Source organism: Nyctereutes procyonoides, unplaced genomic scaffold (assembly GCF_905146905.1).
Source record: "Nyctereutes procyonoides isolate TBG_1078 unplaced genomic scaffold, NYPRO_anot_genome, whole genome shotgun sequence".
In the NCBI taxonomy this organism is placed as follows: Eukaryota; Metazoa; Chordata; class Mammalia; order Carnivora; family Canidae; genus Nyctereutes; species Nyctereutes procyonoides.
This window is the reverse complement of record NW_026575133.1, coordinates 37,759,128-38,912,560: the sequence shown is the minus strand read 5'-3', so window position 1 is coordinate 38,912,560 and position 1,153,433 is coordinate 37,759,128. Positions and strand designations below refer to the sequence as shown.

General features: G+C 49.4%; 5 protein-coding genes and 1 long non-coding RNA gene across 13 annotated transcripts; 2 read left to right on the top strand and 4 right to left on the bottom strand.

Annotated features, from left to right (window-relative positions):
- The first annotated feature begins 241,417 nt into the window (after window positions 1-241,417).
- Window positions 241,418-775,283, top strand: AGAP1 (ArfGAP with GTPase domain, ankyrin repeat and PH domain 1). 6 transcript variants are annotated; one of them, XM_055346215.1, is made up of 19 exons: window positions 241,418-241,608; window positions 423,808-423,866; window positions 430,184-430,271; window positions 449,690-449,775; window positions 451,433-451,574; window positions 455,899-456,033; window positions 498,928-499,055; window positions 500,444-500,599; window positions 507,114-507,206; window positions 569,122-569,226; window positions 590,524-590,692; window positions 610,461-610,619; window positions 643,659-643,820; window positions 678,844-678,921; window positions 696,913-697,067; window positions 700,621-700,711; window positions 709,231-709,453; window positions 766,286-766,541; window positions 767,554-775,283. In XM_055346215.1, the coding sequence occupies exons 1-19, from the start codon at window positions 241,446-241,448 to the stop codon at window positions 767,755-767,757; spliced, it is 2,652 nt and encodes an 883-aa protein (XP_055202190.1). In that variant the 5' UTR covers window positions 241,418-241,445; the 3' UTR covers window positions 767,758-775,283. The 6 variants fall into 6 exon arrangements, with proteins under 6 accessions (XP_055202190.1, XP_055202192.1, XP_055202191.1 ...); XM_055346217.1 differs by lacking the exon at window positions 610,461-610,619; XM_055346216.1 differs by lacking the exon at window positions 678,844-678,921.
- Window positions 380,759-382,463, bottom strand: LOC129523374 (uncharacterized). Its single transcript, XR_008667103.1, has 3 exons — window positions 382,281-382,463; window positions 381,567-381,637; window positions 380,759-381,232 (listed from the first exon to the last, which is right to left on the bottom strand). It is a non-coding gene; the product is annotated as an uncharacterized LOC129523374 (long non-coding RNA).
- A 28,152-nt stretch (window positions 775,284-803,435) lies between the features above and the next one.
- Window positions 803,436-805,516, bottom strand: GBX2 (gastrulation brain homeobox 2). Its single transcript, XM_055345841.1, has 2 exons — window positions 804,994-805,516; window positions 803,436-803,959 (listed from the first exon to the last, which is right to left on the bottom strand). The coding sequence occupies exons 1-2, from the start codon at window positions 805,514-805,516 to the stop codon at window positions 803,436-803,438; spliced, it is 1,047 nt and encodes a 348-aa protein (XP_055201816.1).
- An 18,412-nt stretch (window positions 805,517-823,928) lies between these two features.
- On the bottom strand, window positions 823,929-885,432 carry ASB18 (ankyrin repeat and SOCS box containing 18). Its single transcript, XM_055300188.1, has 7 exons — window positions 885,228-885,432; window positions 884,060-884,062; window positions 866,824-866,943; window positions 863,103-863,370; window positions 844,183-844,687; window positions 826,026-826,139; window positions 823,929-825,308 (listed from the first exon to the last, which is right to left on the bottom strand). The coding sequence occupies exons 1-7, from the start codon at window positions 885,430-885,432 to the stop codon at window positions 825,123-825,125; spliced, it is 1,401 nt and encodes a 466-aa protein (XP_055156163.1). The 3' UTR covers window positions 823,929-825,122.
- A 37,117-nt stretch (window positions 885,433-922,549) lies between these two features.
- On the bottom strand, window positions 922,550-1,066,475 carry IQCA1 (IQ motif containing with AAA domain 1). Its single transcript, XM_055300336.1, has 19 exons — window positions 1,066,465-1,066,475; window positions 1,056,554-1,056,878; window positions 1,052,865-1,052,984; window positions 1,049,565-1,049,756; window positions 1,047,347-1,047,418; window positions 1,031,431-1,031,636; window positions 1,003,523-1,003,607; window positions 995,222-995,350; window positions 988,512-988,587; window positions 981,462-981,568; window positions 981,197-981,295; window positions 973,602-973,663; window positions 969,698-969,780; window positions 962,943-963,050; window positions 959,121-959,320; window positions 944,835-944,921; window positions 934,437-934,614; window positions 927,904-928,142; window positions 922,550-922,678 (listed from the first exon to the last, which is right to left on the bottom strand). Exons 1-19 carry the CDS (start codon window positions 1,066,473-1,066,475, stop codon window positions 922,550-922,552), a joined length of 2,508 nt encoding a protein of 835 aa, XP_055156311.1.
- Window positions 1,066,476-1,119,026: 52,551 nt separating this feature from the next.
- Window positions 1,119,027-1,130,800, top strand: ACKR3 (atypical chemokine receptor 3). Of its 3 annotated transcripts, none has more exons than XM_055300544.1 (2): window positions 1,119,027-1,119,118; window positions 1,128,839-1,130,800. In XM_055300544.1, exon 2 carries the CDS (start codon window positions 1,128,863-1,128,865, stop codon window positions 1,129,949-1,129,951), a length of 1,089 nt encoding a protein of 362 aa, XP_055156519.1. In that variant the 5' UTR covers window positions 1,119,027-1,119,118; window positions 1,128,839-1,128,862; the 3' UTR covers window positions 1,129,952-1,130,800. The 3 variants fall into 3 exon arrangements, with proteins under 3 accessions (XP_055156519.1, XP_055156520.1, XP_055156521.1); XM_055300545.1 differs by lacking the exon at window positions 1,119,027-1,119,118 and adding an exon at window positions 1,119,159-1,119,430; XM_055300546.1 differs by lacking the exon at window positions 1,119,027-1,119,118 and adding an exon at window positions 1,120,343-1,120,522.
- The last annotated feature ends 22,633 nt before the right edge of the window (window positions 1,130,801-1,153,433 follow it).

Here is a 1,153,433-nt window from a genome sequence, read left to right as displayed (position 1 = left end):
TGTCGCAAGCTCTGGAGCCTGACCCAGGCCACAAAGTCCGTGCCAGGGACGATGGCCCACACACCTCGGTAAGGGAAAGGTGGGAAACCAGGCAGATGACGTGGAAAGGAAGGCCGAGGTGAGCTCTGAGCGCTGCTGGGCACAGCCAGGCTGCTGTAGGATTTCATGTCTCATGGGGCAAGGCCGTGGGGCTCAGTACAGTCCCTCCCCAGTGGAGCTCCTGCGAGCGCCAGTCTGATGATGTGATTGCCCACTTAGAATCCACCCGGGGCTGGGACAGAGTAGCAGCTCTCACACTTTACATTAGAATCCCTGGAGGACTTGTTAATTAAAACAGGTCTCAGGGGCTCTACCTGCGAGGATCTGATTCTGCAGGCTTGGAGCAGGGCCTGAGAATTTGCATTTCTATGCAGTTCTATCCCACATCAGATGGACCTGGCTCGTCTTGGCTCCCTTGGTCGTCAGCTATTTGCTAGTGGACCAAGCGCTTAACCACATGTACCTCCTGAGGTTGTCCAGGAGCCCACGAGCCAATGTGTGAGATGCTTTGGGGCACAGGCCCCAGTCCTGAGCCCCCTGAGACAGTCTCTAGCTGGACCTCCCCGACTGCTCCCAGGAAGTCTTGACATTCCACTTATAGAATGTTTTCAGGACAAAGACACCTTGGACACCTGGTCTAGACTCCGTCCAAGTGGTAGGAGAAGCCAGCCTTGGTGGGGCATTTAGGGGGAGCCTCTGCAGACACCTGTAGGGCCTGATTTCACTGGCCCTACAAACATTTGGCACTGTTCTGCACCCCATGGGGCTTCAATGCTCTGCCTTCCCTGGGGAGGGCCTGAAGCACCCTCCCGGGTCCTGCGTGGAATAGGGGCGACCCCCACATTCTGCTACTCTTTGGAGGCCTCTGGAAGCAACCCCAAGAGGTATAGAGTGACCTTGCTCTAGTCCACCCTGGGCTGTACCTCCAAGCCCTCAAGACTCCTTCCCACCTTCAACCACTGGGCTTGCTTCTGCAAACTACTGCTTCGTAATGACACAGATTATAGACGTGCTTCTGAACTGCACTGACCGCCAGCTCCGTTGGGCAGAGCTCCCTCTCGGGCCGAGGTCCTCCCAGAGCAGGTGGGTGGGACACCAGCATTTGTCTTTCTGTGACTTAGCATAATGTCCTCAAGCTTCATCCATGTGGTAGCATGTGACAGGACGTCCTTCATTTTTAAGGCTGAGTAATATTCCCCTGCACGCATAGAACACACTTGGTGCATCCGTTCATCTGTCAGTGGGTATCTGGGCTGCTTCTGCCTCTTGGTTATTGTGAATACAGCTGTTGTGAATATTGTGTGCAAATATCTCTTTGAGGCCCTTCCTTCAATCCTTCTGAATGTACACCTGGAAGTGAGATTGCTGGGTCAAATGGTAGTTTTATTTCTAAATTTTGAGGCACCACCATGCTATATCCCACCGTGGCTCAGCACTGTACATTCCCACCACCAGGGCACGGGGGTCCTGTTTCTCCACATCCCCACCAACACTTATTTCCTGCTGTTTTGGGAGCAGCCATCCTATGAGGTGTGAGACGGCATCTCGTTGTGGTGTGATTTCCATTTCTCTGACCATGAGCGATGCTGAGCATCTTTTCATGTACCTGTGGCCATCAGTGTGGCATCCTTGGACAGGATCAGTTTCAAGCACGGGGATGCAGCATAAGCAAGATGAACCCTGGCCTTCCCTGGGCATCCATTCCACTAGGCAAAAACAAACCGAGAGTACAACGGCAAGAGCGCGTCATGTGATGACAGACGCTACAGTGAAGCTCCAGGTAGGGTTGGGGACAAAGGCGATACTGGGGCATCCCTGAGGAGCTCTGTGTGTGGAGAGTGTGGGGAGGAGCCATCCTGGAAGAGTAAGCACAGGTCCACAGGCCCCAGGATGAGCAGCCAATGTGTCAGATGACCCAGAAAACTAGGGACTGGAGGGGAGGGGCAGGGACCAGGACAGGGGAGAAGCACCAGGGGATTTCTCGATGTGATGGGGGGCAGTTGTGCGAGGTCTTTATGCCCAGTGGGAGTCCTTGGCTCTTACTCTGAGCAATGTGGAGGCATAAAAGTGTCTAATGATGTCTTGTATGTAAAAATGCTTAATATTAGGACACACTATTAATGTCAACCTATTTTATTGATTTAAGAGAAAACACCCGGCTGATTTAATGTTATGCTAAATGAAGGAGGGAGGCTGAGGAGAAAACATAATATAAATCCCCTCTTCCCTCTGGGAGCTGGGCATTCAAGGCCTCTGGGGGCAGCCCCCTAGTTTTTCTGAAGTTGCTGATCTAGACTTTATTCTGCTTCTCAGTCATTTGGCTCCTTTCTGGAATTCTTGAAACTCTTCAGAAAGTCTAGGGGATGGGAACTGTTATGCAAGAAAACATTCCAGGGAGGAGAGAGAGAGTGAGCACTCACAGCTTTTGAGATTCTACTAGACACCTCAGCCTCTACGGACACCTGTGGCCCAGAAGGGAGGACTCAGGCTCAGCTTGCGTCTTAAGCAGAAATCTTTGAACGTTTTCATGCTTTCAAAATAGTGTAGACCGCTTGCTATTCATAAATGACCTTCAGATGTCTGGGCAATCCCAGAGAGGAGGATGGCCCCAGTGCAGACGTGAGGTCTTTCCACGGGAGAGAGCATAGTTCTTGCTTCAGAGATGGATCGCTCCACACAGCAGAGGCTCCAGTCAACCTTCCTGACCATTGGGGCAGCTGTTTCCATGGCATCCACTGGCTCTGGACACATCGCAAGAAAGAGCCAGAGGAGAATCGGAAAGATTCATCATACACATCGGGGAAGGGAAGAGGAAGAGGGAAGGGGAGAGTGTGTGCACACCCTGCAGAGCCTTCTTAATTGTTCTTTTATCTCTAGCTCTGCAGTGAGAGGGCGCCCTCCTTTTGCTAAGAGTAGGCTAATAGGCAAGGTCATTAGAATGGCATTGTGGCATCATGAAGACTTTGCTTCAAGGAAGGTACAGGAACATGCATGGCGGGGCTCCTGAGGCTCTGAGGTCAGATGGGAATGCCATTTGCCAACTTTGTTGTGAGCAAATGACCCCACAGAGCAAGGCCAGCGAAGGTGGGCTTATGCTGTGTGTTATCAGCATCGCTCATGTAGAGTAGGGCATGAAGTGTAGGGTACGTTCTCAAGGGATAGAAAGATGCGTGAAACATGGTTTCATCTTCAGGAGTTAGAGTCTGAAGGGGAGAAAAGACTGAGCCAACTGTGGGCATTGACGTGAATCGGTCAGCATTCTAAGAAGAAAGCCCCATGGCACTGCCTGTACCTCCTCACTCAGTCATGAGGGGCAGAAAGAAGCACATAGGAAACCACAAATCCACTGGATAATCAGAAACATTTAGAAATTTCTACTCAAAACATTACTAAAGGGAATATTTCAGCTTAGGAGAGAGAGGATATCTTTCCACCTGAAAATTCTTTTTTTTTTTTTACTTTTTTTTTTAATTTTTATTTATTTATGATAGTCACACACAGGGAGAGAGAGAGAGAGGTAGAGACATAGGCAGAGGGAGAAGCAGGCTCCATGCACCGGGAGCCCGACGTGGGATTCGATCCCGGGTCTCCAGGATCGCGCCCTGGGCCAAAGACAGGCGCCAAACCGCTGCGCCACCCAGGGATCCCTCCACCTGAAAATTCTTATTCTTCAAAAATGATTGTCTATTAGAGATATTATATCTGATTCTATAATGGTGATAACATTTAAAACATTGTTATTAAAAACAATGCATGCAAATCAGAGAAAATGTGAAGCATACAAAATAGTGTAAAGGAAGCATTGAAATTGCCCATAATGTTACCATCCAGAGACCATCACTGTTAAGATTTGGGGCTGTGCCCTTTATTTTTATGTTTTGTATTATAAAAATATATTTCAAATATAAAACATGATAGGCTACACCGTATATAGAGTAACTTGCTTTTTTTTTCCACGTCGCATTATGCACATCTTTCCATGTCATTATAATTTTGTAAACACCACTTTAAATGACTACCCAATGTTTCATCCCTTAGATACACTGGACCTTTTCATGTCATTTTAAATGTCATTAAGGACATTAATGACATCGTCGTGTCATTAAGACAAATCATTAATGGCATTGTGATGAATATTCTTGTATAGACATCTTTACCCCCTTTATTCATTTACCCAACATTTGCTGGGCTTCCATCAGGCATCCCTCATATTCTTAGATATGGATGGTCCGACAGGGAATAAGATAAAATCCTCACCTTTGTGGAATTTATATGATGGTAGGGGAGTAAACAAATAATGTGATTTCAGATCGTAGCACTTAAAAACAAATTCAACAGACAGTGACCATGGGATAGAGCTGTGCTAGTAGTGGAGGCCTTTAGAGAAGACCTTAGAGAGAGGGTGGTTGGGCCAGAGACCTGAGTGATGGTAAGGAGCAATCCATGGCATTCCAGGCAGAGAATCTGAAATGGATAAAGGCTCTAAAGAAGAAAATAGCATGGTGGACTGAAAGAGCTTCAAAATACCAGTGTAGGAGGGCCTGGGTGGCTCAGTGGTTGAGCATCTGCCTTTGGCTCAGAGCGTGATCCCAGGGTCCTGGGATAGAGTCCTGTAGTGGGCTCCCTGTGGGGAGACTGCTTCTCCTTCTACCTACGTCTCTCTGCCTCTTTCTCTGTAACTCTCATGGATAAAGAAATAAAATAAAATTTAAAAAGTCCAGCGTGGCTGCCATTAAGGGACAAAGGAATAGGTGGCAGGAGGTAAAAGTCAAAGGCCATGAAGGGTCTAGGCATTGGATACCCAGGCAAGTGGTCTGGATGGTGAGTGTGATGGGCAGCCATTGGTGAGGAAGGTCAAAACGTGACATGACCTTGATTTACACTGAAAACATTACTCTAGCTACTAATTTAAAATTGGCTCTGGTGAGCGAGAGTTGAAGCAGACCCTAACTCAGTCTGTAAGAATGGTGTTACCATGATACCAAAACCAGATGAAAACATCATGAGAAAAAGAAAACCTACATGTCACTGTTCCTCCTCATGAGTATAGATGCAAAAATCCTCAACAAAATACTAGCAACCGCAATTCAGCAATATGCAGAAAGCAATATTCACCCTGACCGAGTCAGTTGTATCTCAGGAATGCACGGTTGGTTCAACATCTGCAAATCCAGAACTCCAGGACCCTTCTGCTTCTCTGTTAAAATGAGTCCCAAGAGGTAACAGCTCTGAGTGAAAAGACAGAGAAGGAGATTTGCTTGGTAGAAGTTTTACATTAGTGGTTTGTAACTCACTGGGGTCACGTGGCCATTGACGTCATGAATCAACCCCCAGTTGTGGTATTACATAGGCATCTTAGGATGGATACAGATAGGAAAACGAGTCCATGTCTAATTTTAGGGACTTTGTCCAGCAAACCATCCACATGCCCCCCAAAACCAGAGCTAAATTGTCCACACTCTCTGGATCCAAGTTGCATCTCCCTTCCACCAAAGAATTGCCGGCTACTTTATAGAAATGCAGCTTAAACCCGTAGCTGATGCTTGCAGGGACAGACCTCAGCTCCTGGAGGAGATCTTGGCAGTTTGAACCAGTTTAACAAACTGTGGCATGTGGAGAACTTGAGGAGAGGGAAGACCCAGACAATCTGTAGAGTGTAGAGGGAGGAGAGCAAAGATGAAGAAGAGAGCTCTTAGTGGAGGGCATGGGGTGAGGATCAAGGGTCTAACACAAAGCCCGTCCTTCCTCCTGGGGCCCAGAGGGCTGGCCATGGGAGCCTGCAGAGAACTGGGGTCACAGGACTGGAGCCCCTGGGAGAGGGCAAGGGAATCGGGAAAAGCCTCCCACTGCACACAGAGCAGGTTTGGGGGAAAAGCAGCTCACACATAGTGAAAAACTGTGTTATCTTTCTGGACTCCCTGGGTGCTGGATGAGCTTTTAAAACAGCAGCAACACACAGAAAAGAAAAACCTTTGTCCCCGCTCGCCTCTGTGGGTCAAGGGTCAGCCGTGGTCACTTACCTGCTCAGGAGTGACTTTCAGTACAGGGCCTGCTGCTGTTGATCTCAAAACTGCAACACAGTCTCGGACCCGTGCTCTTTGCTTTTGAGGTCAACGAGCTGAAACCGGTGAGCTTAAAAAATATCTGTAAGCAACGGACCTGGAGCTTCTAGTTCGCTTTTTTAGTTGAGGTTTGCACTCTGTCTAAGGATTCCAGAATGTTCCCAGGCTATTTGAGCTGAATCCCGGTTGGGTCCCTTCCTTTGTCCACCACGCAGTGACATGGCCCTGATGAACCTTGCATTGCTTCCTCGAATGTTGTGGCAAAGAAAGGATTACGTGCCCACATTTCCACCCGACAGTCATCGGAGGAAAGAAAGCATCTAGAGTTTGGCAGTGTTTCCGGATCTCCCCCTGGACCAGAGATTTGAGGTCTGGTCACCCCACCCACAGCCCGCCCTGCACTTACCCTAGGACTGCAAAGTCCATCCCCTTCCAGCCTTTTCCTCCAGAGAGGCAGCCTGACCAGAACACCCTGCAACTTTCTAGTAGCTCTGTGTCTATTGCAGACTCTTGATGTGAAAGATTTATGTTCCTCCCGTGTCCTAAAATATTCTCCCAGAATCCAGCTGTGAACAAACACATGCGATCCAATTGATTTTCCTGTTTTCGCTCAAGAAAAGCCAGGCTGGGTGGATTCGCACCGTTGGTCGGTAACTGTGTCCCCCTCAGTGTCCCTCGGATGATGTGAGCAGACAGGGGAGGGACCCCAGGGGGGACACTGTGATTGCCCAAGACGAGGGGGAACATGATGGAGTGAAGAGGCAAGGAAAACAGAACAAAATCCCAAACAAACAAAACCAGTTTGGCTCAGACATGGCCGGGAGATGGGAAGATGGGATAGAGCATCAGACGCCTTTGGCTACAAATAAATTGGAAAGGCTCCTTCCGTTCAAGATGTCTGGGAAAAGAGAGGACATCAACTGGAAGGACTTAAAATTGTACTGATGGACGCTGCCTGACGTTGAAGTACAGGCAACCTCACGGCGATCTGCAGTCAGTGCTCCTCCCAGAGTCCAGGAACTGCCTCTCGGGGCTGCTTTGGAGACTAAGGGAAGCTTGATAAAACCCCCATGCACCATAGCAGGTTATTCAATTTTTAGAAATTCTTATTTTCAGAGTTTCAAATAAAACCCTATTTGCATAAGAAATATTTATCGAGGTGCTACTAACATATTTTAAATGCATGATTTATTGTCATCTTTCCAATGACCAATCTTTCTACTGGTCCCATTTTTTTTAAGTGAAGATAACTTACAGCCAACTTGTCTACAAGAGATGTTTCTGAGAGTTAGAATCTGGAAGAAATTTCCCATGCATACAGAGTAGCTCTAAGTGAGATTCCTGAAGATGAGGACAAGGAGGCGGCACGTGGATTGCGCTGAATTCAACAGAAGCAAACCCAGAGCTGAGTCTTCAAGGCATCTACACCTGCTGTTCCCTGGGGTGGGGGGGGGGCACGACCAGTCAGTAGACACCCATTCTTGGAGAAGAAAAGTACAAAGATAAGGGCATCTTTCTCAGATCACCTCAGCTCCCAGGTCCCACCTTACTAGATGGTGTTAAGGAAACTAGCTAGGAGGTCTTCCCACAGCTGTTCTCAAACCGCTGGTCTAGGGATGGGAGGAGAGGCTCACAGTGGACGGAGAGACTGGGAAGGCCGTGAATGAAGATGCCATAGAGACAAGACACGAGGTGACTCCAGGTTCCTCAGAGGAGCTGCCAAGAAATGTTTCTTCTAGCATCACGGGGTCAGAACCTCCGAGGCTGAGCAGCAGATCCAGAGAGAAGAGAGAGAAAGTTGACCTCTCTTGGTTGGCATGCTCTTCCTTGGGGGTTTACACTCAGCGTGGCCCTGTGGCTGGGAAGCCAAAGGACTGGGGTCAAACCCAGGGTGACTTATTTAAAAATGGTCACTGGCTGTGTCTCGTGGACCAGGTGCCTTTGCAGGTTTAGAGACACAACATGGGGGGGGGGGCGGGCAATGTTTCCTTCATGTTGGTACCTGTCTAAAGGTGAAGTCGGTGTGCCAAGCAGAGGTTACGAAGTGGAAGGACGGTACTCCCACCAGAATGATCCAGATCCAAGGGTCAGGGGGCAGCCCAGACTAGGCCTGATGCCCAGCTGCCCCAGAGCAATGCGAGAGGGAGACCCTAAGGACCCTCCAGCTCCCACCAGCTCCTCATTTTAGAAGTGAGGGAGATACGAGGAAGATAAACAAGTGGCCAACAAGCACATGGGAAGATGAGCTCGACCTCAGGAAGAGGGAAACGCAAATCAAAACCACCGCGAGATGCTGCCGCATGCCCATCAGGGTGACTACTGTTGTAAAACAAGCAAAATAGCAAGTGTTGGCGAGCATGTGGAGAAATTGGAATCCCTGAGCGCTGTTGGTGGGGGTGCAAAATGGTGCAAACGCTGTGGAAAAACGACGGAGTTCTCTCTGAAAATTAAAAATAGAATTATTGTATGACCTAGCGATTCTCCTTGTGGGTAGACACTCAATTGAAAACATGTTGGGTGCAGAGATTACTAAAAATAAACAAATAAAAAATGGTTAAGATGGTAAAATTCTGTGTTGTGTTTATTTTACAACATTTTTTTTAGAGTAAGTTCCATGCCCATCTTGAAGCCAACGCAGGGCTCACAACTCTGAGATCAAGACCTGAGCTGAGGTCAAGAGTCAGATGCTCCACCCAGATGCTCCCATTTTACCACAATTTTTTAAAAAACAGGTGAGGAGGCAGATGCTGGAGGTTTCAGGAGAAAGTCATCCTTGCTCCCAAGTGTCAACCCCCTCTCTCCCCTTCTCCAAAGAGAAACTCCCCTCCTTTGTGAATTTGTGCCCTTGCTGAATTCTGGGTCCCAGATCATGGTGACCATGGTTGAGGGTCACATGAACCTCTTTTTCTCATGAAAATAAAAACATCCCCCATGAGAAGTGGGGCACGCAGAGTGATTTGTGGGGCCTTGGCCACCCGGGGTGGGGAGGGGCCCATGCCGCCCATGGTGGCAACAGTGTCTGGCCACTCAGGCCTTGTGCAGACACGTGATCCATCTGCTCCAAAGCCCCGGCAGGAGAGGATGACCCCAGGCTTACAATAAATGCGCAGAGTCACCAGATCCGCACGACCCGAGCCGACACAGAACAGGTAGGAGGCATCAGCTGGCACACCTGTGCTCGGCCTCCAATCAGCCACGCGATTTTCGTCACATTCTCTGGTCTCTTTGAGTCTTTGTCGCTAATTCGTCAAATTTGAAGCCCTGCAAGCTGAGCCCTGGGCCCCCTCCCAGCAGTTGTAAGAGGGGATCCCTTGATCCCATGAGCTCATGTTTGAACACGTGTCAGATCCAAAGAAATTTGTGACAGAGCAGACTTTCAAGGGTGACTGGCCACCAGGGAAGTTTGTGGGACTTTAGTCCCCGAAGGATCCTTGAGAAGGAAGAGAGAACCATCCCTCTAGCCTCCGAGAGGCGCAGTCTTGCTCGAGGGCAGACGACTGAATGGCCAGCCTCTGGGTTCCACGGCTACTAGGGCAGCAGGTGTCAGTCACGGCCCCCCCCCCAACACCCAAGGGAGATGCTGTCCCAGTCCTGCACGACAGCAAGATCCCCCGTGTTTTAACGTCTTAAGAGATCGAGGTTCTGTTCCCCAGTCGCTCAGCCCTTGATGGGTGAAGTGATCGCCCAAATTGCAGGGATGTCAAATGTGTGTGTCTTCATGGCATTTCTCGGTTGCTTGGTAGCTCCCATGACCGTTGTTCAACACTTTCTGAAAATTCGAGTATGAGTCAAGTTTTAATGAGTGGAATTATTTTAGGTAACTTTACAATTTGGGGAGGGGAGCGGGAATCCTGCAAACAATTTCTGTGTGCAAAGGTCTTAACGTTTAGGTTCTAGAAGGCTGGGTGTTGGTGTATTTATCTGCTGTTAAAACAAACAAACAATGGGGTGCCTGGGGCGCTCAGTCAGTTTAACATCCGGCTCTTGATGTCAGCTCAGGTCATAATCGCAGGGTCATGGGATCAAGCCTCAGGTCGGGCTCCGCCCCGGGGTGTGGAGCCTGCTTAAGACTCTCTCCCTCTGCCTCTGCCCTCCAAGTTCTCTCAAAAAACAAGCAAACCCAGATATATATTTGAGTATTAAGTTTTTGCATGGTGAATTCTTTCTTCCCTAGGAGGCCTTCCCTGCCCTCCTAGTTCTGGGGGTAGAAGGCCCACTGCTCCGGGTGGTTCACGATGCTGAACACACCATATCAGCCAAGCAAATTGCTGATCTTGTGGTTCTATTTTTAAAAAGCTCTGACACAGTTTTTATGTATGTCTTTTAAGGAGCCTGTGAAGTGGCCCAGATGGGGTGGGGGTCCTGGTTGCCCTCGAAGACGTGAGCAAGGGAAAGACTGAGTCCTCCATAATTAGGTGAAGGGCTTATGGAATGGCACGTCAGCTTCCCAGGGTTGGCCTGGCTCCTGCCCAAGGGGAGGAAGATACTCTGGGTGACGTTGTATTGAACTTCTCTGGCTCATTCCTGGGCCAGGTTCCTCTCTTATCCTCCAGGTGTATTCATGGCCCTTCTCCCTGGCCTGAGCTCCCTGACCTGATTTCCAAGAACATTTATCTGTCTGCACTTGTAAGAGTCAGGGCTCTGCAGAGAAACAGAATGAAGGGGGTGCTTAGAGAGACACTTATTTTAAGGCATTGGCTCACACAACTGTCAAGGCTGGCAAGTCCAAAGTCCGCAGAGCAGGGAGAGAGGCTGGATGTGCAGGCAAGACTTTTAATAATATAGTCTTGAGACAAAATTCTTTCTGCTGGCAATATTTTTTGCTCTTACAGCCTTCAACTGATTGGACCAGGCCCACCCACATCACAATGGGTAATCTGTTTAAAGTCTACTGATTTTAGGGGCACCTGGGTAGCTCAGTGGTTGAGTGTCTGCCTTCAGCCCAGGGCGTGATCCTGGAATCCTGGATCGAGTCCCACATCGGGCTTCCTGTGTGCAGCCTGCTTCTCCCTCTGCCTGAGTCTCTGCCTCTCTCTCTGCATCTCTCATGAATGAATAAAATAAAATCTTTTTAAAAAAGTCTACTGGTTTTAAATGTTAATGACATCTACAGGATACTTTCACCTTCACAGCAAATCCAGATGAGTATTTGGCCAAGCAAGTGGGCATTGTAGCCAAGCCAAGTTGACATGTAAAATTAAGCATCAGGGGACCTTAATGCCTATCTTTGTCCAGACCCGGACCCCTAACCACCTCATGTTTGACCCCTTCTGGTTTGCTGTAGGACACCTCCCAGTCCACTGGTTGGTTACCTGCCTGCCCTGGGCAGTGTGTCTGGCCCCATCAATCTCATGGTCTGATAAGAACTGAGCCCCATCCTCGGGTACCCAGCATCAATGCCCATTTCCAGGATGTACCCCGCAAGGGCTCTCGGCAACATGCGTCTCTATCTGTGACATTGTATGCGCCCTGAGCTCCCTCTCAGGTTTAGTGCGGTTGTGTCTGAATGAGCTAAGAAGGGACAAGCAGGGAAACGGATTTCCTGTCCCAGAGACACAAAAAGATGTAGGCAACAGTGTAGCCCAGCTCAGCTCATCGCACTTACTAACTAAAATGGTAACTTCTTTTTTTATTTTTAAACAGTTCTTTTTTTTTTATTTATTTATGATAGTCACACAGAGAGAGAGAGAGAGGCAGAGACATAGGCAGAGGGAGAAGCAGGCTCCATGCACCGGGAGCCCGACGTGGGATTCGATCCCAGGTCTCCAGGATCACGCCCTGGGCCAGAGGCAGGCGCCAAACCGCTGCGCCACCCAGGGATCCCTAAAATGGTAACTTCTATAAGATTGCAAGAAAGTGGAATAAAGATTGCCTTAACTACAAAAAATAAAATAAAATAAAATGGCAACTTCTAAATAACATCTTTAAAACAAATATCCTTTCCATTAACAGATGAATAACTAAAGAAAACATGGTATATTCGTACAGTGGAGTATTATTCACCCATAAAGAGGAGTGAAGTCCCGATCCATGCTGCAATGTGGATGAAACCCGAGGACAGGCTGCTGGATGGAAGGAGCCCGTCGCAGAGGACCACCTGCGGAATGAGTCCATTTCTACGAAACAGCGGAGAAGAGGCCAACTCATAGAGGTAGAAAGTAGAGTTGAGGTTACCAGGGGCTGGGGGTGGGGAATGGGGAGCTCCTGCTAACAGGTATAGAGTTTTGGCTTGAGATGTTGAAAAAGTTTTGGGAAAAGATACGATAAAGGTCGCAGACCATCGTCAGTGTACTGAATGCCACCGAATTGTACACGAAAAATGGTTATGACCCATCTCCTATCATATGATACACAGATGGTTGGAGATTACCACGATTTTTAGAAATAATGTGATGTACCCTAAACCACTGACCTGTATGCTTTAAATGGGTGGATTGTAAGGAATGTGACCACGTCTCAATAAAGCGTTAAGAAAATAAATCTTATTGTCGTGTCAGCTTGCACGCAAATGTCACTGTCACTGATAAAGGGAAAATAAAAAGGATGGACTAGAAAAAAAGAGCTAGGGCAGCCCCTGTGCCCCCTGGGGGCCCATCTCCACCCCACCATGCCCTCTCTCTCCTGGGGTGTCCCAGGCTGCGACCTCCAGTCATCACACCCAGCCTCCCGGGGCACGGACCCGCCACAACGGGCCAGCAGTCACTCCCACAGAGGCCCAGCAGCCCAAGGAGCGGGGCTAGCCTACCCCCACCACTGCTTTTCAGAATTAATCCTGTGGATTGGACACAGCTTTGCTCCTTCTTCCTGACTCTTCCATTTCTTTTTTTTTTTTAATTTTTGAGTTTAATTTTTTATCTGTCCATTTTTTTAATTTTTGTTTTTATTTATTTTTGATAGTCACACACAGAGAGAGAGAGAGAGAGGCAGAGACACAGGCAGAGGGAGAAGCCGGCTCCATGCACCGGGAGCCCGACGTGGGATTCGATCCTGGGTCTCTAGGATCGCGCCCTGGGCCAAAGGCAGGCACCAAACCGCTGCGCCACCCAGGGATCCTGACTTTTCCATTTCAAAGCCGCTCCAGGCACTTTAATCTACAAAAGTCCAGTCTGTCGATGTGGAAGTGGTTTGCTTTCATTAATGATGTGCTACTTAGTTCTAATTTGTTCTATATTGTTTGCTTTCAAGGTGCCACTTGGGCATCTTCTGTATTTGAAGCAATGAGGAAAGTAAGTCGGGTTACATGATCGGACTTCCAGGCACACAGGGACCAGCTGCAGCTTCTGGCTTGGACTTTTGCCTCTTTGCAAAGCCACTGGAGGTCGGGGTGGGGGGTGTCAGGGAAATGTGTGTAATGGAAGAGAAGAAGTACACTCTGAGGACAGGAGAGCGATCGACTGCATGACCATGCATCCGACAAGCCAAATATGGTCTTTTTTGGGGAAAAATCAGCTTCTAAAGATCGGGTTTAGAGCGGAAGGACCTTCTACAACTTCACGTATCACCTCCTCCAAAACATTAATAAAACCAGCAGAGCCTCTTTCTATTAAGATGTTTGTACTGATCCCGAGACACTCATTCTAGGAACAAACATTCATTTCTGAAGAACTTGACGCCTACGTCTCCAACACAACACTCCTGAAGACACACACACGTATGTGCACACACACAAAGGTGTATTCCAGTTTTTTCATTAGTTCATCCAAGATTGTCCCTGATCCACAAGCCACCCAAGAGTCCTGAGTCCACAGGAAATGGGAGAGTCTACCAACGAACTGAATTTCTAATGCTCACGACAAACTATAAAGCAGGTGGCACGAGGCCCGTTTGACAGACGACGCTGTGGACTCTTCAGAGTAGATGAGGAATTTGCTCGAGGCCACCAGACCGCCAGATACTGGAGCAGGTGCATCTGGCTCAAAAGCCCACGCTCTTTCCATGGACCTAAAATGCTTTTCCAGTGGCCCAGCGAGGGATGGGAAACCACGGAAGACAAGGTGCCTACTAGGACTACAGTAAGATTCGCAAGCATCCAACATCCAGCCCAACTTCCCATAGAAATTCAAATTTGAGGGGTGCCTGGGTGGCCCAGTCAGTTAAGCATCTGCCTTCAGCTCAGGTCATGATCTCAGGATCCTGGGATCATGCCCTACATCAGACTCCCTGATAAGTGGGGGAGTCTGCTTTTCCCTCTCCTTCTGCCTGCCCCTCTCAAATAAATAAAATCTTTAAAAAATTGAAGTTCTGTTATTCTGTTCTAGGCACCTAGATTACATGGGAAGATTAGCGACGCTTTGGCCTCATACCCTTATTGTAATGACCATTGATTGATGCATCATGGGAGCAGAGCCACAAACACAGACACCAGGAACCCGGGACAAAAGCATTGCTTCTTGGGCCGTCGCAATGATCCTCGGCAAATGGACACGCTCTGTCTGGTTGTTAGATGGGTTGTGATTCACAACAGTGTGTGTGCGTGAGTGTGCTGTGCGGCTGCTCACTGTAACACCTGTGTGCCCACTCCCACCATTCAGCTGTTGCTTGGCATATGCTGATGGTTCGACCATCAAGGACCCAAGCCATGAGATAAACCAGTTCTTGAAAGCAAGCACCTGCTAATCCCCGTTTGCATCCCTCCCCCCCCCCCCCGTTGAGGACACCCACTCTCATTAACACAGTGACGATGGGTGAAATTCACCCTCCCTCACACTGAAGTCCACCATGTCGCTGCACACTCTCCACCCCTTCCTCCTCATGGCTCACCTTGGCTGCCCCCCCACGGGGCCTTCACATAGATTGTCCCTCCTGGATGGACCCCCCTCCTTCCCTCTTTCCTTGGCTAAGTGCTGCTCGCCCCCAGATCTCAGGACACCCGTCACCTCTCCAAGAACCATTCCCCATCTCCTTAAGTCAACGCCCCATTTCACCTTGGAATATGACTCCATGCCCGGTCCACCGAGTATTAAGACTCTCCCATTTTACATTTATTTATAGAGTAACGATGAATGTCTGCCTCCCATTGGCCACCTGCTTTGCGAAGACAGAGCCACCACCACACCTGTTGTCTTACCATTGTGTCCCCAGCGCTCAGCAAGCATCTGGGACGTGGTGAGCGCAAAAAGATGCTCGTTGCCTCAAGCAAAGAATCTAGGCTGAGTTTCAATGATCTCAATGCGAGAACAATGGTGAATAGTAGTTTGTGGTGTCAGGACACCCGTTGACAGTCAAGCTACCAGTTAATGCTTAGAAGTTTGACTCCTCCTGTTGCCAAAGAGCCACATGCCAGTTGGGGATACAGCTGTTAAGCCTCTCCGAAAGGTTTATGATTTTTAACCAAGATATATACCAACCACAGAAGTCCCTGTGCCTCGTAATGCCTCTTCCCCGGTTCCAGGTCACCAGGCAGGGTGAGCACCCACATCAGTTAGGTAACAGAGCACTCGGACTGTCACCCACAGCATGGGGGTACACAGCCAGGGAGCAGGGGCTGTTTCCAGGTGGTCCCAAATAGTCATACAATCAGAGGCGTGTATTTATTTGGGAGTGTGTTACAAACATACACAAGCAGGGTGCCCAACCTGGGACTTCAGAGATATTACTACTTAGGACTAGGCTAAATAAGAAAGAGAATAAGTAAACAATTCATTTAAGAAGCCTATTCCTAGAAAAAAAAATAAGTTAAATCAGAGGTTGGCAAGCTGTGGACCGTGGGCCAAAGAGGGCCCAGAGATTGGTTTCATACAGCCCTCAAGCTAAGAATGTTGTTCTTTTCTTTTCTTTTCTTTTCTTCTCTTTTCTTTTCTTCTCTTTTTTTAAATGCTTTGTAAAGGGTGTAAAAAAAAAAAAAAGAAGACTTCTTGGGGTGCAGTGCTAATTCTGAACCATTCTGTGTTTCCCCCAGGCATCTAAGAGCGTGCTTAGCTCCTTAAAAAGGTCAGCATAGGGTGGGCTGGTGAAAAGAAAAAAAAAAAACAAAACTTCCATCCTGTTATTTATTTATTTATTGCAACTTGAAGTGGAATCTTGAGTGCTGTGGGGGTTGGACATCACTGTGGAGTCAAGCGATGAGGGCTTGACCCCATGTGAAAGAGAGCGGGAAGGAAGGTTCTGGAAGAGGTCCTCAGCTGAGTGCAGCCCATGTCCCCCAGGAATGGTCTTCTTATGGCCTTGCTGCCCTCGGTGCCTGGCTGGGGGCAGCCCCTGGGAAGCTGGCCGCGGTGTGAACACGGTGATGGGTTTGAGTGCTGGTCGGGCCCTTGGTCAGTTATGGTACTTGCCCTTAGAGATCTGAGAGGCGCGTTTCCATGGTCACCACAAAATTCTTCATGCATTTCGCCCACTCATCAGTAGGTATTGTCATGGCGTTTAATTACTTTACATGAGACTTTACCATAATTACTAGCTATTTGCTTGCCAGTAATGTCTTAGATGTGTTTGTCAATTTAGGATTTTCTTTCAGTTTTTTTATACAGGTTTTTTTTTTTTTTTTTGAGCAGTCAAATTTATCTGGGTTTTCCACCCCCCACCCCATCGTTTCTTACATTGTAATCTCAAAAAATAGGTTTGCTTTGTTTGAGTTTTTATGTTTAACTTTCGAATTGTTCTAGAATTTAACAAAGGGCTTAAAGTTAAGTACAAATAGTTTTAAAATTCCAAATCTCTGGCTAATTTCCACCCTCCCCCACCCCAAACAGTTGTTTGAACAATCCCTCCCTTCTCTATTGAATCGAAATAGAGATACCACTTTTACCAGATATTATATCCTTACATATGTTTCTTTGCTGTCTGCAAGTATCCCAGTACCACAGTCAACGCCCAGTGGTGGCTCAGCACTATTAGTTTTGGGGTTCTGTGCTCGTTGTGTGCTGGACCCTGTGCTGAGGCCTGTATCTGAGTATCTCATTTAATTCACACCACCAACTTCAATACAGGTATCCTTATAATCCCAGCGTGTAGAAGAGGACTCTGAGGCCTCCAGGGGTTGGCTGATTGGCAAGTGCATCCAGCCAGCACGTTATGGCAGCAGAAATCTCACGCAGGCGGAGGGACCCGCTTGTCACACCCCCTCGCCCAGGCTGGGACACCCGTGAGCTTCTATCATAGCCTCGATACGTAACTGTGCTATGCATGAGGGTTTTTGTGAGCCATCAACAGGGTCCCCGAGATCCGAGATCAGCCTCTGCTAGAGCAAAAAAAAAAAAAAAAGCTTCGAGTGCCTAAGCTTGCAGCTCCTCTAGGGCACAGATGAGCACCCCGCTGGGCAAGTCACATCCTCACGTCTTCTTGTTCAACGTCTCCCTGAGCGGGCATGAGCTAAGCTCCTGTTCTATGGATTTAAACCACGAGTGTTGAAATGTGTGTCTTAGCTTCCCAGGGCCGCCGTAACAAAGCATCAAAACCTGGGTGGTTTAGAACACCAGAAATTTATTCTCGCACGAATCTGGGGGCCAGAAGTCTGAAATGAGGATGTTGGCAGGGCCAGGCGCTCCCTGGAGGCTCTTGGGGAGAATCGGTTCCAGGCCTCCCTCTTACTCCTGGGGCTGCCAGCAATCTGGGCGCCGCTTGGCTGGTAGAGGCACCCCTCCCACCTCGGCCTCCCGTCGCAGGCCTTCTCTCTCGAGCTCCTTCTGTCTTTTCCGGCAAGGACACCAGTCACCTTGGAGCACGCCTCCCGCCCCGCCCCCCACAAGAATGACCTCATCTTAAGTTATCTCATGTGCAGAGGCTCTTCTCTCCCGGGTGTGGCAAGAGGAAGTGCGGGGCCTGCGTGGGGTGGAGTCTTGGGGGTGCTCAGCCCTTCTGGGCACTCCTGTCTCCCTCTCTGTGCCTGTGCGGGGTCTTCCCCTGTGCCCTGCGTTCCTGTGCTCGGCCCATGGCCTCGGGCCCCAACTTCCTTCTGGAGGTCTTGGCTAAGTGGGTCTTGCTCAGGGGACCCAGACCCTGGGTTTGGGCAATTATTCTGAGATGCTGGTTCGGGGCCCCCCAGGAAAGCTGGCCCCTCCAGCTTTCCCAGGAGGAAAGCTGACTTAGGACGTCTGTCTGTCTGAAGCCCATGTCTGACCTTTGAGGAGGCTGGGCTCTGGCAGTCAAGTAGATCGGAGAGGTGGTTGGAAGGGGTTGGCATTTGGGGGGCCAGAATTCATGTGTGGGGAGACGGAAGCTTTGGGCTGGGACAGGGCAGAGGCCCGAAGCTTTGGGAAGCTCAGAGCTGGCGAGGAAGCAGCCGGGGCGTGAGAAGAGGCGGGTCACCTTGGGCTGGATCACCTTGGGCTGGGTCACCTTGGGCCGGGTCACTTTGGGCCGGGTCACCTTGGGCCGGGTCACCTTGGGCTGGGTCATGGCAGGGCCGCAGAGCTGGGGGCAGGGGTGTTTGGGGGTCCCGGCCAAGGAGGGCTGTGGGCCCGGGCTGCTCAGGTCCTGGCAGCTGGCATTTTTTATGGGTTTTCTCCAGTCTTATAGCCAGCTCAGTGTTTATTCTCAGGCAGATCTCCCCTCTTCCTCTTCATCTGGTCTGACCTTTACCGATGGTGCTGGCGGGGTTCTCTGGGGGTAGCGAGGCCCCCCTCCATTAGAGAGCTAAGCTAACCTCTCGGAGCTCTGCCATCTGGCAAGGCGACCCCGACCATTCTGGATTTGGGACATCAGGGGTGGCTTTACACACAAGGGCAACGGCGTAGAGACCCGCGTGGGAGAGCGACATGGAAGTCAGGGTGAAGGACATGAACATCCATCTGCAGGGGGGAAGCCGGACGGGAGCCTCATAGCAGGAACATCTGGAGGGCTGTCCCCGATTGGGATCATGGGAAATAGACACTGGCCTCCACCCCCGCTTCCTGGCCAGAGCTGCTAAAAGTCTTGTCATTTCCTAAGTGATAAGAGCACCAGGAGCATCTTTTATTTTTTGTGGGTTTTTTTTTTTTTTGGAAGATTTTATTTATTTATTCATGAGAGACACACAGAGAGAGGAAGAGACACAGGCAGAGGGAGAAGCAGGCTCCCTGCAGGGGCCCCGATGTGGGACTCGATCCCAGGACCCCAGGAGCACGACCTGAGTCAAAGGCCAAACTCTGAGCCACCCAGGGGCCCCGGAACATCTTTTGTTCTAACATCTGGTCTTTGACCTTGGTTCCTGACACCATTCTCCTAAATGCCTTGTAATATCCTGGGTGATAGGGGCGACTTTTGCTCTAATGGGGTGACTCCGGGTGGGCTCCTGGATGGAGGCTGTGTCCCCAGAAAGACCAAGCCGTGATCCAAAGTTTGGGATTTTTCAGTGCCCCCACTCAGTTTTTCTCCAGAGAAGGGAGAGGGGCTAGAAATGGAGTTTATAATCCAAAATGCCAAAGTGAAGAAGCCTCCAGAATATCCCAACAGTACAGGCTTCAGAGAGCTTCCAGGTTGGTGGACACATCCATACAAAGAGGGTGAGGCTCTCCAACCTGCCAGGGTCAGAAGCTCCCGAGCTCAGGATGCTCCCACACCTTGCCCGTGTGTCTGTTCCTCTGGCCATTGGTCTTCATCCTTTACCACACCCTTTAGTAAATTGGCGACCATGTTCTCCTGAGTTCCATGAGCTCTTCTCACAAACAATCTAATCCGAGAGGAGAAGAGGTCATGGGGCCCTCCAACTTGTCACCAAGTCAGACAGTCTGTGGGTAACCTGGGGACCAACTACTTGCCAGTGGTACCTGAAGTAGAAGAGTCTGATAGACCCGAGCCCTTAGCAGGTGGGATCTCATGTTATCTCCCGCTGGAGAGCGTCAGAGTCAAATCGTAGAGCACACAGCTGGTGTCACAGAGTTGCCTGGTGGGGGAAATAAATCCCACACATGTGATGACCAGAAAGGTCAGAAGGGAAGTGTTCTGTGGAAAAGTAAAGGATACACACAGAAAGCAGAGACTGGAGGTTTTTCCAATTCATGGACTCTGCAGAGACCTAGGGCAGCAGTCAGAGAAGTTTCTGGAAGCCATGGAACTGGAGAGAGAGGCAAGTTTGGACACAGCCCACTCCCACATGGAGCCTCCCATCTGCAGAGCTAAGTGCTGAGCAAAGATGGGTTGGGGGGTGGAGCAGGAGCACTGACCCCACTGGGCCACTGGGCACTTCAGAATCATCAGTGGCCCCTGCTATTTAGAAATCTACTAGGGATGAATATCCTGCCAAAACGAGTGCCAATAAGGAGAAATAAGTTAACCTCTAGAAGTTAGGTTTTTCTGGCTAGAGCAATTCCACAGCAAGCGGCAGTGGTAGCAGCCAGGATGGCCAAGACACCATCACTCAGTGGCCCACCAGCCCACCCTCAGTGCAGCCCCCAAGGGCCAGGAGCTCCGGGCTCAAAAGGAAGTGGAAAATCAAAGTCTTTCTATACTTAAGGGGTGGCTCAGTCAGTTGGGCATCCAAGCCTTGATTTCAGCTCAGGTCATGATCTCTAGGTCCTGGGATAGAGCCCTGAGTTGGGCTCTGTGCTCGGTCTGCTTAAAATTCTCTTTCTTTTTCTCCCTCTCCCTCTGCACGCCCCCTGCTTCCATGCACTTTCTCTCTCAAATAAATAAACAAAAAATGATTTTTTAAAAAAGATCTTTCTATACTTAGAATGTGCAAAGAGGAACCCAAATCTAAGATCTGGTGATTGAAATGTCATCATCATTCAGTGTCCTAAAATTTTTCGAAGATATGAGATATCTTACATGTTACTCTCACATAGAAGAAAAAGGGGATTTGACTTCTTTGTATCTAACAGCTGTTGCTACGATAATGCTGCTTAACAAACAAGCCCAGAACTTCAAATTGTATTTCTTGTTCCTAGGTTTGGGTGCAGGCTGTGGCTCTGCTGCGCCCAACTGGACAAGGCCGGGCTGGACTCCGGGCTGTGGCTCTTAGCTCAGGCTTGCTCCTTCGCCTCCTCATTCTCCTTAGAGAGAGTAGCTAGCTAGGCATGTGTCCTTCATGACAGAAGGCAAGAGGCCAACCCAAGCCTTGGGCACTCCTGAGACCTCGATCAGCATCCTGTGTGCTCACTGGCCAGCAAAAGCAAGTCATGAGATGAAGCTCTAAGTCAATTACAGATATAGATTATCCTCCATATATTCCACTGGGAGGCCCTGCAAAGTCACGTGGGGAGAAATCTGGACATGTAATCTATTACAGAGAGGGATAAAGGACAAGGACCTGTCATCCAACCGACCGCTTTCCTGATGGGAGATTGCTCTCCAAGGAGTGTAGAGCTCTAGATTATGGTTATAGGCAGGTGACACCGATGCTCCTGGCAAGAGTGAAATTGAGAAGAGCTTCCTTTCACGTTGCCTCTGTCTGCCTTTTTCTCTTTCAGATACACAAATCTCTATGGCAGTTTTGGAGATGTCGCTGGCTTTGCATCTTGAAGCCTCTTGATGCAGACTTTGTGCAGTCTTCTGATCACATTGCAAAGCCTCTGGTGAGCTGCAGAACACAACTAGCTGGACATCATTTAAGACAATCACTGGGACGGAGAGTATATTTTCAGCTCTAGGCACAATATGGCATGAAGCAAATTTGATTAGTGTTCTGTTCAGCACGTCTCAGAACCATCCAGGGAAGAGGCTGAATGGCTCACCAGTGGTCGCCTGGTCCCCGGAGGATACACAGAGGAGCAGGGAGTGAAATTAGGGAGCGGCCTCATGAAGCTGGAAGGCAGTGATAGCTCTTCTCTCCCATAGGGTCCAGCCACAAACCCCTGGTTGACCATGAGCCTGATTGTTGAGTCCAACATGCTGACAGCACAGAATGCAAGGCGAGCATTACTCTTCACGTCCCGCATTTTCATGGAGGGGAGATGTATTGGTCAGCGTGCACTGGGTTGCACCATAGTAACAAACACATACAAACTCTCAGGGGCTTAGAACAACCAGAGTTTGTGTGTGGCTTACTCTGCACATGACCAATACAGGTTGCTGGCTGCTCCAACCACCTCACGCTTACTCGGGCACTCAGGATGCCAGAGGAGACTCTACTGAAGGATGCGCTACCCATCACATGGTGAGTCTTTCGCTCTCAAAGTCTTCCCCCCCAGATTCACAAGCCGCCCACACCTCCTTTGTCTAAGACAGTCACTCTAATCTTGCATGTGGTGGGGAAGTGCATCCCCCCATGTGCTCAGGTGGGAGAGAACCAGGATGTTGGGAATAGCCCTGGGGACCACTGTGGGGAGGATTCCCAATTCTGTCTCCAGAAGGGAAAGTCTGGGAGAGCCTCCACTGGCCTCCTCCCTCATCCCCATTCACTTCCACCTCCCAAAGACTTTTCTGGCTGCTTAGACTAGACACAGGCACATACATCCATCACGGCGGATGATCAGAGGGTGGATTCAGCTCCCCTCTGCTTCCATAAGCCCACCAGGGTCAGGTGCAGGTCAGGTCACCAACCCTCTCTGTCCCCAGGGGGCTGGGTGGTGGGTGATGTCTCAGGCTCTGTGAATCTTCCTTCTCTGCAGACCTCAACCCCCCACCCTGTGAGTCAGCCTAAGGGCTGGCCTGGAAGAGAAGCTGACAAGAAGCCCAGTTGGGGCCATAAATCCAAATGGAGCTCTTCAATCGACATTTATTTCTCAAACTAAATTCCTTCTGTTGGTTTTAAAGCTCGATCTCTATGGCTTCGGAGTCTTATTTCTCAGCAAGTTCCTAACTCAGAGGGCATTTAGGGCTTATGACTAATTAGCCCTACACTCCAACAAGCTCCTCTGCATTGGGATGCTTTTTTCATTTTTTAGTAAAATTTTAATTAAAGTATAATGAAAAGCTTATAGGGCTTTTATGTCCTGCTCCCTTAAAGACTTGGGTAGGAAAACACATGGTCAGGAAGAGACCCAAGGTGTCCTGGGCCCCTCAGCTGTGGAGGGCAGATAGAAAGAACTTTCTCTTCATACCTGTGGGGATGCACAGAGGTCACTGATGTTTGGCTGGGAAGTTTCCCAGAGGAGTGATAGGATGGGTGAAATGACCCTGAGGGCAGCCGCAGGGCCAGATACCCCGGCTAAGGACTGAGTGGGAACCCTAGTCACACCTCATTGGGAGACACAGCAGGGAGGGCTGGGATGGTATCCCGTCACTGTGCCACGACCACGCGAGGATGGATAATGCCAACCGGTCCTTTAAAACCACTTGTAGTTCGCAGGCTCCAGACCAGTATGCTTATTTCTTATATCCTGGCAGCCAGGGTCAAAGCATGAAATCTAATGGGAAAATATGTGTCCTTGTTTTTATCCATGTTCTTCTCATTTCTTAAAAAATTACACTGTTTTTTTTTAATTTTTTTTAATTTTTATTTATTATTATTTATGATAGTCACAGAGAGAGAGATAGAGAGAGGCAGAGACACAGGCAGAGGGAGAAGCAGACTCCATGCACCGGGAGCCCGACGTGGGATTCGATCCCGGGTCTCCAGGATCGCGCCCTGGGCCAAAGGCAGGCGCCAAACCGCTGCGCCACCCAGGGATCCCAAATTACACTGTTTTTGAAGATATTCTCAATTTTTGTTTTCCCTGTTGCTAGCTCAGCTTTCTGAAGTGCTATTTCTTTCTTTAAATTTCTCCTTCTTGGGGATCCCTGGGTGGCTCAGCGGTTTGGCACCTGCCTTTGGCCCAGGGCGCGATCCTGGAGTTCCGGGGTCAATTCCCACGTCGGGCTCCCGGCATGGAGTCTGCTTCTCCCTCCTCCTGTGTCTCTGCCTCTCTCTCTCTCTCTCTCTCTCTCTCTCTCTCTCTCTCTCTATCATAAATAAATAAATCTTTAAAAAAAATTTCTCCTTCTTCCAACAATGACGGTATTTGGTTTATTGCATACCTTGTTCTCCATTTCCCCATCATACTTTTGTTGAAAAGATTATGCACCTTTAAAAAAAAATCTCTTTAATAATAGAAAAACGCAAAAAAAAAAAAAGAATAGAAAAACGCCCCTGTATAAATCTTCTCTTTGTTCAATGAAATTAATTTATTTCAGGGCAAAGACTTTCCTCTTGGTTGTTGTAACAAGGATCTGTTCTAAATGTTCATCCTAGACCCCTGTTCCTTGTGGTTCTCTGCTCCCCTCCTTCTTATCTTTTCTCTTATTCTTGTAGCTTAGGAATATTGAAGGCCTGCTTGTTTTTATACGGAAAACTATCAAACATCACAAAAGTATCTCTCCAATGACCGCATATACCCATCACCCAGATTCAAGTATTAGCAAGAGTGCTACATCATTTCCTTCCTTCCTTCTTTTCTTTCTTTCTTTCTTTCTTTCTTTCTTTCTTTCTTTCTTTCTTTCTCTTTCTTTCTTTCTTTTCCTTCCTTCCTTCCTTCCTTCCTTCCTTCCTTCTGAAATATCTTAACACAAATTCTAGATATCAGATCATTTCTCCCTTACCCTCTTCAGCATGCATTTCTTTTAAAATGTGGGCATTTCCTTACATAATCACAACACTGACATAATTAATCTGAATTCCTTGATACCAGTTCGTGCCCTTTTCATGTTGAAATATCCCTAATTACCTCAAAAAATGATGTTCATACCAGTGGTTGGAAACCATCTACTTGCAAAACCTATTCTCAGAGGCCCATTTGAATGTCAAGCTGGGCTCCAGGCTGTAGTGTCCTGGGTCCTAGAGAAGAAACTCAATGGAGAGCCCCCCACCCTCCTGCCCCCCTGAAATCCCAGCTCATCCAGCTGTCCCATTCCTCTTCGTGCTGGGTGAATTGCAGACCCCAGAAAAAAACTAAGTACTTCTGGATGCTAAGTACTAAGTGTCTAGGATGAATAATCGAGTTAGTGGCTTCATGTATTTAGAGTTTGCAGTAAGTCTTGTCCTTTACAGTTCAGTCAGCCCTGGCACATGCCAACCTAGCTGCTTGATGATAAAGGACAGCTTATTCTTTCCAGTTTATTGTATATCCACTTAAGACATTTCTGGGGTGTGGAGTCGGAGAACACTTCTGTTTAGCACAGGCTAAGAGTAAAGCACTTAGGGGGCACCTGAGGGGCTCAGTGGTTGAGTATCTGCATTCAGCTCAGATCGTGATCCCTGAGTCCTGGGATCGAGTCCCACATTGAGCTCCCCACAGGGAGCCTGCTTCTCCCTCTGCCTGTGTCTCTGCCCCTCTCTCTGTGTCTCTCATGAATCAATAAATAAAATTTTTTTAAAAAACCACTTAGGCTCAGTGGCCTCTCTGTAAGGAGAAGGCGGTTCAGAAGATCAGAGGGCAGACTCATAGTCGTGAACTTGCTGTCTTCCCCTGGTGATCCCAGAGTGGGAAGAACAGTTCTTTTTGCTTTGTTTGGCTTCTGTGTAGGAGGGAAAGGCACACTGGTGCATGAAAATTATTTTCTCAGGTGACGTTTTCTGTTGGTCAAAGTAGTTACTGTTGGCTTTTCCCTCTTGTCCAAAGTGGTACCTTCCTTCCTCAGCTTCTGAGAATGTGTTTTGCCTTCTGCCACATGGAAGCAAAATATCAGGGCTCTGGCCGGTGGCTGCTGATCCCAACCATCGGCACCAAGATAGCTGGGGTCACCGGTTGGCCCGTGAACTAGAATCAGAGCCAGGAGCAGGAATGAGAGTTTCCTCAGGCTTGATTGTCTTTGCTCTGTCATCTGGATGAATGTGTTTGGGATGGCATTTGTTTCGGACAATGACGTTTATTTTCGGCAGGGGTACATGCTGGGGACAACTCTCTTACATCTGTAGGGTGCCCAACAGCCTCTCAGTTTTCAGTGGCATCACCCCCAGCTTGCTCTCATAAGACTTCTCCCCCGAGGAGGCTCCTCCAAAACCGAGGCTCTTCCATCATACTCCTCATGGTGCAGGATCACACAGGTGTTGTTGCTTTTCCAAGGGGAAGCACTTCCCAGCCTTGTGAGCACTTGGCCCTTCTGCTATGTAACAAGCTGCCAAGGCCCTGCAGATACCAGAGCATCTGAGGGAGCTCAGCTCAGGACGTTCCCCACACGCTCTGGCCTCTTGTCAGTGGCCTGATCTTGTTTTCCTGGCCCTGATGGGGCCAGCAGATGTGGCTCCATGATGACAGCAGAGTGTCATCTGCTGATGACAGCAGAGTGAGCAATGGAAGGGTCTGTACCATTAAGAACATTGCTATTGATGCCAAACCACCCAAGTTCAAGACCTACCTCGTCTGCTTACTGTCCTGCTTTGTGCCTGATGTCTCAACATACTTTTCTAGATCCCTGTCATTCTCAAGGGTACAGGGAGCTGGCAAGATTCAACTCGATCTCAGAACTGAAGCACTCAGAACCATGCCTGCAGCGCAGAGAAGGTCCCATCATGGCTTGTCCTCATGGCTCCTTCTTCAACAGCGTCTTCTTCACAGAACAGAGAGCTTGAAGCTCTCCCCAGGGGAAGTGGGAGCTACTGCCCTTCTGGTTACTGTTGTGAAGCATTTTCATTACTTCCTGTGTAAATCCTAAGGAAGGGACTTTTGCTGGGTCTGTGCTCAGAAGAAAGAGGTCGGGAGAGGGATGGATTGCCTGGGGTGTGAGAAGGCGGGCCTGGGGGGCATGGTGGTTGGGATCTTGGGTGGAGCAGGGGAGGCAAGCAGGTCAAAGAACACACATGAACTCTTCCCCAGTTTTGTTGGAAATCCCAGTGGCAACAGATGAAGGAAGAATGGGTACCTACTGTGGATCTGTTTTAGAACACCGCTGTTGTGAAATTACCTGGAGGAGCCTGTATCTATTGGCGTCCAGTCCCCAGACAGGAGGTAGGACCTGGGAGGTACAGTGGGCGACATCTGTCTCAGTGCCCCCAGGCCAGGCCCAGTGAAGTTCACTGTAGGATGGCAGGGAGGTCAGAAACCTCAAGAGAATTTTGTCCCAGGGAGCTCCCCTCTCAGGCTGCTGACCTGGCCAGGGCGTTACAGATGTTGGAAAGCATAGCCTTGTAATTGGGCTGATGACTCAAGGACACAGATGCATTTTTATTTCCTAGAGGGGCTGAATTTGGTTTAGAGAGAAGTAACAAATCAAGAAATGAGTTTAGGGGCACCTGGTGGCTCAGTTGGTTGAGGATCCAACCCTTGGTTTCACCTCAGGGTCCTGGAATCAAGCCCCATGTTGGGTTCTGCACTTAGCAGGGAGTCCACTTGAGATTTTTTTTTTCTCTCTCTCTCCCTCTCCCCATCTCCCTCTCCCCCCTTCCCCTACTTGTGCTCTCCCTTCTCTCTCCCTCTCTCTCTCAAATAAATAAATAAATAAATAAATAAATAAATAAATAAATCTTTTAAAAATTGGATTTATATTCTGTTAATAAGATTAATCATTGTCCATATGGGTAATAGATAATGTGAGAGGAGAAGCACTTGATGAAGGCCTATTGAGAGGGTCCAGACTCCCAACTATCGATTACCGATTAGTACTGATGGAGCTCTCACAGGGAGAAACCACAGCTCAAAGCCAGAGAAGAGCTTGAATGCATTTCAGAATGATCTGTAGTTAACAATAACAACAGCATTTGAAAGAAAGACAGAAATTGAGTGACATGGAGATTAGGATTTTGGGGCAACACAAAAGGAGAAATGCTGCAAAACAAAAACATATTTAGAAGTCTGACTGATATCCAAATCAGATGTGTGGCAGAGACCTGATTTCTCTCCCAAAATGTTTGCATGTTTGCATCACTGTGACAGCAGGGTGAATGCAGGGCACCACAGGGACCTTGGGGTCACCATTATGGTCCCTAAGGGGAAGGACACATACCCCGGGGGCGAAGGTGAGACTTGTCTGCTGTCTTCCCAGGGCTGAGTCCTGGCACCCACCTCCCTGAAGAGTCCTTGTCTCTGGGAAGCTTGCCTTCATGCCAGCAAGGGTCATGATGCCTGCATTTTAGGGTGTCCTGAAGATGGCCCAACAGGGAGCTGGGGCAAACGGAGCTCCTAAATTCTCATCCCTTTCTCTCTCCAATTTTCTGTGTGGAAGGAAAAGCTATGGGGTGGGGACGGTACAAGATCCAGACTCACTCAAGATCCGTGACTTTTAGGGGCACTGACTCTTGATTTTGACTCAAGTCGTGATCTTGGGGTCCTGGGATTGAGCCTTGCATCAGGCTCTGTGCCAGCAGGGAGTTGGCTTGAGGTTCTCTCTCTCTCTCTCTCTCTTCCTCTAATCCCCTCCCCATCCCAGTACACACTCTCTCACTCTCTCTTAAATAAATAAATCTTTAAAAAAAAATCTATGACTTTTTAGGAAAAATCCTTAAGCATTTCCCAAGACATATTTAGAAAAAGAATTTTTTTTTAGAAAATGAATTTTAAACCAACATACTCCAAATATGTCTATTACTGAATATTTATTTAACAATACAAATATGCTCTAAGCACAAAACAAAGACAGCCATATCTTTGATTCTACCTTATGGTTAATATATTTCAATATTCAAGAAATCCTCCTTTTGGAGGTTTGTATTTCATCATTCTCCATATAATTGTTTTCTATTCTGATAAACAAGATTAATGAGGAATTTTTTTAATGTATAAGTCAATGCCACATGCATTTTGTTGTTGTTCTGACCGCTGTCTCTATAAAATTGAAAATTATGTGTGATTTTGTCCTCATTCACTGTAAATATGCCCCTCACGGAGGTTCCAAGTTACACAGTGGGAAAGACCCTCCTACTTCAGCCTTGGCAGAAATTTTTGTTGTTGCCTGGTAAGTGACTAATTCACAGATTTTGTTAAAGAGTCACTGTTTTATTCCACTCTTTCCCAAAAGACAGAGTGATAGCCCAGAAATTCAGGACCACTGCAATGACCTAATTTTTCCCTTTGATACCCATCCCCCTTGCTTTGCTCATGTTTATGACAATACCCAACTTTTCTTGAAGCTGATTTGGGTGAGGGAGCCCTGAAAAACCTTAGAACTTACCCAACAGATGGGGGGGGTGGCTGTGCCCATGTCAGGGGAAGGTTCTATATTGCAAAGTCACCCTATCATGTATCTTACTTAATTCAGATGTAACTCTAGCAACTACCTATAATTGAAGATCAGTGAGGAGTGATGTCCCAGGAAAATGAACTTCACCTTAGGCCATTTTAATTAAAGCATAAATATTTTGAAGACAGAACAAGTTAGATGTTTTTAAGGTAGAAGAGAGTAAGGAGGAAAACACAAGACATGCGTGGATAGCTCCTTTTAACCCTTCTGTTTTCTTTCTCGGGCCATAAAACTGGGAAAACTATTAAGGTAAAAGAAAAACATATTTGAAAAAGAGACATTTGGTTACATTCACTTTTTTAATGCACTCTCTGGAGACATGATGCATTTGTTCTTATTTCTATGCATGAACTCTATTACACGGTGTACTTTGGAGAATGAGACAGAGTTCCCATTATGCTGAGGGTTGGGTGGTGCACTGAGCCTGGGGACAGGGGTCCTGGCTCTACAGCACCATGTACCAGCTGCAAGTTTAGGCAAGCTTGCAAACTTTCTGAGCCTGGGTTTCCTTACCTATAAAAGGGAAATAATAATACCAGCTTCATAAGCTTGTTGGTGGAATTAATGAGGATAATGAGTTAAAATCACGTAGCACAGGATAAACGGTGACAATCGTCAGCTCTTCCTGTGGTGGTGCAAGGTCTCATCAACGAGGCAGAGTGATGGAAGGTTCAGGAACAGAAGTTTGGAGACATGAATCCTAGGTCTTACTTTTCCAGAAACATCTAAGAACGTTTTTGCCTTATCTGGGGTTCAGCCCCCTCACCTACAATCATAGGAGCTTGGACTTCACGACGTTCAAGACTCTTCCAATTCCCAGAACCTAGGCTTGTGACTCATCCTTCCACCAAATACCTTCCAGATGTCGTTGCCTCATTTGCCTTCTGAAGGACCCACCAAAGTGGGTGTTAGTGAATCTGTTTGTCGCAGGTGGAGACCCGGGGCTCGCTGGGTGGGAGAGCAGGGCAGGTGGAGCTGGGTGGTGGCCCCATTACATCACACACCTTTCTCACCCTCCTTTTGGTTCAGAGCTCCACGGGGAGATTCAATTAAAGGAAACCCATATATCATCCAGCTGAAGCCATGCCACAGAGTTCACACTGATTTCTGCATCTATGCCTGATCGATGTGATCCTCCTTCCAGACCTTCCCTACCCTGTTGTTCACACACTGGGAATCCAAGCGTCCTTTCCAGCACTTGGCCATGTTAATTAGCCTGGAAATGACAGCCTGGACACTGACGTACAGTTATTATCCCTACACACTTCCCCTTGAGCTGTGTATGATGACCTCGTGAATATGTTTACCAGTATGTGTATAAGGGAATTCTGATTCACGTCAGATTTTTTAAAAAATCAATATACTATGTAAAAGAAAGCATATTCCCACCCCACCCCACCCCACCCCACCCCCAGTATAATTGAGCATTGAAAGGATGTGGATGGTTCCATTTATTAGAATCACATGGGGAAATGTATTGACTGATACATTTATAATTCTATTAGATGGGTAATTCTGTTTTTAAAAGAGGAGGGAAATTTATCTCCTGAAACTTCTAATTTAAATTCGACAATTCCATCACTGTTGCTGGGGGTGTAGAGTACTTGGGGAAAATTAAGGCAAATGACTGCCATGGGGATTTATAGCACAGTCATGGGCTGGTGTCCCCACAGCCTGTGACAGTCCCAAGTCTGGCCTGTCATCCCAGGCAACCTTAGGAACAAGGGAGTGACCTAAGGGCTTGGAGGGAGGTGGCTGTCTGAGGTCTCAGGGAGGACTTCAGCCAGAAATATTTCTCCTGAAGCTTAAGTAGAACTTGTCAGGGAAGAAATGGGAGAGACGCCTCTAAGGCAGTGGCTCTAGCACACAGGCCAAACCTTTGAGTTTGGACTTTATCTTGCAGCCATGAGGGGTCAGGTAAAGTGAACTGGTGAGCCTGCAGGTTGGGCTCTTCCAGAAGGAGATGCTGAGACAGAGTTAGGAGGACAGGCTTAAGAGGTTTGTTGAGGAGTCACATCTGTAAACAAAAAGAGAGGATGCAGAACGGGGTGAGAAAACTGTGGTACAGACCCAACCAAACCCTGCCCTCCACGGACGCCGCCACGAAAGGAGGCCCACGTGGACAGACATGACCCGTCATTGTCTGAGACCTCCCCGAGAACAGTGAGACTGGACTCAGACGCTGAGCTGGCCGCTGAAGGAGCCCACAGGTAGAGGAATTAGCAGCCCACCTGTTCTAGAAGGTGAGGCCAAGTGGTACACCTCCACGTCTGCCACAGTAAGGTTCAAGTGCATCAGGACGTTAAATAAATTTAACGTTTATTGGGTGCACGATATGCTCTCTTACAAACATGTTCCCTTCTTTCTGTCATCCAACTCCCGGAGCAGGATGTAATGGAGGTACTATTATAATTATTCCCATTTTCCGGATGAAGAGTGGGGGCTCAGAAAGGTAACCTTTAACTCAGAGGCAGTAGGAAAACTCCCATCTCTTGGTGTCTACAGCTAGTGGTCTTAGCAGTCCCACCAAAGCCTGACCAGGGTGAGCAGCCGAGGTAGGAAGCCTCGTCAGAGGGCTGTCCCACAGCCCAGAGCAGAGGCATGGGGTAAAGATGAAGGGAAGCCTCTTAAAGCATTCCATTTACACACTTACAAATGTTCCAGATTAGGACATTAAATCCTGTCTCATTCTTTTTTATGGCAGCACAGTATTGTGTGCCACACTTGCCACATTTTATTTACCCTACTGACGAACATTTACTTGTCACTACTAAGAACACTGTTTCTATAGGGAAAAACATGTTATTTGTCTTAAAACTTTTAGTTTATCTCTGTGGGTATATTCTCATTTTAAAATCCAAATGCAAATCTAAAGGTTTTAATTTCTTTTTTTCCTCCCTTGAACGTACTTCCTGCTTGTCTTGTCAAAGAATCCGATCTTGTCTCTATTTTCACATCTACAGATTTTATTTCTACCTTATCACATTCCTTTATCATGATTAATCCTGATTTTTTCTTGCTTATTTTTTTGTAATTTCTTGAGTTGAACACTTAGTTAATTCTATAACATCTTTCTTCTCCAATAGTAAAGGACTGTAGAGCTATGACTTTAAATTCACAACATATATTAAATATGAATTTTATCATCATTATTACTTTTTTTTTAAAGATTTTTATATGTTCATGAGAGACACAGCAAGAGAGGCAGAGACATAGCCAGAGGGAGAAGCGGGCTCCCTTCAGGTAGCCCAATATGGGACTCGATCCTGGGACTCCGGGATCACGCCTGAGCTGAAGGCAGGCGCTCAACCACTGAGCCACCCAGGCTTCCCTCATCATTATCACTTCTAATTCATTCGTAAATCTACTTTGACAATATTTGATTTGCTCTTTGACTCAAAACTGTTTGAAAGAGTTCTTTCAGAATGTCCTAGTACTTAAATTTCATTTTTAATTTTTTATTTGCAGTCAGTTTCTAGATTTAATACTTTTTGGTTAAATAATGTGACCTAGGTAATTTCAGCTTTGTAGTACATAATCAAGTTTTCCTTTAGGCGATATATAACCAACTTTTAAAAATATCCCATGGTTATTTGGGGGGGAAAAACTTGTGTCTATTTGCAGGGCACAAAATTCAACATGTCTATTAAAAGAAATATGTTAATTGTGATGTGCTATCCTCTTCCTTCCTTAGTTAATTCTTGTCTCCATCTGGCCAATTCTGAGTTGATTAATGTCTTCCATTATTACTGTGTCTTGATCATTTCTTGGAGCAATTCTAGTGATTTGCATGTTACACATTTCAGTGAGATGCTGTTTGTGCATCAAACACGTTCATGACTTTGCACATCCCAAAGCATTTTTATGGAGCAGAAAATAAGCACCCGAGAGCTGCATTAGTTCTTCCTCATTTATAGAGCAGGCTATGGAACCACTTTCCTTCCTCCTGTACAATCTCTTTAACCACCAAATTTGGCCAAACCACAGAGTACAGAGAAATCTGTTTGCTCAGTAATTTTACTGATATTCTCAGAAACTCAGCCAGTATCTTTTCCCTGAATGTAATCCAGCCATTTCATGGAGCTCATTAGCTCTCCCAAGGTATTCGTTTACGATTTCTTAAATCATGGGTCACCATAACAAAATGAGCAGGGGCTAATTTGTACCCAGACACAAGTTTGTACTCTTGGCAGAACTTTCTCTATTTCATCCCAAAAAATTTACTGCAAAGATTAAAAACTCTACCACAATTTGTGGGATTTTCAAAGTGACGTCAAGTTAAGCTATAATTCACATTTTGCCTTGCTAAATAAAGTTTACCTTGTAACAGGGAAGAAATTTAAAGACATTTCCAAGTCCTGAGTTCATGTACAATCCATATTTGGGGGTTGGTATTTCCTGGAATTTGGAGAGGTAATATGAGGGATTTTTTTTTCCCTCTTGACATCTTTGTGGCAAAATCTTATTTTAAATATCTATATCTATCATCTATCTATCTAGATATATGCCCTTATGAATTCGTGCTACCGTTCCTTAACATGGATTCCTGTAAGTGAAACTCTCACATCAAAGGATGAGAAACTCAAGACTTTAACATGCAATCTGAAATTGATCTTGGCAAAGCTGGTCCCAATCGACGCAATTTGGTGTGAGGAACGCCTGTGTGCCCATGCCCGCACCACACCAGATGGTATCAGTCTCTGATGGTTCCAACCTGGCAGAGCAAATGTTTCAACCCTGCAATCTGCTTTTCTTTTTTTTTTTTTAAGATTTTATTTATTTATTCATGAGAGACACAGACTGAGAGAGAGACAGAGACACAGGCAGAGAGAGAAGCAGGCTCCCTGCAGAAAGCCCCATGTGGGACTCGATCCCGGATTCTGGGATCACGACCTGAGCCGAAGGCGGGCGCTGGACAGCTGAGCCACCCAGGTGTCCCCAGTCTGCATTTCTTTAGTCACTAGCAAGTTTTACATTTCCCTAAGTTTATTTATTTACTTGTTCTTTTTTACTGAGATACAATTGACACATAATATTGTCTAAGTTGAAGGTGTACAACACAATGATTTGATATACGTATGTATTACAAAGCAGTCACCACAATAAAATCAGTTAACATTCATCACCTCACACAGTTATGGTCGGTTTTCTCTTTGTGAGGAGAACCTTGAAGATTTTCTCCCTTAGTGAGCTGCAAACACACAACAGTGTTGTTGATGACCATTGTCATGTTGCACATCTACCTCAACTGAAAGGCCATTTGTAGTTCTTCTGTTAGTTGCCTGTTCCTATTCATTGCCCATTTTTCTATTGAGCTATTTGTTTTTTTCTTATTGATCTTTAAGAGCTGTGTGGAGGGATATGCATCTTCTGGCATCTTGGTGAGATTTTAGAGCATTCTATATTCGATCCTTTTATATGTATGACCCAGCTGAGTTATTCTTATCAATCATTTCTCATATAGGGAGGCTGCCACGAAGTAGATCGCTATTGTTATTGCCATTCTACAGGTGCTGAGAATGGAACTCAGAGAGGTTCAGTGTTCATGAACGCACGAAACCAGGATTGGGTTCTGAAGTACCACCCAGGTCTTGTCCTCAGTCTCCTGAAGGCTCATTGGGCAACTTTGTCACCAGAGCTGTCACCAGGTTACTTCTATCATGCTACAGGGCTTCAGACAGTACAACCAACTCCCCTTCGACTCAAAACACGCTGTCTCAGCCCAAACAATCCTTAACTCCCCCCTCCCAAAACCTAACCTAGGAACAACTTGGTGTAAAATCCTGCCTCCTTAAATTCATGGAGTTTCAGTTTTTAAGAATCTCTCTGCTCAATCCAAGGGGAAAATATGATTGTGCTTTGGTTTGTCTTGGGTTCAGACACCAGAGAGCAGTGCTGTGGATGGAGACTGTCCCAAGGCGAGTCTGCCTCCCATTTGGTATTGGCCACAAACCCTGGAGAGCTCTGATCCTCATCCCAGAGCCTTCCTGCAGACTTCCTCCAGAGGCTGTGGTTGAGTGGAGGGATAGATCATGTTATTAGCCAACTCCAGTCCATGCCAATCAGCTGAACTCCTTCGGGGAGGAGCCAAGGGAAAGCTGAGACACACGAGGTGGCCTGCTTCTCCGCGACGGCAAAAATCCAGCATTTTTGCGTCAGAACTATCACTGCTCCTCTGCCAGTGGATATCTGCATCCCGGGGGCAAGTGGCCGCGCCAGTTATGGAAGGCCAAGGCCAATGCAGATGCAGGGTCATGGTCCCGCTGGTGACCAGGCCAGCACTAGTTTCAGGGGCTCCCAGATCACCTTGGTGTTTCATTTACAATCCAATATAACACCACATTTGTGAATTTAAATTATGCAAATTCGAAATAGCAGAATTCTTTTAAATCGATGCATTTTAACTAGATGCAAAAGACTGGAAACAATCCAATTCCTTAAAGCCAAAACATCGTGAATCACATAATTTTAAGGCAGGCAGGCTGGAGGACTTTAAAACCATGTTGCTGCCCTTGTGGCCTGGTGGTGCTATGTGCACAGGTGGGCCAGCACTCCTGGATTCCTGGGGGCGGGGGGGGAGGTGTTACTCTGGCATTTGGCAAACCATAAGGATCCCACAGCTTCAGGAGTGTGTGTTTTTCCCACAGGCTTCCTTCCACCGTGTGTCACTAGGGCTGCTCTCCCTGCGACTGAGGCTTCACGCAATTCCACACACTTCTTGAACAGTTACTTTGCACCAGGTATTATGCTGGTTGCTGGAAAGGCAAACAAAGAAAATAGGACATAATTCCTTGAAGAACTTATGCTTCAAGGTTAAGATCGTCCCCCAAGTAGACGCCAGTGTAATGTGATAAGCGTAAGCAGGAATCCTGCGTGGGGGTGAGTGGAGGTTTACCCGGAGGGGCTGCCAAGGCTTCCTGGAGGACACAACCTGAGCTGTGAAGGATCAGAAGGGAGTAGACAGGCAAAAGCTGGTGGGGAGGAGGACAGCTGAAGGAAGATTTCAAGGCAGGTAATGGCAGGAGTGAGGACACAGATCAGCAGAAAGGGGAGTCTCAGGAGCCCCCTAGCCCTGCGCTGGGCTCTCCTACCTCTGAATTTGTCCACTGGGCTCTGCTGTGTGTTCACAGTCAAAGGCACTTGGCCCTTGTTCAACTGGAGACCCCCCAGGGACAAACTTCAAGTCTGTGGCCCCAGACTTAATGAACCCATCAGCCAACCTACTGAAGCAGCCCCTGCCCTCAGGGACTCAGGGGAAAGTGACCTCCTGTGACCAGTGGACCCTTTAGCCATCCCTGAGAAGACAGACCCTCAACCCATATCCCAGGGCTTTCTTGTGTCTGGGCTGGTGGGTCTCAGTGAAGCCCCCTCTCCACTCAGAACATGCCAGAAAGGGACCATCAGTCCCATCTCTGAGCAAATGTCCAGCTCTCGGCACTGGCAAAGCCATCTTTCCAGAAACCCATGCCGACCTGTGCTGTCCTTTTTGGTTTTCTTTTGGCAAACTCAGTAAATCAGGGATGACTTTAGCTCCCATTTTATAGCAAATGTTTCTTTCCAAAGTCAGATTTTTTTGAAATAGCCCTGTCTTGCCTATTACATGTAGGTTCATTTTAGGAAAAAATTCTTAGAAGCACAAATTGTCCAGCGTTTGGCTACACTGATTCCTGCCTGCATACCTTTAGACAGCTGTTGCACTTGATCCAACGGTGAGCCTCAACTGTGAGTTTTCACCTGCTTCTCCTGAGATCCATGATTCGTGGAGCTTTGATTTCATTGACTGCAAAAACAATAAAACATTTATTATGTCTCGAGTTGTTTTGAGAATTAAATTCAGGTTACCATAAAAAAAAATAGCATAGTGCTTGGCACATCGCACAGTACTTGGCTGAGATTATTATAAATATTATCATACCTTTGAAGAAAGATCGTAAACATTTATGACATCGTCTTTACATGATGTAGAGATATTTAAAACAAAAAACAGGATTTATTTTTTTAAATTTTTAAAAAAGATTTATTTAATTATTCATGAGAGACACAGAGAGAGAAGCAGAGACACAGGCAGAGGGAGAAGCAGGCTCTTGCAGGGAGCCCGATGTAGGACTCGATCCTGGATCCTGGGATCATGCCCTGAGCTGAAGGCAGATGCTCAACTGCTGAGCCACCCAGGTATGCCTCCAAAAAAAAAAAAAAAAAACAGGATTTAAAGAGTCGTTAGACTCTGGTCTCTATGGAGCTTACCACTCAGTGTAAACATTCTTTAAATGAAAACTACGGTGAATTATTTCTTGTGTTTGTATTAGAGATACACTCGTGTCTGGCCCTGAGTGTCGACTGAATGACCAGCAGACCCCACTGGCTTCCAGTCACATTTCATACGATGGCCACCCCCACCCTGTCCTCATGCTCCGGCCTGCATCCGCTGCCCGTGGTAATCATTTCCCTCCTTAGAGAAACACATCAATACTTTCCGGACAGTAAAACAACACCATCACCTGTTTGCTTCAGAGTTTTACCTATGCGATTCCCTTAGGATCTCTGAAATACATAGGACAGTTTCGATCCCATGGACACACAGAGACAGAAGGAAGAAGAGCCATGGGGAGGGCCACGTGCTGGAGAGGCGAGGACTTGGCTGGGCTCTTGCTACACCACCGTGCTCGGTCAGCATGCTGTCCGCGGGAGGCCGTGGCTAACTCCTGGTTAACAAGCATTCTTCCTTCCCTGCAAAGCAGCCCTGAGCTGCAGGCTCAGCACCGCACACCCTCTCTGGTCTACCCGACTCCACCCTCCCGGCCATCCCTGGGTGACCAGGGCAGACGCTGGACCTATGCTGGGCCAGATTTTCACCCTGGGAATTTAAAGGGAAACCCCATTTGGGGTCTGGGAGTCAGGAAGAGTCAGGCAAGGCACCTTATTAAGCCATGAGGGGAGCCGACATCCCATCAGGTGGGCCAGGCAGGCGAAGGATTGCAGTCTGCAAAGAGAAGAAAGGCTGGGCCCTCGAGGGGATGGGGAGCAGCAGTGGAGACAGTCCTGCAGCCTCCTAGTCCTCCACCGCCTCGCTCTGCTCTTGGCCGCAGGAGACACTGCAAAACCCATAGTGCGTAGCAGCCCGCTTCCTCTTAATCCATCCAAATGTTACTTCTGCTGCCTGTAACTCAAGAATCTTGTATTTTCCCCTCATCTACCTTCATTTTATTTCTGTTGCTTATAACTTAAGAATCTGAGCAGAGACAACCTGTTAGTTCCACATGATTTGCAGCTCAAATCTCAAGATATTCAGCGGAGATTGTTCAGATGGCACCTGGGAGATAAGGAATATCTGAGGTTGTAACAAAGAGCTCAGGTTTAGCAAATTCCGTTTCCACGAAGAATATATCACAGCAAAGCGCTTCAGACTAACCGTTCCTCATTTCCCTCTAGCGCAAAAGTACGGATACCTAACACTTAGGAAATGATAATTATGAAAGAAAAATGGGTGTTCAGGTGGCACTGCCCCCTGGCAAACACAACAAAATAAACCAAGCAAACCCTGCTTCGTTACGTGAGAGAAGCAGTTCCAATTACCCACAACTAGACACAGTGCTGAATGTTCTAGAAGGATCTGATTTCAAATACCCAATGACACAGATCTGAAGTTGAGCCGGGGGCGGGGGGGTCCTGCCTGGGGAGGATGGGAGGAGGTGCTGTGCCGATGTGCTTGAGGCCAGGGAAGAGGCTCCACTTATCCTGGGGATCTGGACAAGCAGCAGGCCTGCAGAGCTTTTTCTGCTGTTTGCCTGACTTTTCGTTTGCTTTTTACTTGTACCGAATGCACAAACGTGAACACAAGAATGTAAACTTTTAATCATCATCTAAGTCATTATTACACTATGTCATTTTCTGCAAACGTGCACTTTATTTTAAAACAACAATGATGCCAGACCACGGAAGTACAATCGCTCCCTCCTCCTGAGACTCTGCTTGCCAGCCACACTCTGGGTCAGGGACCCAGGGGAGAGGGGAGCCAGGCCTCTCCTCTAGCAGGGGCCAGCTTGACATCAAACGCCAGGCAGATGAGGCCATCACAGGCAGACCGGAGCTCACCTTTGCCGGCGATGCCAGCTTTTCGGGATGTGCTGATGCGGGTCCAGGAAAGCCAATACATAAGGAGTGGCATTCCGTGTCCAGTAGCATCACCAGGCACTCTGAAACATGAGGCTGCTACCAGTGCAGCCCGGTATCTGCCCTCCCTAACAGCATTAATGGGAGGCAAAGATGGAAGGAAAGGAGAAATGCAAAGGGAAAGGGGGAAGACGGAGAGAGGAGGTGAGAAGACCGAGGCCTTAGAGAGGTGGCAGGCATTGCCCCGGAGGTCCCAGCTCTCCCTGGACCCTGGAGAGCAAAACCAACTTCTCTCCCTCCCTTCTTCCCTCTTTTCCTTCCCTCCCTCCCTCCTTCCCTCCTTCCAATTTCTCTTTCTTCAGAGCTTCAAGGATAAGTTGTAATTCTTCATCCTTAAGGAATTATGACAAGGTTAAGAGCTCTTGGAATATGCGATGTCTCAGAAGCACAAAGAATTTATTATCTATTTTCCAAACAAAGCAATAATTAGATCACTCCAGATAACTAATACCATGTTTTCAGAAGCCCTGAGTAGATGATAAGCTAATATTTGTACAGTTGACCTTAAAAGTGTGACAGCTAAGAAACTCTTGGAGAGATGCCCAGAAAAGCACCAATTATTACAGGATTTAGCAATGCCGCCTGAAAAGGAACTTTCACAATTCTTTTAAAAAGACGTTTCCAGTTTCGTAAAGCACTATGCTAGAGTAACTGTGGGATTGTTCCTTGACAGCACAATCACATTGTAATTGTAGGGCAATAATGCGAGCAGGGGTGATGAAGGGGAGATCCAGAAGCCAATCGGCTGCCACTGCTGTGAAATGTAAAGATTCCGGGGTTCACGTGGTCGGAGAGGTGGCCAGCGGCCTCTTCTGGTTGTGTTCTGGCTTCTACAGAGATGGCAAGCACTCTTGTCAAAGACGTTTGGGAAAATAAAAAATAATAAAATAATAAAATAATAAAAATAATAATAATAATAAAAGACATTTGGGGCGTTCGCGTTTTCCCAAAGAAACAGGCACTGCCTGTCAAAAACCCAGCTAGGGGCTGTTTCACAAAATGTTCTAAGGCATATTTGGGGAAAATATTGCCTGTTGTGCAATCAGCTCCCATGGGACAATGAAGTCCACAGAGGACAAAAAAAAAAAAAAAGAGAGAGAGAGAGAGAGCATTTTTCAGGGAGCTGGGGTGGGTGCAGGAACCTCATCCAAGATTCTCCTTGGACCGGCCCATTTGGAACTGTTCTTTCTTTCTGCTCTAAATGTGCAGCGATTCAGGCTAAAAAGCACAACGAGCTCTAACGAGCGGTGCCCTGGCCCTGAATGCCAAAAATCTGTGTTATCCTCTCTTACCCCCAACCAATTTTTTTTCTTTTTCTTTTTCTTTTTCTCTCTTTTTCTTTTTCTTTTTCTTCTTTTTCTTTCTTTTTCTTTTTCCTTCCTTCTTTCTTTCTTTCTTTCTTTCTTTCTTTCTTTCTTTCTTTCTTTCTTTCTTTCTTTTTCTTTCTTTTCTCTTTCTTTTTTTTTTTTATTACTTCCCACCCCCCAGGTCCCTCCCTTACAGACCTGCAGCCTGGGCCGAGGACAGGGATACTGCAGACCTCTCTCCCTGTAAACTATTTCCCCAAACCCCAGCTTTCCAAAACCTTGTCTGCCATTGCCGCCTTTAACCCCTTCAGTGAAGCACACGGCGTCTCCACGGGTCATCGTGACGCCGGGGCCCGCCGGCAGCCACTTGGGAGATCTGGAGCCGGCGAAGAGGGAGGCGGCGGCGCTCTTACCACGTCATGTGCACCCGTCTGTGTTCTGCTCAAGGCGGACAGGCCAGTCGGGACCTGACGACAGGACCGTCCGCGCTCTCCCTTGCATCCTCCCTCTCCCAGCATCCCTTGCACCTGCTCTTTCCCAGCGTCCCTTGCATCCACCCTCTCCCGGGATGCCCTGCATCCGCTCTTTCCCAGCGTCCCTTGCAATAGGGCGTGGTCACGTGACCAGACTCCACCAATGGGGAGCTCACCTCTGCTCACTCTGGAGTTGGTGGGGCGGGAAGCCGGGGCGCGGACCCTGATTGTGGAGATGGGGCCTGGTGGGCCCACGTGGAGTGTCGCCGCTGGACATGGCCTCCGAGCAGCCCCACCCCCCTGCAGCCCGTTGTCCGCCCGGCCCGGTGGCCGCCCCGTCCTTCCCTGTCCCCGGGCTCGCCCTCCACGCAGCCCGCGCTGCTCCAGCTGCCCCGACGCGGCGCCTGCGAGCGGTTACCGTGTCCCTAAGAGTAAAGGAGAAGGACGTTTCCGCATCGCCACGTGGAGCACAGAGGGCCAGGACCTGCCCCCGCCCCGCACCCTAACCGAGCCCCAGGACCCCCCCCCATGCACCCTCACCGAGACCCAGGACCCCCCCCGCACCCTCACCGAGACCCAGGACCCCCCCCATGCACCCTCACCGAGACCCAGGACACCCCCCCCCGCACCCTCACCGAGACCCAAGACGCCCCCCCCGCACCCTCACCGAGCCCAGGACCCCCCCCATGCACCCTCACCGAGACCCAGGACCCCCCCCGCACCCTCACCGAGACCCAGGACCCCCCCCATGCACCCTCACCGAGACCCAGGACACCCCCCCGCACCCTCACCGAGACCAAGACGCCCCCCCGCACCCTCACCGAGACCCAGGACGCCCCCCCGCACCCTCACCGAGCCCCAGGACACCCCACCCCGCACCCTCACTGAGACCCAGGACGCCCCCCGCACCCTCACCGAGCCCCAGGACACCCCCCCGCACCCTCACTGAGACCCAGACACCCCTGCACCCTCACCGAGACCCAGGACGCCCCCCCGCACCCTCACCGAGACCCAGGACGCCCCCCGCACCTCACCGAGACCCAGGACACCCCCCCGCACCCTCACTGAGACCCAGGACACCCCCTGCACCCTCACCGAGACCCAGGACGCCCCCCCGCACCCTCACCGAGACCCAGGACGCCCCCCCGCACCCTCACCGAGACCCAAGATGCCCCCCCCGCACCCTCACCGAGACCCAGGACGCCCCCCCGCACCCTCACCGAGCCCCAGGACACCCCACCCCGCACCCTCACTGAGACCCAGGACGCCCCCCCGCACCCTCACCGAGACCCAGGACACCCCCCCCGCACCCTCACCGAGACCCAAGACGCCCCCCCCGCACCCTCACCGAGACCCAGGACACCCCCTCCGCACCCTCACCGAGACCCAGGACACCCCCCCCGCACCCTCACCGAGCCCCAGGACCAGGACCCTCCCCCGCACCCTCACCGAGACCCAGGACGCCCCCCCGCACCCTCACCGAGACCCAGGACACCCCCCCCCGCACCCTCACCGAGCCCCAGGACACCCCCCCCGCACCCTCACCGAGACCCAAGACGCCCCCCCCGCACCCTCACCGAGACCCAGGACCCCCTCGCACCCTCACCGAGCCCCAGGACCCCCCTGCACCCTAACCGAGCCCCAGGACCCTCCCCCGCACCCTCACCGAGCCCCAGGACGCCCCCATGCACCCTCACCGAGCCCCAGGACCACCCCCCCCGCACCCTCACCGACCCAGGACCACCCCCCCCCGCACCCTCACCGAGCCCCAGGACCCCCCCTGCACCCTCACCGAGCCCCAGGACCCCCCTGCACCCTCACCGAGCCCCAGGACCCCCCCCGCACCCTCACCGAGCCCCAGGACCCCCCCTGCACCCTCACCGAGCCGGAGGACCCACCGGACCCCCCCACTCGGCGTCGGGTCCTGCGCCTCAAGTGCGGGCACCTCTGGGCCGGGCTCCGGGCTAGTCCAGGAAGAGGGGGTGACGCCGTGGCCCCCGCGCGGCCGCTGGGTGCCCAGGGCTCGGCTCTCGGGGTCCCCGCCGCCACCGCGCCCCGAGCCCTGCTGTGCGCCGTCGCCCCTCGACCTCTGACACTGTTCGGAGAGACGCGGTGTGTTTATCCAATGACACGATTGTTATTTTGCGAAGTTTTCGAGACCAGGTCCGATCTTCGCGGAGCCCCCAAAAGTCAGCGCATGTTCTCCGGGTGTCCGGGGGCGAAGGGCTGACCCCCAGGCCGCTGTGGGCTGGCCACAGCCGGCGGATCTCAAATCTTCCCCCATCTGCCGTTCCCCAGGGAGTGAAAACAGCTTTTTTTTTTTTTTTTTTTTCCCATCATGAGACTGAAGCTCTGAGGTCACCTGACTTGCAGGTTTTAAGCAGCAGAACCAGAGTTGATCTTGGATCTTGGGCCTCCCTGCTTGAGAATTTGGTGCCCTTTTGCCGATGGCAGCAAACAGGACGTTTTCAGACCCTGTGTCCAGGGATTGGGGGTGGGGGGTATAGATTTGGGGGAAGGGTGCTTCCTCATGCACAGAGAATGGGCTCATAAACTGGGGCCTTTTTTTTTTTTTTTATGAAAAGTGATTAGGTGATATGCTACGAGAGCCTTGAGAATATTCCCACCCGCTTCCAGGAATCTGCCAAGGGGACTCAATCAGAGATCCAATAAAAGCTTCAAGCCAGGGTTGTTTATTTCAGCTTTATCTATAAAAGCAGAAATTGGAAACATAAATAAGTCAAAGGGTGGGAATGACAGAGAAACGATAATTCACCCCTTTATGCAGTCATCAAAATCTGTTTTCAATGGCACGTGAAATTGCTCGTGAGGTAATGTTAACTGGGGGAAGAAAAGACTTGAAACTATATTCATCATATCAATTCTGTATATTTATAGTTTATATATTTGTTACATATTTATAATTACACACAAAAATGTCACTAAAACAAAAACGTTAGGATGATTCTGTCCGCCTAGAAGGATCGTTGGTGGTTTGTAGTATTTTCCAAAATCTCTGCAGTGAGATTTTGTAAGAGAATCTACGAAATTTTATAGGGTTCGTTTTATTTTATGCATTTTTATTTTCCCCGGCTTTATTGAGATGTATTTGACGTATAATAAAATGGTGTAAGCATAAAGTATATAATGTGATTTGATACTCATATTTTAAAATGATTACCACGTAAGTTTAGTTAACACGTACGTAACCTCACATGACTTTTTTTTTTTTTTTTTTGTGATGAGAATGTTTAAGATCTACTCTGGTGGCAACTTTCAAGTACGTGTCCAGTATTGTTAACTGCAGTCACCATGCTGAACATTTGATTCCAGAACTTACTCACTTTCTAACTTGGAAGTTTATGCCCTTTGACCAGCATCTTCTGTTCCCCCTAGGTCCCAGGCCCTGGCAATCTGCATTTTGCTCTGTTCTAGTGCACATTTGTGTATTAAAATAAAAATGTGTACAGCCATGAATCTGGGCCCCCATATTAAAAAGAAAATTTCCTAATAAGATTAGATTAAAAGCAAAACAAACACATACACAAAAACCCTGATAGAACCACAAGAAAAGGACCAGAGGTGAAGGGAAAGAGCAGGAAAGCAAAGAAACGGCAGGCGTTTTTTTTTTATGACACAAAGTGGAGATTTATTAAGAAGGCACATGGTGGAAAACCTTACCATTTTTAAGAAAAAAAAAGATTTTATTTTAGAGAATATGTGTGCAGAGAGGGCAGGTGGACAGAGGGAGAGAGAGAGAATCTCAAGGACACTCCCCGACACAGGGCTCAGTCTCACCACCCTGAGATCATGACCTGAACCGAAATCAGGAGATGCTTAACTGACGGGAGCCACCCGGGCGACCCCAAAACCTTATCGTTTTTAATGAATGGATGATAGGGCCTCCTCGGACTTCTGCACTGACTTGCTGTCAGCCAGAGAAGCTGGGGACACCAGTCTCTTTCGGAGCCGTGTTCTTTGTACCTAATGGCAGAAACACCAGCAGCAACCCCATGGAGTAGCTGTGGCTTGGGATGAGCTGTGTCTGAAAGCACTCCTGCAATAATGTGCCTAAGTGGTTGCCCAATAAATTTCCATTTCATTCCATGTGCTGGACAGCATGGCAACAAAATATGCAAAGGAAAATTGATGAGACGTTCAAGGGACACAGGCAGCAATGCAACCATCAGATGAGATAATAACTCACTGTTGCCCAAACTCAGACAATCACGACCACCTCGAATTGTTGTCTGGGGGATCATGAGAAATACTGAAGGGTTCTGTAAGCTGCAAGGCAGCATAGCAATGTTAGTCATTTTCAAGATGCAAAATTTTTTTAAAAAAAGATGCAAAATAATATTTATGGGGAGTGATTACATTTTTTCCCAAGGTCATAAAGAAATTCTCAATAAATTTTGAAGAAATCTTGTAATCCATGTTTATGGCCCCGATATAATATCTAATATTAGCCATTTATATTTAAGCCAGAGAAACTCCATCCCCACCAACATTTTTAAGTGCTCTCCTGAATAATGCTTACATATAACAAATGAAATAAAGAACGTAAGAGTAACTGATTTGGAAAATAAAACGCTATATATTGAAATCAAATTATAAGTTATAATAATAAATCAAACCAGGCCTTAAAAGAGGTAATTTAATATTTGATTTCGAATGCAGAATTAGTTTATGAGCTCTGATGTAATTTGAAAAAAAAATCACAAAATAGATGTTGGAAAGGTTTGGTAATAGGGGCTCCTGGGTGCTCTGGCTTTGGTTGAGCATCTAACTCTTGATTTTGGCTCAGGTCGTGACCTCAGGGTTATGAGATCAAGCCCAGCCTCAGGCTCTGCGCTCAGCGGGGAGCCTGCCTGGGATTCTCTTCTCCTTCTCCCCTGCCCTTCCTCCCACTAGCACTCGTGCTCTCTCTCTTTCTCAAATAAAAAATAAATCTTGAAAAAAAAGGGTTGAGATTTTTTTTTAAGTTTAAATTATATAAACGAGGGCAGACTGAGATAAAATATTCCCAAAAAATATCCAGATGCCATAAAGAGCTCATGGAAATGGAATTAAAAAAAATTAAAGGGGGATCCCTGGGTGGCGCAGCAGTCTGGCGCCTGCCTTTGGCCCAGGGCACGATCCTGGAGACCCGGGATCGAGTCCCACATCGGGCTCCCGGTGCATGGAGCCTGCTTCTCCCTCTGCCTGTGTCTCTGCCTCTCTCTCTCTCACTGTGTGCCTATCATAAATAAAATTTAAAAAAATTTAAAAAAAATTAAAGGTCCAAAGAGTAGGGAGACAAAGGGTTTTAACCCACAGTGCATCCTTCATTAGGAACTTGTATATAACAGATGAAAAGATAAATAAGAACACAGAATTAAATAGCAATATAGTTTCCCTATACGCAGGACATGTTTCTAAGCAATGACCTATTAACTCATGTCGCTGGCAACCACCCTGTACCACAGAGCGTGTTGTTGTCCTCATTCTATGGATGGGGAAGCGAATCCCAAGGACATGACCGGCTCACCCAGAGGCACCCCAGCAGGATGTGGCAAGGCCAAGAGGCAAGCCCAGGGTGTAATTCTCTCTTGGTCGCTGTACTCCATCACCAAGGTCGAGGGAACAGAAGGTGTGTGAGTGAAGGTGTGGCTGCAGCACGACTCGTGTGGCTAGAACACAAGCACCCAACAATGTGGCAATGCAGAAATAAAACCTATCCACTGAAGAATCGACTCTATCGTTAAATTTTTAATCAAACCAACTCTGAGCTACTTGAAAGATAGGGTAAGTGGGGGCCCCTGGGTGGCTCCATGGTTGAGTGTCTCCCTTCAGCTCAGGGTGTCATCCCGGGGTCCTGGGATCGAGTCCCGCATCAGGATCCCCGTACGGAGCCTGCTTCTCCCTCTGCCTGTGTCTCTGCCTCTCTCTCTGTGTTTCTCACGAATAAATAAATACAATCTTAAAAAACAAAAAGATAGGATAAGTGAAAAGAACATCAACGGCAGACATGGTAGTGTTTGGAGTGATGGAAAACACATGTGCGCTTAGACTAGCATGGGAAGGTAGCCTAGGGGGTAAAAACAGTGGCTGTGGCTGTAAATTGTCACACAATGTCAAGTGACAGCATTAGTCTTGCCCCAGATACAGCACCCTGGCTCCTGGCAGCGCTAACTGGGGCACAGCAGGTCCCTGCCTTCCACTCCTGGCACCTGCCCATGCCTCATCCCTCTTCACGGCCTTTGGGAAGACTTCCCTGGCGGCCCGGCCCAACCTGGCTCCGGGGGTCCTGGGCCTCCGCTGCAGCAGTCTGCTTCTCCTCAGTTTCCCCGGCTGGCTCTTCTCCCTGCCTGCAGCCCCCAGACCCTAGAGGGCACAGCCAGGTAGTCCCAGCTCCCTCCACCGAGCCTGGCCCTGGGGTATACCTGTTGAAGAACTCAGACATCTGGGAACTGCAAGAGGAATTTCTAATAGCTTCATAACATTCATCAGAAAATGCAAATTTTGTAAAATGCAAACGCTGTACATTTTGACACGGAGTTTCCTGTTGTGGGTTAGGCAATCCGAAACAGCATACATGGGAGGAGCGCTGGGTAGGTGATCTTCCAAACTGAAAAAGGGGAGTGTGGGACAAAATATGCTGTTCAGCTGAGATGTCAGATAATTAATTTTTAGTTTTCATTCCAAGAGCTCTGCTGTAATAATAATTCTTTCTAAACTTGCACATTTTTTTGGAGACAGTGAATTTCACTGTAGAAAAAAAAAATTATGACTTGGATGAGAATTTGTATGATCTTTGCAATGGGCCTGGGAAGTAAAGTCTGCATTTTTTTCATTAACCTATGTGGGGCGGAGCTGTTTTGGGGGGCCTATTTGCCTGTAGTCATCCAGCTACAAAAGCCCCCCTCTTGAGGACACACTGAACAACACCCAGGAAAAGCATTTACAAGTGCATCAAGGAAAAAAAAAACAAGCGCATCAAGGGCCAGACTGAGATTGCTCCCGTTTCTGGGCCGTAGTCACGAAATCAGTGGTGGCTCACACCTGCGTGGCACGGGGTCATTTTCAAAGCTCCGGAGGTCTCAGCTCTCTCTCGCTCCCTGCCCTGTGAAGTATCCGGGTCTGTGTGTGCTTTGTCTGATGGGCTGTAGCGAAGCTGAGAGGTTGAGAGGTGCATCCACTAGCAGCACGGCCTTCGGCGGGTCCCGCGCTCAGCTCACCTACGACCTCTCTCCCCTTGTCTCCAGAAAGCACCTTCAGAGGGGCAGGGGCCTTGCCATGCTGACTGTATACACACAGGAAGTGAAGGTGAGGGAATTTAGATACTACTACTAAGACTGCACAGCCAGGCAATGGAAAACCGGGGCTTGAACTCAGCAGTTCTGGTCCTGAACCCCCAACGGGCACAGTTAGCTCCTATGGCAGCGAATCTCCGAGTGTGGTCCCCAGACCAGCAGCAGCAGCATTTGGGAACCTATCAGAGATGCAGATTCTCTGTCCCATCTCTGGATTCTGCATTTGAACCTCCGGAGTGGGGGCCGGGAACCTGTGCTTTTCCCAGCCCCAGGGTGATTTTAATGCTCTCATCCTTCTGTGTGTGTATATGTGTCCACACTCGCATACATACGAGCACATGCATGTACATGGCTGGTGACAGGTGGGACAAGGGCTCAAATCCAGGTGCTCTGACTCCTAATTCCATCCTCTACCAGCTGTTTGCCATCCCTCCTGAACATTGCATCATTTGAAGAGTTTAAAAGCAACTCATTAGGGGCACCAGGATGGCTCAGTCAGTTCAGCGTCTGCCTTGAGTTTGGGTCGTGATCTCAGGGCCCTGAGATCGAGCCCCAAGTGGAGGCCCCTGCTCGGTGGGGAGTCTGCTTTTCCCTCTCCTTCTGCCTCCTGCTCTTGCTCACTGTCTCTCAAATAAATAAATAAAATCTTTTGTAAAAAAAGCAAACAACTGCTTAAAAGCAACTCATTAACAACAAAAACAAGGAAAACATGGAGAAACAAACAAAAAAAACATTGTGTAGACCCCACCCCAGGACAATTAAGTTGGACTCTGGGGGAGTGCCAGGCGCTGCCTTTGTTTAAAATTCCCCAGATGCCAAACAGCTGTTTCCACAGGCTAATAGTCTTTGGCAATCAGTTTATATCCAAGAGCCAGGCCCTAAAAAGTGAACAGGAAGGTTTGGGGGTGGGTGGGAGGAGGTGGGGGGTGGCGGATGTGTGGGGTTCCCGTAGGGGTCAGTCTTCACTGTCGGGGCACCACCTGGGCCCTGTGTCTGGGGAGACTCCATCTGTATGCTGAGTGTGGGAGCCCTGTGATGAGCAGTGGGGGGTCATCTCAGGCTGGACAGAGCCCGCAGAGTAAGTTCTGGGGACCTCCTCCGGGGAGGCAGGGGGGCGTCAGGGGTCAAGTGGAGTCTGAGCATCTTGCCCTGGGGCTTCTTGGGGCAGCAGTGTAAGTAGGCCTGCTTCCCTTCTCTCCCTGCTTCCCCTGCTCTTCTCACTTCTCTCACGCTATTTTTGTGGGCTCATATCTTTTTTCAGAACCCCTTCGTTTAATCATTTCAGCGGTATTTCAGGAAGAAGGGTTACTCAAGGCGTGTGTCGGGCCTGCCACTTCTCACCAGAAACCCGCACGGAATACCCTAACAGGGTCCTCCTTGATCCCAGATGTGTGTCCAGACGCACCGTGTCTACTCCCTAAAAAAACAACCACCTCCCATCCTCATACACTCCCTGGGTTCCCTCCTCCCACAGGGCCTTTGCATGTGCTCCTCCCACTGCCAGACCCCTTCTTACGTTCACAGTTCAGTGCAGGCACCGTTCCCTGATGGGAGCCTTTCCTGCAAGCGCCTGGGCCGCACTTGCAGCAGCGTGTTGTAGCGCGGTCAACATCTGTCTTCCTGACCCACCATAAGGTCGGTCACGAGGCCTGAAAGCTTGTCTGTGTGCATTGCTGCATCTACCTCTTCCACACGGTACGTATTTTCTCGATGAACAAGTGAGTGCGTGCACACGTGGGGGCTTGAAAGTGTCCCAATTTGGGCAGGATCATGAGGCTGATATAAACGGGCTTAGCATCTCAGAACTCTTCAGCCAGCATTCAGAGCCACCCCGACCTGCAGCCCAAAAATCACAAGCACCCTAAGCCACGCTTTTACTAAGAATATCCCTCAGGCCAGAAACCCACAGGCAATAAACACCGTCCCCTCACACACTAATATTCAGCATCCGGTGTTCCGGGGCCCATGCAAAGCAGAGACTTAGGTCACCTACATCTGGTACTATCTTGTCCTTCACACCAATAATCTCGGCTGCGTAACCAGTTAGGATCACAGTAAGAAGGAAACACAACCCATGGGACCCGGGAGAGTTAATATTTGGGGAAGCGTTGGGGGCATTCAGTAAAAGCCATAAAGCAAACGGAGCTGCAGACACCACAGATGGCAAAACACTGCTACTCGCAGTGATGGGTCTTGGAGAGGTTGAACACCATCTCTGAGCCGGATTCCCTGGAACCAGCAGCCTATCTAGGAAATGTGGGTGAGATCCATGCGGATGGCCTGTCCCGAAATGCTCGGGGTTCCTCGAGCTGACGTGATGTTAAGCGAGCACACCCCAGGATAAGACCTATCCTGCCAGCTGTCCTCCAGATTGCTACTGCCCCCTGCCCCCCAAAGACCTTGCCCTGAAAAAGGCTTCGTTTTATTCTACTCAGTAACTAAATGCAGGCTGGACCAGAACCCAGAGGCCAGGCATTTTTTTTTTAATTTTTTTATTTATGATAGTCATACAGAGAGAGAGGGGCAGAGACACAGGCAGAGGGAGAAGCAGGCTCCATGCACCAGGAGCCCGACGTGGGATTCGATCCCGGGTCTCCAGGATCGTGCCCTGGGCCAAAGGCAGGCGCCAAACCACTGCGCCACCCAGGGATCCCCGAGGCCAGGCATTTTATACCAACACGACCACTAGCTGGTGGGATGCGAAAACTCCATTTGTCTGTTCGGGTCTCTTTATGTAGTGACGAAGTGGGACTAGAGGAGCTTTGATTCCTTCTAATTCTGGCATTCCCCGTTTCTTTCATGAGTTCTGAACTTCAGTGCCTTTTTTGCACACGGGACACCGTCATGTCTTGCTTGATTGTGAGTGGTGGGGGGAGAGGCTCCCCGGGAGAGACGAGAGAAGTCTGAGAGCCACACCATCCCCTGAATCACAATGACGTGTGGGTGGAGATGAGAGAGACAAAATCCCACAGACTGTTAAGGGAAGGAAATGGATCTAAAACATGTTCAGACGAAAATCAGTTGACTATGAGGAGTGTGTATTGGCTATCGAAGCTGCATAAGGAATTACCCCAAAGCTTAGTGGTTTGAGACAGCTCACGTCTCCTGTCTTCTGTGCGTCAGGAATCTGAGCTCAGCTGCACTGCATCCTCTGCCTTCTGCTCAGGGTGTCTAATGGGCAAGAACCCAGGCATCAGCGAGGCGTTAGCAGCTGTCAGCAGACTAGGGAAAGGTCAGCTTCCAAGCACACGTGGTTGTTGGAAGGACCCAGTTCCTTGCTGGCCCTCACTTACCACTGGGCCTCTCCAACACCACAGCATGTGTCACCCACATGAGGCGCCTGGGAAGGAGTAGAGGGTCGGCCAGCAGACAGGAAGCCTCAGCTTTATGTGACCTAATCATGAAGATGACACCCCCTCCCCTTTGCCACATCCTACAGGTCAGAAGCAAGGCTCCACATGCAGCCCACAGAAGGGTAGAAGATGGCCAGTTCCTTTCCCCTCTGAGCATGGAGTCTACTGGGGAGTGGCAGATCCCGCATGGCACCAGCAGAGGCATCAAGAGGCCACCAGTGCTGGGTTAGTGTTGGGGGTCTGTCCTAACAAAGCACCACAAGCTTAACAACACAAATAGCGTCTCACAGTTCTGAGCCCCAAAGTCCAAGACCCCGGTATTACCAGGGCCAGTTCCTTCTGAGGCTGTGAGGGAGGGATCTGGTCCAGACCCCTCTCTGAGCCGCTCACAGCCTCAGGGATCCTTGACTTTAGATACATTCGTGTCAGCTATGCCTCTCACTCTGTGTCCACATTTCCCCTTCTCATAAGGACACCAGCCACCAGCCACCCTAATGACCTCATGTTAAACTGATCATCTGCAAAGACCCTATTTCCAAGTAAGTTCACAGTCACAGGTGCCAGGCGTTGGACTTCAACATCTATTTTGGGAACATGATTCAACGGATGACGAGTCCTAACACACATAGTCTTTTTCTGACATAAACCATACTTGGCCAGGGGTTTGGCTTTTTTAAAACTAGACTATTGTTTTGTTTTGTTTTTCCCAAAACATCGAATAGTTTTTATGAAGTTGGAGTGAAATTCACATAACATCAAATTAACTGTTTCAAGAGAATAATTCGGTGACATTTAGTGCATTCACAATGTTGTGAAACCACCACCTCTATCCAGTTCCAAGACATTTTCTTTGCCTCAAAAGGAAACTCTGTGCCCATCAAACAATTTTTCCCCAAACCAGGCCCTCAATCCCTGGCAACCACCAATCCAGGTCTTCGCTCTATGAGGATTTTTTTAAGTAAACCAAGCTCGCTCTGGCCCGTCACTGTACTCTTCACCCGGGTGTACCAGATAGAGCTCATGGCACTCTAGGAGATGAGTGATACTCTTGTGTTCATCAGTGTTCTCCAGATAAACAGAACCAACAGGACGCGGATATTGGGGGAGGGAGAGAGAGTTTTCTTTCAAAGAATTGATTCACATGATTGTGGAGCCTTGGTGAGTCTCAAATCTGATGGGACAGTTCCAGCAGGTTAACTCGGGGAAGAGCTGACATTCACGTCCCAAGGCCGTCTGCTGGCCGAACCAGTCTTTATTCTGTGAAGGCCTTCAGCTGATGGGTAAGGCCCACCCACATGATGGCGGGCAATCTGGTTTACCCAAAGCCCACCAACTTAAATGAAAATCTCATCCAAAAAGCACCCTCACAGGGATCCCTGGGTGGTGCAGCGGTTTGGCGCCTGCCTTTGGCCCAGGGCACGATCCTGGAGACCCGGGATCGAATCCCACGTCGGGCTCCCGGTGCATGGAGCCTGCTTCTCCCTCTGACTGTGTCTCTGCCTCTCTCTCTCTCTCTCTCTCTCTGTGTGACTATCATAAATAAATAAAAATTTTAAAAAAAACACCCTCACAGAAACATCCAGAATTATGTTCAACTAAATATCTGAGCACGATAGCCCAGCCAGGTTGACACATAAAATTAACCATCATGACTATGAATCATCATTCCCTTTTTCTTTTTTTTTTAAAGATTTTAAAAAAATTATTCACAAGAGACACAGAGAGAGAGGCAGAGACACAGGCAGAAAAAGAAGCAGGTTCCCTGCGAGGAGCCCAATGTGGGACTCGATCCCAGGACCCCTGGATCATGCCCTGAGCTGAAGGCAGACACTCAATCACAGAGCCACCCAGGCATCCCCCCTTTTTTCCTAAAGATTTATTTATTTATTTGTTTATTCATTCATTCATTCATTCATTTATATTTTTGAGAGAGAGAGTGTATGTGTGCAAATGGAGGGAGGAGTGGGGGGAGGATGAGGGAGAGAATCTCAAGTACACTCCCTGCTGTGCACAGAGCCTGAGGAGGAGCTCCATCTCACGACCCTGAGATCAAGACCTGAGCAGAAACCAAGAGTCGGATGCTTAACCAACTGAGCCACCCAGGTGCCCCCAATCATCACTTCCTCCTTAAAACCTATGAAGCTGGGTCACAGAGAAGCTAAGTCACCAGCCCCTGGTGCAATGGAATTGCCATTTGAGCCTGGGCAGTCTGGCTCCGAGGTCCACACTCTGCCCCGTGCTCCACCACCTGTCACACACCCGACCTAAGTGCACTGCATAGCTGCCCTTCTGCTGAGACCACAGGTCCCTCCTCACGCTGGCACAGGTGCACTGGCGAAGGATGATGACGTCCCTGGGGGTCTCTCCACCCTCTTGTTCTCGCCCCTTCTCTTCCCCTAGGCTCTGCTGTCGCGGGATGCCTTCAGGCTGTTGGGAGGGAGGGGACTTGCAGGGACGCCTCTGGAAGTAACTAGGCGTCCAGTTACTTAACTAGGTGACCCAGCTTCCTTGGTTTTAAGGAGAAAGTGATGATTGGGGGCACCTGGGTGGCTCAGTTGGTTAAGCATCCGACTCAGAATATATTCTGAGTCGGAATATATTCTGGAATATAAGAAATAGTGAAAGGGATTATAAGGGAAGGGAGGGGGACTGAGTGGGAAAAATTAGAGAGGGAGACAAACCATGGGAGACTCCTAACTCTGGGAAACACAAAGGGGAGGTGGGCGGAGGGATGGGCTGACCAGGTGACGGTCACTGAGGAGGGCACATGATGGGATGAGCACTGGGTGTTATACTGTATGTTGGCAAATCGAACTTCAGTAAAAACAAATAAGAAAATAAAAAGAAAAATCTGAGGCTCGTAAGTGCAGAGATGGTCAGGGAAGTGTGTGAGCTGTAGGCACTGTGCGAAAGTATGGAGCGTGGGAGGTGGAGGGAGACACCAGAAGGCAGGGAAGGAGGGAGCCATACAGCCCCCTCCTCAGGGATACCTGTTAGGGCAGGTGGAACCCAGAAATGTCCCTGATGGAGATGCCTAGTTACTTCCAGAGGCAAAAATTATGAGCCTCAGAATTTTCCATGGCACTTGCTAAAATAAACCTGCGCTAATCCTTTAGCTTCTGGAAATTGCTGCAAAGGAATGGATGGCAAGCCTCACTCTCGGGTATGCAGGGGCCATGCAAGGGGCCTCGGGACCACAGCACCATGGAAGCGGAGGTCCTCACGGTCGTCCTCACTATGCCCTGCAGCTGTCCAGGCCTGGGGGCAGTCTTCTCTGCCAAACTCTGGCTCGGCACCCATGTGCCCTGTGTCCCCTGCTGGTCCACCCTCTGGAGTCAGCCACATCTGGAGACCTCGGTCCCTTCTCCCCAGGTCCTGGAATTGCCTCTGGTCCGGACGGTTCCCTCTCCACATTTCCCCAGAGGCCCAGGGTATCACTTCATGCAAGGACGCCTATTCTCAGTTTCCCTGACTGCTGAGGTGTCGGGAAACCAGCACCGGGACACCCTGCCCCAAACCTGGTCTGAGGCCTGCACGCTGCACAGCTGCCTTCACCTTGAATGGGCAAGGAGGGGGAGAACAGCCTCAATTTTCATCTCACAAAGTTGTTTTGCCCCATTGCAGAATGCTCTTCTGGAACATTCCCAGGAATCTCCCCAGGGTGGCCTTCAGAGAGAAGGGTTTAAAGGGGACCCACTTTTGTGACCTGCACTCCATTTCCCAAAGCCCCAGTGTGTCCCTCTGGGGTTGACCACGAGGTGCCTGTCGCGGGCCCTCTCCCCGGGCACCATGCCTTCCCCACAAGCCAGTGGGCCCCATAACCAACAAAGCAGCAGCAGGAAGAAGGAAACGAAGCTAAAAAGCTGAGATCTGGAGGCCCCTTAGACTCCCTGATCCAGCTTCCTGTTACGGATGCAGTCAAGGGCCTGAGAACTGAAGGATCCATGCAGGCCGGCGGGTCCACGGAGGGCCCGAGCTCCCGGGCCACCACAGAGCCACCTGCATGCCCGCTGGCAGCAAGGGACTCATGCGAGCCAAAGGGACAGCCACTTCCCTGGGTTCCTGATAGCAGGAGTCACAGAAGGAGCTTTCCAGACTCAGGTATAAGCATTTCACAACACGGAGTGCTTTTCACAGACACGATTCACAGGGGCACCTGGGGGGCTCAGTGGTTGAGCATCTGCCTTCGGCTCAGGGCGTGACCCCAGGGGCCTGGGATCGAGTCGGCATGGAGCTCCCTGCGGGGGCCTGCTTCTCCCTCTGCCTGTGTCTCTGCCTCTCATAAATAAATAATAAAATCTCTTTTTTTTAAGACACATTTCACAAAATGCCAGTCCTTGGGGAGATAAGAGTGGGTTTTCGGAAAAAGAAGGAAGAAAAGAAGAAGAAGAAGAAGAAGAAGAAGAAGAAGAAGAAGAAGAAGAACTGGAGGAGGAAAGCAGGATGGTCGAACATTTCTGCTCTCTTTGAAAAACCACAAAAACCACAGTAGGAACAAATGTGACGGAAGAAGGCTTCTCGCCAAACATGGGCTGGGGGACGAGGGGGGGATGAGGCTCCTGCTTTCATAACTGAGCCAGCGATGGACCCTCCGCCGGAAGAGAAGGATGCCTCTCCAGAGAACAGGCTGTTCCCACGGTCACAAAACACACTCATTTTCCAAGAGACAAATGGGGTGACCCGCCAGCCCACAGTGTGTGTCATAATGCAACTCAGTATTTATGAGACTTTGCAACAAAGGATCGTTAAAACTGGGAACACAGTTAAACAGAATGGCATCCCCAGAGCTGCGCACAGCTCCGACAACGGACGCATGGCAAGAAGTGGCATTTGGGGACGAAACACGAAATAGAGACTTTGTCTCTTTTCATGACCCTTTAGATTATATTTGGTCTTGTAGGAGGTTTAAAATGTCCCAGGAGCCACAGATTTACTCCCCAACCCCCCAATGGAGTTGGTTTTGTGCTCAGCCCGGTCGTCCCAGCTGAGATCTTGGCTGCTGTGATGCGAGGAACCCCACATGGTAGTCCTGGTGGCCGAGTAGGGCATTTTGAGGCGGTTTATAAAGCGAGTTCAGATAAACTTGACATAAAACACAAAGATTCGCTCCAGGAACCACATCTTTTGGAAGCGGCGCCGTGACAAAGGGAGACAGAGGGGACCGTTTGCATGGGCACTCCCAATTATTCCCCCCTTCGATTTTCTTCCTCTGCTTATCAGCGGTATGATTGCTAAAATGCTCGGGGATATAAAGATAATGACACGGCTTAAAAAAAAAATGACCAGAGTTGAGAGAATTTCAAGAGCATTTTATCCAGATCGGACTATAAACTCATCTTAGAGAGCGCTTTTCTGAGCCGAGGCTTGATGTTGTAACCTTGGAAACGATAAAACAAAAACAGTTTAGACCGGTTCACCAAATTACATGTTTCTAAGTCTCTGTTGAAGGAAGAATGCTGCCAAACGCTGCCATTCCACATAGCTGTGGAATTAGCTGCAGACAGTTATGTAGAAAGATGATGGACTAAAGAAGGAAAAGCATGTGATTGTCTCAACTGATACAGGAAAAGTATTTTGTGATATGCAAACATCTATTAATGAAAAAAAAAAAGAAGTCCTCAGCAAACTGGGAGAAGAGGTGAACTTCCATAATGTGATAAAATTTTATACCAATCGCTTGCAGTCAGTCCTCTGCTTTTGATGGAGAAATCTTAAACATATTCCTTTTAAGATTACTCACAAGACAAGAATGCCCACTACTCCTGGGGCTGTAGAAGATACTGTCAGAGGTCCTGGCCGCTGGTAAAAGGAAAGAAAATGAATAAATGGCATAAGGATTAAAGAGGAAGAAACTAAAGCGTCACCATTTAGAGATTGCATGATTGTTTACCTGGAAAAGCTGATCATCTCCACCAAGCATTGAAGCTAAAAATAATAATTCATTACGTTTTGGGCCTCAAGATCCACCTCCAATATCATTGCTCTACATCAGCAGCGACAACAAAATTGACATAAAAGTCATAACCCATCCATAAGAACAACACCTCCTTAAGTATTTAGAAATTTAGAAATTAGCTGGATTTAGAAATGAGCTTAACTAGCAATGTGCAAAGTTTCTGTCATGAAGCTTTGGCCTCGTAGCAAACGTCCTAAATGATCTGAGTAAATGGAAATGTTGCATACAGTGGGGAGAGATGATTGACTATTATGAAGATGGCAGTGATCACCTAGTTAGCACATCAATTCAATATAACCTCAATCAAAACTTTAGTCCATTTTTTTTTTAGAAACTCAGAAACTTACTAACAATTATGTGAAAAAATAAAAGTCCACTGACATGTGAGTCAACCTTACAAAAAGGAAATGGAAGATTTTCCAGGTAATTGAGACATACTTCAAGGTCATAGGAACATGGCATGGGCCCTAGAAGAGTCAAACGGAGAAGTGAGGCAGAGAGAGCTCAGAAAACATGCAATTTACTGTGCATTAACGCACATGTCCAAGAAGAATGGGCAAATCAGTTAGTAGACATCCTGGGAAAACTGGCTCACTCTAGGAAGAAAAACCAGACTGGATGCCTACACCACACCACAGCTGAAAGTGGACTCCATTTAGGTTGAATACCAACTGTGGCAGGTAAAATTATAGAATAACTGGAAGAAAATGCTGTAGAATATTTTGGGGACTTGGGTTAGGAAAGTATGTGTGAAACAAAACTCCAAGGGCAAAGATACCTGGCAAAATGAATACGTTTGTGCACACTAAAATTAAGGATTTCTACTCAAGGAAGGAAACGATACATTGGACAGGGTTATTAGACAGATCACAGAATTGCAATGTCTAAAACTGACAAGAGATGGACATGTAGAACATATGAGGAATTCTTACAAATCTACAGGGGAAATGTGGCAATAAACAACAGAATGGCCAAAGGACACGAACAAGCATCTTAGGAGAACATTCAACAGTTAACAAGCATATATGATGATGATTGCTCACATTCATTAGTTCGAAGCAGAAAGCTGAGTATTACAACTGCAAGGGCAGCCCAGGTGGCACGGTGGTTAGCGCCACCTTCAGCCCAGGCTGTGATCCTGGAGACCCGGTTCGAGTTCCATGTCAGGCTCCCTGCATGGAGCCTGCTTCTCCCTCTATCTGTGTCTGTTCCTCTCTCTCTCTCTCTCTCTCTCTCTGTCTTTCATGAATAAATTAAAAAAAAAACAACTACAAGAATTATTCTACCGCTGTCATTGGGCACAAACTGATAGCCATAAATACGGAGTCAGAAGATTCCCTTAAACACTGCTGCAGGGAGGGTAGACCAGCCATTCCAAATGATGGGGCATTACACAGCCTGGTTAGACAACAGTATACCCTCTGAGGCAGAAATCCTGGGCCTGGTGCATTATCCCAAAGAAATTCATCACCAGGTGTACGAGGAAGCGTGCACAGAGGTGTTCATCATGGCATTATTTATGGGGGTAGTGAGTTGTAGACACTCAAGTGTCCATTATCAGCAGAGAATAAGGAAAAGTATGATGCATGTGTTCTCCAGCGTATTATGTATCAAGTAGAAGAATATTTACTATTACAGACGCATCTTAAAAACAGTTCTTAGTGAAGAATAAGAAACACAATGAAATGTCTGTGAACTCCGTATCATATTTACCATATCACCTATGACATTTTATATATGTTAAAATTTACATATATTAAAGTTACATACATTACATATTATTTGCATATGTGTTAAATAGATTAAAATACACTCGCAGAGTTCATCTTCCGTCATATTCTGTTGAGATGGTTTTAGGTCACACGTCCCACTTAGGAAGACTTAAAAACAGTTGGACAAAATATAGAAAATATTTGTGTGAAGGAGGATCCAGAAGAAGAATGAAACCAGAAGAGGTGACGCCTGCCTTTGGGGTGCATTTGCTCTTTTCCAAAAGGATAGACCTCCTTTTCAGTAAGGGACCCCCTTCTTCAGTAAGAGCTTACAGGAGCCTCTCCTGTCTTTACTTGGGGGATAAAATTGCTGTTCTGGACCCAGCAAAGGGGAGGGCCTTATAAACACACCAAGCTTTCAATTCTCCTGCTCAAGACTGCACCCCAGCAGGAGAACTGAACAGGCAATGGACCAGCCCACAGCAGATTGACAGCCAGCAATGAACCCCCCCTGCCCTGCAACCAGTGGAGGTGATGTGTAGCTCAGTGGACTTCCAGAAGCAACAAGCAAACCAAAAAACCCCTGTATTGGGAGAGTAAACTCGAGCTCCTTAACAGCACAAGGACGCCCTTTATCTTTCCCTTAATGCACGGCTGCCTACCATCCTTTCTCTCAGATCTTGCTCATCTGAAAATAGCTTTATTTTGTCTTTGCTTTGCAGGAGTATTTATCATATTTGAAGAGACTACACTTACACACGACCTTTATACTGTGCCCTTTGTGTTTCTTAGAACTTTTCTTCCTGTTTTTGATCATTTATTATCTGTGTGCTAATTCCCTCCTCACAAGTATCTAATCTGCCCTTAAGCCATGCGCTTAGAATTCCAGGTTGCTGAGCTAGGTCCCAGTACTTTCAAGCTTATCCATTTCTTCCTGGATTTTATCATCTCTGTTGAGAAATTAACAGTCTTACTTTTGCTCTATGCCAATTTATTTTCGAATTTTGAAAGGAACTGAAATTTCTAGAGAGAAAGGAACTACCCAAGTCAACAGAGGATACGAAAATATATAGCTCCCTGTTCAAACCACAAAGGAAATTTGTTCTCAGATGGTGTCACCAGAGAATTATCCAAACATTTAAGGAAGAAATAATACTGCTGTTGTACAGAATCTTCCAGAAAATAGGAGAACTCATTTACGGGTCCAGCATACCCCTGATATCAAAGCCTGACAAGGAGGTGATGAAGAATGAATGTTACAGGTCTGTTTCGCTCAAGTGCACAGATAGAAAAACACTTTAAAGTTGTTTTCTTTTCAAATCAAATCCAGTGGTTTTTCAAAAGAATAATATGTCATAACCAAGTTAGATTTATTCCAGGGATGAATTTTAAAATACATCACAACATTTTAGTGCATCAACAGAGTAAAGGAGCATCGTCACATGACCTTCTCGAAAGAGGCAGCAGGGGCATTTGACAAAATTCAACACTCCTCATGTTAAAGGTTGGCATCAACCTGACAATGAAGGGAACCTTCTTAATTTGATAAAGGTTACCCACAAAAAAAGGAAAGAAAAGAAAAAAACCCTTCTCAGCCTCATGGCTAAATGTAAATTGTTGAAAGCTTCTCTTTTGGGCTAGGAATAAGACAAGGATGCCAGCTAGCATCTCTTCTTCTTCTCCTTCTCCTTCTTTATTTATTTGAGAGGGATAGAAAGAGCATGAGCAAGGGGAGGGGCAGAGGGAAAGGGAGAGAGAGAATCTCTAGCAGCCTCCATGCTGAGCATGGAGCCCAACACAGGCTGTTATCCCAGGACTCTGAGATCATGACTTGAGCCAAAACCGAGAGTCAGATGCTTACCTGTCTGAGCCACCCAGATGCCCCGCTAGCATCTTGTCTGCTGACATCATGCTAGAGGTCCCAACCAGGGCATTTAACTAAGGGAACAAAAAGACATAAGCATTGGAAAGAAAGATAAGAACTTTCATTGCTTGTGACAGCATGATGCTATTTAGAAAAGCTAGGTTAAATGTCACAGTTCATAAACAAATATGCCAAAGTCACTGAGAAAAGGGCCAATGTTTCTCAGTTTTATTTCTTCATATCAACAACAATTAGAAAATTAAAATGTTTTAAAAGACTTTATTTATTTATTCATGAGAGACACACAGAGAGAGAGGCAGAGACACAGACAGAGGGAGAAGCAGGCTCCCTGCAGGGAACCCAATGTAGGACTCGATCCCAGGGCCCCAGGATCATGTCCTGAGATGAAGGCAGATGCCCAACCACTGAGCCACCCAGGCGTCCCTAGGAAATTAAATTTAAAAACATTTTCAGTAACATCAAAAATAGTCAAATACCTGGGAATGGGTCTTATCAAGATGTATAAGGCCTTTATAAAGCAAGATACTAATATTGATAAAATGTAATAAAACCTGAATAAGTGGAGAGATATACCATGTTCATTTATTAAAGGCTCAATGTTTTGATGATGTTGGTTTAATTCAAACTGATCTTTAGAGTCCATGCCATTCCTCTTACAGGTCTAATAGTGTGTGTATGTGTGTGTGTCTGTGCATAGGTATAAATTGGCAAGTGTGTTTTTAAATATGTATGTAAATATGAAAGCCCAGAAACAGGCAAGATGATCTTGAAGATTAAGGACAAATTTAGAGGATAAGTACTACTAACCAGGATGGGGTCAAAGATACATAGAAAAATGGAATCAAATAGGGCGTCCAAAAACCAACACATAAGGAGATACTCGATTTATGGCAAAGAGCACCACAGAGCAATAAGGAAATGGAAGTTCCTTCACAGAATGTGCCGGGTCAACTAGCTGTTCATAGGGAGCAGAATGCATCTCATTCCTACACCACGACCTTAGTCTCAAGGACTAAAGATAAGTGATAAAACTTCCAGAAGCAAACATAGAATAACTGCAAGATCTTGAGATGACAAAGATGTATTAAACAGAAACCAAGAACTATTAATCATAAAGACAAAGGTTGATAAAGTATACTGCATTTTAAATAGGGGCTTCTGTTCAACAAATAACATCATTCCGAGGTCTAAAAAAGCAAACCTCAAAGTGAAATAAAATATCTGCAAGACATAGAACTGACAAAGGGCTTGTATCCGGAAACTAGAAAGTATTCCTACAAATGAATGCAAAAAAGATGGACGAACCAGAAGAAAGATGGCAAGAATTTTAACACATTCTTAACAAAAGAAATTCTCCAAATGACCAATAAACATAAATACATTTTTATTCTCATTAGTCATAATGGAAGACCCTAGTGAGCTATCCCTAGACACCTGCCAGAACAGGTAAAATTTTAAAAGATTGACAAAGCTGGTGACAGCAGGATGTGAAAAGATGGGAACTCTGACCTACTGCTAGCAAGAAATAGAAATTCTACAGCCGCTTTGGAGATCTCTTTGGCTGTATCTAGGAATACTAAATGTATCTAGCACTTCCACCCCTGGATTTATACCCAACAAAATGCATGTCTGTGCAAAGACAGACATGTTCAAGAATCTCCATAGCAGTGTTATTTGTAATTGTCACAAACCAGTAACAATACAAATGTCCAATAAATACAGAGTGGATAAATAAATTATGTTATAACTGTACAAGGAAATAGTATATGGTGATAAAAGCAAACTAACCTAGGTGCACTGGGATGAACGAGTCTCAGAAACCTATCACCAAGAGGCACCTCAGTCAGTTAAGCATCTGCCTGTGGCTCGGGTCATGATCCCAGGGTCCTGGGATCGCGTCCCACGTCAGGGGTCCCCCCTCAGCGTGGAGTCTGCGTCCTCCTCCACCTCTGCTCCACTCATGCTCTCTCTCTCTCTCTCTCTCTCTCTCTCTCTCTCAAATAAATAAATGAAATCTTTTTTTAAAGGAAATATATTGTTGACTAAAAGAAACCAGACACCCAAGAATGCCTGTTTATGATTTCATTTATATGAAATGCAGAAACGGGCAAACTAATCTTATGGTTTTGGAAATCAGAACAGTAGTTACCTTTGAGAACCAAGAAGTGAATAGCATTTAAGGGGATCTGGGGCCAAGAAATGTTCTTATTAACCTAGTGCTTATCACGTGTGTGTGGACTTCATAAACATTCGTGGACATGAACTCACTTATATGTGGAATCTGTAATAGACTCATAGAGGTAGAGTGGTTTCCAGGGAGTAGAGTGTGGGAAATGGGGAGATGTTGGTCAAGGGGTACAAAGGTTCAGTTATGCAGGATGGAAAAGTTCTGGAGATATGTGCAACACGGTGACAACAGGTGACAATAACATATTATTTCCTTGAAATTTACTAAGACAGGATCCCTGGGTGGCTCAGCAGTTAAGTGTCTGCCTTCAACTCAGGGCATGACCCTGGGGTCCTGGGATCAAGTCCCACGTCGGGCTCCCTGCATGGAGCCTGCTTCTCCCTCTGCCTGTGTCTCTGCCTCTCTCTGTGTGTCTCTCATGAATAAATAAATAAAATCTTTTAATTAATTAATTAATTTATTTATTTATTTATGATAGTCACAGAGAGAGAGAGAGAGACAGAGACAGAGACACAGGCAGAGGGAGAAGCAGGCTCCATGCACCGGGAGCCCGACGTGGGATTCGATCCCGGGTCTCCAGGATCGCGCCCTGGGCCAAAGGCAGGCGCCAAACCACTGCGCCACCCAGGGATCCCCAAATAAATAAAATCTTAAAAAAATTTACTAGGACAAAATAGTTCTTAAATGTTCTCACCACACACACACACACACACACACACACACAGGTAACTTATGTGAGCTGATAGATACATAAAGTGGCTTGATGGTGGTGATGATTTCACAGGGCATAGATATATCAAAACATCAAGTTATACACCTTAAATATAGACAATTTTATTTGTCACTTATGCTTCAATAAAAAAGGGGAGGATTCATTCAGCTGCACACTTAGGATGTTTGCAAAAATTGGCTGGAGGGAGATATTTGCAGGCCACGTTCAGACAATGAAGCAGTACCTGGAATATATATTTAAAATAGCTCCAACAAATCACTTTGACAAAAGACCGACAACTCAAGAACCAGAAGGGATAAAGACAGAAACACATACCATGGCAGAGAAAAGGCAATAAAATAAATAAAAACATGAAAAGGTGTCCAACTTGACTTTTTGAAAATGCACCTAAACAAAAATAGACTTTTTTCAGGAATTCATGCTGTTTATATGAGTTGAATCGTGTTTCCCCCAAATCCACATGCTGACGCCCTAAGCCCCAGTAGCTCAGAACGTGATCCTATGTGGAGATAGGGTCTTTCCGGAGGTAATGAAGCTAAAAATGAGGTCATTAGGCAAGGCCTCAATCCAATCTGACTGGTGTCCTCCTGAGAAGAGGAGATTAGGACACAGACGCGTACAGAAGGAAGACAATCTGAGGGCTGAGTGGGGAGACAGCCATCCCTACACCAAGGAGAGACAGAGAGGCCTCCGGAGACGCCAGCCCTGCTGACCCTGGACCTCAGACTTGCAGCCCCAGAGCTGTGAGGACACGTTTCCGTTGTTAAAGCAGCCCGCTCTGTGGTCCTTTGTTACGACACCCCAAGAGGCCTACTGTACATGGGAACCAGGAAAGAGACATTAAATACATCCAGACGGTTGCCTGGGGGAGGACAGAGAGGGAGGAGTCGAAATGGGATCGCAGGAGCAGCCGAAGAAGCACCTCGCGGGGGCCTGTAGCGAAGTTGTGCCCCGAACTGAGAAGAGCCATTAACTCAACCCTCCTGCCCTGAGAGTAAGAACCAGAAAGAAAGGAAATGATAACCGAGGGCCCGGCCAGTACCGACACAAGCTGGGCCCCCAGCCACACTCTTCAGTCGTCCACACGGACCTCTTGACCCGTCCCACGTCCCGCGTGGGCAGGTGTCTTCTTCCTCCTTCAGGATCCCAGACGCCCCGGTCGTGTCCTCCCTCAGGAGTACAGGGTCTCCCTGTCCCCAGTTCCCCTCTTCCTAAACATGAATCAAGGTGATTTACAAACCACTCATGATCGATCCGCAACATAAGATTAAATATTTGAAGAAGTTAGAGCATTGGGAAAGCGGGTCCAGGGAGATGATGCAGATGATGGCACATGTCCTAGCGCGTTGGCACAGGTGGCCGCCGCTTTAGCTCTGAGCTTTCAGCAACGAAAAGAGGAGAAAAGTGTCACTGCACGTACAATAAAAATCTAACAGTCAGCAGGGCAAATCCAGCCTGGTGTTTCGGTCACTAGTTGTAACTCCGTGAGACAGAAATAGGGCTTTTTCTTGCTTTCATCAACATCTCAAAACGTATATTGTCGAGTCTGCCTTTCATTCCTTAATGTTACCTTGAACAGAATCCCAAACTTTCTAGATATTTCTGCTCCTTGAAACTAACGCCACTTCAAGGCGTCAGTATCTAGCAGGACTCACATCTCCTACCCTCCCCTGAGCAAACGTAAGTATGTGCCTACGGTTGTTACAAGCGTCCCCGACGGAAAGACTGTGTAACAACGTTCACGAATTACAAAACGTGCAATGCCCTTGACCATAAATTCTGTGATTGATTCTGAAGGATCTTTCTTGATTTTTGGTGAACTCATAACCACGGCCAACCTATGGCTGCAACTGACGAAGGAACACAGTTGGGAGACAAATGGCATTTGATATCGTGAAGACAATTAACTCATAAGACAAAAACGAAACAATGAAGTTGTGTGCGGACACTTGTTTATCACTGGTGTGAGCATCTTTGTTGCCAAATGGGGTAGTACTTTTAAACACTTGGACAGGGGCACTGGGTGGCTCAGTCAGTTAAGCGGCTGCCTTCAGCCGGGGTCGTGATCCCGGGGTCCTGGGGTCGAGCCCCGAGTCAGGCTCCTTGCTCCGCAGGGAGTCTGCTTCTCCCTCTTCCTCTGCCCTTTCTCGTGCTCTCTCTCTCTTTCTTGCTCACTCTCTCATTCTCAAATAAATAAATAAAATATTTTTTAAAAATTCATGAACACTTGCAGAAACTGTCCTCACTTTTTTGGCGCTCTTTATAACATAGTGTCTGTACACCTGCCCACTTTCAGACATACGTGGCATTATTAACATTTTCTCCATCAATTTAAGTCTAGACAACTAACACAACAGTAAATGAAGCCCCAGTGTGTAGCACTTGAGAACGTCCGAGGTGTGAAGATCCCTCCTCCCTTGGTCAACCTGACATCCCTGAACACGCCATCGGGGAGGGGTGGGTGGCAGGGCGCCGTAAACAGCTTTCCATCACAGAGATGCGTGGTATCTATTGTTAGGCATTACGAGATAACAGGAAAATGAAATAAGGTAATCAGGGTAATGAGTTTTGAGTATTCATTGCCTTTGTTTTCCAACAAGCTTTGTTTCATCGTGAATGTATGCAATTTCCTTTTTAACGGGGGCTGTGGTTAACAACCGGCTCGGGAATTTCAAAATTCCTAAAAATCTCACCGCCGATTCTCACCAGCCAATCCAGCTGGCTGCGGGACGCCGCCGGATGAAACAACCGAGCAAGACAGGCGCTGCTGTGGCAGCTGTGCCCCCAGTCCCTCCCGGGGGAAGTGGTCATGTCCACAGCCCCACTGCCCACAGGCCAGGGGACCGTCCTGGTGCCGTGTGACTGCCCAGGGCCAGAGCTGATCGGGTCAGACTAAGCCCACGTGACCCAAGAGGATCGGTCCCTAGAGAGACAGACTGACAGCCTCTATGCTGCTGGGGATGAGAACCAGGATCCAGAGAAAGTGGCCGGCGGGGAGCGGAAGGGAAGGACACCCGCAGACCGAGACGAGCGCGGCGACGGCAAAAGGCCAGTATTTGGAACAAAGCGTCAGACACTGTGCCGAGGTCCCGAAGCCACCTTCCTGGCCATTCAGAGGTCCCCCTGGTATTCTTCTGCTTCTTCATCTCTGAGCTAGAAACAAGCCAAATCTAAGACAGTTGTCGCGTCATTCACTGGAACCTCAGGCTGCCTGAGCACGGCCGGGCCACAGGCGGCTGCCACGGCCCTGCGAGGGGGAGCGGGCTCGGTCCCCGCAGCTTGACGATCCGTGGGCCGCCGCGCGGGGCAGAGACAGGGTGTGACCGCGGACTCGGAGCAAACAGACGCAGCCCAGGGGCAAGGACAGGGACGGGCCAGCTGCAGGAGCACAGAGCCGTCGCTGAGCCATCAGGAGCAGGCCCCTGACCATCCGTTTCGATGCCGAAGCCCGGGGCACGGTGTCAGGGCGGCGCAGCCACGGTCTCCGGTTCTGCGGCAGAAATGCCACGTGTCACTCGGGCCTCCCGCTTCCCTCCGTTGGGTTAATACTTCAAATAACACCTCGCATATTTACCTCTTTTTTTTCTGAGAACATTTAAGTCTCTGAGCGAAGTTCAATTGTACAAGACAGTGTTATCAACTGACGTCACCATGATCTTATGTATTTTTTAAATGTCCAGAATGAGATTTTTTAAATTTTTTTTTAATTGCTTGAAACTGCAGCCAGAACTTCAGGGCTGCCTCCTTACAGAAGCCGTTCCCCGACTTTGCAGAGATGAAGCCTGACGAGATGCTCAAAGACCCGAAAAAGGATCAGTTGGGAAGGCTAAGGGCAGAGCATTCTGGAATGTTCTGGAAGGTGATTTGGGCCAACAAAGATGGTGCACCCACGTGGGCATGGCACCTGGTTGGGAAGTGGGCGGGTGGGTGATGCTCAAACACAAAGCAACCGTGGCAGGGGTGAACACACCGGTGTCAGGGTGCCGACGCCAAGGAGAGGGCAGCCGCCGGTGAGACGGGGTCCTCTCTGGGCTCCAGACAGGTGTGTGCCCAGGAGCCCATGCAGATGCCCACGATGGAGGGGAGAGGCCGGAGTTGACAGAAGCAGCAGGAGTGGCTGATGTTGCTGGAACCGATTCTGAAAAGAAAGCCAAGCGTATTTATTTCTCATGTTTAAAGTAACTACTGCACATCTTACAAAACTTTGACAATACCGAAAAATATAAATAAAGAAACATCACCTGAGTCACCACTCGACAACGCTGGCAAGATGCTCTCTCCTGCCTTGCCATCTGCACCCTGGGTGCGTGGGAGATCCTCGGGAGATTCTACAAGCCTGCTCTCGAACACTTAAAACAGCAACATAAGCATTTTCCCAAATGCTTGTCATCCAAGACCATCGTAGGAGAAAACCGAGATTTGCTTTGGAAGAAAAAGGTTGATGAATTGAAGCAGACACTAATTGCAGAGATAACCCGCGAGCGTCTTCGGCGGAGGCAGGTGCGAGTCTCAAAGGACAAAACCCAAGAGTAGCTACAGCGAAGGCCGTTGGACGTTCCCCACAAACGGGAAATTACGGCTCGTGCTACGGCTGCATAAAACCTTTTAAAATCCTAAATTTTCCAGTCACGCATAGTCAGATCTCTCCGAACCCCTTGAGGAAACAAAGTCAATGGACTCTTATTTAAAAAAATGAATTTGGGGGATCCCTGGGTGGCTCAGCGGTTTCGCACCTGCCTTTGGCTCAGGGCGCGATCCTGGAGTCCCGGGATCGAATCCCTTATCGGGCTCCCGGTGCATGGAGCCTGCTTCTCCCTCTGCCTATGTCTCTGCCTCTCTCTCTCTCCCTCTCTCCCTCTCTCTCTCTCTCTCTCTCTCTCTCTCTCTCTCTCTGTGTGTGTGTGTGTCTATCATAAATAAATAAAAATAAAACTTTAAAAATAAAAATTAAAAAATGAATTTGGGGCAGCCCTGGTGGCACAGCGGTTTAGGGCCGCCTTCAGCCCAGGGTGGGATCCTGGAGGTCGGGTTCCCTGCATGGAGCCTGCTTCTCCCTCTGCCTGTGTCTCTGCCTCTCTCTATCTATGTCTCTCATGCATAAATAAATAAAATATTTTTAAAAAATAAAAAATGAATTTGGAGGTTGGGAAAGAAAAGCAGATGATTCTCTTGGGGTAAAGAAAGGAGAGTTTATAAGATCCTGAAATTCGAACTTGGAATCATTAATCTCAAAGGGCAGAGAAGTCAGGGAAGTATGTGTGAGAGAAAAGTGCTTTAGTAGATTATATTTCAATATCAGTCTGCTCGTATCACTCGCTTATTTATGCGTCACAAGAACTGTCCCAGGGAGGAGGCTTTGGTGGGAGGTTTGATGTACGGCTAGGTCACATGTGACAGCATCAACGCAGGTAAAGCCTGTGATTTAATCACGCCAGCAGCTCGGTGCGTAAATTCACTCTGCTGTGACCCACGGAATTTATAACTGGAAGTTAATAAATGCAGTTCTCCACATCGAGGGTAAGCGTTACTGCGAATCTCCAAATGCCACAGGAAGTTCCCTTGTCCCTTTTATTAAGCAGACTCAGGCATTTATTTTTATTTTTTTTCAGGCATTTATTTTTAAAGAGAGCGAGAACAATTGCATATTTAGTTTGCATCCTGTGGTTTGCATTTACATTCTCTGGGTTCCCCTTAATTGTCTCGACCAGGCGCTGTTGCAAACGGAAGGCTTCACGTTCCCGAAAGCGTTTTGGCAAACAAATCGTAAGGACCTGTACTAAGTTCTGTTGAAACTTGCGGCGGGTTCACACAACTTTTGGACAAGGCTCAATTATGGGATTTGGGGCTAACGAGAGTCTCATCCCCATACACAAATCTGATGCTCACGTTCAGGGCCGTCGAAGTGGTTGGGGCGTCAAGCGAGCATGACTTTGAGTCTACAACTTCACCCCTCAGTAGCTTTGCTGATGCAACTTCTCTTTTCCCTCTCCTACTCTTCAAATGTTCTCATATTTTTGCTTTATCTTCTCCCGACCTGGCCTCCCTGTCCCCCCCACCCCCATATCTAGGTCCCCACATTGCAGATGACGGAACAAGAAAGCAGCAGACTGGCTTATGGAGTGACTCTATGGCCTGGAGGGATTCCAGTCACTTCTCATTCTTCATTGTCTTCACCATCCAGAAAGTCACTGCAAACACGGGATGGGTGAGTAACCACGTCATCGCCCGTGGTGAAGATCCTGTCGGCCTCTGGACACGTTTTCCAACATTTCCGGCAACCAGTCAATACATAGTCATGTTTTACATGCATTTATGTTTGGTTGTTTTTTATTTTTATTTTTATTTATTTTTTAAAAATATTTTATTATTTATGAGAGACACGCAGAGAGAGAGAGAGAGAGAGAGAGGCAGAGACACAGGCAGAGGGAGAAGCAGGCTCCATGCAGGGAGACTGACATGGGACTAGATCCCGTGTCTCCAGGATCAGGCCCTCGGCTGAAGGCGGCGCAAAACTGCTGAGCCACCCGGGCTGCCCTGGTTGTTTTTTAATTATTATTTATTTGTTTGAGAGACAACGAGCGAGCCAGAGCAAGAAAGCACGGTGAGAGGCCAAGGGAGAGGCTGACTCCCTGCTGAGCAGGGAGCCCGACCCAGAACTCGATCCCAGGACCCTGGGATCATGCATGACCTTAGCCAAAGGCAGACACTGACCGACTGAGACCCCAGGCTCCCCTGTGTGCGTTTATGTTTAAAGACAACTTATTTAATATGTACGTGGATTCATTAGCGCTGAACTCCGAGCCAGCAGCGCTGTCACTCATGCCTGAGCCACACTGTGCTGATGCTCCTGTTTCCTCCATGAGGCACATCTCAGCCTCCTTGCAGGGAGGAGCACCAGGCCGCACCTCAGCTCTGTGCATAGAGGGCGCTTTAAACAGCAAAACCATGGACAAAAAAGCATAAAAACGTGAAAAACATGGCACTGAAGGGACCGTGAAGAGGATACTTGTCTACAGTATGACAGCAGGAGCCGGAAGGCCGAATGTCACCTTGTTCCACCTCACCTGGGAGCAGATGGGCAGGTGAGTGAGTGACTCAGATTTTTCAAGACTCTGCTCATGTCTGCCAATGACCCCAAAAGCACCGGGAGCACCAATTTGGGGCTTTCCAATAAATTTTATCAGGGAGGCACATTTGCAAATCGTAGGCTTCAAATAATAAGGATGGTCTGTATTTTGTTTTCTGTATTTTGTCTTGGTTTTTCTTATTTGCAAAATATACTGGGGGGGGTGGTAGCAGGGAAGGTATGGGCTGGTTTTCAAATTGTGCCACCACCACCCCCACCTCAGGAACCCCAGGGATTAGGGGCCGGGCCTCTGAGCTGGGGTGCAGGGAAGGCAGGGCCGCTCCTCCCTTACTTCCGCTGGTCACAGGACTGCTCCTCCCTCACTGCACCGCCCGCCACCACGGAACACAGACGTGTTGCACACGCAACCAGCCCCGAGCAGGCCGTCTGCCCCCTCCGCCCCCCGGGAACTCATTGGGGACCTGGCCTCCCTCTCCAGCCTCAGCAATCAGCCCCTCCGGTGCGGAAGAGGGACCCCGGGGTGCAAAGCTGCTCCTGTTTCCCCTGGACGGGCCCGCAGCATCCCAGGTCATGAGCCTCCTCTTGCCTGGGGACTGACGTGGTCACCAGGGACAACAGAGCCAAGAGGCGGGAGGGGGGAAGGTGCTTTCCAACCACATTTCACCTTTTTTTGTCTTATTTGGAAGAGCAGAAGGATAAAGGATTTCCTTACCTCTGTCATTAAAATCATATGAATCTGATTTCTCCTTATAAATCGTGATTGATCCGGGGCACCTGGGTGGCTCGGTGGCTGAGCCTCTGCATTTGGCTCAGGACGTGATCCCCGGGTCCTGCAGTCTGCTTCTCCCTCTGCCTATGTCTCTACCTCTGTGCGTGTGTCTTTTATGAAAAAATAAATAAAATCCTTAAAAAAACTAATTATCCCCAAACCCATAACGAATAGTATGTCTTTTACAGATTCAGACATTGCAATTCAAGAGAGGACAAGTGACTTGCCCAGGGTCACCCAGCTCAGAGATGATGGATGGAGCCAGGACTGGAACCCAGGCCCGCCAGACTGCAAAGCTCACAGGCTGCAGCTCCCCCTCCGAGGGGCCCTGATGGGGAACCAGGGAGAAAATCCTGGTTCTCACCCTGGCTCGGCTGCATGGATCGTAGTTCCCAGAAGCCAAAGCTGTATCTTCACGTTCACAAATAGGTCGCCTGTGTTCTTGTTGGATGCAGCAGGCAGGGCCTGGGGGCTTTGGGGAAGCAGGTGGGCCTTGCGGGTAGCCTGAGCAGACAGGAGATAAGGATGGGAAATGGGGGGTTGGAGACAGGTTAGCAGGCAGAGTGTAGACCTGGGTTGTCTACACTGGCACATAGACCACTGGCTCCCTGGGGCTGCTGAGCATGTGGCGTGTGTGAGCCCACGTCAGGCTGTGCTGTCTGTGTGGCATACACGTGAGGCACGGCAAAGAGAATGCCAAGTGTCTCATCGGCACTGATCATATGCTGACATGACAACATGTGGGATACAGTGGGTGAAACAGAATGGGTTTTAAGAGTCATTTCACCAGTTTCTCTTACAGTTTTAATGCAGCTACCAAGACATTTTTAAACTGCATGCGTGGGCTCCATCTGAGGCCCACGTTCTGTCTCTACTGGGCAGAGATTGGGCCAGAGAAATGCCCCGAAGCAAGTTACCAAAACCACCACCAGAACCTTCCGAGGCTCAGTAGGTTACATGCCACAGGAAGAGAAAATCTGAGAAGGAGGAACCTTCAGGATGGACTAGATGCTTTTATGAAATCCTTAAATATCTAGACGGAGTGTTCGATTTCTTAGGCTCTAAGGCTATGAGTAAGACTCTGTAGCAATAGGATGAAATGCATGATTAACTTCGGAAGCTAATTAAAGCCGTGAGGTAATGGGCCTGATGGTGGGGCCTTGCAGCGCCTTGGCTCTCTCTCCTGGTTCCTGCAGGCCCGACCCCCATCCCGCAGGTGCACTCCCGCAGGTGGAGCGGGCGGGGCCTCCACCTCCGAGGCACTGGAAGGGCCGAGAGTGGAGAGAAGCCAGGGTGTCAGCTCTCTGGGCCACACCGTGCTGGACTGCGGGTTGGCCCGGCTGTGGCCCTTGCCAAGCCCACGGCTCCTGCCAGATGGCCACTCCACAGCCACAACCTGCTCCCAGGACCAGTCCCTCCCCAGCCCCAGGGAGCTCCACGGTGCCCCGTGGCTTTCCCGGAAACCTGCCCTCTCCTTGCAGACAACCCACACTTGGCTGATCCCTTTTGAGTGCACCCGGCGGTCCCCGCGCCCGCCCCCGCCCTGCCACTGCCACCCCCCAGTGGATGCAGAGCGCAGCATGACAAACAGCACCTGGGGGGGAACCCAGCTGCGCCCTGCACAAGCGAAGGCAAAACCAAGACGCCAACAGGCAAGGACCTCAGGGCAACCGGAGAGACCCCCGTGCAGAGTCCGGGCGGAGATGGGGCGCAGAGGGCTTGGAAGGGGCCAGGGGATGAGAGCAGTTTGCAGCCCAGCTGTGTGACCCTTTGCACACTTCCTGACCGCCCAGCCCCACCTTCCTCATCTGTGAGGTGAGCAATGTCCCCCCCACCCCCCCACACGTGGTTGAGAGGATCAGTCGAATGCATGCCGGGCCCAGGAGGAGAGACTGCCAATAGCCAGTTCAGGACTGGTGGCAGGTAAGAGAACCCCTGGGGGACATCGGCCCTCCTACCAAATTTGAGTCAGGAGAAGCAGCTGGGACCTGGCCCCTCGTCCTCAGCGACCTCCCGGCCTCCGTCTGCCCCCTCCACTCTGGAGCAGGCAAGCTGTTGGGGACCTTCTCCAGCCCTCCCCAACCTGGGGCCTCGGGGGGGAAAGCATGAGCAAGAGCGTAATCATGCACCTGAGCAGCGGGAGGCTACAGCCACTGGGACAGGTGTCCCCTCCGCCACCATCCGGAGAGCTTCGGGCTAACCAGCACTGGAGTCTCCCCCTCTGCCCCACCTGCCTGATCTGCACCTTGGCCCACCGTGTCCTGTGCCTTCCTGTCCCTCACCGGGCACCCGGGGGTTTCATCCGCTCAGTGCCCTGTGCCCTCTGCATCCTGCGCTCCCAGACCTGCTAAGGTCCCCACACTCCCCACTGGCTCAGCAGCACGTCCCCACCCCCCACCCTTGACTGGCAGCCCCCCCCCCCCCGCCTGAGATCCCTGCAGCCACCCAAGGGGTGGAGGTTAATGTCTCAGCAACCCCTTCGCTCCGGGTTGAGAGCTGGTTTGGACACAGCCGGCCCAGTATCCTTCCTGCCTCTGTGGGACCCGCCTGACCAGCCTCTGCCCTGTGCCATCCAGGGAGTTGGGGGCCCCCCAGGAACTGGCTTGAGAGCATCAGAGCCCTAGCCGCCCATCCCCTCTTGCTGATGGGGCTGGGTACCCCTCTTGCTGATGGGGCTGGGTACCCTCTTGCTGATGGGGCTGGGTACCTCGACCTGCTGACCTGCCACCTGCTGACCTGCCGTCACCCAGGTCCCTGTGAGCCTCACCCCTCTCATCTTCCCCAACTGGCCTCCCACTCTTCAGAGCACTGTGCCTGGTGCTCCACACAGACCCATGCCAGCAACTCTCCGTCTGCTTCCTCCTCCCCGCCCGACCCTCCTCCCCACCCTCCTCCCCACCCGCCTCCCCTCCCTCCTTCCCTCCTCCCCCCTTCCTCTTCCCACCTTCCACCTCCCCTCCCCCTTCCCACCATCCTCCTCTCCCCTCCCCCCTCTCTTTCTCTGCCCACCCTCCTCCTCTCCTCCTCCTCCTTCTCTCCTTCCCCTCCCCCATCCCTCCCTCCTCCTCTCCTCATCCCCTCCTCCTCCCTTCCTCTTCCCCTCCCTCCTCCCCTCCCTAATGCCGATTATTATCACCCTTCTTTGTCCAAACCCCTCACACTGAGACTAAGCAAGGGGACCCTCACCTTTTGTGGCCATTCTGGTGGTTTGCCTAAACAAAGAGCAAAGAGGAAATGCCGCGTTCTCGCCGGGCCAGAACACTGTCATACAACGAACAGATTTCGCAATTATCGGTGCCCCTTTGCAGCCCTTGTCACATGGTCTCCGTGGCTGTCCTGCTTTCTGCCGAAGCCCCAGCACAAGCCACGGTGACTCACGCAGCAGACAATCTATTTATATCTGTTAAATGAGTAAATGGACGCTTTAAGATGAATCCGTGTAACCTGCCAGAATTATTAGAAAAGAAATGCCAAGCCCATGCCCACGGGATGACAGACGATCAGCCGCATCCTCTCCTGGGCCAGGAAGCACGGATCTGGCCGTTTGTGCAGCTGAATCCCACTGGCATCAATCAGTGTCATCTGCTCTCATTTCTTATGGGTCTCGTGAGCTCTAAACAGCCTCACTTAATCTCATTTTAAAGCAGTGTGCAGTCTTATTAAGAACAGAGACCTAACGCTTATGAAGTGCATAACTCTGCTCCATCCTGCTCTTGGCGTAATGCCTCGGAACAGAATCGGGCCTCCAGTGCTGACATTCCCGTCTGCAAGGCCCACCCTACCCGCTCGCCGCAGGCTCAGCCCTCTTGCGTGGTGGTGAGGACGGGAGGGCTGTGGGGGCTGCCCGCGTGGCTCCAAACTCCATGCTCTTGGGGGCCCGGGGGCTCTCCGTGCACAAAGGCAAGCAGGACAGGTGATTCATGCTGGTTCCATCCCGTTGGCAGGAAATCAGCGGCAGGAAGACACGAGGGCCAAAGCTCAGTCTGGTCCCAACCAGCCCCCTGGTCTTGCCCCGAACTAGCACCTTCTCCCATCTCCACTCCGACTCTCGCTGCCCCGCACGACCAAAACCACAGTCACTTCCCCTTCATCGTCTCTATGTGTCTAAATGCCATGGTGATGGAGACACGTGTTTGCTAATCAAGGTAGATTTGTCTTATTCTGTGGAATCAGTACATTTTATTTCAACCAACAGAACTTTTTTTCCCCTTCAAAGATTTTCTTTATTTATTCATGAGAGACACAGAGATAAGGCAGAGACACAGGCAGAGGGAGAAGCAGCCTCCATGCAGGGAGCCTGATGTGGGACTCGATCCCAGGACCCGAGATCACACCCTGAGCTGAAGGCAGATGCTCAACTGCAGAGCCATCCGGGCGTCCTTCAACCAACAGAACTTAATGTTAAAAATATTCCCAACTTTGCACGAACACATTCCACCTTCAGGTAACATAACTTGTTTGATACGACAAGTTTCTCCCCTGGTTCATGTCATCATGTAGTAAGAGGCTGTAGTTGAAGCTGGGGGTGGGTTGGGGTGGGATGGGATGAGGGGCATTTTGACTTGCCCCGCCTCCCCCCACCCCTGGGTCGGCCCCTGATCTCTGCAGATCTGCGTGCTGCATGGAGCACTGACTGGATACCATTTGCCGGTCTTTTTTTAAAGTTCCTTTATTTATAATCTCTATATCCAACGTGGGGCTCAAACTCACAACCCCAAGATCAAGAGTCACAACCATTTGCCAGTCGTTTCCAATCAACAGAAGTAGAACCCGGAACAATAACTGTTGATAACATTTTTCATATCAGATATTGTATGAGCTTGTTTGAGCTTAAACAACAGACATTACTTCCTCACGGTTCTGGAGGGTGGAAGTCCAAGATCAAGGTACTGGCAGCGTTGCTGTGTCCCGAAGCCTCTCTCCTAGGGTCCAGATGGGCACCTTCTCGCCGTGTCCCCATATGGCCTTTCCTCTGTATGTGCGCATCCCAGCATCTCTCTCTGGACGTCCAAATATCCTCTTCTTATAAGGACACCAGTCAAATTGGACTAGGACCCACTCTAATGACCTTGTAATAACTGACTTAGCTCCTGAAAGACCCCATCTCCAAATACTGTCACACTGTGAGATACTGGGGGTTAGCACATCAACATACAGATTTTGCAAGGACATAATTCAGCCCCTAAGAGATATGGAATCATTCACTTCCGTGGTTGCATAGACTGGTTTACCGCTTCCAAACTGCACACCCATGAGCAAATTTCTTGACCCTACTGAACCTCAAATTCCACATCCAAATATAAGTGACGGTCATTGTCCCTCAAGACATAAGTAAGGATTCGATGAGATACTGTGGGCAAAGTGTTCAGCACAGTGAGTGGCACATAGTAGGTGCTCACGTAGCAGAAGTCTCCTTCCCTTCCATCCTTTCCTTCCCTTCTCCGTATCTGCAGGCCAGAGCCTTGCCTGAAATTTCACAAAGAGGAGTAAGTGTTCCTTGTAATGGTGACAACACTTGGCATGGCTCAGATGCCTCCAGATCTCTTGGTCGCCAACCATAGTAGGTCCCCACCAGCTTTGTTGAGCTTCTTCTGGTCCAGGCCTGTGGAGGCTCAGAGGGAAGTTGCTAGACTTTATTATGGTTAAGAAACCTGTGTTTACATTCTGGGTCTAAAGAGAAAATACAAGCATTATTTTAATGTCTTGTTATAAAATGCTTGATGCTGAAATGTCTTGCCTACTCTGAAGTCCCTGAAGGGTTACAGACGTTATCTTCCAGTTGATTTTTGCTTTTCTACTTCCAGTTACTATTTTTAAGGTGACTTTTCTATGTTTTCAGTTTTCTTCTTCTCTTGGCTAAATATATTTCCACAATTAACATATTTTCACTTAGCAGATTTATATTTATCATCATTACTTCTGCCCATCTCCTCTTCTGTTTTTATAAACTGAGAAGTGAGAATTCTTTTTCGACTGGTTAAACATTTACTTTAATGTTTAACATTTCTTTTCAACCATACATCTTTTTTTTTTTCGTTTTCACCCTATTTTCTCCATCTTTCTGTTTTGTTTTCCATTTACTTTGAAAGGACAGAGGAATGTGAGAAAAATCAAAATATCGTTTTACAAATAACAACTTCTCCTTCACCCTTAACGGGTGAACGGAACTATATACGAAGTCTGTCCACTTCTCAGAGTCTCATTATCCATTTACTGGAGTCAATCTTATTGTCACCTCATAATAAATCCACTCTGCCTGGACTCAAAAGAACTTCATTCATTCAACATATTTCTGTTCAAATGTCCTACCTGGAAGGGCTGCTACATTTCTGTTCTTGCCCATGCAAATCCAATTTTGGCGATTGATAAATGGACACACCTGCTAACTGACCACCTGGCCTTTCCTAATAGCATTTGCAAAAGACTCACCTCTAAGATGGTGTAAGAGGGAATGACGACCATGCCTCCAATGGAATTTTGCACTAGAGGACAGCTGAGGCTCTGTCGAGCCTGGGGTTCTAGTAGTCTGCAAGATGCCTCATGCTCCAAATAAGCTGACATCTTTCTTTGCCATAAAGTCCATCCATGATCCACTCTGCTTTTATGGTCAAATACTGTCAACTTCCTAAGGAATGTAGCACCTTCCTTTCCCTTCATAAAGAGCATGAAAACAACATTAAGCTGACAATGGCAAAACTCAGCTTGGGAACGAAAATCTCTTCATAGAGCTGGGTAAATCAGCAAGGCGAAACGAGACACCTGAAAATTAGGCCATTGGGAGTTTTGCTCAGGACTTGAATAATTCTGTGTCTGCCACTGAAGTGGCATTTGGGGGATATGGTACCAGGTTCATAAACAGTTCATCGTGTGCTACCAGGCACAATGGGAGTGGGTCTTCACACCATCCAACGTAGCTCTATGCTTGCATGTCAGTGACTTGTAATCCAGTTTTGACAGTCAAAATGTATTAAGTGAGTGAATGAATGAGTAGCATGGTACAATAAGAATGATTATATTTCTCTATAGCTGTAAGCCTGGGCCTTCATTTTCAGAATCCTAAGGTCTATATCTTCTCACTCTTGAAAAAAGAAGAAAGTGAGACCCAAAAAGATTATACGACGACTTGGCTGGTACCCCCCTGGAGCAAGACCCTGTTCCAGACTCCCAGTTTTCTGCCTCAACCACTCCATTGCCTCTCCCATAGCCTTGCAAGATGGAGAAATTGCTAACCAGCATGTGCACACCTGGCTTTCTTACCCAGTGAGTCATCTGGGGCAGAGACTCTTACTCCATCCGTAGCAACTCTTTCCTCATTCACACAGTGAGAAAGTAATACCTGCTTTGCCACCCACCTGACTAGAGATGTGGAAGAGGGGGTCCTTGGATGACACTGTGGGTAGGATCGGAAAAAGCAAACCAACATTGAATACGAGTGACCGACATTATTTTCCTAGCATTTTCTTCGTTTGTGTCACTGAACTCTACTTAAGGACATATATCTTCCATAACTTTGGTACGACTGGATATTTATCAAGAACATTTCCTTCTGGATGTTTCTGAATTCTTTGGTTCATGTTAAAAATCCTGGGTGATGGAAAGAATGTGGGTTGGCCAGTGAGGATTAAACTCTGCAGGTATCGTGCCATAACCTGGCATACCAGAGAAACTACAAAGCAAAAACTGTGGGTGGCCGCAACCCCAACACAACCTCAGCGGCCAGCCACAGAAACAAAGAATCTCGGAGGAAGTTAGATTTTGGTTACAGGCGACCACAAGGAACTCGCTATCACAAGTTGCCATATGTTTGTAATGCATCTACTAAGACACAGATTTTCTTCGGGCCTGTGAGTCATTGTCCAAAATCATTGTTCTCTTTTGAGTGCACATGAAATCAGATGATCTATTTATGCATTTTTCTTAACATTTTAGAAGAACGGAGCACATGAGAGGCATTTTCTTTCCTTCATTCCCAACCCTTTACATCCCTTTGTCTTAGCTTATAGCTGTGGGCTCATTATTGAGAAAGCCTGAATTCTTGTATGAGAATTCTAAGCACTCCCCATGACCAAAGCTAGAATAGTCTGAGCAATCAAACATAGAAGTATTAGGTTATGAACCAATATAAAATAAATAGCCCTGAGTCCATACCGAGGTAAATAAACGATTCAATAAATAAAGGAATGGGAGAGAATACACAAATCTCCCATGGAGAAGAATTTCAAATAGTTATGTAAATATCCTGTCAAGGAGGAGGTGGGAGTGTGCACTAAGCCCCCCACTCCCTAAGTATGGGCCATGCGTGGTAACTGCCTGACCAAAGCTCCTCAAAACTGTTCATGGGTCAGCCAAGAAGACCTTAAGGGGATGTATAAGTAAATGTAATAGGATATCCTACGTGGATCCTCGAGGAGAGATGGGTGGCAGGTCTCCTGCTCACAGTAAAATGCTGAGACCAAGCTGGTAGCTGTGAGGCAGAGCTAGGTTGAAAAAAAAATCATCATTTTGCAAATATCTTGGTAAGGACTGGCTCAGAAAAGAGCCAACTAAGGATAGGCAAAATTTCAGTGGGAGACAAAACATTCTGTAGATATGGACAAACACGTTCTAATGTTTATATAGAAATTCAAAAGACCCAGAATAGACTCCTGGGTGACTCAGTGGTTGAGTGTCTGCCTTCAGCTCAGGGCGTGATCCCAGGGTCCTGGGATCATCGAGTCCTGCAACCAGCTCCCTGCAGGAAGTCTAATTCTCCCTCTGCATGTGTCTCTGCCTCTTTCTCTGTGTCCCTCATGAATAAATAATATCTTAAAAAAAAAAAAAGACCCAGAATATCCAACAATACTAAAGAAGAAGAACCAAGTTGGAGGACTGATATTACCCGACCTTAAACTTTACTATAAAGCTACGGTAATCAAGACAGTGTGGCATCGGTGGAAGAAAAGACTGACAGATTACTGGAACAGAATAGAGCACTCAGAAAGAGGCCCACATGCATGTCACCAACTGATCTCTGACAAAGGAGCAAAAGCAGTTCAGTGGAGAAAGGATAGTCTTTTCAACCAATGGTGTTCGAACAAGTGGACATCACAGGCAAAATCATGAATCTAGACACAGACTTTGCACCAGAATGGATCATAGACCTAAATGTAAGTAAAATGCCGAACTACGAAACAAGAGGTAATCTGTGAGGTCATAATGTGTATTTATTAAGTCACAAGGATGAATAGTTATTAAATGAATGATGTCATAAATCATGAAACATTAGGAGCATTTCTCTTTCTAGGCATATCTGCATAAAATGAATCGGAACAGTAAGGATGGAAGGTAGATGTGCAGGATTGGGAGGCGGCGTGGAAAGTGGAAGGGGCAGGGGAAACAGGAGGCAGCGGGTGGGGGGTGAGCCTGGTATCTGGGAAAACCTGAAGTCACTCCTCTTGCTGCAGTCTTGACAAGCCATGCCCAGGCCAGTCTGTGGCTGTTTGGCCCAAACCTAATGCACAAAATAAAGCCTAGTGACACGAAGGGGCACATGTTCCTAGGTCTTATGATAAATCTAAGAGCCTAGGAGATCCACCCTAGAGAGTGGGTGTGAACCAAGAGCAAAACTTTCCCTCATTTGGGGTTTTCCTGCTTTGAGATTCACAATGACCAAGGACATGTTAAGAAATTATTGCACAACATGGGCCTGCATGAGTTTGCCTTTGTCTGGAGACAGTGTGTGTGGTTTCCTTCAGATTTCCACAGGGGTTCTTAACACTCTCACATTTGCCTCAACTTCCGTCTTGGACTTATAGACAATTGATCCACCCCCACCTCTCCTCATAGACCATTCCATAGTGACGAGAACCAGGGGAATTGTGTGGTGAGCAAGAGCGTTTAATGAAATCACAGGAAGGGATCAAAATTATTTCTGGGTCTTTTCTGTATGTAAGAAAGAAACCCAAGACCACTTAAAACCATCTTTGGTAAAGGAAATGTAGTTGTTTGTGTTTCTGCTGTGGAGTGCCCGTTCATTACACAACAGTGGTCCTTCCACCTGCATATCAATGTTATTGCATACATATTATATCACAGACATCTTTTCTAGAACCAGGCTTTGGTGTTCTGAGCTCACCTTTTCTCGTTTTTAATTCCTGCTAAGAATGAAACCTTTTGAGATGACAGTCCTGATGTTGAAATCAAGTTATTTTTAGGAACTGGGTTACAGATTTTTTTTTTTAAATCTAGGATGTTTCATCAAAATTGTAGTGTTTTAATCTCTTTAAAAGATCTTTAGGAAGCTATCCTTTTCTGAGGAATTTACATATTTCATAAAAGGGATGAACCATTTTCTAGGCAAAAGTATACTTGGGATAAAACCATGGCCCAGAGGGTGCCTGGGGGTGCTCATCATTTGAGCACCCGACTCTTGATCTCAGCTCAGGTCTTGATCTCAGATTCATGAGTTCAAGCCCCACATTGGGCCCCACACTGGGCCACACACTGGGCCACACACTGGGCCCCACACTGGGCATAGGGACTACTTTAAACACACACACACACACACACACACAGCACTGAACTGTCCAGACACTGTGAGCCTCTTCCCTTGCTTGACAATTTTAAAGAGTCCAGCCTGCTTTATTATTTCAGCTTTGCTGACAAACAGGGACTGTGCTGCTTCTCCACACACTTGGCCTGTGGAGCAGGCTTTCTTCCTTGGTTGAACACATGCCAAGCTTGACTGATTAATGACGTCTTAGCAGGATTTACTCCTGATCATGTTTTGCATTTGCTCCTAGAACACCAGGATGATAACAAGGATATTCGCTCTGAATACTTATTTATATAGCCAGTGATTAACTCTATGTTGTATTAAAAAGGAATCAGGGATGACCTCATGTTTTTAAGGTGGAAGGCATCTGATAATCTTTCCCAGTATATGCAGGGAATTCAGGATTTATATGCTGTTGGTCAAAGATGGACTAAACCCCTTTGTTTGTTATCCATTATTGTGTAGCAAATTATCATGCATTTAGTAGCCTAAAACCATATGCATTTGCTATCTCACAGTTTCTGTGGATCTGGAGTCTGGGCATGGCTTAACTGCATCTTCTGCTTAGCATCTAACAGGGTTGCCATGGTGTGAGCCAGGGCAGTGGTCTCATCAGAAAGCTCCAGGAGTGAAGGATCTCCTTCTATTCTCACCTGATTGTTGGCAGGAATCAAGCAATTCCTTGCATATTGTTGAACTGAATGACTCATTCAGTGAGCCCCCCAACCTCACCATCAGCACCCTTAATGAGACAGCTCCAGAAGGAGCCATATCCTCCTCACTCTGTGGTAACTAACCTTGGGCATCTCTCTGCCCCAGGTACAATGACTCTCTACCAGGCTCTCTCATCTTCAGGCACATAATCTTCAATGCGCCATAGGGAGAGAAAAGGCCAGTCTGGAGTAACTGGTACTCTAGCTAGGCATTAGGGAAGACCCTGGCCAAAGGTCCAGAAGCACTAGACCTGACCTCAAGATGAAAGATCCCTTTACTAGCCATGTCAGGGACAGTAGAGCCCCAGCATGGCATTTGGGGTTTCACTATAAGGATGACTTTGTGCCCCAGGCTTGTAGAAACTGGACATATTGGTTAAAAAGGCATTCTTTGGCTTTTGTCTAATAGATAGATCACCAGGCTTAACAGTGGAGCTCATTCTCTAATTTATATAGATCCCTGATCACATGCTAGAAGGGCATGTGGCCAATTTCTTCCACCTGCTTGCCACCAACTCAAAGAAGGACTATTTGGGTGCTAAGGTAGAAATACTTGGGCTGTAAACTCCGGTTCCAACTTCTCTGTCTCAGCCTCTGTCCAGATAGGACATTCAGTCTAATTAAGCATCTGAGACACCTGACTTGATCCTTTTCATAACTCTGCTGTCAAAGGTACTGTTTTCAGCCCAACCCAGAATTGAAATAAACAAGAGTTCCTAAATTCCATGTTTAAGCAACTTGCAAAACAAATTCTACTCATCTATAACAAAACAACAGGGGAGAGAAAAGCCCTTCTAATGAGGCTCATGAGGCATCAGCCCTTCTGTGTTGATTTTACTTATAATGAATATTGTTACCTTACAAAACCCAAGTGGCAATTCTGAATACAGTCATGCAGTCACTCAAGAAACAGTTACCAACACTGTGTTCCAGGTTCTGTTCTAGGTACTGGGGATCCAAAGGCAAGAAAAGAAACAAGAACAAAAAATCCTGGAATCTTGGAATCACAAGAATGGTAGGAGGGAATAAGAAAGCTCAAGTTATTTTCGGGGATGTTAAAAGAAGTGGTTAATATACATTAATATTTCCTTAAAATCATTTTTAGATTGGCAATAGTACATTTTTGATGGTGCAAGTGTCTTTCAAATATGACATATATAGGAAAGGCCTGTTATGCTCATACTCATATATCCTGTTAAATATTCTAGGCAAAATTACTCTTTCATCCTCTGCTCTGTTGTATTTCCAAATAAAAACAAGTGAGGCTGAAAATATCAGGATAGCATTAAGGAATTGCTAAAAGCCCTTATGCTCTGAGTTGGCACCAGTTGGGGAACTCAGTGGCTTACTATGCCGATAACAATTCAGAGCACCAGCAGCCTTTCGCAAGGTGGTGGAGGCTATGGGTTGGCTCACCTGGTGCATGTTTTCGCTTCCTCCTCCCCTACCTGCCTCCATGACAGAGGCCACAAGCAGAGCTGGCTTCATGAGCTGGGGGCCCCCCACCTGGAGTTTAAGTCTCTGTGGCTGACGTCTTAAAATTATTTATAGTTTTCTCTTTGAACCTATGTTTGATGAGTGAAGTGCCATGGGACAATGGAATGTGCACTGGGGTCCTAGAGCCTCGGCTCACCTCCCACCCTCTCCTCCATCACCTTCTGCACCGACCCAGCAACTGTAACTGGGGTCCTGGGTGTGGATTTAGTGGGGGCGAAGGGGTCAGCAGGTGTACCTCAGGTGCACTGAGTCTGGGGGCAGGGCTCAGACACTGGGGAGTGTCCGTCTGCACTTTGTGAGCATCAGCATCTCTAACGTTACACAGCAAATAAAACCCACCAAGGTAGGTAGAGAGAAAACCCGCAGAAGAAGGAAAAGTTTTGCCTTTCCTTTTCAAACAGGTTTTGGATGGTCGTTTGGCATGGGATCCTGAAAATTATGTGGTCAGCCCTGGCCGTTAGTGCCTCAAACTCTATTCCCAGCCTCCCACATGGCTTGCAGGTGGCCTTGCCCACTTGCTGAAATAACCTCCCCGAGACCTAGATTCATTTGGCTTAGTCATCGCTAATTCCCCAATATACCACAAAAAGCAGGTGTTCAGCAAAACCTGATAGAAGTAACTAATTAAAGCGCATTAAGTATTTGCGTACTTGCTAATTACCGCTAATGTATTACTCAGGTCTTGCATCATTTTTTCTGTTTGATCTGTTGAATCATGAGAACGGTATGTGTCCTCCAGTGTAGCTTCTGTGAGACTCCCCTTAGATTCTCAAACGCTTTCTGTATTAACTGTTTGATACCTAATGGTCCCTATGACAATTGCTTTTGGATTGTGCCTTTTGTTAATGTAATCGTTTCTTTCTATGGAAGAATATTATTCAGCCTTTAAAAAGAAGGAAATCTAAAAAGAAGGTCCCTGGGTGGCTCAATTGGTGAAGCATCCAACTCTTGGTTTGGGCTCAGGTCATGATCTCAGGGTAGTCGGATGGACACCTGAGTGCTCTGTGCTCAGCACAGAGTCTGCTTAAGATTTTCTGTCTCTCTCTCTCTCTCTCTCACTCCTTCTCTCCCTCTCTCCACTTGTGCTCTACTTCTCTCTAAAATAAATAAATAAAATATATTTTTTTTTTAAAAAGCGGATATCCGGGCAGCCCCGGTGGTGCAGTGGTTTAGCGCCGCCTACAGCCCAGGCTGTGATCCTGTAGACCCAGGATCGAGTCCCACATCGGGCTCCCTGCATGGAGCCTGCTTCTCCCTCTGCCTGTGTCTCTGTCCCTCTCTCTCTGTGTGTGTCTCTATGAATAAATAAAATCTTTAAAAAAAAGAAGAAGAAAAAAATAAAAAATATAAAAAAGCTGATATCCTTGGTTAACAGTTTCAAAGTGGCAGTTATGTAGGATGAACGGGGCTACAGGTGTAAGGCACAGCATTCAGCTGAAGTTGCTAATACTATATTGAATACCGGAAATTTGCCAAGAGAGTAGATTTCATCATACATGGAAAATAAGCAATAATTCTACTAGGAGAGGATATGTTAATTAGCTTGATTCTGGTGAGAGTTTCACTATGTATGGGTGTTCCGAATCATGCATACTTCAAATGTATATTATTTTTATCAAAAACATAAAATAAGGAAGCCTTGGCATTTGCGTGGACATGGATGAACCTGAAGGACATTATACTAAATGAGGTAAGCCAAATGCTTTTCAAACTGCCTTTCAGGAGGTCCGGGCAAATTGATTGATGTTGGCGCTTGAAATAAGTCTATCGTGTGCATTTGGAGATGGGTAAGTTCACCTGATCGGTACCCTCCGTTCAGCATGAACTTTCAGGTGCTGACTCTTCCTGGGGCCAATTGTAGGGAGATTGACTCTACCAGGAAAGAAGGTGGCTAGGAAACAGCCCCTGCGGCCCACACGGTGTCTTTCTGCGTGGCTCTGCCCCTGCCTGGCTGTTGGTGCCCCAGCTGGGAGCATCCGAGCTCCGCCAACGCCGCTCGACTTCCAGCCTTTCGGGGATTCTGAGACTGTAGCTACCTGACATCAAAATAACCCATCTGCTTCAAAAAATAATAAGCAAAACAATTATAAACAAAACAGCTGTGTGAACAACCGTGGGGTTTTTTTTTCCACCTTCAACTGCTTGTTGTGTCCGCTGACAACCCTAGAAAGTGCCTTTACAAGAAAGGACAGGTTTTTTTGTGCTCAGAATGACGTCCTGGACAAGGGTGATTGACGCCTCCACGGGTCTTCGATGGGCAAGGATATAATTAGGGAGCCAGCTGATGCGGGCTGACGAATCCCCCTCTCGCTGCAGAACAGTGATGCCCGGAATAAATTTCCTTCCTGGTGTGTAAGCCAGCCTCCGAATTAACCATTCCCTTCATTTGCCCTCTTTGTCAGCGTCTGCTTTCTCGTTGCATTTTTTGACGTTGAGTTCCCACAGGCTGCCATTGAGGCCTTAATGAGTTATATGACAGGGTTGTCTAGGACCATTATTAATCTGGAATTTGTGTCATTAATTGATTTGTTGTTCAACAAAATAAAACCTGTTCGTGGTCCAAACAAGAGAAATAATTCAGGAAGAATATTCGTGCAAGGCAGCAAATCCTGCTTGCACTCCTATCTCTCCAGCTCTTGCTCCCGAGGGGGCACCATTCAACTTTCTGTTCCTCTTTTCCAGTGGGTCTTCCATGTGTCTAAATACTGTGTCTACCATTCAGTTCTGGTTTATCAGCCCGTAGACTGCCGTTGGCGGTCTGTTTTGATGTGTTTCATTACATCGACAGCCCGACTTCCCTGTGTCCGATAGCATCATGTCCTCACTTTTAGTCACCTTCATAGACATTGAGCCACCAGGATCCTCTTGCAGTCCTGATCTGCTTCCCAAGGACCCGATTCACACAATCATACCCAGAGTATCAGAGAAACCAGCTGAATGATGGGAGTTAAGGGCAGGTGATTCATTCCCAAGATCTCAGTTCCCTCCTCATTAATTTATGAATTCATCAAAATGCCAATACAAATATCAACAAGTAATTTTGTGAAGCTAGAAAAGTTGACTCTGGCATCGACGTGGAAAATCAAACATGGAAGAACAGCTAGGGAGACGTGGAAGGGAATGTATGATGAGATCCAGCTCTTTCAGACAGGAAAACATCCTATAAGGCCTCTGGAAGTAAAACAGTGAATTGATAGGCAGGTGGAATAGAATTTAAAAATCCCCAAATAGATTCAAGTACATATGGAAACTTAATATATGATAAGGATAGAAGGATAGTATCCCAAATTGCCAGAGCAGAGACAGACATTTTAATAAATGGCATAAAGCCAACTTTATCATTCGGGAAAAGATAAAATTAGATCCACACCTCCCACCATATGTAACAGTCAAGTCCAAGGGGACCAGGTGACTGAGGAAATGTGAAGGCATGTATATGCTGTATACAAACAGGGGCGAATTCCCTTTAAGCTGAGGGTAGGGAAAGGCTTGTACCTATGATACCAAAGGGAAAAACAATAAAAGTAAGGAGTGCTCAACTTGACTCCATAAATATGTACAAAAAGATCCTTTCGTACAGAAAAAAAATCATCATAAGTAAAGCTAAGAGACAATGATATTTGGGGGATGTATTCATAACATTTATCAGGGATAGAGGATACTATCTCCAATAGAAAGAATTCTTTAAAATGGAGAAAAAAAATGATCAAACACCTGATAGAAAAATGGGCAAAATACATGAACAATTCACACAAAGATATAAAAATGACCAACAAACATGAAAATATTTTCCATGTCACTCCTAGTAAGAGAAATGTAAATTAAAACTACAGAGAGATTCCATTTCTCACTTATCAGATTGGCAAAAAATCAGAAGTATGACAACACGTTCTATTGGTGAAACTATGAAGAAACAGGCTCTCTCCTGTGTTGCTGGCAAGGACGCGAATTAATACAACCCTTTTGGAGAGGAATTTGGCAACATCTAGTAGAACTACATATGTGTTTATCATGTGATCTAGCAATCCTACATATGAAGACAAGGTGGTTCCCTGCAGCGACACTTAGAGTCGGAGGCAGTCTAGTTGCCCATACCTGAGACGGTGGATGCAAAACCCGTGGTGCATCCATATGGTGCCAAGAGTACTATGCAGCTGTCCAAAGGAAGGCGATGGCAAAGATCAAAGGATATGGAAGGATTTCCAGGAGACATTAGAAACAGAAAGGCCAAATGCAAAAGGGGCCTGAGGTATGTTACCTCCTGTGTAGGAAAAAGGGAGAATAAGAAAATATGTGTGTATATTCCTGCTCATTTGTGTGAAAAGATAAACTGATGGCGTGGTCACCCTCAAGATTATGGGGTGAAAGGATAAGGAAGAGCAGGTACCTGTGAGTCTAGTGCTGACTTTGGGACCACATTAATTAATGTCTTCTAGACATAAAATCAATCAGAATGAGGCCAGAACTAGCAGTAAAGTACGCACAGAACTCACCTTACAAATGAAACTTATTATGTGATTTCAAACCAATAGCATAACCACACTGAAGGATGAGGATGGACAACAAACCCCATAACATTTAGAAACAATATTTTGGCCCTGTGTCCCTAGGCCAGAGACAGAAAGAACAGTAAACAAAAATTGAACTCTAACTCTAAGGTTTAGTTGTCTCAGGGGCATAGGTCAGCATTTCTGAAACTGCTCTGAACTGAGGAAATAAGTAACTGTATTTTGGATCATGGGAGCCAGACTTCTCATCCAGGGAGGAAATTAAAAATATGGAAAGAAGGGGCACCTGGATGGTTCAGTCGGTTAAGCATCCAACTTGTGGTTTCAGCTCAGGTCATGAGATCAAGCCCTGCATTGGGCTCCATGCTCAGCGGGGAGTCTGCTTGAGATCCTCTCCCTCTCCCTCTGTGCCTCCCCCTGCTAGAGCTCTCTCTCTAAAATAAATAAAATATTTTAAAAATATGGAAAGAAGAAAGGTTAGAGTGAACCCAAAGTGATGTACTAGAGATCACAGTATGAACACGTGGCTTTAAAGATAGGAAGGAAGGACAGAAGGGAGGAAGGGAAAGAAATAGAGAGATGATAGATAGTAGATAGCTGGGGGGTAGATATGGTTGTATTTCTTTTGCTCTGTCTTCGTAGAGGCCATAGAATCAATGATACTAAGTGGTAATAAGTACCTATCACATCCATCTTGATTTCTTTTTTTTTTAAGTGTAATGGCTTTTAAAGTCATCATTGTTTATTTTATTTTATTTTTTAGATTTTATTTATTCATGAGAGATACACAAAGAGAGAGAAGGAGAGACACAGGCAGAGGGAGAAGCAGGCTCCATGCAGGGATCCTGATGTGGGACTCGATCCTGGGTCTCCAGGATCATGCCCTGGGCCGAAGGCAGACGCTAAACCACTGAGCCACCAAGGGATCCCTCCATCTTGATTTCTTTTTTTATTTTTTTTTTATTTTTTATTTTTTGGTAACTATGCATGGTGACATGTTTTTTTTTTGTTTGTTTTTTTAATTTTTATTTATTTATGATAGTCACAGAGAGAGAGGGGCAGAGACACAGGCAGAGGGAGAAGCAGGCTCCATGCACCGGGAGCCCGACGTGGGATTCGATCCCGGGTCTCCAGGATCGCGCCCTGGGCCAAAGGCAGGCGCCAAACCGCTGCGCCACCCAGGGATCCCTCCATCTTGATTTCTAAAGAGCATTCCCCAGTAAAGAGAACAGGGATCTCTTAAAAGAAATGGTTGACTTGGGACCTGAAAATGGAAAAAGTCTTAAAGAAGAAACTGAAGTATCTCGTCATATCTGAAGGTAAGTGTTGCTCCAAGAATGATGGGAACGTGTCAAAGGACACAGGACTGCCTTGAAGGTACACCTGCCAGCCAAATCTGGGACAATTTTTTAAAAACATTTTATTTATTTATTCATGAGAGACACAGAGAGAGAGAGAGAGAGAGAGGCAGAGACACAGGCAGAGGGAGAAGTAGGCTCCCTGCAGGGAGCCCGATGTGGGACTCGATCTTGGACTCCAGGGTCATGCTCTGGGCCGAAGGCAGACGCTCAGCCACTGGACCACCCAGGCATCCCAAGGGACAATTTAAGTCTTAAAACAAATAATGATAAAATACTGACCGACACAAACAAAGCGAGAAGAAACAAATCTTCTTACAGTACAATACCAGCTAATAACATGTGAAACAAATCATGAAATCAGAAAAATCTCCATTCGGAGACCATCATAATGAATACTGACTTGGGATGTGGGCAAGGACTTTGGCAACCATGTGTCGTTGTGTTGGCTGGACCAGAGTGCTGCCCAACCTATTAAGAGGGAAGATGACTTACCGGAGTGGCACCAGACCCGGAAGGTTTATTGCTTGTGAGAACGCAGATTGCAACGGAGTTTAGGCCTGACATCTGATCGGGGGAGGAGAGATTTATTTGTTCCCTGGACCCCCCGTGTCCCTTCAGCCTCATCACCGTCAGCCACACCAAACAGGATGCCAGCACAGGTCAGAGAGAGGCAGGCATACGCTTGCAGGAGCTGCCAGCCCAGCAGGATGGCTTTGCCACCGCAAGCCTCCGTAGCAAGTTGGCACAGAGGAAGGTGGCGCTCTGCAAGCCACTGCGTTGGTGGGGCTTAGGCGGTCTCCAGACTGTTCCCTTCCTGGGAGACAGCCCCCAGGATCATTAGCACCAGCAGCCTTGCCTCTTCAAAAAGCATGCAATGGCAATTCTCAAATGGCAGGCTCTGAGCCCCCGCGTGCAGAGGGTCTCCCGCGAGTTGCAGCATTTTTATCACATTCGATGTTCCATCGTTCAGAGGAAGCATATCAAGACAGTCCTGGGGTGGGCACCATATGGTTATCCTCCCTGTCGCTGAGCGGCACTCGGGAGAATAATGACATCCTTCCAGATTCAACTCGATCATTTTCATCATGTAGACCATACGCAACCTGGTGGCTCATCCCAGCTCTGGGTCTCCCGGTTCCTGAAGTCAGCCTGGTAGGAAATTCGATGAATGAGCCACCCTTGAGGAAGCAGCTCGCTCCCTTTGTTACAACTGGGAGGTTGAGGGACATCTGGGTGGACCAGCGGTTGAGCACCTGCCTTCAGCTCAGGGCATGATCCCCGGGTCCTGGATCGAGTCCCGCACCGGGCTCCCAGCAGGGAGCCCACTTCTCCCTCTGCCTGTGTCTCTGCCTCTCTCTGTGTCTCTCATGAATAAATAAATAAAATCTTAAAAAAAAAAAAACCTGGGAGATGGAAATGGTAAGTTCTGCTCCACAACCTTTATGTCTGATGAGCCGCAGAGTTGTCCCTCTGAGGAAGGATGGAGGTTTTGTTTTGGGTTGACTGTCAAACCAAAATTTCTACCTTCTGTCTGTTTGCTGGTTAACATCTCTTTAGCTACAGGGCTGTGAAGATCCGAATCCCATGTTTAGTTTTTGAAATGTTTATGTGCCTGCTTCTCCATCCAGAATTTTCTCGGCATCCTTTTTAGGGGAGTGGGGGAGACCCAGACTCAGTGCATGCATGTGACAGCAGTGCTTTCTTCCTGGACCATAGAAAGTCCTCAAAACTTAAATTTTATGCTCTTTCATTTTTTTTTAAAGATTTTCTTCTTTTTTAAAAAAGATTTTTTTTTTGAGAGTGAGGAGCAGAGGGAGATGGAGAAACAGGCTCCCCGATGAACCCAGAGCACCAATGCGGAGCTTAATCCCAGGACCCCAGGATCATGACCTGAGCCAAAGGCAGATGCTTAACTGACTGAGCCACCCAGGCGCCCCTGCATTCTTTAATTTAACATTAATGTAGTTCAGAGATAGTATCCAAACTGATTTCTTTTTTTTTTAATTTTTATTTATTTATGATAGTCACAGAGAGAGAGAAAGAGGCAGAGACACAGGCAGAGGGAGAAGCAGGCTCCATGCGCCGGGAACCCGACGTGGGATTCGATCCCGGGTCTCCAGGATCGCGCCCTGGGCCAAAGGCAGGCGCCAAACCGCTGCGCCACCCAGGGATCCCCCAAACTGATTTCTGAAGTCCTTTATCTCAGTACTTCTTTAAACTGCCTGTTGTACAAGTGTTATTTTTTTCAGGAAAGGAAAAAAATGCTATGTTTCTCTTCCTCTCTGTTTAAAATGAATTTATGACTTCTTGGAAGGCCATTACATGGCCATCTTGGAGAAAACACGGAAAATATAATATATTGTCCACAGCCCCAATGAGAGGAAATACATCTTTGGTACTTGTTAGAACTGTCTGTCCCCAGCCTGCTGTCGGCCTCTTTATCCTGGCGTTTTTCTCGCATTCACAATTTCTCGTTTTCAGTGATACCCACCCATGTGTTGATTGCTTTTATCACTTTTAAGTTTAGGATGTTATTTCTTCCCTACAGTCGTTGATTTTAATTTCTAACAGTTTTTTTTTTATATCTGATTTTTTAAACTTTTTAATCCATTGAGAAGCTACTTTGGTGGAAGAAGAGATCTTTTTTTTTTTATTCCAAGAAAACACCAAGAGATGTCTCAGTGAATCACCTGGGTTCCACACTTGTCCCTTCCTGGCCCTTGTGTTGTAACAGCAGTTCCCACCTTGCCTCTGGGTCTGGGGTGATGGCTCCTGCCCACATAAGGACTCCTCTTAGGAAGCCTGGGTGGCTTAGTCAGTTAAGCATCCAACTATGGGTTTTGGCTCAGGTCATGATCTCAGGGTCGTGAGATCGAGCTCCTCATCAGGCTCCAAACTCAGTGCAGAGTTTGCTTGAGATTCCTTCTTTCCTTCTGCCCCCGTCCCTCCCCCAGAGAGAGAAACACACACACACACACACACACACACACACACACACTCTCTCTCTCAAATAAATAAATAAATATCCTAAAAAAAAAAAACACAAACAAAACAAAAAAACTCTTCTTGCTTGTTGACTTGTGGACACAAGGAGTTCAAAACAGCAGGGACAGCTTGTGGTTCAGTGGTGGCTCTTGCTGTGTCCCTTGGCAAGAGTGCGTCCCATCTAGAGGCCACAACAGCTTACCCCATAGAGCCCAGAATTGCCGGGACAGGAATCACCGAGTCCCCAGTGGGTCATTGGAAGTTGGGGTAAGGCAGGGCATGCCTACGTTGCCCTAGGTTCCAGGATGCAGTCTTCTTCCTACGGGGGGCACAGTGTGGTTCAGGGTGCCTACTGCATGCTGGGGTTCACTCCCACCTTCCTTCTACCCTTCTAGGCAAATGCTATGTTGTGTGAGATTCCAGGCTTGTGGGTCAGGCCCTTCTAAAAAAGGTCGTGGAGATTCTAGAGGTAGGAGAAGATCCCTGTACTGCTCTGAGGCTCCTCAAAACTGACCGCCTTGCATGCCACCGCCTTGCAAACGAACCAGAGCAGTGTTTTTAGGTGTGGAATATGTTGCCTCCAGAACCCAAAGAAGCTTAATAGGTCTTTTTTTCTTTTCTCTTTTCTTTCCTTTCCTTTCTTTCTTTTCAGAAAAGGATACAAGATGCAACAATTCATCTTCTATTTTGGAGGGCATTCTGAACGTGTCCTTGACAACTGAGGCCCTAACCCTGTACTGAAGTAACAGGTCCCTCAACCTCCAGAGTGTTTACCTGCCACCCCGTAGCACATGTGCCTTGCCAAGGCCTCCAGCATAGCAGCCACCTCTCGCTCACCACGGCATGCTGTCATTGATGTAATGGATCAATGTGATGTTCTACAGGACGTCCAGGTGAAGCCAAAGCTCTCTGACGCATTCAGCTCCTGGAAAAACTGTGAATGTGTGTTAGTGTCCATAAAAGGCGAATACGAATGGTTTCCGAGCCTCTTCCCCGACTGAGATAGAATACAGCCACCGAATCAATGATGTATTCACCTTCTGCGGCGTCAACACCACATCCTGGGCAGCAGCTTCAGTGCGACTACTACTTGTCTGAAATTGCAGTCGTCCAGACTTCCTCTCCGGGTCCACCTGGTCTCTGCAGAAGCCAAACTGGCAAATTAACTGTGATTATAGTTGGAACTGGTACCCTGCATTTTAGATCTTGATGATACACTACTGTTCCTTACTTCCCCTCATAAGTGGTAATCTTATTTTTTTTAATTTTATTTATTTATTTGAGAGCGAGAAAGAGAGAGCATGAGCAGGGGGAGGGGCAGAGTAAGAGGGAAAGAGATAAGCAGGCTCCCTGCTGAGTCCTGACACAGGCCGGATCCCAGGACCCTGAGCTGAAGTCGGACGCCAAACTGACTGAGTCACCCAGGTGCCCTTGTAATCTTATTTTTTATTTATTATCTTTGGCGGGGGAGGGGGCAGTTTCAGGGCTTCTGTGTAACCATCACCACTGTGATAGCTCTCATTTCATGAACCACTGAACCAATATGGAGGTTCTTCCAACTATTTCAAATATATTGATCCTATTTAATGGGGAGCTAAGGAAAAGACTCCCAGATGGATTCACCAGATCACTTGATGCATTCTAAGGTGGACTTTGACCAGGATACCATTTAGCTGGTCTCCAAACACCCTCATTCCAACAGGGGACCATGGGACATTTTTGGTCTCTGAGTAACAGTGTCAACACAGGGATCCCTGGGTGGCGCAGCGGTTTGGCGCCTGCCTTTGGCCCAGGGCGCGATCCTGGAGACCCGGGATCGAATCCCACGTCGGGCTCCCGGTGCATGGAGCCTGCTTCTCCCTCTGCCTGTGTCTCTGCCTCTCTCTCTCTCTCTCTCTCTCTCTCTCTCTGTGACTATCATAAATAAATAAATAAATAAATAAATAAATAAATAAATAAATAAATAAATAAATAAAAACAGTGTCAACACAGGTTCTTTCACTACTGGTCCTCAAAACGTCCTGGAATTCTCCTTTCCACAGTGTCTAGGCACTTGAGTACATGACCACAGACCCTTTGGGGAGAGACTTGAGGTATTGTCACGGTAGATAGCTAGGACAATGTTGGGGCGCCTTTATTTATGGGAACCTGGGGAGCTCTTTAATCACATGGGTTTCTAGTCTGAAGCCTGACTTGGGTCTAGGACCTGGGCAACAGTTTGTGACTTTATTTGGAATGACTGTCCTCAGCCTCCTGTTCCTCCATTCTCACTTCCTTTTCAATTTATATATGAAATACCACTGTTGGAGGCTCATCCTTTTTCCTCCCCTTGAATACCGTGTTTTCTGAATTTATCATCACAACTCATGCCCCTCACTGCCACTCCAATATTGCCAGTTGATACTTGTGACCATCTGGCTTCTGATGGTCAGGTGCTAGCCCAGGGTATCTATTGCTTTAGGGTCTCCAAAGTCCATAAAACTCGCTGTCAATGAGCCAAACTCTGTGACTGTCTCTCCTACTATCAGCCCCGGAACATGGCAGCTCCAAGGAGAAACAAACAGCTCACATGGAACAAATGGGACATGCCTGAATCATCATGGCAGATGGCAGAAGAAGGGATTGAAAGGCTCAGGGCTGTGGCATCCTGGAATGGGGCAAAGTAGGAGAGCCCCCTTTAAACTTGGTGATGTTGGTGCCCCTGTTACCAGAACATTCCTGATGGCCTTGGTAAACTGTCCCCAGGCCTTCCAATGGAACAAGGAGAACAACACTTTAGAGAGTTTTCTGGCCTCTGCCAACCCAGGAAAGAGCTCTAGAGTAAAGGCTGCCCTTTAGAAGAGTCTCATTGAGCAGGAATGACCAAGTCCTAATATTCTGACCATACTCTATCATTAGCAAGGGACTGCCCAAGGAGAGAATGGCCTCTTCTCCATTGCTGAGGTAGGTCCCAAGGGTGCTAACCACTACACTTCTTGTAGCTGAATGTTAAGTTCTTTCTTGAAGGAAAATTAAAACAACACATCAACAGCATTGCTACATCTCTAATGTGATGAAAGGGGACTTCAGAATTATCTGTATTTTTTTTGTATTTTTCATATATTTTCAAAGAACTGTATCATGTGTATATTCAGAAAAACTATAAGTGTATTTTGTAAAAATTAATCGATCAGTTTGATAATTTTCCCACCATACCTTGTGGTCATTGGTGACCTTGGAAAAGGCAGAGTTACAAGAGTGGATGACAGATTAAAGGAAGTAAGGGAGTAGTTGGGTACCAATTTCCTGATTGGGTAACCTGGTTCTTAAATTATTTCATCATGAAATCTTCATGATGGCCCATCAGACACCCTGCATTGACTCCCAGGGTGCCACGACAGACACATGGTAGGTTTGTGGGGGTGGGGGTGATGGCATTTGGGCAACAGAACTGGGGAGACCCGGAAGTTATCTCAGTGAGGACTCACCTACCATGACAAGATACGAAGCTGAAAGGGTGGGCATACCAATGGAGCTGAGTTCATGAGGGGTTACGGTTAGATGAAGGACACTATCTGCAGGAGACTCCAAAAGATGGAAGCAAAGTGAGCTGCTTCCAAGCCTTCCCACCTGCCTCACCTCTCTGGTGGGCTCACCTGCATGGCATTGGGCTGGCAAAATGTCCTATATTCTCATCACAGCACATCCTGCTTTTCCTGGGAAGGGGGCACCCCCCATTACTGCCCTGCTTCTGTAAACAGGTAAACGATGGTGAAATGCCAAGTTATTTGTTTGAGAACAAATGTTAAATAAGCTCCTGTGTTTCTTTTATGGCAAAATAGAATAAATACTAGTTTGTCTTGGGTACATGAATGAAAAATGAAAGCTATGTTTCCCTTGTGCCTTTGTGACCGGGAATCTTAATGCCAAATTCAATGCCCCATTGTAGAAAATAATTCATTTAAGATCCTTTCCCTCCTGTTAGATAGATATTTAAATTCATTCCTCGGTATTTTGTTTTGCTCTATGAGTTTTAACTCTTAAGATGCCTTAAGTCTAATGGAAGTAGGAGAAAATTGTAATTCTCAAGTAAAAAAAATTCTACCTTGTGAGCCCAATATGAAGATTAATGAGTTAATATTTACACAGACCTTAAGAACATTGGTGGGTAGTATTTTTTTTAATACAAGTCACAATCAAAAGCATTAAAATAACTTCTTATGTTCCAGAAGCTGGAGAGCTCTTATTTTCTCATTAATTCTCAGTTAAGGAAAGCATGTCTTACAGCTGTCACATTTCCTTAAAGCAAATTAAGTGTCCCTAAGAACCTAGGATGGATTCTTTACAAAGCACAATAATAGGGGAAGAGCATACTGGGACTTTGGAGATTTCATTCCTCATCCAGACTTTGCTATCACCTATCCACAGGATCATCACCAAACTCTCCACTCCCTAGGCCTCCATCTCTTCATCTGTAAGGAGTGGGTTGGATGGTGGATCTTAACCAGTTTGGGGTCACCAGTCTTGAGACAACCTGATGAGAGCTGTGATCTTCTCCCAAGAAAAATGTAATACACAATATTCATGTAGACTTCAGGGGGATTATGGAACAAGGGAAACCCACTCCAGAGTCCTCGCTGAAGAATGTTGGGGGACCTTAGTTCTCTACAAGCTTACACGTTTTATATTTCCAAGATAAAGGTGCCCTTTGGAGGAAGGAAAAGATGGAGATGTGCGAAGTTGCCAGCTTTCCCTGAAGAGCAGCCTGCCCCTGTCATACCTCTCCTGGGTCTCATCCAAATAAATTTGTGGGAAATAAAGGCTCTGATGCCAGTAGGGAAAAGGCCACTGGGTATGGCCAGATGCTGGACATACTTTACATTTTTTTCTGAGACCACAAATATGTCTATGCTTTGAAACTGTTTTTCCTTTTTCCTGGTGTAAGCTTGAATTTGCCCCTATAACTCAAGCCCAATTAATATTCTTATCACTTCGATCTTCATAGCTAAGGCTTTCAGGTGATCATCAACTCTGGTTCTGTTAATGAGTCGTTAACTAACTCCATGAATCCAAAAGGCATTCATTGAAGAAATTTTAGCTCATGGTTTTACATCCATTCTTTACGTATAGCAAAGTGATCCCTGGTATGTAGATCACACAAGGACACGTTGATTCACAAAGGAAATGTGTCTCATCAGACACCCTTCTACCAAAACAGAAACACTGGAGTCTAAGGGCTGCACTCTGGGCTGAAGCTCCCCTCACTGGTAAGACTCTCGAGATAGGATTTTCTAACCGCCTTTCTAGGCAAGATGGCAGACCCATTCCTTTTTGCATCCTCATGGGACATTTCATCTCCAATTTTCCTGTCTTGCCCGCAATGATTCAGAGGCCTGACCCTCTGCTATGACCCCTGACTGAGCAGCATTCCCCTCAGTTGGGCTAGGGTCATGCCCTGCGTGGATCTGCCTCTGAATCTCCTGAGATTTCAGCAGTGAGAACTCTTTTGGGTTGCAAAAATTGGGTTCCAAAGAAACCCAACTCAAAATAGTGTGAGCAAAAAGAGGCCATGTGTTTAAAATTTGGGGGGGGGGTATCTCAAGAACTTAATAGTAAGAATCCATCAAGACTTCAGAAGCAAATGAATCTGGGGTGAGGACTGCAGCCTTAGGGGTCTCTCATCCCCCATCTCCCTGCTCAGCTTCCTTTGCTTTTTTAGCCCATGTGGCAGAAACCACCGCTGCAGGCCTAAATGTTGGGCCCTGAAGGGGGCTGACTTCTTTTTCTCAAATCAAAGCCCAAAACCCCACAAAGCACTCTTGCCTGTGTTGAGTCAAGTGCACACGTGAGACCCCGTATGCTGTAGCCAGCGGTGGCACTGTCAAGGCAGCGTTCATGGGGGCCAAGAAATGGACTGGAAGACAGATGAGCAAAGTTCTCCCGAAATGATGGAGATCGTGCTAGGTGGACAGAACTCCTGTCTCCTTTCCCTGTCTGCCTCCTCCGGTCCTATAACCACCAAACTAAGTTCCTCCAGCCCCTTAACTGTAAGTGGTTATATTTACATAACTACATTCAAAGAGGCCCTGTTTCCCCAAAGTTTCTCTTACTAAAACATCCCTGTATAAACTATGAAATAGGCACTACCTGAAGAATTGAGGCTTGGATACCTCTTGAAAATAATACCTTCATTGTGAATGACAACTAGAGGGCCCCAAGGAGCAGGCTGTGCCACCTGGGCGCATTCCTCTTCCCCCGACTCTGCTGGCACCTGGAAACAAAGTCTGGCAGAGGCCGTGAATGATGAAGGAATTCACAAAGTCAGTGAAAGGAACCACTTCAAAGGATACACTCAGAAATTGGCACCATCGGGCACTCTTGGCACTGTCCCACACTGAGCAGACCACGCAGTTCATAATGTCCCGGTTGCCGCCCCAATGCCCATAACCCATGTCCATTCTGCCCCTCTGATCACCATCTCTGGGTTGGCAGCCAAGCGGTACGTTCCCAACGTGGAAAAACATGTTCAATGCTACTCTGAACTCAGTTCTAGAAAGTGAAATCGCTTCAAGCCTAACACAATTTACAATTTATCTTTGGGGCACCCTTGGGAGCTCTGATCGAGAGGGTTTCCACACATAAGCCCTTCTCCTATCTTGCTGGAAAAGATCTCTTTTTAAAAGATTTTATTTATTTATTCATGAGAGACACACAGAGAGAGGCAGAGACACAGGCAGAGGGAGAAGCAGGTGCCCTGCAGGGACCCCGATGTGGGACTTGATCCCAGGACCCCGGGATCACGACCTGAGCCAAAGGCAAATGCTCCACTGCTGAGCCACCCAGGCGTCCCTAGAAAAGACCTTCTAGGGTAGGACTTCTTAATCTGAATCTTTGGCCCCCAGGAGACTTCAGGATGGTGATCCACGGAACCAAGACCCTGCTAATGTTATGTATGGATGCTTCGGTGGACTTCTCTAGGAAGTTCTTAGCTCTCATCAGAATCTCAAAGTGACCTGTAAGTCGAGAGGGATTGCAAATGGCTATTTTCTGGAAAGAGCTAAAACTGACCCTACTTGGATTTCACCCCATCCACTGATACTTTGTTCTGCAAGCCAGGGCCAGAGCCAGGGGACTCACTGCTGTGGAGGGAGCTCACCCTACATCCTCTCCTGAAGAGTTGTGAGGGGTGGACCAGAAGCGCAAGAAGCTTTGGAACCTTTTCCGTACGTGTCCTGCCTCCCCTGGTGTTCTCACGAGCTCCCACAGACTCAGCCACTACCAGCAGCTGGAGGGGCCCGAAGCCTGGTTCCCCACCCTCCACACCGCCTGACCCGCACTTGAACGTGGGCGTCAGTAGCGACCCCAAAGTCCGTGGGAGTTAGGTAGCGAGGACACGCTGCCAGCTTGAGAGATGAGCCCGCCCCAAGGGGAGCCTGGCTGTATCACCTGCTCACCAAGGAGCGGGGGCAGCCCCGGGCCTCTCCGAGACACCCCCTGCGCAGTCGTGGGGACCATGAGGCTTCCCTGCTGGCTTGTGCGAGCACGGAAGACCCAGGCCACCACCACTCTGCTCAAGATTAAAATCGGTGTCTTGGGCAGCCCGGGTGGCCCAGCAGTTTAGCACCGCCTTCAGCCCAGGGCCTGATCCTGGAGCCCCGGGATCGAGTCCCACGTCGGGCTCCCTGCATGGAGCCTGCTTCTCCCTTTGCCTGTGTGTGTGTGTGTGTGTGTGTCTCATGAATAGATAAATAAAACCTTTAAAAAAAAATCGGTGTCTTGCCCTTCAAATGAGACTCCACCTGCTGCCCTGTTACGTAAAAATCCTGGTCTCTTTAAGTAATTCATTCTCCAAACACCCCTGATGCCTGCTGAATGCCGGGCCCCGTGCTGGGCGCCCTGGATGTGGCGGTGGACGCACGGCCGTGGCCGCCCTGGGAGAGAAAGGGCCCCGGGACCAGGGGAAAGTGCGGTGAGATGCAACTAGAGGCCAGGCCGGACCTCACGCAAGCGGGTGGGGCTGCAGCAGGAAAGCCCTCCGGGGGGGGGCAGTGGCGGGGGTCCCTTGAGTTTCCAGCTCCCTCCAGCCACCGCGTGCGAGAGGGCCGCAACAGGGCAGCGAGGCGGCAGGGACCAGTCACACGTCGGTGCAGAGGGTCCAGGGACAGCGGGGGTCAGCGGGTCATGTCCAGAGGTGAGGCTGGGCCAAAAGCCTGGCCTCTGGCCCCTCTCTTCCCCACATCCCATCACTTTCACTTTAAAATATATCTCCCCATGACACCTCTCCCTGTTCCACACCGGCTGGGGGCGGGGGAGCACTTGGGAGCAGAGTTGGTTTCAGAGGCTCGGTCCCACCACACCGGGCTGTCCTGTGTGCAAGGCCACCAGCAGTGCCCTGCACGCCGCTGCCAAGCACCCTTCCCCCAAGATGACCGGCCCACCCACGGGCACCTGTTTCTCACCTGCAGTGCCTCTGTTTCTCTCGTCTCCCGTCTCCATACCCCACCCCCTACCCCGTCCTCCCTCCCTCTCAATAGTCTCCTGAAAGCAATACGCCTATATCTGAGGGCAAGCTACAGAGGCCTTTTAAGAGAAGATTTTAGTTATTTTGAATCATCTACGGCAGATTTCATTTGTTAGCGATCACTGACGAGGCGGACCACATACACAAGAGGGAGAGTGTTTTTAAAGATGCTTTATGCATTGAAAACCAACTTAAAAAGAGATCAATTTAAGGGAGATCCCAAGCTGTATTTGCATACGATGTCCTTTATCTGTGGGTCATTTGCCATCAACACACACCTGTCATCTCTGGGGATTTTGTAGGATAAGTGAAGAGGATTTCTTTCTTTCTCTTTATTGTCCTATTTTATTTTGGTTCCAGTCTGAAGCACTGAGATATTATATCACACATAAAAAATGAACAGGACTACGTGCTCGTTCCTGGCGTGGAAACCTGCTAATAAAACCATAATCCCTCAGCTCTCCAGTAGTAAACGACGGGGTCGGGGGGCTCAGCTTTATTGGCCGAGGTCTGTCCTCAGCCCGAAACGAGGAACTACTGAGCTTTGGGAGATTTCTGTGTGATGCTAAGCTCTTTCCACACGCAACAGAAACACACAATACTCTCACCTGTCAGCTCAACGTGAGGGAGAAATGCCACCTTGTAGTGCAAATACGTTAGTTACGGCGAACAAAAGGCTTTTTAATTATAACATTTTCTGGTTAATCTCCAAAAATAATTTCTCAAATTATCCTAGATTTAGGTTCTTAAAAAATATCTCCTAATCCAGGTTCCTCCCTCCACCTACGTTTTCCTAGAGTTCCAGCAAAACATCAATTTTGACAGTCAACTGATTTAAATATAATTAGTCAACTAACTAAAAGCCTATCATTGAATTTAGGCTGAAAAGGAAGTTTTCTAGAATTTGAATGTCCTGTTTTTCTGGGTACAAAAGCCCACCCTCACTTGCAAATGGACATTTGTCCTTAGCTCTCTTAGCTGTACCCCCCCCCAAACACTGGGCTCTGAGCAACGCTCACAAACTAACTTGGCTTCTGTTAAAGAAGCAAAAGGTGATCCATGGAGGGTACGTGTATGATCACGAAATTTAGGTGAAGTAGTTCAGTGAGGCTCGGTCACCTCCATGTGCGGGACTGTGTCACCTGAAGGGGTAAGCGCAGAACGATCCACAGACAAACTTCCCCTTTGGCCTCACGAGGAGCGTCCCTGTGGCTGCGACTCCTGCATTGTGGTCTTTGTGGGTCGGTGACAGGTGTCCTTCCAGCTTTCATGGGCTCCCCTCTCTTGGTTTTCAGAACTGGCAAGGGTCTGCGCGGGGCCCTGTGAGGTTCTGGTGCTCTGAGCAGAGGATGTGCCTCCGTCACTGTTTCCTTCTGGCTCCTGCAGGGCTGGTCCTGTTCGTGCTGTTGGAGCCGCCAGCAGGATTTGCAGAGACTGGCTTTGAGCTCCAGGCGTCCTGGAGAGGGGTGGTCCTCTGCGGCCCCGGTGGGCCGGAGCCAGCTGGTAACAGCTCAGAAGAGCTAATTAGCGAACTTTTGGGAATTCTGCAAGCCAGTCGTTCAAGCAGTGGAGGCTTGACACCAGCCACGGTAGGACCATTTACATCACAGAAATGGGCAAACGTTAAAAATCCAGGCTTTGGCTCTTTCCCCGCTTAGAGCCGGTTGTCAAATATTCATGAGTACCACGGGGCCAGGTCATCCCTTGGCTACCAGGAGACGAGACGCATAGCTCCTAATTGCGTTCTCAGGCTGCTGGAAAGCCCGGGACGATGGTGCTGCCAGGGACCAGAGTTCCCAGAAGGAAGTGTGGTGGAAGCCAGAGGGTATAGTAGCGTTCTTCTTCCATTTAGCCTTGAAAGTGTGAGTCACTCCTGTTGCCTTTCACTGAGCCAGATTGCATAATGGATGTCTGGGGCAGCGGGAGAGACGGCCTCATACTTTTCTTCCACTGTCAATATTGCTTCTCTGGGAATCTACGGGATGCCTTGAAAGAAGAGGTGAGGTTGAAGGCGGTGGCTACTAAGACCATTTCCTGGGAGAGAAGCGATCGTCTGCGTGAACGCTGAACAGGGTGGCTGCAAGGATGTGGGCCAGGACGGGGTGAGAGCGCATTACGGCTCAGCGTACAGTGGGTACATGTGGCCGTGGTGGCCGTGATGTCTGTGCCTCCCCCAAGCCCTCCAGCCTCTCCCTGGCCTCCCACCCAGCAGCTGCACCTCTTCGCCTGGGGACTTTGCAGTGAGAAGTCAAGCCCCCAGGGGGCAACTCTCGCGAAAGATTGACAATTGGTGCATCAATAACCCAGCGCCCAGGGTAGGATGGACTGAGTCATGTCCATGGGTGGCCCAAGGTTCCCCAGTATTTTACGGGCCAGGGTCCCCTATGGTAACTGGCTGCACGATGCACTCGTCACTGAGTCTCCTCCCCTCCCTGGCTCATTATTCCATTTTCCACCAATCCTCGCTAGGATTAGCTCCCAAGTAAACGCCTGGGGCTGGACTCCTCTCTCCACCTGGAGCCTGGAGCCAGGGAAGACAGAGGATGACAGCCCTCACTTTCACCCAGCGACCGTTCACCTGCGCACCTGCTCTCGTAAAGGAACTCGGCACCTGCAGATTCCAGCCAGGACACTCTTCCTGCACCTGCACCTGGAGCAGGATCATGTGACCTCGTGTTGCTGGTAATTAAACCCAGTGGAGGCCCCATCCCATGTTGGAGATATTAACCAATTATCGTTAGGGATCTGAGGACTGAGCAGAGAATGTCTGGTGGCCTGTTTTTAAAGTTTTATTATGGAGATTTTTGAGCATACATAAAGCACGAGGCGGAGAGACGCCACTGTATCTCTGTATTGTAAGGAGACAGAGGTCACCTTCTGGGTAATGGGCCCACATGAGTCTAGTGCAGCTGGGACCCAGGGCGGAGATGAAAGACGGTCTGGTGCATCCAACAGCGTTATTACCATGCTGTATGTTAACAAAACACAGTGATCATGTCAGATTCCTGGCAGGACACAGAAGCCAACTCAAATGGTCAGGAGCGATTAGAGAAGCCAATTTCCAGAGCTGTGGGCAGGTAAGCTGTGGGCAGGAGGATGCTGAGGCACCCAGAGCCACACGGTGGGAGGTGTCTCACCCGGTCAAAGGGACAGGAGAAGAAATAACCTGAATTTGGAAATGGCCCAAGAAGACCCCAGCAAGGGTGGCAAACCATGGGGATGGGGCTGCCTGAAAGCAACTGGAATCATGTAGGAATACAGCCACCTGCAGAGGAAAGCAGCCCAGAGCAGGGAGGCAGTGGCAAAGAAACATCCAGATCCCTCTCTCTGCTCCAACTTTAGTTAATGCCCCCAGAAAGCCAAAGCCAGCGGGGAAGCCACAGCAGGAGCAGCCCCCTGGATTGCAGAGCAGAGAAAGATGTGGGGTGGATGGAGGGGGTGTGGGGAATTGCCACAGAGTCACACAGTGATCACTGATATTTAACTAAGTGCCATTCCTGTGGGACAGGTTTTCTCGACGGTGGCACTATTAACATTTGGGGCCAGATCACCCTTTGCCGTGGGGCTGTCCTCAGCATTCTGCTCAGTGTTAACAATATGCCCGGAATCTAGCCGCTGGATGCCAGCAGCAGCTGCCCGGTTGTGGCACCAAAAAACGGTCTGCAGACATTACCCATTGTCCCTGGGCGGGGAAAGTCACGCCCCACAGAGACCGCTGCTGCGGGGAAGTGTTATGTCACCACAAGGAGACATGAAGTCAACGCTTCAGACATCACAATGTCAACAATGGAAAGAAAAAGATACCGTTAAGCCCCACACCACACCTCCCTCGGCTAATGCATCCAGAGAGAGAGCAGGGTGGGAAGTAAGCTAAAGGCTCCTTTGCTTGCTGGAAGATGGCTAGAGAGCGAATGTGAAGGCCTCCGCCCAGGAAGGCTGGGGACAGTGATCGTGCAGAGCCAGGCCGGGCACCCTAGTGGTTGGCGAGCGGATGGCCCAGCACAGCCCTGCAGCAGGAGTAGGCACAACTCAAGCCTGGAAGCAGAGAGCGAGCTTCGGAAAACCTGTGCAGGAGTCGAGTGGAAACTGAGGTCCATGCATAAGTCAGGGCTCCTAATGTGGGGGCGACGGGAAAATGTGCCAGCCGGCCCCAGGGAAGGACCAGGAACTGGATGGCTCATTAGACCCTGGGTGGGGAGACATGTCTCCCTTCGCCTCCCGCTGGTTTGATGTTTGGTTTCCTAGTTATAGGAATTTCCAAGCTGCGAAGCTAGTGGAAAACAAAATAGAACGACAACAACAAAAAATGTAGAGGGCTAATAACACAGTTGAGGCACCGGTGAGTTAAATGGAAAATCCCGGGGATTTAACGGTGGGGGAGGAAGGGGGACTGAAAATGAGCTTGAAATCCCAAAACTAACAAAGCAATGGACCACGAGGGAAACCCAGCAGATGAGCGTCAAACAGCCCGCACCGGTCTGCAGATGCTAAAACAGCAAGACGGATGGAAATTGCAAGAGCAGATCTCAGTACGGAAGGTCAGCTTTGAGAGAAAGGAATTGGCTAGTGTTTCAATGTTGTTACCGAAAATCAGGTCCACAGAAGGCTTAAAAAGAGATTCGATCCAGCAGAGGAGTTTTGCTTAGAGCCAAATATAACAAGTCAAAGTTAAGAGCCGTCTGACCCTCTCACCGAAACGATCTTACAGTGTCCAGAGGATTCCTTCCTGAGGGGCCAACGACAACTACACAGGAATAAATTCTGATTCCACATTTGAGGACCTGCCCATGGCACGCTACCCACCCGCGCAGTAGAAGGCCCTCTCTGTAGGAATATGCATCGGCTAATTCATGCAGCCGGGGCAACTGTATTGTATAAAGTTGTGTGTGCTGTGATTTCTTTTTTTTTTTTTTTTAAGATTTGTATTTATTTATTCATAGAGACACAGAGAGAGAGAGAGAGGCAGAGACACAGGCAGAGGGAGAAGCAGGCTCCATGCAGGGAGCCCGACGTGGGACTCGATCCCGGGTCTCCAGGATCAGGCACTGGGCTGCAGGCAGCTCTAAACCGCTGAGCCACCGGGGCTGCCCTGTGCTGTGATTTCTCATCAAGGTTCCTCTACAGACTTATTTCCTTGCCTTCCTGTCCCACGTCCTTCTGGAGTCAGCCACACCTTTATGGGGCCAGACAGGTGGTGAGGGTTTGGTGGCCTTTAAATCAATATCACTTGATGGTTTCCAAGAAACTCACCCACCAACGTGGATTCACTCCACAAGTATTTATTGAGCATCCACCATACACCATCTATTCTTTTTTTTTTTTAAAGATTTTATTCATTTATTCATGAGAGACACACAGAGAGAGGCCAAGACACAGGCAGAGAGAGAAGCAGGCTCCCTGTTGGGGGCCCAATGCGGGACTTGATCCTGGGACCCCGGGGTCACACCCTGAGCTGAAGGCAGACACCAAACCACTGAGCCACGCAGGTGCCCCATATATTATCAATTCTTCCAAGTACTTAGGATAAATCCATGGAGGAAAAACCCTGGTCCTAAGGAACTTGCATTTATGATAAGGAGGAGGAGGAGAAGGTAATGATATCGTATGTTCAAAGTGGTAAGGATTGTGAAGAAAAGACGCGGACATCCCTCACCCTGCCCTACCTGCTGGCAAAGGCAACCATGACTTACCCTTTCCCATTACAGATTTCCCTGAAACGAGCATACATTTTCTCACTGCTTTCCTTGTTGGGTTTCATGTCCGTGAAGCTGATAGATTTTGTCATTTGTGATGGAAACAGTAATGTAGGCCTAAGGTAATGCCTCTTGTCGCTGTTTCTATTACACATATGGGGACAATCCTGAGGCGAGCAGCTCAGCTTCTGCTTCTCCCCCCAACCCCAGGAAGGCAGTGGGGAAGAGGCCCTTGGTCAGGCTGACCACGTGATCCTACTGCTCGGCCCTCCCCTGGGCTCCCCACTGATCCACCATCCCTGGCAACCACCGGCAGTAACATAGCTGGAAATGGATTGAAAGCCCAGATGTTACTCCACAGCTGAGCGGGCTCCTGGATCTCTGGAAAGCAAAACCCACACAGCAGGCCGGCTTCTGGAGAAAAGGGATGTGGCATCGTAGGAAGCCAGGGGATGGCCCCGAGTAAGCCTCTGGGGAGAGTGGGAAGAGACCACTGACATTTCTGTGCAATAATGCAGCCCCCGTCCCCTTCATCCACCAGGAAAAGTCTGATCAGGATGGCAGGTGGAGAAAGGAGGGAGACGGAAAGGAGAGGACTAACTGTATCATGTGAGTGAATTTTAGGGTGACAGCAGAAGCAGAGGTGCAACGATGCTGCCCCGCTAGACAGGGCCACAAGCTGGTAAAGGCAAGGAAAGACTCTCATCCTACAGGATCACAAGAGCCTTGAAATACAGTGGGGGCAGAGGGAGAGCCCCTAGAAAGCCTAGGGAACTTGCTAAATAGGTGTGTCATGGGGGCCAGAGAGACATGGAAGGCCCCACGGGGTCCAGGCAACCAGAAGGCCACCATGTGGAGCCGGAAACCCAGCTGTGCCCGGGGTCTAGAAGAAGGGAGCCCACGTGTGGCGCAGAGAAGCACAGTAGACTTCTGTTTTGTTGATAGTGATGAATATATGTTTCTACGTACATCGAGGCACCAGTTCCGTTAGACTCAAACACCCACAGCCTTGGTTACTTTGAACTTTATCTAGACTTCATCACGCAGTCCCAAAGTGTGCTTGCAAAATTCCGCTTCTGGGAATTTCATCCAAGTGGTAGGCACCTACCTACCACCCATAAAGATATTCGTTATATCACTTTCACAGTGGCAAAGAGAAACACGAAATTCACAGATGGGCAAAATAATTTATAGAACGCTCATGTCACAAGTTATTGTGCAATCATTAAAATGCATGTTAAAGGCAACATTATAATAGTTTGAATTTATGAAGCGCTGCCTTGAAATTTTCTTAAAGAAGCACTTAGCATATTGTCTCCACTCATCGGATTCCCACAACCTTATGAGGTATATTCTAGTATTCTTTTCTTTTCAGATGAGAGAATAAGGCACGGAGATGTCAGGTAACTTCCCTAAGGACTCATTGCTAAACATTCGGAGAGGTGGGAAGCGAATGAGAGAAATTAACAAGCAATTTCCAAAATGAGTCCAATATCTACAAATTGACCATCACCAAAAGCACTGGAAAGACCACTATTATCTTTCTTTTTCTTTTTTTTTTTTTTACAATTGCTTTTTGAGAGGAAAAGATAGGTCTCCACAGAGGACCATCCGGGGGCCAGCCTTCACCTGCACCTCTCTGAGGTATGATGGTCCCCAACACAGGTGTCCATGATGGTCCCCAACACAGGTGTATTGCTTAGAGTACTGTCCTTGGCATCAATTCCACATGCGCAGCTCTAGATAAAAGTGCTTAACTGGTGTGAAAGGAGAGAGGAGGAAGTATGTTGTTCTTAGGGGCAGACCTCAGTTTCTTCCCCTCAGTGAAACCCGCAGCCCTCTGATGTTTCACTGAGTCACTATGACTTCCTCCCTGGTCTGTTCATTGAAATTTCCATCTGCGAATGTCAGCACTGGAAAAAGGTCTTAGAGGGCATCTGGTCCAGCCCACACACCCTGCAGATTCTAGAATAGCACTCTTTTTCCATGTAGAATTTTCCTTCCCTGGGAAGAGATAGGCCTCAGACCCAGCAAATCATATCTGTCAAGTACTGGCATTTGTAGAGATGAAAACAGTCCACCTCGTCAGATATCTGTGGTAGATCAATGATGACCACAAATTCCTGATATGGATCCCATTGAGAAGGGGCTTGAGGAGGAGGAGGAGATCTGCATCCCTTCCCTTGAATCTAGGCAGCTATGTGACCACTTGACCCATAGATTGTGACAGAAATAGTGTTGTGTCCTTTTCTGGGCTCCAATCTTAAGAGACTGGCAGCCTCCACTTCCTGTCTCTTACGACACTTGCAGTTGGATTCCAGCCACCTGGCTGTAAGAAGCCCGAGCCACAGGGAGAGGCCGCATTCGGACACTCTGGTGGAGAGCCCCAGCTGGGCCCAATGCTGGCAATCAGCATGAAGACCGGCCATTGAGTGCGCCATCTTGGATGTCATACAGTTGAGCCTTTAACGGATTCCAGCTCCAGCCATGCGGGCTGCAAATGCATCAAACAGCCCGTGTGAGAACTGCCCAGCTGAACTCAGTCAACCCACGGGACCACAGTCAGAAATGATGAGCTGGTGTTTAAGCTGCTGAGTGTTGGGGTGGTTTGCTCTGCAGCAACCAGAACAAGGGCGAGTTTGCACATCCTCCATCCTAGAATGTCAATACTCACAAAAGTCTTTGAAGTCATTACTTCATTCAACAAATATTTATTGAATATTTCCTATGATCCAAGAAACATTCCAAGCACTCAAGATTAAGCAATGGACAGAATAAACAAGGTCTCTATTCTCATGGAATTTGTAGTCTAGCATGAGACAGGGGGAGAGAAAATACCAGGTAATGCCAAATACTGTGCAGAGAACTAAAATACAGGAATCAGTGTAACCTTAAATTATATACATACATATATATATAATATATATATATATACTTTTATATCTATATTGCTACTTTCTAGTGATAGGCATGTTTTCCTTTCCATTAATATTTCTCTGGTATATCTTTTTCTACTTCCTTAATTTCAAGCTTTTTGTGTCAGCCCATGTTTTACCTTTGTAAACAACATCTATTTGAATTATACATCTTTTAATGGTTGCACTCATGCATTCACAGTTGTTGTAATTATTGCTGTATTTTGGACTTATTTCCTCCATGTTGTTTCTTATTTTTTTTAATTATGACTTTTCTTTCATTCTCAGTCATTGAATCTCCTCTACGATGCCTCTTCCAAATTTCTCCCCAAGCCTAGTTTCTACTTAAACTTCTCCAACCTGAAGTAACTGTTCGATACTATATTGGTGAATACAAAACTCCCTTTAATTTCCCACCCAGTGGTCTTTTTGTTGTATCCACATGGAAGGAGTCCCATCCATCTCCGACCTCTAGTATGCACAGTATGCTCTTCCCTTCCCGAGTCTTTTCTCTATAACATCCTCAGTCCTTCTCCCTTGCTCCCAGGACATAGCTTCAAGAACCATTATTCCATTTTGCTATCACCCCCTCTACAGTGTGGTGTCCACATGGAAAGAATGAACCTGAGAGTAATCTGATCAGTCCTGAGAAAAATGAGAGTGTCTCCTCCCTCCCTTAGACACAGTGCTACTACCCCTGTGGGCTCTGCTTGCACTGGCTCTCAGGGGCTGACCCAGGTCGGCTCACAGCAAACTCACTGCCAACCAAAGTCACCTCCCTGCTGTGAAGCCACATCTCTTCCATGTATGTTTTACCATTGAATTATCCTAATGCAAGTTCCAGATTACACAATTATCCCCAATCAGACTTTATCCTAGAGACAGGCCACCACTCCAAGCTGTCAAAGGTATTTTTGGATCTCTCCCAGTACTATCACCCACAGAACTGGATGTTTTCTTTGTTCAGATTTTTCTCTCTGTAATTCCCATGGCCCTAGTACAATAACTTTTTATGTTCCTTGTCCTATTTTCTGGAAATGTAGTCATATCTGTTAGCAGTTTGGGGATAGTGGCTGGGGGAGAGGACAGAAAGGTACCCCAAAGAACTTCCACATAAACCCACTCTCCAAACTCAGGTAGTAAAGCTTTCCCATGGTGGCTGTGATTAGCCATCTTTTGGAAGGAACTGAGAGGTTGTTCATATGCAACAGGAAAGTTTGAGCACAACCAAAGGACCAACCAAGAGAAATCTCAGGAAGGCAGGATTGGGTCATGATTGGCATGTAACAAGCAGAAATATGCTAATTTGTATCATAGCCTGTTTGCATAAAGGAAGAGTAGGCCAGCAGTCGCAATATTAAAAAACAAAAAAGTGGGACCCCTGAGTGGCTTTGTTGGTTAAGCGTCTGACTCTTGATTTTGGCTCAGATGATCTCAGGGTTGTCAGATCGAGCCCTGCATCAGGCTTCACACTGGGCATGGAGCCTGCTTAAGATTCTCTCTCTCCTTCTCCCTCTGCTCCTCTGCTCCCTCTCTAAAATTAATTAGTTAAAAACAAAAAAGCAAAAACCAAGACTCTTGGAAGCAAACATTATTGGTGTCCTAGATTTGGCCATTGGACAGGCTAAATCGTGTCCCTTCAAAATTCATATGCTGAAGTCCTAACTCCCAGCATCTCAGAATGTGACTGTATGTGGGTTTTTAATGAGGTAATGAAGTTGAAATAAGGTCATTAGGGTTGGCCCTAATCCCATACGACCGGTGTCCTTAGAAAGAGATGAGATTAGGACAAGACACACACAGAGGGATGACCATATGAAAATAGAGGAAGAAGACAGCTGTCTGTACACCAAGGAGAGGAGACTCAGAAGGCACTGACCCTGCAGACATCTTGATCTCAGACTTCCGGCCTCTAGAACTGTGAGAAAATACATTTCTGGTCTTTGAGCCACTCAATCTGTTGTCCTTTCTTATAGCAGCCAGAGCAAAACACTATCACTGCATGACCTAAGTTTGCACTAGTTCAGACCATAATGACTTGTCTGGCAAGGCCACCCCTGAGTGCCAGTGACTCAGGCCACCTTCCTGAGATCAACCAGCTTCCTTTGTGTTGACTCTGCGCTCCCAAAAAACCACCTTCCCTTGAGGTTGGGCTTCTTGAGCATTTACTCTACAGGCACATTTCTCCTGAAAGATGGCAGACCAGGAAGTGGCTTGATGCATGTATGCATGTGTACATATGTATTAGCATGCACACCTACAAGCATCTGCACCCCATGACCATAGCTGTAGGTAGACATGAGCACCAGCCTCAGGGACACAGGCAGATTTGTGGCCATGGCAACCTCAGCCTCAGTGCAAAGCAAGATAGTTTCTGAAGATGACAAACTGAGGACCAGGCCCTGGACATAACCTAATGAGCCAAGATTATGCCATTTTATGGGACTGTCCAGGTAGCCAGATGGTGATGCTCAAGTAATACTCCTCTATCTCGTCACCTGTGTTCTTGGGAATGCAACATCACCAATGCAATTTAGAGATTTTGTTTGTTTGCTTTTCAAAAGCAGAAAGAGGTAATGATTCAAAGACTCAGCCAGGCCTAAAGGAAGTTGATATCACATACCACAGCCCCGTGAGGAGTTAGGTCAGCCTTGACATCTGGATTCACACGGAGTCCTGCCTAGGACTGCACAAAATTGCCCCCCCCCCCCGAGAATCTTCTAGCCTCAAGAGTTCTGGGGATGTGGACAGGGGGGATCTCAGACATGTCGTATTCTTTGTTTTATACAATGAGTCATTGACATATTTGACACCAAAATGGAGGGTCAGTACCTTCCCACTGTCTTCTCTTGGCTTCTGAGTGCTGGCAAGGAAGGTCATGTGACTAGGTGCCACTTCTAGCACAGGCCATGGGGTCTCAGGGCCTTTAAGGAATTGAAGGGACTCTGTAAAACCTTTGGGTCCCTACCTGGGCTCCTTCCTCTGTCTGACCCTTCCTGGCAAAATGCAAATGGAACCCTATCAATCTCACTGCCCACCATCCCTGGGAAGACTCAGCCAAGACCACTCCAAACCATTCTCCATGGTCTATAGGACCCTCCACGATGTGGCCCTGTCATGGCCCCCACCTGGCCTCACCTCACAGTGCTCTCCATCAAACCTAGCCTCACGGCCTCCACTATACCATGGACCCTCCCCTGACAGAGCCTTGTAGGCAGTTCCCATGGCCACTTCCTACTCCTCTTTCCCCACAGAAGCCCTCCAGGTAAAGTCAGGCTCCTCACTTATAGGCTCATGTCAGACCCTGGCTCCTTGCTGTCAGAGCCTCCTCCACAGTCTGTATCAAATATCCCAGCATCCAATAAATGACAGACCCATGGCAAGGCAGTGAGAACAGGAAAAAAAGCAGAGCGTCCCTCCATCAGTACTGGCCACGTGAGAGAATGGGCACATCGGCCCTCACCATGGGCCCTGGGATAAAGGAACTAGAAGCAGCCCCTTACCTAACTACACCCACAATCCCCACAGGATTATTTTGCTCTTTCCTAAAAGATCAAATCAGCCCTCTAACAGAAGAATTAGGACATTTAGAGGAGAGTATAAGGGACAGCAGCAAGAATCAATGTTAATAGGCTGACAGTAAGAAAAAAAATATTGAAACAAGCAAAAAAAAAAAAAAAAGACAAACTGATTCCATCGATGGCTTAATATTATCATCAGAAACACAGCAAGCATGATGCCCAGGATTCTGAGTGGTGTGAAGATGCTTGTCCCTCCACGGAATGGCCGGTGGCTGCCATTTTTCTTGAAAGTCAAATTACTGTCCATGCGTTCCCATCTTAAAGACAACATATACGTTGCATTCTGGGTAGGTTTGTACCTCAAAGCATCACAATGTGTTGGTGCCCCAGTAATCCAGGATAGGAATTGGCAAATTTTTTCTTTGTGTGCTATACAATCTCTACAGCAATAATAATCTCTATCAACAACACTAAGCAAATGGGCATGGGCGTGTTCCAATAAAACTTTATTTATAAAACCTGGTAATGGTCCAGACTTGGCTCCTGGCTATAGCTTCCCAGCTGTCATCTAAAACATTCATATTGTGCAGCTCCTCACTTCCCACCCGTGTCAGATGAGAGAGTAGAGGGAACTCTGAGTTTTCGATGCCTTAGCTGTCATCTTATCAACTCTGCAGGCTGGCTCCTTTTCCTCTGCACTCTGCTGGAGCTGGGAGTGAGATCTGCACATCCCTTTGTGCCCTGGATCATATCCCTGGTCTAGCACTCCCAGGCCATTGTGGGGTTTCCACAAATCATGCAGATGAGGATGCATGCACTGAAAAAGTCCACCCCCTGTCCCTTCCCTCAGAGAAAGCGCTAGAACATGAATGGTGTTATTAGTGGTTCTCGCTGCCTAATGAAGAATACTGCTTGGCTCTAATAATACTGCTAATTAAAGCCAACACCTAGTCAACCAAAAGAAGCTTATTTTGCCACTTTATTCTAACTGTGGGCATTAACTTAAATGAAGCATACTAGCACAGAAGTCGTGGTATAAAATACTCCCCCATAAATTCTTCATATTTATCTTTGTGAGTCTTCTAGTTACGTTTTTGTCATTTGCCAGGGTAAGCTCTCCTCCTCTTCCTTTTTTCCCCCTCTTTAAACTTCAAGTGTCATTGCCAAGACTAAGCTTAACACCAAAGTTAATTAACCATAAATTAATTGCCACCCCAAACAGTCAATTCTGGAAATGACTCCAGTGGCCATTAAATCCAGACTTCAGCAAGGCTCATTGAAGGCTGTGTTTATGATAGGATCAGAAGATTTGAGACTGCCATGAGCCCAAGAGAGTGCTTCGGTGGTGTCCCCCTCTGGTACTCCCAGTTCAAAGATGCAGGGAAGTAATCTGTGCCTATAACAACAAGAAAACATCACACAGAGAAAATTGCAAGGAGAAGCAGTTTTCTTTTAAAGAACAGGAGCCATAGCTTTGGAATTCCAGAGTACCTAGATCAATGAGGCCTTACAGGATTGTGATTTCTGAGTACTTAATTTTGTTCTAGATTCCCCTGAATGTCTGTATTTCCTGGACATATTTAGAAAACAAAAGTAGGACTATTTTACATGATATGGGGAATGACAGGAAGAAAGACAATTTCAGATATTTGATAATCAGATCCTGTCACAATGAGGCAAAAAAAAAATAGGTCAGGCCTATAGGTTTAAAAGAAATTTAAGGTTATCCTAAGGCCTTTAATTATAAGGTTAGATGTGCTACAAATTTAAAAATTAAAATTAAATTCAATCGTTGAGGCCTCTCTTCACAGAGACTCAGAGGGCCTGCAAAACTGAAGCTGCTTCTGGAAGCTCCATTAGCCCCAAGCATCAAATTTGGGAAGAAATCAAGATTTTTTTTTCAGAAATATTTAGAGGAAAATCCCAAAAGAAAACTCAAGTTGAACAGAGAAAAAGGAAACGGTGTCTGCTTCCATCTGGGATGCAGAAAGCTGGAAAAAGCATCATTCCTACTCCAATGATGAGAGAAAGTAGGACAAACTACAAAATCATAACATGTTTTGCCCTGTCAGAGATCAGAAGTTGCAGGGCAACCAAGTGTCCTAAAATACAAAGCAGTGAAGGTAGCTCCAATCAGGTAGCAATGAAGGTAGGATGCAATCACCTGCTCATCCAAAGCACAGCAGGAGAGGAGGAGACACTAAGATCTATCAGCAGGCAAGACAAATCCATCTACAGTTGTGAGGAACTGCAAAAGGTTGAACCTGTGCTTGCATGGAGTATATGACCTCAGCAGACACGTGGGGAATTTGCACCCACTGGTAGGCTATTTTCCACAGACTTGCAGCAAATGTTTACAAAAAATGGTCAGGGATTGGGGAAGGGACAGGAAATAGCTTTCTTAGTGATGCCAGCCTGGAGGAAAGGAGCAGTCATAGGTGAGGAAAGACATGTAGCCCTACCTGACCCTTATTCCCCCGGAAACAAAAGCCTTAAGCCTCTGGGAGAGGGACAGTGAGCTTTCTCTCCTACAGAGTATAAGAGAGGACCCACTGGGGGTTAAGAGAGGATAAAAATAAAAGCTCTGTACTCCCAACCTGGGGAAGCAAACAGTGCTGGGTCCAGGGTCCTATACAAATACCACTGAAGGCCGTTCCTACCAAGAGAATGGCCACCACAGGGATGAAGAGCAGCATCAATTAGAAAGCACCAGACCAAAGACACTGGCACACAGGCTATCCTAAGCCTGTGGCTTGACCAGGACAATAGGGAACCCAATCACCTCAATCACCGGGCTACCAAGCACCAAGAAATAAGACTAAGAGTCTTCTACTGGGAAAGGAGCAAGAGTATGAAGAGAGACCCCCTGTCTGTAATTGCAGCACACAGAGACAAAACCTAAAGCTACATATGGAGCTGAGAAATTGAGGAAGACCTCTAACACCCCAGATCCCTCCCTCCCTAAGTATAAGGTTATACTAGAGGAATGCAGTGAGGATGGTGGTGCAATGGACATAGCCACGGCAATAAGAAAACCGAAACCCAGCTCAATTCCTGACATGAGTAACTCACACTGGCAGGGTAGGAGAAAAGGCATGCCCACTTCAACATAATCCCATTTACTTCAGTCTCTACTCTTTTACACACAATGTCCAACATTAACGCAAAAATTCTGAGACAAAAAAGTGAGAAGCAGCAAGCTTACTCCAAAAGACAAATCAACAAAACCAGGCTCTCAAACAGGAAATTTAAAATAAATATGATTAGTAAGTCAAAACTCTAGCAGAAAAGGTGGATGACATGTATGAACAGCTGGATGGAGAATTTCAATAGAAAACCAAAAACTATAAAAGCCAAATGAAAATTTTAGAAACAGGAGACAAAAAGCTATGGGAATAGAAATGAAGGTCTTCAGTGAGCTAATCAGTAGACCTCACTTGGCTAAGGACCTTATTAATAATAAGGCTAATGAAAGAATTGGTCACTTTGAAGATAGGTCAATAGAAAATACTCAACTGATACAAAGAGAGGAAAAGTCAAGAAAATAAAAACCACATAGCTTTGAAGAATTATGGGATGACATCAAGTGGCCGCATGTACATATAATTGCTATCCTAGAAGGGTAAAAGGAGAAAAACAAAGCAAAAATTATATTAGAGGGGAAAATAGCTGAGAGTTTTCCAAAAATAATGAAAGACTCTAAACTCCAGATCGAAGAAAATTACGGAACTCTAAGTAGTCCCACTGCATCTCACATAAACCCCCTGGTCGTATCTATGGAGTAATGCAGAAGAAAAAGATATAATGTTGCCCAAACTGCAATGTATGGATGAAGAGCAGCCTCAAAGATATATAGCCTGAAGGTCTACAACTGCCCAAATATTAAATAAGCCACTTGATAAAACATGTAAAACCACGGGAAATTCAAATGTCAAAGTCATTGTACTTCACACCAGTAAGGGCTGGGTCAAAACTCCGGGAAAAGCTCTTATCTGTGTATCATAAAACATTCATTTATTCAATAACTATTTTCTGTGTTTTTTTCTGTCTCAGGTTTGATAAATTCTCTTTTTTTATTTTTTTTAAGATTGATTGATTGATGATAGACATAAAGAGAAAGAGAGAGAGGCAGAGACACAAGAGGAGGGAGAAGCAGGCTCCATGCCGGGAGCCCAACGTGGGACTTGATCCCGGGACTCCAGGATCGCACCCTGGGCCAAAGGCAGGCGCTAAACCACTGAGCCACCCAGGGATCCCCAAATTCTCTTTCTTTAATAGTCTTCCACTTCATCTAAATCTGTCAAATTTATTATTTATAAAATCCATAAAAATATAGTATCATATCTTATTATCCATTAGATATCAGGATCGTTACTAGTTTACCCTTTACATTCCTAATCATGATAATTCTATTTTGCTTTTCCTTTTCACCCTCAGTCTTGCCACAAGTATATCAATTTATGAATATTTCCAAAGACCTGACATTCTGCTTGTTTTCTCCACCACAAGTCTATCTTCTCTTTTACTCATTTCTGTCTTTACCCTTATTTCCATTAATCTCTTTCTTTTCTGGTTTTAATATGCTTTACTTCTAAACTTTCTGGAGATGAACGCTTAAAGTTGATTTTTAAACTTTTTTCCTTACATAAATCTATAAATTTCTCTCTAATCCTTCTCTAGTTGCATTCCGTAAGTTTTGATGTATTGTACTTACTATTATTGTACTTATTATTATTCATTTGAAAATAAATTTGTGCTTTTAATTTCCATGATAATTTATCTTAACCCATGGGTTATAGTAGCACATTGATGAATTTCCAAATATCTGAAAATCTTAGTTATTTTTATTATTAATAACCAGTTAAATTCCATTTCTATCAGAGAACACACTCTCTTATTTCAATCCTTAAATATTTATGGAGACCTGTTTTGTCTCCATATGTCTCCAATCATATGATTTATTTTGGTGAGCCATTGCATCTGTATTTGAAAAGAATGATTATTCTGAAGTTGTTGAAAATGGCATTCTGTAAATGTCAGCCGGGTCAGGTTGCTTAATAGAGTTGTTCAAATCTTTTATATCCATAATGACTCTTTTCTGCTTTTTCCATCAGTTACTAAGAGTGGTGTCTTAATGTCTTTACCTATAATTATGTCAATTTTTGTTTCACATATTTTGTAGCTGTTAGGTGAAAACACATTTTTATTAGTATGTCTTTCCAATAAATTGTTCTTTTTATCATTATATAGTGTTCTTTATTTCTGGTGATGCTCATCTTGAAACAGACTTTAATGTTAATGTAGTCATTCTAGTTTCCATATGCTTAGTGATTACATGGTATATCTTTTCCCATTTTTATTTTTCGATGTATCTCTGTCGATATCTGGGTCCATACACACGTACAAGTGTGTATCTTGTTTATATATATTTATAAATGGAATATATATAATAATTATAATTATATATACTAACAGATCTTGATTTTGCTCCAATCTGACAATCTCCATCTTTCATTTGGGTTGTTTCATTTATATATATTTAGTGTGGATATGATTGGGTTTATCATCTTGTTATTTGTTTTCTGTTTGTCCCATCGGTTCTATCCTTTTGTTTTTCTTTTCCTACGTTCTTTTGGGTTAATCAAGTATTTTTTTTGAAAATTTTCCACCTTCTCTCCCATCTTGAGGAGGGGGTTATTGCTCTTCCTCATCCCCCTACTCCACCTATCTCCACCTCATCCCTTTCACTTTCTGCAGACCGTGCGCTCAGCTGTCCCATGAGAGATAATAAGTGGGCAAAGAGAATTAGCCCGCTGATTTGAGTCTTCTGATTTCCATTCATGTAACCAGTCCACATGGTCATTAAAATGCCGCTGATTTCTTCTTAGCCCAGAACATTTTCTGTGTCTGCTCTTGCCCAGACGTGGCAATTGCCTCAGAAAGGAAAGTGTCTGCTGATCTTACCTCCCCTAGGAACAACTTGTCTCTGTTTCAAATTTTGTTCATTTGGACTTCTTTGCATCACAGCTCTTCGATAGTTTTTTTTTTAATATACTATTTTTTTTTACTTCATTTAGTTTTTTTCTAGTTTTTATGGTGCAAGCAATGGTCTGTTGTGATCTTTGATTCTAACCTAAAAAAGAATATCACATTTAACAAATATATGTTGATAAATTATTCTGTACCAGACCCTCTGCCCATTACTCAGGATACAGTTCAGAACTCTAGAGCAGAACATCAGATGCCACACTGGTGTTTCCAGAATAGCTGAAGACAGTTAGTAGGAAGAACAGCTACTTTCCAGGACAAGTTTTTATGAATCTAATGAAACTGATTTGTGCTAGAAGTAATTTTTTAACATGATTTCAATGCCATTTTTAATGTTTCTTTTCTAATCACTTATCTTTCTGCAGCCTTAATCTCGCCACCTGAACAAGTATCTAAAACTTTGCAGGCTTCTTCACTCTATTTTCCCTATACCTCCTCCACCCTTAAAAAGCACAATTAAGGCTCCTGGGTGGCTCAGTGGTTGAGTATCTGCCTTCATCTCAGTTCGTGATCCTGGGGTCCTGGGATTGAGTCCCACATTGGGCTCCCTGCAGTGAGCCTGCTTCTCTCTCTGCCTGTGTCTCTGCCTCTCTCTGCGTCTCTCATGAATAAATAAATAAAATCTTTTTAAAAAGCATAATTAAACCAGGAGTACCTGGGTGGCTCACCCGACTGGATTGAGAATCGACTCTTGATTTCGGCTCAGATCATGATCTCAGGGCCATGAGATTGAGCCCTGTGTAGGAGTCTGCATTCAGCAGGGGCAGGGGTTTCTGCTTGAGATTCTCTCTCCTATTGCCCCTCCCCACAGCTCGTGCACATGAGCGCATGCCCTCTCTCTCAAATAAATAAAACAAATCTTTAAAACAAAAATACAATTAAAGCAACTCAACAATCTCACTCTCCCTACATACAGACAGCTATTAAAAGAACAAATGTTAAATATGTAAAAAATATTAACAGGAAGCCCCCATTTCTAGGTAACTTTGCCCCCATAAACCTATCATTCCGTTGATTTTGCATTTCTTCACTGTTAAATAAAGCAGGCTACTGACAGTTAATATTTACATCACTGCCACTAAGTAATTTGTGGGAATATACAAATGCCAGGTGGCTGCATGTTATGTAAAACCCATCAAAGCAGTGCCTACAGGATGCCAAGCAAGCAGCTGTAAATTGAATTTTTCAGTCTGTTTGCTTTGTTGGACTTAACTATGCAAATGCTTTGACTGGTTCTTTAGGATCAATTGAATGTCTGTCATGATCAATTAACCAGGAAGCCCTCCCAGGCCAGTGGTACTCAATACCACCTTCCTGGCTCCTGCAGAGCAAGGAGGAAAACAAAGCATTCCACTTGGAATTACAAATCTAGTTTCCATCTCTGCCTGCCATTAATGAGCCATATGTCCTGGGCGAGTTACTTCCCTTTGCTCAGGCTCCAATTCCTCATCTGTAAAATGAGGAGGTTGGACTAAACATCCTGGTACCTGCCATCTGTCACATCCTACATTCTTGGTCATCGGCCATTAGTCGTTTTGGAAAGACGTGTGTTGGTTCTGGATTAGCTCAAGAAAAGGTAAGGAAACGGGAGAGCTTGGCTTTGGCTTTGAGCCTTGTCTGTGCTTCAGCAACTCCCTCAGCCTCCCCTTAGAGTTTCTTTCTCCCTCTTCCCCGCCGCCCCCCCCATAACCGCCGCCAGATCATATGCACCAAGATGAAAGCACTGGCAGTGAATGAAAGGTTTACCCAACCTCATACTTGAAAAAGAAAGAAGAGGAGACTATTAGTGGGGCGAGGGGTGGGGGGAGTTTGGAAAGTTGGGTTCACATCTGCTTCTTCCAGTGGTGTGTCTCAGGCAAGCCACACACGTGGTGTGCTTACTCCTCAGGATTTCTATGAGGATTTACTGAGAAAACATATACAGAGTCCACAGAACTGCATTTGACGCATAATAAGGACCCGAAAAACATGACCTGTTGTTACTGTTATCCCTACTCAGCAGGAAATAATCAAAATCTTAAGATAATAAGAACTAATTTGGGGTGCCTGGATGGCTCAGTGGTTGAACATCTGCCTTTGGCTCAGGTTGTGATCCCAGAGTCCTGGGATCAAGTTCCCTGCAGGAAGCCTGCTTCTCCCTCTGCCTATGTCTCTGCCTCTCTCTCCGTGTCTCTCATGAATAAAAATCTTAAAAAAAAAAAAAAGAACTGTTATTTTGTAGTTTAAACCATTATTTAGAAAGTGTTCATTCTTTCCCTTCACACTGTGAATGGGATATACGAGCCTGCCTCACTGAGATTTGAGTCTAGCCAGTGAAATTTTAGTGGACATGATGCAAGCAGAGGTTCCTAGCCTGATGTGGTCTCTGGAAGCTTCTGATCTCTACCTGGAGGAGAACGCCTCTGGTGGCCAATACCCATTTGGCCGCGGAGCCAGAATGAGACGGGTAGAGCTGGCCTGAGTCTGAGGCCCAGCCACACTACAGTGAACCCATGAGCATAAGGGTAGATATTGTTGCTTTCTTACACAGCATTATCGTAGACATAGCTGACGGATACACTTCGCAGTGACGTTATTGTAGGTCAAAGTCTGGATATAAGGGAAGCCTTTCAGGTGTTAATCATGTTTCCTGTCCTTTGTTTTCTTGTATCTGCTTCCTTTCTAGGGCTCTGTGCCTGGGGGGGGGGGGTCCTGCCAGAAAACCTTCATAATAATAAGCCTTCACAATGAGTAACCTCTCTGCCAGGTTCTAGGGATATAATGCAAACAAAACATTATCCTTGCCCTAGTATTATGTGATGAAAACCATGGATAGGTTAACGAGGAACCACAACTCTGTAGGTTAGAGATAATGATAGAAACACATCAGGCTGCTATGGGTCTGAACAGAAGGGGCACCGGACCCAGGTAATGGGGCGAGAGAAAGCATAGCATGAGGCCTAAAGAATGAATCGGCGTAATGAGGCAAAGAGTAGCAGGAAGCATCTCACACCACAAGCAAAGAGACAGGCCATAAGCCAACAGAAGCCCATCCTTCAAGATGGAGTTCCTGACCCAAACCCCTGCTCCCTTCCCCTGGTGAGCTGGGTTAAACCACAGCAAAACCTCAAGACACATTACTTTTGTCTCACTCTCCCTTGGGGAGCTGCTCGGAAATACCCAGGCTGGGCCCGCTTGTGGAAATTCTGAGTTAGCACGTCGTGGAAAGGGCCAGTCCCTCTGCTTGGTAAGAAGCTCTCCAGTGATGCTAAGGCTCACCTAACCTGCCCTCTGCTCCTTCCTTCCCCCGCCCCTGCCCTGCGCCCCAGAGCCAGGAACCTGGAGGAGGCTCCCCTGGAGCCGGTCGGTCACACCAGCCAGCGCCAGGGGCACAAAAGGCCAGGCGCATGTGGGCGGTGACCCTGCGTGCTCCCCACTGGAAACTCCCCGTGGCTGCCCCTGGACATTCCCACGGTTGCTGGATGCCCGGGTCCACAAGGACGGTTTGTGGCCGGGCCTTGTGGCTTCCACACACACTAGAGTGACAAAGCATCTCAGCAGGAATGGCCCTGGTTGGGCCAGACGGTGCAGATGAGTCTCTGGAAGTTTGGTACCAGGCCGCGTCTCAGCCTCCCAGCGCGGATTGGCAGAAGGGCCGTGGTGGTGGGATGTCCTCACGCGTGTCTCGGAAGGCAGGTCACCCAGATGACGAGCGTGCGACCGCTCAGCGCCGCTCCCACAGGCTCACTCCTGTCCTCCCTGCCCCCTGCAGGCCACGCAAACACGCCGTGGGCTCACCCTCTTTGCATGATCACACGCAACCCCACACAGACATGTACATTGGCACACGTCACTCGCACGCTCACACATGTCCCCAGGCAAACACGCACGTGGACACACCTTCCTCGTGCACTCACACGCGTCCCCACGCAAACACATGTGGACACACCCTCCTCGTGCACTCACACGCGTTCCCCACGCAAACATGCACGTGGGCACAGGTCACTCACATGCTCACACATGTCCCCATCCAAACACACACGTGGACACATGCTCCTCATGCACTCACATGCCTCCCCACCCAAACACACACATGTGCACACCCTCCTCGCGTGCTCACACATAGCCCCACGCAAACATGTAGTGTGGGCATACATCACTCACACGCGTCCCCATGCAAACACACACATGGACACACCCTCCTTGCATGTTCACACACATCCCCACGCAAACATGTAGCATGGGCACACATCACTCACACGTGTCCCCATGCAAACACACACTCGGACACATGGTCCTCACACACTCACACGCATCCCCACGCAAACACACACACGGACACACCCTCCTTGTGCATCACACACATCCCCACACAAACACACACCTGGATACACCCTCCTTGTGTGCACACACGTGTCCCCACGCAAACGCTCATGTGGGCACATTCCTCATGCACTCACATGTGTCTCCACACAAACATGCACATGGACACACTGTTGCTCGTCCGCTCGCATGCATTCACACACACACACACACACACACACACACACACCACAGCTGCAGAACCTGAGGAGGAAGGGAAGATCAAGCCACCACTGAGCTTCAGCAAATCCGGCATGAGCGCATACCTTTGTCCTATGACGATGGATCATCTAGTTAGGGGGTGGGGCCGGCTGCCAGGGTCTCATCCGTGGCCGGCTCATCCAGCTTCCCCTGTGATCACCTTTGCTCTATAAGAGAAAATTAGTCAACTCTATATTGAAAATCTAATTTCCTGTCAGGCAGTCTGACTTAAGGGACGAGGGGAGGCAGAGAGAGGCGGTTGTTTAAGTGCTATGTTGTGCAGTGTGCAGGGTGCGTGTTATGTGTACATACTGTGGAATGTCTGTGCAGGTGGCATGGTGTGTAGGGTGTTTGGTACCTGTGTGTGTGTGTACACGTGTGGTATATGGCATGTGTATATGTGGTGCAGTGTGTGCATGTGGGGTGGGGTGTATCTGTGTGCGGTGTGGTGTGTGTTGGTATGTTTTGCTGTGTGCGTGGTGTGGTGTAGGGGTGTATGCTGTGGTGTGTGCATGGGGGTGGTGGTGTGTGTGTGTGGATGGGTCGTGGCATGTGTGTGGCACGGAGTAGGGGTGTGTGTGTGAGGGGCGCAGATGGTATGTGTGGGGTGAATGTGTGGTGTCACGTGTGTGTCGCAGTGTGGCATGTGTTGATGTGTTTTGGCGTGTATGTATGATGTGGTGTAGGGGAGTGTGTGTGTGCTGTGGTGCGGCGGAGGGTGTGGTGTGGTGTGTGCAGCGTGGTTTGTGTGTGCGACTCTGTGTGTACACAGGAAGACGGCGTCCCGGGAAGCGGTGCGATGACGGAGAAGGAGATTTCTCCCTAAAACCCTGTTTTCCAGGTTTTCCCATGTTTTTTCAAGTTGCCTTTCTGAATGCCATGTTCCCAGGTTGGACCTAACTCAGGGGTGAATTTCTTCTCTGGAAATAGAAAGTATCTAATCAACACACTTCTTTTTTTTTTTTAATTTTTTTAAATTTATTTATGATAGTCACAGAGAGAGAGAGAGGCAGAGACACAGGCAGAGGGAGAGGCAGGCTCCATGCAGGGAGCCCGACGTGGGATTCGATCCCAGGTCTCCAGGATCGCGCCCTGGGCCAAAGGCAGGCGCCAAACCGCTGCGCCACCCAGGGATCCCTAATCAACACACTTCTGAGCAACATCGGCAAATGCAATTTAAGGGCAGATTAAAGCCCATAGTTTTTCATCAGTTCTCTAGAAACTCATTAGGTCTTGAGCTATCAGAACAGCTCCCCCTCAGCCAGAAGCCCCTCTTGCTGCCCGGAGAGGAAGACCTCGGTAATTGGGCCACACGGGGCGCGAGCGAGGCAGGCGGGGGGCACCGCGCTCTGCGGCTCAGGCCCCTCCTTCCTGGGGTCACGCAGCCGAGGCGAACTCTCCTTCTCCCAAGCAAGCTTTGCTTTTCCTCAGGTGCATCTTTTGAGGCTCACGTTCACATGTTCCTTTGCAAAGGAAAAGTCCAGAAATGGGGAGGAGGAAAGAATGCACCTGACACCCTGGGGGCATTAGGCGCTTCGCCAGCTGCGCAGACCCAGAGGACGGAAGGCCCGGCCCTGGGACCCTGGAGGCACCAGCATTTCACTCCTGGTCTCACTTCGCACCAGCTCCCTCAGGCAGAGCAGCGGAGGCAGGGGCAAGCAGGGCTGACGGCTGGTGCTTATGTGGCGCTCTTCAGACCAAGACAAAGTAGAGCTGTCCCTGAGCAAAATACCCAAGGAGGTGGTGGCCCAGGATGGCTGATGGCGGCCACCACCGAACAGCCAGCGGACACTCAGTCGGCCGAGCCCCCGCGGTTCCTCCGTCCATTCTCCCTTCCTTGCCCACCCTCGGCCCCAGGAGGCTGGCAGGTGTAGACCACCTCCAGAGGTCCATTGGCCTTCGGATTCTGGTGGGTTTGGCCAAAGGGGAGCCCAGGCAGGAGGTGGGAGGAGGAAGTCAGGGAGGCTGGGGTGGCCCCTGCTCCCCCGGATGGAGTCAGCAGGGCTGGCTGCCCACCTCACCTGATGATTCAAGAGCTGAGCCCATGGGAGGGCTCCAGTCCCAGTCCCGTCCTCTGTCCATCCGGCCTGGGAGCAACAGCAGCTCTCCGCCAGCACCTGTCCCGGGTGTGCTCTTCCCCCTGGAGCTCTCCCTGCGTCCTTCCCACACTTTTGTAAATGGCCCTTTACCAACAACCCGACCTGCCGGCACACCTGTCCTGCCAGGACCCCCAATACATCCAGGTCATACAGGCCTCCTCGCATTTCTCCGTGTTTGAATCTCAATCACGTCCAAGCTCCAGGGAAGGCATGTGTGGGGAGCCCCTCATGCCTGCACCCCTACTATGCTCCACGGCGACCTGAGGGACACCCTCCCAGCCTGGCCACCAGCGTCCCCAACCAACTCTGCCCTGATCTCCCTTTCTGCCCAGTCCTGGCTCCCCCAACCTTCCTCCTCCTTCAGGACCTTTCCATCATCCTGCCTTCTGGAACTTTCATTCCTTTGAAAACATATCCCCCAACCTCACCGCACCCTCACAGGATGTTCCTACCACCTCCTGGCTCCGTGTCAAGGATGCTGCTTTGGTGGTGACCCCCTCTGGAGTATTCCTCATCCCCCGGGACCCCCAGCTGGGGCGGAGACTGGGTGTCCCAGATGCGCCACTGCGGCTTCCCCAGCACTGCCTCTCCAGGCGTGAGCAGAACTCATCAGAAGCAGCTCCCACCCCAACCTGTACACAGGGCCCCAATCCAAGTGTTCCCTGTCTTAAAGCTTGCCCCTGCCTTCTAGCATTTTCCCTAATCCTAGTCTTTTTTTTTTTAAGATTTTATTTATTTATTCATAAGAGACAGAGAGAGAGAGGCAGAGACACAGGCAGAGGGAGAAGCAGGCTCCATGCAGGGAGCCCAAAGGGGACTCGAATCCGGGATCCCAGGGTCACGACCTAAACCAAAGGCAGACGCCCAACCGCTGAGCCACCCGGGTGCCCCTAATCCTAGTCTTTATTACTAAGCTTCAACCTCTCCCTGATAAGTTGTTGCTCTTCCCTTCGTCTGTTAGGAAACCTGATCGAGTCGTGTTCTCGAAGGTGGTGACTCACTCCTCCTTCAAACCCCACCAAGTTCTGTGACTCAGCAGCCCCGGCCAGGCAGCCTCAGGAGGGCCAGCTGGGACCCTGCGTGGAGCACGAACGAGCAGCCCCGGCGTCGGGGGGCGCTAGGCAATCCCCGGAGGCTTGCTCAAGAACAGGAAACGAGACCCGCGTTACGGTTTTGAGAGACAGATTGTCACTTCAGCTATTAGCATTTTCGCGATTCCAGGCAGTCATTATGAGTTCGTTCTAAAGTAAATGCCTTTCGTTTTATTAAGGATGGTGCTGCCTTTAAGAACATCTAAAAATAAGATAAAAAGAACAATAGTTTCTAGCTTTGTTACCATGACCACAGCCCACGCTGATTTATTGTAATATTATTGATAAATCAATGCCTGTCTTGGGAGAGCAAACTTGCTTCTTTTTCAAGCAAAGGGGCCTCTGGGAAGACAACGTCGTGCTGCAGGTGAACACAGAGGAGAAAGAAGTCTCCAGAGCCGGCCTGGGCCCCTGGCCACATGGCGTAGGTCATCAGAGGAGCCCTGAACAGACGAGAGCAGACAGGCACATGGGCACGTGGCACGTGGCTCCGGCTGGCAGGGCCCTCGGAGAGCAGGATGGGGGGCGGGTTGGTCTGCTCCCCGGTGAGGCGCCTCCAAGAGTGCCCAGCCAGGCTTTGGTTTGCCCTCCTGGATTTCAGATACTCCCGAGGGGCCCCCCCCAAGATCCCAGCCAGGTTGAATAAGCGGTCATTCGGGCAAGGACGGGGCATCCTGCAGCGCCTGTGCAGGAAGGTCCCCTGGCCAGTAAGGAGCCCTGGCCGGCCGCCTGGTGTCAGCCTCTTGGCTGCACTCCGTCCCCCGCTCACCCCTGGAGGCACAAGTCTAAGGGGTCAATCGCCTTGGCCTGCTTTTGTGTTTAGAAGGAAGGACAGTGCTGCAACGTTAGTACTTACATTCCAGAGCACATGCGATGGGTCAAGTGCTGTACGCAGGGCCTTCCTGCCCCAGCTTCCGGAGCCCTGCGAGCCAGTGGTTATCTTTAGGGAGCTGCTGCCCAGGGGGGTTAAGTAACTCTTACAAGATCACATCGCTTGGTGACACCGCGGGCACACCAGTCGGTCCAACTGGAAAAGTCATGCTCGTACCTACAGCTCTTAGCCACCCCTGGTCTGAAAAGGCGGTCCCCACGGCTCTCAGGGGTGTCTACTGTGGTTATGCGAGCGTCACTCATTCGACAAATCCTTCTTTGAGCCCTGTCTCATCGTGCCACGCGCCATGCACACGAGTACAGCGAGCAAAGAAGTGGTGTTGGGGCGAATAGGCACACGCGCAAGCACCTGAGTGAACGTAGAGTGTGGTAAGTGTGCAGGACGTCATGGGGGGACCGGGAAGCAGCACAGGCCGCTGCAGCGGGCGAGCAGGGATGGGGAATGGAGGAGGCAGGGCGGACACGTGCGAAGCTGGGGCGCCAGGTGCCCCAGGCAGAGGGGACACCAAGCAACTGTGGGCATGTGCAGGGCGCGTCCCGGATCCACCGAGCTCGTGGTGCGGCAGGAGGCAGCGTGAGAAGAGCAGGACACCCTGAAAGGACTCGGAAGTTGGAGCAAACCCCCCATTGGATCCCCACCAAAAAAGGGAATGTGGGTTTCGTTTTACTGCCAAGAAAGCTTTGAGCAGAGGAAATAACATGACCTGAGCTATGATCTGGGGAGGTCAAGCGGAAGCCGGGGCACATGCATAGGTTGGAGGGAAGCCAGAGCGGGAGCAGGAAAGTCCACATAAAAGAAGACACAACTGCCCAGGAGAGAAGCACTCCAGCTCTAAAAGCACAGCCTCAGCAGGGAGGTGGAGAGGAGGGAAGAACTTGGGCACCCCTGGAGCAGATCGGAGAAAATAATGGCCTAACAGATTTGCCAGTTGCAAAGGGACGAACAAGGCCATCAGACGGAAGCCCCAAAGAAGCTGTACTGCAAGTAGAAGCACCCACATTTTTAAACTCAACCATATTCTCAATATGATTTGAAAGGATGGTACATCCTTAAAATCAAAGCAGGCTATCCTGAAGGAAAAAGAGGAAAAAAAAAAAAAGAACCATCTCAAATCAAAAAGAGACCTACGTGGAGAATAAGATGACTGAGTATTTTCACTTAGCAGGGGTGGGAAACAGTAGACTGTATGCCTCGGAGAGCAAACGTAACCCAACAGAACACATGGGAAAATGTTTCCAGAACTCTAGGGGAAACATGAGATGGGAACTGAGAAAGGAGAAATGAGAGATCTATCCAAAAACATACATTCAGGTAACAAGCGCTCATTGGGCACCTGCTGTGTACCAGACTGGGCTGGTGCTGTGATGCATCAGGGAGCAGAAGAAAGGAAGATCCCTGTCGGTGAGGGTCTCACCTTCTGGCGGACAGACGGGCCTTGAACAGAGCAGCATGCAGGTTGGGAGACGTTGAACACAACAGAATAGGGGGAAGCAGGGCAGGTGCGGGGCCTGAGACTCCCCCCCCGGGGTGAGGAGCAGGTTCAGGCGTCAGTAGGGTGACCATCCCGGGCCAAATTGGGAAGATGCTGTTTGAGCAAAGACCGGCAGGGCAGGTCCTAGCGTGAGGTTATCGGGGAAGGAGCATCTCAGGCCAAGCCAGGACAACAGGCACCCAGGGTGGCCGTGAGTGATGGGGAGGATGGGGCCGATGAGGCCAGGGGGTAATGGGTGGGTCTCAGAGGTCACTGTGAGAGTTTGGGCTTCTATTCTAATCAGATGGGAGATGTTCTCACGGAGATTGCTCTCGAGCAGAGGAGTGACCTGGTCATACTTAATTTTAAAAGGATCAGTCTAGGGGATCCCTGGGTGGCTCAGTGGTTTAGTGCCTGCCTTTGGCCCAGGGTGTGATCCTGGAGTCCCAGGATCGAGTCCCACGTCAGGCTCCCTGCATGGAGCCTGCTTCTCCCTCTGCCTGTGTCTCTGCCTCTCTCTCTCTCTCATAAAAATAAATAAATAAATAAACAAATAAATAAATAAATAAATAAATAAATAAATAAATCTTTTTTAAAAATAAAATAAAAAATAAAAGGATCAGTCTATCTACTGCTTTGAGAAAACATTAGGGGACAAGGAGGAGATGGGGACTCAGGGATGGGAACAGGAAGACCAGTCCAGTCATAGAGAAGAACGACAGCAGCAGCATAAAACAGGGCAGTAGCAAAGGGGTGCTGGGAGGGGGTCGGGTTCTGTAGAAATTCTGAAGCCAACCCGGCGTCGCTAGGATTCCTCATGCCTTGATGTTAGGAGCGATAGAGGCACGGGAGGGAAGGTTTCCCAGTCTTCAGGAAGGGCTGCTGGGAGTCCAAATTTGCCATCGGTGAGACGGGAGGAAGCTGCTGGAGTGCATCCAGAAGTCGGTTTTAAACATAAGAGGTTGCAGAGGTCTGTTGGACGTTGCGGAGTCAGGCCTGAAGGCTGGGACTCAGGAGGGAGGTCGACACTGCAGATATGCACGTGGAGTCTCGGTCTCAAGACGAACGTCAGCAGACACACACCTGGCCCAGATCAAGAACGCTCGCTGCCTTCTGCGGGGCCGTGTGACTGTCCCATTAATCACAGCACAGGATATATTAGTATACACAAGCATGGTATACACAAACGTGTCATTGCAATCTCCTTTATATATCACCACGTATTTACAGAAAAAAAATAATTCCGTGCTATGTATAATGCTTTAAATGCCAGCGCATCGCCTCACCACGGGAGTGACGGCTGCAGTCCACCCGCCCGAACGTGCACCCATGATTGATACTCAGAGCTGTGGCACCACGAGGGAAGGGGCCTGGGCCATACTGAGCAATGTCCTTGGAACAACTGAGGTCACTTCAGCGAGCCAGCCAACCATCGAGCCCAACCATCAGGCAGTCAGTGATTATTACCAAAAAGAAGGATGGAAACATCCAGAAGTGGGAAGGAAGTTAGCAAGTATGGAACATGTTTATCAAGTTAGGTCAAAGACATGACACCTGCTGGGTGGCTTTACCCCAAGGTCTTGAGTTCCCTTTGCTCACGATGAGGATGGACGCCACCACGAGTGGTCAGGAAGGAAGGCTGCTGCATAGGGAAGGCTTCCAGATGGAACTTGCACAACTTCCCCTCAAGCTCAGGGGATGGACCAAGATCACCGAGCACCCTCCAGGTGCCAGAAACCATGGGGTGCTACAGATATGAAATAAAACATGGCTCCCTCTTTCCCCTTCCACCCTCCACCTCTCCACCCTGGCTTCACCCTGACCCTTCACCCTGACCGGTTAGCCCTGAAGACAGAGAGGAGCTCCACCCAAGGAGAGTGAGGAGGAAAGGGACTGGTCCCTCCTCTCCACTTTTCCCATGAAAATCCTGCAAAAAAGGGATTGATCCTACTGACCTTGAAACCTACCTTCTCTCAGGGCAGGGCACTGGAGGCTGTCATGCCAGCCATGACCGTCCAGAGCAGTGGTCACAACTCCCCTCCCCCTGCCCGGGGACATCTGGCAGCACCTGGGACATTTTCCATGATCCCAGTGGGGGATGGGAGGTGCTAGGAACAGGTGCCTCTAGGCGTAGAGGCCGGGATGCTGCTCACCCTCCTCCCATGCGCAGGACCCCCGACACCGAGGAATGACTCAGCCCAAAATGTCAAGAGAGCCTAAGGAGAGAAACTTTGGTCCAAAGGGAAGAAGCCAGATAATCTGCAGAGATGAGCGCAGACCCGTCACATTCCCGAGGAAACATTCCGACAAAAGCTACATTTCCAAATGGTGGAGTCGGCCGCATGACTTGTGCATCTTTTATTCTTTTCTACCTTGATGCTATGACGTGGGCAAGATTGGCACCTTGAGGGTATTGGAAGGAAAAAGGCAATGGAAGCCGGCCAATGGAATTCTTTGAAGCATTAATTAAAAATGTAGACTCGTGTCTTACATGGCGTAAGGGCCAAAGGAATTGGTTGGGCGTTCTAGTCAGATGTCAAGCTTGATTTTTTTTTTCTGAGTGTTTTATTGCCTCCATAATAAATGGAAACCTAAATTCAAGTAGATATAAAGTCAGAGTTGATTTTTACATTACGGTCGCCGTATACATTGGAAGGGCAGCTCTCTGTGAAGGCTCCTGCCTCCCCAAACTATAAATAATGTAGTAAAATATGAAGAGAGTCTTTGGCTATAAAAACAATTTCTCTTTGTTCATCTTGCTGCCAGTATGGCTTCATTGTCTAGACTCTGAGGGTTATACCCCACATCTGGTGGCTTGTGGAGTTTTGCTTAGGTTTATGGATTGTGTGTGTTTAATTTTTTTTTTTTTTTGACGATGTCGACCGTAGGAAATAATGTGAAGAGAGACACAGGAGGAATCATTTCTTTCTTTCTTTCTTTTTAAAGACTTTATATATTCATGGGAGACACACAGAGTCAGAGACACAGGCAGAGGGAGAAGCAGGCTCCCTGCGGGGAGCCTGATGCCAGACTTGATCCCAGGACCCCAGGATCACACCCTGAGCCAAAGGCAGATGCTCAACCACTGAGCCACCCAGGCGTCCCAGGAATTATTTCTTTTGGTGTCGTTGGGATGAGTGCCACGGCCCCAGTAAGCTTTATTTAGGTAAATTATATTCCGTGGCCTTGGTTATACCAAAGGCGGGTTCTCTGTCACAGAGAGCTGTAATGAGGTCTCATGAGGAGTCTCCTTTAACAGCCAGGTGGGTGTAACAGCAACCAGGATACCGAGCGGAAGAGTATTTGTCAGAGACAGACACCCCACGAGATAATGCCTACAGGCACCGAACGGCTGAGCCACTGACTGATTGACACCTTCCCGCCTCACCTTAAATCAGGGATGTGTGACGTGGGCGGGGGGATAGGGCATCGGGAGGGTGAACAGACTGAACAGGACTCCATCGCTGTCACAGGTGGCACAGATCAATTGTAAAAGACCCAAGTTCTGCTAGTGAGAGTCCTAATTTTCAAATGCATGAGACCAACTTACTTTAATTTATGCTTTTCCACAGCACTGGCTTCAAGGGCTGGGGGTGTGTGGGGAAGGGAGGCGTCAAAGGGCTCAGCGCTCCCCACGCAGGAGGGTGGGATCCCCAACAAGAGGAGGAGGTGCAAGAGCTATAGGTGGGTCCATCAGGGGCAGACTCTCTAGAAGGGGCCCCACAGGTGTCCCCCCACCCGCACCGCCTCTCTCCATGGTGGGGGGCACTGCCAGCAAATTGTGCTCCTGAGGCTCAGGGAGGGTGCCACCCCCTGCACAGACAGAGCAGGGACACAGTGGAAGGGAGCTGGCCCCAGGCCAAGGCCTTTCCAAAGCCCATTCCCTGTGGTTGGTGAGTTTCTAAAAACAAGTGCCTGTCCCAGTGGGCGCCAAGAGGAAAGTGAGCCTCCTGGCTCTGTCTCCCATTGGTTGGATTCGCCCAAGGGGCTGGGCCTCCCCTGCCTGTGACACTGCACCTCTGGGAGCCCTAGAGGCCGGTGGCCCGGCACACCACAGCCACGACAGGGAAGCAAGGAGGAAGGTGCGCACCTGGGGCCCGCGTGCCAGCGGCAAGTGGGACCCGGAGCAGCCACCACAGCAGGCCCAGCAGCGGCAGTGGTTCCAACCACCACTGAGGCTCTGCAGCAGCACCTGAACCCAGGCCCGGCCCAGTGGTGGTTCGGCTGCTTCCGCGGGGCACCTTCTACTGTGCCACGTGTACTGCCTGTCTCAGCGAAGGGACAGCTTCCAGGCCCGTGTCTCCCATGTATGGACCAGGGGCTTTGCACGCCCACTGACCCACTGTGAGCTCATCTGGATTTAGAAACCGCATGAGAGCACACGTCCCCGGTGTAGCAGCAGGTGGCAGTTTTCTGCTGCCGGTTCTTGACTTGCTCTAGCTTCCGAGGGCCGCCCTACCAACGGCCACAAACCAGGTGGCTTGCAACCACAGAGATCTCTTCCCTCGCAGCTGCACAGGCTGGACGCCCAAAGTCAAGGTGTCGGCAGGGCCAGGGTCTCTCTGAAGGCTCTAGAGGGGATCCTTCTCGGCCTCTTCCAGCTCCTGGTGGTTATTGGCAGCTCTTGGCTTGTAGGCTTCCCTCCAATCTCGGCCTCGTCCATCACGTGGCCTTCTTCCCTGGGAGGGTATCTCCCTGTGTCTCTGTGTCCAAATCACTACTTCGTGTAAGGACACCAGCCATTGGATTTGGGGCGCCCCTCAATTCAGTATTATCTCTTCTTAACCTGATTATATCTATAAAGACTCGATTTCCAAATAAGGTCACAGTCACAGGTGACCAAAGGGGGAGTCAGGACTTCCACACATCTTTCTGGGGTCACAAGCCTACCCACAACGTTTTATCAGAGAAATCAAGCACCACCGTCGTAGGCTGCCCATCTCATTCTCCCGTAAGGAAACTGTCATCCTTCGAGTCATCATCGACCCAGACCACCCAGGGCCCAGGCTTGCCACAAAGGCCTTGGCTCCCATCCCTGAGTTTCCTTCACCTGTCTCTGCTGGTTAGGTGTCCAAGACTCCAACCACTCTGTTCACCCCACTTCCACGGGAGCCCCTCTGGGTCTGCCACAGAGGATGGCCCCTTCAAGCTCCTCAGAGATGCCAGCAGACCCTTCCTTGTGCATTTCCTCTCGATTTCGTAAGGGGAATACCCTCTTGGCACTCCGAACCCGCAGATCCCACGTGGCAAATCCATCCTAATACGCCAGCCTTCAGGAGCCTTCTGACCCACCGCCTCTCACTGGGCCTTTGCCAGGCCGTTGCATGCACGGGCACCTAGCAGGCCCAGTGGGGTCTCACCCCTCAGTGGTAATGGTAGAACCAGGGGTGGGATGCAAAACCCGAGGGAGGAACTGTCAGGCCACGGCTGCCACCACATGAGGAATGAGCTGTCGTTGTGGGTGCTTCTTACCACCCAGCTCCCAACCACAGCCAGTGCTGGGCCCTTGGCCCAGAAAACAAGGCTAAGGTATGGACATGAGAGGTTCCCAAACTGAGCGGGATAGGAAGGTCCTGGGTCCTCCCAACAGACCTCTGAAGGGGTAATTTTTGTGTGAGGAGAGTGAGGCACAGCAAGGTTAGGTAACCTGCCAAGGTCACCAGGTGCCAGCTCCAGAGGAGGCGGCTTGCCAGTTCCAGACCCTGCCACAGGGGGCTTGCTTCTGCAGGTTGGCCCACATGGCCCATTGGCACCGACTAGCAGAGAAGCAGAGGCAGGCACCGAAGCTTGGAGCAAAGTTAAAGTAGAAAAATGCTTACAATTGAAAAAGTATGGTCCACTGACGTCATACTTTCCAAAAAGTGGGAGAAGGCTCCCACGGTTTCCTTCTGCAACAGAAGTCGTCGGCCCAGCTCGGAAGCAAAGCTGGACTCCCTCCCCTGGCACTTTATTTGTCAGGAGAGCTGGGTCGCCGGCGGCGTCCTCCTCCCCGTGGGGACAGAACACAAGCTGTGGGAGGTCAAGCCAAGGGCACTTGGGCCCGGAACTTAACTGACCCCATTCCCTTCCCTCCAACATTAGGGATGAAACAAGACACTGTCAGCATCACACGAGGTTATACAGAGTGACGGTTAATTTTACGTGGCAACTTGGCTGGGCCACCCGGTACCTAGAGATCCAATCAAACCTTATTCTGGATGTTTCTGTGAAGGGCTTTGGGGTGAGATTTACATTTAATCGGTGGACATTGGGCGAAGCAGACCGCCCTCCCTCACCTGGGCAGGCCCCATCCCATCTGCTGCCGGCTGGAAGAGAACAAAAAGACTGACCCGCCTGGAGCAAGAGGGAGGTCTGCGCTAGACCACCTCTGGACTTGAACTTCATGCCCGCTCTCCTGAGTCGTCAGCCTGACAGCCCAACCCTGAAGGTTTTGAATTTGTCAGGCTCCATAATCACATGAGCCAACCGCTTAAAATAAGCCTCCCTATAAAGACACATCCTACTGGTTCTGTTTCTCTGGAAAATTCTAAGACGTGGTTTGAGACAATACAAACCTGGGAGGCCCTCCAGGATGGCAGGTTCGGCTTAGCTGGGGACGACTGTCCCACCACCGAGCTTCCTAGACGTGGAACCTCAAGCTTGGAAGACGGGCTCATACTGGGAACCCAGTCTGCCCCGTCTATACTGTCCTCTGACATAATGTTGGCAGCCAGAGGATTTTACAGAATTGGTTCTAGATTGGCAGCAGTCGGGACACCTGGGTGGCTCAGTCGGTTGGGCGTCTGACTCATGATTTCAGCTCAGGTCACCCTCTCAGGGTCATGGGATCAAGCCCCACATCCGGCTACGTGCTCAGCAGGGAGTCTGCTTCTCTCTCTCTCTGCCCCTCCCCTCGCTCACGTGGGCGCACTCTCACTCTCTCTCTGATGAATGAATGAATGATGAATGAATGAATGAACAAATAAAATATTTTCTAAATAAATAAGTGGGCAGCAGTCAAGAGAAGAAAATGGCTGTCCTGGACTGGCCGGTCTTCTGCATCTCCATCTAGGGCTTTGGTGGATGCACACTGAGCAAGTTCCCATCTATGAAAGTCTGAGTTTCTTTCTCCCAAAGCCTGAAGGACTTGCTCTTGAAATCTCTAGGGACGCCTGGGTGGCTCAGTGGTTGAGCACCTGCCTTCGGCTCAGGGCGTGATCCTGGGGTCCTGGGATTGAGTCCCGCATGGGGCTCCCCGCAGGGACCTGCTTCTGCTTCTGCCTGTGTCTCTGCCTCTCTCTCTCTCTCTCTGTCTCTCATGAATAAATAAATAAAAAGAAAAAAAGAAAAAGAAATCTCTGCATCCAACAGAGAGAATCGTGTAAATGCAGAAAGACCGTCTCAAGTGGTCACGCTGTCCTTCCAAGTCGGGATCTAGGTGTCCATTTCCTTATTCCTAAATCATCCCTGATGGCAATGTCCACCTTAGCCATGCATGCATTCAGTTGATCGTCCTTCTCGCTTAGTTCATTCACCAATGCCACACACACACACACACACACACACACACACACACACACAAAGCAAACAAAGCTGCTCCTTTTAAGCGTGCTGCCATGATTGACCACCAGAAAAGATCAGAGTGTCCGAGGTTGCCCTGCTTCCACCCATGCTCCAAAGGCATTTGTTCTAAAGCAAGAGGACCAGCGTGCACGGCAGCAGCATGACCGTGGCTCCTGCAGACAAGTCAGCTACTGAGTATTTGGGATCTCTAGAACACAGAGGTGAAAGCAGGTTTTCCTTCCTCTCCTCTTTCAACGAAATGTAGCAGATACCCGTCCCCGGCCCTGGAGTCCTAGCTGTTCATTGGTTCGTTGATTTGAGGCTTTGAGGGGCAAGGGCTATTTGTTTGCTTTAAGGAGCTTGGTGAGAGCATAATGACAAGAAGCCGATGCCAGAGCATATGAAACGAAAGTTCGCGCTCCCATCCCACCTGCTTGTGGTCCTTGCAGGTAATCAGTTCATTTTCCTGGCCTGTGGCTCATGGTCCCGTTCTCCTAGAAATGATGTCCTGGCATTTCTCAAGTTTCTCCAAGCCCTAAGCTTTAGGGTGTCTGTCCTCACGTGTCAACATGCATCAGAATCACCTGGAACAACCCACTTAGGTGGTTTTAAATGTTCTAGAAGCCACACTAAAAGAATGTAAAAGGAAGGAGGTAAGATTGATTTTAAAAATTATATATTTCAGTTAACTCAATGTATCTGAAATATTACTATTTCAACATGTCACCAGTATAAACAAATTGAATGGGGTATCGGAGGTATCTTTATCATACCAAGTGTGAAGTCACTGGGCAGCCCAGGGGGCTCAGTGGCTTAGCACCGCCTTCCGCCCAGGGTGTGATCCTAGGGTCCTGGGATCAAGTCCCGCATCAGGCTCCCTGCATGGAACCTGCTTCTCCCTCTGCCTGTGTCTCTGCCTCTCTGTGTGTGTGTGTCTCTCATGAATAAATAAATAAAATCTTAAAAAAACAAACAAAGTCGTGTGTACCTTACCATCCACATTTCAAGTGTTCATTTGCCACAGCAACACTAGTGGCAGCCACCCAGGGCAGTGAGGGCCTGGAAGACTTGGTCAAACACAGGGCACTGGGTGCCAGACCCAGAGTTTCTGGTTTGGTGGGTCTGGGGCCGGGTGAGGCCGAGAACCCGAATATCTATTGAGCTGCTGCCGTCCAGGGATGCTCTCAGAGCTGCTGCTTTAGAGAAACATCAGAGGCAACAGGTGGGAAGAAACAACAATGTCAACCCAGCGCATTAACTATCATTATCTCTGAGTGGGATGAGGCTCTTGGTGTCGCAAAAGCCTCAGCCGCTTGGACAGAGGCCAGATGCACAGGTCTGGTGACGCAGATGTCCATGCCCAGTCCCCCAGGCTGAGGACACAGGAGACCCACCCGGGCGCCCTCTGCGGTTCCGGGCTGGCTCGTGGAGGTGCTCTGATGCCTCTCAGGCCTGGTTCCCGAGTGAGGCTTCCCTACAGAGACGAGATGGCTGTTTCTGTGCATCTTGTGTCTGGACACGCGTGCTTTGGAGACTAATGCGTCCTCCCCGGCCTTGCGCAGAGAATCCGTGCCATGCACCACTTCTACTCCTGGGAGCCTGCTTTAGACACACATGCTTCCGTCTGGGTGACACCATGGCTGCACTCTGGGCCAGGAGTGACAGAAAGGCCCGCTGCGCAGTGGGAAGGGGCCACCGTGCAGGCCTTAGCTCCGGGCAGGTGTCAGTTTTAAAGAAATTATGGTGACCAGCAACCTGTTCTGCAGCCATTGTCCCGTCTCCCAGTGAAGGAAGGAAAGCCACTGCGCCAAGCAAAAATGTAGGAAAGGCCTAATAATGGATTGCCTTTTGCAAGAGGCCACGATTGTGGCCCGTGTGGCCCCGAGGCTGAGCTCTGATGACGAGAGCAGCTGGAGGGGAGAGTGTTTCCGCGTGGCGTCTGTCCAGCGTCAGACCAGGACTGAGCCTCCCCGCAGCCCCACTGTTCACCAGCCGCATCCCTGGCCCCTAATCTTAGTGACCTCATCTGTGGTGTGAGGGGTGGCACCCTACTCATCTCAGACTCTGCTGTAGATGAAACGAAACCATCCCTGCTGGGTGTTCAGCCCAGTGCCCAGTACGGAAGACACGATGAGTGGAGGCAGCTACCTACCAAGGCAGACCTTACAGGGTCCGTAAGGCCGAAAGGTAGGTAGAAGGAGGTGATCTGCGAGTTACACGTCGTGACCCCGGGCTCTGTTCCAACCTCCTCAGAGAAGTGTGTTGGGCATCAAAAGCAGATGTGAAAGAAATAAGAGAAGGTTCAGACAGGTCAGAGGACAAGACCCTCCCCAGAATCATAGATCCAGGACAGAGCCTCCTGGTAGGAGAAGGGAAAGGAAGGTGATGGCCCCTTCTACTCTTGGCCCCCAGCCTCCCTCCCAGGTGGCAGCATGGAGTGTGGGCTGCAGCCACGGGGGCGCTTTTGTCAGGAGGGAGAAGCAGGGGCTAAGGGGGAAATGCTGAGAGTTGGATGCTCCAGGCTCCAGACCCCAAAGTCAAGGGGATATTTACAGTTTCCTTCTGGCTTATCTGATCACTCTTCCCAGCTAGGACTAGAGATCAGATACTAGGCAGAAACCTGCTCTAAAACGCCTCCCCCCCACACACCCCCAAATGTTTCTGGTTCCAGATATCTTGTAGCAGATTCTTCAGATCCCAGTGGGACATTAGGCAGGTAGTGAGGGGTATGCCAAAGACCAACGCAGCATAAACCCCTTTTGGCAACAAGCCCCCATCGCTGTACCTCTAAAGGGATCTCACTGAGTCTGCATGGCCTCTGTAGCTGGTGCATGGGGTGGGAGCCTACACTGGGCCAGGATTGGATAGAGTTTCAATCCATCCAATGTGGTAGCCACCACCCGATGAGGCTACAGAACCTTTGAAGGGGGGCTAGTCTGAGAGGTGCTGCAAGAGTCAAACACATACCAGATCCTAATGACTATAAAAAAAAAAAAAGTAAACACCAATACTTTTATATTGATTACCTCTTGAAACGATAATATTGTTGATACAAGTTACATAGTCATCGTATACGTAATCCATATTTATATGTAAGAGTTTATATTTTTATGCATAATTTCATATTATGTAGCAGAGGATTAAGTATGTTATTGAAATTAATTTCACTTATTTAGTTTCATTTTTCATGGGACTACTGGAAAATTAAAATCACAGCTGTGGCTTGTCTTTGTGGCTCACATCATGTTGCTGTCGGACAGCGCTGGCCTGGAAGATGGCTGAGACTCCACCATTCCTTTGACAGCAACATTTCCCAAAATATGCACCTGAGCACTAGAGTCCCAGGGTGTGTTCTCCATCAAAAGATTTCCTTGCCCTCGGCAGGTAGGTATGGGAAGGGCCTTCTACATCCTCCATCCCTCCCTCGAAGACGCACATTTGCACAGTTAAGGACCCTCCATAGTCATGTAATGAGAAGACCTGTCCACGCCGGCATTCCCCAAATAATAGTATTTTCCCATCCTGTCCTTGCACACCCCACAGAACCAGTGTCCACGGGACTGACGCTGAGACTGCCTCGCCAACCCACCACGGGGAACACGAGCCCTTAGCAGCAAGAGAAGCTGGAGATGCGGCACGAAGGCCACATGCAGAATTTATGAGGCTCGGTGGGAAAGCAGCAGAGGAGACGTGATGTCCCTGTTCCGGGTCAGTAGCGCTCAAGATCAGACTTAATGGCTGCAGAAGGACTGATGGAAGGACGGACGCCCGATCTCATCAGTCACCACCTAAATCATGTTAATATCTTCATCACAGCCTGTTTTTCACGAGCCAGAAAATTACTTAGTGGTGGTGGGGGGGGGATGAGAATCATGAGCATTAAATACTCTGTGCTCTCCACCTTGGTGGTTACTGGGCTTGTAATTGTGAACATTTCCACTAATTTAGCAAACTCCTATTTGCCTTCAGAGGCCAAGGTCTGCGATCTAAATGGTTTGTCTCTGTCAAATTGTCAGCCAACTGTAGGAGGTCAACCATATTTCTTCCTCTCCCCGCAGTCTTTTTTTTGGGGGGGGGGGTCCTGGATGGGGGAGGGGGCTTGAAATGACCAGCAAGAAGACTGCCATTAACAACCAATGGCTGCTTCTCCAGTTTGGGGACAGCAGCCATCTCGGTCACCCAGAGTGACTTTTATGTCCTAGAAGAATCACTTGCGTGGCCTCTCCTATGCCATTCACTTAACCATGGCCTTGGGGAAAGGATGGCAGGACCCTCTTTGACGTCTTAAAAGGGCCCGAGACCTAGTCTTCCTCCTGACATAGCTGACACATTTGATCTGCCTGGCCAGGCACTGCCTCCTCTCGGGAGCCCCCGTCACATCAGTGGTGCTGATTTCAGTGAAATGGACCTTTCTCAACATCACGGACAGAATCCAGTAAAAGGATTTTCTCTGCCCGCCATCCCCTTATCAAGTTCGACCCATGCTCTGTCCTGAAGCTGCTGTATCACCCCAACGTCTGCCTGAAGATAGGGACCTTCAGTGCTGGGAGAAGCCTGAGACCCAGAGTGTCTCAGAGAGTGACAGAGGTTGTCACTCTGTGACTGAGAATGGGATGATCCAGGGCCTCCTCAGTGACCCACCCGTGAGCCCTGCAGACACCACCAGTGTCCCTGCCAGTATGCAGGTGGGGGAGCTTCCAAAACTCTCTACCCAGACCTTGGAACAAAAGCTACAAGGCCATGGTAAAACTCTGATTTTAACTTCCTTCTTCCCTCTTTAGGATGCAAAAGATAAGTTTCTTTATAACCTGTCCTTAAAGATAGCCGTGTAAGAGGAAGGAAGGAAGGAAGGAAGGAAGGAAGGAAGGAAGGAAGGAAGGAAGGAAGGAAGGAAGGGCAAGAAGGGAAAGGGAGGGAGGGCAGGATGGAGGGAAGGAGAGATGCAGGATGTCTCTCCTGCTTAAAGCACTTCATTTCTGGGGTGACCTTGTTTGACCTTGGTTGGGGGTTTTTTTTGTTTTTTTTTTTTAGCATAAAATCTGAGAAAAAAGCATAGCAAGCTTGACATTACTTGCTTAAGAATGATATTCTTGATGTGTTAGTCTCACCTGTCTCTTCAGAGGGTGAAGTCACATTCTCCGGGCCTCTCCTAAAGACCTTCCTCACCACCACCGAGGCTCACCGGCAGGAAAGGTTCCCAGGGCTCAAGGAGAAGAGTCAAGGTGGGGCAGGGGATCTCAGTCAACAGGCCACCTTTCAAGGGGAGGGCTACCTGGAAGGGAAGAGAGCTGATGCTGGAAGATGCCCCCGCCCCTGCCCCAAGAGCAGAGCATGGAAGGATGCAGTAGAGCCCCAAGGATCATGGACAACACGGGGGTGGTGGAGGCTCCTTTTCACTTGCAGTGGAAGAGTTTCTCGGCTCTATCTCCAAGGCAAGTAGGACTGTAATTATTTGCCATTAACAATGAACCTGGGAAGATAATAAGTAGTAAAGTTCTGTTTTGTTCTGGATACGTTCTCCCAGCAGGACGGGAAAGCATCCACTGTCTTCCATCTTGTCATCCATGGCCGTTGACCCGCCCAGCGAGAGCAGTGAGCTCTTGGCTCACTGGAATCAGTGGCATTTTCTTCTTGAACCACAGCCCTGTGGCCTGAGCTACAGAGAATGACAAAGTCCGGAGGGGCTTGGTGGGTGAGGAGGGCATGTGCCCGGCCCTTCACAGCCCCGACACAGGGAAACCACCCGAAGACTTGCTTTAAGACACTTTGCTTTCAAACCAAATGCTGAACGCATGGATGTTTAAAACCAGCACCCAACCCCATCCTTTGGTCTTATTAGGAAGTGTGGGCTGGGGTAGAAATATGCAAGCACCAGAGGAGGGGCAAGAATATGCAAAGCATCCTCACACCCCAGACTTCCAGATTCTTCATCTGCTCCAACCACGCCCCAGGCTCCAGCTCCCACAACTGTGCACCCAGACTGTGGAAGCACCTTCTTGCCCCCGCCGTCCTTCCCCCTGTAAGGGCAACTTCTGGACCATGCAGCCAAAAGCAGAACAGCAACAGGGGCTACTCTGTAGCCTGAGGAGGCATCAGCAGTTGGGAAGGGAAGGCCAGGCCCAGGCTTTGCAAACCTGGGGCTCCGTACGGCTCCTCTGTGGTAACAGATCGCAGTGCTTCCTTCCTCAGCTTGGTGCTTGCCTCACCAGGGAGATGCGTACATCAGTCATTAAGGGGCACATTCAGGATGAGCTAATTAGCTGGCAAAGCGCTAGGTAAGGGTTCTGCAGTGTTGTTATTTTTAGTCAGGGGGTTTTGAATTGTGACGCAAGGCATCATTATGGTTGGCTGTGTCAGCTTTAATGAGGTGCCTCATTAAGTGCAAGGATGCACATTAACACCTGTCCTAGGTTGGGCTTCTGTGGGCACCAGCCATCATGATGGCACCAGAGGGAACAAGCAGCGGGTGGGGTGGGGTCAGGAGCCAAGATGTTAGAAATCGTCCAAACACACCTGATGACCTCTCAATGCCACATCCCCCACCCCATTGTCCTGCTCTTTGCAGCAAAGTCCTTGGAAAGAGTTGTCCACATGTCCTGGTCCTCCATGCTCTCTACGCCCCCTACCACCAACATCTTCTCCCCACCACTCCACCAAAACCACCCCAGTCAAGGTCACTGATGATCTCCCATTGCCAATTCCAATGGCCAGCTGGCTCCGAAGCATGTTTATCCTGCCCCAGGCTCATCCTGGGATTTCCCTCTACATGTACCAATCAGCCTCCTCCTCACCTCTGTGTGGATGTCTCCTAAGCTTACCTGTCCAGAGCTCTTGTTTTAGTATCTCACACCTGCTGCTCCCCCAACCAGCCCACAGCCATGAAGGGCAAGGCATCCACCAGTTAGATAAGGCCAAAGCAACAGCCTCCCCGCTCAATTCCTCTTTCCTCTCCTGCCTCTCATCCAATCCACCAGAAGATTGCATCAACCCACCTTCAAATACATCCAGAAAGTGAGCAGTCGTCATGCCACCACTAGTGCACCAGTTGGAAACACCCTCACCTCCCGCAGACCTGCAACTCCTCCGTGCATATGTTCTGTCCATCCAAAGTATCAGGGGAACATGGCCAGTAGGGGCCACACAGAAGGACCTAAGGATTTCTTTTTTTTTTTTTTTTTAAGATTTTATTATTTATTCATGAGAGACACAGAGAGAGAGGCAGAGACACAGGCAGAGGGAGAAGCAGGCTCCATGCACCGGGAGCCCGACGTGGGATTTGATCCCGGGTCTCCAGGATCGCGCCCTGGGCCAAAGGCAGGCGCTAAACTGCTGAGCCACCCAGGGATCCCAAGGATTTCTAAGTCTCAGCTGGTGACAACACCACGACGAGGCATGGACACACGTAGGTGCTTCCCCTCAGACAAGCCGCCGAGGTGTCCCAGTGAGGACATGGTAAAGGAGGAGACCAGCAGGCCCAGCAGGGACCACCCTCCTCTTCGAGCATCTGCGGGAAAGTGAGGCAGGGCTGGAGAGCTGACGGGTTCGTAATGGAATTCTCACGGGCTCACCATTTACGAAGGGATTCGGCACAAGGATGGCGCTTAAGGAAAACGTGCGTTACCACACGGCAGAGGAAACCTAGAAACACGCGGAGAAGCATCTGTCAATATCCACAGCGGCTAAAGCAAGAGGCTGTCTGGATTTGGGGAGCTCTAGGACAGACGCACTTCTAAGGCTTCACCGTCACTTGCAGGCTTTAGGTTTTGCAGAGAAAAGGAGCAGCAAACTCAATCTGTGAGAATTTGCATTGAAGCAAGAGAAAATGAATTTCCCTAATGTAGGTTCTTGCTCATTTCACGAGCAAGGAAGAGAGTGTCATCACGAAGAGCTCCAAAATCACAGTTTAAACACATCCTGAGCTCAAAAATGTGGGCTCCAAGCAAAGCAAATTATCACATTTTCGAGAGTCATCACCAGTGGGAAGTAGAGGGAAGCTGATAAACGTGTGAGTAGTTTAGAGTGAACAATTTGCCTCTCTGCTCGAAAGTTTATAAATAAAAGAGGAAAATAAGATCTAGCCGTGTCCTTTCCCCCGCAGGCAGCGCGCTCGGGAGACCAAGTCCACCAGGTCTCATAATCAGCCTGGTAAAAGTTGGGAAGCGTTTCCAAACCTTCCTCCGGCGCAACCCCCCACCGTCCTCTGCAGCGTCCTTGCGCCATCTCGCAAACGGGGCTCCTCTCCCCTCAGGCCTGGCGGCAGACACCTCCAGAGCCCCCGCCGTGCCCGGGGAGCATGCACCGGCCCTGCACACGTGGCACCGGCACCAGAGAAAAGCAAGATACGGTCTCAGTGGTGGGGGAGTGTACCTCAGTCCCGGGGCCAAGGCAGGGCGGCGGGTACGTGGGACGAGGTGTGAACAAGGAACAGAAAGAAGTCAGAGGGGGTTTGGAGGGAGGGGAGGTTGTGTCCAGCTACTGGATACAGGCCGGTGGCTTGCAGGAGCTGACATTTGGATTGGGCCTTGAAGGGCTGCGAATACCAGAGAGGAAGAGGGGCTCCCGAGGAGCCCGGCCAGCACGTGCAAAGGCCAGGGGTCACGATGCACACTCGGGGGACATGGGTCATCTGGCCTGGCTGCTGGGTCATGCAAGACACAGAGCAAGAGAGGGAGAGAGAGAGAAGGAGCAGGAGGTCTAGAGCAAAGCCAGGCCTGGGCCGGGGAGGTCTTGGCTGGCAATCTATTAGCATTTGAACTTGATTCAGAGTCTACAGGCCTCATCCCGTTGGCGACTGACGGCTATCTGAGCATCACAGAGCTGCTCTCCCCGGGGAGGGAGACCCAGAGACTCCAGAAAACCCCTCCTTCTGGCAAAGCTGCCATTGCCACATTTCTGGGCTCACTCTGACCCCAGCCCAGGGGCATGAAGCGGTTTCTTGGGCAAGAATTAAACTGAGCAGAAATCAGATTCTCTCCTCCAAAGACTGTAAGTCATCCTATTTCAAGACTTGACTGAATCATTTGACCTTTCTAGGTCTAGGTGTCAGAGTCCCACAAAAGCCACAGTGGGCCCTCAGCCCCCCAGGAATGGCGCATCCACACACAGGATGGGCCCAGCCGTGGGCATCCCATGCTCCTCCTGATATCCCAGGACACTCGACCGTGGCGCTGTCCCTGGAATGGGAACAGCCGGGGCCATAAGTGATTCATCTTCCGCAGCAGGAAACTGTACCAGACTAACCTGTGATGCCAGGTCAAAATTTTCAGGTAAAGCACAACTAATTATTCAGAGGCTGTGTTGCAATTGCAGTAAACATTGCAACCGCTCTACTTAATATTGCCACTTACGTGAAACCCAAAGGCAAAAAGTGGTTCTGAAGCACGCCACAGTAGGTGCGGGCTGTCGCCGATGGCTGGGAGGTGTGTGGTGTAACGTAAGCGCCACCAGGCAGGCCTTCTCTCTGTTGCCCTGACTCTGGGTCCTGTAGCTTCCAAACAACCCATTTCCTCTTGTGTCACCCACACTTGTTCGTGAGGATGGATGCACCGACCTCCCCCTGCCCTGGCCCCCGCCCCAACATCTCAGCTCTAGCAGAAATCCCATCTGGCTCCCACAGTCCTGCCTCCATGGAAACCCTCCTCCTAGAGTCACAGGGGAGGATAAAGCAGCCCCAGGTCAGAATCTACTAGAAGCTCACCTGGACCCACCCCTACAGACTCCAAACAGCCGCCCAACGCACCTGTGCATGCTTGCTCTGGCTCCTTCCTTCTCCAGCCGGCCCAGAGCAGCACCTGCTCTGCCCAGGGCCTCCCCGAGGCAGCTCCCGAGCCTCACCTGGTTTGGGAGCATCACTCACACCTGTGCCAGGACTTTAAAATGTAGATTTCCAGGCCCCGCGTGGTATGAGGTAGGGCTTGGGAGTCATTTCTTTCAGAATCACCCCAACTGGTTCTCACCTTGAGTCAGGCCTGCAAGCACAGGCCAGTCTGCGGACTCTGGCTTCCATGATCTGTGCTCTCTGGCTTTACTATGAACTGCGGCACCATCTCCTTCCTTCACTCCGCACGTGCGTCCTGAGTACTTTCGTTGGGTCAGGGGCTGTGCTGGGTGCAGAGGGGATGAGGGAGGGGATTTGTGAGAAATTAAGAAGACACAGCTCTGGAATGAGAAAGCTCATTGTCGGCTACAAATAACAGAAATGGGGATAAATCACTGCTGTCTATGGTGACCAGGTCGCCGAGAAAATGATTATCCAAGTTCCATCAGAGCAAAGGAGAGGCTAATCCTCCCTGAAAGCCAGAGGTGGCTGCCCAGAGCTGCATCTTGCAGGACCAGTGAACCAAACGTCTAAGAGAAGGGTCACTCACCACCCCAACCCATTTTCTTCCATACCATCCTTTTTTTTCTCTACCATCCTCTTCCAGAATTATGAGGGTGCCCATATTACTGCCCCATAATTTACAAAATCACTTTCCCATTATTGCAGGTTTAGTTTACTTCCAATTTTTTTCTCTTGCAAACATATTGCAGTCTTGAAGAATTAAAAATAGTTCCCGCAGGAACTATTCTGCAGGAAAATTCTTTTCTTTTTTTAAAAAAGATTTTATTTTTATTTATTCATGAGAGATACAGAGAGAGAAAGAAGCAGAAACACAGGCAGAGGGAGAAGCAGGCTCCATACAGGGAGCCTGATGCAGAACTTGGTCCCAGGTCCCCAGGATCACGACCTGGGCCAAAGGCAGGTGTTAAACCTCTGAGCCACCCGGGCGTCCCCCTGCAGGAAAATTCTACAGCATACAACTCCACTGTCAGGATACTATATTTTAACACTAAAAAAAAAAAAAAAAAAAAAAAAACAAAAACAAAAAACAAAACTCTGTCAATGTTTAAAGGTGAAAATTTGATTATTACTTTAATTACTATTCCTGAGCTACGAATAAAGAAGTATTCTTAAAAGCATTTATTGGCAGAACACCTGGGTGGCTCAGTCTGACTCTGGGTTTCTGCTCAGGTCATGATCTCAGGGTCATGGGATCGATTCTCCCATTGGGCTCCATACTGGGCATAGGTCTGCTTGAGATCCTCTCTCTCTTCCCTTCCCTCCCCCCACTCATGCTCTCTCTCTCTCTCTCTCTCTCTCTCTCTCATTCTCTTTCTTTCTCTCTAAAACAAATAAATAAAATATTTATAAAAATATTTACTGGCAATTTTTAATTCTTCTTCCTTTGAGAATTTTACTTGTCTTTTATCCATTACAATGTTTGTCTTTGGGCAGCCCGGGTGGCTCAGCGGTTTAGCACCGCCTTCAGCCCAGGGCCTGATCTTGGAAACCTGGGATCGAGTCCCACGTTGGGCTCCCTGCGTGGAACCCGCTTCTCCCTCTGCCTCTCTCTCTGTTTCTCATAAATGAATAAATAAATAAATAAATAAATAAATAAATAAATAAATACATACATACATACATACAATCTTTTTTTTTAAGAATGTTTTTCTTTTTCTCACCAATTTCAAGGAATTTTTCAAGCTTGCAAAAATATTCACCCTTTATTATATATAAGAAATACATATATTTGAGATTCTCTTAATTTGTTGTTCACCTTTCATTTTTGAATATGATATGTTTGGGGATACTAAAGTCTTCTTATGCATAGTAAGACCTACCGATATTTTGCTTTGTGATTTCTGGTTGGATGGATCGCATTGCTAAATTACATTTTTAAACTGCTGTGTATTTAATAGCTTCTGCTGCGTTGTCCCATATTTTATGTTCTATCAGTATATGGTGTAATTAAATACTGATTGAATGTGCTCTTGAAGGGCCGTGCCCAGGGCATCGATTTTGTGTGTGTGTGTGTGTGTGTGACTATATAAGCAGCAGTCGGTGCTCCTGGGAACCTATCATCCTACAAATATGAGACACTTGCTCCCACTTTATAGGCAGGTTCACCTCAAACGTCCCTTCCAACAGCTACAACAACTGTCATTAAAGAACACATGCCTAAACCAGTCGGTCTAGTAGAAACTCTGTCCTTCTGTAGTGATGATTTGCAAAAGTTCTGTCCCTGTTCAGTGCCAAGGAGCAGAAATTAAGGAAACACCAAGAAACAGAGGAGCTCCTGTTCCCTACCTAACCTCACGCCCCCGTCATCAGACCGACCTCTAGCTTTTTTAGAACTAGCTTCTTCCCACTGTTCTTCCCTAACCACTAAAAAACAGATATCGGGAAGGTCCTCAACGGCCAGACTGAGCAAGCCTGTCTCCGCCACATCTGTCAGAGCATTTCACTCTGCGGCCCTCTCCCATTTCCTTGAAACCTTCCCCCACTTGGCTTTTGGGGTCTGCTCTTGCTGCTTCGTCCTCTGCTCTTCTATACTTCCATGAAGGTTTTGGTCATCCACTCTCCTTTATTCTACAAATTCTAAACTCGGCTTCATTTGCTCTACCCCAGTTGTTCCCCAAGGGTGGCCCTTGGAGCCACAGCATCAACTGGGAGCCTGCTAGAAATGCGAATTCTCAGGCCCCACTCTGGACCCACCGAGTCAGAATTTCTGGGGTTGGGGCCCCGCACGTGCTAAAGCCTGAGGACCGTTTGCTTTGCATAATCTCACTAATCTTCATTTCTTCCAGTCCAAACACTGCTTGTGAGCTCTAGACCTACACACTAAGCGCCCCCATTGAACATCCCCTTTTCTGACGTCTAACAGGGTCCTTGACTCTCACACAGGGAAATAATGTCATCTTTGTGTCCCTCCCCAGCCCTCCCCTGTTCCCCCCACCTCCATCATTACCTCTCCCCATGAATAGCATTTCCTTCTGGGCCCTGTTCACACCTCACCTTCCCATGAGTCCTGCCCATCCCTGTTCCCACAACTGCCACCTGCCACCCACCCACCCTCTCTCCCGAACCCCCCTTCCCCTACCCATCTTTTTTTCTCATAGCACCTATTACCTTCTTCCTCTACATACCCACCATGTTTGGTGTTTATTTTCTGTCTAGAACAGAACCTCCATAAAGGGGGGAGCTTTGTTTGGTTCACTGCGTACCTCAAGTGTCCAAAATAATGTCTGGCACACGGGAAGCATCCGTGAGATATGTAAATGAGTGAACAAATCCATCTGATTCAGTCCACTTCCCCCACATTTTTGTTGTGTGAAGTCAGACTAGATTTTTGTTGTGTGAAGATGACTACAGTGTGACTTCATGGGTTTCCCAGTCTATTGCTGAGCAGAAAAGTCGATCATAGAACAGTGCGCTTATAAGACCGCCTTTCTCTGCAATGTGTGCGCATAGACGCTACGTGTGCACAGCCACAGAGCAACGTTCAGGAGAGTCACCAAAACATCTGAGTTACCTGCTGTGATCTCATTCACGCATCCACCTGGCACACGCAGGTTTCAAGCTCCAGCACCGAGCCGCTGGTCACACCGACCTGCCAGACCCAGATGAGGTGCTACGTCCAGAATCTCAGCTGCTTGGTCTCATCACCTCCTTTTTGGGAACTCGCTTTCCACGTACTTGTTTCCTGTGGCATTTCTCCTTCCTGGTTCTTTCTTCCTCCTGGAGTTTCCTCCCTGGCCTCCCAGCCCTCCCTCTCCAGCTCCCTGGCCTCATCCCCTACCTCTCACCTGCACCGGCCTCTCCAATACCAGCCTTCCCTGGGGCCTCAACCCACTGCCAGCGTTCCTCTTGGGAAAGCCCGTTCGGACTGTTCTCACTGGTTGGTTCTTCCGAGGAACTTTATAATCAAACAGTTTAACTCCAGTAAAAGGAACAAACCAAAAACGGTGGCTATTTTGGGTGGGATTATGTGACAGGTGTAAATTAATATGTAACATCTTCATTTTCTACGTAAGCACATGTGTGTGTCTGTCCACGTGTTCAAGTCCTGCTCCTGATTCAGGAGGGTTTACAGCTTCCTCCGGGCAGGTTTGAGGCATTTCTTAAGTTCATTCCAGCTGTTTTATTTTCTTCCTTGCTGTCACATTGGATTTTCTCTCCTGTTACATCGTTTGTCTTGTTTGTACACAAAGGGATCGATAGATAAACACTCATTTTGTAAGTGGCTGCTTCTCTAAGTTCTGGTTTTTATGGCTTTCCATCAGTTATTTTGCGTTTTCCCGATATATAAGCATATCATTTACACATAGAGATAGTTTCAGTTTTTCCTTCCAGTACAAATGCCTTTTATTTCTTTCCCTTGTCAAAATGCATGGGCTAGTCATCCCAATGTCGTTAAATAACAGTGAAAACAGAGGGCAGGCTTGTGTTATTGCTCTCTTTAATGGGAAATCCTCGAGTGCTTTCTGATTAAGTAAGGTGCTGTTTTGGGGCCTGAGATACAATATTTTTATTAAGAAAGTATCCATGAGGAGCTCCTGGGTGGCTCAGTTACTTGAGTGTCTGAATTTTTATTAAGAAAGTATCCATGAAATCTTATTTTATTAAGTGGATATTGCCTCTTGTCAAATGCTTTGTTTTTTGGCATCTTTGGAGATGACTTTTAAATTGTCATCTTTATTTCTATTAATATAATGGATTATGTTAATGGATTTCTTAATATGGATTCAACCTCACTGTACTAGTGATCCGGTGCTGGTAACAAATCATCTCAAAACTTAATGGCTTAAAGTAACAATGAACATTTATTTTCTTATAGTTTCTTTTTTTAAAAAAGATATTTATTTATTTATTTATTTATTTATTTATTTATTTATTTGAGAGAGAGTGTGTGATGTGGGGCGGGGGCAGAGGAAGAAAATCTCATGTAGACTCCCTGCTGAGTATGGAACCTAATAGGGGCTCGATTTCACAACCATGAGATCACGACCTGAGCCAAAACCAAGAGTAGGATCCTCAACTGACTGAGCCACCCAGGCACCCCTATTTTCTCATGGTTTCTGAGGGTCAGGAATTTGGGAGCAGGTTGCCCATGTTAGCTAGACATTAATCATCAACAGCTGTTAACATCACATACACACCCCCCACACACACACTCATGCACACACACACATACCATTGGGGTATTATTCTACTCCTGATAGAAGAATCTATCATAACCTGTTAAAGAATTGAACTCCAATTTGATCAAGCTTTGACTCAACCATCAATTAATTTATAGGAAATACAGAAGACAGAAGAATGTCATAGGGACATCATAGGGAAACAGTCAGCAAAATCCAGACCATAGGAGATGCTATGTGACAAATAATCCATTTTTTCAAACATAAATTGTGAAGGAAAGAGAGACAGACACAAGGAGAGAGAGAGAGATGTAGGGAGCATCTATAGGTAAAAACAATGTGTATTCAACCACAACGTATGGATCTTATGCAGATCCTGACTCAAAGAAAACATAAATAATAATAATAATTAATAATAATGATAATAATAAGTGGTTCCCAAGTGGCACAGTCGGTCAAGTGTCTGACGCTTGGTTTTGGCTCAGGTGGTGACGTCAGGGTCTTGAGATCGAGTCCCACGTCAGGCTCCATGCTCAGTGCGGAATCTGCTTGATATTTTCTCTCCTTCTCCCTCTGCCCCTCCCCCACTCAGGCAGGTTCCATCTCCCTCCCTCTCTCTTTCAAATAAATAAATAGATCTTCTTAAAAAATAGATAAATAAATTTTTAAAAATAAGGAAACAGAAATTCGATCAGTAGCTGACTGTGACCATATTAAGGAATCACTCTTAAATTTTTTGTTGTAATATTCACATTTTGAATTTTCTCATCTTTTAGAGACTTCCTGAACTAGTAATGGATGATGGGATACCATGTCTGGGATTTAGTTCAAAATCATATGAAAGCAGGAGGCGGATGGAGATACAGGAAAAGCCATATTGGCCGTGTGACTGGCCTTTGCTGATTTTGGGTAATGGGCACAGGGGTTTCATTACCCTCCTCTGTGTGCTTTTGTATGTATGTGACATTTTACCATCTCAAAGCTTCTTAAACATCTTGACACATCATTTTCTTCTAGTCCGAGCTGCTCCTTTTCTTGAGAGTCCCATCTCGGTGATGGCATCCCCTTCCTCCCCATGTATTAAGCCAGAAAGCTGGGGGAGAGCCCGTTCTCTGTCCTCTCCCTCGCTTCGCAGGGCCCATCAAAGTCTGGGTCTTGATGTTTTATACCTCCCACATTTTTTAATGGAGGCGAAACTCACATAATCATTTTGATGCGTATAATTCAGGGGCATTTAGTGCATTCACAGCCTTGTGCAACCACTTCTCTCTAGTTCTCTCTAGTTCATCACACCAGAAAAACACTCCATGTCCATTAAGTAATCACACCCCACTCCACCCTCCTCCCAGCCCCTGGTAACCACTAATCACAGCTTCCTGTCTCAATGGGTTTGCCTATTCTGGACGGACTATAGCAAAAGAATCATGCAACTGTAGCCTTTTGTGTTCGGCTTCTTTCACTTGGCATCAGGTTTTCAAGATTTGTCCGAGCCATAACATGCATCAGTACCTCTTCTAAATTTGTATAAATCGTTCTGTTTCTTTGCATCCCTACCACCACGGCTTGACTTCAGGGCTCCAATCTCTCTTCCCTGGGCCGTCTGTACAGCCTCAAAATGACCTCCCTGCCTCCCCAACCCATTTTCCCCACTGCAGCCATGACGATCGTATATTTTACCAACACATCCCACCCCCACATCAGCCAGCCACCCTCCCTCCGGGGTCACACCCAGGTCCCTTTAACTCAAACATCTCCTGCATTGTTCTTTCTTCTCCCTCATTCCTTGATCACATTCATTCTGACATTGAACACACTCCTTGTCAGGGTCACCGCAGCGTTGCTTTCCCTAGCCAGACACCGGGAACAATCTAAAAGCCCATCCACGGAGGGAGGGTTGGAGTAATGATGTGACAGCCACAGGATCAAATGTCATCGGCCTAAAGGAACTGACACCAGGAGCTCCCGGAGGTGAAGCCTTCCTGCCAGAATAGACCACCAGGCCCTCATGTCGAGGAAGCAGCCAGACAAACTCAACTGGAGGGAGGTTCTGCAGAACACCTGGCCTGCAAGCCTCATCACCTGTGAATGTCATGAAACAGGGAGAAGGGATGAGGAGTGGTTCCAGATTCAAGGCTTTAAGGAGGCAGGACAGCCAGGTGAGATGAGTGACCCTGGACCAGACCTCGAATCAGAAAAACTAATTGCATGTGAGGACGTACAGGGACAGCAGATGGAATCGGAACATGGACCGGATGGACAGCAGACCGTGGTGTTATATGGATGTTAGGGATTCATTTTGCAAACTGTTACATGGTATCCGCTGGTGTTAAGGCCTAATCGTCCAACCCCGGGTAGAGCATAGAGCATTTGGAAAGAGTTCGTTAATGCCTAACTCTTATTTTAGCGAGGCCTGTTGTGCCCTCGATGTGACTAAACCCCATAACCATCCTGTGTAGGGCACACTGTGATCTCCCGTTGAGGTGGGAGACTCTGGGAGCTTCCAGAACGAGGTCACTCAAACTCCACGGGCAACAGAAGCCTACCCCCACCCTTCCCTATCTTGCTGAGCCCAGCCTGCTGTTTTCTGGCAAAGCCTCTCCCGAGGGGAGGTGGGAAGGGAAACCAACCCCCAGCCCAGCTGATTCCTTCACACTGAGGGCATTTTTGTGTCCTGGCGAGGCTGGACATGACCAGCGTGGCAATCAGGGCTGTGGACGTGCAACTCACCCTCTCCCACCTAATTCTCTTGCCTGATCTGGTCCAGGGCCCTGCTCGTGCTTCTCTCCTACTTTCCCAGCCATTGTCCCCAGGCCTGGCGGAAGAGAGGCTTCCCCGATGCTTCCCGCGGTCCTGGAATGTATAATGAAGTCACCAGCCTGTGAAAGAAAAGGCCTCTGTTTCTCTGGGTGATGGGCTCGATTCCGGGATGTGCATTATGCAGCTCCATCTTCAAAAATAAAGTGGTGACTGTTAGGGGCATGTCATCTGGCCTGGCAGCTCTGAGAGGGGACATTTCATTTCTTGCTCTATGAATTCCCTCATGCTCTCCGATTGGCTCTGGGGCTGTATGACCAAATGATGGCCCGTTGTTTTTCTGCCAGCATGGTGGGTGCCACCCGCAAGGAGGAGCCCTTATTTGCACTTTCCCCCAGGCCATGCAAACCACAGAGGGCAGGGTGTCCGCGGTGGGCAGAGGGCTCCTGGAGGCTGTCTGTGCCCATCACGGCTCTTGATCCAGGCCCAGAGGACGTGCTGTCACCTGTAGTGAAGACAAGAGATGTCACCCTGTCTTGGCTCCTGCGGGGGAGGCCACAGGAGCTGTGAGCACTGAGTTGGGATGGTGGCCATAAGGAAACTAGTGAGACAAAGGGTGCGGGGCTAATGCCACACCCGCCAGACAAAGCCAGAGTCAGGCCCGGGCCAGCTCTAGGGGAGCACAAAGCACGCAGCAGATCCCAGCAGAGCAAGGGCGGCTGAGAAGCCACAGGCCACACCGAAGCCAAACCCCACAGCCGTCGTCGAGGAAAGGAAGTGTCCCGACCTGGGAGGATGAGGTCTGTGTTGCTCGGTTTCTCAAATTGAGCAAGGGCCATCACAAAGTGAGTCCGTTAATTCAGAATCCCGGTTCCCACTCCAAACCAACCAAAAAAGAAGCTCCAGAGCTCTGGAAGCTGCCTGGTGGAGAGAGCTCCGGAGGGGTCACTGGAGCTCAGGAAATCAAGGCCTGCTCAGGGCGGTTAGAACAGCTTCCCCTGCTGCTTTATCTGGGGGGTTGGGAGAGCAGAACCCTATGAATTATTTTTAAAATTATGTCCCTCTCTCATTTTACTTATTCATTTTGTCCCTCTCACATTCCTATTTCAACCACCTCATCAAGCCTTGCCAAGGCGTTATTGGGCATCGTTCAATTTAAATGTATCCCTAAACCGTGCATATTTCTTGGTGTGTACCCCTATTTTGACTTCTATGTGCAAGATTGCCTCGAATAGCTGCTGCTTCTGCTTTTTCACACTGCACCGAGTGCTTGGGATACACTCGTGCTGCCAAGTGAGCTTCTGCATTGTTCTTAAGTGCCGCTCAGAGCCCCGGGGTAGGTGTGTGTCCATCGCGTTCCCCCTCTCCACCCCCGAAGGGATGGGTGCTCCAGATGGCTTCCTCTGCCCCCCACTCACCACACACACACGGTAGATTTACAGTGAGGTCTCACAGTGGTATTAATTTGCATTTTTGTTTTTACAAAGGAGTCAGAATGTCTCTTCATACAATCACTATTCTTTGAGCTTTCTCTTCAATAAATTGCCAATTCATATTCGTTACCTGTTAATTAGCAATATTTCCTTACATATTCTTTTTTTAATTTTTTTATTTTTTATTGGTGTTCAATTTGCCAACATATAGAATAACACCCAGTGCTCATCCCATCAAGTGCCCCCCTCAGTGTCCATCACCCAGTCACCTCCACCCCCCGCCCACCTCCCCTTCCACCACCCCTAGTTTGTTTCCCAGAGTTAGGAGTCTCTCATGTTCTGTCTCCCTTTCTGATATTTCCCATTCATTTTTTTCTCCTTTCCCCTTTATTCCCTTTCATTATTATTTATATTCCCCAAATGAATGAGACCATATAATGTTTGTCCTTCTCCGATTGACTTATTTCACTCAGCATCATACCCTCCAGTTCCATCCACGTCGAAGCAAATGGTGGGTATTTGTCGTTTCTAATGGCTGAGGAATATTCCATTGTATACATAGACCACAGCTTCTTTATCCATCATCCTTCGATGGACACCGAGGCTCCTTCCACAGTGTGGCTATTGTGGACACTGTTGCTATAAACATCGTGCAGGTGTCCTTACATATTCTAAACATGATTTCCTCTCCAGTTTTAGACAAGGCAAACTTCTTATCTCACTTTTATCTATTTTTTCTCACTTTATAGTGCACTTTTTTAATTACGTTTTTTAAATGTGTTATTGAGTATAATTAGCATGTAACATTAATTTCGGGTGTATAACATAGTGATTCAATATTTGTGTATACTGCAAAGTGATCACCACAGTTAGTCTAGCTAACATCCAATCACTCTACATAGTCATAAAAATTTTTTTCCTTGTGATGAGGAATTTTAAGATCTACTCTTTGAGCAACTTTCAAAAATATGATATAGTATCATTAACTATAGTCACCATGCTGTACACTACATCTCATGGCATATCTGTTTTACAACTAGAAGCTTGTACCTTTTGACCTCCTTCACTCCTCCTGCCTACTCTTACCCCTACCTCTGGCAACCACCAATCTGTTCTCAATGGTGCACTTTCTTTTTGGCAATTTAATCCAGCTATAAATCACACGCTGCACAATTACAAGTATACTACTGAAGTCTACAATTCAATAGTTTTTCATGTATTCACAGAGCTGTGCAACCATTACCACAACCAATTTTAATAACATTTCCATCCTCCCCCAAAGAAGCCATATATCCATTAGCAGCTGCTCTCCATAACCCATCCCACCAAGTACCCAGTTCTTAAGCAACCACCGATGTCTTTTCTGCCTCAATCGGTTTGCCTCTTCTGGATATTTCATATAAATGAGATCATACAACATGTGGTCTTTTGTGTCTGGCTCCTTTCACTTAACATCATGTTTTCAAGGTTCATTTGTCTTGTAATTATGAACAAGACAAATGAACTGTACTGTGTCAGTACTTTTTCTTTATTACCAAATAATATGTATGGATATACCACATTCTGTTTATCCATTCATCAGTTTGTGGACATTTGGGGTTGTTTCCACTTATTGGCTGTTATGAATAACGCTACTGAGAACATTCATATTTACAAAATTTTGTGTGGACATATGTGTTTCAGTGTTTCCTTCTCTTGGGTATAGACCTACGAGTGGACTCATACCGTGACTCTACGTTTAACATTTTCAGGAATAGCAAAACTGTTTTCCCCAGTAGCTGCACCATTTTACATTGCCACCAGCGATATATGAATGTCTCCATTTCCTCACATTCTCACCCACTCTTGTAATATCTGTCTCTTCTATAACAGCCATCCTAGTGGGTGTGGAGTGCTATCTCCCCTGATAATACTGAACATCTTTTCTCATGCTACTGGCCATGTGTATATTTTCATTGGAGAAATGTCTATTCAGATCCACTGTCCATTTTCAAGTTGGATTGTTTATCTTTTTATTATCAAGTCGTGCAACTTCAGTGTATGTTTTGAACAAAAAAGATAAACTGTTAATTTGATGTGATTGCGTCAGGCTTATTTTGTTTTGGTTTTGCCTCTGATCCCTGGAAATTTCTTCTATTCGTCATCTATACCTCTATAATTATTTGCTTTGGAGTTCCTGTAGGACTTGGATCATTTTTGGTGCCCTCCAGTTTTCTAGGTACCCCATAATATACCCAAAGAGAAACTGCTGTGACTTTATGGCTAATGGTCTCCTAACAAAAGCATTTTGACTGGACAAGTTGTTTTAGTCAGCCAAATCTGTCTTCCAAATAGCTGGATTCCCAAGTCATTGTTTAAGGACTTCCATGAAGCATGACTTCCATGAACTAGAGCCTTGATGTGGCAACTCTGGTTTCTTTGTCATAAAGGTTCATGCTCTCCTCCAGCGACCCTGACACCAAGCTCTTCCTGGGGGACCTGAGACCTGAGTGTCCCCACCTGGTGTGGATATCAGAGGAGCAGGGCTGCGTATACACAGTCTGGATAGCGATGGGTCCCTATGTGGTCTAACATCATCTGTCTTTTAGTGGATGAGGTATCCAGCTGCTAGGAGGTTCCCTGATGGGCAGTTGAGGATAACGCACCACCCAAGCCTCCAGATTATGAAAATATGACACTCTACAACTGTGTAACTCTGTACAATTTCATTTATCTATTCATTCGAGAGACAGAGTGAGCAAAAGAGAGAGCACACATGAGCAGGGACAGAGGGAGAGGGAGAAGCAGACTCCTTGCTGAGCAGGGAGCCCAACTCAGGGCTCCATCCCAGGACCCTGAGATCATGACCTGAGCCGAATGCAGACGCTTAACCAACTGAGACACCCAGGTACCCCAATTCGGTACAATTTTTAAAGAACATTTACTTATTGCACTAGTCTCTTAGTGCCTTCTGATGAAGTATTCAAAGCCCCATACTGTTAGCACCAATTTTAAAGGTGGAGAAACTGAGGTTCAGAGGTGGTATGTGATTGCCCATGATCCCACAGCCCATGAGTGATAAAGCTTAGGAAAGACCCTGGCTTTTCTGAGCTATACTACATCACTGCATTTGTCTGCTAGGGCCACCATGATAAATAAACACACCCCGGTCAGCGGAGCTTAAACAACAGACATTGTTTCTCATCGTTCTGGAGGCTAGAAGCCCAAGAGCAAGATCCAACAGAGACTGGTTTCTGGCAAGAGCCCTCTTCCAGACCTGCAGACAGCCACTTTGTCCTCACATGGTCTTTCCTCTGAAAGCGCATGGAGGGGAGAGGGAGGGAGCGAGGAAAGAGTGCTCTTGTGTCTCTTGTTATAAAGATACATCCTAGCAGATCAAGGCCCCTCCTTTATGACCTCATTTAACCTAAATTACTTTCTAAAAGTTCCATCTCCAAATACAGTCGCACTGGAGTCTTACTCATTAACATATGAATTGGGGGAGACAGGATTCTGACCATGGCACTGCTGTAACAAATTGTCGCAAACCTAGTGGCTTAAAACGATGCAATTGTACTATGTCACAGTTCAGGAGGACCAAAGTCAAGGTTTCATTAAGTTTCAGTAGAGGCACATTCCTTCCGGAGGCTTCCAGGTGGAAGCCATCTCCTTGCCTCTTCCATCTCCTAGACTCATGGCCCTTCCTCACGCCACTCCAGCCTCGTGCTCTATCCTCACATCTCCTTCTCCTGGCTCTGATCTCCTGCTTCCCTTATAGAAGAACTTCATGATGATGTGGAGCCACTCAGGTAGTCCGGGATAATATTACCATCCCTAGATCCTTAACTCAATCCTATCTGCAAACTACCTTTTGCCAGGTAAGATGACATTACAGATTCCCGAGATTAAGATGTGGACCTCTTTGGGGGGCATTAATCACCCCTCCTCCCTGTTCACTTAACTCCTCTAGACTGTATCTCTTTCTGTAAAATGAAGAAATAGAACAAAAAGATTTCTAAGACCTTCACAGACTCTCTCCCATTGTGGTTTGTGGTTGGCCTACTCAGAAGAGCAATTTCTGATTTGCCTCACGTAATACATGTCATCTGCTGGCCATGCTTCCTCAGCTTGGAGCACAAATGAGATCATATATCTGTTATATTACAGTGTTTCTCCTTGTATGGCCTCTGTGCTTCCTTAGAACACTTTTTTGCTCATCAAAAAACATTTTTGTGTCAACATTTTTGCTCATCAACATTATTTTCCAATCTTAGGAAAACCAAAAGGAATACATTTTGCTCAAGTATTAGACAACATCACGGGTTCATTTTTCAGAATTTCTCGCTTTTTCTGCAGATATTAATTACATTGTGTATGCATTCATTAATTCACTCCACAAATGTGTACCAAGCACTGTGCTTCATGGCATGGATGCCCGTAAGTCAACACGCAGAAGTAAGAAAAAAAGCATTGAGAATTCAGGACACCTGCTTCCCGTTACCTGGATATCTCATCTATAAAAAGACAGATGATGATAATGACACTAGATCACTTAAGGACTCATCACTCTTCAGGACACCTTCCCTTCTGATGATGGCAGGAAACACAGTTCAAATGAAGAGACTCCAGTGAAAAGATCCCTACCTTGCCCAGAGGTGAGGGGAGGGCTAGGGGACCACCCAAGGGATGGTGGGGAACCCAGTGCCTTGTCACAATGGGCAGCGTTTCCATCCCCAGGGCCAAGGGGATCAAGGGGATAAGGAAGAGAGGTGAGAACTGAAACCCCAGAGAAGGGAGTGTCATCATGAAAAGTCAGAGACAAGATGTCAAAACGGTGGGTGGGTGGCAAGAAGGACCCCAGCTCCTCTCTCTTCCTGCCCGCTCATCTCATGCCAGTGCCTCCCCAGTGATCAAAGCCAACCAGATGGGACCCCAGAAGACACAGCTATCAGGGCTAATCTCTGGGGGTACAGAGAGGGCAGGGAATGGGTCTTGCTAGGGTGGATGGAGGAAGAGAACCAAGAAAAACCAACTTTACAGCAAATTCACTGCCTCTACATTTTTGTTTCCCTCACCTGAAAATGAACCAGAGACCTGGAGTCTACCAGTTGAAGGATTATCTCCCCCCCCCCCCCCGTTTATTTCAATTTTAATAATCTATGGTTCGAGATACAGACATAAAGTAGAAATACAGAGATAGGATCTACATTCAACACACCGCCAAGCCATATGTTTGTTTTCTGTAAATATATAAAATACTGTGGAGATGTGGCTTTCTAGGCACCACCATGTATAAATATATCAACTGGGTTTCCCTCAGTACACATAACTCATAGCTGACTTGCACAGAGTTAAGAGGAAAATCAACAAACAAGTGCCTACTCTAGCATTCGGTCGGGCCTGATTTGGGGGGTGGGGTGCGGGTGTTCAAAATTCCTTGGGATTTTAATCTTTACACGAATAGCTGTCATAAAAATAATGAAGCTTGGGAACACCATGCACTGTCAACAGACGCTTTCTCTCCCTCCAGGCCATAAATCCACGGACGGGACAGGCAGCTACCATGGGCCCGCGTGCAGGCCAGGAGGAGCCGCAAGGAGCCAGGCCTCCCCGGGGACAGGGAAGGAGAGGAAGCTTCTCAGCTCAGATGCGGTGGTGGCATCTGACCGTTGCTAGCACAGCGCTCCTCCGACCTGGCTGGCAGTCTGATGATACCTTTGACCAGAAAGGCAGCCACTGGCAACGAGTGAAAATGCCGATGCCTTCAGAGAGCAGAACGGAACCCGCCGGCTTAGCTCGGGTGGCTGCCCTTGCTGGGAGTCACCCCCTAGACTCGTCCCGTTGGGTCATCTCCTTCCTCGTCCTTGCAGGGAGGACACCCCCCGACCCTCTGCTGGCGACACCCCTGCCCCTCTCCCGGTGCCGTGGCCAGGTTTCAGGAGGAGGACAACAATTGTCTGAAAGGGGCTGATTGCTAGTTCAAAAAATGAATACACGCCAGGAAGCTTCTGGAAGAGCACACAAGCAAGAGTGCATCCCCTGGGAAATAACAGGAGTTTTCCCCTGGGAAGGAGAATTGAGGGCCTGCAGTAGGAGGAAGAATCTTGTCTTCATTACGTAGCCTTCAGTTCTGCTAAAACTTTGACTTATGCACATCCGTCTCCGAGGGTACAGGGCGCCCCCCTTAGCCTTCCACCACCCCCACCCCCACCCCACCCCTACCCCCACCAGCTCTGGTCCTCAGGCCGCCGCCAGGGAGCTATTTGCCACCGAACTGTCTGCAGAGAAGCCGCGATACATTTGCACGAATCACACAACCCTGGGGAAGCCAGGAGGACTGGGCTGGCTTGGAATTCATCAAATCAAAGTAAATAAAACCAAAGGGCTAGCAAACATCTGAAGGAGGCCGCTCCCCGTGCGCTGACAGGCGCTTGGCCTGCGGAGCCCGCAGCCCGATGCCCTCGAGAGCGGCCCTGCGTTCGGCTGACCGGAGACCAGCTGCTTCTCTGGGCAGGAGAGGCCGGGGCTGCGGACGGTGCGCCCCCTCCCCTCCTCACCCTTCCCACCACAGGAAACTCCACTGGCCGGTTCCTTCTGGAACACCGGTTCCAACCTTCTGATTTCCATCAGCCTCGCCTGCCTTTCTCCCAAAGGCAGTGCTCAGGCGCCCCCTCCACCATCCTCCGACCCCGGGATGCTCCCCATGGGGCAGAGAACCTAACGTCTCCCAAAGCCACGATTTTGGAAAGATGCCACCTTGACCATTTAGCCTTCGGTCCCGGCCCATGATGCCCTGGGCCCTAGGGCCCTCGATCTCTACTGTCCGGTCTCGGAGGCCCCTCAGCGCCTCATTCCCCCAGCCAGTATTCCCTTCCCGCCCTCTTTTCCAGGCTCTGGCATCTGTCTTCTCCCCAGTTTCAGATGCTACCCCGTCTTAGAGCAAAAGGTCCAGATCACGTGTGCTCTCCAGCTCCAGCTCATCTGACCAAGAAGAATTCACTGGAAGTGAACTTGAAATGTTCGGTAAATGGAATGAGGGAAGAAATCTGGAAAAAATTAACCAAAACACTATTGCAAAACCATCTTTGTGGTGTACAAGATCACCAGCACTCAAAACACCGCGGGCTTCCGCTAGCAACAGAACTGCTGTCTCGACCAAATGGCCGTGTGGACCAATGTGCTTTCTACAAAACTTCTTTCCTGCAAATAATTTTCAGCTTGATCATTTGCTGCTCTGTCCCCCGGCCAGCTCATCACCCGACTGATTGTGCCACACTTTTACCCAGAGCCCTGCCTCACTAGCCCATACCTTCCCCGCCATGAGGTGCTGCGGTGAGGTCAGACATGGACCAGTCACTGGGGAGACTCCGTTGTGTTTAGGAGTACCTGTGGGCCACTTGGCAAGGGGTCAAAGACATTCATAAACTTTTGGCCAGTGAACACCACCAGCTAGAGGACTGTGTGAGCAAAAAACCTGGAATGGCTCACCGTCTGCCCCATCTATACCCACCCTGCCTCAGGCTGGGGTAAGATGTCTGAATCCATTCTTCCCTGTGATCTCCTGGCCCTGCACCCCCCTTCCAGCCCCTTCATAAAAGCTCTGTTTTTGCTCCACTAAGCCCCCTTCTAACCAACACCCACCCTACCCCTCCGTCCCATGACCTGCTTAATTTCTCTCACTTTGCAACTTTCCATCTCTACAATTCTGAAGACGGCCATCAAGGTACCACCACGTCGGGATCCCTGGGTGGCGCAGCGGTTTGGCGCCTGCCTTTGGCCCAGGGCGCGATCCTGGAGACCCGGGATCGAATCCCACGTCGGGCTCCCGGTGCATGGAGCCTGCTTCTCCCTCTGCCTGTGTCTCTGCCTCTCTCTCCTCTCTCTGTGACTGTCATAAATAAAAAAAAAAAAAATGTAAAAAAAAAAAAAAAAAAAAAAAAGGTACCACCACGTCTGGGCTGGATCCTCACGTGCGATGTCCCACGTGGAACATCTTCATCTTACAGAACCTTTCTCAACTTGGGAGACGAGCCCCAGAAGGAGGGTTTTCTGAAGTCACATTCAGGGCAGCCCTGTAGGTCACCACCACCTGATATAGCCCAGTTCCCCTCTGGTCTGTGGCTTTAGCCTAGGTTTAGAATTGTTCTTTATGAACTGAAAGTCAGGGAATGGAATTTGGAGAGAAAGGGAGGCGGAAAACAACATTAATGGAGTATCTTTGTCAGAGGATTTTGGACACGCTGATGCCCTGAGACATCACTGCCCGGTTCTCTGGAGGAAGGCAGGCTCGCTTGTCCAGGTCCACACTGCCTCTGCTTTCCTTCTTCTTCTTCTTCTTCTTCTTCTTCTTCTTCTTCTTCTTCTTCTTCTTCTTCTTCTTTTTAAGATTTTATTTATTTATTCATGAAAGACACAGAGAGAGAGGCAAAGACACAGGCAGAGGGAGAAGCAGGCTCCCTGCAGGGAGCCCAATGTAGGGCTCCCCAGTTTCAGATGCAATCCCTGGACTGGGATCACGGCCCGAGCTAAAGGCAGACACTCAACCACTGAGTCACCCAGGTGCCCCTCTGCTTCCGTTCTTCACGTCTTCTTTAGTCTTTTCTGTTTCACACTCAAAATACCTTAGTTTTCTGCTGCAGTTTTTTTTCCTCTTGCCTTTAGCAGACACCTTTTTTTATTAACTACCGGTCTTGATAAAACCCCTAGTCTCTATTTCTACATATAAGTGATATTACTGAAGATCAGTGTGCTTGTTAGCTACGCACACCTACTAGCTTAGGCCAAAGGAAGAATTTGGGCAAGGGGGAATGGGTAGAGTCATCATCGGAGGAGACGCTGTCCAGCCAGAGCATGGGAAAGGCAGGTCACAGCTGAAGCCACTGGAACCTAGGCTCAGAAGCCGCGTGTCTGTCATCGCAGCCTGCCTGCCGCTCAGCCTCTTACCCAGGGCTGCTTTCCCCACGAGGCTGGAAACACAGTGGCCAGCACCCAGCACGATGCATATCTTAGGTCCCCCACCGGCAGAGACAGACAGACTCCCTCAAGTGCGGTGTGGGAAGCCCCAGGCAGGTGTGTAGGATGGCCTGGCTTGGGTCAGGTTCTCACAGGAGACTGGGTCTGTGGGTCCATGTTTGTTAGCTCTTGATCTTGACTTTTCTAACTCTGGAGACTCAAGGCCACCACATGCTGGAAGGGAAATGCTATCACAGGAGAGAGCTGGACACACAGAACAGTAGCTCTGTCCCAGGAAAGGGTACATTTTATGTAATAATAACAAGCATAGCTATGGGCGTAACGGGAAATATGGGCTGGCCAAAGGGGGCCAGATTTCTAGGGTAGACAGTAGTGCTTCCCACTTGAATTGTTTGCATCTGGAATTACACATGGAGACTTTTATATACTGTGGTGGGAAGAATAACCATCCCCAGAGATGTCCACATCTTATCCTTGGCATTTGGGATTGTGTTACATTACATGGCAAAGGGGAATTCAGATTGCTCATCAGCTGACCTCAGAATGGGAAGATTATCCTGGATTTTCTGAGGCTGTCCAATATAATCACCTTAAATGTGAAAGAGGGAGGCAGGAGATTCAGGGCCAGAGTGATGCCATGTGAGCAATATGTGATTGGACATTGCTGGCTTTGAAGACAGAAGAGGACCTGCTGGCTTTGGAGACAGAAGAGGACCTGCTGGCTTTGGAGACAGAAGAGGACCTGTTGGCTTTGGAGACAGAAGACGACCACACACAAGGCAAGGAGGCTGGGCCTCTGGGAGCTGGAGAAGAAGACAGGTGTCCCCTGGAGCCTTCAGAAGGAACACAGCCCTGCCAACACCTCGATATTAGTGGGTGAGACCCATTTTGGATTTCTGACCTCCAGAGCTACGAGATAAAGAGTGTGTGTAACTTTACACGTCTGTGTTTGTGACCATGTATTACAACAGCATCAGGAAACAAACACGCAGTAATGGGGCTGTAGGAAGACTTTGGCTTGGGGAGAAGCAGATAAGAGATCAGAAGAACATGAAGAACCATCTGCTTTGGAAGCACTGGAGATGGAAGCCTGGGCATTGGTACATCTCTTACCATGACGGAAACCGTCAGCCAAGGGAGTTGGCGATTTCGTTGGGGGCATCAGCCAACAGGTGGGAGCCACAGCAGAACAGGGCAAAAATGGAGGAGGACACATGTGCACAAAATCTTGCAAATGTAAGACATAGAGCCTTTTCATGAAGCCAGCGCCCGAGCCCCAGTCAAGAACGACTAGAATTATACCTTCCTTGTATTTTCGTGTTAAGCCTGCTCAGCTCACACAGGACATAGACACCAGCCAAAAACAGGAAAACCTGGGAGCATCCCAAGATGATCCTAACACTCACTGTGACTTACTTTCTTGCTTCTTATGACCCTGATCTCAGGCTGAGCTCCTATACCCTCGATGTCACTATCCCAAGTTCAATACTGTCTCTCCACATTTGTGCGTGGAGTTTAAGTACTTGACCACCCCATCACCTGAATCTCGGCTTTCTTCAGGGTTCCCTTGAGTGAGACTCTCTCTCACTTCCCCAACACCATTTCCAGTCCTCACGGCTTCTGTGAGGCAGATGCTCAACCCGGTCAGGCAAGCCTGGCCCTCCACAACATGAAGTAACAGATGGGCTTTGATGCGGATACTGGCCACCACCTCAGTTGCTGAAACCCTTGGAAAAATTGAAGAAAAATTTCCCCAAATTCAAAATAGTCGACTTCCTTCTCCTTCTCCATCAATGACTGAAATCATAAAAATGTCTCATTTTAATTTAGTACGTTTATCAGTATTCCTAAACTGTCATGAACCTATTCCAACCCTATTATGTTGAGACGGAGATTAAAATGTACCCCCTGTAAAATATATCTGTAATTCTCTATTTCCTGAATCCAGGGCTCCAAGGCTAAACCTGGCTTTGAACCGATTAATGACAAAAAGCTTATGCTGGCTGAATATGAATATTTTGGCTCATTTCTGCATCCGCACCCCTCCTATCTTTATCAGAAGCCACCCCCCATCCCCAGGGGCTTTCCATTTAGGGGTGAGATAGAAGATGTGCGAGCGTCTGCCTTGCGCCAAGCTCTGCGGCAAGTGTTCCCAGATGAGTTCTGGTTTATTTCCCACTCCATTGGCACTAACTCCTCGCACTGGCTTTCCAAAGGGCGAAGTAGACTTTCTCTCCTGGTACGGTAACCGTGAACTTTGCCCAGGTCATTTCCAATCAGAAGGAAAGAATGTTCTCCAGCCCATGAAAGGAGTATGGCATTTGCTTCCACCCATGGATCACTGCTCGGTAGATTTCTATTAGAAACTTGACGTTCCTTAGCAACTCCTTAGCAACAAAAGCTCACCTGAAATTTCATAAAGCTTCCCAGAAATTGTTTTCTAAAAGGGCCCATTCCCTCCCAACATTTTTACCCTCAAGGAAATAATTTCTCTTTATTGCTTTTCCTGATCACAAAAGTAATACAGACTTGCTTTAGAAAATTCAAGCAATATACAGATATGAAAGTAAGGATTCCTGGCTGGAACCACTCCTGTCCCTGCCCCCCACCCCTCGCCAAGAACATTATTAAACGAGATTAGTTGGTTGTTGTTTTTAAACAGAATTTAAGTTTCTTTACTGGGCAATAAGTAACAAAACCATTTCGGTGTCAAAGGCAGAAAGTGACTTTCCTTTCTTTTTAAGAAAGTTACCACCAATTCTGTGTTGCTTCCCTTTCTTTCCTAAACAATAAAATTCCCTTTACCCTGAATTTCAGCTTTCTAGCCACTGTATTGAATGAGGATAGACCAGGAAGACACTGGTGAAAGCATAGACTCCATTGAAAGATGCTGAGTAGGGGCACCTGGGTGGCTCCGTGGTCGAGCATCTGCCTTCAGCTCCGGACCTGATCCTGGGGCCCTGGGATCGAGTCCCACATCAGGCTCCCCACAGGGAGCCTGATTCTCCCTCTGCTTGTGTCTCTGCTTCTGTGTGTCTCTCATGAATAAATAAATCTAAAAAAAAAAAAAAAAGCTTGGCATCCTAATTCCAATTTTCTGTATCCAAAGTAAGTCAGTATCTATCTTAAAATAAGGTCATTTATCCTCTGTGGCATAGATAAGATTAAAATAATGCTTCCATGATCATAGATTGCTCAAGAGAAAGAAAAAAAAGCCTGCATCTGACGGTCATTTATTTATCCAAGAAATATTATTAAGCATAAATTTTTGTGTCAGCCCCACCACCCAGATGTGTGAGAACAACATGCTCATGAATCTTGCAAAACAAAAGAAAGAATAAATTCTTGATCGGACCCATTGTTAGGCTTTGAAGAGGCCAAAATTAAGAAGAAGAGACAAGGAAACAACTATTAATACCACAAAATGCACGCCACGGTCATTGGGAGCATCTGCGAGGGTGATGAGCATAACACTAAGGGGAACATTTTCTCATTAGGAACAGCAACCAGTCCCTCTTCAAATTACCCACATAGCAATTTTTCACTTTAAAAAAAAAAAAAAAAAGACCTGATTCGTGTTAGTTTCCCAGAGCCTCTGTAACAAATGACCACACACTGAGTGACTTAGAACGAGAGGAATGTATGCTGTCACAGCTCAGGAGGGGAGAAGCCGCAGTCAAGGTGTCGCCGGGCCACGCTCCCTCCGAAGGCTCTAGAGGAGGGTCCTTTCTCGCCCCTTCCAGCTTCTGATGGTGCTGGCGGTCCTGGCAGTCCTTGACCCTGTACAGGTGTCACTTCAAACTGTCTCCATCTCTGCGTGGCTTTCCCTCCTGTTGGCGTTGGAATGGCCCTGGTCTTGGAAGGACCACACTCACGTTGGATTTAGAGCCCGCGCTCCTCCAGGAGAACCTCATCTTCACTCAGTCACATCTGCAGAGACTATCTCCAAAGAAGCTCACGCTCACAGCTTCCAGTAGACATGAATTTAGGGGGAACACCGCTCTACCCAGTACAATCCGTAACCGCTGGAAGGGACCATTTGTTTCAAACTGCCATCTGAACTTCATAGGCAAGCAATCTTGGGATCTATTTTTGGTTGGTTCTTTGTTTAATTCGAAACATTTCTCACGCACATAAATAATTCCAGAGTAAAGAGCAACCACGATCCATTTATTTTTTATTTTTTTTTAATTTTTATTTATTTATGAGAGTCACACAGAGAGAGAGAGAGAGAGAGAGAGGCAGAGACATAGGCAGAGAGAGAAGCAGGCTCCATGCACCGGGAGCCCGACGTGGGATTCGATCCCGGGTCTCCAGGATCACGCCCTGGGCCAAAGGCAGGCGCCAAACCGCTGCACCCCCCAGGGATCCCCCACAATCCATTTAAAGAAGGCATTTAAAGTCAGCTAATTCTTAGAGGCTCTGAAAAAGACGGTCTCAGGAGTGAGGAGGCCTCTCGGCCCGAGCTGTGCTTCTGTCACAGGCTGACCGCACACCCTCAGTTGCCCGGATCTTTCTAGCTACTGTACGGAAAGTCCGGCGTTCGAGGAACCCTACACCACCAGGCAAACTGGAACGGCCCGTCGCCTCACCAGGCCTGCGGAAAAGCAGCACAGCTCTGGTCAATCAGGACATCACCAGAACACGAGGTACACCGTGGAAAAGCCACCCCTACCAACGTATTGTGAACGTGAACTGCTATCCAATTAACCGATTCATAGGTGAAATGGAATCTTGGTATCAACCCGTGGCAGGCCATTAATAAATATGTTTTACATGAGAGACTCCTAACTCTGGGAAACGAACAAGGGGTGGTGGAAGGGGAGGTGGGGGGGGGTGACTGGGTGATGGGCACTGAGGGGGGCACTTGGCGGGATGAGCACTGGGTGTTATGCTAAATGTTGGCAAATTGAACTCCAATTGAAAAAACATTTTTTTAATAAATAAATATGTTTTAACTGGCTGAGTGAATGCCTGTAACAACAGCACCATGTGATGGTATATGACTGACTCTCCGGGTAACCGAAGCTCTGGGCCCTGTCCCTACACGTAACACCCGCCTGTCTCCGCCCTGGAATGTCACCATCTCTGAGACTCTTTCCTTTGGATCTTAAAGTTCAAAACTCTCCTCCATGCAAATGGTCTCAGGAGGAGGAAGCCTCCAGATGCAAAGTATAGTGGTGGAAGGAGTGCACAGGCCTCAGTACCCCCACCCCACCCCAACCCCCGGGAACAGAGCAGAGGCGGGTGGGAGACACATCGTCAGAGATGCAAAATATTTAGACCGCGTCTCCTGGTACAGATGCTACTACACAAAGCCCATCTAGGCAGCTCTGCTCTTGTGGAAGCAGGTAGACGAGTGTGTAAGGTCCGGATATAGGAGGAAACACACAGGATTTTTATCTCAAATCCTGCCTCTGGCACTCGTTTTATATCTTGGCGCCGGCAAGTCACTTAATCTCTTTGGGTCTCAGTTTCCTCAACTGTAAAATGAGAAAAATAATCCACAGGTCCCGAAGTCACAGGGTGGGCATGAGGTGTGCGAAGTACTGTAAGTCTCACAAACACAGTTTAAATATGAGACGGGCCGAGAGGAAGCTTTGCTGGCGAGCAGCCCGCCCGGGGCCCGGCCGGGAAGGGGGCACCAGCTCCCTGGTGGATGAGCTCCACCCCGATGGCTTCCAGCCGCAATGACGGTTCTGGAACTGTAGGCTCCTGCTCTAGATGACAGTAATCCCCCATAACACCTGCCTCGTGTTTAAGACTCCATCCACGTGCGGTTTCCTATTAAAAAAGAAATATGCTTATTGAAAAAATTTCGAGTGGGCGGGAACACAGATCAATTCAAACCAAAAGGAGAACTGTTTTCCCAATCCCCCCTCCCATTTCCACCCCAAACTGTAACCACCGGGGTCACTGCCAACTCTAAAAGGGTGTGAAGTCATGGGGTGCGCGCAGAATTGCCCCTTGGAGGGTCTGGGGCTGCTGCGGCCTCCTCGGGCCGCACGCCCGTCCGCGGGGCTGTGAGCTGGGACATGAAGTCACCCCAGCTGCACAACCTCCGTGCGCCTTGTTGCCTCTTCTGCAAGCCCCGGGGGGGGGGGGGGGGCGAGGTGAGGGACCCCCGACTGTGGCCCTCCGCGTTGGGGCAGCGCTCCCCGGCCCAGGGACTGGCTGGGCTGGGGACCAGGGGCCGAGCTGGGGAGGCCGGTGTGGCCCCCAGGCCCCAACGCACAGAAATTGTGCGGAAGCCAAGGTTTGACGTCCTAAACATGCAGAGGCCACCCCTCCTGAGAAGGAACATCCTGGTTAAGAGCCTTGAAGCCTTGCACACGTGCTCTGTCCCAGCCTCTGGAAGGAAAAAACCAGCGCTCCCAGGATGGAGCAAAACCCAGAATCCCCGCGACACGGTCCCAAGTCACCCCTCTCCTGGCTGGACCCCAACACTGACAGTCATGGTGTTCACACATCGCTCTGCACTGGTCCTTCCCCCTCCTCCTCTTCCCCCCTCCTTCCCTCTTAACTTCCTCCCTCCTCTTCCTCCCCTCCCCTCCCCTCCCCTTCCTCCTTCCCTTCCTCTGTCCTCCTCCTCCTCCTCCTCCTTCTCCATCTCTCTCTATCTTTGTCCCCTCCTTTTCCTTCCTTCCTTCCTTCCTTCCTCCTTCCTTCCTTCCTTCCTTCCTTTCTTCTCTTCCTTCCTTCCTTTTAAACCAGTGCAGCAGTTCCTTCAAATGAAATCTTATGTGGGAGCCCTTTGTGCCCTCTTCCTTCCCAATCTCATTTTCTGGAAAAATCTCTCTCTCTTAAGAACAGAAGCCTTGGGACGCCTGGGTGGCTCAGCGGTGAGCATCTGCCTTTGGCTCAGGGCGGGATCCTGGGGTCAGGATCGAGTCCCACATCGGGCTCCCTGCATGGAGCCTGCTTCTCCCTCTGCCTGTGTCTCTGCCTTTCTCTGTGTCTTTCATGAATAAATAAGTAAAATCTTTAAAAAAAAAAAAAGAACAGAAGTCTTGTTGGCCTACCTCAGGAACCTGAAGTGATGCCGTGAGCACTGGCCAGTCATAGTGAGGAAAGGGCTGCTGGCCGTGGGAATGTCTCCGGCTTCAGACCCTGAGGGACGTAAGGGCCAGGAGGACAGAGGAGGGAGGCAGCAGGAACAGAGGGAAAGAAGGGAAGGTAGGGGGGCAGCACAGACAGTGGGGGGGGACCCTGTTTCCTCCTGGGAGTCCCCGCGCCCCAGCAGAGGCCCAGCCTCCACTCCCAGCCCCTCCACAAGAGCCCGTGGTCAGCGTGCAGTCAAGGCTTCTTTCTTGTCATGAGCTAGACCTCCGTGCCTCTCCAGACTTAGGTCACAACCAGAGAATCAGGGATGAAAACTGAGAAGCGCAGCTGCTCTGGTTGCCACCGAGGGAAGATGGTCATCGAATGGCTAACTAGGGCCTCCAGATCCCAAGTCCCTAGCAGCTCCCCAACACAGGTGGCCAGGAACAGTGAGGATTGGGGACACATTGGGTGGACCCTTGAAGTCCTTGCAGAAATTGCTCTCAAGGACCCTTGAGGAGGACAGGAGGGAGCACTGGGGAGCAAGGTAGTAAGGGAGGGTCTCAGAGGCAGGGGAACCCAGGAGCACTTTATCAGGCATCCCTTTCCTGGACCACTTACCCTCCAGTCCAAGCAGACGGGCCCAGTGGTCTCTCCCCAGCCTCCCAACCAGGAGGAGACCCGGCAGGAACATAAAGCCCTTGGAGGGACATAATGCTCGCCCTTTTGGCCTGCAGCCAATGCTCTGAAAACAACTCTGTGGGTGTTGAATTCTTTGAACTTTGAGTAGGAGAAATGACTCTTCTGAGTTTGAGAACATTGCCCAAGGCCTGGAGTTGAGACTATCATTTCAGAATAAAAGCTCCAATGGCATCTTTCAAAATTCATCTACTTGCTTCTGCATATTCATATCTTAGAAAGGAATAAAAACAAACAAACCAACTTAAAAATGGATAAATGTCTTGAGTTGACCTTTCTCCAAAGATATACCGATGGCCAACAAGCACATGAAAAGATACTGAGCATCCCCAACCATTAGGGAAATGGAAATCAAAACCACAATGAGAAGCCACCTCGTACCCATCAGGAAGGCTGCTCTCAAAGAAAAGCACAAAACAACAAATATTGGTGAGGCTGTGGGACACTGGAACTCTCACTCACTATCATGGGAACGTAAAATGGTGCAGCAGGATAAACAAAACTTCCATATGATCCAGCAAGCCCACTACTGGGCATTCACCCAAAAGAACAGAAAACAGGGTGTCCAAGAGAGATTTGCACCCCTGGGTTCACAGCAGCACTATCACAATAAGCAAAAGGTAGAAGCAACCCAAGCATCCACTGACAATGACTAGAAAATGCAGTATATCCAACGAATGGAATGTTTTTCCATCTTAAAAAAAGAAGGAAACCCCGTCCCTTGCTACATCATAGATGAAGACACCATGGTAAGTGAAATTCACCAGCCACACAGACAAACACCGCTTATATGAGGGACGTAGAGGAGTGGAATTCACAGAGGCAGGAAGTAGAATAATAGTTGCAGGGGCTGGAGGAGAGGAAATGCAGCATTGTTGCTTGATGGAGATGGAGTTTCAGTTTCCGGAGATAAAGCATTCTGGAGACGTCGCACAACAACGTGAATCTACCCAACGCCACTGAACTGTACACTTAAAAATGCTCAAGATGGTACATTTAATGTTATGTATATTTTACTACAATTATAATTCTTTAAATAATAATATTTTTGGGGGGAAAGCCAAAGTCTAAACATCATATAAAGATAAAGGCACAATGATTTATAGTAAAAGGGAAGACAGGTCATCAACAGTTGGTCCTATTTAATGAAGAAGGAAAGTAGAAACGTGACAGGCTCAGTGGTGCTTGGTGATAAAGAACAAAGGGAATAAATATGAATCAAGGCAAAAAAAAAAGGCGGGGAGGGGGAGAAAAACAGAACACAGAGAGTTCCTTTGTTAGCTTTTGAAAGATCTCAATATTGTGTGCTAGGGACTCCTGGGTGGCTCAGCGGTTGAGCATCTGCCTTTGGCTCAGGTCATGATCCCAGGTCCTGGGATCGAGTCCCACATCGAGCTCCCTGCATGGAGCCTGCTTCTCCTTCTGTCTGTGTCTCTGCCTCTGTGTGTGTGTGTCTCTCATGAGTAAATAAATAAATTTTTATTTTTTTAAGATTTTATTTACTCATGAGAGACACAGAGAGACAGAGACAGAAAGACAGAGACACAGGCAGAGGGAGAAGCAGGCTCCATGCAGGGAGCCCAACGTAGGACTTGAGCCCGGGTCTCCAGGATCACACCCTGGGTTGAAGGAGGCGCTAAACCGCTGAGCCACCCAGGCCACTCCAATTTTTTAAAATATTGTGTGTTAGATAGTCTTGGTCGTTACTGCAAGCAGCGTGAGTGGTCACCCCCAACGTAGATGTTACCAACTACTCTGTGGTCCCTCATGTTTGTTCTTGTCACATTTACCAAAGTAAATTAGAAAAAAAAAAAAGTAAATTAGAGGATTCACATCCCTCTCCCCTCTACAGTGTCACGGCATCACACCTCTGTCACCTCTGTTTCCCTCAGCACGGTATCCACAGACCATCCGACACATAAAAGGCAACCCAATAAGTACTTTGTTGACTGACTGATTGATTAATCGATTAACTGAGTGCATGCATGCATGAATGAATACATAAATTGCATTGACATACCCTTTCAGGAGCGCAGATTGGTGTTATATTTTAGAAGTTTAAGTCAGCAAAATCTCCAAGCGTTTCTACAGCACATACCCTTTGACTTAGAAATTCTCCTCCCAGATGAAGCCCCACAAGTGTGGGAAGCTGTCAACCTGGATGTCTCTGGCAGCACTATTTGCAACTGAAAAATTCTTTTTCTTTTTTTTAAGATTTTATTTATTTACTTGAGAGAGAGAGAAAGAGCACAAGCAGCGGTAGGGGCAGAGGGAGAAGGAGAAGCAGACTGCCTGTTGAGCCCGATGTGGGGCTCCATCCCAGGACCCCGAGATCATGACCTGAGCCGAAGGCTCACGCTACACCGACTGAGCCACCCAGGCGCCCCTGCAACTGATAATTCTGAAAACCATATATTTAAGTAAATTATTCACATGTATTCACCTGATGGAAGACCACATAGCAATTTTTTAAAGTATATCTTCACGTTACATATTGAAAGTCTATTTTCAAATATAAAAGGCAGATTGTTGAAGAATAGGCCCAGGATAATCCTGATTGCGATCTTTTTTTTTTTTTTTTTTTTTTTTTTTTTTTTACACACTTATACCTAAAGAGAAGCTCTGTGAGGAAAACTGTCTCAGGAATAGAACTGTGTTTGAGATGGGGAGAGTGACTTCTACCTTTCAGGCTATGCCCTTCTATGCTCTGATTATCTTATACCGTATAAGGTATTAATTTTAAAATGTGAAAACTAGTATAAAACAACCCTCTAGCCTAGAACATTAAATTGTAGAAATAGATCCACTGTAAGTCAGGTCGCTGCACACCCTCTATATATGCCACGCTCGCTCAAACCACCGGTTCTGGAAGCAAGAAGCCACTTTAGTGTTGTCCGAATGCCACGCTGGCCATACAATGAAAACCGAGCCTTTTGATAGGGACCATCAGCCCTCCAAGGTCACATCAATGACATGTTCCATGAAGGGTTTACAGTCTTCGTCTTATTTTCTCCCCCCCGTGTTGCTTTTATTTAATGAAAGGGCTCATTTCAAATCTATACGGAGCTAAGCTGAATCCAAAGTCTTAGGGAGCAAAGGAGCCCTGGTGGTTTTCTTTATAAAAACAGGGCTTCCTGTCTTTTGGCCTTAAAGCTCCAGGAGGGGCACTTTGAGGGGCTTCGTGTTTGCGTTTCAGGGATGGAGCCGAGGAACGGACCCCGGTGCCCATGTCGGATGTCGTTTGGGGGGAGCATCATCTCCGCAGCGGGTCCTGCCTGGGTAAAGGAGAGCTGCTGCACAAACCCTCCGCCTCCGGCTTTGGCTTGGGTCTCACTCCGTCTCCACGGACGGACGGTCGCCGCCCTGAGCTATCTGCAGCCTCACGCTCACAGCCAGCTTCTCCCGCAGGCTTCCCTTAGCTGGGGAGCCCCCCAGGGACTCCGGGCAGCAGCCCCCCCCCCCCCGTTGGTGGTGGGAGCTGCTTCATGGAAGGATGCACTCGAGATGAGGAGCTCTGTGCAGCACGGCCACAAGCACCACCCCACGTGCCCAGGGTCCTGCCCGCGGAAGGGGGGGTCCCCCGTCTCCCAAACCCTTGCTCTGCCAGCAGGACCCCTGCGAGCTGAGTCTTCAAGCTCGGCCCCCCACCTTCCTTCCGAAATTACCTCCAGCGCTCTCCTGCTCCGAGAGTCTCAGGGTGCCCGAAGCCCAGGCCTGCTCCTTCCTCTCCTTCCTCTCCTCCTCCTGCCTCTTCCTCTCTTGGCGTTCCCTAAGAATGATCAGCACCTCTCCTCGGAAATGACAGACTTTGGCGTCTTGAGAAGGATCCGCTTGTTCTGGGTTTTTCATTTTCGAGCTAAGTTAGTGTGCACAGTCCTCGGGCAAGAAGTTCACACTCCTGGGCCTGTGCACGACTTAGAATCCCCTTCTAGACACTTATAGGATTCCTTTTTGGGAAACTGGAGGCTGCGCGCGCGTGCGCGCGTGTGTGTGTGTGTGTGTGTGTGTGTGTAAATACTAAAAGCCGCTCCCCAATTCTCCTCTGCTCCTTTTTCTGCTACTACTTCCTCGCCTTTTCCCAAGTCTTCCTTTTATTGTAGATGATGACTTGTCTAGGGGACGATGGTCCCAGCTTGGCTTCAGGAGCAAACAAACCCTCAACAACGGTTGGTTTCCCACGAGGCAGGTGGGGCAGCCCGCTTCCTCGGGGGCTCCCCAGCTCGTAGCAGCTGGGAAGAGGCGGGAGTGGGGGAGCTCCTGAATGCCGGGCTCATGCCCCCATCCCTCAGCTGGGCTCCAGCCACAGCCCAACTTCAAGGGACACTGGGAAAGGCAGACAGGAGGTCGGAGGGGAGGGTCACCGGCAGTCACGGCCCAGCCTCCCTAACGTCTCCGCTGTCACTCGGACCTGCCAGCGTCCCTGTGAAGGGAGAAGGGAAGGTGCTCTTTCCCCTTCAGTGTGACCGTGAGATGGATGGTTTGATCGGCGTCACAAAGAAGCCAAAGGGCAGGGCGTGAGCGCCGGTGCATGTACCATGTGCCGACGGCTCTGAGCCAGGCACTCGATGGTGCGGACGGTGAGTCTCACAGGTGTTAGTGTTTCTCACCTGTGGCAGGTGAGGAAGCCTGCTGGGAGGTGGCAGCTCCTCCGGATCAGAGACGGCCCAGCAAAGAGCTGTCCGGAGAGCCCAGGGCTGCAGAGCCGGGTCCGAGGGCTCCCTGCACTCCGAGGGGCCAGCACCCCCTCCAACTCCCTGCAGGTGCTCCCGTCCTCTCTTCCTCCTCCATAACCCACCTCGGAAACCACAGAAGTAACCAGCTGCCCGAGCTGCAACCAGCTTGGCCACCGCCTCTCCCCGGATCTGAGCCAGTCCCAGTGGGGACCGACGCAGCCTCAGCTCTACCAGTGGGAGGGGGCCAGCGCGTTGTCACTCTCCCAGAAGACCTCCCTCCTACCCTTTAGCACCCTGGTCTCCCTATTCAAGCTCAAAGTCCCTTGCTGCATCCTGGGCTCATGCCTGAGTCCCATCTGCTCTCAGGGCCTGAAAGCCTGCCGACCCACTAACCCAAAATGTACCAAGATTAAGTCTAACATATACCTAATTTGGAAGTGAGGCTTTCCACCTCAGCCTCACGCTTGTCTTTGGATGGAGCAAAGGCCAATATGGGAACTGTTGGGGGCACCATTTTGAACTCTCCCGAGTGGGGTACAGAGGTGGGCCTTCTGCAGCAGTGGAAAGCCTGACGCAAAAACCGAGAGAAGGAAAAATCAAAGTCCTTCAGAGTGGTTTCCTGGAAGGTTCCATCAAGATCCAGGGCCTGGCTCCCTTCCACCCCGAAACCAGCAGCCTCCAGGCCATGGGTTCAGAGAGGACCCTATGCCTAATAAATGAATTTCCTTTGTTGCTTAAGCAGCTCATGTGACTTTCTGGGCTTTGCAGCCAAAATTCCTCAGTAATACGGATGTAATCGAGAAAGACCAGCATTGATCAATTAGCAATCAGAATTTCCCATCAATACTCTCAAGAACTTTTATAGAATGCATCTAAATTGTGAACAAATTAATCTGGCTGCCTTGCAGCAGATATTTATCTTCCTTGAAATCATTTGCTATTCTGACCAAGCTTTCTCAGAATTAGCTAATTATTAAGTTAAATCTATTTTGTTTATTGTACACAGCCACAATATACCAATCTCACTACGTAGGTTGCTATTTTTATGGTCATCGCCTTTGACTTTTTGGCATTCTGAATTTCTTGCAGAATGTGCCAGCCTTTCTTGGCCCCAGGTGGCCAAGTCTCCAGTTGCCTAAATGTCAAACTTGGTTTTTGCTTTGTTTGTTTTTTCAACCATAATGGGAACATGTATATCTGATCGCTTGTCCAAAATGTAACAGGAAGGAGGAAATTGGCTAAAGAAAAATTCAGTAAATTCTGCTTGTGTTTGTATAGGCATGCACAGTGCCACTCCAAATACATCTCCCTCGTCCCTGCTGTCTTGCCAGGCTTTGTGCTAGCTGCTGGGTACTCAAAAACAAATGGGACAGTGTCTCAGCCCTCCAGGAGCCTCACAGGATCATCAGGAAGACAGACAGATAGGCAAGAGCCACGATGCCATGCGACGGGTCCAAAAGGAGCACGGTCTTTGGGTACGTGGAGAACAGAGTGAGGCAACATGCCACGTTGGTCCAGGAAAAGCACAGAGAAGTGTGGGTGTGGAGGGGCAGGGCCCTGATGGTGGGCTGGATGGTCTGCCAAGCAGCCAGGAAGGGGAAGAACGTTCCAGGAAGGAGAAAAGGATGCATAGAAGCATGGTGTTGAAGAGGAACTTGGAGGCCTTGAAAAACTGCTAGTAGGCCAGTTCCCTGAATGAACCAGACCCCATCCATGCCCTATAAGTACAGGAAGTAGAAATATCCTTTGAACTTTTTTCTTTCTTACTTCTTTCCTGTTCTTTTTTTATTTTTGTTGGTTTAATAACAGATATATCTATATTTCACATGCCATACAATTCACCTGTTTGATTCAATAGTGATGATTCAATAGTTGAATCATTCAAATGATTCAATAGTTTTAGGTACATGCATGTTTAGGTACAACCATCTCCACCATCTAATTTTAAAATGTTCCATCACCTGAAAAAGATATTCTATCCTCAGCAGTCACTTCTCCCTCCTCCAACTCTTGGAACCACTGATCTAATCCCGTCTCTATAGATTTGTCTATATTGAACATTTCATGTAAATGGAATAATGCAATATATTATCTTCTGTGATTGACTTGTTTCACTGAGCACCACGATTTCCAAGGCTACCCAAGGCTACCCAGGCAGCAGCACTTCATTCTCTTTTACTGCCAAAAAAAAAAAAAAAAACATTCCAGTGTATGAATCGACCACATTTCATGTTATCCATTGATGGACATTTAGTTGATTTTTACTTTTTGGCTATTATGAATTCAACTTCTTTGAATATTCACCCTCAAGTTTTGTGTGGATATATGTTTTTATTTCTCTTGGGTACATACCCAGGAGCGGAATTGCTGGGTCCCATGGTAACTCTATGTTTAGCGTTTTGAGGAAAGCCCCCCCAGACTACTTTCCAAGGTATATGCACTACTTCACATTCCTACCAGCCATGTATGCATGTTCTAATCTCTCTGTATATTTGCTAATACTTATTATTTTCTGTGAGTTTTTCAATAAAATAAATAAAATAAATATTTTATTTATTTATTCATGAGAATAATAAAAAATAAAATAAAATAAATAAAATAAATATTTTATAAATATTTATATATTATAAATATTTATATTTAATATTATTATATTATTATATATATTAATATAATATATATATTATAAATATATATTATATTTATAATATAATATTTATAAATATTATAAAATATAAATATTTTATTTATTTATTCATGAGAGACAAAGAGAGAGAGGCAGAGACATAGGCAGAGGGAGAAGCAGGCTCCATGCAGGGAGCCTAATATGGGACTTGATCCCACAGAACTCTAGGACCACACACTGAGCCAAAGGCAGACGCTTAACCCCTGAGCCACCTACGCATCCCATCTGTGGGTTTTTTTTTTTTTAAAAGATTATACTTATTTTTTTGAGAGAGAGGGAGAAAAGAAGCAGACTCCCCACTGAGCAGGGAGCCTGATGCAAGGCTCGATCCCAGGACCCTGAGATCATGACCTGAGCAGAAGGCAGATGCTTCACTGACTGAGCCACCCAGGCACCACTATTTTCTGTGTTTTTGATCAAAGCCATCCCAGTAGGTGTGACATCATACCACATTGTGGTTTTGGCTTTGTGTTTCCCTGATGACTAAAGATACTGATCATCTTTTCATGTGCTCTTTCTTTTTTAAAGTTCTTTCTTAACGCTAAATAAATGCCTGACTCCTTGACTTAAGAAGTGATGTGAAGGAGCTAAAGAACATCACTTCAGATTGGGTAGATAAAGGATTGCTGGGCCCAGACAGAGCACAGACATTAGTCATAGCTATCAAGCCAGGTAAAGACTCGCTGCACACTGTGAAGGAGGGAAGCTCTGAGAACCCATTAATCTATTTAATTCCTGGTATCAAAGAGGATGTTTTCATCTGAGATTTACCATGACTAAATGCAGTCACGGGGTGCCTGGGTGGCTCAGTCAGTAGAGCGTCTGCCTTCGGCTCAGGTCATGATCTTAGAGCCCGTGTCAGGCTCCCTGCTCAGAGTGGGAGGCTGCTTCTCCCTCTCCCTCTACAGTTACCCCTCCCCATGTGCTCTCTCTCTCTCACTAGCTCTCTCTCTCTCTCTCTTTCAAATAAATAAATAAAATTTTAAAAAATATATAGTTGGATCTATACAATGTGTTGGAAGGCTCCTTAATATACAAAAAAAAAAAAAAACACAGAAAGCAGACAAACCTAAGTTTGTTTTATTCTCTGTGCTGTCATTTAATTGTGCAGCTTTGGGCAATTTACATAATCTCCATAAGGCTCAGCTTCCTCATCTGTAATAAAGGAAAACAAATACCTAATTCATAGGCTTATGTGAAAATGAAAAAATATATTAAAAGAGACCTATCTCTTGATGGTCAATAAATTTTAATTTCTCTCTCTTCCTTCTAATACTTGGCTGGGGACAGTTTTGTAATAGCACAGTGTCATGAATTTCATAATGTTTCACAACAATAATAAAATGCCCCTGGATGTAGGAAAGGACTTTCTGACTGCATTTACTTAGTTGTTTGGCCAAGGCTGAGACCCGGGGGCTGATGCAATCAGCAAACACAGCAAACCAGCCTGGTTCTCCACAGCTGAGCAAGCTCAGCTCAGAGAAGGATCTGATCATATTTTCCCCTCGCCTTAAAGACCTCAAAATCTCAGTGTGGACGGCACAAGGAATTGGCAAGGTGATTGGGCTGGTACAGGGAATATGTGCTGTGTGCTCTGTCAGGTTCCTGGAAAGCTGAGTTTTCTGGGAAGGTCATGGAGAACTTGTTCCATGAGGCAAGGCTGGGAAGAGAAGAATCGGATGGTTAAAGAGGAGGCCCACGTCTTTCCCTCCAAAGGGAAATTGATATGTGAGCCGAGCCCAGGCTGGCAAAGCATCTGGGGGTTGAGAGGAAGTGAGCAAAACTTTGGTTGAGCAGAATTCACATGGAACGAAGCAGGAAATCTAACAGTGAGAAACAGCCTCTCGGAATTCCTACTGTTCTACTATATATGGCTCTGGTTGTTTAAGTGTGATTGTCAGAGCTCTCCCAGATGGCTGTCCCGTGGTTCGTGTGAGTGCTCTCATCCAGAGTCAACTCATGGACAAATGGAAAGAGCATTGTCCTGCCAGTCCCACCAACCCGCACCCTCCCAACATGGCATACAGAGCTGGTCATGGAGCCGGTGCCCGCCAATTCCCATTACCAGGCCAGGCCGGACTGCCTGCTGGGACCTGTCCCTTCAGCTCCACTCACCTCCTCTCTGGAAGCCCCCTCACATTGACCATATGTCCATGTGTTCCTAACTTTTCTGGATGATGGCCTTCAAGGCAACAGTCTAAAGATGTCTATCTTTTGAGTAAATATGTGTATGAAAGTCTACGCACTTACACAATATATACACAAAACATATGCTATGGAGTGAATGTTTGTGTCCCTCTCCCAAACTCATCTATTGAAGCCCTATCCTCCAGGAGGATGGTATTTGGAGAAGCGGTCTTTGGGAGGCCAGTAGGGAAGGGGGCTCCCATGACGCAGTGACAAGTACCAGAGTTCTGGATCTCTCCCCACTTTTGCACAGGAAGCAGTCACATGAACACACAGCGAGATAGCAACTACCCAGAATCTAAGAGAAGAGGCTTCAGTTGGAAACCCACCTTGCCAGCATCTTGACCCTGGACTTCCAGCCTCCAGAACCGTGAGAAATACATTTCTACCATGTAAAGCTGCCCTGTCTATGGTTTTCCATCATGGCAGCCCAGGCTAAGACAACATATTGATCCCTGGGCAAAGAACTTGAAGCACCCCATTGCAGCTGTGCAAAAGCACCTGTTTTTCTCTTTATAGCTTATGGGCTTTTAAAGCAACAGTTGTTTCAAGTTGTTTTCTAAGAACCCCCTGTACCTCATGGTAAAGACGTCTCCTGAAACCCCAACACTTGGTAAAGTGATGTTATGTGAACAGTACAGCTCCCTGCTTCTGGGGTCCTCCAGGTCTCAAAAGTTACTAAGGAACACAGAAGTCTTATAACATTTTTTTTTGAAGTTCTCACTCCATGAAGTCTTGTGCTTATCCCTATTCCCATGTAAGAACACGTCAACATTTAATATATTTCGTCTTACCACTTTTCACCTTCACACTAACATCCAAAACACTGTATTGATTTTATAGTTTGGGACATACATCTTTCCAAATGGCATACTTTTTGTGGGTGTCTTTAAAAAAGAAAAAGTTTCCCTGGTGAGTCTGTTTGCTGCCCAACAGTTCTGAGGAATGTTGAGCTGGAGACCAGCTTAGCTCACCCCTTGTGGAGAAAATTGGAACATCAGGTGGGAGAGAGGAGGGTGGAACCAGGTGTCCTCTGTGAAGCTGTACGGATGCAAAATATTTTCCCACAGCCATGGCCTATCATTTGAGTGTGAATGATATTATTTGCTCACATTGAACGTACCTTATCTTTGGCTCCATTATGGCAGCAAGCCACTTCATCAGGCCACTGTCAAGTTTACATGTTGCCTTTCCAAGGCATGGTTGCTCTGGGGACATGTGCTTGTACGTGAGATGTGCAATGCCGAACCCCAGTAGAAAAATCTTTGGCCTAATTGCTCATACCTTAGGAGAGTTTCATAAATGCCCTCAATAGCTAAGTGGCTGAAGAACTGGAAAAACTATATCATTAGCCATTCTGATGGCTTGAGAATTTCAGAATGCCAAGGGGCAGGCCAGACCTTCATTTGCGCCTGTGCACTGTGCTCAGACAACTTCAGCAGCGCCCACCTGACCTAAGCCATGGCCGGGCCCTGGAATCTGGGCCTTGTTCCTCACTCTTCTGTCTCTGAAGTAGAGAATGTTGTAAATCACAGGCTCATGATGCCTGCCAGGAAAGAGACCTCCGGGTCACTCATCCAACCCTGTATATTGAATTGCAGAGATGTGAAATGACCTGCCACAGTCATTCAGTGGGTCAGAGGCTGGACACAGGCTGCCTCCTAACTTTCTCAATTTCCAGGCCCTCCCCCACCTCAGGTGGCCTCGTGGCCATCTGCGTCGTCTCCTTGGTGCAGGCATAGGAGAGTGGCGTCCCACAGACACCCTCGGTATTGGGCGCTGGTGCTCCTGTGACCGTAGCCGGCCTGCTGGCGCATCTGTGCACGGAGCTCCATCGAGCCAGTACTCTTAGTCACATAATTAAATGGGAAGACCCAGCCACCACCCTGGCCCTTAATTATTTCAACGCATCCCATTCCCGTGGAGTTTTAACACCTCCTCCCTCCCCCTGCTCCACCCAACACCCACACCCACCTCTCCAGCAAGGATTTGTTGCACAAATTGGGGCTGTTTTCCCAGTAGGAAGGCAAGTTTTAAAATAGGAGGTGTAGCTATTAAAAAAGAAGAAGAAGAAGAAGAGTGGTTCACCGCATGAAGAAGAGCCCAAGCTAACACAGACCCACGATTCGTGTGGATGAATGCAGTGTAGCTCTCGAGGGAGATTTCTTTTTTTTTTTTTTTTATAATAATGACTGGTTCTTTTTTTTTAAAAAGATTTATTTATTCATGATAGACACAGAGAGAGAGAGAGAGAGAGGCAGAGACACAGGAGGAGGGAGAAGCAGGCTCTATGCGGGGAGCCCGATGCGGGACTCGATCCCAGGATTCCAGGATCGCGGGCCGGACAAAAGGCAGGCACCAAACCCACTGAGCCACCCAGGGATCCCCTTGAGGGAGATTTCAAAAGAGAACAGAATAGCCCGTTGTGAGACAGAAGGACATTTCACGTTGACTTTCCGGTTCTATTCAACAGCTACTCAGTTAGCGCCTGCTGTGTGCGGGTCCCTGGCGGGGTCGGGAAAGATGAGATAAAGAGGTAGCATCTGTGGCCTCAGTGGACGTATAGTTTTGAACAGGAGGAAACCACGTATCCAAATACACTGTGTCTATGAACGGGCGGCAGGAAGCAGTCTAGTGCAAGGCCAGAGCAGAACCTGTGCGCTACCTGCTGGGTGTGTGCGGAGAGCAGGCCCAGGCCCGGAGAATCCCTGCCACCCCGAGTGCCGCACCCCTCACCAAACACGCGGTGGCCATCGTTTGGGTAGAACTTGGGACTCTCCCTTGGGGCCAGAGTCAGGGACTCTGTCCCGAAGCTTCGTCTGCATGAACTGGGCCCTTGAGGAGGATTTGGAGCTCAGGTTAGATCACCTGCATTTAGGTTAAGACTCTCCAAGTCTAAAGAACCAGCAGGAGAAGGTGGGTACCTCACAAGGCCTGGGTAGGTTGCTTGGAGGAAGAAGGGCACTTGGAGCAGAGGAAGAGTCTGAGAGGCTTTTCCTGTCCTGCTCCTGAGGGCAGGAGGCCAGAAGGGGTCCCAGGGGCCTGCCAGCTTGCCGGGCCCGTGGGCTCTCCCCAGCCATCCAAGGCATCCATTACCACATTGAGACAGGCCTCTTGTGCCCTCCTTCTGTTCACAGAGTCCATCCTGACTCACACATAAAACATTATCTATTGTTAGTGTGCTATCATTACGTAGCATACTATTACTCAGTACGATACGCTCTCTCATTGTCTCTATCCCACTTCGCTGTATTAAAATGCAGATCCTAAACCTCCAAATTGATCCCATCAACCCCTGGAGAGTCATGACCCATAATATGAAAAACACAGGTGTAGGCATTGGTGCCTTCGGTGACAGGAGAACAAACGATGGGAGGCCGGATAGAGGCCTCCCATGTGGAGCCTCTCAGTATCTCGGAAGGAGTTCTTAAACACCCGAGGGTGACAGTGACTCCGCCAGGGTTTCCACCTGTGCAGAAAGTGAGAGATGAAAGTTAGTCGGTATTATTACCAAACTGGAGAAGAGCATGTGCTCTGACACATGACTTTCCAGGGTAAAATAAACTTTTGTTTATTTTGTTTTTTTGTTTGTTTGTAAAACAAACTTTTGTTTGTTTAGTTTGTTTTACAAACTAAAACAACCGAGAAATTTTAGTATGTTCCCCTCATGTATTATGAATTATTTAAATATCCCAAATTCATGAGTACTCGCGACATATTACCACATCTGGCTTAGCAATGGGAGGTAGGGGGAAGCCACATTTATTGCTTGGCATGCTTGTTTAAAATTGGCAAACAATAAACTCAAAATGGATGAAAGATTTAAATGTGAGACAAGACTCCATCAAAATCCTAGAGGAGAACACAGGCAACACCCTTTTTGAACTTGGCCACAGTAACTTCTTGCAAGATACATCCACGAAGGCAAAAGAAACAAAAGCAAAAATGAACTATTGGGACTTCATCAAGATAAGAAGCTTTTGCACAGCAAAGGATACAGTCAACAAAACTCAAAGACAACCTACAGAATGGGAGAAGATATTTGCAAATAACATATCAGATAAAGGGCTAGTTTCCAAAATCTATAAAGAACTTATTAAACTCAACACCAAAGAAACAAACAATCCAATCATGAAATGGGCAAAAGACATGAAGAGAAATCTCACAGAGGAAGACATAGACATGGCCAACATGCACATGAGAAAATGCTCTGCATCACTTGCCATCAGGGAAATACAAATCAAAACCACAATGAGATACCACCTCACACCAGTGAGAATGGGGAAAATTAACAAGGCAGGAAACAACAAATGTTGGAGAGGATGCGGAGAAAAGGGAACCCTCTTACACTGTTGGTGGGAATGTGAACTGGTGCAGCCACTCTGGAAAACTGTGTGGAGGTTCCTCAAAGAATTAAAAATAGACCTGCCCTACGACCCAGCAATTGCACTGTTAGGGATTTACCCCGAAGATTCAGATGCAATGAAACGCCGGGGCACCTGCACCCCGATGTTTCTAGCAGCCATGTCCACAATAGCCAAACTGTGGAAGGAGCCTCGGTGCCCATCGAAAGATGAATGGATAAAGAAGATGTGGTTTATGTATACAATGGAATATTACTCAGCCATTAGAAACAACAAATACCCACCATTTGCTTCAACGTGGATGGAACTGGAGGGTATTATGCTGAGTGAAGTAAGTTAATCGGAGAAGGACAAACAGTGTATGTTCTCACTCATTTGGGGAATATGAATAATAGTGAAGGGGAATATAAGGGAAGGGAGAAGAAATGTGTGGGAGATATCAGAAAGGGACACAGAACATAAAGACTTCTAACTCTGGGAAATGAACTAGGGGTGGTGGAAGGGGAGGAGGGCGGGGGGTGGGGGTGAATGGGTGACGGGCACGGAGGGGGACACTTGACGGGATGAGCACTGGGTGTTTATTCTGTATGTTGGTAAATTGAACACCAATAAAAATTAATTTATAAAAAAAATAAATAAATAAAAAAAAATAAAATTGGCAAACATACATAAATAAATAAATAAATAAATAAATAAATAAATAAATAAATAAATAAATAAATATAAAAAATAAAACAAAATTGGCAAACTCAAAAGAATAACTGAGGAAATGCATATCAGTGCACAGAGAGAATGGACACACGGCCCACGGCTTTCCAAACATTAGGAGAGTGCTCAGATCATCATAATGTGTAATTAAAAAGTGACATTAGCTGCTGTTGCAATGAGAGAATGAACTTATGAGAACACAACAACCTGGATGTGAGCACAAGGCGTTGGTTACACCAGAGTGCAGACTGGATGGTGCCATTTATATGAAATCCAGAGTAGCTAAAACTAACCAGGGGTGATGGACATCAGATCAGTGGTTACCTGGAGGCGTGGGGGGTTGGGGTGGAGCTCTATTGCAGAGGTGGATAGAGGATGTGAAGAACCGAGCATCTCTGTACAGTGGAACCTTCTGGAGCAATGGATAGATCTTACACTGTGGTTGGGATGGAGGTTGTATGATAATACGCTTAACAAAAGTCATCAAATTGTATATTAGAAAACAGATGCATGGTGTCCTATATAAATTGGGCCTTAAAGTTGCCCTTTTTTAAAGATTTTATTTATTTATTGATGGGAGACACAGAGAGAGGCAGAGACACAGGCAGAGGGAGAAACAGGCTCCTTGCAGGGAGCCCGATGCAGGACTCGATCCCAGGACCCTGGGATCACAACCTGAGCTAGACGTTCAACCACTAGGCCACCCAGGTGCCCCTAAGGTTGCCTTTTTAATAAAATAGCTAAAGTTGATCACTCCGCTCAGTTGAGGGTCACAGGGATTATGTACCAATTAGAACACTTTAAGAAGAAAACAAGACGCCTGCCCCCCAAAAATAAGGATCTCGAAAATCTACGTGTACACAGGCTTGATAGAAATTTCTACTACCCCATGGCAGTCAGTTTTCCTAGAAACCAACAAAAGGAATCTCAGCACATGCTAGTAACACGTCAGTTTTAGCTGAAAAATACTCATCTGCAAGGCTGCTGATACCTCATTAGTAAGAACACGAGGTCATAAGTAAAACACGAGTCCCTGGACGTGGGTTCCAGCCCACAAGGCACAGTAACTCGCCTGTGGGAACCCATCTGAGGTCCTCCAGTTGGACTTTCTCAACATCCAGGGTTCACAAGGCACATTCGAGAATGAGTGCAGTGCCCACGCCTCCTGGCGCATCCGGAACGTGAGGGTGGCGATTCTGGCCACCCACACATCCGGTGTCCACGACCCAGTGAGGTCTCCCCTGTGCCTCGCCTGTCCCCCGCCCAGCAGAGCGAGCAGACGCTTGGCCGCCAGCCCTCTCCTTGAGTCGTACGCTGGGCCTCGATGTGCATTCGCTGGCCGCGACCTCCCCTGGGGAACCTGGCAGGTGCCCGCCTTCTGTCTCCTGGAAGGCCATCTGCTCTGCCCCACGTGCCCCTTGGCACAGGGACCAGTCCTCCAGTGGGCCATTCTCCATCCAGCAGGCTCCGTGCTCCCATCACCCCCAGAAAGGGGCAGTCCGGCCATCAGAAGCCACACAAGCCCCTTGCCTGTCCTCCCTGTCTGTACGTAACAACCCCTGGATCACAGTGAAGGCTGGGGTGGGTGTCCCAAGTCTACACAGTCAGATAGAGGATGTAGAGAACCGGGCATCTCAGAACCCTGCAAACCCCTTACATTTGTGGACACACGGCAGGAATGGAGGGCCGCCCCGCACAGGTCTAAGCACTGGTTATAGTCGGGCCTCGTCAATCTCCCCGGAACCTCCAGCTCACTCCCCCGGAATCTGTCTTATGACCTAGACGCTAACCCAGCCCTGAGTTGGAGCAGATCAGCTGCACCAAGGCCAGGGCTCCTGGGTGGTGACTGGCCTGTCAGCTCCCCCAGGACCTGGACTGCAGGTGCTCCTCTAGAGTCTCCGGCTTTCCTGGCCGTCGGGGAGCCCTGCCTGCCTAGACTCCACTTTAGGGGGCGGGGGAGAGCCAGGGTGGAACAAAGCAGCTCCACTCCCTCTGACAAGAGGGACCTTCCCTGGTGATCCGAGGCTCAAAAGTTCACGCTCCCCCCAGAAGGTAGGAGGGAAACAGGAAGATGCATGCAGGTGTCACCAGGTGGAGGAGGGCCACCAGGGGAGGGCTCTGTCCCCCGTGGTGGCGGTGGTAGGGGCGGCTTCCCTGCCGGCCAGCACAGCGGTCAGTGCTGCGGGGACTGGGGCAGGATCACAGGACCCGGAGGCCCCCGGAGGGCGGTCTGTGGGCAGGTGCGGAGCCGCTGAGTGGCTTTCCTCCACCGGTGTGTAGCCTCGCGGGTGCAGGAGGGGAGGCAGCCCGCATAGGATCGGCCTGCGGTGAGATTGTGTCTCCCGGGCCCCGCGCCTGACCCACACCGACTTCCTTGGTGAGGTTGCACCTGTGCGTGGTTCCTGTCTCACTGCTGCAGGTGTGTGCCCTCCCTGAGCAAAGGGACCATTTCCTACACTTCTTTATCAATCCGAGAACAGTTTTCACAAAAACATTACTAAAGCAATGGCTTCTATTGTTGCTGTTATTGTTAAGTGGGTCCTATGTGTGGCTTTCAATACTGGCATGAACACTCCCCCCTTTTTTTTTTTAAGTAGGCTCCATGCCCAGTGTGGAGCCCAATGCGGGGCATGAACTGACAACCCTGAGATCAAGACCTGACCAAGAGTCAGAGGCTTTGCCAACTAAGTCACCCGGGTGCCCCTGAACCAACTCTCTTGAAAAGAAAAATATCACAACTCCGAAAGACCTTAATGGAAATTACGATTGCGATGCTCTTGAAAGCAATGCATTTTAAAACAATGAAGGCAGAGAGGTTGACTGTTCATGCATCGCTCCCTGATGCCGGGCCCCCATCTGTCCTTGGTGAGAAAGTAGACCTTGGGCGGAGAGGGAGGATGGAATGGGTGCGTGCCCAGCTAGACCTCACTGGAGTGGCCTCCTCCTGGCCAGAGCTGAAGCAAGGATGTGGATGGCTAGCGATGGGAGAGGAGATGGCTAGTGTGCAGGGAGGAAGGTCTTTCCAAGAGCTTGCCTAAAGGAAAGCAGAAAGAAGCCTCCAGGGTGCGTGTGACACATGGCATTAGGGGGCTGTCGAGGGCCAAGGGGTGCCCAGCGTCTCCAGTAGGAAGCTTCAAAGCCACAAGTGTGCACCCACGACCAAGTGAGACTGAGCAGGAAGGAGAGGTTCCCCCGATCCTGGAATCTAAAAACATCCAGCCTCTAGTTCAAATGGTGCCTGGACAACAGCCCCCAGTCTCAATGAAGATGGAGAATATGGAAGTTCAGGGCAACTTCCAAATGACAATATGAGCTATTGCGAGGATCTGGGAAGAGTTGGCACTAGTTACCAGGTGAGTGAAGCTAGATTAGGAAGGGCATCCCCACTGGGAGCCTTTCCCCTAAGATCAGGAACCAGACAGGGATGTCCACTCTCACCACTGCTATTCAACATAGTATTGGAAGTCCTAGCCTCAGCAATCAGAGAACAAAAAGACATGAAAGGCATTCAAATTGGCAAAGAAGAAGTCAAACTCTCCCTCTTCGCCGATGACATGATACTCTACATAGAAAACCCAAAAGCCTCCACCCCAAGATTGCTAGAACTCATACAGCAATTTGGTAGCGTGGCAGGATACAAAATCAATGCCCAGAAATCAATGGCATTCCTATACACTAACAATGAGACTGAAGAAAGAGAAATTAAGGAGTCAATCCCATTTACAATTGCACCCAAAAGCATAAGATACCTAGGAATAAACCTAACCAAAGAGGTAAAGGATCTATACCCTAAAAACTATAGAACACTTCTGAAAGAAATTGAGGAAGACACAAAGAGATGGAAAAATATTCCATGCTCATGGATTGGCAGAATTAATATTGTGAAAATGTCAATGTTACCCAGGGCAATTTACACGTTCAATGCAATCCCTATCAAAATACCATGGACTTTCTTCAGAGACTTGGAACAAATTATTTTAAGATTTGTGTGGAATCAGAAAAGACCCCGAATAGCCAGGGGAATTTTAAAAAAGAAAACCATAGCTGGGGGCATCACAATGCCAGATTTCAGGTTGTACTACAAAGCTGTGGTCATCAAGACAGTGTGGTACTGGCACAAAAACAGACACATAGACCAATGGAACAGAATAGAGAACCCAGAAATGGACCCTGAACTTTATGGTCAACTAATATTCGACAAAGGAGGAAAGACGATCCACTGGAAGAAAGACAGTCTCTTCAATAAATGGTGCTGGGAAAATTGGTCATCCACATGCAGAAGAATGAAACTAGACCACTCTCTTGCACCATACACAAGGATAAACTCAAAATGGATGAAAGATTTAAATGTGAGACAAGACTCCATCAAAATCCTAGAGGAGAACACAGGCAACACCCTTTTTGAACTTGGCCACAGTAACTTCTTGCAAGATACATCCACGAAAGCAAAAGAAACAAAAGCAAAAATGAACTATTGGGACTTCATCAAGATAAGAAGCTTTTGCACAGCAAAGGATACAGTCAACAAAACTCAAAGACAACCTACAGAATGGGAGAAGATATTTGCAAATAACATATCAGATAAAGGGCTAGTTTCCAAAATCTATAAAGAACTTCTTAAACTCAACACCAAAGAAACAAACAATCCAATCATGAAATGGGCAAAAGACATGAAGAGAAATCTCACAGAGGAAGACACAGACATGGCCAACATGCACATGAGAAAATGCTCTGCATCACTTGCCATCAGGGAAATACAAATCAAAACCACAATGAGATACCACCTCACACCAGTGAGAATGGGGAAAATTAACAAGGCAGGAAACAACAAATGTTGGAGAGGATGCGGAGAAAAGGGAACCCTCTTACACTGTTGGTGGGAATGTGAACTGGTGCAGCCACTCTGGAAAACTGTGTGGAGGTTCCTCAAAGAATTAAAAATAGACCTGCCCTACGACCCAGCAATTGCACTGTTAGGGATTTACCCCAAAGATTCAGATGCAATGAAACGTCGGGACACCTGCACCCCGATGTTTCTAGCAGCCATGTCCACAATAGCCAAACTGTGGAAGGAGCCTCGGTGCCCATCGAAAGATGAACGGATAAAGAAGATGTGGTTTATGTATACAATGGAATATTCCTCAGCCATTAGAAACGACAAATACCCACCATTTGCTTCAACGTGGATGGAACTGGAGGGTATTATGCTGAGTGAAGTAAGTCAATCGGAGAAGGACAAACAGTGTATGTTCTCATTCATTTGGGGAATATGAATAATAGTGAAGGGGAATATAAGGGAAGGGAGAAGAAATGTGTGGGAGATATCAGAAAGGGACACAGAACATAAAGACTTCTAACTCTGGGAAATGAACTAGGGGTGGTGGAAAGGGAGGAGGGCGGGGGGTGGGGGTGAATGGGTGACGGGCATGGAGGGGGACACTTGAAGGGATGAGCACTGGGTGTTACTCTGTATGTTGGTAAATTGAACACCAATAAAAATTAATTTATAAAAAAAAAAAAAAAAAAAGGAAGGGCATCCCCAGGATCCAGCTGAACAGGCCCTGCTTCCCTTCATGAAACACAGGCCCTGGTTTCTGACCCCAGCTTCAGATTTGGGTGTTCCAACCGGAGAACGGGCCAGCCTCCTCTCTACCCATTAGGTATAATGTCCTGGGAAAGGCAAGGAACCAAAACATTTAAAAATTTTTTAAAAAGGGATGCCTGGGTGGCTCAGCAGTTGAGCGTCTGCCTTTGGCTCAGGGCGTGATTCTGGAGTCTCAGGATTGAGTCCCTCATCGAGCCCCACATGGAGCCTGCTTCTCCCTCTGCCTGTGTCTCTGCCTCTCTCTCTCTCTCTCTGTGTGTGTGTGTGTGTGTGTGTCTCATGAATAAATAAATAAAATCTTAAAAAAAAAAAGGAAAAACAAGGAACCAATTCCACTATGCCCCATCCTGCCAGAGCCCATGACCAATAAACATGAAAATATGCTCAACCCCTGTAGTAATCACAGAGATCCAAATTGAATGAATAATAAGGTCATCTTTTGCCTATTAAACTCATAAATTCTTTAAAATGATGATACCTACTGTTAGGAAGGTGCCAAGAAATAGACATTTATGACTATTTCTAAGAATGCAAGTTGATTTCACCATTCTGGAATCAGTACGTACTGAAAAATTTAAAATACGGACATACGTTCATCTGCCCAGCATGCGTGTCCTCTTCTGGGCAACTATTTCTTCTCTGGGGAATTTCTGTGTGGCTTCAAATCAAGGAGCCATTTCTCCTCGCTCCCGAGGGTAGTATGAGCCTCAAGCCAGTAAGCAAAGCCTCCCTCAGGACTCTTCCCAGGGCTCTCAGGAAAGACACGAGAGTGTACGTATTCTCAGTGCACACCCAAGACTAAATGCTCTCCAGACACGGAGAGGGGGGAGCAGACGCCGTGGACACCAGCGAGAGGAAAGCTCAACCTGCGGTGCTGAATGAAAATTAAGAAATGTGAGTTTTAAAACCCACAAGATGACATATAATGTTCCCCCCAATTACACGTATGTGTAACTAAAGACCTAGAAAATAGATCAGAAGGACACACGCACGTAAATTACTCCAAAATAGGGATCTGTGAAGGAGCGATGGAATGAAATTTGGGACGGAATGAAGAAGGAAATATAATAACCCAAAATGTTTCTAATGGTTTAATGAAGACAGAGTGCCCTGAGGAGGAGGTCAGGAGCCATCCAATTGCGTGTGTCTACGATACAAAACAAGCAGGAAAATATTGAACATGCACAGCCAGGAATATTTGTGAAAGACTAGAAGCTGCTTAGTTGTGCAGTAATTGAGACCGATCAAATAAATTATGGCACATCCATATGATGAAATGCTATGCAGCCATTAAAAAGTACACAGCACTGTGATGTTAGGATTGATAAGAAGCATGGACCTGGTCTTAATCTAGTTCCTGGCACAAAACACCTGAAACTTTTGGCATTTCCTCTAAGGAAGGAGGGTAAAGATGTCTTTTGTTATGTTAATGAGGCGGCCTTTGGAGAGCACCTAGGATGGGCGCTGGTTGCCAGGGGAACCAACCCTGTGATTAGAGGCTTGGACCATTCAATATCCCCCTTCCCACTCCAGAAGGAAAGAGGGCTTGAGATTGAGTTCAGTCACCAACAGCCAGTGATCTCATCAATCGTGCCGTGTCATGAAGCCTCCCCAGAACCATAACGGACGGGGTTAGGAGAGCTTCCAGGTCGAGGAACTCGCAGAGATAGAGGGAGAATGGAGCACTCAGAGAGCACAGAAGGTCCTGCTCACCTTGCCCTGTGCATCTCCTCCATCTGGCTGTTCCTGAGTTACATCCTTTTATAATAAACCAAAAACCTAGTAAATAAGATGCTTCCCTGAGTTCTGTGAGCAGCTCTGGCAAATTAATGGAACCTCTGCAGCCAGTCCATCCAAAGCAGAGGTAACAGCTTGGACTCATGATCGGCACCTGAAGAGGGGTGGGGAGGCAGGTGGTCTTGTGGGACTGAACCTTTAACCTGTGGGATCTGAGATCTGAAGCTGTCTCCAGTGTCAGAACTGAGTTAAACTGTAGGACACCCAGCTGGTGTCAGAGTTGTGTGGCTATGTGGAGGAGAAAATCCACACACTGGAACTGAAATCAGAATCAGAGTTGCAGAAATAAGTTGATATAGAAAGTTATTCATGATGCTTTGAATAGTAAAAAAGCAGATTATAAAATACTATGTGTGATTGATTCATACATAAAATAGAGAACATTCCATAAGAACATCTAGCAAATGCGGCACATGGGTGACTCAGTAGGTTAAGCCACCAACTCTTGATTTTTGGCTCAGGTCGTGATCTCAAGGTTGTGAGATCGAGCCCCATGTCTGGCTCCATGCTGAGCATGGAGTCTCCTTGAGATTCTCTCCCTCTCCCTGTCCTCATTCCTCTGCTTGTGTACTCTCTCTCTCTCTAAAAGAAATGAATAATTTTTTAAAAAAAGAGAACACACAGTGAATCATTAAATGTTGCCACCACTGAGATAACAAGTACTTTCCCCACTTTTTTTCCTGGTTTATCTGTGTCTTCTGATAGTTCAGCAGTGAACATATGTGACTCATACAGAAAAAAAATACAAAATTTTCAAACCAATCCAGTAGGCAATAATGTGCTAATGTGCCAACTCTCAAGTACAACTCCTCTACACCCCTTTAGCATATTTCAGTGATTGCAAGTGTCAGACTATTTTTATGCCGTGATAGCACATCAACCCCTAGATGTGTTGATTTCTGGAGGAAAAGGAGATCAGCACCTTGAGATAGAGCATGAATGACCTACAGGTGTTTCCCGCAATGAAGGAAGAGCCTAAATATAGAAAATTCAACTGTGAGAATGAATTCACACTGTTCCATGATGTGAACATAAGCAGGTTTTCTTCCTCTGCTATTCTTCAAACCCCCCCCCCCTGCATGTGGAGTCAAGCTGTTTGTGTGGACGTCAGGATATAAGGTAGATTTCCATTCTGTACTCCACTCGCCTCCTGTTTCTGGGTCATTTGGCACCCGTATGCCCACACCATCCTGTTGGAAGGGGCCCAAGGGAAAGACCACGGTGGTTAAGGGCACAAAAGCTGGGCTTTGCCAAGAACAATACTCATGCCACTCCAACTTCACAGGATGGGACTTAGTCCAAGGAGGCGGGCTCTCTCCCAAGGAAGCAGGCTCTCTCCCCTGGTAGAGAACACAACTGAGAAAAGTCGAACTTGCCCGGGACCCACCAAGACTTTCCTGGAACTTATAAAAACAACTTTCAAAGTTAGAAGGGACATTACTTCAACTGTGTGTCCTACTCCCAGTCAATCAAAAGCACGGCACAGAAAATCAAAGCACAGCCCAGAACATAATTTCCACCGTGACTTTGAAATGCTTCCTTGTATATTCATGACCTTTTTTGCAGGTTTAAATGTTTATAAGGGATATAATTGTGTAACTGTCCAAAGAAAAGGTTGACGTTTAGCCCTGAATAGTCCACCATCATTTAATTAAGAATTCTCATTTTCCAACCTAAGGGGAGCTCTTCTAAGCTTGCTTTAAACCCTGTTGGCTAAGTTAGGTAGGATTTGGAGGCCCCAGGTGTGCCTATAAAGAAGTAGGAACTAATCTGGGGCAGGGAGGAGGAAGAGAGAAGATTGAACACCTGGGACTAACATCTTAAATGGGAGAGGGTGGCTTTTCAGAGGATGGGTATGATTCCATCCTACACCTAAGTCATTCAACATCAAAAATTCGCTACAGGGCAGCCCCGGTGGCTTAGTGGTTTAGCACCCCCTTCAGCCCAGGGCGTGATCCTGGAGACCCGGGATCGAGTCCCACATTGGGCTCCCTGCATGGAGCCTGCTTCTCCTTCTGCCTGTGTCTCTGCCTCTCTCTCTTTGTGTCTCTCATGAATAATAATAAAAAAAAAGCTACAAAAACCAAATGTGGCATGAAATATATGAAGGAACTTGGTGTCCATTGGATGTCTCATTCGGCTAAAAGCAAAGCCTCTGAAAATTCTAGTTGCAACAAGTTCACTGCCAAGAAGGTAGCTAAGTCTATAAGAAGAACTGCGATGCTAATTATAGGCTAAGCAACAAGGAAGAGCTAACAAGTGGACATGCTGCAACTTCAGAGACAGGCCATCTTGGTGTTCATGATCGCCAAGAAGGGGGCTTTGTGCAAAGCCAGTTCCATGGCTAATCTCAGCTCAAGAGCTGTGACTAGGACAGTCCATAAAAGAGGAGTACATCCCGCAAATGAGTGAGGGGCTTGGATTTTTTTAATATTGACCAGAACAAGGTAAAGCTCTATGTAAAACCATTCTTCATCAGGAAATAAAAATCAAAACCACAATGAGATATCACCTCACACCGGTGAGAATGGTGAAAATTAACAAGACAGGAAACAACAAACGTTGGAGAGGATATGGAGAAAGGGGAATCCTCTTGCACCTTTGGTGGGAATGTGAACTGGTGCAGCCACTCTGGAAAACAATGTGGAGGTTCCTCAAGAAGCTAAAAATAGAGCTACCCTATGACCCATCAATTGCACTACTGGGTATTAGCCCCAAAGATACTGATGTAGTGAAATTATGGGACACCTGCACCCCAATGTTCACAGCAGCAATGTCTACAATAGCCAATGTTCACAGCCAGCAATGTCTACAATAGCCTTCCTGTGGAAGGAGCCACGATATCCTTCAATAGATGACTGGATAAAGAAGATCTGGTCTATATACACAATGGAATAGTACTCAGCCATCAGAAAGAACAAATACCCACCATTTACTTTGATGTGGATGCAACTGGAGGGTATTATGCTAAGTGAAATAAGTCAATTGGAGAAGGACAATTATCATATGGTTTCACTCCTACGTGGAATATAAGAAATAGTGAAAGGGATCATAAGGGAAAGAAGAGGAACTGAGTGGGAAAAATTAGAGAAGGAGACAAGCCATGAGAGACCCCTAGCTCTGGGAAACAAACAAAGGGTTATGGAAGAGGAGGTGGGTGGGGGGATGGGGTGACTGGGTGAGGGGCATTGAGAAGGGCACTTGATGGGAGGAGCACTGGGTGTTATACTATATGTTGGCAAGTTGAATTTAGATATTAAAAAATGAAAATAAATAAATAATAAATTTTAAAAAATGTAAAAATAAGGGACACCTGGGTAGCTCAGCAGTTTGCACATGCCTTTGCCCCAGGGCGTGCTCCTGGGGTCCCAGGATCGAGTCCCACATTGGGCTTCCTGCATGGAGCCTGCTTCTCCCTCCGCCTATGTCTCTGCCTCTGTGTGTGTGTGTGTGTGTGTGTGTGTGTGTGTGTCTTGAATAAATAAATTAAAAAAGAAAAAAAGATTTAAAAAATAAATAATAATGTAAAAATAAAAAAATTTTTAAAAACCCATTCTTTACATTCACATTGGTCAACGATACAACATTCCGTGAGTACAATTTTTCAACAGCTACACATGATTGTACAGACCATAATCCGGGGCCATTTGTGAGCTCTTCATCAACAATAGCATGAAGACTTCAGGAACCTCCTGGAGATGTCCATGGGATCCCACAGTCTCGTCATTTGTTCCTCCAGTCTGCATATGAGAAAAAAGCTTATTTGTGTGAGCAGAATGACCTGTTGGAAGCGCATACTTGCTGGCTCCAAGTAACTGCCTCACAAACAATGATTTAATAAGATCTTAAAAGTTTCAGGGAACATACTAAATTTTCTATAATAATATATCCATTCTCTATTTCAAATCATTAGTCATGTACCGTACTTTTATCACCACCACCAGTGTTTGTCAGAGCAGCTCGCCTTTGCCAGTAACTTCAAAATTCTGTCATGTATACCAATTCACTCCGTGTAATTCAATTTCACAAAGGCCTTATTGAGTGCCAACTGTATATCTGAGCTAGAGCCTGAAGATACAGCAATGTATAGGTGAGGGGTCTCTATTCTCAATAAGCTTACAGGAGAGGTATTTTCTCAATATACTTGGGTGGGCTGTTGTCAGAGACATGAGTTTTTGAACATCTCCTGACAGCTGACCTCCAGGGGATATGCTCCGTGGTGGACAAACTGTGAGATGATGCTCATGATCTCAGCCTTCTGGTGCTGGCTGGCTGTGCAATTTCTTCCACCAGAGTACAGACAATATCTGTGACTTGCTTCCAATGACCCGAATACGCAAAGATGATGAGATGTCAATCCATGAATCTGCTATATTATATGAGACTCTAAACAGACCAGACCTAGAGACTCTCAATGAGGGTTGATGAAGTAAGTGGCCACACTAGGAAAGCCCACATTGCAAGGAACATCAGGTGGCCTCTCGGGACTGAGCACGGCCTCCAGCTGACAGTCAGCAAGAAGCTCTGGCCCTCAGTCCCACAACCATGAGAAAATGCATCCTACCAACTACCTGAATGAGCTGAAACCTGGATTCCTCACCAGCCAAGCCTTCGTATGAGAACACGGCCCAGGTGACATCTTGATTACAACCTTGCAAGAACCTAAGCAGGAGGCCCCTCTAAATCATGAGAGAATTCCTGATATAAAGAAACTGTGAGATGATAAACAGAATGTTTTAAGCGACAAAGTGTGTAATAATTTGTATGAAGCAATAGATAACTAATAAACACTCCTGGCTAACATGAGGTGGTGATAGCTATAGTCTGGTGCAGTTATTGGCCTTCCATTAGAAAATCAGGCCTAGAAAAGGCTTGATTGAAATACCACCTTGGTCTATGCAGACACACACACATACTCGCATATACAAAGCCAGCCTGTAAATCATCCCCTTGTCATGGTAGGAAGGGAGGCAATACTTAACCACAAAGGTCTAGTGCTATGACATTTTCTCCAGGCTGCTTATGGAATTGGAACAAAAGATTCAAGAAGCCCAAGCAGAATAAATCAACTTCTTGAACACATGTTTGCATCAGGAACCAGAAGATCTGCTTTGACTTTATACATGGAATTTCAATCTTTCTTAAATTGATCTCTAAGAAAGATTGTGTTAGTTCCACCCATTGTTCTATCTTATGGGGTAATTTTGAATCTCTAATCATTCAACCAACCTGTCCTTAGACCTGTCACCAGGCAACATTCAGCTGTGAGTTTTGAAATCACCTCCACCTCTACAGGACAGATGAACAAGACCTTGCAGCAATTTGTGTTGCAGAAGTTGACTACAAGTTCAAGGATGGGGCTGTCATGTGTCCAAATATCATCCTGGGCTGCAATGATAGGAGAACTGTGTCTATGCCCATGTAGGTTGGGTGTTTGGTGTTTCAGGCCACATCCAACCCACTGGACCACTCCTAGGGAACCATAGTTGGAAGGAAATAGGGAAAGGTCCAGCAGTGTTTAAGAAAGCACAGTCTGGTGGGTTACGTCTTGTTCAATTGTGGAAAATTGCAACAAACCAGGGAAGGACACATAACTCTCTTTCCTCACCTGCAGAGCTGTTCTTAAACACAGAATTCTAGTCAGTGAAAAGAGGTCCCCCACCCACCGCATGCACCTGACCCACCATTAGCTCTGTCCCTTGCCTGAAAGCACTTCTCTAGGAGAGCAAACAACTTCTTCCTCTCCTCCTTTGCATCTCTGCTAAATGTCACCTCCTGACGTAGCCTCTTCCAACCACCCCAAACCTCGCACCCACCCAACCTGGTGCTCCTGTCCCTACTTCGCTTTTCTCTGTGCCACCTATCACCTGACATACCAGCATTTTACTTACTTATTTGTTTGCTGTCTCCCCAAAGGAGTGCTAGTTCCATGAGGGCACGGAGTTTGCTCCCTGACATTTCCCCAGTGCCTCCATTGGTTGAGTGCACGCGGCAGGCCCTCGATAAATATTCACTCGATTATGAGGTTAATTAATAGATTAATCATACTATTAATTAATCTATTAATTCATACTATTCTGCTCTTTAGTGGAGCCATTTGTCATGTCCTTCATCTGTAGATTATAGCTTCTTAAGGGCAGAGACTCTAAGGGAAACATTTGGATTCTCTTAGTACTTAGTACTTAGCACATTGATGAATGATTTACATTCATTAATGAGTGAGTGAGTGGATGAATGAGTGAATAAACCAACCAACTAAGGAACAAACCACCTAGGACCCAAAGGGCAAATGACACACTAGAAGAAGAGAGGAGCCATTAGGAAGCCTTCCAATGGAGGCTTGCTATTTCTTCCTGTAGCAGAACTCAAGCTTGTGTTTATACTGTTTGTAAGGAAGTAGGCCCAGACATAAATTTACTTAAATTTATTCAATGCAATTCAGAGTTTTTCAAACTGAATGGGAATTTTTTAAAGAATATTCTTCCTAGAGTCAAATAAGTTTGGAAAACTCTACATGTAACAATGTTAAACAGGCTTCTTTACTGCAAAACTTATCCACAGATGCTTTTAAAATGCTAACGCTCATTCTGCATGAATCACCAATATTCATGATTTTTTTCCCCCAATTTTGTTGTTGTCTTACTACCGGGTGCTCTGCCCACAGAATAACCACAAACACTTCCCCGTGTTCCATGAAACGGTGTTTGGGAAATGTTATTTCAATGCACAGCTCAGAAGTTAGCACCGGCACCTCTTTTTCCCATGGCCTTATTGATGGGAAAACCTGATGTTAACTTTTCTGTTTGCGGAAGAACTGAAAAGTAAAATTAGAGACAGCAAGACCCAGAAGAGCTGAGTTGGCCAGGTGGTCAAGAAGGATTCGACATTATTTTTTTTTTAAGATTGTATTTATTTATTCATGGGAGACACAGAGAGAGAGGCAGAGACACAGGCAGAGGGAGAAGCAGGCTCCCTGCAGGAAGCCAGATATGGGACTCAATCCCGGGACTCCAGGATCACACGCCCTTTGGCCAAAGGCCAAAGGCTCAACCACTGAGCCACCGAGGTGTCCCATATTTTTAAATAATAATAGTAAACTTTTTAAAAGTCTGTAGATTTCAAGGTAAGGAAAAATGAGGAGGTTGGAGAAAGCCTGGGCCCTGGGAGGGAGAAAGAAACTTGTTTCCTTTGAAGGCAAAGCATGGCTCCTGTGTTGGGGAATCTCTCTCTCTCTCTCTCTCTCTCACTTGTTCCCTCTTTTTCAGGCTCAAGGGACTGCTAAGGTGAACAAGCTCATGCCCAGGGGACGCGGGCTGTGCTCCACACCTCTTGGTACCAGCCCGCTGAGCCCACCCAGATCACCTCCAACACTCTGTGGCTTCCAGGGCATGGGTGGCCTGGTGGTCAAGCCCTGAGTTGACAGCAGAAGGGCAAAAAGAAGGTCTTTCCTTCCAACTTATCATTAGACCAGCAAACATGAAGGTTCAAGGTCATCGGGTGCCTTTTCTCACTTGCATGAAGGAAGTTTGTTTGCAGAAAGCTGCTCCGCCGCCAGCCCACGGCATGAGGCTGGCGCTGCCACCAGCCTCTTCCCTGAAGGGTTTGAAATATCAGAGTCTGTCACTTCTATTCCTGTTGGCAAAGGAGACTTGGCTGGCTTGTTCTAGCAATAGCTTTAATCAAAATAGCACATTCACATTACAGAAGTACATATATGTTATATTTGAGAGAGAGAGAGAGAGAGAGAGAGAGAGAAGTTTGAGGGGAAATGGAAAGCTCAATGCTTGCTGTATGCTGGTGGCAAGTCCGACCCCTGGGATGGGGTGGGGAGGGAGGCGGCTCACAGGCATTCCTCCCCCCAGATGCCAAAGCCCCCCCGGGGTGGGGGGAAAGGTGGCAAATGTTTCTCAATGTTGCTGTTCCATCTACAATGAGAGCTTTCCGGGGAAGGTGAGCTCAGAGGGGTCTCTCTGCTGTCCTGCCCCTCTCCCAGTGAGGACTGCATATCCCTTAGTCATACTTTTAGACCCAGCCTGTGCTGCGTTTTCCTCTTTCACCCTCAAACTCAGGCAGGTTTTGGGTCCCTGGGTCCCTGGGCGTGCAACCTTCTACATGATCTGGTCTATCCCCTCGACCCCGCCCCGCATGGAGATTTCTTATGTTCTAAGTCCAGGAGGCCTTCTAGACCCTCCTCCCAGGAGTAGAGGGCTCTTCTGTTCCTATTCCCTCCCTCCAGGTACAGTGGGTCTTGACCTGTGCCCTAGGGAGCAACTGGGTTTGTTACCCCTACGCAAACACCTTAAGGCTCCTGTTTCCCATGTAAGCAGGTCCTGCTGGGCCTCTGGGTGCCCCTGCAGAGGCAGCAGCTGCTCTCCCCAGGCCTAGGCCACTGCGAGGAAGGTTTTGTCCCATATCCCTTCCCATCCCACCCCTCCCTGTGCGCCATGCATCGGTGAGGTCCATGGAGAAGAGCCAGGACTGGGTGCCAACGCCCCTTGTGTCTGCCCCTCCCTGGGATTCTGTGCTCTCAGAAGAGCCCACATACAGCCTTGACAATTGGTTAAAAATGTAGGTAGACTCACCCAGCTGCTTGCACACTGGCCCCATCCTTCTCTTGTCCTGCTCCCCATGGAGCTATGAGTGTCTCCCCAGATCTCAGGCTCCTGGCTGCCTCTCTCACTTTTAGAGTGCGGCACTGTTGTCCTCTCCACCTTCTTCCATCCTAAGCAGAATCCAGAAGCCCCTTCCTCCCCCCTACCTTTTTCTGAAAAGAATAAAAGGGTTTTAAAAGGATTAAGTTTATTTTGAGTCCATTTTGTTTGGTTTTGGTTTTGATCCATGTAGCTGCATTCAGGGATTGAGTGGTTTGTTTTGTACGATACTTTTACATACATCAGACAAAACCCTGGAATTTCTGAGTAGTGTTTTACAGTTTACAACAGACATTCTTTTGGGTGCATTAGCTAATGATCTTCACAGTAACCCGAGACTTCCACACAGTCTCTGGGCTCACATGCCCGAGCTAAGGCGTTAACCCAGCTCTCGGGGCCAAATCTATGATTATTTTCTCTATGACATGCTTATCCTTGTAACAGTCCTGAGTTATACAAGCCAGATGCTATTTTTCTTATGTCATTTTAGTTAAAAAGAAACCTAGTTTTCAAGCAGTTAGGGTCCTTGCTCAAGGAGCCTTTCGGTGCAAAATTGGCTCCTGAACCCCACTCTGCAATCGATAATGATGTACTGTGTGCTCCGGGCCAAGCTATGTATCAGATTCAGGACTAGCAGTCATGACACCCAGCCTTGACTTGGGCACAGGCTCCCCACTTTCCCTGCCATCTCATTTAGTTCTTAAGACAGTTCCATGAGATAGAGACCATTATATCCATTTAAAATATAATTTTGGGGGTGCCTCGGTGGCTCAGTCAGTTAAGCATCCAACTCTTGGTTTTGGATCAGGTCATGATCTTGGGGTAATGGGATAGAGTCCTATGTCAGGCCTAGTGCTCCCCATGGATTCTGCTTGGGAATCTCTGCTTCTCCCTCTCTCTGCAACTCCCCTACCTCACAAATAATAAAGAAATAAGGAAATAAATAATCAATCTTAAAAAAAAAAAAAAACATAGGGATCCTGGGTGGCGCTGCGGTTTGGCGCCTGCCTTTGGCCCAGGGTGCGATCCTGGAGACCCGGGATCGAATCCCACGTCGGGCTCCCGGTGCATGGAGCCTGCTTCTCCCTCTGCCTATGTCTCTGCCCCTCCCTCTCTCTCTTTCTCTCTGTGACTATCATAAATAAATAAAAATTAAAATATAAATAAATAAAAATTAAAAATTAAAATTAAAAAAAACATAATTTGGGGGATCCCTGGGTGACTCAGTGGTTTGGCTCCTGCCTTTGCCCCAGGGCGCGATCCTGGAGTCCCGGGATGGAGTCCCACATCGGGCTCCCAGCATGGGGCCTGCTTCTCCCTTTGCCTGTGTCTCTCTCTGCCTCTCTCTCTCTCTCTCTCTATCATGAATAAATAAATAAATAAATAAATCTTTTAAAAAATAATTAAAAACCCATAATTTAATACTTTTTCAAAATTTTCTAAAACAGTATTCATAAAAATAAATAAATAATAATAAAAATAGATAAATAAATAAATAAAATAGTATACATGTTTTGTTTTTTAAAATCAAACTTTATAGATGTATATGAAGTGAAAAATAAGGCTTCCGGCCTCCATCCCAACACTTAATGCTCCCTAAGTAACCACAAGTAGGCTAGGTGTCTTTTTTTTTTTTTTAATTTTTATTTTATTTATTTATGATAGGCACACAGTGAGAGAGAGAGAGAGAGAGGCAGAGACATAGGCAGAGGGAGAAGCAGGCTCCATGCACCGGGATGCCTGATGTGGGATTCGATCCCGGGTCTCCAGGATCGCGCCCTGGGCCAAAGGCAGGCGCTAAACCGCTGCGCCACCCAGGGATCCCCGGCTAGGTGTCTTATATAGGTTTCTTATACATCTTTGTAGTTCGTGCCTGTAGATACAGAAGCAGACCCCCACATGATACATTTATGACACATACATTTTTCTATGTCAGCTAATACTATTTTCCACTTGATTTTTTGCACCAAATATATATATGTGCTATGTATATACACATAGGATACATATCTACATATATATATATCTGTATCTGTAAAGATGTGTATATCTTAAACATCTTTATTTATCAGTAGGTAAATAAGTGTCTATGTTAATATTCCAAGCATCTGTTCAGTATTGCATTGAATAGCTGTTCTAAAATTTATTTAGCCAGTTCCTAATTGTTAGCTATGTAAGTAATGTCTAGATGTTGTGATTGTATGCAGTGCTATAATAAATTAGCTTTGTGTTTTGTGGGCAAGATAATTAATCTCTATCTCAATATTCTCATCTGAATAATGGAAATAAAAATAGTACCTCCCAATAGGCTATTGTAAGGATAAAATGAGATCATAATATAAAGCACTTAGAAGAGCATCTGGCATGTTGCAAACATTCAGCAATTGTTGAATATTATTATTATAAATTTCTGTGTTCCTTTATAAGAATAAACAATACATTTCTGCAAGTAATATTCATGTGTAAAAGAGTACAGACTTGAGAACATAGCTAAATTACTTTCCTAAAACTTCTCTTAAAGTGTTCAACCTCACTCATGAATAAATGCAAGTCAAAGCAACAATGTGGTTCCATTTCTCACCCACCTAACTACCAAAGACTGAACAGTTGGGAGGTAACTGATGCTGGTGAGGATTTGGGGAAAGGTGTTCTCACACTGGCTGAAATCATGTTTAAGGGACTCTCTTGTTAATTTTTGTCAGATACTCTTGAAATATTTACAGTTGTTTTTTTGTTTTGTTCTGCTTTTTGTTTTTTAACAATTATACAAAATCTAGTTCGGCCTTCAATGAACCAGAGGCTGAGGGGTTGGGGGGGTGTATCCCTCTGGTGAGAAAGCCCCTCCAGGTGCCATGAGTCCCCTCCGGGGCCCAGATGATTCCCAATAAGAGGCTCTTGCTATATTTCAGCTCCTTTAAGTCATGGGTTTAGCTCTCCACCTGCTTGTAGGTCCCTGTGCAACAACCCAAAGGGATATAATAAACGACACAGCAGAGAATGAAGGCCCTTCATTTAGAGTCTCTGGGGCCAGTGGTCAAGAAACTAAGCAGACTCCAGCCTCCACTACCTACCATCGTGTGAGTTGAAGCAAGTTACTTGACCTCTCTCAACCTCTATCTCCTCAATAAAAGAATGCCAATATCAATTCCTATCTCCAGGACTGGTATTTCCATGGCTGTTGGCACAAGGAAGGCTATAAAATGCTGAATGACTCCTGTTCCAGTGGGTGAATAGCCACTGCCCTCATCAATTTGCCTGAACTCTGCATGTCAGCTCTTCCTGCTCCTCCCCCAAGTTCTCCCTCATTCTTCCACAACTAAAGGGTTCATGCCTGGCACATCAGTGCAACTCCCTTCTTTATCACCAGAGCCAAGTCCATTTTTTTTAAAGATTTTATTTATTTATTCATGAGAGACACACAGAGAGAGGCAGAGACACAGGCAGAGAAAGAAGCAGACTCCCTGCGGGGAGCCCGATGTGGGACAGGATCCCGGGTCTCCACCAGGGCTGACCCCAAGTCCATTTTTGATCAACCATTGCTCATGCCCTAACAAAGTTGAGTAATTTCAGCAGTATTCTTGCCTGTCTCATAGAGTCACTGGGGATATTTGGGATGATGCACAGGCATCACCTGGCACTCAGTACAAACTAACCATCAGTAATGAATTATGATCATAATTGAAACTAAACCAACAGTGTAGAATGGAGATAAGCAATCCTACTGCAGGGTCACCAAAAGTCTTCTCCTTGTCTCTAGCTTCTGTGGGGAAGGAATTCTTGTTTGCGGTGTTTTGAAGAGAAGAACAAAGGAAGCCAAAGAGTAGAAGGTGGTCCCCATAATGTGGGACTAGCAAGGAGAGAGATGGGAAACAGAGGCAGCAAAAGCCTTCTGGCCAAAGGTCTGGGAGGGGCTGATTTGGGAATGAGGAATGTGGGAGAAAGCTGTAGTTTCACTTGAGGGGGACAGCCAGAAGCTGACTCAGCTGAAGCCAATGAGTCTACATTTTGGGGCCATCGGTTTACAAGGGCCCCTCCCAAGACCCTGGGAGGGGCCAAGTGATATGTTGACATGGTTGTATATGTTTGTGAAAACTTTGCAAAAGTAAGATGTTTTAACCACAGTTACTTATGATCTCTCTCTGTCTCTCTCCTTCCCCTCTGTCACCTTCTCCTCAGGTCAGTGGTGTTAGAGTGAAGTTGCCTATATTTAGTTGGGGTTTAGTGGATATATTTATCTGGTTTGTGGTTACTTTTATGCATAGTTATGGTAATTCTAGCCATCTCAGCATGGGAATGGCTGCCAGGAATAATCCTATCACCCTCTCTGTGACTCTCCTGTTGTACTGCCCTGGAGGCCACTTCTCTAAATGAAGGTATCCTTTTGTTCCCAGCATCACAAGGATGTACATAAAGGAGCAAAACCAAGTTTAAAATAAGAATCAGGAGCTAGACTGAAATATCCTTCCAACATTATATATATAAAATTACAAGCTGAGAATTCATTTCTCGTGGATGCCTTGCAAACATGGAAGCCCTCTCACTCCCATCAGGGGTGTATCTACAATGCCACACAGACAGCTGTAAATGAACCATAGCTTCTTCTTTACCACAGAATTGTGTAAATAGAATTTATCAGAGTTTCTGTGTAAGTTGCACTAACCTGCATCAGTAGCAGAAACAGTAGACACATCTGGGAATAAAGATACATATTTTATGCACCCCAACTCCTGGATCCTGGTTTTGGGTATCTGATGTATCATGTCCTTACAAAGCCTGATGGTTCTGGGTGAAATGGCACACAAAGTTGTTGCCCACACAGCAAAATGGCCTAAGTAAATAAGGTTCTCATTGAAAGTAGTACTTTTCTATAAGTCAGCATTCGTGGTATGAGAACAACTTAATTACAAAATTATGTGCAATCAAAAATCGGTTGCACTTTCTTTACTCTTTATAAACACTCATTTTTGTGCCTAATTTTATATTCATAGTTTTGTATTCTTCTTAATGAGGCCCAACAAAATTGTATAAGCTGCAGGCCCCACAAAATCAGGATCTGCATGGGGAGAGAAACTGTTTTCCTTTTGAACTCATTGAGTTCATTTCAGATGTAAAACAAAGTTGTGAAAGTGCTTCCAGCTCCTGTTAACACAACTACAATTCAATCAAGAACAGGAAATAAACTAAATGGTAGACCTTATTAGAACTGCACTGATTTTTCCTCTAGGACTCCTCTTCTATCCCAAGGTCCCATCTGGGATTCTGTACTGCATTTAGCTGCTGGTTCCGGTTAGCCTCTCCAGTATAGGACAGTTCCTTAGTCTTCTGTCTCTCAGGACTCTGACACTTTGGGAGGATGCTGATCAAGTATTTTGTTCAATGTTCCTCAGTTAAGGTTTGGCCAATGTTTCCTCAAGATTGGAGCAAGGTGGTACGTGTTTGGCAAGAACATGGCAAAAAAGACATTACATCTCAATGCATCTCATCAAGGAGTTTATGACACCAGTACATGTTATTAATTATGACATTTTCCTTGGTCATTTTGGTTAAGTTGGCATTTGTTGAGTTTTCCCATCATAAATTCACTAACTTCCCACTTTTTGGTAGTGGATAAGAATCTTGGGGGAGATCTTTGAGACTCTGCAGACCCTACTTCTCAGACTCTCCCTCTAACTTTAGTTGTCAGGGATCTTGTCTGCAACAATTACTACTGAGGTGTTTGCTTGATGGTTATTCTTTATTTCCCTCTTTTGTCTTTATTTCACAATCAAAATTCTATTTTGAGGAAGAGCTGTCTCTTCTCCCTCAATTACGTACTTATTATTCAATTATTTACGTATACTAGTACAAAATAGTGGTGGCTTTTTATTTTATTCTACATGTTAGAATTCAATACTATCATCTTTTATTTTGTTTCTCAAACATTTCCACTTTGGCCACTTGGGGTTCCTTCAGGTTGGCTCCTATGTTCTTTTGACAGGTTCTCATATTTTCTTAAGTATTTCCTTACTTTTTGGCACAAGATGTTCTAGGCTCATCTTGCATTTTCCCTTCCCCAGCACTGGGACCAACCATTTTCCCTTGGTTCCTTTTATTGGAGACAAGATATGAGCAGCAGGTATGCTCACTGTTACTGGGGTGTCACTGCTTCCAGGCTTTCTCAGAGGACAGAGCTAAGAAATATATGAAAAGACAACCTACAACATGGAAGAAGATATTTGCAAAGGACATAGTAGATAAGGGATTAATATCCAAAGTAAATAAAGAACTCATACAACTCAACACCCAAAACCAAATAATCCAATTAAAAATGGACAGAAGGGATCCCTGGGTGGCGCAGCGGTTTGGTGCTTGCCTTTGGCCCAGGGCGCGATCCTGGAGACCCGGGATCAAATCCCACGTCAGGCTCCCGGTGCATGGAACCTGCTTCTCCCTCTGCCTATGTCTCTGCCTCTCTCTCTCTATCTCTCTGTGACTATCATAAATAAATAAAAGTTTAAAAAAAATAAATAAAAATAAAAAATAAAAATGGACAGAAGATATGAACAGACATTTCTCCAAAGACACGTAGATGACCAACAGACACACAGATGCTCATCATTATTATCATCAGGAAAATGCAAATCATTTTTTTTAAAGATTTTATTTATTTATTCACGAGAGACACAGAGAGAGCAAGAGAGGCAGAGGCATAGGCAGAGGGAGAAGCAGGCTCCATGTAGGGAGCCTGACATGGGACTCGATCCTGGTACCCCAGGATCACGCCTCGGGGCCAAAGGCAGGTGCTAAACCCACTGAGCCGCTCAGGGATCCCAGGAAATGCAAATCTAAACTACAATGAGATACCACCTCACACCTGTCAGAATGACTAAAATCAACAATCAAGAAAAAACAGGTATTGACAAGAATGTGGATAAAGGGGATTCCTCGCACACTGTTGGTGGGAATGCAAACTGGTGCAGTCACTGTGGAAAACAGTATGGAGTTTTCTCAAAAAGTAAAAAATAGAACTACCTTATGATCCTGCAATCACACTACTGGATATTTACCCAAAGAATGCAAGGGTTACATGTACCCTGATGTTTACAGCAGCATTATTTACAATTGCCAAGATATATAGAAGCAGCCAAGTATCCATCAATTGATGAATGGATAAAGAAGATGTGTTATACATATGCGTGTATGTATGTATATACACACTAAGCACATACAAAGAAATATTACTAAACCATAAAAAGAATGAAATCTTGACATTTGCAATGACATGGATGGAGCTAGAGAGTATAATGCTAAGCAAAATAAGTCAACAGAGAAAGACATATATGATTTCACTCATATATGGAATTTAAGAAACAAAACAAAGAAGAAAAGAGGAAAAATAAGAGAGAGAGAGAGACAAATCAACAGACTCTTAAACTATAGAGAATAAACAGATGGTTACTAGAAGGGAGGGGTGTGGGGGGAGAAGGGAAACAAGTGTTGGGGATGAAGGAGTGTACCTGTCGTGATGAGCATCAGCTGTTGTATGGAAGGAATGAATCATTATATTGTACACCTGAAGCTAATATAACACTATATGTTAACTAACTGGAATGAAAATAACAACCTTTTTAAAATTTATGTAAATAGGGACGCCTGGGTGGCTCAGAGGTCGAGCATCTGCCTTTGGCTAGGTCATGATCCCAGTCCCGGAATTGAGTCCCACATCCGGCTCCCCACAGGGAGCCTGCTTCTCCCTCTGCCTGTGTCTCTGCTTCTCTCTCTGTGTCTCTCATGAATAAATAAATAAAATCTTTAAAAAATAAAAATGTATGTAAATATAGCAACCAACGCATGTGTGTATCCACATCTCTACTTCTCTAACTAGCTCTGTCTAACTATCTCTATAAAATAAAACTCCCTACTAGTACCTCTGATCCCAGTTCAACACCTTCTTTAGGTAGATACAATGGAGAGGCAACCAGTGTCACAGAAGTGACAGCAAAACCAATCCTCCGGAAACCCTCAGTCCATCCTGTAGCTGTGGGGTCTCAGAGATACATCTCAGGGGGCACATTACTTGAGCTCCCCCGGAGTGCCATGACTTAAAACAGATATAAGGACCTATCGTCCGTTAGGAATAAGTATATCGCCTTTGTCCTTCATAAAACCAAGGATACAAAATAAAATTAAAATGACCTAATTCCAATTGCCAGTTTTCCAAATGTTCTGACTGGCAAAGACTCAGATAAATCAAGATGCTTATATTCTGCTGAATTTTATCTTTAAAATTACACTCTGTTAACATTGGAGCTCTACCAATCCACAGCAACTCATTGCATTTCAGGTAAAAAGAGCTGCATATGATTTGAATTCACACATGAGGGTGACTGAAATCACAGGGGTTAGGTACTCACGTGGCATGAGGCCTGCTGTGTTATACAAGCTAACACAAGACTTACCAGGGATGACCCCAAAATAGCGCTAATCCTCCCAAAGGCAGTCAAGTCCTCCTCATTAATCATATAATAGTAATAGCATGTGGAAGCTTGTCCCTTGCTACACTGGTTTCCATGAGAGGGATTTCCCTTAAACACTCCAGTTCCTTGTCCTGTCTCCTACTTTTCCCAAGGGAGCTGGGGTCCATGAGCAGATCGGAAAATCAGGTGAAGAGAAGAGGCATGCACCACAGGCCCATCCTCCTCCTGACAGCAAAGAGGAGATGCTCTGGTCTGACTCCTCCCAGCCCCAAGGGCTCCAGGGCCACCGTCACATACGTGGAGGGCTGTGATTCCTTGTCTCTGCCTGTGGTTGAGCAGGGAGGTCTAAGCCTGGTGCACATCCTAAGCCATGATCTGGTCCAGGAGTACCTTTTGGATTACAAAAAACACAGGTCGATTGAGGTTGTAGTGAGGATAGGCCTTGCAGATTTTGAATATTAACAGTTTCAAGCAGATTTAAGGCTGTCCAAGTGAGATTTGATCTTGGTGAGTCACTACAGCTTTGGGCAGTGTTGTTTTTCAAAAGGAAGGACGGCAGGCTCTGACCTTGACAGAGCACAAGCTACGCACACCTTAGCAAATGCTCCTAGCCTTAGCCAACTCAGGTGGGTGGTAGGAGGCCACAGAGCCTGGGCCTCAGCAAGGGCAGGTGCCACTGGGACCGAGTAGGTGCATTAGCCAAATATGAACTGCCTGGGCGGCTGTGGGGTGACAGGTGGTACAGCTTGACCTTGAGCTATGCAGACACAGCTGACATTTAAACAGGCATACCAGTACCTGTATCACAGGTGAGGCTAAGGCTTGACCTTGACCTTGACTTTGGCTGTCAGAACAGTTTCTGGTTTTAAACTGGGAGCCAACTGAATTCTGCAGGGAGTTAGGTCTAGCTTTTATGTGGGTGACAAGCCTGGGGAGATGGGCAGCGAGAACACTGGCCATCCGATTCCATTCTGGAAGCACAGCCGAAGAGGCAGCTGGAGGGACGAAGCTTTAATCCTGTGGTTCCCCACAGGGCCCCATGTTAGCTCTAGACATGCTCATTGCAAAAGCCCCACTCCTGGCTTTAGATTTTAGGGACCTGAACAGCCTCACCTGCACGAGGTGGTGGATTTTTAGTAATAAACAAAGAAAAAGAAACAGGAGTCTCTCATGAAACAAAAGCTGTCATTTTAGGTTAGAGAAATAGCTCAGTGAAACCTTTGCAAACCCAAAAGCCAGGAATGCCTTTGCCTCTAACGATCACATTTGCTCAGAAAATCAAGGAAAAATCAGAGTGACAATTGAAAAGAAAGCTTTAGGCTTATAGTCAGAACAGTAGTCCTGGAAAAATAAAAATAAAATAAGGCAGACTGGGAGGATTAAACCAGAGAGAGAGAGAGAGAGAAAGAGAAAGAGAGAGAGATTTCTTTAAGAGGCAGGAGAATGGCAGGATTTTAGCAGACATCCAAAACCATATTGAAAGGATAAGTATTGGGCTCTCAGGCCAGGAGAGACAGGTATAAACAGGAAAGCTCTAACTCTTCTTAGAAGGAAATAGTGATCTTGGTTGTTCACAGATCAGAAGCAGTGATAGAGCCCAGTGAAATCTGGTAGATCTGCCCTCTCAGGAGCTATGCCAGGAGGACCTCCTGGAGGAGGTACTTAGAGCATCAGAATCCATGGTCAAAGCAACTGGGAAACCACCATTCATGGTCAGGCAGACATTTCAAATGGTTAGAGAAAATCTGAAGAGATTTGAGAGAAGGCCACTCAGACCAGTGTCACACGCTCAAAGCAGCCCCCTCGGGTGCATTTCAGGATGACATGGTCGATGTGGTACCAGTGTGTGCTCCCTGTGAGGACAAGTGCCAGGAATGAGGGTGCCAAGATGCCCTGAGCCAAGAGGACAGCAACAGGTCGAGTCCAGGCCTGGCTGAGATGCTATCTGATGGCAGAATGATGTGGCTCAGGAGGGGGCTGTCAGGAGATAGGCAGTGGGTGGTTGCTACAGACCCAGGGCATTTTTTTTTCCCTTTTTCTTGCTCTGACAGCCTCAGAAGACTATATGGAGGAATAATTTGAGGAACAAAAGCCACAAGGAAATAGAAGGAGAAAAGGCACTCAGGCTAGACAAACAGTCCTTAACCCAACACCTGTGAGACAAGGAGAGGGAGCCATTCAGCAAGGGGCCTGAGCTGCTGGAAACTCAAGGGGCCCTCTGAAGAGTGGGACAGCAGAGGGATGCCTGCGCCACCAGATGCTTCACCATCAGGCCCTGGAAAGGGAGCACTCCCAGTGGGGCAGCTCAGGGCATGGCCTCAAAGCACCAAAATCCGAGACTGGGAACGGGTCTCAGACTATGAATGTCTAAGCTCTGCAAGAAGGCAGCAGTGTCGCATCACACGTGTGCAGGTAGATTCTTCCTAGATGAGATGAACACAGCACTTATGTAATAATGTCTCAAGGCATATTTCTCCCAACTGAATTTAACTCAGAGGTCAAGGACTTCAGCCAACTGACACAGCCTGATGGACACCTGTGGGGGGAGGGAGTGAAACCAAGATTGTTTCCATCCACACCTTTTGTTAATGTACCTGGGTCACTGCAAGGCTGGGCAGCGGGTGTGACATGGGTGCTTTCTTATGCCTGTCATCTCAGCTCTTGGATTATTTCAAAGAGCCACACTCAGGAGACTCGGACAACCTCCTGCACAATGGAATCACCTGAGCAGCCCTGAGAAAGTATTGATATCTGAGTCTCACCCCAGAGATTCTGAATGAACAGGTGTGGGAGTTGTACATACTCTCCAGGTGTAGTGGGGCATCCAGACTTCAGAATGTCACCTTATTTGGGGAAATAGTGTCCTTATAAGAGACAGACTAGACACAAGAGAGCCCAGAGAAGTCGATGTGAAGACAGAGGCAGAGATGGGATGGAAGGAAGAGTCTATCAGTCAAGGAACACCAGGGATTTCCACCACCACCAGGAGCTAGGAGACTTCTGGAAGGTTGCTTCCTCAGAGCTTCCAGAAGGAATCAACCCTAGTTAGTGACATCTTGATTTTGACCTTCTAGCCTCAAAAACTGTGAGAGAAAGATTTCTGTTATTTCAAGCCCCTCGATTTGCGGCATTTTGTTATAGTAGCCCCAGGAAGGGAAGACACCAGTTGACTGTCCCATGTGGCCAAGTTGGCAACCCCTGCCCTTTCCAATGGAAAAGAGCCCAGTTGCATGAAGAACCCTCCGTCTGCTGCACGTCCCATCAAGAATGTGTCTGGTTGTGCCAGAGAGGAATTAGAAATGGGAGCTTGATTTCTGGTCTTTAACTTCTTTGACTTTTAACTCACAAGGGCAAAAAGAAAAAAAAATTATATCCAAATTTTATTCCTCTGGATTCCCACTTCTCTGAGGTTTTACTGGCGAAAGGACCTAATCTTCTAGTTTTATTTTATTCCCAGAAACTTCTTAATGAAGACAGGGTTAGTATTCACATATGAGGAATCTTATTACTGCCTCAATTTTTGGAGAATCTTTAGGATGTCACTTGATCTGTTGCAGAAGCTCTGGCAGGTGATGTCAAACGTCGTGGCTGGATAGAATGTGAAAGGGAAACAGAAGACGGAGTGAGTGTGTGGCCTTGAGAGAAAAAAGTGACCTTGAGTTGGTTTAACTCAATGCAGCGTTCCCACTGATTTCAGAGCTGTTTGGGAGCAGAGTATACTGCTCTCCAAGTTCCTAAGACAATCCATACGAGAGCAGAGCCTGGTTTTGTGGGGAGTGGGGTGCAGCCCTGCCCTGACATACCATTGGTCTCCTCCTCGGAGATGTGGAGCTTGGACGACCATTGCCCCAGCAGGTAAGTTTTGTGGGTAATAAAGATCCTGGGCTGCATGAAACAACCTATAGAAATCTTGTGCCCCTCAGAGTCTGTCTTTCCCTCTCTCTCTGTTCCGAGACCTGCACAAGGTGGGACGGGATAAAGTGTGTCCATGGGGCACAGGTTCACTCTCTCCCTTTGCAGCCTATACCAAGTCTCACCTGCAGGCAGGATGCTCGCAGGCCATTCTTGAACCTGGCTTTGTCAATAATAAAGGTAACATTAAGGCCTCTGCCTGCTGATTGTCTCAGTTCACCATTAGTCAGAAATGAAGAGGGACGGGAGTGCCATTTGCCGACCCTGAAAGCAAAGGCCACTGGCCCTTACTGAGGTCTGGCCCTGTGCTGGGCTCTATGCCAGGACCCTACAGGAATATTTACAATATTGCGGTACTGAGTTTTCACTACTGGTCCAGAAGGAAGGCAATCTATCATCCCATTTCACAGATGAGTACAGATAGGCTGAAGCACAGACAGGCTGAGTAACATTACACAGACCAGGAGCAGAAGAGCTGAGATTTGAGGCCACGCAGTCTGATCCCCAAACCCTCAAGTTAATGACAGAAAAGCAAACCTGCAGGGAGCCTGGGTGGCTTGGTCGGTTAAGTGTCTGCTTTCAGCTCAAGTCATGATCCCAGAGTCCCAGGATCACGCCCCACATTGGGCTCCTCGTTCAGAGGGGAGTCTGCTTCTCCCTTTACCCCTCATCCCACTCTCATGCTCTCCCTCTCTCACAATGAATATATAAGATCTTAAAAAAAAAAAGGAAGAAAAACAAACCTGGGTACCAAAACCTTTTCTGGCAATATATATCATATATATTATATTATAATATATTCCAAATTTTATAATAAACTTATATATAATAAGTATATAAGTATATAAGTATATTATATATTATGTTATATAATATATATTATATAATATAATATGTAAATATAATATATAATATATAAGTATATAAACTTATATAAGTATATATATTTATATATAATCATATATTATATAATATATTATATTATAATATATTTCAAATTTTATAATAAACTTATATATAAGTATATATTATATTACATAATATATATAATATAATATATAATATACAATATAATATATAAAAATATATATAAGTATATAAACTACACATGGATGCATATATAATACATATGGATATAATACATTTGCCTATAATACTTATGAATATATATATATACACTCACATATGAGTTTATGAGTATACAGATGAGCATATGTAGACATACTTTTTGATACATACTTTTGATACTTTGACATACTTTTTGATACATATGTATCATATATAACATATACAGCAATTTCTCTTACAAGAATTTATTCTAAGAGTCAAAGAGCTGTATAAACATGTACATATAAGACTGTTCAATACAGCTTCTTTGTAACAACAAAATGGAAACAATTTGAATATCCAAAATAGAAGTTGATTAATTAAACGTAACAGAGTCATGCAGGGGCGTGTGGCTGGCCCAGTTGGTTAAGCAACCAACTCTTAATTTTGGCTCAGGTCATGACCTCATGGTCATGGGATCCAGCTCCACATGGGCTCCCCGCTCAGTGCAGAGTCTGCTTGAGATTCTCTCTCTCTCCCTCTACCCTTTCTCTTGCTCTCTCTCTCAATCTCTAATAAATAAATAAATAAATAAACGTCTAAAAATAGTGTCATGCAACAGTGGAACGATACTTGAAAGGTGTACAAATAGCACAAATGCAAGTCTAAGCAATAGCAGTAGGATTTGGAACTGGGGAAGCAGACCAAAGAGTGACCATGACCCAGCAGGGTTGAGACAGCTTAAACAGGTAGTGAGAGCTAAGAACCAAGAAGCAGAGGCCCCAGAAGGTCTAGGAATTGGAACACCAGGTACATCCAGTAGTGAGGTGAGTGGGAGTGGTATAAAGCTACACCAAGGAGAGGGATGCCTCTTTCCCCCGCCCTGCCCTGTGAAGCCTGGAAGGGGACCCTCTCCAGAGAGTGAGGCAGACGGCCTCTAGACTGGCTGCTGCAGGCTTCCTCAAGGGCAGGGCTGCTTCTGAAGACAGGAAGGCTAAATTTCTTGTGTTCTGGATGCTGACACCCTGGGCCCTCTGCTCTAACAGCTCCTGGGCATGGACTGTGGAACCTCAACTACAGGCAGGCTGCTAGCAGCATCTCCTCCAGACAAGGCCTGAAGAATTCAACATCAGCAATTACTAATGAAACGTCCAGCCATTGGAAGAGATTGGCAAGGTGGGAAGACTGTGATTGAGTTGTGCAAACGGAATGAAGAGGTGACCCTGCAGAGAAGGCTGGTGGCCCGCGTGTGCCTCTTGGGTGACCGCCAGGATTGGCCAGTTTGAGGTTCCCATTCTGAACACAGTGAGAGGCAGATGGAGGAGGCAGGATCAATGCAATGTTCCATAAACACTGGTGGAAATTACACCCTATCTGGGGACACAGCCCAGAGTCATGCTGCCAGGGAACGAAGATAAGAGCAAAGCCGTTGGTCTGTTAGCACAGGAAACAGCATGGGTGTTGGTGACCAGAATTAAAGTAACTAGAATTCAGAACAAATGTGGTAAGTGTGTGCTTTCACAGGGAAACTTCATTTCAGATCTCAGAAGGAACTACATACATCCAGGAACTGAATGTCATTCAATGAGACCAAAGGCCAGTGGTTAAGAAGAATTTGCAATTTGTGGATAAGAGGTAAAAATAGATCTTACTAGTTCGATTACGAACTGCGGCCTTCTGCGTTTGTTTTTCATGCATCAGTTTGAGGTTTTTGTGACCAAATGAAGAACACTCATTACAACTATTGGTCTGCTATCAGGAGCCCAGAATGCTCTTCAAGAGAGCTGGGGAGGACATAGCTATGCACAGGCTAGCTGGGTATGACCAGGAAAGCTGGACGAGCCCAAGCCTGGCACCAGAGATCTTCTTCACGATGCTCCCAATAAATATTCAAACAGTGGGAGCCGGGGTTAGAGCATGTTGAGGGCTGACTTGTGCCCCTCCCACCACCACAAAACATAGGTTGAAGTCCTAACCCTCTGGTACCTGTGAATGTGATTTTATTTGGAAATAGAGTCTTCACAGATATAATTAAGACCTAAATTAGGTTGAGATCATACTGAAGTAGGGTAGATCCTTTTTTCAGTAAGACTGGTGTTGCTACAAGAAGAAGACAAGAGACATATACAGGGAGGAGGCCACACGTCCACAGAAGCAGGGAGGGGAGTGATACGTTCACAAACCAAGGAATGCCAAGAATTACTGGGAGAGCTTGGAGGGGGGCATGGAAGGTTTGACCTCTGAGCCTCCAGAAGGAGACAACCCCACTGACACCTTTGATTCAGGACTTCTGGCCTCTATACTGTGAGAGAAAGAATTTCTATAGTCTTACAACACCCAATTTGTGGTGCTTTGTCTCAGCAGCCCCAGGAAACCAACGCAAAAGGGCTCAGAAATGCACCCAGGACCAGGATCAGAACCCGCATCTCCTAATGCTCTTCCTCCCACCTGCTGCTACTCATTTGGGAGCTCGTTATCAATACTCCTCAGGGGACGTGGGGCAAACAAAACAATTGTTCCACCCGAGAGAGAAGATGCTGAAACACACACCTATAGAGAGCGGAGTAGAAATGGAGCCATGCTCAGGTGGTCCAGCACTGACAAAGGGAGCAGTCTGGCTCCGGGGACAGATTTGGGTTCCTGGTACTTAAATACAAGCCTAGAAGCCTTGTAACCTGATTTTCAAAACTCAATATTGTTTTTCTTTTGTGAAGAAATTTTCTCCGTTCACAAGCAATTGAGGGAAAGGAACGTGGAACCAGATACCTCCTTCCTGAAGCCCTTTTACCGCCTCTCAACTGGGCTCTGTGGGTTTTCAATAAAGGACAGCTAGGCCCATGATGGCTGTGTGGTCCCTACGTGGCCACAGATCTGTGGAATTGTGCAGCGTGGAGCACAGACTGGTCTTCTCTAAATTCTTATTAATTAGATAGATACCTCTCACCTGAACGCAGCATCATTGCTGCCTGTTCCCACGGGTAGACCCTATAGTGGCGCTGCTCACCTGTGCTCCATGGTTGGTGCCCAATGCCCCCCACCTGCCAGCCGGGTAGCTCCTGCCACGGGAGCTGGGGTGCACAGTGTGAAGTCAGCTTCTGCCAGAGAGGGAGCAGCACTCCCAACCCCGCTGCCTGCAGCACCGAAACCTGAAAGAACTGCACAACAGGGTATAGTAACCTGCCAACTTTTTTAATGTCTCTTTTTGCTCCCTGATGGTTGTCCTTGTACTCTCTGTTCTGAAGAGAGCTAGGACATGCCACAAGGAAGAGAGGGATAAGGGAAAGGAAATCAGGGACGATCCGAAAGACGTGCAAGGAGGTGTTCATGGGCAGGCATATTTTATTGGTTTTTTCTCTGTTGTCTTAGGATTTCAGGGAGGACCCCTTCCTGAGGGCAATTGTAACCTCAGGTTCTAAAGTAGACCTTCAAGACACATGCCCATGGGACTTATCTTGAGTTGACCTCCTAGGTTCTGCTCCTCAAACCTAATACCGTGAGCAGGCTCTCCAGGCAAAGACTAGAGGGTATTGGAGATAATGGTAGGAATAGGGAAGAGTCGTGCTGTGGGGATGGAAGGAGCTAACTGTTTCTCATGACTCCCACCTCCAACCTCAGAAAGCTCCAAGAAAACATTCCTTACAGTGTTGCTACCTGGCTGTCCCCTGCCTGGATGGGGACTGAGCTGGCCATCCTGGCCATCCTGCTGCCCTGGGCTGAAGCTTAGATGGCTGGGTTTGGGAGACCCTTCCCCACGGAAGGGCCCTGATGGGGTCAGCACCCATAATGGCAGGGCTAGAAGAGAGGGTACCATACAGTCATACAAATTCATCAGGTTTTTTTTCTTTTTTAAGATTTTATTTACTTATTTGAGAGCAAGAGCAAGATCGCAGAGGAAGAGGGAGAAGCAGACTCCCTACTGAGCAGAAAGCCTTCCATTACTGTTAATGTAGATATTAGATGTTAAATATTAAGGTGAAAATAGATGGAAATGGGATATAAAAGCGTAGGAAATGCCAAGGAATGAATTACCATCTGCTGTGCTCAGGCTGGCAAATAGATGCTTCTGTTCAGTGATCCTACTGCTCTGAGATACTGTAATGAGAGAAGCTCTCTGAAAGTTCTTTTCAGATATAGAGGTTCAGTATAATCAATGGAGTCAGGTGGAGTGTCCAAAAATAGACTCCAATGCACACAGGAACCCAGCATATGATAATGGTGACATTTCAAATCACGGGAAAAAGATTCAGTAGATGATATTGGGACAACTGGTAGGGCATTTAGTGGGAGAGGGGAAGTGATCCTGACCGCAATCTTTTTTTTTTTTTTTAAGATTTCCTTTATTTATTTAAGAGAGAGATTAGGGGCAGGAGGGACAGTGGGAGAGAAGAAGCAGATTCCCCACTGAGCAGGAAGCCCAACACAGGGCTTAATCCCAGGATTCCAGGATCATGACCTGAAGCCAAAGGCAGGTGCTTAACTGACTGAGCTCGCCAGGTACCCCTCCTTACCACAGTCTTAACACCAAAGTGAATTCTAGATGTATAGTTTGTAATATGGTAGCCACTAGCCATGTGTGGCTGTTTAAATCTAAATTAATTAAAAGGAGGGGCACCTGGGTGGCTCAGTCAGTTAACTGACTCTTGATTTTGGCACAGGCCATGATCTCAGGAACCTGGGATTGAGCCCTGTGTTGGGCTTGGCCCAAGGGGGGAATCTCCTTCTCCCTCTGCGTCTTCCCCTGCCTGTGCACACACTCTCTCTTAAATAAATAAATAAATAAATAAATAAATAAATAAATAAATAAATAAATAAATAAATAAATAAATAAATTTAAAGTAAGTATTCATTTACTCAATCACGTTAGCTACATTTCACGTGGGGAAGAACCACATGTGGCTAGTGACCACCAGACTGGACAGCACAGGACATATCTGTCATCACAGAAAGTTCTGTCAAACAAGGCTGTCTAGATGGTTCAAATGTTTGAATGTTACAACTTACGTTACTGAAGCACTAGAAGAAAAATAAACATAAATTTTAAAATGTTGATATGAAGAAGGATCTCAAAATGGTTCAAAAATGTAGACACCAGATAAAAACGGTTCAACTCAGCAAGTAAAAATTTAACATTTTCTCTGTATGAAAAATAACTTAAGTTTTACATAGCAAAAGACCAGAAGCTTTGTTTATAACCCATAAGCAGACAAAGAGCTAATTTTCTTAATAAAATCATAAGAAAAATACCAACAGAAAAACGTTCCACGGACCAGGCATTTCACAGAACCAAAGATATATAGGAAAAGACGCTTAACATCACTCATGGTTAAGGAAATGCAAATTAAAATTAAATAACGATGATACCATCTGTCTTTGGATAACGGAAGAGGCCAGTTTCAAACTCAGTGATTTAAATGTAAAAGTTTGCGAAATCATAAGGAGATAACACCTCCCACCTGTCGGAATGGCTAAGATAAAAACACAAGAAATAACAGATGCCAGCGAGGATGTGGAGCAAAAGGAACCTTTGTGCACTGTTGATGGGAATGCACGCTGGTGCAGCCACTCTGGAAAACAGTATGGAGGGTCCTCAAAAAATTAAAAACAGAGCTACCCTACGATCTAGCAATTGCACTTCTGAGACTATACCCAAAGGACACGGACACATTGACTTGGAAAGATACCTGCAGCATTATTTACAACAGCCAAGATGGCAAAACAACGTAAGTGTCCACTGACAGATGAGTGGATAAAGAAGCTGTGATGTTATTCAGCCACGAAAAACAAGGAAATCCAGCCATTTGTGACAACACGGATGGACCTTGAGGGCGGTAGGCTAAGTGAGATAAATCAGGCAGAGAAAGACAACTCTTGTGTGACCTCACTCCAATCTGGAATCTGAAACAACAACACCCAAATTCGTGGAAAAAGAGGTCATATTTGTGGTTACCAGGGTCGAGGAGGGAGGGAGGAAGGGAGTTACTGAAGGAAGGGGTAAACCTTTGTCAAAAGGGGTAAACTTCCAGATACAAGATATCTAGAGATGTAATGCACACCACGATGACGACAGCCAACGCTGCTGTAGGGTAGACAGGAAAGCTGCAGAGAGAGTAGCTCTTAAGAGCTCTCAACGCAAGGAGAACTGTTTTTCTTTCTCTCTTTTTGTTTTCTTTCTATTTATTGTATCTATATGAGATGATGCATGGCAACTAAAATGACCATGGCCATCATTTCACAATAGATGTATTTTCGTTATGCTTACACAATGATGTGTGTCAATTTTATCTCAGTGAAAATAAAAAATATTTTTACAAGGTTTGCATGCATTGTGAGTTAGGATGTGGAGAATCTGGTGGGTTCATACATGGTTGGTAGAAGAGGAACCTAGAGCAACCACTTGGGAGGCAATTTGTCAGCAGAAACCTAAATTCCAAATGCACATTACCTTCGGCCCGGTATTTCCATCATTAAGAATTTCCCCTGCAAATAACTTTGGAAGTGTGTGCAAAGTTATGTACTTGCATATGGTCACTTGCAGCATTATTTGTTGCAGCAAAACAAAAATTTGAATGTCTATTAAATGGTCGATTTCAATAAATCATGCTACGGTCATATAGCGAGGTATCATGCACCCATTAAAAACATAGGTGTTAAAAAAAAAAAAAAACTATGTGCTGATAAGTTAAGATCCCTGAGTTACATAATTAACAGGAAAATATAAGGCAATTGTTGTTTTCAGATATACAAAATATACATATAGCTTCTGCATACGTGTAAATATGCACGGGTCTAAGGGGACATAAAACGCTGCTAATGATTGCTCCCGAAGAATAGAACTGGGCTGGGGGCTGGGCATTTTTTTTTGTTTGTTTGTTTGTTTTTCTCTTTAGATCTTTTTGTGCTTTGGAGCTTTTTACCTTATGCATTCATTTGTTTATACTAGAAAGGATCCAGTTTGGTTTTTTTGTTTGTTTGTTTGTTTGTTTTAGAAAGGATCTGGTTTTAAAAAATGATAAAGTCACTGCATAAACGGAAAAGAGCCATCACTTCTTACCTAAATTTAATTCCCAAAAGATGATATCCCCCCCAAGTTAGGTAGACAAAGGGACCGAGATGAGTTTGGAGACTCTGAGACCAAAGTGGCCCAGCACGCGCTGCACACGGGAGCTGCTGCTGTTGCCACCGTGGAGCAAAAGCACCCCGTTCCTGATGTCTCAGTGTCAAAACGCCAGGCCAGGTATCACCTAACTCCAGCTACCGGATACGCGGCGAGAGGCTCCAGCTCTGACTCAGAGAAGGATCTGGTTCCAGGGAATTTTGTCTTCAAGAGTAAATCATGTGACAACCCAGTAAGAGAAACAGCCGGCCCGTGTAACGCCGTGGAAAATTGACCTTGCTCCTGGCTCCGGGCTTCACAGAGGTTTTTCTATTAGCCAGAGGGGAACTCAGGTGCCAGGTTAATGGAAAGGCGCAGAGCAGGCTGTTGGGGACGGCTGTGACAGTTTATGCGGCTGCAGAGACGCAATTCTGGGACAACTGGATGTTCTCTATCATCACACAGAGCCCCTGGGACTGAGGCTCAGAAGACCTCTTGTGGGTCTAGAAACAGCCTGGAGGAGACAGGCTGGCGAGAGGCACTGCTGGGGATGTCAGCTGACAAGCAGCAGCCTTGTTTTGTTCTCTGCGGAAACAATGGAGCTTCCAGGACACGGGAAAATGTTTAAATTTTTCACATTCTCTAACATCCCACCACCCTGTGTTAACTCATTTTATTTTGACATATTCTCTTCCTCTCTTTCTTCACTTGGATGCATGTTTTTTCCACATTTCTAATTAAAACATACCCCCCCCCAAAATGACATTTTGCCATTTTAAACCATGTAATATTAACTGTATTTTGCACATCTCTGCGTGGCACTCCTACTTATAGTTGCAATGGACTACAAGTCCATTATTTCACCAAGACGACACCCTGTTCCTGTTTTGGGTGGTTGCTCATCGCTGGACACTTCCGATTTGGTAACCTGAAAGGTGTTACTCCAGTGAGCATCTCCAATGTATACAGTGTTTTCCTCCTTAACAGATTACTTCCTGAAAATACTCAGGACCAAAATCACAAGACAAAAGACCTACACATTTTTACAATGTATCTCCACATTGCTTCTCAGGTGGGTTATAATGGTTTTCAATGATCAAAGATGCAACCACAAAGCCAGGGAGGCCTTAGCTATCCTAGTCAGCTGGGCTGCTATAACAAAATACTATAGATGGGTGGCTTACAAAAACAAATTCTTTTCTGACAGTTCTGGAGGCTGGAAGTCTGAGATCAGGGTGGCAGCGTGGGTTGGTTCCGGTGAGAGCTGTCTTTCTGTCTCATAGATGTCCCCCTTCTCTCTGTGTCCTCACATGGAGGAGAGAGAGAGGAAGAGAGCTCTCTTATAAGGCCACCAATCCTATTGCATTAGGACCCCAGCCTTATGATCTTGTTTAACCTTAATTACCTCCTAAAACCCCTGTTTCCAAATACAGTCACACTGGCAGATAGGGCTTCAACAAATGAATTTAGGGGGAACACAGTTCCATCTGTAGCAGCAGGCTTGCCACTAGGGAAGCTCCTGGACCGTCTAAGCCCAGCTCATCCATAGAGACAAGATCACACCAGTCACTTCTCTGGAGAAAAGCCAGAGTGTGGTATGTGGGGTGGGAATGTGAGCTCTGACCTTAAAGGAATCTGGGATAAAGTCAACAAAACCGGGGAGTGGGGAAGGCTTTCCAGTTTTCCTATTGAGACCTGGATGGCCATTCCACCCAGCTTGTTTACAATAGATGATAATCACTGAATATGAGCTCAGCTGATACAAATTGGGAACGAGGCTATTACATTCTAGACCCAAACATGCCTGCAGTCATCTGATTTCAGGTTCTGCCACCACTGATCTTTTGGGACCTTACTTTAACCTGATACCACCACCAGGAACCTTTCCAGCTTCCCTGGCATCTTGGTATAGCTTCATGAAGACAGGTTAATTTGCTTTAGAGAATCTCTAAAAACATTTTTGGCCTCCTGATGTCACCAGCCCCTTGGCAACAGGTGGTACATGAGCTCAGGCTGAGGTCAAAGGAGTAAGTGTCACAAAGATGAGTCTACTTTGCATCGCCTTCCCCACAGTTCAGTCCCCATCCCCTCCCATCATCCCACACAAGAGGGCCCCTTCCTTTCAAGGTAAGATGGAGAAAGCATGCCTGCAAATGTGTCATCTTGTCCTCTGTTGGGCCTTTGATACGTCCTGGGCAGTCAGCACTGGACAGGACCTAGGTGGATCAACACTTTGACCACAGGGATTTTTCTTGAAAGGACATGTGGTGCCCCCAAGACCAGAACTGGTGGCTAAGGCTGCAGAGCAAGCATGGCACAACCATGCGCTTACCCTACCACACCCTGTACCTATGGGAGAACTGTTGAGTGTTGTTGCTCGCTTCCCCACCCAGACTCATCGTTCCTTCCATCCAAAATAAAAACTTCATATCTAGGTCCAACACATGTGCAAGTAATGTAGATTTTACTGATTTTCCATGGAAAGAAAAGAATGCCATATCTTTTTTTTTTAAATCACGTCATAAAATAAAATTTAATGAGACTGCCCCATTAGTCATGTTGTTTCTCTCTCTAGGTTTTGACCAGATTACCTATCAGTGGGCCTCTCCCCATCTCCCCCATCTCTTCCCATAGAACCTCAAAAAAACACCTTTTATCATCCAAGGTTTTTCAATTCTATTCTTGTGCAAACATGTACTCTCTCTTTAAAACAAACAATGCTATCATTTGCCAAAATCCAACCATATTCTGCTCCTCAAACCCATCTTTAGGACTTCAGCTCATCTTGGCCATTAAGGTCAAGGTCGAAGGCAAGTTCAGGTGCTACAGGGTGATAAGAACCTGAAGCCGGGGAAAAAGGAAAATGGAAATCTGGCCCAACCTTCGGTCCAAAGACCCTGAAGCTGATGTAAAGTGTGACTTATCTCAAGTCCACAGGAGCAGATGCCTGAAATGATTTAAGTACCCATGAGACAGTATTTACTTACCTTCGACCCCCGGACAGCTCTAGGAAGGAAGTGACTATTTTGTTTATCACAGTGTCCCAAGTCTGTGGCCCACTGCCTTGGAAAGAATGGGTGCTCAATAAACATTTGTTGACTGGCTGGCCGGCCCCGTGTTTATGCTACCCCCAACCTAGCCTATGAATGTGCATAACCCGAAAAAGAATACAATTGCAGAAGGCATATTTACTCTAAGCTCAGTCAGACACACTCAGAGTTTGAGGATATGAGAAACTGTTGTAATTTCACATGTGTGCATTAAATTAGTAACTGATGTTACTAAGAAGATTGTGGGTAAAGCCGATTCCCAGAAACATCATCCTAATACCATATGTGGTAGATATTTTAGTAACTCCATTCTACAGATGAGGGAGCCAAGGCTTGAAGATGACAGGATGTTCACACGAGCCCCACAGTGAACACAGGGAGAGCCAGAATTTGAACCTAGCAGACTGGCATGTGCAAGGTTCTGTTTGTGGTTAGTTTTATGGTTCTGTGAAGAGGGCACTGGACCAGACATTTTGTCCTACTGCTGCCTCTGCCATTGACCTTTGGGTGACTTGAGGCTAGCTTTAAGGCACTGTTTTCCCATCCATAAATAAGAGCCATCTGGAAGTGCTGTGCACAGGTCTGGCATGCTGAAATCATGGGCACAAGACTGGTGGAGCCCATCACCACTTCCAGGAAGAGCAGTTTGGCCGAAAGCGAGCCAGGCCGTGATCCAGTCTGCTGGTGAGGTGGAGGCAGGTGACCTTCCCAGGGCCAGAATTGCTGCCAGAAGTCAAGGACCGCAAAGTTCTACTTCCGTTCTGGAGGGGGTGGTGGAGAGGGAGTGGGGGGTGGGGAGAATTGGCGAGAACCCACCTCACCCCAATTAGGACATTTTACCCTATAAACCTGGAGTGACTTTGTGCTTTTAGTAAACCCAGGCAGGTGGTGTGGGATAAATGACACAAGTAGAGACACAAGTAGGACCTGTGGAGTCCCAGAATCTTTGAGGGAAAGACACAGCGATTGCAATCATTTCTGAGAAACTTCTAGAAGCTGTTCTGGTTTTTAAAAAATACCATGACTTTCCAGAAACAGAGCTGTGGTCTAAAACATTTTAGAGAGAAATTTAATGGCAGGGACTAGAACAGCAACAACAAAAATGTTCCCACTAACAGCAAGACCCCATCCCTACACCCTACACCGTCCTGGTTACCCAGAGATTTTTGGTGAACAGGTGTGCCACAGCCTGACTATTCAACGTGAGATGGGCAGACAAGACCAATGGCTTCCCCCTGGAATTTGTTGGAAGCAAAGAATCTCAGGCCTTCCCTACTGAATCCAAACCTGGGATTTTAGTGAGGCTCCAGGTGATCAGTAAGCATATGAACATCTGAGAAGTGCTGGGCTACAGGTCCTCTGGTCCATCCTGCATTTTTCAAGTTGGGAAACAGAAGCCCGGGTGAGGATGTAATTTACTCTGGTGACAGGAAGTTGGTGGCACTGCTTGGGGCACCCCAGACCTCTGACCCCCGGCTGAGGCAGGAACACTATTGCTTACTGTGCCCCAGCACCTCCTCCCCGACTGTGAGGCTGTCTTCCTCTTCCTGGAGCCCCAGAGATGGATGGAGGTGGGACAGCTGGGTGGCCTCCTAGAGCAGCAGACTGAAAGGGACCCAAAACACCCCTGCAAATGAACCGAGGTGGAGAATGTGCTCTTCCCAGGATTCTTGCCCAGTACGTGGAGAAGGGTGTAGAGAACATGGCTGGTGCCTTTCCCAACGCCCTAGGCTCATGGCCTAAACACATAGATGGAGTTTCCCTGTGGGAACCCAAAGGATTTCTGTGATCACAGGAGTGTGCTAAATTTGAAATGCCAGGTAACTGGGATGCCTGGGTGGCTCAGTGGTTGGGGGTCTGCCTTTGGCTCAGGTCATGATCCAGGGGATGTTGGGATCAAATCCTGCTTTAGGCTCCCTGTGAAGAACCTGCATCACGCTCTGCCTATGTCTCTGTCTCTATCTCTCTCTTTGTCTCTCATGAATAAATAGTAAAATCTTAAAAAAAAAAAGAAAGAAAGAAAGAAAGAAAGAAAGAAAGAAAGAAAGAAAGAAAGAAAGAAATGTCAGGGAACTGAGGCTTCAGAAAATAGCCAATCCACCATTCAGTGGATTGATAAGCAGATATCCCAGCTTCCTCATCCTTTTAGGTGACCCCAGCACAGTTTCCTAGAGCACCCTGGGGACCTGACCCCCTGATGCCTATAGCAGCATCCTTCTTAGGGGCACACCCTACACTGGCTTTCTCCCATTCCCCATCTCACTTGCCAGCACCCTTTGTGGGGCTTCCTGAGATCACCTCTCAGATCACCTCCTTGCACTCAAATCCTCATCTCCAGGTCTGCTCCTGAAGGAGTCCGACTGGACTGCAGTGAGAAACCCAAAGATAGTTGCCACGCTGCTTTCTACAGAGGGTGATTTCCAGGGCCTTCCAGAGCTGAATTTTTTGCTGGATAAGTGATGCAGGTTTGGGGCAGAACTGAATAGCCATGGAGAATGGAGACTAGGGCTGGCTCATGATATCCCCATGGCACCTCTTTCTTTACTCCCCTGGAAAGCCCAGCTTTGCATCTACATACATTAAATATTGGATGGATGGATGCCAAGTCCACCCATCAAGCTCTGTCCAGCTTTGCATGATGTTCTTGGTTATACAACTACTTCAAAGGCCTCGTTGATATGACATAACTAGTGAAATTTAGAAATAAGCTGCCAAAATTTGGTCTATACTGTTAGCATATTCATACAATTCCTGTGTGCTCAGCCCCATGGCATCAGGATGAAAGTTCTGCACTTACCTTGCTATCCCTTCCTTATATATCCATAGGTTCCCCCACAGGGAAGCTAAAACTCCAAGGGAGTGCAGATTATTGACCCTCTGACTTCCATTCCAGACTGGTCCTGTGATTTCCTGTGCTGTTACCATTAGAGGTTTGCTGTTAAGGTGACATCTTCTGGAGACCCCTCTAAAAGCAGGTAGAACCTTCCAACACTGATGTAGGGGTCAACCAACCCTTTATGCAGAGGGCCCAACAGGAAGTAGTTTAGGCTTGGTGGGCCTTATGGTCTCTGTTGTAGCTACGTAACCCTGCAGTGTGAATGCAGCCATAGATAGCATGCAAATGACTCGATGCGGATGCGTTCTCATAAAACTTTATCCAGACACTGAAATTTAGATTTATATACCTTGTGCATGTGATGAAATAGGCTTCTTTGACTTCTTAAAAACCATTACAATGTAAAAACGATTCTTACCTTATAGGCCGTATGGAAACAGGCTGTAGTTGGGATCTTGTCCTCAGGCTGCAGTTTGCAGAACCACAACTTAGTGCTCCGTCAGCACCCCCTCTGGTGTCAGTGGAGGGAATGGGGAAGGAAAGTAGAATCTGAGGGTGGTGTCAAAAGGAAAAGCAAAGGGAAGGGTTCTTCACCAATTCCCCCTCTGCCCACGCCATCTCTTTACTCTCTCCTTCCACGAGGAGCAGAGCAAAAAATGCTCCAAGTGGATAACGCCCACAGATGATAATGAAGAAGTGTCACAGGTCTAGAAAATATTTAACTACTTAGGAAGCATTTTGATGCCCTGTGCTGGTGCTTCTTGCTTCTTAAGTTTTCCCCTAAAGTGAATCTAGTGGGGGAACCTCACATATTAAGATAAAGGGGAATTTCTATGTACAAGGAACCTGGATTGGGCACAAGGGGAGCTGGGATAATTCAGTGCACTCAGACCATCCCCCACCCCACCAGTGGACTTGCTTGGGGGTTCCAAGGAACATAGTTTGACAACTGTTGGGTCTAGGAAAAGGAGGAGGGGAGTCTAAACAAGTGGTTGCTGCTCTTTTCCAAAGGCAGTCTTACCATCTTGGGAGATATATGGAAAGTTGCCTGGCGTGCTGCACACCAGGTGTGCCCTGGATCCAAGCCAGGCACATGCCAGTGCCTCATCTCACGTTCTGGCGGGGGCGTGACAGCGGGCGCAATAGTGGGAAGGGATTCTTTTTTTTTTTTTTTTTGGGAAGGGATTCTTACAACTGGTGTGCTGAGCTGGGTGGGTCGCAGAGCTTAGCCAGGCAGCAGCTCACAGTCCCAAGCCGTGCCTGGTGAGATGAGAGAGCAAGGGTGGGGCAAGAAAATGCTCTTGGAAGCTGCGCAGTAACCGTACCCATCGCTCCAGACAGGTTTTGTAGTGGGCACGTCTTCCACACAGCACAAAATGTCTCTGTGATCACGCTGATGAAAATTCTGCTGTGTTTTTAAAATCAGGAGAGATGCTGTGGTTAGAAAGGAAGGCACATGATGTGCTCACACTCAGAAAATAGAAAATCAGTCTTTAATTCTGAGTGTGTCGCTTCTGCGTCGCTGTGGGCACGTCACCACCCCCTGACCCAGCCTGCAAGGCCTGAGAAGGTTAAATGAGATAACATCCAAAGGTGCCAAGTACTCTGGCAATTTGATAAATATTTAAACTGAACCTATATTTGGAAACCCAGTGAAAATTGAAGAACAGAAAAGCAATCCTTTTTGGTTGATGTTTTGCATACATTCAGAGGGTACGCCGGGAGGAACGGATTACCCAATATATGAAATCCTAAAGTTTAACAAAACCCCCTGATATGGTAGCAGGGAATCTTCAAATGAAGAGCATGAAGATGCTTTCAGAAATACATGACAAGTGTGATGAGAGAGATACAGTTGGTAAACATCACAGAAACCGTCCTTTTAGCTGCCTCAGTAGATCCATTCTAAATCATTACTTGGTTTTCACATGATCTGGGAGACGATTATATAATTTCAAAAGTGTCTGTAAACTACTCATTTGCATCTGATTTCTCAATGTCTCATTTGTTCATCAGCCAAAGCCATGTGTATAAAACCAGCTATTTAATCTGTGCACAGAATGTGTATAAGCAAATTAATCTCCCTTTTTATGAGAGAAAAATTCATACACTCAGAATTATCATGCATTCTGCACTCGACACATAGAGACGATTTGCACAATTGTGTGAGCACGTGTCTCCATAAACCCCCACTTTAAAAGATGCTGCAAATCTGAAGTCAGTGTGCAAATGGTAGATGCATTTTCACACCCCCAGGTGCTGACATGAACACAGACCAGTGTTTTCGTGGCACGTGGAAGATGGCTTGAGGGGGTTGCTAGGAGAATAAAACATCTTTGCCATTTACCTTCATTTGGGAAAAGCAAAGAGGTGACAGCAGCTGGGCCCGTGGAAACCCTCCAGGGCAACAGTTGTTGGGTGGCTGTATGGCCATCAGGGAAGGGGCAGTGGATTTCTGCCCTGGGGCCAGGACCCCCCTCTGCTCTGGGCTACCCGATGCCACAAACCTGCTGTGTCTGTAGCCCTGTTTATTCCCACCCCTGTATGGGGCTGGGACCTGGTGGCTTCCACAGGCTCCATGCTGCTCCTGGTTCGCTTCTAACAAGCAGTGAACATTGGGGAAGTGACTTCACGCATGGGGCCTTTCTTATCCGTGCAGCAAAGGGACTCTGAGGTCCCTTTGCACAGCTTGATTCCGTGACACTCCGACTGCCGCCTGCCAATTACTTTTCCCTGGCACAAATCTTAGGAGCTGCGACCCCCTGGAAGCAGACTTGAGTTTTGCTTTGACATGTTGTTACAAGGACTTGGCTTGTCCAGCAATCCCACTTCTGGATAAATACACCCAAAGACAACGGAGGCAAGGTCTCCAGGGGATGTTTGCACACCCATGTTCATGGTGTCATTATTCACAACAGTCAAAGGATGGAAGCAACCCAAGTGTCTGCTGGGGGATGAATGGATAAAGAAATGTGATATAAACAGCCATTATATGTATGTGTGCATATAAAATGGAATGTTACTTAGCCTTAAAAAGGAAACAAATTCGGCCACATGGGGCCACATGGGTGGACATGGAGGACATCACGCTCCATGAAATAAGCTAGACATGGAAAGGCAAATACTACATGATCCCACTTAGAGGAGTCAAATTCATACAGGCAGAAAGTAGAAGGGTGGTCGCCAGGGGCTGGGGGAGGGGGAGTGGGAATTGTTGTTTAATGGATATGTTATTCCTATTTCACAAGACAGAAAAGTTCTGCAGATTGGATGGCGTGGTTTTACTTAAGGTCACTGAACGCTATACTTAGAATAAGTGCATAAAATGACCTTGAAATGGAGAAATTCTCCTGGATTATCCAAGTGGGATTAATAGAATCACAAGTGTTCTCTTGCGTTCTCCAAAATGCAAGAGAAAGCAGCAAAGAAAGGGGGTCAGAGAGATGTAATGGGAGAAAAACTCAGCTCAACATTGCTGGCTGCAAAACAGATAGAGGAAGGGGACACAAGCCAGGGAGTGCAGGCAGCCCGGAGAGGCTGGAAAGGCAAGGAAACGATCCTACATGGATCCTATGGAAATGAGTGCAGCCACCACCATCTTGATTTTATAGTCTTTTGAGACCCAAGGCAGGTTTCCGACCTACAGGACTAAGTCTGTGAAGCAATAGAAAACTAATAATGCTGCTTCAGACAATGAGTCATGGCCATCAGAAAAGGGCTGCCTGGAGCTGATAGGCAGAGACAATGCGGAACTGGGCTCTCCCTCAAGGGGTCCCTTGTTCAGGGCAAAGGCCCCATGAATGATGAACCAAGAAACAAAAATGTCTTACACCTGTACTCTCACATGTCTGCCACGATGCTCAGACATTTTCACAGGGTTCAGGGACTGGCTCTCTATCAGTATCTATTACTACAGGACAAAGTACTCCAGAATTTAGTGGCTTGAAACAGCAATAATCATTCACCATCTTTCCGGGCTTCTATGAGTCAGAGATTCAGACAAGGCACAGAGGGGATGGGTTTTCTCACTGTACTGTATCTGGGGCCTCAGCAGGAAGACTTGAAGCTGGGGAGCTGGAACCACCTGAAGGATCTTTTATTCACAGGTGGCCTCTCCATGTGGCTTAGGCTTCCTCCCAACACGGTGGCCAACGGCAAGTGGGAGGAGCAGTAAGAAGGCTGAAGCGGGAGAAAAGACGAGCAGAAGTGGTCTTGCTTTATATGACACCCCGCTTCACTGCTTTTTCTGCCTTCGATGGTTGGGAAGTTGCACATAGAGAAGACAGGGATGCTGTCCCTCTGTGCTTCCCTTAGAGAAGCGGAGTAAAACAGATCCAGATTCAGTCACCTATAATAGCCATGTGAACTTGGGAGAGTTGTGTTTGAGGTGGTATTATCTCTCTTTTACAGATAAGGAAACCAAGGCTTAAAGATAACCTCGCTCTGTTGAGAAAGCGTCTGACATGCATCTCATTTAATGTTCATGACTACCTGTGACATGTCACTGCTTTCTTCCTGGGGCCAAAGACTGAACGACAAACGGTATCCCAGCAGGACAGCTCGGTTGCATGGGCAAGGGTGGCATGGTAGACCAGGCTAGGAACCAGCTCTGTGCCACCTCCCAGCAGCAGGATTATTTATCCATTCTTGACCAGCAACTTCCCAGGGCCATCCTACTGTGAGCACTTTCTTCCCTTTACTCTGGGCTCGGTTTTGTGACTCCCTTTGACCGCAAGGATGTCAGCAGGTGTGGAGTGCAGATGCCTTGAAATAATGCTTGCCCACCAGGGGTAGTTCTCTTGAACTTCCACCATCCCTAAGAGACATACCTGCCTGGTCCAGTGCATGGTGCCAGGTGGAGAATGAGAGCTACATGGAGTAAAGGTGAGCAGACATGGAGGGGCCAGCCAAGATCTGCCAAGGGTCCAAACTGCAAACACTGTGGGTACGTTCTGGTCTCCATCATAGAGTCATTTCCCCAGAGGGGAACATCTACCCATAGGCAAATGCAAGGTCAGGAAATTTAATGTTTCCTCTTTCTGAATCTCCCCTCCCCCTGCTCCTGCTATTCTCTCCTACCCCTATATGATTCTTCCCCATCTCCACCAGGAACCCAGAGCCTTTAGGAGACACCAATTCTCCAAAACTACCTACGGCTCTCTGCAGATGACCCCATGAGATGAAACAACCTCTGTCATAGTACAGCCCATACACATATCAAACAAAAATCCCAGAACGCTTCAACCACAAATCTAATCTAATGAAATCAATTCAAGCAGAGGCAAATGGATAAAGCACACACAAAATCCAAAGGCACGTAATGCTTCATTAATATTTTTTAAGATTCATTTGAGAGAGAGAGCAAGACAGCACATGACCGGGGGAGGGGCCCAGGGAGAGGGAGAAACAGACTCCTCCCTGCTGAGTGGGAGCCCATGATGGGGGCTCAATCCCAGGCCTCTGAGATCATGACCTGAGCTGAAACCAAGAGTGGGATGCTTAACCGACTGAGCCAATCAGGTGCCCCTGCTTCATGAATTTTCTGAAAACAACTTCTTAGAGATAATTTTAGGTGGAATGTAGCTATGTATAAAGGCAGTTTTGTAGGTCTAGGGGATGGGGAGCATTTTGGGGTTTAAGGTTATGGCTGTAAAATGATTCCTGCAGACCACACAATTCACACTGCCATACTGAGGGGAACACGTATGTCTATGGCTAGACACTAGAAGAATTATCCTTAATTCACACTTTTAATCAAACCAGTAAATAATTACCAGAATTATTCACCCGACTCTAACTCAGCCACCGAATGTCTTTGTGTGTGAACCCTGTGTCCACGTGTGTGTGGAATGGGGTGGTCTTCATGCCTTCATGCCTTCATCTGTGGCTACCCTCACTCTCTGTCCATGACCTCTGACGTGGATTCATATGTTGAACGCTAAAAGCAGGGGACTTCTACAGATAGTCCCCTGGAATGTAAGCTCATGAAAGGCAGGTATCATCTCTCTCATCTTTGTATTCCTTGAATGTAGCACCCTGCCCAGGATGTAGTAGGTAAACAAAAAAAAAAAAAAAAGATTTGTTGAATGACTACATGAGAGAATGAATGAATGAATGAATGGGATGACCCTTAGATCTTTCCTTGATACTTCTGGTCACAGGAGAAATTCAATACTTTGAGAGCCAGCTTGCTGTCATAGTGACTCATAAACTGAAATCCTGGGAAGGACTCGCATGTCAAAAATGGCCAGGATTCTTGGCTGTATTCACTTAAGATGAATCTAAAATAATCTTCCGGTGAATGCCACTGGGTCTCATGTTGCTAGAAAAACTAACTTTTATTTCAGGGCAGCTAACATTTATTGATTACCTAGCTATGTGCATGGCATGGCAAAAGTCTTCCTGTTTGAGAGATGTTTGTTCATTCATTAATTCATCGAATATTTATTGCCCCTATAATGACCAAGCACAGTGCAGAAGAAAGATGGTCTCATCTTCATGGAAGTTACAATTTAGTCGGGAAGCCATTCACCTGACAGGCACTTCTTGGTCATCTACTGTGTCAAGCACTTCTTATGGGTGCTGTGGATAGAATTAGGGACAAAAGAGACAAAAATCCCAGTCTCTGTGGAGCTTACATTCTAGTGGGGGACACAGGCTATACCTAAGATAAACAAGTAAACTATGTATTGTCTCAGAGAGAAGTGCTAAGACCAAACTAAAGCAAGTGCATTATTTTCCTATTGCTGCCGGAATAAATTAGCATGAACTTAGTGGTGTAAACACAAATTTATTACCTTATAGTTCTGGAGGTTACAAGTCAGAAGCAGGTCAATATGGCTGTGTTCCTTCTGGAACCCCTAGAAGAAGACCCATGCTCTTGGCCTTTCTAGCTTCTAGAGGCCACCTATGTTCCTAGGCTCATGGCCTTTTCTTCCATCCTCAAAGCCAGCAGTGCATAGCAACTTCCAACTTCTCTCTCTCGCTCTGACTTCCCATTTCCTTCTCTGACATGGACCCACTTGCCTCCCTCTCGTGAAGGGAGAATCACCCTTGTGATTACACTGGATCCACACAGATGTTCCAGAAAGATGTCCTCGTCTGAATATCTTTGAGTTGATTACATCTGCAAAGCCCTTTGTCATGTAAGGGAACGTATTTACAGGTGCCGGGGGTTAGGATATGGGCACCTTTTTCTTGCCACAGCAAGGAAGTGAGACATGAGGTATTGAGGAAGAGGGATTGGGGAAGAGGGATGCTATTTGAGAGAGTGAGAGAGCATGTGCACCCACCAGCATGGATGGGGGAGGAGCAGAGGGAGAAGGAGAGAGAGAATCTTAAGCAGACTCTACACTCGGTGCAGAGCCCAATCAGGGCTTGAACTCACAACCCTGAGATCATGACCTGAGCTGAAATCAACAGTCGGATGCTTAACTGACTGAGCCACACAGGGGCCCTGCTCTGAACCATCTCTTTAAGACCCTCTTTAGGGCAAACAGCCTTGGGAGATAGAGATAATGTTTTTTGTTCACAGTTAAGGGCAGACATGCTTACTTCCCATATAAAAGATTGGGGTGCTCTAAGCTCAGGGTTCCTCTCCTACAGGGCAACCCACTATGTGATGTGTGCCTCCGGACCTCATTGCCCCGTGGGAATGGGGGCTAGGTGACCTGGTGCATGAAAATGCTGATGCTCTACCTGCTGCTATTGCTGTGGATGATAAAAAGTCCTTTGTTTCCGACCCAAGAGTCTCATGTCTTCTGGTAGCATCCATGAACTTGAGGCAGGCTAGCTTGTTAGCTTACAAGTACGGGGAATGCTCAGACCCTGGACAGCTCTTGATGGGCACCGGTGCCTATATGGCTTCAGAGTCCAGAGTAAGGAGCTAGATTTTACTCTGAGTGGGATGGGAGTCATGAGAGGGTTTTGAGCAGAGGCATTACATGGCCTGACTTAGGTTTTATAAAGATTCACCAAAGCTGCCTTATAGAGAATAGACTGTAAGGGTACAAGGGAAGGGGCACGGAGATCAGTGGCTAGGTCAATCACCTAGCAAGAGCCCAGTGGCAAGATGATAGAGACTCAGCAGTGGCAGCAGAGTGGTGGTGAGAAGTGAGATTCTGGATCTTTTGGAGGTGGACCTGCCACTATTTGGGTATGAGATGAGAAGCATCGGGATGGCACCAAGTTGTTAGCCTGAGCAGAGAGAAGCCAGAAGTCGCCCCAAACTGGGATGGAGATGATTTCAGGGGGGGGGGGGGGGCCAGGGGGAGGGGAGAGCCAAAGTTCATCTTGAGAATTTGGATTTAAATTGCCAGGGGGCATCCAAGAGATGTCGAGGCAGTTGGATATGAATTCGTTATTCAGGGGAGAGGTCTGGGCAAGAGATATGAATCTGAGGTTCATTAACCTGCATCTGATATTCAAAGCCTAAGGACAGAGGTCACTGCACAGAGAATAGAGAAGGGAAGAGGCCCAAGGATGAACACCATCCCTCCACCCACGCCTTCTATATTTAAGACGTTAGGGAAGTAAGCAGGAATCACAAAAGGGACTGAGAAACCAGGAAGGTAGTAGGAAAGCCTTATATGAGCACGTTATCCCAGCAGCCAGGAGAAGAAGGGGTTTCCAGGAGAGGGGGTGACCAATGCCTGCTGATAGGTTAAGTAAAATGAGGCCACATGCCGGCATCTCAGTTATTATAGTTAAAATAAGTGTAAAGCCAGAGGCGTATCACAGATGGAGCAAGGAGCTCTAAGTGTGTCAGGAACCCTGCTGGGACTTGGGGATGGGAGGAGGGCATGAGCAAAGGCTCAGAAGGCCGAGGATGGTCGGGGGATTTGTGAGCCCAGAGAGGGTCACCAGAGAGAGGCTGGATATCAGGGTGCCCTACGCAGGCTGCAGGTGAACCCGGGGAAGGCTCGGCGGGCTTTGCTCAGGCATGCCTGGGCGGCGGAGTTCTGTTTCCAAAAGCCCTCTCGGATGCGTGGGGGCAGGGACTCAGGCCGGCGCGCACTAAGCAGGCCCTATGGGGCCGCCGATTGGCCCCGGGGCTCCGCACGTCTGCACCAATCCCTTTGCTTCAAGTCTGCGGGGAGAGCCCTGTGCGCGCCGAGGCCGCTGCTGCAGTGCGGAGCAGCTCCGCGAGGTCCTGCAGGGGTTGCGGTGGGTGGGTGGGGGGGGGGTGCGTGGTGCGTGGTGGACAGGCAAGGATCCGTAGAACCCAAACCTCAACCTTTTCAACCTAAAGGGCAATGGTGCCTGGGAAGCCTCCGTGGTCTTTTAACACCCCCCTCGCACCCCCCCCCAACCCCGTGCAAACTTCACTCGTGGAGCGCCCCACTCCACGCCCCCACCGCTAAGGAGGCTTTTCGCCTTCGCTTAGCAATTTCATCTAAGAGGGCAGCCCGGGTGGCTCAGCGGTCTGGCAGCTGCCTGCAGCCCAGGGCGTGATGCTGGAGGCCCGGGATCGAGTCCCGCATCCGGCTCCCTGCAGGGAGCCTGCTTCTCCCGCTGCCTGTGTCTCGGATGAATAAATAAATAAAATCTTAAAAAAGAAAAAAAAAAAAAAAGAAAGACCTGAGCTGAGATGAATTCCATCCAAGAGGAAGCGCTCATGCCACTCTCCAAAGAGGCGAAAAGTTAAGCAAGGAAAAAAAAAAAAAAAAAAAAAGAAAAGAAAAGAAAGATTGCGGGTTGGGTTGGGGGACGCCGGCGCGGTGCGCGCCACGGTCGGAGGGGGCGCGGGGGTGGCTCTCCAGCGGCCGGGGCGCGCGGGGGGCGCGCGGGGAGGCTGCGGTGCGCCCGGGCCGGCGCGCGCCCTGCTCCAGGCGGTCCCCGCGGGCTGGGGCGCGGCGCGGCGCGGCGCGGACTACAAGTCCCAGGGAGCGCAGAGGCGGGCGCGGGGCGGGGCCTGGCGCGGCTCCCCGGGAGCCGGCGCGCTGGGAAGCGCCGCGGAGGACGCAGCGGCGGCCGGAGGGCGGAGGGCGGCGGAGGGCGGACGCGCGCGCGGGCGGGCGGGGCGGGGCGCGGGCGGGGGCGGGGCCGACGTGGGCCGGGGCCCTGCGTGCCGGGGAGGGGGCCGGCCGGCGCTCGGAGCGGGCTCCGCGGCTTGCGCGGCGCCTGCGGCTCGGTCCCGGCTCGGTCCCGGCTCGGCGGGCGGCGGGCGGCGGGCGGCGGGCGGCGGCGCGGGGGGCCCCGGGGCTCCGGGGGCGCACACGCAGCGCGCGGACCCACGGCGCGGCCGCCGCCCGGAGCGGCCCTCGGCCCCGGCGCTCGGGGCGTTAATGGCTGCTCGGCGGGGCAGCGCCTAGCGGGGGAAGCGGCCGAGGCGCGGGCAGGCGCCCGAGCGAGCCTCCTCCGGGGCCGGCGCGCCCGCCGCGGCGCGCTCCATGGGGGCCCGCTGACCCGGGGCGCCGGGGCCCGCTCGCTCTCCGGCCGCGCGTCCCGGCCATGAACTGAGCGCGCGGGGCCCCGCGCCTGCTCCGGCCGCTCCTTTCTTCTCGCGCCTCCTGCGCCCGCCGCCGGCGGGCCCGGCTCCCCGGGGGCTGCGGCGCCCCGGGCTCGGCGGGGCGCGGGGAGGCGGCGGCGGCGGCGGCGGCGGCGGCGGCGGCGGCGGGGGCGCGCGCGGCTCCGGGCGCGGCGCCTGCACCATGAACTACCAGCAGCAGCTGGCCAACTCGGCTGCCATCCGGGCCGAGATCCAGCGCTTCGAGTCGGTCCACCCCAACATCTACTCCATCTACGAGCTGCTGGAGCGCGTGGAGGAGCCGGTGCTGCAGAACCAGATCCGGGAGCACGTCATCGCCATCGAAGGTGAGGCCCGGGCCGCCGCGGGGCTTCTGGAAAGCGCGGGGGAGCGCGCGCGCGCCCGAGTGTGTGTGTGCGCGTGTGTGCGCGCGTGTGTGCGCGCGCGTGTGTGTGTTCACACGCGCCGGGCCGTGGCACGCGGCTGCCCCGCGGAGGGAGCTTTGCGGGCGCCTCGCGTGCTGCGAGGCCGGGCGACGGCAGCAGCTCCGAGGTGGACCGGCAGCCTTGGTTCCATCACGGGCAGAGCGGGGTGTGCGCTGCGTGAAGGTGGCTGGATGCTGCTGCGCCCTGGGCCGCCCTGGGGTGGGTGGGTGCCTTGGGGGGGACGTTGGCGCCCCCGGACCCGTGACACTTACCAGGCCCCGGCGAGCATCTGGCTACACCTTGACGACGTGTTGGAAGTGCCGCCGCCGCCGCCGCCGCCGCCGCTGCTGCTGGGCTGGGGGCTCAGGCCGGCGTGTTCAGGCGGGGCAGGACCATCCCCTGCGTGTGGGGCCCTGCCCTGTATCGAGCCCCCTGCAGACAGCCAGCCCGGCCGCAGCGAGTGTCGTGTCCAGGTGAATGTCCACCTGCCTGTGTGCAAAGCCTGGTCTCCGTAGAGTGTTTTCTATCAAAAGTCTTGCGCCGGGTGAGAAGCAGAACCCCCGCCCTCCCACCCACCAGGAGGACAGGGGACAGGGGACAGGGGACCGGGGCGGGGGAGTGGTGGCTCAGCCTCGCTGGCTCACTTTCCCAGGCCCAGCTTGTCAGGTTAGGCTGCGACCCTGCAGGAGACGTGTAGCCGACTTCTGCCTCCCATGGGCCTGTGTTCTCTTGGGATTTCAAGCGGCTCTTATTTCTGGGGAGCTTCTGGATTGTCTGGTTGCTCTATCCCTTTGGCCTGCCCCCGCCCCCTGCCAAGATCCACCTGGGGGACAAGGCGGGATGTCAGCATGCAGTGTGGAGTTCTACCCCGGTCACACGCTCAGTCAGCAGTTTTTCCTCTCTGTTGTCCAGAGATGGTACCAGGCCTGCAGGGTGGGCCATGATACAGACTGTCCTAGCAAAGGCCACTGGGGCCGCTGTTGAGGAACATTGAGAATGTTCCAAGGCTTGGCAGGAGTTTGTCCAAAAGCCTGGCTACAGGCACTGGCCCAGCTCCCCTCCATCTGTGAGGGCATCGGCCGCAGGAAGGCTTTGCTTTGGCACCTACGCAGTCTGAATTACCAACCCCAAAGTGTCTTGGTTTGACACTTGGCCACTTAGATCGGGGAAGGTGGATGTTATACTGCCGATCCCCTTGGCATTTGGCAGCCCCGTGGACTTGAACAACGTCCTGGCCAGGCTGCTGATTGGCCACCTGGATCCATAGGGGACTTGTTCTTGTTAATTCCCTGGGAGGATCTGAGCAGTGCTGGAGCCTGTGAGGGACCTGGCTGTCAGAGCACAGGGCCACCTTGTTGGCAATTTAAGATACTTCCGGATTCCCTGAGAGGTAGAGTCTCTGTGTACCTCCAGCAAGACTTGCGGGAGGCTGTGGGATCTGCATGCATCTGCTGATGGCCAGGTGATTTTGCACGAAGGGCCCCCCCCCCCCAAGTGCCTGAGCACTGGCTCTGTTGTGGTCAAAGTGAAAGGGGCACTGTTCTTGTTTTCCTTGTCTCTTTGTGGCTCTCATCCGAAGTCTGATGAAACACTTTGAAAGCTAGTGGCAAGTATTGAATGCACCTGGCCCAGAGCACCTAGTGGCTGTGCTGAGACCTCTAGCTGAGTGTGATTCATGATGCCTCGTTTCCATTTTTCATTCGTGAAGCCAAGCTCTCTGGGGTCTCGAGCACTTCGAGCAAAGCAATCTGACTTTCTAGCAAGAGGATGTGGTTACGTTTTTCTTTTCTTTCTGTCTTAAAAAAAAAAAAAAACAAAACACAAAAAAAACATTATGTGGTTCCTAGATGATGGTTTTTGGTAGCTTGATGTCTACCTTTACCATGTGACAAGATAAGCCCTTTCTTGGCTGGAATCCTTGTCATTTTTAATAAGGCTCAATCAGTGAACGAATCTTGTTTGGGGCTTTGATGATGCTGTTATTTTTAAGTTAGAAAAAGGAACGTCTGTGTTGTGTTTGGCTGGTAATGAAGCTTAAGCACCATTCAAGTATGTTTCTGTTCTTTGCGTTACTATCAGCAGTGGTACCACCTTTCATTCGCGTAGAACTTTAGCAGAAATACTCTTGCATTCATCATCTCATTGTGTGGCTGTACCAACCCTGTGAGAATGTGGGGCAGCTTCATTATCTTCATGTTGTAAAGGATGGCAGTTCAGGGAGGGATAATGACCTCCTGAACATTTGACTGAGGTCATTCAAAGTCTGGTCTGAACCAAAGGATCATTTGAATAGAGAGCCCACGTCTGTGGCCTCCCAAACCACCTTACGCTGGCCCTTCTAATGAAAGAGTAAGTTCATTTGTGATAATGAAATGTTATGTCATTCTGTGCCAATCTCAGTATACGGGTGTGATTTAGGTCTATATTGTTGGTGTTTTGGAAATTGAGAGGATTGCTCAGTTGTGGCAGGATGACATTTTTGCTATGAAAAGAACGCTGCGCAGAAACAATTTTTGTGTAATTGTGCGGGGTGTGGGTTATTCACTCAGATGGAAACCAGGAGAGTGGCTGTGGGGTACAGAGACTGCAGACATTGTTCGAAGGAACTCAGTGCTGTAAGTGAGCATGGGCCCGGAGCGTCATAGTAACTCAGACATACACAGGTCTGCCCCGCTGAGCACCTTGCAGGTCAGGATGACACAGCAGGAGCAAAATATGTCTTTCTGGATTTTAAAATAGAACCCTTTCCAATCAGGAAGGCGTATGCACATCGTAGCGGATAGTTTAAAGATCAGTTGTCCCCCAAACAGAAAACAGTCTGCATTTCAGAGGCTATCCAGCTAGGCTCTCCCCACCTCTGTGGGTACATATCCCAAGTTGGATTTATATGTTACAGAGCTTCTTGATTAGCATATTGTGAGCACTTTTCAATGTCACAAAAAATTTTGGAGATAAGATTTCTTGCGTTGGCCTAATAACCAGCACTTGGCTGTGCCATAATTTATTTAAAATTTCCTTTTTTTTGGTGTTTTCAAGAATTTTTATTCTTGGGGTGAGGCGTGGTCTTGTCAAAGGGAAGGATGGTTAGCTCACATCCTTTCAGAGTTCCTTTTTTTTTTTTTTATTCATTAGAGACATACAGAGAGAGGGAGAGACACAGGCAGAGGGAGAAGCATGTTATAGCAGCAAGTTCCCCATGGGGAGCTCGATGCAGGATGCATCCCAGGACGCCAGGATCATGACCTGAGCCAAAGGCTTGACACTCAGCCACTGAGCCACCCAGGTGCCCCTCAAAGCTCATTTCAAAGTGATTCTAAATGGGTCTGAATTGGAAAATCTCTTAGTGATGGGCTGAATTGTGCATATCTTATTTGAAAGGGCTCACCAAGATTCCCAAATAAGAATATGTCTCTGGACCCTGTTTGCGGGCATGGGAAATATGATTTTGTTTTTTTTTTTTAATACCTTGTCAAAAAATACTTTTTTCAAATTTTTATTTCAGACATTGAGAGATTTTTTTTTTTTTTCTCCTAAATCTCTGGATTTCAAGGAAGCATTGCTGGTTGTTCTCAGATTTACCTGATCAGAGTCCTGGGGTGTCCCACAGGCGTGCGGCAGGCTCTGAAATGTAGCTCTGCAGCACGGGTGTTCTCCATACCCGGAAACGAGAGTCTGGGACCTGCTGCCTCCAGTGTGGACAGTTTGTCTGGTTTTCCCCACTTCGGTTCTCCTTTAAAAAATCTGTCTGGGGTTGATGGGGCTGAGGTAAATGAGTCAGCTGCCTTTCTTGTTAAATAAAGCTTGTTCTTCTTTTAGGGATAATGCCTCTATTAGCAACTGCACGTTGTAATTCAGCTCGCCAGCCACAGAACTGTGTTGGGACTAATAATGCAGCAGGCTCATTCACTGGGGCAGTGGTTGGGCCCCCCCAGCCGGCTTTCTTGCCTCCACCCTCACCAGGTGGCAGATTAGGGGAACCAGGCACCTTACTGGCCCCACAGGTGCTTTGTGTGGCTTCCTCTGGGGAGACACAAGAGCCCAGTCCTTAGTGGGACAGCTTTGCCTGGCACCTCTGGTGAGGGCACTTTGACAGGGTGGGGGTGTTCCAGGACTGAGCCCCCGAAGTGGGGGACCTGGGTAGGTGGGGAAAGGGGCCACTTAATCCTATGACCCAGCCGCATTGTGGAGCATCTGTTGTCCCTGCATGCATCATGTCAGTTCATCCTGTGATGATCCCATAACAGATGCCACCTCTGAGGTCCCGAAAGTGTAGGACACTTGCCCAAGAGAGTTGACCTGGGTTGGTCTGACCTCGGCGCCGGCTCAGTAGCTCCTTACCAGACAAAGTGGAGCTCCTGGTTGTTCGTGGTTTCCCCAGGCCGTATGTGCCACCATCCCAAGCATGGGTTTCCTTTCCCCAAGATGAGAAAGGGTTTGGGAATGCTGCAGGTAACCGGGACTGTTACGTTCTCTGTGAAGCTGCTGACTGTGGCGGAACGTGTGAGAGTTGGTTTTCATATAGAAAATGATTTAATTTGGTTGTTGCATGTGTACATGTGTGGGGAATAAATACCTTCTTCCTGCCACAGACGAGCATAATTTTTCTTGGCCAGTATCAACTGAATTCATAATATTTCAGATTTAATCAAAGGGTACAGGTATGGGGCCTTTCAGTTATTGATATAAAATATTGCACTTTCTTCCTTAAAAATAATTCTCAGGTGGCTGTTGGTTGCTTCCAGGGTAAATTCCATGCCTTCCCAGGATCCAGCTCCTCTGCAATCCAGGTGTTCCTTCTGGCCTGGCTGAGGGCAGCATCTTCCCCCACCTTTCCCAGGCAGACTGACGGCCCCCCTGCTCTGTGTCCTTTGGCTCATCTCTAGCCTGAAGGACTGGGAGCTTTTTGAGGGCAGAAATAAAGTCCTGTTCATTTTTTCTGTCCTCAGAGATTCAGTGTGTCCTGTGTGGCCCTTGGAGGATGCCCAGGAATTGTTTGTTGACTCGTTCACTTGCCAGAGGGGCTAACCTTTTCCCTAGGCTTTGAGTCTTTTTGCTCCTCGTTGGTAATATAAATAGTGTTTATCCTCTGGCACAAGTTTAGGGCATTTTGAGACTTGTCACAAGAGTACGGATGTTAGGGCTGGGCACCTTTTGGATCTGATGGGTTTTAGCTTGGGTGGAAACTAAACACCATGTGATGCTTGGGGGTGGAAATGAGATTTTTTTTTTTTAGTGTGGCTAGGGGAAGGGAAGGATCTGTTTGCTGAATCTAGCACCTTTTTCTGCCAGACTATCTGCAAAAGGTGGGTATTTCTTTGTGGCGGGTGTAAGTGAATTTCAGACATAGGTGGCCCATAATGTATCTTCAGTGTACCATGGAGACCTCTGGTTCTCAAAGTGGAAAGTGCAGTCACATTATATGGAGGGCTTGGGAAGGCAGACTGCTGTCCCCGCCGCCCCCGAATATTCTAGGTCTGGAGTGGGGCCCAAGAATGTGCTTTTCCAACGAGTTTCCAGAGCCTGCCAGTGCTGCTGGTCCAGGGACCGCACTTGGAGAAGTGTCGCTGTGGGTGGAGGAGCTCAGGCGGGAAGGGCATCTTCTCTGGGCCCTGCCCCCCGCGTGCAGTCTTTCATGCAGGTTGCAGGTGACGGCCAGCGGCCGGGGAGTTGCTTCGGGCCACACAGCTTAAACTTAGTGGAGGAAGGATTTCAATCCAGGTCCCAGTGGGTTCACGTCTGTGTTCACTCTACCTCCATGGGGCTGAGCGCCCTGTGAGGGAAGCGGTCAGATTGGGGGGGGGAGGGGACCTTATCAAGGGGGTCGTGGGGGGACTTAGGACCAGCTGATGCCTCATTTCCTTTCAGTCTCAGTCTGCTGCTCTGTGGACTTGCCTGCCAGTCCTTTGGAGATTGTTGATACTTAGTGGAGTCTCCCGTGTATTTCGATGGGGTTCTTGGATATTCACTTGATATGATAATTTGTCAGATGATGTGTTTTGTTATCGCTGGTGTGGAGCTAAAAGCGCATTTCAGGGAAGGAGGAGAGCTGTGTGTTATTAGAGCCCGGGAGGGCTGACAGGGAGCTGAGGAAGTGAGTCAGAAGGGAGAAGCGGCTCGAGCAGCTGCAGGAACCTTCACAACAAAGCCTGTGGCCCTCTTACTACCACCTCTGGTGTGTGTGTGTGTGTGTGTGTGTGTGTGTGTGTGTGTCCAAACCACACTTTTTTTATTTGGTTAAGACTGAAATCCCTTAGTTTGCAGCCTTCTTTTTCCCTGTGTACCCCGCAGGTGTTTATGGTTGGTGAGTCTCGCTCTGGCTTGTTTTAACTACTGATCGGTCTTGTCTCATGTTTCTCCACCTTCGTGCAAACCCGTGGCCCCCGCCCCCGCCCTCAACACTGCAGATCCTTCGAGTCCTTTGCTTAAGTGATTGAGTTTGGCAAAGCGGATCAGGCTTAGTTATTTTCAAAATCCAGGGTTCGGGGTTCTGATCTGGTGCTTAGCTACGTAATTCCTTCCCTTTGTTAAGTACCTTTCTCTGAGAAGCAGAATGCACTCTACAGATGTTAATCTGCAATCTCGGCAGCATCTGTTACTTCTGTACAGGGGACGAGGGCAGGGCTTTGTATGTGCCGCGGCGGGCCCCCTTCTCCTGGGAGTTGTGTGCTGCCGAGGGGCCGAGAGGGATTTTTGGTTCTGGCTTTATGGTGTGGGAAGCCCGCACGCAGGGCTGCGTTGGGGTGACTTTTCCCAGGATGCAGTGACGACCCATCCGGGAGCAGGGCACTTTGGGCCCAGTCCCCCAGCCCTGCCTGTGCCCCTGCTCACAACTGCCCAAGGCCGGAAGGGGGTGTCCTGGTTGCCTCTGGGGGTTGGGAGGGAAGGAGAGCAGTACCACGCCCTCCAGAAGAGGTTGTTAACGGACCCTTTGAATAACCAGCCAAATAGCTTGTCTGTGTGCGAGGTCGGAACATTTTCCATAAAGAGCAGACTAAATATAGGCTCGAGGGTGGGGGCCCGGGCCCGGGAGGGGGCTGTCATCCCTCAGATATTGTTTCTTCCACTGGTAATCAGAACTTGCCACCAGCCCGGAACAGGTGGCCACCCTGAGCTGTCTGGGAACAGATTGGTGTTTTTGTTTAACCAGGGGCTCATTTGCAAATTTCACACTTCTCCCGCTGTTTGATGGGGATTGTCTTTTTTTGGGCTTCAGTGTTGGAGTATTTGTACAGTGTTTCTACACAAGCAACTGTCTCCTCTTTAAAGCTGCTCATGCCGTCTGGTTGTCATTAGCATCGTGGTTTAGAGGCAGCTTTTTATTTTTTATTTTTTAAGGGTGGGAAACACTTTTCATGGTTCTGGGAGAAGAATTCAAATAATTACCGGCCATGTCCGCAAACGATTTATGTTTGGTCTCAGCAATGTCAACATTCAACAGGCTCTCGCAGACAGCACCACGTCGGTTTCCAGCTCAGGACACAGCCTTCCCGAAGCCACCGTTCCCGTGTTCTCTGACGGTAGTCGTCAAGGCGGAGCGGCGGCTTTAGGAAGTCCATGTGGTTGAGGTTCGAGGAGTGTCAGTTGACAGGGACATTCCAACAGTATTGAGGAACGGAAGAAGTTAGGTAGTTTGTTATCGATGCCTGGGACAAAACCAGGCCCACCTTGGTTTCCTGCTGGAGTTTTTACATCCTAAGCACAAGCCCAGCAGCGTGCTCCCTGCACCAGGGCGGTCGGTGGCCCCAGCAAGGTGTGGTATTGCAGGTGTGCTGGTTACCTGCTGGTTTCTGTAATGACGACAGAATTGATTTGGAGGGAGCCGACGGTCATGAGGTTCAGCTGTTTGTGTTTCCAGTCATCCTTTTTTTTTTTTTTTTTTTTTTTTTTTGCGAGGGGAGAACTGGCATATTTTCCAGGGAGGGTGCTTTCCAGAAAGCCTGCCCGCCCACCCTCTGTGGTGGTTTTTGAGGATCTGGGGTGCTGCTGTGAGCCGTGATTCCGCCTCCTAACACGGCCTGCACCTGCACGACAGGTGGGTAAACCTGAGCCAGACGCACGGACAGGAGCCTTGCCCCGGTGTCAGGGTCAGCAACCAAGTCTGGGGTTCCGATGGTCCACGGGTTGTTTCTCCCGTCGGAGGGCACGTCTGTGGCTTCCTGCTCTCGGCTGGTACCAGCAGCGCCGCTGAGCACGTTGTGGCTCTCGTCTTTGGTGCCTGGGAGTGGGGAGCAGTGCTGTGTTACCTGTGTGGACACAGCCAGCCGTGCAACCCGTCTACGGGGGCGGGGGGAGCCCCTATCTGGAGAGACCTTTCGCTGCGGGTCACCGTTCAGTTCATGACACTCAGGTGGAGTAGGTACCACCTTCCTCCTTTGATTTTAATTCTCTGCGTTTGTTCATAAACATTTAAGTGGCTAATAAATTTCTGGCACTGTCTTAGACGCCAGCTGAATAGTTCCGGCTCTGTAAAGGGGGGTGTGTGAGTGAAGTCCTCACGGGGAAGTACTTTCTTTAAAACTCGATGGCACAGTCCCCCTGAGGCCCGAATGGGCTCCTTCCGGCTGTCCTCGCTGGCTCTCGGCAAATCAGTAATCACTTGGGGTCCCCTTCCTGGAGGGGCCCTGCCCAGCCCAGAATCCATCTCACCACCCCCACCCTGGGTGGTAGCTAACCTTTGGATCTGTGTTGGCATTCGAAAGGAAAACTCATTTTCTACTCTGGGCCTAAGCTCTTCTGTGGTCTTACAGTTACACACTAGCACTGCTCGGTTTCTGTTGTTTGTAGCAATTATGTGCAAGACAGGAAAGAAAAAAAAGCTAAGTGTTGCCAACTCTGTTATTCCCAAGGGGTTATTGTCTTTGTTCCTTCTGCTGTGTCCTGGAGCTGCCCATCCTCCTCCACAAAGGCCGCACTGACTGAGGCCAGGCCTGGGAGCTCCTGAGGATGGAAGGGTGTGTGCGCGCGTGAGAGCTTCTCCAGTGGCTTCACCCAAGCAAATGTTTATTTTGAGGGCTGGGGGTGGGAGGGCGGTGTTTATCTTCCCCGTCTAGCATGGGAAGCGGCTAGTGTGAGAATCAAGAGGCGGGATTTTGTTGAGCACCTACATACCGGCAAAGGGCAGTTTTAAATCGAGGGTGGGAGAGGGAACACAGACATGTGGGACCTGAGCCCCTCTCCCAGCACGCTTTAGATCTAGCTCAGGAGGCCACACAGGGGTACAAACTGAGATAACTGGCCATGGTAGTGCAAGGCCATGTGGGAGAGGGAGGGCTGCCTTGCAGGGAATGGGATTAACCGAATTTGGAAGCAGGCAGTGGAGGGCTTTGCGGCTGGAGGGTAATGGGACTGACACATCTGGACTGAATCCTCAGTCTGCAGAGAATTGAGGAGTCCAGGAGGATGGAGCAGCACCTTGCAAGCCCCAGAGAGCAGGTCCGGAGCACGTTTATTGGACAGTGGGAAGCTATTGATGATGGATTTCCGCTTGGGGAGGGGAGCATTGTGAAGCTCCACTGTGCCCCTGTGGGCTAGAGGTGGCAAGGGCCGGTGCAGTCGTGGGGACTGTCAGGGAGGGCTCAGAGGTGGGGACGACACCCAGGCTGTTATGGGGGAAGGTGGGAGCCTGGCTGGAAGGTGGGAACAGCGCGGGCCCCAAGGGGTGCTCATGGAGGTGCAGGCCTGGTCTGTGAGCCTCAGGATGGGGGTGGGGTGGGGAATGAGAGATTGAGGTTTGATCCTGGGGACACGAGAGTGGGGCCTGGTTGAGGGGATTCCATCTATAGATGTCCTGAGGTTTGGGCAGGGGGTGCTTGGCCATGCACAGCCGTTACCTGGGATTTGTGGAAGAGGGCCCTGTCCTTGTAGGGTTGGTTTGCCTACATAGATCGGGGAGTTGCAGGCTGTGGAACAGGCTGAGAGGCAGGCATCTGGGATGTCTTGTGGCCCCTTCCTCCTCCGCAGACTTTAAATGAGAGTGTGGCTCCCATTTCACACTCTCGGGAGTGGGGCTGGTGTGCATCTGTCCAGGAGCTGCATCAGGCCACGGGGGAACTTGGGTGATTGAGCTGTTGCTCACAGACCCTGGACTGTGGTGGCCTCGGAGGTCCTGCTTGTCTGACCGACCAGGTAGTCTCCTGGCCAACTGTGCATTTTTCAGAGCATTGCGGAGTGCATAGCCCACGATGCTTGATTGATGTATCCATCTCCAGCAACGTCTAAATTTATATTTTCACATTCATATCTGTACCTAAGTCTAGGTTGAATCTGTTAGGTGTGTGTAATTTTCACCTAATGGCTTGAATCCATAGACTTTCAGAGCCAGGTGCTAGGAGTACAGAGGTGAGTGGGCCATTTGCCATGTGTAAACAGGACAGGTGTGTGCTTTGGGCCAGGTGTATAGTGGGCTAGGGAGGTAGAGAGGGTGCCATGAAGAGGCCCGGGGGCTCCTGGATGATGCCCTGTTTGAGCCCCAGAAGGTGGGAAGCTAATGACATGGGGGGGAGGGTGTTGTTCACAGGGCGCCCTGTCATCTCAGTTCAGGAGGTCTTGGGAAACTCTCACTTTCCCCAAAGAAATCACACTGTCTTCACACAAAGTTTCCATTTTTTTTCATATAAAAAAAAAAATCCGTTTTACTGAGGTTTCTCGATCTGTGTTTGCCTTTCTGGTCATCTCATACTAGAGAATAAAAAAGTTTTTTTTAATCTCTTTTTGTCCACAGTGTGAATCTATAGGATTTTTCCTGGTTCAGGCCCCACAAACCCCACACTCTTTCCCTGAATTCCCAGCTGGCCAGGAGAATGTTGAGTGGTGATAAAATCATGGGCAGGTGTGTTTTGTGCTTCTCTCTATGAGGCTTGGAGGCCCTGCCTGGACGCCAAGGGAGGGTGGACGTGATGGCAGTACAGCTTTTCCATTCCAGAAAGTGGCTTAGAATTCCAGAGTTAGGCATAAGAGCCTGTGTTCTTCTAGATTCCACCTTTTCTTTCTGATGGGGTGCGAGTTGCTGTGCACTTAGGTATTTCATTTTGCAGATTGTCTGCTTAGAGATAAAAGAATCATAGAGTGGTACAATCTTACTGGTCTGGGGAGATCCGGCCGCCCTCCACTTGTTGGTGTGAATATTGGGGCGTTTTGTGTGGAGCAGAGTGTGGGAAGAGGCAGCTGCTCCTCCGAGTTGACGGAGCCCTCACTCACCTGTGTGGGGTCTCAGGCACTCGGCACTCCTCCTGGGTCTGCTTGTTGCAGGGGGATATGCCACTAGTCTAGGGCCTGGGATTCACAGAAACAAGGTTTTTTTTTGACTAAGAGACAAAATTTGCAGTTTAGCCACAACCCGAGGAGGCTTTCTTTTCCTTATCGTCTTATGATGAAAATTTTCAAACAGAAGAGTTGAAAGAACGTTTAGAGGGAACTGTTCCGTTCCCTTTGCCTCGCTTCTCTACTTGTTAGTGCGGTCTATCTCCCCATCCATCAGAGGATGGCTATCTAGCTTCTTGTGTAGTAGAATGCACAGTTTTCCAGTTTTGGCTTGGAATCCAGAGGCTTTCTGGAAAGGGTGCCAGTCACGGTGTCAGGCGTCAGATCCCACGTGTGGCGCCCTCAGAGCGGGGGCAAGGTGCTTACCGAGTGTGGATCGAATGGGAGGGTGTCTCATTCTGCAGGAGAGTTGGTTTAATAAGTGCTTTGGAAGGGCAGCTTTTTGTTGTGTTGATCTTGATTCCGTGCAGATGTGAACCCAAAAGGAAGCTTTGAACTGATGAACCCTGACTTGAGTGCTGCGGCTCCACACGCGTGTGTGTTCGGGAGGGCAGCCCCTCTTGAGGCCTCGGTGGTTTTGGGGGGTGGGGTGGCACAGAAGACTCTGCTTTGAGGAGCAGCCAATGTGTTGATGTGGAAGGCAGGCGTTTTCTTGTGTAATAAACTCCTCTGCGTCCACTTCCTGGAAGTAGAGTGATGTCATGGAGGATCAGGGCCATGTGACCCTGCGGCCTGTAGTGCACCCTCAGCTCTTGGCCTGGGGATCCGAGACAGGCTCCTGCCTCGGTGACTCGCCCTGAGATTCTTGGGATACGTGTCCTTTTGGGCCTTCAGTTTAGAATCCACGAGATTGAGCTTTGATCTCAAGGTTTCTCCTGTCTCTGAGGTGACTGCCCTTGCCTCATCCATTGCTCCTCATTCCCCAAAATGACGCAGTCTGGTGGAGGGTGGGCGTGGAAGGGTGGGGAGGCGATGGTCAGATGAAGCCAGGCTGCCCCTAGGCCTTGGGTTGAACTGTTTCATCCATAGTGCTCCTCCTCCAGCAAACCCAGAGTGAAACCCCACTCAGTAGAGCAATATCCAGTAAAGGGAAGGAAACATATTGTGTGTGTGTGTGTGTGTGTGTGTGTGTGTGTAACCCATGGTACGTGGAAAAACTAGCGCTGGGTGCCTGGTGTAACTCGGGTGCATCTGTTGAAGGCTTCTGTCTGACACCCGAGCGTGCGCAGGGCTGCGGGGAAGAACCTCGGCGATGGTCCTCTCCAGCGCCCTGCACACTCTGCGCCCCAGACTTCGTGGCTAAGTGCGCAGCTGTCTGACCTGGGGACGGTGTGTCGTCGTCCTTGCCGGGCTTGTGGTAAAAGCTGCCGGTGGGAGGAGCGAGTCTGCTGTGTGTATGACTTCTACGGCAGGTTTTAAGGCAGATCCTAGAAGTCTAATTAAACTCTAAATCACCTCCCTGGTCCGTGAGTTTGAGGGAGAGCCTCCAAAATTGGAGTCTTCTTGGCCCTGAACGGGGAGCTGAATTATAGTGTGATCCCTGTCTGTGTAGCGCTAATTGCAGTGTTAATTCTAGAACCTGATTGGCCCCAAATTCCTGTTCTCCCAACTGGGCCCAAATGGGGCACGTCTTTGGGGTTGTCCTTGAGCCAGCAGTGACCTCACAGTGGGCTGCTAGAGTCTCGAGCCGCCTCCTCCCCTGGCCCCTGCAGTGCTCCCCACATCCTGCCCAGGGCTGGCCCAGAGCACTGCAGGGTGGGGTGGGGTGGGGTGGGGGGGCACTGAATCAGCAGATTCCTTCCCGGATCCTCTCTGGAAGCCTCCACCGCGGCTCCCACCGCGGCTTCCGAGTCCTCTCCGGGCGGCCCGGGTTCTGCCGGCGGGTGGGACGCGCCTCCCCCCTTCCCGGGACTGCAGCATCTTCGCTCGCGGCCCGGCCTTTGTCTCCGCACCACATCGCGGTTTGAATGGGCCCGTGTGTCCAGAATCTCTAGCCAGAGCTCGGGCTTGCCCTTCCATTTGGTCACTGTCACGTCTTCAGCGTGAGCAGGCTTTGAGCCGAGGAGAATTTACGGCAGAATGGCTCGGTTGTCACCTCTTTGTCGCTCAGCGAGGGGTTGAGTTTTGGAAGAGAAGCTTGGTGGCTCCGCGTGCCCCCCTTTCTCCCCACTCCTCCCCTTCTCACAGGGTGGGAAGGCTTCTCCCCAGAGCGGGAAAAGCTGAACTTTGAACACGGCTCTGGGGTGCAGCAGCTCGGTTTATAAAGGAAGGCTCCAGCCTCGTTCACGTGTAATCATGGTGGACGGTGCTTCCAGAACGCTTGCCTGTACGATTCACCTGGTCATTTCCTAACAGGCAGCCCAGATCCTCCTTACGGCTTGGCCCCCTCCAAGGTCTTTTTTTTTTTTAATTTTGTTTTTTATTGGTGTTCAGTTTGCCAACACATAGCATAACACCCAGTGCTCATCCCATCAAGTGCCCCCCTCAGTGCCCGTCACCCAGTCACCCCCACCCCCCACCCACCTCCCCTTCCACCACCCCTGGTTCGTTTCCCAGAGTTAGGAATCTCTCATGTTCTGTTCTGAGGTCTTATCTTAAATCCTACTTCTCAGGGATCCAGGGACGCCTGCCTTGTCCACCCCGCCTAGCCGGACTCGCTGGTCATCCCTCCCTCTGCTGTGTGTGTGTGTGTGTGTGTGTGCGCGCGTGTGTACACGCACAAGGAAGTCTTTCCCCTCATTTATCCCGAGAGGAGCCTGGCACACTTGGCAGAGGCTTGTCCACAGGAAGGGTGGGCGGTGGAGAAATGCATGGACTGTCTACACTGGGGTCTACCCCTTCTCACGCCAGAGAACAGCCCTCACCCTGCTGCAGCCACATGTTGATTCTGAAAACAGTCCCTGCCTACAAATTCTGTAGGAAGATACCACGTAAAGCTAATTGCAGTGAACTTTTCCAGGAACTTGTGTTTGGAAGATCCACTTTCCATGGTTACTGTTACCTTGGCTCTTGTTACATAAGTCCTGTTAGATACTGGGGTTTTTGGAGCTTGGGTTCCGGTATTTGAAAAACATGACTTAAACTATGGTGAGTATGTTTTTTGCCTTTTTGGGGCTTTCTGGACATCAAAACAGGACTTGTAATCAGAAACCTGAGTTTGACTAAGAGCTTCTTTGTTGGTTTGAAAGGATGCCACTGGGAACATTCCTGATTAGAACCTGTCAGGCTATGTCCACGGGAGCAGGGCCACTGAGCCTTGAGGCCACACCGCAAGCCTGGCACTTAATACTTGCTTTCCCGACCCAGGTCCATGCAGGTCGTTCCTCCCCCCACACTCCGCGGAGATGGGGAGGAAGGGGCTGGTGGACAGCACGTCAGCCTGAGACCCCAACCGTCTGCTTATGGAGTTGACAAGACTACGTCTTCCTGATGGTTTCTCCACAAGCGCTGTGATCTCAGGCTAGCTTCCAGCCCTTTCCTGAGCTTGAGGGAAGCTGGAGCCCGAACAGCTGCTTGCTGATTCTTTCTCTAAAGCCCCAGGCCGGGGATCCCCAGGTGGCTCAGAGGTTTAGTGCCTGCCCTTGGCTCAGGGCGTGGTCCTGGAGTCCCTGGATCGAGTCCCACGTCGGGCTCCCTGCATGGAGCCTGCTTCTCCCTCCTCCTGTGTCTCTGCCTCTCTCGCTCTCTATGTTTATCATAAATAAATAAATCTTAAAAAAAAAAAAAGCCGCCAAGGTCGTACTTGGGCTGGGCCACCTCTTCGCTGAGCCCTTCCTCAGAACTTCCTGCTCTTTCGTTCCTGCTCTTTCTTTGGGGAGTTAGTTGGCGACCACTCGTGGTCTTTTTCCACGCCGAGCTTCTGTACCTGGAAAGCCCCAGATGAGGCAGCTGCTGGGAATCTGTCAGGCGGGCGGTTGACGGCTGGTTATGAGCAGTCCTGTGTGCCAGGCCCAGCGCTGGAGCCGACTGGCCCGGGAGCCTCAGCGCCCTCCCCGCCTCGGCTCTTCATCCCAGACCTTAGCTACAGATTCGTTTTTAAGGAAGAGAGGACAGAAACAGCGGCCTGAGAGTGCCATGCAGACGTCCAGGGAGAGGCTAGCAGGGCCGTGGCTGGTGCGGGGGGTCTGGGTGTCCCCCTGCGGGCCTGGGGCACAGCTCTGTTCCCCAGCCAGGCCGGCAGCAGGTTTGTCTGTAAATGACACCATTGCCTGGAGGCATCTCTGACAGCTGCTCCTGCTCTGGATTCCAGAAATTTCTATGAGACATTTCGTGAACACATTCCTGGTTGCTTCCCTTTCTTCACTTAGTAAAACCTGTAACAGCTCTGACTGGTTATTGAACGTTGCCGTGCGTGGGACCCTGTGGTAAGGGCTCCAACATGCTTTGTGTCATTTTATGCAGGTCCCCCCTGGACACAGGTAGTAGCAGAACCCTCATTTTGCAGGTCAAGAGCCTGAGGCCTAGAGTTTAAAGCCTTGCCTGGATCCACCCACACTCTTGAGCTGGCTGAGTTAGGATTTGAACTCAGGAGTCACAGTCATGATGTTTTAATAAAACAGAAAGGAAACCTCTCCGATCAGACCAAGGTCTGCAGAGGCCCTGGGGGCCTTCCCTCTTGTCTGCACCTCCTGCAGATCCCAGTTTGTGATTCGAAGCTCATGCTTATACCCAGTCTTGTGTTTATCACTGACGTTATAAAGAAAATGAAAGCAGCTGGATCATGTTTATCCCGTTGCTGAGGTTTGGGGATGCTGGGACACTGGCTGGCGGTTTCGGTTGCGTTAGGAGACAGGGTGGCAGGCTGGCTGCCTGCGGTGACAGGTTCGAGGTCCCTGACAGGGATAGTTTCCAAAATGGCACGCCATTGAAAATTCACACAGATTCAGAAAATCTGCAGCACCTTGAATCTGGGTGGGTTGGATGGAGAGCTCTTAAATTTAAGCCACAGGAATTACGTGACATTTTAATAATGGAGATACTAGCAGGCAGTTAATTTTTAACACATATAAATAGAAGTTACTTTTCCTCTGGGCTATAATTAGCATAATAAGGAGAAATTGATACCCTGGGAATCAAAGGGATTTGCCCGAGGTCACGCAAAGTTAGGTGGCTGAGCTGGAGTGGCAGAGCTAGTGCTCTGGCCTGGTGGCTGCCTCAGTGGGGGGGCGGAGCCAGTTTTCCATTTGTGAAGCTGGGCCCAGGAGCTGCTTTGCGCCACAGGTGTGGGGCGGATGGGTCAGCTGGCACCCTCCCTCTTTCACGTGGGGCCTGGGCCGCGGGGAGCAGGCCGTGACTCACCCAGCTCGTGCGGTGGTTGACTTTGCAGGACGGGGTTCTCTGATGCCCGTCTGGTGCTCTGTGTACAGCATTCCTACCAGGGGCATTTAGTGGTGGTCTGGATTCTTACCTGTCCTGGGCCTGACTGTCCCCCTGTGTGGGGAGCTGGCCGCAGAGCCTCTGGGGCCGCAGGCTCCGTGAGGGGCGATGGGGCTTTGCAGCTGGGTGATTGGGAAGGCCGTGCCCTCCTTTCCTCCCTGACATTGTAGCAGTGTGTGTGTGTGGGGGGGCGGTGTGCAGCACTGCTTCCTGAGCGTGCCCACCTGTGAGGTTCTCATGTGCTTCGGCAGGACCCGCGCCCTCGTGTGATGGTCTCAGGGTGCTGAGACCGAGCCCCGAATTGGGCTCCATGCTCAGTGGGGAATCTGCTTGTGGTCCTACTTCCTTCTTGTACTCTCTCATGCAGGCGCGCTCTCTCTCAAGTCTTTTAAAAAAAAAATTGCTGGTGAACTTTAACAGTAGTGTTTTTTCTGCACACATTCAGTTTCAGAGAGTTAAGATTTATGTAAGAGGCGCTGCACGTGAGGCAGGTTTACAATTTGGTGAGTTTTGATAGGCACACCCACAAAACCACAGTCGAGATACAGAACGTGCCCATCTCTCCACATAGTTCCCTGTGCCCCTTCGTGACCCAGCCCTCCTGCTGCCCCCATCTGCTTGCCTGGATGTGCTTTCTGTCTCCGGGTTAATTTGTATTTTCTAGAATTTGATAGCAATGACGTGATGCAGTTCCAGACTCCTTATTTGTCCAGCTTCATCCACTCGCTGTGCTGATTCTGAGATTCGGTGAGCTTGTTGGGTGTATCGGCAGGGTGTTCGTTTTCATTGCGGTAAATCCACATAATATGATACTAGTCAGCAGTTTATTCGGTTGTTGGATATTGAGCGTGTTGTTTATAGGGTTTGGCTTCTACAAATAAAGCTGCCGTGAACACCCGAGTGTGGTTCTTCATATGGGTACTTGCTTTCAGTGTCCCATGGTAAATACCTAGGAGTGAAGCGCCCGAAAGATGTGGTGGGTATATATCTGACTTTTAACGAACCGCCCAACTTTTCCAAATCAGTCGTTTGATTTTATGCTCCGCCAGCAGCGTGAGAGCCTCCACGTAGGGCTTAGGCTCAGTGGGCCACTGGCAGTGACTGCTTCGGGTGGCACCTGTCCTTCGGAAGGAGCGTGTGCCATCTGTGTCTCACGGGCTGTGAGGGTCTTGTACCAACGGGGGTGCGGGGGTGAGGCCCAGGTGGGGGAAGGGGCCGAGTGGGAACCAGGTGAAGACGCCCAAGGGAGAGGAGCTGTGATCACACACATTCATGCTCTTAATCAGACCCATTTGGGTGCTAGTAGGAGATTAAACATTAAAACCATCTGGGTAAAGTCCAAGAGCTGCCTTGCAGGTGCCTCCTCAGCAGGCACGAGGTGTGGGGCTTTGAGATGAGGTGGGCCGGAGGCTGTCAACAGACCTCGGGAGTGAGGTCTCTGTCCTTTGCCACTTTGTGACCCTTGGCCTATTTCCCCGCTTGTAACTCCAAGTGCTTGGCCAAGAACCATGGTTTTTTATTTTATTTTATTTTATTTTATTTTATTTTATTTTTTTTATTTTTATTTTTTTTTTTTTAGAACCATGGTTTTTAATGCGAGGGGGAGGGGGCAGCTTTGCAGTGTTTGGGGAAATTGTTGATTGTCACAACTTTGGCATCTGGTGGGTGGTGACGAGGGATGCTGCCAAGGGGCCCAGCTCGCTGCACCTCCGCGATTCCTCCCAGCCCCCGATCGGCACACGGAGCCCTGTGCTGACCGAGGCTTACCCGGCACGTGTGCCTTTTTCAGGTGGCACCTGCAGGTGTGTGTCCCTGTGGGCTCACTGGGATCGAGGACTTCCTTGTAAGGGAGGCTGACGGGAGGGGGAAGTAAGGGGCTGCAGGAGCCCCCATCTGCTCCCTCTCCCCCAAGTTTTCTAGGAAACCGGCTTCCCATGGGGGTGTGACTTTCCCATCCCGCCCCCAGCTGCTGGAGTCAGCGCTTCCACCGTCTCTGTGACTAACTGCCTGGCAGCCTGAGCTCAGGACAGCCTTAACGAACTTCTTTGATTATTAACCTTTGCTTAGCTCAGGGAAGTTACTCACTTGTTCTCTGGCCAAGAGTAAACCTGGAAACTTTTATTTTTAAGTCTTTTTGACAACTCCACATTCTGGAGAGTTTAGTTCTTTTGCTTACAGGGTCGAGGGGGAAACCCTGTGTAAAATCCTCAGAGTGGATTTTGCTCCTGCGGAATTTTATGGAAATGTTCATGGTGGGGTTTACTGGAGCGGCGGGAGACGATGGCCTGTCCGCATTGCTTCCTGCCCTGATGCCACATCAGCAAAGCGCTGGAGAGCTGACTTGTATCTTGGTTGGGAGTTTGGGGTGTCAGTTTTTTTACTTTTGGGGGAGCATACCAAGGATGAGAAGTGGTTTTCGTGACGTAGCAATAACAGTCCCCGCATGTCCTTCCCCATCCACCTTGCTTTCCCAGTCAGGATGTGGATGTGCCGTGGTGCTCGCTGTAGGACAGACCTCAGGACTGGATGTACGTCCTGGCCTCGCTGGGCTCCTGCCCGCTGTGCTCAGCAGCTCTCAAGTGACACGGGAGCTTCCGAGCCAGCCAGGGAACCTGCCCTTCGCCCCCGCCCCATCCAGGAAATGAACGTACATGAATGAAAGCGTTAGTTCTGAGATGCTTGTTGGCCGTGGTTATGGAGCTGGGCACGCTTGGTCCCGCTCAGGCCATCTCATGCCGGGTGTGGTCACTTCTCTTCCCATCTAGTTTGGAGTTTATTGGGCCTGTTGATTGGGCTTCACTACCAGCATTTTCTCGACACCAATCAGAGCTCATGCAGTTTGAGAGTGTGTGGGGTAACCTTTTCTCCCTCCCGGTGTTCCCCCGTGTGCCAGCCCCGAAGGCCCAGCCTTGCTGTCTCTACCCGCACATGTGCCGCCCGGGAGGTCAGGCGGTCTTCAGGCCTTTCGTGGGACCCACACCACACAGCCCCCCACTTTAGACCTTCTAGAGAACGTTGAGCTCTTCCAACCGAATGATCTTAGAGCCTAACTCCTAGGATCCTATTGAGATGTTTTGTGCTCAGCCTGACAGGTTGTGTGCTTCTCCTGCATCTTGGACGTGTGTGTATATGTGTGTGAGTGAGGAACGTGTGTTTATTTACGTGATGAAGCCCAGGCGATCCCATCAGGTCTCCCTCCGTGTGTGCCAGCTTGTCTGTGCATCTGTGCTCAGATGTCCGAGGACGTTGATGTGGTAATTCGTGTTTGACAGCTTGGCTCGCCCATAAATAGATTCCAAAACAAATCTGGCCAGGCCTTGCCCTGCTTAAAAGCCTCTAATGGCTCGGCAGGCTTTCAGAAGGAAGTTGAAATTCCTTGACCTCACCCCTAACCCTTCTGAGAACGAGTCATGGGGTAAATAAAGAAAAAGGAGTTAACTTTATTTAGTACCCGGGGCCCTGGGCCACAGGCCTGCCTGGTCTTGCCCCTCCCTGGGGGCACTATCCCTGCACACAGTTCCCTGGGGGGCCGCCTCATTTACCCCAGGCTCCTGGCATTCCTCATCCTGCCCCAGGCATGTCTCTTCTCCTAACCCAATGATACCTGTATCCCTCAGGTCAAGTGCCACTGGGCCTCTGAGGTCACTCAGAAGGCTCCTGACACCAGTGCTGGGCATGTGGCCTGTGTGCTTCATCCAATTGTAGGATCACTCAGCCTTCCCCAGGGTGGCCTCAAAGGGCTCTGGGACTGTGGTCATGGGATTGGACCCCAGTAGCTCATCCAGGGCCTGCTGAGTGGCGAGAGCTCCGTGGAGCCTGACCGCCTGACAGCAGAAGGACGTCAAAGGCCTTATCCCTGGCTGAGTTCACAGGAAGCAACAAGGTGCATGCTCGATGTGTGATCACGTAGTCTAGTGCCCAGAGAAGAGGCCCATGGTCATAGTAATGAGTCGGCGAGGCTATGCACCTGGGAATCTGAGGTCGCCGTGGCTGCCATTTTGGGAATTGCCTTCAGAATGTAGGCACTAAAAAAAAAAAAAAAAAAAAAAAGTTCCTAAACTTAAGCAATCTTTATCCTAAGCAGGTAGTCTTTGCTTTTAGAGCAGAATTTGCTTACACTTTAAGCTGGTGAGCTTGGTAGGTTGGTCTGTTGGGTCCTTGGCTGAAAACATCAGGATCCCATTCTAGCTCATGCAGGGCAGATGTGGGGGCGAGTTGGCGTGGGACGCCAGCCTGAGAACCAGCCCCGGGGATGGACTGAGCCGGGTCCATTGGTGGGGTCCAGGGAGCAAGCACGAGTCCCCAGTCTTTGAGGCACTGCCTTTTTCTCTACGGCCACCACTTGGGCCTCCTGGCCTTGATTGACGGCCCCACCAGGAGGGTAGCAGAGAGGAGGGGCAGGCTCAGGAAGGCCAGCGGAGAAGCTGTCTCCAGAAGCTGGGAGAATGGGCACGGGTCTTCTGGGCAGCAGCGAAATGCTCATCCTGAGTCATGAGCATGATTTCATGCCTCTGCTAAAGTCCACCACTTCCTCGTAATTCTGTTTAAAAAATTCTGTTGAGCTGGACACTTTGTGGTTTTAAAAGACAATGTGATGGGTGCCTTGGTGACTTTTGACACAGATACTAATCTTTAAGATGTACAAACATCACAGGCAAACTCATCAGTAGCTTCAGACATTTCAAGTGACGCCTTGCAAATAGGAAGGATGGAAATGAAACCTCCAGGGAACCGGGAAAACGCTGGTGGACAGCGTCGCCTTTTAAGCCCTAGCGGAAGTGGGTATTTTTAGAGTGGGGGTGGGCCAGTGACAGGGTGTCTCAAGAGCCTGCTTAGGTGTGGGGAGACGTTGCTGGGCTGTGTGTGGGCTTCGCAGACCAGTGTCCTGCGGACTGTGACAGGTGGCGGGCGTGGTGTGTGCTGCTGGCACTCTGGCAGACCGCGTGGTTCCCACGGGCGTGCACTTGGCCGCGCTTCCTTCCTCTCCAGACTGCACTGTTGTAGCCTCCTGTCTTCCTGTCCCCCAGGGCCACCCCATTTCTGTGCATGCCGGGCAGTACTGAATGCCCTATAGAAGGAAGGGCGTCCTGGGTGTCCTCTGCTCCTCAGACAAAACAGAGATGCTGTGCCCTTTTCTGCTGTCCAACTCAGGAGTCTTTTATTTGAACCTTCCTTATGGCATTTTCTGCTTCCTGACTATGTAGGTAGCGTCGCAGGGAGAGTCTTTGAGGGAAGTCTGGTGCTGCTGCTGGCTTTCCGGCTGTGTGCCTTGGGGAGGTCTTCTGAATTCTGAGCCTCACTGTCTTCCTGTTCTCCGAGGACTCTTCCTGACTGATCTCCTCTACCGGCCTCCCATCACACCCGGAGACGCTTGGACAGATGTCTCTTTGGTGGATGCACATTCATTTGGCTCCCCCGGGGAGACTTAAGATCATCTCCATATTATGGGGGTCAGCAGTGTGGATGCTCAGCTTCAGGGAGTAGGCCATGTTGGGCTGTCCTCCACCAGCTGGGTCGCCACAGCAGGATTCACCTTCTTTAATGTGATTGACCCAAAAGTCAACCATGCAAATGCTGTTGATGGGCAGTTGCAGGCAGAAGCATCCAGGATCCTGCAGGGTAAGACCTGATTGGCTGGGGACGCTGTGGGGTATGCATAGAGCTTGGTGTCTGTATCCGTCTGCAGGGCTGTCCTCATAAGCTGTCACAGACTGGCAGACTTGAGCAACAGACGTTGATTGTCTCAGAGTGCTAGAGGCTGGAAGTCTGAGATCAGGGTGGCGGCTGGGTTGGTTTTTCTCCTTGGCTAATGGATGGACACCTTCTCCTTGTGTCCTCAGGTGGCCTTCTCTGCGTGTATCCATCCCTGGTGACTCTCTCCTCTGAGGATCCCAGTCCTGCTGAATTAGAGCTCCACACTTAGGACCCTCATGACCTCACTTAACCTTGGTTGCCTCCCGAGAGGCCCTGCCTGCAGGTGCAGCCACATTGTTGGTTTGGGCTTCAGCATAGGAGTGGGAGGGGTGGAGGGGGCATAGATTAATCCATGACTATGTCCTTCCCTGCTCCTACCTTCTTCCCCAGGTCATTTGGTGCTGCAGTATGACAGGTGCTTCATTATTCACTCAGATTGTCTATCCTGTCTGCGTGGGTGGGGAGTTCAGGCACGGACTTCCCAAGTGGATGGAACCAGGGAACAGTGAATTTCTGGACCTAAACTGAACCACCCTTATTGTAATTTCTTATGATATCTTTCTATCGTAATGTCTTTATTTATTTCATATATTTAATTGTATTTATCTGACATCTGTACTTTCCCATGTTTATTATAACCTCATTTTAACTGAAGTTGTAGAGGTTTCATTTTTAGTGGGAAAATATAAGAGCCATTAGGGTGTTATGTTATGAAAATTTGAAAGACTGTGTTTAGATCAGAACGATGTTTTAAAAATATAGAACAGATTGTGAAAAAATAAAATTTGGTTGAAATTTGGCTTAAAGAAAACTGGAGTGGTTGGGGGTGAGGCCTCATTTTGGGGCACCTCTTGGAGTTGTCACAGCAGCGGTTCTGCTCCAGCTGGAAGGGGAGAGGGCCGGCGGACTCAGCCAGGCCTCAGCTCCTCTGGCCCCGCAGCCTGGGCTTGTGCTGGGCCCAGAAACAATATCCAGGTGCCTCTTCGTCTCGCCTGAAGACCACTGCCCTGCCTCATTCTGTCTGCCACGTTCAGTTCCTTCCGTAGCTGTGTCATGAAATCCAGGTAGGAACGGTGGAAATGTTTATACCGATAATCAGGGGACTGGTTGAATCCTATCTCGAGTCTCCACAATTTGGGTCGGTGGCGTTGAATCTTCATCTGCCGGCGGTGATCTTTGAATGCTTTTAAAAAAGGAGTTCTGAGTATGAACTTTAAAAGAGGACAGAAATAAAATCGGCCACCAGCCGAAGTCCCATACTCTTTCAGTTCCCTTCTAAAGACGTCTTGTGATTGTGCCCTGAGCCCCTGGGCATCTGGGCTTGGCTTTGACCTCCGCGTTCTGACACAGAAGTGAGGGTGGCAGTTGCAGGTCAGCCTGTGTCAGCTGTCCCCGCAGCCGGCCTTTGGGAGGGGCGCCGAGCTTCTGCAGCGCCCCTTAGGCTGGTGTTCCTGCTGTTGGACAAAGAAGAAGAGTACGTAAAGTTTGGAGTGTTGGATAGGAAACAACCTTCAGCCCACACCAAACCAAGAAAAAAAGATGAGCGATGATTCAGTTGATAAATCCTCAAAATGATAATACTTCGTATATCTTGACAGTGACACAGCCAGCGGTTATAATCCTTAGGTTCACTTTGTTTCCAAGCTGGTGACTCTGACTGCCCTCCTTTGTGCAGGGGAGGGTCCTCTCCCTGGGCCTCATCCGGCTGTGGCAATAGGGGACCCCACCCTATTTGGGGGGGGGGCGGCAGCTGAAAGCCTTGACATGTTGGAAACTGGCACTGTTAATTAGCACAATTTGCAGGTTATGTGACATGAATCATGTTAATCAGCTTATATTTATTAATTGGTTTAATCCTCACAGCAACTCAAAGATGGATACAATTGCCAATTTATAGATGTGGAACCTTGAGATCAAGGGTATTGAATGATAATTCACTCCCACCCTCCCTGGAAGGTGTAATGATCCGCATAGAAAACAGAGAATCATATGTGTGTGTGAGAGAAGGTACAAGAAAGTCTAAGTTGAACTTTCTGCAGTGTTTTTTTTTTTGTTTTTTTTTAAATTTTTTTTTATTTATTCATGATAGTCACACACACACACAGAGAGAGAGAGAGAGAGAGAGAGAGAGAGAGGCAGAGACACAGGCAGAGGGAGAAGCAGGCTCCATGCACCGGGAGCCCGACGTGGGATTCGATCCCGGGTCTACAGGATCACGCCCTGGGCCAAAGGCAGGCGCTAAACCGCTGCGCCACCCAGGGATCCCTGCAGTGTTTTTTTTATTTAAACTCCACACGGGCCTTGAACTCACGACCCTGAGATCATGACCTGCGCTGAAATCAAGAGTCGGATGCTTAACCAGGCGCCCTTGTGGTGTTATTTTTCTAAAACTTTAAAAAAAAAAAATTCAAACTCATGAAGAATACATAAAATGACCTCCCAGATACCATCAGTGAGCTTCAGTAATTATCAGCCCACGCCTGGTCTTATTTCCTCCATATACCTTGCCACCGATTAATGTTATTTTCAGGCCAGTCCAACACCCTATCAGTTGATCCATAAACATTTCAGTACCTGTCTCAGAAGATGAGAACTTAAAACACACACGCATGCACACACAACCACGTTATCATTACCACACTTAAAAAAGTAATAGCCCCTGAGCACCTCGATAGTCGGTTAAGTGTCCGACTCTTGGTTTCAGCTCAGGTCATGATCCTAGGGTCCTGAGATCGAGGCCCTCGGCAGGCTCTCCTCTCAGCAGGGAGTATGCTTGTCTGCTGCTCTCTCTACCCCACCCCTGTGCGTGCCCGTGCTCTCTCAAATAAGTAAATCTACAAAAAAGTGACAGTTCCTTAATATCACCAAATACACCATTTGTGTCCAGTTGGAAATCGGAGTACCATAATTCTTGTCCTTCACCTTGTTTGGATCAGGATCCATTTAATGTCTACACAGTGCGATTGGCTGATCCTTCTAGGTCTCTTCTAACGAGTAGGTCCTGTGGCCATCTTTCCCCTCTTTCCGTGTGATACGTTTGCATCTTGTGGTGTTTCCTTAGTCTGGGATTTTTTTTAATTGCATCCCTTTGGGGTTACTTACATGTCCCCTTGCCTTCTGTGTTTTCCCATAAATTGACGGTTTTGGAGGCTTGTTTTGATTTCACTTCTGGTTTGTTTGGTGGACAATTTCCTGGTTGGTGGCTGGGCTTCGTCAGGAGGGACACACCTTCTCGTTGTCTTTCCGTTGATGGTAGCAGCCGTCACGGTCTGGATCCACTTACACTTAGAGGTTGCGGAAAGTTGAGTTTGTAATTCTGTCGTTCGTTCTGTTTGCTTGTTGGGGAGCTCTCGGGAAGAAAACCTTTCTTTATGCTGGTCTAGTTCTTGTCCACCTCTGCTGCACCTCAGGGAAGGGAGCAGGTTCCAGTAAGCCGATGGATCAGTGCCTAGGACTAGATCCAGACCCGCGGTGGATGGTATCCTGCCGAAGCCGGCTCTTGGGAGAGGTGGCCCAGTTCCCACTCCAGGATGGGGGCCATCTGCTGAGCTCCCCTGCCCCATCTCTAGTCCTCCTCACTGTCATAAGCCTATTTTGAGAAGTGTTTCATGCCATGCAAGGAAGTAACAGCAAGTGTTCATCCCGCTGCAGAGCAGGCTGGACTGATGTCCTGATGTCCACAGGAAAGGAGCTGCCGTGAGTGTAGATGGGGGGTGGCCATCTGATGCCCCAGCAGGAGGATCACGGGATCTGCCTCTACTTCCCCACCTATCCAATGGGGATGATTCCACCCATTTCCTGTGAGTTGTGCGATGAGTGTTGAAAGGGGTGAAAAGCCCTGGAGGGGGTGCTCCTTTGAGCATGGGGCTTGGCACAGTACAGGCGCTGTTTAGTCTGTGCTTCCGGTGAGCACAGTTATCACAGTCGGGGGGGGGGCACCCTTGTCACATGACCTCTGGCTGAACTTGGGTCCCTGCAGTGCGCGCAGCAGACCCTGAACCCAGCGACACCCACAGACATTGGTTTTGTTTAGAAGTTCTGCTTGGGGGCAGCCCAGGTGGCTCAGCGGTTTAGCGCTGCCTTCAGCCCAGGGTGTGATCCTGGAGACCTGGGATCGAGTCCCACGTCGGGCTCCCTGCATGGAGCCTGCTTCTGCCTCTGCCTGTGTCTCTGCCTCTCTCTCTCTTTGTGTGTCTCTCATGAATAAATAAATCTTTAAAAAAAAAAGTTCTACTTGGAACCAACCTGTGGGTTGCCCTGGGGTGAGGTGAGGGCTGGCCCAGGCCCCAGATGCCCTGCACGGCTGTTGGGTTTGATGGTACAAGCACAAGGCGTCGGGAAACTGCAGTGTCTTGTGTTGTAGGAGTGAAAATAGATGTTCTTAGGAGGCTTTGACCTGGTGGGTGGTTGTGAGGCTTCTCGCTGAGAATCTAGACAGTAGAAGATGTGGGGGGATGGTGGCTTGAAACCTCTTTTAGAAACCAGTGCCCCTGTGGTTCTGACCAGGCCCCAGTGGACGTATCCAGCCCCACCCTCATCCCCAGAGGCGCCTCCCAAGGGACTGGTTGGCAGTACACACCTCACTTTCCCTGCAAATATTCTCGGCTCACCAAGTAGGAAAACAGAAGGTTGTAACTGGAGAGGCGCCTAACAGTTCCTGCTCCCCGAGCGCAGGAGGTGACGTGCATCAGAGAGAACAAGACAACAGGCTGCGTGTCGTCCTTCGCTTTATTTAGCAACCTTCTTGGACCAGATATAATGGGAAGGAGGCATTCTGTAGGGATCAGGTCAGGGGTCTCCTGGGTCTGTTCTTGGCTACGGCTGGCTAACTAGGTGTTAAGTTCTAGATAAAATGTGCATTCACATTCTAGGTACAGTGTCTCTGTTGCAAAGTAGGATTTTTCACTACAAAATGAAAGCTTTAAAATGCATTTTGCATTTCTTCTGAGTCAGCAGAATGTGAATATCACCTTAAAATGTCAGGGTTAAATTTAAATTTCTTAAGGTGAGTAGATGGGGCGGGCTTGAAATTTAGCAAAGAAAATTGAGATTGATCACTACATTTACGTCCCCCTTTTTGGGTTGGAAATTGTTTAATGTTAAATTTGTATTTCATGTCAGTGCCTCCTTTGAAGCTTGAGATATTGATGCAATTATAAACAAACGTCTCCGTAATGAGGGAGGGGACTGATTTATAAAGTGGGTAGACTGAGAGCTAACAGCCAGATGGCTATTTTTCTTTTTACAAAAATTTTATTTACGAGGTGGGGGGGACCAGTAGGGGGAGCAGCAGAGGGAGAGGGAGAAGCAGGCTCCCCGCTGAGCAGAGAGCCCCACGTGAGGCTCGATCCTGGGACTCTGACCTGAGCCTAAGGCGTTGCTTAATCGGCTGAGCCCCCCAGGTGCCCCCCAGATGGCCACTCAGGCAGATGAACCCAGGCACATTTGGGTTCTTGTGTATGTAAACCTGCGGACCAGCTATGATGAGCATCCCCAGATGGCGTTCCTTGTAGCACGGGTGCCGTGGCCTGCCCCTTCTCCCAGGGCAGGCTTGGGCATGGCTGTTGCCTTTGTTGATAATTTATCTCTGTTTACTTGGGGACTGCGAATTAGATTTTAATTTTTTCAGCAAGGAAATCATTTGGAAATAGAGTATCTTTGTAATCCTTTCTCACAAAATTATTTACATTAAAAAAGAAAGTCTTGTGGATAAGTGAGGGTAACAAGGAATGAATTATTTAGAGAAAAAAAATCCTAAAAATAACATTTAAAAAAAAAAACAAGCAGTAGGATCTTTGAGATTGTTGTGCATAAATTAAAACCAGAAGCAGGTGCAGATGTGGGTGTGAACAGTAGGAATGAGGTGTAAAAGGCCATCACCATCCTGAGGTTGGAAATGTGAGGCACGTGGTGGTGCTTTTTCTTTTTTATTTATTTTTTTAATTTTTTTTTACGTGGTGCTTCTTTAGGTTGAGAATAGTTTTGATGCATAATGAGCCTAAAAGTTAAAGGAACACTGTTTTCTCTCAAATCATAGGTGGAAGTGGGTGACTTCTGGTTGTGTTTGTCCAGGAAATACGCACGCAGACTTCTGATGGGATGAGACAGTGGAGCCACCATGGTGGCTCCTATTGGGAGGCATCTCTCTGCAGACTTTTGGGTTGGGGGTCTTCCAGTCTTGTTTTCCTCATGGAGTGGAAATACTGTCCAACTTGGAGTCTTCCTAGGACTTTCTCCAGTGAACGTGAAATAGTAGTTCTTCTGTGTCAGCCTCATGTTTTGGTCTGCACGTCACAGTGATGGGCAGGGGCTGAGAGGTTGCACAGTCCCTGGGACGCGGGACGCGGCGGGTGGCGTGTGGCCACAGGGGAGGACTTGGCCTCCCTAGCAAGCCACTGGCCAGGCGGCAGTCCCAGCACAGAGGTGTGGTGTGTGTGTCTAAGTGGACCTCAGTGAAGATGTTAGTAATAAGTGGGAAAATGCCTGAAAGACAACCAACCTGTTCTTTTTAAACAGACCATTACTTTAAACATTTATGATTTGTGTTCATTGTAGGATTATTCAAAGTAGAAACCAAAAAAAAAAAAAAAACAAAAAACAACCCAAACCTAGCATTTTAAGATGCAGTGTATAGGTTTTGCATATGTCATTTAGGATCTTGCTTCCATTCACATCTTTGGACAGAGGCTCTTAGCATGTCTTTACACATAGCGGTCCTCCTAGAGCATCTCCACCAGATTGCTTCTGTCATCCTTTCAAATGTGTGGACATTTCTTCGTTGGAACTTCTGACTTTTCAGTATCCTGAACAATACAGTAAATGATGTTTTCATAATAAGTGCATTGCACTTTTTGAAAAAAAAAATCTTTATTCGTGAGAGACACACACAGAGAGGCAGAGACACAGGCAGAGGGAGAAGTGGGATCCCTGTTGGGAGACGTGAGACTCACTCCCAGGACCCTGGGATCACGACCTGAGCCAAAGGCAGACGCTCAACCACTGAGCCACCCAGATGCCCTGCATTGAGCACTTCTTGTGATGTCCTAGATGGGTCATTTTTCTGTCAACATTTTCTTCAATAAAAATAATGTATTGTTGCATTGACTCCAGAAAGTTTGTACCCATTTACCCTCTAGTGAGAGAGGATGCCTCCTCTTGGCTCCCCCTGCCAAGCATTGCATTGAGGGGCAGGTGCTGGCTGCTGGAGGAGTTAATCCTTCTACTTTACAAGCCTCGGGTGGAGGGAGTCTTCCCTCCTCCTGCTTCCTCTCCCCCTTCCACCTGAGCCTTCAGTTGCTCAGGTGCCTTAAATTGAATATTGATTATTTATGAGGGGCGCCTGGGTGGCCCAGTCGGCTAAGTGTCCGACTCTTGGTTTCTGTTCAAGTCATGATCTCATTGTTGTGGGATTGAACCCCATGTTAAGCTCTCTGCTCAGCGTGGAGTCTGCTTCAGTTTCTCTCTCTTTCTCCCCCTGCTTACACACCCTCTAGAATGAATGAATAAATAAAATCTTTAAAAAAAGAATATTGATTATGGAGTTGTGGGTGTTTTCAGGTCTGGAATTTGAGAGTGTGGTAGGGACTGCCAGAAGGCCCCAGTATTGCCTTGTCATAGTTAGAACACTGATTCTTTATATTGTGGGAAGTGATTGTTTTAAGTCCTCTCCAGGGAACTAGTGTTTCTGTAGCATGTGCCAGAGGTTGCTCTGTGCTCATGGTTGTAGTAGCTGCAATTAGTGGGCATCTACTGTGTGCCAAGAATTCTGTGTACGTTGGCTACCTCTTACAGTAATCCACAAAATCCAAATTATCATGTCATTGTAGGGATTAAGAAACTCAGAGAATGTGAACCTCGTGGGGTCCTCCAGTTGGGGAATGGGGAAACCAGGTTTGGTGTCCAGGCTGCCTGACCCCAGAGCTTGTGGGTAGAGATTGAAGTGTCCTTGAGACAAGGGAGAGAGGTGCACAGCCCACAGCCAGCATCAGACTGGACAGCTCTAGGGAGTTAATACAGAAGCCAGAGGGCTTGGGCCAGAAGAGTTCAGCTCCCTTCCTGCGGAGCCTGAGAGCAGGAGGGAAGAGTAGGCATCTGCATCCAGGGGGTTTTCCTTCCTGTGTTAGTTAATCTGTCCCCAGATGGGTGATCCCCTAAGTAGGTTGTAAGGTACACACATGTGCTCGAGAACCTTTGGGACCCTCATGCATTTCACCCCCGCAGCCTGACCTGTGAGTCAGGGCTGTTGGCAGCATCAGGAGCAAGAGGTGGAGCAGCAGAGGAGAGAAGGAAGCAAGGCAGACAGAGCTCTGGCTGGGGTCTGCCGCCCTCCTGAGCCCTTGGGGAGGGCGCACAGTAGTGACGGCACGGTGTCTGGGCAGACGCTGTGTGTGCCTCCCTGGGTGATGGGGGCCGGTTGGGAACCCTTGTCTTCCAGGGCTTGGAAAGTCAAGGGGAGGTGTATGAGGTCCTTAGTCTTAGGTCTCAGTGTGGCTTTGGGATCCTAGGGTTGGGGAGGCAGGAAGCATCTCCCGAGCCCGGGGAAGGTGCAAGGCAGCACCCACCCACCCCACGCCCCTCCTCTGTGTGGAGACGCCTGTCACGGAAGCCGACACAGCTGCAGTCTGAAGTTTCTGTGGAAGAACGGGTGCTGGATGGATGTGAGCTACAAAGTACCTGTGACCAGAGTGCACGAGGCACTTACGTAAAATTTGGGCCAGGTTATCACCAGGTTACTGGACTGAGCAAATGCTGGCAATTCCTGGTGTTGGCATGTCAGAGTCCGTTAGTGGGGGTGTGTGCTCTTGGTTTGGCTTCTGCCAGATGGAATATCCCGTTAGATAGTCCTTTTGTGGGCAGCCTGGGTGGCTCAGTGGTTTAGCACCTGCCTTCAGTCCAGGGCATGATCCCGGAGACCTGGGATCTAGTCCCACGTCAAGCTCCCTGCATGGAGCCTGCTTCTCCCTCTGTCTGTGTCTCTGCCTCCCCCACCCCCCCAGCCATCTCTATGAATAAATAAATAAAATCTCAAAAAAGAAATATTGTCCTTTTGCTTCCTGTAGCGAGTAGTTACATGGCGTGCACAGGGTCCCTGTGGCCTCGGTATTAGTTCCTTGCTGCTGCTGTGACAAATAAGCCCCAACGTAGCAGCACACGTTTATTCTCGTACAGTTCTTGAGGGCATGTGGCCGACAGTGAAGGTGTTGGGAGGGCTGTGCTCCTTCTGGAGGCACCACGGGAGAGCCCATGCCCTTGCCTTCTCCTGTATTCTCTGGCGCACGGCCTGTCCTCCATCCTCCAGGGCAGACTCTCTCTGACCTCTGCTTCCATCCACACATTGGTTCTCTCCCCTGCTTCCCGTTGCCAAATTGTTAGGATACTCATGGTTACATTGGGCCCATCGGGACAATCTAGAACAAGATCCTTACCTTAGTCCTACCTTTGTCACCTTAGGTAACAGTCACAGGATCTGGGCATTGGGATGTGCGTATCTCTGGGTGGGGGCCCGTTTTTCTGCTGGTCCCAGCAGTCCCCTTACTCTTTGTTTCTTCCTGCATATGATTCTTCTAACATCCAGAGCAGGAGTGTACCTGTCATCACTGGGGCTCAGCTCTCCCCTCAGGGTTGGGTGGGTGCCCTGCGGAGTCTCAGGCTATTGGCACCATCTGCTAACTCATGCCACTGTTTCAAAAGTACAGTTAGGAAATGAGAAGCTGGACAGTGATTTGGGGCGATTGGCACAGGCCGGCTAATGGGTGGGCACCATGGATCTAGACTCAGTATGGGGCGGCTGAGTTTGGAATCCAGCTTATTCTCCTGGTCCAGACTGATGCCTGTGGGCTCCCCTCCCCTCTGTGCAGCCAGCCTCGCCCCCGCTCCTGGGTACTGAGGGGGCCTGCTTGCTCTCCCCTGTGCAGCGTTCCCATCTGCTGACTGCCCGTCCCCCTCCTGCTTGGCGGTGGGGACACGACCCATCTTTTGGCAGCGGTGTAGCCTGTCCTCATCCCCTGGACACTCTTTCTGAACCCTGACTTATGATGACCTCCTCTCCTGTGTCACCTGCCACTGTCTGCCTGGAAATACTGTAATGATGCGTGCCTTGTTCATGTAGCATCCCTCAGGGCACGCAGGGGTTGGCAGACTGTGGTTCTCTGACCAGATTTGCCCCTGCGCTGCCAGCAGGAGCCCCAGCCCTGCCAGGTGGGTGCCTCCACTGACCTGGACACCTGGCAGATGCTTGTTTAGGTTTTAGACTTTTAAATGGGACAGAGAGAAAACAGGGAAAAAAAGAGCTGGACCCAAAAAGTAGAATTTGCAGGGAGTAAATTCTACTACTCTTGTTCTGGTTACTAACCTATTAACCTGCTCAATATAGAAAATGTGCGACACTCTAAAGAAGGAAAATTGTCTGTAACTCTTCCATCTGCAAGTAACCATGGTTACTTGTGTGTGGGGGTTGTCTGTGTTCCCACCTTTCCTTTTTTTTTTTTTTTTAAATAGAGATTTTGTTTATTCATGAGAGACACAGAGGCAGAGACACAGGCAGAGGGAGAAGCCGCGAGCCTGATTCGGGGCTTGATCCCAGGACCCCGGGATCATACCGGAGCCAAAGGCAGAGGCTCACCTGCTGAGCCACCCAGGTGCCCCCCCCCCCACACACATTTACTTGTGTGTGGCTCTGCTCCCTCCTGGAGCAGGTGAGTGGTGGCTGTGGTCTCCCTTACACTTGGCGTTTCTTGGAAGTTGGCAGACACATGGTTTGCTCTCTTTGGTGTGTGTCCTCAGTGCTTTGGACTGGGCATGATGGTGTTTGGAGCAAACAGAAACAAGCTTTGCTTTGCTCCTGGTCTTGGAAAGGGAAGAATCCCTCCAAAACTATGTGTGGTGTCCATCTGGTAAGAGGGAAGGGCTGCAGAGTGAGCCACAACCAAGTTTATGAGCATCAGAGATACTATAAGATTATGGGCTCTATGGTGCACGTTTTGTTCCAAAAAAGTTATTTCTTCAATCTACTCGTAGTCCATTAAAACTCAAAAATGGTCAAGTTCATTAAAAACCAGTCAGCCACCTTCCGATGAAAGAGGTTTGGACTTTTTTCTTTTTAGAATTAATGAAGATCCAGATGTTTGTGGTAGGCAGGAAATCAAGTGGATTTTATAGGAAATTATGTAAGGAAGCTTAATGACTAATTTTTTCTGGATTAGACAAATGGAGAATGGTCTTAGGGAAATGTGTACATCCATTACTCATGAGTTTACTGTATGATAATTAAAATTGTATAGGTGCATGTCAGATCATTAGAAACCGGGTGGCATTTTGTGCTAAGGATCAAAACCAAGATTTTGCTTGGAATGTTGAGCAAAATTACACTCTGGCTCAGATTAAATGCATGGCAGACATCCTATTCCAATTTTTAAAATCATCAGCCAGGCTCTTTATTACGTTTTTTGGTTTTTGTTCTTTTGTCCTTGCTCTAAAGAAAAGGAATGTTCAAGAAGCAGCGTTGGGAGGTCAGTGCAAATCTGGTAGCATTTCTCTCCCGGTTGGGAGCTCTGAGGTCTGCCCGTCTGCCCACCATCCCTTGGCTCCTCATTGCGCTGATGTTTCTGTCTCCATAACCCAAGTTTATGTTTTTGGATAAATGTTTGAAACTTAATCAGATCAGAAGTCTATTTATACACATACATTTACGTATACATTGTTACTCTGGTTCATCATAATATCATATCCAGATTGCTTCCTTATTTTTTTTTTAAGATTTTATTTATTTATTCATGAGAAACAGAGAGAGAGAGGCAGGAGACACAGGCAGAGGGAGAAGCAGGCTCCCTGCAGGGAGCCCATGTGGGACGCCATCCCGGCTCTCCAGGATCACGCCCTGAGCCAAAGGCAGATGCTCAACCTTTGAGCCACCCAGGGGCCCCAGATTGCTTCCTTAATTAAATCCCAGCGATACCCCGTGCCTCAGTTTCCTGGTCCAGTGACCAGGTAGTTCGTCCCGAGAGCTGTGTTGGGAACCCTCTGTATAGGTAAATGCTCAGGAACCGTGGCGGCTTTCTCTCGCTGTCTCAGATTCGTTGGGGCATTTGCTTTCCTCATTCTGCCATGTTCAGGGCCCGTGGATGAGTTGCCAGTTGCAGCACTGGCCCTCTACGGAATGGTGCAGAGAAACCCAGGCAGGAAGCAAGTGGGAAGCAGGCACCAGCCTTAGGGAAGGAACCCAGGGAGCTTTTTCCCTGCATCGCCTTCCAGCACTTCCCACTCTCCTCCCCTGGAGTTCTGCTGGTGTGTCTGCAGATGGAGAAGGACCCACCGCCATATGAACACCCCCGCCTCGAGAGCTGTGCCTGTGTCCCTGCAGGAGACGCCACAGAGGGGGTGGGCGGCGACCCCAGTGCTGCTCCCCATCCCCAGAGCATGCTTGTGAACTTTCAGGGAGAAAGGTGGTCAGGAAGAGGTGGGACTGTATGTCTGGCCCCCCTCTAGTGCAGTCAGAGCCGCAGAGCAGCCTGGGGGGTCCGCGAAGGCTGCCCTCTCTGGGGCTTGATTGTGTGCAGCCTTTAGCAGAACTGGTCTGCCCGATTAGTGAGCCTGTGTGCGTAGTGAGCTCTGAGCTCTGATAGTCCAGCGTGAGGCCACTGTGGTGGGAGGATGTTGCCCTTGCCTCCCCTTGTATGCTCTTGTGGGCGGTGGTCCACTTTCCAGAACTTTCTCCGACTGGGGCATGTGTGTTTGGAGCTCAGGGCCCTGGCTGGCCACAGAGGCCTTTCTGGCCTGTCACACAGGACTTAGGCCTTTGCTTCTAACCCTGTTACTTGCTTGTCTCTGTAAGTGGCTCATCTTTTAGAGCTTATATTATTAAATCGCATTGCATCTCTCCTTGCTCCTGATGGTTTTTTTTTTCCATTAAGAATAAAAAATTTCCATTTCCATTAGTGAAAGTCCTAATAATCTTTCAAGGACAGATCAGTGGATCTAAATGTTTAGTTTCCCATGAAAACTGTCTCTCTTTAGGTCCCCATGGGACTTGGAATCACCTTCTCTGTGGCCCCCTCTCATTCCAGCATGATCACATGGAGCCCTGTGTGTGTGTGTGTGTGTGTGTGTGTGTGTGTACATGCACGCTTCTGCGTGTGTGAGTGTGTGTGCACATGGGCATGGGTGTGCAGGTGTGTGTCCCACAGGTACTGTTCTCTTCATCCCCCTGCACGGTGTAGCTTGGTGCGTAAGTGCAGCTCCATGAACAGTGTAGGCAGAGCTCCATCCGGGAGGAGAGTCTCACCCAAGTTTCACATGTAAATATATATATTTTTAAAGATTTGTTTACTTTAGAGAAAGAGCAGGGGGTGGGGGGAGGGAGAGTGTGCATGAGTTGGGGTAGGGGGAGAGAGAGAGAGAGAGAGAGAGAGAAAGAATCCCAAGCAGACTCCCTACCGAGCACGGAGCCTGATGCAAGACTTGATCTCACCTGAGATCAAGACCTGAGCCTAAATTTAGAGTCCGATGCTTAACCATCTGAATCCCCAGGTGCCCCAGCACATACATATTTTTAACTGTGTGCTTGGTTCGGGCAGTGTGTCAACTTTTCTTAGGTTTTTTTTTTTTTTTTTTTTTTTTGGTTTGCTTTTGTTTTTATTGAAGTTCAATTTGCCAACATATAATACCCAGTGCTCATCCCATCAAGTGTGCTTTTCGTAGGTTTTAGAGACTTTGTTTTCCTCCCTTGTTCTGCGGCTTTTCTGTCCTTCCCCCCAGCCTTCCAGCATGACAGACTAATAGCTCCTTGCTTCTCTGACATCTGGGCAGATATGGAAGCCCAAATAGTGCCTTTGTTTATCCACTCCCTCCCTTCCTCCATCCCTCCCTCCTGCACAGTTTAGAAGACATAAATGAGAAACTGAGCACTGTCTATGGTGTGATATGCAGATAAGGAGCGGAACATAGCGGGGAAGAGTGGGGAGGTGTATGTGTGCAGGTGGGGGTGTGGAAATGGGGGGGTCATGGGAGGAGGCATGGCTGAGGGGGGCATCTGGCTACAGACCTGGAGGGAGGGAGCAAAGAGGGATGGAGACATGGGCCGGCTGGGGTGGTGGGAGCTCTGGGCAGAGCCCCGAGAGGGAGCCTAAAATGAGGCATTTTAGGAACATGTTAGAAGCCACGGGAGAGGGCTGTACATGATCAGAGGAGCAGTGCGGGAGGGTAGAGGCCCCATGTAGGGTGAGTGAACGGTAGGCAGTGAGTGGGTGGCCCTCAGTGGCCCTTGGGTGGCTGCAAGTGGGGGCAGGGCACTTACAGCCACAGTCCCCTACAGCCCCCCTCCTCCCCCCATGTCTGATAGGAACAGTCTTAGAGGCTTGGGGCTCTCTGAATGAAAACTATCACTTTGATTCTAATGATCACTTTTAAGATTACTGTAGGAGCTTTCAAGTTCAAGTGATTGAACTCTGAATCTTGCCCAATAGTTCTGTCAACAGTTGGGACACCTTGGCTGAGAGTCACGGATGGTTTAAGGCCCCAGTCACTGAGTGATCTGGGGAGACTCATGCTGGAAGGCACTTGCATGGTTTTGTTTTTGTTTTTCTCCTGCCCTCCTTGTTTTTTTTCGGCATTTTGTGGCATTAAGTCAGCCACATTTTAAACTTTGTGCCTGTCATCAGTAAAGCTGTCATGCTTTTCCCAAAAGAGCAGCCTTTCTTCTAATGTTCGTACCAGCCACATTAAGTGGCTCTCCATATTTTCTGCAGTAGCTAATATGCCTGGTTTGGTCATAATTGTTGCACATTGAAAATGCATGCTAGGGGCAGCCCCGGTGGCGCAGTGGTTTGACGCTGCCTGCAGCCTGGGGTGTGATCCTGGAGACCCGGGATCGAGTCCCACATCGGGCTCCCTGCATGGAGCCTGCTTCTCCCTCTGCCTGTGTCTCTGCCTCTCTCTCTCTGTGTCTATGAATAAATAAATAAAATCTTAAAAATAAAAAAAAGAAAATGCATGCTAAATCTCAGATTATGCCCTGCTCTTCTCAGGGTAAATTCAGAGAGCAACTGTAGAGTCTAATCCATATCGTCATGTTGTTGAAAAGAAAATAGGGTGAGAGGTTTATTTGGAGGCTTGGAGCCTTTATGGTGGTACCAATGGGTGTAACTGATAAAATGTAAAATCTTGAGTTCCTGAGGCAGGGGCAAGATGAGTTTTCAGCTGAGGTGTATTGCATCTGTGGTGATGCTGTTGAAGAAAAAGGAGCATCTTATGTGATGAGCATTATTTGGTCCCACAGTCCATTGGATTATATTCTGATTGTTGAGTATGTGCCCCCCCTCCTCAGTTTAGAAGGAAGCCTCAGCCATTGTGTGTGTGTGTGTGTGTGTGTGTGTCTGTCTGTGTGTGCATGTGCCTCTGCACAGAGGTTGGAGGTGCTCCCAAGCCCAGGGGCTGTTCTCTGGAATGTTCTCTGTGCACAAGTTTCATAAGCCATGTTGTCCCTTGTCTGGTGCACAGAGCAGGTTATCACTGGTGGTCCCTCCCATGGCAAGGACCATCCCCGTTCCTCGGTCTACCCTGAGCCGTCTTGCAGCCTTCATCCTCCTCTTAGGGCTCCCCTTCTTACATTTTCCTCAGAGTCCCCTCCTCTGGATGCCTTTTCCTTTCTGAGGACACTTTTCTAAAATGTGTGTCATTTAGCATAGGATTTACTATTCTGGAGAAGGGCCTGGAATTTACCAGTGGGGAAGAATTGGATTACCTTGGGAAAAAAGAACAGGGAAGACGTTTTTAAAATTTATTTATTTATTTAAGGTGGGGGGAGGTGCAGAGGGGGAAGTAGACTCCCCACTGAGCAGGGAGCCCGAAATGGGGCTCGATCCCAGGACCCTGAGATCATGACCTGAGCTAAAGGCAGACGCTTAACCGAATGAGCCACCCAGGCGCCCCTTTTAAGTTTATTATTGGTTGATTATAGTGTTTTAACATCATTAAGATAAGTGGAAAATTATTACTGTTCCTTTATATAGCATTTTAAACCATTTTTTTTTTCCTGGTGGGAGGCAGAAAGAAAACCATGTCTTATCCATTTTTTATTTTTTTTAAGAGATTTTATTTATTTATTCATGAGAGACCCACAGAGAGGCAGAGACACAGGCAGAGGGAGAAGCAGGTTCCATGCAGGGAGCCCGATGCGGGTCTCCATCCCAGGACCCTAGGATCAGGCCCTGAGCTGAAGGCAGATCCTCAACCACTGAACCACCCAGGCATCCCTCATTATCCACTTTTTAAAGTGCAAGTTTTAAATCCTTTATTTTTTGTTTGCAGTAAAGCATCATGTGTGTTTTAATATACCGACTTGCGGATGCTGTAGGAAAGCACAGCAAACCTGTGACAGTGGTGATCTCCGCTGTTCTGGAAGGGCGCCTGGCAGTGCCGCGCTTGCTGTGCAAAGATCTGACTGCATCTAGTAGCTTACTCTGTGCACCTCCTCCTGGGATTAGGGATGTTACTTCCTGTGGCTGAAATTGATGATGCTTTGAACTGTTAATGCTAGGAGATGACCGGAAGGGCATAGAGCAGGAACAGGCTCCCCTCCTGGGGATTTTTACATTTAACACCTTGCCAACTCTTGAGATACAGGGATGGGAGATGCATCCTGTCCCTGCCCAGGGCTGCTTGTTGAGGGGCTCCTGGCCCAATTAGAATGCAGTCTCTCCTGCTTCCCATTCTTGGTCCCTTTTAGGGCACCAGCTGGCCACGAGTGGTTATTTCTCACGTTGCACCCACTTCTGTAAGTTTTCTCTCTACCCTCCTTCCTGTGCTTCCCCCTGTCGCGTGGGAGGGAGGGGACCCGGGTATGAGGTGGCACAGATCACTGCAGCAGCCTCCAGGGGCCCTCGCTGGGGCAGAGGCAGCAGAGATAGGTCTCATCTTCACTTCTTCCTGAAGACACTACTCATTCGTTTCTGAGAAGAGAAGCTTAAAGATGCTGGAGTGAGGGATTGTGTAGGGCCTCTGGGGTCTCTGGGCAAATGTGTTAGTTTGGGGGGGGCGTGTTGGGGCTAGGAGAGACGGTGGATGTGGAATGAGAAAGAAGAGCCACAAAGGGATGTAGATTTTCTTTCCACCAGGGTTTTGGGCAAAGGAAACACAGCCCTTTCTCAGTCCAGGGCGAGGAAGCTGCTCTAGTGCCTGCACCTGGGGACCCACCTCGGACCTCCTGGGTCTCTGTCCAAGCTGAGGATCACTGGGTCCTGCTTCCTGCCACAGCATCCTCGGGAGCAGGACACGCACGGCGATTTGGCAGTTGGGGGTAGTGGGGGGCACTCTGGTTCTCACCGTTGTCCTTCTCTACATCCCTGTTGAGGAGAGAGTGTCATTTTTATTTAATAAGATCAAAAAGAGAAAAGAGCGTGGTTATCAGGAAAGCAAATGATACTTAAAGACTCCAGAAAGCCTCTGCATACTCTCCTGGGTGTGCTCTCTTTGCAGGGGAAGAGGAGATGGGAGAAAATCTCTACAAAATCTTCTTACGGTGTCTAAGAGAGTAGACAATGAGAAAGCCTGAGATGAATTAAAGTGGGATGCAGAGACCATTATAAAGGGATTAAAAATACAGGAGAAATTGGAGCTGCCCGTAGAGACAGGGCGTTTATCTCTTTCTCTTCCCAGGACTGGGACAGCATAAGTGAAGAGGCAACTCCGGGGGGCCTCATAAACCTCATGCAGAAATAAATGACTTCTGGAATAAAAAAAAGTTGCAGACCTGGAAGGATGTTTGCAGCCTCCCCCCCCCCCCCCCCCCAGTATGGTCCTTTGTGTGATCATTCAGTTGCTCGAACAAAGTCTAGGTGGACACAGGTTTGAAGAGCATTTTTTTAAAAAAATAAAAATAATACTTGCTCATGGATTGTCTGTTTTGTTTTTAAGGAGTATAAATACCAAAAGTAATTATAGTTAATTTTCTTTGGACTATTCCGGAAATTTTTTCTTACCTAAGCATGTGTCTCTTACTCAGACAGTTATGTTTGAGTTTTTGTGTTTAACAGTATCTGTGGGACAGAGTTCTGCCTCAGGACATATAGACGACCCCTCACAAACAGGAGGGGACACTGCACTGGGTCAGCCTGAGGGCTAGGAGAGTGGACGCCTGCATTCCCATCCAGTGGAAGAAACAGGGACCTTTGGGGTCCTCCACGCACCCCTTCTCCCTTGATTTATCATCCTCCCTCCTCCCCCTGGTCACTACTGGCCTCAGTCTCATTCATTGTTCCCTGTTGTTCCCCTTGTTCATTTCCAGCTTTATCATTTAGTAGATGTAACCTAAAATAGAGTATTGCTCGGTTTTGCTTGTTCTTGTAAGCTTTACATAAATGTGATTTATGTGTATGTGGTGCTCCGATTGCTTTTTTTTTTTTTTTGGCTTACCATCATTTTTGTTACCGAGTCGTGGCAGTACATGGAGCTGTGGTCCCTCCACTCCTGCTCCGTGTACTGTTCCATTTTGTGGGTTAAGCAGCATGACCACCACTGTGGCTGTGTCTTACTCTTTCTAATGGACATTTCGTTTTTGTTTGTTTGTTTTGTTGTGTTTTGTTTTGTTTTTCCCCGGTGGGCGCTGGATGTTATGTAGTTTCTTAAATGGATCAAGGACCCTGATTGTGAACGATCATTCTCTCCCAGGAAGGAAGTTGCTGTTCTCTGTGGTAGCAGGGTGATGCTCTTCAGGCTTCAAACCATTGGTGTGCTCAGCGTCTTTGACGTTTGTATATAACTCATCTGCAGGGCAGGAGCCAGGGAGCGGAGTGTGGTTCAAACAGCAGGGCCTGCGGGCCACTCATCAGGGATCCTGGGTCAGGTGTTTGATCCCAGAGAGCGGGGACCATCCTGAGCATAAGGGCCAGTGCCAGGCCTGGGTTGTGGCCTTGGCCTTCAGGGAGCCTGCCTTGTGTGGACACGTGGAGCAGAAGTGAGTCCGTAGATGAAAAGGAAGCGGTATATACGGCTCATTTCCTCCTGCGGTTTCAGGCAGCTTCTCTATCAGATCAGAAGAGCCTGTCAGTCCCCAGGCTCCATCACGGAAAAGTAAAATCTCGTCTTTCTTCTAGCAATACCCTGTTCACTGTTGAAAACATTTGCACAGGGCAGCCCGGGTGGCTCAGCGGTTTGGTGCCGCCTTCGGCCTAGGGTGTGATCCTGGGGACCCGGGATCGAGTCCCATGTCGGGCTCCCTGTGTGGGACCTGCTTTCTCCTTCTGCCTGTGTCTCTGCCTCTCTCTCTCTCGCTTTGCCTCTCATGAATAAAAAAATAAAATATTAAAAAAAAAAAAAAGAGAACAGTTGCACAGTGCCCGGAAGGCCCTGAATTCTTAAATCCCCCTCACCTACCTGATACACAGGAGTTTAATGTGTCCATTCAAATTGTTAGAAATGATTATAAAACTATATGTTTTATAGGAGATAATCTTAAAAAAGAAAGTTGATTTTCTTTCTGGCTTTCACCTTATCTGTATCTATGTAAATGTATGTTTGGTTTGTTTTACTGAACCATTGATGATGCTTTAGGACACTTGAGCACCAGGCACGGCCACATGTGTGCCCTGAGAAATGAGGAAGTAATTCTCAGTAACCGCTGGCCATGGAGCATTAAGCCAGTACCACCCTCTACTTTGCTGGCTCTATTTATAGCTCCCAGTTGTCCCACTAATGGCCCTCATAGCCTTTTTGACAGTCTCTGAATTTTATTTTTACCTCTGGGAGCTAGACCACCAGAATCAGGGGGGCACCAAATTGCAGTTGGGATTTTGTCCTTCATTTTTGGGATTTGGAGCTGTTTACCCGTTGGCTGAGGGCTGGCTTTTCTTCGGGACCTGTTGGGTAGGTTGAGGCAGTGTCCTTCCCCAGGCGTCATGTGGCCCTTTCCCACAGGGGTAAGCCTGTGACAGGCCCCGGGGGCAGGCTGGGCCAGGTAAAGGGTCAGTATCACCTGCAGGTTCCGAGGGGAGGTGCCTGAGCTGGGCGGTCACAATGTAGCCTTTCCGTGGGATAGAGGGGAGCTGCTTCATTCTATTAGGTGTCCACTCCTGCAGAGGAGCATGCTCACTAGGAGATCGTTAAATCAGCCCGGCGTTTTGGCCGACATTCCCTGTCCCTGAGCATGGGGAGAATTACTGGCTTTCCATCTTCCGCAGGGAACGACGGGCCCTCGGAGCGTCCCAGTGAGAAGTTGGAGGAAGATTGTTGGCCTGAGCTTTAGGACAGGGGCTGGGGCTGCCTGCGGTGGTTTTCGGGGCCTCACCCAGGCCTGGAGCTGTGCCCAGGGGTCTGACAGCTTGAAGGCCCGAGCACCTCTGTCCCACAGGGATCTTTGTGCCTGCTGGAGCTCTGCCCTGCAGGCCGAGGGTTGGGGTGAGACCACGCCCGGCAGCTGGCCTGGCCCCAGGCTGCCCTCCCGTCGGTTTTCCTTTCAAGTTTACCCTCTGTCCTGTCCTTCCAGTCTGAAGTGCTGCCCTGGCTTGGCCTCCTCTGGGAGGCTGCCTGGAGCATCCCTGCTTAGAAAGGTAATTTTTCCTGCTTTAGAGAAACAAAGTATATTTCTGAAGGACCAGCCAGCTCCAGAGGATGTGGACCATGTTACAACAGAGCAGGACATGAACGTGGCTCACCTTGGAGGGAGGCAGGGCCAGGCTCTGCTCCAGGGTTGGGGTCTGGGTATCCCCACTCCCACCGCACCTCCTCCTTGGGAGATTCCCCCCCCACCCCCACCCAGGGACGTGGCTTCCTCCTGTGTAGATCTGTTGGTACCATTTGACGTGTTGTTTCCAAGCATATTGAGCAAGAGAAGATACTGGATTCCATTTTCTAGGAGTTTCTTGAGCACTTTTCAGCAGAATGGATGCTCCGGGGAGAAAAGGAGCTCTCCTGTGAAGGCAGAAAGTGTTCTTCTGGTCAGATCCTATTAGGCTCCTCTTGTTCCTTTTCCAGTTCCTGTTAATTCATTTTCCAGCTTGGCACCCCTGACAGAGTAATCGTAGATGTGACCTCAGCCAGGAGCACCCGCAGTGAGCCCAGGCCTCATGCCTTTGAGGAGCAGCGGCAGGAACTGGGTGGTGTGGAGGAGGCGCCCCTCGGAGCCCTCACCAGTGCTGGCAGGTGTACTTTGGGATATCCAGTGGTGGCGTTTGCCCTCCGAAACATAGGCTCAGGAAGGAGGGCACAGGACAGATCTAAGATGACATCCCACCAAGGGCTCGGCACTTGTGCTGCTCTTCCCCCGCTGCCACAGTTGTGACAGCGCGTGTGTATTCCTCTGGCTCTGGTCCTGCCTCCCGTGTGTGCTGGCCTCCCTGTTGCCTCCCTCTCCTCCACTCGAAGTGTGTTTGACAGCAGAGTGACTGGGGGTGTGTTTTCTTGGGGTGTAAGCTTGAGAGTGTTCAGGGCTTACTAACACTTCGCGTTGAATGGCCATTTGCATGAGTGATGACCCATTGCTCAGATGGGGTTCTGCTGGTACCAAGAACGTGACGGGAGCCAGTGGCAGAGGTCTCCAGTCCAGTTGTCCGTGCAGTGGCCCATCAGGCTCTGTGGCAGGACAGGATGAAGCTGGTAGAGGGACACAGGAAGCTGCCGTTTGCCCTCGTGAAGAACGTCCCCGACCCAGTGGGATTCCGTGCTACCCAGCAATGCTTCCGAGTCCTGATTGCCACAGGACCTGTTTCCCCTCTACATGGATCTGTGTGTAGTTCCTGTTATGTAAGCTTAGAAGGAAAGGAGGATGCTCTTTGGGGCTTGACCAGCCTCCATGGGTAGAAATAGGATCCTTTTCAGAGTCACTGTGGCTGGAAACAGGCTTTTGTTCTCTGGAAGTCAAGTTCTCAAAGCACAGAGGCTGAGCACGTTGGCCCTTTCCCCTGTGAGTTAGGTCCTGTTGGCCACCAGGGTGGCACAGTGCCTGCTTGGCCTGGTGAGAGTGGGGGCGTCCGCTGAGCCCCACCCCCATTAAGATGCCTAGAGCTCCTTATCACACGAAGCCCTTTGCTTAAGGCCTTCCCGTGCTGTGACTGTCAAACTTGAATTTCCAGTTGATTAAACGGGAAAGTCTGTCTTCCTATTGGAAGGTCGACTTTATGAACCTTTCGTGTCAGGTTTCAGAATTGCTCTGTTTCCTGTGGGTGAGGCTGGGCCAGCCAGGGTCATGTTACCTTCTTCTCAATGGCCCTGTATTCTGTGGATAGAGGTTCTTATAGTATAGTTGTTAAATGTTGGCTTGAGTTAAACAATATTCTAATGAGACCAGCAGTCATTTCAACACACGGACGGACGTATCTTCTGCATCCTTTGGGGTAGAATCAGACGGTTTCCTCTTTCCCCTGGGTTACTGCCGTTTTGTTGTGTACATCAGTCCCTTAGGGGGATTAGGATCCTGTGCTCTCAGAGAGGTGGGCACTCCCAAAGCTGACTCCAGTGACCCACCGGGGTTCAAAGGGCTTATTAATCATGGTACTGTTGGTTAAGGTCATTTCGATTTTTCTCTTCCATCCCATGTCAAGAATAGCGTATGTGTTCAAGAAGGGCATCAGTGAACACAGCTTCATTCAACCACGCAGCCGAGTCTGAGCGCTTTGCCTGCTGCAGGGAGGGGCTGGTGGTTGCAAGGCTGTGAGGGTCAAGAGGAGCCCTGCCTCCATCCTGATGACAGTGCTGCAGGGCCAGCCTCGGAAATCTGAGTTCAAGATTTATTTAGAGGAAATTGGAGACAAAGGTGAAACCTGTCTGGATCTCTTGGCCCTGCTGATAATGAAGCAGGGGGCAATAGGAGATGAGGTTTTCTGCCCCCAGCACCTGATCCGATTTAGTCAGATCCAGGAACTGTTTCTGAAGCCTTTGAGGTGTATGTCCCTATAGTTAGTTGCAGTTCGTCCCCTGCAGCTGTCCCTGCAGCCTCTGCTTGGGGAAAGCAGCGTGTACCCGCCCCGGGGCCCCTCTAGGATGCTGGCCCTGATTGCCCCTGCAGTAGTACGCTCTAATTCTGGCCCTGTTGGCTGTGGCTCTAGGGTGGACAGAGCTGAACTGTTTCTGCTCTGCTAGAGTTGAAAGCACTTGCGGCCTGGGACCATCATTTACATACCCCGTCATCTGCCAAAGCACCAAGCATTGGTTGGCACTTGCTGCCTGCTTGTTGGACACAGAACATGGGAAAGGTAGGGCTTCTGCTACGGGTGGGGCAGGCAGGGCCTGGGAGACCTCTCCTGACCCTGGAGGACAGGGTGGGCTACAGACGGCAGGTGGCCACCAGTTGGCAGAGCAAGTCCCCTACTGGAAGCTGCTTGGAACCCCTTTATTCCGTACCTCTCAACAGGGGTGGAAATCCATTCTTGAGAGGTGAAAAAGCCCCAAATGCTACAATGGTTCCCGGGCACAGGACACAAACAGGAGTACAGCGTATCTCTGCTGCTAAAGTTTCACAGGGGAGATGATTAGGAAAAGAATTCTGAAAAGACTTCTTAGGTTGGGTAATAATGAAATAGGTTTAGAAAGTGCGATTCTTAATCTCCAGGTCTTTGTTCCTGGGGTCCTGGATGTCCACCCCCACCCCAAGGTCTTGGCTGACCCTTCTCACTCTTCAAGGTTCAGCACAGGCTTCACTCTCTGGGCAGTGATTTCCATGCTGGGTGTAATGGTCTGTCTGTGATGGAGGGGGTCAGAGGGCAGGAATCCGGGGACATGGGGACAGCTGTCACCAAAGCAGGCCAAACCCATCTGGGCTGTCTCCCATACCTCCCATACCTCCCATACCTCAGTTGTCTCCTTGCCATCATGTGTGAGTGTTGCTCTGAGCCAAGCTTGAGGCTGCAGGGAACACCGAGGCTGAGTGCCCGGCAGGCCCCCTGCCTACCCTGATCAGAGCTGTCCTGCTTCTTTAGGGCCTGGATTATCCTGTGAAATGGAAAATAAGAAGCTTACAAATCTTTTTTCAGGGGCAGAGGGGACAAGCAAAGTGGAGATTGTAGTCTGGAAGTAGCCTGGTTTTCAATTAACCAGGTTGAACTCCTGGTGTTTCCTGGCATCCTGTCAGGAGAAAGAATAATGGTTCCAGAAGCATGCCTGGGATCTGCGCATCTGTCCCGGATCTCTGTTGGGAAACAGGGCTGGGGTCCGTCCAAGATGACTTTGGTTTCTGTCCAAGACTCGGATTATTTAGCAGCTGATGGTGATGATGGGGTGGAAGCTTATGGGGAGATTGAAGGGCGATCCTCGGGGGTGACAGTGATGGCTTGCCTTCCCCCCACTCGTCCTTGGCTCCCATACCGTGAGAGGGCCCTCGTGGGGAACCGAATGAGGACCTGCTGATTGGAGACCCCTCTGTGAGCACTACCTTGCCCTGTAGCTTGCTTCACTGTGCTCTTCACTTCCTTGGACAGAATGAGAAGGTTTTATTTAGATACTGCTGTGAATCTTGAAACAGATTAAAGAAGGTTATGGAAAATCCTGCCCTTTGAAGAAAACCAAGCAGTTTGTGGAAGTAGAGTGAGAAGGTGGGATCATGGGTCATTAGCTCAGAATCCATAGGCAGCTGCCACGTTAGTCATGGAGCTGTGCAGAGGTGAACTACGGGAGAAAGAGACTTCATCTCTAGGAGCCTTTAAGTGTCTCAGGGAAAACACACATTTTTAGGGTTGTGGTGTAAGACGACACTATGGAGGGATGTTCTCTACCCACTGGCGGAGAGCAGAGAAGTGATGGAAGCAGCAGGCTTGGGAGTCAGACCCCATTTCTTCCGCCCTGGGGAGCTAGCGTAGCCGTTTGGTACCCACTGCCAGTTGCATACCTTCACTTATGATTCTAGAAGGCTTTTAGAACTCTTTGAGCGAATCTCTGCCACATCTGGTTTTTTCCTCTCCAGTTCTTGGAAAAAACAAACAAACAAACAAACACCTCCGGGGAGTTATGTGCTACTTTTATTGACTTCTTGAATGTTTTCTCAAACTCTTGGAAGCTCAAGAGAACGTGGGACTCTCTGTGAGTCTCCTAGTCCTGGTCCTGTGAACATTGGTTTGCTGCTTGGAGCACCTATAACACAATAAGAGAAACGAGTCACATTCTTCCAGCATTTTCCATCAGCCGCCCTAGGAAAACTAAATACAGATGAGTGAGACCACAGACTTGTGAGGCCCTTTTTTCAGCCTGGCGTAGAACCTGTAGGTGCTGTGAAATCCATTAACACAAGATTAGCGAACCCCAGGAGCCCATCCTTTGGAAGGTGAGAGGGCCTTCGCTGTTCTTGTCTGCTGGGGTTCCCTTTGTCTGCATTAATATGACTTCTAGGTCCTGCCTTCTTCACAGTGTGTGCCTAGTGTGCCTGAGATTCAACACGGGGATCATTTGAAACGATGCCATCGAGAACGTGCATCTTCCATGTCCAATGTGGAAAGGAGTCTGTTTCTCCTAGGAGATACTCAAACCCTATGATGCCAACCTCCTGGGTGACCTCAGCTTGTATGAGCCCTTTCAACTGTGGTTTTGGACTTGTTTCATGCGGTTCCCATGAGAAGGTGAATTTGTTGGCGTGGGGGTAGGCTTGGGGGTGGAGGCAACAGGTGGATGCTTGGGTGTCTGTGCATTAAAAAAGAAAAGACCTCAGTAAAATTCTCTGCTGATCTATATGTGTAGTAGCCTCTTCTTGAAACGGTTCTATGGAAATACCTACACACCAGCGACAGGTATGATGAATACCTATTAGCCAGGCCTTGGGGAAGATTAACCTCCCCCTCGTTGCCATTTCTGCCCAAATGTCATGAGAAATAGTTCTGTCCATTTTAGTGCAAGAAAGCAGAGTGATGGTTATAAGGTTCCTGTTGATTCTGGAGCAGAGAGGAAAGTCCAGTGCTTTGGGCACCAATTGACTCCGTACTCAAGACAACTGTTTTCCTGGGGATGGTGGCGACCTTGCCTTGGCATGCCTGGGTCCGGAGGCACTTACCGCTCCCCATCAGTCTCCGTGTTCTGTTGTGTGATTCCAGTGGTGAAACACTGCAGGCGGTGCATACTGAGATCCTCTCTTTGACTTGAAGATTTCTTTCCTCTCTCTTGCAACTTGCCTGCAAAAACACTGGGGTATACAGAAGTCCACAAGCTCCTAAGTTTGCAGCAAAGCTTGGGCTCTTCAACTGGGAGTCTGGTTCTGGTCTTTATACATAATGAAAGTGCACACATTTCATTCTAAGATTTTCCATGTGTTTGATGAGGGCTGTTCTAGAGCTGGTTCAGCATCTCTCAGGCCAAATCCATCCCACCACTCCTGTTTTGTAAATAAAGTTTTATTGAAACAGCCACACTCTTCTGTTTGTTCGTTGCCACTGGCTGCTTTTGCAGAAATGCCTTGACCCTTGCAGAAATGCCTTGACCGCTGCCCTAGAGAGAAACCAAGGAGTTTGCATGATGGCTTAGTTCAGATGGAACACACTGTATTCTGGGGCTTGGGCAGAAAAGGGAGAAACAGCCTCAGGGTATATGGAGCTCACCCAGGTGGCTAAATATTTCAAGGCTTCCTGTTCCTCTGGCGTTGTGTACCTCCCAGTTCTTGGAGGAAGGGACGCTAAAGAAATGAAGTTCTTTTCTGTATAAGGAATGGGGTCTGGAAGAGGCCCCTGTAGGCAGGGCAATCAAGCAAGGAGTGCTGGAGCAGAGCAAGACAGTTGGGGAAAATCAGTGAGTGCAGCCTGGCAGGAGGCCCACTTGCCATCTGCCTCCCTCTGGAAGGACAGCGTCCAGGTTTGCACACTGCATAAGCCTCAGGCTCTCTGAGGACTCCTGAGAACAGCCCTCGCCCTGGCCCCTCGTTTGGAGAGCTGTGATAGAGGTTTAGGGGAGATGCAGGGTATTCACCAGCCTGCATGAAATGCTTCACGTTCAGCCTCTATTTTTAGCTTTGCCAGCCTGTCCTAGCTCCCAGCTTTCCTGGTATAAGTTGAGTTTCTCCGTTAATTTTCTGCATGCCTTGTGGGCAGCTTTTGTTCCCTTTAAATTATTATTTTAAAGCCCCTTTCCACAATCTAATTTTTAAAAATGAACCTAATACTGTTTGCATTTTAGCATCTGGTGAATCACAGCAACAGAAATTAATAATTTCTGAGCACTCATGTGAGTCTGTTTTATGAGCACCCTTAGCCATTTCTATAGGAAAGCCCCATTTAAGCCACTCAGAATTGTTAAATTCAAGAAACAAGGTAGCAAATATGGACAAGACCCTAGTAGCAGCTCACAGTATGAAGACCCCTGTCCCCTGGGAGCATTTTGGAAATGGAAGATGTGTGCTCGAGTCCTAAGTGCATTTGGATCCCCATGTGATTGCCTGATGCCTTGCGGTCGAGAAGCTCCAGGCTGCCCCATTCATCCCTCGTGCTAATGCTTTGTTGTACATGGTTCACCCTGTGTGGAGGGAGTCAGGAAAGGAGGCAGTAGCAGCTCCATTCTTTCTGGTCCGTGGTGCAGACATGGTGACCTGGTTACGCTGCAGGTGTGGTGTCCCTTGTGTAGAAGGCAAGGAAGGACACCATCCTCCCCAGCGTTCCGGGCTGGGCCTAAAAGGAGAAGGACCGTTGTGGGTCCAGGAATGGGCAGCTCCTTCTCTACTCCTTGCAGCCAAGACCCACCCTTCCTCCAAGCCACCTCATCAGAGGGATTCCTGACTGCACTCAGGGCTGCCACCAGCTAAGGGGGACCATCACCTGCCTGGGGAAGCCTGTTGTCAAACCTGGCCATGTGCTGGGGCCCCTTACTACAGCCTTGTGCAGAGATTGTGCTGCAGACACCTTGTGTAGTACATTTGTAGCAAGTTTTATCCTCATAAAGTCACCTGGAACTGGTGGCACTTGCAGTGCTACCTCGTTAGCTAGCTTTTAGGCTCGCGTGCCACGGAGAGTGCTTGCTTGGGCTTTCCCTGTGTCAGGCTGGGCCTTGAGAGTTCAGCAGCTCCTACTTGCCAGAGGGAGGGTACAGACGGCCGCCGGAGTGACCGTTAGGACCGGCATTGCCCAGGTGCAGGGCGATGAGATGTGGCGGGTTTCTCAGGTGACCAGAAGTGACTTGTGTGGGCCTCCGTGATGGAGGAAGATTGGCCCTCGGCTCTTGTGGACTCTCGTGGATGCAGTTCACTCTTCGTGGTCTGTTGTGTGTGAAATGGTGAACGTCCTGTATCTGTCCTCGTGGTGTCAGGTGAGTTTTTAGGGGCATCAGGTAGGGCTGGTGCTGTAGTGATCTGGGGCCTGTGCACATCTGGGTAGAAGTGGGAACAGGACTTGATTTTTCTGGTATGCTGGCTGGGGGTGGGCAGGGCCTGGGCAGAGCCTGCAGCTGGGTAGGTGAATGGGTTGGTGGCCCAAGGCTCTTATCCTCACAGTGTCTGGTGGCCCTGCTCAGTCACGCCCGCTTGTCCCTGTGTCTGGGCCTGACGCCGCCGTCCCTTGTGGTTCTTTCCCTGGTGTTCCCTCTGAGCCCTTTATGGAACTGAAGCCCTTTGCTGCCAGCTGCTCACCCACAGAGGTAGCCGAGAGCACCAAGTGGCTTCTCAGGTCGTGATCAGGCTCTGTCCTTTCATCCCCACGTCCCCAGTGCCACTGATGGCACCAGCCGGGGTGGGAGCTGCCAGGAGGGCCAGTTCACGGGCCCCACCCCACCCCACCCCACCCCCGCTGCCCGGGGGCGGCCCTGGGAGCCGCCAGGGTGTGTCTCCCTTGGTGGTGCTGAGGGCTTGGCAGGACTTTAGGACTGACTGTCTTCTGGCCCATACCTGAGAAGCGGGAGCTGGAGGCAGGATGCTGGAATGGGATGGAGAACCTTGATCCTTCTTGTGGATCTTGAGTCTGGTGCTAAAATAGTGTTTCTTAAAAGTGCATGTATGTCAGAGGAAGGTGGCTGACTTTGTGGGACAGGACACGGCAGCTGGTGCTCCATGCATGGGGCAGGAGCATCGTGCTCCACTGGCCCACCTCCGGGGCAGGTGAGACGCCCCAGAAAGGTCCGGCCTTGTCCTAGTGTCTGCCTCCCTCCCCCTCATCTCTGAGGAGCCCTATTTACTTCTTTTCCTGCCTTCTGGAAATGAAATTTCCAGGCCTCCCATCTCCCCAGCTGATTCTGAGCAGGTGGAGGGAGAGGAGCCAGACAGGTTCTCGGGCCCGTTTGTGAGACTGATTCAAAGGATTTTCTTTCCTAAGCACATTCTTGGAGGGCATTTGCCAAGGATTTCTGGGTGGGGCACCTCTAGAGAAGGAAGGCTACACCCCGAGAGTCTTCTCTTGGATGTGGAGGGGGCTCACTTCTCTTCCCATGACCAGTTGGTCTGGGAGGTGAAAGGGGAGGGTGGTCTGAGCAGGACTTGCAGAGAGCACCGTGCACCCCAGCACGTGGGGTGATGCAGAAACCTGGGGAGCTGCCACCCTTCCTCCAGCCTGAGTGCGTGCTTTCGGAAGGGAGGAGAGGCCCCATGCTGTTTCTCCTGGTTTATTCTACCTGCTTCTAAAAAGGTACAGGAAGTGTGCAAGGCCTCCTGGAGAATTCTGGTGTGAATGGTTTAAATCCAGCCCCGATCCCCACTGGAACAGAACTTTGGGGAAGCATTACACAGATGAGTTTGAGAACCGCCTGAACGGCTGCTAACCTGCCCTCTGGCCACGTGCATCTGGGCGGCTCTGCTTAGATCCACTTTAAATTCTGCATGTTGCTGGCACTGAGAGACACAGTTACTGCAGGGAGAAGAGAGAAGCTGGAGCCAAGAAATTTATCAAGGGACATTTTATAACTGGAAATAGTTTAGGAAACCAGGCTTGGAATGCTTCCCTGGTGTACTTATAATGCAAATGGGATTTCATTGTGTGTTTAATGTTTGCTGTTGGTGGAGGCCAGAAGACCAGTGGAGTCACTTGGTCAAGCAGAACCACCGGCTCTTTGGATAACAGTGCAGAACCCTGGGGAAAGGACTTTCCGGAAAGGGTGGAATGCTTCCATCGATCCTTCCTTCATTCAGTCATTGACTCACCAGAAATGTCAGAGGTGCAGCTCCCATTTTTCAGGCGTGGGGACGTGGGGTGGGAGCAGCTGGTTCACCTGCGGGGATGATTGACAAGGGTGAGCATCTGTCGGGGGTCTGGAGCCGGGTGTGGCAGAGATAGAGCTCCTGTGGATGCAGAGAAACTCAGACCCTGAGAGCTGGGACAGAGGACACAAGGAGGGCTCGTAGAGTTGGAGGAACCAGGGGAGAGCGGGGCCTGCAGTCCAGAGAGTTGAGTTACAGGAATGCAGCTGCAGAATGTAGTACCTGAAGTGAGGGGCCACGTATGTCCCTCTCACCCGAGCCAGGTGCTGGCTCTGCGGGGCCCACTTTGCTCCTCACTGTGCACATGCACACAGGCACACAGAGTTTACATGGGTGTGAGTGTGACACCCCCCTAGATGTGTGTTTCTCTGGATCTCTTTTTTATTTCATCAGCAGGTAGCATTAATACTTGTCTTGCTGTGTTGTGAGGATTAGTGTAGGAAAACAGATTTCCAGAACACTAGTACACGGTAAGTACTTCATGAATCATTACCGCTGTTACAGTCACCATTGTCTTCGTCGTCATCGTCGGTTTTAAAAGGACTGGTTGACCCTTGTGCTGTATGAGCACATCTTCCTGTACTGATCGGCAGTGGGATCTGTGTGTGGGATGGAGCCTGGTCCCTGGAGATGCCGGATAACAGCTTGTATGTGGAGCCACACAGTAGGCCTGTTTTTCGGTGGTCACCTCCCAGGGCTTTGGATTTGGAGTCAGCCAGGGGCAGGGCCGCTAGCAGGTGTGGTGGGGCTGCAGGTGGAGGAGCCATTCAGGGCACCTGTAAGCATGTTTGATGTTCCTAAGTGGATCACCCTATGTTCTGCAGTAGAAGTAGCATTTTTTTTTTCCCCCTGAAAATGTCTCAACTCAGGTCACTTGATGTGGGAAGGCAGCTCAGTTTAGGGCTCAGAGAGCCACCATCCATGCAGCAGCCCAGCCCACTCGCCCTGAACCAAGGTCAGCCCCAGGCGCCTGTTACTGGGTGGACAGAGGCTTTCTTCTCTTGAGTTCCCTCTGGCCAGAAATTCAGGGAAGGTAACTGGTAGCGAACATTCAGTCCAGTCCTGCAGGAGACCTGCAGTAGGGCTCCAGGGAAGGTGGTTTTCAGAAGTAGGAGGGTGTAGTGGAAGGTAGGCTTCGGGGAGGAGGAGGGAGCCTGTAAGACAGTGCATTAATCTGGCCCGTAATTAGGAGCCCTGATCTTCAGCATCTCGTTTTAATTAGCATGGGTCGGTCTGCCTGTGTGTTTATGCCGAAGCAGAGTGTGGCCTGCCTAGCGGCTCCTCATGATTTGTTTGGGTTTCCTATGTGGGAAGTCTGCTTGTGACTGGGACTCTTGATTACATCCCCTGGGGTGAGAGAGGGGCACCATCTGGGGGGCGTCCTGGGAGCGTGTGGACCTTTCCGATAAGGCAAGCAAACCAGGACCAGACTGCCCTAATCTGGCCCCTCCACCCAGAAGCTAACCTGGGCCTCTGCTCCCCGTGCCTCTCAGGAGACCACCAGGGAGCCCTCCAGCTTCGGGGAGGGAGGAAAGAGTGTTCCATTTACACGCCTGTGGTTGGAGGTTCCAAGGGCCTCATAAAAGTCTTGATGCCATTTGGAACTATTTTTTGAGTATGCCAAACAAACTTTCTCTCCAGCCACTAAAATTGTAGGGGGGTCTGGGGAGGTGGTTTCCCCTGGTATGATCACTTGGTTTCTAAGCATTTTGGAACCGTGGGGTCACCCTGGGAGAGCCCTGTGGGAAGTCGGGCGATGGCGTGGACAGGGGCCCTGGTATCTCCCTGAGACTCTGTGATTCTTTTCTCCAGATGGATCATTTCCTTAGGAATCTGGGTTAATGAGGAAAGTATTTCTCCTTAAACGAGCCAGGGGCTTGCCTGCATTATAACAGACCACGCTTCTGTCCCTCCGTGATGCAGACTGCTTCGTGGCCTGCTCTGTGGGCCTCCCCACTGGCACGTTGGGTCTGCTCAGCTGAGAAGCGTCGGTGACACAGCCCTGACGATTTGGCTTGCTGTCCACTTGTGCCCATCGGGTTTGCATTTTTGGTCTCTGAATAAAAGCAGCCCCAGCTTGAGTGTCTGAAGCCTGGCCACACGCTCAGGGAGATGCTTGTGGTGTGCTAGGTCTGCCAAATGGGCGCACGCGTGTCCAGGTGGCACACTGTGCAGGTGCCTCCCGGGCTGGACGGGGGCTGGGGCGCTTGCCTCTGCAGGTGAAGGAAGTTTATGCTGTGTGCCCGCCGCCCCCTGCTACCCCCAGGTGTGCAATAGGAGGGAGAGCTGTGTTCAGAGACTGGGCTGTACACAAGCAGGTCTGTCCTGGGGTCTTTTCGTCAGACCCAGGACAGACTTTTGGCAAGTTGGGAGGAAGTGACCCAAAGCACCTGTATGAACTACTGCTTTGATCTTGGCAGCCTCACCCGAGTGAAGCCACAGGTGACTGAGATGCTGCAGGAAGAGAACTGGAGGTCGCTGCCTTCTCTGAGCATCTGAGGTTAAAAGCCACGTGCAGGTGGCACGCCGGTTGTCAGAGGCTTGTGGCCAGTGGCCGACGCCATTGCAGCTCTGGTGGGGTCATCAGTTGGACGGTTGCTTGGTCGTTGAGTGCTCGGGCACCTATTCTGCGTGACAGACCATGTGGGTCAGGCCACAGAGACCGGCAGGCAGGCCTCCTAGGCCTGGCTCCCTCTGTCCTCCAGTTTGATCGTGGGCCGCGTGGGAGCTGCTGGTTGGAGGAGCTGTGAGGGAGACTGGCGGTGGGTAAGGGGCTGCAGCTTCACCCAGGGGAGGAGAGACAGGCTGAGGCTGGAGGGGTGTGAGTGTGTGTGTGTGTGTGTGTGTGTACATGCGCATGGTGAGGGGAGCCTGCTGGCGGGGCCCGCCCGCACCTCTCCCCTGCTGCTGGCCAGCAGAGGTGCTGCCCCTTCTCAGAGCCGCGCACTGTGAGGTTGGTGGTGTGGGGAGCAGGGCCCAGGGCTCCTTTGTCCTTGGCCTGCACCTGCCTTCTGCACCTGAGGCATCAGCCACTGCTCCGGTGGCCCTAGGGGCAGGCTGCCTCCTTGGCCCACACCTGGGCCTTGCAGGAGGGGCTGGGGCTCAGACTCAGGCTGCAGCCCCAGGGGCCATGGGGGAGCCTCACTTCCCTGGGGGAGGGCTGGGCTGACATAACCCCAGGAAGGGCTGCAGTAGAGAGGCCACGAGTGCCAAAACCGCCTTTGCCTGCTCAGATGGCCCCTGGGTGCCCCCTGAGTAGACCCTGCCTGGAGAGGGAGGGAGTCTAGAGCCTCCTCCAGAGTTCGGGGGGAGGGGGCTTTGTTTTGAACGCCTGTGTCCCCTCCCTCCACGTGTATATGTGTGTTTAAGTGAACTAATGCGAATGAATGAATAGAACCAGGATAGACGCTAACTTACCAGCTGCCTTAGAAAGTGCGGTAGTGTTTTCTCTGCCAGGCCCGGAGGCCTTGACTCTAGAAATCGGTTTTTCTAGATTGGTACAGTTGAGCTGCGGCCGGTCCCAGACGTGAAAGTGAGACCAGCGCCAGGTGCGCTTGCCCCGTGCGGATGGGCGCTATGCCTTATGTGTCTGTGTTTCCAGAAGGTTGTTTTGGCTGAATTCCTGATGCAGGCTTGTGTGGTCCTCTGCTTTCCCACTGGGAACGTGGAAGTCAGATTGGAACCGAGAGCTGGGTTAGTTTGGGTCCCATGACACTGAGCACTGTCGGGGCCGCTGGCTTTCTGGTGGGCACTGTCGGGGCCGCTGGCTTTCTGGAGACTGGGCGTGGAGGCGAGAAGGGGGGTCCCGGGCTGCCCAGCTGCCAGGGCCCTGGTGGGAAGGACTCCCCGCCACCTGGTCTGCTTCCTGCTGGCTTTTGGAGCGGAGCCCGTCGAGCGCGGTGCCCACGGGTGCCTGGCCAGGAGCTGGGGCCTGGAGGGGACGGTGGCACCTGCGCCGCCTGCCACGGGGCCACCCAGAGCCTCCCAGGCCCCGACTCCTTCCTTGCGACTCACAAGCGCCTTTTCTTCTGGGCGGCGGCCTCCGTGGGGTCTCCTCGGGCTGCCGAGCTCCCAGCTCCCGGGCAGACCAGGCGACTTGGCCACACACGGCTGCAGCAGCAGCAGCAGCAGGGGCCTGGGGCCGTTTTGATTCGGTGAAAGGAATGGAATCCCGGCTCATTCCAAAGATCCTGGCTTTCGAGAACTAATGGAGACGTGAACCAAGAAATGATGGAGCCGTGAACATGTGTTGGCCTTTCTCTGTGCCAGGAGCTCGAGGTGCTCGACCCGAAGGGGCCTGCTACTCCCCCACCGTCCTGTTCCAGAACGTTCCCTGCTGTTCGGACAAAGAAACTGAGGCCCAGAGGGGCTTCTCAGACGGGGCGGGGACCCTGGTACGGGAGGCCCTCAGGGCCGGGCAGCTCCGAGGCCTGCTCTGGCAGCCTTTCCTGTGTGCCTTCGGGCCCACGATGTGGAGTTGCTCGCGTTGGCACCCCGGCTCCCTGGGCTCCCTCAGCTCCCCGGGCTCCCCCGCAGAGGCAGTTTCAATCTGCAGATACGGTCGCTGCCGCGGTGAGACGGAGGCCCGCGGGGGGCCTTCCGTGGGCCCTTCCTCCTGCCAGTGGGCTCCCGGTCATGACCAGGTGGCCTCCCCTGTTGGTTGGGTGACGAACGGGGCCGCTGCTGTGGAGGCAGCCTGCTGGGCCGCGTTCCCGCGTCATCCGTCTGTCTGTCCGTGTGCTCAGTGCTCGTGAGCCTCGGCCCGTCTCTGAGTGGGAGCACGGTGCACGCCATGGGGGCTGCCTGGTGGAGGGACCAGGCCTTCCCTGCACAGAAAGGGTGGTTCTGTCCATGGAGGGCACGCAGTAGTGTGCACGGTTGTGGTGGTTAGTCAGGTCCTTGGAGGCCGTGGGGCCTGTGTGTGTGTGTGTGTGTGTGTGTGTGTGCACAGGCCCCCACCGCCCCCTCATGCTGTCGCCCCCCCTCAGGGCGAAGAGCCTGTCTCTTTCAGGCACACGTTGCCTCATCCCCCATTTCCCGACTTCTTTCTGACTTCATTCTGTGTTGTCTTCCTTGCCTATCTGTGTCCCGTGACTTTAGCCACTTCTTTCCTCCTTATTTCAAACCACTTCTTAGCCCTGAACGTCCTTTCTGCGCCTCTTCCTTGCTAACCACGAAAACACGTCTGCCGTTGGCCCCTGGCAGGCGTTTGTTCCCTGTGGGCCTCTGCGTGTGTCTGCCTCAGTTCCCCTCTCCTGGCACTTCCAGTGCGTGTGACGGATCCCAGGAACGACGTGTGCCCAGGAAAACCTGTGTGTTGAATGTGTTGAAATACAGCGTCTCAAACCCTTGAAAATACCCGAGCCCTTCCGGAATGTTCTCACGTCTCCATCAACTTCCTTTCTCTTTCTGCCGTGACCCCGCCACCCTCCAGCCTTTGCCTTCAGGAGAAGGAAGAGCACCCCGGAGATGCCAGCTCACTTTCCCTGACGCTGAGTTCCAGGAAGCCTCGGCTGCTTTTCCCACGGGAGCAGTGTGATGCTGGGATGGCGCCGCATTCCTCGCAGAGGACACAGCCTTGGAGGGTCTGGTCGGAAAGATGCAACAACTTTGAACGGCCGTGATTTATAATACTACAATTACGCTCTCAGCCGTAAAGACTCTGTGCAAATAGATTTCTTAAGGAGCCCCAAGGTGCGGTGGGTAGAAGTCGAGCAAACACCCAGATGGGCTCTGGGAAATCACTACCATAGCCTCAGACAGGTCTGTTTGTCATTAGAAAAAAAGAGGTTTATTACACATTCATTGAGGTTTCTTAGGATTATTTGCCAGCTTTGAATTGATGAGACTATGATGAGGGGGGTGTTGTGAGTGTCCCAGGACCGTCTGAAAGGTGTCCAGGGAGGTGAGCACTGATGTCTTATTTTGCATCTAGACGTGCTTCTCTGTGGCCAGCAAATGAGGGCCGTCCAAGGAGCATCACTGGACCGCTGGGCGCGTGGCTGCCTTGCGCTGGCGAGTTGATTGGGATGCTGGGAGTGTCCCCACTTCTAAGTACTATTCTCTGAGAAGATTTTAAATCAAGTTTTCATTACGAGAGTAATGTGTACTCATGCAGAAAACGCTAGGAGCTAGGATGGTAAAGGATGGCCCTCATCCCGATCCCCAGAGGGAACCCATGTGCTGTTTCTTGGAGGTTGTTCTGCGCATTTTCTGTGCAATATATAATTTTTTTACTTTTTAAACATAACAGTTTTCATTGAAATATAGTTTGCAGACCATACAATTGAGCCCTTTAAAGTGTACAGTTCAGCAGGTTTTAGTATATTCACAGGGCTATTCACAAAGAGTTTCAACACCACTCTCTAATTCCAGAACATTTTTGTCACCCCAAAGAGTGCTCTGTACCCATTAGCAGACAGTCTTAATTTCTCCCTCCTCCCGGGCCCTGCATCCTTTAATCTTATTTCTGTCTCCGTGGATTTGCTTTTTCTGGACATTTCGTATAAATAGAATAATAGGATATGTGGTCTTTTGTGGCTGGCTTCTTCCACTTAGCAAAATGCTTTCAGGGTTCATCCATGGTATAGCGTGTGTCTCTTTTTAAGACGGAATTCATGCAGGGAAGAAGGGAGGGAGGAGCTCACGTTTGTTAAAACATCCATTCCTGAACGGACACTGGGTTGTTTCCACATTTTGGCTATTGTAAATCGGTGCTCACAAGCAGTGTAGAAGGGTTTAGATTTCTCTACATCCTTGCTAATACTGGTTACTGTCTTTTTCATTACCGCTATCTTAGTGGGTGTAAAGTGGTGTCTCATTGTGGTTTTGATTTTTATTTCCCTGATGGCTCATGGTGTTGAGCCCTTTTTCATGTTTTTAGCGGCCATCTGTACACCTTCTTAGGAGAAATGCCTATTCAGATCTTCCGCCCATATTTTAATTGGATTATTTGCCTTTTTATTGAGTTGTTAAAGTTCTTTAAAAATGCTGGATTGATTGCTAGGCTCTTAGATACGTGATTTGCACGTCAGTTCTCCCATTCCATGGCTTGTCTTCTCACCATGGTGTTCTCCGATGTACACAAGTGCTTCAAGAAGTCCAGTTTACCTATGTTTTATTTGGTTGTGTGGGCTTTTGGTGTCCTGTGTAAGAAATCACTGCCTAATTTGAGGTCATGAGGATTTACTCCTGTGTTTTCTTGTAATGCTCTCCTTCAATCTATTTTGAGTTATTATTTTTTTTTTGTCTACGGTGTGACATAGGGGTAATTCTTCACTTTTTCCCTTCCCAGTGTGTTTGGGTGGCCCTCCACCTCAGCGTGTTCAGATCTCTTTCTTTTTCAAGGGACCTGTGTCATTTCCTCATACGGCTCTGTCATCACTTGTTTACTTAGACTTTTGTTCGGTGCGGCTCTGCTTGGCTTCCTCCCCATTTTCCCCAGTTCTAAGCAGTGCTATAAGGACCATCCTCGTGCATATGATGAAATGCCTTATTTATTTTAAAAGATTTACTTATTCTTTTGAGAGAGGGAGTGTGCATGTGCGCACAGGATAGGTAGGGACAGAGGGAGAGGGAGGAAAAAGTCCCAAGTAGATTCCCCGCTGAGCATGGAGCCCCTTGGGGGTCTGATCCCATGGCCCCAAGGTCACAGCTCCAGTCAAAATTAAGAGTTGGATTTTCAACCAACTGAGCCACTCAGATGCCCCCGAAATGCATTTTTAAAAATAAGGGTTGGGCAGCCCCAGTGGCTCAGCGGTTTAGCGCCACCTTCAGCCCAGGGCCTGATCCTGGAGACCTGGGATCGAGTCCCACGTCGGGCTCCCTGCGTGGGGCCTGCTTCTCCCTCTGCCTGTGTGTGTGTCTGCCTCTCTCTCTCTCTGTGTGTCTCCCATGAATAAATAAATAAATTCTTAATAAATAAATAAATAAATAAACATAAGGGTTAAAATCGTCCTCATCTTTAACTGTTGTGGGTGGAAAAATGACCTCCAAAGATGTCCATGCCCTAATCCCCAGAGTTTGGGATTATGTTACCTTATATGGCACATGGGACTTTGTAGGTGCGATTGTGGTTAAGAACCTTGACATGGAATTATCCTGGATTATCTCGTGGGTCCAGTATAATCACAAGGGCCCTTACATGTAGAAAAGGAGAGTCTGAGAGAGAAATGTAACTTTGGAAAAATGATCACATCAGATGTGATGCTGCTGGCTTTGATGTGGGAGAAGGGGCTGTGAGCCAAAGAATATGTGTGGCCTTTAAAAGCTTTTGGAAAAGGCAAGGAATGGATTGTCCCCTGGAGCCTTCAGAATGGAACGCAGCCCCAGTCGGACACCCACGTCAGACCTCCAGCACCGTAAGATCATAAATTGTCTTAAGCCACTGAGTGTAGCCACAATAGGAAATGAACACACCTAGCTTTTCGGATGCTTTACACTTCAGGTGTTACATTGTCTACTAGACAGGTGATGCTCCTGGAAGCGTCAGGTCACTGCTAGGCACTCTGCCCTCTGTCAGAGATCCTTGTGTTCTGTTGAGAAGTCGCTCCAAAACGTTGACCACACTGTCAGTGCAAACAAGGGGCCTGAGTGATCCCTGGAAGTGTGCGCGCTGCCACTTTGATGTCTGGGCCACGTGGAGAGGGCCTGCGGGAGGAGAAGGTGGCGCACCAGGTGAGAGTGCTGAGGTTGGAGTTGCAGGGCGCCCGAGTCCCTATTGTGGTGGATTTACTGGTCTTGCCTTGGCACCACTTCCACGAGTCTGCATTCTTCGTGTGAGCAGAGAATTTCAGCCTCACTGTGGGCCACGGGGTCTCAGTGGGCTGGCAGTGGACTTAGCCACCATTCCCAGTGTAGTGTGGCCTGAATTCTAAACTACCCATAAATGAGTGACCTTTAGAAACCCTGTAGTTCCAGGGCTGCCAGGGCATGTGGAGCCGGGCAGGGAGGGCTCACCGAGTTCTCCTGCTGCTTTGGGGGCGGGGGTAGGGGTGGGCACCTAGAGTTTCCCTGACATGTTTGAATTGTCCTGAGTCCCTCTGTTGGTTCCCGCGTGTGAGCAGGTGCCTCCTTTATCTCGTGCTTCCTCTGGCTGCTAACCTGGGGGGCGGGGGGAGGGGTGGATCCTGCAGGGGGTGCGGGGCCTGGGTTGGCCTGCCTGGCCCTGCCCTGGTGCTGGGCCGACCCTCGTCAGGGCCCCAGGCCACAGCCATCTGTCCGCCTGGGGATGTGCTGGGAATGTTGAGAGGATCAAATAGCTAAGTCAGTATTTGGAAAAAAATCTGAATTTAAATAAAGGCTCATTAGTTACCTTTTTTGGATTACAGCTTTAATTGACTCAGTTTTCAAGGCAGAAATGAAGGCCTTTGATTTAAAAACTGTTGACAGATTTGAGTGTAAGCTGCTTCTGTTTGCAGAGGAAGGCTGCTGACTTCCAGTCAAGTTGAAACATAACTTCCTTTATGCCCTCCTGAGTCGACTTTTGTCATGTTTTGTAAAACACAAGGCTTTTAATTTTAGCCCACATTGATGGCTCTTCCACGGGTTATCTTGAGGGTTTTTTCTTTTTTCTTTTTCTTTTTTTCTAAACAGTAGCTAATACCAGGACATTGTCAAAATGGGCGGACACACAGAACTCTCAACAAAAGATGATAAAATACTTGAGCTTAGAGATTGGGGTCTGTGTGGTATTGCGTTTTTGCAGGTAAAAGATGATCTCAAGTGATCTTCTTGAATGGAGTGTTTAACTTTTAAGGCTATTCCCCACGATTGAAAGTGATTCCTTTATTCATCGGTTACATTAGGCATAATTGAAACGATACTTTTATTTTCTCGTGCCATAATAAGCAAGCACTGTAGTCAGATCATAACATATTATGGCCTGTAATCAAGTGATTATAGTACACGAGTGTATTTTTTGCCGCTGCGGGGTTGAGGAATGAGGAAGGGATGCTAGGTCTTTTGTTACGCTGCTCTTCACTAACGGGGCAGGAGGCGGGGGTGGTTTCGTGCATTCTGGAGCGGGGCGTATCCTTCCTGAATAGCCTGGGTCCCCTAGACCCCACCACCCCCAGCATGTCGTCATTTGGGCTTCCAGCCCTACCCTACCCCTAAACCCCGAAGGCCACCCTGCAGCTCCCCACCATCTGACTTCTCTCCCTGTGCCTGGAGCTTTGCAGCAGCCTTCCTCATTGTCAGACCCAGGGGCCGTCTTTCAGTCCTTTTTTCCTTGAAACCCTCTTCCCTGTAGCTTCTGTTGTGAAAACCTCAGGCTGCTGGAGCAGACTGCTTGGGTTCTCGTCCCAGCTCTGCTCCTTGGCAGCCAGCTGACCTTGGGCGAGGCAGGGAGCGTCCGTGCCCCCATCTGTAAAATGAGGGGAGGGTGGCAGCATGCACTTACCTCCTGGGGTGGCTGTGGTGTGAGTGTGGGTGCAGGGCCTGGCACACATCTCCCGTGCACCTTGGAGCTTTGCAGGTTCCGGGGGCCTCCTGCCAGATTCCAATTCGTGCCCTTGGCTGCCCGGCCTTGGCCAGACCTCTCAGCCCTAGAGCCACTCCGCGTCCCAGCGCCTCAGGATGGCGATGCCTCCTGTCCTGTCCCTTCCCTTCTGTGCCTCGTTCTGTTGCCTCACCCTATGCACCTCATCAATCTGCCTTAACTCCTGCCCCGGCAACTGCAGGCCCCCCGGCCCCCATGTCTAGCTTCCTGAGCCTGGCAGATCAGCCTTGATTCCCCCTGCATGGCCACAGACTAAGATGCACGGGCTCTTTCTGCGGAGGAAATTGGTACCGTAATTGGATCCAGGATCTTCAACAAACACTGCTCTATTTTTATAATCGGACAGGAAGTTGTAGTTTTAGGACTCTCTCTGTATACATTGTGACCCTGGGGACTTGGAATGTTGTAGTAAATCGGACTCTGTTCTTAGGAGGGTGATTTTGGGGTTTCTGGGTAAATTCTAGGAATTTGTCATATTCTCTTAATTCTGATTAACTTTGCTGTGCATTGGGAAGGAGCCGTGCCCGGAGAGAGAGAAGGAAACTAGCGTTGATTGAGTGCCTATGTGTTAGGCACGGTGCCAGCTGCTTCAGAGTGACCTTTGATTTATCCTTATTACAACCCCGAGGAGGGAGGTGGTGGTGTCCCACTCACGGGTAAGGAAACTGAGGCTGGGGCAGATTGGGAAGCTTGCCTCGGTCCCGTGGCCAGAAAGAGAAGCCGATCGGTGTGAGTCTCTGGTTTCTAAACTCACGGCTCTTCATGCGAGAGAATGTGCGTTGCTGCTGCTTTGTGGGTCTCTGCTGAGGGGAAGTCATCTCCGGAGAAGTCAGGAGGTCTTCCTCTTGGCAATTACCTTTCATCCTGCACACTTTTTTCAGCCCACACAACCTTTTAAAATCTATTTATGATCTTGACCCTGGCCAATATCCATTGAATCTTAAAGTGGTCCAGCTACTAATGACCAAGATGTGACATCACGTGATGCCTTCCTTGGACCGACAAACCAGGTTTAAATTGCAGCCTTGAGCCTTGCTTTTGAGCAGTTAGACTCTGGGGGCTGCTGTTACTATTCCTGAGCGTTACTTTCCAGAGAAATTGATCTTGTCTGACATGCAGTGGGCCAGGGAGGCCTCCTGGTGCCTGTGGTGGGGGGAGGATTTTCATCCATTTGCTCAAGCCAAGTACCTGAGACCAGCTTTCTGCAAATTCTGTGGCAGTATTGGTACTTTTGAGAATGCCTTCAAGTCCCACTCCCAAACTTCAGGTTCTTGTATTGTTCATGCACAGAACATGTTGAGGGCCTGCCTGCTACGAGCAGACTCGGGAGCAGGTATCCATCCAGATCCTCACCCAGGGCCTGGCATTGGCCCCCTGCCAGCATCTTAAACCAACGTAGAGGAGCCCTGCTGAGCTTTGTGGTATTTGGTTGAAGGGAATTAAGGGGATCATTTTATAATTTTTTTTAAATTAATTTATTTATGATAGTCACAGAGAGAGAGAGAGAGAGAGGCAGAGACACAGGCAGAGGGAGAAGCAGGCTCCATGCACCGGAAGCCCGATATGGGATTCGATCCCGGGTCTCCAGGATTGCGCCCTGGGCCAAAGGCAGGTGCCAAACCGCTGCGTCACCCAGGGATCCCAAGGGGATCATTTTAAAAGGCTCACGTGTTTAGTGCTCTCCAGTGTCGTATGTATAGCCACAGAGCTGCCTGCCCTCCCGTTGTAGTCGGTGGTGTGACACATGGAAGGGGATTCTTTGAAGGAACTAACCAGGGATTCACATATTCAAATGTTACTATGAATACACGCTCTTCTTAGTTATTTCTGATGAAAATGTTCTTAAAAGGCCATTGGGAACTATAAATACCAAAGCTTTTCGTGTTACTGCTATTTATAAACTTTCAAAAGATGTTATCCGACTGAACTATTGATTGCGATGTTTTATTATTAAAATTTTCCTTTTTTATTTTTTTTATTTTTTTTAATTTTTCATTTATTTATGATAGTCACACACAGAGAGAGAGAGAGAGAGAGAGAGAGAGAGAGAGAGAGAGGCAGAGACACAGGCAGAGAGAGAAGCAGGCTCCATGCACCAGGAGCCCGATGTGGGATTCGATCCCGGGTCTCCAGGATCGCGCCCTGGGCCAAAGGCAGGCGCCAAACCGCTGCGCCACCCAGGGATCCCTATTATTAACATTTTCAAACGCAGAAATGGAAAGGATTTTACAGTGAGTGCTTGTATACCTACTACCTGGATTCCACAGTTAACATCTAACTGTGCCAGGAACGAGGCCCAGCCTCATTGGCAACGTCCGGCGTGTCCCGAAGCCACTAGCACTCAGCACGTGATGGGCGTCCGTAAGCGTGGGCTGGCGGAGTGTTGGTCGGAGGGGCAGAGCTGTGGCCCAGACGCAGGAAAGGGCCAATTCTGTGTGTGTGTTGGGGAGAGGATGTGGGTCACCCCCGTCCCGGAGCAGACCGTGAGAGGAAGACCATTGTGCGTGCGTTTCCTATGACTGCCGTAACCGGTCATGGCACACAGTGACTTAAAACCACACACGTTTATTTTGTGGGAGTTCTCAAGGTTGGAAGTCCTTAAACGTGTCCACAAGGCTGCCTTCCTTCTGGAGGCTCTAAGGGGGGAATCTGTTTCCTTGTCTTTTCCAGGAAGCTTCCGGAGTCCGGCGTCCCCCCTGGGGACCTTCCTCCATCTTCAGAACCAGCTGTGTCACATGGTCCAGCCTGTCCCTGTGCTGCCCCGTGGTCACGCTGCCCTTTGACCTGGGCTCTACTGCTCCCCATGAGTAGACTCTGGTGATTACATTGGGCCCATCTGGACAACCCAGATTTAATTGAAGCTACTTAATCAGACCTGCGAGGTCCCTCTGCCATGTGAGGTGACATCCCCACAGGCCCCAGGACTAGGAAGTGGGCACCTTTGGGGCCCGTGAGTAAGTACGCCTGGCTCTGTGAAGAAGGCCCTTAGGGCAGTAACACGACCACTTTGTGATGCCTGCCTGGGGCCAGGCATCCCTTTATGCTGCGCAGCAGCCTTCCGAGGCAGGCTTGTTATTCAGCTTCACAGGTAGAGACACTGAGGCTCGACTCTTGGCACCCACATGCAGTGAGGACCAAATGTCAGGCTTCTGGACCAGAGTTCTGCCTTTCTCCCCACATAAGAACTGTCTGGGAGCAACCCTTGTGCACAGGTTCAGGTGATTTAGAGAAGGGAGGGCGCTGGAGGGTTGCACCTGTGTAGCAGGTGTGCGGCGCTCACCCTCTCACCTGGATGAGGCTCAGAAGATGCTGGTCCTCGCTTGGAGCCAGTTCAGAGCATGTACTCCTTGGGCTGCCTGCGCCAGGAATTCCCGTTGCTAATCAGTGCCCCCAGAGGACTGGCGCTCTCTCATCCCTCGTCAATCACAGAAGTATTCATTTAAGGTACTCACAGAATTAAACATTAAAAGCAGCACTGTGTCTCTCAGGGGGAAAATGGTGTGACTGGCCTGGAGGTACGTAGAGAACTGGTCCTCTTTCCCTTCGCCTCTTTCAGGACTTAGTCCCTCTCTTTCCTTGTCTCCATGTCTTTGAAGTGTTTTGCTTTTTGAAGAGAAAGCAATGGGGAACTACGTTTCCTTTATCCAGACGAGTCTGCAGACTTCCCTTCCACTGAGCCTTTGCTTTAGTGCTGGGCTAAGCCTGAGTAGAAGGGTTTTTGGTATTTATGTCCATGCAGTGCTCACCCTGGGGCCGCTGGGTGCTGTCCACAGTGCTTTGTCTGGAATGGTGGTGGGTGCTGTCTGCACAGTGCTCATCCTGGACTAGTGGTGGGTGCTGTCTGCACAGTGCTCGTCCTGGAGTAGCGGTGGGTACTGTCTGCACAGTGCTCGTCCTGGAGTAGCGGTGGGTGCTGTCTGCCCAGTGCTTATCCTGGGGCAGCAATGGGTGCTGTCCATGCATTGCTCGTCCTGGAGTAGCGGTGGGTGCTGTCCGCACAGTACTTGTCCTAGGGGTGGCAGTGGGTGCTGTCCACACAGTGCTTGTCCTGGGGTGGCGGTGGATGATGTCCGTGCAGTGCTCATCCTGGGCAGTGATGGGTGCTGTCCGCACAGTGCTTGTCCTGGGGTGGTGGTGGGTGCTGTCCGTCCTGGTGGGGAAGGATATCGTATTGGACTCCCCACAGACAACCGTCCTGCTAATCAGCCCCTACCCCATTGAAAGCCATTGATGTATGAGGCCTGGATGGGGATGGGACATTTCTTCATCAGCGCTGGTCTTCCTCCTCATGGCCCGGAGGAATGTCACAGCCAGACCTTCCTCCTTAGTGTCTAGGAAAGCCCCTTCTTGAGAAGGATGGAGACTTAACCACACAAATAAACTTGGGTCCCCTTTTTATGTGTAGGAAGCACATTATATGTCAGCACAGCCTCTCATTCCTGCTCTGCAAGGATTTAGAGAAAGAAGTGATTCACTAACTGAAAATTCTTTTGGTTCTTTTCTAGGTGAGTTTGGTGGTGGTTTTACGGCCACTGATTATTAAGTGCTGATCTTTGGCCATCATGTTAGACCCTGGTTTTCAAAATTAATTTTGTGAGGGTATCCCATGAATCTTTTAAGTTCAAAGATTGTTTAGATTCCAGCTTTACTGAACCTCGGATGCTTCTTTCATAAAGTAGGACTAGGGCAATGCTCTGATAACATTTGTCTCAGGATTAAGTGTGATGATGCATGATCAGGACAGTACCTGGCAAAGTAGCATTAGTCAGGAAATCTTATGTGTTTTACTATTTATGGTAAAATATTTTAAGATGCATCTCTGTGGTAACTAGACCTGCATGTGCCAGTATGGTGGCTACTAGCCACATGGAACTATTTAAATATAAATTAAATGAGAAATTCACTTTCTCAGTGGCAATGGCCACATTGTTACTGTTCAACAGCCGAGTGTTGCTGGCGGCTACCGTGTTGGACAGCGGAGATGAGAACATTCCAGCGTCGCAGAGCTCTCTGTTGGCCGGTGTTGGTCCGGCTAAGGTTAAAGTATTAGTCACCTGAACTTTCTTCGCATATAAACCAATTTATGGGCTCTTCTCCAGTATTTATTTTACTTGGAAAACTATTTTTGTGTCACAGGGAAGTTGTGAATTTTTGTTCTAATGACAGCTTTTTTAGAAAATGGAAGGATGGGGATCCCTGGGTGGCGCAGCGGTTTAGGGCCTGCCTTTGGCCCAGGGCGCGATCCTGCAGACCCGGGATCGAATCCCACGTTGGGCTCCCGGTGCATGGAGCCTGCTTCTCCTTCTGCCTGTGTCTCTGCGCCTCTCTCTCTCTCTCTCTCTCTCTCTCTCTCTCTCCCTCTCCTCTCCCTCTCCCTCTCCCCCTCCCCCTCCCCCCCCCTCTCCCTCTCTCCCTCTCTCTCTCTCTGTGTGACTATCATAAATAAAAATTAAAAAAAAAAAGAAAGAAAATGGAAGGATGGATTGGCTTCAGGAGGCCAACAGGACACCAGGGTGGTGTCTGCACTCAATAAAGGAAAAGCGACCTCCCTTGAGGCCCAGCAGCCTCCCAGAGGTCCATGGTCTCCTCTCTGCTCTAGCACTGGTGTGGGCTCAGCCTCTGTTTGCATTTGAGCCTCACTGCACTTTGTTCAACAGCTGCCGTGAAAAGGTATTAACTGCTTAGCATCCCTGAGAACCATTGGGGTCGGTGGCGGGGAGGAGACATTGCCCTTGGATGCTGCTCTGCTTTCCCTGAGGGTCCATGTTCCGCCTCATCCTCCTGGTGTCGACTGGCCCTTCTGCACAGCTGCCCTCACCTGCGTGTGTGCCGCTTGACTCAGCTTTTCACAGTCACGTAATTCTAGGAAAGGCATTCAGGACATCATGTAGAAGTTGCTTTGGCTTAGCGTCACCAGGCAAGTGCCCCCCGACAGTGCTGTCCTGCAGCTCCTGTGCAGACAGTGGCCTGGAGGCCTCCCCTGCAGGTATCTGGGCCCCATCCTCAGCGTCACCTGTGTGGCTGTGTGAACGCAGGACCTGGGCCCTGCTTGCTGCATGTCTCCAGGAGGCTGGGGTGATGCCCGTCAGCTAGGTCCTGCTGCACACCCCTTCCTGCCCTCCAGACTTCTCGCATCTTCCCTGCTTTGCACTGTTTGCCCCACAATCCCCAACACCCTGGCTCGTGCTGCCGTGTTCCCTCCAGTGGTTTCCTCCCGCGCTCTTCTCTGCACCTCACCACAGCCCAGATCTCCTCTCTCTGGGGGTATAGCGACTTCCTTCTCCATCCCCTTAGCCAGAAGTCACCTCACAGTCTTTGAAATGCTACTGCAGCTTCCTCTCCAGAGCCAGACCATCACGTATGTCTGGTCCTTGACGTCAGCCATGCTCACAAGGACCTACTGTGTGCTGAAGATGTACTAGAGCCTGGAGCGCAGCAGCGCACAACACCAAAGCCTGGCCCTGCAGGGGCTCCTAGACACGGGTGTTGAGGGCCGTGAGCAGACATTCTGCTTGACCTCCTTTTAGAACAGGAGCAGATCCGTGCAAATAAATAAGAAACCATGTGCCGTCTGCTGCTAGCCCTTTGCCTTCTCCTCCTCCATTCCTGAAGGTTCTCTTGTGTATACTTACTTAAACCTTGTTTTTTTAAAAGGCAGTTTGTCTTCATCAAGTCTTCCTAAAACATTCAACTTAATTTTCATAAGAAAAAACCCTCTTACTTAAATTCTTATTTAATCAATCTGTGTAATGTTTAATCAAATGATGTAATTATATTGACTCTTATTAAAACTTCCATTGAATCAATGTGCATAATATTTAATTAAATGATGTAATTACAGTTTAAGTACGGTGGGGATAAGGATTGGAACAACAGTGAGGCTCTTGAGGACTACGTTCTCCGTTGGTGGGTGTGGAAGGGTGTGGGCAGCCTAGCCACCTGCCCTCGGCATGGGTGGGCTTGGCAGGTGTTTTAGGAGGAAAGGGCCCCCCGGTGAACCTGCAGAGTCAAGTCGGCACCGTTGGTCAAGATCGCTGTTGCCATGTGGAATATGAATTTCTGAGATCCAGTTTTCCCCAAGCCTTGTCACTGGGACGAGCCAGCTCAGAGGCTGGAGGCTGGGCTCCAGGCAAGATCATTGGGCCCCTTGGCATTCTATCCAACTCCCTCCACTACTGCACAACCTTTCCTTCCAGTCTAACCTTTACCGTGTTGACCAGGAGACGCCGACTTCACCAACCCCAGCTGTTTGTTAACTTCTTGTGAAGACAGGGTCCAAGTACCTTGGCATCCTGCGCACTGACTTGCACTTGGAGCTGCAAGTGCACTAACTTGCATGTGGACCTGGCCTCAGAGGTCTGGCGTCTGCAGAGATGTTGCTCACACGTTGCAGCCTGCTTGGTGGCACTCAGTCCAAGTCGTGTGTTCAGTATTTGCACGAACGCGCTCTGAGACCTCAGGAACTCCAGGCTGGATGGACTGTCCGGTTCTTCTAGATCATGACAGCTGAGTCTGTCATTTGGGTAGTCATTCTAAAAACACCTCTTTAATCTCCACTCCCAGCCATGGGCATTAAGATGTTCTGAGCAGAAAAACCAAATATGTTCCTTTACTTAATGGAATGACATAAACGGACTGATTTAATTGCATGTATGGTGCAGTTTTGCTTTTTTTTTTTTTTTGCTTTGCTAAACACATAAACTGTTTTGCAGAATGTAAGTAGTGAAGATGCATCGTCTGATAGAGAAAATAAATTACAGCCACCCGTAAAGAACCCTTTATGACAGTGTAGTTTCTCGTTCTGATAGTCCTTATCAGGTTATGTCTTCAGAACTCTTTTTTTTTTTTAATTTTTTATTTATTTATGATAGTCACACAGAATGAGAGAGAGACAGAGAGGCAGAGACACAGGCAGAGGGAGAAGCAGGCTCCATGCACCGGGAGCCCGACATGGGATTCGATCCCGGGTCTCCAGGATCGCGCCCTGGGCCAAAGGCAGGCGCCAAACCGCTGCGCCACCCAGGGATCCCATGTCTTCAGAACTCTTCAAACACTTCCCACCTCTGAAGATTCTGCTTTTCTTGATTTGAAAGTTCTCTCCAAGCTCTTCAGAAAGCAAAGAATTCTCCTTTTAGATCTGCTTTGGCATGACAGCTACCGAATAGCCCGTGCCCATGCCTCGATTAGGGGAGCGTCTTTTGCTTTCTGAAGACGCGCGTCCAGAGTGCAGAGTGGTGGTGAGCTGAGTCAGCTGGGAGGGAGGAAGCAATGAAATGAAGTCAAATAAGACTGATTTTGAATGTTTTCTGAGATCTTTGGCCTAGGATCTAAACTTTTGATAAGTGACCTTACAGAATGAAGAGCTGGTTGGATTCAGTGCATTTTCACCTGCTCAGGAGTTGAATAAAATGTAGCGTGGTGTAAAGGTTCCTTGAACTGGTGTTACATGCAATGCTTGCTGTGTTTGCAGTTTATTTTTTAAAAAGATTTTATTTATTCTGTGTGAGAACAAGAGACAGAGCAAGAGCAGGGGGAGGGGCAGGGGGGAAGCAAGATCCCCACTGAGCAGGGATCCCAACGTGGGACTCGATCCCAGGACCCCGGGATCATGACCTGAGCTGAAGGAGACGCTTAACCCACTGAGCCACCCAGGCGCCCTTGTGTTTGTATCAAAAGCTTGAGTTTATGAGTAATTAGTACTTAGGATAAATCTTAGATGTGAAAGATTTAATGTTGCCTGAAAAAGTGAACAGCACAGGTGGCACTTGATGGTGGCAAAAATCATGAAGGTAGAATATGAGGCCTTTGAGGTTTGGGAGGCAGGGCCAAGGAAGTATAATTAAGGCTGAGCCTTTTATTTTATTTTTTTTATAAATTTTTAAGATTTTATTTATTCATGAGAGACACAGAGATATAGGCAGAAGAAGAAGCAGGCTCCATGCAGGAAGCCCTATGTGGGACTCGATCCCAGGACTCCAGGATCACACCCTGAGTCAAAGGCAGATGCTCAACCGCTGAGCCACCCAGGTGTCCCAAGGCTGAGCCTTTTAAGGACCAGTTTGGTGATCAACTATTGAAGAAAATATCAGTGAGCGTCCCCCTTGTTGTGCCTGTCACTTCTCTGATTTGGTGAGTGACACGCTCTGTGCAGTGGCAGGTGAGGCGCTCAACCCGGGTGATCCTCAGACCTGTCATTTTGAGCCTGGGCTGTGTCCCTATAACCTGCGAAATGGAGCCACCTTTGGGAGAAGCACAGATGCGCAGGTTTGCATATTTACTATTATGGAAGGTTGTGTGTTTTTTTTGTTTGTTGTTTTGCAAAAGTCGTTTTCAGCTTTTTCTTTCCACACGTATGTCTGTATTAACTGTGTTTTGTCTCTGGTGTCCTTTCTCTTTCTGGTAAACACCAACTATCTTGATCCTCAGATTGAGGAGCCTCTCTGGTAAATTTTTTTTTTTTAATTTTTATTTATTTATGATAGTCACAGAGAGAGGCAGAGACCCAGGCAGAGGGAGAAGCAGGCTCCATGCACCGGGAGCCTGACGTGGGATTCGATCCCGGGTCTCCAGGATCGCGCCCTGGGCCAAAGGCAGGCGCCAAACCGCTGAGCCACCCAGGGATCCCCTCTCTGGTAAATTAATCAAACCTAAGGAAAGGGTGGTAGGAACTTCTGATCCGTAGCTGGTTGGTCAGGTGACATCACGGGCTCACTGCTGGTGTCTGAAGTATATGTGTGTGGTGTGTGTGTACGGTTGTGTGTGCATGTGTGGTTGTGTGCATATCCGTGTGTTTGTACACAGTTGTGTGTACGTGTGTGGTTGTGTGTGCGGGCAGGCAGTCTGGGGGAACTGAGCCCTTAACGTGGGATCTGACACGGTCTCCATGTAGACATGTCAGAATTGAGTTAAACTGTAGGACCCCCACCCCCACCCCAGCTGGTGTCACAGAGAATTGCTTGGTGTGGGGAACACCTCCACACATTTGTTGGCCTGAAGTGTCAGAATTGAAGTATTCTGTGTGAAGGTAAAGGAGACACACAGGGAAGAAAGACATAATAGGGAAAAGCCGCACATTTCCTACATTTCCTACGCAGAAGGAGGGGAAAATTGAATTTTTCCTGTTTTACTGGTCTTCCTGTAGAGGACACCCACATAAGAGACCCTTCTGTGCCCCCCCCCCCCAACTGCTGCACACACACATCACTCAGGCACCAAGGTCCTGCCGTCCCATCCCGTCCCGGGGGGTGCACACCGGCACACAGGCTCCAGGGCCCTCTGCGGGGTTGGGCTGTCCCCGGGCCTCTCCTTCTGGTCGGTCCTGCCGCCTGACCTCCTTCCACCGGCCTCCTATCGCCCATTCCCAGCCTGAATGCCCGGCTCCGCTTCCACATCTTCCCCAAGGAAAGAATATATTGTCAAATTTGGGACTTCCTTGAGGTCACTTAGCACGGCTGTCCAGTGGAAATAGAATGTGAGCCATACGAGCCCTGGAAAATTCTCCAGTGGCTGCATAGAAATGTGAAAGAAACAGGTGAAATCAATGGTACCGATACCTTCTGTGTAACCCAACGTACCCACCGTGTTTGTTGCCCTTTTTTTTTTTTTTAAATTTTTATTTTTTTATGAGAGAGAGAGAGAGAGAGAGAGGCAGAGACACAGGCAGAGGGAGAAGCAGGCTCCATGCACCGGAAGCCTGATATGGGATTCGATCCCGGGTCTCCAGGATCGCGCCCTGGGCCAAAGGCAGGCGCCAAACCGCTGCGCCACCCAGGGATCCCCTGTTGCCCTTTTGATTGGAGATTACGTGGGACTTAGTGAGCAGGTACCTTACATTCTCTTTTGGTGCCGAGCCTTTGGATCACAGCGTGTGCGGCTTGCTCACCGCCCGTCTGTCCCTGTTTGGACCAGCTGCATTGCCTGTACACGGAAGCCACCTTGGCTGGTAGCTTCCATGTGGCACAGCGTGGCCTTGGAGTTTTGATTTAATCTCGGTCTCTTGACCCTTTGCGGAAGAGATGCTGCCCGTTGCTGAGCGTCTGCGGACTCCTCCTGTGTTTGTAGGGAAGTCAGTAGGTCCCACATCTCTTGCTGGGGTCAGTGGGGGCCCAGAGCACTTCTGCGTGGCTGGTGGGCAAGCAGGCGATTTGACACCCCCTTGCCCCCACCCCCTGTTATTTCTGTGTGGGGCCAGTTAACTGGGAGCATTCTGAACATTCAGCAAGTGGGGAGCATGTGCCGCCACCCAGTGATGGCTCGGCTAATTGAGCCACGAACAAACAGTGCATTCAACGCAGACTTGTCGGCTGCCTCCTCCAGGAGGGAGAGTAGGTTGGCTATTCCTGAAATGTAATCCCTCTTTCAGGCCTGCACAAAAGCCTCATGTCTGCGGGCTTGAGACCTGATAGATTGCCTTTGTACTGACTGGAAAAACCCAAACCCAGGCCTGGTGTGAATAGGGCTGTTGAGGGGAGGCTCCTATTGCAGGGGGAAGGGGGGTAACGTTTGCAGGGGCACCTGGCCTGCACCTGAGACCATCCCATGTGCTGCCATCGTGGTGACTTCAGGCTGGTCGTCTCTCCAAGAGCCCCAGCACCAGGACGCCTCGGTCCCGGGACCCACCTGCCTTTGCATCCAACGACCCGGGAACACTGGGGCCTGCTGCCTGCACCACCCCTGGTGTCTTGGTGAGGAGTCAGGGATGCGAGTGTGACCTTTACACTGATGTGAGCACACAGCACGTGAATGTTCTTAATGCCACTGATGTGCACGCTTAAAAAGGGTTGGAATGGTACACTTCGTGTTATGTATGTTTTTGCCCCAGTTTAAAAGACGAGAGTCCTGGATTTTTAAAAGTACTCGTGCTAAAGCCCAGTCATTTTTCAGCAGTTAGGGTCAGAATTCTAACTCTATCGTGTACTTGTATCTGTCTGCCTGGCAGATATTTCTCCCGTGTATCTGTACGTAGGGACAGGTGTGTAATTTATTTCTGTTTCCTTTGACAGTCAAAGTATTAGAAGGGTTTTATTATTACTGGCCGCAGTTAAAAGGTACCCGGTTTAATAATCTTGGAAAGAAAATCAGGAAGCCGAGTTATCACCATGAAACAGCTTTCCTCGTCTCTTGTCACAGTGACGTGCTTATGTTCCCGGCTTGTTTGCTCTAATAAAAGTTGCGCGTAGGGGCACACGCCGTGTCAGCCGGGCCGGGGAGGACCTCAGGAATGAGGGGTTTCCTCTGTTGGCGACCAGCTGGCTTCTGGTGAGCCGGGCTCTGTTTTCTCCTTGCAAAGCAGCGTCTGAAGGTCTTACTGTGAGGCCAGACAAGGAGCGTTTGGGGGCAGTCAGGCCACGGTCCTGAAGCAGCCATGGTCGGGACAGGGAGCTTTGCTTATGGGCTGGTGCGTCCCGGTGAGACGACCTTTCACCCCCGCACCCTGCAGCCCAGACCTCTCCCCCCACCCCCCCCTTGCAGGCTTCCTGGGACTCGGTGTGGCTCGGGGGCACCTCCCAGCAGGTGGAGTGGCCCGTCTTGTTGTTGCCATTTTGTAAGCGATCGATCGAGGCAAAATTCACGGAACATAGAATTAGCCATTTCAAAGTGAGCACTTCAGGGGCAGCTAGAACATTCCGAGTGTCGTGCAGCCACCGCCGCTGTCGGGTTCCAGAGCAGCTCCATCCACCGCCCCACCAGAAGACCCTGCACCCATTAGCAGTCACCCCCGCCCCTGGCCACTGCCCGTCTGCGCTGTTTCCGTGGCCTCTCCTCGTTCTGGATGTTTCCAATGGACGGAATCCTACAGCACGTGGACGTTTGTGTGTGTCTTCTTTTCACTCAGCATGATGTTTTCGAGGTTCCTCCAGGTTGACTCCCAGCAGGTGTCAGGACCTTGTTCCTTTTTATGGCTGCGTATTCCCGCCACCGAATGCCCCTACACGGTTTGTTTAACCGCCGATCTGCTGTTGGACGTGTGGGTTGTTTCCGCCTCTGGCTGTTAGGAATAGTGCTGCTCTGAACATGCAGATGGGTGTACGTACTTGAGTTACTTGTTTTCTTTTTTTTTTTTTTTTAAGATTTTATTTATTTATTCATGAGAGAGAGAGAGGCAGAGACACAGGCAGAGGGAGAAGCAGGCTCCTTGCAGGGAGCCCGATGTGGGACTCGATCCCGGGTCTCCAGGATCACGCCCTGGGCTGAGGGCAGATGCTCAACCGCTGAGCCACCAGGGCTGCCCCCCCTTTTTTTTTTTTTTTAATCAATACTGAGAATATAGAAATCCTGGCCAGTTGCCTGCTATAGGGCAGTACTGCTATTTTGTTTTGCCTCTGCCGCGCCGGCATTAGCTTCTGCTTAGGAGCCCCCTGGAGCTGACGGGTGTGCTCTGGAGGCAGCGTCAAAGGAATCCAAGGGTCGCGGGCTGACGTTGTACACCTGAAACTGATGGTACATTGATGTGAACTGTGCTGGAACTGAAATTAAAAAAAAAAAATGAACCCACGGGTCCTTCTCTCTTAGCATACGTGACATTTGTGTGATAAAGAGCAGAGACTTGGGTGGCCGTGTTTATGGGCGTCCTCGAGTACATGCAGCACGGGGGTGAGCCGTTCATCTAGGATTGCTTTGTTAACTGATAGCCTTCTTTTCTCTTTGTGTTCATCCCTTTTTGTCTTCTTTGGCCTCTGCTATTTTGCCAGTGGTACTTTAATAATTGCCAACAGCGGCAGTAGGGAGTAAAACCAAACAGCTCACCTGTGGGGTAGGAGGAAAAAAAATCAAGAGATAACCATTGAGTCAGCCTCAGTGTGTGAGGCGATTTTTCTTCTTCTAAAGTGGGTCCTTTGCCGGCTGGTCGAATGTAGCCCCACGCGAAACCCTGCTAACTGTTGTGTTCACACGTGTGCCTTTCCAGGTTACACGGCACTTCTGCATGTATTGTTACATGATCTGCTCCTGATAATAAATTCTCAGTGAGGTTTGGAATGAGGTTTTTTTTTTTTTAAGGATTTTATTTATTTATTCATGAGAGACACAGAGAGACAGGCAGAGACAGGCAGAGAGAGAAGCAGGCTCCATGCAGGGAGCCCGATGCGGGATTCGATCCCGGGATTCCATGATCACACCCCGGGCTAAAGGCAGGCACTACACCACTGAACCCCCCAGGGATCCCAGAATGAGGTTTTCTTATCAAGAAACGGGCGCTCAGTGAGAGTGGGACTTTGAGCCCACACAGGTGCTGACATGTGGAGCTTAGGCTTTGACTCCCAGATTTACACAGGATCTGATCACGAGATTGTCTCTGTTTTTAATGGATTGAGTGTGAAATTCACAGAAATACGTTAATGGTTGTAGGTAGGTTTGGAGGAAGGACCTAAAAAGATCTTACAGAACTGTGAGTCCATTTCTACTAAATACCTATTTTCCTTTCTAGAAACTCCACATTAAAAGGACGAGCTCTGTTCAGGTCTGTTGCACACAAAATTGTGACCCCTTGGCGCCTCCCCCACTGTGAGGTTGTAGCCTGTGCTGAGGGGTGTATTTGGACAGGTTCTGAGGACAGATCAGATGTGGGGCCGGAGTCGGGGGGAGGCTTGCGATCTTAGTTAATCTAATCTGCGAGTCAGGCACCTGTTGAGGAAGTGGTGGCTGAATAGAAACACCTGGAAGACAGTGGGTATAAGGGTTTTAGCAGACTTCAGGCTCAGTATGAGTCAGCATTGCACTGTGGGTGCACTCGCACAGACACGCCACCCAGGTTGGGGTGGGGTGAGCCCTCAGGCCACCTTCGTGGGCATATTACCTGGAAGAGAGGCAGAGGCTCCCTGCACCCAGCACTGGCCAGGCCAACCTTGTTTACTTCTGCAAACTCGCTTCTAGAAGTGGAAGGGTGCAAGCAGGCTCCAGATGGCAGGCGTAGCTGCTGGGGCCCTGGGGGTGTAGCACTGGGAGGGAGAGGAGATGGTGAGGCTGGAGGGGAGGCTGTGTGCAGGGGGACAGGGACCCTCCAGGCACGGACCGCGTCCTGTGGGGGAGGCGGTGGAAGGCCACCGTGTGTGGCGCTGGGGCTAGTAGAATCTGAGTGCCATTGGGTCCCAGCTTCATGGCCCTTAGGGTTCGTGTTTTCAGCATGAGGACCCTCCTACGACACCCTCACTGCTCTACAGAGTTGGGTTTCAATATGTGAACCAAACAGGCTGCCACGGGATGGCTTGTCCTGTCCTCCTCAGCCCCAGGAGGAAGTAGGGGGCTTGGCCAGGGGCACAGGCGTCTGCTGGCTTTCAGGGCACGTGCTCCGTTGGCCTGGAGTTCACGGACATGCGCGGTGCCGCCGCGTGCAGCTTGGAGAACTCCCCACGGAGGAGCTCACGTGTGTGACAGGTGACCGGACCAGGACAGGCACGTTCCGGGGGGCAGCAGGGCAGAGGGACAGTCCTGGGGACACACACACACTTGCTCTGCTGAGCTCCGTCATTCGGTGCTTCTCGTGCGGTTTAATGGGGGAAATGCTCACCAAATTCTTCGGTGAATCAATCGGTGGATGAGTCAGTGGCTTGAATAATTTTTGAGCACTTTGTAGGGAGAAGGTCCTCCCCAAATAGCTACATGACAGTAATCCTAGAATCACGTTTTTCGCTTGTTCAGTGAGCAGACACCTCTTACCTGCTTGTTAGGAGTGATCTACGGAGGCACCAGCCCGGGGAAACGGAGGAGGCCGTTTCCAGTCAAAGGACCGAGTCTTGCCCCTCGAAGCAGAGGGAGCTGCTGGCACCCGGAGGGGAGGAGAATCAGGGACCCCAGCTGCCCGATATTCTTCAGAGGACTCGAAGGCTGTCGTTGTCTTTGTCCAGCAGCACTGACTCACCCAAGAGGGTGTCACCAGGGGAGGAGGGGGCTGGAGACTGCAGGCGGTCAGGAAGCCGCCCAGGCCGCTGTGGCCGTCAGCCCCTGCCCGCTGCTATCCCGCAGCCGCCCCGCTCCGGAGCCCGGCCTTCTGCCGGGGGATTTTGTCCTGGGCCACTAAGTGAAGACTATCACGGGGAGGGGTAGTTCTCAGAATGCATCGTGGATGAAATACAGAAATGAAAGGGAAACCTGGATGGGGATCCCTGGGTGGTGCAGTGTTTTGGTGCCTGCCTTTGGCCCAGGGCACGATCCTGGAGACCCGGCATCGAATCCCACGTCGGGCTCCCGGTGCATGGAGCCTGCTTCTCCCTCTGCCTGTGTCTCTGCCTCTCTCTCTCTCTCTCTGTGACTATCATAAATAAATAAAAAAAAATTAAAAAAAAAAAGGGAAACCTGGAATTTCTTTCCGTAGTAGCACTTCTCTACGATGTAGGGCCACTGCACCGCATCCTTTATATGACGGCAGCCCCCTCAGCCCTCACCCAGTTCTCGATGCCCACAGGCCGGGAGCCTCAGCCTTAGAACCGTGCTCACTCCTGCTGACACACCTGGTCCTGTGTAGCCTCTGACACTCAACCCCTTCTGGGTAGTGAAATCCTAGTAAAAACAACCATTGGCTTTTGGTAGAACTACTAACAGTCCACCCAGCAGCCAGGCTAAGTTATGCCCTGTTCACGCAAATGCCTACATTCCTTCCTGGGAAAATTTCTGGATTTCCGTAAATTCACCGAGTGACGTATGTTGTTATTTTTCTGTTTCTTTTTTAATCCACCTTTTCCTCGGAGATGATTAGTGTCAGTTCTAGATCGAGCGTGCCGTGTCATTACCAAGTACAGTTTATCGACAGGCTCTGAGAACACAGCTGGGCTCCGGTGCAGAGCGTGTTAGGGATTAATATTACTGATGGGACCCTTGAAAGAATCTTCCAGCAGGAGGGTCCCACGTGGCCTGTTTTCTCCTAGCCTATTTCAGAATTTTAACTAGCCCCCAGGTAATCGGCAGTTCGGATTTCTCGCTTTTCTTTATGGAAATACGGCTGTGTTTCCTTTATGTGGAATATATTTGTCTCTGTTGGTTGGGAGTTGCTGTAACAAAATACCACAGACTGGGCGGCTTACAGAACGTTTCTCTCGGTTCTGGAGGCTGAGATGAAGGCGCCAGCAGGTGTGGGGTCTGGTGAGGGTCTGCTTCCTGGCTCACGGGCCTAACCCTTTTTTCTCCCCGTGCCCTCACGTGGAAGAAGGACCGGGAACATTCCAGGGTCTCGAATCTGTTCATGAGGAGTCCCCATGTGGGACCTTGGTCAACCCCTGGAGGTCCCACCTTCTAACACCATTGCCTTGGGGGTTTGGTTTCAACATAAGTTTTGTGGGGACACATTCAGTCCACAGTAATATCTCTGCCAGATTTCCCGAGGGCCCCTTTCTCCGAGAGGCACTTTACCAGCCCCTCCTGGGTGCAGCCCTCAGGCCCTCTGGGAGGCTGGTGGACGCCCTTAGGCCCGAGAGACACCTTTCTTTCAGTGGCTGAGCTTCGAGTTGGAGTTCACTGCAGCTGAATTTTTCAGATGTAACTCCTGGCTCTTTGTAGGGAAGATGTAGGGCGAACTATCGGTGTCATGTTCCCTTTGGGAAAGCGGTCTTTATATATTTCACATTTTTCTGGAGTGAAGATGATGGGAGGAAGCAATGGTCGTCTTGGTGTTTGTGCTGCCACGTATTGCCAGGAAGGAGAGGTCGGGCCCAGGCGGCACGCTCCCAATGAGGGGACACTGGATTCTGGGGAGTCCAGGTGAAGAATGGGGTGTGGCCTTAGGGAGGTGCTGGTGGGGATAGGGATTAGGAAGTGTCTTTTCTTTGTTTTTCTCTAACTTGCCATCCTCCCCCCGCCCCCCGCCAAGTTTTACTCAAAGGGAACTTTTTTAAGGTTTGAAGTTTTAAAACTAGTTATTATAATTTTTTTTTAGTATAAAAACATAAAGAGAAAGCAACCACAATCTTTCTGCACAAAGAGAAATGTGATGAACCCTCTGGTGCTCATCCTTTACACTTTCTCGAATGCCACATTTGCACGTCCTGGCTGTGAGGAAGGAGCCCTGTGTCCCTGGCGTGGGAGTCAGGTGCTGAAGCCGGTGATGAATGCCCACGGGCAAGATGGGCAGGAGGCTGAGCCTGGCCACGAAGCCAAAAGTGGTTTTGGAAAACAATTCTTATGTGTTGTTTTGGGATGAGATGCAAAGGGGGCAGGGCTCCTGCCCAGAACTGCGCGGGTGTTGGAGGCATCAGAGCCTCAGCCCAGGGCTTTCCTGTCTGCTCGGGCCCACTGGGAGGCAGTGTTGGAGAGGCTTCCCCGACGTCACCAGCCAGGCTCCGCTTCCACCTTCAGCCACAGCCTGTCCAGGGGACTCCTTTCCTGTAGGATCAGGATTCTTCGAGAATTCTGCAGACAGAGGTAGAAAGAACTGGCTCTCTGATGGAACTGAGTAGGAAATAACACGTCATCTTGGCCCCGGACCTGTCCTAGAGGCTGATGGGTCTGGGCTCAGAGGATCCTTCTCTTCTGTAGTCTAGATGTGATTTCAGAGGAGCTGTGTGTCCCATGTGCTGTGCCACGTACACTGCCGTGGATCTGAGGTGGGAGTAAATGGAGCATCCCTGGTCCTGGGGGCCCGGGCCAAGTAGCATAGGGAGCCGTGTCCAGGGAGGTTGTTGAGGTGGCTGGAACTGTGCCTGTTGTTTCTGCCCTGGAGCAAAGGAGCTAAGGTTCAGCCTGCATAGCTCTGACCGCTGGGGTATGGCCTTTAAGCTGGAAACCTCACTCCTGAAGACCAGGAGACAAGCCTTAGTTTACAGACTGAGCACGATGACGAAGGGGCCTTGAAACCATGTCACAGAGTGTGGGGGCCTTGGTTCTGGAGGAGACCCTGTCTTCCAGTGGTTTTGGAGGGTAGCTTCTAGAAGAGGCTGGTTTTGGGCTGATGGTTTGAGAACGAGGACTGTGGTGGGGAGATGGCTGGCGGAGCAGGGCGCTCCAGAAGGAGTCCGTGCCACCCTATTGGGTGTGAGTGATTCCCAACAGGCCTGTCTAGCTTACAGGTGTGCCACGCCCGGGAGGGATACTGAGACAGAGCATGTGAGCCTCAGCACCTTTCTGGCTTCCGATGAGAAGGCTGCATTTGGCCGAGGTTGTTCAGGGAGGTAGCAGCCAGAAAGCCATGGCCTCTCAGGGCTGAGGGTACTGGGTGGGCTGTTTTCCTGGAGCAGAGGAGACCAGCCGGGAAATAGAAGGGAGTATAACTCCTGCAGGCTCCTGGGGTACTGGGATCCCAGGAAGGCAGGTGTGACTTGGTTCAAGGAGAGGCAGGCTGTGCGTGCCAGTCAGTGATGATCAGATGAACAGGTCTGGGGACTGTACCTGGAGGGCGTGGGGTCTGGAGGACCACTGAGCTTCTAGAACAAGCCTCAGGCACATCTTCACCTGGTCAGGTGTGGATGGCCAGGTGGTGACGGGGTGCCACCCTCAGCCTGTGGGTGACTCGGGGTTACTTGTGGCTCCTGAGCACCGTCCAGGCCAGCTGTGTTCATAGAGCCTTCCAGAAGATTCTGTTGTCCAGCTGATGGAAGTGATGGGTGGGTGAACGTGAGCCCTCCTTGTGCAGGGAGGATGGTGTTCCTCACAGGTGCCTCCAAAGACCGGCTCTGATACGAGACCGACCACACTCAGAGAAACAGCTAGATTTCAAAATCTGTTTCAGTTTTAAAATGGAGTGCAGTGAGATGATTAAACTTCCCTGGGGCAGGGGGAGAAGTTATGTTTGTTTTTGGTCGCATTTTTCCTTCTTGGTTTACATTTAAAATGTTTCTGATGTGGTTTGCTAAAAAATATTTTGAAGATTTTCTGTCTTTAAGCAAACAACATCTGATAAATGTGTTTATAACATATTTTTCTGTACACATAGACATATGCTTAAATATATATACCCATTGCTTTGGCCCTGAGGTTTTAAAAAACTGTATTCAAGTAACATAAGAGAGCTCTACAGTTATGTAAGGAAAAGCACGAGCCACTATCCAGGTCAACTTGTATCCTAGGTGTGTATGTTAATTACAATTTTATTTTAATTGTGGGCTCACGTGCGGTTAAGAAATATTTCTAAGCGATGCAAAGGAGTGGAGATTTGGAGATTGAGGTATTTAAATTGAATCTGGCATATTTTTAGTTCTCAAATGGGCTTTTTTAGTACCCGAGCCTCTTGCTGGAGAGGCAGGAGAGCAAGCATTTCCATAGTCTTTAAGATGCTGCCCCCTTCCGGTGATTAGACTTAACTCTGATACTAGCTGTTCTCCGTGAAATTGCATTGTGATTTTTTTCCTATTTACATATTATTTTCATTATTTGAACCTGAAAGAAAGTACTGGAATCAGCCATAGTCTCTCTTCCTCTGCCCCCCTCCTGCTCCATGAGACCCAGGATTGACTTTCTGGTCTTTCTACTGTCCTGACTTTTAAAATGATTTTATTTTTCTATCTGGTGGGTGTACTTTTTCTGTTAGCTGACACGTGGAGCATCTGAATGTGCCAGGCACCACCACCAGCGTCTCATGTTTTTGTAAAGAATTGGGAATATGATGTGTAATTTCCTGGATTATTTTTTATGATATAAACATGGTTATAAGAACACTAAAATAATTTTAAAGAAATGTAGTCTCTATTGAGAGGTGGTGGCTGGACGCAGGAGACCCTGGTGTTGAGCACCGATGAAGAGGAAGAGGCACATCTCTGTGCCTAAGGTCCTAGGGGCGAGGGGTGGCCCCGGTGAGATGAGTATGGAGCCCAGAGGAGGGCCTGCTTGGATTTCCCCAGAAAGGAGGTCTCAGAGAGTAAGGGGAAGCCTTGAAGAAGTGCCTGGAAGAGGGGCGAAAGGGCAGCACAGCACCCAGGGGAAGTGGAGGGGAAACCAGGGCTTGTTGGGGGGCCGCTAGCCTGGTGACGGGCTCATCCTCGGCTTGTCACCGGCTCCTAGAGCTGACAATTTACCCGGGAAGCACGTCCTCTGAGGGGCCAGGAGTCATGATCCTAACCTGAGGCACCCCGGGTCCATCGTGAATGCCAAAATACATTCTCAGGACGAGTTACCAAAGTCTACAGTTCCGCTTGCTCGTACACGTGGGACCACTGTTGCCTTAATTTGCTCATATGGTTTTAGTTTTGTTAAATAAGGATCGCACTCCACACTGTGCTGTCCTTTATACCTAAGTAAAGCAATGCTGCGTGGATCTGTCAGTGCCGATTGTTTTAAAACTTAGGCCTGGGCTTTGTGAGGACTCGTTTTCAGCAGCCACCAGTAGATGGAGGGAGTGAGACACGTAAACAGGAGAGAGCCCGTCGCTCACTGATCAGTCCACCGCAGATATGGGGAGAGACTAGTAGCTGAGGACGTATGTGAAGAAAATGACCTGTCGACGGCTCTGCGAGGTGGCAAAGTCTATTTTGGAAGGGTTCTGTTTTTTTTTTTTTTTTTTAATTAAGAAAAATCTGTCTTTATTTGCCTTCCTCCTAAGGACCACTTAAGAATAAATCAACATAAACTGGGGCAGGTTATTAAAATATTATGGGGAAGCACAAGGTCAAAATGTTTTCTTTTCAGAAGGGAGCCTTGGCATGCTGCTTTGCGCACATTGTATACCCGGGTCAGGCATTTCCCATGCCTGTGAGGTTGTGTTCTTGAAAATGGTTGTGTGAGTGCAATGGTTTGCCCTGATGGGTGCTGTGCTTCCTTGGAAATTACCCACCAGCACAGCCTTTACTCTGATCTCAAATCAATGCAAGTGGCACACAGCAGTGCAGGAACCCTGCAAGCACCTCCCTCTCTGTAGGGGATTGAGCTGGAAGTCAGAACTCCGGACAGGTGCTCAGATGGGAGACAGCCTCAGGAGGGATTTGGATGAAGTAGACTTGCTTGTGAGTCCCAGGAGAAGGGTCTGTGTATCTGACTGGAAGCCAGGGACCTAGGAAGGGGCACCCAGGAGACCTGGTGTACAGCTGTATTAGATGGGATTGTGTAACTACATAGTAATTGTTAAATTGATACTTGGAATTGTAGAATTTTAGATCTTGAGGAAACCTTGGGGACCGATCCCACTTCTTCTCTCCCCATCCCAGTCCTAGAGACAGGAAAACCAGTGATGCCTCCTCAGGTCAGTGCTATAACTTAATTGGGTCTCCCACATTCATATGTGGGAGCCCTAGCCCTCCACCACGATGGCATTAGGTCATGATGATGGAGCTTGGGTGATGGGAGCACAGTGCCCGGCTAAGAGGAGGTATCAGAGGCCTTGCTTGCTTCTATCCCTCTGTCCTCCACGTGAGGACACAGCAAGAAGGTAGCCATCTGCAAGCCATGATGGAGCTCTCTCAAGGAACAGAAATGCCTTGGTCTTGGACTCTGAGCCTTCAGAACTGTGGGACATGGGTTTCTGTTGTCCAGGCCACCCCATCTGTGGGATTTTGTCACAGTGGCTCGGGTAAGCCTGAACCTGAGTAGTACAGCAGGTAAAGGGAACTGGGAGGGAAAAGAATCAGGGTTCCAGACTCCAGGGCCAGAGGTCTTCCATTAGAATGATGCTTCTCCTGACACCATGCCTCAAGGCCAGGGGCCACCTCCTGGCCATCCTTGTACCCACTGCCAGCGCAGCAACGGGACGTAGCATGGCTGTGCACGCCAGGACTTCCTACCCTCTTGGAATGGACACAGCTCCCAGAGATGAGGGTGAGGCTCACTTCCTCCTTGGGCCCGTGGAGCACTTTGTCCAGGGCGGTGACCCCCTGGCACCACCCCATGGACAGTCCACACGCAATGAAGCCTCCTGGCTGTGTACCCTGACCACCCTGTGGGCCTTCCTTGGTTTGCTGCTCTTTGGGTCCTTCCTCCTCTCCTGCTTGTGGGATGATTACTCTCTCCTGGGATGAGAGCCCCGAACCCCAGAGCAATTGATTTGAGCACTGCTTCCAAAAGAAATGTTCCTGTGCTCCTTGCCTCACCACTGGCTGGTACTATTATTTCATGGTTACCCAATGTATTGTGCAAAGTGAGATTTTACCTTCTTATACTCATCATTCTTGGGTAATCAACTACAGATTCAGTTACTAAACTAAATGCAATAACAGAAGGAACCACTTTATTTTAAATGTGACAGTTGATGTGCTTGTGCTGTAGCTCAGGTGTGACTTGTGGTAGTCAGTGGGGGTTGGGGGGGGCTGGGCTCTGAGTTTGGGGTGTCTGAGTTCTCCAGATACCTCTACTGCACTCACAGCAAAGTCTTTAGTTCTTAAAGAGATTTAATCGAAATGAAAACGCACATAAGCCCTGAAGGTTCCTGAGGCTGAGTCTGCTGTGCCAGTGTTTTAGGACACCCTGTTCAGGTGCTTCTCAGGGAGTATTGCTTCGTCTTCACTTCCCAGGCATTGCCCGTTAAGATCAAGGGACCAAGGGATTCCTGAGTGGCTCAGTGGTTTGGCACCTGCCTTTGGCCCAGGGTGTGATCCTGGAGTCCCAGGATCGAGTCCCACATCGGGCTCCCTGCATGGAGCCTGCTTCTCTCTCTGCCTCTCTCTTTGCCTCTCTCTCTGTGTGTCTCTCACGAATGAAGAAATAAAATCTTAAAAAAAAAAAAAGTAAAAAAAAAAAAGACCTAAATATGAAATGTAGAGCTTTAAAAAAAAAAAAAGATCAAGGGACCATGTTTAAAAAGTAGAGTTGTGGGGATCCCTGGGTGGCTCAGCGGTTTGGCACCTGCCTTTGGCCCAGGGTGTGATCCTGGAGTCCCAGGATCGAGTCCCACATCGGGCTCCCTGCATGGAGCCTGCTTCTCCCTCTGCCTGTGTCTCTGCCTCTAGTTCTTTCTGTGTCTCTCATAAATAAATAAATAAAATCTAAAAAAAAAAAAATAGAGTTGTTGGGGATCCCTGGATGGCTCAGTGGTTTAGTGCCTACCTTTGGCCCAGGGCGTGATCCTGGGGTCCCACATCAGGCTCCCTGCATGGAGCCTGCTTCTCCTTCTGCCTGTGTCTCTGCCTCTCTCTCTGTCTCATGAATTAAAAAAAAAAAAAAAAAAGTTGTTAAGAAACTCGGATTTGGCAGCCGGGGACCTTGCTTTTGAGCAGAGAGAAACTCACACAGGTGAATCCATCATCTAAGGACATGGGCGGCGTGCTCCTGATAATTAAATCAGAGGCCCAGGCAGAGTGGAGGCTTCAGGAGGGTGTCACCGTTGTGGACGTGAGATCGGGAGCCCTCTGCCTCCCCTGGAATCATGTGATGCTCAGGGCAGGTGGCTCTGGTGGTCCAGGGTGGGTGGGAGAGACTTGTCAGAGGGACCCTCAGCGTCCCTAGAGCCCCAAATCCTTGTGAGCCCCAAATCCTTGGGGAGAGGAGCAATTTGACTCTCATTTGTGGGCAGAGGGATGAGCTAGGGCCCCATCCTCCTCTCACTTGCTACATGCACCAGATTAAGTGCTTTTATTTTAAAAGCACGCGAAAAATGAATTCTTGGTTCACTCATCTAAATATTTGGGGCTGTGGATGGGCTCAGCTGCTTTAAATATTTGGCTGGTGCAGTGAGCCGAGAGCCTGTCTTCTTTGTTGATACTTCCCTGTGCGGTAGTGTACACAGATGAGCTCAGTGTTTTCTCCTCTGACCAGGTAAATATGCATTTACTTAGATACCTTTGGGTACTTGTACTGGATCCATTTGAAATTCCTCCTCTGTTTTTATTTGTGGAAAACCTACTTGAAACTAACAAAATGGAAACTTCTAGCTGTCTCTAGAAGACATCCTGGTCTACTGCAGCTGATCCCTTCCTCAAATGCTGACAGAGTCCGGGCAGGTGTGTATTCTTAGCCGCCAAGGGTATGTGGGCTGGAGTCAGTTACACTGAGTGGGGTGTGCGTATTTTCTTTCTTCCTGTCCCCATTTTGTAGCTGGTATGGCCACTATGGAAACCAGAGCGGAACTTCCTCAAAAAATTAAAAAATAGAACCATCGTATGATCCAGCAATCCCACTTGTGGGTATATACTTAAAGGAAATGAAAACAGGGCGTTGAAGACATAGCTGCATCGCCACATTCACCGCAGCAGTATTCATAGTAGCCAACCTACGGAACAACCTGAATGTCCGCGGACAGATGAATGGATAAAGGAAGTAAGGCGTATATACACCCACAGTGGAATATTATTCAGCCATAAAAAAATAAGGAAGTCCTGCTTTATGTGAAAACACGGATGGACTTTGAGGGTGTTGTGCTATAAATAAGTGAAGTCAGAGAGAGACAAATACTGATCTTACGTGTGGAATCAAAAACCAGACTTGCAGAAAAAGAGAAGAAAGTGGTGGTTGCCAGTGGTTGGGGGGGGGTGGCGGGGATGGGAGATGCTGATCAGAGGGCACAGGTGTTCGGTTATTAGGTGGGTAAGTTCTGGGGATCTAATGTGTAGCCAGGTGGCTGTAATTTACTGTATACTTGAAAGTGAAGAGTGTAGATCTGAAATGTTCTCAGCACAAAACCAAAGGTGATCATGTGAGGGGGTGAAGGGGTTAACTAAGCCCGCGATGGGAGTCATTTCTCAGTGAGTATGTGTGTCAGATCATCCGGTTGTGAACTTTACACTTACTTGGTTACACGGCATCTCCGTGAAGCTGGAATAAAGGGAGAAGAGACCCGAGGGCTTGTGGACGTCACTCCTGCATGGTTCCCTCTTCCGTCCCCATTTGTTCTGCTTGGGCCAGAACGCTTCTGAGCTCTCTCTTCCTCTCTCTGCATGGGAAGGGCCCAATCTTGAGGATATTCCGGGGAGCACCTGCTCCGTGACCCGCAGAGGGAGAAGCAGGCTCCATGCAGGGAGTCTGACATGGGACTCGATCCCGGGACTCCAGGATCACTTGGGCGGAAGGCGGCGCTAAACCGCTAAGCCACCGGGGCTGCCCTCTTCTGGACAATTTTAAGGACGAATAGGGATTAGGTTCAAATTGCAGCTGCAGTAAACCACCTTCAGGGAGTAAACCGAATACAAACAGCCTTCAGGGAGCTCCCTGACCCTTTGTAGTTATTCATTCAGCAGATGTGGGGTCAGGTTCCTGCCCCACGTGCAAAAACTGGTGAGAATGGGACTTTCTGTAGCTCATTTTGCAGCAGAGCCAGCCTGGATGACCTCACACGGTGTTTGTGGCTTCTTTTTATCCCCCCTGAGGTGGACATGGCCTTGCTTCCCTGTGTAACTGTCAGCGCCCGATTTCGGGGGCTGCCCCTGAGGGACATGCACTGGGTCACCGTTCTCCAGTCTTAATGCGACTCTGCTCCTGGTGGTCAGCCGCAGGCTCAGCTGAGTGTGCCCCGGCCTGAAACCTGAATCCCCACAGGGCCTGCCTTGCTCCCCTTGCTCCCCCTGCCCTCCTTGCCCTACCCCCCCCACAACCCTTCCTACACCACCTCAGCCCTGCCCTGCTCTGCCCTGACTCGGCCCCGCTCCCGCTGCCCCAGCTCAGCCTTTCCCATCTCGGCCGGCAGTCACTGCATTTTTCCAGCCCGGCCCCAAACCTAACAGTCATCTTAGTGCCTCTTGTTTGTCACTACCCCCTGTCCAGTCTAGCTGGGACCCCCTGGTTCTGGGGGTGGGGAGGCATGAGGAGTCCTGTTGTCACCTCTGCTGGGTGGCCACTGTCTCACTCATTCCAGGCTCACAGCAGTAGCCTATTATCTGGTGTCCTTGCTTTTCATCCCACTGGTGGCCAGTGGGCCATTCTCAGAAAGCTTCTAGGTGAGCCTTCAAATCCAGCTCTGATCATGTTACTCCTGCCTTAGCACCAACTGTGACCTCTATGGCACTGATGATAAGCACCAGGGACCTTACGGTGACCCTCAAAGCCCCTGGCAGGGGCCCCCCTGGCAAGCTACGGTCCTCAGGCCAAATCCTTCCTGCTATGCCTGTTCTGTATGGTTCTTGAGTAAAGAATGGCTTTTCAAATTGTAAGCTTGGTGGGGGGGGGGGGTGCAGGTATTTTGTGAAAGTTTGGTGAAATTGAAGTGTCCGTGTCCGTAGGTAACACTTCATTGGATCCCAGCCACACCCATTGACTTATGCGTCCGTCACCTGTGATGGCTTTCAGGTGACATCTGCAGAGTTGGGTAGTTGGGACAGAGACCTACGTAATACCCCTGGTCATGTCTTTTGGCTCGTAAAACCCAAACTCTGTACTCGGGCCCGTGACAGAAGTTTGGGGGCCCCTGCTCCAGCCTCTTCTCCCTGACGACCTTGCCTGCCATGCTGCCCTCTTGGCCGTTTCTCCAATGTGCCGACCTCAGGGCTTTTCATCCAGCTCTGCCCTTTGCCTGGTGTGCTCTTCCTCCGTGGTTTTCACTTCCTTCCAGGGCCTGCGTGGCTGGGCCACCTCATTCAGCACTGTGATGTGTCTCCTCCCTGCCCCCCCCCCCCCTTTTCTTCCTCCTTCCCAGAGCAGTAGTCAACATTGAACGTGCTTCTTACTACATTTGCTTTTGAGCTGCCCCCGCTGCAAGACTGTGTGCTCCCGAGGTCTGGGTCTCTGTCTCTTTGGGCCCCGATGTGTAGCAAGCACTGCTTCATTGCGCGCAGTCCGAATGTGTTGAAAAACTTACTGTAGAATAAATATAAAACAGTTTTGGTGCTTGGGTTGGTGTGTAAGTCATAGAGTACTTAAGACTGTCTTTGTAGTATACACCAGAGAAGACAGTTTTTGTCAGATACCTCCTCTCTCGTGTAAAAAAAAACATGTTAAATTCTATAACTATGAAACTTTCAGTGATTTTTTTTTTAAAGATTTTATTTATTCATGAGAGACAGAGACACAGAGGGAGAAGCAGGCTCCCTGTGGGGAGCCCTGTGCAGGACTCGATCCCAGGACCCCCGGATCACGACCTGAGCCAAAGGCAGACACTCAACCACTGAGCCACCCAGGTGTCCCTTCAGTGATTTTTTTTTTTTTTTAAGAAATAAAGTATGTTTTTCAATCCCCACAATGTCTCTGCACGTATGTGAAGTATTTTCCCGTATCTGCAAAGTCCTGCTTGTAGGTGCTGCAGCCGTGAAGGATTTCATGGGGGATTTGAACACTAGGATTCTTGCTAGGTAGTAAATCACTTTAGTTTAATCCCATTTGGTCAGAAAGAGATGCACTGGGCTGGTTTCCCATCTCTAAGTGAAACATGGTTGTACTTGGCCCCCTTTCACACACGCGCACACACGAACACACACACACACACACCCGTAGGAAGACCAGACTTGGGTTACTCTGGTTTCTTCTGGCATTCATGAGATCAAGACCCCCCTCCCACTGCTTATTCCCCATCTTGATTTTTCTGTTGCTTTTGGAAAGCTTACTATTAAGAGAGCCCTCATCTAAAAATTTAGATCACAAAACTGTTGCATGGCAGGTGGGGCTTATTACAAGCTCTGTAGCCATGCATTTCATTTGCTCACTTTTTTTTCTCTTAAGACCTACAGTCATTACCCTCAGAATTGAGGCAAGCTTTAATTGTATAACTTGGCATCTGGAATGGAATTTAAAAAAATTTTCTGTTCAGATTTGTCATTCCTTCTCTAGTTGTATATGTAAAAGGGATATTGCTTATCACTTGTCTTTATGCCATTTTTTGGTGTCAGGTGGTACCTTTATATTTCCTCTGGCAAGTAATTTTTAATAACTATGATAACAATAAAACTGAATAGGCAGGGCTAACACTAGAGCTCTCCGTGTTCTGTGCTGTGTGTTTCAGATAGATTACCTTCAATAACATCAGTATTATAGGGGGTGACTAGGTGGCTGAGTCCGTTAAGCGTCTGCCTTTGGCTCAAGTCATGATCCCAGGGCCCTGGGCTGGAGCCCCGTGTCGGGCTCCCTGCTCAGCGGGGAGTCTGCTTCTCCCTCTCTCTCTGCCCCCCCTCCCTCGCTCGTTCTCACACTCTCTCAAATAAAATCTTTAAAAAATATCAGTATTATCACCATCCCTGTTTTACAGATGGGGATGGCCAGGCTCTGGGACTCTGTACCTCTCCCAAGGCTGCTGGATTTTGCCAGATGTGGTCTTATCCTAGAATCGGTTCTTAACCTTTCTAGATGCATCATGCAGCATTATATCCTTTAGCATCGTTTCATTTTTATCAACATCAGCTATTTTCTCTTTGCCGTGTTGTGAAGTGTGGATACCTAACTAGTCAAACAGACACTCCAAGGGAGAAAGGGAAGCAGCATTTAAGGAATGGACGCACATTTACAGAAATTTCAAAATTTTAGGCTTTATATCAGGAATTGGAAGTCTCTGAAGACACTGCTTTCCAAAAATGGCCAGCTAAGCCCGCTCGGCACATTTTTGTTGTGCAACATTTCTTCCCAACCAGCAATTAGTTGATGACTCTAGAATTTCTGCCATGGATCTGAAGAGTGTAGCGGAAGCAGTGCACATCCTCTCTGCCCCACGTTGCCATGGTAACGGGCACGCACATCTTCCTTCTGTGCCTCAGGCTGCAGGTTGGCCCATGGAGAGAGCTCTGGTTGCTTCAACGCTGCAGACACAAAGATGTGTTCGCCTTCTGGAATTAGATTTTTTTCCTTCTACTTTTGAGAATTTTCTAGACTTTAGTATCACGTGTTTTATGATGAAAACAAAACAAGCTAATAGGTCTGTAGGTCTGCAGAGGACTCGTTGGACGCTAGTAAATATTGATGAGCGATCACCAAGATCGGCTGTTTTCTGAGCCTTTCATCGGTATAAAGTGAGGCTTCTGGGCCCACTTGCTTACTTGCCGTCTGCCGCTTGCTTACTGCTGTCCAGATGTGTTGATAGCGGCTCTACCAGCGGCCTTTTTCAACGTCTTGGTGAATCTGGGGCAGGAGACAGGACAGAGCGGGCTGCAGTTCTCTACTGCAGCCCACTCGAGAGGCTGAGAACTCTGGTAGCGTGTCGGTTTTTAATGAAAGCAAAATTGGTTTGCCCGAGATGAACACAATTCACCCTGTAGCTGTCCATCCTCTCAGGGATGGGGGGGGGGTGGCTCCCAATAGTTCAGAGACCCCCAACCTGCTTTGATTGAGCCATCAGCGGGGTTCAGCTTCCCAGTGCCTTAGTATTGCATCCAGAATTAGCTGTTTTTAGCTGTTTTTTTTTTTTCCCCTTTAATGGTAATGGAGCATCACTGTGACCCCTGCATATCACCAAGGGAGCCACAAACCATCCTGGGGGAATAATGGCAGAAGCACTCGTTGGTGCCATGAAGCTTGAACGAGAGGAGCAGCACTTTTTACCATAGATTACAATTGCTTACAAACCGATTTCAGACACATTATCTCATTTGCCCAATGAGGCTGGGAGGAAGGAAGCGTGGGCATTAAATCCTGTTTACATCCTGCGGATGAGAAAATGGATCAGGGGGGTGAGGGGCTCTCCCAGGTCCCCGAGTCACATGCAGTTGGCACCCAAGTGAGTTCCTGTGTCTCCAAGCCCAGAACCATCTCTCCCTGGCCCCCGGGCTGTCCCCTCCTATGCAGAGGAGGGTCCTAGATGGGAGAGATGGGAGATGTTATAGAAGACCAGTGCACGACGAAGCCAGTCGACACTAGCACATCCTGGATGCTGTCTGCCATCAGCTTCACCTCATTCATACCATGTGCCCAGCCACGCGGCAGTCTCCTTGCTTGCTTACTTGCTTCCCTGCTGTCATGTGCGGTCCTGTTTGTCTCCCTTCAGGAATAACACACAGTGCCCGGGGCAGGAGGAGGGCCTGCTGGGCATGAGGGGACTCGCTGGGGGGAGTGAGGATGGCTCAGGGTCTCTCTCAGCCCCTCTCACCTGCCACCCAAAGGGCTGGACTTGAGGCCTCCTCCAGCTGGCAAACTCAGGGGTCAATGTGGTTCCCCTCAGAGCTCTGAAGATCCTGCTCCAGGGCGTCTTTCTGGAGATGGAGGAGCAGCTGGGAGGTGAGACAGTGTGCTGCTGGAGGTTTGGGGCCTCAAGCCCCAAGATGCTGTGCTGGGAATACTCTTTGAGGTTTTGGTTGCATTTTAGAGTTTTAAAAGGATAGATAAGGGCAGCCCGGGTGGCTCCGCGGTTTAGTGCCACCTTCAGCCCAGGGTGTGATCCTGGAGTCCTGGGATCGAGTCCCATGTTGGGCTCCCTGCGTGGAGCCTGCTTCTCCCTCTGCCTGTGTTTCTGCCTCTCTCTGTCTCTGTGTGTCTCTCATGAATAAATAAAATCTTAAAATAAAAGGATAGGTAATATCTAGGTGTTTACCACCAAAACAATAATTGACCTTTTGAAAATAGTTTAAACCCAAAGTGCACCCCCATCTTCTCAGCCTGGTATAGAAACGTGTTGTGTGAATGGTGTCAATGCCCGCTGTGTCCCAATCGCAGGGGAGCCAGAAAAGCTGGCTGGGCCTGTCCTTGATGGACACCCTGGCCTGCGGGGTGGCGGATGGGGTCGGGGTTAGAGTCCTGCATCTGAACTGTGTAGCTCTGTAGTTTGATTGCTTGTACTTTTTTTTCTTTTAAGATTTGTTTTAGACCATGGGTGTGTGAGTGTGCATGGGTACGTGGGAGAGAGTAAAGGAGAGGGGCAGGGAGAGGGGGGACAGAGAATCTCAAGCAGACTCCCTGCTGAGTGCGGAGCCTGACCTGGGGCTTGATCTCAGGACCCTGAGATCATGACCTGAGCCGAAATCAAGAGTTAACAGACTGCTTAACAGACTGAGCCACCCGGGCGCCCCTGCTGGTTGGTGCTTTGACATCACAGCTGCCTTTTCTGGAACATCCCAGTGATAGTCTTTGCCTGGTGCATTTCTAGGTCCCTTCTCCTTGTTATAGGGGAAGGAGCGCTGGCCAGCCGTGTGGGAGACCTTCGGAATCAGAGCAGGCTGGCGATACTCTGTAAAATTCCATGGTGTGTGGTTTTTCCCCTTGTAATCTGGCTCTGGAGACGGAGCTGCTGCTAATCGGAGTTTCCAGCTGAGAGGGCCTGGCAAGGCTTATACTGGGTGTGGTCCTCAGAAGGTGGAGCGGCCTGGGTGCGTCCTCAGGGAGGGGTGGCCAGGCCCCCCAGGGTCCGCAGCAGCCACCGCCGGCTCTCCCCCCACCCCCAGTGGGGCTGGGCCTCCCACTGCCCTCTGGAGGTGTGGGGCAGATGTGGGGGCCCCCGTGCTCAGAGAGGTCACGTGGTTAGATGGCTCCTCCAAGGTCACCCAGAGACAGGAAGGGGTGGTCACGCGGGGCACAGGAGGAATGGCGCATGGAGCGTTGTCATTTTGAAGGATGCTTGTGACAGAAGCCTTGGTGGTTTCCCCTCCTCCTTTCCCGTCTTATTTGTGGTGGTTTTCTTTGTTGAGGTGAGGGCGAGTGTGGGGGGTTCGAAGCCAAGACTTAGCACGCCGGTGGCGATGCCGGGGGAGCTCAGGGCTGGGACACGGACCGGTGCAGCCAGAGGATCGTGCTGTGCCCTCTGAGCAGGGCTCCGAGGCTCGTGGGGTCGCCTCGCGGATGAGCGGGGATTGAGCCCGTGCTCGAGAGCAGCCGTGCGGGCGTTACAGTTACACCAAAACACAACCTTGAGTTCCTGCTAATATCGTGATTTGGTGTAAATGTCTTCGGATCTTTAAAGAGGACTCATCAATTATAAATAAGATTTGAATTTCGTAGCTTTGTAGGAGTTTTCACATAAATATGTTTACAGAGCAGACAAAGAAGCGCTTCCCTCCTCTGTTCTGGTTTTGGGACACACGCCGGCTGTCGTGCACCGTGTTCGTGGGTGCAGGGCCTGGGGCAGGGGCTCCCACCCCCCACCCCCCCCCCCCCCGGTCGGAAACCCCGGCACCGGGCCTCCCTCGCCCTCCTCCAGTGTTGATGTTGATAATTATGGAAAATTATTCTGCGCTGCAGCCGGCCCACTCACTGGAGAACCATCAGACATGCTTGACTTTCCAATTATAATCATAATCCGAGCTTAATTTTAGGATTTTTGTTTCCCAAATTGCTCATTGTTTCGTACTTCCCCTCTGCGCAGCGCAGCCCCTCGTGGGCCGCAGGCCGCGGGCCTCGGGCGGGTGGGCCGTGCTGGGAGGGAGGGATCGGACAGTCTGATCCCGGCACTGGCCTCTCATCTCCCTGGGACGTCAGCGGGCTTGCTAATTGAGCGCACCTTGCCATCCTCCCGGAGTGGGTGCCTCTGGATCCTGGCCTGTTTAAAGTGGGGCCCAGATGCACCTTCTCGTGTGCAACGCATGTGCATAATCAAAGGGCCGGGGCCGCGGTAAATAATTCATGTCAGCTGGGGCTCCTGCCGCTAGTAATGAGATCTCAGGGGCACCTCGAGTGCCCGGACCCCTCCAGATGATCTATGAATTGGTCTTTGCCTTTGTGCTTATTCAAACTGACAAATACACACTTAATAGCTAATCACATTCAGGTGCTAAGGGAGCCGGGCCTGACTCCCTGTGGGTTTCCCTCTGACTCCCCGGGAGGACCTGCCAAGCGGCGGAACTGGTGTAGGGAGCCGTGGCTCCGAGGGACAGAGTTTGGGAGTTCCCCGCCACCGTAGCCGGGGTCACTGGGGTGTGGTGGGCTGGCCAGAGAGCCCGGCCCCGAGATCGCCCATGGGCTCGTCCTGCCAGCCCTGTGCTCCTGTGGACGCATTAGCCTGAGCCCCGAGTTTCCAGTTTCCAGTTTCTGCCTCCCCATGAGACTGTGAGCTCGGGACTTCGTGGTGTCCTTCACTTTCCCATGTTCCTTATCTCTCCTCGTGGCCGGGGGTGTTGGGCAGCTCCGAGGACCTGGCCCTGCTTCCCAGGGTGAGGCAAGCAAATACACTAGAAGTCGGATCGAAACGGCTTTCCAGGGCAGCCCCGGTGGCTCAGCGGTTTAGCGCCACCTGCATCCCAGGGCATGATCCTGGAGACCCTGGATCGAGTCCCACGTCAGGCTCCTGCATGGTGCCTGCTTCTCCCTCTGCCTGTGTCTCTGCCTCTCTCTCTCTGTGTCTCTATGAATAAATAAAACATCTTAAAAAAAAAAAAGAAATGGCTTTCCATTTACTCTTTACGTGAGAGTCTGAAGCAAACAGCCTTAGGAACACAAGTGCCTTAATAATTTGGCAACTTGTAACCTCAGCTTGCTTCCCTTCAGTGCGTATGTTGGAAGGCCTGCCCCCGCCCCCCCGAACCTTTCTGGTGCCTTCAATGAGAAGTATTACATCTGTTTGAGCAGAAACCGGGGATTCAGAAACTGGTACCACCACGTTCCTCTGAAGGAGGAAAAAAGGCTAGGGAGAGCATGTTTAGCTAAACCTGACAGCATTGTTGCCCGTGGACGTTCCCCCTTTCTCCTGCGCTCTCTTAAAAAACCACTAGAAATTGTCAGGAAAAGGAAAACCGAAAACACATCACAGGTAAAGGGAGCCACCTTATTGCTTATTACTCCAGGTGATCTACCGATACATTAAAAGGAGTATTTGAAATAAACTGGCAATCGTTTAAAAATACTCCTTTGTGGATGTGCCTAATTGGCACAGCCCTCCCCATAGGACGGGTCCTCCTCGGGCAGTTGTGAGGAGAGGCTGTAATTAACAGCGGATTAGCATATCGCGATGCTGTGCGGTCGGCGGGTGTCCTTGCCCATCTGCCGTGTAGGGAGCTGAGGTGACACCTGGCCAGCAGTGGCCAGCAAGAGTTCTTTGTCATTTAGGAATGTACAGATGAATCAAAGTCCATGCTATGATTTTCTATGATAAAAAAATATATATATATATACAAGTAAATACATGCCTAAACACACATGTATGTGTGTTCTGGCCGGATGATTGTGGAAACCTCTAAATTTTCTTCGTCGATGTCTGTTCATTTATTCATTCATCAGATATTTATTGAATACCTACAGATGCAGTAGGTAGGCACCCTGTTGGTGCTGGTGAGTAAGCAGACAAGGTCTTTGGCCTCTGGGGCCCTTGGACTCTAGAAGAAAAGGCAGCATTGGCCACAGGCACCCTACTAACCATAAAGTTAACAGTGTGATCACCCATCAGATGGGTGGCTAGTGTGGGGCACATGTGCCAGAAGTGGGATCAGGATGGGCTCCTGCAGAGATGGGAGACTTTAGTGAGCTGCTGCTCTTCCCCGAGGTCTTAGTTGTGGGGAGGAGTGCCTGTCATCCCAAAGGGGCCAGTGTCTGCAAAGGCCCTGTGGTGGGAGGGGCATATTTGAGGACATGGAAGGAGGCTGCTGCAGCTGCTCCTGGGGATAGAGAATGCAAGAAGCATGGAGTGGGAGTTAAGGACTTTGTCCCTATAATGCCTGTGAGGTTAGGGACTTTGTTCCTTATAAAAGCCTGTGAGTAGGGGAGAAGTCATTGACACTGAAGGCTTCCTGGTGTAAGGTCTTCCGTCAACCTCCCACTGGGAGGACTGCAGGCCCCTCTGCAGGAGCCTGGGCCTCCCCACCCTACCCCTGTGCAACCTGGCATGGGCTTTGGGATGTGCCAGGCACAGGGGCAGACAGATACAAGCATCCACGTGGTGGGGGAAGAGGCTGGATCTGCTGCCTTAGTGCGTACCACGAGTTCTTTTGTGCAAAATACAACAAACATCGGGTACCACGAGGTGCTATCTTTTTCCATTTTCTCTGCCTCTTAGGAATACATTTGATTTTGTGGCTGTTCATTGTTTAGCTGAGATGTTTTCTCTACTTGGAGCACATGCCACATGTGATATTCTTACAACACATTCAGTTCCCTCGGCCTCTGTAATCCTGGGGCTAACTTCCAAACAACCGAGGCCAAGCCAGTGTCTGCCTGTGGGTGGTGTGCTCAAATAAAGAATTCTGTGCGAGGTGAGTGGTTTTCTGTGGCTTGTTTTTCTAAATGCAATGCAAATGATTGCAGCATCTTCCTTAAAGAGGATGAGGGGGTGACATGGAGCTTCTGGTGCTCCATTTGGTCAGAGGCAGGTGTAGTCTCCTCACGGTCCAGCTGTGGGGAGTGGTGTCTGGGCCACGTGACTGGGAGCCCGAGAACCAGGCTCCACAGGGCATCTGACGACAGTGTCCGCTCTCTTTTCACTCTGCGTCGTACTGTCTTTTAACTGACCCCACTGAGAGGCCTGCCAGGATTGTTAAAATTGGAATGATCTAAAATGACCTAAAATTGGAGGGATCCCATTCTTTACTCACCGCCCAAGATATTTTTTCAAAGGATTATCTCTCTAGTGTTTCTAGGCGGAGAATTTATTACATTTTTCCTAAATTTATCCATAAACATGGATCAGATGTACATTTGGCATTACTCTCTGCCCTGAGCCATTATAGCCCTATTTTTTATGCCAAGAGAAAGTATTTTGAGGCAGCAGGGTCAGCTGTGCTCTGGTCTCCTGACTTCACAGGATAGCTATGCATTTTGCCTCTCTTGGGGAGCTGGGTTATTGTGAAACTAGGTCAAATTATTGTTTTTCTCTTTTTGCCTATAGCTATTCCAAAGACGGAATCCTTTCCTCAAAAACAAATCTCAAAAGTCATATATTATTGGGATGGCCATCAAAGGCAGACAATAAAAGAAGTTTGCCTGATAACATCTAAACAATTGAATGGCATCTGAACATGACAGACACTTGAAGCAAAATTAAAAGGCAAATTAAAACCAAAATATTTACAGCATATGGCAAAGGGTTGTCTTTTATATGCAAAGAGTTCTTATAAAGCAATAAGAAGAATTCTCCAATGAAAGAAATGGGCACAGATTGATTAAAAGAAATAAAGGAACCAATAGTATGTAAATGTATTTAGCATTACTAAGGAACAATTAAAAAATTTTTTTGTTTTTTTAAACCTAGTTAAGTAGAATATTGAAACAGGGAAAGACCCTGTGTAAGCAGAAGCATATGGAAATGGGTCCCTGTCTGGTCTGTTTCGGCTGGGGGGTTAAAAAGAGAAATTCAAATCTCACAGTTCTGGAGACTGGAAGCTGAGATCATGGCGCCAGCGTGGCCCAGTGAAGGCCGTCTCCCGGGTAGCAGATTCCTTGTTATGTCTCACATGGCAGGGAGGGGCAAGGGGGTGCTCTTGGATCTGTCTTATAAGAGTATTAATCCTGTTCATAAGGCTCTGCTGTCACGACCTCATCACCTCCCGAAGGCCCCACCTCCTAATAACACCTAATACGTTAGTTTTCAGCCTATACATTTTGGGGAGACATGTTCAGGCCCTAGTATTCCCCTTTCACATTAATGGAAGGAATGTAAATTGGAGTAACCCCTTGTATGTTAGATTTGACGCAATGTAATAAGAGCTTTAAAAACGTATGTAGCCTTTGAGCTAGCAGGGTCCACTTTTGTCTGCCAACCCTTAACCCTGGATTAATTCAACCCATTAAATAAAACACATGTGTTGAGTGTACAGACGACCTCATCAGTTTATGGCTTCTGGCCCCACGTGGGGTCTCATCCTGCCCAGCTGTGGTCAGTGTGACATCACTCTGTGCCTAGCATGGAGGAGACCTTTAATAAATGTTTTTGCCCTGAACTGATTTGTAAGATTAACAGTAAAGAAAAATAATTTTTTGGACATACAATTAAAAAAAAAAACGACTTTGCAGTTTGACAAAAGCTTGGGAAAGATGCCCTTTTTGTTTCATCTTTGAAGTGAGGGGGGATATATTGTGTAATTTTAAATGCTATTAACTTCCCTAGAGATGCTTGTAAAATGAACAAATGTGAATGTTTAATTTTTATTTTATTTTATTTTTTTAGCTTAGAATGAATTAAAAAGTCAAAGTCACACCAGTTCTCCAGGGATTGGGCAGGGCTCACATTTTATGAATTTGCAGTGCAGAAGGGAAACATTTGCTTTCATTTTTGGCATGCTGAAGTGGCCTTACAGCGGATTGTGACTTTAATTTTCAGGATTAATTATAATGTGGGAAAAACATTCCTAAAACCCAGAAGAGATATGTGTGAATAAATGAACAAGGGCAATCGAAACAATGATTTTTAAAAACGAGGTTCATGTGTCCAGAGAATTGGGTTTTGTTCTGTCCAAAGCATGGGAAGTTACTCTTTGTACAATTTTGAAACACTGCAGTTTTCAGAGGAAGGTAGTATAGTGGTTGAAATCATGAATTCCAAATCTGCAGCGTGCTGCTGCCGCCGCTTTGTTGGTAAGAGTATTTTGCTCTTGAGTCTTAATCTCAAATCTGTGACCTGGTTAGAGGTTTTGGGTAGAAACACATTTTACCTTCAAGAGGTTTGCTTATTTTTAAAACTCTCTCAAATCAGATTTCTTTTTATTACCTAAGTGAATACAAGGACTAGTTTTAGGATATGTGTGAACTTCCTTTTTGATTTAAGTACAAAGACCGTGATTTGGGAGCCCGAGTCCTGGAGGGAGTGCGGGCTGGGAGTGGGGTATGAGGGGGTCCAGTTCGAAGGCTTCAGTAACATTTCATGGCGCCATCAACCACATGTGACTTGTCTAATTTTGAGAAAACCAGCATTTAGAAGGCTCACATCATTGATTGCACATATACGTTTTGAAGGGTTGTACAAATTCAGTCTTCAGCCTGCAATTTATGCCTCTTCACCCCCTCCCTTTTTTTTTCCCCATTACTGCAGTTTTGATTTGTAAAACCATTATATGCATTCAAAAACGGTGGCTTTTGAGTGTTGTGGTTGGGACCCAGAGCTCCAACTTCATGGGATACTAACGATTTCTTTATCATCATTACTGAACCACAGGGGCTGAAAATTTTCAGTAGGTTTTCGTGGGTGATTTTCTGGAGCAGTGGCTTCTGTGGGCCCCACCCCAATTCTGCTGAGCTCAAAGCATCATCATTGGGCACCTGCTCTGTTCTTACGGTTTATACCCCGATCTGTCAGTTTAATTGGCTTCCTGAAGTGCCTTTCCTTTTCTAATTTTGAATTTCCTATAGACCCATTTTACATGGATGCAAAATGTTGCGGCATGGGACACCTGGGTGGCTCAGCGGTTGAGCATCTGCCTTTGACTCAGGGCATGATCCTACATTGGGCTCCCCGCAGGGAGCCTGCTTCTCCCTCTGCCTGTGTCTCTGCCTCTGTCTCTCTCTCTCTGTGTGTGTGTGTGTCTCGTGAAAAAATAATAAGTCTTAAAAAAAATGTTGCGACATGATTCAGGCACAAATTAATGAGTTTCAAGGTAAAAGATTTATGGACTAAAAGGGCTTGAATTATTTTCTTCTTTGTATCTTTAATAAGATCCATTATTAAGCTTGTATGTAGACAATGTACCGTAAATGTTTAAGATTGGAGGACTTAGTTTTAATAGTGTCTACTAATCACTATTATTTATTTTTTTTAAGATTTTTAATATATTTATTCATGAGAGCCAGAGAGAGAGAGAGAGAGAGAGAGAGAGGAAGAGACACAGGCAGAGGGAGAAGCAGGCTCCATGCAGGGAGCCCGACGTGGGACTCGATCCCGGGTCTCCAGGATCACACCCTGGGCTGAAGACAGACACTTAACTGCTGAGCCACCCAAGTGTCCCACTAATCACTATTATTAATAAGCTCTAGATAGTAATATTTAAATTTTATCAAGCTCTGGTTGAATGGCATGTATAATCTCATTTAATATTCACAAATAACAACAACAAAACAAAACAAAACCCCAGGGGAGTAAGTATGGTAGAAAAACGGCCCCCAAGGACCTTACGTGGACTTCACAGATGTAATGAAATTAAAGCCCTGGGGGGTCCTTGGGTGGCTCAGCAGTTTGGCACCTGCCTTCAGCCCAGGGCCTGATCCTGGAGACCTGGGATTGAGTCCCACGTCGGGCTCCCTGCATGGAGCCTGCTTCTCCCTCTGCCTGTGTCTCTGCCTTTTTCTCTGTGTCTCTCATGAATAAATAAATAAATAAAATCTTTAAAGAAAGAAGAAATTAAAGCCCTTTGGATGGAGAGATTAGCCAGTCCTGCAGGTGGGCCCCGTGTCATCACAAGGCTCCTCCTAACAGGGAGGCCTGAGCATCAGAGTCTCAGGAGATATGGGGCAGAAGCCAAGGAATAGGGACTGCTTCTCCAGAAGCTGGAAAAGACAAGAAAATGGATTCTGCCCCCAAAACCTCCAGAAGGAACACAGCCCCGCCCGCACCTTGATTTTAGCCACTGCTGATTTTGGATGTGAGATCTGAGATCCGTGTTAGGAGCTATGAGTTGGTGGTGATGTGCTGCAGCAGCTACTGGACACCGATGGCTTACTCACAGGGACTTGTCTCCAGGCATCTTGGTCACTGTCCCGTTGGCCCATGTCCATTGTCCGAGGCGGGTGATCCTTCCTGCTCCGCCTCACTCTGTGCCTCCATCCAGGATGTGTGCCCTGAGTGCTGCCTCGGTTTTTCTGGGCCTCAGCGTGTGCCAGGCCTCTGATGTGGGCTGGCTCACCAGGAGAAATGCGTTGTACTCGCCCTCCTTGCTCAACCCTCAGTTGGGGTGCTGCCTTCCTGGGCCTCTGCAGCACCTGCCCGTGGCTCCCTGGGGACCTCCTTCCCATCTGAAGCCCTGCCATGCCCCGTGCCGAGATTCCTCACCTTCTAGGAACCCGTTCTTGGCACTCTGGCCCTGGGCAGCCACGTTGCCGGGGGGTGAGGGGTGGGGAGGGTCATTGCTGCAGTCTTCTGGCCGCGGCTCCTGCCCTCCCTGACACTGGGCTTCACACAGCACCCAGGGGGAGCCCTCAGAACCCCTCAGGCTGTGATCTCCTCTGAACAGAACCTCCTGGCTGTTCAAGGCGCCCGTACCGCCCTCTGGCTCCTCTGACCACCCACCACCTGCTATTCTTCACCACGCTGGTTTTTCTGCTGTCCCCTCAACATGTCAGAGTCCCTCTTGTGCCTCTTAGTGCTTGTGTGCTTGCTTCTTCCTGATGGCCTTCCCCACAAATACCCCTTCCAGCCTCCACACAGGAGTCCCTGGAGAAGCCTCGTGGCCAGCTCCCCTGCTCCCCCCCAACCCCCCCGCCAAAGCCCCTCTCCCTCACCCTGTTACCTGTTTCTCCGTGGAACTTACCAGCACACACATGCTACTTGTATTCCTCTCTGCTCACTGGATGGAGTCTAAGATCCGCCAGGGCCGTCCGGTGCCGTGTGCCCAGCACCCAGGTGAGGCTCCAGCCCCTGGCGGGTTTTGTCCACGTTTGTTAGGTGTGCAGGTGATTGAATCTTGCATTCGCTCTGCTTTCTTCTCATTTGTGGTAGATCATCCTTGAACCATAGCGCATCAGCCTTCATTGGTGACAAGTCATTGGTATCCTCTCCTCCTGATGGAGAGGTGATGAGGTCTGGGGGGGGGTCACTGTGACTTCTGGAGCCCGGGGGGCCCATCTGAGTCTCAGCTGTACTCCCCCACTGGCTGGATGACTTGGGAAAGTTGCTTCATTTCTTGTGCCTCAGTTTACTCATCTGTCAATAAAACGGCACGTCCTGGTCCCTCTTTCTCAGAGGGCTCTGAGGGGGGGGGGAGGTGATGCGAGCACGTAGAGCAGTGCCGGGTACGCAGCCTGGCACCCCAGCTCCTTTTATCTACATCCAGGGATCCCATCTAACATCGCATCTCTGGTGTGGTTTCCCTGGAAACGGGGCAAGGCCCTTGCGCTTTGTGCCTTCCCAGGCTTCTCCGACTTAATGCCGGTGACCCCTCTGGTCTCTGACAGGAGGATGGGTCATCCCCTGCGTCTGTGTTTGAAATTGGGAGGGTCTGCTCCTTGTTGTGGGTTCATATGCCACGTGTGTGAAGACGGAGGCTGTTACTTCTGAGCCGGTCTCTGTGTAGAAGAGGGGGGCACGCCTGTGACCCCCAGGGGCAGCAGTTGATGGCCTGGCTCCGTGGGGGTGGAAAGCGTGCAGCTCAGGAACGGAGGCCTGCCCTGGGGACAGTTCCTGGGGCCTCCTATAGACGCTGCCCTTTTCTTGCAGCACATGAAGCAGAATTTAAAATGCACGTCCTGTCTGGTGTTCGGGGCTGCTGTCCCACGTGAAATCCTGTTCATCGCTGTAGAATACTGTAACCTTCCCTTGGTGTGTGGCCGGTAGATCACACGGAGACGGCCGTCCAAGACGATCAGACAGACGTTCTTGGTTGGTTTGGCTTGGGGTTCTGTTTTGTTTTATGTTTTTGTTTTTCCTGCACTAAGTAAGATTTAGTAAAATAGCTCAAGTCAATAGCTGATGTTTCTCTTCCTGTTCTTCCTAGCTTTGAGAAAGGAACTTTCCAGAATGGTCAGTATCCGCCAGGCACGCCTGGCTGTCCTGCTGGCTTTGTAGAGCACTGGCTGTGGTGTGGACTGTCAGCAGGTTCTGGCCCGAGCTAATAAATGATCTCGTGTACTTTCTGACCAGTCACTGGTCTCCGGGATCCTCATCCCCCAGGGGCCCCTTTGGGGTTGTGAGGCGGGCGCTCTCCCGTCACCCGTGTGTGCACCCGTGCCTTGTTCCTGGACCCATTCTGCACAGCCAGGCAAGCGTGATCTGGAGACAGGTTGGAGAGGACCGTGTTGGCTTTCGGTAACTGATGTCTGGTAGTCTCGTTGTTCTGATTCGTAGACTCAACCAAAGTCAGCTTAGACCCCTTGGGCAGTGTCAGTTTTGAAAACCAGACCTGTGGCCCTGGGAGCCCCTGGCGGGGACAGAAGCAGGCAGTTGTGCTGTGGCCACTCACATAGGTCTTCTCAGTCATTTGGACCGTAGTGTTCACGGGCACTTACACGGCCCGGCCTCTGTCCTCAGCCCTGAGTCCTTTACCGGAAGCCCGGTTGTGTGGTGAGCCTTCAGGACATGCGCACACCTCCGCACACACACGCGGGTCGGTCAGCGTAGCGAGGCAGCTGTGATGCTCCTAGTCTGTACGGCCGGTCAGCTCTTCCAGGAAGGGGACACAGGACCTGGGAAGGCATAGGTCTTGGTGGGCCGGGCTTGGGGGCAGTAGGGCGGCAACGGCGATGCCGTCAGTTAGTTGAGTGTATGCTAGGGTGGCCTAGTGTCCTGTGGATTGCCCTGCGTCCTCCAGGCCTCTGATATTTTTATGTACGTGGGCCTCTGCGTATCTCCGGAACGTCCAGCAGAGCTGCACAAGCAGTGCATCCAAACGGCCTGACCACTCCGGGGAGGGATGCAGGTTCCGTGGTCTGTGCACCACACAGAGCTCTCTGGGCGGCAGCCTATGGAGCAAGATTTGCTTTGCCTCATGCCAACTTGTGTAAACATTAGCAAAACATGTTTTGGGGACAGAAAATGAGCTAATTTGGAAATGGCTTATTAGACGCCATTTGTTCTGCACGTGGCAGCATTGAAAGTTGCTGTTTCAAGGTTTCAGGGTGTGCTGAGCTGTCCTGGGTCAAGACTTTTGTCATAGCCCCTTGCTCAGCACCCTGTGCTGCTGGCTCCCACGCCGGTACCTTGGGGCTCCCAGCAGGTACCTGGGCCTCCCAGCGCGGCTGCGCACGCGTGGAAGGCCAGGATGTGGTGGTGGAGGACCGTCAAACTGCACTCCTGGACGCCTCCCAACGACACATTTGGGGTGTATTTTTTGTCTTTTGGCTCTCCCCCACCTCCCTGCTTCCCCTTCCCCACCTTAAGATGTTTTCTCTGAATGAATGATGCATCTCTACTCTCTGCCACCCTAGGTCATTCTTTGCTATGACAGAATTTTTTTTTTTTTTGAGTACTGTAGTGTTTTTCAATATTTGTGAAATGCTTAGTATTCGTAATATGACAAAAGGTCATATTTAATAAGGTATAGTACCCAAGAGGAAAATTTTGTTTCCGTTTTAAAAATGATTCCAACACAAGCTGCCTCATGGATAAGTTAGATCACAGCAAGTGCGTCCGTAAAGCGGGGCCCCGGGAGACTCTCTCGCCACTAATTACTAGCAGAAGAACTCCGAAATACGGCCAGCCCACTCTGGGGCTAGTGGCCAAACATCAGCTCTGCAGCCTGCGTCCCAAGTGACACCTTGCCGGAAGGAAACTTTTTAACCGTTGAGAGACCCTCGAATTGTACTTTTTGAAAGTGTTAAACAGATTCACACACTCAAGTGCAAGGAGAAGACCATGATGGGTGTTATTATCTATCTCCCTGATTGAAAATTTTACCATATTTTCTCTTTCTGCGAAAGGGTGTGTGTGTTTATGTTTCTGAAAGAGAAAGTTACAGACATGCTGGGAGGCCCATCGCCGCTCTTCTCCATTGTTGACGGTGGCTGTGTCTTTACCACCCACGTCTCTTTTAAACGGTGACGCGTGTCCTCAGCAGCGTCTGGTATTCTGTGTGTGTGAGAGGTGAGAACCTGCAGTGGTAACATGCTGGAGACACCCTTCTGCAGTTTTTTTTTTTCTTTTTTTTTTTTTCCCTTCTGCAGTTTGAATGAAAAACAAAAGTGCGTCATTGCAGATTGTTCTGGGCTTTTTTCCTCCCCCCATTTTATCTGCTATAGAGTATTCCATTTAGAACTTGAATTATTTCATAGTTACATGTCTCTTTAAAGAGTTAAAACAATTTTTTTACATGCTTAAAAATTCCTTCTTGCTGTGTATGCATGTGCCGTGAAATGTGTGTACCTGTGTTACCCTTGTTAAGTGCTTGCATAGTGTGTTGAGAGGGCTCAGGGGGACCCGCATCCTGCCCAGGGAATTAGGCTCTTAGCCCCCCAGACCATTGTGGGCATTTTTGATGGATGGGCTCTGAGAATTGCTCTGGGTGCTGGGTCGAGACTTGCGGTGCCTGTCTCTTCCTCCATCACCTTGAGATCTCCAAATCTAGCAGTAAACTATAGACTTGGACACTTTGGGATACCGTCTAGACAGCTTAGATCTCAGGCTCTGGGATGGATGCCTGCCTTGCATCAGGGAGCACAGGGAGCTTTGTGTGATGACCTGTGTGCCACGGGCCTCTGAGAGCCTGGCTGGGGCAGCTGGAGGAGAATTGCAGGTGTCCCATGGGGCTGGGGTCGGGGCTAGCTCCATGTATCTGGGAGAAAGGTGTATTCTTACCTGTGTGGGGAATGGTAGGCCTGATAGTCCAAAGGAGGACAAAACTTTGCTTTGGAAAGACCCTGTTATTAACTCAACAGAATAGCTACTTTTTGTGATGATAAGTTACCAGATTTTAATTCATTAAAAATGTCAACTCGAAAGGGAATTACATATTTTTTTCCTCAGCATATATAACTTACATAAAGGAATTATTTAAAAAGAAGTAACTTGGGGCACCTGGGTGGCGCAGTGGTCAAGTGAAAGCCTTTGACTCAGGTCATGATCCTGGGGTCCTGGAATGGAGTCCTGCATCGGGCTCCCCGGAGGGACCCTCCTTCTCCCTCTGCCTGTGTCTCTGCCTCTGTGTCTCTCATGAATAAATAAGTAATTCCTTCCTTCCTTCCTTCCTTCCTTCCTTCCTTCCTTCCTTCCTTCCTTCCTTCAGCATGCAACTCTTGACCTCAGGGTCCTGAGTTCCAGCCCCACGTGAGGCACAGAGTTTACTTAAAAGAAGTAACCTGAAAGATATTAACAATTTCTTGGGATCCCTGGGTGGTGCAGCGGTTTGGCGCCTGCCTTTGGCCCAGGGCGCGATCCTGGAGACCCGGGATCGAGTCCCACGTCGGGCTCCCGGTGCATGGAGCCTGCTTCTCCCTCTGCCTGTGTCTCTGCCTCTCTCTCTCACTGTGTGCCTATCATAAATAATAATAATAAAAAAAAGTTGTTAAAAAAAAAAAACAATTTCTTTTCAAGGAGCAAAGGATGGTGGAGGCGACCAGTTCTAGTGCAAAGGTTAGCAGGCAGTGTCCAGACAGGACCGGATGGTGACTGTTAACAGGCTTCCTGGGTTGTCTTGTCCTGTCCTCCAACCTCTGAGCTGCTGTTAGAGTGTGAAATACAGAAACACATGGGTGTGGCTGTGTCTCAGTAAAGCTTTATTTACAGAAACACATGGTGGGTGGGATTTGGCCCAAGGGCCCTAGTTTTTGACCTTTGTTCTAATAGATTTAATATTCAAAATCCAGCAAAGCTGGGCAAACCACCCACCAATAGATATATTGGTTTTATTTTTATTGTTCTCATAAAGCAAGACTTCAGACTGTGTATGTTGAAAAGATAGAATGTGCATTGTTGCTACTGAATATGACACCGCAGAACCCTTTTTAAGGAAGGTATCCTGTCTTTCTGTAAGGGGAGCAGTCTTTTTGAGATGTGTGTCCCAGGGCCACGGGGCTGTTCGGGGTTTGTAGGTTGGGTGTGCCCATCTCTGGCTTCCCTCACTCACTGTCATGGTACCGAGTCCAGTTCTGCCAATCATTTGGGGGTGGCAGCAGCAGCCTCAGGTAATCCCAGGATGGTCGTAGTAGGACACTCGCTCTCTGGTTGGGGCTTTAGCCGCACGTGGTGCTGTTTGAGATGATGCCATTTTCGGGCTCACGTTGCAGAACATGGAATTGTGTGTGTGTGTAGTGTGTGTGTGTGTGTGTGTGTGATTTTTCTCAGTGGTTTGAATGTTTTTGTTTCCCTTTGAATTCTGGCCAAAAGGAGATGAAGATGAGGTCAGAATAGAAAAATATGCCCTGGAATCTCCTCGAGTGGAGGAGGAAGAGGGTCACTGGAGGTGAACTTGGGAAAGGCATGGCATGCTTGCTGGAAAAGGAGGTGAGCCAGGTAGGCACCTCGTGTCCTGGACTGGCTCAGGAAAATGGTCCACTCACTTGCGGGTGAGTCTCCTCTGGCCTCAGGTGAGGCTGTGTCTGGTGGGAGGAGAGGGGAGGGCAAGACCCTTGTGAGTGACTGTGCTGGGGGAGTTCTTAGGGGCGGGTGGAAGAAGTATTCACGGGGCCTGGAGCCCCAGGGGCTGGGGTGGGCCCGGAGAGGAGGAGTGCTGTGCCTGGACTCCGGGTTGGGCCTGTCAGAAGAAGGCCCTGCAGGGGGACGGGCCACTGCCCGAGGGAAGAAGGGCAGGAAGCGCTGGAGGGAGGGAGGGCTCTCAGATGAGGTGCAGTGTGACCTGACGTGGGGAGCCAGGAGGACGAGGCCAGCTCAGATGCTGCGGCCACAGCCGAACCCTCTAGACAAGGAGGAGGAGAATGGGACAGACACGCAGGAGGAGTGTCTCCGGGCACGGGGACCAGTTGTCCAGCAGGGTGACTGTTGTTGATAATGGACGTGAGGGACTTCACGGAAGGCAGCAAATGACCATCATTTGGAGGATAGTAACGACGCTCCGTTGATCGAGGTGTCATCTTCTGGAGCAGACGTTCGTCGTGTCATCGCTTTATATGGAATATTTCGTGGCACTTCTATTTTTTTTTTTTTGTCCCATTAGAGTAGTCCTACATTAACATGAGACTTTAAAATAGAGAACCGTAGAAAGGTTTTGTGCCAGATAAAACACATTGAAAGAAAAGTTATGTCTCTGAGAACTCGGAGTCCTGTCCTACATCCTTGTTTGTATTTTGGTGAAATTTCCCCTAAACATTCTTCTGTGCGTATTTTTTTTAAAAGGTGTTTGGGAGAGGGTTTGGAGCCTGACGGCCCAGGTCATTTGTTTGTATTTTGGTGAAATTTCCCCTAAACATTCTTCTGTGCGTATTTTTTTTAAAAGGTGTTTGGGAGAGGGTTTGGAGCCTGACGGCCCAGGTCATTTGCACGTCATGGTGCGATCCAGCAAATCCATCCTCTCCGTTGTCTGCATTTGATGAAGAATTAGTGGGATGCGCTGCTTCTCCATCTCCCATTAAGTAATTGTGCTTATTATTCCCTGTCGTCGGGCCTTCAGTCACCGGCATAGACGCATAGACGGGGCGTTTGTCCTTCATCCCCCCACCCTCCCTCGCGCCGCCATGGCAACGCTCTGCCCCCCCCCCTCCTCCTGATTATTTGAGCCGCGTCCCTGCGCTGCCCCAGCCCGGTGCCGGGTCTGCATAATGCATGAACCCGAGTGACAGCCAGCGCACAGCCTGATCAAAACAAAGAGCCCGCCTCTGAGAGATGGGCAGATTGCGGAAACATATTGTGAACACATTCTCTGCTAACTGAGAATCGTGTCATAAAACGCGTCTCTGGCCTGTCAAAAAATATTTTGACAGGGCCTCCAGACTCGCTCCTTCACATGCAAATGTGTTGGCCGTGCCTGGCTCCGGGGCCACCAGCCTGGCTTTGGCACAAGGGGTGACCCAGGTCAGCGGGGTTCATTGCTCCTGCAAATAAACTCGCTGAAACCCTGTTTTCCTTCTAACGTGTAAACTTGATGATTGTCGTGCTGTCAGAGCCCGGGGCTGCGAAGGGGTTCCCTGAAGACTCGAGGGAAAACCCACGCATGGAGCCCGGCACAGTGGGTCGGAGGGATGCTGGGTCCCCAGGCGGTGGGAAGTAGCCACCTGGATGCTGGGTGGAGGGCGTGCCCAGGTGGGGGCCACTCCCCTCCCTTCCCGGGAACTGTTGGTCAGGAGGGGGCCTGGGCCCCAGGAGCAAGCCACGGGGGTCCTGGTTGTTCCTGCTGTGGCCAGCGAGCCCTGCTGCTGGAGGCCCGTAGGCTCACGGAACGCCCTTGTGGGGGGCCAGGTCTCCCCTGTGCCACTTCCTCCTGGGGGGCAGCCGTCCCCGGGCTTCCCATAAAGCCTCCCTGGGCTGGTGTCTGGAGGAGCCTGAGGTCACTGAACCTCTCTGCCTTGCTGTCCTCCGCTGGAGAAGCGGGGGCGTGATATCTATGAACCAGGGTCGTTGGGGAAACTGAGAGGTGTGTGGGCAAATGCTCGGACAGGCAGGGGGCAGAGGGGAAATGCTAGCGAGGTGCAGATTGTTGTCCTGTTGAGGACCCGTCCGAAGCCGGTTGTCCAGAGTAAACCCCTTTTGCTCATGGGTGTGGAGTTATTATGTGGCAGCCTTTGGCACATCTCATTATAAGACAGTGGGTGGGTCCCTCCCCCCATCTCCTCCCACCCCCCAATTTGTTCCTGTGTGCACAGTGGACCCAGACAATGACAGTCACATCGGAATTGGGACGGGTGTGGGCTTTTGGAGCCACCAGCCCACCTGGGGACTTCACTCATGCGAGAGAGAAATACCTGGGAGTCTGGCTAAAGCCGCTGCTCCTTGGGAGTGTCGAGTCCCGTGTGCAGTGAAGATGCCAGCCGAGAATGTGTTCTCTGTGAGCCCCGAGGGCTAAGCCGCCCGGCAGGTAAACGTCCTCAGGTGAACCAGCAAAGTGGCTTTCGGCTGGCGGGTCTTACCCCGGAGCAGCATTCCGGGGAGACCTCCCGGCCACCGCCCACTGGCCACGCTCTGGCTGCCGGGGATGGGCAGGGCCCCGGGGGACCCCAGCACCCCCAGGCTTCCCTCCACCTGCGCTGTGCTCTGAAGAGCTCCTGGAGCCCCAGTGCCGGCCGCAGCCGTGTCAAGTGCATGTGCGGTGCAGCTCTGGCGAGCTGGCCTGTCAGCTGGGGGTGGGGTGGGGGTGGGGGGGCTGGATCCACCTGCTGACGGCTGCGGCCCGCACGGCTGGTTCTGTGAGCTGGAATCGGGCAGGCACTCGGAGGATGTGGCTGCAGACGAGAACCTTCCTTGTTGCACCTGGCCCTCTCCTCCTCTGTCAAGGTGGTTGTGTGTCTCCTGCGAAACAGCACCAGGAGACGGGCAGCCCTTCAGCTGCTCGGTCTTCCTTGTGGCATGTCAGTGTGTAGCTTGTAAGACGTGTCCTGTCTTCACATCAGCAAGTATTTTAGTGGAAGGTGCTTCGTGGCTGGAAAATGGAAGAAGCCCTGTTGGAACACCTGGCTGGCCCTACCTGTGCACAATGATCCCTGGGGTATCATCTCTGTTTCCTAAAAAAAACAAGTCAGCTGTGAAGTCTCAGCCCCTCACTCCGGGTGACCTTGGAGGACTTCTGAGTTCCGCTTTGCCTGAGCCTGTCCCCCGGAAGCTGTGGCCCTTTCCCCTGATCTCCCTACATCCTCGAGTGGGTGGACCCTTGCACTTGGGCTGGCCGCTGATGGAAAGAAGCAGCTGTGTCTGTTCGACAGATTGTGGGGCTTTTCTCTGGCTTTTCCCACAATTACGTCTCTTGAATTTCTTCTTGCAGTTCTGGTAATAATTTATTATATGTGTTTGGAAGGACATGCCTGAGTTTGCATGGGTGCACAGCGAGATGCCTCCCGGGGCAGGGGGGTTTGGGGAATCTTTCTGGTATGTTTGCAAATGTCAGCAAGCCCTTCCTCGGCGTTCCCATTCGGAGTGAGGCTTTCCTCTCACATTTCTCCACACTCCCACTCCAGTTGTGCAACTGAAACCAAGAACGCGGGCTTTTATGTTGGTCAAAATAATATCTTTTCATGGTGTTGAGATCGTCTGAATTGTCAGTGGTGGTGGTCAGCTGTATGATCTCGGATCCGTGTGGGATTTCTGTGACGCTTCCTCAGCTCCGGGACCAGCTCGCCCCCAGAAGTGTGAACCTTTCTTCCGGCCAGGGAATCTTGTGCAGCCTCCTGCCCCTGGACCTGGTGGTCAAGAGGCACCTGAGGTATAAGTAACAGGTGTCCTGAGTTTGAGTCTTGATCTTGTAGCCCAGCTGTATGGCAGTAGGTGAGTTGCCTTACCTTTCCAAGCCTCTGTCTCCTGGTCTGTAAAAGGAGAATAGCTACCCGGCTACCTACCCAACGTGATTTCAGGAAGGAAGTGATAAACTTCCATGAACACACTGTGGTCACCGCCAGGCTCCCTGAAAATGCAGGAGGTATTCATTCCTTCCATTTCTCCTTTTATCTGCTTCATGGGATTTGTTTGGTTAGAGACCTGCCTAGAAAAACAGGTTGCCCTGAATATTTGAGAAGTCCTCAGGGATGGAAGGTGGATTAACGCTTTCATCCATCATTCAGAAAACTCCAGCTTCTGGGATTATTGAAAATGATTGGGTAACAGTGGATTAAGTCTCTGAGAAACAAGAAGGTGGAAGAAAGGAGGCACTTAAACAAGATCGAAGAAAGGATGCACTTTGATTTTAGTTTTGGAGAGAATCAACTAGATCAGTGACTTTTGTACCTAAGCGTCCGCATTGTCCGTGGGGCCTTCTGCAGAGCTCTCCCTGGGTCTCTCCCAGAGCTGTGCTGCTGGAGCCACCTCCCAGGGATGTGGACTTGAGGGAGGTGGGGATGTTCAAAGAACATTGTTCTGGGTAGGACATTTTTTTTTTTACCTTTCTGTGCTTTAAGATCTCATCTTATGGAGAACAGGATTCTGAAGAAAGGTTGGTCCTGAAGTTTCCATTCACCTCAGCCACGGTTTTCTTTCCTTCAGTGAATGCTTTGAATCTTTGGGGTGTCTTTCCAGGACTTTGGGCCTCTTGCAGAGAAGAGGTGCCCTGTGCTTTTGGCAGTAACTGTACTGAAGGGTAAACACATGCCTCAGTGCATTGCTGTGGGGTTGCTGGACTCAGAAGGAATGGGAAGGGGAAGCTTGTTGATGGTGGACATGGTCATGGCTGTGGGAATGGAAGTGGATGTCCAGTCGTGAGGCCTCTGGGTAAGTGTCGGGGACATAAGAGGACTTGTCCAGAAGCAGGAGATGTGTTCAGATCTTCCGCTTCTGCAGGCCCAGGTGCCCACTCCTCTGGCCTCTGGGACCCTCCACGTCAGTCTTCCCAGAACCCTGCTGGCTTAGTGGTGGGGCACCCTGGCCGAATCCTTTTATCACGACTTGTTATGGGCTGAGTTGTGTCCCCGCAGAATCCATATGTTGAAGTTCTGACCCCACTACCTCAGAACGTGATCGTACTTGGAAGAGGCTTCACTGCAGATGTAGTTAAGATGAGGTCATTCCTACTAGGGTAGGGTGGGTCCTAATCCAGTATGACGGGTGTTCTTACAAAGAGGGAAAATTAGGAGATGAGGCATGCCCGGGTTTCCCAATATATCATACTTCATCTACCCTCCTTCACCTCATTCTCACTAGCGCTTACTTTTTTATTTCTTCTTGTCTACCACTTCTTACTTTCCCAGCTACCAATAACCTCAATATCTAGTCCATAATAAAAATAATAAACTTACATATTTTTAATTCTTTTTCCCACCCCCATCACAATAATATATAAAATAAATATTCTAATAATCAAATAAAACAATACTTATCTTCAACTCCTTCCATTCAATACTTACCCTTAAATTACAACTACTACTAAAAAAACTCTTTCATTTCTTTCTTATATTTCCTCTTCTACAAACTCAAATTCATTTTAACTATAATATCATAAACACCCCACCCCCCCCCCCCCCCCCACCCCCCCCCCCCCCCCCCCCCCCCCCCCCCCCCCCCACACCAACCACACCAACCCCAAACAAAACACACAACACACAAACCCACCACCCCCCCCCCCACAACCCCCCCCCCCCCCCCCCCCCCACACCACCCCCCCCCACCAAAAAAAAAAAAAAAAAAAAAAAAACAAAACCACAAAACAAAAACCCCCCCCCAAAAAAAAACCCCCACAAAACACAAAAAAAAAAAATAAAACCCCACCCCCCCCCCCCACAAAACAAAAACAAAAACCCCCACACAAAAAAAAAAAACACCAAACCCAAAAAAATAAAAAAAAAAACCCCCCCCCCCCCCCCCCCCCCCCCCCCCCCCAAAAAAAAATAAAACAAAAAATATATATAATATATATATATTAAAAATATATTATAAAACCCCCCCCCCCCCCCCCCCCCCCCCAATAATATTTTTTTTTTTTTTTTTTTTTTTTTTTCTCCCCCCCCCCCCCACCTGGCCAGGAAGTGTAGATGCTGGTTGGTTGTGCTGTGTCCTAGCCATATGGCCTGGCTGTGTCCCTTCTGTTTCCCTGGGCCATAATGTCCTTGGCTGTCAAACAGGAAGTTGGACTAGGTGAGCACGTTCAGCCCCAAGATAGTGCGACTGTGATGGGTGAGGGTGACAGTGTCACGGCTATAGCTTTGGGAATGGGAGCCCCCGAGCTCGTGTCTTCATCCTGTCTGGTGTCCGGCACCAGCACATGGTAGGTGTTCCATAAACATTGGCTCAAACAGTAAAGAAAACTGGAGTGTGCTCCCAGAAAAAAAACTGTGAAGAATCTAAAGATTAAAAACATCAGAGTGATATGTGACAATGCTAATGTCATGTTATTAAATTAAAACAAGTCATAAAATGGTAGGTTAAATATTATCTCAATTTGGTTAAAAACATTAAAAATAAAAAAAAATCTTTGCGCACACAGATAATAGATCGAAAATGAAAATAGCCCAGTATTAATAGTAGCGATCAGTGAGTAGGAAGATTGCAAGTCCTTGGTTTTGCCTTCCAGCATTGGGAGAAGAAGAACCTTGGGATCATCTGTGTCTTGGGGCTCAACGATTGGCCCAAACCCCCTGTAGACCATGGGCTGGGGGAGAGCAGACACTGGAAGGGGGAGACCAGTCGGGGAGCTTGCAATAATCCAAGAGACAGATGATGTTGGCCTAAAGCAGGGTTTCTCAACCTCGGCGCGATACACATGGTGAGCTGGACAGTTCTTGTTTAGGGGGCTGCCCCATGTCTTGTGGGATGTTTAGCAGCATCCCTGTTCCCTGGATCTGGAAGATGCCAGTAGCAACCCCTCCTTACTTGTGACAATCAAAAACGTCTCTAGGCCGCCCACTCCAGTGTCCCCTGGGGGACAGGATGGCTTGTTGGGAACCATTGTCTTAAGAACAGCAGTGGGCTGAAGGAAGGGGGCCAATCTGGAGAGATTCCGGAGGGAGGGTGAGGAAGAATGACACCTTCCCTCCCAGCCTGGGGTCCTAGTGGTGGTTGGTTGGACTTGACACCGGCTGAACTGCAGGGTGGGGGTGAGGCTCGGGGCTGGATGGATGACTGAGCTCCCAGGTCCTGGGAGGGCCCAGGATGTGGAGTGTGAAGTGCCTGTCGGGGTGGCTGAGTGGGGTTGTTCGGAAGGCTGTTTGGCCAGGCGGCCCTCCCCAAGCCCAGATCCGAGCAGGAGCACTGTAAGGTCATGGAGGGACGGAGAGCAAGCCTTGGGGGTGGATGAACTCATCCGGGAGGACCGCGCAGCATGAGAAGTGGGCCTGCGGTCGAGGCCCGGGGAATCCCAGCGTTTCCAGGGTGGGCAGGGGACGAGGAGGCTGAGGAGGGAATTTGTTTCCGTCCAGGAGTGTTGCTCAGTGACCGCTGGGTGGTGAGGGGGAGGCCCCGGGGCAGGCGTGGACGATGGTGGATGACCTCATGTGCAGTGGGATGGGCCCCGCCGTCCACTCAGTGCTCCCCGGCCTCACTGGCTAGGCCGTCTGTGTGTCTGGGCGCAGAGGACGTGTGTGCCGTCTTAGGATCACACAGAACCTCTCTCACTGTTAGAGAATGGCCGAGCTTGGCCTGCTCTACATACGGCTCTGGCTCTGTCTGCAAACCAAAAATAGTGTGTTTCGCCGCATGTTGCTGGGCCATTCATTGCCGCTTCTCAGAGCTTGAAAAACATTATAAGGGCAGGTTAAACTGTTCTAGGACTTTCTTTCTTTGATTAGTTGTCAGGTGTTGAAATACTCAGAAACTGGTAATGTCGTCAGGAATAGACAGTTTCCCTTTTGGGAAATTGGGGTCTTTGTGGCTGTGGCTCGTCCCATATGAGGTTCAGGGATGCAGCGTTGCCCAAAAAGCACCTATGGTTTTCCTCCATTGAGGGTCTCTGATTTTTGGTCCGCGGAGGGGGTGGTTATCAGCCTCCAGGGCAACCTAGTTCCATTTCCCTGTTCACGGGAAACCTCTTCCCTCCTGGGGTGCGCTGACACCATCACCCCCTGGTGCCGTCGGCCCCTGACAGGTGGCCGATCGTGGACAGCCAGGCCGGTCAGGGATCAGTCATGACGGGTCAGGGATCGGCTGTTTTCTGCTCGATTCTCGGGTGAAACATGGACATTGTGCTATGCGAGCCCGGGATGCTGCTACATTTCCTGCCCTGTGTTTGGTTCCTGCTGGCCAGTCTCCCACGGTTCTGACCGGTTCTGACCGGTTTACTGTGCAGTTAAGAAAGAAAAATGGTGCCTAATGGCCATTATGGCCCCAGGCCAGAAGGGAAGGTGTCGTTCCTCCCGCAGAAGTTCAAGGGTCGGCAGGGGCTGGCCGGGCACAGGCGCAGAAGGATGATCTTCCAGAAGAGGAATGCACCGTGGGTTACCTCCAGGTCCCGAGTCCCCGTCTCAGAGCCCAGAAGCAAAGAAATCCCAGAACTCCAAAGTACCATTTCCCGCACCGGTGGACTGACAGGCTCGGCCTAATTAGAGGCCCGTTAAGAGTTGCGCTTCCCGGTCGTCTACCGGCTGCTCCATCCAGCCCCGAAAGCGGGGTCTGTAATTAAGCTGTCTAATTGGGGAGGGCTGCAGAGGGGCGGAGCGCAGGCCCTGCTACCTGCCACTATTTCTGTGTCCTCCCCCCACCCACAACCTTTCAAGAATGGCTTGGGGGCAAATTCTAAACACCTTGGCAGGCAGGCCCTTTGAGCTTCCCTTTTGGTGAGCTTGCCTGAGAGGCTGAGGCGGAGGGGATTTTGCAGATTCCTTCCTTCCTTTCCACTGGAAGGAGAACTGGGGCGGGAGTTGGGTGCAGTTGGGCGCACGGGGAGGTGGAGGGAGCAGTCCTGGTCTGTTCCGCGGGGAGTCCAGGCAGGTGGTGAAGCCAAGTCTACCTCTGTCTGTGCTCTGGCCTAATAACACAGTCTCGAGCCGGGCATTTTTGTAATGACCAGCCTGAGGCCCGCAGCTACAATGGTGCTTTTTTTTTTTTTCCCCTCTGGGAATTAAATTTGGGTTGTGATTAGAGGGTATTTTTCCCGTAAATCACCCAAAGCACATGTCCTTGCCCACCAGCCAATTACAGAAATGCAGTCGGGCAGCCCTGCACATTACCCGAAACAATGTATAATGGCACTTTTGAACTTTAAAAAAATACTCTCTAATCTTACAGTCAAATGCAGACAAATCAAACCATGCACAAGTATGTGTATGTCCCCAAAATGTGGATTCTTAAAAAATGTGTCCCGGTTGTATTTTAGGGAACCTTGTAATTAGAAAAGTAACCCTCTGCGTGCGTGTGTGTGTGTGTGTGTGTGTGTGTGTGTGTGTCTCCGTCTCCACAGAATGCCTCCCTTTTCATTCCAGAGCCGTAATGCAAGCAGCACTTTGGTAAATGTCAGAAAGTTGGAGGCGCTGAGCTGGCTGCGTCAGTGTTTCTCTGGGTGCGTCGTGGGGCTCCTTCCCTCCCCACAGGGCGGCCTGCTGGGTAGTGTCCCTCAGAGAACTGCTTGTACTCTTTTTGTTCAAAGGCTTCACTTTTCTCCCTTGTCCTGTGACCTCGTCTTCTACCTATAAAAAAAAATGCACATTTTATTTCGCAGTGTTACTGCTACAGCATTACCACAGTATAGGAAATCATCAGTAAAGATCCCCGCTCCCCAACCTCTGATTTCACCAATCTGGCAGTTTACTTTCCCCGTGTCCTCCTCCAACCTTGCTCTGTGTGCAGAGATGACCTGAGGTAACACGGTGCAGAAACGATGGCCAGCGCGTTCTGCAGGGCAGCTTCGTCTCCAGGCTCAGCATCTCCGTGGTGGCCCTGGGTCCTCTCAGCCGTGCCTCTGCCTGCGTTTCTGTTATCCCTTCCTTTCCATGAGCAGTAGGTTGTTCACTCCTGACGGGCTGTGCCTGCCGTCATCCCGTGCCCAGCGTGGAGTCCCAAAGTGGGCCCAGGGCAGTGCACACTCCTGTTTCCTTTGCTTCCCAAAGGTTCCCAGAGCATCCCCATCTCCCCACTCAGCTCAGCACCCCCAGCACCGGGGACTCCTGTTCCAAGACCTGGTGGCCGCTTGCTACAGTGGGGTCTCTTTCCCGGGCGTGCATTTCTCTCATCACTGAGGTTCGCGGCACTTGGTGGGGAGGATTTACAAAGCAATGTGGCTGGGGCCTTCCGCACGTACCCTCCTGGGGCTGTGACCACTGGCATCGACTGGAAGAGATGTCTCTTCCAGACCAAGAAAGGCCTGGCCTCAAGATCATGAGAGCCTTCTGCATTTATCTGTAGGGACTGCCCCCTCAGTCCTCCAGGAGAGCTTTGGCACAGGACAGGCATCCATGTGCAGATTCGGGTTGGTTTTGCCAGGACCGCCGTGCACAGTCGTGCTTGGACTTGTCCTCCCCACCCTCCATGTGTCCCAGCAGCTGTCGGCAAAGGCATCCACAGGGGCCAGCTGTCCAAAGGCAGGCCCACCGGTGAGGGCAGGAGCGCCCCGGGCTCCACTCGGCTGATTCACGGCGAGGTGAATCATTGCTGGTCCTGCAGCCAAGGTCCTTTGGCTTCAGAAGTCACAGCAGTGGAGGGCTGTGTTTATGAGGAAGCACAGATGTAAGTCTTGCTTTTAGAAGGAAGAAAATGTGACTCGAGGATCAGTTTGGCTTTGCATCAGATTCCCCCAGGAGGGCTGGGGAAAGATCTTAGTAACCATCATCTTCTTCCTATACCTTCCGGCTACAGGGGAGGGAACCGAGGCCCAGGGAGAGGGTGCCCATGAACACATGGGTTCTTGGAAAGTATAAAGGACATTCACGATTTTCTCTGAATTGTCCTTTAATTCAAGGAAGAGTGATCATAGTGACATGGAAGAAATGGAAGAAACTAACTCTGTTTAATGTAAGGGGATGTACCTATTTGGTGTTACCTAGTAAGACCCGGAGCATCTTCACTGGGTAAGTGCTAGGAGTATACCTTCTCCATCTGAGGGCCCCCAGGAGATCAGGTTATCTTGCGGATCAGTCTGAGTGCAATCCTATTTCCCTGACTTTGGATAGGAAGCCAGAAACTGAGACGCGCACTGTTGAAGCATAACGTTAGCAACAGACTTCGTCAAACACGGCTTATCTTCCCCATTACGCTATCTCGTAAATAGGTTCCCGGGTATCTGAGCCAGCATGCACGTTTGGCTCCTCTGCGCCCTGTGATCGTCCTTTAAGGGAAAACTGATGAATCAAAGGAAGCAGATGACAGGGCCCCGTGGTGTGCTGCCCTGGTTTTGTGCCCGTGCGGGAGGAGGTCTGGAAAGGGCAAGGAGGCTGCTCCCCCAGCCATGAAGTGGAGGTGCTGTGCTGCCGAGCGGGGTTCGCGTTCTGGAAATGGGGAGCTTTAGAAGCCGTGCAAATTCAGCCTTGCAGATGTCACAGGGCTAGTTGAGCTGCTTCCACTGCAGGTGGTTGGGAAGTACTGGATGGAATCCTTGGAGGCAAGATGAGAGGATGGGAGAAACAATCCTGGAGCACAGTTAGATTTCTTCCAGATGAGATAATGCCGAGGAGTGGGAAGGAGGAAACCGCACGCTGCCAGTGCGTTGTCTTTCCCATTTCACGGTCATGTGGCATGTTCAGGGATACGTGTGTGTCCCCGGGGACCCCTGCTGAGGGTTCGATGTTGATGTTTGTCTCCTGGACATGCTGGCACTTACACAAGCGTTTCCAAGGAGTCTACACCCTGCAGCCACAGAGGAGAACCCCCTGCCCCATTTCTCAGAGAGTAACCCGTGATCATTCTCGGCTCTGGAATCAATGGTCTCCTTGCAGGGTCTCAATCCCCTGAGCTGGAGATGATAGCCTGTAGTGTCTCCACTGGGCGAGAATCATTCAGACGTGTGTTGAATAAACACAGGGCGGCGAGGCCGAGCCCCACATGCAGCGCACAGGTCATCTCCGAGAAGACGTTGGCTGAAGGGCTCTGGGGCTGACACCTAACCCGAAATGCAGCGCGGTGGACTGTGGCGGCGAGGTCCTGCCATGTGGTGCCACATCCACCTGCACCATGACCTGTCCGTGGAGACTTTTGATAGATTAGCTTATATGGAAATATTTTCTGATAGCGTGTCATCGTCTGTCTCTGAAGGGGGACCTCTGCCGAGCACATTGAAGTGAAGTGGGCACCGCTGATTAGGATGCAGGCTCCAAATCTCAGACGTGCGTGCTGACTGCCACAAGGCACGCAGGGTAGCGTGAAGGGTGAAATATCATTAGCCGTACATAAAATAACAGGTGGCCTTGCAAACCTGTGCCGAGGTGCTCACCAAGATGGATTTGGCCAACGTAGAAGGAGGTGAGACACGCAAGGGCGCCTGTCCTGGGAAGTCAACCCTGCATCAGAGTCCTGACCGAGGAGCCCCGCGGCACAAAGAGGGGTGTTTGCTTGTGTTTTGAGCTGCCAGCTCTCATGGTTTGGTCACAACCACGTGCAAATGAGTCTTGTAATTATTATCTTGACAACGGTCGCAGTCTACCTGCCATTAAAGTTTTTAAGTGACTTGCTGAGTGGGGAGAAAATACTTACTTGAGGGCACCTGAGCGATGTGCAAGTCTCGGCTCTGACGGGAGGCCTTTGAACCTGTAGGGCTTTCCAGAGCTGGTGGTCTACAAAAGGAACCCCGGTGTTAGCATCGTGGACCCTGACATCTGGAATGGAATTCCGCCGTGGTTTGGTCTGACCTCATCATTATTTTATTGTCTAGGACCCGACAGTGTGTGTGTGGTGGGGGCTGGGATCCCCCCCCCGCCCCGCGTGGTCTGGATTAGAGCAGATGGGTGCCGTTTCAGAAGAACTAAACCCTTCAGTTAATGCTCCGCCCTCCCCCAGTATAACCAGAAAAGTTCAGGAGTACCAGGGTGACGAGATTGGCACAGATGACTTCTGATCTTGAGGCCAGCCCCTCCCACATTATTCTTCGAAAGCCATGCATGCTTGTGGGCCAGTATGGAGAAGGCTTTGGCTGTGAGTGTGTATCGGGCCCAGGGGTGGGCCATTGGGAGGGGGGCACCCAGTCCGTCTTCATGGGGAGAAGAGGGAGAGCTGCAGAGTAAGGACCCTTGAAGAGCCTGCAGATGGCAGTTATGAACTTGCCTGAATGAAAGCACCTTAACTCAGGGTTGAAAGCTTGGCGGGGGGGCGCCCTTACATCTCCTTCCCTTGGTGGCATGGTTCCTTCTGTGGAAAGAGGGTTTTCCATTTGCATTGTGAATTCATTTTTTTTTTTTAAGGATTTTATTTATTTATTCATGAGAGACACAGAGGCAGAGATGCAGGCAGAGGAAGAAGCAGGCTCCATGCAGGGAGCCTGATGTGGGACTCCATCCCAGGACCCCGGGATCACGCCCTGAGCCAAAGACACTCAACCGCTGAGCCCCCAGATGTCCCATGCATTGTGAATTCACCCACAGCCTGAGAAGCACAGCCTCTCCTCACCGCAGGCTGAAGCTGAAATCTGGGAGGGACGCATTGGCCTGTGCCTGTTGGCTTGTGCCCTTGGCCTCCAGAGCATCCTTCCTCCTCCTCTTCCATGTGTTCCATTAAGTCAGGAGCTGGGGTTTTAGAGCCAGTCTGACCTGAGATCAAATTTCTGTCCCCTCCCCTCCTCCCTGCTGTGTGACTTGCATGGCACCCCGTAAGCTGCTAGCCTGTTTGAAAAAGTTGGAGGGTGGTGGTACCCACTCTGGACGTTCCTGGGGACCTAGTGCCAGTGTATCTAACGTGCACACCCCCTACTGCCTGTGGCGCTCTGAGCACCTGAGCTGCTGGTCCCAGCTGTGGTCGCCCTGCTGACACCAGGTCAGTACAGTGGCTCCTCTGGTTGGCTCTTGGAGGACATAGGACAGTGTGAGTTTTGTGAGAGTCCCAAAGGAGGGTAAACACTTTTAGAAGGTTTATTAAAAACCCCTGTGCTGGATGTGCATTGGAATTTAGTTGTATTGTTGTTTAGGGAGACGGGGAGAGGACTGTCTGGAAGAGGTACCCCTCTAGCCCCCCCGGGAGGAGGTGCGTGCGGGTCACTGGGCAGAGAGCTCCTGGAGGACTTTGTGGGGTGGAGGGGGAACGTCAGTTTTTCCTAAATCAGGGAGTGAGTCCAGCAGAGAGGTTTTATTTTTCTATGACAAAATAAGTCCTAGTGAACTTTTGGGTGCAGTTCTGTCTCTACTTTCAAAGATTTTAATTTTTCCATTCTCTTCTTGACTTTGTCACACTTTAAAAGCCTGTCACACTTATATATGTCTTTTTAAAATGTGTTGCTTTAATGATCCTTTAAATGATGTACCCTTCTTCCAAAAATGAGGGATATGTGGGAGGGTGGGGAAAGAGAGAACATTTGGCTTTTTACTAAATCAGTCACTTTAAGACATTTGAGTCAATTGTTTATCTAAAATGTAATCTGTTACATCTGAAATGTCAGAAAAGATGTCAACACTCTGTGCCCTAGAGTGGTGCTTTGTACGCATGTGCAGAGAAGTATCTGGAGGCTTCTTGAAGCAGATTCCTGGGTCCTGCCCCCAGAGATTCTGAATCAGGGAGTCTGGGGTGGGGCCTGAGACTCTACATTTCTTTCTTTTTAAAAATGTTTTTGAAAGGTTTTATTTATTTGACAGAACACAAGCAGGGGAAGTGGCAGAGGGAGAGGGAGAAGCAGACTCCCCACTGAGCAAGCAGGGAGCCCAAGGTGGGGCTCAATCCCAAGACCCCGGGGTCATGACCTGACCCAAAGACAGATGCTTAACCAAGTGAACCACTGATGCGCCCCTCTTTTTTTTTTTTTAAGGTTTATTTATTTATTTGAGAGAGGACCTGTGCACAAGAGTGGGGGGAGGGGCAAAGGGAAGAATCTTTAAGCGGATTCCCCGCTGAGCTCAGAGCCCCATGCAGGGCTCAATCTCAGGACCCTGTATCATGACCTGAGGCAAAACCAACAGCTGGACACTCAACTGAATGAATCACCCAGGTGCCCCCAAACTCTGCATTTCTAACACACATGCCCTGTACTCTGCAGATGCTGCTGGTCCAGGGACCACATGCCAAGAAACACCGCCTAGAAGTTCCATGAGTTTAAAGGGTATTTATGCAATATACGTGTCACTAATTCAGGGATCTGGGATGTGCCTAGGGTTCATGGGCTGATGAAAAGGAAATCAGTTAGGAATACTTCATCTCTTCCATTAGATCATGGGCTAGCTTCTCTTATTTATTCTGGAGTGCCTCTTCTATCAAAGCAGTGGCTTTTTAATTTCTAGCTTGGGTTAATTTATGGAGTTTCTGAAGTAACAGAACTCATTAAATCAAACTGGATGACCAAGGTAGTAGGCAATCAGAAAAATGTCTTTTTGATTAGAGCTTGATCTTTGGATGAAAAAGATGAAAATCAGCATGGATCAGACCTTGGAGGAGTGAAGAGATTGGGATGGAGTCCCTTGCTTCTCTGCGAGCTGGGTGGGTTTGTGGGTTCATTCATCCATTCCCCCCCCTCCCCTCTTTTTCCATGTCCCGTTGCCCCATCCATCGCATCTGTCCATCCATCCATCCACCCACCCACCTGTCCATCCTTTATATGTTAGTTCTCCAAGCAGCTCCAGGTCCTGGGGATACAGCAGAGACAAAGGAACATGAACTCCTCAGTCTCATGCTGTGGCACACAGTGCCTTCTGAGGCCCTGGGGATTCTTGCACAGGAGCTTGCCCTCCATCCTGCCCACTCTGCTGCCCTGAGGAATACCTGGCAATAGCACACAGAAAACTCAACATGAAAACGAGTACCAGGGATCCCTGGGTGGCTCAGCGGTTTAGCGCCTGCCTTTGGCCTGGGGCCTGATCCTGGAGACCCGGATCGAGTCCTATGTCAGGCTCTCTGCATGGAGCCTGCTTCTCCCTTCTTCCTGTGTCTCTCCCCCCCCCCCCCGTGTGTGTGTGTGTGTGTGTGTGTGTGTGTGTCTCATGAATAAATAAATAAAATCTTAAAAAAACAAAAACAAAAACGAGTACCAGTTTTCAAAGTAGAAAAAAGTGTGGTTCCTGCAAATTACAAACCTATGATCTTAGCTTCAGCTGTATCTTAAGAGTCTAGAAAAACTTTATTCTAGCATGTGCCCCAGACAGCACAAGATGGAAACTGCTGGATGGGTAATGCCAATGGGAGACAGATTTGCTGTGGCTGAGGAAACTGTGCCCTGAATCTTCACATCGGCAATATTCTTAAAGTTCTTTATTTTTGATGTACTCTTATCTCCATTTTGTCAAGTTAAGGAAAACATAGTTGCAGTGAATGTTACAGACAAGTGGAAGGGACAAAAAACCAGCTAATCTGAGACGTCAGTATTTGAGCAAATAAGCAAATGTTAAAGCCACTGATGACAATGACATAGAAACAGCCATTTCTACAGCCTTATTGTCGGGGTGGGCTGGACAGTTACCAGAAGAAGCTTGTGTGTGGGTGGGTAAGGGTGCAGGGGTGGGCAGCACTGAATCCCTCACCCTCCCCAAGATGGAGTTGAAATCGTTTACCTTTTCTGGAAAGCAGTTTGGAAATGTTGAATCAATGAAAGGTTCATATGCTGTGACCTGGGAATTATGCTTCTAGGAATCTAAGCGAAAGAAATAGATTTTCACAGTGATTGATGGGTTGGTTTATATTTTTACCCTGTCTTGTTCCAGAAAGGATATAAAACAGCCTATAGGGTTGGGTGAGTATTTAGAGGAAAGATACTATCTCTGAAAATGTATTCTTTTGATGAAAATTAGTCTTACATCACACTGAGTGTCTTCTAGTATGAAATGCTTGAAGTTTAGGGCACCGTTTGTTTTTTGAACTTGATTTTTTTTTAAAGATTTATTTATTTATTTATGAAAGAGAGAGAGAAGCAGAGAGACAGGCAGAGGGAGAAGCAGGCTCTTCGCAGAAGCCTGATGCAGGACTCGATCCTGGGATCCCAGGCTCCCGACCTGAGCTGAAGGCAGCCGTCCAACAGCTAAGCCACCCAGGCGTCCTTGAACTTGATTTTTTGACGATTATTTAATTGGGAAAGAAATATAGAAGGATGCTAACCGTACACCGTACTAAAGGGGGTCGGCTGACCTATTTACAGTGTACCCTGATTGGGCAAGAGACTCACCAACCCTCTTTCCAAATGGCAGAGGAAAGGGTCTTGGGGTGAGTTCCCGGATGGACATGCCTCAAGCTTGCCCTCCTGGGAGCAGCCCACCTGACCCCTGTGACTGAGCCCTGCTTCCACGTTTATGGAGGATACCACCCGGGCCATCTGGTCGCCCTCCAGCCTCTGTCTACCTCGGGCTGAGATCCTGCCCTCCTGGCCTGAGGCCCTCCCCTGAGTCCCTGTGTCCCTGAGACCCCCTGTCTCCTACACTGTCCCTATTGGTTCACCCAGCCTCGAGGAATTGCCGTAAGCAAGTGAGCTGATCCCATGTCTGGGGGGTGACAGCACTGATCAAATCTGAAGGGAACAGAGATCTACTGGGGGTGGGGAGGGGGCATGCATGGGAATGTAAGGGATCCCCCCAATGTCATTTCATAGACCTGGAGAACACTCAGGGAAGAGGGGTCAGCACCAGGGCAGAACAAGGTGGGCAAGATACCAGTTCTTCCACCCACGACAAGTGTGGGATGGCAGCACAGCACCAAGAAGGAGCAGAGCCTGGCTTTGGAGGCGGCTGCCCTGACTCCACATCCTTCACCGTCCACTGACTAGCTCTCTGGCCCTGGGCAAGTCCTTGACCTCTCAGAGCCCCCCTTTCCTCCTCTGCAAAAAGGAAATTGGACCCAGCTGCTGTGGGTTCCCCTCTTGCTTTGTTTCTTAAGGAAAAGGGGTGTAGACTCACTGGTTTCTTCTCTGTGACTCTTTCCAACTTCGCATGTTATTGGATGGATTCAGTACTAAAGGGGAAGCTTTCCAAGAGGATTTTAAAGGTGGTCACCCTGAGCAGACCACAGAAATAGATGTGAAGATAGCTTTTTAAATCGTTTGTATTGCATTCAGACCATAAACAGAATTGTTGAAATGCCAGCCTAAATACAAGTTTAAAAATTAAAAATAACCTTTCTTTTAGAAAACAATACAGGTCAATTTTATTTTTTAATTTTAATGGTGGAGCCCAGTGCGGGCTTGAACTCATGACCCTTAAAACCAAGACCTGAGAAGACCTTAACTCACTGGGGAGTTGCATGCCACTCCCATGCAAGACCTTAATTCACTGAGGCCCATGACGCCAGAGCCATACAAGTCAAGTTTAGAAAATACAGAGAAAGCACCGGGAGAGAAGTCTTAACAGTAAACCGAGAGGAGATGAGAATCCATGTCCTCTAGCTGTGTACTTTAATCTGGACTGCGAGGAGGGCTTTTGTACATAAGACATCTTTAATGTCATGGGGGCTCTTTCTCCTTCTTCCCTGGGCCTCTGTGTGTAGCGTGTGAAATGGTTTACAGGAGCCCCAATTGATTCTTCTCTGCCCAATAATGTGTTCATTGCGGTGGCATTTCCTGGACAGCTGGGGTTGCTTAACTGTGTAGCTACAATGGTAAGATGAAGGAAACAGATTTTCCAATTGAAAATTTTAATACATGATGGATTGAAAAGGGGCACCATAAACCACATCACATACACTGTTGATGGTGTGATGAGAAGAATGATTTTCATAGGTACGTCACTGTCCCATTGTGGAGACCAGAATAAAGGGTGGTGCACCCAGTTGAAGGTCATCCACAGACATCCGTGTGTGGGTTTAGCAGAGATGAAATGATCTCAGGACAGTGACACATGACAAGTGACATGAACTGGATATTGGTACTCAGTAGTTCCCCGGGGGGACTGGTCCTGAAGGTGACATGCTCTCCTCTTAACCCCCAAGGGCTTTCTGAGGACCTTCTCTTTCCTTCCCACAGGACAGTGCTTGATGATAATTTCCTCTGAAAAGTCTCCATCGTGGGTCTCTGCGGTATTTTCATGGAGGCAAATGGTCTCAAGAAAATTAGAATAAAAATATCCAACATATTCTATCAGAATCTCTGAGCTGCTTCTCATGGCTATATAGGGAGCAAATTTAAACATTTATAAGGAGTAAGAAGTGCATTTTCCATCCTTATGTTGTGTCTTTGTCAGTGTGATTTGCATTCATATAGGAAGCCCAGCAAACTTGGAAAGAAAATGACTTTCTGATTGAATCATGTAATTTCAAACAAAGCTATTTCATGAATAAGGAATATTAATTATTGTACCCAGGGTGATCCCCAGTTTTTGTTTTTTGTGTGTTTTTTTTTTTTTTTTTTTTTTTTTTAGTTTTGTGTTAACAGAAACATTTGTGCGTTCCATACAAGGTCAGCATAGATTTAAAAGCAGACATATGCCTTGAAAATTTATTCATGTTGGAATCAAGAACATGGAATTAATTAAGTGTACAGAAGCTGGAAGATAGAAGGGTCACTGCCTCCATTTTTGTTCCGTAAAGCACTTTATTCCCCTGGGAGGTCATACTCGGCCATCGTGCGTGGTGTATGCTTTCTTCGCAGTGTGTATTAATAACCTGAGTAGGTGGAAGCCACGACAGAGACAAAACCAGAAAGTGACGTGTCTTGAATTTGTTTCTAGGAATGGTAGTGCCCACGATGCCCGGGGATCTCTCTGGGAGTCCCAGCATCATATCTGAATGGCTCTGTCTCCTTCCAGCCTCGATGGCCTCACTTCTCAGTTACTTTTGTCCTTTCCCCTTTATTTTGCCACTGTTAATACTCCACACGCCCAGGCTCCAAAAATGAAAGCTGATGGGGATAATGGAACAGTCCTGAGCGCTTTTATCTGAGCAGCTAGTAACAGTGACCATGTTTCTCAGGCAGCGCGTGTGTGGGTCTGGTCCCCAGCACAGCAGCTACATCTGAGAAGAGCAGAGTAGGTGGTTCTCGTCTCGCTCTCCTAGTCTCCTTGGAGCAGGACTCCTTACTTTGTGGGGAAGTAGTCTACAGTATCACATATATAGATGTTTGTGTATATACATATATGTATATATTTGTGATACATTTGAAAAAGTATGGCTTATTTATTATTTATTTTTTATTATTTATGATAGTCACACACACAGAGAGAGAGAGAGGCAGAGACGCAGGCAGAGGGAGAAGCAGGCTCCATGCACCGGGAGCCTGACGTGGGACTCAATCCCGGGTCTCCAGGATCACGCCCTGGGCCAAAGGCAGGCGCCAAACCGCTGCGCCACCCAGGGATCCCAGTATGGCTTATTCTTGCTTGAGTTTCTTCAGTGGAGATTTCCAAACTCTTTTTTTTCTGTCCCAGTGAGGGGCAGTGAGGCCCTGTCCTGCATGCTCTGGGGGGATGAATCTGTTTGGCAAGAGCTCCTGGTTGGTCTTTGGTCTGCAGATTTAAGGGAGAAGGTGGGGCCAGTGTAAAGTGAGGCAAGGCTGTCAGAGCTTCGATGCTTCTAGTAAGTGACCAGCTGGGCCGCACAAACTTCGCTGGGCAACTGAAGAGAGCATTGTGTCCCAGGAAGGCAGGTGCCTGGCATGTCTTTTTCTTCCCAGCAAGGACGTAGCAGTGGTTCTTTAAGACCTCAGCAAGAGGGACGCCTTGGTGGCTCAGTGGTTGAGCGTCTGCCTTTGGTTTAGGTCTTGATCCTGGGTCCCCGGATCGAGTCCTGCACTGAGCTCCCTGCGAGGACCCTGCTTCTCCCTCTGCCTGTGTCTCTGCCTCTCTCTGTGTCTCTCTCATGAATAAATAAATAAAATCTTAAAAAAATATATAAAAAAAAGACCTCAGCCAGACCCAGGACTGCAGCCCCTGTTCCCACTGGCCTGGGGGCGTGCTCCTGCTCATGATTGCTAATGAGGATACCACATGGGAGAGAATATTGCTTTCATTTATCTTGATGTCTTTTTACCACTATGGAAAGAGATATTCAGGTCTGAAAAAGACATGTACCTTCTTTGTAGGGCAGTCATATCCTCATTTCCGGAGCTACATTTAAAACAAAGAGAGTTTCAAACCTAAAATCTTGATTTTTGTGTATATTAATAATAGTTTAACCTAATGGCACACAAGAAAGGAGTCAAAGACTCTTTGAGTCTCCATCCGGCTTCCTGCTCAGTGGGGCTCCTGCTTCTCCCTCTCCCCCTCTCCCACCTTCTCGTGCTCTCTCTCTCTCTCTCTCTCAAGTAAATAAATCTTAAAAAAAGAGAGAATTGTTATTTGCTGATCATGATGGCGCTGTCATGGGCTGAATGGTGTTCTTCCCAAATTCCTAAGTCGGATCCCTAACCCCCAACCCCGCAGTATGTCAGAACATGACTGTTTAGAGGCAGGGTCTTTAAAGAAGTTGTTAAATTAAAATGAAGTCACTAGGATGGACCCTAATCTAGTGTGACTGGTGTCCTTATAAGAGGACATTAGGACAGAGGCATGGAGGCACCACCACGTGAAGACACTGCGGGGCGGACGCCGTCTACAAGCCAGAGAGGCCTCAGCAGGCATCAGCTCTGCTGACACCCTGACTTCAGACTTCCACCCACCAGAACTTTGTGAAAATAAATTCCTGTTGCTTAACCCCGCCCCCCCCACCCCCACCCCCCCCAGTCTGTAACACGTTGTTAAGGCAGCCGGAGCAGACGATGAACTTTGAAGTGTTTGTCTTGATAGGGTCATTGAAACCAATGAAATATTTATGGAAGTTTTTCCTTTATTCCTCTTGTAGAGCGTTTTTGCTTGTTTGTGTGCACCTTTTCTGTTAACAGAATGACTTTTGTTACTAGAGGTGACGAGGGTTCTGCTCTAGAAATAATACTACTAATGCTACATTTGGAGGTACTGAGTTGACTAACCTCAGAAGGTCTACATACATGTCTTCTGAGAAGGGCTCAGTTTTCCAAGCGCCCAGGCCTTTGTACTGATCTAATTATATCCGGAATGTGTCTGAGGGTAAGAATTTATGGCTTATTTATAAGTGAGTGTTTCCGCTTTAGGGAAGGGAGGTCAACAATTGGCAGACTTCCCTTGGCCTTCCAGGGTCAGGGTCAAGGGCAGGAGGGGGAGGGCTGAGAGGGCACTGGGGAGCCCTAGGAGGGCTCACAGGCGGAGGCGGGCCCACCAGATGGACTGGACAGTGGATGTCACGATTCGGGGCCTCACTGGTGTTCCTGGGAGGGCTGCCCTGGAGTCTTGGGTGGAAGCAGAAGCCAGCTTGAGGCTGGAGGGGGCGGGGGGGCGGCGGTGAGAGGGGTAGCCAGGGTTTACTCTCTTTCCAGGAACCCTTGAAGGGGTAGTATGACCTCAGAACTGGTACCTGTCCTTGAGATCAAAAAAAAAAAAAAAAAAAAAAAAAAACCACACACAAAAAGGAGCTGGTTTTCCCCCAGTCTGTTTGGAGATTTCAGTGCCCTGTGCCTCCGAAGTTGGCCAGGGACTTGTGTGTGTGTGTGTGTGTGTGTGTGTGTGTGTGAACCACCATTTCTGCCCGCCTGCTCCCAAAGCATTTTACACTTGGCTCTCCTTTCCCTTCCCCCTCTCTCCCTCCCCACCCCCACCCCAGCCCCCGCCCCTCAAGCCCAGAGGAAGGACGTGCTCTGACTTTCTCCAGCAAAGCTCTTTCATAGTTTTATTCCTGGCACTCTGACTGCCTTTGTGGCCTCCCTTTGCATATCCGGAGACCTGGTTGGGCTCTCCTTAGAGGCAGGCCACATGCAGGGTGGGGGGAGGTGGGGAGGGGGGAGGGGGGAGAGGGTGGGGGTGGGGGTGTCAGCCTTACCCCTTGGGTAGGCTTGGTGATTTGATGAGCCTCTGACCTCCAGTCCAGCTCCACCCCTTAGGGTGAGGCCGAGGGCCCCCTTGCTACCTCTCTGTGCAGCTTTCCGTATCTGAAAAAGAGGTATAGCGATAATCCCTACCTCTTGGGAGCATTGGAGGAGTAAACTGAATTAACTGAATTAATATCTCTGAGGTGCCTCCAGCTGGGCCTGGCCTTAGCCTAGGCCAGGGGTGGAAAGAGGGGCTGAGGGTTGGTCTGGCTGAGCCCTGAGGTCCTTTGGGGGGGTGGGTTGTGAGCTGCAGAGGGAAGGTCTGGGTGGCAGGCCCCTGGGGCCTCTAGGTAGAGGTGCCTGAAGGTCTGGGTTGATGGTGGGGTTGTTGATGGCCTGGTGCCTTTTAAGCCCAGGCTGACCGTCTCAGGTAGGCCACACAGTGAGGTTTTTTTGGGCTTGTGAATCTTCAGTCAGTGTAAAATGCTTTCCTGTCTCGCCTGTAAGCCAGTAGGTGAGCCGAAGGTGTGCTGCTTGCACGGCTGCCCAAGCCTGGCCATACCACTGCTGTGTGTTGTTTCTTAGGAGTGAGGCTGCCTCTGGCCAGGCCGGCAGAGTGTGGACCCAGGCCACCTGCGTGGTGCAGAAGTGGTGTGAGCACCTGAGGCCCCACCTTTATCCCTTTGCCGTGGCATTCAGGGGCATAGTGTGAATGCTGGAACCTTCTGGAGCAGTGGCGTGAGACGGTGGGGAGTCTGGGTAGCGTACTTGGGTAAATGGCCATCTCAAGGGTTATGTTTCCTTACACACGAACTCCTGATTTCCTAGAGCATTCTTCCCGAGAAAAAGTACTTTTGTGTGAACATCTTGTTGCCCAATGTCACTGTTTTATGCCCAGAAATGTCCAGTGCTAGCTGTTGCTTCTCTGGAAATTCTTTGACAGTCAGGGTACAGTGGGGTGGTATTTGCACACACAAGTGTAGCCCTTTCTGTGGATGACTCCCCAGAGTGCCATCCATGCCTTGTGCAGGGTCCCACTGCAGTTCCTGACAGCTTCCCTCAGTGTGCTGTTTGAAAAATGAAAACATGATTTTGAGAACTTTTTAAAAACTTTTTAAAAAGTTTTTATTTATTCATGAGAAACACAGAGAAAGGCAGAGCCATAGACAGAGGAAGAAGTAGGTTCCTCACAGGGAGCCTGATATGGGACTCAATCCCTGCACCCAAGATCATGCCCTGAGCCAAAGGCAGACACTTAACCACTGAGCCACCCAGGTGTCCCTATTTTGAGAACCTCTGAAGTGCCAGGTGCCAAGGACCAGGCTATTAGATCCTTGGATTAACTCTAGGATAGGCCCATTATTATTCTCCTTGTAAATAATTCTTTTTTTTTATTATTATTTTTTTATTTATGATAGTCACACACAGAGAGAGAGAGAGGCAGAGACACAGGCAGAGGGAGAAGCAGGCTCCATGCACCGGGAGCCCGACGTGGGATTCGATCCCGGGTCTCCAGGATCGCGCCCTGGGCCAAAGGCAGGCGCCAAACCACTGCCACCCAGGGATCCCTCCTTGTAAATAATTCTAAGTTATTTCAAGGGTTCTGGTTCCTTTTTTTTTTTTTTTTTAACGTTTTTATTTATTTTCGAGAGAATGAGTTGAGTGGGAGGGGCAGAAGGAGAGAGAGAAGCAGACTCCCCGCTGAGCAGGGAGCCCAACTCAGGGCTCAATCCCAGGACCCTGAGATCATGACCTGAGCTAAAGGCAGCCGCTTAACTGACTAAGCTGCTCAGGTGCCCTTCAAGTTCTTCATGAGTGTCCTGAGCACCAGGATCAATGGATGCATTTCCTTCTAGGTCAGTAAAGGCCCAGTGCCCTGCCGGTAGCCCTTGCTAGTTGAGTCTTGGCCAACCAGCTGACCACCCCTATCCTGGGATGTCTGCTGCTTTTGCATTATCAGCATGACCCAGGCTAGAGGGGTAGGCAGGGAAGGAGCCCTCCTTGGAGAGCTTCCTCCAGGCTCTAGACCCCTCCTCTCTGGCCAGCTCTGAAGTGAAGCCACTGCTTCCCTAGGCATTCACACTTCTGGAAACTCCCCACCCCCAGACATGGCTTCAAGTCCACCAAAGGAGGGGCATGCTTTCTAGGGGCAGCCACCCAAGATCAGCCGCAGTGGAGGATTTTTGTGGCCAGCGGAAGGAATGAATCACCGTCCTCTCCATGCATTTCCCTAATTGCTAGAGACTTTGTAGATAAACTTATGGGGGGTGGGGGGCTGCTGTGTGGTGTAGCAGTGTAAACAGGGGTGTTAGCTGACCTCTGCTATTACTTGCAACATGACCGAGGCACTACTGCTCCCTTCCAGAATTAATCTTGAATCAGCTGCCTGGATTGGGTAAAGTTAAGCACCAGGCAGCATTTATTAAGCAGAACACTGATAAGGCCTGAGGTTTAGAGATAAAGATGCTGATCCTGTGTCAAGGACCCTGGTCTTCTGGAGGAAGTTGTTACGTAAAGGGCGAGTGTTGGGTCAGAGCAGGGGGACTGATACTGGGAAGGGGTGGCCCAGGCTCCAGCGATGAGCAGGACTCCCCTGATCCTGCAAGCCCCAGCAGGAGGCTGTGGGGAGACTGGGTATGGTACGCTCAGGACTGGATGGGAGTTGGCTGTGTTGGAATGAAGGATCTTGGGAGGCAGCAGGCAGCCCACCTTTGTCCTAAACATTGGGTCAAATGCTTCATATGCATCATCACATTTGATTGTCACATCTCCACTATCATCACGGCCTTACTGCCAAGTGAAACTGGACTCAGAGACTCAAGGTCACTTTCCTGAGGTCACACAGGGTTTGCATCATTCTGGTGTTAGAGCTCAGTGCCTTAGCCACCCTGCATAGCAGGGGGTGGCTGGGGACCTTCGGGGGGCCTGGCAAGCCAGTTAAGGAGTGGGCATTCTGTTCTGTAGCTGACAGGGACTCTCTGAGTGGAAACGTGGCCTAAAACTTCCATCAGGGTTGAAAGGCTGGCTGTCCCCTTGCTCTGGGAACCCAGCGAAGGATGAAGAGGATGGAATATAAAGGCAGGAAGCCGAGTGCACTCTTTGGGGAGGTGGGAGGAGCTTGGGAGGGGGCTGGAGGGCACACACAGGGAGGAGAGGCTTTTGTTTCTTTTTTTTATTAAGTGGGAGATAATTGAATATTTTCAGTGCTGGCTGAAGGACAGGAGAGGATCGTGATTGATGTACACGGTCCATTTGCCAACTCCGGGTGGGAGCGGCGAGTATGGCTGGGAGGCCCAGAGTGCAGCAACTCGGGGGTGTGGTACCCCCATGTTTTCAGGGCAGGCTGGAGGCTCAGATCGTTGGAATGGGAATGTGGGGGACCAGGGCTGCAGGGAAGGGCTGCAGGGTGCCGGTGCTCTGCCCCTCAGCTGTGTGAGCATCTGCACTGGGGCCCCGGGATGTACACTCAGTGTTCCCATACTTGCGCATGCACAAGAATCTCCTAGAGATGTGGAGGGGAGGGGTGGGAGGCTGGAGTCCCAGATCCAGGCTCCTCCATGGACACATATTGAGGAGCACCCATCCTGCGGGTTGGAGTGTATGGATGGTGCCACCTTTGGGGTGGGCCCAGGTGGGGTGTTGGAGGCATCGGGCTGACAGCAGTAGGTGAAGTAGACGGGTGTGTCTTGGCCTGTGCTGGATAGAGACAGGCCTGCAGATCGGAAGGGCCAGGGGGTGTTACATGAGCCTCCTGATGGCAGGAGTGGAAGTGCTAGAAAGAGGACAGCTGTCGTGGAGGGTTGTGGGCCAGGTGCGGGATAGTTAGGGGCTAAGATAGTGGGGTGGCCAGTGTTGGCTAATTCAAGGGCATGACCTTGGGAGAAGGCCGTGGGAACTAGTGAAGGGAAAGACCACCTGAGTGCAGGAGACGGTGTGGCCTGGCCCTCCACAGGGATGCCGCACCCCTCGGCACCTCCTCTGGGGTGTCTGTGAGGCGGGGACAGGGAGAAAGGGGCCCCGGGGCACGGGATGTACTTCCCAGTTCTCTGCGTCCACTCACTGCCAAGCCACCTAGTAGTGTCTTCGATGGCTGTAGGACTTTGCAGTTTGGAGTCTTTGGGGGCTGCCGCTGACCCACTGGCAGTAGTTTCTGCAGGGGCCATGAACCTCCTTCTCCAGATTCGGGAAGTTTTGTGCTGGTGCCCAAGCAGCCACGTGGCCACGGGCAGCAACACTCCCAGGAACAGAGACGATGCCGGGCAGGGGTGGGGTCCGCAGAGATGCCGGAGCTCTCCCGCTTGTTTGGCCATGGCACTGTTGCTGTCATCCCTCCACTTTCCCTCGTGGAAGATTCTGGAGCCAGGTGGCCAGCCTAGCACAACAGACATCCTGGCGCGGGGAGGAGGCCGGGGCGTCTCCCTGCCGCAGGGCCGCCTCACCCCTGCTCCCCGCAGGCAGGTTGCTGATGAGCCGTGTGCGTGGCAAGCAGATGAGAAGACACGGATGTTTTGCTTCATCTTACTGTGTCGGAACTGGTCCCCGTGACCCACTTCTCGTCTTTCTCGGGAGCACTTATGCAAATCGTAACTAGCGAGGGGGTGGCTGCTGCTAGCAGCGCCTGTGCTGTGTTTATCCTCCACCGCAGGGAACCGGGCCGGTGACACATTGGCTAATAGAGGCAGGAGGGTGGTCACGTGCCCCCCACTGCTGACTGGGGGGGAGTGCGTCTGGGCTTTGAACAGGCATCTTAGTCATGTTGTTTTCCACATTTAGAGAGAAGTATATCAAACCTTCAAGTCCCCTGGGCACAGAGAAAAGATTTCCAGATACCTCAGCAGCCAATTCCCAAATGGGATGCAGAAGTGATAACTCTGCCAAAATAGGCTTTTCTTGAGCTTTCTAATGGTATGGACAGAAATTCCCAGGGCATTGTTTGTGGCCAAGATTTTTTATTTTCATAGAAGTCCTGGACTTCACGAGTCTTGGGGTGGGGGGGGCGGTCCATGCATCTACAGATGGACTTAGTAGGCATCCAGAAGTTGTCAGACATACTCAGGTGGCTGTTCTCTGACAGCTTGTGGTATTTGTTTCCACTCTGGGAGGCTCTTCGGGGTGGGGGGTGTGGGGGTTGGGGGTGGGGGCGGCATCGCTATTAGACTCTTCCCTGTGTTCTGGTTGTAACGGCTGTCGGAAGATGCTCGTGCAGATGGTATCATTAGAAGAATCTCTTCTGGTGGGTCCTGCCGAGGAAAATGCTGCCAGACAGGCCTGGTCCTGTGTGCACTCGAGGACTGGGAAGATTAGGTAATTGGGAGGAATTTCTTGGTTTTTCTCCACACAAATTCCAGAGCTTCTTTGCAGCTGTCCAAGGGACAGGTGCACAGTTGTGTGTTACCCTTGATTAAATCCTTCTGATTCCTCAGCTGCGTCTCCCCAGAGGGCTGGAGGCTGGCGAGGAAAGCAGAGCATCCCCTGGGGGAGTGGGGCCCGCGAGGAGATGCTCTGGCCTCAGCCAGTGCCCAGCACCTCCAGAGTGACCATCGGTGGCGCAGGCTGTGGTCGCCACACGGGCAACAAAGTGTGGTGTTTGCATCTGTTTCCACAAAGTGACGCTTAATGCACTTGGTTTTAATTTTATCTTGAGTCACCTGTGCGTGGCGTGTAGCAAGAAAGACCCCCAAGAAATTTCTGACCTTTTCCTTTGTTTGGGAGTGAGAATCTATTCACTAAGGGACTCTTGGTGGCATATTTTTAAAATCAGGACGTTTTTCTCCTCGGCCCATGGAAGGGCATGTGAGCTTTCAGCCTGGTTTTACATGCTTCCTGTTGGCTCACCGGTGCCAGAGTGTGTGGAGAAATCTCTCTCCTGCTGCCCTGGAAGCAGGCTGCTTTGTCTGTACGACTAACCCTAGCTCGCCGTAGTGGAAACGGAGTTCCCGCTCTCGGAAGACACGTGTGTGAGCAGTGCCAGCCTGACCCAGTGGGGAGTAATGGGAGACAGTGTGGCAGGGCCGCTCCAGCCCTGGCACAAGTCCCCGCGGGGGCTCCTGGCGGTGGGAGCTCCGCGGAGGGCAAGCCAGTGAGCTTCCCTGAGGTCACAGTTCCCCGGTGCTCTCTCGAGGCCTGGGCAGTGCCCGCCTGTCTCCTCCGCACGCGGCTCGTGGCCCGAAGTCTTCAGGCACCGTGCTTAGGGTCTTTTCTGATGAAAACCAACACAGCGTTGCTTTGAATTTAAAATAATGAACGTGGGCAAAACAAAAAATCCCCGCCCCCCCCCCCCCAACAATTTAATCATGTCCGTGATACTTGCTGATTTAAACTAGTTGTACTTGATGATTTTTCTTTCACAGAATGAGGACTGGTAGTGGCCTCATCTCAAACGGTTGGTGTTCTCCCAGTTTTAGGAAGGATTCCTGGAAATAATTGCTGCTGCTGCTGCTGCTTTTTTTTTTTTTTTTAACAGAGGGACTATCTCAAGCTTTTTTTTTTTTAAGATTTTATTTATTTATTCATGAGAGACAAAGAGAGGGGCACAGACACAGGCAGAGGGAGAAGCAGGCTCCATGCAGGGAGCCTGATGCGGCACTTGAACTCGGGACTCCAGAATCACGCCCTGGGCCGAAGGCAGGCGCCAAACCACTGAGCCACTCAGGGATCCCCTATCTCGAGCTTTTTAGTATCATATACAGAGGCAAGAGAAAACAGTTGCATCAAAAAAATAATAAAACGAAAAGTCGGAAAGACATAGGAGCCACTGCTCATTTTCTCACACGAGCACACCTTGCTTATCGCTTTGGAGCAGTGAGTGGTTCTCCACCAGTGAGCTTTTGCTCCCCAGGAGATAACGGGCAATATTTGCACATGTTTCTGGTTGTCGTGACTTGGGGAGAGGTACACTGGCATGGGTAGGAAGGCCAGGGATGCTGCCCAACATCCTGCGATACACAGGATAGACTGTCCATGAAGGAGGATCCAGCCCAGAGTGGCTGGGGCGCAGAGGCCGACCACTGTGCCTGCATGAATGCCAAATGCCACCTCCTTCTTGAAGGCTTTCTTGAATCTTTCAGCTAGAAATAGCCATTTTCTGCCACCTGCTTACCTGCGTCCTTCCTGTCACATGAAACACTTTTTTTAAAATTTATTTTTTATTGGTGTTCAATTTGCCAACATACACAATAACACCCAGTGCTCATCCCATCAAGTGCCCCCCTCAGTGCCCGTCACCCAGTCACCCCCACCCCCCACCCACCTCCCCTTCCACCACCTCTAGTTCGTTTCTGAGTTAGGAGTCTCTCATGTTCTGTCTCCCTCTCTGATATTTCCCACTCAATTTTTCTCCTTTCCCCTTTATTCCCTTTCACTATTTTTTTATATTCCCCAAATGAATACATGAAACACTTTCTGCTGATGTCGGGTTATTTAGGACACTTCTCAGTCCCCTTACCTCCCAGTGCCCCCATCACTGAGCAGAAGGCTCTGGGCACAGTCGGTGCGCTTCATGCTGCCGTCTACCTGCTGGAAAGCAGAAAATGGATGAGCAGGTGGGCCTTTTGCTGTCATAGTGCAGGTCACGGACTGCTCGGAGCCAAATTTTGTATTTGCCTTGCAAGAATCCTGGGCAAGCAAAGTGCAAGCATCTCGGCTGCCCCCCACACAGGTGTGCTCACTGAGCATCAGCATCTTGCAGTGTTCATTTGTGGTCCAGAATCAGGGGAGGGCTCCCCAGAGAAGCCCTTTGTGGGGTACTGGGCTGGGCTTGGGGTACCGTGGATCAGGGGTGGGAGAGTGCCTCTCATTCCTCTGCCTCACCCTTCCCACAGAGGTGCCCATGTCCTGGCTGCTTTGCACAATGCTGCCTGATTCTCTGATCTACGGATGCCTTCAGATGGGAAGTCGACTAAACCAAATTTGTTTTGTTGTTGTTGTTTGTTCTTTTAGTGTTTTTTCATTGATTTTTTTCAAGATTAAAAAAAATTATTTGACAGACACAAGCAGAGGGAGAAGGAGAAGCAGGCCCCCCACTGAGCAGGGACCCCCCCCCCCCCATGCTAGACTCAATCCCAGGACCCTAGGAATATGACCTGAGCCAAAGGCAGATGCTTAACTGACTGAGCCACCTAGGCACCCCAAGATTTGGTTTTGATAAGTAGTTGCTGACCTTTGACTCCTTGTGTCTGGGGCCTGGTGGCGTTGCCCACGGAGAGGACACTGGACGGCCTCCTGTTAAAATGGAAGAGTGTGGAGCACAAGTGCTGCCTTACAAGATCTGTGTATTCATACACATAGGACCATGCAAGGTTCTGTTGGCAGCGGCGTCATCATTGTTGGTCCTCGAGGAAAAGTGTAGGTGTAGGATGTAGGTGCTTGGAGGGACCTCTTTCTTCCTGCTGACTCAGGATGTCCTGGCCTTAGCGACCGAGCACACTGGTCCCTCTCTGACAGGTCCTTCTCTCTTTCATGGCTCCTCTCTTTTTTTTTTTTTTTTTCAAGATTTTATTTATTTATTCATGAGAGACAGAGACAGAGAGGCAGAGATGCAGGGAGCCTGACACGGGACTTGATCCTGGGTCTGCAGGATCAGGCCCTGGACTGAAGGCGGTGCTTAACCGCTGAGCCACCCGGGCTGCCCTCATGGCTCCTCTTTTAACTTCGAGCTTATACAATGAGAGAAATGGGGCCCCTAATGACTTCAGCGCAGGCAGGGATGATCGCAGAGTCGTCAGTCTACAGAGGCCCAGCACCACGGTAGATCTTGGATCAGAAAGCCTTCCTCCCCTGGTGACCAGACTTGAGTCTTGAGCCTAAAGGTCAATCAGGGGAAGTGTTGGTTTATCACAAGTGCCTTTCTTTTTGCTTCTATCTGTATCTTTTCATCACCCTGCTGCCAGAAAGTGGTCTTTAAAGTATGCCATGAACTGGGGGAGGTGCTTTGTTGCTCCTGGGGTGGGTGTGCAGAGCCTGGGCAACGTCAGCGGCTGGCCGGTTGCGGGGGCCCACACGTGGTTCTGCTAAGATACCGTGGCTGTGATCACTAGCTGGCAAGTTCTGTTACTTGGAAAGTCCGCTTGTGTAGCAGATGGCTCAGCTGACTACCAGAGATTTCCTTTAAATAAGGCTCTAGTAACACTTGAAAATAATATTCTCATAGAGGATGTTTAATTTATGGTTAGCTAGAAATGGCCCGGGACGGGGTCATGGGAGGGTGGCCAAAAGGTCCCATAAACTGAGAATGGGGGAGCGAGGCCAGCTGCAGGAGGCGATGCAGTGGGGGTATGCATAAGGGTGCCCCCCATCCCTGGACCCCTCTGTACTCCTTCTGTGTCACGCGCTGCACCCTCTGCAGCGTTGAGGCTTTGCCTGCCTGCCTGCCTGCCTGCCTGCCGGCTATTTGGTTTTGATGGAGTAGTGAGATCAACTACAGGCTTTTTTTTTTTTTTTTTTTTTAAATAAGCCAAAATGGTGATATATTCTAAGGCACAGAAAAAAATTTTTTTAAGGAATGCTTGTCTAGAGGGGTCATTTTCAAAAGCAGCAGAAAAATAAAGCATAGTGCCACCTGAACACGTAGAGCATGACTGTTTCTATTTTTAAAAGGCAGGTCTGGCTGCGTAAAAGGGGATTTAGATTTTTGGAGTGACAAGATCTATCTGAGCCTCTGATTCTTTGCATTGGAAGAGCCCATGTATCCAGGGCAGTGGGGAGAGGGGTCTCTCCCGGGGTTTTTCTAGCTAGACTGTCAGACCTGGTGTGGAATCGCTGTGATTGGTGTGGGAGATAAATGCTTTCTGGGGAGGTGAAAGCACTGAGGGGGCAGTGAACATCTGGGCTGTGGCTTACAGAGGTTCCCTCATTCAACACCATCTGAGCTTCGGAGTCATCTAAGGTGGATCAAATGGAATCTTCTACTCTGCAGATTGCATCCTCCGACAGCAAAGTGCAAACCCTGGGCTGGATTGTACACAGCCCAACTGGCAGGAGTCGGAAGACACCAGCCATTCAAGATTCAAGCGCTTAAGGAAATCTCTTTTACTTTTTACCTTGGGCTCAGGTGACAGGAAGCTCTCTGTCTTAATCCTGGGCTGATTTCATAGTAAAAATGCATCTCAGCGTTTGAAGGTTGCCTTGGTCTTAAAAAGTGAGAGTGGACCCCAGGCTGAGTTTAGGAGTCCTGGGTTCCGATCGCACCAGGGCCCCTCACAGAGAGAGGTCCCTGCCACTCTGCATGGCTGAATTCCATTGTTTCCCCTTAAATCCGGCCTGACCTTTCTGTCCACACAGCTACATCTATCAAACAGTAAACCCCACCCGATGCTAGTGGTGCTCACCCTGCAGACCCACTGGGGCCGGGCGCTGCTCTGTCTCCCGTCCTCTTACCTCCCTCCCTGTCTTTATGTTAAACCACAAGACCTTGAAAAGACCACCGTTTCACAGCTTCTTGAGTTCTTTGAGGACAGAGACTGTCTTCTCACCGCGTCGTATTGCGGTAGGTGTCCAGCATATATTTAAAGAGCAAATGAACAAGAAGAGAAGTGAATGAGTAAATGGAAACCTGCTAGGTGTAGAGATCATTGACATTTGATTAGTGCCAGGCTCAGTAGTACTCGCACATTTCTCTCTTCCTGGTCAACAAAGTAAATGCTGATGCTTACGAAATCAGAAAACGCCTCTGTGGCATGATGATGGGCACAGGCAATGTGACCCCAGGCTCAGCTCTCAGCAAGGAGCTGTGTAGCCTTGGGGAAGGCACCCACCCTCTCTCAGCCCTCCGCATCCAGGTAACCTGCTGGGCTTGGGGAATGCCATTGTAATAGCTGATTATTATCCATCTCCCTCCCACTCTGGAAGTTGCTGGTTCCCGGGTCTTAATCAAAGAGGGTTTTTTATCCAAACTGTGAAGGTAAGACTGATCTGTCCTGGGAGGGTTCTCTAACTTTGCACTTGCGGATATGTCAGAGGTGTTCCTCTTGAACCCTTGGGTGCCAGAGCTTGCAATGACCCTATGATTGTGGCAGTTAGGTGCAGCCACTGGGGGTGGTCAGATATGTTTTAACTTTTTTAAAATTTTTTTTATCATTTTTAAAGATTGATTTATTCATAAGAGAGAGAGAGAGAGAGAGAGATACACAGGCAGAGAGAGAAGCAGGTTCCATGCAGGGAGCCTGATGTGGGACTGGATCCCAGGACTCCTGGATCACACCCTGAGTTGAAGGTAGACGCTCAACCACTGAGCCACCCAGGCGTCCCATAACCTTTTTTTAAATGGGCTTTATTTTTTGGAGCCATTTTAGGTGAACAGCAATACTGAGGAGAAGGTACAGAGGGTTCCCATATACTTCCTGCCCCTACACGTGCATAGCCTCCTCCACTACCTACATTCCTTCCAGAGTGGTATGTTTGTTATGATCGCTAAACTGATGAGGGCATGTTGTTGTCACCCAGAGTCCATAGTGTACCTTAGGGTTCACTTTTGGTGTGCATTCTATGTGTTTGGACAAATGTATAATGACACATGTCCACTATTATGGTGTCATATGGAGTGTTTTCCCTGTTCTAAAAATCCTCTGCTCTGAAGAATCTTCTTAAAAAGGAATGGGATCTGGCAGCCCCGGTGGCTCAGCGGTATAGCGCCGCCTTCGGCCTAGGGCCTGATCCTGGAGACCTGGGATCGAGTCCCATGTCGGGCTACCTGTGTGGAGCCTGCTCCTAACCTCTGCCTGTGTCTCTGCCTCTCTGTGTCTCTCATTTAATAAATAAATTTTGAGAATAAATCAATAAAAAGGAATGGGATCACCCTAGCAAGCTTTCTGATCTATCTCACTAAATCTGAATAATTTCCCTTTGAGGTAAAATCCAGGTATCCTAAGCCATAACCTCCTTCATAAGAGACCTCGCCATTCATCTTTGTATCCCCTTCAGTGCCATTAACGCACTATTTGGTGAAAGAGGAAACTAGGGCTTGCAAACGGTCATAGAATCCCAGAATGACGCCTTGCTGTGAGCACTTTGCCCCCCAAAAGCTTTTCTCATGTGTCTTTGGCATTTCCAGGCCTCGAGAAGCCTGTGTAAGCATCCAGCTTAATGAGTGGACACTATAGTCATAATATGTATGACATTTTTGCGGTGGAAACTTCTAAGCCAGCAAACCCCTATGTTCTGGAAATCATCAAGAACTAATGGGTTGATCAGCTGTATGACAATACTGTGCGGCATCAGGTCATCCCAAGAACCAGGATCTACAGAGCCAAGTGATAGCAAGTGGGGATATTTGGTGGAAGAGAAACTCAGTGTTCAGTATTTAGCCCTTAGCACACAATGCCTGTCACACAGGTCTTAGCTCCTTTAGTCCTCGTGAGAACGCTGAGTTTAGGTTCGATTTTTTTTTTTTTTTTTTTTTTGCATCCCCACCTTCCAGGTGGAAAATCTGAGATGGCCAGGAGTGGACAGGCTTAGACAGGCAGGTCTTCTTTCTTCCTGCTCTGAGCTACTGTTCTTCTGCCTGTTAACTGTCCCCCGCCTTTTTCCACACATTGGGAAAATACCGCTACAACATTTTATTAAGATTTTATTTATTCATGAAAGAGAGAGAGAGAGAGAGAAGCAGGCTCCATACCGGGAGCCTGATGCGGGACTCGATCCCGGGTCTCCAGGATCACGCCCTGGGCTGAAGGCAGGCGCCAAACCGCTGAGGCCCCCCCCCCCCCCCCCCCCGGCTGCCCTGCAACATATTTTTAGGAGTGAAACCGCACGGTCCTCGGTCCTCGGAGGGCAGCGATGGGAGCGGCAGCATCACAGGGAAGCCCCCACCCTCGGCCCTTCCTTGCTCTCTCCGTCCCGGAGGAGCACGCACTTGTTCCTCCCAAGCACAAGTGTGTGAGTAACCGGTACCTGAGAGACGTTGCTTTTTAAGGAAGTCCTTGTTTGAGTTGCATCCTCTGCGGCCCTCCAGGTAAACAGGTGAGGGGCGGCCCGCAGATTCGGTTTTGCAGGCCACTGCCCGGGGGCTGCAGGGGGAGCGCAGGGCGGGAGGCCCCCCGGAGGCTCCGGTCCGCGCGGCGGCGATCCAGCCCGGCGCTTGTGCGTGTCCGCGGGCCGCGCTCCCGCCGCCGCCGCCGCCGCCGCCGCGCTCCCGGGACTCGGCCGCCGGGCTGGGCTCGCGGCCCGCGGTCGCTGCACGCCGGCCCCCGCCCGCCCGCCCGCCCGCCCGCCCCGCCCCGGCGCGCGTTTCCATTTTAAACCGCCGCCCGCCCTCGGCTGCAGCCGGCGCCGCTGCCCGCGTCCCGGCCCGGGGGTGGCGGGGCTGCGGGGCGCCGAGCGGTGCACGGAGGCCTGGAGGCGCGAGCCGGCCCCGCGCCGGAGACAATGAAGCCGCCGGCGCCGCCGCCCGCCCCGGGCCCCGCGCGCCGCGCCCGCACCTGCCGCCGCCCCCGCGCCTGACCGCCCGCCCCGCCCATGGCTCGGCGCCCCGGGCCCGGACCCCGACCCCCGCACTCGGGCCGCGCGCAGCACCGGCCGGCGGGCGCCGCGGGCGCGGACCTCGCGGCCTGAGCGCCGCCCTCGCGGCCGGCGGGGGGCGTGGACCCCTCGGCGCGCCCTCCCCCCGCCCCCTCCCTCCCTCCCTCCCTCCCCCTGCCCGCGCCCCCCCCTCCCCCCCCCCGCGGCCCGGCCCGGCCCGCGGCGCGCTGGAGGCGGCGGGGCCCCGGCGGGCGGCGCGCTGGAGGCGGCCGCGGCGCCGGCGACATGTACCTGCTGGACGGCGGCGAGCCCGCGCCCCCGCCCGCCGACGCGATGCCGCGCGGGGCGCCCCGGAGGACCGTGTACCGCATCTCCGTGACCATGGTCAGGAAGGACCCGCTGGCCGCCCCGCGCCCCGCTCGCAGGCCCCCGCCCCGGCCCCGGCCCCGGCCCCGGCCCCGGCCCGCGCGCTCCCCGGACGCCCCCGGGCGGCTGCTGGAGGAGGCCGAGCCCGAGCCCGAGCCCGAGCCCGAGCCCGAGGGGGCGGCGGCGGCGGCCGCTGCTGAGGACCCCGAGGGCCGCCGGCCGCGCGCCTGGGCCTCCCGCACCTTCCGCACCCGCAGCACCGGGCAGCTGGAGCTCGGGCGGCTCCGGCCCTGCGCGCGCGCCCCGCACCCCGCGGCCCCGGAGGCGGCGCCCGGCAGCCCCGACGCGGACGCGGGCCGGGGCCGCGCCCCTGCGCCGGAGCCTCAGCTGCAGGCACTGGGGCGGCCCCGAGGCGCCGCGGAGCAGTCGGGCCCCGGGCCGCGGGAGGCGCCACAGCAGCGCCGGGAGCCTGGGCTGGGCGCCGGGGGGCGAGGCCGCGGCGGACCCGCGGCGGACCCGCGGCGGACCCCGCGGCGGAGCCCGCGACGGCCCCGGAGCCCGCGGCGCCCGCGCAGCCCGCCGCGGAGAAGCGCAACACCCTGGACGTGGGCGAGGTGCTCAGCAAGAACGCGGCGCTGTCGGAGCTGGAGCGCTGGGGGCGCAGCCAGAGCAAGAACCGCACGCTGGACAACAGCGACCTGCAGCGGCTGCAGCGCGCGCGCGCGGCCGCCGCCTCCGCCTCCGCCGCCTCCGAGCACCGCCTGCTGCGCTTCTTCGGCGGCATCTTCGCGCGCAGGGACGGCGCGCCCGGCGCAGGGCCCCCTCCCCGGGGCGGCGCCGCTCGGCCCCGCGGCTACTTCAGCAGCCTGCGGCGGGCCCCGGCCGACGCGCACTCGTCCAGCGCCGAGAGCATCGACGGGTCCCCGCGCAGAGGTGGGCAGCGCGGCCGGGGCGGGGCGGGGCGGGGCGGGGGCGGGGGGCCTGGCCGGCCTGCAGGTGCGGGGACCCGGAGCCGCCACGCCGACCGGACTGCGGAGCTCCCCCTTGCCCACGGGGGCGCGTCCACGGCGGGCCCCGCTGTGCGCTGGCGGCCGGGGCACCTGTGCGCCGCGGGAGACTCGGCCCTGCAGCCGCCGGCTGGCTGCACAGGTGCTGCTGCACGGCCTGGAGCTGATTGCTTTCGCCCTCCCTCCCCAAGCCTGCCCCCCCCCCCCCCCCCCCCCGTAGGCGCTACCATCTGTGAGGGCCATGGTTTGGCAGCTCTCCTCTCTTGGGCTCCTGCTAAAGATGCTGCATCCCTGTGGTCAGGGATACAGGCCTCTCCCCGCAGCCTCCGGTGTCTTAGCAGCAGGAGGGCAAGGCCGGGACCGGACTCTGTGCAAGCAATGCAACCTACCCTACAGGGAGGATAAATACATAATCACAACCCCGAAGCCTGTCCCGAAACTTCACTTCCCCGTTGGTTGTCCTGTGCCCTCCGACAGGGACCTCATTAGGAGAGGTTTTGAAGGGAGGTGTGACCGTGTTCTCTTGCCAGCGTTGGATCATCTGGTGGTGTTTGGAGGTCGGAAGTTGCGAAATACAGATCCCTTCTGAGTGCAAGTGCAGGGTCATCACCCTACAGGGAAGAGGCTAAAGGCTGAGTGGAGGTGCTGGGTTGTTACACCCTGCTCTTGTTGGAGGTGGAGGGCGTGGAGAGAGATGCTGTCCCCTTACAGTCGCCGCGGAGAAGTCGTTAGTAACATGCCTGTGCTGATTAGCAAAGCCTGCTGCTGCGAGAGAGACCAGGTAGGTAGGTGAACTAGCACTGCAGCACGGGCTTTTAATTAGAGATTTTCAGCTGGTGACTGACCACACGGGGGGGGGGGGGGGGGTTCACAGGTTAGCTGACTGCCCAGCGTTTGTATTCAGACAGCTGTTACAAAGACATCGCCCACCTCTGCAAAGAATTCTTAAGGTAAACCGAAGATCCGTAATGTTACGTTGTAACATGCTTCTGATGAACCTCAGAATGTGATAGAGCATGTTTGAAATTAAGCATCTAGGACAGGGTAGTAGAGTTAAAAATCTGGAATTTTCTTTTTACCGGTAAGGTTGTGACGCAAAGTTACGTGTTGCAAGGCTTGCATTTAGTTTAACTTGCCATGCACATCCGGGGGTTAATCTGCTCTTCTGGAATGTTTGGGAAGGGACTGTGTTTGACTGCATCCCTTCCTGCCTGCCCTTACCATTCTAAAAAAATGAAGAGTTAACTTGGTTAAAGTTGGTTTGTGTCAAGTTGCTACTGCTGTTCTTTGAGTTCCTGAAGTTCAGGGCCGGGTTCTACCTATAATAGCAGGCTGGGTCTTTGTTTTCCTGGGTGTGGTGAAAATAGTAATTAGCTGCTTGGGTTCCAGACAAGTACCCGTGGTAGGGGTGGTGGGTGATGGGAAATGCACACACATGATTCAGATCGAACACATTTCATTGTGCTGCCTATTGCTGCAAGTTAGAAATACTGGGGTTTGGGTATTCGTGCCCTGGGTCAGATGGACTGATAATAGATTTGGTAAGTAGAGGTGTGGAGTGTGTTGCAACTTTTCCCTCGAGGGCGGTGTAAGATGATGATGGTAATAATCATAATGACGCCTGGTTTGTTTGTTTCTTGTGGCCAGCCCCTCTCGGGGTGGAATTACTTTGGTCTGAGACATATCACTAGTTAGCGTTGTGGGTTGTGTGGAAGAACTGAATGTGAATGGTCTGGGTTATAGCACCCACAGTCCGAATTCCAGGACCTCACTTTACTCTGAAGTTCTAGGTAATCACAGAAAAAGCCGCATCTCTCACCTGCCTTTGGCTAGAAGGCCTGGAGCAGGGTCTGTGTTTTGGGGGTTTGGTAAGGTCCGTGGCTCTTACTACAAAGGTGCATGCAGCCCCTTTACTACACTGTTTACCTTTTTCTGTATTTGCTTCCTCTGATATAAATCGTTCAGAATTAGGTGCTATTTAAATGAGGTTTTGAATTTAAGGTAAAGTGCTATGAAGTAATAACACTTCAATGCAGTGGAACCCAGGCTCAATTTCCCTGTGTCCATAGGGCACAGGTCCACAAAGTCTTTTCTTGAACCATGGAGCCAGTTAGGCTTGCAAGACTTAGAAAATTCGGATCTTAGGAAGGTGAAATGCTGTGTGTGTTACAGAACCCCGCATGGATAGTGGGGCAGCCTTCTGCAGTCAGACACTAATAATGTGCAGCAAAGCCTGAGATGCTCACATTCAGCTTGAAAAATATGCTTTGCCGTTAAGAGTCTTCTAAGCATTTGTGAATAAAGCTTCCATCTTCAGCCCTTCGTGGATTTCAGAACTATTCTGAAACCAAAACGCAGTATACATCATGAGTAGCATCTCTAGCTTTCTTTAAGTCTTGGGCCCCAGTGTATTTAAAAATTTCAAGTTCCTTCAAGTATAAAGGAAATGAGAGGACGCTTGTCATTGAGGCAGGTTTTCCTTTCCTTCGGCTCCTTCAGCTATTAAATTGTGAATTGGCTATGGGAAGATAACTTCAAAAAACAAGTAGCTATTACATCACATAGTTTGCTTGGCTTCTTAGAATTGCGCGGTTCATCTTAGACAAGGTACCTACACTAGTAGTGGGGAAGGACGACAGTCTTTTAAAACACACAGGCTTACACATCGCGTGCATATATGGTTTTTCCTGTATTCTTAAGGCATTAAGATGAAAAGATTGGAGCCCCTGCTTTTGTAGGATGGTTCTCTTGTACCGTTTAATCCCTATTGAGGCCTTTCTGCTTCCTTTGACTGTTACACACCTGCTTCCCAGAGACTCATGGCTGATTCCCCCCCTTCTAACCATTGGAGGCCCCAGAATGTTTCCGAGCCCTCTGTGTCGGATCAAGGACAGTTTCCTATTACGTGATACCCATTATAGCAGGGCAGAGTCTGTTGACACAAGTATAACTTAATGCAAAAAAAAAAAAAAAAAGATCTAATAAGTGATTGATTACATTGTAGGGTGTTACTCCTGGCACATGCTGTCTGCATTCCCCCTGCCTGCCTGCCTGCCTGCCTGCCGGTACTCCCTGGAACCAGCTGCAGGCAGTGCTCATGTAGGGCTGCAAGTGTCTTCGGGATATTCTGTTGCTGTCCTCCAGGATTGATTGCAGCAATAAAGTGATTCATTGATAACCCTGACTGAGGTTAGCTTTTTAAATTAGTAATTTATAGCTGATTTTTGACAGCACGTTTTTTTACGAGTGGCTTTGTTCTTTAATTTCTGATTTCCTTCATTTCTGTCATTCAACTTGTGCAGCTTGATAGACTGTTTTATAGTTTAGGGGGGGAAAACCTTCAGAGGAGAAAGAGGAAGCAGTAATTAAATGAAATAGAAATTACTGAGATAACTTGGTACATTTTTATTTTTTAACTTGATTTGTTGCTGAAAAGGACATACTGTGATTTTAAAGATACAGTATAATTCAGAGTTTCTCGTTTGAAACGCTTTAAACTAATTATGTACTCCGTATTTGGGAAATCACATGCTTTTTTATAAATGACTCTAGATGGTAATTTAGGAAAATCTTCATTGTTTTTGTATAAGGTCAGATTGCTTTCCTGGAGAACAGAGCAGCCCACTTGGGATCCAGGCAGAGCTGCCTCGACAAAGGTCAGCCAGGGACGCTCTAGGCAGGCCCTGGAGGTTTGGACGGTGTCTTGCTGCATTAATTTCCTCAACGTGGAGTCCATGTTTCAGCATACCCACCTGTTAGCACCTTTCTTTAGGTCAGCCTGGGCCCGGAATATCTTGCCACCAAAGAAATGTTTGAAAGTACATCTGCAAGAGAGGTCTTAAAATTTCTTACCACATCAATTGGCGCCTTGCAACAAAATCTGGTTGGTTATATAATTAATAAATGTGTTTTCTTTGGAAGTGGAAGACTCAACTGTTAACCACCGGTAATACTTAATCCCCCGCCCCTTTTTTTTAGTTGTCTTGGTTTTCTGTTGTGTTAACAGATATTTATTGAGTTTCTGTGGTATGTTATGAACAGGAGGAAGGAGCTAGAGCTAATTAAGGCATAAGTCCTGTCTGTTGGAGTCCTGATAGTCTTTTGGGGGATGGAGAAGTTCTAACAAATCACAATTTTCACGGGATACTTAGGGGAAGGTATGACTGTATTTCTCTGCACAACATACCTCCGTTAGAGCGCTGGTAATCCCAGTATGTAGTAATAACCTCATTTACATACTTGCCAGTTCTAATAGTGGATCCCTCCTGGGCATTACCCATGTTATTCCTCTTTTTACCACGGAGTTAAGAGTACTGTGCTTGTTGGCTCTTGGGTTTATTATTATTATTATTATTATTATTATTAAGATTTTTAATTTTACTTGAGAACAAGAATGTGCGTGCACATGAAGCAGTGAGGAGAGACAGAGAAAGAAGGAGACGCCCCACTGAACAGGGAGCCTGATGTGGGACTCGATCCCAGGACCCTGAGATCATGACCTGAGCTGAAGACAGATGTTTAACTGACTGAGCCACCCAGGAGCCATGGCTCTTGGACTAATAAGAGCCAATAAATGTTTGTGAGTGAGATTACTGAGAGGACTAGGGGACACAACAAGGGAAGCAACTGCTCTTGAGCAGAAGGAGTTAATGAAGATCTCACAGAGGGATAAAATGCTTTGGGTCTTGCAGGATTACTAGGAGTTTAAAAGAAGATTCTCCACCAGCAGGTTGGTTGGAGTTTCTGTAATTAGCGTCTAAGAAGTCATTCCTGTTCCTTAAATCTATATGATTAGCGGGGATCCCTGGGTGGCTCAGCGGTTTAGCGCCGCCTTCAGCCCAGGGCGTGATCCTGGAGATTCAGGATCGAGTCCCACGTCGGGCTCCCTGCATGGAGCCTGCTTCTCCCTCTGCCTGTGTCTCTGCCTCTCTCTCTCTCTCTGTGTCTCTCATGAATAAATAAATAAAATATTAAAAAAAATCTATATGATTACCAACATCAAGCATAGGAAAGGACATTACAGCTTCCACAATGAGTTTTTTTTTTGTTTTTGGCATAAGTTGTTTGTTTATGGTAGGAAATCTCCTTTAGGCTGTTTTTTTTTTTTCTCTTTCATGATTTGAAACAGTCATTAATTTAAAATGATGTCACAGTAAAATAAGAAAAGTAAATAAAGGTTTTCTTTATAAAGGACAGTGACTGAGAGAGAAAGTATGTACAGCTGTAGTTCTGTCCCCAGGTGATGAACAGAATTGGTATTAAGGTCAAGAGATTAGCAAAAAGAAGGGATATTATTGTCTTTGGATCATTTTGAGAGAAGTACCATCTGCCCGCCATAGTTCTGCTCTGGGCTTTGTTCATCTCAAATCCGAGTCGGCTGTGGGTGTCGATGTTTGTAGGTGACGGCCCTGGAAATTCTTTTTTTTTTTTTTTTTAATTTTTATTCATTTATGATAGTCACAGAGAGAGAGAGGGAGGCAGAGACACAGGCAGAGGGAGAAGCAGGCTCCATGCACCGGGAGCCCGACGTGGGATTCGATCCCGGGTCTCCAGGATCGCGCCCTGGGCCAAAGGCAGGCGCCAAACCGCTGCGCCACCCAGGGATCCCCCGGCCCTGGAAATTCTGTGTCTGGTTAGGTTTTTCAGTTGACTGAGGCATTCTCATCAGTCCTCTTCACTCCTGTTAAGTAAGGATTAACATACATGCCTCTATAATTAAACATATGTTGGTCCCCGTCCATCCTTTGGTTAGTTTTCTCATAATCTCTCGTTATTTCCATTATTTGTAGTTGGTTTTCGATTCTAACATCACTGATGGATCTAAAGACTCAGAGCTTATGGAGAAAATCAGATTTTCTGGGTTGGAAAGTAGACCACTCTGCTCACTCATTCTGCACCGGGCGCCTTAGCAAGAGGCTTGCGAAAGGGATCCTTTGGCCTCTCCTTGTCTAACAAACGCAGATCGTTGTAAGAGGTGCGTTTCAGTTGGCAGGAGTGAAGGGGAAGTGAAGGTCACTTTCCTGCACAGTCCTCTGCTGGGGGTCGTACCAAGTCCTGAATCTGTTTCTGCTGTGGTAGAAGGTGCAAGACTTTGCAGGCCACGGCGTGCCGCTCGTTTGGGTGAGCACGCGGGACTGCTCCCTTGGTTCGGTGGATTGTCTTTGAGTGCCAGTGGGACATGGTCATTGGAGTGGACGCTCACTTGTTTGAGATGGTCGTCAAAGGGAGTCTTGTGTCCCCTCTGTGGCTGTCCCTGCCTGGGCTGCTCTCAGAGGTCCTTTTGACCAACTCCAGAATATGGAGTCCCTGCACGATGCCCCCAGCCTTTATGGTACGACTCCCATTCTCTCCAGTTCCTCCCCCAGATCAGACTCACTCAGATGCCACTTCTTCAGCTGATGGGGCAACAGCCAGGATTTATCCAGTTTGTACCTTCCTGTTCATTTAGCAAGGGCTTTGTTTTTTAAGTTTCTGTTTATTTGACAGAGCACACAAGCAGGGGGAGCTGTAGAGGGAGAGAGAGAGCATCAGCTCCCCGCAGAGCAAGGAGCCTGACACGTGAGGCTCCATCTTCCCAGGACCCGGGGAACACGACCTGAGCCAAAGGCAGATGCTTAACCCACTGAGCCACCTGGGTGCCCTTAGCAGGGGCTTTAAAGCAACCAAACACCAGTCGGTCTGTGAAGTATGTGAAACAGGATTCTGGACTTAGGGATGCTTACCTGTGATTTGCTTTCCAACAGCTCACGTCCCGCTGCCTTAGAAGCAAGCACAGTTGCTGGTGGGGGAGCGAGGCTGCTTCTGTCTCCTTCCATGCCATGCAGCAAGCTCATCCGTAGCTCCCAGATACTTGGAGCCTCCTTCTTCTGATGCCTTTAGTTCCCAAACTAGAATCCCCACCTTCTGAGACTCTGATCCTTCCTGTATTCAAGAGTAGGGACCGAATCTGGTTTCTTGATCTGGTTCATGGAAGATTCTGGAAGCTGAGTTCATTGAAGACACTGGAGATTTCTCATTTGAAAGGGAAGCATGGGAGCGTGGAGACTTGTCTGCCAGTATTTGAGAAGCAGACGTGAGAAGGACCCAGTAGTCAGCACTGACGAGGGAAACTCCCAGGGAAAGGGATTTTTGCCTCAGAAGTAGACAGGCACTTCCTAAGCTCTCACACTGTGGAACAGGCCACCTTCTCATGTGAAAAGTTCCTGTCCCTGGAGGTGTCCCAGCCTAGGCCGGCCGGCGGGGGTATGCGGAAGGGGTGCTGGGTTTGTTGTCTGGGGGCTTAGAAAGCCTCGTCCCAGTTTTAAGGTCAAGAGTCCCTTCAGGATCTAGGATTTTGATGCTTTTGTACTTGGTGTTCTCGTAGGAAGTGACTTTCTCCCAAGCTCCAAGGAATTTCTTCGTCCTCTTGCTTGTCTGCGAACCCGCCCCCACTGGGGCTCCTGCTCTCTTCTCCTGGCTGATCTGAGAGGTGATAAGAGCTCTGCTGCCCAGAAAGAGTCTCCCTCCCTGCCCCCCTGCCCCCCAGCTAGAACTTCCTGGGTTCCTGTTGGGCCATTGAGCCCCTGGAGCTCCTGATGCCGTTTGTACCAGGGTGGTGGCGGATGTCTGAGCGTGGCACCAGAGCATGTCCTCCTTGCTCACTTTCTCTCGGTGCCCCAACTCAGGGGCATGTGAGTGATCCCACAGAGGTGGCGAGAAGGAATGTTCTACGCAGCCTGGGAGATTGGTCGGTTGCTGTGTGGAGAAGCAGAGTCGGTGGGGTAGGTTTAGTCTGGCTTTGGCTGCGACACGCAGGCTAGCACCGTGCCCCCACGTGCCACGTAGCTGCCCTGAGCCCCATCCGCCTCCTGCGCTGAGGGAAGGCGTTCACCCCCCACCTGGCTAACTCTCGGGGAGGCCAGAGGTGGGCGTGAGAACACGCGCTAAGCCGTGTGGCTCCACGGCATCGGCTTTGCTTTACAATTACTGCCTCTGGGGATCCCTGGGTGGCGCAGTGGTTTGGCGCCTGCCTTTGGCCCAGGGCGTGATCCTGGAGACCCGGGATCAAATCCCACGTCGGGCTCCCGGTGCATGGAGCCTGCTTCTCCCTCTGCCTATGTCTCTGCCCCTCTCTCTCTCTCTCTCTCTCTCTCTGTGACTATCATAAATTAAAAAACAACAACAACAACAACAAAAAAAAACAATTACTGCCTCTGAGAGGTTCTGCAAAAGACCCAGGGATAGAAAGTACCGAATATGTGGATGTGCTTGGATTTACAGGTGCTGTGAGATGTGCCTTTCCCCGGGTGGGACAAGTGCCCTCCCCAGGCTACGGCCAGTATAAATCCACCTCGTATTTTGTCTTCAGTACGTCACCCTGTGTTTCCCACAATCTGCAGTTTTAGCTGCTGCTTTTTCAGTGACTGCCATAGCGCCTTCAAATCAGAAGCCAGGAGAGCAGTCCTCTTTTTTTTCTATGGTGTCACCCCCCCCACCACCCCTTTCTTTATTCATGTCACTAGAAGATTTCACTGTTCGCCGCCGCATACGGATTCATGTCATTCCTGATCCAAGCCAAGGACGTGTTTATTTCAGAAAGTCTTTCCTTGTCCCTGTTCCTGGTTCCCCCGGGAGGGCTGGCAGCCCGACAGCCTCGCGTGAAGAGCAGAGGGCCCCGTGTCCCTGAAGGAAGACGCCCCCTTCCTGTGTTAGTGACTGATCGTGCTCTTGGTGGTGATATGGCCCTGGTGTGACATGTTCGTCAAGTTTATTCGGTGAAGTATTTTGTAATAAAGATCACTTGGAGCATTCCACAGTATCTCGTAATATTTAGGTTTTCCCAACTGTAATGACACAGATGGTGTCATTGGACCTGTGTTGCTCTCAAGCCGACGTTCTGACTCGCTTTTTTACGTACAGATCTTCCTGGGCTTAACGGTGGGGCAAGGGGCAAGGTGCCGATAAGCCCGTTGTAAGTTGAGAACGTCCTCAGTCGAAAATGCATCTGATAGGCTAACCCAGCGCCGTCAGTGCGCTCAGGACACTTCCCTTGGCCTGCAGTTCAGCAGGATCGTCCGATGCAAAGCCTGCAAAGCCCGTGTGATGATGAAGTGCTGACTGTCTCGTGCAACGTGCTGAATACTGGGAGTGACAGACACAGTGTCTTCGTGGACGCAGGACGGTTGCGAGTGTATTGGCTGTTGACCTTATGATCCGTGGCTCCCTGGGAGCCGCTGCCGGCCTGGGTCCTGAGTAGGATTGGACCGCACATCGCTACCAGCACGGGCTCGACTGAATGCGTTTGGTTTTGCGGCGTCGTGCATCAGGGACCCTCCGAACAGCGCTACTGCCTTGATATAAGCACAGAGCTTGACCATTTGCTAGAACATAGAACATGCTCATCACTAGTACCTGCGAGAGTGTGAGAGGCCTTTTGGGTTTATTTTTTTTTTTAATTTTTTTTATTTATTTATTTTTTTATTTATTTATGATAGTCACAGAGAGAGAGAGAGAGAGAGAGAGAGAGGCAGAGACATAGGCAGAGGGAGAAGCAGGCTCCATGCACCGGGAGCCCAACGTGGGATTCGATCCTGGGCCTCCAGGATCACGCCCTGGGCCAAAGGCAGGCGCTAAACCACTGCGCCACCCAGGGATCCCGCCTTTTGGGTTTAAATGTAAGAGGTGAGAGCGCAGGGAGCTGGCTCCAGGGCTGGGCTTCCTTGTAGGGACCCTCACCCATACGACTGAGAAGAGGTGATGAGGTACATGCATAAGATGGAGAAAATCTGCTTTGTCCGTGGACAGGGGCTCAAAGATTAAAAACTGGGCAGCTTTGGGCAGAAGTTAGGGCTTTGGTCTGGCTGTGGTGGAAGCGTCAGGCCTGAGCCCAGTGGTGGTGGGATGGAGTGGGGCCTGAGCCTGAATGCCCGTGTGCGGAGCGTGAATGCCCGTGAATCAGGGTCCAGGAGCCCCTCTGGAAACTGCGGGATTAGGCAGTGCCTTTGGGTCTGTTCATTTGGACCAGTCTTGGGCAGTGCTGTGTGATGGATGCCCCCATGGGCTGCATAAAGGGGACCCAGGTGAGGGCAGAGGTCTGGCCTCCCCGAGGCTTTGTCTCTGCGTGGCAGCAGGTGACATACGTTTTGACGGGTTCTGATGCTCAAAGTGCGCCTTCTGGTAGGTAGCCCATGGCGCTTGTTGTCCTCTTATCGGGAGTGTTGTTCTGACAGTTCTCATGCAGGGTGTCACCTTCAGGCCTCGTCAGGAAAGGCACGGGCTAGTGGGAAGAGAGGCTGCAGGCCCCCCAGAGGCTGTGCCCAGAGTCCTACTCCCGTCACTCACTGCATCACCCCGGGCGCACTGCCCATCCGTACACGGGGCTGACTCGGGGCCGTGGCACCGGGTGGGGTGACCAGCACCCACGGCTGCGGTTCAGGACTCGGTGGCCACACGCTCTTCTTTTCCTCCCAGCTGCTCAGTCTGCTGCTGCTCCTACACTCACCCCGACTCTTGCACGGGTCTCCCCGCAGGAGGGGAGCACACACTCTGGAGGAACGCTGTTTCCCGTCCAGTGCTGTGGTCTTGAGCTTGCTTCTCCCAGTGCAGTTAGCCGCCTTGTCCGCCCCCTTCTCCTGACGCAGCCAGACACACAGCCACAGAGGAAGGCATTTGTCTCTTTCCAGACCTGTTCAAGTTTGAAGGCTTCGCCTACCTGTTCTTAAACTAAAAAGATCTCAAGAGTGAACATCCAGGGGCCCCTGGGTGGCTCAGTCGATTGGGTGCAGGACTCTTGGGGTCGTGAGATCGAGCCCCGCATCGGGCTCTGTGCTCAGCGTGGAGTCTGCTTGTGATTCTCCCTCTCACTCTGCCCCTTCCCAGCACACCCCCCTCAAACTAAATAAATCAATCTTAAAAAAAAATAAAATAAAACAACTGAACGTCAAATGCAATAGAACCTAAAAGCCTGAGGCAGTTAACCTAATTTGGTATCTGTCACCAGCTGTGACCAGTGCTTAGGAAGTGGTGCGCCTGTGGCACAGCTGGGTTACTGAGTTCTGAGAGTCGGTCAGTACTGGGGGAGCAGGTCCAGAATGAGGACTCGGGAGTGTCCTGTTCTCTGCACGCACAGACGTGAGTCAAGCCTGCAGGGGTCTGACTTGGTTTGCGCGTGTTCACAGTGCGGTATCGTGATGCTCCGGGGCTTCAAGTCCGCCGTGCTGTCCCCTTGGGAAGGGCACTTACATGTTTACAGTACTCACGGGGGTTTGGTCACAAGCACTTGCAAGTTCTGGTACACGGGAAGGGGTTTTGAATGACCCAGTTCCCAATGGATCCCAAAGGCCTGGTTACTTGGCTCCTGTCCCCTTGTCGTCCAGGTCAAAGGCCAGGTGGGCGCCGCTGACCCGACAGCGTCTCCTGGCCTCTGCTTCCCGTGTCCAGAGACTGGAGGAGCCCTCGCTCTCGCTCTGCAGTGAGCATGATTATGATTCTCAGCAGAGGGACCTGGCCGTTTGCTCTCCGACAAATCCACGTTCCCAAGGCAGTTAATTTTCCACACTGCAGGAGATTTTTGTGGCATTTCCTTTTCCTTAAAGTCTTAAGGTAGATGTAGATCCCGGGGCAGGAGATTAAATTCTCCATTTCCAAATGGGTGGCGGTTTTGGTGTAGCGTTCTGGGTGGCACACGGCAGTGGACCTCGTCCACGCTCCAGATCTGTGCCCCTGTGCCGGGCTCGGAAGCCTGACCCTCATTTGTAGTGCGTGTTCCTTTGGGGTGACAGCATGATCTGTGTGGAGGATGCCGCGTAAATCCATGAGAGGTCATTCACCTTGGACCCTGCCGCTCTGTCGCCGGTCGAGGGGCCTGCGTCTTAGGGGTGGGTTTCTGCCCGTGCCTGCTGGGGTCTGAGGTCCTGGGTGTGAAGCACCCGCCCGCCCCGGGAGTCGGCGGGGGGCTCAGTCGCCTTTTGTGTTGCCCGCCCCTCTGCTTCAGACACACTTCTAGGACTACCCCCCCCCCCCCAGGTCTTTTAGTGTATCCTGCATGCTCAGGTCCTGCACGCTCAGGCCACCTTCAGGACCCTCCCATCCCACCTGGTCAGACCCCCGGGCCTGCTGGGCTCTGGGGTGGTGCATTTCCAGCGTCAGGTGGTGGTGGGGCCTGGGAGCTTTCCCTTCTGTTGTGTGTTGTGACGGTGCATGTGATGGCTCGTGCACCTGTGACTAGCCCAGGGAGTTGCTGCCACTGGAAGGAAAGCCGCCCTTTATTCTGGGGACATGGCCCTCCGGGGTGCCTGGCGGTGCAGGGAATGACCTTCGGGTTGCTCAGGTGACAGCTCAGGGGAGCAGAGCCTGCACACGGCCAGACCGGGCCTCGTCCTACGCTCTGCCCTGCAATGTGTGCTCCTGCCACCCGACTGCCACTTGAGGAATGGAACTGGTCATGCTATTTTTAGACCCGTGTGGCAGTTGCACACGGCAGCAGCAGCCACACCCCGGAGTGTTTGCAGGCTGGCGCACTTGGAAGCACGAGGTGCGTCGCTGATTCCAGCAACAACCCTGGGAGGTAGAGGTGGATTATCACCCCATAGGTCAGTAGGATGCTTCTCTAAAGAGAGACAAACAGAAACCCACTGTGTGGCCTTTGGAAGATGACCCCCCTGCCTATCCTGGATGCACCCCTCTTCGTGCCCTGTCACACCTGGTGGCCCTGGGCGCCGGGCAGCCTGTCCTTAATGCACACCCCATGGGCTGGCACCTCGGGAACTTGCCGCCCTCTGGGGGCCCTCTGGGTCTCTGACACCATATCGCTGCCCTCGTTATTCTGCAGAGACCAGCAGGCTGTGTGTGTCCATGTTGCCCCAGGACCTCACAGTTTGGGCCTCAGGGAGAGGAGGCGGAGAGGCTTGTGCAGGAAAACGATGGTGTGTTTGAAGCCACAGCAGGAGCACGGCGTGGTGGTGGCGGTGGCTTTGTCCCGTGCGGCGTCCGGAGGTCTCAGGTCACTTTGGCGGCTGCCCTCCTCCCCTTCCATTGTCATTTCAGACACGTAATTTCTTATGGCCCCCGCGTTGGCAGGTAGGGGTCTTCGCCCACCCGCTGCCCCCATCTCAAACCTGGTGAAAGATCGGTAGCATTTCCAGGGTCCTGGCATTTGTGGGGCTGCTTCGGAGCAGCCCTGGAGCGAGGATGGGACGTCGGTAGATGGCCCCGCACAGCTGTGCACCTGTGGTGCCCGGTTGCGCCCGTGGCCCCGAGGGTGGCAGGCTGGGCCGCTGCCGCCCCAGCAGGTCCCCTGCCCGGGAGTCATCAGAGCTGAGACGTCAGGCTGGATTCTTTGCTTTCTGGCCTGTTACCGAGCACTTCAGGGCCTTTAGTGGTATTTACAATGTTTTGGTTTTTTTTTTTTTTTTTTTAAATTTTTATTTACTTATGATAGGCACACAGTGAGAGAGAGAGAGGCAGAGACACAGGCAGAGGGAGAAGCAGGCTTCATGCACCGGGAGCCCGACGTGGGATTTGATCCCGGGTCTCCAGGATCGCGCCCTGGGCCAAAGGCAGGCGCCAAACCACTGCGCCACCCAGGGATCCCCCAATGTTTTGGTTCTTAAAAATTTTTATTGAAGTAGGCTTGACATAGTGTTGGATTGGTTTCAGGTGTACAGTGTGGTGATTGGATGAGTCTGTATGCTGCTACTCGCCACGACGAGTGTGGTTACCGTGTCGCCAGGTGACGTCATCACAGTATTAGTGACTGTATTCCTCATGCTGAGCTTGTCATTGCCGCGACTTATTTTATATCTGGGAGTTTGCACCCCTTAACCCCCTTCACGTTGTCCATCCCACTACCTCCCCTTTGGCAATGACTGGTTCTCTGTATTTATGAATCTGTTTTTGTTTTGTTTTATAAAGATTTTATTTGAGAGAGCGCACACACGCACGCATGGGAGGGGAGAGGCACAGAGAGAGACATTCAGGAGCGGGCTCCATGCTGAGACACGGGGCTTGATCTCACGACCCCGAGATCAGGACCTGAGCCCACATCAAGAGTCGAACGCTTAACCAACTGACTTAAGCAGCTGAACTACCCAGGCACCTCTGTTTTGTTTTGTAGATTCCACATATAAATGAAGTCATATGGTCTTTGTCTTTCTTGACTTACTTAACATAATACCTTCTGGGTCCATCCACATCCATATTGTGGCTGATGGCAATACCTCATTCTTTTTTATGGTTGAGTAATATTCACGTGTGTGTGTGTGTACATATGCACATACGTATGTACATCTTTATCCTTTCACATACGTGTGGACTCCCGTTGCGTCCCTGCCTTGGCTATTGTAAATGATGCTGCAGTAGACATAGAGGTGCATCTATCTTCTTGAATTGGTGTTTTCATTTTCTTTGGGGAGATGCCCCCGTAGTGGAATTAACTGGATCATATGGTATTTCTAGTTTTAATCTTTTGAGAACCTCCATATTGCTTCCGCAGTGGCTGCACCAGTGTGTGTTCCCATCAATGGTGCATGAAGGTTGCTTTTTCTCCATATCCTCGCCAACACTTATTTCTTGTGTTTTTGATTTTAGCCATTCTGACAGATGTGAGCTCATTGTGGTTTTGGTTCATGTTTCCCTGATGATGAGTGATGTCGAGCATCTTTTCATGTGTCCATTGGTCATCTGTATGTCTCTTCTGAAGAAATATTTATTGAGATCCTCTCCCCATTTTTAAAAAATATATATATTTTTAAATTTATTAATAGAGACACACACAGAGAGAAAGAGAGAGAGAGAGAGAGGCAGAGACACAGGCGGAGGGAGAAGCAGACTCCATGCAGGAAGCCTGACGTGGGACTCGATCCCGGGTCTCCAGGATCACGCCCTGGGCTGCAGGCGGCGCTAAACCGCTGCCCCATTTTTAATCATATTATCTGTTTTTCTGGTATTGAGTTGTCTAAGGTGTTCATGTATTCTGGATACTGACCCCTTATTGGATAAGTCATTTGCAAATCCTTCTCCCATTCAGTAGGCTGCCTTTTTGTTTTGTTGATGGTTTCCTTCGTGGTGCAAAGCTTTTTATGTTGGTGTTGTCCCAATAGTGTATTTTTGCTTTTGTTTCCTTTGCCTGAGAGGACCTCTCCGTAAATACCTTGCTGAGGTCAATGGGCAAGAGATTACTGCCTGTGTTTTTGTGTAGGATTCTTATGGTTTCAGGTCTCACATTTAGGTCTTTAATCCATTTTGAGTTTATTTTTGTGTGTGGTGTAGGACAGTGGTCTGGTTTCATTCTTTTGCACGTAGCTGTCCAGTTTTCCCAGCTCCATTTATTGAGGAGACTGTCTTTTCTCCATTGTATAATCATGTCTTTGTGTCATATATTCATTGACCATATAAGCTTGGATTTATTTCTGATTCTCTGTTCTGTTGATCTATATGTCTGCTTTTGTGCCAGTTCCATACTGTTTCATTACTCAAGCCTTGTGTAGTGCATCCTGAGCTTGAGGATTGTGAACGTCTAGCTTTGTTCTTCTTTCTCAAGTTTGCTTTTGGCTATTTGGGATGTTTTGCAGTTCCATACAAATTTAGGGTTACTGTTCTATTTCTGTGGAAAAGACTATTGGTATTTTGGGGCACCTTGGGTGGATCAGTTGGTTAAGTGTCTGCCTTCGTCTCAGGTCATGATCCCAGGGTCCTGGGATCCAGCTCCGCATTGGACTCTCTGCTCAGCGGGGAGTCTGCTGCTCCCTCCCCCTGGGCTGCTCCCAGCCTACTTGGCTTGGGTACACGCTCTCTCAAATAAATGAAATCTTTAAAAAAAATACTATTGGAAAAAAATACTATTGGTATTGATAGGATTGTGTTAAATCTATAGATTGTTTTGGTAGTGTGGACATTTTAACAGTATTGATCCTTCCAATCCATGAGCATGGAATACGTTTCCATTTATTTGTTTTGTCTTCAGTTTCTTTCATCACTGTCTCACAGATTTCAGACTACAGATATTTTCATCTCCTTGGTGGCTTTATTTTTAGGTATTTTATCTGGTATATGTTTTTTTTTTTTTTTTTAATGCTTCTTCTTGTTTTCCTTGGACTGATTTTATGTGATGGTGGATGGATCTAAGACTTGCATGTGTTTGATGAGTGTGATGTGATTGTAAATGCAGGGGTGACTACAGACTCCTCATCCTCCCTCCTCACTGGCTTTCAGGCATTGCTGACACGAGTCCCTTCTCCTGTCATTGATGAGCCCAAAGGTGCTTCTCTTATCCCGTCCTTGGGTGAGGAGGCATCTGGGCTACCTGACCCACACCTGGGGCCAGTGCAGTGGCCTCACTTCTCATGCTCAGAGGACTTGATACGCTTTTTTTTTTTTTTTAAGATTTTATTTATTTATTTGAAAGACCCAGAGAGAGTGAGAGAGAGAAAGAGTGAGCACAAATAGGGTGAGGGTAGAGGGAGAAGCAGACTTCTGCTGAGCAGGGAACCTGATACGGGACTCGATCCTGGAACTCCAGGATCATGACCTGAGTTGAAGGCAGGTGCTTAACCGACTGAGCCACCCAGGCACCCAAGTATGCATTTCTAAAACAACCTGGAAGATCAGAGCTAGAAGGACCTTGGCCCTCCCACTTCCCAGCCATAATCCCTGTTTTTTTGAAGGCAGAAGCAGTACCTGTTGAAAGGCCTGGACCAGGTGGGCTCCTGAGGCTGCAGGCAGGTGCAGGAGTGGGGCCTGTCCCACACACCCATACCTCCCTCCCTCTTGGCCTGCAGGCTCATGTTTGGTTCCAGAGGCAGAGCCCCGATTAGATTTGATATTGCACATTTGAGACATTGAGGCACAGGTTTAGAGTAAAATAAAATCGATAAGCAAGAAGCAAAGTATGTTGTATTCTTAGCCCCTGCTGGAGCCCGTGCCTTCGGTCCAGTAGTAATATTGGTTTTGAGAAGTCCAGACCAATGATTTTATTTTGAGAGTTCTAAATTCAGCCATGTAAACACTGAGTCTGAGCCTGAGGGTTCAGCATGGAGTCGTGGCTGCTATTTTAAATATGCCAGAAGCCTTCTTGGAAATCACTTGATGCTGGTTTTCCTCTGCTGAGGCTGTGAGCTGGGGATCTCAGAAGGCTCAGATCTGAGGGCTGGAGCCCTGCGTTGGGGGTTGTCTACTAGGAGATCCTCTCCCTCCCCCCAGATCCCATTCCCCATGCCAGGCAGAGCCCATGCAAACGTTCCTCTTCCTGAGGGTCCAGGCTGTAGGGTCCACTGCTGCCCTGGGAAAGGCTGGCGCCTCGGCAGATGGCTCTGCTGCTGCTCATCCAGGGAGGGGACAGGTGGGCCTTTGACTCTCCTAGGCAGGAATTTCCACCCATTTCCATTGTAGCAAACAAAAGTAAACTGATATGCTTACAGCCTCAAGTTGAGGCATCCAGGAGTCTGTGGCTGGCTCTGATTCACCTTCCTCCTCCCTCCCCCCACCACAGAGCGACGCTTGGTCTAAGCTGGTCAGATAAGCATGGTTAGTTGTTGGCAGGTGCTGCACTGCCCCTTCCTTCCCCTGTCTGTGTGGCATCCAGGTGCCCCCTCACCCCCCCCCACCCGTGGGGATGAAGCCCTTACCACACTTGGGGCCAGGGGCTGATGAGCTCCAGGGAGCTGGAGGGAAGGGGGGGATGCAAAAGTAAATTTCCTAGTACACATAAACCTGCAGCATGTTGGGAAACTTCAAAGACTTGAGCACCATCATGATAGCTAGTTGCAAGGTAGACCAAATTACCAAAACCATAAAGCTTTGTTCGGAGGATGTAAATCAGTGAAACAGAATGACTTCAGACACCAGATATGCGCATCTATCCCAGGGGCTTTGTATCCTAAGCCAAACACTGAGGGGGCCTCCTTGGCAGGCTCCATGGGAACAGCCCCTGCATGGCCAGTGACCATCATGGGTAGGTGTAGATGCCTCTGGGTAGGTTCTCCTCACCCCCACCCCTGCGCCTCTAGCCTCTCCCTGGATCTGAGCTTGCTGTCCACCTTCCCTCTGCTCCGTCAGCTAGACAGCTGGCCTCCTGTTGCGTCTGGTCCCTCAGTGCCCCCCCCAACCCGCCCCAGTGGTGCTGAGAGGGCTGCTCTTCTCCTCTACTCTCTCCCTCCTCCACTCCTCTCCTGTCTGCTTTCCTCCTTCCATACCTCCACCACTGGGTCTGCAGGAGTGGGAGGGGCCTTCCAGCTTGTCCTCTGCAGCCTGGTCTTGCACATCAGGCAAAACGTGTGACTTATGTCACCTTTTCAGCCTAAAGCCACCAGCTGACTTCCACTGCCAACACGATAATATCTGACCTCTCCAACAACGTGATGTCAAGGCATGCTTCATCCCGTTCCCTTCCGTCCCCCTCCGAGTGGGGCCTGCCCCTCTTCCTCTGTGTGCCAGCGTGTAGATGCCCAGTGCCTCGGAGAAGGCTTTCTGCTGGCCCTCCCCGAGCCAGCCTCCCCCCGGACAAGCGCTCTTGTGCTCCTGCCTAGTATGCTCATGGTCTGTCTTTACACTTCTCTTTGTGGGCTTGTTGGTCATCTACTCTAGACTGATGCTTCCCGAGGGTAGCATCAAGTTGGAGTTGGTCATGAGTATCTCCGTAATTCATGGCATGGGGCCTGGCTGCAGGAAGCCCGGGTGAATGAGTGAGTCAGTGAGTGAGCAGTAGTACGTGCTGTGGGTGGTTACGTCAGGAAACTGGCCGGGTGCCGTGAACGGGGGAAATGCTGTTACCTGTGTTCCCTGTGCCAGACCCAGGGAGGCGCCTCCCTGGGTCTGGCTCTGTGGGCTGAGAACCTTCTTGGTGGAAGCTCTATGTATGTTCTGCAGCATTTCCCATTGGGTACAGCCGTTGTGGGAGGTCAGCTCCTCCAGAAGCCAGCTCTGCAGGGGAGAGCAGCATGCAGGGCATTTCCTGAGGCCTGCTCTTGGGAGGAGGGTGGCTTTGGGCTGCAGTGCAGCCACCAGAGGGGTTTAGACACCCTGAGGAGGTCGGCAAAGTCTGACTGGACTGGGACAATTCTCAGTGTCCCAAGTTAGGTGAGGGGGCCGGGCCTTCATACCCATGACTGATCTGTGTGCCTTTCAGGGGTCATGTCCTTGGGGTGCCCCACTCTTCATTCCCAGGGCAGTCACTGGAGGAGTCTCAGCCACCAGCACTCCACAGCCAGGCACTGAGGGCAGAGGGAAGGACAGAGCCCCACCCATGTGGTCGTGCAAAAATAATCCTGAAAACTCCTTATAACCTCGTTAGAAGTAGTACTTGGCCATCTTACCAAGTTGAGAATTGATCTTAGCCTTTTTTTTTTTTTTACGACTTTATTTATTTGAGAAGGAGATCAAGTGAGCAAGAGAGAGAGCACATGAGCTGGGGGCGGGGCAGAGGCGGAGGGAGAAGCAGGCTCCTCTCTGAGCAGGGAGCCCAATGCGGAACTCGATCCCAGGACCCCAGGATCATGACTAGTCCAGAGGCAGACACTTCAACGACTGAGCGACCCAGGCTCCCCTTAATTAGTTTTTTTTTTTTTTAATTCTTGCATAGAACATCTTCTGTCTACCAGAAATATTTTTGGTTTGTCTGCAGTAGGAGCAGGTCCTATGGGTTGCTCCCTAGCAGGCGGTAATTGATGGCTTTCCCATTTGGAAAATACAGCAGTTTGAATGTCTCCTAATTTTGCAAAATATATGGAACATTTCATAAAAGGTGAAAGAGATCGCTATATGATATTGGAAGGAGTATAGGTAACTGTCCATTTAGCTTTAAGGTTTAGTAGCATAAAGAATAATGAAGACAAGGATTAGGAAGCCTGCTTCTGTGCACCTGCTTGGTTCCTGGTGTGGTCAGACAGTGGACACTCCTCAGACTTAGGACACGTTACTAGACGTGAGTCGGCACCAGGAAGTGTGGGGACTCCGGTTCCTTCTTCCCAAATCTGGCTGACTTTACCTGCACGGCGTTCGCAGGGATGCCCAGCAGAGCCTCCCGGTGCAGCATGTTTGCCGAAGCAACCGCGAGCTCTACCAGGTGGGCAGAGAGTGCTGATTGGGGGGGAGGGAGAGGGTGGCCAAGCAGCGGCTCAGAGCTGGGGAACAGATACATCACAAGAGCTCATGTCTCTTATTTTACTATTAAATGGACTTTGCAACTTCATGACCAGGTTGGGATCTCTGACCTTCATAGTCTGAGGACTGAGCATCACAGAACTGGTGGGGACCTTCTCCCGTGTTTCCTTCTTAATCATGCTCTGTGATGCCCGGACGGTGAGGCTGACCTTTAAAGCCTCCATGGTTTGCCTCTTTGATCACCAGGAGGATGAGGCGTCTGACACTATAGTTCTTAGGCGCAGAACAAAGGAGCTACTCCGGAGAAAGTATTACTGGCTTTTCTTATTACAGAAATAATATGTGCCCTCGGCAGAGAATTAAAACAGGACCCAAATCACTGAAAGAGATAAAATCCCCCTGCGTCCGCCCCTCGGAGAAGCCTCTGCTGTATGATCGGTTGGCTAGAACTCCAGACAACCTTTGCAGCTGTTGGTATGCTGTCCATCTAACTAAATACCTGGCGTACATCCGTGGGCTCAGCTGACGTGTCCCGTAATGCAGTCTTTATGCTCAATGTATTCTGTATTCTATTTAATTTGTTGTGGGACTTTCTCATGCACAGCCAGGCTTTGTGCCGGGCATAGTAGCTTGTAGGGTGAGGCGTGCCCCCGCGCCCCCAGGCCATGACAGCAGCGACTGCTGAGCGGAGCAGGGCGCCCAGGGTCAGGTGCAGCGGGGACACTGTGCTGGGGGATAGAGGGGGAGAGGTACCAGGAGACCATCTACGCGCACAGGACTGTGGGAGCATCAGGCCTGAAGGAAAAAAGCAGATGAGCAGGGTGGCGACTGTCCTTCCCAGGGGGCTTCACGAGCAGGCTGACGTGGACGCTCGGAGGTGCCACGTGGCATCGTCAGGCTGAGGCGCTGATGATGCCATGACCATCACCAGCCCCTCTGCATGGACTTCATGGTCGCGTCCCTTTCTGTGTGATTCTTCTGTGCTGAGAACAGAGGAGGGTCGAGAAGGAGCAGGCCTGGGGGGCCAGGCCTGGCAGTCCCACAGTGGGCGCTCCCCTGACCCGGAGGGCGGTGAGGTTGGCACCCTTGTTTGGTTTTCCAGTTCCTGCCCGCCACCTGCACTGACCCGGATGTCCATAACAGAGGGGGACCCCGGTCACATGGGGTCCTGGAGTGCTCAGTGGGCATTTAAGTATGACAATGGAGGTGACCCGGCGTCTGTCCTCTGTGGCTGCCAGCATAGTCCTAGATGTGAGGCCTCGAGCGAGCCCACGGAGAGGGAGACGGATCCGTGATGTTGGCCGGCACAGCAGACCACTGCCAGGACCATGATTAGATTTGCCGGGCATCACGAGCTAATGGGCAGTATTTTAATCATGTAAGGCAGCCACAGAATTGGTCGTGGCACCGTGAAATCACTGCCCATTTCCTGTCCCCGGGCTGCAGATTTATTCTGTGTGGGGAGGAATCACTCAGGCTAATCCCAAGATGAGCTCTGTCCCCCACCACCCCGCCCAAAAGAGCTACCCCTTTTGCTCCAGTTTGTTTTGACTTGCTTTTATCGACATTAGGTTGAGGGTTATGTTAGTGGAAGGCCCTGATGAGGCCGTGGGAAAGATCCGGGTCCTCTGAAGCCTCCCTGGGGGTCAGTGTGGGTCCACTTCGGTGAGAGGTGTTGGGACTGACCCAGGCGCTCGTGGCTGTGTGGGTAGAAGGCTGTTCCTGCAAGAGAAGAGCCCAGGATATGAGATCCAGAAGGCCCCTGACAACGAGATTGAGGCCCAAAGAACCGAGATGACTTGCCCCAAATCGCCGGGCTGTTGGGTGCAGAGGGTAGGTCTGAAGCAAGCGTCCCCGCCTTCCAGCAAACCTGTCCCCCGAAGCTCCTGGAGAAGCGGCTGACCCGATGGACTCCTCGCAGCCCCAGAGGGAGTCACATTTCTTGGCGGTGGTGACAGAGCGGACTCTGCACCTTCTGTCTCCCTGGGGCCCAGGGACCCCACCAGGGCTCCCGGGAACAGGTGAATTCTGATCGCTCAACCTCTGTCCTCTTCCGGATTCATTGTCCTCTATCATCAAGCCATCCCTCATCAGAAGCATCGGTTGCACCATGAATTTAAAAATGCACACTGGCCTTGTACATACAATTCTTCATGGAATTCAGACTGCCTGGCCGGGTCCTCTCCAGCTCGGACTGACACATCCTGTATACGAATTGCACACCTTCGAGCTTGTTCTCCTCGATTTTCTTCAGCATTTGATTTAACCAGGGGAAACTGCCTATTTCAGCTTCGTCTTAACCTCCACAAGTACAGTGGGTGTTGCCTGCCTCTGGCATCTAAGCCGCGCGGTAGAAATTCCCCCTTAATCCTTGGGTCCACGCAAAGCTCCGTAAGAGAAGCAGTTGTAAACCATCTCAGAAAGACGGCTGTGAATTTGACCTGCCGATTCCGTTTTCTCTCGTAATTTCTGATTGCTGCCTTTTCATCACATGTCCTTATTTCAACATCTGCCTTTTCAAGGATCCTGCAGTTTGATTTGAGGTGTTAAAATGTTTTCAAGTATCCTTTAAAATGTATTTTCACAGTTTTAAGTCTTGTAGAAGCTGACTGGTCTGAGAGACAAGGTTCTGCTGCTTCTTAGAAGTGCCAGGAGCCACCGGCAGGAGACCCAATGTCCTTGGCCAGGACGCCTGGCGTGGTGGCCGTGGGGCCGTGGCCCGGGTGTTGCTAGGGTCACTGTGTCGGGACACTTCCTACAGCAGCCCTGTGCAGTGGATGCCATTACTCTTTCTTAACTGTTCATCTCACCAGCCCCACATTTAAAGTTCTTGTTAACTCCCACATCACAGGAGCTGGTCACCGGAGCCCAGCCACCGGTCCTCCTGAAGTATGGTCTGTGCTAAGATCCTGGGGTAGCAGAGCTCCCCTGGCAGCAGGGAGGGGCTGGAGGGAGACCTCCCCTGTGGCAGGTGGGGGCCATGCGGTGGGTGTTGGCGGCCTGGAGCACTGCGGGCATCTGACGGGCTGTGACCCCTGGCTTGTGTGGGAAGGAAGGAAGGAAGGAGAGAAGAGAAGCCTGGTGAGGCGAGGTGTCCCGAGATCCTCACCGTTAGAGCGCGGCTCTCCTTGCTCAATAGTCTTTACTGCCTGGGAGTGGGACAGGCTGCGTCTGACTGGTTTGGGGCCCAGGACCCGGGAGACCTGCAGACACGGGCAGTGCCTTTGGTCTGGGCTTGTCTTGGTGTAGAAAGCTTGAAGTAGAAGATAAGGTTTGGGGTGGCAGCAGTTGGTTTAGCTGGGGAGATTGGCCTGGCTTTTTGTAACATTTCTGCTTGCCACCCTGATAGATGTTTGAAGTTGGATGTATTTTTTTTTTTCCCTGAAGTTTTTGTGACCCCTTTGAATTCCCACTGGTTATGTGGGATTCCCCAAACACTTGGTTGAGTCTCTCTCTTTTTCTAAAACCTCTGGAGCATTTTGTGGCCAGAATTTACTCTGCATTGCTGTGAACTAGGCTCCGGAAAGTGAACAGCCACGCCCAGGTTGCATTCTGCTACCCTAAGGGTTAGCGTAATTCAAAACCCAACTTTGGAAACCGTTGTTGATCGATGGTGTCTTCACGGCCTGGAAGGTGCGCCTTCCTTCCTGCGCAGGCGAGGTAGCAGACAAGGCCTCGTCGGACTGCGTGTCCTGCAGCCGACTGGCTCCCAGTGATGGTGTCTAAACTCGCCCCTCGCTGTCGGGGTTTGGTAGTTAAAACTAGGAGGGAGACCCTGCAGTAAGCAGACAACAGGGTGTGATGTTTTGCCACAAGTGCCAAGGGAGCCGCAGCAGGTGTTTCTGGGGCCCGTGTGTGGGCAGTTCTTGGGACCCCAGCGTTGAGACACCATTTAGGGACAGACCTTGTGTTCTGTGTCTTAGGTTGACACGGGCTGGGACGTAGGGTTATCCTGCTTGGGGACCCAAAGCTGCCCCAGAAAGACATCTGCTGGGACGACAGGCAGCACCCTGGTTTCTGTAACAGTGAATTTGGGGATCCGATGGAGTCCGGGCATGGGCTGTGGGATTGTCAAGTTCTTGTTTGTGAATAAACTGTCAGAAGCAGCATCAGCAGGGAAATGCGTGTCCTCCTGAAGGAGACACAGGTGTTCAGAGGCCTGAAGCTGCACAGAAGAGGCCTTCCCGGCTGGCTCTCCTGTCCTCCTTGAGGCTCTGGGTGGGCATCTGACTTCTTCCTCTCCTTTCTCATGCCCAGGTCCTCACACCCTCTCCTTCTCTCACCCTCAGACACCAGTCTGTTCCGAGCTGTTCCTTCCCCGCCAGCCATGGCAGCAGTGTTCTCAGGGCTTGGGAACAGGGTGTGCCATGAAGCACTCAGGGACGCTGTTGAGGACGGTGTAGGGAAGGGAGTCCTCATCCTCTGGAGACTTAAAACCTTGCAAGTTCCCAAGAGTTCATCTGGGTGGCAGCAGTTTTGCCTTGGGGGCTCCTTAGAGGAGAAAAGAAAGGGTCCCACTAATGGCCAGTAATTCCCCCAAAGGGTTTTGGGTCACACCAAGGCTCGTGGGGGGAGATGCCTGGGGTGGCATTGCTGGTGTGAACCTGGTGGTGAGATTGGGGCATCTTGGTGGGCCTGCTTGTCACCCTGTACCGGGCGCAGCTAATGAATGGGGGTGGGGTAGGGTGGGGGGAGCTTTTTTGTCTGTGGATCTTTGAGGCCACTGAAAAGCAACCTGAACTTTCAAGGAACCCTAACATGAATCTGGTATCCCAATGGTCTATGCTTTATTCCATTTATTATAGAGATTCAAAGATTTCCAAATAAGAAATTAAATCATACTCTGGCAAATGGTGCCAGTGAGCTTCTGTTAAGTCCTCCTTTTTGCGAGTCATCAGCGTATTAACCAGTTTGTGGCATGGCTCTTTCCTGCTGCATTGAAGTGGGTTTCTTTATTTTATTAAGGACATGCACTTCCTTTCTCAGCACAGAAATGATGCCGCGGTGGGAGCCAGGGTCTCCAGCAGTGCTCTTCCTCCGTGTAGATGTGCTTGCTTTTTTCCTGTTGTTTTGATTTATGTTTTGGGATTACACATGCTTTAAAGTAAAAGTAAAGGTTCCTTCATTTTTCTGTTTCACACCAGGGCTCGTGTGGGCTCGTTTAGCTCGCTAAAAAAGAATTGTTTTTTTTTTTTTTAAGTCCTTGTGAAATTTAAGGTTTTTAAAAAATTTTTTTAAAAGATTTTATTTATTTATTCATGAGAGACACAGAGAAAGAGAGAGAAAGAGGCAGAGACACAGGCAGAAGGAGAAGCAGGCTCCATGTGGGGACCCTGACATGGGACTCGATCCCGAGTCTTCAGGATCAGGTCCTGGGCTGAAGGCGGCACTAAACCGCTGAGCCAAATTTAAGGTTTTTAAATGGGCATCTCAATCCCTGAGATAATGCATTGTTTTAAAAATCTCACCTGCAATGTCAGGTTCTTTTTTTTTTTTTTTTTTTTTTAAAAAAACCCTTTAAATTAAGGGTTAAAAAAGTATAACCCTTGTGTATAATTTCACGAGTTTTGCTTGGAACCTGTATTTGTGATCACTGGAGCCAAATGGGATCAGGATCAGGAGGGGAGGGGACGAGAGACCATAAAGTTCTAATTGTGGCCGCATGCTGTGCTTCCGGTTGATAATTTGGGAGAAGAAATCAGAGTCCGTAGCTCTGCTGGGGATTGAGCCCGCCAAGCCAGAGGATGGCGAGTTTAATGCAGTGAGAGATGAGAGCGTGAGATGATTGCTGGTGAGCCTCTAGCTGCAAGCTCTCAGCTCCGAGGAGGGCTCAGGGCAAGAAGAGGAACCGGAGCCTAAGTGGAGGCTGGGTTGGCCTCCCCAGTCCTTGGGTAGCTAGAGTCTCACAGGCTGGGGAGGTGGGGTTCCGGCAGGTGGAGCTTTATTGCGGTTCAGGTCCCTTGGAAGAGCTCTTGGGTTAGCCTATTTGTCCTCTTGCTCTGTTCCTGTGATTGGAGGGATTTTCAGGATTTCAGAATTCTGCAGCACTTCTGATCTGTATTAGTAATCACACCGTGTGGGTATGATTTTTGCCTGTGCGGTCTTATGTGCCTGCCATAGGTAGAACCGTATGAAGCTGCCAGTTTTCAACCACCTTTGATCTGCAAAACAGCAGTGAACACCTGATTCAACATAATGTAAATTGGACCGGGATTGAAACCAACGGATGGTATCTTTTAGCCGGTTTTCTTCAGTTGAGACTTAGGATGCTTTGCACCATGGTAGCCTTGGTGTGCTTGCTGGACCAGTGCTTTCTTAGCCACATGTCATATCAGTCCCCCCTGTGGCTGGACAGGAGTGTGTGTCCACCCTAGTGGCTGTGACACCCCAGGAACAGGGCACCGAAGCCTTGTTCTTTATCACCCCCTCCAAGGCAGCAGGAGGGTTTCCACTGTGGGTGGTCAGGCCCTTCACTGGGCACAGGCTCCATCATTCCTCGTGGAATCCGTAGGAGGGAAATGCTTGCATTTTACTGAGGAGGGAACAAGGGTCAGACTCAGGAAGTCGTCACCCAAGTTCAAGGCCACCCCAACCAGGACTTCAGGCTCCGAGGCTCTGGCACTGAGTTCCCTCTGCCGTGAGCCCTGAACATCATCAGGGTGGTGGGCCAGGTGGGAGAAACGGGGCTCCCGTCCCCTGCAGTTAGAATTTTGCATTTGCAGCATCCACTTAGCAAATATTATAAAGCTGAAGAACTAGAGTAACTAGGTCAAGAACTCCTGTGGGGAGCTTGTTGGAAATGCAGATTCTGAAGTTCTTTCTAGATTGAAGTATATTGGGGGGTGGCTCAGTCAGTTAAGTATCTGCCTTCGGCTCAGGTCATGATCTCAGCGTCCTGGGATCGAGTCCCATGTCGGGCTCCCTGTGCAGTGGGGAATCTGCTTCTCCCTCTGCCCCTCCCTCTTCTTGTGTTGTCTCTGTCAGATAAAATTGTAAATGAAAAAGTCTTTGTATTTCTGTTTTATTCATTTAACAAAACGATCAGAAATAGCATGCTACCAAACACTCTGCTGTGGCGCTGAGATAACCCTGGATCCAGCGGCTTCCGGCCCTGCTCAGTGGGGAGCCTGCTTCTCCCTCTCCCTCTGCCTGCTGCTCCCTCTGCTTGTGTGCTTGCTCTTTCTGTCGAATAAATAAATAAAATCTGAAAGTGTATTGGTGGCACACAATGTTACCTTACCTTCAGGTGTACAACGTAGTGCTTGGTCAAGTCTGCACCTTGCTCAGTGCTCCAGGACCCGTGTGGTCCCATCTGTCCCCATACAACGTTATTATAGCATTATTGGCTTTATTCCCATGGCTTGTGTACTTTATAGCTGGAAGGTTGTACCGCTTTGTCCCCTTCAGTGCTTTCACCCATCCCCACTGCCGTCCCCTCCAGCAACAACCAATTTGTTCTCTGCATTTATGATTCTTGTTTCTGTTTCTTTTCTTTTTTTAGATTCCACATGTAAGTGCAATTATATGGTATTTGTGTCTCACTGATCTTTCTTTTAGCATAATATTTTCAGATCCACCCATGTTGCAAATGGCAATATCTCATTCTTTTTTTTTTTTTTTTTTTTTTTTAAAGTTTTTTTTTTTTTTATGATAGTCAGAGAGAGAGGCAGAGACACAGGCAGAGGGAGAAGCAGGCTCCATGCACCGGGAGCCCGACGTGGGACTCGATCCCGGGTCTCCAGGATCGCGCCCTGGGCCAAAGGCAGGCGCCAAACCGCTGCGCCACCCAGGGATCCCTCATTCTTTTTTATAATGATTAGTACTCCATTTCTTTATCCATTCACCTGCCTACGGCCAATTGGGCCACATCCCTGTCTTGGCTCTTGTAAATAATGCTGCAGTAACCATAGGGGTGCGTGGACCCTTTTGAATTAGTGTTTTCGTTGTTCTTCTGGGGAAAATACCCAGTAGCGGAATCACTGGATCATACAGCATTTTTATTTTTACTATTTCGAGGAACCTTCATAGGGTTCCCCCCAGGGGCTGCACCAGTCTGCATTCCCGCCGGCGGTGCACGAGGGTTCCTTTTGCTCCACATCCTCGCCAGCTGGTTCTTCTTGTCAAGATCCTGAGGTTCTTGTTAGGATGAGCCTGGGCTGATGAGCCTGAGGCAGAGTGGGGTGAGGAGGAGGTCTGAGCAACAGTAAAGTAGAGAGGGATTTAAAATCTGCCACTGCTGATGTGACCTTGGCCCTGTGCAGCGGGAGCAGCGAGGACCTACCCACAGGCCGCCCTGGTGGCTCCTGAGCCTGGGCCCAGCGTGTGCTCGATCACAGAACACGAGCACAGCACCATCTTTTGTTTTCTCTATGGGCTTCATTTCCTGTGTATGCACAGGGTTGTTATTACTCGTTAAGTAGACAGTGGTAAAGTCACATGTACTCTGGGCAATTTTCTTCTTCTTCTTCTTCTTTTTTTTTCTTATTACTGGAATCATTTGTCTCCAAATTAGTTGTGATGGGGAAATCACATTGTTTGCCTGGATGGCAACGAAATTTAATTGTCTTTTGTAAAGAAGATATGTGCTTTTCCTCCTAACGCCTGTGCTTCTGAGAAGTCTCTCCCACTGGCGTTAGGGGCGAGAGGAAATCCGTGTCGGTGGGAAGGGTTGGGGGCTGGAGGGCCAGGAGAAAATAAAATGCCTCCCGTTTTTAACTGTAGCCTCACCCCACCTGATATGCTAATAATATCATGCTTAATTATTTTCTTTTTTTAAAATAAATTTATTTATTTATTTATTTATTTATTTATTTATTTATTATTATTTATTTATTATAATTTATTTATGATAGAGAGGGGCAGAGACACAGGCAGAGGGAGAAGCAGGCTCCACGCCAGGAGCCCGACATGGGACTCGATCCCGGGACCCCAGGATTGCACCCTGGGCCAAAGGCAGGCACCAAACCACTGAGCCACCCTGGGATTCCGCTTAATTATTTTCATTGAGATTTACTGCTATGCCAGTAGATTTGCGTGTTTATCCTTACAAAGCATGCTCATTTTCAGCTCGAAGTGGGTCGCCCCACAGCTTGATGCTTTTCTCTGAGGTCAAAACCTAACTGGTTGGTCCAGGCTCAGCAGAAACGGGACATGAGGAAGAGGTGCTTGCACTGCTGGCTTTTACCCCAGCGTTCCTGGTTCCGGCTAGAACCAGAAGGCTAATGTGGGCTGTGGCCATCTTCATGCGTGCCCTGCATTTAAATGAACTCGGGGATGTCGGAGGAAAAATGCTGAAGGACAAGGTGTAATTTTTAGCAGGTTTGCAAAATTCTGTCCGTTTCAATACTTGAGTTTTCGCTTTTTTTTTTTTTAAGATTTTATTTATTTACTCATGAGAGACACAGGGAGAGACAGAGAGAGGCAGAGACACAGGCAGAGGGAGAAGCAGGCTCCATGCAGGGAGCCCGACGTGGGACTGGATCCTGGGTCCCCAGGATCACGCCCTGGGCCAAAGGGGGCGATAAACCGCTGAGCCCCCTGGGCTGCCCGAATTTTCGCCTTTAATACATCAAGTTCAAGTCAAGAGCGTGGAAGAGTTGGTGCTGCGACGGTACATGATACAACGGCACAAAGATAAAACCGGGTTTTCTAAAGTCTAATACAGAGGTCCTGAGCCCCGTGTGCTCTCGGGCCCTTTCTTCGCGTGCGTTCCTACCATTAGGAGTTAGATGATCAGTCATGAGCCCTGATGGGCAGCACGGAGCTGACGAAGCAGTCGGGACCAGGCAGGTACCCCCACCCGCCCACCCGTGCCCCGTTGTGCTCCTGCTCCTCTTCGGCACACAGGGGGGTTTGCCAAAAAGGGACATCTCTGACTTTCAAGTTGGAGCGTGTATTTTGTGTATCCTATAATGAGGGCCTTAAATTTCCTGGTTACATTTGTGGTTTGTGTGTGAGTATTTTGAGGGCAAACCTAGAGCCGAGTTCCTCAGTTACTGTTAGGAGCAAGCAGAGAACGAAGCGATGAGTAGTCCGCTCGAGTTTCAAGAGCAGCCAGGCAAGGGAAACGATACTGTTCTACTTGGAATAAAAATAAAAGTAAACAACTGGATAGCTTTGGTTTGGGTTTTGGTTTTTGTCTTGTTTCTTCCTGTGGGTCCCTGGCCCAGATGCTCATAGGTCCGTTCTCCTACCTGTCAGCATCAGTGGGTATTTGTATCCCTTGGGGTCCAGAGTCTTGTCTCTAATGTGTGACTGGAGGTGGCCTGGAAGGTTCTGGAAAGACAGCCTTCCTGCCCCTTTGCTTTTTTTCATGCTTGTCTTAGAAAAGCAGTTTGTACTGTGGGGAGAGGAGCTTTTCTCTGAAATAAGCCTGGAGTTTTCTGTGGCTGTGTCTCTTAAAAGAACAAGGACGGACTTTGGGATGTCTGGGGGCAAGCGCTGAAGATGCGTTCCCGAGACCCGCCAAGGGCCCTGGTCTGTGTGTGTCCTCCGGGGGGGTCCGGTCTGTTTCCGAGCCGAGCGGGCTGCGTGCCGTCGTGCTGTAATACGGGGGTGTAGTCAGGCCAGTATTGGAGCCGGGAGTGCAGGGCAGCTCAGAATCGGAGGCTCGTTTCTCTGACGTGTGGACGGAAGCTCTTGCTTACATTTTCAAGCAGAGCTGGACTTGGACCTTAGCCTGCGGATCTGCAGACTCAAGGGCAGACCCTGCGTCCCAGGAGGAGACGCCAGATTGACACAGGTGCAGGGGCACCTTTGGCCTCTGCACGCTTTCCTTAGAGGAGGGGGCTTTCTCCTCGGTGTTTGGTATAATCCCCACATTCTTCCCCACCAACGGCAGTGCAGGGTCAGAGCTAGGAAGTCGAGTCCTGCTCTCCCCTCAGAAGGTCGAGCAGGAGTGTAGGGGGTGCCGAGTAGAGCTGATCACAGCACACTGGCACTGGGGACCCCGGCCCCTGTTACGGCACCGAGTGGATCCTCTTGGTGAGGCATCTGCTGGAAGTAAGTGGAGGTGATTGCACTTGGCAGGAGCCCGGGCAGCAGCAGGACCAGCGGTCTTCATGCTGCAGCCCTGAAGCCACTCTCCACGGACGTGCACTGTGTAGACGTGCTGACCGCTCAAGAGTGCGGGACACCCAAACGGGGATAAAACACTGTGGCATAAATACACTCGCGTCTCCATCTCCTCCCCCTACATGGAATGCAATCCGGGCACGGGCCCACCTACTTTTATTTCATAGCATATTTAACCAGACTATTAAAACTGACGAAAGTTGATTGTAAGAAATACAGGCAAGCCAAAAAATAAAAAAACCTGCTAAGGGATCCCTGGGTGGCGCAGCTGTTTGGCGCCTGCCTTTGGCCCAGGGCGTGATCCTGGAGACCCGGGATCGAATCCCACGTCGGGCTCCCGGTGCATGGAGCCTGCTTCTCCCTCTGCCTGTGTCTCTGCCTCTCTCCCTCTCTCTCTCTGTGACTATCATAAATTAAAAAAAAAAAAAAAAAAAAAAACCTGCTAAGACAGCCCTGAATTGACCACGCGGGTATTTTGAATCCACACCCTTCTTGTGAGCGCTAATGATCCTGACCTTTGGAAGTTCGGTTGTGGGAGCGCCGCCCTGGGCCTGGTAGTGACTGTGCTTGCACCTGTGTTTGCAGAGCACTTGGACATTCTGAGGGTTATTGGACTTTGCATTTTCTTGCGCAGGGTTAAGTTTGGAAGGAACTGTGCTGGCGCCCATGTCGTGTCATTTAGAGCTACCTCGAGTGCTAAAGCAGTAACTTGGGTGCGTCTGGCCTCTGGACCCAGACCCCTCTGGCAGCGGGGATTTGCTGTGTTTTCCCTCAACTTTACATATTGTGTTATTGATTCAATCACAAAACGAGGGCTAAGAATTTTAACTTCTATTAATAATACTATTTCCCCCTGATGTTGAGTAACTGTGGCTTCCTGCCTCTGCGTTACACCCCCTGTGTCCTCAGGGCCCCAGCCCCAGGAATCCGTGTTAACCATCCCCGGGAGGGTTGTGTCCTCCGCCTGCCTCCTGACTTCTGCCCCAGACAACCTGATAGTTTGGGTTTTTTACTCCTGAAAAAGTTCTTACTACTTCACAGTCATCTTGGAACTCATCTTGGGGTTCTTGGAGATTTTCTTCTTAATATCCTGATTTAAATTTAAGTAAGGTCATTCGAATTGTTGCCTTGTTAATGGTAAGAAGTGATTGCATGTCTCCCTTTCCTCGACTGCGTGTGGATTACCCTCCGCACCAGGCGGCCGGGGCTGCCCCCCCCCCCCCGACAGGGACAACGGCCCAGGGGCCCCAGTGTTGCTGACAGCCTAAGAGCAGTCGGTGGTGACTGCCGGGTTTTATTTTAAAATCAAATTTCGTAGCATTTAAGACAGTGCCTGAGAATGCATTTATTCCCTCCCTCCCTCCTCTCTCTCTCTCTTTCTCTCCCTCCCTTTCTTTCCTCTTTCTCTTCTTTTCTTTTCTTTTCTTTTCTTTTCTTTTCTTTTCTTTTCTTTTCTTTTCTTTTCTTTTCTTTTTTCTTTTCTTTTTCTTCTCTTCTCTTTTTCTTTTTCTTGTTCTTTTTCTCTTTCTTTCATTTGAGAGCAAGAGAGGGGGAAAGGGAGAATTTCAAGCAGACCCCATCTTAGGGCTCGATCCCAGGACCCAGAGATCATGACCTGAGCTGAAGGTGGATGCTTCAGCTCCCAAGAATGTGCTTTCTTAATACTATTTTATCCAAGCAAGGGAGTTGAGTGGGGTACAGAATGCTCTCTTCTGAAAATGAGACACATCTTCTGTGACTTGATATCAGCTGACTTGCGAACACACATCCATGTGTGCACGCTTGTGCACAGACACACAGGCACATACTCCCAGGTGTTGGCCCCCAAAGCACCTTCATTCTGCGAGTGGCGCTGCCCTTGGGAACTTAGTAGGAAATAGGGCAGCTGGCCTGGCCTGGGGCTGCTCGCCCTGAGGTGGGTCCGCTCGCCCGGGTCGGGGCCGCGGCCTCCGGGCCTCAGAGTTCCCGACGGAAGGATCAAGGCGCATCCTGGGATGTCCATCTTTCCAGATCTGTGGTTATTTTTCATTGCGCCTTGTCTGAGGCAGCATTAGGTTCTGACCAGTGATGAAAGTTTTTAAAATAGTTTTCCTTTTTAACGGAAGATGAGTTTTTTGTTTTTCTTTTGTCGTCAGCGAAGCATCAGTTTTATTAATCTCTTGCCACGAACACAAACATGGCATCGGAGTGGGGATGTATTTGCAAGCAAAGAGGCACCACCTGTGTGTTCCAGCGTCTCTACAGCCCTGTGTGTGTGCTCGTTTCAGGGGGAGCAGAAGCTGCTCTCGCCTTTGCTTTCACGAATGTCTTGCCTCCTGAGTTCTGGTGACGCACCTCTGCCCACCCACTCTGTCTGCTGGCCAGCCACCCGGGTCCCCCAGAGTCGCGCGTCTCTGATGTGGGACACCAGTCCCTTTATCAGTTTGGAGGTGACTGGACGTGCCTGCCCCAGCCGCTGAAGGCCGCCTGTCTTCTCCCAATCCACAGAGTCCTCTGTGATGGGCTGTCCCACGTCTGGTGTGTCCTTGCAGGGTTGGCGGGGTCTGATTTGTTGGGGGGCTGCCTACTTCCTTTTTGTGTCTCCGTGGATCGTGTTCGCCTGGCTTCCCTTCAGACACGTTTCTTGTCCTTCTGCATAGGAACCCCCAGCGGAACTGCAGGACTATGCCCTTTGCTTCCATTCCCGCAGCCGTGATATTCAAATAGCATGTATTTATTTGAAAACGATGGCATGCCTTGACTTTTAGGTATTTTGTGAATCTCTTTACTTCTTCTTGGACATACATAGAGTGGTGATAGTTCTGAATTTGTGGAAAATAAATAGGGAACCCCATAAGGAACGATGGTGTTTGTCCTCGACTGGTTGTGGTGGGAACAGCTGCCACCTCTTTGGGAGCCCAGCTCCATCGTACGTGCGCAGTATGGGCGGTGTTTTGGGGTTTCACTGATAAGGGGTGAGTGAGAGGCACGGGGAGGCAGGTCATTGAGTCATCTGTATTGGGTGAGCCCACCTGACCTGCACCTGTGAGGTGAGGGGCAGAGGGGGCCGGCCAGGGGAGGCCACCCCGAGTCTGCTGGCCAGGATGGGGCTGGGTCTGCAGAAGTCCTCACGGTGGCTGGGAACCCCCTGTCTTTTTGATGTCTTAGAGTCTTGACTGGATCTTTACGTATCATATGTTTGTGTGTATTGGAACCCACCCCACAAAGTCTTCTAAACCACAAATGGCTGTTGTATTTTGAACATTTGGATTTTTAAAATTCAGTCATTCTCCCAAGGGGGCGTTGGTGGGGTTTCAGAGGAGACCATCTTAGTGAAAAACTGAAAGACCGGAAGTTGCCTGGCGGCTAGAGGGTCAGTTGCTGGAAAGCCAGGGGCCTCCTTGATCTTCCCGCTTGCGAGTGAAGCAGCATCACAAGGGTCGTAACTGCCCCCTGGACAGCGTGGGCCTGTGGGGCTCAGGCAGGGACGTTTAAAGGGGGAAAAGCTGAGTTCTGGAGGCCCCATGGGGTTGTTGGACGAGCTGTATGTCATGGGTTAGGAGACAAACACAGACTTGGGATAGGGACGGGGTGGGAGTAGTGTGAGGAGGTGGGCATCCACTATCCTCGGTATTTTTCTAGTTTGGGAAGGGGCTGGCTGGCACATGGGGGCATTTTGACTCTGCACTGAAGTAAGTTGTGGAATCTAACCTCGCTTTACCTCTTATTTTACAGATGCCTTTGTGAATAGCCAGGAATGGACGTTAAGTCGATCTGTCCCGGAGCTCAAAGTGGTGAGTGGTTTTTCTGGTCTCCATGGTTGTGGTTCCTCGGCTGCAGGAAGCGGGACTCTGTATAAGGTGGAATGAGGCCGGTGAGCACGCCCAGGCCTGCGTGCCCCGGGGGCCTGGCTGTCCCTGGGGCCCACACGTGGGGCATACTCCTGGGTGTATCCCTGGGAAAGGCCAAGTGTCACTGACAGGTTGGGACTGGGAGCCCTGAGTGGGCCTGGGACAGCTGGCAGCAGCCAGCCTGCCAGAGCGGCCCTGTGCATGCAAGGCCGGGTCCATCCGCCATTCTCTCTGTTGGGGCTGCACATGTATATGTGTGTGTGTGTGTATGTGTATGTGTGAGAGAGAAACAGAGTCCTGCACAGGTGCACAGATGTGGCCCGCTTTATCCTTTGCCAGTATGTCATGGAAGGTTTCTGTGATGAGTGGTTAAACTTTGGAATTCATCATTTAAAAAATGTGACTGGTCATTTACTGTGTTACAAAGTAATAACATAAAAAATTTTATTTTTAATTAAAAACTTCAGATATTCTTTCATCGAGATTATTTAAAGCTTTAAATTGCTCTACATAAAAGGGACTTCTCTTGCAACCACACCTCCACTACATGTTCCCCACCTTAGGGTAGAAGGAAGGGACTAGTATGAGTTTTAAATAATCCTATTCTTTGTCATGATGTAAGTGGCATTTGAGAGAAATGTGTGTGTGTGTGTGTGTGTGTGTGTATTTACAGGCACGTGTATGTGTACATGTTTATATGCACAATTTGTTTATATGTGTGCATATATGCATATTTGGACATTTGCAGGGGGCATATATATGCATATGTGTGCATATGTATTTATATGCATATATAGTTGCGCTGTATATTATGTATGTATATATACTTATGCGTAAATGTGTATATTTGACACGTGTACATGTGAATTTATGTGTGGCATGTGTGCATATATATGTACGTGAATGTACGTGCACCTGTATATGCATTTACATGCCTAAATGGATGTGTATTTGTGGTACACACATATTTGTGTATAGATGCATATACATGTGCATATTTGTGTGCTGTGCATGCATACGCTTGTATATATGTATATGGTGTATATATGTGTATGGTGTATATATACACATTTATGTGTATGCGTGTATATGTGTGTGGCGTGTGTTTATATATGCATGTGTGTATGTGTATAGATATATGCACATATGCATATGTGTATTTGTGCATGTATATATTCATGTGTGGATATATACATATATATGCGCATATGTGTGTATACTTGTGGGGCATGCGTATGTAAACTGTCACACCTGCATGTATACGCATGTACATTTATGTGCATATATGTGTATACATATACATTTAGGTGTGTATGTGATTGTGTATATGTATATACATTTATGTGTATATGTGTATTTATATTTGTGCATGTATTTATATGTATGCATGTGTCGGTGTATATGTACATTTGTGGCGTGTGTGTATGGTATATACATTTATATGCATATACATATATATATTTGCATACACGTGTGGTATGTATGCATGTGTATACATATGTACATTTATGTGCATTTATGCGTGTGCTGTGTGTCTGCACATATATACGTATGTGTTCGTGTCTGCATATATACATTCACATATACTTGCATGTATACTTGTGTGTGATGTGTGTATGCGTGCATGTGTGTATACCTATATACATTTATGTGTGTATGTGTCGTATGCTTGGATTTGGTGCATATGTCTGTATAAACGTTTATATGTGTATATGTGTATGTACACTTGTGTGTGGCATGTGTGTGTATATCTGTGTAGATATGTATATACATATTTGTGTATGTGGTATGTGTGTATCTGCATATGTGTGCATGTGTGTATACTTGTGTATGGTGTGTGCAAATGTATATTTGTATGTGGTGTGTGTGCATGCACGTGTATACGTATATATGTTTATATGCACGTGTGTGTACTTGTGTGAACTCCAGTGGTGGGTCCTGACCATACAATGCCTGGAGACAGGCCCTCGTTCTGTGCCACCAGTGACATGTGGCTTGGACACAGGCCTGCCTGGTTCTCCCTGGCCCCTCACATATACTGGTGTGTTATACGGTCTTTCTCCCGAGATCCATGTTGCTGTTGGCAGCTCCAGCCTGTCTGCCAGGGACCCTACCCGAGAGGCCCTTGGACACTCACTAGCCCCAACCTCAGTGGTGCTTTGTGGATGACCTGGGGCAGGGGCAGGACCCTTCAGCTTTCTCGCTTCTGAGATGAGGAGATGGAGCCATAAGGAACGTCCAGACTTTGAAGAGAGTGTATATGACTTTTGTCACCAGGAAAAACATGTTTTTAAACATAAGAAAGGATGACGTGGGAAGACACGCTGAGGTCTGCAGGTGGTCTGCAAGCCTCTGGTCCCAGCTGACATGCCCGTCCCTCTGTCTTCGCAGGGCATCCTCATCGGGGCCCACCTCCTCCTCATTTCTCCTCGCCCTTCCCGCCAGAGCTTGACCTTTCCCTGCAGCCTTGCTGGCAGCTCCCTTTCCTCGTGGGAGACACAGAGTCTGTTGATCCCACTGCCCTTCCTGAAGCCAGGGTTCTGCAAGACTGGCCTTGAGACAGCCACCTCTTTCTCTCTTGTGTTTTATATCCGCTGTACCTGGCACAGGATTGATGCCATCGGGCGGACACCTTCAGGAAGCGCCTGTTGAATGAATGCTACAGAGTTGGCAATAATGTTATGGGGAGTTTTTCTGGAAGATTTGCCAGTTGCAGATAGAGCCTCAAGTTCATAAAACAGCCAGAGTGCCTTTCCGTTCTGCAGTCGGAGCAAACAGAATGGGAATGGTGTTGTGATGAGGACACGGGCCGCGCTGTCAAGTGCTTGCTCTGCACGGGGCGTGTTGTCAGTGTGTCACACAAGCACCTCCCGTTTGCCTGCCCACTGCCCGTGAACCACGTCCTGTTGTTACCCCCCTATTTCAAGAGGAGGAAGCGCCCTCAGCGTCCTGACAACTCCCAAGAGCCTCAGTGTTAGCAAGTGGTGGAGCTGGGATTTGAACCTGTGCTTTAGTGCCTCTGCATCAACACTGCCCGCTGAGCTTCCTGCACCGATGGGACCCTCCTGTCTTGCTGCCCAGGGCGCTAGCTGCTGGCGCCACTTGGCCGCTGGGCTCTTGAAGCGTGGCCAGTGTGACTGAGGAGCTGATTTTAAAATTCTCATTTAAATTTAATTAAGTGAAATTGAACGAGCCACCCGAGGCTAGGGGCTCCCTTCTGACCGTGTTACAGTCTATGATCGCTGAGTATCGAACCCTCTGGTTTAGACCCGAGTTTGATAGTTTGTCAAGGGTTCTGCTAGAGCCCACGTGTTCATACCAGCCTGTAGTAGAGGCTGCGCACTCCTAAAAACTGGTTTTCTGCTGGCATTTCAAAAGCGTGTAATTTCCTGGAGTGAACGCTCAGAGGTGTAGGAGGTGATTACATCAAGAGCCACCGTGGATTCGTGTTCCCAAAACGTGACCATCTTGAGGTTTGCACCAATGTGCTGAAGGGTTGGCCGCGTCCCGTGGATGAGGAAATGTGGTTCTGCATCCGTGCGCAGGAAGTTGTGTGTGTCCTGCCCCTGAGCTGCGCGTGGATGGACAGATCCCGGCTGACGCCGGCTCTGCTCGGCTCTGGTCACAGCGCCCTCCCCGGGGAGGGCCGGCGGCTCCTCACTGGCCGCCCCAGCGGGTCCCCCCTCTGTCCCTCTGCAGAAAGCGCCCCTTTGTTCAGAGGCAGCCTGTGTGTGTCCATTGTTCGACACGACACCCCCCAAGACAGGTGGCCCCTTAGGTCAGCGCCTTCGGAATCCCTGACTCTCTTCGGCAAACACAGCAAGTAAATGACATAATCACGAGCCTCAAATGGACTCTTTATGTAATATCTTGCAATAAATCTTCTGGAATCTGTCAGAGGAAAAATGTCAGCGTTTGCTTTCTTTTCAGGGGTGGTGGTACCATGCCTTATGTTTTCTGAAGTCGTGTTGTGGTCAGATAATCAGTGACCAGTTGCTTTCGGGCCCAGACGCCGCTGGCTGTACCGGGGTGGTGCTCGGTGCTTGTCGCCGGGCAGAGAGTAGATCCAGCCTCGACAGCCCGCCTGTAGGGGGAGCGTCAGCAACTGGTCACAGCCTGTCTGTTGTGGGTTTTCATGGAGTTCCCAGCGGGGATTTTCACTGACAGCCTGACTTCTTTTCAGCACACTGCACGTGCAGCAGGTAAGTGGTGAGGTGCGGGATGACATCAATGGGAAGGCAGAGGGCACTCTTTGCCCCCGTGGGACGTGAGGGCGCAGGGCCTGTGGCTCAGTGACGGTGACCGCGTTTCCCCCTTGTTTTATTCCTTCGTGCCCCCAGCTCTTAGGTTCTGCGCGTTTCCAATTAGCATAAGACCCGTGGGGTGCGAATATAAGGAGGTCTGTGAGATGCCCGTTCAGACGGTAGCGCGGGCCTTCCCCCGCCCTCCCCAGGCCTGATTGATTATCTCCTCCTGCAGGCTGAGCTCCTTCTCTGCAGAGCATTGGCGTGTGAGGAAAGGTACTGCCACAGACACAAAGCACAGACCGAGCAGTGTGCGATTTGGAGCATTTTCCTCCTCAGGAAAGAGAAAACTCTGATCTTAATTAAAAATTTAATTCTGTGGCATACTGGTTTGGATTTTCTCAGCATGAAGCTGACAAACAGCAGGTGCCCTTGAGCAAAAGAATAATTAATAGGTAGAAATTCTCAGATTATAGAGGCCCCAGGTAAAAAGAAGACATGAGTCACCTCGAGAGGGGAAACATCTTTATTTAGGATCTGCCCACGTCGCCTGGCGTTGTGCCGCAGCAGCGGAGCCTCTCTCTGTTTGTACGCGTGCTGGACCATTCACTTGTTGGCTCCTTTATGCAGCCGGTGCTGGTGGGAGTCCGCCCAGGCTGGGGGTGACGCTGGCACCCACAGACAAGGTGACCCAGACCCTGCCCTTTAGGAATCATCAGCATCGCCAGTCAGACCCGTGCAGCGACGCTGGTAAAATAAAGGTCACGAGACAGCGGGGTGAGGAGGGCACGAGGAGGGCCCCAAGGAGAGGCGTCCACTTGAGGCTGGCGTTAGGAAGGCTTCTCAGAGGAGGTGCCATCTGAACGGCTTGCTGACCAGTGAGCAGGAATAGTATTTCAGGAGGTGGTTGATGAGGAGAAGGGTGCAAGTGTCTGGAGACAGGCCAGGATGAGGCAGTTTCTAGGATCTCCCTGGTGTTGGAGGGTGAAGAGGGGAGCCTGTAGGCAGAGACCAGCTAAGGTGTGTCCCCTCACCCTGTGATCCAGTAGACAGCAGGCCTGCCCCAGCGTGAGCGGGAAGGTGCCCATGAGTGCAGGGGCTCCGTGGCTGGGAGGGGTGGCCATCTGGGGTGGCTTCCATGTTTCTGGGTTGAGAGGCTGGTTGGGGTATTGGAGGATGAGATTGAGGATCAGTAGCTTCCTGGGGGGTAGAACAGGCACAGCGGGGGCATGAAAGTGGAGGATCTAGAAGAAACCAGGAGATCTGGAAGGAGCCCACGAGGGCAGAGAGGAAATTCGAGGAGGAAGCCCAGGGCAGGGAATCTGAGGAAAGCTCATCTCATCTACAGCTTCTGGTGATGGGCTGGGTCAGGAGCGAGACAAAGGCTAGTGCTTCTAGAAATGAAGTCCCTGCTGACCTCTGGGGCAGCATCCCTGTAGCTCTAGGATCGGCACTTGAGATGAAGTGTGGGGACCGGGACCGGGACCGGGAGGGAGCAAGCATGGCCCTGAGCCTGGCCCCGGTGGGAAAGGGGAGGTGGGCTCTCGTGGGAGGAGACCCGCATCCAGAGACAGGGCTCCTGTTTTGTATTTCTTAAAGAATTCATTTCGACATGCTCTAATGCAGAGAGGAAAGTTCTGGTGGGAAAGGAAAAGATCAGAATACGGAGAGGGGGGTTCTTGCTGGGCAGCTCGCAGGGAAGGGAGAGGGAGTGAGGTCCCCCAGTGCGGGCACAGGCGAGGGCGTGGAGGAAGGCCGCCGCTGGTGCGTGCCCAAACCGTGTGGGCGCTCTTAGAGCCCGCAGGGCCCGTGAGAGCGGGAGGTGGAAATTGAGCGCTTGGGGACCCCCTTTGACTTCAGGAGGAGGGTTTAATGAGCCGGGCTCGGGGCCTTCCCCCCGACGCTGGGTGATGATCGTGCTTGCACTTAACGGCACATGTTAACCTCTCTCCGTTTGCAGATCGACGACTCGTGTGACGTAATGATAACGAACGGTCATCCGGTTCTTTGTTTCAGGGAATCGTGGGTAACTTGGCCAGTGGCAAGTCGGCTCTGGTACACCGGTATCTGACCGGCACGTACGTCCAGGAGGAGTCTCCCGAAGGTATGCTGTCTGGCAGGCTGTCTCGAGCTCGAGAGTATTGAGTTTATTAAATTTTTTTTCTGTAGCGTATTCTAAATCACGACTGTGATGCAGCACATTTCAAGAAAAAGAGTAAAATATCAAAAAGCAGTAAAAATCCTTATGTATGCTGTTTTCTCCCATAGTGTTTGTAGCTAACTGATTATGTTTACTTTGGCATTTGGAACAGTAGAGCAGAGCCTTGAAATGCTGTTGAGTTTATTTCTTATCTAATAGCCCTGGCGTTTCAAATGTCAATCCAGTGTCATCCCCTTTAAATATGGCTCGGACATTTCTCTGATCTGGATATCGAGTTTACCCGTAACTTGTACCTGCTGCTACCCGGTCATAGATCGGAGCCTCTTAGGAGACCACCACCATATGTTTGAGTATGTTTCCCCCATATATTATATTATAAACATTTAAGAGTCATTTTGCATGAGAGTAAGAGATTTCTTTTGCCATTAGGCTTTTGCTTCTTCAGTTAACATACTCATGTTTTATTTTTTGCTTTAAATAAAATTATGGTAAACGACAGGAAGCCGTGCAGTCCCTGTGTCTTTAATCAACATAGAGTTCACAGGCGGCTTTCTGAATTAATATTTTCTCTCCGTATAACCTTTTAAAAATCCAACTCTGAGACACTGAATTTCTGGTTCCTTCTTTTTCTTACTGGCTGTTCCATTCTTTGCAGATATGGATGCAGGTAATTATACATTTTCTTCATGGCAGCGCTTGTCTTGTTTGAAGAGAGAGGACAGGCACAACTTCGCACTGTAGTGTTTCTTTCCCTCCTCGTTTTGTGTGCCATCTGATTTGTTTCATTTTATCCTTTTATTTAAGTTAAACATTTCACCCTGTTTTGTCCCTTAGATGTCTTCTTAGCAGTAGTCCTGAGTAGCTTCTCATGTTCCCTGTAACACCTGTTCTAGTACTTAACTCTCGTCCTGGAGACCGTGTAACCATTCAGAAGAGTACGGAAGGCTGGCGTTCTGGGGCTCTGCCGTCCTTTTGCAGAATTTTTTTGCAACCCTGCCATCCAAGCCTCGCGGTGGTCACATCAGGGAAAGGCCTGCTTTTTCGTTGTCCACGCGGAGATGAGGGTAGAGAGGTCAGACGTGGAGGCTTCTAGCTGGGAATCCAAGAGAAGCAGTGCGGCCATCCAGTGGAGGATGTATGCAGGTGGCTAGGAAGTGGCTCGATCTGGAGAGGGACGGGGGAGAGAAGGTTCCAGGTCCTTCTGACTTCCTCCCTGGGATTTGTGCCTGGGCTGTGCTGGCGTTGCGTTTGTTGCTTTGGTGTCTGAGCATGGACTTTAGCCATAGTCGTTTTGATTCCACCCAGAGAGTCGGAGCTTTTTCCTTGGGCTTTCTGCTTTGTTGCGGTCACGTGTTACATAGGATGATGACCCCAGATGCTGAGGGACAGGCTAGCCTGACCTCACATGATCACCTTTTCGAGTAAATCTGCCCGCACTCACCTTAGGTGCCCCGATCTCATTCGGGGGTCGCCGCTGGCATGGTCTGGGCACCTGGTTTCCTGCCAGTGCTCTGGCTTCCCTCGTGTCTGGTTCAGTGTCCAGTGTGGTCATTGCAGGAGTCCCTGAGTGGTGGACACTGGTCGCTTCCCCGTGTAGTGCTGTCTTGTCGTTACTGTGGCTTTTGCTCTCTTCCCATGTACTATTTTTGGTCTGTTCCATCCCGTTTGGGGCTGTGGTTTCTTTGCAAGGGGCCCTTGTATTTTGATGAGCATGAAGACATTTTTCTGTAATGTTCGTACTTAAGGTAAAAGTCATACTCAGTGGGGTGACTTAAACTGTGGTCTCTAATGAACCCACTTCTTTGATTGTTTAACACATTTTACTGAAATTTCATGGCATTGCATACAGTTTTAAAAATACACTATTTTAAAGAGCAGAAGCATGCATGAGTATGCCAAAAAACCATCCCTTTCCTCATCTGCAAAGTCTCATCCCCCACAGTGGGGCCTGTGGCCCAGGGTCCCCGGCGTCCTGGATCAGGGGAAAGACTGTCCATGATCTTCCAGGGGCTCAGCCCGCCCACCCGTCCTCTCGTGTGTGACTCCAGGTCAGGGATGGGGCACCCAGGGTGGGCCCGAGTGGTTGTGTATCAGGGCTCTGGATGCAGAAGGAACTGTGGGCAGGTGCCACCGTGTGCCTGGAAACCCCGGAGCCCCCCTGAATCTTGTTTCCTGGGGCCATCTCCGTGCCTTCCTGGAACCAGGCAGGTGGCCACGTCCTTGCCTCTCATGGGGGGGCCAGGGAACTGACTCCCCTTCCTGTCCACTTGCCTGCATGAGTCTCCTCGCGGCAGGAGAATCAGGTGGTTTCTGAAAGGACGTGAATGAAGAAAGCCTCAGTTTCTCACTGGCCACACTGGAGTTCTTCCTGGGACTGGAATTCTTCTAGGGAGCCTGTAGCTGGAGAGCGATCTCAGTTCTTGTCACATGTGTCAGTGTCAACCGACTACGTGTGCTTGCTTCGTTGAGAAGCTTTACCTTCAGAACGTTCTGGAGTTGGAACGTACCGAATCGTGGCCCAGGCTTGCGCAGAGCGTGGGAACGATGCGGTCCCGTCCCGCCTGCACAGGTGGCTGATGGAGCACAGCTCAGCCCCACCTGCGACGACTCGCAGAGACATTGGGTCAGGTTTAGTGGGGCCACACTGGGGGAGTGAACGTCCAGCACGCGGTGACGCCTCTCCACTTCTCACTTGGCCTCCTTCCCTTGTACAACTGCTGGAGTGAGCCCTGCCCTGGCTGCACGTGCCAGTGACGTCCAGCACAGAGCTTTCCGCTGCGGTGGTGGCCGTGAGATCGGCACAGGCTGGGCTCCCTGGAGCTCTTGTCCTGCCTTCATAGGGCCATTCCTTGACTTAATCAGCATGTGAATGTCTCTTAGCCTCGCTCTGGCCGGCCACAGCCATGGGATCTTTACTTCGCTGGCAGTTTAAGGTGGGGAAGGCCCTGTTTTTGGAAGTGGTCTCTGTAGGAAACTGGTGCGGGATGACCCCAGACTTTGCCGGAATGTACTTCTCATCAGATCCCTTGTAGCCGGGTCTCCGAGGATAACAGCTGTTGTGCTTTATTTTTTAATTTTTATTTTTTAAATTTTTAAAAATTTTTTTAAATTTATTTATGATTGTCACAGAGAGAGAGAGAGAGAGAGAGAGAGGCAGAGACACAGGCAGAGGGAGAAGCAGGCTCCATGCACCGGGAGCCCGACGTGGGATTCGATCCCGGGTCTCCAGGATCGCGCCCTGGGCCAAAGGCAGGCGCCAAACTGCTGCATCACCCAGGGATCCCAACTGTTGTGCTTTAATCGTGTGATCCGTTCTTACTGATGCTTTTGTAGCAAAGAGAGTTGACTAACACGATTTCAGTCATTTGAAAGAATGTGGTTTAAATGAGGGACGAATTTTTTTTTAAAGATTTTATTTATTTATTCATGAGAATAGAGAGAGAGAGAGGCAGAGAGGCAGAGGGAGAAGCAGGCTCCATGCAGAGGGAGAAGCAGGCTCCATGCAGGGGGCCCAACGTGGGACTCGATCCCAGGACCCCAGGATCAGGCCCTGGGCTGAAGGCGACGCTAAGCCGCTGAGCCACTCAGGTGCCCGGGGATGAATTTAAATATTGTGTGTTTTTGAATTAGTGGATTAGTGCAAAAGTGGGTAACTCAGCAGGGAGCCAGTGATTCCATCAGAGTAATGCAAGGAGTGAGGTGTTTGTGCAGGCAAGTAAGCACTCCGTCGTGTGTGTGAATGAGTGAGTGAGCTCGAGGGCCATAACAAATTACCACGCACGGCATGGTGACATCACCAGCACCTTACAGTCCCCACTGGAGACCCGAGGGCCGAGATGAAGGTGTGAGATGAAGGTGTCGGCGGGATTGGCTCTTCCTGGAGGCTCTGAGCACGGTTGGGCGTGCCCTGGCTGGTAGGCTCCCCCTCCCTGTGGTCTGTGCCCCAGCGTTCGTGTCTCTGTCCAGGTTTCCCTCTCCCCACGGGGACGGCAGTCACTGACTCGGGGCCCACCCTGCTCCCTCATCTTTCTCACAGCTGCAAAGACCCCATTTCCAGATGAGGTTACATGGCAGGTATTGGGCTAGGGTGCGAACATCTAGGGAACGGAATCGTGCCCCCACGACCGTACGTGTGTTACACACGTGGCAGTTAAGTGGCCCCGTTCCACTTGAGGGCAGCGGGAGCGACGAGCTCCCCACCCCAGCTCTTCCTGGAGGTGGTGCTCCCTGCTGGTGTGCTGGAACTTCACAGGTTAGCCGAGCTTGCCTGTGACCTTCACGCCTCTGATGGGGATTTCACAGCTGTCATCCACTTTCCGTGAAGAGAAGCAGGTGAAAATGACTCCTTTGCTCTCGGAGCCCTGTCAGCGGCTGCTAATTAGGATCGTGGATGATGTTTGGGCATAGAATGGGAGCGTCCACCTCGTGTGTGTGCCTACTATTCACTGTGCACCCCACCTTCCCCACCACAGACCCCCCGTGACCGCCTCACGATTTTTAACTCTCTCCCCTTGAAAATTAGGAAGAGAAAGGAGAGGAACCTAGGCCATCTGGCTTCGGTGGGAATTTGGCAGACACCTGCCCTGAGCCCTGGGAGGTTGTGGACGGTGGTGTCCTTGACACGTTGAGCTTTAGAAACCGGGTCATGGCTCTGAAACCTTGTGCCTGTGACATCCCCGCGTTACTCATCTTCTCTCATGCCGTGGGCCCTGCTGAGCCGCGCGGACAGCTCGTGCAGAAGGACCTGGAGCCTGGAAGAGCTCACGGCCAGCAGCCACCGGCAGAGTGGTGGACAGAGCAGGGCCCACGAGCTCTCAAAGCCAAGATTCGGCTGTCCTCTGGGCCGAGTGGAAGTTGTTGTTGTTTTTAAGATTTTATTTACTCATGAGAGAGGCAGAGACACAGGCAGAGGGAGAAGCAGGCTCCATGCGGGGAGCCCGACGTGGGACTCGAACCCGGGTCCCCAGGATCAGGCCCTGGGCTGAGGGCGGGGCCAAACCACTGAGCCTCCCGGGCTGCCCTCAGTGGAAGCTTTTAAGGTCGGTAGAGACAAGCCTAAGAATGTCCATGGAGCCTCCCTCCTTTGATTATAAGATTAACTGCTCTTAGCTACTTTTTCAAGGAACTGTGGGAACCAAACAGGGTGAAAGGTGCCGGGGTGCTCCGGTCCTGGCTGCCCGTGTCACGTGTGGGTGGAGAGGTCTGTGCTCACCGGTCCTGGCAGCGAGGGCGGTCCGATGGCGGTCAGGTCCCTGCAAGCTGGCTGTCCCTCCCCTCCTCCCGTCCTCAGGACTCTGCCTGCAGCTGCTGTTGCCCAGCAGATGTGTCTGTCTCGGGGCAGGAGATATGTTCTCAGGAACACATGTATCTGAGATTTTTTTTTTTTTTTTTTTTTTTTTTTTTAGTGAATGTTTACTTAGTTGCTTAGAAACAAACCATGTGGTAAACACTTAGCCGTATTTTCTGGGACACATGAAATGCATTTAAGCTGTCAGCCCCCGAAACCCTTTCCAAATCAAATAAACCTAAAAAAATTTTTGTCAGCTACCACTGCTCAACAGATGTTAGGGCTTATTTCTAAACACGTCTTCTTGTGCTGTTTAACGTCCCAATGAAAAAAATCTGTAAACTCTAATAAAAGTTGAGTAGTTTTGAAATCTAGCCATTTAAATGTCCCAACATAATTTTGCCATGTTACTTGTAACGAAGTGATTATGAGTACGTGATAATTTTTTAATGAGGATTATCTGTAAACCTGGAGAGGACGAGCAGCCTGCCGGTAGGTAGGTTTAATAGACCAGGCACAAGTCAGGTCTTTGACCCTCTCGAGTCCTTTCGAGCCCACCGCTGGCTGGGGAAGTATCGTTGCCCTCTTGCTGTCTTCCACCTGCTTTTAATTCTGTCCTCCCATATGTAAGCCATGTTGAGGGTCGGGGGTGTCGTCCGGAACAGGTGAGGGATACTGAGATGAATACTAGAGCCACAGTAACAGAGAAGCACATTCTACTTTGTTTTGAGCGGGGAAAAGCAAGCTGTAAAATAAGAATAAGGAGGTCGTCATGCTTTTGGCATCGACCAAGCTGGCAGGACAAAATGTGTTTTAGAGTTGGTCGTTTGGAACTCAGAACACATCTTCCCATGGTGTTATAATTAATTCAACAAGAAACCGAGGGCGTACTGAGAGCTGGGCACCTTCCAGAGAGAAGAGCCTTGTGTTTCCAAAACTCTGATTCAAGGCGGTGATTCACACCTGGCTGAACGGGTCTCTGTGAGCGCTCCGAAGAGGGCTTGCTGGCTTCTGCGGGGGAGAGCTCCAGGATCCCCCTGCAGCCCGCAAGTGCTCACTTAGGCCGTGTGACACAGAGCCCCCGAATAGCACCGTGCACGCTGTTGACACAGCTGTGGCTTTCCTGAGACCTCTCAGGACGTCGCAAGTTGTTACAAAACCCTTTCTTTACTAGGAAGAAGGGAGATGAGTGTCCAGAAAGTTTCACCCTTTGCCATTGCAGATTACTTTTTTTTTTCCCAGAGAAATCTTAATACCAAGGTTTTTTTTTGTTTTTTTTGTTTTTTTTTTTTTTGCTTTAAATGCATGCCATCTGTGTTGCAAATTAAATAGTAGTCATTGGATGCCCCAGAGCTGGCCCCCATCGGCGTGAAAGCACCCTGGTCCATTGCTGCATCTGTCCCCATCTCTGGCCTCGATGCTGTCCTCCTGCTGGCAGCTGGCTCCCGTCCCAGGGAGTCCGAGTGGCAGCAGAGCAAGTCCGACTCCGGTCCAGGCAGCGGCCTGCTCTGATCTGGAAGCCAGAGGATGCGTGGTCATTGTATTAGCCTGGATCCTAGATGACCAACTTCAAGGAGCTTAAGTAGAAGAGCAGGGATTTATTAACTCGTGTCCTGGGAGTGGCCAAGGGGACGGATGCAGCTCTAGAAAGGCCCTGCCGATCCACACAAGCGCACAAGGAATGGTCTGTCCCCACTACTCCCTGCCCCCGGTGGGCTTCGTGTTCAGCTGTGCCTCCCCAGAGGGTGGCCAGCATTCTGTTGGTGGCCTCACGACCATGTGACCTTCAGTGTCCCTGGGACACGGGGAGGAGAGCTGATTCTCTCGGTGGCTCCAGCAGAAGATCCCACACGGCTCTGGTTGCCTTGCTGGAGTCCCATGGTTTTCCTGTATGGAGACCGACAGGACGCTCGTAATGCAGAGCTCTGTCCCCACTAACAGACCCGTTGTCTGGGTGTTCAGTGTGGCAGCGGCCCAGGCACAGTTTGAACTCCCCCCAGTGCTCCCCCTGCCAAACCACTATGACTCCTACCGTCACTTTGGCTTTGGCTGCAGACCTCAAGTGTTTCAGGCATTTTTTTCCTTCTTGATTTTCAAGGACAGCCGACTTGGGAATGTTACACGTTTGCTTGGATCTTAAAGTTTCAGCTCACAAAGCCGTTTCTCTGCATCCCCTTCCCCACTGTTGTCTTAACTCCCCTCCCCTCCTTCCCCCTCAGTTGTCTTATTGGTCCTAGGAAGCCGGAGAGACCAGACACTTGTAACATCCTTAGCTAAGGCGATCTGCCCACCGAGGTTGAGAGGCTTTCCGTGGAAGGCAGTACAGAAAGGGAGAGATGCAGGGCTGAGGCCAGCCTTGGGGTGAGCAGAGGAGAAGGGGGTGAGGGGCCCATGTCTGGTGCACAGAGGAGGTGGGGGAAGGCAGGGGTTGGGAGAAGCTCCCTGCCTGGCTATGGGTCAAGGTGGAGAGCTTTACATTCCGGAGGAGGCCCGGTATTAATTTGAATGGATGGAGCTCACGTTTCAGTTACGGCTGATTAGAGACGGAGCGGTTGACATTGTCTGAAGAAAATGTTCCACCCTGCAAGACCATGCTTGTTTGATCTTAGAGCTCCCCTTTGGCGTCCTGGCAAGCTCCAGGGGCCAGGACATGGTGACGAGGGAGGTAACAGCAGCGGGCAACGGGGGCCAAGTGTCAGAACTACAGGAGAGGATCGGTGGTATAACGAAAGTGCCCTTGAGCGCCCCTCCGGGTCACGTGTTCCTGCTGGAGTCAGGGCAGGGCCTCTGTAGGGACCAGCCACTCGCTCCATCGGGCCCAGCTGTGTGTGCGCACCTGCGTGCATGCAGATCTCCCGGTGATCTGCTACGGGGGACGGTTTCCTATGGTTCAAATGACTTCATTGATGATCACCCCAGGCCAGACGTGGAGACCAGGTTCAGCTTTGGCGTAGTGTTTTGTCCATCCCGGGTGGCTTCCTGGAGGCAGTGTGTTGGGAGACTCTGAGGCAGGCTCTAGTACAAGAGGAATATGAAGGGCGATGAGTAGATGGCACCTGCCCTGGATCTGGAAGCTGCTTGGGTCTTATCTTCATGGGGTCCTGAGGAGCAGCGTGTGTGGCCGGCATTCGTTACCCTTTCCCGAGCACCCTCCCCCCCCGCCCCATTTTATTTTGTTAACTGTTTTGCCAATTTTAAAAAATAACATCACAGGCAAAAGAAAAAAATAGCGCTTGCTCTTTGAGGGCCACTTGAGTGTGTGGATGGCGTGGAGAGAGTGGAAGGCGGGGTGGGGGGCGGCACACAAGCCACCTTGCGGCGTGTTCCTGCCTCTGTGCTCTGAGAGGTGGGGGGGCGGGTTCAGGCTGAATGAGGAAGGGAGGTCTGGTGCCCCGACAAGCGTGGGGGAGGTGTGAGAGAGACAGAGCCCAGGTGCGGTGGATGCGCCGCCTGGTAGGGGGTCAGGCCGGTCACTCTGGGCCCGTCCCTGGCAGCCCAGGTGGGAAAGAGGCCTTCGTGGGGGCTGCTGGTCGCTGGCTGACATAGGAGCGTTCTGAAGGGCGTCGGGGAGGCCGCACCCGGGCTGCTGATAGGCTTTTGCATGAGCCTGGCTTTGCAGAAGGAGGTAGGGACAAGCAGGAGGAGTCTGCCGACAGCCTCTGGAGGTTGGAACTGACTCACGTGCTGATAGAAGGGAGCGCGGGGTCCCCGTGACCTCCAAGCCCTCCGCAGCCGCGTGGGGAGTGCTGGCCGTTCATTAGCTCCGGCCACAGGGTGCGTTGGTGCTGTCCAGGCGCTGGGCCCTGGTGCGCCGTCCGGCTTGGGCAGGGGCCTGACTGTGCGCCGGGGTCCGATGCAGCCCCATCTTGTTCCAGGTGCAGGAGCTTCCTGGGCCTTGCCCGGTCAGCTTGAGAGGCGGTGACACAGGCACGCACGTGTACACACGCACTCGCACACCTGTGGGGATGGCCCCTGGGGCCTGCTCAGCGGGCTCCCGCTCAATGCTGGCATCGGGCGCTCTCCCGGACCAGAGCTCCCTCTAGGCTGGAGACAGAACCTCCTGGACGCCTTCCACTGAAGTAAATACAGCGTTTCCATAGGACTGTAACAGTTCCACAGAGTCTCCAGAGAGATGGTGGAAAATATCAATCTGCACATCGGCATAGGAGACGTCAGAGCGGAGCCCGGCTCGCCTGCTCGGGCTGTGACTGCCCTGCCCGTGAGCGTGCGTTTTTAAACGTTCATAAAAATAAATAGGCCCACAAAAACCCAACAGAAAAGAAGAACACGGCTCCCAGTGCCTAAGCTATTTATTGTCTGGCCCTTTGGTCATCGTTTGCTCCACGGTGTGTAGAAACATCAACTCATTACGATGTATCGTTGGATTTGACTAACAGTGAGCAGCCTTTTATAATTTCTTGAAGCAGACATCTGATTGATATTCAGAGAAAGTGAGTGAGCCGTTTTTTTCTTTCTTTGAGAGAGAGTGAGGGGTGGAGGGCCAGAGGGAGAGGGAGATTTCTCAAGCAAACTGCATTCTCACCGTGGAGCCGGACGTGGGGCTCTATCCTACGACCCCAAGATCACGACCTAGGCAAAAATCAAGAGTTGGACACGTAACCCGGCTGAGGCACCCAGGCGCCCCGTGAGTGAGCAATTCTGAAAGCCTTTTACTTTCCATATTCGATTCTAGGATTGCATATTTAAAAATAGCGTTTATGCACCAGATTATTTTTTTAACGGAAAGTTATTTTCACATGGACTGCACCAGTTGAGAACAATAAATCTGAGGGACTGAGAGACCGTCTGCCTGCGTGCTAGTAGCTGAATAGCCCACCATCCAGCTTCTGTTTGTTGCTCGCCGCCGACGGGCTCCCCGTCACGCTCTCGCACTCCGGCCCGTGACACACGTGTCAGGCCATGGGTAGTGTCACTGGTCAAGGAAGCCGTGTTTTTAAATATTCTGGGCGAGGAGCTTGGCTCCTGTGCCCCAAGCTATAAAACTCTTTGTAAGTTTACCTTTTTTGATGCTTAAAATAAATGTGCAGAATATTAAAAATAACCATAAGTATGTTTTCCCCGCAAAGGAACAAATGTGCGAGACTGTATTTCACTAAGTTCACCACGCAGGCTATTTCGGGGGCAGCCGTAGGTGCTGGAATGTTCAAGTACAACCACAGCGGTGGGCATTGGAACAGTTTCAATAAACAGTTTACAGATTTGGTTGTAAGTCAGATTTTACAGAGCAGGGTCCATCATTATATAGGACTGTTTTCTGTAGAATGCAGATTCAGGACCGCCCACCCCATCCGCTCATGGGTCCTGGGGGCCGGGCCTGTAGGGGCTTGTGGTGCCCAGCTTTCCCTGCCGTCCATCCCACACGAGGCCCGACTCTTGTCCATTTCCTTCCTGCCCGCTGCCCTTGAGCACAAGCTGCATTAGGGCAGAGCTTCTGCTTCGTGGCCTCTGTTCTCAGCCCCAGCGCCGTGCGTGGCGTGTGACCGGGCTTGCCAAACACCAGTGGTGGTTCCGAAGACCACGATTGGGTGGACCCAGTGCCGGGAGGGAAGGTGGAATTGGCAGGAAGCACTTGGGAAAGGCTCACTCCCAGCAAGGCTCTTGCCTGCTGCTAGTAGGAACCCAGTGGTGTCACCGGAGTGCAAATCCGATACATTCTGTCCCTTGGTTACTTTATCACTTGCTCCCATGGAAGCCTGGCCAGACTTGTCAGCAGAGATGTAGATGGAGCAATTTAAGAAGCACTGTCGAAGACTTCCAACTTCCTGAGCTGTCTTGACTTGTTCTCCTGGATCTTCCAGAACATGTGGAATTGGGACCAAGGATTAGGCAGGGTCTTGGTTTTTCCTGTAGGAATGGGAGCGCTGTCTTTCGCTGGCCAGTTACCCCCTCCTTGGTGTGCTCCCCTGTCACTGCATTTGCAGGTTGAGACTCTGCCTCCAAGTGTGAGTTTGCATTTGGAAATCGTAAAGTTGTCATCGTAACTGTAGCAATTACTTGCTGGTTTTTGCGAGGCGCTTGTGACATTTAAGGACCCCGTGGGGAGCTGACGTGGACTAGCTCATGCCCCCGCCCCGTGGCGATGTGAGTCAGGTGCTCTGATGACCTGAGGTTGCACACGAGGAAATGAAGGCCCCAGGAGGCACAGGCACCACTCAGGGTGTGGGCCCCGTGGGCCCCAGGGTGGGCCGCCCTGCGTCTCTTCCCCTTCGCTGCTGCCTGGAAGCACCACCACCCGCCATCACAACTTTATAGCTCATCAGCCGGGCTCAGGGTGCTTGGGAAGACCTCGGGTCTCCATGCATACTGAGGGCCGGGCTATGCCGTCCACCACAGGGTGTTTGACCCCTGGAACAAGCTGCCAAGTTATTGGGGAACATCCTGAGTTACGTGGAGGCACATAAGTGAGCTTTGGGGCTTTGGATTCTAGCTTCCCAAACAGCTTTGCAGGAAAATCCCGAGTGTGTGGGGCCAGGGCAGACGGAGTAGGTCTGGGGGCTCTGAGCCAAAGGGCCGGTCAAGTGCCAGGGTTGGCCTTGGCTTGTGATCCCAGAGGGGGAACATGCTGGAAGAGGCCTGGGTGGTCAGCATTACACCCAGGAGCGTGCGATGAGGGCAGGTAGGAGGGAAATCACTCCCATGCAGAGGCCTCTTTCCAGAGGGCGGACCCCTTATTCCCAGGTCGAGTCCTGGAGACCCTTGAGCTCTCTGCCCCACCCCCCACCCCCCGCCTGCCTGCCTGCCTTCTGGAGTCCGTGACAACCCAGAGCACATCTTATTCTTTGCAAAAGTTGAGCTGGAGTTCTAATTACAGATAACTTTGTGGGGGGGGGGATAATAGTGTTTTAAAGCAATTTTAGGTAGTGTTTTTTTTTTGGGGGGGGGGAGAGGCTCCTAAAACTTAATGAGAGTGATACTAGGTCTGTCGCTGGATGTTGAAAATTGGAGATTGGCCTGGATAATCCAACCCTCACACCTGCCCAGAGTTGCCGTGTTTATTTTAGTCTTCAAAAGAGATGGTTTGAAGGAGAGACCTCTCCATAGGTTTCATGTATTAAACCTCCGGGTTTACGTATTCCTCAAAGCTCTTGGAAGCTAAGCTGTGAGGAAATCCTGACTGTTGAGCAACAAACCACTTCCTGAAACGTTTAGTTTTCCAGCTTCTGTTTGAGCAGCAATATCCTGTTGTCCCTGAGCCCCTGGGCAGGCCTCTGGGGCATCACGGCTCCGCCAGTGGCACTTGCTGCTCCCCGGAGGCGGCAGCGAAGCTCCTCTTGTGAACGCAGAACAGAGCCCGAGGTTCCCCCGGTTCCAGCGTGACGTCTGCCTTTCCATCCAGTTAATTTAGGTTTTGTTGGCTTGGGGTCAAGAAAACCTGAGCTGCATGAGTGACCCTTGGAAAAAAAAACAAACAAAAGCACCAACCCGTTTGCTGTTTCGAGGGGCCCTTCCACTAAACAGACCCCAAGTACCCAAGTAGGAGGAATGGTTGGGCTTTTATGTCTCGTGTTGAATTAATGAACGCAGCTGCTCTCAGCCCACAGATTGTTTAGACAGAGGCCCCCCAGGTCACAGTAAGCACTGAACATGCCGTGACTTACCCCAGAGTCAGCTAGTGAACTACTTGGTGTTGCTCAACCGACTTCTAGACCACAGCCTGCACACATGCCCGGCTTGTTGGTCGTGAGAACATGGGACACGTCCCCAAGCAAGGTGCTTGTCCATGTAGACTCCAGGTGCAGACACATGCAGGACAAGGTTTCTAAAAGGCCAGGTTAAAAGCCGCCACGCCGCTAACATTCCAGAAGGTGGGTTTCTGCGTTTACGTAGGAGTTTACCGACACAGCCAGATCCGCATTGTTCTTGGTCTCGTGGAGCGGATCACGTACTTGTTCCTTGTTAACTAGGATTCAGTTCCACGACCCGTTATGGATACATAAAAATGCTTAAATCATCCATTTTTAAAAAGCCTTGAAGCCTCACTGAAGGGAAGTCCTTTTGAGTAGCTTTGAAGCCCTGCTGCTTGATAAGAGGCCGCCGCACCTTTGCTGGCAGGAAGAGTTTTCCTCCAGCACCTCTGTTTTCTCCTCTTTCAAGTGATGATGAGAGTCTGTGTCACATTTTCCTGGAACATCTTGTGGTCTTCTGATCTGCAGATTCAGATCTCTCTGCATTTCTGGAAAATGCCTTTGTATTTTTATCTCCCAAGAGTCTTGTAGTTCTTGGGGGCGGGGGGGGGGAGTTTGTTGTCACCGACCCCGTTTATTCTTCTCTCAGGGCGGTCTGTCCTGTGCGCTCACTTCTGCCTCAGTTTACCTCCATCGTTCTCACCTCACCAGCTGTTTGTTCCAAGCCGTCCCTCTGTGTCAGACTCGCAGCTTTGAGCACCGTCTCTTCTCTTCCTTACGTTTTTTCGAATTTTACTCACTTGTTCCAAAATGTCGCTGTGGTTCTCCATTCTAGGGGTTTCCACCTCACCTCCTATTTGAGATTCTCCTCCCTGGCATTCTCGTTGTTTCGAAAGCCTATTATTAACATGCGTTGGAGAGGGAAGCGATCATCAGGGATTTCCTTCTGCTTTTTGAGTTGTTTTCTAACGCATTGACTCCTGCGTTTTGCGTGCTCCCTGCCTGTATCCCTCCCACCTCCTGTGGTATCTGTTGTCCTTCCCATTCTTCCAGGGACCCTCTCGCTGCTGGGACAGGTGCTGTCCTGCCCCTGCTCTGGGGTTCCCATGGGACACAGACACGGCTGGGCTGTCGAGAAAGCCAGGAATGGGGCAGCCTGGGTGGCCCAGCGAGCGGTTTAGCACCGCCTTCAGCCCAGGGCGTGGTCCTGGAGACCCGAGATCGAGTCCCACATCGGGTTCCCTGCATGGAGGCTGCTTCTCCCTCTGCCTGTGTCTCTGCCTCTCTCTCTGTGTCTCTGTGTCTCTCATGAATTAAAAAAAAAAAAAAATGGGCAACGCTTGGGCCGCGGGATCTGAGGCTGGATGCTATGTGCCTGGGGAGTTACAGTATAAATGCCCCATCCCTCTCCTCCGCGCCCCGAGGGAGCCGCCTCCAAACCACAGGGGTCTGCTCTTAGTCACAGACCGGGCCCTGCCTTTCCTGTAAATTTGCACATGTCCAAGTATGGGGTTCCCTTCACTCGCGGGGCAGTGGTTGGATTCCGTACTGTATTCCCCGCGGGGCCCCCCTTCCATTCTGGCATCCTCTTTGCCTGCAGAGGGCCAAGGATAAGGCTGTGCTGCCTCTTCCATTTTTCCCTGCCCGTCGGGAGCTGTTGTTCACTCCGGGGGTGGGATTAGGGGCCTGCCCAGCCCCGGAGTCTTCCTTTTTATCCGAAGGCCACTGTTTTTGAGGTTTTATTCTGTGAAGCTTCGCTCTTTTTCTCAGTGGAGGGTGAATTGTCTTCCTCCTGCTGCTTACTCTTTCCCCCTTTGTTTTATTAGGAATAAAGGAAAGGAAATGCAGTCACGGTGAAGTCCGATCTGCCATCCTAACCTGGAACTTTGACTTCTTTCCCGATCTTCCTTTGTTATTTTACTTAGATCTGGGTGAAATGAAGTCATTAGAGACCACGGCCTGCTTGAGGAAGTACCGTGTCCAACCTCATCTTGGCCGAGTCCTAACCCCGAGTCTTTCACCCGTGGAACCACTTAGTGGGCACCACGCATTAATCCTCCTGCTGCTACATTTTTATAGTTGTTACTGTTGGGTGTTTTTTTTTTTTTTTTAAACAACGTAAGTTTAAACAAAAATTGGCAGAGAAAATGAAATCTGACTCAGTTAAATTTTGTAAACTAATACATTACCGATGAGACTTTATTTCCCAGCGACAAAATAACGTGACCCAAAATTCTTTTTAAATGTCACAGTACAAAGCTTCTCCACGACCTCCTTGTTAATAAGTTATGGACTTTGGTATTTTCGTCAAACTTTAAAGGGCAAAATTAACTTCAAAACGTCTCTGGCACATTCATGATTAATTTTTTTTTTTTTAATTCTCTTAGGGAGAAATGAATTCATAGCCTTTCTCAGTGTATCCCTCTCATTCCACTTGTCTTAAATAATTATGATACAATGAAATTTGCAGACATTTTATCTTATCTTGGGGCTGTATGCAGAAGAACATTTTAGGCAAGTGTTAGTAAGGTTTTCACAGCCAAGAATGTCTGCACGCTGAGTCTAGGAGACCCAGTCCCTGGTGTGTGTCCTAGCCTGAGCCACGGCTCGTGACCACTGACCATCCCGAGGCCAGCTTGCAGCCACGGGAAGCACCAGAGCCCAGCTGCAGCTTCAACAGATGTTAGGACGATGCCCCTCCTCTTTCTTACGGAAAAGAGCAATAATATGCTATACAAAGGCTAATTTAAACTCAAAAATGATTTTCATCCTTTGCCAAAGTAAAGATGAAAAACTACAGTAAAGATGAAAAACTACAGTAAAAAGAAAAAAGTAGGGATCCCTGGGTGGCGCAGCGGTTTGGCGCCTGCCTTTGGCCCAGGGCGCGATCCTGGAGACCCAGGATCGAATCCCACATCGGGCTCCCGGTGCATGGAGCCTGCTTCTCCCTCTGCCTGTGTCTCTGCCTCTCACTCTCTCTCTGTGTGACTATCATAAATAAATAAAAATTAAAAAAGAAAAAAAAAAAGAAAAAAGTCCAGTGAGGAACCTGGTGCGTGTGGCCAGCATGCCCTCAGCTGCTGGCGCATCCGGGAGCTGGTGGGGGTGCAGAGCCAGCCGGCGGGGAGGCAGGGTCCCAGGGTGCAGAGGAAGAGGGTGGACTCCCGGTCAGACCTGCGGGCTGTGGAGTGCTGTGGGCGTGGGCCTGCAGGGGTGAGGCAGCAGGAAACTCCTGCAGAAACCTCCCCGGGAAGCCTGGATGATTTCAACAAACAGGATGGAGGGAATACAGGGGGTTTTGAAATGTTATAGGGATAAGCTAGGCGGGCGGGACAGAGTGTGAGAGCGTGTGTGAGCTCACTGTGGGTGAAGGTGTAGCGTGAGGCTCCGGAGGTTGTATCCGTTCGCGAGGGCGGCGGTAACGAAGGGCCACAGATCAGCGGCGCTCCACACCACGCCGGTTGATGCTCCCACCTTCTGAAGCCCAGAAGCCCGAGGTCACGGTGTCGGTGGGCTTGATTCCTCCTGGGCCTGTGAGGGAGGGTCTGTTGCAGGCCTCTCCTGGCTTCTCATGGTTTGGAGGTCATCTTTGGGGCTTCTTGGCTTATAAAGCTCCTGCTTTTATCTTCACCAAAATTTCTCCTTGTCTAAGGACACCGGTCACTGGATAAGGAGCCCATCGTACCCTAGTATGAACTCGTCTTAACTGATCACATCTGCATTGATTTTATTTGCAAATAAGGTCATGCTCTGACCTTATTTGGACCTCAGCATATGAATTTGGGGTGGATGAGAGGACAGTTCGACCCATAACAGAGGTAATAGTGGGACACCGTGTGAGAGTAATGCTGCTCTTTGGGATGTGATAATTAGCTACTTGACAGATCAGGGGATGCTTAATGATTATCGGGTTTTTCTAAGTACCTGCTGGATCCTCACACCTCCTGTGCCCCCCTGAAAGGCCCCAGAGCTCAGCCCTCGTGCCCACCGAGAAACTCCCTTCCTCACTTTCTCCTGAGCACAGACAGGACTCTGTTGCTAAAAGGATGTTTTCCGGGTACTGCCCAGACCAGTCGCTGCCACCGGAGGGCCCAGCTGATGTGATATCACGGGAACTACTTTGAAATCACTTAACTCAGAGCACAAGTATTTTCCTGTGATGTGAGAGCTTTAAAAGTCTGCATTAGATCTGCTGTCCACGGACTTGGTCTGGGGCGCTCTGCTACCTCGGGCTGCTTTGTAGTGGCTGTCACCCTCCTTCAGGTGCCTAGACTGACCCACCAGGGATCAGAGGAAAGATTTGTGAACTTGTACACAAATTCCTGTGGCTTTCCCCTTGTCCCCCTCAGTGTGACCCGTCAGATCTCTAGGAACGAGATGGGAAGGGAAAGGTTTTCTCCAAAGTAAGAAATAGATTTCCCATCTAACATTGTTTTTTGGTTTGCTTTTCATGAAAGGTTGAATTCCGTTCATTCTGGAGAGATTGCAGGTTTCCGGCATCTCTTTTTTTAAAGGTCTTAAAAATAAATGCTACTGATTATTGTTGCAACATATGCAGATTTTTCTATTGTAAGTAGGTCTATTAAACGTTAGATAAATGTTTTCTAAACGCAAGTGATAACTCTTGGCAGAAATTTTGAAACACGCTAGTAATGCTTGCCAGCGCTGCTGCCCTGTGGGTGGGCACCTGCCCCCCCCGGTGGTGGGGGTCCCGTTTTACAGCTGGGGACCCTGCGGTACAGAGAGGTGAATAAGGAAGGCGAAGCCCCCCAGGTGGCGTGTGTGGCAGCGCCGGGACCTGCCCAGGCAGCCGGCCCAGTGTCGGAGTCTCGTGGCTGAGACACACTGGGGCTTGGGGCTTCTGCTGGGTGCTGGGTGTTTCCCAGCTCATTTTATAATCACGACGGCCCAGCTGGCAAAGGGTGCTGTGGCTTTTTTTTTTTTTTTTTTTTACCTACAAGGACTCTGTGATTCGGGGCCCCTGAGTCGTCTGCCAGTCTTCCTAGAGGTGCAGAAAGCACACCTCCGCTTGTCTGGATCCAGCGGGCACACACGCCTGTTACACGACCCCCCCCCCCCATGACTGTTCTCTGCCCCCTGCCTTGTGATAGCTGTGCCCGCCGCGCAAGGGATCAATCAGAACGAAAGTTTTCTCCGTTTTGTGTGAACGTTGGAAAGTTTTCTTCAGGTTTCATGGTTGAGGAGACGGGACAGCAACTAGAACAAGCGTGTTTCACGTGCCCAGGAAGGAGTGGAGAGCGGGAGTGTGTGCACCTCTGTGCATGGGCATCTGCGTGTGTGCACACGCGTGCCCGCTTGGATAGGTTGTGTCCCCCCCCCCCCCCAGCCTGCCGCAGTGCACGCAGCGGCTGGGGAAGCTGTGCCGGCGTGGTTCTCCGGGGGGCGGGTACGTGGGGTTTAGGTGCTGTTTCTGGAAGGCCAGGGACTGTGAGAATGAGAGCAGGTGCTGATGTGTTAGTCTTTCACACACGATTTGGGATCCTGGTGAGGGTTAGCTGGAGCGGGTGGACGCAGAGCCCAGGCTCTCGAAAGGTGGTTTGGCTTTGGAGATGGTGGAGGGACCCGAAGTGGACCTGCTTCCTATGTCCGAGAGCAGCGTGGTCCGGGCGCTCCCGAGGAGAGAGGCTCTGGCCGGTGGCGCGTCCCTGCCCACCTGGGTGTGTGCAGGGCCGAGATGTCGAGGGCCAGCCGCCTTCCCGCAGATGCACACGCACGCACACACACGCACACACGTTTCTCGCTAACACGGCGCGCTCTCTAACCCCCCCCCCCCCCCGCCAGCTGTCCCGCTCTGTCTCCACCTGTGCGGAGATGCCATCCAGTAGTTCTGTCTAACACGTGTGTAGTAGCTCAGCATCCCCCGTACTCGTGCCCCGTGAATACGGAAACACCATCCCCATGATGTTCTGTGTGTTCCCTTCAAAAACTGGGTTTCTCTTGAGGAGAATACAGGTTCGCAGCCCTCGAATTTTATCAAAATGTCGTAGACTAGGCACCTGTTAAACATGCGAAATGGGTTGCAGTCTCGTGAGCCCAACAAGAGAATGATGATTTCAGCGCTCTCTGTTTCTGAACTCTGCCTCAACGTGTTCGCGGTGGGAGAGAGCTCCTGCACTTACAAACAAAGCCTGTGTTAGAATCCTGCCCCTCTCAGCCACGGGCGCCCCTGGCGTTGCGTGGAGGCTGTGTACTCTCACCAGAAGTGAACACGGGTCCTTAACGACAAATACTCAAAAGTCTGAGTTCAGTACTGCTTTTAAAGTCCAGTGGTTGCTGGTCCTAAATACTGAGAGAGTGGCCTCCAGGGCGACAGCCTAGGGTGTATTTTTCCACAAGCGAAGCCCACGTCTGTTTGCCCTCCTAGCACCCCGTCTTCCCCGTGTAACGAGGCGTTTTGTGTGTGGCAGGTGGAAGATTCAAGAAAGAGATCGTGGTGGACGGCCAGAGCTACCTGCTGCTGATTAGAGATGAGGGGGGCCCCCCAGAGGCGCAGGTGAGTACTACAGGCTCGCCCCGAAGCCGCTTGCCCCGTCACGCGTGACATCAGAGCTCACCCCACCCAAAATGCACCCAGATATGTCAGAGCTGACGCCCTGGCTGGTAAAGCCTTACCTGGGCACCGCGGCTTCTCCGAGGAGGTAAACGGGATGATGCTGATGACGGTTACTATTGACCTTTTCGTTTCCACTTGGAAAGAGGAGGGTCTCCGGGTGCCCGGCTGAGCTGCTCTGATTGTGCTGTGGGACTCTGGGGGGCGGTCGAGCTTCCAGGGCCCTCCAGGCACTCCCGAGGCTCCAGCCTTACAGGGTGCTTAGGAGTGTTAAATGAGATCGTACGTACTGGCCGTACAGTCCGTTGCCCCCAAAAGTAGATGTGATGGAGGTTCGCCTGGATGCAGGTAAGACAAGGACAGGATGGCACGAGTCAGGTTGTTGTGGGATTTTATTTTATTTATTTTATTTTTTTTTAAGATTTTATTTATTTATTCATCGAGATGGAGAGAGAGAGAGAGAGAGAGAGAGAGAGAGAGAGAGAGAGAGAGGAGCAGAGACACAGGCAGAGGGAGAAGCAGGCTCCATGCAGGGAGCCCGACGTGGGACTCGATCCAGGGTCTCCAGGATCACGCCCTGGGCTGCAAGGCGGCGCTAAACCGCTGCGCCACCGGGGCTGCCCTGTTGTGGGATTTTAATGTTTCTCCCTGACTTTTGCTAATTTTGTTAAGTAGCTATGTAAATTTCTTGGACCATAAGTAATAACATCCTCAGAGAGGCCTTTAAGAACTCGTTGGCAGGGTGCCTGGCTGACTCACTTGGTGGAGTGTGCGACCCTTGATCTCAGGGTTGGGAGTTCACGCCCCAGGATGGGTGTAGAGATGACTTAAAAAAAAAAAAAAGAATTCAGTGGCACGTGATCTTTCCAGTACAAAAACCTCCTCTTGGGCAGCCCCAGTGGCGTAGCGGTTTGGCGCTACCTGCAGCCCAGGGTGTGATCCTGGAGACCCAGGACCGAGTCCCACATCGGGCTTCCTGCATGGAGCCTGCTTCTCCCTCTGCCTGTGTCTCCACCTCTCTCTCGCTCTCTCTGAATGAATAAATAAATAAATCTTTTTTTTAAAAAAAAAAAAAAAACCTCCTCTTGTAGCCCAAAGGTGGACCACAGCCTGGGTGGAGGCCGTGGGAGCCCAGAAGAGGAGCGCCCCCCCCCCCCGCCCCCAATGCCGGGGTCCAGCAGGGCTCCTGGACGCTCCGTGGAAGGGGGTCCATGTGAAATGCAAAGCTTCGGGATCGCTGTCAGGGCCTGTCTTCCGATTTTACGAGGCCGACTTTGCCCTGTGTGTGGAGGACTGCCGCTGGCTGGATTGGGGCCGTGGGGCCGAGGGGGGACATTCCTGTAGGGAAGCACGTCCCAGGTTGTGTCCTGAGGAGACCGGGGTGGCCCGGGAGGGAAGGGGGTGTGAAGGTCCCATTCCAGGTGTGCAATGAAGACGTGAGTGACGCCACAGCCACGTGTGACAGCCAAAGGCAGGCATCGGACCCATCCTGCGCAGGGGACGACCGACCACGCGTCCTGTGCTCCCGAAGACGCCGTCCCCACCCTTCTCTCCGACGGTTGTCACTCAGCTCCTTCTCTCCTCCCTCTTTTCGCCCTAGTTTGCCATGTGGGTGGACGCTGTGATATTTGTCTTCAGCCTGGAGGATGAGATAAGCTTCCAGACCGTTTACCACTACTACAGTCGGATGGCCAACTATCGGAACACGAGCGAGATCCCTCTGGTTCTGGTGGGGACCCAGGGTGAGTGCCGGCCGCGCAGCCTCCGAGTAAAGGACCCCGGCGGTTGGGCAGTAAGTGGACTCAGGGCCATAGGTTTGGTGTGAAGGGATTTGAAAATGATGTAAAGAAGAAATAATTTCCAACCAAAGGCTGTTTCCAATGAGAATCCATGAACCTGAAACTGTCCCGTTTCCTGGTTCGATCCTCTGGAGAAGTCTCACGGTCAGCACCCGCAGAGTAAAACAACCCCTTCCCGCGTGCTCTAGGGAAAACAGAAATCTATTTTCTTTCTTTTTCTGTAATAGGATCTCTTAATTCTTTCATTCTTTCAGTTATGCAAGATAATTCGTAAGGAGTTTAAAAGGTGGTCGACTTTAACTTTGGTACATCTTTAAAATTTTGCTGATTTCTTAGGGCAGAGTTTGCTTTTAATTCACTGTCCTGTGTTACCATCTGTATATAGTCGTTCACCTAGCAGGTGCCTCAGAGCCTGGGATTACCCTGTATGAGCACGTTTCCTGCTTTCTGCTGGGCTTCTTAAAACTTGGCCTCTTGCAAAGCGACATCCCTGAAGTCCTTGTCCTCGATCCGATTCTCTGATACACTGGTGCCCCCCGTCTGGGTCTTAGGAAGCCACGTAGAAAGTTTTTAAAAAGCACAGGCAGGTCACTGTTAAAAACTGCTTTGTCAGCAGTATGGGTGCCTTAGAAAGGAATCCTGTCCAGAAAAACTGGATTTTTCTGTGCCTTCATTTCTGTTGTGGGGGTTCACACGCCGTATCCGTCGATACGTCCGCGTCTGTCTGCCTTGCCATGCCCAGATGCCCGGACGGGAGACCTTTCTGAATGAGAAACCGGCTGCATTGAAGAAGCAGGAACGGCCGGCCGTGCCCGTGCGCCTGGTCCCGGGTCTGGTGCGCAGAGCGCGAGCCCAGGCACAGAACCCGCTGCCCTGCCGGGAATCGGCGTGGAGAAGCCCAGGATGGGGGCGGGGGGCGCGTGTGTGTCTTGTGAGATGGGGAAGTGGCATGGAGTCCACGGAAAGCATCCTCTCCGCGTCCTGGCTGTACAGTGTCGGCGTCCGGGGGCCGCCGCTCCTCTCTCCGCACACCTGTAACGGCGGCCTCCGCGCCAGGCCCGGCAGCAGGTGGAGTCCACCTCCCAGTGGACGATCAGGTTCTCCGGGCCCGGGGCGCCCTCTGCTGGTCGTCGTGGCACAGGGCGGCGCCCTCGCTTCTGTTCTGCTGCGGGGCTGTGTCCTGACACTTGTCAGCCCGCTGGGGGGGGGGGGGCGGGTGGCTCCCTGACGGCACGTCCTGCCCGCGCCGCCCCGTGGTGGAGCGAGCCTTTGGCAGCCGCGCCTCGCCAGCTGTCTGAGTCACGGGGTCTGTGTCTCAGGCCGAGCGCGCTTCCCCGTGGGCTCGCCGTGCTGGGGAGCAGGGACTGTGTGGCTCCGGCCTGCGGGCTTGTGTGTCACGGTTGTCGCCTCGCGCAGCCGTGGTTTCAGTCGTGGAGCTGGAGTGGGCGGTTGGGGCCACGCAGCCCTGGCATCGGTGCGTCCTGGCGAGCGGCGGCCTTCCTGTGTCTGTTGCACCTCCGCAGAGCGTGGCTGTCCCCGAGGGCGTGGCTGGGCTCCCGCCAGCAGCCCTCTGCTCCCCTCCTTGGAGCAGCCGGAGGAGGACACGCCCGCCTCCCCCGGGGCCGCTCGCATTTGCAGAGCGAGGCCCTGGGCAGCCCTTCCCCTGCGTCCCTGCGCACCTGCGGAGCATTTGTCGGGAAGGGCCAGAGGTGACAGCAGCTGAACCAGGGAGCCTGGGTGCCGGGTGGACACCGCAGGCTCCTCACGGCCGTTTGTGGGACTTCGTTCACGCTTGAGCGTAGCCGCCCCCCCCCCCCCCCCAGTGAACTGGACACGACTATTATCACGGAGGGTGTTCCTCACCCGAGGGGTCCTCCCGGTCCTCACACCTCTCATTTCCAGGGTGCCCCAGAAGCCCCAGTGCCCAGGGGGTGGAGTGAGTGTGGCCTTCTGGAAGGTTCCACTCCTAGGCCCATGTTAACTGCTCGCAGCCTTGCTTCCTGGGAAGCCTGAATGGTTGTTGCGCTTTCGGGCCACGGGTGATGCCGGAGGTACAAGGTGGCTCGGTTTCAGGCGCTGGGGCCTCCGAGCTTTCCCTGCCCGGCGCCTGCGTCGGTGGCCCCGAGGTGGGAGGGTCGGGGGTGGGAAGGATGAGCAGTTAGGCCCGGGCCTGCAGGGCGCCGCGGCGTGTGGCCTCCTCGCAGGACCGGCGTCCTCTCCGGGTGCGGCTGGGAGCTGCGCAGGGGCCGGAGCGGACCCGACACTCGTGAGGCCGTGGTGACGGGACGTCTGTTACGCTGGTTCTTTCCTAAAGGTTTGGGCCTTACGCCGATTGCAGGGAGAGGCGCAGATGTGAGCAGACGCGGAGCTGCGGGTGGAGGGGGAGACCAGGCCGGCGGAAACGCGGTCGGGGGCCCCACGGCCTCGCCTGCGACCTGTCGCTGCACCTGGAGGGACGTTATACTAGAGTGTTGAAGAATTACGGGTTTCAACCTTGTTTTCGGTTTTCTTTTTTACTTCGTTTTTTACTGTTTTCCTTTTTTTTTTTTTAAGATGCTTGCACCTTTTAAAAATACTTCTTTTCCTTAAGCGTTGTGAAACCCGAGTCTGTAAGGCAAGAAGACAGGACAAGATGTTCTTTGAAGAAACCCCTCTAAGGGACCTTGCCAGGGAATGTTCTAGAACATCTATTGAGGTGGCGCAGGCCATTGTCGGAGAAAGAGACCTGAATCGGAGTTAGTCTTGATTTCTCAAAGGGAAACGGTCAGGTCAGGCCTATTCCACGGGCTAAAAATAAAACAGGAAGTAAGACAAAGAGAGGGGAAAATGAATAAATTATTCCCTCAAGATGCCACTTTTTTATACTTATAAAATTAAATGTCGCATGTACTTCCTGAGCCCAAAAATACCCCAAATTTAAAAGGTCTCATAAGACTTCTATTGTGCTGCTCTTCCTCTGACTAGTGGGGAAAACCCTGCCGGTGGGTTTGTTTTCAAAAGCAGTTGGGTGTTTCCGTGGCGTCGGAGCCTCAAGCCCCCCGAGAAAGCCTCCCGTTGGAAGGTCCCTGAGAAGCACCTGCTGTCTCCACCAGGCGCGAGAACGCGTGGCGGGATGGCTGGAGGCCTCCCGGACGCCGAGCTGATAAAGAAGCCTGGTTTGTCATCTTTAGGGGAAGGGGGCAGGTGCCCACGTCTTTTCTGCTGCGCACACGGCCGCGTCCGTGCCTGGATCCCGTGGGAAGTGGGTGTGCCCAGGAGCGGCCCTGTTGCTTACGGCCCTCCACTGCCCCCCTCACTTCCCACTCCTGCCTCAGTCTCCCGCAAACATACCGGGTGCTTGGCCGCCCCCTGCCCCAGGCGTTCTGCCCCCAGGGAGTGGCTGGTCAGGTGCCCCCTCTTCCCCGCAGGTGGGGCGGCCCCGAAAGCCTCACCGAGCATGCTCTGCACTGACCATAGGGCCTCCTGCCTTGCCTGACGTCGCCCTCGCGGCCACACTCCATTCACCATTCACAGTCGAAGTTGTTCTAGGTCTCCCTCCCCGGCCCACCTGATTGCCCCCCTCCCCACACAGGAGCACAGAGCCTTGTCTGTTGTGTTCCCTGGGGTAGCCCTGTGCCCGCAACAGGACCAGGTGCGTCAGGGCGGCTCTGTGGGCAGGTACTGACTGAACAGGTGAAAGGCTGCACCTGGGGAATCGTGCAGCTAGAACCCAGTGAGCTGGGTGCCTTGTGCTCCGGAAGTCACCTGCAAAGAGTGAGCCTGGGGTGTGATTTTTTTTTTTTTTTCTCCTTTTTAAAGTATCCTCCTCTAGAGCCACATTTAATTCCTTTCTGGTCATCACTTTACCTCCATTTCAGAAGCGGGATCCTCTGAAACCAAGTTTTACAAATGATGAGTATTTTGAATGTTTGAGATCACCACTTTGAGGGTAAACTAGGTTTTTGTGGATTTTTTTCAAAGATTTTATTTATTTATTCATGAGAGACACACACACAGAGAGAGAGGCGGAGAAGCAGACTCCCTGCGGGGAGCTCAATGTCGGACTCGATCCCAGGACCCCTGGGTCACACCCTGAGCCAAAGGCAGATGCTCAACCACTGAGCCACCCAGGCGTCCCTAAACTAAGCTTTAAAAACTCCAGGTTCTTAAACACATCACAGCACGAGGAGCAGGGTGCAGGTTTTGAGCTACTTGGAGACATTAAGTGGTGGGAAGTTCTCAGCTGCTTATGGTCATCGTGTCACTACGTTCTGCTCGTCTGTTGCAGATGCCATAAGTTCCACTAACCCGCGGGTCATCGACGACGCCAGGGCGCGGAAGCTCTCCAGCGACCTCAAGAGGTGCACCTACTACGAGACGTGTGCCACGTACGGGCTGAACGTGGAGCGGGTCTTTCAGGACGGTAAATATTCCCCGCTGCGGGTCACCATCCCCTTCCCTTAGAGCAGGTCCCCGTCTGTGCCGCGACGGAACCCGTGGCCTGATGTGTGGGCCGCGGTGCGAATCTGGGCGCCCCTGCCTCCAGAGGTGCCCCTCAGCTGTGGGTGTGCTCAGAAGACCCAACAGTCCTATGGTGAATCCTGTGTGTGCACAGGATTTTTGTGCACAGAGGGAAGCATTTCCCAAACTTATCTCTGCACGTGGTGTGTCACACTTAACGCATTTGCCATCTCTTCTTCACTGTAGCTCCTCATTCTTCATTTAAGCCCGTATATAAAAACAGCCTATTTCATGTTTTAGGCTTTGGAGAGAATAAACCGAAAGAGGAAAGAGCGTCAAAAATTTGGCCCAAAAAAGAAAAAACCCAAAACAAAACAAAACAAAACCAATCCCACGTTAAGACTCAGGGCTGAGAGCCAGCAGCAGAATTTAGGAATTGTTTCTTTGTTGCTGAATTCATTAGTGATCACCCACCCCCGGAACAGCCGTACAGCAGGCAGGAAGCCCCCCTGGAGGAGGAGGGTTCCCTAACGGGGAGACATTCACGTACGTGATCGTGATGCCAAGTGTCGGGCTGGGAAGAGGGAGGGAGGGGGTGGATGAAGAAGTGGGGGAGGTGGTCGGGGGGGGTGGTAAGGGAGGGGCTCTGTGGGCCAAAGGGGCCAGGAAGGTCTGGGGCAGAGAGACCCTGCTAGCCTAGAAGGCCTAGAAGAACGATGCTCCCTGCAAAGGCTCCCGATTTCCGCCTGGAGTCGGGTGCGGGGAGTAGCTCCTAGGCTGCCTCCCCTCTGGCTGACGTCGGTGGCTGCAGAGTGGACCCCCGAGCCCCCGGTCAGTCCAGCCTCACCGGAGAGCATTCACAGAGGTGCGTGGGGTTCCTGGGGGCGCCCAACGGGGCAGGTGCACTGTCTGCCCCCCTTCCCTGCCCCCCGAGCAGCCCAGACCCTGTGGGGCCATTACAGGTGAAGTTCCCCAAGCTTGGGTGCACGGGCCCCATCTGGCCAACCGCCTGTGTCTGTGTTTTCCCAGGTGCAAGGCTGGGCTGGCCTTGTCACCACAGCAGAGTTCCGTGGTTCACGTGGAAATGTCACGGCCCCGCCAGGCCTGAAATGGCTCCTCTCTGGCCCTTTGCGGAAGGTTTGCTGGTCTCTGATGGATATTTGCAGAATTTAGTTGTATGCATGACCTTATACTCCACAGTGATTGTGTAACTTGTGCGTTTATTGCAAACGTGAACTTTCCGTAAATAAATGAGCCCGTACATGATGATCTCGAGAGTTAGTTATGCAAGAGGATGCCCAGCAGGTTCCTGGGCTTCCCTGCCCGCGCGTCTGGAGTCAGAACAGGGAATGAAACCCATGACACAACATTTTCTGTGACTTTTATGATTTTTGTCCTTAAAATATTTCCGTCTATACGAGGATAAGTTTTAAAAATAAAATGAGGGTTTACTCTACGTGTGTTGCCAGGTAATTACAAGGTCTGTCTTTTTATTAAGCCGTGGACTCTTTGTTAGTGATAAGAGTATTTGCTGACCGACTGGGGACTGTGCTCAGGACTTAGCAATCATGAACAAGAACAATCCATTTTGCTCCATAAGGAAAAAAAACAAAACCTTGTGAGATTGGGAGGTAAATCAAGGCTCAGAAAAATTACGTAGCTTGACCAAAGGCATTGGGGCTGGATGGGGCGCCTGTCTTGGGAGCAGGAGCCCAGAGCCTTACCCGTTGTGTCATTAAAACATGGGTGATGTGGGTCCTTCCCTGGGGGAGGCTGGCGGAGGGCGCAGGCAATAGGCCCACCACCCGCTCACAGACTCCGGTCATTCAGATTTCTCTTTCTGGCTTCCTTTGGCCTCAAGGCTTGCTTTTGTTTATGTGCTTTTTCTGTCCTTTTAGAAGGAAAAAGAAAGTGCGTGTGGTTCCTGCGTAACATTTACCTTAACCACCGAAAGAAGAAAAGCCAGACCCCCACCTCCACCTGCCCCTGCCAGTCAGGCTTTCGAGTCAGCCGGCTGTCTGGGTTTAGTTTTTAAGATGCCAAGGACTGTAGTCTGCTTCTTTAACTCTGAGTTGTTAGCATCCTGAAACTGAAGACAAATTGTAAAAAAAAAAAAAAAGAAAAAGAAAAGAAAAGAAAAGAAAAAAAATTTAAGAGTTTACTTATTCATGAGACACAGAGAGAGAGAGAGACAGAGAGACAGAGACACAGGCAGAGGGAGAAGCAGGCTCCATGCAGGGAGCCCGACGTGGGACTCGATCCCGGGACCCTGGGATCACAGCCTGGGCTGAAGGCAGATGCTCAACTGCTGAGCCACACCAGGCATCGTGACAAATTGTAAAATTAATGAAGAAGCAGAACGTCTGTTTATTTTTGTCTCCGGAGCGTCGTTCTCAGGTGGCTCTCGGAAAATAATCCAGGAGGGAGGCTCTCTGTCGGCACCAGGGGCGTCAGGTGGCAGGGAGGGCCGTTGGTTCCGTCCCCCGAGGGCCTTGCACATGCCGTACCTCTGGCTCGGGGATGAGAAGAGGGCAGGTACGGGGAGGGCCCCTGCCTCGGCGAGGTGGAAGCCCAGCACCCACAGACCTAAGCTTGTACCTTCCCCGAGGGTGGGGGACACGTGCGACGGACCAGGTGGCTGTCACCTGCTCGCAGCAGTCCGGGACCGTCCTTAGTCCTGCTCCTCTAGCTGCGTTTGTGTGGCTCATGGAACAGCTCTCTGGGGGCTCCTGCGATGAAAGATTCACCTCTGAGCAGTCACGCACCCCTGGTTCCTTGCTCTGGGCCGCGGGGTCTGTGTGTGTGGTTCCCAGGACAGCCCTGTGGGGGGCTCGGGCCCCAGGGGCCGGCCCAGGGCGGGAGGCGGCCCCGGGCTGCGCACGGCCCACCCGCCCGCCCCGAGTCTGTCTGTCCAGCGGTGGGCAGTTCTGGTCGCCGCCACCCGTGTCTGGATGATTAATAACTTCAGGCTCTTACCGTGGTGATTTTGAAGTTTGGCAGGAAATTTTTTGAAAGCCCCTGGTCCCTTGTTCTCACAGGGCCTGGATTCATGAAGATAAAGGAGGACAGACACATACAGTTGGTTCTCTGCAGAGAGAATTGCTTCTCTGGTGTTAGGATTTTTTTATTCAAGAAGAGCTTCTCTCGCTCCCTAAAGAAACCAGCCGCGTGGGAGAAGCCCTTCCGCGGGCCTGTCGTCCGGGCCGTTTCAGTGGAGCCTCTGGGTAGGTAAAGGAGGGTAGCGTAGGTGATGGGATTTTTTTCAACCTAGATATTCAGGGACAAACCTAAAATTATTAGAACTCAGTGACAAAAATAAATTCACCCCCTAGAAGCCCAAGCAGTGCTGAGAGGTAGTGAACAGCCGTGTGTGTAAGGGGACCCCTCGGACTGTTGACGTGCGCGCCGCCTCCCCAGTGTTCACGACGGAGCGTTGGGAATTTTAGTTCCCTGAAACCGGAGTTTGGAAATGAGGAATTTCACTCTCTTTTTCAAACACTTTGAAATTTCTCAACCTACGCCGAACGTCCTGGTTTCTAGCTTGTTTTGCTTTGATGACCGCGATCGGGTAATGGATGTATGATGAGCGTCATGATTTGTATCATAGCGGAGTTCACGTTTTCAAACTAAGCGTGACATGGAATCAGTTGTTCGTGTTGACGTTTTATGGGATAGAGCCAATAGATGCCCTAAGTTTCCAAGGGGGGTATATTTTATGATATTCAAATTCTGGTATCTGACTGGTGTCTGAGATTTTAAAGATCCCTGATGTATAAAGAAAAGTGGCTTCCCTTTCATAAAGAATGTGTAGAACCTGACAGTGGTACAAAATATTTAATTTTCTCTTATCGAAGCTACTTTATGCCCCTCCCCTCTCTCTCCCTCCCTCCCTCCGCCTCCTATAATGAGCTGATCGAGATTTGTCTGTATTACAACACAGTGTGGTTTTATATTTGGGTTGTTCCTGTTAGGCCACCAGCTGTCTTATATACAGAATATAGTATTCTCACACGTATATTCTAAAATTGTTACCACTTGTTAAATCCCAACTGAAAGCATCCTGTTACACATGAAGGCACACTCTCCTCTAGAGCTTTAACTTCTTACCTTCCTAAGCTTGTGTTCATAGGACAGTAGGAAAACCTGAATGCAGCATTTTGCTCTGACAATAATTGTTCAGACCTGGTCAAGATCCATATAAGCCAAGGTCTAGGCAAATCACAAATTGCCGTCTTTCTATCTGACTTTCTCCAAGACTGCTGGGACGTGCCACTGTGTCATCAAGAATAACTGGATAGTTCAGTGATCTCACGTGGAGGACAGCTCATTCTAGGGTAGATGCTCTACATTATTTTTTTTTAAGGGTTATTTATTTATTTATTCATAGAGACAGAGAGAGGCAGAGACACAGGCAGAGGGAGAAGCAGGCATCATAGAGAGAGAGAGCCTGATGTGGGACTCGATCCAGGGTCTCCAGGATCACGCCCTGGGCTGCAGGCAGCGCTAAACCGCTGCGCCACTGGGGCTGCCCGATGCTCCACATTATTTATATGAAAAAGAGACCATTTGGTCTGAGGTGCGTATGGGTGGAGAGGCTGGGCAGAAGCATTAGAGGGGTTCTGGGATGCACGTGGGTGGAAAAGCTGGACAGGAGCATTAGAGGGGTTCTGGGGTGCATGTGGGTGGAGAGTCTGGGCAGGAGTATTAGGGGGTTCTGAGGTGCATATGGGTGGAGAGGCTGGACAGGAGCATTAGAGGGGTTCTGGGGTGCATGTGGGTGGAGAGGTGCATATGTATGGGTGGAGAGGCTGGGCAGGAGTATTAGAGGGGATCTGAGGTGCATGTGGGTAGAGAGGCTAGACAGGAGCATTAGAGGGGTTTTGGGGTGCACGTGGGTGGAAAAGCTGGACAGGAGCATTAGAGGGGTTCTGGGGTGCATGTGGGTGGAGAGGCTGGGCCAGGATCATTAGAGGGGTTTTGAGGTGCATATGGGTGGAGAGGTTGGACAGGAGCATTAGAGGGGTTCTGAGGTGCTTGTGGGTGGAGCAGTGCATATGGGTGGAGAGGCTGGGCAGGAGCATTAGAGGGGTTCTGTGTGCTGACTGCTGGTGCTGCCACAGCCGGAACGCATGCTCGGGCTTCCTGTCATCACACAGTTTGACGCAGTGTCCTGTGGCTGAGCATCCATCTGATGGCACCATCCCGTTCTAGAAGGATCCACATCAGTCTCCCAGCACCGTCACACTGGCTCTTTACGTTCGTGTTGCAGTTCACATTCCAGGAAGCACTATCGTAGAAGCTGCCCCTCCTGGCTCCTGCCTGCGGATGGCTCACCTGGCCTTGCATTCCCTATGCCCTGTGCTGTTAGGGTTGAGCCAGGAGGGGCTGCGTGCCTGGCCCACGGGTTTTCTGTAAGTCAGGAAGCCTCCGTTTGCTTTCTGCCTTTGCTTCCAAAGACTGATATCCTGATGTACGGAGAGTCCTATTTCACGTTAAATGTCTGCAGCTGCTCGGTCCTAATTACAGGAGTGTCCAGCACAAGAGTAGCTGTATTAATGAGCCCGGTTTGTACAACCTAATTGCATGTGTTAGAGCATCATTAAGTGGGAGCAATCTTTAGGGATTTTGCTTCCGAGTGCTGCATCATCCTGTGCCATTTTGTTTTGCTGACACCACAGTCTTTTGTGCTGTTAAAGGATATGTCAATTAGCCCTGTTCCATGCTTGCTTGGAACCAGCTTAATTTTCATTGTTGGGGTGGCCTATTTCGTTATTTGTCTTGTTGCTCCTTTTTTTTCCCTCTTTATTACATTACGGAGTAGATTGGAGTCCATTTATTTTTATCTTTGTGCACTTTTTTTCCAAAGGAGTCCTTTCAAAAACAAGACTTTCCATGTTTAAAAGCAGGTCATATGTATGTGTCCGTTGGGTCTTTAACGTATATATTTAATGTCCAAGGAGTCACTTAGTGTCTGTTAATTTGTATCTTATCAGTTGTAACAATGACTGGTAGTTATTTATGTCCTAGTTTAAGGGCTTCTGATGTGAGATAGTAGGTCTAACAGGCCCTCCTCCGTACAGTCGGTTTGGGCCCACGAGTCCTTTTCCGCCCGCGATTTTCCCTGTGCATCTGTGTCCGTCACTGTCCCCATGTCCACCCCCACCCCCCCGCCCCTGGCGCACACTCACCGCCCTCTCCTCGCTGCATTGAAACGTCATACGTTCAAGATTTCATGGGACAGATGGGTAGTTAGTTCATGTTATGATGGGGCAAACGTAAACTTTATGCTTAAATTCGAGGGGTTTCATATTTTAAAACTTTCTAAGAACAAGGATGACGTGAGAAAGTTGCCTGCGTGTGGCCGAAATAGGAGAAAGGAAGAGAAGGAAAACGCTCATCAGGCTCCTCTGAAGGTAATCGGCTGAGTCGTATGTAATATGGGCTTGACCTGTTGGGTGGCCGCTCTGCTGTCCTCATTAACCACGAGTGTCATTGGCTGTCACTGCCTGGCAGCTTCCAACGTGGTCCAAACCCATGGAAATTAGAATCTGCAAGTTGCCTCCAGAAGGACCACATCTGGCCCGTTGTTTGTAGCCGCTCATTAAATTGAAAAGATAACAGGATGCCTGGATGGCTCAGTGGTTGAGCATCTGCCTTTGGCTCAGGACGTGATCCCACGGTCTGAGATCGAGTCCCGCATTGAGCTCCTTGTGGGGAGCCTGCTTTTCCCTCTGCCTGTGTCTCTGCCTCTCTCTCTTGTGTCTCTCATGAATAAATAAATAAAATCTAGAAAACAAATAAACAGGAAGGAAGGAAGGAAAGAAAGAGAAGAAAAGATACCTGTCAAAAAAAAAAAAAGATACCTGTCTGGTGTTGACATGAAGTAGACTTTGGGTTGAGCCTGTGGGTGGGGAGGGTATGTGTATAGTGAGCAAGAAGGCCTGGGATTGGCTGGGTCTTCCTGTTGGTGCTGTAGCCTGGTTTAGGTTTGGATGGGAAAGTGCATGCATGTTTCACATGGATTTTTCTTTTTTATGATAGTCACAGAGAGAGAGAGAGAGAGAGAGAGGCAGAGACACAGGCAGAGGGAGAAGCAGGCTCCATGCACCGGGAGCCCGATGTGGGATTCGATCCCGGGTCTCCAGGATCGCGCCCTGAGCCAAAGGCAGGCGCTAAACCACTGCGCCACCCAGGGATCCCTTTCTTAATAAAACATGACATTGTCAGTACCCTTTGTGCCTTTTTAAATTCAATTTGTTTCTTAACCCGAGAAACTCTTCTATACCAGGGGTTAAATCACAAAACGAAATAATACTGCAGCTAAAATATCAGCATTGGCTGTAGTAAGCCCTATTTTCAGAGGCTTAACAACAAAATCCAAACCGAAAGAACAAGAAAAACTTTTGAATTATTATTTTCTGGGGGGAAAAAAATCAGATTCTAAAGCTTCTTGTAAAGACAAGCCAGACATTTGGCAGCTGATTTGCAGCCAAGTATTTTCAAGCACATTTGACAAATGGGGGACTGTGTTGAGGGGGGACTAATGAGCAGGATATAAGAGAACATTGTCAGGACTCGTTTGAGAATTTGTTGAAGGTGATGACCCTGGAATAATCCAAGGATTTTTTAAGATACTGTTATGAACTGGACGCAAGTGTGAAATTAGCTGGTTTCTTGTTTGGAATCTTTGCCTAGAAATTTCCACGTTTGAGAGTTTCTCTCTCATCCACTGAACTATTCAGAGGCTGGATGTTTACAGAGGGATTAACTCCTCTGTGTATCCGTTGATTTGCTTAAAAATCCCCTATCCAGAGTGGAAGGGTTTGGGTAGGGAGGAGTATCTCCATCATGGGTGTGATTCACACTTCACGCTCTGAGCTCCCGGCCTTAACAACACGGAATCAGGTGTGGAACTCGGCAATTCTTAGACTAGTCTCGGGTGGAGAGAGGACCGTTCCATTTTTTGACTCTTTCCAAAATAACCTCCAAAGAAGTCAAATGAAAATCTTGATACCAAGGTTGATACTGGCGCAAACAACAAGAGATGAGAAATAGTCTCTCGTACTTCATCTAGTTTTGTAGACTGTTGTGTCAGTGGAGGCTGTCATCCCCTTTGGCGGTTTCGCACGCTGGGTCGGGAAGGTCTTCCCGCTACGCTTCCCTCCTGGCCGCCGTGCTGGGGCACCAGCGCCCACGTGTGCCCGTAGACGCCGCTTTAACTCTGACACTGCCAGCGTGAGGTCCGTTCGCACACTCTGAGTAAGTGTTCTCTGTTCTGATTTTCTCGTCAAGACTCCTGTCTTTTGCTCCTAGAATTAACTTTATCAAAGACACAGAAGACGGTTGTGTTGCTCCTTCTCTACGCTGTGGCGTCGTAGCTGGGGTTTGCCCCAGGATCCCGTTAATGACTTGAGGCAGCTTGAATTAGCTTGACGTATCATTAATGCGTACAAATGGCTTTTATTTTTGTTCGTAATCTGTTCATAATGCCGCTCCATTCTCTTCCTGATGGTTTGTTTTTGTTTTTGTTTTTTTTTAAAGATTTTGTTTATTCATGATAGACACAGAGAGAGAGAGGCAGAGACACAGGCAGAGGGAGAAGCAGGCTCCATGCAGGGGGCCCGATGCGGGACTCGGATCCCAGGACTCCAGGATCATGCCCTGAGCTGAAAGCAGACGCTCCACCACTGAGCCACCAAGGGATCCCTCTTCCTGATGTTTTTAAAATGATTCAACAGTGATGTACGTTTTGACCTCCTTGTCCCCAGCCTCTGATCAAAATGTTGCTTAAATAGGATGGTCAGAAATCAGTACACTTCATGGCTGATGTTTCCAATGTATTTTGAAGTCTCCTATTTAGAACATTCTTCCCATAGAGAATAAGGACATAACCAGGTTCTTAGTGGCCTCTGTTCACCGAGGGACTGTCCGCTCATGCCTGGGGGTTAGCAGCACCCATGTATTCCGTTCACAAGAGAGAAGGAAGAGTCATCCTCCAAGAAGGGAAGTTGTGAAGGTCTTTGGCACCAGAACGCATAGCTTTACCCCATGGATGCCGATGTTTTTGCACGATACTCCGCAGCGGGGAATCAGGTTGGTGCAGATGCTGGGCGTCCCCCCCCCCGCAAAGCCAGGCTCTGGGAGCCGGGGTCAGCTAGGTAGTGCAGAGTCACTGGAAGTTTTGTGAAGAGAAGGTGACATCCCAACGGCTGGATGGATCTTCCCTGATTTGGGGAGAAGGCTGCTGTGAAGGGTGGACCGTACACTTGTTTGTCTGAAGGAGAATAGACTCTAGAAACTTTGACGGCTAAGTTGGATTTTGTGAGATTGGCTTAAGAAATGATTTTTTAAAGAAGGTTTACGTATTTATTTGAGACAGAATGTGGGGGTGGGAGGACAAAGGGAGAGAGAGCATCCCAGACAGACCCTACCCGGAGCGCAGAGCCTGGTGCGAGGCTCCATCTCACGACCCTGAGCTGAGACCAAAAGTCGGACACTTAACCGACTGAACCACCCAGCCGACCCTAAAGAAACGATTTTTAAAGGATGTGAAATATGGAGGTAAAAACCACCCATAACCCCACCACCCAGTGACTGTCACGGTTGAGGTTGGGGGGAGGGTATGGCTGTGTGTGCCCAAGTGTTTGGAAAAAGTGGATCATCGGGCCTTGTGCCATAGTACAACCTACTTTTTCACATCAGTACTTTTTCTGCAATATATTTTCTCACTGCATTCCATTGAGTGACTAGAACTACTCTCTTTTGGCCCAATCCACTATTAGACATTTAGGGACTCCCTCCACCCCCATTTATGTGTTTGTTTTAGGATCAGTGCCTGAGTGGATGACTCTTTACCTAAATCTTTGTCTCCGTCCTTAATCCTTGCTTTAGGAGACAGCCATGGAGGGGAGACTGCAGGCTCAGTGGCCTACGTGGCCTTGTGGCTTGTGGTCCTCGCTGCCCCGTGAGCCTTCTATGGGGTCACCCCCCTCCAGCAGGTGTCCTTTTTCTGTACCCTGGCCACATGGGGTATTTTCAGTTTAGAAACTTTTATCACTTATAAATAGAAAATAATCATAATTTTTAGTTCTGTTTCAAATATCTTTAATAGGTTTGTTGCTTCATGTGAAGATAAGCTCACCTTCCGCACTTGGGAGTTTTGTTAGGAGATGGCAGTCAGTCCCTTGGGCAAGCAGAAGTCTGATGTGTTGGGAAGACACGTGGGAGCAGGTGTGCCCTGCTGCTGGTATAGACATGGCCTTGGTGTTTATGGTGGGTTCTCTGCGGCTGGAGCACCCCAGCTCCCCAGAGGGCAGACGGCCCAGAGACGTGGCTGGTTGTGTGTGTAGCCATGACGGTGAAGTGGGGGTCCTCACACTGCGTCTGTCCCTTCTGGCCAGTGGTGTTACCAGTACGCTCACTGCCTTGTGTTGCCTTAGAGACAGACACCTGCTGTGGGTGGGCTTCTGGCCTGAGCTGGGCCTCGCCTGAGCTTCATGTCCTGTCAGTGCTCTGGAGGGCTCGAGGGGCTCTGGACACCCACCCTCGTTTCCACACAGAAGCAGTTCCAGAGGGGGCCGTGGTGCAGCCGGGTGCCACTGTCCTGCCGCTGGGGCTCATCCCTCTGCAGTGGGGGCCCGGGCCGTCATCTGGACCAAACTTTGCTGGATGCTCAAAGTCTGAGCATCCGCTTGGTGAACATAAAAATCGTATTTCATTGTTTTCTATTTGAAATGTCAAAATTCAGGAAGCCCTGCAAGTCCCTGTGAAAATCAGAGAATTAAAGCATAATAAGCATGCATTCTTTTTCTGGCTGGCATGTCCTTGAGTGTCGCTGGCACAGGGTGTCTGCCCCAGAAGGTGGAGCCCCGGTGTCAGTAATGCCGCGGTGTGGTGGAGGCCTGTTTTTTTTTAGGGTGCGTTCAGGTACCACCACTTTCAGCCACAGCCTTATGCTGTCCCCGGGGGTTGGCCGTGCCTTGGGCACATGAATAAATGGCAGGCCAGTCCTAGAAGAAAAGAGAACCTGAAAAGAATTTGGAGGATTGACTAGCTGTTGCATCATCCAGGCCTGGTGCCATGAGCAATGCTGATGGACGGGGCCTCGCCGGGTGGAGGAACCTCGCCGTGTAGACAGGGCCTCACCGGGTGGAGGAACCTCGCCGGCTAGATGGGGCCTCGCCAGGTGGAGGGAACCTCACCAGGTAGAAGGACCTCGCCGAGTGGACGGGGCCTCACCGGGTAAAAGGACCTCGCCGTGTAGACAGGGCCTCGCCGGGTGGAGGAACCTGCCAGGTGGAGGGAACCTCACCAGGTAGAGGGACCTCGCCGAGTGGACGGGGCCTCACCGGGTAAAAGGACCTCGCCGTGTAGACAGGGCCTCGCCGGGTGGAGGAACCTTGCCAGGTGGAGGGAACCTCACCAGGTAGAGGGACCTCGCCGAGTGGACGGGGCCTCGCCGGGTGGCTGGGACCGTGAGCCTCCCTTCCGGCTGTGGGGTGGCGCCCCATTGAGGCACCTGCAGGGCCGCTGTGACCCGTCCTCCCTCAGCTCTACTGCAGGGGCAGCCACGGTTCATGGATAATTTTTGTGTCTGATTTTTGCAATTTCCGGAAGCTCCCTCATATTTTACTTGGTGTGTAAACCTCAGAGAGAGCGCTGCACGCTCCCGTTCCTGCACCGCGATCCTGGTACTGGATGAAATACCCGCGTCTCTCTTGCTCTTAAATTCACTCCTGCCTGAACCACGGACGCGTCGGCGTCACGGCCCCGTGGCCCCCAGCCCCGCAGGGGAGCGCGCAGGGCCCGGCCGGACAGCACGCTCGGTCACAGAGCGGAAGCTGCAGCCGGGGTCCGTCCCCCTCGGCGGCACGGGCTTGCCCTTGTCCTGGAGGGTCCAGAGCCTCGGACGGAGTCTGAGACCCGGCAGTAAGTGGAAATGCTCCTTTCCGTTATGATCATGTTTAATAAAACGAAGGCACGTCATCCCCGAGAGTTCGGGGTCCAACGGGGCACTGTGGTCAGCGTATGGGTTATTCCCGACGGGCGCTCGTCTGCACGTGGTGCAGTGTGTGGGTCACGGGAGGTCGCATCTCTAAGGGGGTCCACCCGGTGCGAGCTCGCGCTAAGGAAACCTTTGGTTTGGTTTCAGGCACTTGATTTGGTAGTTTAGGGAGAAGCCACTAGAGGGCCTCAGAAGCGCCCGTAAGGAGGACTCGCGCCGGCATATTTTTCCCTTCTGCTGTCACTGCGGAGAATACAGACCTAATAAAACTAACACAGCGGTTTAAGAGATCATTTAGACCCGTAATAAGATACACTCCATAAAGCGTGTGAAGTTACTGGATCAGCAGTACGGGGACGCGGAAGTAAAGTCTCATTCATTGGGTTGGGGAGGAGGACAAAATAAAGTCGGAATGATATATTCTATGGTTAGAGGGACCCAGATCCCTTTTTTTTTTTTTTTTTTTTTTTTTTTTTTTGCTTTTTGCCTGGTATGTAACTTTAGGCAAGATTCAAAGAAAAATTGACAAAGGAGATGCTGCTTGTTTTTACTAGCAAATAATAAACAGACTTAATATTTAGTTCCCTGTACTCTTTTCATAGAACTCATCAAGGGTTTTGTGGGTCTGGTGACAGCCCAGGTGTCCCTCTTTAGGGTGGTGTGTCCTCGGCCCGATGCCAGCCTCTCTGCCTGGCTGTCGCCTCCCCTGCTGGGACGCCGTGGCTTCTGCGGGCAGCCTGGTATTGATGAGGAAGGTCAGTGACGGAATCGGGCAGAGGGACGGGAGTCCCCTCAGTTTAGGGAAACGCAGATATTCTTAGGGAGGCGAGCCGTGTTCCTGGAAGTGCTGAGGCGTGGAGTGGCTGTGATCACTGAGGAGGGGAGGACCCTTCAGAGGGCTCGCACCTGCCGCTCCCCCGGGCACCCAGCAGTGGGCTTGGGGCACCTAGAGAGAAAAGTCTCATTTTTTGAGTTTTGCATCCCCGCCCCCTTCCCCAAGGTTGAGGGCTCTTTTCTGTTCTTTTCCATTCATTCATTCATTCATTCATTCACACTTTATTTTCTCCCACTACATAAATTGCAGCAGAAACTAGCATCTCAGATCACAATTTTTTTCTTTTAGAGGTTTTATTTTTAAGTAATGTCTACACCCAATGCGGGGCACAAACTTACAAGCCCAAGATCAAGAGTCACACACTGTACTGACTGAGCCTCAGATGTAGATGGTGGGACTTACTGCACTTCTGGTACCTCGGATGAGAAGCCTGTCAAATCACGCACTCGATACAGATGGTTTCTTTTATCAGATTACTTACAGACTGAGCGTTTAGGATCTACAAGGAAGTAACCTGTGATTCAGAGAGCCCACCAGCTTCCAGCCCCTGGAATGGTGTGAACGTTGGCAGAACAGTTTGAGCAACAAGAGAAGTGAGGTGCTCGGAGGATTTCATCCAAGTGAGGGGCAGCTTTCACAGACTTGTCCGTTAGTGCCAAAGGAAGGGGGTCTGACCAGCTCTGGTGCTCCAGGTTCTGGATGCTTCAGCTGCATTCAGTAATTTCTGCATTTAGCCACTTGCCAGACACCGGGGTGCTCGGGACCCACAGAAGGAGGTCATTGCCAACTCCTGCAGAGGAATCGCTTAACCGGGGGATGGATTTTTTTTCCCCCAGAACAAGGAAAGCCTGCTGCCGCAGTACTGTTGGAAAAACCCTGATCTCCTAAATCTATCCCTGATCGTAGACCTCAGCAAATACCGTCACGAGTCCGGTCATTCAGAACAAGTGTGAGTGAAAATCCCCAGGGAATCAGGAATTGGATCTCTTGGTGGGTGTTTTGCTTTCCCTCCCGCTGCCGCCTCATGCCGTTCCCGATGGTGCATTAGGGTTGGCGTTAGGGGGACAGCGGTGGGCACCATGCTTTCGTTTGCTTTGTGCTTTTTCTCCTGGATGGGCTCTGTCCCCAAATGGTGATTAGAGGAGTACAGACAGGTAGTTAGTTCTTCAGCTCTCGTGGCTGTGCTGGATGGAAACAATTAGGAAGCCCTTGAAATAAAGTGATATGCAAAGGAAATCTTTCAGCATAATGCAGTTACCCTAATCGCTATAGAATACGATGGCTCATGTAAGGAGGGACAATCGAGAAACCCCAAGCAAATGAATATGGACAGCTCCATGTGCCACTGCTCACCTGGTCAGGTGACCATGCAGAAGCACCAGCCCAAGGTCCTTACTAGCACTTTCTGTTCTCTGACTTCCGTAACTGGTTAGGGACAGAGGCAGGGAGGCAGCATGGTTGTTGCTGGAGGGAGTCAGCCCTGGGAGGCAGGAGGGCATTGCCCTCTGCCGCTAAGATATCATCACATCCTTTGCGTGGATTTTGCTTTTCATTGTTGTGTTTCATATCTGTTTCTGTTAATGTATAAATATACATAAATGTGCGTTTTATTTATTTTATTTAAGTATATTTAAAGAGGTGTTTCGTTTCTCCATTGGAATAACACCTGTTTATAAAACTACAGAAAACTAGGGGCACCTGGGTGGCTTGATTGGTTTAGTGTCTGACTCTTGGTTTCAGCTCAGGTCATGATGGAGCCCTCAGTCTGCCTCCTGACCTGACGCAGTCAGTGGGGAGTCTGCTTGGTATTCTCTTTCCCGCTGCCCCTTCCCCAGCTCATGCACACGTGTTCTCTCTTTCTTGCTTTAAAATAAGGAAATAAACTCTCAAAAAAAAAAAAAAAAAGAGAGAGAGAGAGAGAACTATAAAAGAGACAATTACAATCCACCGTGATCCCACTGCCTAGTAATAAACATTTTATTGAATGCCTTCTGAGTCGGCTTTCAAAACAAAACTGGGACTTTATGTCCTTTTAAGTAGCCCGCTTTAAAAAGACCTCAGAATAGTTACTCTGTTATTTCATTTCCTCTAAAGCCTGTGTTTTCACAACTTGGCAGCGTACCTTTCAGAACTTGCATACACCTTGCATGGATTTACCAAACCTAGAGATAGAGGGCTTGAGACTCCCCTTCCTGAGATCTGTTCTGTAAATAACTCCTGAGGGCCTTGTTGGGTACCAGCAATGCCTGCTTCCTGCTTAGAGCGTCTTAGATCCGTACCTTTCAGATCAGGTGTCATTAGCTGTGACATTTGCAAGCCTGCTCAGACCACCTGGTGCATGGGGGGGGGTGCACGGGGATACACTCCTGGGTAGGTGTCTGCCCCTCCCCACTGTGTGTGCACAGACTACCTCTCCTGCATCCCTGGCCACCAGTGAACTTGTGGCTGCAAACTGGCTCCAGTGGCCTTTGCCTCCAGAAGTCCCTGCCTGAAGGCCTCGGGAGTCCGTCTCTGTAGTGTAGATGTCTTACGGGAGATAAAGAATCGATACCATTAAATATGCATGTTAGAGGGGCTTCTGGGAGGCTCATTTGGTTAAGCATCTGCCTTCGGCTTAGGTCCTGATTCTGGAGTCCCAGGATCGAGCCCCACAATGGCTCTCTGCTCAGTGGGGAGTCTGCTGCTCTCTGCCCCTCCCCCTGCTCAGGCTCTCTCTCATTCTCTCTAAAATAAGATCTTTTAAAAAAATATGTATAGTAGGCAAAAATTACAAAGGACCAGATAGGCCCTTTTTACCCCCACCCCCTTTTTGGGGAAAATCAACAAAACTAGGCCAGGTTCCATAAAGACCCAATTCTAAACCTCATGTACTCATTAATCCGAATATAAAGCCCTCTGAAACACAAGATCTAGAAATAAAATTGAGGCTTAAATTGAAAGGCAGGTCTTAGAAGAAGACTCCATCATTTTAGAATTTTGTTAAAAGTACTTAGAAAAGCCGATAGATATGGTTTAAAAAAAAAATAGAAAAAGAATGGCTTTGCTGGGTTATCACTGTGAGGATGATTAGTGTTGAAGTAGCAGATTCCAAAGCTCAGGAGTGTCTGAGCCACGTCCTGAGATGGTGGGGGGCTGGCAAGCTGTGGTCCCCCCCTCACAGCACAACCCCGTCCCTGGAGCCCATGAACAGAGCCTGAGGACTTGCAGATGTGGGCGAGGATCTCCGTGTGAGGGATGGTCCCGTATCATCTGGCTGGGCCCTGAGTGCAAGTGCGTGAACCCCCGTCATGGAGGCAGAGATGTGGCCGCCCATGGAGATAGGACGCTGTGAAAGGGGAGGCGTGAGGACTGGGGTGATGCAGCCGCAGCTGGGGCACGCTGGCGGCCCCCAGACACCGGGCGAGGCAAGCGGCAGGTTCTCCCCTAGAGCTTCTGGAGCAAGCGCGGCCCTGCCCGCACCTCCGTTTTGGCCAGTGGTACAAATCAGGACTCGGTCCCCAGAACCTGGCGAGAATGTTTCCGTCGTGTCGTGCCTCCAGTCTGTAGGGCCTTGTTCACGGGGCCCCTGGAAGCTACGAGGGATGGACAGAGGCTTGGTGACTCTGGAAGGCCTGAGAGCCCCGCGAGGAATGTGGTCAGCTGCAGCCGCAGAGGCCATAGACGGGCCTGAGGAGCCTTGGGCTCTGGGGAGCAGACTCCCACTGCACCCGTGCACACCTGCAGCAGGTGCATCAGCAGGAGCCCGTGGGCCCGCCACGTGACAGCCGGCCCAGGACAGCAGGAGCAGCGTTCCAGGGCAGGTGGGGGGCGAGAAGGCCGCTTGCTCTCCACCCAGTGGAGCGGATGGCTGTGTGCTGACACCGGCAGGCAGACGGACGACCAGCATCGGGTCCCAGGCCCGGGAGCTCAGGCCGGGGACATGGGCAGCCTGCTCGTTGGCTGTTCTCTGCAGTCCCGGTACCCTCGTCTGGTTCTGTCACACCATGTGCAACCAGGGGGCTCTGTGGTTCCTGCCTCCCACCCCTCACCCCTCCACCCTCCTCTCTCTCCATCGTCATCAGTGACCTTTATTCCCGAGTCCAGGAGCCTCACTCAGTCGCTGTCCTCATGCTGTCCTCCCTTGGTGGCCTTGACACACACACACCCTTTCGTCCTGTGACACCTGACCTCCACACCCGGCTTTGTTTAGTGTTGCTCAGGGTGGCCGCTCTTCTCTCTGGGTGTCCTGTGTGCTGCCTGTCACCGACTCACTTCACTGGGACCTGGTCCCAGGCCCCCATGTCCCTCCACAGTGGCTCCAGACAGAACCCAGGCCCATTTCAGAGACGCAGGATGCACATCTCCTTAGCAAGAAGCTGGGTGAAGTATTTATGCCACGCAGCAGAGAGAAGCAGGGCGGCCAGGCGGCCCCCGCAGCGGGTTAGGACTGCGTGTCCACCAGCCTGCTCGCTACATGATAACTGGACCGTCGACCTGTGGCCACACGGGCCAAGGTAACCTCAGGTCTACACGGCACAGACCGGCTAGAGGGATGCTTGGTGGACCGTTAGGAAGATGTTCACCTGTGGGTCTAAGAGTCAGAACATGTTCTCGTTTTAGCAACTTTACTATATTTTGTACTTTAACCATTCAACCTTTTGGGTTTCAAAAGCGGCAGCGTGGACAGTGAAACCTGCCTCCAAGGTCTGGAAGCCAAACCACAGAGCGCAGGTGGATTTCCGTAGCTGTTGTGTTGAGAAGGTAGGCGAAGGAAATGAACGTCCCAGGGCACGGGTGTTCCTGTACCTTGGCTGCTGACCACGTAGGCTGAGCCATTGCCAGGGACGTGACTCCCGGAGAAACTGTGGAGTCTCTGTTGACGGACTTGCCCCTGAGTTCCGTGAAGGTCAGCGGGTGCGGAGCGTGGGTCTCGCTTCCTGCTGAGTCCGGTGGCCGGGAAGGTGTCGCTCCTGGGCGCCCGTGGATGAAGGCCGGGGGCAGCCGGCAGCTGGGGCCTCTCTTTCCACCACCCGTGACCATGCAGCAGCTCACTTCCTCAGTTTGCCCAGCCGTGAAGTGGGGACGCCTTCCTCTTCCACTTCCTTCTGGGGATGCCCATCATGACCCAAGTACAGCCGTCCCTCGCTTCGAGGGCTGGGAAAGAGAATGCCTGCCTGTTACAAAGCAGCAGAAAGCCTGGGAGGGCGGCGTGACTGTGAGCAAAAGCATGTTCACCGTAAGATTCATCCACTCGGCGTAGACTGAAGGGAGAGCCGGGAGCCCTCGGACAGCTCCGCGCCCGTCCAGGTGTAGAACAGAGCACCCGGTTTTTCTTAAGATTTTCCTTAAGGGAGCGTGTGTGATAGAGAAGGTGAGGGTGGGGGGCAGAGGCGGAGGGAGGAGCAGGCTCCCCGGAGCGCAGATTCCCCCTCGGGGCTCCATCCTGAGCCCCAGGCAGATGTTTAACCGACTGAGCCACCCAGGTTCCCTGCACCCAGGTTTTTGTACCCCACTTTCCCCCTTGGGTTCGGGAAGCAGGTTAACTGGCTATAAGCTCTAACCTGACTCATTCAGAATGGTTCTCCAGGACCCGGGAAGTGGGTGGCGAACCGCGTTCCCCCAACTGCTGTTCCCGGAGACGGCCGGGTACTAACTGAGCACGGACGCTGGTTTCCTTCCTTCCTTCCTTCCTTCCTTCCTTCCTTCCTTCCTTCCTTCCTTCCTTCCTTCCTTCCTTCCTTTCTTTTTTTTTTTAAAGATTTATTTATTTATTCATTCAGAGAGAGCGAAGAGAGAGGCAGAGACACAGGCAGAGGGAGAAGCAGGCTCCATGCAGGGACTCCAGGATCACACCCCGGGCTGCAGGCGGCGCTAAACCCACTGCGCCACCCGGGCTGCCCTGATTGCCTTTCTCGTACCTGCACCCAAGAAGATGTATTTCTTGAAAATATTAACAAAATTCATCGGAGATTTTTTTTTTCTCCTGCCTGAAAATAAGTATTTATCTCACTTGCTGGTCAGTTCCACCAGGCTCTTGTTCTGGGGCCCTTAACCAAAATACGCAGCATCAACAGACAGGAGTTACGAGTTAGCACTTGAGCAAAAGCCGGATTCCTTAGTCTTGCTCACGCTGATAGGCGACCCTGCCGTTAAATATCCAGGTCCGTGAACTTACTAGATCTTGAAAACGTTCAAATAACAGCTGGCTTTTCTCTGGATACGGCGCACATTTCCCCCCAGAATATGGGGGCACGTCTAACGAGGACGTCCAACGAGGAACCCACGTCTGGAAAATGCACAGAACAGAAACGCAGCCATTCGGAGAGTCTGTGGTGTCATCCCGACCCCTGTCTGGGGAAGAGGACACGAGTGCCTCCGCAGGGCGGGACGGGCCTCCACGGCGTAGGTGCTGCTGCCGCGGACAGGTGCACAGCGCGTGTGGGTGGGCGCCCGTCCTGCCCGACCCGCGCAGACTCGGGCACGACTAGTAGGCCAGTGGGCACGTAAGAACCAAAAATCAGAGCCTAAGAACTGCTGATGGCAAAGCGATCCGGGATGGAGAAATGAAGCGTCTAAAATGGAAATATCGCCAGTGCTCTGAAGTAGAGCCCGGTTTAAATGCGGCAATTAAAATAGTTGCTAGGCTGCTCTCAACTACCTTCGCCACGGCGGCCGCCTTCATCTTTATGGCGGTGCTTGGATTCCAATCGGAGCTTTCGAATGAACTTGTGTTGGTGTTTTCAGAGAAGTCTCACCGGAGAAAACAGATGTAGTTCTCCGGTAATTATGACCGTTTTTCATCCTGTGGAAGAGAATCCAGAGGAGCGAGATGTGTGCGCCGCGGGAGGCAGATCCCAGGGAGGTGACGGAGTGGTGCGACCGTCCTGCGGCGTCCCTTCGCTCGTGTGTCCTGGCGGGTCACTGGGCCCCAGCACCCCGAGGGGCCACAGTTGGTGTGACAGCGTCAGTCCGGGGAGAGTCAGAGCTTCTGGGAGCCAAAGTGGTTTGTTTGTTTTCGTGGAAAGGATTCCCTTAAAATCCTGGGAGTGACGGAAGGGAGGCCCGAGTAGTTGGGATGCGAGCGGTCGTATCGGTGTCATGGGTGGAGGCGGTCGCGTCCGCCAGCAGCCTCCTGGCACAAACGAGGGAGGTCAGCGGGGTGCGGGAGCCCACGGGTCCTGTTGTGGGCACAGACCGGTGATGCACCGTGACCCTGCACAAAACCCTCCGTCCCAGCTGTCCTCATCCGCCGCAGGTCACCCTCGGAGGGAGGAGACCTGCGCCCACATCCCCTCCCGTGGTGTCCTTGCCACTGCAGTAACTAGCAGTCACGGGACCGTTTTTTAAATTTTTTTTAAAGATTTATGATAGACACAGAGAGGGAGAGAGGCAGAGGGAGAAGCAGGCTCCATGCCAGGAGCCCGACGAGGGACTGGATCCCGGGACTCCAGGATCACGCCCTGGGCCGAAGGCAGGTGCTAAACCACTGAGCCACCTGGGGATTCCCCCACGGGACCATTTTAAACCAACAAAAGTACAGTCTTCCTGGGGGAAGAATAAAGACTGTTCTCTAACAACCGCAGATGTCGTGACATTCTTGGCATCGGAACAAGGAAAGCAGCGTCTTGGGGACAGGACAGGTGGGCACAGGGAGCTCCGGAAATCTGTGCCTGGCGTGCGTCACCACCTGGGTCCTCCGTCCTCCGAGAGCCAGCGGAGCTCCGCACCGTCCTCCCCGAGGCCGAGGTGAAGGCAGTCCGGCCGCCGGATCTCCAACCCGGGGACCTGGGACGCCGGCCGGGGTGTGGGCCGAAACGGTCCGCTGCTGCGATCCATCAGGGCCGTCGTCTGCTGGACGTATTTCAAAGAAAAATGTCAGAAACGAATTCTAGGAATTTGGGACGTGATTTTTTTTTCAGGGAGGTGCTGTTTGTCCTTGGGTGTCACACAGACGTGTGGTTTAACTTGAAGACGGCCCGTTGATTCTCTTCAGGCCCTTGAGCTGCCCGGGGCCTGGCATTCACCTGCCAACCCTGGTCCTTACAAGGTTCTCCTCCAGTGTCAGACTCGGAGTTTCTCAGAAAAGTATGGACATGGGGTGTCAGACCCCCAGGGAGACTTGGGTTCATGTTGTTTTGGGGACACGCTGGACTCGAGATCCCCTTTAGAGTATTTATTTTAACAAGCTCTACGAGAGCAGGACGTGGATCTGTTTCGAAATCTCGGTCACCGTGTCTGGCATATGGTGGGTTCAACCTAAATACGGTTCAGAGCAGAGGCGGGCTGGTTTGTAAAGCTCGTGGCCGGCGTGGGTTGGCATCGGCGCACCTTCCGCACGCAGACGGGCGGCCCTGCTCCCGGTCTCCCTGTGGCCCAGATGATGACTCTTCCCTGCTCAGAGGCCTTGGTGACTTCTGGCGTCTGCCACACTGGTCTCCACACTTGGCTGTGACCGGGAGCCGCTCTCTGGAAGGCTGGTTCGCAGGGGCAATGGCAGTGAGGGGATTTGAGGTTCCCGACTGTGGCACCTGGCACCCCGGCGGGCTTCAGGTGCTGGCAGCGGCTCTGGACGGCCCGTGTCCCCAGGGGCAGTGTGGTGGGAGCCAGAAGCCGTCCTGAAGACAGGTCCTCCCTCCCTGTCCCCCGTCCCATCTCCCCTCCGCACCCGTGGGCTCCGGGTGCATTGAGCCGCCTTCTAGGTAAGCTTCGGGGGGGGGGTGCCTTACCTGGGAGTCCACGCACCCGCTCCCTGGAGAGGACGGCCTGGACTGTGCAGAGAGAGGATGCACGTAAAGACGGGTTTCCTGAGCTGTTCGTACTGGAGAGAGATGTGCGACCAACCAGGGAAACCGCTGTGAAGAGCTCGCTCTGCCCAAGGTCGAGCCCTCCCTTCCCTCGACATCAGCTGACACCGAAGCTCCCGTCTTTGGAGACCAACAGAAGCCGCTGTTGCAGCCGAGAAGCTCCCCGGTCTCCTCTGCAGCTCTGTGTTGCGGGGCCCTGGTGGTGCCCCGGCTGCCGATGCAGCACCCGACACAGGGCCCTGCTGTGGCCGTCCTGCAGCGCGTCCCCTCGCGTGCCCCAGCCGTTCCCACGGCAGGGCGGCCCGGTAGGCACATGTCCTTTTTTTTTTTTTTTTAAAGCTTGTTCAACTCCCAAGTTTCCTCAGCTTCAGCTTTTTATTTTTATTGTTTTATTTTTATTTATTTATGATAGTCACAGAGATAGAGAGAGGCAGAGACACAGGCAGAGGGAGAAGCAGGCTCCATGCACCGGGAGCCCGATGTGGGATTCGATCCCGGGTCTCCAGGATCGCGCCCTGGGCCAAAGGCAGGCGCCAAACCGCTGCGCCACCCAGGGATCCCGGCACATGTCCTTATTTTGAGAAGGTACGTGTTGAAATATTTAGGGCTGAGGGGAAATGATGTCTCTGACTTCACTGCGTTAACAAAAAACCAAGTACAGAAAATATTTGCATTTGTTGGATGTCGGTAGCTTAGCTGCTCCCTTGTACTCTTGGTTAAATTTTATCATACTCGGAAATGTTCCCAGTAAAATGGGGGCTTGGGGCGGGGCTTTCCGTGACCCCTCCTGGCTCTGTCCTGGGCTGGCTTCTCCCCTCCCGTTTCCCCTCTGACCCAGGCAGGATCATGTGGGGGTTTAATGGAAACTTCTGGGTCTCCGGCAGCCAAGCTGAGACCTGTTCATCACCTGTCTGCTTGGCATCTTAGAGGCACTTCGGGCTCACAGGTGCCCCTTGCATCCTGGGGTCCCTGTGCATCTACCCCAATACTTGGTTAGACAGCCAGGGCGGGTCTGACTCCTCTCTGCCTTCCTCCCCGTGTCCACGGGTCCTCAGGGTGGGTTGGTTTAACCGCATGGCCGTCTGGTCCCACGTCTGGTATGGCCACCCCCACCGGTGCATTGGCCCAAGCCCCTGCCCCCGCCCCCCCAGGGTTCCTACCACTTTGCACACTTTGTCGGTGTCCTTCCCCCCCCCTCCACCCCCCAATCCCCGGTCCTTCTCCCAGTGTGGCCAGAGGAGCTTTCTAAATACACGTGTAACAGAGGCAACTCCTGATGCCTCTTCACCTCCCCAGTGCCCTGGGCGTGAAGACCCGTCTGCGAGTGGAGTCTGGGCACCTACATTTTGGGTGCCTCCCCTTCCCTCAGCTCCTGCACCACCATCTCAGGGGAGGTTTCTTTCCTCCCAGTTCGGCTCTTAGATGGGAACCCCGATGGCAGGCTGGCCCGCCCTGTGACCTGGGCCAGGTGCCGGTGTCCTCAGTTGGTAAACGGCAGCAATGACCGGGTGGTGAGTGAGTTATGGCTCAGTGCCTAGAGCCGATCCTGACAACAGAACCCGGGAGCTCAGCAAGCTTAGTGATGATCATCATCTGTGTGATGTCCCCACACCGTGTTCCCCGGCACCATGGTGACCCTTGTGTGGCATATACAGATAAGGAAACTGAGGCGCGGAATGGCTAGATCCCTGTCCAGCCGTCCAAGTCCTCAGTTGCAGAGTTGAGATCGGGACCCAGGTGTCTGGCTTGGACACCCGTGCCCCTCCTTGTTGGCACCACCTTTGTTAGGTGATCGGTAACTACAAGAATCCAAATGGAGTCATTCACAGAGGGTCCTCGGGAACTTGATAAATCGTTGCAAGAGAACTTGGGAAAGGAAGTCCTTACAGAAACGTTGAGGAACTGAGTTTTAATTATTTTTTATTAAAGATTTTATGCATGCATTGCGTGAGAGACACCCAGAGAGGCAGAGACACAGGCAGAGGGAGAAGCAGGCTCCCTGCAGGGAGCCCAACACAGGACTGGATCCCGGGACCCTGGGGTCACGACCTGAGCCAAAGGCAGGTGCTCAACCGCTCAACCGCCGAGCCACCCAGGCGACCTAGGAACTGAGTTTTTAAAATACGAATCTTACTGACGTGTAATTCACCCGCCGTCAGAGTCCTGGGTGGAGGCGGCCCCGGGCTGGAGGCTCCTTTCTGGGTTTGTGTCGGGTCGGGGGTTCGTTTTTGGCTTGGCTTTTTGCCACAGCTTCTCTTGGGTGTTTGTCATCCGCCAACAGACAGTGATTCTCGGCGGCCGCTTCTGTGCCCCCGAGGCTGGGCTGGCCCCTCGTCCCGGCCCAGTGTCCCCGAGCTCTTGAGAGCTTTCTGGGCCTCCCTAGCGCGCCTCTAACCCCGCCTTAGCCCCGCGCCTCCTGCGGGTCCCAGGCTGGCGCCCGGGCTGCCGGCGGGGCCACTAGGTGGCAGCACCGGCCCGGGCTTCCTGCGGCTGAGGTCGGGGAGCCCAGCGGGCTGAAGGTGGGGAGGTCCTGCACCGCATCAGTTCTCATTCGGAAGCCCCAAGCCCCATGGGTTAGGCGAGGCGCAGGTGGACGGGATCGGCCGGGATCGGCCGGGAAGCCCGCGGCCGCGTGCTCAGCTGCTGGCAGGGCCCGTCCCTCGCGCCCGCGAAATCCTCCCCGGCCCTGCTCGGAGCGCACGGTTCATGGTTCATGAAGTTTCCTTATGGGACAATACAAAGTGCGTATTGTGGAGCGGACGACGCGGTCTCATTAGGGAAAACGTGATGATGAGGCCGGTCGCGTGAGGCTCGGACGCAGGTGTTAACAGGAGGGAGGCGGCAGGTGCTGGGGGCGCTGTCCCTCCCAGCCCCCACCTCTGCCGCGTCCTGGTACAGGTGTCCTCGGTTTTATTTCAAGGAGATAGTTGGGTGGTGGGGTTTTTTTTTTCCCTTTTTTTTTTTTTGAACAGCTTTCAAAGTAAGTTGAAGAATTTAGGTCTAAAAAAATTAATAGCTACAGGTAACCGCAGCAGATATTATTGGCAGATGCAGCAAAAAATATATTTCCCCAGAAAATTGGATTTTGCACATAAAACTTAGTAATACTAATAAAGACAGGTCATTACCAGTTTTAAGCCAAATAAGCAAACTCAAAGAGATCCGCTGTCAGTGTGAATCTCGGTGGTTTTTTTATTTTTTTTGAGAAGTGTAAATCAGCTTTAGTGTAGCAAGTGCACCACGGATTTGCTCCAATCATTCCTACCCCTTCTGACTGTGGGTAGAGTTGCTGGCGCCGAATAATTTACAGTCCTGTGGCAAGGTATGTTTATATTTAAGCTGTGCAACGGTGTAGCTAATGAGAAAGATAAGAAATTTATAGTCCTCGGTGATTGATAGGATTACTGCCTCGGCATTAATTGAAATCTGAGGGATCACAGCTGTGGGCTTAAGTTGGGGGGAAAAAATGACTTCAAGTAAAGGAAAACTTTTAGATGCACTTTTGAACATTTCAGAGATAATTTTCCTGCTGACAGTATGGTTGGTGGTAGAAACAGTTGCTCCTTGCCAGGGCTTGGGTAATTACACAGAGATAATTATGGCCTTTCCTTTGTGACCTCCCTACGGTAGCTGGTTTACAAGTGTGAGGCCAAAAAAAATTAAATACTGTGGGGTTTTTTTAATGGCTTTAAAATTTTACATGTATAATAATAAAATTCTCTATGGCTAACTCTTTGCTAAATATCCTCCGAAATATTTAAGAGAGTAGGGGAAAAAAAAAAAAAAACCAAACCCCATACTAATAATGGTAGAGGCAAGTCTGTGCTATTAGCCATTGCCTTAAAATTTCCTGATTGTATTAAATCTGGGGATGTCCAAAGCAATCTCACAGAGCTTTCCCTGCCTGCCACTTTTAAATGCACCATTCTTGTTTAAGCTCAGTCTTGTGAAAATGTCTAAATTTCCCCATTAAGTGCTTAAAAAGTAATAAAACTAAAGTCATTAGCCTTCACTCATCAGAGCTGTATCAGGAGAAATATTCTTTGGCGCAATAAATCTGACCAAGGGTTCGACATTCATATCCCTTGGATTCATTCCCTGGAAATGGCCGTTTGAAGGTAAATTGCTTAAGTAGGGCAGTTTAAATTTTTAATACAATCTTATTGTAACTGTTAGCAAATGATTAAAGTGCAAAGGGGCCTTATATGTTCTGTAAGATTTATAATAAACGCTCTATGATGCCTTTTCTGGGCTGAGTTATGGATGTTATGACAGCGAAATGCTTATAAAGGCCAGAAAGTCTCAGATGCAGAGTTGAGTCTTTATAGGAGACTAAATCATCTTTCCGAATGCAGACATCTTTCCGGTGGACACTTGTTAATTCCTGCGTTGATGGTCTTCGGGCACCTGCAGGCAAGCCTTCTCAGGACAGGTAGCCTCACGTGCTTCCTGGAGCCCACTGCACACGGCCGACGGAAGCGGTTTCGGAAAATACGAAAACCAGCAAATTGCTGTTCCCATCGCCAGTTTGCTCGTGGGATGTAAATTACTCTTCTCATCAGACGTCTTTTTCTTTGTCGGAATGCCTTTCATCTGTGACACGTTCTGGCCCGTCTTTTGTAGGGTCAGGGCGGCTCAAAGCTACATGTTTGTGAGTCGCGGCCACTGTGATGCTCTCCTTACTTTCTAGACCGCGGGCTGCAGTGAGATTCCTTTGACTGTCTGCTGGCCAGCTGTTGTCGTGTGTGGATTTGATGTTTGCAGGCAGGTGACCAGGCAGCAGGACTGGCTCTTTGCTCAGGGCCCCGCTGCAGCCCAGCAGAGCCATGGGGGGTGGACAGAGGGGCCAGGTCAAGGTCCAGAGCAGTGAGAGCCTCATCTTCTGCTTCATGTGCATTTGAATCAAAGCCCCTGTTGGGTGCATCTTTAATACATTTGAAGGCTGGCTTCAGCCTCTATAAACTTAACATTTTCTCCTTGTCTTTTTGTCCACCAAAAGACAAATCTGTTTTTGAAAACAAGCACAATGCTATTATTTTTTCTCACTTACATTATTACATTTGTTTTTGGAGGAAGGTACTAAATACTCAGATTTTCTAGACTTGCTTTCACAGCGTTATTTAGCATATTAAATTTCCTGGGCTGAAACTTGCCTTTTACTTACACGCCTCATTCACAGGTGTATTTTGAGTGTCTTCAGTGAAGGGAGAACATTCCTTTTAATTTCCTTAATTATTGGGATCCCTGGGTGGCGCAGGGTTTGGCGCCTGCCTTTGGCCCAGGGCGCGATCCTGCAGACCCGGGATCGAATCCCACGTCGGGCTCCCGGTGCATGGAGCCTGCTTCTCCCTCTGCCTGTGTCTCTGCCTCTCTCTCTCTCTATGTGACTATCATAAAATAAAAATTAAAAAAAATTTCCTTAATTCTTGAGGTAGATACTAATGATTTGAGTTCTTAACTAGCACACATTTGAGTTCTTTTTATCTATCCATGTTGGGTTCCCCCACCCCTTAAAATGAATTCCCAAAAGCTTCACTCAAAAAGCTTGTCTGTAAACATATTTATTGCTATTAGATAAAATGCGATGAGTAGCAGTATCTGTGGAGAAACTGCAGAGCTCAGGGGGAAAATCTACTTTCTTTGAATAAATAAAAGTCACAGTCACTTCTTTTCTCTTTAAATATTACCCCTGAATGGTGTTGAAGCAGCAGTATTGCAGATTCAATTTTCATCTTTTTTGACCCTAAGAGACACCTGGTGATATAGTCGTTAGGTGTGCCTTTTGCTTACGGTCTTAAGAGTAGAATCTGTGTATCCTGCAGCAGTACAGTAGGTGTCGGAGAGGAGGCGACTGTCCTCAGCTGGAAGTGCCATCACTTGTGTGGAACGTTTTTTGAGTTTTTAACCTCTTAAAACTATTGGGGTACGAATGATAACTTTTCATGACCTGCTTGCTGGTTGCTGTCTGAGAATTGAGTCTGTGAGTCTGTGACTTGTTTCCCATGTGTCCACCATGGGTTTCTCTAACTCTGTTTTTCTTGGCAAGTTTGAGCCATGGTGTCATCAAGGGTAGCATTCCTCAGTTTTTTGTTCATTTTTTGAGGATGATGTGTTCTTAGGGTGGGTCAACACAGTGCTTTTGAGTAAAGGAGAAAGGGCTTCAAACTTATGATCTAAAGGGTCATTTTATAATCTATCTACAACCAATGCATGTACCCCGGGTCAAATAAATTTATAAATGGATTTGCTGTTCTAAAGATATGGGTACGTAGTCCCTTTCTCATCCTTGGCAGGACCAGAGAAAGTCGATAGTTAAGTGTCAGTGTTCTTCAAGGTTAGAAGATCACCATCTCCTCTAGGAACCTGCAAGGAAGGCAGGGAAGGACTATCGTGTTTCACTGGGATGAGAAGAAGACCTGGTAATGTCCCTCCCCGGGACTCTAGTATCTTGGTGCTCCAGTGACGTAGTTTGCAAACTTGGGATTGTGGCTGTGTCTACAAGACATGACTCAGTGAAGAGCCAGGAAGTGGAGGATTCCATTTATGTCACATTCTGCAAAAGGCTAAGGTAATCTATGGCCAGGAGACCCAGAAGGGTGGATTTGAGGAAGAGTGAAGGGATGTGGGGGGCACGCAGGAGCCCCCCCCAGGGGATGGAAACATCTGAATCTTCGTGGTGATTTGAGTTGTGGGACTTGTCACAACTCCCAGTGGAAAGGCACAGCTGAGATTCTTGAATTTTATGGTATGTACATTTAATCTCGAAAGGAACCTTGAACAGTTAATGAGTTAATTATGCGCATGCTGAAATGTATCCGGTGGAGGGAACTAGTGTCTGCAGCGGATTAGAAATGCATCAAAAAATAAGATGGATGGGTCGATGGATGGGTATGTGATAACGCAGCTATAGCAACAACATGTTACAGTTAGGGAATTAGGTGGTGTGTAAGTAATTGGGCATTCACTCATTCTTTTCAACTTTATTGTGCAGGTCTTTAAAAATTTGCATTTTAAAAATTGAGGAAAACTCAAAATAGTTGCTCTTCCGTTTAAAATATTATTTTACAAAAATAAAAAAATAAAAATAAATATCATTTTACATTATGAGTATTTTACATTAAAATGGTCCAGAGAAACTACATCTCTCGTGAAGTACTTTCCCACTCAGAGGCGGAGGTGTGCAATAGTATTGTGAGCTCTCACCTTTTTAAGATGAGGCTTTCTGGAATTAAAATGGATGCACAATTCTTTTAAGAATTTCCATAATTCAGAGAAACTGGCGGTAACAGATAGGGATAGCTTGACTTCCCCACCGTCACTAAATCACAGCAGATTACAAATTCAAAATCAATCCGTATTCTCTGCTGGACTCTAATTAACACTTAAACATTATTAGTCACAAACGTGAAATCTTGATCGGCGGCGATGACCTCCGGTATTCTAAATGTAAATAAAATCAGATTTAGATCCTTTTTAATTACCTGAGGTGCTGTGAGTAATTACAATGGCAATTGATAAACTTAATTTCTTGTTAAAGAAAAAAGAGAAAACTTACAGAAAGTTTTTCTACATGACCTACTTAACCCTTTAGTAACCACGACCTATGGAAAAGAATTCTCCAGAATTGTGTGTTAATTAAACAGTTACTATATCATTCCTTGGGCCCTCGAATGCGTATAACTTCACTGCCTAATATCCTAGAACATCACAAAAGGCCAGACATGCCCAAAGGAATCTTGCATGTTTGAAAGGGTGGGTTTCTGGGTGGTAGCGTCCGTTACATAATAATAATTGATGGGCGGCGGGGAGAGCATTACAATGACTTAATGCACGGAGTCCCGTTGAAGACCGAGTGGAAATCTGTTTTGTCATGTCATCCTTCTTCCTAATTGCATCACACTACATTGTATAATTCAGCCTGTGTGTCACTGTCACTTGTTCGAAGGCCTCTCGCGTTGGGGCCACCACCATTGGCTCATTATTAACAGAGCCGGGGGAGAGGAATAATTTTCTCTGGTTCCAACCAAGACATCTCCTCTCCCACTTTAAGAGGGAAATGTCTTTTTTATGGAGATTGTTGTAAGGATAATTATTTCTGGAAATAGGAAAACAGCTTCAGTTGTGATAGGTAAGTCCATTTTTCTTGAAAGTTAAAAGATCTCTGAAGGAGAATGCGCTTGTGGCAAACGGGATTAGAGAAATTCCTAAGCTCCTTTTTTCCTTAAACATATATCTTCAAGGAGGAAGTAAATTAGACCCGATGAATTGGGCTAAGCCAATATTAATCAAACTCTGTTAACTTTTGCAAAAAGGAAACCCCCCGGAGATTGCACCTCACCGTTTCTGTGTCGGGTTCCCTGGTTTCAGAACCTGTGCGCGGTTCCGACGGCTCGCCCGTTCTCTCGTTCTGGGCCCTGTCTGTTCCTCGTTGATCCTCATCTCGTCTGGCTTTAAGTTTTTGTGTGATTTCTTTGGCCTGAATAACTTAGCATAATCAGCAATATGCGTCTGTCATACTTTGTGGCTCCTTCCCCGTTTCCACGCTCGAAGATCCTTACGGTGGTGTCTTCCCTCGCGTCGGTTCCGTGTTCGTGGGATCCTGTGCCCCCCCACACCCCTGGGGATCGCGGTGTGTCCGTACCCTCACCCCGAGTCTGCCTTTCTTTCACTTCCCCTGTGAACTGGGTTAGTACATTCGGTGGCCCGTGGTTTCACCTTCGAAGCAAGGGTGGGTGGATGTACGCGGCGCAGCAGGAAGGGCGCGGAGCCTCGCCAGGCGGGGGAAGGATCCGGGATGAGCTTTCACCTTCAGGGGGTGTCAGAGACATTTCTGCTCTGGAATCATCAACTTTCTCCGCAAGACAGCTTGATGAGTTGAGAAGAAGTGACAGGCTCATTTTTCCCCTCTTTGTTTAAGCCATTTATCTTTCAGATCCTGCCTGCCATCTAAGTTGTATTGCCAATTTATTGGGATATTCACGTGCCTCGTCTTGAAAGACACTGATTTGCATCCAACTTGAGAATAAGTGAGAGAGAAAGTTAATCATCTCTTGGTCTTTTGAACGGCTTTGCACGGGGTTTAATTGTAGCACTTGGAGTGTTTCCTCTTCCAAGTCTGTGCTGAGCTCCATGCTAACTTAGGTCTCGGTGGGAATATCCTCGTGATCTAGTCCAGAAAGCTTCCCTCTTTGGAAGGTCTTTAATTTACACTTTTTGAACATTTTTCTTCATTTCAGATTAACCTAACCTACCTTAGCTGCTCTCTAGCTCTGCTGACTTGTCTTCATGATTATTTATTCAATTAAGGGGAGGAATCATACTGAATGTTATGTGGACAGTGAATAAAATGCTGCCTGGCAGCATATTAAGAGCAAAGTGCCCTGACTTCTGAGCTGGAGAGATCCCGAAGGAGAAGCCCCCTGTCCGTAGGTCCAGGTGACCAAATGGCATCCCAGCCCTCGTCCAGGTCTCCACACCTGCTGGGGGACCAGCTCCCCCCACCCAGCATCTCACTTTGGTGATGCTCGGAGCAGAGCCCTGGGGTTTGTGGCCAGCAGCTGCTCCCTCGTGTCCCCCGGCTCATGGGTGCTAAGACTCCCCACCTTCTCCCGGTTCAGAGCTGAGCCAGGGGCCCCACACCAGCCTCGCGGTCGTTGGAAGCCACGCTCATCCCACGCTGCTGACCACTCACTCGGCAGGCACGACACTTCTCGTGTTTCATGCCTCTCTGATCGTTTTTTCCAAATGCTTCCTGCTTTTAAGGATTCGTCAGCATTCCCGCAAGAGTTGTAATTTCTCAGCATTTCCCTTTTTGATAATTATCTGGACTTTTGTGCCTTTAAAGCTGCTCATGGTCACATAGCTTGTCACAGATCTGACACACTGGTGCCCAGAAAGTCTTGCTGAATTCTGTGACAAGGAGTGAGGGGCTCCAGGGTTCTAGGCCAAGACCGATGAGCACTGCTTCTTGACACCTTAGTAAAATGTCACGGGAAGTTGCCTGAATGGTCTCTTCCGGGGGATGCTCCAACAGCAGACACCATACTGGGCATCCTGGCTGCAGTGTCACCATTGTCAGTGATGGGGACAACAGCTTCTCACGACCTCTCCCCGTCCGGCAGGTTGCCTGGCGTGTACTAGCTGCTCTGTGACTGTGACGTAAGGAAAGAAACAGGGAGTGAGTAGGGATGCGGTAAAGTGTCTGAGGACACCTCCCCAACACACAGAAGGGAAAGGCGCCAACCCCACAGAGTGAGCAGAGAATGGGCAATGCTCAGGCATGACCAGGGTCACTGGTGTCATTGCCTCACCTTCTGGTCACACATGCCTCACGGGTTTCATCCCAACCTCACCTGTGGTGGAGGGAGGTAGGTGCAGAGCTGTGATGCCTCCTTCTCCCTCTCTATTCCTCCTGAGAGGCATCACTCAGATCTTTGGTGCCCATTCCCGTTGGAGACACTGGGTGCCCCTGGGAGCCAAGCAGCACAGCAGCACCAGTGTCCTTTGGGTGTCAGGGGCTCTCAGGAGCCTAAACCCGTCCCTTCTTCTCCGGGTGTGCACTGAGCATCACATTAACACCAGATGCTGGGTGGGATGGTGTCCCTTCTGAACCTCCTGTCTGGACACCCAGCCAGAGACACAGAAGAGGCCCTTCCAGCTGGGGAGGGAGCCTCGTCTCCCTGAGCCTGGTGCAGACCTAGGGGCGTACAGCCAGGAGGGAGCCTGCACCCCATACGTGCAGGGAGGACAGCCAGCCAGGAGCCTGCACAGTGAGGAGGGGTGACGTGGTGAAGGTCCCGGACCACAGTGCTGGTGGGGTCCATCAGCTGGAGAGAACATGGCTATGAGCGTGGATCCGAGGGAAGACCAGACGGCTCGTGGTCAGGGAGGGCGGGGCAGCTGGGGGATCCCCCAGGAGGTCCAGAACTGACCATCCTGTCGTGCTGGCGCACGGCACAGACCAAAGCCTGAGATGCAGTCCTGCGGGGGACCCCAGGCAGTGCCATTTGCAATGCCTGCCTTTTCTCCTAGGGGAGAGAGGTGCTGATCGAAGCCGATTGGAGCCCCAGCAGTCCCTTGGTCAGACTGGCTGTTGGCAACACCTGCCAAAGGACGCTTGACAGTGTGGTGTTGGCATATGTTGACACTTATCAGAGAAGTGAACATTTGCAGTCCTGTGGGTCTGGATCCAGGGACCCTGTGTCCCTGGGAGCCTGGAACCCAGCGGGCAGTCAGCATCGTGGTTCCCACCCCCCCGGCCTGGTGTCCACGGCGACTGTGGGACTCGCTTTCCTGTTGGCGGCTGCCCTTTGGGACTCGACCTTCGGGGACAGCGGGGACAGTGGTGTCGTGAAAGACAGGTGTGAGTTTTCTGCAGGAAGATTTGATGTCTCCATGACCACAGATAATAACTTGAGATGAAAATTAGGTACGTGTGTAAAGGAACATCGAATCAACCGTGTTCATTTCAGTGCAGGTTTCTCTTCATTTTACATTCTTTGACTTTCTGTGAAGTGGGGAATCCAGCCGCCTTGGACATGGTAGAAATTTCCCCTCATTCTGAAATTAATGTCAGCAGCCATGACTTTGCTCCGTCCTGAAGGTAACTGTTTATTACACTCGGCATTTAAATCCCCCGATTAATAGGAGCAATTAAACAATAGCTTCATTTCCAGCAAATTAACAACCCTAATAGGTAATTGCGACATAAATGAAGATAAATTTGTTTTAATACAACGAGATAAAAAGAATACAGACAAGAACTGAATCTCAGATTAAGAATTCAGACTTCATTAGTTCCTAGAAAACTTGAGAGCTTCCCCAGAAGAAACAGAAGTGAGCTTGGCTTTTTAACCACAGCCTGCTTTGGATTTGAGATTCAAAAAAATATATATAATAGAAATATTGTCATGGTTTACGCTCAGATACACGTTAGAAAAGTCATCAGAGGATCTCCCCTCTACCCCCCACCCCAATCCTCTCTCCTGATGACTCGCTTGGGGCACAGCTGCCAGCAGTTGATTCTTGTCCAAAGCCAGGTTTTCACTGATGAGGAAACAGAGAGTGGATGCGTAGAAGATCATTTCTTTTGTACCCACCCCTAAATTATTTTTATGACCTGTTCAGTTGCAGGGTCCCTTTCCTTCTTTATTAATATTCGTCATAATTAGGAAACCGTTCTGGTGGTTTATGGTTTGTTTGGCAGAAATGTGGAAATGAGCAGGCCTGTTTATGGAACGATAAATGTTGCATTGGTGCAAACGGTGGGTTGGAATGAATGGGACACGTCCGCTCCCGAGAGCAGCAGGGGGAGGTCACAGGTAGTGGCAGGGGGGTGGGGGGAGAGCCTCGCTAGACCCAGGACAGTGAGCTCCTCTCTGCGGGTCCCCTGTGCTGCCAGGAAGGTCTGACGTAGGGCAGAGAACAGGAATGGGGTCCAGGCGGGTCTTTCTCAAGAGGGACAACATACTCAGGCTTTGGGAACCTTGGCTTAGAATAGTTCAAGTGACTAAATCCGCTTTGCAAGTTTTTAAACTGTAGAGGTTCCCCCCAAACACATCACTGAGCTTCAATCACCTTAGAAGAACTCCTTTGGGGGCACCTGGGTGGCTCAGCGGTCAAGCGTCTGCCTTTGGCTCAGGGCGTGGTCCTGGGATCGAGTCCCGCATCAGGATCCCCACAGGGAGCCTGCTTCTCCCTCTGCCTGTGTCTCTGCCTCTCTCTCTTTGTCTCTGTGAATAAATAAAATCTTTTTAAAAAAAAAAAAAAACAACTCCTTCGGGTAGCTTTGGATTGTCAAATGATGTGAGATCCACCTAGTATTCAGTACCCTGTGGAAGCATTAATCAAGTAGGAAGGTAGAGTGACAGCAGTTTTAGAGATGAGTCTCAAGACTGGAGGTCCGTGTCCAGGCTCTGGCATCCAGGCCACAGCAGCTCTGCTACAGCCCCTCGCCCCCCACGCGCCCCCCATCCGGATGGGGTGACCTGCGGCTCCCACACCACACCAGGTGTTCTTTCAAAGCCTGGGGCTTGTCTCCGGCCCTTGAGTGGTTTCACTGGCCCCTGTTGCCTTGAGGATAAAGCTCACGCTGGCCACTCCTCTTTGCATAGGAGATTCTTAGAGATGTTTCCAGTTGCCCTTTTAAGCTCCTCCTGCCTTCTCTCATAACTCCCCCCAACCCCACTGTGGGTTCATGTGTTCACTCAGGTACCCAGTTGGTCAGTGCGTGTTGACTGTCAGGTACACGTTGGTCCTAGGAAGGTAAAGAAAGCTTGGTATCTAGCATTTCCAGAATAGTCGGGAGCTCCGTGGAGTCGACCCCTCGTCTTAGAAGATGAGGGAACTGTATTTCCCAGTTGGCAGGGTCTTCATAGGTGCCAGGCCAGACCGTGGATCCTTCTGGTTCACTAATGTCATCAAGCCTCAGACGACCCAAGAGACCTTCACGCGTGCCCCTCCCCACCCTTGTTTTCTGGCATAGCCCCATCTACACTCAAAACTCAGGTGATAAGAAAACAAATCTGAGAGACGGGTGTAGGGCCACCAGCATACCGAACACGCCTCCCTTAACATTGACCAACTTCAAGATTTTCTCAGCAAGAGAAATCCCACCTCGGGTTTCTTTTCATTCCTCACGAAGTCACAAATTCAGAACTATAATTTGGTAATTTGGTAATTAATTTCTTCTTAATTAATAAGATAGTTTAATGATCACTGAGCTGTAATTTAAAACTGAGTTGAGACATTAGAGGATCTTTTATTTGTTACTGGAAGATTTACAATCCCTGGTGGCGTGCGTTATTTATGGGAGTCCTCCCTGGGGTTCTGGTTGAAGAGCCTTTCAGGGAGAGGTGCCCCGGACCTTACCTTCGGGTGGCAGCTCCAGAGACGACGTGATGCACGCCGGGACCTCATCCTCCATCTGTGCTTTTAAAATACTCCCGTGGAGTAAAGTTAGACTCTCATGCTAATTGATTGTGTGTTTTGTTTTTTTTTTGTTTGTTTTTTTTTTTTTTTTACACAAGTGTGTCTGTTGTAAACATTTTAAATCCTATTTTTATTGGATTTATTCCTGCTTAAATTGCTGTCTTACATTGCTCAGCCCAAGGCTGGGCTTTCCATCCATGTGTCTCCATCCTTCCCCCCGTCCTGCATGCAGCTCTCTTCCCAACAGGTGAAGAATCGTCCTCCTCACCTCTGGTCCAATTTACACACGTTCCACTTGGCATCTCCGTGTGGCTCTTCTGTGTCCGTCAGATCCACGGGCTGTGGCAGTGCCACCTTGGCTCCTCCCGCTCCCTGCGACCCTCTGCTCCCCAACGCAGCCTCAGTGCACGGGGCTAGAGCCTGCGCTGCGTATACGGTGGCGCTAAGATAGCGGAAGTTGACATCATAGAGGGTGTAATAACGTAGGACGTTGAATAGCAAAACACTGCAAAGTCAGTCGGCTCGTTACATCCCTTGCAGCATGCGGTGAGTTGGGGTGGGGCGAGGTGAAGGGGCAGGCCGCCTCGGAGCCTGGACGCTCAGGACCCGGGTAGGGCGTCTGAGCGAATCACGAGCGACAGAGGGAGTGGGGAAGACGGCCGCCCACAGGAGCCTTGGAGCCGTTAGGTCAGTGGCCCGGTGACCTCTGATGGAAACGTCGGAGCTCCTGGGGTGGGAGCTCGTCGAGGTGACACACCGGGTCGTCCGTCCCTCCTCTCCCGCTGCTTCTGTCCCTGTCTCTGCTGGCTCACAGGTGCCACTTCAAAAGTTCTTGTTAATTGATTAATTCAAGCAAATCATTTAAACCGGAGGAGATATTTCGCTGATTAAATTTACCGACGTTTATTGGACTATGCCAAAAATGTCATAATCATTAATGAAACAAAAAGGCTTAATTTAGGATGTTGCAGAAGCCAGGCTGTGCCGCGCAAGAGGCAGCTCAAAGGCAGCCCCTGGCCCCCGGCATCTTTCTGCAAGTGAGAGAGCAAGAGGCCAGACCTGCCGTGAAGCGTCACACATCTGGTTTGGGGAATTTATTACACGGTCGTATACTGAGTGATTCCTGTCGGCCAGGCGAGGGATCCAGGGGTGGAAAGTAGAGCCCTTCGGCACGGCACGGTCCTCACCGGGTGTGAGCACGTGTGCGCACGTGTGTGCTTACCTGCTCCTGCACATGCAGCGGTGCCCCGGCTCGGCGTGGGGAGACTCCCAAAGTAGCCGTACTGGCACCTGAGGGTATTGGGGTGCAGGGCCTCTGCTGAAGGTCTGGATGCTGAGGGGAGATGCGGCCCCACATGTGGCTTCTGTGAAGGGGGTAGGAAGTGGAGGGGGGTATGCTCTGGATGGTGGTGACAGCTTATGCTCTGGGCTTCAGAGCCATGGCGCCTCGTGACCTCCGTGTGGCTTGGCTGTGAGGCTGGGGAGGCAGCAGCGTTGGGTCTGGAAGGGATCCCGTCCTCCTTGGGCTTCCGAACCGATTAAGAAATAAGACCAGAGACCCAGGCCCCTCGCAGGTCAAATTATTACTCTTTATTGGTCAAGCTGTGCTGGAAGATGAAGCTTCCCCGGACTTCCTTCTGTGGAAGCCAGAGTCAGACTATGTCGCCCACCGGGTTCCAGGCAGCGCTGGAGCCCCACGCTCCCCGCTGAGCCCCAGCGCACAGGCCCCCGCACTGGGGGGTTCAGAAGGGAAGCTCATCGCCAGACCTAAGTCCCCTTCCCAGCGGGGTCCGGCGCCTTTGCGGGGCGGGGGGGCTGAGAAGAGGCCAGCAGCGCGCGGGCAGAGGGAGTCTGTGGAAGGAAATAGGAAATGGCACGCGTGGACAGTGCATTCCGCTGACGAGCTTCAGTTGTAAGGTCCGTGTGCCGGGAGCTGAAGTGTGAGCAGGACAGCGCCCCGGCAAGGCGGCCTTCAGGGCGGTGGGGCGCTTGGGGGCCGCCGTGAACAGGGCTGCCTCGGAAGCTTGTCCGGGAACCGGCCGTGGAGAACGAGGTCTCGGACCAGGGCAGTGGCAGTGAAGAAGAACGTGAGGCTCTGGTGCGAGAATCAGTGATGTGTCGTGTCCCCTCTCTCCGTCCCCGGTTTGGGGGTTCGGTCGTGGCGTTTGGTGCAGAAGGGCGAGGCTCAGCTTGGGCCGTGTGGACTTCGAAGTACGTTCCAGGGGAGAAGTGGAGTTGGTCATGGGATACATGGCTCTAGAATGCAAGAGGCCTTCCGAGCAAGGCTGTCCTACAGACTCGGGGGCCATCGGTGTTGAGGTGGGGGGGACTCCAGGTGGAGGGCACGGAGGTAGAGGGGGGCTGAGGGCAGCCTGGAAGCACCCACACGTGGAGAGCCGGCCAGCGAAGGAGGCCGAGGAGCAGAGGTGGCAGCTGAGGAGGCGCAGTGTGAGTCCACGTCCTGGGAGGATGGAAACGCTCCCGGCAAGGAGGGAACCGTCAGCCACACCACATGCTGCCTGGAAGTCCAGTAGGATGGTGGCCTCTAGTCCGTCCTGTGGCCGTGGCCGGCTGTGCGAGGGGAGGAGGTGGAAGCCAGGGTGCGGTGGTCGGACCAGAGGAGCAGGCCTGGGGGTCCCCTGCTGGGCGACGGCTGACGGGAGACGGACGACGGCCAACTACTTGACTGAACCAGCGTCGGCCGAGCGTCCCAGGGGCAGGCACCGTGCCGGCCCTTCCCTGTGATCCAAGGTACAGAGCGGAAGACGCCGAGTCCGCCGGGGATGCTGGCGGGCAGGCCTGTCCCGTGGCCACGTGGTGTTGTTGCCACCACGGCAGGGCCACACGCACCGCACCCCTACCCCGGTGCTACCACCAGCCCCCCCGCCCTCTCCGCCTCAGCCGTGACACCGGGTGACCTAGTGGATGGGACCGCCCGGCCCACTGTCCGGACGTCAGCCTCAGTGACCAGGCGGAGACGGCGCGGGTGAGAGGCAGGCCTGACTCCCGACTCCCACTGTGACCGCACGCTGTTCTTTTCCTGGTTTGGTGAGAATTATTTAAAAAAAAATAATAAAGCCAAAGCAGAAATTGGGTATCATGCCAATTTAATGGAGTCTTACTTGGAACTATCAATCTTCTTTTTATCACTGTTTAAAGGGTGCCATTTATCAGTCATCTCTCCAGTAGGAAATTTTAATTGGTGGAGAAAGTAACTGTGTAACTCACGTGTTGCCTAAGTACTTGAATAAACTTTTTTCTTAATTGAAGAATGGAAATATGTATATGAAAGTATAATTTAAGAGTGTGGTTTAAAGAAAATTTCCCAAGTCATCACTCACGTCAGGTAGGGGCCACTACCAACCCCCAGACGCCCCTTGTGCCCTGATCATAGGTATATCTTTTATGTTATGCAAATAAAATTTCCAGGGATGCCTGGGTGGCTCAGTGGTTGAGCATCTGCCTTCTGCCCAGGGCGTGATCCTGAGGTCCTGGGATCGAGTCCTGCATCGGGCTCCCTGCGTGGAGCCTGCTTCTCCCTCTCCCTGTCTCTCTGCCTCTCTCTCTGTCTCTCTCATGAATAAATAAATAAAATCTTAAAAAAAGAAAAGAGCCAGATGCTTAACCAAATAAAATTTCCAAATTGTGGAGGAAGTGACTTAAAACAACACAGAGCATCAGTACTGAAGTATTAGGAGGCTAATAAAATTGGTCAGCAGTGGTGGGTAAAACAAACATTTGACTATATGGTGATGACACCGTTCAGGACTTAGGTGTAGCTCATGTCTCTGAAACTAAGAAAACAGCACCTCCCAGTGATAGATTCCAGATTCTCAGCTCGTGATTGTGTGTGTCTTAATTCATCCATTCACATCCATGTATTTATTTAAAACATGTTTTTCATTTATTGAATGAGCATGTGTAGACAAAGACTCGATAGCAGTTGTCCAGCCACTATAATCTGAGGGTAATATTCGTGTTTTAGGTCAGTTAACATTTCAGTGTTGTAAATATCATGAGTAGTTAGTTATTACGGTTTAGGAAAGCTGTGCCTCCCTCTGGCATTCCATTGCCTGTGAGTTGTTCTGGAGGAGGGAGACCCCATCCATCCATTCATCTATCCATCCACCCACCCATCGATTTATCCATCCACTCACCCATCCACTCACCCATCCACTCACCCATCCATTTATCCATCCATCCATCCATCCATCCATCCATCCATCCATCCATCCATCCATCCATCCATCCTAGCCACCCTGGGGCTGACTCCTGTGAGATCACTCTGACTTTTTAGCAAGGTCATCCTAGTGATGATGGACCATGACACTGTGTTAGCAGGCAATGGTCATGCTGGCTTTTGCACACCTGAACAATTCATCTTGGAAAGTATCAAAGTGAGGCACACAGAGACGTCACCCTTCAGGTCACCTCTTTGGGGCATTTGGCAAGTAACACAGCAGCAGTTAACCGTAGGATAGGTTTGGTTTTTCACTATGGCGGGGAGGATAGGATGGCCATTCCTTATAAGACGGTCACTTTGCCTCCTCCTCCCCCACCCTCCCATTTTTATTCTTGAGTCTCACGCTTTCGTTGCTCATCATTAAGTTATCCCCTACTATAGGGGTTGTCCTATGGCTCTAAAGCAGTCTTTTTTTTTTTTTTAAGATTTATTTATGGGATCCCTGGGTGGCGCAGCGGTTTGGCGCCTGCCTTTGGCCCAGGGCGCGATCCTGGAGACCCGGGATCGAATCCCACATCGGGCTCCCGGTGCATGGAGCCTGCTTCTCCCTCTGCCTGTGTCTCTGCCTCTCTCTCTCTCTGTGACTATCATAAATAAATAAAAAAAAATTAAAAAAAAACATTTATTTATTTATTGAATTTATTAGAGAATGCAAGGAGGAGGAGCAGAGGGAGAGGGAGAGAATCTTAAGCAGACTCCATGTCCAGCGTGGAGCCCAGCAGGCTATATATTTTAAAACTAAATATTTGTAATTCATTTCCTTTTGCCATTTGTTCATTGAGGTAGGAAGACTTAAAAATTATGGGGAAATGGGAAAATAGAACAAACATGAATAAAAGTTCTAGTGAAAATAAGATGCTATGGATCTTAGAAGTTCTCACTTCAGTTTATGGAATTAATGGGGTGAAACAATTAAACAATTTTAGTACTTAATGTGGGGCTCATGCTTTGTATAGCTGTCACTCAGGGAGAAGCCTTACATTCTCTTGGGCCATGAGCTCACTCCCACCAGCCTCCAGCCAGGAGAGGTGGAATGCTCATTTGTGTCTGGATTTTCATAAAATGAAGGTTGCATAACACATTTGACTTGCCTTAGAAAGTTTCTCAAATCTTGCCTTAGCATAGAAAACATCTATAGAAAATGTCTATAAAGCTCTCCAACAGCCTAGCCCTGTTCCTCTCTGGCTCCGTGTCCTCTCTGCAAGCTTGAAGATGCAAGTGTGCATAGTCATCCGGCAGAATTGCAACTCAGAGGCCAGAGTGAAACCAAAATGCATCTGGGTTGATCATCAAAAACCTCCTTTCGCCTGCTCCCCTTAAAAAAAGAAGTATGTGGGCAGCCCAGGTGGCTCAGTGGTTTAGCGCCGCCTTCGGCCCAGGGCGTGATCCTGGAGACCTGGGATCAAGTCCCACGTCGGGCTCCCTGCATGGAACCTGCTTCTCCCTCTGCCTGGGTCTCGGCCTCTCTCTCTTTCTGTGTTGCTGATGCATAAATAAATAAAATCTTAAAAAAAAAAAAAAAAAGAAGAGGTGCGTTAGCAATCATCCCAACAACCGTGACTTTTGGTCTTTGGATTTCACTCTGCCTGCATGGCACCTGTTTTGCGGCTGTTGGAATCTGAGCTTAGATTTTATTTCTTGAGTTCACATAATGATTTTTAAAATGTTCTAATATACGTCTTCAAAGACCCCGGATCGATACGCCAATGGTTCTGAAATGACAGAATGCTGCGATATTCCTCTGTAATTTAAACATGATTAGCTGATGAAGCTTGTGATCAATACACTGCGGGAAGATAAATTAATTGATATCATCCTTTCGGGATAAGAGGCCCGTTGGAGGCGGGAAGTAACTAATGAAGCTGCTGCTTCATCTCTGAGAGCCATTTTTTACATCTTGCGTTTTCGCTTCATCATATTTACACGATCATTCATTTATAGGAAAGCCATAAGCTGCGGACACACCAGTTCCCTATTAAAATTTTGTTCATTTGGAAAAGAAACTGTGGACGCCGCGCGTGCTGCTTCAGTGTTACAGCCTATCGCCGGGGACGGCGATATATGTGCTCCTTTGCACGGGTGTCTTTAAAAATAGCGGCTCTCGGGGCCAAGACGAGGATTGAACACCATTGAACCTCATTACAGCCGGTCCCCAAAGACACACATCTATTCAAACAAAAGCTGTAGTTATTCTGCAGTGACACCTATCGGTGTGGGAAGAGTTTTCTTATCGTGGACTTCCTTTCCAATTAAAGCCCGCATGCTTTATCAGCGAGCCTATTTGCCAAGAGAAGTTATGGCTGGTTGAATTTAGATTTGTATTGATTAAGATAAACTTCCAATGTGCGTAGTAATGTATTTAAATAAGGTCTTTGATATAGTTACATGTCCTTGGATATAATTCTGTGCAGTAGCTTATAAAGTTAAGAGGAATTCCTGAGGCTGTGCACAAAAAAAAAAAAAAAATAGATTTTTAATTTCCGAGTGGGGAGGGGCGGTTTAGCTAAATCACCCTGTCTTATTTAGGGTCATTTTTGCTGCAAGTGACTGGGGAAAAAAAGAAAATGACAACGTTAGAATAATTTGAACAGGACAGGTGTGTGTTTTTGTTTGGTTTGGTGTTCAAGGCTTCTGAGGCCGTTGGTAGAGCCAGAGGGCCAGCTCCCTCTGCCTTGTGTCCCACCACGCGTTGGCCCCTGGCCCCAGCAGGGCTGCAGAGGCTAAAGCTCACACTTGTGCATCTTCAGCAGGAAGGAAAAGACAGAAGGACGAAAGGGGCCAAGGGCAGCCCTCTCAGGGAAGATTCCTGGGAGCTGCCGCATGACCCCTCGGCGGTCATCCGCTGGCCAGCACTTGCCTGCATGGCCGCGCTTAGCTGGGAATGCGGAGGGACAAAGTGGAGGAGGCTCTGGGCAATGCCATGTTTATCGTGGTCCCGTGCCCAGCCCAGCATCAGGAGCTCTTTTACTGCGGAGAGAGGGAGTATGGTGGACGGTCTCTGCCACGTGCCCTGTATTTGGAGACCAGCCTCACGTTGATCCCTTCTGTCTCCTGCCCACTAGTTGCCCAGAAGATCGTGGCCACGAGGAAGAAGCAGCAGCTGTCCATAGGGCCCTGCAAGTCGCTGCCCAACTCCCCCAGCCACTCGTCCGTCTGTTCCGCACAGGTGTCCGCCGTGCACATAAGCCAGGTACGTGGGGCGGCAAGGCACATCAGAACCGGGGAGCGTGCCGGTCCCAAGGGTGCTCGAAGCCGCTTCTGAGGTGGATCTTTTTTTTTTTTTTCTTTTTCAACTTTATAAATAACAGCATGTTCATAATTGACTTCACATTTCCTTGAGAAACTGCTGTGGCCAAGTGGATTTTATGGGAATCATTTTTCAGCGTTTCCGTCTTCATGCTGCCTGCGTTATGAGACATGCTGGCTTGAGCAGGGACTCGAGGTGTGCACTGCTGCCTTTGCTGGTGATTGCAATTACCCTGTGTCCGCCCTGGTTCTGGTCTGCTCATGTGTTGAACAGTTGTAGGTAAATCTGAGCAGCTAATCCCCCTGTATTCTTAAATTTGGTAGCAGTCTCAATTATAATTACCACCTCCCTTAGTTTACATTTTTCCAGAGTAACATTCTGGCAAATTATTTACTTGGAAGCAAACAGAGTAATTGTCACTTTGAAGAACCAAACCCAGAGCCTGCTAAGGAAACCATTGACTTGGGTTTTGCCTGTGCATGTTTTCAATTAGCATTTCTCGGGCAGGCTAATGTTATATTGGACCTTTTTTATTTTATTTTTTTTAAAGATTTTATTTATTCATTCATGGGAGATACAGAGAGAGAGAGAGGCAGAGACACAGGCAGAGGGAGAAGCAGGCTCCCTGCAGGGAGCCCGATGTGGGACTCGATCCTGGGTCTCCAGGGTCACACCCTGAGCTGAAGGTGACGCTAAACCGCTGAGCCACCGGGGCTGCCCAATATTGGACTTTTTCAAAGGCCACAGCGAGAGGTTTTGGTAGGGTTGAGAGGTTTTGGTAGGGTTGCTTTTGTTGTCCTTGGGGGAGTCCGTAAGTGATTGCTTTTACAGTGTGGGAGCCTATGAAGGTAGAGTCGAGGATGTGGATGTTTCCACTGGAGGAGTCTTTCATGTTCTGTGAATCTTTAAATGTCTCCCAAAGTATTCAGATTTTCAGAGTGTGCGTTGGGTTCTATTGAGCCATCAGGGCTCCTTCCACATCTGATCTAGAGCCATGAAGGAGCTGTAGAGCTCATTTAGTTCAGCCAACCCCTTCATCTTTCAGAGGAAACTGAACAGACTGACAGTTTAACTCCGCCAATTATTAAATCGAATGACAGAGACCTCTTTTCAAGTGACTTTTCTTAGAAAAAACAACTATACGAGATGATTGGTGTCTTCTAGAATGAGTCCAGTGTTTCAACTAGCCAAGGCAGAGAGACTCTCCGACCTGTCATGTGGGCCCCTCTTCAGTGTGACTTGCTGACTTGTCCCTGATGACCCCTCAAAGGTGGTGACATTAGGTTCCTGGAGTGCATTGTTAATAAAACCTTGGTTTTTCATTGTTCCAGACCAGTAATGGAGGCGGGAGCTTAAGCGACTATTCCTCCTCCGTCCCGTCGACGCCAAGCACCAGCCAGAAGGAACTGCGAATCGACGTCCCCCCCACTGCCAACACGCCCACACCTGTCCGGAAGCAGTCCAAGCGCCGCTCCAACCTTTTCACCGTGAGTGTCTTCCCCGGGAAGAAATTGAAGTGATTTCAGAAAACCTCAATCACGATCCATCTATTAGTTGCCAGATGGTTTAGTGTTATTTTCGAACCCAGACTAAATTAACGAGCGTAACACTGATTTCTGTGGAAGTCTAACAGAGTTACGAGAAGCAAAGGTTTGGGTACTGAGTAAAATGTGAATTTCTCAGGGCACAGGGAGTTCAGGTACGTGTGTCCAGATGAAGAGTGAGGGGTTGTACGAAGGTATTTATTATCTCGTGATGGTCCTGGTCTCTAGCAAGCAACTTGTCACTCTGGGTACAAGATGACAAAACTGCCAGAATTCCCAGCGTGTGCCTCTAACCCTCCCTGTGGGATGTATCAGCCCCTTCGATGCCCAGATCCCCCTCTTCTCAGGCTGGGGCACCTGAGGATTTACCCTGGGTGTGGGGGTGAGGGGCAGTGTCTTCGGCGCCAGGAGCCTTCAGTATTTTTTAGAGGCTCTTCGACCTGAGACTCTCCACTTGGACTTTTCTTCAGAGCCATTTGTAGAGCATTTTAAACCTGTAGATCAGCCTTCTGGGCTTAGGTTTATGAACTCAGAATCTGTACGTGGACCCCAGGCGTGTGCAGTTTTTAAAAGCCCCTGGGCGATTGGGATGCAGAGAACCCCTGCACGAGCGAGGAGACAAACGTACTCCGACCGCATCCCTGCCCTCACACCCAGCAGACATCGCCAGTCAGTCATGAGCAGCTCTGAGGCTGAGCCCAGAGCAGCAGGCAAGACTGCTGGCATGTGACTGGAATCGTTTGACTTCAGAAAACGTTTTCCCTCCTGGGACCAGGCCTGTGCATTAGAAGTATATGCTTTTAAACCAGTGCTTTTGCTCCCTGGGGACATCTGGCAGTTTCTGGAGAACGTTTGAGTTGTCACAACTGGGAGCCAGCCCCGTCATGGGTAACAGCTGGGGTTTCCCCTAAATATCCCCCCAGCCCAGGTCAGCGATACAGCAGGGAGTCGCCAGCCCCTCATGTCCATCGTACCCTGTTTGAAACAGCAGGACTTCTTTTGGTTGGTGTCTGCTGACTTGGAGCAGATAAGTCAGGATTTCCCATCCTGAACTGAGGGTGGGCTCTGCAGGGGTGGCTGGGAGCCCCAGCTGACCTGCTGCCTCACTCAGAGAGGGTGTTCCTGTTGCTGTCGTGGCTGCCAAGCCAGGAGACCCCCAAGCCTTTCCCACCATGTTCGAGGCAGTTGTCCCATCGGAGAGTCCTAATTGCCAGGATCTGCCACTGACCAGCCGTCTCTTTTGCTGAGTGCCCTCTGCCACGTGGGTTCTGGCAGATGCTGCTGCTGGGGACGCAGAGCTGAGGGGTGCAGAGTGAGGACCAGACATACCAGACCCAGACCGCAGCATTCTCTGTGAGTGGTGCTTCTAGAAGATTCCCCCGTGGGGGTGAAGGGTCTCTGTGACCTGGATTTCCATTCTGCATCATCACCGTTGTGGCTGTGAAGGGGATCTCTGACAGTGCTGAGCAAAAGCAGTTGTAGGACCGTGTGACTGACTGGGAGGAGGGTGTTCAGCTTTCTACAAAACACAAGCGGATGTGTGATTGGGTCATGAACTCATACGTGACCTAAGAGGCTTTGTGAAATTATTCACACGCCAAGAGTAATGGCAATTCCCAGCTCGCCCAACACCGGCAGCCCTGGTCTGCACCCAGGCCAGGGCCTTTCGGCTGGGGGGGTGTCACCCGCAGGACAGGCTCTGTGCTCACTCGTCACTCGTGGACCTGGGCAGCCAGTTCCCGAAGGTGCGGAGAGGGTTGGCAGTGAGCAGAATGCCCGAATACCAGGGAGGAGTGACGGCTTCAAACATGGACCAGGGAGGCTTCTTCATCTGTGCCACACCTGTAGGGCCTGGTGGGAAGAAAGAACACCTTCCGGGGGCCTCATGTACTGGTCATCAGCTTTGGTTTCTATTCTCAGGATAGAGGTGAGAAGCCAGGAAGTATCTTTAAAAATAGGGCTGTTTATAAAGAGAGCTGCACACATCCCCATTCTCACCCTTTAAAGGGTGGCTCTGGAGTTGGAATGTGCCAGAAAATATTATCCCAGACTCTGACCATCGGTAACTGTAACCACCCAGGTCACTTACAAAGGAGAAAACTCTAAGGCAGGAAGAATCAAAAATAATATTAACTCCGTTAATAAATACTTCCTTTCCCTCTGCTGTCTGCGGAGAAGAAGGAGGAGCAAGAGGAGAACAGAGGAGTGAGGGATAAGCGGCGCCCTTCCTGCTAATTGGGGGAGTGCACGAGTGCGAGTGAGTGTACCCTTGTGCGGGCATCCGAGAAGAGGCCAGGACCCCCAACCGTCCGGGCCGGGCGGGGCAGGTGCTGGAGCCAAGAGAAACTCATCCTTACAGTTACTGAAAAATCCCCATTAGTTATGTCTTAATTAACGTGTCTAATAATGCAGAAGCTGGCCTGTGGACCTGTGCATTATCCCCACTTACTCTCTTTCTCTGTAAATGTTGGGAAACAGTTTGAGAGTAAACCATTTTAGAAATTGAGTCCAGCTGTGCAGCTGTTCTTAACGGGAACAGAAATCTGGAGTTATGAAAGAAGCAAACACTACAGTGTGTTTGCGTCATGGTGTTTAAGGAAAAAGGGTAAAATCCTGGGCAGGACCCAAATGTGGGTCATTATTGGGTTTGACGTTGAACAAAACGGTGGTGGGGTGGTGATGTTGATGGTGATGCGTGGGTATTTTTAAGCTAAAGATCTTAGAAATATGAACTCCACTAGATGTCAGTGTCATCCAAGGAATGAGAAGAGGCAAATTAATTTTGAAATTGTAGCAATTAAGAAACTAAATTCTCATTATTACCAGTTTGCCCCTGTTCTTAAATATGTAAAATTCATAGACTCTTCATCCCTGGCAATTGTTGGTAATTATTGGCTTAAATTGGGGAAATGTGTATTTATTTAAAAGTGTCTAGGAGGAGGACAGATGTGCCATATACCGAACAATCCTAGTGAGTAAAAATCCATGCAGGCTGGGACCGTAACACCCAGACGAAGGGGCACTGTCCACCTTATTTATTAGACCGTCATGAAGAGGCCAGAGTTAATTAAGTAGTACACACATCATTTTTCAAATACTGCGCTTATAAATTTTGTAAAGTAGACCTGTAATGTACCACTCTGGGCTCATGTTTCCCGGTCCCAGATGTTTATTTACGTATATACACGTTTTTAGACAAAATCAAAGTGCATTCATCACAAATTAGAATAAACTTAACGTTGCTTCTGTAGTAGCAAATTTTATTTGCAGTAGGAATTAGTCAAAAACTACATTATAATCTTATTTTGCTGATTTCTTTGAAAGAAATCATTGTCTTGAGAAAAATATTAAAAGGCTATGCCCATTCAATTTTTGGTTTTACAATATAGGTTCTTAGGCTAGTTAATTTACTGTAGTTGTCCAAATGTACGTGTGATTAAAACTTATTTTTTAATTTTTATTAGATTTATAGCAATTTATTTTTATTTTTTTAGAAAATATTTTCATACATAGGAATAAAAAAAAAAAAAAAACATGTGCATACTGACCTCGGAGCTCATCAAACACTTGCATTTTGCTGTGGCCGCTGCTGCTACTTTAAGAAATAACACCTCTCTGTAAAAGTCAAGCCCTCCAGGTGTGCCTCCTGAATACAGTGCCCACCCCCCCTCCCCACCCCCGCCTGAGGATCAGCATTACCTTGAATTTGGTGTTTATCATCCACATCCACATCTTAAGCTTAACTGTAGTACGTGTCCGTAACCGGGCACTGCCTTACTCTGCCTTTTGTCAGACTGTAAAATAACTGTCACTTCCATGAACCCTTTAAAAGCTCCCCCTGGCATGCCCGCCGATACCATGAAGTGGAGCCGGGCATACCCAGGAGCCTCACTGTGCAGACTCCTAGGAGCTCACCGGGAAAATGAGGCAGCAGGGTTAGGGTGTGAGCAGCACCGTGTGAGCAGTGCCTGTGGCGGAGGAGGTCACGGGTCCGGTCACAGGGTGTCCTAGTCAGAGGCTAGCTGTGGGTCAGAGGGGGGAAAAGCAGGCTTCTGTTTGGTGGCGAGGGCTCCTGGGTAGGCCTGGCTCCTGTCCCCGTGGGCAGGTGGTTGATGGGGTGTCCCTCCACGGCTTCTTGCATCACGTGGGGAGGGTAAACATTTGTGCAGAGGAGCAGGTGATAACGAGACTGTCTTTAACCTCTCTTTCTTCTGTATTCGGTGTTGGTGAGGCTCGGGGTCCCTCCCCGGGCTCGCCGCTGACCCCTGTGCTGAGCGTGGTCAGCTCTTGTTAGCTTCCAGTTGCGCGCGTCTGGCTGGTCCCCTCGCACTGTCACTCATGACACGCACCGCTTTGTATCGGAGGGTGTCACGGAGCAGTGTCAGCATGAGTGGGAGGATGTGCCATGGGCCATGTGGTCCCCAAGCTGGTGGAAGACTCGGGCGGTCGTCCTGCAGATTCATACGTCCGGGGGTGGTTGGGTGTCCGTTTGGGTGGCGGGTGCGACAGGCCCTCCTGACCAGCAGCTCAGCCCGGCTCCTGCCCTGAAGCATCCGCACCCTGAGCCTCCCCCGCCAGAGCCCCAGGCTCATCGGGGGATTTCTCTCTGCCATTTTGGGGTGACGTCTCCCTAACTTTCAGGGCTGTTCACGTCAGAGTGTGTGATCGGACACTGAGTTGGGTTCTCCGGCGGCCTGCGTCCCGGGAATCGGGGAGCCCTGCTCGGACAGCAGACGGACTCGTGGGGGCAGACGTGCTGCCTGGAGGAAGATGTTAATTTCTTTATGTTTGTTTTGTTAATTGTTCTGGTTAACACAGAATAATGAAGGTGCATTTTCAAGTTTGGAGATTTGGAATTCATCAAATTCCAAGAGTCTCATTAATGATCCCTGTGGACTAAAAAAAATACATATTTTTATATTACCACTGGGAGCTTCCAATCTTATTTTACAGATAAAAAGCTCAAGTTCCAACTTGCCTGTGCATTACAATGTGGCGAAAGGAGGAATGAGGGCTGTTTCGTAGCCTCTAACTGAACATTATTAATTAAAGAGAAAAGTGAGCCCTACCCTGTAGCTAAAATCCATGACAAGGAATTGGTATCTCCCGATTCCTCTTAGCCCAAACAGACAGACTCAGTCTTACATTTTTCTGCAACTTCCTGCTTGTTGCTTTTTCTTCTGTTGCCTCAATCCAGGCATCTGCCATCCTTCAGGAAAAACGTGCACAGTGCATGGCACATAGTAGGTGTTCAGTAAATGTCGGCTCTTTTCCTCCTCAAAGCGGCCTGTCTCCTAATGAGCACACGTGCTCTTTGAAGTGCCACATCTGAGTTTATAGCATGGGGACTTCTCTCTCACACACCCCATGACACTGCCCCCTTTTAATATTAAAAAAAAAAAAAATCTGCCACTCTGTCTCACACCCCTTTGAAACTGGATTTCATTAGCTCTTCACTGCAGCACCGGACACCACGAAGTCTGTTCATTTCATATATCATCTCAGATTTGAAAAGCACATGAAAATATTTCTCCATTTTCAATATTGCGTGAGTAATGTTCCCATTGAAAAGTAATGGAGTGAAGTTGTCACTTGTCAGCACAGTTATTAAGGAGGACGAGTTTCAGATCTTTCTCTCATAATAAAATAAATCTGTCAGAAAATCATTGTGCTCACACTTTCTCATGCCATCCGGAGATGAGACCGAGCCGGGGTGCTCCTCCTTCCGCTTCCCGGAGTGGCCGTGCGCTGGACCCGCTCCCGGGCGGTCCACACGGCGTCCGAGGCCGTCCTGCGCGCTGGGCAGACGAAGCTTCTCCTTCTACCCCGAGTTTCGTTGAAAAAGAGATTTTCAACTTTTTTTTCCCTTTGTTCTTTTCTGTGGCATGGTATGCTAGTTTGACTCGGAATGTGCTGCTTTTTAACCACCCAGAAGCAATTAAAAAAAATAAAAAACCAAAACCGTTAACGGCACCTTGATACGAATGAAGGGTACGCTGTTAAATTGTTCAGCTCCGCCGTTAATAGAATTTAAAAATCCTTCAGACGTTAAGCCAGCATATGCACTTCTGTGATAGGTTTCCCCTACAAGCCGCAAGGAGGCCTCTTGTCCTCGGCTGGGTTAACGGCAGCCTGAGACTCTGCTTTCCTGTTGGGCGTTACTTTCCTATACGGTCCATTGGTTCCTAGTGATTGAATTTTGAGCTCTTTAAAAAAGAATTAAAAGATAATTTTGCGGAGGAAAAGTAGGGGGAAAAGTTTAGAAAATTCTCCGTAAACGATGGGCCAGTGGAAACCAAGTACCTAATAGCTTGCGCCTCGGGTGCGCCCGAGCACCTGCCCACCTCGCCCGTGGCCTCTCCGTACGGATTCGCAGAAGCTGTCCGGGGAAGGGCAGGCCTGCAGATCTGCGAGCCGCAGCCCTTACCCAAATGCTAACTTTATTTTTGCTTTGCAGTCTCGGAAAGGGAGTGACCCAGACAAAGAGAAGAAAGGCCTGGAAAGCCGAGCGGACAGCATCGGGAGCGGTCGAGCCATCCCAATTAAACAGGTACGCTGCTTCCCCCTTTTCTCCCCTTCCTGGAGCTGGAGACACACCTCGGTCTCTCCTTGCTATGATGCTGGCTCGCGCGCCAAGGTTTGTTTGATGTGTTCTGTTGATGAATGTAGAAGTCACTCACTTGACATCAATTAGAAGAGGTTCCTGTGTGTATTAAAATAGGATCATTAGAATAAGAAGAGGGAAAAATGTGACAACAGATCTAATGAAGTGCAGTCTGCCCGCTGCATATGGAGTGTGTTTCGAGGCTGAGCTGGCTTCAAAGGCTGCCTTTGTAGCTCGGCTTTGATTGGGCCGCTGGCCGCCAGTCGACAGGGGTAAATCAGATCGCCGTACAAGAGCCCCTTGTGATCACAGGAATAGCCCGATGTGGCCCTAATTTGCTCTCGCAGACGGACATCTGAACACTGTTTCAGGCTGGTTTGTAACAACGAGGCAATTAGTTGTGATAATCATAGCCGGTGTGTCAGCTGCGCGCTCTTGTTTGTAATTTGCTAATGAAGGAATTGTAACTTTGATTAGGTTCAGTTTCATTTAGACCTTATTATATAAAGGAACATTTACAGCTGTAATGTGGGGCCTTAATTAAACTTCCTCATTACACAACAGGACTTGAATTCAAGCATTTGTTTTGGCCTATGTTGCTAGCCTGGAATAGGTTTTCATTAGCCCAGAAACCGGGTACCAAATTACTTTATGTCTCAAGTAAAATGGGAAACCACGTGATGTATTTTGCTATTATAGTTCCAAGGAAAATAAAAATAAAGACTTCGACCCAGCACTGTGGCTCTTGGAAATAGCATCTTTTACTTTGTGAAAGAAGTCCAATTGATTTAGAGTGCATTCTGCTCGAGAGGAAAAAAAAATAAAATAAAATCTGTGGGCAGGATAATAGCTCTGCTTCTTGAGAACATGGCTGTGACCAATTTGTCCCTCTGGGTGATTGCTCTTTGCCAGCTTCCACTGCGGGCACCTAGACGGTTTTCCATGAACTCGGGTTGGCACTGGCCGCCCTTACAAAGGGCTGGAGTCTGTGCACAAATATAACTTCGGCCGTCTGAAGCCAGCAGGAATGCAGTGTTAGCCAGGGGCCTGGCGGTTTCAGCGAGGACGTGTGGGAACAGGTTGGAGAGGGCCATGGCGTCTTGGATGAGTCCGGAGCAGGGACTCCAGAAACGTTTGGATCCCGGGCCACACATGTGTGGACTAGCTCAGGGCACCGTCGGGAGAAATCCTCGTCCCTCCTCTTTGCTGGTGGGTGACATCTTCCCTCTAAAGTGGTTTTGTTACTGTCCAAGTCCATGCACGTAGTTACTTATTATTTTCTTTGTCTGCCTTTATTTATACACCAAACCATCCACCGAAGGTGATTTTAATGGGTGGTTTTTCTGTAGAGGCTGTTTCGACTAGAATCATGAAAATCATTTGACTCCTTTTCTCTCATTTAAAACACTGGTCCGGGGACATTTCCTTTTAGGAATATTAAAACTTAATTCTAGACTGTCCTTAATTCAAGCTTATTGTCAATTGGGGGAGGGGGGTTGCCGCCCTCCACCCGGGCTGGGCAGGCCCCTGGTGTAATTGGAACCTTCACTCAATTTGTACCCTGCTCATCTGCAGAGGGGGCCCCGCTTTGCAGGCTAGGTTTTCAATATGTGTGCCGATTGGAGTTGACCATCAAGCGTAAAATGAGTATTATCCAGTCTTTGGAAGCCTTTCAATTGTGAATGTTCAAAATAATCTCGTCGAAATCTAAATTATGGTCTGATTTCTCGATGAATCGTGGTAGAGGAGCAAACATGGCTCCTTGTCCCTCGAAGCTCCTTGTCCCCCACGGGCAGCCACGGGCAGACTCCTTCCCAGAAGTGCACACCTGTCGGATCAGAGTCCCCTGTGGCAGGACCATGTAGGCCTCGGACTCCTCATCTGTGAAATGGGCCCTGCGTGATCATCAGAGCCCCTTGAAATGCCGGGATGTGAAGATGCCAGAGAGAATTTTTTTAAATTCCAGCAAAACTGGATTTCCCAATTAGTCATGCTCAGGGCACGTTTGTTGGAGCCTTTCTGTGGGTTGCAGGGATTGATGTGGGCTTTTACAGATGGTCGTACAGATTTATCTCGCACGCCCGCGTGTGCCGTGTTTATAAGGGATCCGAGATCATTAGAGACAGTCTGAGTTCCTAACCCTCCCCGCATGGTGACTCCAGGCAGCAGAGACGAGGAGCAGGGCCGCAGAGGAAGGAACCCATGGCTGGCACGTCCTCGATGCTCGCTGCTGTTGAGGAAACATATTTTCATATAGCGTCCCCTTGAACTCTCCACACCGCCATAGGTAAGGTGGCAGTTTTATCCTTGCTTTGCATGAAACCCAGGCAAGGTGAGCAGTCCAGACCAGGCCGTTTAGGATGCAATGGGGCCAGGATCCGAACCTCAGCCCCTTGCCCCAGCGCCTGCACTCTCTCCATGGCCTGTTGGGGAGAAGCCTTCAGAAAGCTTAGAAGGCAAGTTACGTGTTGCAAATTAAACACGTGGGCCCTGACCTCAGACGAGTACCCTCTGCCTGTGTAGAAGAAACTGCCACGACGGCCAGCCACAGCACGTTTCTCCGGGGACCACGCAGCTGCCCTCCTGTGCCCCAGCGTGGGAGGGCTCGCTTCTGCCCGCCGTGGTTTCCCTTGCCACGCGCCCTTCTGCCCGGCACGGAGCCCCGGCTCTTCACACACAGGCTCTTCCACGTTCAAGGCTTGCTCTGCGCCTGGGAGCCCCATGCCCCGGCTCATGGGTGCGTTGCCTGGTGGCAGAGAAAGCGTCCTGGAACCCCTGCGACCTTCCTGGGGCTGGTGCTGGGTTTTGGACCAGCCAGTGTTTTTGATCATTGCAGACTCTTCCCTCCTCTTCCTCACAGGAATCTCGTAGCAGCTGGTTTAGGACACAGGCCCGGCGGTCTTCAACATGCTCCACGGCCAGACTCGTGTTTGTACAGATTGTGTTCTGGTGGATCATCTTAACCATGTTTTTGCTCACGTTTTGCAGCTGCTTCATTTTGAGAGCAGAGTTCTCTTCTGCCAGCGTGGGAACCAGCTGGATCACGATAGGCAAGGATTTCATCTCTTCCCTTTCTCCCCAGTTAAAAATCCCTCATCAAGAATATCATGGATTTTCTGCAAAACCACTTCATTTTTTTTTTTTTTTTTTGAGGACCGGAGCCCACCTCTCCTTTTTTTTTTTGTCCTTTCGGGGCCTTCGAGGAGAACTGGTTCAGAGAATTCTATTTTTCCTTTTCTTTCTTTTTTTTTTCTTTTTTTTTTTCTTTTACTAATAAGACAAGGTCTGTTCGAATAAAAATTAAAAAGCAAAGCAAGGAAAAAAAAAAAAAAGCCAGCGGCCCGGCTCAGCGGCGAGTGGGCTTGTCACGTATTAATTTTTCATTGCTGTGGAGAGTTGTACATACATAATCACTTGATTGCAGTGGGAGTTAGGGAGCTCCTATGGTGTCATTTGCATAAATCTTGTTAAGTCAATGGCAGTTAATGAAGTACAAATGAGCCCGGAGAAGGTGACATGCAAATCGTGGGTGGCAGATGGGAGGTCTGTTTGGGGGACGGCAGCTGTGTGCTCTCCTTTCTTTCTTTCCCTTTGGCATTTTTTAATCTCTATATTATGGTACAGATACACAGCCCCAGCCCTGGCCTCTCCCCTTCCCGGCCGCCTCCGCCTCCGCCTCCGCCTCCCGCCGCCGCGCTCGCCCCGCAGACGCCGACCCGGTGGCCTCACCTCGCCTCCCGCCTCGTGACCTACGCCAGGGTGTTTCTGAATCTTTAAGATCCCGGTCGGCTGGCCTCCCTCGTCGTGCGCACACAGTTGAAAATCCAGGTTGTCCTCGGCGGGACGGACACGCGAGCACCTCACTGGCGTGTGTCGTCTCTGGCCAGGCTCCAAGGAATGAAGAAGAGTAAAAAAAAAAAAAAACCGTCTTTGCTCCATGTATTGCCTCTGCGTGGGAGGCTGGTCGTCCCCCTTGAGACTGGCCACCAGCGTTCGTCCGGCCTTACCGCCCTTCCCACGTGTGCCGTGGGCCCGGAGGCGGCGGGCGTCTGGTGCTGGTGAGGACAGAAGGTTCTGGAAGTGGACGGCACCCCCGCGAGTCGGGCTGCGGCAGGGACCCCTTGCCTTCACGGCGGCCCCTTGGGCCTGTGGCGGTCATCAGTGGGGGCCCTTGCCTGCCCGTTTGTGTACGAAAGCTCCAGGTGCCAGCAGGCCTCACCGTGAACTTTTAGAGAGATTCATAGGCAAAACACGGCATCTGCTTCCTGAAGGCTTTTTTTTTTTTAAATCCATTTCATCAACTGGGTGGTATTTTGAGAGAAACTAGCTCTGTGGACAGTGACGAGAGGCAGGCAGAGAGGCGTGTGTGGGCCACCTGTGCATGGTGGCCGCTGCGGGGCCACTCAGGAGTCACCGGGCCATTGGTTCTCGTGTGCGCATCTGGCTGAGCACTTTCTGTTCCACGGGCTTGCGAGGTTACCGCCGAGGCCGAGGTCCACACACGTAGGCTGGGATGGATGCCCCACAGATACACCAGGGCCGTGACGTGCCCTCAGAACACCTGTCTCTAAGCCTTAATTTTGACCTCGAACCTGGATGTCATGGTCCCCTCTGGAGGGGACAGTCAGGGAGAGCAGATACTTCCCAACAGCCACCTGAAGCCACCAGAAAACCCTTCCCAAGCCCTCAGCCGAAGGGCCGACCCACGTGGAACTTTCCGGTAGCACTCTACCGTCAGGCCCAGGAACTGTTTGAAGTGGTGCGTGGTTTTGATTCTCAGCTGAGTAGAAAGAAGCAGTTGTCGATTAAGTGAAAGACACCCCTGGAGTTAATCCCCTCGGCCAGCCTACCGTAGGCCCTGACCCGTGCTGTCTGGTACCTGGGATCAGCCTGGGGTGGGGGTGGATGGTGTGGCGCCAGCGGAACAAAAACTACCTCATGACGCTAACTTTAGCATCTCCAAGTTTGACTCCGGTCACAGTTGGTCAGCTTCCAGCCAGTGCTTTTGCAGAGGAAAAAAAAATTGAAGTCCGGTCTGCAATTTTGGGGGGGATTTGGAAGAGAGAGAGGAGCACTGTGTTCTTCTTCCCAGGAGCACAGCCCCACACCGCCCCCCGGCAGCGTCTGCGAGGTGTCAGCCCCATGGCTCATGTCTGTCAGGCCTGACCACAGAGGAGCCAAGGTGAGCCAAAGGCGCCCTGAGAGTACGCTGTTCACCCATGTGGCAAATCAGCTCTGCCCGGGCATCGGGGGCCCATTTAGTTCCCCAGAAGCAGATAATTTACTGACGTGGACCCCAGTGCCCTGAAAGCTAATTTACCTCACTTGGGTGAACGACTCCCTGAGAGGATTGCATCTGGCCTAGTTCACGACAGACTTAGCCAATTACGATTATTAATTTAATGGGTCAGGTGGGTGCATCACAGGCTTTTAATTTGACTCCTCAAATATCATACTGTCGTTGGAAAAACAATTCAGAGTATCTGGGTGCCTGGGTAGGAATTGACAGTTGTCCGGCTTGGACTGAGTAGGACACACACACACCACCCCCCCCACCGCCCCGGGACCCCAACTTTGGCAGCGTAGGTGGACGATGGTACGGTCTAAACAAAGTGCGTGAAGAAATTGCACTAACCAAAATACAGAATCTGTCATTTAAATATAAATCTGCGAAGCAATTTAAAATGCTACTTCCCTTGGTGGCGTGGGCTGCAGGAGGGTGATACAAAGCCATGTGCGCTCAGGCGCTTTGTACACTATAAACTGCCATGCAGACATAATGTTCTTTCCAATAAGACTCAATGTGTCCTCTGTGTATCCATAATCCAGGAGCTGGGATAATATCTGACTAAGTGATTCATTTCAGCAAAACATTGTTTATTTTCTTTAAAAGTTCAACAGTGATGGTGAAGCCCAATTCCCCACGAGCTCAGCGACACAAGCTCACTCGAAAATAGAGGAAGATTCCCCAAAGCTAACGCGGGCCTGAAATCAGTTTATTTGTGTCTGGTTGAATCAATAGGGTATTTGTTCCAGGCATTATTTCTTAGCAGACGCAGTCAGCTTGTAGCAGTCGCGTGCTCCCTTGTGTAGACGTGCGCTGGGCACCCCGCCAGCAGCGCAGGGAAACGGGAGACGACGGTGAGCCAGGCTGGGCTCAGACGCACGGGGGAGACCCTACCCCGTGACCACCGGGCCTAGTGGATGAGTGTGGTGATGGAGGTTTGGGGTGGGGGGGAGCCTGAGGAGCTGAGGATCGGTGGATTCTACGATGCAGGAAAGATGTGGGGGGTGAGGAGGGAGAGGGAAGTGGAGGTTGGGGACAGGAGGAGGCAGTGGGGGACAGAATGAGCAGCCAAGCAGGAAGGAGGAGTGCAAGGAGCCTGAAGGCTGGGGTGCCCCGTGATCAAAGGCCCCGGCTGACTTTGGGAGGGGTGTTGGCTTCCCCGTGTCGTCTTGGGGGGCGTTGGGCTGTGTCTCCACAAAGTGGCAGCAAAGGGGTGTGAGACTTAGGACCATACAGAGCTCAGGGCTCCGGGCCCTGCCAGCCCCGGGGACAGCGCCTGTCGGCAGTGGCGCCAAGCACCAGAGCAGCCCTGCCTGTGTAGAGCGACTCGCCACCGTGCTCCCTAATCCGAGGGTTTCCTCCTCCTGCCGCTTTATCCCCTCGGGTGTATGATGACGGGTAGTTCTACCCCATCAGAGTGTTAGCAGTCGCCAACACTCACTATTTCTGAGCACCGGAGACTGTCTCCTTTCGAGAGATGAAGGAAGTTTCAAGAAAAAAGTAACCTGACCGGCGTCACACGGTGTGTCAGGCTGCGGGGGCTGCCGTCCCGAACAAAGTACCACTGCCGAGGGCCTTCGGCAACGGGTGCCAAATCCTAGGGACTGGAAGCCCAGGGTCGGGGCGCTAGCAGGATCGGTTTCCGGTGAGGACGCCTGCCTTGTGTGTGGCTGCCTTCCCCCCGTGTCCTCACATGGCCTCTCCTGGTGTGTCTTCCTCCCCTACTGAGGCCACTGGTCACCCAGGAGATGAGGAGATGGGCCCCTCCTCAGGACCCCAGTTAGCATCCCTTACCTCTGAGGGCTGTCTCCAAGGACGGTCACACCGGGAGTTAGAGCTCCAGCATCTGGATTTGGGGGGCACAGAATTCAGCCCATAACATGGGACTAATTAATAGCAGATCTGGGGCAGGAGCTCAGGGGCATGTGACCCCAAGGGCCACCTGCAGCCGTCTCCCCTATAATATCCTTCTGCCTCGGGCCTTCCTAATATTTCAAGGTAAGGCCGCCGTGTTCCTGCCCGTACGTTTGAGAATCGGAAGAACCTACTTGTTGCGGCTCCATGTACTGGATAAGAAACGCACAGTGGTCAGAATGTTCTGATTTGAGGGTCTTAGCCCATATCCTCCTGAGTTGTAGTAAAGTGAGAATTTTGAAGTTAAGACTCGGGCAACACATCGTTTCACGAAGCATGTAGCTCCCTCTCTGTGCGGAGCGTTTTATAACTGTTATGGCAGCGGAGACCCTTCAGATCGGTTTTAAAAAGAGAAGCTGAAATAATCCGTGATTTCAGTGGGTCCTTTCCCACGCAGGTGCGGCTCCTCAGGATCGTGGGCGAATGTCAGGCCTGCAGCTGGGAAAGGCCAGGAAAAGCATGTTTATTCAGCACGTCCCTGCAGTTCTGGGGTTAATCTGACACACAGCTCCTGGCCTTCCAAACCCCCCCCCCCCCAAATCAATTGTGTCCACAAGTTTAGCTACCCTGTCACTGTGCTAAAAAGCCACAGCTCTGCGTGTTTTATCCCGGGTAGAAGAGAAGAGGCCCAGAGAACACCTGTCATGACTGAACGGAAGGTGTGGTGGGAGCAGAGATCTCCCCGTGAAGGTGACCAGTGGCAGCTGTAAACCCGTCACCGCCGTCCACACGTTGCAGATACTGCCTGGAAACAGGTCTTCCGAGGTGCCTGGGAAAACCCTAGCATCCCAGTCTAATTTCATTTCTGCTGCTTTGAGCAGTTCCTGTTGGAGGACTCGGTTTCTCCACACGTGGGAACACAGAACGTAGACTAGGACTTCTCCCAAGCTGGCTTTTGTCCTTTGTGAATAGAGAGTTTAGAAAACAAGTGAGCTCCTCCTCCCGGCAGGAAGAATCACCCTGGCCGTCCGAAGTTCACGTTTGGTATAAAAGCAACAACAGTGGAATTCTGTGGGGCTTTTGGCTGCTGGACTGGACACTTTTCCAGGGGCCTTACCCGCCAGTGCATCGTGTGTCCCCGGGGGTCCGTGGCCCCTGTGTGTGCTCCTGGCCCACAGCGCGCTCGTACTTGGTGCTTGCTCCAGAGCTGGAGAGGGTGACCTTGTGAGTCTTCCCAGTCCCTGTCTCAGGAGAGACCTCACACTGAGGTGCTTTGCTTTTTTTTTTTTTTTTTTTTTTAAGGTTTTGTTTATTTGTTAGAGCTGGGGGAGGGACAGAGGGACAAGCAGACTCCCCACTGAGCACGGATTCCAGCATGAGGCTGGATCCCAGAACCCTGGGATCATGACCTGAGCCAAAGGCAGCTGCTTAACCCACCGAGCCCCCCAGGCGCCCCCCAGACAGTGACGCTTTTATCAGATAGTTTTGTGTAGCAAAAACACCCTTTCCTTTCCTGCATCTCTCAAAGGAACTTCCTTCCAGCGGACTTCCTGATGGCCAGGTCTTCAAGCCGTTGGTATCAAAGCAGACAGCTGTAATTGAATATGTAGATATTTGGTGAAATAGTACAAAATGGGCATGGAAGGCTTTAGGCTTGGGAAATATATTCGTAGTTAGACACTGTTATAAAGTACCTAACCTCATAGGTACTTTATAACGTATATATAATATGTATGTGTTATATTTGGAGACACATTAAAAAAAAAAATACCAACACCTCAGGGCCTTCCCAAACCTTGACTTCCCCAGTTCAGGGAGACGTACAGCCTGCTGTCCTTACTGGCTCACTTTTCCACCTGCTTAAAACGTCCGCACAGTTAACCAGATGATGATTGTGTTAGATTTACCATAGCCGTGCTGGCCGTTTTCCTGAGCGTCTCTTGTGCATCGCTTACTGTTAGATGCTTCAATCCCACGACCTTATGTAATTCTCTGCCAAGCTCGGGCACACCTTCTGCCAACAGCAGATGGGAAATCCAAGGCTTAGGGAGGCTAAGTCCTACAGCAGATGAGGTTCCTGCACTAACCAATGTCAGAGCTGGGATTTAAATCCAAGAGTCCTGTAGAGTATGTTTCTAGAAAAGTCTTCCCTGCCCTATTCCCCCAATTTAATCCATGCTTACAATGACTATCTTTTCCAAACCAGATCAGAAATCAAGTACATGGTATTTTCCCCTCATGGGGGGCCGTCCTCAAATGCATGTGTCGTCTGGCACCCAGGCTGACTGGTACCCATGGGGTGGCGTGCCTCAGGACCCGGAGGCTGACCGGCCGGTCGGGGCTGGCTCTTGAGAGATTGTGACCTGATCCGGTCACTTGCGGCGTCTTCCCTTCCCTCGTTGAACACGCATGGCTCCTAGCCTTGGTTGGTATGGGTCCCTTTAATCTGTGCTCGTCACAATCTTCCTGTCTTTGGGCCCCAAGTCAGATGCCTTCTGTTCAGAAAAACTTACCTTGTCCTCAAGGAGATGTGTCTGTCTCCCTCCTCCCTCCCGCAACACTCCATCAGGACTTGGGATTTTGCTGCCATCTTGTCTGATGATCATCAGCATGTGCATCCTTCGTGCATCTGCCCCCCCCCCATGTGCTCACACGCTTCTGGAGGGGTGCTCGGCTCGCGGGCAGAGCTCCTCTCCTGCAGTGTCGAGCAGGGACACGAGTAGACCGAGCAGGTCACTAGTATAAAGTTTCATGTTTGCTGTCGAGAGTGTGTTCCATTGGAGAAGTTGCACTCAACGTTGTTAACATTTCTGGAAAATGGAATAAATTTTAATTCAGTGTTCTTTACACTTAATTTTGATTCATGTACATAGAGTGCTACATTTAGGTAAAACACGAGAGCTACAGTTGTTAACCTTCAAAGAATCAAACCATTATCAGTGACCAAAATCATTTGCAGAAATCGATTTCCTCGGAAACTGCTCTGCTACTTTTCAATATTCATACAGAAGAAATTCCGTTTAAGTAAATATCTTCATTATGTACCTTGTTTATAAAAATTTAAAGAGTAGACTGTTTTTATAATCACCTATTCTTCATTCTACATCAACCAGAGCCTTTGTGACTATAATTTGTGCTAAAAACAAGAATATGTTAATCTTCACAAAGTTATTCTGTGGAAAGAGGATTCATATTACTTTTAAAATATATTAAATTTTATGGAAATCTATAAATGTATCTGCTATACAGACATACTACTGCGGCTATAAGAAACCTGCAAGAGATGATTTGGAAATGAAAAACCACAGGAATCAAATAAACGTGGATGGATTTGCCCTTTCTTTGTGGATATCTAAAGTATTAGAAACTTAAAACAATGAGAAATCATTTTATACTTAGGATCATAACTAGCAAAGCCTGATCAAATCCTACTCTTAGCAAAAGTTAATTTAAAAAGAAAGTTTTAGAAGCAGATTGCCGTGTCCCCAAAAGTCGGCCTGGTCTTCTTGAAGAGTAATCTAGCAGTTCATAACCGACATTAAAAAAAATCTCTTCACTTTTTCGCCCATTAATCTCTCTGCTAGAAATTTATCCCAGAGGAATAATTCACCAAGAGAAAAGGAGAGAGAAGATCTTCAGTGTACAAAAATATTCATAGCAGAATTATTGATAATATCAAAATCCTAGGAACTGCTGTCCCAAACAAGCGAGGAATTAAATTAGTGATGGTTACTAAATCGTGCTAGGGTAGACAGCCTCTAGAACTTTCATTATGGAGACTGTTGAGAGGTGTGAAAAGGGGTCATAAAATATTAAATGAAAGCCTGAAACTGTATAATAATCACAACGTGAAAATAATTGTATATTTGGTTTAAGGTTGGGTGAGTAGGAACACAAGAAATGAGGTGGGGCATAAAGGAGAACTGTAATGTTTTTTACTCTTCGTTGTGAAATAATTTTGCAAAAGCTGCAGAAGCAGTGCAGAGTCCACACGCCCTGTGCCCAGGTCCGCCTGACGCCAGCGGTTCCAGGGCCACAGCGATCGCAGCCAGGACGGCGACAGCGGTGCCCCGAGCTCTGCCGCAAGCCTTGTTTCCACTCCATCCCCGGGTGCAGCCCAGGGTCCCTGTCTGCACGGGGTCGCTTGGTCCCCTCGGTCACCTGCACCCTCACGCTGCTCTGCAGTCTCTCTTACCTTCCGTGACCTTGATGCCGTGTCGGGAATGCCGCGGGAGTACTGGACAGCCCCCCTCACCATTGCCTGCCGCTTGGGGACCCCTTCAAGGTTACGCGTGTTGGGTTGGAGAACCACAGGGTGTTCAGTGCCTCGGTGCCCTCCACAGGGGGCATGTGAAAGCCACTGTCACGGTCACCGTGGCCATTTGGTGAAAGTAGGGTCTGCTAGATTTCCCTGGTGGAAGGGATTATTTTTCCCTCTGGCGACCATGAATGGATGGATATCTTGGGGAAATACTTAGAGACCATGCTGGTGGTCTGTAAAAATATTTTTAATGATGTAAGTTGTATTCAGTAAGTAGGTCTTAAAAGATGACGACAGTTTCCTTCTGATAAATGCACATTGTCTTGGATAAAATGCCCTGGGTGCCGCACAGTTGCACGTACGTGTGTGTAAATAGAGCAAAGCTAAATTTCCCCTCCTTTATGCTGAGGGAGTTAGAAGTCTCGAATACCATGAAATGCCTCTTCTAACCAAGGAAATTGCAAGAGCAATAGTTATATATACTAGTACCTTTAAATACTTACTGGCCTGATCGTAGTAGTGCAATGCAAAAATATCTCACACCCTGAAGGGACAGCTAAGATTGTCCCAATGTTCTTCTTTCTTTCTTTTTTAAAATTTTTGTTTGAATTTAATTGACATAGAGTGTATCATTAGTTCCAGAGGTAGAGTGCAGTGATTCATCAGTTGCATGTAACACCCAATGCTCATCACATCACACGCCCTCCTTCATGCCTGTCACCCAATGACCCCATCCCCCTACCTACCTCCCTTCCAGCAGTTTCTTTCATTTTCAAATCTTCACTGCTCTTAGATGGTAAATTAATGGAAGTGCGTGCTTCTTTCCTCCCTCCTGTGTTGGAGGGAAGGGGCAAGTGAGGACAATTTTGAAAGTTGGTGGGCCTTTGAGGAGGGGTAGGAGGAACCCTGGGATGAGGAGGAGCTGTGAGCATTGGGAGTGAGTGGATCTGGTGAGAATGGAGAAGCAGTTTGCAAACTCAATAGGAACCGGAGGCCGTGGGCCTCGAAGGGTGGGCACGTGGTAGGTTCTCCGCAGATCTCAGGAGCGATTAATGCTTCGAGCGCCCAGCACTTCTGTGGTTCAGGTGCCATGTCAGGTTGGTGTAAAGCAGGAAAGAAGCTTCACAAAGGTTCTCCTGCAAAGCAAGATCTCTTAGGTTTAGTCTCAGATCTTTTTTTAAAAGATTTTATTTATTTATTTATTCATGAGAGGGACGGAGAGAGAGGCAGAGACATAGGCAGAGGGAGAAGCAGGCTCCCTGCCGGGACCCTGATGACAGACTCAATCCCAAGACCCTGGGATCAGGGCCTAAGCCAAAGGCAGACCTGCGCTCAACCACTGAGCCTCCCAGGTTGCCCACAGATTTTTTTTCTTTTTTTTTGGCGTGGAAATTGAAGTTCTACTTGAGATTTCACATATTTTTGTTAAGTAATTTATCTTAGAGAATGAAGACTTGGTCACTCGCGTACATATGTACATAATATTATGTACATAAATATACACGTATATTTATGTGATGTATTAATACATACAAATTCCATGTGTTAAGCATAAGAAGTTTTTGTTTTCTTTTTTCTCTCCAAGTGTCCCATTTTTTGCCCAAATAAACACAGGCTCTGCTGGGGCTCATACTGGACTTAGCATAATAAACGTGCTGTTTCTAAAGCTGGAGGAGGCCCCCCTTTTACACGTTACGGAAACTGAATCCTGAGAAGGTTACATGACTTGCCCAGGGTAACCCCTACTTACGTGAAACGATCCAGGTCCCATCCTTTCAGATGCTTGCGCCATTGCTCCTTCCACTATTAACACCAACATCCTGGGCATTTCCTTCTTCCTTAGGCTTAAAAAAATATAGAGAAATAAATAATGTTTGCACACATCTTGACTGTATTGTGACTGGCCATTTCGTTCTCAGTGGGGCCCTTCTGCTCCATACTGTTTGATCCATCTATTGTAAAAATGAGGAGGAGAATAAGTAAAAAGTACTGCATTTGGAAGGATCTGGTTCCTAAGGGTGGACAAATCACCGTGGGGGGATTTCTTTATCCAGCATCCTCCCTGGGGCCCCAGCCGCCCCCCGAGACGCTGTGGTGCTACTCCCTGCGCCTTATAGATAAGAAACTGAGGCTCAAGTGCAGGATTTCCCAAAGCCAGGAAGAGGCAAAGGCAGGATTCAAACCCTCGTCCTGTGCCTCTTTCCAAAACACGCCGTCTTCGCATTTAATGGCCTCGTGGACTGCCGAGCTCCCAGCGTGCCCTCCTGGGTTGTACTAAAAAAAAAGCCAGGCACAGGGCGACAGCCAGGCGCCCAGGGGCCTTCGGTTGGTGGCACCCGCGCTCCACGGTACAGCCAGGCCTCCCGCGAGAGCGCCTTCCCTGGTCTCAGGGAGCCTCTAAGTGTATTCCACAGCGGTTGTTTGTAATTGGAGTATCTGGAATTCACTGTGGTTTTAATTAGTTGATTACTAGTTCTTTAAAATGTACTGTACTCACTGTGGGTCTCGCAAATTGGTAACTGGTAGCTACCAGGATAATTAAATATTTCAGAGCACTTGGCTACAGTAGCATTGAACTGTGAAGAAATAATGTCGTAGAGCCAATCAAAAAGAGATCCTTGTAAACTCATTTACGGCGGCAGTGTGTGTTAGGACCATCACAGAGATGCTTATTGCAGGAGAAATTAAAGACACAATTTTGTGCTAAGAGGCAATATAGAAATTAGTTCCTGAATTACTTGTTAATTGATTTGGTAATTCCCTTGGGTCTGCCTTTCTTTTTTTTTCTTTCTCCCCCCTTTCTGTTGCTGCATCCAGTTAACAGTGACTGTTCCCAGAGCAATGAAAATATTTTTCACACTTGGATTAGATACATCCTTACATCAGACCGCTCACATTCATATTTGCAGAACCAAAAAAAAAAAAGAAAGAAAAGAAAAAAATACCTGCCTTAACTACAACCAGCATATTGTTGTTTTATGTGTACTCATCAAGGTAACCAGTGCGTGCATTCGTGAGACTGGATAATTTCCGCAAAAAGGAAGTGTGTTTTTATGTCTTGCGTTTGAGGAGGTTGCTCTGATTTTTTTTTCTTTTTTTCCCCCCCCAATGGAAGCCCTCATTTTATTATCAACAGTGGAGGAGATTTGGCAGACTTGATTGATGAAAGGCTTATTGTTTGCAATTCAGCAAGAATAACCATACAAAAGACCATTTGTAGAAAAGTGCAGATTGCTCCTGGAAATGATATTGGAAGAGAATGAGACCCGTTTCTCCCGTGGAGATTGAGCGGTGGGGTCCGAGAAGCACGGCCGTGAGGCCCAGGCTGGCAGGGGGAGCCTCCGGGGGCTCCCCGTGTGGGGGCGGCCCCCTCCCTTGCTGCTGGCTGACGGACACGAGCGATGACGTTGGCATCCACGCACATATTTCTGCTGCTTCTGTGCAGGAGGCAGAAGCTGTTGTCCTTTTGGATTTTTCAGAGAAGAACCTGACTACCCTTGGGACAGCCGCCAGCACGCTGGCCTCATCTTTACGGTGAAGAACACTTTGCTTGCATCTCTTGGCTGCGCCTGTGGCATCGGACGCTTTTCGGAAAACACCGCTACCATAGTTTTAAGCCCGTCTGTTATTGTTTCTGCTGCCCTCCCGCACCGTCTCCTACTTGTTTTAAAAACATCATCACGCTTTTGCTCAATTCCGGGCAGCGATGCTCATTTCAGTGTCTGCTCTTAAAAATGTATGGTAGCTAGTGATTTCTGTTCAGTTAGGAAAAGGGGAAGATGTTTGCATTTAGCCTGGTCTCTATTAAAAAGTGCAAAGTTACAGCAGTAAAAAGTAACGTTTATCCCGAAAACCGAAAGCCACCCCAAATCTAGCTTCACCCGGGAACAGAAGAGGCATGCTAAATTGGGCTACTGGGGGCATGGCCGTTGACGAAGAGCTGCCTGGCCGGATGTTGGCGTCAGTGGACGGAGGAGGAACTCTCCGTGTGCTCTGCGCTCCAGACACATTCCTTCTCGCCGCCCGTAAATGGGGTGGCTGGTGTTTTCCTCGTTCTCATATTCTCCTGGTCAATGGGGCCCCTGAGACGCAGCGCGCTCCCTGCCAGGAGATGCTGCTTGGGCAGACCTGGTACCTGACCAAGGCTCACGGGTGCCTTTCCGGCCTCATCCTCGTACGCCGTGGTCTTATTTATTTCTAATTCCAGTCCCCCGTACCTTATTTTTAAAGGTTTTCTCCTAGAACTCACCATCTTGAAAGTTACTTCCTGAAGCTTCCCGGGGAGATACCTATCTGTGTCACTTTTCCTCCCCCAGTTATTTCAAAATGACCAAAATGTAGCTAACCACCCCAGAAGCAATTGTTTTCTAGGCCCCGCTCCCCCAAAGCCCCCAGCCTTGGTGGAGTTAGATCAACCTGCCCTGAGTTTTCAGGCAGCATGGATGGTGGTTCCCTTGTGAGAGCATCCAGCACCAGGTCCCCATCGGTCCCATCACTGACCCCCGAGTAGGGTGCTTGGCGGGGGGCGGTTCACAAGCCCGGGCAGTTTTGTGCTTGAATTGGCTTCTCCCCAAATGGCAGAGGAGAGGAAGGACATCCCCTTGAGAGACTGCAAGGACGCAGCTCTATACCTTTTATTTTTTAAATAGGTACGTGACTTTTGTCTTCAGCTTCATAAGCATATCTTATGCTGGACTGTGCTTTCTGTCCTTAGTTAAATTTCTGATTGTCTCCAAATATTTGAGCCAAGTTGTTGTTCCACTGGGTCACCTCGCTTGTTTACCGGGGCCCTGACCTGAGCACCCCAGGTGGAGCCACAGGCTGCATCTCCGGCCATGCAGGACTGGAGATTTGGAGCAGGGCGTGAGGGCTGGCCATGAAGCTCCAAGGTGATGAATATTTCTCCATGATATTTCTCATGCTATTTCTGCACTTTAATGACTATTTCTACTAATCCTTGTACTAATAATTTTTAACGGTTCACACTGAGTAGGTGACATTTTGATACATTAATGAGCCTTATCAATGACTTTTAAAAGTTCTCTAGTCTGCCAGGATGCTTTGCCACAGCCCCCCAAAGGAGGGGTGAGAATAGTGTCCGGAGTCGTGACCCCTCTCTCCCGCTCTCTGTGAGCCATCACTAGTGGGTGTCACACCAGCTGCGGGCTCCAAGAATAAGCCCATCGCTGCATCCTGTCAGAGGCGGTGAATTACAATTCCAGGGTTTGTCGTGGAGGATTTCCCTTAAAAATCATTTGCCTGTACTCTCAGGATACTTGAGAAGCATAAGCCTCAGGAATGGAAGGCGGTGTTCAGCAGGGGTGTGTCCCACGCCACCAGGTGGAGGACCAGCTGGGGAATTGCTAGTGTGTATGGGAGCAGAGGCCGTCAGGAAAAGGAACTGAAGATGCTGGAGGTTTGGAGCAGGTAGGCTCAGTGAGCTTGCTGCTGGGCGCAGGAGGCCTCCCCAGACTAAGGCCTGGGCGGCCGTGGGTCCCGATGACTGGGTCTGGAGCGTTTGGCAGGATCAGGACAAGTATCCCAAAGGAAGTGTGGATAACCATCCTGAATTTTGCCTTTTTTGAGAACAGGTGTTTTCTGGTTTGTTCTTGGGTTTCTGGAAAGTAATGGGCATAACACGGGTACTTCCTTGGACACAAGATTTGCCAGAAAGGGAAACACTTTGAGAATAATCAAATAAGAGCCAATGGATGCTGTTACCTGGGGCTTACCCATCCGTGTGTCCCAACATCACAAGGCCAGGATTTTTTGCTGTTGTTGTTTTCATCTTTTTGGCAACTGGTATATCCTAAGCCTCCAGAACAATAGATGCTCAATAAACATTTATTGAATGGGAAGAAAACCTCAGTCCTTACAACCACCTTATGTGGATAACAGTATAATTCCATTTTACAAACAGAACGAGTGCTTGGAGAAATTAAGCCCCTTCCTCAGTGTCACACAGTTTGGAAATGGTATTGCTGGGGTTTAGATATTATGTGACTTCCCAAGAGTCACGTTTGTTCTGGAAGGTTCTTGGGAGGCTCCACGAGGACCTGCCTGGTGGAATGCGTGCCTCAGCTGATAGACTTCTGGAGATGGAGAGTTGGGGATAGTCCAAGGAGGGATCCAGGCCTGGGTCTCCTTTGGAACATGTTGCCCTAAGACTGGAAGGCTGAGGAGAGAATTCTGGGACCTTCTGCTCACCTAAGCAAGTTTCCCAAAGAGCATTCCAGGACTGTCAGGTTCACATGTCACTCGGGTGTCACTGGGAGACGAACAGCTGAGCAGAGCTGGGCCACACCAGGATGACAGGGCCCTGTTGTCAGGACTCCTAGCACCTTCACTGTTCTTCCTGGCACTGGAACCTCCAAGAAAGGGCAGAGCATGTGTCTTCATTTGCAAGACCCATGTCTTGAGACTCCATTGCTCTGAGGCCCAGATCTGCAGTTTTAGAGATCAGGTGTCATGGTTCAAGAGGCAGTTTCATGCACTAGTGTGCAGAGGCCAACCTGAGATACTTTCTGTTGTTCCCTTGGTATTTCAACCTGGGACAGGGAGTGAGTGGCAGGTGGGGTGGTGGCGTCACGACGTTCTCCACAGCCTGGGTTCTCCAGAGTTCCTTGTGCCACAGGGCTCGCCCCAGAGCATGGCCATCCTTGGCCAGTCCCGTCCGTCGGGCCTGTAGGACCGATCCTAGCCAGGCTGTTACTGATGGTGCATTTTATTTCCTGAAGGGGGGACTGGGCCGCTTGTGACCTTCGTCAGAATTCCATTTTATTGGTCAAGGAGTAATTTTCTTCGTGTCCTTTATATCACGGAGGCAGCCTGGGCAGTCCATCACCTTGATTTCCAAAGGCGGGAGTCTTCCCAGGACGGAGATCCTGTGCTGTGTTAACCAAGTTCTAACTTGAATAAGAACTCTGAGCGAGAAGGGGCCACGATGGCATCCGAGTCAGTGGTGGCCAGATAGGTGCTTGATGCCTCAGGTAATTCATGAGCGTCCCGGGGGGGGCCAGTCTGGTCGTTACCCTGCCCTTCCGCGAAGATCAGTCATGACATTAGCTTTTTATGCTGAAGAGACTTTTCTTTTTCTTGTGTTGATGATAAACGCTTTGTAATTTTTCAGACTAGGGATGTCGTTTCTGCCTCTTTTCCTCTGGGGGAGGTCACTGCACGAGGGTTCGGTGTTGGAGCCTGATGAGGACCTCCGTCCTTGCCGTGCTGGGTAGCGGCTTTGTGCAGGGCCGCGAGGCAGCTGCGTGATGGACAGGGGGCTCCCCTCGGCGCCCGGAGTTGGCAGCATGCTGGGCAGGAAGCCCGGAGCGTGGGGCATCCGTGACCGAGGGCTGGGGCCCGTGGAGAGGGGACGTGTCCTGGGGGACGGAGGAGGGACTGCGGGAAGTGACGGTTACGGTGGCAGACCTACCCCGACACTGGAAGCAGCAGGAGGCGCTGGAGTGTGCAGTGCGGAGCCTGGCAGGGTGCCGTGGCTAGGCGGGGGGGGGGGGGGGGGGGGTGCTGCGGCAGGAGTGTCCGAGGAAGGCCGCCAGGAGCCCACAGGAGGGAGCAGTGAGAGCCCGTGGGGAGGCCCAGGGAGCCACCCCGGCTCTGGAGGTTTCCGTGACGACGTCAAGCAGGTGGGCCTGGCCTGGGCCATCTGGGTGGTTCACTTGGAACCGAGCTGCACTTAACCAGGCCACTTGGTTACGAAGCGGGTTGACGACCAGTTGCACGTTCGCAGTCATTTGAGGCAACGTGTGCCGTCTGGCAGGTCCCAGCAAGGCCCGAGCCCTCTGGTCGTACATGCTCAGGCTTTCCTCCCAGGGCCGCTGGAGAGAAGGTCCCATAGCTGGGACCCCCAGAGCCTCCCTCGGGGTGACGAGACGTTCCTGGAGGTGAGCGTGCTTGACCAGGGGCTGGAGGTCGGGGGACGCTCGGGGTCCCGGTGGGGGAGCTGGGCTGTGCGGGCCTTGTGAGACGCGCCTCTCCGGGAGGCCAGCGGGCACTCAGAGGCACCGGGACGATGTGTCAGTGGCGGTGATCTGTCCCCACAGGTCCCCCAGCAGCGAGTTCCCAGGCACTCATGGTGATGGGAGCTGCTGGTGGCTCACAGCCTGGGCCCTGATGTGGTTGGCCCTGAGCCACTCTTGCCCCCTTCCTCCCCCGCCTCCCCGTCATCCTCCTCTTCTTCTTCTTTACCATCACCAATAGATTTTCACTTTAGGACAGATTTAAATTCACAGCAAAATCAAGCAGAAAGCACAGAACGTCCCACCAAGCCCCCCTCCCCAGACGCACAAGGCTTCCTCTGCCCCCACGCCGGCACCTGGGCCACAGCATACAGGCCTGCCGTGGCCCGTCATCGCCACCCAGGGTCCGCAGTTGCCATCGGGGTCTCTCTCGGTGCATGCGACCTGTGGGTTTGGACAAATGCACAGTGACGTGTATCCATCTCTACAGTGTCCTCCTGGATGGTGTCCCTCCCTGAAGAAAATCCTCCACTCTGAGCCGGCTCGCCCCTCTGTCCCCACCGCAGAAACCACTGACCTTTTTATTGTGTCTGTACCTTTGCTTTTTCCAGAACCGTACGTCATGTGCTTGGAATCATAAAGCATGTTGATTCTTCGGAATTGCTGCTTTCACTTAGTGATACACATTTAAGGTCCCGCCATGTCTTTTTATGGCTTGATAGCCCATTTCTTTTTAGTGCCCAGTGCTATTGCATTGCCGGACGAAACACAGTCTGTGTGTCCCTTCACCTATTGAAGGACATCTTGGTTGCTCCCAGCTTTTGGCACCTGGAATAAAGCTGCTCTGACAAGCATTTGGGTGCAGATTTTGGGTGTGGATTTAAGTTGTCCCTCACTTGTGGAGAGACCAGGGTGTGGTTGCCAGGTGGCATGGTAAGAATAGCTTTAGTTCAGCCAGATACTGCCAGACCGTCCTCCCTCGTGTCAGACCGTTCTGTGTCCCCGCTAGCGAGCAGGGAGCCTTTCTGCTGCTCCACGTCCTCGGCAGCATTTGGTGGTGTCAGTGTTTGAGATTATGGCCATTCTGACAGGTGTGCAGCGGTGGTTTTAATTTGCAATTCCTTGGTGACCTGTGATGCTGGGCAACCTTTCTTTTTTCTTTCTTTCTTTTTTAAAGACTTTTTACATTTATTCATTCATGAGCGAGACACAGAGAGGCAGACACAGGCAGAGGGAGAAGCAGGCTCCCTGTGGGGAACCCAATGCAGGACTTGATCCCAGGACCTCGGGATCACCTGAGCCAAAGGCAGATGCTCAACCACTGAGCCACCCAGATGCCCCCGGGCACCCTTTCTGATGCTCATTTGCCATCTGTGTATCTTTCTCGGTGAGGTTTCTGTCCAAATCTCACTTTTCTCTTGGGTTGTTTTATCGTTAAGAAGGCTTCATACAAGTTGGATGACACCCCTTCACCAGATGTGTCTGACGCAGACACTTTCAGCCTGTGGCTTGCCTTCTCATTCTCCCCATCGTTTCTGCTTCCCCTTCTAATAACTACCCTCTAGTGTTCCCTGTGTCCATATCGACGTGCCCCTTTCCCTGTGATGGTGGACTTCTTTGGGTTGCCTGTAATGTTCCCAACAGTCTTTTCTTAGGAGGTTAGTAGAACTCTTGCCAGTATACACTGTATGTAAATGCATCCTCAGAATCATCAACTCCTGATTACATAATTGCTGAGAAGCGTGTGTAATTCTTACAAGTACTTTATGTGTTGTGTTACATTGAGAATGGGTGAAACCTTTTACAAGTTATATATTATAGGCATTCTAAACTTAATGCTAATTAATAAGCATTCAGGAACGTGCAAAAGTTCTTCCGAGAAATAATTCTCCCCATCTCGTGTCCCTGTCAACATCTGCAATTAACAGCTGGGGGAGTAACCAATTGCCTGTTTGCTTCTGTGTTTATCGTCTAGAGTAACCATGTGCAGACCAAGCCTGTCTGAGCCTGGGGAGAAGGTAGCTACCCCCTGGATAAGAAGGCAGGTGAGCCCCCAGCACACAGTGCAGACCAGTATCCAGGGGGGAAGCTGCCCCTCCCCAAGAGGCAGGATCTTCTTTGGCTGAGATGACGTCCCATCTGATTCTTGAGGCATGGACTTGGTCACAGGGTAGTGGGGCTAGGGGTGCCCGTAGGCTGGGGAACTGAGTGGAAGAGAACAAGAAAGCTAAGAGCAGGTGTCTTTGGAGAGGGAGAGGAAGGATTGCTTGTTCAGCAGGCAGGCTGCTGGGTGCAGGGATTCTCAACTGGGGCGGGCCCTGCAGAGGGACCCTTGGCCTGCAGCCTGGGTGAGGGTGTCAGCAGGAGCAACACGTGAGCCTCGAAGACTGAAAAGTGGGGCGGGGACTGTTCTTGGCAGGGCTTGGAGCTACAGGGAGGACCTGATGCCCGGGGAAAGGGGTGGAAAAGAGGCTCCCCTGAGCATGGGGAGGAGCCACCCCATCTTGGGAGATGGCCAGGATGGGGTAGTTCGGGGGGGGGGGCTGGATGGAATTGTTCTGCAAACTACAAAAACCCTAAAAGCAATACAGGCTCATCATATCAAAATTAGAAAACTTATATGGACACCCCCCCCCCAAAAAAAAAGTAACCCGTGATGCTAAATCCTGAACTAACAGTGGTTACCATATTTTTTCAGATTCCTGTGTAAGTTCACGGTCTCTTGAAACTTTTTCTATCCCACCCTCCCCCAATGCCCCTTGTTCCCCATCCCCTGTGCTTACACAGACCCTCTCCTGCCACCCTGGCCTCCACCTGCATCACCCTGGTTGGTCCCATCTGCTCTGTGCTCCATGAGAGAAGGAATCCTGATTACAGTTAATGTCGTAGTAGGTGCTCAGTAAGCCTTCCTTGAATGAATGGATGGAATAGTAACGGGTGTGTCTTTAATTATATTTATAAAATGAGATCACACTGTATAGGTCATTTGGAACCTGCTTCTGGTTTCCAGCCCGCGAGCCTCGGAGGCATCCTTGAGGCACGTTCTCCACAGATCCACTTGCACCCCAGGCTCCTGTGATTGCACAGCAGAAGGGACACAGGGACATCTAAGCAGCCAGATCACACTTATTCTTTATGCTCCTCGATGTCCCTGTCTGTAAGTTTCCAACTTGTAATTTGTTTAGTCAAAGGGCAAAGGAATTTTAAGTCTTCAGGTGCATATTTCCATAAATTATTCTCCAGAAGAAAAAAGTAATTCACTCTCGTACAAGCGATATTTCTACATACTTTCTACTACGGTTGGATATTTCACGTGTGTTTTTTAAAATCTCCATGAGTTTTATAGAATATTTTAGAATTGTATTTTCCTGTTCAAAAAATACAAACTTCCATTATTATCAGTTTTACAAACTACTTTTATTGGCTACCTGTATTTTGTGTGTGTGAAACACCTGTTTAATTGTCAGCTTATTTTTCTATGGGTGTTCTCATCATTGGCCTGTTCGGTAGGCATATTAGCCATTTGCTTGTAGACACATTACACATTTTCCTGTTAACCTTTTGGCTTCGATTTTATTCACAATAGTTTTGGGCATAGACAAGTTTTTCCAAAATTATGGCATCAAATCTTAATCTTGTGTGTCCTCTTTTAAATTTTTTTTTTTATGATAGTCAGAGAGAGAGAGAGAGAGAGGCAGAGACACAGGCAGAGGGAGAAGCAGGCTCCACGCACCGGGAGCCCGATGTGGGATTCGATCCCGGGTCTCCAGGATCGCGCCCTGGGCCAAAGGCAGGCGCTAAACCGCTGCGCCACCCAGGGGTCCCTGTCCTCTTTTATTAACTATGTTTTAAAAGTCTCCTCGTTCATCCTTGGAATGGGTGGTATAGAAAACTTCATCCTTTTACTGTTGAGCTGTTTGATTCTTTCAGCTAATTAAGCTTTCGATAATTGATAGGTTTATCCATTCCCCGTGGATCCGAATGCCACCTTTATTGTGTCCTGTAAACTTCCAGTGTCTCGGGAATTTTGTCTTCTGTTGCGTTGGTGGGATCCATGCCGCATCCCATCGAGTTACTTCTGCAGGTTTTGAACTAAGCTTTAAAATCTGGTGGGAGAAGGACTTTTCTGGAGGAGTGGAGAGGAACGGTTTATGGTGACCTTTGGGCGTGAAGCCAGTGCCCCCCACCCCTCCTTCTGTCCCCAAGGAATGGGAGCTGCCGGTTATCAGGAAGGCAGTTGGTTTCCAAGGGGGTAAAATGAGGAGAACGTGAAACAAATAGAAGTAACGCTCATCACCAGCGCTTCTGGAGAGCTTGCTCTAGGCGGGGCGCTGGTGCCAGTTTACTTCTGTCGTGTGGTCCTGCAGAGCTCTCAGGTGGCTGTACGAGGTGAGGTCACTTGCCCAAGGTCCCCTGGCTCATCCACGCTGGGGCCAGCGTTGTGAGCTCATGCCGTGGCAAGTGGCCCAGATGACAGAGATGTGTGAAGCTGGGGTCTTTGGGGCCCCTCTCGGGGTCATGGTCCAGACACAGCCCCTGTGCCCTGGGTCTTCCAGAGCTCCACACCTTGGCTGAAATGATACTTGAGCAGAGGCCCCAGAAACCTGGTCTCCGGGAGTCTGGTGGCTGCCTGCCAAGGGGTATCTAGGCAGAGAGGAGAATGGCCTTGCGTAGGGAGGTGACTGCCGGTGCCCCAGGGTCCCAGAGGTGCCAGGTCCCGGGAGCCGGTGCATCAGCGCGGAGGGCCGAGCACCACAGTGCCCCGCTCAGCACATCTTGTGCGGGAGGCTGACCGACAGCCAGGGTTGCTGAGAGGAGTGTGGAGGGGGCCCTGCTGGTACCATGCACATCCCTCTGCTTTTTCAAATGAGTTTCCCCTCGGAGGGGATCAGTGACTTGGCTCTCACATTGCATTTTTATGTGCATTCAGCACTCCAGCATATAATTGAGCAAGTAACTAACTGTACAAGCTCATTTTGGCTGCGTTCCTATGTTGGGATAGTCACAAAACTTACCACAAAGCTAGCCCTCTTTTTACCAGATGTTTCAGACTTCGTTGACCTCAGCACATGCTAAGTGAGAAATAGATCATACGTGTTGTGACTGTAGAAGGATCTCTATGCACGTGCATATGTATAGTTGTAAGTTCTGTGAAATAATAGCTACTAGGTGCATTGTACTTCAGTCTCTTCCCTCCTGTCCTGCTTTTTAAAAAGTGCTGGTTGCAACTCACGGCAGTGGTTTCATGGCCTGCTGTCGGCATGACTCATTTTTTGTAGACACCGTCCTAATGGCCTGGGTGAGCCTGGTGAGGTCTTTCCATGTTGGATCCGTGTTCATGTTGACTTGTGATGTCATCTCACTGGAACAGCTGCAGACCGGTCGCAGGGCCGGTTAACCTAGCTGAGCAGCACCCAGACAGTGAGCACCGTGGGGGGGGTGGGGCAGAGTTCCCACGTTTCTCCAAGGCCACACCATCACAACAGTCAATTCCACGCCTGCCTTGTCGGGAGTGTCAGTGTTGGGGGCCCCTGTCTGCTGGAGTCGGAAATCATTTTCACCAACTATGCATTTTGCAGACTATTATGAAGGAGGTCTCCGCGAGAGGATGGGAAATACCATTTAAATAAAAGGTCAGCCGAGAAGGAAAAGCTCTGAAATCAAACAGGCGGCTGGTGGGGGAGGCTTCGCTCTTGGGGGCTTGGCGGGATATTAAGGTTCTGCGAAGGGACAGAGGGTGCAGCGCCTCCGTCGGGGGTCCCTTGGAAATCTCTTGAAGTAAGCAGGACAGATTCTAAGTCACGACTCTTGCCAAATCGTCTATATAACTGCATGAGAGCCTCTGACGCACTAATCGTGGCCAAACTCAGAAACTCCACGGAGAAGAGAGAGAGGCCTTTAAGACCTTGGTGTCACCGGCCTTCACACCCCCACCCCGTTCTTCATACCTCAGCAGGAAGTGCCTCGCCGGTTCTCCCGCCTGCTCCCCATTTGCTCTGCTCTCCTGGCTTGCAGGACAGACTCTGGAGGGGGGAGCCCCCCTGCCCGTGTTCCCCGGCACCAGAGTCCCACACTGAGGCCAACGGCTGCTTTCACAAAGGCCAATTCGATTCTGTTACCACTTAGCTGAGAGTCTTCCATGACGCCTCACTGCCCCGCACCCAGGGGCCCAGAGCTGCCCCCCACCACCAGCCCTGGTCTAGTGTCAGAGCCTCCCCACGCCTCCTGGTTTCCCAACGCCGTGTGTCTGGCGCCTTCCCACCCTCTGCACAGAGGCTCTGGAGCGTGCTGCCTCCTTCGACCTTACCCAGCACCTAAACTTGGCATCTGTGAGATGCCGCCCCTCTGGTCCCTCTCCCTGGGAACCGCCCATGTCTGTCCAAGGCCTGGATACCCCCACCCCCCGCGATTCCTCTTAGCACTCTGTTCCTTTATTAAGTTAACCTGGCACCTTGGACTAACTTCTTGGGGAGGCAGTGGGGATGCACATCTGGCTCTCCCGACGGACAGGGCGTTCCTGGAGGACTCTGGGTCCTTGGCTCCTGCTGCTCTTGGCACGTCGATATGCAGGAAGTCCACACCACGTGGAACATTCGTGTGGTTTACTCATCGGCGTGTAAGGGCAATTTAGGTAGAAAGGAGTGACCGAGGCACCGCGTCTCCGGGAGACAAAGGGAGAGTGGCTGAGAAGAGGCAGCCGGGGACAGGAGAGGCCGTGGCTGTCGCCACGATCATTAATGTACATTGTAAAGACATTTTGGGGATTCCGCGCCATATTTTGTATGGTTGCCAACAAAATGTTGACAGTTGTATTGTGGTTAATAAATTCATTTAGATTTATAAGCATTGTTTACAGAACCTGTTCGCCTGCTGAAACTCTAACAGCATCTGTTCCTTCTTACTAATTAACTGCTAATTACGAATGAGCTTTGTGTGTTTGTCAGTATAACTGGCTCATGCATTTTGTAAGGAACATTAACAAATTGATTTACATAGTGGCAAAGCAATCAAAAGAGTCAACTGAACAGCAAGCATCTAAAGCCCTTTAGCCGGTTTCTGAATGAAGCAAACTTCTGATGCTACAAATTTTGTTGGAAATTTCCTGTTGCCTTAGTTCTATGGTGAAGGTACTGGGATCAGAAGCGATACGTGTTGTGTGATAGTAAAATTAGGGCCCCGCGGCAGGTGGTCCCAAGTGATGGTGACCCCGAGGAACCTGGTGAGGATGCCAGGGGGAGAGGTCCCACGGGAGCAGTCTAAGGAAAGTGCACTCTAATCCCTCAGAATACGGCATCCGAACTCAGTCCCTTCATACCTTATGGCCAAGTAGGAACGTAAATGCTGAGCCCACACGCAGTGAGGCGCCTGGCTGGAAATTTGAACTCTGTTGTCCATCAGACTGTCTTCCTGCTCCTGGAGTCTCCTAATTTCAGACTACGTAGATGCACAGCATGCTTCTAAGAGCAGGCATTTAAAATTAACCAGTTTAGATGGCTGATTCCAGCAGTTCAGGGCTCATCGACTTTACAGAGAGAGGATGGAGGCAGCCCCCTGCCTCGCTGGTGCCACGGGCCTGTTTGCATCCCAACAGCTCCAGGAGAATCTTGCCCCTTGGGGTTTTCTCTACAGTTGCCTCCTTGGTTAGAGCTCAGGGACAGAAAAATAGAACCAAAGCAAGAGAGGTGTCAGCACAAAAAGAAGGGAAGAAATGTGTGGCCCCACTGACCATTTATTTTCACAGTTACCTCTACAGATACTTAAAATGCTGGTATAAAACTGGAGGCCATGAAGCAGGCAGGTGGATGGCTAGTGGGTGCAGGGGTTTTGAGGAAGAGCTCAGGTTAAATATGGTAATGGCGTTACATTAAAAAACAAACAAAAAAGGCAGCAGCAGCACTAGTGAGGGTTTACCCAAATGGAATGTTCTGTATAAAGGATTGAAATACACAATGCTGACGTGAACCTTGACACTGTCCTTCAGGGGCAGACTGCCCAAAGGCGCAAAGATCTAAGCTTGCAGGGAGACCCCACACACCAGCTGTGCACCTCGGGCAAATGCTGCCCCTCCCTCCGAACCTGAGTTAACTCGCCTATAGAGTAGGAATGACAGCAGCCCCTTGCACGGTTGTTGGGAGCATTAGTAGGAGAATCGGTGACCTCTGTACAGCAGGTGGCACGGAGGGATACTGATCCAGAAAGAGCAGTCACCATCCTCCTCCTCTCTGTAGCCACATAAAAGTAAACACAAGTAAACACCATATACTCAACTGTGTTAGACCACAGTAATTACCTGTGGGAGGAGACGCTTCCTTTCCACCAATAAAGGTATTATTTTTAATCTCAGATAAATGAAAAAAGTTTAAGTGACCATAGAAATGGAAGATGAGGAGTACGAGCCTCAGTGGAGGGGTAGGATGGAGTGGCTAAGTTACTTTCTAAAGCTGTAAACATGTTAAATTGAAGCTGAGACATCTGATGAATGTCAAAGAATAGGCCACCGCTGGTCACTAGTATGCCTTCACCATAATTTTGCTAAAAGTGAAAAATTACTTGCTACAGCATTTCGTATATTAGGATGAGGAATAGGAGCTGTGCTTTCTGAAGTATTCATTCTTGCAGTTCCTCTCATGTGTTGAGTTTAGAAGACTCAAAGTACTTCAAAATCGTTTGCTTCAAAATACTATGAAATGATTAGGTTAACTGCAAATAAATTCAGGTGGCATTTGCGGACTGTGTTGTGTGTTAGCCACCATCACGAGTTACCAAAACAAAAGTGACTCGAATGAGAATATAGTCCACGAACTCACAACGTAGCAGGAAAGCCAGCTTGTCTTGGTAGCTACGGTATGTATCAGACTCTACCGGGTGCTATAACAGGGGGTGCCGGGGAAACCCAGAGCGGAGCATTCACTGTAGTTCTGCATTTCATATGCACCGTCCATCGCTTTTGAGTGTTTACTGTAGATGACACTTCATGAACAGAAAGCCTTTTCTCTTGGAACTTAATCAATGAAAGACTTGTTTTTTTAAACCATAAATTAGAGATAAGTACTGTTGTTTTCAGATTTATAGTAGAAATCCAGTTTCTAAGAGTTGCTGGTTAAATTTTGCCGCCCAGGAATTCGAGTTTGAAATATAAAGCCATCTTTAAGCTTCCTCTAGTGAATATGGGATTTATTCAGGAGGTAACATGTTGATGTTTCAGTATTTAACAAATCTGCAGTGCTTGATATTTAATGTGACACGGGTCTGGATGCCAGAAGATGTGCACATGGGTGTTTTTCTCCTCAGGGACCTTAATGTACAGTTAACATGAAGCAATCTTTTGTAGAGGAAGCTTACAAACAATAGGATGAGTTGGGAATAAAGTATCTGAGAACACAGGTAGTGCTTTTCCATTTAAATATTGCACAAGGGCCTCAGAGAAGCCCTCAGACCAGTTGTTTTTGATCTTGGAGACATATCCACTCACGTCTCTGCACAATATAGATACACGCATACACTCCCATCAACATAATGTTGGAAGAGCCAGACCCCAGGCTTTGGGAGTTGGCTTGTGGGGAGGGAGGTTTGTTGCCAGTCCGTTTTCACAGCCATCCTACCCCATTAAGAACCACCACTTTAGGGAAACCTAAAGGCTGCTCTGTGTCTCCTATCTGGGATTCCTAGCGAAAGGAGTATTTTTGCTTTCACACATGAAATCGTTCCTTATTTGCAGATTATCATCATTTGAAAGACATTTTTGTAGCTTGATTTCCACTCAGAAATAGATGTCACCAACACAGGATGAGAGAAACTTATAAAGAATTATGAACTTCTTTTTAAAATGAGAAAGTCAATGAAGGGAGGTGGCATAACCAGAAAAGGGGAAAATTAAAATCTGAAATAATTTATGAGCAAAATAATTTTCCAGCTAAGAGTATATTAGCTGTTTACTCAAAACATTTGAGAGGAATGTTTGTAATCAGACCACATTGTGATCTTCGGGGAATTCACGATCCCCCTGCAGCCACACTTTTAGTCCCCCCCGCCCCCCCTTGGGCTTACAGTCAGGTAAACGTCAAGCAGACGCCCCGGGGTGACACACCTGTTGATGGCCAGTCCTTTGGGAGGATAAGCTGCTGTCTACTGGCAACCGTTCCGAAGGCTTCAACCACTGTGAATCCATTTAAGAGAAGAAATGGCTTAGAGACACAGCGCAGTGACATTCACGCAGGGAGAGAGGAAACAGTGCTGGTCCACCACAACGCTTGCCCCTTTGCCCAGGAGGAGTTGGAAACATTTCCTCTCTCTTCTGGCCTCCTTCTGGGCTCCTTTTCTAACTCCTCCCTTTGGAAGCCTTGCCAATGATGGGTCAAAACTCGGCATTCATCGGCCCAGGTTTTATTAGCAGCAATCAAACATGATACAGTTCAGCGCTGCCCTTCCGGCTGCCGGAGAGGCCGGATCCGAGGGCACAGGAGCCCGGTGAGAAGGTAGGCAGAGCAGTGATCCAAGTGAGACAGCCTGGGGAGCCTGGGGAGGGCTCTGAGGGCCGTGGCTGCGGTGGAGGGAAGGGGTCGTATCTGGGAGAATTTATGGCTGCGGTTGACAGGTGTGCAGGATGAAGGAGAAACAAGGATGGTGTTGAGATTTCTGGCTCGGTCAGTGTCACAGAAGATGGCCCAGTCGCGGGATGAGAGAAGGCAGGAGGGACGGGACCTCGGCAGAAGCAGTGGGTGTCACGTGGTCTAGACATCCCCCGTGGAAGTGAAGAAGAGCCCAACGGGGAGACGGGAGTGGAGGCATGGGGATCTGAGAGACTGTGCCATCAGGGAGGAAACAGGACCTGGCTTCTGTTTCCAGGGGGAGGGGACAGAAAGCTGTCTGCTCGGTGGGCAGTGACGAGGCCATCGATGCTGCCAGGGACTCGATGGAGAGGCAGCTAGCTTGTGGGCTGTCGAATAATGAGCAGCGGGGAGGATGCGGGACAGCGAGGGTAGACAACTTAAAAGCAGCCTGACTGGTGAGAAAGAGAAAAATCAGCGCAGAAGTTACTGACGGACCCGCGGCAGTAACGCAGTGAGGCTCCGTGCAGAAGAGTTACCAGCACGTCGCTCAGAATCCCTTGAGTAGACCTACGTGTATTTTTAAATAGTTACTTGCTTACCATTTAGCAGTTGATGAATAATTACCAGTGTTTATGAAGCACTCACCACGTGCGAGGCGTCACGATACGGCTTCTCGTTTCTGGATGCGTCGGCTTCCACCGCGGGCCAGCGTCTCCCCGACGGCTGTGACTCTCTGTTGACTTCTCTCGTTGCTGGAAGAATAAATTATATCACGCACGCGTGCCTTCTCACAGCCTCACCTGGTCATTCCTCGCCACTGCCCGGGTCCCCGTCCCCACCTGTGCACCCCCCCCCAGGGCTCTAGGTGCCGTTATTTGGTCTCACCTGTGCTCCCGTCAGTGACTTGAAGATCTCCGAGCCCTGCGTTAGGAAGCGTCTCTGTATTTAAAAAGGAATCTTGTGGTCCCCATTCCACGATGATGGTGGACAGACGTACCTACTTCTACATGGTGCCGCTCGTGGGGGATGGGCCCTCTCTCTGGAAGCAGGAGCTCACCTGGTCGGTTGGCTTCCCTTCTGTTTTGGGGGTTTAAGTTGTTTGTTTTGTTTTGTTTTGTTTTTGAGAAAGCGGGCACCTGAGTGGTGGGAGGGGCAGAGGGGGAGAGAGAGAATCTCAGGCAGACTCTGCGCTGAGCGTGGACCCTAACAGGAGCCCCGACCCCATGACCCCAAGATGATGACCCGAGCAGAAACCTAGAGTTGGACATCTAACCCACTGAGCCGCCCAGGCGGCCCTTCCCTTCTGTTCTTTACGTCCTAGCTCAAGAGCAAAGACTGGACGTGGGAGAGCAAGGAAGTCCTGCCGCCTCGCTAGCCAGGCGGCTTCAGGGTGCTTGGAGTGACCGCTTAGCTGCAGGGCCCACGCTAGGTGCTCGGGAGCCAGAGCTCTTAACCAGCGCCCTGCAGATGGAATTCAGGGATCTGAGACCGAGGATGGCGGCGAGGGGGTCACCAGTAGGTCTCCCGGCCTCCAAGGAAATTAGCATTTCCTTCGAATGCAGGCAGCAACCCACGGGAGCCATAGCGGAGCCTGGGACGTCGTCACCCACGGACACGGTGAACTTTCCCACCTCACGTTGTGGTCGTCACGGAGAGCGTGATCGGGTGCCCTGTACTCTGTGCTTGGAAGGGTGGCCGGTCTGCCGCTAGATGTGCCTCAAGTGTTAATGAGGCGGCGTGTTGTTTACCGGCCACACGTGTGTGTTTTATATGTGGAGGACCGTGTTTCGGTTCAGTTGGTTCTCCCCTAGTCCTGTGAATTTAAAGACGCGATCCCTGGAAGAGGTCCTTAGGAAAGAACCTACAAGGACTCCACCGTCTGCAAGCAGTGCTCCCAGTATCTCAGCGTTTTCCTACCCTTCCACTCAGTGAACTGAAAATGTCTGACATCTCGGATGTGAAGCTTCTTATAAAATCAGGGATACGGGTGTTCCAAGCTAAAGGGAGGGGTGTGTTGTCCCGTTGTGCCCCTCTTTGCTTCTCCCCGGTGGAGCCCTCAGGGCCAAAGGAGTGGCTCAAGCTCCTGCGCCTTGGCTCGGCACCTGCCCACCCCTCTGAGCCTCCCCCTGCCCTGTGTCTCCCGGCCCTCCCAGGCAGTCTCTCCTGACCTTTCCTCATGCTCACACCCCACTCTCCCACGTGGAAGTGTACTTGCTGGGGCCAGTGCCCCTTCTTCCTCCCACGTGACTTTCTTCCCTGGGGTTGCTACACCTCACCCTCCGTGTCCCCCTCAGACCCTGCGGTGCCCGTCTCTGGGCCCCCAGCCCTTGGCGCCTCTCTTCCCTGAATCAGAGACCTCTGTTTTAAGCCTGCCCACTCCAGGATCCATAGCCCTTGAGGTCTTCCTGGTCCCCTAAGTACTGTTTCCTGCACAACTTTCCCACCTGACCCCAGGATGTCGGTGGATAGCTGGGACTTGGGTTGTATGTGGCCGAACGAATCAAAATATTTAACGCAGGAGTTGCAAACACAACGCATTATAGGGGCACAGATGCGCTTGGGAGGAGTGCGTTCTGGGGGTGAGGTTTAAGGGTTTGGGTCCGGGGAGGGTAGCTCCTACTATAGGAGCAGCAGTCACTCCCACTCCCTTATCTTGTGACCCGTGTTTCCAGACGGCCCTAGTTTTTAAGGGAAGCCAGGAATCTGAGTTTGCGTATCAAATCTTATCTGTAAATGTTGGCAACTGATTCCAAAAAATGGAATTGAGCACTTGTAGTGGCTCGTGGAAGCACTACTGGAGACTGGAGACGGCCCCCACCCTCCAGGACTGGTCTCCGCTCCGGGTCGTCCCCACCGTCCCGAGGATCTCCTGTGTCTAACACAGTGTTAGGCCGACGTGCCCCGTCTCCACCCTCCGGCTCCGGCCCAGCCACTACCACGTCCCAGCCCATGTGCTGCCTCACCGGCAAGCACCACTCCTCCACCCGGCTGGCCTGAGACTGGCGTCAGAGCTGCCTCCCCTTCAGAAGCCCTCCTGGCTTTCCCCTCCATGGCCCTTTTTCTGTGCCCCATCCCTTAATTCTCTAAATGGCCCACCACACGCAAACACCGTAGCACAGTGGGTAATGACAACTCACGATCTTTTCTGCCTCCTGCACTCGACCGCGCTTCTTGTTCGGGCACCAGTGACAGCTACTGTTTGGGGGCGTCCCCAGGATCTAGTGGGGAATCTGGCCTGGCAGCTGGGATCTGTTGTGGAACAATCAACAAGGAGCTTTCAGGTCACGGGCCCTGCTTCATGTCAGGCAGGTTACCTGAACAGGAACAGAAATACGCACCAGGCTGAAGCTTGATGCCAAGAACCAGGCATGTTGGGGAGCCTTGGGGACATTGAAGAGCTAGGCTGTCTCAGGATCAGGAAGGGGGCCACACCCCAGCCATGTGCTGAGTCAGACCAGGCTGTGAGGCTAATTCTATAATCAGGGCAGCTCAGAACACATGGAGGCTGTGTTCACCTGGAGCCAGACAGACTCAGTGCCCACCCCTCTGAATGCAGGTGTTTACAGACGGACACAGAAAATCATGCTATGCCCGACAGCCCTTCTTAACAGGAAAATGGCCCCCAGGAGAAGCTCAGGGAGCTGGGCACACCCTTGGCCTGGCCCTGCTGAGGGTGCCCTGCCTTGGCTGTGGGCACCTCTGGCCTGATCTATCATAGACCTTTGTTCTGCTTCCTCTTCCTGAACCACTAGGCTGCCTGTCTCTGCATGTCTGTCAGTGACATCCACGGAGTCACCCACGTCAGGAGCCAGGGTCTCCTTGGTTCCTCATACTGTCCTTTCCCTACTCATTCCTGGACATTCACCATGTCCAGCCCACTTTTCCACATGACCACTAATCCTTGGGAAGGCCAACTCGGGAGGTGGCCCTTGGCTGGTGTCTGGGAGTTTGGGGGGTCCCCAGCATCCCCAGGACTGACGAGCATGGCCTTTGTGCAAACAGCATGGTTGAGGCTGAACACCTGCTCTGCCTACGGGACCAGCCCCCAGTGAAGTCCCCGTGCTGCCTGACGAGCGTCCCTGGAAGATTTCACCCATGTTGTTACAGTCGTTGCTGGAGGAATTCGGGGTGACCCATGACTCCCGGAAGCTTGCGCCTGGCTCCCCCTGGACGTCCCCCCGTGCTCCTTCTCCCTTTGCTCATCGCTCTGCATCTTTGTGCTGTATAAACCACAGCCTCGGGCACGGCTGCCTGCTGAGTCCCGGCAGTCCTCTGAGCGAGCTGTCGACCCCTTGGGGGACCCCAGCACACCAACTCTGCCAAGATTAGATGTCCCCCCTCTTTTCTAGAAACCTTTATTTCACTGCATGCTCAAACTTACTTTCCCTCATACTTAACTGTATTTTATTGACTATATATGGGTGAGTTTCTGTCTGAGTTTAAAGAGACATCCTGTTAAATGGATGTTTGGAAATTTGGACGTAGGACTCCGAGGAAAAAGGTCTTGAGGAAGGATCTGTGGGTTCTTAGCCTGAAGTTCACAGACTCCCCTGAAGCCCACACGGAATGTAGGAGTTGCCGTGTGTCTTCTCAGAAGGGATCGCAGTGCTTCCCCCCGGGCCGTGGCCTCCCCAGAACCCAAGAACCGCAGACCAGTTTTCATCCCCAGGCTGAGCACGTGGGGCCAAATAAGAGGAGGCCATTGTGCAGGCAGCAAACCCCTGGGGACCGACCGGCGCCCCAGAACTCCGCGGCATCGTGAATCTCGTGTTGAAATAAGGAGCATCTTGTGAGACCAGGTGCCCCCAGGGTGGCCGTTCAGGTCAAAGAATTGAAAACCAAGGAAGAAGAGACGGTTAGATAGTTTCTCGGCCTTTTGGTTTCGGCTGAGATCAAGTGAAAAGAGGATTCCATTCAGGGGGGGGGGGGAACCCTGCTTTCGAAGGGAAACTGGAACCAAAACACATGTGATCATCTTTTGTTTGCCCTCGGGTGTGGCCATTCTGGTTCTTTCCACAACCCCGAAGTTCAGAGCCCTCTTTGCATTCACACCACTCTTGCTTTCAGTTTTGTCCAGAAGGAAGATGAGCCGCAGTGGAAACAGTGGTGTAGCGCTGTGTGCGTGTGCCGTACTACGTTCATACGTAGCGGGAACCCCCTCACACGTACGTAGCTTGAAGTCCGTTCTCTATAGCAGGTTGCACCTGTGAAAAGATACAGCAGGGTTGGAGTGAATCAGATTTACCGTAAAACCGTGCTGGCCATAGCCATTTGTCATTTTATCAAACAAGAAACCTTCTCGGGGATCCCTGGGTGGCGCAGCGGTTTGGTGCCTGCCTTTGGCCCAGGGCGCGATCCTGGAAACCCGGGATCGAGTCCCACGTCAGGCTCCCGGTGCATGGAGCCTGCTTCTCCCTCTGCCTGTGTCTCTGCCTCTCTCTCTCTCCCTGTGTGACTATCATAAATAAATTAAAAAAAAAAAAGAAAGAAACCTTCTCAATATGCGTGAATTCTCCTAACTGCAGTAGTACAGCTAGGGCGTTAACGGGACCATTTACCATTGCAGTTACGTTTCCAGATCACAAGACGTGCCCTTCTAGGTTTCTTGGCCCAAGATGGTGACCCTTGAACGCTAGGCCTGACCCCTGGCGTCTCGTCTCGCGACAGCTTGGACCGGGCCTCCCTGGGACTCCGCCTTTTGTTTCTTCTACCAAGTAGGCCAAAATCCCACAAAGTCACTTTGTTCCCAGCATGTTGCACATGGTCAGTCTAAGAAATCGGGACTTCACGTGCCTTTAATACACGTTCCCAGATGATAAGGTCTTACAGGTTCACGGTATGGTCAGTACAATGGGTGGGGAGGGAGTGTTAAAACCTTGGACATAAAGCACTTCTTGGTCAGTCCTATAAGATCTGCAGTGTGTGTTCACCCATCAGCGTGGCTCACCAGGGTGAAGGAATGGCCAAGTCGCCGTACGTCCACCCCCTCCCCCAGCAGAGTCCGCACTTGGTAAATGGATGGTGGGCAGAGCCTACTCCTAGGCAAGTAGTTGCATCCTTACCCTGGAGCAGTTACCCTGTCGGTGCCGTATCAGAACGTGGTTAAGAAAAGGAGGAAAATAAGCATGGTCTCAACAGGGATTTGGACTTCGCAAGAGGGAAAAATAACTCACAGTGCACGTAATAGTCCTTTGATTGCGACGACCACGGTGAGATCCTCGCTGGTGAGCATAATGCTGATGACGTCATCCGCTTGTGGGGTGTTACAGCTCTCTTCTACCCCCCCCACACTGCGAACACAGACGCGCGATCACCCCGCGAGCAGATAAAGTTTAACGGGTCTTCTAGCAGAGTGGGAACTCAGCAGTTGCATCTTCGTGACTCTTTTTCCCCCTTCTTGTAAATATTTGGAGGTGTTTTTCCAATTTGGGCTCTTAATGCTTTTCCAATATCAGGGTTTTGGGTTGTGTGCATGGCTATTTGTCCTTGCCCGCCTGCCCCTCGGACTTGGGGTCTTCCCCCCCATTCACATGTGTTTTAGGGGTGCCTTGGCCATGTTGGTCCTTAGAGCTCTAAGTAAAAATGACTTTGTTCCATGGCGCTATGTTAAATTGGCTGGTTAATTCTGGTTATTTACCCTGTAATTCATTAGTTTCACCCCACCATTGGCAGCTGACAGGCTGTAATTTCACGCCTTGCAGTAAAAGATGTCTCATAATCTGCTTCATTTAGCAGCAAGAGAATTTAATGAAATTAACTGCAGTCCTAATTATGCCAGTGAATACTAAAGACTGCCATCAAGTTTTCTCAGAAAAAGGACGAGGTCCACCTCGTGAAGGATTTAGAATATAATTTCCTGGGAAAAGTTGCAAATGTCTTCCTTCTATTGGCCAACAAGGGCCAATTATGACCACACATATGACTATAATTAACTGGTTTTTTTCTGAATGTCTCTCCAAGTATTCATCGTTTCCAATCAAATCTGAAAGTGATTCCTCCGCTGGAGTGGTGTGGATGATGTAAACAAGCTGACGTTACGTTTTGCATTAGCGGGCTTTCCTCCCGTGGCGTAGGCTTGCGGACCGTCCCCCGTGGGCAGCAGGCTTTCAGCATGTGATCGAATACACAGAAACGATGCCCTCCTTGGCTCCACCTGGCCCAGGCACTACCTGCTACAGCTGGTTACCTGCCGGGCTTGGAGTTTCTGCCTCCCTGGTCCCCCGCCTCACCCATCTCCAGGACTCGTGGTCTTTCCTGCCTCTCCCTCCAGCCCCCTCCCTGCCCCTTGAGCCCCTCCACCTGCTCTGGCGCACCTTTCCTGCCCTGCCTTGGCCCCGCGGGACAGCCCCCTTCAGTGCAGGTCTAGGAGCTTCTGCTAGAACGTTCTGAGAACACCCAGGTTTCCCTGCCACCCCAGCTGCGGCCTGCGGGGGTCCCCGTTCCCCCCACGGGGCTGCTGCCATCAGCTGCACCTCTTCCCCCTCGGGACGCAGAGAACACAGGCATGACGCGAGTGGGTGCGGCGACCATGGAGCCAACCCGGGTCGCTGTGCGTGAGCTGAAGGAGTGGAGACTCGGGGAGGAAGAGCCCCCCCTTCTCGCCAGTGCAGAAAGCACTTGAGAAATTCTGTATTTTACTTAAGTGCGATAGAAACATCAACAGCCACGGGTCGTTCGCTGCTGCCCGTCCCGTAATCACACTTGGGGATGAGTGCCCTTCCTCCCCTTCTGAAGGTAATCACCTGCCCGGGGGCGGGGACCGCGGCCGTGCGCCCCAGCCCCTGTGCGGCGTGGGCCCCGTGCGGCACTGCCCACGTCACACATCAGCTCGCCGGCCGGGCAGCCGTTCCAGGCAGCGCTCCCTTCCCAGACCGCGTCTGAAAAATGACGGGGAGGGTTTTCTTTACCTGAGGCTGCTGGCGGGGAGGGCTTTGTAAAGAAGCACCCGGGGGCACTCGGAAGGGGCGCGGTGCATTCGTGACACCCTGGCTGATACCCGCGTCTGTGACCCCTGAGGCTTCTCCCCACCCCCCGGCCAAGGTGGGCCTCATGCCGCCACTCACCGTGTAGACGCTTACAGACGGTTATCCTGCAGAGCCCGGCCGCCCCAGCCACTCCTGGCAGGTCCACACCTGAGGATCCGTGGGCTCGCAGGTGTGCTGCAGGCAGGGTGACCGGCCCGCCCAGGGGTGCTTGCTGAGCACCGACCCGGGGCTCCCGGGCAGCGTTAGCTGGATCGGCCCAGCCCTTCCCGGTGCATGGGCCCCTGCACCCCGGAGGTCCGCAGCAGTGCGCGCCTCGAGCCACTGGGAGGCCGCCCCGGAAGCGCGCTGCGGGAGCGCAGGACCCGAGGACGGCGGGGCGGCAGGCGCTTCCCGGGCTGCGGGTGCAGGGAGCTGCCGAGCTGCGGCCCTGCGAGGCCTTGTGTTTGGATGCGCCACCAGCGTGTCTGACTGCAGTAGCCAGAGGCGGTTTTGGCGACGAGCAGCAAGGAAACCTGGAGTATTTCTCTCCCGGACCCTCCCAGCTTATTAAAAGAACTTATAGACATGAAAATACATTAAAGAGGGCAAAGCGGAGAGGGCGAGAGAGATTAACAGCCTTCGCTGAATAGAGCCTATTGATGAGACAGGCCTGTGGGCTGCCGCCGGCTCCCAGACAAGGTGCTAGGAGCTGAAAAAGGAGGTCAGGCCTGTCCAGAGTTTCGAGGGGAGACGGAGATGCGTATGGAAAATCACGGCCTGCCCGCGGGCTCCTTCCGCGCCGCCTCCTGAGTGGGAGCCCACGTCGGGAAGAGGAGGGCCCTCCCGCGGCCCTTCCCCCGAGTGCGCACCCACACTGGAAGATGTACTTCGAGTGCTGTGGGGACCCGAGGAGCTGGGGCAAGGGGCGCATGCTGTGGCCCTTGTGATGCGTCTGGGTGCTGCCAGGGTACTGCACGGGAGCGGGGTCCCCCCTGGCACACGTTCCGTGGGCCCTGCTGGGAAAGGGGATCCCCCCCACCTGGCGCCAGTGCCTACCCACATCTGCAGGTTTGGGTGCCTCTCGGGGTGCAGGTGGGGAGCGGGGTGCTTGTGAGGGTGCAGAGGGGAGCCCCCCCTGGTATACACACCGTGTGGCCCGCTTGGGAAAGGGGACCCCTGCCCCCACATGGCGCCAACCACCTACCCGCGTCTGCAGGCATGGGTGCCTTGAGGTGCAGGTGGAGAGCAGGGGTGCAGAGCGGGAGCTGAAGGGCTCCATGGCACATGCACAGTGGGCCCTGGCTGGGAAAGGGGCCCCCACATCTGCACCAGCCGCCCACCCTCACCCGCAGGTGTGGGTACCTCTGGGGGTGCAAGTGGGAATCTGCTCGCGAGGGCGCAGGGGTGTGTGGATTCCCTGGAACATGTGCAGTGGGGCCCAACAGGGAAAGGGGACCTGCAGCCCTGGAACGTGGTACCAGCTGCCTATCCGTGTCCGCAGGTGGGTGCGGGGTGGAGAGAGGGGGTCCCCCTGGCACACAGACTATGGGGCCCTGCTGGGAAAGGGGACCCCCATCCCCGCACATCGCACCAGCCACCCACCTCCGCAGGCATGGGTGCCTCTAGGGGTGCAGGTGGGGAGCGGGGTGCTCGTGGGGGCGCAGGGGCACGGGCCTGCCGGGTGCGTCCGTGTGCAAGGGAGAAAGTTAGCCGTCAGTCAAGTTTTATCTCTTAATGAGTAGAGACTGCTGAAGTAAGGGTTAGGTAATTGAGTTTATAATTAATTAGCCATAACCCTCATCAGATCAAGCAGTTGTGAGGATTTTTTTTTTTTTTTATCTCCATTCTCTCCCCAGGGCCTGTCCTTCTTTGTCCTTGCGCTGACAGCCAGCACTTATCTCGGCCGCGCGGGCCCGAGCCGCCGGCCCTCCCCCGGCCAGGGCCGCGGGTGGCCGGCGGCCGCATTGTGCTGGCGGGGCCGCAATCAGCCCAGCTGTCCGGGCCGTGATGAATTAGCGGCGGGAGTCGCTCGGAGGTGGACTCCAGATCGGCCGATAGCTCGCAGGCTGCGCGGCGCGCCGGCCGGGCCGCAGCTCGGGGAGACCTTTGACACCTCCCAACAAAGAGGTTAGAGGAGGCAGAGCCACAGAACGGAGGGCTCTCCGGAAAGTTGGGCAACTTACAAAGACCCCTTAATTCCCATAGCCCGGCAATTCACGCCACAAAGGAAGGGAATCAATGAGCATTTGCCCTTTCTCTGAGGAGCCCGTGGGGTTTTTTTTTTTTCTTTTTCTTTAAAATCCCATTTATCGGAGCTTTGCGCGTTGGGGTAAGAGCCGCGGTAAACACGTAAGGCAGGAGCATCAGAGACGGCGCAAGGGGATCCATCCTCGCTGCGTCTCACAGACCGTGCGGGGAAGGGCACCTCTCTGCCTTCTCTGTTTGAAGGTTAGAAATCTTGTGTCTGGACAAGTGAAGTGAAGAATTTTTCACGCAACAGGGCTGCGACCCTCTTACACGGAGTTGGAGAAACTCGGCTTACGGTGCCACCCTCCTTGTGATTTGAGTTGTTGCTTTTGATTAATCCCCAGGCGGGTGCAGGTAAGCCCCCCGACGCCCCAGGGATGCGGCAGGTCAGAGGACGTGACCCTTCTGCCCATGCGCACTTGCCGTCCGATTTAGACAGTCCAGGCCCCGGCCTTGGCTTTCCCTGTGAGCCCAAAGCAGGCATCGCTTCTCGAGACCCGGTGGCAATTATTTGGGGACTGAGAAGCCAGAATGTTTTACCAGACAATATGACTGAGTAATGATTTTGAATGTTAATGAAAATTTAATCAGACTGAATATATTATTCAACCTCATTTAGGGAGTAAAGTATGATAAGTGCGTTTACAAGTGCTGAAATTTGTAGAGCAAACGATTTCACTTTTGTGGGGGAGAAAAGACGAGAAACCCACAGATGGATGCACGGTTAGTGGAGGACAGTAGGCGGTTCCTGTTGGGTTTGGTTAGAGGTACCCACTGTCTTCAGGATTCGTCTGAGAAAGATCGCTGTTAGCAAACATTTCCTGGCACACGCACACTCTTCTTCTCCATCGGTGTCCAGCATAGCAGTGCTGGGCGCTGCCATGAGCCACACCTCGTGACTCCGGTTTTTAAGTGAAGCAGATATGGTATATCTGCCCGTTCTGGGCATTCTGTGGGAGAAGCAAAAGGAATTAGATGCGTAGCCCCCTGGAATGACTGACAGCAAGATGTGGAATCCGAATTACTCAACTAGAGACAGTGGAGCTGCCCTGTCGAACAGAGTTGTCGGGGTCACCTCCAACACACCCAGTGTGCAGACCAGTGATCAAGCCCTGTCAGCTCCTGTCCCAGCTGGGACAGTGTAGACCCAGTTCCTCATTCCAGTCCAGACGGAGAGCACCGTGTATGGAGCCCGTCCATGGTCCTCCTCCACCTGCCTCTGAATCGTGCATCATGGCCCCATGCAGACCACACCGTGCACAGCAGAGAGCTCTTGCACATCCTGCCCCGCTCTCATCCCCTTGTGGTACCTGAGGCCTGTTATCAGCGGGGTCAGCTGGGCCACCCTGTGGATTTCACCTGTCAGCTGGCTAGTCTGCTGTCATCTGCTGTAGCTGATGCAAGGTGACAGGCTCCTCCACCAGCTGATTGAGATGCGGCGGGGCCTAAGACTGGCGGGAACAAGGGGTTTGAACCCACCAGCCTGGCGCCCAGTCCTGACACTTCCACATACCAGCCAAGACTTTGGGAAGTAACATCCCTCATCTCAACTTCACCGGCATCTTCCGTTGACCCGGTGGCGTGATAGGTGTCTCATGGTAGGATCTCAGAAATGGCTGATTTCCCCTACACTTTATTTTCCTACCTTTCCCTCTTTCTTTCCCACCTACACTTCAATGGAGCAAATAACAAGAAACAATTCTTTAGACATCCTCCTTTTTGGAGCCAATATCCTGTGAAGCCTTCCTGGGAGTTGAGGTCACTTCTGTGGTCCCAGCCGCGGTGGTCAGCTCTCCCCTTGGGACATGCTTGGTGGGACCGGGTGGCTCAGAGGAGCTCCTGCCTGTCTGTCTTGCTTTCCATGGTCATCACTTCCAAAATCTCAACCTTCCTTATTGTAAACTAGGGTGACTAAAGGGCCCTTCCCAACTGTGTGAAGGAAAAGCAGAAAAGATTTAAAGGAAGAAAAGATGAAGGAAGTCCTTTGTGATGTTCTCAGGCCGGCCGCGTGGAAAGTTGATGTTGCCTGACGCTCGTGCTGGGGCGGTATCAAGGAGGGGAGCAGGGAGGTCTGGCCAGCTCTGGGACAGCTGGCGAAAGGTCTACCTGCAACGTGGTGGCTTGGGTGTATCAAGGAATTAATGGTAGTGTGGCAGGCATTTCAAATTCAATCATTAATACGTTTGATTCAAAAGTAGACATCACCTGAAATTCTAAGTTCTCTTTGTTTTTTATTTAAATAGCATCAGTATTTTTCAGACATAGTTATTAAATCAGTTACAAAACTATCACTTTTTGAACCTAATTCTAAGCTTAGCTTAGCTTAGATTTTCAAAGCCTTTAACTTGAGTTATACTAAATTAAAAATAGTGATTCCAGGTTTAGATGTAGAGTCTCAGTCTTCTGTTCCTTTAGATTCATCGCCCTGAGCTTTCTATATTGTTGTGGGGGTTCTTTGTTTTGTTTTTTGGGTTTTCTTAAGGATTTTATTTATTTGAGAGAGCCGAGCGGTGGGGAGGGGCAGAGACAGAGAGAGAAGCAAGACTCCCTGCTGAGCAGGGAGCCCAGTGGGGGCTGGATGGATCACAGGACCCTGAGATCATGACCCAGGCTGACAGCAGATGCTTAACCAACTGAGCCATCCAGGCGCCCCTGGGTTTCTATACTCTGAGTACGAAGCTACTACCTCATCCTCTTGCCTCCGTAACACTGGGACCACCAGGAAAGCTGAGCCACCTCTCTCACTTTAGGTCCAAGGATGGCCAGTTGAACTGGAGATATGGTTTTGTAAATGGATGGCCAGACATCTGGGTAGCAAGGATACCTCCTTGACCATGATGCTGTAGAGACATGGGGTTCTTTACTCTTTGGGGTTCTCTCAGTGGTTAGAGGCTACTGCATTTTCAGAAAGTCCGTCTTGTCTCAGAAGTACCAAAGACATTTAAAATTTTCATCTGAATTTAGCATTCCTGAGGCTGTTGCTCTTTCTCTTAGGTTTGTTTGGATCCCCTATTGGCTCACCCAGAATTATCTGAGTTGCGTGTCTCAGAAAATCCAGCTTACCTGGTGTCTGTGAGGAAGGAGTTTATTGGCTCACTGAAGTACAAGGGTGACCCCAAGGGCAGCAGGAGGCACCTCTTGGCTCTGATATTCTTGGGTTTGGGCATATTCTTGTGCTCTGTGTGTGAAACGCAGGCACTTGTGGTTCTATACCCTTTCCACATCCAAGCCAGCAGTAGACCCAAACAGAAGTCCTGGAAATGGTTCTCTCTAGTTGTGAGCAGCGCCACGTGGACCACCTTGCAGTCTAATGCTGAACCAGTTCTTGTGACTTTGGGGATAAAATGTGTAATGGCAAGGCGATGACCTTGATGTAAGGCCTCGTGTTGGGCCACAGTGCACAGGCCAAGGTGGGAAAAGGTTAACTGCCCCCACACAACATTAGATGCCTAAAAGCCGTGTGATTTCCGGGTAGGGTGCAGCACAGCCACCAAAAAAATGTCCCCGGCCCATAGTTAATCATTAAAACTTCAAAACATCTGGTGTACCTGGGGGTTTGACTCCTCAAGCACCTGCCTTGGGCTCAGGTCATGATCTTGGGGTCCTGGGATCGAGCCCCACATCTGGCTTCCTGCTCAGTGGGGAGTCTGCTTCACCCTCTGCCACTCCACCTGCTTGTGCTCTCTCTGTCAAATAAAATCTTTAGAAAAAAAATTCCAAAACATCAGGTAGTGCTGCCTGCTTGAGGCTGAACCCTGAAGACCATTTGCTTAGGGTCGGCTCAAGCCATGAGCTCTGGCATCTGAGAAGCCACTTGGTTTCTGCGGTCTGGTTGGGCGTCATCAGTGTGAGAGTGGTGCCTGAGGAGATCGATGGCTGTAGGTAAGCAGAGACACACAAGCTCAGTTGTACCTTATTTCATGGGCCCAGATTTATGTGGGAGCCAGGCATTCCTGCTGGCGTGCCCTCGTTGGAAGCCCCCCCCCCCCCCCATTCTCAGCAGCCAGTAGCTCCTTGGAGAGGCGGTACATTCCCAGGATGCTGCTCTTTGGAGCCTCCCCGAGTATCACAAGGAGACCTCAAGACACAGGGTCCTTCCTCCTCCTGTCCCCCACCCTCCTTGCAGACATTTCTTTTAAAACAGAAACAACGGTGAAGGCCAGGTGGCTCAGCGGTTTAGCACCTGCCTTCAGCCCAGGGATCGGGTCCCACGTCGGGCTCCCTGCATGAAGCCTGCTTCTCCCTCTGCCTGCGTCTCTCTCTCTCTCTCTCTCTCTCTCTCTCGAATAAATAAATAAAATCTTAAAAAAAAACATTAAAAAAATAAAACAAACAAGAGTAGGGACACACAAGAACTTGAGTGTGTACACATCACATACAGACCTTTTGTTTCTCCGCGCGTGCCCCACACCTGAAGGACGCGGACGAGCATCTCATCTCGTCGGTTTGCTAACTGGCTCTCAGTTCTACAAGGTCAGTTAGTGATATGGAAAGACGAATAGACAAGCGTTTTCTATGTATGTCTGTAACTGATCTCCAGGAATTCAGCACAGAAGTCATTTGGGAATCAATTGAGTATAAAGACAGGTTTTCCAGTTAAAAGCACTGAAGAACCCAGAAGTCTGCTGAAGTTCCTCCTGAAATACGCCTTTTGATCTGTGCTAGTGTGCATGTTTTTTGTTAGACCGTTTGAATGCATTAGGTGAGTGTAGCTCCGGTCGGCACTGCTGCCTGGGTGATCTCAGGGAATTTTCACTGACGAGGCACCACGGCTGTACAGGCATTTATTTTAGTTTTGCCATTTTGGAGGGGGAAGCGTCTCTTAATGGCTAAGACCTTTAACTTAGTATAAATTCAAACTGGATATAACTCGGGCTCAATAGCAGTCTCTAATAAATACCGTTGTCAACGTGACTACAGAGAGGAAACTTAGTAGGGCAGAAAAGATGATAATTCATTTACTTTTCCTTCGGCTGGTAAGCATGTAACTGTTGATTGGCTCTGATGCACATTGTCCAGCGTTTTGGTAGCAGTTGAAAAATGAAGATACTGCCATAGAGTATGAACATAACATTTTTGGAGAAGCATTGATCTAGCTTGATAGCTGCAAAGATCTCGAAAAGTGTTTTTCCCTTGTAAAAGCTACGGCTTATTGTTTCTTTTTCAGAAGACTTTGAGCCTTCAGGTTGGCAAATTGACACTCGGAATATATCCATCTACTTGAATTTATTTAAGACAGAATGATTTAGGAGGAGAGTATTTTAAAGACTATGCAAAATTTAGAAAGCAGACCTTTCAAGGATTTCTTGAGACTGCTACCCCAGAGGTTGATACGAAGTAATGAATAGGAATTATTTCACAATGAATTATATTTTGTGTTCACAATTATATGTGCTCATTACGTGATGTGTACTTCCCCTTTGTCAAATGTCATAACGTATCCATCTACCATGAAAGGTCCATATAACATGAAAGGTGGTTTCCTTCCATGCCTATGAAATTGATGAGCTGATGAGCCGGGAGAGACTTACTCATATTTTAATGCCAGCAGTAACAGGCCTCACACCCAGAGAGCAGGGGCATCAAAGTTGGTGGTAGCAAGGAGTATTTGCCGCCGTAATTGACAAATAATACCCCTCATAAATACTGCCAGTCTTTTCAATTAGTTTTCATCTAAAATTCGGGCTACAAAATGATGGCCTGTCAACTGACAATGAATGGCAAAAATTAATAAATTGTCTTCTAAATAGAATGGACACTTAAGAAAAATTGGGCAGCCAATTTAGCACAGCATGAAGCGAGGGGAACCTTTTGTACTGATGCCGGGCACTAATGTCGTCTCCATCTTTATTAATGGTGCTCGGCGGCGGCTGACAGTTTTGTTGCTACTGGCAACTTTCTTCATTAAAATTAAAGCCAGCATCAAATTCCATTAGCCGTACTCTGGGCACCTTGCATTTTCTTATACATATTGTTTCTTTTATTAACTCCCTGTCCACCCATGAGAAGTTTTAAAAGAAGTTAAATGGAAGGAATTATTTGCCAAGGCCGGAGAACCAACCGTTCTTGTTCCTGGGGAAGAACAGCTGTTACCTGTCCTATTAGAGCCTACGTCCTAAAATCGATAAACCCCTCTTTTTTGGTTCCCTCCTCTTTTAAAATAGAAGCACATTACCTCTAAATACAAACTTCTCGGGGTCTCCCAAGCTTTCATATAGGAACAGCCCATTCTAGTTTCTGATTTTTTTTTTTCTGAGCAGTATTTTTTTCTTTTTTTTTTTTTTTTTTTTTTTAAGTTCTGGCTTCCCATGTCCCAACTATATTTCCATAGCTGACTGTACCTTGACACAATAGTAGGTTGACGCTTGGAGAGACTTGCATTTGTCACAAATGCCTTACAGTTATTTTCCCCAAAGGCATTACTTTTATCTGTAGAACAAATTTCAACCTTTGAAGGAAAAAAACCCAACCTTTGCTGAGCAAGTTCTCAACTATTGTCTGAAAAGCTGTTGCCTGCCCTTCACAGCACTGCAAGCAGTTCAAAAGCCTGAAATGCCTCCGCCCCGGAGCGTCGCCTCTTTGGGCAGCAAGAAGTCACAAACAGCTCAGGTTCTAGGACAGCTCGGGTCTTGCCTGCGCACCGACGCCGTCCACCACCACCGAGCAGAGGTCGTGTGGCTGCTGTGGACGGCTCTCGGGCAGCCACCGGGCTGGGATCACCAACCACACAGGTCAACTTCCCCTCGGGAGCCAGCGTCCTCGTTGCTTTCTCATGCTCTGAGTCATGCTAAGCTGAGGGCTAACCCTGCTTCTGCATTGTTTCTCTCCTCCTCCTCCTCCTCCTTCCAGCATGTACCTTACACCGAAAGAAACCCAGGCACTCATTAGAACAATAGAGAGTAAAGTGCCAGGCAACGACGGAAAAGACATTTACGCCAGAAAACCTACACTCAGAACAACAGCTGTGAGCATCCTGGCACCGGAGGCAGAAAGGAAGTTCTGAGCTCTGCTGGAAGTCCTTCCTCCGTAGAGCTTGCAAGCTGCATTCCCGTAACCGCGTTTTACCTGACTTGAAACCATGGGTTGCAATTGCTTTTTCCCCCGCCACTACCTCAAGGAGGACTATATGAGTTAGCATTTTCTGATTACATTGGTGTCCAGTCACCACTGTCTCCTTGTACCCTCTCCCCTCCCATCACAGGTGAATATTAACAGTATCTAGAGGAGTGTTACATAAACGAGGGTCCCAACAGGTGAACTATCCCGTCTGTCTGATTCTCAATTTGGGGTTTTCTTTTTTAACGTACGAAGTGACTGAGACTCCAGACAGCTTATAAGTAAAGACTGGACGCGTTTCTGCTTTGCAGAGAGGTGGTAGTTGCGATCTGTTTTTTTCTAGTAAATATTTCCAGTGTTTTAATAGTGAAGTGAATCATTCAGGTAATTGCAGGGAGGCTCTGCTAGCCAGTCTTCTTTTTTTTTTTTTTTTTTGTTTTAAATAGTTTAGAGTTTAACATTTTTTTTATTTTTTTTTTTAAAGATTTTATTTATTTATTCATGATAGTCACAGAGAGAGAGAGAGAGGCAGAGACACAGGCAGAGGGAGAAGCAGGCTCCATGCAGGGAGCCCGACGTGGGATTCGATCCCGGGTCTCCAGGATCGTGCCCCAGGCCAAAGGCAGGCACCAAACCACTGCGCCACCCAGGGATCCCGCCAGTCTTCTTTTTGAATAAACTTAAAAGTTAAACGAAGAGCAACATGTCAGATGGTGTTTCAATTAGTTGCATTTAAAAAAACAAGTATTCACTAGAGCTTGTATTCGCTAAAAATGTAGGTGTGCGACTGTTTGATGTTGTTGATGGGCCTACGAAAGGAACGGTACCAGGTCTCCGTACGTGCGTACAGCCGTCTGCAACTCCAAGGGCTATTCACCGGCTGCAGACCCCCTCCCCAATATCTGAACCCCGCAAGGAAACAGTTGTTACTTGATGACTGAGCCCACTAATATGTTACAGTAAATGGGGCATGAAATACAACACTTTATATATAGTATATACTAAGTGATTCTTATATTGAAACAACAAGGCCATTTTTAACTTGCTGACACAATGTTTGCAGTGTTTCATCATTAAATTGTCCTGATTAACAATCAACTTCTATAGTGGGCCCAGTAGAGCAGGTTTTGTTTTGTGGTTGTTGTTTTTTTGTTGTTGTTGTTGTTTTTTTGTTTTGTTTTAATGGGATGAATCAGATTTCTTGAACACTACTTAGTCTTCTTTTATATTTTCAATTTTGGCATTGGAGGACTTTGGGGTGAAGTAAGGTCTAGGCTGTTCTATGTGGTCATTTCCCCAGGTGCATTTTTGACCATTGCTGAGAAATTTTATCCAGACTTTTTATATTAGTAAGCTGTCACGGGCACGATTTGATTTTACTCCATAATTTGGGAATGTGTTCCTTGTTGATGGCAACGACACTCCCGTCTTTCTCAGAGTCTCTCAGTTGGAGCTGAGAAGACATTCGTGGAGGATGTTTGGTGGAAAAGCAGCATTCGGGGCGCCTGAGTGGCTCAGTCAGTTAAGTGTCTGACACTTAATTTGGCTCAGGTTGTGATCTCAGGGTCCTGGGACCGAGCCCCCCACTGGGCTCTGCTCTCAGTGGGGAGTCTGCCTAAGATTCTCCCCCTCCCTCCTCAGCTCAGCTCACTCTCTCTCTCTGAAATAAGTAAATCTTAAAAAAAAAAAAGAGAGAGAGAGAGAGAAAGAAGGAAAAGAAAGGAAAGAAGGAACCGTACACCTGGCTGGCTCAGTCAGTTAAGCATCCAACTATCGACTTTGGCTCAGGTCGTGATCTCAGGGTCATAGGATTGAGCCCCAGGTGAGGCTGAGTATAGAGCCTACATGAGATTCTCTCTCTCTCTCTCTCTCTCTCTCTCTCTCTCTCTCTCTTTCTCCCTCTCTCCCCTCTCCCTCTGCCCCTCCCCATCACTGGCACATACTCTCTCTCAAAAAAAGAAAATCTTTAAAAAAAAAGAAAAAACGAACAATGTAGTCTATGTAGACCACCAGGGACCCTGCTGCCCTGGGTGTTCAGTGACTGTTCCACACACACACAGCCCCAGGACAGGACGCTGACTAGATTTGCTTTGTTTTTCCAGAAGCACAATCGCATTAAAAACATTTTTTTTCCCACTTTATGATGTTACTCAATATCCAAGAAACTGCAGAGTGGTCACGGTGGTGGTCGTCATCATTGTCACCACTGGGACAGCAGCAGCAGAAGGAAGTATTTTGAGCTGCTCAGATGCCCATGGATGTTTCTGCAGGTCAGGACATAGCCTGTGGGACTCCTCTTCCGTGCAGCGCTAATTTAGAGTAGAGGCTACCTGGAGTGCTGTGTTGAGAAAGCTTCTGAGGCTCGTCGTGGAGGGTGCTGTCTGCTGTCAGTTCACGGTAGGGAAGTGGGAGCCCATTTGCCAAGCAGATGCCAGTCCTGTTAGGTACTCACCTAAGATCGAAACATGGGTGTTTACACCTACCTTTCTCTTGTCCTAACCAGGAAGAGAGTGAGTCATCATTCCCTCCCATTCTAGGCTCGCACTGCCTTCCTCTGCCCACATCTTCATTTCTGAAATCGATGAATCCCAAGGGCCAGGTCCTGGGTGGTGGTTCTCTGTATATGCCCCCCCTCCCATATCCAGAGTAGCGGTTTACATTTAGAATATGTGCAATAAGACTGTGTTCATTTAGTCTCTGCCAAGATCTCTGTATGAGCAGACTATTCCAGATCAATTTTTCTGCATAGCACAAGGCATATGCATGCGGCTACAATCGTAGGCCTGGAGCCCTCCACGTGACATGGATTCAGATCTGGGTTTTATTCCTCACTGGTCTTCTTGGCGTGTAGTTACTTGCTCTCCACGGAAGGTTTTGTCATTCACGGTGACGGTTATAATCATTCAGCCATTTTGTTTATTCATTCACCAGGCATTTTTCTGATCATCTGTTATTTGCCAGGTTACAGGAAACAGAAATGGGCAAGGTAAGAACGGTCTCTGCCATTGTTCAGCCAGTGAAGCAGAAGCTAAGAAGCCAGGCAGGGAAGAAATAGAAGTAGGATGTGAACCACTGTTCCACAGTAGAAAGAGGGGAAAAAATGTGAAATTAATTCTAATTTGTTGTTTTAGCAACTATGTCTAAAATCTATTCGTTTCAACATATCATCAACGTAAAAAGTTCTCGTACTAAGCTTTCAGGAGCAGGTGTGATATTTCCACGTACAGGGGTACACCTCAGAACCGACCAGGGTGGAATCCAGTTGTCACATGGGGCTCGTGGGGGCCCTCAGAATGGAGCATGTCTAGAGCGAGGGGTCACGGCAGCCGGCCGGGAGGAGGTAGCATGACGTGGGTGCCGTGGGCTCAGGGGGCATCAGGCTCCTGGGGGAGCACTGACAAAGCCCTGGGGGGGCTGGGGTGGGGAGCTCAGGTGTCAGCAGGTGGAGATTGCTCTACCTGTGGGACACCAGGTAGTGCTGTCTGCAGTGGGATGAGATTTTCTAGGGCAAGAGTGTAACTCGTAGAGAAGCGAGCTCCATGTATGGCGGCCCTTAAGCGTCAAGCAGGTGAGCAAGGGGCAGAAACACGGGAGAGAAACTTGGAGTGAGAACAGGTGCATTCCCAGGAGAACAGATTTATAGGTGTTGGCCAGGGGGGAGAAGGGGGTGGAGAAAAAACAGGTCGCCCTTGCAGAAGATTTCTAAATAGCTTACGTAAACCTGAAATCCTCTCCATAGTTTACCTGACATGTGAGCTTTGGACTCATCCTCGACCCCACTTCTGCGCATAAGCCTGGCGCTCGGATGTACTTTAAGGAACAGGTGCCAGGGCCCGTGCAGGTGTCTGTGGTGATGCGGGGCTCAGGATGCTTTAGTCAACAAAGAAGCAGCCGCAGGTTTCTTCCTGTGGCTCTCCTAGGAGTTCCTCTGTGCCCTGTCCCTGTGTCACTGTGCGGGTGCCCGGCACAGCAGGAATGGGGTCCCCTCCCTCCCTGGCCTCACTGTGACCCTGGGGCCCCCCCGGGGGCGCGGGCTCCCTGGACGGGTGGTTGAGCTCAGGTTCATTTCGTTCAGCTGAAGGAGGGCCCTCCCGGCTGGCCACGAGGAGCCCTTTGCAGCCCGTGGCATCCTGCCCCCAGGGCAGCCGGGGCGGTGGGAGAGGCCACCGCCAAGGAGGGGCCCACCCGTAGGGGCGCCCGCCCCCCCCCCCCGCCCCGCGCAGCTGTGGATTGCAGATATTGTCACCCCTGCTGCTGCTGCAAACCTAGTGACAGAAAGGGGCAGGATGAAAGGCAAGAAAAACGAGGTGATCAAGAGATAATATTAACTGGAAAAATCAAGAAGGGATCTGTCAGTCCTGGTGGAAAAACATGTCTCTCCTCGGCGTCCTCTGCTTGTCTTGGGCCGCGGGAGGGGTCGGGCGGCGCGGTGGCGGGAAGTGGCCCGACGCGGAGCGGCCTCGGTGGGGTATTTTCCCACGCGTGTGCAGAACGGATCCGGGTCTCGGTGGCGCTCGGTTCCCGCCCGTCCCCGGCCTTCGTCGCGGCCGCCACGGTGCCCGAAAGGGGGAGAACCCAACCAACTTTTCTCCCTCCGCCGTCATTGTTCTTGGGGTCGTTACTCGGCGCGACGCGGTGTTGCATCGGGTCCTGTGTCCATCATTATTAAAATGTGAAGTGTGTCGGTCACAAAGCATACATTTCGGGGCAGTTAGCTGAATAATTCCTTTCTTTATTATCCCAAATTACTGCTGAGCTCTGGAGAGGGGACCGGCTTAGCCAATTATTGCCATTTGAGCTGGATTTGTGGGTGATTAGCTCCTGGTCGAATCCAGTCCCGGCCGGCGCTTTGAAGCCCGCGCCGTGTGATTTTCTCAGCAGTGAGGTAGGAATAGACGCGGCTAATGACAGCAAGGTCGCGCGGGTGAGCTGACCTGTGTGGGGCGCAGGTTTGGGTTTCGCAAATAGGGCATCGACAATAACAAGTGTGGCACTAACCCTGCCGTGCATAATCGGGGCTTTCTAGGATTGTCGGAGATGCTGACAGCTCAATTAAAGTGTAACCCTTTGTACCCTACAGCCCGGCGGAATAACAGAAATATTACTAACCAGCGAGGGGAGGGGGTCACCAGGGAGCTGGTTAAAGATCCAGAACCGGCTCCTCGGCCCCCTCCCCCACGCCCTCCCGGCTCCGAACAAGCTGGGAGAAAAGCCTCCATTTGTGGTATAATAGGTCCTCTGGAGGAGGGAGAGGGAGACAAATATTACTTAAAAAAAAAAAAAAAATCAGTGGGGGCGGGGGGGGGTCCGTTGTTTCTATGGAAACCCTTTAAACTGGGAAGAAAGTTAAGGTGGCCTGTAATTGCGGCCGGCCTCACGTGTGCTGGCCCAATTGGTCCGTCTCCTCGTGCCAAAGCCCGCAGCCAGGCCTCACGTTTGTGGCTTTGCCGCAAGTTTTGCATCTGAGGAGGATCTGGGGAAGCGAGCTAATTGGGATGATTTTCTTGCACACGGTGAATGATTAGGTCATTGATTTACTGCTTTCACTTAAGAGCATTTTCTGCGCCTTGGACGACAAGCTGGTTTGACCCGTGGTGGGTCTGTGGTCTTGTCATTTTTGTCGCACTTTTCTTTCTTTTTCCCTCTTAGACCCTGTAACGTGGGGTTCCCGCGTTCAGACTCGACTTGATGGCATTTTAATTGAGTGGCAGGATGTTACTCCTTCCCCGTTTTTTAATTTTTGGTTCTTGGCTTTTGACGACGCTTCAGATTTTTTCGGAGACGTTTTAGAACAAGGAACGGCTGTAAATTAGGGTGATTGTTATCGGGACCGACCAACCAACCACGCACCGGGCACCGATAAGGGAATCTGGGAGCCCGGGCGCCCACAGAATTCCCGGCCACAGAGGGAGATGACCCATGTGTCCAGTTGGGGACTGGAGGTTCGAGGTGCCTGATAGACACTCAGGGAAGGACATCCAGTTGGGACTGGGATGCAAAGGTCCCGTGAGCGGGGACGTGACAGCTGCAGAGACAGGTGTGGCCAGGGATGTGTGGGGCACGTGTGGGAGAGCCAGCAGTGTCCTGTCTGCTGGGTGGATGTGCTGACAGGCAGGAGGGCCTCCCTGTGCTACAGCAGCCTGCAGCCCCGTCACACGCTCACACACCATCCCGTTCATCTGCTGGGGCTGCCACGACAAGGTGCCGTGGACCGGGTGCCTCAGACGACACGTGTATCTCCTCCCAGTCCTGGAGACCTGCATCCAGGTCAGGGTGGTTTCCTCCTGAGGCCTGTCTCCTTGGCACTCATGTAGGTGGACCCTTCTCATTCTCTTCCTGGGGCCTGGTCTCTATTTTCATCCCCTCTTCTCATAAGCACACTCAGCCAGGTTGGATCAGGGTCCATCTCACAGCCCCATTTATCCCTTCTTCATCTTTAAAGACCTCCCCCACATGCAGTCAGTCGTATTCAGAAGCACAGGGGGTTAGGATTTCCACATAGGAATCTGAGGAGGACATAATTCAGCTCATGACAGCCAGTGTCTGAAGGTCTGGATGATGCTTAGAGGTTCTCAAAGCCCAGAGCCCATGACCCCGCAGCTCAGGGCTGAAGGCAAGAGGGGTGTCCGCCAGGATGCCAGGGAGGAAGGGGAGGATGCAAGGAGGGTGTTCTAGGAAGAAAGAACAGAATTCGCACTTTGGAATAAAATGAAGGCTGCTGGCCAGTTTCGTGTCCTGGACCTGGGCTCCACACCCATTTTCTGTAAAGGGGCCAGATAGCAAGTGCTTTGGGCTTTCCGGCAACTACTGAGCTCAGCTAGCGGAAGCATTTATGAGCAAGAGTAGCCGTGTTGCCGTTAGACCACATTCACACCAAGAGGCGGAAGGTTAGACTTGGCCCACGGGCCAGCCTGTGGCGGCCCCGGTCCTATGGGATTCCCAGCACCGACAGTCCCTAGCCAGGTGCCCTGGACTGGGAGACCGTGCAGCGAACCAAGTGCTCAGGATCACACATCGTGACTCAGGGCGTGTGACCATCCACGTTAGGGCCGAGTGTCAGTGATGGGGGCCGTGGGGGCGAGCCTGTGCGGACTTGACCCTCACCACAGGTGTGCAGTGAGTGACCGCCCACACATCCGAGTCCAGGTGTGCTCTTGGAAAGTGTGCATCTGTTATTTGCAAGGGACAGCTTAGCATAAGGGGTGGGCAGGGCAGTAAGTTCCCCTTCTGGAAGAGCAGGATATTCAGAGGGGGACAGCAGGGAGCCCGTGACATGCGAGAAGAACGTCCCTGCTCCTGGTACCACCCCTTTGCGTTCCCCAATTTCTAACGGTAAAAGTCTGTCCACCCTCCACCCACCCAAACATGCTTTTCTGGGTGGTGGACGGGGGATGGTTTTTGGTTTATTTTGGGGGGGGGGTGTTTTTGTTTTTGTCAGGGAGCTCCACACCCAATGTGGGCTCAAACTCACGACCCCAGGATCAAGAGTTGCATAGTTTACCGACTGAGCCAGCAAGGTGCCCCTCTAAGTGGTTTGATTATGTTTTATTTTCTAAGTCAGTTATTTCAAGTAAACCACAAGTTTAATCCATGTTACAGGAAAAACCTTGATTAGAATAAAAGTAATAAACATAAATGTGAAGACTGATTAGAGTGCATACTCTTTGGATCTCTGTTAAAGATGCCAGCATCTCTCCGCAGCATTTTAGAAACACGTACAAACCTTTTATGATGAGAACGTTCAAAACTATTACGGATGTGACTCATGAAGCCCTGAGGAACCGTAACAGGTGTTTATTCCGGGAACCAAAAAGGACTCAGATATCACTTTTTTTTTTTCTTAACTACAGAAACAGCGAAGCTTTCTGGACTTGTGTGGATTTGTTTAGACCACGGGCAAACTTGTGTTTTTAAATTCACTAATTAGGGAGCTGTTGGCACCCCCTCTGGCACAGCAGGATAATTCAGCTTGTGTCACTGCGAGACCAGCCGTGTGCTCCCGTTTATGTTCAGTCACGGGCACACGGCCTCCAGCCGCTGTCCAGGCCGATGAGAAATGCCACCTCGGGAGAAAGCGTGGTCTGATCTTCACAAGGACCAGCCTGCAGCTTCACATGGCGCTGACCCCCCCACCCCCACCCCCGCCACCTCGTTCCATAGGACCTTGGCCATTAAATGTTCCCGTGTGTCCTGACGAGCTCTGCGCTCACAGACACCCGCGTCCCTTGGTCCCTCAGACTCAAAACAAAGACTGATTTGCCTGGTTAAGACCCCAAGTCGCTCATGCAGTCAGTAAATCTTTGTTGGTAAATAATTGCTATCGAGCAGAGTTTTAATATAAATTTATGAGTGGTGTTTTATCACAGCTTGGGGCTGCAGCAAGCACTGAGTGATGGATTTCAGATCGCACTTACATTCATTACATTAACTTTGTAAGTTATTTAAAGCTTGTACACTTAACATTGCTTTTGGCTTTCAGTGACCTCTTGGGACTAGGCAGGGAATACACATGACTAATAAAGAGATTGCAGCCAAAAGACAATCCTACCCTTTGCTCCACCACAGGAAAAGTTCCTTGAGCAAAAAAAAGCAGAAAGCGTCTGCCTGAGATCCTGGTATTCTGGTTGTCGATCATTAAAATCCCTGTCTTTCTTGATGCACCAGTAAATTAACTAGGAGGTAGCAATTAGATCAACATGTGCCATTTCCAAGTAAGATAAGAGGAACTTTTGAGAGGTCACAGAGCCCTTCCGTTTCTTACTATGCAAACAAGTAAAAGATATCAAAGCTTTAAAATCGGTCTGGAGGGCAAAATGATTCACAGGGAGGCGGCCTGGTGTTGGGGTTACAGGTATAGACCGTTATTCCTGGCTCTTCCCGCTGCGCTGGTCACCTGTTGCCGGTAATTGACCCAAATCGTCGTGGTTTAAAGCCATAACCATTTTATTATTTCTCATGATTGTGCAGGTCAGGAAATCGGGGCCAGGCATAACGGGGACATCCTCGCCCCAGAGATGCCTGCTAGAGCTGGAGCAGCCAGGGTCATTTCTTCACTCACGTCTCTGGCAGTCCTGTAGCTGGCACCTGGGCTGTCCTCCACGTAGCCTTGGGGTCTCCCATTTCATTGTGTCCCCAGCAGGATAGTCAGCATTCTTACGAGGCCACTCAGGGCTCCCAAGGGCGTAAGAACAGCAGCTATCAGACTTTCTTAAGGCTTCAGCCAGAGCAGACCTAGCATCATCTCCACCACGTTCTGTGGGTTAAATTGAGTCAGAAGGCCTAGGAACCCCACAGGAGCAGATCTTTTTGAGGATAGTCTTTGGAGACTAGCTACTTCCATCTGCCCTTGCACCTACAAAGCACCCCTCACCCTGCCCCTGGATTCTCAAAACCCCATCCCGTGGTGGCACCCATCTCAGGCTTGAAGTCAGGGATTGTCATCTGCATCAGGTGCACACACAGATGTGGCTCCTTGGACATGACCCCTGACATCTGAAGACCAGGGGACCCCAGAGCCAGGGTTCCCCGACAGCATGCAGGCGCACATGCACACACATGCCCGGTGCTGACCCCGGGTGGGCGCACTGCAGCAGGTGCCCTTCAGCCAAAGAGGAGAGAGATGGGAACAGTATGGAACAGTTCCTGGTCCGTAGCAGCTCTTAACCCGGCCAGGCACATGTGGCTAGTCACCCTGCTCTGGACACAGAGCTCATGTGCTCTCCTTGGGGGCGTCCTCCAGACCCTGGGCCTCTGCTGTCTCAGCGACCTTCCTTTTCCCCAAGAAATGGCCTGGTTTTGCAGCTGTGTGGCTTTCTCAGCCTGCTTCCTGCTGGTCTTCGTGTGAGGGTCAGAGGCCCCTTTTCATTCTAGATGTGCTCTGTGCCTTTTAGTCCAACAATTGTAAGGTACAATTGTAAAGGTACAATTCCTTTAAAACCCTTGTGGGTGTCCTTTGTATCAAATTGTAATTTATTCCATTAGACAAAAGCCAGCCCACAGGTCCTCGTCTCTGGTCCACACATGCTGTCTAATTGGAAGGGTCTGTGAGACCCTGCCTTAAATCTTTGAGTTCTCAAGACGAGGGTCCGATGCCGCAACCTTGCTGGGTCTTCATCCTGAGATCACATCTCCTGGCGTCCCCTGGATTAGATCTTTGTTCTCAGACCAAGTCTTAGCCTGAGTTTTCTCCTGGCAGGAGAAGCTGGGAGTGAGAAACGATTTTTCTCATGCTGTTTAAATTGGGGATATTTTCTCCAATTCTGCTGAAAAACGGAACACCCTTGACCCCCCCCCCCCCCCCAGTTCGTTAGAAGCAGTAGCAACATGAGCATTCTGCTCAGAAATCTCCTTCGCCAGGTCCTGGGCTCCTGAGGCCAGCTGTTTCTGCAGACAGCAGGTCTGCTGGTGGCTCTGCCCTGTGCATGGCTGGGGTCCCCGTTGTCCATACTCGGGTGGCATTTCTCCCCCTCTGTCGTCCTCACCTCCGTCCACAGCTGTTGGGTTCCTGCAGCCTCAGCCAGCTGCCCCAGTGCTAAGCCAGCGGCCCATTTTTGAGGATTTTATTACGGCAGCATAGGGCTCTAATTCTGTGTTCCTCATCTACCACTGCCTGAGAATCTACCCCAAAACTTAGTGATTTCAGAAAAACAGTCATTATTTCTCATAATTCAGTGACTCTAGACCACAGAGCACAGCATGGCTTCTCCCTCAGACCTTCCCAAAGCTTAGAAGCTGCCAATGTTTCTTAACATGTAAACCCAGCGTAGATAGCATCCCTTCCGCTGCTTCTGTTGGTTGAAGTGAGCCCCCGGCATCCCGAGTCGGCATGGGACGGTTTACACGGGGGGTGTGACTACCTGGCGGCATGGTGCCGGGGAGCCATCCTTGCAGACCAGCTGCCTGCTGGCTGTGCAGGGGAGGTTAGGTAAACCGAGCCTCGGTGGCCTCATCTGTAAAATGGGGATGATCGCGGTAACCGCTTATGTCAGGTTGTGAGCGCTCAGTGGCTTAGTACTGGTAAGGCTCTTAGAGCAGGGGGCCTGATACTGTTTTGAAACAGCAAATTTTAGAAATAGATGCCGAAGCCACATACGAGTGAAATAAGACACGAACTGTAATGATGTCTCTGCTGCGGTAGCTGGTCAGCGAGAAGCGGTCTCAAGCAAGAGGTTGTTTGCGCGTGTTCAGAAGTGGCATCTGAAAGATGGGCCAAGTATGCATCCTGACGTCCTCCTGCCGTTTTGCCCTGGGTAACGCAGAATCAAAGAGACTTAGAATCATAAGGGCCATTTGCTCTCGCTGATGGGAACTGCCCGCCTGCATGTCTCTGGCACAGAGCCTTCCGGCCTCTGTCATCTTCTGGCTGTGGGACCATGGCTTCGTGTCCTCTAAAAGTTGAAAATGAACTGTTTTTAGATTTCCCATTTTCTTGGTGCTTAAGTAGACGATATGTGAGTTCGCGATGGCAGGAGCGTGGGTGATGAAGTGCGAGGGGGCTGCCAGGACAGTAGTGGCCCCGCTGCAGTGATACGAGTCTGTCCCACGGGCCACAGTGCATTCGCTCTTTCTTGGGCGTGTTGGGGGATGCTGTGATCCTGGGGGGTCGGCGGGTGGGCACGGCAGCACAGCACCTGGAACCTTTAGCTCCTGGAAGAGTCTGGGACTAAGAAGGAACTCCTGGGACGGAGCCACCGGATGGGATGTCTCCCTGCGGCTTCGTGGTGGCCCTCCTCCGTTCCTCCTAGCGAGGGCATGTCGGGGGGGGGGGGGGGGCTCGTCTCTCCGCGTGGCTCCGGAACCATGAACCAGGCTCATCCTCACCCCTCCGGCAGCAGACCACGGCTCCTGCAGCTCCCGCTGTCCGGACCCGCAGGCTCCCCGGCACACGGCTGCCCAGGAAGGCCTGGGTGACTTTGGGCACATTCCATGAAAAAATACTAGTCTAGCACATTCAGGATTGAGTGATGTACCTTCCGGGGTCTTGTTAGACTCTGAGATTCCCCGATTCTCACTTGGTACAAATACTCTGAAAAAAAAATCACCGTTTGGCCTTCGCTTCCTCAAAGAAAGGAAAAGAAAGAAACTACAAGAGAACACGTTTTGAATCCACAGGAGCTGTTTGCTGAGTCTTGTCATTTGTCATCTGATTGAGCCTCTGATTATAAAACTTCACCTTGCGGCTGCCTCGGCTGCTCAGCGGAGAGCACGCATCTCTTCCCGCCTCCCAGGATGGGTCTTTCAGTCAGCCACAGAGAGGCGGGTGCAGGGAGCGGAGCACCCGAGCAGCTCCATCGGCACAGAAATCTTGGGGGGTCGGGTAATGAACCCAGCTGGGGCCCCTGCCAGAGGGCAGAGGCATAGCTCCTGCGACACTGGGGTGTCCTTCAGCTCTGCTGGCTTCTGCAGCGTTTGAATCATAATCGGAGATTATCCTGCAAGGTGGACCATAGAATCTTTTAAAGATTCTCAGGATGTTTTATTTTCTTTCACCAAGACACTCACTTTCCCCAGCACCAAGTCAGCCTAATTTAGTTCCCCGACGGCGCCATCTCCTCCTTGCTTCCTGGTTAGACAGTTTCCCTTTATCCCCGTAGGAGTAAGTCCCCATGGCCCACACTGGGGAGAGGATAATTGTGCATATAGGATTTGCTCGTGAAAGTGCCCACGATCTAGCCAGGAGCTGCGTGGGTCTGTCTGCGTGGAGCCCCGAGGCCAAGTGGGGGTTCAGCCTGCGTTTTTGTCTGAGTGCAGACGGACGAAGCTTTCTGAAGCCTGGAGCAGCTCTCAGCTACCGGTGACACCGAGGTGACCCCCAGCCCCTGGTATTGTTGGAATTCCATCTGAAACAGATGCTGGAAAAATGCAAGCCCACAGGAGGACGTCTGTGAAGTTTTGTTAGGCTAAGTTTAAAAATCTTAGAAATCTGCCGGAGAGGGAAATTGGATGATTTTAAGGGATCGTTTATCTACTGTCACATCCCCAAGGGTGCCTGGCCCTCTCCTGAGTCCTTACTGTGCAGGGGAACTGCACTCACCTGGGTCTGTAACCGGCCTGGTCCCCTGCACCTGCCTCTCATGTTGGTCTCAGCGCTATGTTTGCTTTAGACTGGTTTTTCTCGGATTCTAAGAAATCAGGGTATGTTGAGTTACGCTGTGTTTTCTTTCAATAATAAGAACGTGCAGAGGGATGATCTCCCAAAGGGTCCCTTGTGAGTGGCTTCAACCTGAGAAATCTTTTCCCCCAGAAACAATGTTTCAGTGGCAGTCAGACTTCCCAGCTGGCTCGGCTTCCATTATATTTGTGAAAATTGGTATAAAGAGTAGTACTGTCACAATATTTGGGACTTGAACCTAATTATCACATAAAAGCGTTCCCTTGATTTTACCTCATGTTGTGGTTTGTTGAGGGAACAGCAGAATTAGGGGGTCGGAGGAAGTTGGTCGAACACTCCCGAGGAGTCTCATGGGCACCTCTGCTTCTGTTAGATTCCTTCTCACACTCGAACTTTGCTTGGGCCTCGGTGCAGGTGAATTAATTAGCATCATTCCTGTGCCTTCTGAGTCATAGCCACCATCCAAGGGGTTTCTAAGAGGACAGTGAGAGGGAGACCAAGTGGGAGACTCTTTGGTTTCCCTTGTTCTGTGAGGTCAGGAGCTGAAGAATCCAGAGCTGGAAGCACAAGTTGAGATAGTCTGACGTGGGAGGGCACGGAGCCCCACCCGGGAAGGAAGGCCCCAAGCCAAGGCTCAGCTCAGTGCCAGGCATAAGGTTTCACCCCAGAAAAGCCTGCAGATGATGTGAGAGGTTTGCTGGGCCCAGGTAGTTCAAGCAGGAGCACGCTCCATCCGTCGTCAGAGGAGGCCTGGGCCAAACATACTTCAGTGCACTGGCTTCAAATTCCGAACGAGTATCAAGAAGCCTTAAGATAGGGGCACCTGGGTGGCTCAGTGGTTGAGCATCTGCCTTCGGCTCAGGTCATGACCCCGGGGTCCTGAGATCGAATCCCAAATCAGGTTCCCTCCAAGGCACCTACTTCTCCCTCTGCCTATATCTCTCGTGAATAAATACATAAAATCTTAAAAAAAAAAGCCTTAAGATGGCTTTGTTAAAGATGGATCACATTATATACGATTTATCTTTTGAATGCTGTTGCTAAATTTACAAGTGGAATTTCATTCTTAATCAATTAAAAATCCAGAGTGAAGAGCTGTACATTAAAATACTGTTATTTGTAAATATCAGAAGTTTTGGAATTCAATTACTATGCTATTTTTAGAAAAGGACATTTAGGTTTCCTTTCTTAAAACATTGCACGTTTAGCCCTGGCGTCTTCACTCAGAGAAGGTGCCTGGTGCATCATGATGGCTGGCGTCGTATTTGTTGAACCGATGGCACATCTTCGGACACTCGGTAGCATCACACGGTGAAGATCTACACACACACACACACACACGCGCGCGCGGAAATTGGTCGAACATATGTGTCATGCATAAAATAGAGGAGAAAAGCCAAATTACCAAACTAAACATAAGTGATTTCCGTTTTAACAATGACAGGAGAAAATGAATGCTTAAAATACCTTAAATTACCTGTGTGCCTCCTTTTTAAGAAAACACGAGACTTTGTCATTTATATTTATGAATGAATATTTGCCTCCTTTTTGCTCCTAGGGCATGCTGCTGAAGCGAAGCGGCAAATCGCTGAACAAGGAGTGGAAAAAGAAGTACGTGACCCTGTGCGACAACGGCGTGCTGACCTACCACCCAAGCTTACATGTGAGTGTGGACCCTTGGCGTGCGGGTGGCAGGCCCGCAGCTCAGCTCCCACGCTGCGTGTGTGGCGGGGGTGGGGGCCCTCCGGCCTCCGTCTCTGGTTTAAGTCGAAGGAGTCGAGGGTTTCCTGCTCTGCCACGAGATAAAGAGCACACCCCTCGCCCTCGTCAGACCGGGTGTCTCTCCCTCCCCCTCCCTGACAGCCCATCTCTGGTTCTGACTCTGCAAGGAGTTACAAAAAAGGGGGCGGATGAGGTAAAGTTTCCAGTGAAAGTAGAAAGACAAGAGCAGATAAGCAAAAGAGAAAGAAAAGCGAGCACGTATCTGAAAATCCAGAACAAAGGGCACAATTAGATCAGAGCCCAGGACTCCGCTCTGAGCAGCTGAGCACAACAGTTAAGTTTAACGCAGTTCGTGACTCAGTTTCTATTGTCAGGTAAACACACACGCCCGTTTGTAAGGTAAGGGAAGCGTTTCTACACGTGTTAATAAAATGCGATGTATCGGTGACGTACGGAAGACAGAATTAAAAAGCAGAATTAGTTTTATTTTGGGGGGAAATGCGGACATCCTACCCATCCGTGAGATCTCTTAGGGAGCCTTGATAAAATCTTTAGCTGGAGTATTAATCACAGTTCTCTAACAGCACATCCCACGAATCTTGCATATTTATTGGTCTCGATGCAGATAAATGTGTAGTTTAGAATATATAGCGTTGGGGCGCCCAGCTGGCTCAGTTAGTGAAGCATCTGCCTTCGGCTCAGGTCAGGGTCTCAGGGTCCTGGGATCGAGCCCCGCACTGGGCTCCCTGCTCAGCGGGGAGCCTGCTTCCCCCTCTCCCTCTGCCCTTCCACCTGCTTGTGGTGTGCGTGCTTGCTCTCTCGCGCTCTCTCTCTCGCTCTCTGTCTTTCTCTCTCAAATAAATAAATCTTAACAAAAAGGGGGATATCTAGTGTTGGCTGCTCATCGGATTGTATCGAAATGGTAAGCTTTGAATTTAAAAATGTTTAAATACTTGAAAAATTACACAGTTAGTTATGGGTAAGAAGTCACACATAAGGAGATTGAAGGAAGTCGTTCCCACAATTCCCCCCTCCCCCCGGGGAACACGACGGCTGGCGTTTTGGGGTGTGCGCTCCGGGCCGCTCGCTGTGCGTCAGTGCTTTATCCTCCAGGACCACGCGGCCACCCTGTGCGCCGTCCGCGCCCCCGTCTCTGGACACTGACAGATCGCATGCGCCTTCCCCGTGCCAGCAGATAGGCCTGTGTGCCACCATTGCTAACGGTTACGTCGCTGTCATGGGACATTAGCGTGGATGTGCCCTAATCGGTTTAATAATGTCTCCAGAATGAACGTTTGGCAAATAAATTCTTTGATTTTTTTTTTTTAATGTCTTAGGTAATCAGTGTCCTAGTGTATTTATCCTTTTCTAGAATTACAGGTAACAAGTGGTAGGCTTACTGTCTAATTTGCTTCCTGAGGTGAATTTCCCTTCTTCTGCGTGTCCTGCAGCAGTGGCTTTAGCCTTCAGAACCATGTTAGGAGGCAGGTATTTCATCAGGCATCCTTGACTTGTTTCTTTTTTTTTTTTTTTTAATTTTATTTTATTTATTTATTCATGAGAGACAGAGGCAGAGACACAGGCAGAGGGAGAAGCAGGCCCCATGCAGGGAGCCTGATGTGGGACATGATCCCAGGACTCCAGTATCACGCCCGGGCCGAAGGCAGGTGCTAAACCACCGAGCCACCCAGGGATCCCCCCTGACTTGTGTCTGATGTTGACGGGAACGCCTCCCATGCCTTACCCCCAGGTAGACTTCTGAGATGGAAATCTTCACGGTACCGGGCAAATTCCTTTGTGTTTGGTTTAATTTGGCTGACTTGGGAATAGAGTCAGGTTGCTTCTCCAGGTGGCCTCCACAACAGAGACTTAATGCCAGTCCCAGGAGGCCTGCCTGTGTCGGCTCCCACGCCACGTGCAGCCCCGTCAGCCTCCGCCGGAGCACCAGAGCAGGGCCGGGTCCTCACTGGGTTCTCTCCCCAGCGCCGCCCCATCAGCTGCCCTCTCGCTGGCTCATGTCAGAGAGCACAGGTCTGATGATTGACCCGGTCACTCTGTGCTATTTAGAGAGAGAAGCGTAATCAAAATATTCTTGCTAGGACTCACCAGACAAAGCAAGGTCTGACCGATGAGCCTTCCAAGCTACCTTACACTCGCCTGCTAAGCCCAGGCTTGATCAGAGGGACGTTTGCTTCTCCTTGCCAAGGGAAAAAGCTTGTGACAGCAGTTATGTCCCAGAAAGTTCCTGTAGGAGGGATGATCCCTACTCCCTTCCCATTCCAACCCTTCAGTTAATATAATCACAGTCAATTATTTGAAAATTCTCCCACATGAGCTGCTTCTTGTGATGCCCCTCAGCGCTCGCCTATTCCTTTACATGAACACACATGTGTACATGTGCATGGGTGTTGTTGGAGCCCGGAAAAGGAGCACAGCAGGGCTTTGCTATAATTATAGGACAAGAAGAGCCAATATCATTCTAAAGTGCAATTCATTTAATGCCTGTCTCCTGGGAACTGAAATTACTAGTGCAGGTACTCTCCTCCCTAAGGGAGTAGTGCAGTCTGGGGGTGGATTTTAATTACTGGAGCGCGGAGAGATGGCATGGCCTTCCCCGTAATCCTCCTTTGACTCTATTTTCACAACCAAGCTTCGGATGGAAGTTTGGAGAAGAAGTGAGTTGCAGGTACGTGTCCTCTTCCGAGCTGTCCGAGAGCTCCAGCTCCCTAACCGCGGAGTTTGTCTGGCAGTCTTTGGCTCAGAATGGGAAGACACATGAAAGGGATGCCCATGACTTTTTTTCGTGACACATTTGGGAGCATGCAGATGTGTTGCAAATTCAAGTCTTAAAATTCTCCGCCCTGAATCCCAATTGTGTTAGTCTAGGAACTTTTAAAAGGTGACCGAACCCAATGATACCAGTTAACGCTGATCGCGCAGCGACACCCCACTTCCTGGGAATCTCTGGGCTGTGTTATGGCTGGAAGCCCACACAGGTACATTTGCTGTGAGTGGTTAAAGACTGGGGAAATCTGCCCGGTTTGGTGGCTTTGGGTTTCATAAGTGGGGAGTGTCACTCTTTTGTCATCTGCACGGATCCAAAATAGCATAGCCCACAGCCCAGGTCTCTCCAGGGAGCAAAGGGAAAGAGTGGCTAAGTAATCTGATATCTGTAAATAGAGTTTTCTACAAAGATTAAGTGTTTCTCAGTAGCGGAGTAACCGAGCCTGCTGCTGGTGCATAGCACTGACTTGCGATGATTAGGTGACGTGTTTACCCAAAAGGAGCTTGGCATGATTTTCTGAGGATGGGAGTCTGCTAAGGTAATGCTTCCATATTGGGGTGAGCGGTGGGGGCTTGAGAGCCCTGGGCTAGAGGATGCACAAACCACGTACGATTCGAATAGGTACCGTGCAGGGCCATGCAGCAGCTCCTTGAAAACCAACATGCTGCCCTGTGGCTCTCTTCCCCAGCACAGACACGTATTCCTCGTGCACGTGCGTGCTGCTCACGGCCCACCTCAGGCTGGACCCGGACTCCACCACCAGCCATCTTCAACATGGTGATCGTGGTGAACCCAGTGAGCTGGTGGGGTTCTTGCACCTGGGGCCGAGTGAGGGATCGAATCAGGTTCAGAGGGAAATAGGCCGGCAGGTGAGGGCGCTTCATCGTCTCGTGCAAGGTTCGGCTTGCCTTGGAGTATCGGCCCCTAGCGGGGCATCAGCTCCCCCCGCAGGACTCGGTGTTCACTGGCCAAATTAGAGTCCCAGCCGAGCCCCCCAGCGCTCCTGGACAGACAGACAGACAGGCCAGGGCAGGAGTTTCCCAGGACAGTAGAGCGTGCGCTGTCCCCACAGGCTTCTCGCTTCCTAACTCGCCGGACGATGCCTTGGCTGCTGCAGGAGCTGGGCAGTGCCGATCTCCTCAGAGCTTTGCTTGGAAAAGATCCTGAAGCAGCAGCAGACTCTGGCTTTAGCTCACTCTGGACACCGTGGAAACAGGAGACTGACCATTTCCTAAATTTGCCACCAAAAAAAAAAAAAAAAAAAAAAATCTTGGAAGCTTAAATGTCTTCATTGAAGGCACCTAAAGAAGATCTCCCAGAAGAGGGGAGTTGCCATCCTTCAAGAACCTGGGACAGTCTCATTACACAGGAGGTGTCTGTGGCCATCTTTATGGAAAAGGTCATCCTGCAGACACGAACCCCAAGTTTCAATACCGAGCCAATGCTCTGGCATGAGAGCAAACACCCCCAGCCTCCTGACAGGACAGACCATCAGCGTGTGGTCCCAGCTGCGGGCCAGGCCTGTGGCCTCCCAGCCGAGTGACGTGCACTTTGAAACTGTGGCTTCGGAAGCAGGTGTGAGCGGCGCGGGGACTGGGCCCTGCAGCGCCCTGTGGGGTTGGCGTGAGGCCGGCCAGCTCGCCGTGTGCTCGGAGTGGGTCGGCTCCCGGGGAAGTTCCCAAGGCTGTTCTCAGAGGACTGCCCGTCTCTCAGAGCTCAGACACGGTTCTCCAGGTGGCAGGTCATCCGCCAGGGACCTCACTGGGTGGTGGCCCCGGAGTGTCACTTACTGCGGGTCCCATTCCTTCGGATTCCTCTTCTTTCTTTCCCATCCTTTCCCAGTCCCATCTTCTTCCAAGGCTTCATTCTTCCGGTTTGGTGGCATCATCCCCAGAAGTGTCTGTTCATCGTGAGCCCCAAGTGCAGGCCTGGCACAGAGTAGTTAGGAGACCAGCCCCCCTCGGAGGCCGTGACACACAGCTGGGCCTCGCCCGTCATCTGTTTAGGGCAGGTTTTCCCCACGTGACAGAGACACGTTCTGGAAGGAAGCCTTTCACCCCAGCCGTCCGTGTTTCCTGCTGTTGGAAACCTTGCACATTCTTCTCACGGAGGAGAGAACCTTGGTCTGTAAGCCGGGATGCCTGTGCATGGCGCCATCGTAGGACGTGACAGTCTCTCTGGAAACCAGGAGGAAGTAGGAGAAAGGTGGACCAGCCTACCCCAGACCGAGAAGGCTTCCTGAACATTGATCATGCCAGTACCTCCCACCCCAGGTTTGCTCACTGTGCATCCCGTCAAGCATTGCCAGGCCCCCTCTGTGGGGAGGACCAGGACATGGGGCATAGGAGGTGGAAGTGGTGGTGAGTCTCAGCCCGCGCGGTTCTCAGGATGGGGGGTGCCTCGGCCAGGCTCTGTCTGAGAGGACGCACACGTGCCGCACCTTGGCCCTGTGCCCGGGCATGGCAGCAGCTGCTGTGCACTGGGCCTGGGCCATCCCGCCTTCTACACACAAGCGGGAACTTGCCTGTGCTTCAGAGCACACGTCTGTGCTCTTCAGTGTTGCTGCCGGGCGGGCCTCTTACGGCGGACCCTGAGAAACGGGCTGGACACTGTCCACTCTGGAAATCTGGGGAAAGAGTCCTTTGGACGGGAAGTTTGACGACTGTGTGTTCAGAGGCCGTGCCAGAGGCATTACCGGCACCTCAGCAGACGAGCTGATGGAGTCCGTTGGGCCCTAAGGAGAAGCCCACCCCAGGGTTGGAGCTGCTGGGCGGGATCGTTGGGTTACACGGGAAGGCGAAGCCCGGGGCCTGGGACACCCGGTTCACTTGATGCCCCTTTCTCCAGATGCTGTTTTTAATTAAGTTAAACCCATAACCCCCAGTTTTGATACCAGGTGGCAGGCTTGGCCAAAATAACGAAGCTGCTTTGGGTTTGTCACCACTCGGGTGGGCTGGCCCAGTGGTCCGCCCAGGACACAGGCCCGTCAGTGCTAACGCCAGGGGAGGCCTGTGGAGAGCCTTGGAAGAGATCCTGGAGCAGCAGCCGGACAGCGTGGTCACCCTCCCTCCAGGGCTGGCCCACTTGGCCCTCCCCCCCCCCATCTCCACCTGGTGTTCTGCAAACACAGCCCTAAACCAGCAAGACTCGAGTATGCGAGGCCGACTTCTGAAGCCGCTCTGCGGCCTGGGTGTTTGCTTCTCTGAGGACCTTTATGTCTGTAAGATCTTTCAAAGGCCCTGCCTGCCTCACTTTCTTGGGGGGAGGTAGGTATGAGTGTCTTGTTTATGACACTTCGCTGGATCACAGTCGGGATGGGCAAAGGGCAGCCTGTTCTGTGGACTTTTAAATCTGAGCCTCGGGGAGCACCTTGATAGAAAAATGGAGGGGATAATGAGAAAGAGCTCCGACCTGGGGGCTTCACAGTCCAGCATCGCCACCTATTCATCTTCCATGTCGGGAGAGCACCGTCGAGGGCACGGCTGACAGAGGTGTGTGCGCCGGATTCCTGAGCGTGAGCTCCTGGCCACGCGGTCGGGCCGAGGACTTCAGGGGGCCCCGCCCAGGAAGGCTGACCTTCCTCCTGAGGATGTGGGCGGCCGGCAAGTCCCACCTGGCGGACGCGGGCAGGAAAACCTCCTCCTGGGATTTCGTTCCCATTCTGCATGTGGCCCCGGGTGGAAGGAGCCGTGGTTCTGTCCTTTCTTCCTGACGTACGGAGCCGGACTTTCCTTCACGCAGGAAAGTCCCACCTCCCCGGGTGGCTCCACCTCTCCAGGCGGCTGAGACGCCCCTGCCACGCAGCACCTGCTTCTCTGTGCTGTTGACGCTTGTTTGGTTGCTGTTTTTTTCTCCACGTCAGTAGAGTCAAAGTTGGACTCTAAATTGTCACATCAGAATGCTGATTTCAGTAAATTTTTAGGTTCAGAATCAGACAGAAAATCCCCTTCATTATGGATGCAAGAATGACAAAAAGATCTGGGATGAATTCCTGAGTGGGTCTTTTTCTCAAAAGAAATAACATACGGGAAAAAAGGAAGATACTTACGTAGTGAGAAGCACTGTGGCCTGTACCCACTAGCAGTCATCATTTAAAATACACACAACTCTTGGGCAGCCCGGGGGGCTCAGCGGTTTAGCGCCGCCTTTGGCCCAGGGCGTGATCCTGGAGACCCGGGATCGAATCCTGCATCGGGCTCCCTGCGTGGAGCCTGCTTCTCCCTCTGCCTATGTCTCTGCCTCTCTCTGTCTCTCTCATGAATAAATAAATAAAACATTTTAAAAAATAAAAATACAACCCTTGTGCAAAATAAGGGCGTTTTACTTGACGATCCACTGCGAATCTGTGATCCGTCCCTTCAGCGAGCTTCGCGCACCTGCTGAGGTGGACCTCATGGCTTGAGGTGGAGAACATGGAGTCCTCTTCCCAGAGAAACTGCATTGGTTCCCCCAAGACATTGCCGAAGTCACACTAGCTTGAGTCTAGATGATGGGGCAGGTAGATTTGAAGCCCAGATTTCTAGATGTAGAACCTTTGAGTCACGGGATGAGCCACAGCCCTGAGATTACAGCCCCCCCCCCCCCGCCCGCCCCAACTGGGAAGAACGATGTCACATGCATGCTGTGTGACACCCTCTGCAGGAAGCGTAATGAATTTTGTGATGAACAGTTATTTGGTCTTGCTTCCCCTTCATAAGCCGCAGTGCTGCTGCCGGCTGCCCTCCTCTGGCCTGGGTGTCCTTTCCCAGCCTGGCTTCTTCTGCGTCCACTCTGCTGCCCATCGGGCGGGCGGCCCTTCCTGGCCTCCCTCCACGAGAGGTCCTCCCTGGTTGCATGCAGGCCACCTGTTCTCCTGCTGCCTTCCAGTCTGTACAGCCCCGTCCAGCATAGTCCAGTTGAGGGCAGGGACCGTGCCCTGATCCCACGTTGGCCCGGGGCTAGAGTGTGCTAGGCACACAGGCCGCTACTTGTGTGTCACACGGACTCAAGTCCCACGGCTCGTGCAGTGTCTTTGCCCCTACACTGCCTGGGCTGGGATCCTCACGGGTGACGGTCCTGGCTCTCCTTTGAAAACACGGTGGAGAAAATGAACCCCGGCGCACGACTAGACCTCCCTGAGTGTAGATGAGCTTACGTCAGGTGGGGAGAACAGTGTTCTACAAAGGCCGTAAAACCTTAAAACGCTGCTGACGTCCTCATAGAATCCATGTGAACGCCGGTTAGGAAACTGGATCCTGAGGAGCAGAGATCTGGAACTCTGGCCACAAGTGAACCCCGCTCTTCTAGTCTGACCACCTGTTTAAGGAGAAGGGGAACGGGTTTGTAAGCAGGGGGAGTTTCTAGAGTGGCTGGCACCAGCCCCGGGGAAGCAGAAAACCCCCGGTTAGTTGTGATGGGGACTGACGGGGTGCGCCCTGGGGGTGGGGTCCGTGGGGCCTTGTTGAGGTTGGGGGAGAAGCTGTGCCCCAGGTCCGCCAGCGTTCTCTGCCTGCCGCAGCAGTAATCGCTGTCCAGTCATCCCAGCAGCGTGGGTCCGCGGGCACGCCTGGCCTTGCAGGCCCACGGTGGGAGCAGCCCCTCCACAGGCTCCGTGCAGGGATGTTGTTTGCTTCAGATCGCGCTTGACGCTCTGCCTCGTTCCAAGAGGGGCTTTCGGGCAGCTGGCAACAGGCAGTTGACATAAGTAAAGTAAGGACATGCACCTACGTCATGATAGAAGAACAGAGGCCGTACGTGCACACGCACAGAACTCCACCTAACTTGTCTTACGGCGGGAAGTCCCATGAGGTGGATCTCCGCAGCCTCGGCACATCCTTACCTCCGCCCATCTTACAACTCCTCCTGCCTTCATCTCTGAGGTGTCCCATTGGCGTCCTAGGCCGTTTCCTTCTGATGCACGGTGGAAACCCGCACTCATTCGTGATTTCTGGCACCGCAGTGACCAGGTCGGGGTGTTGGTCCCCGCCTTCCGTCCTCCCCGGGAGCTCATCCCCAGGACCTCAGCAGTCCCACCCACAGAGGTGGATTCCCCAAACCCCCGCCTCTCCTGGGCTCGAGGCTGCACGTCTGCTCCGGCCTGCGGGTGTGCCGCCCTGCCCACCAGGTTTTCCAGAACTCGGCCACTGTCCGCTGTGCAGAGAGGGGCAGCTCTCCCTGTGATCCTTTTCACTTCGCCGTGTACTTTTCGTCGTGTTAGTTACTTTCTGCCACTTGATTATTTTAATTTTTTTTAAATAGGCTTTGACGTTATACCATATTCTTTTTTTTTCTTTAAATTTATTTATTTATGATAGTCACGGGGGGGGGGGGGGTAGGCAGAGACATAGGCAGAGGGAGAAGCAGGCTCCATGCACCGGGAGCCCGACGTGGGATTCGATCCCAGGTCTCCAGGATCACGCCCTGGGCCAAAGGCAGGCGCCAAACCGCTGCGCCACCCAGGGATCCCCACTTGATTATTTTAAATGTGTCGATGATGGAGAGGCTCCCCGCTCTGCTGAGGTGGGGGGGCCTCACGCCTCCGTGGGACCCCCAGGCCTCTCCTGCAGCCTCCCCGTGCACTGGCTCCAACCCCCCCCCCCCACTGGACTTTCCTTCCAGCGGCTTGCACCTGCCTTGTCCTCTGGCCTCCGGGCCCCAACATGTAGCTGTCCTCCCCTCTTCTCCTCGCCAGACTGACTTCGGCTCATCCTTCCGTGCAGTCTTGAGGGACACTCCTCAGCCAGGCCTGTTGCAGTGCACCTGCCCGTGTGCCTTCCCCTTGCTATGTCAGTCGTCTCTCTGTTCTCTCCGCTCATCCGGTGGCCTGCTTCTCCCAAGCCTGGGAGCCCCTGGCACAGAGACCCCTGGGGTTCTGTCAGCTACATTTCCTCCACATCGGCGCTGTCTTGTCAAACAAAGTGTGAGGCTCGATGGGCCACACACTCGGGCTGTCCTCACACCTACAGGCCTGCAGTTCCCGAAATCCTAAGCAGAGGAAGCCACCTCCCGATGCTTTTAAGCCACGAAAATATGTCACAGTCCTATCCAGGCTCCACTTGAGAAAAGATGGAAAAAAAGGTCTTCAAGGTGGAAAAGGAGCTCAAGGTTTTTGTTTTGTCTTTTTAATTGTGGTAAAATACATACAACATAAAAGTTAACCATCTTAACCGTTTCTGAGTGTGCAGTTCAGTGGTGTGAAGCGTATCCTCAGCATCGTGGCCCCAATCTCCAGAAACAGTTCATCCTGCAAAGCTGAGACTATCCCCATTAAACGCTAAGCCCCATCCCCTTCCCTGCAACCCCTGACAACCACCGTTCTACCTTCTGTCTCTGAATTTGCCTGCTCTGAGTTCCTCACTTGAGTGGAGTCATAGAGGATTTGTCTTTTTGTTACCGACTTTTATCACTAAACATAATATCCTTGAGGTCGGGCCATCCATGTTAGAGCACAGTACAGGGTTTCCTCCCTTTTTAAGGCTGAACGATGTTCTTTTCTGGGTCTGTACCACATTTTGTTTATCCATTCCTCTGCGGCTGGGCATTTGGATCGCTTCCTCAGTAATGCTGCTGTGTTGAACCTGGGTGTGCTGATGCCCCTTCCAAGCTTCGGGTTTTATTGTCCAAACTACAACATGCGAGAAGCAGAGAGAAACGCTAAATTTCAGAGATGTCCAGTCTTAACCAGGGCCCACTGGGGAATTTTCTGGGCCCAGTCCTGAATAGAGAGAATGACGGAGGAACCCAGGTGGTGTGAAACCCTGGTGCCCTGGGCTGCCCTGCCTCTGCTTCAGGGGACCTGGGAGCTGCCCCGGGCATTCACCCAGTCTCAGACATGGTGATGGATGATTTCTCCACCTATCAACGCTGTCAGACCCGTGGAAGGATCCCGCCAAGGTAGTATAAATATTTTCAGGGAATATCTACAACTTTGGTTAGAAAGAATGACTACCGAAAAACTCAGACCTTTTGCAGATACACAGAAAAAGTTAGATTCTTTATCAAAGTCTTATTTCTGCCTAAGGAATTTCTTGTTTATTTTATAGAGCTCTCAGGGTTTGTAAAGTGTTTGGATTTTCAAATACAACGGCCAAAACGCCTGCTCACTGTGGTACAAGCTGTCTTCACGTCAATCACAGATTGTGCATAAGTAGGGCATGACCAGGCCAAGAAAAGTCTTCATATTTTGTTTAAAATATCAAACCACCAAATATCCCAGATCCTACCTTATTTTTTTCTACACTGAAAAAAAAAAAAAAACCTTCTTTTCCAATTAAAAACAAATACTACACATGTATGTACGAGTTTCTGTAAATATGCAGATTTGACCACATAGCTTGTGGGTTTGAGTCTCAAAAGCTTCTAGTGGAGTCGACGGGACATTGTCTCATCGGTACACAACACCCAGTCCATCTCATTTTGTTGTCAATTTTTTGTCCTTTTTTTTTTTTAGTGTTCCTAACTGTAGCCAGAATTCTTGCAAAAAGGTAAATAAATCAAGACCATTGGTTTTCTCCCCTGACCTTAGTCCCTACTGAGAGCTCGACGTGGGGGGTCATGAGGAAATACTCTTTCGCTTCCACCAAGAAATTGAATTCCATTATTATATTTTATAAATATTTTCTTCTGTGGCTCATAACCCAATTGCTGGCTTGTTGCGAAGGTCTTGCAAGGAAGAAGGAGGTGGAGGTGGAGGCCCTGCCTCTTCTCAGGTGGGCCCGTGGCCCCAAATGGAAACCAATCAAGGTGCGATTTATGTTCATTAAGTGCTTGTCAAAACTGAAAAATTTTCTAATCAACAGCAATCTAGCGGCGGCCCCCTCGATGGCTGGGAGTGCCACCTCTGCTGCATCGGCTCTTTGCCTGTTACAACTCTAGGCGAAAATCCGCTGATGATTACATTAGGCTAAGCTGCGGAGTAAATGAACCATGTCTTATTTAGGTGCCACTAGCTTCAGTGTAGTCCTGCCCCGCAGGGCACTTGATAGCGTTTTATGGCTTTAAAATTAGTGTGGCTTCCCATTTGCTGCAGGGTGCTGCATGTTATGCCTTTGAACTCAATAAGCAAAGGGAAGGGGGCCTTTTGTTTTTCCCCCGTATTTTTCTCCCTTGCATTTTAGCAATTTTGTTTTGCATCTTTTCCAGACGGCATTTTGCAATAAAAATGTCTGACTACTGTGTACTTGCCTCCCCCACCAAAAAAAAAAAAAAAGAAGAAGAAGAAGAAAAAAGAAGGATGGAAAGAGGAGAGGGAGAAAAATTAAAAGTAGAACATGTCACACGTTTGCAAGAGGACACGAATTCTTTTTTCCTGTGCTGGGAAGTGAAAAGTCGCTTTGCAGGTCACCCCTCATGGCTTATCCTGTCGGGTGCGAACAACATGTTTAGCTCAGGAAATGCCCACACAGAATCAGGGGGCAGAGATTTCAGGATTTTCACTGGACAGCAGTAGAAAGAGCTGTCGTTTGTGGAGGGCTTTGGCTCCCTCGTACACAGTTCGCACATGAACTCCGAGCATCCTCAGATGGTCCCACGAGGTGGGAACTGCTCATCTTCCTGGCTTTAAAGACGTGGAAACAGGGACCAAGCAGCAGGCCCCAAGCACACAGCTGCTGAATCCCAGAGGTTGGGTCCCGGGCAGGGTCCCCACGGCCGTAACTCGGGCCACAAGGAAGCCGACTTTGTCCTCTGCAGACTTCCAAATGAAGGAAGGAAACCAGAACGTTAATTGACTGCTCTTTGTGGGAAATGAATCTGATCAAAGCACCGCAGGCCACCTCAGCTGCTGTAACATCAGGGAAACAGAGTAAGTCCTATAAAAGCAAGGCAGCAGAAGAAACTAGACAGGTGTGACGGTGCGTCCTCCAGTGTTGTGGTGGGTGACCATGGATGTGGGAGATTGCTGTCCTGCACGGGGTCAAATGGTGGAAGACCAGGGATGACGATCAGTAGTGCCTCCACCCCCACCCCCACTCCCACCCCCCAGGACAGACTGTGTGCTCTTCTGTCTTAAAATCCACTTCTTTAAGAGCTCTCTTCTAGCAGATGGACCCCAAGAAGTCTCAAGTTTTAAAGAGCTTCAGATCTAATATCACTATGACGAGCGTTCCTGTCTCACTCAGAACTTCCCAGATCCGGCTGCTGGTCCAGTTGTTTCAAGCTGTAATTGTTTATTAAAGTACTCACAGAGCCGAGGCACGGGGCCTGCCCCTCGGAGTTCAGCGCGGTGAAATCTCACTCAGGCTTGCCCTCGGGAGAGGCCTACGGTGACCGCGAGGACAGGAAGCCATTTTCATCCCCGACGCATTCATTTCGTGCGGGCTGGGTTTGGGCACGCATGGGTTACAACTGGGTAATATTCAATTTAACCGAAAATGAGGAAAATCTTTCTTGCAGTGTAAAGCTCAATATACTAGGTCAGTCAAGACCGAGACAATCGGGAAGCAAAAAGTATATTCATAATTCAATTTGGAGTTTTCTGCTGTTTTGATTTATATTATAATAACCTATTCCCCAGGGCTGACGTTGGACTTCAGCCCACACGTGGTGGGTGCTCCGCCGCCGCAGAGGTCGGCCGTGACCGCGTGTTGGAGCCCTCCACGGTGCGTGACGCGCGTCACCCCAATGCCCCCCTCCCCGTGATCCTTGCCCAGCCCACCGCCCTGCCAGGCATCACGTGGTCACTGGGCCCTGTAATGTTTCTGGTCACCGAGGAACCACCTGTCATAACTGTTGGATTTGCTGTAGCATTTGTCACGGCCACCAGTAGACGTCCACCTTGCTGGGTTACCTTCTTCCTGCGGTGGCCGCACGTCACGTTGAGCGTTGCTTGAGCGGTCTTTACAAAGGCGACTCCGAAAGTGAAACCCTGGAATTCTGTTGGCTGTCTGGGGAAACAAAAATCATTTCTCCTAGGGTTTTCTACTTTGAAGCTGCCTCCTACCTCGCTATTGTGACTGGTCCTTTGGAGAGAAGGAGAGATTGTCTTCTTTTGAGTTATGTGATCTGAAAGGACATGGCCAGAAGATTCTCCTAGTTTTACGATATTTTCATAGTATTTTTAGGGCGTCGGTTTCCTCTGTGCCTGTCACTGCAGATGAGCCTATTGTTTATTATTCAGAAATGTTGGACTCGAACACTTGCTTAGTCTCTTTGAATGGACGGTATTATGTGTTCTTTATAGATTAGTTTCCTTTGAAAATAGTATTAAATGGAGTTGGGAATAGCAGTGCATCTAACAATGGCTTCTCTTACATACTTTTTTTTCCCCCGAGCCTAGAAGTAAGGATTTTTTAAAAATAGAACTTATACAAACTACTGTCCCTCTTTGAACCTGGACATTCATGAAATATAGTGAAAATCAGGAGAATGAGTCAAACCTTTCCTCCAGGAAAAGACAAACAAATCTGAAGAGCATCTCTACTCTCTCTGCATAGACCAGGCCCTTGCTGCCTTCCCCCAGCTGCATGTGTAAAGTCCACGTGCACTCGTAGCCCCTGGCCATTTTGTGAACATTCAACTGGACAAGTGGTTCTTGAGCCTTTTGGCCTTAGGACTCCTTTACCTTCTAAAAATTACCGAGGAATCCAAAGGATTTTTGTTTCCATGGGTTATATCTTTTTTTTTTCTTAAGTTTTTTTATTTAAGTAATCTTTATACCCAACATAGGGCTCGAACTCCCAACCACAAGATTCAGAGTTGCACGCTCCTCCAACTGAGCCAGCCAGGCACCCCATCTGTGGGTTTTTTTTTTAAAGATTTTATTTATTTATTCATAATAGACATAGAAAGAGAGGGAGAGAGGCAGAGACACAGGCAGAAGGAGAAGCAGGCTCCATGCCGGGAGCCCGACGTGGGACTCAATCCTGGGGCTTCAGGATCACGCCCTGGGCCAAAGGCAGGCGCGAAACCACTGCGCCACCCAGGGATCCCCCATCTGTGGGTTTTATCTAATTGATACCTTGTTAGAAATCAAAACTAAGAAAAATCATATAATTTATTTAAAAGCGTGATCAACCACCCTTAGGGAATATTATTACATAAATAACATTTTTAGGAAAAATGCATTTTGCACAACGAAGGGAAATCTTGAGAAGAGTAGGATTGTGTTAACTGTTTCTCCAAAGCTCATTGATATATCTGGCTTAATAAAAGAGAGCCGGATTGTCATACCTGCCATCTGCTTCATTCTGCTGCAATACATTGTTTTGATTAAAGTGTATTGAGAACCTCACCTTATACAGGTATTTAGCTGGAAGAGGGAGGAGGATTTTAAGAGCCATTAGATCTACTGTGGATGTTGTTTTTGGACGCTACATCAAGACGCAACACGTGACAGTTTATTATAACTTAGAAATGCAGCATGGGACCTGAAACAGTATCACTAAGTATTTCCTTCTCTGCTCAGTGAAAATCCATTGAACCATCTTGCAGGTTAAATGACCTTTCATCCTTCCATGTGACACCATGCATAGCTCATTTCAAAAATACTGCTTAGGGACCCTAGGGTGGCTCATTCAGTTAAGTGTCCTCCTCTTGATTTCAACTTGTCTTGATTTCAGGGTCCTGAGATCCAGAGCCCTGCATTGGGGTCTGCACTCAGCAAGGAGTCTGCTTGAGATTCTCTCTTTCTCCCTACCCCCTGCCCCTCTTTGTGTGTGTGTACATGTGTGCACTGTCTCTCTCTCTCTCTAATAAGTAAATAATTGAAAAATATTGTTTAACAGAGGTACGCTGCATTTCAAATGGTGACACTTTTCATCATAGAATATCCAGAAGCTACTTTCATTTATATCACTGCCCATCTTGTCAGGAAAGAGCATCAGTATTTGGAAAGTGTCAGGCTCATGGGGAGAGATACAAGTTGCCAAGATTCTCATCCTCACTGGAAGCTCAAATTATACGCTAGCTACAGATACTGTCCACTGTTCTTCCTGCAGTGCTCACTTTGTTCATTTTCAAGAAAATACCTGCCGAAGGCCCAAGACTGAATAATCATAGTTAATGTCTGACATAGTCATTCTTTTGAGTAAAAATGTGTCCTGACAAAAATGTGGCTAGTTCAGCTTGCAACTCAAACAATCACAGAAGTATGTTTCAGCAGGACAGACAGCTTCTGAGTGTGGCACTGATACCCACGTGTGCTTGTCATGTCATTACCCAGAAAATTAAAAAGATGCATATGTACTCAGGGTTGAAATGGTTAAGAATCAGTAGTTGCCTTTTTTTTTTCTCTCTCATTTATTTACTTATTTGAGAGAGAGCATGCAAGCTGGGGGCAGGAAGAGGCAGAGGGAGAAGCAGGCTCCACGCTGAGCAGGGAGACTGATGTGGGACTCAATCCAAGGACCCTGAGATCATGACCTGCGCCGGAGGCAGACTTTTCATTGACCCAGCAACCCAGGCATCCAAGAACATTCTTCAGTGAAACTCCTTTTTTTTTTTTTTTTTTTAATTTAGAGAGCGTGGCAGTGGATAATGACAGTTAGGGGCTGGTACCATTGGGTTCCACTCCTGGGTTCGTGCTCTGGCCAGCAGCTTTCGTCACCATAAAAACAAACTTCAACACTGAAGGAGGCAGACAGTATCTTGGGATGTGTTGAAAATAGCCCCGAAGCCGTGAACCCCTGGATAGGGCATCGGGGACCCTATTGAGAACTGCCAAGCAGGTCATGCAAAGAGGAAAAATCTGAAATACTGGCCACAGCAAGTATCAGCTTGTCCTGACGGTGATCTAACCTAGACAAAATACATTTATGTGTTAATATAGTAAATTTCGAAGCATTTATGTGCAATTAGAAACCAGAACTTACTGGGAAACCCTAATTGGAACAAAAACCTGTGATTTTCCCCCCGCATCATTTAATTATGAAAACGAGTCTCCATACTTTTTAAAAAGTATGGGTAAAATCGGAGCAGCGTTGATTGCATTATCTGTACTTGAAGAGAGTAGAGTCTCAAAGCCGCGTGTCTTAATTCAGATGCTCTCATTCTGAGATGCCAGTCATACCGCTTCTGCATTTGGGGTTGGCTTTAAGATCTTGTTAACTGCTTTCGGTACCCCCGTGAACACATCAAGCAGACCCATCTTTCAGCAGACAGCCAAAGGTAATGTCGGGATGGGAGGCAGTGAGAATCAATATAGTAAGAGTATTTTTAGGGACTATTGATGGATTGCTGTATTTTGAGCTTAAGTCCAAGCGCCAGATGCCCCAGAGCTGACTAAGATGAACTCACCATTTACTGAGAACCACATAGGCCATCACGCACGTAGAGGGCTCTGAGACGGCCAAGACAGGACTACACACCTTTCCCTCTGCACTTTTGGGGAGCGCTCCTGGGCTGCATTAGTAGCCTCCTGTGGCATCCGGGTGAGGGCTTCCTTACTCTCCCTGCGGAGCCCGGCGCCAGCCGGTTGATGACCTCCAGGTCCTGGTCACGCGTAACCGGGAGATTCGAGGACAGGATTGTGCAGCCGCAAATCAATTAATTCTCGGTATCCGGGGAGATCCCATACACCGCGGCACTAATGACTCCACGGCCCTCTCTGAAGGCAGCCCCCCAGAAGGTGGGAGCCGCTTTAAGCCGTGCTTCTGTCAGCAAGCTGGAAGCTGTGGGTCCCTGACACGGCTCTCAATTGCTAGCAGGTTTCTCTCATTGCACCTCATTTGCATCTGGGACGTCAATTAGCATGTTTGTTGAGGCTAATTGAATGAAACTCAATCATAGCTCTTAATTGCTTGACTATGTGAAAAGAAATCACATTAATGCAGCTAATTAAGTGTACGGCAATAGATGCAACATAATTAGGAGCGAGAGGTAAAAAACAAGGGATGGCAAAGGTGCAAGAGTGGGGTTGCAGGGGGACGCGGCGCACAGTTACCAAGCTATCCGCACGTTCAGCAACGGGTCCCTTTGCTCCAGCGCCTGCTTGGAAAAAATAATCCGCACGGCGAGCCTGGACAACTTGAGAAGAAAAATGCAAATAGGTTTGCAATTACTACTTTTTCAAGCTGTTGAGGGGCAGGAGATGGCACCTCTGGGGGGCCTGGCTCTTGAGTGGGCCCCAGGGACTTGTTAAGTGCTGTTTAAAAGTACTTGGCTTTGAATTACCCTCATGCCTTGTTAAAGGGTTTTTTCCCCTTTTATCATCGATCAGCATTTTCTACAAGGAACACGAGAAGGGTAGTATCTGCACCATTTGCATATCAAAATCAAGCTTGCTGTCTTTACTGCACCCAGCGAGGTCCCTACCTCAGACCTCGTAGGGCTGCGCGTCCCACTTCAGAGGAGGCGTCATTGGTTAGTGGTCCTAGCTTTAATTCCTCAAGTGCCAAGCTGGGGTGAGATGAAAGGTTGGGTTCTTTCAAAAACAGGAAACTCAGTGTTGTTTCCCTCTCGGGAGAAACTCGAAGCCGCATGCTCGCGCATGTTTGCATTCCACCTGTTTCTGAAGCATCACGTTGAAGGGCTTTTTTGGACTGGGAAATGCATTTTGTAAGGACTGCAAGAATCTTAGGGGCTTGCACTACAAGAATCACCGAGTTTATATATCCTGGTTCTTTTTTTTAGATCTAGTTCCTCTGAAGTGTCGGCGCCCAACTCAAGCGAGAAAACAGATTCCCTGGCCCATGCTGAGCCAGAGATAAATGTGTTCCCTTGCCGCGTTCAAATCCAAAGAGCAGACACTTGGTACATTTCTATAATAATTTTAAATAAAATATCCTGGTTATTGTATGTTAAAACATGCCTATTAAAAGAGCCCACGCTGGGGCTTAGTCACTATCTGATTAGCCTCATTTTAGAGCCCATAAGCAATAAATGCTCAATTACACTCCTGTTATTGTATTTTAATTTGTTAAGAATTGGCATTAAAGAAGAAAGTTATAGCAAGTTGATATTTTTGAAAGAGTAACTATGTGAGCATGAATTCATTACGAACAAGCCTTAACTTTGATGTCGGAGCTTAGCTTGGCCTGTGTTTGGTGGGTATTAATGGAAGTAAATTCAAGATGTTTAAAAACAACCTTTTTTGTGTTTAAGTGACCTTGACCCTCAGCCCTCCACTGACCAAGGATCCCTTCCTTTGTCCTTTGTGCTTCTCGTTCACCATCCTCCACACCCCCGAGCTCAGTCATGAGGTTCCCTGTATCTTTTCCAGTCCGTCTTAGCCTTCAACCTAATTTAATGGTAACAACTTGCTGTGTCTTTCAGCCACGTCCTTTCAAACCCATAGCTCTTTCACAGTTGATTGTATTTTGAGGAGTTTCCCAAGCATCTTGACTGTGGAGGCTTGGGTCTGTCGAGATGACTGAGGCAAAGTCCAGCCAGCCTGTCCTGCAGGATCAGGGTGCATCGGGGCCTCTGCTCCCGGCTGCGACGGCTGACAGCAGATTCGTGGAGGCCATTCCATCCTCTGGATGGTGTAGCCACTGCTGACGGAGGCCCAGCCTCCCCACTCCCAGTGAAGAGCTGGTCTGTATCTGCCCCACTTTGGTGCAGCTGCGGCTCCTTTCTCCCGTGGTCTTCAGTCTCACATTCCTCCTGGCTCCAGCCCCGTGTGGCCTTTTGAGCATTTGTTCTCTGCTAAGAATTGACCATTTGAGTTCTATCCTTAGGAAGTCACTAGAGACCCTGTAGCATCTTCTCCTCCTGGGCTGGTGCTTTTTAAACCTTCTCGAGTTGCACGTTTCTCCGTCAGAACGTGTCTCCCAGCGTGGCCATGCCCTCGCATTCTGGTCCCTCTTCCAGCCCTTCCTCCTCTGCTGAGAATTTCTGCATCCTCTTTCCTGGTCCAGGTTGGCTCCCGTATGGCCCTCCACCTGGCACGTGCTTATGTTACGGGGTGAGGTCTCTGCTTTCGACACTCAGGGCTGGCCCTCCGTGGTGCAGACGGCGGAGAGAAGACACCTCTTCTTGCACTCTCTGTGCTGAGGCCCCACATTTGGGTTCCTTTCCTGGGTTGGAATCTTGTGCTTCTGCTTCCTTTTCTGTGTGATTGGCTTCTGTCAGCGGTCGTCCTGCTGTTTGATGAGCCCACAATTGCTTCTCAACCCCTCCAACCCGGTAGAATGTGAACATCATCCCGCAATTAAACCATCTGTGGCCTGCTTCCCAGAAGCCACTGGGATCCTCGTCTCAGCCTCCCCGCCTCTGTCTGGGCTCCCCCTCGGGCTTCCATGACACGCTCTGGCAGACTTTCCTCATCTCACAGACTGGCTGGGGCCTCTGTCCCTCACACTCTGCTTCTAGAACTTACCTGGTTCTCTCTGCATCACTGGACTGTTGGCTAGCAGTCACCAGCAAACACCTCCCTTTTCCAACCTCCCCGGGTCCCTTGCAGCTCACACGCTGGTTCGTTGGGCAGCTCTAGAATTACGTGGCCTAAGAACTAAGTGGCTTATGCTCACTACGCATTTTTCGGCTTTTCCCTTCTATGTTGTAAAAGGAATCTGTCAAGGTTCTGCCGAGGAAGGACTGTTTATTCCATTTCACATTTACTCTTAAAACGCTGAAGACGCTATTTATCCAAGAGTTTGAGAATACGTCCTTTCTTGATGTGCGAGGTTGATTTCATGTCTGTGGAGACAAGGGACACTTTGCCCAGAAATTGCATTTGGAGGCCCGGTAATTCCTAATTCAGCAGTAGGCCCCTCCCCCTGGCTTCTGTTCTCCCGCTCAGCATCCAACTCTTAGATGAAATTTTACTCCACATGGAAACGTCAGGTGACCTCCACACAGACCATCACTGTCAGCCTAGGCTGCGGTTCCCTGTCACCTGCTAGTCATTTACCGCCGAACGAGGGGAACAGCAAGACACTTTTTCCGGGTTCAGTAAACCACTCAGAGAAACACAATGCTTGAGAACCAAGCACTCAAATTCTTCTTTTTCAGCATCCAGCTACTACACATCCTTCCATGAGCTCCGTGGTCGCTCAACACCACACCGCCAACCCCTTGGGCACTTCCTGGTCCTTAGTGAAATGCTTGACCTTATAGTTAGTTTCCACCTGAGCTCCCACCAGACAGCTTCATTCTCCTCTAGGTGCCTGGTGGTGTTGCCGTCTGCTGAGACAGAGCAGTCGTTACAAAACGGTTTCCTACTGCCTGGAATTTTACCTGAAACTTGGAGGAAGAGCCTGGGCTCCTAATGTGCTATGTAATAAGCAGCAGTTTAAAAAATACGATTTCATACTGACACTTATTTTCTCCAGCTGGTTTCTCATCCCCCCGATGGAGGCATTCTCTGCGTCTCCTTGCATTTCCAGGGTCTGGGTTAGTTCAGGACACGGAGGCTGTGGTTTCAGTGTAATGATGATGCCACCATACTAGACAGATCAAAACCTCGTTATTTTTAAAGTGCTCGCCACAGTGGAAAGGTCATGGGATTACAACTCGTGGCGTCTGATAGAACCTTGTGTCCTAGATTGTATGAGGTCTCCTTTTTAATCTCTCTTGGATGTTTAACATTTTGAACAGGACTACATGCAGAATGTTCATGGTAAAGAGATTGATCTTCTGAGAACCACTGTGAAAGTCCCAGGGAAGAGGCCACCCCGAGCCACGTCAGCCTGCGCGCCCATCTCCAGCCCTAAAACCAACGGCCTGTCCAAGGACATGAGCAGTTTACACATCTCACCAAATTCAGGTAAGCTCACGGCAGACGCGCGCAAGAATCCAGTGTGACAGCAGCGGTAGATGCCACTGGTCACCGCAGGATAGTGCGGAGCCTTGGAGGTGAAGTGAGGTTTGAGCCATTAACATTGTACGTTCAGGTTTAGAAATGGTGTCTCTTCTGTGGGTGGTCATTTCCCCCCTACGCCTGTGGTTCCGTGACCACCAGCCAGCGCGTGGCGCCATTTTGAGTCACGATTGCACAAACCAAACCACGAGGTCTTCCCAGAGGTGTGTAGTTGGAAGGAAGGAGAGTCTGACATGTGATTGAGGATTTAAGAGCCTACTAAAACTACGTAAATGAATTGTGAAAGTGTCAAGGATTAACACGTATTTGTAGTGACCAAGTGTTTAAAACCGGAAGAGCTATTTGGAGCAAGATTTAAACGAAACCAGTGGACTTAAACTTTAAATTCTCTTGGTTTTATGTTGTACACAACTTTAATTTTCTTTACTCTGTTTTGAAAAGGGAATTTGCTCTTTAATTCAGGAATTCAGGATCAGAGAAAATGCTTTCTCAAACCTAGATGTGTTTAGAAATCCCTGGCATTTGTGTGCAATTGCAGGCCACTCAAAATGTCATGGTTCATTTTTGTGAAGGAGTCTTTGCAAATGGTTGCCCTCTGGCTTTGACCGTCCAGTGATTACTTATCAGAGAACAGGCCTGAGTCCCCCTTCTAACACCCTTCAACACACGGATTTGTTTTCTCCAGCAGAAAGTCCCTTTCTTCTCTCTGACCTACATCCAGTCTTCACAAAATAAATTACTGTCCTGTGGTACCTTCTGGCATATGTCTTTGCTTCTTAAACATGCTGCATTTTTCCCTTCTGAGATCTCAGGTGCTTTTAAAGGGGGATGGTGCCGACCCCACAGTCCTGTGGCATACGCGGCACTGGTTGGTGAAAGCAGGGTAGTAGAAAGGGGCCAGAACTGGGGTCCGTTGGGGTCTACTTCATGATTCCAAGTGGCGTTGGACAGCCAACTTGGCCAAGCTTTACTGCCATATTACGTGCATCTTGCCTGGCCTGCGTATGTGACAGAGATGTGATGACAGGTAAGATAACACATAAAAAAGTTTTTGGAAACTCATAAAGTACGATGCAAACATGAGCTGTTGTTAAAAATCAAAAGAAGACTGGGCTTTCTGCTACAGGAGGTATCAGTTCATTCCTGAATGGTGATAAGGGCTCTGAGGACCTGCTGACCTTCCTTCTAAGACATACATGAAATCTCCCTTTTCAGGATGGTGTGCTAACTCTGGGATAAGAGAGCAAAGGAGTGTCCAAGGCCGGGGGCGGGGACGGGGGGAGGGTTGGGGGTGAAGTTCTGTATTGAATGAAAAGCTAATGTCTCCATTACTTTGTATTTATTAATTTATTCAAGAAGTATCTGTTGAGCACCTGTTCTGTGCCAGGAGCTGTGTATGCTGTGGAATGGAGTCCCTCATCTCCAGAACCTACACACAAGGGAGACACCTTAAAACTAACTTATTTTCCACTTTCCCTTCTAACCCACCATGTCAAATCCATCCATTTATTTATTTATTCAAGTCAACAAACATTTGTGGCATTTCTGATGTATGCCAGGCATGGTCCTGGGCTCTGGGGACACACAAGATGAAGACATCATCTCTACTCTCGAGAATCTCACCCTCTGGTGGGGAGGAAAGACAGCAGACAAGTAAATGCAGTGCCCTGCAGCAGGCTACGGTAGGGAAGTGCACAGGGGACCTGAAGGCCCAGGGGCCGGGTCATGTGTCCGCTCTACCCTAGGAGGTGGGGCAGGCTCAGGGCTCGGGCGGTGCCTGTGCTGGGTGTAAAAAAGGACGGGAATTTGCCCTGTACTAGGATGAGGGAAGAAGCGTCTCAGGGATATGAGGACGTTTTGGACATGTTATGTTTGCCGTTTGGGTTTTTTAATCTTGGCTGCTGAGCTACTCCTTGTTTTCCTAAGGAAAATGTAACATTTGGTAAAAAGAAAATAGAAGATGCTGTGTAACCTCATCCTGTGCATGGGACAGCTTATGTCCTGGGCCTCGGCTTAAGGAGAAGGAGCATCTCAGCACCCACTTCTTTCTCTTTAATGCCCTTGCATTGGGGGGATGGGAGAGTTGGGGAGTTGGGGCCGTGCCGGGATCCCTTTCCATGCTCACACAGCTCATGACAGTACATTCTTCCAACCATCAGCCAAGTTAATTCCTCTTAATGGGAGCCTGCTTGATTTTCCCCCTTTCAGGTCACAAGTAGGGGCGTGGAAGTGGGGGTATGACGTCCTCAGGAGCACAGTGCCAGAGACATGGCACCCTTGTCTCAGCGTGCAGGTGACGTCAGGGGCGGGTGGCCGTCCATTCCCTTGTCCGTGGATGCCCTCTCACGGGAAGAGTTCCAACACAGTGAATTTAGCTTGAAGTAAATTGATGTTGCTTTAAGTCATGGACTTTTACCTAAGAATAGGTATTATTTTAGCTATATTTCGCACTGTTTGCCAAAGAATTTCACGTGCTACTTAACCGCGCCTTTTTTTCTCAGCTCATTTCAATTCTGCTGTTTTGTTCTGGAGGCCCAAGTCGATGTAGAGATGTTTGTTTCTTTTTATGCTTTTCCTTTTTACTTGTTTTTTTTATCTCAGTTACTGGACCAGGTCACTGTTTTGTGCCTTCCCTTCTAGTAACTCTCTCATTTACATAGATGTGATACGTGCATGTTCCTAAATCCTTGGGCATAACACTTCTTACTGTCCTAGAATAAATGTCTGTAAGCAAAGCGACTCAGTCAGTGGATATAAGCACTTACAAGATTCTTGATATGCATTTGCAAATTGATTTCTAGAAAAGTTGTTATACAAATAACCTTCCATCTCTAAAGTGAATACCCATTTTACCCCCACAAACTTGCTAGCATTGCTGTTATTTTTGGAATCTGTACTAATCCGACGAGCAATAAAAATATCTCAGGCTTTGTTTACTTGAATTTCCTCAGTTAGTACTAAGACCGACCATCTCGTGCTTATTGATCACGGGTATTTCTTACATTGCAATTGTTTAGATGTATCTTCTCCCATTTTTGTACCAGGCTTGTCTTTCTTGATACATAAGAACTCTTTATATGTTAAAGATATTAACACTTTATAATGTGTTCTGCAGTTATTTCCCCACTTTATTATTTGCGTTTTAAATTTTATGGTCTTATTTACAGATGGAGGTTTGTCCCTTTTTAATACTTGATCAAAAATATATACATATAATGACATATAATGACATCATCGGTCTTTTAATTCTGTGACTAAAAAGCCTTTAATAATCCTGAAAACAGATCACAGCTCATATATACGTATTTCTGAGTCTTACAATTTTATTGTTGTTTCTTTCTTAAAAATACTTAGCCTTTAATCCACCTTTAATTTGTTTGGGTCAATTATACACAGTAGGAAATCTAATTAAATTCCTTTTTCAAATAGGTAACTAATTGTCCTTTCTCTGTTGAATTGTTTACTACGACTGTGTGTGTCACCTTTATTGTACAACTAACTCATTTAATCAAAATCACTGTGTTGCTGGGCTTGAGAATCTATTCAGTTGACCTACTGTCTCCACGTTGTGTTTCTACCATTATGAATTTACCACAATGTCTTAGATCTATGATTCACTTTATATCTGGTAATGATATTACTGTCTCATTTTATCATTGTTCTTGGCTGTTGCCACTCAGTTATTTTTTCCAGTAAACTTCGGAGTAACTTGAAATCTCCTTCCTCTGAAAAATAATCTCATTGTGACTAATTGGCATTGCTTTTAATCTATCAGTTAACTGTAGAGGAACTGATGTCTTTACTGTATTGAGTTTCTTGTCCTGGAACACAAGTCTTGCCCAATTTATTCAAACCTAATATATACCCCTCTGTAAAATTTCGGCACTTTTCTTCATTTAGATGTATCATGTTGATCCATTCTGTTAGTTTATAATTTTTGATGAAATGGGAGGCTAATCTTTTCCGGAGGGGGTAAGGGAAGAAGAGGGTTATTATCACATCTACTTTGCAAGAAATAAGAAAGCTCATAATTTTTATTTTTGTGTGTGTCCAGCCATCGTACTAAACTCTTGTTAGTGGGGATATTAATTCAGATGTTTCTCTTGATTTTCTAGTATATGATCATAATGCATCCCACATTTCAAAGATTACAGTGCCTAATTGTATATCAGTGTTGACTTTTAGCGTTGACTTTTAGCGAACCAACCAGTTTCATGATTTGGATACCTACTGCTTTGCTTCCTGTATCGTTCATGTACCATCATTACTGGGTCGGCAGTATGTTTGCTCAGCCCCAATTAGTGCTCTGGAGTTTCAGGGGCCATACAGGGTCCTCTCTTCAGGAGCCTTGCACTCTGGAGGGGGCGGAGGGGTCAGAAGATAAACAGATAAGACCATTGGAGTTGGTGATCGATGCTCAAGGGACAAAGGGGGGGGGCAACTGGCTAGAAAATCACTGGTTGAGGGGGTGGGGTTCTGTCCTTCCCAGTACTGGGAGGTGCTTCCCCAAACTCAGAATGTTGACTCCATCTCATACATTGAAATGCTGGAAGTGTGATGATCTTGATGTCAAATTTTGCCCTGTGCTTGGGGGGAAAAGGAGGAAAAACACATCGAAGTAGCTGCTTTGTGTACTGATAACTGAGCCCGGGTCTCCCTTGGGGGATCACAGGTTAAGTGGAGCAGAAGAGCCACAGGGAAGGTGGGGTGGCCCACACTCCCATCAGGCAGCTGTGTAATCGGGCAGGGTGGGCTGAGGGACGCATTCAGGAAGAGCCAGCCATTGGTGTGCCCACCTCCAATCTAATGTGGATGCTGTTGCTGAGAGAGAAGGGAGCAACTTAGGTACCATCACAGAGAGACATAAGTAAATGGTGGGGACCATGAGGGACATAACTGAGGCACACCAGTCCGCCCACGAGCCCTGCACCGTTGAACCTACCATTCAACATGGGCCACGCGTCTACCCGAAGGCTGCAAGGAGAGCCCCATGGACCCACCGGCTCTCGTTCATGGATATGCAACCAAGGCGTTTGTGGAAACCAACGGGGAAAATGAGAGGAACCAAGATAAACAAAAGGACAACTGATCCTAGAAAAAAGAGAGTGATATTTGGGGAAGGAGGAAAACTGAAGAGATTAATTATTGTGTTCATAAAGTGAAACAAACTAAAGGTCATATGAAAATCCTATGGAGGAAGAGTCCAAAAAAAAGAAAAATTTATAAAAGAAAATTTAAAAAGAAAAAAAATTTTTTTAGAAATTTAAAAATTCAGTAGATAGATTAAATGCTCTGAAGAACATGGCCCAGGGTGCTGTTGGTGACCGTACATGTGACAGAAGCAAGCCTGCTGGAGGCGATGAAGGACATGTTGGTGCCTCCCATCGGAAGAGTCCATGTCAAGTTGGAAGGGAGAGGAGGCTCCGTAAACACACAATCCCAGGATGCGTCCCAGATCGGAGGAGACCTGGGTGCTTACCTTCAGGGAGGGAACCCTTCCAGCCTGTGGGCTTCTCAGAGCAAACACCAGAGGCTAAAAGACAATGGAAGAATTCCTTTCTAAGGACAAGTCATTTTGAACCTAGATGTCAATGCGGGGCCAAACCATCAATACTGTGTGAAAGTAGAAAAAAAAATTTTTTTTAAATGACATACAAGGATACAAAAACAAATGACTTTTTGAAAAATTTGCTTAAGCATCTACTCCAGCAAAAAAGAGGAAGAATAAGACTCCAGAAGACACTTATTGAGGCCTGGTCAAATCCCCTTTCCCCATCACGTCTCTCTCTTCCAAGTCCACTCGCTCAGGATGTCCAGTATCTGCCTTCCCACCACTGTGGCTTGGAACCTACGTCACCATCCTCACCAGAAGCCACCTTTTGGAGAATCCGCCCGATGGGGACTTCAGGCATACTTCCCAGGAAGGCAGTCACGTGGCCAAAAGTATCTTCTGATGCGAGTTTTTAGCCAGGCTGGTTGGATAGAATTGTATCCACGTGCAATGGAACAGAGTCGTGTCAGGTCTGAACGTTACTCTGACGTCCAGGTAGACAACAGGAAAACAGTGATGATCCACAGTAGGGCCTTGGGAGGCAGAAACCCCACATTGCATCCCACCTTGCCCGTCCTAGGACCTCGTGCGGGTGTCCCTGTGAACATCCACTTCCTCACCGTTACGGTGGGAAGATGCACCTGCCGTGGCTCTTGGGAGCGTGGCCCAGGGCGAGTCTCCAGGACGCTGTGGGGCCCCACGGTTATCGTGGTGCTTGTCACTGGTGAACAGAAGGAAGCAGGAGCTTCAGAGCAGACAGAAATTTTGCGTAGATTTGTTTAATGCCAGGCACTGTTGTTTCTGTCGCCCGTGTGCAGCCATCGTGGGTTGGACACAATAAGCCCGTGCACCTCCTCCCCAACAGCATTCCCTCTGCGATGCTGGCAGCCGCGGGCAGAGATGCTCTGCAGGACTTCCCGGGGTGTCCGTGGGCACGGGGCTCCCGTTCCGTGCCCCCCTCCCACGCCCGTCTCTCTTCCCAAACTGCCACATTCTGTTCCGAGATGCCCGATACCTCCCTGCCCCGAAAGTGTGCCTTTGTTGGGCATTTGGCCCGGTGACGGTGTTTTTATCCCAAGCAGAGCGACGCGTGGGCCTTTGTAGCGGGAAACCTCGCCCGCGCCCCCCCCCCCCCCCCGCTCCGGGCCCCCAGCGGTTTCAAAATATTAAAGCCGCCGGGAGGGTTGAGGCTGATTTTCCAGGGGGTGGGGGGCGGGGATCTCGATGTGTTTGGAGCATTGAACCGCCGTCGACATCTAAAGTCTCAACCATGCTGTTTGCCTCCACACTTCAGTAATCAGGACATCCAGCAAACCCATAAAAAACCAAACTAATAGCATGAATATTCAGTGACCTAGAATACTAATTATTGTCATGAATATTAATGTGATCGGACTTGCTTTTTCCTCTCCTCTTTCTCTCCCGTCCTCTTTCTCCCTCTCTCCCTCTCTCTTTTTTTCCACTTAGCCGGCTCTAAAGATGGGTCATAATGAGAGCATTTAAGAGGGAGCGCGCTCTCCGCCGTGACAGGGACTGGGGTAATAAGGAGAGCTTGATTAACGCCGTGCACTTGGGGGAGAGATGAGAGGCTTCACGTGGGCCTGTTCGGGGGGGGCAATGAGACACCGACGGCTCTGTTGCTGCTCCCGGAGATTAATGAGGCCTAAGAGTGCATTAGGAACAGTGACAAAGGTTTGATCTAATGGGCTCAGCCATTTTTCCTTTGAGTGACAGACGCACAGAAGTAATTGGCTGTGCAGAATGGCAGCTCATTGGCGGTACTTAAGGATACATTATCCCCGTTGTGTGGCCCGCAGAGGCTGTTTATCAAAACTGCTCACACTGCAGACGCCGAGCCGCTAAGCTGCTGTTACAGTGGTAATAGCTATTAAAAAATAAATAAATAAATAGCGGCGACATCCAACCCGGATCCGCTGTTGTCTCCTAGAAACAAAGTTTTTCTTTGTTTAGTTTCAGATGGTCTGGACCGGGCCTGGGCCTGGGCCGGGGCGAGGCGTGGGGCTCACGTGCGTCTCCCGGGTCGTGGGCCGCGCGGCGGGGACCCCCCGGGGAGGAGGGGGCGCCTTTCTGCCTCGGTCACCCCTTCCCGTCGCGCACTTGGGACCTGGTTCGCGACGTCAAGCCTCCGGTTCGTACGTTGGGTGCCGCCGCCCGGTAGGACGCTGGCAAATGGAAGCCTGGCCGGTCGAGGATGGGTTTGCTCAGAGAGAAGCCAAAAACCCGTATCCCGTGCTCATCGGCTTCTGGGGACCGGGCTTTACCGGGGCCGTCGGGTGGCTATTTCGTAACCCATTGTTTGGGGGGGTTTGCTCGGACCCAGACGTCAGATCGTTGGCTGCATCTGAAACCAGGAGGCCCCAAAGTTACGGTTCTTTAGAGGAGTTTCAGCACCTTCAGCTTTTGTGAGAAGCGCATCCTTGCTGCCCGCTCTTTCCGCGTGGATACGTTTGTCCCACTGACGTGTAGGCAAGTGTCCATTCCGTCGCTTCCGTCATGAAACCGCGAGCTCTTTGAGGTGTAGACCGTTAACTTGTCTTTCTGCTTTCGTGACCTCACAGTTGTTTTTATCATTAAGTCATTACTGCTGAGCGTCGCCCACCAAGTGACGTGGAAGGGAAACCACTGAGGGGAAGCGCTCCTCGCTTTCCTGTGACGTAGCACCGTGTGGGCAGGACCCCTGGGGGGTAGTTCAGGCGTCAGACAGAAGCACACTCTCCAGTTTAAGGAAACCGCCTTCAGTTACTTGAACTCTAAGGGGGGGTGTTCTTTTCTGTAAGGACTGGCAAAAAAACACCTTGATCCGGATGATCTCAGCTTATTTTATTTTAAAGATTGTATTAATTTGTCAGAGAGAGAGCACGAGCAGGGGGAGAGGCAGAGGGAGAGAGAGAAGCAGGCTCCCCGCCAAGCAGGGAGCCCGATGCTGATGCAGGACTCGAACCCAGGACTCCGAGATCATGACATCATGACCTGAGCCAAAAGCAGATGCCTGACTGGCTGAGCCACCCAGGCGCCCCATTGATGATTTCCGTTAAAAACACTAGGGACCCTGCACTGTCCTTCGCCACGGGGACACATATCCCCATAAGGAAATAAAAGTTGCATTAGAAACTCTTTGCCCCCTTTCAGAAATGTGTGCCCAGTGAAGAGCAGTGCTTCAGCCGTTCTCATGATGCTTTCAGGACCACCAAGTGGTCGGCACAGGAAGAGCCAGAGCAGAGACAGGCCCTGAGAAGGACCTCAGCCCTCAGGAGGGCGGCTGAGTGCTGGCCTGAGGCTCGAGAAAGCCCTTGTGTGCTAGAGTCAAGCCCACGATTGGCCTCCTTGCTGCATTCCCATCCCCACGCTGGCAGAGAATTTTCAGAGTAGCCCTGGCATTTGCGTGTCCGAACCTTGTGGCCCAGTGTTTGGTAGTTACTGTTTGTATAGGGAACACTTGTCTTTCTGGAATATTCCTGGTGAGTGGTGAAAGCCAGGCCCATCCTGACCACAGTCAAGCAGCCCACATCCACACCACGACTATAGTTTCTCTGTAAGAGTTGACCTCATGGGCCCAGAACAGAGAGAAAGAAGTGAGCGCTTCTTAGCATAGGCCCCCATGAGCACGGCAGTCTCCTCCCTGAAGGGATAGTAAATGTGCTGGCAGCCAGAGAAACCTTGCTCTCAAGATGGATTTTGGGCAAAACACCTATTGTGCGTATCATGTCGTCCATAGCAAAAGAAGAAACCACGTTGGTTGTAGTTGTTGTGAGTATAGTGAACCAAGCTCTGGACGCCTCGGGCTCTGTGTTCTACACGACGTTACTGCGTGAGCCTTGTAACCATGTTTTGTGGCTTTAAAGAAAACCCTTAGTTTTATTTTCCTTTTCGTGTAACGTACCTCGTCATCGAGCATGGCGCATAACGCTCGTCTGTGTAACCCGCACACATAGCGGGTGGTGGCCACACGAGCTCGGTGAACGCCCTGGGTGAGGAAGCGCCTCTGAGTCTGCAGTAGCAAGTGTTCCTGAAGCAGGTGGAAGTGGCCAAGATGCAGAGAGCAGGCATTGTTTTCACAGTAACTGGGAAACACAGACTCTGTCTTCGGAATAAATATTTAGACTGATCTCTAAATATAATCACTTCAGTGAGAGCCTACCTTCTGACGTGCTTACTATTTCCATCTTGAATTGTCCCAAATACCAGATTACATCCATCCTCAGGAGGCAGCAGCGGCAGCCCGGCAGCGGGGTGTGAGCCGGCCCACGGGTTCCCCGGCTCGCCATCCTTTCCTCGCCATCTGGTTACACCATTCATCCACCGCTGGCACCATGTCCCAAGCTCATGATTTCATTTCCTTATTTCCTTTTATAAATGGTGCTTCTGACAAATTGGGCAGAACTGGTCGTAACACGTTGGGTATTTTGGAAGACCTGGAGTGGTAGGAGTGTCATCACATCATCCCAGCGCCAGCCTACTGGTCGGTGCAGTAGGTGCTCAGGAAACCTTCGAGAGCGTGCATCATCACCATGACTGCCACAATGCAGACGTGCACAGGGGGCACACGAGGAGACCTCATCACGAGAAAAACATAAGGGAGACAGACCTTGGAGATTTTAAAGGCCAACAAAATTAGCAGTATCACCATCTTAAGCTTTTATTAAAAAACAAACTGTAGAGAAAAGGAAAACTCACCCTTGGTGAAGTTAATAACAGCTAATACCCACAAAGGTTTTGCGGTTTACAAAGCGCTTTACGCAATTTGATGTTTGTATCAATCAGCCACATGGGCCGTATTATTGTCATCATCATTAGTGTTCCATCCGTTTTACAAAGCATGAACTGAATTGTTTTCAAGATGCCCGGTTCCATCTTCTTTCGGCCAATGGCCTGAGAAAAATCAGCAACCAACATCACAAGTCAGAAAGATGCTGATGCTGTTTGACTCGGGAATGACGCTCCTGAGATTTTTATCCTAAGGCAATGTCTAAATAGAAGATGTCCTCTGCAGTGTTGTTTACACTGATGAGGAATTGGAAACGAAACTATCCAAAAGTAAGAAAATAGCAGCATAAAATATGGTCTGCATTAAATCAGTGAGATGTTGTGCATGTAAAATGATCATGAAGATTATGGAATAAGTGTGAACATGGTTAGGAAATCATAAGAAAGACGTGTAATATAAAAATCACGTCATTTCTGTGGCCATCGCTAAGAAAAATTGACGCTCACGTCCAACAACGAGTTGATCTGTTACTTGAGATTTTCGGAAGATTCCTAATTTACGTCCTTCATGCAAGGTAAGTTTTAAAGACATTTGTACCACAAAAAAAAAAAAAAAAAAAAAAAAGATTCATTGTTCCCCCCCACCCCCACCCTTGGCATCATAATCAGAACAGGGAGAAATCTGAACAAAGTGATCTATTTCTGCATTTTAGGAAATAAGAAGAAACTGGTTCTGGGACTGTAGTTCTGAGCATGGCCACGCTGTTGTGTGTAGTAGCGACCGCATCCTCTGTTAGCGCCGGGTCTGGACTCCATACGTCCTCTCTCTTCCCTGGTAAGCACGTGTGGAAGACCTGTCACAACAAAGGGATCCGTCGCCGTCTGAGAAGCCTGCGATCCCTGCCTCCATAGCGGGTGTGCTGAAAGCACTCGATAACGAAACAAGTGTCATTTTACCCCAGCGCAGAATCCCGGACGCCTACATCTTTAAGATACCGAATGTGTCCTTGGAAAAAATCCTCTTAGCCTGAAGTCCTGGTTGCCAAAAAGGAGGGCAGATTTCCAATGCAAATAGTGCGGCGAACGGCCCTGCTCATGGGCACTTAAATCATCCCTATCTCACTTTTTATGGTAGTGTTGTGAATTATATTCTTTTTGGGTTTATAATTAGAGGACGAACAGATGGCGAAGGCCTATTTTGAAGTGGTGTGGCCGTTAGAGTAGCCTCCGTCGCCCCGCTCTGATTCCAGCAGACTGGCCTCCCTTTGCGTGCTCAGCGGGGGGCTGTGCTCCGGGAGGTTGTGAGGCCGCCTCGCACCCCAAACTTCTCTAACATCGGAGGCCCCCGGAGGAATGAGGATCAACCCCCAAGAGCCGTCTCCGTGGGTTTCTAAGGGGGGAGGCCTCCCCTGGAGTTTCCCCCTGGGAGAAGGGGGAGCTCCTACCAACCCTGTGTGGGAATTACGATTTGTTTTTTAAAAAAGGTGTAAGATTGCTCAACGGAAACCAACGTCTGTGCTGTCCTCGTAAACCCTCTGGGTTGCGCCCGCCTCGCGCGAGTCACAGGAAACTTCGGTCTGTCACCCATTGCCAAGCGCTGCTGCTCCATTTTAAGCTACTTAACCAGTCGTCCAAATGCCAACTATTCCTTTTCTACTCCGAGTCTGAGAAGGCCGAGCTCTGTTTGTGATGATGAACCAAAACGGAGCGGGCAGCGAGCGAAATTTCGTATTTTAAAAGAAAGGATTGTTGACGAATCTTTACTTGAATGCTTTGAAAAGCCTTATTTCAGAGTATGTTTTTAAAAACCGGAGCAAGCTATTTTTTATGTAATAAGCCTATAGCTTAAAAGCGGGAACTCGGTCTTTGATGTCATTTGGTGGATGAAAACATTCGCGTTCAATAGAAAACCAGCATCTTTTTCATGCTCGTTTGAGATCAGTTCAGGCAACATACTGATATTCATTCGGATATAAATGCCATAGTCACTTTGAAATGCAAATTGTTTTAAGAAAAATAGCATATGGTGGAGGTAAGTACCTTTTCAAATCAACTCTTACACTTTAGGGGCATAAGTAAAGCTAAAATTATTCCTTGGGAAGAATCTGGCGCTTTTGACACATGGAAGCTGGCGCTAATCAGGGCGGCCGTAAGCACACACATATCCATATCAAGGAGATGGCGCTGGGACTCCGTGGATTAGCATGGTAATGCCGCTGCCCCCCGCTAATCAAGGCCGGCAGCCAGCTGATCCGGAGTCGGGGTATTTGAGGAAACACTCTTTCTGAGTTCAGAACAGGCCAGGTAGTCCCCCATGTGTTTCCTGGTAATGCAGATACTATCTGGGGAAGAGATTCGGAGACAGATCACAAATAGGTCTATTCCTGCCCCCCACCCCACCCCCCATGGAAGCTGCAACTCAAGGCGGGGAGGGCTGGGTCCCTCTTTGGGACTTAATGCTGGTGCACCTGTGCCCTTGCCCCACTCACCTCCGTCTCTCCTACTTGCTGAACTGGGCCTCTGTACTCACGAGCTATTCACATGGCCCCCTTTTTAGCTTTTTTGGTGGGTGGGTGGGTGGGATAAGTTGTATACAGGTGGCCAGTACTCGGGTCAGGAAGCAGCAGGTGGCCACCAGACCAGAAGGCCCCGTGGCACCCCCTGCCCCCGTCCCTGCTGCCCGCACACACACACACACGCATGCACACGCACGTGCACAGCCCCCCCCCCATGAGGGTGCTCACCATCAGATTTCTCACTCCTGTTGGGTGGGCTCACAGCGGGTGGTGCCTGGCTTGGTCTTTCTGCACACCCGGTCTGTGAAGTCCCTCCTGTTGTGGCCACGTTGGCATTTACCCGTCCTTCCTGGTGTGTGGGATTCCACCGTGAGGACGTCCCACGGGGCACCCGTGGTCGACAGACATCCAGCCGTTTCTGGTCTGGGGCCGCAGCAAGGAACGCCTCTGTGAGCATCCTGGCCCGGGCTTTCTGGCGCTGGTGTTTAGGCACGTCTGTGTGACTTCCGACTGGACTGAGGTGAAGGAGAAACAGGAAACTAGAGAGAGAGAGAGAGAGAGACTCCTGTTGGACCGTTGAGTGAACAGTCAGGAGAGTCGGTCAGAAGAGGGTTTGGGTTGTCCTGGGACGGCATGAGACTCCTCTTTCCATACTGTTCTGGAGGGAAGGGCCTCTGTGTCCAAAATCTGAAAGAAATCTGTGGTGTTCCGTGAAGTCTGTCCTGAACCTTCCAGGGGTTGTTCTCTCCTGCCCCTCGTACCTTCTCACGGCTCTTGTGTCCTCAGCCTTGTGTTTTGGCCACATGTGGGCTTGTCCGAAACCTTCTGCACCACAGGGTAGCTCCCCGCAGGGCACGGACTCTGGTTTCCATCCCTGTGCCCAGGGGTTCAGTGTGGAGAGACCGGGTGGCCCAGGAGGTCAGAGTTAGAGGAGGCGGCCAGCACCTGCTAGCAAGCTAACGGGGCCAGCCTGCTGGGGTCCTAGATGGTGGGAGTCCTGGTTTCAGAGCTCATGGGAGGGTATCACAGCTGTAGTACAGTGGCCAGAGTGTCACCCTTGTCATGCACCTGTTCCCGCAAGGGCCAGGGAACACCAGTGCACAGTGGGTTGCATCACAGAGAAGGAACCCGAGTTTAGGGAACCTCAGTCTTCTCTGATGGAACGCACACAAGCCTGCCTGACCAGCGCCACGGAAGGCGACCGTAAACAGATCTGCCCTCCTGTGGAGGAAGAGCTTTCTCTCTATCACCCAAGCCTATTTACCATACAGACATCCCTAAAAAGGCCATCCAGAACAAAAGGGTGCCGGTGGCGTTGCTTGGGCCACACGACATGAAGAAACACAAGATCCGAGGAGCAGCCTAGATGCAATCGGATGCAGTGGGGATTGCGATAGGGGCACAGGGAGTGGGAGGTGGGGAGGAGGAGGAGGAAGGGCAGGAAAGAACAGAAGGTTCCCCTCCTCCCCACCCTCCTGGGGGGTTGCGGCTCTGGTCCTCAGGCCCCACAGTGGGTGGGGGGTGCAGGTCGAGGGGTGTCCCATCAGCTTCCCTCCTGTCTGTTGACCCCGGCGTAGAGCTTAATGAGGTGGGATCAAGTCTTAGACTTTCCTCCTCATCCCCGAGAGAGAGGACCTTCGATCCAGCTTTTGGAATCTCTTCTCTAGGACACGGGCATGCCTACAAAGAAAGTGGTTTCCAGCCGTGTGCTGCGTTCTCCCCCAGGCTGCTAGACCTCCGTGTGCTATCTTGTTTCTCAGCCACACGAATGAAATTCCGCAGGACGCACATGTGTTCAGGTGGGCACCTGCCGGAGCCCTTCACCCCGGCTGTCCGGGCACGGCCCCCGGTGTTCAACACCCCCGGCCACCCCCTCGACCCCCCACCACCCTGTATCTCAGCTGGTCTTGGCCTTCTGATCCCTGGCAGCCAGAAAGCCAGATCAAGTCATGGGCTTCTTTCCCAGACAAGAACCCCAGATCTACAGCCTTAACTAATAACTTGTTAATGTGAAATGAATTGCCGTTCATTGGCAGACACGGCCCTAGAGTACCTGGAGAGAAAATAAAGTGACTTTAAGGTTAGCCTCTTCCTTACCTGCTTCAGAGGTATTTGCAGAAGCAGTGAGGGGCGCCTGGGTTGCTCAGTCGGTGAAGCGTCTGCATTCGACTCAGGTCATGATCGCAGGGTCCTGGGATCGAGTCCCGCGTGGGGCTCCCAGCTCAGTAAGGAGTCTGCTTTTCCCTCTCCCTCTGCTCTTCCCCCTGCTCATTCTCTCTCTTTCAAAAAAATAAATAAAATCTTTAAAAAAGAAAAAAAGCAGTGAGAACAACGCCGTGTGGTAACACGTAGGCCAAATGCTGCCGAACGCGTACGTATACAATCTACGAAGCAGGGGCCTTGCCTGACCGGTGACAGTGACATCTATTCAGGAACAGAAATGCAGTTATGCATTAGCCTTGTTGGGCGCCGTGTGTGTGTTGAAAAATAAGCATCCGAAATTGACATAAAATACCGTATTTAGATTTTAAATCTATATCATTATTTAAGATATTCGGGAAACATTTGGGGGTCTGTTGGTTTCTTTGACTAATGGATTCACTCAGAGCAAGTAGAAATGCCCCCGAGTGTGACCACTGGGCCGGGACGGCTCTCACTCGGAGCGAGATGCTCCACGGGCCACCGCCCGCCAGTGAGACTGCTTTCACGGGGCCGTGGCCGCATCCGTGGACCACTGGTTTGCCTCAGAGCTAAAGCCTGTGTCTTCGTGTGTTTACATTTGAAGGCAAGTGCCTATTTGTGTGGATCCTGGAGCTATCTGCTTTAGGGCAAAAACAGGATTTTTTGCCCTTCATAACTTTATTTTGTTACGCTGCAGTTAGTGGATCTCTTACTGATATTTAGGAGAGTCATAACTGACGTTAAAATAGAATACATACTAAAGCGAGATTTGTTCTCCTGCGAGAAAATCAGATACGTTTTACTTCTGAAACGAAATTCTTCTTATGCATATTTTTGAAAGATTTTGTAACCCGCAGTTAGCAAAGGTCAGGCCCCGGGCAGACAGGCGGGCCTGTGCCCTGGCTGCCGCACCGCCGATGCAGAGCATGCAGACACATGCCCGCTGCTGCCAGATATTCTTATTTTTCAAATGATGCCAGAAACCACAGATTTTTAGGAAGACATCTCCCAAATTCTACCTTAAAAGAGAGACCATTGACTACTAAGCAGAAAGGCATCTCTGAGCGCAACCCAGACCCCAGGCCGCAAGTCTATGGATCTGTTTTAAAATTTTACTTTTGCGACCGTGTGTCCATACACACACATTCACGTGGCCAGAGCTCAGTCATGTAGTTTATCGTGAGTCCACGGGTGGGGGTTGAGCGTGGTTGGGATGAGGAGAGCCTCACACGCTGGACAGCCCTCAGGCTCGGCTCTCCGAAGAAGCCCTCACCGCTGTTTTGGGTCTTGCACTAGTTCCACATCCGACACCAGGAGCACACAGTCCGGCCAGGAGGTTCTTCACGCCACACGGCCCAGCTGGGGGATCCCCTCAGGAGCCAAACCCCAGACCTGCTCCCCCAGCAGCTTTATATATTGAACTTGTGCTTAAAATTTCCTTTGACCCAGAGCTAGAAGTTTAAGAACCAGGGGACCAGCTGCAGACCCATGACCACCACCGGCACATAGATTTGCTTCAGTGTGAACGTTTCAGGGAACCTACTCTCTTTCCACAGTGGCTGTTTGTCCTGGAGATGGAGAGTTTGTCCACCTAAGATGAGCGCTTTGTCCAGTAACCTCCATTAGAACGTTGCACGCGCTCCAGTCCGAGTTCAGACCGACGTGGCTGTGCCGTGTGCTTGTGGGTGCCCCTGGGATTGTGCCTCACGTAGTCGGGGACAGGTGCACTTGGCAACTTCCCTCTGCCTTTTCTCAAGGAAGTGTATCAGGAGGTTTTTAGGCTGGTCGTCCTCCAGGAGCCACGCTCAAAGGGAAGCTGCACGGCGGGCTCGAGTGTCGTCCTGGTGTCATCGGCCCAAAGACAGAGACAGTGAGGGTGTCTTGGGATCTTCAGGTGCTTTTGGCCTGTGTACCTAGAGCTGGTGTAAGATGAGCTTTTGTGGACAGAGCCCACTTGATGGTGACTTGTCACAGGTGGGGTTGGGCAGCGAAAGGAGGAAATGAATGATCTCCTTGATGTTTTTGCCAAACGGCAGGTGTGCCCGCGGGCTGGCTCGGCAGTGGGGTCACAGCTTCTGTGGATCTTCTCGTTGTTCTCTCTGACCTCTTTCCATCTTTCTCTTTTCCACTACCATAAAAATATTAGCAAGGCCCCGAAGCCCTTGTGTGCTGAGAATTCATTTGATGAAAGTACAAGTGGCTTTGGGGCTCCGGAGGAGGGGAGCCTGGCCCCCAGCGTGGCTCTGAGTGTAGGCGTGTGAGATCAGGATCTGCACCGGGAAGGACGGGCCCAGGGTCAGGGGATGTGAGCCCCAGGGCGAGCAGAAGTGGCACAGAGTCCAGCGTGGGCCCCGTGGGGCAAGGGGAGGGGTCTCCCAGCCAGCCCCAGGTGACCGCTCGTGGAGGGAGTCTGGGAACGCACAACCCATTTCACACCCCTCTCATGCACCTGCTGCCCATGATGGAGCCCCACGAGAAGCCCGCGGCTGCAGCCCCAGTGGGTGCCCCCCCAGGAGAGCAGGACAGAGGAAGTATGTGGCAGGAAGACACAGGTAGGGACACAGGCTGCAGGGGGACCCACACTGCGCTTCCCGGTGGGAGCACTCATCCGCTCCCCAGATGCTGCCCTGCAGTGGTCTGAGCCCCTGTTGTAATAGGGCCCTGGTGGAGGAGAAGCCCATCCAGGAAACAGCTTTAGGATGCCCTAAACATAGAGGGTCCCCGAAGAGCCTGAGCTGTGTCCCTTACTGCCAGATGCCCGGCCGTCCTCCCAGGCCTCTGGGGGGCTCAGTGGGAATGCCAGCCAGCTCTGTCATTCAGGGCATGTGTGCTTCCAGGATTTAAGGGCCTGAGCGTACCCAAAAATCAGTCCTAGGAGGGAGATGGTTAAACTGGCTCAAGACGCTGCAGCTGTAGGCAGAGGAGCCAAGACCCGGGCTCCTGACCTGCAGTCCCGCGTGCTTCCCTCAGGCATGATTGCCGTCGGGAGTCCGGGATGGTGAAGAGCTCCAGTCATAGCTGCTGTTCCATGTTCGTAGTCCTCTCTGGTGTCTGAGCTTTGGCAGGTGCACTCAGAATTTCACGTGCATGCACATTACCTGAGCATCTTCTGGAAAAGCAGGGGTGAGGGTGAGTGGGGCCTGGGGGTCTGCATTCCTAACATGCTCTCGGGCGATGCTGCTGCCGTTGATCTGAGAACCACTCTTAGGAGGATCTGTGTCCTCCTCCTACTCTACAGTTCCCGAGGTGTCACTCTTTTGGCTTTTTTTCTGGAATCGGATAGGCCTCCCTAGGAGGAGCTTCTCGTGACATTCTAAGTATGCCCGGGTCAAGTAACAGCATAAAATCGGTAGCATTTGTTAAGATAGAAATATATTTTTTGAAGCAAAATCACTCATCTCCATTGGCCGCTTGTTTGTTGCATCGCTCACATACACATTTCAGTAGGTGAGTCTGTGACCTGCCCGTGCTCCACGGGACACGGTCAGGTGGGTTATTCGTAGCGGAGTCCTGCTCCCTACCTCTGGCGGCCCCCCAGGAACACCGCAGTGGCGTGGAAAGTGTGTATTCTCTCTTTTTTTTTTTTTTATGATAGTCATCACAGAGAGAGAGAGAGAGACAGAGACATAGGCAGAGGGGGAAGCAGGCTCCACGCACTGGGAGCCCGACATGGGACTCGATCCCGGGTCTCCAGGATCGCGCCCCGGGCCAAAGGCAGGCGCCAAACCGCTGCGCCACCCAGGGATCCCAAGTGTGTATTCTCTTAAGCGCCGCGCCCCCACCCCGCCCCAGGCCTTTGGAATCAAAATACAAATATTTTGAAGCCTCTATTTTTAAAAAGCTCCATGGATAATTCTGGTAATTGGTCAGATGCGGAAACTGCGGATCCCGTCTCTGCACGTAAAATCTCGTGCTAGGAAAGCCTTCTATTAAAACAGTTTAGAACTTAATTGGTTCCAAACTAAAATAATCAGAGGAGAGTTCAAAACCAAACAAACCTGGTATCTCTGAAGATCCGCATCCAACAAATCAGTTCACTAGCACATGGTATGACGGGCCGGGCTTCAGACGGGCGCTGGATCCATGCTTTTGAGTCTGAAATTGCCGTGAGACGAAAATCGTTCATTCCGATGTTGAGCTTCGGACCGTATCTCCGTCCGTCGCCGCCCCGTGTGGCCGCGCGTGGCTTCGGCTGTGTCTGCCCTGCTTGGCCTCCTCGGGGGTAAGGGTACACGTACCTGGGTTGAGCCTGCGTTTCTTCCGATGTCCCGTCTCACAGCTTTGATCCGCGCTGATCGTAAAGTATAGCTTCACGGTGAACGTCGTCTCGGGCACCAGGCAGCTGGCTGCCATCCGTGGTCATCGTCACTTCCGTTGGTACGTTGGCACGGCGGGGGCTCCTGTAGGGTCCGTCTCGCCAGCCTGCGGGTCCGCGGCTTCTCCCAGAAGTGGGTCTTGGTCTTCACCTCTGCCCCACCCAGAGGCGGCATTGTGTGGGCGTCTTTGTACAGGATCGTGTTGTGCGGTTAGGGCCCTTGGCAGTGCGCTTCCAGGCCCCCGGAGATCTGCTGCACCGTGTCTGTCCTCCTCCCGGATCTTCCATCTTCCACTGGGAGAGGACGCCAGCTGCTCCCGGTGCTACAACCCACCGTGTGCAAGCGCTTGGGCCTCTAGACTAAGTCGTGCTGGCTTCTGGGGTCTGCAGTCCGAGGTGGTGTTCACCTGACTTGTTTATTCCTAGGGAATGTCACTAGTGCGTCTGGGTCTCAGATGGCGAGCGGCGTCAGCCTGGGCTCCTTCAGCGGCCGGCCGGATGGCATGCAGCAGCGCTCCTACTCAGTCTCCAGTGCCGACCAGTGGAGTGAGGCTACGGTCATTGCAAACTCGGCCATCAGCAGTGGTAAGAGAGGGCGCAGCCCCATGGACCCGCGGCCCCCCACGGTCCTCAGTGTGAGCCAGGGGCCGGGTGCGGCGCCCCGAGTGCAGGCCCTGTGGGGCGGCCGCGTGAGCTGTGCGCGTGTCCCCTTTGATCCGTGCAGGAGCATTTGGTCCTTGACCGAGGTCTCACGCACACCGTCCCACGTGTTCCTGTTGGTCAGGGAGGAGCAGGTGGCCTGTCAGATTTGGGGAGTGAGGCTGCACACAGGGCAGAGTGGCTTCCCCACGGTCCCGTGACAGGAGGCGAGCAATAATGCAGAACCCACGTCGAGGTCATGCTTTCCTGTGGGACCCGGGCCACGCTTCCACCACCGCTGCACACTTCACATCGCCAGGGCTTGGGGGGGGTGTGTTTTTTCATGAAAGGAAAACACATCATTCATGCTCCTTATTTTCCCCGAATTCCTGATGTACCCTCTACATTTTGGAGAGTTCCCCTGCCACCCACCTCTTTATTTTTTTTATTTTTTATTTTTTTTTTCGGTGAGTGTGGGCAGCTTTTTGGGAGATGAGTGTGGACGTCGGGAGCTGTCTTGATGTTTGTGTGGAATCATGAATTACGGACTATCGAGGCTGCGCTGGCTTTGCAGCACCACGCTTTGCCTGTGGCATCTTGTCTATGGCCTGTTCACCGGTATTTAACGGAATTCCCACTGTTGTATGTCATCCATCAGGCAGGGTTTTAAAGTAATTTTAGCATAATTTGTTCTAATTAAAAGATTCAGCATCAGGTCTTCCCTATAGACCTACCAGCTGCTACAGCAGGACGTTTGCTTTGGGTAAACATAATCCTTATTTCTAGTTACTCGCCTCCCTCTGGCAGACCTGCCAAGTGAAGGCTCTCAGTACGGACATCTCCAGACTAAGGTGCGGAGGAGAAACAGAGTCCGAGGAGCAGCGTGGGTCTGGGAGAGCTTGTGGCGCGGCCCGGTGCTCCTTCCTCACCCAGGAGGGTGGCGCGTGGGAGGCAGCAGATGTCTGCGATGCCCTGAGAACCCCAGGGGAGGGGGTCTGACTCACTGAAGACGAAGCACCTGGAGTTTGGTCCCTTGGAATTGTGACGTCTGAGTGCTCACCGCCGTCCCCTGCCCCGGAAGGGCCTTCCCATCACACGGCCTGTTCTCAGAGCATCGCCGCCACCCTCCCTCCACGGGCCTGTCTCATCTGAGGAACGGGCGTGCTTCCCTCCCTCGTGGGGTTTAGGTGTGAGCCCAGCACCTGGCCCGAGGCCTCCGTAGCTCAGTGTCTGCTGCTGTCCTCACAGCGACTTGGTTTTCTTAGGAGGAGCAAGCAGTTCACATAATTACCGCATCATCAGATGCTTTGAATGGAGGTGATGTTTTCGGTCGGTATCACTAGCCCGCTGGGTTTATTCCATCACTGCCTTTCTGCAAAGGGGTTTCCAGAGCCTGCTAGGCACACCCCGTTGGCCCTGCCTTCCAGCAGGGACCTTCTAGAACTTTCCTCCTCTGCGTTGAGGAGCCCCCAGCACAGCCTGAGTGACAGCATTTGAGTTCTGCTCCTTAGGTGCTGTGGGAGTTCTATTTGGGGAGAAGGGGGATAAAAGAGCAAGTTCCAGAGAGAGACCATCACCCCCAATCTTTGCCCCCCTTTACTTATAGGGGCACCTGGGTGGCTCAGTTGGTTAAGCATCTGACACTTGATCTCAGCTCAGAGCTTGATCCCAGGCTCCTGAGTACAAGCCCCACGTTGGGCTCCACGCTGGGTACGGAACCTACTTTAAATATATATATATATATTTCCTAGAAAAGGCATGGGAAGCGACATACTCATCTAAGTCCGTTCTATGCAAACCTGCACAGTTATCCCTGTGACTAAGACTCACCAGGTAACTCCCCGCCCTGGGTCGCAGGTCTTTGCGTCTGGCTGGGCGTGTGTGCAGTGGGCGCTTCACAGCACCAGAGCGCAGGACTCCGTTATTTCCAGCCCCTCCGTTTGCTTGGAAGTGGCATTCCTCAGAAGATGATCGCACTGGTCCCTACGCACACGTTTAGAAAGTTCCTCTAAGAGACCAAGCTTGCCTACATGAATGCTGTTTTATATCGATCAAGTGGTTTCTCATCTGTTCACGTCCATTCTTCATTCCAACGGCACGTTCAGTAAAGACTAGTCAGGCTCCCTGAGGCCACAGGGCCTGGACCCCGAACACGGGAGATGAGGAGCTCCCGTCTGGCCCTGAGTCACCCCGCTGTGGGCCGTGGACGGGGAACTTGGGGGAGAGCCCCCGTGGTTTAGGGACAATCAGACATGGAGAGCCGCTCAGAGAGAATCAAACTTGAGCAGTGATTAAGACCAGTTGGGGTTTTTTGGTGCCAAACCGCAAGAGGAAGTTATTATAAGCACTGAGGCAGTTTGGACAAGGGCTCAGGGAGGAGGGAAAGGGGAAATGCAGCAGCCAGGGAGCCGCCGTGACGCGAAGGGGCCAGTGGGAGCTCCGTGCCAGCAGAATGGGTGCAGACGGGGACCGGAAGAGGACCAAGAGGTCTGAACGGCAAAACTAATAATTCGCATCTTAATTTTAAGGCTCAGAGCTGGCATTATTTAAGTAGCAAAGATCCGGAAAGACAGCAGGACGCTGGACAGGAGGAGGATTCCTACGCTCTTGCACGATCCTTCTTTATGCCTCTGTTTCCTGAGGGTTGACTGCACGTCACAACCAGGGGAGGTTGAAAAGAGAAACAGCAGCAGTAACAGTACTGGGAGCTATTTACGGAGGGCCTCGTGTGGAAGATCTCCTTTGATCTTCAGGGAGTCGATACTGATGTTAGCTCCACCTGACGGGTGGAGAGACGCCGCTACACGTCGCTCGTCCAAAGTCCCACTCCGGTAAGGGCCCGGATGCAACCTTGAGAACACGTCGGTGCTTCTGGAGACGTGCCTCCCAGACCCGCCGCCGCCAACACCCCCCACCTCCGCCTCCCGCCCCCCCTGCTCCCCCGGAGCTGGTTACAGGTGCACATTCCTAGTCTCGTCCCAGACCCACCGAATCTGAAGCTCAGGGCCAGGCCGCGGCAGCCCGTGTTCGCAAGCCCTGCTGGGATGATGTGCACGCTGAAGTTTGACAACCACCGCTCTGGCCTCGGCAGCCCCGGGAGTTGGCTAGAAATGCAGCCAGCCAGGCCCACCGGGACTCGCCCGGCGGGAGCTCCAGGTCACCCCCCCCCCATATGCTGGTCCACCTGGGTGTCGAGAAGCCCTGTCCCCGCCTACAGTGACCGTAGCGTCCTGGCTCCTGCTGCCGCGCGCCGTCCCTGCCTTCCGTGATCCATCACGTCGCCAGAGCCACGGCAATTTTTAACGAACGTCGGGGCCATCGGATCTGACAGGCGACTTCAAGAAAACGCATTTATGAATGGATTTCCGGACCTCAACTTGGACATCAACATTTCCTGCCGCGCCGGGAAACAATCACAAAAGAAACAAACGTGATTAAGAGCTTTCTGTCATGCTTTTTTCTTTTCTTCTCAAGTTGCGGTTGATACAAATCCCACCCTCTTTCCTTTTTTTAATCATTTTATTTTGTTCGCCCCCTCTCCTCCCCCCTCCCGCGAGTATCTGGTCTGGACGTCAGCGTCACAAAAGCTTGCACTGTGCTAGCAGCAGGGGCAGAGAGAAGCTAAGCAGCTTTTGAATCCAAATGCCCCTGAATTGGTGAATTTGCCTTCCCATTGTCATCCACTTTTATTATAAGACATAATAACGACAAACATTGGGAGTCAATTTTTCTCTGCCCCCTCGTCCACACTAAATTAAGACTTTGGCTCCAGAGAACTTCTGAAAGGCTTCCCCTCCGAAGGCGCAGGTACCCTGGGGGCTTCTCTCTTTTAAGCAGCTGTGAGCAACTCCTAATTAGATAGATCACTTTGTAGCGTGCAAAACTACAAAACAAGAGGTTCTGGTTAAATTAACGGAGGAGGAGAAGAAGAATCCATTCTGTGAAATGGAATGCCCCACTGCTTTATGACTATTACTGTTGTAAGGTTTTACATTAAGTACCTGAGGTTTAAAATTAAATGTCTAATATAATTTGGCGTTGCTAACATGAGACCCGCATCTGCCCTTAGAGGAAATCCAGACAGCTCAGTTCAGGGTTTCAAATTGCTGTCTGCCGGCTTGCGAGCAGCGCGGAGGATTGGGTCCCTCTTCGGCGAAGCACCACATGCTGCTCGGCATAATTTTTTAAATGCGGAAACATATTCATCTTGAGCTTCTGCATTGGAAGAGGCTGCTCCGCCAGTACATGAAAAATTAATTTTTTTACATTTTTCCTCACTCTCCTAAGTGTTTGACAGAAGTAATTTTTGCAGCAAGAGGGAATAAAAACTGGTGGCTGTAAATTCCTGTCCTGGAACCTCTTGTGTAGATTCTTTATGGAGGCAGAATTGATCTACATGTCAGACCCTGTTGTGGTTTAAACTGTTTATCACCGTAATGGCAGCAGTGAGCCTGTGAACACCAACTTATAATCCTGGGTGAAAGAAATTGTTGTTTGCAGTCAATGAAGGGGCAGCTTAGCTTTATTGATAGATTCAGAACAATTATCTCTGCAACAACTATTGGCTGAGAGTTTCCGTGAGTCTTATTGGGAGCCTGTAATTTCTTTCTTTGGATTAATCATTTTTCTCTGTAGGTAATTTTCTCTAGAAGTGTTAGCCGAGAGTCCACAGTACCGCGGGTAGCAGGGGACCCCGGGGGGTCGTTTGTAGATGCTTGGTTGTCATATCTCGCTCCAAAGCAAAATGCGTGTTTCGATGCATCACACCTGTGCGGAGGGTGTGCGCCGACGTCTGGGTGCTGTGTGCGTCCTGAGCCTCTCAGCCAGCCGGGCAGGCCGGCCGCACCGTGTGTCCCCCCAGTGCCAGACCAGGGCCGAGGGCCTCAACTGTTGCTGTTGCCGTGGCAGCCACGCTCCCCTCACCCCTGGGCTGTCAGGTTGTTTTGACGGCTCCACCCCGTCCCCCGATTGCTCCATTCCAACAGTTAATCTTTGCTGCCCTGTGGCCATCGCCGTCAATATTGCATTGCTTCAGATGGCTCTAAAGTACGTCTCTGGGACCCTGCCTCCGCCTCCCTCCACCCCCGGCCCACGGACAGCCACCCTGACAGTGCCAAGCACACACACCATGCTCAGCCTTCTCCGCGAAGCCGTGTGTGCACATGTGCGTCTCCCTCCAACTGTTGAATCGTGCACCTTCCAGCCAGTATCTACCAGAATCTGTTATTGGACCATTGATCCTGAGTCTGAAGCCTTTGAGGTTTTTAAATACTTTTTCTCATTGTGAACTTTTTTTTTTTTTTTTTTGGCGCAGCTGTTGTAACCATAGAGATGAAACACACAAGTTTCAGCTCTGCTAGTTGTACGTCCCACGCGTCTCTGTTTTTCCCGTCCCGGGGGCTGACCCGAGGCTGGCCAGGCAGCCCCTCCGGGGGCAGAGAGGGTGCTGTAAGCAGGTGCTGGGATGTTTACAGTCCGTCCACCCATTCTAACTGGTACACTTTGAGCACTTTTTTCTCTCCTTGGCGATTATGCTGACAATTTCGGCCTGTCTCCAGCAGGTGGTGGTAGTGTGACGCCGCCGCTCGGACCAGGAGGCTTCATTTGCAGGAGGCTTTTCCTGAGGGTGGAAAGGAGGAGGTCAAGGTGGGGACTGCCTTTGTTGTCCGGCCTGTGTCTAATGTTCACTTTCTGAGAATCACCGTCGCCGTTTGATAACCGAGGTTCAAACAGGCTGAGAAACCCAAGACTCTTAATAATTAGCCAAAATTCAAACCCAGATCTTTCTGATTTCCAAAGCTTCTAGTTTCCTCCTCTGCGGTTTTAAGGGAGGTTTTTTGTTTTTGTTTTTTTTTTTTTTTTTTTGTCTTTTTTAAAAGAGACTCGAATTCTTAATATTGTATCCATAGAAGTTGTTTATCTCTATAAAGCTTGCTTTTAAAGGAAATAATGTTTTCCCTTCTCTGGTTTCTCCTGAACTCTCCCCTTTATCATCAGTTCCTCCCCGGTCCTGGCTGGCATTCAAAAAGCATTCCCTGGGGTTTGTCATCAACCTTCAGCTTAGCGCAGTGTTAAAGGGCCCGTGGGCTCTCATCTCTCAAAGCCGGACACCCTGTCTCAGCCGCCGAGGTCCGCTCCCCTCGCTGGGCCGCTCGGCCTAATTAAAGGGATGACCCCGGCTCCCTCTGTGCTCAGAGCCTGCTTTCCTCTCTCTGCATGTGGCCAAGGAGAAAGCAGAAGCTTCCTAGGGTAACTGGCCACAGGGGGGGGGGAAGGTGTATTTTTTTTCCCCTCTCAATCAAAACGTTGTTACTTTGTACTTTATCTCCTTAGTCCTCTCCTGCCAGCTATTTCTAGCAGCAGGTGCTGACCGGAGAAAACACTGCCCCCAATATCAGAACAGGGAGCAGTAGATTTCATGCTTGAAGGCTGGCAGTCCTCATTTTCCCCAGCAGAAGTCTAGAAATCATTTTAAACAGCTGAGAAGGAGGGATCCTGTGGCCCGGTGCTATAGCACCTGCACTAAGTGTCTTAGCCTGCTCTGGCCCTCAGTATCTTCTTCTGGACCCGATTTCTCAACCAGGGATAGTTTTGTCCCCTCTCCCCACCCTCAAGGACATGTGGCTCTATCTGGAGACACTTGGGGTTGTCGCAGCTAAGGGGCAGAGGGGTGTGCTCCTGAGACCTAGTAGCACAGAGGCTGCTAAATTCAGCACCATAGGGCAGCACCCTCATCCCCACCCCAAAAAGCGATCCCACCCAAAATGTCAGTAGTGCCGGGGTGAGCTAGGCAATGCAAATGTGGGTCTGTGGGCCCGTCTTGCAGCCCCCGAGCTGTCCTCCATCATGAGCTAAGTAATCCCCCCTCCCCCCCACCCCGGGAGAAGGCAGCCTGTTTCCTGCCTTGGAGGAGTTACTGCAGCCAACCCCAGGCAGTGTCTGGTCCCTGCAGGCCTTCCAGTTTGGTCTCCGACCCTCTCCCCAGGCAGAAGCCGGAGGCTGGCCACTTGCCCTCCACCTCACTGCTACCACAAGCTCTGATGTTCAGTGCTGCTTGCCAGGCACGAGAGCCCCGTCTGATGAAGACCTAGAATGATCCCCACCCAGCTGGCCAGGGCCGGATGGTGTCTCGGGCACTGCGCCGCCTTCTTTACCATCTGCTCGGCTGCCCCCGAGAGCGCCATGCCAGGAAGCAAAGGCCCTGCAAGCCCGGGATGGCCTTGGCTGTTGGCAGGTCTGTCTGTTGCCTACGTGAGTCTGTGGACAACGCTCGATGGCAGGTGTAATCATGGTACCTTCCAGACTTAGGGGCCACAAAGTGAAACTAAGAACACCTATCTCAAGTTCAGGTTCAGCAAACCAGCCATGTACAAGTGCTGCAGTGGGGTGCCCAGCCCCGGGGGGCCAGCCTAGACTTTGCTCATCAACTTAACTGCCCTGAGGGAATGGGAGGTCTCTGACCTGCTCCCCTGCTCACCTCCACCCAAATGCACCTGGCCTGCAGGCTTCTTTTGTGGGGCCCTGTTTCCAGAAGGCCACACTGGGAGGTGTCCAACACAGTGGACGGGGGTGTAGAGACGAGTCTGAAGCCCACATCAGATAGAGAGGGGTTGAGAAACTGGGAGGGTGGACTCCAGAACAGGGGGACAGGGGATCTCAAATCTGGCTGCACATCTTGGGCTCGAGGATGCTTTTTAAAATTCCCAGTTCCTGGGGCCTAGGGCTGGCGATGTGCGTCCTCTTGGCCAGGGGCGAACCTGAGCCCCAGAACGTTCCCCAGCGCATCCAAGGTTGAGATCTTCTAGGGGGTCATGAACCACAGCTGCGATGAGAAATGTGAGCCTGATTCTGTCGGCATCCTGAGCACGTTGGACTAGAGCAGTGACTCCACGTGGCAGGAAAGATCCTGGTGACGGTCCTGACACTAAGTAGCATAAAGTAATGTGACGCAGCATAAAACTTCAAAATGATTGTTTCCAGCTTGCTCTTCTCACATCTTTTACTTCCTCTCTCCCCTGATGACCCTCTTTTCCCTTTACCAAGGAAATAGGGGAAGACACAAGCTCACTCCCCCTGCCCAGGCCCCTGCCTCCCCCCCCCCCCCCCGCCAGCTGTACCTGGGGCTGCTGTGTCTGCTCTGTGTCCTGCTTGCACGAGGGAGCGTGACCAGCGTCATGCCCTCCACCTCTGGGCCCCTCAGCGCTCTGGGTCCCAGGACTCTCTTCCTATATTCATCCTGTCTCCTTCCTGTGTCCCCAGGGCCTCCCCAGTTGTCAGATCCTGCCTCAGACCATGCATACCTGTCCCGATGTCTCTCCTCCTGGCACCAGCCAGGGCCCTCAGCAGCTTCGAGGCCTTGGCCTGCTTTCCTTCTTGACACGCTTTGCCAGGACAGCTGTCCGTACCCACCGTCCCCAAGCACTCCCTGGCCACTTCCTCTTTGACCTGTCCCTGCCAGAGACCACTGCTCTCCTCTGTGGCCAGACCCTCACCTTGTCAACCGTGGGTGCTCCTTGGTTCCCTTCATAATCTCCTTGCTGGAAACTTCTCTTGGCTTCTCCTATGACACATTCTCTGCATTTTCCTGCTATTTTCTTGGGTATTTGTCAGGATCACCGTCAGACCTCAGATCCTTGATGTTGCTCTGGACACAGAGACCTTCTCTCCTCCCTGCGTGCCCTCCACCCCCCAGAGGGCCTAGTTCTAGACACAGAGGCTGCCAAGTTCATATGCCCAGCTGGACCATGCTGTCCTCCGTTTGAACACAGGTAACCATCCACCTACTTTGGAGGACTGTTAACCAGCTCCCACTTGCATTTCCAAGGGGGAACTCCAGGTTTCATTCTGAAATCCACCATCTCATCCTCCTGGGAGCTCGGGCCACACGCACGGTTCCTCTTAGCCTTACCTCGAGGGATCAGCTCATACCGCTGGTTCTCTCCACTCTTCCTGAATGCACACCAGGCTGCCCACTGACCTGCCTCTCCTCTGCCCATGGGTCCCATCACGGTTCTGCCTTGTTGGCCCTCTTTCATCTCCCACCATGTGTTTTTCCTTCCCTGAGGTTGGCCGGACTCATCTTCTAAAAAAAACAAACAAACATGAATCAGATTGCCACTCCCCCCACGTGACACTGCAGTGGCTTCCCCCTGTTACAGGGACTATGTTCCTGATGTTTTATTTCTGGCTGACGAGGCCCCAGCTGGTCTGGCTCCTGATGTTCCTTTATCCCCTGTCCCATCTGCTCCTCCCATCTCCCTGTCCTTGGCTCCAGCCTGCTGCTCTGCTCGGAGCTGGGTGAGCTCCTGCCTGTGCATCACCCTGGGTGGCTCCTCGCTTCCCCTTCAAGCCCTGCCCAAACTCCCTTCTTATCTTGGCTTTACTAGGACCCAGCTTCCACGGTGCACCTGCTTGTCTCCTGCCCTGTCAGAAGCAATGTCCCTGCTCCTGTCACTGTCTAGCCAGTGACCACATTGTATTGTCTGGAGTCATCTTGTCTTGTTTCTTTTAAGAAAGTAACTTCACAAGAGTCTTCAGAGTCGTCTTATCTCCCTTCATGAGTGCCTGGGACCACGCCGTACACACAGCCCCAGTGTTTGCCGTTGTTCCCTAGCTGCTGGTTTCGCTCTTGAGTCCTTGAGTGAGCACACCTGGATGGGCACAGAGCATCCCCGGGGAAGAATGGGCCACATGTGACGAGGTTGGCACCGTGTGCTTGCAGAAGCACCAAGGCCTGCCCCAGTCTGATGTGATAAAAGTCATTGAGTTTTTAACATTTCCCCTTTGAAACAAAATGCTTTGTGTGGTACTCTAGAAACCATTTGCTAACAGAACTGATGCCCCTAACCTAGGACAGAGCATGTTGACCAGGATGTGTCCAGGTCTGCAGAGAGCATGGACAGTGAACCGTCGAAAACACATTGTACGTGTTTTTACAATTGGTTACTAGTTAGAGTTTAAAACTGAGTTTCTTTTTTTTTTTTAATTTTTTTTTATTTATTTATGATAGTCACAGAGAGAGAGAGAGAGAGGCAGAGACACAGGCAGAGGGAGAAGCAGGCTCCATGCATCGGGAGCCAGATGTGGGATTCGATCCCGGGTCTCCAGGATCGCGCCCTGGGCCAAAGGCAGGCGCCAAACCGCTGTGCCACCCAGGGATCCCTAAAACTGAGTTTCTTACCGTAATTCAATTATCTCAACCCATTTTGGAATCACAAGCAAAGTCCGTGCTTACTTAAGGGTTAATCTAGATTAGGTGCATTTCACAGGAATTATTTAATTTTCTATTTAACTTCATGTATTTCACAAATATTTATTGCCCACTTACTTTGTACCAGCCGCTGCCTGGCCTGGTGGGAGAGCAGGGATCCGGGTAATTCCTGGGTCTGTGGAAGGGGAAAGGAAAAGAGACAGGTAATTAATGAGTAAACAGATTGAAATATGCTTTGTCAGGTGGTGAGAAGTAGATTGAGGGTAGGGGTGGCTAAGACATATACGCTTGGGCTCTGAAATCAGGTCTGGCATAAATGTGTAAATTATAAAGTATTTTTCCAACATAAAGTATGAAAGCAGTTTGTTCATTCATTGAGCAAATACACAGTAAGCACTGTTACCACATGCAGTGGTGCCCCCTATGTATTTGGAAGTGGCCCCAATGAAGACAGATGCATTAATTGGATTTTTTTATAAAAAGATTTTATTTATTTATTCTTGAGAGACACAGAAAGAGAGGCAGAGACACAGGCAAAGGGAGGAGAAGCAGACTCCATACAAGGAGCCCTGTGTGGGACTCGATCCCGAGAATCTGGGATCAGGCCCTGAGCCAAAGGCAGACGCTCAACCACGGAGCCACCCCAGGCATTCCTCATTAATTGGATCTTAAATGCAGATAACAACCAGGAGGCTAGAGGGCATGTGTGTAGCCCGTGCAGAAGGAAGAGTGTGCAATGATTGAGAGGGTACAAGGCATCAGGGAGTGTTGTGGGATGACAGAGGGGAATAGCAGGACATCAAACAGGGTTGGAAGAGTTCAAATTTGATCATGAAACATAAGAGCAAGAATCCTAGAAAGCTTGGGATTGACCCTGGGCAGTTGGGTGCCCCTGTGGTTTTCAGGAGAAGAGTGACGTGACTTCACAAGCGGCCCTTCAAGCCAGCATGGGTTCTCATCGCATGTATGGAGAGGTGGGGCCAAGGTGCACCAGGAGAGGGGACATCTGAGTCTAGGCAGCTCCTGATTCTCCAGGAAGGCTAGAAGTCTCTGGTGGAATTGACATTGAGACTTGTGTTTCTCATCCCCTGGGAATTTTTAGTAACATCATTTCATGTTGGCCTCAACACAACAATGTGTTGTTAAAATTTTAAAGCTTCCTAAAATACAGAAGTCGAAAATCTTATGAAATTATTTTAGCGCTTTATTATTTTTGTTTTGGGGTCCCTGCAGTTTTAGTTGCAAACTTTGAATTTTAGAGTATTTTTTTTAAAGATAGAAAGCATCATTTACTACCCTAGCATCCAATCGTACATAGTAGAGCAGTGCAAGAAGATTTGTCAAATATATATACTACTCCAACTAGAAAGAAAACTTTAAGTGATCTTTGTGTGTTTGCCTCGTTAAAATATCTGATGTTCAGATCAGCAATCTGGGACTTTTTCTCATGGTTTCATATCCCTCCTGAGCCAGGAAAAATGTTCATTTTGTACTTCGGTGTTTTGCTCAGGTTCTCAAGCTGTGAATCAAGTAGCTTAAGAAACTTTAGTAGTGCTGTCTTCCTGGTGACTTTGTTCATTTTAGAATAAAACTTGATTGAGTCTTTTTCAGTGTCTTCCATGCTCCCTATCTTAGAATTTACAAGTACACACAAAAACGGAAGGACCTACAGGGCTTAAAAAAAATTAGGTGCCAAGAAGAAAGGAAGGAATGGAAGTAAGAGTGTGGGAGGAATGGTTATAAAAATATAAGTAATTGTGAGTTGGTTAGAAGTAGATGGATCATGTAGAGTGGATGGATGGATGGATGGATGGATGGATGGATGGATGGATGGATGGTGGACGGACTGGTGAGCAGATGGGTGGGTGGATGGATGAGATAGGTAGGTAGAGAGATAGATAGATAGATAGATAGATAGATAGATAGATAGATAGATAGATAGATAGATGATAAGAGATAAAGTGGATGTGTGGAAGGATGAGATGGGTAGGCAGTAGGTAGGGTGATAGATGGTAAGTAGGTAGGTAGATAGATGATCAATGCAGCTGTGTGGTGGTTGATCAGCATCATCCTCAAACCCTCTGTATGTCCTCCTCTAGCTTTTGTATATTGCTTTGGTTTTGCATCCTCCTACTTCTTTCAATGAATATATCTTTTGTTACATCTTTGCTTTATTATCTGACAGAAAAGATTATTAACAGAAAGTGATATTAATATTAATTATACAATGATACTAAAAATTTTATATCACGAGGAAACAGATGGTTATTTTAAATGACTTAAACTTTTATCCTTTTGTATGAAGAAACATTTTAAACATACGTAGTTATAAATGCCATTTTAATTGCTACATTATTTCTGCAGTGGGGTTTTTAAAATCTTACTACAGTCACAGGGAAATGTTTCTATGTATATGGCAGAGTCTTAAAATGTATACTGACTTACGGGAAAATAATTGCAGTTGCATTTGAGATCCAGCGTGGGGGCCGGTGTTATCGATGAACGTGGTATGCGCTTCCCACGCCCCGGCTTGCCATCTTGCCGTGGTCGCGGACTTCTGCTCTCCCGTGGTGGCTGGTCTGCAGGCCGTGGTTGGGCTCACAGCCTTGCCAGTTTGCAGATGGGTGCTCCCTTTCTCATAGTTTTGTGAATAAGTAGTCCCTGGCTGGCCTCAAGTCGTAACTGTGAGATAAGCATTACTACTTGAGAAATATTTTCTACGTGTAGTATAACAAGAAAACAGAATTTTTTAACGTACTCTGAAACGTCAGGCTCATATTTCCAAGATCAGAAACTCAGCTTTCAACCAGCTGTTGACTCTCATTTCATATCCAGCTTTGCCTCCGTGCAAAAAAAGTCAAATAAGCATCTCTACTTCCCAAAACAACACCTCAGAAATCTTGTGACTGCCTTCCTTTGACCTCAGAATGTCCAGGAAAGCCTGTGTCCAGAAGCACTACTTCTCCACTCCATGCGAGATGCCTTTACGGTGGGGGTGAAGAGGGAAATTGAAGTCTGGGGGTACGTCAGCCCCTATCAATCAGAAGGCAGTGGCAGCGCCCGCCAGACACGTGGGTCAGGCCCCCAGATGAGATTTGTACAGCAACAGCATCCATCCAGACCACACATCCTAGAAAAATTATCATCATATGATACCATCTAAAGCAGTCAAGGTGTGGGTTATTACCTGAGCCAGCACCTGGTTTTTATACGCAACTTTCTTCTGCGGCCGCTGAAAAACTGTAACCCAGAGTGTTAGCAATCAGGTCACACTTACGCAAGTTCCTGGACAATTAATCGGTTTTAGAAGAAATTATTTCATGCAATATTCCTTTTTTTCCTTAGAATTGTGTTAATTTATAGTCTGTTTTTCAATTTTTTTTTTTTTAAGATTTTATTGATTCATGAGAGAGACCGAGAGAGGCAGAGACACAGGCAGAGGGAGAAGCAGGCTCCATGCAGGGAGCCCGACATGGGACTCGATCCTGGGTCTCCAGGATCACGCCCTAGGCCAAAAGCAGACGCCCAACCACAGAGTCACCCAGGTGTCCCCTAGTCTGTTTTTCATTTAAAATATTCTTTGATTGGGGTACATTATTAAACCCCTTGTGTGGGGGAGCACCTGGGTGGCTCAGCGGTTGAGCCTCTGCCTTGGGCTCAGGGCATGACCCCGAGGTCCTGGGATTGAGTCCACATCGGGATCCCTGCAGGGAGCCTGCTTCTCCCTCTGCCTGTGTCTCTGCCTCTCTGTCTGTGTCTCTCATGAATAAATGGGTTAGAATCTTTGAAGAAAAAGTTAAAAAAAAAAAAGATGTTTTTTTTTTTAGACACATAGATGATAGAGGCACTAGTATAAAAGTGCCACCAGTAAATGGATGTGACGTCTGTCCTTTGGCTAGAACACAGTGTCACACTGGTGTCGGCTGTGCATGTGTCAACCCATTTTGGTAAGCCTGACCTCTTCCCTCTGGCAAGTGGCTAACTACCATTTGCCTTCATTAATTTTTGCAATAATAACTTTGCCTTTTTTTTCCTAATTATTAAACATTGTAGTTTAGGAAAAATTGAAAATGCAGAGAAACTTTTCGCTTTAAAAACAAACTCTGGGGACTCCTGGGTGGCTCAGTCGACTAAGCATCTGCTTCAGCTGGAGTCATGATCCCGCGGTCCTAGGATCGAGCCTGCATCAGGCTCCTGTTCAGGTGGCAGCCTATTCTTCCCTCTCCCTCTGCTGCTCCCCCTGCTTGTGCTCTCTCTTTCTCTCTCTTTCTCTCAAATAAGTAAATAAAATCATAAAAAAAAAAAAACCAAGCAACTCTATATACTAAGTTTTCAGTTTGGGGAGACTACACCCTTCCGTGTGTATCTGTATTCTTATTCATTTCCAAAGTTGGATTATATCCTGACTTTAGCTGTAAATATGTTCACCTTCCACTCTGTTTAAAAACAGTTGGGAAATTGGCAGCAACCTCTCTGACCAGCAGTAGGGGGCTGGTTACGTAAATCGTGGTAAGCCCCTGCGAGGGGGTGCTGCAGAGCCATGAGAAGGCCGCTGTCTCTGGAAAGACCTTCCTGGGAGTCCTTGTCCCGTGAAGGGGCTCGAGCCTCGCCCTCCCGCGGCCCACCCCACCATGCCCATCCCACCAGCGCCTTTTCCTGAGCTGCACTGGGAGACCTGTCCTCACCCTGGTGCCCCAGCAGAGACCACCTCACCCATGTGGCCTTGGTGACCTCCACCCCTCTTCCCTGCCTTACTTCCTGTGCCCCCCTCATGACCTTTGCGATTTCCCCCTCTACTGTTTTGTCACCTTCCACCACCTGAACGTGTGTGTGTGTGGGGGGGGAAACGGCCAAGTTCCCAGCTCAGCTCCCGAGCCCTAGAACCCTCTGCCGCCCTGCTCAGTGTCCACCCAGCGAACGTTCCCTCAGGTTTTAGATAATGGGATGAACAGCTGGCTGTTACTATCTGCTACGTGGTCGCCCTGGATTGGGTGCTTTTCAGACAGCGCTCATCCAACGTCCTGGACGGCTCTGTGAGGTGGTGCTGTCATTATCCTCATTTTTAACTGAGAAAACGGACTCTTCGAGAGTTTGAACGATTTGCCCACGGTCACATAGCTGGCAGGGCATCATGTGTGATGCAGGTGACACACAGGAGCCCGAGCCGTGGGCCGGGCCGGCCTGCCCCCGCGCCCGCCTGCACGCGTGTGTGTAAAAGTCACCTCAGTAGAAAGACTGCCGACATCTCCAAGATCGTAAATGTTTTTTCCCCCGTTCTCTTTGTCTTCCAACAGTAAATGCGTACTATTTGTGTCAAAGCGTTTTAAATGAAGTCATTTCAAATATGAATTCTGTAGTTAGGAAAACTAAGAGGTCAACATTTGCGAATCAACACTTGTCGGTAGAGATACGTTCACTTCGAAACCTTAATTTATCCAAAAAGAAGAAGAGCAGTGAGTCTTTCTTTGTGGTAATAGAAAGTGGTCCTGGCCTGGCTATGGAGGGGATGGGGGGAGGTCCAGGGCCCTGGGGGTCGCAGTGGGAGAGCCGGGACGCCTTCATCCCCACCCCCATTTGTGCCACATGCCACTCGGGAGAATTAGAGACATGGAAAGACCCAACCAAACAGCAAGTGGGTCAGGTGGTGGTGAAGCTCTGCAGAGCCTGGCCCCGTCTCCCACCGGGCCGACGTCATTCCTGCAGCCAGTGGAGTCGTCCACAAACCGGAATCGGCTGCAGTAGGATGCGCCTCAGTCTAGAGTTTAATTATATTGAGCAAATCCAGGGTTTCCTAGTCCATGCTTAGCCTCGCCTGCCGGGACGAGGAGCAAGGGCTCTGAACCCTGCTCTTGCCCGTCCCCTCCTCTCCCGGCACGAAGCCCGGCTCGAGCCAGCAGACCTGTTTCTGCCAAGTCCCGGGTGAGAAGTCAGACATCAACAGACCCCCTACTTTTGTGTGTAATCTCGCTTCTAATTTCTTCCTGCAAATGCGTATTGAAGTTGAATTCGTAAGAAGCGTAGCTGTAACGCTGCACACGAGGGCCGTGCTTCCCCAGAGGGGCTCGAAAACACTGTGAAAGTCCTAATTATGCCTCATCTCAGCCTGTTCTTCTGCACGCTGTCTCCATGTCATCATTTTGTTCTCTTTCTTCACAATTGAGCAGATCCGCTTAAATCCCCTGCGTAGCCAAGGCTATATGGGTTTGTTACTCTGAGCATGCCTAGCGAATTCCATCTTTGTGCCCATTTTGCATTAAGCTTGTCAGTGCTTGGTCTTTTCACTCCTACCAGCATCTCCTTTTTTTTCTATTTCCCACTCTGCCTCATAAACTAAGAGCAAAATCGACGTAGTCGCCCTCACTGCGCGCACCACGCAGGAGAGCTGAGCTGCCCCGGCCAGGCTGCCTCTCCCGGCCCGTGGGATGTCCTGTCCCTTGGACAGCTGCCCCCCACGAAGATCAGGGTCTCGGGTCGAGCCGAATGACAAAGTGTGCTCAAAAGAGGGAGACCACTTTCCTTGGAGAAGTGCCCCTGGATCTAGAATTAGAACATGAACCTGAATCTCACAGCAGAAAATATATACACCCATTTCTTCCTTTTCTGTGGCCAGAGCCAGGGAGTCCGATAGGATTCTAGAAGCAGCAGTGGGGCTGCTCCCGAGAGCCCTTGGCCACCGGGAGCAGAGAGGGAGGTGTTTACTGGTAAAAGCCAGTTGGGGCCAGACACGTGTGCACTGCAGTATGAGACCCAGGGAAGTGGGGTGATGCTGGGGTCCGCATAAGCGTGGAGTGAGAGACCCTTTCTGTCCCCATGTCCAGAGGACCTGGAAGCCCTGCTTCCTGGGGGCAACGCAGAGTCTCCCGCGGCCCCCGGAGCCGTAGAATCCCCAAGACCGGAGACAGCCCCGGCCACTGCTGGACGGTGGGCCATCCCAGGGTGTGTGGGCAGGGATGTCTGGCAAGAGTGCATTCAGGAGAAATTTGTGGCTTGTCAGGAACCTTCTGCCAAAGTGGGGGGAGAAGAGGAAAAGCAATGTATTCCTGAGGAAGGGGGCGGGCAGAGCCGCGGAGGCAGGGAGGAGGCCCACATCCTGGTTGGGGAGGCTGGTGGGTAGTTGCTTCTTTTAACCTCACCCCAGGGGATAAAAGGCAGCAGTAGGGAAGAATGGGAATGAGCGATTCTTTGATGAATAGCAAGCGGCAGATTCCACTTCTCGTGCTGGGGCTGCTGCACCCTCCACTGACCCTTCCGTCAGCCACAGGGGGCTGGGCTTCTGCTTAAGGAAAAAGAGAAAAATGTCAGTTATTATGTTTGGGAACACAATCTTATCTTTCATTTTATTTTACAGCAATTTCCCCAAAGATCAACCATAGTGTCTGATTGAACTATATTGACAAAATTTTTAGCCACGATAAAGAAAATGCTTTAACTCAAAGCAGATCCCACTCAGACTCTCCAAACACTTTATCATGTTGCATTTTATTTTATTTTTTGCCAGGACAAAGCCCAAGTTCCAAGACAATTGGTAGAAGTAAGACGATAAAACTGTTGTAGCAGCAATGAAGCCTGTTCTTTTCTTTAAAAGAATGTTCTAGAAGTAATGCTGAATTATTAACTGCTTTTTGTCAGAAGCAAGTTCAATCCTAGGTTTTACACACCACCATTGATTTTAGAGATGACAGCGATTTGTCATTTGGGGGGAAAAGACAAAATAAGAGCCACTCACTTGACCAATATTATTATCCATTGAAAAAGGCTGTGCTTTAAACTGCACTTCAGAAGCGAAATGAGCTTCGGTCTACGGTTCTGAAGGAAGATACTACTCCTGGTATCTCTATCCGTGGGGTTATCGGTGAAGGCAGTTATCCCAAGTATAAAATTTGACAGGTTTTCAGTCCGGTTAAAATGATCTGTCACGTTACAAACTTTTCCTGTACTTACCAGTCCAGGTGGGTCTCTTGATTGGAGTTTGACACGAGATTGTCAGGAGATCCGGTGGCACAGAGCACAAAGATTCAGGGCAGCTTTTCAGAGGCGCTCTTCCCATTTTCATGAAACCTCTTACTTGCCCAAATCCTAATAGAATTCCTGGGTTTCCTAGGAGCTTTGTTCTTTTTCTCATTTTGGGAAATGGTTGCAGAGCGAGATTAAGATTGTGGTGCCCATGGGTGGCTCAGGTCACGATCTCCGAGTCATGGGTTTGAGCCCCACGTTGGGCTCCATGCTAAGCGCAGAGTCCGCTTGAGATTCTTTTCCTTTCCCTCTGCTCATGTGCGCACGTGTGTGCGCGCTGTCAAGTAATTAAGTAAATAAATAAGTAAATAAATAAAATCTTTATTAAAAAAAGATTGAGGTGCCCATGTGTTAATAATTATGGTGAGAAACAGGCATAAACTGAGATCGTTACCCTCGTTAAGCTTGGGGGCGCCTTGATTTCTCACAGGTACCACCCATGGTCACTCGTTTTACGCTAGCACAAAATCAACCGTATCCTCTTATGTCACATGATCAGAATCTTGGCCTTCAGATGCATCGCACCATGCCAGCCCGCTCATCCCTTCGTGGCCTGGCCTTTTTTTTTTAAAAATTTTTTTTTTTTTATTTATGATAGTCACAGAGAGAGAGGCAGAGACACAGGCAGAGGGAGAAGCAGGCTCCATGCACCGGGAGCCTGACGTGGGATTCGATCCCGGGTCTCCAGGATCGTGCCCTGGGCCAAAGGCAGGCGCCAAACGCTGCGCCACCCAGGGATCCCGCCTGGCCTGTTTTTACACCCCTAGAACTTTAGAGCTTGCCCAACGTAGGATAGATACTGTCTCCTTTGCAACAAGGAGAAATCTTAACTACAGATTTTGGATGGGAAACAGTCCACTCGGATCTCCTCGTTTGCCATCTGGACCTGCTACATATTTGTGAACTGGTAAATATTTTAAATACAGTGTTTTAATAGTGTGTCAAAAGTAAGAAGTCGTTAACCTCATCTTCTCATTAATGTCACACCAGATTGATTCCGGGACTCAATAAACGGATGACCTTACCGTCTCAACTTCCTTATTCAAATGAGTGTGCTGCCGCGGCTCACCTGCCACTAGTTAGAGACATGAGTGGGTTGATAATATCTGGTTTTCAGGCAGAAGAGTTAGAGGTCAACCCCAGCCTTGGAATCTACATAAAATATGTAGCATAGTCATTAGTCATTAGCAGCAGGTTAGCAAAATTCTGTAACAGCAGGAAGAGAAATATACTTTCAGTGGCTGTTAAAGGAGTCATTTCATACTTTGCAAAAAAAAAAAAAAATTCCATGGGACAAATTTTCACATCTAAATATGGGGAGGGGGCTGTTTGTAGATTTTTCCCAAAAATGTTTATTTTGTTAAAAAGTTATTCTCACACAGAACAGGTACCGAAGGGAGCTCCTCATGCAAAGTTTGGTTCACGTATTTTGGTATCTTCTGCATCCGCACAAATCCATCTGTAGCGATGCGGAATTGCAATTGGATTAGTCCATTAGGGTTTTGCACTATTATTTGTTTCTGTGTTTTAAACCCATCCTGTCTTTCTGTTTTGTTCGCTGCTCTTTCCCCAGGGCCTAACCCAGAACAAGCACACCCCACAACGCAGGCACCGGGTAATTATTTGTCAGATCAGTAACTATGTGGAGTCTGCACATGTCCATGCACACACTCCCTGAATATGTAGTCAAGGTCATGCTCCCCTAAGTGCTGAGCGTCAGTCATCACCTGTGGTTCTGAGTGGTTGCCAGTTGCCCTCCATCAGCTCCAAGGCTTCCTGTGGATGGGTGACCAATGGAACCCAACCGCTGAGAGTTCTCTCGTGGGCTGTGTGGCTCAGGGAGCAAGGGAGCCCCACGCAGTAGCCTCAAGCCCATTGACTGGAGCTATTGTTAGGGCCCAGGTGTGGCGGAAGGGGATGGAGTTTCTGAGGCTTGCGGGGCCTCCCTTTCAAGTGGCCGGGCCTTCCGTTTGAGGCACCTGATACCACAGTATCTCACCCCTCTGACGGTGGCGTGCCACCCACCATCAATAAAGGCTTGGGAACCGTCAGGGTCCCTTTTCATAATCAAGCTGCCTGTCCCACGGTTTAGGAGAGAGTAGTGAAATCACAGAGAATGAGAAGTTTTTCAAGTATCATCTTAAATGATGAGATATCATTTCTCTGACTTTGCAAATTAGCATTTGATTTCGTCCAAAACGAAAATAACCATTGACTTGAAACGTAAGAAAATGTTACAGGGGATGCCTGAGGGAAGTGGAGATCTTTTTAAAAAGATATAATTTATCATCTTCGTATGGTAAAATAATGTATTCTGCAAAATACTCAAAACTGTGAGGATACTTAATACAGAATTTTCAGCTGGCCTTTAAATAATATTTAAAAATCTCCAGGTCTGAAACGTACAATTCTAGATAGACTGGACTTCTGTTTCCTGCGACATTCAGAAAACCTTGACTCACACTTAACATTCCTTGTGCTGTCCACTGTGTCTTGGGACAGTCTCTTTTTTCCAAAGACCTTTTTACTGGGCCCCCAGTTTTGCTGGTTGGTGCCCGACTGGCTCATATAAAGAAGTTAGAAAATCAGAGGAACACTACCACAGAGAGAAACACCACAGACCACATCCCAGCACTCCGAGGGAGGGCGGTGGTCAGAGCCCTGGGTTCAGAGGGAGCTGGAAGAGGGTCCAGAGGTCATGGTGAAGCTCATCTGGCCCTGGCGCTCCCACCACTGAGGAACCCTCCAGTGGCCTGTTACCAGCCCTGTGGTTTGTCCAGTTGGGGTGATGGACTATCTCAAATCTCCTAAGATCCTTTCTGACAGTTCCCAGACTTTCCCCCTATGTTTATAATATTTTGATACCAGTAATGTGTAGTTTTCTGTGTTGAGAGTCCTTGGTTTCCACTTACTGGATGATCATTGTTTTAGGACACTTGACTACCCTTTGTGGCTCTGCGTGGTTTTCAGGATCCACACTCCGTCCAGACTCCCCATCTCCCTCTGTGCTTCACATCTGTCCACAGCACGTACCATCATTCCTCTGATGCCTATGAACGTGTGTGTGTGTCTGTTGGTAATATTTTTGCACTAGAATGGAAGCTCTTTAGGATGGGAGCTGTGTTTTGTGTACTGGTGTTGTTGGAACTCTAGAAGAGAGCCAAATGCTGGTGAGCAGTTCTGCCGTCTATCCACTTGTCTGGCAGCTGGCCCGCCACCACGCTGAGCACACGGCCGAAGCACAGTGTGGCTCAGTGTCCTCTTGGATGGGAGTAGGATATGAGAGGAAGGGAGGCATCAGGACGGCCCAGGGCCTCTGGCCTGAGCAGCAGCAGGATATGGGTGCTATTGACCAAGATGGAGAAACAGCAGGTTGGGACATGGCAAGCCAAGAGCAGGTGTTCAGGAGGGCTGTTTTGCCCATTTTACATGTGAAGAAATTGAGGCTGATGGACCTGAATCATCCCAGGTCATATAGCCCAGTGGCCTGGCTAGGATTTTAAGCTGCCTTTCTGATTCTTCAGCTGTGCCGGTTCCTCTTCATGGAACACATTGTGGTTCTCTCCCTGCCCTCGATATGCTTCCATCTTATGCCACTTGATGTAGGCCATTCTGAGCACCATGGCTGCTTCACGGAGGTGGGCAGGAGAGGAGCTGAAATGTGAATCGGGCAGCACACAGTATGCAGGCATCAAGGACGTGGTTTGGACGCCCTCACACCCTGCTGGCGAGACTGGCACAGAGCTTAGCAGCATGTATCCAGAGCCCCACAAACACGTATTTTCTTGTGCCCGCATCTTGAAAACTGCCCTAATGTCATAATTCCAAATATTAAAAATATGCAGAGGTGTTGGTTTTGGTCAACATTTGAAATCCATCCTAAGCAGGAAAGAAATAATTAAGCAAAGTAAGAAATGTATTCTGTTCTTCTTGATTTTTTTTTTTTTTTTTGGTTGGTTGGTTTTAAACAATTGAACTGGAGCAGTGGGATATGTCCCAACCAAATTACCTCTTTTTTCAGTCTGGGTGTCTATGTATCAGATTTTCTTAAAGCTGAGGACACCAGCACTCTATTTCTTCAAACCACATGGTGCCAGCAGGTTAAGAGCAGGGATGTGTCATGAGGAAGCAGCCTTATTTGGGGATGGCTGAACCTTGAACACAATGCCCTGAGTGAACCCGTTCAGGACCCTGGACAGCCGCCCACCCCACCCCACCCCAGCCTTACCTACTGAAAACCCATAGATTTTCCTGCCCTGACAGGATGCTTTCTTGTGCAGCAGTTGGTAATTTGACTCTGTGTGACTTTTCATAGAAACAGCTAAATTCCTAAAGATGAGAAATTTACATTATCAGAGAGGGAGTCACGTACATTTAATTAACTTCTCTAATTGAGACATGCTCAGCTCTCCCCCAGCCCTGCTCAGCCAGTGGAGCCTCTCCCACGTGAACCGGGATCTCTTTGTCAGTCACTCGTCGTAAGCACCAAACTTGAGAAATGGTTGTGGCTGATTATGTAAAAAGAGAGAAGGCTGGGAAGAAACAGACGTCTCTTGAAATGATTTCATTTCTTCCCAACGGCACTGCTCAGAGCGCCTTTCCATTTTTCGGAGTACGCTGGATTAATTCAGCTAAAAAAATCAAGTAGAGAACAATGTGATTTATACCCTCAAGTACGAAACCCTGACTTGCATTCCCTAATATGTCCCTTCCCAGCATGTCCCCACATTGACTTCCTCAGGCTCTCGGCCTCACTCGACCACAACATGCTCTACCTTTCATCCCCTACGATGAGATGGTGGTATTCAATGCAAGCTGGCCATCCGGCATGAGAGATAACTAGGGAGACTTGAGAGGAGCAAGGGTGTCCTGCCTGCAGCCATGTGCTGGGCTCCGCAGGATGAGGGGAAGACCGGGACAGCTCCCTCAGAGAAGGACGGAACATTCCAGGGTCTGCATTCACCTGAAGTGTAGAGCCAGGTCCTGGCAGGAGGCTGGAGGCCCCAGGCCGTCCATCTCATCCAACCCCCAGGCCGCTTCCTCACCCTCACCCTGATCCCATCCGTGCATCTTGCTAGACTATGACGTTGACTTCTTTTGTTTTCCGTATTCGATTGCGTCATAGCATTTAACGCAATGACCACCCCCCCTCTTTTCTTTCTCTCTCTCCCTCTCTCTTTTAACAGCTCCGTTGAGATAAAACTCACCTAACAATACACTCGCTCGCTCAAAGTGTACAATTCAGGAGTCTTAGTGGATTCACAGAGCTGTGCAACCATCAGCACAGTCCGTTTTAGAACATTTTCATCACCTCAAAAAAAAAAAAAAAGAATCCTGCACCCTGATTAGCGATCAGCCTTGTGCTTATCTTTTTAAGGCTGTCACAGACACACATTTCAGTAAGTAAGGGCTCCACGTAAATGAAGATCAGTCCCAGGCCTTCAGCTTCATTTACAGAGACACGTTGGTGCGATGGAGCGCGGCCCAGGTAGGAGATGGTTCTCCCCCACATTTTCTCTCCACTCTGGCCCCTCCTATTATATCCCTTTCCTCCCCACTTTGTAACTCAGTCTAACACTGTGGTGTCTCTTCCTTCCCCCAACACATGTCATCTTCCTCGAACCCCCATCGTGTCCCTGCTGCCCCTTCTTCTGACACCGTGTACCTCTGCGTGAGCGCCGTGAGCGGCAAAGGGAACCGGACAATGTACCAGTCTCTGAAACATCTTCAGAGATTGTAAACCTCCTCCTGTTGAAAGCTCCCGTCAAAAGGACTGTGAGAAGGGGCGAGGTTTTGAACTTCACTTCACACTCACCTTTTAACAGAGGCCGGGATGTTGTGATTTCCTTGGATGGCAGAGGTGGCCTGTTCTTTATTTACCAGCCCGCACATCTCTCTGAGCTTCAGAAAGAACAGAGCCCTTCTTAAAGATCCAAATGAGCTTTATATGGTTGGCCTTGTCTCGAAGGAAATGTGTTTTAATTCCCTGGCTCCTGCGTGACCTCATCTTGGGTTTTCAGAAGGTCTTTGCCCTCCACTGATGCCCCCCGCCCCCAGCCCAGCACCGACAAATAGCCTTGTCTTTGATCATTTTGTATTCTTTTAATACCCAAAAGGGGAAATAAAAAAGATTTTCAGGAATATATGCCACCTAATTCTGCCAAATGAGTATGTGAGAGCAGGAGGGGAGGAGGGCCGGTACGCACACACTTGTCCTTTACCTTTCTCCTGCCGCCTTTGTTTTTATAGAGGCGCGTACTTCCTCCGAACACGCATTTTAAGGTTTTCATATCTGTCTTCGACACATGGAAAACGGACAGCCAGCCAGCCCCCTGGGGACCGTCAGCAGCTCCTCTGGTGGTGGGGGTGGCTTCCCGCAGCACCTTCTTGGCATCTCCGCTCCAGACCCGAGCCCACTAAGGAAGCGTGGTGGGCACGGGCTCCCTCCAGAGTCCGGGAAGGGCCTGACCTCTGACCTCGGCAGGGACCAGGGACGTGCGCGGGGACGGCCAGCTCAGCGGCAGCCGTAAGAGCAATAGCTGTTGCGGGCCCCTCATGGTTCTGGGGTGCCCCTTTCCAGCACAGGGCCGAAGGACGTCTCCCCTCCCTCCCCAGCAGATGCATTTCCAGACACTTGGGAGCGGCAGGGCCTCGGGAGCCACACGCACGGAGCCCAGCGTATTTGAATATCAGCCAGGATATCAAAAACCTATCTACACACCTGGCAGTGACGGCTATCACCGAGGCAAGCTCCCCGCAACAGTTCATCAGAAATGGCCCAGCTAATGATCGGCTGGGCAGATAATCGGAGGAGAGTTAATTGTAAGGTTCGATATGGCATCTTGTCAGCAGAGATAAGTTGTCACGTTTTCCACTTGAGCTGAAACTAAATGATTGTAAAATAAGTTATGAGTGTCCTTGGGCCTGTCTGCCGGAATGATAGCTAAGAATACATTCCTGGCCATCCGTCTCAAGCAGCCTGCTTGATATTTATGCGAACGGAATGTTATTTTATTCCCCTCCGGTCATGCTTGTCAGCTCTCCGAGTGAAAAGTGAGGCGCGTCTTTGACTCATACTTCACGTACCGGAGCCTGGAGAGACTGCAGATTGTTATCATTATTGCTCATATTATATATTTTTTGGGGTGTGCGTTGAACATTGATGCCCGATTGGGAAGAACTAATGGCTGCCGCCGAGCACCCATCGGCCCGGCCCATCCCGGCTCGGCGCCCCGCGGCCCGGGGACCCCGCGTCCCTCCGTCGAAGCGGGTTTACATGTGGAGTAATGAGGCGCCGGCTTTTTTTTAATTTGGCGTGCCTTTCCTCTGCTCGCCTCCACCCTCCCGTACTTAGCTCTGTCGTGGCTGTCCCGGTGCCCAGTAATGGATACAAAATAAAATGCGTTATTTGTATTCAGTCAGGAGGAGCGGATGGCGTCGGTGGGCTGCGGCCGGGGCTCGTTTACGGTGTCGGCGGCCGGGCTTTCCGGGCCTCTTCACTTTGAGGGATACCTTGTCAGGCAAGAGAAGTCGTCGGAAATGGAAAAGCACAGCATGGGAGCCTAGTACATTTTGATTGCTCATATTTTAAACCGGAGGAATGTTAAACAACTCCTCTGGAAGGGGAGTTCTCGAGATCCGGGAGCCGGGGGCGTTAATACGCCGCTCAGGGCCCAGCCGCCCAGAAACCGAGCTCTCCCCGCGTGACCCCCCGCCAGCCTCCGGCCCCCCCCGACCCCTCCCCAGGGTCCCCCGCTCCTTGGCTCGGTCCGCGGAACACCAGCGCTGCTTTCCCCGTGCCACGATTGTGGCTCCCTGGCCAGGTTGGGGCCCGGCGCTGTAGGGGGGCCTCCCTGGCCAGGCCGCCAGGCTGGGCATACGCAGCCTGCTCTGGCAGCAGCCCGGCCTCGCCTGCCATCCAGCCCCCGACCCTGGGCTGCACCCCCTGACCCCGGGCCTGTACTCCTGAGCTCAGCCTGCACCCCGAGCTCGGCCTGCACCCCCTACCCCGGACCTGCACTCCTGAGCTATGCCTGTGCCCCCGACCCTGGGCCTGCACCCCTGAGCTCGGCCTACACCCCCTGACCCCGGGTCTGCACTCCTGAGCTCGGCTTGCACCCCCGAGCTATACCTGTGCCCCCAACCCCGGGGCTGTACCCCTGAGCTATGCCTGCACCCCTGAGCTATGCCTGCACCCCCAACCCTGGGCCTGTACCCCTGAGCTATGCCTGCACCCCTGACCTGGGCCTGCACCCCCCGACCCCAAGCCTGCACTCCTGAGCTCTGCCTGCACCCCTCGACCCCAGGCCTGCACACCCCGATCCCAGGCCTGTACCCCCAACCCCAGGCACCTCCGATCCCAGGCCTGTACCCCTGACCCCAGGTACTCCCCGACCCCAAGCCTGTACCCCAGACCCCAGGCCTATACCCCCACCCCCAGGCCTGCACCCCTGACCCCAGGCACCCCAACCCCAGGCCTACACTCCTGAGCTCTGCCTGCACCCCCGACCCCCAGCCTGAGCAGCTGGTTTTTCCAGCTACTTCTGTCCCTAGCCACCCACAGTAGACACCCAGCCCGAGGGGGCCGCGGGGCACAGGGGCAGTGATGGATGTGGAAGAGACCATAGAGACGGAGCTCCACCTTCCCTGCAGGGTGATGGGAAGTCACTGGCCCTGGCACTGGCTTGCCATCTCTAAATGGGAGCAGGGGTGGTCCTCTGGGTGGGACCTGGGCCCTGCGCACAGCAGACGGCAGATAGGACAGGACTCGTGGATCCCAAGTGCTTTGTGCACACCGGTTACCTTCTCTGTCTTCCTCCTTGTCTGAAATAGGATTTACAAAGCGATGGTCCTGCTTTTCTGTTTTCCTCATACCAACCCCGTGTCATCCTAAAAGCTCGTCTCCATCCTTCCCTCCAGTGGCTGGGTTAGGGCTCATGTGTCTCCCCGACACCAGGGCCTTCTCCTGACTCGGTGGTACCTTGTCTCCCTGTCATCACACACTCAGTCTCTGAGTCCTGATGGCCCAAGCAGTGGTCCCAAGTCACGTTTGTGTCTCTTGAGGGGAGCCATAGGGCCACTGGCCCACTCGACCCGGGGGTGGCTTAGACGGCTTCTTGCTTCCTCCTGTCTGCACACAGGGGCACTTGTGTGAACTTACTGTGAACACATACTTACAGCTGACGTGCTCACCACGCTCATGAGCCCCCCCCCCTTCCTTCTCTATTCAAGTAGCATGGCCCCAGGAAAACACTTTTTTGTGAAGGCATCACGCAAAAAGTCAGATAGGCATTCCTTTGCTCCTTGGAAATGGGCTCCGGGGGCAGGGATTTTTGCCCTTTGTTCTGTGATGAACCCCAGGTGCCTGGCTGGACTGGCGCGTAGAGCGCTCAGTGCTCATGAAGCGTAAGTGGTGCGTATAAGGCGTCTCGGAGGGAAGTAGTCTCGGTGTAAATAGGCTGCCTTCGTGGAGTTAGGTGCTACCTGACAACAGGCCCCCGACTGCTGGAAACTCGAGTATGCCCGTGGTGTTACAGCCACGTCACAGAGCGCTTCTCGGTTACACACCGGAAAGCAGTGCCGTCCACCTGTGTGGGCGCCTCTCGAAGAGAGGTCAACTCGTTAGAAAACTGAATTCCAAAGTGTACAGGGAACTCCCATTTTCATCCCAAATCTATTCCCAGCTGTGTCCCGTTTAAGAGGCTGAAGCAAATCCCTGCCTTCATAAGGCTCGCACCTGCCAGGAAAGCACTTGCCAGCAGGGACCACACCCGTGGGTGGTGGAGCGGCACACGTGGTGAGTGGCCCCTGGCACATGAGGCCGTGGGACTGGATGGCCTCGTGGGCAGTGGCCAGAGTGGGGGAAGCCTCTCCAGGGGCCTCCCCTTTGGCTTCTAAGACCCAGACCTTCCTGCTGTCCCTGTGATCTGACTCACGTCAAGCTCACTCTGGCCTCCGCACAGAAGAGGGGACCTTGAGGCCAGACCCGCACAGTCCCGCTGGGGCTTGTCCACTGACGGGGCTGTGGCGGTGCTGGCGGCCCCAGCAAGGGCATGGCAGCGGCCGGTGGGGCGCACTTGACTGGAGCGGGGTCAGCCATGACCAGACACAAGCTGCAAAGAAGGGAGAGGCTCAGGGGAGCTCTGCTTTAAAGAGGATCAGAAATCAGGTGGTGGCTGGGCGAGGGCATGGGGTCACGGAGGGTTTTGTTAGAAACGGGAGGCAGTACAATGATACAGCACGTTTGATGCAGGCTGGAGAGGGTATGAAAGGCGGGGGGCAGGGTCCCTCCAGGGGCAAGATGGGGAAGAGTTCGGCTCCCAGCAGTGGGGGGGCAGGGGGGTAGGCCCCAGGTCTGTGGGGACCAGGGATAGGAAGGAGGATGCTCTTGTCTGATTGCTGCTCTTTGGATTTGGTTTTTCTTTTTTCTGTTTTGTTTTTGGCAACATGAAAAATGACGCCTCTGTGGGGAATGGAGTGAGGTGTGGGGCACTGAGACCGGAGGCGGTGTGATACGGCCCCCTGGAGAGTGGGGAGCGGCTTGACTCCAGGAATGTGGCGGATGGCAGGGCAGGCCGCTGGCACTGGGGTCCTACGTGTAAAGGCAGCCAGGGGGCATGAGGCTGTGTGCCTCCAGCAGGGCCTGGGCTCAGGCGCCGAGCAGGGGTGGTGGTGGAAGTTGGTCTAATGGTCAGGAAAGGAAGAGGAAGGAGGGCACCACGAGATCACCCCTCAGAGGGTGGCTCCTGGTGTACGTGAGCAAGGGAGACAGACATAAGCCCCAGAGGAGCTGGCTCCCCGTGGCGGGCCTGGGTTAGGGCCACAAGGGCTGGAGGGAAGGAAGGAGCTTAGCGAGGTGGAGGCTGAGGCTGGAGAGGCCAGGACGCTGAAGTGAGCACCTGGGAGGAGCCGGATGTTGACCCTCCTGAGTGAGAACAGGGTGAGCTGCTGCTGAAACAGCAAAGAAGGGGCAGATGCCAGGGGTCAGTGGTGTGAGCAGGCTCACAGGCAGGGCGGTGGGCATCGCTTCAAGGAGGTAGAGCTGGAGGGAGGGAGAGTGGTCAGGAAGCAGCACCCGGGCGGGGAGGACAACTACCCCACCAGTGTGCTTCCTGGGGTGGGACACCAGTGCCCTCACCTGGGAGGTGTGTCCCCTGGGGAGAGCCACATCATAGGAGAGACGCGAGTGTTCTGAGAGGTTTGCTCCCATGAGGGAGTTTGCACGGACAGACGGGGACTCCAGGAGGAGACCGAGCAGGTGATGAGGAATGGAACAATTCACATCCCGTATGTCTCTCCCTGTTGACAGTTTAGACCTGTTGGGGTTTTGCACCACGAACTGTCCTGTGTGTTGTGAGGTGTTTCTCAGCATCTCCTACTCGATGCCTGTTGCACCTCCACCTGTCTCAGTCTGATAACCAGAAATATCTGCAGGCGTTACCAGACGTCCCTGGGCAGGGTTTCCCATTGAGAGCCAGTGGGTTAGTGGGGCTGCGGAGCCACAGGTGAATGGACCCCCTGATGTTCAAGGGTGCCCGTGGAAAAGAAGGCTGGAGGGGCTGCTGATGGTTCCCCGGAGGGAAGGGGGTGTCGTTGCTGCCATGTGGCTCCTCCTCAAGGATGCCACTCAGCTACTTGCTTCAAGTGAGTCAGGGATTTCTCCCTCAATTACAAATATTCCAAGATACCAAAAAACTTGGAAATGAAATTGCCAGGTCTCTGTTAATGATTTTAGGAACAATTTTCTGCATCTGGAATGGAGGGAAATCCCTAGAAACATTCACATGTCATTCTGTTCCCCAGGAAGGTTGAATCATGACCAGTATACCAGTGAGTTTAAGGTCATTCCCAAGTCCGATTCTAAATTAGGTTGTTAGAGAAGTGCTTTGTGCATATACAGAAAAGGAAACAGTGACTTGATTAAACAGGATAGTCCATTAAGGGGAGAAAACATTACATGGATTTCCCTTTAGTGTTTTAAAGTTGTCAAAAATCTGGAAGTTGGGTGGCCATGTAGCCCTTCAGCAAAGTGTCTGCAAAAGTGTTGGGTAGTTTCTCTGTAGGCGAGTCCAAGGCTCTGTGAGTGGGATGCACAGACGATGTGACGTATCTGGGTCTTGTTGGGTGGCCCCCCTCCAGTGCTTCTAGTCGTGCGTTGTTGTGTCTGAAAGTTTGAGGCTCTGTTTTGACCCCTCCCCGTTTCACGTCCTTTCCGTTGACTTGGGTGGATATACGAAGTCACGTGCTCACAATCAATAACCAGGGCACTCGTGAAGGATAACTGTGCAGGGACTTGCCCTGCCGTGTGGGGCACCAGGATGACTTAGCCATTCCATTCAAGACCACGTACTGTTACAGGACAGACAAATAATACTGGAAGGAAACAGTCCAGAGGTAGAGCCGCCACACGTGTGTGGTGGCTGTCCTGTGACGACATGTAACTCAGGAGTAGATTCTTAACATCTTGCAAAGAAATACTGGTGCATGCCTTAAAAGAGAAGTACTGGGTGAGGGGAGGGACCTGGGGATGCTTGTGTGATGACGGTGCCGCCACTCCACGTTCAGCATCCTGCAGGGGGACATGGGCATCTTTAGCTGCCCTCGGGAACCGGCGTGCCAGTTAGATCTAGCCGACAGACAGACATCCGAGTGCAGAAAGCCCAACTTTGGGATCCGTAGTTCAGAGATGAGAAACGCTAGTTGGGGAGAGAGCATTACAGCAGTGGAGTGACGTGAGGATTAGGACGCACGGTTGCGAGTGAAAATGGTGCGTTGAATTGAGTGGATGCCCAAGGGACAGAGGGCAATAGCAGAAGGCCAGCCCTGCCTGAGCAGAGGCCCGTTGTCCTTGCCCGTTTTCCTCGTCTGCCTCCGTGATGAGGGCTCAGCTCATCAGGGGTGGGGACGGTCACTGTGACAGCTGCTCCCCCATTGCCTGTCACCATGCCTGACACAGGGCCTTTACACTGAATAGTCAGAGAGGATAGGTCAGAGAGTGCATGAAGACTTGCAGCCTACACAGAAGATACTGGAAACGAACAAAAAAATAATTGATTCTAAGGTGTGAGCATTGAGTAACATCGTACGAGGGTTGTTTTAGGACCACCTGATGCTCTCGGATCCCAAGACTCCTTAGCAACACCAGGCGGTCTCTGAACCCTCTGAAATTGTGTGCGCATGTTACTTAGAATAACCCTTTATTGGAGGGAATATTTACAGTTTTCACCTGATACCCAGTGGGATGTAGTATTTTTAAAATACGTGCAAGAATTGCTACTTTTAGATGAGTATTGTATTAAAAAAAATGTCTGAAAAAGAAAGGTGGAGTGCTGGAAGGAGAGAGACATGTCAGCTGCTTGGCCCAGGCCTGGGGGGCGGGGGGGGGTGGGCACAGGACCAGGCCAGGGCAAGCTGGAGAGGCAGGCCAAAAAGAAGTGGTGACTCTGAATAGAGACTCCTCTCGGCAGCCCCAGCCTTCTCCAGCCTGGTCTCCCGCCCAGAACAGCCACGGAAGCAGCCGAGAGGGGGCTCCGGCCTGCAGGCTGTGCCTCTAGTAAAGTTAGCCCGAGAGGTTTACCAGATGCCTGGCCCGGGAGGGCGAGAGGCTGGTGGAAGCAGAGGGACGTCAGTCTCTGCGGAGGGAAGGCCCCTGAGACACCCAACTGTCACCCTTCCTGAGACACCTTAAAATGGTTAACAGTGCTTCAGTGGACCCCGTTGACCAACCTCAGGGGCCCGGGGGTGGCCAGGCCTCCCCGCAGTCCCGCTCCCTCTCCTGACCCTTTAGCACCTTCTACTGCGTCTAGATGGGTGACCACTTGAGGGGAATCCTAATCTGTTTTTCTCGGTGTTGGATCCCAAGCACCTAGAAGGATGGCCCACAGTAGGTGCTCATAAAATACTCGGTGACTGACTGGACAACCTTGCTGAGCGCTTGGTGTCCTTGGAGTTTACAGAGCTGCTGACTCATGAGATGAAGAGTTCTTCAGGCTCTGCAGGTGTTTGGATGGTGCCTCACCTTCACATTTTGGGAGGACTCTCTCATTCCGGTCGAATTCCGTGTTCGTTCCCCGCTCTTTTCAGCACGGCCCTGGTGTTCTCTTTGATAAAGAGAAAGATGGGCACGCTAAATTGAGTTTCACTTACAGTGAATTAGCACATTTGGTGCACCGGTCTTAAAGTTTTATAAATAGCTTCAGTGAATCAAAAATCGGCAGGTCTGCTATGGCGAGAGAGACGCGGCGTGCCGTGTTTCCCTAATAAAAAACTGATGGCGCAGTCATGTGTGACACCGCGGGTGGAGGGGAGAGTCGGATTCCCGCTCTCCTACGTGCACGCACCGAAGCAGAGCCACCCACAAAAACACCCTCGCGTGCGTTCTCAGATGTCTTTATTTCTCTTCTCATGTATCACGGTCATTGTGGGAAGGGAAAATAGACTGGCGAAAAGCATGGACTCCTCACTTCGCTTTTCCAGAACACCAGGCCTGCAAAGCGGAGAACCTGGAGTTCCCCACAGCCTACAGACGATCCAGAAATAAAGGCCTTTTTTTTTTTTTTTTTTAATGGCAGGTGGTACCTGAGAGCGAAAGGCCCCGTGAACTTGTCGCGGGTGCTCCGGGGCCTCCGGTCCGTGCCGTCCGGCTGCCCAGCCTGGCAGGGCCGGTCAGGGTACTGGAGGAACGTTGCTTTCGCGTTGCCACAAAGTCTACGCTGTTAAGTGTTAACTTGTGCGTTCTTTTGCCTTTTCCGGTCCCTTGGCAGACACGGGGCTGGGCGACTCCGTGTGCTCCAGCCCAAGTATCTCCAGCACCACCAGCCCCAAGCTCGACCCGCCCCCCTCCCCTCACGCCAACAGAAAAAAACACCGGAGGAAGAAAAGCACCAGCAACTTCAAAGCCGACGGGCTCTCCGGCACCGCCGAAGGTAAGGTTTCCCGGGGACTTCGGGGCGACAGTCTGCGTTCCCGGAAATTACTTTTGATGCCTCAAACTGGGGGTAGTCGCATGCCCTCAGGACCACAGGTGGACCCCAGGCTGGTCACCACACGGGGTGGCCCCAGAGGGCCCTCGGAGCCCTCCCATCCCCGGTTCTCAGGACCCTTCAGCCAGGTCAGCCCTCCTGCCTCTGGCAGTCGCCGTCCCATAGAAGGTAACGTGGTCTCTCCGTGACGCACCTGGGGTGACAGCACCTCTGGGTGTTGCCCTGCCTCCGCACCTGGAGTCGACGGGGGCCCCTCCCGTCCTAGCCGTCTTTCCTGCTAGCGGCTGGCCTTGATTCTCACAAGACAGCTTCCCCACCTCTGGCTCTCGGCAACACATCTTGATCCACGTTCCTTCTGTGGGCGTCCGTCCGCTCTTTTTGTTCCATGGGCTCTATTTATATTCCAGTTGTCTCGGTTTGTCACGGTTTATCTTGGTTCTCCTTTGACCTGTTGAGCCCTTGGTTTTTATTCTCAGTCATGGCCTGATGGGAGCTTTCTGAAGTGGCGCCTTCGGATGGATTTATCTTTTTTATTCCACAGATGCAAAGTGGAGATGCATGCACGCGCGTGCGCGCGCACACACACACACACACACGCACACACACATGATGAGAGGCAAAATTAATGCAGTTATAATAAGCTGAAGAGATACTTCAAAGGAAATTAAAAAATTCGCAGCATCGTCATTTAACAGGAATTGTCATTTGTGACACCATCAATAGGGAAAGAGTCGGTCTTCAACAAGTGTTCCACACGCGCCAGAGATACTTCTATAATTTATACCCTTTTTCTTTCTCTGTTTCTGCCGTGCTCTTCCTGAATCCTCTACTTGAGTTCAGAACTACAGTTTGAAGCGTTACAGAAAGTGGCTTATTCCCTCCTGGCCTCCAGCCACGAGCCCGTAAGCCCACGATGCCTACATTAGCAGGAAAGGAACAGAGTTTACGGTGCGTGCGCGGAGTTTGTTGCTTACATGATTCTGTGAGTTGAGGGCAGTGTGGTTCCGGAGGTTGAGGGTGTCCAGCGGCTCCAGGGCTCTCGCAGTGGCCGAACAGGGAAGAGTCTGAAAGCCGCCTTCTTTACATTTCTTACCATATTGCCTCCCATAGGCTCCCTGCTAACAAGTTTGGCCAATAAAAACCAATTTTCTCCTGTTACGATAAATGGGGATGATTCTGTTGTATCATCAGTGGTAAAAAATAAATGATCACGGATCTGAGCACCCACCCAAACTTTACTGACCTTCGCGGTAGAAAGGAGTCAGCTACTGATGCCAAGTGTTTTGGAGACTCTTTCAAACAACCCGTTAGCAAAGAGCTCCCAGCCCTGGCCATGCACATGTGGCCACACCCCACCCTAACGGAAGGTTTGGAATAAAACCAGGAAGAAGCCTGGCCCCTCACCTGGGTGGGTGACGTGTGCCACATGTGCCCAGGGGGAGAGTACGATTTGCTGTAGGGAAGGGCCTCCAGTCCAAGTCACAGATGAACATCTCACTGGGTATGTCATGCTTCTCACCGATGACTTTTTTCAAAAGGACCGCTTGATAGAAACTGATTATCTGGTCCACCTGTAAGTACACTACACGTATTTGACACTTTTTTTTTTTTATGATAGTCACACAGAGAGAGAGAGAGAGAGAGGCAGAGACACAGGCAGAGGGAGAAGCAGGCTCCATGCACCGGGAGCCTGACGTGGGATTCGATCCCGGGTCTCCAGGATCACGCCCTGGGCCAAAGGCAGGCGCCAAATCGCTGCGCCACCCAGGGATCCCGACACTTCTTAATTACATCCTACCCACCTACCGACGTCGAGAATACTACGTTAGTAAGATAGAGCCTTAATAAACAATCAGTGGTTGCGTGTCTAATTGGACTCTGCTGCTTGAAACCAGTGTCCCAGTCGGCCGGTGGTGAATTGAAGGAAGTTTGAGGGGTATTCGTGAGCTTGTAGGACACCTGAGAAGCCCCCAGCCTGTTTTCTGAGTTACTGGGATCGTATCCTGGGCTCTGAGCAATAGCGTATAAGGCTGAGACAGATCCTCAATGCACAAACAACCATGGACCCCGTTGATTAAAAGGCCTCACTGCTGCAGCGGTGACACAGACAGAAAGACAGACTTCCCCGGCACCATAGAAACACCCAAATTGGAAATCTGCACAGCGTCTCAAGAATGGACGATGAGTAATGGTTGACGTGTGTTCAGAAATTCAACACCAGTGATCAGAAGGGAAGCCGCCCCTCGATTCCTAGTTAACAGATTATTGTGTCTGTGATACCAATGGCCCTGACATCTTTCCAGGAGGAAATAAGGCAACAGGTTCTCTGTAAAAAGAAAATGTATCGTTTTACCCTAGAAAAGGTCACATACAAAACAGTAAATGAGTCATTTTTGCGAGACATGCTATATTTCATTATTTCTAAGGTACACATTTTTTTTTCACTATTTAACATCTCTGAAGTCATGAAGCGACCTACAATTAAGGTCATTTTAGATTCAATGATACACAATATTTTGCAATAGTCTTGACAGCTATTAGCTCCTTCAAGTAAATGGCGTAAACTGTCTAAATTAAACATCCATTCTTGAAGTTACAGTTAGTTGTATTGGTTTTGTTTTTAGAGGATACTGTTCAATTTTAATTATCAGAAAATATATCTATTTCTCTTTCCTGTAAAGCACTGTGACTGGTTGCTTCCACTGTATTCTGTGCTGACTTGACCTCATGGCGAAAAGTTGGAGTTGTAGATATAAAAAGTTCTCTGGAAGACATTTGAAAAGTAGTTGAATTATACGGTTTTTGACATAAGCCATTGGAACAGATGACTAGATTCAAACCTCTTCAGAGTATAAGAAAAACAAAGTTCCATTGAACGCTGCTTCAGTCTGGGTCCCCAGGGGAGAACATGGCCCCCTCAAGCTGGGTCATCGAGGAGAGTTTACCATGGGGCCGTCTGCAGAGGTGTGGGAAGAGAGCTACAGGGGTGGTGCAGAACCCCAGGAGTGGAACGGGCAGCGGAGGGGCCAGTAATCAGGACCCGGAGAGAGAGCTGTCTGGGCAAGGCCTCCAGTCAGGAGCTATGGCCTTCAGCTGAAGGACATACTTGGCCCATGGTGGCCCAGAGAGGGACCAGCAGGACAGCCCTGACTTCATTCCCTCCTTGCCTCTGATCTCCTACCTGCCCCCTCTTTGACTAAACCCAAGCAGAAACCAAAGGGCGCCAGCCACATGGGCCCACATCCAAGGCAGAGACAGAAGGTAGAGAGGAAGCCCCAGAAAGAAGCAAGGTGCTGCTCATGCCTTTGATGGCGCCTCCTAGAAATCCCTGGGGAAGCCTGTGCCCAACCCTGGCATGAGTGCAGTAGACCAGAAGGCTCTCGAGAGGGCAGGGGTGTGTGCTATCGGCCGTTGTCTCCTGAGGGCCTGCCCCCAGCTTGAGTGCCTCTGTGCACCTCTTTTCCACTCCCCAGCCAAGCCAACGATCCTGGTGCCAGATTTTTTTTTTACCTTGGTGACCTGCTCGTTCAGAAAGTACGAGCTAGAAGTAGAATATCCTCGGTCTAATGCTGCCTCAAAAGCCAGAAATGTGGCTGTCGTCCACCTGAAGCCTGTCCGTGCTCCTGACGGAAGGAAGGACATCCTGTCCAGCCAGTTCCCTGCTGTACCAGCGTTCACGGTCAGCTGTCGCGGTCCTCGTGCTGAAGAACGATGATTAAAATCTGCACCCGAAGGCCGAAGATACTAGAACCTAAGTAGAACGGCCATGTGCTTCTATTTATAACTTGGAACGGAGTCAATCTAATAAGTTATAGGAACAGAAACTATGATCTGTATAAATGTAAACATAAAATGATTCCTTATCTTTATAAATAGTTTGAGTTCTAACTTAACTTGATTACGTATGTATATGTGTGAGCGCCGGAGATGTTTGGAGGGTCAGGCCAGTCACTGGGCTTTTCTGTAACTATTAGTATCATTTAAAGAGTCAGAAATTAGGGGCACCTGGATGGCTCAGTCAGCAAAGCGTCCCACTCTCGACTTCAGCTCAGGTCATGGGATAGAGCCCCGCATGGGGCTCTGCGTGCAGTGAGGTGTCTGCTTCAGGATTCATTCTCTCTCTCTCTCTCTCTCTCTCTCTCTCTCTCTCTCCCTTTCTCTCTGTAAAATAAATGAATCTTTAGAAAAAAAGAGTCAAAAATGAAAAATACTCCAGCCCCCTGGTTGTGGTGTGGAAGAAGCGTGAGGTTCAAGTTAGAGTGGTGAGCTCGGACTTTGTGAGAGTGACATCGTATGTCATTGAAAGCAGAGTGTCCCGGGAAGGTGATGGATGCCTCTTTGCTCCCGGGGCTGGTATCTGAGGCTGCTAACTTTGGGCAGGAATAGGACACTTTCTCATCGAGTTTAACTTTGAGAAGAACGAGCCTCATGGAAGCCAACATCCTCTAGCCATGCAATAAAAAAAAAAAAAGGTGCAAGTGGTCATTACATTTGTTTTAAATCCACATATCCCAGTTCTACTTGTACTCCTATTTAATAGACCCTTGAGAACATTGGATGTTAAAATATCGGTGATCTTGATTTTAAATTGGATTTGATTTGCTCAGGATTAATTACATTTAGGAAAATGTATATTCAGATCTGGGCTCTGTACTCTAGGATGATTATAGACCAAGGAAGGTCAATTCAGATGTGGGCAAGAAGCACGGGTGTGGGGACTGAAGCCCATGTCGCGGAGGCAATCTTTGAAGTACCTACAAGAGCTGTAGGGAAGGACGGGGCATGTGGGCACATGAACCATGTTCACGTGATGAAAGGACAGCCCTTGCCTGTCCTGGGGGCCCAGGTGGGTTTCTTTGGGACCCATGGGTCGAAGCTTCCAAGGAGAGGGATTTCGGTTCCGACATTAAAAGGAAAACTTCCTAAGAGGTGGGGGCACCTTGTCCCCTGCCGTGGCCACAGCACCTGCTGCAGTGGAGTTTGGCTCTGGAAGGGCACCAGCTGTCAGGGCCCTGGATTTGTCGCCAGAACCAAGTTGAAGGGCGCGTGCCCAGAAACCCCCAGGCAGTGGGAACTATGCGGATCTTTAACGACTTGCCGTGCTTTGGCCTTGTCTCTGCGTCGCGATACTCTCTGGGCGTCTTCTTCCCCAGGGTCCGGTAGTGAGCTTACCGTTGCAGCAATGAAGCAGAGAGCCCTGCGTTCTCCTTCTGTGGTCCCAAATCTGGTGGTTCTCGTTAGTTCTATAACATTCATGCAAGTTTGCATCAAGTGTTAATTTCCCTGTTTCCCCAGTGAAAAGGTGGAAGTAGAGAGAGGTTAAGTGGCTTTCTTGTCCAGGGTCAGGTTGCTGGTAGGCGACAGAACAGTCTCTTGATTCTCTGCCTCAAGCTCTTTCCACCAGGCAAAAAGAAAGTCTTTGAGGTATGTGGAGCGGCTTTTGAATCTAGGAGTGGGGCAGACAGAGTAGCTTCCTTGATATTTCTCAGATTCTACGTAAAGATACTGACTTTTATATGGATCGTAACATCTAGAAGTTGTGTAGCAAAGATCTTTCTTTAAAAATGCGGAGCCAGTCTGGATTTACCCAATCTTATTCTATGAGAGGCTATACAGAAATCCTGTCGTATTTTCCCTCCCTGCCTTGGGTTCACAGTGCTTTGTCCCAAAGGTCTCAGAAGGGAATTAATTTTCTCCTTCTCATCTCGATCCCTTGGTTCGTTCTGGGTCTTTATAGAACCCCACTGTATGGTTGATCCTGGATGGATATCGAAATACTATCTTGTGGAGGAAAAGTCACAAACGGCCTCTCTCCATTTGGATAAAAGAACGAACAAACGGCCCATCCTGGCTGCACTCACTAAGCAATCAGAGGCCAGGCCTGAGCCTGTTGACAAATTTCATGAAGTCCGTGACGCAGAGGTCGGCCCAGATGGGGTTTTGCCCTTCCCTCTTGCCCTGAAGAACCTGGCGAATCATTTTATTCTCTCATCAAGTATCGAGCAGCCAGCACAGAGGAAGCGTTACGTGTTCGGCTCCGTGGGAGCCACGAGAAGTAAGACTCGGCTCCCCTCTCCCCACCAAAGGCCCTTCGAGCCTCAACTTGGAGATAAGACACACACAAGAGACTACCTACCTTTGAAACCCACGTTTAAAAAGAGGTGTGCGTGCGTAGTTTCGGAGCAGGACAGATTAGCGTCGAGTCATGGGAGTCGGGAAGCTGGCACGCTGAACCTCTCCGTCTTACATTCTGCGGATTGAGTCTGTGTGGTTACCGTACGTAATAAGACGCTGCAGAAAGCATCACGTTTTCATTAAACGCCTTCTGTTTGCAACTTAAAATGCCGGCGGTGTTGACTGAATTTGGCGCCAAGTGGAGTTTTGTCTTTGCTTTCATTTAGCTTCTACGAAAACAGGTGTAGCTGTACCTGATGAGCTAGTTAGCCTTTTACCTCAAGAGAAAAACATTTTACTTATCAGTTGAGGTTTCAGAGGGCCCTCTGGGGAAGAAATAACCGTACACGAGCATCGTCCAGTCTTGTTCCTGCACACCTAGGGTTAGAAGAAGGCAAGACCCAGGGGCATTGAAGCTGCATTCATCTGTGACTGTTGGGTTGTGTTGGCCGTCATGCAGTTTGGGGGCACCGCTGGGTAATTTGGGGATTTGGCACATGACATTGGGGGGTGTGTTTCTTCTGTCATGGAAGTGTCTTTACCTCCAAAATGTTCTCCTCCTTCCTCTCTCCTTGGCCACAGCCGGCACTCCGTGGTGCCCGTGATGGTGCATGTCGCCAGCCTGAGGTCAGGGCCAAAGAACTGCCTTCACCGTCTGTTTCCTGTCCGTGGGGTTTTCTCACTTAATTTTGAATTAATCAGAGGTGTCTGGAGGGGGAGAGGAGAAGGTTCACAAAACCTGTGCTGGCATTACTAGCACACATCACCTTGGATTCCCTGCTTGTAATCTTCAAGAACATTCCAGCAGTTCCCTCCCTCGTTCTAATTTTGGCAGCTGCCTTGAGTCAAAACACAAGGAGTGAGAAACCTCCATAACTGACTCCACAAAAACTCCACAATCACCAGCAATTTTTTTATAACAATAAAGACTTCATAATCGAGCTTCCTCATTATTAAACTAGTTAGCGCGTCTGACTCGTTGAGTCGAGCAGTCCATCCGAGTCAATATGAAAAGCCAAGACTTGGAACTTCTTCCTGGAAGATATTCCTGAAGTATGGTAACTCCGATGCGGAAGCCGGGGTGGCCGGGTTTCCTCACTCTGGAGCCAGGAGTTAGAGGGGACAGCACGTTTTCAGAGGGACTCACTACTCCCCACAAACCGGATCATTTTTTCCAAAGAGTTGCTCAGGTTGCAACCCCAGCTCCCACGAGAACAGACTGGCTGGATTTGAGTAGCTCTGGGTTTACTCTAGACGTTGACATTATAGATGGGGCACAGGGGACTCAAAAGCCATCCTGCAGGGTGCAGTCCTCCCGACACGCACGAGCTGGAGGCGCACACAGCTCCTTTGTGGAAGTCGACGGGTCAGAAATAAACAAAGATGAGTCGACCGCAGCAGGAAGAGTCAGAACAGAGAAGCCCCATCATGATGAACCGAAAACAAGAGAAGGATTTTTATTTTTTTATTTTTTCCCCCAAGTACACACAAACTAAAGAGATTTAGTTCCCTGGAAGTGCACTGATCACCTGGTGCATGGCAAGAGCTCTGCCTGGTGCTGGATGGGAGAGTGACTGAGGTGGCCCCTGCCTTCAGGAAGCCCACTGTCAGGTGAGCACGTGCATCCACCACCAGGCTGCGGCTGCCGAGCAGCCTGTGCAGGGAACCCAAGGCACCTGGCACCTTGAGGTTCCTGAGGGAGGTTCTGCAGAGGCGGCGAGCCGTTCATTCACGTCCCGTTACATAGAGAAGAAATCTCTGCTGCTCCAGAAAAGGAGGGGGAATACACAAAGTGAACGGTGATACGTCTTGTTATAAGGCACCTTGGGGCTCCTGGGGACACTCCCAGTAGGATGGGCCACAAGTCGCCATCTTCAGTCTCCCGCCATCCACGAGCATGAACTCCCCTATGACAGGTGCAAACTCCTCTCAAGGTTCCTGTCCCAAAGTACAGGTTGGGACGGACCTCAGCGCCCCTTCCTCTCCCTCAGCTTGGAGGTGCGCCAGCTGCCCACAGCCTCCAGTGCCCCACTGACAGATCGCAAGATGGCACATTTCCTTCTGGGCGCCCTGGGATTGGAATGCTGCCCAGCTGGGGACACTGAGTCACCAGAAGATAATGCCTCCAAGTCCTTTCCTTGGTGTTCTCGGGCCCCTAGAGCTTCAGGACCTTTGGTTATCACTTCACTCTCTGACAAAATCGAGAGCCGGCTGTGATGCGCTTTGCTTGACTGTGGTCCCCAGAGCCCGCAGGGGCAGGGCCGGCGCTGTTCAGCCTCTGTGCTCCTGGCCATTCCCATTGCCTGGGCGCTTTTCATACTCTTACTTTGCTACATGTATTTTGTCACAAAAAGTACAGGAAGCAAACTGTAATGTTCAGAAGAAAGATGGAATGATGTGACGAATATCTTGGGGGCCTCAGACGCTGGTGCATTCTGCATCAGCTGCTCCATCTAGGGCACCTCGGGACTTGAGGGCACCTGGCTGTTTCCGTGTCACACGTTCTAGCTGAGGACACCGCGCCTTGCCTCCCACTCAGTGTCAAGGGGACTTCACGCCTCATGGTTGTGGAGGCTGCAAGGGAGGCCCCGCTGGTTCTCGGTGAGGACCCGATTCCCAGGTGTCCTCGGGCCCTTTCCATGACGCACGCGCTCGCTCTTCCTCTTCTAAGGCCACTGAGTGCATCACCAGGGCCCCACCCTTTCCACACGAAGCCTGGTCACCTCCCACGGTCTCTGTTTCCGAACACCACAGGCCTCAACGGAAGAATTTTAGAAGGACACGAACATCCAGCCTGTACAACCTGTGACTTTCTGTTCATACCTGTGGGTGTGGATGTGCCCTCCTGCGCCACTGAAGGAAGAAGACAGTTCATGGCCTCAGTCACTCGGGTTGGAGACAGGTCTGCAGACAGGTCTACCTTCTCTTGACACCTCCCTCTCAGGGCCTTGGGTCCCCTGCCAGGACGTGTCATTAAGTGGGAGGGAGGGAGGCCAGGATGGTACAGTGTCTATGACTCATTGCAGCCTCTAAAGAACCTGGTGGTGTTCATGGTGTTGTCTCCGTTCTCACAGATGAAGGGCAAGTTCCGTAAAGCAATTGCCCCGAATCTGCAGGTGATAGGAGTTTGGGGTCTGCCTCAGGACTCTAGGACTCCTTCTTGGGCCCCGTGCTGTCCACCGGCAAGGACTTTAGGGGCTGGGGTGCAAGGAGGAGCCTTGGGCAGACCCGGGCCTGCCACTCCCACCGTGACCTTGGAGAACTCAGAGGCAGCGGGCAGCCAGGGTGAGGGGGAGCGGCAGGGGGCACAGTGGGTTTAGCCTCTGACACTTGATTTTCAGGTCGTGATCTCAGGGTCCTGGGGTCAAGCCCAATGGAGAGTCTGCTTCCCCTCTCTCCCCTCTTCTCCCCCAAATCACGTACACACTCTCTCTAAAAAAATAAATAAACCTTAAAAAAAAAAAAAGAAAGAAACCGTCAGAGGCAGCAATTCTGTTGCCACCTGTGACCTCAGCATCGTTCCTCAGGACCCCTGTGCTGGCACAGCGTCTTGGCAGACTCTTCTCCCGAGTGTGTACATGGACCCTGGTACATTCCAGTGAAATTTGGGAGCCCCTACGTCAGCTACTCTGCAGAAGCTGAGACATGTGGGACTCGAGGACGGGCCGTCTCCCGTCTGTGACAAGGCAATGTCACTCTTGAAACTTTTTAAAACTTGGGGAGGGATGTTTAACTCCAATGCATCGAATCTGTGGTTTGAGGTTCGCCCTGAGGATGATCCCCGTTTGGGAGGGGGGACGGGGGGGGGTAATGCAGTCTGAAGATGGAGGGCGGAGGGAAGCGGTGGTGAAGCCCTCTGGGGCCCCCAGCATGTGCTCGAACCCCTGCCTCACTGGACTCCAGCATTAATCGAGTGTCCACCAGGTCTGATGGTGGCGCGCTCCCGTGTCCCCGTGTCCTCGCAGCGCGTGTGTGCGGCTCCCAAGCAGGTGTGGCTCCAGGTAAACTGCTTGCTTAGTAATCTCCGCTAATGCCCTCCCGCTTTCAAGTCCATCTCTGGCCGTCTGAGCTGTGCCGTGGGTGCCAGGCCCCGAGCCCGGGGTGGCCTCGCCGATGAAAGGGGCAGGCGCTGCGAGCCCCACGCCGGGCGTCGCCACTCACGCACACACAACTTATCAAGGGCTTCTTTTGTACTCGGGACATGGAGCAAATTGGCCATTTGTCTGTGGGGTAATGGGCTCTGCTGCGATATGAAAATCTCTCAAATGGTTAAATTCAATGACATTATATCAGAGTTCATGAAGAGCGACAACTGCACACAGTTTAATTCTATTTAATTTTTTTTAAGGGGGAAAAAAGCAAAGGGAAAATGTTTTAGTTTCTCTTAAGCTGATTTCTCTCTGCTTTTTCTTTAAAAGTGCCTTTCTAGTTGCCACACAGTGATGTGATCATTATCTGCCACCTTGTCGCCTTGCTGCCTCTGCATGCAGTAAAATACAAAAAAAAAAAAAAAAAAGAGAGAGAGAGAGAGAGAGACCAGGGGAGCTTGTGAAGTATGACTTCCTATCCCAAGACTCATTGCCTGCGATTCGTAGCGCTTGACAGTAATGATCTTATTACAGTACTCTGGACCTTGAAGAGATTTCATGAGGAGAGAGAAAGGACAAGCCTCCATGTAATCAAGTGGTGCTGAATATTCCACGCGTTTTTGATCACACACTGATTGGGCACAGTTTTAGCCCATCTTCTAGTCAATTATGCATGGCCCCTGTGCTCTCGGATAGTCAGAAACATTGATGGCTGTTGTCTGGGTTCTGGCAGGCAGCCAGGGGTTTGAAGTGCCTTGCACACCATCATCCCAGGATAAGTGCTTTTTAGTTAGAATTGATTACCTTTCTTTGGGTTTTGCTTAATAGCAAAACTGCATTTGGAGAGGGCTTCAGGTGAAAAATGGACGTATTAGCCATTTAGAGCACCTGAACTCCCAGTCGATCCTTCGGCTTCCCTTGTTTCTGTCTAATTCCCGCTTAATGGTAACGACGTTTGATGATGTTTAAGACGGCCCCGTCCCCTGCCGCCGCGCACCCACATCGCGCACGCGTGGAGGGCAGTTGGAGTGCGTGGCCACCGCGTGCGGGGTCCCAGGTCGGTTCCGGGGGAGGCTCCAGGCTTCGAGGAGGGTCTCCGTCACTTAGCTTCCGCCTTGGCCAGGAGGCATTAATTACCCAGAAAGATCGTCGTCTGCAGGGGACTAGGTAGCCAATTCGTCGTGCAGTTGGCTGGCTCGGCACAGGTAACTGTGGCGCGCGTGGCGCCGAGGCCCGGCTGGGCACGCTCTGCCACCCGAAGCCCGAGAGGGCTGTTAGCTCGTGGCTTCTGTAGTTGTGTACTTGCCTTTACTGATCTCAGAGCCTAGGGATACTTGAAAGGATGGGATTTTTTTTTTCCTACCAGAATGATCACTCGATACTGTCCGTTCTGAAGCTAACCCAGTTAAGAAAATGGTAATGTGCATAAAAGAACACGGTTATGAGCCAGGATTTTGGCTTCCTTATGTCAGCCTCTCAATCCAGGTTCTGGATGTGTAGATGGTCTCGGAATCATCAGACAGGAAATATCTTTTGAACGTGTCCTATGCATGTTAATATGCAGGATGGACCTCAGAGTTGGACATGCCAAAGCTGGGGGAGGAGGAGGGATTTAGGAGAAGTTTCTAGAAATCTGTCTCGAGGCCACCTCTAGCCGTGGAGGTGACTGACACCGGAGATGTGAACTGTGGCATTTCGCCACGGGGTGCCTCAGTAAACCTGACTTGACTCTTCTTAATTGAGTAAATAGGTAGCTTTGTTCTCTTACTTGGTTTTCATTTAGAGCGTTCTTGCTTTCTGCAGGTGGGAATAATTTTCCTCTTCAGTGGCTCTCTGCAGAAGCCGTGATTCTCTGTGGGCAAGGTTACCAAACAGCCCTAGGAGAGCTTAACAGAATCCCTCACTCCCTGTTCTGTGCACGTGTGCACACAGAGGGATTTTTTTCCTTTCTCAATTTTTAGAAATATTTTATTTCTAAAATATTTTAGAAAATATTTTATTTTCTATCCATGCAGATTTAGTGGTGATTATTTACTTATTTATAGATTTTACTTATTTATTCTTGAGAGAGGCAGAGGGAGAAGCAGGCTCCCTGCGGGGAATCCAATGCAGGGCTCGATCCCAGGACCCCGGGATCACGACCTGAGCCGAAGGCAGAGCCACCCAGGCATCCCAGTGGTGATTCTTTAAAAGAGAAAACCACAAAACAGAAAAGTTTTGTTTAAAAGAGAAAACCACAAAACAGAAAAGTTGACCATCCTTTACAGCCAGAATTGCAGGCCCTGTGTGTAGCCTCTCAACCCCCATGGGGGCCTGTGCCTCTTATTCACATCCCCACTCCAAACTGTGGCTTATCTAGGACTTTTCCTAAGGCCTAAATTCATATAAAATAAAGGATCTTATAATAGGCTGTCAAAAGGACATTCCTCGATTTTGATAAGTTACTATTCAACCTGCTGAAGACTTATGTCCTCTTACCCATGGCTACATGTCAACAGGTTGACAAAATATATTTTTACAACAACTGGAAAATATCAAATCCCCAGCAAATAATGCACATTTTAAAGGCCATAATTTTAGAAGAGTGTAGCATGAAGTAGGAGGACTCTTCAGCTGGTAATCTTCACTGAACAAGTGAATCTAGTGTTCACAATTAAAGAGGAAGAGTCAATAAAGTCAGAGAGTTTGGCCTGTGAGTGCAGAGTAGCTCTTGTAATTAACAGGTAATTTACTCCGGGCCATCAATTGATGTAAACAATTTAAGACCAACTACTTTCTTGAATTCCACCCTCCACCCCCCACCCCCACCAATATTGGTTCCCCACACCGTAGGGAGCTCAGTCTCTCAAAGCTCCGACACAAGGAGGAAGGGAAGGATTCAGGTCGTGGTTGATGCTTTGGGACCATTTTCTCCAACAGCTCGTAACAGTGAGCGTAACCTGTGTCGTCACTGGCTCTCGGGGCGTGCTGAGGACAGGTGTGGGCAGCCGCCTCCCGATGCTGCCAGTGGGGGCTGCGGAGGGACCTAGACATGGGTTGGCTGTTCGGCCTTGAGCAGCGTAGAAACGCCCCCACCGTGAGCACTCATGGAAGGGACGAGACGACGCCAGCGCCCGGCCACCGTCTCCTCCAAAACGATGGCCTTGGTCTGCTCACCTTTTGAACACTTGAAGGTGAATATGTTGCTGGCGTCAGTAACTTGTTACCTTCTATTTCTGACCACAGTGGATCAGAGTAGTTTACCCAAGAGGATTCTTTGTCCCAAGTTCCTTCGCTTGAAGAATTCTAAAACGTGATTTGAAGCCGTTTAATTTATATGCCAAATCCAGTTCTTGGTGTAACTGTTTTTCCAAACCCCAAAGTGTTCTGAATTCCCCCCTCCACACCCTTGAGATCAAGCGAGTACATTGTGTGAACGTGATGGAACATTCCATGAGTGCTCAAGGTCTGCGTCAAGAAAGGCGCTCACCACTGCAGGGCATTTGCAGGTGGTCTCCGTAGGAGGAAGCGTGCCCTCGGGGAGACTCAGAGCTCTCAGGATGCCGGGGCCATGCGGGGTGGGACCAAGGGGCTGCAGCAGAGTTGCTTCGGGGACAGGGAGGAGGGGGGAACCAGGGCTGGGGAGGGGCTCCATCCAGGCAACGTTGCTCCACAGGTGAGGGGCAGGTGCTCCCTTCACCATTTCCTTGGACTCCATCCTTCGTTTCCAGCTGTCCTCCCATTGTCCCTCATTCTTCTCATTTCACTTTTTTTTTTTTTTAGATTTTTTTTCATTTATTCATTCATGAAAGATGGCGGGGTGGGTGCAGGCAGAGACACAGGCAGAGGGAAAAGCAGGCCCCATGCCAGGAGCCTGATGTGGGACTCGATCTCAGGTCTCCAGGATCACACCCTGGGCCAAAGGCAGGCACTAAACCGCTGAGCCACCCCAGGAATCCACCTCATTTCACTCTTGATCTTTCTTTCTTGATCTTCCTTTATCTGGGACTTTTCCTGCTTTTTTTCTCTTTTTCTCTTTCCCTCTTTTCCCATCTACACCTTATAATAGACTTTTCTCCCTACTTTCTCTCTTTCCTTGCGCATTCATTTCTTTAACTTTTTATCACGAGAAAATATGTAACATAAAATTTGCCCTCTCTGAGGTTACAGCTCATTGACCTCACAGTCACAGTGTCCTCCAACCATCGCCGCTGGTGTTATACCAAAACTTCGTCGCCCCAAAGGGCTCCCCCAGCCCTGAGTGACTGCAGATCACTCAGACTTCGTGGATCTGCCCGTGATGAACATGGTCCATAAATGGGATCGTTGAGTGTATGTCCTTCATGCCTGCACTCCCTGTTTCCGGGGCTCACCCATGTGGCTCACATGTCAGCTCCCCCTTCCTTTGCAAGGCCAGAGTAATGTTCCACGAGTGCACAGACCATGTTTGGCTTCTGTGGTCACCTATTGGTGGACACTGGAACCGTTCCACTTTTGTCTGTCATGTAATGCTGTGGCAAACATTGGCATAAAATACCCGAGTCTCTCTCTTCACTTTATTGCACTGTGTATGTAACAGCGTGCTTTGCTTTTCGAAGAGCAGCTGGATCCCCTCTTTCCTTACATTGTTCTCTGACTTTCCTTTTTTTCCTCATCTGCACCGTGGACTTGAAGGACCTCCCACAGTTGAGAGAATTAATTTGTGTCTCCCTCTTAGTTACAAAGCCATATATGACTTTAACGTGTGTTTGAATTTTTTCCCTTTTTCTTTTTAAAAAGCCCTCAATGATTTTAGTTAAAAGCTCCTTTCACTGGTCTGTGAGTGGGGTGGATTCCCCATGTCCACCGCACGGCTGGGTCACACCTGGCTGGAAATCTCTGCGTCCGAGACCACAGGCTTCTCCCAACCACGCAGACGCAGAGCCACAGGGCAGCGTCCCCAGAGGGTGAGCTCCTGTGTCCACGCACGTGTCCGCCTGTCGCGGCACAGCCATTGCTCACTGGGCTCGCTCAATTGCAGAGGCCAGCCTCTTCCCTCGTCCGCAAAACGCTGGCGTGCCTGCAAAACTTCCCAGGAATGAGTGGCCCGGTGGGTCCGTGAAGCCTTAACGACTAGAGATTATTACTCCTTACTTTTTCTGGGTCGGGAGGTCCTGCCGCCACCTTCCCTGCCCTCCTCACAGGACTTCCCACTACTTCTGGTCCCTGGTACCAGTCACTTAATTTCCAAGATGACTTTGGGCTGAGCGCTAGTGACCTCTCAGCACATCTTTGCCTTTGCATCGTTTCAAACTTCAGGTTTACAAAGGAATGCGTCCAATTGCTGTGAGCCCCGTGTTTGCATGCTTCTCTCTGTAGTCACGCAGTCGTTCATTCTTCTGCTCTTTGGAATCTATGTCCTCTGAGGCCTCCTCTCCTATATCTTTGGGGTTATTATCATTATTGGTAACACTGAGCTCAGGATGGGAGTGATGGTCCTTACACACCGTGTTACCTCTGGCACTTTCCTCTGTCCTTGGAACGCAAGAATTTTTCATTCAGGTTGATAACAGACACTTACTGGCCGTCCTCTCCCAGGAGGACTCTGTTCTGAGCCATTCCTGAGAACCAGGGCCAAGCTAGAGGCAGCCTTGCCCACCAGGACCCCCACCGTCCAGGGGTATGTGGCCTTTCAGGGGTCACGGGGTCCTGGTTGAAATCCTGATTCGTGAAACTACATCTCAGTTGGTGTATCGGGTAGGTGACAGATGAGCTGAGGAGCAAGCAGTGGGGTCTGCAGCTACACGGTGACACATTGAGGGACATTGAGGGACGCGTGGGCCATCAGGGAGGATACATGGAGCTGGAAGATCATAGCCTCCAGAGTGAAGGCCCGAGGGTGCACATCCTGTGCCCACAAGCAGTGGCAAGGAGGGCCCCATGTGATCACGAGGATGTGGAACATACAGGAGTCCCTGGGCTGCAGGGGGGAGATGTGAGAGGTGCAGGAACAGGATCTGGAGAGTTCGGGTCGTGCCAGCCTCTGGGGGTATAGTGGGGACGCAGCCTCGAGGATGGGAGGATCAGAGATGTGCATGACCGTCTGTCCCCACAGGAAAGGCCTGGAGGCGTGGGAGGGTCAGGTGGGCGCCACAGGCAAGGGAGCCACCTGATTCCTCTGGCCTAGAAGCAGCAGGAGTGGCCACCTGGCCAGCTCCCTGGACAAGGTCCTGATGTCTGATTCAGAGCTGAGATGGGGGGGGGGGGGGATCTGGCCCCAGAGAGCCTGTGCTGCAGGTGACACACATGCGGCTCAGAACTAACATTTAGGGAAAGACCAGCTAGGCCGCATGCAGTACCAGCATCACAAGGTGCAGCAGACATATGGTCTCACCCCAGGACCTGGTCGCCCCCAGAAGACGTTCTTACAGCGCTTTATCATTAAACTGCCCCACGTGGTCTGCCGTATGCATCCCCCATTCGCTATACTGTTTTTATCTTATCCTACTTATTTTATTGGTTTCAATCAAATTTCAGACCCATAAAAGCTCAAGTATAGATGCCTGTTTTGTTAACCACGGTTTCTTTTTGAATAGAAGCTGCTATTTTTGGGACACATCGTGCCCCTTGAAAAGCCCTCATTGTCCCTCCCTTTCCTCTCCGCCGGCCACCCACGCCAACAGGTGCGGTGTCTGCCCCCCAGAGCAGTGTCCCCAAAGAGGCTTCCCTGCAGTCTCTGGCTCAGGTATTAGGACAGGGTCCAGCTTGTCTCTGCTCCAGTGTCTAGGGCCTCACTTAAAAGACTTAAGTCCAGAGGCTGGAAACTTCTAGAATGTTTGTCACTTGTTGATGCTGCCTGTGAGGACTTTTGCTGGGGCTGTCGGCCGGAATACCTGCACACGACCTCTCCGTGTGGCCAGGGCTTCCTCCCGACATGGTGGCCACCAAGCATCATAGGAGAGCTGCACAACGAGGAGGAAGCCTTGTTTCCTCCTGTGCCTGCGCCTCCGAGGACACAGTGTCTGTTCTAACCGCAGCGTCCCACCTTGGTTCCAGGTAAGGAAATAGACTGTCTTTTGCTTGGAGGATGGCAGGGTCCCAGGAGAGCACATGAACCTCACATATGACTGTTCCCGTTATGGAAAAATTGCCACAGGTAGCGAATGAATACATGATGCATCAGGTTGTGATCAATGCAGCGGAACGAGGTAAAGCAGGGCAGGAGGACTCAGGACCATCAGGGGGCAGGATTATTTTCTGCAATGGGCGAAGGGGCCTGGAAGACTCGAGGAGACCCAGTGGAGGGGAGGCTGGGAGCCGCAGGTCCCCTGGGGTCAGTGTGGTTAAGTAACAGGAGAAATAATTTCATTTAATTTTTAAGAGTTGCTACATGTTTCTCTCTCCATTCTTTAATAGAAGAGTCAATACAGAAATATATTCTTATTTCCTACCCTGTTCCCCACATACAGTTGTATTCCAGCATTATGGGGTGTGTCCTTGCCAAGCAGCTCTAGGAACCAGAACTTGTACTGTTTTTAAGTGGTCCAGAGACCCACCAAAGGGATGCTCAAGAGAAATGACAGTTTTTCTGTGTACCACTTTAGCGGCTTAAGGTAAAGAAGATGAAATGCAAACAAAAAAAAAGTTTTTTATTCTGCATGGAATTATTTTCAGAGTTGGGTGAATGGCATTAGAAGTTTTCCAACAGTAGGAGAAGGACACGCCCTTAATGGGTGGTGTTCCCCTTACCCGTGCTCTTGAGATGAAGACAGTCACATGAGGTCATCCTGCTCCACGGGTAATTAAGGCATTTCCCTCTGCAACCCCTTATTCTAACGAAGGAGAAATTTGTCTTTTGCTGGATTATTTCTTGGAAGGGCTTTATTTCTACTCACTGCTCCGACTTCAGAAAATGTTCCTCTTGCTGTGATGGTCTCCTATAACGTCTAACTGAATTGCGAGTCGGGGGTGGGGGTGAGTAAAGATTCTGCACAGAATCAAATTTTTAAGAGACGCTTAATATCTCACCGTCCGTGAAAGCGACGTGGGAAGCATCACAAGGCCCAGATCCCCCTCCTCTCCCTCAGGTGCCAGCTCCACGGTTGTGTTTGCTTTTTTTTTTTTTGCAAAGGACGTGGCAAATCGGACCCGCAGGTGGCCGTGTGTGAAGAGGGTCGATGGTGGAAGTCGCGGGACCAGGCAGGTAGGAGCCGGGCCTGCTGGGTTTGAATTCGGCTCTACCTCTTACAGGCGGCGTGGCCAGGCCGGGGCTCCTCATCCGTCTCGTGTCAGTGCTCTGAGCTGTGAAATGAGGTGACCATCGGGAGTCCCCGAGCACGGAGGACAGAGCCTGCCCCTCGCTCCTGCCTGGGGATTCGGTTTGTTTATACCACAGTAGTGTCTTGGGAGCCACATCACTTGCAGTGTATGTGGAGAGGCTCTGGGCTCCCCCAGAAGGCCCAGGGGCACCGCTAGGTCCTGACTTGAGGGGTCCCTGGGTCAGTTGCACTTTTTCAAATGTGGACAGTAGCCATCAGAGCTTATCCTCTAAATAGCACTGGCCACAATTTTTAGGCTGAGTCCCCGACACCCAGAGCACCTGCCTCCTGCTGTTTCCCCCCCCCCCCCCGCCCACGGCAGAGCGGCCACCCCTGTTGCCCCGTGGCAGGGACGGGACCCGTTTCCACGTGGAAGGGGCCTGTTGCCTCAGGGCCCACCCCTGACTCCTCTCCAGTAAGATCTCTCGCTGAGCTGAGCGCCACCCGCCGCCTCCTGCAGAGTCTGTCCGCCCAGAGGCAAACCAAAGGCTGGCTGCACCGTCCTGGCTGCCTTTAACATTGGAAATCTGAAATCTACTCCCCGCCCCCAAAAAAAAAAGACATTGAAAATTCCCTAATTAAAATAGTGGCAAAAGTGCATTAGAAGTGAAGAAACATGACTTACTTTACAGGTGTGGATTTTCTACAAATGGCCTAGAGATGACTTTAACACGGACTCTGCGTCTTAGAGACTCCGGCGGGCTTGTTCTCCCTCTGCACTGGCAGCAGGAGGTCTGGAGCGCCCCTAGTTTCCAGCGGTGCAGTTAGAAAGGCTGACCCTTTTGGGGGGAGCGAGGGGAGCACACTGATTTTCCCTCGTGACTCTACACTGTTGGGGTGACAGTTACTTTCTGCCTGGGGCAGCTCGTCCTGTGTCCATAATGCGTTTGTTAGAAATACTCCACACGGGTTAGTCTTGCCCTTCAACTGTATTGAAACCCCCAAAAGACAGGACACGAACCTGATGCTTGCTGGTGTCCCCCAAAAGCCCAGCACCATGCACGCGCGTGCGTGGTGTGCAGTAGACGTGTGGTTCACCAGGAAAAGGAGGCAGAGAACCTCCGTGGGCCCACGTGGAAGTGCCAGTTGGTTTTCCCAGGTATTCCTTTTGTGCGGGTTGGTTTTACGTGGCATCAGCCCAAAAGTTTGTGTTATGGAGCATGAATCCACCAAGATGCTCTGGAGGAAAAAGTTTAGGGAAACATGGTCTTGTTTCCCTGTTGGGAGTTTTAGATGTGCAGCAGCAGACTGAAGGCTCTCAGAAGCCCTCCATTTAAAGGAAGGAAAACAAGGGGTGCCTGTGGGGGGGCTCAGTCGGTCATGCCTCCGCCTTCAGCTCAAGTCATGATCCCTGAGTCCTGGGATCAAGCTCCACAATGGGCTCCCTGCTCAGTGGGGAGCCTGCTTCTCCCCCTCCCTATGCTCTACTCGCCCCCACCCCCATGCACTCTCTCTCTCTCTTTCAAAATAAATAAAATCTTTAAAAGAAGGAAAATAAAGTCCTCATCTCACTTACCTAAACTGACACCAGGCACGTGTGACCATACCTGTCTAAACTCTTGTTCACTCCTCAGGACCATCATTCTGTTCTGGAACACATTTTTGGGAAATGTTTAAATCAAAGAGTACAGTGTTGTTTTTCTAAAGATTTTTTGAGAATTTTTAAATAATCTCGACACCTACCGTGGGGTTCAAACTCACAACTTGCGAGATCAGGAGTCTCAATGCCCCCACCTCCTGAGCCAGCCGGGCGCCTCGGGAGTACGGTGTTTTAATTGCTTATCCAGCAGCACCGGGGATGTCCCAACGCCTCCTCCCTGCTAATTTGGGAGTTAGCGAGCATGTGGGATTTCACCCATGTGAAAACCCAGAACATTCCTAGCGGCACACAGGTCCTGGGTGTTTGCTCAGCTCTGGAAGGCCGCACTCCCAGGACAGCTCTGGTACAGACGCCTGCCCCGCAGCCCCCAGCCCCCGATTCCCATAGAGCTCCAGGCGGGAATTACGGCTCACTTTATGGATCACCTGAAATCATACTACACACTTCCCTTAGGTGTCCTTTTTAGTAACTGCAGTTGGGTTTTCTCATTTCAGGTAATCTTAGAGAATGCCAACCTCTGCTTGAATCCCTTGCATTTAGCATCTTTTCCACCCGCGTGTTCTTCTGTATTCCCGAAAGCAGGTCACGCGTGGGACCATTCCCCGACTTTTTCATTGCCGCATGATAGTGGCTGGAGAGGATGCAGCCTTTCAGCGCTGGCGCTTATGTACATCTTGCATTTACTGATTTTTGGGAGAACATTATAGACGGAGGTTTGCTTCTTTCTGTTTGGAAACTTGAAAGACAAATCCTCGTCATATTTACCATTCGTTATTTACTGTCTGCCGAGCTATCCGCTAATTGCACTCCGTGTGTTCTCTTCTTTAATTCTGCCCCCCCCACACACACACACACACAGGCGTGAGGCAGGAGTAAAAGGCTCAAAACGCCAGGATGTGTTGGTTTCCGTGTTACGTCAACATCTCGGGGAGAGAGTATGTTGAATGCATTTGATTTTTTTTTAAAGATTTTATTTATTTATTCATGAGAGACACAGAGAGGCAGAGACATAGGCAGAGGGAGAAGCAGGCTCCATGCAGGGAGCCCGATGCGGGACTCGATCCTAGGACCCCAGGATCAGGCCCTGGGCTGAAGGCGGCGCTAAACCGCTGAGCCCCCCCCGGGCTGCCCTAATGCATTTGGTTTTCATCATCAGTAAACGCTGCTCCGAATGAGGATGAGCCTCAGCAGATGGTGCCAGGGAAAGACACGTGTCATTTTGTGTGTCGTTTATAAGGGAAACCTCGAATTCACTTAAAGCCACGCTCCCTACCCCCTCCCGTGGCAGGTGGGGGGCGGGAGGGGAGACCCAGGTCTCGCAGCAGCCTGGCACGGTGTGGACACGAGGCAGGCTGGCTGGCGGATGACAAACAGCCTTGACAGGGCCCTGGGAGCTGCGGATCGGATGCTGCCATTGAGAAAATCTCCGAACTCGCCGGAGCCAATGGGAAGTCCGCGTGCCCCCTGCTCCTGCCCACTCCGTCCGTGGCCGCCTCTCCGCGAGGCTTATCCATCTTTGTTTTCCTGGTGCTTCCCTCTTCCCCCGATCTCTTCTCTCCCTTGCCCATCGCCCAAAAAAATCCATTGTGCAAATTGACTCGAAGATGGGCCTTGATAAAACACCGGTGTTTCGCCCTCACAGCCTCCACGCGGCGGGGTTATTAGCTCTTGCTGATTACCTGGCTGCGCGAGCCGAAGCACGTCGGGCTTGGAGGTGTGCGGAGATTAACGGGGGGCTTGCCAGCCGTTTGTCACACAAATAGCGGTGCCAGTAAACTGAAAAACGATAAATCATTTTTCTCAGGATTGAAACCTTTTATCAGTTGTTTCAGTTTCATTATTCAATCAACGATTAGCAGCCAGCCCTTGTCACTCGGGCCGCGGCCCAGGGCTGCTGCTGGCTGGGCCGCCGCCCGGACCCGTCCATCCCCGAGGTCGGGGCCCCTTGCTCCCGCCCGTCCTCTTGCTGGGTCACTGCCACTTGACAGGTCACAGATAGCTAGCGTCTCTCGTGCACCTCCTGATTTCCGCTCACACTTTGACACACGTTCCTTCCGACTGCAACTGTGAGATCAGCAAACAGGTGCGCCTTTTGCTTTGACCTCCCACTGGGTGTTTTACTTAAAATGCTTTTGCCTTTTAATTTAAATGTCAGCCGTCTTGATTAGAGAAGTGAAGTGCTGGTGTTCTAGCTCGCACCTGAGTCTCGACGTCCGCGGGAGCCTGCGAGGCAGGGCCCTCTGGCTGCCCGGTCCAGCGCCCAGCTCACCTGGAGGGAGGAGAGAGGGCGGGGCCGGGGCTCCAGGCCTGCAGGTAACCGACCCTCTGGAGACGCCGGGGGCCCGCAGTCCACGTGTGGGCCCGCCTAGACAGCAGTCGGTGTGCGCTGACACTGTGATTCACGGGAAGCAGAGTCATTCTAGAATGTTGCCAAATCATGATCATCAGAAGGGGCCTGCTTATTTTATTAAACTGGGAACCACCGAGAGAGGGATCTTTGCCCCCCCTTTTTTTTTTTTTGGCTTTTTTTTTCATTCGGTTCCAGTCTATCAGAAAATATAATTCTACCATTGGCTAAAAACATAGAAGAGGCAATAAATAGTTCAGTTTATTTATATATGTGTCATGGAGACCCTGTGTGATTAGTCTGCTGGAGCTCTACTTGGCTGGGAGTGGAGGGGGGTGTGTGTGTGTACACGTGTATGTGTGAAGACTTCAGTGAAGACTTTCGAGAGAGAGAGAGAGAGAGAGAGAGAGAGAGCAAGAGTGTGTGCACAAGTGAGGCTGGGGCAGAGGGAGAGGGGAAGCAAGAATCCCAAGCAGGCTCCACAACCCAGCACAGAGCAGGATGCTGGACTTGATCCCACGACCCTGAGATCAAGACTTGAGCCAAAATCAAAAGCCGGTCACTAAACTGACAGCCACTCAGACGCCCCTAGTAAAGATTTTTAAGGTTTATTTATTTATTTATTTTAGAGGGAGAGAGCACAAGCAGGAGGGGCAGAGGACATGGAGAAAATCTCAAGCAGACTGTGCTGAGCACCCACACAGGGCTCAGTCTCACGACCCTGAGATCGTGACCTGAGCCCACACCAAGAGTCGGATGCTTAACCGGCTGAGCCACCCAGATGCCCCAAGACTTTTTAAAATATTATAATTTTAGAAGTCATTCTGAATTGTGTCTCTACTACTTTGAAAAATATTTCCATACCATCCTAAGATTGATCTGTGTTTTTTTTCCCCCTGAGTGTAGTATATTTTTGCGAGGGCTGTGACCGAATCTCATGCCTTCAGTCCCCGTAGCATCCACGTTGAGATAACTGCACACGATAGTGATTAGTGGCTTGTCACATGTTGATACCTGTTAAGTTGTCCAGCTGATTAAGAAGCAGCAATCTGGAGAAGCTCTCCAGCTTCCGCGGTGGAGCCAGCCTCCGAGATAACCAGTAAAAACCTCTGCACTGGCAAACTGGAACATTCCCAGGCCGCTCCTTTGGGAGGGTCTGCTCTCCCCCGTCGATCGAACCAGTCCAGGCCCGTCCATTGAGATCCCTTCCTCCGCCCTCCCTTCCCGTCTTCCTCGTGTGTGTGAGACCCTGTGTGTGCCATCCGAGGTTTCCTTCCCGGGCACCTGGATACTTGGAGCGGTGTCGATCTCACGTACGCGGTAAGGGCAGGATGCCGCCGTGTGCCCAGGCTGACTTTGTGGCCCTCTCGGTGTCGAGTCCCCTTCACCCCTCGTGGCAGCCCTGGGGTGGAGGTGGAAGGGGACCGTGGCCACCTGTGCCTCTGCCAGATGGCACAGCCTTGGTTCCCTCCTCAGCCCTGTTCTCCGTTACCTTCCCTCGTCCGTGCACCCCCTGGGAAGACAGCAGACGCCCACCACACTGGTCGCTTCAGCCACTGACCCACGGAAACCCACCAGTCCCTGTGACCACGTCTCCTCTCTGAAGGGAGCAGCCCGTTGCCATCCTGATACTTTTTTTCTCGGCAGTTTGCACGTCCTGCATATTCTAAAAAATATCTTTTTTTTTCTGGAAAAGAATTAGAAAAAAAAAAAAGAAATAATAAAAGAAAACCCCCTCGGGATCCCTGGTGGCGCAGCGGTTTAGCGCCTGCCTTTGGCCCAGGGCGCGATCCTGGAGACCCGGGATCGAATCCCACGTCGGGCTCCCGGTGCATGGAGCCTGCCTCTCCCTCTGCCTGTGTCTCTGCCTCTCTCTCTCTCTGTGACTATCATAAATAAATAAAAATTTAAAAAAAAAGAAAGAAAACCCCCTCAAATAATGCATATGTGGTACAGATTCATATGTTCCACATTCATTCATGAAACTGATGGTTGGAAACCAGAAGGCCGTGAACTCCCTTCTTCTGGGGAATGAGCCACTTTAGCATTCCTTTCTCCTGCAGTTTGGGGTTTTTACAGAGGAAATGGGCTTCAGTGAGAATAGCCAATTGCACCTCATCTCTGAGGCCTGAGTAAAATATATCTGTTTGGGACAATATTTTGCAGATACACTTGTGATTACAAACTTGTCTTTCCTGCATAACTTTCTCAGTATTCCTCTGTTTAAGAAAAGGTGCTGCTTTTGTCTCCTGACACTTGGGAATTGGGGTTCAGACTTTTCCAGAGCAGAGACCTTTGCACGGGTCTCCCTGAATTTCCTGAAATGACCCTGGTCATTAATTTTATTAAACTCTTTCACTTTTGGTTAAAAGCTGAGTTTTTTTGTGCTGACGACAAGCAAAGGTCTAAATTCGGGGGGTGGGGGGAGACTTTTTTCTCTCAATGGATCGAACTCCTTTTCGGACTCTTAGAAGTTAATCCTGAAAATAAACTTGGAGAATTATTCAAACAAGGAGAATTATTCAAACAAGGGGCACTTTTGTTAAATATATCTTATAACTCACTAAAGGGGGAAAAAATGTAATTTCAAGGTTCGTAATTCCAAACAAAATACGAGGAGACAGCGTCGTATCCGGAAGCACTGGCCTTGGTGAGTTGCTGCCTCCACAGAGCATCGGTTCACAATCAGAAATTAAATCGCGCTTCTCAGCACAACTGCCAGGTGGAGCAGACTTTGAGGTTGTTAAGAATTTGCAGAGCATGTGTGACACACACTGTCCATGCCACACAACGATTGCAAATTGTCTTTAATTCGTAAACGTCAGTTTAGTGAGAATAAGTGATGTCTTACAATGAGGTAATAGTGTCCTCTGTACGTATTCTAAGCTACAGGATAATCCTTTCCCTTGGTAATGTCCCTCATGGCGCTTCATTCCGAGGAAACAGTTAAAATGACTGGGAGAAAAATACTCCCATTTCTGCCCAAAGATGCTTCTTGTAGTATTTTTAATAGACTTTCTTCTCTAGAAAAGTTTCTAGAGATCTCTAGAAAAGTTGAGATATGGCAGGTAATTCCCAAATGACCTCTCCCCTCACACACACACGTGCCCACATGTGCACAACAATTTCCCATATTATTTACGTCTTTAATGAGCATGGTGTAGTAATGAGCCACTATTGATACACTATCACCGTAAGTCTATACTTGTTTAGGATTTCCATAGTTTTACCTACTGCTGTCTCGGTTCCAGGATGCCATTATGGATGCTGCGTGACGTGCAGCTGTCGTGTCCTTAAGCTCCTCCTGGACATGCTCTCAGATTTTTTTTGTTTTCCATGACCTTGAGAGTTTTGAGGAAGATTGGTCGGTATATTGTAGGACACTCTGCTCTTGGAATTCATCTGATGTTTTTCTTAGGATGAGTCTGGGGCTGTGGTTTTAGGAGGAAGACCCGAGACATAAAGTGCCATGTGTTGGGGATGCCTGGGTGGCTCAGTTGCTTAAGCATCCCAATCTTGACTTTGGCCCAGGCTGTGACCTCCAGTGGGTCCTGAGATCGAGCCCCACATCAGGCTCTGCACTTGGCACGGAGTCTGCTTGTCTCTCTCCCTCTCCCCCTCTGCTCCCCTCCTCAAAATAAAGAAAAGTCTTTTTTTTAAGTGCTGTTTTTATCACACCCCCATCAAGGGTCTGTACTGCCACTGCCATCGATGCTGCCATCATCACTGGCTTGAGGTTGTGTTTCTCAGGTTGGCTCTTTGTGAAGTTACGCCCATCACCTCCCCAAGTCCACACAGCCCTTTTTGGGAAGCCTCTGTGCAGCCCTCGCTGAAGAGTGGGGAGTTAAGCTCCTCTTCCTCTAGGGTCATGTATCAACATAAATTATTTGGGATTCTTCCTCTTGGGAGGTTCAACTCTTCTCCCCATTTTTTTTAAGATTTTATTTATTTATTCATAGAGACGCAGAGACAGAGAGAGAGAGAGAGAGAGGCAGAGACACAGGCAGAGGGAGAAGCAGGCTCCATGCAGGGAGCCTGACGGACTCGATCCAGGGTCTCCAGGATCACGCCCTGGGCTGCAGGCGGCACTAAACCGCTGCACCACCTGGGCTGCCCTCTTCTCCCCATTTATTCATTTATTTGCTTATTTTGTTACATCTGCATGGACTCTTGAATATTTTCTATATACTTTAGGTTATAATCCAGTACCACTCTGCTTATTTCTGTGCTCAGAATGTTCCAGCTTCAGCCTCTGGAAGTCCTTCCAGTTGGCTCCCAGGTTCTTTTGTCACCCCACACACACTCCCCCAGCAACATAGGGTGGGTCTGCTTGTTTGTCCTAGCGCCTCCTTCCTAGAACCGGGAGATGCCCCAGGCTCACCCTATGCATTTCCTGCCCCAGTTCTAGAATGAGCCACTTCTCCAGGAGACCCGGTTCTTTTTGTTGGAGAGTGGTATTTGAAACCGAGAGCCGTGGGCTGGATTTGTTTGTGACAACTGGTCGTCAAGTCTCCTGGGCTGTGTCAGCAGATACCGCAGAGAAGAGCGACGTGTGTGTGTGTACACCTACCTCTAAGCATTTCTGTATGTGACCATCTGTATCTATATTAAGTCAAATAAGATACTATTTTTAGTAGTGTGAAACTGGAAATAACTACATGCTTAACAATGAGACACAACTACGATACATACGATATATCTGCTAACTCCACGACGCAGCCGTTAGGAAGGACAGTCTTGAAAACTATGGTCAACCTAACGCCTTACATTCAGAAGTAATATCAGTGTCTGTAGAAGCCATACTTGTGAGTTGGGCTAACTGTGCACATATATGGATAAGAACTTTAAGAGGACGATGGAAAGGATAGTCAGGTTGGTCATGGTCTGTTCTTACTATTAAACTAATGGGAAATTAGCTTTGTTTCTGTAATAATATGGAAGCAGTGTTCCAGTATGTTCTTGCTCGAGGCTGAATAAAGTTGGTGTATTTAAGTTACTCTTACAGGAAAGAAGGAGAGCCCTGTTGTTACTCTGCTGTGTGAGTACAGCCCTCTCTCGGGCCCTCCTGAGATAATCGTGAGTTTGTTCACGCAAAGCAGCCAAGGGGCGAGCTGCCACGTTGCGGAGCTACGGTGGAAGCAGTTTTACGGAAAGCAGTCAGCCAGTGTTTCAAGGCATGTGTGTCACGATAGCAAGAAGAATCAAAAATTTAGAACTCTTTAGAACGCTGATCTTCCTACTCGGCTGGCTACACGGATACCCACGTATCTTAGCTTCTGTGGTTTCTGGAGCTACAGATTGGAATTCTGTTGGGAATTTCCGGAGGAGTTCTTAAATGCCAAAGGTTGCGAATGTTTCCTAGAAGACATTTTCACCGGTCTTCTCGGATTCAGATGGCCACGTCGAAGGGGACTGTGACGGATGGAATAACCCTGAAGTGTCCCGTTTCACTCGGGCAGGTGTAGGAAGTCAACTACAAAGATGGTAGATCAAATGCGGCGTCTGCCATTGTGGAGGCTGGTGGTCCAGTGATCACAGACCCTCAATTACAGCCCTGCGAGGGAGCGCGAGCAGCCGTCATTAAATAATTATGCCTTTGATTAGTTGCTTTAACTGGTCATCGCCTTTGAAATCTGATAGCGCAATTTAAAGTTTTATTAAAAAACTATTTTTTCTGGAATTGTTGAGAAAGATTTTGAGTAAAAAAAAAAAAAAAAGAAAAAAAATCGAAAGAAAAGCCTGCATACGTTCTCTTGGAGGAGATTGAGAAATTAAAATGAAGGAAGGAAAGCAGGGGTGGGGGGCGGGGGGATGAATGTTTCCCATTATCACTCCTGCCCATGGTCAGAAGCTCGGGCGGCCTGGTGCCCAGCCTCCCCCGCCCTCCCAGCGTGGCCGCCTGCCGCCCGCTTCCCCGAGCCCTGGGCTGGCCCTCTAGGGCCGGCCCTTGGAGAGGGGCCGGGAGATGCGGCCTTGCTTGCCCATGTGGGAACACAGCTGACCCGATCTCACAAAAGGTGTATTTCACACACATCATCCAGCTTGGAAAAACTCCCTTGAACCTCTTTTTGTCTTAAGTGACAATTCAGTTTGCTTCTTTCTGTTTGGAATGCCAAGTATCCAGTCCAGTAATACGAAACGCCGTTCACGGAGTAACTAGAGCTAGGCAAAGCTGGGGAGCCAGCAGGGCACTTCGTGCCCATTGTCTGTTCTCGGGTCCCACTGTCAGTAATACCCTATCAAGTCACACACACACACGCACGCACAAAGCCTTTCCTCCTCAAAATGAATAGCTGCTCCATGAAGACAGGGAAAGAAGTTAACGTTATGTATTGACCTGTTTCTCATCTCCATCTGAGAAAGTGCCAGACCCAAAATCTACATACGGATTTATCACAAAGGTGTGTGCGGCTTCAGCTCTTATTTTATTTTAGTCACTGTTAAAAGTCATCCTCCTGGCATCGTACTGAAATACCCAATTAATTTTGGGTGCACCTGAACCCTTGCTCTGCAACGCAGTGTGTTTCTAGGCCACGAGGAAAGCCAGCTCTCCACCTAATTGGAACTTCTGGTTTTATGGCGCATCCCGGAGCTTTCGCTTAGTTTTTATTTTCACTGTTTTCTGGGGTTAATGGTATTTTCTGTGTGCATCTGCATTAACCACTATGCAGAAGCCCTCGGCAGCTTGCAACTCCTAGCGGCGTTAAAGAAGCCACCACTACTGAAATGGTATTTGCTGTAAAGAAAGCCATTGTGAATTATTGGAAATTGAATTAAAATTGTCTAATTAAGGGTCAGTGACTTAATTTCCGGGTTTTCTTCAGTTGGGTATTTTATCTTCCGAGTCCTGGCGCTCCCGATTACGAAAAGAACGCCAGTCTTGCTAGAAACTGGTAACGACGAAGTTCTTTTTGCTTCCTGAACATATGTCCTATATTTGCCTGGCCTCTGGTTTTGTTTAATCCTCTGAAAGGCCTTTTTAATGGACGTTTCAACGTGACTCCTTCTCTGTGTGGCAGCCTCTGGGAAGCGACCGTTATGTCAAGCCCCTTCACAGCTAAAGGAGTGAGTTCACATCGCGTAGGAATCTTCGGGGTTGCATCTTATGGGAAAAAAAAAAAAAACCCCACTGCCTTTTTATAAGAGAACAGAACATTTACACAGTCTCGTTGAGCAAATGAACGTTCAAATGGCCAGCACAAAAGAAATCTCCAATCTCTAACCTCACAATGAAATCGCCGCCGGCAAAAGATCACGGGGTACCAGGCGTGCTAAACTGGAAGTGACACGAACCCCAGCAAGACCCACTCCCGCCCACGGGGGGCCCCTGGGGGTGGGGATGCTCTTTATCCGGTGTCCCGGTCCCCGAGGCCCCAAGGAGCAGGGGCGCTCCCCTCTGCACCAGTGGCATTTACACCGATGACATCTTTAAAAATAAATAAAATACGCGCCTGGTGTGGACGGGGAGCGGTGCTATCTGACAAGGCTATCATTTGGCTTCTCTAAGAGGTCCAAGTTTACAGTCCCTCGTAGGAATGGGGAGGGGGTTCTTCATCTCATCGGGAGACAAGACATTCTTAGAAATGAGTGACACACCTTCTCCGGCCCAGCCCCTTCCTCCGTGTAGGTAAAAAAAAGATCCCATTAGTTCTCATAATTGATTCTGAGGGCTACCGCCAGCCTCGTTCAGCCGCCCCGGTCAGCTCACGCCGGGGATGTAATTCAGGCGCACTTGAACATCCAACATGGCAGGCAGGGCTTGGACATACACCCTCACGGCTGCATCATTTTTTAATCAGCTATCTGAGGAATATTTATCTAATCAACAAAGAGTGCTGTCAGGAGGAGACCGGAGCTGACATTAATATAGGTCTGTGGTCTCCCGGTGCAATGACGGAGGAAGAGTTCAGGATAAAACCCTGCTCGTTTGAGCACGCCAACAGACTGCGGAGGATTTTTATTCCACTTATAAAGAGCTAGTCGGAAGATTCTCTCGCTGGAAAATCTGCATGTGATCAGTTCTCAGCCATCCATTCACATGCTGCAGTTTAAAAACAAAAAGAAAGAAAAGGTTTATTTTTTTATTTTTACTTTTTTTTTTTTTTTTTGCTTAGAGCAACAAAATAACAAATTTTCCTTTAAAATAAAATTTTCGGGTCCCTCATGGTCATCGTGTGAACTCCTATGAAAAGGAATAGCTTGCAGAAATAGGGAGATGTGTCATAATTGGGAGTTGTTAACTCTAAATGATTCCAGCCACTCCGACTTAGGAGAAAGCCATAATTTGCACGTTCTCCCCTTCGCTCGCTCTCCTTTGAAAAGATCGTGACTGTCTGTTAGTAATTAGGAGTCGAGTGTGTTGCGCCGTGCCTCATTTTGGACACCCGGTGGACAGAGAATTCATCATTTAGAACTATCAGGCCTTACCTTAAAGAGATACTCTGCGAGTTGAAGTTTATGCTAGCCTCTCTTCTCTTTGGACTTACGACTCCGGATAAGCAGCATTCAAGACCCCAGTGGGCTGGGTCACAACCTGCCCCGCCTGCCAGTGCGGTCCCCCACTCCCCAAGAAAATCCGTCACCTCCCAACGTGGATCTCTGTGGGGGGACCATGTCAGTAGACATCCGGAGTGCATATGCCAATACACCTGTCAACATCAGGGTGTGGGTACCAGAGGTACCAGTCACCTCTGTTCACCTTTCTTTGCAACTCAAAGATCACCTTATAGATTCACTTTGCTAATAATAACTCCAGGGCTCACGTGCCAGAGGGCCCTTTGTCACTTTGAGGGGGGAGTTGACAATGCCACTGTTAGCAAAAGGCACTCAACTTTTAGTATAGCTCGGAGGATGCGTCTCTGCTGCCGTCTTACCCTGTCTTTTTAAAAAGTTTGGTCCTTTTAATCCTTATGAAACACGTTCCAACTGGTGTAATGATGAGTTCCACGTCCTTCTCTGTTTTAATTCTCAACCTTCAGCCATGTGTCCCGTATACCGCCTCCTGCCATGGTGTTCACATAACAGTCTGGCATTTGCCTTGAGCTCATGTGCCCGTTTTGCTGCCCTCATGGGGAGAGGGCTGTCTTGGCGTTGGCAGCCTTTCCCCCAGGCTCTCCTGCCGACCCAAGTTTTGGGGTTCAGAAAGTCCCATAATTCACAGGCTAAACCGAAAAGAGCTCCATCTCACCATCTGCATCTGGGGCTGACAGTTCACATTACATCGGAAATGACATGTTGGAGGGTTGTGTGTCCTTTGAGATCTGTGTTTGTGTTCTCAACGTTTAAGACCGTGCCGAGACATCACACCGTTTAAGTAGCTCTGGGAAGCACTGCAAACTGTTTAGAGAAGAGACCTGAGTATCCAGTGAGCACAACAGCCGGAATGGAGAGCCCCGATGGCATGCTCACGCGCTGCCGCCTTTCTGTCCAAGTGATGTGAAGCTCTGACAATCAAAAAGTAGTTTTGTGACGAGTAACACTAGTCACAAAAATCAAAGTAAGTTAGCCTGTGTTTATTTTTTTTAATTTTTTTAAAGATTTTATTTATTTATTCATGATAGACATAGAGAGAGGCAGGGACACAGGCAGAGGGAGAAGCAGGCTCCATGCCAGGAGCCCGACATGAGACTCAATCCCAGGTCTCCAGGATCACACCCTGGGCCAAAGGCAGGCGCCAAACTGCTGAGGCACCCAGGGATCCCCTAGCCTGTGTTTAAATGGGAGAAACTGTATCCCTGAAATTAAAAAAAAAAAAATTAAAGATTACCCAGAAGATTTAGAGGTCAGAACTAGTCCTCCCGAAGCCTCAAGCATCACCACTTATTGAAGAGGTGGGCATGGTGTGTAATGGTGGCGCGGAGCGAGGTGCCCGGCCTGCGGCGGCAGGATGTCGTGCTCCTGCGGCGGCTTGCTGGAGCCTCTATGTGTCCTTTAGAAGGGAGTCCAGGCAGCAGCACCACACATAACTGGAGATTTTATCGATGATAACACGATTGTATTTTCTCTTTGAGAAGCTTCTGAACAAGTGGACCTAAAGCAATCAATGCCCCAGGAGACAAATGCACGTATCAGGACCTTGGTATCCTCCAGAAAAAGTCCATTTGTCTAAGAGGAAGAAAGAGGCATGACATTTTACACATTAAAATTGATTATTTCATCAATAGGTTAATAGAAAACCAGGCTGTTAGCTCACTTCCTGCTTATACAGCCATACGGTAATGGGCGATCAGAGCATGAAAAATGCAAGGTGTAAAGCAGGCGAGGGAAGAGGTTTGCACCAGAGCTTTCCTCCCAGCCAGAGAGGTGCCCAGCCTAGACTCTGCCTATTTATATGTAAATGTTTGAGAAGGCGGTAAGTTGTCTGCTGAGGAGCCTGTAGCCTCTTTGGCGGCTACTACTTTCCAGAACTTGTGAAACGTGGGCCAAGAAACCAGAGCTTCATGTGTTGGGATAATTAAACACACAATTAATTCTACGAAAGCATCCGCTATACCTGAGGAAGCGGATAAATATTCATCGAACATTTCTAAACACTTGAAAGCTGTGACCAGTTTGGTCTGCTTTGTGTTGAGGTCTCGGCGTTTGCGCTGCTGGGTACCTGCGGCTAGCTCCCTTTGCCAGGTGGGTTGTTACCTGGGACAGGTACCTCGGAGGTGGTCCATAACCCTGGAGGGGGGTGGGGGAGCCTCTCCACCCGTGCAACGTTGAATTCAGACCCATCTCCTGTGGAAGGGCTGCATCACCGACCTTAAATGCCCAGTACTGTAGAGATTACGCTCCTTATTAAATTATTTGTTGGTTTTCTTAGGCGTTTGAGTTATGGCTTATTCTTTTCGTTTTAAATCAGGTAACAGCTAAGCTACAGCTTGTTTTTTTTGCTTTCATCGTTAACATAAAATTTATATCCTGAATATACGGGATGTGTTTCAGGGTTGCACTTGCTTCCTTAAACGTCCCCACTTCTTGCATGTACCTTATATCCTCCCTCCAAATAAATCGAGTTTGCACCGAAGTGCTCGGGATTCCGATCAGTAGTGCAACTCCTCGTGGGGACGACCTGGTCATCACCGCGGGTCGTGGGCTGGCCGCCAGAACTGGGCACACCCAGAGCTTACCCCGGGCCATTCGAGATTGAGTACTTGGGCTCTAGCACTACCGCACGCAGCAGGTGAGAACAGCCAGCCTGTCGTGAGTCAGGAGTGGCTGGCATGCGAGGGATCACTCGCCAGCCTGTACCTTGTTTCTGGATCAGTCTGTGAGCCACAGGGTCACCCTGGTTCTCCGAGGTGAGCTTCAGACACACGTGTGGCAGTGCATGCACCTGCCTTCCCCAGGTGAGCTCTTCTTTCCTACCAGCGTTCAACAGTTATCCAAGGAGGGCCTACTGGCAGGTTTGACCACTTTCTTTTCCTGGTGGTGGAGATGGAGAGGGAGGGACGGTCCGGTGTGCACGTTCTTCAGGAACGTGGGTGACTGGCCACCACCAATGGGGATGTGTGTGCCCGAGGGGGGCCCCCCAGCCCTCCGGTCTCTGGCTGCGTCTCCAGCTATGTGGCGTGAAGACTTGCACCGCAAGAACCTCCCCACTTAGCTCCTCGCTGTTTATGAAACGTCTCCTCTGCACTGGCAGGAGCCAGGTGTCTGCAGTCCTGAGTGTATGAGCTGGGGGGACAGGTGAGATGAGAACATGTCCCTGGGGAAGCCTCCCTCAGGAGGCCGGGGACCCCAGTCACTGCACACACTGTTAAATTCGTTCTGCATTTCACTCCCAAACCCCGGGTTCCTCTGTGGGTAACTCGCTATTTGTCTTTCTTTTCTCGGATGCTTTCGCGGGCTGAGCTGAGAGCTTGAGGCGGGCGCTCTTCGGGCTCCTCGGAGCTCCACTCAGAGCCTCCAGCGCCCCGATGGGAAGGAGGAGGCACCCCGGCCTTTGCCGGCAGCAGGATGCTGGCAGTCTTGCCGGTGCCGCCACTGTCCAGATCAGAACAGGTCTGGGGAGCAGCGTCCTCCCTGTGGGCAGCGGTGGGCGTTCGAGACCCGCCTTCTGCGACACACACGTGACCTGCTAACCACCAGGGCATCTTTTCATGTGACACGCTCCCAACATTTTGCCAAAAATCAAAGGGCTCGTGGCCGCTGGCCAAGGAGAAGCCGGCGTGGCACCGTTGGGGGGAGCCCCGTGTCCAACCCGCAGGGCCAAGGGATGCATGGGCTTCCTTGCCTGGTTGTTTGATTTTGTGCAAACCTAACGACGCTGGCTGGCCGGGCCCCCCGCCCCCTCCCGAGCTCCAAGGGGGACAGCGGTGGGCGGTGGGGGTGGGCGAGGGCCCGGCACCCACCCGCCTCCCGGGGACGCGGCCGGGCCGGGGGCTGACGTCACAAGCTGCTTTGACATTTCTTTTCTCCCCTTTTCATTTGTTTTCTTTTCCTTTTTGTTTTCTCTCCTCCCCCCTCCCCACCCTCCCCTGCTCTCGGGATGCAGCCAAACGCAAGGCTTGGAAACTAAACCGTGTTGGTAGCCTGCGAAATATTTACAGCAGCAGCAGCACCAACACCGAAGGTAACGCCGCGCCGCCCGGAGCCGCATGCCCCTCGCTGTCCGCGGGCTCATCCCGCCGCCTCCATCTCCGTCCGTGTGCTTGCTCCCGCCATCCGTGTGCCTTTCAGCTTACTTAAATTTTGACCTTTCGCTTCAGTCCTAGAGTAGCGATGTTTAAATTACTTCAGAAACCTATTTTCTCCTCTTTTTTTTCCCCCTCTCCCTTTATACATGCGGGCACTCAATGTAATATTTCCCAAGTTATTACAGTTTTTAAAAGTGTGAGTATCAGGTGTAATGATCTGTAGCCAAACACAATAGTGTGCCGTGACATTTAAGTAACAGTCTTAATTTGTTTCGTGGACGCATACTCCATAATGCTGTGTGCGGCTCTAATCCAGAGGCAGCCAGGCCCGGGTCATTTGCATGGGCTGCTATTGCTTGTAAATTCAGTATATTGTTGTGTTTCTAAAGGTCGCCTGGTGCCAAAGTTCACAAATTGACTTGCGTTGCTTTTTCCACCGTAGACAGCCGCCACTGCTTTTGTATAATAGCAGATTGAATTTTTCCCACCTTCATTTGAACAACACAATTATAAATTGCCTTTTTTTTTTTTATGATTACAAATGTCAAGGGTCAGCATTATTTTGATGCCAGGCAAAGGAAAACCACCGTCAGCCCAAGCGATTGTAAGGGAGGCTGGTGTACAAGGCGTACGATGCAAAATAGGTCACAATCCAGCGATCTTGGTATAATAGGGGGACATTTTTTTTCACTTAAGTGCAAGCCAAATGGGTCAAGTAATCGCAAGCTCGTGCCCTAACACTAATTGACTTATTTGGGGATGATTATAACTGTAATATTTTTCTTAATGTCACTGTTTTCTGGGCTGTTGATTTTAGCGATTGCCAAGCAGTGGCATTAAATCTCTTGTAAATTTTAAATTGCACGCTATTTCTGTAAACAAGTCCCCCTCTTCACATCCCGATCATTAACCTTTGCTGATTTATATCACCATCCTCTTCTTCTTCCTTCCACAATTACTCCTGCCTTGCCGCTGAAAGCCCTGCTCTCAGCCAGGAGGAAAAAAAAAAATGAATGTGGAAAACAAAACTACATTTCCACGATGGCTCGTTAAAGTCCTGTTTTTTAATCACAACCAATTTTTTTCTCATTCTTCAAGGGGAAATTGTCATCTGGTAAGGTACCAGTGGAGCTTGACCCCCTCGGTATATCTCCTTTCAAGGCATTCATTCAGGAAAGACAAAACGAGAGGGGAAAATAATAGAATTTTAGGAACAGCAGTCTCATGCAACATCATTTTTTTGTCGTATTTTAAAGGGTGTTCAGTATACTCGTTCACTCTTTTTTTAGTGTGTGTTTTTCAACTTAGGCCGCATATCATTTCTTTTCCCTGTGTCCTTCTCAGGTATGTTTTTCGTGTGTGTGTATGCATTTGTCACAACAAATTTGTTTATTGACTTCTGGCCTTTAAAAAAAAAAAAGTGATGTCTGGTTTTCCGTGTGGTCGTGTACAAAGTTTTGGGGGGCTGTAAGGAGGCAGACAGTTCCCCTGGGGACTTGCTGACGGCCCTTCCTGGAGACACCGGTGGGCTGCAGCCCATGACAGGTGTGACCATGTGCAGAAGGGGGACCTTCTCAGCCTGACCGACCAGGTAATCTGCAGTATCTGCCCTGCCCAGTGCTCCTGGCTGGGGATGGACAGCGGACAGGGACGTGGGCGCCTCCCTGGAGTCCGTAAACACCAGATAAGGCCCCGTTACTCGACTGCCAGCACCTCCGGAAGGCAGTCCTGGGGACGTGGGCAAAGGCAAATCCTCCTTCCCATTTTCTCTCATTTCCATCCGGCGTGGAGTTGTTACATCTGTGAATCTCCAGTTAAGTGACGTGATCATTCTTCATTGACTTTGGGTTTAAGGTTGTGTCTATACCCCATCTCCTCTCATATCTCTTCTGGCAGTGTGTTCCTGAATTCATGTAATTATGCAAATTACCAGAACGCCTTTCTGATCCCCAGTCTCTCGCTGTGTGATGCCATCGCATATTCTCTGTCTCTAAGAGGATCCCTTATGGAAATTCATATCCTAAGCATTCCAAGTTTTGTTTTCACCTGAGGCCTCGAGTGTTTCCACTGAATGTACCCATCCCCAGGGGGAGCATTTTGTAAAGTGACCACTTGTGTAATATATCCGGGGTGCCCCCCCAAAGCCCCAAAGCACAGCTGACTCCCGAGTCCCAGGGGGAGAGAGAACCTGAGTTTCGGGGATTAGGGGAGGGCACACGCCGTGAGCCAGGCGCCATCTGAGGGGTGCGTCCACGTCTCCCCAGCGGTCCTCAGCGTGATCCGGGACAGGGGCACCCACGTCCCCTTTTCCAGACCCAGGGAGTGCAGCTCAGGTGTTACGGGCTTGCCTGGAGGCTCGGCTTGGCAAGAGATGGGCAGGACCGGGATTTGGACCTGGTGATCTCACTCCGATGCTCTTTTTCTCCTGTGTCCTCTCTTTCCTGCCCCCTGGCCTGGGTTCTTTCAGCTGATCTCCACAGTACCCTGCTGGTAGGTATCATGCTGGAGACGAGAAGTTGGGAGTTCTGGAGGCAGATCGTGCGCCCAGATAGCTCAACTCCAGGACCTACTCCTGGATCCTCGTGGAAAGGGTCAGAGGATAGATGTCGGGAGTGGATAAAACAAATCACACAAAACTAATTAGGAAAACACACACACAAGATTAGAAAGCAAACCAAAATAGACTGCCACTTTTTTCTGTCTATTTGGGTTAATTATCTCCGAAACTGAGATAGAAGCCTGATTTTTATGTATATATATTGGACTAATTTTTGCATCTCTTTTACTTCATAAAAATTCAATTCCTTGCCAAAGTTGGTGAAATTTTAGTTCCTTCGACAAGAACGAACTTTCATTTCGCCGTCTCAGAGGTTTGTGAAATGGGATGGAAGACCTACTTATGATGGGACTCTCCAGCTCATCGCTGCCTCCGAGCCCAAGGGAAGTACACCTCAGCATCAGGCAGCTGAGGCCACACTTGGGAGTGTTCACGTCCATGGTCAGCGTCTCTCCGAGGAAGAACAGAGAAGGCCGAGCAGAAGGTGGACGACGTGGGAGGAAGGCCTGTCGGATGGTGTGTGAGCAGCAGCAGCCCAAAGTGGGCCCATGGGGAACCCATTGCCGTCTCCCCCTGCACACCCGGAGTCAGGTGGGATTACCATCCCCCGTGAGATGGGGACACAGGGACTCTAACAGGACATGTGATGAAGCATAAATGGGTAAAGGACACATGTGTTGGGGAACGGGGGGGTGTTTCTTGGGCCTCCAGGGCCGCCCACGTTTTGTGAGCCGAACAAACCACTTTGCACTACAGATGATGTTCACGCCCAGGTCCTGGCCAGGTTCAGTATCAGCCTGAAGTCCCCGCTCAACCCTGTCTGGGGGTGCATTGCTGTGGACGGATCTTACCCCGGACACAGACCTGTGAAACCCATTTGCACAGCCTCCGTGCACCACAGTGGACCAAATGGAGGGACCCAGAGGTCCCAGGCACTGTGGGTGCGAACAGGTCCCACCTGGGGCTGCCCCTGCACCAGGTAGCCAGGACGGTCCCTGTCCACTTAAGCAGGCCTAAGTGCCACCGCCTGTCCACCCCCTGAGCTCCTGGTAAGACATCTGTCTCCTTCAGCTTGAGGCCAGTAGATGACCTGCGGGTGCTTACGCCTGAGAGTGACGAGCTTGCTGGGCTCCCAGGCCGCTGCCCTGTGTGGGTCCCGGGCAGAGGGGTAAGGGGAGTGAGGGCCTGTTGGCAGGCCAGAAACACCACACAAAGGCCCTGGCACACAGTGAGGGAAGAGAGGTTCCAGAGGAGGCCCGGGGAGCCCTGTGGGTTAGTGGACAGCAAAGCTCCACACGGTAGAGGTGGTCAGGAAAGGCTTCCTGGTCCCCAGGATCCTACAAGAGCCACAAGTGACCGCAGCACTGAACACTTGGTGGCATCCCACCTTGTGACTCCCCGCAACCCCCAAGGGACGTTGTGTCCTCCACATTTTACAAAAGGAGAAACTGAGGTGTGGGGAGGGGCGATCACGTGCCCCGGGAAAGCACCCCGGCAGGTGGACAGTGGACTGGGCACTTGGTTGGAGCCGCAGCCTGAACCCTGGGCGTGGGCTCCGTAGCAAGCACAGAGCACATACGGCCTCCAGCGGAGAGGTGTGGATGCCCCGCTCGGGCTGCGGCCTCCGTAGACAGCCGTCACCGCAGGGAGGGAAACGAGGCTGCTCGGCCTTCGTGGGTGTGACCAGCTGTTGTGTCCTGTGACCTCTGGATCCAGCCCCGACCCCAGGGCTCCATCGCGCGAGGCCGCCTTCCACACTCAGACACAGGGCTCTCCACTGTGAGCACGTCAGGTACTTGCAGTCGCACTTGCATTCTCCATCAGAAATCCCACAGACCTTGTGTTTGTGAGCGGCGGTGTGGACAGTGCTGCTGAGCCCAGACTCGAGCCAGATGTCTGGGTCTAGTTCCGGGGTTCCCGCCGTACGTCGGTCCCCCATCTGCAGACTGTGGAGACGGTGCCCACTGCACAGGTGGCGCAGAGGCAGTGATCAGCATATGCAGCAGCAGGTAGCGCAGCGTCCACGTCCGCCGCTGCCCATCCTTGTGTCGTGTCGGGAGTGCCACAGATCCTGTCATTCAAGGAAACCTCGGAGCTTGAGAAACGTTTACACGGCGAGGAGCGGAGATCCACCTGAAGGTGTAAGAGGGCATTTAAAGTCCAATCTCTTTTTTCCAGACTTTTAAGTCCCCCCCCGGCCCCCCAGTTCCATTCGCTGTCGTCCTCAAAGGAATCATCAAATGTGGAAATTTGGCTTTGGGAGCAGATGCCTGGAGTGGATCCCAGTCCTGCCACTTCCCAGCTGCGTGGGCTCAGGTGACTCAGGTGACTTGCGCGGCCTCTCCTTCCCCTGCCTAGTTCTCTTTTTCCAGAATGGAGACAGTGAGCCCTACCTCGAAGGATACTTGAAGAAGGTCTTACTTGACACCCACAAAGCCCTGACCAGAGAGCTGGGCCCGTGTCAGGGTGGCCACAGGGGTCACTGTTAAATTGTTATAAAGACTTATTCAATCGGAAGATAACTCCAAGAGCGCAGTCTGGGGAGAGTATCCGCGGGACCCTTTTTTTCCAGGCCTGTTGAATGAACTCGAGGGCAGAATGGGCCAAAGCAGACCCTGGTCGGTGATGAAGGGCGCAGATTAAGAACTGCGTATAGATGAAGATTTGAGTGTAGGAACTAACATCAGAACTGACTTAGGGGGGCAGAGAAGGCAGGTTGCTGTCCGTCCAGCCCGCGACTTCTGAAAGGGTGACCGATACCATTGACCGTCCCCGCAGCAAGCGGTGGCTGGGGGGCCCCGGGGACCGCGCGGGGAGCCTGGGAAGGGATGAATGTAACTTAGAACGAGTGGCAGACGCTACACGTGCAGAGCATTGCTTGGGAAACCAGATAAATTACAGCAGATGCGTCTGCGTGTCCTGCTCTTAGTAAACCAAGAGCTCGGGCCCCGGGCTCTCGTGTGGTGCCCGGACTGTGAGCCAGAGTGAGCCAGAGCCAGGAACACGTTAACTTGCCCGTCTTCTCCATCCTGCAGTGTTCTCAGTTCGGGATCTGACGGTCTACTTTTCCCGGAGCTCTGTCTTGGGCACTCTGCTGATTTCCGAAATGCCTGGCACCCCAGGGCTCCGAACCAAAGCTAACAGGATGGGGTTCCGTGGTGCCTGGCTCGCAGACCGCTCGCCCAGCGCTAGTCTCTAATGTGTTTGGAAAATAAAACCTCCTTTGTGTTTCATGAGAATCTTCCCGTGACAACAGTGGTAAACATCCCTAACTTTGTGACCTCCCTCTGGGGACTCACTTCTCCGCAGAATTAATTAATTCTGCTCTTGTCCTAAATTGAGCCACAGTACAACACCTCTGTTGGACTCTGGGCTAAACAAAGATACTTACCAAATTCAGAGCTTGCAAAAATATTTACCTGAGAACCATGAGCTGTGTGTGTTCATAATGGCCAGAAATAATGCTTTTTCCCCTTTCTGCTCAAAATTAACTCCTGGAGGAGGAGGGAGTGTTCTCATATGTATTCTTTAGTGGCCGTACGTCTTGGTTTTGCACAGTCCTGGACCATATTCTTTAGGCTCTCCTTCACGTTTATTTTGTCCTAGGAAAAGGGGAGGAATATTGAAAATAAATAAAAACTGACTTTTTTATATTTTGGCTGAAACCTTAAACACGTGTGGTTTTCATAATTGTTCAGACTACCTAAACCACATGCCTATGGTGGCACAGAACTATCTTAGTATTTTTACAAAATGCATAGCTCAAAAAATTAGCGTAAACGCCCAGGGCCACGTGTGACATAACCTTGAGTGATCTCGGAGCGTGTGGATCGTGGTCGACCTGGGGAGGCGGCATAATGGCAAATGCATCCCCTCTCTGTTTCCAACTTTGACAAACTGATAAATGGCGATGCGTAGGGTTACGTTAGGAAGGATTCTGAGGCTGCGTCAGGCTCTTCGGGATCGGTCATGGATGTCTTTCCTGGCAAAAGAAAGGGAGGGACAGCACGCCTCTGTCATCCCAATCCAGCCTGCTGCCTCCCTCGCACTTGAAGCTCAGATCAAAGGGTGGGATGGGCAGCTGGTGGCTCCCAGGCGGCAGGTGGCCGAGCAGGAAGGGCAGGAGAGGGAAGTGCTTTCCTGGAGAGGACCCCAAAATTGGAAGGATGCAAAGAAAAGACAATGTGGAGTTTCAGGCAGAAACTGGGAGAAACCCATTGCTATGTCCACCTGGGAAAGAGAAGGGAAAAAAATGTCTTGGCCAGACGTTTAAGTTACTGTAACATGTTAATCTGGGCACCGGATTACCGAAGACAAAAGTCCCAATTCTCCACCAGCGGAAGTCCGGAGTGGAGAGGACAGCCATCTCCTGCAGGTCTTGGCTACTTTACTGTTGGATCACTTAGAAACGGTGACCACCTGGAAGCCCTTGGGCCCTGTGGACCCCGGACTCCTACCAGCGGCCTCTGCCAGTGGACATGTCCCTCCTTCGTGCAGAGCGTCTCATCCCTGCAGTTTAGATCACACGTCCTCATCACATGGTTGTCGTTAACTATGTCGGGAAGGACGCTTAGCCTCACGGATAGCTGAGCATCGGGGGGTCCCGGCTCCAGGTTCGTAGAGACACCGGGAGGACGGACTCAGACTCCCCTCCGGCCGGTGAAGACCGCTACAGCCACGCTGAGCCCTTCTCACCCCATAGGAGAAACAGATCTGGTCGACATCCTCGCCCGTGTCACACCTGCCTCTCTCAGTGTCGAGCCACCGTGCGTCCCCTGGGCCCGAGGGCCCGGATCGCCTGGGCCTCTGCAAGAACACCAAGCGGCTTGCTCCGTTCTCCGGACCCGGCCCTGAAGACAGGCGCACGTCTGTCCAGGTATTCCCCTCTCACCCGCTCACCCAAAATGCACCCCTTGTCCAGGCCGGCTCCTGTTGCCAACGGCTTCCAAATGTAGAACAGTTGCAGCTGCTTGGAGTCCTTTAACCCTTTGTCTGCTGAGACTCTGCAAAAATAATTGATGACTGATTGGCCCATTAACCTTTAAAAAAAAAAAAGTTTGACAGGCCAGACTTGTGTAATGAGGAGGGATTCCTCGTGAAATCAGTCTGATGGCTGAGTTGCTTGCCCCTGAGGAGGCAAAATTAGCCCCACGGGGCCTCGTCTGCATAGAAACTGGACGCAATTAGTGTAATATCCGGTGTTATTAATGTCGTTTGGAATAATTGGGCAGGTTGATTTCGACAGGTTCATGGCGCTAAAATACTATTATAGTGGACCTCTCCGCAGCTAACTGTTAAACACGGAAAACTGTTCAAATCCCTGCGAGCCCAATCACAAAACTTTATTCAACAGCTCAGCCCTGGAATGTCACGCCGCGCGACAACACAGTTCTTCATCCTGGACCGCGGGCGCGGTAGCTCCAATTTCCCCTGTCCAGGGGCCGGGGATGGGTTGTGCCGGGGACGGGTGCGTCCAAGGCTAAGGAGCACACTCATGGCATCTGTGTCATCAGGCCTTCCGGCCACCTGAGTTCTGGTTTTACAGGATGAATTAAATACAAGCCGCCGTAATTGTTGCTCAGAGTCCGTCTGTATTAGTGAAAGGAGACCACGAGAAAGGAAAAACAGCAACTTGTACATTCGTGGGGTACAAGCACCCACTCCTTACATTTTATTTTATTTTTTTACTCCTTACATTTTAAATAAGGGTGATGATGAGGAATAATTCTCCATCTGTCTTTCTGACTGGCCTCGCACTGCCAATTACTGTTTTTATTATTTTGTATCTAGTTGCATATAACTAAAATATCACAGTGTCCCCTCGTTATATGACGGAATCCTCCTGGTCCATTGGTGATGTGAATAAGGCCGGGTTGTCGGATAGAAATTCATTTCAGATCATGAGGAGGAACATATTCATGTGTAATATTCATTCCTTCGTCCATGCAGAAGAAGGGAAGATATTTGGGTCCAAAAATCTGCTGTTTACTTAATTGCTGTAAATAGTCACTGCCATCTCAAGGGCCGAATCTAGAGATTTATTAGGTGTTGACCTACTAGGGTGGCCACTTAGCAGGTTAGTGCCTCCCTCCAGAGTGAGACGTCTTTTATTCCCCAGGATTAGTCAGGACTGGATTTGGAAGTGACCAGAACCCAATTTAAAGAGATTTAGGCCAAAAAAGGGAGATGGATGGGCTCCTGCGAGTAAGTACAGGACGGGGGGCTACAGCTGGCTAGAGGGGCCCCTGCGCCCAGGAACCTGTGGGGCATCAGGCGCTTCCTGTCCTGCTCCACCCTCCTGGTCAGCAGCCCACTCACCTGCCCAGGTGGGAGCCCCATCCGCCACCTCTTCCTTGGCACGGAGCGGGCAAAGACGTCTGCACCCGTGTGACACGTCTTGACAGGTCTCTGGTAAGAGAGGAAGGAGCACTGTGGCCCCAACCTAGGTATGAAAGCCTGGAGGAGGAAACGACACCCAAGCCCCCTGCCCCTACCCCAGTGGAACAGAGCACAGCAGCCAGGAGTATCCCATGCTCTGATTGTCCTGGTATAGGTGGGACTGTCCCTCCTCCCGGCACTGACCAGTCACCAAAGACGGCAGCTGGACAGACCTCGGCTTAGGACTGCCACATCCAGGGCGTCATGTCACAGGAGGTGTGACAATAGCAGGGCAGTGCCTTCCACTAGCCAGTCGTCCCCTGGCATTCTCCAGACGTGACGAGCTGAGTAGAGATTGCTGAGAAATTGCTTTTAAAAGACCCACCACCAGGTCGCCTGGGTGGCTCATCTGGTTAAGCGTCTGGCTTCAGCTCAGGTCACGATCTCAGGGTCCCGGGATGGAGCCCCACCTTGGGCTCCCTGCCTCTACCTGCCTACTTGTGCACACGTGCTCGCTCGCTCACTCTCACTCTTAAGTGAATAAAATCTTTTTTAAAAATTAAAAATAAAAGACCCACCACCTTGCCCTTCGACATCAGTAGCAAGGAAAAGTAGCAGTAAAAAGGCACTGGGAAGCAGGGAGACCCTTCCAGCCCCTGCTGGACACAGTTCCTTCCCTTTAAATGTTTGTTTTTAAGAAACAAAGAGCATCGCTGAGAGTTCCTTCCCTTTAATGTTTGTTTTTAAGAAACAAAGAGCATCGCTGGCCACTTTACAGAGAGAAGAATAATTAAATGTTATGAGATAATGCTGATAAGATCCTAGTATTTTTTCTGACAGAGTTAGGGCTCAACAGTACTGTGTTTTATATTTATTATTCCATGCAGTAGGTTCATTACAAAGAAACAAAATATCCCTTCATGGAAATTATACGTAACATGATTAAAAACACACTTGCTCTGTAATGCTTGTTCTTATTTTGTTTTAATCTTGGGAGGCAGAGCAAAGTCATGGTGTAGATATAATTCAGTTCTGAGATTCTGAATGAATCTGTGAGTGTTAACATATTATCCTCCCTGAAAAAATAAGGCCACACAAAGACAGTAATATCTGGGGAAGCGCATGATGCCTTAGGCATCACCCGGACCCCCTGCGGTGACAGTGTGAGGACCACAGGTGGACCCCGTGCACAGGTCTCAACGCCTTATTCGGGGAGCGAGGCATCCCAGCTGCCCAGCTCCTTATCAAGACATCTTCACCAGGGCCCAAAATCTAAAAGAAGTCTGAGTGGCTCCCCTTCTAGAAAGGTGCCTCTTTCCCAGGACAGCGCAGGAGCTGGACCCTTCTCCTCCATGTAGCCCGGATGTTTGTGTTTCCATCTCAGCAAGGAGCCCCATCCGCATGGCCCACCTGGCGGAGGCCAGCCCAGCACCAAGGGCACCGTCATCTCTTCATTTGGGAGTCGTTGCGGGAGGCTGCGTGGGCAGGACTGGAGGGTGCACCTGCTGCTGCACCTAGGCCCAAGGGCTGGGCTACCACAGGAAACTTCCCCAAAGAGGTCTTTGTCAGTGTTTGCATGTCGAGCTACTGCTCAGAGTGCGTCACCTTGAGGACAGGTCCTGAGGGCCAAGCTCACACCTGTCCTGTGACTGATGGGGCCTCCGTGCATGCTTCCAGACACCTTAGAAACCATACACACAAATGTCACAGTGACCACACTTGCTGTGGCCTCATTCGTGGCTTCAGTACTTCTGTAATTCTGTGCCTTTCTGGGTTGACAAGTCATCCCACGGGTGACCAGAAAGCACGCTGTCTCAGATGAATCAGAGTTTTGAGTGTTTGCACAGTGGGCTCTTCATTGGATCGTGAAATTTAAGTTGTGCTTTCCAGGGTTGCTCGGGCTACTCATCAGCCTTATCTTGCTGATCCCACCCTCTCCCCAAGGGCTCATGTCCACCAGTCTTGGGTCACAGGGTGTCTTGCATCCATTTGCTCTTCACTTTGTGGAGCCTTACTGGTTTTTTATTATAATTAGCAGACCAGCCAGGATCTCAGGGATGAGGCGTGAGACTCACTCTGGCCACTTGCACACCCTGGTTAATCCATCACCTTAAAACGCAGGGTGGGGTCTGCTCTTTACCACTCATTATGAGTGACTGCACGTTCCAGTGATCTTTTTGTTGTTGTTGTTACTTTGACAATAAAGTTAATTCAGCTTTTTCATGGTTCTTTGAATCTGTCCTTCCCCATCCCACAGATAGAAAGATATTTGCAAACAGAATCATTTAAATATGATTTGTTCTATTCCAGTGTACAGAAATGCAACTAACATTTCTTTGTATTGGTCTTATATACTGTCCATTTACTAACTGTTGTTCTTATTTCTCAGAATTTCTAAATTACTTGTGGTTTCCTATATAAACAGTCCTACAATCCATAAATTTTTTTGGGTTTCCAGACTTTGGATCTTTTATATCTCTGTCCTGTCTTATTGCATTGGCCAACAAGGTTGAACACAGGCTGTTACAGGGAGCATCTTTGCCTTGAGCACCCTTTAACTGATACGAATTGTTTCTAACATTTCATCATTAAGTACTATGATGCTATGGGGTTCAATAAGTACTCTTTCCCCCAATGTAAGGGGGTTCCCTTCTATTCCTAGCTCAAAATATTTCAGTCATATTTATTTTTCTTATTTAAATGTTTTCCCCCTTCTGATTTGGAAGGTGCACGTTCTTTCCTTGTGGAGATTTACCCTAATCCTCTATCACGTGTGCCTGATTTGCCAAAATCCAAGGTTCATTCTTCATCCCCTTCTAGAAGAGTATGCCACCCGAGAACATGTTGGCTGTAATGTCCTCACCCCACCAGCCTGTCTCTGGTACTTTCAAATGAGACATTATTCTCAGTAGTAGTATGTAACATAATTTTTGCTTTAGATGCGTGTGTCTATCTATTTACCTGTTCATCAGTCCTTCCCCAGTTCTGACCTTCTTTCTAGACACTTCTGGAGCATATCTGTTAGTAGCTTCTTTAACTAAGGTCTATTGGTAATAGGCTCTTTCCATTGCTCTTTTTCCTACACAAAATATATTCCACTCTTTTCCTTCAAAAAGGTTTCCCTGGGATGCCTGGGTGGCTTAGTGGTTGAGCGTCTGCCTTGGGCTCAGGTCATGATCCTGGGGTCCTATGATCGAGTCCCACACCGGGCTCCCTGTAGGGACTCTACCTATGTCTCTGCCTCTCTCTGTGTGTCTCTCAAGAATAAATAAATAAACTTTAAAAAAAATAATAAGAAGGTGGTTTTCCTGGGTCCCCTGTCTAAATTGACATTATTTTCTTCCCAGGGCTCAAGGATATTATCCCTCTGTCTTGTAGCTTGGATTGTTGTTCTTGAGACGTCCCTCATCCACAGAGCTACCATTTTTTTAAGGGCAATCGGCCTTTTCTTGCTTTGTGTTATTAAGGGCCTTTTTAAGTTTTGCTTTTCCACAGTTTCAGAAGCTTTCTGGTGTGGTTTTCACTGCTGTGATCCTTCCTGGTACATGTTGTTTTCCATGTCTAGAGCCCCATCATTAACAGTCGTGTGAGGCTCCCACTGTTTGCCCAGCAGTAAGACGTGTGTCACACCTTCCACACTCCCCCATCATTTCTGTTCACAGCATTCTCAAGGCTTCGTCTGTTTGAGCCAGTCTCTCCAGGTCTGTCTCCTGGCTCTTCACTTCCCACCCCACCCCACCCCCCAGCTCCTCCTTCACCCTCTGGGAGGCATGGGGCTTGTTTTGTTAACAGTTGTAATCTGAATTTTCAAAACATCTACCTTTTTTTTTTTTTTTGGCCTGATCAATTTTCATGGTCTCCTTTTGCTCAAAAATTCAGGATTGATCTTTTTATTTCATTAAACATTTCATGCATAGTTATTTTAAATTCTCCATCTGTAATCCTTTGGATCTAAATCTACTGTCCTGTTTCCTGTGTGTTTAGTGTCCTTGGTTTTGAGTTCTCAAGTGCTTGATGTTTGTGGAATGCTTCCCTTGCAGGGAGATGCCAGGAGCCAAGGAGGCTCTGCCAACGTAGGACTGGTGTCTCCTTCCAGTCCTGATTGCTGAGTGGTGGGACAAGGAAGCGGGGGGGGGGTGTCTCTTGAGTTTCTCTCTCTCACACCTTATTATGACCTTATTTGTGCCACCAAAGGCGTTTGTTCCTGAGGGTGATGTTCACTTGTAGGCATGTAGCACTCAATGTTCACTGTTGTGGTTTCTTAATTCTTGGGGATTTGGGGAGGGGGAGAGGGGGTAGGCTAGAGGCTTGGAGATTAGGCCATCGGTGCAACAACAAGTGTGTCTTATGGGGAAGCCCTGCACATGTTTGTCTGCCATATTACAGGGCAGTATGTTTGGAAGAGGTTCTGGAAGGCCCGCCCAGGCCGATGCACAAGTGCTCATCTGGGAGGAGTATGGCACATATTTATTGCGTGGTAAACTCTGAGGGACCCTTCCAGCTGAGCCAGAGCCAATGAAACAGTCAAGTAAGGGCCGAAAGTAGGGGATGAAGAGCATCCTACAGAGCAGGGATATTAATAAGCAGAGTTGTAACTAATGAGGTGGTGGTGGGAAGAGGGAGAAAGTGGAATCTGGGTGACTCTGAAAGTTTATGACCAGACATAGCATTGTAACCATTAACAGAAATACTGGAAACCAAAGAGGAGCATTTGGAGATCATAACAGATCTATTTCATGCATGTTAATTTGACGTGAGGACAAAATATTTAAAGAATATCTGTGGGCATGTTTAAAATCCCTGAATGATTGGATCTGGGGGTCAGAGATACAAATCTGAGAATTGTCCACATATATTAGAAGTGACTAAAAAAAAAAAAAGTGACAATCCATGCCTTGGAAGGAAATGAACGCTCCGGCGGTGGGGGGGGGGGTCAGGAGGCTGTGAACTACACCTGGGGTATATGTTCACCTCACCGGTGGGTCAGTGAGGGAGAGCCAGGGAGGGGAAGAAGATGCTGTGATTTACAAGCTAGAAAGAAACTAGCTTAGCATGGCAAGGCGATGGCAAGCATGCCTAGTGCACCCCTTCTTCCCCTAGGGCCAACATTGCTATTGACTGCAGCACTCGTTCTCCAAGAGCCTGAAGCCAACCTTGGGAACCTCTGCACGGACTCCTGGCGGCTGCTCAGAGCTCTCGGTTACAAAAAAATTGAGAAGTGTCCTGTATCCCTCCCGTAGCATCTCAGAGTAGGAAGGCTCTACAGGGCATCTCTGAGAGGCTCAATATCCTCCAGGCTCCCTCTGAAGAGGACACACAACAGGGGACTGAACCCTTCAAGGGTGTGGCATCCCAGTTGGCTGTTTCATCTGCAGATAGCTCCTTCAGGGAGAGAATCTTCTGCAAGTACAGACACAAATGGAGACATAGAAGATGCTAGAAAAGGAAACTTGCATCCAGTTTAAGTAGATGCGGAAGACAAGTTAGCGGGATTGACTTTGGAAGTGAGAAGCCGCAGAGGAGATGCTGCAGGGAGAGTACATTTGGAGATTAGCAAGAAATGAAGTCTGACAGTCAGACGTTTCCATGAACACTTAAATATGTTTGTTCCCTTGAGCAGATTTTGTATGCGTAGGTAAGTTCTGTTTAACATAGTTAATAGGGCAAAGCCAAACTGCACTGTAGTGGCTGGATTTGAAAGTTTGGTCTTTGCACCAGCTATTACCAGTGTTTCAGTGGAGGACGCTCCCTAACAGCTACTGCAGTGGAACAAAACAAAAAATATTGGCGTCCCTGTGCCACAGACCCCCATCATCATTCTCACTGCTTTGTACCGAATCATCTTAGGGTATGTGTACGCCAGCCCCCAGCCACCCCCACCCCCCGACGATGTCTCCCATGTGCTGGAACCCTTCCCCTCTACCCCTGTGCGGTGCCCAGCAGCCACGTGACTGAGCCATGGTTGGTGTGAAGCAAACTCCGTTCTGTCCCTTAGCTCCAGGGGTTATAGCTCATGATTCTGGCTGGAACGCTTTGTGGGACCAGTTGTGCGGAAATTTATTTTTTTAAGATTTTATTTATTCATGAGGGGCACAGAGAGAGAGAGAGGCAGAGACACAGGCAGAGGGAGAAGCAGGCTCCATGCAGGGACCCCGACGTGGGACTCGATCCTGGGACCCAAGAATCAGGCCCCGAGCCAAAGACAGACACTAAAACACTGAGCCACCCAGGCGTCCTAGTTGTGCAGAAATTTAAACTAGGAAGTTAATGGGTGTGATTTTTTTTTTTTAACTGAAAGATCCAGTAAATCCTGATCCAGGGTATCTTTTGTTGTGCATCTGAATTTCACAGATTAGGAAAAGTGTGAGCCTGTTCAGTAAATAGAAGCAACAGTTGTCACACTACACCCGTGAATTAGGGAGTTTTCCCAACCGCCTGTGGCTTGCGTTGTTCTTTCTTATCTTGTCTATCAGCTCATTGGGATGGTTTTACACAAAGTACATGAATTCGGGGTACTATCTTAACAAAATTCAGTGTAGAAGAGATTGTGATTTATAGTGTTAGGAAATAAAACCCTGTAGATGAAGAAGCTGGGCCTTAAAAAATCCACAGATGTAGTGTCTCAGCCAATAATTGCAAGGTATGATACAGGTCAGTCCTGGGGAGACCTGTTTGAAAGTCACAACTAGGGTTTTTTGGGAGGTCAGGGATTAAGATTTTATGATTTTAAGATTTTATGATTAAGATTTCATTTGGAGAGAGAGGCAGAGGAGAGAGAGAATACCAAGTAGACTCTGCACTGAGCAGTGGAGCCCGACGAGGGGCTTGATCTCACGACCCTGAGATCATGACCTGAGCCAAAATTCACAGACTGAGCCACCCAGGTGCCCCCACAGCTGGTTTTAAAAATGAAAATCCCAACAAGACCATGAGTGTCCAAGGGCATCCTGCAGTGGGGGCGGGGGATGGGGATGGGTAGTGGACACCCCTCGCCATCCTCTCCCACCTCCCTGTTCCACAGCAGGTTCACTGTTCTGCTTCTACGTAAACATGGGGGTTCATTTGTTCTCAGGCTCAAGAGCACAGTAGATTGAGGTAAAATTCTGATGGCCCCCTCACTTCCGAACTCTTATCACTGTCTCTCCAGAACTCAAGCCAGAGAGAGTCCGGGAGTGAGGGATGCTCACGTACCCTGCAAGCAAGTGGAAGACCCCTAAGGCCCCTGTGTCTCGCGATCCATTCCAGGGCTCCTGCCCTTGCCTTTCATGGGGCACCCCCCTTCAGCCCCTTTCCCAAGGTTTCCTGGGTCTTCTCCACAGAAGCCCAGCTCGGCCCCCTTTTTGGGGGGCGGGTGGGTATCAGTGCAGCTGAGACCAGGCCTGACCTGCACTCGGCACCTGCACCCCACAAGGTAGCCCCATCTCAGGAGCTTTTAACAACTCCAGGGTTGTCACAGACCTTTGAGAAGCTGGGGAAGCCCTGGACCCTCCTGTCAGACAAATGCTATTCACGTTCCCCAGGGCCGGGTACATTAACAGAAGGCCTTCCACAACAGTTTTGCCAGTGGATGGGCCCACCTTCCCTCGTTCAGGTGCCGTTCCAGGTCCCCAGGGGACTAAGCTCTAAAATAGTGATTTTACACACGGCACAGTAGCGTTACCAGAAAGCGTCAAGGTTCTAAACGTAAAGGCGACATGGCCCTGTTTCCAAGGCAGTTGATGGTCATTCAGAGAAGTGGTTCCCCAGAGCTGGCTGGGCATTCTGGGGCCCGGGGCCACCCCTGGTGTGGGGCTTGGCAGCATCACTGAATCAGGTGGGAGGGATCCCTCAGCTGCAGTGGCTGAGGCTGAGGGGCCCAGAAGGCGGCGGGGCTGACCCGGGCCCCAGGGCGCTGGGCAAGGTCAGGCTGTGGGCACCCTGAGTGGGGCTCGGGAGCCAGGGGTATGGAAGGGCGGGGCTTGGTGCAGTAGGTATGGCCACATGCGAGTGACAGAGTGGTCACCCAGGCAGTGGTCAGTTCAGTAGTTCGTAGGTGGTTCTCATTAGGAACCACAACTGCTTGTAACGCGGCTGCTTCACGGATCGAGTGAGCTGTTATGCCTAAAACTCCAGCTCGAGGTCTCTCCGTGGTTATTGGTAACTGGTCATGCTCTTTATATGTGGCTCCCCCTGTCCCTTTGTCTCTGTGGCAGTCAGGGGGCGGGGGAGGACAAGTAGAGGGTCTCCCATGGTCTAGGCCATGTCAGGCTGAGCGGCACATGCCACCAAGCCAGAGGACCACACCATGAGGTAGGCGGCCTTTCCCACATTTTAGGGATAAGGAAGTGAGCCGGAGTCAAGAATGGGTCCCAAGACTCCCCCGTGGCAAGTGGTTCGACAGGCTTTGATTGCAGGTCCCACGCGTCCCGGGGTAGACCGTGGCCCCACGGCAGCCGTGAAGTCGCTTCAGGTCCCCTGGATCTGCGCTCACCCTCCAGGCAGAAGATGATGCAATCAGAGCCTTCCTCCCTGGAGTGGGGCTTCCGCTGTTCGAGAACAGAATCCCGCAGGCATCCCCACTTGCTGCTGGTGGATCTGTGGGTCTACACGCAGTTGCCGGAAAGAAATCAAGACTCTACCCCGAGATTAGCGCTATTAACTTAATTTTCACCCCACAGATACCTCGGTGGCGCGAGTGACAATGTCATTTTCCTGGGTTGCTTCCTCTGTGCCCAGCGCAGAGACACTGACAACACACACTGATTGTCATTTTTCCTCATCCCTTGAGCATTGATTGAAACCCAGCTGAACCACGCTGGCTTTAGGAGCCACGTCTTGAGTGTTTGGAGGTCTGTGGATTCAGATCTCCGCTGTGTAGTCGGCCGGTCCTGTGTGTGCTGCAGCCCCATGCAGGCGCGATTGAACCCAAAGGCACTTTTATGACCGAGGACTGGCGGAGGGGCCGCGGTCTCATGAAAGCTAAACTCTTCATCCCCACCACTCTGTGTTTCAGAACAAGAAGAAAACTTTGAGTTTATCATTGTGTCCCTCACTGGCCAGACGTGGCACTTTGAAGCCACCACATATGAAGAGCGGGATGCGTGGGTCCAAGCCATCGAGAGCCAGATCCTAGCCAGCTTACAGTCATGTGAGAGCAGCAAGAATAAGGTAAGACCCTTAGCAGGCTGCCCCCCGAAATCAAGAGCCACTGATCGTTAAAGGGAAGTGGAGGCCCCGAGTAATGCCCGAGGGAGGGGAGCGTCATATGATGTGTGTGACTGACAAGACCCAGTTATTCTTCTGAGCGGAAAGCTAAATAATTGAAAAGAATAAAAAACACTTTGTGTCGATACGTATCAAGTATTAGTATCCTCGCCAACCACGGCCCTATGGCGGGGCCCGTTTTAAATCTTGACTCTCAGCTAATCCCAGATAGAGAGCATTGACCCTTTTATGGTGGATGACGGGATCTCTTGGACCCTTGGGGCTTACGCGGCCACATTTACTTTGTTTGGCGTGGAATACGCTCCGGAGAGGAGAGGCAGACTTAAAAGGTGCACTGTTCTCGTCTCACAAGTGCACAAAATTCAAGCCCGTGTCGAGGTGGAACACCGACCGTTGTTCCGGACGCGGGGGCAAAGCGGAGGCGCCAAGACGAGCGCGGGGTGTTGGGGGAGGAGACCCCGTCCATTCTCTCCCCTCCGCTGGTGAAGCCCCAGATGTGTTTTGTTCAGCGGTCGGAGGTGATCCTTTGCAGTTGTTTAGCCAGAAACCAAACAAAACACCCATAAGCCGCCTTATCTAGAGCCCTGCCAGGGATACTCCTCGTAGAAAAGTCGCTCTTCCCATTACGGCTTCTTCTCATTCATGATTTTATGGCTTGGGATTTTCATGGCTTGGGAGGTCTCAACCCGCTTCTCCGGGACACTGTAGACGCTCAAAGAGCATTTCGATTTTTCACACTCTCTCCAACTAGGAAAGGAGAGAAAGCACCGCCCCGCGACCTGCAACTTCATTTTGTGACCATTTGGAGAAATCTCTGCCAATGATTTATGCTCGGCTTCATCATTAAGAAGGGAGTCTATCTTTCAGAAAGATGGAGTGTCTTTCTTTATTACCCTCTTCGCCAGGGTAAACCAGACCACAGCCGTTATTATTATAATGTAATTTGCTTCTCTTCTTTAAAGATGTTTTATACCCAAGGTGGAGAGAATCCCTGCCTTTCCTTTCTGAGAACCTTGGCTTTACTGAGTCACGTCCACGGACGAGGCTCCTGAAGCGAGTGCAAGGAAGCTTCTGGGTCTCCTCGCAGACAGGGATTGATGACACATGTCATACACCAAGCACGGAGCCTAGCTTAAGAACAGGAGTGGGGAGAGCATGTGGCTGAGCAGACACATCCTCCAAAGTGTGCACACCATCACAGTATCTCACGTCAGACTCGAACCCATGCCACATCCTCCCGATTCGGGAAGAGCTAAATCCCCCATCTCTTTGTTCCATCTCACACCCTTACCAGAGTCTTCTCAGCTCTTTGGGAAAACAGACAGCATCACATCTGGGCCTGACACACCAGCCTAAAATGCTGTTCCCTTTGCTAGCTGTGTGGGCTCAGGGGTGCTCTCCCTGGGAGGACTCCCTGAGCACCGGGGAAGACAGGTCCATACCTGTTCACCTTGGGAGTTTGCTGGATCGATGGCAGAGTGCACGGCAGGAAAATCACATCCAAGGGATAGCTGGAGGGAAAATACAGACTCAATGAGAATGAGCTCTAAGAAATTTTAGCTGCCTGTGGATAATTCAGGCATGGGCGTACGTGTGTGTACATATGCGTACGTGTGCTGTAGAACTCAGGTGGAGAGACAGGCACGTTCCTCCGTCCTCACGGACACACATACTCCAGCTGCCAACCTTAAATCGTTAAATACGCTTTGTATAGTGGGATATCTAACCAAACGGAATAAAATCTTAATAATGCATTATGTTAATTAGATAGTAGAAATGAACAAATTACAGTTTATACTATTAGGTAGTAAGCAATCCTTTGGGTTTTTTAAAGATTTTTATTTATTTATTTGACAGAGAGAGAGGGTCAAGCAGGGGGAGGGGCAGGCAGAGGGATAGGGAGAAGCAGGCTCCCCACTGAGCAGGGAGCCCAATGTAGGACTCAGTCCTAGGACCCTGAGATCACGACCTGAGCTGAGGGCAGATGCTTATCCCACTGAGCCACCCGGGCGCCCCAGCAATCCATTGTTTCACATCAAACAAATCTGACATGAGATGATTCAATTTATAAATTCTGACCTAAAAATCAAGCTTATCTTAAGTGTCCTCTAAAATTTTGGGGGGTTTAACCATTACTAAACGTGTGCATCGTTAGCTTTAGAAATAGTACATATCCTGGGCGCCTGGCTAGCTCAGTCGGCAGAGCGTGCGACTCTTGATCTTGGGATCATGAGATGAAGCTCCACATTGAGCACAGAGTTCACTTTTTAAAAATTAGCTCAAAAAATAGCACATAGCCTTTTACCTAGCACTTCTATTTCCAAAACTTTGTCACCAGTAAGTAATGACAAATGCAGGCAAAGATTTAGCAACAAGTGAGTTCTTTATAGCACTATTTACAGTGGAGAAAAATTGGAAACCACCTAAAGATCCATCCAAAAAAACTCCAGAAAGATGTTCTTAACGTTGAGTGGTATGCAGCCGCTCAATATGTTGGTGTTAGAGAACACCTGGTGGCATTGAGAAGTGACAGTGTGTCATTAGGCTAAAAGCACAGATTCCAAAGCATTATGTGCTGGCCTTTTTTTTTTTTTTAGTACATGTATGTGTACAGGTGTGCTTTTAAAAACAGGCTAGAAGAATAGATCCCATGATGTTAATAAAACCTAAGTACAGGGATCCCTGGGTGGCGCAGCGGTTTGGCGCCTACCTTTGGCCCAGGGCACGATCCTGGAGACCCGGGATCGAATCCCACGTTGGGCTCCCGGTGCCTGGAGCCTGCTTCTCCCTCTGCCTGTGTCTCTGCCTCTCTCTCTCTCTCTCTGTGTGTGACTATCATAAATAAATAAAAATTAAAAAAAAAAACCTAAGTACAGATGATCACAACATAGCTTATCAATTCTTATATTGTTCTTATCCCCCTTCTGAATTTCAGTAGAGAGAAGAGGGTTAAGCATCAATTTAAGAACAAATGCCCCTTCCTGCCCCCCACCCTAGTTAGGGACTTTGTTGCATAGCAACGGAGACACTCTTAATGTGAAAAGTGCATCTCTAAGGCATGAAGCGTGGTGTGGATGTGGTTTCCTGGCGAGGAATCATGAGCTGTGTCTCATGGTGTTGATTAAGCCCTGACCCATGGCTCATAAGCAGATTATTTCCCATTCTCCCGTCTTCACAGCAAGCAGACACGACAAAGCACGTTAACCACTTCCATTCTCCAGCGCGGGGTGGTGGGTCTGTGTTCACTCACGAATGATCCAGAACTTACTTCTGTCCTCGTTTCTGGTAGAGTCACCTCATCCCGTAGGTCTTAACGCAGAGCACGAAGCATTCTCCGTCAGTTGTGCTTTCTTCCTGAAGAGGAGTGGCTGCTTCGAGTGGTCTTCATCCTGCATCTGCTGAAAAGGGTTGAATTTTGCCCTGACATTACTAGCGGATGTGGAAATGTCTCCCAGGTGCTTACACCTTGCATTTGTCTTTCTTCCCGTATGCCCAGTCCCGGCTGACGAGCCAGAGTGAGGCCATGGCTTTGCAGTCGATACGAAACATCCGCGGGAATTCCCACTGCGTGGACTGCGAGACCCAGAGTAAGTGTGGGCTGGGGGAGGGGCCAGAGGGGGGTTGGGCCCTCCTCACGGGAGATGGGATGCTCTGAGAGGCCCACGCTGCAGTGGACCCATTTCTGACATTCGGCACGTAAGGTGTATTATGTGACGTGATGACTTTTAATTCCAAAGTCATATGTTCTAGATTTTGGCATCCAGTGGTCTTGGTCTTTATCTTTTCTTTCCTTTTCTTTTTTCTCTGTGTGTGTGTGTGTGTGTGTGTGTGTGTGTGTGTTAGAAATTCATTGTAGGATAAAGTATATGGTGGAATCTGGTAGACTTCATAATTACTGCTTCCTGCCTTGGAGTAACCGAGTTTTACTTCATGTTCCCGCTGTCCAATACGTAATACTCTGCTCCCTCTGAGAAAGTCATTTTGTTGTTATCCTTGAGGCTAAAGACAGGCTTTAATTTTTTTCTACATCCCAGCCCTTCGCACAGGGCTGGATGCATTCAGTAAACTCTTCCCAGTTATATTTTTGTTGTTGTTGTTGTTGTTGTTAAAAAACAGACACGGATTGAACACCAATAAAAATTAATTTATAAAAAAAAAAAAAAAAAAAAAAAAACAGACACGGGGCACCCAGGTGGTTCAGTCAGTTAAGCGCCTGCTTTTGGCTCAGGTCATGATCTCAGGGTCCTGGGATCAAGCCCCACGTCCAGTTCCCTGCAGCAAAGAGTCTGCTGCTCCCTCTCCCTCTCCCTTGACCCTCCTTGCCACTTGTGTGTGCTCTCTCTCTCGTCTCAGGCAGACTTTGTGCAGAAGTTGGTGTTTACAGGGGGCTGTGGAAGCCTGTGAGATCTGAACAGGTGACAGAGGGAGTCATGCAGTCAGGGGAGCAGCAAGACATGCAGCTCAGTGGCTGAGGTTTGTACGTTTATGGAAAGAGCACCTGCTGCTCAGGTTGGAGGCTGGTTGGGGCCAAAGGAGGTGAGGGCACTGTGTGGCAGGAGGTGAGGGTGCTAAGTGGAGGACATGAAAGCCTTGATCTGCATCTGTAAACAGTGGGAGCTCCTTGGAGATTCAGAGCAGGGGTCGGATGGGTTTTGGGCTGTGCTTGGGGAGATTGTCCTGGCCCCACCACCTCCTGTGGATTGGAACAGAGGAGTGGAGGGAGGGGGCGGCCACTGAGAAGGATGGTCAAGCAAACAGTAAGAGGCAAGCACTAACTCAGGTTGTCAGATTAAGGGGAAGGGGAGCCTCCTCTGAGCGAGCCCGGTGCTGCGGGGCAGGAACGGGAGAGGTTGGAGGCCAGGGTCTGTGGCCTCCAAGTGAGAGAAGGGGGTCTCTTCCTTAAGTGTCTTCTTTTGTTTGAATATTTTAATTTTACTTTTAAAATGTGTCTTGAAATGAAGTTACAAAAGAGTAGTATTAAGTGTGCGTTTTTATCAAAAAGTTGTTAAAGGAGAGTTTTTATAGCCGTTCGAGCCTCCATCAGAAGTGCCTAAGGTCGTTCCCACCACACAGCTCGAGTCCCATAGAGGGCCGATTCCGGGGCTCACGGGCTTCGTGGTACGTGGGTCACTTTCGGGCAGGAGTCCTTTCTAGGAGCAGGGGGGTCGCGGGAACCCCCATGTGGGGGTCAGGTAGTGGGGAGGGGAGGCCCCTGAGTAGTTGTGCAGAGACAGAGGGTACGGGGAGAGGCCGAGAGTGGATTGTGGAGGAGAAAGAGGTCTCGAGCTCCCAGTCCTTAAACATCAGGGCTCTTACTTCTCGTGACTGAGAGTGTGGGTGCTGAGGTGGGCCCCTGACAGGGAGGAAGTGGAGGGTCTGAAGGGTCGCTTTAGATATCCCGGGTCACAGGAATCGCAGGCGGAGCTCCCTGCCCCCCTGCTGTATTTTTTCGGAGAACCAGGAGAAGATCGGGAGACAGAGATCAAAGACACAAGGAGGTGACACATTGGCAAAGGTTTGTTTTTTTTTTTTTAATCAAAATACCCAATTTTGGTGAAAATGCTGGGCAGTGCACCACCCACACGCTGGCAGCGAACTGTAAAACCTCCCCAGGGCAGTTTGGCAACGTACATGAAAAGCCCCAGGCAAATGGATGCCCCACACTCCTGCTCATGCTCCGGAATCCAGGGCCATGGGGGCGAGCAAAGGGACGCAAAGCTGTAGCGTCAGAGGTGTTCATCACGACGCTGTTTACAGAGCAGAAAATTTAAAAATAGTTATATTAAAAAAATTATATATATATATTATATATATATATAATATATATATATATATATTGAGGTGGAGAAATTTTATAATGCTCTGGAAATGAGAAGGTATTTAGGCAGTGAGTCAAGGAGACCTAGTGAATCGTTGTAGGGATTTAGGTGGAAAAGATCCGTGAAGATGCATTCCACAAACATTGACCCCACGCATCCCTGCAAGTGGTAGGATTTTGGTGATGGGGGTCGTCTGATTGTTTTATAGTGAGCACTTGTGCCTGAGGAAATTGGCCTGTATCTTGGCGTGTGCAAGTACGCGTAATGGCCAGACACTAAACATAAGGAAAGGCTCTTGCTTCTGGGTGTTGAAGAGGAAACGCGGCCAAGAAGAGGCTGTAGCTTTCTGCCGGGCCCCGGAGAGCCTGACTCCTCCTCCAGGGACCTGGCCCTGCCTGCACCTTCCCAGGGAGCGCACAGGATGCCCTTGCAGCCCCCGATGTCACAGCTTGGGAGGTCCCCCCTCATGCTTCCAGGGGCTTCTGGCAGGAGGGGGTGGCCCTGCCAGGCCACCAGTGTAGGGGACGCTTCCTTGGATGCCAGTGGGATCGGGGCTTCCCTACTCTGCTGCTGAAGCCCTAACACAGGAAAGGACACCCTGCCCTCCACGCGGGTCCTGGGCACCAGGCCTGGGGCCTCCGGCTGGTGTACAGCCTCAGCGGGTTTTTGTTATTCTTACTGATTGATGGGTTTTCTTTTTTTACTTTTTTTTTGTTTTGTTTTTTGTTGTTGTTGTTTTGTTTTTTGTTTTTTTTTTTTTTTTTTTTGAGAAAAGAGAAATTGAGAATAAGAACATGACTTTTCTGGTCCTGGGTAGCTTTGTGTGTTCTCCGCTGCAGCCTGATCGTGCTGTGGCTCTGCTCCTTTCGCGTCCAAGACGTCATCAAACCGCAAGGACAGGGCCTGCCTCCGCCCGAGCCAGGCGCTTTCGGGACAGGGGGCCACGGGCGACCCCGGGCCTCTCCGGGAGCCCCTCGCACAGCACGGCCCGCCGGACCCCGGAGCGCAGACCAGAGGCCAGCGTGCTCCCGCCCCCGCCCCGTCCACGGGCTGCTCGGGGAGGTCTCCTGCCCTCCACAGTTCCCTCAGCTGTCTGAAGGCAGAGCGCGAGGGGCCCAGTCCCCAGGGGTCCCTTCTCGTTGCACGGAGCTTCGGCAGAGGCCCCCCGAGGCCCCGCCAGCCTGGCTCCCGGTGCTGCTGGCCCCGGAGACGGGCGGCCCCGACGAGGACTGTCCACGCGGACAGCGCTTGGCTGTGGCCCGACGGAGGGAGACAGGATCAAACCGAGGGGAGCGGCTGTGCCCTCCGCCGTGACGACGCAGCCCCGAAGCCAGGACAGAGCACACGCCCCTGTCCTCCACGCGCTGTCGGGGACAAAGGTGGCAAGAGGGAAGGCGCCCGTAGGAATTGGCTAATAAATGCTGTGTTCCAACACGAAGAATTATCTTTAATAGGAAGTGCTTACGTATATGTCAAGTGAACAGAAGCCAGAAGACGTCTTTTGTGTGGTGCATTCCTTCCATGAAAATACTCACAGATAAAAAATACCAGCTGTCCACGATCGGAGTGGGTGGAGTTCCAAAGATTTTCTTTCTTCGTTCTTTGTACTCTACACACGTCTTTTTTGTTTTGTTTTGTTTTTTTCTTTTCTTTTTTTTTTTTAATAATTACACACGTCTTTAAATGAGCCTGTTCCTTTTTCTGGTTATAAAGGGATCTCAGGAGAGGATGGAGGGGGACTCAGGGGCATGGGCCCCTCCATCAGCCTTTGTCCCTGTGAGAGCGAGGCCATTTGCTCCACGGTCCTGGGCTCCAGGGGCCACAGCCGCCTCTCTCAGCCCTTCCCACTGGCTTGTGAACGTTGTCCCCCCAGTTTAGTTGTGTCCCCCTGGGGCAGAGCGGATGGGGCTTGGGGATTTCCATGACACACAGGGTTTGGAGCTGTAGGAACTCCGCTCCACCCACCCCTCGTTCTTCCTGAGAATGTGCCAGAATGCCAGGAGCCGCCTGTCTGCACACCTGGGAGACCCCAGAACGGTTTTCCAGAATGGGCTCTGAGGTTCCTTAGCTCGGGGGAGCCGTCTGTGGAGGGAGCCGCTGATGCAGTCAGTTTGGAAACCCACAGCCTCCATCCCTTGAGGAACTGCAGCCCCAGGACGTCTGTGCTTCTGGGAAATCTGCCGTAAAGATAACGCGTGGCCAGGCCCTTCGGACAGTGGAAGTCTGTTGAGGGCACCTGTTGCCAGCTCTCCGGCTGGAGAGTCAGGAAAGTCCCCCGCCAGGAGCCCTTGAGAAGCCAACACCTTGGAGCCCTGGCGCGGACAGACTCATGGAGGCAGTGCGGCCTTCCCACCGCTCCGGGGCCCCCTCATCCACGAGGCCCTCCTGCCCCCCGGGCCGGAGCTGACCCCGCCCTCCCGGCTGGTCCCCTTGCCCTGGGTGGAAATCACCCTAGCTGGTCTCCCCCCGCCGTGCTGTGTGAACGCTGTAAGCGCCTTCTCTCCCGTTATCCCGCCGGATGTCTGGGAGCCTGTCTTACCCTTGTGCCTCCAGACCTGCCCAGGAGGGGGCTCTCCTCCCCCCCCCCCCCCCCAGTCTCTGGGTGTCCCAGCAGAACCTGTCAGAGGAGCACATTCAGCCTCTCACTCCTGTTGCTTTTTCCTACTGGTATAAAAAGAAGCTGCAGATTCTGTAACTATCAGCCTGACATTGTTGGGTCTTTGCCCACATGTCGCCTCGGAGAAGCCTTTCCTGACCACCACGGGGTCTAAACCACACACACGGATAAGATCTGTGTCCCTCTTCTGCTCCATAGCGGGGTTTTCCCAGAACACACATTTACCCAACATGCTGTGTGTTGTTCTAGGTTGTTCACTGTTGGTCTACCCCATGGAATCGAAGCCCGACACTTAACCCCCAGGACAGCCCCACGGGGTTGGGCATCGTTAGCCTCGTTTCTTACTCGATGCCTGGGGAACAGAAGACACTTGCAAGGGGCAGGCAGGCAGGAGGGTTGTGTGGACAGGCAGTGGGGGTCCCTGCACTGGAGTGGACACGGGAGACAATTCAGGACTTTAAGGCCATGCTGGCCCCACCTGTCGGCCTGAGGCGGCAGCCCAGGGCCTGCCCCGATGCATCCTGGCAGGTGCAGGGTGTGTGACGCCGCAGTGTTGCTCGCAGTGCTTAGATGCTGCTGCCACCTGCTCAGAAATTGTTCTCATCTACTGGGGCAGAGGCAAAGCCATCCCTCCTGGGCCCCAGCAGCAGGACACTCAGAGGCCACGTCCCTGCAGCCACTGGTCTTAGGTGATGGCAGGTCCCAGCAATACTTCACTTCTTCCCTCCACCTTCAGTATTTCTAATTTTCACAGAGATCTGCGTGTAGTCATTGAAATGTGTCCTGTATGTCCTCCTTCAGGGGACACCACACCAACGGTCTCCGAAGCTCCTGGGGCAGCAGGTGGGGTGGCAGTGCGCTGGGTTCCCAATCGGGGGTCAGGACCGTTGGGGTCCTGTGCCTGTAGGATAGCCCAGAGAATGGCTGCAGAGGTGGGCATTGGCACCCGGAGGGGGGACCTTCCCACGTTGAGGCGAGTGGCTCATGGTGACAGTGGGGACAGTGTGTAAAAGCATTCACCAGTGGCTCTCAGCAGTGGGTGGAGGTGGGCACGTTAACCTCCTGGCTCCTAGTCCATGTCCCAGACCCAGCTGCGCCAGCCAGCCCCTAGGACGGGATGGGTCCTCTGCTCTAGCTCGGCCATTCCTTCAGTCCTTCCTCCTCCTCTGCCTGAGGCAGGCTCTGAGGTGACGTCATGAACAAGGTCAGGGCCCCTGGCACTGCCCTTCTGCAGGGAGGGTTTTGGGAAGTGAGGCCCATGTCTGTGAGGGGCTCCTAGGAACAGCTGGAAGGCTGCTGTGAGGCCACTGGGAGGGGGACAGTCCCCAGGAGGCCAGGTGCGTCCCGAGGCCTGCAGGAAGAGAAGCCCGGCAGAGGGACGTACGTGGTGCAGGGGTCTCAGGGAACTGGAGTGCTCCTGAGAGAGAAACTGGCTCGCTTCTGATCCTGCTGGTCAGGACTGCAGCCCAGATCTGGATGGCAGAGTGGCAGCCACGGAGGGGTTTTCAGTTAAGGTGTGACACAGTCAGGCTCACTGAGGAGACCGTGGACTGTGGGACGTTAGAAGGTGTGTGGCCGTGGACGGAAGGCTGCTGCTTCGTGCTGGTGACGGGGGCACAGGGAGCGGTGGGGACAAGAAGGGAATGAACATCGAGAAACTGAAGTACTTGGTGATTGGCTTGGGGAGGGGGGGCAGGGGGTGATGGAAGGATCAGGATCCCGGCTTGAATACCTGGGTGGATCAGTTCCCAAGTTCCTGGCCTGAATGTGCTGCGATGGAGCTGTGCCTGGCACGAGATGACGTTCACAGAGGAAAATGGTAACAGGGAGGTACCTGCAAGATTTCCAAATGCAGACGTACAGTGGTCGTTACACGTGCTGCTCAGAGAGAGGAGCATATCTGTGTTCGCTCGAAGCAGGCGGTGTCTGTGGATAGTTGTTAGCAGTTGGGTCCTAATGGGATCTGTGGGTTGGGTAGAGTTTGCTTGGAAGAGAGTATGGAATCGAAAGAGATGAGCCCGCAGGGCCCTCTGAGGTAGGGGGTTCAGGAGAAAAAGTTGGGAAGGAAATCAAGTTGGGGGAGCCAGACAAGTGCTAGAAAAATCCAGGGAGGGTATTGACCAAAAAGGCATCTAAAGGCAGTGTTGTAAGATGGTATCTCCGGAGGTCAAGTAAAATGACGGCTAAACACGTTGGTCCTTCGGATTTTGCCTGACTTGATGACTCTGGCTACCCTGTCCTGTGGAAAGGTGGGGGTAGAGGCCACGTTGGGATTGGGAGCTGCAGACTCAGAGGTGGCCAGTGTAGAAATTGGGTTAGGAAGGGGCTCACCGCAGGTGTGTTCTGCAAACTGTTCACCACCCCACCCTCTCTGATCCCCCCCAAGGCCCAGGCCCAGCCTCCATGCAGCCTGTCCTCCTGCACCTGCTATGGGTGACCTCTTCGTTCCCACACGGCCTGTGCATTTATTCTCTTGACTATACCCTTCAGCATTTACTCTGCATTTCCTCATTCTGTTTATTGTTATTGTTGTTCTGATTTGGGACACACGTTTCCTCTTCCCGACCAGAACTTGTCTGAGTCACAGACCTCTCTTCTCCTGTATCCCCCCCATGGTATCCATCCCACCTTCCAGAGTATTAGATATGAAAGAAATGGCTGGCTGGTTTCTGATGAATTCTGATGACAAGGTCATTTCTGGTTTTTTTTTTTGTTGACTCTTCACATGTACCTGGAGTAAATATTGATTATCCCTGGGATGATTTAAGCCTTACTTTCTTCTATCAGTGGTGAAAGCCATTGGCTGTCAAGGTGAGCTCCGTCTTCACAAATCAGCTGTAGGTTCTGGCATGAAGCCAACCGTGGGCCTGAGTTCTCCATCTTCCGGCGCTGCTGGCCACTTGCACACAGGGAATGATCCAGCTCAAGGGTTCCAGTTGTGTTCTTTAAGCTCATTTGTTGTCCTTGGTGCACGATCACAGCCTAAAGCATCGCCATTCATTGTGCAAGTCAGGGTTGATCCAGCTAGGCCGTAACCTAACCGGTAGACCCTCCCCACCGTCTTGCCAGCAGCAATAGATGATGGGAGTCACTCCAGAGGTTGCCCTTAAAAAAGATCACCAGAAACCATGTCTTCATCAGAGCACGCTTGCCTTCGTCCTTGAAATTTGCAAACACGTCCCTCGTGTGACTAATGAAAACTCGGATGTGCCTGTGGTTGTGGAGATGGCTTGGTTACCAGGGACGTCGTAGCTTTGGAAATCCTCTCCAGCACTCCCTGTCTTTCCCTCTGTCAGCAGCCACCATGGTCACATATGATCGCACACGGCTCTTTTCCACGTGCATCTGTGCTCTCGAGGACGCCGCTATTGAAGTATTAGGAAGTGCATCTCTCTGTCCAAACCAGTGCCTGCACCTGTTTATCGTGCAGGAAAGTCTTCGGCTTTGGAGCCATATTTTTAAAAGGTGTCCCTAGCATGTCAAACCTTTCAAGATGCCTAACACAGTATGGAGTACTGGCCGGGGAGCGTTTTCAGGCCCCCTGATTCTAGGGAGGGACTGCCCGACGTGAAGTCTAGTAACTGGCCTTCTGGTTCCAGAGATCCTGAGGGCAACTGGAATGAGTGATGATGGTCTGACCGCATGTGGCACCCTGTCCCTCTTCCCACAGATCCTAACTGGGCCAGTTTGAACTTGGGAGCCCTCATGTGCATCGAGTGCTCAGGGATCCACCGGAACCTTGGCACCCACCTTTCTCGAGTCCGGTCACTGGACCTCGACGACTGGCCCATCGAGCTTATCAAGGTGATGTCATCCATTGGGAATGAGCTGGCCAACAGCGTCTGGGAAGAGAGCAGCCAGGGGCGGACGAAACCCTCACTGGACTCCACAAGGTAGGGACGCGGGAAGGTGGCTCCGGGGCATTCTGTCAGCGGGTCGGCAACTGGAAGTGACCCCAGTGACAGCCTCCCCCGGAACTGCCCAGGCGACCTATAGGAATTGTCTGTATTTCAAATTGGTTTTCAGCAGACATGGATGATTCAGGCTCCTTAATTTTTTATGTTTGTTTTTACACCTTGGGGATTCCTCTCCCCCTCTTAGAAATGTATTAGGCTTCCAACCTGATAAATATATCACTTTAATTAATACATTTCTAATAGGAGTAAGCTGTGCTGTTAACACTAATTATGAATTTTTGTTTCTTTTAATTTTGTTATTCTTGTATCTTTGATGTGCATCTACTCAGTAGGTTTCCCTCCCCACCCCCCACGTACCCACAATAAGCGAGTTTGCAGTAACAGAATATATTTTATTTTCTAAAATATATTTCTAACACATTTAATCAGCCAACTAACAGCGTAACGTATGGTGACTCCCTCATTAATGTTAATTGTTACCCAGTGTAAAAAACGCATTTATTTTGAGCCCATTTATTTTCTCATTTTTCATTTACAGCTATTATAAACCGTTTTTGAGTATACATACATATTTAATGTACCTAAGAGGTGATAAAATGGCATGTCTTCTGAGAAAACCTTCACAGAGGCAGAGTGGGCCACCCCGTCCCTGTGGCCGCCCCCCAGGAGGAGGGGGCTGGGGGCTCACTATCCACTTCTGCTTCTTGGGTGTGTAAAGAGGTGAAGGGAGAAGAGGGGGTCCCCTGTCCTTAGCACTTTTTAAATTCCTCGGGCTTGTTTTGCTGGTGATGAGAGCGTGAGAGTCCGCATGGCGGTCTGCGGTGGGGCCCCACGCGAGGAGTAAGAAATCGGTCTCTGCGCTAAGCCACAACCCTGTGCGAAGAGTCGGTGGACTTTGTTTCATTAACACTGAAAAATGAATTTGTGGTGCCACCTTCGGTTCACTTTAGAGAATGAAGCTGGCGTGTTCTAATCTGCTCTTCGTGTACAGCGTCCTGTGGGGAGGGGGTGAGGGAGCAAGAAGGCGCCCAGAGCAGGTTTGTCTGGCATCGTCTCCGTTTGCTGGCAAGCTCTTCGCGCATGAGCTCCACTACGCGGTACCCGTGTGGGCAACTTTCTTACAAAGTGAAGAAATGATACACTCCTTTAAATCTTTTATCTGGATCTGTTTAACACCAGCATAGAAATTAGCAGACCATCAGCTAGGAGCATTCTTTCAAGACAAATCTGCGTATTAATATCTATTTTTTCATAGTTTTCCTAGGAGGACATTTAGGTCTAACGATGAAATATGATTGGAATTGGATCGCGCTTAATGTAGGAGTGCAGAGAGCATCAAAATAAGTTAGGAAAAAATTAATCATGCATTTTACTGTTTATGTGTAAAAGGAGCATATATGTTATTTTTTGTATCCTGAATTGGGAAAGTTTGTTTTTCTGTCATAATTAGCCACTGTTTAGGGTGTTTCGATAACAAAGATACAGGTTGATATTTTTAACTGGTAAATATTTTATATGAATTACATCTTCATTCGTGAGGGTTGTGTGCGTGTTTCACCTTGTGTATTCAGTGTAAGCCCCCGAGTGCGTAACTTTCGCTTCTCTCCAGCATTATACACGTCACATCTTTATATTTTAGAGACATTTCAGAGTCTTCCTTTCTCACAAGTGGAGTGACCGCAGCAAAATCCCAGCTCTTCTTAAGTGACATTCACTGTCCTCAAGAGCTGTGCTGAGTTGCGGCCCTCTCCAAGGCTGTGGCGACAACGATGCTGTGTCATGGCGTTTCCACAGAAGATGAACACCTTTGAGGATTGACTGCTTCTTTGTGCCTTTCGTCATTCTCTCGGGGAGCTTCGTTTTTAATTAATATTCAACAAATATTCACTAAGCACTTTATTGTAGAAAAGAAGTGATAAATGGTGATTATCACCCTACAGTAATTGGTGAATGTTCTCAGGGCCATAGCTGAGGGCGCCAGGACTCTGGAGAACTCACTGCACGGTGGGCGTTCTTACAGCCACTGTAGGGAAGTGTCACTGGAAAAACAGCATCTGAGCTGTACTTTAAAATGTGGGGTGGGGGCCCCCGGGTGGCTCAGTCAGTTAAGCGCCTGCCTTCGTCTCAGGTCATGATCCCAGGGTCCTGGGATGGAGCTCAGCAAGGAGCCTGCTTCTCCTTTTGCCTCTCATTTAGCCTTTGCCCCAGCTTGTGCACATGCACATGCTCTCTCTCTCTTGCTCTTGGTCACTCACTCTCTCAAATAAAATCTTTTTTTAAAAAATTAAAAATAAAATGTGGAGCAATTTCCAGGCCTAGGGACATGGGTAGTAAGTTGCGGGGGATGGCATGGCCTAGGCAAAGTCCAGGCCCCTGGGGAAGTGTAGAAACTGGGAAGTCACCAGCTATGGGGCTGGACCTCTAGGTAAATGAGGAGGGGTAGGGGACAATAAGGCCAAAGCAGAGCAAAGGCCTGGACGAGCCTTTGAGCCTGCAGCGTATTATAACAGCAATCCTAGGGTGGGCACAGGTGTAGGTTCCTATGTTCATGTGTAACCAGGAGAGCTAAAGGCAGCCAGCGGCATTGTTGGAAGGGATGGAGATGAGGCAGGGAGGCTGGTTGGAGGGCCATGGTCCCGGTAGATCCTGTGAAAACTGTAGATCCACTGTCAAAAATATAAAGAAACATTTCAGCATAATAGTGCAACGATAATTCAGACACCCACCATCTTCACTAGCTCATGCAGTCTCCTCAAACAGAAATCAGAAACTCAGAGTTGGAGCTAGAATTTCCATGTGGAATTCAGGCTGCCACAGGAGAACGGATACGCAGCCTGGATCCTGCCTCTCCGAAACAAGGAAAGACGCCCCCTCCCCCCGCTGCCTCCCATCCCTCTGCAGAACCTGTGATTGTTAGTACAAGCAGCTGGAGGGGTCTTTTAATGTGGCCCTAAGGTAATACTAAAAAGAAATATTTTAATAAATTTTTATTCCTATCCAAAGAAGGGCCAAGTGCAATATATCCAGTCTAATTCTTTGGAAAAGGGCCCAGCTGTTTTCCCGAGAAGCTCAGTCCATTCCATCTTGTTCAGAAGATTCATTCTGACAGTGGAATATAATTAGAGATGTGCCGTTCCTCCCCCAAACGCACAAGCACGCACGCGCACTTGTATGGACACACACATATTTAGGACCACGGGGAAGTGGAACAGAGCAGATCTTTCTCCAAAGAAATAGCCAGTCCCCTGAAACCACCTCATATTGGTGTCACCCAGGCCCACGGGTGAGTTAGGAAAACAGGCGCCTTTGACCAGCTGGCTGCCCTCTGCTTGTTGTCCCTGCACCCCTGATTAGGGTAGCTTCGGACGGCTCATAATTGGTTCCAGTGATTCTCAGCTGCCCTGAGAACTGCCGTTCAAACTTGAGCAGCATTGTGATCAATCGAAGCTGACGGCAGTGAAGCAGTATTGACTTCCCATTCCTAAACCGGGGAATCATTAGTCAAGAAAAGCATCTTTTAATTACTCCCAGGAAGAAAAAAAAAATCTTTTTGGATGGATTCTGCAACAACTGCCATTTTTTTTTCCCTGTACATTCGATATTAAATTTATTGTCGCAGGAGGGGAGAGGATGCCCTTCGTCCCCCCTCAGTAATGGAGGTTTAATTCAGAGAGGGGAGCATGGTAGAGGAATATCGATGCTACAACAATTAACTACATCTGGGGTGGAATCAGAATTCCTCTCTCTAATTGCTATTGATACCATTTAAGCACACACTTAAAATATCGATTTTTAAATGGGGATACTGAAGCAGGAGAGCTGTGGTAACAGTGGACGGGATTTACTAGATTTTAGGGGCTGACACAGGGGCTGTAGGCTGTCTGCAGGGTGAGGACTTGGTGACACATAGCACATGAGTGTGCGGATCGCAGTGTGTTGTGTGCAGTTGGACATGGGGCCTGGAGCAACCAGGCAGGGCCCCGGCTCCAGTGCTAGGACACATGGTGCAACAGTAGGGTGAAGTCACAGAGCTCTTTGGTGACCCTTTCAAGTCAAGGAATAGTAGGCTTAGAGGCTGAGACAGCAAAACTGTGTCTCTTGAGTGAAGGAAGGAAGGAACAAGTGAATGGGGGGAAATGGGAACGGGGCCACGTGGAACTACTGCGCCCCCTACTCTTGCTGCCCCAGGGCCTTGGTATTGCTTGTGTGTTTGTGGATGAAATCGGGGCTCTCATGTTTGTGGCACACAGCGAAGCTGCCTGGGCAGACCTCGGCCCCTCGGTGGTGTTTAGGGGGCTACTCTCTGTGTCACTGTGGTGCACCCTTCTTCTCCATTCCTGTCCCTGTTTCACTCTGGGAGCCTCTCAGATTGCGGTGACCATGATTTCCTACCAGGGCTGAGCAGAGCCCCCTGGTACATGCTTCTCCTGGCAAAAGCCAGATTCTGCTCGGCTGCCTGGATTGTCCTCCTGTCTCCCACCTTGGGATCTCTGTGGGGGGGCATCTGGCCCACAAAGGTCCTCAGGGACCCCTTGCGGCTGTGTTTCAGGGCAGGTAGCCTATTTACACGGTGGTCTGGAAGCCAGCCGATTTGGTCTCAGAAATCAAAGGAGCCTGGACGTGTGTTTTCAATTCTGTCAAAGAGCCCTTGGGAGAAGCTCTAAGCCCAACTGAAATCCCCCTTCCTTCTGATCCCACTTGGAAGGGAGCCGAGTCGCTGATTTAGGATACACTCTTCTGCCTCTTTGAGCGTTCTTTTTCTTTCTGTCATTGTCACCTGCATGTCTAAACTCCCCTCTTGTCTTTAACCTATAAAAAGATGCCACCTTCGGGAGGAAGATTTGGGGCCGGACGTCAGAAATCTGCGTGGGAGAGACTGGCCGCGGACTTCCAGATGGAGCAAGTCTGCCCAGTGACACGAGTTCCGGTCCTTTTTGATTTGGGATCGCCACTTTCATCTTATTTATGCACATGGAGATATTGATAAAGGGGAAATGTATCCAAACTGAAAATAATTGGATCCCTACCGTTAACTCTGAGATATTAAAAGCAGTACCACTTGGCCACGTCTTTGTCTCGTTAGGTTTGATCATAAGATCACAATATAGTAATCTCAGGCTCAAATTTCTGGCATAAAGATGCACTGTTCCAAATGTGGCCTCAGGGAACACAAGTACCCACACAGCCCCAGGATTATCTCATCTTATTATTTTTCAACAGTTCTTGGCCCGCTGAGGTCAGTGTTTTGTCTCTTTTGAGTGTTCCTCTATGCTTGACACCTTTTCCTATTTTCTTTCTTTAAAAAAAAAAAAAAAGGGCAGGGGGGAGGAATGGGGGGGGAAGGACTTTGCAGTGATGACCAGAACCCATCTGCAGTTGGGTGGCATCTGCTCCCCACATGTCACTTCCCTCATTAACAAGCAATTGAATTAATTAAATGCTACTCAGAACACGCATAACAAGCTACCGGCAGTGTCCAAATTAGCACTGATAATCAAGGATGATTTCCTTTATTATCCTGCTAAGTGGTGTGCAGACTCTGATCTCCCTGTCTGCCCTCATCTATTTACATACCCCCAGCTTCTGCCTTTGGAAGCGGAGGTTATCTTACCTAGTTAATTTGCCACGATCACCAAGCATGGCCGATTGATGCCCTGCCCCCGCCGCCGTCGCCGCGGCGGCCCCCTCCCCGCCTGCCCTCCCCCACCCCCAGCCTTTGTATCTCAAGCTCACTGATAAATTAAAGGCCACCCCTGTGGTCTCTCAAGTGAGTAATAGAGGCAGAAATTTCATTTTGCAACTGGCTGATTTAATGATCCAAAGGGTAATTAATGGCCTGATTATCTTAATGTTAAATATGTCCGGCAGCAATTACTGTGACCTCCCGCTTGTCAAGGTCCGGGCTGTGCTCTTCTTTCAATTAAGTTCTCTGGGGCTTAATGGTATGAATAAACTCCTCTGATTCTATCATCCCGGACGGACGCAGAGGGTTCAGGGAGCTGGGGGCTCGTTTGGAGTTTTAATCAGCCTGTCTCCTACTCCGGCGATCAGAGTTAACAATTATAACAAGGACAGCTTAACTTTCTTCTTGCCCGTGCAGAGCACACACACCCGCCCCCCAACCCCCCGCCCATGCACTTTTTTGTTGTTTTATTTTATTTATTTTCTCGTATTTATTTCAGTGCTCTGAGGGAGAATCCTGGTTGGGGAGGAAGGCTGCTGTGCTGCGTGAGGCTCGTCTCTTCCAATATAAATTATCATGTGAGCGCTGTGGTTTTGCTGTTTGACAGGCTTAATTAATTGGCAGGAGCCCCCGAAAATGACAGTGCCACTAATTGCAACTCAGAGTGAATTTCTGTCATCGTGGTGTGTCTGTCAGCGGGCATGCCCCGGCCCCAGCCGGCAGAGCGGCCCGCCCTCCCCGTCCAGGCGGGGACAGTATCCTGAGCCAGTGGGGACAGAGGCAGGCTCGGACGAGCTGTGGGTTGACAGGCACGCCGTCTGCGTGCAGGACTCTGACGTTCAATGCCAGTAAAGTTTATACGGTCGGTCGTGGCTCTGCAAACCCAGCCGCTGCTTGGGGACTTCAGATTTTACTTAAGATATTTTCGTGACTCCTCCGAGCAGGCCAGCTTGGAATCAGACTCGAGATCCGAGATCCGTAACTCACTTAGCACCCCTCTGTAGCTGGCTGGTCCTCATTAGCACATTACTAAATATGCTGGAGTTTACCGGAGCTCTTCCCGGATCAGAAATATTCCACCATAAATATTAAGCCAATTAGGAAAATGTACAAATGAGAAGTGCATTAACACTGCCTCAAAAATAATACCTATAGATTACAGTTGACAACAGATACAGCAGTTCATCCAGTAAACCGAGGTCGGGGAGCTTGGCGGGAATTTATGCTCAGCTGTAGTGGTCTCCGATTAAGCTCTTGTTAAGACTCGCTCCAATTGTAAGAAAGGCGAATTTAAGAAGATTTTCTCCTTTTGGTAAAGTAAAACGGGATCTGCTTTTTACAGAGAACTGTACCTTCCACTTGGCTTTGAACCAAATGGACAATGTAATGTTCTTGGTGTATTGTGGCCGCCTGCTGCACATGAACCCCGGTATTCATTTGATCCTGCAGGAAACCAAATGTGTCCTGGGAGCCAGTGTTGCTACCAGGGAGCTGTCTTGAGTTGAAAATCCCTATCGTTTACTCTCTGAAATGTAGCAATGGAGACAATTAAGGAGTTTTTTATTTCTAAGAATTTTATTACCAGTAGTAGATGAAAATGCAAGCCAGTGGCCAGCACCGTCTCTGGGTGTCCTGGGCACACCTGGGCCTCTGTCCATTTGTGAGCGTATATAAGGGAATGTCACGCTAAGATTAACCTTTTGGAGCTTGAATTCTGTATCATGGAAGACATTCTAAACAATGGGCCAAGAATTCTTTCTAAAACAACTGCCTCAGTTTAGATTCCTACAATGATAGAGCATTTTCCAAAGGGTCTTTAAAGTGTTATTTTGATTCTTTTGCACCAGAAACTTTCTTTATCCTAGGGAACCTTTCTGCTTCATGATGCTATGTGCGTTTCCTTAGCACAGAGCCTATGACTCAGGATGATCCCCATATTCCAAGCAAGAATGTGGAGTTAAAGTCGTTGCATCATTTGTCCAGGGTCACACACAGGACTGTGGGACAGATCATGTGAGTTCAAGATCTGCCCCTGGAACCTACTCTTGACCCTTCTGCTGCCCCTGTCCTTGCTCTGCTCAGCCTCACGGGGGCCAGATCCTAGGGGTCCCTTGTGGCCTCTAGAGATACCAGCATCCCTTTCCTCCCCAGGGCCTCAGCTCACACTCTTGTTAGCATGGTATCTGTGTGTGTGTGTGTGTGTGTGTGTGTGTGTGTGTGTGTAAATCTCACTAGTGTAAAATTATATGGCCACAAAGCCACCATAACTCTCACCCATGAAACTCAGTGGCCTCACTCATAGTAACTTAGGTATGATAAAGTATCATTTGTTTTAGTTGCATTTATGTGGCAGACCTGATCTTTTAAGTCATGCAGTCATGATTCTATAGTCTTAATTCTCTGCAGTTGGTACTAATCCTGAGAGCCCTAAGTATATGGATCAGCCACCACAGATGTGTGGTTCGAGCCCCAACATTTCATTTAACTACATCCTCCTGCTTGAGCCTCCCTCTGTCCATATCCCTGACCCAACATTGTCTGTTGAAAATGTTCAGTTTATATTTCCAAAAAGCTTCACAATCACATTCTTATCTGCACGATGAAGTGCACAGGCAGGCCAGAAGATTTCTAGTTAGGGTTCCATGACCAGCATTTAAGGAGATTTTTTTATTTAAAACAAAAAACAGGGCATGTTCTCCTTTCTAAGATGAAACTAGCTATTATTCCCACCCACTTGATCGTGTAGATTTAATGCTAAAAGAAAACAATATTTACAAAGTCTCTTGGGCTCCTTTTTTCTTTTAAGATTTATTTATTTACTTGAGGGGGCGTAGAGGTAGAAGGTGAGAGAGCAGACTCTCTATTGACCACAGAGCTCAACTTGAGCCTAAATCAAAAGCTGGACATTCAACTGACTCTGCCACCCAGCTCCCCCTCCTGGGTTCCTTTTTATCCAGAAGATACACACTCAGCTTTGAATCATAGAGTCATGTTGGCTGACAGTGGGAGAGACGAGTGGCCCGTGCCCACTTGGGTTCTGGCAAGGGTCTGCTGATATAGAAGATGTGGTTTTGTTTATTTTGCTTTATATATCTGTAAAGCTATTTATTGCAGCATCAGCATCACCTAGAGGTGCATGTTTTCAGGCTGTACCCCACACCTACCCAATCAGCATCCCTGGGGTGGGGCCCAGTGATGTGCCTTAACCCTTTGGTGATTCTTATGCACATTAAAATTTGAGAAGCACTGGTCTATACCAAGCAGCATAAGCAAGTGTCTACAACCCTTCCTGGAGTCTGCTCCCTGTCTTAGCCCAAGTCCCTAGACTTCCTCATTTCTTGAGATGCAGATGTCTGTCCTCTTTGTTTACCAGATGCTTGCCTGGTATATCCAGTATGCCAACCCAGCAGGTGCTACCACCCACAGAGGACATCTCTGTGTCTGGCCCCAGTACAAGTAAATTGTATGTTATAATCAAATGTCATTGTTTCCAGGAATGCAAGGTTGGTTCAACACAAAAAAAAATCAATCCATGTAAAACACGACATTGGGCAGCCCTGGTGGCTCAGCAGTTTAGCGCTGCCTTCAGCCTGGGGCGTGATCCTGGGGACCCAGGATCGAGTCCTGTGTCAGGCTCCCTGCATGGAGCCTGCTTCTCCCTCTGCCTGTATCTCTGCCTCTCTCTCTCTCTCTATGTGTGTGTCTCATGAATAAATAAAATCTTAAAAAAAAAAAAACTACATCAACAGGACAAAGGACAAAAAGTAAGCAATCATCTCAAGAAATGCAGAAAGTAAATCTGACAAAATTCAGTACCTTTTCATGATACAAAAATTCTCAGGAAACTGGGAATAAAAGGATACTCAGCCTGCCTCTGTGAAAAGCCCACAGCTAACATCTGCTGATTGATGATGTATGGAAGGCTCTCCCTCTAAGATCAAGAGTAAAGCAAAGATGTCTGCTGTCACCACTTCTACAGCTTTGTACTGGAAGTTCAAGCCAGGGAATTAGGCCGGAAAAAGAAACCAAAGTCATCCAGATTAGAAAGGAAGAAGTATCTCTCTTGGCAGATGACATGATCCTGTATATCAAAAATCTACAGGAATCCACAATGAGCTATTAGAGCTAATAAATGAGTTCAGCAAGATTGAAGGTTATGGAATCAACACACAAAACTCAGTTGTGTTTCTGTATACTCACAATGAACAATCCAAAATAAAACTAAGAACAAAATTACATTTAGTATAGCATCAAAAAGAAAATATACTTAGGAATAACCTGTGTACTGACAGTTACAAAACATCATTGAAAGAGATTAGAGAAGACCTAAATAAATGACAACACATCCCATGTTCATGGACTAGAAGGCTTAATATGGTTAAGATATCAGTACTCCTCAAATGATGCATACATTCAACTCAAAATCTCTCTCTCAAAATCTTAGCTGTCGTGTGTGTGTGTGTGTGTGTGTGTGTGTGTGTGTTTAATAGACATGGACAAGCTGATCTTACAGCATATATGGAAATGTAAGAGGACCCGCCCACCCCAGACAGGCAAAACAATCTTGAAAAAGTAACAAAGTCAGAGGACCCACAAACAAAACTTATTATAAAACTTATTACGAAAGTTTAATAATCTAAGGCTGTGTGATATTAGCATAAGAGAGACATATAGATCAACAGAACAGAGTTGAGAGTTCTGTAATAACCCATAGATCTATGGTCAATTGATTTTCAGCAGTGATTCCAAGATAATTCTACAGGGCGGTGGGGAGGCAGGTCTTTTCAACAGGTGATACAGGGACAACTGGATATCCACATACAAAAAAAAGAATAAAGTTGGATCCCTATCTATATATGCCATATACAAAGATTAGCTCCAAATAAAGCAAAGACTTAAGTATAAAAACTGAAACTTAATAAACGTTTAGAAGAAAACCTTGATAAGTCTTTGCAACCTTCAATTTGGCAATGGTTTCCTAGATAAAACTAGAGCACAAGCAACAGAAGGAAAAATGGGTTAGACTTTGCAGAAATTAAAATTTTCAGTACTTCAAAGAATAATACCAAGTAAGTGAAAAGACAACACAAAGAATGGATGATGATATCTAAAAGCATATCTAATAAGGATCTAACATCCAGATCATGTAAATACTGTTCACAACTGAATAATAAGACAACCCAGGTTTTAAGTGTGCCAAGACTCTGAAGAGACATTTTTCTAAGCAAGATGTGCAAATAGCCAGCAAATACATAAAAAGATGCCAAGCATCATTACTTACTAGGGGAACGGAAATCAAACCCATATTGAGAGACTACAGCCACGAGGATGGCTATAATCAAGAAGATAGACAGTGGTGGGTGTTGGCAAAGATGTGGAAGTTAGAACACTCATGCACTGTTGGTGGGATAGCAAATGACAAGAGTGCCTTGGAAAACAGCCTGGCAGGTTCTCAAAAAGTTAAACATAGAGTTACCATGTGATCAAGCAGTTCTTCTAGGTATATTCCTAAGAGAAATGAGAACACGTATCCATACAAAAATTTGCACATGCATGTTCATAGAAGCACGATTTCATAATGGCCAAAAAGAGAAAACACCAAAGGTCCATCAACTGATGAACCAATAAGCAAAATAGGGTCTACCCATACAGTGGAACGTTATTCATACATCAAGGAATAAAGTGCTGTATATGCTACAACTTCAGTGAACCTTGAAAAAAAAACATCATGCTAAGTGAAAGGACCCAGACACAAGAGGCCACACGCTTTGAATTCTGTTTATACAGGACGACCAGAATAGGCCAATCCATGAAGACAGAGTAGATTAGTGCTTGCTGGGGGCTGGGTGAGGCAGGGCAGTGAGGCATAGGGAGTGGTTTGGGGGGGAGGCGTACTGAAAATGACCTGGATTTCCATGGTGTGGATGGCTGTACAACTTTGAAATATCCTAAAATCCACTGGATTGTACACATTTAAAGGATGAATTTTATGGCATACAAGTTATGTCAATTAAAAAAAAAAAAGATGAGGAATTTCAAAGGAGAAAGATGGGGCAGGACATACCACAAAGAGAGAACATTCTGGGCAAAGGTACAGAGGCATGTGTAGTAGGGAAAGGATGGCCCAGCAAGCACATCTGCTCCTAGTTTGTCATAGGGTGACTGTGAAGGAGTTTATTCAGTGTAATGCTCTGAGCAGTGGTTCCACGTGAGCCAGAACTCCTTGCACTTGGGAGGATAGACCAAAGGAGGGTGAGACCAGGTAGAAAGTGGTGCCTCATGCCCAGGTGAATGATCTAGTCTGAATCAGTGATCATCCCTGCCGGGGCCCTCAGGGAACCTGTGCAAGGCCAGACACAGCCCAGCCATTGTGTCATGGAATCCCCATGACACACCAACATCATTCTTCTTTGTGACAGACGAGGGAACTGGCCTGAGTGCAGGAGCCAGAATCCAACCCAGAGGCGTCCCATCATCTATACTCTCACCCAGACTGAATGTGGAGCCTGGGACAGACGGGCATCCGCAGTCCAAGGACTAGTGTTCTTCCCTGGGCCATTGGACAAAGGCCAAGGCCATCAACTGACCAGCAGAACAAGCACGGTAACTTGAGTCACAAGACCCTGGTGGCTCAATCTCACATTAGCAAAGGTAAAAGCTGCACAAGAAGCTGAGAAGGGGTCACGCAGCCTGTCCAACATGGCCACGGCCCAGCTATGCCTGTCCTGTCATGGCTTTGGAGCAGGATCTCTGGGCTTCAGGGGCATGCCCTCCAAAACCAGCAGACAGAACAAGCCTCCCCCACTGTAGAGTCCTGATTTCTCTGAAAAACTGGTTGTGGTCCCAGAGAGTAGGAACAGCAGGAGCAGTGCCATTAAAGCTTCAAATAATTAAATGTCATTTGTAACCCCTACAAAATTTCATCAACTTGGGGTCCAGAAGACGAACATCACCTGGAGTACACATCACTCGATCTTACGGACTCGCATAAAAAGCATCTGTAATGTGCATGATCTAATACAAATGACCCTGGAGGACAGATACATAATTGTGATGACTTACCGGTGACTTTCTCCTCAAGGACCCCCCCCCCAAGTGCTTCCCTGTATGTTTTCACATGGATCCTCACGATCTCAATGTGCTTGGGAGATACCGGTCTAAAAATCAGAGAAGAGGACACCCCCCCCCTTGTCCCCCAGCAGGCAAAATGACTCGCCTATAATCTAACCCAGACTTGAAGCAGGAGTAGCTCATGGAGTTAACCATCAAGGGGCCCCTAAGAAAAGTCGGCTGCATGGCTTGTAAGCGTGCAATTCTGCGGACAAATGACCACAGCCTTGTGCCATGCCTTCCCACTGCTCCAGTGGTTTTTCAGGCCAGGAGATATTTGGAACAGACCGTCGGGGCCTGGAATACTAAAGCCCAAACAGGAAGAATCGCTCTGCCCAGAGTGACTGCGGGTAGCACTCCTACAGAGGAACATGGTAGAGCCAACAACAAAGTAAACCCATGCTACTCAGACGGAGCTGACTCAGCCCTCCCCCACAGACCGCCTACACCCTCTCACAGACTCCAGCAGAGACCCCTAGGAAGCCAGCACCTTCCCCGGGAGATTTCTTCCTGGGGTATGCAGCAGATCAACTCAGATGAATATGTTTTCATTCTAGAATACCAAACTGTACCTTTCTAAATGCATTAAGTCAGGATAACCATAGACTCCATAATGTTCCAGAGGAAACACAGTAGATGCTCAGTAAATATTTACAAGACTATATTACCTTTTAATTATCTTCCCCCAAAAACTAAAGTTAGGGCTATGACACATAGCAGTAAAAAGGAAGTGGAAGTAGTGGGTCAAAGGCCCCAGGGAGTATCAGTCCAATGGAAAATTCCATATGCAATATAGAGTGAATGCCAATAATTGGAGAATGTGACGGGCATTGTCGTGTGCCCTTGCAGCTTACAGCTGTGTAGAATGCAAACTTGTTTAAAACCTCAGAAGACAGTTTAGAAGAGTGTAAGGTATCTGAAGACTTGGGTAGGAAGCAGTGTTTCTGGGACCGTGGGAGGCAATTATGGGATCCGGGTCCCATCCAGGGGGCTCTAATCTAGTGGGGACAGTGGACTCCACGTGGCTACAGTAACACAAGACTGAAGAGGACAGTACTACAGCATGGATACAGTAACAGTAAAACTGCTTAAATGCATAAGAAAAAGCAGATTTTGCATCAGGAAAAAAGGTGTGGATATTACATCATTTTCTGTCACAGGTAACCATATAGTTCCCAAAAAATTACCTGTGATTTAAAAGTTCTCATTTCCCTTATTACAGTGCTGTCTAAATCAGTTTTTTTTTTTAAGATTTTATTTATTTATTCATGAGAGACACAGAGGCAGAGACACAGGTACAGGAAGAAGTAGGCTCCATGCCGGGAGCCCAACGCGGGACTCAATCCCAGGTCTCCAGGATCACACCCCGGGCTGAAGGGGGCGCTGAACCGCTGAACCACCTGGGCTGGCCTCAGTTTTGTTTTCTAACGACCATTCATCTTGACAAAGCATGTATGAGCTTTTTTTTTTTTTTTTTTCCAATCCGCTTGGATCGACCCTGTGTTCCAAAGTACAACAAGAGCCAGTGGCTGTACCACATAGTGAGATGGCATGTGAGGATGACTTCACCGGCCGTCCTGGTAGAGGTGACAGCTCCCCCCATATAAAGTTAGGATGCCTCTTTCTAGACTCAGTTGTGACAAAGCAGAGCACCCTTTCCAGGTGAAGTCAATGCTGAGGGGATACGAGTTTCTGCCGCCAGCAAAGCAATGGTAAGGGATTGAAATGTAATCGTGGCCGGAATGTTCTGTGAAGTCATAAAATGTCCTACAGTTGGAAGAAGAAAATGTGCCCTCCTGTTGGGCCCACATGTTTGGTGATGACCATCGATGTACAGTGATTCATGAAGGCCACTGCTTCTTGCTTCGTACATGGTCACTGGGCTTATATGAGGTCTTACAGAGGCCGGAAGTGCTCTGAACATCCTACAATACCCAGGAGAGGCCTCTCCACAAAGCATTATTGGCCCCAAATGTCAGCAGTACCAAGGCCACCAGGCCCTGAGGAGGGAATAGAAGTGGGCAGCCTGTAGAAGGCTGTTTGGAAAGAAGCATGCACTTCGCCGGCCCTCAGAGCCTGGGACAGTCACTGCCTCACAGGCTTCTGGGGCCCCGGGGCTGCCCTCCCATCCTGATGGGTTCCAGCCAGGACATGTGAGCAAGATTAGAACCAGCACTGGGCTCAGCAGGAGAGGAACGGATCAGGTGCCTTCGAACACCCTTCCAGCCCAATCTGTCTACCTGCTTTGCTGTAGCCTCTGGTCTCTGGCTTGGTTGAAGGGTGGAGGTCGCCTCCTGCTTTTCCCCTGGGTAAGTCTGGGCCACCTGATCATCGCTCTGGCCCCGTCTCCCGAGATGCTGGGCAGTTTGATGGCCTTGAGTGGGTAGGACTCGGGAACTATCAGCCCCTCCCAGCAGACCTGCAGCTCTGGGACGGGCACAGGGCACATCCTTGACCTGCCCTGCAGGGTGTGAGGGGTGGCCAAGCAGGGCCAGGAGGGTGGAGGCTGCCCCCTAGGAGACGGGCTGCAGCTCTGGCTATCAATAGGGTGAATGGCAAAGGGAAGACCAAGCTTTGCTCCAGAGTCACTTCCCGTCCTCCTTAAACAGCCCCCTTTAACGCAGCTTTGTTGCCAAATGAGCCATTTTGCAAAGAGGTAGGGAGTCTTGATTAACTCCCACCACCTTCTCTTGAGGATTCTCCAGGGAGGCAGCAGCCAGGTGCCCCCAGAAAGGTGAGCTTGGCCTGTGCAGAGCCCTGAGTGGCAGCTGCTGGCAGGGGCTGCTGGGCTGCTTTTCCCTGTTCTCCCCAGGCCCCAGAGCAGCCCGTGTGGGTGAAGGGGTGTGCTGTGCAGCCACAGAACGGGACAGCTGTACTCGAGTCCTGGGCCTTGCCCCTCATCTGTAAATGCTCATTACACCTGTTCCTAAACCTCCCAACATACCGCCAGACACTTACCCTCCCCTAAAGCCCCCAGAGTGGGTCCCTGCCGGGGCAGGGGGGTGATAAGAGTCAGGCAGAGCCAGCGGAGTGCTGACACCCCCCCCCACATGTCCCTGCGGGTGGGCAGGGACAGTCTGTGTTAGCTGGTGGAGGCCTACAGATGAACCCACAGCGCTTTGCCTCGCCTCCGTGGCGCCTCTTGCAGACCCACAGTCAGGTGGTTCGTCTCCTCGCATGGATAACATTCAGGTGAGACAGACGCAGCATTCCAGCTTAATGACAGGCTTCCCGAAAAACCCCTGGCTTCGGCGGTGCTGAAAAGGCTCTGTCCCTGATGTTTGCACGTGTGGTTTTGGAAATCGTCGAGCCAGGTGAGGCTGAATCACTTACTCGAGCGCGGGGAGCCCACGCGTAGGCTTTGAGTTAGGAGTGTCGGCACGGTTCCTCCGGCGCCGGCCACCCTATTGTTGCGCCTGCTTGTTACTCTGCCATCCACTGACTGCGCTTTATTTCTGAAATGCGCTCCCCTCGTGGCTGGTTTTCATCTGGCTGTGAAGCAGCCATCAAAGGAAGCTACCCTAAATGTTCTGTTCGCAGACAGCCTGGAAACCTTTGCTGACATGTTGCTAACGCTCCGGCAGGCTCTCAAGAATGGGAATGGTGTTTGGCCAGCCCGTGGGCAGTTGGGTGGTGATGGAAGGGAGGCCCAGGGGCTGCAGAGCAAGTAGAAAAGGAACACTTTTAACATCCAGATTGACGGCGAAGTCCTGTTTCCCAAGGCGGGGGAGTGGGTCCAATTGTTGCTGGAACGGTCCATCTCACTAATCCTTTTAAAAGGAGGAATCTTTGACGGTTGCCTAGTGTTGAGTTTGAGAGCCCTGCCATAACCAGCTGGGCTGCCTATTTAGAGAAAGACCTGGGGCCCCCGGCGCAGCAGTGGTTTTAGCATGGCCCTCCAAAGCCATGAGAGGGTCCATCATACCCCTCATCACCTGCAATACTCCTTTTGCTCTCAAATATGAACTTTTGAGTCTCTGGGGCTTTTCCCTGTGGCTCTTCTGCTTACATTCTGTGGAATAGCTGTCCTGTGGTTGGTGTGCGTCTAGCGATGTCCACGTCACTGCTCAGCACCTTGGGGGGATGTGCCCTAAGCATGGCTTGGCTGTGCATCCTGAAAAACCCTGCTCTCCTTAGCTGTTTCCCTCATCCAAGGAAGGTCTTGAGGTCTGAGGGTCGCATCCAGGCATTGGCTCCCCTCTGCTTTCTCCATTGCCATCATATGGCCACCCTCCCAAGCTGGGGAGGCCACCTGCCTTGCAGATCCATTTACTAAAGCAGGGACTATGAGAAGCTTTGACATTCGAGCTGACACGAGTATGCAAAGGCCAGAAATATGCATGCCTTATTCTAAAAGTCCAAATGGAAAACAGAGACTCCTCCCAAAAGACTCCTTTTGAGGTTGTAGGAATCAGTGGATTATTTAGTAAGGCAGGGGAGGGGTAATTTATAAAAATTTATTTTGAGGTAAAAATTGCACATAGTGCATTGCACACATCCTGAATGTGTGCAGTCCACCAGGTTGTGAGTTTTTTTTTTTTTCATTTTTTAAATTTAAATTCCAAGGGCACCTGCATGGCTCAGTGGGTTAATGTCTGCCTTCAGCTCAGGTCATATCCCAGGATCAGGGTCGGGGCGGGGGGGGGGGTGCGCGGCGAGGTCCCTCTAGTCCCTGCTCAGTGGGGAGTCTGCTTCTCCCTCTGCCATGTGCTCGCTCTCTCAAAAATCTTTAAACAAATAAATTTAAATTCCAGTTAGCTAACATACAGTGTAATAAAGGTTTCAGGTGTACAATGTAGTCATTTGGCCCTTCTATACAATACCCAGTACTCATCACGACAGGTGCACTCCTTAATCCCTGTCACCAGTTCCTCTCCCCTCCTCCTTTCTGGTGACCATCAGTGTGTCCTCTATAATTAAGAACCTGTTTCTTGGTTTGTCTCTCTCCTTTTTTTCCTTTGCTCATTTGTTTTGTTTCTTAAATCCCACATATGAGTGAAATCATATGGTACGGATTTTTCTCTGATTTATTTTGCTTAGCATAATACACTCTAGCTCCATCTATGTCATTGCAAATGGCAAAGATTTCATTATTTTTATGGTTGTAGAATATTCTGCTGTGTGTGTGTTTGTGTGTAAACCACACCCTTTTTATCCATTCATCTACTGATGGACAGTTGGTCTACTTTCATATCTTAGCTGTTGTAAATAATACTGCGGTAAACATAGGGGTGCATATGTCCCTTTGAATTAGTATTTTTGTGGTAAATACCCAGTAATGTCATTACTAGATCATAGGGTAGTTCTAACTTGAACTTTTTTAGGACCCTGGAGGGTCCTTTTCAACAGTGGCTGTGCCAGTTTGCATTCCTACCAACAGTGTACAAGGATTCCTTTTACTCCGTATCTTTGCCAACACTTGTTTCTCGCATTGTGGATTTTAGCCATTCTGACAGGTGTGCGATGATGTCTCATTATGGTTTTGATTTGCATTTCCCTAACAATGAGTGATGTCGAGCATCTTTTCATATGTCCATTGGCCATCTGGGTATCTTCTTTGGAGAAAATGTTCGTTTTTAATTGGATTATTTGGTTTTGTGGTAACCAATATATTTGGGATACTAACCCTTTAATCTGATAAGACATTTGCAAATATCTTCTCCCATTCAGTGGGTTGCCTTTTAGTTTTGTTGATTATTTCCTTCTGCTATGCAGAAGCTTTTTATTTTGATGAAGTCTCAGTAGTTTATTTTTGCTTTTATTTCCCTTGCCTCAGGAAACAAATCTACAAAAATGCTACTATGGCCAATGTCAGAGACATTTCTGCCTGTGCTGTCTTCAAGGGTTTTTATGGTTTCAGGTCTCATATTTAGATCTAATCCATTTTGAGGTTATTTTTGTATATGGTGAAAGGAAATGGTCCAGTTTTCCCAGCACCATTTATTGAAGAGACTTTTTTCCTGTTGGATATTCTTTCCTTCTTTGTTGAAAATAAGTAACCATGTAATTATGAGTTTATTTCTGGACTTTCTGTTCTGTTCCATTGATCTATGTGTCGATTTTTTGCCAGTACCATACTATTTTGATTACAACAGCTTTGTATTATAGTCTGAAATCTGATGCCTTCAGCTTTGCTTTCTTTTTTTTTTTTCTATTTATTTATTTATGATAGTCACACAGAGAGAGAGAGAGAGAGAGAGGCAGAGACATAGGCAGAGGGAGAAGCAGGCTCCATGCACGAGGAGCCTGACGTAGGATTCGATCCCGGGTCTCCAGGATCGCGCCCTGGGCCAAAGGCAGGCGCTAAACCGCTGCGCCACCCAGGGTTCCCTGCTGTTCTTTTTCAAAATTGCTTTGGCTATTTGAGATCTTTTGTGGTTCTGTACAAATTTTAGGATTGTTCTAATTCTGTGAAAAACACTGTTGGTGTTTTGATAGGATTACATTAAATCTGTAGATTGCTTTGGGTAGCATAGACATTTTAACAATATTTATTCTTTGAGTCCATCAGCATGGAATGTCTTCCCATTTTTTTGCATCGTCTTGAATTTCTTTCGTTTCTGTTTTATAGTTTTAAGAGTACTGGGCTTCACCTCTTTGGTTAAGTTTATTCCTAGATATTTTATTGTTTTTTATGTATTTACAGATGGGGTTTTTTTAAATTTCACTTTGTGCTGCTTCATTATTAGTGTATAGGAATGCAACACATTTATGTACGTTGATTTTGTATTTTGCGACTTTACTGAATTCACTTATCAGTTCTAGTAGTTTTTGGGCGGAGTCTGTAGGGTTTTCTATATAAAGTATCATGTCATCTGCAGATAGTGAGAGCTTTGCTTCTTCCTTACCAATTTGGATGCCTTTTATTTCTTTATGTTTTTTGTTTTTGTTTTTGTTTTGTTTTGTTTTTTTTATTTCTTTATGTTGTCTGACTGCTGTGGCTAGGACTTCCAGTATACTATGCTGAATAAAAGTGGTGAAACTGGACATCCTTGTCTTGTTTCTGATCTTAGAGAGAAAAGCTCTGTTTTTCCCCATTAAGTATGATGTTTGCTGTTTTTCATATGTGATCATATATGATCTTTAGTGTGTTGAGATACATTCCCTCTAAACCTACTTTGTTACCAACAAATTGGGACAACCCAGAAGAAATGGATACGTTAGACACATACTAGCACCAAAACTGAAGCAGGAAGAAACAGAAAATTGGAACACCCCAATAACCAGCAAGGAGATTGAATCAATAATCAGAAAACTCTCAACAAACAAAAGTCCAGGACCAGATGGCTTCAAAGAGTTAATAGCTATTCTCAAATTATTCCAAAAAGCAGAAGAAGGAAAACTTCCAAATTCATTCTAGGAGGCCAGTATCAACTGATACCAAAACCAGATAAAGACAATGCAGGAAAAGAGAACTACAGGCCAAGATCTCTGATGAACACATAGTCCCTCCAGTTTTGACAACCACATACACCTGTGTAACTCACACTCCTTTTGTATTCCTCTGTCACCCCAGGAAGTTCACTCTTGTACCACTTCCAGCTAATCCCTCTGTTAAAAAGCAGTCATGGATTTGATCTCTATCAGGACACATTCATTTTGCCTATTCTAGAAACTTATGTGAATAGTATTTTATGATATATACTATTTTGTTTTGTTTTTAAGATTTTATTTATTTATTCATGAGAGACGCAGAGAGAGAAAGAGGAAGAGACACAGGCAGAGGGAGAAGCAGGCTCCACGCAGGGAGCCCAACGTGGGACTCGATCCTGGGTCTCCAGGATCATGCCCTGGGCCAAAGGCGGTGCTAAACCGCTGAGCCACCCAGGCTGCCCTGTGATATGTACTGGTTTTGTGATGGACTTCTATTCCTCAAAAAATACACTGAAAAGTGTTATGGCTCTATCAGTGGTATATAATTTTGTTTGCATTCCTTATTCTTTCAAAAGAATATCTAGAATATAGTTTCTGATCAACCATTGTTTTTCCCATTTTATAAATTTTTAATCACCAAGACCTATGAGCTTTAGTATATGTCGGATACAGTTTTGGTGGATGCGGTTCTAAAGCCAATGTTCAAGGTCAGACTCACGTTCAATTCTTGGTTTATACTGACTTCTCATGTATCCTGGGCTGTTTGACCTCTTGTGTGTCTCATTCTCCCCATCTGCAAAGTGAGGAGAATTATAGTACCTGCCCCACAGGAAGATTCTGAAAAGTAAACAAATATATGTAACGCAAGGCTGAATACCAAATCTTCTAAATAGTGGTCAGAATTCTAGGTAAATATCACCTCTCTTAGCTTTCATTAGGAAAGGGGGGGGGAATCTAAGAGTTCAGATACTTTGGGGTCTAGTTCAGCAAGCTCATGTGAAAATGGTAGTGTGCACGCATATTTGCTACAGCGTTCTGAATCCGTGATAAGCACATTCCATCCTCATCTACTGTAATACCCAGTACAGTGTCAGCCCCTTTGGGACAGACAAGAGGAATATTTCTGAAAAGACAATTCAATTATTGTGACATAACATAAAGTAGTGTATGTTACTGTGTGCTCAGTTCTATGGCTAAGACTGCAAGTAGCCACGTATCTGAAGACGAGAATCAAGTGACATTTCCCCTCCAGTTCTGGGTAGGCAGCCTTTCCTCTTAGAGGGACATCCTCCTCATTCTTTGCAGCCTGCATGTTCCAAACCTATGAGGTGAGACTCAGGAATTGTAAGGGATTTTCGCATGTGGTCACAAAAGCCAAACAGGGACCACATCCTGAGATGTGGATGTTCCAGATCACGGCCACCAGTCTAATGCTGGCTGGTCCAGCAAAGGGAAAGGCAAGTTGTGTGTGGTCCTATAAAATGGGGTGGATCTTACCGAAATCAAATAATTAGCTTAAAATCAGTATGTGACAACTTATAGGCAAAAAAGATAGTTTATTAAAATAACAATCCTTACTGTTATCCAGGGTTTCATGGAAATGTGCCCATGTCCCCCCCCCCCAACTCCCCTTTCCCCACTGGTGACAGTGAAAATTGGCAAAATTGCCAAAATCTTCCTGGAAGGAACTTGGCAATATGTATAAATGGCCTTCAAAATGACATACTTTTTGACCTATCAGCACTTCTATCATTTATTCTAAATGATGAGACTATAAGAAAAGATTTCATTGCAAAGGTATTCATTGCATGATTACTGCAAAGTTAAAAATTTTAAATAAAGCACGATTCCAAAATAGCTGATGACACATTATTTATTTTGTATATGAATAAGGTATTTATTTATATAACATAAAATGCACATTATACTAGAGTATAAACAGTGAAGTATTTTGAAGCCTTTAAAAATGATGCCACTAGAAATATAGTAACAAAGCGAAAGTCACAGTATGTTAAATCAAAAGCATTTTAATAAAATAAAATGTACCCCAAACTGCTAATTTTTACTTTCTTATAAAAAGACTTAGGAGATTGAAGCCCTACTAGAAGGACTATATCATTAGCATGAGCATCATGTAAGTGACCATGCTTCTCAGATGACATGAGATTGGCGCACCCCAAGGGTGCACTTGCCTGGTGTGTCCAGAGGCCCGTAGCTGTTGTATTAAACTAATAATATGCAGATTATGGCTTGCTGAGTAAGGAGGCATGACCCCCTCACATGGGGGCAGCATGTGGCTCCCTCAGCATCCAAGCTCCCATTTGGGGGAAGAGAAAACCTTAGATGTTTTGTTTGAAGGCACAGTTGCAATGCACCCTGACAAGAGCCACAAGATGTATTGTTACTTACAGATCCCAGGAATGAGGAGGAGAGGGGTGGCAGTGAGCCAGGGGAAGCACCATTTTCCATCCCAGGTCACAAGGCAACAGAAGACAGTAGGGTAGTAAGCACCTATTACTTACAAGTTGTCTGGGGCTGAGGTCACTAGCTTTGCTCAGGATCAACTAGAAGTCATTATTTTAAAAGCTGGAAAAAGCCAAGTGGCAACTCAGGACAGGCATCCTAAGCTCAGGTCCTTCTCTAAATGTCCAGATTCTGGATGTGAGCATCACGCTATTGGCTGTGTAGGCTTCATCTCAGATGGCTGTTTCCCCCACACCTGGGGCCCCGGCATCCCCTGGCTGTGCCTGGTGCTAGGAGCCATGAAGCTAGAGGAGACGCGGTACTTGGACTTGAGCTGCGCAGCCGTGAAGCATGCCCTCCCCAGATCTCTGTTTCCAATCTTGGAGGAGAACCTGGCTGTTCTCTTTTTGATCCCATGGGCTGGATTTGGGGGTCATCCAAAACACCACGTCCCCCCCACCTGCATGATTAATAATAAGAATGAGCCACATTTAAATAAACTAATCTTAAAGGACTGGTGTCAGGTGAGGAACGTCTATAACATCATGAGTTCCTCAAAAGGTTAAATGTAAACAGTTACCCTATGATCCAGGATTTCGACCCTTAGCATATACACAAGAGAAACGAAAACATACGGCCACACAAAAACTTACTCGCCAGTGTTCACAGCAGCGTTGTTCAAATGGTCAAAAAGCGGACATAAACCAAACATCCATCAGTTCAGGAATGGATAAACACCATGTGTTCTGTCCATGCGATGGACTGTTTCTCAGCCCTAAAAAGAGCGATGTACTGATTCACATAACAACATGAATGACCTTGAAAACACTATGCTCACTGAAAGGAGCCAGTCACAAAAGACCCCATATTGTAGGCTTCTGTTTGTATGGAGCACCCAGAATAGGCAGTTCCGAAGACGGACAATGGGCTGCGAGTTGCCAAGGGCTAGGGTGGGGGCAGGGGGACGCAGAGGGAAATGGGCAATTCTGCTAACAGGAGCACGATCACTTTTTGGGGTGATAAAAATGTGCCAAACTTAATTGTGCTGATGGTCGCACAACTGTGAAAATATGAAAACCACTGAATTGTATACTTTTAATGAGTGGATCATATGGTATGTGGATTGCATCTCAATAAAGCTGTGAGATTTTTTTTAAAAAAAATCCACACTTTTTAAGCGACAAGAGAGAAAAAGAGAAAAGACAGGATCTGAAGTTTTAAGTGAAGCTGGGAAAAATCATGTTTCCACAGTAAATAAAAGCATTCCCAGAGTACAAGGCGTCGGCAGAGAGAGGACCAGGCAAGGTCACCCCGACCATCCGGCTCTGGAGACAGCACTGCTTCATTTGACATCAGTGGCCTTATTCCCAAAGAACGTATCCAGAAGATCAGAGAGTCATTCAGGGTCAACGTGTGGGATTTCCCAAGTGTCCCCCAGGGTTTGGCTTGTGACAGCAGGAGGGGCCTGTGGCTCCTGGCACAGTCATGCCCGAGTCAGAACCCAAATGTGCATACAAGTGACTCCTGTTGGAGCACCTCCCACCCTGGCCTCTGCAAGAGGGACTGTCCCCACACAAGGACAGGCTGACGCTGCCCGCAGGAGACTGCTGGTTCAGCCGTGGCAAAGGCCAGGATGGCCGGGCCTGACCACGTGGATACGTACATCCCAGAGCGTGAGGTCAGCAGTGGCCTTCCAGACCCACACCAGAGCCATGTTATCTAAACCATGGCGTGTGTCCTGTATGCATGGGGGACACCAGCTCAGCAAACATGTGAGGCTCCACAGTGAGCCAGGGAGTTTGTGAGCCACCGTGGATGGAAGTGCCACCTCATCTGAGGCTGACTGACTTCTAATGGCCTAGTGAGCCCATGTGGGCTTGTTAGTCTGGAAAGGGTCAGTTAAAGGTGAGAGTATTAATAACAAAATTAGGAAGAAAAACTGACAAGGGATGCAGGGGAGTGTCTCCTAATGTCACGGTGGAGCTTCTCTACTAACTGGCCCTGCTGGGTCTCCTCCGAGCTCTCGGCAGAGCAGGTTGGAGTGTTAGGTCTCTGTGGGGCTGACATACAAAATCAGAGATCTTCTCATCTTGAAAAGCTAAGCCAGATTTTGGAATTACCCACCGTTGTTAAGAACTGAGAATCATCGCTAAATGCCGGTGCTCCTGGCCTTAATGATTCCCTTCCAGATGGGTGTCCCTGGCCAGCTCTAGGACAGACCTGAATACCTACCCACAAGAGGGGAAAAAATCCATAACCTGTGGTTTTCCATGGCTCAAAAACTGGTTTCTTCTCTCCAAGAACAGTCACATTTTCCCCAGATTTCTTACCCATCATCACCACCGGCCCGGCCAACACTAACCAGACATACGTGAGCTATATTGCATTTTAAATTTCCCAACATCTTTAACCTCTCTCTCTGGATAAATTGATTGGAGCAGTGTAGTCAGGGCAAGGTTAGCAAGAATTCCACCTCTGCAGAGTACCTGGGTTTGAATGCTGGCTCCTGCGCTCACTAGCCACATGGCTTGGGACAAGTCCCTTAGCTTCTCACAACCTTGGTGTCTTTGGAGAATGTCTGCTTCACGTGCCTGTTCAAAGCTCCAGAAGTATGTAAAACCTCTTCATTATACCCAGGTCAATAAGCAGCACGTGTGTATATCAACGCTGCAGCCTATTCCAAGAACTGTGTGAGGGCCACCTGCCCAGACTCAAGTACCATGTGGCCCCAGCTCCCCTGGGCCAGCAGAGCCTCCTCCCTCAGTCTTTTTGACCCTGACAGCCACCACCTTCAAAACCCCCTTTCCCCAAACAGACCTGGCTCCACAGCCCCAGGACTGACCCAGGACTGATCAGCTGATGCAAGTACCTAGTGACTCATTTCCAGGAAAATCAGCCACCAGCTTCCCAAAGTAACCCAGGGCTGCACTCAAGGAAGGTGGAAGGAGATTGTGGAGAAGGTTACAGACTTCCCCCGGAACAGGTAGCCCATGATTCTTTACTTCCAGACAGTCCTTTAGAATAGACGACCCTCCTTCTCATTACAGATCCAGTGACAGTTTTCATTAGAGGTTTGCCCTGACGTCCTTGATAGTAAAGTCCTTCCTAAGTAGTAGTCCCATACCTGCTGAGTGCAAGGCAGCAGCTGGACATCGTAAAGGCTCCAGATTTCTGGTGAGAATCTGCAGATTCTTGGCCTGCTTGGGCCACACATCAGTGCAGGTCAGTTAACTTTGTGTCACTCTGCAAAGGCAGGTGTTGAGCAGAAGACCACAGAGGAGCCCCTTCTAGCTTGTAAAGTCTGTGAACTTGTCTTTTCTCCCTCCCCATTTGTAATCAGCTACAGAAAGCTTAGAGATGTTTTTGTGGTTTTGGTTTTTTTGTTTTTGTTTTGTTTTTGTTTTTGTTGGTATGAGTTAGACAAGTATGAACCACGATGCCATACAGGAATGACTTTCCAATTCTCCATGGAATCACCTAACACTTCAGAAGGGGGCAATTTCTTCATGAGGTTAACATGTAAAGACACCAAGGGGTTCATTCCCATATGAACTCTGGAACGTTCACAATCGGTTTCTATCTGGCATGGCACAGGCTGTTCCTAATATTCAGAAGTTTAAACTTGGGATTTCATTTTAAATATCACAAAAGTCCGCTTGCCCTTACTAAACAAATCTACACAAAACCTAACCTGTAAACACAGCAGGGACTTCTGAACCACAATGAGTCAAAATACATGTGTAGAAAGTTCATGAAACATAAATTAGTTGAATGGTGACCAAAGATGACTTCGATGAAAGTTTTTCAGATGTGTCTTTTATTGGCAATTCCTATTTTTGTTTACTTAACTATCCTCTATGGAATGAACAAAATGAGTCGAGTTTTCAGTGAAAGGAGCCAGACAGAAAAGACCTGCCTAGCACACAATTCCACTCCTGTGAGATGCCCAGAAGAGGCAAATCTGTAGACAGAGAAAGCAGATGAACAGTGGCCTGGGTCCTGGGTGTGGAACCAGGGACTGGCTGCAGGTGGACAGGAGGCATCTTCCAGGGGCGACAGAGAGGTTCTCAAACTGAAGAGCAGTGACAGTCAGTCACATAGCTCTCTAGGTTTACTAAAAATGGTTAAATTTTATCCTTAAAACAGGTGAATTTTATGGTATGTAAACTACACCTCCATAAAGCGGTGAGGGGGAGAAAAAAAGACTTAATGCCCTCCCCCCACCACAGGGGGCTCCTGGTTTATTAAGAAAACTGAAGAAAACACAAGACAAAGAGGCTGCATCAATGAGGGTGAGGCCACAAAGGGTCCCCTGCTGCAGCCGTAATAGTGACGGGTATTCCAGCCTGCCAGGAGGAAGCATGATCCCTTTTCCCTGGTTTTCAAAGCCTTTCTGGTAAATGTGGGACCTGCTGGGGGCCTCTTCAGTGCTGAAATGGCCTGAGGTCCCTCCGTGGGCCCCTGCTAGGAACTCCTGTCCTCCGGCCCTGGGCCCTGCGGCAGGCCTGTCTCCAGCGCACTCCACACTGTCCCGGGCCTCGCAGACCACTTCCATCTCTGACCACTTCCAGAGGGGCCTCTGCCCACAGGAGCGGCCGTGCCAACGTCTGGAGCGCCATGAAGATGCCACCACGGACCCTTGAAAGCTTGTGTCGGAGCAAGTGGTTCAGAATCTGAAATGCGTGGGGCCACCTGGCTGGTGCAGTGGAAGGAGCACATGACTCTTGATCTTGGGGTTGTGAGTGTGAGCCCCATGGTGAGGGGAGAGATTACTAAAAAAAAATAAGTAAATAAATGAACCTTAAAAGAAAAGAACCTGACATGCGTTTAGAGAAGAACAGCATTCCTAGGGAGCCTTAATGAGAAGTGCATAGCCATGGCCCTGGGGCCAGTGGGGTCAAGTTAACCACAAGGCCTCGGACAGACCACTGCAGGGCGGCTCTGCTCTTCACCAAGACTCACCCTTGTTTGCGCTTCTCAGGAAGATCTGGAAAGCAGAAATGAGGTTCTTTTCACAATCAGGAGATTCTGTGTGGTTTTTTTTTTTTTTTTAAAGTCTTGAGAAGATCTACTTCCTGAATGTTTCAAACACGGTCCATGAATTGCCCAGACCTTCTCAGCAAGGAGCCAGGGTGCCGTATCAAACAAAGCCCTGATTTCCAAGATGCGCTCCTGTGAATTTTAATTCCAGCAAGTGGGAACAGATCTTCCTGGAAGAAGAGTTGTGTTTGAGAACTGAAATAAACGAAATTTGAGGGGCTCCTTTATGATGTGCACCACGTCCCAAACCTGGGAGGGTGAAGCTCTGCACCGTGACATCCCAGCCATGACCATGCAACGCTTCCTGAAGAGAAACCTACTGAAGGTCAGCGGGGACTGCATTCTGTGGAGAGCTGAAAATACACACACAGCACATCTGTGATTCCATCCCGTCAGAGCGTAGCTATGACATAACGTCTTCCTCTGTAAAACTTTTTTTAAGAATGCTTTAAACACCTTTATAAAAAATATATATATATATTTGAAAGAAGGCACACGGGCAGAGAGAGGGAGAAGCAGGCTCCCTCCCAACGTGGGCTGGGTTCCAGGACCCCAGGATCATGACCTGAGCCAAAGGCCCCTTAGAAACTGTTTTAAGGCAGGGGCGCCTGGTGGCTCAGTCGGGTGAGCGCCCCACTCCTGGTTTCGGCTCATGTCCTGCCTGATGTCAGGACCCTGGGACGAGCCCCACCTTGGGCTCCATGCCAGGGTGGAGTCTGTTGAAGATTCTCTCTCCCTCTGCCCCTCCCCCCTCTCTAAAATAAACAGATGAAATCCTTTTGTAAAAACACCACTGTAAAGCCCTTTTCAGGCTGGCATTATCTCTGGAACCTTCCCCCGTGTCAGGTATTTCTTTGACAGCACTCTTTAAAGGTGTCACTCTAATCCATCTGATGGCCCAGCCGTCCCTTGGTCATTCCGCTTTGGCCACTGGGACTCTTTGGTTGGAGGGGCTGAAACATGCTGGGGGCGCACCGGGGCCACCCCGACTGTGAGGGCGCACCTGGGCCACCCCGCCGACTGTGAGGGCGCACCGGGGCCACCCTGCCGACTGTGAGAGTGCACCGGGGCCACCCCGACTGTGAGGGCGCACCTGGGCCACCCCGCCGACTGTGAGGGCGCACCGGGGCCACCCCGCCGACTGTGAGGGCGCACCTGGGCCACCCCGCCGACTGTGAGAGTGCACCGGGCCACCCCGACTGTGAGGGCGCACCTGGGGCCACCCCGCCGACTGTGAGGGCGCACCTGGGCCACCCCGCCGACTGTGAGGGCGCACCGGGGCCACCCCGCCGACTGTGAGGGCGCACCTGGGCCACCCCGCCGACTGTGAGGGCGCACCTGGGCCACCCCGCCGACTGTGAGGGCGCACCGGGGCCACCCCGACTGTGAGGGTGCACCGGGGACACCCCGCCGACTGTGAGGGCGCACCGGGGCCACCCCGACTGTGAGGGTGCACCGGGGACACCCCGCCGACTGTGAGGGCGCACCTGGGCCACCCCGCCGACTGTGAGGGCGCACCGGGGCCACCCCGCCGACTGTGAGGGCGCACCGGGGCCACCCCGCCGACTGTGAGGGCGCACCGGGGCCACCCCGCCGACTGTGAGGGCGCACCTGGGCCACCCCGCCGACTGTGGGGGCGCACCGGGACACCCCGCCGACTCGGGCTGACGACGGGTCCCCCCGAGGACGCAGCCGCCCCCCCCCAGGGCCGCGCACGCCTGGGGCACCCCTCGGTCCCGCATCGCCCTCCAGGCCGGCGCCGCCCGGCCCCACGCACCGTCCTTCCCGCGGTCCTTCGCCCGGAGGCCGGCGCCGGGTGAGGCGGGCGGCGCGTGGCCCGCAGGCCCGGGCCCCCTCAGCCGCGCCGGGGCTGGGCGTCCGTCAGTCAGGCTCCCCCAGGGCGCGGGCCCGGCAGCGCGCGGACGTGTGTGCGTGCGTGCGTGCGTGCGTGCGTGAGCGCGTGGGCTCGGGCGCGCAGGCGCAGAGGGAGCGCGCGGTGTGGAGGTGGCGCCCGCCCGCCGGGAGCTGGCGGAGCGTCGGGCGGTGGACGCGCGCCTCAGGGGGCGCGCGTCGGGGTCCGGGTCGGGGTCGGGACGCTGGCCTTTGCCTCCGGGCCCCGACTGCGGGCGACCCGGGCCTTCCGCGGCCTCAGGGAGGCGGGCGTCGCTGGAGCACAGGTGAGTGTGCGGAGCCTTCTCCTGCAGACGGGCGGCCGCCGGGGCCCGCCCGCGACCCCAGCGCGTGCTCTCGCGGCCGGGCGCCCCGTCTCCGCTGGGACCCCTCACCCCTGGGCGCCGCCACCACGCCCGCAGCCTCTCCTTCCTCCCTCCCTTCCTTCCTTCCTTCCTTCCTTCCTTCCTTCCTTCCTTCCTTCTTCCTTCCTTTTTTTGATTTTTTTCTTTATTTATTCGTGAGAGACAGAGAGAGAGGCAGAGACACAGGCCGAGGGAGAAGCAGGCTCCACGCAGGGAGCCCGCCGCCGGACTCGAACCCGGGACCCCGGGGTCACGCCCTGGGCGGAAGGCGGCGCTCACGAGCGGAGGACCCAGGGCCGCAGCCTGATCCGCACCCCGACCCGCAGGAGACACACGGTGCCTGCCCTCCTGGGTCTCACGCCCCGGAGGGGACACAGACGCCGGAAGCTGTTGGATTTGGGGGAGCCTGGGTGGCCCGGTTGGCTGAGCGACCGACCACCCCTTGACTTGCGCCGAGGTCGTGGTCTCAGGGTTGTGAGGTGGAGTCCCGCGCGGAGCCTACCTGAGACTCTCTCCCTTCCTCTCCGGCTGCGTCTTCCCGCTCTTAAGAACCGGTTGGTGACAGGCCACGTGGAAACGCCGGAGCAGGCAGAGGGCAATGGAGACGAGCCGGGAACAGCAGTCGGGAAGTTGGCGGGACAGACGGAGGCAGCGACACAAGAGTGAGCGGCCCACACGCAGGTGTTAGAGGAGCCCAGAGGACGCACAAAGGTGTATTTCGCTGCTGCTGACGATTGGCATTCAGGGCAGGGGGAAGCAGGGAGAGAGAGAACGTGCGTTGGGTCTGAAATTGTTCCTGACTCTGGCAAGTTGGCCCGCCTCTTCTGGGGCCCAAGACAAAGAAAAGCTTATCCCTTGGAGCAAAATCTGTAGCCACAGTATCTGTACCTGCGTGGGTTCCCCAGCCCTCTCTGCCCAGTCCCTGCAGGGTGATGGGACAGGGCCGGGGGACATCGGGGCATGCCGGCGGGCTGCACGGCAGGAACAGAGCTCTGAGTTCGGAGAACCCAGTAATGGACAAAAAGCACGTTTGCCTCTGCTCTGAGGGAGACGCCCCGTAGTGCAGGGAGCTCCGCATGCAGACGTTCTCAGAAGGATCATTGGAGGGCAGCCCGGGTGGCTCAGCAATTTAGCGCCACCCTCAGCCCAGGGCTTGATCCTGGAGACCCAGGATCGAATCCCACATCGGGATCCCTGCATGGAGCCTGCTTCTCCCTCTGCCCCTCTCTCTCTGTTTCTTATGAATAAATAAATAAAATCTTTAAAAAAAAAAAAGAAGACGAAGGATCATTGGAAACAAAGGCAGTTGAGCCAGTGCTGCTGGAAAGACTAGCAGAGATGCCAGCCACCACTAAATACTGGTTTCCCGGATGCCTGGGTGGCTCAGCGGTTGAGCATCTGCCTTTGGCTCAGGGCATGATCCTGAGTTCTGGGATCGAGTCCCACATGAGACTCCCTGCAGGGAGCCTGCTTCTCCCTCTGCCTCTGTCTCTGCCTCTCTCTGTGTGTCTCTCATGAACAAATAAATAAAATCTTTAAAAAAAAAAAATGTCATTTAAAAAAAAAAAAAGACTGGTTTCCCGACAGGTTGGGAGACAAGGTCAGACACACTCTCATCATGTCTTCAGTCTAGATTCTATGAGAGTCCAGAACCCTCCTTACTCGGGCAGGAGGGCAGGAGGGAGGAAGTGAGGAAAGGTTGGGGGCCTGTGGCAGAGGGTTTCATGAGAGCATTTGGCCATGAGGCCGCTTGCTGCCCAACGTCAAGTCCATGGGGCCAGACTCAGCAAGGCCAGCCAACCTTCAATCTCTGTGTGTCTCATCCACGCCTTCTCTTCCCAATAGCATAGGTATTGGATTCCCACTGCTGCTGAGACCAATTACCACAATTTCACTGGCTTAAGTAAATAGTTTTATATTATCTTGCAAGTCTGGAAGCCAGAAGCCCAGATGGGTGGACGTGGCTGTGTCCCTCCTCTAGGCTTCGGGGGAGTCCACTTGCTTGTAAAGGCCTCCCATTCACCCTGCCTCGTGGCCCTACACCCTGCTATTCTCCTTCCTCCCAAGTGTTGTTGCCACGTGAGCCAGTATATTCCTGGGAGTTGGGACACAGACATTTTTGGGGAGACTTCGTCTACCACATTCTTCTGTCCTCACTAGATGCTGTGGCCCACACCCTCCAGCCCCCCTCCCCCAAAGACATGACCCTGTTTGCATGAGTCTCTCCCCAGATATGATGCTTGTGGACATATTGCAGTCTGGGGTACTGAGGGTATCATCTGTTGCAAGGAAGGCCTTGTAGAATCAGTCAGGATTGCTGGGTCAAACTCTTCTGTACTATTGACTGTCTTAACTTTCTTGTCGGGGAAAAAAAAAAAAGCGTGCCCAGGCAGCTCAGTTGGTTAAGGGTCTGACTCTTGGTTTCAGCTCGGGTCATGATCTCAGGGTTGTTAAGATTGAGCCCCATGTCAGGCTCCACACTAGGCATGGAGCCTGCTTAAGATTCTCTCTCCCCCCCACTCGTGCTTGTATGGTTTCTCTCTCTAAAAAATAAAAGGAGAATAATAACACTACCTGCCTGATCTGCCTACTCAGTGGTTAGGAAGCTCAGATGAAAAATGCCCTGGGATGGATCCCTGAAGTATACAGCATTTAAAATGTTGCCACTCATTCTGTTCTCTTGTTTAACTCTGAGGTTTTACGTGTCTAGAGTGGGGTAAAAAGTTGACCAGTTGCCATGCAGATGTCACACCTCTGGGTCAAAAGGCACTAAGTCGGGGATCCCTGGGTGGCGCAGCGGTTTAGCGCCTGCCTTTGGCCCAGGGCGCGATCCTGGAGACCCGGGATCGAATCCCACATCAGGCTCCCGGTGCATGGGGCCTGCTTCTCCCTCTGCCTGTGTCTCTGCCTCTCTCTCTCTCTCTGTAACTATCATAAATAAATAAAAAATTAAAAAAAAAAAAAAAAGGCACTAAGTCATTAGTCAAAGCATCTTTAGTAGAGATGCATGCCTTCCACCTTGGAATAACTTACTTGAAAACATGTGATTGGTAGGAAATGTAATGTTTCCATCTACCTAAAGTTATGCAGGTTTCTACCAGGCAATTATCTGTATAACATACCTTTTTTTCCTCCCAAGTAGAATTCTGTTGCTAATGAAAGCATATTTTGAACATGAAATTGTTACAAAGAAGGAAAAAATGTCATTATCCAGAAAAGCAGCATAGCCCTGGCATTTGATGGTCTACATAGAATATTCCTCTTTCTAGGGGAGATGAAAGTGGTCCCCCTGTATCGGCCTATGAAATTGTTGGAGAGTCGAGTTTTAATCCCTGGGACAAGGAAAGGAAATGGAACCCTAACATAGGTTCCATGCATGGGAAGTCAAACCTGAAATTTGGAGACAGGATGTATAGGGTAGCACGCCTCGTCACTAATCCAAAAGAGATATGAAAAAAGTGGGTTGTTTTCATGTTGGAAAAGAGGCAGCTTGAAAGGTAAGGCTTCCTCCCTGCCGTTTCTGCTGCTGCCCTTTTCCCATGATCACATTTGCTAGATGTCCATTTCTGTAAGTTTTCCCTCTAGAACAAACCTATCATTTCTCGCCACAGGATATTTACAGCTTCAATCAGTGCCAAATTCAATTGGCTTCTGATCTCATCGCTGGAAGTTATAGATGCAGATATTATTTGCACTGCGGTTAATTATGGAGCAATCAAACTTTGGCTTTTCCACTGTAATTTCCTCTGCCAGCTAATTTAATTAATCACCCCCAGCTCAGCTCTTCCAGCTGCGACCAGCAGGGTCATTAATTAGGCATGTGGCGGTAGCTCACCGACCAGGTCCCGCTTCCAGGCTGCTGCCCATGTGATCTCTCCGGGAGGGAGAGCTCTTCCTAAGCACCCAGGCAGGATTAGGGGTGGGGAAGACAGCACTCCATCCCCTCCAGAAAGGAAGACTGCTCCAGAAGGACCTGTCAGGGCAGATAACTGACCCGCAGTGGTGATTGGCCTAGGAAGCAAAGGCCTCATCTTTCGTTTAGACTAGCCTGTGGACCGGGGGGAAAAAGTGGCAGGTGATGATCACCTTTGGTGTTGGGTTTTTCAGTCAGCCTCTGTGCTGCCAATAGTGCAGACGTCACTGTGAAGAGCTAAGTTTGTTAACATATAAGTGTTGTTTTCCTTATGGGCTCATGACATCGATAGTAGGACTGTGGAGGCTGACTTTTGCTCTGGAGGAAAAATGAAAGGGTTATTTTGGTTACGTCATAAGGAAGTGACTTTTTTGGTCTGTACCTATTGAAATGGATGCCTAAATGACTCAAATGATTCTCTCATTGCTTTGCTTCAAAGAGCCTGTTCCTTTTCAAGCAGTTTCCAGCTTACCTTTCCCACATAGAGAATACCCATTACTAAGAAATCATCACTGGAATTCCACATAATCATTTATTTGTGTGTGTACATAGAGAAATAATCACCCAAATATAGGGAGGCTTTTTTATGATTCTTAAATACAGTTTCTTTTCTCATAATTATGTGAGGGTTTTTTTTACTTCATGTTTTACATAGGAAGATCTTTTTTAAGGAACTGGTTAGTAAGTCTGAGTTTTGTACAAAAGGATAAATTGATGAACAGGTGTTTTCAAGAGCTGTAATAAATCATCCTAGAACAAGGAATGCCTCTTCTGAGATCCTATCCAATGCCCTGCCCTCAATTAAATGAATCAAAGAGACAAATGTGAATGCGTGCACGCACACACACACAGGCACACACAAAGGTTCTAGTTGAGAGGGAGCAGGGCGGTCCAGCTCAGTAATTAAAGAGATAATAAGGACGCATTGTGTGCCAGGTGGAAGAAAATGTGCAGGAGAACTCACAAAGTCTGTAGGGTTGGACCTGTCTGTTCAGCCGGAGAGGAAGCACCCCCATCATAAAACCCCCATGGCCTGTAAACACCAAATTTCCCCTCCCGCCAGGGAATGGGGCTAGGGAGGCCCCAGCGGGTAATGGCTCTAACGGTGGCTGGCTTTAGTCATGCCTTCCTGAATAGGCGGGGTCTGCGCGGCCCTTAAACTTAAACAAGTGTATTCAGTCCTGACGGCCAGCCCCATGACCCGCTGGCATATTAAAATTTAAATGCACGGTACATGCATTCATTTCACGCTGTAAAGATTGTTCTGGAATGAATTACAAGTGGAGGTTCCTCCCTAACATTCCCACTCTCCTATTGGGAGCATGGGAGATTCTTGAGAATTGCAAAACAGCCATAATGCAAAGGTCTTCTGCAGATTTCTGTTCTCAAGGAAAAAAAAAATGTTTTTCAGGCATTTTCTTCTAGAGAAACCTCTTTGGATTCAAGTAATTGCAAGCCCCGGAACAAATCTGTCTTCCTAGTGATAACTCAAATATCCTTTGTAAGAGTTTTTGTTTGCCCAACTCCACTACTGCCTGAAGCATCCATACAAATGGAGGGTGGGGGGCAGCTGAAATACCCAGTTCTTTCCCTTTGGAACACTGAAGTACAAATCAGAAATTTCTCGTATTCCTGTAGGACATACACACACACACCCTTGATCCTCCCAACCTGGCAGATGGATCTTTGTGGAGAGGAACACTCTACAAGGCTACTTCCGTTCTGGCTACAAGGGTCTGTGATGCTCACCTTGGGCCTCATGGAACAACAGACTCCATCCCGGGTGGGAGAACCAGCTCTTACAGGTCCCAGAGGCCTGGAAGGCTTTATGTTGACTGTTTCCTTCTTACCTCTCTTTGCATAATCCCATGGCAGCCTTTACTGTCTATTTAAAAAAAAAAAAAAAAAAAAAAACTGCCCTCAAGACAGCCTAGGAGGCTGCTGGAGGGGAGGGGTAGGCAGGCCCAGGGCATGACCAGGCCCCTGCGGTAGCCCCTGAGGGCACCCTGTGGTTTCCCAGGCCTGGGGAGCTGCCCTGCTCCAAGGGCCACCCCAGGATATAGCCTGGCCGCCTTCCTTTGTGAAGCATGCCAGCCCTTGAGGAGGCTCCCCTCCTGGCAGGGACAATGACTGTCCATCAGGGATAACAAATCCCACGTCCTGGCCTTGGGTTCACTGGGCCTGTTGGGGTGGGCTGATGGCAAAAACCCTGATCACTGTTGTCATTTCTCTGCTCTCATTGCAGCCTTGGAGCCGGAGAGGGTCCATTCCATCCGCCGAGTCTTTAAAACCTGCCCTAATCTTCCCCTTTTTTCCTTCTGCTTAGAAACAGGCTCTGACAGTCTGAATGTTGGAAATAATTGGATTCTAAATTCTAATTCATCTGTAAAGTATTCAGTGATTAAATTAGCCTAATAGATATTATTTCTTACGTGGCTGCATAATTTTACCCTACTCGGATCTCTGAGGCCCTAATGTGCCCCCCGCCCCGCCCCCCCCCCCCCCGTTTGCTATTGACGTGAAATTCTCAGAAGGGGAGGCATAACTCTGCCTTCTTCAGTCTGTTTTCCCAGGTTAAGAGTTAAACTGATTTATGCTTGAAGGGTATTGCCTTATTGCTCAAGTGTGGTTGCACGGTGCATGTTATTCTTTAAGAAGAGCTGGAGAGGAAAAATATTATTTTATGTGATTTTGGATCATCTTTTTCTACTCAGAGACTGAGATATAGGGACCTTTTAAACTTGTTGGCCGGCAGGTCTCCTGTAAATTGCATGAGATTTTTCACAGCGTTAGAAACATCATCACAGTAAAAACTACAATTGTCAATCATTATGTGGACCTTCTAAATGTGCAGACAGTCCCCAAAATTTTAGATACGCTGAAGATACATTTGAGCTGAGGCGTCTTTAATTTGCTATAGAGCCGGTTAACTTCTTGGCCAGAGCGGAGGGACTGCAGAAAGGCCAGGCCCCTGACTCAGGACATCTCTGCCTCTCACCCTTCTGCCTCATTTCTCTATTTCTTCACCTGAATTTAATTTCTTAAAGTATGTGCCTCCCCCCCCCCAAACATCTGCAAATAAAATTCGCAGCTCCCTCCCTGGTTCAGTAGCTGGAAACAGCTGGCGGGTTTTGTGCGCAGCGGAGCAGTGGGGGGACAAAGTTTGGCAAACACTCGGAAACCCGGGTCGGAGGAGGCAGGGTAAAGTCAGGAAACTGTTTTCATGAGTAAATGAAGGAAAACAAAGGCCGCTCAGCAGGAACAGAAGGGACACACACTCCCTCTGAATAGCTCCCTAAAAGCAGAGCTGAAAAGGAAGAAGGCCCGTTTGCTTCTGGGGATCCAATAAATTGTTTCAGGAAGTGAAAGTCTGTCCAGGCTAATGGAGCTGTGATTGACAGCACTTCTCATTATGGAGCCCATCAGGGGGCGGGACATTCAGTGCTGTTGAGGGGCCGAGGTGGGAGCCACGGAGCCAGAGCCCCAGGTGGGGGGTCGTCCTGTGTTCACTCAAAGAGTTGTGCACCACCACCACCACCACTATCCCCCCCAAGAAAAGACCACAAGAAAAGAGAACCTCATCTTTCCGGAGCATTGACCTTTTCTATCCTAACACATCCCACTTGCCCCTGGTCACGAATCTACCAGAATCTTCCCTCCCGTCTTTCCTGAGAGAGAGCCTACAGTACCAGACAGGACCTCAGAGCTTGCTTCTCCAGGAATAGCTACCTTATGGCTCATCCACCCCCGGGACCCGTTTGATGTTGGGGATGAGGATCCTCCTGAAGGTTGATACCATGATCACGGGCATTTTTTTTTAATTTTTATTTATTTATGATAGTCACAGAGAGAGAGAGGGGCAGAGACATAGGCAGAGGGAGAAGCAGGCTCCATGCACCGGGAGCCCGACGTGGGACTCGATCCCGGGTCTCCAGGATCGCGCCCTGGGCCAAAGGCAGGCGCCAAACCGCTGCGCCACCCAGGGATCCCGATCACGGGCATTTTAAAAAGCTTGTCGCTGTGTACGCGTGGTGCTGCGGCTTGTCTCTTAAGGCCAATCACAGGGGCAGATGTGTGAGACAACCAGACAGTCGCTTTCTTTGTCCACATAGGACCAAACTGAGGGGAAGTTGGCCTCAGTTTAATGAGACTAATTAATCATAACCCAGGACTCTAGACCCAGCCCTGGGAGGTGATAGGGCAACCACCTCTGCTGAGAGGGGCCTGGCAACTGTCTTCTGTGCTTGAGATGCTGCACCTACTCCGAGGTGCAGGGAGACCTTGAGGGCTGGTCAGCCTTCCCACAGAGGTGACAGGACATGGCAAGTCAGACTCAACATCAGCACCAAGCCCAGGCCAGGATCAGGGAAGGCACACGAGACATGCTCGGTGTCCCCTGGCCGAAGGGACTGGCCACAGAGGCATAGTTGTCCAGTTTGTTGATTTGCTGGGCTGACAAGTCTCTTCTGGGGTTAGACCCCATAATGGTCATTTCCAGAAAGCTGGGGAACTTTGCTGCTGTTCTTTCATTTTGAACCTCACTCCCATCTGTCACCCCTGGACCTCCAGCAACACTCCCTGTCCTGGGTCCCGGTCCCAGCCTTGCCAGGTCTCAGAGAGCCCTGCTCCACTAAAGCAGCAAGGCCAAGAGCTTCTCCACCCTCCTAGGTTCTGTGGCTGTGGTTAGTGGGTGACAGGGTGGTTGCTGTGACTTAAATTGACAACAGATAAACAGGAGAAAAGGCATACAACTTTACTGATTTTTTTTTTTAAAGAGAGAGTGTAGGGAAGAGGGTCAAAGAGGGGAGCAAAGGGATGGTCAAAGCGGAGAGCAGCACAGAGCCCAATGCGGGGCTCCATCTCAGGACCCTGAGATCACAACCTGAGCCAAAATCAAGAGTCAGATACTCAACCCACCGAGCCACCCAGGCATCCCACAGGTTTATTGATTTTTAATTTTACCTGCATGGTGGTCATCAGGAGTGAACACTGAAGGGAGGGATGGTTTGCAAGCTTGTTACTATCTTCACAGGGGAAGGGAAGGGGAAAGGCCAGTCCTGGGAGAGCCGCTGATGTTTAGAAAGGATAAAGGGGCCCTTAGGAAAAGATCAGGAGACCTGATAGCTGGGGACAGTTTGGTGTAGTGCCAGCCTCTAGCCTCTCCCGTGCTGAGAGTCTGCCTTCCCTAGATGATGCACCTCTTGGGACAGAGACTTAACACAACTGAGTTCTCTGTTACGGAAGACCTGTTTGGGAGCGAGTGGAATGGTTCAGAGAGGTCCTCTTCCTGCATTTGCTGATTCTCAGAGTGATGCTTACATGCGGTTGCACATCTTGATTCCTACACAGGGCACTGGGTGTCCTTGGATGGTGGTGTCCTTTATTGACCTTACAGAGAGTCCGTAAGCACTTTCCCTTCAGAATGCACAAAGGAGTTTTCTCGTGCCATGCTTTGAGGGAGTTTCTGTGCACCCTGAAGGAAAGGCTGTGTGACCAGCTCTGCTGGAAGAAGGAAGGGCCCACTAAGCAGCAAGCACGTGTGGAGTTTGGGCCTGGTGTTACCTCTCTGTGACCACCATCTTGAAACATGAGACGCTCTGATAAATGTGCCGGTGGGCTAGCATTTCCAGAAAGGCTGCGTGTACTGTTGTTAGTGGATGGTAAGTGTATCTCGGGGTGGATGCGTCTGTAAACATAAATACTTGTTTTAGTGAATCTGTCTACAGTTTGTAGGTGTGCTAACCCTGATTGATGCGTTATGTGTGTTGTTTTTTTTTTTTTAAGACTTTATATAAGTAAGTTCTACACCCAGCCCGGGGCTTGAACTCCCAGCCCCGAGATCAAGCACCAGACACTGCACCGACCAAGCCAGCCAGGCGCCCCCATCATGTGTTCTTAATCTACAGGAAGAAGCATTCTTTTCTCATCTGGGTTGGCTACACTTTAAATTTGGTGAACTTAAACCGAGGGCCGTCTGTGTAATAAACACCCGGAGGAGGAGGATTCTCTGTCTTACCCAGTTTGTTTGGTTCCTGCAAAATTATAGCAGCGGCTACTACCACAAGTACAGCTCTCTCCCCATTGTGCTGTATTTATTTATACGTCTGCCTCTAGCCCAGAACCTAACTCGGTGCGGTGCCTAATGCCTAACTCCTAGTGAGTGCTCAATTGATATTTCTTGAAAGAATGAATGCTTAATAGGGCATTGGATGATGGTAGTAATCAAATTCAAATACCTCACTCCATCTAAGAGAGAAAAAAAAAAGGATCATATGTTTCAAAGTACAGAGGTGGAAGGGATACCGACACCCATCACTTGGAGGAACAGAATGAGAAGGGCGGTTGCCGCACGGGGGATGCCCTGCGGAGCTGGAAATGACCAGGAGGGCCGGGTGGCAGCGCCCGAGTCCACGTTGTCCATTTCCTGGCAGCTGACTTCTTCAAGATCATGCACTTTGTGATTTTTTTTCCCAAAAAAAAAAACATACGAAATTAAAGTTAGTCTAGTCCATTGCTTTAATGGAAAGAGCAAACTTCCACACTTTTTCCTTGGGCAGGTCGGCGATGCTACCTCTCTCTGCCTCTGGGTCTCCCCGTCTCCAGGGCGCTGGCTCTGCTAGGGTCGAGGTGCTGAAGTGTGACATGAATCCCGTTCCTGCAGATGCTGTGGTCATCTCAGGTCGTTGTTTACCACACGAGAACAAAGAGAAGTTTGCCTAGAAGGGAGAGAAAGGTTGTTTAACCAGAAAGGCGCTCTGAAAATTACAGATTCCTGTACAGTCAGCATTAATGTGCTGCTTTTCAAACATATAAATGGGGGATTGAATTGCAAGAATGTCAGCAATAAAGAGTGCATTTGTGGAATGATGACCTGATTGGCATCCCTGCCTTTTGAATGGCTGACGAGGTCTAATTGGCATATAACGCCCTATAAATTTATTAGCGTGCCTCGCCTGTCATTGGTGGACTCTCTACTGTTAACCACCAAGAAATTACCAATTTTCAGGAGTTAGTCACTCAAGTCGCACTATAACTAGGTTTAAAAGAAAAAAAGTGCACGCTGCTGGTGTTATAAATCAGGCCACTGCCTGATGCAGCACAGGCCTCCAGCTGCAAACGATCCCTTGGATTGGGAAGTTGGGACCCATGGAGTTGCAGGGAAGGGCCCACGTCCAGTTGGAGGCCCCCCTCCCCCGCTCCTCCGCACCCCTGCCCACATTCCCCTCTGGTTCTCCACCAGCACCAATGGCTGGTGCTGTCTTGCTGCCTGCCCCCTTTGCCAGCCCCCTCTCGGGCTCCAGCTGCTCAGGCCACCAATGGGCTGGCTGGAAATTGCAGTTTTGTGGTCGCTCACATCCAGGGCTTTGATGTTCCTATTGATACATTCAACCCTCAGGCACGTCATGCAAAGAGGACACATCTACCCTCTTATTTCAGGAACATAATAGAAATATTCAGGAGCAGACATAATTATTTCAATTACTTCTCTCTGGTGTTTGAGACGCACACACTCAAGAGTCACAAATTAGAAAATAATATTCACATGTGTCTTCTAATTGGTAACAGATTAGAGGCATTTTATCTTTTTAAATAATTTCCAAATGTGCCCCGAAGAGACTGGGAAGGAATGGGAGAAAGGTGTAGAAAGGCAAACACAGCTTTGCCAGACCAGCGCAACGCCCCCGTTTTGGCCGAGACCTCAGGACAGTGAGGTGTGGGAGGCCCTTCTGCAATGTGTTTTCAATTGTCCAGATTTTTGTTTTCATCGCTTTTTTCTCTACAAAACCTAGCAGAGATGGGGTGTCCCACATATGTACTGGCCCCACCTGTACACGTTCATGACATGTATGTCATGAATGCATTTTCGACCCCCCCCACCCATGCCCCATCTCTGTAGTCACGCCTTCCAGACGCACGCGCGCGCGCGCACACACACACATTTGCACACCTGGACTCAGTTTTAGGTCTCACCTACTTGCAGAGAGGAAACTGGTCTCGTCTGTGCCTCTGTGTCCAGGAATTTTGGAGAAATGTGGATGGAGGTTCCAGTGGGCCGGGGTCACCCAGCACACGGTGCTCTGGTTCACACACAGACAATGCCACTTTCCTCTAAATCGTAAGGTCTCTCTCAGTTCCTCTCTCATAATGGAATTTAGTTTTATCAAATCATGTTTTTAAAAACCCATAGTTTCGACTCAGGAAAACAGTTGGGCACTTTCTTACAGAACTAAACATGCGAGTCTGATAGAACCCAGCCACTGCACTCCTGGGCATTTATCCCAGAGAAATAAAAACTTAAGTTGACACAAAAACCTTTTTACTAATAAAGCTCATAGCAGCTTTATTTGTAACGGCCCAGGCATCCCTCAGCGGGATGGTTACACAAGCTGTAGTCCACCCGTAGCACAGAACGCTGCTCAGCAATGAAAAGGTGTGGACTGTTGACGTACACGAGAGCCTGGAGGAATCTCCAGAGTTATGTTGAATGAAAAAAGCACATCCCCAAAGATTACATGCTGTATGATTCCATTTATGGAGCATTCTTGAAATGACAGAGTTATAGAGATAGAGAACAGATTAGTGGTTGCCAGGGGTGAGGGATGGAGGGAACAGAGAAGGGGATGTGGTTACAAGAGGGTGAATGAGAGGAACCCCGGGAGTGGGAATGTTCCCCACCTGGACTGTGATGGCAATGGTGGGTGCAGGAACCTGACCTGGAAATAGGGTGAGGATTGCTTGGAACTAAAGCAGGTGCACAAACAGGTACGACAGATTACAAGTAAAACGGGGGATTTGCACGGGATGGCTGGATTCCATCGCTGTCAAGGTTGCCTGTTGTCAGGCTGTACTGTAGTTTCTCGAGATGTTACCATTGGGGGAAGCTAGCTGAGGGGGACATGGGATCTCCCCACCTTATGTCCTTAAACTACATGCAAATCTCAAAATGTAAGTAAAAAAATAAATAAAGCAAAATAAATGATGGCTTCTATAAAAAGATCAGGACTCCGTCGGGAAGTGACTCCTCTCAGATCTGGGAAAGTACAAGGGCAGCTGGGAATAGTTGCTATGCCGGAAAGCACAATGCTGTCAGGGACGAGAGGTGACGTGTCCTGAGTGGGCAGCTCCAGGAGGCTCCCAGTGGCCAGTCCTGGAACAGTGTAAGCCTCAAAAAGAGTAACACTGGTAGTAGGTTTTAGAACATACAGAATATTTTAACACCTGTGGGTCTCTGGCAATACTCCCAGAAGGAGGTATGGGGGGGTGGGTAGGCTCTTTACAGGAAATGGCAACTACTAATCAGAGAAAGAACGAACAGAACTAGAAAGTTCTGCAGGTGTCCTCAGCCTCCAGGATGGATCTCGAGGGATCCAGGTCACTTGTTAGTCATAAAGGGGAGAAGGTTCTGGACAGAGGACAGGTCTGGGGGCTGCTGCTTCACCTGTACTCAGCCTTTTAGTGGGACCACCCCCCAGTCTGTAACTCCTGATGGGGGGAGGGGAGCAGGGGCACCTGAATAGTGTCCTAGCCACAAATAAGCGACCCAAGTCAACTCAGACAAAACGAGATTGGAGGCTGTTGTACAGTACAAGCTTCTTGGACTCCTCAAAATTACCCATGTCATAAGAGACCAGGAAGAGGGGAGGGGATTGAGAGGACCATCACACGAAAGGAGATGTGGGGTACAGGGCGACCAGGTGCAGCGCAGCCTCATCAAATGACGTCTGGCTAGAAGAAAGGTTCAGCTCTCGAGGGTGTTGGGGATCACTTGGGGAAAGCTGAGTGTGGACTATGTGTTGTCGATAACAGAGTTATGTTGGTGTTAAGTTGCTTGGGTGTAATAGCAGCCGTCATGATCCAGGCACACAACATGAGTATCACACAGTGGTGTCACATGGGGAGGAGAAGATAGCACTCATGTTCTGGACTATTTTTTTTCTGGACTATTTTTTAATTGTGACAAAATATAAGTGACATAAAATTTACCATTTTTAATCAGTTTTAAGTGTACAGTTCAGTGTCATCAAATATGTTCACATTGTTTTGTGACCATCACCACCATCCCCTCCAGAACTTTTGCATCATCCCAAATGGAAACTCTGACCCCACTGAGCACTGCCTCTCCATCCCCCTCCCCGAGCCCCTGGCGCCCACCATTCTACCATTTGTCTCTAGGATTTTGACTCTTCTGGTACCTCGTAGAAGAGGAATCCTGTAATATTTGTCTCTCTGTGACTGGCTTACTTTGCTCAGCATAATGTCCTTGTTGTTCATCATTGCTGTAGCATGGGACAGAGAATCCCATTCCGTTCCCTTTTATGGCTGAATAATATTCCATTATATGGATAGACCACGTTGTGCTTATCCATTCATCTGCTGACGGACACTGAGGTTGCTTCCATGTTTTGACTACTGTGAATAATGCTGTTGTGAAAGTGGGTGTCCAAGTATCTCTTCAGGGTCCAGCTTTCAGTTTCTCTGCCTATATACTCATAAGTGGCTCTGCTGGTCATATGGTAATACGATGGTTAATCTTTAGAGGAACTGCCCTATTATCTTCCCAGACTCTAGATTTCTGACACATTTAAATAGTGTTGGCTATCTCAGAGAAATCCACTTTTTCTAAATGGTTCGTGTTCTGACATTTCTCAGTGGACCAGAGATAGCTTTGCCACCAACTTTAAAGCAACCAGACTACCCAGGGGGCACCTGGGTGGCTCAATTGGTTAAGCATCCAACTCTTGATTTCTTTTTTTTTTTTTTGAGACTTTATTTATTCATGAGAGATGCAGAGAGAGAGAGAGAGAGAGAGAGAGAGAGACTTAGGCAGAAAGAGAAGCAGGCCCCTCACAAGGAGCTGTATGGGGGACCCGATCCTGGAACTCCAGGATCACGCCCTGAGCCGAGGGCAGATGCTCAACCACTGAGCCACCCAGGCATCCCTAACTCTTGGTTTCATCTCAGGTCATGTTCTCATGGTCCTGGGATCAAGCCCCACGTTGGGCTCTGTGTTCAGCACAGAGTCTGCTTCAGATCCTCTCTCCCTCTCCCTTCCCCTGCTCACACTCGTGTGCTCTCTCTCTCTCTCTCAAATAAATAAAGAAATCTAAAGCAACTGGACCATCCAGGACCAACTAGAGAATTTGTGGGGCATAGTGAAGAATCAAAACGTGAGGCCCTTGTTTGGTAACATCAGGAATTTCAAAACAGGAGAACATGAAACCAAGCGTGGGCCCCTGGGACAAGGGCCCTAGGTGTGTCTTCAGAGTTTGCACCCCCATGAAGCCAGCCTGGGCTAGTGAACCCCTGGAGTCTTCTCTGTACCAGTGTTTAAGGATTTCCTCCCCAGAAAAAAGCTGGACAGAATTTTAATGTCACGTTATCAAAAAGAATGACAACTGGGCAAGTTAAACGCTGTGTCAGTTGTGGAAAATAAAACATCTGACCAGTTTCTGCCTCCTGATCCAATTAGTTAGATGTTAGGGGATTTTCATGAAAGAATTAACTTTAGCTTGTTAAAGAATCATGCTTTCCTTACTCTAGAGAATTCATAAATACACTGTGGTGAGTCATTCTCAAGATCACCTCTGCACCTGCACAGGACCAAACTTAGAAAAAAAAAGTACCTAGTGAGGATGTAGGCTCCTAGTTGGGCCTAATATTTTCAACATTTAAGATCATTTGAGAAAGAATAAACAGCCATTACCCATTTGTTGGGTTTTTCTCAATGAGGGACATCTAGGTTTTAGTACAGTTAAGTATATTTTACCAAGCGTGTGGGTCAAGCTGGTGGCTGATCTGGTTAGTATCTTTCAGTACGTTCCTGTGTTCTCCTATTTTGAAAAAAATGAACATGCAAATTCATTTTCAATGCCTTTTCCATTTGCTTACCCTCTGGAGTGCATTTCCTCTTGTAAAATCTGTTCCATTCTTGTTTATCATTGTTTTGTTTGGCTGTTGAGAAACCACATGACTATTCCCATCTCCACACACCCAAATTAAAAGGAAAAGAAGATTGAGAAGACTCTCTATTGTTCAAAATCATTTGTCTTATATGCTTTTTTATAAAACATACCATAACTGAAAAGTACAAGTTTTAGAGCCACCTGGCAGTTTTTACTAGAAAGCTGCTCAGAGCTCTGCATTGCTTTGCGAGCATGCCTCCAGCCTGTAACCTGCAGGCTTCCCGCTCTCTCTGCGTGTTTAACAACCACTTAGGGGACAGGTGTTTGAGAAGCCACCGGGTCATGCTTGGCCTTCTGCAATTACTCCGTCTTGTCCCTTGATTTTGTGTTTAAGAAGAGCCCCAGAGGTTCCACTCCCTGGCATTTAAAGGGCACTGGGGCACATAGAGCAGAGGCTTTAATCCATTTTACAGTATTCCGAGCGGAGGGAAAGGACCATTTCTCTTCCCTTATCTGTTTATGATGCGATATGTTCCAAAGCGGATCCCATCAGCCACTGTTATGGTGAACTTAATTCGCTGTGATGGGGGTCCTACCACCAGGGCTGCCGCAAGGGCTGCCGAGGCGCGTCCCGTTTCATGCCACATTACGCGGGATCTAGGACCGCCTCACCTGACTAGCTCAGGCTCCCTCTTGCTTGGCACAGATTTATCGGAATTTATGGTCTCACACAGTTCACATTTTTTCCTAATGTTGAAGTACAGAAACATCCAGTGTGTGCGTGGCTACTGTTGCTTCGCCATGATTACAATATGAAAACACTCGCTCAGTTTGCAAATTAATTTGCAAACTTAATTTGTCAAACTAGCTTTGCACAGAATGATAAAGGTGTCTACTAGAATCCCAACAAGCAAACATGTCTGGGAGTGGAACATGACATGGGAGCACAGGGTCAGTAAGAGTTTGTGGGTCAAGGCAGTTTTTCCTTTAACTTCCTACATTTTGCTGTGTTGTTTTTACAATAGATTAGAAAATGGGGAGAAATCTGAAAATAAAAACATGTGGCTGCTTCTGAAATAGTCTGGGCATTCCACCTTTCTCTCCTGGTATCCAGAGTTTCCAGAAAGATTTTCTTAACAGTCATACTTGCTCTGAGCTGCCCTCAGTGCCCCCCTCTTCACCCCCTGTGCCTGGGCTCCCTTCTTCCAGGCCAGGCCCTGCCTCTCCTTCCCCCCACACCTACCCTGTATAACCGGTCACCTCCCCAGTGGGTAGTTAGAGGTTGGCAAGAGATGGGCTCTGGGGCCCATGCTGTGATTCCAGGGACCAGAAAGTCAGCATGAGCAGATTCTCTGATTCTGGGATTAAGTTCCCATGAGTGGAGCCTGAGAATGCAGTTCAGGTCACTCTTGGAGGGCTGCAGGCTGGGCCAGTGACCCCACTTTCATTGGCCACGGTGCTGGTGGCAGGAGTATGGCATCTGTAGATCCTGCAGGACTGGACCAGGAGAGGCCCCACCAATGCTCCTGCCTATAACAGTGAGCATGGGCTGGGCCCCAGATGGATGGTTGGAAGCTCCAAGTGAGTGGCTGCCTGGGGGCCATGTGTTCTATAGGCAGTTGTGTCCCCATTGCAAGCTTGACTGAGGCCTTCCTTCGAGTGGACTCTGTGAGAGGAGGAAGGCCCAGCTGGACATCAGCCCAGCAGTGCAGGGCTCCCCCAGCCAGTAAGGCAGCACCCGCCTTTGTTCTATCATGACTACTTACCTCTCAAGCAGATGTCCCCTTAAACTTCAGAGTCACTAGGCCTTCAAATCACCCAGCCTCTCCAGAGGGGCAATAGAGGCCCAGGAGAAGGGTTGCCAGGCCAGCCATGGCCCTCCCAGAGATGTCCAGGTCTCTTCTTTGTGACCACCTGGCACATCGTAGACAACAAACAGTTTGTGAGGATGGAGCTGGATCTCGTCCATAATTAGCCGAATGTCTCCCCCTTCCCAGGCCAACTCAAGCTTATGCCCCAGCCTAACTTCTCCTTTATGCCTATTCTGAGATTGCCAAGGAGAATCTCTGCAGCTTGTCCCAAAACTTGAGAGGGGTGATATTGTACCTGCCCTGTGGCTTATAGCTTGGCCACGTTCCGAGCAGACAGGTGTTGGGAGGCGCCCTGTGCCTATGACAGCAGAGCCACAGGGGCCCCAGGTCTAGGCCTGAATCCCAGACGCAGGTGTGAGTGTGAGACCCAACTCTGCTCATGGCGCTAGCACTCCCATCCACAGCCTTCTGGGTGGAAGCTGACCTGAGCCAGCCTGCACCGGGCGTGCAGTGCCCCTGAGCACATGATCCTACCTCCCGGGCTGCCCGCGACAGCACCTGCGCCCAGAGCCACCCGCCCCCAACACCTGCAGCTGGGTGCATTTAACTATGACTCACAGAAGTAATAAGCCTAATACAGTTGACTTTGTTTAATTAATAATGATTCTGTTCTGTTCCTCCGAGCTCATAAAACACCCTGCAGGTTGGCAAAAAACACTCATAATATTGATCAGAAGTCAGGCAGGATATTTATTTTGTCTTTGCCCCATGAGCATAAATCCTTGCCCGTTGCCTCCTGCTCTCTGCATACGGGATTTACAGTGGCCAGTTTCTTAAAAGCTTTCGGTAATTAAGGAATAAATATCCATCGGTCTTTGTTGGCCGTCCTCCCTTAGCAACGCGGCTGGGGGAGAAGGCATGCATGCCAGGGGCAGCCAAGTGCTCAGTGCTCGGCCCAAGGCGGCCTGAGGTCTTCCCCTGCAGAGAGAGGAAGCCCCCTGTTTAACTAACATATTGCACCAGCCCCCCTCCATGCCTCCCTCCTCCGTTCCTGCTTTGCTTGAGGCAGAAAGACGCTTTGGAAATTCCTTGCTGCTAGCTAGCCCTGTCTTTCCTCTCCTGTCTCAGTCCCCGTCCCCATGTAAGCCGAGCGTGTCTCCTCCTCACCACCAAGGACAGTCCTTCACTCGCATATACTTTGTTCCAGAATCTCTTTTAAAATGAGTGTTGACAAATCCTCACCCAGCCTATGAAGAGGGAAGAGAGATGTTTCCGAAAAGAACAATGTGACAAGTGACAGGCTTCCCCCAAAAAATCCTCGGTGTTTTAACGTTTTGGGGGGAGGGGTTCCCATAAAAAACAAATACATTCGACTTGACACCGAGGAGGCTTTCAGGAAAGGCCATTGCTGGCCCATGTCGTACAGAGGCGTCCAGAAAGCCTCTTTCATGCGGAGTGGAAAGCTACGGCCAGATCCTCCAGGGAGCGCCGCTCGTGACACCCCCAAGGATCACGGGTCCGTGAGGACCCAGCGTGGCGTCTGGTCACCGCTCCCGTGTCTGTGCCCTGCATGACTTGTCTCCTGGACTGCCGCAGAGCAGTGCCGAGAGCCAGTCAGAAGCTTTGTGGTTATTTGCTAAAAACTGCCTTTTCTGGGAATCCAACCCATTAACCTGGTTCCCCCTTGGCAGCCTGCTGAGCCCTCCCTGCCAGACTTAAAATGCAGCCGATGGCAGTTCTGTGCGACTGCATCCTCGCAGCTCTGTGATGCGTGGGGAGCGGGGACGGGCGCACCGCATCAAGATGCCACTTCTCTGAGGACAGTGGCCTGTGGCTAGCCTGGCTCTTCCTTCTCTCTCTGGGTTCCCCCACGGACCTCCCTGACAGTGACCGAGATTCCCTCTCTGGGATGCAGCTGCTGGGGAGCACTGGCGCTCAGGCCCCTCACCCCGTGGTGCTCCCATCATGGGTCCTGGTATCCGGCATGTTCTTTTGCACTCACTTTTCTTGCATATGTGTTCTCCTTTCTCTTCTTCTGTATTTTTAATGATTTTGGTGAGGGAAGAAATGGCAGTGTTTAGAAGGGCGCTGTCCTATGCAAGCAGCAGTGGGAATGTTCTAGATCACGTGCACTGTCCGAGACAACAATCACAGGCTCCGCGTTGCTGCTGCACACCTGGAGTGTGTGAGGGCTGTCTAGGGAACCAAGTGGACTTGTTATTTTATCTTGATGAAACTTAGATGCCAGCAGGTGGCCTAGGCCGCCTGGTTGGGTGGTGCAGCTCTGTCCCTAACAGCTCTGTCCTTTACAGGACTCATACCTAACCCTTCCCCACAGAGAAGGATCCGGTGTTGAGGTAGCAAAAGAGAGCCTATGGGCAGAGCAGTACCACACACCCACCCAAAAGCCCTCTGTGCAAGTGCTAACCTGGGGTCAGGTCTCTGGTTTGGGAGGCAGTGGAGCCCGGAGGAGGAGCCCAGCCAGTGAGGCCCGGGGTCGGCCTCTTGGCCCTTGCAGGTGGGGGACCCAGAACAACTGTCCTCCCCACTGTGGCTCACCTTAGGTACCAAACGGGAGCTATGACATTCATGGTTGCATTCCTAGTCTGCATGACAGAGTCCAGCCATTTTTTTTTTAAGATTTTATTTATGTATTAGAGACCGTGCAGGAGCGGGAAGAGGGGTGGAGGGAGGAGGCTGCCCTCTGAGCAGGGAGCCCGATGTAGGGCTCCATCCCAGGACCCTGAGATCCTGACCTGAGCCGAAGGCAGACACTTAACCCACCAAGTGCCTAGGCCACCTCAAGTCAAGCCACTTTAATAGTGACTCTTGCCTTGTATATCAACATGTGCACACAGGCTGCTCACCGAAAACCCATGCTTGGCTCACGCGGAGTTGTAAACAGTGGTGGAGAAAGGATGAGAGGCTCAAGGCTTGTGCAGCAAATGTGGAGGGCGGTGGTCTGGCGAATTCATGCGGGAGGCTGTCCTGTGGCCGCGTATCTGCTCACGGAGGGAGAGAGAGGTGCCAGCCCAGTCCTGGGCAGCTCGAGGTGCTGGGGATGCCCAGCCCTTCCCAGGACACCCGTCCAGTTCTGAGGACAGATGACCCTCTTGATCATTGTCTTTGCCGTAGTAATCATCAGCACCATCCACATCTTGCCCTGGCAGCCTTCTTGGCTTCCAGATACCTCTGTCCAATCTCCTTTGGCTAGTCAGCGACCCTCCTGCCTCCCCAGGAGTTGAGCACTGCAGTGGTGCTGCCTGCACTGGGCACAGTGGCCCTGACTCCGTGACTGGACCCCGTAACCCAAGGCAGGACCCAGTGCAGCCCGCACACACCAAGCAGTCCCAGGCACTGGAATGAAGCTCTACTTGCCCCCAACCCCAGCCGTGCACATTTTCTTTTGCAAGCATAAGTGCTCATTTCTGTCCTTGGCCCGCCCCCTTCTTGATCATCCTTTGACTCTAACCTTGATCCTGTCATCCGCTGAGTTCGCTGCCCCTGCCATCTCTGTGTATCACCTGGCTTATATTAATAGGCCCCAGGAGTTATTGGTGCCACCCCAGCCAGGATGGCACGAACCTCGGCACACACTCAGTCCGGAAGGCCCTGCTGCCCACTCCAGCGTGTCTCCATACAGGCCATCGTGGCGAGCCAAGGCCCCAGCCACAGCAGGTCCCCAAGGCCCATCTTAAAGGCCAGGGCTGGTCTGGGAGCCTCCCTGTGGCCCACCAGCTGGTAGCGTCCTCCTCCCACAGCCCGTCCTGCCTGGCCAACTCCGGGCTCCCTGGCTCTTCACGGTCCAGCTGCTCTGCTTCAAAATAGGAAGAGCTGTCCTTTGGAGACTGTGTGCCCTTTCACCTCTTCTGCAACTTGGAACAAAACTGTCCCTATCTTCTTTTTTCCCTGAAGCTTTTCAGAAAAAGGCCTTTCCGTTTTGTCATGATTTCTCAAAATACGGCCACGACTCTACCATATCAAGTGCATTTTGCTTAGCATCTGGTACATAGCTCCTTTGTGAAAACATGTAACATGCCCGGGGTCCCTTTAAGAGCCTGGTGTGACTGGGAATTCTCAATAAAGCCTGTTTCCGTCATCATCATCTTCACCCTCAGCATCGCCGCAGCAAGTGCTCCCAGGACTTGGAGGCTGCACCTCATCAGCTGTGCCAGGTGGTCCTTGATGGTGCCAGGGGTTGTTTCTGTCCGGCAAGCCCTAAAATATGCAGGCTGCAGGTGGGATGCGTCCCAGGGATCATCTTTGAGGGGCACGCAGAGCCTTGGCCATGTCAAGGTCAAGTGTGGCAAAGGCTTGTCTGTCGGACAGCAGGACCAGAGCACATCCTGGCCTGGGAGACCCTGATAGACTCTGTGGATGCAGGGCTCCAGGGACTGGGGCTCCACGTGTCCTCTGATCCCCAAATCCTGTGCTCAGTACCTGGCCCGGCCCACGGCTTGGGCACCAAGCAGTTCCTGGCCCTGGGGCAGGAGGAGGTGGAGGGCCACCTAATAAAGGGGGGGTTTCGTTTCTGGCGGGAAGAGAAGAAAATGTTTACTATGGCACCTTCGATTGTATCTTTTCTCTTTATTTTGGGGGACTGGGTCAGTGTCTTTCTCCTGATTAGTTGCCCGTTCTCTCATTTTCTCTCGCTCCCGTGCGGTTGATTTATTTAAAGGTGTGTCAGCACGGGGCTCAAATGAGGAGCTGGGCCTCCTTCTTTCTGCTGACGGCCGGCCGTGCCAATAAGTCATTTTTTAGCTCATTAGCTAACGGAGGCTGTGAGCAGTGGGCCTCCAGGGGATTGGAATGAGGTGAAGTGATCTACTGCTGGCTACGCTGCTCTTGAACTGGCCTTCCTTGGGGAAAATGAAAGGCTCAGCCAAGACAAGCGGGGGATCCCAGAAGTAAGATTGGAACATAAGAGTAACAATTAGCGCATTTGTGCTTTGGCATCTGGATTCTTAGGGCAAATGGTTTTAGACCGAATATTCTCATAGAAACGGTCATTACCAGTGTCCATCTTTCACATGTTAACTGTTGGCACAGAAACCAGATGGCAATGATGGAGACTGTGGTTGTCCAGGACATTAGTCCGACTAGGCTACTCGAACAATACCACAGATCAGATGGCTGTGATAACAGAAATGTATTTTCTTACAGTTCTAGAGGCCACAAGGTCAAGGTCAAGGTGCTGGGGTCGGTTTCTGGTGAGAGCTCTTCATGGCTTATAGACGGTGACCTCACATGGAGAGAGAGAGATCCTTGTGTCTCTTCCTCCTCTTGTAGGGACACCAGTCCCACTGGAGTAGGGCCCCACTTCTGTGATCCCGCTTAACCTTAACTATAGACACACCAGGGTTAGGGCTTCAGCATATACGTTTTGGGGAACACAGTTCAGTCCCTAGCCCCCAGGAAGACTTAAGGCATCTCAAGGCCATGGATGGGGGCTAACCACACTTGGCCCCAGACACCCTGACAGCCATGAGATCCTTCAGACTGGCTGAGCACCCCTCGCCCAGCGTCCCGAGCCCCTCTGGCCTGTGGTAGGCTGTGGAGGGTGGTCACAGGACGCCACTAGGTTTGTCAGGACCCTGGGCTGAGGGCCCCCACCTCACCCTGCCGAACACAACGACAGCCCAGATTTAGAAACCTAAAGCATCCAGCAGGCATTTGACCCTCACAGGCCCCCAGGCCATCAAGTCCCCTTTGTCACACACATCAGCCCCACAGGTGAGTTCACAGGTGCCAGATAGCGATTGTGCATCCGTAAAGATGCTGATTCCATCACAGCAGCACCAACAGCTGCCTCTTGCAGGGCAACTCCTGTGGCTGACACACCCTCCAAACATGTGGCCTCAGCTCTAAAACCACCCTGCCCACAGTAGACATCACTGTGCCCACTTTACAGATGAGGAAGGAAGCCAGAGCCCAAGGGGTCACAGAAGGTGCAGAAGTCTACACCAAGAGGAGGAACAGAGCAGGCCCGTAGATGCCATGTCTCCATTGCCAAGAACCAGGGCCTTGTAGCTCTGTGGCGATTCTCTTCTCCCACCATGGCTACTGTGGAAAGGCCACAGGGTGAAGGTTACCCCCTCATTTGTCAGGTTGCATGGTGACCACAGGACTTGGGTTCTAGATAACAGCAAGTGCTTGAGCATGGATAGGGCTCTCTGAATCAGCAAAACCCCCATGCCCTCCTGAGCTCTCCAGTCCTACCAACTGGATTTCAGTTGCTAAAAAGTGTTCCTAGTGCATGCATGAGACCCAGGAGCCAGCATGGAAAGCATCTGGTTTTAAACAGAGAAGTTGTGGTGAAGAGCTCTGGTTTCACATGAGAAAGGCCACGCATTAAAACAGCTCTGGGGGCGGTGGGTGCAGGTGGACGTGAGGCTGGAAGAGGCAGTCCTCACCTAGAAGGCCACTTGGAGGCTTTGTGCCCTCATAGTGTGCCTTTCGGGGAGCCGCCCCCAGTATCAAGCCCGCTTTCTGTATTTGCATTGGTGGAGGTTCTGAAGGCCTGTTGGTTAATAGTCACCTTGCTCCAACTCTGCGGGGGTCACAGGTGGACCGGCTGGGAAGAGTTCAAGCCTCAGGCCTTCCCTTGCCGGAATGCTCTCCGAGAACCTGTTCCTAATTTCATATACATCACATCAGAGCCTTTCTCCTGAAGAATCTCCCAAAATAGTATTCATCCCCATAAAATCGGGATCCACCTTTGTTATGTATTATAAACGGCACCGAATTTGAAAACCAAGGAACAGTTTAAACAGGACAAATCACTGAGAAGCATGTTGAGTTCGTGAATCCAGGGGATCTTGTGTGGGGTGACCAGGCTCCAGGCCAGAAAGATACACACTTCCCCCAGGAGAACATGCCAGCCGCCAGGGAGGACTCAGAGGCTGTGGGCTGTCCTCAGTCCTTGGCTGGGGTATCCGAATATTAAAAAGAGAATTGGATAATTACATTGAGGGCAATAGTTACATGTTCGGTTCTGTTTTATCCCTGGGTGATTTGGCAATGTGCATTAAAACCCACCAGAGCAGAATAAAACAGCTCTGATTTTAATACTTGCCCCAAAAACGAGAGTTAGCAAATTGGAACTTGAAAATCTGGACGCATCCTTCACCACTGTCCCTTTTCATTTCGTTCACGTCTTGCTCCTGCTCTTTGGTGATTTATGAAATGCATCAACGTATGTTAAATACATTTTAAATAAGGTTTCTTTAATACCATGAGAAACATGATTTGTTTGGAGTGTTTTGCCTTTGTCCTGCCCAATGCTTTTGTGCTTGTATTTTGGCCCAAGTAGGGAGAGGGTGCCTGCTGCCTGCGCCAGAGTCCCGGGGCGCGGGGTACAGGGCGCGCAGTGCAGTGCGGGTGCAGGTTCTCAGCTGCAGCCCCGTGTTTGTCCTGGAAATCTCCGCATGAAAAGGGTCGGGGGTCACTCTGGGGTCACTCGCATGTACCAGGAAGTGAAGCAAAACTAATCCAGATTTACTCCTGGAAGTATTTGTTTGCCTAAGTATTTAAAAACAGATTAGGGCTAACCCGACACTAGATCACTAGGAACAATGTAAACACGGGTAAAAGGTGTAAACAAGGCCTTTTTTCTGTACCTCGGAAGAAAAAATGTCATGGTTAATGAGTTTTCTTTCTAGAGTATCACGGAGGCCCTAAGTGATTCTCTGTGTAGTTTGTAGCTATGTACCCTGACTCTTCCCCAGGAGGAAACGCTGGATTTTAGGAGGAGGCAGTTGCAAAGCTGTGTTACTATTTGTCTCAGTAATGACAGTCACTCCTCTGTAGGGCTGTCCTTTCATCTCTCTTGGTCCTCATCAAAACACATCAGTCCAGCTAAGGGCGTCCCACCTGCCTGCACCCCAGGGCACTCACGCCCCCTCCAGACTTGCCCCCCAGACTCATGCCCCCAGACTTGCCCCCCATAGACTCCCACCCCCAGACTCACACCCATAGACTCACCCCCCAGACTCGACCCCTAAACAATTCTGCCAGACTCACCCTCCTGGGAGCCCTCCCCAGGCTCGGCCCCCACCCCACTCAGCCTTCAGACCCCCCCACCTCAAGAGCTGCTAGTGAAACCTCCCTTCCTGCTCCTGCTGCTCCTGTTGGCCCCTGGCGGTGCTGCAGAGCTGTGAGGATGGCGGGGCTGCTTTAAGTGCCCCTCACAGGCCATTTGTAGAAACTGAAACCCACCAACACACCTTGCAGCTGGTTTCTTCCTTTCTCTCTTTACCTCCTCTTCCCATTACCCCCCTCTGCCCCCCTCCCCGTATGCCCAGCACTCCTTCCAGAGGTCACAGGCAGCATCCTGTCCAGCTTGGACCCTGACAACCCCCCAGGTCAGGGGGGCACACTCCCAGCAGGCCACGCTGCAGGGGGAAGGGCAGCCGCTGCAGCGGAATGGGGCCTTCCCCTCCTGCGCCCCTTAGTTCAGCTCTGGCCTCGGGCCGCCTGGGCCACCTGCCTTGTCTCAGGGCTGGGCCCTGGAACACCTTGACCTTCCCCAGGTATCCAGAGAGTAGCTGAGTTAGTCTGCTTGTCTCTTCCAGACCTTCCCCCAATTGGGGTGTCTGGTTTCATACGTGGGCCTGGAGCGAGATGGTCCTTAACTGAAGTATTGGGAGCCCCCAGGGGACTCACAACTCCCTTCTAGGGTGAGGAGTTACAAGCTAAGAGTTCAGGGTCACACCCATATGGGGGAGCCCACTGGCCATCCTGCCCCTAACCTCCAGTGGTGTCCTGCAGTCCCAGCTAGACGCTGTCATTGCTCCCCACAGAACAGACCCCCTGGGCTGTGGCATCCGCCCTGCATTGTCCCAGATCTCGGGCAGGCAGGAGGGTCTTCTTGGCCACAGCTTCTGCGCGAAAACAGAAAAAAACCCTGTGAACTCACAGCCAGGGCTTCTGTGCACACCTTCAGACATCAGAACCCCCCACCTGGCTTGTTAAATCACCCCCAGAGGCCCCGATTCAGGAGGTCTGGGGCAGCGCCTGGGAATCTGCGTTTCTGTCAAATTTCCAGGTGGTTACTGATGCTGCTGGTCAGGGACCCCACTTGGGGAAAAATCAACCTGTCCCTCAGGGGGCTTCCTTGTGCTCCCTGAAGATACCCATCTCCTGCTATTGTCCTTCCTCCCGGACGCCCCCGAACCACACAGGTTCTGGGTAGAGGGGTCTCGGCCTTGGTTGCCCTTCCTGACTGTGACTGCGCCTGTGTGGTTGGGTCTTACAGGGAAGAGAAGGAGCGGTGGATCCGGGCCAAGTATGAGCAGAAACTCTTCCTGGCGCCGCTGCCCTGCACGGAGCTGTCCCTTGGCCAGCACCTGCTGCGGGCCACCGCCGACGAGGACCTGCGGGCTGTCATCCTGCTGTTGGCGCACGGCTCCCGGGAGGAGGTGAATGAGACGTGCGGAGAGGGCGACGGCCGCACAGCGCTGCACCTGGCTTGCCGGAAGGGGAACGTGGTCCTGGCGCAGCTCCTGATCTGGGTAGGTCACCAGGTGCCGCACATGGAGCAGAGCTGCCACGAGCATGTTGTCTGCTCTGCGGGCATCCTTCTGGTGGAAGGGTACAAGTCTGAAGATGGAAGGCCTCAGGGCTGGGGCACTGAGGGTTCCGGGACCGAGGCCCCTGGTTCCCCAGCTCCCCAACGTGAGGACACCCCTTGTGCTTGAGGACTGAGTAAACGGAGGAAGGTAGTGAGCGGGACACGCTCCGCTAGCAAGGAGCCAAGGTGTCTGCAGAGTTCGTGCTTCTCGTGACCCCTCTGGGTCAAGCCAGGCAGAGGTGTCCCTCTTGTTCCTCCCATCATCTCTGTTTTGGAGGGGGGCGGAGAGCAGGGACACAGCTAGTTTATGTATGTGGTTTTTCTTTTACCAGACATAAAAATACTGGGCCCAGAATGTGATGTTTGATACGGTAGGACTTTGTCAAAGGGCTTCTTCTGGCCTGTTCTCGGTAACTTCTTCTAAGAATGTGATTTCTTACATTTCTATGGAAGCATTAGTCATGATGCCCGAACGGAGACAGGAAAGGGAGAGTGTGAAGGAGCAGGGCTGCTTCAGAGAAGTCCATGCCCAACCGTGGCGGCCACCGCGAGTCCCCATCCAGGGGTCCAGGGGCAGCAGAGAACTCCCTGGGGAGGCAGGGGGTGGACGGAGGGAAACCCTGGCCAGTTATAGGACCCAGATAGCGCGGGGGTAGCCACTGTCCCTGTGCTCTTATGTGTTACGTATGTATTTCCTACACTGGAAAAGAATCGCTTCTGAGATCAAAATGCAGTTGTTTTCTGTTTTTACAATTGGAACATCAAAACAGAGTTAGCAACACTAGAATTATCCTTGGTCTCCTGCAGAAAGGAGGGCCTTTTAGTTGTTAAGCACGGCCTTTCAGAGAACACGCCGTGGGGCCGCCCACCTCCCCAGCCAGTTCACATCTGTAGCCTGTCCCCGGGAGGGCGCACTCCCACCGGTGACCTCACGGCCCTCTGTTCCTCCGCAGTACGGGGTGGACGTCATGGCCCGTGACGCCCACGGGAACACGGCGCTGGCCTATGCCCGGCAGGCCTCCAGCCAGGAGTGCATCGACGTCCTGCTGCAGTACGGCTGCCCCGACGAGCGCTTCGTGCTCATGGCCACCCCCAACCTGTCCCGGAAGAACAATAACCGGAACAACAGCAGCGGGAGGGTGCCCACCATCATCTGAGGACCACGCACCCACCTGCCCGCCGCACCCGGGCACCCACAGCCTCATGCCCCCTCTTGGAAGTCACGACACGTGAGTCCCATCACGTCCCCACTCTCCTCCTGGTGGCTGCCCGCCCAACCGCCCTCACTCCACGCGCAAATCACAAAACCTGACCGTCCTCCCTGGGGCAGAAGAGGAGGCCAGGAGGCTGCCGAACGGATTCCTTTTCATGAACTCCCCTAACAACAAGCAGGACCCACCGGCAGGCCTTGGTTTGTTGATGATAGCACACGGTGAGGGACCCTCCCTTGCCCCCCTCCCCCCGCATCGGGCGGCCTGTAGACACAGAGCCCTGTAGACACAGAGCACGGCACAAGGGACGGGGACACGAGGGGGAGGGTGGGCAAGGAGCAAGGGGAAGGGTAACTCTCCTTAACTGGCAGTTAAGCACATCAGTACATTTCACCTCTACCAAACGGAACACTTGGATTTCATCTCCTCTCCGAGGAGCTTGACGGCATAAATCAGAAGCAAGCAGAGTTTGTCAGGTTTGAAGCCCCTATGATGGTATGTGTCAAATCAGTTGTGGCTAATCTGTCCGGGGAGAATACTGGCTTCATTACACTTGTATAGTTGAGTTCTTCCAGCATTACCGCTGTTTAATAGAACATGATTAGTCATCACCGAGAAGAAAGCATATTAGCCGAGGAGGTAGTTACGCAGCACGCTCTGATGATTGCCACGATGTGATTGCAATACTTCTTAGAAGCATCGTATTATCCCAGACATGTTCTTTCGAGCCCTTGGAGCCCTCCTTTCTAAATTCACTGTCATAATTTAGTATCTGTTTAATTTTTCAGTCCAAAGAGGGGAAACCAGTTGCTGAGTATTATTTGACTGGAGTCTCCTTGGGTGCAAAAACAAAATGGAAAAAATAAATAAGAGTTAAGTCACAAATTCAAAAGGAAATCACAAATTCAAGCTAATAATAACATTTTGAGGCCATGTAGTGAACTAAGTCAATGCATAAAATGCTTTTTTTTTCCACCTCCCCCCCCCCGCCACACCCCCAAAAATGAGAGGGCTTTCACGCCCTTTTGCTAAGGTGGCAGTCTCGGCCAGTCCCGAGCCACACCGGAGTGTCACACAGGCTTCTGTGTCATGTCTTTAGATAAGATTGTGAAAATCTATTTGAATAAAAGAAGTTCATAAATATGCATTGATTTTTGTACAGACAAATGGCACCTCTGTTAATTTATAAATTGAACTGGATGTGAACAAATAGCATGCAACTAGTTGAAATAAGAGGGTTACAGATCATTGTACCTGGGAAACACTCCCAGCAGCAAACACTTCCATTAATGTGATCGACAGCTTTTAAAAAGGAACATATCAGAAGAAGACGGTGGTACAATTTGCTTATTAAAATCGAGAAAGGAAAAAAAAAAAGACACTTAGATGCCTATGAGAGAGTGGGGGAAGGAGGCATGTGATTTCTCATTATTTAGATCTGATACCACTTCTGCAGGCCCAGAGGAAGGGGCCCTGCGGAGAAGCCTGGGATGATTTTCTGAATACCAGACCCGGGTGCTTTTGCGGAGGCGGGTCCTGACCGGCCACCCACCGTTCTGTGGCACTGGCTGGCCCCTGACTTGGTGGCCAGGCCCTCTGCCTCTCCTTCATTGGGTCACCTGGCCTGCCGTCGTCCCTGTGGCATCAGGCTGCCTGAGACTCCAGCCACCTTCAGCGTGGTGGGCAAACGCAGTAAACCAGGTCATGACACCTTGGGTTAAAAACAAGAAGGGGTGGCTGTGCCTAGATCCCATTAGCAGGTGTGACCTGGGAGAGGTCATCCCACTGGGAAGGCGACTCTGGACCGCTGTCAGCACAGGAGCAGGGCCACGTCCTCCCGGCAGCCTCCAGGCAAGTTCCTTGCTCTCATATATTAAACCTTCTATTTTCTAAGAGTTTTTCTCTTCTTTCACTTTTTAAAAAAAAAAAAAATTTAAGTAGGTGGGGAAAAAAATAAATCTTTACACTGAATTTATATGTGGGTCAGTGTTTCATGGACATTTGTAACCTTGATTCAGCTGCGTGGAACCCAGCAGGCTCCAGGAATAGCAGGTACAGAAGCCACGAGGCTGAGAGCCTTGACACCAGGTCCCTAATCTTCCCCTCCAGCCCCGATTTTTAATTCTGTGTTTCATCACTGTGTAGTTATTTTAAATGTGAATAGAAAAAAAAAGTCATTGCCTATTTTTGAAGAACACGTTACTGTGCTAACCCAGCTATCCACACTCGCCTCCGCACAGCCTTTAGCCTAGACTTTACGTAGTGAACGCAGATATAGTATAAATGAAATTCTTAAATTATTTCATTGTAGTTAATTCCCGCTCTAGGAATGCTCTATCATATAGCAAAGCCTCGTTTTGAAAAGAAACGGAAAATTCCTTGTAAGGCTTCTGAGATGTATATGAGTGTGTACATATTATTATATGTGTTTATAATATAATATTTTCCCAAATGACTTTTTTTCACGTAGCCTTTCACAACCTGAATGCTAGATTGGTCTGGTTTGGTTTTGTTTTTCTCTCTCTCTTCTCTCTCTCTCCGGCATGGGGACTTTATGGATTCCTTCTCAGAAAACTTGACCCTTCCTCTGCTATTTTTAGCAACGTTGATCTGCTCCATGAGGCAGCCAGCTTTCCTGAGCATGAGTTTGGGCAACAGGGGAGAGGCGGAGGTGGGTTTCAAGGGTCTTTCTCCAAATAAAGGTGACCGGTGGCTAATCTGCTTGTATTTCGGCGTCACACCAGAAGGCCTTTCTTCACCGGTACAGTGCTCACACTTCCATCCTAAAGCCTTGCTCTCACACCAAGGCAGGGAAGATAAAGCCAAGGGCTGGCGTTAGAAACAACCAGTTTGGGAAGGGGGTCGTGTTGTTGTCACTGTTTATTCCCACGGAAGGTTCCGTGAAGTGACGGTGATGAGAAGACTCCACTGCACAGTCCACATAGCCTTTTCTATTCAGAATTAAAGTTCCCTTAACCTGAAGCCACCTGCTGCAGAAGGCACGGGTGCATGTGGTCACCAGGGAATGTAGCATCACGATCTGGCGGGGTTCCTTCTGTGGCCCCAGAAACCCTGCAGGGGAAGGAGCCTTGATTCCGTCTCCCGCCGTCTCAGGAGATGAGCAGCCTGAGGGTGCACAAGTGACATTTTCATGAGTCTTTGGCCCCATGAGCAGGTGCAGTTCCATGTGTCCCAGTAAAAGCACGCTGCATGTAATTACCCCAGAAAGCAGGGGAAGGCAGTGGGGGTGCTTGTCGATCACAGGGCTGCTGAGTGCCCTTGTGGGATTGCTCTTGACCAGAATCCTACAAGCCCATTCTCTGTCCCTGAGCCCAGGCAGTGGGTGGCCCTCCCAGCGCCTGTGCCGGCCGTGCCTTTCCACCTGTCCTCTGGAGTTTGGTCTAGCCTGCTGAGGTCTGCTTGGACCCAGCCTCTGCCGTCTGGCCTACAGACCAGTCTGCCCAGTTGTGTAACATCTGCACACTTCCTGTACATCTGCAGAGCAGCAGTCACAAACTTAATTAGGGGAGAACAGACCTGGCTTCCCTGGGCTCTGTTGTCCCTCCTGTGTAGCCTTGGCCAGGTACCCAGCTCTGGGCCTCTTCTTCAACAGGGACACTGGGGTGGCCTCACAGGATCTGATGACCAATTGGTTTCCAACCAATGTGACAAATGCCAGGGGCTGTATGCTCAGGATATGGGAGTGTCCATTAGGAACAGGAATGCTGATAGCCCCAAAGCCAGGTCACGTGCCTGGAAGGCTGCCCCTCGACGCTGGCAGCGCATCCTCCAGCCAGTGCCCTAGGGAGTCAGCGACAGCATGTTTGCCAGCCCCCCAAGCCTCCGGGCCTCTCCTCTGCCAAGCCAGTCTGTGCCCTTCCCCACCCCCATGCGCTCGGAGCAGTGTCAGAGGAGGGGGTGAGGCTCTCTGTGAGCCCCTACTCCCAAAGAACCCCTCCCCCGAGGGAAGAGCCACGCTGCCCACGTCCTGACCTTTATCCTCCATTCCTGTTGTCAGAGTTCGATTTCCCAGAAGCAAAGAAAATGTTGAGTCTTACCCTCATGCATTCGCTAAGGTCACCTTAGGCCCAACATTGACTGCATCTCTGCTACACCCTGTGGTAGACAGGCCTCCGTCCCTTCAGAAGCCGCCAGGAGGCTGCTGGGACACTCCCCACACTGGGTTCTCCGAGCTGGCTGGAGAGCACCATGCTGACGGGGCTCAGGGCTCTACAGCCTCCCTCCCCGTCAAGGCCGGCGTTCAGCTTCCCTTGGGCCCGCGCTTGGTGAACACATCTTCCCCTCCAGGGTGGCCGTCGGGTCCTGCCCGGCCCCCAGCCCGCACTGCGCTCAAAGATGATGTGGGTCCCTGAGGCTCCAGCTCTGCCAACCCTTCCTTGCATTTAGAATGCTCTGGAAATAACCACATTCCCACCTAGGGAGGGTAGAGGCTCCAAGAGTAAGTATGCTCAGACCTCCAAAACTTCTCGAAAGGCAAAGATAATTGGAAAGCAGATCCATTACCCCTCCACCGCCTGCTTTGCCCTCCCCCATCTGCTCTATTTCCATCCCTCACGCGCCCCCCAAGGTCGGTGTGACTTTCTAGAACTCCCCTGGATTGTATTTATGTCCTTCAACAAACAAATTGAAAACCAGTCAGGAAGGAATTCAAATAGCAATGTGCTGAAGATACACATCTTTCTTTCCCAGGGAATATAATTTATTTCTGACTCCCTCCTCGAACGTGGGTTTCACACATTGTGAAGTCCTGTCTTCGAGTGATTTTCACCCTCATCCTTCACCAAAAGCTACATAAGGGCCTTTGGCATCCAGGCTTGGATTTTTCACTTTGGACCATTATCGACGTGTTGCTTTCTTGAATTCCCAAGTGGCTTTCCTCTGGAAGGCCTGTGGTCAGTGAGTCTTCAGCGTGGGCCCCGCCACCCCCGCCAGGGCCCCCGGGGTGTGGCGCTCACAGTGGGCAGGGGGCTGGCGGTGGGGTCGCCCCCACTCTGCTCCGTACCCCGCACCCTGATGGCTCCTTCGCAGTTCAAGCATCTAAATCAGGTGGCCTTTCAGTCAACACGTTGAATTGCTTCCAATTACGCAGAAGAGAGAAGGGGGCGTGGGTTGGTCCCTGGAGTAGACGGGAGTGGTTCAGACTTTTCTCTCCACTGCTGCCAGGAAGGCACCCCTGGGACCCAGAATGGCCAGGACCCTGGAGAGGAGAGAACAGCAGGGCGGCTCTGGGGGTCCACACCCCCCGCACTGGGCCCCTCCCCCTTCCCCTCCAGGAAGAAAGGACACAGAACAGGTTAGAATTCATATTTCAAAAACACTCATGTTCTTCCCCTTAGAGGAGAAAGGCTGTCCTTATGTAGATTTTTTTTAACAATATTAATGGATTCCCTATTGAATGTTGGATGCCTACTGCTTTTTGAACCTAGATTTGGCACTTCTTTCCAGTTCCAGTTGTTCCATGTGGGCCAGAGGGGAAATTAGAGGACATTCCACCGGCACAGGATGCTATAAGACCAGAAAGTCTGGTTTTTAGCCTGTGATTTTTAAAACGCCCAAGTTCCAGAAGTAGTTGAGTTTCACCAGCGTGGGAAACACGCTCCCGAAGCAAGGATTCAGGACTGCAGATTTGAAAACCCCTCCTTTCTGCATTTCACTTGGGGGTGGGGGGTGGGTGCTGATTTCACTGTCAAACGACAGCATTTGGTTCTGGGGCTTGCACCTGGTTGGTAAAAATGCTCTTGTCCGAGGGCCCCCATCCCATGCAAAGGGCCTGCGGTGCCAGGAGGCGGGCAGGGGGAGGCAGGTATGCCCAGCGGCGCCCCGCCCTGAGCTGCCCCTGCCAAGCGACAGACAAGCTCGGGGGTTTAGCAGGTGTCCCCCTGTGCCCGGCACTGCAGGGTACGTGCAGGGCAAGCCGCCTTCGTCGGTGGGGGGGGGGGGCACGGTGTGATAGGTCAGCCCAGGGCTTGTGTTCTACTCTGGCCTGGTGTGTGGCTTCTGTAGAGAACGCCCCCGAGGGCCCGGGGGGTGCCATATGATAGAGACTCGCCTGCCAAAGTGAGGGCTGCCTAGGGTTCACTGTCAGCAGGAACTCCGTGTCCTTCACCTTGAGACGCAGGTGAAAGAAAAGAACCACATAAGACGTAAGAGCTTCGAGGAATCTTCCAAGCGGAATGCTCAGGTGTCGGGAGCAGCTGCCCCTAAATCAGTGTGTGCCCTGATCCCCCGGACCAGATCGTGGCCACGGTGCCCGGGAAGTCAGCATCTGGGCCAGCCCAAACTCCAGTAACGAGGCGGGTCACCAACCCCCAGGAGGTCACGTAGTCGTGCCTGATGCCCCGTGTAAGGTGGTGCGTGTCCGGGCTTGAGGAAGGACGTCCTGGGGCTGTCCGTCCCTGGCCGGGCACCCAGTTGTAGAAATCCCGAGTGACAGGCCTTTTGCCAGAGGCCTGGGGGGCGCCCAGCTGGTGACCACTGCTCCCAGCCCTGCGGCCGCCATCCCGCCACAGAGGACAGAGGGGCCCGAGGGCGCCCTCCCGGCCCCGGCCCCGCCCCCGGGGTGCACAGCAGGGGGTCACCGGGCTGCTCAGGCAGCGGGATGCGTAAAAGGGCTTTGCGGCTGGTCACGCGGCTCCAGGTTGGAGATCCTGCCTGCCTTAAACCTCGGAAGCATCCCCGTTTCCCTCCTCCCAGCTGGGCTGTGCTGAGCACGTGCGCCTCTGGAGGCTGCCACCCCTGCCCTGCTCTGGGCACCCACGTGCTGGGGATGGTGCCCTGCGCCCTTGACCGAGGCCGCTCCACAGGGCCCGGAGGGTGCGCCCTCCCCAGGCCCAGGCCCGGCCGTCAGGTGTCGGGATTGCTTCCTGCCCCACATGGCCCCGACTCTACTGCCCGTGACCCCGAATGGGGGGGGGGTGCTCGTGTGGCAGCTGGTGTGCTTCCCAGCGGGAGCCTGAGTGGGTCCAAGGTGACAAGGGAGGCATTTCTGGGAGGCAACAGGGGACACCGAGTCTCTGCCCCCCGCAGCACATTTTTCTGTTTCTGTAAATAGTGATGTATAGAAGATGGAAGAGCGGCCTGGGGTTTATCTAGAGGTGGGTTTGGTTTCTTTGGGGTTTTGGGTTTTTTTTTTCTTTTTTTTTTCCTTCGGTTGTTTTTATATTACCTCATTCAGCAAGTTTGTTTCACAATGACTCAATGATGCTTTATTTATATTGTTTGTACTGTAATTAAAACCATTGACAGACATTTCACTTTGCTTGTTATTTCATATGATTTTGTTTTGATTAAATATGCCAGTTTGTATTTTCCTGCATTGGGATTTTTTTTGTGTCCGCTGTACAGTATTCTAAGGGGGGAGAAAAAGAGAAAAAGAGAAATGTGTAAAGTAATGGGGAGAGGTGGCTATAGTGTAGAGACCTCTTTCTAATAAAGAAATGAAAATATGTCTACACTGCTTCTGCGGAGGTTTTTTGGGGTTTGGGGGTGGGGGGGGTGTCGGTCATCTGTCCTGGCGGATGGGATTTGTGTGCTCCGGGGAGGAGAGAGAGGAGAGGGACGTCCTAGGCCGGGCAGCCTCTCACGTGAGGAAATTGGCACATACGTGCTGTGGCCGTGGCGTGAGGGGACGATGATAAGGAGCATCTCTTCCAACTTGTGCATCTTCAAGCAACTCTGAGGGGCCATGACTTCGCCAGCCGGGTGGGCCCAGAAGATGCTTGTCAAGTATCTTTGCGCTGGACCACGCTACCCCGGGTGTGTGATAAGGACTCGGCAGGTGGCTAGGAAAGAAAGCCCTTCCAGAATGCTCTTACCAGTACTCCCGTCACTAACGGTATCCCACTCTTCTCACACAAGTTATCTCATGTCTCTACCTTCAAACTCCGAACATTAAAACACCCAACTGCCACCACCCAGGCATCACCACAGTCAGCAATTTTGGGGCACACCTTCCAGATGCTTCTCTCTGCACACAGACAGAGGCCCACCCCCTCACCCACTCTTGCAGGGCAATACATATAAAGCCGCATGGTCCCAGGACATGTCCGTAGTTACGTCTCCTGCGGAGATTTCCCGATGGCACGGCGACCCTACGGCGCCGCCGTGCCTCGGGGCCCGTGTGTGCCAGCACAGCCCGTCACGCCACAGCACCTCCCACCCAGCCGCACGAGCTCACACGGCCGCCGGCAACGCGGTCACACCACAGCCAGCAGGCCAAATGCAAAACGTTACGGAGCTTACTTGTCGGACTGCGGGATAAAGGGAAAAGGAGGACCAGATTCCTCTTCCACGCTCTAGGAGGAACCAATTCCACTTACACGCGTGTTGGTTCTCTGGCCTCTGCTAACGTATGGCTTAAATGGCGTAAGGGATTGAGTAGCGCCAGGGCTGGCAAGGCCATCAGAGGGCACCCGGGCCCTGCCTCCCCCGGACCATCTGGTCAACCGTGGCTCGTGGGCGTGTGTTACCGCCCGGCACCCGCATGAGGCCCTTCCACCGCCAGCATCTGCATTCCACGCGGGAAGGAGAGAAACAGCTGGACAGGCCTCTCCTATCCAGTGTCCCCTAAGCCCATCATGACTCTGCCCTTGGACCCCGCACCTCCTCCTTGGCCACGCAGGAACAAGGTCCCTCGGGGCTAGGAAGGAGGCCGGGGGATGCGGCGGCTCACTGGGGCAGGGCCTGGTGGAAAGGAAAGGGGGGCGGCCGTTGGGCAGGCAGCGCAGGGTCTCGGAGCCTGCACCCCGCGGCCCCCCAGACGCCTTCCGTCAGTACCCACGCGGGGGCTCCCGCAGAGATGGCCAGTGCGCAGGCTGCCCCGGCCCTGCCGCGGCGGCTCCTCCTCTCCCACCGCCCCACCGTGACTCTGGCCCCTCCTTCCATCCCGTGCTCCTGACCCCGGGGGGACACCTCCCGCCCACTCACCTGTGCAAGCCAAGGTGCATGCACCAGATGCCCTGAGGAGCTCTGTCCTCCGGCCAGGTAACAAAAGCCAGACTGAGGGCCGCCTGGGTGGCTCAGCGGTTGAGCGTCTGCCTTCAGCTCAGGGCTTGATCCCGGCGTCCCGGGATGAGTCCTGCATCCGCTACAGGGAGCCTGCTTCTCTCTGTGTCTCTGCCTCTGTCTCTCCCTCTGTGTGTCTCATGAATAAATAAATAAAATCTTTAAAAAAACAAAACAAGACTGAAGGTCTAGATTTTACAGCCAAGATTTTTTTTTTTTTTTAAGTGATAGTGCTCAGGGCGGGCCCGGCTACAGTGAGACTGACACCGACACGCCATTGGGGGAAACAAAGTCAAACAGAAACAGCATTTCCACAAAGCCACATGGACCTGTGTGCAAAGGCTCTGAAAACCTCCCCACCCCCGCCCCCGGGCCCAGGAACCAGGCCCAGACACGGCTCCAGCCCGTAAATAAGTGTTGATTCCATGAACGAATACGATGCCTAGGAATCTGGCCGAGGAGTGACATGACGACGTCAACGTTTCCGTAAGAGATGTTCGTGACTATGGCACTTGTGATAACAAAATATGGGGAACGAGCCCAAAGCCCAACAGGAGGGGGAGAGTTAACTCAGTCCCGGAAAGGTGAGTCACTTCGAAAGTGTTCTTACCGCTTGAGGAAAGGATACCATGTAAATTTAAAATTAGGATAGAGAAGATATACCTAAGACTCTCTTAATAAAGAATGTATATTCTTAAAGATATTTTTATATCCTTATTTCATTTTGAAGAAAAAAGAATCCAGAATGTTTGCAGCGCCGCCTCCATGGGGAGTTCTGGATGGTGTCTATTTTACTCCTTCTACTGTCCACTTTTTCTCCATAAGAAAGTATTTTTAAAAAGTTATTTTGAGGGATCCCTGGGTGGCGCAGCGGTTTGGCGCCTGCCTTTGGCCCCGGGCGCGATCCTGGAGACCCGGGATCGAGTCCCACATCGGGCTCCCAGGCATGGAGCCTGCTTCTCCCTCAGCCTGTGTCTCTGCCCCTCTCTCTCTCTCTCTCTCTCTGTGTGACTATCATAAATAAATAAAAATTTAAAAAAAAGTTATTTTGAGATATATTTGCAAGCTCGTGGTTTGCCGTTGACTTTGGAGATAGTGGCTGGGTTTTTTTTATTATTATTAATACATTTTTCACTCATACTAAAATCGGAGAAAAGGTTGGTTAATTGATTAAGTAAACGCCTGAAACAGGTTGATTAAAAATTAGGAAACATTCAGGCCAAGAGCAAACCGTAATTCACAGAATCTGAGGAACAAAATTCAAAGAGACCACTCACTGCCAGCCCACTGCACATAGAAGCTTCTAGAAGGCCTGGCCACCCCAGCACCCCTGGCCTCCTCCCTTCCCCTCCCAGGTGCTTCTCCCTTCCAGCCCCTCCCCCAGGGGATCACAGCTACTCCCTCTGCCTGCTCTTGTCCCTCCGCCCAACAATCCTGGGGATTTGATCTCCCTACTCCCTGTGAGATCCCTTCACAGCTCCCTATGTCTTTTTTTTTTTTTTTTTTTTAGATTATATTTGAGACAGAGAGAGAAAGCACAAGCAGAGGAAGGGGGCAGAAGGAGAAGCAGTCTCCCCTGCAAGTGGGGAGCCAGATGCAGGGCTCCACCCCAGGACCCCAAGATCATGACCTGAGCCAAAGGCAGACCCTTAACAAAGAAGGTTCCCCCTTGTTTTCTTTTTAATAAGATTCATTCACGTACTTTAGGGGGAGCCCGAGTGGGAGCAGAGGGAGAGGGAGAAAGAATGTCAGGCAGCCTCCCCGCTGAGCTAGGAGCACCCCCCCCCCACCGCCACTGGATCCCAAGACCTTGAGATCATGACCGGAGCCCAAATCAAGTCCAAAGCTTAACCAGCTGAGCCACCCGGCAGCCCAACTCCACTTCTGACAGCAGGTCCGCCATCCTAAAGGTGGTCCCCACTGTCAGCTTGCGCCGCCCCCCACTCCGTCCCCGTCACCTGCCTCCTCCTGCCCCTCTGCCCCTCTCCGACCGCTCGGCCCTGCCCCAGCGTCCCGGCCTGGCCTGCTCCCGGCATCTGTGCACCTTTCCCGCCCCCCTGGGAGGACCCCACCATGTGCGGCTCGCTCTTTCTAACCTTTGGGGTCTCAGATGAAAGGTCCCTCTGAGAGACGTCCCCCCAGCCCCGTCCCCCGAGCTGGGCCTCCCTGCCTTTGCGCGTGGTGCTCTCCCTGGCCTTCGCCGTGCATTTCTCTATGGGACAAGCCAGCCCCGTCCTGCGCCTCCGGCGGTTCCGGGCCCTGGGTCTGTCTGGGTGCCCCCGCCCCGCCCGCCACCCAGGGCCCGCCCGGAACCAAGGAGCGTGTGTGGAAAGGACCTGCCCCGCCCGGGCCCCCAGGTGCACCCTGGGCTCCCCCACCCTGCTGGGCGCCCACCCGCCGCGGACGTGCCCAGCTCAGCGGGCCGCCCTCCTGCGAGTGCCCGGCGCGCTCCCGCAGGTGCCCCTGCCCGGCCGCGCGTGCCAGCCGTGCCCACCGCCGCAGTTCATCACCGCGCGGGGCCAGCAAGGCGCCTAATTGGCCCATAAATGTGGCCCAGGAGCCGCACCTGCCACCCAGAGGCTCGGCAGGCAATTAGCGCTTATTTATTCGCATATGGTGGTGACCGCGCTCCAGCCACTCGCGCCGCCGACGCTTCCTGGCCACGCGTGTCATGGCCCCAGACGGGCACGCCGCACCCCACACACACCACACACCCCAGAGACTCACACATACCCCAGAGACCCACAGACACAGACACACCCCATACACACCCACAGACACACATCCCCCCCACACACACACATACACACCATGCACATACACATACACCATGCACATACACATCACCTACCACATGCACACCACACACACATCACACACACCACAGACCCACACATACCATCAAACATACACACTATGCACGCACGTACCACATACCACACACATACACATCATACACACCCACACATATGTACCACACACATGCATCACACATATGCACCACATGCACGTCACACACACATACACACACATCACACATCACACATATGCACCACATGCACGTCACACACACATGCACACACATCACACATCACATATATACACCACATGCACGTCACACACACACCCCACATGCACACACATCACACATCACACATATGCACCACATGCACGTCACACACACATGCACACACATCACATATATGCACCACATGCACGTCACACACACCCACATGCACACACACACACACGACCAGGGAGGATGGGGACTTGGCATCCCACTGCCATGGGCTGAGGCATTCAGGGGCGACGTGCGTGCCCGGCCCTCGCTCGTGAAATGCTCGGCGGAGGAGGCCCAGAGCGGCTGCAGGTGCCTGCGCCGTCTGTGCAGGGGACTGTGCGCTGCCGGCTGGGAGAGTGGCCCGGGGCCTGAGCCCGCGGTGCGTGCACTTCCAGAATGCTCGGCATCTGGTCACTTCCACTCCCTTCCATTGAGCCTCACTCGGGAAAACCACTCCCTGAACCGAGCGGCTGCCAGTTGCCGCAGGGGAGGGGACACGGTGGTGATGATGATGGTGACAGGCAGGCTGTCTGCCCAGAGCCCGCCCCGGGCCCCAGTGCTCACCTGCACATGCAGGAATTCATGAGGACTCAATGGCCTAATAATACGGGGAAAGAACTTAGACCTGAGCTTGGTCCTTATGGAGCTTCTAGGAAGCATCAAAACGCACCATCATCACGATTGCCACAGAAAACTCGGGACACCCAGATAAGCCACAGCAGATACAACGTTAAGATTCCCCCTAATCCGGGGCGCCTGGGGGGGCTCAGCGGCGAGTGCCTGCCTTCAGCCCAGGCCATGACCCCAGGGTCCCAGGATCGAGTCCCGCGTCGGGCTCCCTGCATGGAGCCTGTTTCTCCCTCTGCCTGTGTCCCTGCCTCTCTCTCTCTCCGTGTCTCTCATGAATAAATAAACTCTTTAAAAATATATATGGGTGCCTGGGTGGTGGGGCAGTCACCATACGGGCAGTCGGTCGAGCAACCAACTCCTGAATTTGCTCAGGTGTGAGCTCATGGGCATGACATGGAGCCCCGCCACCGCCCCTGCACTCAGCCCAGAGCCTGCTTGTGAGCCCCGCACTCTTCCTCCCTCTGCCTCTCCCCCACCCGCCAACAAACAGATCTTTAAAACACAAAATAACGTTCTTCAAGCTATCTTGTAGCCTACTCTTCCCTTCAAATATTTCTTTTGAAGCTTTTCAAGCCCACAGAAAGGCGTATTTCGGCAAACACTCAGAGAAACCTCATCTGCATTCACCAGTTATTCACATTTTCACATCTTTTATGGGTTTTTTTAAAGATAGATCTATTTTAGTATTTATTTATTTATTTATTTATTTATTTATTTATTTATTTATTTGAAAGAGAGAGAGCATGAATGGAGGGAGGGGCAGAGGGAGGAGGAGAAGCAGGCTCCCCGCTGAGCAGGGACATGCCCCCGCCCCATACAGGGCTCCATCCCCGGACCCTGAGATCATGACCCGAGCCGAGGTCAGATGCTCAACCAACTGAGCCACCCAGGCGTCCCAACATTTTCACATCTTGGTGATCTGCAGATAGATGTCCCACAGACGATATAGGACGATACATAGATGACAATGAGCACACACACTATGCAGAGCCATTTGAAAGTAAATTACCAACATCATGATTTTTCACCCTTAAATAAATAAGCACAAGGACTTTCTCTGTCGTAACTACAAGACCATTATCACTCCCCAGATAGTTACCATTGATATGATATAATATGCAGTCCATATTCAAATCTCCTCAATTGTCCCAATAATGTCTTTTATAGCTGATTTTCCTCTCATCCAAGATCCAATCAATAATCACACGGAGCCCTTAATTGTCACGATAACCTACTTCTTTAAACTTAAATGAGCATGAACAACTTTTCATGTCAAAAAAAATAGCTAATATGATTTAAACACTCACCAGCCAGGAATGTGGCTGCCTGGTTCCCAGCACTTCCCCAATACGGGACTAAACATTTTATTTAAGTTTTTCCAATTTTAAAAGCAAAAATGGGGGTCTCTTGGTTCTTCTGCATTTCAACACTGCTGGGTTGCAGTAGTGTTTTATCTTTTTATGCTTAAAGACACTTGGCATTTTGTAGTTGTCGCCTCTCCATGTCCTCTACTCACTTATCTTTTGGAGTATTTATCTTTCTCTTAATGATGCACAGGCGGGGAGGGCATTACCCCCTACAAGTCACATGTTATTAAATGTTTCTCATTTCATTTCCTTTTTAAACTTTGCAATTTTTTAATGTGCAGATTTTGGACACGTGTGACAAACCCTTGGTTACTACACTTAGAAAGTCCTTCCTCAGGGCACCTGGGGGGGCTCAGTGGTAGAGCATCTGCCTTCTGCTCAGGGTGTGATCCCAGGGTCCTGGGATCGAGTCCCACATCGAGCTCCCCACAGGGAGCCTGCTTCTCCCTCTGCCTGTGTCTCTGCCTCTTTCTCTCTGTGTCTCTCATGAGTAAATAAATAAAATCTTTTTTAAAAAGAAAAAAAAAACAAGTCCTTCCTCACCCACAATGATAGAAACCTCCATTTCTCTTCTAGGACACCTCCTGTTGCTTTCTGGAACTTTGTTACAGTCGAACTTTTCATCCCTCTTCCATTTGTGAAAATCTTCTGTTTCTGCAAATGGTTAGCTAATCATACCAATTCCCTTATTTTTTCTTTTACCAACTCCATTTATAAGCAATAGGAGGAAAGTCCTTATTAAATGAATGACCCATGGGGCACGTGGGTGGCTGAGTTGGTTGAGCGTCTGCCTTCAGCTCAGGTCACGATCTCAGGGTCCAGGGATCGAGCCCTGCATCAGGCTCCCTGCTCAGCGGGGAGTCTGCGTCTCCCTCTGGCCCTCACCCCTACTTTCTCTCTCTCTCTCTCTCTCTCTCTCTCTCTTTCTCTCTCTCGCTATCTCTCAAATAAATAAATAAATAAATAAATAAATAAATACACATAAATTATGGAATTTCCATGTAGTAGACTAATAATTGGCCATTACAAAGAATAAGGTACCGACAGGGGAAGGTTTCCAGAATATACTGCTAAATAAAATGTTCAAGTTGCAGAGCAGTGCACATACCTCTAGCATGTGACTCCCGAAGCAAGGATGTATTTGTGCATACGTACATACACACACACACAACACACTCTCTTGTCCCTCTTGGTCTTCTTTGCTGGCTGCTCCTCCTCCTCTTTTGACTTCCAAATATCGAGTGTCCCAGGGCTCAGGCCCTGAGCTATTCTGTACCTATAGGACCTCCCTAAATGATCTCTTCTAGGCTCAAGCCTTTCAATATTTGCCCCTGCCTCCCAAATTTAACTCTAGCTGTCCTTCTTTCCTGAGTTCTAGACTCTTCTACCCACTGCTAAGTAGATATTTGGCCATTGCATGGTTAGGAGAGCTCGGAGCTACGAATAAAAGAACACTCAAGTATCAGAGGTAGGCTTGAGCATTAAAGAGATTGAATTGTATCACAGAAAATATTTTGAGGCAGATAGTCCAGGGTTGACGCTGTGACTCAGCAGTGTTATTTAAAAAAAATCAGGTTCTTTCACACTGTTATTGTTAGCAAGATGGCTGCCCCAGCTCCAGACATTGCATTCACATCGATAGATAAAGGGATGGCAAAAGCCACATCTACCCTTTTGATCAGGAAAGCAAAGCCATTCCCAGATTTTCCACCTTCTCCAGCAAATTTTCCCTTTACAACTGTCTCATTGAGGGGGCACCTGGGTGGCTCAGTCGGTTAAGCATCTGCCTTCAGCTCAGGTCATGATCTCCAGGTCCTGGGATCGAGCCCCATGTTGGGCTCCCTGTTCAGTGGGGCGTCTGCTTCTCCCTCTGCCCCTCCCCCTGCTCCTGTGCTCGTTGGCTCACTCTCGCTCCCTTTCATATAAATAAATAAAATCTTTAAAAAAAAACTGTCCCATTGGCCAGAACTTGGTCATGTGGCCGTATGCAGAAACATTGCAAGAGCAAATATGGTACCTCTCCTTTCCAGCCTCTGTTCTGTGGGTGGGAAAGAGAAAACAGGGGCTGGGAAGAGGCGTTGGGTTGGCCAACCACAGCGCCTCTGGTACCTAAGAGTCACCTCGAGTGCACTTCCCACAACAAAAATTCAGCATTCCTTCCCACCATAACCCTCCCTCATATATGCCTCATCTTAGTACGTAGCACCTCGCTCTCGCCAGCACCTCTCGCCAGCACCTCTCGCCAGCACCCTGTGCCCCAAATGCACAGGGGCCGTCAGGGACTTCTCTCCTTCCTTACCAGCCTACTCCTCATCCTCTCCAGCTCAGCACCCACATCCAAGCGCCAGGTTACCCCCAAAGCCCCAAGCTGCTCTTCCTGCTTCTGCCGCTGCCCTTTTCATTAAACCTCCTTTTAAAATGTAAGTCAGCTTTTGTGCCAGTACCACACTGTCTTGATGACCACAGCTTTGTAGTACAACCTGAAATCTGGCATTGTGATGCCCCCAGCTATGGTTTTCTTTTTTAAAATTCCCCTGGCTTTTTGGGGTCTTCTCTGATTCCACGCAAATCTTAAAATAATCTGTTCTAATTCTCAAAAACAGACACATAGATCAATGGAACAGAATAGAGAATCCAGAAGTGGACCCTCAACTTTATGGTCAACTAATATTTGATAAAGGAGGAAAGACTATCCACTGGAAGAAAGACAGTCTCTTCAATAAATGGTGCTGGGAAAATTGGACATCCACATGCAGAAGAAGGAAACTAGACCACTCTCTTGCACCATACACAAAGATAAACTCAAAATGGATGAAAGATCTACATGTGAGACAAGATTCCATCAAAATCCTAGAGGAGAACACAGGCAACACCTTTTTGAACTCGGCCACAGTAACTTCTTGCAAGATACATCCACGAAGGCAAAAGAAACAAAAGCAAAATGAACTATTGGGACTTCATCAAGATAAGAAGCTTTTGCACAGCAAAGGATACAGTCAACAAAACTCAAAGACAACCTACAGAATGGGAGAAGATATTTGCAAATGACGTATCAGATAAAGGGCTAGTTTCCAAGATCTATAAAGAACTTATTAAACTCAACACCAAAGAAACAAACAATCCAATCATGAAATGGGCAAAAGACATGAAGAGAAATCTCACAGAGGAAGACATAGACATGGCCAACATGCACATGAGAAAATGCTCCGCATCACTTGCCATCAGGGAAATACAAATCAAAACCACAATGAGATCCCACCTCACCCCAGTGAGAATGGGGAAAATTAACAAGGCAGGAAACCACAAATGGAGAGGTTTTGGAGAGGATGCGGAGAAAAGGGAACCCTCTTGCACTGTTGGTGGGAATGTGAACTGGTGCAGCCACTCTGGAAAACTGTGTGGAGGTTCCTCAAAGAGTTAAAAATAGACCTGCCCTACGACCCAGCAATTGCACTGCTGGGGATTTACCCCAAAGATACAGATGCAGTGAAACGCCAGGACACCCGCACCCCGATGTTTCTAGCAGCCATGTCCACAATAGCCAGACTGTGGAAGGAGCCTCGGTGTCCATCGAAAGATGAATGGATAAAGAAGATGTGGTCTATGTATACAATGGAATATTCCTCAGCCATTAGAAACGACAAATACCCACCATTTGCTTCGACGTGGATGGAACTGGAGGGTATGATGCTGAGTGAAGTAAGTCAATCGGAGAAGGACAAACATTATATGGTCTCATTCATTTGGGGAATATAAATAATAGTGAAAGGGAATAGAAGGGAAGGGAGAAAAAATGGGTAGGAAATATCAGAAACATGAGAGACTTCTAACTCTGGGAAACGAACTAGGGGTGGTGGAAGGGGAGGAGGGCGGGGGTGGGGGTGAATGGGTGGAGAGCTCTGAGGGGGACACTTGAAGGGATGAGCACTGTATTCTGTATGTTGGCAAATTGAACACCAATAAAAAATAAATTTATTATTTAAAAAATAATAATAAATAAATAAAATGTAAGTCAGCTCCTGAAATACTTGTGCTCTCAATGCTGGCGGCTTCTGGCATCCCTGGAATTAAATCTGGTTGCTTACCTCATCCTGCACAAGTGCCATGTGATCTTGCTCCACTCCTCCTCCGACCTCCCCTCCACAAGCCGCCCTCCGATAGGCACCCTGGCCTTGCTTTTTCTAGAAGGTGCCATTTGATTGCCTTCCCATCTTTGCACATGCTGTTCCCTCTCCTGTTCTCTTCCTTGTCCCGTAACAAATAGATTGAGTTTTTTCTGGGTTCTAGAAAATGAACTGAGATAGATGGGAATATAGAATATGATCAAAGTAGCACGTCACATCGGCGGTATGAGCCATTTAATATACGAGGAGGGATAACGGGCTATGCCTTTAGGGGTAAGTATACTTCAACTCTTACCCCACCATATGCAAAAACAAATTCCAAATAGATTGAGGCAAAATGTAAAAACAGAAGATACAAAAATACTAGAAATAGGTGGAATATTTTTATAATCCTGGACAAGTTTTGTCTCATGGAGATATAAAAACCAAAAGCTTAGAAAAATTGACAGATTTGAGTACATAAAAATGAAAGACTCTTATGCAATAAAATGCATTGTTTTTCTTTCCCTAGAGCCATCCCACGCCCCAAGGACTTTAATTACCTATAGGAAACACAGAGGATAGTGAAACACTACTTGGACAATGCTAGTCAGGAAGGAATTCTATAAAAATATTGCCTGAAGTCTCCAAAAAGTCAGTGTGAGGGTGCGTCTGGGTAGCTCAGTTGGTTGAGCATCTCACTCTTGATTTTAGCTCAGGTAATGGTCTCAGGGTCATGAGTTCGAGCCCCACATTGGGCTCTGTGCTCAGTGTGGAGCCTACTTGAGATTCTCCGTCCCTCTCCCTCTGCCCCTCATGCTTGTGCTCTCTCTCATTCTCTCTCAAAAATAAATAAATATTTTTTAAAAAGTCATTGTCAGGTGCATAATTCTAGAGTAAGAGAGACTAAAATTCATAATAATCAAGGGCAACTTAATGAACCTTGATTGGGGGATCCCTGGGTGGCGCAGCGGTTTGGCGCCTGCCTTTGGCCCAGGGCGCGATCCTGGGGACCCGGGATCGAATCCCACATCGGGCTTCCGGTGCATGGAGCCTGCTTCTCCCTCTGCCTGTGTCTCTGCCTCTCTCTCTCTCTTTCTGTGACTATCATAAATAAATTAAAAAAATGAACCTTGATTGGAAGCTGGTGGTTCATGAAGTTATCAAATGTGAGATGGGAGGGGGCATCTGGGTGGCTCAGTAGGTTGGGGGTCTGCCTCTGGCTCAGGTCACAATCCCAGGTCATGATCTCGATCCTCTGAGATTGAGACCCCACATCGCATCAGGCTCTCTGCTCAGCAGGGAGCCTGCTTCTTATTCTCCCTTTGCCACCAACTCCATTTGTGCTCTCCCTCTCTCCAATAAATAAATAAAATTTATTTAAATTATTTATTTAAATAAATTATATTTATTTAAAAAGTGTGAGATGGTTGACGAAATCCAGATATAGGCTGGACATGAGACGCTGTTGGAGAATTCCTGTCATCTTCTTAGACTGATGATGGTTCAAGTAACGTAGGCCAATGTCTTTATTCTCAGAAGGTACATGAAGGTTTAGAGTGATTCCACAGCCATAAGCAATAAAAAAATAGTTAACAAATGGAGAATGTAGGCAAAGTGTATATAGATGTTTGCTTGCTGTTCTTTCAACTCTTCTATACATTTGAAGATTTTCAAAATAAAAATTGGTGAACATTTGAAATTAGATGAATGAAATAGATGTAATCAGGTATGAAAATGAGTAATAAAGTAACTCACTATCCCAGTGCCTCTGCCAGAGGTAATGACTATCTTGAATTTTGTGCTAATTGTTTCCTTGCTTAAAAAAAAAAAAAAAAAAAAAAACTTTAGTGGGACGCCTGGGTGGCTCAGTGGTTGAAGCGTCTGCCTTTGGCCCAGGGCGTGATCCTGAGTCTGGACAGTCCCATCGGCTCCTGCATGGAGCCTGCTTCTCCCTCTGCCTGTGTCTCTGCCTTTCTCTCTCTCTCTCTCTCTCTCTCTGTCTCTCATGAATAAATAAATAAAATCTTCAAAAAAATACTTTAGTCATATACCACATCCTTCTGTTTGTTTCTGAGCTTTATAAATCCGAAAGCCTATTTTTTCCACCTTACTGATTTTCCCGGATTTCTCTATGCTGTGTGTCACTGAAGTTCATCCATTTGTACTATTCCAGAATGTGAATGGACCACAATTTACTATTCATTCTTCTCTTGATTTGCAATCCCAGATTTTGGACATCACTACGCAGGCTGCCAAGAATATTCTTGTTCACCTTTCCGGTGCAGGTGTCGGAGAGTTCCTGCAGGCCCAAGGTCTCCAAGTTTCCCCTCTCTTACTCTCTAAAAGAATTTGAAGAATTATATATCCTCTTCCATTTTTAAAAAAGATTTTATTTATTTGAGAGTGAAAGAGAGGGTACGAGTGGTGGGGAGGGGCAGAGGAAGAGGGAGAAGCAGACTCCTGGTAGAGTGGGGAGCCCACCGTGGGACTCCATTCCAGGATGTGAGGAACATGACCTGGGCCTAAGGCAGCCACTTAACCAACAGCCACCAAGGCGCCCCTCCTCTTCCATTTTTTAAAGCTGAAATCTTGGCACCTGGGTAATTCATTCAGCGAAACATCTGCCCTTGGCTTAGGTCATGACCCGAGGGTCCTGAGATTGAGCCCCACCTCAGGCTCCCTACTCACTGGGCGGGGGGAGGTCTGCTTCTCCCTCCACCCCTCCTTATGCTCTCTCTTTTGCTATCTCTCTCTCTAATAAATAAAATCTTTTAAAAATAAATAAGTTGAGGGATCCCTGGGTGGCGCAGCGGTTTGGCGCCTGCCTTTGGCCCAGGGCACGATCCTGGAGACCCGGGATCGAATCCCACGTAGGGTTCCCGGTGCATGGAACCTGCTTCTCCCTCTGCCTGTGTCTCTGCCCCTCTCTCTCTCTCTCTCTCTGTGACTATCATAAATAAATAAAAAAAATTAAAAAAAAATAAAATAAATAAGTTGAAACCTCAAATTTTTATCATCGGTTTAAGAGTTGAAAAGGATAGAATTTTGGTACATTATAAATATTAACATTTTAAAATGATAGCATTTCTGATAACATAGCTTTATTTCATTTCATTCCAAGTACACTGTCTTTAACGTCATTCCTGTTCTATAAGGAAAATAGGAAAAAATAAGGAATTTTGGCAAATATACAAAGAAGTAATATAACTAATCTGATTGTGAATGGCTAGTAAATACACTGTTATTTGTCTCATTTTAGAGTTATCTCTGATAGCTCTTCAAGGTATACCATTTAAAAAAATCTCTTCAGGGATCCCTGGGTGGCTCAGCGGTTTGGTGCCTGATTTATTCATGAATAAATAAATAAAATCTTTTTAAAAAATTAAAAAATAAAAATAAATATAAATATGTCCAATGCAAGTGGTGACTATGATTACACTGGTGGGACTGAGGAATGTATACAATTGTTGGATTGAATTGCATACGATACACCTGAAACTAATATAACGGAGTATGTTAATTATACTTCAATTTTAAAACCAGGTAAGAGTAGAAATACATCCAGTGGAATAAAAGCACCATAGCAATTTTGTATGGGGCATCATACCACTTAAAATGACATGACTAGGGTCTTCGAAGCTCAGAAAGCTTACATTGCTCCCTTTCTCCCCATTGAAGTTGTGTTTCCATTCATTCTCCCCACAGAATTTAATCATAATACTTGTATCCTGAAAGGTCATTTACTGGTCACCTTATTACATGTCTCTGCCATGCAGAGATGTTTAAATTTTTTAATTTATTTTTTATGGGGATCCCTAGGTGGCTCAGCGGTTTAGCACCTGCCTTCTGCCCAGGACGTGATCCTGGAGACCCGGGATTGAGTCCCACGTCGGGCTCCTTGCATGGAGCCTACTTCTCCCTCTGCCTATGTCTCTACCTCTCTCTCTCTCTCTCTCTCTCTCTGTGTGTCTCTCATGAGCAAATAAATAAAATCTTTTTAAAAATTTATTTTTAACTTAACTTCCTATGATCTTATTTCTCTACTTGTTAAACAGTATTTTTTAACAATGTTTCAGTCAATAACTGGATTTGGTTCCCCTCCGTGTCTCTGAAAACAATAAATCGGAAACTACTTGACTTGCAGGTTTATGGGACATTCTCTTTTATAACGTTGACACCAGAATCTCTCATTGCACCTTTGCCTGACAGTCTACAATATTTTTTACAACCTGGAGTGATGCACCAAAGACTGGGTGTGCGTGGAGGGAAAGTGGAACAGGGTGCCTTGGTGAAAGCAGAACAGATAGGAGGACATTTGCAAGTTTAACTAAATAGGTTTCCTTAAAACCATCAGTTTCTCATTACTCCTTGTATATTTAGTCTATATGCACCACTGTTTTAGAGTAATACCTAAAAAATAAAATTGCCACATGGCTGTGCGCATATTTCACTTCAAAATAAACAAATAATTTTCCAACATGGCTGTATGAATCTACATCCCCACCATCTGTACGTGAGGGTTCCACATCTCCACACCTTTGCTCCCACTTGGTATTGTCAGGCTTTTAAATTTTTTGCCAATCTGATAGATGTAAAATGATATTTCATAGTGGCCTTAATTAAATTTTTCTGGTTACAAATTAGATTGAGCATATACTCATAAATTTACTTGCCAATCATGTTTCTCATCTATGAAATATGTACTTTTCTTATTTCTTACTGATTAATCTATTCCTTTTTCATTAGTAGCAGCTCTTTTATTGTTCTTTATACCAATTCCTTACAAAGATTTTCTTCTAGTTTGTGGCTTAAAAAAAATGCTGTCATTTGATGAGCCATGCATTTTGTAACCTGTTGAAGAAATCTTTTGGAAACAATATTCTTCTATATTTGCTTCTATTTTTAAAATTTTGTCTTTTACATCAATATCTTTAATTGTAATTTATGTGTGTGGTGTGTGAGGGAAGCATCAGTTTAATTTTTTAAAAATATTTTCTTTATTTACTCATGAGAGATGCAGAGAGAGAGGCAGAGACACAGGCAGAGGGAGAAGCAGGTTCCCTCGGGGAGCCTGTTGCAGGACTTGATCCCAGAACTCCGGGTTCACGCCCTGAGCCAAAGGCAAATGTCCCCAGTTTTACTTTTTCTGGAGAGATAATCACTTGTTTCAGCACTATTTATTTAAAACTCTGTGATAGGGATCCCTGGGTGGCGCAGCGGTTTGGTGCCTGCCTTTGGCCCAGGGCGCGATCCTGGAGACCCAGGATCGAATCCCACGTCAGGCTCCCGGTGCATGGAGCCTGCTTCTCCCTCTGCCTGTGTCTCTGCCTCTCTCTCTCTCTCTCTCGATCTGTGACTATCATAAATAAATAAAAAATTAAAAAAAAAAATAAAACTCTGTGATAAATCAAGTTTCCACATATACATGGGGGTATTATATGCACTGGACCTTCAATTCTGTTTCACTGTTCAATTTGTCTGTTCTGATGGCAATACTACATTTCCTCAATTACTAGAATTTGATATCTTATAGGTTACACCCCTCTATTTTCTTCTTCAGGTGTATCATGTTTATTCTTAACCCAAATTCTTCAAAAATCCTCCTAGGGTTTTGAAGGGAATGACACTGAATCTTATAAAACAGTTTGGGAATAATTGACACATTTATGACGCTGGATCCTTCCATCGACAATCATGGTGTCTCTCTCCATTTATTTTTATATTCTTTAATGTATGTCAAGAAAATTTTTGTAATTTTCCCCAATTATCTTATTTTTTTAAAGATTTTATCTATTTATGAGAGACAGAGAGAGAGGGAGGCAGAGGGAGAGGCAGGTTCTCCACAGAGCAGGAAGCCTGATGCGGGGCTCAGTCTCAGGACCCTGAGATCATGACCTGAACTGAAGGCAGACACTCAATCGACTGAGCCACTCAAGAGCCCCTTATCTTATATTTTTATTGTTTTTTTTTTTAAATGTATGCTTTCATTTCCCCCTCTTCATCCTTACACCTTTTCATTTTTCTTATCTTACTGCTTTGGTTACAACCTCTAGCTACAATGCTGACTAAAAGTAGTAACAGTGGTTTTCTTAATTCATTTTTTGATAGTAAAGTTTGCTGCTTAACAGATTTAAAATAGACTGAGAGGGAAAAAATGTGCCCAATCTCTGAACCTGGATCCCTTGTCTCTCTTGTTTATAGCCATCTCTCTAACTCCTTAAAGACTGTCTGGCTTAGGGTGACTGCTCAATCATTATTTATCAAATGTATGTGCTTCCTCCCGCCATGAATGATGCCACCTTACTGTACTGTATCAGTGTCTGATCTTACAAACTTTTCCTATTATAAATTCTTATATTACTTTTATATTAAAAACTTGGTTAAAGGATTAAAGTGTTACTTCATTTTGGTCTTAATTTATATCTCTTTGAATTTGATCCATTGTATATGTTTATTAGCAATTAAAGAAAAAAGTATGCATTCCTCTGCTCTCAACCCTCCAATGGTTTCCTGTATCACTTGGAATAAAATCCTAACTACTTCCAGAGCCTCCGAAGCCTTCCATCATCAGATGTCTGGCTACAACCCCATTGTCCCAGCCACCACTCTCCTTCTCCTCCTTGCCAGTTTGATCCAGGCACAGTAGTCTCATTGCTGATCCTTCTGCCTAGAATGTTCTTCCCCAGATCTGTGCATTTCTTGCTCCCTCCTTTCAGGGAGCTACCCACTGTCACCTTATCAACAGGGTTGACCCTGACCTCCTTATCTAAAATAGTACCTCCCACCCTCTACCTCTTTACCTAGCTTTGTTTTCCTTCCTATCACCTGCATAACACCTGGTATTATATGACATCCATTTATTGATTTGTTTAGTGTCACTCTCACCCCCTAGAATGCCATCTACATCCCAAAAAGACCAGAACAGTGTCTGACAAGTAATGCGACCCCATAAATATGTGTGGGATCAATGAGTTTGCTTTTCACCTTCCATGAAATGCCCATCCATGCCCCTTCCCAACTTCCTTTCCCTTTTATTCTAGTCACTGATGTGGAAACATATTAATCCCCTTTGTCATGTTTCTGACAAGTATTTTTCCCAGTGTTCCTGGTATTTTTAATTGTTTTGTGATCTTTTTAATGAACAGGAGCTTCCGTTTTTTATATAGACAGCTTTGCTATTCTTTCCTTGTGTCCTCCCCACTCAGCAGATAATTATTTAGCTAATCCTCTTTCCTAGGTTTTGAAGGTTTCCTTTTATACACTGAATTCTGTAATCCATCTGTAATTGATCCATGGTAAGGTGGGAGGTGAAGATCTTCTTCCCCAATTAGCCAGTTTTAGCAAATACCGTATAAGCAATAATTCTTCTTTGCCCACAGGTTTGTGGAGCTTTCTTTATCATAGATTAAATCTTCATGTATTCTAGATTCTATTTCTGAAGATGTCAATTATATAATGTAACCTCATGAGCACCAACCCTGCAGCCAGGGTATCTGGATGAACTTGGGACCATACTTAACCTCTCTGTGTCACCACATTTTGCCATCTGTAAAATGTGGGTGACAATAACACAAAATTGCCACTTTATAGGTCCAAAATGCTAGCAACTACCAGCCATTTCATACAGTTAAACATAATACCTACCTCGTAGGATTGTTGCGAGGATTCAATTAATTAATGAATGTCAAGTGCTCAGAAGAGGGCGCATCACCCATGGACGTTAGTTGTTTGCTTTTATTAGAGCAAGTGCCTCTCCTCATTATGCTTCTCCTTAAAAATCCCCAGCCACATTCATCGTTTTGGTTTTTTTCAGATGTACCCTGGAATCTTTGCTCACTTTCAGATGAATCTTCTGGAAGGCTGGTTGGGAGCGCATGGAGGTAATCATTCATTTGAGGAGCACTGGCAGCTTTGATTCCTGTCTTCTCACCAGCCACTGGCTGGTGTCCAGCTGACTCCCGTCTCCTCCGATGTTTCCACATCACGTATGTTTCCCACCTGGAGGAAGAGACAGGGAGATCTGACCTGAAGCCTGGGGGGCACAGGGGCTCATCTTACCAAATCAGCATTCCAAGACCAAGGCAACTGTGCCAAGAAGAAATCATGCCAATGATAAAGTTCCCTGAAAGCATCACCAAATTCCTCCAGCTGAAGCAGTGCAAGTGTGGGGATGTTGGCCGGCTACGGGCTTAATGTGCTGAATTGCTTGGAATCTGTGGGCTCTGACCTCACCAAGGACTTGGCTAAATGTCTCCAAATGAGGCTGGACACCCCTCCATTTATGTGGCTGTTGGGTGGCCGGAGCAGGGTAATGTGGGGTGGAAGGACCATTAGTGTTCTTAGTATTAGTATCGACTCATTTTGAGAAAGCTTCCCAAAGGCCCACATGACCAGGTGGGGAGCGGGGCCAGCACACCCCCAGGAGCTCAGGGCTGCCCGGGGACAACCACCACGGGGCCCTCATGTCCCCAAGACACCCTGAGGGCACTGTTGTCCTGAGTCCAAGGAAGTGGGACACTGAACCAAGTGTGTCTCAACATTTGCAGAGCAGGAGTTGTCTCTGAAGAGAGACGCTGCCCACAGGGTGGGTTCCTTGTGGGCTCTAAGCCCAGGTGGCCCGAGAGCTGTGATTCCCCAGGAGCCAGCCCAGCTGCTCAGCTCAAAAGGGTGACGTGGCTCCTCTAGCTTCTGAAGCGGATGTGACTTCTGTGGAGCAGGAACACTGGAGCCAAGGTGGCGTCTTAGTGGAGGAACCGGGGTGACCCCAGAGGGCACCGAGCTCTAGGCAGCCAGTCTGGGACAGTCTTGGACGCAAGCCCTGCTGCGTGGATTCAAGGTGGGGGCTGGAGCTGCTCCTCCACAGACTCATTGCTTGGGGAGCTGGGAGAGGTGCTGGCGAAGGCCTGCTCATCCCACGGCCTCCGCCAGGCTCAAGGCCTCTGCTCACCCCACAGCGGTCTGCTGGCTGGGGATGAGGGAAGCTTGGAAGTAGCTGTCTTATCCTTGGCGCCGAGGGCCCACGGTGTGGACAGCACCCAGACTCCTGTCGGGTCCCCCATGCCTAGCACAGTGCCAACAGAGGTCTCAGCTGGGGACAGTTCCCCTCTGCTTGCGGGCACTTTTGGCTGTCACGTGACTGGGTGGCGCCTCTGGCATTCGTGGGACAGTGCCACACCACCACAAAGACTGTTGAGCCACCGATGCCGTACATTCCGGATGGAGGTGCTCTGCATACAGGTGGTGCTGGGGGAGGCAGAGGGCGGCCTCCAGAGGTGCTCTCAGGAACCCAGGGCACCGCTGGAGTCCACTGGCCTCGTCCCCGGGGCAGGGCGGCCTCTACTCTGCTGCAGACCTGCCTCCTGGAGGGAGAGAGTAATTAGGGGGAAGAATGGAAATCTCCTGACTTTACAAATGTGACTTTGCAAAATGAGGCAGGAAGACAAATCTGTCTTCACTATTATTCATTAAGGAAAGTCCTTTATAAATCCCAAATTAACAATTTCTCATTTAAAGATGGGCGATTATCATTCTTTTCTGGCAATTTATGGCTTTCAAAATGCTGAAATATGAAAATTATTGGCGAGAAAAGTCCAGCCATGGTCATGGAAAACGGGACTCCACTTCAAAACTATTGATAAACATTTAAAAGATGATCAATACTCTACTCTAAAGCCTAAAAGTAAAAAATCACATACATACCTGTGAAATGACTGCTTCGCTGTGTTCCCGATGACCCCATGAAGGTCGGCTCTCCGGATGGCACGGAGCCCCAAGTGATGAGTCTAGCCAGAGGGTTCACAACTTGGAGATTCTCTGACCGAGGATGGTGACCCCACAGCATTTACGTTCTTAGTTTTTCAATGCTCAGGCTCCTACCAGCTCCCTAAAGAATCCCACCTCTGGAGGGAGATGGGTGTCTGTGCAAAGGAGTCACTGCAAATATTAGGAATGATGAAGGCCTTTCTGAAATGAGACTTCACGTCATTAGTCATGATTTACACATCCACCGAGACCTCCCCTGCCGGCATCATGCGGAAGACTAAGAATGAGCCAGAGCAGGGCTCTCCTGTACCGCCCGGCCACGCCCAGGGGCTCTCGGCCTGGGGCTACGTTCTCACCGCACAGGTTGAGAGGGTCCTCAGGAGTGCACAGAGGAGGCTCCCTACTGAGGTCGGAGAGTTAACTGCCCAAGGATGGGAGCCCAGGCGGCCTGAGTTTGGAGCTGGGCTGCTACCGTGGCCTGATGTTACCACTCACTTCCTCTGTGTTACATCATTAACCTCCCCGGAGACCAAGACATCTCGGAGACCCAAGACTTCTGGAAGGTTCGACCCTTGGGCTGGGTCATCAGATGAAGAAACAAACAAAGGTTCAGATGGGTGAACTGGTTTGGTCCAGTTTAGCCAAGGGGAGTCTCTACTAGGATCTGCACCCCGCCCCCTTCCTGTGCCCTTTGCACTACTCTGGGCTCCTTCTCCCGCAGCATCTGGCCAATTCCAAATAAAGATGCTGGATTCTGTTAAGAAAAAGAGAAACTAGAAACAGGACCAAAGCATCCCCACCCCACCATCCCATAACCACCAGCAAGAGGGCTGCCTGGAAGCCCTTCCCTCTGCCGCCCTTCACCTCCCACACCATCCCCAACAGGCCCCTGACCCGGGGAGGGGGCCAGTGGTCTTGTCCTCAGCACCCAAGGCTGGAGAGACAGAGATCAGGTTTGGGAGAGAACAGACCCCACGGCAAGCCTTGTCCCGCTGGAGGCCCCCTTTCTCCTAGTGGTCCAGCTACTACCTCTGCAGACAGGGGCCCTCACCCCTGCCTCCCCAGGGACTGTGAGATAGGAGTGGGCAGGGAAAGCGCTGAGTACAGGGCCACGTCATCGCTGATTCTACTCGCACCCTAGGCCCCAGCTACCTGGCTGGCACGGTGGGACCGCTGTCCTGGAAGCTTCGAGGCTGAATCACCCAGCTTGGTTACAGACAGCCTGGGCTGCACGGATCCCGCCTGCCTGCAGGGAGGCCCATCCAAGGCCTGGTACGGTCGCCCCCACCCCCCACACCAAGGGTTACCCTCTGCGCTGGGACAGGCTCGCCTTTTGTCATTCAGAGCCAGGGCCGCGCTCCCACCCTGGGGTCAAGCAGCCACTTCCAAACCCCCAAGGCGCTCAGCTCGCTGCGGGGTGGCCACTGCAGGTGCTAGGGCACAAGTCTGGCTGGGGGCCGGGGGTGAGGGACCGGGCAGGGGATCTGAGTCCACCGGAGCCCAGGCCTGGCTTGGTGGGGGAGGGGGGGGAGGGAGGCTTAATGGGATCAGATTGGTGTAATCCCATTTCAGCCTTTGTCATTCCGGTGGCCGCGGAGACCGAGCTGGGGGGCCGGGCCCTTTAAGGCGAGGCGCGGCCACACCAGAGACAGGCCGGCACGACAAAGGCCCCCGAGGGATCCAGTGGCGGGAAATCAGGAGATGGAGGTGGGTGGAGGAGGGAGGGTGGGCGCCCAGCGGGACCTGGGCCCCTGAGGCTGGGCCCTGCCGCAGGCCTTAGAGGGGACCCTAGGCCGCTCTCTCTAGCCTTGGGCGCGCCGTGGGTCAGGGCCCCCAGTATTATTGGGCGCAGGCCCCCCGGAGAGTTACCCCAGCAAGGTCGCCCAGGGTGGAGATGGAGAGCCGCGGGAGATGGAGAGCCGTGGTGGCGCCCACCGATGGCCTCCCTGCCTCCGTGGGGCTCCGAGCTGCCGGGAGGGGGTGCGACCCCACCGGCTCCTGTCTCCTTTGAGGCCCATGGGGTGCGTGAAGACTCGGGCAGAACGGGCACCCCTCGCGGCCCCGGCCTGGGCTCTCCCTCCCTGACCCCGCACAGCTCCAGCTCTGGGGTCGATGGGAAGGGGTGCAGGTGGGGGTGTGGGTGCGGCCTGCGGGGCTGGGAAGGCGGTGCCCAGGGTCCACGCTCGGGGAAGCTCAAAGGCCAGATGGGTGAGGCGGGTGGTGTATGGCGAGGGGGTCATCCGGAGCTGAGAAGGGGGGTGGTTGGGGTGAGGGGGAGATCGCAGAGGCCCAGCGTGGTGGGGGGACACAGAGGTCGGGGCGGGGTGTGGGGGCCAGAGGCCAGACTCCGGGCCTCCACGCAGCGGGAAAGAAGTAGGGTGGACCCCAGGGGCGCAGGCCCCTCCAAGGGGTGGCGGGCGGTGGATTCGGTCCTCGAGTCAGAAGAACCCGGAGGTGCAGACCCGAGGGCACAGTGGGCGCTCCACTCAGTAGGTGCCCCGACAGCGTTTTCGGTTCCTCCAGGGGGCTGGGCCTCTTGGCCAGGCAGGTGTAGACGGGCAGGGACTCGCACAACTCTCCGCGCCCACACCCCGCCCGTGCGCACACTCCCACACCTGGGCCGGCCACAGAGAGCCCTCCTGGGGCGGAGGCGCCGGTCAGGACCTCTGGGTCCGAGCTGGAATCACAGCGGCTTCAGGGCAGCAGCAGCAGCACGTGCCGGCCGCCGCCGGGGCTGGGATTTAGGGGCAACCTCTCTGGCCTGGGGGTCAGAAGGGGCGGCGGGAGGGGGGGTTCCAGGACCCCAACTGGCCCTGACGCGCAGCAGCGCTGGGGCGCCTGTCGCCCCAGCGGCCCGGGCCTCGCAGGGCCCCCGTGCTTGCGGGCCTGTCCCCTCCTTGTGGCTCAGAGCTGGCAGTGCGCTCCCCGCCCCCGGTGCCACCAGGCTGGTCCACGGCGCTGCGCTGCTGGGAGACCCTAGGCCGTCACCCCGTCCGCGGCCACTCGGGGAATGCGCTCCCTGACCTTTCCCCAAAGCCACGGAGGGCAGAAGTCAGCTTAGGTGTCTCACTTCGGAACTATTCAAATAGGCAATCAATTTTTATGATGTAATTTATAATTTATGCAGGTTGTCTTCATACATATGGTGTTGCTTTTGTGTGTCGGGCTTTCAGGTGCTTTATTACTCTGACGGTGTGATTTGCATTCACGTTAGGTTACCAGGATCATATTTCTCCTGTTTACACCATAAGGGCCCAAAATGAAGATTAATGCCTCCTCCCTTTGCCTGGGGCTGCTCCCAGTAGACCCCAGACTGCAGCTTCCCCTAGACCCCCAGAGCCTGGCTACCCGAGAGCCCCGGCCCGGAGCCTTGAGCTGCCGGAGAAAGAGGCCCTGACAGCCTGGACCTTGCAGGAAGCTTCGCTGGCACTGCAGAGGGTCCAGACAGGCGGCCTGCTCAGACCGTGTGCTTGAGCAAAGGCCCGAGGTCTCTGGGGACAGAAGCAGAGGCAGGCGTACAGGAGCCTCCCTCCCAGGGAGGCCATGGCTGCGCGTGGGCAGGCCACTTGGCTGCATTGTCACCACAGTATCCCACAATCCGGAGGAGGAGAGCCAGTTGAGGTGGACTCTACTGCGGGGCTGCGGGAAGCCACCTCCAGTTTTCTGGGGAGTGGGGGACAGATAGGATCTGGGAAGGCCCAGGATCAAGGAAGGTGGTGACCAGATCCTGAGGTCCACCAAGTGACCCTCCTGGCTTCCGGCATATCCAGAAGCCCTTGCCAAGGGGGGATAGCAAGAGACTCCGTTTGGGACAGGCCCCAGGGCAGAAGGAGCAGCCCCAGAGGCCCTGTGCTGGGCTTGCCAGACACAGCTGAAATGATTAAGCCAATTAAGCTCGAACAAACAGACGCGAGGCTAAGCGGGCTTTGACCCCGAAGAGAAACCGCGTCTTGGAATGCAGGTGCTCAGGCCAGCTACAGGCCGAGTGGGAACTGCTGGTGCTCAGCCAGCCATAGACTCGGGGTGATCTCGGGAGGCACACCAGCCCCGGAGGGCTCCCACCCCACCCCAGTCCACTCTCTTCAGCTGAAACAGGTCCTGTGGAAGAACCACTCAGGAGGCTGAAGAGTAGGGAGCAAAAGCTGGTTGTAGAAGCATGTGCTAAATCCCAGAAATACCCCCCCGTGGACTGGGGTTGGGGAAGATCCAAGCTCTGGTGGCTCAGGACACCCCAAGGATACCCCCAGCTCCTACAGGGAGGGTGGGAGAGGTTGCTTGGGGCCCAAGACCAATCTCAAGAGGGCTCTGCTCAAGGACTGTGTAGACGTTTTCAGGGTACCCTTGGTTCTCCAAAGGGTGTGTGTGTGTAGGGGGGGAGGTCACTCAACTCCCTGGGGAGCTAGGGTAGAGGGTCCGGGGTAGCCTGGCTGTTCCTTCACCCCCCAGGTTACATACCCCTGCCCACGTTTGGTGGTCGAGGGGTGCCAGCAGCCCCGGGGGGCTCTAGCGGGTGGCTGGGGGGCGCAGGGCCGGGAGCTCCCAAGCGTAATTATTTGATCTGCAGATGTAAGTGGAATTTATTGTAACAACAAATATAGTGATGTCAAAACCCAACCTTGGATTAAAGCCGGCAGCCAAAGGGGAAGTGTATTAATTTCCAACAGCATCTCAGGCCAGAGCCTATTAGAACAAGCTATTCTTCAGACCCCCCCATCAGAATTAATCATTGGGAGTTAATTTGAAGCTCAGACAAGTTGCTGTTAATTTAGTGCAGGGAGGACGGGATGGAATAAAAAGCTGAGGTGCTGGCCGAGCCTCGTGGGTCTCATTAATCAGCCAGCTGAGACGGCCTGGCTTGATTACAATTTGCAAAAAAATTCATTAGGGCCCGGGCGATTGACAATTTTTCTCTCTGCCTGTGATGTGACTCATTAGGCAGCCAAATGAAAGCCATGATGACGGCCATGATGACAGCGGCCATCAAGCGCCGCTTGTTTATCTTCCTCCCCTGGCCTGTCTCTCGGCCTCGGCCTCCGCACCCGGTCTCTGGGCGCCCCGGCATTCAGGGGTTGGGGAGGAGGGGGGCAGCTTCCCGAGAGGGCAGAGGGGCTGGCGGTGGCGCCACCGGCAAGGCTGGGGGAGCCCAGGGGCGAGGGTGTCCTCCTGCATCCAGAGGGCCGGGACCTCACAGCCAGGGAGGGCTGCGCAGCTTGGGTGCCCCCCACCCTCCCCAGGGGGGGGATCCCTGAAGGTAGCCCCCCCCCCCGCTTCTAGGGGGAGTCACTTTCCCCTTTCCCCTTGGTGCAGCCAAGGCTGTGGGCCGCTCTGGGCCTTCCATCCCTACCCTGGGCTTTTGGAGACCTTGGGTACGAGTTACACCTGTTATGGAGTCAGGGTCTCTGGGAAGTGGGCGCCCTCCAGAATCTGCCGCGGGGACCCCGCTCTCAACACCCGGGGTTCTGAATGCAGGCTGGAGGGCCGAGTAGGGGCGCCCCCCGCCCGGGGGGCCACGGCTCCTGGGGCTGGGACCCCGCTGTTCCCCAGAGCGGGGGTGCGGATGCATCCTGCGCGGGGCTGCGGGGCTCAGGTGTGGGTGTGGGTGTGGGTGTGGGTGGGGGAGTGGGACCTGGCGGGGGCGGCGTCTCCGCCAGCCTCAGATGCCCCAGCAGCAAGCGGCCTGGAGCAGGTGCCGCCAACGGGCCATCCTGGCGCGCGCCCCCGCGGGCCCCTGGCGGGGTCGGGGTGGCGCCCTCCCTGCAGCCCGGGCGCCAGGCCGGGTCCCCCCGCAGGCCCCGGGCTCCGCGTGAGGCACAGCACGGAGCCCCCAGGCTCCCCGAGGCCCCCGGAGGCCCGGCCACTGTTTTATGGTGCTCACAGCCCGAGCCTGGGCCGCGTCGGGCCGCTGGAAAGCTCGGGAAGGCGGCGGGCAACGGTGGCTCGGCGGAGAGGGCCCCTCGCTTGCGCCTGAAGTGCGGGCGCAGGCCTGGGCCCCAAGGCCCTCGCCGCGGGGAGGGGGCGGGCTGTAAGCGGGGTCCCCCTCGTGGGGCTGCGCGCCGCTGCCCGGAACCTGCGCCCCTGGCCGGAGGCCGCGGCCCGGGAGCGCCCCGCTCCTCTCCGCCCTCGGGCTGCAGGTGCACGCCCGCTGCGGGCCCCGGAGCACCCCGGAACCCCGGGCCGGTCCACGACAGCCTCCAGCGGGCCGGGCCGCGCGCGTCGGGGTCGGGAACCGAGCGGGCGCGCGGGGCCGCGGGGCGCGCGGGGGCGGGAGTGGGGCGGGGGCCGGGGCACGCGCTTCCCGCGCCCCGGGGCCACCCCGCCGAGCTGCCCCGCTCTCAGGCGCCCTGACGGCCCGGCCTGCATCCCTCTCCCCGACCCCCTTTGTGCCGCCGAGGGCCCCAGAGCCCTTGGGGTGGGGCGGCGGCCGGGTCCCGCCCCTCCGACCCCGCCCGGAGAGGGTTCTGCCCCCGCCGCAGGGTAACGCCCGGAGCCTGACTTAGGGGCGCTCGGCCCAGCTCGGGGCGCGAGCACCGCTCCTTTTCGGACCGGGGATGTTTGGAAGGAAACGCGTTTCCTCCCTGGCTGTGGTCCCTTTAGAGCATCAGGAGTTTGTGAGAAGCCACCAATACCCGCACTCGCTTTCCCTCCTGCGGGCGCCCGCCTCCTCGTCTGGCCCAAGTTCGCCAGCCTCCTAGGTATTGATTAGACCCGTCCAATAGGGGAGATGTCAGCTTTCTAAGATGAAAACGAGGCGCCCTTAAATTTATAACCCAACTAGAGCTCTTGCTCTCCAATTAAAAACCTGGTAAGGTGCAGGGTGGCTCATGTCCAGCCAGCCTGAGAGACCAGGACAGGGGACTTTCATCCAGTCCTGGCCCCAGACCAGCTGCCTGGCCACCCTCTCGCAGTGCCCTCGAAGCAGTCGAATCTGGACACACTTATGACACCCAGAGACTGGCCTTTTTTTTTTTCCTTCTCTCTCTCTTTCCTTTTTATTATTCACAAGACTGCGATTGTTTAAATGTCATAACTTATAAGAAAATAAGCTACATTGAAATAAATTAAACACAACGGAGACGTGCTTCAAACATGGCTCAGATAGGATGTGCAACCCCAGGAAAGAAAGCCAGGCAAAACCAAAGCAAAGCAAATGTCCAGGCTGCCCAAAAACATCTGCTTTTCAGTCAACTAAAAAAACAAACAAAACAAAAAACAAAAAAACCCCACCAAGATAGAAACAAAAATGAGCGTAAACCCTATGGTTTGTTCTTGAGTGTCATGTTTACCTTTGGAAAAGTATGGAAAGGTGGCTGCTATGCGTGGCGGATTACAGCAGAGGTTTTGTTTTCTTCTGGAATGTGAGTGGAGAATATTATTGGGTTGTTTGGTCCTATAACTTTCAAAATACTGCAGCTGAGATCCAGTTTATATAGATATCTATGTACAAAGTAGGATAGTATAATAAATATTTAGTGTGTCTTCGGGTGTAGCTGTAGCCCCTTCAAAAGCAGTCTTTTTAAGCCTTTTTAATGAATATACTCTCAATGTGCTTGGGATGTCCAAAGTTGGGGGGGGGGTGACTTTGAGTTTTGCTTCAAACACAGCAGAGGCCACCGTGGTTCCCTCCAGAGCTGTGGCTTCTCCACGGTGGCCCAGGCCCTGGCTCTCCCTGGGCCCTCAGGGTCGGGCCTGCTCCAGCTGCTGATGCTGACTTCTGATAGCGAACCTGCTGACGTGGACGGGGATGGGGACGACGATCTTGGGGTTCCTGGAGGGCTCCCCTGTCTTGGAATTGGCATTGCCAGCCTTGACTCGTTTCCACTTGGCCCGGCGGTTCTGGAACCAAATTTTCACCTGCACCTCGCTGAGTTTGAGGGCGTGGGCGATCTGCGAGCGCTCGGTCAGCGAGAGGTACTTTTTGCAGTGGAACTCCTTCTCCAGCTCCAGCAGCTGCTCACTGGTGAAGGCAGTCCGCCGCCGCCGGTTCTTGCCCGTGGACGTGGTGCTGCCCGCGGCGCTGCCGCTCGGCGGGGTCTCCTCCAGCGCGTGGCCCGGGTCTTCCTCCTTGTGCGCCGCCTGGCCGGTCAGATTGTCATCCGAGCTGTAGTCCAGATCACTCTCCAGCGAGAAGCTCTCCTCCTTGCCCTTCGGGTCATCTTCCACCTTTGACTCGTCTTTCCCTTGCCCTCTGACAGCCCCTACTGAAAGCAAAACCAAACGGCGTTTTATTACATTTCGCACACTGGCCTTCCTCTCCCCTTCCCACCGTCACTTGGGCCTTTCCCCCCTTAGCGGATTGTCTTTCTATGACATTAACACATTGTGATTTCCTGGCCTTTGAGGGGCAGAGAAGGGGGGGGGCGTGAGAAAGCTCAAAGGAGGGGAGGAGACAGTACAGACGGCGGCCCTTTGCCCAGAACCATCACTCAAGGGGCCGCCAGGCCACGTCTGCATCCTTCCAGCCTCCGGCAGCCTAAGGCCGAAGGAACAGGAGGCGTGAGGCCCAGGAGAGCTTCCTCTTTGTCCCCGGGGTGGGGGCTGGGTGAGGACGGACGGGGAAATTCATGATCCATCTTGCCCCCCCCCTCCACGGTGAAAATTTACTGAACCTCAATGACACCGCAGGCAAAGTGGGGGCATGGGGGACGTACAGATCCCAGGCCGTGTTTTTTTTTTTGGGGGGGGGGAGACAGATAATGTTGGCCGAAGGGAAGTTTTGTAGCCCTAGGAGAAGTTCCCACCAGGAACCCCAACACACCCGCGGACGCACAGCCTCCCGGGAATCCGCTTCTCCGGGGCAAGCAGCAAGCCCAGTGACGGGGTTTAACAGGTCTGGGCGCCCCCGAGCACACGCACCGCTGAGACGCGCAGCCCAGTCCGCTACCCCTAAGGGTTGAAACCTCTCCGGGACCCCAGGTCACGGCGCGCGGGAGGCGGGAGGCGGGATGGGGGGGGGACAGACGCATCCAAAGTCGCCGCCAGACAACTGGTCCCGGGAGCGAAATGCACCCCCAGGCCCCCCTGCCCTAGCTTGTTGCTCGGCCCTAAATGCCCCCCGGAGGCCTCGCGGTGCAGCTCGGCCGCGTCCTCCCGGCTGCTCCGTGGGGGGGGGGGGGCGGGAGGGGGAGGCCCGGGCCGGGGTCGCGCGGGGGCTCGGCCCCAGCGGGAGCCCGGAGCTGGCTCGCCCCCGCCCCCTCCCGCCCCCGCGCCCGGGTCGCGCGCGCCGCCGACTCACCGAGCGACGCCTGCACCGCCTCGGCCGCGGAGAAGGCGAGCAACGAGCCCTCCTTGGCCAGGAAGCCTTTGCCGTCCTCAGGGTCGGCTTGCAGCGCCTCCGCCTTGTCGAAGTTGCCGCCGCCCGGCAGCGGCTGCGGCGCGAACTTGCGGGCGGCCGCCGCCTCCTGGTGCTGGGGAGACGCGGAGAAGCCTCCAGGCAGCGTAGCCATGAGCGTGGAGGTGAGCGCCATGCCCTGCGCCAAGCTGGAGCAGAAGCCGGTGGGCAGGCTGGGGATCTGGTGGTGGGGGTGCGCCGGCGGCAGCGCGGGCTGCAGCGCGGCCTGGGGCAGGGCGGGCGGCGGCGGCGGCGGCGGCGGCAGCACCACCGGCCGGTAGGGCATGAACATGGGGTAGCCGGTGTAGACGAAATGGCCGGGGCTGGGCTGCGGCGGGCTGCCGATCAGCGAGTCTATGCTGAAGGCGGTGCTGCTCCCCAGCGGGCGCTGCATCATCATCAGCGACGGCGGGAACGCTGCGCTCATAGACGCGCTCGGGAGAGGCCAGCGAGGGGCGAAAAGTCCCCGCGCCGCGCCGCTGCCAGGAAGCCCGCCGGGCGCCGGGAGCACAGCCGGGCGCGCCGGGCACGGGCCGGGCGGGACCCGGAACGCAGGCGCCGCCGACCCTCAGTCCTGCGCCGCGTGCATGCCCGGCGGGGGCGCGAGCGGGCGGTGCGCGGGCTGCGGCCGTGCGCCCCGGAGCGGAGAGGCCCCCCCGGGCCCCGCGGGCGCGCCGGACCCGCCGCTTCGCCGCGTCGGAGCCCGCGCGCGCGCCGCGTGTGCCACCCTCGGCCCCGGCTCGCAGCCGTCGGTGCGTCCGTCTGTCGCGTCCGCCGTCCGTCGCCTCCCGCGGGCCGCCGGGGAGCGCGCGGAGCCGGCGCACTTGTCCTCGGCGGGCGCCGCCAGCACCTTTAAATCGCGCTCCTCTTTCTCATTCACATTTTGCCTGCTGCCCGGCCGGGCTCGGCTCACGTGGGGCCGGGCGCCGCCGCCTATTGGCTGCGCCGGGAGGGGGCGGGGCGGAACGAGGCCCCGCCCCCTCCCCGCCGCCGGGCCCGGCCCGGAGCCGGCTGCGGGCGCCACCGGCGGAGCGCGCGGGCCCGGGAGTCGGAGGCTGCGCGCCGGGCCCGCGCCGCGCAAACTTGAAAGGGGCTTTCGGCTCCGAAGCTGCGGCCAGCCTGGTGGAGGGCAGCTTCCGGGGTTACGACCCGCCGCGACCGGGCCCAGGGCGCTTGCTCCCCCACCCCCCCCAAGCGCCTTGGAACCAACCCAGCGTTGGGTGCTGCTGCTGCTGCTGCTGCTGCGCCCGCGGCCCCGCAGAGGTTCCCGGAGTTGGGAGCAAGGTCCTGCCCCTTCGCATCCGCCCCCGGGGCGCTGGTCGGGAGCTGGCAGGTCGCAGCCACGGGCGGGAGCCCTCGGGGCCGCTCGCGGCGCCCCACGCGCGCCCGGGCGGGGGCGGGGAGTGCGCTGGCTCCGCATCCCGACCCGGGCCCCCCTGCGAGCGCTCCCCTTCTCATTTTTCACCGACGTCCGTAATCACCGCACCTATTTACCCACTTTGCCCGCGCGCACCAAAATAACAAGCCACGATAATTATGATAATAGAGCGAGTCCTTTATCTGGCTCCATCCTCGGGGAGGAAGGGGGGGGAGTCGCGGTGCCTCCGGATTGTCTAACGTTGAGATTATCCTGATGAAAGCTTTATGATGTTTGCTCAAATAAAAGCTGCGTTTTGTAAATAGGCGCTAATTAGGCACGTTGAGAACGGAGGGAGCGCTCACCCCGGCGCCGCCGCCCGGTTCCCTGCGCGAGGATTCGAGGGCGCGCGGTTCCCCTTTGCCTGCTGAGGATGGAGCCGGTTCCCTCCAGACAATGGTAAAACGTGAGAATTTGGGAGTCTGGGAACTGGCCGGGGAGGGAGTGGGACCTGGAAGGGTGGGGGAGGGAGGATGCTCATCACCCCTTCTCAATGACAAAAAAGAGAAACTTCCAGTTCTTGGATTCTCCTTTAAAAAAAAAAGGGAAGGAAGGAATCATTCGTGGCGAGGGCAGCCGGTGCAGTGCGCGCCAGCGCGCGCGGGGCTTCCACGCGCCTCCAGGGCCTCGGCTCCAACTCCCCGGGTCTAGACGTTCTCCCGGAGGGGCCGCCGAGCACCTGGCTGGGGGGTGGGTGGGGTGGGAGAGGAGAGCAGGGCATTGTTGTATCAGTCATTAAAAATCAGCTCACGCCGAGGAGCTAGTGGTTGGGGAGTTGGCCCGTGTTGGACGTGTGTTATGTATCACTTACAAGCACATTTAATTGGGAGATAAAGATAAATCGATCTTTATGAATTTATCGACCCTCTTCTTTGAAGCTCTTCTTTCTGGCTCTTCTTCTTCTTTCTCTCGCTCTAACCCCAAGGCCCCCCCGGGGGGGGGACGTCTTAATTCCAGACCACCTCTTCAGCTGCGCAGTCTGGCCGGGAACCCACTGCCCACCCAAAGGGCCCCCGGAGGGAAGCGAGGAGGGTGCATCCCCGGCGCACCCCCCCTCCCCGAGGGATGGGGAACTCGCAGGCCCCGCCGCCAGCCGCCCCGGCCCCGCTCGCCCCCCTCCCCACCCGGACAAAGACGTCTCGAGCGCGCTTCCCCACTCCAGGCCGCAGTAATAGATGGCTCCGGCGGCAGGCGGTTTGAAAGGAATTCATTAGGGCGCTGCTGACTGTACTGCCTGCACTCCCTTCACGCCCAGACCCCGAGGTGGCCTAGGCGGTGCGAGGGGGAACCGCTGGCATCCGCCGGGCAGGAGGTGTCTGTGGGGTCTCTAAGCTCTCTCCCTCCTTCCGCACTCCTACAAAAGAAGAAAAAGAAGAAAAGGAAAAGGAGAGAGGGAGAGGGAGAAGAAGAAAAAAAAAATCGAAGCCTGGGGCAAAAGGCTGATTTCTTTATGAGCATAATAAATACTCCCTCTCATTATGAGATAGTTACAGGCACACAGTCTCTGGTTACCTTGTTTTTTCAATACTAAGGGCAAAAAAAAAAAAAAATTGTTCGACTCCTTGCTTGATTTACGTTGCTACAGCCGGGTCTCTTCGGCGCTTGACACTGGCGTGCCTGTGTAGGCTGTTACTCATTTTACCTAGGCAGCTTTGCCATGCACTTTGCTATTTCGCCATAAAAATATTGTTCTAGGGACTTCCGTCGCCTGATTACCCTCCGAGAGACAGGGATTCCTTTGATTATTTTGGTGATAGTTCTACATTTAAAGTTCAGCAAGAAGATTTAGGTCCGTTGAATTATAGCTACACTTGAAATAATTTGATGGCATATTATTTGCATCCATAAATTGCTGTGGAAAGTATTGACTGCGGGGGTTATAATACTAATCTTCTTTTATTAGTGAGTTCAGAGAATTCTCATCAATATGAATTTTATTTACTAGTGTGCTTTTTCGCGGATGCAACGCAGTAATATTTTCTCATCTAATGCTTAACTGCTCAGAAAACGACTGTTCGCGTCATAAAAGGATTCTTGTGTTTCGCCGTGATTAGCAAGATTCATTCGGGGCACCTCAGCTACCTGCAAAGCGTTCTGAGCGCGGGGACTGCGGGTAATAAAAGCCCTTAGAGTTCTTCCTCGACTCCTCGGAGAGATTGATGGGTAGCGAGCGACAGGTACCTGGTTTATCCAACCTCCGGATTCCTATCTGCTCACCTCGGGACTGTCTCAAACGGCAGAGCCCTTGGGGTGACTCAGCTCGGCCCAGGCTGTGCGGGGGGGAGGGGGGGGGGTCCACCCGGCACAGATCTTTGCAACTTTGCCTTTGGAGGTCCCCCACCCCTAGCTCCCTCAGAGTGGGAAAAAGGAAGGACCCCACTGCAGGCACATCTGGATCCTCCAAACTCTAGTTAACTTCTGGGAACTTTTTTTTTTTCTCCCCCTAGGAAGGCTCCCATGGGGATGAAGTTGGCCCACCCCTTGGGCACTTTTCTCCTCGGCCGGTGCCAAGCTGGTGTCAAGATCGCATTAAGCCACTTAAAACCTCAGACGTCAGTAAAAGTGATGGTAATTAAGTTGTCTTCATGCTTCGGGGCTGTCCCAGTCAACGTTTGCATGCAGGTGTATGGCGGCCGAGTATAAAATGCTAAATGCACAAGTAAATGAATATTCATAAAGCAAACTTGCATTGGCCTGTCGCGTCCAGCCCGGAGGAGGAAGCCCTGCGGACCGCGCGTTTTCTTGCTGCCACCAGGGTGGAGGTCGAGGGCGGTTGTGGACAAGGGGCAGCAGTGGGTGCCCCGGAACTCCATGGGTGCAGAGGAACCCGCAGACCCAACGGGCCGGGTGCTCCCGCCCGCCACCCAGTCCCAGGAGACAGGCTGGTTTCTCTGGCAACCGTGTTGTTTTTATTTATAGAGACTTTGAGTGGCCTGATCATTCGGTCATTGCAGCAGCTCTTGCTCCTGGCAATCGTTGGGAAATAGCTTGGGATGGGTTTTATTTATGGAAGGGCAATTGGGATTCACACCCAGCAAACCCACAACATTCCCTCCCAAGCCCAAGACGCGCTTACAAAGGGGTGCTTGTGTAAAATTCCCCATCAGACACACCAATTTGCAAGTAGCAGAAAGCATTGAAGCCTCATCTTTTTTAACTATTTTATTCAGCCTTTTTTTTTTTTTTAATCTGAAAGCCCAAAATAGACTCCATGTGGTTCTAAGTGAAGTCAGCCCTTGGCTGGCTTTGAAATAGCTCCTGCAATTATGTAAAAGAGCCATTCACTAACAGAACGGAATTAAAAGGGATCTCGCCCGCTTCCCTTTCATTGCCAACCTCTCCTGTTTGGCTTTTCAAAGCACTTCCAACACGATGTCTTTCTCCAGGACAAAAGGCAGAACAAAAAAAGTCCCCAAACTTGTAAATTGAACGTCAAGGGAACTTTAAACAATTTAAAGCCCATAAATAATGATAAAGGGGACTGGCAAAAAAGGCAAACCCATTCAATTAATAGAGTTTCCCAAGCAAAGATCAAGTGGTTTATAAAATGAAAGTCTTTGGTTTCATTATTCTCCTCCTTGACCATGCAGAAAGCAGGACAGGGGGTTTTTCTAAAGCGCCCTGAAGAAGAAGCACTTTGCGGGACTGTGTGTGCTGCGACATTCTTATGGAGAAAGTTTTGCTTTTTATCCCCCACCCTCAAAGTAGCAGAAACAAAACCGCAAACCAGAAACGTGAAGGGGAGGAGACTTTTTTTTTTTTTTTTGCATTTTCTTAGGGGAGTTGGAAAATGTTCCCCGCAGGCCTGAAGGCCCGGAAACCTGACCCTTAACACCTGCGCTAACCCTCCCCACCCCAGTGCAGGGGTGGGGGGTGGGGGACAGGGGGAGCCATGGCTTGGGGGCCTGCGAGCTGTGCCCTCGTGAGATCTAGGGGTCGGGGTCTGGGGTTCCTGCACCGCCCGGGAGTGTGGGGGCTGCCGGCGTGGACACGCTGACCTGCCCCCCCCCATCCTGGGCTCGGCTCCAGACCCCCCCCCCCCCAGCCGAGGCATCCGAGGGCGCGGGCAGGGAGTTCTCATTGCTTTTCGGAATAGCCCCACAGCTTGGAGTGGTGGGTGCGTGACTGCTGGGGGTCCTGGATGGTCCTGGAAGCCCGGCGCGGGCGCCCCGGGAGCACCCAACCCGGGGTGGGGGTCGGGGTGGGGAGCAAGGGGGATCCTCTGCAGGGCCTGAACCCGGCCGCCCCTGGGTTGCCAGGCGGAGGCCGGGCCTGAGGGCTGCAGGTGGGGGCCGGAGGCTGAGACGCGGGGGACCGGGCACGGCCTTGGGTCTGGCCGGGGCTGGCGCGTGGGGTCCGGGAGGCCGCGCCCTGGGCGCTGGGGAGGGAGGCGCAGGCGGCGCGGCGCGGCTCACCTGTCTCCTCCCACCTGCCCCCGCGGATTCCCGCGGCCCCACCTTTCGGGGACTTCAAACAGCCCCCCCGCCACCCGGCGCCCGACTTTCATCTCCCCGCACAGCGGGCATTGTTTGCGGGACTTCACAGATATGCTAATCCCGGGGCCGCGAACCGGGCGGCCTGGGAGGCGCAGAGGGCACGGAGGGGTGAGGAGGGGCGCAGGCCGGCCGGGGCCTGGGGGGCTTCCCCGGGGAGGCCCGGGGCCGGGCACGGATGGACGCTGAGGTCGGGGGCGTCGGGCTGGCCGCCCTTGGCCCGCGCGCCCCGTGCGCCCCGTGCCCGTGCGCCCCAGCTCCCGGGAGGGGACCGTGCGTCGGGGGAGGCCGGCCGAGGACTCGCGTGCGGCTGCCTCCCCAGGGCCTCGCAAAGCAGGGCCCCCCACCCCCGACAGCCCGGACCCCTGCGGGGCCGGTGGTCTTTTAAAGAGGTTCACCTCGACTTCATCCATTTAACCCCTTCGAAACCACCCTGGGGCGATCCAGGGAGCGTTGGGATCAGCAGCTGCCCGCCCCGCCTGGAGGAGCATCCCTCCCACTTTTCACTCCTGCCGGGATCCCCCAATCAAAAGCAGCCATCGCTCTCAGGGTGCAACTCCGTTGCTCCTTCCAGAAAGACTTGCAAACCAGAGCGCGCGTGGGCTTTGGTTCCCCGCTCCTTCTGATTAGAAAGCGTCTCCCAGAGAGGAGGACACCGGCTTCCGGGGAGGCTTTGGGTGCAAACGCCAGGGAGAGACGTTGGCTACCTGGGGAGGGAGCCCGAGAATGGCCTCTGTCACTCCTGTGGAGTTCAGGGCAAAAGGTCTCGGTGAAATTTCCCTTCCCGGTCAGCTCACCTAGAAAAGCTCCAGGTGGGTGGGTGTGTGTGTACCTGACCAACCTACCTCCACTGAGGTTTTCCCAGAAGACAGCTTTGACTTCTTCTAGGGACAGGGGCGCAAAGAGGGCCCCCTTGACATGTCAGGCTTTCCCAAAGAGAGGGCGCCAGGGGTGTGTGCTGCTGGGGGCGAAGAGCCCTTCGATTAGCCCTGGATTCTGGGAAGCTAACGATAGAGGCTAACCCCTTCTAAAAAGGCAGACAGGATCCCTTTGCTTACAACAGAGCACCCAGTTTCCAGAACCGAGAAAGGAAAGATGCTGGCTCCAGAGCCACTGGGATGGACGCATTCCACACTGGAGAAAGACCCCAGTGTGCATCCTTGACTCTTGTTTGAGAGGCTGACAAGATGCTGAGCACCCGCGTCCAGGAGGAGGGCAGTCAGTAGAGACTGGCCACAGAACTTACCACTCCTCTCCATCCTCTTTGACTCACCTGTCCCCTTTGCTCAAGGACCTGAGGTGAGCGGTTGGCCATCGGCCATGAGGGAGTGTGAGCCAGTTTCCTTGGGTGAGGCTTGCGAAGTGAAATGTAAGTAGTAGGCACCTGTATTTGCCAGGCGGGGACAGTCTCAAACCGTTCCCTGGTTACATCATGCACGCCCGCCGTCTTGATTGCTCTCTGCTACCGCCTGAGAAGCTCGCAGTGGTAGGAGAAGGAGAGCATCCTTGTTTTTAGGCCTCTTCATTGTCCCTGCTCCCCCAGGTTCCCTAAACTTACAGCCCCTCACTGGTGGTGATTGCAGAAATCATTGGAGATGCTGACCTGCCAGGCCTCCGAAACAGAAGAGACTTGGCATTTCCCCTGCTTGTCATCTGGAAAAATACAGGGAGACTGAGTTTGTCTGACTTTGCGGCCAACGGTTATCTCCCTTATGCGTGTAACCATGAGGTCCCCGAACTGTAGGGGAAAAGGAAACCAAGAGCAGGGATGGAGAGCAAACTCAAGCATCCCCAAGTGTTTTCATCCAGGGGCCAAACTGCTAGAGCACTTGTCGATCACACAGGAGAAAAAGGGAATGAGGAGAGAGGAGCTCTTTGAGGCCCAGCAGAAAAAATCCAGAAAACTCGAATGCTGTCCCATTACTGTCCTAGGGGACACTTCTGGATTTTGTAGGAAAGGAAAACTTTTTTTTTTTTTGTGGGGCATGTTGCCCTTGTACATGTGTCTGTGTTGAGAGTGCCTGCCTTCCTTCCTTCTTTCCCTCCGTCCCACCTTCCTTCCTTCCTTCCTTTGAACAGAGAGAAAGCATGTTGCTCATACCTTACTATCCAGTGTTTATTCTCCACAGTGACTTTGAAACATCCTTCGAGGGGAAGTTATTCACATGGGTGACCACACTGAGGTAAGGGCTGCCTGTGAGGATGTGGCCATGGACCCCAGGAGAAGGGTTTGGGGGCTGCTTCTGGGGGTCCCAGCAGAGCAGCCATCAGGGTGGGGTGGCAGGCCTGATAGTGGGGCCGGGGCAGGGTTTGGGGAGCGGGCCTCTCATAGGCCTCGGTCTCCAGCTCTCCCCTTCCCCTGGGCATGTGTGAAAAACTAGGTTCTGCTGGGAAATGAGCCAAAGCCAGAAGCAATCCTGCTTGTCTCCACCCAGACAAACCTTCTGTTCTCTGAAGTCTGGGACAATAATGAACGTGCAGCTTCAGAAGCAGCAGAAATTGATCATGGTGGCGCAGAGAGTGAGGGTGATTGACATCATGTGACCAATCTGATGCATTCACTGAGTTCAGGGGACTTTCCTCCTCCCACCTTGGTCACCATGTCCTCTCCTTTTATTCAATAATTTTGTTTTTGAGAAGATGAGTATTGTAGAACCTGTTTGTCATTGTGCTGTGATAGTCCTCCCCTATCTTTTGGTTATTATAATTTCCACCTATTCTAAGTTTCTCTCAGACCCCCTTAAATTGCAACAAACACGCACCACCACCACCAAAGGAAAAAAAAAAAACAAGAACAAGAACCAAAACAAACAAACAACAAAAAACAAAAAACAAAAAACAAAACAAAACAAAAAAAACCCAGGACACTTAAGAAACGAGAGACTTTTAAAAGTTCAACTTCATTCTAACCCAAACAGCATTCAAATTCAGTTCATTCTGTATCATTGAATGTTATTTGGAAATTTATACTTTAAGATGTAATGGACTGAATACTTTCCTGTATTTTGCAACAGAAATTTCACATTGTCAATGTAATGATGTAACAAGGCTATTTACTGTCTGTAAACAGAACCCAAATGTGTATTACGTATTTTAATAAATGAATGAGGGAATGACAGGAAACATTTTTATTTGAGGCTTCACAGTTTCCAAAGGATTAACCGCCTGAAAAGCGACCTGGGTGTGCAGAGCGCTCGGGGATCCGCATCGCCCCCTATGGGCCATGGGAGTAATGGCATCTGCTTTGGAGCCTGTTTGAGCTCCGCGGTTCCAGGGGGGTAGATGGATCCCCGGCACCCCTTCTCGGGGATAGAAGGGCTGAGACGCTTATTTATTTATTTTTTCGTGCCCCCCAATTGCATAAGAAAAAGAGTCCCCATTTCTGCCCATTATAAACGTCTAGGACACAAGAGAAGCCTTTGTCACAAACGAGCAGGGAAAATCAGACCATGTTTGAGCAAAGTGTTAGGAAATATCCAATTTTGGATGCGATCATAGAAACCCCACCTGGACTCTCTTTAGAACCCGAGTGCTCCTGACTCTGACTCATCCTGGAAGTGGAGGGATACAGACCCTCTGAGACCCGGGCCTGCCTGGCATGGGCGCATCGCCCAGCCTCTGTCGCTCCATCTGCGTAATGGGCGGGACCCGGCTCTCTCCCACCAGCCGCCCGGGGGTAATTAATAAAGCGCTTCTGCCACGAGTTGTCGCGGGGAGCGAATTAGATCCCGCAGGGGGCCTGGGCCAGAGTGATTGCTTGGTAGGGTAGCTGGATTGCGCGCCCAGCCGCCAGCCCCGGGCGTTGCAGGGCGCGGGAGGGACGTGGGGCGGCCAGGGGCGCACGCGCGCGCGCAGAGGGAGAGCATCAGTTTGAGGGCAGCCTCGGATCACGACTCTCGGGCATTTATTATTATTTTAGGATTTTATTTATGAATGACACAGAGAAAGAGAGAGAGAGAGAGAGAGAGAGAGAGAGAGAGAGAGAGAGGCGGAGACACAGGCAGAGGGAGAAGCCCGATGCGGGACTCGATCCTGGGTCTCCAGGATCTCCAGGCGCTCAAGCCCCCCAGGGATCCCTACTTTGGAGCATTTAAAACCAAACCGAGGGAACAGGATGCAGTGTAGTATTTAACACACTGGACGCCTCGGGGAGCGGGTGGGGTGGAGGGGGGAGGTCCCAAAGCATCGCCCCTGGGTCGGCTTGGTGGGTGACAGGTGCAGAGGCAGCTCCCCGCCCCCATCCCGGGAGGTCTCGCTCCCCCCCCCTCCCGGGCTGAGCACGAGAAGGGCAGAAAGCACCATCTTCCGAGGGCGGGATGGCCTCGGTGTCATTTTAGATCACCTTACTTTAAATAAAAGCTCTAAATTCTGTTCTCGTGCTGAACAAACCCTAAATGCCCAACTCTTTGGGGGAGAGGGTAGGCACCCCGTGCACTTTGCTTCCCCCCAAGCTCCAGGTCCCCAGGGCTCCCGTCGCGATCCCACCGCCGGAGTTTTGAACCGGGCTGGGGCGCCGGGGTGGACGCGGTTGGGGGGCCGGACGCGGGTGCGCGACCAGGACCTAGGGTGACCGCGGGTTTCCTCTCGTGGGCTCCGCCGTCGGTGCAGGACCCTGGCTCGAGGGCGCCCCCTGCGGGCCGCGGTCGGGATCGGTCCTCGGAGCGGCGGCCGAGGGTCGCGGGCTCGGGTCCCGCGCTCCGGGTCTCTAACCAGCAGGTGCCTCGGGTCCCCGTTTCCGGTGTGTGTGCGCGCGCGGGTGCAAGCTTTGACCGCCCCCCCCCCACCCCCGGGCTTTTTTTTTTTTTGGAGAGGAGCAAACATCTCTGGTTTTAATGTGGCCCAATTATCTCGTTTAAACGACTTAAAATGTTTCTCTTTAACTCATTTCAATCTAGTAAATATGCTTCAGCAAGTAGCTAATTTCTCAGGGATGGCTTCGCCTCTCTATTTGCATAGAAAGCGCGTCGGGGGCCGGCCCCCTCTTGGGGTGCCCAGGTCGCAGGCAGCTGGGCCTTCTCCTCCTCCTCCTCTTCCTCCTCCTCCTCCTCCTCCTTCTCCTCCTCCTCCAGGGGGACGCTTGGGTTTGGCCCGGGAAGGAGGGGTGGGGGGGGGAGCCCTCGGTCTGCAGCTGGGCCCCTGGGGACCAGAGCAGCAGCGGGGGCGGGGCACCTGGCCACCCCCCCCCAGGGGGGCAGCCTCTCCTCCGAGCGCCCCCCCTCCCAGGGCCACCCCCCTACCGGGTCCTGTTCCAGGTTAGGGCCTCCCCTTTGGCGCGAGGGTGGGGGGGGACCGCATTGATCCCCAAGTGCGTTTATTAAATCGCGTCTGGAGCTAGAGGGACGTGGATACAGTAGAGGAAATCGCAGCGCTCAGTTGAGCAATCTTCTGGCTTTAAATTCCGAATAAAAGTCTCAAATATTCCCGGGTCAGGGGGGCACCGTCTCATTAAAACCACTCTCGTCCTGAAACTGCAATGCAGACATTAAAGTGCAGTATTTTTCAATTAGAGCTGACGAATTCAATCAAAATTCCATAGATTAGGATGAAATGAGGCATGGGTCATTTACAGGGGAATTTAATTGCCGAGCCATTAGACAAATAGTATATTTGCCATTCCCGCGTTATCCATCATTTTCGACATCAATACCGGAGCCGCATCTCCCCGTCCCGCAGCCGCCCGGCGTCGGCTGTAAACACTCCCTTCCCTGTATCTTCTGATTATATCTGATTTCATTTAGGGCCATGGGGGATTATAAATGTTCACGCAATCAAGTTCATTAGGACCTCAAATCGCATTTCTGATTGGGATCGCTCTGCCGCTGTCCTCCGTGCGCCTTTCAAACCCCAGGACGAGGCTTTCAAAAAACATCTTTTTGCATTTAAAGCTGCGCATCCTTTTGTCTTCCGACGTCCCTCCCCCGGCTGCCCCCGGGATGGCTCGGCCCCCCTCGGGGCTCCTTGGCGAGGGAGCGGTCCCCGAGCCCCACCTGCCCCAAGAGCTGGAGCCCAGAGCCCCCAGGCCAGCCCTCGAGAGCCCCCCCCGCATGGCCGCGGGGCGCGGGGGACCCACGAGGTCTGCACGGGGCGCGGGGCCTGAGCCCCAAGCGCTGGTGGAGCGCGGGAGGGTGCCCGCCCTGCTGCTCGCACCCCAGGCCTGGGCGCTGCGGGAGCCAGTGGGGGCGCAGGGCACCCTGGAGTCCCCAGGGGTCCGCGATTGGTCCCCAATCTGGGGCCTGGGGTCGGGCCCCTGGGGTCCCCCTTTCCTGGCTGGCCCCTCTGACCCCATAGAAAGAGAGACCAGGGCAGAGGTGGGGAAGCTGGGGTGGGGGGTGCGGTCCCCAGCAGGTCTCTCTTCCCATCAGCGCACCCAAGAAACAAAGGAGCAGACTCTTCTGGGGGAGAGCTCGGCAAGGAAGGCTCGAGACATCCCTTCCAGCACAGTTGAAAAATAATAGCTTAATATTAACTGCTTCTCATAAAAATATACTTTCACAGCGATACAGTTACAAGAAGAAACCCTCATTTTACCCCCATACTTTGTGCTCATCGCTGTTAGCTGCCTCAGTAATTTAATTGGAATGAAACGTGAGAAATGTGTCATTTTTGAAGAATTTATGCATCACTTCCTAGAAATCTCATTGTGTTAACTAGGAGCCTACTGCGTTCTGTTTAGAACCCATAATCACATTTTTATGTGTCTGTATTACGAGCTAATGTGACCTCCTGTCTTTAGCATATAAAAAAAATTTTTTTTTTCTTTTTTCCATAACGTCTGCAGCCAACTCTGGTTTGCATAAAGTACGCGGAGACCCCGTTTCCCCAGTGTTCGGCAAACTTACCAACTTTCTTTAGAGCGGGGCAAAGGCATGTGAATGGAAAAAGTACCTACCGAATGAATAATTACACACCAAATTAAAACCCTGCATTAAACATAGTCGACAGCAAATACTGCATTCTCAATCATGTTTATTGCTTACAAATTGCATTACAAAGAAATCTACTCTTTTTATTGGCGTGATTAAACAGAGTGTTAGGACTGCAGAAATACCATTCTGTTAGATTAGATGGAGGCTGGAAGCTGGGCTAGTCACATTGCCACGGCGAATGTATAATTTTGTTAAAGAACACGTTTAACACACAAATGAGGATTGGGCTGTCATTATGGCGTCATAAAAGAGCCATCTTAAAATTATATTTATTTATAAACACATTGCCTATAAAATGTGCACATTTAATACAAAGGACGTAGGCGATTCCATAATCAATATTTTAATTACTGAATTTTTTATTATAGCAGCGCAGTTCTATATGATACGTCACAGTTCTATAGCTTTCCTATATCCTCCTCCCCCTTTTTCATGTGAACTAAAATCTTGTTTTCTTCTCTTTAATTCTGGGGAGACAGGGTTGGTGGACCAGGGTAAGAGCGCTTGCTTATGGCGCCACCTGCAGGACTCTATGAAAAGGAGTTTCAATACTTGGAATCCTCTGCTGGGCTCTAAAAATGTCACCTCGGGCTTGTTGCAGCAGTTCAATGAAATTAGTTTTTTTTTTTAAGATTTTATTTATTTATTCATTCATGAGACACACACACACACACACACACACACAGAGGCAGAGACATAGGCAGAGGTAGAAGCAGGCTCCATGCAGGGAGCCTGACGTGGGACTCGATCCCAGGACTCAGGGATCACGCCCTGGGCCAAAGGCAGATGCACTTAACCACTGAGCCACTCGGGCATCCCAAAATTAGTTTTTGTTTAGTTTCGAGACAAAATCCCGGAGTTTGCAAAGTATACTTAAATCCAACAAGTGAGATGCAGTATTTTTTTTAATTTTTATTTATTTATGATAGTCACACACAGAGAGAGAGAGAGGCAGAGACACAGGCAGAGGGAGAAGCAGGCTCCATGCACCGGGAGCCCGACGTGGGATTCGATCCCGGGTCTCCAGGATCGCGCCCTGGGCCAAAGGAAAGCGCTATACCGCTGCGCCACCCAGGGATCCCCGAGATGCAGTATTGATCACAGTTGAAACTTGGGTGTTTCTGGAAAAGCCCGAGTGTGCGTCGAAAACTTGACTAAGGAGTAATGTATTCTTGAAATAATGGAATAAAAGATGCAATATCCCTGGTTTGTCACTTGGTCCTCGGGCAGCCCTTAAGAGATGAAAAGCACTTGGCAAGCTAATAATATCTGCAATTGCAGTGATTAAGCTTCCCTTCCGTTGCCCCCGCATCAGGACCGGTCGCTGGAGCAGACCAGCTCATTCCCCAAGCCTGTATTTTATACCGTTTTTGTGGAGGGTTAAGTGTTCTTTGCAGAAGTTCAACAGCCTGCCCCGTCGACGTGTGTCTAAAGGGTGATTTCGGAGATTGCAAATGGGACAATTATAGATAGTTACTGGGCTTAGCAAATGCTTCCTAATAGTCAGTGGTTTCGATTTTCTTCAAAACATGCTGCCTTGAGGATTACCATGTAACTTAGAATTAAACAGACACAAAGACCCTAGGAGACCGGCCCAATGCCGGGTTCAGAACTGTAGACCTAACACGTCCCGGGGTGCCCCGTCCATGCACTGACTGCCTGGGGGCTGGGGGCGGCGTCCTGAGGACAGTCTGCCCTGCACGGGGCACAGCCAGGATGCATGGAGGCCCACGTCCTCAGGACCACTGCTGGTGGGGAACCTCAATTGTGTATTTTCTGAATTCTCAGTGGCCGGATGACAAGTAGTGTCGTCAAAGACGCTCAGGAAAAGCGTAAGGAAACTGATCCTCTGTTATCTTTTTTTAGTGGAAACAGCGTTTACTCTTTTGTTACCTTCTGATTTTTGAACCGTGTGACTCCATCATTAAAAACTAAATATGAGGTTATAAAGAAACCAATTTAGGGCTTGTGGAATTGGGCTTATGTAATCTACCCAAAGAGAAAAGTAATGATGTCCACAGGAACTGCTTAAGAATGGAAAACATTTTTAGAGCCTTTAATAATAAAAAAAAAATACCAAGGTACATTTGGTTCACTGGAAGAGAAGTCAGCCAGGGTAATTCTGGCTTTAAAGTAGAACGTCTTGGGGAGCCTGGCTGGCTCAGTCGGTGGAGCATGCGACTCTTGATCTCCGGGTTGTGCGTTCGAGCCCCATGTTGGGTGTAGAGATTACTTAAAAATAAAAACTTAAAAAAAAAAAGTAGAATGTCTTTTTGGATATTTCACCTGGCTGACTTCTTCCCTTCCTTCCCTGCCTCCCTCCTCTTGGTCCTGTCCTCCTCCTCCTCCCCGTATTTCTCTTTCTTATCTATGGAGAATTATGTAAGTCCCCTTGATTTGAGAACTTCCTAATACATGTTGAACATGCAAGATACAGTCATCAAAATAAGTTTTTTTTTTAAAGATTGTATTTATTTATTCATAAGGGACACACAGAGAAAGAGAGGCAGAGACACAGGCAGAGGGAGAAGCAGATGTGGGACTTGATGCCAGGACCTCGGGATCCCATCCTGAGCCAAAGGCTGACGCTCAACCCCTGAGCCCCCCAGCCGTCCCTTGCACGAATTTCTTTTTCTTTCTTTCTTTCTTTCTTTCTTTCTTTCTTTCTTTCTTTCTTTCTTTCTTTCTTTCTTTCTTTCTTTCTTTCTTTCCCTTCCTTCCTTCCTTCCTTCCTTCCTTCCTTCCTTCCTTTTTCTTTCTTTCTTTCTTTCTTTCTTTCTTTCTTTCTTTCTTTCTTTCTTCTTTCTTTTTTCTTTCTTTTTCAAAAGATTTTATTTATTCATGAGAGACACACAGAGAGAGGCAGAGACACAGGCAGAGGGAGAAGCAGGCTCCGTGCAGGGAGCCTGATGTGGGACTCGATCCCAGGACTCAGGGGTCATGCCCTGGGCCGAAGGCAGGTGCTAAACCACTGGGCCACCCAGGGATCCCCACCTTGCATGAATTTCTAGTGCCAGTTAATTCTCTACCTTTTTTGGTGAAGCTGCCATGTCATGTTCTGGATGAGCTAGAGGCAGTAAAGTACTGATATCGTGGCTTTGTCCCCGTTGCACATGGGTCCAGGGTGACCGGGAGCACTGGACTAGGGGTACCGGCCACACGGCACGTGCTCATGGCTGGTGGAGTGCAGTGAGACTGCTTGTTCTGGAAGGTTCCATGCCTGTGGAGGACACAGTGGGGACGGGGGTGGACCAGGAGGTGCCGGAGCTTCCGCCTGCCCTGGGGATAAACGAGCATCTCTCCCTCGACACGGAGCCGAAGCCGGAGGAAGGCGGCCACGAGGGCCCTGGAAGGTTCCATGACTGTGGAGGACACAGTGGGGACGGGGGTGGACCAGGAGGTGCCTGTGCAGGGCCTGCCCCGCGTGGGCCAGCTGGTCTCTCCCGCAGCCGCGCTGACAGTGGGGCTCCTGCTGGGCCCCGGGCGCCCGAGGGGAGGAGCCCGTCTTGTCTTGCAGCCACAGCCGAGTGGGCTCAGTCCCCGGGGTCAAAGCAATGAGCAAGCAGCTGACTCGGTGCGTGAGTGATGAAACCCGAGGAACCTTCTGGATTAGCTCTTCAGGTAACATCTCCACGCTCAGAGAAAATTCCTGGAGGTGAAAATAACGAAAAAGGAACAATTCTTCCAGACAGCTATAGGGAGCCATCCGGGCTTCCCTGTGAGAATCGTGTTGCCATTTTAAGCTGTAATTTGGGGGAAAAAAAACATGTTTGGGGAAATCTAATAGTTGATCATCATTCATCAGAATTTTAGAAATATAAAGTCAGTATGTGGGGGCGCCTGGATGGCCTTTGGCTCAGGGCGTGACCCCGAGGTCCTGGGTCCTGGGATCGAGTCCCACACCGGGCTCCCTGCAAGGAGCCTGCTTCTCCCTCTGCCTGTGTCTCGGCCGCGCTCTCTCTCTGTGTCTCTCATGAATAAATAAATAAAATATATTTTTTTTAAAAAGTAAAATCAGTATGTTTTAAAGGAGTTCTTTTTCCCAGACTCTTAAAACATCTATAAATGTGAATGCACTTCGGAAATACAACCTGACTGTTTTCCACGGTGAGTGGGACGGAGAGGGTGGCCGAAGGCTCCGTCCTGTCAGGACAGCACATCTGCTCAGGTTGTCGTTTGCAAAATGCAGTGAGGACAGGGCTCCCTCTCTCACCTACCCTGTACTCTGGCCCTTCTTCTTTGTTCTTATCAATAACATGACTTTGCTTTTCCACTTCTTACCTCTTTATCTGGCCATTTTCTTCTCAAAATAGTGTAATCATAACAACAGAAGGAACTATTTATTGAGTTCCTATGCTGGGCTGGCTCTGGACCTGGGGCTTTTCTATCTCTGCACTCAGTGGGGACACCACCCCAGACCTCCAGAGTCCGAATCTGCAATTCAACAAGATCCTTCTCAAACTGGAGAAGCCCTGCCTGCCTCCCATCAGGTCTCTCACTAAATTCTGACCCAACAAGAGGGGTGCAGATACTTGTACCTTCCAGCTGAGCAGATGACATTCGATATGTGTTAAGTAACTGTTCTTGATTGGGGGCGGCCCCATCTCAGGGGTCACGGTGGGCTCCCGCCTGTCCTGCGGCGTGCTGCATGCCTCTCCAGGACAAAGCAATCTCCCCAGAGTCCCGCTGTGACCACATCACTCACCTGCTGGGTGGATCCTTATGGCTCCTCTGGTGGAGTTCAGAATCCTTAGTCTGGAAGCCAAGGCCCTCCCAATCTGCCCCATGCTGTCCCGTCCTTTCTTCTTTCCAGTTGCCAAAGCATGGGGACTCTCCCCTCCAGGAGGATGAATCTCTGTCCCCCCATCACGCCCTATACCTTCCTGCATGTTGCCATCGGCCTGGGTGGGGGTGTGAAGAGTCCCGAAGCCATGTGTACACAGGCCTTTTCTAGGTCAGGTGAGTTGTTTTGTCTTAAAGGGCAGGAGGTGGGCAGGGGGCACCTGGGTGGCTCAGTTGGTTAAGCGTCTGACTCTTGGTTTCAGCTCAGGTCATGATCTCAGGGTCAGGAGATCGAGCCTCACATTGGGATCCACGCTCAGCAGGGCGTCTGCTTGAGATTTTCTCTCTCTCTCTCCCTCTGCCCCTCCCCACTCTCTTTCTCTCAAATAAAAATAAAATCTTTTTTTTTTTATTTTTATTTATTTATGATAGTCACACACACACACACACACACACAGAGAGAGAGGCAGAGACACAGGCAGAGGGAGAAGCAGGCTCCATGCACCGGGAGCCCGACGTGGGATTCGATCCGGGGTCTCCAGGATCACGCCCCGGGCCAAAGGCAGGCGCTAAACCGCTGCGCCACCCAGGGATCCCATAAAAATAAAATCTTAAAAAAAAAAAGGGTGGGTCAGCTGAAGGTGCTAGGGGATGTGGTCCTATCACCCTCTTGGCCCACTGTGTTAAAATCAAGGCTCAGCTCGCTCCCCACTCCAGGATGTCTGCCCTCACTGGGGGTAGGTCCCGTCTGGGCCCCTTTCCACCTCCTCTGTAGGCTTCGTTATGGTGCACGCAATATCCTACCTGTGCCGCAGGGGTCGCCGGCCTGCACACCTTCAGCCTGAGACAATGGGAGGCACAGCCCGCCCCGGCCCGCCCTGCTAGGTTTGTCTAAGCAGCACCTGGTGCTCGCTCAAAGTGCAAAACTGGACTCACTGCTCATCCTCAGAGGATGATCATCATGAGTTCTTATTCTAGGGGTAGGGGTTCCTAGGTGCCTTAGTCAGTTAAGCGCCCGACTCTTGATTTTGGCTCAGGTCATGATCTCAGGGTCATGAGACTGACCCCCCTGTTGGGCTCTGCACTGAGTGTGGAGTCTGCTTAAAATTGTCTCTCTGCCCCTCCCCCATTCACGCTTTCTCTCTAAAAAAATAAGGGATATTAATAGAAACTTTGAGGTCTGGTAAGGCCAACAGATCAAGAGACAACTGCCATTGAAAAGATAGTTTATTACTCACCATTCCCAAGAGAAGGGGCACACGGTACCATGGGGGGACATGGGGAAGCACCAGGGTTGCTTAGGAGGTTGGGGGAGGGGATGGGGACAGAAGCCATTATTGTGTTTTCCAGGGAAGGAACGACCAGGCAGGATAATCGGGCTTAGGATCAGCTAGTCTGAATAACTTCAGCAGGCTCTGAGGTATCAGGGCTGTCCCCACCTGTCTGGCACCGGGCCCCAGGACAGTTATGACAGGTGGTTAGTAGTTAGGAGAGGTGGTTAGTAGTGCAACTCGGACAGCCCAGTGAAGGAGGTGGTTGGGGGTGTGAGCTCTGGATTGGTTGGTTTGCATTTGAAAAGCATGTTTGAGGGTGAGTTGTTTGTTGTCTCTAGGAATTGGCTTACCCTGAGTGGGGACAGTCCCTCCAGGGTGAGCAAGGTCCCAGGTATCAAAGCACCAGAATACAGAAAAGGAAAGACATGGTCTATACAGTCCTTGACCCTCAGAACATCGCTCTTGTATGTGATGCTCAGGCTGGGCTGATGGCCAACCTCTACCAACCTGTCTCTTCCCAGCGTCTGGCTTCCTGGACTGCTGGCCACAGCCGAATCAGCTGGGGTTTGGTGAGGGTGTCAGAGAGAAGACTCACAAGGGATCACAACGTCGGGCTTGCCATCCCCCCTGATGTCCTTTAGGGAGTTCTGTACTGTAATGTGCTGGGAAGCACCAGGGGGCTCCTGGGGGGGGGCGTGTCCCTGTTACGGGAATAGGTGTCCTCTCTCAGTGTGGACATGTGCTGGGGACAGAGCCTTTCTAGGTGGCCAGGCTCCAGGAGGGGTGGGGTGTTCCTGAGAGGCAGAGAGTCTGCAGGCTGGGGGGCAGCATGGATGCTGGTAGCCCATGCAGGGAAAACAGGGGTACCTTTTAGTTCAGCTTCTGTCGAAGAGTACCTTCCGATACAAGTACTAGGGTGTCACAACCTCGAGCCTTGCAAGCAACCCTGAGAGGCAGAAAGGCCTTGTATTACTCTTTCCCTCCCAAAGTGCCCGGGAGGCTCAGCGGGGTCTGTGCGACCACCAGGGGCCGTGGGAGGTGCCCTCCGGGTCTGCCCCTCGTCCCCACGGGCTTGCCTCCGCACAAGCCTCCGCGGAGGGCAGCAGTGAGATCCGGAGCCTTGGTCCCAACGCTCTGGTTTTCAGTGCAAAACACCCTCTGGTTCCAAAAGGAGGTAATTTTGCAGGGACTCTGGCAACGGTAACAGGGGCACGAGGTGAAAGCACTTCTTGCCGAATAATTTCCGGATGGCACAGCGGCAGAGATGCTGTAGACAGCGCGGGGTGTGGGCCAAGGCAAAGAAGGACTGGTAGAAGGCCTGGTGCATCTGGAAGGAAGGCAGATGGGGTGTAAACTCAGGTGCTGGGCCCCACGGCCCCAAGGCCCCAGGCAAGCAGCGCCCTCCACTGAGAGGGTGCGCATAGTGTTGGGAGGCGCACTTCCCGTGGGGTCCAAGGGAAGCCCGTCTTGGGTGGGGAGACAGCCCATACGGGTCATCTCCCATCCCGCTTTGCTCCCCGCGCCGCCCAGTGCATCTGCTGTTGCGCAATAAGCCCCGACTCAAGTGAATGAGACACGAGGGGAAGTCTTCTGGAGGCTTCTGGGGGGATAAAAGGCCCTCCCTGTTTCTTAATCGACAGTGACTGCAGACTCTGTTGGGTCCCTGTGAGGTGCCTGCCGCTGCCTCGGCCACATCTAGGCTCTGGGGTGGGTGGGGAGAGGACACACAGGAGCAGAGCCTGTGGGCTCAGGTGCTCCCTGCGTCCACCCTTCTCCAGCGGGATGGGGGCGTTACTCAAGGTCTGACGTTCCTCCAGCCGAGTGAGGGTCGGGGTCCTGCTCCTTGCAGCCAACAGCACCCCGAGCGTAACAACAGCTCTTGGCTGCGTGATTCCTCCAGAAGCGAGGCAGCAATACTCACACACACCTGCACTCGCCCTCTCCGTGCCCTTCCTCAGGTGCTCTGCGCTTCCCGCCACCCTGGGCGGACGGGCACACAGGAGCAGAAACACAGCGGGGCTGCAGGGACGGGAGGCTCCCTTACCTGAAATACTTCCTCAGGAATCACTTCCCTCCAGGACTCGGATACGCGGAGCTGAGGGTAGGAGTTGAAGAGAGTCTCAATAACTGTGGGGGCCGGCGCGCAGGTCTTCAGCACCTGGGTGGAAGCGGTGGGACACCAAGCTTACTGGGTTTGGGGTCCAGGTAGGGAAAGGGCCCGCAGATATGTGGGTGTGTGGGGGTCTCCCTTCTGTCACCTTCTGGCTGTGGGACCTCACGATGCCACATGGGGAACAACAGCCCTCACTGTATGAGGACAGCAGGGCCATGGAGTTAGCTCCCAGACAAGCACGAGTGGGCGCTCTGGGAAGGGGCCTGCCTAGTGTGGGGACGGCTGCACATCCCAAGTCTGGGCACCGTGCCTGCTCATTCACAGGCCCAGGGGCCGTGTGCCTACACCTCCCTGGGCTCTCCTGGCCCCTGGACGGCTGTCCAGAGCAAAGGAAGGAGGTTCTGCTGGGGGCCAGGTGTAGGGGGCAGTTTGGTCCAAGGATGGTGCTCACCATTTCTCATGTCAACTTTCTAATATGTCAGGACACGGAGGGAGAATTGCTTTGTTGTCAAATTTCCCCCTGGCTTGGCCTCTCTATCTTATTTCCAGTCCCCACTGGCCAAGGATTCCGGTTTTCCTATTAGCAAATTGTACAAGTTTAGGTTCGTCAGTTTCATCATGAAGATGAGAGCACTATTTGCTTTTTAAAAAAATACGTTTCTTGGGATGGTGAATGTCAATGAGCACAAAAGTAGGCCGGATGGTATGATGACCTCCAAGTACCCACCATCAGCCCATGGCCAGTCCTGCCCCATCCCACAGCCCTTCACCGCCACCCCCCATATTATTTTAAGACCAATGCAATGTATCCTGTCATTTAATCTATAAATATTTCAGTGAGACTCTCATGGGGCACTTTAGGAGAAACACATCATTATAAGACTTGAGGAATTAACAAGTTTCTTAGCATCATCTAATATATGGCCAGTGTTTAAATTCACAAATTTCTCTTAAATGCCAATATATATATAAAAAAAAAAACCAAAAAGGTTCTTTGAATGAGAACCCAAAGAAAGCCAGCAGGGTTGAGATTGGTTGATATGATCAGATCACTCACTTTTTTTGTGTCATGTTACTTATTTGTTGAAGAAACTGGGTTATTTGTCCCAGGAGGCAACAAAACACAGGAGGTTATTTGTCCCACAGAGTTCCTCTGTGTTGGGATTTTGCTCACCGTATTCCTGTAGGGTTTTGGAACACGATGTTCTTCTTCTGCTTTTTGTAAATTAGTGTTTGGACTTGGAAGATGGATCAAATTCAGATCTGATTTTGGGGAGGGGCAGGGCAACTTCATAGTCTTCTGTTTTTGAGGTTTAAGATTTACCAAGTGTTGTTAAAATTATTCTTAGTATTTCTTCATTGAGAAAACTGAGATTAAGCAATTTTCTTAAGATCAGGCACCAAATATCTAAGCGGACAATTAACAGGCAGAGCCATCAGCTGAGCTCACTGGGGCTCTCTGAACAGAAATAGAAGAACGATCTAAATCACTCAGTATGGTTGCTCCATTCACAACTGGCCAAGCTTCCTTTGGATATGAAATCCCTTTAAAAAGATATTAAAATAAAGCAGGAAATTAATATCTCTTTGCTTAGAGATAAGCACTATTAGCATTTTGTGTGTACTCACGTTTTACGCATTTAGACAAAATTAATATATACAGTAAAAGAGGGCTAATGTTTTGCCTATTATTTTGAAACTTGATTTTTGTCCCCGCAAAATCAATTGTGAAGGGGCGCCTGGATAGCTCAGTGGTTGAGCATCTGCCTTCAGCTCAGGTTGTGACCCCAGGGTCCCGGGATCGAGTCCCACATGGGGCTCCCTGCAGGGAGCCTGCTTCTCCCTCTGCCTGTGTCTCTGCCTCTCTCTCTGTGTCTCTCATGACTAAATAAATAAAATCTTTAAAAAAAATCAATTGTGAAGAATTCAGAAATTATGAACGAGCACTTCAACATCATTTCGGGGCCATATATTTTATTTTATGAATATATTATAATGTATTCAATGAAATGACTATTGTAAACTAGTGTTATATACAATGAACACTCTCGAATATAATTCTGTCTCTTTCTGCCCCCAACCATTCTTATTTAGATAATAAGATGATTCTATCCTCTTCTGACACTGAATTCCTGGAAGTAGAAATGTGGGGTCAAGACGTAAGTCCATTTTAAAGGTTCTAAAACATTCTGTCAGATTGTGAGTCTGTAAATGGTTGCACTTTATGAAGAACTGAGTATGAGAGTGCCTCTCTGGGCAGCCTGGATGGCTCAGCGGTTTAGCGCTGCCTTCAGCCCAGGGCCTGATCCTGGGGACCCGGGATCGAGTCCCACGTCGGGCTCCCTGCATGGAGCCTGCTTCTCCCTCTGCCTGTGTCTCTGCCTCTTCTCTCTCTCTCTCTCTGTGTGTGTCTCTCATGAATAAATAAATAAAATCTTAAAAAAAAAAAGAAAAGAGAGTGCCTCTTTCCCCCCTACCCGAATTACAATATGGCATATTTACTCTTGTTTTGGTCGACCATTTGTCTTCCTTTGTAAAGTGCTAAATTACATCTTTGGCTCAGTTTTTCATTTTTTTTGCATTGATTTGTAAATATATTATTTTTCAGTCAGATAGTCATTTTTGCAAATGATAGCATTTTCTTCTCTTTGTATAAATATTTCACATTTATTTTTCTTGTCCTATTACATTGACCAGAGCTATAAAGTCCAATGTTAAAGATTTATTTACTTTAGGGAGAGAGAGAGAGAGAGAGAGAGAGAGAGAGACTGTGAGTGGGGAGGGGGCACAGGGAGAGAGTCTTCAAGTAGATTCCCTCCCGACCAGGGGCTTCATCTCAGGACCCTGAGATCATGACCTGAGCCAAAACCAAGAGTTGGATGCTTAACTGAATGAGCCTGGGGCCCCTAAAATTCAATGTTAAATAACAATATTGATAGCAGGCATCATTATCTTATTCCTAATTTTAATAAGATTATCTCTAATGTTTTGCCATAAATATAACCTTGGATATTAGTTTCAGATAGATAGTCTATTCTAAATTAAGGAAGTATATTTCTAATCTTAAAAATTACTACAAATTTAAGGATTTAATTGTATTAATTGTATTTTTTTTGCCTTTTTCTAACCAAGTTCATACAGGATTTCCTTATATTGACCCATTTTTGTCTTCATGGCACAGACTCTCTTTTACTATTCCACATAAAATGGTAGGTTCAATTTGCTAAGATTTCTGTATTTAAGAACTAAATGTGGTTTGTCATTTCATTTTTTAAGCTACTTTTGTTAGGTTTTAGTATCACTTTATGTCAACTAGTCAATTTAGAAAATTTCTATCTTTTTAACATCCTGGAAGATTTTACAAGTACATACTTATTGGAATTAAGAAGGCACAACAGATCTTGCATTTAATTAACATTGTCTAAGCCTGGCCTTAAGCCGCATGTAATAATTTGATAATTTCACTTCCTTCCATGATTATTGGTCTATTTTGTTTTGATTTTTTCTTCTTCTTTTTTTAGGATTCTATTTATTTATTTGAGAGATAGAGATGAGAGAGAGAGAGAGAGAGAGAGAAAGAGCATAGCAGGGAAGCAGCAGAAGGAGAGAGAGAAGCAGACTCCCTGCTGAGCAGGGAGCCTGATGTGGGTCTCAATCCCAGGACCCTGAGATCATGATCTGAGCCCAAGGCAGATGCTTAACCGAATGAGCCACGCAGGCACCCTGATTTCTTCCTTTTTTAAAAAAGATTTTATTTTTAAGTAATCTCTATGCCCAATGTGGGGCTTGAAGTCACAACCTTGAGATCGAGAGTCACATGCTTCACTGACTAAACCAGCCAGGCATCCCTTGAATTCTTCTTGAATCAATTTTAAATCCATATTTCCCTGGAAAACAATCTTAATTTTATGTTATTCATTTTTTATTTATTTATTTATTTATTTATTTATTTATTTATTTATTTATTTATTTATTCATGAGACAGAGAGAGAGAGAGAGAGAGAGAGAGAGAGAGAGAGAGAGGCAGAGACACAGGCAGAGGGAGAAGCAGGCTCCATGCAGGGAGCCCGATGTGGGACTGGATACTGGGACTCCAGGATCACTCCCTGGGCCGAAGGCAGGCGCTAAACCACTGAGCCACCCAGGGATCCCTATGTTATTCATTTTTTAAAAAATCTAATTCCTGTATAGTTAATATACAGTGTTATATTAGTTTCAGGTGTACAGTATGGTGACTGAACAATTCTATACATTACTCAGCGCTCATCATGATAATTATTCTATTAATCCTCATCAACTCTTCCACCCTTCCCCCCACCTGCCCGCTGCTCACCACCAGTTTGTTTTCTATAGTTAGGGGTTTTGTCTCTTGGTTTGTCTCCTTTCTTCTTTGTTCATTTGTTGTTGTTTCTTAGACGCTACATACGAGTGAGATCATATATATAGCATTTGTCTTTCTCTGACTGACTTATTTCACTTGGCATTACAGTCTCTAGATCCATCCATGTTGTTGCAAATGGCAACAATCTTCATTTTAAACAAATTTAGCATTGCATATGTATCCATCAGGGTTCCAGTAGGAAACAGATGACATGTTGATATAGGATTGCTCCAGGATAATTTTTTAAAGTTTTTTATTGATTTTTATTATTTTATTTTATTCTATTTTATTGATACAGGGGCTGTTTAGCCAGGTGTGAGTACAGGCAATGTCAAGGTACAGTGGACTAAAGTGGAGCTGGAAGCACAGGTATTTCCATCTCTGGGCCTGAAGATTGGAGAGTTGGGTGGGCTATCAGGAGTAGTGACCTTGGGGGATCCCTGGGTGGCGCAGCGGTTTGGCGCCTGCCTTTGGCCCAGGGCGTGATCCTGGAGACCCGGGATCAAATCCCACGTCGGGCTCCCGATACATGGAGCCTGCTTCTCCTTCTGCCTGTGTCTCTGCCTCTCTCTCTGTGTGTGTGACTATCATAAATTAAAAAAAAAAAAAAACAAAAAAAACCGAGTAGTGACCTTGGGTTGGGGACATGCAACCAGCCTGAGGCAGTGAGGGGCCCATGTGGAGACACCCTCTGACTTCATGCCCCTTTGCGTGCTGTCTTCTGGAGACTGTATTGGTGAAATCCAGGAAGACAGAGGGCCCAGAACCTTCTCAATGTGTCCAAGCAGATGGAGAGTAAATCTGGATGGGGAGATACCCCCACTATATTGAGGAGTAAGCATCTTTTTTCATTTGAAATTCACTATAATTGTATTTTTAACGTTCTTCCTTGTTTACTCTTGCTGGAATTTCTTTAATTTGTTTTTTCAAGGAATCCCCCATTGGCTTTTGTTGACCAGTTCTCTCTTAAAATATTCTAAACTTTTTTAAAAAAAGATGTTACTGGGGTCCCTGGGTGGCTCAGCAGTTTGGCGCCTGCGTTCGGCCCAGGGCCTGATCCTGGAGCCCCGGGATTGAGTCCCATGTCGGGCTCCCCCCATGGAGCCTGCTTCTGCCTCTGCCTGTGTCTCTGCCTCTCTCACCCTCCGTGTATCTCATGAATAAATAAAATCTTAAAAAAAAAGATTTTACTTATTTATTTTGAGAGAGACAGAACCCCAATGAGGGGCTCTATCCCAGGACCCTGAGATCATGACCTGAACTGAAGGCAGAAGTTTAACCGACTGAGCCACCCAGGCACCCCTAAAATAATCTAATCCATTAATTTTTGCATTTACTGTTATTAATTCCTTTGCCTGTTTCTTTCTGCCTCCTTGGATTGACTGCTCAGTTAGTTTAGTAACATTTTTTCCCTCCGAGTCATAATACAAGCAACTTTTAAAATGGTGTGGATTTTCCTTTGAACACGGGTATGGTCATAGCCATACGTTTTGAGGCACAGTGTTCTGTCTTTCTTAACTATTCTGCAATTATATAACTATTTTTTAAAAAAGATTTTATTTATTTATTCATGAGAGATACACAGAGAAAAGCAGAGACATAGGAAGAGGGAGAAGCAGGCTCCCTGCAGGGAGCCTGATGTGGGACTCGAACCCGGGACCCTGAGATTACAATCTGAGCTGAAGGCAGATGCTCAACAAACTGAGCCACCCAGGTGCCCCTCATTTTATTCTTTATGGTTTTTTATGCTCATTTCTTTTGTTGTCTGATTTCTATTTCACAGGTTTGTATTTTTACATTTTGGAAGTGTGTATCCTTCCAAACCACCAGTAGGTGGTTACCTTCAAAATAAAAAATAATGGCTTATCTTTCCTAAACATCAACACTGTATCTTTCGTGTTCTAGACATGGCATTGTCTCTACTCTCCTGTTCCTCTCATAACCAATTCTTCTCTTTCCTTAATAACATCTAGAGTTAGGATGCCTGGGTGGCTCAGCAGTTTAGCACCTGCCTTTGGCCAGGGCGTGATCCTGGAGTCCCGGGATCGAGTCCCACATCGGGTTCCTTGCATGAAGCCTGCTTCTCCCTCTGCCTGTGTCTCTGCCTCTCTCTCTGTGTCTCTCATGAATAAATAAATAAAATATTAAAAAAATAACATCTAGAGTTTTAGTCCCGGATTACCATTATTACAAGATTGTATTTTATGTTATGTATCTCCTTCAGAAATAATTTTTGGTAGTAGCATTTAGTTTTACAACCTTCCTTTTTAACTACTAAAGTTATTTCTCTTTCACTGGGTGGTATGCTCACCCCCATCCAGGAAGCCATGCATCCCAGATATTTACCAAACTCCTACCAGAAGTTGGGGACATTGTTACATCCACATGATACAGTGGCAAGCTCTGCCTTCACAGAATTTTACTGTCTCAAATAAAAGAAAATGACAATAGAAAACAGGTGCCACAGTGTCATGGTGGGGGAATCACAACGTACTAGAAATGGTACCTAAGTCGGATATGGATTTGCTATGGGTGGTGAGTTGGTCAGGGGAAGATTTCTGCAGGACATGACATTGGACCCAAGACCTGGCTAAGAAGGAGGAGTCACAAAAGTATGGAGGGTTCTGAGGACAAGAGTGTTCCAGGTGGAGAAAACAGTGACCAAACCTGGAGGTGAGCAGGAGCTGAAAATGTTGGCGGACATGACCTTGAGGACACAGGGGAGCCCTGGGGGACTGCACCTCGGGGAGTGACAGGATCAGATTCTAATTTCCGAAGCATCACCATGGCTACAGCGTTGAGAACAATTTCCGGGGCAATATTGGAGGCTGGGAGGCCAGCCCAGGGGACATTTCCACAGCCTAGGACGGATGGGCGGTAGCCAAAACTCAGCTGGCGGCCACCAGGATGGAGAGAGGAGGAAGATCCCGAGAGACCGTTAGGAGGTGGAGTTGAGGGCATCTGCAGGCTTGAGTTTCCCATCCTTGGGATGGGCTTTCCCTTCACCTCTTCCATCCCGCCGGCCTTCAGCAGCCTGCCCTGGCTAAGAGCACTGATGGCTGCTACCTCGGGTGGTCAGTGCTCTGCCTTGGCCAGGCTGGGTCGGCCACATCTCTGTGACATGTTCCTCACTTCATGTCCAGGAAGCCATGCTCTCATTCCACCTCCTTCACTGACTCCTCGTTTCCTTGGTGGTCTTCTCATCTCTCTCTCTTCTTGACATTGGAACACCCCTTAACCAGCTCTCCTTCCTCTTCTTTTCCTGTGTATTTTCACTTCCCAGTGGTCCCATCCAGTCTCCTGGCTTTAAGGACCATCCGTAGGTGAAGATGTGGTACACGTGCACAACGGAATGTTGCTCAGCCATAAAAAAGATGGAAGTCCGGTGCCTGGGTGGCTCAGTGGTTGAGCACCTGCCTTCAGCTCAGGGTGTGATCCCGGGGTCCTGGGATTGAGTCCTGCATTGGGCTCCACGAGGGGTGCCTGCTTCTCCCTCTGCCTGTGTCTCTACCTCTCTCTTTGGGTCTCTCATGAATAATAAATAAATAAATAAATAAATAAATAAATAAATAAATAAATACAATCTTTAAAAAACCCCAAAAGGTGGAAGTCTTGCCATTGGCAACAACATGGATGGAGCTGGATTGTATCATGCTGAGTGAAATAAGTCAACATACCATATTATCTCACTATAGGTGGAATTTAAGAAACACAACACATAACAAAGAAGAAAAGAGACAAACAAAAACCCAGACCCTTAGCTCTAGAGAACAAACTGGTGGTTTCCAGAGGGGAGGGCAGGCAATGGGTGAAGTAGGTGAAGGGGATTAAGGGTACACTCATCGTGATGGGCTCTGAGGAATGTACAGAATTGTAAAATCTACTCTATCGTACACCTGAGGCCAATATAACACTGGGTGTTAATTATACTTGACTAAAAATCAATAAATACCATCCACATGCCACCAGTGCTCAAAATGTATCTGCAGGTCCGTCAGATCCTTTCCTCAAGTTCTGGGCTGGAAGAGCCAACTGCTTACTTGGTATCAAAACAACCCCCAAGTTCTTATTCTACCCACAACCCACAACCTTCCCAGCTCAGCTGACAGCAAATCCATCTTCCCAGCCCCTCAGGCTGAATGCCTTGGAGTCATCTTTGACTCGTCTCTTTCTCTCCAATCGCACATCCGATCTGCCAAGATATCCTGGTGGCTCCACCTCCAAAAAACATCCAGAATCAGAGCCTCTCCCTTGTGTTCGCCGCCAGCACCCCTCACGTGGATCCTGGCAACAGCCTCCTAAGTCGTCCCTCTACTTCCGCACTCCTCCTCCTGACATATTTCCTCAGCACAGAGGCCAGAGGGTCCCCATCAAATGTCAGTCAGGTCCTGCCACTCTGCTCAAACCCCTCTGATGGCCAAATTCGTGGCGGTGCCCTCCAAGGCCCCACATCATCTGTGCCTCTCCTCCACCTCTGGTCTCATCTCCTACTGTCACCAGCTCTCTCCACCATCAGCCATACTGATCCCCTTGTTCTGCACACAGGTCAGGCCCACTCTGGCCTCAGGCTGCATACTGGGTCGGCTGGTCCCTTCTCCCCTGGACCCCTGAAATGCCCATGCCCTCACCTCTCTCAAGTCTTGAGCCAAAGCCACCCACCCTAGCTACTGAGCTTAAAACTGCAACTGCCCCCCTTCACCCCCACTTTCTCTCTCTCTCTAGTCCTTATCACTTTATTGGCCCATTTATTATGCTCATTGTTTAAAGCTTGTCTTCCCATTAGAATGTAAGTGCTATGAAGGCAGAAATATTTCCCCCCCCCCCCGAACTGTCCACTCATGTATCCAAAGCACCTAGTATGTTGCTGACACATGGTTGGTGCTCAATAAATATTTGTTGACTAAATAATCAAATAAATAGAAGTATTTTTTTTGATGCATTAGGAAGGTCTTTTTTTTAAAAAATGATTTTATTTATTTATTCATGAGAGACACACACACACACACACAGAGAGAGAGAGAGAGAGAGAGAGAGAGAGAGAGAGGCAGAGACACAGGCCGAGGGAGAAGCAGGCTCCATGCAGGGAGCCTGACGTGGGACTCAATCCTGGGTCTCCAGGATCACACCCTGGGCTGAAGGCGGTGCTAAACCACTGAGCCACCTGGGCTGCCCACCTTTTTTTTTTTTTTAAAGATTTTATTTATTCATGAGAGACAGAGAGAGTCAGAGACATAGGCAGAGGGAGAAGCAGGCTCTCTGTAGGAGCCTGACGTGGGACTCGATCCTGGGATCACGCCCTGAGTTAAAGGCAGACACTCAACTGCTGAGCTACCCAGGCGTCCCATGGAAGGCAAGTCTTATGAGCCCCTGATATATAAAAAGATCTTACTTTTGCCATCAAAATGAAAACCATCTTGGCTAGCACCCAAACTTTTTCTTTAAAGATCTAAAGATGGTATTTCCTTGTCTTATGATAATATAGTAGCAGAGAAATCAGAGTCCAGCCTGAGTTTTATTACTTTATGAATAATCTGTTTTCTCTTCAGATACTTTGCAATACTTTTTCATGTTTTTTCAGAACACTTTTGCTAGAACGTATATAGGAATGTGTCTCCTAGGATGCCTGGCTGATAGAGCGTGAAACTCTTGATCTTGGGGTTGTAAGTTCAAGTCCCATGTTGGGAGTAGAGATTACTTAAAAATAAAATCTTAAAAAAAAAAAAAAAGAAGAAGAAGGAATGTGTCTCCCATCACTGATTTGCAGAGAATATCCATTCAACTTCCAGGAGTTAAGACTTCTAGGGCAGCTAAGTTTTCTTCTATTATGTTTTTTTATTTATTTTTTTTTTATTTATTTATGACAGTCACACACAGAGAGAGAGAGAGGGAGGCAGAGACACAGGCAGAGGGAGAAGCAGGCAGAGGGAGAAGCAGGCTCCATGTATCGGGAGCCCGACGTGGGATTCGATCCCAGGTCTCCAGGATCGTGCCCTGGGCCAAAGGCAGGTGCTAACCCGCTGCACCACCCAGGGATCCCTTCTATTATGTTTTTGATTACCATTTCTGATCCATTGGCTCTATGCTCTTCTTCAATAGTATCACTTTTCCGTAGGCTAGCTTTCTACCCTCTGCTCTTCATGACCACCACTTTCTCTTCTAGTTTCTTTTTTTTTTCTTTTTTTTTAATTTTTATTTATTTATGATAGTCACAGAGAGAGAGAGAGAGAGGCAGAGACACAGGCAGAGGGAGAAGCAGGCTCCATGCACCGGGAGCCCGATGTGGGATTCGATCCCGGGTCTCCAGGATCGCGCCCTGGGCCAAAGGCAAGCGCCAAACCGCTGCGCCACCGAGGGATCCCCTCTCTTCTAGTTTCTTGGTTTTGTTTTTTTTCTCTTTCACTTAGGAAGAGCTTTTAACATTAGCCCTCCTTTGCAGTGAACACACTGTGGTTGACTTTCCGATACTCCAAAAGATTCCTTTAATCCATTCCCCTTGCCATCAGTGGTTTGGGGAAGTGCATGTTTACATCAGCTGGGGCCAGCGAAACACAGGAGGGCCTCTTCAGGGCTTCCAGAGAAAGACAATTGGATATGAAGCTGGCTGGCCCACTGGAAGCCACCTTATGACCAAGAGATGAGCCATTCTCAGGACAAAGCTGACTCACTGAGGTTGGAAAAATCTGGTTCCTTGATGGCATCATGGGGACACAGAAACAACCAATCCCAAAGCCTATCCTTGCTCCCCCACTTCTTGTTATATGAGATACAGTGGAGGCTGGAGCCAAGTGGGGGCTGTGACCATGAGGGTGCCGTTGGGTGCTGGAGCCTTGGACATGCAGGAGTTGCTGGCAAAGCTACCAAGGCAGAGAAAGTGAAGGAGAAACACCCTGGCTTCTTTTACCCTCCACACCTAGCTTTCCACGGTGTCTCCTTTAGCAGAAGCTGGCCGGTAGGGACTCTGAGCTCAGCTTGAGAGGTCCAGCTATGCTGCCCCCACCCCGTCCACATGCAGAGCAGAGCTGGGGGACACCCGGGAGTGGATCTGAGGGTACGCGTGCCAACAGCACAGCTCCCTTGCTTCCATCACCAGCTCAGTTCCTCCTATGAATCAGTTCTCCTTTTTGCTTCCCTTCACGTGCTCTCCACCTACCACCTACAACCTTGTCTCCTCCGTCTTCCTCTTCACATCATCCTACTGCCTTGTCCCCATAACGGGCTCTGTTTGAGGGACTCAGAGACTGTCTTCTTTCACTCTGTAGATGATGGCACACCTGGCACATGGGTTCTCAGATTTCCTTCTGGATCTTCCAATGAGAGGCATGGACTTCCTTTCTCATCTCTGGATGCTGTCCCTGTTTTCCGTTTTTCTGCCTCCCTTTCCCTCATCGTGAATCCATTTATTTATCTCCCTATTCATCTTGGGTTAAGGCAAGATCCGGACATGAGGTCTGCCGATATGCAGGGGAAGCTGGTGGTGGTGCCATTCCCATTCCACCTGGGAGACGGTGGAGAGGCCAAGTGGAGGAAGGCTCACGAGGACGATGCCCAGCCCTGTTCCACTTCCACATCCACCTGCTGACTGTGGCCCCACCAGGAGGCCTCTTCCCCTACCCTCTTCCCAGCAGAGTTAGCAGTTGCTATGCAACCCGGATTCCTCCATTTCCACCTCTGCACTTTGCTGCGTCTCCTAGCCTGCATTGCATCTCCAAAGACCTCCTCTCCTGCCTGGTCGACTTTAAAAACATTTTTGTAACGTCTGCTGATTGCCTGAGAACTTATGGCAGTGCAGCCGATTAGCCCGAGCTCCCTGGCTCAGACGTGAGGTCATCTGGTTGGTGCTGCAGATTTGCTTTTCCTCCCCCATCCTGCCCGTCTTCCCTTCCCTCCTCCTGCCTGTCTTTGCAGATATTAGAGAACGAAGACAGGAACAGCTGCCCTTTAGAAGCTGGTAATCATATTGCCATCGTACGGATGATCATCTCTGGGCCCCCTATCTACCCTACCTAAAATTTGTTTTTGTTTTTGTCCCAATTTTTTGTCTGTTCAGAGTGGGACATAAGCAGTCTTTAGAGAAGGAGAGACACCGGGGGGCAGAGGGAGGGCCAGGCAGGCAAGTGCCTTCCCGCCCGAGCCTCACCCAACCTTACTCCTTCACCACTGTGCAGTGTGTCCCAACGTGTGGATAATTCTGGCTCACATGAGCCACCGCTATCATGCCATTTCCTGGAGCATGGCAGTCTCTAGTGTCAATCGTCCCCCTTCTGTGCCGGGAGGAAACCACATCGTTAAGAGGAGGGGTTCACGCTGGAGCCCCTCCAGACCTAGTCTAAGCCATTCCCCCTTCTTCAGATCCCCCCCCCCACCGCCTTCACCCCGCCAGTGACCCTGCGGTTGGCCCTCTCCGTTCTCCCTGCAAAATGTTAAATGGTCCCTGGGGACTGCATGTGAAGGGGAGGCCCCTCCCGCACAGCCCCCCCCCCCCGCCCCCAGGAGGAGCTGCCCTCCCTCCACAGACGCACCCCCCACCCGGCCCCTCCTCCCTGGGTCACAGACTGTGACCAAGTCTTATTGCCTGTCTCTGGAAATTCATTTCCTGTCTCTCCTCTGTTCCACCTCTCTGGGGCTCCCCGGCCCTCCCCGATCCCCCGGCACTGTGCCCCCTCATGTTTGCCAGGCAGCTGGCTGCTTTCATTATTTTTATGCCAACACAGTTTAAAAATCTCCGCTGCCTCCTTGCTGTCTGCGGAGAAGCGGCTGCTCCACTACCCTGACATCCTGGTGTCATTAGGGTCCACGCACACTCTCCTCAGCTAATGAGGCGGCAGAAAGAAAATTAAGGGGAAAAAAAATCGCACAGGCACATTGCTCTATATGTAGATGGAGAAATAAAACAAGAGCAAGAAAAACAGAGGTGCGCTGTTTACGAGAGCTCGCCTCCCCCTGCCGCTGGGGAGGGGGCACCCGCAGCTCTGCCCAGACGGGAAACGGGGTCTGGCTTTTGACTACCGCAACCCTGGGGTTCGCCCACGAAAAAGCTCGTGAAACTGGGGGACACTGCGAGGTCGCTTTGCCTAATTCTGCAATCAGGTAAAAAGAAAACACAAAAACTCGAGGTCCATTCTACCAGCACAGTCAATGCCCCAAAGGCGAGGCAAGACCTGAGCTCTGCTGATGTTTCTAGAATCTGTCATTCTCGCTGCCAGCCTTCATCTCGCCTTGTTGAAGCTACGTGCGTGCCTCACCCGGACTGCCACAGCAGTCTGCTTTGCCGCCGGTCCCCCACCCTGGCATGCTCTCTGCACTTCAGCAGAAAAATCATCCGTGATACTCATTTGGTTACGTCACAGTCTCCTGCTTAAAATGATGTAATACGTTCCCATTGTGCTTAAGACAAAGGCTAAAACCCTTAACCTTTGAGGCCCCTGACTCTTGCTCCCTCTTGCTGCTTCCTCCTAGCTACTGGGCCATCTTTCAACTGCACCCATGGCAGTGCCCCTTCGGCCCCAGGACATTTGCCTGTGCTGTTCTTCCTGCCTGGAATGTTGCTTCCTCCTTCCTTCACACAGCTGAGTCTTTAGTCTTTAAAGTCTGGGCTCACTAAGGGCTTGGGGGGAGCCTCTCACCCCACCTGCAGCCCCAGCTGGGTCAGGCCCTCTATTCGGCACTTTCAAGCTAGAGGGCCTGGGCTGGGCTGTGTCGCTGTGGGGCCATGGCTCCCTCACATTGGGTGTGTGGTTGTCTGAAGCAAGGCTGTCCTCCTGGCAGCTCCGTGAGGGCAGCCCCAAGGGCCTGGGCTGTGTCGCTGTGGGGCCATGGCTCCCTCACATTGGGTGTGTGGTTGTCTGAAGCAAGGCTGTCCTCCTGGCAGCTCCGTGAGGGCAGCCCCAAGGGCCTGGGCTGTGTCGCTGTGGGGCCATGGCTCCCTCACATTGGGTGTGTGGTTGTCTGAAGCAAGGCTGTCCTCCTGGCAGCTCCGTGAGGGCAGCCCCAAGGGCCTGGGCTGTGTCGCTGTGGGGCCATGGCTCCCTCACATTGGGTGTGTGGTTGTCTGAAGCAAGGCTGTCCTCCTGGCAGCTCCGTGAGGGCAGCCCCAAGGCGTGCCGAGGTTCAACCCTGACTCCGATGGCGAGCACAGGGGTTCCTAGCAATGCTTGCTGAACGAGTACGTGCTCCTGCACCGAGTCTGAGGGTTTAGGCCGCCCAGGCCAGGGGCACGAGAAGCGAGAGAGTGAGCGAAGCCCTTTACTCCAGACCAAGCATCTGGCCCACGGTCAACTAGTGACAGTTGCACAACACGCCTGGGTCCCCGGGTGTGTGTTTCTCTGCCTTCCTGCCTGCCCTCCCGCAGGCTGGGCCCCATCCGACAACTTCCAGAATCCAAACCTGGCTCCCGCCTGCACCTGCCCTTGCGCCCCGACGTCTGACTCCGGTGTTAACTAGCGGGCAGCCGGGCAGAAAGGCCTGGCACTGTCAACATGCTTGCTTCCCAAGCTGTGACACCACTTTGATTTTCGGGGCAGAGCACTGCGCACGGCTCCGATGGATGCTTCGAGTCCGCCTGCCGCGGTGACGGTGCCTTTGTCTGGGCATGGGGGAGCTGTGATTTATGTCATAAGCTCGCTGTGAAACCTTTGCCTCAGTAATTCTGAGCTCCGTGGGTGTCTCTTTACATCTATTTAAAGCACGGCTGCTGCCCACGGACGGCGTGCTCTGTGACATTCCCTGGTGCCTCTGTGTACGCCCCGCCACGGCGCTGAGTCTTGCCTGCAGAGCATCTTTGTGGCTCGTTTCAGTGTTTGCTGCGCACTCCCCGAGTCTGCTGAGCAGAGTTGGGTCTGTACCTTTGATGTCCAGAGTGGCGATTAGACCCCTTCCCCGGCGGACCACTTGCGGGGACCCGGTGGGGGGAGGGACACGCTGCTGCCTGATTTCCCGAGTTTGCTCTGTTTGTCCTGGGGCTGCAAGAACAGGGACACTTGGATCTTTGTTTACAGGATGCTGGGTGCTTGGTGGTAAATGCCTTCCCCTTTGAAACCTGCTCCAGACCTGAGCACTGGTGGCCTTGGGCCCCATCGGCAGTCCTTCGTGGATGCCCCCTGGAGGTGTGGGGGACTTCAGCGTAAAGAAGTCGGATCCCCATTCCCCAAGATGTAACTGGCAGGCCCCTGTGCCCTGGGGTTGCTGAAATCCCCTTCATTCATTCAACAAACACCGACTGAGGGATTGCAGGTGCAGGCACCGCGCTACGTGTGTGTGTAGGTGTGTGTGTGTGTCTGTGTGTGTCTGTGTGTGACAATGGTGGCAATGCTTTTTTGTGAACACCTCCAAATATTAAGATATTTCAAGGAAGCTCCAATTCCTTCCCCAATGGTGTTAAATAGCTGAGAGATTCATTTTCACTTCCAGGAGCCAAGCACTTCTCATAGCCTCTTGGTCCCTGCTATAACAAACAACCTCCAAATTCAAACCTCCCTGCAGCCTGCAGCCCCCACTGACCATGCTCTATTCACTTGTTCGCTGACAGGTGTGGGGAAATCCCAGGATAGAGCCCCTGGAGGCCCAGAGGGGAGGCACTGAGCCTTGCCCTGCATCTCGAGGTCAAGCTAGGGTAATTCTTACAGCTCTGAGGACCGAGTTCAGACACTAGAGGTCCTGTCTCCAGGGATGATGTCCATGGGGCTGCACCTAGGACTTGGAAGTCTACAAAGATCACACAGACTGCATGATTCCAAGCCTAACACAGGACTGTTACTAGTCACACCTGAAATATATTGACTTTTTCTTTTAAAGAACTGGCCCCAAATTTTCTCACTTTTTAAAAAAATAAAAGATTGTATTTATTTATTTGAGAGAGATAAAGGACCAGTGGAGGAGAGAGGCAGAGGGAAAAGCAGGCTCCTCATAGAGCAGGGAGCCCGATGCAACGGGGTAGGGGCCTCGACCACAGGACCCTGAGATCATGCATGACCTGAGCCGAAGGTAGACGCTCAAACGACTGAGGGACCCAGGCACCCCCAATTTTCACTGTTGGTCCATCACGTAAAGTCATTTGTTTTGCTTGTTTCTTGTTCCTTCCCTATGCAGTTTCATGCCAGGAAGGGTGAAGTGAGCATCTTGATTTAATGCAAACATGGCATGAACTGGAGGGGCAGCAGGTGTGTCCCATTTCCATTTTATCAGTTGATGAACTAAGACCGCTAATATTGGGGCACATTACAATGTAAATGATGGCTACAGAGGTAAGTGTTAGAGGATATATAAAAAAATGCTGATGTTTCTTCCCATTCAAGAGCCTGTCATATTGAAATCCTACATTAGTGGAGTGCCACGGAGAACTCAAAGATACTAGGAGGGGTAGAAAAAACCCTGTCACAGTGTTTGTGAGGTGAGGACACACCCAGGGGAGTCGTGCGGGTGGTTTTTTTCCCCCCTTTCACCTATGTTTTAATAGACACAAGCGTTACTCTGCATGCATCTCCGAGGCAAAGTTGGCATTTGAGGGAGATGTGTGCATTTCACTGTTTCAGACCATCCAGAGCGCTGTCCTAAAGCAGAAGCTTTTCAGCCATTTGTTCAAAACTTACCAGGCCAAGGTATGTCTCCTGCACATGATCAGTGAGTCCCGGGATAATTTTTAAATCGAGCACCCCCAATTTGACACCTAAGGGAATCTTTCCCTTCCATGGAGTCTTTTTTTGGGAAGATCAACTCTTACTGCAACCCACATTTGGAAACATTTCCCATCTTTGAAATACTTTCTCTGATGGACAAGCTTTACTTTTCCTCTTTGTCATTTCAGGACAGGCCTGCCATGTGGACAAAGTGGCAGGCCGGCTCAGAGTCAAGCCTGCAGAGTGGGGCTGAGGTCCCAACGCCGCCCTGATCCTGAACCGGCCACTCCATCCGGTTGAAACCCATGGAAGGAGAACCTCAGGTGAGTGGCCTATTTCCCACGAGTGGTGGTTTGGATTGAACGACGGGGATCTGCAAACGCGTCAAGCTCTTTCATTAATCTCATAAGCGAGGCAGGTGGTCCGACTGAACATTTCGTTTCAGATCAAACACTGGGCGGACTTTGCCTACCAGTTACACCGAAAGATAAGCTGCCACAACATTTTGAGCCGTGATGTCACCCAACTAAGTGCCTGGTGTCCCCGGGGTAACCGATTTTCTCTTTTAAAAATTATTCTTTAAGGGGCACCTGGGTGGCTCAGGGGTTGAGCGTCTGCCTTTGGCTCAGGGCATCATCCCGGGGTCTTGGGATTGAGTCCCGCATCGGGCCCCCTGCATGGAGCCTGCTTCTCCCTCTGCCTGTGTCTCTGCCATTCTCTCTCTCTGTGTCTCTAATGAATAAATAAAAACCTTAAAAAAAATTATTATCTAAGTAGGCGCCACACCCAAGGTGGGGGCTGGAGCGCACGACCTTGGGATTAAGGGTCACCTGCTTGGGTCATCTGTTGCACCGCAGGAGCTAAGGGGGCGACTGAGCCTCCTAGTGACTCTGGCCTCGGGGCTTCTGGGGGTCCCCGAGCCTCCAGGTGCGCCCCCGAGCCCAGCGGCCTGGGCCTCACCTGGGAGCCAGGGAGAGATGCGCTCCCCGCCTGCTGCACCTGGAGGGCTGCATCCCGGCGAGTCCCCCGGGGTGCGGGGGTGCTGCGGGGCCCCTTAAAGCGTGAGAGGCCGCAGGCCCGCCCCGGGCCCTCTTACCTTGGGGAAGGCGTCGGGCCACACGGTGGGGGAGCCGTGGTTGAGCAGCGCCTGCACCGTGCGCTGCGGCGCGGCCTCGGGGGCGCAGGCGGCCGCCTGCAGCGCGCGGGCCAGGGGCGAGGCCCCGCCGTAGTCGAGCGCGCCCGGGTCGGCGCCGTGCCGCAGCAGGAGGCGCGCCAGCCCCGCGCGCGCGTGGCCGCAGGCCTTGTGCAGGGGGCTGCGCTCGTCCTCGTCGCGCGCGTCCGCCGCCGCCCCGCGCCGCAGCAGGAGCGCGCACAGGTGCAGGCGGCGCGCGCGCTCCTCGGGCCGCCCGGGCTCCCCGCTCGCCGCGCTCAGGGCCGTCTCGCCGCGGCCGTTCCTCGCGTCCACGCGCGCGCCGCGGCCCAGGTAGAGGCGCGCGTGCTCGTCCAGGCCGCGCTGCGCCGCCACGTGCAGCGGCGTGTCCCGGCCCGCGCCGCCCACGCGGTGCACCCACGCGCCGTGCTCCAGCAGCGCTCGCGCGCACCTGCGGGGAGGCCGGGGAGGGCGGGGCGGGTCACCGTGGGCGCCCGGGGCGTCCCCTCCGCGCGCGCCCCCCCGCCCGCACCTCCCTGCGCGCTCCCCGCGCCCTCGCCTGCGGGGCCACCCCTGCGGGCCTTGGCTCCCTGGAGGGCGGGGCCTGGGGGTTCACGCTGAGCTGGGGGCGGGGTGGGGGTGAGGGTCGGGGTGGGGGGGCGCGACGATGAGCTTGTGCCCCCCTCCGCCCCGCCCGCGGGGTTACAGACGATGGTTACAAGCTCGGAGCCTTGGCTAAGGGGCCGTAGGTGAGAGCGCAGTGAGAGCGCACCTGGAAACCCAGCAACTGCGCTGCTGGGGAGTGACCCCAAAGATGCAGACGCAGGGAAACGCCGGGACACCTGCACCCCGATGTTTCTAGCAGCCATGTCCACAGTAGCCACACTGTGGAAGGAGCCTCGGTGTCCATCGACAGATGATGGATAGAGAAGCTGGGCTCTCTGTACACAATGGGATATTCCTCAGCCATTAGAAACGACAAATCCCCACCATTGGCTTCGACGTGGGTGGAACTGGAGGGTATGATGCTGAGTGAAGCAAGGCAATCGGAGAAGGACAAACATTATATGGTCTCATTCACTCGGGGAATATAAAAAATAGTGAAAGGGAATAAAGGGGAAAGGAGAAAAAATGAGTGGGAAATATCAGAAAGGGAGACAGAACATGAGAGACTCCTAACTCTGGGAAATGAACTAGGGGGGTGGTGGAAGGGGAGGTGGGAGGGGCATGGGGGTGACTGGGTGGCGGGCACTGAGGGGGCACTTGATGGGATGAGCACTGGGTGTTATTCTGTATGTTGGCAAATTGAACAGCAATAAAAAAATAAATTTAAAAAAAAGATTTTATTTGGGCAGCTCGGGTGGCTCAGCGGTTTAGCGCCGCCTTTGGCCCAGCGCGTGACCCTGGAGACCCGGGATCAAGTCCCGCATCTTGGCTCCCTGCAAGGAGCCTGCGTCTCTCATGAATAAATAATGAAATTAAAAAAAATATATATAAAGGTTTTATTTATTTATTCCTCGGGAATAATAATAATGGCCTCGGGAAATTTGGTTCGCCCAACAGTCCAATGATGAAGGTCTGCTCCTCCCTCCTTGCCCTCTGATAGCGACTCCAAACGTCGTCAGCCACTGCTCCCTGTCCAGTTCTCCTGTCGTCTCTGCCAGCCCTGGGGTCCTGCTTCATCCAGATCTCGGGCTCTCTCAGGAGCAGCCACCCAGCCTGCCTGCTGCCCACGAGTCCACCCTGACACCCATTAGGATCTGTTTCTGCAACCGTCCTTCCCCCATATGTCTGGGGAAGGAAGTCCCTCTTGATGGTCTGGCCCCAGATGTAGTCATGTCCTGCCTCGGCGGGCCGGGGACGTGGGGAGGGGGTCTTGCTCTGTTCTTTGCCTTTTCCTTGTCACCCAGCTGCTCTGCATTTCAACTGGCCACCCAGTGCCGTGGACTCCACCTCCTTAAGCATCACTGGGGCGGCTTCCTCCCTCTGCTCCCACTGGCACTGCCCTTAAGGCCCACATCATTTCCTTTTTCAAAAAAGATTTTATTTATTTATTCATGAGAGACACACGCAAAGACACAAGCAGAGGGAGAAGCAGGCTCCCTGTGGAGAGCTCGATGTAGGACTCGATCCTAGGACCCGGGATCACACCCTGAACGCATAACCACTGAGCCACCCAGGCGTTCCACGGCCCACACCGTTTCTTGCCTGAGCCTGAGCCAGACTCCTACTCTGTCCCCTGCTCCCATCCAACACGCTCCATACCACCCAGAAAGAGCCTTTCCAGCATGAATCAGACATGCACCAGCTGAAAAGCCAAGGGCTCCTCCTGCCTGCTGCAGAAAGCTCGGCTCCTCTCCCCTAGCCCCTCTCCCCGCCTCCAGACCCAGGACGCCGCCTGCCCCAGCTCCCCTGGGCCTCACCTTTATTTCCTGGTGCTCTATCCTGTGCTTCTATCCTGCCTATGTGTCATTCTTAGAACACACCTGCTGTGTCGTGCCCTCAACGCTTTGGCATGCTGCTCTTTCTGGGGTGCTGCGCCCCATCTGACCACGCATGCATTCCTCACGTCCCCTCTTCTTCCCCTCCGACGCCTTCCCAGTGCCACCAGCAGAGGGTCACACCTCTGTATGGTCATATTCGGGCATTAAGTGCCCCGGCATAGCATTTATCACACCATGTTTCAAATGTTCATTAGCACATCTGACTCCTAAGACTGGTGGCTCCTTGAGTGTTGAAAAAAATTTTTTTTTCATCTCTGTGCTTGGTGCCCGTGGCAGAGCTAGCCCACAATTTGTATTCCCTGAAAGCACGTTGCACGAAAGCAGCTCGTTAATGAACATCTTTCAAGCTCTCCTCCGGGCTGCTGCTGTTTCTCCTGTTATTTACCTGGCCCGGCTCCGAACGAGATCACCCATGGAGGGTTTCCAGGCTGGAAGTGGGTGCCCTTAAATCCATTCGTATTTCTACCCCGGGACTCCCAGTATTTTAAATCCTGTCTATTTCTCCAGCCTCCCTATCAGCAGTATCTGGAGAAGTGGTCTGTCTTGGGTGAAAAATCTTTACAAACAAGTACAATTGGATGTGAAATGTCCTTTGGGACAATAACCAGCTAAAAGAGGATGCAAATTTTACAATCAGAGTGCTTCAGAGCAGCTTCCTCTTTGCCTCTCTGGGAGGCATTTCGAGCAGTGCAGCAGGAGGTTAGAAATCAAGGGTTCTGTCTCATTTTGCCGCTGAGCCTGTGTGTGCTCACAAACAATCACAAAACATTTCCTTCTCCTATTTTTTTTTTTAAAGCAGCCCCGCCTCTCCGAAGAAGTCCCCCGGGGCAATACAACTGGGCTCTTTTGCATGTCCAGAGCCTAACTGGCTGATGGCCGGGTTGCTGTTTGCAACAGGCATACCCTTCAGAAGAACCAGGGCACCCACCCACCCTCTGGAGGGCTGCAGGTGCCCTTTTTCATTTTTAATGAAGAGCTTCTAATTGGCTAAGCCTTGGCACTTCCTTCGAGCAGGTAATGATGTAAGTTGCAGACCACAGGTGTGAGAGAACTAACACAAACAATTGAGGGAGGCAGATGTCTGGTGGCTCACACTGGGCAGTCATCAAAAATGAAGGTGTGGGAGCCTGTTTAATGGCATGGAAAGCTATTTGCGGTGGTTATGTGAAAAGATTAGGTACAAAACAGCAGTGAACAGCCTTGTTTTTCTTAAAAAAGAAAAAAACAGCAGACACATACAGGCATGGAAAGCAAGCCCAGGAGCATACAGGCCAATGTGTTTACCTACGGATGATGGGGTGAGGGGTGCTTTTATGTCCTCTTTGCTTGCCTGTATTTTCAAAATTTCCATAATGAATCGGAGTTAGAGAAGGGAACATCTAGAGACGCCCACTATAACAAACCCATCCCCCGCCGGCTGCAGCAGTTCGTGGATTTTAAGAACGTCAGCTGAGCTTTCCAGGTCCCTGGAACGTGCTCCAAGTTTCCATGGCTCTCCGTCCAGGTGCAAGCCACCATCTCAGAAAGTATGTATGGCCAGTACCTCCGAGAAGGAGAACCTGAAAGAGCGGGCAGGGGCCGTGAGAAGCGGAGCGGTAAGTGATGACAGTCTTGGGGCACCTCCCGGACCTGACCTGTGGATTCAGTGTCTCCGGTGGAAGAAGAAATGGCCCAGCGAGGAAAGCACCATCCGAGCTTTTGCTGGACTGTGTGGGCCACTCGGCGGCTTTGGCTGAGTCCTTTCCTTTGGGGCAGCTTCGGGGAGCAGGTTTCCTACTCTCCTGACGGGCGAATCAGGAAGGCCTGGGGCCGGGGTGGGGCCATCACTGTGGGGAGCCAGGGGTATGAGCCCACCTAGGAGATGTCAGAACCACTGGTCTCTATCTTGCAGGGATTAAGGAGACACTGTGCTGTCTGAACGGCCTCCGATACAAAGCAGCTTGGGCAAACACTAACACCCCCCATTCCTCATCGCTGTCTTTGATCGTGGGGACAGGCCCATACAGGGGCCCGGGGTTCACAATACATAGAACACGAGCTTGAGCCAAAAGGCAGGAGTTAGTAGAGATGAGCCTATCAAGGGCTGTTGACTTCACATCATCTTATTTCTAAGTGGGGAGCCCATGTCCCACACACGGCTCCCACCCTGAGGCCCCACGTGGTCACCTCCCAGGTGTGGAAGTCCACACCAGTACTTGGGCTTTCCTGCCGTTTACTCGCTCCGTCCCGGGTGACAGCACCTGCCAAGCCTCCCTGCATCCCGTGAGACAGTGCCTGCTCAAGGCTTCCCTTCATCCGAGCTGTCCACACTCCTCCTCGTTACTCGGTTTACACAAGGCCCTCAAAAGTGGGATCTCACAGCCCCTGGACAAGAGCTGAGAGGTCCCGAGTACTTGATTTTAACATTTATTTTTAAAAAATGTTATCTGCAGGTTTTGCAACAACTCTGCACTCTGGGTGGCATTGGTGGGTGGGAAAATTGAGGCTTAAAAGACCAGTGACTTGCATAAGGGCCATAGAGCCAAGTCTTCCTCCCCTGGCTCGAAGCTCTCAGCCATGCCACCCGCCGGCTGCCTCTTCCTCCTGGTATCATCTGTTAGGCACTCTCTCCGTGCCAGGCACTGTGCGAGGCATCTTCCAGAAGTTATTTCTGGACTCTTCTGTTAGTGTTTCATGCATTCATTCACTCATTCAGTAAAAGGGAACACCGTGCGTACTGTGGACGGTACTGTCCTCAAGGCAGGGAGAAGTGTGTGCTGTCTGAGCACTTCACGAGAATTTCTAGACAGACTTGGGGCAGGACCCAGATGGAGGGTCAAGGCGAGGGAGGTCATCGGCCTTGTGGACTTGGTGTTGCGGGGCCGGAGCAGCAACCTGCTTCTCACCCAGACGTGCTAGCATCTCTGCACGCGAGGTCTCATTCTCCCCAGCTGGACTCAGTTTTTGAGGTTTGGGCGATGATCTCGAGGGTAGGGACGTGGGTGATGACGGTGAGCCCACCCACAGCCAGCACATCTGGCTTGGGATATGAACTCCAGCCATCACTGGATAATAGCATGGTCCAGCCACCCCCTGACACTGGACCGAAGGAGCGATGCAACAAAGAGCGAGGAGGCACTCTCCAAAATCACGTGATATTCAAGATTCAGAAACATCACTTAATCTTCCTCGCGGGGAGACAGACAGGGCTTCTAGGCGCTTCGCTGGTGTGTTAAGCATCTGCCTCTTGAGCAGCGTTTCCTATCGCCGGGGGCCGCCAGAGCCCTTGGACAATCCCGGTGCCCTTCACCGTCCTCCTTACACGACTGCTGCCCATGACTACTGACAGGCAGAGGGGGTTTCACACCAGATGATGTGCGCGGTGAGTGTTATGAACCAGTCTGGTTAGATCATCGTTGCTGCTATGTTTCCTTCTTACAACTGACATGCAGGCAGATGGGCTGGAGACACGTCCCCAGGGTAGGGTGGCCGGACCCCCAAGACCGGGTCCGTGGGAAGGGGGTGGGAGCCACCGACTGAGCGCTGGGCGAGTGCCAGCCTGTGGGGGGCAGGGGCCTCGGGAAGAGACTTGGGAGGAAAATAGAGCCGTGTTTTCTAATGAAGCCCTGGCAAGGGATTTCCCTCCCGCGGTTAGACTCCCGAGCTGGCTCCGAATGAAGGACGGGGAAGCCACTGCCCCAAGACTTTGATGGAAGAGCGGTTCCACTTTATTTCCCTGCACCTTCTGCTGAGGCTCTCCTTCGGGGACCTGCCACCCGCCCCTTTCTGTTCTGTGGTTTCTTCTCTTTCTTCAGGGATGCTAAGCTGTGAGACTAATAGGCATAAGTGTTTACGATCGAAATGGCGGATGTGAACGGACAAATCCTTAAGGGTAGGGGGAAGATTGAGAGAGATCGGCCGGCCATTCCCATCCTTATGGTTTCTCTTGGAGCTATGGCCACCACTTCAGTTTTTTTTCTGAAGTGATCGATGGTTGTGGCTGTGATGATATTTTGGGCAAATTCTCCCCAGATTGCAAGCGAAACCCTGCACCCTGGCAAACAGAAATGATTGAAGGAGCACAGTGGGACGTCAGTTCCACTGTTTGCCTCCCTTGCCCCTTGCCCCAGTGTCTGACTTTCTATAAGCTTCATTTGTGTCCCTTCCTCAACAAGAAATGGACAACCTCTCTCTCCTCCCCTGGTCCCAATACACTGGATGAGGAGGAAGGCCCAGAAACATCAGAATGATGAGCAGAATGAAGAATAGGCAAAAGAAGAAGGAAAAGACTCAACTCCCCTTTTAAGGAGGGGTAGGAATAAGGTGGGAGAACTTTGAATCGGATGAGAGAAAAGTTTTATGTGTGTGTGTATACACACGAATGCATGTATGGATGGATTTTTAAGGTGAGGGAAACTTTGCATACAGAGGAATGCACAGGTCGTAAGACTACAGTTCTATACATATTGACAAAGGAATACACCTGTGTAACGTCTCAATCAAGACGTAGAATATTTCTTTTTTTTAAGATTATTTATTTATTTGAGAGAGAGAGAGAGAGAGACAGTGTGTGCATGTTTGTGCAAGCAAGCAGGGAGGAGAGGCAGAAGGAAGTGGGGGAAGCAGGCTCCCCACTGAGCAGGGCCTCCATCCCAGGACCCTGAGATCACGACCTGAGCTGAAGGTAGATGCTTAACGGACTGAGCCACCCAGGCCCCCCCAAGACGTACAGTATTTCTATCTCTCCAAGAAGTTACCTTGTGTTTGCCTTAAGTCATCACCCCCCACAGGCAACCTGGTTTCTGATTTCTCTCATGGTTGAGTCTTGTCTTTTCTAGAATTTTCTCCATTTTGGTGTCTGACTTCTTTTGCTCCGCATGATGCCTCCAATATTCATCCTATTGTTGCATGTTTAACATTTTTTTTTTATTTCTGACTCATATTTAATTGAATGGACATACTATGACTTTCAAATTCCCTCCTCTATTGATATGGACGGATATTTGGGTATTTCTGGTTTTTGGCTCTTGTGAATAAAGCTGCTATGAACGTCATTGTGTAAGTTTTCTTGAGGACATATTTTCTGATTTCTCTCGGGTAAATATCTAGGAGTAGAACTGCTGGGAGGTGTATATTTAACTTTAAAAGAAACTGCCAAACATTTTTTATTATGCCCTCCCAGCAACAATGTACAAGAGTTCTGGTCGTTCTGCGTTCTTGCCAAAGTTCAGTATTTGTCAGCGTTTTTGACTTTAGCCATTCTATTGGGTGTGAAAGAGTAAATTTTTCTTTGTGGTTTTAATTTGCATCTTCCAGATGACTAATGATGTTGAGCACCTCTTCATTGGCTTATTGGCCATTTGTATGTCTTTCTTGAAGTGTTTGATCAAGGCTTTTGCCCAGAGGGTAAAGGTTTGATTTGGCCTGCATTACCTCTTTTCATTCCTGACAATGAGTTGTAGATGTTCAAATAGGACTTGACAAGTGACCAGAAAGCTGACAAATATGCCTGAGAGGCCATCCAGGGTCAAGGAAGGGGCATAAACTTGTGATGGAACTAGTCTGAAAGGCGGTGGCTAGAGGTGAACAGAGCTACTTCCTGACTATACACAGTTTTTGAAGAGAACTTAAGTGAACCAGAGAGAGGTCATCGTTCAGCATTTGTCTTTATAACAAGACTTGGATTTTGACAATTTCCACTGTGTGCCACCTCACTAGCAAAACACGGGCCCACGATGAGCCTCAGTTTCCTGATCTGTAGACTGGGGATAACCGTGCCTTGCAGGTCTGCTGGAGGACTGTAGGCAGTAAGACAGTTGCAAGTGCTCAGGAATGGGTGATGTTCTGCACAGAATCAGATCACCTGATGGGGGTGACACCTTGCTTTCTGACACCTTGCTCTTTAGTATCCTTATGATGCCTCATAACTCCTTTTGGGTCAGGCCACGTTTTCTCCCCTCTATAAATCACTCACTTATCTAGGGTGTGGAAAGAGTGGACAGTTTTCTGGATGATGTATCAATGCCTGTGAGCCTGGCACCTTGTACGGGTAGGTATTTCTTCCTGTTATCCGGTGGAGACTTTTGGGGCTGGTGTGAGTACTTTGAACAGTTATCCATGCTTGAACCTGAGCAGAAAGTGCCTTTCTTGCCTCAGGAAAGAAAAGTAATACCCACGTTCGTTCTCTCTGCTCAGATTTCAGCCTGCCTGGTCTGAGCTAGAAAAGCATTGTCTCATGACTTTCTTCAATGATTTTTAAGGTAATTAGCTGCTTTCACAGGTTCAATGCTGGCTTATGATTTTTTTTTATCAAGTTCAATGAACCTACCTGAGGCCAAAAAAAAGTAAACATGCATGCTTTTTACAAATATGTTCATGAAGGAAGCGAGTCCTCCTCACTTCTGTTTAAGTCAAGATAACTTTAGATGAAAAAAAGAATCAGGACTTTCCTAATTCTTTTCTCATTTTAATTATTTCAGAATTTAAAAAAGGGTCAAGGAGAGGAGTCTGATAATAAATAGGGCGAGGCTGACATGCAGGCTACTAACGTGAAGAGAGTAACTTTACTGGAACTTTTCTTTTTGGGAAAATCTCTTCAAAAGGCTCCTAGATTAAAGCTTCGATATCCCTTTTTGTGTGTTGAATTCTGAATTCTGAAGCTTGCTGGTTGGAAGGAAGCACAGATAATTTTTCTTTTTTAATCCCAGGAACTCAGAGACTCAAAGGTTTTAAAGTCCTGCACCCATGGTGAATTGCTGACTAAAAGGGGTTGGAGCAGAAGTGGGTCCCTAGGTGTGGAGACCATTGTCATCAAGAGTAAGAAAATGAAATGGCTCTGTATGTAGGTCAACGACCCCCTCTCTACTGTACGGTAAAAAAATTAAGGATGACCTAAAATCTACTATGTATAAAAAGATTCTGGAGAAAGTAGCTCTTTCTTGTCAAAGTGATAATATGTTTATACTACCTGAAGCCAGACCTCCTCGGAGTCTAACTTTAGGGGGACTCTTTAGAGCTGAAAAGCTGTGGTCGAAACCCCAAGCCCTTTCTGACATCTATTACCTTTTTATCCTTCAAGGTAGTTGGCTATGTTATTGTAGAGGTGTTCAATGGAATCTGCCAGCATTTCCCATTATAATCATTGATATCGAAGGGATTCTAAGTCAGCTGTTGCATGGTTCTGCCTGAACTTCTGGTATATTCATCACTTATCTCAAACTTTCCCCCAATCACCATGATTTAAATAAGTCAAGACTGTCAAATGAATTCACCGGGGAGAAAGATTCACATAGAGAGACATGTAGAGGCAGGAGAGAAATGAGAAAAAGAAGAGGAGGAGGAGAAAGAGGAAGACAAAAGACAAGAGATTTAAAAAGCTCCACATTAATACAAAGGCACTTTAAAAGTCCTTATTAAGAAATGTTCTGGACTTATATGATTTCTGAAAAACTAACTCAAGCCAGGAAGTTACTTTCAATCACACAGTGTACGAGCTGTGGCTCTAATGGTCTGCATATACCTCAGCTCTTTATGATATCCAAATGTGAGCTTGTTGGCTTATTGGAAGAGCTATTGATGGGATTCACAATAATTTGTACTCTGAGTAGGTGTTTCTATCTCACTTCTTAGTAAAAAGCAATATTTTTCTGATGTTGTAAAGTGGGAGGTTGGAGCCTAAGGTGTGAAGCTGACTCAGTTTTAAAAACTCTTTTTATTTTAAAACTATTTTAGATTTATAGAAGAGTTACACAGGTAGCACAGAGAATTTCCAACTGCCCCTCACTCAGCTTCCCCTAAAGTTAAGCAAGGAAGTGGAGAATGCCTGCAGCTGAAGATAAAAATGGATCACAAGGTTTGAACGTAGCAACATGATTGGTAAACACCGAATTGCTTGACTTCTCAAAGGGCCTCTGCGCTCCTAGACTGGGGCTCATGAGGGGATCCCAGACAGAGCCCAGTGGACTCCCAGAATTGAGGAGGTGGATCTAGGATTCTGGGGAGGCCAAGGCACGTAGTGTTTGCAAGGCGAAGTACTGGGCAGAGAGTGTAGTTACAGAGAGAGAACTTTCCAGAGGGTCCCCTTGAGTATGCATTTGAGTACTGATTAGTGCATATGTGTGAGGGAACTGGTCAAGACTGGAGAAATAGGCCCACCCAAAAGGATTAGAGGGAATCATGCCCATAATATGTTCAGGTTCAGGAATAGTGCCTGTCCTCATCAACCAGAGTGTAAAACCTCATAAATAATGGGCCATGAGGACACCTGCACCCCAACGTTTATAGCAGCAGTGTCCACAATAGCCAAACTGTGGAAGGAGCCTTGGTGTCCATTGAAAGATGAATGGATAAAGAAGATGTGGTCTATGTATACAATGGGATATTCCTCAGCCATTAGAAAGGACAAATACTCACCATTTGCTTCAGTGTGGATGGAACTGGAGGGTATTATGCTGAGTGAAGTAAGTCAATCAGAGAAGGACAAACATTATGTGGTTTCATTCATTTGGGGAATATAAAAAATAGTGAAAGGGAATAAAGGGGAAAGGAGAAAAAATGAGTGGGAAATATCAGAAAGGGAGACAGAACATGAGAGACTCCTAACTCTGGGAAATGATCAAGGGGTAGTGGAAGGGAAGGTGGGTGGGGGGATGGGGTGCTTGGATGACGGGCACTGAGGGGGGCATTTGATGGGATGAGCACTGGGTGTTATGCTATATGTGGGCAAATCAAACTCCAATAAAAAAATATACCCAAAAAACCCCCTGACATTCTTTAAGAAACCTGACAACAACATACATATGGAGAATTAAGTATACATGTTAGGAATTTATTATTTATTGAATCCCCTAGAATCACCATAAATATATTTCTATATATATGAAAAAAAATAATGGGTCATGGGTTACAGTACTAAGAAGGGTATTGTCTCAGTAGTGGGGAAAAAATTAATCTTAGACCAAATACTGCTCTGCTCCTATCTAACAAACTTTTAAAGCAAGACCCAAAAAGATTATAAAGTATTTCCAAGTAATTTTACATTCCAGACCAGAGATCAAGAATATGGATAGGGATACAAAAATATCCAACACCCAGTGAAATAAAGAAAAAAAAAACTCAGTCAATTAAAACTGACCTAGATGATAGAATTAGTGGATAGGTAAAACACTTATTACACCAATTTTCATGTTTGGGAAGCTAGAGGAAAGACAGAACATATTAAGTAAATGTGTTGGTCTTCTAAAGTTGAAAACCATGTCTGAGATGGAAAATACACTGGATGGGAATAATGGTAGAGCAGGTATTTTAGAACAAAAAATAAACTAATTACAGAAGAAAAAAATGAACAGAGCATCAGTGAGCCTGTGGAGCAAGGTCAAATGGTGTCATATACTGTGTAATTGGGGTCCCTATAAGAGAGGAGGGGATCATGTAGAAAAAATGTGAAGAAATATTTGCCAAAACGTTTCCAAATTTGATGAAAAGTATGAGCCCACAGATCGAAGAAACCCTCTGAATCTCAAGGACAAGAAACATGAACATTGAAACACATTATTATCCAATTGCTTATAATCAGTGATAAGGAGAAAAGATTTAAGCTAGGAAGAGGACATTATTACAAAAGAACAAAGATAAAGAAGACAGTAGATTTCTCATTTAAAAAAAATGCAAGTTGAAAGACAGTGGATTTATGTCTAAAACACCAAAAGAAAAAAACTCTGCCAACTCAGAATTCTCTACCTAACAAAGCACCTTTCAAACACTCAGGTGAAATAAAGACTTTTACAAATATACAGACCCTGAAAGGATTCATCACCAGCATATCTTCACTGTAAAAAATATTAAAGAAAGCCCTTCAAGCAGAAGGAAAATGATACTAGGTTACTAGATTAAATCTTTGATTTTCGGGATCCCTGGGTGGCGCAGCGGTTTGGCGCCTGCCTTTGGCCCAGGGCGCGATCTTGGAGACCCGGGATCGAGTCCCACGTTGGGCTCCCGGTGCATGGAGCCTGCTTCTCCCTCTGCCTGTGTCTCTGCCTCTCTCTCTCTCTGTGACTATCATAAATTAAAAAAAAAAATCTTTGATTTTCTTTTTTTTATTATTTACAATAGTCATACAGATACAATACATACAATACATACAATAGCGAACTAATGCAGTTAGAAAAAGATATGCTATGATAACACTGTTCAGAAGAAATCTATATTCACATCAGACTAGATATATTAATATGAGACTAAGTAGATTTTATTTTTTCAAATTTACTTATTTTATTTTTTAAAGATTATTTATTCAAGAGTGAGAGAGAGAGAGAGAGCATGCAGGGTAGAGAGGGGCAGTGGGAGAGGGGGAGAGAATCTCAAGCAGACTTCACACCAAGTGCAGAGCCTGACATGTGGCTGAGATCACAATCTGAGCAGAGTCCGATGCTTAACCAACTAAGCCACCCAAGTACGCCAAGGCTAAGTAGATTTTAGAGCAAAGAATGTTACTGGGTGTCATATGCAACTGATGAATCACTCAACACTACCCCTGAAACTAATATTACATTGTATGTTAATTAACTTGACTTTAAATAAAATCTAAAAACACATCTTTTCATAGAGGTCAGTTCTTCAACAGGTCATAACTGCTAAACATTCATGTACCTAATAACAAAGCTTCAAAATATTTGAAGCAAAAACTGATAGAACTGTAGAGAGACAAATCCAAGATTTGTCAGAGATTTCAACATCTCTCAACAATTTGTAAATCAAGTGGGCAGAAAATCAGTAAGGTTATAGAAGACTTAACACCATTAGGCAACTTGACTCAGTTGACATTTATAGAATACTCCTCTCAACAACTGCAGGATACAAATTCCTTTCTGGTGTACACGGAACACTTGCTAGGACCAAATATATTTTGGATAATAAGACTCAAATTTAAAAGGAGTAAAGTAGGGATCCCTGGGTGGCGCAGTGGTTTGGCGCCTGCCTTTGGCCCAGGGCGCGATCCTGGAGACCCGGGATCAAATCCCACATCGGGCTCCCGGTGCATGGAGCCTGCTTCTCCCTCTGCCTGTGTCTCTGCCTCTCTCTCTCTGTGACTATCATAAATAAATAAAAAAAAATTTAAAAAAATATAAATAAAAGGAGTAAAGTGATACAAAGTAAGTTCTCTAATCACATGCAATTAAATTAGAAATCAATACTATATATCTGGAAAATACCCAAATATTTGAAAACTAAATAACACACTTCTACACAACTATGATTCAAAGACAAAAATCAAGAGAGAAATTAGAAAGAATTTAAAACTGATTAAAAGTGAAAATGTCATATTAAAATTTGTGGGATTTAGCTAAAGTAATACATAGAGGGACATATATAGCACCAAAAGCCTATATTAGAAAATTAAAAAGAATCATCAAATCAATGACATTAGTTCCTATCTTCAGAAATTAGAAAAAGGAGAGCAAACGAAATTCAAGAAAATCAAAGAAGGGAGGGTAATAAAGACCATAGGGGAGGTTTGTGAAATGGAAAACAGTAAAACTTGGGAATGTTAAGTATGATAGGTAAATTAAGTTTTTAAAAATTTCACCTAATGGTTTTCTTTTTACGTACGTTTCTTTTTCATTTTATTACGGTGCCAAAGAAAACCAAAAAAAAAAAAAAAAAAAAAAGTAAAAGAAAAAAGAAAAATTGGCTTAATCTAAGAAGCACTCTAGGTTGGTGTTCTATATTTTCAAGTATAGTGCATAAAGAATGTGTTAAATGTAACTGTTTACGCGGATTTCAATTAGACATAAGTGTATAATAAAGCCTTTGTGTATTTATAAAAACAAACAAATCAATAAAATCAAAAGCAAGACTGATCAGGGAAGAAAATAAAGGAAACAATATAATGAATTTGAATATGAATGAGAGTGATGATACTACTATAGATTCTACAGATTAAAAGGATAATAGAGAACAATTTATGCCAATGAATTCAACAATGTAGATGAAAGAGCTAAGTCTCTTGAAAGATACAAGCTATCAAAGCTCACTCAAAAGAAGAAATATTTCAAGTAGCAAACTATAGCTATTACAGAAATTGAATCAATAGTTTAAAAACCTTCTCACAAAGAAAACTCTAGACCCAGATAGCTTCAGTGATGAATTCTACTAGACATTTAAGAATGAAATGATAACAATTTTATACTAGCTAGATACTACAAGAAAAGAAAATTATGGACAAATATCTTTCATGGACATAAATGCAGATTAAAAAAATTTTCCATCTAATCCAAACCCAAGAATTTATTTAAAAGGATAATACTCTGGATCGAGTGTAGTTTATCTCAAGAAGGCAAGGTTGGTTTAACATTTGAAAAACAATCACTGTAAATCATCATATTAACCAAATAAAAACCACACCATATGATCATTTCTAAATGTGCAGAAAAAGCATTTGAGAAAACTCAATATCCATTCATAATACAAACTCTCAGCAAGTCAAGAATAGAAGGGAGCTCTCTCAATCTGAAAAAGTTCATCTATAAAATCCAATGTTTAATATCATACTTAATGTTGAAAAACTTAATGCTTTCCTCTGAGATCAAGAATAAGAAAAGTTTTCTGCTCTTTACCACTTCTATTCATCATTGCACGGGAGGTTCTAGTCAGTGCAATAAAGCCAGAAAAAGGAATAAAATGCATCAATTGAAAAAGAAGTAAAACTTTATTCAAAGATCACATGGCTGCCTACATAGAAATCTTAATGGAATTCACAATGAGTTAGGAGAACAATTAGAGAGTTTAACAAGGTGAAAGCCCTGCAGGCTTTTTTTTTTTTTAAATAGAAATTGACAAACTGGTTTTAAAATTTATATGGATGGACACCTGGATGGCTCAGAGGTGGAGCATCTGCCTTCGGCTCAGGGCGTGATCCCGGAGACCTGGGATTGAGTCCCACATCGGGCTCCCCACAGGAAGTCTGCTTCTCTCTCTCTGCCTGTCTCTCTGCCTCTCTCTGTGTGTGTCTCTTATGAATAAATAAATAAAATCTTTAAAAAAACAAAAAAAAATAAAATTTATATGGAAATGCAAAGAGCTGGGGTAGGCAAAACAACTTTGACAAGGAACAATGCCTGAGACCTACCTGACTTCAAGAATTTTTTTTATAGAGCTATATAGTATTCAATACAATGTGAATTGGTGTTAAAATTGACAAATAGGGATCCCTGGGTGGCGCAGCGGTTTAGCACCTGCCTTTGGCCCAGGGTGCGATCCTGGAGACCCGGGATCGAATCCCACGTCAGGCTCCTGGTGCATGGAGCCTGCTTCTCCCTCTGCCTGTGTCTCTGCCTCTCTCTCTCTCTCTCTCTCACTGTGTGCCTATCATAAATACATAAAAATTTTAAAAAATTTGACAAATAGATCAATGAAATAGAATACAAATATAAGGAATGGCTCTGCCATGGAGCCCTGGCAACCTTGCGTGTATCCACATAGGCCATGCAAGCAAAAGTCTTGAGCCACTGCTGATCTAAGTCTTGGCAGGCCACCCTGTGATCTTTATGGATGGGGATCTTATAAGGTGCTGCTGTAAGACCATTGCCACTTGCCTCCCTATCATGAGATAGTTTGTCATCATCTTTTGGGTACTGATGAGGTTTGGGACTTCCTGCCTTGCCTCCTCAGAATAGAGCTGCAGACTATAAGGCCATTCAGCTGAGGTCTATAGTTGGCTGCTCGGCCACTGGATGTCCTACGACTCATAGTGTGAATCATCTAGCCCCTTTCATTTAGAGATGTCCTTCCTGGTGTGTGGGATGAGGAGTTGGCACCTTTGACTCTTCCTCTTTTCACTGTGTCTGTAAGTGATAAATGATCTGAATTTAAGGGTGGCTTTTTGGGTCTTTACTAGTTGAAACAGTCAGAACTTGTCCTGTCCTGTGTGTACATGACAAGAGAGTCCAGAAAGAAATCCACACATGTATATAGTCGGTTGATTTTAGACAAAAGTACAAAGGCAGTTCAGCAGAGAAAGGAAAGGCTTTTTGACAAGTGGTGCTGGAACAATAGGACATCCACATGCAAAGAAAAAAGCTTCAATCCATACCTCATACCGTATCCAGAAATTAACTAAAAATGGGTCACAGACTTAGATGTAAAATATACAACTATTAAATTTATAGAGGAAAATACAGGAGGAAATGTTTGTGATCCTAGGTGGGTTAGGCAAAGATTTTTTTTTATAAGATATAATAACCCAAGGTAATCCCTAACAGAAAAAGAAATTGATGAGCTAGATTCCACCAACATGAAGAATTGCTGTTTTTCAAAACACACTTTTAAGAGAAGGAAATATAATCCATCGATTAGAAGATAATATTAACAAATTACATGTCTGAGGAGGGACTTTTAGCCAGAATATATAAAGAAATCTCAAAATTTAAGAAGAAACAACCCAATTGAAAAACATGGGCACAAGATTTGAACAGGCTCTTCACTAGAGCAGATCTATGGGTATCAAATAGGTACAGGAAAAGATGCTCAACGTCACTTGTCATTAAGGAATCTCAGATCAAAACTACAATACTATACTTCTACGCACCCATCAGAATGACCACATGAGTGACCATACCAAGTGCTACCGAGGATGTGAAGCAACCAGAACCCTGTTGGTGGGAACGTAACATTGCACAACCACTTTGGAAACCAGTTTGGCAGTTTCTTAAAAGGTGATCTTTTAATCGTATCATACGGAACCAGCCATTCCAATCCTACGTATACACCCAGGAGAAATGGAAGCAAACACCCACACAAAGGCTAATACACAAACCTTCATAGCCGCTTCATTTGTAATAGCCTCCACAGGCAACAATCGAGCGTCTTTCAACATATGCATGGATACACGCACGGTGGTATTTCCACTGAGCAATGACAAGGAGTGCATTATAGATCCACGAAAAAAATATGATGAATCCCAAGTAATTACGTTCCATGAATGAAGCCAGGCAAAACAGAAAAGTCTGGCAAATTCAGAGGAAATTATAGCGACAAAAAGCAGATCCGCGGGATAATGGAAGAGGAGAGGAGAGAGAGCAGTGGGGCAGGGGACCTTCTGATGGGCATGGGTGGGTGCGCTGTCTTGATCCCGGGGATGGTTCCAGGAAGGCCTACGTAGGTCCCGGTTTACCGGATTGTGCACATGTGCAGTTTACTGGATGCCAGTAAAGCCGAGCAAGGCTACTTAAAAATATATATATTAGAATATTGTTTCCTTCAGACACTCTGAAGACGCGGTGGCCCTCGTGCCTTTCTGAGTCCCTGGTTTCCTCTCAAATGATACTGGAAGGTGGTGCCCCTGCTTGGGCGTCACCCAGAGCCCGGTAGCCCTGCCTGCCTGCTCTTAACATGTCATTTTATTTTAATCCTCATCCCAGGGAGAGAAGGCCAGGAAATGTAACCCCCAGGGCCTGGACTAGGCAGTGTCAGGATGACAACACGCAAGCTGAGAAGCCCAAGCAGGAGTCCTGTGCCCCCCCCCCGCCCCCTGCGCCCCCGGGGGCCCCGTGGGGACAGACCCTGCACCAGGCCTCCGAGCTTGCAGGACAGGGCTGGGCCGGCCCAGACTCCGCGGCTTCCAGTGGGACCCCGAGGCCCCGCCCGAGGAGCTAACCATTTATGTCACACTGTGACAATTATTCTGCATAAAATTATCATTAAAAACCCTAATTTTTCAGCCTCCAACCCCGCCAGTGGCCTTTTAGCATTCTTCAGCGCCGGCGTCTGCAGGCCTGTGATCACCGCGCTCATTACCTCGGTGTGGCGCCTCCCGCCCGCGCTCGCAATCAAGCGCTAATTACACCCTCCCGGGGGCCGGGGCCGGGGATGGGGCCGGGGACTGCGGGGTCCGAGGTCCGGGACCCTGCGCGGGGAGGAGGAGCCAGTGCTCCCCGGGGGCGCGGTGGGGTCGGGGTCCGGGGTCTCAGGGGTTCGGGATCTGAGTCGCGGGGCAGGGGCTGGGGCTCCCGTCGGTCCGGGGTCCGGGGTCCGGGGTCCGGGGTTCAGGGTCGGGGTAGGTGGTGGGGGCCGGGGCAGGGAGGAAGGGCGGTGGCGGCCCGGGGCCAGGCCGGGTGACCGGGTGGGACCGGGGCGGGGGTCCAGGCGGGGTCCTGCGTGTGGGGGCGGGGCGCGCGGGCCACAGGGCCTGGGGGCGGGGTCCGGAGGGGGAGGACAGAGCCCCGGGCCGGTCCTGGGCGGTGTGAGGACGCGGGGTGTGCCCGGGTCCGGGGGACGGGCCCAGGCTGGGAGCAGTGTCGGGGCTGCGGGCTGCGCGGGCGCAGGGCCTGGGGGCGGGGCCGGCTCTGGGGTGGGCTCTGGGGTCCCGGCCCCGTGGCGTGTCCTTACCCGAGCGAGGCGGCCGTGCGGCACAGGTGCAGGGGCGCCAGGCCCTCGGCGCTGAGCAGGTCGGGGTCGGCGCCGTGCTGCAGCAGCAGCTGGGCGCAGGCCGTGTGGCCCCCCAGGCAGGCCTCGTGCAGGGCTCCCCGGCCTCCGGGGCTGGCGTCGGGGTCCGCGCCGCGGCTGAGCAGGTGCTGCACGCAGGTGGTGTGGCCGCGGGCTGCGGCGATGCACAGGGGCGTGGTGAGCTCGCGCTTGTACTCCAGGGTCCAGAGGCCTGGGGGAGAGGAGAGGGAAAGTGAGTGGGGGGGGGTCCCTTGAGGCCGAAATGGGGTGAAACCACCTCTTGGAAGTAGCCACCTCTTTGGGGTGTAGATGCATCAAGATGCACATAGACCATATAGAGGTGTCTTAGACGCAGATGGTTGGGACCAAGAAACCCAGGGAAACCCAGGGAGTTCCACAGATAAGGGGAGGTGGATATACATCTCCCACCCCAGGCAGATGGACGTGGGAAGACAAAGGTAGAGAGGGGCAGAGAGAGATCTCAGGGGAAACCGAAGCGTAGGGAATGGGAAGAGAAGAGTCACCAGGCACAGGAGAGGCACCCGGAGGAGAGGGAGATGGAGCCGGCAGGGGGAGTAAAGGAATAAAGGGAGGTTAATAGGGCCGAAACTGAGCCAGAGGGATTGGAAGGTAGGAGAAGCTAGAGGTGCCAAATATAGGGGTGACTGGGGACTCCGCGGGGATCTGAGGCCCAGCAGGTGGATGGCGGGAGAATGTAAGCCAGGAATTCACATTTTCCAGGCTCTGAATTAGGGACTGCTTGAGGCAGGAAAGTGCGCTGTGGATTTTTCTGGAATCCGGCTCTCTCCCGTTGAACCCCAAACTTAATCCCTTTATCATTAACAGGAGAAGACAGCAGGCAGAACAAACTGACCCGCCGCACCAAGGTTGCTCAAGGAAAGGCCTTAGAAAGTTTAGTCCTCTTGGAAGCGCTGGGTTTCAGAGGCTCTCTTTGATGTGGTGTCCACATTCAGCACAATTCTGGTTTGTTTCTTTGCGCTTTTTAGGGGTGTGTGTGTGTGTGTGTGTGTGTGTGCGTGCGCGCGTATAGGGTTGCTCTTTCTTGGTGGATGAATGGAGCAGGTGCTATACATTGTACTTGTCTGAAAACTTTGGGCTTTCAAAAGGCCCGTGGAAGGTTGTTAGCGGCCAGGAGCGCTCGTGGAAATGGGGGAAGCAGTCCCTGGTGAATACACTTCAAGGGACAGGATTTCACATGGCAGGAATGCCTTCTGATAATGATGGAAGAATCGATACCATGGCTGTAATGAGCTGCAGAGGAGACCCTTTTTACAAGCCACCTCCTTCCTGGGACCCATGCTGAGCAGGTTTTGAAAGACCACTCATAATTACCTACCTGCATGTGGTGCGGGGTTCCAGCCTGCCCCGTGTCCCCAAGGCCCGGCCTGAGGGTTGTTGTGCACTCGGTGGGGGCCTATTGTCCTGGCCTTGGATGATGGTGGCTGGAGGGCCTGGGAATGTGGGCCTGCACGGATTTGTTCTCCCCTTCCCAGTGAAGCCCAGGTCTGATTTGGAGGGGGATGGATGCATAGGGTCCCTGGTGACAGCCGTGGTCTACATTCCTACGGGGGCCAGCTCCTGGTTTGGACTGTCCTCATTTTCCTGAACCAGGATGTCTACCTACTGGTGAGTGGGGGGGGGCTAGGAAGGAGGTGCTCCCTTCCCCAGCTGCACACCACATTCCCAGCCTAACTGTACCCACCCCAGTAGCTCTGTTCACCCACCCTGGATTCCTGGGACTTCCCATGGACTGATGGGAGAGGTCTCTGAGGCCCTTGGGTTCAGCCATGGCCTGTCCAGGTCCTGGGAGATGGTGACCAGCTGCCACAAGGCCTTCAGGAAAACCTGCCTTGTGAGGCAGCTGTCTGGAACAGAACGCCTGAATCAGCTGCCTATAATCCCCACTCCCTGGCCCAGGAGGAACAGGGACGGAGGATTCTCCCCATGTGGCCCATCCCTCTAAACATCAGCTCCTCATGCCAGCGCTGTCCTTGGACCCGAGCTGGGGGGGGCCAGCGTTCCCTCCTGAATGTTCTGAGGTGCTGACAGACTGGCACTGTGAACCTGGTGCACTAGGGTACCCCCTTGTTCCCTCCAGGGGGAGTGGAAACTGGCCACCAGGAAGTCCTCAGATGAGGGAGGGTGCTGCTGCCAAGCAGTGTTTGGTCATTTCTGCTGCTTGGGTCAGCTGCAGGGACAGTGGGGCGGCGGAGCAGCAACGAGCATGGGATGTGGCCGTCCCGAGCGCCACCCACCCTCTCTTCCCCGTCTGCAGGGAGGCCACAAGGCCAGCGCTGGCTCTCAGGGCTGCCCCTTCCCAGCAACGGCTTCCCGCCTTGGTCAGCATGCCCCAACTTTCTGCGGTTCCGGCGTGCCATAGAAAACCAGCAGAGCTCAGGGGTGGAAAGAGTAAGGTGGAAAAAAAAGGAAAGAGCCTTTGGATTCAGACCCTGGGTTAACATTAATAAATATCTGAAATTGCAACATTTGAGTGTGGGTGAGTGTGTCCAGGGCTGGGAGGCAAGTGTTTAAAAAAAAAATGAACATTGCTCGAGCATTCAGGCAGTTGGCATTCTTGATCGAATCACCACCCAGCTCCTTGGAGGAATGTGTGCCCCTGTCTGGGACAGATGAAGGAGGGGAGGCCCAGAAAGGCTCCGGGACCCCCTGAGCTGGGGGGTGCTGTGGCCCAGACCAGAACTGCACTTGCCTTCCAGGAAGCCCCCGCTGCCTCACTGGTTGCTATGGGCTGCTTAGTCCTTTGACAGTTTGGGGTTTATTTCCTTCCCCCCGTGTAGGTATAAACAGGATGATGTCCGTTCTTTGGAAGCCGACCTTCCGCATTCTTTCCCTGTCTGAACCCACAAGTCAGGCACATAGGACATGGGACATTGGCGGTTGGCCCGCTGACCACAGAGTCTCAAATCCTTTTGGGCTGGCAGAGGTGCTATGGGTTCCAATACATGAACCCTCTTGGTAAATGTGTTGGATCTGGTCACCCCGGGGGGAAGGGTGCCCAATGCGGAGTGTCGGCCGAGAAAGCCCTGGCCTGGTGGTCCCCAAGTCTCTTCCTCCCAGGTGGGGGAAGGGGGTGTCTCTCTCCCTGATGTGGGGGAGTCTCTTGCCGGCCCAGCACGTAGCAGAGAGTTCAGGCTGCAAGAATGCACTCAGACGTGGGGGCCTCTGATTTCTTCCCCTCCCTCTCCCTTCTCAGGCTCCCCTGGGTTCCAGGAGGAGCACCTGCTAAGGGCTGTCCCTCTGCTGACACTCACTGGGCCCCAGCCACCCTGCTGTGGCCGTGCTGCTCACAGGTTCATAGAAGCACAGAGCTGCGTGCCAGGGGACCTGCCTCCCGGGCTGCCAGAGGCAGGCACTGGAGGATCAGAACCCAAACAAGAGGTGACAAGAGGCACCTCCAACATCGGATGAGCAACTTCTCATCCACACTGTGGCCTTTCCAATTTGATTTCTCGCATCCCATCGTCGAAAGCATCACACAAACCAAATTTCATGTATAGACGTCCTTGGTTCGCGTGGGTTAAATGCAGCGCCCGTGTGAGCAGCCTACACACCAGAGTTACACGTCCAGCTAGTTAGTAGCTCCCTACACATAAATAGCTGAGCTTTAAAGGCAAACGGGTACCTGACAGTCCAAATGTGGCTGGGGATTTCACCTGCCACTCCATCTCGTCCTTCTTGATCTCAAACACCACGTTGGCATCTTGGAAGAACCGGCTCATGAGCTGCTCCAGACGGCTCAGGTCTCCCGTGACCAAGGCAGCATGGTACTCCAGCACTGGGGACCCGGCTCTAGCTTGAGGCTCTTTGTCCATCTTCTGAAAGATTTGAAGTTCTCCTCTAACTGGCTCTGACCATCTCTCCATTGCAATGCCGTTGACTTCAGAGAAGTTCTTCAGGAAGGGGAAGGATGGTCTTATGGAGCGTGAGCTATTTCTATTGTCATTACTCAATTGTCCTCCCGTTGGGGCTCGGTGGTGGTGTATTTATAACTCCTGCGGGCTCCGATGTGATCATGGTTACTTGATATGACCAGCATCATGTGACCACTGACAGGCCAGAGTGCTCAGCCACCCCTTTGTGATTATATAGATTCGACTTCCAGAGACAAACACATCTGTTTATCTCCAAGACAGCTCTCCACACAAGGGCAGACGCCTGAAAACGGGCAGGCCTTCTTTTTTCCTGCTTCTCCATCTGCGTGGAGTTCTAGTACCTACCACAGTGTTGTCACTGTGGTTCTCATCTGGTCCTCCCTGCAGATGGTGGAAGAACCAATGGATTGATTCCCTTGAAATTTGCTCAACTCCATTTAAAGTCCTCTCGTTCCTGGCCATCTGCTACCCTTTTCCCTTAGGGAATTCGGGTGGTAACCTGGACCCTTGGCTGGCCGAGGACAGGGACTCAGATGCTGGGGCTGGGGTTCTACCGCAGACCTGTGGGCTTCACTGTACACCCTACCTTTCCCCACATGTCAAGATGCCTTACCAAGTTTCAGACGACTGTTATTGAATGCTTCATGGGGGCGCTTCATTTTTTATTCCAGTATAATTAACACACAGTGTTATATTAGTTTCCAGTATATAATATAATTTGATAATTCTGTGCATTTCTCAGCGCTCATCACGGTAAGTGTACTCTTAATCCCCTTTATCTATTTCACCCACCCCCCACCTACCTCTCCTCTGGCAACCACCAGTTTGTTTTCATATTTGAGTCTTTTTTTTTGTTTGTCTTTTTTTTCTTTGTTTTGTTTCTTAAATTCCACATATGAATGAAAAAATGTGGTGTTTATCTTCCTCTAACTGGCTTATTTCACTGAGCATTATATCCTCTGAATCCAACCATGTTGCTGCAAACGGCAGGATTTCACTCTCTTTTATAGCTGATATCCCATTGTGTGTGTGAATATCTATATATCTATATATCTCATCTTCATACATTCATCAATCAATGGATACTTGGGTTGCTTCTATATCTTTTGTACATAATGCTGCAATAAACATAGGGTGTATATATCTATCTTTTATTTATTTATTCGAGAAAGATGGAGAAAGAGATTGAGAACAAGCAGGGGGAGGGACAGAGGGAGCCCAATTCTGGGCTCAATCCCAGGACCCTGGGATCATGACCTGGGCCGAAGGCAGATACTTAATCAACTGAGCCATCTAGGTGCCCTATGGATTTATCTTCTTGAATTAGTGGTTTTGTTTTCTTTGGGTAAATACCCAGTAGTGGAATTACGGTATCAAATGGTGAATCTATTTTTAATTTTTTCAGGAACCTCTGTACCATTTTCCACAGTGATCGCACCAATTTGCATTCCCACCAACAGGGTTGGTGTTTTGTTTTTTTTTTTTTTTTCACATCCTTGCCAACACTTGTTATTTCTTGTGTTTTCTATTTTAGCCCTTCTGACAAGTGTATCTCTTCATGGTTTTAATTTGCATTTCCTAATGATCAGTGATGTTGAGCATCTTTACATGTGCTTGTTGGCCATCTGTATGTCTACTTTGAAAAAATGTCTTTTTAGGTTCTCTGCTCATTTTTAATGGATTATTATTTTTTGGTGTTGAGTTTTATAAATTCTTTATATATTTTGGATATTAACCTCTTATAAGATATGTCATTTGCAAATATCTTCTCCCATTCAGTAGGTTGCCCTTTTGTTTGTTGATGGTTTCCTTTGCTATGCAGTAGTCTTTTATTTTGACGTAATTCCAATAGTTTAATTTTGTTTATGTTTCCCTTGCCATAGGAGACATATCTAGAAACATGTTTCTGATTGATATCAGTGAAATTATTGCCTATGTTTTCTTCTAGGGATTTTATGGTTTCAGGCCTCACATTTAGGTCTTTAATCCATTTTGAGTTTATTTTTGTGTATGGTGTAAGAAAATGGTCCAGTTTCATTCTTTGCCATGTTGCTGTCCAGTTTTCCCAGCACCATTTGGTGGAGACTGTCTTTTTCCCATTGGATAGTCTTGCCTTCTTTGTCATAGAATAATTAACCATATAATCATGGGTTTATTCCTGGGTTCTTTATTCCATTCCATTGATCTATGTGTCTATTTTTGTGCCAGTACCATACAGCTTTGATTACTACAGTTTTCTATTGTATATTGATGTCTGGGATTGTAATACCTCCACTTCAACTTTGTTCTTCTTTTTTTCAAGACTGTTTTAGCTATTTGAATTTTTTTTTTTGCTGTTCTCTCTATATTTTAGGATTATTTTTTCTAGTTTTATAAAAATGTTCTTATAGGGATTGCATTAATTTTTTAAAAAGATTTTATTTATTTATTCATGAGAGACACAGAGAGAGAGAGAGGGTCAGAGACACAGGCAGAGGGAGAAGCAGGCTCTACGCAGGGAGACTGATGTGGGACTTGATCCCAGGACTCCAGGATCATGCCCTGGGCCAAAGGCAGGGGCCAAACCATTGAGCCACCCAGGGATCCCCATAGGGATTGCATTAAATCTGTAGATTGCTTTGGGTGTTATGGACATTTTAACAATACTGGTTTTCTCAATCCATAAGAACTGATCCATAAGAGGGCTCTTTGAAACTTTGTTTTACATGTTTTAAATTTTGTCTCCCTTGTCTCCAGATCAGTAGCAAAGATAGAATCAGTGTCAACTGTGGAAGAGCCAAGATTTTTTCAAGGGCCTCCTATGTGCCTCTAACACTGCTGGGTACTGTGGACAATGCAGTGGTAAAGAATATATGGACCATGTTTGCAGGGAACGCACAGCCTCCATCGGACATAAGAAACACGTGCATCAGAAAATGAAGAAAGGCAGCACTATATAGACACTAGAATAAAGCCAAGCCCTCTCCTGACTTCATTTACATACTATGCAGTTGCCCTATTAATTCTTTGGATTTTCATTTCTATAAGCTTAGCCATTTGCCATGTTATTTTTCTCAGACTGATTGTGATTAGATTCTTTCTGAAGGACTTACTCATACCCAGTTACAATATGATCCAACTTATGCTTCACTTTAAACTGGAGAATGTCTTTGTTCCTGAACTCTTTTGTCATGGGTCATTTTTAAAAGGGGTGGGAAAATTGGAGGTGAGTCCAGGGATAAGAGCCATTCTGGCCTGTGTTCTGTGCTAAATTTAGCTTTCCATGCATTATATTTGTCAACAGAGCCCTAAATATCCAGGCTTGATTTCTGTGGGTTGAGAGTAGTAGTCCAGGAACAGACATGTGAGAGCTTTAAAAATAGCTCATGGGAGACAGCATGAGTAGGACATGTAGATTACTTCAGGAGCATAACAAAAGTGTTTAGTTTTTGTTTTTAAAGAGCAATAATAGCCATATGTGTGATTATTACATTGAAAAACAATATAAGAAACAAAAAACCTACAAACACTTGTAAACCAATCCATTCGTTCATCATTCAATAAGAATTCACGGAATATTATGCTCTAGGGTGTGTTGTTAGGTTTTGGGGATACAGAGACAAAAAAAATACAGCAATCCTGCCACCAAGGATCGCATGGGAAAAAGCCCAGACCACAGGATCCTAACACACAGGAGTTTTTAGTCCTCTTTCTTGCCAGCTGAACAATGTCCCTTAGTGACAGGTGAATGGCACTATTTCCTGCCCCAGCACTGGATTCCTTCTTGCTCATTGCACAGCAGTTCTCTCCACCTATACTGTGCTTGGATCAGGCCATTTTAATTTCATTTTCATTGTCCTCACCCTTCTCCGCTTAGTCAAAACCAATGCATAAGCTTGAAGATACAACTCGAACCTTATCCTCTCTGCCTATTTCAGTCCATATGAAAACTTTTTTTTTTTTTAAGATTTTACCTATTTATTCACAAGACACACACACACACACAGAGGCAGAGACACAGACAGAGGGAGAAGCAGGCTCCACACAGGGAGCCCAATGTGGGACTCGATCCCGGGACTCCAGGATCACGCCCTGGGCCAAAGGCAGACCCTAAACCGCTGAGCCATCCAGGAATCCCCTCCCCTCCCCATATGAAAACTTTTTTCCAAGAGTGAATTTGTATGTGATGTGTATGTGATTATCAAAATCCTTGAGGAATTATGAGAAAACAGAAGACCCAGAAAGACTAGAGTTTTAATTTTCAAATAAATAAAGAATTTGATTCCTCAAAGTTTGAATTGACATCGATGCTGGGCTAGATCCGTAAAAAGGCTGAAAAAGATGGTTTGGGAGCATTTAGAAAAGGGAGTGCTGGTACTTGGATCTCTGTGGGTCACTAGGAACAAGTCACAGTGCATAAGATAATTTTCCTTTGTGACATGGAATTATTGATTAATATGTAGAGGGGATGAGGCATAGGTTATAGTTCCACCTGTAGTAGAAAGTTTCCTGGAAACCTTTTAGAGAAGGTGGAAAAAAAAATATGGGTCTTCTTTTAGGAAAACCTTGCTAAAAACTCTAACTTGAGAAATAATATCTGCAGACCAGTGTTTTAAATCTTGGCTCGAAGATGGAACCATTTGGGGAACATTAAGAAGATACAGTTGTCTGGATCCCAGTCTGAGAGGTCCTGGTGTCATGGTTGGGGAGTGTAGCCGGGGCATCAGGTCTGTTAGAATACCTGCCCCCACCCCCCCACAGGTGCTTCTAATGTGTAGATAAGGGTTTCATTCTGATCTTGTATGATATATGCGTGTGGATGATTTATGTGAACATATGGAAGGGTGGATATCAGATTGACAGTGATTGACATAGAGCCTGACACAATCACAGTCACGAAAGATCTCAACAGGCCAGAGCAATGGGCTGATTCAATTGATGCCCCAAGGTAACATTAAAACCCCAGGCACATAGGATCCCTTTGTCCTCTGGGTCAGGTGGCTGAGACTGTTGCACCCTGCTGGGGGCTCCTGTTTGTAGTACTAGAGTTTCCTTTTTCTTGATTTTAGGGTCCGAGGTTAGTGGTGTTATTGCTAATGTTTATACCCAAATTTAGGTGACATAAATGCAGCAAATTGACTTTTAAAAAAATTTTAAATTTTTTTATTTATTTATTCATGAGAGAGAGAGAGAGAGAGAGAGAGAGAGAGAGAGAGAGAGGCAACAGGAGAAGCAGGCTTCATGCAGGGAGCCCGACACGGGACTGGATCCCAGGTCTCCAGGATCAGGCCCTGGGCTGAAGGCACTAAATCGCTGAGCCACCTGGGCTGCCCTATTTGACATTATTTTAAGCCATTCAAAGCATATGGGTACAGAGTTGCTCGTGTCAGCCATGTGTCAGTTTGAGTTTCCTTCCTCACTGGGACCCTGGGCTTCGTAGCACCCAGAGTCCTCCCTGGAACCCTGATGGCTCCCTGTTTGCTCAGACTGTGTACACTCTGTCCTGCCCCAGACTGGGGCACAAAATTAGCTCCTTAGTTTTTTGGTTGGGTTTGTTTGCTTTTAAGTCCACTACCAACATCACACAGGGAGTTTGGTGACTATCCTGAGGATATGAAGCATCTGGCATCATATCCTACCTCTCTCCTCCGTCCACACTTCCTCTGTCTCTGGCTCAACCACTTAAGTCCCTCCTCCCCCATCCTTCCCCTTCCTTGTGGTTTCAGGCATTCTCTCATCCCTGCCAGTTTTAGCCTCAACTCCAGGGACCTGGTCCAGGAAATTCTTCTGAGCAAACAACACCCTTCTTGAAAGAGAGGGATTCTGATGAAAATAATTTTCTCCAAATCACACGCTTAATAGTTTTAGTTCTTCAGAGGAGCTATCAAACGATACCTGTTTGATGGAGGAACTTGTATCTGTGGAGCATTTCAGAATACTAAACAAATTTGATTGTGGTGGCCTTTTATTGCATACAGTGGAGTAATCCTGGGAAAAGAAGGACAAAAATCCAAATAGGGGTGGATACCCAGCTTCTATGTGGACGGCCCAGTGAATGGACTAAATCTCTCTACTAACTATCCAGGTAGTCAACTGGACTTAAATATAATTTTGCGAAGAATATTTTTGGGATTTATAAACATAATGTTTTAGCCATAGGAGACAGAAAAACTGGCTCTTAACACAGAGCCTTGAAGGGTAGGTAGTTAGTGAGAAGGAGTTTTGGTCTTGGGATCAAATGAGATGGAAAAGTAAAATCCACCCTGAAATTATGAGATGTACAAATGATAGTGTTTGAATAAATGGTAGTTATTATTCTCAAGTGGTGTCAGGATCTTTGCATTCTGCCATTGAATCAATGAATGATTTTCTTTTGCTCAGAAGTATCTGAGGATGAGTTCTGTGGTACTTAGTGGGAGAATCTAGTTGAGCTTGAAATGTGGATTTTATTACAGGGTCAGGCTGTTTCTCCAGGACAGAGACTTTCCATGTGTTCAGGCCCCAAGGTAGAGTTCCCCAGGCCGCAAGATGTCCTGCCATTATTTTGTGTTCTTGGAGACAGCCAAATGGGTGGATGCTTTCCTGTGCCGTTGGGCAAATGTCAACTTCCTTCTGGGGTCAAGCGTCCAAGTAAATGGACAAGCTAGGGCAGGAAGTCATTCCTCAGGTGGACATCATGAGATTCTGAGCATGTTCTCAAATATGTGAATGTATATTGTTAGCCTGGTCAATTTATACTTCCTACACGAATCGTTTCTGTAAAAGGCCATGTATGAAATTCCCATCAGACCCTAGAATATTCGCATTACTATACCGCTTGGCCAATAGCGAAGGTCTTACAGTGAATTTACTTTCACTGTAAATCATTTTATCTTATTTTGGTCCCCACTCTCCCATTTAATTTCTAAAGGCCATTCCTCCTTCATCCCCACTCCCTGTAGCTGTTTCAAATAATAAAAAAAAAAAAAGTTTTTAGAATAATAAGCTAGGCGGGTGTGTAAGGCTCTGCTTTTAAGAGCTCCAGGACACATTCACCCATCCACCAGAGTTAGTCACACAGACATTAATATAAAAAAGTGTTAAGATATCTCAACCTTTTCTCTGAATAACAATGTTAGCACAGCACACCTCATTTAACAAAACATTAAAACATTTTACTTCCTCAGATCAAGTGTATCTATTAATAATGACTTAAATTGTCTGTACTGATTCCACATTATTAAGAAATCTCATTCCCATCATGTAGAAGAACACAATATGGCGGGGGTGGGGGGTGGGGGAAACACCTCGATAACCTATTTTCCCCGACATTGCTACCCAGCCCAAAGTGGATTACGCAAAACAACAAAGTCACTTCTCATTATGAATGTGATCTTATCCAAAGGTCAAGTGCTGCTTTCATCCATAGCCCAGGAGGGCTTTTTTGGGAGCTCAGAAACAAAGGTGCCCTTGAGTGCTTCACATCCACTGTGGTGGAGTGTGAAACAGAGCAGCCAGGTCCTCAGCATGCACAGCCACGAGTAAATAGCCCTGGAAGGACATTTATAGACTCTGGGGACGTTGCTGGAAAGCATATTATCGAAGCTTTCCCTGATAAAGGTGACGAAGTTTCTTTACGACTGTCATGGGGATTTAATTACATGATAAAATTGCAGCTACTGCCTCTTGAGACAAATTGCATGTTAAGACTGATTGTTTTTTATGAATCTCACACAGGGAGCAAAATACTTCTCTCTTGAAGTTGCTTTGATCTGATCATTATGTCCTGTCACCCTTCATATCCCTTCCAGAAACGAGAATTTGACTGATCCTGTGGTTGAGGAGGGAGGGCTCCTGGTGGGCTTGCTTGGTTGCTTTGCAGCTCTGTGTGGAGCAGACTGGGGCCAGTTTTATCTGATGGATTTAAAGCCGACTTCACTTATTTTTCTGTTGGTAGAAAAATGCGAACTTTGTGTTTCCAACAGAAAGATAGGAAAAAGGCATTATAAAAATATAAATGACTGTTAAAGACACACACAATATACAATTTCACGGATTTCAGATGCAAGTTAAAATAATAAGATTTTTTAAAAATCGAATTTTGGAAAACAGGCGAAACTGATGCTTCTTAGTTTACAAGTGGAAGGGTAAATTTCCACATTGAGCTTATACGTACAGGGGATTTTTCAGGTACTAGCAGCCTACAGAGGCAAAGAGTAAAGTCCTTGCCTTAGGAAGTGTTGCACTTGGTGGGAGAGATAGATGAGGCAACCAGTAACTGGTGCTAACAAGAGGTACAGGTCCGATGGGGAGAATGCATCAAGCAGAGTGTTATTGTGACAGGAAGTAGGGATGGGACAGGCTTTTTCCACAGGTGGCATCTGTGCAAAGCACAGAGGGTGCTGAGGGACCAGGATGGCTCATGTCCCCTGGAGGGTGTCTGTTTCCTTTCCTTGACCTATGGTGGGAGCGAGGCACTGTATCCCATTATTTTTGGCTGAGCAAGAGGCAAGGAGTAGCCTCAGGGCTGCATTGCACGAGGCCATGGGTGCAGTCTGGAAGGAGGGCCAGGCAGAGGAGAAGATATGGGTAGAAAAGAAGCAGCACTCAGCATGCCCAGGGGAGGTCAGAGCCGAGGTGAGTGGTAGAGACTAGACCTTTGGTGGGCATGGAGATAGGCCACCCAGGCCCCGCTGTTAGGGAGGTCTTGTTTCCCTTTGGGGTTTGTCTCAGCTGTGGAGGATGGAGAGGTCCTGCCATCTTGACCCAATGCGGGAAAACTATGAGAAGGGTCTCAACTCCAGAGCTCCCCTAGAGCTGGCCACGCATGGCACTGTGGGGCCTGTGTCACAGATCAACCTCTACTCTGCCAGGGTAATTTTCTCCCTTTCTTCACAGGTGTTCATGCTCTGCAAATATCCTGTGGGGCAAACTCCACTCAGTGTTAGACTGTGAGCCCCTGAAGCTCCGGGGCCACTCGGAAGGATGGGTGGATGTGTTGTTAGGACAGGTGATGAAAACAGGAGAGCAGAGAGGTGGCTTGCCCAAGAGCCAAGGAGGGCGTAAGGGATTGATGGTATCACTGGGGGTGTGGTTTGAGAGAGTTTCTCAACTACTGAAGGACCTGGGATTTTTTTTTTTTTTTTTTTGTCTCAAATTGCCATGGACTGATTCCTTTTTTTTTTTTTTTTTTTTGGACTGATTCCTTTAAAAAATACAATTAAAATTAATTACAAGAAAAAATACAGTGGAAAAAAGTCCAGGAATCTTCACTGTCCTATTAATTGTCAAGTGGCTGTCAATGTTTTTATTTTATTTTATTTTTTAAAGATTTTATTTATCCATTCATGAGAGAGAGAGAGAGGCAGAGACACAGGCAGAGGGAGAAGCAGGCTCCATGCAGGGACCCTGACGTGGGACTCGATCCCGGGTCTCCAGGATTACGCCCTGGGCTGAAGGGAGCACTAAACCGCTGAGCCTCCTGGCTGCCTGCTGTCAATGTTTTTAAATGCCTACTGTCATTTCCATGGCAAACACTTGGCAGGGCATCACCTGTGCTCTCACTAGTGCTGTTATCCATCACTCACTGCAATATAGGGTGGGTGGAAGGATGCTGGGAGAAGCAAGTGATGGGGTAAGATAGCTCCTGGCACGTCCTTCAGGCCCTTGAACACTTGCTATAAAATTTGAACTGGAAGCTATTGGGCAGGAGTCACCAGACTTTTCCTGTAAAGAGCCAGATAGTAAATGTAGGTTTTGTAAGTCCTATGGTCTTTGTGGCAACTCTTTAGTTCTGCCATGATAGCATGAGAATAGTCATTGGGAATATGAAAATGAATGAGCATGGCCAATAAAACTTTACTTGTAAAAAACAGGTAGCCAGCTCTCAGGTCAAGGTTGGCTGACCTTTGCTGTAGGCAGTAGGGAGCCATTGCAGGTTTCTGGGAAAGGGAGAGGTATGCACTTCTGAATAGGAAACTGTTATTGCATCCTGCTCTCTGTGTGCCTTTCCCTCCCCTCGCTCCAGTGAACCTCCTTTCTATTCTCAAGACAAACTCAACTCAACCATAGTCGCAGAGCATCGAGGTACCCTGGCACACAGTTGACTTATTTCCCTCACCTATATCCTGCTTCTGGTTTGCTGAACTCCTTGAATCTGTGAATTTATATCTTTCATCAAATTTGGGAAATTGTTTGGTGTCTATTTCTTTAAATATTTTTTTCTGCTCCATTACTTCCTTCTCTCTTTCTTGGGCTCTAGTTGGGTACATTAGATCTTCTAAATTGTCCCACAGTCCCTGTTCATTTTATTTTCCATCATATTACCTTCTGTTCTTCAGGTTGGGTGCTTTTTGTTGATCTATTTTCAAATTCACAGACTTCATTCTGTCATCTTGGATCTACTGCTGAGCCTACTGTTGACTAGAACAAGGCCAACTCTAGCTTCAAGGCAGGTGGGAGTGTTGTATGGCCTGAGGGATTCAATGAGTAGATTTTGGGCCCCCACTGCCATCCTTCCTATGTAAAAGGGTTTTTGTTTTTTCCAAATTAGATGCTCTCATTCCATTGCTGAATGGATCCTCACTGCCTTTTCCGGATAAGTGTAAACATCTATGTCTAGAATTTGTGGCCTCACGTAATACAATCCCAACTTACTTGCCTTGACTTTCCTCCTCTGCTCTGATTTATACACCCTCCTTTCCAGGCAGGTCCCTCTTCCTTGCACAGTGCAGTATGACCTTGTCTGCTCCACGTTTGCTCACTCTGCTCCTTTTGTTTGGATTCCCTTCTTTTCAATCCCAGCCTATTAAGAACATATCCATCTATCAAAGGCTAACCCAAGAGAATTTTAGTGTCGTCCATATGCTATTTGGTTTATTAATATTTATCATGTACCTACTGTGAGCCAGGACATGGTGAGTAGGACAAATCCAGCCCCTGTTTATATCCAGTTGCTGAATTTGGTGTTGGAAGATAATGGGCAATGGGACTGGGAAGTAGAACCAGGCTACAGGTAGTGCATTTGCTACTTCCAATTAGTGCCTTAGGAATGTTTTTCCTAAGCAGAACGCACCATTGCAGGAACCATCATCCTCCTGGGAACGAGAAAAGCCTCTTTGCTATCATCCTCATTTCTTTTTGTTCTTTCAAAACTCTCCAGTGTGCTTGGGAGTGATGCTAATAGAAGTATGTCATCAGCATACATTATTTCTTTATTAGCCTGTTTCTCAATTTTGATTCTGAAAATATCCTGATTTAGTCTAATTGCAATTTCACTGTGTTCCACAGGCAGTGACAATCCATACTGGGGGGAGCTGAGATGTGACCCTGTAGGATTTTTCTTCCTGCCCCATATGCTCTGAAGCTGGACCATTAGCTCTAAGGCATGCATCTCATCTCATCACAGTGCTTCAACCTGCTTCTGGGAAAGAAGAGAGCCTAGGGTGTGTATCTGGTTGAAAGCAAAGAAATATCTTTGTTCTAGGTGGTGGGAGATATTTTTCTATATCTAAAGCACAGGCTGGTTGCTGGAGCCATTTTATTCCTAAATAATTTAACTATATTCAAAGATAATCTGATGTTATTGTAGGAAAGTGTATTTCTAATAAATTCCACTTGATCTGGGTGAATCAATTCAGGCAGCGCATAATTGAGTCTGTTAGCAAGGACTTTAGCAAGAATTTTGCAATCAGTGTTAATTAAGAAGATGGGACAATAATTTGTGCATAATTCCGGATCTTTTCCTGGCTTGTGAATCAAAGTAATAAGAGCAATGCTCCGGCTGGTGGTGGGATAGTGTCATTAGGTGCTGATTTATAAGTACTTAGAAAGGTTTAATTTCATTTTGCTTCGAGCAGGGTCTCCCTGCCCCCACATTCTCTGCTCAGGGTGTGCAGCCGAGATGGTGGAGAGCTTCCTGTCTATGCTTCCCTGTCACCACTGACCTCCTGCTTGCCATTTCTGTTTTTATTCTGCAACCAGGGACCCCACTCATTCATCCATGTCTTTTCTTAATACTCATATTTGAATTATTTGAAGCCAGAGACTCCATGCTATTGATGTGTGTGGGTGTGAGTATATGCATGTGTAAGGTAAAATCAAAGGGTTGTATGCAGCTTCAGTGGGGAAATTTGCTCCTGCAAAATGTGTCTGGGTGGATAGGTATCAAGAGCACTTGCCTGAAACTCAGGAAACATACCTTGTTTACACACTGTTGCTAACTGGCTATTGATCAGTGGAGGAACAAATGTGAGCCTCAGTGTCCCCATCTGTAAAATGCAGATGTAGGACGGAAGAACTATACGCATCATGGAATGCTGGGATCATGGAATGCTGGGAAGAGCATTGGGTTTATACTTTCTACCAGCTGTTGGACCCCGGGTGCGTAACACAACATCTTAGAGCCTTGTTTTCCTCAGCTGGATAAGTGGGAAATACAAAAGCCCTTGGGAAATATGTACCTCATGAAGGTTCTCACTACCTGTGATTCCTCTCTGTTGCTTCTACTTAGGGGTGATCCAGTTCTAACATGTTCTGGTTTGGGGATGTATTCTCCCCAACAATTAGAATAGCCTGGTCCTGAGCCAAGTTCCTAAACTACCAGCACTCCAGGAGACACCTTCCTTTTCCCACTGGTGTGGCGTTAACCATCTCTTTGTAGGTGGGGTGGGATCTACACAGGCCTCTGTTAGGATGCAACATGTAAAGGAGATGGGATTTTTTTAATGTCCTCCACAAACACAAGTCATTGGTCTCAAAACCTTAGTTAGTGCAATTTATAAAGACCCTGAGAGATGGCCTGACCAATCTCATTTTTTTTAAAGTGAGGATATTAAGGTTCAGAAAGATGGACTGACAAGTTCAAGACCACAGAGGCAGTGGTAGAGCCAATGGAAGAACCTGGATCATCTCAGTGTTAGTCTCTTGCTGTCCCCAATACGTCAAATCTCAGAGCCACCAGCAGTGTGCATGCTTCTGTTGTAGGCTTGAATACGATAAGGGAGGGGCTTTGCTCATTTAACTGATGTTTGACTGTTTGGTTTGCCCTGGGTTATATTCTCCTCCATACATAGGGAAGGAGTGGTGGATGTTGCCCTAATGTGGTGGTGGATTTGGTGTCAAGCCTGCAGGGGTGCTGGTTGGATAAGGGTTATATTCCACAAACAGACCCCATCTTGACATGTATGCACACGCTTATCACACACTCCCCACACTCATTCCCCACCTATATGTGCTGCTGGGTGCGATCTCTTAATAAAAACCCAATTAGTATTTCTTAACTCGCCTCCAGACGCTTAAATACCATTACCCCAAACACAACATAATGTCTCTAGTTTTCTGTTTCAATCAAGAATTCAAGTAGCATCTTGACTTGTATATAATATATCAGCAGCAAAATCATGGAATGCTGACATCCTTAATAATAGCAATTAGTAATCAGTTGTTTCTTAAGTAGTTTGATTACGCCAGTTACCAAATTGTACAGTTGATGCATTTGGGGACAAGATGGGTCTCACCACCCATCCCCCAGCCATCCTTTCTCCCTTCCCATGTTCTTGGTGGTTAGTGAGCTGATAGGCACTGAAGAGATGCAAGGACAAACGATGAAATTGTCATTAATATTAAACAGTAGAGATTTGGTTTTAGCAGAAAGTAAAATTAAATGTTTCTTTGCAGAAAGACTAACTCTAGTAGTATCTGTGGGAAGGCGATCTGTGTCCACTCACCTTAAATGTCAGCAAAGGCACTTAGCCTGTCCATGTCAGGCAGGACACACAGACCTTGAGCTCCTTCTCAGGGCAAAGACCATGTGCTAGGCTCTGGATACCAATAAGTGTTAGGCAGGGATCTCATCTGCAAGGAGCTGTTTTTAAGTTTTAAATATCTAGTCCATGTAACAACTAGCCCAGCAAGGCCTGTGTTTCAGTAACTAATTGAGACTGAGGGCTTCATGCCCTTGTGGAGGGAGGAGAGTCTGTGGGCCAGATGGGCAGAGATGGCCCTCAGGCAGAAGCCATCCACTGAGCAGGGTCCGGAAGGAGGGAGTGGCTTAGGTGAGCAGAAGAAGTCCTCATGTGTCCCAGAATTTGGGTGGAGCCTGGTGGGAGGTTCCATGTTGGTCAGATCAGGGAGCTGATTACGGAGGAGCTTTGTGCTCAGCCCAGTTCAGTTTGTCATAGAGAGAGAGAGAGAGAGAGAGAGAGAGAGAGAGACTGACCATGCCCCACTCCCAGTCCATCCCAAGCCTATCCTTGCAGGGGAGCAGATGGCCCTGCAGGGGCTATGTGAGTTGTGTCTTCAGGGGAATCCCAGTTGATGACTATTCCCCTGTCTCTCTGCCAACTGTGTAGGGAGGATACATTCTGCACTTTGCCCCATGATCTGCTTGGGCTAAAAATTTAAGTTCCTCTGACCTCTGCCGTCATCAAGGGGGGCCATATACGCCTGGGGGAGACTTCTCCAGAAAAAGCCGTTCCCACCATTTTCTCAGCTGGTGCCTCTCTTTCTCTATGCTTTTATTGTGACACTGACGTGGATGCAATGAAATAAATTATTATTATTTTTGCATGTTACGTTTGATGGAATAATAAGTTCACAGTGCAATGAACACGGTGATTTCACTGACAGATACAAGGTCCTTGTGTGTTCATATTGACAAGCACACAAGAGAGAATGATTACTTTTCTTTTTCTTATTTTTGCAAGTCGTCATCTTTGAACAATACTCAAAAACCTGCCAACCAGGGTTGTCTTTGGGATGGAAACTTTCCTCCTCTCCACCAAATGCATTTGCCACCATGCCATTTGGCTCCTGCCTCTCCCGGCCTGAGTGGGCATTCCTGGTGCTGGTCATCGCTGGCCCAGCCCCATTCCCCATCTTCATATTCTTCCCCTGGAGGATTTAAACTCCTCACAGTATCCATTCCCAGTATGGGCTGCATTTCAAGGTATTGCTGTAAGTTCTGACCACTCTTCAAGCATTCTAAAGACCCCATATGTATATTTAAATCCAAACAGCTCTTGTTCCTGCCAAGAGTGGTCCCCAAGGACTCACAGTTGCCTGGAGAAAGAGCTCATTTGCTCCCACACTCAGCAAAAAAGAACCCACGCTCTGTTGCAGGCTGTGACAATGAGTCTTTGGGATCATAGCCTCAGAGAAGCACCGAGATGGATGGGACCTCAACATTGATCCAAGCCAGTGGTTTCCAAAAAGTGTGTACGAACTGCCAATTCCCCTGGTGGCAAAACCACACCGAGACTTTAATATACCATTGTGCCAATTTCTGAGCATGTGACAGAGCAGGAAGCATCTCCCAAGCTCATTCCACCATGGACCTGTTTGGAAAGCCTTAATTGAATTTCATGTCATTGGCCCAGAAAGGGAAAGTGACTTTCCTAAGGCCACACAGCTCATTGGTGGCAGAGCCCAAGCTTCCTTTTGGAACATCCCACACCACGGCAAGAGCTTCTCCAGACCCTTAATAGTCACCCAGCGCTGACGTTGCCTGGGCCGTGAGCCTAGGAGGCATCCCGTGTGTTACTCCTGTTTGCATTCTCCTCTCTCCATACTGCCAGGCACACTGCATAGCTCAGGACACCGTCACCATCAGGTCCCTCTGGTTTTTTGGTCTCGGTTGGCGGCACTAGCCTCTACTTGTCACCAAGACCTTCCCATGGGTGGGTACCCATGCAGTTCTCATCTTTGCCATTTATCTTTGTGTTTATCCTGCTCTCTTGGTTTAGGCCCTTGTCATCTCTCACTTGGAGAGTCACCTCCTAAATAGGCTCTCCTTCCCTTTCTCGTTTCCTTCAAGTCTTACTTTCACATTGTGCCTGGAGCGGCATACCTAGAACACAAGACTGAGCATGCTGCACTCTCTGCCTCGGGTTCAAGGACGGCTGGCTTTCCCTAAAATAGAGTCACTGGTAACAAGATGTGCCTTAATCATTCAGTGTTACAATCACCCTGAATTGAAATCAACCCCGAACTAACCCAAGACCTTAAAACGTGTCATCAGCAATGAACTGTTCTTGCCCTTCTGAATGGGGCAGTTTGATGGGGAGAAGTACATACAAATATGGTTAAGAATGTAATGGGTTCATTGTGGGAAAGAATGAAACTCTAACAGAAATTTCATTGATTTCAAGAGTTCAGCAAAGTTGTGGTGCAGGGACAGTACAAATTCAATTAGTAAGGTGAAAAGAATGGTATTTTAAATTGGGGATTCCAAATACAAAGATCCCCAATGAGCTGGGATGGCTTTGTAAAGCGGGAGGTGGAGAGGGGGGACTTGCTTTTAAGTATAGCAGAAAACACATGTCATAACCACGAGGTATAACAAAGGTAGGCAGGATTCAGGGAAGCCAATGAGGGGTGGTCACAGCCACAGTGGGAGCCCTCATCCCTGTGCCTAAAGGGGTGAGTAGGGAGGTAAGGGATGTCAGCCAGGGGCTGAGCCTTTGGCACAAGGGTGAAGCCAAATCGCAGCAGAGATCTGGCAGGGAGAGGTCCCTGGAGCAAATATCCCACCTCTCCTGCTCCTCTGAGGACTTTCCATTAGCTGCACCCAGTAGGAGTCAGAGAGCACTGGGCAGGGGATGTAACTCACAAGGTCACCCTCATAGGCAGGCACAGGGCAGGCAGTGGGCAGAGGGGCTCTGCGGGGGGCCGCGGGAGGGGGAGGCAAATGCAAAACACAGAGCTCAAGGCTCCTGATCAAATTGCAGTTTATGATTACAAAGTCCCCTCCTCCCACCCCAGTGCAATCTCCTGCATCCCTAGGTGCACTTGGGGAGATGACGGTGCCTGTCTATGTAAAGCTAGGGTCAGAACAAACGTGTGTTGTTCTTTGGGCTCGTGGCTCCTGGGCCCTCACCCAGATCGTGGCCATAGATATTAGGAAAACCAAGGAAAAGAAGAAGCAGGGGATGGTTTCTCTCTATAGCCTTAAAGCAGCTTGCTTAAGGCCCTGGTGAAAGGCGGCCGAGGGAGTACATCCATGTCCTGAGGGAGTTGAGGGATTGTCACCCCCTTGCAGGACCGATCTGGAACCCTCTCTTCATCGCAGGAAAGCCCCAGTGGCTAGCACCAATGATCCATGCATACTCCTCTTTGGTATACTTCCTGCACGTGTGAGCATGAGTTTGCGTGTGTGGGTGCATATGTGCAGGTGTACACGTAAGTGCATGCACACATACATGTATGTCAGGAGGGACTCCGTCTAGCAGGTGGAGAGGAGCCCCGTGCATTTTGTTGGGGTCAAGCACGTCTGACAAGCTAGAACACACCATGAAATTCAAAGTAAATCTTGCATCAGGCAACATATTTCCATATGTTACACAAAGAAGATCCACAAAATGACCTCCCTCAAAATACAAAGAAATGGGGAGAGATTGCCCACCTGAATAGACACGTCACCTATGAAGAGGTCTACAGACAAAACCAAAAACCCTGTGGATGAGATGTTGTGGGCCGGTGGGCCGTGCGCGATGACCAGGGCACACTTACTCAGTGGGTGGCTTAAGGATAAATAAATATGCATCACCAGCAATGTTCAGGGTGTGGTAAGACACACACACACTCACTGTCGAGGAAATAGAAGCCCTTTCTTTTGGAAAACAATTTGGTAATTTTTCTGTCCTTGTTCCAATCATTCTGCCCCTGGCGATTTATTTTAAGGAGATAACCTGAATAAGAAAAAGCCATTCGGATGCTAATAGAGATGCTAATTATGGCCTTATTGGTAGGAGCAAAAAAACGTAAACAAATATTCCTCTCTTGTAGGCATTTGGTTTAAGTATTTTGTGATTCATCACCTGGATAGGTGATTGATATTAAGAAGACGACTTAGCACCGCGGAAAATACTTTAGATATATCAACCCAACAGAGCAGAACACAAAATTGCATGGACATATCCACATGCAGAAGTGGAGAAATGAAAACAGATGCTGTGGGAAGATGGTGGTGCCACGGAGTGCTTTCCCCCTTTTTGAATTATTTGTATCACGCGCCAGCTGTTGCACAGCAACACACACGGATACACGCAGTATACGTGTGTATGTATATCAACAAGGGCCAGACACCCGAGCACAGCTCATGTGCCTTTTTCAACTGTTCAGCCTTCCACCTCCAGGAGTGGCCCACCCCTCGCATGCGCTCATGGTAGGGAATTTGGATCAGGTATATCCTGGTTACCTACGAGCACGCTGGCGGGGAGCTGAGCAGAGGGGTCTTTCATCCAGTCGTCATTGGCCAGTTCTATCACGGCGTCCACGTGCCTCACTTCAGCGCAGATCAAGTGGCTCACTGTCTCTTCATCCTTGGCGTCCAGGGCAGACTTTAATCTCTTCACCAAATCTGAGTTGACCGGGTAATCCGGAAGGCGATCGGAGTTAGACATTGTAATGTTGTTTGTGTATTGACTAAACTTCTCTTCTTCTCAACTGAGTCCAAAGGTAGCAGCTGCGTCATGCAGGGCACTGTGGGCATGGTTATAAATAGAACAAACCTTGGCTCTTGTTGCAGCTGCTGGGGAGGGCCATTGGCTGGCGGCCTTTTTCTCCACAGGGCCCTGAGAATCTATCTTCCTGAAGGTCTCGGTTCAGGGTTATTCTAGAGATGGAGCAGTACAGATGTTGGCAAGTGGGGGAAGATGAAAAGGGGACACTACTTTAAAAGAGAGCCCTCATTGGTCCTATGGAACAATGCCTTCTTTTAGCAGAAGTGAGATGAAGAGGGAGATCCAGAGGGGTACTGCAAGCCTGTGAGGCTGACCTTATGATTTGCAACACCAGCCCCTGAAACTGATTGAAAGGAGAAGTAGTAGTGGCTGGTGCTTCTTTCTTTCCTTGAACATGGACACAGTGTGTGGAGATGTGGCAGCCACATTGTAGCTATGAGGTGACAGTCAAGAGTGAAGGATCAACATACTGAAGGGAATGGAACAGTTGGAGGGGAAGAGATGGCTTCTGGACCTTTGCTTCAGCTCTGGACCGCCAACCACCAGACTTCTTGTCTTTATTCCTTAAGCACTGTTCACAAGTTTTCAATGGCTTGCAGCTCAAAGTATTTTGGGTTGATACAAGTAGTGTATTCACTCTACCTTTAAAATCATGGAAACGTCCTGGTTTAGTCTACAGAGATGCAGCATATGTGGCTTAGCCTGTAATAAGGGATGTGATGAACTCTCCAAGCCTTCTGGTCTTTGACCATTGAACTCTTCTTGCCTTCCATGATGAAATCCCACTGTATGTTGCAAGGACAGCAGCCAACGCCAGACTCCTTGAAGGAGGAGCAGTGGCATTGTGGGCAGGGGTCATCAATGAGCAAGTGGCCAGGTCCACTTGAGAGACTGCCTTCCGGTGTCACAGAGACTGGAAATGGACCCTGCTAGAGATATTCTGGGAATCCTTGGCAATGGGTTTTGCCCAAAAAGGAGATCTTAACTCAATGGATCAGACCTCAGATGTCTGACCAACTTGCAGAGTGTGGTTGGCCTCTGATTCTTCCTTCGGCCAAAGAATGATGAGTTTTGGGAGAGATTTTTGAACCTGAATTTCCAAGCACAAATGCTTGGCATATCAAATGCCTTACATTTAGAAAGAAATATAACACCAGCACCATTTTGTGCAAATACAAAGAGAGTGAGACTAGTGGCCATAGGAAAATTATTGGAATTTCGTTACGGTAATTTAAAGAAAAAAAAAACCCCAAGAATTATTAGAGATTGCTATCAAACTTCAAATCAGAAGGGAGGTAAAGATGAAGCACTTGTTAGGCAGATAATAAGATGACAAAGCCTCAAAATATGGCACTCGCTGATCTTAATTACCAAGCTATCTGCTGGGTGTTTAATCAGTAGCACATATACTATGCTAATTATTCTGGCTAATTTTGTTATAATGTAATTCTTTATCAACCCTGCTATGTATAAATTAGGAATTGAAATGTAACTAACACAAATTATATTTAAGGCAACATGAATTTCTTTATTTCAGTGTGAAATCTTCTAATCTCTATTTCTTTTTCTTTTTTTTTTTTTTGATTTGCCCATGTGACCCACCCCCTCCACTGCCCACCTTGCCTCAGTGCCCTAGCACCTGGCTATTATTTGAGGAGAAAGGACTTCAGCACCAATACCTGTCCCCTCCAACTTCTTGGAACTCTTATATGTGACTACCTCCATCAGTGATTGTCCTTGAAAGGTACAGAATGTATTTAAGCAATCAATGGTAGACAGATACTGGCTTTCTCTGAATCAGATAAAGGTTGCTTCATTGTTCTACTTTAATGTCTAAATAATCACTGGAGGGCACCATAATTCATGTATTTTCCGTGATATATTCTATGTGACTTTTGTCAGTTTGTTTACAAATGTGTTCAGCTGAGAACTAATAACACAGATCCTCACAGAAAAGCACAAACATTATCTGGAGGTTTTTATGTCATGAGAGCTTGCATCCAAATGATATCAGGCTGGTACAGAAGTTGGTGTAGCTGTGCAGATTAAAAAAATCAATATTTTTGGTTTTGAATTATTTTGCAGCAAAATCACAATGTTTGTTGAATAAATGAGTATCGTGTGGGTCTAACTCTGTCTCGGCACCATGTTAAGGCTGAACATCAGTGAGGGTCAGTTGCCAAGGGAGGGTTGTGGTGTAGGAGAAATGGTCAGTTCCAAATCCCCAGACCCCATTGTGACCTCAGGCTAAGGGGCAAGCGCTGGGAATATCTGGATTAACTCAAAGTGACCATAAAGTGGATCGGATCCACTTCTGAGACTGACTTCCTCTTTGATCCTGAAATGCCCTTGTTATTTCCTGAGGTTCTGGAGAGCTGCTCCTTTGACACACAAGTTCCCCACTAGTCCTGGGGGGCTCTTGGGTCATACTTCACCTTGAAATCCAGCTGCAGACCCTCTCAGCTCAGCATTGCCCTGGGGCTCCTTTCCCAAGCCATCCTCCCATCTCTCACCATTCTGTGATTCTTCTCTCTCTGGTTCCTGCAGCCTGATTCCAGAGTCTCCCACTTCCCTGCTCCAGCATCACAGATGCTTCTCCCTGTGGTAGGAAGCTTTTTAATTTGGCTGAAGTTTCCCATAGATGCCTTTTTAATGGGTCTCTCATAGCTTTTCAGGCTTAATGGTTTCAACCAGGACATTTGTGTGAATGTATTTACCGTTGTGTGGTAGGACTTGCTTGCCCATCAACCTAGTAGGCCATGGGGAGCCACTTTGTAAAGTGGCATTGTTATGTGGTCTTTATGGGCAGCTCTTTGTGCAAGGAGAAAACAGAGGCCCCTTTCATTTCCTTTGTGTTTTCGAAGGCTTGAAACAACGCAATGGGACATGGGCACAAACGAGATGTGATGAAAGCCATTTGCAACTTTTGCAAGGTTTTTCTCTTTTTTTTTCTATTGGAGCATGATTTATGATGGCACAAGGATGTAGTTGTTCAATTGGAGATGCAGACATTTCCATTAATGAAACCCTCACAGACAAAATAACAAATGAGTTTCATTCAACTCCCAACACTTTTGAGCCCTAGCGTATGTGCCAGCCACTTCTCCATGTGCTGGGAGTGTAACATACTATATACTACATACTGATTATATGGTTCGTGACACACACCAGGCACTCTTCTAAAGATATTGCATATATAAACTCATTTTCTCCTCGTAACAATCTTTCGAGGCAGTGCTATCATTATTGCCACTTGGCAGAGGGAGAAACTGAGGAGTGAGACAATTTGCTTGCAGGCACATGGCTGCCAAGAGGCAAAGCTAAGATGCAAATATGCACAGTCTAAGTGTGCTCCTTCAAACTCCCGGTCGAGCTTCTCCACTGCCTGACCCCCTCCCTGCAGGTCCCATTCTGCTCTCTTGTATTCTGTTTTCCCTTACTCCTTCCTTTCTGTTCTTTTGTCTTTTTTTGAGATGGAGTCTTGTGAGAAAAGATGAGGAAACAGTGCGAGGGAAGAAGAAAGGGACAAGGGCCAGGCAGGGAACACGAGTATTTGGGGAACATTGGGAGACCAAGGTCTAGGAGCAACTGTCATATACGCTGTAAGTGGACAAAGAGAGATAAAATCTTTGGTAGCTGGATGGTGTTCCCTTAAGCCAAACATTGTATTGAGACTGGACCACCTGGGTCATGGCTTTTAAAGAGTCTTAACAGCTAATTATATGTATCACTGCCATTGATGGGGTGACAGTGAAGCATCCATCAAGCACAATGATGGAAGGTGAGATGCTTGCCTTCTGAGAAGTAAATGTGAAAATCAGCCCGATGGAAAGCAGATAGTGTAGTTGCTTTGGGGATGCAGAAAAACAGTTTGAGGTAGTAATTTGCTTTCAAATCTTAACTCCTCCCATCTCAGATAATCTTAGAAATAAAGGAAAAGGAGAAAAATAGAAAAAATCTATGTCAGTGGTTGAACTTAGTGCAAGAGTGCATCACCATGACAAAAATTTTGAGCAACTCCTGAGCACCTGGGTGGCTCAGCAGTTGAGTGTCTGCCTTCTGCTCAGGGCGTGATTCCGGGGTCCGGGGATGGAGTCCCACATCAGGCTCCCTGTGGGGAGCCTGCTTCTCCCTCTGCCTATGTCTCTGCCTCTCTCTCTGTGTCTCTCATGAATAAATAAATAAAATATTTAAAAAAAGTAAATAAAGCAGGCAAGATTGAGGAAGGGCTGACCAGCTTACAGTGGGAGTGACTGGAAGGAAATGCAGAGAGGAGCTCGGAGGTGAGTATGGAGTTGATTTTGCATCATCAACAGGTACAAAGAGGGGCCCTGAGAACCACAGTGCACCCAGAACACCAGTGTCTCATGTCGCACTCCATTCCTGATGTCTGGCACATGCAGACAGAGGCAGCAGTGGCTTCTTAGAAGGCCAGTCATGCATGTTTCAGAAAGGGTCCTACATCAGCCATTTTAAACTAGGAACAATCCAAATGTCATCAACAGTAGAATGGATAGATAAAATGTGGTATATTCCTGCAGGGGAAAAACTAGAGTAATGAGGAGGAGTATACCACAGTCACTTGCAATAAGTGCTTGACTCACAAGCATAATGTTGAATAAAGGAAAGTTGATACAAAAGAATAAATGCCATAGGACACCATTTACATAAAATTTAAAAACAGGCAAAGGTAAATTATAGAGAGGGAAGTCAAGACAGTGATTGCTTTTTTCAAGAGAAAAAGGAGGTAGTGCATGGGAAGGGACAGAGGAATTTCAGGCAGTGTTTTACTTCTTGAACTGCTTGATGGTTACAGGGGTGTGTGTGATAATTCATTGAACTGTTATGCTGTCTATGTGTGTGAACTTTTCTGTAGGCATCTGTACTTCATAATATAAAAAAGATAGGAATAGACTGTTTCAAAGAAAAAAGCAGCTGAAACAGATACAAGACAGAAATATCCTGAAGAGCTTTTGCTGAGAGTTTTTTCACGCTTTGAAAACAAAAAAATGATAGGCTAGAGGAGGTGGAGAATGGAAGAAAATATCCCTGTAGACAAATGGAGAACTTGACTTTCCATTAGAATATTAGGAAGCTCTATGGGGACTGATTCAGGACTTAGCTCATCTTCTAGACCCAGTGTTCTAAAGGTCAACCAATTGGCCAATCAGCATCTGGCTTGGATGATATTTGGTGTTTCCAAGATTGTCCAGTTTTTTTCCTCTCCCTCTCATTGACTTGTCACTTGTGGGAAACTCATTCTTAGTGGTCTGAATGCCCAAAATCTTACTGAAAAGGGAGCTCCTGCAAATCAGTTAGAAAAAGGTAAGCAACCTAGTGGAAAGGTGGACAAGAGACTTGTGATGGAATTGTGGTGTGAAGGTAAATATTTCTCAACCAAGATGAAACTGGAAAGTAATCAGTAGGAAACTGCCCAATGTCCTGGATGGGCCACTATTATATCACAAATAAATAGACGTAGGAGATATATAGTGCACTTTGTGGTATGTGAATCGACAGCACAGTCTTTTCAAATGTCCTTGCAGTGTTTGTTGATGCACAGACATCTGTTCATATCCAAAGCCATACAGAAAGTAGTAATACATTTCTAGAGAAACGTATGTATATTCTCTGACCACAAGTGGATAAAATGAAAATATAACAATACCTTTAGGACAAGTGAAGATCATCAAAGCACTTGGGTATTAAAAACAAACAAAAGTATTTCAGTGATAAGAAATTGTTTCAGATGAATGACAACAAGGGCAAGGTATAACAAAATTTACTGGAGGTGGCCAAAGCCATCCTTAGAAGAAAATTCATAGCCCTCAGTATTTTTATTATGAAACAAGAAGGGAATAGAGGAACTAAGTGTTCACCTTAACAGCAATATAAAAAGTAAAACTAAAAAGGCAAGAATGAAAAAAAAAAGGCAAGAATGTAGGACCAATATATTTAGAAAAGAAAGACATAGAATAAATAGAAAAATAGCCAACATAATCTAAAAACTCAACATTATTTTGAAAAGAAATTATTAAAGAAAACCTCTAGCAAGAGCAATAAAATACTAAAAGAACAGTTACAAATACATAATCTTGGGGAGAAAGAGGCTATCTCTAGAGAAAGAATATAGTTTTAAATCTTTGAGAAAAATATATTTTAACTCACATGAAAGTTTTAATGAAATGAGTCATTTTTAAGGAAAATGAAAAGAAAAACAAATAAGGAAAGGACAGAAAACCAACATACATCAATTTAGTTGATGAAGCTAAAAAATTCTGTCAAAGAAATATTTACAAAAGCCCCATATAAAACATAGCAAACATAATAACAATCATAGCAGGAAGGTAGACCAACATCAATTACAAATACAATTACAGAAATTCCATGTAAAATATCAACAAATCAAATCTACCAATGCATTGAAAGAATAATAATGTGACCAAGTAGTTTATTGCAGGATTGCAAAATCTAACTTTAAAAATCTACTAATATAGTTTATCTCATAATATATCAAAGGAGAAACAAGATAATTACCTCGATAGATGCGAAAATAACATTTTATAGCATCTAACACTCATTTCTTTTTTTAAAAAAACTTTTATTTATTTAAGTAATCTCTACACCCAATGGGCTTGAACCCAGAACCTTGAGATCAAGAGTCCCATGCTCTGTCGACTGAGGCAGCCAGGCACTGCCTAAGACCCATTTCTGATGAAAACGTCTAGTAAGCTAGAATTAAAGGATTATTTTCCTACATGATAGAGGTTATCTTTCTAAAAGTAACAACTAACCTCACACTTAATGCTGAAATAGAGATAAATTTACTATGATCAGGAACAAAACAGGAAAGCTCAGTATCATCGTTTCTTTCCTGTCTCAGTTTGGAATCAATCAAATGGAGGCATCAAACAGATGCGGCTCAAAATGTCAGGTTCAATATGATAAAGCCAACTGAAGAAGGTGGCTTCAGATCTGAAGCCAGAGAAGCTTGCTAGCAATCCCTGAATTAGGCAAGATGCACAGTGCCTGGCAGCTCTGACCCTCCCTTCCCCGCCCACACCCAACTAGGGCTGACCCTTCCCAGGACGCAGAGAGATCAGAATAACCTCTGAGATAGGCAGACCCGTAGAGAATCCAGAAGGGACTGAGTCACGGGAGCTATTTCTTTCTCCCAAAGATACCAATAAAATGTTGTCCAGGAAAAAAGTTATGAGATGAGAGGGAGACCAGGAGCACTATATAAGTTCAAGTTTTGCATATGGAAGTGCGAGGCCAAAAAAAAAAAAAAAATGGAAAAAAAGGAAGTGCGAGGCCAAGGGGACCTCTGACAGTATTCTGTGCTCCTTGAGAAGTTTTAGCCAGGGTGATAAATAGAAAAAAAATAAGAACAATAAATATCTTTTTAAAAAAGATTTTTATTTATTTATTCATGAGAGACACACAGAGAGAGGCAGAGACACAGGCAGAGGGAGAAGCAGGCTATTCTCAGGGAACCCGATGCGGGACTTGATCCCAGGACCCCGGGGTCATGCCCTGAGCTGAAGGCAGACACTCAACCACTGAACCACCCAGGCTTCCCCAATAAATATCTTTAAATAAATCAGAATGACCAGTTATTATCTGCAGATGAGGCAGCTATTTGAAAAACCCAAGTGAACCAACTGAAAAAAATATTTATTTGAACTTCCATAAATGTTCGTCAAGCTGGCCTATTGCGCTCCCAAAATGAAAAAAAAAAAGATAATAGCTTACTTATATTCCATTAAAATTAGAAATTGGGCAAGGTGTGGAGGAGAGAATCCTGGAAAAATAAATTCATTCCAATGTCCAAGAAGCTACAGTAAATCGAAAAGTTTGGTTATGGCAGAAGAATCTAAGGAAGATCAGTGGAAGAGAATAGAAAGTTCAGAAACAGAACCAATAAGTAGATTTAGAATGTGAAATCAGGCACTTAAGTCACCAGGAAAGGAAGGATTTCAATAATTTGAGCTGAGATCATTGAAACAAAATGTCAGATCTGTCACATTATATGCCCAAAGAAATCCCAGATGATTTAAAAATTTAAATAGGGAAAATAAAACCATGTGACCATTAAAGGAGAATATAGTTGTCAGATCTGTCACATTATATGCCCAAAGAAATCCCAGATGATTTAAAAATTTAAATAAGGAAAATAAAACCATGTGACCGTTAAAGGAGAATATAGTTGCATATTTTTATTACCTCAGGATGCAAAAGGTCTCTCTAAATATTAAAATAAAGGCAAATTCTGAAAGAAGATAGATTTGCCCAGAGGCACCTGGGTAGCTCAGTGGTTGAGCATCTGCCTTTGGTTCAGGTCATGATCCTGGGGTCCTGGGATCGAGTCCCACATCGGGCTCCCCGCAGAGACCCTGCTTCTCCCTCTGCCTCTCTCTCTGTGTTTCTCATGAATAAGTAAAAAAAAAAATCTTAAAAAAAAAGATTTGCCCAAACAAATAACTTTAAACTCCTAAATATTAAAAAGCTCTAAAAAACAAATTGGGGAGGGAACTTGTGAGAAATATGAAAGACAATCAAACCTTCATATGTAAAGGACTTCTTAATAGTCAATAAGCACAACTCCAAATCTCCAATGGCAAAAACAGTCAAGAATGTTGATGGATGCTTCACAGAAAATAAGTTCAAATGCCAATAAATTGCTGAAAGTAATGTTAAACTTCACAAACATCCAGAACAATGCAAATTAAAAAAGATATTAAACTGACAAAGTTTCAAAATGTATGTATTTGTGTATTGAGGTGACTATGAGAAAAGGGGCATTAAGAAACAAACAATCCAATCATGAAATGGGCAAAAGACATGAAGAGAAATCTCACAGAGGAAGACATAGACATGGCCAACATGCACATGAGAAAATGCTCTGCATCACTTGCCATCAGGGAAATACAAATCAAAACCACAATGAGATCCCACCTCACACCAGTGAGAATGGGGAAAATTAACAAGGCAGGAAACAACAAATGTTGGAGAGGATGCGGAGAAAAGGGAACCCTCTTACACTGTTGGTGGGAATGTGAACTGGTGCAGCCACTCTGGAAAACTGTGTGGAGGTTCCTCAAAGAGTTAAAAATAGACCTGCCCTACGACCCAGCAATTGCACTGTTAGGGATTTACCCCGAAGATTCAGATGCAATGAAACGCCGGGGCACCTGCACCCCGATGTTTCTAGCAGCCATGTCCACAATAGCCAAACTGTGGAAGGAGCCTCGGTGCCCATCGAAAGATGAATGGATAAAGAAGATGTGGTTTATGTATACAATGGAATATTACTCAGCCATTAGAAACAACAAATACCCACCATTTGCTTCAACGTGGATGGAACTGGAGGGTATTATGCTGAGTGAAGTAAGTCAATCGGAGAAGGACAGTGTATGGTCTCATTCATTTGGGGAATATGAATAATAGTGAAAGGGAATATAAGGGAAGGGAGAAGAAATGTGTGGGAAATATCAGAAAGGGAGACAGAACATAAGGACTCCTAACTCTGGGAAACGAACTAGGGGTGGTGGAAGGGGAGGAGGGTGGGGGGTGGGGGTGAATGGGTGACGGGCACTGAGGGGGACACTTGACGGGATGAGCACTGGGTGTTATTCTGTATGTTGGTAAATTGAACACCAATAAAAATTAATTTATTAAAATAAAAAAAAAAGAAAAAAGAAAAGGGGCATTTATGAACACTCCTGGTGGGTATAAAATTTCTGGAGGTCAGAATGTATAGCATGATTTTATTTTGGGTAAAGTATGTATGATTTTATGCTTAGAGAAAGATTGGAAAGACAGATTTTAAATACTAACAGTGGTTATCTCTAAATAAGTATTTTAGATTTTTATCTATATTTTTTGTTTTCCACAATGTAATAATTACTTTTGTAATCATGCTAGAAAAAGATATATATATGTATATATATATATATATATATATATTTTTTTTAAAGGGCAAGTTTAAGAAACTTTGAGGAATGAAAGATGCAAGCTCCCCCAGAAGGTACACAGGGACAATGATTAGAAGTGCGGTGCCGTGTGGGAATTAACAGACCAATGGATTGGGGGAGATGGTGGAGAAATAGTCCTCAGGGGATATTATTAAAATTGTTGGAGCTGAAACACTGTCACTGGGAGAATTGCAGGCCATTTCTGCGGTGGGATTTCTCTTTGGGAGGGTCCACTTGGTGAACCTCTGCAGATTGGAAACAACTCAAATATCCAACAAAAGGGAATTGGGTAAATAAGTCATGGTACATTGATTCAGTGGAGTTGTACAAAGACCTTAAAATGCTGTGACAGTAGCATATTTAATGACATAGAAATTTGTTTACAGTTTATGGTTGGTGAACATCTTATTTCAAAACAATGCATATTGTGAACCAATATTTATAAAAACACATTTATTTAAAGACTTCAAGAACATTCTGCTCACTTGTGTGGTTTTCTTTCTTTTTTGTGTGTGTAATGAACATCTATGTCTTTCAGAAGAGAACACACAGTAGATAGAGTCTATATAAAAATGTAAAAAGGGAGAATGGTTTTCCCATCCACAAGATTCAGCTCTAAAATGACTGAATCAATCAATACATCCGAGAAGGAGTTGGTTAGATGGGGGGTCGATCAGCAGAAGACAAGATGCTAATGCCAAGTCCAGCCCAGGGGAGAAGACATCTCTGCCTCTGGCCTCCAGCACAAATAGTAAAGACCCACAGGCCAGACCATCTCCTTTACAAGACGGAAGCTTGAGGGTGCGCAGCTGGTGCCGTGACACAGTCCAATCACCTGACTAGCTCTCTAGATCTATTGCAGGGAATTGACTCACATGATCATGGAGGCCAAGGAGCCCCACAATCCGTGGTTAGTAAACTGGAGACCCAGGAAGGCTGGTGGTGTGTTTCCAGTCTGTTCGAAGTCCTGAGAACCAGGACAACCACTGGGGCAAACTCCAGACTGAGGGCAGGGGAAGACCAACGTCTCAGCTCAACCATTCTGGCAGAGATAACCATTCTCCCTTCCTGTGCCTTTGTGCCCTATCGGGTCCTCAAAGGAATGGATGAAGCCCACCCACACCGGGCAGGGCAGTCTTTACCCAGTCTTGGGATTCAAGTGTTCATCTTAATCTGAAAACATCATCAGAGATGCACCCAGGGATAATGGTTAACCACATATGTGGGCCCAATCAAGTCAACACATAAAATTAACCTTCCCAAGGATGGACCTTAATGGTGAGATGCAGAGATTTGAGCATTTTATATTCTAGGAGGTAAAAACCTTATATAGAGAGAAATACTGAAAATACCCTGGAGAGGGGAAGTAAGCGATGGAGTTAGGGTTGGTGACAGAGCAGAGGGGCTGGTGAGGACGCTGAGCTGGGGCCATTGATGAGCACAAAGGCTGGTGATGGGAGTGAATATAAGACTCTGGTTGCACAAGTCCAGCCAAATGGCCAGAGTGGTAGGAATTATGACTGTATTCTCACCTTGCCCCAGAAATCTTCTGGCAGAAGAAAATCTATCAAACATGACCTCCAGTGACAGCCTCTTGGTCTTTTACTTGCCTCAATACCTTTGATGACCTGGGAGGCTTGGGAGATAATGGGATATAACTGTGCCTTTAGGAGATCTCCATCCCTGGATGCCTGGGTGGCTCAACAGTTTAGTGTCTGCCTTTGGTTCAGGTCATGATCCCAAGATTCCGGGATCGAGTTCTGCATCGGGCTCCCTGCATGGAGCCTGCTACTCTCTCTGCCTATGTCTCTGCCTCTCTCTCTCTGTATCTCTCATGAATAAATAAATAAATAAATAAATAAATAAATAAATAAATAAAATCTTAAAAAAAAAAAAAGACTCTGGTTGCAGAAAAGCAGGAAAATTCCTGATGCTGAGGAGGGAGGATGGGAGAGTTGCCCCCAGGACCAAGTACGTTTGTCCCCAGAGTCCAGATTCCTGAGAGAGGAGGTTTAATGGTGTCTTGTCTTTGGATGAAATGAGTGAGAGTCTGTGGCTGAGAGAGGGAAGAGGGAGTAGGGTAGCGAGTATGAACACAGCAGCGAAAATCAGAAATATTTGCTGTGGCTAATGGAAGAGGTTGATCAGGAGCATGGAGAAAATTGGTGGACAGCATTGCAAGCCTGTGAGTGTTAGTGGTACCTACAGTGGAGGAAGCATCCTGCCCTGAGCTCACAACGTCTTGTTCTCCTCTGATCTGTCAGGAGGGGTGAAGGACAGACATGGCCTCCCTCTCAGTAATCTTTAATCCAAAAGCATCATCTCCGGGAGCCCCTATTTTAGGCTACAGAACGACTTGTAGAGCAAGGTTCCTGGTTCCAGGGCCAGCCAGATAGGATGCATAATAGGGAACTTGGTCAGCCCAACCATTATTGGTGGGGAGATGACTTCTTGCTCTAATAATCAGAGAATTTGTGGGCAGAATGGATTCTCACAGAAGGGGGAGGATTTTGATGGATAGCAAGGCTCCCTTCCAGATGGAGGAAGAGAATGAGCAAAGGGACATGGAGAGACCACTAGGTATGTAGACCAGGCCAGCAGGGGTGGAAGGTGTGTGTGTGGGGGCGGGGTGTCACGGGAAGGGGACATGGGTCAGCATGCACAGTCCCGGGTGCCAGGGATTGGCTGTTATGAGCGGTTATTCAATTATTTAGAGGATATTTGTGAAATGACCAGAGTGGTACTTTAAGCGGATTAATTTGGCATAGTTTACAGAAAGGAGCAGAAGGGGAGCCTCGGAATAGGGGGCAGGCCCCGGTGTCACAGACATCTAAAAAGACTGGCTAATGAGTGGCAAAACAATGAGATTAAACAATCCATGTGATTATGCATTTAAACTTCTAATTTTAAATCCAGCACCCTAATTAAGCATAAATTATTTTGCCATTCAAATGTATTCTGGCTTGAAGCCCCCTCTCCGTTGGTGGCGAGAGGGGAGGAGGGCGGAGGGGAAGTGAGCGCAAGTCAACAATCAGAATTATCTGTACTTTCTACCGTAGAGCCTCGGAGGCGTGCAGCCGTTCCCCAGGTATCTTATCTTCTAAATTGGGCTGCCACTTGCCATCCTGGCTGATTTCGACCTTCTTTGAGAGGTTGCCATTCCAGGATATGGACTGTGTTCTTGGCTGCACTCCCCGCACCGCCTCCCCGCCGCCTCCCCGCCGCCCCTGACCCCTGTGTCTGCAGCTGGCGAGGGCCCTGGAGGAGAGCACAGCAGGGTCCAGCTGGAGTGCGTTCCAGAAGGGTTCTGGGGTCTCTGTGTCCGGAGGAAATTAGACGCCCAGGATCATCAAGAATTTCCGGGCACCAACCAAGGTCACCTAGGATATCTTTCCAAGAGGGCGGTGGCTGTCCATGCCCAGCTGGGGGAATTTCTGTGCGTGGTTCAGACACCCCTAAGGGAAGGTTGGGTGGAATCAAAGAGGGAATATAGAAAGGAGGGGACACTGGTTTCATACAAATGTGCAGGAGCCTCCCGTGCACATGAGAACTTGCGGTTCTGCTGATTTGTTGCTTCCCTGCAGACTCATGGGCCATCAGGCAAGTCCGTCATGCAGTGGGAATCCCATTGCTTCCCTGGGTCTACCACTGCGGGGAGGAAGGTGTGCCAGGAAAGAACAGGGGGCCTCTCTCCCTCGGTGCCTTGCCAGATGGTCTGGGGCTACAGGGTTCCAGGCCACTCGTTGCTGAGGGTCGCTCTCTCCCCGAGTGGGAGTCCATCTCCCCTGGGTTTGGGAACCACCCATGTGTAGCAGTCAGGGCAAGATAAAGAGTTAGTACCTTGGATGAATCTGCATTCAAGGCCTTCTCTGTTCCTGACCCTGTAAGAGCATGGGAACAGTAAAACTACACAATCTCTCCTCCCTAGGTTTTATAACATGTCGACAAGACTAGTAGACAACCAGTCATACATCCAGAGAATGTTTTTAATGAACTACATCAAAGGGAAAGGTGGTAGAGATGTAAGTGAAAGAGTTCCCAGGAAGAAAAATTAATGTGATTTTGGGATTCATTCCGAAGACCTTCTGGAGGAGGTGAGACTGAACCTGGCCTTAGAGCAGAGCATGGTTTGGAGAGACGGCGGGGGGCTTCCTGGTAGGGACACTTGGGCAGAAGCAAGGCCAGGGGGGAGGGTAAAGGGGTGATCAGGGCTGACCGATCAATTCATGAACTCGACCAGCGATCCTCTGGTCCAGCCCTGGCGGTGGAAGCACCGTCACGAACCTAAGAAGAGAGGTCCCCACACTCGGTGAGTGTCCACAGCACGGGAGACAGAGGGTTTGGGGGCCCCCAAGGACAAGAAGAGGGTGGGAAGTGTGGGTGCCCAGGATGGCCTCTGTTTGCTGTGGGTGATTAGGAGAGCTCCTCTGATGAGGTGACATTGAGCAACGCGGAGGGAGGTGGTGGTGGAGGGAGAAAGCCTTGCAGACCGCGGAGGGAAGAGCATCCCCGGCTAGCAGAACAGCAGGTGCGAAGGTCCCCAATCCAGGAACACTCTAGGTGTGTGTGAGGAGCAGCCAGGAGGCAGTGGGCTGCAGTGCAGTGAGACAGTGAATGGGAGCTGCGGCTCGGAGGGGTGCGATGGTCATTGTAAGGACCCCGGCAGCTCTGCTGGGGGAGACGGGATGTTAGCGGAGGGTCTGGAGCAGAGAGGTGACTCAGTCTCGGTGCTGAGCTCGGGGCAGCTGCAGGGATGAGGATAGAACCAGGGACACAAGTAGGAAGTTACTGCAGCAATTCAGGGGGAGCGGATGGCGTGGCCCCGGGCATTGGTAGTGGACACGTCAGCAGGAACTTGGGATCTGGATATACCTGGAAGATGGAGGAGAGGTGAGGTGGAAACTCTTCCCTCGGATGAAGGGGGGCTCTGGTCCAGGGCGGCCAGAGAGCGACAGGCCTCAGTGGGAAGCTGGGGAGGATGTCTCAGGGTGCTCTGAAATCCACCCCAGCTCCTTCACCCATTCCCCCGTAGGCCTCGGGCCAGCTGTGGGGACGGATGACCCCCTGCCCCCACCATTGCTGGCCATGCACGCACCTGCCCAAGGTGGCTTGCTGGGGCTGTGGGCCCCTGGATGTGGCTGCGGAGTCCAGGCCTCCCAGCAGAGGACAGCGGCGGCCAGTGGTCAGCCTCTTACTGGTCACTGGCCCTGCTCCCACCCAGGCTCAGAACACTCCTCCGCACAAAGGCCTGGTAGGAGAGGCTCTGCAGGTGGTGACAGGGCACACCCAGCAGGATGCTGTCCATCCATTGGAAGGCGGAGTGGGGTTAGTCGTTAGGGGTGGAACCACAAGGACCTGGGATTTGAATCGGTCAGCTTGAGATAAGGCAAAGCCCCTTGCCGTCTTAGTCTTTGGAGGCATTCGGGGGTAACGTTCTACCAGCCTTGCACCTTGGGCAGTTAACTGGGCTTCTGTGCCTCAGTTGTCTCATCCATACGATGGGAGCAATGTAGTGCTTTCTTGTGCACTGACACACGAGGAGCAGTGCTGGCCCGTGACAAGGACGCAGTGAATGTTCCTTTATGATTCTGTGAACGTTGTTCAGTGAGGCATGGACATGGCACCCTGTGTGTACGGTGGGCATATTGGGATCTTTGGGAGTATGGAGTCTCTCCCCTTCCTCGCAGGAGACTGCGGATCTATTTAGCTAATGGCTCATGTGCACAACAGTGCTCAGTACCTACCCCTGAGTAGCCACAGGTAAGAAGTCCAGGCACTGTCCTCCCAGGGTTCTTGAACTGTAGTGACAACCTCACCAGGGGGACGGCATAACAAACAGCACAAAATACCCAAGACTGACTGTAGGCCCCGGTGTGGTGGCCTGGGTCTGTCCCTTCCTGCTGTGATCGGTGGTCTGTTTCCCAGGTGGGCTTGGATTAAATGATCTCTAGGGCCCACTGTAGTTTGGAAGACCTTGATACCTGAACAGGTTCGTACTTCGCATCCCCCCAGGCGGGGTCCACCAGGTATGGCGAAGATAAAAAAAAAAAAATCAGCAAATATCTCCTCTGCCAACAAGACCTGCATTTCTGTTAAATCCCTGCTCCAAAGCCAGCTTTTCCTGCCGCTCCAAAGGCCAGAGGAGTGTTGCCAGGAGGATCTAATCAAGCTGGACCCAACTGCTGGCAAACAGGAGAACAGTCTTTGCTTTGTCAGGTAATGAGAAGTGGTGGCCAGGTTGTCAGGCTTTGCTCTTCCCTGGAGGTTTGGGGAATCAAAGCAGGGCTGTAGCCGGGAAGAGCGGATCAAAGTGTGCTCGAAAGGAACTAGCCCATTTAAAAAATCATGGTAAAATATACACAACATAAAGTTTGCCATTTTAGCCATCTTGAAGTGCACGGTTCAGTGGCTTTCAGTCCGTTCTCGTTACGCGAGCCACCCCCACCATCCGGCTCCAGAACTTCTTGCATCTTCCCAGACAGATGCCAGTAAACTGTAGCTCCTCATTTGCTCCTCCCCAGCCCTGGGGACCACCTTTCGACTTTCTCTGTGATTTCGACTACGCTAGGAACTCATGGGAATGGAATCATATGGTATTTGCCTGTTTGTGACCAGCTTATGTCACTTAGTATAAAGGTCTCCAAGGCGCATCATTATCGTAGCAAGGGACAGGATTTCTTTCCTTTTTTTTTTTTTAAAGATTTATTTATTTATTTATTTATTTATTTATGATATACAGAGACACAGAGACACAGGCAGCGGGAGAAGCAGGCTCCATGCAGGGAGCCCGACGCGGGACTCGATCCCAGGACTCCAGGATCACACCCTGGGCCCAAAGGCAGGCGCTAAACTGCTGAGCCACCCAGGGATCCCCGATTTCCTTCCTTTTTAAGGCTGAATAACATTCCGTTGTATGGCTAGAGCACATTTTGTTTATCCGCTCCTCTGTGGGCAGGCGCCTGGGTTCCCTCCACTTCTCAGCTCTCGTGAATACCGCTGCTGCTGTGAACCCGGGTTTGGACTCGCCGGGAGCCGGTCTTGGGCCCGGTTTCCACCGTGGGCCCTTACGCCTGCTCAGAGGGGCTGCAGAAGGTTCGTGTCCCCAGAGCTGGGACTTCTCTGGAACAAAGTAACTCCGATCGCTCCCTTTCTCAAACACCCAGGTGTCTTCCAACATGCTGCAACATAGAGCAGAGAAGAAATGACTGTGGTCTGGAAAACTGTAGGCCAGGCATGCTTCTGTGTCCCTTTCTACCAAAATAGCATCCGATATGCTGCTACTAGCACAGTGTATTAGAGTCAGCGCGGGTATTAGGATTAGGACCACATCCCAACGGTGCCTCCAGGACCCATTAGCCACGTGGTGAACACACCCACTCCCCTCCGGATAAGTACAGATATTAATCTGCTGAAGAGCATCGTATAGAAATATTCTTCCAGAACCTTCAGAGACCTGGCAGGAACAATCGAGGGTTTGGCATATGTGCTTGGATGCTCATCTTGACAATATTCAGTGAGTGCAGCTTATTCTAAAGGCTGTTCCTGCAGGTCTGTGAATGCTTTGAGGATGCACATCTCTGATTTTTCCCCCCTGGCAGGGATGCATGCTTTCCATCTCTCTAAAAACAGCACTGAGTTTTTTAGTTAATTAAATTTGGTTAAAATAAGGGAAAATGGGCAAAAGACGCAAACAGCCATTTCACCGAAGAGGAGATGCAGATGGCAAATAAGCCCAGGAAAAGAGGTTCAACATCATTAGCCATCAGGGAGACGCAAATTATAACGACAAGGAGATATCTCCGCACGCATATCAGGAGGGCTAAGGTAAGAAATCGTGACAACACCAAATGCTGGCGAGGCTGCAGAGGAGCTGACGTGCTCAGCCATCGCTGCTGAGGATTTAAAATGATGCAGCCGCTCTGGAAACCAGAATGACAATTTCTTGTGAAACTAAACGGGACATTTTCACAGACCCCAGAGATTTTGTTCCTGGGGCGTTTATCCCAGAGAAATGAAAACTTAACATTCACACAAAAACCTGTGCACAAGTATTTGTAGCAGTTTTTTTTTTTCCGGGGGGAGGTGTAATCATCCCAAATAGAATAACGCAGATGTCTTAATTTTTTTAGTATTTTTTTAGATAATAAATTTATTTTTTTATTGGTGTTCAATTTGCCAACATACAGAATAACACCCAGTGCTCATCCCGTCAAGTGCCCCCCTCAGTGCCTGCCACCGAGTCATCCCCACCCCCTGCCCTCCTCCCCTTCCACCACCCCTAGTTCATTTCCCAGAGTTAGGAGTCTCTCATGTTCTGTCTCCCTTTCTGATATTTCCTACCCATTTCTTCTCCCTTCCCCTCTATTCCCTTTCACTATTATTTATATTCCCCAAGTGAATGAGACCATATAATGTTTGTCCTTCTCCGATCGACTTATTTCACTCAGCATCATACCCTCCAGTTCCATCCACGTCAAAGCAAATGGTGGGTATTTGTCATTTCACGCAGATGTCTTTAAATAGGAAAGTGGTAGGCGGGCTTTGGTTCATCCACACTGTGGAGCCCTCCTTAGCAATATAAAGGAACGAACTGTTGACATGGGCAGTAACGTGGTTGTTGATTTGTTGCACAAGGGATTATAAGGGGAAAGGAGGGAAAATGAGTGGGAAAATTTAGAGAGGGAGACAAACCATGAGAGACTCCTAACTGGAAAGGGTGGTGGAAAGGGAGGTGGGCGGGCGATGGGGTAACTGGGTGACGGGCACTGAGGGGGGCATTTGATGGGATGAGCACTGGGTGTTATACTATATGTTGGCAAATCGAACTCCAATTAAAAAAATAAAGTAAATAAAACAGAAAGCAAAAAAGAAAAATATTTGTTGTTGCCAAGGGTTGGGTATGGAGGAGGTGGCTGGGAAGGGGCCTGGGGTTAACACAAGGGTGACTCAAAGGATGGTCCAGATGGAAATGTGTTGGGTCCGTAGTGTGGTGGGGGGTGCTGAAACGTGGATGTGAAAAAAAAATCACATAGAATGAAGCACACACCCAGACACACAAATGACTACAAGTGAAGCTGGGGGATCTGAACAGCACCAGCAGAGTGTGTCCTTGACAGTATTCTTGTTGCGATGCTGTACATTGTACTATAATTTTGTAAGACGTTACCCCTGGGGGAGACCGAGTGAAGGGTGCACGGGATCTGTCTGTATTATTTATTACAACTGCATGTGAATCTACAATTATCTCAAAGTAAAAAGGTTAATAGAAAAAAGGAGAGAGCTGAGCTGTCAGACGTCGTTTACTCCATTTAAGACGGACGTTTGCTTCCCCCTGAGGGTGGCCCCGTTCATTCTGATGCTCAGGGTGCCCGTAAAGTCACCAAGGAATCGGGACAAGCCTGGCCAGCGTCAGCATTTGACTTAGCAGACAAGGAAACACCAATGGGTAAAGGAACGGGGGGACTTTTCTCTCTGAGATTTGCAGATGTTTAGGGAGAAAGGGTAAAACACAACTACCTGCACGTAGGGTCTCGAATGTATTTTTCATTTAGAAGTGGAGCCACGTGATTGCATTTGCAGTCAAAGCTCTAGCTCGTATCTGGTTTCCTGAGCAAAAGCAGATTACAGAAGTAGGACAACTCAGGATACAGAACGCAGTGGTGAAAGAACGTGAAGCGGTCGCGTGGGTGTAGGCCTCACTGTTATTCGATGCAAAACAGGGAGACTTTCCATGAACAGCTGTAACAAGAGCAGAGGTTTAGGAGGGCACAGCCCTTATCACTTCTGCAGGGGCTGGAGCCCTTTTGTCCACTTACTTAGCCTCTTGATACCTGAGTTAGTGCAGAGGGAGATCTTGGGGATGGTTTCATGTTCTTGGTGACGTTGGTAATACTCTACCAATTGGGGTTTGCCATAGACTGCAAGTGTGAGCCACCCCCCCCAAGAATTCCTCTGTTGAAATCTACCCCCCAGTGTGATGGTATTGGGAGGTGGGGCCTTTGGGAGGTGATTAGTTCACAAGCCACTGAATCTGTGATAGCTTTGTTATTACAGCCCAACATGGATGAATACAAGGTTAAAAAAAAAGAGAATATGGCAAATAGCAAGCCACCAGAGTAGTTTAAAACAACAACAAATTACACACACACACAAAAACACCCCCACGCAATCCTAGCGTAGGTTAGAGTGTGGAGCACAGGAAACTCAGGTACTTTGCTGGTCAAGTGTAAGTCGGAATAACCACTTTGGAAAATTGTTTGGCAAGATCTACTAGCACTGAAAACACCTAATAGAACATACACCCAGCAATTCTACTCCTGGGCGTATGTCCAGCTCATATGCACACACGCTTTCACCAAAAGTCTTCTACAAGAATGCTCTTTGTAACACAGTGAAGGAACTGGAAATCATGCAGACGCACCCTGCCCGTAGCATAGTTAAATAAACATGTTCACATCATGGGACAGTCCGGAGGGAACGAACCCTCTGCAGCTACATGCACGGGGTGGATGATCCCTGCAGGTCGTTTGAGTGGAGGAAGCCAGAACCAAGCGTGCACAGAGTGTGATTTTATATAAGGTTTGAAACAAAGCAAAGCTAAGTGACGGTGGGAGAGATCACGGTATTGGTTACGCTTGGAGGGGGGTGGTAACTGGAGAGGGGCTTCGGGTGCTGCTTACACAGGGGGCTTCGGTTTGTGAAAACTCATTCAATTGTCCGTTGACCACATGGCTCCTTAGAAAATAGATATGGGGGAAAAAAAAGAAAAAAAAAGAAAATAGATATGGGGTATTGTGGCAGTCTTTCATTTATAAACAGCTCTACTGAGATATGTTTATTAGTATAAATAGATTGATGGTAGTATAACATTTTGAAAAAAATTGGGAGAAAACGCACCAAAGTGTACTGGTGATTACCTTTTACTGTGCACGGTTACTTCATGTTTAATATAATATTTTAATGGGTGGTATGATGAAAGTCTGGCCTTTCCCTGGCACTTTTCTCTCCTTTTTTTTTTGGTGAGGATAGGGGAAGGGGGAAGAGTAGATGCTTCTGCTGCAGCTCATGGCATCTGTTTGGTCCAGTCCCATGAAATCGGTGCTTTTGTAGGTCAAAGTGGTTGAGGAAAGCACATCTAATAGGGTTCGACCTAATGGGTTTCTATTGGCACCATTTCCAGATTTAACTATGTATGTATAAAAAGAGATGTATAAATTATACCTATTCCCAATAAAGTTTTCCATATTTCTTTCCTGTTACCTAGAGACAATTAGGCATGTGCAAGTGAAGACTGTACACTTGTTTTGAATTGTGAAAAAATGTGATCAAGATTCAACAAGGAGCCAATAAAGTGTTTTCAGACCTTTGACCTCATGTATTCCCAGTTGGGAGAAGGACAGGGGAGGAACATATACCAGGAGGTATAGTGTGCATGTGAACGGGGATGGGGGGTCTTGAGCTGGGAGCGCAGGGCTCAGTGGACAGGGCATTTGGCCAGTCCTGCAGCTTTTGTGCTGAGTGGAGGCCAAGCAGAACCATCACTAACATTTCCTCCTCCTCCTCCTCCTCCTCCTCCTCCTCCTCCTCCTCCTCCTCCTCCTCCTTCCCCTCCTCTTCCTCCTCGTCCTTCTTCATGAGCTATAAGGGACATATAGCATTATAGTAGTTTCAGGTGTGTAACATAAGGAGTCGATGTTTGCAAAATGATCACCACAGTAAGACTAGCAAACATTGGTCATCGTACATAGAAATTTTTTTCTTCTGATGATAACTTTTATGATCTACTGTCCTAGCAACTTTGAAATATGCCATACAGTACGATTAACTAGTATCACCACTCAATGCACTGCATCCCCAGGACTTATTTATCTATACCAGAGAGTTTGTACCTTCTGAGCCCCTTTTCCCATTTCCCCCATGTCTTTAGCACATTCTATAGCTTTTCTTAATCATGAAAATAGTCATTAGCTCTTAGCTCCACCAGGCAGAATGGCCAAGTCTCCTTCAAGTTGTTGGTCTCCATGGCCACACAAGCCAGTGGCCTCTAGCACCTTGTCACCAGTCGCAGCCTGCAACACATCCCCACCTGTTCTGTTCCCCACAGTGGCGATCTTTGGGAAGATCTGAGCACTCTGAGGGGTGTCTTCGTGAGTCAGAATCTTTTTGAGCAGAAAGTCAGTTTCCTGCAGGCCCTGCTTTCTGGGAAACCTGTCTTAAATGTCAGGAGAGCCCACCTCTCGGCTACTGGATTCATGTCCATTGGGTCCCAGTTACTATCTTCACTCTGGCAAATACCTGAGCACCCGTGACTTGGTCCCTTTGAAATGAGTATGCTATGGGACCATATGGAACCATTATCTTGACATTTCTTCTGTCAGGGTGTGAGTGAATCATTTTTAAGATGTTACTAGGCAGATGGCTGTCTACCTGGATGTGGACAGGCAGTGCACATGGCTATATACTTAGTCTCAGGTGCTCCCAGGTGTGACTTGCTCATGTGGTCATTTGGCTATTTATCTAATGGCAATAATGCCCACAATTATCTCTGATTTGCCCCCTTTCTGATTCCCAGTGCATAAATGGTACCTAAAACAGAACTTCTGAAAAAATTTTTGGAAGATTTATTTATTCATGAGAGACATACAGAGAGAGCCAGAGACACAGGCAGAGGGAGAAGCAGGCTTCTCACAGAGAGCCATCCTGGGATCAGGCCCTGAGCTGAAGGCAGACACTCAACCTCTGAGCCACCCAGGCGTCCCTGAGCCACCCAGGCATCCCGAACTTCTGAAATTTTATGTGCATTTGAGTCACCTGCGATGCAATAAATTGCGGATTCTGATTTAGTAGGTCTGGGGTGGAGCCCAAGATGATGTATTTATAGTAATGTTTTCGGGGACCAGATGCATCAGTATCGTCTGAGAGCTTGTCATAAATGCAGAATCTTAGGCCTCAGTCCTGACCTGCTGATAAAGAATCTGCATATTAACAAGATTCTTAAGAGATTCAAGTGCACATCTGGCATGAAGAGGCACTGCTCGGGGACACAGCAGTGCAGGCCACTGCAGGGGGCTCAGGTTGCAGGTGACCATATCACACGGCAACTGCACTGGGTTCTGCTGGGAGCCCTCTCATGCACCTGTGCTGTGCAAGTCCCTTAAGACCAAGCTGGATCATTCATCCTTTACCTTTCAGGTGACTTTAATGAGCCACCATGTCTCCCTTCCCCTTCCCTCCCTGGCAGTCTGTTTCCTATTCATAAACACTTTCCAACCTGCTATGGTTCACTATGAACTCTTCTTACTTAATAGCCATCTGTTTTGTGCAGTGGGCCTTCTCTGCCACTTACATCTGTGTTCCTTAAGTCCCAGGGACCCCAGGCAGAGATGTGGTCTGGTGGGCAGGGTCTAAGGACATTTTGTTAACCTCTAGCAATATTTTGTTGACCCTCAGGCACCCTGGGGGGAGCTACATGACACTGGCATCTAATTTCACCTGCCAGCACCTCCAGGTCACCCTCGCAGAAGTCTTAGGAGAGTTTATTGACCTAGCAATGCCAGCAAGATACCTAGATGAAATCACTAAGAGGTCCCCTATGTGTCTCCAGGTAACCAGCTTTCAAGATTTTATTGGCCCCAATATACTAATAACTCCTCCACCCCCCTGATTTGGCTTCCTTTTTTTATCACCAAGACAACCTCCATTTCATAGGGATTCATCAAGGCAACCAAGAAGATGGCTTTGAAAAAATGCATCCTATTGCAGGGGCTATAGCTCTTCCATCCACACCTGATGGAAGTCATTAGGATTTAGCACTTCCAAATCATGTATGTCAGCTGAGATGTGTGAGAGTGCACACACTTGTGCACATGCATCTGTATATGGCAGTGATGGTGGTGTGATAACGTAAATGCAGCGGTCGTATTCCAATATAATGGCCAAGACAAAAAGAAAATCATGGACAAATACACTTATTTGGCTCTGGAGAAGTCCCAGCCAATCCTAGTTCTGATAAAGACAGAAGGAGAAGGAGCAGTTTTCTGTTCTGCATCTCTGCTAAATCTGTTTGAATCTTAAGCCTGTCTGGTTAATATTCATCTCTTAAAAAATCGGGTCTTTGCAGCCTTAACTTGCTACTATTACTCTGTGTGTAAATTATCATAGATGTCAAAATAGGTAACACCCCTTTCCTTATGCATAACCCCCTTCTATCCTACATCCCGTTCTCTCCACCATTACGACATATGCCCCTGTAATAAAGTGGAGCATCTTAATGAGGGTGGGAGGACTGAGCTTGCAATGGAATCTTCACGTGAAGTGTTTGTTTTCAGAGATAGTCTTGTCCTCCTCCCGCTTTGTGCATGCAGTACTGCCTACACGAAACATCTGGTCCCTTAGGGTGTTCAGGACTCAAGAGGAGATGTTAAGATGGATTCATCTATTCCTGGGTTCTTGGTGCTAAGGATTTGCCTCTTCAGCATCGTGCACAAGAATAGACATATGGAGCACCCATCTCCAGCATCCCTTCTTTGTCCTCTGCTGCAGCAGTCATAACCACACGTGGGAAGATAGATCACAATCCACGGAGGGGGGAGGGGTAAAGGCTGAAGTTGGTTAGTGCCGGCCCCTGCCCCTTGAGCTAGAGCAGTGCTTACAAATCTCCACTTGAGGGCACTGTGATCCCATTATTATTGTGGTGTCCCCTTTAACTGGCCCTTGAGCTGGGGACCAAACGGTACAGCCCTTCATCAAACTCTCCAAGTCCTGGTTGAGAAATGAGAGAATTTCCCATTTTCCTCAAGGACGGAGGCCTTGAGGCAGGTGACTGGCATGCCTGCTGTCTCTGCAGAGAGACTACATTGGATGTCCTTGGCTACTGAGGAGCCATGTGAGTGAGAAGAATTGGTCTAATCTCTGCAGGGGTGGTCGGCTCTCTGGTACTGCTGGTGAGGGGTGGCTACCCCAGGTTGATCTGTGATTGGCTGAGCCAGACAGGCTGGGTCTGCCTGAGGGCCTGGGTGGAGTGTCCAACCTAGGAAGCCAGGCCCGAAGTAGCAGCAGAATCCTGTCATTCTGGGGTCATCTCAGTATCAGTTGAGCCCAGGAAGACCTATCGTTCCTTCCCTTCCTGGAAAGAGGAGAAAAACTAGAAATAGGCCTCACCAAGGCCAAATGTACTCTTAAATACAGATTTTGAGCTTTTGGGAGATGGCACAGGCCAGCCTCTGTAGGAGCAAAGTGCGCCTCGGCAGTCCTGAAATTCTCCGCCCACTGGACGTGGCACCACCACGTTCCAGGGACAAACACAAAACCTCAGTCATTCCACTTTCCATCAGCTCATTACCATAAGCATTATTTAATCCGATGGCACAATAATCCTTCCCTGGTGTATGTTATTATGCAAGATCCAAAGTCTCTTGATGCCATGAGGAAAATAAAAACTCTGCATAGGGCAGAAATAATTTGCAAGGCCAACTTGGGTAAGAGTGTTCTCAAATGAACTCCAGTGGATCTATAGCTTTCAGAGGTCCATGCAGGCCCCCCCTTTGAAGAGCTGTGTAACAAAAGGCCCTGGCTGGGTGCATTATAATTTGTTCCAACTAGTTCCAAAGTACTCATATTTTCAATGATGCGAAGAGAAATACTAATGTCACAGGGCGTGGGCATTGTGCTTAGAATAAATACACACACAAAAGCCAAACGTGGGTATTTTGGATGTCTTGTTGGGGAGGATGTAATTGCATTTACCTTAGAGAACCCTTTGAAGTGGCAGGCTAACTATTTTGTATAAAGGTAACGTTCCCCGTCAGCTGATCTGCCAGTTGCAGAATTCATGCAGGATCAATTAATTTCCATGTGGAGTAAAATCTTTCAAGAGGGAGGATGCCATCCTTTCTCTGGCTGTTTGATCAAGCACCAACTCACCTGTGGGGATGACGTACTGTGTTCAGAGGGCCCTAGGAGCTCCCAGGACTCCTGTGGGTCTGGGCAGATGAGCACAGCCCTCCACCCTCCATGTGTACCATGGGGAGACCTAGGTGTTGGGCTGGTATCAGTTTCCGTGCAGGTCTACTGCTACTGGGGTGCAGCATAAGGAGAGCTCCCCACCCTCAGAGCCTCATAAACATTGGAGCCTGGCTAGTGGGGTGAAGTACCACATCCCACGGCAGATGGGTTGGAAGTGGGCCATGCTACTCCATACCTAGGGTGAAGTGTTACTGTTTGTCCCTGTCCCAGATCAGAGGGCTCAGGGTGGGTGGCTTGCACCTGCTCCCGGCTGGTCCTCCCTCCCAGCCTTCTTGTCAAGGATGAGATTGTCCTCCGTCTCGCATCATTCACATTTCTCCAGACCAGAGCCAAACTGGCTCTGCTTTGATCCAACAGTCCCACTCTCCTAGGGGGTCCCTGAGGCCCCAGGGTTGCCGTGGCAGGTGACAGTGGTCACAGTTTAGCAGATATGAGACTACTAGGCTCAGAGTCAAGATAGCACAGAGAACAAAAGGAATGGGGAGGACCAGCTGGACTGTAGGGTTGGCAGGTGAGTAGGGATGTGTGTGTGTAGGGGGGCTACTGGGGCTTCATGTTGGCTCCTGGGTCTCTTCTTGGAGGTCAGCTCACGCTTGGATGCCCAACCACAGGTCTTGGAGAACGACATAGTGCCAAGGCAGGCCTGGAGGGGACAGTGGCTGTTACCTGGGGATGCAGGTGGGGGTTACCGGGAAACTATGTAGCCCTCCCATGTCTATTACCTTCTCCTCTAGAATTTCTACTCTGCAGAGACTGTAAGGTGCTTCTGTCCCCTTACTTCCTGGGCCTCTATTAGCTGAAGTAAAACATGCCTGTTTCCCATGAAATTTTTCATCATCAATCGATTCCTTAAAACTCACATTTTTCATTGTTCAATGTAATCCGACTTTTATTTATTTTAAAATATTTATTTGGTTGAGAGAGAGAGAAAGAATCCCCCAGCAGACTCTCCACTGAGCATGGAGCCCTATGTGGGGCTTGATCCTGACACTCTGAGATTAGACCTGAGCAGAAACCAAGAGTCTGACACCAAACCTACTATGCCACCCAGACACCCCTGTTATCTTTTTTTCATTTTTTTTAAATTTTTTGTATATTTTTTATTGGAGTTCGATTTGCCAACATATAGTATAACACCCAGTGCTCATCCCATCAAGTGCCCTCAGTGCTTTTTAAAAACATACCTTCAGCTCAGGGTGTGATCCTGGGGTCCTGAGATCAAGTCCCACATCAGGCTCTCCACAAAGAGCCTGCTTTGTGCTCTACCTTAGCCCTCTTAGAGACTACCTGAGTCTCTGCCTCTCTCTGTGTATCTCTCATGAATAAATAAATAAATAAAATCTTTTTAAAAAATAAAATAAAAAGAAGAGAATAGGACACAGATACACACAAGGGAAAGTCCACGTGAAGACACAGGGAGAAGAGGGTCATCTAGAAGTCAAGGCGAGACCCCTCACCAGAAACCAACTACTTTGACACTTTAATCTCTGACGCCAGCCTCCAGAACCATGAGATAATAAATTTCTCTCATTTAGCCAGTCTATGGTGCTTTATTATGGCATCCCCAGCAAACTAACACAGTGAACACAGTTCACACAGTGAACTGACATTTTGAGTTCTAACACTGCAAGAGCTAATAGCCCAAGAAGGTCCACTCAGAAGTAAAATGAATTACTTCATCAAAGATCTTTACAAACCACAAACAGCCTAAAGGCACATGCAGGTAGATAGCTCCACTGCTGTCCTGAGAATCTAACCACATATTAAGTCTTGCTTTTCACACTGGGACACCTGCACCCCGATGTTTCTAGCAGCAATGTCCACAATAGCCAAACTGTGGAAGGAGCCTCGGTGTCCATTGAAAGATGAATGGATGAAGAAGATGTGGTCTATGTATACAATGGAATATTCCTCAGCCATTAGAAACGACAAATACCCACCATTTGCTTCAACGTGGATGGAACTGGAGGGTATTATGCCGAGTGAAATGAGTCAATCGGAGAAGGACAAACATTATATGGTCTCATTCATTTGGGGAATATAAAAAATAGTGAAAGGGAATAAAGGGGAAAGGAGAAAAAATGAGTGGGAAATATCAGAAAGGGAGACAGAACATGAAGACTCCTAACTCTGGGAAACGAGCTGGGGGTGGTGGAAGGGGAGGAGGGTGGGGAGGTGGGGGTGGATGGGTGATGGGCACTGAGGGGGGCACTTGACGGGATGAGCATTGGGTGTTATTCTGTATGTTGGCAAATTGAACAACAATAGAAAATAAATTTATTAAAAAAATTAAAAACATATCATAGGATTCCAGATGAACTCCCTGAGGACACATACAGAGATAAGGTTTTTAGCACAAAAATTGTAATTAAAATTGACAACAGGGAAAAGAGCTATAGAATCTGCTTTAGTAAATCTTTTAAATTTATGGCATTTTAGAGCTATTTTCTTTCTTTTTTTAATAAATTAATTTTTATTGGTGTTCAATTTACCAACATACAGAATAACACCCAGTGCTCATCCCGTCAAGTGCCCCCCTCAGTGCCTGTCACCCACTCACCCCCACCCCCCGCCCTCCTCCCCTTCCACCACCCCTAGTTCGTTTCCCAGAGTTAGGAGTCTTTATGTTCAGTCTCCCTTTCTGATATTTCCCACACATTTTTTCTCCCTTCCCTTATATTCCCTTTCACTATTATTTATATTCCCCAAATGAATGAGAACATACACTGTTTGTCCTTCTCCGATTGACTTACTTTTCTTTCTAACTTGCTTTCACACAGAGCAGTATAGATGCTCGAGCCTCCATTTTTAGATTTTGATCTCATTTATTTTAATTTACACTTGCTCATCCTAGTTTTTCAAAAAATATTTTATTCTAATTGCAAATGCATTAGTTAATTAACTGCAAATGCATTAGGTAATTAATTGTGGTATGCAGTAACTGAGAAAAGTCTGGGAAAAACTGCAAATGACAAGGAAAATAAACATTCTTATACCTCGCTTCCTGGGGTTGCATACCCTTCTCATTCTACATGTACGTGCGTGTGCCCTAAAACGCATCTCCTTGATCATACTTCATCCTTGGAGCTCTTTCTTTTAAACATGGTGCTTACCAAGGGAGATTTTCAGAGAGAAATTTTTAGCTCCAAAGAAAAAGGAAAAAAAAAGAAAAGAAAGAAAAAGAAAAGAAAAAAGGCTAAACATCAATGAGATAGTGGTCCTCAAAAAGTTAGAAAAAGAATAGCAAATTAACCCCTATGAAGTGTGGAAAGGAAGAAGTGGTGAAGATAAGCTCAGAAATGAATACAATAAAAATTTTACAAAAGCTGACTCTGAAAATGATGAAGTCCTGAAGAGACGAGCCAGGGAAAAGGAGAAAAGGCATAAATAACCAACATCAAGGAATCCACGTCAGGTCCTACAGATATTAAAGATTTTAAGAGAGTACTGGAAACAACTTTATGTCAATAAATGTGAAATTAAATGCATTCCTTAAAATATACAACTTACCAAAACTGACACAGGAAGAAATAGATTGTGAATTGCATTACAATACTTTAAGAGGTTAAATGGAAACTGAAATTGTTTCCACAAAGAAAACTCACTTTGCCTGTAATGCTACAAAAACTTTAAAGAAGATGTAATGCTCATCTTGCACAAATTCTTGCAGACATAAAAAGAAAGAATTCTTTTCCTACTGATTGAATGAGCTCCTGAAACGAAAAGCCAACAAGAACACTGTGAGGGAAGAAAATTATAGAGCAGTTTTATTTAAGAACATAACTGGAAATACTGCAAGCAAAATATTAACAAAGACAATACAATTATTATAAAAACCCACTTCAAATGCAACCTTTTTATTTGAAAATGCAAGGCTGGTTTGACACTTAAAACATCGATTACTACACATGTCAGAACAAGTGAATTAGAACGTGGTGGCAATAGGACACAAATGGGACAGAGAGACTGTAGCAAAGGATGCAAAGAACCAACCAGCTATGACACAGGACACGAAAAGGTGTAACCACAAAGAAAAAAATGATAAGCGTAGTTACATTCACATCAAGAGCTGTTCATCCAGATGCCGTGAAGGCAGTGAAAGGGGAAGCTGGAGAGCGGGTGACAGTATTCGCAGCCCACACACCTGCAAACAGTGTGTCTCTAGAGCATAGAAGCTCTAAAACTGGTGAAGGAAAAGATAGACAAAGATAGGGCATGAGACTTACCAGGTTTTCTACAAAAGAGTCGATCCAAATGGTCCCTGAGCATATAAAAAAGTGAGCACCCTCGGCACTCAGCAGGGAGAGGGAAGTTAAAGTCACTGTTTGGTGCCACAACACCCACTTTGGAGTGGTGACCACCCAAAGGACCGGCTACACCATGTGTCGGAAGGTTGTGAGGTGGCATGGGGAAATTGGGGCTGCCTCCTACACATGAGGATGCCCTGGGGTGAGCAGCTCTGAGCTCCGGCTGTTTGCCTTTTTCTTGCATCTTCTTAGGTTAAAAATCTTGGCACTCTGGTGCCATTTGCTGCGTATACGCTGACCACTTGGTGGCACACCAATGACATAGTGCTGTGATATTTTGGGTGCCTTCTCAAGGATGCATCTGGAGCCCAGTTGTTTGGAAGACATGGTGAAGCTGGCCATGGTCCTTTTATCATAAGTGTCCCTGATGACTGTCACAGGTCAAGGGTTTACAAATCCCTATCTCTGGGCAGTAGGAACTTAGAGCTAGAGGGATCTTTATCTTTATGGAGTTCCCCCGAGGTCTTCTATGCATGAGGAAACACACGTGGCACCCCGGGGCCCCACAGGATGGGCCCCAGATCACCCCGTGTTCAGTCTCCATCCTACTTCTCTGAGTTACGCGTGATCTTGTGGTGTTGGGGAGCAGCTCTGTGGCTTTGGGAAGTCCTATAACCTCTCCGAGCCCTGCGTCTAAGGTGGGGATAATGGTTTCGGTTTTCAGCGGGGATGCACTTCCGGCTTGTGACCATCCACGGTGTCCTCCTGGCCCTTCCTGCGCTACCCACCCCCAGCAGGTGCAGCTGAACGGGAGCCATAGGGGGTTCTGCTCAGCCTTTCCTGTTGTGAGGAGCAGGAAGCGGATGTTTTCATGGCAGACTCACTGGTGTAAGCTCCCCACCCCCGCCCTCTAGGGCCAGGAGCACCTGCCTGGGGATCTCACTCATTTGCTGCTTCCGGTCCCTGCTGTAGCCTTGGGTGCCATCAGCCCAGCTGAGGAAATGCGGGCTTGTGGGAGGTGTGTGTGCTGTATGTATGTGCATGAGTGTGTGTTTGTGTGGGGTAAGTGTGTGTGTGTGTATGTCTATGTGTTGACATGTGTGGGACGTGTGTATACGTGTGTTTCTAAGTCTCTATGTGTGTTTATGTTTATATGCCCACTGTGTGTCATGTGCATGGTGAGCTGTGTGTGTGTACACATGCTGTGTGTGTGTGTGTGTGTGTGTGTGTGTGTGTGTGTGTGGCCGGACTGGCCCAGGGTCCCTCAGCTGCTTTGTGAATTAGGACGCGCCCCAAGGCCTGGCCTGCACTGCTTCCCAGAAGCCACGTCCCTCCCAGTGGGCTGGAGACTCTTCCTTCCCAGGCTGGGGTGGGGGGCGGGCTGGAGATGGAGCCGGGGTATCCAAGGGGTAGGGCACGGAGGTCCACCGGCCCCCCAAACTGGCCCCCAGCAAGGGAAATAGAGTTGAGTGAGGGCTGGAGATGGAGGGTGAGGGGGGGTGCTGCAGAGAGCCCCAGGCTTCTGGAGGGACCCTTTCTTTCACTGGTCTCCCGAGGTAGAGCTTCCCACCCCCCCTCCCCTAACCCACGCTGGGGGCCTCCCCTGCAGCACCTGCTCTGCTGGGCAGGGCCTACCTGGGGCCTCAGAAGCAATGGAACCCGGAGCACGCAGGTGGTGCCGGCCCCGGCAGGTGCCCTGGCCATGGCCGGGCTTCCTCCTCCGGGCGGCCCAGCAGGCAGAGGCCAGAGCCTGCCGTCGGGGCCAGAGCTGGGGAGACACTCGCCCCGGGTACCCAGGGCTTTGCTCTAGGCCACGGGGTTGACGGCAGGGATTTGGTGCCTAAGATCTGAGTCCCTGGCCCGGAAGGAAGAGTGAGGTGCGGGGGTGCCTGTGCAGGGATGGGGCTCATGGACACGGGCGAGAAGGCAGAGCCCCACTACAGGTCGGAGTGTGGGGGAGAATCATCCAGGGTCTCCCTCCTCCTGAGGGCACCCACGTGCCCCCTGAGTACCATCTCGGGTGGGTCCTGGGCGCAGCCGATGGGACCAGCGAGGCATCAGTCAGACCCACCACCCCTGCCTGGAGGCTCGGATTCTCCATCTGAGAGGGGGTCCCTGCAGGGATGAGGCCAGGCAACGGCCAGCCTCACCCCAAGACTGGCTCGGGTTCTTGACTACACACACCCATTGCACCCTCATTGCGCACCCATCATATTCATGCCGCAAAGCAGCTGCACCCTGTACCCTGGGGCCACATAGACGCGGCGCTCGGCTCAAGACTCAGAAAATGAGCAAAGAAACGCTGTTTTGTTGCGGCTGTGGATTCTAATGAGACGGCCTTGTTGCGGGACCGTGCACGCCCGGGTGGTGCCATGGTGCCAACCAAGGGGTTTCAGGGGCCGGAGACACTGCTCCGGGCCAAGGTCCTTCCCGTTTTCCGAATGTCACTTAGCTTAGATGTCAGCTTAGATGGCTCCTCGCTTGGTGCCAAGCCCACTGTCTTTTATTGTCCTTTGCTGTCGTCGGCATCACCCCATGCATCTCCTCAAGTCTGGACTTTCAAGGACATCGGAAGCCACTTCTCTCGGAGATTTGGGTCCCCTAGTGTCATTAGTGGCCGAAAATAGTGGCGCTCTTGTGAAAGAGCCCTGTGACGCCTACCACAATCACTACCTTTGTGTTACGTTGGGACGTGGCCCTGGGAAGAACCTCCAAGTAGCATTAGGGTGTTCTAAACTTGCTAGTTCTAGCCAGGGCGAGGGGGGGGGGGTTTGTGTCAGCCCTGGTGGTCTCAGGGACACGTTTTAGGAAATGCCGTGTTATCAGGCTTCTGACCCTGAAACCTGCTCCTTCCTCAGGGCAGGCTGAGTGCAGAGCCACCAAGAGCTTTAATTCCACTTTAATCAGATTCCATTCCATAGAAGCCTCCCTTAATGAGGGTTAATGACATTAATTACTGTCCCCTTCACTTAAGAACATGCTCAAGAGGAGCTAAATGTCACATAATGGCCCAGGAATAGCTCAGGCCCCAGCAGAACTCCCCAGAAGAGCCTATCGCTCTTCTTTCTGCCAGCCCCACCACCCTCCACCCCACACACCTCTCTTTCCCCGTCTTCACATCATTTCTCCCATGTCTCTGTCAGTTAGAAATGGGAGATTGCACATTGCTGCATCATCTTTCCCAAGGACTTGGGATTTTATGCACTGACCACTGAAAGGATCATAGTTTGGTAGCATGCCTGGTGCATGACAGCATAATGGGCACTCCCCTGCAGGACAGGTGTGCTACACGCCGCTTTCTTTCTTTTTTTTTTTTTTTAAGATTTAATTTATTTATGAGAGAGAGAGAGAGAGAGAGAGAGAGAGAAAGAAAGCATGAGCAGGGTGGGGAGTGGAGGGAGGGGCACGGAGGGGTGAGCAGGGAGCCCCATGCGGGACTCAATCCCAGGACTCCAGGATCATGGCCTGAGCCAAAGGCAGAAACTTAACCAGCTGAGCCATCCAGACGCCCCTGGGCATCTCTTTCAAGGGCAACCTGGTGAGAGATACTCATTTAAGTGCACAGGTAATTTGATCCAGTAATGTCTCTTCTAAAAATTTATCCCACAAATTTTTCCCCCCATATATATTGAGAAAGAAGAGTATATAAATGTGGTCATTGTGGCACTCATGGAACAGTAAAAGGGTGGACATCATCTAAATGTCTGTTGGAGACTAGTTATGCTGTATAAATAATTATGCTATATTCTATCTATCTATCTATCTATCTATCCATCTATCTATCTATCTATCATCTATCCATCAATGTAAATTATGCTAGATCCATAAAGTGGGGCATTCTGTAGCTGACATAAAATGAGGCTGATTTATATGTGTTAATATAAAATAATACCTAAGGTATATTATTAAGTCAAAAAAGAAAGGGGGTAAACCTATATATGTGTGATATATAATCATTTGTGTAAAAAAAAGTGGAGTATATGTATGTGTGAGCAAATATGCACATATCTTCACATCTCCTGCCACACATCCAAAGCAGGAGCTGTGGGGTGAATACCACCTGTGCTGGGTTGCAGCATGGCAGGCTCCCGTGGAATTGGTCGCTGTGTACGGGGGGAGGGGGCTGTCTGTTTGTGCAGAGCAGAGAGCATCTATGAGCTCGCTGGGGTGGGAGGCAGCACCGTTGTTCTTGGGAACCAGGAGACGGAGCTGGCTGAGTCAAGCCACGGGGAACTCAAGAGAAAATCTAGCGCTGTGAGCCAGCACTGGGAGGAGATGGTGTGACCAGGGGAGGCCATGTCTCAATGTGAGGGCGCCATGAGGCAGGGGGCATTGGGATGATAGGCAGGGTCTCCTTACCAATTACTCTGAAGCTGGACTATTCGATGTATTAGTCGCCCAAACCACATGAAGCTATTTAAATTAGCATTATATAAAAATTCCAGTTCCCATTTGGACCAGCCACATTTCGAGTGCTTAGCAGCCCATGTAGACTGTTGGCTACTGCTGTGGGTGAGCACCAACGCGGACCACCATCTTGATCATTGTGGGAAATCCTCCTGGATGGCGGCTGCCGGAATGCACACGTATCTGTTACACTTCTGCCTTTTAATTATTGTTTGGTAAGCTTCAGCAGCACAGGTTTGTATGAGTTCTGACCAAGTGTGCTTGTCATTAAACGAAGACCACGTTCCATGGTCCTCTCTGCCTGTTACATGTTAATACTGGTTATTTCTTTATGATTCTCATGATTTTCATTTCATTTATTTATTTATTTGTTTGTTTATTTATTTATTTAAAAATATTTTATCTATTCATGAGAGAGAGAGAGAGAGAGAAGCAGAGATATAGGCAGAGGGAGAAGCAGGCTCCATGCAGGGAGCCCGATGTGGGACTCGATCCCCGGACTCCAGGATCACGCCCTGAGCCGAAGGCAGATGCTTAACCACTGAGCCACCTGGGCGGCCCATGATTTTCATTTCTTGACAATGCAGGCCCTACTCTTTTGTAATGAGCATCAAATGCTAGAGCCTTCAAGTCTCTTCTTGGGCCATAACCAGTCTGGTTCCCTTGCTATGTGATAGGAAGGGTCTCGGTCCCACTGACCAGGACACACGGGGTGGGAAGTCTGCCCATCTCTCAAGCTACTTTGGGCCTTGATCAGATGCAGTCTGAAGTGAGTAAGTGGGGCGGGGTGCAGGCCCGCCGTCTGTAAAAACCTGGGTCCTTAGGGGAAAGGAGGCAAGTCTGAGGCAGGACAGTCTGAAAACTGAGGTCATGTACAAAGGCAGACTCAGGAGATTGCCTTCGGGTGTGTGCAGAGCACATCCCCATCATGCGGGCCTGAGTCTGTCTCTCCCCATCCTGATCTGTGCCTGTCCCCCATGCAGACACAGGCTGAGGGGGATGTGCTGGTGGCCAGAAGACACCTGGAAAGCACACATGGTCTGGGGTACTGAAGAGCTAACCTACTGAATATCCAAGAAAACCCAGAGAAGACTGTAGCTCAGTCTACAGGAGATTCTACAACCTTCGGTGGTGTGACCCAAACTGTCAGTTAGGATATTCTTAAATTTCAGATGAAATTCAGTGTATGTCTGGGGGCACCTGGGTGGTGTAGTTAGTTGAGCCTCTGACTCCTGGTTTCGGCTCAGGTCATTATCTCAGGGTTGTGAGATTGAGCCCCGCCTGGGGCTCTATGCTCAGTGGGGAGTCTGCTGGAGATAATCTCTCCCCCTCCCTCCCTCTGTTCGTGCTCTCTCTCTAAAATAAATACGTAATCTCAAGAAAAATAAATATATTTAGTTTAAGTCTGCTTCCTCTGATGGCGTTCTCACCACAACGTGGACACAGGTTACTTATCATCTTCCACCAAACTTTCATATCCATACCAAATGTAAATTTATCTTTTTGACTCTTATTTTTCTATTCCTTAGTCTCGTTTTCACTTAGCATTTCTTCTTCATTCGGGCTTCCTCTTCTCCACATTGACCTATGTTTATGTGATACTTTTCATCTGGCCATTGGCATGTCCATGTTCCAATGCTTCTCAAGAGCACCAAGCTGGGAGGGAGGATGACTTCAGTCCTGCTGTCCCAGGTGTCCACTGTGTGACCCTGGACCTATGTTCAACCATCTTCAAAGTCAGAAGATTAATAAATAGTTATTTTTTTTAAGTAGGCTGCACACCCAGTGTGGAGCCCAACATGGGGCTTGAACTCACAACCCTGAGATCAAGACCTGAGTTGAGATCAAGAGTCAAGTGCTCAATTAACAGAGCCCCTCAGGAGCCCCCAAACTCATTAATTTTAAACACCTTTTTTAAGCTCCACAACTGAATTACTGAGTCAGTTCAAAGACAACAGTTTTTATTCCATTATATAAAATATATTAATAGAGCAAAGAATTAATGTATTAAAATATGTGCAAGAGAATATACAGTATATATGGATTAATGAAAAGCCGGAGTGCTGGTGACAGACTCGTTACTTACTAGTTGTCAAATTAGAGTAGTTTTTATCGCATCTGAAATTTGGCGACTAGGACTGATGAGATGGAAAGATTGTGTGTGGAGTGGATTTTGGTTACACACAAACTTTACGCAGTTTGAGCAATAATTACAAACTCTAGAAACAATGGTGAGGGTCATCGAACTTGGTGCACAGCCCACTAAAGAGCTGAGTGAAGGGGCTGACGAGCTCCGGGTGTCGGCCTGAGTCTTCTTCAGACAGGCAATGGTGAGCCTTCTCCCCGGCGAGTCAGGACCACCTCCATCCCTGAGACACTCAAGGATGGTTCCTCAGAAAGGCATTACTTTTTCTTCTTCTCCTTTTTTCCCTTCTTTTCCTTCTTTTTCCCTTTTTCCTTTTCCTTTTCAATGTTCCCTTCTGTTAGCGCCAAGGCTCGCTTTTTACCCATAGGGGTTTTGGCATACCAGTCCTGAAATAAAACATATGTTTAGGAAAATATCAAAATGGCACAAATTCACTGGAATATTCTTTAAAAGAAAGAAAAGCTTGATAAGAAGGAAGGGGCAAACAGCCATTAAACTTTGGACGTTTAATGTATATTTAGTACACATTCTTTCTCAAGGCGTTTTCCAACCTGTATTTTGACACAACTTGAAATTTCCACCCCAAGAAGTGTACAGTTTCAGAGGATCACAGGCCAAATCTAATCAGCTCAACTAAGTCACCTATCTTTTTAGAGAATCTTCCTGAGGGCATGGGCTTTCTTGTGAATAACACTCTGTGGTTCACACACGGCCACCAGAAGCTGGACTGGTGGCCATGTGGGAACCATGGAAGGCCACACAAACACTGAGAGGGGGACTGTCGAAAACATGCAGCCAATATACCAATAAAGCACTTTGTGGTTACAACTGGTGCTGTGAATGCATTTTTTTTCAACCTTCACTTTTCATTTGAAAGCTGAGAAACATTTTAGTGTACAAACTTCATAGTAGTAATCATATCTCACTGAATGACTATACTACAAGTTGTTTGTCAATTCTATTAATGGGCATATAGACCATTGCCAACTTTTCATTAGGAACAGTGGTGAAATTCATAATTCGTACATATCTCTTTGCATACTTATGAGAAAACTTCTCTAGGGCATATATGTAGAATTCCTGGTAGGTAGGGCATGAGCATCTTCAATTTTACTGGATATTTCTGAATTGATCTGACAGAGAGGCTAGCTTAGTCTTCATAAGTCTTAAAATGTCTTTATTGTCTCCTGTCTCTTGGGTGCTAGTTTAGTTGGGCATAAATGTTAGGTACACAGTTACTGTTCTTCAGCATTTTGCAGAAATGATCCCATTGTCTTATGGAAATAGATTGCTGTCAAAGAGCTGCCTGGCCTCCCACTGGTGTTTGGAAGTTGGCAACTCCCAAACAACATCCTTGTTTGTTGGCAATCTGGCATCTTTGAAGACTGGCTTGTTATCTTATTCTTAGGTTCACAATAATGTATGTGCGTGTGGATTTATTTTTATTTGTTCTGCTGGTCACTTGGAGTTCATTTTTACTCTAAGAACTCATGTCTTTAATTCAAGAAAAGTTTCAGCAAATATTTCTTCAAATAATTGTTCCTCTGACATTTCTTTTTTTCTCTTCTAGAACTTCTAAAAGTTAGATGTCAATGTCTTCAAAGCTTCTTAATTGCAGTTTATAGATTTTGTCTTCTTATTTTTCTGTGCTGCCTTGGGAGGGAGCATCCTCCAGTCCATGAATTTGCTCTTTGACCATGCATGTCTAGTCTAAACATCTTACCTCTTTTATTTTTTGCCATTTTAAGTTAACTACTGTATATTTAGTTTCTAAGCTTTCTTTTTGTGATTTTTCCCCCAGTAATTATGTCTTCTTATTCCACTTCTGCCTGTCTTTGTTTCAAAACTTTGTGTACATCTCTATTGGAAATGATGCCTTCTGACAATCATCATATGGTTTCACTCAGACGTGGACTATAAGAAATAGTGAAAGGGATTATAAGGGAAAGGAGGGGAACTGAGTGGGGAAAATTAGGGAAGGAGACAAACCATGAGACTCTAACTCTGGGAAACACACAAAGGGTTGTGGAAGGGGAGGTGGGCAGGGGGATGGGGTCACTGGGTGACGGGCACTGAGGAGGTCATGTGATGGGATGAGCACTGGTGTTAGATTATATGTTGGCAAATTGAATTTAAATAAAAAAATTTTTAAAAAAGGAAATGATGCCTTCATTTATTTTTTTGAACATCTGAATTATATTAATTTAAACATCTTTGCCAGGTTGTACTTAGCACTAGGTTTCCTAAAATGTCTTGGGATTTTTATTTTCAGGTTCCTTTTGAGTAGGAAGCTCTGTTGTGGTCTCGATCTCTCTCATTATTTCTCCCTCCCTCACAGTACTGCAGCTGCTTCTACACAATCCTCTAAAGCCAAATCCAGAAGCACCTCTTGTAATGATGTTTTGAAGTGAATGCTCCTTGGTGATGTCGACATACCACAGATCCGGTCACAGAAGCAGCAGGTATTGCCACTTTATCTTCCCTGGCCCCTAGTCTCTTTTTGTTTCCTAGCTCTGACTTTTCTCTGTGCTGCATGCCAGGCACATTGGTTGTCCCTGTGTTTGAGATTTACCTTTGGTTCTGGTACTTGGGGATTTTTCTCATCTTTCCTTTCACTTTGGCTCTGTTTTCAATGTAAGGTGAGGTGGCCAAGGACTTAGGTGATGAACTTCTAATTTATTGAGACACAGTATAGAATACAGGTAATAAAATTGTCTTTGGACTATGGTTTGAATTTCAGTTCTGCTCCTTTTAGCTGTGTGACTAGGAGCAAGTCACTTTGCCTCCCCCCACCTTTTTTTTCTGCTGTAGCAAATTACCACGAACTTAGTGATATAAAAGAAAACATTTATTATCTCACAGTTCTGAAGGTCAGAAGTCCAAAATGGCCTAAATCTTGGTGTCTGCGGGCTATCTTCCTTTCTGGAACTCCAGGGGAGATGCATTCCCTCATCCTTTGCACTTTCCTGAGGCCACCTGTTCTCTGGGCTTGGGGCCCCTTCTTCATCTTCAAGCTAGCAACACGGGGTTACTTGGAATACCAATGCATCCTTCCCATGCTGCTAACTTTCTGGTTCTCTCTCCTGAGTCCCTCTTTCACTTTTTATGATTATTTTAGACTCACCAGTATAAGTAAGGGTAATCTGTTTTAGGTTCAGTGGATTAACAACCCTACTCTATTTGCAACCTTAACTCCCCTTTGTCATGTAATGTAACATATTTACAGGTTCTAAGCACTGGGATGTAGACACCGTTGTGAGGCCATTATTCTGCCTACCATATCTTTTTATGTCTCAATTTCCTCAACTGTAAAATAGGGGGATTATGAGGTTTAAATGAATTATAACAGAGTGCCCGGCACATAAATAGTCAATAAGTATTAGCTAACATTATTATGATTATTACCATCATTACCCTTAAATATTTTCTCCATCATGTCTACGGAATAGGGTACAACGTGTTCGGAGAAAATCTCTAAGATCCCAGTGTGACACATTGTCAGAAGCACAGTTAGGTCAAATTTCTCAGGGCATAAATGATTGGCCTGATCACAAGCAACTATAGCCACAGAGTCACATTATTTCCTGGTGTGACAGTGTCAGTCCATCTCTCCATCTGCTCAATAAATTTGCCACTAAAAAAGGTTATTGAACATCGAGTTGGGGCCAGGTGCTGTGCCAAGCTCTGGAGCTACAATAAGCAGAAATTGATGAGGGGAGAGGGCTAGTAGTGATGGTGGAAAAATGATTTAGTTTCCTTAAAAAAAAAGAAAAATGATCAAATATGCCAAGAATGGAAGTGAGAAGCATATATGTTCTCATCTCAGGTTATTCAGGGTAGCATTTCCTTTGCTTGAATAGTGTGATCAGCTATAGTTACTGGACCACAAAGTACCCATGACAGAAAAACTTCTACAAATCACTTTGGAAAGTTAAAAATCCAGCTAAGAGAAAGCACAGGTTTTAAAACTCTAAACCTAGCTCCTCAGAATAGGGAGGAAAATGATTATTCCAAAGAAAAAAATTGGGAATTTCAGAAAAGAATAGGATATATTGCATGAAGAGGATAAATATTTGCAATGAATTTTAACAAGGTTTCAACATTTAACAAGAACGTTAATTCAAATCCTTGGCAGAAACTCCATCTTGATTTGGGAAATTTCTTTGCAGTTTTGCTAGAGCTCGGGTCAACAAAACTATAGCTGATGGGCCAAATCTGGCCCGCTGCCTATTTTTGTAAATAAAGTTTTATTAGGATGCAGCCACGTCCATTCATTGACATACTGTGCGTGAATGCTTTTGTGCTGTGATACAGGATTGAATAGTTGTGACAGAGACTGTGGAGCTCTCAAAGCCTAAAATATTTGGTATTTGGCTCTTTATGGAAAAGACTGCAAACCCCATGCTAGGTTATTATTTCAGGGATCAGCATGACTCTTTTCCACCTTGTACTGAAAAATTAGTGGCAAAGCAGGAGGGAAACACGGTATTTAGAGTTGATGGAAAAGTAATACATTGCAGAGGGAAATTTTCCTAATCTCAAGCAGACTTGCAGGCACACGAGGTTTAGACAAGAATGTTGATTCTTTTTCTGATGATTGCATGGCCAATGTTGTGGTGGGTATAATTGCACGGATAGAATTTTCCTTCCCTTGTTTTCCCAGTTGGCCAAGGAAACTGCCTCCAGGTCCAGAAAGTGAACACAACCATATTCATTTTGATTGGAAAGAGTGTGAGGCGTGCCCGCTGGCCTGGGCATCTAGGGCTCTAATGTAGATTTGCTTGGATAAGGCACATAGCTCTCTGCAACTTATTTTCCTCCTGTAAAAGAGGGATTTGGAAAAGCTGGTTCTTGGTTTCCTCTGGATCTAAAAAATTCTACAAACATTACAAAAATGTATTAACAAATTAGAGAAACTTAAACTTTGATGAGTTCTCTTGTGATTTCCTACCGTAAGTACGCTGAAAAAAATGAAGCATGCCACAGCAAATATGGGACAAAACCACCACGGGCTTGAAATACACTACTTAGGGAATGGTTTTCTTTTAAAGATTTTATTTATTTATTCATGAGAGACACACAGGGATATTCAGAGACACAGGCAGAGGGAGAAGCAGGCTCCCTGTGGGGAGCCTGATATGTGAGTCGATCCCAGGACCCCGGGAACATGACCTGAGCCAAAGGCAGATGCTCAACCACTGAGCCATCCAGGTGTCCCTAGGGAATGGTTTTCTTTATGCAAAACTGGTTCTATTACATGAAATATGAGGTTAAAACCAGTGAGAACCAGGAAAAGGTGTACATACATGTACGTATGGCATCTGTGTGTGTGTATGCATGTGCACGCATGTGTGTGGATGTATGTGTGTTTGAAGCCAGTGGTTTCAAACCTGTTATTTAAAATTCTGCAGTTTGGCTGTTAATGTATACAGTCACAGACCACAGTTGTTCCTAAATTTTGGAAGGCACATGTTTTACCGGCAAGGCTGGAAAGAATGTGTGATAAAAAATTTCAAGTTTCCACATTTCAACATATATGACAAATTCATGAAACTCAGGAACCAGAGGGAGGAGGTCATGTGACAAGTGGCCACCCAGGCCCTCCATTTACCTTAAAGCTCTCTTCTTCCTCCTGGTACACTGGACTCATGCTGGCTAGCATCGCAATAAACTCCACTGCCGTGAGCGGTTTATACGTTTGCTGCCGGATTCTGCGGTCTGTGAGCACACCTTTAACCACCTGGACTATGTGTCCTTGGGTGAAGCCATCGGTGACCTTTGCCAGGCAACTGATATTCAGGGCATTGGTAATGACGCCTCCATTGCGTTGGATGATCTGTTTCCACAAAACTGTTGTATCCAAGATGGTGAAAAAGACACAGAAAACAAGGGTCACCAGAGGGAAAGCGGTATGATCTAGTTCTTGGTACAAGGTTGCATCTCATCAAGAAAGGAACACACAGGAGGAACACTCCATTTTATTTGTAATTCAAATGAGCAGGAAGCCACATAGCTAAATACTTTTTTTTTTTCCCCTTGGAGTGATTTTCAACCATGAGACAAACATATCGATGGTCCTGAGGTCCTAGGCCCACAAAAGCAGGAAAAATGAAAGCAGGTTCAGTACAGTTTTAGTGTGATATCTTCAAAGTTGTTCAAAATCTTTCAAAATTGGAAATTCAGATAGGGTATACACGGGAGGGTATATACTCTGTGCATCAGAATATTGTATTTTTCTGAGTGTATGAGTAAGAATTTGACTTTCTTTTTTAGTTACAAAGTTTTGGTGCATTATTTTTGCACGTGGAATAGGAATGCAGATTCCAATTTCCATTCATCACCAGGGGGCTCAGGTCCCTGTGGGTACAATTTGACCCTTATTCCCCCAACAACTGTAAACAGCAGTTCACTGAGCCCCCCCTGGGTGGGTACACCCGTTGTCCTCTGGGTGAATGGGACCTGGGGTAACAGAGTGATTTCTCCTTAGAACACTGGGATGTCGTGAAAGTGAATTATGGAATTATTGAACTTGAGAGAGAGAGAGTGGACTCCCACCCAGCGTCTGAAATGATATGACACTCAGGCAGTTACCTCCATTCCAGAAAGGAGGGGAAGTACATGAGATTCACCGTGACTTGTTTTGTCATACCCAGACAGTGAGAAAGGTGAGGCATTGCCAAGGCCGCCTGTCTCAGAGCCATTCTGAGTGCTGGGAGGGTCTGGTCAAATGTCTCCCAAGCATTTTGACCTCCTTTGAGGAATATTTGAAATTTTTTTAAATGACCATTATTATATAATCTGAACACTGTCAGGTCTGTTAAATGCCTAGCTCACTCAAATACGTTGATCCAAAAAATATTTGATAAAATGAAACGGTCTGATTACAGCCCAGGGATAGCATGAGCTGCCATGTATCAATGAACCACACTGTCGAGTGGGATTTTTAGTCATGAGTCATTTTAACAATCCACCTCCACCATCCACTTTGGTGGTGATGGGAGGGGTGGTGGCCCTTGGCTTCATGGGGAGCTGGGCTGCTGGAAGGCGTGCACGTTCTCCGGGGGCCTTCTGTGTCTCTCAGCTGTGTGATGCTAGGTATCAAGGGCCACGTGGGCCACCCAACTGACCAAAGCACATCTAACCTCCTGGATCTACTCTGCTGCTTCCTTGGTGAGTCTGTTTGAACTTGAATCCATCTTAGGCTCACCTATAAAATGGGAATAGACAGATTCACTTCCCAGGCTGTGGTGAGAAATAAAGACGAGGGTGCACACGTAGGGCTTGGGACAGCCCTGTTCTAGCATATGGTGGGTGCGTTGTTTTCTGTAGCCGTGTTACTGTTGTTACTGTAATCATCATCAGTCATTCCACCTTGCACCAAGGTCTCCTAACGCTCATTAATGCCTAAACACAGAATATGTCAAAGGATCGTTGTGTAAAACAGATCGTAGCAGGTGAGGATCACCCCTACCTGGCTGTAACTGAGGAAGGGCTAGGAACTACAACGTACGGGAAAAATAAGAACTACGACCAGGTGGCATCATTCCTTGGGAGCTAGAGTGCCCCTGTCCAGATTTATAAGGTTAAAAAAAAACTGTGCTAACAGTATGAATGGTGACTCTGGAAGCCGAGAAGGGAGCGTGCTTTATGCTGAAGCATAGGGCACCACCCCTACAGCCGAGGACCCGGTCGATGTCCCCAGCTGGAGACTCGGACAGCGGCAGCCTTGTGCACCCCAGGCCAGCTTCTCACTGGTGACGTGGAGGGGACCCATCAGTAAGCAAATGGGGAAGGCAAGGCTCCCAGAGACCAACCCTCAGCTCCCATCCCTGCCTCCCTGCTAAACTACGGGAGCCCAGCCTTCCAGCTTCCCAGCACGAGGAGTGTCTCTACAAGTAAGGATTCTTTCAAAACAGAGCAAAAAACTACAGTTACTCTGGTCTAGCAAGTACACGTCAACATACTATTGACTCTTAAAATGTATGATATAATGCTGATGAAGAGTTTTCGCCAAGGGTCCTCAAAATACACAAATCATCGATTCCCCCCCCAAAGCTCCCCATTTGTTAATGGAGGGAAGCCCTGGAGACAGTCAGGGCTAAGGTGGGACTTGGCCTCTTGCCCACAGCTTTCTCAAGACCCAGAGAAGGGGACAGAGAATCATTTTGACTTCTCGTATTTAATGAACTAGACTTGCCTTTTAAAGAATAGCTTTGGCTGCTTCTACAAAGCCACCAGCTGAGGGGCTGGGAGGGGAGTCAGGTGCTGAGTGAGTCACAGCCTGGGGGGCTCATTGAGTTGGGACCCCCACAGTGAGCTCCGGAGCCACGGCTGCTGAGAGTCTTCGGCCCAGTGGTGCAGGTGGAGAGGACGAGAGCACCACCGACGAAGGGGTGGGGTGGGGAGGGCCGGATCAGCCAATGGAGCGTGCTGAAGGCAGCGGAGCGGCTCTCTAGATGAGTGCTGTGTTTTACCTTCCTTGTCTTGGATGCGAAGGCTCCTCACTTCTTCAGACGAATCTACATTCTCTTTTCCTTCTTTAGACTGAAAGAAGGGGTCTTTGGATCCCCTTCTCTGCTTTTGACGTTCCAAAATGATTCTGTCCTGGCTCCCAGCTGTGTTTTTGAGATGACGTAGTATCTCAAAAGTCATTTTTTTTATTCGTGATTTTATAAAAGCACAGGAAGTGATAATATGATTTAGATGAGCTTGTGGTCTCTGAGGACTAGAATTCCAGAAAAATCAGAAGACATGGACTGGGCTCATCCGACCAGACACTGGGTCTGGGGTGGGGGCCTATGATGAATTGGGTTATTAGTGAAACAGACCCCTGAGAAGAAAGGCGAGAGCAGGAAGCATTAGGAATATGGCGAGAGGAGGCCCAGAGGGATTTCTGGGGACCAGAAGAGGCATTAATCAACTTTGCGGGTGGATTTTCTGAAGGAAACAGCTTGATTTGGGGAAAGAAGGTAGCTATGGCATTCTACTTGGTAAACCTTAAGGACTGTGCTTCCTCAGTCTGACGCATCCTTCCCTTCTTGGCGCTGTTACTCCCCCCGCTGCCTGAGGAGTGGGATCGTGAATGTTCCCCGACACATTCGGCACCCTGGGGCTGGTAGATAGATGGCCAAGCAGAGGCCCAAGTTATGGATTTGCAGCCCATGCTTTATGGGCTGGAAGAGATCATCTTTGATCACTGCGAAGACAGGAACAGTCTTTCTTTAAAATGGATGTCCCAGCCACTGTGGCTATGAAAACTTCAAGGTCACTGGATGAAACGCTGGACAGCATTTATGATGTCAGCAAGAATGGCCACCTAAACAAATCACCCACCATGGAAGAAATATGTGAGAAGCATGTGGTTTAGTGGACAGAGCCCCGGGCCCAAGAGAACTCCTGTGTGTAGGTTTATCATCTGCCCACAGGTGAGAGGCTGCTTTCTCCTTCCTCCCCTGCGATGCCACCACGGGGAGATTCAGGTTGGAATTTGTAATGTGATCTGTGTCCTCACAGATGCCTCGCATTTATATATATATAAAAAAACCAAAACCCAACTGTCCTTGTTATATACATCAACAGCTTCATTTTTAAAAGGCCTATGGTTTTGTCAAACAATAGAAACTATTCAATCCAAAGTCAAGAATAATGGTCTGGTCCCTTAAAATGAATAACACCCTATCTTATTCCATTAAGGTAGCTTAAAGTACAGATCTGCAATAAATCCAACCCAACCCAAACCAAACCCTGGGATCGAGAGAGGAAATCTGACCAACAGGAATGAGAGCGGGAAAACCAAGAGTGTGGGATTCTCTGTGCAGACTCAGTGGGCAGAGACTGCTGGCGCCCACCTAGCAACATGTCGGACCCTTCTTTGGTGGGGCTGCACATCCCTGCTCCGTTGAACCTCAGTGAGGCTGTGGGAGTCCTTCTGGCTGATGCAACATGAATGAAACAACAGCTGGCCCTTCTGGGTCTTGTCCCTAAAATCTGTGAGAGACTCTCTACTGTCTTCTCTCTTTTCCTTTGATGCTGGCTGAATGCAAAGGACCCAGCAGAGGGCCTGGAGGCTCTGGGAGATGGAGAAGCCGCTAGAATGATGGAAAAATAATGGAGATCAAAGTCCTCCTGTTCTATGTGTAGAGCGTTGATTTGTGAAGCCAGGATCACGGTTTATCAAGACAGAAATGAGCTCCCACTGCACATGGGGTGGTTGGTAAGCTGGGAGCTTATGCCATGTGGGGGGTAGAGGGTTGTTCTTTAGCAGATAACATGGGCCAGAAGCTTAAGACCAACCAGAAAGCGTCACAGAGTCCCTCTGTTTTGGGGGTGCTATTGTGACTAGAGAAGGATGAATAGAAACCAAGTCTGACCTGGTCATCTTCGTTACTCTTATTAATGTTGACAACCACCGTAGGCTGTCTCACCTCTACCACTGCTCCATTCTGTCCACCATCCTGTCCATACCACCACTGCATCACTGCCACCACCACCACCACTGCCTCCCTAGTACCAGGCTGCCATCATCACCACCACTACCACCACCACCACCACCACCTATGTGACCACTTTCCTCTTCCCTAGTACCAGGTTGTCACCATCATCACTGCCATTTGTAACACCGACACCACCATCACCATCTCTATACCAAATCTGCTACTACCACTACCATCATCACCACCCCCATGAGAGGTAAAGACGACCCCTCAATGAGCTGCACTATAGTATTCTGATCCTTGTGTAGTCCACTGCCCTTGAATCTGGGCTGGCCTGGGACTTGCTCTTGACCAGTAGAGTTTGGTGAAAGGGACTTTGTGTGACTTCTGAGACTGGGTCACAAGAATCTTTCCAGCTTCTGCCAGAACCTCTTGCAAGGTTTGCTCTCAGGATGCTCTCCCGTGGGACCCAGCCACTGTGCTGTGCAAGGCCACATGGAAAGGTCAGGTGTAGGCTATCTGGTTGGCTGAGAGCTGAGGTCTCAGCATCAACTCCAGCCACAGGAGTGAACGACCACATAGGTCCAGCTCCGTCGAGTCTTCAGGTGAAGCCCAAACTGACACCTGACTGCGACATCTTGTGGTACTTCAAGGAGACCTTGCCAGCTGAGCCCATGAACCCTCCAAACCATGAGATGGAACCATTTGTTGTTTCAAGCCACTGGGATGGTTGGTTACACAGCAGTGGATCATAGGAACCACCACCGCACCACCACGGCCAGCTGCTGCCGGGTCACGCACTCCTTCTCCATCCCCATGGCCGCCATCTTGGCTTCCTCCCTGCCCAGCAGCACCCGGGCTCTTGTGGGAACCGGTCCGGTTCTGGGTGTTTGTGCTTTCCACTTCAGACAAGGGTCACAACAGCCCTGGGGACTTAACAGTCCTCTTCACAGAAGAAACAGCGCAGGCCAGCAGGTCAACTGAGCTGTCAAGGGCATCCAGTTATCCCGCGGCAGAGCCAGGATTCAGAAGCTCAGAGCTTGCATCTCATGGCTCTTTACGGTTTCACTGCACTGCCTCCAGGGTCACTTTTTTGGTATTATTCTCACTTAAAAATATGTTTCAAAAGAAGGAGATTTTGAATTTGTTCAAGAGGAAAAAAAACCGAAAAAGGAGGTCTTATCTTTAATGGTTATTTTAAGTAAGTCAACATGCTCCTAGACTAATACTTCGAGAATGGAAAGCTAAAAAAAAAAAAAAAAAAAAGAGAGAAAAGAAGAAAGAAAAAAAATCAACCAGTGGAAAGAATGATGCTCTCTGAGAAAGACACCGTCACCGTGGGTTCAAGACACCTCATCCTGATCCCCCCGTTGAAAGAAAAATTAGCACCTACAAGGACTTTTGTCATCTTCTGGGCCCCCAGTAATAATCCCTGTCCAGTTTCCTTTTGTTTTCGGTAAAAAGCACGATGTTAACAACAGAACGGACAAGCACATTTCGCCCCTACGACCTGGTGGTTTGTGTGTACGGCCCAGGCTCTGCCAATGTCCAGGAGCTCCCTCCAGTGCATGGGCTCTCCGCCTCCACCATCTTCTGGTGACGGCTGCTTTACCAGAGCCCCCACCCACCTCTGGTGTCACACGCCTGCAAGCCAACGCCACCCGGCCCACCCTGAGTCACCGCGCACAGGAAGGGGCTTAGGGGTACTTGCCGAATCTAGAAGCATAGTCTGGTCTGGGAACCAAAATAATTTTTTGGTAAACTTTGCAAAAAGATTGAAGCTCAGCATCGAAGGGGCGCTGGGTTGTCCCCACAATCAGAATCCTGTCGTCCGGTTTCAGGAGTCTCAGGATTTTTGGAAGCTGTTTTTTGAGGCGTTTCGGGTCCATCTGGGAGAAAGAGGGAGAGGGGGGAAAATGAGCCCACCTCCAAGGAAAAGGATTAAGGATGGAAGGACACTCACTCGTAGAATGCACGGTGGCTGGCGTTTGTTAGAGTGACCTCAAAGCTCTGGGAATCACGATTCTCAGAGTTCATCCTAGTCAGGGTGGCTTGAATTATAGGCTTTTCCTTTCCTCCACCTCTGGCATTCAGATTTGGAAAGGAGGAAGGAAGGAAGGAAGGAAGTACCTGAGTGATCTTTCTAGCACCTTGACGCTAGGAAGGGGAAGCAGGGTGGGTTTCCAGTGGAAGGGAGCTGGCCGGAGCGAGGCCTCTGAACTGTTCCAGGGTGAACCCAAGACAGCCTTTGCTGCCGGCCCTGCTGGTGAGCCTCCGAAGGTCTGGATCTCACGTCTCTGAAAAGCACTTGGTTACAAAAGAGTGTGACACTTCTCTCTGTGAAGCAGTTTGGAAAGAGTTTGAACCTCTATTATTTTAGCCAAGTCTCCGCGCGCTAATGATGGAGAGGAGCAAGATGCGAGGTACCCCAGGGAGGATGACTTCCAGCCTGCGGGGGTCAGATTTGGCCACGTTGCCATGGCAATGCACCAGCTTTCAATTAGCCTGCACTGGCACAGCCTCGTGAGGGGGAGGCGTGGGGAGGAGGAGGACACTTGGGGTGATGATAGAGAGAGCCTCCGCAGAGGAGCCCCGAGCGCAGCCTTGGCTGCTTTTGCTCTCACTTGGCTCGGGGGCGATTGAGCCAATTAGAATCTGAACGTTGAGCGGGAGGGAAAGAAGCCAGCCCGGCTTTCCTGGAGCAGAGCAGGTCCGAGCTCACCGTGAGTGCTCTGCAGAGACCAGCCCCTGCTGCCCGGCCCGGTGCCTCTGTGTGGCCCTGCACAGCCCAGCTAAGGGACAGCCCTGGAGGCAGGGAGGGCTGGTGACACCAGGGGTCAGGGGTGGGGTGGGGAGCAGGTGTTTGATGAATCCCATGCTCGGGAATAACAGTGAGTGGCAGGGTGTTGGAGCCACCGCTGGCGGGAGGGGTGACGGTGCTGCAGGCGGTTTGCAGAGCCTCTGGGACAAGGATGCCCGTGTGCTATGGAACCGTGTCCCACAGGAGGCCCCTGGTAGACCCAGCAGAGCTGGGAGTCAGGGCCGGGCCCACCAACTGCTCTGCACAGCAGAGGGGGACTTAGATGTGGCCAACCACCCTGGAGGGCAGGGGTGCCTGGGGGAGCTGCACATGGCTCTGAAGCCTAGGGGTGACCATTTCGCATCATGAGGCTGTTGGCCGTGTGTGCCCGCAGCAGTGCTTGGCATCCTTCTTTCTCTTTCCTGTTGACCAGTGAGAAGGCCCAGTTCCACGTGTATGTTGACAAGGTGCAGGAGGGAGGCCGGGTGGGAGAGGGCAGGAGCCCCGGGGCCCAGGGGCCGGTGGGAGGAAAGCCCGAGGGGAAGTTGCAGAAACGTGGGGACCTCTGGCCCCACCAAGGCAGGAGGCTGGGGGCTTCCACTGACGTCCAAGGACAAGGCAGGATGTTGACGCTGCATTTCCCACTTCTTATGTCCAGGCTGGTTATGCATCTTCTAGCTGGATAATCCTAGTAGCAGCAGCTGCTGAGGGTTTGCTGTGTTCCAGGTACTTCTGTCTCCACGACAGGGACCTCCCCAGGAGGGGACAGCCCTCCCCTCACTCACAGACGAGAATCTGAGGCCGAGAGAGGCTAAGTGACATCCCGAGTCCCAGAGTTAATAAGCAGGACCCTGACTCCCAGACTCTTGCTCCACTCTCTGCTCGGCTGGGGTCCCCTCCCTCCCGGAGGATATGTGCAGGGGGCTTGAGTGTCCCCCCAGCCCCCGTCCTGGGAAAGGGCCTATCCCGGTTGAGGGCTGCAAAGGAGGCTTACAATACATATTGATTATTATGATTTTGTGTTATGTCATATTTTATTATTAGATTTATATGATTGTGATATATCTGTATCAGTTTTATTGAAGGGGAGTTCACATACTATACAACTCATCTATTTAGATTGTACAATCGAGTGTTTTTTTTTTTTAAAGATTTTATTTATTTATTCATGAGAGACACACAGAGAGAGGCAGAGAGACACAGGCAGAGGGGGAAGCAGCTCCATGCAGGGAGCCCGACGTAGGACTCGATCCCGGGACCCCAGGATCAGGCCCTGGGCCGAAGGCAGGCACTCAACCCCTGAGTCACCCAGGAATCCCAATCAAGTGGTTTTTAGTATATTCGCAGAGTTGTGCAAACATCGCCTCACACTCAATCTTAGAACATTTTCATCACCCCCAGACGACTGTGCCCAGTAGCAGTCCCTGAATGGTACCCCCCAAACTCTTCCTCCAGACTTAGGCAACCAGTTGTCCACTTTCTGTCTCTACGGATTTGTATATTCTGGATATTCCATAGAAATGGGATTACCCAAAATGTGGTACACGTGTGTATGTACGTGTCTGTGGCTTCTTTCATTTCACATAGTATTTTTGGGGTTCACCCATGTTCATACTTCACTTTTCCTGCTGAATGATGGCCATTGTCCGGATAGGTCACGTTTTATGCATCCAGTCATCAGCTGATGGGCAGTTGGGTTGTCTCTACTTTTTGCCTGTTCTGAATAGTGCCACCGAACATTTCTCTTGGGCACACGCAGGGGAAATGAGTTGCTCAATCACATAGTTACTTTATGTTTAATCTTCTGAAGAAAAATGTCAGACTACCTTCCAAAGTGGCTGACGTTCACGTTTCCCTACATCTTGTGAACATTTGTTATTACGTGTGTTTCTTTTCTTTTAAAAAAGATTTATTTATTTTTTCATGAGAGACAGACAGAGAGAGAGAGAGAGAGAGAGAGAGAGGCAGATACACAGGCAGAGGGAGAAGTAGGATCCTCACAGGGAGCCCGTTGTGGGACTCAATCCCGGATCCCAGGATCACACCCTGAGCCGAAGGCAGATGCTCAACCGCTGAGCCACCTGGGCGTCCCCGTGCTTTTCTTTTCTCTTTCTTAAAAATATTTAGCTTTTGGTGTCATATCTAAGACATATTCTTTTGCCTTAAAGAAATTTAGCTACCCTAGTGGATATGAAGGGGTTTGATTTGTGTCCCTCTGATGGCCGATGAGGTTCAGTATCTTTTCACGTCTTTATCGGCCATTTGTGATCTTCTTTGGAAAAATGCATATTCAGATCCTTTGTCTATTTTTTTAATTGGGTCATTTGTCTTTTTATTATTGAGTTGTAGGAGTTCTTTATATGTTCTAGATACAAGTCCCTTATCGATCTATGATTTGCAAGTATTTTCTTCCATTCTATGGGTCATCTTTCCACTGTCTTGATGATGTCCTTTACAGCAAAGAAATTTTTAGTTTTTCTATGGTGCAACTTATTTTTTCTTTGTGTCATATCTAAGACATTCTTGCTTTATTTAAGGTCACAAAGATTTATGCTTCTATTTTCTTCTAAGGGTTTTAGAGTTTTAGCTCTTGTAGGTCTTTGGTGCCTTAGGGGTTGATTTTTGAATATTGTGTGACGTAGGGGCCCAAGTTTATTCTTTTGGAGGTGGCTATCCAATTGTCCCAGCATCATTTTTTGAAAATATTATATTGTCAAAAAGTCAATTGACGGTAAACGTAAGGGTTTATTTCTGGACTTTAATTCTATTCCGTTGATCTATATGTCTCTTCTTATGCCAGCACCACAATGTCCTGATTGCTGCAGCTTTGTGGTAAGTTCTGAGATTGGGAAGCTTAAGTACCTCGATTCTGTTCTTCTTTTTCAAGATTGTTTTGGCTCTTGAAGTTTCCTTGAATTTCTGTATGAATTTTAGGATCAGCTTGTCAATTTCTGCCAGTTAAGCCAGAGGGCAGTTTGATGGGAATTGCACTGAATCTGTAGGTCAGTTTGGGAATTCTTGCCATTTTAACAATATTAAGATACTTTCAAGATACTTGATGTATCTTTCCATTTATTTAGGTCTTTTTTTCAACGATGTTTCTGTATTTTTTGGAGTAGAAATCTTGTACTTCCTTTGTTAAATTTATTCCTATTTTTTTCAGTGTTATTATAAATGGTTGTTTAATTTTAATTTTTGATTTTTCATTGCAACTGTATAGAAATAAATTGCCTTTTGGTTATTGATCTTGTATTTTGCAACCTTGCTGAACTTGTTTATTAGTTCTAATGCTTTTTTAGTTGATTCCTTAGGATTTTCTGTACCTAAGATCATACCATCTGCAAATACAAATAGTTTTACTTCTTTTTTTCCAACATGGATACCTTATATTTCATTTTCCCCCTAATTATACCTCCAGTATAATGCTGGAGAGAAGAGGTGATGTTAAGGGAGAAGCATACTTTTTCAATAAGTATGATGTTAGCAGTGGACTTTTTTGTATTTGTCCCTTATCAGGTGGAGGAAGTTCCCTTCTCTTCCTATGTTTTTGAGTCTTTTATTATGAGAGGGTGTTGGATTTTGTCAATGCTTTTTCTGCATGTATTGAGATGATTTGGTTTTTGTCTTTTCTTCCAATGATATAGTAGTATATCACATTAATTGATTTTTGGATGTTAAACCCGGGGTAAATCCCACTTGGTCATGGTGTATAATCCTTTTTCTATGTTGTTGGATTCGGTTTAGAGAAGACTTATTATAATGTAATTCACAGCAGAGGGAGAGATGGAATTTTTACAGCAAAATAAATCCCGGAGGCTGGGCCTGAGGCCAGACCACCAGGCATCTTCCTATCATTTCTGCCTGCACCCACAGGAATGTGGAGCCTGCTCCAGCTCCACCAGGAGGAAGCAATGGCCCTGCATGATTCCACCCAGGAGAACAGAGGAGCTTAAAAGAGGGGAAAGCACAGGAGAGGGATGATAGAATGAGAGTTCCTGGAATCCTAGAAACAGATAGCTCTGACAATGAGGATGAAGACCTGCTCATGAAAGGGCTGCTCCTTTAATCCCCACCCTAAGTCTTTATAGAAACCTGCCATCTCTCAGATGCAGACACTGGGCTGTCCTGGGACAGGGAGGAGCATTTGTTGGCACTTTATTTTTATTTTATTTAAAAATTATTTATTTATTTGTGAGAGACAGAGAGAGAGAGAGAAAGAGAGAGGGGGGGAGGTAGAGCCAGAGGAAGAAGCAAGCTTCCTGTGGAGAAAGGAGCCCACTGTGGGATTCGATCCCATGACCTTGGGATCAGGACCTGAGCCGAAGGCAGAGGCTTAACCGTCTGGGCCACCCAGGGGCCTGGGACTTTTCTTTAATACTGAACTTAACCTGGGGGTCAGCCTATGTGCAAACTCCCTCCTCCCCTCATCAAAGAAAAAAAAAGCCCAGAGAAGAAACTCCATAATAACAGGTAGATGATATGGCAAATGTTAAAATGCATAGATTTTGATACAGATATATTTTTCGCAGTCTTGGCTTTGCTCTTAACAGCTGTGTGACTTTGAATAGATTGCTCAATTTCTCTGAACCTGAGTCCCTACATCTGAGAAATGGGGATAATCACGGAGCCTAACTTACAGGGACGCTGTGAGGACTGTACAGCATAATGTGCATAATGTGCTTACTAATGAGCTTAGTAAGGGATAATTGGTGTTTTAGTCTGAAATACAAGTGCTGGTGGGAAACGATGTCAGTTTTGCCCTATTGAGGACACAGGTTTTTAAAAGGAAGAGACAGGAAAACTGGGAGTTTTGCAATTGAGAGGAAACTAGCAATTTGCCAACAGAGCTCAAAATGACTGTGTATAAAGCTCCCATGAGTTTCCATTGTATTAGATGATAGTTCTTCATCTGCTTAGCTCTGAGAAGATGCCTTCTAGGTGCCATGCCCCTTGAAGGAAGCCCTCTGCTGAGATCCTAGGAGAAGAGACCTCATAGGAATGTCTATACCTGTGCCAGGAAATAATCCACTGCACTTAGGTGAGGCTTGGAGAGTTTGGTGATATTTGGGGCTCTTTTTACCAGAGTGAATCCAAAGCCCTCTGATGAAGAGTGGTTATTTCAAATAAAACCAACCTTTTGAAAATGCAGGAGCAGCAGCAGTTTGGGTGGCGGGTAGTGAGGGAGAGGAGTCTGGGCAGGCTTTGCAGCAAGGTGCGGGAGGTTCCCACGGATGCTTGCATCTGAGCCTCTGGGAGAGCATTGGGCTGGGGATGGAGTCAGGCAGTCGTTGGTTTGGGTGTGATTTTATGACATGAGATGGTGCCCAACGAGGGCAAGGAGATAGAAATGGGCCATGGGCCTGGGATGGAAACACAGAAGACACAGAACGAGACACCGAAGACACGGAAGGAGGAGACTCAGAGAAAAGTGTTGGTGGGGGTACGAGGCGGCCAGGGCTACGGAAGCTAAGGGAAGAGGGTTTTACAGAATGGTGGAATGTATCCATCTTGAACATGGCATAAAGGAAGAGGAAGGGAACCAAAGTGTTTGTTGGAAAAACGGGTGTCAAAGAAAAACTTCTTGAGGGCAGTCTCCATGGCGTTGGAGGGCAGCAAACAGACGGTGGCGGGTTGCGGAGTGAGTGAGGGTGGTGAGAATAGACCGGTCTTTTTAGACGTTTGCTGGAGAACAAGGTAGGTGGTGGGGTGACTGGGATGTGCGGGGTGCGCGTGGGAGCTGCCCAAAGGCTGGTGGAAGGAGGACTGATCCCAGGGCCACTCTGCCTGGTGAGAGACAAGCTTGCGTGGTCCGAGCCCATCCCCGGCAGCCGAGTTGCCATGGTGACGGCGGCCTGGCCTGCTGGTTCGGAGGCAGATGGTGTTGCTACCTGCATGTCCCGAAGTGGCAGGGACACCTGGACTTAATTAGCCTGTTTGGATAACAAATGTTGATCCTGGGCCGCAGCCAGGGTGCCATCCTTGCTGCTGGTGAGGTGGAGTCCCAGGAGGAGGGGATGAAAAGAGAAGGCAGGTCCGTGAAGGCAGGTCCGTTCCATCAGTGCTCCCCTGCACTTGGGTGCCCCCGGCTCCAGCTCAGAGGCACCCCCCCCCCGTTATGCACGAGACCCTGGCGCCCATCCAGCAAGCCAACATCCCCACAGTCACTTGGCCACCTCCACGGCCACCGCCCCTGTGGCCAGTCCCGCCAGGTCCTGCACAACAGTGTTATTGTGGGAAGTTTCCAATTAGCGCTTAGCATCCACGCGGCCACTTCTAGCTGCCGTTCTGCAGCCGGCCCCGCAAAACCCCGCTGCACCGGCGCCAACAAAGCAAGAGCTTCCTGCGTGGGGGCCCCCTGCGATGTCGGGAAGGCTCCTGCTGGATGGAGGAACAAAGGGTAATGGTGCAGAAAATGCAGCCGCCGCCTGTCTGGTCTCATTCTTTGCTGTCTTCGTGTCGTCCCCAAACAGCTGACTGGCTGTTCGAGCCGCAGACGGTGGGGAGGGTGGCCCTGCTCCCAGGAGGACGAGAAGGGGAGGGGCCCGGGCCTGGGTGGGGCCCGTGGGGGGCTTGGCAGTTCCCCAGAGTCTAGAGGTGAAGGGTTTCTCGGGGTGTTGAGGACGACCGGAGGGGAAGTGGGCAGCGGTGCAGGAATTCTGGAGCAGGGCACCCGGGCTTTGCCATCGGAGGCCCCACGGGCACTTCGCAGGACGTGGTTTGGAGCGGCCGGGGGCTGATGAGGTGCGTGGCTGGAAGCCCACGGGAGGGTGGGCTGGCTGGCGCTCGGTGGCATCCTGGCTGGCAGTGCCTCCGCACAGGGGGCTCGGCCTCTGCATTCAGACAAACCTGTTTCTGGGTCCCCGCACTTTTCCCGGCCTGCTGAGGTTCTCTTGCCGCCTTTGTGCTCTTGTGCAAAACGGGGGAAGAACTGGCTCCTTCCGCCAGTTGCTGGGAGCTTCCCCGACATAGGAGTCGTGCCCCTTGGAACCTCTTCTTCTGTTCCCAGCTGTCCTGGGTGTGGGGTCTGGGGTCCCTGCCCCCGGGAGCTCAGCTCCCCAAGCTCCGTAGACATCATGGCCAGTCTGGACTTCTCTCTTGCTTTGCTGCTCAGGATGGGGTGATCCTCGTACATTTTACCACCTTGGGAGCCTTAACCTAAAGGATGAGGCATTGAGGGGAGAGTAAGTCACTGTGAGGGAGGCGTTTGTTTCAGGGGGAGATTCCGGGACCCCTCACATGCAGGGTGCTGCTTGTGTTGTAGCTCTGGGTGGTGGACATGGTAGCAGGTATGGACTTTCTTCTCTGTGCCTCAGTGCCTTTGGGGTCATGGAGCCTTTGGGACAGAGGCTGGAGCACGGGAGGGGGAAGGCTGTTGGCTTTCCCTGGGGTGGCCAGTGCTCAAGGCAGCTCTGGCCCTGGCAGCTGAGGGACCTGGTAGGGGCATAAGTCAGAGGCTGGGAGTGGGGAGGGAGGGCAGAGCTGGGTCTGCCCTGGCCCCAGATTCCCAGGAAGGCAGGCCCAGGACGTGGGGGGCAAGTGGGGACCACGTTCCCATGTACAGCTGGGGGATGTGCACAGAGATCCCCCCTCACCTCAGCATTCTCTTACTGCCCTGTTTGTGCCTGGGATGGCTTGGGCCGCCCAGCCGGCCCTGGGGACGTTAGGGACCCGAGGACCCCTCTGCTTGTTGTCCCTCGGGACTTCTGGGAATCAGCTGAGGGTGTGATTCCTGCGTGTTAGCACAGTTAGGTCCCCCCGCAGACGACGGGCTCTTCGAAAGCAGAGCTGGACAGGAGAGAGATCCGATTCGTCCACTGCAAAGTCTCTGCCACCAAAGGCCTTCATTTCTTGCTGGAAGAACATGCATCCGGGGCCCCGCGGGAACCGGAGCTTGGACTGAGGCTCTTGGAATCAGCAGTAGTGGGGGGGGGGGGGGGTTCAGGCGGTGGAGACGCCTGCTGCACTCCGGGCTGTGCTCTGTGGGAGGCGGCTGCTGAGCCCGTGTGTCATTCGGGCCATCGGCCCTTCCCCGGGGGCTCCTCTGGCTTCTCTTACACACCAGCTTTCCCATTCTCCTTGTTCCGCACGGACTCAGGTGTGCAGAGGACTGCTGAGGGCAAAGCCACAGCCCGCGGGGTGGGGGCGTGGGGTCACGGGCACCCCGTAAACCGGAGGCTGCTCTCTCTAGAGCCCTGTAACGACGTAGCCAAGGAAGTGGCTGCTCAGAGAGCTTAGGATACTTGCTCACAGACACACAGGTTGAATGAGTGAGCCCCAAGGCCCGGCTCCTAGCTCCCCAGGCTGATGCCCAGTGCGGGCGTGTGGAGCCCTTGCCCATTATCCGACGACATCGGGTGCGTGACACCTGGCACGACACACGCCCTGCAGGTCTCTGGAGGTTTCTGAGCTGGCTCATAGATAGGAACCCCTGCCTTCTGTGTTCACGGATGTGGGGCCTCTAATGCGGCAGCGTGGCCAGCAGAGGGAGCGAACTCCCAGATTCCCGGATTTAATAATGAATGAGCCCTCTTAAGAGTTTCTGAAATGACAGGGCAATCAAGGCTCATTTGGGGGAAGAAAAGACGGAGCTTTCATTCTTTATCCAAATCATCTCTACCTGCTAAAAATGATGTATAATACATAAGCATCGAAAGTGATTAAAATCCTTATGAATTTAATCAGAAATTCACAGTTAACCACTATTTGCTTTGGTGCAAATTGATGTGGAATAACAATCATGTGTATCTGCAATTTTTTTTTAACTTGTGGGAAATTTGCTGGTGATTTGTGGGGGGGGGGATGTTCGCGGGGAGGAGGGTTCTTCTAAAGGAGAGAAACAGAGGAAGGAAGGAAGGAAGGAGTTGAGAGCGGGCTCCCTGGGGGCCCCAAACGCAGGCACTTAGCAGTTCTGTCAAAGGTCTTTGTTCATAAATTTCAGGCCTTTGCTATTTATTATTATGAACAATAGGAAATCCTAATAATAACTCCTATGTGTGCCATTTGCTTCAACCAAGCCAAATTCTCTGAATTGTTTCTTACCTCTGAGTCACATGCTTGGTCCAAAGCTCCTCTCCCCGCCCCCCCACTGCTTCTTTCCATACTTTCCTTCATTTTTTCCCTAAATTATTCCTCGTAAAATCAGACCACTGACGGGTTTCAAATACAGACGTGCACACAGCACGAGACGGCGGCCCCTTCACTCCCTTCCTCCCTTCAAGAGGACGTTCTTGGAAAGTGGAAATAGCCCCTGGTAAGTGTCCCCGTGGGGGAAAGTAAAGGTCGAGTGAAGAAAGATCTAGAAGCCCTCACCGTCCTTTCTGCGCTGGGGACTTTCTTGTAGAAGGTTTTCTCTGTGTCTCCGATCCAGACCACGGAGGGCTGGAGCTCGCGGGCCACCTGCAGGGAAGAGAGCCTTGGCTGTGAATGCATGTGTATGTGTCTCTCGGTCCCCAACCAACAGCAGGGTGTGGTGGCCCCCCGCCCCCGACACGGCTCCCCGGGGTGGCCGGGGGCTGGGGGGGCTCCGCTGCACCAGCAGGGCCGGGCGCACCTGCCTCCCCTCCCACCTCCCGCGCGGGACACACGCCAGGGCTGCACATTCTGCTCTAGGACCCGGAGCCTGGAGTCAGGGTGGGTTGAAATAAACCGATGGTTCTCCGCTGCAAACACACGGGCGTTGGGGCCTCGAGTTTTAATTACAGCCTACTTGCTGCTCCCAGGTTCATTCAGACTCGCTCATCAGGAGGGAGGCTGTGTCAGCTCAAGGGCCCCCGCGATGCCATTTGTTCACCTCCGTGGGGCTGTGCTTTGTGGCGGAGGTTTTGCCTGGGAGGTGGCTCTGAGCACCCCCGCAGCGGCAGGCAGGGCTTCGCGACGGCGCTGGGACTTACCTGGGGCCTGTGAATAATTGCCACGCGCCGAACAATCTCTTCAAAGTGCCCGCATGATAGCAAAGTTCGGGTATTTTTGCAACAATTTGTGCTTTGTGCAAAATTGTGACGGATCAAAGCCGTCTCCGGTCACAGCAAATATAGTGTTATGTACTCCTATTTTTATCTTTCTTAAAACATCATTAAGGCAGCCGGCGTGAGTTGTAACCAAGATAGGTATTTAATAAACGGTGGAAAAATCGCCGGGTGCACTGTGGCCATGGCTGTTTCCCCGGCATCACGTACCAGGGGGAGCAGATTGCACACGCTTAAAGACAGGCGTGCATGGAACTCAATCCGGGTGCCTGGCTGTGTGCCTTCCCCGTCTCACACTCACCAGCATGTCCAGGGAGGAAGCAGGATGAGCCGACCACTGTTTGGTAGGCCTTTAGTTTTCATTTTTTAAAAAAGATTTTTAAAAAATTTTTATTTATTTGAGAGAGATGAAGCATGAGCGGGGGGGAGAGGGAGAGGGAGAGGGAGAGGGAGAGGGAGAGGGAGGGAGAGGGAGAGGGAGAGGGAGAGGGAGAGAGGGAGAGGGAGAGGGGGAGGGAGAGGGAGAAGGAGGCTCCCCCCCTGAGCCAGGAGCCTGAGGTGGGACTCGATCCCAGGACCCCAGGATCGTGACTTGAGCCCACGGCAGATGCTTCACAGACTGAGCCCCTCAGGTGCTGTAGGCCTCTAGTTTTTAGACACAGAGCCATAGAGTTTAAGAATCTAGAATCGCAAATTGTGATCTCAATTCCCAAGCGGCGTGGCCGGGTGTGAGTTGGGGAGCAGCCGTGTGCCTGGCCAGGGCCTCATGGGTCGCACAAGGCCGACAGGGACGCGGCCCATCCTCCCCTTGCTGATGACTCAGTCACGCAGCAGGTGCCACTCTGCTCAACCAGGACCACGGATGGCAAAACTCGGCGGAGGGACGCGAAGCGAGCTGTCCACCCGCACGCAGCTGGGAAGGGGCAGCAGCTGGAGGCGCCGGGGGGCTGCGGCTGCAGAGTCTGCAGGAAGCTCGGCCGACACCCGCAGGTGCCCCCTGTCCTGGAGCCACACCCTTGGGCGCCCCCTGGGGCAGCTGCCCCTTCTCTGGGCCCCGGGCCGCAGGCCCCTGACTCTGCTGCCTGGCGGGCCCACTGCGTGCGGCCGGAGGGCGGGCTCCCCGCGGCCACTGTTGAGCTCCTGGAAGCCCAAAGCGCCCCTACTTCCAGCCCCCGAGGAGAATAAGAAAACGAGATGCGGGCTTCTAAGCTTCTTAGGAAAGAGACACTTGATCATGACAAAGGCACAGTCTTACCCTCCCCGCTCCCTCTTAAAACAGATCACAGCTTCAGGGCAGGAGGGCGCCGCAGGACGGTCCTTACAGAGACCCGCGTCGTCTGCGGTCCTGGGCCAGTCCTGCGGCGGCGGGAGCGGCAGGCCTTGGTGTGTCCCCCCCCCCCCCCCCCCCGTCCCTCCCGTGTCCGCGCGGCCAGCTGGAGCTTTCCCATGGTTCCACTCCTGGCTCCATGCTCCCTGCCGCTCGGCTCGATGGAACCGCGGAGGGGAGCACCAGGAGCCTCCCTGGGCCTCGCCTCCTCCGGCCTCTCAGCAACGTGAGCCTCGGCGATGGTCCTGCAGTGCAGGCGTCTCCTCAGCTCGGGGTGACTTAGACAGTGTCCGTCTTACTTCCTGCACCTGATTTAAGATCATGCTGGTCATCGGCGTTGCACGGGCTGTGCGGGTGGACAGCTGTCCGTGAACTTGGCGGTGCCCCCCGCCCCCTGGGGCCCCGGGCCAGTTCCTCATTTCCTGTGCTTGTCACCCGCACCTGTGCCTGCTTGGCTCTGACGGGACCGGGCACCTGCGTTGGGGCCACACAGGGCTGCGTGGAGGACCCTGGTGGCGACGTGGTTTGGAAGGGCTCCGTTCTTACCAAAGGAAGCAGCAGAGGTTTCCCCAGTGAGTTCTTGGGCAAGGACAATCCAAGGAATAATCATTTGCCTCCATCTCCGGCCGCCGCGCCTCTGCCCTTCCTCACCGTGTGCCGCACATGGTGCCAAGTGTGTCCCAGCGTGTCCCCCTTAACATAGGAGGTCGCTGAGGCAGACAACAGGGTAACACACCCACCAGCGTGAGACAAAGGTTGGACCCCAGAGTGGGACCTGGTCTGCCCGACACCCCCGGGCCTGGAAGGCCCTGTTGCCACCGTGGTAGACACGATGCCCATTCCCACCAGAATGTAGGATGAGAGCGGTCCTCATGACTCTTCCTTCACTAGCGCTTCTAGAAGAGCTCTGATGTGCCCAGTGCTGTGCATGGTGCTGGGGTCGCTGCCCTCAAGGACCTGCCCATGGGAAGGGAGGGCAGCCCGAGGCAAATGGGATGTCAGCAAGGCCCACTAATGATGGAAAGAGGGACAAGTGGGTCAGGCAGGTGACCAAGAATGGAGATTGCAGATAAAGGTCCAAGCAGGCTGAGCTTCTAGTGGCTTCTAGGAAATCACAGAGCCTGAAGAGGGGGACGCACTGGCCATGCTGAGGACCCGAGCCAGGGAGCAGGGCTAAGTGTGTCCTCGTGGGGCTGCCTGAGGTCACAAAGGCATCATAAAGGCTGTGGCCATCCTATGGAGTTTGCTTCTATACTGGAGGCTATGGAGAGTCTGAGGGACTTGAATCAAGAACCTTGATCCCAGTTGTGTCACAGAGAAATCCCACCGGTGGGTGTGTGAAGTATGAGGTGCTGGGCAGCTGTTCCCGGGGAACTGGGAAATTGGTTGGTGGGCACATGGGAACGGAAGGCAGGAGCTCACAAGTGGAGGAGGTGGGTGGCTGGGCCCGGTGAGGGCTATGGAGTGGGCCCAGGGGGTGAGGACGCTGATGGAGCCGGAGGGCTCAGGGTCGGGGGGGGTGCCCCCAGAGCCCAGGGAGGTCCGAGGTGCAGGAGGGAAGTGGGGAACGCAGCCAGCGCTGGCCCGAGGGGCTGGCAGTCTGGAGGTCACTGGCGGGGCGTGGAGGGGACAGAAGCCAGGTGATGGTGGCTGAGACGTGCACAGCAGGGACCCTACAGGGAGCGTTCTCACCGAAGGATGGGGAGCACAGAGATGGGAGGTGGCGTGGGATGGGAGGGGAGTCAGGAGAGGATGACCTCCGAGGGAGTGAGAGGGAGGACGGCCACCGGCGCAGGCTGCACGTCTGTGAGACAAGGGAGGTTGGCAGATACAAAGGGCGGACAGACCAAGCTTTGAGAACATGGAAATTCGTGGAAATTCCGTCCTTTCTTATTGCTGTGCAAAAGCGTATTCATTAGCAAAATTTTCAGAATGCCTATTGAGGCACACAGACTCTTTGCCTCCTCTGTTCAAGTGAATTGTCAGACGTTTCCTGTCTTTACAGACCGTCTTCGACGTGCATTATTTCCCAAAATCAGATTGTTTCCCAACACTGCTTTACGTTCTGCTTCACCCAACATGAAATTTAGTTCTCCAACATCATTTTAACACGAAGTCCCATAATATATTGATCGAAACTCCTGTTCTTGAACGTTTGGAAGTTTTCTGCCTTCTCAGAAAATTAACCAGGGCTTCAAAGAGTTTGGAGGCACAGGAAGGGTCATTTCCTTAAAACGAGGCCACATCCACAGCTGCTGGGTCTCAGGGCTTGTGTTTTTCATGTTTTCCCCCTTCATCGTCAACCTGCCCTCCTGGAGATTCTCTGCTTACAGTGTCTCCAGCCGTAGATGGGTGTACCTGTTTTTTCTATACTCTTCCCCTTAACGAGTATTAACAATAAAAAACTCTTTGCCAATTTGTTAATGAAAAATGGTATCCTTTGCTCTTTTAATTTTCATTTAGCAATGAAAAGCCTTCATTTAAACTATCCACAGATAGTTTGAGGTCATGGGCAATTAGATGTAATTAATTCATAATTGAACTTTCCAGAAGTTACACAGGACAGTTTATTTCAGCTGCCAGTAGAGGGCTCTTCAGTCCTATCAAATATAACCACAGGTTTTCAGTTTCCTGTCAATTCTGGGAGGAAACCATTTGCTTCAACGTGGATGGAACTGGAGGGTATTATGCTGAGTGAAGTAAGTCAATCGGAGAAGGACAAACAGTGTATGTTCTCATTCATTTGGGGAATATGAATAATAGTGAAAGGGAATAGAAGGGAAGGGAGAAGAAATGTGTGGGAAATATCAGAAAGGGAGACAGAACATAAAGACTCCTAACTCTGGGAAATGAACTAGGGCTGGTGGAAGGGGAGGAGGGCAGGGGGTGGGGGTGACTGGGTGACGGGCACTAAGGGGGACGCTTGACGGAATGAACACCGGGTGTTATTCTGTATGTTGGTAAATTGAACACCAATAAAAATTAATTTATAAAAAAAAATTCTGGGAGGAAGATGAATTTCCACCAACATGTGCTTTTTCATATTCTGGGGAGCTCTATCAAACAATTAAAGATTCTCCTTTCATGAGAGTTTTATGGCTTTGATTTTTTTTTGGCTTTAATTTTTTTTTTAAATCTCTAAAGAAATGCTGTCAAACATTCACCATCAGGATTAGATTCTCTTGGGTTACAATATGATAGCCCCACAATGAAAATTGTTTGTGTGTGGCATGCTTGAATTACTAATATGATTTACCCAAGTGACTCCTGGAAGCTTTGGAAGTTCTTTCTGAAAATGTCCTATTTTGCTTGCCTTAGAGAACTTGACAAAAAAACCAGCTATTTTTTTTCCAATGGTTGAGTCTCAGTTTATCAAACTGAAAAGGGCCATTCACTCCACTCATCCACTCAACCATCCATCCCTCCATCCACCCACACACACAGCCATCCGCCCATTCATCCACCCACCTACCCACCTACCATCTATCCATCCATCCATCTATCCATCCACCCACCATCCATCTAACCAGCCACCTACCCCCACCCTTCCTTCTTTTCTTCTATCTATCCTCCCATCCATTCATCTACCCACCCATCCTTCCTTTCTTTCATTCATCCATCCACCCATCTATCCACCCACCCACTAATCCTTCCATCCATCCATCCATCCATCCATCCATCCATCTACCATCCATCTATGCATCCACCATCCATCTATCCATCCACTTACACACCCACCCTTCCATCTTTCCTTCTGTCTATCTTCCTATCCATTCATCCATCCACCATCCACCCGTCCCTCTACCCACTCATCTTTCCATCTATTTATCCTTCCTTCCTTTCTTGCATCCATCCATCCATCCACCCATCTGTCCACCCACCCACAAATCCTTCCTTTCTTTCATCCATCCATCCAAACATCCATCCATCCATCCATCCATCCATCCATCCAACCATCCATCCAATCACTTGCTGTGGTGTGATCAAGCTGTGATGTATCAAGCTCAGTGGTGGGAGACAGGAGTGTCTGGGGATTGAGAGATATGGTCCCTATCTGCATAGAGTATGTAGTTTCTGTGTCTGAATAGGAATTGCTGGGGACAGGGAGGCAGCCACCAGTGAGCTGCTGCCATGTTGGGGAGGAGTTGGAGAGGTGTGCATTACTCGGGGAGGAGGGAGGCTCATGTTCCCAGACTAGAGTCACTTGGATTGTCTAAACACTTAACATGTAAAGACATTTTGTTCTGTATTTCCACTATTTAAAAATAATTAAAATTTCAGTTTCCTTGCATTTCTTTTGAGATTGCAGAAATTACTTCAAGTCCTCACTGGATGTTAGCTGGGATAAACCATAAATGATACTCAAAAGAAGGACAGAGGTGTACTCAAGAATCAGAAGCCTGGCTGGGCTGACCCTGTATGGAAAAGAGGGTAAACTGAGGCAGAGGAGAGGACCAGGAAGGAGCAAAGATACAGGTCCAGTGGATAGCCTGTGGCAGGTGCTGTGGGGGGAATCAAGTGAGTGCTAGCCACAGGAACACATTGATGCTATTACTAATTATCAGGCTGTATTCAAGCAGAAGCTGTCTGAATGCTGGTAGGCTTAGGCTTACAAACCACCTGGACTTCCCTTTGGGACCCCTTCTCCTCCCCAGCTCACTCCCAGCCATACTAGGGCTAATGGTTTCACACCAAACTGCACTGACTGAGCCAACTTTGAGCAGCGCGGGGTTAAAGCCTATGTGCATGGCTGTCCTCAACTTCCCATGGCACATTCTAGCCACATTCGAGACCTTCCCTGATTTTGGTGTTTCCAAATTGGTTAACAATTCTTTAATACCTGTGGATTGGCCCTGGTCCTAGCCCATCCCCATTAGCCTTCCCTGGAACAAGAGCAGATGGACACCATATTTACGGTGATTTACAGCCCACAGAATGCCTGCACATCCCTTACTGACAGATGACACTTGAGGCATCCACGGTCTGGGGCCCCCCTCCCTGTGGAGTCCACTGTACTCTCTGTAGCTTCAGCTCACCCTTGCTGTGAACCTAAAACTGCTCTAAAATATAAAGTCCATGCTAGGGAAAAAAAAGGTTTTAGTGTCCATGTGCCCTGCCTTCCTCAACCTGAAACTTTCCTCATCATGCAGTGAAAGGTGACCTGGCCCTGTGACAGCAGACTCATTCAGGACTTAGCATCATCAGCCCCTCTCTTTTATTTTCATACCTGGTGCTGTATCAGCTCATAAATTCTGTTCCCCCCTCCTCTCACCACCCCCCTTCCTTCCTTTCTTTCATGGGAGCAGATCTGTGTTTTGCGGTCAGGTGTGATAGGTGTTTGCTTTATCCTTATTGAATTCTACTTTGTGAAGACGACTCCCATAGTTATCACATTTATTACATATGTGTGTGTTTAAAAAAAAATCATCCACACACAGCAAAATACCTTTGCTTGGGTTGTTAACCAGGAGTATAAGCTTCCATGAGCTATAGAAACATAATTGGCTGGGCTCTCCATCATCTGACTCCCGGACATCTGGGCAAGAACCCTTGGCATGCAGCCATAGGCTGTTGGCTGTGAACCCAACCAGGAGCCCCTGGTGGGTGATGCCAACGCTCGAACAACATCACGGCTTCCTTTTTGTCCAGATATGCAGGCCAGTATGGGCCATGTGGCTTAGACCTGACGCCGGGTCTGAGGGGTGGCCTCCCTCTAAGTCTGGCCCACACTGGAAGAGAGGGAGGACTCAAGGACCACAGGGAGGAGAAGACATCTCTCCCAAGATCCAGAGCATGAGACAAGGCGTTCTCTGCCTGGATTGCCTTCCTGGCTCTGCTGGCCTTCCATCTGCCTTCTCATGGGAAGGACGGAGGGTCAGGAGAAGGGGATGTTGGATGAGGGGGGAGTTGAAAGTCGTCAAAACCTGCCAGGGTGCCAACAGTATGCGGTAGCTTCTAGTTCCTCACCTTCTCATGTTGAAGTGTCCCCATCAGACACTTTGACCCAGGAATGCCCTTGCCCTTGGGTTACCACGAGGGTCACAGCAGCCACGGCCTTGGAAGGATGGAAGCTTCCCTCCCCTGGAGGCCAGTCGTGAGCCATGGGACAGCTCTGGGGTCAGAAGTGGACTTAAATTCAGATGCCAGCCTGAATTTGAATTTTGGGTCATAGCAAGTACTGTCAGCCTCACATTTCTTGTCTGCAAAATGGAGACTTAAATTCCAGCCTCATCAGAGATTGGTGCAGTTAAAAAGGAAAGTGTGTGTAAAACCCCTTAGCATGTGCCAGACTCCAGGCCTGATGTAACGTCATGAAGACCCGAGGAGGCTGGTGCCTCACCTTCTTGATTATTTTCTCCTCCTCCTCCTCCTCCTCCTCCTCCTCCTCCTCCTCCTCCTCCTCCTCCTTCTTCTTCTTCTTCTTCTTCTTCTTCTTCTTCTTCTTCTTCTTCTTCTTCTTCTCTCTTCTTCTTCTTCTCCTTCTTCTCCTTCTTCTCCTTCTCTCCTTCTCCTTCTTCTTCTTCTCTTCTTCTTCTTCTTCTTCTTCTTCTTCTTCTTCTTCTTCTTCCTCCTCCTCCTCTTCTTCCTCTTCTTCTTCTTATCCTTCTCCTTTTTCCTCTTCTTCTTCTCCTTTTTAAAAATTTATTTATTTATTTTAGATTTATTTTAGAGAGGGAGCAAGAGTGCAGGGAGTGGGGTAGAGGGAAAGAGAGAGAGAGAGAGAGAACCTTAAGTAGACTCCACGCTGATTATGGAGCCCAATGCGGAGCTCTATCCCACATCCCTGAGATCACAATCTGACTTGAAACCAAGAGCTGGATGCTCAACCGACAAGACCACCCTGGTGCTCCTCCTTGATAACTTCTTTTGTCCACAAAATATGTATTAAATAGTAATCGTTTATCACATTTCTTGTTAGATATATTTCTAATATTTCCCTGCTAAGTAGGTGTGTATTCTTTTCCACATGTAGCTTTAGTCTGGGAGGGCGTTTTAGACAGTAGTGGCTTACTTGTACAGTAAATGCATTTCTGCAAGAAACTCCTTATCTAAGCTGTTAATCTATTAGAATTATTGTGTGTGAAACAAAGGAACCCACAAGAAATAATGATAAAAATGGATTGGAATTTGAGCCCATGAAAATAAATCAGAGGTGCATTTCTACATTTTCATGCATGTAGAGTTTGCTGGGTGAAGCCCTAAGTGCCACCAGCCAGAAGTGTGCAGTCATGATCAGTTTCCTAAGAATTGCATTCTTGACTTCCTAGAGATTAATTCAGGGATAAGAATTCTTTATAAGGAGACATGATGAGTAACAGGCCCTTCTGTTGTATTTCACTTCTCCGGCAAATGCTGAAGATCCATAGTCTGTCGCACACAAGCCACGGCCTATTCTCTGGCTCACATAACACAGGAATACACTATGGCTTCTTGCCCTTGATTTTTCAGCACAGGCATAATTTCCTGCTTTTCTTTGGTTAATTAAAAGCAAATATCTCTTTGCAATGCAGATAGCTGCTCTGTCAGTCATGCCAGGACACAGTGGCCTCACTGCACATGATTTTTAATTGAATGACTCCCACTCCTGAGACCTTTGTGTCTTTCATTAATCAGTTATATACATGGTAAAGGTGAAGCTTAATGAGGTATGTGTCAGGCATTCTGACATAGGGTGGCCTGGGTGGATAAACACACTGTTCCACATTTTCATAATTTGACAATTGGCATTTTGCGGCCTGCATGTCAGTATGCAATGATTCTAATAAATGCAAAGATTGCTTACTTGATATCAAGATGACCTCTCAGCAGCAGAAAAAAATAACTCCTTGAGAAGTTATTTTTGAGAAGAGAGAACATCAGGATCATATCACTGGCTTTGTTTTAGAGTTGAGCCGGGAGCAAGTGAGCCATTTGGTAGGAGGGAGAAGAGGCTTACTTCAGCTCTACTTCAGCTAAAGGCAGAACAATGCAGTTATTACGCTTGGTGGCTCTGGACCCAGATGGTGTGGGCTCACACTGCAGCACTGCTAGCCAGGAAAATTACTTAAATGCTTTACGCCTCAGTTTCCTCATCAGTAAAACGAGGGTAATGATAGTGCTTACTTCATAAGGTTGTTGTGAGGGTTGAATGAGCAAATACATAGAGAGGTGCTAGAACAGGCTCTGGTATATACGGATGCTTATGAAATGCCAATATTCTAATATTTACGTGCTTCTGTCTGTTATTTGACAATGTCAACAATCAGATGTTTAAGAATGAATGAATTTAGGGTTTTTTTCTCCCCAGGGTTGGGGCAAGAGGATAGGTTTCTTTTACTTTTCCTCTGAAGCACTTAGTGCTTAGAGCTCAGTGGGTAAGCATATGAGGCCACAAGCCAGGCTGCTGGGCTTTAAATTCCAACTTGTGTTCACATCTTTGGCTAGTCTCAGAAACATGCTTGCATGCTAGAAGATTCTGAGAAGCTCAGTGGAGAGCAACAGTTGGGAAATTAAAAGCACACATCTGAGCCTTTGCCAAGTTAAAGGTGCTTGTTAAACGCTCCAGTCTCCCACTTAAGGCTCATTAAAATAAAAATGATGTGTTAGGACTAAAAGATTCACTTTAGACTGAGGGCAAAGTAAAAATAGACTTACAATAACAAAATGGAAAACAAAACCTTTGCAAGCTCAAGCTCATCAGCCAGTAATTTAGCTGCTTGTCAGGACAAAGCCCAGCATGCCTGGAGTACCAACAACATATCATCCATGATGTCTAATATACAGATAACAATTATTAATGATATGAAGAAACAGGAAAATGTGACACACGGTTAAGGAAAAAAGTCAATAGAAACAAACTCCAAGATGACCCAATATTGGAATTTGCAGACAAGAACTATAAAGCACCTCTTAAGTTCAAGAACTTAAAGGAAAAGATAGTCATGTTGAATGAACAGATGGAGTATTGCAATAGAGAAATAAAAATCTATAAAAATAAGCAAAGTTAAATCCCATAACTGAAAAACAAAATGTTAGAAATAAAAAAAGGAGCCACAAGATAGGCTTAAGAGCAGATGGGCAACATTAGAAGAAAAGGTAAGTAAACTTGAGGACAGACTAATAATAATTATCCAATGTGGAAACTAGAGAGAATAAGACGTGAGTGACTCGTGGAACAGTACCAAGCAGTCAGATATACACGTGATTAGAGCATCCAAAGGAGAGGAGAGAGAATGGGGCAGAAAAGATATTTGAGGATACAGTGGCCAAAATTTCTGAAATTGGGTATAAAACATATATTTATGGATTCAAAGATCTCAGTGAGCCACAAGCAGTTTAAGTACAGAGGAAAAACAAGAGCATCCAGCACATCACAGTAAAACTGAGGGAGACCAAAATAAAGAGAAATACTTATAAGCATTCAGGGAATAACGACACATGACACACAGGAGATCAACGGTTTGAATTTCTGATAACTTTTTTTATCAGAAATAGGAGGTAAGAAGATGATGGAGTTACATCTTTAAAGCTTGGAAAGAAAACTATAACCCAGAATTTTATATCTAGCAAAACATGCCTTCAGAAATGGAGGTGTTATAAAGGCATTGAAAAATCAATCAATCAATCAATCAATCCAGTGAAAGCTAAAAACTACTTGTTGCCACCAGACCTGCATTGAGAAAAATGCTAAGTAAGTCCTTCAGCTAAAAGGGAAATGACACCAGGTGGGAACTTGGATTGGTAGAAGGGAATGGAGAGCATTGAAAAGAGTAAATACAAATGCTAAATCCACCCCCCCCTTAATTTCTTTAAGAGACAAATGACTATCACAAATAATGCAAAAAATAATAGCACTCTATCATGGTGTTTATAACATTACTACATGTAAAATGTATGATAAAAACCTAAAGGTCACAGGATAACAAATGGATTATATTGTTCTCACATTTTTGTGTAAAACAGTACAATATGAACTTGGTGTACACTGTGCTAAGTTAAAAATGACTATTGTAATTTGTAGAGCAATCACTACAAAATAAGAAAGAGGCTTTGCTAAAAGGACAATAAAGGAATCCAAATAAAGTAATAAAAAGTATGGCATTACCCCAAAAGAAACAGGAAAGAACAAGCAGAAGAATAAAAGAAGAGATGGGGCAGTGGAGAACAAAATAACAAATGGTGGACTCAACACAACCGTATGACGAACTGCATTTAGTGTAAATGGGCAAAGCCTCCAAATAAATGATGTATCTGGTCAGGGTGAATAAGAAAGCAAGACTCACCCATGTGCTGTCCACAGAAAACGCACCATAACCAGAAAGACACTGAAAATAAAAGAGTTATCAAGAAAGTTGATGTAGCTCTAATAGTATGAGGCCAGTAGCCTTCAGGACAAGGAGTATTGCCAGAGACAAAAAGGGACATTTCATGATAAAATAACCAAACAGGAGGTCACCCCCATCCTAAATGTGGACACAGCTCCTAACGTCTGTGAACATAAAAACCAACAGAACGAAAGGAAGAAATACATGATCACGGTGGGAGCTTTCAACACCCTATGGCAGTAGGTGATAGGACAAATAAACAACAAAAAAATTAAAAAATGAACAAGCAAGTCATAGAACAAGAGACAATATTTGCAACATGTGTGTCTGGCAAAGGACTCATATCCAGAGTATACAAAGAGCTTTTGCAAATCACAAGACCAACCATGCAGTGAAAAATATGTGAATGACCTGATAGATACTTCAAAAAGAAGTTACATGAGGACCAAAAACCCTGTGAAAATGATGGCTACACGGTTGCGTACATTTTTCAAAGCTTGCACTTGAGATGTACACTTAAGATCTCTGCACTTCCCCATATATAATTTTTACCTTAATAAAAATGGTGCAGGAGGACAAAGAAGAGCTGTACCTAGGTTTGAACCCCAGCTCAGCCACGTGGCCTTGGGCAAGTTACTGGACCTCTTGGAGGCCCAGGGTCTTTATCTGTAAATGGGATGAGGATGGACTCTTCATGGGGTTGCAATGTAACAACACAAAGAGGCGACACAGCTGGTCCATAGAGGCGAGGCACTCTCCTAAACAGCTTAGTGGTCTTTACTCCCGACCTGCCTTCCTCCCCTCCCACCTCCCAGCTCTTCAAAATTCTCTCTCCATGGATTCCTGCAGGACAAGCAGGTGGGGAAAGGGGAGGGGGGCCATGTCATGACTCGCCGCAGTGGTGGGGATCATGTGGCCCGGAGAACAAAATCCCATCGCCATCACATCCTCACTGTGGCTGTCAGCATGACGTGGAGAAGGAACCAGTCCTATGGGCAGCAGGCAAGCGCCCACGTTTATCCGTGCCTCCGGGCCCCCAAGCTGATGCGCAGCTGACACCTTGCCCCAGGTACGGGGGAGTCCTTGCTAGGTGGGCATCTTTGCGCAAAGCTGGCTTATCTGGCATTCTAGCAACTACAGTGGAATAGAACAGCATAAGGACAACCAACTCAAAGAAATAACAATGAAATCCTGTGAGGTTTTAATATTAAAGATGAGTGTTCTGCATCCAAGTGCTTGACAACTTGCTAATCCTTATGTGTATATATGCATAGTGTCCCGATGTGTCCGTCACCTACCTATTTAACACCGACCCATTACCATCATCACCCACATCTAAATAATATCAGAGAATCATTGCTTTTAGGGCTGACAGTACCATTGCTTCATTTTGGTGGTACGAGAGAGACGCAGGGAGGGGAAGAGCTCACCTAAGATCAGGAGGCTGGGTCGTGCATGGATCTTTTAGGGTATCTTATCCTCCAGCCCCGAAATCATGGAGCATTTACCTCCCCCTGTGGTCAGCTTAGCTTCCTGCAGGCTCCTCCGTCTCACCTGTGTGGGGAGCGGATGTGCCCAACGGACTATACCCTGGCAGCTCACACCATGCGTGTAAGATCACCCAAAAATGCAAGTGGCTGGCGTCATTATGGAAGGAAGAAGGGAGCTGGAGAGAGAAATCGTGGCTTATGATTTCAGTGACAGGTAGGGGCATTTCAGGAAGGATTCCTGTGGCGGGAGGAGGCTGATCTGGACGGCGGAGCAGGGATGGTTAACACAAAGGAAGAAGCTGTTTCTCCCTGTGGGATGCTTGGCCAGATGAGGATGAAGTGACTCACAGCAGGATGCGATTGGGGAGTTCAGGAGAGATGGGTGCGTCAGCCTAAGGCAACCATCTGCCAGGGTCCCTGCTCCTTGGCTTAAGGACATTAATGGCGGGATTTGAGTATGTGATTTGAACCAGGGAGGGGGACTGGAAACCAAGAAATGCAACAAGTACCTTGACGACCACATGCAGCATCATCTGCAGGCCGTTCTTGCCGGGGTACTTCCCTGCGATGTTCGCTGCCGACAGGTTGAAGAGGTTGGCGCCCGTTTCCGTGCAGAGGGCGTGGACCAGCATTTTCTTCCCTACCCCGGATGGCCCTGCCAGCAGCAGGGACTTCACCAGAGGAGCTTTCTCGTGCACCGTTGCAGAACCTACAAAATGCAGAGGCACAGGCTCTACAATCCCGCAGAGAAGCCAAGGGGCGCTGAGACCGGGATCCCTCACGGCTGTCCCTGCAGGGTGTGACCCCAGTTTCTGCAACAGTGATGAATGTGTCCAAAGCATTTCTACCCGGAGGCACACCTCACCGTCTTAGTTGGCCCGTGACACCTTTGATTTGTAGGTCAGGGCTCCAGGTGGGACCACAGGATCTCCTTGCTTATTCTGTACGTGGCTTTCCTGCTGCCCCTCACCCTAGAATTTCCTCCAACTCATAATTCTAAAGAACATTCCTGCCATAACTTACCTCTGGCATTTTTTTTGGGGGGGGGGCGGATCTGCTTGTCGGCAGTGGTGTGACATTCTCTGAAAGCTTAGGGAAAGGAATGTGGACATGCAGCCGGTCGGGGGGGCTGAGAATGTTCGTTATGATTCTTGGGAGAAGGAGAGAACCAAGAGCCGGGTGCGGTGTGGCCCCGGGTCCCAGCCCGGCAGTGGGGACAGAGTCCACCTGACTCGGGGCTGCGGGGTGCCTCGAGTCACCACGCAGGCACTCAGAGGCCGTCACACTGTCCACGTCCTCCGGGGCTCGGGCTTGAGTGTCTTCTGTCGTCCTGAACACAAGCGGAGCGCAGGGCGGCACTAAGCAATTCTAAAATGAGATCCTGGGAAGTGCTGTGGTCACAACGTCTACTATCATGGGACTCGGCTTTGGTCAGCCACTGGGCATCTCTGACCAGCGGCAAATATACTCCTATTACAATTATTATTGTGCCTTCTTTTTTCCCCCTGGGGTAACTGAAAACATATAGGGAATTTAGCAAAGGAGCGGAAACAATTTTTATGGTTCCCTAACATACACTTGGGAACTGGTTTCGAGCAAGTTCTGTTGAAAATGCAATGGCATAGGCACGCTCTACTGGGGGCCGGCGAGGGCTACGATACCGTCACATGGTGACGGAGATCTTTGTCTCATGATGGGAGACAGACACCGTCCGTTGGGCGGCCGTGCGGGGGGGGGGGGTCCAGCGTGGAGGGGTCCGGACTTGCTGTGCAGGGCTTATGGCCGGGCCGGGAGCTGAACCCGAGTGGACGTGACCAGACAGGAGGCTAGGAGTGCTGAGATCGAGCAAGCCACGGAAGGTTCAGAGAGGAGGCTAACTCCAGGTCGGGGTTGGCGGGGGCGGCGGGGGGCTCAGGCCTGGCTTCCGGGCGAGGGTGGCACCTGAGCTGGCCTCTGAGGGGACAGCAGGGCAACGTGCAGAGACGAGGGCTGGGAAGTCAGACAGGCAGTGGGGAGCGGCAGACAGTTGTTACCAGCAATGCAGCCGAGGCTGGGGAGGGACACTGATGCCGCCCGTAGGGGTCCCTGGGGGGCGGCTGGGGGTGCAGATCTGCCAAGAGTGCTGGCCGAAAGCAGGGAGCACGGACAGGACCATGCGAGGACGGAATCCAGGGAGGGGCAGCAGGAGGGAAGCGGCAGGACGGGGTGGGGTGGATCCATTCACTCCCGGGAAGATGGGGTCACTGGGGTCACTCAGAGAGGGGGAGGCGGTGGTCCCGGCAGGCCTCCGCACTCGGGCCTCGCGGGCCCCTGCACAGCTGATCGGATGGGTGGGCACCCCCGCCACGCGGGCCACGGCTTCTCCCGCTCACCCCGCCTTTCAACAGCAGATTTAACAAATACGCAGGACTGCTGGGAGGCAGAGGGAATGTCGGGGCCTCTGCGCATTTACCCTTTCCGGCTCTCGGCTCCCGAGGATTGAAGAGTCACAAGGGGGCTGGTGATCCGCATCCTTCCTAAACCCTGCTCGGCCACCCCTCTGACCCCAGACTCTGAGGAGATTCCTTAGGATCCTGGAAAGGCTCACTCATCTGTAAGCGTGGGGATGTTCACCTCCACTGATTCTGTGGGGAACTGAAACGATGCATGTAAAACTTGTCAGCACCCTGCTTCTGCTCCGCGAGTGCCCTCCTCCCTCCATGTTCTGTGGGACAGTGACATTTCTGGGAGGGTGACTGGGGGAATGCTGACCAGATGCATCCTGGGTGCTCCCTCATGTGCCCAGGGGGCTTGGAAAGCTCATATCTCGTCCCGGGAGCCCTGGCTGAGGCTCCTGGGGCTCTGGAGGCCACCAGGTGCTTGCGTTGCCCGGCCCAGGGTGCACAGTGGCCTCACGGTGTGTCCTCAGGGCCCTCTGCAGAGGGTCTGGGTGGGCTGGTCCTGGCAGTGGTGACCTGGACACCAGGGCCCACAAACACGTCCCTTGTAGTAACTGGTACCCTTCTAGATCTATGAAGTTTAAAGGAAGCACTTGAAAGCAGACCTGTGAACGTACTTGGCCGTCTGGCCTCTTTGTGTCTTGCAAACACACATACGGGTCCTGAGAAGAGAAGCCCGGTGGCTCTGGGGTAGGTGGGCAGCCCATAGCGACTGCAGGATCCGCATTGACAACAGGAGGGCTCAAGTGGGATGTGTCTCGACCATCCTTCTTCTGATGCTTTTAAGCCAGTTTGGAAGCCACATCCATCATTTTTTATCCTCGAGCCAAGGATCAAACACACCGCCCCCCTCATGTCCTAGGAGTTCCATGAAAAACACGCTGGGTCTTGGCGCTTTCTGCTCTACTGCTTTCCATCATGCTGTAATGAGGGCTGGGGGCTAATTACTTTATTGGCATGGGCCTCATAAATATCGCGTATTTGTTTTGTTGGCCCCCAAAGTATCATATACTTATTTATGATATATTTTATATATATACATATATATATATATATATATATATGAAATTTATGTTGACTCCCAATTCCACTTACTACTTCGGCATTAAATTAAAAAGAGGAATGAACTATTTCTTGCCCGTAGGTCTAGGTCAAAGGGGGGAACAGTATTATAAGTGCCCGAACGATTCCCATACTGTGTTAAAGCCAGTCAAACAAATAAAACATGATTTCTATTTCAGAATTGCCATCAGAGCAAAGTCTAGCTGGGGTTCCTGCTCCTGCCCCTGCCCCAGATGACTCAGGTCATGCACATAAAAAAAGTTATTAAAATGATAAGGGCGAAGGAAAGCAGCAGATAGCTCTGTGACAAAGAGCCCCGCCCTTCCTGCACCTGTCGGCGCGCTGCAGAATTCTGGTCTGTTGGCCCGAACAATCACGGTCGAATTGTATTTAGCAATTTAGAGTGGATGTCGGTGAAAACCGGTGGAGCCCTGATCCTTCAGATGCATGAAATACACTTTCACTGATTCATGAAAGGCCGGCCTTGTTAAGGGCCTAGTAACAGAAGCCTGTGTGTAAAAGGCAAGCCTAACATTAGCCCTTTGTCTAATTTGATTAATTTTAATTGCAGGTGCTTGCTTGGGTTATTATCTCTCCGGATGATTGCCGACGGGACCTTCAGTCCAGAATGTTAAGCAGGCACGCCAAAGCGGTGCCAACGTGCCCCGCCCCGGGTAGCACCCTCCTGTGCTCTCGGGATGCAGGGTGGCCAGAGAACTACCCGCCCTCGAAACTGTCAGCACGAAGAGTTCCACCAAGACGAGGCTGCCAAAGGCGGCAAGCAAGGGCACCCCTGCTCCTTGGAAAAGCACAAGTGTGTGGAGTCTTTACCTAGTGGCAAGATCCCGTACAGGGCGATGAGCTGTCTGACATCCAGGAGCGAAGGCATGGGTTCTATGGACACCTGGCGAAGGGTGGTCCCCAAGTAACTGTACTCTCCTAGCGCAACAGAAACAGAGCATAAGTCAGTGGGAGCCTGGGCTGGTCTGAGCTGCATCATTCTGGCACTTGCAAGACTAACCCAGAATGCACAGTCAACACTTCTGAGCAAACAGAATGGTGTTCCCGAGAGTCATGAAGAGCACATCTTCTCTCAGACAAAGGCCTGGAGGAAAACCCATCCCGTCACGATAGCACTGCTCTCCTGGCTACGGTCACGGGGAAGTCTGCTGAGTATGACACTAACCTCCCGGGATTTCTAAAAAAATAACCTGTGAAATATCGAACACGTGAAGTGGCACAAAGTTCTACGATGAAGGACATGCAAAGTAGACTAAAACATGGTAGGCTTTATTTAATTCACACTCGAAGCGATTATGTCTAACATTTGCACAGACTTTAAAAATAAATTATTTAAGATCCATGTGGAATTTGTACTGGAGCAGTGTAAATCTGAAGCTAAAACGCAATCGTTTGAAAGGAAGGCTATGAGTCTAATTTAGGATAAATAGAAACATCTCCTTTTGAGGGTAATATTCATTTACATTTTTATCATTTTCGAAGGATTACCAAAGGAATAATACAGAAATAAATCTTTACAGGTTTAATTAGAAGGCATCAAAGGTCTTAATTGTAACTAGTCATAAATCTGAAGTGTTATTTTCTAAGTAATTTAGATAAGGTCACCAAGAAAATTAGTTTGCCTGTCTCCATTTGTCATGAGGAGGGACCTTTATGTGCTCATACGGTTCTCTCTTGATTTGTACCTGAATCTGAAGCAAAAATATTCAGTGCATGAGTCACAGTGTCTGGATCATTTTTTCCCTGACTTTTTCTTTCTATAAGAGGTATGGATCTTGCAGAGCTCTTGATGTTCTATATGTATGTCAAATATAATGCACTTACGTGTATGCGAAATAAAGCTTTTAAAGCATTTTTGAATGCTAAGCCAATTAGAATTAAGGACCAGATAATGCTGGCTGTTTTGTTGTGGAGGGCAGGCTCTTACATGAAAAAAAAAAAAAGTCCTTGGCAAGGGACTTTGGAGAGAATGAGTGATAGTGAAAGCTTCCACTGCGGCTTCCGATCCCCGCGCTTTTTAATGAACAGGTAATAAATAGGAGAGTGGTTAATTTTGCCTTCACTAGAGCTGGAAGAGATCCTGTAGCCACCATTAAATCCGGGGCTTATTGCTGTAAACATGACATTGGAGGTGATCTGAAAGTGACCCCAATTTTCCTGCTTAAATAAATCCGTATTAATATCCAGATGCACCATATTTTCTAGAACCTAACAGATTTTATTTAGACACATCATATTAAGTTGAATTAGTGGGTGTTGGTTCTGATGGCGCGAAGGACACGACCAGCCCCGGCCACTTCCCAAGGGCTGACTCTCATCCTGGAAGCGCGTGGCTGTGTTTGGCAATCGCCGGACGTGGAAGCCATAAGGCTCTTCCCATCCACGCAGGCAGAGCTTAGAAACTTCAGGATTCCCTATATGGATACCAGGTCTTCCGCCAGGGAGGGAAGAGGGAAACGGTGGAGGAAAAGGTATTTTAAGTCCAAGGCATGATCAAAGGCCAGAAAGCCTACAACAGTGGATGGAAAAGAAACGGGACGTGTTGCGGGTCGGACAGTGTTTCCTTACAATTCCTATGTTGAAATCCAGATCCCCGATATCTCAGAATGTGACCTCATTTGGAAATAGGGCCGCTGCAGATATAACCAGTGAAGGTGAGGTCCTTAGGGTGGGTCCCAGTGCATGACGACTGGTGTCCTTTACAAAAAGGGGCAACCTGCACACAGGCATGGGCATGGGGAGGGCGTGTGGAGTGGACGTGGGGACGGGGAGACGTAGCAGAGTGTCACAGGAGCTCGGGGACAGCGGGGCGGCCGGGCAGGAGGGCTGGCAGTGGGAGCAAGAGAGACGGGGGTTGGAGGGAGGGGGCATGGAGGCCTCAGCGAAGCAACAGCTTCTCCCTCAGGCCCTGAGAAGGAACCAGCCCTGCCAACACCCTGATCTTGGGCTTCTGGCCTGCAGGCTGTGACGGAATGTTTGCGACACCTGTTTCAGCAGCCCTAGCAAACTGGTACAGAGGGAGTGAAATAATGGGAGAGAATGGGGACATGAGAGCAGGGAAAAAAAAATAACGAGAAATCAAAAAGTAATTGAGAAATAAAGGTGCCAATCAGCCTCTAATACTCCATTCTGCGCCACGTAGCATAGAAAGGGTATGAAGAACCGAGCAATTTTTAACAAGTTGTAGCTTCCTAAATACATTCCTGGGGGATGAGGGGCCGAGGCTCAAGAGCAGACGCTGCTGGTGGACATCCAGCCACCTCCACTCCTCCAAGGACAGGGACGGGGACGCGTGCTGCATGCTTAGGATTCAGGAACAAATTAACATCACAAAAAGACATGAAAATAATAATGATTTCCTGTTTCTAGACTGTTGGGCTGGACGCAGGCCACCCAGCTTCCAGGACAAGGTCAGCAGAGAGTCGGCTCCTGCTGACTTCGTGTTGTGACAGCGCTGCTGAGACGGTGCACCTGCCCGGGCATCACCTACTCTGAAGCTCTGGGGGACGGGGTAGGGGGGTTCATGTGTACACGTGTAAGTCATGCTGTCTACGATGTTGAGTTTTCTCCTCTGTAGGGCAGGCTCTGAACACCCAGGAGAGGGTCCCAACACAGTAACTCTGGCCTTGGGTCAATGCTCCCCCAAAAGCCCAGTGGCTGAACCATGAGTGGGGCCAGCTAATTTGGGGGGATATTAATTTATGATTAATACTATCCTCCCTGTATTTTTGCCCTGAGCTTGCCAAAGGCTGGGCGAGAACGCAGCCACCAGCAAGAGCAGGACAATAGCTAGCTCTGCGCCAGGCCAAGCATGTCCCGAAGGCCTCATCCCCTAACTCATTATTCACAGCGATTTAATGAGGCCAGAGCTGCTCTTGTTCCCCTAATTGTGGAAACTGAGGCACAGAAGGATCCCATAAAGGGCTAGGAGGTCGGGGAGGGGACATTCTGTCTTTCATATTTTATTTCTCTCGAAGCATTACTTACTCATTCTTGCATGCATGGCAATTTATCTTCTGAAATTATTTTTTCTCCTTATTTCTAATATTCCTTGAGTTTCGTCAGCTCATTTCTGAGTTTTTCTAATTCCATTTCGTGTATTCTTACATTTCTTCTGTAATTTTCTCATTGTGTTAGCTTGCTTGAAAGAGTGGGCTCCATTTACATGTCTTTTTGTGATGTTAATTTGTTCCTTCTTTCTTTTTGATAGGAACTTTGCATAGGCTTTGATCTTGGATGTTTCCAAGACGTTAATTTTATATGAGACAGCATTTCTATACTTTTAGAAGTAAGTTTGGCTCCGGGTAGCTTTTTAAATGTCATGGAGCCCCCTCTTCTGTTGTTTCCAGATAAATTAAAAGCACAGTGGTGTGTTTTGAGGTGGCCGGACCCGTCCCGGTCACAGATGCTGCTTCCCGGTGAGTGCTTGCTGGTTGGTTCCGTGTTCCTCTGTTCTGTGTCCCTAGTGGCTTGTACTTTGAGGTTTGAGGGGAGACCGTGTCATTTAGTTTTGGTGTAAATGTTGTCTGCAGGTTTCCATCTTTGCTGTCTGGATGCATTGTCTATTTTTATGTGGGGATTTGGCACGATCCACTGCTGTCTTTCAAGCTAAGGGATCTTAACAGGGAAAAAAAAATAAGGAAAACATGGAAAAGCCCCTGTGGCAGAATGACTGATTTTGTTAGACTGGGTCATTTTCTTTTTCTTTCAGATTTTTAATTTAAATTGCAGTTAGTTAACATGCAGTGTGCAATGCCGGTTTCCGGTTCATTGATTCATCACTTACATACAACACCCAGTGCTCATCACAAGTGCCCTCCTTAATGCCCGTCACCCGTCTAGCCCATCTCCCACCCATCTCCCCTCCATCGACCCTCAGTTTGTTCTCTAAGAGTCTCTTAGGGTTTGTTTCTCTCTCTCTTTTTTCCCCCCTTCCACTATGTTAGTCTGTTTTGTTTCTTAAATTCCACATATGAGTGAAATCATATGGTATGTGTCTTTCTCTGACTGACTTACTTCACTTGGCATAATACTCTCTAACTCCATCCATGTCATTGCAAACGGCAAGATTTCATTCTTATTGATGGCTGAATAATATTCCATTGTATATATACCACATCTTCTTTATCCATTCATCTGTCGATGGACATCTGGGCTCTTTCCATGGTTTGGCTATCGTTGATAATGCTGCTGTAAACATCAGGGTGCATGTACCCCTTTGAATCTGTATTTTTGTACCCTTTGGGTAAATACCTAGTAGTGCAATTGTTGGATCATAGGGTAGTTCTATTTTTAACTTTTGGGGAAACTCCATACTGTTTTCCAGAGTGGCCGCACCAGTTGGCATCTCCACCAACAGTACAAGATGGTTCCCCTTTCTCCACATCCCCACTGACATCTGTTGTTTCTTGTGTTGTTAATTTTAGCCATTTTGACAGGTGTGAGGTGGTATCTCATCTCGGTTGTGAGGTTTTTCCCTGATGATGAGAGATGTTGAATATCTTTTCATGTGTCTGTTGGCCATCTGGATGTCCTCTTTGGAAAAATGGCTATCATTAGACTGGGTCATTTTCACTTGAATTCACTGTTAAGTGTCTGATTGCAGTCACTTTGGCCTTTGGTGTCATAAAGATGCTGCCTGGAAACTGACAGATCATTGCAAAGTCCAAGATGGGTAAGAAATAAAACAGAAGATGAGAAATAGGTTCATTATTTTTGGAGACTCCACCTTGTGCTGTGTACTGTATAAACACTAGAAATTCCGCGATGAACAAAAAGACACAATGTCAAAAGAGACGGCAGTTGAGGAGAAGTCAGAGATCTGAATCACAAGGAAAGGGTCAGGGTTCTGTGAAAAATGCCATTTTTTCACATGAAAAGAATTAACAGAACAAAATCAAGGGAATCCAGGAGAAAACCCTTTAGTAGTTGAATAAGAAACACATAAAAGAAATAGAAATCCAATATATAACCCAGTATATGTTGTGGCAAAATTATTTTACTATTAGAAAAAATGAATGATCCTCCAGACCCTCAAGAAGGAAATGTGGCTTTATTTCAAAGGGATTAAAGTAATCATTTTTTTGATCAGAGGGAAATGTCAACCTTTTCGTTCCTACAGGCTAAAATTAAGTCAATGTACAATATAATACAATAAAAGAGATTCCATGTTTCTACATGGATGCCACAACAATTTAAAAAGAGGGTGGGAAGGACATATCTTTCTAGAAGAATGGCACCTACCAAACATAGTAAGGATGAAAAAAAATAGAAGACCCACATTTTATAACCCCCCCTAGCAGTAATCAAAGCAGGCAAAAATCATCAATGGATGATAAAAACTTTAAGCCAGTTGGGAACAGATTTTCCAGAGCTTTGAAGAATCCCCCCCTCCCCCCAGGTTATTCATTAACTACAAAGGTTAAAGTGAAGCTTGACAGTGGAGAAATCTGGGGAACAGATCTTCGGCCAGTGATGGAACTTAATGTCCCCAGTGATGGGACACATATGCTCCCAGCGTGAAACATTGAGGACATAATATCACCTGTGGAGTCTGCCTCTCAGAAATGTTTAACCCAAATCCAGTCACGAGGAAACCACCAAACCACGTCTGTGGAAGGACAGTCTGTGAAACAGCTCGGACTCTGACACCGTCCATCAATGGTGTGAATGTGAAGGATGTTGGGTTGGAGGTTGTTCTAGATCAAAGGCAGGAAAGGCAACTAACCAGATAGGAGCACCACAGCCACGGTCCTTGATTGGATTTTGGATTCAGAAAGACAAACATTTATAAAGGACAATATTAGGACAATTGGGGGAGTAGATCACTTCCTAGGTATTAAGTAATAGCATCGTAATAATGTCAAGTTGTCTGAGTGTGGTTATTCTTTTGTGGTTATGTGGGAGAATGTTCTGGTTCATATATGAAGGAAAGGGAACATTATACCTGCCTCAGGGTGCTGGGATTAGGAAGAAATTTTTATCTATTTTATTTATTTATTTATTTATTTATTTATTTATTTATTTATTTATATATATTTTTATTTATTTATTTATGATCACTAAGAATTTTAAGTTTTAAGTGTGCTTGCAGGTCATTATGTTTTTTTTTTTTTAATTAAGAGAAAACATTAGTTGGGGATGCTGATAGCAAATGTCCCCCCTCCTTCCTTTCAGCTACTTCTGTGGTGGCCCTTTCTGGTAGGAATTCCTCCTCTAAGAACTGTGTGTTGTGCAAATGCCAGGTGCTGTTCCCTGGGGCATTTTGTTTAAATCTGAAAGTGTGAATAATTCCTTTCCTCAGTTTGGCTTATGCCAGCCAGAACGCCTCAAGGAACTTTGCTAGTAGGCTCAAAGAGAGCTGGGAGCGAGCTGGACCTATGCGTTCACAGCACGGAATGAATTAAAATCAATTCGGGCCAACCAAAATCAACCACAAGCCACCACGGGGGCCAGGTTTTGGTTTGGACAGAAACGAAAGGAAACCTATTTCCAGCTGTCGGGACCTCGCAACCCAAGGGGCGACATATGTGGTACATACATGCGTTATTCTTGGTGTATCTTACCGATGTAATCAGAGAGGTTAACTTTCAGAGCCTGGATCAGCAGCCCTTCTTCCACCAGTTCCTTATACAGAGACTCAATGGTCCTGGTGATAAAGCAGACCAGCTATTCCATGAGCAGACAATAAAATCAGCATTTCTGTTAATCACATACACAGAGAACTTTCACCAGATCTATTTCTAAGCACATTTGTATCTATGCAAATAAGTTGATTTTTGGAAGAGTTCCTCCAATTTGGGGGACACATTAGGCTTTAAAAACAATACTTTTGCTCATCCGTGTGTACTTCTGACGTTTCCCATTAATAAGAATTATATCTGTGGGCATCTGAGACCAGCTATCGCTCCTCCAGTGTGCCCTTTCATTAGTCCTTGTGATGGCACAGATATGAATTAGAAATTGCCCAATAATAGTAGCGCAATGGGCCCACAATTATACATTCAGTTAGCATCTGCAACCCATAGTAGATCATTAATCCTTTGTGAAATTGATGTTTCCTTTTTAACCCAATAGCATAATAGTTTAGGAGAAATATCTATAAAGAACAAAGGCTTACAGGGGAACTAATTCTACTCCGAAAGACAAATGTTTAACACAGTGAGTGTGATGATTTTTTTTTTTTTGGAGGATGTTATACTTTTCCTTAGTGTTTACAGATGTCAAAACCACTTCCCTAAGAGGGCCTTGGGCATATAGCCAGCACACTGGTAATTTATACTAATTGAAGGAAAAAATCAAGACAGTATCCCACTTAATGATTGAAACTCCCAGTGAATTTTTTTTTTTTTTTTTTTTTTACTCCCAGTGAAATTAACTGGGGCTTGGTTTGTAGGAATTTAGATAGGTCAAGCTCAAACATTGAGTTTAATCCTTTGAGATGTTTTGCCTATTCCCTTTTCATTTTTAGGGGCCTTATGCTTTAGTTCTACCCGAGTCTTTCTTTAGAATGAAGGATTGTAAATATATTAACTATATTTCACTAGTTCTTTGTTCTATGATCCAGGTTAATGTGAGCAAGAATATCAGTTATATTTAAGCCAAACACCATTGGGATAAATATTAATTCAATGACCCCATTCTTCAATTGACCAGAATTTCATTCTTTCAAATATATTTAAAATAGTATTTAAATTAAAATAACATTTAAAATTCTGTGTTGAATTAAGAAGGTTTTAATTGTAATGGGATTTGGGATAATAGTATCTGACCAGTATCAAGAAAGTACCAACTGTCCTTTTTTTTTAAAAACTAGAATATTGATTTAATAATAAACAGAATATATGCATAAAATGTTAACATAAAATTGAAGAAGATTCTCTAAAACAATCAAAACAAAATACATGAAGAAGGTTGGAACACAAGCCTGTATTTGGATCTTTCCAGTGAAATAAACTTCTGTTATGGAATAAAACATTTTCAACTTTAAAACTACCTGAAATATGATAAAAGTACTGGCTTCAGGTTGATATTAACTAGATGAGAAAAATGGAAGTTGTCTTAGAGTGTTTTGGTGGGATTGGCCTTAGTCCAGAGACGTAGGGTCTCCAAAATTGAAAAGTCTTCTAGGAAGGAGACAGCCAGTTATTTCTATACTTTTGGGCATAAGAATGAATAAAACAGTCCTGGTCTCTCTTTATTTCACTAGAGAACCGCTTTTGGCCCATTTACGGTAGTTCAATTATACAGAAGCAAGTGTAAGAACATATTCAATGTCTAATGGATATTGTTCATGAGCTACATACGTGTGATCTGTATTGTTAAAGCTGCATTTTATTTGGTAAACTCATCTTTATATGCATGAGAATGTGAATGAAAAACTTTAATTTAGTGGTCAGGTCATATTGGTTGATTTGATTTTAGCTCTGGTTTGTGTCTGGATGAGGCACTTAGCATAATCTTCTTCGCCTGAAAGATGTACTTGGTTTTGGGGCTAATGTAAGAGCAAAGGAGAAAGGTGGGTTTCAAAAGCTACTAAAAAACAGCTGTGTCCTGTGGCACTGTGTGCATTCATAGGTTGGACCCCTGTCTAGGGAAGGGAGCTCCCTGGGTCCCCAGGAGGCATTAGTGCTGGCACTTGGAGGGATTGGTGCCCTAGGAATAGGCACCTGACTCTCAGGATGCTGATTAGGCCCCTCTTAGGCATCAGTCAGCTATAGCATCTTGATGTTGAACCTGTCCCCAGATGATGGAGACTCAAGTGAGGAAACCTGCCTCTATGGGTACCCTGTGCGAGCCTTTTCTCTACAGAGCCAAAGCCCACACACCCTCTGGCTATCTTTCCAGGGGCTACCTGTCAGGCTCCAGGCATGTGCACTAGCTCTGGTGTGCTCTGGCCTCCTCTCTCCTTCTGGATGCTTCTAAGCTGGCTTCCTTTCTCATGGATCCACTCTCAAGTAGTTTGGGAATGTATCCCTGGTAGGCAGGGGATGACTAGAAAACACTCCCAAACAGGGGAGCAATATGTGATACCCGTTAATAAAACCCATGGGAGAAAAAGTATTACCTTCAGAATGATTTCTGACATTTTCTTAGGGATTGTATTTTGTTTGATATTTATTTATTTATTTATTTATTTATTTATTTATTTATTTATTTATTTGAAGTATAATCAACACACAGTATCCTATTAGTTTTAGATTATTAGTGATTCAGTATTTTTATACATTACAGAATGATCCCCACGATAAGTCTAGTCCCCATCTATCACCATACAAAGTCATTACAATATCATTGACTATATTCCCTATGCTGTACATCACATCCTATTGACTTAATTATTTTATAACTGGAAGTTTGTGCCTCTTGATCCCTTTTTCTACCTGTCCCCCAGCCCTGCCCCAGCTGGTGGCCACTAGCTTATTTCCTGCATCTGTTTTGTTTGTTTTGTTTTGTTTTGTTTTTTTTTTTTTTTTTAGATTCCACTACATTCCTTGAAATTATCTGAAAACCCAGGTTCTATTTATTTCCAGTGTTAAAGCACTGAAGGGCCATTTCAGCATAAAAAAATGAGCATTTAAAAATGATTCATGAGTATCAAAGCTCGGACAGCAGAGCTCAAGGAAATGGAAACATCCCTTGACATGGCAAAACTCTGTCCTTCCCTTCAACGAGCATCTGTGAAGTGCCTCAGTGGGCCGGGCCGGGACAGGGCAGGAAACGGGAACAGTCTCTGCCTTCGGGGAGCGTCAGTACTCCCTCAAAAGTTGGATCAGGATGCTATTTCTTAAACAATTTCTTAAGAACCCCATGAAATTTGGGATGCCTCTTGGTTGGTTAAGTGTCCGACTCTTGTTTCCAGCTCAGGTCACGATCTCGGGGTGGGACCGAGCCCTGCGTCAGGCTCTGCACTGGGTGGGAAGTCTGCTTGAGATTCTCTCTCACCCTCTATCTCTCCCTGTGCTTGTGTTCTCCTTCTCTCAAATAAATAAATAAAATCTTAAAAAAAAAAGGATCCCCATGAATTTTAAAACTTAAAAAATTCACATAATCTCAGAGGTGACCATGGCGTACATCCTTTGCCGTACATCTCTGCAGGCTAGGAGGCTGCATTTTTTTTAAGATTTTATTTATTAATTCATGAGATACACACAGAGAGAGGAAGTGATGCATAGGCAGAGGGATAAGCAGGCTCCCCTCAGGAGCCTGCTTAGCCCCGATGTGGGACTCGATCCCGGTACCAGGATCAGGCCCTGAGCCAAAGGCAGATGCTCAACTGCTGAGTCCCCCAGGTGTCCCTACATTTCATGCAGGACTGCAGAGCGGCCCCAGCACTTCAAAGGGGGAGGAGGTGCGGTGGGCAGAGAGGGGTGCCTTTCCTAGGCTGGGGCCGTGGACTTCTGTGGTGACCTGTGCTCTGCTCTGGGAAGCCCTTCACATGCAGTACAACAGCACTAGGGCACACCTCACCTGTCAGCTGTTAGATCTTTGTCCTTCTTCCCTCTTTTCCCTTTTTTGCCTTTCTTCCCTTTCTTTTTCTGGAAAAAAATGGAAACAGTCAACAATTTAGTAAAAACAAGTGAGCAAATTAGCTCTAGATACTAGGGAGGACAGCTGGTTTTGTTAGTGGTGGCAGGGAATGGGATGGGAACATCCTCTGTGGCACACTGGACGTGCGGTTGCCACATTTTCCTGGACGGAAGGCTTGGCCTGGGAAACTGCAGGTTGCTTATGTGGGCACATCCCTGGGTGGGTAGATGATGAGGTCACCACTGCGAAGCCTGCACAAGGCCTGATTCCCAACAGGTTCTGAGCATTCTGGCTCTTCCTGTGGGCTCTCACCTACAAAGGATGAGAGCACCGCGTGCCCAGGCTATCAAGTTGTGCTGGTCTTTGACATCCAATCTCGTGCCCTGTTAGCCTCGGCCCCAGATCTGCATCCCAGGGGGCTCTGCATTCTGATCACTGGGATAGCCGGAGGGAAGTGCTTGGAATATGATTGTTCAAAACAGTGCTGGTTGCTTCACTACTCTGTTTAAATCACCCATTGGTACCTGCCCATCGCCCATGGGATGAAGTTAAATTTCACCACCATGGTGGATGCAAGTCTTCCAGCTTGGCTCCCTTCCTTTACTGGCTCATATTCTTTCTCAGGCCTCTGCCCAAGCTCCCCTGTCATGCAGACTGACCGTCGGGCACTTTCTTACTATCCCAGCATCTTTCATTCCTCCACGTCCATGTCCATATTCATTCATTATTTTTATTGCAGTATAATTTATGCACCGTGAATATACTCGTGTGCAGGCTGACTGACTTTTGCATTTATTTTTTTACATATAACCATATAAACGCTGCCTGAATCAACATCTAGAATGTCTTCTCACCTTCCCTGGAAAGGAGCATGAGAGAGAGACTGTGGGTAGACTTCACTGTGGATTCAGACTGCTTGTTGCGGTCCACGGAATTGTACAATATAAACTCCCTATGGCTTCTTTCAGCCAATATCATGTTCTTAAGATTCACTTAATGTGGTTGCACATAGCTGTACTTCATGATTTTCAGGTGTTTACACGTTAAATTTTTTATTTTGAGACTATGGTAGGTTCACACGCAATCATAAGAAATAATACAGAGATCCTGAGTACCATCTACCAGGTTTCTCTCAAAAGTAACATCTTACAGAACTATCTGAACCAAAAGTCACAAACAAGACACTGGTATTGACAATGGAATAGTCAAGATACAGAACATTTCCATTTCCACCAGGACCCCTCAGGGGGCCCTTTCCAGACCCACTCCCTTCCCTCTCATGAGCACCTCATCTTTAACCCCCAGAAACTATGAATCTCTCCTCCATTTCCATAATTTTGTCCTTTTGAGAATGTTGTGTCAACAAAACCACAGAGTACATATCTTTTTGCTTTTCACTTGTTATAATTCTCAGGAAATCTGGCCAGGTCATTCTATATATCAATAGCTGTTCTTTTTTATTGCTGTTTTCAGTTTTGAAGTATTGTGAATGAAGGTGTGTGTGTGTGTGTGTGTGTGTGTGTGTGTGTCTTTGTTTCTCTGGGATAAATGCCCATGAGTGCAATTGCTTGGTTGTATAGTACTTGCACATCTGGTTTGCAAAGAAAGTGCCAAACTGCTTTTCAGAGTGCCAATACCATTTCACATTCCCACCAGTAATGTATGAGTGATCTCGTTTCTTCCCATCTTCTCCAGCAATTGGTGATGCCATCCTAATGGGAGTGTGGTGACCTCTCATTGTGATTTTAATTTGCATTTCCCTCATGGCTAATGGCATCTTTTCCCATGCTCTCTTGCCCTCTCTACAGCCACACCAGTGCCATACCTCCTTGTGTATTTTGCCCATTTTCTAATCAATTGCATTTTAATTGTTGTGTTGTGAGAGTTCTTTGTATGCCCTAGGTACTAGCTCTTCCTCAGATATGTGGTTTGCAAATATTTTCTCCTAGTCTTTAGTTTGTCTTCTCATGTTCTCCTTAGAATCTTACATGGAGGAAAAGTTTCTAATTTTGATCAAGTCTAAATTTGCCTTTTATGAATTCTGCTTTTGCTATTTATTCTAAGAACTCTGTCTAGCCTTAGATCCCAAGGATGTTCTCCTATATTTTAGTAACAGTTTTATAGTTGTAAATTTTCCATTCAAGTGCATTTGAGTTTGAGCTCATTTTTGTACAATGTATGAGACTTAGGTAAAGGTTCATTTTTTTCTGTCTGTGGTTATCTAATTGTTTCAGCATCATGTATTGTAAGGGTTATTCTTCCTTAAATTTTTGTACCTTTGTCAAAAATCAGTCAGGAATATTCATGTGGACTCACTTCTGGTTGTGCATTCTGTTCTGTTGATCTGTGTATCTATCCCTCTACCAATAGTTTAGTTTAATTCTATCATCTTCATATTTATTTTTATTTATTTATTTTATTTTTTTAAAAATTTATTTATTTATTCATGAGAGATGCACACACACACACACACACACACACAGAGAGAGAGAGAGAGAGAGGCAGAGACATAGGCAGAGAGAGAAGCAGGCTCCATGCAGGGAGCTCGGTGTGCGACTTGATCCCGGTTCTCCAGGATCATGCCCTGGGCCAAAGGCAGGTGCTAAACCGTTGAGCCATCCAGGGATCCCTCCAATATTTGTTTTTTAATTGTGTAATCTGTTCCTTTTCCTTTTCCTTTCCTGTAGTCTTCCTAATCAATCAGGTATTTTTTATTTTCCCATGTTATCTTCACTATTACTTCTTGTTATACATTTTAGTATCATTTAAAGAATTACAAAATATGGGATCCCTGGGTGGCACAGTGTTTTGGCGCCTGCCTTTGGCCCAGGGCGCGATCCTGGAGACCCTGGATTGAATCCCACGTCGGGCTCCCGGTGCATGGAGCCTGCTTCTCCCTCTGCCTATGTCTCTGCCTCTCTCTCTCTCTCTCTGTGACTATCATAAATAAATAAAAAAAATTAAAAAAAAAAAGAATTACAAAATATAATACTAACTTATTACAATTTACCTTGAACTAGCACTTTATGGTGCCTGAACAGCACAATAACCTTACAAGTCCATTTACCCCTACCTACCTTATCAGTTGCTGTTGTCATATATTTTATTTCTACATGTTATATAAATACCTAAGACTTTGTTATTATTCTTGCCTTAAAAAACAGAATATTCTAAAAGTAGTGTTTTATATTTTCAAAAGCTGATCATTCCTTCTTACACTTCATTGTTTCCATTTGGGATCAGCTTCCTTTAGCCTGAAAAATATTCTTTTAGTATTTTCATATTGTGGATCTGCTGCTGATAAGTTCTCTAAGATTTTGTTTATCCAGGAACATCTCTATTTCATTACATTTTTGAAGGATGTTTTCACTGGGTCCAGAGTTCTAGGTTGGCAGTTAATTCTTTCCAATCTCTAAAATGCCATTTGTTGCCTCCTGGCTCCATAGTTCCTGTTGAGAAAGTCAGCAGTCATTCTTATTCTTATTTTTGTTTCCTTGAAGGAAATGTGTCTTAAAAGAAAAAAAAAACAAACCTATTAAGATTTTGCCTTTTATCTTCAACTTTTCAGCATTTTGACCATGATGTGCTGAGATGTAGTTTTCTTTGTGTTTGTTCTACTCAGACCTCTTTGACCTCATTGAGGCTCCTGAATTTGTGGCTTCATGTCTTCCATCAGATTGGGAAAATTCATGGGCATTTCTTTTTCATATACTGCTTCTTTCCCATTCTCCTGCTTTTTTGGTGGTGGTGGGGGGATTCCAATTACACATACAGTACAACTACTGACTATGTCTCAAATTTATTTATTCTCTGTTCTGTTCTTTACATTCTTGTTCTTTCAGCGCTTCCATTTAGATTTCCTATTGGCTGGTCTTTAAGCTCAATCTGTCTTCTGCTATGCCCATGCTGTTGTTTAACCAGTTCAAGGAGTTCTTAATTTCTGCTTCTGCAATTTTCAGTTGTAGAATGTTCATTTGTTTCTTTTCAAAGTAGATTTTCAATTTATTTTTAAATAAGGCATTCCTCCCTCTCCCATTTATATATGCTAGCTCTCTGGCAAATGCAAAAAATAGCCAAAGATTTTACCCTCAAGGAGCTTCTTAGCTTCTCCAGGAACTCCTATATTCTTAAAACTTCCATGATTACAACAGGAGGAGAACTCAGGAAAGGAGTGCCTCTGAGAGGCAGGACCTCACCCAGTGATGTCATCATGAGGATGACAGCACATCCAGAGTGATCCAATCTTGCAGATCTGGAAACTTGCTCTTGCCAGTACAGATGCTTTGTCTGTCTTGTTCTCTTCTCTACTCTGAATGACTTGAAATATACCTGGCATATAGTACTCAATAAATGCTATTGAATGAAAAAAATTAATAAAGATAATCTGTTCCCCAAGCCTAATTTTGGATCTACAAATAACAGGAGAAAGTGGAAAGTGGAATAATCTAAGTTGGTGAATTTAGAATCAGATATACAATTGCCAAGAGAAACAGACCATGTAGACTCGTATCTTATAGAAAAATCATCAGGAAACTATAATAATTTATCAGAACGTTGCTTGGTGAATATGGATTCAGAAAGGAGGTGGCTGGATGCTGTGAACTGCTGGACAATTGATGCTATACTGTGACATCTTGAGGCACATATTTAGCTTATAGGGATCAATCTGCATGGGATCTCAATTTGACTAATTTATTTGATAATATGTACTGAGGACTTGTTTTGTGCCAGAAAGAGTTACAATGGTGAGCAAGCAAAAAAGACAGTAATACAGTTCCTGTAGTCATAGTCCTTCAGTAGATTCAGGAAGGCAGATACCAACAAAATGATCTCACTAATAAATATAACATTAAAACTGTGATAAAGCACCTGGAAGACCTAGTATACAGTGCTATATGTATGCAGAGAAAGCAGACCTACTATGGATGGCCCAGAAGGCTTTCCTGAGGAAAGAAGGCTTGGACTGAGATTTAAGGGATTAATAGGAGTTAGCTAGGTTAGGGACTGGGGGCATGGGAGCAAAGATAGTTCTTGAAAGAGAACAACATGTGCAAAGGCCCTGTGGTAGGAAGGAGTGCAGTGGGTTTGAGGGACAAAGAGGAAGTTCAGGGTGCTGAAGCACAGGTGAGAAGGGAGAGTGGGTGAAGAGCTTGGGGAAGTGGACATTGGCCAGGTTGGACAGAAAGCCTGGCTGAAGATTGTCATCTCTATTCTTAGAGGATTAAGATGCCATTGAAGGGTTTCAGCATGTAGTGATAAGAATAGGTTTGTATTTTGAAAGGAAGGTTCAGGTTGCGGATAGTCTCTGATCAAGTAATTTTATCTGGGTGCTGACAGATTAATACTGCCTGATTCTATTCCTCTGAATCCCTTTTCTTCTTCTTTCTATGTTCAGGGTTGACTATTTCCTTTATGCTAATGGTCTTCCTGAGGATGAGACTTGGTATAGTTAATTGTTTCAGCTTTGAAATTAAAACCACATCCAACATATGTGTCCAAAGTTTACACCTAAGTCATTGGATTGGAATTTGGGGCACTCCATAGTTACACAGTTACCATCAATTTATTGGGATACCCTGAGCACACCATTGAATGTTAAGCCAGCTTAATTCCAAGAGGAAAATTCACAGCAACCCCTCCCTGTGACATATGATGAACCATGACATGGAAAGGGCAGATACCAGACTACAAGGAATGGAGGAGGCAGTCATGCAGGAGGGTGAGGAAGCCAATTCTTATCTTGGGCCTGGACAATGATACGTGTTGGGTAAAAGGAAAAAGCCTATTTTCAGCCAGAGAAAGTACAGCTACTTCCTCTCTGCATTTCCCATTTTGTTTGGCTTGAATTCCATGTTCAATCATCAAAACATCACTTTTTCATGCAGATAAGACCTATTGGTGAGAGAATAACCTACAGACGACCCTCATCAGGCTTCAGTGATGTGTCCTCAATGAGGACTTTGAAGGACATTCAGGTGTCAAACTGGTAAGTCAGAGTTAAACTGTGAAAGTGTAAACTGTAAAGCCAATACAAAACAGATCAGGATGGCGCCATGCTAAAGGGACTGGCTGAACTAGACACTCATGTAGCTGGATGTGTGAAAAACTCTAAGAGATTATGTGAACCACAAGAAGGTTTGATCAGCCATGGGACCTTGAGAAAACCATCAAAGGGGCAAAGGTTGCCTTATGCACCTGCTGACCCTGCCAGGGAAGGAAAGTCTGGCCTCTTCCTGGATGATTCTGGCCCCAATGGCAGGGCTAGCTCTGGAATGAAAGTGGAAGTAGGGGTCTAGGTTAGGAAAAAACCAGTTCTTTCCTCCTGTGTGTGTCCTTTGCTCCCACATGAATACCACATACACAACACTTCTGTCACCAGGTATGTGTGTGCGTGGGGGGTTCCCCCACCAAGAAATACCAGCTGAGAGTCCTACAATTTGACTCAATTCTGACACTATCTACTTAGAAATAGCATCGGATCCCATAGGTTGGGGGCTCAGTCCCACATGACTGCTCCCTTACCCCCACATCAGACACCAAACACAAGTCCCTGGTTAAAAATTTGGTTAAAACTCTTAGGTTCCCACAACCATTTCTTTGAGTTAATTTGTTTCTTACAGTGGTTCACAGAACTGAGGGAAACACTTCACACTTACCAGTTTATTAAAGGATGTGATAAAGGGTAACAACTGATGGCCAGACCTTAGGATAAGGTCTGGGAGGGTCCTCTGTTCCTGCGGAGTCAGGCTGTGCCACCTTCTTGATACATCCAAGTGTTCACCCTCCTGACATTACTGGGATTTCATGGAGGCTTCCTCACACAGGCACGATCAATTATTAGCTGCCTTCCCAGCCCTTCTCCCCTCTCTGGAGGGTTGGGGGTGGGGTTGGAAATTCGAAGCTTTTAATCATGCCTTGGTCTACCTGGTGACCGGCCCCCAGACAGGAGGCATCTGGGAGCCCACCCAGAGTTGTCTCATTAGAACACATATGCTCCAAGTACTCTCATGACTTAGGGATTTACAAGGGTTTCAGGAGCTCTGTGCCAGGAACCGGAGGCAGGGACCTATATATATCTTCTATTACCTCACAGGGCTTTAGTAAATGAACTTTGAACATCAGGATTTACATGGCTACCCCAAGACACCCTGAGATGGATTGGTGGCAATCTAAATTCAATTTGTCTGATTCCTCTACTCACAAAGAACTTGCTTATTGCCACTGGCCTCCTCTACAGATCTACCTACAGGACAAGAGAGGAGGCATTCTGGGTACATTACTGGCTCCCCTCATTGTCCTCATCCTTCATGTGGGGTTTGGGTAATGCAAATCTGCAGTGAGCAGTTTACTCTCAGACTGGTGAATGTATTGCATTTACGAGGTCATGTCCCTGAAGGCTAAATGGTGGAACAAGGCCAATCCATCTGAGTGTGCCAGGCAGCACCCAGGACTCAACTCTGGGGCTTGGGCAGCATTCCTGCTCATGATTCAAATCTGCATCTACCTCATCCCTCCCATGCTGGCTTGCTACTCACCTTTTTACCTTTCTTCTTTCCCACTTTGACCGGATACTCCTTTTCTCTGTTCACAGCCAGTTTTAAGTTTTTGAGCTCCTGTCGCATTAGCTCATCCACCTAGGAGAGTACAAAACACACCACTTATGAGTGACTTTGTGTGCCTTGTGTTTGTGAAGTTTAAAAATAGCTTAGAATCTAGGCCGATCATTGATGGGAAATCGTGAAGAAGCCCAATGGCTGCCACTGATGACTTGTCTTCGCGCAAATCTAAGTGCGGTGTTACCTGCACTCTGATCTCCGACTCTAGTTCCTTTCGCTTCTCCTGTTTGATCAGTTCTGGGTCATAGTCCTGCGGGAAATTCCACGACTCGTCTCTATTCTTCCACATGTCTGTGGTCCAGAAGGATTGAGAAAAAGAAAATGAATTTTTTTTTTCAACATGAAGACGAACGAAAATAGTTATTGCAATGTAAAGCATTGCGTGGAATACAAGGTTGGATAAAATAATCAAGAGTTTATTGATGGCAGAGTGATGGGACTCATGTGTTCTGTTCCCTCAACTTCCCAAATGGGAAAAATGTGCTTGCATAATAACCTAAAAAATAAAGAATAAAACTGCTAATGTGAAAACATAAAATAAAAAGTATGACACGAGTAGTATTCTTCTAATGATTATAACCATGTAAAAAATAATACATTAATTGTGGGATTATATAATTAGACAAATGTGGGATGACTATTTTTGTATTATGTTTTATATTACTTTCATTATTCAAACGATTCACTAAAATAGGAAAGATTTTACTGTTGGCTGAAGCCACCAGTGATTAGCCCCAGCCCCTTGTTAAAAGACAGAACTGAACATACAAGTACCCTTGACGTTCCCCTGACAGCTATATTTTTGAATTACTTTTTGGATGTGTTTGAAATCCTACATGTTTTCCATTTCCCTTTTTGCCTTGGCCTGGCAGTTAGGAGAATGGTTAGAGAAATGTGACCTTAGAGGAAATAAGGATAATTCTGTGTCGCTGGAATAAACGGAACTAAAGTTCATTTCTCAGAGGGGAATTCCAAATGCGTGCCAAGGTACAGATCAGCTGGATCCTGGCACTGGGACGTGGGGTGGTGTCCTGTGCAAAATGAGACTTGTCCATCTGGGAAATGAGAACTTTTCCCAGAATCTGTGTTCACAACGGGACGGGAAACTTGCCAGAACTTAACGTGCAACCACCACCCGGCTTGGCCACTTCCCTGGGAGCTCATCCTTAGGATAGGGATGCCCTTCAACTAGGGGAGGCAACTGAGGGCCATGGGGGCCGGGTAGCGGCTCCTCAACCCTCAACACCTGTCTGAGGCAGAGGCTAACACCTGGGAAGAAGGGTGCCACTGGGAGCAGGTGAACACGTGAATAGGCAGAGCTTTCTCAACCATGGCCTCCCGTATGGGCTCAGCAGGGGGATCCTGAGACCGGCCAGGGATGAATCCTGAGCTGCCTGAGAAGGGAGGGACAGTCACAGTCACCAACACATGTCTGGGAGCTGTGGAGAGCAAGGAGTGTCAACCGTGAAGACGGAGAGTGGAGAAGGTTCCTGGAGAGACGCCTTGGCAAACAGATGAGAAGGGAGGGCCAAATTGATCCCAGGGTCTGAGCTCAGCAAGATGGATCAGAGATGAAAGAAGGGACAAGATGTGCTGTGACCCAGGAAAAGCTGCACATCCTGGAAAAATGGACAGCACAGTAAGGAGATTCTGATGCACAACTCAAAGCTGGCCAATGGGCAGGTCTTTGGCCATCCGATGCCAGCCCATAGGACGCAGCCCGCGGTGGAGCCAGGGGAAACCCCGTTGTACTGCTTATGACTGTTGGTCTTATGGTCCTCTTCCTCCTTACTGACAATCCCCACTTCCTCAGGGGAGAGGGACTCTGCAGGACAGTTGTGCCCAGAGCAAACAGGTTTCTGTGCCCAGAGCACAGAAGTGGAAGCAAAGTGGAAGCGATGGATGCCTGAGGGCCAGTGACTGTCGTCTCAAGGTGATTAGTCAGGATCCTGTGGACAGGAAAACTATAAGAAGATGGGATGTGGAAATGCAGCTCCAGTTCTCCAAAAGTGTGGGAGCCCCAGGCTGAAGAGCCTACAATGCTCCTGGTGGTTGGCATGGAAATCTCCAGAGTTGGGAATGGTCACAAGGTGTTGCCACACACAGTCAGACAGGCCCACCTCACCCGCTATGGGATGGGATGTTGGCCAGAATAGAGTGTCTGGAATCCAGGTCCAGCGAGGGCTCTCAGCCTTCCCCGGCTTCACACCGGAGAGCTGAGGGGGTGTGGCTGGGCAGGGCTGTGCCAGGGGCCGGCTAGCCAGGGTCTCTGCTATGGTCACAGTCTATGGTGATGCAAATCTTGGGGGACAGATTTTGGAAAACGAGGATGATCAAAGGACGCCAGTTTCTCTTGGGGTGGCCACTGTAGACTTATAAGAAATAGACAGGAAACAAGTCACAAACATGGTACAATTTTCATACCCAATTCACCCATGTGTCTTTCCCCATTGGGGTAGCCACGTGACAGGTGACCCTGCCCCTGCGGCAGAGATGATGGCCACGGATGATGGGGCTGGGAGTAGATGTGGCACCTCTGGTCTCTCTTGCTGACCTCTCCTGGGTGCCTGCCTGTCGGAGATGACCCTAGAGGTGAGGATGTCATCACCTGGGCGGGGCAGGTGATCAGACTGAAGAAGGCCACTCGTGGCAGGAGTGGGCACACAGGAAATTGCCGGAAAGCTGGGACCTGAATTTTTATTATTTTAAATGATCACTCCCATGACTGAGTGCCAGCCAGAGAGGCCTATCCTGTGTTTTACAGTCAGGGAATGAAAACTAGGCATCGCACAAATTGTCTATACCAGCCCACTGACATAAAACACGTGTTAAGTCATTATTTGAAAGTTTATCTTGGCCCCGAACCACCCCCCCTTGGCAGGTGGATTTTGCGGTCGGTCTGTAAGGTGCGTGTACACCCAAGGAAGAGCGAATTTGCACTTCCCTCATTTGAGGGTAATTGTTCTTTCTCAGTTCATTTGCTGAAAAGCACATGAGCTTAAATTGTGGAAAACTTTAACATGTATAAATAATGCTTTTCCGTATGTGTTTGAAACTGTAAACTCTCTCCCTTGAAAATACTACGGAGTGCTTAAATGTCTTTAAAAGGTGCCATTTACTGATCACACTTGTCTAGCAGGCTTCCCCCTTGCAAGGATCATTCTATCTCCAACAGCAAAACTCACCTGTTTTTATTAAGATATTTTAAAGCAAAAAATATCCTTTGCTGTTGCAAGGGAGCTCCTTTGCTTTTTCACCAGACAGACTTACTAAAATCTGGAAACAGTGCATTTCCTAAAGAAAGGGACACGGAATATTTAACAGAAAGGAACACGAGGCGATTATTTATGTAAAAGCAATGGCACCTCGTAACACATTCTCATTCTGGAGTTGTAACTGTGTCCCGCGAATAAAGCAGTGCTTGGTGGCCTTTGCTGATTTTCCCTCTCCCGCCATTTGAATGGTCTTGGTTTTGCGAGGAAACTTTGCTTTTCTCATGACACTTTTGCACAGGGCACCTCTCAATCCCTTCAAGAATTTCATGGACATTTACAAATTCAGGAAGCTTTTCAGGGCCCTCAAAGCACAACAACTGCCCCACAAGCTTTCATCCCGAGAATGTGAAAAGCAGGCTGGGGCAGTTTCTCACGTGGGGGGGGGGCAGTGATTAAAATGCTAATGTTTTATTTGAAAAGGAAAACCTTGGATTTTTGAGGAAAAAAAATGCTAAGATGAAGACATTTAATTTCTTTAAATTACCAGAAACCTGGCAAGATAACACAGGAAACGCTACAAATCCAGCTAGGGAAATGGCACTTCACGATTTCTGCTCCCAAATGACCACTGCTTGTTTTTTTTTTTTTTTTTTTTAGGCTTTATGGAAACAGATATTATACAAACAGCGTAATGGAAACATATTACACAGACGGTGTGGAAAGTCTCAAGAGCTTTCCTGAGTGGGTCAGCAGGTTGCAAGACTCGGCTTCCCACGGGAACATTAGATTTCCCCAAGTTAGTTTTTGTTTTTACCAAAATAATACATGCACATTGTTTTAGACAAAGTTGGAGAATATGGAAAGGATTATAACATAATTGTCTAACTCTGCCTTGCAGTGAAATTGCCCAATGGCATTCATTCCTGTATTCATTCATTCATTTAAAATTGCATACAGGGACGCCTGGGTGGCTCAGCGGTTGAGCGTCTGTCTTTGACTCAGGGTGTGATCCTGGGGTCCTGGGATCGAGTCCCGCATCAGGGTCCCTGCATGGAGCCTGCTTCTCCCTCTGCCTGTGTCTCTGCTTCTCTCTGTGTGTCTCTCATGAATAAATAAATAAAAATCTTAAAATAAAATTTCATGGAATGGTTTCAGAGTTATCTGCAAATCTGATTCATTCATAAGTTACTTAGTTCATGACTTGACTGAGCCTGATTATGGGGCAGGTGCTGCTATCAGATTGGGCAGACAGTGCGAGGCGCTGCCTTCTGGGACCTGGCAATCCCCGGCAATCCCTTGGGAACACCCACATCCCCGGCAGATTGAGGTAAGTAAAACAGGGTGGGCACAGAGTGAGGCTGGAGACTGTGAGCCCACAAGGGTCTCAGGGAAGGCCTGCAGGCACCAGCACTCCAGGCAGGGGGAACAGCCAGCACCAGGTCCCTGAGGTGAGAGTGCCTGGCTCGCTGGTGGAACAGGACACTCATGGGAGTGGGTGTGAAGCCGTCTAGCTTCCTGAGCACTCCTCGAGCTGCTTGTCTCTTGTTCCATGTTCGTCATGTGGCCATACTGCCACTTCTGGATTTATGAGTTTGAGATGTGAGCACCTGACTCCCTGTTATGGCAGAGGAGGGCTTTTCCTGTCTTTCCCCATATTCTCTCCTGATAGTAATTTCAGAGAAGAGAGCCAGGCCTTCCAAATGCCGAAGGAAACTATGACCTGAGTATAAGCCTGAGACCATATTTAAGTGTGTTGGTGTCTAGAGCTCCCCTGCGGTAGCTCTTTCTCAGGACACCTTGGGGGAGGACAGGCTCCACCAAAATGAAGGAGTGACAATCAGGAAGGATGAAGGAAGGCCCAGGGATGATAGGTGATAGGGCTCCAGGAGGGAGGACTTCAACAGAACATGAGCTGGCAAATGACCTGATGGGTTTGAAGGTGCAAACCTGGGAGGCTGGTGATAGACCTGTAGAATATGAAGCCATGCGGTGGCCGTAAAGACCAAAAGAAATGTGGCAGAAAGCAGGTCTGAATAAGGGGCCCTTCTTGTTGCAGACATACTTGAGTTCTAGTAGCATCCATGGCATGCCCATGACCCTACAGTGTGATGCATGTGGTTCCTAGCTGGACCTTGGATGTTGCTGCCTGCCTACTTTGCAAAAGCACTCAACTTATGCCACTGTCCCCACGCCATCCACCTCCACCACGCCCAGTGTGTTGTAAGCATGTTGATGGCACGTGCCACCTTCGTATCTCCACAGTAGCCTTGCACCTGGCATGCTGGACACAATGGTGGTTGAATGAATACACCAGTGAATGAGTGTGTCTGACAGTGATTGCTCCGCACTGTGGTTTGCAGTGATTCGAAGGGGCACCTGCACCCCAGTGTTTATAGCAGCAACGTCCACAAGAGCCAAACTATGGAAAGAGCCCGATGTCCATCGGCAGATGACTGGATAAAGAAGATGTAGTCTATATCTCTATCTATCTATCTATCTATCTATCTATCTATCTATCTATCATGGAATATTACTCAGCCATCAGAAAGGATGACATCTTCCCATTTACAACAATGTGAGTAAAACTAGATAGTATTATGCTAAGTGGAATAGTCAGAGAAAGACAAATGCCATATGGCTTCACATACGTGGAGTTTAAGAAGCAAAACACATGAACACAGGGGGAGGGAAGGAAAAATAAAATAAGATAAAAGCAGAGAGGGAGACAAACCGTAAGAGCCTCTTAACCCTAGGGAACAAAGGGAGGGTCGCTGGAGGGGAGGTGGGTGGGGGGATGGAGTCACTGGGGGAACGGGCACCAAGGAGGGCTCGGGATGGGATGAGCACTGGAGGTCGTAAGCAACTGATGAATCGCTGAACTCTACCTCTGAAATTAATAATACACGATATGTTAACTAACTTGGAATTTAAATAAAATGTTAAAAAAAATACTCTACCAGCACCTGCCATAGGGGGATAGTTTTGTTACTCACCCCCCCCCCCAGCACAGTTGTCCTGAAGATCAAACGAGGTGAGCATGAGAAATACAAAGGCTTGTGTGTCTTGGGCATCTAACAACAGGAGGTCACTGCTTTGACCTTCCCCCCAGCTACAGCGGTTGCCAAATCCTGCGGGGTCACCTACCCCCTGGGCTTCCACCCGAGCTCAGCACTGCATGCAGGGTGGGACGCTTGCCACTAGTGTCTGGTCAAAGCATTTTCGGTGGCACGTGGACATTTTCATTTTATACAGCGAGCATCTCAGACCTGAAATGACGCTGATACTGCTGCTTAGGGTGAGGCTCAATTCATTAGGGTAAAAACCATGAGTCAATGAAAAAATATGCCTGCTGCCCAGATAAGACCAGGATTAGGAAGGAAGGATACGCAAGGCGGACTCCACGTCCTAATCACATATTTTAGGGATTACCGAAGAGTACTGATAACCAGGGTCATCGTGGCAGGTCATTCTGTGTTGGGATGACGTGGACAATTGTTCCAGTAAATTGTAATAGAAATGCCCGAAAGACCAATGCCTACACCTGCAGCTCTACTCAGATGATAGCCACGGTGCTAATTATGCTGAACAACGGACAGAAGAATCATGTGTGGGTTTTCAGGCACCTGTCTTGGTCTGACAGGATTAAAACATTTCATTGTCCATAAGGCATTGATTTATTAATTTAAACAATCCGGGACAATCCCTTTCATTCCCAGCAAGAGAATGTTCAGCTGAGGTCCTAGGGGTTCAAAAACAGAATGGAGGTTTAGATCACGTCCTCGTACTATTCATATCTGGCTTTTTTTTTTTTTTTTTTTTTTTTACTGATTCTGTGCCTTTCGGCGGCTCAAAGGAATTTTAAAATAGAGACGGACAGAAGGTGCTGGCGATGAGCTGCACGTTTGCAGCCTCTCCTGGCTGAGCACTTAATTCTTCCCCGCACAGGCCGGGTGCTCGGGCCAGGGGTCACCCTGGGCGGATGGGTAACACATTGCCTTCCCATATTCTCCTGCACCAACCTTTGTACACGTTGTTTCCTTCCTCCATCATGGGAAGGAACACACTCGGTGACATTTTCCATCCCTCATCTTCTTCCTGTTGAGGAAAATGATATTTTTGTTGATTACAGGCCTACTTTGACCCGGATGCGACAGTTACGAGGCGCACACATCCTCATGCCCGGGCTGTGCCAAGGCACATGTGCTCTTTCCTGGCTTATGAGCAAAGGTCCAGCCCCTGGCCACCCACCCGGGCAGGTTCCCTGCTGGCCAGTCTGAGCAGGGAGCGTTGTGTCCACCATCCAGGGCGTGGATGGTTCTAGAAATTCAGCCCTGCCTGCAGGCTCACTGTGGCACCCCCGTTTCAGTTGCCTCTCCGGGGGTACCCCACACGCTGGGCTTGTCTGACCATCGGGTTCCTTCTTTGCTCTGGAAGCTGATCCCAGCCTGAGTCCTTGTAGGGACGTCAAGCTGGCTGGAATGTCAGAAGAGGCTGGAGGAGAGGACGTGTCTGCGATGATGGCCTCATTCCTGAGAAGAGCCTCTGGAAATCCGCAATGCGCGCATCTCCCTCTTTGTGAAGTGGTACAAAGTTTAGTTTGCAGACCCCCTAAGATGGTATGAGAACGTGGTTGGCTCAGTGGTCCAGCGTGGAGCGGCACCTCCGTGGGCCAGGCGGCGGGAGAGGAGGCGTGGGGGTCACGGAAAGGCTGGGTGGCGCTGCAGACAAACGGCACCTTTTACAGCTCGTGGTGCTGGATCTGGGTGCCAGGCTCTTGCCAGGATTTAGCACGACGTTAGGTGGACGTAGAGAAGACTTTAGGATTCACATGATCACGTGTTCCGGACAGAGACAATCCACCTAACATAGGCCCAAGTGGTTCAACACATGGCTTGAAAAACAACAAAGAGAAAAGAGGTGCAAGGATGGATCGCATGGGGCTCCTCTTCTGGCTCCTAAAGCGACTCAGACAAAGGCTGTGACTTTGATACCGAAAGCACATTTGCGGAAATGGCTCTTGGCTGGCAGAGAATGTCCTCCTGACGCTAGCTTTCTCCTCTAGCATATATATATATATTTTTAAATGATTTTGTTTATTTGTTTGATGGGGAGAGAGAGAGAGAGAGAGAGAGAGAACAAACAGGGGGAAGAGGCAGGGAGAAGGGAGAGGGAGAAGCAGGCTGATTCGGGGCTCGATCCCAGGACCCTGACTGAGATCATAACCTGAGCTGAAGGCAGACACTTAACTGAGCCACCCAGGCGCCCCTCTATCACATATTCTTTTTTAATTTAAATTCAATTTGCCAACATATAGTATAACACCCAGTGCTCATCCCATCAAGTGCCCTCCTCAGTGCCCATCACCCAGTCACCCCATCCCCTCACCCACCTCCCCTTCTGCAACCCTTTGTGTGTTTCTCAGAATTAGGGGTCTCCCATGGTTTGTCTCCTTCTCTAATTTTTCCCACTCAGTTTCCTCCTTTCCCTTATGGTCCTTTTCACTATTTCTTATATTCCCTGTATGAGTGAAACCATATAATATCCTTCTCCGATTGACTTACTTCACTCAGCATAATACCCTCCAGTTGCATCCACGTCGAAGCAAATGTGGGTATGCGTCTCTTCTGAGGGCTGAGAAATATCCCATTGTGTATATAGATCACATCTTTTTTGTCCAGTCATCTGTTGAAGGACATCGTGGCTCCTTCCAGTTTCGCTCTTGTGGACATTGCTGCTGTGAACATTGGGGTGCAGGTGTCCTGGTGTTTCACTACATCGGTATCTTTGGGGTAAATACCCAGCAGTGCAATTGCTGGGTTGTAGGGTAACCATCGCATATTCTTAACAGAGGATGTCCTTATCTTTTAGAGATGGTTTGCAAACCAAAGATCCAAAAGAAAGATGAATTTTTTTTTTACTGTTAAATTTCGAGAATTCTTCATATATTTTAGATGCAAGTCCTTTGTCACATCTATAGCTTGCAAACATTTTCTTTCAGTTTGTAGCTGGTCTTTTCATCCTCTTCCCAGAGTAAAAGGTTTATTTTTTTATTTTTTTATTTTTATTGTGATGAAGTCCAATTTGTCACTCTTTCCTTTTATGGATGCTTCTGGTGTCAAGTGTAAGAATTGTTTGCTGAGCCCTTGATCCTGAAGATGTTTTTCCCTAAAAGTTTTATAGTTTTACATGTAAGTACATGATCCATGGTGAGATAATTTTTATATAAGGTACAGGTAGATGTTCATTTTCTCATCTAGGGGATGAAATGATTAATTTTTGGAAGCTCATCTTTTTTTTTTTAAGATTTTAATTATTTATTCATGAGAGACACAGAGAGAGGCAGAGACACAGGCAGACGGAGAAGCACGCTCCACGCAGGGAGCCTGATGTGGGACTGAATCCCAAGACCCCGGGATCACGACCTGAGCTGAAGGCAGATGCTCAACCACTGAGCCACCCAGGTGTCCCTGGAAGCTCATCTTTGAAAGTGTTTAGGGTGTTTCTATGTTTTTCCTTTACTAGCTCTGGTGAGGTGAAAACACCTAGACCAATCTCTTTGCTTTTCTCCTTCAGCATCTCAGAATAGAGGTCTCCAGATGGATCCAGATACAAAATTGAAAACTTTCATGCTTTCAATGTTAAATTGTTTGCAAAATTTTTGATGAAATGGTCAAATGAATGTAAGATTACCAGCCACAGTTAATTAATTCGTTAATTAAGAGAGACAACATGAGTGCACGTGAGTAAGGGCGGGGAGGGAGGGAGAGAGGGAGGGAGGGAAGGAGAAAGAGAGAGAGAGAGAGAGAGAGAGAATGAGAATCACACCACTCAGTGCAGGGCCCGACATGAGGCTTGATCCCAAGACCCTGAGATCATGACCTGAGCTGAAATCAAGAGTCCAACGCTTAACCAACTGAGCCCCCCAGGTGCCCCCACAGTTATTTTATTTTAAAATGTTGTGCATGACTATGGAAATCCAAGCAGGGACTGCAAAACTTACAAGTTCTCACCCCTAAACTTCATCCCAGGCATCTCCAGGTTCAAACATCTCAAGACACCCAGGGGTACTCCCTGATCCTCAAAATCCTGAATAACAGACTGTCTAAGGGGGGCTCCTGCCCGCTGCACTAGGGTCAGGGGGAAAGGTGCTTTGGGCAGGTCACTCTAGCACACATTTATGCTGATAGAGGTGACCCCAGGCAAGGGTCGAGGGCTAGGAGAAGCAATCTTAAAAGGGTGACGGTGGGTCTTTGTGAGCCAGGGATGGGTGTTGGTGACTATGAGCCCAGATCTTCGCATCACCACTGGATGTACCTTTCCTTCTTCATTACTTTCAGAAAAAATCGAGGGAAACAGAACTCAGTTGCTTCGCTCTCCATCTTGTGAATGATGTTTGGCTTTCAATGTGTCCTCCCATGTGGAAGGATGCAGACTTCTGAGGCGCTCCGACCCCTGGCCCACACTTGTCCTTGGGTGAGTCCTGGGCTTGCACTGAGCCTGCCTCCTGTCTCATCGTGGTCACCGCCTGGACCTGTCTCCCTGCCTCGGTCACTTCCTCACCCACAGGCCATCCCAACCTTGGTCACAAACCACAGGCCTTAGACTACAACTCACACAACTCAGGTCTGCTCAAGTCACTACCCCAGGATGACTCTCGTCTTCTCTGGAAGGTTCTGCACAGCACTCATAGGCCCCATCCATGGCTGCTCCAAGCTTTCTTTCCCAGCCCCACACCACACACCCTCCCTAGCCTCTGTTATCCCTGCCCTGAAGTGGTCCTATGGTTCTCTGGCTCACCCATTGCCTGGAATCCTGCCTGGGGTCCCTGGTCTCCGTCCAGCTTTCTGATCCTCTCCCTGCCTGACCCTTGTCGATGCCCTGTCTTCGGCCACTTATGCTCACTTGCAGCCATCTTGTGGATTGATGAAGCTTGTACTTGGGTGATAGTTTGACAAGCGTCTATTTTCCATTTATGGAGGTGAGTGGAAATATTCAGAGAATCCTCAGTTTTTTGTTAATATGCGTCTTTCCCAAGTTTTCTGACCATATATGCACTGGCAATTGAGAAATGACCAAGTTTATAAAAATACCTGAAGGATAACCCCCCAGCTGTGCCACCATGTGAAACAGGGTTGGGGTTGGGTCAGTATCTATGCAAGCTAAACAAAACTAGTTTTCTGTCTCCCCTGCATTACCCTTTAACCAGGGTGAATAATAGATGACTTTTTCTTCTGGTCAAATACCAATTCTCATACAAGGATTTGAATAGCTCATCTCACGAATGCTTCTGGAGGCTTTGGGATTGATTCTAGAGTAAGACTTTAAAAAGTCAACAGAAAAGATGATCTGACCTCTAAGTAATGAGTAGCAACATAATGTGAAGATATCAATTTTCATTAGAGATTACCATTTGTTCTTTCATTGATTATGTTATCACCGCATAGACTTGTACTTTTCATGAATAAATTCAGTTCTAAGTAACGCTGAAGGATTTAATCCTTCATTTGCGACTACTTCATAAATGCTGATACACTCAAACTTTGCTTTTTGTCCCAAACTGTTCATCATTAAATGACTCTTTAATAGCTAGTTAATAAAATACCTTCACTCAACAAAGACCAGATTGTGTAGCTGATAATTTCAGATTTTTTTATGGAACAAGCTTCATTAACAGTGAATTTTTAATTAGCAAGTGTCAAACTCCCTAATGCATATTTAGCGGAAGAGAATGCTTAGAATAAAATTGAAATTCTTCCAATTGTCCTTATTCTTAGGCACTGCTTCAAAATTATCTTGCAAAGTGAGAGGAGGGCTTTAAAAATTAACCGTATCAGGTAAGCTCCCGTCTTATTTTTTTCTGCAACAAGTTAGAAGCATTGGGGCCAGCAGTACGGCAACAGGTGGCCTCATGGGCTGGATTCCCTGGAAATGCTCAGATGGAGGCTGTGCAGGTGGTTTACTGGGAACACCACCCACAGGGAAGAAGGGAGAGAAGCAGCACCGGACAGAGAAGTTGATGCAACTGAGCTGTGATGTGACTGGATGTGAGCTGTCAGCTGACCCCACTGGGAGCCCAGGACCTAGGAGAACCATTCAGAGACGTCCCACGAGGGGACTGGGTCTTTGTACCCAAACATGGCTATCCCTGGATGCAGTTCCCTGGGCAGGGTGCTGGGACTTTGCAGGGAGCAGCTCCTTTAGACCCGGAACAATTCCTGGGGAGGAATTAAGTGAGGGGTCAGCATGACACACTGGGTAGCTGGGGACTACAGTGGAGTGGGTTGTGTCCAGAGTGAGCAGTAAGAGGTCTCTCTTCTTTTGTTCACAGCAATGGTACATGGTTAAGGAAAGGGACAAAGACAGGTGAGGGAAGTTGGAAGATTTCTGCTTATCATGGTGCAGGAGGTGAGCCTTGCAAAAGGGGCAATTGCCTCCAGCTGGGTGCCTGCAATAGTGCAAGGGATTTTTTTTAAAAAGATTTTATGTATTTATTTTAGAGGTGGGTAGGGAGGAGCAGAGGGAGAGGGAGAAGCAGATTCCAGGCTGGGCACAGAGCCCGACTTGGGGCTCCATCCCAGGACCCTGAGATCATGACCCAGCCCATTATCAAGAGTCGGATGTTCAACCAACTGAGCCACCCTGGCGCCCCCATGCAAGAGATTTTTAGCAAAATGTTGGCTTTCATCACAAAATGTTGGCTTTCATAAAAGCAAAATGTTGCATTTCTGTGGAGTTTGGGTGTTGCCATTGTATATCCACCATCCTGCTTTCTCCCCTGCTCACAATTTCTGACTCCTTGGTCCAGTCGCTTGTCTTTGATGACACAGCCTGTCTCGTTTCTCTCCCGGACGCACCTCTTGGAACACGAGGAGTGTGACTGCCACGGCCTGAGCAAGAGATGGATCTCTGCCTCTGGACAGTCATACACGGACATACCCCTTAAGGATCCATTCTCTTGAGTCGATTTAGGTCAGAGTTCTGGTCAGCTGTGAAGGAAGATCCGTCTGTGCAGAAATGCCTCTTGAAACATGATCATGCTTTAGGGTGATGCGAGCTTCCAGCCTGAGCTCCATCTTCCATGGAGGAGTTTCTGCTGAGAGAACGCTGTCCGGGGAGCGCGCACCTGTCCACGAGCTTGGAGGTAAAGACTCCTCCAGTTCCTGCCCCGTGACAGCAGCACCTGGTAAACCCACCGCCTCATCCTCCCCCGACTGCACGAGGGGAGGCCTGGCCCAAAGTGACACTCTTTGAAATCTGATATCCTTTGGGTAGTAAGAAACAAAAACTTCCATTAAAATACATCCAATATGTCAACGAAAAGTGATAAACTTGAACAAACACATTTTGGTTAAAGTAGTTAAGATTATGTTGACTTTGTAGTGGTCACCTGGTTTGTGAGCATTTTTTCTGATCTCTACCCTTGAGGAAAGAAGAGGGGGTCATTTATTTTGAGGAATAAAAATTCAAAGCTATCCCATATGTGAATAAATGCATAAAGTATCGAAGTCACGAAAACCACCTTCATGCTAATAGGTATTTATTATAAGTCACAGAGAAGAGGATGACCAGTTATTGAGGAACATAAAAAAATATTGAATAACAGTTGGTAGAACGGTTTCCTAGGAAACAAATGACTGCAATCTCAGGAGATTTGAGGCGATGGCATTGATTGAAAGCAAGAAATCCACCTAAAAGAAAAAAATTTCTTTTAAAATTCCAAATCCCTTACCTTGTTTTTTTCCTTTGTCTCTTTCTTTTCCTTTTCTTTTTTAGGTTTCTTGGGTTTCTTTGCCTTCTTCTTCTTTTTCTTTTTGTTTTTCTCCTCCTCTTCTTGGGTTGCAATAATATCTTCAGTGACCTGGCAAGAAATACAAAATCAACTTCTCACTTTCATGGAGCCCTATCAAGATGAGGACTCCTTTTCTGTCTGGAGGACGCATTTGTGCTGACCTGTCCTTGCTCCCTCCCTGCCCTGCTCTGGGTCTGAGGCCGACCCTTCTGGGGACATCACCGCCTGCCACCTGCCTCTGGTTGGATTCAACAGTGAAGCCACAGTCAGATCTCGGGGTGGGGGCAGATGATGGGGAGGCTGAGGGAGGTTGGACATTTCTGAACCCAGCCCCCTCTACCCCCCAATTCAGACCTGCTCTGGTCCCCAGGGCTCTTATGAATGTAAACATGAGGGAGGTCGTGGCTTCCTCGGTGTCTCTGCCGCAGCCTGTGTGCCAGGCCTGCCCACACCTCTTCCCCAGATGAGCTGAGGACACCTTGTGATTCCTGCCTGGACTCTGCGTGACAGTTGATCTTACAGTAACTTTGCTTTCCCGTAAATGATCATGCATCTCTTCTCAGGGTTGCTTCCTTTCACCTGTGATTAAATCTGTATGTCCTGCAGTGACAAAATCCCACTTATGCTCCCCAAATTTTAAATATTTCTTAAGAAATGCCTGGTTCATATCGGATCAGCATCACTGGAGAATTAGTAAAACCATATAATGAAAACCATATAATGAAAAACCATACGATCTGTTCTGTACAAGGATGTTTGCTGAGCTCCCATTGGCTGTGGTGGGGAGCCACGACTTCTGGGAGATATGAGGGTGACGGTGATGGGACCCATTTCTTGTTAGACCCCGGGGCTCTGCCCATCACCGGTCATGTGACCAAGACAAGTAGCATAACATTTCTGGGTTCTAGTTTCCTAGTTTCATTTCCTAAAATCAAGTCAGTGCTTCCATCGATTGGACTTACAGTAAGCCCAGCACGGTACTAAAGATGAACTCATCTACTGCTAAATGCGGCCTATGGATGGGAGCTGTTACCAGCCCGTTTTATCGATAAGAGAAGGGGGCACAGAGACATCAGCCATGTGGCCCAGGACACAACTGGCCAGTGCTGAACTGGGATTCGAACAGGTGCTAGCCAGGATGACCTTCACAACGGAGAAAGAAAAGACGCAAGATGCGGAATGACACAGGTAAATTTATCCTATCGTACAAGATGCATAGAGTTAAATAGAAAAATTACCCTCTACGGTTTCAGGATACATATGTAGTCAAAGAACAAAGAAATATGAAGGAATGACAAACACCAAATTCAGTACAGTGGTAATCTCTGGAGAGCAGGGTATGCAATGAAACAAAAGGGCTAGTATCCTTTCACCTTTACTGCGTCGTACTAACCACCCTCCTGGGGTCAAGTCTACTTGTTACGGCTTATTAGTGATTTACTACCGCGCAGACGTTTATTTTCTAGTTTTACATTTTTTTATATTTATACCTATGTTGTTCTTAGGAGCTTAGTTCACACTTTAAAAAATATAAAAGATAGCTTTACTGTGAACAAGAGCAGGATATTCTGGTCCCATCTGGGCTTAAAAACAACACTCTAGTCATTAGTCATGTGTCTCCTTTCCACTGTCCAGAGGCCAACCCATTCCAAGGCTCCAGTGAAGCTCTCGGTGGGGTGAGGCACAGAGAGGGTGCTGGCGAGGGTAAGAGGTGACGTATGTGTTGCGCACATTATTTGGTAATAAAAAGCGTGTCTTTAGATGGAATTAAAAGTCCCTTGTTCAAGTGGCAGTGTTTTCCTTGGGAATCAAGCTCAGTTCAACTCAGAACCAAACTGGGGCTACTCAGGACTTTTATGTTTGGAGCATGTAGGGAGCATGAACATTTTTTTTTTTTTGCCTTTTGGATGTTTGGAAGCTTTCAGAAAAATGTACAGACGATTTTTAAAAAATGACCTGATGTATAAAATGTGAGCAGCTACACACACACAAAAAAGGAATCCTCATTTGTGGCACAATTCAGCATATCTTTTAAAGCCTTCTCCATTGTACTACTTATTTCCTCTATATCCTGACTTAGTTTACTAAGACTTTGATAAATATATTCACCTGATCCACAAATTCAAAACTTACAAAAGAGCGTGTCGTGAAATGTTCTGCTCCCATGCTGTGAGCCCACCAGCAAGATCTGCTTTCTAAAGCAGCCTCAATACCTTGGAGGTGCTTCCAGAGACATTTAATATAGTTATATGCAAATATATGTGTACACACATGCACACACTCTCCCACTCTCCGATGTGTTATGTTTGTCAATCACACACTTGAAGATAGTGTGTGGAGTTTGTCTCTCTTTTTTTTTTTAGGCCAGTGTTGAATTTGTTTTGCTCTTGATTTTCAACTCTAGCAAAATCTTCCAAAGCACACGAATATGTGCACATATATACATACAAATACATGATGTAACCATCGATTGGTCATTTTATACCCATGTCAGTGTATCGTACACATTGTCCTTGTTGTGTATTTTCCTCTTAACAATGTCCCTGGCCACTTGTCATAGCAGTACCTAAAGGGCTTCCTTGTTCTGTTTTTACGGGTGTCCCGTAGATTATCTGGCCATTCTCCTACCAGTGGAATTAGGTTGTTTCCAATCGTCTGCTGTTACTAATCATGCTGCACAAAGAAATGCATGCAGAAATCATTTTGCAGGTATGTGAGCATATCTGCAGGATAAATTCCTAAGAGGAGAACTGCTGGACCAAGGGTATGTGCAGCTGTAATACTGTCAAACTGCCTCCACTGGGCTGTGCCAGTTTACACTTTCACCAGCCATGCAGGCGAGTGCTTGTTTCCCCATATGCTCTGACACAGGGTGACACAGTGTGTGATGTTTGCCAACGGAACGGCTGAAGAAATGGTATGTCACTGTGGTTGTTTTAGTTCTTTTTCTTTTTTTAGATGCCAGTGCTGAATTTACTTTGCTCATGCTCTTCAGCTATAGCAAAACCGCCCAAAGTGAGAAGTGCACTATATTGCCCTATTAAACCAGCCACCATATTTTCAGTAAACTGTGGGGGCTGAAGGCCAAATCCGGCCCACCACATCTCTTCTTTTATAATGATTTATTATAATTTTATTGTGGCATATTTTACATTTTATACATTCAACCCATTCCAAGAGTACGATTCAATCATTTTTAGTACATTTTCTGCATTGCGCAACCATCACCATATATCAGTTTTAGAACATTCCCAGCACCCCAGTGTGACCCGTCGTGTCCACTATCTGTCCCTTTCCTCATCCTTCACGCCTGGCCAGGCCACGGCTAATCTCCTCCCTCCCTCTATTCGCTTTGTCTGGACGTTTCCTGTAAATGGAATCATATAATGTGTGGTCTCTCATGTTTGATTCCTTTCCCTTTGCATCATGGTTTGAGTCTACCCACGTTGTAGCGTATCTCAATTGGTGTTTCCTTTTTTATTGCCAAATAATATTCCATTGTCTAGATGCACCATATCTGCCTATCCAGTGACTGGTTGATGGATGGATATTTATTCTGTTCCAATTTTTTGGCTATTACGAGTAATGCTCCTATATTCGTGTACAAACTCTTTTGGGTGGACATGTTTTCACTTCTCTTGGATAGAGACGCAGGCTGCTGGCTCATTTGGTATGTTTATATTTAACTTTAAAGAAATGGACAAGCCTTTCCCAAAGTGGCTGCGCCATTTTGCATTCCTACCAGCACCACGGGAGAGTTCCCCTTCCTCTACACCCACAATATTTTTTACTGCCTATCTTCTTGATTATGGCCATCCTAGTGGGAATGAAATGGTCTCACAGTAGTTTTATCTCCCGAAAGACTAATGATGCCAAGCATCTTTTCATGTGCTAATTAGCTCTCCTTTGTGAATTGTCTATTTAAGTCTTTGGCCCATTTTTTGATTGTCTTCTTATTCAGATGCAAGAGTTCTTTGTTTATCCTGGATACAAATCTCTTATCAGGTATTACCCCAGTCTGTTTTTGTCTTTGCATTTTCTTGATGGTATTTTTTGAAGTGCAAGTTTTGAATTTTGATGAGGTTCAATTTATCAATTTTGTCCGTCAGTATAGTTTTAATTTGCATTTCTATGTGTGGGGTTGATCATCTTTTTATATGTCGAACATCTTTTATTATGTTTCAAACCCATTTACATTTTCTTTTTTGAGAGATGTCTGTTCATATCCTTTGGCTTTTTAAAAATATTGGGTTATTGATCTTTTTTTTAATAAATTAATTTTTATTGGTGTTCAATTTACCAACATACAGAATAACACCCAGTGCTCATCCCGTCAAGTGTCCCCCTCCGTGCCCGTCACCCATTCACCCCCACCCTCTTTTTTTTTTTTAAATAGAGCTGTAGGAGCTCTTTATATATGAGAAAAATAATCTCATGTCTGCGGTGCTTATTACAAGTAATTATCCTACTGTGTCATCTGTCATTTGACTTCACTTGGGGTCGGTTTGCCATGCAGGTTAGAAAATTTTTGTGTGTGCCATTTAAAATTTCATTTTGCACCTCTTATGAGCCCTGGGTTGTGCAACAGACGTAGAAATGTCTTCCCACTCTGAGGCTAGAGCATTTCTTCCTTGGCTTCTTCTAGGTTTTTTTTTTTGTTGTTGTTTGTTTGTTTGTTTTGTTTTGTTTGGCATTTAAATCTTTGATCTATCCAGAATCATCCTGGGGTGAGGTATAAAGAAATAGAGATTTACTTTTCTTCTTCTTTTTTCAGATGACAATGTGGTTATTCTACACATTCCCCTTACCAAGAAAGGTAAGATGCCATCTTTACTATGTACTAAATTGACATATGCATTTGGGTACATTTCTTGATTTTCTTTTCTTTTCCACTGATCTGTCTTTATAGTGATTTGTCTGTGCCAATGGGTTTTTTTTTTTTCCAATGGGTTCTTAATAGCATGGTTCAATACTTGGCAGGGCTAGTTCTTCTTCATTACATGTGTTTTCAGAATTTTACTGGTTGTTCTTGTGTATTTGCTTTCACCTGAAGTTTAGAATCAGGTTGGTCACCTTCCGTGTGGCCTGCCTCCACCCCCAACATAATGCCTTTGGTATTTTTGTTTGGATCATATCACACGTGCATTTGATGTTTGGGAGATGTGATGTATTTACGAGATGTGTGTGGAGTATTCCTACCTAAGAATACAGTATGCTTTTCCTTCTTTCCATTTGCATCCCTCACATTTTTTTAAACTTTTCCTCACAGAGAACACACATTTATTATTATGTTTGTTCCTGGATGCTTTATCTTTGTATTGTTGTTGCTGTTGTAAATGGACCATTTTGCTGTATTTTCTATCTAGCTGTTGTTTGCACACATAAAAGCTTTTGCTCTCTGTAACTTACTCCCCATCTTCCTTCTCACACTCTTTAGTTTTCAGTTTATTCTCTTTGCTTTTCTAGGTGTAGAGTGTACCTATAAAAAGTGATCATTTTGCTTCCTCTGTTCCAATTTCTGTATCTCTATGTTCTTGCTCGTGTCCAACAGCGTTCAGTGGATCCCAGGGGAGAGCGGTTACAATGGCCATCCTTGTATATTTCATGACCTTGGTGGAATGGTTTCTAGCAAATTTCATTAAGCATAATATTAGATCTTGAACTAAGAAATACCTTGTCATGTTAAACAACTATTCCTATCTTCTAATTTTTTCGTTTCAGTTTTTAAAATCAAGAATGGATGCTGAATTCGTGAAATGCCCCACCAGCATCCACAGGGATGAACTTATGTTTTTCTTTTTTGGATCATTTTACAGGAAGCAGTGTATTCACAGACTTCTTCAACCCTAGACATTCTTGCATTCTGGAATAAATGCCATTTGACTGCAGTGTTTTGCTAATTTAGTGTGCTGCTGGTTTTGGTCTGCTAATATTTCAGTTTGAATTTTTGCATTAATACTTGTAAGGAAGACTAATCTGTGATTTTATTTGTATTTGGTCTTCTTTTGGAGTATTGGTATCTACATGATTATGCTCACTTTGTAAAAGGTGTTTGTATTGCTTGCTTTTTAGAAACATAAAGTTGAGTATTTATGTACCTGCCATAATGGTCATGCTTGGTCTGTCTCTTCATCCTCCTGCTCCCACTAGTAACAATTATCATGACTTCCTTTGGGATTTCCATGCCTATTGCTGCAGGTACAGTACACAAGTCAGCTCATCTAAATCACAGACCCAGCGTGTGGGGGGACTGGTTCATCACTGCTATGCTGTTCGTACTCTTCAATCACCTGTCTTTACAAGTCATGCTGCTTTGTGGCCTTCTTTGTTTTATTTTAAGTATTAGCCGGACATCTTCATCTTCTTTTGTTTTTAGTAAATTAACCTTACTTTTGAATGTTTCTTGTGCACAATTCAGAAATTGCACCAACACTCTCAATTCTGTAATCATTACCTTTTCTAAACTAACACGGAATGCATTCGGTTTCTGGTCCTGGGCTTTCAAGACACAACTTGTGTCTGACAATTTAGCTGCAGGGACAAGACCTAACCATGTAAAAAAGAGAAATAACATCGAGTTGAAATGACAGTCACTCAGGAGAGGGCTTGATGAACTACCAAATGGTAGGGTGGACAGTACATGGTCACTGAGTTCTGAGGAGGACAGCAGTCTGCCAGAGGGTGGAGTGGGGGCTGAGGAGCTGACATCAGCTTCTGACAGGGGGCTGGGGAAAGAGCACGTCCCTCTAATCCTGACGGCTCACTCAGGGGAGCATGGGCTTGTGGGGGGTCAGGAGGCTGACCGTGGGGTCAGCAGTGCTGAGATGGAGAGACCCTGACTTGCAGCAGAGCTTTTACTGCTGTGTAGTGCTTCATGCTCCTTAACTAGTTCCCTCCTCGTGAGCAGTAGCCTGCTTTCTTTGTCAATGTGATGAACGGGGCAGCCACCAACAGCTGTTTCAATCATCTACGGCAGGGGGTCGGTGAGCAAGTCATATTGCATGGGCCGAATCTGGCCTGCTGCCCAGTTTGTAAATAAAGTTTTATTGGAACACAGCCATGCTCATTCATTACCTACTGTCTGTGTCTACACTCATGCTAGAATGAGTAGTTCATGCAGAGCTGATAGTTATGGCAGAGAACGTATGTTTCACAGCCTCACAAATTTACTATTTGGCCCTTTATGGAAAAAGTTTGTTGTCTCTAGTCTATGGCCACATGTCTTATTTTCTTAGTATAAATTCCTTAAATAGCATTTATGGATAAAGTAATATACACATTTAATATTTACTTGGTTTATGTCCCTCAAAAAGGTCACACTAATTTATATATTTATGCATCCAGCCACAATGTAGGAGAATGACTTCTCTCCCCATGCTCAGCAACTCTAGTGATTACCAGGATTTAAAATTTTTACCAATCCTATAGATGAAAAGAGCTATAGGAACACTATTTTATATTTAAAAAATTTAAAAAGATTTATTTATTTATTCAGAGAGAGAGAGAGAGAGACAGGCAGAGGGAGAAGTAGGCTCCATGCAGGAGGCCCAATGTGGGACTCGATCCCAGGACTCCAGGATCATACCCCGGGCTGCAGGTGGCACTAAACCACTGCACACCAGGGCTGCCCTTTTTTTTTTTTAAGATTTATTTATTTATTTATTTATTGAGAGAGAGAGAGAGAGAGATTTAAGTTTTTTGCTAGTGAGTTTAAAGGTTTTAAAAATTAAGGTAACATTTTTTTGCCTCCTTTTCTACTGAGGTGTTCAGATTTTTCTTAATATTTCCTAAGAACCCTTTATATATGAAAGATAGCTATCATCGCATATGTTGCAAATATTTTCTCCAGTTCTCACATGATTTTAATTCCAATTATGATATTTTTGTTTTTCAGTTTTATGTAGTCCAGTATATCAGCTGGAGTTTATTAGCATGAATTTCATGCTAATTTTAATAGCAATGCTTCTAGTGCTCTGCTGTTGAGCACGATGCAAGTTTTCTCTTGGTTTCTGTGATAAATACTCTGTTGTCACATCTCTCTCAAAGGTAAGACAGGAGAAAGCATGAATTAATTTTGAAGTAAATTTAAAAATACATAATTGATGAGACATCAAAATATCTCCATGCAAATATTTGCAGGAGAATCACCCAAACCTACCAACACTAGGAACCCATCGGGTGTACAGTTAGAGAAACGGGATTACAGTGTATTCATGTTTTATTTCTCCAGCATCTCCGTACCTGTTGCGGAGTCTTGTTGGAAAAGATAATTGCTGACCCTCCTTCTTCCACGTTAGGGTACTCAGGAAACATGCCAGTTAAGTTCCTGAGGAAGAAAAGGAGGGAAATTAAGTAGGAATGGACTCTGTCCTCAGAGTCCCACTGGCTGGCTCTGCCCATGGTCACCGAGATGGGCGAGGGCGGTGAGGGGGAGGCTCCCTGCCCCTTGCGGCCGGACACCCTGCCTCGAAGGAGCAGCAGGACCCGGTCACATTCCTAGAGGTTTTCTTCCTCCAGGCCATTGTGACTCGGAGACAGACACCCCTCTCTCTAGAACAGATTGTTCCCTTTCCTCCCACCCCCTTTTCTTTTTAAATTATTGAGGTACTCTGTGCCTGAGTTAGGAATGAAGACAGAAGCACAAATCATTTCTTCCTGTTTAAAACTTAAGATAAACACAGGGTTTTGAAACTAAACAGAAGGACAGAATTGTTGGTGAAGACAAATTTAGTAACAGTGCGTGAGATGCACGGGCCCGCTTGAGGTTTCCATAGGGCTGAGGCTCCATTGCCTGTGGGGTCCAGGTAGTAATTTGTGCGTTGTGCCACCGTCTAATTTCTACATTTTAAAAAGCAGACTTCGCAATTTAATATTGAGGAATTTCAGGAGGGATGGGTAGTTAATGATTTCTAAATTCCACGAATCCACCGAAGCCAGAGAATCTAAGGATTAAGATGAGACCACAGTAGTGGTTCTCAAACTTTCAGCCTTTGGAGCCCTTTATGCTCTTGAAAATTTCCAAATACCTCAAAGAGCTTTTGTTTATGTGATTTATAGCTATTGATGTTTACTGTAACAGATATTAAAACCAAGAAATTTCTAACGTACACATTTTAACTTCACTTAAAGATAACAATAATAAGCTCATTATGTGTTCACATAAATAACATTTTTAGCATATTTTCCAAAACCAAAAAAAAAAAAAAAGAGTAGTGAGAGAGCGTTCCTGTTCTGCATCTTTGAAGTCTTTTTAACGTCTGGCTTGATGGAAGTTAGCTGCACGTTCATATGTGCTTCTGTATTCATTCTGCTGCAATATGCTGTTTTGGTTGAAGTTTGGGAAGAAAATCTGTCCTCACATTTGGCACATTTCATCATATCAAAATCACATTCATTAATAACTCCCCTGCTCTCAAAACCGAAAGTCTAAGTGATGAGAAGCTCTCAGGCTCACAGAGGTGATTACAAGATTTCTAAAACTTTAATTTTTGCTATGTCGGAGCTTTTCTTTCAGGCTCATTTGGTTCATTTTTGCGAAAACATTTCTCAAAAACATTATTTTTTTTGTCAGTCATTTTCCCTACGGAAAGTGGCTAGGTCAGCCGAAAGCAGACGACCTCACAGGTGCGCTTCCTCACGGCCATCGGACTTCGGGGTGCAGCCCGAGGCTTTCAGGTGCACTTCCAGTTACGTCACATAGAATACTACAAAGCTGTGTGGTCAAGGGTCAAGTGTTAATACAATTATATTTCACAGTGTCCTCAAGGATATTGTTAAATGAAACTTTTTGCTAAAGGCAGATGATAGTGAAGACCACAAGGATTCTGAATTGGGGCCACTGCTTCATGCCGAGGAGCCAGCAGGCCCCGCCTGTGGGGTTTCCTGTGGCTCGTTCGGTAGGAACATGACATAGGTCCCCAGTTTTGTCTTGAAGGGAACTGAACACAATGGGGCACGTGTGGACAAATGCAGGGACAAGGACGCTGGAGGTGACCTCACACTAAGTGTGCCCTTCTGTCAATGGAGCTACCATCATTGTAGCTACGGTGGCCACATGCACTCATTTACCCATCTGTCTGTCCGTCCATCCATCCATCCGTCCATCCATCCATCCATCCATCCAATCAACAAACACCTGATTAGTACCAACTAGAGTCTGGATGCAGTGATGTTAGAGAGTGATCTGAAGACTAAAACGTGAGCCCTTGGCCCGATGCCTCACCTTCCACAGTCACACGGCTGGTACATATAGCTGACCTCAGACACTGCTTGTCCACAAGACTCAAATCTCAACTCTTATTAAATTGCCTGACCACAGTCTGTCTGGTTTTGTGCCTCACTTGGCCTTGACAGGTCTTGGATAAAAACTATGAACACATTGGGACTAAAAGCGCGAGCATTCTCTCTTCTGTGCACCCACCCATTCCCCTGACGGCCCCTTTACAGGCAGCTCCACTGTCTAATTTTATTTCTACGCTTTGAAGCTTGATTGTTTTTGAGGAAGCAGAACAAACCTAGAAACTTATATAAACTAAAAACTGAAAGGATTTACCTGTGCCATTTCTAAAGTGGAATTCTTAATTATATTACACATCAATCGTCATAGTAAGATTTAATATTACATGATTCGTAGTACTTTTTTGCGAAAATAGCATTAACTATATTTATTTTTAACAGATAAAAGAACATGTTTAGTTTTTTTTTTTTGGTCACATTAGGTTAAGTAATTCATGATAATCTGAAATTGGATGTCTTGACCCTGAAGAATGCAACAACTGTTGCGTGTAAAAGATTTATTTTAAAATTTACATCTTGAAATGATAGTGTAGCCTGATAGGCTTGTCTCACCTTCATGTGCACTTATTGTGTGTGCATAGTGTGTGTTTGCACGTCTTTGCATTGTGTGTGTCTGTGCATGTGTGTGCATGCACATTGCGTGTGTGCATTGCATGTACACACATAACCACATAATGCACATACATGCACACCAATACACTGCACACACAGTATGCACACACAAATGCAAGTATACACACATATATGCACACACATGCACCATGCACGCACACACGCGTGCACACACATACACACTTCCTTGTGCTCACACCACCGCATGTTCTCCCTCCCTTGGCAAGGAGTCCTCTGTCCCCACAGCAGTCGGTTCCCTGCTTTGGGATATTCCGGATGCGCCCTGGGTTTGCACTGATTGGGGTTCTCCTCTTATTCCTGTCCGTGACTTAGTCACCTAGCGCACACTGAGACAAAACACGTTTTGAATTTTACGTTATGTTTCCCTGGCTGCTGGGTTTCAGCCTCACATTTTCAGTTGTGTGCTATGGTACAGATGGGGCCAGGGCCTCCTTCTCCCATGTCAGGGTGCCAGAGCTGGGACACAGCTGATCTCTCCTGCTGCACATCATAAGGAAGCTGTGAGGTGATGAGGGCTTTGGCACTCTGAGCTCAGCACCCCGTGAGCTGTAAAACCTCAGACTTGGGGCGAGGGGAGAGGATGTTTTTTGGCTCCCATCATGTTCCTGACAGAAATAGCTGGGCGCTGACAGCATCAGCTGCAGGTGACAGTCCGTCTGGGGACTTCCGAGGGAGTGACTGAGGACCTCCAATGACATGGTGTCAGGAAAGATTACAAGTGGAAACAACGTATCTGGTTTCTGTTGGACGCCGCTCCCCGCATGGGCACTTCATTCCTATCTTTGCCTTCTCTGCAGTCCCCGGATCACCAGGGGCGGAGGCCATCCTTTCACCTGGGCAGACGTGTATGTTCACTACCCACGGTATCTGAACACCAGTGGGGCCCATACAGAAAACCCACTGCTGTGCTTAGGGCTGACTCATGGTGTGAACATTGCCATTATTCAAACAACTGGAATTGCAAAATGATGGGCTCTTGGCCTGGAAAGTTCTCCTACCCACCCCTCTCCAAGATCTGCAACCGGTTGTCTGAATGTGTCCTAGGGGAGGGGAGTGGGGCACAGCCATCAGGTAGAGATGGCTGGTCTCCTCTGTCACTGGTGGAAGGGACTCCCTGCTCTCCATGATGGGCTAGCCTGGTCCTGACCCCCTGGACCTTAGAATGTGGCCTTATTTGGAAACAGGGCCATTGCAGATAGCATTAGTTGAGAAGAGGTCATACTGGATGGAGAGAGTTGGTGTGAATCCAATATGACTGGTGTCCTTATAAAAGGGGGTAATTAGGACCCCAGAGTAGACATGCACAGGGGGAGGACCATGTGAGGACAGAGGGAGGACCGTGTGAAGACACAGGGAGAAGATGGCCAACCACACGCCAAGGAGAGAGGCCTGGAACAGCCTACCTCACAGTCGGCGCATGGAAGCAACTGGATCAACATCACAGCAGTGGTCTTGAACTTGGAGCCCCAGACAGTGAGGGAGTGAATTCTCGTTGTTTCCGCTGCCCCGGTCATGGTACTTGTTACAGTTGCCCTTGGAAGCTAATCCATGAGTTTGGCGATGAATTCGCTGCTGCTAACTTCCCCTGATGCTCTATCACTCCATTCTGGTCTCTGTGGATCTTTCAGATGGCCGAGTCCTCTTTTCTGGAAGGTTCTCTTCCTTGGCTTCCTTTCTTCTTGCCTTTCTCGCTGACCCTCCATTTTTTAGGGCCCCTTCCTCTGCCTCACACAGAAGGAGCTCAGACTGCATGGTCTGTAATCGGTATTTGAGCTCTCCACTGTCCCTTCCTTCTGAAATGAAGGGCTAATTGGATTCCCTCTGTGCTCTCCTGTCCCCGCTGACCACCTGCTTAGCCTTCTGGGCCAGGTCCTCCTCGTCTCCCCTACCTGAAGGTGCCGGGGGACCCAGGCCTCCATTCTTAGGCTCTTTTCCGTGCACAGCCATCAGGGTCTCATCCAGTTTCATGGTTTCAAACCTCACCGCATGCTTCACCTCTCCCAACACCTCGTCTCCTGCTCATCCGTCCCCTGGAACTGCAGGCCTCCATTCAACTGCCTGCCCAGGATCCCCCTGCAAAGTGCAGTGAGTTCTTCATGCTCAGAGAGCCCAAACTCAGCCCTCATTCTCACCTTGCCCCCCAAACCTCTTCTTGGTCTTGTATTTCCCCATTTCAGAAAATGTGAACTGTTCTTCTAGTGACTCCAAGGGTGAAAACCTAGAATCTTGCTCTTGTGCTCTCCTCTTTCATACCTCGTCCATCCACCAACCCTGCTGGCTCTACCTTCTGACCACACCTGTGGTCTGACTGCCTGTCATTGCCTGTGCTGGTCCCAGCCACCACCATCTCCACTTGCCTTACTATGAGGAACTGGTCTCCCTGCAGCCCACTGCTCCTGTTCTGACTACACTCCTCACAGCAGCCAGGGCGATCCTTTCAAAACTGAAGCCATAACATGCCGGTCTCCACTCAAAGTCAGCCATCTCCTGCACTCAGAGAAAAACCAACGTCTATGTGGTGTCTGTACAGGTTAACTTTATGTCCCTGCTTACAGGCTTGGTTCATAGGCAATTAATAACGGCACCCCTTTCATTCTTAAGAGGCCTGGTTTGGACACTAAATTACATGGTTCCTCCACTTGCAGTGGCCTTAGAAACGCCCCTCTGCACCTCCCTGGCTCAGCCCCACCACCTTCCTTCTGCTCTCCTACTCCCAGCTGCTCCTTGGTCTGCCTGGATTGTCCTTCCTCAGAGACATGCTCATCCAAGGAGATAACACACACACTCAAATGTCATTGTATCAGAGAGTTCTTCCCTGACTATCTTGTATAAAAGAGAATTTTTGGCCAAAGAAAACCTGTTTCCTCCTATCTGACAGCCAAAGGCCTAGCTGAGGTAGGTGTATCTGGGGTGGAGAAGAACAAGGATGTTTTTGGAAAATTACTTTAGTTTCTCTTTGCAGTTTGGAAAACCCTTAAATAGATGCCAGGATCTTCTCTACTTAAATTTTAACACAACAATCTCTGCAAAACTGTTGTGTTAAATATGTGGTCTCTGTGCATAATTATTGAAGTCACAGCTTTCCCTCAATTATACTTGGAATCTTGAGTCCAGAGACATCGGGTTATCTTTGAACTTTCATCATTTTGCTGATTGGCCAGGTGAATGCACAGCTTGTGCTACGATGCCTATTCTTGGATGCTCCCCCCCAACTGCTGCCACCCCAACTTCCATTTGTCCTCCAATCACTGCAACAGGGAAGGCCAGAGCAGGTGTTTCAGTGTGGCACCTAACGGAGCACAGGATGCAGGTAATGGAACTCATCACATGGCTGCATGAAAGATCACCTGAACCACGCAGGCGAGGCCTCTCTCCTCTCACCCAAGTCCACAGAACAAAACGGAAAAGTAGAGGCAAGAAAGGGGAAAACTGTCCTAGAACACAAAGCTTGAGAAGCAGGTAGGAGCTTGAGATGAATGGATTTGTCAGATATTTCTGAGTCTTAGCATTTAGTCACCCACAAACAAACGCCGGCACATCCCATCGTGGTCACGTTTGCTTTAAAGCAAGAATTCAGCTTTGTGGAACAAAATTTCACTTGTCTTAAGTCCAAGTTCCAAAAGATAGGCTTTATTTGAGGTTATTCATGTAACCCTTTCTCTAAAAATATTTAGAAAGATGTAGGAACGCTGTGCGATATATATCAAACTCTAGAGGCTGTTCAATAGTTCTCAAAAATAAACGACACTTCCGTATCACTGAGTCTTATCATTCCTGGAATATTACCAAAGAAGGAAGCCGAGGAGCCACTGAGTCTGCATCCCTGCCAGAGAACTAATCTTCTAGGTGATGATATGTTCTAGCCGTGCCAGGGTTGGATAGCTGTGGTGGTCTGACATTCCTTCCAGTCTCTTCTAACAATCCTGTTGCACCGTCAGAGATATTTAGGGTGACAGTCTACAACCTTTTGGCCCCTAAGCGAGGTCTGCACCCATAACACCTGCTCTCCTCTGAGCTTCCATTATGGGCTTCACATGAGTAAAGCGACCCCACTGTTTGGTCCTAATCGGTGCTCACTTGATTGGCCCCCACCCGCATCCAAATCCTTGGTCCATGATCCCACTTCCAATCCCTGTCCCCGGCCGTCCAGGTACAGCAGGTGCTCTGAGCTTCTCTTAGCCTAAGAGAGGAGCTCCTGCCTGAAGCACAGGGGACCCGAGGCCCCATTCTGCCCCGAGGCCAGTGGCCACTCCTGCCCACTCTCCAGCTCCACGGGGCAAGTGGAAGTATCCCAGCCCTGTATCTGGCAGGGTGACAAGGCCATTTCCTTATTGTGCCTGAGATTTGCTTCCACCAGGGCTCCACGGTCAGGAGGCGGAGGCTGGAACTGGGGCAGAGAAATTGCCTCCACACCTGGGACCTTGTGGAGCCCACCTGGCCTGTCTGGAGCTGCCATGCACTGCGAGGAGCCCAGGTCACACGTCTCGGGTGTCTCCTGCAACCTGCAGCAGCCCGTTCTGGGAGGTCAGCTGCCCCACGCGGGCTGCCCACGTCGCCTTAGCTTCAGTGGGAGGGATTACAATTGGGCATACCCACCACCCGCCGCGGGCCACCGCCTCTGCTCTGGGGGACACGGGGTGGTGGCAGCCCTGGTCCCTTTCCGAAAGAAGAGAATTCACACTCAAACGTGCCATGCTGTTCCGATCTCCTTGTGCAGTCTGCTTCTCCGCACCAGGAAGAGGAAAAGGATCTCTTGTCAGGCCGGAGCCTGGTTTGCTGAGAAAATATGATCACTGAGCCCTTGTCTCAGCTCCCGTTGCAGGACATTTGGGTGCTTTTTCCAGACGTGGAATAGCCGTAGGACGTGCACTGACAGATCTCACAAATACTCTTTTAGATATTTCCTCATGCTAAATTTTATCAGCGAGGTTAGTCCAGGGCATGGGTGGTGCGGCCTTCCTGGATGCCTGCCGGGTCTCCGGAAGATCTCCCGAGGCTGCTGATGGGAGGCCCTGGCCGAGGGGCCGGGAAGGGAGATCCCAGCCCGACTCTGTGGGGCCCGGCGTGCCCGGCGAGCCGCTCACCTGATGCCCCAATGCGTTAGCTCTCTTCCTTCCTTGATGCTTTCACCACATTGCCTTTTGGGGTTTTGACCCGTTTGAGTATAAAAATGGAAGCCAGATGTGAGTTTGAATTTCTTGGGCCACTAATGAGGTGGATGCTCTGCGATGTGCCACGTGCATCTGTGTCTCCTTGTTTCTTGGATCCACTCGTGTCGCAGAAATTCTCATCGCTCACACGCCCGCTGGGTGAGTGCTTACAGAGCACCTTCACGCGTGCCTTTCACAAAGTAATTTCTCATTTCATCCTTACAGACATGCTTCGAGATAAGCATTTCTCTCCATTTGGCAAAGAAGGGAATTTGGAAACGTGGGAGTTCAAGCGACTTATTCCCAAGACAAATGGTTCCTTAAGGCCAGAGCCCAGATTCTGACTTGGACTTGTGCCTGGATGCCCCGGGTGCCCCTGTTCACCACAACCACTTGCTGCGTTTGCACCCACCCTTACACAAAGGATTCCTAACACTTTCGCTGTCACGTGTGCCCTGAACACTTTCCACATGCACACACTGCCTGCCTCAGTGGTTGCACTGTTGGGACGCCTCCCAGAAATGAAAGCAGATGTACTCTGTGGTGCAGTTTGTACGGGCAAAAACTGTAAATAATAAAAAAAAAAACTGCAATAAAACCCTGCAAATAATCACCCTCGGGGGAATGGTTATAGAATCATGGTAAAGCCTCATGGTGGAACTCTGCTCCTGGACCTGACTCCATCTGTTCTTTACCTGTTCGCTGCGGGCACTGCGTAAACGCGCGTATGTATGAGTAAATTCAGCTGTCACAGAGACTAATCTGCTCATAGGACATCAAGGAGAAAGACCAGGCTGGGAAGTGAAGTGACATGCATTATGGAGACAAGAGGGGATAGGGGGAGAGCCTCCCGGGCGTGTTTCTGTCTGCAGGTGCGTGGAGACCCGGCAGCTGAGACCCAGCGAGGTGCAGCTGGGTTCGCTCACAGCGGTGGGAATGGACGGAGGAAGGCCATGGAGCTCTTCTCTGCACGTGTTAGTAGTGCTTTCTTGCCATGACATATGGGAATTATGTTGGCAGTTCAACAAAACAATCAAGTAAAATAAATTACAATAAAAACAAATGTCATATTTGGTTGATTTCCTTTTTTTTTTTTTGTTCTTTTGGTTTCCTTTTATGTCTTATTTCAGGGTTTGATTTTTATACAGACTTCGTAAATTCTACAACAGAATTAGTCCAACGTTCTTTGACAGTATTTTTGTTTCTTTAAGTTAGAACATTGTGACCTGTCTCTAGGAGGATTAAATTCTCCATTCTGCTTTCTACTCCTTGTTGGTCTTAATGATTAAATCAATCTAGTTATCGTAACTATGTTGTTTGTATTCCCATGACTTCTCTTTATTTAATTTATCATACGCTATGAATTTCCATCTGCTCGTCCGGGCCTGGGCCCTCTACTTGGCTCCACTGATCTTATGTTTATGCTTTCATTTGAGTATATTATATTTGCCTTTTTTTTTAAGATTTCATTTATTTATTTATGAGAAATACAGAGAGAGGCAGAGACACAAGCAGAGGGAGAAGCAGGGTCCTCGCAGGAAGCTCAATGTGTGACTCGATTCAGAGACCCCGGGATCACACCCTGCCCGTGTCCTAGCCACGACCCTGACTCTCTCCTCTCAGCCCGACTTCTATTCCGTCAGAAAATACCATTGGCTTTACCTTCAGAATATGCCCCAAACCCACCCACTGCTGAGTCCTCCGTCTTCGCTGCCGCTGGGTCTGGTCTGGGCCACCCTGATCTGGCCTTAGGTCTGGGCCACCTTCAGATCACACCCTGAGCTGAAGGCAGACGCTCAACCACTGAGCCACCCAGGCGTCCCTATTTTTCTTTATAACATACTTGAAAACACACTGCCATTTGCCCTTCTCTGTCTCTGTCGTTTTTCTCTTCTAATGGCTTTAATAATTATGTTTTCAAGTTCAATAAATAAGCCTATTCGGACTCTAATTGGAATAGCCCTCTCTCTATAAATTACCTAGAGCAGATGTGTCCTCTTTCCATTTAACCAGGAACGTGGCATATCTGGCCATTTATTCACGTCTCTTTTTATTCCATTCTGTTAACATTTATAGACTTCTTAAGTTTTTGCATATTTTTCTTCCATCTTTAGTCTAACACTGATTTTTAAAACCTGCATCTTGCCACTTTCTTTAAAATATTTATTCTTATTTCTTTCTCATGTCATCTTACCGAAAACGATTTTTATTAGTGCACAGATGACTATCAGGGGTGAAAGCCATCCATACCACCCTTTCATTTCAAGGGAACACCTTCAGTGTTTCTCCATTTTTTAAAAAATTTATTCATGACAGAGGCAGAAGCAGGCTCCCTGCGGGGAGCCTGATGTGGGACTTGATCCCAGGACCCCATGATCACGCCCTGAGCCGAAGGCAGACACTTAACTGCTGAGCCACCCAGGGGCCCCCAGTGTTTCTTCATTAAGTGCAGGGCTTAAAAAATATTGGATGTTATCACTCATTTGTTTACTCATTCATTCACTGGTTTAGAGCTTATTTATTGAATATCTACTATGTGCCAGACACTGTTCGAGGCACTTGGAAAAAAGCAGTAAGTGGAAGCTGTAAAGGTTTTATTTCTATTCAGCTTGTACTTTGCTATGCCAAGAATTAATCCTTGCCTTTCCGTTTTTAAGTTTTAAAATATGAAGTGGGTGATTTTATGAAATGATTTTCCTGCATGAGTTGAGATGATCATATCGCTTTTATTGGTACACATAACATTGAATTTTCCTACCACTTAACTATTTATGTTTCTGGGAATAAACATTTGTGGTCTGATTTTGAGCCAGTTGGAAATCTAAACATGCTCCCTGAAATAATGACTGAGCCAGAGACAAGAGTCCAAATGCAAACAGGTTAGAGATGGACAAGAAGAAAATCATGACATGTAATTTTATTTACAATTATTTATTTTTAAAGATTTTATTTATTTGTTTGAGGGACAGAAAGAGCATGCACAAGGCGGGAGAGGGAGAGGGAGAAGCAGACTCCCCACTGAACAGGGAGCCTGATACAGGGCTCGGTCCCAGGACCCTGAGATCGTGAACTGAGCCGAAGGCAGACACTTCACTGACTGAGCCACCCAGGTACCCCATGATATGTAATTAAAAAAAAAATCGTCCAGAATAAAGATCCAGCTCCATAATCACATGCTTCTGATTTCCCTTTTCCCAGACCCTGGGGAAGCAGCAAGCAAGTAAGCACACACCTGGGAAGAGTCTGGGAGCTAGAGTTCCTGGGCAGGGGGCTCCTGCAGTCCCTACAGCACCTGCTGTGAGGAGGGAGGGGTCCCTGGGCTGATCTGGGCCTCTGGGAGCCACAGGTCACGGTCAATGCTGCAGGATTGTGAGGCCAGGAGTGAAAAGGAAGCCACTGCAAGGTCATGACCTGCCTTAGGGTTTTAAAGGCTGGTTCTTCTTCCTTGTGGTGGACAGATTGTCCGCAGTCCCTGTGTTCATGCCATCGTGTGTTTCCTTCCCCTTGAGTGTGGGTGGGACTGGTGGCTGGCTGGTAACCAACAGAATACAGCATGCGTGGTGGCCAGATGTCACCTCTCTGATTGTTCTGTGCGGTTGTAATTCCCACCTTGCTCCCAGACTCTCTCCCTTGGTGGCTCTGATGCAACACACTGCCAGACTGGGAGGCCCACGTGGCAAGGATCTGGGGTGACTCCAGCCAGCTCCGAGGCCCCACAAGTAACCGTGTGCTGCCAGCAGCCACAGAGCTTGAAAACCGATGAGACCTTGTCTGCAGCCTTGGGGGACCCTGAACAGAGGATACAGCTAAGCCCAGACTCCTGATCCACTGCAACGGTGAGACCCTCTATGAGGTGGTTTGAGGCCTCTAAGTTTGTAAGCCAGAGTGATACTGTCAGCAGCCGTAGATTGTGAATACGCTGAAACAGGTCTGGGGGGCAAGGGCGACTGCAAGAATGAGTGAGGAGGCCACGCAGTCTAGGTGGGGGCTGATGTGGCCCAGACCAGACCCAGTGGCAGCGAAGACGGAGGACTGAGCAGTGGGTGGGTTTGGGGCATATTCTGAAGGTAAAGCCAATGGTATTTTCTGACGGAATAGAAGTCGGGCTGAGAGGACAGAGTCAGGGTCATGGCTAGGACACGGGCAGGGTGGGGTCTCCATCTGCTGGGATGGGAAAGGCTGTGTGGGGCAGCTCTGAGGGAACAAGGGTCTGGACGTGTGGAGCCTATGAGGTCCCCTGGACATCCGAGTGATACCGAGGGGACTGCCAATCTCCAGGTCTCTCGGGGCTGGGGACTCATATTTGGGAGTCAATGAAGCCTGGATGAGACAGAGAAGGCCCAGGAATGCAGGCCTGGGCCCTGGGCCTCTGGCTGTCAGGAGGTGGGACAGAACAGGAGGGACCAACAGCACATTTGGGTAGCTTCTATCAGCACTTCCCAGCCAGGATTCCCCCCCCCCACCCCTTTTCAGATGATTGCACTGCCTTCTATACGATGTAACCCAAGTCAGCCTCAAGATAGGGCATTTGTTGGACAAACTTGATGATTCCACAGAACCAGGGGAGACCACTACAAGTCAGATGGCCTTTCCAGCTGGAAAGGGCGATGTCCTTGGGTCCCAGGGACAGGTCCATTCCCTACATCGGCTGCTGCTTCTTGCCTGTATCCTGAACATCTTCAGTGTGATGACTCATGGTCATTGAAAATGCAGTGTAATCTTTCAATAACCTCATCTAGTACATGTATTGAAATGAGTTGCAAAGAACCTTCCATAAGAGTATACTCATTATTAACACTTTTGTGCTCAGAACTTGATACCATCTTCCTGTGTAATGCTTCCAACAGTCCTACAAGGTAGGTACTAGTATTGTTGTCAGTGGATTTTGGAGAAAACTGAGGCTCGGCAAGTTTCAGTGACTTGCCCACACAGAGCCTGGCCCAGAGCAGCTCCAGAACCTTCGGGACCCATGTGCAGCTGAGCCGATAGTTGTCAGAAGCAACTGTCGGTGAGGTTCCAGTGATAAAAATGTAAAATAAAGCTCAAGACGCAATAGAGAAGCATTGGGTGGCTAGATGTATCATGAGCATCGTATTTTCCTGGAAATGAAGAAAGCCGGGTTGCTGCCGCTGGTTAGCTGTGTGGTGCAAGCGAAGTGCTTGGTCACTGTGGGGACCTAGCTTGCTTTCTTCTGCCAAATGGTGTAGTTGAACTAGGTTTATTCCTTCAGTTGTTAAAAAAGAAGTATGGCGTGGCTATTAGACCATTTCCAAAGTTCCTTTCAGCTCTAGACACTCTTAAGATTTATATGTGGCGGAAGTTGGTGGGGAAAGGCAATGTTAGTTTCTTACAGAATCGACTCAGTGATTAATGTTACTTTCTTATAAAAATATATTTGACGTAGCCATCTGACTTTATAACCCTTTTATTGAGGAAGCTTGTGGAGAAAAACACCCGTGCCTTATTATATCGTTTGGTTAGCAAATGTGAGGTACCGACCGTTTGGTAACGTTAGGGCCTATTAAAAATTTATGCGTATTGTCAAAAATTCTTGCATAAACGTGAAAATGACCAGCTCTAGAGTCTGAAGTGATTTAGAAAGCAGAACTACTAAAATGATAAATATTTCCCTTGAGGTCTGACACTGTGCTTCAATGGGTCCCACCATTTCAGACTCCCAGGACAGAGATTTATCTGTGTTTCATCAAGTATGAAAAATATATGGGTGGAGGGGTTTCCGGCCGGTCCCCCCACCAAGTCATCCAGCTACCTCCATTAATGTCAGCAGACTCATAAATTTCTCCTGTGTTCTAAAGAAAGCAGCTTGTGCCACTGCACAGAAGCCCCCCAAAAGTGTCACTTGCTGCCTATAAATTCACTTACACTCCATAAAGGCAATTGGCTGCACATGGACTTAATTACCATGGCCCTCCTTGGGAGACGGAGGGGCTCACCGTTTCTCAAAGGAGAGGAGGAAAAAGTAGTGTGCAAAAAGCAGGGCAGTTCCATGGTGGCACGTTACAAAATCTGATTTATTCACTGATGTTTCTACTTATTAGTGGGATATTATAAGCAGTTATCACTCAAGACGGAAGCTTCCTTCTTGATTGGAAAGCACTACCTTTGCTCACGCCTGAATCCTATGGGGACCTCCCCGCCCTACCCTCCGCCCATTCTTATTTTATTAAAAGAAACAATATGCGAGTGATTGCACAATTTACTCTTTTGATTCTGGTTTACTCTTCAGTTGAGAAAATGACACATATAGCCTATATATGTTATATATTTCACCTTTCTGTCTTAAACAGTTATTTGTGAAGAAAAATGTATACCTAGGCAAGAGCCGGTCACTCTAGGAAGGAAATGTGGAGATTTCTCGTTCAAACAGACTGCCATCAGGTTCTGTTCCCACACTCATACTTCAAAACCCCAGCGTCTTCCTCCACCAACCATTCCTCACTTAAAGGAGTAAAGCGTTCCCTTGTCTATCTCAAGGTTCTGGAAAGCCTAGGAGGGTAGGCCATAGGAGGAAAAGTGTAAGTTAGCCAAAACAGATGTGTATGTTTCAAACTCATTTCTTAGGTGCCATTAAAAAAAAATCACTTATAAGCAGCAACAGAAGAAATCACAGAAAAGGGCAGCTTTAGGGCATAAAGGTTAATTCTGAAGATTCTCTGAACTTCTTTGGTCAAGTAGCAAATACAGATTTTTTTAAAATGATCTTATTTATTTGTTTATGAGAGACAGAGAGAGAGAGAGAGAGAGAGAGAGAGAGAGAAGAGAGAGAAGAGACACAGGCAGAGGAGAAGAAGCAGGCTTCATGCAGGGAGCCCCATGCGGGACTCGATCTCAGGACCCTGGGATCATGACCTGAGCCAAAGGCAGACACTCATCGCTGAGCCACCCAGGTGCCCCCAGGCAAATGCAGATTTGTGAAGCACAAAGGCAGGATGATTTCTGTCCGAAGGAACACACACATGTTGACATATGTCACCATATGACATGGAAGTTAAGAGCTAGCTAGAACAGACAGAGAGGCTCTCGATCCAAAGAACACTCAGCTTGTCCTCCGTCACTGTGTCCTCGTCAAAGCACTAGAAAGCAGATGGTCCAACGTCATCTGACTTTCTCAGTTAGTGACCTCAGTCAGTAGATTTGGGGGCTTTCACATTCCCAGTATAATACTGGTTTTTGTTTTACTGGTGCTCTGCTACTCCTTCACATGATTCCCTACACATTCCCCTTCTCTAGACGGTGTGCAAATGGTGGCAGTAACTTTGGCCCAGGGCCACTCAAAGTACAGATGGGAGTGGAGGCATCAGCATCACCCTGGGGCTTGCTAGAAACTCAAAGTCTACACCAAAAATGCAGGCAACAAGAGCAAAAATAGACAAGGGGGAGGATATTAAGCCAAAAAAAAAAAAAAAAAGCTTTTGTATGGCAAAGGGAAACAATCAACAAAATGAAAGCCAACCTATAAAATGGGAGAAAGTATCTGCAAGCCCTGTATCTGACAAAGGGTTAATATCTAAAATATACGAGGAACTCCTGTACCTCAATATCAAAAAGAAAATCACCTGTTTAAGAAATGGGCCAAGGAGCCGAATAGACATTTCTCCAAGAAAGACACACAAAGGGCCAACAGGTATTATGAAAAGATGCCCAACATCACTCATCATCAGGGAAATGCAAATCAAAACCGCAGTGAGCTATCCCCTCACACCTGTCAGCATGCCTGGCACCGGAGGTGAAAAATAATGAGAAGAGGGAACCCTTGTGCACTGTTGGTGGGAGCGTAAATTGGTGCGGCCACTATAAAAACACGTTCTCACTTTTGGGTATATACCCAAAGGAGATGAAATGAGGACCTCAGAGTTGTATGCACGCTGAAATAATAGAACAAATATATATACACAGATTCCTAAAGCCCTTGTCATTTCCTAAGTGATCAGAGCTCTAGGAGCATCCTTTGTTCTAGTATTTGTTCTTTGACCCCATTTCCTCACACAGGGGCTCGTAAATCCCTGGGTGAGAGGAGCGCCTTTTGTTCTACTGAAATGATGTCGGGTGGGCTGCTGACTGGGGCTCACCCCGAGGGAGATGGAGGCATGAGAAGCTTGGAATTTTCAATCCCACTCTGAAGGGATGGGAATTGAGTTAATGATCAGTCAGGCCTATGTGATGAAGCCTCCAGAAAAACCCCCAAAGTACGGGGTCTGCAGACAGTCGGGGTTGGTGAACGAGCGCAGGTGCTGGGAGGGTGGCGCGCCTTCCCCCATACCTTGCCCCACGCAGCTCTTCCATCTGGATGACCCTCTGTCTTCCTTTTGCTACAGACTGGTGAACATGTTTCCCGAGTTCTGGGAGCTGTCTTAGCAAACTACTGAACCGAAGGGGGGAGTCCTGGGAACCCCAGTTGATAGCTAATGGGTCGGGAGTACAGGTGACACCCCGAGACTCGCGAATGGCATCTGAGGTGGGGGAGCAGGCTCGTGTGACCCGGCCCTCAGTCTGCGGGGTTGGGTGCATCTCTGGGTCGTGTCAGAACCACGCTGAATTATGGGGCACCCAGCTGGTGGCGAGGATGACTGCTCGATGTGCAGAAAATGCACACACCTGGTGGCACAGGTGATGTGAACTTGTGAACTACTGTGAGTGTGGCAGGCGAGTGTGAGTCCAGGGAAGAAACACGGGAGGAAGTTTCTCGTGGCGCGCCCGTGCTCACTGCAGCATTTCTCGCAGTAGGCAAGATCCGCAAACAGCCTAAATACCCGCTACTGGGTATGTGGATAAAGAAGAGCGGGTGTAAACACACAAGAGAGTATTATTCAGCCGTAAAGAAGAAGGAAATCGTGCCGTTTGCAATAACACGGATGAACCTGGGGGACATGATGCTAAGTGAAATGAGCCAGACACAGATGGAGAAATGCTACAAAATTCTACTTGCACGAGGAATCTCACATGGTCAAGGTCCTAGGAGCAGACAGTAGCATGGTGCTTGTCAAGGATCGGAGGGGGGGCCGGTGGGGAGAAACGAGGTGGTTTTTAGTCCAAGGATAGAAAGTTCGGTTGTATGGATGAGCAAGTCCTAGAGATCTACCGCGCGGCACTCGGCCTGCAGGTAACAACACTGCGCCGTATACTTAGACATTTGCAAAGACGGCAGATCCTATCTTAAGTGTCTTTATCACACACACAATAAATAAAAGTAAAAAGAGTGAGAGGTGTTGAAAATTGAAAAAAAAAATGCAGAGTCTCAGTTCCCATCCAAGACCTTCTGACGGGCGGGGCCCAGCAACCCGTGTTTTTTTAAGAGGCTTTCTCGCTGATTCGGATGCAGGCTCCAGTTTGAGAGGCACTACAGTCTGGCCCAATATATATTTTTTAAAGATTTTATTTATTTATTCATGAGAGACACAGAGAGAGCGAGAGAGGCAGAGACACAGGCAGAGGGAGAAGCAGGCTCCACGCAGGGAGCCCAACGCGGGACTCGATCCCGGGACTCCAGGATCACACCCGGAGCCCAAGGCAGGCGCTCAACCGCTGAGCCCCCCAGGGATCCCCAGTCTGGCCCAATATTAATTACGACCTTCAGCTGGACCTTCAGCCATTCCCTGCCCACTAGCTCAGCTCTGACTCGCGTATTCCCTCTGCTGAATCCCAGGCCCCGTGCTTGGTCGGGAAAGGACCAGACGAAGACATCACTGCCCTGCGCCCTGGAAAGCCTGTGGTCCCCCCGGAAAGCCTGTGGTCTAGCCGGACAGACAGAGCAGCACAGCAGAGTGGAGGGCCCGGGGGGCCGGGGGTCTAAGCTGGAGGGGTCCCTGGCCCACGGAAAGGGCGTCTCTTCACCGCACTCACCGGAGAGCCTCAAGGCCCGCCTTTCAACCTGGCTGGGCACCAGATGGGCCACCGGATGGGCACTGTATGGGCCACCGGATAGGCCACCGGATAGCACCCTTGGATGCTGAGTGCTCTGAATCTGCTGCAGCGGGACGGCTGGCGCAACCCGTGTGACTTCACGCGGCGGGGCGGGAGGTGCACCTGTCCGCGGGGCCTCGGTGGGTAACGCCGGGCCCTTATTTTCCCATCCCACCTCTTCTTATGTCCTGGGCTCCACCTGATGTGTTTCGCACCCAAAACAAACGCAGAAAAGTCATGCACCTCCCGGTATGAGTCACCTGCCCGGTATGAGTCCCATCCCCTCTCCAGACCACAGCTGCTCTTGAGGATTTCCTCGAGGATGCAAACTCCCCTCCCTGCGTGACCGAGCATCTCCCTGTCCCCCGGAGGCTTCTTTGTCCATTCTGAAAGTCATTCATGCTCCGTGTAGGAAACTTGGAGTATAAAGGAAAGAACAAGCCGAGATCCGCTGTTGCACCTTCTAGTGATTTCTGTTCTCTGTCTTTAAAAGTCCTCAGAGGCACCAGTTCTGAACCCTGCCCTGAAACCAGTTCTGGTTTTACAAGACATTCACGTTTCTGCAAGTCTTCATGCAGCCGGGTTTCAGTTCTGCCAGTAAATACTGAGGTTTTAGCCAACTTCTCGCTTCTCTGAGCCCACTCTGGAATCTATAAAATAACCGGGGCACCCCAGGTCTCTAGAATCCCACGGTTCCTCTCCCTCCTTCTCCCAGCACAGAACCATCAGCGTGCTCACTGTGCAGATGTGTAGGAGGAGGGGAGAGAGAAGGAACCAGAAATAAGGAAAGCCCTGGGTTTCCAGGTGGTGTCTGACGAACCAGGCGGCCTCAGACAACCGTCATCCTTTCCTACAAAATGACGCTGCACAACGGAGTCAAGACACACGGGACAAGCTTCCTGCTTCTGGAATGCTCGGAACCAGGAGACACGCTTGGTGTTGTGGGAGCATCATGGCCTTTGGAATCCAGAGACCTGAGTAGGAATTCCAGCCCTGCCTCTCTTGAGCCATGGGCCCCAACAGAGCCACTGTTGCAGACTTTCTAAACCCTGGGATCCCGAAGGGCACCCATGGGGAGATCCTGGAGCAGTTTCTCGTGTGGGAGCGTGGTGAGGGCACGTGGGCAGGGACCAACGGACCTGCTTCTGAAGGAGAGGGTCGTGGTGGAGGCTGGTATGGGCCCGAGACCGCTGGAGGCCAGAGTGGGGAGGGACCCGGACAGCTCTCCGCGTGTGGACAGGACATTGATTTTCCCACGCCAACAGGGAACCAGTGTTCTACCTCCATCCAAACCACTCACCCTCAGCGAATTTCTGCTCATGGCCCAGGGCTCTGCTGGGCAGTGGGTATGGCCACACAGGTTCTACAGTCCCCTCCAGTGTGAGCTCCCGGAGCCCAGATTGGCATTAACCGGGGGAGTGAGAGAAGGGTCCCTCTGGATCCAGATACCTTAAAGCGACAAAGCTTAACTTGCAGAATTGTGCCCCAAAGGGCGAATTTTACTGCATTTCAATTATATCTTAATTTTAAAAATGAAATGAGCAAACAAACAACACCCCCCCCACCCCCAGCCCCAAAACAAAGCATTCCAAGACCTCTTCCAGAGAGAATGCACATTTGCTGGTGATCTGTAGACGTGTCACTGCTCTGCCTGGGGATCTGAAGCACATTCCACGCTGTCTAATTTCTGTTTGCCTGCCCTGTTATTAACCCCTCGGCTCGGCCCTCACCCCCACCTCCGGCAGCCCCGCCTCTCCCCGCTCCCCCACCAGCCAGTCTCTCTTTCTGGAGATCTGCAATGCAGCGTTTTGAAAAGATGCTTACAGCTGGGAATATGAAGGCCCCGCTCCCTAGGAAGGAAAACTGCAAATTTTGTGTCTAGAAAATAAAGGCCTCCCTCTGTGCTTGAAATAATCATGGAGGGTGTGACGTGCACCACACAAGGCTCCGAGGATTTTATATGAATTAGTCTCTGTCGGCCTACCTGTGAGTTAGGCGCTATTAATAATCCTCATTTTAAGGTGAGGAAATGGGAGGCCCAGAGAGGTTAAGTAACTGGCTCAAGCAAGGTCACGCAGCCTGTAAGTCCTAGAGCTGGGGTTTCAACCCATGTTGCCTGGCTGTACAACCTCTACCCCCGTGTGTGTGATTTATAATGTGTATGTTCATCATCAGTAAGATCACATAATAACATTAAGACAGTGACTGTGTCTACTACATTCCCAGCCAGGCCCACCCTGCTGAGGACCAAGATCATCCCAAGTCCCCAGAGCCTTCCCTCTTAACCCTCCCTTCCAACTGACCATGTGCTGGCCTGAAAAAGGGACTAAGGCTACCTAATTTACATCTCTTCTAGATCCCTTAGGAGTATGTGGACTAAAAGGAGTCGCTTTAATCCGAGAAGTGGCACTGGGCTGATCCCAGAGCCATCGCTCTGTCTGGGGTGTTACTCTCTGTACTGAAGGATGAGCTGGACGTCAGGCATAGTTTCCACACGCTGCGTAACAAAATTTAGATGGAGAGGAAGTGGCAATGGTCCTTAACAGGACAATTTGCAAAGACCCGAAGGCCTGGGGTCAGCCCTAGTTTTCAGGTGTCCTGATGCCCCTGAGGCCGATGACACAGAGAGCTGCATCTCGGGTGATGGGAGCCCATGGTCCCAAGGGCTCCATTCTCACTTGCAATCCTGAGGGGTTGCAGGAGGGCACTTCCAAGATCCCTTGATGATACTGTCAAATCAAGCTTATTGATGGATTTTGAAATGTAATGACAGCTTATGACAGGTCCCACGCCAAGAGAAATGCCAACGGTAGCAAGGTATTTTCTGAAGGCCAGTGTCCCTATGATTGCACTGTCCAATGTGGTACCGCTCGTGACATGTGGCTATCGAAACTTAAATCTGAATTAATTAGAATAAAATGAAATACAAAATGCAGATCCCCAGTCATCCTAATTACCTTGCACGTGCTCAATAGCCATACGTGGCTTAGGGCTACTACCTGGACTATGAGGAGCCAGGCTGATTCCAGCACCGCAGAAAGACCGATGGGCCAGGACTGGCTAGAGCAAACTTGTGTAGCTCCCTCCTTCATCACGAATGCCATACCACAGTTGGTGAAAAGGACACTGCTTCTCTCATAGCTGTTGAGGGTTATGATCAACTGAGTAACGGTTCCCAAAGATATGGGGTCATCATCCCTGGGACCTGTAAAGGTACCTTACATGGAAAAAGGGTCTTTGTAGATGTGGTTAAATTAAGGCTCATGAGACAGGGAGATTATCCTGGATTATCTGGGTGGGCCCTAAATGCAATCATCCCTCAGGGGACAGGAGCACAGGACACGCAGAAGAGGAGGAGGCAGGGTGACCCCACAGCAGAGCCTGGAGAGATGAAGCCACAAGCCAGAGAACATTGGCTGCCTCCAGAAGCTGCAAGAAGCAGACTCTCCCTTAGAGCGTCTGGGGGTCGGGGGGCGGTGTGGCGGGGTCACAGCCCAGCCTACACCTTTGATTTCACACTTCTGACTTCCAGAACTGGGAGAAAATAAATTTCTTTTGGTCTAAGCCACCAAGGTTGTGGTAATTTGTTACAGCAGCAACAGCAAATTCATGCAGGGGTTCAATTACCGTGTGAAGCACTGGGAGCTCCTGGCACCGAATGCTCAATACATGTTACTCTCTGTTATCATTATTATTTGGGATTAATACACACCGAATGTATCTAGTCTGCAAATGGTTCTAGTTACAAGGGAGGGCAGTGGTGAGCTAGGGCAGTGGGCGGCCACATCTGAGCGGGGGCTCGGAGGGTATGAAGAGGGATGGAAGGTTAGGTAGAAGGAGCTGGTGCTTCCTTGACAAGCAACTGAAGCACCCCTACCGAAACTGTGTTCCCAAGATGACAATATTTGACAAAAACAGCTATTTTGATTAGTTCAGCCTGGACCAAAGGACCCAATAAACACAACCGCCTGACTATCCGGAAGGTTCTCAGCTCCTGGAGCTTAAGTGTTGAACGAAGGGAAACAGAGCACAGGAAGGAGCATCAAGGTGAATGCAGCAGGGAGCCTGGAGCCTCCCCCACCCCTTGCCCCCCACTCCCCTGGGTGGGAAGGAGCCAGAAGAGTAACTAGGGCGACGGGGAGAGAGAATCTTTACCATGACTACATATCCAAGGAAATCCAAGAGAATCATGTAAAAGACTAATTAGAAATAACCTGAGAGTTCATGTAGCTGATGGTGCCAATTCTATACAACGTACAACTGAACAACTTGGGGAGCACAGTGAAGAATATTGTAGTAACTCTGAGGGGCGGGGGATGAGGGGGATTGCACCTGTGGCGAGCGCCGCATGATGGACAGGCTTGTTCAGTCGCTATGTTGCACACCTAGCATATTTTATGTCAACTCCATTCCAGTAATAAAAAAATACGTATGTAAGTAAAATATATAATAACAGAATATAATAACAGAAAATGGTATCTGGAGAAAATCTCATTTAAAATAGGAATATGCCTACAAAATTCATAACATCAACAAGGAATTTCTGGGCCCCAGGTGTTCCATCTGCACTGTCTCATTAGCCACCCTCAACCACCGCAGGTGGCAGGTGTGGTGACCGCCCAGTGCACGTGGCCAGGGTGGGGCTCGGAGGCTCCCAGGGCACGCAAAGTGGGCGATGGCTTCTCAACTGCCGTGTGATTTCTCTCTTTCTGTGTCTCTCTTCCTCTTTTTTTCAGGCTTTCTTTCAGGCCGGTGAAAAAATCAAAGGCACACGATAACTGAGAAGTCAGTATCATAATAATGTAACCGAAACAGCTTTAGTATCAGTAACACAGGTGACTTCCTTTTAGAAATTGCTTAAAAGGGTGACGTCACAGAGCGAACCATACAGGACAAGACGGTTCACAGAAGAGATGCTACGGACAAAACCCAAAAGGGTCCGCCCCCCCCCCCCCATTAATAAGATGGATTCGAATGGAAAGATTACCAAGAGGATTTTTCTTTTATCAATTTGGCAAAAGATGAAAAAGACCGTCATCGATTCATCCACTAGTACACCTGTGCCCTAGAAGGCTAAGCAATCATTAAAAACATCTTCTGGAAAATATTTTAAGGGCATGAGAAGACCCAATGTTAACTTTCAAAAAATTAAAAAAAGATTCATAGAAGTGAAATTAAGTACCTCCGTGACACAAAAAGGCGGAAGGAAATTCACTGAGAACTTTTACAGTAGCGACCTCGGCCTGCCGAGATCAGGAATGGTTTTAATTTTCCTCTCTAAACCCTTTCCTGTCTCATGCATTTTCTACTCAAGCATGTGCTGCTTTTAACATTGGCAAAACAGGATTCCTTTAAAGTAATTCAAAGAATGACTTAAAAACCAAGTCCTCGCGTAATTTGGCAGCTCTAAGTATTGATTAAAGGAGCCCAGAATACGTATTCTAAATTGTGGGAGCCTAGATTGATTGTAACTTCTGGTAACCTTTCAAGCGGTCATTGTGTCCTCTCAGAATTTAGCCTGAGGACTGAGTTTTATGCTTCAAAAGATGATTTTTGCTTTTTATTTGTCTATGATTTAGAAAAGCAAGGAAAAGGATTTTATCAAAGTCAATCAGATGAATGCAATCCAATTACGAACCTAAATTTGCAAAAAATAAAAAAATAAGAAAAAGAAAATAAATTTGCCTTTGACCCGGTGTTACTTTATTTTTTAATTTTTTTTTATTGGAGTTCAATTTGCCAACATAGAGCATAACACCCAGTGCTCATGGGGTGACTGGGTGACGGGCACTGAGGGGGGCACTTGATGGGATGAGCACTGAGCGATGTTACTTTAAAAAAGAGGAATCTTTATGTCTTTGCGAATGATACCCAGCACACCTGTGGAGCTGCTCTAACTTGGCCTCCAAACCGTCAGGTCAGTGACGTTGGGATGAAGTGTTCTCCAGGGACTGGCAGCGAGGCCTGGGTCTCCAGGGGAGCCTGCAGCCCCTGGCACGATGGAAGGGGCACCCCCTAGCCTACACCAGGGCCTGCCAGGGTCTCCCGTGAGCCTTCCAAAGACACCTCACATTTACTGCGAGCCTCATGTCAGCCTATTCTTTTATCAAGGGATGATCTCCAAGAGTATAATGCAGGCATCGCATTAGCCTACTTTTTTGAAAATTAGGATTTTAAAATTTTAAATATTTATTTTGGATGATCTCAAATGGATTGCTTTCTTTCTTTGCTTTCTAATATATTTGTAATGAGGCTTTTTTATTATAAAAAATACTTTTTTAAAGAAAAGACTCCCAATAGCACAGAATATAAAATAAAAAGTAGTATCACCACACTAGTCCCCAGACGTAGCCATGCTAACAGTTTCCAGTGTATCCTTCCAGAAATTTCTCCATGCACATACAAACATGTTTAATAAGTTAAACATGTGTATGAATACGTGGGTGTATGTGGGTATATTTTACAGATTTCAGCTTATTCGGGGTTATAACTGTACACGGTGCTTTCGACTTGGTTTTGTCACCTACCAGTAAATTGGACTTTAAAACGTAAAGCATCGTTTCGTTTATAGGAAATGTATTTGTGGAAACCTATTCTCTGCAGCCCTCAGAGAAGGGGAGGGAAGTTCCTGATGACTGGGGTTCATGAACACATGCTGTATCTTTCTCACTATAAAAATGAATTTTATTGTTAACCTATGTGATTTCATCAGAAGATTCATTTCTTTCAAAACTATGCCTTTCCACCTAAATTTCCACGATCACCCCCAAATCACCCCAAGTATATTTCCTCTGGACACAGTTATGTAATTGGATAAGAGTGGAATGCTGCGAGACCGTGGCTTGGCGGTTCACTGCTGACACGTGGAGTTCATACACTCCTCCCTTCTCAGCACCAGGCTTGTCCTCACTGGGTTTGCCACTGACTGGGGGAGGGGCACGTGAGTGAGCACGTGGCTACAGCACCATAGAAACAGTAAAGGCCTAGTGTAGAGGTCTAAGCAACCTGTGTTTCTTCACAGCCCCTTGGGGGGTAGGTGTGAGTCTTGTCCTCAGAGCACAGATGGGGAAACCGACCCACCGGGAAACTACGTGACCTGCCCAAGGCTACACACTGGTCTCCAGTCTGTGTTCATTATGCAAACGTTCAGGGGCAGGAATGGTGGGTGCAGGGCTAGTCGGAACTCAAGCAGGAGACAGGGAGGAGTTCTGGAGGGAGACTCTTTAGGGAGGGTTTTCATAAAGAGTCTCAACTTGAAAATGAAGGTAGTGAGGCAGAAGAGGGGTAGGAGGAAGCAAGAGGAGATGGATGAGTGAGGACATTGCCTGAGTCCTTGAGCCTCAGCCTCTAGGGCTCTTGATGGGGGAGGAGGTGAATGCTGAGACCCTAGCAGAACTCCCAGAGCAGCTGAGTAGAATCTAGGAACATCTGGGCTGTGCTTCTCTTCCTGCTGTGGGCAGCATGGTGGATGGGGTTGGAGCGGGTCGGATGGCAGTGAGGAGGAGGGGACTCGGTCAGTGAGGGTCTGAAGGAGCCTGCCCATGCCCCAAGGCTTGGGCATGACACCACCTGTGCTCCTGGGGGATGTGGGGGTCCCAAAAGAACCAGCATCCCAGCAAAGGTGTGCTCAGAAACAAGAGGCCGGGATTGCGGGTGCTCAGTGACTGGGGGCCTGTGGCAGAAATCACGGAAGGAAGCCCTCAAGGACCAGGTGGGATGGCCACCCTGTGTTGGGCCAGATAACTCCACCGCATTCCTGCGGGACCTGGCCAGGGGATGGACAACAGCACGTGCCCAGACATCGTTCACTCATTATCCAGCCCCCAGTGGTTGGCGTGAGGGCTTAATCTGCCTTTGTCATCAGATGCCATAAGGAGAAGAGTGGTACAGTACTCTTGAGAGGCATTTGCATTGACTCCAAATATACTCAAAACAGACAGTTAACCTGAAAGGGACTATTTCAAACCAGAAGACACTGAGTACCTATGATGGGCAAAGCTAAGTTTTTCTTAGTCTGTGAGCAGAAGAGGGGACAGTTCAAGGATGGGAAGTTAGTGATGGGAATACTGGGTTTTGATATTTGGATAACAGAAAAACATGCTATTTAAGAACTAGAAAACACTGATATCTTTGCTGATATAACACCATTACATTTTAATGGGATTATATATAATTAATATATATATATATATATACACATAAAGTGTACAGTTTGATAAGTTCTGACTATACCCATGAAACTGTGACCAGAACGGAGGGCGGACGGAACAAGATGGAGAAAGGAGAGCCAATGTGCACATATATGCCTCCCTCTCTGTTAAGAGCTTTATTTACCTCGTTTTGATCATTCTTGGCACAGAAATAATACAAATATTTTAAATATCTTTTCATTGAAAATGTCCCATTTTGCTATAACATATCCTTGACAACAAAGATATAAAAAGAAAAGCTCACCAGTTTAATCAATTTTGAAGGTTTAAAAATCATCAGGATTTTAAAATTGTATTTGTATAATAAAGGACAGAACTCCCCAGCTGAAAGCGATTAATTGCTATATCAAACATTCATAAAGTTTGTGATAAAACTTAAGTGTGATTGAGGGAACAGGGCATTTGAATCCCATACAAAGTTACCGCAAGAGGGTATATGATGGCTGAGATGTTTCTAAATTGCTCTAAAAGTAACCAATAGATAGTTGATATCTATTGCTGCATAACATGTTATATCAGAACACATTAGTGATGGAAACAATGCACGTTTATGTGGTCATTGTTTCTGTGGGGAGGGACCAGATGCGGATGAACTGGGTTCCCCTGCCTCTATGTCTCTCACCAGGCTGCAGACCAAGTGTCAGCTGGGGCTGTGGTCTCATCTGAAGGCTCACCTGGGGGGAATCCACAACCAAGGTCATCACGTGGCTGTGAGCAAAAGTTAGTACTTCCCAGGCTGCTGGAGTGAGGCCCTTGGCTCCCTCCTTCATGGGTCTCTCCCTTGGCCAGCTCAATGCAGGGCAGCCGAATTTCTCAGAGTAGGAGGTGGCGGGGGGGGGGGGCAAGAGAGGCAGGCCAGAAGGCAGTGACACTCCATTACTTTTGCCCCTGTTTTTCCTTCAGAAGGATGTTTTGGGTCTAGATCACACTCAAGGGGAGGACATTACAAGGAGCAAAAGGTGAGGTCACTGGAGGTCATCTCAGAGGCTGCTCACCATGGTTATGAATATTTTTTAATGTAATATTTTGAGGAGAAGTTTCATTTTTTGTTGCAGATAGTTACATTTTCCAGTTCTGATAAGCTAACCAAAGTTGGTATCTGAGCATCTCTGAGCCCAACAGGATGTGGCACATTACCCGTTAAATGGAACAGATGGCCAGGTCTGGCCCTCACGGCTCCTGGGATTGATCACTACAATCCACCCTCTTGTCTCCCCCTCTTGAAATAAAATAGATTTAAAAAATTTCTCTAATTAAATTTTCTACAAAATGTTTGTCCCACTGTGTAGAAACTTCTGTGTTCCCCGAGTGTTTGTTCTACTATGTGTGCTTCTCTAAAAACGAATACTTTCCAAAAATGCTCTTTTGTAAGCAAACTTTAAATCACTTAACATTTCACTTAGGAGCATTAAAGAAGATGCTTCATACAGGAAGGCCTGGGGCCTTGTCCCCAGAACTACTATCCACCCATCATTTCAAGGAGGCTCAGGGCCTCTGTGACAGGTCACAGATTAAGCAGCTGTCTCAGAGAATTCTGACAGAGCAGAGCTGTGATTGAGAATCTCAAGGCTCATGCAGGTGGAGAGGCTGACCAGACCCCAGAGGGGAAGGCCACAGGACCAGCTTGTGCCTGGACCCCTTGGCTCCAGACAGACCCTGGCCCATGAAATCCATCCATGACATTCAATTCCATGCAATCATAGGAGCATCCTATGGCCCTTATTTTTAAAAATACCAATACCAAACACCAGCCCAAAAAGCAATCTCATTAAAAAAAAATTAGTTCCTGAATGCTTAGCCTTGACATTTCACTCTTCTAACACAAAGCCCAAAGCTCCGTGAATCTATATGGACATGCTGCGGTGCTTGAACACCCATAAGAGCCTCAGCCTCTATAGAGGAGATGGTCAGGATAGAGCTCTGTGCTGCTGGCATTTACCTGCATTCGATGAACCAATGCCGGATCTGGTCTTGAAGGTTCTCCTTGATATCTGGACCTTCTAGTAATTTCAGGTCATCCTTGATTGTAACCAAGGCTTCTTTGTAGTTCGTCTCATGCTTTATCTGCATCTCATTCCTCAGAGAGGCCACCTTTTCAGCCTGGATGACTGTAGCACTGACTTCATTAAACAGAGGAGGTGGATTCTGAAAACACAAGCAAAAATGTTTGAGATCATAAAGGCTATTGTGCCGGTAAAGGGCATCGGGCACCAATGAAGTATGTCAACATCTTTGATGCTGCCTTATCAAGGCCTACAAGAAATACATACGAAACAAGAGAATCAGATCTAAATCCAAAGAAGTGATTCACCACCATGGGGAGGAAAGATGGGGATCCCTTAGTACTGTTTCCCAGAACCTGGGTGGCAGAAGCTAACTTGAAAAATGTATAGTCAATACATGATGAAAAAATACTGTTCAAATTCCAGAAAGTAAAGCTTTTGCAGATCTTCGAGGTTGATGGGAGAGCAAAGAATATAGAGGAAGAAGGATTTGAAGCGAGACTGGTGAAAAGTTTGGGTGCTCTGATTTCAAGAAAAGCTACCCCCAACCCAACTCTGCAAACATCCTTTCTATTGTTAAAGTTCTCCCAAGTAGGAAATTCTCAGATGACCCCACACATTCAGCACATTCAGTGCTAACATCTTTTTGTTAGAATGTTCTCCTTCAAAATCTGTTGGTTAGCAAGTCAACAGAAGCTGGCTATTAAGCACCAATCAAAAGCACAGCACTGGTCTATCATCAAACGCCTACAGGCGTGTAGCAGGAGAAAACACAAAATCACTTTGAGGGGCGCCTGGCTGGCTTAGTCAGTCTAGCATAGGACTCCTGATCTGATCTCAGGGTCGTGAGTTCAAGCCCCACGTTGGGTGTTTTCTACTTAAAAAAGTATAAATTGATGGGATCCCTGGGTGGCGCAGCGGTTTGGCGCCTGCCTTTGGCCCAGGGCGCGATCCTGGAGACCCGGGATCGAATCCCACGTCAGGTTCCCGGTGCATGGAGCCTGCTCCTCCTTCTGCCTATGTCTCTGCCTCTCTCTCTAGCTGTGTCTCTATGAATAAATAAATAAAATATTAAAAAAAAAGTATAAATTGAAATCAATTACTTAGAAAAAAGATATTCTTAAAGACTCAATTGATGCCCTATATCAAAATGAATTTCACATAGATGCAATACATAATTGTAACAAGTATGCATGTGGCACACACACTCACACACCCCACAATTTCCCTACGAATCTCTGGGAATAATTTCTCGACTAGAAACCACACTCGAGATGCCGTTAGAATACAGCACCCACTTAACAACACAAAGTCAGTGAAAAAGATGAAAAAAATTATAATACTTTGAAAATATGCCTTAGAAAGTCTAAGGAACTAATCCAATGATCTGAGTTCAGAATAATGAAAACGTACAACTTTCATGGTAAGAAAAAAAATGCTAAAACCACTTTAAAAGTGAATCTAGAATGAAAATTATAGGATCACTTGAAAGAACAATGTTAAGAACAAATGAAGTAAATGCCCTCCCTATGCAGGTGTTCAGGGCATGACTATATTATGTATCTTGTGCCAAAACACACAGAGAGAAATTTTCTTTATCTAATCATTTAAAAAAATACCCAATTCTTTTATCTTCCAGCGTTTGCATTTAAATGTATGAAGTGGGAGTTTATAATGCACAGAGCAATTTTTATTGGATCTCTCCAATGATTATTTTAAAGTTCATGGTTTTCATGAAGATGTTAAAATAGATCTCTACTATAAATGACCCAAATTTCTTCTTTGTCTGTGATGAATGTGCAAACGTGTTTTGAGGTCTTGCATCCATTTTCTGATCTGTCAACCAATCGCATGCTATTGCTTTATTCCCAATAATGTTAGTTGCTCTTATGGTAATTCAGAGCAGATTTCTTTGGCAGATGTACATGGATAAACTATAGTGTAGCTGGTCTTTCCCCCTTTCATACCCTAAAAAATGAAGCAATGAGTAGGTGGCTCTGATTTGGGTCTTGGCAATAGCTCTATGACACTATGAAGCATTCCGCCAATTTCCTAGTGCTTCCATGATCTCCGAGTGGGCAGAGAAATCTCTCAGCTCTTGCTGGATTTTTCTAATGATGCTAGTGGCATGGTGCTCTGTCCTCTGCATTCTCTTTCTACATTTCCTTGCTGATGTTCACATGCATTTTGGAGGTAGAAATGAGGACGTGACCATCCCATTGAACAGATGAGGACACTGAGGATCGTACCTAAGTGGCCCTCCCAAGTCATTCTACCTTAATGAAGAAGCTGGCAGGAAGGTTTCCAGATTCTTTCCGTTCTATGTTTCTCCTATTACACCATGCTGTGCCGTTAATATGTGTGTATTCATGCATGGTTCTTGGTATAGACTTTCTCCCACAAAAAAAATACATTTGGGGTCATTTGTAGCTTCTTTCTCTAGTCGCTTTTGAATTTAAAGGTTATAATATATTTAGGTCCTATGTTAATGAGCAGCTTTTCCTTTGGGCTAAAACATCTTTTCCTCGTTAGCAACTTTGGTCATATGGAATTCAAATTTGTTAACTCACCGCGTAAACAGCAACTCATTTAAAAATAAATTACGAATATTAGAGGGAAATAGAGAACATGATAATACACTATATATTGAAATACATCAGCTGTAGAATAATGCATCTTAATGAAGGCTTCCCATGTGAATAAACCATTATATTTACAAGCTTTCCACAGTTAATGACCCGGAACGGGATAGCGAAACCTACGTTGATAGCAAGGTCCTCTGTCAGCAAAAATATACATATTAATAATTGATGTTGCTGTTAAAATAGGACATCTGATGATGCTTCCCGGGTTTGTGGGGAAATAGGACGCCACGGTCCATTAACTTAAAATGCTTATCTAATGTTTGATGGGCTTTGTCTTTAAAAATCCTTGTTCGAATTAAGTCAGATAAAATGGACATTTGTCCACATGAAGATCTGTTCAATTTATCAGTCACAAATATATGGGCAGATGACTGATTTAACGCCGGCAACTTTCTCCAGAAGCCCATTGTCTTGGGGTGGGGGGTCGGTGTGGCTTCCTCGTGGGGCTTTGTTGTCACTGAGGGCAAAGCAAGGAGGGGAAGGGGAAGCATCTCCTCCAAGCAAATGGCCATCCTGTGAAATCTCTTGCTGTCGTCCACGCAGAGATTAATTAGTGCCAGGCCTACTGAACGCAGCGTGGGCTGGGGTTCATTAGGAAGCATTTAGAGGCAGCTCGGTGGGCTCCCCACTCCCGCCACGCGCTTCCTGCTCTAATTTTGCACACGGAATGAATGCCTCACGCTGTGAAGGGAGCTGCTCTGCGGTTGGGCCATTTCAAGACGGTGTGTGGGGTGCTCCTTAGTTTATGAAAATAAGCCATTGTGTCCCATCATTTCATTTAGAGCAACGCATCTCTATTTGCACGTCTGTTTATACAAATATACCTGCTTGTAAAGATGAACGCAGCAGCACGAGTGGGGAAAAGACTGTACGCAGAGCCACAGCCAATGGTTTTCTTGGGTCCTCTGCTCAGAGTGGTGATGGTAGGTCCTGGTTTTAGGATGCTGCAAGTTTAGTGGGTGCAAAACTATGAAATAATAATTTTTTTCCTTTTTTTTTTTCCAGCCCGTGAACCCAACTTCTAAACATGGTTTAGTAATTTTAAGATTTGCTAAATTAGGAGTGGAGCCGGAATGGTCAAGTTGAGTTTCCAACTGATTAGTGATGGAAGCTTCAGCTGCTACTTTTGTGTCTTACTTTTTAAAAAATATTTTTTAAAATCAACACATTGATGATGGCACTTCTGGGGATGAGGCATGATTTTAAGTGATTTACAAATATTGACTAATTCATTCCTCCTAATAAATTTATGAGTAGGTGGCACTATGATCTTCATTTTATTTTTTTATTTTTTAAAAAGATTTTATTTATTTATTCATGAGAGACAGAGAGAGAGAGATAGAGAGGCAGAGACACAGGCAGAGGGAGAAGCAGGCTCTATGCAGGGAGCCCGATGGGGGACTTGATCCCAGGACCCCAGGATCATGCCCTGAGCCGAAGGCAGATGCTAAATCTCTGAGTCACCCAGGTGTCCCTGATCTTCATTTTATATGAGAGGAAGCTGAAGTTTCTGGAGGGTCAAGGAGCTTGCCCAGCATCACACAGCCATTCAGTGGGAGACTGGGGCTTCGGCCTGAGGGCTGTTTCTGGCATCTCTGCTCTTACCCTCTATGCATGGCTTTGTCTTCTGGCTTAATGCATCTTGTCTGAAAATGGTTTTTTTATGGGTATTATAGATCATACTTTTTAAGAAAATGTGCATTTGTAATTTTGATAGATATTGCCAATCTGCCTCACAAACATGTTACTAGATTTATTATCCCAACAGTGTAGGACAGAGTCTGTCTTTCGACACTTTGCCAATATGGTGACATTAACCCTTTTAGTCTTCGCTGACTTAAATAGATTAAAAAAAAAAGGCAATTAGTAAGTATTTTTGGATCATGAATGATGTGAACAACTAAACCCATGATATTAAACCATTTGAGGAAAAGCAACAGCTAACACTCACCTAGTGTTCCCCATGTGCAATGTGAAAGCCGCTGTTTTAAAAGCTTTACAGATAGCAATTTCTTGAGGAATCAACACAAATCTACAAGCAAGGTGCTAAGACAATCTCCATCTTGCAAATGTGGAAATCGCGGCACAAACAAGTCAAGTCACCACCCCAGTTCCCAACAGCTAGGATCCCACAGATCCTAGAACCAGGATCTGAACACAGGCAGGCTGACTCCAGAGTTCTCAGCCTTAACAACTCTACTGGCTGCATTAACAGACTATGTAATGGGCCCTAATCCAAGATAGATACAGACAAATGTCCTGTCCTAGGATGGAGGTATAGGAATCCTGGGATCAGGTAACAAAGGGAGGGTAAGAAAAGAACTCTTTTCATCATGTAATTTCTGATGATCTGGGGATCCGGGACAAGAGTAAAGCAGAATCACAACAGTAACAACCTAAAAATCCAACTAAAAGTTCTCAAGTAACTAGACTGGAAGATCCCATTTAACAGAAAACGATGTCCTGCCTCAAGTTCTGACCTCCATGCTCCGCCTAAGAGCCTTTCATGCACATCTGTAGTGGGGGCACTGCCTTTCTTGGTTTGCGAACTTTTTTTCTGGTGCAACACACGTAGCATGGGTGGTGTGTGGGCAGCACCCACTGCCTTGGGGGTCTTCAGAATTCTCCTCTCACAGTTATCTGATGTGGGGAGGTGGCTGCGGATTAGATCCGGACCCCATGGGCTGCTCCAACTCCCCTGTTTTTGAGATCCTACTTTTAACACACTAATTTCAAGTTCATAAATCTGAGCAGCAAATAACAAAGGCCAAGAGAGTTTGTATTGGGAAATCGGCGGCGTGTGTATTTTATCCAACAACTTATTTTGGTATATATTCTGTTTTGTTCCATGGAAAAGTTATCACGTTTCTTCATGATTCAGTTGTTGTGACGATGTACTGTAATCTTCCACGATGATTGGTGTTGGCCACGATTCCTTGAAGGCATATCCCATCCCGAGCTCCAGGACAGGCCCTCTACCTATAATTTCTCTTGAAGCTTTTCTAATAGCTCTGTGAAATAGGTAGCATCATCCTGCTCTTACAGAAGAAGAAACTGAGGCTTGGGAGAGGGTAATAAGCATGTTGCTCTATGACTTCCACCAGCCCCTGTGGTAGAGCTAGGTGCACATTCCCAGCTGGCCACCCCTGATGCCTGGCTCCTTATTAACATGGCACAGCAAACCCTCCAAAGCTGGTGCCTGAAGACATGCATTCATTTCTAAGATGCTGCCTCCCCTAGGGACACTTAAGGAACAGATCATTTGCCTTTAAAAAGCAAAATAAAACTAAAACAAGGGAAAACAGAACCCCACATATGATGACAAATCCGTTTTTTGGGGAATAAATTCATTTCTAGAAACAAACGTCATCTGAAGACAACTGTAATGAGTTATGTACATGGCCACGTTGGATGATGTGGGTTTTTTTTTTTTATTTATTCATGAGAGACACAGAGAGAGAGGCAGAGACATAGGCAGAGAGAGAAGCAGACTCCCTGCAAGGAGTCTGACATGGGACTTGATCCCAGGACCCCGGGACCACACCCTGAGCCAAAGGCAGACACTCAACCACTGAGCCACCCAGGTGCCCCTAAAGAAAATCCATATTTTCAACAAATGTGCTGGAACAATTTGCCATCCATTTGTTTAAATAATGAACTTCAGTTCATACCACATATTTTTTTTTAAAGATCTCAAAATGGAGTAAAGACCTAAATGTAAGAACTATAAACCTTCTAAAAGAAAACATATGAGGAAATCTTAGTAACTGGGGGTTCTTAATGATAACATAAAGGATGACGTGGGTTTTGGTTGGAACTAAAGTGTGATCATAAGGAGAACTTCATTTTGATTCTTCACTCATTTTGGCTTTGACAGCAGTTCCCAAAGAAGAGCCCATGATCACCGAGGGCACCAGAAGCATCGCCTTCCCAAGGGGAGCCTTTGAGGGACCTGCCTTTTGGGAGCTCACTGGGTGCCCAAGCTCCAGCTTTGGGATATTTGTTAATAAGAAAGACCAAATTGACCAACAAATAATCTATAATATAGTTTGTTGGATGTTAGAATCTGAAGGTGAGCTGGGTTTTATGGTGCTTTGAGAACTTAGTTGACTCATTTCAAAGTGACAGTTCTTCCCCTTTAATAAGTGTCCCCCAGTGTTCTTTATTATAATGAAAACATTGCTAGCTCCAGGGTAACATAAAATATATGATGGGCATGACCGTAGGACAAATTATTTCAAAGAGATCCACAGAAGGAAATGTATTACATTCATTAAGTTTCCTTCCACTCGATCCACTCCATTGGCTCTGCCAATTAAAATAACTGCACAGGAATTTTTAGAGTGCTATTTATTTTCTTTTTTGTAGATTTTAGAATATAAATATTTAAAATGGCAGTATCAAAAAATAATTTATATGACAATGATAAAAGAAACATTTGGTCAGGAATGGAAGGCATAATATTGTCTCTTGCTCTAATTCTGGTTTTAGTTACTAAATACCTGGAAACATGCCAAGATTCCCCAAACATACCAAATACTGTTTTGATCAGATAAGACAATGGTTTATTCATTGGCATGATGTCATGAAGTGAAATAATGGAAAAATGAAATTTTAAAGTGAGTGGACAATATCTTCATTAGTGATATGGTGGAAAATATATTCAATTGAAAACATTTCTTGGATTTGGGATAATGGATTTTTATGGTTATCAGCCAGAGAACAGAAGATATCATTCTTTTATAAATTGAATCCATATATTTCTCAATGGTGCAAAATCTCAATAGAATGCACACTACCAGGAGGAGACATACTTGATAAAAAAGGCAAACTGAAGAAAGTCACATTTAACACAAAACAGACAACGTGGTCTTTTTATACTAGCCAAACCCTGTACTGCTGAAAAAAATTAATACAGACTTCTTTGATTTCAGCTGAGTAAATATAAACTCCAAAATAAAACAGAAAAATTACAGTAATAAACATGTAATTCTATCTTTGTTTGCTATCAGTGTAAGCAATTAAGATTTCAGGTTGAAAAAGGGTGCTGGGCCATTCCTGGGTTTCTGGCATGCTACACATAGATGTTCAGTAAATGGCTGCTGAATTAAATTAAAAGGAAATTGTTGAATCAAACTACTAATGTAAAATTTCATGTCAAACTTAGATGATCTCAGATGGAATCTTTTGACTGCTAGTTTGGTTTTGAAAGTACAAAGCTGGAGTTAACCACCGTTTTTTATCATGACATCTTGCATCTGTGTGCCTCTGAAGGGTGGGACAGAGAAACAAATTTATATCAATGTCTGTCTCCCCATCCATATGCACCAAATGGTGTGGAGATCTCAGGAGGAAAAAAATGATATGATTCTACAGCCATTTGCTTTTATTTTAAATGAGTGCTTGCTTCCAGTTATTGACGTAAAATTTAAGCATATTGGAAAATACAGACAGACAAAATCTTCTGAAGGTCCCATGTGGAAAAAAAGGGCGCTATTTGAACTTGGTATCTTTTCTTCCCTTTGCATGTGCATAGATGTGTGACTATATTTAGTTGAAATCATATTATATGTGTAATTCTACACATTGAATTTTCACTTTGAGCACTTTAATGTCATCAAAAATTAGCTATGAACATGCTTTTCCATGGTGACATACTACTGCATTAATGTAGGTCCACCAGAAGTTATTTAACTACTTCCCTACTCTGAATTGGTTTTATTCCCAATTTTTCATTGTTAAAAAGAATGCTGTAGGAGACTTCCATGCACATAATCTCTATTTCTGACGATTTCCTTAAGACAGAAATAGAATGCGGGGGCAACGGATTTAAATATGTTAGAGATCGTTTGTTTCTATGGTGTTGAGTTTAATAAGTTCTTTATAGATCTTGGAAACTAGCCCTTTATCTGATACGTCATTTGCAAATATCTTCTCCCATTCTGTAGGTTGTCTTTTAGTTTTGTTGACTGTATCCTTTGCTGTGCAAAAGCTTCTTATCTTGATGAAGTCCCAATAGTTTATTTTTGCTTTTGTTTCTTTTGCCTTCGTGGATGTATCTTGCAAGAAGTTACTGTGGCTGAGTTCAAAAAGGTGTTGCCTGTGTTCTCCTCTAGGATTTTGATGGAGTCTTGTCTCACATTTAAATCTTTCATCCATTTTGAGTTTATCTTTGTGTATGGTGCAAGAGAGTGGTCTAGTTTCCTTCTTCTGCATGTGGATGTCCAATTTTCCCAGCACCATTTATTGAAGAGACTGTCTTTCTTCCAGTGGATAGTCTTTCCTCCTTTATCAAATATTAGTTGACCATAAACTTGAGGGTCCAATGATGAAATGGGCAAAAGACATGAAGAGAAATCTCACAGAGGAAGACATAGACATGGCCAACATGCACATGAGAAACTGCTCCGCATCACTTGCCATCAGGGAAATACAAATCAAAACCACAATGAGATCCCACCTCACACCAGTGAGAATGGGGAAAATTAACAAGGCAGGAAACAACAAATGTTGGAGAGGATGCGGAGAAAAGGGAACCCTCTTGCACTGTTGGTGGGAATGTGAACTGGTGCAGCCACTCTGGAAAACTGTGTGGAGGTTCCTCAAAGAGTTAAAAATAGACCTGCCCTACGACCCAGCAATTGCACTGCTGGGGATTTACCCCAAAGATACAGATGCAGTGAAACCCGGGACACCTGCACCCCGATGTTTCTAGCAGCAATGTCCACAATAGCCAAACTGTGGAAGGAGCCTCGGTGTCCATGGAAAGATGAATGGATAAAGAAGCTGTGGTCTATGTATACAATGGGATATTCCTCAGCCATTAGAAACGACAAATACCCACCATTTGCTTCAACGTGGATGGAACTGGAGGGTATTATGCTGAGTGAAGTAAGTCAATCGGAGAAGGACAAACATTATATGGTCTCATTCATTTGGGGAATATAAATAATAGTGAAAGGGAATATAAGGGAAGGGAGAAGAAATGGGTAGGAAATATCAGAAAGGGAGACAGAACATGAGAGACTCTTAACTCTGGGAAACGAACTAGGGGTGGTGGAAGGGGAGGAGGGCGGGGGGTGGGGGTGAATGGGTGACGGGCACTGAGGGGGGCACTTGACGGGATGAGCACTGGGTGTTATTCTGTATGTTGGCAAATTGAACACCAATGAAAAATAAATTTATTTTTATTTTTTTATTTTTTATTTTTTTTTTGGTGCAAAACTTTTTTTTTTTTTTTATAAATTAATTTTTATTGGTGTTCAATTTACCAACATACAGGATAACACCCAGTGCTCATCCCGTCAAGTGTCCCCCTCCGTGCCCGTCACCCATTCACCCCCACCCCCCGCCCTCCTCCCCTTCCACCACCCCTAGTTCATTTCCCAGAGTTAGAAGTCTTTATGTTCTGTGTCCCTTTCTGATATCTCCCACACATTTCTTCTCCCTTCCCTTATATTCCCCTTCACTATTATTCATATTTCCCAAATAAGTGAGAACATACACTGTTTGTCCTTCTCCGATTGACTTACTTCACTCAGCATAATACCCTCCAGTTCCATCCACGTTGAAGCAAATGGTGGAGAGGATGCGGAGAAAAGGGAACCCTCTTACACTGTTGGTGGGAATGTGAACTGGTGCAGCCACTCTGGAAAACTGTGTGGAGGTTCCTCAAAGAATTAAAAATAGACCTGCCCCACGACCCAGCAATTGCACTGTTAGGGATTTACCCCGAAGATTCAGATGCAATGAAACGCCGGGGCACCTGCACCCCGATGTTTCTAGCAGCCATGTCCACAATAGCCAAACTGTGGAAGGAGCCTCGGTGCCCATCGAAAGATGAATGGATAAAGAAGATGTGGTTTATGTATACAATGGAATATTACTCAGCCATTAGAAACAAAAAATAAATTTATTTTTAAAAAATAAATATGTTAAAGATCTTGTGGCACCTGGCTCACGGTCCTTTAGAAAGGCTGAGTTGATGTAACTCATGGTGCAGGAGAATGAGTGTCTCCTCTCACTCTCAATTATTTCAAGTTGGCAATAATTACAACTTGAAAAAACTTTTTTGTTTGCTTATAGATAGAAAGACCTTACCCTATTCCATTAATTCTAAGATGCATAGTTTTCATAGTTGAATATACCCGAAATTAGGGATGGATGTACCTTACAATCAAGGTCATGTTTTGGTTTATTTGACAGTATTTTCTTTCTTTAAAAGCACATAAAAATCACGATGCATCTTACAATCGATGACACCAGGATTTAAGGAAATGTAGTACGTCAGTTAATTTTTAATTTGTATTTTTAAAAAAGATTTTATTTATTTATTAATGAGAGGCACAGAGAGAGAGAGAGAGGTAGAGATACAGGCAGAGGGAGAAGCAGGCTTCCTGCAGGGAGCCCAGTGTGGTACTCTATCCCGGATCCTAGGGTCATGCCCTGGGCCGAAGGCAGGAGCTAAACTGCTGAGCCACCCAGGGATCCCTTTAATTTGTATTTTTGACCACTAGCGAATATTTCAGTACATTTCAGTGTACATTTCAATGTCCCGGTGAATTAAAATATTTTTAAAAAAATCATGGTAAAAAAGACCACAACAAAATTTATCTCTTTAGCCATTTTAAAAGATCCAGTTCAGCAGTGTTAAGTGTATTCACATTGTTGTGAAACAGATCTGTAGAACTTCTTCATTTTGCAAAACTGAAACTCCATACCCACTGAGCAATATCTGCCCCCCACCCCTCCCTCAGCCCCTGGCAGGCACCATTCTACTGTTTCTCTGAATTTCTGGGTGTCTTAGATAAGTGGAATCACAGAGTATTTATCTTTTTGTGACTGCTTATTTTTTCTTAACATAATGGCCTCAAAATCTGCCCATGCTATATAGCATGAGACAGGATTTCCTTCTTTTTATATGCCACCAGCAAATGTGTTCAATCATAAAAATCCATGGGGCACCTGGGTAGTTCAGTGGGTTAACTGTCTGACTCTTGATTTCAGCTCAGGTCTTGATCTCAGGGTCATGAGTTCAAGTCCTGTGTTGGGTTCCCCACAGGGCTTGGAGCCTACTTAAAAAAAAAAACCAAAAAAAACAACCAATCTGCGACAGCTGGAAGAGCCACCATGTGGCTCTCCAAACAACTGCCAGGTCCAAGATGGGCTGCAGTCCCCAGGGGTCACAATTCCAAAAATAAATGTTGACTTATTTTTTAAATTCAAAGACCAAAGGGAAATCAAGAATGCAGATGATCAAGACCAAGGCGTTTCTTAAATCATGTATGCATACTCAGGGGTGATTTACCACATTTTTTTTTCAGATAATAAAGGCTGGACGTCACGATTGAGACTTTATAAACATGTGCAGGGATGCCAGGCCCCTTCACCCAGAGACCATGCTCTTCCAAACATCTAGAACACAGAGTTGAATTCCTTCCTCAAGCAAAATAATTCATATTTTCTATTCTGTGCTGACAAGGGAGGAGATGCACAGAGACCACAGCTGTAGGTGTAGTGGTCCAGGATGTGGGGCCGAAGGGAGGTAGAAGACATTCCTAAAAGAAGTATATTTACCACGTGGCTTGTTACTTAGGACGTGCTGTCATAAAATTGATGAAAGCTGCACAGCAATATCATGAATATGGGACTAAATTATATATTTTTTCTATATTTAATAATATCACCAATACTATCTTTTAACTGAATTAAATCCTAAAATCTCTGCAAAGAAAATCTAACATTTTCATACTAGGAGCCCTGATGGAAACGTGGCCTAAATGGACACGTTTGTGGTTGATCACAGAACAACGGGATCTGATGTGTCTCCCTACTCTTGGATCCACCACACACTGGTGACCCCTTGATTTCTCTTCTCTAAAAGCGAGACGATGGAGTGCAGTATTAGCGACTATAACTTACACATAGAAAGAAAAGAGTAATACGATGAAACCCACATCCCTACGCTGGTTAAAAAAGTACAAATTACAGTATTTTTTTTCATTTCTTCTATTATTCTCTGAGCACATTAACTGTTGTAAATAGAAAGAAAGGAAAAATCTTCAATCTGATTTTTTTCTCCTCTTGAGATACACATTTGATAACGGGTACACAGAATTGGGAAAAGGTAGTGTGAATTGATACTGCTTAATTTTCAAGTTTTTTTCTTTTATTAGTTTCAGAGGTAGAGTTCAGGGATTCATCAGTTGCATATAACACCCAGTGCTCATCACATCACGTGCCCTCCTTAGTGCCCGTCACCCAGTGACCCCGTCTCCCCACCCACCTCCCCTCCAGCGACCCTCAGTTTGTTTCCTAGAGCTCAGCATCTTTTAGATAAAGTTTCAGTTAAAAGAGCTACAAATTGTTAAAACTGTGATTCCTATCTCCCCCCCATAACATTCTGAACATGTATTTTATCTGTAAATTTGTATTTTATTTATTTATTTTTTAAAAAGATTTTATTGATTCATGAGAAACACACAGAGAGAGAGAGGGGGCCAGAGACACAGGCAGAGGGAGAAGCAGGCTCCATGCAGGGAGCCCGATGGGGGACTCGATCCCTGGACCCCAGGGTCATGCCCTGGGCTGAAGGTGCCGCTAAACAGCTGAGCCACCCAGGGATCCCCTATCTGTAAATTTTTAGACATAAAATACATGTCTATGTTAGAAAGATGTAAGAATAAGTCAAAGTGTAAAAAATAGGATCACGTGTTCACAATTTGCACGACACAGAGAAACTCTGAACATCACTTTGAAAGATGCACAATGGGATGTTTTAACTGTATGAACTATTTCTGGGCACCAATCTACAATTATAAAACTACTCTGATAGGAATATTGACATACTGTAAAATTTGCTCACTTTCTTCTTCTTTTTTTTTTCAGCAAAGAAGTTTGCAAAGGGTCAGGATTTCTGAGCAAACAGGAATAAGGGTTTTAACATTTGTGATGAGACAGACGGTCCTCAGGCAGGTGGGTGCCCACTTAAATCCCCGTTAGCGGTCTCTGAGCTGCCCTTGGTCCTGGGTCCTTGCCCAGACATCCCCATTCCTGATTCTTTCTTCTCTTTCTTTTTAAAAAGGTTTTATTTATTTATTCATGAGAGATACAGAGAGAGAGGCAGAGACACAGGCAGAGGGAGAAGCAGGCTCCCTGTGGGGAGCCCAATGCCGGACTCGATCCCAGGACCCCGCGGTCATGCGCTGCGCTGAAGGCAGCCGCTCCACCGCTGAGCCCTCAGGTGTCCCTCTCTTCTCTTTTATTAGCATAGATTTTTAAAGATGGTGCTGGCCTCTGTTTTGGAAGCGGCTCCTCCCCCCCACCCCTCTCCCTCACCCCTGCCTCCTGGTGGAGCTCCCCTGGCCCCTCTGTTCCTCCCAGTAAATATCCTGCATGTCTTTTTTTCTTTTTAAGATTTTATTTATTTATTCATGTGAGAGAGAGAGAGAGAGAGAGAGAGAGAGAGGCAGAGACACAGGCAGAGGGAGAAGCAGGCTCCATGCAGGGAGCCCGACGTGAGGCTTGATCCTGGGACTCCAGGATCACACCCTGGGCTGGAGGCAGGTGCCAAACCACTGAGCCACCCAGGGACCACATATCCTGTGTGTCTAAGTCCTGCCTGGCACCTGCCCCTCATAGCACCCAAATGAACGCTGGTGCTTGGAAAAACTCTCTGGCACTTGCTGTAGTGATTGGTTTATTGGGGTATTTTATCTCTTTGGTCTGCTTTGATATTTAGACTTCCCTAGATAATCTTCTCTGTTCAGTATTTTCTAATTTGTTACCTTAGTTACGCATTAGTCACTCATGATACTGTCTAATCATTTTTTTTAACATATCGGTATCTGTGATTACACACAGTGTATTCACATTTGCTTTTCTTCTTTTAGCCTCAGCAGAGCTTGGTATGGGATCAGCATTTGCAAAGATTTGGTCACAGTGTCTATCAACGTCACTGGTGCAGTGTTTTTTATCCCTGGCATTAAACATGGGGCGCTAAATAATGTAGATCATTGGTGCCAGTGCACCAACTCAGTGCTAGAACAGGCCTTCTTTTAAATCGTGATGTCCCTTAAGGCAGCGAGGAGACCAGGCCCGCCAGAACGGTGGCCATCTGTGGCAGGAACGAGCTCTGAGAAGCGCTGGCGCGTGGGCCCGAGAGCTGCCTGCACATCCCTGAGGCTCGTGGGTGGAAGGGGAAGGGGAGGCAGGCACACTCTGAGTTGCCCCGGGGGACAGAGCCACAGCCCGGCTGCGGGGCCCTGAAAAGCAGAAGCTTCTAAAAGGAATGAGAATGGGCTGGCCTGGGGAGCTGGGGCTGGTGTTCAGGAGGAACTGGGAGCGGGGGTGGACAGGGCCTCTCGCATGGGGCAAGGGAATGCAAAACACTCCTTTGCACAGAAAGAGGTGCTAAGACGGTCCCCAATTATCCCTCCTGCTGGTGCGCACCCCTGCGTGAGGGCGCACCCCGTGGCTTGCCTCTAAGGGACCCAAAGAGGGAAAGGCGAAGCACGCGGCTGGAGACTGCAGGTGTCCCTGTCTCTCAAGCTAGCTCGGACGGAGCAGGCTGCCACACGGAATGGCCCACGGGGCGCGGGGCTGGGGGCTGCCTCCAGCTGACAGCTGGCAAAAAGCAGGTCTGCGGCCTGTAGCCCACGAGGGACCAAGTCCTGCCAACAACCACACCAGCCTGCACGGGGACTGTACCCGGGAGGGCCTCGGGGGTCACCCTGCGCTCGGCCTTGCAAGATCCCGAGTGGATGACGGAGCGAAGCCCGGACCCTGGGCCACAGAAGCTGAGGTGCGAGCATGTGTTTGAGCTGCTAAACTGTGGTAACGTTGTTCCACGGCGACAGATAACGAACACACACGCTTCCAGTTCTGGTGGAGCAGTCACCGTGGAGGTCACCCGAGAAAAGCCAGCTGTCTCGGTGCAAGGCCATTCTGTTGACCACGAATGCTAACAGAGGGCAGTGCAGACATCACGCGGGGCGGCGTACCATTCGTTTCCACATTCAGAGCAGTCCACATATTCTAAGAGACGTGTAAACGGACGCAGGCCTGCTCCGCCCCGTACATTACAGGCGATCCCGTTCTCTTAAGTCACTGGTCACTTATTTTTCTTTCCTCTCTTCCCACAAAAACTCTCTAAGGAAGACACAAGACTTAAAAACCATACGCATATCCGGCCTGTAAGGGAACTTACCATACCCAGGAATATCATCTCCTCCTCTCTCTGTTTTTTGGTTTTCTTACACTGATGGAAACCTCGCCAAACCTAAAAACAAATAAATGGTTACTTGACTAATGTATTAAATAAAAAAAGAAAACACTGTCCTATGATTTCTCCCATTTCAAACAGTGTGATGACTACACAGTCAAGGCCGTGCATGTATGTGCGCATCGATGGAATATTTTTTCTTCTGTGATCATGGGCAAAGATTTTAAAGAAAGAACAAGGGGTGTCGGAGGCTGTCCCATCCACCTGGGGACCGGACAGGATCCATACCCGTCCAAGACCCTGGAAGCACATCTGTCAACCGCACAACCCAACGCTGGGCCAGCGAGAGCCTCACAGCTGTCAGAGTGGCTCTGACCCACAAGACAAGAGACAATGGGTGTTGCGGAGGATGTGGAGAAAGGGGAACCCTCGTGCGCTGCTGCTGGGAATGCAAACTGGAGCAGCCACTGTGGAAACAGTGTGGTGGTTTCTCCAGAAGTTAAAAATGGAGCTACCCTATGACGGAGGGATCGTACGCTGGATACCTATCTGAGGGAAATGAAATCACCGTCTTGAAGAGATATCTGTGCCCTCATGTTCACTGCAGCATTATTGACAACATATCACATGGAAACAAACCATCCGTGGTGGATAAAAAATGTGATATACACACATATGTGTGTGTGTGTGTGTGTATAATGGAATATTATTCAGTCAAAAGAGGAAGGAAATCCTGACATTTGTGAAACATGCATGAACTGTAGGGCAGCACGCTAAGTGAGAAAAGTCATAGAAAGGCGACTCCTGTATGATCTCACTGACACGTGGACTCTAAAATACTGAACCTACAGAAACGGAGCAGATTCGGGATTGCCAGGGGCTGCGGGGGGCGGGTTGAGGAAAGAGGTGAAAGTGGCCCAAAGGTACAAACTTCCAGCTACCAGATGAATGAGTTCTGGGGATTTCCGTACACAGCATGGTGACGGTAGCCAACACCGTGTCGTGTGTTCGAAAGCTGCTGAGAGTGGATTGTAAGCGTCCTCACTACAACAACTGGTAATTGTGTGCTGTGATGGATGCTTTAGTCACCCTTATGGTGATAATTACTTCGCAGTAGACACGTATATCAAATCAGGACACCGTACATCTTAAATATGCACCATGTCGTATGTCAGGAAAGGTGGGTGGGGCGGGGAAAGAAGAAGTGACTTTATAATTTTCATTAGCCAGAGTCCCCTACTTGGGTTTCTTTAGGAGAAACTTCCAGATTTCAGGACCGTGGGGCTAGATCTAAGGGCAGCACTTCATAGCTCTCAAAGAAAAGTTTCCATTGTAATGTGGGGAAAGGTTAACACGGTCACATCCAGGACGGGTACAACTCAAGCTCTGAACTCAAGGTGCTGGTTTAGAACTTCCCATATTCACAGAAATTTGAAAGGAAATGGTTTGTTATTGGCCTCTCTGCCCCCACAGCCCCCCGTCCCCATTCAGACCCCAGCGGGGATGGGGTGGTCGCGACTCTCTGGCTGGGGTCTGCGTCCTGGTGCCTTCCCTCCCTCTCATCTCATTCTAATTTGCCCCACGCGGCCAGCTTCCTCATTTTCCTGTAAGCAACCTTAGCTTCCGTTTGGGAAAAGATGGGGTGCAAACCCTCAGGGGTGCAAACCCATGGTGCTCATATGGGGAGGACCCGTGAGGCCCACGTCTAAAGGGAACACCGACGTCCTGGTGCTCGGTGATGGCCGCGGGCATTGTGAACAGTACGCAAGCCAGCAGGTGTTGGTCCTGTGCCCCTTCTGTGATTGTGTCTGTGTGTGAGTACACTTGTAAAGACTCACTGAGGGTTTATATTTTGAGCAACATTCTTTCCAACAATTATCAGCGATCTTTAAAAATATTTGAACCAAATGCCCAGCAATTTATACCTACTTATAATAAAATCTAAAAAAGCAAAATAAAACAAAACAAAACAAAAACAACCCCAAAACCCCAAAACGACCACAAGCCAAAACCAAAACCGGACCAAGCTTAGGTAACAGCTTCCCCAGGGTAAGATAATAAATCTCCCTGGAATTCAAAATCCAGTTCTAGTAAAGGTAGGGTTTTGGAGTTTGGGGTTTCAGAGCTCACCGCCGACCCTGGGGTGCATCTCTGGCCGTGTCAACACACTTGTGCCCCAGCTCCATGAGCACCACACTCGCACCTTCTGAATCTGCAGCGCGGCGGCTCCCACGTCGGCGACTTTCTCGCCAAGTATCTTGGCTTGCTTTGCTCTGTGTTCTCGAAGGAAGATTTGCTTCATGAACATCGCTCTTAGGCGACCTTGCCGTGCTCTCTCGGAGATCTGGATTAGCTTAACAGCCTCTTCTAGGGGGATACTCTTCACGCCGTATTTCTGCGGAAACATTCATGTTAAATCAGTGTTGAAACACGTTAACTACATCGGTTGATCCCAGAAGCATCACATGCTTACTTCTAAGGCAACCTTGCTAAGAGTTCCCAAACCGTTGATAAAGAGTCTGACGGTGCTTTAATACTAACCACACTCCTCATTAATTATGTGAATTTTGATAACGTGCCATGCTTGTGCTCTGGTCCCATATTTAAGGACCCCATAAGCTTTCCTCTACCATTTCAAACAAAATATTAATTAGTTCCACAATATTTTAGGTTGGCAGCACATTATACTGGGAATGCCAATAAAATGGATTCAATAAAGCTCAAAATTGCTACCCATGTTTTATTAACTTAATAGTAGCAACATATAAATTAAAAGCATATCTTTAATATGAGAACTTAGAAAGTAAAACACATATGAAGTAAAATGCTGACTTCAAAATCAATTGCAGGATGATCTAGTAAATATGAGTAATGTTAACATCATTTTAGGCATATTCAATTTATACATGAAATGTCCTCTGCTAATTACAAATCTGCATTTCAAAACATCCAGATGGGATGAGAAAATTACGACTGGACAAAAACCAGGGCTGGTGCAGTAAAATGCTGCCTTTGGAGATGTCAGATGTGCCATGGGGAGGCAGGGCCAGGTGCGGGGCTGTGCCATTTCCTGAAGAGGGTCAGGAGCAAGGCTGCTGGGCCACCCAGAGCCCTGCGAGAGCTCTGAGTGGGCGCAGGGGTGGGGCTGTCTGTTGTCCCCAGGGCGAGGGAGAAGCTGGGCACAGGGCCTGGCTCGGTGGAGCCTCATGCAGGGACAGAGACAGAAGTGAGAGGCCTCTGGAATCAGAAAGTCATGGGCTGATGTCCTTATCAGGACATGATGTCCGACACTGAGATCCCGAGTGCGGGGTGCTCCAGTTCATCACCAGGGTCCCTGATTCTCAGGATGATGTCTCCTCTGTAATGGCCCCGGGGTGGTGGGGGGCACAGTGCACAGGAAGGACCAGGGAAAGGCAAGGGGCATTTACCGAGACCCTACAGAAGCCAGATGCTTTTTGTAGACAATCTTGGCAAATTCACAGAGCAACCTCCAAGGCAGGTATTCCTGTGACCAGACAAAAGTTCAGAAGAAGACTGCGCCTGACACAAGAGACAGAGTCGCCACGAGTTCCCCCGGTCGGTAAGGGGTGGAGCCAGCTTGAACCAAGACTGACCCTCTTCCCCGTGGTGCATCCACCATCACTAGGAGCTCCCTCTTTCATGCAACGATTCCTCAGACTTTGGCTTTCCGTGGGATCTTGTCACCTTGTATATGCTGTGAGCGCACATCTCCAAGAATGCCCTCGGCGTGTTAGAGTGCAATGGGTACCGTGTCGGCCTTGGATCAGACAAGGTACGTACAAGCGCTCAAGCACATGGCAGGTGTCCTGCAAACACTAGTTATTATCGTACTTACTTCCTTCTAGATTTTATATTGTCGCTCTGAAAATCATTACAGCCCTTACCGAGCACTTTGGAGGGTTTGAGAGGTCTACTCAAAAAGACAAAGATTTCTGAAATTTATGGAAGGCCTTAGAGTAAATACTAAGCATTAAAGATGTAGGACTGGATGGTAATAATCGCATCTTGAAATTCTTTTTTGGGGTATATGCTGTATATATCATCAAGAAATAAGCAGCTTAAGGTAAAAGTGGAGTCTCATGAGGCACTGAAAGGCATGGGAAGGTCACCCAGATGTCGAGGGTGGTTGTCCAGAGCCCAGCATTTTGCTGACATTAGGCCTATCAGAAATAGAGGCTGAGATAGGGACGGGAGGCTCTCTACCTAGCGGAGCCGGCTAGGGCTGGCTGCTGAGAAAGCAAGCTTCCTGCTGCTAACTCTGCACAAGCGGAGAGGGACACCAGAAAGGAGAAGCAGCAAAGAGGAATTTTGGGGGTTTGACTGTAGTGTGTACAACATCACCTCCCTCCTCCGTTTCCCCCATAAAATCCGCCGTGAATTCTCTACTGCTCATCAATGCTTTGCTCCAGGGGATTCCTTGGGGGGAGCTGGATGAAGTGCTGAGTGCTTCTTTCTGCGTGATGCATGAACTGAGGACACCAAGAGGTGCCAGGATGGCTAGATGACCCCCCCTTCCCGAAATAGCCAGATCAGGAATGCAATGCAGAGGGAGGGCTGGTCAGTGAGGGGAGAGGCGGAGGAGGGAGAGGCCCTCTTGAGTTACTGGGTCAGCACAGGTTTCCTAAGGGATGCTGCATCAAGTTGGGCTCTGCTAAGTGAGTACCATTTCGACAGGCCGGGTTGTAGGGAAAAGAGCAAGCACTCCCTGCAGCATGGAGTGTGCCTGTGCACAAGAGATAGCACAGAGCCACCTCATACAGTCGTGCACCCTACCCGCTTCCTGCGGCAGGCAGACAGGGCACGTCCTCTCCCTCCCCACTGCCCTTCTGGTGGCTCCCAGAATCTTCTTGGCATGAGGACCCAGGCTGCCAATACCCTATCTGTAGGAAGCCCATACTTGCTGGCTTCCCCAGGCACCGGGGCTGCACCTGCGGCCTCAGCAGAGTCACTGATGGATAATTACTCTGAATCGTCCCAGCCTGGACGGCCAGCTGCCGCCTCCCTGCTTGGGCAATGACCAGCAGGGGATGTGAGGCACAGATGCGGGAGGCAGTGAGGGCCACCGAAATGCATAAGCAGACTCACCAGAAGCTGGGTGTGGTGGTGCCACATGGAAAAACCTGGAAGGAAAAGACTGACCAGTACATTATCTTAACAATTATTTCACATGAAAACATTTTGCTTCTGACTTTCAAGGTGTCTGAGATGAAAAATGAATCTGAGCTGATAAATCTGCTCAGTCTCGGAGATACCAACTCAACCAACAAAGCATTATATTTTGGTGTCTAAGTTCTTGAAAAATAATGGTCACGAAGCATCAAAAATACATCCAGAAGGTAAGCAACTTCTTACATGCCGACTAGCAGGAGGCGTGGGTGCTGGTTTCCGCCTGCTGAAAATAATCTGTCTCTCGCACAATTAGGAGCCACAGAGAAAGGTTTAATAGATTATGGAATGATGTTTATTAAAATGATATACAAACCTTTTTGGGTATATCTAATCCAGCGCTGGTTAATATTTGAGCAAGAATTTTCTCCCTTCCTTTGATTACTTCCAATTTCTCCTTCAAAAAATACTTGGGGATGGGAATATCTAATTGTTGCTAGAGAGGATAAAAAATAAGCAAAAAGGCACAATTTTGTCACAATTGTTATTTTTGTCACAACTCCAGGACTCAAATCTATTTATAATATACAGTAAGGATTGCACATCAAAGAGATGTGTGTCATCTCCCATCTTTATTTAAGAGGCGATGAGGCCAGTGGTATGAAGAGGATTCATTACTGCTAAGGAGACACAAAATCCCAGGGAAAAACCATCACCTTGGCCTGTTTTAATCATTTCAGTAAAACTTAAGAATTCACATCAGTTAATCCTCAATCGACTAATAACCTAATGAATGTCTTTAAATAAATATAATACCATCTCAGCCTACCTAAAATAATAATGCAAGATAGCAAAGTATTGTGACATAGAGATCTTTGAATTAAGCCTGATAACAATTTATCATCAGCATCATTAATTATTTGCATGTAAATGATCACATTTTTTCCCCTAATGATTTGTTTTTATTTTTACCTAAATTACCCGAAATTACAAAAATTACTGGCAAAGTTCATTCGCTTTACTAGGAAACTTGCTTTTTATGCCATAAATAGAAACTTCTATGTTTCATTTATGCATATGACCAATATTTCACTTAGCGGAGGTCACACAACTATTTATCAGCCCGAGGTCAACAATCGGGGGTGTAGAAGTGCTATTCAAGCATGTGGGATGGGCCCTTGGCCACCCCCATTGAGGAACACTGTCCTAGACTCTCAGACACTCCTGGCTGCCTTCTGGTAGACCAGTTGGCCCAGCAAAGCAAAAGGTTCTGGTCTTCAGGGTCAACTCCCCTTCTTCCCATTTTCACGTGGCTCTCCACACCCTCTCTCCCAACCAGGGGATTTTGAACAGGCCTTCCCTTAAAGAAGCATTATAACCATAAAGGAGTGTCCTTTTTTAGGACTTGGTGAGACAGTATCAGTACTAGGTGGCAATCGTTTTTAAAAACCAAACCTTCTTAAACTAGTGGGAGTTTTCAGGTGAGTTTCCAGGGTCCACGGAGTGAGTGTGGCCTGCGGATGGAGGGCAGTCAGAAGAGAATGATTCTACTTTTATTTAATGTTGAGATTTTATTGATTAATAAGTGTGTTCAAATGATGTGCTCTTCCAACATTTAAGACATTTTATTGACATGGCTCCATCTGGTCCATTAGCTAAGAGTTTGAGGGGGAGGAAATATAGCAGTTGAGAATGGAAGAGAGAGGAAGACCTGTATCGGCTGCTAGGCCTCCATCCACGTGACACTCTGTGTCCATCTCAGATACCTGGTGGTTTCCCATCCTCTGCAGGGTGGGATCAAGGAAACTTGTTCCAGCAGAGGAACTCCCTCTCCCTCCCTTACACGTTTCTCGACATTAGGAAGGCTCCTTACATGGCAGGCGGCAGAAACGCTCTTCTGATTAGTGTAGCTGAGGGGACACGATGGACAGACTTATGGCTTTGTGGACCTGGGGCAGGAACACAGCAGAGAGTCTGTCATCAGCAAGGATGTGTCCAGGGATGAAGATGCCTTCAGGATGCTGCCATTTACTCCTCCTCTTGGTGAATCTGTTTTGTCCTCTCTCTTCACTGCCTCTCTCTTTCTCTCTCCCTCTCATTCTCTCCCTCTTTCACTCTGAAGAGCAGCTTTGTTCATTCTTCTGAGCATCTGAGAGCTAAGGCTCCAACTACTTACAAATTTGGGAGACTGTAGTTGAGACTTCAAGACAGACACTCACCTCTCTGTCTTGGTTTCAGAATCTCTTGGGAAAGGATCACCTGTTGCAGCATCAGGACCCATCCTTGGACTGATGAGCTGTGGTCAGACTGCGGGTCATACTGTACAGATAGCTGGGTGCCAGCCCAACAAAACAGAAGGGAGATGTGCGCTGTGTGGGTGGTGGCCACAGAGGCCCAGACCCAGGGGTGCTGGTTGGTCAGGCTTCCACCCTCAAGCGCAGAACTGAGCCCTGCAGGAGCTCCCAGGGCTGGTACATGTGTGTCTCCCTGGCCCGGCACTGCCCAGGAGTCCACGCTGCTGCTGTTGGACACACCCCCTAACCACCTGGACCCAGGTGTCATCACGTGGCTCAGGGTGCATGCTCCAGAACTGGTGGAAAACACAGTTGAGAGTCTCCCAGCAGGAAGGCTTCTTGGACACTGTCACTCATTTGTCACCCGTTTCAGTACTCATGGGCTCTGAAAAGATGATCTAGGTGAGCCAGAAAATCTGAAGGAGGGGATCCCTGGGTGGCTCAGTGGTTTGGCGCCTGCCTTTGGCCCAGGGTGTGATCCTGGAGTCTCGGGATCGAGTCCCACGTCAGGCTCCTGGCATGGCTTCTCCCTTCTCCTGTGTCTCTACCTCTCTCTCTCTCTCTCGCTCTCTATGTCTATCAAATAAATAAAATCTTTAAAAAGAAAAAAAAGAAAATCTGAAGGAGCCCACGACACAAATTTCATAAATGTCTTCTTCAACTTCAAGAATCTTAATATTTTTTGAATTAAATTAACACACTTAATATTGCTTCATTAATTCAACTTAGGGATATGATTTAATGACTGTTTATTTCATGTTTATCCTCAGTTGTTCTTGATATAACATGGGTGAGTAAAGTACACCTGACCGAAAAAAATCTGGTGCTTTAATCCACGCTCTTATAACTGAATGCAATAAACGTAAAAGTTCCAGAGTGATTGTCAACATTTGCAATCATTTTAGCTATTCTTTATAGTCCATTCTAACAAAGTGCAATAATAACGCTAAGAAAGTCTATTCCAGAAAGAAACATAACCTTTATAGAATCTTGAATATGTTCAAAAGAAGAAGCATTAAAATGTCAGGTAGAAAATTGAACACTGTCTCCTTTTAATCTTACTTTAGGGAAACGTTCTTTTCAGAATGAAGACGGGGCTCATAGGACCGTGACACTGAAGTGAGCTGTCCACTGGCCGCTGGCAGACTCGGCCAGACAGAGCATCAGAAGAGACTCTGGGTGTCTGGCAGTGAAGGTCGGGGGCACAATGCTCACAGCTCCAGGGCATCAGAGAGAGGCAGGATGTCCTTCTTTCTTGTCTGAGTCTCAAAGGCCTATTGCCAAAAATGCCTGAGTCACCAGAGACCCAAAGCAGAGGAGGAGATGCATCCACCTGGGAATAAGGAACTGGCAACCAATAGACAGCTCATCCTGAAGAAGATGATGGGAAACAAAGTCCAGAGGGAGATCTCCTTTGGAAGCAGAAGAGTGGGCACCGGGACTGGGACTCGGGAGGGACTGTGTCACAAGGTATTTATCAAAGAGTTGGCCTGCTCCAGCCAACAGCCCTGGGCAGATACCATGGTGACAAGGAAGACAACATCTTCAGTGTCCGATGGACCCAAGGACTGTGTGAAGGTGTGTCTATGCCCAAAACTACAGGAACCCAATGCTTGTCCACGGCCGCATGGTCCAACTAAGGGCAATGCTTCAACTTTTCATCCAACAACTGGCAACTACGTCTAGAAAGTCAGTAGGAAATTGGCCACAGGCCTCCATAGCTTATTTAAAAACAACAAGAAACTGAGAAGAGGAGAAGTTGAGTACTTACAGGAGCCAACTTTAGATCCTGTAGGATGTCATCAAAATAGTGAAACTCAGTTAATTCCAATTCAACCATTTCATTCTTCAGTTCCAGGACGCGACCCATCACTCCATCCAGGATTTTTCGGATCAGTATTCGCTTCTGCGGGTGGACGATCTGGTCATAGACATCCTCCAGGTTTCTGAAGATCTGCACATATTTTATGTAGAAGGTGGCCAGCATTTGGAAGATGAAAACTTGATTTCTTTGTGATTCCATCATGTTCTGGGACTCTTTATCAAGCAAAGAATTGAGGGCTTCTTGGGTCTGATGCCACATCTTATTATACATTCTGGGGAGGCGGGGGGGGGGGAGACAGAAAATAAGCATAAATTCCTTCGTGAGCCGTACAAAACGGGCGGCTGGAATAGCTGCCATGACACAGCATCAAGTGTGAACCGAGAACACGGCATGTAGTTCCCTTCAGACCGTTTACGTCTTGTTTTGAGCTGCGTGTGCTTTTTGCACAAGACTACTGCTCTCGTTATCAAATACGTAGCTTGAAAAAAACCTTTCACCTAAATGACAAAAGTGAGTCCTCACCGTACCCGTAAGACCAGCCTGATCGTACCCATTTCAGAGATGAAGAAGCTGTGAGCCAGAATATTCCACCGACCTGTCCATACACACAGCTGGTGGGGCATGAGATAGAGCAACACCACGTTGGAACGTGATTCTGCACTTACCTTGTAAAGTCAGACACGGGCCGACCCTGTGAACGAACAACCATACCCCAGAGAAACTCTTACAAATCTCTATCAAGAATCAACATAAGAGCGTTTTCTTTATAATAGCCCAAACCGGGGGGATCCCTGGGTGGCGCAGCGGTTTGGCGCCTGCCTTTGGCCCAGGGCGCGATCCTGGAGACCCGGGATCGAGTCCCACGTCGGGCTCCCGGTGCATGGAGCCTGCTTCTCCCTCTGCCTGTGTCTCTGCCTCTCCTCTCTCTCTCTCTCTCTCTCTCTCTCTCTGTGACTATCATAAATAAATAAAAAAAATAGCCCAAACAGGGAAACAGTGCAATTGTTTAGGAGTAAAAGAACAAATAACCGCACCGCGGGGGATTCGCAGTGGACTAGCCCCAGAGTGGGGAGGGTGAAGGGCTCACAGCTCTACGCAGCGACGATGAACCAGAGAACCACGGCGCGGGGCATGAGAGGCGAGGCACGGCTGGCCCTGGAGACTGGCCCCCGGGTCCGCATGAGCGGGGTCCGTGCCCTCGGTCGAGTCGGAGGAGAGTGAGATGCAGGGGTGTCCTCCCCCACGGCCTCCCTGGTGAGCACCCGGCTGGGAGTGCTCAGGGTGGTGGCCGCTTTGCTTTGCCAGTCCCGGGGACGCCAGGCCACCCCTCGTTGGTTCCTCGATGGAACCCTGTCCACGTCCCGTCGGCCGGTTCCTCTATTAACTGTCCTGCTGAGCCTGCCATCCTTTTCCTGCCGGGACCCTGAGCAATATATCCAAGGCAGACTTCTTTGGTGGTGTTGACATTTTGGGTGATGCTTTGGCTCTCTTTATATCCAAGAACCAGATGAAAAGCTACTGGAAAGTTCAGTGTGTCTGGGAAGAGGCTTATTAACTCTCCCGGGGGAGGGAAGTGGGTGGGTAGGATCCTGGCTGCTTCCCTGGAATGAGGGGGGAGCCCACAGCCCATTAGGTCTATCCTGTGCTGGTCAGGGAGGCTCAGTCTCTGCCTGGATGAGCCAGTGAGTCAAGGGGAGGGAGGGCTCTCGTGTCCTCTTCACTGTCAGCCTGGCCTCCCAACCCCACCCTCACCTGTGTGTGGCATCCCTGGCCCCGGGCTGCCTGCTGGCATGGTGGGCAGCTGGGCACCTGCTCTCTGGGGTCGAAATGCCCCTTAGGCAGACCTACCACCTTCAACCCCACCTCAGAAGGACCGGACCTTGCCCCCCTCTCCCAGGGTTCTGCTGGAAGGTGGGCTTTATCCTCGCTGCCCCTCTGCTGGCCCACGGGTCCCACGTCTTCTGGCCTGCCTCGTCCCTCTCATCTTATCTGCTTTCCTTCCTTGTTTTCATGGCATCTCCTGTCAAAGGCTCTCATGTCCCTTTGGCCCTTGTGTGTTTATAGCCTTTGACATCCTCTGTTGCCTCTATTTTGGAGGTGATTCAGGAAGAGCGGGAAATAACGATGCTCATTCAATGCACCCTGTTTCACTGGAAGTCCCTCATTGACCTTCCCAAGGTCATTACTGGGTGTCCCCTCTAGGTCCTCTGCTCTGGTCCCATGACCTGTCCTTCCTCACTCATGCTCCACACTTCCCTCTGAGACACCGTAAGCACCACGTACTGGAATCGACCCAACGCTGCGGCCTGTGCTAAGTGTGTTAGGTCCTTGCCACGCTCCACGAACCGGGCTCCTGTTACTCTCACTGAGGTGGGGGGAGGTAGCCTGCTCCTCAGAGGCGGGGTCAGTGTCTGAACCAGTCCCTGTGATTCCGAGCTCAGAACCATCATTCAGCACTGTGCCACCATCTCGACCTTGACCAAAAATGAAAGAGCCGCCACCATCACCACCAGAAAATACATCATCATAACTCCTACCAGGATGATGGGTGAGGAATTTGATCTCAACGTTTTCATGTCCATTCGTCTGGTTGCAAGTGGGATTGAATACCCACCTGCATGTTGGTTGTTTGCAGGTTCTCTTCCTCAGACTGTTTATCCATTTGTTTTCCTTGTTTGTACATTGGATTGCCTTTCTATTAATTTATGGGAGTTCTTTATTTATTATCTTCAACACATCTTTTTTTTTTTAATTTTCTTTATTGTCAACATATAGCATAACACCCAGTGCTCATCCTGCCAAGTGTCCCCCTCAGTGCCCGTCACCCAGTCACCCTTCCCACCTCTCCTTCCACTACCCCTTGTTTATTTCCCAGAGTTAGGTGTCTCTCTCTATCTTTTTTTTTAAATTTTTAAATTTTTTTTATTTTTTTGGTTTTTTTATTTTTTATTATTTAAAAAAATTTTTTTTGAGTTAGGTGTTTCTCATGTTTTGTCACCCTCACTGATATTTTCACTCATTTTCTCTCCTTTCCCTTTATTCCCTTTCACTAATTTTTATATTCCCCAAATGAATGAGACCATATAATATTTGTCCTTCTCCGATTGACTTACTTCACTCAGCATCATACCCTCCAGGTCCATCCACATTGAAGCAAATGGTGGGTATTTGTCGTTTCTAATGGCTGAGGAATATTCCATTGTATACATAGACCACATCTTCCTTATCCATTCATCTTTTGATGGACACCGAGGCTCCTTCCACAGTTTGGCTAGTGTGGACATTGCTGCTAAGAACATCGGGGTGCAGGCATCTCGGCGTTTCACTGCATCTGTATCTGTGGGATAAATCTATGGGGGTTCTTTATATAAACTGGGTGCCCATGGGTTCTTCAGCTTGCCTTCCATCTGAGAAGGTGGTATCTTACCATGGCCCAGGGCAGGCTGTGGGCAGGCTGTGGGCACCTGTGCTCCACCTCCATCCTGCTGGGAAGGGTGATCTCACTGGGATTCGTGGGGGTCCAGCTGCAGTCCTCTGGGCTAGTCAGGAGCCAGATCCCCCAGGGGCAGCAATCCCAGAGCACAGTGTCCATGCCTGTGCCAGGGCTTGGCCCGGACTCCTGCACGGGCCTGCTCACTGCTGTGTGCTCCCACTCTGCTCCTGGTGCAGAGATTTTCAATTTGCATTAAAAAAATTCCAAATCTTTAGTTTTTCGATTTAAAATATTTTCATTTTATTTTAAAATGGGATATTACCCTATTAAATATAATAAATGCATTATTAGTGTGTGGTCAATTAATATAAACTTAAAAGAACTATTAAAAACTTTTAAAAAAGATTTATTAATTATTTCAGAGAGAGAGGAAGCATGTGTGTGCATGAGCACGGGGAGGAGCGGAGGGAGAGGGGCACAAGTCAACTCCCCACTGAGCTCAGAGCCCCACCCGGGGCTCCACACCAGGACCCTGAGATCACGACCTGAGCCCAAATCCAGAGTCTGATGCTTTACCGGCTGAGCCACCTGGGTGCCGCTAAAAAATAAAATATTTAAATAAGACATTAAAAAAAATTTTTTTTTCTCATCTCTTATTTTTATGTTCCTGGAACAGAGACGAGAGACTTTCATGTCCTTGGCCAAGGGTTAGAAGCTTCTCTTGGTGCATGAAGAGCCTTTCGGGTTCGGATGACGGTGGTGGCAGCTGCTGGAGTAGGTAAGGCCGGTCACCATCCTAAATACTTGATAGCTGTCGGCTCATGTGGCCCCAACCCCCGGCGAGGCAGGTGCTGCCCTCACCGCCATTCACACACAGCAACGCTGCCCTGCGTCCGGGCAGTCTGGTGGCTCCAGGGCTCACCCTCCGAGCCACTTGGGGGCCCGCCATTCTCAGGGTGGAGCAAATGGGGTGACGAATCACGTGGCACAGTCACGATGGGCAAAGATCTGCGGTTGAAGACAATACTTCTCCTCCCTGCCAAGGCCACTGGGTTCAGATCCTGAGCACTGCCTTGGGTGGCCCCTGGGCTGCGAGCATCATGGGTCTCCAAGCTTGGGACATATTTTAAAAACTACTGCCAACGAAGAGCACGCTGCTAGATGACTTTGGGCAGAGGGAAGGTTTGTAGGGGGGGACCTTAGAGGCCATCTGGAGCAGGCAAAGCGGCTCTCAGAGACAACCCCATCACAGGACCTTCTGGCTTGTGCCAGCATCAGGTGGCATCGCGGTGGCGACTCGGCCGGCTGCGCCTTCAGAAAGCAGGCGAACGGGACAGGATTGGGAAAGGCTGAAACCAAGGTATCTGCCCAGCGGCGGAGGTAAAGCCGGGAAGGGTGCCCAGAGCTGAGTGTGGGGGGACGGCAGGGTGGCTCAGTGGTCGGGCACCTGCCTTTAGCTCAAGGGGTGACCCCGGAGTCCTGGGATTGAGTCCCGCATCAGGCTCCCCGTAGGGAGCCTCCCTCTGCCTGTGTCTCGGCCTCTCTCTCTGTGTGTCTCATGAATAAGTAAATAAAATCTTAAAAAAAAAAAGAGAGAGAGAGAGAAACCGAGTGTGTGCCTGGTTCACTGAAGCACAGACTTGGAGAACTTGGAGGAGGGGGCGGGGCACACCCAGGTGTCCCCTGACCTGGCAAATGACACCAGCTGTGCAACCAATGTTCACATAAAACAGAAAACCATGTGGTTTGTTTTCTGGCCTAAGCCTGTCAGGACAGCATTACAGAAGAAAATTACAGGCTAATTTTGTTTAGAGCTCAGATCTGAAAATTCCACTTGGCAAACAGGACACTGAGCCGGATCAAAAGAGTGGCTCCCTCTGACCGGGGAAGAGGTCGCCCCAGGAATCTGTGAGCATTCAGCAGAAAGACAAGCTGAGCTAAATACAGCAACAGAACAGCACAAACTGAAGGTTATTTCCACAGATGCCAAGAAAATGCTCAATGAATTTAATTTATGGCATAGGCCTGATTAAGAATACCGTCCACATACCCCCAAAGGACGGACGCTGTCAGCCCTTCAAAATGCTGAACACCATGGACCAAAAATACTTTCCGGAGGCACACCAGAAATCTAAAAGACGGCAATGAGAAAGGAGGAAGCAGACAGAAAAGGGATTAACACAAAAGAATTCAGAAAATGCTTGTCAATGACACAGTTGCAAAATCCAAGGAAATCAGCAACAAGATATAAGAAGTCAACTGTACAGCAAAGTTGCAAGACATTGATAAAGGCCACAGAAAAAAAAAGTCACAGAGAAAAATACGAAAAACGAAACCCTCTTCCTCGTACTGATTAAATATCTAAGAATGGATACGGTGGGAGCCACACAAGATGTAACTGAAGAAAATTCTAGAGTGCTAGCTGCAAGGAGGATCACAACAGGCAGAGGCTGGAGAGACAGGACAAAAAGCAAGCAGGCTCTTGAGACCGACATGCAGATGTAATACTACCGAGAATTTGGGACTAATGTCAATCACAGCCATGATTTCTACAAGTGGGGGTGGGATCCGTAGTGATAAATCAGGGGCATTTATCAGACTTCAAAGCCAGGAAGCACTAAGGTTGTGCAAGACCCCAGGGAGGCTGCCCCGTGGGGTGCAGACGGGGCGGCCTGAATCCCACAAAGACCCACACCCATCGTGATGAAGGATGCTGGGTACAGGATGCTTCCACCAGCGGCCACAACACCCAAACTGATGGACGGAACATGCCCAGAATTTAGGAATGCATGGACGCGGCTTGGGGGCAGGCCCAGCCCGGGGAAGCCTTGCTGCCCCAGCTCAGCGCGATCTCGGCCTCCACCCAGGGTCAAGGCAGGAACCCCTCCAGGGCCGTGGCTCCGCGGGGCCCTGGCTGGAACTCTGGGACACAATTCTCCCGGAGGCCCGAGCCTTCCAAGTGCCACATTTGGGTGGTGGCCTCTTCCTCCTGCACCTGCCGCTGTCCCGGAGGGCCCTGCTGGGGGCACCGGGGGCTGGTGGCTGGTTGATGGGAAATATCAGGCAGCCGTGTGAGCCAGCCAAGCCCGCATCATCACCCATCAGCTAGTAACCACCAGCTGCCACCCCGTCCCCCGTCCCCCGCCCCCTCCTCCCAGCCCCTGGCAACCATTAACCTCATTTCTACTCTATTTGCCTACCTCGGGCATTTCACGTACATGGACCCACTTAGTAGGTGGCCCTTGTGCTCTGCTCCTTGCACTCAGCACACCCTTCCAAAGTGCACATGTGCCTCTCCTTGCTGCCAAGTATGTTCCCGGCACGTACACACCGCAGCCTGCTGTCCACGCTCCAGCTGATGGACGTGGGGCTGTTTCTGTGGCTGTTGGGAATGAGGCCACGGTGAACATCCCTGTGTGCGTATTTTTATTTTTCTTGGGCATAGCAAGGAGGGTTTTATTTTATTTTTAAAGAAATTTTTAATTTTGTAAAAAGATTTTATTCATTTATTCAGGAGAGACACGGAAAAAGAGAGGCAGAGACACAGGCAGAGGGAGAAGCGGGCTCCGTGCAGGGAGCCCGATGCAGGATTCGATCCCAGGACCCCGGGGTCACGCCCTGAGCCGAAGGCAGACACTCAAACGCTGAGCCACCCAGGGGTCCCTCAAGGAGGGTTTTAAAGGCAAGATGCTGTTAAGTTTCGCATCAGCATCATCTCCTGGGGTGGGTGGTCTCAGGCCACAACGTCCTGTGCCTTCACTTCCTCAAGGGGCAAATCTGGCTAATGGCACCTCTCTGACACCCCGAGGGATGACTGCGGGCTGGGATCACGGATGTGCAAGTGTTCTGGGGATCGCAAGTGCACCTTGCAAAGAGAAGGTGGTATTTTATCCATGAGGTTACTTATAATTTTTTTTTTTTGAAGTGCGTGATTGGTTTCAGACTTGGGCGTATGACCAAGAAATGTTTCAGAGTCTGAAGTCAGGAGGACCGTGGGTGGAGAACACTGAACGTGACAGTTGAACACGGCCAGCCTGCGATTTCCATAGCTTGGCAGATTTTCTGTGGCTGGGTGGGTGAGGGAGCGGAAGACCGGACTGTTCAGACATCATGGGCTTCGATGAAAAATATCTAAATCTTGCAAAGTGGGAATTCTTCCCAAGATATTTTATGAAGGATAAATCTCCAGATTCTCCCAATACTATGCAGCTGTTTGTCCTCTTTCTGGAATATTCCCTTGGCCTTCTTGCCTAAGGGAGGCCCGGCTGTCCTCCCGTGCAGCCCTCACAGGAGAGGCTCCCTTTCCACCAGACTCTGCCGACGACTGCGGGGCTGGAGGGTCAAGGTCCCTGCTCCTCACTGCCACTTCCAGATCATTCTCCCCACCCCACCCCCTAGTTCCGAACCCCATTTCACCGGGTGGCATCACCACCGCCCCTCAGCGTCACCACCGTCTCCTCCTATAGCATCTTTCCAGGCTCCCACGGGGTGTCTACCCCACGAAGAGCATTTACGACAGACTCTACCCTCCTCACTCCCCTGTGATAAACAACTCAGTTCCTCCCTAGAAGCCAAGACCTGGAGCTGCCCGCTGGGGCTCATGCCCCCACCAGCAACATCACCCCAGTCCCCCCTCCTCCTCCACACTATCCCATTTCTTTGACTCCTGGTCCATTCCAAGTCCTGCCCTTTAGCAGGGTTACATGTCACTGCCTCCTATCTGTCTCCTGGCCCCGCTTCCCCACACCAGCTATAGCAAAACCCCTTTTAAAAGCTGGCCATGCTCCCGGTCTACAGGGTCTCTCCAAATGTCCCCTCCCACTCTCAGCAACCTTCCCACCTCATCCCCCACAAGGGTCAAGGGCACGCTGGGGCCCCATGTTGCTCAGTGCATGGCCCAGTTCGGTTCTCTTCTGACTCGTCTGGGCAGCGTTTGAATCCTTCACTCCCCCCCTCCCAGAAACACTACTTCCTGTTCACCTGGCTTCCAGGACACCGCGCTTTCGCTTCCTCCTCACTGGTCACACCTTCATCCCCTTGCTGGTGCCTGCGCCCCAGTCTCTTACCACCGGATGACACCAGCCTTCATCCGTGGACCCTTTTTCTGTCTACGCTCACTCCGTGTCAATAAAGCCAATCTGCATACCAACACCTGTCGAGTCTATACTTCATACGTAGACCTCTCTCCTGAACTCAACGCTCGAATACTCAAGTGCCTACTTGATCTCCGCCGGGCACTTCAAACTCAACATGTCCAAAAACCGAGCTCCTGAGGATCGTCCCCACCTGCAAAATCTCAGCAAGGCCTTGACCTCTCTGCTTTTTTTTTTTAATTCATTCATTAATTTATTCACAAAGAAAGAGGGAGAAGCAGGCTCCCTGCAGGGAGCCCGACGTGGGACTTGATCCCAGGACCCCGGGGTCATGCCCTGGGCGGAAGGCGGGCCCTCAATGGCTGAGCCCCCCAGGTGCCCCGGCCTCTCTGCTCTTACTTTGTCGCCTAAACGTGTGGTTAGGGAATCCCTGGGTGGCGCAGCGGTTTGGCGCCTGCCTTTGGCCCAGGGCGCGATCCTGGAGACCCAGGATCGAATCCCACATCAGGCTCCCGGTGCATGGAGCCTGCTTCTCCCTCTGCCTGTGTCTCTGCCTCTCTCTCTCTCTCTCTATCATAAATAAATAAATAAAAAATTAAAAAATTAAACGTGTGGTTAGTTAATAGCGTGGCTGCAGGCTGGAGCTGCGGCGCCTGGCTGGCCCGTCTGCTGGTTGGGTGTGAACTACTTAGCCTCTCTGTGTCGTCTCCCCAGCTGTGAAATGGGAATAACAATGTAACCAGGTCCTGTGTAGAGGGGTGCTGTGAAGCTCAGGTGTCCTGCCCTATTTCAAACCCTCAGCGCCCACAGATCAGCCCCACCACACGTGTGCAATGGGCACGATGAGGACAGCACAGCGCCTGGGGAACACTCCTTCCTGTACCCCCGCCACCCGATGGGGGTTCCCTGGTGGAAAGCGACGTGGTGCAAGGGGGCGTCCTGCAGCTCCTTCTCGACCTCACAGGGCACCTGGGAGTTCCCACAGAGCAGCCCCTGTGCCGCTGCGCAAGAGGGACTAAAGGGCAGGCGAGGACTGAGCGTGCTGGAGATGCTGCTTTTCCAAAAAGACTACGGCGAGGGCACCGCCACGGGCCTGCGGGAGCTCACCCCCGGGGTGGGGTGGGGGGAGGCAGTGACGGGGCGGAGGGAGGCCTGGGCGAACGCGCTCCCGGTCCCCAGGAGGCTGATACTCTATCCCGGGCCCCAGCTTTCTTTGCTGCAATGTAAAAAGAAGGAGGGGAGGGGGGAGGAGAGCAGGACAAGAAGCGGGGCAGGCCGCCCTTCCTCCGCCGAAGCCCGCCCAGGCCATAGGCCGGCCGCCCGTCACTTACGCGTTCGACATGGCTATTTCCCTCTTTCCCTCGCCCGCCTGGAAGCTCCTCGGTCTCCCGCTGACGGGCGGCCGGCTGCAGGCGTCGGGACGCCACCAGGGGCGTCCAGAAGGAGGAGGGGGACGGGGCTAGCCTGTCACTCTGGGCAGGACAAGGCGAGAGCCGGCAGGCGCGCGCAGGCTCGGCCAGGTGGGCTCGAACGTTCCCTCCGCCACCCGAGGCTCGGGCTCAGCGGGCCGCGTCGCGGAACCTAGCAACCGGGACGCCGCGCCTGCGCAGTGCCGGCCACCCCACCCCCGAGCTCCACGCGCCTGCGCAGCGGCCTGGTTCCCATGGCAACCACGGCGCGGCGCCTGCGGGATGCTGGTCCAGCGCCAGCGAGGGACCAGGATGCCAAGGAGCCCACCTGCCCGCGGACCAGCCCCGGGGCCCAGCCCCGGTCCCTTCCGCCGGCGCCTCGTCCCCCCGCGCCGTCCTCCCGCGTCCCCGTTTGCCCCCTTTTCATCCGCCTTCCCATGTGCGGCCTTGGTGCTTGCAGCCTCAGTGTTCCCATCTGTAAAATGACACAACAGTCGTTCCTTTGTTCGGGACTTGCCGGGACTTCTCCCGCCCAAGCGCAGACTTAGGTTCTGGGGATGCAGGGCGCCTTCTGGGGCGAAATGGAAGTGAGATAAGGAGCTAGTGTGCTGTAAGTGGAAGACGCTATGTGGAAGTTCCTTATTAGCAAGCTGCTGTGAGAGTCTGCTTTCACTGCCCTCCTTTCTTCATCTTTAGTAATGATTGAGATGCATTTGCAATTTTATTGTTTTTGGCCAAAAAAAATTTTTTTAACGTGCGATTCCTACAGGAATATATTCAGGACCCGTGCAGTTGAAAGAGCACGGAGAAGAGACATCCGCATGAGAATGACGGCGTGATGGATCACAGAGCCTCTCTCCCACAATTACTAATGAAATGGACAAAAGAACAGCAAAAATCAGCAGCCAGAACAAGAACAAGAGAAAGGAGCAAGGAAACAACAACAACAAAAAAAACGAGTAGGACCTTGTGACCGTAAACTTCAAAAAATGGCACTCGATGAAATAGAAGCGGAGAATGGCATCCGAATCCCACCCCCGTTCCTCCAAAATCTCTGCTAGGGAAGGAAACCAAGGTGAGAAAATACCAAGATTTCTCACGAATGCTTTTTGATACAAAGAAGACATGAATCTGCAAAGTGAGATGGGAAGGTGGGCACAGAAGGAAGCCACCTGGGGAAATCCAGGGGAGATGAAACTATTGGGAGTAGAGAACAGCCCCTACCGCCCACAGGACCTGCCCAGAGCTGGGAACAGATCACTAGGGCTTGCCATTTTTTAGGACTTTGCACCGTATAAGAGGCAAAGGTTCAAAATCCAAGGACAGTTTGCCACAGAAACAGGAAGGGCTTCTAACAAGGGTCAGGGGTGGTGGTGGAAGTTTCCCAGAATCGTAGGAGCAAACAGAGCCCAGGGCTTGCACACATCCACTGGATCAATCCTAATCCTCACTGTGGATACAGGTCATTGGAAAGTAGATCAAAGTGCAAGCTTCCAGCTCTCAAACTCCTTCGAATATACCGAGAGAGCAGCTAAGGAGAATTTGCTCACGTTGTATTTGAGCAGAAAATTTACAAAGAGCAAATCCCTGTTAGATATAAATAAGATGGAAGCAGCAAATCCAGCATCCAAATCTAAGACTTTGATAACCAGAGAAGGGAAAAAAAAAAAAAAAGAAAACAAAAGAGGAGCGCCTGCGTAGCTCAGTGGTTGAGCGTCTGCCTTTGGCTCAGGTCATGTTCTCTGGGTCCTGGGATTGAGCCCTACATCGGGGCTCCCTGCTCAGTGAGGAACCAGCTTCTCTTCCTCCTCTGCCTCTCCCCACCCCCACTTTTGACTCGAGTGCTCTCTCTCTCAAATAAATAAATAAATAAATAAATAAATAAATAAATAAAATCTTTAAAAAAAGAATTACATGATGGTTGAGGGAGATGAAGAATCTAGTGTGGAAGAAAATGTAACCCAATAGAAGAAAACTCTTCACATGTGTCCTGTGTTATAGAATAAATTAATCAAGGACACTAACTTAATAGAATAAGGGCTGGGAGAAAAGATAAAAACAGCAGAATGAGAAAGAGAGAGATTATACAGCTGAGGCAACCAAATGAAAATCAGAAATGTCCGGTAGAGAAACCAAATTGGAAAGACCAAAGAGCATTACAGGAAACGCTTGGATCAGCTACAGTGAATGTACAGGAAGAAAACTGTATCATTTGAGCAATTAGGAAGAGGTTAGTTGATATTCCTTCAAAAAAAGAGTCCTCCAATATTAATGTCCTTTTTTCCCAAAGATGTAAGGAAACATCTCTGAAAGAAGAGGACTAAATCTGCAGATCAAAAGTGCTCACTGTGTTCCAGGAAAAGCTGGTATAGAACAACCAACACCAAAGATCTCCTGGATGCGTGATTGAACTTCAGGGAGGAGTGGCAGGGGGACCTGGTGGCCTCAGATGTCTCCACGGTAGCTTTCAATGTCAGATGAAAAGGTTGCAACATTTACAAAGGTTTTTGGGGAAAAAATGTGACCCAAGATATTCCTACTCCCTGAAGTTAATATTCCCAGATATGAAAGCCCTCAGGGGATGCAGCACTCATGTATGAACTGGCATGTTTTCAAACGCAAGTAATAGAAAACCCAATGTCTGACGGCTTAAACAATGAGGAGGTATAGTCTCCCTTAAGAGAATAGGGGCGAGACAGTTTGGGAGCTGGTTATTTCGGTGGCTCGGTGGCCTCACCCGTCTTTGATGGTGTTTTCACGTTTTGGAGTTGTCATCCTTAAGATGTGGGATGACTGCCCTCATGGTCATAAAATGCCTGCTGCGACTCCAGACATTACAACCTCACTCTGTGACATCTCGAGGAGACAGCAAAAGGGCCAGCTGGGAAATGTGACCGCCATTGTCGTCTTAGAGAAATCAGGATTTACCTGCATTCTGAGAAAGAGAGAGAGACAGAGAGAGAGAGAGAGACAGAGAGAGAGAGAGCAGTGGAGCAAAGAACCGAGTCAGGCCCCTGCCAGCCTGGAAGCAGGCTGCTATGTAGGCAACATTCAGCAAGAGGCATGACTCTCGCGCTTCTAGAAAATAGCACGACTCGAGGGTGAAATCCAGCAACCAAAAGATGGAAGTCGGTGAACAAGTCCTCGGTGTGGGAAGACAGTGGAATGAGGTGTCCCAAAGTCTGCAAAGCAGGAGAACTAATCTAGTTTTCTTTGATTGTGTCCCAAGAGCTTTGCAGCTGATACATTTACGGACCATTTACCCTACGCCGGGGACTCTGTAACCCCTGACATACACGTTCATTCACGACACCTTCCTGTTAACATTACGAGACGGATTTCATCCCCATTTTGGACACGTTGAGGCCGAGGCCGAGGGAGGCTCAGCACGTCCAACGCCACACTCCAGCAGATGGTGGAATTGGCCTTCGAACCACCCGGTAATCTCACTTGCAAGACTCTACCCCGGACTGTCATCGTTTCGTTGGCAGCAACAACTGTCTTAATTAATACCTGCTAAAAAATTGTTTTCTGGGCGGGAGGGGGCGAGCGTTATTAAAATCAGTGGTTCTCAAATCATTTATCTTTTAAGGAAAAAAAAAATCAATGCTGCCTTCTTAGGTAGACGGAGTGGAGGAGGTGACCCGTCCTCAGTAGGTGATAACTTAGGCCGCTTCGGAAGCAGACTGCCAGGTGTCTGGGAAGATGTAGCTTCTCACACATGCAAGTCATTGGGGCGAATATTCGCTGATGGTCGTGCTGAGCAAAGAAAGCTCGAGTCCCCGCACGGTGCCGCCGGAGAAGACGACAGAGCCGGCTGCACTGGGCCTTCAGGAGTCGTGGCGGTGGCCATCCCTGGAGCTCAGCCTTCCTCACCACGGGCTCATGTCCCGGAGGAACGGCCTCAGACATTGTCCACCCGGCCGTGTCAGAGGCTGCAGGCCCAGGACCTTCCTGTCTCTCAAGCGCCCCTTCTCAGCCGACACTGCCCGGGACGGGGCACTGCCCGGTCCTTCTAGAAAGTTCATTGTGGTTCTGTAGCGCTCACCATTCCCCTTCTACATCCAGGCCCCGGGCAGAGCGGAACAGCCGTCCTTCAGGGGAGGGCCTTGTGAACACGTCAGTCCCCCGGCCCCCGACCCCGTCCCCCGACCACAGGGCAGGCACCCTCAGGTCCTCGGCCGCGGGAGATGTCCTGCTCCCCTGTGACCGCTGTCTGCCTCGCAGCTCTCGGTCAGCTCCTGCAGACGGAAGCCAGGGACACGGGACCCCCAGGTGGCGGCTGCCCAGCCAGGTGGTCAGCATCACGCTGTCGATCGGGAGGGATGTTCATGGTCCCCCGGCGTCCCCCCCGCCCAACATGTCTCCCTCCCGCTGAGCCACCTGTGTCGCTCAGTGTCTTCACCTCCCCAACCAGTTCCAAGGTGGAATGTTCGCTACGAGGAAGCCAGGGAGCCCGCGCACGGCACCCGAGACGTGCCTGAACTTCTGTCAGCTGGAAAGATATAAACCTGCCCCGCCACCCCGGCATCTGGCTCAGGTCTCTGGACAATTCCGTGAGCCGAGGATCTGCCAACACGCAGCTCCGCTGTACTGACGGCACCGCTCTCGAGGGCGAGGAGCCACGGCGGGAGTTTAGGATCAGGCTCGGCTGCTGTGCCCCGTGTTTTAGGGAACCCAGGAAGGTGACGCTCGGCTCTGGTGCCTTCCCTAAGGACTCACACGTCATTTTGCTGATCCACATAAAGTCCCCTGGCCCAGCGCCTGGCCTTCTTCTCTTCTGCGAGTCACCGGCCGCTCGGATCCCGTCGGCAGAACTCGCTGGCCGGGTCTCTCAGCGCTCAGGGACTACCCAGCTAGATTTACACCGGTGGGGGTGGGCTCCTCACTCCCACCCGAGTCTCCCTGAAGGCCAACATCTGACATGCAGCACCCCACAGCAGCTCCTGGCGACCCAGGCCACCTTACGGTTAGTGGCCTGCAGGCCACTAACCCGTCAAAATGGGGCACCACTCACCACTTCTCGCCCTCCTCCTTCGCTGACGCCCCCCATCCCGCATCCTTCCCAGGGACGGCCAGACTGAAACAGAGCAGAGATAGGCGTGCGCTGCACCAGAAGATCAAGCAGTCCCCGGCAAGCCCAGCTGGACCGAGCGTCCAGCCCAGGAACACTGGCGACACCGCCCCCCGGGAGTAGTGTCCAGAGCAAGCCCAGGCTCTGGCCTGCCCAGTCCCATCCCACAGTCCCATCCTGCCACGCCTCCTTGGTCTTAGGTTCTCTCCCCCGTGAAAATGCTTGAGTCCATTTTATTTAGTGACCATACTCTGTGCTTTGCTAGACATCCAACTCCCAAATCGTGACTCCAACTCAGCTTTCCAGTAATTTCCTCTAACCTGATCAATGTCTTTCTGGCACTTGCTGTGTTTTGTCCTAGCAATTGATGTTTTTTTCCATATGAAATGTAAATGTCTTTTTACGCAGCCTCATAATCCGACTGCTGGGTATCTGGGGACGTTTATCTTCATACCCGCCTTGATATGTATGAAATCAATTGGGCAGATGCTTTTTTTTTTAAGAGTTTTATTTATTTGAGAGAAGGAGAGAACGCACATGAGTGAGCATGGTGGGGGGAGCAGCAGAGTGAGAGGGAGAAGCAGGCACCCCACTGAGCAGGGAGCCCGAGTCAGTGCTCGATGCCAGGACTCTGCAATCATGACCTGAGCCAGAGGCAGATGCTTATCTGTCCGAGCCACCCAGACGCCCCTGGGCAAATGCTTATTGGTGCTGGTTCTCTACAAAGCCCTGCACTTGACGCTGTGCAATGGAAAAAGCTGACCCTTTGAGGTATGAATTATGCCTTCGAAGAGTAGAGCAGAGGAGAGGTAAGGTCAGAGGGGGCCTATGCCACAGCATCAAGGCGTCTGTGAGTCTAGGTGCCCTTGGGAAAGTGGAACATGTTTCCCCAGCAGGTGGGGCCTGAGCTGGCCACGCCGAGGATGAGCAGGGCTGTGGCCTGCGGAAACAGAAGAACATTCCAGGCAAAGGAAACGCCATGGGGAGAGCAGAAGTGTGGGGGTACAACCATTGGAGAGTCCATGTTTCTGTCTGGCCTGGGAACAGGTTTGGCGTCACAGACTGGGGCCGGGGCGTGTGTGCGCTCACCGGCGGGCAGAGCAGGTTGGCCCGAGGTGTGTGGCTGCCCCAGAGCTGCTGAGGTTCAGCTGAGCAGGAGACAGGACATGATCATGGAGCCCAGAGACCGTAAAGGTCAGGGAGCACCGGGGAGTGCATACGTGAAATGCGGAGTGAACGTGCTGTGCAACGCCACTTGGCCACGCGAAGGAATGACGACGTGCTCACACCCGCTACGGCATGGACGGGACTTGAGGACCGCAGGCTGAGTGAAATAGGGCAGACACCAAGGGACAAATACTGTGTGGTGTCACTTAATATGGCATCTCTCTTCAGGCACATTTATAGAGACGGAAGCAGATTGGAGGTCACCAGGGGCTGGGGGAAGGAGGGCATGGGTGTTACTGCCTAGTGGGTATGGAGTTTCTGGTTGGCATATGAAAAACTTTGGAAACAGTGCCGATGGCCGCATAGCATCCAGATTATAGTTAATGCCCCCAAACTGCACACTTGGAATAGCATATATATATGACATCAAACTTGCCGTGTATATATTTAGCACTGTGTACACATATATACACGTGTAAATATATATACACGTATGTATATGCGTATGTGTGTGTGTGTACATATATTGCCAATATATATATAGTTGGACCTGGACTTTTTAAGCAGGAGGCTGAGAATGGAGGAGAAGGTGTAAAGACGTGAGAAAGTATAATTCCCAGGCTGCATGGTGTGGCTCTGAGAGGGAAAATCAGGGGTGATGCTGCAGGTTTGGTGCCGGGGGCGGGAAGGAGGCCGGGGCCACCAGCAGAACCGGAGGTGGCACTGGGTGCATCACGCAGGAAGCGCTTCTGCAAGAAGAGGGCTGAGGGCGCTGAGGCCCGCTGAGCTGGAGCAGCCACTAGCCGGCTAGCAGAGCTCAGTGAGGGAGAGAAGACAGGGGAGCAGCCCGAAAGGGATAACCGGACACGGAAGCTGCTGCACGGTAGGAAGGCGTGAGCTCGTTTTTAGGATAAATGGAAAGAAAGCCAAATGCACGGCAGCCCGGGTGGCTCAGCGGTTTAGAGCCGCCTTCGGCCCAGAGCGTGATCCTGGAGACCCGGGATCGAGTCCCACGTTGGGCTCCCGGCATGGAGCCTGCTTCTCCCTGTGCCTGTGTCTCTGTCTCTGTTTCTCTCTCTTTCTCTGTGTGTGTCTCTAATGAATAAATAAGATCTTAAAAAAAAAAAAAAGCCAAATGCATGCACTTGACCTTTAAACCCTGGTCTAGAAGGCTCTCCTCCCCTCGCCCCCGACACGATGTGCCTGGACGGCTCTTCAAACCCCCCACCCTGCTTTCTCTCCCGGGTGCCAGTCCTTTCCCTTTGTTCTCGCAGCACACGGGGCCTTGCCTGGGACTCGGGGTGGTGGCATCTGGCCCTTCCTGGGCCAGGTGGCGTCGGCACAGAGCACCGTCTTGGTTAAGTCTTGGCATGTTCTCCGTAACATCCCACGGAAGACAGCACATCCTTCGTTCCTCCAGCCGGAGCCAGCCAGTGGCACTGGTGTCTCTTCCTGCCCTCACCCATTTAGGGATTTCCCCAAAAGCTTCCCCCCAACCCCCGAGTGAGGATCGTGCTTATCACCCCCCCCCCCCGCCCCATCACTCAGAGCATAGAGCTTGGCTGCTGGGATGGTTTTAAGTTGCCGTGTGCTAGGGAGCTGGGTGGTGTGTCGCTGTGTACTTAGCGTTTGGGAGCTGTAGCTCATGAAACGTTTTCCCGAAAACTCCGTACTTGAGCACTGCCGGCGCTTCTCTCTTCTGAGACGAGTGTAGGTGGCCTGTGAAGAGGCTGTCGCGGCGTGAGTGCTGGACTCGGGGCAGTGCTGGCAGCGGGCCGCCGTTCAATGGGACAGGAAGCCTTGGGCTCTGGCCGCTGCCCCCACAGGCGTCTGGGTAAGCCCGGGGGTCTGCAGGACATGCAGGCCGGACGGATACATGCGGAAAGGTGTCAGGTTCAAATCCAATCCGAAGGCTTTCTCCTCTCACCTTAGATGTAAGAAACATTCTCTATGCTTCTAAGTGTAGAATGTCATTGGGCCCAAGAGGCGCATTTTAAAATGTCAGATATCAGACCCTCCGCTGCGACACATCACCTTTCATGTCTGGTGTTACGTCGGTACAAAAGCACATCCGTGACGTGCTATGCTTGTTACATTTGCAGGCATAACTGGAAATGAATAGATCATTCGTTTCATTGGTTCCCGGTTAGGAAAGTGCACGTCGGCAGACCCTCGGTGTCCCAAGACCCGGCATTCGCACTCTTGACTCCTCCTCGCCAACCTCCCGTGTTGGTGACGTGTTAGAACTGATGACAGGGACAGTCCTACTTCCCTCAAAGGATTATTATAAGAATTAAATGAATAATGGATGCAGGGCACTTGGCACAAATTAGAACCCACCTGCTGTTCTGTGGCAGCTAATCCCTTAAGCTCCTAGGGTTGCTGAGATGTCTGCTCAAAATCCACATCTCAATTAGCAGTACTCCTAATTTGGGGGTTTGCAGTGATCTCGGGAGAAATCCCAGATGTCAAGGATCTGTTCCATACAGGTTGTTCAGCGGAGCGCTCATAGCATAGATATTGGCTTAATAACAGTATTAGTTGTAAACTCGGCTCCGACGCCCAAACAGTACGACGTTGGGGTTGTGAAACTTGGCTTCTCTCCAGCCCATTATAATAACATATCAAAGGATATTGGGCTGGAAATGAGTCTTGTTTGATGGATTGTGTTGAGCCTATGCTAGTAAACAGATTTAAAGTGGATATTAGTAATCCGAACATTATATTCTGGATGAAATTCCAAAGGCAACAGCTGATACAAACAGCAAAGCTAGTTTACGTCAAATAAACATCACTTCCACGGGGAAATGAGTGTGTGTGTGTGTGTATGTGTTTCTTATAAGCTGCTTTATTATCTATAAATAAAACTGTCCAGTGTGAGAAAAAAGTAAAAAGGAACTAGCCAAAGGCAGGATGTTTTTTAGAAATTATTATTATTATCCTGTGTTTTTTTTCTTTCTTTCTTTTTTTTTTTCACAAACACTTGAGGCAGCTTTTGTAACCCAGGTGCAAAGGAGGTCACTTCTCATTGTTTGAACACCTGCTGTCTTTCAAAACGAACACGATTTCCACAAGCCATTGACAAATTCAGCCTTAAAACCGCCTCAGAAATGACTGTCTCCCCGTATTTTGAAAATCCTTCTGAATAACCAGCACGTGTCTGTCCAATTTGTTTTGTTTTGTTTCTGTTGGACTCTCAAACCATTTCCCTCCCCTTGTGCGGATTTTTCACAATGCTTATAATAAAACAATAGTCCTTGATACCCAGGGTAGAAAGCTAATTGCAAATAACAGCTGCATTGTTCGTAAAACAAAGTGATACATTAACGGGAGGTAGTTAGAGACTGGAATTGCCGGTGGCCCTGGCTGCAGTTTCGCAGCAGAGGACATAGTGATTTAATCTCTTCATTTATCGCAGCTCACTGCTAGACTTTAGAAATATAATCTCCATTAAAAAAAAATCAGGCAAAGGGCTAATAAGATTTTCACATTTCGTCCTCCATCTGTCTTCCGGTCATCTCTTGGCTTGTCCCTTCACCCTGGAAGTGCAGCAGTAGTCCTGAGAAGGGGGATTGGCCTGTCCCAAGGCAGGGCCCCGGGATGGTGTCATCTAGCAGGCCCCCCGGCCAGGGCAGCTTACTGGTTCAGATCCCCAGGGCAGCCTGTTGAGGCCGTGCTGAGCTTAAGCCTTAAGAGCCATCCAGGGAGCTGTTGGCTTCTGCTTTTCTATGCCAAGGACATTGTTTCAGACTTTTTAGTTGTTCAAACGTGTGATATGTGGATAGAAACAGTAAGAGCTACAGCCTTCACAATACTTAAAAAAATTTTCTTTAAAGATTTTATTTATTCATGAGAGACAAAGAGAGAGGCAGACACACAGGCAGAGGGAGAAGCAGGCTCCATGAAAGGAGCTTGATATGGGACTCGATCCCCAGGACCCCAGGATCACACCCTGAACCAAAGGCTGAGCCACCCAGGCGTCCCTAAAATACTTTTTATTATAGCAAGTGCAGAACAGGGTGCAACTCTTAAGTAATGAGTTTTCTCAATCTGCAAATAGTCATATAATAAGTACATAGATCAAGACCCGAAAGCTCCTCTGTGTCCTTCCTAAGCTCACCCTATGTCTTTCCCCCAGCCACTGCCCGATTGATGCCAAAGATTCCTTTTTCCCTTATAAAGGAAGCCTTCCTGTATACATTTTATGTGAATGGAGTTAGCCCACGTGTGCTCTTTCGGGTCAGGCTTGGACCCACTCGTGAGTGTGAGATGCATCCCTGTCTCTGCACGTAGATGCAACGTGTCTTCACTGCTGTGTAGTATCCCACTGTACGATCAGACTACGCTTTATCCATTCTACGCCGCCGGACAGTTGGGGTGCTCCCAGGCTGAGATTATCATCAATAATTCTTTTTTTTTCTTTGTTAAAGATTTTATTTATTTATTTACTTGACAGAGAGAGAGAGAGAGAGAGAGAGAGAGAGAGAGACCAGGGGGAGGAACAGAGGGAAAGGGATAAGCAGAATCTGCACTGAGCCCAGAGCCAGATGCAGGGCTCAATCCCACCACCCTGAGATCATAACCTGAGCCGAAAACAAGACGCGGATGCTTAACTGACTGAACTACCCAGGAGCCGCGTGAATAATTCTTGCACGCATGTTCTAGTACACAAGCACGCCCCTCGCCGGATGGCAGGGTACGGGTATGGTCAACTTCAGCAGATGCTGCCCCAATAGCTCCCAATGTGGTCGCACCAACACTTTCTTCAGCTTTTCTTGCTGCCCCCATGGCAGCAATACTTGGAATTTTCTATCTTTTTCTTTTTCTTTGAAATTGTGGTATTATCGTCTCATTGTGGTTTTAATTTGGCATTTCCCTGGTGAGTAACGGTACTGAGAACCTTTTCACGTGCCTCTCTTTGGCCACTTGGATATCCTTTTTATTTTTATTATTATTATTTTTTTGTGAAACGCCAGTGGAAACCATTGCCCGATTTTTATTAGAATTTCTCTTTTCCTTGTTAGTTTTTAGAAGACATTTATGTATTCTGACACAATCCATGTTTAATATATTTATTGAGGATAACTCCTCCCTCCCCATGCTTTGCCTTTCTCTCTCTTAATGGTATCTTCTGATGAATAGAATTTCTTAGTTTTAATAAAGCCTAATATATTTATGTATTACTTTATAAGTGGTGCTTTTTTGGGTCCTATTTAAGAATTTTTTTGCCTGCTTCAAGGTGATGAAATATTCTTCTACGTTGTCTTCCAGAAACTGCATTGTTTTATTTTTCCGCATTTGGATCTATAATTTATCCAGAATTAGTTTTTCTGTGAAGGCTGACGTAGAGATTAAATCTTGTTTTTATCTGCATGATATTCAAATCTGCCAGCACTGTTCATGAGAAGACTATTTTCTTCCTGCCCTTCTGTGACACCTTTCTCAGGAATCCAGTGTCTGTACAAGCGTGGGTGTCTTTCCGAGTGGGTGTCGAACTTCTTTGGGTGTCTTTTGAATCTTTGGGGCGATCATACGATTTTACCATTTATTCTGTTAATATAGGGAAATTCACTGTTTGATTTCTGAATGGATATCTGAGATAAGCCCCACTGGATGGATTATCCTTATTATACACTGCAACATTACATATATAAGACATTGTTGAGGGTTTTTGCATCTGCGGTCATGAAGGTTGTCAGTCTTTAATTTTCTCTCTCTCTTTTTTTTTTTAGGATTTTATTTATTTATTCATGAGAGACATGGAGAGAGAGAGGCAGAGACACATGCAGAGGGAGAAGCAGGCTCCCTGCAAGGAGCCCGAGGTGGGACTCAATCCCAGGTCTCCAGGATCACGCCCTGAGCCGAAGGCAGACTCTCCACTGCTGAGCCACCCAGGTGTCCCTAATTTTCTCTTGATTTCCATGTGAGGTTTTTACTATCATGGTTATGTTAGCCTCATAAAATAGGTTAGAGAATATTTCTTTTTTCTGTATTTTTAAAAAGAGTTTGTGTAAGATGGTAATTATTTCTTTCTGAAATATTTATTAGAATTTTTCTGGACCTAATTTTCCTTGTGGGAAGTTTGTTTGTTTTAAAGAATTCAATGTCTCTAATACATAGAGGGCTATTTGGATTTTCCATTTCTTCTTAGTCAATTTTGGCAAGTTATATGTTTCAGGACCCTTGATCATGTCATACAACTTGTGGAATTTATGATGTTAAATTGGTTGTAATATTCCCATTCCATCCTTTTAATATCTGTGTGATCACTGATGATATTCCTTTTGTCATTCCTAATGTTCGTGATTCGTGTTTTCTCTCTTTTTTCCCCCTTGATTAGTCTTGCTAGGGGTTATCATTTTTATTAATATAGTCAAAGAGGCAACCTTGGGTTTTATTAATTATCTTTATTTTCTGTCTTCTATATTGGCTATCTATTGCTATGTAACAAATCATCCCAGAACTTGGTGGCTTACAACAATACACATTTATTGTCTCAGCATCTCTGTGGGTCTGAAATCTGCACAAAACACAGTGGTATCTCTGCCCATAGGCTCCTCACAGGCTGCACTCATGGGGTCAGCTGTGCCATGGCCTCATCCGATGGCTCAGTTGTGGGGTTGGGGGTGGGCTTGATGTCCCTCCCTTACTTGGGAGGCTGTTGGCAGGACTAAGTTCATCGTGAGCTGTTGGACTGGGGAATCTGCCCTGGATTGCTGTTGTCTGGAGGCTTTCCTCAGTTCTTTCCCATATGGCCCTCTCCACTGGGCAGCTCACAGAACTGAAGCTGGACTCTGCCAGAGTGAGCAAGCGAGAGAGTATGGGCAGGACAGCAGCCTGAGTCTTTCCTCAACCTCCTCCTGCAGATGATTGCATCACTTCTGCCTTTGTCTTCTCTTGGGTTCTGTACCACCTATTGTTTGGAAATACCTGAAAAATGGTTAAAACACAACTTGTTTCCAATTTGTTGTGTACAGCAGGAGGGCTGGCACGGTACTAGTTAATTCATCAGGGCTGGACAGAACTATGATTATTTTTATTTTAATAAATAATTGCCTTTAACTTTCAGGCTCCCTCTTCCATAGCACCGATAGATCACTTCTTTGACAGATACTCTTCCTTTATATTGTTTGCTTCAGGACCCTTTTCTTAACATCTGTTCTTTTCATGCCTTACCTACATCTAGATTTAATGACACAGGCAATAATAGTAACATAAAATTAATAAGAAACAGCAGCATCCACATTTGAAGTACTGATAACCTTTCTGTGACTGTAACAGATTGGATTAGAAAATCATTTCTGAAAAGTGGTGGGTCATGCATGAGATACCGTGCTATGAATCTAGGATTTAAGTGAATGATGTATGCTCAAATTCATTTTCAGTTATTTCATTAAACTTTTTTTTAATGTTTTCTCCATTTACGGTGTTATTGTTCTCAAGTACTCCTTGCAATTCTCCACTTCCCATCAAGAAATCATTGGAAACATGTGTCCATCTCTAGTTCTCTTGTGCAGAAAGGTTCAGCATCAAATGTCCAAACCTTTCACCTATGGCTCGAGTGTAGAGTCATTATCCATATTCCTCTATGCCTGAGACCTTGGGATGGATGAGAAGGAATGTCCCAGAAGCCTGAAGACACAGCACAGACGACAGGAGATGAGCCAGGAGAGGCCTTGCTCTACTGCTCTTTTCTCCATGCTGCTGATATGAATTGAGACACCTGCTTTCCCTGGCTGGAGGTTGGATGCCGGATGTCCTCAGACTCTGAAAGAAGCCCTGGCTTGCTCCGGGCCAGAGTGTAGCACAAAGGCCTTGTCCCTCTGCTCTTTCAGACTGGGCAATGTGTGAGTTTGGGACAATCATTTGCCAGATCAAATCCTATATGTTCACCTGTTGAGAAATGAGTGGGATTGCCTTTATTTCTGCTTGTTTCAAGGCCTGGATGAATTAGCAAGAAGCAGAACTAAGGTCCTCTTTCCCTTTTCTTGTAACTTGGGGACTGTATTACCATTAAATAATGTAATGGGTGCAGGATTCAGGTAGAGGTAAGTGGAGAAAATAAGAGGTCAGAAGTGAAGACGACAAAAAAAGGAGAACTAGGTAAAAATCATAGGAAATGAGTCTGTATTGATTTCCTATTGTTGTATAACTCATTGTCATAAACTCGGGCCTAGAACAGGACCCCTTCAGTGTCTCCCAGTTTCTGTTGATCAGAAATCCCAGCACAGGCAACTGGGCTCTCTGGTCAGGGTCCCGCAAAGCTGAAATTGAGTGCCGGCTAGGCTGCATTCCCTTCTGGAAGTCGGCCTCCTCTTGCAAGCTCATCCTGTGGCTGCACATCGCAGCTCCCCTCTGCACAGCCACCGGGGAACCACAGTGGATGACAGTGGATGAGCTTCTAGGTTGTACCCTGATCCAGGGAGCCATTAAGCCATCGCAGGTGTGCATCCATCCACCAAGGGGAGGGGATGATGCAGCCATTTCAACCAAGGTTGTGGGCATCTCTGGGTCCTTATTATAGAACTCAACCTGCCCCAGGTTATTCAATTGGGTGGTTAGGAAAAAACCACTTTGGCTAATAGAAAAAATAATTAGTAGTCATTACTTGAGAGATAGACCTCTTCATGTCCAGCTTGAAAACATGGAGATACTATACAAAATCTGGGTCCTCCTTGGGGTTGTTGCAACACTGCTTATGTGAGTCATGCATATGGAAAGCTTCTGCAGAACGGACACTGCTCTGGGGGTGTAAGAGGCTTAGTATGTGAACATGTGCATGTGTGCAGGTACTTGTGTGTGTGTGTGCAGGAAAACGTCCCACATCAGATGCCTCCCTCTTCCTCATTCAGAAGTGAGCCCATCACCTGCCCAGCCCTCACTGCACCTTTGCTTCTTGTAGGAAGTTAACCGGTTCCAGCTTATCTTATAATCTTTTGGGCTTTACTTCGCTGGCCCGCCAATTTGGAAACCTTCTAACTAGAGTTTGCCTTTTTTGCAAATTCACTTTTTTTTTCCACCAAAAAATAAAGTGAAGATGATCCACCATAAGTGCCACCTATTACAAGGCTGAGTGCCGTCCTCATGCAGCAGCGTGGGCTGCTGGTGCCCGGGAGGCCCTCCTAAGCAGGTTGGGCCAAATTCCTTTATGAAACATTTATTGAGCGCCTGAGATCAACCAGAAATGGTGTCAGCAGAGTGGGGGGCGCTCCAGGCTTTCTGCCTTCTCAGAGACACTTCCATGGACTATGTTTGCTTTGCAGTAAGAAAGGAAAAAAAAAAAAAGACCCAGACATCAGACATAGTCTTGAAGTCCACAGTAGTGACCCGTGGCCTTTAGGGTGACCTGTGGGAATCCTTAGCTGCTGACCTCACTGCTGGAGGTAACCTTTGGGGTGCAGATAGATCTAGGAGTGCAATGGTCTTTTGACCGAAGCAAGTGGCATGGGGTTCAGGTACCGTCAGCAGAGCAAAGCCCATCTTCCCAGGCTCGGGGAGATGGCAGGAAGGCTCTTGCTCCTGGCCTCCAATAAACACTGGTGATGGAGCAGCATAAATCAAGGGATGATGGAATTATTAGTGGCACATTGACCTGCTTTGAACTTGTAACAAGTTAAGAGGCCTTATTGATAGCTTTTCTCATTCTCCGGGCTCAGAGAGGGGTACCTTTTACTTAAATGTAAACACACTAGGAACACTTTTAATAACAACCTCAGCCCTGTCTCAGCTTAGGCTAAAAATTCCCGCTTGGTTAGGTTTTTCTTTTTTGATGCTATAATTAAGACTAAATTTGTACCATGAATTCCTGTAGGATTGAGTACTTGGAATTTCAGGCTGTTTATCAGACGAGGGATTTTTCTAATCTCCTCAATGAAAGATTAGCCAAAACATGCGCGGAACTACCACGTTTTCTTTCTCAATGCTGAAGCCTTCTTCTTAGAAAATAAAAGAAAAACAATTCGTTTTAAGGAGCCTCCACGCCCAGCACGGAGCCCAGGGCGGGGTTGCAAGCCCACGATCCTGAGATCAAGAAAGACCTGAGCTGGGTAGCCCAGGTGGCTCAGTGGTTTAGTGCCGCCTTCAGCCCAGGGCCTGATCCTGGAGACTCGGGATCAAGTCCCATGTCGGGCTTCCTGCATGGAGCCTACTTCTCCCTCTGCCTGGGTCTCTGCCTCTCTCTCTCTCTCTCTCCTCTCTGTGTATTCTAATGAATAAATAAATAAAAAATCTTAAAAAAAAAAAGGAAGACCTGAGCTGAGACCAAGAGTCGGTGATGGGCACTGAGGGGGGCACTTGATGGGATGAGCACTGGGTGTTATACTGTATGTTGGCAAATTGAACTCCAATAAAAAATATACAAAAAAAATTAGTCGGAGGCTTAACCAATGGAGACACCCAGACACCCTTAGAAAACAAAATTTTATTTTATTTTTTTAATTTTTTTAAAAATTTATTTATGGTCACAGAGAGAGAGAGAGAGAGAGAGGCAGAGACACAGGCAGAGGGAGAAGCAGGCTCCATGCCCTGGGAGCCCGACGTGGGATTCGATCCTGGGTCTCCAGGATCGCGCCCTGGGCCAAAGGCAGGTGCCAAACCGCTGCGCCACCCAGGGATCCTAAAAACGAAATTTTAATTCTATTTCTGCTCCACCAAAGTACCTTCTCCTGAGTGATATGTGCCCGACTAAGGTCATAAATGACTCCATGTGGGTTTTTTTGTTTGTTTTTAAAATCTTGTACTAGAAGCATCATAGACATATAATATTGTATTAGTTTCGGGTGCAGGACAGGGTGTGATCTGACAGTTCTATGCACCCGCCACCGTGAGCGTCCTCCCATCTGTCCCCAGATGTCCTTATGACAACGTTCTTGACTATCTTCCCTCTGCCCTACTTTTCATCCTCGTGATTTGTTTTATAACCGTGTGTCTGGCTCTCTCATGGCTTTGCAGCTGAGCCCTGCTGCCCCTCTCCACCACCCCCTTCCCTTCACTCATCCCATTCCTAGGGGACCCGGTGACCCCACGGTCACCACAAGCCCCTCCGACCAGCTCCCTCACTCAATCGCCCCCTCACTGGAACTCCTGCAGGGCTGTTGTTTATTTATTTATTTATTTATTTATTTATTTATTTATTTATTTATTTTTTAGGTTGTAAATGGCAGAAAGCCAGCTCACATTGGCTTAGCGAGAAGGGATGCTCACTGGCTCGCAAACGTGAGGCCGTCTGGGGCAGCCGTGCCTTCACCCCAAGCCAGCCTGGGTTTGTCCTCTTGTTCCCACGCGCTGGTGTCTCCGGCCCTGTGTGGTGGCACGGGGCAGGACTCTCCCCCAGTCTGTCTCGTCAGCGTGGTTCTGTCTGAATCAAATTATTTATTTTTTTATTATTTATTTATTTATTTTTATTTATTCATGAGACAGAGAGAGGCAGAGACACAGGCAGAGGGAGAACCAGGCTTCCTGCTGGGAGCCCAATGCGGGACTCGATCCCGGGATCCTGGGGTCACCCCCTGAGCCGAAGGCAGGCGCGCTCAACCACCGAGCCACCCAGGTGTCCACCGAGTCAAATACTTTAGAAGGTTCTAGGGCCCAGAATCTTTCCCTCTGGATCGTTCTCCCCTTACTATTGATCTGTGTCTGCGTGTGACTGAACACCCCTTGCTCTACGTGTGACCAGAGGGTCTGAGGCCTAGGGTCCCTTTCCTGTTTCTCCAGCCCTGGGCAGTGCACTAATGATTTATGTATTTATGTTACTACCAAAGCCACACTGACTTATCGTAGTGCTTAGGACAGACAGAAAACACCTTAATTGGACGTTGTTGCATTTCTTTGAGAGCTCCCCGTCTCTTACTGAGCTGACTTAGCTCAACGGGACTGTGCTTCCTGCATCTTGTCCCTGAATCATCCTGGACCAGCATCGTCCCTTCACACGCACCGAGTTGTTTGTTATGTGTCGGTCACAAATGTGCGTGTTGACGACTGCCTGGCAACAAAACGGGACAAAGCACCACCACTCCGAAATGTAAGCCGGGCTGGAGTCTTAAAACCTCTGGTGTTGGGTTCATTCCAAACCCGAGCAGTGTGGTATCTTCATGTATTTGCCTTATAGCACCTGATCTGTGGCGGTGATTGCCTGTCTTTTTTTCCATTTTTCAAGGAAGACATAATTCACACTGTTGAATTTTTAGGAATATTTAGTTTGATGAAAAGAGTTTGGAGCCTTTGCCAAAATAACATTTTTTTCCCATGCAACCAGAAAAATAGAGCTGACACCCACAGTTTGAATAATTAAAACCATTCTTTTTACTAAAGTGAAAAATATCTCTTTTAGCTTTGTAAAATAGACATAGTCCAGGTGGCAAAAGGCTAAAATATTGGTCTTGTGTGTCTTCTTGTGTCCTGAAAATCTGAGAGGTGCATCAACCCTTCCTGATCTTCCCTTCTTGAGATGGGGCCTCTTCACAGGGTATCTCTCTATGGGATTCCATTCTGCTGCTGGTCTGTAGACCTCTCCAAGAAGAGAAGGGGCAAAGACACAATGTGGAAAAAAATAGAAAACAAAGAACAAAATGGCAAACTCCAACCCGACCATATCGGTAATTGCACTAAACACAAATTGTCTAAACGCCCTGGCCAGGAAGAGGCTAGAAGTGCCTTGAAATGCTTTGGGTCTCCTCCCGGATGGGTCTGATGAGGGAATCTGAGGCCCTACCTACAACCTACTGCTTTACCTGTGTTTTCTCCAGAAAGCAAAGCCCTCAATGCCTTCAGACATGCTCATGGTATGCATTGCCTTTCTAATTCCACCAGTGTGGACTTGTCCACCCTTCCATGAGCCAAGCTCTGAGCCAGGACTGGTCTGTGACCCCGGCACCACACCACTCAGGTCCTCATCCAGAGAACAGCTGAGATGGTAGTTTCCTTTAAAAAAAAATTCAGGGTTGTTTTGAGGACAAAATAATATCAAATGGCTATTTGTAGTGTTTTATAGTCGATAAGCATTATGTATATATATATATATATATATACACGTGCACACATATATCTCATTTAGTCCTCATAATGAAGCAAGCTTTATTATTGTTACCGTGTAAATATGAAAACGAAGGTCGTATGACTTTGTAAAATTGCGCAGCTAGTGAGTAGCAGAGCCAGTCCGTACTCTAAGACTTCTATACTGTAGAGCCCCATGTGATAAAAGATCGAATTTGAGAAAGCCTTGTAGAGTTCCCACTGGAACAACACGGTAAAAGGAAAAGAATCCCACCCAAATTAACTTACACCAAAAGAGGAATTTGTTATTAAGAAGATCCAAGGACATACCCAGAATCCAAAGTTAGCGAGATCTTACAAGGGCCAGAGTTCCAGAAAAGCTGCCAGGAGCAAGGGACAGCTGGCTTCCCCATCAGCTCAGTTTCTCCAAGGAGATGCTTCCCTCCGCAGATCCATTCTGTCCTTCACTCTGTTCTCTTTTGTCACACTTGAAGTCTTGTCACCAGTAAGTACATGCAAGATAAAATATAATACACGTTCTAATACACTGTGCGTTGAAGAAAAACACAAGGCTATGTTACAAAAGGGAAACTCTTATGTTTTATGTTTAAACAGCTAGTCATTTTTCAACTAGGCAAAATTACTTCTCACCCTGTGTTTCCTACCAAATATCGTGTGTGTATTTATATATATATATATATATACATACATATATATATATATATAGCCATCTGCATTACTTAAAATTTTTCTAATAAAATCTTCTCAACATAGGATTTCTAGTACATGGAATGATGACTGATCCTCAACATTGAATGTTAAACGTAACCCACACATCAAAAATGGGTGGGCCATGTCTTTTTTATAAGAGGAAATGTAATTGTTACACAAAAACTAGACTAGAACACGGTAATGGTACTGTTGGGGGTTACCAAATGAGGACAGGCCGCAGGACCAAGGGCCTCCATGTCCCAAAGTTCTCTGTCCTGTGGGTAAGAACACTTGAACCCAACCAGGAGATGATGGAGTTAACTTGCTTAAGGCTTCACAGGACGTGTGTGTGCAATGCACACCGTAGACACGGACCCACCAATGGCTCTCACACTCGATAGGTGGGCAGAGGTTGCAGCGACCCACACAGATTGATAGGAAGCATCAAGCAGTTGGTGAATAAATGGGCAAGACGGTGAGTGCACATTCTCACAAGGATAAGTACCGTTCGTAAAGAAAATGGAGAAATGGTCACCCCCACGAGTGGTCAAGGGACATGAGTACATCCCTCATCCCCCAGGGGAAGGGACCTAGAATACTGAATCTGTTTGTTTGCTTACTCCTGGGAATTTCTCTTGAAAAGGGAAAATCTAACCATACAAAAAATTTTTTAAATATTTTATTATTTATTTGAGAGAGAGAGAGAGAGCATGAGCAGGGGCAGAGGCAGAGGCAGGCAGAATGAGAGGGAGAAGCAGACTCCCACTGAGCAGGGAGCCCATGCGAGATTTGATCCCAGGATCCTGGGATCATGACTTGAGGTCAAGGCAGACGCTTCAGCGACCGAGTCACCCAGGTGCCCCTATCCAAACAAATTTCTTTTCTGTAAAGAAGCAATATCCAATATTAAGAAAACACCGCACGGGTGTCGCTGCCCCGGTCCTTCCAGCCTTTGTGCATGGGCGACAGGCAGGTGTCGCAGGCGCGGGGAAGCCAAGTGCTGAAAGCTGGCACCCGTGGGAAGCTGGTCGCTGCCACAGGGCTGCAGAGGTGGGGTCCCAGGAGGGGACGTCGGTGCGGCTCCGGGGCCGATCCCAAGCCAGGCCTCTGGTGTCAGGACCGAGCAGCCTCCGGGCCGTTGGGAAGTCCACGGGTAGCACCTGAGTGGCCTGTGCCTGTCATGTGGGGTCGCCGGGGTGCCGTCGTCGGTCCTGGGCTTCGGCTCGGGGTCTGGCCCTGGGGCAAGGCACCAGGCGAGGGAGTGAAAAAATCGGAGACTCCAGCCTCCTCATCTGCAAAGCGGGGGCAATGTTTTTGACTTTCCCACCTCCTGGGTATTGCGAGGTAGTAATGAAGGAGCACGAGTGGGTTTCCCAGGGGGATGCTTTGCATTTTGCAAATCGCAACGTCCAAATGTGCCCTGGTCATCTCGGGCGAACGTCAGCGGATCTGAACTGCCTGGCAGCGGGACAGATGGCTTCTTGCGCGTTCTGGGGCGCCCGCCGCCCGCCAGGCTCTTCCCTGAGTGCCCAGTGCTCACCCAGTGCTCACCCAGTGCTGACCCGGTGCTGACCCAGTGCTTGCCCAGTGCTCACCAGTGCTTCCCCAGCGCTCACCCAGTGCTCGCCCAGTGCTCATCAGTGCTGACCCAGTGCTCGCCCAGTGCTCGCTCACCCAGTGCTCATTCAGTGCTCACCAGTGCTCATCAGACGAGATCAGGCGCGTTCAGGGTGGTATGGCCATAGATGATCAGTGCTCATCAGTCCTCACCCAGTGCTCGCCCAGTGCTCATCAGTGCTGACCCGGTGCTGACCCAGCGCTGACCTGGTGCTGACCCAGTGCTCATCAGTGCTCACCAGTGCTTCCTCAGTGCTCACCCAGCGCTGATCCAGTGCTTGTCAGTGCTCACCCAGGGCTCGCCCAGTGCTCGCCTAGCGCTCATCCAGTTCTTGCCCAGTGCTCGCCCAGTGCCCATCAGTGCTAACCCGGTGCTGACCCAGTGCTTCCCCAGTGCTCATCAGTGCTCACCAGTGCTTCCTCAGTGCTCCCCTAGTGCTTGCCCAGTGCTTCCCCAGTGCTCACCCAATGTATGCCCAGTGCTTGCCCAGTGCTCATCAGTGCTGACCCGGTGCTGACCCAGTGCTGATCCAGTGCTCATCAGTGCTCACCCAGCACTCATCAGTGCTCACCAGTGCTCGCCCAGTGCTCTCCTAGTGCTCCCCCAGTGCTCATCAGTCCTCACCCAGTGCTCATCAGTGCTCAGCACAGGCGTTGCCACCATCACCCCCGTTTGCAGACAAGGCTGCAGAAACTCAGAGAGACCAGGGCCTTGCCCAGGGCCACCGGCTGAGTGCACAGTGGGGCTCTTCTCACTCCTTTCTCTATTTCTAGCCCCAAATTTCTCACCATGTGGTGTCACCGGGCGGTGTGACACCGCAGCAAACGTCCTAGGATTCCCATTCACACTAGAAACAGCAAGGGGGCTGCCCAGGCTGCTGACTGCTGCTGCAAGGGGGGGTGCAGTGGTCAGGCGCCAGGGGCACCCCCTCAGCCTTAAGAGCCAGATGCCGGGAGGCCAGTGGGAGGGGGCAGGCAGTGGGAGAGACGTGGGTCATGCCTTGTGCCAGGGCTCCAGACCTGGGCTCCATGAGGAAATGTGGGGCTAGGGTCTGAACCTCTTGCAGTGGTCTGGAAGGTGTGTGGAGTTTCAAGAAGCAGGTTCATGATTTTTATGAGGATCTTAATGATCCATGACCCACTTTGGTTGGGCCATCCCAATGTCACTTCCAAAGGTGCCGGGGTGGGGGTTGGAGCCCAGAGCACCCCTGGAGATGGCGAGGCCCGTCCCACTCGGCCTTTGCAATAGCCTGAATTCCTCCTTTTGCTTTTTGAATGCATCCTACTTTCAAATTTTATGCTTTTTATCTTTTTGCAACTATTATGTATGAGCCAGGGTTAGAGATTTTTTCACAAAGAAGAGCAGGGGAGGGAAAATGCATATTAATTTTATGTTCAAAGGGTTCCCTTCCACCACCTTATTATTTTTTTTTTGTGTGCTTTCCCCAAAAGCTATAATTTTCTTGTCAAATTTCCTTTCTCTCACTGATATATATTCATGTTCTTTCAAGCAAGTGAATGTGCTTCTTTCAGGGAATCAACTCTTGCAAATTATGCCCTCTTTTAGTTGCCAGGCGAGGGGAAAGGAAAAAAGAAAACCGCATTAAGAAAGTGTTTATGTTCAAAGTAGGTATTCTAAAAAAAAAAAAAAAAGGTACTTTAAAAAATAATTCCCCAAACAACTCTTAACAGGTTTTCCTTCAAAGGGTTCCTTTTGTTACTAGTGTGAAAGGGAGCATAAACAGATCAGACTTCCCCTGCTTGCGAGGCGCAGTTAATATCAGGGCTGTCACACCTGGTATTTGACTTCTTGGAAACCGGCTAAAAACCTTGTGTGCCGTAGTCCTCTAGTTGATGAACTGTGTTTGAGTGTGTTCTGTAAGGTAACGGGGAGCTTTAGACGTCTCCGGAAAAGAAAAGCAGAACAGACCCAAATAACCCACAGAAAATGGGGACACAGTAATGACACATTGTCACAATTTGAAATAACGACAAAGTGGTCAAAAGGATCCATTTAAGCCAGAGATTGGGCTCGCCCCGCATAGGAGAAGCTCTGTGCCCTCCTGGGGTGGGGTGGGGGTGGGGGACGGAGGGCAGGCCCCCCACCTGAGCCTTGCAGGGACAGGAAGGAAGGTTTGCCACCCTTGTAGCTTTTGAGAAATCCAGGGCAAAACCGACAGCCTGGGCAGGGGCCTGGGCGCCGGAAGGGGTCTGGGGCACGCTCGTTTTCTGGCCCCTTCTCTGAGAAGTGGCTGCGGTTAGGCCTGAGCCTCGTGGACCTCTGGGTCCGTCGAGGCCTTGCCCTTGGAAAGGCCACAGGAAACCACAGTGTGGAGCTGCCAGATAAAACAGGATGTCTAGTTAATTTGGATTTGCACATGAACGATGAGTAATGTTTTAGTCTAAGTATATCCGATGTGTGTGTGTGTGTGTGTGTGTGTGTGTGTGTGTGTGATGTATATCCCAAATATTGCACGGGACATACTTACACTAAAAAATTATCTGTGGTTTATCTGAAGTTGAAAGATGACATTACGGGATCCCTGGGTGGCGCGGCGGTTTGGCGCCTGCCTTTGGCCCATGGCGCGATCCTGGAGACCCAGGATCGAATCCCACGTCGGGCTCCCGGTGCATGGAGCCTGCTTCTCCCTCTGCCTGTGTCTCTGCCTCTCTCTCTCTCTCTGTGGGTGACTATCATAAATAAATAAAAATTAAAAAAAAAAAGAAAGAAAGATGACATTACGAGTGTTCCATGATTCTATTTGCTAAACCGGGCAACCCTATAGGGCGCAGGGCAAAGGAGCCCAGGCAGGCGGTGCCAGCTTTCCTTGCTGATCAAGTCTGCAGGAATCTTTAGTGAGCTCTCAGGTTCCAGAACTTTACCTAGATGGGATCAAGCCATACGGCAACTTTTGTGTCTTCTCTCTGAGAGAAGGACCTTGGAGTTATTTCCAACTCTCATCGATAATGACTAAAGCTGCTGCTGTGTGTTTTGATGTGCATCACTTCCTGGCGGACACATATATTTTCACTTATTTTGGGTAAAACCCTGAGAGTGGATTGGCTGGATCCGATGTTAAGGGGGGAGTTTAACTTTGTAAGAAAATGCCAAATCGTTTTTCCAAAACGGTGGTGGCACGTTGCACTCCTACCAGGCGCCTTGGTCCGTTCCAGCTGCTGCAACCAACGACCACGGACTGGGTGGCTTAGCAAGAGCAGATTTTTTTTTCCTCCTCACAGTTCAGGAGGCTGGAAGGCCAAGATCAAGGCTCCAGCGTGGTTGTACTCGGGCAAGCGTTCTCTTAGTGGTTTGTAGGCAGATCCTACTCCTCTGGCCTCCACTAATGGGAAGGGCTGGGGAACCCCGTGGAGCCTCTTTCTTTTTTTTTTTTTAATAATAAATTTATTTTTTATTGGTGTTCAATTTGCGAACATACAGAATAACACCCAGTGCTCATCCTGTCAAGTGCCCGCAACCCAGTCACCCCCACCCCCCACCCTCCTCCCCTTCCACCACCCCTAGTTCGTTTCCCAGAGTCAGGAGTCTTTATGTTCTGTCTCCCTTTCTGATATTTCCTACCCATTTCTTCTCTCTTCCCCTCTATTCCCTTTCACTATTATTTATATTCCCCAAATGAATGAGACCATATAATGCATGACTCAGGAGGGCTGCGTCCTCAGGACCTGCTGGCCTCCCGGGGTCCCACCTCCTCTAACACTATCACGCTGGGGCGAGGACTCACGCATGCACGTCCCGGGGTGGGGACACGCAGACCGCAGCACCAGCGGCACGTGAGGCCGGCACCTGTTCCACACCCTGGCCACCACTTGGAACTGTCCTTTTAAGACTTCAGTTACCCTAGCAGTTGCCAAATGGTATTTTATCGTGTATCTGATTTGCAATTCTCCGATGCTAATCTGGTTGTGCTTCATGGTCCTTCCTGTCTCCAAAAAGAACGGCCCAATTCTTTTGCCCATTTCTGTTAGATTGTTTGTCCTGTTACTGAGTCATTAATTATTTGTACGTTCCGGATACTAGTCCTTTTCCGATGCTAGCTCCTGGTCTATGGCTTGCCTTTTCACTTCCTTAATGGTGGGAACGCAGCAGGCTCTACTTTTTCGATTACGTCCAGTTTGTCCAGTATCCTCCTGCATGGTGCTTTTTATGTTCTAAGAAATCTTTGCCTACTTCAGAGTCACGTAATTTTCCTCCTATTTTCTTATAAAAGTTGTATAGGCTGATCTTGCATATTTAGGCCTATGCTCCATTTCGAATTCCTTTTTCTATTTGGTGTAAAGTAAGGGAGCGGGGAGCTTCCTTCTCTCCCCAGTGCTTTCCTGAAAAGGCCTTCTTTTTTGCAGTCTGGGGTGAAAATCTATGGAGCATGTGTGTGTTTCTGGCGTGGTCTGTTCCTTTGCTTCATGCATCTCTTTACAGCCATGCCCCCTGCCCTGATTCCTGGAGCCTTACGGTAAGTCCTGAGGTCCCTGGTGCCTGAGTACGGATCCCAGATGACTCTGCCTTCCGGGAGAAGCCAAGCAGGACAATAGGAGGAAACCTCTCAGCACAGTTCCTCATGGGTGCCTACCTATGGCTTCATCTACACTTTTATCGAAACCCACCACTTTTCCTGCGTGCATCTTGGGCTTCTGCGTAACCAGCGTAGACTCTGGCCTTCTTGAGGACGGTCGCTCCAGAATGCTGCTTCTTTATCCTCCCTCCCTGCAGTCAATGTTGTTCTCTTTAAGTGCTAGAAAAATACAAAGTTGTTGGAAGTTCTTACAAGTAAAATGCACTTGGCATTTTTAACTTCCTACCTCCCAGTCTTCTCTATCGTCTGCTGCAAAAACATCGCCATGGCAGACAAATGCCAGGTGGTCCGTGTCAGTCCCCCCAGTTGTCAGACTTGGTTTTCTGTCACAGAGCACGTGGCCAGCGGGGCCGGTGGTGTCCCGCGTCTGACATGCTTCCATAGTCCTGTTGGCCTTCCGAGCCACTCCCCTGCAGCTGTGAGGGGTCCACCCTGCTTTCCCCTGCTCGGAAATGTGCATCTGAATGAAAACCACAGACTTTCCTTATGATCGGGAAAATCTCTATTTTTGTATAGTCAATACTTGAAAACCTTGATACTTTATTGTAAGAGATTCCTTGTATCTCAGCCCCCAGGGAAGATCTGCTGCTCTGACTTTTGTGAGACTCAGTACAGTACCACGTATACACCGAGGGCCCAAGGCTCATAGACGACACAGATGAGTGACAGGCCAGCCCTTGGTACCTGTTGGTGATGAAGACTTAGGGCCCAGTGAGGATTGTGCAGTCAATTCACAGTCACCTTTCCTCCCCTCTTTGCAGCTCTACAGACCATGACATCATGCTGGCAGCTTGCAATCAGCAGTGATGCGAGCATCTACACCATGGAAACTGGCAAGAGCTACAGATTAGGCCTTTTTTCCCCCCAAAGTTGGCCAACATTTACCAGCATATCACTGGGTTCCACCTTCCTGCTGGGGGGGTGACAAGGCAGTGGCTGAGTTTTCACATGGGCCGTTGAGTGTGGTGCAGAAAGGCTACACTGCCTCAGGGGGTTGTCTTAGGAATGGACATCTACTGCTTGAGACAGAGTTGCCTGAGCACGCTGTATTAATAGGGTGCACCGTATCAATTCGCACTATTCACACTCTCAGAGTGCTGTGATGGGGCCTAGCCCCAGAGCAACCTTGGAGCCGGTCTGTAGAGGGGGTCCTCCAGAGATGGCATCTAATTGATGGCCGTGGCCAGCGCTGCCACCCTTGGGCTGTAGATATCCACCTCCGCCTTCACACCGCTCATCTGCTCCAGCAATTACAAAAGATAAGGACCCTCTGCTTTCAAAATTGCTATGCCTGTTTATGCCGAGGCACACTATAAAAAAAAGTATTAGAGGGATGCCTGGGTGGCTCAGTGGTTGAGCATCTGCCTTCGGCTCAGGTCATGATCCCAGGGTCACAGGATCGAGTCCCGCATTGGGCTTCGTGCAGGGAGCCTGCTTCTCCCTCTGCCTGTGTCTCTGCTTCTCTGTGTGTGTCTCTCATGAATAAACACATAAAAAAATCTTAAAAAAAGTGTTGGAGATCCCCCTACCAGCTGTAGTTCAATAATTATCTTCTTATAGAGTTTGGACTACTTCCTAGGTCTTCTATACCATCGAAGCAAATAAATGGTAAGAAACTTAAAATCCTCTTTACATGAGTTTTGGGCTTGGAAGGAGTGGCGAGCAGCATTGTGGTGTTTCAAGAGAAGTCCCACTGCAGTCGGAGTTAAGCTTCCAGATAAATGAGAAAATACATGACGTTTCTTGTACACGGTGCAAACTTGAAAGGACAGCGGTACCGACCTGGGATGGCGCTGGTGCATGAGCATCGGAGTGGGGTTCTTTCCCCAACCTCCCAGGAGAGTCCTGTAAAAACCCAGAGCAGGCCTTGCCTCTTTGCACTCTTGGCCAAGGTTTCTGTTGCCTCGTTAACTACTTGTCTAACACCGCGTGGTGACCGCGGAAGCTGCAAGGAAGATGCTTGTGGGTCTCCAGGAATACGAGTCTTCTGCAGGAGAGAGAGAAATAAGGCAATCACAGTCCAGTGTGATAAATGCTTTATCAAAGCAACAAAGAAATCTTTCCAGATGAAGTGCTGCTTGGGGTAGAAAACGAGGACGGGAGTTATCCTAGTGGACAGGAAAGGGGGTTGCTTGGGTTGAGGGGAGAGAAAGTGCATGGGAGGAGCCTTGTGCCTTAAGGGATCTATCTCACAAGGGCTCGGCATGTGGAGCAGTGGCAGGTGCCCACCTGGAAGGGCAGGGCTCATGTGGTGTGGACTCTGTGAGATGGATGGAGCCACTTTTTTTTTTAAGATTTTATTTACTTATACATGAAACACAGAGAGAGAGGCAGAGACACAGGCAAAGGGAGAAGCAGGCTCCCTGCGGGGAGCCCTATGCGGGACTTGATCCCAGGACCCCGGGATCACTCCCTGAGCCAAAGTCAACCCTCAACCGTTGAGCCACCCAGGTGTCCCAGATGGGACCACTTTGTTTCAGTTTCAACTATGACCCCAAAATGGGTGCCCAATTTCTTAAGGGGGTTCTGAAGCCACCGTGCAGGAGGCAGTGAAGGCAAAAGCTGTCTTACTTCTCTTAACTCTTCAGCCACACGGAGGCTACAGAAAAGGGGTTGGAGATGAAGAGAAGATGTCGGGGTTATTCATGTGCTGTGTGTCCAGACCCCGCCGCCAGGGGGTAGATGGGTAAACACTCACTGTGTGGGAAGAGTGAAGCCCCCAACCTCCCAAGTAGGTGCCCAGCCATGAGTAGGCATAGCCTGGTGAGGAGGAGTAACTTGAGATGAAATCCCACATTTTGATCAAATCACCACACCAGACATTTTAATTCCTGACCAGTATGGGCACTTTTATTGGTTGGATGTGACCAGAATCGTGATGGTCCTAAATTTTTATGACCTAAATTCCATCCAAGGGCAGGGAAAGAATCAGCCTCCCAGAGTCAGTTTGAAGGGACAGTGGTACCCGAAATAAAATTGCTGTATTATTCCATTCATGAATTGTGCTTGTTCATGTAAGGGGTACAGATGGGCATGAGTTTTTCATCCCCTGGGAGCGGGGTCCATAGCTTCATATAGACACTGAGGGGCCCAGGCTGTGGGGAGGTGTTCACTGCTGCCGTAGTCACTGGAGGCCACTCAGTTGTGTTGTGGGTCATCACAGGAGAGCTCTGTCACTTGATGGCTTCCTTTGTTGGCAGGGTGGCAGGTTGGCAGTCCACTGGGAGCATAGAGCTGAGGCCAGAGAAGAGAGACCTAGGGAAGGCCAGATGGATGGGAAGAGGGCCTGCATAGATGGTGAACATGGAGGGGACAGGGCGAAGGTGACCCCAGCGTGTGTAGCTGGATGAATGATGGGCTTATGACTGAGCTGGGAGAGCAGAAGAGGCAGAGCAGATTTTAGGGGGAAGACTTTTGGCTCAACCACAAATTAGAAGTACATCAAGAGAGACCCCTTTCATGTGGGTTTGATGCTCAGGAAAGAGACCTGGGCCAGATTTGGAAGAAAGTAGAGATGGCGTGTAGGCAATTATCTTAAGGGACTTAGAAATTATGGCAGAAATCTACAAGACACAATGTGCATTTTGTTTTATTTTAATTGGAGACATTTGGACATATTTATAGGGGAACGGGGCCACTGATTTTCACCCCAAAGAAGAGGAATCTGGTCTACAGATGGTTGCAAGCCACCAGAGCAGAGCGGAGGGGAGACATAGGCCCTCTAGGAGGCCCAGCACCTCAGGGCTGGCATTCCTTGCCCACTGCAGTCCCTAAGGACGCTAGTGCTGGCTTCCTTTGAATTCCAGGGGCTTCTCTGGGTCTTCTCTATATATTCTTCATTGACGGAAGCGTAAAGAGGCTGAGAGCACCTCTGTTTCTTGCAACTGAAGGATGTGAGAGAGACACCCCAATCTTCAGGGACTCCACCACCCCCACAAACCAGGGAGCTCGTGTGTAGTATCCTTCAGCTCCGGAATGCCCACACTGCTGGGTGTTCGCAGCCTGCCCCTCTGTCACCCTGTCTGGAAATACAACGGCCACGTCTTCCGGTTTATGTACCATCTCAAGGTTGTACCCATACTCAGTGTTTCGGTGTGATGTGTCTTTATCGTTTTGTGCACATCTGCAGGTCCTTGGAAACCAACCCCCCAACAGTGTTAAAGAGGAGGATGCTGCTTCATTCATTGGACACCCCGCAGTCATGAAACCAGGGTGCTGGAGCCATATGATGAATACTTTGATAATGATGTTCAAGATGTGGTAGGGAGGATGGACAAAATATTCGGAATGCATGCAAATCGGGGCCAGCTGAAACAAAACATTTCTCTTCTGAGTGTGAGTCAAACCATTAAAGGCCAGGAAGTTCAGTGGGGCCTGAGATTCCACTTCCCCTTCCCCCATTGACACTTGTCTCCTCCAGTGAGCAGGGGACGGAAGGGGGGGGGGGCTCCGGGGGGACTGGGGCCTCAGGACAGCCCACTTTTTAAGGCTCCACTTTATAGCTCGGTTCTCCAACAGGAAGATTTCATGGCATGTGATATGGGCTCTCTTGTCTCTGGGGATGGAAACTAAGACCCCTGGGAATAGATTTTACAGCTCTCCCGAGGCAAGTTGGTGGTGGTGTCCAAGCCAAAAACTTGCATGTTACTAGAAAGAGAAGCCATGTTTATGTATGAAGTGATTTGCATGGCGGAGTCGATCACGGCTGAATTTCACATGCCTGAAGCTCGCAGCGTGATGAGAACTGCACAGCCTCGGGTTTACAGCATGTGAGAAAGGAAATGAAGCTCTGGAGCAGCTGTTCTCTGGGTTATTTTTCAGCACGACTACAAAGGAGGGAGCTGTACTTTGACCACAAGAGTTTTGCTTCCTTTTCGGAGATGCGTTGCATGTGTGGCTGGAGAAAACGCGTGGCGGCCCCTTGTGACCTGTGAAGCGCCACCCGGCAGGCACATTTCAGGGTCACACCCGAATCTGCGTTGGTCTCACGAGAAACTAGGTACCTGGTCAACTGTGCTGAACTTGCCACACGAAGGCCATTTCTTACTGAGTCGTGGGTAACATGGGTCCTTTGATGACTGGCACGCCCACAGGGGCACTCGGCCTGGGTCAGAGCTCATTCTGGAAGGATGGCTCCTTGGGCCTGACCTGCTGGGGGCCTTGACTCCAGGGGCCAGTGATCTCCTCTCCATCTCTTAGTCTCTGTGTGCCCGGGTGGGTCTATTCCACGTGTTGTTTTAACACACTGCTAACTTTTCCACTACAAATTTAGTAAGACAGGTCAGTCCTGGGTGGTCATAGTGAGAACCTAGATTTAAGGGAGTAAAGGTGTCCTCTGAGATCTAAGCTGTGAAGTGCAAGGCTGGGCAATGCCGTTGGCCCTCCTGGTGAAGGTGCCCAGGCCTGCCAGGGTGGCCACCCTCCTGAGTGAGGGTTATACACTCAAGGAAGAGGGGATGTTGGTCAGCCCCGGGGTAGGTGGAGTTCCAAGGGGGGGGGGCGTGCAAACACTGTGCATGGGACAGGGAGCTGGTGATGGGACCCTTTGGGTCACCTGGTGCCATGTTGAGAAGGACACATAGTTATGTTCATCTATAGCTAGAATGCAGTGGGGTCTCTTAACCTCCTCCCTTTGTTTTGGACGCACCCCAATAGGGAGAACTTCTTATTATATTTTGGCTTCTTTCCATTAGTTGGTCACAGGGAGAGAAAGTGCTTTGACCCTGGAGGTGGTTATTCTCACTGTAAATTAACACTGCATCGGTTCCCTGGCTTTTCACACAGGAGCCTGCTCCCCAAAAGGTAGACCCACCCATGCAGTGGTTCTGGAGGTGCAGATTCTGGGGCCTGGAAGTTGGGTGTTGGTGGGATGTGTTGCCCTACCTCTTCCCTGGCCGCAGACACACACTTACATGGACGGCACAGGATGTCTCCTTTCATCGTTTCAGACCTCAGCAATGGTGATTCTAGAAAATACAGAAAAACTATTAAAGTGTAAATAAAGAAATAAAAATTGCCCAGAGTATGTCCACGCTAAGTTAGTGACACTTCTAAAATATTATATATTTTTTTCATTTTACTATATTTCAAATCATACCATAAATATATAAATATAGTTACTAAAGTCTGGCTGTAAATGGGAGATGCTCCCAAAGGAGGCAGTTTGTTTCTGTGTTTATATATTACACAGAAATATATAATATATTCTGTGAATATATATTACTTATCCATAAAGAATAAGCTCCACAAACACATGATCAGAACTTGAATACACAGTCTTTTATTTTCATTGCTCATCCTTTCTTCTTACATATCAGATAATTTTTTTGGGGGTGGTGATAATTTTATTTCTTCCTTTAAAGAAGGTTTGTTGGTAGAAATCTCAATTTTTGGCAGCCTCAAAGACATTTTTTTGACATTACATGTGTGTGCGTGTGTGATACGCTATTGTCAAAATATTCTTGGGAAAAGGAGTACTTGGAACTAACCTTTAAAATTAAATGCATCTTTTGGGATGGTGAGAATGTTCTGAAACTGGATTTTGGTGATGGTTTCAAAGCTTTATAAATACATTAGAGAACACTCAACTGTGCACTTAAACAGATGCATCGAATGTAATTACAGCAAGTTTTATTTCGTACTCATTCTTAATAGAAAATTGTCCTGGGTTGACAATTCCAGATTAACAGCTACAGTCTTTCATCATGTTAAGCATATGATTCCCCTGACTTCCGGCTTCTGTTCTTCCGGCATCTGAAAAGTCATATTTCAGCCCGATTGCCATTTCTTTGTGCTAGACTGTCTTTTCTCTGGGGCTGCCCTGATGATCTTCACTTTTGACCTTCATGTTCTGAAATTTCTTCATAAGGTATCTGGGTGTTGAGCATTTTGTGTGTGTTCTCCTTGCTATCCGTCGTGCTTCCCGACCCTGTGGATTTGTGTCTTTCATCAGTTCTGGAAAATTCAGATCAGTTGCTCCCTATTACTGTGTCATCGCTTTTCTTCTATCTGTCCTGGATTTTCCATTACACATGTGGTTGCCACTTCCACTGGCCCCCAATATCTTTTCATCTGCCATTCCCATTTTCCACGTCTTTGGTTTTCCGCATTCCTATTTTCCAGTCTGTATCCAGTAAGCCCAGTATCTGTGTCTTTGCAGGTTTGGGTCTGCCATTTGTTGTTTCTGCTGACTCTGTGTTCATGGTATGTTGTTTCCTCATGAGCTTTTGATTTTTCTAAGTTTATTTTTATTTTTTAAATTTTATTATTTATTTATTTGAGAGACAGAAAGCACAAATGGGGGGAGGGGTAGAGGGAGAAGCAGACTCCCCGCTGAGCAGGGACCCCCCCCCAACTTGGGGCTTGATCCCAGGACCCTGAGATCATGACCTGAACCAAAGGCGGATGCTTAACTAGCTGAGCCACCGAGGTGCCCCTCTAAGTTTATTTTGCTTGTGAGCTCTAGACCAGTGCTCTTCTTCTCAGGGAGCTCTGAGGCCTGGCTTATATTCTTCCGGGGAGCCTTTGTGTTTGCTTCACTCTGCCTGCTGCAGGAAGGTCTACTTTATACCAACTTCTCAACCAAGATCCTTTTGGGCCACAAGGGTGGGAGAAATTAGGTCACAAACCTGCATAAAGTCTGAGCTGTTACGATGAATTGTCAGGGAATATATTTTTATCTCTTTCTAACCAGGCCTGAGTTTCATTGTCTTCTTTTCTTTCTTTCTTTCCTCCTTTCTTTCTTTCTTTCCTCCTTTCTTTCTTTCTTTCTTTCTTTCTTTCTTTCTTTCTTTCTTTCTTTCTTTCTTTCTTTCTTTCTTTCTTTCTTTCCTCTTGTGAGAGTGTGCTCGTGCATTCCAGCATGGATGGGAGAGGCAAAGGGAAAGGGAGAGAGAGCATCTTAAGCAGGCTCCATACCCAGTGTGAAGCCCAATGTGGGGCTCCATCTCATGACATTGAGATCACGACCTGAGCTGAAATCGAGAGTTGGATGCTTAACTAACTGAGCCACCCACGCACCCCTCTTCACCATCTTTCTTAATCATTCCACAGAGCATGTGGCATTGTGTGTGGAGGACTCTGGTCTAACCTCTCAGCATTGTCCCTTGTCCCATCTTTCTTGGGCAAACCATCCAGCTAGAGGACAGAGAGTGGACATTGCAAACCTCTGGACCAGAGGAACTGCTCACCTGGGAAGGGGGCCCTGTGTGATGCATGAACGGGAAGATCAGAGAGTACTGTTGAGAGTTGCAGACTTCAGCTTTTTCTGACATAATAGCCAATAAAAACTCACATCAGCACAGTTCAGTATTTATTTAATTGTAATTTATACTTACTGGATGAGTTTCTTGCCAAAGAGCTTATTAAAAGCTCATTTACATATATCTAAAGCAGACATATCCTCATTCTGGAACATATTTCCTAAACAAACAACAAGGGCACACACATTTATGCTATTCTTAGAACTTTAACTTGAGCACCTTTGGGTTAAAAATTAGGATTGTTTAATTAAATCTAGAATCTTAGTTATCATAGTTCAACTTTGGGGGAATTTGAGACTGCTTCAGTGAGTTACTAAGAACCCATCACAGACTGATAAATTTTGTTTATCTAAAATGAGAAACGCTCTTCTCTTTTCCATTTAGTTGAGATGTTTCCAAAGGTTGAGGTGTTTCTGCCCCCGCTCTCTTCCTGTCTGACGGGGCTTTGTCTGAGCCCACAACTTCCATGGAGCAAGCCTCTCCTGTGGGTCTAGCTCTACTGGACTCAGGTTCTTTTCTCATCCCTGCCTTTACTCTTCAGGCCTGGGGGGCTGTGCCAAGGGGGTGCTTCCACCTTTGCTGGCCCCAGACTGTTTTGCAGTCCATGGCTGGTTTCTGCAAGGCTGCTCATAATTCTTCATGGGTCCCTGCTCAGCCACCCTTTTGAGTGTCCCATCTGTCCCCTGCACCAGCCAGGAGGGGGACTGCAGGTACCCTCTATTCCTCTGCAATGAGAAGGCTCTCATCCTTGGAGGCACACTGACATGTCCATGCCTCCCAAGGACTTTTCTCCTTGGGGTGTCTTGACCAACTGTTGGATCTGGATCACTGGGGGGCATGTTGCCAGCAGGTTTTTCAGGTGACTTAATGTTTCACTAAGTTGTAACGGGGTGAAGATGTTCATCATGGCAGCCTCCTCCCCCTTGGTTGCCTTTCTGATGTCAGAATAGGAACAGAGTGAAAGCGAGGGCTGGGGGAATTGGTGCAAGGTTCATGGCCCCCCATGCACACTGCAGGGGCAAGGGAATGAGCCACCTCTGATGCGCCATTGTGTAATGGCAGCTACAAATTATTGTAGTGCCCATTACTTCCCTGGAGGGTGCTTTTTGAATGTGGACATTCTGTCTTACGTTTGGTAGAAGAAAATTTGCTACAGACCATGTCTCAATCCACTTATTTCTAAAGGATCCATGGGCAGATCATGTTTGCCAAACACCGATTTCTCTAATGTGCCTGAGGGGCTTCCACCTCTCTGGCCTTCCTGATGAAATCTTGCACAGTGTGACTTTGCTGGCAGGGACCACCTGTTGCCGATCCAGCGCCGTCTATTAGGATGCCCACTGGTCTTTTGACAAGTGCTCCTGGAAAGTGGCTAATCAGGGGCTCCGGCTCTGCAGCTGCCAGCCAGACCACAGCAGTGTGGATTCCTTCTTCATACCTCATTTTTTTCCCATCCCCATGGTCACAGGAGGGGCTAGCTTTCCCAGGCCAGTCTGTGCGGTGTTGGGGGGGTTGTGTGAGGAGAAACCAATGACACCATCCTCAGGCCTCCATGTGGGGAGGAGTGGGCCTGGAATGCCAGAGCGTATCTTTGCCAGATGAGGCCCTAGCAGGAGACCTGGGGGTGGGGTGGGCACCCTGCTGCCTCCGCACCTGTTATCTGGCTGGACCAGGTTAAAGACAGTGTGTCGGTGTCCAGCCGAGTCAACATTCTCCGCATCACGGGGCAGTGAAATATGTGCTGATTGATGGCATTACCTCTGAGGGAATCCACATCAGTATGACTGTTTTGCTAAGGGCGAAGCAAGTGTGGCTTGCTAAGAGTGAGGCCGAGGGTGAGCCCGAAGCCCAGACCAGCTCCAGGCAAGTTCAGTCCTCCCGCAGCAAAGGGCCGAGTCTCCCTAACCAGGCTGGGGGCTGAATGACGCCTAACAGCTGTGCACGGCTCTGGGCAAGACAAGGCCCCTCTCTGAGCCTCCAGTTCCTCGTTTGTTAAATGAGGGTATTGATACCCTCTGCAGGGCGGTTACCAGGTTCAAAGATAAATGCAGTCTCTGTCCAAGAGTAAATACTCCATATTTACTTATTGTTATGGTTGTTAACGTTTATTGCTAAAAAAAAAAAAAAAAAAGAAAACTCATTTCACATGTCCTGTAGTCCCTACTTGGCTGTCCCAGCAGGTGGCCGCAGTCATCGGCCCCTGCCCCCTCCCGTGGCTTCTGAGGTCTCATTGCTAAGCCTTACCTGGCGCTTGAGTCCTGGTTCGGGAGCAATGTCTCCTCCGCCACGGGAGTTCCCACTCTGGTCCCCCGCTGCTCCTGGCACAGGTAGATGACACCTGCCCCCCAGGTCTCTTGCCACCCTAGAGCTGGTCTCAGAGGCGCCTGGGCTCACGGAGCCCCGCACACTGTTGTGAGCTGAAGTTAGGGGGCAGGCCCGCGAGCTTACCCCCCAAGTGCACCGTGTCTGCGGCGAGATGGGACCCAGGCACCTGCCAGTTCACGTAACAACTGACCCCACATCAAAACAGCTTGTGTGGGGACCTGCTTCCCCTGCCCCACTAATCCCCGGAATGACGGCTTCTAAGAGGCAAAACGGAAGATCTGCAACAGGAAAACGTGCCTTGGGCTGTTTGCCTTCATTTTCAGGGTCCACCAGCACCGACTCACACTTGAGCACGACCTCCAAGACCCCGTCTCCCTGGAGCCTGTGCCCGGGTCCTCTGACTGCGGCAGCTGAGGCCCGAGGGAGGCTGGTCCCCACCTGCCCTGTCCCGGCCCCTCCGGGCGCCCAGGGCCGGGGCTCGGGGGCCCCCAGTCCCACCTGCTTTGGGACTCGGGGAACCAGTATCTGGACCCGGGCTTTGATTCTTATTATCAAACTCTTCTTTCTATCCTTCTGTTAGTAATGGAAATGAGTCTCTTCCCCTGCGGGTACTTTCTGCTGGGTTTCCTGTCCGATACCCTGATTCGGAGCATTCACGTTTTTGTGGGGGAGTCCGGGGGGATTTCCCAGAACGAGCAGCAATTATCTTCTAAGCGTAAAGGTGCTCAGCAAAACCCCAAGGGGAGGAGTGAGGAGGGAGGGAGGCCTTCCCGGTAAGGGACTCTGTCCTCTGGTGTGTGCGGTGGCGGCAGGGTCGGAGGCAGGCAGAGGAAGGAGCCCTTTCCACCTGCCCCACGTCCATCTAGTTCATTCACTTTGTTTCTATTTCACAGGGTGAACAATTGCGAAAATTAGCAAACCCAGAAGTGACTGAAGGTCCACCTCGCCCCCCGCCCCCAAGAAAACCACCTCGAGAGTTTTGGTGTGTTTTCCTAGGCTTTTCCTCCTCTAATTTGTTCTTTGACCCTGGTGATTGCTACGAGCTGCAGTCTCCCAAAGCAACTTCTGTGTTGGTGCCGGAGAGGTTATTTTATTTGGAAGAAATTATAAATGTCTGCTCTGGTCAAAAATTTAGATGAGGGCAGCCTGGGTGGCTCAGCGGTTTGGTGTCGCCTTCAGCCCAGGGCCTGATCCTAGAGACCCTGGATCGAGTCCCACGTCGGGCTCCCCACAGGGAGCCTGCTTCTCCCTCTGCCTGTGTCTCTGCCTCTCTCTCTCTCTGTGTCTCTCATGAATAAATAAATAAAATCTTTTAAAAAAATTAGGTAAGAGACTCTTAACTCTAGGAGACAAAGGAAGGGTTGCTGGAGGGGAAGGGGTGGGGGATAGCGTCACTGGGGGATGGGCATGAAGGAGGGCACATGATGTGATGAGCACTGGGTGTTGCATGAATTGCTGGATTCTACCCCCGAAACTACTAATTTGTTAACTAAATTGAATTTATGTTAATTAAATTGAATTTAAATAAAAAACTAAAAAAATGCTAATAAAAAAATTAGAACGCATAAACGATGATGACATCATCACAATAGGGTAATCCCAAGTGCATTATCTACAAAGGAAATACGTAGCAAGACAGCGGGTTATGTTAATTAAATTGAATTTAAATAAAAAATTAAGAAAAAATATCCTAAAGAAAAAAAAATTACAGAACAGAAACGATGGGGGCACCTGGGTGGCTCAGTGGTTGAGGGCGTGACCCCTGGGTCCCGGGATTGAGTCCTGTGTCGGGCTCCCTGCAGGAGCCTGCTCTTCCCTGCCTGTGTCTCTGCCTCTGTCTCTGTCTCTCTCATGAATAAATAAATAAAATCTTAAAAAAAAAAAAAAAGAAAACAGAAACAATGATGACATCATCAGAACAGGGTAATCTGAAGCGTATGGGTCTACAAAGGGTTTACATAGCAAGACGGTGGGTGACACAGAGCTTGCCACACCGAGTGGTCCCCAGAGCCAGAAGCAGGGGTCATGGCAAAGTCAGGGAGCCTTAATGCGGGCCTATTCCCAGGCCTCTTCCTGGGCTCCAGGAGAGGCCAGGCCCTTGTGGCTGCTCAGAGCATCCTATCACTTGGAACATTTGTAGAAGTAACACATTTTATTTTATTTATTTTATTTTATTTATTTTATTTTATTTTATTTTATTTTATTTTATTATTTAAGTTTTTATTTATTTATTCACGAGAGACCCAGAGAGAGGCAGAGACACAGGCAGAGGGAGAAGCAGGACAATGTAGGACTTGATCCCGGGACCCCAGGATCGCACCCTGGGCCGAAGGCAGATGCTCAACCGCGGAGCCCCCCAGGGATCCCCCGAAGTAACACATTCCAATGGCCATCAGGTAAGCACATTTCTCTTCCCACTCTGATTTCAAGTCCTCTCTGGCACTGCCCCCCCCCCTTTGGGGGTTTACAGTGGCCCAGGTGTTTTCTATTCACAACCGTGGATTCTTTTTCTGAAAGGGGGCGGCCTGAGCTGGGTCCAGCTGCATGGAGCTGGGCTCTGTGAGGCACCCTGGGGAGAGGATGGCAGCAGGGTGACATTCCTCTCCTGCCTGCTGCCCCATTCCCCCAGAAGCTGGAGCACCCCGAGCCCGTGGGCCTCACGCCAGCTCGGCCTCCCAGTGGGGGGCAGGTGGACGGGGGCAGGGCGTGGATCCAAAGGGCAAAGGGAGCCCTGGACACCCACCCGCCTCCCCGTGCAGATAGCCACTGGTGACCTTTGGGCATATTCATTCTTGTGACCCTTTAAAGAGAACCTAGAGGTGGACGAGCCCAAGATGCAGAGGAGCCAGTAGAGAAGAGCAAGAGGGGAGCACCCGGGATCCCGAGGGTCTCAGTCACAGGGAACCCCACCTGGCTGTAGTCTGGCCCGGTGGTGGCTCCCAACAGTATCGCCAGTTCAGTAAACTGAGGCACTGATAGAGAAGCTCCTGCTTAACATCTGAGATGGATGAGGAAGGCCCTCACCCATGGATGTGCTTGATGGTGCTCATGTGGGGGCCCAGGCCTGTGCTCAGGGCGGTTCTGAAAGAGCTGGGGCTGGGCCTGTGCAGCCAGGCGGTTTGGTTTGTAAGCATCTGTAGCAGCAAAGGGAGTGGAAAGAGTCTCAAAAAAAAAAAAAAAAAAAAAAAAAAAAGACCTTCAGAAAATGAAAGTGTTCTCTTTGGTGATATTTTCATGATTTCATCTCAACAGGTAGCAGCCGCCGTGGGAGGTTCGTCCCGCCTTGCTGTGCCAAGTGTGTTGGTCTCTGATCAGAACCCTTGGCACCGTTGCTAGACAGGGCCCAGGACGGGGCTTGCACGTTTCTGCTTCCCAGGGGTGGGACACAGTGTCCCACGGAGCAACCCCGGGGCACGACTGGGGGTCTGAGCTGCACTGAATCTTGGGTGGGAACTTACTTCCACAGGGGGAAAGCGGAGTTTGGACAAGCTTCCGGGGACCTGTCCCTTCTCCCCTGCTGGGAAGATAACACCTTCCCTTACCTTTGAGGGGTTGTTAACCCTTTGTAATATTTTACATAAATAATATGAGTTATGATTAAGGCCTTTGCCCTCAGATCTGTATGACGGGCCCCTGGATCCAGGAGCGGGTGATACACTCTGAAAGGGAGGGAGAGATGAGGCACGCAGAACCAAGGAGGGGTGCATCCATCAGGGTCTAAACAGGAGAGACACCACACAGAGACCTCAACAGGGCAGGTGTCATGTAAAGCATTATTAATGGGGAGACTCAGCGGTTGAGCGTCTGCCTTCGGCCCAGGGCATGATCTCGGGGTCCTGGGATTGAGTCCCGCATAGGGCTCCCTGCATGGAGCCTGCTTCTCCCTCTGCCTGTGTCTCTGCCTCTCTCTCTGTGTCTCTCATGAATAAATAAATAAAATCTTTAAAAAGAAAAGCGTTATTAACAACAACAGAGGATTAGAGTAGGGAGAGAAGGGCCGGCAAGCAGTAAAGAGAGCCCTAAGGAAGACAGGATTGGCGGATGTAAGAGCGACCATCCCCCCAGCGCCTCGCAGCAGAGGGCGGCTGGCCCGGGCTTCCTGGACGCCAGAGATGTTGCTATGGTGACTCAGTCTCAGGACTTAACCAGAACTCTTTTCCTCTGGGGCAGTTCTGGAGGAAATGTCTCATTACAGGCAGCCCAGTTTTTATACCAAAAAACCCACCAAGTTTCTGCGACAAAACCACGTAGGGTGCTGGGGGAGGCCGCTGGCTGCTGCTGGTTGCCCTGGCCCTAGGGAACCCCGTAACTGGCACACCCAAACTGGGAAGCCACACCCCTCTGGCCTCCTCCATTGACAGAACTACACATCATGCCAACTGACACAGTAAAAATATTTAATGGGCTCAGACCCATTACAGAAGAGCAAAAAAAAAAAAAAAGGGTGAATTTGCAGCCGAGAGACAGTGAGTCGGTAAGCCTGCAGCAGGGTTTCACCGACTGTCAGGTTTGGAAGGGACTTTCTAAGCCCTACTGCATCCCAATCCTCGCATCCCCATTGAGTGGTTGTCAAACTTGTGAGACACCCAAGGCAAGGCGCCTACCACCTGGGCTGGTCAGACGGCCCTTCCTCGCACTGAGGCCCCTTCCAGCTCCAGTTCTGGCTCTGCTTCACCTTATGTCTGCCACCCAACAGAAGACAAGCTCTTCAAGTACAGGAAGCCAGTCTTTCTGCTTTGCTTCTTCCCCAAAGCTTCTGTCTCCTGTAAATGACACGTCTTATGACTTATCTGACAGTTCAGAGCCTTTTCACTCTACCAAGCATGGGGATGAAGGCACTGTCACAGATCTGGGTCTCTTTTCAAGACTTGGTCATCTCTCCCCTGAAACCTGTTCCAAATGTGTTCTGATAGTACAAAATGGAGCACTTGTCTTGTTGGCCATAGTGAGTGATCTAAGGAGTGACTTCGGATCTATGTCAGAAATGGGACTTTTCAAAATGGTGGTGGGAAAGAGAAATCTCTTTTCACACTGGATGATGAAGCTAAGATATAATGAGTCCAGAAAGCTGCCTCCATCCATCCCTGACTCCAGCCAAAGAGAATGCCTCCAAGTTGAGAGGGACTCAGAGATGGCAGGCACAGAGAAAGCACCTGGTGCTACTGGGGTCTCAGGTGACCACCATCCCTGAGGCCAGCCCCAGTGCCTCTTTGCCTTGGCTTGGTTATAGGAGTCAACTAGTTCAAGTTGGGTTTCTGGAAACCACCAACAAAGAATACCAACTCCACATTTCCTGACACTAAAAAAGAAAAAAAAAAAAAGGCAGCCCGGTTGGCTCAGTGGTTTAGTGCCGCCTTCAGCCCAGGGCGTGATCCTGGAGACCCGGGATCAAGTCCCACGTCGGGGTCCCTGCATGGAGCCTGCTTCTCCCTCAGCCTGTGCCTCTGCCTCTCTCTCTTTCTCTCTCTGTGTGTGTCTCTCATGAATAAATAAATAAATAAAGTCTTAAAAAAAAAGAAAAAAGGCAAGGGTGTCATTGTCTCATTTCTTTGATACAGGGTTTCTGTAGAAGCTAATATAATTTTATTTTATTTTATTATTTTTTTAAATTTTTATTTATTTATGATAGTCACACACACACACACACACAGAGAGAGAGAGAGAGAGAGAGAGAGAGAGGCAGGCAGAGACACAGGCAGAGGGAGAAGCAGGCTCCATGCACCGGGAGCCCGACGTGGGATTCGATCCTAGGTCTCCAGGATCGAACCCTGGGCCAAAGGCAGGCGCTAAACCGCTGCGCCACCCAGGGATCCCAAGCTAATATAATTTTAAATAGTAACTCTGGGAATTTGTTGTTAATAATGATTTTTAGAAAAAGCGTATCTAGAAAATAAGATCTTGCTCCTCTTCATCTCTCAGTTTTCTTCCTGAGTAATTCAATCCTAAAGCAATTAAGTCCTTCCCACAGTGGGAGGCCATGGAGACTCAGGATGGGATGAGCAGGGCATTCTCACAGGTCAGTCCTGTAGTGAATGTTGAGGTCCAGAAAGAGTGAGGAGGATGTCTGCATAAGGGGAAGGGGGATGACAAGGCCTCCCGAAGATGTCCACATCTTTGATCCTCAAACACATCTTTTGTTCCTTCAAGCCTAGGAATGTTACCTCTATGGCAAGATGTGATTGAGCTAAGGATCTTTTTTTTTTAAAGATTTATTTATTTATTTATTATGTATGATAGACAGAGAGAGAGAGAGAGAGAGAGAGAGAGAGAGGCAGAGACACAGGAGGGAGAAGCAGGCTCCATGCTGGGAGCCCAACGTGGGACTCGATCCCAGGACTCCAGGATCGCACCCTGGGCCAAAGGCAGGCGCCAAACCGCTGAGCCTCCCAGGGATCCCCCTGAGCTAAGGATCTTAAGATGGGGAGATTATCTGAATTATCCAGGTAGGTCCAATGTCATCACGGGGTACTTGTATAAAGGGGGCAGGAGATGAGAGTCAGGAATAGGAGTAGATGTGAGGACAGAACACGAGGTTGGAACAACATGGGAAAGGGGCCAAATTAAGGCCTGTGAGTGGCCTATAGAGGCTGGAAAAAGCAGGAAGGTGTCTCCCCTGAAGCCTTCAAAAGGGAAGAATCCCCACTGGAACAATGCTTTCAGCTGATGATGTCCAACAATGTAAGAAAAGGTGATTTGTTACAGCAGCAACAGGGGGAATGATCAAATAAATTACCATAATAAGGGCAATGGAAGCCAGGATTGTCCCTGAGGAGAAGGGAGTTGCAGTACACATTAGCTGTAAGCACGTTTTGCACCCAGTTCTTGGCTTCTAAATACCACTACTAAGGCTCCTTGGAAGGCTGGTTCCCAGCTGGGTTAGAGAAAGTGCAAGTTGAGCCTGGATCATCTTCTTGTGCCAGGAAACAATGGAAGTTTCAAAAAATGATGGAGGTATAGTAAAAGGACACAGATGCAGCTCCCAGTGGCCAAGTCAGGGAAAATCTGAGCTGCAAAATAAATACTGAGAGTAATGGAGTATAACTCGCTGAGACAGGAAACCACAAGTTTGTACAAATATGAGTAAATAAATGAATGAATAAATGGAAAGTTTGAGGAAGAATGAAGTGTTTGCATAGATTCAAATGATCTACCCTCAAAATTACATAGGAGAAAAGAGTAACTCTAGTGGAAAAGCCTGACAGACAGTTCTGAATCAAGAGATTGGAGTGAACACCATCAGTAATGGAACAAATTGACACTGTTCACTGTTTGGGTGAACACACCCTCACTTCTGTGAAGCTCTCACCAAAAACATATAAGCTGAGCCTAATCAAAAGGAACCATCAGAGAAACTCAGATGGAAGGACAATCTATAAAATAATCATCCTGTTATTTTCAGACAGTTCCAGGTTATAATTGTCAAGGAAAGTCTGAGAAAGTGTGCTGGACTGATCGAAATGGAAGAGACATAGCAGCTCAAAGCAACACGATTCAGAGGATCCTTTCTCTGCAAAAGGGATTATTGGGATAATTGGCAAAACTGGAATGGGACTTGGAGGTGGGAATGCATCAGTGTTAATTTCCTGATTTTGATGGTTGCATTTGGATAAAGAAAGAGGATATCTCTATTTGTGAGACATGCACACTTAAGTATTTAGGGGGTGATGGGGCACCGTGTCAACAACTTAGGCTCAACTGGTTCATGGAGAAAAAGAGTTTTTGCCCCTCACGTGAACAGTTTCTGTAGGTTTTCAAGTATTTAAAAATAAAAATAGGGACGCATGGGTGGTTCAGTTGGTTAAGTGTCTGACTCTTGATTTTGGCTCAGGTCATGATTTCAGGGTCGTGAGATTGAGGCCCACGTGGGACTCCATGCTCAGTTGGGAGTCTGCTTGAGATTGTCTCTCCTTCTCCCTCTGCCCCTTCCCCCATTCTCTCTCTCTCTCTCTCAAGTAAATAAATACTTGAAATACATGAAAAAAAATAAAAACAGGAAGGAAGGAAAGAAAGAAAGAAGATAGGAACAATCGTCTCTTTTGCTAATTTGACACCACATGGTGTTTTAAGGTTTTTAGGGGTATTTTCAAACATAAGTGGAAATGAAAACATGTAACTTTATTAGCATATATGAAATTTGTAATCTCAAAACTCGAATCAGCTGAAATAATTTTTATTAGCTATATTCAGATATTTCTTTATCTTCAGGTTAGATACTTTTGGGCTGAATCATTTTTAGGCTTTGAAGCTAAAAATCTATATATTGAAGTTTGAGGAGTGTGAAATCACAGTACTTTAGAATGATGCCAAAGTTTCAGAAAAATGAGACTTAGTTTTGACCCGAGATGCTTGGTATCTCATTAGGCCCTCCATACTTTGATATACGCTCATGGCAGAAGTTTCCTGGACTCACTCAGAGATCAGAAAACATTCTTCTCTGTGTCAAACTTCACACCGAAGTGGAGAGAAAGCAATGCTTCACTCAGAACTTTCAATTCAACTTTTTCCCTTTTCTTAAAATTTAAAAGCTAAAATGAAAAATTTCAAACAGAGAACAGCAAGTAATATAAAGTATACCCATGTTCTCAACCAATAAGGGCTAACAAATGTGAATATTTTGCCTAAAGAAATAAAAAAATACTGTAGAGACTGTAGGTACTCCTATGTATCACACCCCATCCCCTTTCTCTCTCCTTCTTCAGAGCAACCACTGTCTTCAAGTTGGTGTGTAGCCTTTCTTACCTCTAGTTAGGCTTTTTGCATAGTCCCATAAATAATATGTACTTTATGTCAGTGCCTTAAAACTTTAAATAAATGGTGTTACTCTATGCTTACATTGTGTAACTTTTTTAAAATTGAGGTAAAATTTAATGAAAAGCACTCTTCAGGGAACAGGTGATATGATAAATATATACACCCAATGTAACCACTGACCTAATCAATAGATAGGACATTGCCATCACCCCATTAGATTCCCTTCCGGTTAATCTCTACCCCTCTAACAACAATTATTTGATTTTACTATGATATAGTAATATAATCATTCTTAACTATTGCTGATTGCTATGGTGCCTTTGATGAATATCAATTGACTGCATGTGAGTTCATTTTTAGAGTTTCTATTTTGCTCCCTTGCTCTATTTGCCTAGCATGCCAATACCACGCCAGATTGCTTGCCATGGCTTTATAGTAAGTCATGAAATCACAAAGTGAATCGTCCAACATTCTTCCATTTTGGGACAGTTTTAGCTATTTTGAACTCTTTTGAACTTCCATAAAAATGTAGAGATCAACTTGTGGATTTCTACAAAAGAATCTTCTGGGATTTTGATTAGAATGACATTGACTCGATAGACCAATTTGGGGAAAATTGGCAATTGAAGAGTATTGAATCCCCCTATCCATGAACATGGTATATCTCTCCATTTATTTTACTCTTCTTTCTCTGAGGACTGTGGTGATAGAGGTCTCATGTGTTTTTTGTTGAATTTATCCCTATATATTTTTTGGATTTTGGTGCTATTATAAAAGAATTCTACAATTTTATTTTCTAATTGTTTGCTGCTGATACATAGAAATGCAATTGGCTTTTGTATGCTGACTTTGTATTCTGAGTCTTTTCTAAATTTACCATTTAGTTCTTAAAGTTCTTTTGCAGATTCATCATGATTTTCCCTGTAAATAATCACATCAACACTAATAAAGGAGATTTTACAACTTTCTAACCCATATGTCTTCATTTTTTTTAATCTTCCTTATTGGCAATGGCTAGACCCACCAGTATAATGCTGAAAGGAAGTGGTGAAAATGGATATCTTCTCCTTCTTCTTACCATTAAATATGATGTTAGTTTTAAGTATTCACAATGCCCTGTTTCAAATTCATACATGTCCTTATACCAAAGTGAAGAATTAAATCAAATAAAAATCATTCTACTTTTAGATTGCTGAAGGTTGTTATCACAAATTGATTTTGAATTTTTCAAATGCTTTATTTTGTGAACTTAGCGAATTATATTAATTTTCAAATGTTAAAACAGTCTTGCATTTCCAGGACGAGCCCCATTTAGTCATGGTATATATTATATTTGATTTGCTATTTTTTTGAAGGATTTTTATCCTTATGTTCATGAGGGATATTGATTTATTATAGTCTTTTCTGCTAATGTTGGGTATTTCTGGTCTAGAGTCCTTATAAATAATCCTACTATAAACATTCTTGTGTCTTTCATTTGGTGCAATGTATATACCTTGAAGTGATACCTTGCAGTGAAATTGCTAGGTCATAGGTATGTGTATGTTCAAATTTAGTAAATACTGTCAAAATGGTTGTGTCAATTTACGCTTCCACCACTGGGGTATATCCCTTGAACTGTGGGCTGTGAGCTATTTGCTGCTAGTCTTCAGAGAAGTAGGATTTGAAATTGAGAGTGAGAAACCATTTAGAAAAGTTTAAAGAAACGTGATATCCCTGTGATATGCAAAAACATGGTCAGCAACCTCATGTGACAGGCTGCAGTATAGACATTTCACGTGTTGCACTTACTTGATGACACACAGTGGCAGGAGCTCCTCCCTAGTCATGCTCAATTGGACCATGTTTTGGTGTGCATTGCATTGGAAATCTAAAAAAAAGAAAGAAAGAAAGAAAGAAAGAAAGAAAGAAAGAAAGAAAGAAAGAAAGAAAGAGAAAAAAAAACAACACTGGTCCTTCACCACATAGTCTGAGAAGCACTGGTGTGGGAGAATTTGGTGGCTCTACAGCCTTCCTAACATTCACTAATTTTCATCTTAGCCATTCTGGAGGTGTCTAGTTGTAACGGCACCATGTTTTAATTCATATTCTTCCCATGGCTAAGGTAATGGCACACTTTTCATATCTTTAGGGGTCATAACTTTGTGTGAAGCACCTGTTCACATTTTTTGCCTATTTCAATGTATATATTTTAGGTCTTTCTAAAACATGTTTTGGGGTCCTTTCCTAACTGATCCTCTCAACCATTTCTATGAGGCAGAAGTGAGGGAAATATGGGGGGGGGATAAGAACCTGATTCAAAAGTGAGATTCTTATAAGTTTATTCATTCAGTTGATATTTATGAGCTCCAACTGTGTGCCAAGCACCCTGTTTGATGACAATAGGGGTATAGCAGTGAGCAGAGTAGTGACGTTCTTGCCCTCAAGGAATGCTGGTGGGGAGAAGACAAATAATAAACTGGAAACTTTGGGTGGCAATATGTTCTATGAAGTATATAGGATAATGACAGAGTAACTGTCATGGGCCAGAGCAGTGAAGGAAGGTTTTTCTAAAAAAAAATTATATTTAACTCAGCATTAGAATTACAAGGAAATAACCATACAGCAGTCATTGGGAAGAGTATTCTAGGTAGAGAAAATGTCAGGTACTTGTTCCTGAGGCAGAAACAAGATAATCTGAGTATTAATTAGGGAATATTCTCTTATTTGGGTCAAAATTGACATAAGAGGTACCGTTGATGATTAGCACAGTGGACACTAGTGGCATTGCTCTTGGATCCATTCGACCTCCCTGTGTGTCTGTGTTTCCATTTAATGTGGGTTTACTGCCCAGGCTTGAGAGTGGAATGTATCTTTGAGAGACTGACCTCAGGTTCCCACAGGGTGGGGACAGGAAGATAGGGAGGCTACGTTCCCACCCGGAGGCCCCGATCCAGGGTTTGGAGGGTGTAGGAGTATGAAAGCCGGCACCCTGGCCTGCAGTGGGGGTGAAGTCAGGGTGTCCTGCAGGCTTCGAAGGCTCAGCTGCAGCTGAGACCTGGCCAGAATTGAACCTTTGGTTGTGTTTTTCCTTCCCTTGCTAGTTTCTTCTGGAGAACTTCTTTAATAAATGGGTTGCCCCGAATTCTCATCTGCGGTGCTGCTTTTAGGAAGCCCCACTTAAGACAGCCTGATCTATATTTTGCGATGGCTTTTCTTTTTTTCTCTTTAAGAGTTTGTCCTCCTGTGACACCAGATGGTTGCACGTGCTGTGAAGTCAGACAAACGTGGGTTTGAATTCCGTCCATTCACTAGCTTTGGGCAGGTTATCCACTCTGGGCTGTAGCTTCCTCACTTACAAAAGTGGGACAAAAATAGTGCCACTTTTATGGTCACCGTAGAGGTTAAATGAAAGAGTATAGGCAAAACACTTAGATCAGCAAAGAGCAAACACTCAGATTTAGCTATTATTATGAAACCTGTTTGGACTCTACCAAAGAGTTCATAAAATGTTACAAGCCTTGGGTTATATATCTTTTATTCCTTAAAAAAAAAAAAAAACAAACAAAACAAAAAAAAACCCCGAATGCGCTGTGTCACTGGAATTTGCTTTCCTGCGGGGCCTGGGAGGAGAAAGAGAAGTAGCAGCTCTGGGACCTGTGAGGTGTCTCTAATGTGCATTCTTTCATTTAATCCTGAGAAGCACTTGGCAAGAATAGAAGGCTTTATTAGAATTCTTATTTTTTAAAAGATTGTATTTATTTATTTGAGGACAAAGAGAGAGGATAGGGAAGGGCTGAGGGAGAAGGAGAGAGAGAATTTTAAGCTGACTTTGTGCTGAGCCTGGAGCCCAATGCCAGGCTCCATCCCACCACCCTGAGATCATGACCTGAGCGGAAATCAAGAATCGGAGGTTTCACCAGTTGAGCCACCCAGACACCCCTATTATAATTATTTTAAAGGTGGGAACTTCATATTCAAAAAGGCCAAGCTGCCTAAGGAGGCGTGGAGCCCAAGTCAGGAGGGAGCCTATCTCCTTGGGGGCGGCCTCCCTCTCACTTCTAGGTTCTTCCTCCCCCCTGACCAGAAGGGGCTTTGGGCTGTTGTTCAGGGGGGGATGTCTAGGGCTAGCTGAGACGACTGTCACCAGGCCGAGGCCTGGATGATGCAGCTTCTTCCAGGGGCGTGACTCCAGGCCTGGGTCATGCCTCGTGTGATACTCTTCAGGTACGAGTGAAGACCCAAGGTTGTGCAAAGTGAGCCTTCTGTCCTCAGGCCGATGGTGCCTCTGGGCACCTTGGGCCACGGTTGCAGCCGCCAGAATCCACGCTGACTCCCTTTGGAGTGGGCTCCCTTAGGAGCCCAGACGCAGCCTAGCAGGGCCCTGGCTGGCTCTCCAGGGTGCGTGCGCTTCTAAGGGGCGGGGGTGGGGGGGTGGGGGGTGGTCTCAGGCTGCAGGCCCACTGGGCGGCCCCAAACCCGGCAAGAATAGAGGCTTCTATTATAAGGATTTTTTTAAAATAATAATAAATTTATTTTTTATTGGTGTGGATTTTATCTTCAGGAAATCAGGTCAGAGGCCGAGAGTCCGCTGGGCCGCGTCCAAACTCCCAGGTGCAGGTTTACACGGGGAAGGAGGGGCGAGCTTGGCTGAAAACCCCATCGCCCTGGGTCGCAGCCAGTCCTCAGGGCTAGAGAACCGGGTCCTGAGGCAGCTGGGACAATGCTAGGGACAGCTGCCCGGTCCTGCCTAAGCCTTTCCTGGAGGGGGGGTATGGGGGGGTGGGGTAACCAAACTCATTCCTCCCGAGCTCCCCGTGCTGTGCAATGCCTCCCTTCCAGAAGCCTCCTTCCCCAAAGCTGGGGGGCTCCACCCACAGAAGCTTCCAAGAGATATTTTAGGGGCTGGGGCCCTGAGATCTGGTCCCCTTACCAAGCAGGGCTTACTCGACCTGTCATCCATCCCCACGCACCCCCGGACCCTGGGGGGAGGGACTCTTTCCCGGCCCCGGGGCAGGGGCGGGGCTGGGGCGCAGGCAGCGAGCTGGGGCGGGGTCCGGGGTGCTCTCAACCCCGCTAGGTTTTTTTTTTTTTTCTTCCTCAACAACGACTTTGGGTTTCCCTCCCTCCGGACCCGGGCAGGTCGGGTGCTGGCTGGCTCCCGCTCCCCGAGGGTGCCCAAGGAGACGCGCGCTCTCCAGACGAGGGACCGTCAAGTTCATGGAAACCAGAAAGCAAAGCGCGTGCATCAGGGTCACAGAGGAGACCCCGGGGCGGGCGCACGTTTCCATCAGGCTCAGACACAGGGTCACGCACCAGAAGAAACCGGGACCGGAAAGTCGTGGAAAAGCCTCTTGCAGTCGGTCCGCCCTAGGTCCTGGGCGTGCGCACCAGCTGCCCGCAGCGCTCGCCCCGCGCGCCCGGAGGTGGGGTTTGGGTGCCGGGGACCGGGGCGCAGGGCAGGGCAGGGCAGGGCGCGGGCCCCCCTCCCTCCGCGAGCCCCGGGGCAGCAGGTGCGCGCCCCGAGCTCGCCTTTGGTGTCCCGCCGCAGGAGAAAAATGGGAAGCTTTGATCTCAGCAGAGTATTTCTTTTGTTAAGGGCTTTCTCCACACCCGGGCCTTGCAGCCTGCAGGGCAGTTTGACCTCCCCAGTCCTCCAGGCTTGGCATTTGGCTGTCTGCTGTTATTTTTAGCAAGAAGTATAAAAAGAATCTCAAAAAGTTTGAGCTGGGGAGAAAGTGGGCCCATGCGGGTGCCTCCAGGCATATGCGCCCCATGGAACCCCACTAGAGGCAGAAAGCAGCCCAGAGCCCAAACGGTGCACTCAGGTCACCCTAGGGGAGAAAGCTCAGGGAGCACGGTTTTAAAAGTGAAAGTTCACATCCGTTGTTTTATGGGTCGATTTTTTTCTAAATAGGGTGTTGGAGGTGAAAACACATTCTTAGGTTGAATTGCACAGTGGGCAGAACTTTTAGGTACATACTTCTTGATAAGACTGTAGATCTCAGTAATAATAATAATAATAATAAAAACATTTGCTAAACTCATCTCAAAAAAAAAAAAAAGACTGTATCAAAAGGCATTTATGATACCTCTCAAGTGCGCCCAGCACTGGGCAGGCACTTGAGAACACCGCATCATTTAGATTTTCAAGGACTTTGGACCTGAAATCCTTTACAAATAAAAGTATTCAAATAAAATCTTAAGATCCGTTTCCAAAAATAAATAAATAAAATAAAAAAATAAATAAAATAAAATAAGTAAAATGAAATAAAATAAATAAAATGAAATAAAAATTAAAAAAAAATGTTTCCAAAGCTCTTCCCTCCATCCCGGTCAGGGTACATAACATAGTGCGGATCCATCACTCATACCAAAAAAAAAAAAAAAAAAAAACAAAAAAAAAAAACCAAAAAACAAAAACAACAACAACAAAAAAACAAAAAGCCAAAAAAAAAAAAAACAAAAAAACAAACAGTTACTTCTGTTTTGGAGGAATTGACAAAGAAAAACCCAGGCCAAATAAATCAACACCGAAGTTCAGAAGGTCAGAGCAATTTGTCTTGGGAACAAAGTCTTCCCTGGAGCTAAGAGGCATTCAAAGGGACTCTGGGTGGTAATGGGATTATTAAAGATATACCTGGGACCAGATAAATATTTGATGATTTTGCAAAGCGCTAGGGTTTCTCTGCAGATTTTCTTCTGCTGACACATGTTCCCCCGTGGGGGCCGCACCTTGGGGCTTCATCAGACCTTCGCAAGCCAAGGGCGGCTGGGGTTTCCCCCAAGGGCGGTTTGTGAGGGTGCAGAGCTGGGGGGGGCGGAGGACAGATCGGGGTTTACGAGAGGGGTGCGTGGGTGTGTGCGCGCGTGCATGCATGTGTGTGTGTGTGTGTGTGTGTGTATGCACGTGTGCAAGGGGGGGAGGGCGGGGAGGGAGGGAGCAGATGCGGGTTACAAAGCTGCCACCTAGAGGCGCCTGCCTGCGGTGTATATAACACGGGGCGGCCGCCGGGAGCTCAGTGCTGCAAACCGCTCAGCCCCGAGGCGGGGAGCCGAGGCCGCCGCTACCGCGCGCAGGGAGCCCCGAGCCCGAGCCCCGCCGCGAGGTAAGGCGACTGCTCCCCGCAGCCCGGCCTGCACCGAGGGGGGGGGGGTGCACGGAGGTCAGGGCTTCCAGCCTGGAGCTAAGTGGTCCCCCCCGCCCCCCCAGCCCGGACTCCTGAGTCGCTGCGCTGGTGGCTGCAGGTCTGCTTCCCCAGAGCACGGCGCTGCGCGCTGCAAAGCGCCTTGCAAAGCCGGGGCCACCGCGCTCTGCTGCGGAAAGCAAGGGGCCGGGTGTCCTTAAGTCACGCGTGGAACCAGCGCTCCGTGCAGTGTGTTGGCTTTAGGCACCCAGAGCCGTGCGCGTTTCAGCTCGGGTAAGTGCAGGACTCAGCAGGAATGCGCACCGTCCATCCTGCTTGCCCGGAGTTGGCATCGGGCACGCCTGGCACCACTCACTGCTTGCCCCTTCCACGCGTGGGTCCTTGGGGGGGGGAGGAAACAGATGGACTGGCCAGTACAAGTGTCATCGCAGGACGGGCTCTGCTTGCTTGAGGGGGCATCCTTAAGGGAAGCCCCCCCAAAGGGTGCTGTGAATCTTTGTGATTCCAGAATGTATTAGAATCCAGGGCTCTGGGGCGGGAGGGAGCACCAGCTCCTGGGAGCCTGGAAGCTCTAAGGGTGAGTGTTAAAGGCAGCTCGGTCTCGGGTCTTGGATGGCTTCCTTGCTAATCTGATTTGAATATTTATTGCGCTCTCGGAAGGTAAGTGCAACTGGCAGTTGGGGGGGTGGGTGGGAAAGGCACATGCACAAGTCTAGGATTTTTGTAATTTAAATATAGCCTTCAGGTAAAACCTGACTTTTGTTGGATTTCGTTAGCATGCAGAGAGACTCGAGGGGTGACTGGCAGTGAGAACTTTGGAGTGAGGTCAGGGGTGGGTGGTTAGCCAAGACTTGTAACTTCCAGAGAGAATGAGAAGTTGTAAAAGTCAGACTGGCTGGCTCCCTCTGCGGCTCCCTCCTCCTTTTCTTTCTTTCTTTCTTTCTTTCTTTCTTTCTTCTTTCTTTCTTTCTTCTTTCTTTCTTTCTTTCTTTCTTTCTTTCTTTCTTTCCTTCCTTCCTTCCTTCCTTCCTTCCTTCCTTCCTTCCTTTCTTTCTTTCTTTCTTTCTTTCTTTCTTTCTTTCTTCTTTCTTTCTTTCCTTCTTTCTTTTTTCTCTCCTTCCTTCCTTCTTTCCTCCCTCCTTCCTTCCCTCCCTCCCTCCTTCCTTCCTTCCTTCCTTCCTTCCTTCCTTCCTTCCTTCCTTCCTTCCTTTTCTTTCTTTCTCTTTCTCTCAATTCACTTGCTCACGACGGGATCATTAGGTTTTCCAGAAGTGCAGGAGGGGCCCCTGACATGGTTTACAGCTCTTTGAGGGTATTTGGTGCGCTGACATCCCCTGAAACTTCATTCTGCAAAGTCTCAATGTGGTAACTTTTTCTTTTCTTTTTAAACGCAGATGCTGCCTTTGTGTCCTTTTATTTATTCCAGCAAAAATGCGGAGATCAAATAGGCTTGCCTAGAAAAGAAAGTGGAGGCTGCTGGGGTCTGTGCTTAACTTTCTATAGATTTTAAATGGATAAACTGCCTGTCCTTCCTCCCATCAGCGCTGGAGCTTCCCCAGATGCAAAGCCTTTCTCTAAAGCAAAGTTGCACATGGGAGCTCTAGCTTGGAAACAATTTGCTCTTTTTTCCCCCCAGTCTGTGCAATAAACACTTGAATGTGTGCACAATTGCTGAGCTGGATGCCCCAGCCTCCTGGGGATGGGGGTGGTGTGGTGGTGGGTAAGGGTGGGGGTGATGGAGCAAAAGAAAATTGAGAAATGCCTGCATTTTGCTGCCCATCCAATTTTTAAAAGTGGCATGCATTGCAATCATAGTTTGAAAAAAGTTCCAGAGAGTATAGCCAAGGCAACATGCTGGTGCTTAACTGAGTCAGGACTTTGGAGGTGAGTTTTCCCCTTATTAACAGCAAGTCCTGGGAGAATTGAGAAGGTATTATGGTTTCTAATCAGACCCAGAACAGGCAAAGTATAGGCTTTCTGGGTGAAAAAAAAAAATCCAAACAAAAAAACCTACTTAATCAGGAACAGTGGCTTTTTGTGTGCTCATCTAGGCAGAGGGGCTTCTGTTTTCAGGGAGGCGTGAGGGAGCTGGCTGGAGTTACTCAAACCTGAGACCTGCAGACGGTCACTCTAGAAAGCCTAAGAGTAAACTGAGGGGGAGAAAAACCGTCAGGATTTCAGGACTTTAGATTTTTCTCGGTGGTTTTGCAGGGCGCAAACGGATTTTGGAACTGAAATGTACAGGGTTTGAACTTAGCTTTACTTTTAGGAAGAAGAACGGTCTTAGAGCACCTTTCTAGTCGAGTTACATGCACGTAGGTAGAGTTTAGAGAGATACTCAAGGCCAGGTCACGGAAAGTGCTGTTCAAGTCCAGAAAATTGTAGTCTTGGGACACACAGTTTCTATTAAGAGTAAAAACAAACAAGAAAAAAGAGAGAGAGAGAGAGAGAGAGAGAGAGGGAGGGAGAGAAGAAAAGGAAAAATAGGAGAATTATCTGATCCTGTATTTGATGGTTTTCTACAGGGAATATTTGATGTTTGTTTTTTTAACCGAACAATCTAGTGATTTAGAATTGGAGAAAAAAGTACATGCTTTCCTGATGAAAGTGAGGAGGGGAGTAAATATTTTTATTGTGAACATTTTACTGAGCCACAGGTAGGTTTGGAGCCGACTCTGTTTTGTTCCTAGTGCTTGAAGGGTGGAGGGCCTGGGAGTCACCCGGTGGCTTTGGTCGGCCGGCTGTTGGCTAAGGGACAGCTAGAGGAGCAGTGGGCAGCATGGAGGACCCTGGGTGGGGGGGGGGGCTGTGTCAGCCAGATAGCCAGCATCTTCACATTTTCTAATTGTAACAAATACCTTTGTGGGGCTCTTCCCCGAGTTTTATTAGAAGAGTCCAAGATTGAGTAGCCTTCTCCTGGGAACTCTATTGTGTCTGGCCGAGAGCCTGGCTGACCTCCCACTGCCTCGTCCAGGTCCTGAGCTGGGTGGGAGCTGGGGTTCTGGTTACACCAGGCCAACCCAGACGGCAGCCTTTGTGACGTGGATCTTTGGATCTGCCCTTCTGGGCACAGCACTGCTTCCCTGTGGGCAGCTGAGCACAATAGACCAGATCGGGTTTCTGGATGTGGGGTTCCTTTTCTCCCCCAAATATTTAAAAGTGGGCGAGGATGCCCCACCCCATGTGTTAACAGGAAGTAGGTTGAGGACTCCAGGGATAAGTGACCTATATATGACTCAGGGTAGGGAGTTTTTTTTTCCCCTCTTTTCCTCTCTTTATTATTATTATTATTATTATTTTTTGAGTTTTCTAATGATTTAGAGCCATTCCTTGCTTGTGTGAAATAATTCGTAGTCTGCAACTGAATGTGCAGTCAAGACACATTCTGTTTGCTTGGCACTGGGGGACAGACCATTCCCCAGTGTGCTGTCAGCCCTAGCAGATGGCTGCAGGGAGCCTGCCAGGGCTGAAGCTTTTCTGGACTTGCCCATAGATTTAATGCAGCATCTAAATCAAAACAAAAACAACCCCAAAAAACCAAAAAGCAAACAAATAAAACCCTGACCCCAGGGATGGGCAATTGCCTAATGATTTTTTTAGATGTGGTGTGAGTTCTCCTGACCTGAACTGCATGCCAACTAGACTGGCAAAGAGGCCAGAGCATGGCTGCCACTGGGTGAAGTCTCTGGAAAAGTTGGGGAAGTGAGGAGGGCCGTTGTTAGCCACAAACCGAGATACGCGGCTCTCTTCTCCTGGCCTGGCCTCAGTGTGCATGTGTGCAGCAGCGGGACGCTGAGCAAGGTGATCCAGTTTGAACAACAGTGAACTGCTCTGGGAAATTCCATCCTGGGAGGACACGCGTCCCAAACCACAGAAGGCCAATAAGAAAGGTCACCTGTAAGCAGAGGTCCTAAGGAGCCCCAAGGCCCAGGAGGCCCCTCACTGTGTGACCTGGTACCCAGTCCTGGTTGGCTGGTCCCATGTAATCTTATCTGCACCAGTGGGGACTGGGAGCAAGCACGTTCCTGCGGCCTGTTTGCACCCTGCCGCCCTGCCGCCAGAGGCCCCCACTGCATGCCTTCTACCCGGTTTGTGTCCCCTCCGCCCTCAAGAGCCTTTTTTTTTTTTTTTTTTGCCACAAGCTGCTCCCTTGCTCAAAACCTTTGCGGCTCTGTGTGGGCAGGCCCAGCCTGACTCCCTCATTCCCTGTACCCCTACCCCTGACTCTTGTCACCTGCCACCTTTCCTTTGTGGGGAGCTTGGCCTCAGCCTCGTCTGGTGACCCTCTCCATGGTCTCTATCATTGATCATCTCACCCCTGCATTCCTCCCTGATGACCCCCATAAACCATGTGAGTGGGAATTCCTCACCCTTCTGCTCCAGGGGCACCCACCACTGCCCTGCAGCCTTCTTGCCCTGCTCAGTTGGCTGGTGAGTCCTTGAGGATGGTGCATGGCGGTTCTGCTCTTTGGCCTCCAGAGCAGTGCTCCCCTCATGGGAGGTTCCACAGACATTTGGGGCATGAAAAGGGTGATCTTTGTCTCAGTTCGATGAGGGGGGGTTCGGAAGAGTCTCTTCTGGACTCCTGTTCCAGTGATGGCCTCAGACCACTGGGCTTGGTGCAGCCTGATGATCACTATTGACTTCTTGACTGTGGACACCCTGAACCCCTGTATTGTGCTGGCTTCATGCAAAGATGAAGACGTCGTAGGGGTGCAGGGCTTGGGCAGGAAGAACATGGAGTGTGTGTGTGTTTTGTTTTTTTTTTCACTCCATCATCCTTTATTAGCGCCCCGCTGAGCACCATGCTGGCTGGGGGTGCAGGAGTCAAGGGACCTGGGGAGGCAGGAGGTCGCAGCTCCCAGACCACTGCGGTGGCAGCGGGACTCAGGCACTGGTGTTTTGGGTCTCAGCTGTGGGGGGGCAGTGACACATAATAGAGCTGTGTGGCCTGGGTAGGGGACCAGGGGGAGAAACAGGATGCGTTGATTGGCGTAGGAGCAGCTAAGGGGCTGGTGCAGAATAATCTTCCTGTCTGCAATGGGAATTTGCAAACATGCCGAAGGCAGTTACGGTGCAGGCCAGCCAGAGGCCTGACTGCTCGGCAGTCTGTCATGGAGGGCCTGACTCCGGGCCCGTGAGCGGGTGGTTTACTGCAGGCCAACTGCCCCCCTGCAGACTGACCTCGGGGCCTTCTAATTCCGGCTTGACCCCCAGCCCCCCGGGTGAGCTCAGGCCACCGTTGGGAGGCAGCGGAATCTCACACCACGTGCTGCACTTCAGTCGCTGTCAGGGATCCTTGGCGGATGCACATGCAACTGAGAAATGAGAGGCACATCTCCCGGAAAGGTCCTCCAAGTGACCACAAGGAGCCCCTCTGCCCCCGGGAACAGGAGGGTGGCTGAGGCCCTGTGCGGACCCCAGGCGCAGGCCGTGGTCCCGGCGATGCTCCCAGGGTCCGGGTGCGGGACGGGGAGTCGAGAGACCGGGAGCACTGGCGAGAGGAGCGGTCGGCGGGGCTCAGGGCGTGCGGGGGAGTCGGGGGTGCCCAGCGCCCTAGGACGATGGAACTGGATCCGTTACTGTTCTGTGAACCCTCCCTCCTTCAAAATCTAAAATCTCCGTCATTCTTGATGTCAAATAAATAATACAGAAGTTTATAGAGTAGAATCTACAAGCTCTGGCCCCAGGCTGGCGGGATGGAGTTGGGGCTTTCCTCCAGCAGAGAGGGGACCGGAGCGGCTGGGATGAGGGGTGTCCCCGGGTCGGGGTGGTCTTCAGACGGCTTGGACCCCCTGGGAGTGCGGTCCGCCGGCTGTGTCCTGCGTTCGCTGGAGGGCGGCTGGGCCTCCGGTGCTGGGCGCTCTGGGCTGTCGCTCGCTGGCCGCCCCCTCACCCCTCCACCCTCGGGTTCTGTCGCCAGCCTGTGGAAACCAGGGGGACCTGGGTAGACACTCCGTAGCTTGCCCTATCCGTGGCTGTGAGAGGGCCACTTGTTAAGATCTCGGCCAGCAGATTAGGAAGGTCCTTTCTCCGGGGGCGGCCGCACACCATCGGCGGGACGGCACCAAGGGGACGGCCCCAGCCCTCCTGGACCCTGGCTCGGGCCCACGGGCCTTTGCTGCAGACCACATGGGACATAAGATGAGGTTGTCTTTGTCAAATCATATTCTTCTCTGGAAACGGCCTTTGATTGTTTCCAAAACCAAATGTATGAAAAATACTGAAATGATGGGGCAGGGGGCTAAGCTGTTGTGAGTTCGGTTTCCCAAATCCAAATCCTCTGTCTGGATTTGCAGGGCCTCTGAAGACTGTGCTTTGTTTCAGCTCCTCTCTGTCTCCCTCCTCCTCTTGGCCACGAAAGCCGCCCCACCCTGGGAGGGGGTGCCGGGGGTCCTCCCTGGGGGAGGTGGTGGCTAGGGCCCCGGCCTCGGCCCTCAGCTCCCAGGCTGATGGGTGGTGGAAGATCACCGACCGCTGGGCCAGCAGGCTTGCCCGCTCCAGCTGGGAGCCCGGAAGCCTCTGCCCTCCCCTTCGGCCCTGGCTGGAAGAGCCCCACTGTGGCCCCAGGAGGGAGGGGAGCCAGAGGCCCAGTGATCACTAATCAGGTTTCCATTGCCCAGAGGGCAGAGGAGGAAACCAAGGATGGGCCCTGAGCCCTCCCTGTGCCATGGTTGGAGCGGTTGGCAGCTCCAGAGGGTCCGTCTGGACAACTTGATTCTATTTTTTTTGGAAGATTTTATTTATTTATTCATGAGACAGAGAGAGAGAGAGAGGCAGAGACACAGGCAGAGGGAGAAGCAGGCTCCATGCAGGGAGCCCAATGGGGGACTTGATCCCGGGACCCCGGGGTTACACCCTGAGCCGAAGGCAGATGCTCAGCTGCTGAGCCCCCTAGGCGCCCTGATCTGGACATCTTGACCTAGTAATTTCCAAAAGGGTGGGGTGTGAGAGGCACGTAGCTTCTCATACAACCCTGGCCCTGCAGGGGTCCAGCTGTCCACACTGAACCGTGCCCGGCGCCTTCCGCTGAGCGGCACAGGAGGCCCGAGCTCACTCCCTGTCTCCTCGTGGTGAGCAAAGAGCTGGGGGTGCTTGGACCCCGTCAGGCTAACAGGGTTGGGGCACATTCCTTCCTCTCCGGCCCCGTGACAGCTCTGTGGCTGTGTCTGCCGCGGCCTTATGGGGCTGGGGAGGGGCCCTGCCTGGCCCTGGCCCCCTCTGCCCGGCTGTGCCCTCCAGCACAGCCCCTCCGCTCTATAGGGACTGTGGGGTCAGGTGAGGTCATGAGGCCAAAGTGCTTTATAAACCAGCCCATGCTGCAGATGTGTTTCATGTTAAGGAAATGGGGGGATTAAGGGGGTCGCCACATTGAACCATATATAGGAGAGCCGAGCTGAAATCCCTGCTTTGTTCTCTTCTGGGGTTGGGGGCTTCGTGGGATGGGGAGAGGAGGGCCAGCCGAGGGCAGGTTAGTGGCCGGGTAGGGGTGAGGTGGCAGGAGTAGCTTCAGAGCACGGGCCGGGGCTGGCTGCCCATCCTGAGGCCAGTCTAGGGGGTCAGGGAGCCGTGGATCCTCGAGGGCATCCTCTGCTGCCCCTTGGACCCATGGGCTTTGGGGCTCCGCAAGCTGCCGCTTAGGACGAGGCGGTCCGAAGTCTCATAACATGACAGTTTCCTTTGTCCTAAACATGGTCATGCTGAGTCTCCCTGGGTGCCCTCCTCTGCTGGTGTGTCTGGTCTTGCACAAGGCGGTGGTCACAGGGCATGGGCTCCTCCTGGTGGGGTGCTCCCTGGGCCCAGCAGCTGCCGGCACCTCCGGGGAGGCCCAGCCTCCTCCCCTCAGCAGCGGGGCCACGGGGACCTGGTGAGGTTCCCCCCGGGAGAGGGACCAGTGGCCACTTTCAACCCCCAGAGGAGAACTGCCCAGAAGAAGCCTGCAGGTGATGTCCGCTACCTGAGATTTAGGATTAGGTCAGGTGCTGTGAGTTTCGAGGCTCAGGAGCCGGTCCTGGGAGACCAGGGAGCGTCTCACTCGTCAGGGCTCCTGTGCATTTATCCTGAAGGCCAACATAGCAGACTGCCCGTCTCCGCGCACCCCTCCGTCTCCCTCCGGGCGGGGACGTGCATTACTTAGGCAGTGAGACTTGGTTTCAAACGTGGAGCAAGAATTAAGGGGGACTGTGCTTTTTTGCCAAAGGGATGGGTGGGGGGAGGGAGCTACAGGCCACCTGCTGTGTGCTAGATTCCGGTTTGGACCCTTTGGTTCTTGGGCGCCTCTGGGAGATGGTGCCGGTGTCTCGAGGATGCAGCCAAAGGCAGGTTAGCGAGTCTCAGGTTCAACGCCGGTGAGCAAAGAGTCAGGATTCCCACCTGGGAAGGTCTGGTCTCGGGGTGGCTGGTTTTCCCGGCTGTGTCCTCATACCGTTAGCGTAGCCACCTGGGCGCTGACCCGTGGGCCAGTGTGGCCCATCCTCCAGGGAGTTCTGTGTGACCCGGAATCCACGTTAAATGAACTTGGCGCAGAAGCTCGACTTGGGGTCAGTTATTACCTGTGACATGTGAGAAGGAAGGACAACTGCATTCCTCTGCGAGGTCGCTCTCCGCAGGGCATCCTTGTTCCTGTGGTCGCACAGTGGGCTGCCCACCCAGGTCCGTGTCCTGGAGGGGTTTCGGGGCCCTCCAGTGACTGGGGCAGCGGTAGAAGACAGCCCCTGGAAGCTCTCCTAGCCGGTGCATTTGGGGAGAAATGATGATTTCTAGGCACAGGGGTACTTCGGAGCTGATTCCCTGTTAATATCAAAATGGTGACAGTTCAGAGTGTTGGCCTCACGTCAGGTCAGCAGGAAAGACAGTGGAGACCATTGTCTGCCCCTCCAGAACTGCAGCAGGTGGCGATTTTTGTGCCCTGGGTCTTGGCACAAGCTGCTCTTGAAGCAGTTGGGTTAATGAAAGAAGGAGACACGAGGCAGTGGCCCACAGTGCCAGACAGCTGGTTGGTTGCCCTTAGTTGAAAATCCCACGGCAAACCCAGGGTCTCCGGGTTCCAGGGGGTGGGGGGCCATGCGGTGGCAGCCAGGCTGCAGGGCTGACCGCGTCTCCCGTCTCACGTGGTCTTCGTGATGGCGAACTGAAGGTGGCCTGTTCGACCCGGGTTTACACGCACGTTTTGCAGGAAGGTTAAAAAGCACTGAGTCACATTTTGGATGCACGCTTGGAATCTGAAGCCCTCTCGTTAAGACACCAGAGCAGGACACCGGGGCCAGAGCAGTGCCAGGAACAGATGGTCGCTGCTGCCGTTCTCTGGGGCGTGGGGAAGGTGGCTCCAGTGTCCCCTGCTGAGAATGAGCGAGGCGTCAGCGTCGCTGTGGCTGTCAGACGTCCCCCCCGGCCCCTGGTCCGGGCTGATCTCACGCTGCGGGCACAGCCGGGCTGGTGAGGTCTTGAGACACAGCCATAAGAAGATAGAGAAGGCGGTCGCCCTCTCACTCGGGCACCGCAGGGGCTTAGATGCTGGGCGTGTGTCCTGTCGTTGTTCCGCTGCTTCCTTTTCTCCTTTGGGTGGAAGACGCCACGAGTGGAGCAGAGCGGCTGAGCGTGTGGAGCGCTGCAAGGGCGCCTGCCGTGTTCCCCGGTGAACCCCCTTTTCCATTCCGTCCTTTCTGTTTCATTTCCACATAGGCCGTTCGCCGTGCCCGCAGCACCATGGATCTGCACCTCTTCGACTACGCCGAGCCAGGCAACTTCTCCGACATGAGCTGGCCGTGCAACAGCAGCGACTGCATCGTCGTCGACACCGTGCTGTGCCCCAACATGCCCAACAAAAGCGTGCTGCTGTACACGCTGTCCTTCATTTACATCTTCATCTTCGTGATCGGCATGATCGCCAACTCCGTGGTGGTCTGGGTGAACATCCAGGCCAAGACCACCGGCTACGACACGCACTGCTACATCCTCAACCTGGCCATCGCCGACCTGTGGGTGGTCGTCACCATCCCCGTCTGGGTGGTCAGCCTCGTGCAGCATAACCAGTGGCCCATGGGGGAGCTCACGTGCAAGATCACGCACCTCATCTTCTCCATCAACCTGTTCGGCAGCATCTTCTTCCTCACGTGCATGAGCGTGGACCGCTACCTCTCCATCACCTACTTCGCCAGCACGTCGAGCCGCAGGAAGAAGGTGGTTCGCCGCGCCGTCTGCGTCCTGGTGTGGCTGCTGGCCTTCTGCGTGTCCCTGCCCGACACCTACTACCTGAAGACCGTCACGTCGGCGTCCAACAACGAGACCTACTGCCGCTCCTTCTACCCTGAGCACAGCGTCAAGGAGTGGCTCATCAGCATGGAGCTGGTCTCGGTGGTCCTGGGCTTCGCCATCCCCTTCTGCGTCATCGCCGTCTTCTACTGCCTGCTGGCCCGCGCCATCTCCGCGTCCAGCGACCAGGAGAAGCAGAGCAGCCGAAAGATCATCTTCTCCTACGTGGTGGTCTTCCTCGTGTGCTGGCTCCCCTACCACGTGGTGGTGCTCCTGGACATCTTCTCCATCCTTCACTACATCCCCTTCACCTGCCAGCTGGAGAACTTCCTCTTCACGGCTCTGCACGTCACGCAGTGCCTGTCTCTGGTGCACTGCTGCGTCAACCCCGTGCTCTACAGCTTCATCAACCGTAACTACAGATACGAGCTGATGAAGGCCTTCATCTTTAAGTACTCGGCCAAGACGGGTCTCACCAAGCTCATCGATGCCTCCAGGGTGTCGGAGACAGAGTACTCCGCCTTGGAGCAAAACGCCAAGTGACGGGCCCCGGGGGCCTCGGGGACAAGCGTGCGCGCTTCCTACACGGCGCTGGGTTGCATCGTTTCCGAGAGTTAAAGCAAGGCGCCTTCGGGGCTTGAGTGCTGAGTCGCGTGAAGTGGGGAAGCAGGTGCCACCGTGGGCCCTTCTCCTCTTTGTCCGGCTGCCGGGGTGGCTGTCACGGGGCCGTGCGTCCTGACGGCGTGGGCCGTGCTGCGTGACCCTACTACTTACTCGTCCAAGCCGGTTGCGCGGCGGGCTCGCCTGCACTTCGGTAAAATGAGACTTTCTGTGTTCCCTGGAGGTTTTACTTGGTGACTTGTATTTAAATTTTAAGACTTTATTTTCTCATTATCGGCGTACCTTATAAATGTACTTGAAAGTTTAAATATATTTTATAAATATCGTATGGGCGCTGTGACATACGATACATATACATACGCTGACATATATTCAGAGCGTTGTAGTTTTAAGACTAGTTTGATTTCAGTTTTGACTAAGGATGACATTAATTGTTAGCTGTTTTGAAATTTTATATATATATATAAATATAAATATATAAATATATAAATATATGCCAGTCTGGGCTGAAATGTTTTATTTACGATAGTTTTATATCTGTGTGGTGCTTTGCTACCCGCATGGGATATGGGACAAGAAGGACGCTGTAAAGCAGTTTGTGATATTAATTGTATCGTAAAGTTACATTAAAAGAGCGAAACGAAGCGGAACCTCTCCAGGCTGCAGCGCCGCGCACAGAGTTGAACCGTCTTATTTCGGAGAGTTCTCTCAATTTGTAAGTTATTTTTCTTTCTTTCTTTCTTTTTTTTTTAATAAAGATTTGTTTTTCCTAAAAAAGGCATCTGCGTCTCAGTGTTAGAAGCATGTTTGGCATTTAGGTGGCATGTGTGGTAATAACAGTACAAATATATACGGCAGGACGGGTTGTCCTAATATGTATAAGAGAAGGGAGCCACCATAAAGGCAAAACCCCAGGGGTTCACTTGTGGAAATGACATAAAGGGGAAAACATTCGAGCGTATTGAGGGTTTGGGTTATTTATTTATTTATTTTTGAAAAAAAAATTTTATCTATTTATTCGTGAGAGATGCAGAGAGAGAGAGAGAGAGAGAGAAAGAGGCAGAAACACAGGCAGAGGAGAAGCAGGCTCCCTGTGGGGAGCCCGATGTGGGACTCGATCCCAGGACCCCGGGATCACGCCCTGGGCTGAAGGCAGATGCTCAAGCACTGAGCCACCCAGGCCTCCTGGATTTGGCTTTTTTTTTTTTTTTTTAAATGTCCTGCAATGTATTTGCGGGGGAAGAGGTGGTTGGGAGGTGTGGCTTTCAAGACCACATTAGTGCTGGGAGGTTCTCACCTGCTGTTGGTCCGGAATCGTTCAGGGCTCAGGACTCATGTCGTGCGTGACCCCATGTGCTCCCAGGGCCACATGTCACAGCCCCTTGACGCTCCCCTGCTAAGGTCCTGTGGTTTAAGTCCTGCTTTCTCTTTTCTGCACACGGGACAAACTCTTCATTTAAAAGATAAAACCAATCAGGGACCCTCTTCTTGAGGCCATGGGGTGAGCGAATCGGCAGCCTGGGCATTACCAAGTAATTCCCCCGTGATGAGTGGCTGGAAAGAGCACTTTGGGAATGGCCCATTCTGCTGTGCCCTCACCCACCCTCTGTGGGACCACAGAGTGGTGGAGACCTTAGCGGGCAGGTGCATCCGGGCGGGATCTGAGGGGGAGGACCCGGCTGCCCAAAGCTGCCCTTAGCATCTCCACCTCCGATGGGACTGATGTGGGTGGAGAGCTATTTGCCAGCACAAGGGTGGACCCCAGTCAGGAGCTCCACTCTCCCCTGTGGGTTTGGGGGCTGCTACTGTATAGGAAAGTCCCTGTGCATGTTGGCTCACCCATAGACTCGCGGTGGGCTACCCCCCCAGCAGCCCCCCAGGGCCCATGGACCGAGCCTGCTGCGGTGGTGGTGGTGGGGGGGCTCCTATTTCCTCAAAGGGCTTGTAGCTGACACTTTTGAAACCAGGGTTATAAATTAAATATCTAAATATCTGCTTGATGCACACACATTCTCAGGTGCGTGTGCGCCTTGCCTTGTTCCAAATAGGATTCCGGTTGGATGACAGTAGTGTAGTTAGCGGGACAGCAGCCCAACCACAGGTGAGGATCCCAAGAGCCAGGACGAGCAAGAGCGGGATGGCACGGCGAAGCCAGTGAGTCATGCCCCCAGACACATGTTCCTGACGATAGGAAGGGATTGCAGCTTGCTCCCAGCTTCCTGGGGGTCTAAGTTCAGAGAGAAACACACTCACCACGTAGTAAATTCGAGCTCTAAGCTCAGCTGTGCAGTAGGTGTGATAGAGAAAGTCATTCAACTCGATTTCTATCTCGAGGCCGCAACTCAATTCAGAGATGCTCTCCACAACTGCCCAATCACCCCGGGGGTTTGGGCAAGCTCCGCAGGGGGTGATGTGGGGAGGAGAGACGGGGGTGGTCCTCACCGTCTGTCCCTGCCATCATCTTCAGAAATGTGCACGGCCACCTGCCCGGTCCTTATGCAGGGCTCCTCTGTGTCATCCTATCGCAGAGTCTCCTTCTATTGTTTTCCAGCCTCACACTGGGTCGTGGGGTCCTTGGGTCCTTGGTGGACTGCCCTGGCCCCTTTCTGGTTTCTGACTCACCAGCTGCCACCTCCTGCACTGAGGGGTGGAGGGAAGGAGGGCGTGCAGAGGCTGAACTGATTCTAGACCTACCACGCAGCCACCTTTTGCTTTGTGGGGGCTGCCCATCTGCCCACAGACCCCAGGATGTGGTGCCCTCGACCTCCGTGGGGTCTCTGCGGTGCAAGCTCCATCCCAGGGAAGCTGCCGTGACTAAGCTCTCTCTGCTCCTAGCAACCCCCTTCTTTGTGCTGCCTGGGGCTTGAAGACTTGCCCCGAATCACCCCGGTTAATCCGGACCCCAAAGCCCTTCTTCCTTGGATCTCTGGCTCTCACACCCTTCCCGCGAGCGACGGCGCTGGACTGCGGCGCTGCAGGTGGAAGGTGAAGGCGCAGGTCAAGGGGCACAGAACTCCGTGGAAGGGGAACGGATGATCCGTTAATATTAAAGAAATCCTGTCCCACCCACGTGGATGTGGGTGTGGAGTTGGGAGGAGTCGTGTGCCAGGTTTGGGGTATGAGGTGGGCTCTAGGGGGAGGAAGGTTGGGGCAGAAGATCCCTGGCTCTCCTCAAATTCAGAGTCCAGAGAGCCTCACGCTGACATTTCTACCTTTTGAGGTTCATTCGTTTGGCATCCCTTCGGAGGGAGAGATCCCTGAAAATGCCAGCCCCGCGAGACGGTCACGAAGCTGTTAGTAATTCAGTGCACGACGGCGTTTGGACCCAGGAAGGGTGGCTGGGCTGCAGGAGAGGATGGGACGTGGGGTGGAGAGGGAAGCGGCCTGGAGCCCCCACCTCCCTGGAGACGGAGGGAAGGCTTCTTCGGCTCCAGCGTCTCCCTTGGACCCGGCTCCAAAGGCAGCGGCAGGCCTGCACCGGGGGCCGAGCGGACGGCAGCTCGCGTCGCTAGTGAACCCCTTCCACGTGCGCCAGGGTATAAGCAGCCTCCTGGGACCTGCAGCAGAAAACACCACACGTAAAATCCTGCGGGCATCAAGGAATAAAAATGTCCCCTGGATAACGGCTTCAGCCCTCCCGGGAGACTCAGGGCAACCTGGCCCTAGAGCCCACGGACACTTGGGTTCAGATCTCTTACTGGGTAAAAAGAAGTTGAAAATCGCCAGGCTGGCTGCTTCTGGAGGGCCCCCCAGGAGGCAGCTGCTTGAGGATGGGGTCTATTTAGGAGGCACGTGGTTCTGTCTCCCTGGGCCTCCCCTCCCTGGGGTCCAGGCGACTCCCCGTCCACGCTAAGCCCAGTATCCCCAGCGGACAGACACATGGGGAGCTGTGAATGTTCACCGGATGGGGCTGAGTGCAAGGGCTGATGAGTGCAGGGGGGTCCCCACAGTCTCCTCCTAGGGGTTTGGGCTTTACTCCTAAATTGTAGGGATGTCTCTGGGTGGATGCATGGCCCTGAGATTTCAGTCCTTCCGGGGTGATGGTCCCCCGGGGGTGGGGGTACTAAATGCTTGAGAAGACCTGCCACTGTTATAAAGCACTTCCCACCCCTTGTCCTGCTCTGGGAACTGCCAGGGAAAAGCCCCTTACGTCCTGGGTGGTGCACGGATGTGCAGGGCTCGCCGGCAGCCCCGAAACTTGACACCAACAGCCCTTGATACGGAATGACAGCGGCTTGGGTCAGGCGTGATAGGAAACCGACTGACTTATTGTGGGCAGTTTGCATTTGCCACGATTTTATAGTTTCTTGGGATGTAACCCCACCCTAAGCCGGGGAGGCCCGTGATCAGATCTCTGGCGCGCTCTCGTCTTTCCAGGCTTGTCTCTGTTCACCTGCGTGTGGCTGCGTGTGGCCGTACACACGGCCTCCGTCTGGATTTCCCAGGGCCCTGCTTCCCAAGGACCGAGATAAGGGGGAGGATAAGGCCCCGGGGGAGGATTCTTACTGAAGGAGGGGACGGTCATCTGTATGGGATGAGAACAGCGATGGGCAATTTTGGTGTTTCTCTTATTTTTTTCAAAAGCTTCCTCTTGGTTGGCTTTTCATATGCTTATTCACTCAGACCTTTGCATGTGGGATTCAGAACGGCTGCCAATCATGTCATTTCTCGGGACGCGTCGGGGGAAAACGCGGTGACCGTCAGCCGTTGGTCACAATATAATGTTCCGAAGCAACCGAATGGAACAGAAAACAACAACAACAACAACAATAAAAAAATCTGAATTTCCATAGTTATTTCCGGAACTAAACTGATTAAAATCATTTCCTAGGTAGGTCGGAATCTTCCCTTTAACAAGTTTTAGGAGAAACAGCAAAGAGCGAGTCATTGTGGCAATGGCATTAAATCTGCTTGGGTGACTCAGAATGTATGTTGGCACGGCAACATGTCATGGGGCGAGCCGCAAACACGACGTGTCGGTGGCCGCCGCATGTCTGAAAGGGCCCCGGGCTTCGCTATACCATGCTGGATTTGCTTCCTTTTAGCCTTTCACAGGAAAGCGTTTGAAGCTGATCTTTTCATTCCCTTTCGCAGAGCTGTAATCAATAGGAAGAACGCATTAAAGGTTTTCCCGCCGCCGCCGCATTTCTCAGGGTCGTTGTTGGAAGTGCGGATTGTGTTTTATGCGGTACTGTAATGAGAATTTGAATTTCGTGTGGAGCCCGAAGTATAAATGAAAAGTCGTCAGTGGCCCAGCTGTGCAACCGATGGACGTCTTTCTCTGCAATTTATCCCACACTTGTTCCCGTTAATGTATTCATCCATCCATGCGCTTGTTCATTCAGTCGCAGATCGGACGGGCTCTACCGAGGGCCCACTGTGTGCCAGGCACTGTGCTTGTCTTTAAAATGTCAGAGATGGCCAGGGCTTTGTGTTTCCTTTTGATACGCTCCCAGCCTGGAAGGGGAGAGGTGGACAATGAGACGTCGAGAGGGATCGTTAGAGGGCGGCGCGGTGAGAAGGATCCAGTGGCCTCGTTCTGGAAACAGCGCCCACCGGAGAGAGTGATCTTTTTTTTTTTTTTTAAAGATTTTATTTATTTATTCATGAGAGACACAGAGGGAGAGGCAGAGGCACAGGCAGAGGGAGAAGCAGACTCCGTGCAGGGAACCCGATGTGGGACTCGATCCCGGGTCTCCAGGGTCACGCTCTGGGCCGAAGGCAGGTGCCAAACCGCCGAGCCCCTGGGGAGCCCCGAGAGTGATGCTTTACAGAAGGAACCGGGGGAGCTTCCAAAGAAGGGGTCCTGCTCTCCCAGCCTGAGGACGGCCAGGCTCCAGCAGGCAGCCCCGGGGGGCACGGCAGGCCTCGGCATCGTCGCTGGGATGCCGTCACCCTTGAGAGGGCATGTGTTACGGGAGGTGAAGGCATCCGAGGGGCGGCCAGAAGTTCATGAATGCTGACATTGCCCACGACTGTGTGATAGGAGCGTATTTCCAAACGGGAATTAGACATCTTAATGGTCACCCCTGCCCCAGGGACAGAAAATGAGGCCTGAGGACAAGCAAGTCAGGGGAGCGGCCAGCGAGGCTTCAGGCAATCTGCACTCCGCCCTCAGCAGCTCCAGAATGTACCTTGGGAGCCCCGTTTCCAAAAGGAACAGGCGGTTCTCTGCGAGCCAGACCCCGCTGGCTGTCCCGCGTGGTGGCCCGACGGGTCCTCGCTGTGGCTGCGGAGGGACGGAGACCACGCCGTAAGTGCCAGCGTCCCACCAGCTCCCCCAGCCCGCCCAGAGTCCGTGTCTGCGTGGTCTTCTCTCCTCCCATCTCACGCACGGTCTTTAGGCCGAGGGTTCGAGCATCCGCTACCTAGAAACTGCAATCAGGGCCCTGCCCGGGGTGGCAGGAGGAGCCCCTGTGCAGTGCTCCCGGCCGCCCCTTCCTTTCTTACCTGGGCCGTGCACCTGCCTGCCAAAGACCTGACCTGTGCCCCCGAGCTGGTGTCCTGGGCACGGGGGGCTCCGGGTCGGTGAAGAGGACTGGAAATGTCCTGGAGGTCAGAGGGCCGAAGCCAGGTTGCGTGGGGACGTGAGGGCGCAGCCCCGATGGCTCAGGCAGGACGGAGTCCGGAGCACCTCCATCGGTGTCTTCCCTTCCCCTCCTGCTTCCCGGTCCCTCCCTGGGGCTCGGCACTCAGTGGGGAGAACTGACAACCACGGCGGGGGCGGGGGGAGCTGCTGTGACAAAATCCCAAGGGGGCTTAAACAACAACTCATTTTCTCGCAGTTCTGGAGGCTGGAAACCCTAGAGCAGGGAGCTGGCATGGTGAGGCTTCTCTTGGTGTGTGGGTAGCGGCTCCCTTGCTGGGTGCTCACGGGACCCCTTCTTTGTACACATTGGGGGGATGGGGCCAAGCACTTGGCATGTCTTCTTTTTTTTAAAAAAAATATTTTATTTATTCATGAGACACACACACACACACACACACACACACACAGAGGCAGAGGGAGAAGCAGGCTCCATGCAGGGAGCCCAACGCAGGACTCGACCCCAGGACCCCGAGGTCACACCCTGGGCTGAAGGGAGATGCTCAACCCCTGAGCTACCCAGACGCCCTTGGCATCTCTTCTTAATGAGGCCACTGATCCCAGCGGACCAGGGCTTCATCCCTATGACTCCATTTCATCTTCGTCACTTCCTCGGAGGTCCTGTCTTCAAATGCAGCAAGCCTGGGAGTGGGAGTGGGGTGGGGGTTTAGGGCTTCAGCATATGAATTTTGTCAGGAGAGGGGGCAGGAACCCTCGGTCCATAGCCCACAGGGTGTAATGAACTTCCTGAGCGCTTGCGGTGCGCCGGCCCCTTGCAGAGTCGGGAGGACACCTCCGTGTGCCGCCGCGCCCCATCCCGGCCAGCCAGGTGGGTGCTGGGGAGGATGCTCACGTGTGTGCATTCCCTTCTCAGAGACAGGAAACGGGGCCTGAGGGAGCTTGTGGGGACCCCCGGCCTACCCCTCCCGCCGTGATCTGGAATCTGAACGCGGCTCAGCGCGTCTACAGCCCGGGCAAGGCGGCTGGTGCACGCGGCTTCCTGCGGGCTGATGGCAAGGCCGTTTTCTAGGGCTGCTGTAACAAAGGGCCACAGAGTGGGGGGCTTGCAACCACAGAAACATATTGTCTCACGCTCCTGGGGGCTTGAAGTCTGAAATCAAGGCGTTGGCAGGCTCGGTTGCTCCTGACAGATCTGAGGGGCGGTCACGCCTTCCACCTCCAGGCCTTCCCTGGCTTGGGGCTGCATGACCCCAGTCGTGGCCTCTGGCCCCACGTGACTTCCTTTCTCCACATCTCTGGGTCTCCCCCTGTCCTTACAGGCCCTCCCCCTCCCCGTCATTGCCTTTAGGACCCTTAATGATATCTGAGAAGATCCTTCTCAAGGAAGCCCCCGGTCGCGAGCTGACTGGATGTGTTGTTTAGGGGACACGAGTCGCCCCCCTGCAGGGATGCTCCTGCCCACGCACCAGGTGGGCAGACAGGTGTACACAGTGCCACCCCGGCTCCTGGTTCCCAGCCCAGCCCTGCGTGCACAGGGCTTGTGCACGGGCTCCTCCGGCCACACCTTTCTCCTCCTATGTCCCCGTTTGCAGGTTTTGATTTCTAGGTTTCACGTCCAGGTTTTACCCTCAAACAGCTACAGGTCTTTGACGATCTGTTCCCGGTTCACAGGAGCTGCTGGAGGCCCGACGGGACGCGCTGTGTGGCGAGGAGGGCCCTGGTGGCAGCGACCTTGCAGAAGAACCACGTGGCCAGGCGGACACCTGAGTGTCAGAGCCTGTGGGGGTCTCCTCCCAGCCCGGCCTCCTCGCCCAGAGCCCCCCGTCTGCCTGGGAGGTGTAGCCCTGGTCTGTGGCATTCTAGAAGGGAAGAAGGAGAAGGGGGTAGGGAAGTGGGCTGGGGGAGTGTCCCCAACCCTGTCATGACTTTTGCTCAATCGCCCCAGCTTCAGCATTTGTCTCTCACCACCCGCTGCTCTGCCCTGGGGCCCAGACCCCGCTTCAGTGTCTCCCCAGGAGGCACCTAGTTTTCCCTCTTGATAGGAAAGGGTGGTCTCCTGACTTCGAAGTAGGGGTGTCTAAGATCACCATGTTTTCAGCATCACCCAGGGGTGTCTTGGCTAAACGTCGAACAACTGGCTCCTGGGAGGAAAGAAAAAGGTCCTGATGTTTAGAATCTGTTGGTTCCCGTGGGGTAAATATTCCCACCGTGGCCGATGTCCCGCTTCCCGTGGGATGTCGCTGAAGGCAGAGTGGAGGAGGGAGGGTCCGTCCGTGGCACCTCCAGCGGGTGGACGCAGTCCCGTCGGTCACGGAACAGAAGGGTCGGGACGTGGCGCGTCCTGAGTACTTATTACCTCTGCTTCTCGTACGGGGCATTCATTTTGAAGTTCATATGATTTATTTTTAATAAGGGCTGTGTTTAGTAACTGATGGACAAAAGTTCTGGAAGTAAGTGCGACAGTTGGCTCTCGCACGCCGCACCACTGGGCCGCGTCCTGCCCTCTTTGCTGGTGCCCGGCAGCTCAAGTTTCTAAGGCTTTCTGGGGTTTGTGGCATAAATAAATTTGTTTCTTATTGGTTTCTCTCTCTCTGCAGGACGTCGGATTTCATTATGGGCTTGGGAGATAGAAAGTAAAAGACGATACGTATGTGTCTGTTTACGTTTGGTTGAGTTGTCTCCACGGCCGCCCTAGGGAGGGTTTTGGAAGATACGCCAGTGAAGCCTTGCTATGGTTGGCAACCCTTTGTATTAAACTTCCTCTGTTCAAATTTCTTCTCCTGAGTGGACCCTGACTGATGGCGGGGGAGTGGGGGGTAAGTCAGTGCCTGCTGCGTCCCACGGGAGGGGCAGGCAAGCGTCTGATGGGTTTGCTTTCCCCGGGTATCGGCCGCCACCCGTCACCCTCCCACGGGGGCCCTCAGCTCGGTTTCATCGGTTGGTTGGTCCCCTACCTGGTCTCTGTCCAACCAACTCATCCCTCTTGCAAGCGTCAGACTTGGCCCTGGTGCTCTGCACTCCGGGGACCCCCGGTCACTGGCTTCCGGCCCCCCTGGGTCGCTGAGGGGCCCCAGCAGGACAGCGGGGGCAGGAGGGAGAAGCCAGGGCACTCTGTCCTCCCTCCCTGCTCCGGGCAACGGCTCCGTCCTGTGCTCCTCGTTGGCACGCGTGGTGCTGGGCCTCGGAGCTGCCCCTGCCGGGTGGCCTTGACCTACTGGCTCGGGGAACCTACCTCCTCCACGGCCCCATGGGCCCCAGTGTGTCCCCTCCCCGATCTTGAGCGCTGGGCTGCCTCATTGTCCTTGAATGGCTTTTCAGTGCTGTCGGCACCTTCCGAAGGCCGCCGAGCTGTGTACTGTCCCTCGGTGGCTGGCGTGGTCTCCTCCTCATTCCTGAGTCCTTCCTCGAACTGACCAAGTCCCCTGTCGAGGGCAGGGCGGGTGTGGGAGCAGCCCTGATTCTCACTCCCCATCCCTCCTCCTTCGTACTCAACATTTTTCTTGCCTGTTTTTTTTTTTTTTCTGAGTCAATTCCAGTATTTGTCACACCACGGGTCCAACATCACATTATTTCTAATGCTGCCCATGGAGACCCCTGCGACCCCAAACACCTCCTTGTTGGGCGTCAGGAGCTCACACCTGCTTGATGGGGACCAAAGGCAGTGGTGCTAACAGAAGGCACCCAGCGGTCTGGGGCGGCGCGTGACACGCGTGCTGCGGAGGGAAGCACGCCCCGGTGGCCTGAGCGGAATCCAGCCAGGGAGGCCCCGAGTGGCCAGTGAGTAATGAGGTGTGGTCACGGGTGGCCTGCCTCGAGGCTGACTTCAACAGTTCATCATCTCTGGGCTGCTCAGTCCACGCTGCTGCGCTTGCTCACCGACCGGCCTCATAACCAGACCTGGATGGATGTCCAGGCGGGACTCTCGCAGGTTACAGAATCCCCCTTCTCAGATGTGAGACTGTGGGGTTCAGGCAGCTCTGTTGCACGGGGAAGAAACAGATGCAGCAAGTGCAGGTGTCCTGGTTGAGGTCGGCCGGCAGGAACGTTGGGATTGGTTTCAGGGTAACACGTCTCAGCCGCGTTCAGCTCCGGGCAGCATGAGCTCCAGGACTAATGCTGAGGATGACGAATGAAGGGGATGCCTGCTTCTTTGTGTCCTGGCGACATTTCTCCAGGGGTGCCCAGCCCCACCAGAGTCCCGGAGCGTTCCTCGAGAAAGAGGTTTCTGGGGTCAGATCAGACAGGTTTAGGATGTGCTGCCTTGCGTTGGTGGGAACCTCACCTGCACCTGAGTGGGTCCGAGGCTCCGGAAGTCTTGGAGCAAAGAAACCTCAGCTTCGGTGGCTGTGTGGAGCCCATTCCTTACAGAACGTGTATTTCTGGCTGGGTTAGCCTGCAGCGCTAATATTGAACCTGGCAGGGTTTTCAAGCCTGGCAACAGGGATGCCCACTGGGGAGGGTTGGAAACAGGAGTGACTCCTGGGGTCCGCCCGTGGTTGTTTTGGTTTAGGAGCTCCACGGTGAACACTACAATCCACACTCTAAAATTTTTCAGGTGATTCTGATCATCCTTCAGATTAGAATTTGGACTCACAGGCCCATGGAGGACTTTTAGGGGCCGCAGAGCCCAAAAGCTGAGTTGTTTCTTTGTTTTGATGTAAGTGTGAGCATCCCAGAGGCGCACAAGAGGGAAGTCAGCCGTGGCACATCCATTGGTCCCCAGACTCACCCCGTGGGTGAGTGTCCTGCAGAATGTCATCTCGGGGACCTTGATAGAGCTTTCCTGCCTTTCAAGGGCTGGGCATGGCTGTGGGGGAGCTGATTTTACCCGAGGGGCTAGCACTGCTGTTGAGTGGCAGGAAGACGTGTCCTGCAGAGGCTCTGGCCTGGACGGCTAAATCAGCAGCTCTCCCTTTGGGAGGCAACAGGAGGAAATGGTCTCCTCCGTGAACAGCTTGCCCAGCAACCCGGCAAACGGGTGTGGCACATTTCCACCCAACCTGGGAAACGTATCACGTGCTCAACCTCACATGGAAAAATCAAGTCATCGGAGACATCTGAGAAGTGTGTGGACCCACTCGGAACTACTTTAGGAAGAGCCCAAGGCCATGGATTAGAACTGATCCGCAAAGTACCTCTTAGTCCCCAGGAAGGCAATTAGGCCGCACAAACCTCTCCACAGAGGGGAGCCTGAGCAGCGGGCCTGGCCGCCAAATCCAATGGCATGGGCATGACCACCATGCAGGACAGGGTGACCTGCGAAACTCGGGGCTCTCCGGCTCTCATGGACCAGGGCTCCTGCGAGTGGTGATTCCCATCGAACTGGAAGCCCCCTGCCCTGGGTGGAGCCCGCAGCGAGCGGGAGCCAGGCAGGGCAGGGCTCCGTGCCACCCTTACTAACCTCACGTGGTTAAGCTTGGCTGCACAGAAGAATCTGCAAATGAGTTGAATAGGTTATGTTTAATAAGTGACCCTATCTCATCCTCAGACTGAGTTCCTGGGTTGTTGAGTGCGCCAAATCGTGCTGAGCTCACCAAGCACTTCCCTGTAGAGAAAGCTCAGGAGCTGACTGATAATACTTCACATAGAGGTATTTTCCTTTACCTCCCACCCTCTACCGTCAAGTGTCTCAGGGGTTATGAACAGCAGACGACCTAGAGGAAGGTGTGGCTGGCAACGCAGAAGTCATAGGTGAAACAGACGGCGTGTAGAACGGCCAAGGGATGCCTGGGTGGCTCAGTGGATGAGTGTCTGCCTTTGGTTCAGGGCATGACCCCGGGGTCCTGGGATCGAGTCCCACATCGGGCTCCCTGCATGGAGCCTGCGTCTCTGCCTCTCTGTGTGTGTCTCTCATGAAGAAATAAGTGAAATATTTAAAAACAAAGCAAAGAATGGTCAAAACTCCCAAGTTTGTTCTACTAGAGATGGGTTTTAGTCCCCACTTTTTTTTGGGGGGGGTTTTAGTCCTCACTTAACCTCTGTGTGACTTCAAGAAAAGTTACATAACCTCTCAGAGCTTCAATTTCTCTGACTCTAATAGGCAGAGACTGGAGGTATCTTTTTCATGGGCTTGTTGTGAGGATTACACCAGAGACAGCGTATACACTCATGGCACGATGCCTGATAGACGTGCACCCTCACGATGGGGCAGGTGCCATCAGCAGACGTTAGTTCCCCCTTGGGCTTCCCTTGTGCTTCATCCTGCCCACCTTCACTTCCTGTCTCCCCAGCGAGACGCGAGGGCCCTGGATGGGGAACTGTCCCTGCTCCGAGCCTGGCTCAGTGTGGAGCTGGTGAACTAACACGTGGACGATGGGCGGCACTCTGAGCTTGCCCTCCGTTACATTGCCTGCAGAGGGGACGTGGCGGTGACAGTCACAGTGGAGGCAGGAGCACCATCGGTTTGGACGGATTAAGGAATGGTCTCATGCACGTGCATCTGTGGCTACCTTCGGAGGCGAGAGCAGATAGGGCATCGCAGTCCACAGACGCTCATCTGTGCAGGAGGCGGCCTCGGACGTGGGCTTCCCACGGTGTCAAATGGTTTCCTGCTCAAAGACCTGGACACTAAGATACCAAACAGTATATGGATTTTCTTTTCTCCATGCAAAAGGCACAAGAAGTAACTCCATGTGTTTTGACTTATACGGTAGTATGAGGCCCACACAATTGAAAAAAAACAAAAACAAAAACAAAAAACTACTGTTTCCTTAGCATTTAAAAGCAGGAGTTCCTGGCAGTTTTGCTCCAGCTTAGGTGTTTTGGTGGCTTCGGCTGCAAATGCCACAGGAGCCACCACTGGAGACGGGGGAGTGGACGCAGCCCAACCACGGTCTGAGGTCTGAGCTCTTGGCAGCAGGTGGGAGGAGGAGACTCCAGTGCAGGTGCTCAGCGCTGGGCTAAGCTTATCACTTGGTCTCCATCTGGGTTTTGGAGGGAGATGCTGTTATCACCCTTGTTTCATGCATAAAGGTGCTGGCACGAGGAGGGTAAATGCATGAGGCCTGAATCGGAACCTAAGCCTCATGCATTTACCCTCCCTGGCGGGTTCTGGGGCCGCTCCCCTAGGCTGCCTCCAGAAGGACTCGGTCTCCGCAGACTGTGTCAGGGACCCAGGGGGCGTTCTGAGACAGCCAGGCCAGCACTGCCAGAGACCCAAACCCAATTTACAAAAGAATTCTGTTTCTCCTCCCTTCCCTCTGAGCTGTGGATTTGAAAATAAGTCCTCGATTCTTCGTTTCCAAGAGCAGGCACCCTGATGAACTGCACGTTTATTTTACAGAATTGGCCAAAGTCGGAAGTTATCCAAAGGCCAAACAAGATTGCCATTCAGGAGTAGCGTTTGAAAATAGTTTAATAGGGCCTTTGGGGTTCTGCTCAAAAGGAAGGGCAGATGAAGAAGCAGGTTTAAAACCAGGCCAAGTTCATCCATTTCTACTTGGAGGTTCATTTTTCCCTTCCTCTCTCTCGGATAGCTAGATTCGGTCTTCTAAGGTTACTCAGAGGTTGTTAAGCTGGCAATTCATTCTTTCTCCTGACAACTTATAAAAATAATATTGATTGCCACGTGGATGAAAAGCTTATTCTTAGAGGCTGGTTCGCTGCCATGAAGATATGGTAGGCGATGTAGGCGGAAACCCCCAAACCACGTGGCTCGTTTTTGGTATAAAATCCTGAAAGTTCTGAAACTTGATAGCGTTTTTAGGGAAGGCTAATCAGAGGCTGCACGCCGTGGTGAAGATCCTTTATAGAGAAGGGAGGCCAAGCTTTTTGCTGCTTTTCTGATCAGAAAGCTTGGCTTTGCCTCAACAGTCATTTCTATGGTGAGCTATTCACTCATGTGTGGTGTCTACTTTAGATTAATTGATCCAGAAAATACCCATACATTCGAATGGTCAGCAGCCAGAGGGTTTGCCTATTTCTCCGTGGTTAACAGTTTCTCATTCGATCATATTGCAAGAACTGGCCTCTCTTGGGGGGAGCGGCTTCTGCACCTCTGTGGCTCCGGGGTCTCGCACGGTGCCTGGCAACGTAGCCGGCCCCGCAGAGGCTCATTGACTTCCTATACAATTGAATGACTGTTCTCTTTGGCAGCCCTTCCCTCCAGTAGGGAACGTGCAGACTGAGCAGATCCATTGGGATGTTCACGCAGCTCCAAGAAGTTGGCCAAGACTGAGAGGATCATAATCATGGAGGTCAGGCCTGGCTTTGGGCCACAGGACGTGTGCTCGCCTCCACTTTGGGTTGCCTTTCTCCAAATGTCCCGGGCTTTAGGGTGGGCCAGGTGACACCAGTGAACCAGTCCTCACTGGATTCCTCCACCAGCTCGAGTCTTCGAAGCCAGGAGCTCAATGAGTCAGACTTTGATTTGGGATTTCCCTGGGATGGACCACCGAGCTCACAGCGGGGCTCTGGAAGCAAGTACTGCCCGTCCCCCAAAGCTGGCTTCCTCTGCCTGCCAACTGCTTGTTGCTTTCTCTCCGGCCCCTTCTGGCTCGGAGATGGCATCAGAGCTTAGGAGTCAGACCTATCTAGATTCAAATTCTCCGCTCTGGACGAGCGAGTCAGCCCCTCTGAGCTGGACCCTCTCCTCTAGAATACAGACTCCACTCTGGCCTCCCTCTCCAAGTGAGAGGTGGTCAAGATAGTTCTGGGACAGGCCAGCGCCTCCCACTTGTCCATCAGCGCCGGCTCCCCGTCCTCTCGCCCACCGGCCTCTTCTTTCACTCTTGCTGCCATGTGTGACAGTCCCGTCAAGGGACAGCTGTGGGGGGCGGGGGTGAGGAAGCCTGTGATGGGCAGGCCTGGACACGGCTGGGAACGCCTGTGCCTGCAGGCGGGCCTCGGAGGTCGTCTCACCGCATCCGTGGATTAGCTCCGTTCCCCCATCAGCTCACTTGGCAGGTGTAACTTCATCCGGACGCGGCGGATTGCCCGCAATCTTCTTGGCCCCCTCGAAGAAGAATTCTTTCCGTATCATCACTCTCTTTATACAGATTTACTAGAGGTTGTTTGTTCTTACATTTCAGACGTCAAGTTCTTTTCCATTTTCATAGCCCCTTGTGATTCGTTTCTAAAGCCCCGCCCTGTGGTTACATGCATAATATTTGGGGAATTCACGTATTTCCAAATATTGTTAACAGTGGGGGAAATAAAAAACAAATTCTTGACCCCACCTATGATGACTCAACTCACGTAACCCTCGGTTCTTCGCCAGGGCCTGAGGAAGTGATGGTCGGCAGGCAGCATGCCCTGAGGTCCGCTGGTTAGGTTTGGGCAAAGGCATGGGGCTCCAGCTTGCCCCCGGCTTCCTGGAAGAGGTGAAATTCCTTGAGGGATTGTAATCCGAATGCACCCCGCAGGCTTTCTCGAGGCCGCTGTCCACACCACTGGTCCTTGAGCCTCCAGCGCATCTGATGCTCCATCTTGATGCGATCTCAGGTGTGACAGAGAAGGGCGAGGCACCGTGTCCACCTGTGCGCCCGTGACACACGGGAGAACGGTCTGGGTTTTGTTTCACTTGCGTGTCCTCCAGCTTCTGCCGTGTTCTTTCTGCCGGAAGGTGTTGGGAGGATGGGCAGCAAACAGGAGACTGTCCGGCTCATCTTGACATCTTCCCATCCTCATAGGTGCCCAAGTCCCGGAGGAGCCACGTGCACCTGCTGGGGTAAGGAATGAATGAAGGAGGCCCGTCCCTTTGAGAGACCGCAGACTTCACTCATTCCCACCCAGCCGCCTGCTTTATGCACCTTCACGAAGCTCTCATAAAGTGGGCCAAGACCCGCCACATCCATCCTCGGGGCGGGCTGCGTTTTTGCAAGCGACTATCTGCAGGTTGTCCCCTAATGAAAACCAAACAACACAAATCATGGCAGGACTCATAGGCGACAGTCCCAGGGGGAAGCAGGCTCCTCTCGAATTACCTGCAGGGTCTGTGCGGGGAGCAGCCTTGGCTGGTGGGGGGGCCGTGCCTTGGACAGATCTGCAGACAACACAGTGGTCGCTATGCAACCCAGGCCGTCGGTGCTGTGCCTTCCTGCGTCCTGGGGACGCGGTGCGACGGGGCCGTTGCTCCAGACGGGTGATGGGGAAGCCTCCTGACCGACCTCAGGCTGCTTCCCATTCCCACCTCCCCCCAGGCCCTGGCAGGCGACTTGCAGAAGGAGAGGGGCACACCCAACATCCTCCTGAACGGTCTCGTCTTCCTGCTGAGAACAGAACTCACAGGCCAGAGTGACTGACTTGTGTTTAGCCCTGCAGCTCATGAAAGACGTTAGCTATGCTACCAAATACCCCATCCAGAGTGACTCCATTAATCACTAGACCCCGCTGTCTGTGCTGGCGCTAAAATTGATTTTTACCAGCAGGAGCCAAAGGCGAGCTCTGGATGTTGCTTTAGTAAGAGAAACCTCATGGGCTGTTTGGCTAGAGAGAAATATTGCCGTTTTGGTCACCTGTGTACGGGTTGACCAGCCCGTTGCCTCTGAAAACATCGCCTGGGGATACTCATTTTACTGAGATAACACTCAGCCTTTCAAGAGGCGAGGCCAACTTCATAGGTTTGGAGGGGGAAAAAAGTTGTTTTTCAAAAGTCCTCAAATAACATCATCACCACTACGTTGGAATAAAAACGACGGTATTTAATGAGGGTTCGCTGAATGATTTTTTTTTTTTTGTCAATTATGTTTGAATAAAGGGGAAGCAGCAAATGTAAAGCACTGAGGGGTTAGGTATGAAAAATCCAGAGCGGAGGAGTAGCTGCTGCCCACAAAGGGGTCCCTTTCCCTGAGCCACAGCGGTTGCGGTGGGGAGCATGGGGGGGCACAGGGTCGTGGGGGTTTGGGGGCACGTGGGTCACACAGCCCCGGGGCCCTGAGACGCACCCCAGCTCTGGCACTAGCAGAGACCACAGCCGGCCTCAACACAGGGTTAGCGGGTATCTTTTGTCAATCCAGGAAAAATACTACACAAGGTGAGTTTTCATTCATCTTGTGAATTTTTTCTTTTCTTTTTTTTTTAAGGTTTTATTTATTTATTCATGAGAGACACACAGAAAGAGGCAGAGACACAGGCAGAGAGAGAAGCAGGCTCCCTGTGGGGAACCTGATGCGGGACTCTATTCCAGAACCCTGGGATCATGACCCAAGCCAAAGGTAGATGCTCAACTGTTAAGCCACCCAGGTATCCCCATTTTGTGAATTTTTTCACTGGGAACACCTGGCAGCTACTCCCTCCTCCCGGGTTTTTTACACTTGTAGATTTATGTTGGCCAGTGACTGGCATCTGGGGCACAGAGCACCGTCCCCCTGGGTTGTGTGAGCCTGATGCCTGGCCCTGTGGCCCGTGTCCTCCTCTTTTAATGGGACAGTCTGTCTGTCAGCTGTTCTCAAACATATCAGCGGGCACGTCTTTCCATTATTGGCACAAGTATCGATTTCCCAACATTTATTTTTCTCTATACTTAGAATTCTTTAGTGTGGCTGTTTATAAGATGGTTCTTTTTTCCTCCTTGTGTCTGGGTAAATACCATGTTGGACATTTTAGGGAGCTTTGAGAAGAGGCGTGAATTTTTTTAAAGACTATTCATGAGAGACACAGAAAGAGAGACAGAGACACTGGCAGAGGGAGATGCAGGCTCCCTGTGAAGAGCCTGATATGGGACTCGATCCCAGGACCCTGGGATCACACCCTAAGCCAAAGGCAGATGCCTGCTGAGCCACCCAGGCATCCAGAGGGGTGAATTTTTTGCTTCTTTCTGGGTCAGTGGTGCTTAGGAGATGACATTATGTAGGGGAAGAAACTCTGCATTGAGAGTTTGGAGGTCTGGACTGGGTGCTTTCTGCCTGGAGATCGTGTTCCAGCTTGCTTTTCTGGAATATGCCTAGGGAACACGGCTCCCCCATTTAAGGATCCAAGAATTTATGGGGGGGGGGGTGAGCAAAGGGAAACTGCCAAGCTTCCAAAAATGCATTTTGTCCTCAAGAAAATGAGTGAGAAACTTAGCAGAGGATTCCGGGTGGTTAAATATTTTTCTCCAGACACTGCAGTTCCTTTAGGAGCTCCTTTATGGAATATCTGTAGATTTATAAGGCCCAGGAGAGGCCAAATGACTTATTATACAGTTTAATTAATCAACAGGCATCTTATCCCTCCTAAGGGTTTTCTTTAAAACGTTGGGGGAAGGATCCAATGAAACAATGAAGCACCATGAAAATACCTGCCTGCAGCTTCTCTGGGACACATCTCCTTGGCACATCTGGGAAGGCTTTACACATTTCAGAAAGCTGCTCACACGTAAGAGAAGCCCAGGATGCTTGGAGGGCATGGAGGCCTGCGTCAAATGAGGAAAGAACCGTGGTGTTAGAGAAATATTATAGTTTCCAGCATTCATGTCTCAACACAGCTGTCACCCCTAAAAATGTCCAGGGCATTGCCCACCAACTTCTGGGCCCTCACCAATTTCCCCCTTGAGAAGTTTAATAAAGAAACAATGTAATGATTCCAGACTGTCTTTTTGCCCGGATGAGCATCCAACTTGGCCTCCGACCTTGTGGTCCTACCTCCCTGAGCGCGCTCCTTGGCTCGAACCAGCCTTGCCTTCCCTCACTGCCCTACGGCATGCCGGATCCAACATGGCAGCCGAGAGCTACCTGTGGTTATTTCCTTTTATGTTAGTGAAAATAAAGCAAATTCAGTTGGTCAGTTGCATCAGCCTGTGTTAAAGCACTCAGTATCCATGTGTGGTTCGTGGCTCTCCCACTGGACCGTGCAGATTTCTCAGCCATCAGGAAAAAAAAAAAAAGTCTTGACATTTGCAATGATGTGGATGGAACTAGGGGGTATTATCCTAAGTGAACTAAGTCAATCAGAGAAAGACAATTACATGATTTCGCTCCGATGTGGAATTTAAGAAACAAAACACAGAATCATAGGGGAGGGAGGCAAAAATAAGATGAAATCAGAGACAAACCATGAGAGACTCTTAACTATAGGAAACAAAATGAGGGTCGCTGGAGAGGGGTGGGTGGGAGGATGGGGTAACTAGGGGACGGGCATGAAGGAGGGCACGGGATGTGATGAGCGCCGGGTGTTCATTGCCACTGATGAATCCCTGAACTCTACCCCTGAAACTAATAATACGCTCTATGTGAATTCACTGAATTTAAATGGAAGAAAAAAAAATAGAGAACATTTCCTTCATCGAAGAAAATCCTGCTGGGTCGTGCTCCTCCACAGAGTTCACACTGCAGGTTCCCAGTCTGGGGTTGATACACACATCCCCATCCCGTCCTATCCCAGTATAGCTCCTGCTGGAGAAAAATCCCAAGACTATGTAGACTGGTACCAAGTGTACGGATGCCTTTTAATACAGACCCTCAAAACTGTGTCCTTCTTCAGAACCTTCCTCTCCCTTCCCTGTCAGATGTCCCTGGCTCTCCTCTGGCTCCTCCAACTCCTACTCCAGCCCACTCAGCTACATCCGGGCAGATGACCTTGCAGGGGCGGCAGGAAGGCCATGCCCTTCATCCCCTTTGGAATGTCCACCACTCCCCAACCGCCCTGCCCCGTCTTCCCAGGAAGCTCACTCACTCACTGCCTCTGCTCCCGACCCTCTGGCAGGGGCTTTGCTCATGGCTATTGCCCAAATGTGCCAGCTCGCCAGCCCATCTCCCTGCAGCAGTTTCCTGATTTGTGGTTTCAAAGTTCTGGAGGCTGAGAGTCTGAAATCAAGGTGGCCCCAGGGTCATGCGCTCCCTGGAGACTCCAGGGGGAACCTGCCCTGCTTTCCCTCAGTTTCAATCCTTGGCAGCCGTCCTGGGTGTTCCTGGGCTTGAATGCGCATCCTTCGGATCCCCTGTGTTTACACAGCGTTCTCCTGTGTTTCTGGCCTCACGCAGCTGTCTTGTCCTAAGGACGTGGGTCATTCTTGCTGGACCGAGGGCCCACCTACTCCAGTGTGACCTCGTCGTAACTGAGAACATCTGCAAAGTCATTTCTAGAAAAGGTCACATTTTGAGGGGCTTGGAGATGGAACCTCCACATATCTTTTTTTGGGAAGACGTGGTCCACCCATGACATCCTCCAAAATCATGAGCCCCTCTGCTCTGCGGCCCAGGTCATGACCCCTATGGCCTGGCTCCTTCGAGGTGCATTCTTGCCCTTGGTCTTCAGACCTTCGGATCTCCAGATCAGAGGTGAAAGGAGATAGGCATCAAGCCTTTCTTTCCATCCCTTCCTGCATCGATGTAGTTCTGAGAAAAACATCACGTCCTTTGAAGCACGATTTCTTCTTCTTCTTTTTTTAAATTTTATTTATTTTTTCATAAGAGACACAGGCAAGGGGAGAAGCAGGCTCCTGGTGGAGAACCTGATGTGGAACTTGATTCCAGGACCCTGGGATCACGACCTGAGCCAAAGGTAGATGCTCAACCACTGAGCCACCCAGGTGCCCTTCTTTTTCTTCATCTTTTTCTTTTTCTTCTTTTAAGATTCATTTATTTATTTGAGAAAGAGTGAGCAGAGGGGAGGGGCAGAGAAAGAGAGAGAGAGAGTCTCAAGCAGACTCTGCACTAAGCATGGAGCCCCACAGGAGGCTCGATTTCATGACCCTGAGATCATACCTAAGCTGACCCCAAGAGTCGGATGCCTAACCGACTGAGCCACCCTGGGGCCCCTCTGACGCACGACACCTTCCGTCCACGTTGCCACGGCTGCCTGATGGGGAGGGCGGGCATCACCGTGTCTTGCTCGCATCCGCTGGGGTCTGAGTGTTTAATGGCTTTGTCCTTGGGGGTCTCGGCGTCCCGGCGGAGCGGGCTGGGTGTTTTCTGCGGATGGTGCAGGATGCATCCCATTCCAGCCACGTGCTGCTTCCCCGTCTTCCACAAGAGCAGTCTTGAGCCGCCCACGCCGTATGCATGCTCTTTACCCCAAAGAAAATAAAATAAAATTGCAAAATCTTCCCTGGACCCCTGCCCCGCACTGATGCTGCCCTTCACCCCGAAGCCTCGGGAAGAGCACGTCCTCTTGCTGTGTCCAGAGTTGGCCCCGCACCGACGGCCCCCAGTCCAGCCCCTGGATTCGCCCCTCCTGCTCACAGAAACAGCCTTTGCTTTCTGCAGGGAACCGGCCCCACCCGATCCTGCCTCCTCCTGGGCGCCTGTCTGGGTGTGCAGGTGCCCGCCCCGGGGCGTGTCTACATGAGCAGGTGCCGCGGAGCTTGCGGGGCACGGGGGGCTCTGCTCAGTGGCCCTTCTCCGTGGCTTACTGTCTTCAAGTCCCTTGCGTTGTTCCCCTGCAGCACCCCCGCTGTCCCTGGGTGACTTGTGGCCCTGCCCCGGGGCTGCGGTAAAGGTGCCCCCGATGGGGCTTCCCTGACGGAGCTCACTTCCTCCCAGTTCTGGAGGCGGGAGCTCGGAGGTCAGGGTGCGGCGGGGTTGCTTTCTGCTGGGCTCTCTCCTCGGCGCCGCGCAGATGCCCGTCTTCCCTCGGTGTCCTCACCTGGCATGTCCCCTGTGCTTGCCCCTCCTGGTGTCCTTCGGGAGTCTGCATTTCTTCCTGCAGGGACACCAGTCGCACTGGAGCAGTCTTCTCTAACGGCCTCATTCGTGCGTCTCTGCAAAGGCCCTGTCCCCAGTGTGGCTACGTTCTGAGGTCCAGGGCCAGGACTTCCACAAACGGATTTGGGTGGGGGTGCAATTCACCGTGACAGCTGGCCTCGTCACATGTTGGTCCCCATCCCTTCTGTGGGCCAGTGCGCTCCTTGCTCTGCATGTCCAGTCCAGACCTGCCACCTGAGCCCTAGGGCTGGGCTCCTGCCCACTCTCTGGACCCTCCGGTGTCTTCTCAGGAGCTTGCACAAAGCAGCCTGCCCCCACCAACTTTCCTGGCACTGGCCGGAGTGGAGGGACACCTACTGGGGCCTGACTGCCCAGGGAGGCTGCTGGGGTACCAGTTCTGCCCTTGGCCCTGGCTGCCTTCTGATACTGCCTCCAGCCTGGGGGGCTGCTGGCCTGGCTCCCACGGCATTGCTGAGCAGCACCGGGTCTGCAGCTCCACATTTCCGCCCGCAGGAGTGGGGCCCATTGCCTTGCTGCCCTTCAGCGGACTCTGCCCCCAGCTGGGGAGCGCGGCGGCCCAGGCTTTACACTTGGCCCTGCTCTCAGGCCCCAAAGCCACCTGCGCAGAGCAGTGACCGCACGCCCTGCCCCTGCAGGCCGCACTCACACCTGCACTCCCACCTGCTCAGCTTCTTCAGGAAGGGCCCCTGCCCTCCTTCCTGGGCTCCTTCCCTTGGCTCTCGAAGGCCTTCAGCTCCTGGTCAGCTTGGGCTGCCACTGCAAAGCTCTCAGACCAGGGGCCTTACACGGTAGTTATTTTTTGCACAGTTCTGGAAGCCAGGAGTCGGAGATCAAGATGCTGGCAAACATGGATTCTGGTGGGAGCCCACTGCCTGGCTTGCAGACAGCCGCTTTCTCCCTCTGTGTCCACACATGGCCCTTCTTTTGTGTACGTGGGGTGGGAGGAGGGAGCGAGAGAGGCCTCATTCCTGATGAGGCCTCAGCCCTACCTGCTTAGAGCCCCACTTGTGACCTCATTTAACTTTAATGACCTTCTTAGAAGCATTGCCTCCAAATACAGTCACATTGGAGGGTAGGTTTACAATGCGTGAATTTTGGGGAACCCGGTTCAGCAGGTAGCAGAAGCATCTGGGGCCCAGGGGTCATGGAGGGGGCACCCAGGGTGGTGCCTTCAGCCAGGAGACCGAGGAGCAGCGTTCTAGAACCAACTCTAGGGAACTCACCCACTTCTCACCTGGGTGACCTCAGCCGTGTCCATCCACCCCGTCTGACCTGC

What these genes read in the sequence shown, in the direction of transcription:
- ACKR3 (XM_055300544.1), top strand. Translation starts at nt 1,128,863, where the DNA reads ATGGATCTGCACCTCTTCGACTACGCCGAGCCAGGCAACTTCTCCGAC.
- GBX2 (XM_055345841.1), bottom strand. Translation starts at nt 805,516, where the DNA reads ATGAGCGCAGCGTTCCCGCCGTCGCTGATGATGATGCAGCGCCCGCTG. An exon ending in GGCGGTGCAGGCGTCGCTCG is followed by an intron (nt 803,960 to 804,993) that starts GTGAGTCGGCGG and finishes TTTTGCTTTCAG; the next exon opens with TAGGGGCTGTCAGAGGGCAA.
- IQCA1 (XM_055300336.1), bottom strand. An exon ending in AGATGATATTCCTGGGTATG is followed by an intron (nt 1,031,637 to 1,047,346) that starts GTAAGTTCCCTT and finishes TTGTGTTTTCAG; the next exon opens with AATCCACCTCCTCTGTTTAA. An exon ending in AGGAAGAAGAGAGCTTTAAG is followed by an intron (nt 922,679 to 927,903) that starts GTAAATGGAGGG and finishes GTTTTATTTCAG; the next exon opens with GACTGGTATGCCAAAACCCC.
- AGAP1 (XM_055346215.1), top strand. Translation starts at nt 241,446, where the DNA reads ATGAACTACCAGCAGCAGCTGGCCAACTCGGCTGCCATCCGGGCCGAG. An exon ending in CCGCCGTGCACATAAGCCAG is followed by an intron (nt 499,056 to 500,443) that starts GTACGTGGGGCG and finishes TCATTGTTCCAG; the next exon opens with ACCAGTAATGGAGGCGGGAG. An exon ending in GAGCCATCCCAATTAAACAG is followed by an intron (nt 507,207 to 569,121) that starts GTACGCTGCTTC and finishes TTTTGCTCCTAG; the next exon opens with GGCATGCTGCTGAAGCGAAG.
- ASB18 (XM_055300188.1), bottom strand. Translation starts at nt 885,432, where the DNA reads ATGTCTAACTCCGATCGCCTTCCGGATTACCCGGTCAACTCAGATTTG. An exon ending in AGCCACATTTGGACTGTCAG is followed by an intron (nt 863,371 to 866,823) that starts GTACCCGTTTGC and finishes CCTCTCCCCCAG; the next exon opens with GCCTCTGGACCCTGGAGTAC. An exon ending in CGCACGGCCGCCTCGCTCGG is followed by an intron (nt 844,688 to 863,102) that starts GTAAGGACACGC and finishes GCCTCCCCGCAG; the next exon opens with GTGCGCGCGAGCGCTGCTGG.